The following is an 822,888-nucleotide window of genomic DNA, read 5'->3' on the forward strand; positions in this document are numbered from 1 at the left end:
CTTTGGCGTGCCTTCTTGTCGTAGGAACTGGAAGTTGCAGTTCGAGGCGTGAATCCCCCTCTGCGACGGGAACTTTCGATTCTTCATATACAAAATGTGCAATGGCATAATACGAAAAAAGAAACACTAACACCGGGGTTATAATCGAAAATGCGGAACCAAAGACAGGCCTTCAAACGAAACACCCAGTACACCAGGATGTCTTCACCTGCGCACCGGCCGTGTTTCGATAATATCGGTAATATTTATCATCGTACTGGGTGACTGACGTGTCACAAACGGTAACAAAGTCCAATGGAAGCTTGGTGGCCCAAACTTAGATATGATTTAAGCCGAGTTCAATTTCCGATTGAATTTTCGATTCACAGAGAGAGAAAAGCGGGGCAGAAATGGACGTACGCTATGTTAACGGAGTCTCCCCCCTTGGTTGACAACGGACAGGTTGGCACAGAACCTCAACGTTCAACAAATCTCTCGACTAAAAGAACAAAAGAAATGCCATTGTTCCCGGGGTCAAGACAGAACAATATATAACTCACGTCAATACTACCTGGCGTTTCTAAATATTTTGCTTAAAACTGTTTGACGAAACCGCTAGCATCTTCTACAACCCGTAACAGTATAATGAGGGAGGTGTTATATTACATCGCCCTCCATGTGACCCTGTCTAAACGATCTTAACGGGCACGAAAAAATGTTATGAGGTTAACCCTAAAATACGATGCAGCGTGACTTCTAACTTACCATGAATGTCGTGGTCTTGTTTCGTACCGCTTACTTTTCCGTCGTCCAAAATTTGCAAGTGATAGCCGGTGAGGCAGTACAGCTGACGGTAGTACAGTGCTTTGCTGTAAATGTTCGACGTGCTGGCCGGTCCGCGACACGTGCATTCTCCTCCGGCCGTCCTTGCATCATCGCCGGCTACGTCAGGTCTTTGCCTGCTGGTCGGGATGGCTCGTCCCTTGGCCGGCCGGGCTTCCGTGAAGAAGCTGCCCAGACCAACCAAGCAAAGCAAGATGATGACTCCTGTTTTGACGCTGGCGTTGTTCGTCATGACTCAGTGAGGCATGGTCAGTGTTGGAGCTTTCCCTTGGGCCCTGGCTATCCTAATGAGTAATCGGGAAAATAGTAACTATATCCCGAACATATGGACAGCAATCCAGTCCCGTGTCTCCGTACGAATGCAAATCACTTATGACAGATGAAATGCCTGCACGCTCTTCAAAATTTTAGCGTATTTCATTTCCACCGCGGGGGGCAAAGATCGAGCTAGTCCGCGGTTGCGCCTATATGACGACTCGGTAAACGCCGCCCATTACATTGTCTGCCCCTTCTCTCCTTATGGTTTGGTCCCATGAAGACCGATATTCACGAAGGAAGACGTTACAAAACTTGTGAATTTTACATGGATGTGCCTTTTGATGCGTCCTGATCAATTTTGTGTGACAGTGTCCAGTGATTCTCAGGCGAATGTATGTCTGGCGATACTTAAAAAAACAAAGATTTTAGTAAAATAATGTTGAGGCCCTTGAGGATTCAACCACTCGCATCGACTTTAAAGAGATCAAATGGAATATGATGAACTCTATTCCTAGTTTTTTTTTAATTTATAGACATGACATTCTTAGGTTGGGTTTCAGGGATACTGTTGTCAATAGATACAGCTCTGTACATGGTATTTTCTGTATCATTCCTTCATGACAACTTCGCTTAAAATTTGCCCAGTGTTACAACTGTTCGTTGGACCATACCCTTCCCCGTGACAGAATCGCCTGCCTTAAAGACCAACGAAATAAATTATTATATTGTAATTTAAAAACGTCGAGGAGGTCCAAAATATAGACACCGAGGAGAATGGCCAGTTGCCGTGCTTGGACGAAAGGGCGTCGCTCTTGGACACGGCAAGGGAGTTCTTACACGCGGTACATGCGACAGCCCTTGTTTGCCCTCATGTAGGACAACAACAAGTCTGTTCAACCATTTTATACAGAACAAGAACACTTCTATAGTGATTTACAACACGGCATTATCAGTCGCGCTGTCAACTCCCTTAGGGCATCCTCTGAGGACACGCGTGTTCATACCCTACCCGTGATCAAACACATGGCTTTCAGACTGCAGGAACTTCATGATTGACCTGCAATACTTGTATGCTTGCACTAACAAAAGTTGACACTTGGTCGACAACGCATGCGCGGGAGGCTCACAACGTATTCTCAGTGTTGTCATGACAGCGCGCAAAGTATCCTTATATGCCTTTCGACAGAGATAATGATGATTTATATTATGGCCCTTGGGAAATGCTATTTAGAACGCCATCCAAGGCTTGTCGCTCCAAGAATTCCGCGATATATCGCCGAGCATGGATTCCACGCCGTGACATACCAGTTTCCGTCTGGAGCATTTAACCTCTGCGCGCCACTTGAATAGCGTAAGTGTGTAAAAACATTCTGTTAGATTTATAGAACAAAAAATAAACTTTCTAAATATATTTTTCCAAAGTAAAGGACCAGCAAGGTAGTTATTAAACAGGTATTTTATTATCAAGAAATATTATAACCAGTCATTGGAGATCGCAATTTAAAATGGAACTTCGGTGCTTTTTGGCCACGGACTTCAGGGAAGTTGAATTGTTTTGGGGGATTGCCAGCATTCCTTCGTGTTTCATTCAATTATTGGTTATAAAATCCGATCTGCTGGGCACGGCATGCTTTTTGCTCTGCCGCATTAAATAACGAATTCTACACAGGGGCACTGAGGATCCAAGGACAGCCACTGGTGATTTCTGTGGCTTGAGATGCTTGAGATAAACAGAAGTAGATGGTGAAACAAATAGGTCTGCGTTTCTTTCTGCATAAAAACATATTGACTTTTCAGTACATACACGTTAACGAATCGCTGGCTCTGGCACCACGCAACACGTCGAGGGCGCCTCTCCTGCTCTTTGTACCGACATGGCAATGGAATCAGACGACTCGGGAGTAGGGTAAATTTCTTCAGGGTGGGTATTCACCCTGAAATCGTTGATGTCATAATAAACTATCGGCCTGGGACAGGTTTTAGGTGTGGTATCGTTTTTATGTAGCAAATATTATTTTGTTTTGATATCAGCATGGAGGTAGGCCGGAAGTACGCATAGCTACGTTGGAAATGTACCTTTCGACGGTTGCCTTTGAACTTTTTAGCATCCGAGATTTACATTATTAGAAGAAAATATTTCGCTCAAGTTGGCATCTATACAGACATAAGTGTCTGTCGTTGTTGGTTTTTTGTGTGCATCGCATTTGCACCTAAGCACTTTCTTCGATTGATTTGAGCGATGTGTACGATATGACCGATCACTGTGTATTGCTCGGCGCCGTGAAACGTGATAAAAATATGCTGCTGTCAGTGGATACTTTCAGTCCCTTCTGCAGATAGAAAAGCTACCGCAAACGATAGAGTATAACATTTGGTGTATACAGACGGAAGTGAACACTGATAACCTAACGGTTGCTTTAACAACGCGCGAACGTTTTGCACAAGGAACAATAGGTTATGACTGTATCTGGTATGGATATCACGGGACAAGAAAAACACGTGGTCTACGCGTATTGCCGACAGCCAGACCTATTCTACATTGCCGGCACTGTTTTTTCTGCAACTTCTAAAGCTTTGAGAAGCTTTAATACATTTGCCAGTTACCCACCTTATGTACATAGGTAACATCGAGCACATAATTTTAAAACGTGCTAACCAACTCCTTTTTATCATGGGGAGCCTCGTTACATGCCTTTATATGAATTTGCATGTAATTTTGTCTACATAACTCCAACACTTAATTGTGGATGTGTTGAAAATAATTCCTTGAGAGGTTCCACGAAACCATTCCATACATATGTCTGTTTTTCAAAATTCTAAAGATGATTTCGATATTACCTTATTTCAGTTATACACGTATTGCTGATTTTAATCATCGAATTAATATATGACGTCACAGATCAGCTGCCAGGTCCCGGGCATTTGTAAGAGACTTGTCGGCACCTGTTGAGTGTAAAACGCAGACAAAATAATCGTTTCAGGGTGCTGCCAGCGTCGACTGTCGACAATACCCACATTGATTCGAGTGCGCCTACGCAATTTTAGGTAGGCGTCAACGTGCACAATGTTGTTCCGGTAGCTGTGGACAGGTGAGGTTCGCTGGCTTTAAGACATGCCGCTATGACTGTTAGCACCCACACCCAAAGATAATGGTATAGGTGTGTGAACAGTATTGTCTTTTATCAATTGTGTCTTTTTACTAGACTCTGTTCTTTGTCTTGAAACTTCAATCATGGGGGCACATTCTTTTGATGAATTTCCGTCTCCAAATTACAGTTAATACAGAACGCGAAATTTGATGTTGCCGGACGACGAGAAGAAGCTAGAGACAAGCGGAGTTATGGAAGCATCACTAATTCCGCAACTTTATCTCAGAGAGGGCCAATTCCTGGATGAAGCCATACTGAAACTTAAGTGTTTTTATTAGAGTTAAAATTGAAATATATCATAGTTTAGCAGTGCATATGGTATATTTCACCATGAATAGCCGTCAACACATTGCATGGTATGATTTGGAGGAGATTTTGTAATAATAGGACCTTCTGAGTCGCAGGGAATGGTAAAAAAAGCGACTTGAGGTAGTTGGTGCATTAAAAATGTCGCCAATGTCATGCAAACGAGAGTAAGAGTTATCTTGAATTTCGTTTTCAGTGTTCACAGGTAAACAGTAATGGTAAGGTAACAATTGTGTTCACGCTTACTGAGTCCCTTTGATTGAGAGTGTCCTTATATATATATATATATATATATATATATATATATATATATATATATATATAACAACTCATGTAGAGTTCTCTCACTGAAATCCAAACAAAACACGGTTACCCCTGCGCGAAGTCATCTTTTAATTTGTAGATGACATTAGTAATGAATGTAAACATATTATAGAGTAGATTATTTGTAGACTTTATATCATTTATATCATTTGTATTGTTGTGGGTGAATTCTGGTTTTCGTAAATTTTTATTCTCAAGCCAGAGTACAGAACGAGTTGTAGGTTTTTTTAAATAACGCCATTAGTTGTTTGATCTGCGCTACTTCAGCAAGAATTGCTAATATATTAAACGATAAAACAAACATTATGCAGGCTTAGGATCACACTGAATTGGTTTGATTCATTGCAAGACATGTATCCGGGACAGCGTCGATTAAACGCACAGTATAGTATAAAGCCAAACCCTTTAACATAGTAGTGGTTGGACGGACTGTGACTTTACATGCAGCATGTATGTGTATTACACTGTACCATATAAGGACACAATGAACGATGTACACGTCACTTGTCGATGGCTGCCATTTCCAGTATTTTCTTTAGTACCTCTTCACATTTTTACTATAAAGACTGCCGTGATAACGAATGCACCGCGGATAAAGATGTCCGGACTCCCAAACTATTACAATACTGTTTTGTTCTACCAATTTGTCGAGCTCATTTTAAATATTGTTTAAACCGGCATATTTTTATAAGTATAAATTTAATTTTCCCCCATTGTATTAAAACCAGCGATGGCAGCCATGTTGAATTCCAAGTATCGGTAATATAAGATATTTTTTTTCTCTATTCGTCTCTGTGTTTGAGTCTCCCCTTTTCTCAGCATTCTTCAAAAGAAAGAGGTAAAACACCGCACGTTGACATCCTGTACGCCAATAGGTGTTTCCAATTAGAAATTTGCAGACGACGCGTGCGCAATAATGTGCTGAATAGAGTGTACAACCCCTTCGGGTCAATAACCGCATCAAGTTCAATCATTTTGGGTCTTTTTTCTTTTTCAATGTCTGCCACAAGTTTCAAATTTATGATAAAAACAAGTGCATATATGTGGTAGCGGACATATCTTCGCTTATACGTCCACAAACAAAGTCTGTCCGTTCGAGTGTTTGCCTCGGAGCTGGTGGATAGCTGTTTTATGCACATTTCGGTATTGAAATCGCTCAAATAAACAGCAATATACGTTTTCACAGGAAAATAGAGCATTGGAAATGAACTTTCTTTGACTTGTATTTTCTAGACAAGAGACAGGCTGCTAACGTAAGAATATTTGACACACTCGAACATGATCATTGAACGGAGACATTTCATTTCATTTTATCGGGACCATAGCAGAACAAGCGACCTAAGCGTTACGCCCTGTCCGGTGAAGTGATTTGGGAGATAAACGTGTTCAAAATTTGTTGTCTGCGCATATGTTTTGAAGGGACAGTATTTGCAACTTAAGATAATATTTCATTATTTTTGTTAAAGAAAGCCAGGGTATTTCTTTTTCATTCTGCTCTCTGTAGTACGTTGAAATATTAGGTATCAACCCTGTCGAAGCAATAAGCTTTGTTGTGACAGCGGTACCGACAAATTCGTTCTACTTGTGGTCCGAACTACAATTCAGCTTTCAACAATCGTAAAGTCAACGCATTCAGGGTGTGTTGAATAGTTAAACACAGGCTATTTCGATACGGTTTTGGGAGTGGAATAACAAACTGCATATCCTAAACGAAACAAAAACATTGGATAATACGGAAAAAGTTAGAAATAATGCAGTTTAAATGACTGGAGCAAAATAAAATCTGTCAATCAAAAGAGTTCACGTAAAGTCATGTCAATTATTTTATCAGCAAAGTTCAGTTTCTGAAATTGAAAAAAAAGTAGTGTAAGTCTGGGACTTATAAGAGGCCGGGTTACAATCATTTGTATAATTCTTAGAATTGTACTTGATCTTACTCAACTTTGGTGCACACGAAGGACATCGATATTGAACTGGTAAAATGACCGAGTCACAAAGTCATTTTATAGGAATCTTATAGCCCTAACTTTCGCAGCTTCAATAGAACAAGCATGAGGTTTCATAAATTCCTGAAATCATAAACTTGAACCAAGTGTAATAGCCATGTAATTTTAGAACAAATGACTGTAAATTCTGTCCTTAGAAAAATGCGCCTCGGGGACAGATATTTGGACTCTCAAACCTTTACAATTCTTTTCTGATCTACCACTTGTGGGGGGGGGGTGAGGGGGGTTTCATTTTAAAGCTCTTGAAGTAAGAAAACTTTTCACCCGCTTAGTTTTTCGAAATTCGAAAATTTTATTTTTCTCTATAGAATTAACACAGGGATGGTAGCCATTTTGAATTTCAAATATCTGTAAATCTTTGGTTATTTGTTTCTCTAGTACCAAAATTTGCACGGTGACCCCGACTTTTATTCTTGACTTTGAAAGAGAATGGTTGAAAGATTCCTCAAGGAGAAAGTTTGAGCAAAAGTTTAAGTTTTTCCCTTTGGAGGCACACACTACCTTAACTTTAGTTTTATCTCATGATCACAACAAAAAAACACCAGAAAACTAGTTTGAATTTTCCATTGTATGTTATCTGCGGAAAAGGAGTGCCAGATATATTGTTTGAAGTGTTGACACAACAGTTTACAGTATGTTTATCTGAAAACACCCACAAACGCCATTTGGCCAGTTTTATATTTACAAAACTCCTTTTGTACATTTACATGAAAAAAGATCTGGCATTCATTTGCCCGTTTCCTTTAGCATGTATTTATTGGTGCGGGCAGTTCCAACAGTAAGTGTCACTTTTAATACCCGAGTCACCAAACAAGAGTTAGCTATGCGGGTATAGGAAAACAATTCAACTGACAAAATCGTCCTTCAGATCCTAAGCTGTATGACTGTGTCCCTAAACCCCAACCATAAAAACGGGTGAAAAATTCTTTGGAAGATAAGAAAATATCTTAAGAAGAGTGCCTGCAAACTGTTAGTGATTAAAGAGGTCATGAAACAAAAAAAAGCAAGAAAGAAAATACTAACATTAGCAATTAATTCAAATATTTTATTCACTATAAAAAGAGACAACTGGAATATAACTCAGTACAGGAATATTTATACATTGAAACATCTGTCCAGTTTCTGGGACAGGATTTCTAACAGTGAGCTAACAATCCCCTGCATTCTACCCACGGTACGGTATCTGTACATGAACTGCAGTACTTATCCACACAGGTCAAATCTGCAAATTTAAACTGGACTGATTATTTTGATTCACGTCTACACAATGTGCATACACAGCTGCTCTTGTCCAACTGCAACTTGACCGTTTTAAAGTCACACATGTTTCCAAACACTGTCTTATTCAGTTCTATACAATTGCTTCGTATCATTATAAGCCCACGGGACATTGATGCTTTACAGGGGAACAGTGGATGGTAAAAATGACAACACTTTAAATGGGATTTTTTTTTACAGAATCCGGTAACCTTTTACCTAAAACTTTGTCAAAAAGTTAAAGTAATGAAATTGAAGAGAAATGATAACATGTTTGAGAGAAACTCTACTGATATTTGTACAGAGCCATGTTGATCTTTTCAGTTACCACCATCTCCAACACTGCTTATTTTTTCTGTCTTGGGAAATGAAAAGGCAGCCTGCTGGCATGACTGACCTACTTACACTATCATTCTGAAGATAAAACCCAGTTCAACTTTTGCATTCCTCCAGTCTCATATTGGACAGCGCCCTCTTGCGGTCATTGAGGATACTTCTTATTACCCCAGCCAGCATTAATTGAAATCATTTCAGTCAAAGCGTACCAAGTGAAATGCAAGATTTGAGAATGGAGACTTCTTGTAAAATAATACTTTTCATAATCTCAAAAAAGGCTCCTTATTGTTACATTGAGTCTCTGATGAAAAAATTTGCACAGAGGAAATCAATAGTTAAATGTCATCACGTGTGCTACCTAACTGCTGCATTCTTTGAAAAGTATGACATTGTGTGCCTTCACGTGTACAAACATAAACGAAAATTGACTTGTGACAAAAGCATTGACAGTCATTGCTGATTCCTCGTTTTCTGTCCACAGATTATTAGAATGTGTAAATTCTTGGACCCAAGTGCACAAAGATATCAGGCACTACTCGAAACTTTCTGCTCTGCCATCTTGGTATCTCCAGTTCCTCTGATTGAAATCTTTGATCAATTCCCCACCAAGCAAGGACACAGGCATTTCCTTGCTGCGCTTGGTTACTGTCAGTGTGAGATAATGCCAGAGCTGGGAGGCATATTCCCCTTTTCAATCGTGGATCAAGTTAAATTTGAAAAACGGACAATGTTCAATCATCTTGTCTATTGCATTCATTGTTCAGGACAATTCTATTATATATGTACACGTCTTGGATATTGATAACATTGGGAGTTGCTGAGACTTGGATCTCTGTACAGCTTGGGGGCTTTGCCATGTTAAAGATAGTCAGATCTTGCATCTATGGCTGGCAGCTCTACACCGTCTCCAGTATCGATGCCATTTCTTTCATTTGTTTGTGGAAATTCTGTGCGGAGGAGATGAAAGAAAGTGAAAAATTATATGATACCGGTAATACATTTTGTACAGAATGGATAATAAGCTCCAATAAGGTCAGTAATGGCTTCTTCTTGCAAATTCCTTTCGATTTTAAACTAACCAGAAGAACTGACTGACTTACATACTAAATAGTATCTGATTTGTACCAACAGTATACATTACACCATTACATAAAACCATGATATGGTGTCTTCTTGCATTCCACACATTAGACAATTTGTGAAAAGAACATATCAAATATTACCTTCAGATAAAATTTTTCTATGAATAGTAAGCAGAAAAGTAAATGTAAACCATTGAACTTTGCTGACAAAAGTTAAAGCTCCATAAGCTGTATCTTTTGGCTTTTTTCCCAAAACTTTGTTTTGTGGTTTCCCTACACTTTCTGCAATGAATCCCTAAACTGTAATTTTAATGCCAAGTATTTAGCATATCAACACAACTTAAACGAGTATAATCTCCATTGTTATTGTTGAAAATTGTAGTCAAGTCCAGACTAGAATTCATTTGTAAACAACAAACAATGATCACTACACTCATACAAGCAGTGTTGACAAAACAAAAACTCGAAATTTCAGCATGACAAACAGATTGGGGTCAGTCACGGTAGCTGATATACAGAAGCAGAATACTGAAAAACTTGCCACAAGTTACAGCTTATGTCCCTTTAAGCTGCCATTTAGTTCACGATTGTAGACAGTCCAGTCTAACCAAGAACGCTAAACAAGCAAGGTAACCATATTTTTTAAATTTAAGTAACATCTACCCCTTTTTTCTGTTCTTTTCACCGTTGTTGATAAATAAACATGCAATGATGAGGATGGTAAATTGTGGATATTCTAAACTGCAGATGATGGATGCAGGTGGCTGTTAACATGAACTTTACATGACTGACATCCTGATATTGTTGGTGGTATGTATAATATAGAAATAACGGGCGACGCGCTGACCATTAACGTTTATTTGTGGGCAAGGGCGAGAGGTAAGCCAAAATTAATGGGCGAGGCGCCCACAAATAAACGTTAATGGTCAGAGCGGAGTCTGTTATTTCCATTATATTATCAGCGAAACAAGAAACCGTCAAAATTCCGAAAATTTCAGGAGCGAACGACAACTGGCCCCAGAAATGAGCAATACGCGACGCACTGTCACGCGCCCTGTAAAAAATTGGCAAATCCGGAGATGTTTTCAGAAAAAAGTATCTCAACTTGACCTACAAGTGCGTCATTTTATTTTGTGATAGATTATGATTTACGTTTGAGCTGTAAAGTTACGATACTTTTAGTTGTTAAGCTTATTATTCATATTCACGGGCATGTAAAAGAACCATTATTGTGTATTTGTGGTCAGTCACGTGGTTCAGCTTGCCAATCAAAATGCGACGGGCAGGGCATGGTAATATAATTCAAAATTCAACATTTTGCTGTGAATAGAAGTATCCTACAACCCAGTGTGTTGCAGGATGTATAGTTCTTTTACCGGTTCCATGGTGCAGTGCGCGCCAGGGTATACAAACCGTACGATACGCATAGAACTTTTTAGCCGTAGGGTATACGCAGGGTACGTTACTCATAGAACTCTATGGCAGATTACACCCAGGCCTATATTTTTGTCGTTGATAGTTAGATTATACACGGGGCATTTTTGGTATTGCAAATTTGTGTCATTCTTCTATAACAATCCGTTGTACAAAACAAATCAGCATGTTTTTGCTGTTTTGAGCTTATATACGATGTTTGATAAAGTCACTGCAATGCATTGTGGGATAACCGGGAAAAGGTCTATTGAGATTCATGAGAGGCTCAAGAAAATGGCCAATTCTATTATCCTATCACGACTATCAGTAACCTTGTGAATACACACCGGTATGTGAGACTACTTCATCAACTGAATGTTTGTGTGCAATCAAATCATCAGATACACCGATAAGAAAGGTGGGAAGAATGATTTTATTATCAGGAACTTTGAGGAGCATTTTCATGCACTGCAAAATGCTACATAGTCAGGTAGACACAAAATCAAACAAGTGACTCATCAACAGTTATTTGAAATTTGTACAAGTCCTTGGAAGCACTAAAGTTCTTAATCCTGCCAAATTTTCACATCAAAGAAACAACTCAACTTGATATGAAACTTACCTGAAACTCTGGTATCGTCATTTCAAACGTCCGTGTAATGTGGTGTCCTGAAGGATCGGCTACGGTCATTGTCATGGCAACATACGGGGAATTGAGACTTCGACAGCTATCGGAACTCAGGGCTAATCCTAACTTCCATTCCATGTCAACCAGCTGTCCAATGTTCAGCATCTGTTGAGCTGTCTCTGACGACATCAGTGTCTGACCCTATTGTAAAATGCACAAGTACATCTTAAATGCACCTAATATGATTTTCGCACCACGCTTTTTGTTATTCTGAATTCCCCATTAATAAAACATTAAACTGGTTCAAGGTTACCATGGTAAATCAAAAGAGGGTGAATAACAACATTAAATGAGTTGGCATGAAAAAATGATGACTATGAACTGTTTGTTTTATTACTGTAATGTTGTTTTGAAGAACTAATGATATGCCTGCACAAGAGGTTTTATGACATGCATACCTTGAAAATGTAAAACACAGCTTTCTTGGAGGGTCTAACAATGTTAAAGAGGGCTTTCTTGGGGGTGCTTACAGTGTAAAAAATCACTTTCATATAGGATCCTTATAATGTTCAAACCCTCTCAGTTACTGGTTACTCATGTGACATGCAACTTTTATCAATTCATATAGTTGCAGTCTGCAAAAATCTTGTGGCACTTGAGTACACTACTTTGATGGATACAGTTATTTTGAACAAAAACTTACGGTACAAGTTGAATTAGGTAAATAAGAAAGCGTAGTGTACCTGTTCTGCCCATAAATGCTTGACAACTGTAAGGCTGGTATCGTTCCATGCCAGGGTACCTTTCAATTCTCTGCCCAGGACATCAGCTGAAACCTTGGCTATTGCTGCTGATCTGTACAATCAGTGATAATAGCAATCTTAGCGATATCAAACCTTTTGGCCAGCAAACATTTCAAATAATTGTAGAAATGCAAGTTACTTGAGAAAGGCAGTAGGAAATGACTAATAAATTTTTTGAAACAAGTGGCTATTATCCAAATAGATAACTGATGGGAAAGGGTATCATGTACTGGTGATGGCTTAGAATTTAAGTGGAATACATTTTACATTTTGAATGTGTACAGCAGGTAATTTTATAACCTCATTTGTTGCTTTACCATAGCTACCTTGGTAGCTATGGTATTTTCATGTGTGTGTGGATGGGTATTTGATACTATGCTGGATATTAACTATGAGTCGAATTCATTCTTCTTGACATTTTACTTGACATTTTAAAAGAAATATTTCAATATTTTAATGACAAGCTCATAAACATAAAATTGCTGATTGGTAAAGCTACATCTAACAAACAGCAAGAATGTGATATGAAGTGATCAGATTGCTGTATGTGTCTCTATGAGTGATTGTGATTGTCAATGAGTGACTGAAATTCTCTATGAATGATTTAAATTCTGTATGGATGTTAAAATGCCATCCATTTCTTATTTCAAAATGAATCTTTCACTGATCACACATGTTGGAACAAATCATCTTAGGAAAACCTTGAGAATTGAGAATATTTCAGTAGTTTTAATAATAACAAGCTAGAATTTGTTGAGAATAGATTCAAATATTGCAAAGTCAGTGTGTTTCTGCCTGGTTTTGGGATAGACTCAATGATTCGATACTTGAGGGCGCTTTTCATTATCCCTTGAGAACAATCTTTTTGTCTGGAGCTTGGTCTCTGTTTACAGTAATAGCAAAAGTTTATGGATAGGGTGGTGGGGTTACTTAAAAAGTAATGATATGATGTAGTTGATCACCATCAACAGTGGATCAGGCCCCGGGGATCAGGCATGATATGCGCTAGAAAATTCTGGCTGCCTCCCCTTCCCTTCCCCTCCCTAGAGGCTAAAGCCATGATAATTCATACAAATAATCAGAAATTTTAATAAACACAGTTTGAAATCACATCTTTTTAAGGAATTTTGCACAGCTAACGTCAGATTTATATTTTTTATTAATCATAATACCTATTTTTTATTAATGTATGGAGCACTGACATGCAGTGTAGTACAATTTTTAGGAAATAAAAATAGAAGTGTTTGTTCTGGATGTTTGTTCTTGTCTCATTTTCAAGTCCTCTTTTAGTTTTACTTGTATAAACCTTCCAAACTTAAGTTTCGGCACTGACTTTTGCATGTATGAAAAGATAAAAAATAAAGAGATGGGACTCACCTGAATATGAACGTGAGAGCATTTATTGCTCCCTGTACAGCATCTTTGCTGAAATTTGATTCCACATTTTCTAATTTCTGTGAAAAAAAGGGGAAAAGGATCGGATAAAAAAATTGGTTCCTGTCAAGCTGAAGTCTAAAAAAGTTAAACAAGTTGTCCCTAATGGTTGCAACAAGACAAATATGAGGTTACTGACTGAATTCTTGTACTCTACTTTCCAAGCCAAGTCCAAGGAGATCAACCTTGGCCTTGGAAAACAGTATTTCTGTAACAATATTCCATGGTGAAAGAGTTAAACTATATTATACAACATCAGGGAGATTCCTGTCATAATATGACAGAAACACCTATGGCACTCACACAGATAAATATGGTAATATTTGAGTAAAAATCACTATGTTTGTATATGCATGTCATAGCAAGACAAGTCGATGGAAATTACATTAATATATGTTTACAGTAGGGGTCCATGCTGGATACACTTATGTCATCATATGGGATATGCTCTGCTTTACTGATTACATCCAAATTTAAACGGCAACATATGAACACAGCAGGAACAAGGTCTAATAGGATTAATGGTAAATGTCAGTGAATCTAAGGTATTGGTTTCAGGGTCCATACTCTCAGAGCCTTTTTAAATTCAAAGACCTTTTCCAGCAATTTTCAAGGACTTCACATATCATTTTTACAATATCATGACGGATTGTTTTCATTATTTTCCAAGCTTCTGGACAACTCAACAATTTTCTAGAACTTCCAAAGACTAAATTTCATTATCATGGACTTTCCAAGGGGCTTTAAGAAAGGCAATAGAATTGGGTTTGTTTTGTATTTCCAATCTTACTAGTAAACACTCTTCGTCACCTCTGTGCTACATCATGTCACCTCTGTGCTACATCATGTCTTGGGACACTTTGAATTTACTTTGATGCTTGAAAGATGATTTTAGGTGTGGCTGTCTGTACTCACTGAATGGAAGTCTCCAACGTTAACTGTGCCAAGTCTGTACTGGAGAAACAGAAGAACATCTCTGCAAAGCTCTGCCAGGATGTCTTGTGGAATCCCATTGATTGTTTCCACAGCTATGGTGAAACCTTGTTGGGAAAGATGACATCCATAAGTTTGCACCAATGTCAACAGCTACCAGCTGTACAGCTTTGCAATGCAATTCAAGATGTTGGCTTTAAAAGTGTATTAGGTAAAGATTTTCCAATCCTGGTAAAGCAGTACATCAATGCGGAAATGAGAATGCTTATTTTTATGAGGTATTTTTCAAAGATAATTGCTTTGTGAAGGTTTGGAAATGTGCATGGTTCTGTTCTGTTGTGCTCTTCTTGAATCAGTACATCAAAGAAGAATCCTGCTAAAATGACTGAGGACCATTGTATGCATATGGCTATATAGCAGAACAAAAGCATTGACTTCAGGAAACACTGTTTTCAACAGTTTTTTTTTTTTTCAAATATTTATGCTACATAGAGGCTTTAAGACAAATATTTCCTGGTATTGCATTGAAACTCCAAGTAACAGCTCATTAAATCCACTATTTTGAGCAAAGTGAGGGGTGGGTAACAATGTGAACATAGCTTCGGGTTAAGTAAAAAAGATTTTATATCCTAGCCCTCCCCTCCCCTCCCCTCCCTGCATTAATTGCAGCCCCCGGGGCCATGGAATGGCTTCTTTCAAGTTAACTGTTTTTGTGGCATAACAACGGCCAGCTGCAAAATTGTAGCTCTACGGTGAGGCGGTCGGTGAGTTTTGGTTCGCGCTAATACCAAACCCCATAAACGACAAGGTTAGTGTAGTATAGTGTTTAGTCTTCAGTAGTGATAAATCGGTACGACCAAATGCAGTTAATATGCGGGATTTTACATGAAAATGCCGCGCCATGTGTGGCGCGCTTATTTTGTATGCTGCAGGGCCTTCGGCATTGTAGCTCTACTGGTGAGCGAGGTCGCAAAAACCAAAACTCACCGACCGCCGCACCGTAGCGCTACAATTTTGCAGCTAAACAACGGCCAACACGAAAATAGGCCATCACATGGTCTCATAGCTACAATTATTGCATCTGCCCCTCCCCAATAAACCAAGTATATTGGGGTAGGAAGCTTCTTGTATACTCAAAAGGACACCTCGTACTCGACCTAAAATACCTGCCGAAAAGCAAACACATTTGACATTTAGAGACAATTGTCGAACGAGCATAAATGATGTGACAGCCTGGGTCTTGAGATCCTCAATGTTACTGAGCAAAAATATAGCGAAGAGAATGGTTCGGCTTTGCATGAAGTGACTGACGCATTTATCGGTAAAACCACAGGCCCTGTAATCACGGTACGGTTTTAAAAACTTGCCTTGCCTTGCCGAATCAAAATTACAGTTCTCTCGTAGACATTATTAAAGGGCGTGACCGTATAAACGATAAACGGTTCGGGATGCCTGAGTGCTGGGGCCCTCAAATTCATTCTTTGAACCCATATTTTGGACGATGAAATCATGGATGTTTAACTCCGTGCTCTACCGTGTATCATGCACATACCGACGTGGTCACACATGAGGCCGAATCTCAACTTCCAAGTCAATAGCAACTCCGGCTGCTGTACGTGTACGCACGGTCCTTTTGTGGAGGACTAGTACGGTGTACTAGTCATCATCAGCTCATTCATGCAGTGGCAACACAAGGAAAATACATCATACACTGCAGTACTGATCATATTCAAATAAAAATCATGGTTAAGCCCTTAAATTATGCTCCGTATGCATTGCTTGTTGTTTGTAGTGTCGATAACCAAACTATTTTACACAACACCGCAGTTATTCATTCAACATTCGAACGTACCTTCAGGAATGGTCTGCAACACCGCCATATTCTCAAGTGACCTCTGACCTACCATGTGACAGGTCAGGTGACTCAATTCATTTCTGATAACTTCCTGTGTTATTCAGTTGTCCTGCCACTGCGGAAAAGCGTATCCTAAAGTGTGCAGCGTATCGGATGTCCGATCCGCATACGGCCCAGTTCATCGAAAATGTTGATGCCGTGTTAATGATATTCCGTAACTATTTTAGAAAGACGACCAAGACCCAGGCAGTGTCGCTAATTGAGTCAAATCTTTCCGTGATCGACCCCGTCGTCATGGCATCACAAATCAAATCAGCCAAGCTCACTCAAGCTTACCAATGCTAGAATGGCCAATTTCCACTTGGAGGATTCTTTCAATTCTTTCAACAAACAGAGTATAAATTAATTAAAACATGTTCGCCAACTTTATCTATTGAATATATACGGAGTGACTATTGACAGGCTAGAGCTGTCAATCAAATTCTGGCTATTGCCAATTTATTGGCCAATGAGCTTTCATCGACCACGTGTATTAACAAAAAAACTCCAGTGCACTGTACAGCCAACTGTTACTGACTGATGTTCTTGACTAATGTATTTTCGCCACTTTTATTAGTAAGTGACCGTTTTCAGGGATATACCAATGATAACGTAACGACATATGAAGAGTTCAGTCCTTTTGTGTAACACATTCAGTAGTCATATTCATTTTTAATTAATCTTTGACGATACACAAATCCCTGTCACTAACAACTATAACTTGCTTGATGCCAGCACTACTTGTAGTAGTTCTTTTCATATGCTGATGTCATATATTCAACAATATCTTGGTGCCTGGGGAAGAAACAAACAGTAACCAAAACCATCCACTGCAAGCATTGACACTATACCTCCAAGTTTATATTTTTGCCTTACCGCACTCTTTGAGTGTGTTGTTGAGCAATAAAGTAAAGTTATATTGACTCTAATTTTAAGTATTGAATTTTACAGCCTGTGACGAGATGTCTTCTGTAGGCTTGTTACAATGATTCATTTCAGATCATAATTTATTCTGGATGACAAGAATCTTTTGTCTTTGTTCAAGAAGTCAATTGATACATCAAGAATCTTACCATAGGTACACTAAGTGTGACAGTTTTCGGACGACCTCAGTTTTCGGACATTTAGTGACTTGCTGTTAGTTACACTAACTTCGCTCCGTATCGACAGCGTTTTACAGGTCATGTGACCTCATATTAAGTCAGGTAACACTGTTGTCCCGTTTTCGATAGTTTTTTTGGTAGAAGCTATTGAGTTCTCTACGAGCGGCGGTCACAAATTGTCGTCTGACACCGCGTCAGTGATACTGTCAACATATTGCCGTCAGGTCACAGTAACTGAAATTTTGAATAAAGTCCTTATTTAACATTGAATTTCCAATGTGGGGGAGAATAATGATTTTAAAATATTCTTTCCATTGTTCGCTACGATTGCATGTAGTTTTAACGAAAACTGCGCAGTTGTTTCTAGAAAAAAAGTACATTTAATGAACGTATGAAGTGTACAATTTTCGGACAGACAATATTTTAGCATAATTGTGTAAACGTAGTAAGTGGCTTACCGCGTAAAAACTTGACAGGTAAATAATGTCGTACGATGAAATATACTCGCTATTTGTATTAAATAATGCCTGTGCGATTCTAATACAAACAAATATGCAATGGAAACAATTATAAGTAATACTCACTGAACAAACTTAGCGAAGTTAGCCACACCGTACGATACAAGGTGCCGAAAGCAACACACACAGAGGCAGCCCGTGTCCGATATCTAGCGCTATACACGTCGAAATATAGTTGAGTCGTCCATGGATTAAACATAACTAATTATCATGAAATATTCTTATATACAGTTTTCTAAACACATCGAAATTAAAAATTGGTGGTTTGAAGTTTCAAATTATCAATACTTAGCTCCTAATCACATTCCAAACACGACGTCCGATTTCTGGGATTGCAGTCCGATTACTACGCCATCGACATGGGGTCAAAACTTTGGCAACTTTGACCCCGAAATATCACTCCCGTCGTATCAACTGAGTTTGAGAATAACCACAATAAAGTTTCGAAAGGTATGGTAATAATATTTCGTATTGCTGGTCATTTACGAAACGACTTTAGGCGAAATTTACTACCCTGTCCGAATTCTGTCACACTGAGTGTACCGGCAATCTGAAACTACATTCTAGCCTGTGATACAAATGGCAATCAGGGGATACTATGAATTGCGGGATCCTTGGCTATTGTCAGCCATAAATAATCATTCAACATTCACTATTCTGAGATTATCTTGTGATTTCTGACTCCAGTTTTAGAGGTTGGATGGTTTTTATGAGACGATCAACTAGAATCAAGCATCTGTCAAAGGCTTTCAGTTTTACCGTTTCATAAATTTTGCAATAGTCCTGAAAGCTGAATTATTGCTATGCATTCCATGTGCTCGGTTGCTTTGTGGAAATTCAAGACATGGCAAGATGAAAGAGGAAATGATGGCATTAAGACTTCTTGCATCAGATAAAGACTGAATTGATAGTATAATGACAATCAAACCATCATCGTTGCCAAGGAATATATTCTGAGGTGAAATCCTACTTGAACATTGTTGGTGGGGGAAGGGGGGGGGGAAACAATCGATGCAAGTTATCTGAAATAAATATAGATCTAAAAGCCATTTCATTGCTTCGATACTTTTCATGTATGTGCATACTTCTGATAAATGGCGCTGATTGCAACTGATGAACTGAACGTATTTTTATTAATATCCAAAAATAAATATTTGTCCAAATTTTCCACAAGAATGGCAAAAATAAAACCTGCTTGTGTTACAATTGATACTAAAAGTTAGGCTAATTTATGGCTCAGACTACAAGCTGCAACAACAACCACGCATGCATCAACAAAATTTGTCCAATTTTCAAGCAGTAGTGTCCGATGTTGCAAGCGTGCAGCTATATTTGGTATCAAATCTGAAATAACTATCAGCGCTATTCATTATCTTTTACATGTAATAAGCCAAAAGTTTTTTATCAAATCTTCTGGTGATTTTATAGCTCTACCATGGTGTAGTGTTTAGCAATATCGGCCAAAAATTGTTCTCAAAGGCCGGGGAGTACCCAGGAAGGACATTGAGGGAGGGGTGCACCACTTGGTCTGCAACAGTGCAGATATGGGGTTAATAAGCAGAAAGTGTGGTACACACAGAATAACTTGAATCATGCAAGGGAAACCAAGGGAAGACTACTCCACTGAAAAAAATATGCTGTATCGCCTTTTCTCAATTTTAAGTGTTTTAAATCTTCATTTTGAGTTTTATTGTGATGTTGGCACAGTTTTCGATCTAGTTCTGAAACATTTACTGACATATTGTGGTTGAGGCAGTGTTGTAGTTTGTACTTTGGAGCTAAATTTTCAGCTGTTATTTTTTCCACTCCGTCTAACATAGGAGTTGCAATCTGTTAAGATGGCTTGGCTTCATCAATGATTTCTCCCGTTGTTCAAAGATGACATGGCAACAAAGTAAAAAAAATAGCCATCTGTAATGAGAATGTGATGAAAAAAAACTTTTCAAGACATGCACACTCGTTCTGATTTCAATTCCAGCATATCACGTTTCAAATGATCTATTATTGATATCTCAACCGACGTCATCAAATTTTTTAAAAAGTACCTCTTAGCAGAATGAGTACATGAAGGCCTATTACTTTTCAATTTCCGCACCTGGTTTATCAAATGAGTGATGCCAGATGAAGTCTTACAGAAAAAATGACTGATTTATTTGCAATGATGCCATTTGGAGCAATCTCAGATATGACTCTAGCAACTTTACTTTCATCCATTGCCTTTGTACATAAAATACAAAAATAGCATTTCATGTAACCAGCAAATTTACTACACAGGACAGCGTCGAAATGAAACACAATCATGGAGAAGCCAGGTTGAAATCAGAGGACTTTTTTACCTCAAGATTAATATTCTCCAGGGAAAGTGTCCTCTTTCTTTCTAATGATGTGCTATGCTTTATTGTCTCAGAAGATTCATTTATTCAGAAATCCCGTGTCACCTCCAGATTTTATGGTATGTCCCAACTTGAGCTCTTGTTATTTTCATTCATATATATGACAGACTTAATCTTTTCACCACTTTAGTATATCTTTATTGTTTTCAACGGGTGGGCAGACCTTTATTCATGGAAAAAGGGGGGATACCGATGAACACATTAAGGTGAAGTACTACGAATTACGTCAAAATTAAGTTGTGGTGTCATTTTCTTGAAACTTTGCACAAATATTCTTGGAAGTTGTGCAAGTGCAAAAATAAAATAAAACATGGGGGTCACCACGCTCGTTTTCCATGGAAACGGACGTTAAAATGGCGTCGTTAGAAATGAATAAAAATGATATAATTCACTTAAACTAAAGAAAGCAATTATAAAAGCTTAGCAAATGATTAATTTTAATAAATACCAAGACTTAAGATCCATATCTATCGAACGTATAGTTTTTCATGATGTTAGTAAAGAAATTTTTACATAAGTATCGATTACAAAATGACGATATCGAAATTATAACACTGCATAATTTTCGAACTTTCTTCCTGTCGCTTTGAATGGTGTCATTTTGACCAAACTTGGCGAATAAAATCGTGACATAATACCATTTAGTTTACACCTTTAATAAAAGGGTGTCACCACGCTACTTTTTACAATATCTCCAGGTGAATGGGTAATATGCGCCATGTAAATGGGAGAGAAATGTTAACTTTTCGCTCATATTGAATAAAAAACAGCTTCCTAGGGGTCAAATATGACAAGGTTATAGGTCACATGTATTTCTAAGAGATTGGGTCAAAAAATTAGGTAAAAGCGCAATTTCAAAAATCACAGGTGATGTTAATACATGCGCTACAAAGTAACCCATTTGCGACAGGCTGGAGTTAAATCTGCGCAGAAACGTTCCTAAAGCGTGTGCGCGTCCGAATTCGTCGCCCTTTACCTTAAGGTAAACCAAACCAATACCACTGCCCCAGCATACATTTGTATTTACTCACACAGACACAAGCAAACCATGCATACATACGCGTACAGCAGACACATCCATGATCAGTGACACAAATATATCAGGAATAAAGATTTCTTTCTGCCATGGTATACATAAAAGACAGACTTCTTTTAATACAGACAGTAGGTATATATGCGTTTACATCTGAAATTTGTCTCTTCTGGGAATAACAGTATGTGGTAGTATACATACACACTCAAATATTCACAACACGCTAAACATGGATACAGCAGAGAAAAAGAAAAAAATATTCATGAAAGTAAATTCATCATTCGGACCGAAATGTCTGCATTAAAAGAATGCATCAGACGTTGAAAAGAAAGCATTTGAATGGAGAGATAACAGATAGAATGTGTATTCTGGGACAATGGACCCTGCATATAGGCCTGTGGTAAGACGATACACAACAAAAAGTTAAGACAGACTGGATTCTGGGCGGATACTAACACAATAATGTTGCCTGTCAAATACTAAAAGAGTATTATTCCAAATACGAAAAGGACACTTCGAAAAGCTTATACTGATCTGTAATAAAACGTATGATCTTCTTTCCCCCATTTAGTTTGAATACTGCAGAAATTCAGGTCACAGAATGAAAGCTGTAAATAGTGTAAATCAATCTGTCTTTCTGGCTTTTTGATATCTTCTCAAAGGTCACAGATATACTCAATAACCACAACAATCAAACTTTCTCCATTTCCTTATTTTTTTAAAAGACTGAAATCCATAAATAATTAGAAGCAAAAGTTGAACATACAAAACAGGTAATTCATATGCTGAGAGAAAAAAAAATTCACTATATGTGAAAAAAAAAGCGAAAGGAATATCCAACAAACACGAGGATGAGATTGGGTAAATATATTCAAGTACAACTGTACATGGGTATCCACTAAGTTGATGGCTGGATTTTCGTCATGGTTAAGTACAATTTATGTACACTTTTTGGACTACTTCTGCTACACTAGTAAAGACTGGTCTTCTTCATAATCCTTAAAAATTCTGCTTCGTTGATTTCTCCGTCTCCGTCTCTGTCTGCTTCATCGATCATTTCCTGTCGCAGAGGGAAGGGAAAAAAAATTAGGCCATGGAAATTACCTGTCAAGAGTTGTGCATTGCAATAAATATAATCCGCTTTGAATCTTGAAATCAAAATAATGTTGCTAATACCCAGGAGGAGTTTGCTATGATGCAATGTTCCCTGAATCATGAATTTACTGCTGTCGACAGTGTCTGTCATTCAAACACAGCTTTGTTTCCATGACATTTGAAAGAAACTGGAGAAAGAAGATAGCTTTTTACAGGGTGGACATTTGTTAAACATTTGAAAATGGCGACTTTGAAGAAAGCACAAAACTACATGTAGTAGCAACATGGTATTAAGAACATTATCTGCACTGCTTCTATTCCATGGTAAATATTAGTAAGAAAATCTCTGAAGCAAAAATCATAATACATCTATATTTTTTTTCACTTGCATAGGTTTCTAGATTTGCATCGTCATTATTCTTTTCCTGAGAAGAATGCTATTACATGATGGATACAACCTGGGCAAGATGAACACAATCCAAGCTATTTGAAAACGTATATTGTTGCATGTTCAGTGCTGGAAAATTGCCCTCTTGAAGAACCGTCTCTCTGAACAGCAATCCAATCATCACTTTTCTGAGAAACTGGTTCATTCACTGATACACTAATGCATGTTTTAAAGGAATTCAGGTCAATCTGTAAAATCGACATCAATCAACCCCATTTGATGTTTTCAACATCACTTTACCTCTCGCTTCCTGCTTGCATTCTCGCATGAACAAACTCACCCACTTTGCTCTAACTGGCACACATCACATTTTCATCTCTTTCTCACCTGGAGTTCTTCGTCTGTGAGGTTTTCTCCAAGCTCCTTGGCAACTCTTTTGAGGTTCTTGAATGAAATTTTCCCGGTTTCGTCATCATCGAATAGTCTAAATGCCTTGAGGATTTCTTCTTTTGAATCTTTCTCACTCTGCAAAGAATCAAAGAGGGGTAGTTCTGATTACTGAAGACAGTTTCAATTTTGTGCTCTCCTATACTTTCCTTGCTCAGCAATGTGTGTGTGAAGCATTCCGAGAAGGGAATTGTTAAAAAACATGTCTCGGTAATCTTAGTTACCACAGCACCACAAAACAGTACCCCTAAAATATAACAAGGAGATAGAGTGCATACATAAAATAAATGCAAAATTAGGATACAAAACCTAATAGTTTTTAGTTTTTATTTCCTAGAGATTGGTAATATCATTAAGCTATCAAATTTTTTGTAGTTTTTTGTTGTAATTTAAAGAATGGTACTCATTTTAAAATTGCATAATTGTGAGTCTTTGCATAAAGATGGTTGACAAAAGGATAGATACTCTTAAGTGGACAATCTTACATGGACGTGTAGCCTTCATATTTTAAGTAGCTATATCCCGCATAGGTTGTAATTTACACCATCATAATGGAGGCAACTGTACAATATACCAAGATCAAGTCAGTTTTGAAGTTGAAGATTTGAAAAGTGTAAACAGGCTTCCTGTCTGATGGACGCCTCTCATTTGTAGCTCTTATCAGCCTTCATACACTTACAGAGGATGATTGTTGGCCTCGGGTAATTCAGTAGAAAATGCTTTTGGCACACACAGCATCAAATGTGATTAGGGAGTTTTCTATCAGGGACATCAGTGGTTTTCACATGTAATACAGTTAGTGAAACTTATGTTCTGTATTGGCGTTAACTATGCATTACAGGAAGTGACAGCAGTTGTACCTCTGCTTAAGCATACATAATTGAATGGGCAAATCTAATGGAGCATGTTCACTGACTTCTAGAGGGTAGCTGTCAATCTTCATTTGTAACCAGAATAAAATAATGATGAAAGGATGGAGGTGCATCGGTAGATGTACATATGAAATATCACTTTAATACTTATAACATCATGTATGTACTTCTTTCTGCTAGTATATAACACAATGTAATGTAGTCATAGTACCATACCGTTGGGTGTCAATTGTTTCTCAGCTGTAACATAGGAGATGTTTACTGTTGGTGTGAAATTTCAAACATAACAGGACTGGATTTTGCCTCTGTTTATGTCATCACTTGTTGATTGTGAGTAAAGTCTCAAAAATCATGGTGTATGAAGAGGAGGGTAGCAGGAATGGTGCAATCTTGTGTATGGAAATACATGTATCACTGTACTAACTTTGGCAATCTTCAATGAATTCAGAAAATAATACACGCAAAGGTTACGCACATGCCAAGTTAAATAAAGTGACTGGTAAAAGGGACACATGCTGATATGCACTTTTGATATATCCAATGCCATTTCAATGGCTGCTCATATAAGGCATTGTCCTGTTACCACTGTCCATAGACGTGAAAAAGGTGGGTATTGCCTCAGTAATTATTAACTGTTTTGGGCTTCCATAAAGAATAAATTGCAAAACAGCTAACAACTATGTACCGGTAGTATCATAACATTGATGAGTGTGCATGTGTAAAACAAGACATATAAAATTCATCAAACCCTTACAACTCTGCACTACTGTGACTACACTGTTCTAACCCTTTCCCCAAACTGTTCTTGAAGGAGTATTTATGATTACCAAATTACATGTGAGATCAGTGTAATCTGTTAGACCATAGACCCTTGAGGGTCTATGGTTAGACTCTACACAAAATCGACATGTAAATGTACTTCTGGACAGGTGTGTTACAAAAAGTGCACTTTCAAGTATTAATGCCATCTTGAATTTCTCATTCGTAAGAAAATGTTTCATTTCATAATCCTTTGCATACAGGTCTTGACATGGCCAACATAATAAGGTTCAAAGGCACTGGAAATTCTGCTCCTCTTAATTACGAATATTTTTGGTCAATGCTTAAGTTTTTACAACAAAAGTTGAATTTGTTGAAAGTTTCACTTGATTCCCATGACATCCGTAATTATGAAAACTTAAACACAACAGTCAGCAACTTGCGTAATTTTGACAATTGAAAAGTTAAGTAAGCACCCAGATAAAAACTATTAATAAGCACTGAATGAATGACATATCATATCATATCAATGGCACTTTGGATGATAGTTTGATTTGCAAGTTAGTTGTGAATTGAGCATACTTCAAACTACATCCTGATAATTGTGACCTATAACTGAATGTGAATGGCTGAATATGTCAACATCATATGCATGTGCACCAACAGAGGAACTCTATTCTGTGATTTGATCCTGGCATGGCTTTGCAGCTTGGTCACAGCACTGTAAACTATTCATACACGCAGGTAAATCAATACCTGTGATTCCTGCAGATCTCCTCTTGTTAGCGAAGACAAAAGATTGGATTCTAGGGAATGGAATGTTCACTGGGAGTTACGGCTTGCAGCTGTTCATGCAAGAAATGTTGCCAATCACGCCTTCAGCTGCAGTTGGGTTGGTTGAACAGAACTGGCTGTTGAAACTTCACTGAGGGAAATTCATGTTTTAAGGAATTTGAGAAAATTAGCCAGAGAGGAGATTTCCTATTTCAAGCTCTTTTACTTCCTATTTTTTCCCCTTCTGATTATCTGTCAGCGCAATTATCTGATGAAAGCATATGAAATAGAACTCATGCTTTCTTTCAGACAGTATTATTTTCTTCAGCAAGAATGAGAAATGGACTGTGAAGAATGAATCAGTGAATAAATTTTACTTCATTATTTGCATGGTTTTGTTGTCCTGAAACCATTTGGTATGTGACGTACAGTGATGAACGTTCAGTCTGTTTGAACCTTACAAACTCTGCTGAAAACATCTAGGTAGCTATGCCGCTAAGTGACTGAAATATTTCCTCCTTCTTCAACATCATAAATATGGGAATCTTTCTGCACATGGATAAGTGGCAAATTTGACAGTTATGCAACTGAAATATTTCCTCTCTTAATGTCCACAGGGTATAGATCAAGGAAATTACTCAAATCGTTTTGAACAAAAATGTTGGCCTATGACGCAAGTTGTGATGAGCACTATTCTGTGTTGCTTGCTGTAAAAGTGTAATTATTGTGATTCACAGGAGAGACAGACCTGGCAACGCTGTTTGTCTTCCTAATACGGATTCTGACTTCATGCATGCTAGATTCAAAATTGAACTCTTTGACTATTCCTCTCCCCTATTCAACATGTAACAACTCCATCAGATTAAGAAAGTTTTCATGTACCTAACATTTCTCTGTCCTTTCCCTAAGGTGGCAGTGTTATTACATTACAGTGGATAGCCAAGTCATGCACATCAAAATGTCGGTTTCCTTTCCATGATCGAGTGTTAAGCCAGTTCAACATGAATCTAAAAGATGAATGTTCTATCATCAAGATGTTAATGTCATTCTTATTCTCTATATGTACATAACTTCAGTGCATCACTTGAACACAGGAGTGCAAATGATGGCTTTATATCCTTTTAACACACATCGTTTTTCATACAATAACTGCTGTCATATCTTATTGAGTGGTACATTCTCAAGTACCTTACATCATGTTTCATGCCATTAACTGGCACCAGGCTTTGTTTTTCACACTTGACATCTTTTCCTTGACGTGTCACAACAGCTGTCATATTTCATCAGGTATTATATAATATCAGTATATTGATTGGTGAAAATGCTGTGATTTGATTGCTGGAGCTGTGGAAATACTATAAGAGTGCTATGTGATATAGCACAGTTTGTACACACACTAGGTCTAAGCAGAGTTAATTCTAGGACGCGCCATTGCGCAATTTGCGCAAAAAAATCTTGAATGGCCCTCATTTCTACCTTTGATGCGCCACCAAGGGCGCAACATTTTATGAATGGGTCGGTCGATCACGCAGAGTTCACTAACTAATAGTTCGTACATTTACGTAGCTCTCCGAAGGTCATTACCTCAGTCATAGTGTGCCATGTTAAACGATTCAGTTACCCTTCGACCTTTGCCCACTACGGCATATATGGTGGTACATAGGAAGCTGGGTAAAAAGGACTGATGTAGGGGCAATGGTGTATTGGAGCCGTGCGCATGTGGTACGATCGATGAATGTAAACAACGGCTCCGGCCGCGGCCGCCGCGTTATCGTGAAAAGCTAGTCGCCGCTCAGATTTTTAACGCCAGTACTATATAATAGTTGATGAACCCAGGATGATCGGGCAGTCCCTTAAATTGAAGCGTTTGCAACGTCTATCGTCCATACCAGCGAAACGTTGAACACTGCAAGGAAAGCATTCATGCTTGGCCGGCCATATGATCGTTTTGAAGAGCAATACATAGTACAGTTTAGGTCGGACATATCTCGTTATCCAGAGTAGCCAGATCAGAACCAATGATCGTAAATTTGCTAATACATACAAGTTATGTTTAAAAGTTGATGTATCGATCACTTTATGTAGGTCGTACGGGTTACACTCTCGTGTTGTATCAGTGTGATAATTGTCGACCAGTGCAAATCGGGGGCCACTCGGAGAAATCCTACCGGTGCGCTAAGCTTTGATCATGATCGTTTCCAGTCAAAATCACAGTCCGTAGTAATTTGTGCAGTTGTTAAAGTCCGACATCAATAATTCATCACATAAGTTACGTAAACAATTGAATCAAACCAAACGGTTAGTTTGCTGCTGTCATTGTTGGGCCTATTGCGTATACGGAGCACAACTTTGCTGTAGGCTTCGTTGGTTACAGGTGGCCCGATCTCTAGTATTCTCCTTTTCTTGACTTGATAGACTATGGTATTTTCAGCAGAAAATTCAAGGGTTTTACATGTGTGATCATGACGGCCCCCGATTTTATAAAATGGCCCCCTTGGGACAGGAGTAGGGGCCCAAAGTGGCCCCTTGTTTTTACGTCCTAGAATGAACACTGTGTAAGTTAAGAGAAAAATTCTTTGAACGTTTCATGCCAGAATTTCAATGTGCTGTTTTAATGTCATAGCGGTAAACCACCAAAGCAATAGGTATGGTACTCGATTTCGACCACTCCACTGCGTATATGCACTCACTATCGCTTATACACATTTGTCATGAACTGGTCAATATCTCGTGGCTCATACCAGTCACTGGGGGTGGTTTGTTGCTGCAGTATATCATATTTGACGCTAAGCATAAGCCACATCTATTAGCACTACACGGCTTGTCTTTCACACTTGGCAGCTTTTCGATGACATGTCACAACATATGTCACGAAAAGAAAATGCTTTTGAAATGTGATGTGAAATGTGATGACATTTTCCTACAGATGTACATTATCTGAACGCCCTGGCAGAGGTTCAAAGTACTTGCCTTGGATATTGCTTTGGAGAGACGACACACTGGAGATACATGTATATGAGGTATAAAAATTTGAAAGGGTGTAATCATCGGTGCTGATCAGACCTTGAATTCAAACAAAACAGTCTCTTCTACTTTTCTAGTTTTGACATCTGAGGAAATCCTCTCTGATGTCATTCTGACTAACATTTCAAAAGCAGGAAAAACCATGGTGGGGTGGCTTTGAATTCAACGACGACGGGTAATCTTTTGATAATACTTATAGTCTAGCTTTGAATTTCTGATTGGAGTAAGCTCTGCTGGTGATATCCATCTTATCCTACAATTATTTACATTTTTTACGTTCTGTAGAATATTTCTTTTGATCGATCTGTATGCAATCTCAGTAAATCTGTAACTTGTTTTTCTTACTGATTACTTTTCCTCAAGTAAAAGATTTGAAGGTTACCACATCTTGGGACACGATAAAATTATCTCTATCAATATAAAAGGCAACGCCATAGGTGTTAGTCTATCAGTTGGTAAAAACAGCAATAATTTTCAACTTTTTCACAGTTCATTTGAAAAAAGGGAAATCTGTAATTTTCTTTGGATTTCAAGAAAGATATCTCTTCTGCGTGGTTGCTTTTGTTAATGTCACAGATAATGATACCACAATAACCGCACTGTGTTGTTCAGATAACGCCAATGGCAATGAGCCACCTGGGCCGAATCAATGATTCAGTACATGTAGCTATTCTTAAGGGTTGACATATCATCCATGTGTGAAGATAAAAAAAGAACATCAGGATAGTTGATAAAGTGCCTTCATAAGATGCAATTCTGCAGGTAGGAGAAACAGAGATCTTTCAAGGGATGCGGTCAGTCTTTTGGCAATATTTTTTGTTAATTATATATCATCAAGGCCCCAAAAAAGGCATTTGTTTCTCATCCTTACATGCTGATCTAGACTTGCCATGTTATCCTTTTTTTCATGTTCACTTGAAAAACTTGTACCGGGTTTGAAAAATGACACTGTGTTATGTATAGCTGAAAATGTCACATTCGTTCTCTGTTGGATCACTTCTACACAACAGTTCTGATGAGTTAAGTTATCACAGTCATCATGCCGGATTGTATGCACAGTATTACAATTCCATGTAAACATTCCTGATTCTTTTCATGTGTGGAGGACTTAGATCATATGAGCTAAGAAAAAAAATAAAAACCCTCATCAGGCAAAAGACTTATGATGAGAAACAACATTATATTTTTGGTATGTGGAAGTTTATCATATTGGTCAGAATGTTTAAAAAAACCCAATAATACTGTGACATGCTAGTACATATAACTCGGCTAATCAACAAAATAGGTTAAGAAAATGATTTTTGTTACCTGCAAAAAATAGTGTAAAAGCATTCATTTTCAAGGGAATATAATTTCTTTATTTTGATATTTCAGGCATTTTTACCAGAATTTATATTTACTGATTTGCCAGTTAAAAGAATACATTGTTACTTGGTATTTTCACTGGGATTTCATTTCGTGGATTTCATCCATCAGTGAAGATTGAGAAATTAAATACTGGTATATGATCAGTATCTTTACAGTACTGTGCACTGTTATAAATTTACAGTGGCTCTCACAGTGTTTTAACCTCAGTGCATGGTGATGTAAGGTTTCATTTGACATTTACTATCATGCATTGTCAGAATTATTTGAGTTACTGGTTGCATTTGAGGTGTTTCATGATAGAAAAAACAACAAAAAATAGCAAATCTGTCTTGTCACAACAACATCCCTTTGTTTTTCAATTTTCGCATATAAATGATGCATGAGCCCGTGTTTGTGCATTCACTTTTACCATGTACCTTGATATTCAACACATGGAATAAATGTTTTTTCTATATACTTGTACCGCAACATTCAACATTTCGAATAAATATCAGTATATCTCAGCATTGATATCAACAGACTGAACTGAAGGGTTGACCATACATAATGCTTCTACTGAGGTATGTATCGTAAGAGCTGATTAGAGAGGAAATGCTTTCAGAAGCCAGCACAGCTGCTGAACTTAAACTTGTTCTTCCATAAAACGATGCTGCAGGCAATACTGATACACATGAAAGTAAAATTCAATTTTTTTCACTGATCAATCCTACAGCATGCCCATATCCATTAACTACTGGGCAGTCTACAACAGACTTCATTACCCTGTAGCAGTCAGGTACAGGACTTGCCTTTGACTTTGAATAGAACTTCACATTTAACAATACATCATGGTCAACACTTAGACTTGGGTACATGTACATTAACACACTGTATTGTACTGATTTTCAAAAGAGTTAATTTCATTAGATGCTTTTTAACAGGCTGCAATAAACGTTGTGTGGGTAAATTTTCACTCTCTAACCAACCCTTGATGTAGATTGAGTTAGAGCTACGACCTTGTTCCATTAATGTGATAATTATATTATTTTTTTGCTTTAGTCAGTTCACTGCAAACAGGTGAGTGACTAATATCAATTTCCATTTTGTGCGGTAGTTTTTAAGCATGTAGTATTGGAAGCAGCCTTTGATTGGTATTTTCCCGTGGATTTGAGTTACGGCTGTGATTACTTTTCCCATGAATCTGACTACATGTCTTGATCATATTTCCTTCATTAAAGAAGAAAATACACCAATGTTTTTCCCGAGTACAAGGTTGTTCTGACTGAACTGAACAAAACCTTACATCAGAGTTTATGGACAAAATGCTGATATAGTCTTTCCATTATACCCTGTGGTCATAGCTGTTACACTGTTACCAACCCAACTTAAGTGTCTAAATTTGAAAGTAAACTCTAGCAAGAAAACACAGTACCACTAAATCCCCTAAGGGTATGCATGCTGGAGATGTAGTTTAAAACCTATCTAAGATCCATACAAACCCGTAAAATTTTATAAAATATTCAAAGTACTGTGTGATTGAATTTTCCCATCGGTTTTAGCTTTTAATATTTCAAAAATGGGCAAAAAAATACTCATCTATGAAGAGAAATTAAATGTAATGCAATGGAAGCCTACTGGGACCTGTACTCACAGGTATATGGAGTTGAACAGCTATTTGGTTGCTATAGAACCAACAGAACTGACGTCTATGACTAGTGAGTGCGTTGGACATAAGTCCCCTGAGTAGGGCATATTTTAATTGGTACCTGTGATGGCTATATCGTCATCAAATTCAGCTAATGCTTCAACACTCCTGGTATCTAGTCCTCATACATTTCTCAACATTATCATTCATAATAGTGTAAATTTTTAAGGGAACTTTCTAAATTATTCTGTTTATCATTTGACTATGTCCGATACACTGCTGTCTCAGGGCTGTACATTTTTACTGTCAATTCAATTTTGCTACACACTTCTCATATCAGAGTACCTTTTATTGATGGAGAGAGAGATTGGATCAGCAGATTGGATTCAATGATACTCACTAATTCATGAAATCAATATGAATCATACTGCAATACCGATTTGTACTTTGGAACCCGACAGAGAGAGGCTGCAATGCTAGAAATTAAACTGGTCTACTCTTCATGGTTGTAAGTTTCTCATTTATGAGTGAACATGAAGTTTGACGTGAAATACATCATTTCTGTATGAGGATTTTTCACCCATGTAAACATTTAGAAAACTAGAACCAAACATATGAACTAGTCAAATATACTCTGTCATCCACATAAAATATACTACGAACAGCTGAATGGGCACAATGTATGCACTGGCCAGGGTATCACCAGTTTTTTCTTGAGGAATCACACAATGCAAAGTTGAAGAAGTACAATTAAAAGTATCCTGGTGTAAAATCTTCAGTTTTTTTCATCAAGTTTGAATGCCATTACAAGAATTTACAATGACATTGATTTGTATAATAATATCAGTTTTCTTTGAAAATCCCACTATAAAATGCTTACCGGTATATTCATCTCACCAAAACAATGATGTACTGCAATTGATTTGCATACAAGTACTATTAAAATTTGCTTCATGTAGATGAAAGGAATCAAAGATTTCCTGCAGTCATTCATATCAAACACAACTACTGCAACACTTTGTGCCGACGCAGTACATCTCCGTATGCCATGAAAGAATGGATTCCCAGTGTCTGTACAAGATCTATGGTTGAAACCTTGAAATTTCAAACAGTTTTTGGAAATCTTTCTTTGCTCCTATTAATTCTATTAATTCAACTCAGCTTGATACAATGTTTAAGAGTAAAATGAAAGCCTTGTGTACGGTATTCTACAAATCAAATGAAAGCGGTGTGTCTCCTAAGGCAGAGTGATGTGCTAATGAAACCAGAATCTTCTCTTCGACTGTAAAAAATGTTGACGTATTGGTCTGTCTTCTATCAGGTCGACTGAATGAAATTTCAACAAACTCATAATCTGAATCAAAAAGTTAAGAATGTGAGAGCACACACCGAATGCAAGAATTACTCTCCATTTTGGATTTTTTACACTTTTAATTAAGCAGCCACCGTCATCTATGAAGACCACTGTAAAGTTGGCTGTTTTAATCATTCTTTACTCCTTGCACAGGATGCAGAGGGGACACTGTACAAAATGGTCTCACCCTTTATGAACAATTTTAATACATGGAGACAGAAACCTGGACAATCACCAATAATAACCACTATTCAGCAGACGGGAAATTAGTGAGTTATACTGCATATGGCAATTGTAATTACTACCCTGGAGACCTGATGGTGGGGCATAGAAAGCGACTCTATAATTTGCATTCTGTCTTCTCAAATGTTAACATCATTATGAAGAGACTAATTGTTTCTGTGTGGCCCATTAATATCAGTGATAGAGAATGTCCACATGGAATAGCACAGCACCCTACACTGTCATCCAGGTTTTACCGATAAATTAGGTCTCATAAGAGAATTCCTGACACTGTATAATGACTGCGGTGAAACAAAATCTCACTCAAATAGACAGCGATTTGAATCGAAACTCTAACACGTAATGGCCATGCCAGACAGATAATTACATAGCTGTTGATTAAATAATTACTCATTGACTTACCATTTTTGCGGTCATTAGCGTGACAAAATCATTAAAATCTATTGTGCCGGATCCTTCTTTATCTATATTCTGAATCATGTGCTTGATTTCTTCTTTCTTGGGTTCAAAACCCAGTGCCCTCATGGCTACCTGAAGGATGATATGAGGAAAAAGTAATGTAGATGATTGGTGGTCAGTAGTTTTTGCGAAAGGTTGAAACTCTGAAACCAAAAACTCAAACCAAAAATCATCCATAAAATGTCAAACATGAGAATATATGATCACAGGTCTGTCATGTCTTTAAGAACCCAACTAAACTGTACTTACAAAAAATGCTGACAACACAAGAGTTAAAATGTAATACAACATCCATCTATCTATACACTAGTGAGTGTGTGTGTGTGTGTGTGTGTGTGTCTTGGTTTGATTAGGGTTTAAACTTTTTCCCAGCACCTGTATAATAAACCGAAAATGAAAACTTGAAGTATCTTGAAAATTAACCTTCTATGACAACCTGTGGATAATTTTAAAGGAAGTCTCATTAGCTGCACTCATGATATTATCTTGTGGACGCTACTCTATACAAAACTGAAGACAGAGCAACTCCCATGTAGAGTCAGTCACATCTTCCTGAGAGAATCTAGCAAAGTCGCAACAAAACGTTGACAGTGCCAACCGCTGTCTTTTGAAACGCTCACGCAAGTCTCCTGGTTAAAGTAGCCTTTTGTATTCAAATATGCCACTCTACCCAGTATGTCACTCTCTGAGAACGACATACATCTCCAACCATGCTGTGCTAGATGCCAGATGTTCAAGAATATCAGTTCACCCTTGGGCCCTGACACAACATTTCATTTCCATGCCAGGTTTTGCTGACACACTTGCATCAATTTTGCATGAACTTCACACAAAAGAAACAAAGACCACGGGGGAAGTTATACTGATATATGCCATAAATTATAAAGGAGAACGTAGAAATACTCCCTTGTATATATAATTTATGGAAAAAATTGTCTATTTTTTACATTTTCTAGTATTTGAAAAAAATTGGTCATGATTGTATTGAAACCATATGTTTGCTAAAATTACAACATGCAAAAATACGGGTGCTAGGAAAAAGCTTAAAATCCTTGAGGAATTATAAAAGACCTTGTAATTAAGCTTTTGAATCAAAGTGAAACACATGCCACCAGTATAAATTTCAGATTAATGCATATGAACGTAAAAGATTTGTTCATATGGTTTTGAGTGCCACTTTTACATGCAAAGATTTACAGCTTGGTCTGTATAAATCACATGCCGTAAAATATGAATTATTGTTGGTGCTAGTGGTACGCTTAGCAACATCTGAATGTTGTTTGAAAAAGGAGAAAAAACGTAAAACGTTCTTACCTTCAGTTCTTTGACATCTATCGTTCCTGATCCCTCTGCATCAAAAAGATCAAAGGCCTCCCGGATTTCTTGTTTTTGTTCTTCAGTAAGTTCTGGTTTTGGCCCTGTGCGTTTCTTCTGGGCGCCACCCAAGGCAGATCTCTTGTACGATGATGCCTACAATATCACAAAGTTAAACATTGATATTTCAGGTTTCACATTTTTTTTGTGGTTAGAATAGTAGGGAGTCAAGAGTGATTTAAAAGAAATTTCCTAGACATCTATTCTCTGTGTATTCTCCACAATTGCTCTCATTACAGTAATCAAAATTGAAATATTTACCATAGTGTGTCAGATTTGATGTTATTACCCAAGGAATGATGAGAAACTGTTCTACAATCCTTGGCAAGGAACATTCAAAATGATGGAAGGTACTTTGTATATTCTAATGAGACTCCACCATTAGTTTGAGGGGTGGTAAGGATGGTTACTGAGAGATCACTGGTGTTTTCTTACCAGCTCCTCAGTTGGTGTACATCTAGAAGTATCTTTAACACAGTTGTTTTGACTTGTTCTTCAGGTCAAGCAATTTGTTTTTTGTTGTCTTTGGGGGATAACAAGTCAAATCATGCAGTTATCATTATTTTTTAATCTTTACAGAATTCATATTTCCCAGCAAATAGTGTGCCCTTTAACGTAATTTCTGGAAACTTTGTGTCAATTTGGGGAATTGCTGACATTTTCTTTGCGTCAGCCCTTTATGTTAACACGTGAACAAAAAAAAATTTGCTTGCGTCGAAGACAATTTGTTGGCGTCATGGCAATTCATATTACCTTACAGGGCACACACTGTCAGCAAACATATACCGTTTCAAATTGAATAGAGTGAACTGGCATATTCCTTTTAGAATTTCAGAGAAAACATTCTGTAAAAAATACTCATTAATAATTATGTACACATTTGTAACAAATGCTTTCAGTGTGACTAAAATTTCTGTAATTCCATCCTTAGCTATTATTACATACACTGACAATTAGATGCCGTAAGATGGATGTGTTTGTTTCTTGTAAGTTTTCAATGGTGAGCATATTCATTTTTCGGCAGGGTAGGCATTGGTTTGACATTCTTATTTGACATGAACAATGCAGAACAGTATTGGACACCATGATATGACCAACACTGTTTCATCTGATGCCTACATCCTGAATTGCTGTATGCAGTGTCAGCAGTGATTTGAAAATTCTCTGTTGCGATGGTCTGTTACTGTTTCACTCCTTTGGGTTGTGTTGTGTTGGGAATCCTGATTCACCAACAGAAGGAATACCAGGGATTAATAGTGACCAAATCTAGTTCTTGAGCAGTGCAGTGAAACAGCTGAACTGTTCAGTGCCATAACATAATTTCACATATCATTTGCAATGAGAGAAAAGGATAGACAATTTAACAGTAGTCACTCATTAATTCTCATTGCAAATGTATATGTGCAATTAGCATTGCAAACTGAACCCAAGAGCAAGCATCTTCTTCTACACTATGCACTTAAAATCATGTTACAGAGCACTGCAGGCATACACCCACATGCCAGCTATCAGTTTCACTCAGGGCAAGGATGATCATGATCAGATGTTTGCATAGGAACTAGAAGGCTGCATTAAAAAGCTGCACTCTTGTGGATTCATCCACTTTTTGGGAGCGAAGAGTTTATTCCCTGGTCTCTCTACAGATTCATCGGTTTGGGGTCATATACAGTTTATTCCCTGTTCCCTCAGGCCAAACTGCAAATGATGTATCTGTTACTTGATACACCCATGAAAGCCAAGACAATGATGAGAAAAAGATGACAGTGCCATGACGACCAGGTAGCTCTTTGACCACTGTTTAATGTACAGATTTCATTGTCTAGTCTGAAATTTTCACTACTGTCCATGAACTATTTTCTGATATCGTGGCCCCTATTATTTTGAGTGGTTTCCAAAGCAACCACAGTACTTTAAAACCTTTCTTTCATTTTGATTTAGACATAAACTATTCTAGACTACCAATTAAAATCATTTCACTTACTGCAGTATCAGTATCACAAATGCAGAGCCTGACAAAAGTGGGCAGATACGGAGCTAAAAAATAGATTATTTGAGCTGAATAATTTTATTTTGACAACTGACAACGATAATGAAACCTTGGGAGAATCAGATTTGCAAATTTATGCTGAGATGCATTTGAGGGGATGGTCTGACAGACATCCACTGATGGCACTTTGCTAATTACTTTAGTGGCTCCGCAATCCAATGTTTACGTTGTCGAGATTAAATTTACACCAAACGACGTTGTTCCTATCTTCCCGAAATGTTACTCTCAATCGAAATCTGTAGTAATTTCTAAAAAATTTTAAAGAAAATGATTACAGTGGAGTAATTTTTCATTAAAAAAGCTTCTATTGAAGGTTAAGAAAAGAGCTGAAGACGTTCCATCATAAGTAACACTACATTTTACAGTGAGTTGATGATATAAGACTTCATCAGACAGTCACATTTCACAAGTTGAGTTTATCATTCTGCTGAACAAAATAAAGATTTATGATAACATAGTAATGGCAATACAGGCTTTCAAAATGTTGTTTTTTTCCACTTTAAAGATCATTAGACATGGAATGCGTTTTTCATAAATCAGGTGCTTCTGCTAATTGAGGGACATGTTACCGAAGGCATGGACATTTCTTGCAAAAGCCATCAGCTAATAGAATCCATAAATTTAGAAAAGCTGCGACCTTCTTTCAAAACATATATCTAGTAAGTACTGAGGGAAGGTCATTCTCCTTGCTGTTTTGAGGTTTATAAAGTGATTTCAGTTGTGGTGGCATTGTTACACGGAGCTACCCTGTCACTGGTACTGAATGAGGCTTACCTGTAAGCCTTTCACCACCAGTTCAGCCCAATTATTATCAGAAATGAGTGTAAATTGTTCATAAAATTAGCATTTAGTTCTACGAGTAAAATAAGAAATTTGATCATCCAAACACTTTTGGAATATATACATATGTTCTAATCAACAGTAAAAAGTAAACATGTACTTCAGAAAAAATCAATCCTATTTTTTTCAGACTTTGTTCAAAAATGCTTGCACTCTTTGCCAAAATAAAACTATTGCTAAATAAAACTATTTTGTTTTTAAAGGGGAACGCATTGTCTGTTGCATTTATAATGGTATACTTATGGATCTTCAAAAGTCTCTACAGGCTACACAAGAAACTTTTGCAATATTGTTGATAAATACACAGAAAGTCAAAACAGAGGATCATTATTACATAATGAATTGGAAGTGATATATTTCTTTGTCCCATGTCTTATACATTAGTGCTTCTAAAATTTATGAGCACCAAGTTTGATAAGTGTCAGGATTAAAATAACTTCTAAAGCAGTATCAGCGGGGTGCTAGATAATGGATATGTGGAACTTGGAATTCCTACAGAACTCTGAGTCTGTTGGACAAATTCCTGTCTACTGAATAGCTATGTAAAACTGTTGTTTGCAAAAACATATAATCTGTATTAATATGATAATATAATCACAGAAAATTAATTTCACTGAATTGCAGCAGTACGAACTTAGTAGAGAGATTCAAGGTAAACTGACCATAATTATGCAGGGCTTCTTCAAGTGAAAAGTGTACATGGTCATGGGCAAGTACTGCCTGATTCAAATTAAAATGAAAAAAATCTTACTAAAATCTAAGGAAGAAACTTCTGTGATTATATATTTTGAAAGCCTGTAACTTTGTGAATTTATATATATGTATCTACAGCCACAAAATAACCAGTGTCGTATCATACTTGAAATCATTGTATCATTCTTGATATCAGAATCATGAAGAGTTGCATCTTTCTTTAAGTTTATTGTGGATATTAAAATATCTTTCAGGTCAATCTTGCGTAAATGATAAACAGAGTACACAATGCACTCCTCAATTAATATTTGGACTCTCAAAAAGCTGCACTTCTCAATCAATATTTGGACTTTCAAAAAGGTGTAACTACAGTCAGGAATTCTTGCTCAATTTTGGGTGGATTTATTGACTGGAAGAATAAATTTCAAGATTATTGTGCCCATTAGGTTCAAATTAGGTTCAAATTTCAGTAGCAGTTGAGAATGACGGTGTTTGAACACAAGAAATTCTGTACATTAATGCAATAACAATGAGAAAGGAAAACAGAACCTGAAGGTCTATTAGCAAAATCAAGCTCCCTTGATAGGCTTTGGCGTCATTGCCATTCGGCAGTCAAGGAAATGACCGACAGAAAATTTCACTAGTTTTATATACGCCTAATAAACACATTTAACCTTATAACTTTATCTTTGTTGAGCTAGAAGGATTCATTAGGGTACTTGACAGGGTGGTCATATTATAAACCCTTTTTCAATAAGGTTCATATGCCGCAATCAGGTCCAGTTGGTTAGACGAAATAAAGATAACACATCCAATGTATTTACATGTAAATTGTCTTGAACATTATGGGATCTCAAAAATACCCACATGCTTTTCACTGACTGGTCTTGCTAAGACAACATACAACATGATAATTTTAACATACCCTGTAATTCACAGCAGTGTGTTTATTAATATTATCACATCAAGGTAAGTCGCAGTAATGTCTGGGTGCTCTGTCTTTTATTGATTTTGAATGAAAATCAACATTGAGTCTGAGATACGAACACTGTTTGATGAACATCAGAATGAGACTCATGAGAGGCAAAAAATAAAAAAAAAAGTAAATCTATAAATTTCTTCGAAATGGTTCCTCGTGTGTTCAGATCGTTGAAACAGAATGAACACATCTGAATGGCACATCCAACATTTTCCGTGTCGCAACATGTTCTGACAGTGTAACAGCGCTTACTGACAGTGACAAGGGGCGCACATCAGCGCTCGAGTCTTGAATGAATGGACACACTTGTCATGCTTTTGGGCTTCCTATAATCCTAAATAATATATGGATCAGGCTAAAACTACTGCGGCTCACTAACGACTGAGAAATAAAAAAGCACGTCTGATGAACTGAAATTGTGAAATGACTGATCTTTAGTAGAAGAATATCGGCAGCAGATTTTTTTTCAAAATATTATTGCTGCAGTCAGAACAAGTACGAGCATGCACCTTTGTTGGCGAGATTCCCCAAACTACCGCTATTCCATACTCCTTGCTGTCAAATCCATAAAATACAAACTCTCCGGGTTGATATCTGTTTGAAAGTGGTTTTTTGCTGTGACAGGAATGCCAACATACACTAGGGAAAGTGGCGATGGATGTTCAAATCAATATTGGCACCGCAGCAGGTACATGGCATTCGGTTCACACGGTTGACGGTGCACTACTCAACAACCCGATCGCGATGCAGTCTTTTTGCAGAGCTCTGCAGGTCCACGTAGTCGATTCGTTTTTGGTTCAGTTGATTACTTCCACTGATTTTGCACTGCATAAAGCTATATTTTTTACCAAAGTGAACAAACTGTGTACGTCTTTGCAAAAGAAGATCCATGAAGACTTAAAAGTGTAAAAATTTCAGTCGCCACTTACCATAGTGATACTTCCTGAATCGTGACCTGACTACTATGTTTTGCTAGAAACGAACCAACCGCCAACGCAAGGTACCATGGGTATAATCATCATTGTAAGAAGCTCAGCGATTGGTGTAATAATGTCCGTAGCAATGACAAACACATATTATGCGACATCTTAAACCTATTGAATTTCCCGATTCACAAGGCTATAGAGGATCGTCAAGTATTATCAAACAGGGTATAGATACTTCATTTGAGTTTGTTAATAAAGAAATACGCAAAATCTCAATTGTACTTAGTGTTAGTTCCAGAATTTTTGGTGAATGGGCGGAAACAAATATTACAAGTAGCAACAAGATGCCCTTGTAAACATCCAATAGGAAACTCCGTTGGAAAGTTTTCACTGATGACCTTTGTCCTCAACATAAAACCCCCGGATGTCGCGCGATATTCAATATGGCTACTCGCAGCAGAAAGGTGGGTCTTCTCGTCAAAAATATTTACTTTCATCATTTCTTTACAAAGAAAAAATGTGGTACTGTAGTGTGACAGACAAGTGGAAAGCCACTGGTTTGCCAATTTATAATTTTTCTTAAAGAACTGTATTTTTCTGCAACTTTATACGCAGTGTACACCGCTGAGGCTGCTGGCCGTGATTCATTCTGCACGACGTGTGTACACAGCTACCGGTACTCTGCAGACTATTCACAACTTTTTTATTAAAAGTCATCATGATGCACAAGCATTCACAGCCGTTCGATTGTATCTAACAGAACGTTGCATAATTTTTCTAGAGATATGGTGCTACTAGTTTTTTTTACTTGTCTCGAGTTGGCGTGGGCGTGTCCGCTCAATCACACAGTCTCTCGGTGCACAGTACTGTAGATTTCCCGTAATTCATTATGATTTGTATCCTCAGAGATTCCCCAGAGAAGCCTACCAGGTCTCTCATCTGTAGACAAATTCATAGACTAGCTGTAAAAATTCTGAAAACGTACTTTTAAGGACACCATTCTTCTTAATTCTCTTTTTAAATGATTTGGAAAATTATGCAAGATTGAGAGAGGAGATAGCATTTTTGTAAAATTTTCCATTGATTGTGTCTTCAGCCATACAGAATAATGTGATGAAATGTACTAGGAGACTAGTTGCACCTGTTTTTTGAAACAAAAGGATATTGACTTTTTCCAATAGAAATTACAAAAGAAATTTGCATTTTAAGTTTTCTCAGAGAAATGAGTTCATCATAACTTGATGCCTAAAAAGTATGGCAGAACGTGACTTCCATGGGTGTTTAATGGTTATTTGGAAACTTTCACTGAAATTTCTAAACGTGCTTTTACTTGATATTATTTATCAATTATTCTGATGCTGCACATTATTACTTGCATACAGAACTGAAAAAGTTATGAGAAAAGTAACCTGCAAGGATACAAATCAAAGAGAATTGTGGGTAATTTATTGTACTGTGCAGTGGCGCTCAATCGACTTTGCTGAGAAAGGACGCCTTGATACATCATCAATCTGATTACAGTAAAAACAGATGTAGGGGTAGAGTACAGCGACGTCTTGAGGCGACAGCAAGAAAATACCGCGTAAGTGAAGACGTCGCCGTACTCTACATCTGATTTACATCAGATTGCATCATCATATATGTATTTTAATTACCGTATCATTGCAATGTATCACACATAACAGTCTGTCAGACTTTGATATTCAATCAGAATAATATTTATGTTTTGTCCTTCAAGTTCTGAAGGCCCCGATAATGTAGCGGTGCTTGGAAGACAGCCGGCGTTGCCATGATTGCCCAAATGTACCGAGAAAGCCTGAAAATGTTATGATGTTGTATTGTAAACTCTCTAATTTTAGTAATCTTTCCCAATGACTTTTTTCACAGATTAATCAATTACCTAATATATTTTTTTCAATAGAGCAAAATATGTACTGTCATTGGTGGTTGTGGCTTTCTTGGAAGACATATTGTGGAAAAGTTACTAGACAAAGGATACTCTGTCCAAGTATTTGACATCAGACAAACTTTTGAGGATGATAGGGTTACTTTCTTCACTGGAGATCTCTGCTCAGAGGAGGTAAAGTTGAATATATAAGAAATATATATATATATATATATATATATATATATATATATATATATATATATATATATATATATATATATATATATATATACACACACACACACACACATTACCAATTATCAATAGCGCTGTTCACAATTACAGGTTTGTTACTAAATATAGCTGCACATGTGACATCAGACACTTGCTTGAAATGCGCGCAAATTTTGTCAGCATCGCAGTTGTGGTTGTTGTTGAAGCTGGTAGTCTGAGTGGTTAATGTCTTTCAAGTGTGTAACTTTGCAGATAAATATTTATTTTTGCATATCAGAGAGCAATGACATCATCGCAAACTGCCATATTGCTGTATCATGTAGTTGCAAAGGACATAATCCCAGTCATGAATCATATATTTTCCAAATATCAATCGTCAAGAGAAGTATGGCAAATATTATATATTGCAAATGAGATTTTAATTTGGAATGATATTTAAAAATGTAGTATATTCATGTTTTCTCAAATGTGAAGTTTCCTGAAACATGAATTATCTTGAAAACATGATTCCCTGACAGTTTCATACTGTACATGATAAATTTTGTTGGAATATTAGCTTGTGATTGTCAACAGGGGCTGCATAGCCATGTATTTAGTATTTATATGATGGTGTACATTGTTAATTTGTTGTCAATAAGAGTATTAATACTTCCTGGCTCAAATTCGTTTTGAAAGCCATATAGCATTTGAATATGGTGCAGATTAATTCGTAACAGACAATAAAAATTTGCCTCACAACATTTTGCAGATACCAGTATACAGAATTGTAGCACAATTGACAGGTGCTGTGATCAACATTAAAGTGAGATTGCTTGTTAATATCATCTTTAAACAAACATGTTAATTTAGTGACACCTTGTAATTAGTTCCAGAGACCAGCTCTGGAACTGTTAGTTTTTGCTCACTTTCCTTCTTTCTTTCTTTCTTTCTTTCTTTCTTTCTTTCTTTCTTTCTTTCTTTCTTTCTTTCTCTATTTCCGGTTTTACTACCATAGAACATGCTATACACAAATTTTACCTCAATTACCCAGAATGCATTGCGACACGCTTATGACGTCATCGCTCAGCTCGGACGGGTTTTACGGGCATTTCTTGTTTGTTTATTTATTTATTTTTTATTTGGCATTGCTCAACTATCATATTGCGTTCAGTTATTAATAATTCTAGCTTTCTTTCGCTTTGTTTTTGTTGCTTTTTGATTTATTTTTCTCTAAATACTCGCCGTACGTGGCGCTATACTGTTTCGCCCGAATGCTCATGGGTTGAATGACATTAACAATGGCCGCGTATCGATCGCTTCGCTCGCACAGAGAGAGAAAATTAGCCTTTCCCTAAATTTACAAGCGCGGCTGAGCACATCATATACCTAGGCGAGGTGGGTGTGCTCGAAAACGATGATCAATGCAAAATTTGGACTCAAAATCGGCTGTTTTGGCGGAGAAACTGTCCGACAGCCCTGCCATGCAGAGCTAGGCATTCATAGTGAACGTACTGTCTCAGTGTCTGTCACGCACCGGCATGCGTTGGCTGCACGTAAAAGCAACTCAACTTTCCAAGATCAAACGGTCAGTATCTTGTGAAAACAGCGACATAGCAATGAAAATTGTTTTAGTCTGTGCTTTTAATCAAATGAAAATGCATGTGGCTCAATTTCAACGGCCTAGGCCCGATGTTCCTCTCGTCTGATCATCGTCGTAAATCACAAGCCTCTTTACGGCAACAACTCAGCGCTACCTGTCAAGCGATTGATTTTTGCGTAGGTCAGCTTAGCGAAAATTAGTGCTCTGGCTCGCGAGAATGTCGTCTGATAAACATTTCCGTGCGTTGTCGCCCCCGTATGTATCTGTTGCGTTTTTACCGTACATGTAGGCATTTGTAATCTGTGTACTGTAATTCCCCGGACTGCCTTGCTTTTAGTTGTATTATGGTGTTTACTTAGCCCTGCGCTGTGTGTTCCGCTACAGCTAATCACCCCGCTCTGTGGTGAGCGGGGCGATTAGCTGTAGCGAACACACAGCATCGTACGCAGGGCTAGGTGTTTACTGCTATTAGCCCTGAATATTAATATCTAAAGCACTCTTTCATTCTGCAGCTATCTTTGTCACACATTGTCTTGTTTCTTCCGCTGCTCTGGTCTCTGGAACTTCGCTTTTGCTTGCAAATGCTTTCTAGTTATGTGTGGATCTTGTCAAATCAATAAAAAAGTTATGGTTTCTTTTGGAAAGCTTGTGCTATGACAGCGTTCTGAATTTGAAGGCCTGAAGATCAACCTTTAGTCCCTTGCATTCTGAGCTGGAGTATGCATGCATTCCAAACCCGGTCAGCTGTGGTATGGCATACTGTAGCTGCGTTTGTCTTGCTTCTCATGGATTCCTTAGATATTTTGTCAATTGTTATGGTGATGGAAACTGTCAATAGCTGACCCTGAATTCTTAGGCAGATTTAGAAGAGAAGGGTGGTTTGTTGACATACCTTCAGAATCTGCCTGTATATCCAGAGTCAAAAACTAACTGTTTACATCAAAATTAGGTGGATTGCAAATGCTACAAATGGACAATACCACTGTATATTTTATTTTATTTCCAGATTACATTTGTATTACTCTTGCTTTTCATAAAAACTTTATCATAGTACATCTGTTTAGCTTTGCTGAGTACATTGGACAAATATCAGCCAGAACTGTTCTATGGTACTTGCTTTCCATGTCCAGGCTAACTTTTCATATCAGAGTATTTCTGTGACTTCAAGTTTGAAGTCCATCGTAGTGTATAGTTCACAGAACAATTGTGGATATAAATGAGGTAAATGTTTGCCCTCATTTTCACAACAGTATATTTTTGTTGGCTGTACCAAACAATTTTGCTCAATCATATTCTCAAAGTGAATAATAAAGTGATGTAATATAAGTTCATGGTATCTATTGTTTTCGCTGTTGTAAAATTGTCATAGGTTTATGAATGGCATTGTTTTATATTACGTCCCTGATTTGCTAAGTGAAGATAAAGCCAAATACAATCCGGTTGTGCCTGTTGTTACACTGAGAGTGAACTTTTGAGCTGAATATCCTCTCATGATTTAGTAGATTTATAAGTCACAGACTCTGGCAGGGTTTTTTTTGATGACAGCAATGTATAGGAATAAGTTTTACAAAGGAATTTTGGACAAGCATGGCTGCGATCAAAGATTTTCTGAGCAAAACATGAATTTAGATGGAATTTGCAGATAAATAACAAAATGCATAGCGAACTTTAACCCATCAAGACAACATTGAATATGTTGTACAAAAACACATTGCACTGATTTTATAAGAAACTAAAATATTTTGAAATTATTTCTGAGCAAGAATTGAGCACAAAGCATTTAGATCATTAAGATTTACTATAAACACTGTAAATCAGAGGTGATAGGTGACAGTCAATCTGATTTAACATTTTAGCATTTTCTCAGTTATCAGCATTGTGGGTATTTTAATCCATTGATAACATTTTCTCTTGTTTATCTCTGTCCATGGCTATGTCATCTTTGACTCAATGATAGCAGCTGACCTGCAGCAAAGCAGATGATGTTTTCCTAGTTTCCATTTCATTGCATAGATCAATCATTTTGCTAGAAGTATGAGATAATTGTAAAAACGGTGAGCATTTGATTTGTGTCACATTAAAGGTATACTGTCAACTGTTCCAATTATGCCACAGTTACCATGGAAAGAGAAAATCTAACCAATCACAGATTTTAAGCGGGTGGCCGATTTTTAAAAACAGCGCCATCACATGGACATTTTGAATACCAAGGAATGCCCCTTTGACCATATTTGGGCATATTTAGATTACAGATGACTGTATACCTTTAACCTACACCATAATGACTAGGTCATACAAAATGAATGAGAGGGACTCTGTAGAAATTACAATTAAAAGTAGACCAAGAAGTTGCAAGAGAAGTAATTGTAAAACAAATGGTTTTATATTATGTTTCTGCTATTTCAGACAGACTCTGAGAGGAAAGTGGTGTCTAATCCATGCCCCTTGTTATGGTTTTAGCTCGTGTTTAAGATATGTGAAGTAGTTAAAATTGAACTTTGGCATTTTCCTATATCCAATTTGTATGGTAATGAGTACAGAAGAGACCAAGGCTTATTTTGCAAAAGAAGTGGAGGTCTTCTTGTCTATACTAGACCTGTGTTTTTAGGAGCCTCCAGACTTGCAATAAAGATAAGTCTGGTAGTATCCATCTTCATTAAAATGTCATAATCTGACATCAAAAATTCCATTAAAAAAGACAAAAATAGTAGAGCCGCCCACTTGTGCCTATTGGAATTGCTTTTCTCTGTATCTGTAGACTTTGTTTATTGGAAGTATGTTTTCAGGTTCAAGGTCACATTGCATAAACTTATGTGATTTGTCATAATCTTAAGCACCTACTTGTTGTAGGAATTTCCATGAAAAGGGTGATTGCTGTGCAACCTGTGACATTTTCATTTCACAAATCTCAAACACAAATCTGTTTTTTTGTAAATAGCATCATCACAAAATTTAATTCATAGACGACTGCCAAATGCAAAGATGCAGGAATTCATCAAAGTTTTGTGGATTATGTCTTTGATGATGGACGCTCACATTCAGCCTTGATCAATGTACCGGTATTTTCACTTCATTTTTCAAAGAATTTATCAGTAAGTCATGAGGATTTGAATGCAGATCCTGAATAGTGACTGCATTCTTTAGTAGTCGTGTTATAATCCTCTGACAATCTGAGAAATATGAAACAAGATAATTGTATTAGCTGGACAGGCTATCAATCACTGAAATACATGTACAGTCACTGAAATAATGTATCCTGTTGGAAAAATACCATCAGTCAATATAGAAAACTGAATCAATGTCTGATTTGCATTTACAATGTAATTTCTATTGCTCATCTTGAAATTTCCCTTTCAAAGATGTAAGATAACAGGTAGATCTTGTATTTCTGCCAACGAATCTATGGTAGACTTTTTGTTTCAACGATTGCCACCATTCTTATTCTCATTCAACAGGACTTGTTACCTGCTCTCCAAGATGTCTATGCAGTATTCCACTGTGCATCTCCAGCTGCTGCCAGTGACAATAGGTATGTATTTCTCTCACTGTCACTACCGGTACTGGTAATGTCTAGCATAGCAATTTATACATGTAAGGTGTGGTGTGTTGCATTGTCCATGTAGTGGTCTGTGGTCGGTGATCAGTACAAACATTGTCTTTAAACTTTTGAAAGGCATTTGATTAAAATAGCCTAACTGTACCTGTAGTATAGAGGAGAATTTCACTTGCACTTTAATTGTTAACAAAATGAAAATTGTGTATGTCGTATCGTTAGCATGCACACAAGTGATTTTAGAAAGTCACTGTGCAATTTCATGTATGGCATTGTAAATTTAAGAAGTAAACATCCTCAAGTGTAAATTTCAAATAATGTGATTTATGTGATAATGTTAATTCCACTTAAATAATGCCTTACTTAAAATTCACACACCACTCTTTATTTAAAGATATTAAATCCACTTTGTAGCAAGTGCAGTTGTGATTTTTTCAGAACTTTAAAGATGTCTGCAGACTTTTAGGTCTTGGCATAATGACTCAGTCTTCACTGTTGTAAGTTCGTTTAGTAACTTGAATCATCACAACTTGTACCTTTCCTGCCTACAGTTGACATTTTAGCAAATTGAAAAACAACAATTTGGCCACTTTGAATGCTGATAATTTGAAAGTTTTGCTCCCTTAAATGTCAGTGATTTACGTGTCATTAATATACATCAAATGATGAGAGATCATGATCTGTTGGAAATTGTCATTATCAGGTCTATGTGATTTTCAATATCACTGCTGTCCTTTGCCATAGTCTAACTTTTCCTCTTATTGGTTATGCAACATCCAATTTTGACCAAAATCTTGAATTTTCTGGTCTATTTTTTGCATAAACAATATCATACAGTCATTCAATCACCCTGGACAGATAAACAAGTAAGCAATTTTGCAGAGCTCCCATCAAAAATTTGGCCCAAAACTCGACTATGACCCATTTGCATTATTCTTTTATTGGTGTGCACTTTTATGAAGTAACAAGAAATATCATATTATGCTTTTTTTCAACAGAGAACTCTTCTATCGTGTAAATTTTACTGGTACAAAAAATGTCATTGCAACGTGTAAAAAAGGTGGAGTTAAGGTAATGATGTCTTTAGGATTGTTTAACTGTTAATACACTGTACATATTTTTACTAGTCCTACCAGTTTGCAAGTTGTACTTACTTAGATGCTTCTGGTAATCCATTAAGGCCTGGAGGTTTTGCATTTATATTGGACATTATAAATGATATCAACAAGTGGCTAGGCATTGTATGAAGGTATATTTTATGCAGTGTCTATCTTTTGAAATTCAGTATCTTTTGAAAACGATGTGTATACGGTGCTTAGTTGAATACTTTTTCAGCTTCACGTTACCACAAACAAAGTAGTACAGCTATGGAGATGTGGCTCAGAATACTCACGATGCAATCTTATGTTTAAAGTCTCCAAAGACATCCTGTTATTGTTGGATTATTTTGGTGAGAGTAGTCAAAACACACATTAAAACTCATAGGTAACCGTTACAAGATGAAAACAACTGTCTATCAAAGTCTAAATGCCAAAACATGAAATCAAGATTTGCATCACCTACCTTGTAGGTTGTATGACTAGATTTATAGAGGTTATAAATTTTCAAACAAGTGGGTGAGAGTTCCGAAGAGATAACATTTGTCATCCCGAGGAATACACATTTATTATGAATGGTAACTCCTGTTGATGGGGGATTCGTCTGCTCAAATTTGATGTCATGCCTAGCCACACTTCATCAAAAATTCATATTTTGCTCCAAGTGAAGCTTTGATATTTTAAATTATTCATGACAAAATCACCCTGTAACGTCTTACAGAAACTTATTCATGAATTAGCATATGATCAACTCATCACTCAGTGGTGTTTGAGGGCAGTATATATATTATAATGTGTCAGAATCGTTTGTAGTTTGTCAATATGGCAAGTGTGCACTGTCAAAATCACATCTTGCACACAGCAGTGGAAGTATTCCTTCAAATCAAAGTTCAAGACTGGATACGATGGAAGCAGCAGCATAACAGAAACAGCAGTAGCTATCATCTTAATGTGTGATGGAGACATTCTTATACTTATAGGTTTCCATGAAACGTGTAAGAAATGAAAAGCATGTAGTGTTCCATGTGTCTGAAGACTTCAAAGTCAAGCAGTGATATACTTTTATGTAATGTTTAAGTCTTTCAATGTAATATTAAATACATGTGCATTCATGTGCTTTCCACATCCTATCTGTTATGACATGTAACTATGCTATTTATAAGTCTGTTGCACTGTTGTGTTTTGTATGGTAATGCTGCAAGATCACATTATTTAGATGGTCTCTCACAAGCTCACAAATTACAATTCCCAACAGTAACTCGATCAAACCCACCATCATGAAATACCTTATGAAATTATTTACTGTGTTACCTTTAGGTGTTTATGTTATGCTCGCCTGACAACTGTGTTAATTTCTTCCATTTCAAACTTTCCTGTGTGTTGACAGGTCTGATCCAAGTACAATAGTTAGATTGGATGTAACCATTGCAGTGAAAAAGCAACTTTGCACACAGGATTCATAAAACTTCACTTTTATAATTTTTTTCCATATTTCTTCATAGAGATTGGTATTAACAAGCAGTGCCAGTGTAGTGTATGAAGGTCAAGACATAGAGAATGGATCAGAGGATCTACCCTATGCATCCAAACCTATCGACTACTACACAGAGACCAAAATTCTACAAGAAAAGGTTTGCACTGCCCAAACTTTTAAATCTAAAAAATCCCATCAGTTGTTTTGCCAGGTTATTGGTGTTAACCCTTTTTTTGCCAAGTTGTGTCTTGTTTAGTTTCTCTTATGTACCAATACCATCAAAGTGTCTAAAAGTATGTCAAATTCCATTTTGAAAACAGCATTCAAGTTCAAAACAATGAATACTGTGAGAGTGTCAAATCAACCAAAATAAAGCTGTGATAATGGTGTCCTGTCACGGTGTGTCAAGTACATCAAATTGTAGTTGACTTTGTGTGGAGAAGGATCAAGTACAATACAGGAGTACTGATTAAAATACACCACAAACTTTCAGAAATGAAAAGAGTGCAAGGACTGCCCTAGATTTACGTTGACATCGTTCAGTCTACATTCAAAGCTACTGTGGCATTTTCAATCATTGTAATACTCACAGTTTCACACAAATTATAATATGCTTGGCTGGAATCCGGCAATCTGATTGGCTGGAGCCCAGGTTATATTCTCAACAAGAAGACCTGCGCGCCGCGTAACATTTTAGAGCTCGCGCAAATTTCGAATGCCAACTTGAGAGTTCAACGCGCCATAATGTCGAACAAGTCTATGGCTTCAGATTGATTTTGATTGTATAATTTTAGTCTAGTGAAGCTTGACGAACCAACATGTGAAGAGTTTCTGTAAGCAGCGGAGGCCATGTAACAACAACGTAATTTTTTAAAGTTTTATGAGCGTTTTTTGGAGTAAAATTCTTCAAGTTCGATGTCTAATGCGTTGCGTAACCGTATTTTATGAATTCAACTGTGCACGCGCGCGCGTTCTGAAACGTTCTTTTTTCGAGTTTGTATGAGGCTGGGCGCTCCGCGATCCTGAACTCTCTTTCCAACTTCGCCCCTAAATAACGAAATTGTCCACTTGTTTTTAACTTTTAGCATATTATAATGAGGTTATAAAAGGTGCGCTCGGGTATTTGGTTGCGGATATAAGACCTCTGGGGTGAAAATTAACATATTTTGGTGAAATAATCACCTCGCTTCGCTCGGTGATTATTTCCCGCCAAATATGCTAATTTTCACCCCAGAGGTCTTATATCCGCAACCAAATACCCTCGCTTGCCGTTTATAACCACAAAATGTTAAATACACGAAATCTGACTTAAACACCTGGCAAGCCTGAAGAGTGTTGTCTTGGTTACCAATACAAAACTTGACTACACTTGAAATAGAACAAAGACATACAAAAACTCTAACTGCATGCATTTTGCATGATAATCATCATCTCTCATGCTTGTACCCTATGTTGTTTTGATTGCAGGTGGTTCTTGCTGCTAATAACCCTTCTGAAGAGTTTTTCACGGTAGCCATCAGACCACATGGTATATTTGGTCCACGAGATCAACAGATGCTGCCTACAACTATTGAAATGGCCAAAGCTGGAAAAACCAAGTACATCATCGGGTAATGCAGTATTCTTTCCATAGAGTTAGCTGACATGTTGTAGGATCAATTTCTATATTGTGATACACAATCCACGTGTGACAATAACGCACTGGTCAGTGTCTTGTTGTATGCAGCATTGTTGGGATTATATATATGCTACGGTTCTACAGAATTGCACATATCATCCAATTTTATCAACCAACAAAACGTTTTTCTTCCCAGTTTGTTTACTTGAGTTTTATGGCTTCATGTATATGAACTAGTAATTACTAATGTGCACCGTTCATTTGGTCTGTTTACCATACTCTCTACCGCATAAACTTTACTGGTATTTATATTCTCTGTACTTGAAATTACCGATATGGTAATCATTTAAGTTATACTACATGTGCACAAACATTTACTGATGAAACGGTAAATCTACCTATAATTGCATAAAATCAAATTTAATATCATGTGACATTTTCTTACATTTGCAGGATGCAATTTACTGATTGTTGTCTAATTTTCATCTTTTGTTTGAAATTCACAGAAATGGTAAAAACTTAGTAGACTTTACATATGTTGAAAATGTGGTTCATGGTCATATACTGGCTGCTGAAAGTCTCAACAAAGATTCTGTTACCTGTGGAAAGGTATGTTTCCTCTGAACCAAAATGTGTTCGTAAGTTACCTTACAATTGGATGTTATAATTTTATGGATGTGTTTTTAGCTTTGCCTGATTATCTTCCATTATGCAGAGTAATGGTAACCTGTGTACTGGTATAGTTTGAGCAAAAGTGAATTATTGTAAACTTTGTGTGTCACTACACACCCATCATGGTAGAGAAGTATTTACTGATATTAAACCTGATAGTTCTGATAGAGTAAAGTGTGTTTTCATGTGGTTGATCATTTTGACAGCTATGTCCATGCACAGATGTATATACACACAAACGCTGTTTTGAATGATATGTAACTGTAAATAGATTCCAAATACTTCAACTTGCTAGAATGTTCATGGTGTTGTTCTGATTTAGGCCTTTCAGCACTCATTTGGTAGTGTATTAGTCACTTGTAACTTGTCATGACTTTTTTCAGGCATATCACATAACCAATGACGAACCAATCTACTTCTGGACATTCCTGACCAAATTGATAACCGGTCTTGGGTACCCTGCACCATGGCTCAATCTACCGTACTACCTCATGTACTACATGGCCTTGCTGGTTCAGCTCATATGCTTCATCCTCAAACCCATCATCGTCATCAAACCGAGCTTTACCCCGATGAGAATGGCGCTGGCCGGAACTCACCACTACTACAGCTGTCAGCGGGCCAAAGACGAACTCGGGTACACACCGCTGGTCAGTCTGGACAATGCAATTCAAGTCACTCTGGACAGCTTTCAACATCTGAAAAATAAAAATGTGTGATTGCTCTTCAAACAATGCTTTGATGAATAAAATGATAAGGACAGATATCTAGGGGATGACCTGACCGATGTGCAATCAGTAAATACAACATCACCTGTTTGAATTTGGATATTTTAATTTCTCATGTATGAGTATTCAAATATGGTAAATTCAAAGTCATAACTTTGCTACTTACTGAGATACAGAATAATAAATGCAATTGATGATAAGGAAAAATTGTTGAAACAGAATTTGCTGTCAATCATGATCTACATGACCTATCTGTGAAAGGAAATGACAATTTCAATGACTTTTCCCTGTGAGAGTTCAAATAGCCATGTTGTGACTTTCCCTGTAAGAAAGAAAACATGATGTAATGACAAATGAATTTGTTCATCATACAGTGACTGTATGTGTGATGCAGGTTTTTCTATCAAATGAATTGCCAGTCTGGCATTTTTCGAAATATCATTCCATGTGCTTCAGTTGTCATTTGTAAATTTCATCTGCTTGATACTCAAGGTGTGCAATGCAAAAGAGAGATAAACTCATTTGTTGTTTTTAGCCTCTGATTTAACCCTTTCACTACCCCCCTCCCCCCACCCACTCCCCTCCGTGACACAGTGTATGAGTCTACCCATCCCATTGAAACAATGGGGATAAACCAAAGGTTGGTGGTGAAAGAGTTGACAAAAAAATCATAGTTATATACAGGGTTTATATATGTGTGATTTGGTAAATTCTCAATCAGATTCAAATTCACAATTCATGGCACCCATTCACCTCGCAAAGACATCAACAGTAAAACCCGCTTGGCTAAATCCCCATCCCTGCAAAGGAGAGGTTTAATAACCAAGCTGAGTTTTACAATTTTCTGACCATGGCACTCACATGCTGTAGAGTTCATGAAGCACATGCATGTACAATACTAGCTATCATACATTGCAAATAAACTTGAAAGCAATGCATCATGGTCCCTTCACATTGAAGGGCCATGAATGAATACATACCTAAACTGGATGATTTTTCTACCAATAGCAACACATGCAGCATCATTTTTCCCAATCTGAGACTTTTTAATATAAAAAAATGTCAAAAGCTACACACCATATATTCAGCTTTTGGTTAGCAAATTTGATGGTGTATGGTCTTGTATCTTCAAATCTCCAGCTTGGATGTGTGGTCCAGCCATGCTTGTATTGCAGTAAGCTACCAAATAAAACGATGACAACAGAACTGCATGTAGGGCATTGTGAATGATTGGAAGATACAGCTTCAGGAACACTAGAGTAGTTTTACAAAGGTCAAATGGTCTTTGTATCTTTGTTAGATTTGATCATTGATACTCCTCTTGTGTTTATCTGTGGTTTATGATAAATGTAGCTTCAAACATTTTCCAAGAACTTTGGTATAACAATATTTTTCCTATTGAAATATTAAATTTATACTGGAGCAGGAAAGGGGTAAGCCAATGACATGAAATGCAATAGAAACGTTCTGCACATACACTTATTAATCCCAAATCACATTTCAAGTACTTTCAAAGTATTGGCAAAAAATTAAAGTTGAACCATATTTTCTGGACAATATCTCTGTCTGGCTATCTGTCTGTTGTCATTTTTTTGCAGTCAGTACTTTTTCATATGTACTTACAACACTATACAAATGAACTGTTTACTTTGAAGACGTTACTTCCACGGTTGTAGCCAAAGACAGAATTCTGATTTGCGATGTCATCTGGGTGTGCAGTGAGTATGAAATGCAGCATTAGAATCATCAGTAAAATTACTGAGAAGTTGTAATCCCATTTTGATACCTTGAAAGTTCAGATGATAGGAATGAGTACAAAGTGAATGTTCCCATGTTTATGTCACGGCTTGAACTTGAAGAACTAATGATCTGAGCATTATGATAAACTGATGTGATAAGTTTTTATTATTTAAGGGCATTTTACATGACACCATAAGATTATTGTATTGCCAACTTGAATGCAAAGTAAGTGATCCAGTATTTGTATTGATGGAACTTGCAATGAACTGTGTACAAGAAGTTTTTGATCACTTAATATACCTTTTTTTCATGTGTTGTGTAATATCACAGTGTATCTGCTGGCAATATTGTTTTGTAATACCTGTGTTTCTATGTGATGCTTTTTTTCTCACTTCACAATACAACTTTAATAAATACTGAAATATTATCAATAAAGCTTTGTGCTTTTTGCCTCTTCTCTTCTGCTACGGTTTTCTTTCATGTGATGCAGCCATTATCTGTGTACTTGTAGCTTGTTGCTTAGTGTAACGTGAATATCACTGTCTCGTAATGGTTAGTGGAATGTTCCAAGATCATGCAACACCATATTGCTGCTTTTCCGATTTCAAAAATTGTTCAGAACTGATCAAATGTTTTAAAATACAATAATTTACGATAATATTGTTCTCATAAAAGAATATAGTTTGTTGTCGAATTTTAAAGATATCTTGCATGTAATAGTACCCAATGTCATATACTCTTGTTTTCATTATGTAGTAAATATTGTCCCTTGTTTACGTTCCTTATCAAAATGAAGTGGTCACGTGCAAGTTTAAGTTCATTACACATCTTGACACATGGTGGCAGTATTATCTGGAAGTGATGCGTAAAGCCACCCTCAAATTGTATGTTGGAAATGCTAAAAAATGCCATCAAGAAAACAGAATGCGTGATAAACATATGCATTATGCAAATGGTACTTGATGATCTCCCTTGATTGATCAATCATTTGATTACACAAGTTGACGGTAGGAAATAGTATTGCACACATGGCTCAACACCCCCACAATATTCTGTTTACAAATATAATGGTTGCACCCGAGCATAAAAGCGCGATTTTGCCGTGAGGGCGCACATCGCCGGCGTCCAAAATGGCGGCCAAGTTCAATTTGGGTGATTTAGTGTGGTAAGTTCCGCTAGATTTGACACCGTTCTGCAACGTAGGTACGTTGTTTTGCAAAGCAAAAGTGTGCAACAGTTCCTCCTCAGTCTAACATGATTGTTTGATTTGCATTTCAGGGCAAAACTGAGTAGCTTTCCAGCATGGCCTGGCAAGGTAAGATTACTAACAACAGTGCTGCAATGTACACCGTCCATGTGTCAAAATGACAAACGTGTGAAAAACTAACTTTACGCATTTACGCATCAAGTCTCGCTTAAAACAATGTTTCTGTCAAAAGAAAACACTAAACAGCATCATTTGGTATGATGTATTTGTAGGTTTCTGCGATCCAGGGGCTTAGTTGCGATGGAAATAGCCTGTCAGATACCACTGTTTTATTTTGTGAATGAGTTCGCCCATGAACAGACCGACGCTGATTTACACAACAATAGCGTTTGCTGGGGTCTGTAAATGCTCTCAGTGACGTTCATAATAACCACTTTAACGAATTCTACCTACTTAGTGGGTGTACAACATAGACGAAACGGAACGTGAGTCAATACAGGTGGTGTATGACTCGATGTTCTCTTGATCAATTTTCATTACCAGAAAAAGTAAGTGTTATCAAGTGTAGTAAAAGGGTAAATCGTCATTTCATTTGTTCTTCCTGTATCTAGGTGTTCAGTAGTTAAACCGTAGACCCTGTTTTTTAGGGTCTGTGACTAATGTAAGTAAACGCACATTGGGCATAAGCTGTTGAAAACTTCCAAAGGCTTATAAAATTAGGCCTCTATAAATAAACAATTTTGTGTATTTAGCATAGTTTAGGGGCAACATCAAAAGTTCAATATAATAAATCTAACTTAATTGCTTAAGTTTGGCCTCAGAACCCCCCCCCCCCCCCTTCTAACTTAACTGACCTAAAATTGAAAAACATTGCGGACTCATACCCTGTACTAATTCTTTCAAACGACGTGCCGATGTACTATTGAATTAAGTAAAAATTGAAAACCATTATAAAGTAGCAAAAATACGGGTGACTGGATTGGTTTTAGCGTACGAAAAAGCAGCCTTGAAATAGTAAAATTTGCCAAAAAGATGTTAAATCGTTTTTGACTGCACAGAAACTAATTTGGCCAAAAACCCCCCAACCCCCAAACTTAAGCAATTAAGTTTTTTTTTCAAACATCGATCTTTTGACGTTGCCCCTTAGAATGTTCCCAGTGTGTATAGTTTACTGTGAGTGCTTTTACATGGAGTCAGCCAATCAGCCCATTGTATGAAACTTAATGAGCAAAATTAGAAAGTGAGCTACTTTGCATAAGAGTTTCATTGTTTTTAAGTAGCCAAACCAGGAACCATCAAGCTTCAACACCACAGGTGCAACTCTCCATCAAACTTATTCTATAAACATGTAATCTAAAATGCTCCTTAAACCTTTTCCTGCCAAGTCCATATTTCACCACCAGGTCAAGATGGTTAAAATTAATGAAAGACAACGTATTCTATATGATGTATTTTAACATAATACTGTACATTTGAAGGCTGTTGAAAACATAATACTGTAAAGATGATTTTTAGCTCCGCTGTCAGCGACGCGGAGCTTATCAAATAGGTTGATTTTCCGTCGTCGTCCGTCGTCCGTCGTCCGTCGTCCGTCGTCGTCGTCGTCGTCGTCGTCCGTCAACAATTGCCTTCTCCTCTGAAACCGCAAGTCCAATTGCTTTGAAATTTTATATGCGGTTCACTTGGGGTGACCTCACTTAAGTTTGTTCAAATCGTGGTGAAATTTGCATATTTGTATTTTTGGGGCATTTTTTGGTGTTTTTGGTAAAAAAATCTTCTTTTCTCAAACCGCTTGTCCGATTGCTTTGAAATTTAATATGCAGTTTACTTATGGTGACTTCAGTCAGATTTCTTCAAATCGTGGTGAAATTTGCATATTTGTATTTTTAAGGCAATTTTTGTCATTTTTGGTAAAAAATCTTTAAAAATCTTCTTCTTCAAACTACCGGTCAGATAGCTTTGAAATTTGGTACATATGTCCCTAGGGATGATCTATTTAAGATTTGTTCAAATTGTGAAGAAATATGCAAATTTGCATTTTTAAGGCAATTTTTGCCATTTTTGGTCAAAAAATGTATTTCTCAAAAAGTACTGGTCTGATAGTTTTGAAATTTGGTATACAGGTTTCTATAGATGCACTTAGTAATATATATTGAATTTCTGATGAAATCTGTAATTTTGTATTTTTGGGCAATTTTTGCCATTTTTGGTCAAAAAATGTGTATTGCCAAAACTACTCATCTGATAGCTTTGAAATTTGGTATAGAGGTTCCTACACATGAACTAAATGATATGTATTGAAATTATGATGAAATCTGCAATTTTGTATTTTTGGGGCAATTTTTGCCATTTTTGGTCAAAAAATGTGTATTCCCAAAGTACTCATCTGATAGCTTTGCAATTTAGTATACAGGTTCCTACAGATCACCTTAATGATATTTGTAGAAATTATGATGAAATCTGCGATTTTGTAATTTTGGGGCAATTTTTGCTATTTTTGGTCAAAAAACGTGTTTCTCAAAAAGTACTGGTCTGATAGCTTTGAAATTTGGTATACAGGTTCCTACAGATGAGCTAAGTAATATATATTTAATTTCTCCTGAAATCTGTAATTTTGTATTTTTGGGGCAATTTTTGCAATTTTAGGTCAAAAAATGTGTATTTCAACAACTGCTCATCTGATAGCTTTGAAATTTGGTATACAGGTTTCCATAGATGAACTACATGATATTTATTGAAATAATGATGAAATCTGCAATTTTGAATTTTGTGGCAATTTTTCCCATTTTTGGTCAAAATATGTGTTTCTCAAAAAGTACTGGTCTAACAGCTTTGAAATTTGGTATACAGGTTTCTATAGATGAACTCAATTTGATCTTTTGAAATTATGATGAAATCTGCAATTTTTATTTTGGGGGGGCAATTGTTGCCATTTTTGGTCAGAAAATTTTATTCTCAAAACACTACTCATCAGATAGCTTTGGTTGACATGTTCCTAGGGATGATCCGATGTGATATATTCAAAGTATGATGAAATCTTCAATTGTGTATTTTTGCAGCTTATTTTAGCCACTTTTTTCTGGCCACTGCATTGAGCTATCAAAGATTTCCTCCTTCTTCATCAACATGTGTCAAAAATAGTTATTCTCTACATAAACACAGCGGAGCTATATCGGCCGCTAGGTCGCTTGTTTTTAGACAAAAGATGCTATAACATACCAAGCCAAGTGGGTGAAAATACGTCATGTTTTGGTTCAATACCGCTTTTTACTGACTTGGCTGATGGGAAGTGATACAGTTATTACTGTCTGGCAGGAAAAGGGTTAAACAACAGATGGAGGTAGATGTATCAGGCAGGCACCAGTGTTTTACTGCGTTGAATAGCAAGAATTTGGCTAGGAAACTGATTTTCGTTTTGACCTGAAACCTGAACTAAATACCCTTAAATGTTATGAAGAAAAAAGGGGATATACAAATGGTTAAAACTGGTGTCAGCTTATCTTTCAATCTCTCTAAACCATAAGAATGAGAGAACATGGCTGCAATATCCACAAATTTTATTACAAGCCTGATTCATCTTCACTTGCCAAGGATATGCATCGGGGCGGGGACCCTTTCTCCCTAAAGCAACCTTTTCGGAAACAGGCCTATAAATTATGTGTTGATAAGAACCATCACACAGTTGCTAATAACCTGTGCCTAGCCAATCATGTAACTCTGTGCTATTCTGTACAGTTCAAAATGGTAACAGCCACGTGGCTTGTGAGTCTGGCCATAAAAGCCTGTTCAACTAATATCGCTACTCCTGATTGGTCTGCACAATTGTATGCTATTGGTGAATCGCTGCGCAAAAAACTAGGGTGTTCACACATGACTTGATTAGGGAGACTATACAGTGCGGACCTAATCAAGCCATGTGGACGAGACTAGGGCTTGATGCTGTAAATCATTTCTCCTGCAGAGCAATGAACAGGTGGAATAATCTATCAGAACAGTGGTGACACTTTCATAGGTGAATGCCTTCAAACATACCATTGATTAGAATTACTGTATGCTGTAAGATGAATAGAAGGATCATCAAAATAGTCGATACTGAATGAAGGGATTTCATGTCCTGTCAACCAAAGTGAACTGATCTAAACTCATGCCATAGCCACTACCTCAGGATGTGTCTCTCAAATGCAATATGGTAATATTTACCTTGCTAATAATATTGCTAAAAACACTTTCCACCAATAATACCCATAGAGCTTGTGCATACAGGTAATATTTGTAGTGTACAACTGTCCTGGTACTGCCAAACTGTGTCTTGGGTGAAAGTGTTACAAGATGCATTGTCATTGGATGAAACATGAAATCTTGTTTATGATGTGGAAGTCAAGATTGTGTTGTAAGTGTTAGGGGGCAAACCTTAATGTCAGGAACATTCAGAAAATCTTTCAAGTCTTGCAGAGTTGAGTGTGTATTTCATGATCAGTGTATGCATTCACTTGTGTGAGTCATATTCAATGCATCGTCGCTCATTGCAAATATCTGAAGATTTTTTAAACTACAAAATATATTGCAAGTAAATTTTAAAAACTCCTGAGTAAGTTGTATCTGAAAGCGAGACTCAAATCATCCTAGTACAATGGTGTAGTATGAGGGAAAATGCATGAACTTGTGACAAAGTTGCCAATGTAGATGTAGGTAGCGCAGTATGTAAATTTGAATATAATAACTAACGTGTTTTAAGGTAATACCTGTTTTGAAACTGGGAAGAGTTTTTAGTTTAGCATAAACTTTGCTTTAATAAGGAAACTTTAAACCATTCTCTTCCATAATCAAGAATAAAAATGAAGGGTCGCTGAGCTATGCTTGAAAACAACATACCTAAAATGTACTGATTATGAAAATCAAAACGACAGAGAGAGACTTTAATTTTGAATTTGTCAAAACCATGACAGTGAAAATTGTTAGTACTCCACAGTCTTCAAAGTGAGTTCACACAAACATCAGACCAGAACAGTACTGTAAAAGAAAATTGAAGAAATACTCCCAGACATGCATTATACCATAAATCATCATTGGCAAACAAAATTTATGTACAAAACGCTGACTGCTGGTGAAGTACCATTGAGAACTCTTGAGTTTCGTTCAGTTGTGATTCAAGTAAATTCTATTCATATGCACTAACATTGAGTCAGTTGTTGTTGTTGTTTGTGTTGTAACTCTTCTCTTATTGAGGAGGAATAAAAGAAATGACAACAACAACAACAACTAGAGTCTAGAAAGCCAGAACCTAAACATGGCTAAAATTCTCGTTACAGCATTGTAAAGAGAATTTTAGCCATATGTAGGTTCTGGCTTTCTGTATAACATCATGCAAGCGTCACAGCATCTGCTGTTAAGGTCAGCGCACATTTACCATTAGACTCTGACAGCCCATTGCTTGGTATGCACTGTGGCTGGTGTAGCCTGACTCAGCCAAGCTAAGCTAGATCTCCAGCTTGTGCTTAGCCAGGCTACACATATAGCCAGCAAGGGGCTATGTGAGAGAGTCAAATTTACCATATGGCAGTTGGTGTATTGTCTAACATGTCAAGATTTCTAAACTGTTTGGGTCAGTTTAGTAATCATCAGAAATGTTAGTCCTGATTCGATTCATGTGATATATCTTGTATCAGAGTCTATTTACTAAATGACAAATCAAGATGGCAATCCAATGACATGGCATAGATTCATGATAATCCTACCAAAGAGAATGTTACATGTTCACAGAAAATGTTTATGTTGTTGCACAGACTCAAGGATATCCGGGAAGTTTCAGAATAGAGGAAGAACACTGTGATCTGAATAAATGCCTTCCAGTTATTATGGATTTAGAACAGTGTACTGGCGAAGAAAGCTTTCTGTATATTCATGTCATTGTCTTGTGTCGTTTGATTCTTTTTGCTATCCAAGGTCGTAAGGCCCTTGAAGAATGTGAAGAAACCGAGTGGCAAGAAACCTGTACATTTCATCTTCTTCTATGGCACTGAAGATCAGTAAGTATCTGTAAAATGTCTCATTTCTATGGTGTTTCATCTGGGATGCTATAGCAAAGGGGGATGTGACCCTTTCTGCCACATTAACAAAAGGGTTTAGGATGTGGGGTTAAAATCTATGGCAAAATACAGTGTATGTCCATGTTATCAGGGGTTTCCATGATTGGGTGCTGTCCTAGTCGCGCACTGATCCTCCTTCAGTGTTTGAAAGGAAGGGCATGGCTTGACTAGTTGCAGAAATCTTCAAAGGGACATTAGCTGTAACTTTTGATGATTTTGTCACCAATTTTGTGTTGTACATCAACTGCAACATCTTGTCCTGCACTCTTAAATGATGAGACGCCCACTATGCAACACAGCATGTAATTGTATACTCGTAAAATACATTTTGAACTTCACTTGCCAACAATAACAATGCAGTCTTACATTTGCAGGCTGTGTTGACAAGCTGAATACTGTGTATCTCAACATGGAATAGAACAAAAAACTGGAGTTGACATAGTATAAAACAAAAACAATGAGAAAGTCATCACAAATTACAGCTTCAGTTCCTTTAAAACATTTCTTAATTCTATTTAATTTGAATACTTTACTTGGAAATATCTGTGTTAAAGAGTAGTGTCAATGAGAACCCAAGAGGGGTATCTGTACAAACAGGATTCACAGACGGTCTTGAATCGTTTTCCTGTGTACTGCTGTGGCCATGTTCAGAAACCATCAAGTTTTCATGTGGTGTCAGTATCACTGCAACCGTGATTGGAACCCAACCGTAGCCTAGTGTCTTTGTTGAGGTTAAGGAACACAGGTGAATGGTTTACAAACCTTTTTAAAAATTTCTGACTGTACCCTGTCGTGGCAGAACTGATGTAATATTAAAAATGACGAGGGATCTCTGATAGCTAGTGGCTTACCATTGGCAAACACTTTTTTTAGTGTCAGTGGGTTTTTATTTCTCTGTAGTCATATTCTACAGATCTGTGTCAGCATTTTTTCTGTGTTTGCCATGTACAGATGTCCAGTTTGTATATCATTGATGTGTTTTTCTTAATTGTAATCCAGGCAGTTATCTGATATGTTATACTGTGGCCCCTGATTGGTAGTTTTGGCAAACCAGTGGGTGCTTATAAAGCAAGGAAAATATCGACACTGTACCAGATCGTCTGCAGTCCTTGTCACAGAGCTGTGGTACAGGTATATGTCAGCAAAGACAGTGCAGGGCAGCCTGTTACAGTGCTGTGACACAAGTCTGAACACAGAGCTGTATTCATGGACAAGTGATATGACAGTTACCCTGTTCAGATTGACCACTTTGCGTCGGTGTAGCACCGGTGCTGGGCCGGGGCTGACGTAAAATAACCAATGTCGACATGCTGCGTCGGCCTTGGGCCGACACAGTTTGGTCTCGGTGAGAAGGGGGGGTTCAGGGACGACGCAAAATTTGGTCCGACGCAAATCGCGTGTGTGGACACGTTACGTCTGCCCTGGTCCCAGTTGACGCCCTCACATGTTCATTTTGAGTAACGCATTGGCGCGTAGAATATGGCAGTTTGTTGGACTAACTGGAGCATGGAGGAGACGTAAAATGACGAGTGTAGTCATATTTGCCCTTCTTGTGCGTAAAAACCGTCGGAAAATCATAAACAATAGGAACAGCGCACCAGTATTCAAATCCGCCACCTTGAACCTTGACAGGTCAGAGGTCACAAAGGATGGCAAATTTACGTCGGCCCAAATTCAGGTACCGGTAAGTGCAGACACGGACCAAATCTGCTCCCAAAGGAGGATTATTTTGTGTCGGCCCATTTCAGTTGGGTTGCCAATGTGAACAAGACAAGTAGTACCATTGATACATGACTTTGCAACACACAGCCAGGTGATAGGGTCTGAAAGGTTGTTTTTCCTTCCAATATAATTAACCTGATATTTTTGAGAATGTTGAAAACTCCCATGAATTTAAAGACCTAGGGAAGATTTAACACTAGACACAGCTCCATGTTACAAACCTGTGGCGACAGCTCTAGACACAGTGAGAAATTACATAATTGTACAAGGTCTTGTACTGACAGACCTGATACAGACCTGTGAACACAGCTTTGAAATCTTGACAAAGTTACAAAATTGTGAAAGGGTTTCTGAACACATGTTGTATCAGGGTTTGCTATAGGCGTGTAAAAGGCTCATACACCTGCCTATTGATTCGTTGTTGACTCAACTAAGCTGAGATGAGGAGAAAAGCAACGATGTAAATTCAAGCTTTGCCACTAAGAAAGATACTATGAAAGATAGGATGCCTGTTGTTAGGGAGGTTTTGATACAAAATTTGACGAAGATCTGATGTGTGCAGTATTGATGTCATGTTGAAAATGAGTTACAGAAATACTAAAGTTTATCCTGAATGAATTGATACTGTTCATAGTTTTAACAGGAAAACATGGCATTTAATAAATAGGTAATATATATAAGCCCCATGATGACCTTATTGCTGAACTGTAGGTTTTTGTCGTTGGTTTTCAGTACATTGGAGTTATGCAGGTGCTGTATTTTGCAACGTTCAGTCATAAAGTAGAGTTTACCTTGTTGTTCAAATCATAGTCCTGAGTTGTGTGATCCTATAAAGTGACAGAAAAGTTTTCCTCAAGTGTTTCTTTTCGTGTAATTTACGACACATGTACACGGCTGAATATGTCTTAAAGGATGGTACAATACCTGTAATGACATTACACTCATATTTTCTACAAGGAAGGGCAAAGTTTCTCTGCTGAAGTTTGGCACAGGTGACGGTGGTGATGTTTTAGGAGTTTTCTAGCAAGTTATGGGGCGTACATGTAGCTCAGTGTTTGTGAAGTGTGGCTGCAAGACGCATGGTCCTTTGGTTCTTAGTGCGGAAGCTTTCATCATTGGTTGAAGTTTACCACTCTCCCAACCAAACTTTGGAACATCCCTAGTGTTTTCAAGAGAGTGGGTTGATCCATGTGCCAGATAATGGGAGTGAAAGGGTTATGTAGCAAGATATGACAGCCTTTTGTGATGCTACCATTACACAGATGTCTACTTGCGAATACTGTGCCAATGTTGTATTTTATGCAGATGCAAAAAGATGCCAATTATGCATACACTGCAATGTTTCCCACAGTTCCCAAAAAACAGAGGGTGGCCAAATTACACCAACACTGCATTATTTGCATATTCTTTTGTTGTGAAAATGATTTGTGTATGGTTATTAACATATGAACAGGTTGCTCCAAAATCAGAGGGGTGGCCCACCCCCTCAAAACCCCCTTGTGGAGAACCCTGTACTGTGTTGCTCATTAACCTAAGCTATCACATTTCAGTTTTTTTTTCCAAAACAGAAATGTGTGATCACTCCTTGATGCTCCAAAAAGCATTGGCATTTGATACTTTTCCATCATAGAGCAAACTGGAAGCATGCATGAAGTATTTAATCATTGTGAATGAGTCTTAAACAACTTCAAAGTACTTTGTATTATAAGAAATGTGACAGAGGCTTTAACTTTCACGCCTCTGTTTTCTCATATAGTAACTGTCTGTTGTTTCATGTGTTGTAGCATGTTGAATTATCTAAATCTGACATTCTGCTGTGATGTCAAACATACAATATACATGACTTTTCTAGCTCATGCCAAAATTCTATCTTTTATGTTGAAATGTCTATGTGCAATATGAAACATTCATTTCTTGTAAGACATCTGGAAACTGTGTATTGTTAAACAATACCATGCATGCTGTAGATACTGGAACTGCCCAATACGCTTTCTGTGGGTGGGACAGCATGCTAAATGAAAAACTGTTTCTTGTCGCATTTTCGTTTTTCACAATACACAATCATGCTTCTGAAAGCAATATGTGACCCGTTTTGTTTTTCTTTTTTCACCCCAGTGCATGGGTCAAGGATGAAAACCTGAAACCGTATCTGGAATTCCGAGATCAGCTTTCTAAAGTCAAAGGTGTGAGGTTCCAGAGGGCCATCGAAGCCATTGAAGATGTTGTGAAGAATAGGTCAAAGGTGAGCCTGCTTGTGTTTGACCTCACTGGAACAGATATAGTGCGTGTTTTGCTGGCTGAACCTCACTGGAACAGATATAGTGCGTGTTTTGCTGGCTGTGACTCATCTTAAATTACGTTGTGAGTTACGTCCTTTCACACGTCCACTGATGTCATAAATAGCAACAAGGCGGATGTTTGTTTCAGTTTAGGGCTTTTGTTTTGTTTTCAGGGTGTAACCTTGCTCTGTTTGTAAGTGTGGAAAGTGCCTGCCATAAACTAAGTCTTTCTGTCCAGTTAAGTGTGCTGGGCTTAACAGAAAAATGAGCATAATGTGGTGCAACATTGTGTCAAAAATGACCTGAAGATAGGGCACGTGGCACATGTATGATTAAAATTAATGAATGAACTCTAGCTGCATGAGTGCAGTGTTCTCCCCAGGCCGTTTAACAGGATCGGCCCCGATCCTTTATTTTTTTCGCCCGATCCTTTATTTTTTCGCCCGATCCTTTATTTTTCATGCCGACCCTGTTTCATGTCCGCTGGCTGAAGACCTATTGTTTCTCGGCGGCGATTTTGTCACTTTTATTTCAGCGAGCGTATCAAGTGTGAAACGGTTCTAATGTGGCGATAACACGACGTGCCAGATGATTAAAAGGTTTATTCCATCGCCCAAATGTGTGAAATTGTTAGACTTCTCCTTTCATGTCGATGCATTAGTGTTTTACACACAATGAGGCAGGGTTATCGGGTGCAAAGCACCCAAAGTCGCGCTTGTCCGCTTGTCTGTGAGGAGAATAAATAGGCCGGCCGTATTGCAAATGAACATCGGCTAAGACGGATGAAAAAGCATGAAATGTGTTACGCTGCCGATCGTACAGATAACGGCCATTTTATACAACGGACATGGAGTACACTCAACGAAAAGCTCGGTGTACCGTGTTGCATCTTTACCAGCGGGCATGCGGGCACTCAGTCAAAGCATGGAGGTAGTTCGATGGTCAAAGCATTACTATAGGCAACTGGTTGAACTGCCGTTGCCACCAATGTCTCGCACTGGTAAGAATCCGAAGGTCAGGAAAAGTGATTTCGATCAGAAGTGGCTGAAATCGTACGATTGATTGAGACAAAAATCAGATGCAAAAATGTATGGTACTGCCGCGTGTTCAGATCGTTGCGTGTCCGAGTTAGCCATTTCGAGATCTGTGTACGTCAACATGACGTTGAAGCCATGTGTGTCACCTCGTGTCACGCATTCGTAACTTGCATGGATTTGTTCGATTGACTTTATGAAACAATTGCACTTGATCCAGTTTCAAAACCCATGACCCGTTTTACAGTATTCAAAGCACCATGAAATGAAAGAAAAAGGAACTACATGAGCTAAAATAATCATTCGTGTGATCATCTGAATACAGCAGCTATGTACGTACGGTTAGGGTATACAGTATAGGTTCAAAGGTCGCGTGTGTTCAAGTGTACTCCACACAATGCACGGCCGCGGCCGACGCCACGCAGTTGTCAAAGTTTCGTACGTTTGTCGAAGTAGAAGTCGATGCAATTTCAAATCTTGTTCTTGAAAATACCTGGTATCAATATTTTAGGGCTTCTCTTTATTATGAATTGAGTTTTAAAGTCAACATATTTCTCTGCAGGCATGCTCCTCTGACTCCGAATTGTAAGTGCAATATTCAGTCCCGTATGAACTTGTCCGTGTGACTGTTTTGCCATGGACGCTTAAAAAAGACGTCCTACAGACAAACATGTACCGGTAGTAACAGAGGATCACATAAAACGTCTGATTTTGAATGTTATTCTAGAGAGAATTGGAAGACTTTGAATGAAAATATGGATGTAATACAATATGTAATATATTGTACTTGAAACTCAAGATTTGTAGTCTATTTTCATGGTCACGTACTGCATGAAAGATCTTACTTTATCCTTTTATTAAGGGATTTTTTCTGATGCTATGAAGTGACATTTGTATTGCATAATTAACATAAAATTTACATAGTAATTGTTATGCAAATTAGCCGATCCTGTTTCAGAAATTTCTGGGGAGAACACTGGAGTGATTCATGATATTTTAGACTTCTGCTGTGTGAATCTGCAACCAATTTCTCAAAAAATTAGATTTGATTTCAGAGGTTTTGCAAACACGTAAAGGAACGGATGAACGTCGTCTTGGATTAGTGACATCTACTAATGATCGAAATGACGTTGCAAGGCAATCGGCAAGATTCGTTCTCATTTGATACGATTCTCTGCCAAACACTTTGTTTATCATGGTATTAAAGTAAAGCATTATTGAAAGACTCTACATAGTGTGTGTCATGACAACAGCAGTAACTCTCCGCATATTTATAAATGGGAAGTCTATGAAGGAATGCCAGTAGAATTTTCTCAGCAGTAGGGTCAATGATATTGACCTAAGTTGGGTGATAGCTTGCATCTGTTCCACAGCGCGAGTCAGAATGTCAGTGATTGTGTTTTCCTTTGTAATTGGGGATGATAATGTGGGATTATGTTTGTGATTCTCTGAGTTTCTGCATTGCCGTTATATGATTTCGTAGCCCAGTATATGTGAGTTTTTATCAATGCTGTCTTGTCTGCCAGCTCCGAGTGCAAGGTTTTGCCCTCACTATACTTCTGTCCAGAAGAAATTTTTAATTATGTTTGGATGTTCTTGCTTCACAAATTTTCAGACTCTTGCATTGTTGTCACGTATGTGAGTTTTCATGGCGCACTCTTTCCAGTCGAGATAATTACAGTGTTTCATCTAGAGAGGGGGGGGGGGATTCCCCCTCTGTTGACATGTTGGCACCCCAAGTAATTGGTCAAGGGGGGACCAGCACCCCATGAAATGTTGCCAGTCACACCTTAGAGATACATGTAGAACACATGAACTGGTGAAATCCCCCCTGGAAAATCCCCCCTGCTGATGCCATCCTGGATGAAACACTGTAATTGCATATTCGTCTCACACCAAATTAACTCATGCCTTTGGCTACATGTAGTTCGTCCTCCTTACTAAAAGTTTCAACACAAATAACTCTGTGTGTATGAAAGCCATTGCAAACGACATCAGAAAATCTTGTGTTCTTTTGCCAGCAATGATGACCATCAGTCAGAATCTTGATTCCATCCCACAGTCTCCGGTTTCCTCTTAAATAAAATTACTTGAGGCCATTTCTTCAAGAAGTGCTGTTTCCTCCAATTCCTTTGATGGTGCACTTACTTCTTCAGTGTACAATTTTTGCGATTCACATAGTGATTTTTCTCCTATTCTTTCGATAGAAGATTCTTTGCAGGATTTGAGTATTGATTCAGTAACAGTCCAGATGGAAAGTAGCCATGTGCTACTCTAACATTTAAAAAAACATCTTCCGCGTACTGGAAGTTTTCTGTTAGATTCCTCTGAATAAGCCAATGTTGTTGTCAATGTTGCCCAACTTTACTGAAGTTTAGTAACAGGGCTCGAAATTAGCGGTAGTCCCGCGTCCACAGACTACTAACTTTTCCCTGGGGCTACCAAAGTCCATGAAATGGTAGCCCACATGGACTACCAAAGTCTGGCACATGAAATTCAGTCAGTACTTGGCGTGCCATGTCCAGTCTTTCATTTTTGGACGAGCTAAATGCAGTCGAACCCGGCTGGACACAGTAAGGCCAGACCATGACTTTGTTTTGCAAATTACAAAGACGACCTTGCCATGGAACTTTGCAAGAAAGGTTCAATATCTCAACCAATGTACTTGGATGACAGGCACAGAAAATGATAGCCAATGAAAACGTATTCTCATTGCATTTTGATCAAAAGGTATCAATTACAAACTCGAACCTACTACAGAAAGCCCATGGTCTGTTGTAGCCCTACTGAGAAGGTGGTGGTCATTGCCATGAAGACGTTCAAAATTGGCACGCAACTCTGAGAATGAAATGGGTTGTCAATACAATGATAGGTCACCAAACTTTTTAGTGTCACTGTCGTCAATTATACCAGTTTCCTTTGGGTAATATAGGTGTACAAGTATTCACATCAAATGTCTAACAAATTCACTTCACGGGCAGAATCTTGAAAAATAGCTTTATCTTCTCTTGTTAATGAAAATAATTCCTAAACTAAAATATGCATGGACTACCAACCATTGTCACTGGACTACCAATTTCAGAAAATGGTAGCCCAAGTGGACTACCAGGGAAAAAAAATTAATTTCGAGCCCTGAGTGACAGTATCTAGAAATTGTTGTAGTGATTCAGTCATGCAGATAAACATGTCATCGTCCATTTTAAGGTAATCATCTAGTGCGGCATAATGAAATTCTCATGCCATTGAATTGAAGATGGTAGACAATGTGGCATGTTATTACCATAGTGTGATTTTTGCCCACAGTAATCGAAATAAAGCCTAACCCCCTCCTTCTAAACGCAGAAATTGCATTTGCCATGCATGTGTTTTAATTATCCATAGCCACGTAAAAATCTTCGTGGGCATGTCCTGTCGTTTGCATGCACTACAATGAAACACATGCTAGTTAGGTGTTAATGTTGGGTCAACACATACCTTAGAGTGCGTAAGTGCTGAACTAGTGCAGTTGGAAACCTTATCTTGACCTTGACTGTATGTCTTTGTGTAGGTTTTGAGTAGGCCAAGAATACCACCAGAGGGACAAGAAGACGATGTCTTCCCAAAAGCAAAACCCAAGAAGGATTATTCAAGAGTGCTAGGCAGACCAGCATCCCAAGTGAGTGTGATGTCTAGTCTTGCCAACTCATTTGTCCTTCAGTTTTTTGTTGGAAGAATCAAAATGTCACTGTATTTATCTGTGTATGAAAGCACCCAGGCACTGGCATATGTAACTTTCCTAGAATGTTAGGATGGGCACTGACATGGACCCCACTTTTCAAATATGGTCTGTTTCATCGTCATCAAAAAGAAAGCAAAAAACAGTGTGACATACGCACATTTTTCAAAGTGTGTCATCAACAAATGGCTCTTTTTAAGAGCCACCAAATATGAAATAAGAACAAAAAATGCAACAAAACTTACAGTGTACAAGACTCGCACAAAATGAATTTGTAATTTTGTGTGTTATTCTTCCAAAAACTTTGAAAAATTTGGATGGGCACTTGTCCAAACATTATTGCGATTTGAAACTTTCGATGTAAGTTTTGGGTGAGTGCTTCCCTGAGCATGGGTGCTTACACCAGGGTTCGTACGGTCCTGGAAAACCCTGGAAAATCCTGGAATTTTATTTTAGCCCTGGAAAACCCTGGAAAACCCTGGAAAAATGTGATTTAGCCCTGGAAAACCCTGGAAAATGAAGATACTTGAGACTGATGTAGTTGAACTGAACAAATCTGATAATAAATATTCCAAGAAAGCTGAATCTACAGGGAAATGTCTTTTGTCGCAATGTTAAATAGTCTTAGGAGTGCAAATTCTAAGACTGCAAAAGAGAAAAACAAACTGAAATACAATCAGTAGCTATACAGTTAGAAGAAAAAGCTCAGGAATTAAAGCAGTAGATAGGTACGGTGTGTCGATAGAAGTCGAGTATAAATTTGTTTTCATGATCAAGAGCCCTGGAAACTTACTTGATTTTAGTTGAAATAGCCCTGGAAAACTGGTGAAAAAACCCTGGAAAGCCCTGGAATTTTATTCGTCCCAAAGTGTACGAACCCTGTTACACAGACAAATACGGTACTAATAGGTTTCAATTCATTTATAGTATTCATATCATATTATTGGTGTGATCTATATACACCATATAGAGTGCCACAGCAGATACAGGCACCGCAACATATTAACATTTGAAAACTTCTTACTGGTTTGAAGAAAAGAAATTGGAGGGACTACATTAGAATGTGGAACACAATACTGCTAACATTGTCTGGTCCATCAGTGTTTTCATCATGCGTGTACATATGGAGTGAGATGATGTCTGTAAAACCTAATTTTCACACCTTGTTATTCAGGATCTCTCGGACTCGCCTCCGAGTCCAACTGAACCTCCGAGTACCACTTCATCCAAAACGTTAGGTGTTAAAAGGGTGAGTTCAAAACTAAACATGATCCTTTTTGTGCCAAAATTGAGTATTTTGCACATCTTCATAGTGCTTTATGATATCTCTGCAATTGTTTGAAATTCAATTTCAAATGAATATGAAGAATGCAAAGTGTAATTTTGACATTTTAAAAATAAAAGAACCACACATAGAGTTTGATGGATGTTCAACAAATGACTTCTTTGATCTGAAAGTTCACTGATAATTACACACTGGCTACAAAATTCAGTCTGTTAATTATGAAATATAATATCCCTGGAGAAAAGAATCAACTTATAAAGTCAATATCAGTGCATGCAGAAATCTCCCAGGCTAACTGTGGGCGGCCATCTTTGATCTGGTAAGTTGATTGTAGCTGAAAAGAGGATGGAGTTGTCGTAGCAAACTTTCTAAAATGACCTGCTATGCCTCTTTTCAATTCTTGTTATCTCCAAGCAGGGCAACTGTGGTGTTGATGTTAAAGAAATCATAAATTCCCATGACAGTGCGTGGATAATTCAACGTAGACAGATTGCAGAATCCTACTAAAATTGACTGACAGTTGAAAATGTGATGAACAGCTGTCCTGGCTGTACTATGAATTTTTTTTTCACTGTACTTGGTATAGCTATGTTATAAGACCACACAGCCTACAGTGTAGTTAATGATTTGTTTGGTAAATTTCAAAGTCGATAGGCTGTAACTTTTTTGCTAGAAAACCAAGCACTCTAACATTTTCTTCTTCCCCTAAATTATGTTGAAATGCAGACGTATACACATTATTTACAATATGCAGTGTTATTTTTGATGAATGATTCATAGCCATAACTAAAATTCAGACATCAACAAAGACATTTGACATTGCTCACATACAGGCGTTGTTGACTAAGTGTGAATGGTAGGAATTTCATCATTATTTCTGAAGTACAACACGAAATTGAATTGTGTAAACAGAACAAAAATACTGCAGAGTAGGCCAAAAGTTGAAGCTAATGGAGCTTGAACCCTTGTCCTACCAAGTTCATATATCAACATCTGGTCAAGTTGGCTAAACCAGTGAGGGTTATCATGCCCCATATGTTGCATTTCAACATGAACATTGGAAGGCCCAAGAAAATATACAAACTATGCCTAGTAGATGAACATAGTATAGAATTTGCTCAATATCACTTATTACTGACTTGGCAGATAGAAAAGTGATACTGCCTGATAGGGATAAGGGTTTAACCCTTTCACCACCATGGTTTTGTCCAAACACACTGTTATCTATGGTGATTGCAGACCTGTTAACAGGGAATTTGGGTGAACAGGTTAAGTGTGTTGTTTTATTCATACTGGTAGTTCTTGTACAAATAAGCATATGGGCAATTTATGACATGTTTTCACATGAAATCAGAAGTGAAAGGTTGTACTGCAGCTTTACTAAGCTGTCATTCAGTTTGCTGTCCATCATTTAATCATTTATTTGACACTGACGCCAGTCCTTTCTCTGATTGTCTCTGAAGGCAGCGGTATCTTCCAGGAGGAGCAGTGGCAGCAGTAACAGTACAGGGCCCGCTGTGAAAAAGCCAAGAACACAAGTGAATCATGTCAAATCTCAGGAAACCACAAACACAGAGACAGCGTCCGTTTCAGCATCAGAAACACCAACAAAAGAAAGAATCAGTCCAACCATTGGAAGGTAGGACTAAAATTCATTTTTTCACTGTGACAACTTAGGTTATGCTTACTTGCAGAATAGGAAATGAACACCTATCCAGAGCAGATGAAATCTTGGCCCTACAAGTAAAATTTTACTGGAGCCTGCCAAATAAAGTTGAAACACATTAAAGCCCTACAAGTTTATCTTTTTGCATTTAGTTACTAACTGCAAAATACCATTCTATCTTCAAAGAGATGTGTTAGATTCCTGTTATTAAGCCATACTGTCTTTGAAAATGTCACTAATCCAATCCTTAGGGGTGGATTTGGTTGACTGAATTTAGGTGCTTACACATATATTTGGGGCAGCCATGTTTGAGTTGTAACTTGGAAATAAGTCAGTCATTAAAATCTTAATTGTGCGTTTATCGCCGATGTTTGGAAAGCAACCTGTTTTCACGCATCAGTAAGCATTTCTACATAATTTCATTTGATGTCAAACCATCGTATTGAAACCAGTACAAAAACATAGAGCTAATGGGCTTTAAAGTTAACAGGGAAAAATGGCAGTTTCCATGTTTCCACTTTTCCCATGAGGAATCGTCTGAAAATTTAAAACAACATCAGCCATACGGATAACATTGAAATGAAGATTGTATATTAATTATTCCTTGCAATTCATCTGACTTCATATTTAGTCAAAGAGAGGGGAGCTTTTTGTGTGTGTGTTTGTTTTGATTCGTTTTGTGAGAGGGATCATCTGAATATAAAAGTGGGTTTGAACTTCTTTGCAAGCATCAGGTTCACTTTACATTGCAGCAAATTTCAGCATAGATTTGATGATGATGTACGTATGAGACTTCACCATTTAATGTAGGTTTGTGTGCCATGCTCTCAAATATGTTGTCCAAATGTACTAGAGTTACATTACATACTGACCACAAGAGCTATGGTGTTTCACTGTTTTGTTCCATTGCAGTGTTGGTGTGGTAGGTGTAGGCACAATGGGGCTTGGAATGGCGACTACTCTAATCAACTCAGGTCATACAGTGACTGTCTGGAACAGAACAGAGGAAAAGGTAATGCTCTCAACATACAAGTCTACAAAACTTATGCGCAACTCACTGAACCTGAATGACTGACTTGCCATATTTTCAAATACTGTATCATACAGTTTAAAGAAAATAAAAAAACGAAGCCTTTCTATGCTGTGTCACCATTTCTAACTATTAAATTGCATAGTTTTGTCAGCAATATTGTCTTGGATGAAGAGTAAGTGAAAAGGTTGTCATACTTTTCCCGTGGTTTCTAACAATGCATGGTACTGTTTATATTTCACCCCTGTAATTCTTTTTAAAAGATGGTCCCTTCATCCCTGCTGTATGTGTTCCATGATGCAATCTGTAAATAACAGCTCAAACTTAACAGGTCAAAATAATTACACAGATAACAGATCAAAATAATTACATCAGAGTACCAACTCCCCCATCATTGTAAGGTGTACCTTCTGAAAGTCATGTCAACATCTGACCTGTAAAACTGTTTCTTGGCACTCTGCTAGTTACGTGCCTTTTAATATCTCACTGAAAAACACAGTCAGAAAAAATCAGTGCAGATCTGATTGTAGGTTGGCTTCCAAGTATAGCAACATGTGCACACTCATCTCTATTACTACAGCTTCTGGTCAGATTCCTTGTGAATTTTTAATACAGAACATCAGAGTACCAACTCCCCATCATTGAAAGGTGTACCTTCTGAAAGTCATGTCTACATTTTTGAACAGATGTTAATACCTTCATATCATAATAATGGTTGACCTCTTATTTCGTTTGGAATCACCCCTGTAATGATCATTTATAGTATCTTCTTACCAACTAGAAATGGGTATTTTCACTTTTCAGTGTAGTGACATAGTTGCACTTGGTGGGAACAAAGCGTTGAGCGCTTCAGAAGTCGTTCAATCATCAGATATCACATTTTGCAGCGTCTCTGATCCAGAAGCTCTTCGAGATGTGAGTACCGGTAGTTTGCCATCAATTTTTGATCGTGTCTGTCCTCTCTCAAGGGTAATAAACTGATTAAAGATAGTTTATAATATTTATAGTTTGATATGTCTGTTATACTTGTTAAAGTAGGCCAGTAATTAAACACAGCCTCAAATCTTCAAAAACTCACACAATACATGAGCAAGCTATCAGTATTGGCCTTTGTACAGTTTTTGATAACAGTGCATGTAGGTCAGTCTGACTCATTTATAATCCGTAAAGTGCTGTCAGTTCTGTCAGATTGGTAAATGAACAATGTATTACAGCATCATTGTCTTGCATTATACCCAAGAGTAACAATGCAATGATTAAATTTATCACTGATAATGAAGCATGATGTTAAAAAAAACCATGCGTTCCAAAATGTTAGTACAGTGAAGCGAAAATTGATTTTTGACAATTTTGATCTCATCATACACTACGTCTTTGTTCATGTGCCAAGGCAAGTTCAACACTTTTCACTGAAAACGACAAATGTGCTATCTTTGGTATTGCTTTTTCCAACTTTGTAGGTAGATAGAATAAAAAAACTGATTACAACGGATATGATTGATGATCTATGCTAGACAATCTTGCTCAGACAAATTTGCACAGGTGGTTGTTCATCATATTTAGTAACGTGGAGTTAACATTGCGCTCTCTCTCAAAACTTAGGGTAGTTTAGTGAGACAAAATAACACAAATAACATTTCACATCTAAGAGCATTTTATCAAGATATTGTCAAAAGACAGCAGCATATTATTTGTCCCCTGAAATATGTCGTTGCCATAGACTCAGTCTTTTTTGATTGGTTGTAGAAAATGCAAACGTGATGATTCTCTTTATTTGTTAATTCTAAATCAAGATATTCTGACAAAGTAAAAACATTAATGCCAGCCAACTTTGCCACTGCTTCTTGTTAGCTGTTATAGACTATGTCTATAGCAGCTATTCCACTTTTAGGAAAAAGGCACAAGTCGTTGAAAGCTTAATTTGTGTTGTACTCACTTCACATTGGTGTACCTGTAAATATGCTGAACAAATAGTGCCTGGAGCCTGTTGACTTGTCAGATAAATAAATAATCTAGATAAAACATAGGTTTGTCCGCAAACTCTGATATCATAAAGCATCATATGTGATGTTCTGTGCTTATTTGTCCACCTCAGGTTGTCTTCGGTCTGGGTGGTGTCTTGGAAGGAATCCGACCAGGCAAGGGGTTCATCAGCATGTCGACAGTTGATGCAGAGACGAGTAGAGATGTTGCTGAGGTGAGTAGTGTGTAGCAGGTGCATGCTATTTTGATGTCTTCACTGACAGTGTATACATCTGTATGCCTGCTGGACAACAATGACTGTACCAGTGGTTGTACTCTAAGATGCATCTCGTTCACACTGTTTTGCATCATGAGGGAACAGTCTGTCTTGAAACTTTTTGTTATAGCAATGGTAGCATTATGCAGACACGCTTACGCTCCCTTCAGAATAGATAAAGTCAATTTCTATACACCTTTCTACTGTTACCTTCAGTGTTGTTGTTTCCAGATGCTATACCAACATCACGACTATTTACAATTTCCATCATAGCACTGTTCAGCTTATTCCGTGACTGTGTTTAATATGGCTTCATAGTGAGATACGTATATATTGTAGGAAACAATTTCACTATCGTTGCTTTGAAGCATGACCATCAGCGTAATTTTCCAAAACATTTCAAGGCATTTACCGTGCTCGTCCGAGTATAAGCCCCCGGTTCGGCAACACCAAACAGCCGTAAAACTAGGGGAGGGGCTTATACTCGAGCAACCCCATGTTAACTGGCATGGACACTTAATTTATGCTAAATTTATGCTAATTTTTATGCACGATTTTTTCAACACCACTCGATCTTCTTTCGCTTTCAAAATCGACTTACACATCTAAAGAAATTGATTGTACAATCTCTCAATACAGAAGTGACATTTTGGTGAAATTTCAGCGTCGAAAAGACCCCAAACTTGAAACAAAGACGTCATGTATGCTGCTGATCAACAGTAATGTGAACAGGCATGTATTGCCTACACGGAATTGCAACTTTAACCCTTTTCCTGCCGAGCGCCCCTGTCCGTTATCCTGCCAAGTCGGTCAAAACCGGCCCCTTTTCCGTGTCTACAGAAGATAGGCTCTCCTGCACGCTTTCCTGCCAGGCATTTGGCGGGAAAATACCGCATTTTCGGGGTACGATTACCGACCATATACGTGTTAGACTTCAAAAATTTTGCATGCCCGTATAGGGGGGCAACCGCTGATGAGGTTGTGTCCAGAAAATGACGAGGTCACGGGCGTTGTTTGCCCGGGGGACGTGCACTTTTATGCCCTTTTCTAGCTTACTTTTGCGGAAGTAAAGCTCGTTCGCCGGCACCACGGCCACACCGGGGAAACATCACCTCGCTCGTGGGTTAGAAGAAGACCCAGGGGTTAGTGCTATGGGTGCGGCAGCACCCTCAAACCTGTCCTGTTTCCCCTGGGTTGTGTCACTTGGCCACGTACTTTGAACGACTTGGAAGAGTCGCACAGTGCAGTCTGCTTTGACGTAGTGTCAACGACATAGCTTCGCCATTGAAGGAAGGCGTGTACGTAGTTTGGCCAGTTCAGTGCACACTTAGCTCGTTAGTGTTACCGTTTCCTAACAGGTTAGTTGTGCAGTTGTTACTAAGGTGCAGTTTTGTACCACCTTAGCTCTGGACAGTGCAACTGCTCTATGCACTAACCCAAACGACAGATGGTTGGTACAACGTCTACGTCGCACGAGCACAGCCTCCGTTGGGCTGTGCCCCTCCCACGTGATACAACGCACGTTCATCCATTACTATAGCGTCCTTACGGATCTGCCAAAAACGAAAGTGGGGGTAAAAACAAAACAAACGAAAATATGCGATCATAGATAGTATTTTATTCGGGAATAATTTACATTATGCCGAACAATAAATCTCGGAGTCTGTCTCGACGTCTGAGTGCATGGTCCGTGTTTCAAAAATTACAATCGGGGTGGCAGATCCGTGTTTCAAAAATTATAATAGGGGGAATTGTACAAAATAATCCGTCTAAACAAAACAAACGAAAATATGCGATCCATAGATAGTATTTTATTCGGGAATAATTTACATTATGCCGAATAATAAATCTCAGAGTCTGTCTCGACGTCCGAGTGCATGGTCCGTGTTACAAAGATTACAATCGGGGGATTGTACAAAATAATCCGTGTTTCAATTTACAATCAGCGGGATCGTAAAGCACAAACAAACGGCACAACCGTGCTCAAAATGTGATCATGGTCCGTGTTAAGAATACAGTCAAGCCACTGTTAGGCGAAGCTGTCCCCTGTCCGTAATTTACGTCGGGTTCTCTTGCTGATGGGTGTCGTCGGGGCTGTGTGAGTAGAGGTCTGCACGCCAACGCTCCTCTTACCTCGTAGCATCATGCGATGATGAAAAGCCGCAAAACACTCGCCCTCGTGAAGATGAACCCCGCACAGACTACATCCTTTGGACGTCTCAGACAGTCGTCCGCTCGCAGTGGTCTTACCCTCTCTGCTGCATACTTTACAGCATTTCTGCCGCCCCTCCAAACGGCTGACAACGTGCATCGGCTGATTTTGTGGATTTATGTACGAGGCAAGAGAAACGGTGGCCTCGACCTCTCTCACACTGGGCTGCGATCGCCCACAATAACCGCCAATGAGTTGTTTCCCGACACGCAGATGAAACATCTTATGGGTCAGCTTACTATCAGGGTGTACATGCTTGAAGCATATATATGCATTTACCAGGGCAACATCAATCAGGTAACATGCCAGATATGTCCACCATCTGTGGTTCTTGCGCCCAGTGTGAAAGTACTTGCGCTTCTGGTTGGCTTGGTCGACGCCTCCCATGTACCGGCGATAATTATACAGCGACAGAGGCACTTGTCGCCGCTCGTCTCCCTCCCCCACTGGCACGCACTCCAAGGGTGGATAGACCGTATTCAAGATCAGCACCTGAGCGTTACTATCCTGATAAGCAGTGATGTTAAGACGAGAGTCCGTTCTGGTCGTGGCTTTCATATCCCCAACAGACAGAGGAAGGCGCTTCCTCTTACGCGGCGGAATTAATTGAGGGGGCATGGTGCGACGATTACGGCGGTTAAAACTCCCGACCATGTAGATCCCGGTCTCCATCAGCTCTCTAGCAGTAACGACCGTGCTAAACAGGCTATCACAAAATAGGCTGTGATTATATCCACAGAATGGCTGGACCAGCTCCATCGTAATTCTTTTCACACACCTCGCTCCTGCCGTCTCCCATCAGTCCGATCCCGAAATTTCACACCTAGGTACGGTGCAAAGTTAGCGATGTATGCAGTGCTGGAGTCGCACAGCTGCCATATCTTGAAACCGTCTCGATCAGGCTTATGCGGTAATCTCTGCTTAAATTTAGAACGGCCCTTAAATCGCACCATGCCCTCGTCGATGGAGATCTCTCTACCCATCTTATAATTATTTACGCACCTGTCAACTATGGGCTCCATCCATGGATTGATTTTATAAAGGGGATCCTCCTGACACCGACGTCGGCGGCGTGCCTCATCAGGATCACGACGTGGATCGTTCTCTGGGTCTGCCAGATGAAAGTATCGCATAAGCTGCAGGGTTCTGCCCAGAGTTCCAAGAGTGCTGGACGGCTCATTAATATTCATGAGCATTAATATTCATGAAAAACTGTAACATTTATATGCTTGTATTTTTACATTCTTAGGGCTTGATATTCAAATAATAGCCAATTCCACTGTACCTTCAAAGTATTTTTTCAGTTTTACTTAATGAACAAAACAGAAAGAAAACAATCTTTAGTAGTTGTAAAGGAATCTTTTGAAGCTTCTGAAAAATAATGTACCACTTTTTTGTCATCATTTTCCTGTGCTTATATCATCCCTCACCACTATGAAGTTTGGATTACCATTACACTGTACCAGCATCAAGCGTTTTTTCAAATGACCTAGGTGGTCTTGTTACTGCTCATGCGCAGACTCTATAGAGTTTAAACCAAGAACTTAGGGGTTGGCTAATCGGCCATAGTTTGAAAGTGGAATTTCTCGATAGTCATTGTAGAATGGGGAAAATTCACAAACAGAGAGGCTTGTTGCCACGGACAAGTAACTTTTGGCTTATTGACCTGAAAAATAAGTGAGTGTTCATTGATAATTCAAAGACTGGATTCGTTGACACCAAACTTGCCCGCGACTTTCATTGCATGCAGTCTTTCCACAATGCCACTCATTGAGTTTGAACTGAACATTGAAGAGTACGTTTTAGTTAGAAGTCCTGTTTTTTGTGCTCATTCACGCTTCCGTACTTCATTTTTGGTGTTATAAGCCTTGATACAAAGCAAAAAACTTCAGTTTTTCTCCTTCTTTCGATCGTACAGAGATACTGTGTGACAGGAAAACCGTGTCTAGTTCATTAGAGCGATGACATGTGAACGTACGTTCAACAGCTGAACAGCTTTTCATATGCAAAATCAGCGTACGGTAATCAACCAGTGGTATTGTTTAAATAGCAATTTATTGAAAGGCATTCTATAGTACCATTGTTTTCATCAACTCTTCATGCAATTTTATGAACTGCTTGACCTCAAAAGTGTCACTCGTAGACATTCATGTTGATTGTTCAAAGCATTGAACTGCAAGTACCAGTCGGTCACTTGTCAATGCTGGTCGGAATTCTGAGTGCCGGACGGGCCCGTCCAGCGCCGTCCGGCGTGGGCAGAACCCTGAAGCTGCTGAAAGCGACTGCGGGTAATCACAGTAGAAATACCCTGGTTTCTCAGAAAGGGATCGCTAGACCAATAATCCTCCACTGATGATTTACGGTCGATACCCATACAGACTAAGACGCCAATGAACGCCTGCACCTCTCGGTAGTCAGCGTTACGCCAGTATTTATCTATTTTCCTAGCGATATATCGCTGGTGGAATTTGGCGTATTTATTAGTCTCGTCCTTGGCCAATCTGATCAGTGTAGCTGGAATAAACTTAAAAAAGTAATCGATCTCACGGGAGTGGCTGGGCAAGGTGAAAGTCGGTCCTCTCTCATGGTCAAATCGGTCTCCTCAAATATATTAGCATCGGTAGTTTCCGACATACGCCAGACAGGAGGGGTGTCGTCCTCCGCCAACACAGCAGCAACGTCATCATCGTCGTCAGAGCTTGCCTCACCTACATACTGCCTGTCATAAAAGTCATCATCCTCTGCCGCATCCTCGTCAACCTCCGAGTCGGACTCAGCGGTGATATCACCGTCGTCTGGGCGTCTGGGCCTGAACTCGCCCATAGCGGCATCAAGGATCATATCTGGCTCAAAATCAGGTGGGCTATCCTGATAACGAACCCTCCGCACTATCTTTTCGGCGGGACATCGCAGCACACGAAACTATGACAGAAAACTTTTGCGGTCCGTCAAGCTCATGTCTGGAACAGTGTCGACAGACTAGCAGGTCCCTCCCTTTTAAAGCCACAGGGAAACAAAGCCCTGGACATGATTGGACGCAGGGGTGTTTATATATGCAGCCACCTGTTATTATAATGGACCTACGGCAATCAGTCCACCAACCGGCGCTGACATTCCTACCCGTCATGTAAATTGCCTGTCCGCACCATTTGATATGCTAATAATACTCATTTGCGATGCAAATCCCTCGAGCACTTAGCATAACATAGTCAATGTCATTAGCATCTCAACTTGACATTCCGTCCAGCTGGGTACGTGGCATGCGCACCTGCCACCCAAGGACGTTGGCCCAAGCCCATGTTTAGTACGGGTGGGAAACCCGTATCTTTAACCTCATGTCCCTTCTAAGTACGCCTGCGCAGGGCGTATTGTCATCCAAGTCGGTGACAAGCCAACCCGACAGATCGCCCATTAAGCAGTAATGGACTGGCCGTCTTGTTCTTGTACGGCAACGAACAGTGCTTCAGCGGCTTGTTTAGGTCATAACCGTCGCCTGCCGAGCGGCTTACCCAACTAAGGCGGTCAAAGATGAAGGATGCCAAAATTGTCAACAGCTGTCTCGGCCTCGTCCGTTGGGCAAACATGGCTCCTTCAAATAACGTGGCCAGCACGTCTACGTCATCAGCGGTGATGACGACCCGTCATTGACGCCCGAGTGCGTAAAACTCGGAATATACCGACAGGTACCTCTACCTGAGTCGGTCATACTACGGTATAAACCAAACACAGGTCTGCCAACTCCCGTTAGACTCGGCCGTTAGCCGAACTTCACAGGGACAACATAGGCGTAACAAGTCGGTGAACAACGGTTCACGCACCTAACCGCAGCCGCCAAGTCGGTGAACAATGGTATCAAATTTGAGGCCATGTTCGTGAATGGCAAGGCTGAGGGCGGTGTGTTTCGTTGCACGGCTTGAACGTCTAGAGCCAAGTGCAGCCGACAACGTCCGACATCTGAGTGGGTAGTCTTTTCGAGAAGGTAACAAGTCGGTTAAAAGCGGTGGTTACCCTTCACAAATGTCGCTCAAGTCCGTTCGGATCAGTTCCATGTCAGGGACTAATCAAGCCGAGTCCGTCAAATCCGTCCGCACTTCCCGTCAATCAGGACTAAGTCCGTGATTTTCGTCTCGCACCATTGGCAAAAATTGCACCGCCAGCTGAGGCGGTCTTAGGCGGTTGCCTTACAGATTAGCGTTGCCGAGACGGTCAATTTCGGCCGCAATCTATGTAGTGCCTCAGAGCCAAGTTAGCCCAAACTCCGCTAGGATACGTCACCGTGCTAACCTGCCAAGTACGCTACTCGTCCCCCAAAAAAAAACCAGTCCCCCAACGGGTGGGGGACTGGCTGGGTAGCTTCCGCACCTTTTCCTGTCGTTGGACTCTCTGTGAACCCATTTCGAGAGCAAACGCCGTTCCTCGCCCAAAACCTGTCCTCGAACGACCCCTAGCGTGAGCAAGGGTTTGCTACACGTAGTTCTGTCGACTAGGCAGGAAAGGGGGTACCAAAAAGTAGCCCGATTTCCACCGCCTTGGCAGGATAACGGCCGTGGCTGCTCAGATTCTAGCTACACCGAATTTCAAGCGGATTTTCACCGACTTGGCAGGAAAAGGGTTAATATTCCAGTATCAAACTGTCTACATCTTGTGAAAACAACAACATAGCAGTGAAAATTGTAATTGTCACCAGGAAAAGTCTTCACAAATGAAAGGATAATTGCTTCAAACAAAAGCACTGCATGTTTCAAGCTGTAAACATCGTGGTCCTGAATGAAAATAAACAATGGCGGACGTGAGTGAGACTATTCTATTTAGGCGACGGGGGTGAGCAGGGTCAAAGAATCAAGATAGCACTGGGAAAACGTGTCATTTTCCTTACGATGCTGTCAAGGGAACTCCAGTTTCCCATTGTTTTAACATCTTTTAATAGTTTCTTTATTATCTAAAAGTAACTTTCTTATGTTTAATAACCAAATATACTCTCCTAACCTTTCTGTATTTGAGTTACACTAGTAATGCATTTCTAAAATCCTCTGAAATCAGTAGGGGGCTTATACACGAGCAGGGGCTTATACTCGAACGAGTACGGTATTGTGATATTGCAGGTACACATTTTGCGCAAATTTTGCTATGGCAAGAAAATAGTTCTTGATATCACCAGTTAGACATAATTTTCAAAATGAAAGCAATATATAGAAACTTTCACCACAACTTTAAAACAATCTGACTTGCAGGCTGTAACTACCAGGGGAGGACGGTACCTTGAAGCGCCAGTATTAGGAAGCAAGAAACAAGCCATGGATGGTACATTAATGATACTGTCAGCCGGGGACAAAACATTGTTTGAGGACTGCGAATCATGTTTTTCTGCCATGTCAAAGAAATATATTTATTTAGGTAAGCAAAGGAGCAGCCATCTGAAATGCAACATATGCTAGTGTCATTTTTCTGTTAATCTCCATCTCCCAGCTGAAATGTCCAATAATCTCAAAGATAACACTTGGATTTGTTCAAACATGGTGATAAAAGAGTTAGATGGACTATAAAAACACAATCCTATATATTATTGCCTGAATACATAGGTTTATGTGCCTGAAAGCAGGTGACAATTTGCCCAAAGCCAGGCAGGGAAATTGTCTCCCGCTGCGAGGGCACATAAATCCATGTATTCAGGCAGTAATATTTCATTACATGCCTCTTCACAGTTAAAGCTATGTGACATTTAGTTACATGCAAACAAGTATACCATTATCGACCTGCATCAAATAGATTTGAACGAAAGTCAAAATAGTAGTGCACGCATAAGATAATTAACATTAGGGTAAAGTGTCTACTTTGATGTTGAAAACGTCAAAGGGCTTTACTGGACTGGGTAACAATGGAAACTGGTCCATACATCGTTCACACTGCCTGCTATTGCCCTGATGTTCCTATTCACATTAACCCTTTTTCTGCCAAGCGCCCTTGTCCGTTATCCTGCCAAGTCCATAGAAAACGGCCCCATAATATGTGCCTGCAAAAGATTGGCTCTCCTGCACGTTATCCTGCCAGGCATTTTGGCAGAAATCGCCATTTTCAAGGTAGTTTTAGCGCTCTACTTATACGTGTTAAACTTTGATAATTTCTACATGCCTGTAGACAGGGGAAGGTGCTCAAGGGTTACTGCAGAAAAAAATTGAGGTCACCGGCTTTGTTTGCCCCAGGGGGTGCGTCATTTTATTGCCGTTTCATGCTTATTTTTTCGGAAATAAACTCCTTCAGTATTGCGCACGTCCGCTAGGCACAAACATCACCTCGCTCGTCTGTTAGTCAGAGACCCTGGGGGTCGTGCTAGGGGTGCAGCAGCACCGGCAAACCTGTCCTGTTTCCCCAGGGTAGGGTCAATTGAATACGTACCTTCAACGACTTGGCAGTGTAGCACAAAAACTACGTTTTTGCCGTTGTATTAACGGCATGGCTGAGCCATGGAAGCACAGCTTCCACGTAGTTTAGCCAGCTCGTTTGGGAGTTGGCTTACGAGTGTTACCGTTCATTGCCGACTTAATCGAGCGGTCCTCAGTCAGGTACGGGTTTGTACCGTCATGGCTTGGGCTGCAGCTAACCAGTGATAAACAGTCACTACACCCAAGTCGTCAGTCTCACTTTTGCGATGCACGGTACAACGCAATATGCTTCCATTGTTCTAGCCATCAACGTCTCCACATGCCTGGCGGCCATTTTACAGCTAGCTGGTTTGCATAACAAAGGCAGTCCCTGCTAAGTGCAGGCGGTATCCCCGTAGCATTGACCTCATGTCCCCTTTTGAATTCTCCGTACGCAAACAGCGTACGTAGTTACCAATGCGTCGGCAAGAGGATACGTTTGCCTGCAAACCAGAGCCAATACTTCGGACGATGGAATAAATAAAAAATCCAAAGCCACGTCCATTGAATGGCATGGCCAAGGCGGTGAAGGACGTTGCCTGGCTTTAAGCCCAGCTTAATACGTCGGACACCAGTTTGTAATGGTATTTCTGAGTCGTTCATATCCGTTCCATCGGAGGAACAAGTCGAGCCGTCCCGTCAAAAATACGTTCTCATTTTCAGTCACGCACAACTGAATAAGTGACTTTTGTCTCGCACCATCGGCACCATCTGCCAAGTCGTTTTCAAGAGGTAGCCTTCTAGATTAGCATTGCCGAGTTGGTCAAGTTTGGCAGCAATCTCTATAGTGCCAGGCAGCCAAGTAAGTCCAACTCCGCCAGAAAACGTCACCATGCTATCCTGCCAAGTCCGCTAAAAAGCGGTAAAAAAAACCCAGCCCCCCTCGGGTGTGGGGGACTGGCGGACAGGTTTCTGCACCTTTCCCTGTCTATCGACTCCCTGTGAACCCATTTTGAGAGCAAACGCCGATTGCCCGAAACCTGTCCTCGAACAACCCCTAGCGTGAGCAAGTGTAGGCTACACGTAGTGCCGTCGACTAGGCAGGAAAGGGGGTACTGAAAAGTAGCCCGATTTCCACCGCCTTGGCAGGATAACGGCCTTGGCTACTCAGATTCTGCCTACACCGAATTCCGAGCGGATTTTCACCGACTTGGCAGGAAAAGGGTCAATGCACTGATTTGCACTCACATCGAGGCATGTAATAAACGTATTTTCTGGCACAACAAAGGACTTTATTATTACCATCTGACGTTGAGAAAAATAGAATTCGACAGGCACTTCAAACTTTGTACAGAACAATCATTCCATGACATTGACTACTTGTATCTCCAGTTGCCCCCAGTCACAATGCCTTTTGTGGATTTATCTTCAGTGTCACTCTTGACTGTTTGAAATGAATGATCCATTAGATGATAGCCAGGATTGTTTCACATTCCTCAATGTAGTTTCACATGCTGCGACATGCAAGTCCTTGTTTGTGCTGTGTACGGGAGGAAAATTGTATGACTTGTATCAAAATTGCCAACAGTCTATTAATGTCCCATGGTGAATGTTAGATGTACAGTAACTAGGTTATCACAAAAATACGAAAATACTGCAAAGTATAGATTGAGAAACTAATAGCTACATCTGTGTTTGGTGATATACTTTGCTGTTATTATTGAGTTTGTCATGTTAGTGTCATTCTTTTTAGCCAAGAACGCAATCATGTACATGCACTACTCAGCATTTAGACACTCAAATACATGCTGAAGACCATTTTCAATTGAGTTCTTACTTAAAATACTGGACAACCAAAGCACTGATGAACAGTACCTATAATTACACACGTACATTTGTGTCAATGAGAAGATTGGACTTGTATCAAAAACCAACCTCTCTGTGGTGAAAGATATATTGACAAACGCTTAGTGTATGTATGTTGTGAACACTGCATCCTTCACAATGTCCACTTTTGTATAATATCCAGGTGAAGTTGGCACAGCAATCCAGATGAAACTAGCCATCAATCTTCTGATTGGATCAGTGACAGCGTCCATGGCAGAAAGCATGGCTTTGGCAGAGAGGGCAGGCTTGGACTGCAGTGTCATGTTGAACATTTTGACGACTGGGCTGATCCTGGATCCTCTGGTGAAAAACAAAGGAAGAGGTAGGAACAATGATAGGGTGATCTGTCTGTGAACAAAGGGAACAATCATTACGGCCTGGAACTTTTCGCAAAATATTTGGTACATTTGAAACAACAAGTGTTGTTGTAGGCTTCATACCTTCCACAATCAATTGCGTTTGATCTACCTAAGTAAGGAACTGTAGATAATTGAAGTCTGAGCATGGCAAACAAAACACACATTTTGCCTCAAACTCCCTCCTGTGAGCAAAAGTTTGGAAAATCAGATGTCAAAATTATGGTTTGAACTTCCCCTAAATGCAATAACTTGCTCAGTAAAAGGTTGGTGGAAGGGTTCTAGGACAGTCATGCCCTTGACAGGTTATCCACTGCTCTAACTTATTGTGATCCTCCATCACCTAACTTTAGACCCAATATTGGTGGGTAGGAAACGTCTGAGTGGTAATGTCTCAACACACTAAGATATTTACACTGCTGATAGGTCATTGAATAAAAAAGAAAAAATGAATGGTGATTAATTATCATATATAAAAATTGTTCCATGGAGTAGCTGTAGCATGTAGATAGTGCAAATATGTGCGTAATAGTGAAAATTGTGTTTGAGCTTAACACACCTAATCGCAGTGCGTGTCATATATCATATGTAGAATCTGCATCTGTAGAGCAGGTTTACATTGTTAAAACTGAGTGAGTTGAGATGTGGTCACAAGCACAGATAGTTTACTGCTCTGCCAAGTATTCATCATGTAGCCAACCAACATGACAGGCTGTCCTATAATTGTGGCCATTGTACAAGATGAATTATCTTATCCATGAATATTGATACATCTTCAGTACTGGTACCTTCCTCACTTTTCTCAGCCAACTGATTTATTGCAATTTACCTCCATCTTGAAAAAGTTTTGAAAAGCATAACTAATTCACACATTTGTTACCAGTCTAGGTAAAGGCCAATACTGATAGCTAGGGCTTGGTACTTGTTCAAATATTTACAGTTGTACCCCAAATTTATTCGTTCTGAAAATTCAGGCTATCTCATATCAGTTCTTGTTGTATCATACTCTCTTCATACATTGCTTTGTTTTTGTTCAAACATGGCAGCCATGCTTGCAGATGACCATCCACTGACTGCGTGCCTGAAGAACATGCAGAAAGATATGAGATTAGTGCTGGCAATGGGCGATGAGTACTCCCAACAGTTACCAGTAGCAGCAGCTGTAAATGAGGTAAGTTATCACAAAGAATGCAAGGTGAATGTCAATGTCAGCTGGTATGATGATCTGCTGTCTGTGATTTGAACTAGAACTTGCCATATTGTACTAATTAGATACCAGACAAGAACTATGCAAGTGCCATGTCTTTTTGTATACAGCAAGATTTTGTGCAGAGTTCTATCCTATGGTGGTGATTGGTTGTCAGAGGGTGTTTTGCCTTGTGGATAATGTTCAGCTCTAATATGACGTACCTCATGTACCATCATTTCGTTCATCTAGCCTGTCTCTGATAGGTGTTGCCTGCAAATCAATACATGCACAAATGTTTATGTTTATATTTGCACCATTGTTCTCCCCATGAATCTGTGATAGCATGTCGGCTTATTTGCATAACAATATAAATAATTGCTATGCCAATGAATTTCCGTTGTTTTACCAAAGTTCACGAGTAGTAGCCAATCTGTTTTCATGCTTTGGGGAGAAGACTGGAACACATGCAATAATAATAGTGAACCTCACTTTCTTTAAATGGTATTCTCAGACCCTACCACAGAAAACAGTGGTTAAAAGAATGTGAAGATAAACTGGCAATTCCATATCAGATGCAGAATTCCAATCATTGGTAGAAACAAGTGTAAAAGATGTGATATTGTCCCAAGGCCTTTCTAATACTCTGTACTGTTACGTTTTAAGTAGTTCATCTGTTCAAGTAGGGAGCTCTGCCTTATTTGTTCTGAATGTACATCTAATATTGTGTGGATTTTTTCTGTCTTAACAGATGTACAAGAAGGCTAAAGCACTGGGCTATGGAGATCAGGACATGTCCACTATATGCAAGGCATATTCACAGTGATAACTTTCCACATACTTTGACTGTCACTTGATCATGACAGGAGAAGAAGAGACAGACAGAAATATGTGGTGTTTTTTGGAAGATATCACATTTGGTTTTTGAATCTGAATAAGATGAATTCTTTTGATGTGACGGCATTCGCAGTGTCAAAACTGCAAAGTTTTTGTAAAAAAGAAACTGTTTCAACTGACTACTGTTACTCTTTGATGTGGATTTTTTGAGAATATGAAGTCGATATGTGCATCAGATTTGGTAGCCCAGCTTTTGTATGGCAATGAAAAAGTACAGTTTTTATCGAAAGCAAACCTATTGCCAAATTGTATAGAATCATTCCATTCTTAGTAGATCTTAATTTTTTTGGGTATAAAAGACAAAAGTTTGCTAGTTTACTGTTGTGTATTAATTAGCAACACATTTTTTCCTTTTTTTTCATTACTCGTTATTGTATGTGTTTTTTTTGACAATTCAGAAAAGGATACTCTCATTAAGCCATAATGAAAAAGTAGTACAAAACAAAACAATGTAATCGTCTCTTAACACGAGACTGTTGACTTGCATAATAGTGATGCAGAGTTCAAGTCTCCCATTGTAACTTTGTACAGAAAGGGGAAATTTCAATTCAAGTTTGAAATAACGAAAAATTGTAGTCAATTTTTGACACTTGCTTGTGATTAACTTTAGCATAGATTGCAAATTATAAATGTCACTCTCTAACTTAAACTTCACAAACCACGTAATCGACATAATTGTTTACGTCAGCTTTCCAATGAACCACTAATGAATCAATTTGAAGAGTTCAGTGATTGATGATGATGAAGTAATGAGCAATTCCTAGCTGGTCACGTTGTAGCTGTTGCGGTCAGTTTATTCTCATTTGCGATGAAATGAAATGGGGTCCGATCCTCATGATTGCAATTCACAAGAATGCTGTAATTTTATTGGCTGATTCTGATGAAGGAAGTGAGCTGTTTGCAACATTGCTGCTGGTTCATCCTTCACACTGTAATATAAACTTGAAGACCATGATGAGGTCTTTAAAATATTGTTAGCTATTCATGGCACCCTTATGTACATTTTCCATTCGTTAAACCCTCCCAGACATCTGTCCAATGCATGCAATTCTCAATGCACTGGAATTTCACCATGGGCAGTTTGCCTTCTGTCAAACAAACACTTCCAATATTGTTTTTTTTCAGTCAGTTATGACATTTCTAGGAATTATCCTAGATTAACCCAGTATCAGTACATGTAAGATGAAATGTTTTGAACCCTTTACAGTAATGTTGGAAGCATGGTCATATTCACTCAGAGGGTGTTTTGTTCTGGCCATTTGTCTATGTACAGTCCAGTCTCATTAGCCATACACAGAGTAGTTGTTTATGTTCTGTACCTCTCACCTTGCTTGTAAAGTTTTGAATTGAACCCGAGGGTAGTACCGATATATTGGTTTCTATTTGCAACACAACAAGTACATTTCAGGTATATTGCGTTCATAGTACAGATGTCTCTAACTCTGTCCACCTTGGCAGTGTATTTTCAATAGTTTTACTTACACAGTCCAGATCAGTGTATGCATAGTGATGTTTACCCTCTCCCCCGACAGTTCTAAATTATGAGTATGTTGTAAGATGGAACACCCAAAAATCTGCCTCACACTGACAAGGTCCAAGCCACAGTTCATGAGAACTTTACAATCTATACTTGTTTTGGTTCCGGTATGCTTTGACAAACATTTTTGAACATCAATTTTCAAGTTTGTGTACAGCAACATGCTGCTGAAATCAATGTCAACATTTTTGAACACTGATTATCTGTCCACAGTTCATATATACCTGAGATGTTGTTCTCACTTGTTTAGGACAATGTACTGACAATTTAGCCTTCAGACCATCAGAATGTGTACATTGACAATTTGCTTCTTTTGATTAATTGAAGTGCAGTCCTCAATGACACAGATATTCACATGCAACCGCTGACTGTGTTCAATTCTGTACATTCTCAGGTGGGTCTCTTTGAAAACGTGTTCTCTCTTCAACCTAAGTGGGCTATACTTCTGCAAATAAGCCGCCAGCATCCTTTTCTCAACAAAGTGCACTTCCATGTCTGTGATTTCTGAAGTTGTTTCTGAAATGAAAATGAGCTGGCGATTGCCCCCACATCTTATACAAATGATGTGACTTGCCCTCCTTTTCTGCGATGTCATCAAAACGAATTGGGACAAAGACTGAAACGCATAATTAAATCCTTACGCAACACTGTCTACCACGGCTTTTACATGATGTTGTTCAACAAGGCAGTGTCCGCCTGGGAAGAGGCTCTGAACTGTATACATGACCTGGTCAAACCACAGTATGACAGTGTTTGCTGTTTTCTCTCAAGGGTCAAACTTTTGATCAATGAGAAAAATTCATGTTTCCGAGGATAATTTTCCTCTCTCTTACATAGTAGAATATTTTACATTCTGAACAGTTGTTCAATTTCAAATGATGTTTCAGTTAAGAATTCTTAGTTTTACAGACAAGGGGTAGATTTATAGGAATATTTCATTCAATCATGTCAATTTTGCATATGTTCAGCAACTTGGAAATCTTAGTTTTGTAGCTGTTTAGACAATAGTTTCATTTAAAGAGAAAAAGTCATGGGAACTGTGCCTGTGCGAGTTTCTTGTTTACCAATAATGTATTTCGTGCACGATATCTAGATGCACCTCATCATCATAGCTGCATAAATTATACGATGTAGATTATGACAGACATGTTTTAACTTTCATCAATCACCATCGTACCGTGGTTACAGTGTTTACATTGGTTGTATGGGTCCCATACGACCTTTGAGCGCTGTTCCGACGACTGTATCCCTTTAAATGAAGACAAAAGTACTTTTTGTATCCAGAGTGAGTGTCTTTCAAATAGTGTATCTGGTTGGTTTGATGATCTTGTCAATTATAGGTAAGAATCTTTGATTGACAAGATTGACACAGCCAATCACATCAGTGAAATGAGTTTGGTACATGCCTGACACAACCAGAACAGGTTTTAAGTCAAAATCAGGAACTGAAGTTTCTTAACACCCTGCAGCGTGTTGAAATACCAAGTATTTGGCATGTCAACACAGCCTGCAGATCTGTCACTATTAGTTATTATCAGATGCAGTTGAATTTCTGTCTAAATATACGTTGGTTTGTCAACCTTAACAATGAACATCGCTTTCACAGGCTGTACTGGCAAGTCAGTTGTCATAAAGACATGCATAATGAAGCAGACTGAAATCCTGGTGGATGAATGAGACGAAAATCAAAAAGTTCTCATTCCTTGTAATATACGCCTGTGACCACTGTAATGCGTACAACCACTAAGAAAAAACCTCTGTGACAACTGCGCAGATTCTGTCCACATTAATCAATGAATTTAATGGTGGTCATGAAATATTTCATTGGTTTTTCAAGATGATGACAGCAATACCTTTGATACATCGGGGGGGGGGGGGGGGGGGGGGGCGCTAGCTATCTCAACTGTTCAGATGGTGTGTGCACCAACTCTAGCTGTCTGTTGATCTGGGTGTCAGCTCACCTCTGCTGTGTGTGAACATTTTACTCAAAAAGTATTGATAGTGGCTTTGATGTTTTGCTTTTTGGATCCCTTGGAGCCCAGTGATTATCTGATGTAGGTCCAATAAAACTGTTCCCATCGTTGTGTCAACTTTACAGAGATACCATGGCATTTCAATCCAATAAGCATGGTGTTTGGGTTGTACATCCTAATATGGCAGCACCCATGCAGATTTGTTCAACTTCAGACAGAACTTGCTGACCATCAATTTTTAAATCTTCAGTCCATTTAAAAAATTCTTTTCTCTTCTATACTTGGTGAATGTTACTTTTATTGTTATTGTTACGAGTAATTCTGTCAATCCCAAAGACTCCATGCCGTCAGTAGCCATCAAACCTGTACATATTTCACATGATACATTCATAGTATCTTAACTTTGACTGCCACCCTATCACCTGTGTTCTCGCAGAGTGTTTCAAAAATGAGCTCTTGCTGCCCTCCAAGGAAAACTTTTACATTTGTTACACAGCTTTACTTATTGCAAGTGCACTTTTCATTTTAGTGTTTTACTAAGAGAGATCATGCTCCCATTACTGTCAAACCCTGACACCGCATGGTGAGATTTCTCATCATCATTCTGTACAAAGCCCTGAAGGAAACGTGTAGGACACATAGATATAATCTGTCATGTAGCCATGATTCTTTCACTAATGTGTTGAAGGTATACAGTCGCCGTAATCTAAATATGCCCATATATGGTCAAAGGGGCATGTGAGGGCACTGTTTTTAAAAAGCAGCCACCCGCTTAAAATGTGTGATTGGTTAGTTTTCTCTTTCCATGGTAACTGTGGCAAAATTGGAACAGGTGACAGTATACCTTTATAGATTTCTCGAAGTATTGCGTACTTTTTATGTAACTGATAGTCAAATAGCAAGTATGAACTTTATAACGTATTTTGTGAGATGATCAATTGTTGCGGAATAGTTTTTCTTTTGAGTCTTTAGCATCTACCATGTTCCAATATTAAATGTCAGTGTTGTATATAGTAGAGACTATTTTTCACACTTGAAAAATCATGTGGAAGACATATTTTTAACTACATATCAATCACTGTGTGATTTTTTTTTTCAAAGTAACGGGAAAATTATTGCATTGTTTTATTGATGAACAACAGTTTTCGGTAGGCTTGTTTTATTTTCCTGTGTGCAAGAGTGTATGAACTTGTACATGGTAATGTTTAGAGCTTACTTTCTCTCAACGTGCGCTGGCTACTTTCGTTAGAAACTTTACTCGCATGTTAACACTGCCCTCTGGCTAACTCTGTGGAAAGTCGTTTGTATAGAGTCCATGGAAAAATGTTATCTTTTCATATTTTGTTTCATTGTGAGAAAATACATGGAATTTTCACCAAGACATTAAAGGTACCATACTTAGTATCCAAAAGTGCCCCAAATGCGTGATTTGTGTTCTTTCAAAGCTGACAAGTTTTGAAATACTCACAAAGATTTTGCTCCACCGAAGCGTTGTAATTGAGCTTTTGGTTATTATGAAGGACATGCGCACAAGGCATTGGAGGAGGGTAATTTTTTCAAGGCTGCCCTTTCGGGAGGGTCACATTTTACATGATGGACTACCCCGGTACCTCAGATTTCATTCAGCATAGCTTCCCTGGTAATAAATGAAAGGTCTCTTTTTGAGGGATTCTAATAACCATTTATTCCTAGCAACCCCACTCCTCCCACCTATTTCAGTTGGATAGATGTTTTGTCAGTTAGATGAGGATGGCCACACTTGGTGCATAGGTTGCATCTGTAGCACTCCATCACCAGAAATGAAAATGGCAAGACGGAAGCTTTCACTTCTAATATTACGCTCCCCTTTCTTCGCCAGTATGTGATAACTCCAGTCATGTTTTTGCATTTTCCTCCACAACTGTCAGTCATCCCTAATCCCTCAGCCTTGCTAGCCTAATCTCTGACCTCAAACTAACCTTCCTGTACTAAACAAAAGTTCAGATTCTGAAGTACAAAAATCTGATGACAAAATTGTGGTTTGAACTTCCTCGAACATGATAAACTGCTGAAATTGGTTGTCAGAAGTTTAATCTACTGAAAGTTGCTGGACAACCAATATCAGAGGTAGGCATTAAATAGGGGTGGTGAATGGAAACCAAAAAAATCCCGTAAATTGACAACTGGATCCCACAGCGAACCCTGAAAAACCCTATAGTTGACCACTAAATAGTGTCAGATGGTCACATGAGGGCAGTTGTTTTAAAGATGGCAACACCTGCTTTCTATGGGAATTTCTCGATAGGTAAGTGTTTTATCATAGCAAAACTAAAGTAAACATTGAATTCTTTGCCTCAAATATGCCCTTGCCAATGAGAAAATGATTCGAGAATATCCATGTCAAATTTCTTTGTGAAATTATGACATGCCCTGAAGAAACTTGGTGTAGGTAGTTTCAAAACATTGCGTCATTGGCTTTGGGTTATTTAGGCATAGAAGTAGTTTTTTGGTGATAAACACATACCGAGCGTGAAATTTTTATCGAACACAGGTGTCACCATTTTGAAAAACTCCTTGTATGGCCACTTGACACTTTTAGTTGTCAACTGTGGGTTTTTTCAGGGTTCACAGAGGGATTCAGTTGTAAACTGCCAGATTTTCCCCATCCACCGCTGGTTTTCAGTAGTCCTTGGCGTGGTTTCCATTCCCCATCCCTATGTCATACCTACCCTTGAAATATGCCAGAACAAATCTAACCGTAATTCTGTCATCACTGATAATCATGCATATACCAGTAAACAGTTTCCTTTGGTGTAAAACCACAGCACGTAGTTATTGCGAATTTGCATACAGTGAGTGAAATAGATCTTGGCAGCATGTCACAAACATGATCTTTGTTTGTCTTGCACATTTTCCACCCATCCACAGCCCAAAAAGTTGTCTCTGTTTAGTTTTTGTGACTGAATCCTGTCTGTGAACAACTGGTACGTACATTCTTGCCTCTCAATTTTCTTATTTTATTTTTATTTTATTTTATTTTATTTTATTATATTTTTATTCTCGTCCACAGCGCCAGCTGGCAGCCACTTGCAGACAAGTAAAAAAATGAAATAAAAATATAAATCTATTAAAAGACAAAATTGAAAATGAAGAAACTACATACAAGAAACATACAACAGAAAGATAAAAAATCACACAGGCAAGACCACAAAGATATTTGTTTGCATTGAATTGGCAAAGATGTCAGTAATACTAGTACTGTTGAGTGACTTAAATAAGGGAGTGGGACACTTACTTACTTTACCCATTTTGCTCCCCCCCCCCCCCCCCCTCCATTTTTACCCCCATTGTGAGTCCAACTACTTTGGCCAACACCACATCAATATATGGTATTGCTTTATGTGTGGTTAAGATCTTAAAGGTTGAGGATAGAAGTCCAATGCTAAAGGAGACCTCAGGAATAATTGAATTGGATTTCCAAGTTTATTGCATAGAAATGTCATTATCACAGTCACTGACTTGGTACACTCTTTATGACAAATGCTGAAAGTGATTCACATTGTTCTGGCTGGGGCAATTTATGTGTTGCTATATTTTTTTACCAATCAAGAAAAACCAAGATTTGTTCGCTGTAGTGTGACTTTTTAGTAAATAAGTTTATGTTTTTGTAAAATCAGGGATAAAGTGAAGATAAAATGATTAAAGTGTTAATATAGCAGCAGGACTTTTCACATAGCATTTCAGCGCAAGGTTCAGGTGCACGCATAAAGTACAACAGACAATCAAAAAACCTGTTGGGCCTGAACTATAGGATGCACACTTTGGAGTTCGGTATTTTATTCTACACAAAAAATTGATATGATAAAAACAAGAATCTCAAGAAAATATTTTATTTGACTTTGCAGTCCTTCAGAAAGAACTATCTTCATAATTTAATAAAGCTTACTATGGGTTGACAGTGGGTGATTGACAAATTTGATGCAAACACACATAATTGGGAGAGATGAAATTGATAGAAACATAGAAAACCCGACTGCAATACACTGTAACAAGGAAGATTAAACCACAATGAGGGGGTTAAAACAAGGGTGCAAATACTAAAGATATCAAATTTCATAAAAATTGAAATTATTGTCATTTGGAAGGGAAATATAAAAGATAATACACCGAGGCCATGGTAAAAAAAATCATTCAAAAATTGTGAGAACGAAGAAATATAATAAACTAGGCAAAACAATTAAAAATAATGGAAAGACAACAACCGTAATTTTGCAGCTTCGAATACACACTTTGCCTTTTGAGGCTGTCCACCTAAATACCTGGCTCTTTAAATATTTTATTTCCTTCTGTATCAGTCTGAATGGTTTCACGTTTTAGTATTACAAATTCACTTCCACGCTTTCTATATTCGTTACCGATTTCACATGCAAAGGGGTAAATATATCAAAAACATTTTTTTATGGGGTTGAGAGTACGTGCACACCATCGACCTGAGCAGCAAGGTCACTGCCCCAAGGTCAATGCTCGTATTCGATCAAAGTTGCCGCCAAGTCACTTTATTGGGTTATTTCATTCTGGGACATTCCATTATTACGTGACACGTTGTGAGGGTTCGCATTAGAATGACGTGAATGAGTGACATTTGCCGCGTTAACATCGTTAACTGTAAAATACTAGAAAGCAAGATGGCGTAATTTTTTGGTATGTAGACCAAATTTAAAGATTCTTGGTTAGATTACATGTAGATCTCCTCACTACTCGCGTCTATTCAGATTTGGAAGGGAAACACATGTACACTGTACATACTGATGGGGGCGCACCAGGCTGTGTGGTCGACAAAGTTTCATCGGATATCTGTATATCTTTACGTTCGATCATTCAGTCACGACATATAAATGCATCTTTTCTATGTATAAATAAGTATTAATTAATTCAACGTTATTGAAGGATGAAACGACTTTCAACCGACAAAACATTATGAAAAAGTGACACAAGTCAACTCAAAGTTGTGAAACAATGTAGCAAATTATCATAATTTATGCAAATATTGAGTTCAACTCCGAGTATGGTTTCCGTTCCCTCGCCCTGAATGTCTCTGATTTTCTCGGGACAAATACTTTGGTTGTACTTTTTGTACATATTTTAAACCACTAACTAGTGGTGGATTTTATCCAGAGTGCCATCGACTAATTTAGTTGACAGGAAGCTGTACTAATCTGATCTGGGAAAGCCTCCTTTCGCTTCAGCTCACTCAGTCACCACATCGTCAGTCATCGTTTTTTAGTTGGAATGGCTAACTAAACAGGCTTTCTCGCGGGGAAATACCCATCGTTTTTTCGGTATCATCGGCCTAAATTTGGACTGATAGAGGTCGGAACTTCCCAAATGGACTTACTCCACTGGTGAACCTACTTAACTGTGTGGATATTGACGGATATTTTGCGAAAATTCAGCCTGGATTGGGTGACAATTGGACGGACTTGTGAACTGAAGATGTAAAAAACCCGTTTGAACCCTTCATGTAGGGTTCAACAAATCGCGGACTTCTGACCGAATTATTGATAAATCTCTACTCTTCTGGATAGGATTGCAAGTACGGATACCCTACAGTATGTCTTCGTCTAAAAACAGGTAAGTGTGGACGACGAAATGGATTGCCGTGACATGCGACTGGAAAAATCGCGAATGCATGGTGACTGCAAATCACTGGGCGCCATGTCGTTGGTTATGACTCTGCAAGTCAACCATAGAGACAGTTGTCAATTTTGACTTCGTTTCAACGACTGTGTGTCGCGATTCTAACACGTTGGAGATTATTCACTTGTCAAGGATTGTTCTTCGAGGAATTTTCGTGAAATTTTCACGACACATTGTTGTTTCTGGGTCCTGTAATTTTGAGCTTTTCGTGCTGTAAACCCGACACAAGCGGTCGCTGTAGAAAATTTCTCTATCCCATTGTTTACGTACTCGATCAAGTCTTTTCGTCCGCCAGACTTGTTGGTGGACGTGAGTAGGTGGTTAATCTGATGGAAAATTTCCTTCAGCTTGAATTCGTATCGATTTTAAACCATATTCCGTACAAAGTGATCAGAAATAGCGAACTTTCGACAGCGGGCACAATGGCGTCAGACACGAAAGGTCGCCATATTGATGATAGGATCTGACAGGGTTCTGGATGGCTCATTCATTTTCTACTTATGTCAGCAGAAACATGCTGCACACGATTGGAATTACTCTAAAATAATATTTTCTCGTCATCATCCGATCTGTTTTTGTGTTTTAGCTCAGGGAGTGAAATTCTGTAATTTTTGTCACTGGTTTTGGAGAATTTTCTAATGGCTTCATTATCTAAGTCCTCACGTATTCTTGTGATACAAAGGTCAGATGGCCAGATTGTTTAAAAACTATTGACATGCACGCCAGCCGCACACCTTCCTCCGTACCCCAGCAAGTTCATATTATCTGGTGGTTGGTCCTATAAATCGGAACAGCCACCATCGTTCGTCGAATACGAGCTTTCCAAATAAAGAAGCAATTCGGACATTGTCATCCCGAAGTGGCAAAGGGAACGAACAGATAAATACCAGACCGTCTGTGCTACCAGTAATGAAATACTTAGATAATAGCCATCCTTATGTTTGGAGGAGGAATAAATTAACACTTTTCGCAGAAAAGTTGTTAACGAGATGCTCTTCCCAATACAGTATGCACAAATATGCAAACCAGGAAGAGATGGGCATAGTACAGTCTGTGCATTTTATTCATACCACACATGGCTGTCTCGTGCAAGGGGTAAAGTGGAGTGCATTAAATGAAGGCTTGAGGGAAGAAAATCCAAAAAATCTTTTAAAAATGCAGGATTCGTAGAGGATGAATAACAAATTGTGCATAAGGATGATTTTGATGTGAATATCATATACGAGTGATAACATTCACGATTAAAAGACAGTTATCCTTCAGATCACTGTTTTTGGGTAGAGTAACCATGTTCAGATGGATATCAATATATCAGGTGATGTTACGTAACAGCAAAACTTAATGAACACCTGTTGGGGGGGGGAGTACATTTGGTAATTATCAAACAATTGTCATATTTGTGACCTGTAAACCCAAGGGGGAAGTATTAATGGCAAGATTAGCTTAATCATGCAGAGTTCCAATTAAGTAAACAACATTAGGTCTGAATATATATAAAGGCTAGCCAGTGAAGGCAGATAACAAGTTGATAACAAAAAAGAACCCCATGAGAAATATCAGATACTATATATAAACTTCCTTGCGTATAACCAGTCAATTTGATCATCAAATGTAAATATTTTGTCAATGTGATCTTGGAGCTTCAGGACAAACTTTTACAGTGGTCAACCAAGTCATCTTTTCTAAGAATTCCTGCTTGTGGGTCAGTTTTTTTTCTGCCATGTGTTTTGTACTGATGAAACCTTTTCATGGTGAAAACAAACAATTTTGTTTTATTTTGTTTTCATCAAAATGTTATCATGGTATTTTTGAATTGGAAGTCTGTTGAGTTATTAGTAACCGACCTGTTATTTTCACAACATGATCTCCAATAGACAATAGTCTTTTAGAGGCCCTTTTAAAACAGCCAAGTACAGCTGGCATACTTTAATTTTCCATGGATCTTTATCCAGTTCAGTATATTCAGAAACATGTCAACCAGTGTGAAACAAGCGTGATTAGAATTTAAATGGCAGCGTTCATGTGTGTGTTATGCATTGTATGCATAAACTGGGACTGTCATAATTAACATGATAATGACGGTAGAATTTCAAGCAAACTGTAGGGTCAAACTCAAACAGGCAAAACAAGAGATGCCCAGATTTTTGCATGCCTGTTACAGGCGATTAAAATGAAGACTACGAAAATGTTATTGAAATTTTTTTAATGGAGTTGGAATGGTATAACATGATGCAGATGTGATCAACCTCATTGATAGAAAAAAGTTGTACTGAATTTAACATGGCTGGAAGTTAATTTTTTGAAAGAGAACTTGTAAAAGTTGTTTTAATACTTAGTGTAGCATCATAACATACCTCTTACCAAAGGTTATGTTCAGTTTGAAATGTGGAAAATGTCTTTAATTAACGTAGTATCCATCTCGAAATTTGTATGACATTTTGATGAGCCTTTCCATCAGGAAACTTTATACCATTCCTTTTGAAATCAGAATAAAAATCCGGGATCATCGGATGAAGTATGGTACAAGAGACAAATTACCCGGTGTAATGCTGTATTTCATCTGGACAGGGGAATGGGGGGATTCACCTCTGTTGACATGTTGGCACCCCTAGTAATTTGTGGAGGGGAGACCATCCCCATGAAATACCGTAGAGATACAGTTAGAACACATGAACTGGTGCAATCCCCCCTAAAATTTTCGGTGGTGGATCCCCCTGTTGATACCATCCTGGATTAAACACTGGTAATGCTGACACTTGAACTTTTAATGGTCCACCATCCCTGTGTTAACTCTGGGTGAAAAATAATTTTCAATTTTCACAAAATTAGCTGGTGAATACTGTATTTACTCCATGGGTTTCAAAATAAACCCACAAAAGTGGTTGCCCATAACGGTATTGTAAAAGTTTGAGAGTCGAAATATCTGTCCCCGAGGTGCATTCTACCGTAAACATTTAATGTCAGGTGTCATTCTGGATGTCATACACAATATCATGGTATTATAATTTGGTCAGCTTTCTTATCTCTAAAAGAATAAATCAAAGATATGTTTCCCTGAGCCATATAGTACAAATGATGTCAGTGAATCCCACAATATTGTAAATGAAATCAGACCAACTATTTGGTAAACTAGATTGAAAGGGTAAATAATAGCAGAAACATTCATGTAAACTTGTATGACTACTAGTGATGCCACATAGATTTTGTTTTCAAATTCAGTAGAATAATATTGACACCAGGAAGGCAGCAGGAAATTAGATGGCAAAATAAGAATAGAAACAGGATAATATGTACCACACGACTTTCAAATTTAGTAAAGAAAGAAGATACCAGTAATATGCACCACACGACTTTTCCAATTTACGTATTTATCCCTGGACACTCATGCTCATGCTATGTATGTATTTGCTCATCTGTTCCAAGCAATCTACCTCACTTTACAACACTTGACGCTGATTTTCCCATCCACAGAAGTTTTCATGTTTCCCTCATTTAGAATTGCCAAATTCAGTGAAAATGTAGGTGCCCCAGCTGGCTGCAGAGAGACACCTGTCATTTCAAGTGGAGTGGAAATCAAGTATGCAAGCTGTTCAGATGAGTCTGGTGTATTCCATCAGAATCGGTCACTACCGAGTAGTTAGACAGGAACCTCCCCCCCCGCCCCCAGCTCATCTTTTTCTGCAGGGTAGTGTGGTTCATGTACTGTTCAAGCACAGACAAGGAGAAAAAAATGTTTCTCCTTGTCTGTGGTTCAAGGAATACAGTGATGTATCTCACAAGCCTATGCAAAGACAAAAATAAAACATTCAATCTTTTCTTCAGTTTCCAAAGAAACAAAATAAACACAAAATAAAAATAAACATAAAATAAACAGGGTTTTTGTAGGGTGCATAACATGTTTCAGGCCTGATACCAGTGAACAAGTTGATCAGTACCGTATCCAGCTTATTTACAGTAATATTAAAAAGGGCAATTTAATCATCTTGTGGCTGATATGGGTGACCAAAGAGTAAATAACTTGTTGCAAAAATATGAATCATACACAAACAATTCCAGAGAAGGTAATAACAATTGAAAAATAAATTGGGAAGTCAGATGATATTGATAAGGAGTACCTTAAAACTTCATTGTTACTGCCAAATGAGATAGAAAAACATTACGTGTGCAAGGCCGTGTGTTGAGCAGTGTTGTTGTCCTTGTACATGGTGTGATAACTTTAATTCATCAGGAGTGTCCTTGGAGTCTGGCAACTGTGCAGGTAAGAAGCACAGTTCGAAAGTTTTTAAAATTTGCTGATCATTTTAGTGTCGTATGTGATATTGTCTTTCCCTTCTAAGATTCCACCTAAAAATATCCACAGAAATTGTATGTCTAACTTACACAGTAATGTTAGTGCTATCATTCTTACTACTTTTTCTCATACAGAGAATTTAAATAAAAATAACTCACCAAAGAATGATAAATAGATGATTACATGCCCACTTGTGTACAGCACGTTGAACTTGTCAACCTTGGCAGTTATACTTAAAGTTCAAACCTGGTCTCTCATGATACTTCTGGTTTTGAATTTCCCAGTGGTAATACGGGCTGTAACTGGCAAATTTAAGATAGGAAAACATTTCTGTTGTCAAACCAAAAGGAAACAAATGATAAATTGCATCCTTTGATGTTATTCTACATGTAAATTTTGTGCCTACGCTAGTAAATACTAGTACATTTAATAACATATGCTATGAATGAAAGTTTGGTATCATAACTATAGTGGTAGCCAGGATGGCGCTGGTACCCCCAGGGTCAGCATTAAAAATAGGATTTTGTACTCAGGATATATCCATAATGCATTTTAACGTTATTGAATGTTCAATTAGTCATGCAGAAATTCACTTTAACAATTCATTATGTTAAAATTATTGATATTTGCTGGTGTTTGCAAGTTTGTAGGCAAGTGTACATGTAAGCTTAAATTGCAGTGGTGACAAACATCACATGGTTTGCTAATAACTTCCTGGTTGCACATTGTTAACTTCTGGTGCAAAACAAGCGTACCTTTCACTTTTAAGTTTGCACATAGAACCTTGACATTTGATTTATTGTAGGCAGTATTGAAGTTGCTAGCGTTGCCCATTATCGTAATTGTACTTTCATTAAAAAAGAGCAAAATGTTAGTAGCATCTAATTTCGTCGCATTTATGTCACCTTTCATGGAGACTTTCTCAAGACATATAATGACGCTTCTGCCATCTGTTCTCATGTTCTCATGGCTATGGCTGCCTAGATCTTTGCATATTCCAGCCTTGTTCACTATTTCATCCCGATAAAAAAGTTTTCTTTCTTTATATATTCACTTTTAAAAGCATTCCTTGTTTATTTTATTCACTTCTGACCTAACCAGTGGAGTTTTTTTGGTAAAAACACCACAATCGCACATGTGGTAAACCTCTACACTGTAGCTTGGGGCCTTGTGAAACAAGCTAGGGGTTAAGACTTTCTGGGAGATAGGGGTATACTAGTTTCCAATAAATAGTTGAGTCCTCATTCTTTCTGTGTTGTAACTCAGACAATACAATAGATCAATTATGACACTCTGGAACTCAAACAGCGAACTTTGTTCCCATACACATCTGATGTTAGTAGTCACCGAACACGTATCCATGTATGTATGTAAATACCAATACTGAATTATTATGCATGTAGTATGACATCCTACTGTTACTAGGGTGCAGTACATATATTTTGTGCATTTTCACCTTAGGAAATTCAGCTATATTGACATAACACTGGATATGAATTAAAAAAATGATTGATTTAAAATGTTTGACAGAGTTTTTAGATTCAGAAAATTGTTGGTCATTTGGGTTGCCCATAATTCCAGATTCGATGCACACCGTGCTTCATATTTTCTGTCAGTGATGTGAGCTTTGAATATGTTGGCATTGAAATGTACTAGTTCTGCTCTTTATTTGCTCCTCATATTTTTGCATGAAAGGCAATTTCAACATCAAGGGTTTATACGACAAATGTACTCTGTGGATAGTTGAATCCTTTAACTCCTGATAACCCGGCCATGACACCATACTGAGCTTTACCATGAAACACATGCATGAAACAGGGTTGAATTTGTCAAAGGTCAAACTATTCAAGGAACTTTTTCATTCTCTGGCATATGTGACTATGAAGCGTGAGAGTTTACCAAGCAGTAATTGTAAATCTTGCATATTATAAAAGTGTCTTTCATTGGTGGATGTGTTTGCAACAAATGAATAAATAAACCAACTTTGAAAATGTGTTAATTTATAACTTTAACAACCATAGGTTTGTACATCGGGGTAATTTATACTTAAGCTGGCCGTGGATGATGAGTACTCACTGTACTACAGACAATAATTCTGCCTGTGAATGGGCCAGTAGGTGATACTCTAATTTTGAATCACTAGTAACTCTTGCCGCTGTAGGTGTTCTGTTTTACAATAATTTTTTTTCTGTAATTAAGTCAAGAGATGTGTCGTTTGATGCTGCGCCATGCACCCGGCACACTGCGCTGTGACCATGGCACTGACCAGCCTGCATCTTTCTTCTTCTGAATCGTTAGGTGATATATTTGAATGACCTTTTCACATGCAGCGTTTTGGTGGGCATTTCTCATGATACCTTGGACAGAATAGTGATTAATCTCTGCAGCATCTATGGCAACCTACACAAAGTTTGTTTACGTCCCACGCAACTGCAATATTGTCTCTGCGGTACTGCTTTTGCACTGTCATAATGTTGGTTAAGACCCAGACATATTTCATCTTGATGGTTTTGCACGGCTGAATGCTCAACCAGTCTTATAACTTGCAATTATTCACTCAGGGTTGGAAAATATATGTTATATCCTTTGATCACATGCAAAACAACCATCACATGACTTGGCTATGTAACGGATGCAGTGTCTAACATCACAAGGATACTTGTGATAATGGAACAGACAGATAATGTGAACTTGTCATAGACATCTCATGTCACAGTACGTGGTCACATGAAGAGAGTTGACCACGGCACATGTGACGTGACACTTTTCAAGTGCAAAGGTACATCCTTTCCTTATGCTGTAATTGACTAAGTCATTATACTATGAATTGTCTAGGGCATGATTTATTCTTGTCGTTCAGGCTGTACTCTAATTTGAATACAGTGTTGGCCGACACACAGTACACCAAAATCCTGTTCGTCATAACCTGAAAGTGGAACATCATTGTTCCATTGAAGACCACTCACATTCATTGTTATGTGTACACATCTGTTCACACAGGTGGCTGTCTTTGCATTGTTGCAGCAGTGATCACCTCTGAGTGTTTTTTTGCAACAAAACAAGACTTCCTTATCGTAATACTCCGCCAGTCACCTGAACAGCGGTGCAACAAAAATAGGCATCACAAGTTGCACTCCAACACATGAACAACAATGTAAAATATTACACATATTATAAACTCGGGTCACAGAACTGCCCACGGGCAATTCGGTACTTGTAAACATGGTGTGAAACTTTGTCACATAGTGACCTAAAACTGTTGAGCGTTACACCATATACAGTAGAGGAGGGAAGACTTCCCCCTCTACTGTCTATGGTTACATGATACGGTTTGACAACAACTGGACACATGACACGATACAGGTTGATAAATTTCAGTATCACCTCACCGTGCCCTCTGTGACCTACTTTATTTTCATTACATTAGTTTGTTTATATTTATAACCGAGAGTCTTACAGTTAGTGCCATTATTCTTCGGTGGGGCAAGTTGGTAATTACCTACCAATTTAGCTAGGGATATTGCAATATACCAAGGGAACTTCCTAAGCCAAACTCTGCTTTCCTATCTGGAGCAGCAAGATGAAATCCAAACAAACACAGCGGTAATGAGATCTCGAGTTTTACAGCCAGCAATGGTGATCTGATAACTGGGACGAACCATTTTCATGTAGGTTCGTTAAAAGGGCACTGGGTTGGGGAATGAAAACTACAAGGAATAAAACACGATCTTAAGAGATCGTATCGTGCCTTGTCTTCTTTTTGATAAATATTACACATAACTAGGTTTGAAAAAGCTGCATGAAGTAACATCATTACAAAACATGGTATTTTGTACAAAAGTTTGAGATCACTCCTTGTACATTGATCTTTCAAAAGTTGGTCTTTACTGTGTGGTTCACAGGAGTCTAATTCAAAAGCAATCACCGACTCATAAAAAGTCAACTTACAGTTGTCTTGAAAGCTCCATCGAAATTGGAGACAAGTATGACAAAATTGTACAAAGCTACATGAAGTGTATCGCTCAGAGAATAAATGCAAACAAACGGCACTTCAGCATGTCATCGCCCATCTCATTCTCAGTACCTTGCCCAAAACATCCTGGAAGGCCACAATCAAAAAGTTTGACATGACCTGCACAACTAGTTGCTTAATTTTTTGTGAGTGAAGAAATCTTTGATAGCAACCAGTAAAATATTGACAAAATACTTTATTTAGAATACTTGTACTGTAAAAAACCAGCCGGCAATCAGAACAGTGTTCAACATACTACGCAATAAACTGAGCCACACATACAAAATCACTACCAAAGTTCCCTCTGACCAGCTATTACTGAAATATAAAGCGGACAGTGGAGTACATTTATGGTTCATCCCGGTATCAGATCACCATTGGTGGCTGTAAAATTTGTTACCCGCTGTGTTTGTTTAGATTTCATCTTGCCGCTCCAGATAGGAAAACAGAGTTTGGCTTAGGAAGTTCCCTTGGTATATTGCAATATCCCTAGCTAAATTGGTAGGTAATTACCAACTTGCCCCACCGAAGAATAATGGCCTCAACTGTAATAGCATCACCCAGTGCATTTACCTTGTGCATTACTCATCCAGTTGTTTTCCATGAACTTCTGGAATTGATACACATTGAATAATTAATTCATGCATATTTAAAATGCGCTGTCTGAAGTGCATCTTCCTGAGAATATTGAAAATTATTATTTATCAGTTTTATATGAAATACAAGGAAGTTGCTTGACAGCCAAATTTTCTCACTGGGGTATGTATGAGCTGTTTGACAAGTGGTTACACACGGTTACACCCGCCACTTCAATTAATGATTTCAGATAGGAAGTCAATACACACCACAGTAAATGAACAAGTGTTCAATTAACTTATACCCAGAAAAAATTGTTAATCATTCACGGATGGCAGCGATAGTCATCTGGGGTTCCCTGACTCTCGTTTATTATTCTCCAAGTTCCCTAGCCCCCTGTGCATTTTGTACATTACACATAACCATATATGGAAAAACACTGTAGCAGTTTCCATAACGTGAGTGAGAATGCCTTGAATCTCTGGCGTAATATCTGGTTTTACGTCAGTGTGTCATATTTAACTGCCCAATTAACAATAGATTTATGAATGATAAGTACTCAGGTTTGCTGTATTAATGGCTGTGTTGTGTTGTTTTTAAGTACGCAGATGGAACTGTCGCTCCGCTTTTTTATGCCTGTTTCAATTTCCCCCATCTGCACTAGAGCTTATAGTGTTTAGACAGGCAATACGTATCCTAGGCGACAACCTGATAATGCGGATGATTCCCGGGAAAAAACATACAGGGCAAGGAATTTATAGGAATGTGAAGTGAAAATGAAAAATGTGTCATACCTGTCTGTCGAGTACCCAGCTTTTGTGTGAATGGCCAGACATTGAAAGATATCGGGTATACCGTGATACCCAGTGATTGGTGTCCTTTAGCTCACACTTTCTTTGAGTCAATTTAGGAATTTCTAAAAAAGTACTTTTCTCAATCCTGTACCAATACTTGTCAAATAATTTAAAATTTCCTCGTGCAAGAAAGAACTCTCACGAGGCCGTGGCATGTCAGTTCAGTCTAGAGGGCAGGCTACCAACATGCATCCTCCACTGAATAAAGAGTATTAACTCTTTGGGTTTTGATGCGAAATGTAAGAATAGTTAGTTTCTGATATGTTTCTAGCCATGGATTTGTTGTTGTTTACAAAAAGTAGAAATGAAAAATAAAAATAAATGCAGTCCTCCTGCTGTAGTCCCAAAAATGCTTTTGAATATATTGCTTGCATCAGGTGACATCTCCTCACTCACAGAATTCACACGCGCAAAGATCAGTAGTAAAAGAATTTTCAGAATTATCTCTCCAGAAAACTAAATATTAAACACTTATAATTCTGAAGTGAATCATGTCAGAATACATATTAACCTTTTCCTGCCAAGTCGGTGAAAATCCGCTTGAAATTCGGTGTAGCTAGAATCTGAGCAGCCACGGCCGTTATCCTGCCAAGGCGGTGGAAATCGGGCTACTTTTTGGTACCCCCTTTCCTGCCTAGTCGACGGAACTACGTGTAGCAAACCCTTGCTCGCGCTAGGGGTCGTTCGAGGACAGGTTTGGGCGAGGAACGGCGTTTGCTCTCGAAATGGGTTCACAGAGAGTCCAAGGACAGGGAAAGGTGCGGAAGCTACCCAGCCAGTCCCCACCCCGGTGGGGGACTGGTTTTTTTTGGGGGACGAGTAGCGTACTTGGCAGGTTAGCACGTTGACGTATTCTAGCGGAGTTTGGGGTAACTTGGCTCTGAGGCACTACATAGATTGCGGCCGAAATTGACCAACTCGGCAACGCTAATCTGTAAGGCAACCGCCTAAGACCGCCTCAGCTGGCGGTGCAATTTTTTACCAATGGTGCGAGACGAAAATCACGGACTTGGTCCTGATTGACGGGAAGTGCGGACGGATTTGACGGACTCGGCTTTCTCGAAGGCAACCGCCTAAGACCGCCTCAGCTGGCGGTGCAATTTTTTGCCAATGGTGCGAGACGAAAATCACGGACTTGGTCCTGATTGACGGGAAGTGCGAACGGATTTGACGGACTCGGCTTGATTAGTCCCTGACATGGAACTGATCCGAACGGACTTGAGCGACATTTGTGAAGGGTAACCACCGCTTTTAACCGACTTGTTACCTTCTTTACTTCTCGAAAAGACTACCCACTCAGATGTCGGACGTTGTCGGCTGCACTTGGCTCTAGACGTTCAAGCCGTGCAACGAAACACACCGCCTCAGCCTTGCCATTCAGGAACATGGCCTCAAAATTTGATACCATTGTTCACCGACTTGGCGGCTGCGGTTAGGTGCGTGAACCGTTGTTCACCGACTTGTTACGCCTATGTTGTCCCTGTGAAGTTCGGCTAACGGCCGAGTCTAACGGGAGTTGGCAGACCTGTGTTTGGTTTATACCGTAGTATGACCGACTCAGGTAGAGGTACCTGTCGGTATATTCCGAGTTTTACGCACTCGGGCGTCAATGACGGGTCGTCATCACCGCTGATGACGTAGACGTGCTGGCCACGTTATTTGAAGGAGCCATGTTTGCCCAACGGACGAGGCCGAGACAGCCGTTGACAATTTTGGCATCCTTCATCTTTGACCGCCTTAGTTGGGTAAGCCGCTCGGCAGGCGACGGTTATGACCTAAACAAGCCGCTGAAGCACTGTTCGTTGCCGTACAAGAACGAGACGGCCAGTCCATTACTGCTTAATGGGCAATCTGTCGGGTTGGCTTGTCACCGACTTGGATGACAATACGCCCTGCGCAGGCGTACTTAGAAGGGACATGAGGTTAAAGATACGGGTTTCCCACCCGTACTAAACATGGGCTTGGGGCAACGTCCTTGGGTGGCAGGTGCGCATGCCACGTACCCAGCTGGACGGAATGTCAAGTTGAGATGCTAATGACATTGACTATGTTATGCTAAGTGCTCGATTGATTTGCATCGCAAATGAGTATTATTAGCATATCAAATGGTGCGGACAGGCAATTTACATGACGGGTAGGAATGTCAGCGCCGGTTGGTGGACTGATTGCCGTAGGTCCATTATAATAACAGGTGGTTGCATATATTAACACCCCTGCGTCCAATCATGTCCAGGGCTTTGTTTCCCTGTGGCTTTAAAAGGGAGGGACCTGCTAGTCTGTCGACACTGTTCCAGACATGAGCTTGACGGACCGCAAAAGTTTTCTGAAGGCGAGCAGACGACTGAAGCTCAAAGATGCAGAGTCTCCGGGCGGTAGTGGTAGCGATCGTTGTGATGTCCCTAGTAAACGTTCTAAGAAGTCGGGCAAGAAACGCTCCCGTAAGGCGAAGCCATCTCCGGCTGAAAAACCCAGTGGTAAGCGTAAACGTAAGACCGATCGTTCTGCCGATGAGGATGATGACGGGTCACCGGTTGCCAGTGGTTCTCACCCGGCTGCTCCGGGAGAGACTACTTCACCTGCAGAGACTACATCTGCTCTTGTGGGAGATACTTCACCTGCACAGACTACGTCTGCTGCTGCTAGTGAGACAGTGAGTAATGAGACGGCTGATGCCATTGGTTCTCCCCCGGCTGCTCCGGGAGAGACACCACCTGTTGCTACTATGAGCCCTCATCCTGCGTCAGGAGAGGTTCCTGTGCCCAGTGCGAAAGAGCTTGAGTCCTCGTCATCAGCAGAGGCTGCCGAGCCCGCTCCTGCCATAGTTTCGTGTGCTGCGATGTCCCCGCCGAAAAAGATAGTGCAGAGGGTTTGTTATCAGGATAGCCAACCTGATTTTGAGCCAGATATGATCCTTGATGCCGCTACGGGCGAGTTCAGGCCCAGACGACGGTGATATCACCGCTGAGTCCGACTCGGAGGTTGACGAGGATGCGGCAGAGGACGATGACTTTTATGACAGGCAGTACGTAGGTGAGGCAAGCTCTGACGACGATGATGACGTTGCTGCTGTGTTGGCGGAGGACGACACACCTCCTGTCTGGCGTATGTCGGAGACTACCGATGCTAATATATTTGAGGAGACCGATTTTGACCATGAGAGAGGACCGACTTTCACCTTGCCCAGCCACGCCCGTGAGCTCGATTACTTTTTTAAGTTTATTCCAGCTACACTGATCAGATTGGCCAAGGACGAGACTAATAAATACGCCAAATTCCACCAGCGACATATCGCTAGGAAAATAGATAAATACTGGCGTAACGCTGACTACCGAGAGGTGCAGGCGTTCATTGGCGTCTTAGTCTGTATGGGTATCGACCGTAAATCATCAGTGGAGGATTATTGGTCTAGCGATCCCTTTCTGAGAAACCAGGGTATTTCTACTGTGATTACCCGCAGTCGCTTTCAGCAGCTTATGCGATACTTTCATCTGGCAGACCCAGAGAACGATCCACGTCGTGATCCTGATGAGGCACGCCGCCGACGTCGGTGTCAGGAGGATCCCCTGTATAAAATCAATCCATGGATGGAGCCCATAGTTGACCGGTGCGTAAATAATTATAAGATGGGTAGAGAGATCTCCATCGACGAGGGCATGGTGCGATTTAAGGGCCGTTCTAAATTTAAGCAGAGATTACCGCATAAGCCTGATCGAGACGGTTTCAAGATATGGCAGCTGTGCGACTCCACCACTGCATACATAGCTAACTTTGCACCGTACCTAGGTGTGAAATATCGGGATCGGACTGATGGGAGACGGCAGGAGCGAGGTGTGGTGAAAAGAATTACGATGGAGCTGGTCCAGCCATTCTGTGGATATAATCACAGCCTATTCTGTGATAGCCTGTTTAGCACGGTCGTTACTGCTAGAGAGCTGATGGAGACCGGGATCTACATGGTCGGGAGTTTCAACCGCCGTAATCGTCGCACCATGCCCCCTCAATTAATTCCGCCGGGTAAGAGGAAGCGCCTTCCTCTGTCTGTTGGGGATATGAAAGCCACGACCAGAACGGACTCTCGTCTTAACATCACTGCTTATCAGGATAGTAACGCTCAGGTGCTGATCTTGAATACGGTCTATCCACCCTTGGAGTGCGTGCCAGTGGGGGAGGGAGACGAGCGGCGACAAGTGCCTCTGTCGCTGTATAATTATCGCCGGTACATGGGAGGCGTCGACCGAGCCAACCAGAAGCGCAAGTACTTTCACACTGGGCGCAAGAACCACAGATGGTGGACATATCTGGCATGTTACCTGATTGATGTTGCCCTGGTAAATGCATATATATGCTTCAAGCATGTACACCCTGATAGTAAGCTGACCCATAAGATGTTTCATCTGCGTGTCGGGAAACAACTCATTGGCGGTTATTGTGGGCGATCGCAGCCCAGTGTGAGAGAGGTCGAGGCCACTGTTCTCTTGCCTCGTACATCAATCCACAAAATCAGCCGATGCACGTTGTCAGCCGTTTGGAGGGGCGGCAGAAATGCTGTAAAGTATGTAGCAGAGAGGGTAAGACCACTGCGAGCGGACGACTGTCTGAGACGTCCAAAGGATGTAGTCTGTGCGGGGTTCATCTTCACGAGGGCGAGTGTTTTGCGGCTTTTCATCATCGCATGATGCTACGAGGTAAGAGGAGCATTGGCGTGCAGACCTCTACTCACACAGCCCCGACGACACCCATCAGCAAGAGAACCCGACGTAAATAACGGACAGGGGACAGCTTCGCCTAACAGTGGCTTGACTGTATTCTGAACACGGACCATGATCACATTTTGAGCACGGTTGTGCCGTTTGTTTGTGCTTTACGATCCCGCTGATTGTAAATTGAAACACGGATTATTTTGTACAATCCCCGATTGTAATCTTTGTAACACGGACCATGCACTCGGACGTGGAGACAGACTCTGAGATTTATTATTCGGCATAATGTAAATTATTCCCGAATAAAATACTATCTATGGATCGCATATTTTCGTTTTGTTTTGTTTTGTTTAGACGGATTATTTTGTACAATTCCCCCATTATAATTTTTGAAACACGGATCTGCCACCCCGATTGTAATTTTTGAAACACGGACCATGCACTCGGACGTCGAGACAGACTCCGAGATTTATTGTTCGGCATAATATAAATTATTCCCGAATAAAATACTATCTATGGATCGCATATTTTCGTTTGTTTGTTTTTACCCCCACTTTCGTTTTTGGCAGATCCGTAAGGACGCTATAGTAATGGATGAACGTGCGTTGTATCACGTGGGAGGGGCACAGCCCAACGGAGGCTGTGCTCGTGCGACGTAGACGTTGTACCAACCATCTGTCGTTGGGGTTAGTGCATAGAGCAGTTGCACTGTCCAGAGCTAAGGTGGTACAAAACTGCACCTTAGTAACAACTGCACAACTAACGTGTTAGGAAACGGTAACACTAACGAGCTAAGTGTTCACTGAACTGGCCAAACTACGTACACGCCTTCCTTCAATGGCGGAACTATGTCGTTGACACTACGTCAAAGCAGACTGCAATGTGCGACTCTTCCAAGTCGTTCAAAGTACGTGGCCAAGTGACACAACCCAGGGGAAACAGGACAGGTTTGAGGTGCTCCCGCACCCATAGCACTAACCCCTGGGTCTTCTACTAACCCACGAGAGAGGTGACGTTTCCCCGGTGTGGCCGTGCGTGCCGGCGAACGAGCTTTACTTCCGCGAAAGTAAGCTAGAAAAGGGCATAAAAGTGCACGTCCCCCGGGCAAACAACGCCCGTGACCTCGTCATTTTTGGACACAACATCATCAGCGGTTGCCCCTCTATATGGGCATGCAAAAATTTTTGAAGTCTAACAGTATATGGTCGGTAATCGTACCCCGAAAATGCGGTATTTTCCCGCCAAATGCCTGGCAGGAAAGCGTGCAGGAGAGCCTATCTTCTGTAGACACGGAAAAGGGGGCCGGTTTTGACCGACTTGGCAGGATAACGGACAGGGGCGCTCGGCAGAAAAGGGTTAATATATGATGGAGTAGATAGATGAATGAATGTTACTGGGGGGGAAAAAATTCCCCAAGAGCGTGTGTTCTCTGGAGTCTAGACACGGTTCAAGGCTCTACATCTGCAGAGAACAGTCTAGACAGCTGAATAACAGTGAAGATTCAGAATGCTAATCTTGTAGACAGGTCAGGAGAGACCTTTTACAAGAAGGTTCTAGAGAAGCTGTATAATGTGTCATTTGTTTCCTGTACATCAGCCCCTTCATTTCAAATGCATTACACACTCAAACATGCAGAGGTGCCGTTTTCTCTTGTACGGCGCAGATCATTAGATCTTTGGATGGATGATCAAAAATGGCTAGAAAATCTGCCAAGCAAAATTGCTTTAATTGAAATAATTATGCTTGTTTTCGAAAGGGAAAATATTCACATGAATGTTCGCTGGTTAAAAATTGGAAATCAAAAATAATGTGTGCATGCCATGTAAAATAAAAGAAATATTGTCACATTGTCAAATGCTTCAAAATATTTGCATCTTGGCAGTGTGACCAGCTGTGAGAGGTGGTGCCTAGAACGAAAGTCTACAGAGCACCCTGACCTTCACAGATATGCAGGGTTTTTTCTCAACTGTGCAAAATGTGCATTTCGAGCCATTTTCTGCCCTTAAAAAGTTACTGACAGTGTGAAAATTCCACACAAAACTCAGCAAGCAAATACGTCCATATGATGGTGACCCAAGTGCATAGTGTAGGGACCTGTGAATTTGCTGTTGTGACTGCCCCTAAAATGTCAAGTCTACCCCGTAATTTTGATGAATGGGGCAGAAATTGCCCCCTTGAGTGAACATGCAGAGAAAACACTGGATATGCACTTTAAAAGCTGCATTGGTACCTGTATTTCCACGTTTCCATTCAATAATATAGGATGACGATGTAAAGGTCAAACTTATGACACACGATATGACATTGAACATTCAGTATATTAATTATCGGATGATTACGGCCTGTTAAGGTTATACTTAACGTCATAAGCTACAGAAGCTTTGTTTACTGTTGCCAAGTTGGAGCTGTTTCATTGGTTCATAATACTACTGTTGGACAACTACTGTAAGGCAGGATAGTATTTTCACCGAGACTGGACAACAGCTGGAGTTGTGCACAAGTAGCCATGTTAGTGGGAATCAATACACATCAGTGTATGCTTTTCAGGGTCTTCTGAAAGTAGATCACTAGTTGAAGGTGTCATCTCCTCATCCTCATGGCTTGGTTTTAAAGGTATGGAAATCGATCCCAGGGCCTAGGAGTGGTACATGTAAAACAGTGTGTATCTTTGCGTCAGAGGCGGAATAAACGATGAGTGTATCTATTTATCCAGGAAATCTTAATCCCGACTGCTATGTTTGTACGCACATAGAGCCAGTCGACGTTAGGGACACAAAAAACAACACGAGGAACAAACAGACAGGGGTTTTGAACAAAATGTAGCCGGTACTTCACCGATGTCTGTAACTCCATACATGAAAATATTCGTAGCTTGACGCACTTTGAACGTAGCTCGTAACAAGGGACAGTGGAAAGCCCATGGAACTACGTGTACAACTATAAAAGCCACTCATGTAGTTTGTGAACAGTGAAGATTTTTCCGATCAACAACTTTGACAGATGGTGGACTGACCTTTCCTACCGCAATTGTTATCTCCCTCGATTCAGCACAAAATTTTCGTATGGACTGTTGATGCGGTGTTTACAGTTGTTACGTGGTGGTAAATCCTAGTGGTATTTACGACTGCTGCGTAAACAGTCAGTGAATAAATTTTGCACGCATTTACGAGCACTGGATATTTTTACCGTTTTTAATCAAAAACCGTCCGTGTACGCGTATGACAGTGACAAAAACAACACAAGGAATCTGGCGTATATTGTTACTGAAATACTTTGACCAAAAAAAATCACCCAAATGCCGAACGGTGATCACACAGAACTCTGCAGGTTTCTGGACTAAACGACCCCAAACCGACCGGATTTCAGTCAACTGTGCCGGGCTCGACGTCTACTCTATCAGCATCGACTCAAACTTTCACTCCAGACAACTTTACCCCACAAACTGGGAATATACTAAATTTACCTTGAAAAAATCAAACTGTGTATCGTGTTGAAAAAATCTTACCGGGGCCACGGAACAAATTAAAAAACCAACAAATCCTAACAGAAACAGTGGAATGATCATTAGTGTGCAAGGTCGCTGTATTATATGTCCGGGTAAAAAAATCTAGTTTTGAAATTTCTGGACGCTACAAAAGGCCGAGCAGAATTAGACAAGATTACGACCGATTTGTTACCGCCGATGGTACATAATGCACTGTTGATAGCAGGTAGTTCGGTGTCCAGTGAGAACAATATTCCCAATATACTATGGCTGTTGATTTGAGCTGCCTCCGATCGAAAATTTTCTATACAAAGACATGATATCAATGATTTTGCGAGATTATAAGTACCCGCTGTCTTCTCGCCAAATAGCTGCGATCAAGATCATTATGATAGAAGCAATTGACCGCCGAACACCTGCTTGCTGTTCTTATACACAAGGTGTAAAAAATGATTATTCCTGCTGAGAAATACGACAGAAAATATTGCAATGTGAATTTCTTACTATTTTCCTCGCAATGGTTTTACATCTGTGTCTATTTTAAATACAACTTCCCGACAACTTGCCGACAACTTTACAAGCACACTCCGGTCATCACATGACGGCTGTAACCGTACATGTGCTGCCGCCAATGGAAAATCAAAAGACTTCAAATCAAAAGTCAAAAAGTATAGAAAAATATCAATATCCAAGCACTGTAAAACAGAGTAATTTTGATAAGGTCAATTTATTGTGTATTATAAAAAATCTCCCGGCCACTCGGAACAGCGTACGATTATGATCTCACCCGTACGCGTTCGAATACGACACTCACACGGTAGGGTAAAAATGTGAACTCAGAACGTTATATACTGCTTCCGCCAAGCGAGTCCGCTTAGCTAAAGACGGTAAAATGACCATAATTATTATTGCTAGTCTCTGTAAATTTTGCCGAACATTCGTTAGTAGTTGTCGAATTTCTTGAGTTTGTCGGAAAACTATTTCAGTGAATGACGTAAGTTTCAAGACACCTGAACGCAATATCGGTATCGGGATAGCAAAATCAGTCACAGACAATCGAGGAAGAACATAAGAGTCTATTAATCTGCGAATTAAATGAATCCTAAGTTACTATGAAAGTAGAAAGGTAATGTTGTGTCCTGGTTGGGAAAGAAAAGTTGATTCAGATTTCAAAAAAAACGTCAGATAATATTAGTCTAAGAGCAATTTAGTAAAAAACAAGCTCAGAAAAACGTATAGAGAAGAACGACATCACGGCGATCTTCGAACCTTTTATCATGTTTCAGTCTGAACGGTCAACATTTGATGCTATAATCTATGTCAAGTGTCTCTTTTTTGGTCAAATCTGACAGAAATGAAGCAATCACGATTTAGTTCCATCGCCCCGACCCGACAGAAAATAATGCAGCTCATGCCTGTATAATCGTGGCGTGAACGTATCCAATGGCCGTCCACTGCATGGGCCATTGACCGTGCATCGCCAGCAAACACAACGGTTTTGGACGTCACGAGAGCATTTTTCCGCAGTCTGTGAGCGGTTGAGTGATTTGGGTTGGCTGCATAGATCGGAATCGAGTTGATTTCGGCCGAAAACAGTTCGGAAAGTGGTTTTTCGCGTTCCGTCCGAATTGGATCCGCATGTTGCCGGCTTTGTCCATGGCAATCAGCAGAGCTGTGGTGGGAGGCCGTATAACGCCGGGAACACACGGCATCGTACGCAGGGCTAGGCGACAACATACTTCCAAAAGAGATCTATCGTAAAATATCGTACTGCAGGTCAATATACACATCACCCATTCATAGGCCCAGAGGTACACAGATCAACAAACAGGGAGAGGCAATCTGCTTGAAACCATGAAATAGTCCGTTTGTGTCTGAACTCATCTGAGACTCGTGTTCAGTAACCGTTGGTCAAGTATTTTGCTCAGTTGTAAGAATCGTTTATTCATTGTTGACATCGTAATCGATCGTACTTACACAACAAATGTTTGATCGTTTTGCACCTTTGCGCGTCCCCTCGTGATTGGCAGCTGTTTGAATGCTTTCATCTATTGTTTGTTGGACGCTTCGAACACAGCATCGAAGCAGTTTTGGCATCAAAAATCAACTTAAAATGGATAAAATGAGAGAATTTCGCCAACAAGGTGATGCCACAAGTATTCACAAAACGTAATATGTTGGAACAATGCTTTAATTTACACCATGGTTGTTGAAAGCTTCAGATTTTCGGGAGCATTCGTTGACGATGTTATCATGTGCCACTCATGTTGGATTATGAATGCCCAGGGAGATAGGGGGTATTTATAGGCTCCCCCTGCCTTTAAGTAAGCCCCATTCTGATTGTATATATTGTCAAAGTCAGTGGTTGAAAGCTGGCCCAAGTAGCATTCTTTGCTTGTTTTGTGTACAGTGTGCATGAGCTGGTCTGCCTTTCATATTCCAGTCTTCTCAGCCACACCTCTGTCATATCCCATTTTGCAATGAACTTATTCCTAATTTTTAACAGCCCCTGGCATAGAGATGCAGAAACAGATTACTGAAATGAAATTACTTTTATCTGGCTCTGATCGTTGCATATTTTCTGTCCCCGAGACTTTCTTAGACATGGACGAGATCATGCATGTGATATGTGTTCCATCATGGTACTTGCATTGAACAGTGACATGTTTATCACACGCTCACATCGAATCTTTCAAGGAAAATGAAGAGCAGCAATGCAGATGATTTACAGCAGAAAGCGTCTTGGGGATAGATATTTGCATGCTCAAAATCTTTAAGTTCTTTTCTTGTCAAGAGCTTTCACAAACTCGTTTTGAAAGTTGAAAAGCAGCTTCGCAATTGTGCTCAACTGTTTATAAATATTGAATTCTTTCTCCATAGAGATTGTAGAGAAAGGAGAAATTTCTAGTCGTAAATTTTTCTCCTTAAATCGCCATATATGCAAATGGTATTGGTAACTCAGGCAATTGTATTCATGATTGTGAAAGAGAATAGTTAAAATGAAAATGTTCTCAGTGAAAGCATCAGCAAAAGTTTAAATCTTACATTTGTGTGGTACTCATTTGTGTGATGGGTACCACCTCAATGAAAGGAAGCCACGCATTTCCTGATTAATGGGAGGGGCAGGGCAAATAAAACTGGGGAGGATAATCTGCCATTGGGTAGCTGACTGAGAAACAATTTGTCAGGCAAACTCATTCACAGATACATATAAGTCACCTGTGTCAATATAGTGAAGCATCCTGTCCTTGTTACAATATTTTATTATTTGATATTACAGCCAGTGTACAATATCTTATTTGATGTGACAGAAATGTCTATCAGGCAAGATGCGAGGTATAATGATATTCAAATATGCAGATTACACTAATGAGCATTGTTTCGGTATTAAAATTCTATGCTAATGACCCTTAATCAATGTGGAATATTCATGTACCTCGAATCTTGCATTGTATAGAAATGTCTATCAAGTACATATATTCGTCAGTGTAATGTTGATAGAACACACCGGCTGTAGATAGTACATTTGCCACAGTGTCTTGCACAGATGGATGTTATTCAACATCGGTCACTTGCAAGGGTGCGTGCTCATCCTGATTATAACTGATAGGGCTCTGACATAAAAGTAACTGTACTGTGGGTGTAAACTGACAGTCGAATGCTGACAAGCCATTATAGATGTGCCATAGAAACAGGTGTAGCAGTTCCCACCACATTGCATTTTATTGGGCATGTTTATGGTTAAACACAGTCCTGGTACTGTGAATTAATAAGAATGTTTGACACTTGCTTTGAATAGATACTGTAGTAGGCCGGTTGTACTACCATATTAAGAGCACAATAAAAAAAATATATGTCATTCTATCAAGATAGCTCCTGGGTACTAAGGGTAGGTACAGTAGGTCAGACACTTTTTCATTTCAAGACAACTCGTAGAGCTCCTGTCTTTGAGAAAAGTGGAGAAATTTTTCCAGTGTTCATAGATTTTACTTCCTGTGTATGTGAACAATCCGTGGCAGGTTTTAAAATAGAGGTATGTTGGGTTGCTCGATACACACGAACAAAAATTTTACTTGGCCTATAATACAAGGGACAACCAAGACTCAATTATGAAGTTTGGTTGCAACAGACATCGGGTGAATGTGCAGTAACAATGCTTATGACAGGGGTTATTTGTTCTGGGTGTATGGCGTATGGTATGGTACTGTGCCATTCATGGCGTGTGGTATGGTACTGTGTCATTCACAATCAGAGTGAACACTGATTGTGTTTATGCGGTTTGGTCATACGCTGATCCTGTTTGTGTGGTTTTTGTCATAACACTTCAGGTGAGGTGTGAATGGGTTGAAAGGAACAAAAAAAATGGTCCAAAATTTCAGATTCTGTATCTTGAATTGTTTGTGTTGGACAGCATATGCTGAAAGACCCTCACTCACACGACCAAGCTGTGTCGTTGCTTGGAGCCCTGAGGCCACACTATAATGTCTAAAACATCAGAAGCTGTATTGAAGCTGTATTTCATAAAGGGAGAGTTCATATGATATTTGTGCTTGTCCACACATGGAATCGTTATAAACATCATAATGTTTGAAAGCCTATCAGCTATTGTATCATTATAGTCCATAGCTGGGCTGATCCAAGGTCAGACAGAACTGTAGATAACAGTACCCAGTGTGCAGGTAAATAAAGATGAGGTGTTGAGATAATTATGACAACTGATCTGCACAACAAACAGGTTCAAAAGGCCCTCAGTCCCATAGTTTTACCCTTCCAGGCCAGACTTTCTGGTAATTTACCAGAGTTACACTTGTAGGATCTATACTGTAGGTGTTCAGGCCTGAAACCGACGTCTTCTAGATTTGCAATAACAAAAATTTGATTCCTCAAACTCTAAAATTTATTTAGAGTTTAGCATCAACATTGTCATCACAATATTGTGGAATAAAAACATATTCTTGAAAAGCTTATAATGTTAAAAAAAATTCATTGATAATCAGGGTTTACGGGTTGTAGAAATATTACACATTCTGCAGTCATTAAATGATCTATGTAGGATTTAGATTTGGTGGTCTTTGGATCTTCAAATGTTAGATTCCATATTTTGCTTTCCTAAAGGTGTAACAGTCGTACTAGCGCGTCCATAAATTTATGTTTTATAAAGATGGTTTATCCCAATCTCTGAAAATTTTTAGAATGTGTGTGAACAACTGTACTTCTCAGATAAGATTCTGTATCATCAAAATAGGTATGGTCAGTTCTGTTTATAATTTTACATGTGCCACCAGATCATACGAGGATCATACATGCAGTTTCTTGTCTGGTGAACGGTTTTATACTTCATCAGATAAGATAGTTTTATTGCAGGGGTGGGAAGATATGTCTCAGTGAGTTTGGAATGTCACTAACTGTCCAACATACAAGTGGTACACCGTTATTTCTAAAATGTGGCACATGCATATTGCCCTCAAGACCTATATCAGATCTGTAGATTTATATCAGAGGGAAAGCCAAGCCATAAATTTGCTGTGTTTTAGTATCATGCTGAGAATTGGATCATCTTTTAAAATTCTACCATCACCAGAAGTAATCATCTGATTGGCTGATTGAAAATGAATTATTCAAATATGGTTAAAAATCCCAATAGAAACCATCCTTTGATTTCTGCTGCACCAGTGCACTTAGTGATATTTTTACATTTTGATTGTAAATGTAACCTTGCTTTTATATTTCAAAAACGGTCAAGCTATCACCGTGAAGGTGTAGAGTGAATTTAATAAAAACCAGTTCAGTTTTGTATCAATTCTGTAGTAGAGGTGTACATTTTGTCTATGATGCAAGTGAAAATCAGATTTTCATTGTCAACCCATGCATACGTGTACGCGGTAGCCTGTGGTACTCTGTATACACACACACACACTTGTCAAGATCTGCAAACAGTTTCCTAATTTAAATTATTTCTCACTCCTGGCGTAGACTGCTCAAACAGGCATGAAAGAGCTAACCAAACACTGGCAAACAGACATGCTTCAACCGGCAATCTTTTGCACATCGACAAATAATTGTTCAGTGGTCAGCTGTTCTCTAAATTGTAAAGGTCACGCCGTACCAGTACATCCTGATTATGGTGTTTGCCCAGGAGAACTTGCTCAAGCTGCCCTGATAAAATGTCCCCTCGTTACGTTATTTGCTCGTACTGCCAGTGTCAAAATATACCGGGACTTGGTACACTTTCAGTGTGTGATTTGTGTCAGACGTCAGTTCATGTACCTTGTTCCGGCTGTGTGTGTGGACATGTTTTGATCTGAGCAGTGATTGAAGTCGATAAATTTGAGGAAGGTCACAGTGCAGAGATTGATTTGATTTGTTGTTGTTGTTGTGTTTTTTTTTGAGGAGGGGGTTGTATGTGTATGCTGAGAGACAGCACCTCTTTACTCATATTCCCAGTCCGTTGCATGAATGTGAATTGTTTTGTTCATGAGTCACCATGCCACTTATCACAGAGACTGGTCAAGTGTGGTGTGTTGTGAAGTGAATGAGATATCAACACAGTCAAGGGTACTGGATAAGTACACTATGAGTGATTTATATATTTCAACAGGATTCCAAAGTGAAATGATGAAAAAACATGTTATTCTCTCTGTTTATGCTACACTTCTGTCAGTATCAATACAAATTTATGTTATTTTCAGCCCCCATTTTGAAATTAAGTAATGCATACATTATACCATTCCAGCTGGTGATTCCAACAATCATAGTATGCCAATGTAAGCCAATCATTTTGTTTAATTAATTAACAGTAAATGTTATAATTGCAATAATATTTAATAAAACTAGCATTGAATTAATCTAGTTAACACCGTTCAGCCATACCCAAGAACCAATACCCAAGAATGTGATCAGACTTACCTGTAGGAAATCAAATGGGCATATCTGAACAACGGTGGGCCCAATTTTTGTTATCAAGACAAGTGAGTTTTCTTAGGGGGCTCTTATTAAGTAATTGCCTCCTCCCCTTCAAGGATTATGCTGGTTTGTATAATTGTTCGTTGTGGCTCCAGTATTCTGCAGTCTTGCCACCAAAGGCGTAATGCATTGCCGAAAATCTTGACATATTTTAATGGCAATGAGTTTGATCATTGTCAGGCCCTTGCTTGGAAATGTGCAGAGAATCACCATGACATCACCGTGATAGTTGAAAAGTAGTCACTCTTGTCATTGCATGATGCATTTACAGTTCATGTTATGATCTCAGAGAAGCCATTTTGCTTTGAGAACAGATGTGCTATACAGTGAAAAAAAAAGAAAAAAAAACAGTTGACAGGTTGTGCAATCTATCTAAAAACATACTGTGTTTGTCATAGAATTAGTATGGTGACCTATACTGAGCCTACAACAGACAATTTAAAACATGCAGTGCCATGAAAATCTATTGTGATGAATTTATATCATGTAATTTTGGGTATGCTGTGAAATGGCCTTCTATTAAATTATGACTGGCTTGCGATCGTGCTCTGCATTGCATATAAATTTTTGTCTGTCTGTCTGTAGCATATCATTTTTTGTCCACTAAATGACCCTTACATGGACTATATATTGCTAAGATCATCAGAGATGCATGACATTCAATATTTCCAATTATTCCCTTTTTCCGTGATTCCCAAAGAAGGTAACACAGTGAATTCATTTTATGCAGGTAAACAAATGTTATATAGCAAATTCAATGTAGGAAGTATGCATGTCCACACTAGTCTTTTCATTAGTTTTGCTTTTTGTTAGAGTCATTTTTGTTCAAGTCATTTGAGTTTCTAACAAAAATTACCTTTCGAGAAATGCAGTGGAAATGGTAATAGTAATCTATGGTAGAGTCGTGAAAAGTGTGACTTACACTGAAGTTGACCGTATGTAAGAATAAAAATATACTAAGCTCTGCAGCAACTCACATTATTTTACATAAAAGTCTGATATTAATTAATTAATGGATTTCAGTTTCCTTTGCAGAATAAAAGATAGTGGACTGATGAAATAAAAGTTAATTTTGACGTGAAAATTAGATGTAATGAAAGCTATAAATTTGAAGAAGAAACAGCTGTTTTATTTGTTCATTTTGTCAGGAGTAATAAAGTGTAAGCCACACGTACGTGTACGCGTTGTTGCTTGCTACAGGGCAACATTACCTGCCCTAATTTAGCAGGTTGATATATTTTTAGATCATCTGTTGTAACTTGTCTGTTTTACCCGCTGTACACATCCTATCACACTGTTTTTTGACAAGAATGTGTCTGCAGTGGTTCCAGACAAGTTCATTCCTGGGCATTGAAATGGCCAGACCATGAACACTGGGTTGGTAACAGCAATGGCTACCTGGCGACTCAGCTACTGCTCTCATGTTGCTATATTTAGCATTGCTCTGATCATAGCATCCCAGAAAAAACATCCTGAACATTGTATGTGCAGACAGCTGCTCATGTTGTTTTATTCTGTAGAACAACATACAGCGCTATATGAACAGCAGCATTTCCATGAGATACAAGCCACGCAGACTAAAATAAAATTGGTTGTAAAACAGACACTAAAAACACTTGACATTAAATTTCCATAGTTTTTGACTGTGGCATATGATAGGTTATATTTATTTATTCTCGTTATTTGTAGTTTTGTAAGCGCGTGAACATTTTTTCACCCATTTGTATTTATACCAGTGATAAGTTAATGAATGGAAACAAATTAAGAGGTCAGGGACAGTGCAGAAGGTGTAAATTTCAGTCAATTTCAGAAAAATTGCTGTTTTTGTAGATCTATACATGTAGCCATCTTTCTGAATGTTACCGGCTTGGAAACTGTAGTCATATCAGTATCCTGTCACGTTTAAAATCCCTAAATATTTACAAATTCACGTTTAAAAGAAGCAAATTCTGTAGATTCAAGTTGTAGACTCCTATTTCATAAACTGGTTGCTTCATCAAATTTAAGACAGCACCAGTTTGAATGATATTTTTTTCAAATATATGGTCCTACATTAAAGCTGACATGAAAGCTCTTGGGAGAAAGATAAAACTCTCATGGCAGTGTACACCACTCTAATACACCACTCTGTGAAATTTTACGCCATATTTTTTCAATTAAAATTCTTTGTTTGGTGACAGTGTCATACAGATCACCAGGAGTTAATATTAGGCCAGTCCTGATCCTTTTTATCAACTGACAAAACAAATTTGTCGAGTGTACAATATTACATAGGTAATTGTAATTATGAGCTTGTCAGTCAGCTTATGAGGAAATCCAACAGAAGCTGTATTGATGTTTAGCCCTGCTCAAAGTGGGTAAGTCAGATTTATGTCTATGCTCTGGTTTTAAGCCACATGTTTCATTTAACAAGCTACTGACTGCCCCTGTGGCAAAAGTTACTTTTCACAGAAATGCAATTTGTCGAATTCACAGCTTCCGCATTTCGGTTTCATTAGGTCAATTTACACCAAGGCCATTTCTAAAAGATAAGTTCCAAGATACGATCACCCTCCCAAGTACCGGTATTCTATCGTACATGTGCAAATAATCACTTTGTTTCACACAATCCAGCATCAAAATTCTGATTTAAAAATCTGACTTAAATGTGTGTGTTTGACCTCTGACCTCACCAGCATAAATGATCTGATATGTACATGTATGGTATGGCGCAGTGGCCTGAAAGCAGATGTGGGTCAAAGGTCACACTTTGATTTGCCTTCCAGGGACTTGTTGGAAACATACCAATCCATTGTGAAAAAGGTATTCATGAGTGGTGTTGTAGGCGGAAAGATGGTCCTCGATAATTGTGAGCAAGTTTGCTCAAGTATAAATCTTGTGGAAAAGAATTACAGGAACTTTTGTTTTAGCTTTATTTTTAGCTCCCTTTTGTTATCTTCAGAAGTTTATCATATTTGTCGGAACTGCTTGCCAAAAACTTATTAATTATGAGAAATACAATCCTGCCAGCATATATTTCAGTTAATTATATCATTCATGTAAAGAAGTAAGGCTTCAGTGGGCCCTCATATCACACATGATCAATATGATTTTAAAGTGGTCTTTCATGATATAAGACAAGCACCATAATAAGTGACTTTGTCCATGCTGGGTTCCTTTTAAGGAAGCCCTACAACTTTACCTCCGTTGGATAGAAACCCACCTGCAGTGTTGAAGAGTGTTCAGTGTAGATTTGCATGCTCTTGAAAGGAAACTTGTAACAGTTGGTTTGGTAGTATTAAAGTAAATTGGACGGACATTATGAAAATAATATTTCTTAGCAAAGGACAATGATTACCTGAATACGTAATATATTCAGGATTACCAGTTGTTCATTTTTAGGTCATTTTATAGTGAAATTATCCATTTTTGTCGGAGGTGGTTTCAAATGGTTTCCATTACAGTGAAAAATACAGATATATGTGCAAAAATAGTTTTCAATCATAGAATCTCCTTGTTTTCTTCAAAATTTTGAGACTTAAATCTTTCAAGAAGATGTGGCAGGATTTCCGAAATAATCTGAAGCAAATGCAAAAATGAATATAGTCCTGTCTCAAGGAGCCTGAAACCCGATGGCTCATTACATGCGAATTTTATCAGCATTGTAATTTTCCCTTGGTGTTTTTTTTCAACAACTCCGTGTATAGAGGTCACAACAGGCTCTCAGCATCATGGGAAAATGTCTTTCATAGATCATTGCCCACCTACATCAACCCCCACTATGAAACAAGATGACCTGATTTCAAATAATGTGAGCTACTGATATTTTGCCATGCTGTAACACACCTCCCACTCCCTGTGAACTTCATGATAGAGCAGCAATATCACCATCATCCCTGCCAAAAAATCAAAACCCAGTAGCTGCAACTCTGATGGCTTTTTAGCTGTCTTTGTTTGTATGTCAATTGCACATTCTTGTATACCCCAAAACATGTCGAACCACCCACTAGTTTAGCTTGTCAGCACAGCGTCTATACATGTAAAAATGCATTGTTGTTGTTTGCATTTGAATTCTAGTCAGGACCAGCATTCGCTTGTCAACAATAACAATGCAGTCTACACATGTACAGGCTGATCTGAGTTGACAGGCTGAATTCTGTGCATCTCAACTGAACATGCTTTTTGGAGTTGACCAAGAGACTGTAGTTGACATAGAAAATAAATATAGTGAAAAATATAAAAAAGTATAGCTACTTACCCTTTACGTGAATTTTTTAGTAAAATAAGCCCATTAACCATTTGAGTGCCAAAGTCAATTTTTGTCCCCTCTATAAAATGTACCCCAGTCAATTTTTTAAGAGTTTTTGCCAAGATTTTGATGAAAACCTGTAACTAATGAAATATATCAAATTTGTCCAAAATTTTCAAAGAAAATTCCTGAAAAATTTATAAAAATTGGTAAAATGTTGCACTAAAATTTGGTTTGAAAAATTGCAGTACTCAAAGGAGTAATCTATCAAATTGTTGTAGCACACCTCCCATCTTTACTGCAAGATTAGTTGCTTGTATATTTTACTTACTATGTCAAATAATCTCCATTGATATTTGAGTAAACTCCATGTGAACTCAACAAGTTTTCCGAATGCCTGTGTCACTGATCCATTGCAGTTTTCTTGTTCAAACACTCATGCAAAATTATTATCGTAGCTGTGAGCAATATTTTATGCACCACAGATGACTATTGTCATCAAAAGACAACACGAGAATTTACCCCAGGTTTTGAAAGTATGTAAATTGCAGTCTTAGTAACGATGTGAGTCATTGAAGTGGATAGATTTTTTTCATGAATGAATGAAGAACCCAAAGATTTTGCCAATGACATTTGTGGTTTCTCTTTGCTATTTCGTTGTACTGTTCATCTGTTATGCTGTCAAAATTGAAGTGAGGACTCTTAGTCTAAGATTGATATAATTCACCATTGAGTTGGAAGAGATATCTAAGGATGATGTTTCTGAGAATTTTTTTGGTGCCGATGTAAAGGTTTAAATATCCCTTTATTGATGCATTGAAAATACAAGAGGATGCAATCACATCCGTACATTGACCATGAATGCATTCATACCTGTCCCCATCACCATCTGTTCAAAGTGCATTATTTATTATGGGGACTGACAAAAGTGACATCGCATCATTAATTTCCATAGGATGCTGCAGATTACTGTCTATTGTTAGATGCTTGGATACGATATTGCTTCGTTAGTGAGGACCTACCTGCCCTTACCATCCACATACAATGGAGCCACATATTGTAAAATCCAGTGCATGTGTGTGATCATATTATGCATTTACAGATGTACGTATCTGATGCAAAATAATGTGCTCAGTAGAGAGGTCAGCATGAAAGACATCGTGTTTTCCTAAAACCACTGCTATATACATCCAAAATGTAGGGCAGCCTGTCATGCTCTTTTGCTGCGCTCCAATATGCTGGCAATTCATCTGTTCAGATTGGAGAGAGAATGAAATTTTACCAAATTGAATTTTGCAAAAGTCATGGCACACATGGCATTAAAAAACTACAAGAACTTTGATTTCACACACATAGATTTTGCTCAAAGTATAAAGAGTGATTTTCATGCTTCAAAAATAGAGACATACATACTGAGATGGTATATATATATATGGGCATTGAGCAGATGACTTATCAAATGAACTGGGACTCATGGTAGATAGTTTTGATGCACAAGTAGTGGAACACGAGATGTACTTTTGACCGAAGTGTGTCTGATCAATGCAAACCATAATTTCTCAGGAGAAAAAGAATTAACTGTGAGTTATGGTGTTTATGAGACAGGCTCTTGACTAGGTGGCGTCACATAAATGTATGGTAAGAGGACCGGTGCATGCTGGGGGCCAATTCTCAGACAAGATGTGAAACTAGGGTCAGTCTAAATATATCAAGTGGATGTCACAGACAGTTCACACCAGACTTTTCAAAGCATCTGCATCAGAAAACATGTCTCTCTGCTGTGCTATAAGCTAACCTTACAGCCTTGGCCTACATGACATACTGTGCAATATTGGACTTTACTGTGTATTTCATACATCCTTTTCTGTGACAATGAGCAAGCTGTCACTGTGACTATTCTGAGTCAGGTTTTTGATCCCTAGAAGTGTTAGCTGATAGGATTGAATGTGACCTCTGGTCAATGTGCTGTGTGCGCTCGTCTTTCAGTGTTTGAATATTAACCCAGCATGTTTTTTACGAAATAATGTAGATTCCTGTATCGAAATAAAATGTTTGACTCTTGAAAAAGATGCGTGATTATACAAATGTCAATGCACGTTTGATATGTTGTGAAAGAGCAACGTTCTGACAAACTGCACTGCCATTGAGATTCTTTGATAATTAGTCGCCATAGTGACACTAAACTCCACTGTTTGTTAGTGTTTGACAAGACACTTTTGAAGTATAATAATCCATAGTTGTATATGAGTATGTTTATCACTACCCTCTGTATACACAGTGACATCTTGGTTTCCACTTCACTTAATGGCCTTGATTGATGTCAAAGGTCACACGTGTTATATCATGCAACCTGACCAAATATTGAAGCACATGGCTGTCACTATGGGACAGAGTCAGCCCATTTCAGAATCTTGATACATATTATTGGTTTGATCATTTACAAGTGTAATTTTGCTGTAGCATTCAGCATCATCAGTCTATTCTGTTCAAGCCTGTCAGTGAACCAGGTATTACTTTTACCTTGACAATGGTCGAGATTTAAAGCCCACGTTGAGATTTAAGTACTGTATAGATACTGAGATCAAAATATAAATTTGCTTAAATTTCTAGCCGTGCATAATTTGAAAATAGTTAAAAATGTGAATTCCCCAACAACAGTGATTTTTGCCATATTTTAAAGCCAGAGAAATGTTTGTTTGTTGTGATTGAGTACATCATTCCTGTACACAGCAACTACATCATATCTGTTTCAGGCTCAGGTGACGGGGTACACAAGGTCTGTAAAACTACAAGTGATGCTGAGTGTAATCATACACAGCTCCCCAGCCTCAGTCTTGGTATCCAAGAAAGACAGTAATGTACATTTAAGCAGCCAAGCTTCATAAATGCAAGCTCTTGTCTGGCTGCTGAATTTTGTCTGGCAGTTGATTTATGGATTGATGAAAACAAAGAAGTAAAAGATTCAAAAAAAACAACCCACATTCATTTGTCAAGATTACAAACAGTGTACACATTGTGTAACTGTCATATGAAACAGAAATTTTGAGGAACTGGATGTTTTATCATTATATAGGATTCTGATAATTATTGTGAAGAAGGTGATTTTGGATACTGGTATTATTACATGTACTGTAGATGATGGGAAGCACATGGCAAGAGATTTTAACATAGTTCTTTGAAATCTATGCTCTGCGGTGCTGTCAGAAGTTTCAGTGCTTCAAATGTACACCCTATATAGTGTGGTTAGCAGACAGATGTATGATGTATAAAGGAAAATATATGATATGAGGGCAGTGTTTGATTTCAGTGTCTAGGGGTCATGGAGCCATCAACAGTACACACATCAACTGTACGTATTTAAGCCCATGGCTTTTATCTGGCAAAAACATTCATACAAGTCAACCAGAATGGGCAAATAGTGTTTATATTGGCGTGAACTGATGTCATCAAAAAGTGAAAGTAACATCATGAAATGTGTTTTGTGTTTTTGCGTCGGCGTTCCTCAGTTTATTAAATGACAAATGTCCACATGCCCAGCAACTGAAATTCTTTCAAACACTGCTTTCTATTCAGTGTGTATGCGGGTTCCTGTTATAATCAGATTCCCCGATTTCTGTTTTCACTGATTTTGTTTTTCAAGATGAAGGGGAGACTCGCTCAGTCTACGAAATGGCAGACATGTCACCGAGTTGTTTTGCAGGGAAAAAAGTAGGTGCATTATGGGATGTGTTGAAAAGGTCAACAAACTTGGTTGAGAACAACAGGATGTCTTAGGATGCTGCGTGCATTATGTGGAGACATGTTGTAGCTGTAGTTGAGATGTGTACCTAGTTCAGTCTCTGACCATTCCATGATATTGTCTTGATGTACAATATGATAACATTGCTTTGACATTTGATGCTAAAAGTAAATTACGCATCTACGTAAATCTGTTTATGTTATATCTGATGATGATAAAACATTAGAAGGTTTCAACATTTGTCTGTTGAAGTCTTTGAAGAGTCATGAATTGAAATGGCAGGTAAAGAGGGAAATCTCGTAATATACTCTTAGCATGAGAATTACCTCACCCGGAAACCGCAAATCTTCTTATGTTCAGATGCCTTCCAATGGCGAACTGGAAAGTGAGTATTACAGATGTATTACAAAAAGTAATTCTCTCAAAATCAGGGATCAAGTCAATGTATTTTTATTGGAAGCAAATGTGCTGGGTGTGGTGTGTCTAGTGACGTTACTAAAACTTTAAAGTCATGGGAGTTTCTTTATTATGCCGGGTTGCCGCCGTCGCCATGTTACCAGAGGACCAGACAATCCACTAAGCCGTGCATGTCGCCTCTGCTCCAGCCCTCTTTATCGTTCATGAAAGTGCAACGGCTACACAAATATCGCTTTCACCCGTGTCTGTACACCCGTCTCAGAGTAATAGAAGCCGCCCAGGCGTCTGTCTAGTGCTTGAGATTGGTCTGATGCAGATCTCTAGTATGCCTTAGATTCGGGGCCACACAGCTGCAAGTGATATTCAGAAGCTGATGTACAGACAGACAGACAGACAGACAGACAGACAGACAGACAGACAGACACACACACACACACACACACACACACAAGGCAACTAAGATACTGATTTCTCAGAAGATGTATCCACACAGCCAGGGTGCCCTTGTCACCTCGGTGAAAGACAGTCATCGTGGTCACATTCAGTATGGCTGTCTCATGAGGCTGCATATTCGTCTGGCGTGTGTCGTTTTCTTCCAGCCAAGTGTTATCATTCTATTTTTGTCCAGGTCTTAGGTAAACACAATGCATGCTGCTTTCCTTCCCTTTGTTCTGGCTCTAAGAGACCTATTACTGTGTATTTATTTGGGTCTTTTATGGACCTTTATTCAGACTGGGTAAAACCCTCTGTAGTATAAAAATAAATGAAGAGAGAACAACACAAAGACAAGAGCAAGGGTACACAACACCAAACTTAGTAATACAATAATACAGAAACAGTTACAAATCAATTCTTGTTGGGCCTAAACTCTCTATAAAGTGTAGTACAAAAGCTGTTTCCAATGACATTACAATCCAGTTTCCTCTTTGAGCAAACTTGGGACTAGAAGTCTCCACGTTTATTGACACACAGAGGCAAGGTATATCTGATGCTTCAAGTGTGATGTCGTAAATTCATTTATGCTAATTATATTAATGATTACTGCTCAGGCATGCAAATGTCACTCATTTCCAATAGAGAATATCCATCTACCCGTGACCATGCACTATCTACATGATTGTAAAGTGACCATCCATAACATTGATTAATGATCCAGGCATTGAGTCAGTATCTGGCAACACAGATTCACGGACCACTTTCTGGCTCTTGACCTGGTTATGAGGACAAAGCATCAGTGACCAGCTGCTGACTGGTGGTGCCATGGGTGAACTCATACCCATCAACTCTGTGGAAAAAAGTTTCTAGGAAGTTATAAAACCTTTATGAGACCTTGGTAGCTCAGTGCATGAAAGGATACAGTCTGGTGACACTGGACAAATGGACAAATAGTGTATCGTTTATAGTTGGAAACCCTGCAAAAGTCACTTATTGTAGTTAACCAATGCAGATATAACACTTTTGTGCAACAGTGTACTTGTTTCACTTGGTTTGGAAGCAACTGCTGCATTGACAGTCAAAGTCCTCCACACAATCCCTGAAGTGTCAAATAGTTTTTGCACACCCATTTGTGGCTGTGTGCAAACCAAAATAACCAGTTGGTGACCTCATTTGAATCAGGTTGTTTTTGGAATAATGGTTATCCTTTCCTTTGCAAGCTGGATATATGTAGAGCAATCTGCATGGCAAAAATTGCTAAAATTTCTATTAAAGCCCAACTGTGTTTGCAAAATATTATTTACATAACAAGCAGCTGAATTTAAGTATGGAATTGTGGAGGAAGTATGCATATTTTCCTAACTTCAAAAACAATTTTCTCAAATCTTGGATTGTGTAAATAATTTGCATGTCCTCATTCTTATCAATCACCCCTCCTAAGATGTAATGGTCTACCCCATAAAGATAAACTGAACCCCTCCTGAGATATGTTCCTGAAGGATAAACTTAACCTTGTCCAAGGGTATCTACGGTACTGAAGTTAATTGTATGGAAAGTAGTCTTTTGAATCCAGGACTATTGATGATATGTGAACTGTCATTCCCGGTCCCGCCTAACTTGACTTGCACCTTTGCAGTGTGTGGGATTCTGTAAAACTCAGCCCTGAAGGCAAATTTGATCCATGTCGCTTTGTCCCAGCCCACACTGCAGTGGGTTGTAGCATACCTGCTGCCAATCTTTTGGACTGAGCACCAGCTTGATAATTATACCCAGTTCTGTGTTGACACTGTTTGCACTTTCAGTATATTGTTGTGGAATTTGACCTATTATGCTGTACTTTTTAGTACCTGGGCCCTTTTGTTAGCATATCAAACATCTGAGAATATTTCAAAAGCTTAAAATTTCATCATATGGGAAACATTAATCTGTACAATGACTGAATGTTTTCACAGTGAGTTTTGTGTTGTAGGATTTCATGAGTTGAAGGAGGTTTAGTATAATCCGCATTATCCCGTCATGTTGTGCATTGATCACTCACTGTCAACTCAATGGTCAACAGCTGGCTCAGTGTGGCATTGTAGGCTGATCTGTGAAGTGTGTGAAGCTTTGGCTATTGTGTGCAATGTCAGTTTCAACACTTGTCAGTTGGAAGTTGCACTTCGTTGTGTATGATTATCAGTACCAATCATTGTATACAGAATTTCAGTCCAGAACCTAGTTGATAAAGAATAACTCAAGTGACTAAGGTGTCCACTGTCCATACTTATATTAACATCGCTGTTCTCTCCAGCTTCAAATTTCAGAGGGATGGGCCAATTGTCTCATTTATACTAAATTAACATATTCAATTCCTCTGTGAATTTATCCTTTTGTAAAAGTTTTGTCTGGCTAGTACAATACTGATACTCTGCTACCACAGATGATGGGGGACTTACCTCTCCAGGTGGAGATCCCCATTAGTGTTTTTGCCAAGGTTCTTGAATGTCAGTTGATGATTTGGAACCCCGGTAACATTTCTGCTGTCCCCAAATCTGATTGCATTGATATACCAAGGGGAACCCTGGTAAAATAAATGGGAAACCCTGGTAACATTTACCGGGATACTGTCCTTAACAAAAACACTGCCCGTGGAGAATCCTTGACACCCAGTTTGAAGGCTTTTTTTCGCACTTGTATGTGTCTCATGTTGAGAATTGGTATATCGCATCAGAAGATATTCCTGTGATTGCCCTTCCAGTCCCCCACCAAAGTTTGGTTTTCTCAACTGTGTTGTTCCTCCATGGTGAAGTCTAACTTCCTTAGGGGGAATAAGAGGTGAAAGCATTGAACCCTCTATAAACAAGTTTATTCTGGCTATATAGCATATGAATAACTAGCCCGCGTGAATGTAGCAACCATTTTGGTGTTTGCTCTTTCCTTATCACAAATCACTCCATGATTTATTGCAAGAATAAAGGTAACAGGTTGCACTGCATCAATTGAGGAACTGCTCTCTCTCTCTCACTCTATCTGTGATGAATGTGTGTGGTCACGCAAACAAAGTGTGGTCCATCTCAGACAGTGGTTATCGTGTCTATGCAGTGTAGTTACTGTATGCAGGAGGAAATGCTCGTCTTTTGGTTCAATTTCCTCTTTTTGTCCAGGCTTACGCAACCATCGCGGACCAACCACAGACAATCAAGAACACACATCGGTCTAGGTGCTCTAACAGCTTTGCATGAAAAGAGAACACGATGGCATCAGTAATTCAGTGAATTGAAGAGTTGAAGGTTTTATTGTTACCTTGGTGCTGTGGTTCTGCATTTGAATGAGGCTTTGACTTTGTTGCTTTGATTGGATGGAAATATCAAAACAGAAAATGAGAAAGTCCATGAGACCCTGTCATGCTTTGATGATAACACAACGATATCACTTTTAAACTTTTGGCATTGGATTTGATTGCTTTTGAACAGCTACTGCAAATATCACAGTCAGCATAAGTCATGTGACTCAGATTTTCTTCTTTGTTTTGATACCTTGAAGTACTTCAAACTGCTACGAACAAACTGGTACACGTAGTGAGATGTGCTGTCATGGAGGGATGGTTTTCCTGTGTTTCCAGCCTATTGCTTCTGACTCATAGAAGTAAAATTCACACCCTCATCAAATGATGCAAGTTAATGACTACACTGTGCCTTCATAGGTAATAATATGGCAACAAACAAACCAAAAGCTTGTGAAATATGCCATAGTACTCAGAAACACTATCTTAGAGGGGGTATCCAAGTGTTTACCTCCTGACATTTCCCACTTGAAGATTTCCCACCCACCAGCGTGGGCTTGGAGTTAGAAAAAGGGTAAGTGTCTGGTGAGGGGGAGGGGGATGAAATGTTCAGGGGATACCTGTCCGGGAACCATCATGGAGATGTGTAACCATTTGTTTTGTTTATGACTAATATAACAAATTACCCAACATATTTCAGCTGTCATTCTGCCTTTTATGTTGACAACAGAATCACATAGCAACAGCCATGTCCAGACAGTGAAGGACAGATACACTCCCATTTGGATTTCACCATGATGGTGTGAAGTATTAAAAGTTATTAAAAACGTCAGCAAGCCATCACTTACACCATGGTGGTGATATATATGGCTTGCCATGTCGTGAATGTAACCCTAGAGTCTTTTTGTCCAGTTCTGGATGCATAGTAACAGGGCTAGGCCATTAATCTACTGACATTTGACAAGTCCAGGTTAATACTCTAGGTCTTAATTGGCTGCAGTGGAACAGCTGAGAAGTGATCTATAGACAATTATTTTCCATTAGTCTTATGATGTGATAATATGGGTGTCAAGGATGCCATCTGCAGTGTAATATTTTATCATTTAGCAGAGGGATGGTCTGTGACTCTTTGAGCCTGGAAGTCAATTGTCATGTGACGTAGTGTGCTCTGTTAGTGGTTTGGTATTGTATAAAGAAATTATGATAATCCTTGTATATGAAGAACTTTGCTTTGGCTAAGATGGTGTAACACCTGTCAAAATTCGTATGTCATTCCTTTTCATGCAGGATGAGTTGCAAGAATACCTACATTTGGCTCTGAGAAACCCTACAAATTCAATGACCTCTGACCCAACAAAAAAGTGAAAATGGCTGAATTAGGTGTAATGTTCCAGTTCGCTGTACTTCTGCTTTTTCCAGTACATTTCACAAGCGTTATAATGCTGAATTTTCATCAACACTGTAACTTCCAGCTCAACTCATCCGGTACCAAAGCTACTATACTTGACCATGGGAAACCCTACAAATCTACGACCTCTGACCCCACAAAAAGAAGTGAAAATGGCTGAATTTAATGTTGCTGTTTGCTACGCTTTACTTTTGCCAGTCCATCTGACAGGAATTAATGCTGATCCTTCATGAACACTGTAGATTCCAACTCGACCCATCTGGTACCAAAGCTGCTATTGACTATAGTATGTGAAATATTACATGAGGTACAAGGCACGTCAAAGGGTCCATTCAGCTAGACAAGCCCAGAGTTCACACAGTAACAGTCTCAATCAGTGCATGATCTGATTCACCATTCCAAAACAACCAAATTTTCACACATGGCATGCTATTGTCCTTACTTGCACCAGGACAATAGTGGCTTACCTCTGAGTTTAATAAATCGTATAAATGACATGTATAACTTGAGTTATTTAATTTGAGGCAAAGAACCAAGTCAGCCAAGATGGGAAATACAGTGTCACATACAGTTTAAATCAATCCAAAGAAGTCCAAAGGGTTTTCTTTATGTGTGTTGTTAATATTAATCTTGACAGAACCAAAACATGAGTTCTGTAATGTTCATCTGCTGTAATGTTCTGTAATGTTCATCTGCTGGAGGAACAGTCGCAACTTAAAATAAACACGTTGTACACTTGTTTTCTCAGTTAATAAGATAAAAAACAACATGTGCGCCATAATATCCTTTCAATAATGCTAGGAAAACCTATTATTGGATTGCAGATATGGGAATGTTACAGAAGTGTACTCAGCCATTGTCTAATCTTTCCCTCACATTTAGATTTGTGTCCCTCGTTACAGATTTTTCTTTGTCACAAATTTATTTTGGTTTCAATCAAGAAACTATTGTATGAGTCATTTTTCACATCCGCTGGTTGCACAGATGTTCTGTTGTACTGGTCTATAATTAACGTTTCACAGCAGTTATTGGAAAGATGGGTGAATCAGAAGAAATGGATGTGCATTATGTTCATAGGTATCATCTGTTAAGTATCTTTTACTAACCAATGGAAGGGATAACATGTGCCACTAGTATTTTACTGTAGGTGTATGTTTCTCATTTCAAGGCAACCATTGTAGAGTAAAAATTTGGTGATATTGTCGATTTTGCATTTTTCTGACGGACTAATGGCTGCTGATGGCCTAAGACTTCAAGATCCACCATTCAAGGACACGTGACAGATCTTCCAGTTTTAGTCCATTGTGACCACCTCTGCTTCTGATGTTTCTCCTCATCAGTGTTCAAGAAGACTTAGAAAGACAACTCACAAATGCTTGGCCCTTTCCTCTGCATGTTAACAATCTGCCTGACTTAGGAGCCTTTCCTGAGACTTATTCAAAGGTAACCCCCAGGATAATGTCAAAGTGTAATACAGTCTTGTAGGACTGTTCTTCTGCAATCTTGATAGCTGCAATTCCTTATAAGCTGTTGCTCAAGAATTTTGAAGGGTGTAGACAATAGATGCCATGCAATTATGCACACATGTTATTATTTGGGCATTTTGTAGATATATTGAAGTTGTTCAGTGTATTTTGATTGAAAATTTGGAACAGGTCATATCGGTAAAGTATGATCTGCAAAAAATGGAAAAATTCATTATGTTCAAGTTGGCACACTTTCAGTCATGTACGTGTGGTCTTGACGATTTAACCTGCTTCTCCAAATCACAGTTGACCTAAAATTTTTGACCTGCCATTGTGAAGCTTTACTTCCTTACAACAGCAGTAATACACTGGACACGTTGGCAGACAACAGTTTGCATGCCAGCGTCTCTGTGTCTCGTGAAGTAATTAGCATGGTACTTCATGTAACGTTGGTGTGAAAGGTCATCAGTTACCCTTTTCTTTCCGAACACCCACGTACTAGCAGACTTCAGCCATAGCAAGACGGAGTCACGAATCAGCTGAAGGCATTTGTTCCCGCTTTCTGGTCCGGCTCATATGCATGAGTCAGCATGAATATTGCATTCTAATAGGGTTGAGTGCTCTCAGTGCATGCAGTGTGTGTGAATGTGTTTTTCAATACCTCACTATGTGTGAAGTTGTTAGAGAAGTGTGTGAGTATACTGGTATATGTACTTGTGTAGTGTGAAGGTTTTTCCCCCAAGGCTGTATGGTGTGGAGGAGAATGAAGCGTCTCCTGGACTTATAGATTCCTGATGTATAGATTTCCCATTGGGAACAAATGAATGACTCAGTGGCTGATAGTCCTCCTATCCTATGATTGGATTCTGATCTGCTAATTGTGATGGTTTTTCTGATCATAAGTGACAGTGATCAGTGTTTTTTTCTCTTCAGAAAATTGTTCTGGACATTTTTTTCCCCAAGCAGACATTTAAGTCCCTTATGAGAGCTCAGCCAACTAGTTTCAGCCATTGTCAAAACATACTTGTTGTATCGATGCCCATTTTGCAGACATTGCTGCATTTTGCAGAAATTCGATGTCTGTCTGAATCAGTGATCAATAAATGCATGCAATAAATCTGTAAATAAATAATGTAAATTCTCAGTTGGTCCAGCATGTTGTTCAACTGAAATCCACCGTTTCTATGTCCAATTCTACTATACAGGGCTCAAGTGAAAGGAAAAGAATGCTGTTTTAATACCAAATCATGTTAATTTACAGGTACAACTGTCAAGTTGTTAATTTCTGGTGACTTCCTGTTCTGCCTTTGTAAGTCAATATGCGATAATTGTAATGTAATATCTATGATACCAATGTATTCATAAACTTTATCATAAAGTGACTTTGAAAACAGGCACTTTGAAGAAGATTGCAGTAGAAATAAAGAGTTGTTATACTTAGGTGGGCCATGGCCATCTCCTTTCCAGTGATGAACAACAGCAATCCTAATTTACCACAGTTATGCTGTGGCTTCACTTGACTGTAGTTGGTTTTGACAACTTTTGAGAGTTGCCTGGGTGTTAACGTAGCAAGCAGGCAGGCATGGCTATGCCTACCCATTCCACACACTTTATACCACAGTTTTTATTGTGATAATCTTTGTTGACAGCGTAAACATTAATATTTTCTGAAAGGTTAGATAATTTTACCTCCTTTTATTCATGATTATCACTTTCTCTGATGTGGAACCCCTACGACTGAGGCGACTTTTGATTTCTCCGATTGCTTGCCATTGCGTTACTTATATGAACTTAGACCTGGGAGTGACACAGTGAAGCAGTTGAGCATCTTTCAGTAAAAATACAATAAAGAGACCTTGATCTGTAGAGGTGAATTCCATTTTATAACGTGGTTGTGTTTTCATAGCATACAGTTACAACAGACTTCAATGGCAGAGAGATATAGTTTGGATAATATTTCATAATTTTATTCTTGAAAGCAGTATATTTTCTTGTCCCTCCTCTTTAATGCATGATGTGCAATATAAATATATTGATAACCTGTGCCAACGCAACACAACATTTATGTGGGCATGATTTGGGGTATAGCAACAATCCAAAAAATAATAGAAAAATAATCAAAAAGTATAGTAAATGGACTTTACACGTAAACTGTAAAGATTGTAATTTTAATGTTTGGCTTCATTCTAATAATGATGAAATCACAGGAAGGGCTGCACTTTAGCTGATTGTTTTCACGTGGTAGGAAAATTTAATCTCCTTCACTGTCCAGTGAGCTGTAAAGTGTAGTACATCTCCATCCTCAGTGACTGAATGTCGGAAAACTGATTAAATTCTGTTGAAGTTAGCCGCCGTCAGTTCAACCTGGGTTCTTTAGTTAATATTTTGGGTAGACGCCTGTGCTTAGACACTCATGTACTGAAAGAGCCTGTCTGTTTGACTGAGTTCTTTCTCCATCTTGAAATTTCCTTTTTCCTAGACATGTTCTCGCAGACCACTTGCTTCCTGGTCAGCAAGTACTTTATACTTACTGAGATCAGCTGTAGTCATTTCAGACTTATTTTGAAAGTGGAAAAAGAGAAAAGAACATTCGTATCACTCGATTTCCATTTACAGGTGGTCAGCTGTAAGTCTGGTCTACTTATAAATTATAACACAGTGAATGTTGGTTTTCAAAGCCTACACTCAAAGCTTTAATAAGCAAGAATGGAGTTGAACAATCATGCCATGTAGTGGAGGTTTTACTGCTTCAGTGGTCCAATGTGTTGTAACCCATTCATCACCAAACTGTTGTACAGATCTGTTGTTTTCAACAGTGTAGGTGGACCAACATAACAAGGAAATGGGGGTGGAGGGTTAATGGGTGTACGTGGGTGTATGTAAATACAAACACAGATACCTCCCTAACCTGCCATGTGCTCTGCTGTTATGTTCAACATGTTCAATCTGATGTCATCTCATTATGGATGTTAACCACTCTATTGAAACAAAAAGTGTTTAAACTAAGATCTGTCTCACATTCAAACTTGAAAACATAAGCCATGAGTAACATTAGATGTATTATTACATGTGGTTGGTACAGAAGGTGTTCGAGCTATGACAGCCAGACTGAAATCCCTCTCTGTTATTCTCTATCTCCTGGCACGGATTGGTCAGTTTGAAGTTGATTGACAGGGCAAAAAAAAACGTGTGACAGATTCATCACTTTAATGCCAGGTAATTGAGCATTTATCACCAATTTGGTAAACATACTCTAGGATTTGTCCTGAGCTGTCAACTGCATGACAGTTGCATCAGTCGTCCATTCACTCTTGGCGAACGTTTTCAGTGTCTCGAGTACTAGTGACCGATATTCTAAATGCTGCCACACTCAGGGCTGTCACGATTTCACTTGTGGGACAGCTTGACTTTTTCCAGGCGGGGGGGATTCAGTCAGCAGAATCGAGTGTGAGCCCCCCTAAATAGCAAATGGGTACCACACATGATGTTTGCCCTCTTCAAGTGATGCACGACGCCGGAAACGAGATCATATCCCAGTGTCAGTCTCCATAGAAACGAAAAATGGTGTAGAGTCGCTGTGGGTGAGATCCTTGTACAGTGTCCCACAAAGTTTGGTCTCTGTGGCTCATGAAGCCAAACTACTTGTTCCGCGTTTCTTCGAATTATGCATACTCATGGGGATGTGCTACATGCGTGTGAATGTTTGGTTGTGTATGCATAGATCAGACCAGGGTCATTTCAGTGACTCATAGGGCTTGCAAACCATGTGAAGTGAATACAAATTTATGGTTGTAGGTTTTGTTTGTACTGCCTTGAACTCTTAAAGGACTGTGCTTTGAGACTCTCATAGCAATTTGCTTGAAAGCTGAATGCTGTCAACTTTGGTTATATGGTGTCTTTGAAATGCCAAATGCCAGATTCGTTCAGTTTACCCTTTTGGATGCCAAAGTCAATTTTTGTTGCCTCTTTAAAATATGACGCAGACAATCTTTTTCACAGATCCACACAATTTTTCTTCAGATTTTTCCCCCAACATTTTGATCAAAAACTCTAGCCAATGAAAAGCGATATCAATGTAGTACAAAATTATGAAAAAATTATAGAAAAATTAATAAAAAGTGACAAAATGTGGGAAAAATTACAGCACCCATAGAGTTAAAGAGAGGGACGAAAAAGGTGTTACAGGGTATTTTTTAATTAAAGTCATGTTTACAGAAATCAGTTTTACCAAAATTTTTTACAACATCAAACAAAATATGAAATACCAAATATATCATTGCGATAGCAATACAAGTCATGCATACATCACTATGTTTACATTCGTAAAAACTGCATTTAGAAAGTATATCTTATTTAAGTAGACAAGAAAGTAAGCTAGCCAGTATTTAATGATTATCCTTCATCTTATATCATCTAGTGTGTTACAAGTATTTGTAACACATCACAAAATGTAATTTTTCCTTAATTCAAATAGATAGAGAAGGCCCTTTGAACTATGTTGAAAGTTACGACAGAGCTTATCCAACATGTAACGTCAGAAAATCCAGGCACTGAAGATTGTTAACATTCCATCGTCACTTCATGTAGGGGGAAAAAAAGAGTATCTGACAAATATTGTAACTTAATCCATACACCATTGTGAATGAAATATCAGAATGCAATCTGTTCCCTCTGAGTTGGTAATCTCAATACAGTCAGAGGTGACAGCGACTTCCTATTGGGTGCTCAACCCAACCCAACACAACACAAAGTTCAATTGAGGACACATTGCTGCATGTAAAAAATCACACAAGAGGTCAAACAAGGACACCGCTCAAGACAGGGCTTTTAACTAGGAAACCACAACATATAAGCACTTATTAGCGGCTAACTTTCTGGAAGGTATGTTTTATACATTCCAGCACATCCGTAATAGGTAACACACAACCACTATGATAACAATTAACATTGATGATATCAGCTTAAAAAGTTGCTGCCTTCAATTGGCCGCAGTTACTTTTTTCCAAGCTGTAGTTTAAATCATGCGGCTTGTAATCCTGTTTGTATAACATTTTGCGCTCTTTGAAAAGGTCAGTGAAGGCTAAATAGATGGAATATATTACCTTCCTCAACATATTTGCCCGATTGTAACCCAAGTGTTCAAATCTAGGTTTGACTTGTGTAAAATCTAGTATTCATGATAGAACAAGCAAGAGAGAAAGAGGGACAGATAGGGACAGACTGAGAAATAGGGAAACAGAGAAGCGGAGGATGGACAGACAGTAGACAGACATAATATCACTCATGCATATTTGTGGTGCAGGGAGAGATTCTGTGTGCTGATTTGAACAACCCACAGCACTGTTATGTAATATTAGTATTTGAATTCAAAAAGAGGATGTGAGGTGAAACGTATCTGTGTCACGGTTGATGTTTATAAATCTTTGCCGGTGTTTGATGTTACCATGGGCATTTTCAAATTCCATCGATTTCAGCCGTTGAGATGGTACAGAATCGTGTATGTATTTGGCCATGGTCCAACAGTGATGAATCGCCGTGTTATTGATCAGTGCAAAATCTAGCAGGATCATAAAGAATTGGCAGACAGCTGCAGCACTTGCAAACCCGGTGAAAACTTGCGTACTGAAACAAAAAGAGAAAGGACAACAGTGGATGTTTGAATAAGATAGCCTGCATGTGTTGAGGCCTAGGGAAGGTTTTAGTCAGCAGTGGTGATGGCAAATAATGCTTTGTCAATATGAAGAACAGCATTATTTATAAAATTGCAACAAACTGACATCACACAGCTAATGAAAAAGGGGGCCTCCGTTTGTCTCCAAAGATGACAGTGGTAGAAACCTTTTCTGCATAGGTTGATAATAATATATTGAGGTGATGTTTACCAAGCTCTAAAAAAGAACAGATATGGCTCTTTTCAAACACTGAGCTAGTAGTTAATGTCCAGTTAGATTGAAATTTTTAAAGCTCCACCATCTGTTACTTTTAATGTACTTGTAGGAATTATTGGTTCTTAAAATTTAATTTCCTTGTCTACACTCAAATTAATGTCAAATTCCTGATGCTCAGCTTGTCGACACAGCTTATGTATTATCATATGTTTATATGTGAATGTGCATTATTGCCATTGTTGACCAGTCCAGACTTGAGTTCAACCGTTGAAAGTATTGTATATTGTCTGCAGTGTACAATTTTGTGATGGCTTGGCTTATACTTTAGTATTTCATTGTGATATACTTTAGAGAGAAGAAAGAGAAAACAAGTTTGTTTTATAGAACAAAAGCAATCAAATGTCAAGTTATAACAATATTATCTCTTGGAAACAACTATTCTTGCTATTTGACCAGTTAAAATGTTTTTCAGGACAGCATGGCTGACAGGTCAAAGGTCAAACAAAAGTTCTTCCTGTATTGAAAAAGTATGGTCGTTTTACTCACCACATGTGAGCCATGGCTGTCATTGAATCAAATTGCCCTTGGCAGTAGGGCATTCAGAGTAAAATGAACTAGGACATGGTGGCCAAGTGGCGACATATGAATCTAATTTAACTTACTATTAACAAGTGCTTAAACAGCCGTATTCAAATCTAATAGTAATTTGAAAGTGTGGCCAAGTGGTCATGCATGGAGATTAGTTTGAAAGAGTGGTCAAATAACTAGATTGTGAATCCAATTAGATGGAGAAGTCAGCTAAAAGGCTGCATTGAAATTGAATTGAAATGAGACCAGCTGTTCCTCTGTGGTGGAAGTATGACAGTGTAACATTAATTATATGCATGCCGTGTTTTATCCTGAATGTTTAGACCCTCCGTTTTGATATTCATACCAGCATGTTGATGTTTACACACTGTCTATACAAATAAGGTTTTGACCAAAAAAGCCCCCAACACGTTTGGTGTAGGACAATAACCGAGATGCGTTTTGGAGATGAGGTGACATATTTTCTGTATGCGGGTGTCAGAGGTGTGAAATATTTTGTGTTTCAAATCTATGAACAATTCATATCTCTAACTCCTAAATTACTGTAATATTCATCTGAAGTCGGTACCGCACCAACGACTTGTGAGTCATTACCCTCCCAGATTGACTCCTCAGTGACCTTATTTGTCCCACCAGCTGGAAATGGGGGAGACCCTACGCCTATGTGTGTGCACTAGATGTACAACACCTTTTCTATGTTTTATTTGTAAATAACTGATACAAGCAAGCTATTTATATAATGGGGAAAGCGAAAATGGCCAATTACTTCCAGCAGTAATATAAAATAATGGGTTTGAATATTCTGTTACTGTCCCGAAGATGAAGTGGCTGCTGGTGTGTATGTGTGTGACTCACCAGCCTGTCAGCAATCATAAAAGCCAGCTTTGATTATTTCTGCATAACACGTAAATGTACTCAACCGTAAGCCTGTCTATTTCTGCATCTAAAAATGACTTACACGACTATTTCTTTAAACATAACTCTGTTTTAATACCAACGAATGGTGTAATCAGCCTAATCTGAAATATCTTGCCGTCGTCTTGCCGTGCTGGAAAATACTGGCTGGCAATTTCATTCACAGAAATTCATTTTCTAGTCAACACCTGTATGGATAGATATCAGTGATCCATGGACAACTCTTGTACTCATACTTTATTGGAAATTGTCAAAAACAGTGCTTGGACTACACGATAATCTCATTTTTTTTTTCAAAATAAGAACACTTCTACACAAAGTCATTGTGTAATAGACTGGCGTGTTGAAGCTGGCATTATCGTCAGATCATTATAGGTTGTCAAGCAAGTTGCAAGTTGTGTACAACCAACCAGAGGAAGGTTAGAAACCTAGCAACAAACCCAGCAAAATTCAATAACAGACAGCATGTGACGATGTTGCTCAGTGGCCATGCAAATGGACATGTAATATGACAGCTCATATTACGCATTGAATGGCAAGGTCAATGGTGTAGGACTGATACATTATGTATGTTGATGATACGTTTATGTAGAGTAAATCACTGGCTGTGTAGGTCACAATTCGGTACATTGAAAATAGCTCACCTGAGCACAAATATGTCAAGTACACATCACATGATCTTAAGTGTAGTAAATCTTGGAATTAAACTACGTATGACTGGCTGCTGCCAACCAGTAGATGTATATCCACTGTGTTGCAATGAACGACCACTGTGTAAGTGGAAAGAACAATAGAAGTGATAAAGATAAGAGAAATGAAATCAACAAGATAGCAGCAGCCTTGCTCTTTGGCATTCATGGTTATCAACAGACAACAACTGTTGAGAGCACTTGTGGTATACTGACATTTTAGAAGACCTCAATTTCATTATCTGATATTGAGAAGGCCTCACTCACAGTTCAGTGTAATGCATACACACAAGGACTACTGCGAAGAAATGTATGTCACTAAAATCTTGGTACACTGCTGGAACAGGCTGAAATTGGATGAGAAGCTCGTACCTTAGATCTAAAAATATGCAGGAGGTATTGAGGTGGTTGGGGAAGTAATGATAACATGACAATGTGCCTGTTTATTGACACCATACAATTACAAGGACACTAGCTGTTACTTTTATTTTATGTCTTCATTGTTTTTGTTGCTAGAAAACAAGTACATTTCAAATCCTTCTCACTAAAGTATGTTGAAATACATCTTAAGGTAATCAGCATAGACTATACAATTACAACACTCAAAGTGTATAAAATGCACTGCTGTTATTGGCAAATGGAATTCTAGTCTTGACTAAAATTCAGTAGTCAACAATAACATTGGATTGGACATAATAGGCTTACAGGTTGGGTATTTCAGTGTGAATTCAGAAGTACATCAAGAAACTGCATGTTACAAACACAACAATAATGCTTGAAATTAGATATTGTAAAAATTACAATTAACCATATTGCGTTTACACTTCATTCGCTGTAACTTTCACTATACTTTCATCAATAAATGCTTTTAAAGCTAATCTCAACATTTAATCGATCAATTGGATGCAAGGATGATACGTAGCACATTTCTATCAAATCAAAAGTTATCTGAGATAGCTAAAAATAAGCTATAAAAACAAACAGAGTATTTGTTCTCATATTAACTGATTAACCTGGAAAACTATTTATGTGTTGTCTGTGACTTCCCATGTGTGACTACTTCCTCAAAATTGTACCTGTGAGAGATTTATTATGTAGTGCTGATGCTATGGTCAGGACAGGATATGCCTACTCTTTTGCCAAACACATGGTGTCTCTTCATCTGATTTGATCAGGTGAACTTTTACCCAATTTGACCATACTTTTTGGTCCAAGCTGAGTGTTGTGTGTCAAAGATGTCAAGATGACTTGTAAGTGAACTCAGCAATATTGTGTAGCCTCAGATTTCAACTCCTGTGTCCTTGGAAATATGGCATGACCTATACCTTCAGCCGAACTCAACCAAAAAGTACAAGGCTGTTTTGCCACACGCATTCCACAGTAATCTGAAGTCTCTAATGAGGGCAGTGTGATCTGGTCAGGCACCTTCCACCTGTGTTGTAAATGACACACATATACATGATATATGATGTGTGTACTTCACCTGCTGGGGGTGCTGCCCTAGCCGAGAAGAATACCCAAAGTTAATGATTTACCAAATCTCAGAGTTTGAGAGGCTGCGGACAATGTAGTGTTTTTACCCCAATAAGTATTTACTGAGAAATTTGACTTGACTGCTTGATTAGCTGGAATTTCCTAAAATAGATTGTCACATGATGAACTCTGGACCAGTTGTTTTTCTGCATATTTTCTGCCCATTAGAAAATTGGCAGTTCACATCATTTATACATTGACTGTTCTGGCTTTCAGAATGCTTTCAATGGCATTTGGAAGTGAACATAAAATTAAACTAAGTTTAGCTGTTAACTTTCTCCCAACCGTTGGTTAGGGCCCTAGATACAGTTGTCAGTAAATGTGATTGTAGGAGAATCTGCAACATTAATATTCACGTGTTAGTGTGGTGTATTCATCCTGAAGTAAGATTTTAAGATATAATAAAGTAGCCAGAGTCATTTCTTATGGGAATTGTTGTTCTATGTATTTATCACTGCTTTCTAATATTTCAAAATTGACATTGCGCCTCTGTCATCACTCTTGCTGACATGTACGGTACTGTCATAATTGAAAAATTGAATTGAATTGAAAAAACAAAACAAAAAGAGCAAAGCAAGAAAGGAAACAGCCGCTTGATTTGTCATGTTCCATTTGATGATTTAATTTGTTTTCAATGTAATACAAGGTATGATGAAGTCACCACAGTTGTAATGTGGTGTCTAGTATGACCATCGGAGGGATCAGATGTCTGCTTGTAGTTCATTGAACCAGTGTGGGATTGCAGTCACCCATGCGATCATGATGATCATGATCACGTAATAGATGTTTTAAAGGACATGCCACTGTAATGCTCTATTTCGCGGAACAGCAGAAGAAGATTCTGACTATTAAATGGGCCTTACCAGCATTGATCGTTCCAGTGAACTAGGTCGTAGCTATCTGTGAATGTATTGGCTGGCCTAATCTTGTGTGTTTGTTTACAGCTCATTGTGTTTTCACCATTGCGCTCTCTGCATCCGGCCTTGGTGAAAGTGCAGAGGTAAACACGATGCGATAGAGTGACCTCTTGGGTCATAGGTTAAAGGTCACATCTTGAATTGGAAAAACCTTCATCACAACATTGCATAGTGAGGTGTTCTCTTGTTAGTCGCATGATATTACTACCAGCCAAATCTAGAAGCTCGCCTCATCCTATCTTTTGTCAACAGTTGTGAAGTTCCCGCCCTTTGTGCACTTTGCTTCAGGCCTGGACAAAAGTACAGAGGGTACATCATGTGCTGATGTGACCTTTCTGGTCACAGGTTAAAATGTCAACTCTTTCTCGTAAAGAAACACGTTTTCTCACAACACCTAACCATGTTATGTTCACACATCAGCTGTCTGATACCTCACCTAAAGCGCGCCCTCTTCTAACAACTATCCCAGAAGTTGCAAGGATTTGTGGGAAGTGTCAAGGATGAACAAAAACTAAGGTCTACAGTCATAGCTAGAAATGATGCTTTCATATTGCTCTAACAATACCTTGTACAATTACATGCCCCTTTGGACGACAGAAAATTGCTGTCTGGATGACACAGAAGGAATATTAAAGAGCGTTAGACAATGTCTTCTGATCATTGGATTTATTTTACTAATGATTTGTGGATCATTCACCTGACAAAATGGATTGGACCTGGCTTCTAGACTTCAGCTATTAGACTTTACATGAAGTCATATCAATGTTGTAGCAGGAGTTTGGGAGAGCGAGAGTAGCATCTGAGCACACTCCTCGCAACTGACTACAATTGGTGGGAAACAATGGGTGATTTTTTTTTCCACAACTATGTGAACTGAGTAATCGTGTTAACATCAACTGTACCATAGCAGTTTGGTAAAATTTTTCGCAATCAGTGAAGTGAAAAAGGTACAGAGGATTTTGTTACAAAAGAAGTGATGCGGAAGGTGAATTTAGATTGTCGTAACAATGTGATGTCTTTGTACCTGATACACACCAATCTCATCATAGCTGTTCTTACCTTTGCAGACAGCTATTGTTTTTGTGAATAACAAATTATGTAAGAAGATCAGGTCTGAAATGACGTACTGGGCTGACTCATTCACGCATCAGGGAATGTGCCAGCACTTCAGATCTCTTTTACTGTGTTCTATTTTGGTAGCAAGCAACCTCAAGCAAGGAAACCCATGTAATTGATACAGGGTTCTCAATGCCCCGGTTAACCTTCGTTGGTTAAACTAAACGGATGGGAATAGTCTCCAACCTAGTTGTATGTTTTACAGTTCTGTGAATGTCAAACTAGTTTTTGTTGCACAGAACTACAAACGTAAATCAAGTTCATGACTAATAAATAAGGTGCGCTTTTTCACAAAGCATTTGTAGATGCTGTTGTTGTTTTCCTATGGCACTGACTGTGATAAGAAATCACCTGATCACTGCAAGGCTAGTGTGATGGTTATTTCACAACACGTACTAGTTCTGGAAGTGACTCCCACATTGAAATTGGCTTTATATACTGTTTAAATAATATTTATAACAAAGGTCTAACCTCTAAATGGTTCACTAGTTTGTAGCGAACAGCCAAGAGAGTCAGTATAAAGTTACAGATGAGATCAGTACACATTCATACACATTTATAAATGTTCAGAAAGAGGAAGGGATATGAAAGAGAGAGCAAAATATAATGAACTCCTTGTTAGCCCCGAAAATTACATGTCTCCAATTCAGATATAGAATATGTTTCCAAATCCATGGTTGAGTTTTCAAAAAATTGCACTGAATGGTGAAAATACATAAAAACATCAACTGGGAGCTTTTCCAGCTACCTTGAAGATGTTAATAAAGCCCCAGAGGTTTACACAGACTGCTTAGCTTTGCTGTGACTGTAGGTATACTAGGCTGAGAAGAAGACAGCAACAAGGATAAAGCTGGCAAGCACTTCCAGCCATTGATAGGAATCCTGATAGTACCGGATATTCCTATAGTGAAGCCTCATCATGTGCAAAGGTTACTGTGTTCTCATTACATATAAAATTTGGACATTTCTTCCTCAGTACAGGTCCTGTTGCCAAGTAAAATCACTTTTTATTCAGTTCTCCAAATTACTTTGTGCAGAAGTAATGTGCTGTACGGCATCCAAGGCAAAGGGCTGTTTGATGATTTATGAATCCCTTCAATTTTGCATGTTGCATAATAAATTGCTTTTAGGGAAAAGTAGGTCATCCGTAAAGGTGCTGTATGCGTATTGCAGCTAATGCACAACCAGTCTTTCACATGCTGAAATTTTTTCCCTGGCCTTCAATTTCAAATATTCAGGGATATTTTTTCAATTCTGTCTTCTTCAAAGATAATAACCAGGTCTCATGGCAATGATAAGAGTTTGGGAAAATTGTCTGGAAAGACAGATGTTGTATTATTGTATTTATTGAATTTGGCAATATCTGTTATATCTCATCGATTGATACGATGTGTTGCTTACAGATGTGCCCATTGGCCTCAAGCAATTTTCTGTCCTAGATATTGTTCTGTCGACAGTGCTTGTCTAGGTGCAGTTTTACTAGCTTTGTATTTTTTTACCAGGCCAACAGATATTTCAATGCAGTGCATGATGGAAGTAATGTGGATATACCCCATCTATAAAGCAGTTATTATCATCAGTTTTGCATATGTAAACAATACACATTAGAGTTTGCATGGTATTGAAGTGTTTCAAGCACTATATGGATATTTAAGGTTCACTACATGTAAGCTGCCACCTCCTGAGCAAAAAACAGATGAATCGAAATTGTGTAGTTTGGCAGAGTTTTGATGTCATTGTTTTCCAAAATAAAGAAAGCTAGTGACTGACTGCAAGATTATTCCCAAGATCAGTGGTTTGTCGAAATTGGGACGCTTTTTATTGTTTCTTCCATAGCTACTGTGTTCTTTAGTAGTTTTTGAGTGGGGTATGTTTTCTCATAGAAAATAAGTAGGCTTAGATAAGGGTAGCTATGGTACTTCCAAACTGTCTAGGTGAAAGCAGATTAACATCTAGAAGCGTTACAAGATGTTTGTGTTTGCCACTCTGACTGACACTTTCTTCATGGAGTAGGATACGTCAGACTCTGGATGCAAAGAGTTTCTGCTTCTTCTTTGAATTGCCTTCCGTCACTTCCAGACATGTATGTGATCGGCAACTGTCTGAGCTGCCTAAACCCCAATACTCAGAGGAGTGCCTTTGTCATATCTTGGTGTTTTTTTCACAGCCATGGACTGTTATGTCTTAAAGCGCCACCAGCGTTATGTAGATATAGGTAGGATGCCATTTATACAGGGATCTTTAAGAAATGAGAAATGATTTACGGACCTATTTGTGGCTCAGCCAATGAAAAAGATAGAATGTTTGTCACTGCAACTGGTATTGGACATGTGTGGCGCAATTGCTTTGTCGTTCCAAAGGACGCAGCTGTGGCTTCTTTAGCAGGCGTGTCTATTTTTTCCTGAAACTGCTGCTCAACAGGAATGATGCGGGGCTGTCACCCCTTTTCCCAAATGGAATGGTACAAGCTCTGTAGTGTTGAAAGTTGTCACAGAATCTCTGCATAGGGTAATTGTGATGACAGGAGTCACACTGCAAATAAGTTAAACCTAGTGCTATCTTTGTTTGTTTGTACAATTCTGGTCACTGACATTGAAAAGTGCATTTGATTTTGTTATTGTGTTGTTATCCTTACCTTGTTACCTTACATGCTTTTTCCACTCTTGGGCTGTGAAGGTGTGTGTTTTAGATTTTCCTGCCCAACATACATGAGTATGTAGTCACTCCAAATATTTTTGTTGTGTTTTAAATTTTACTGCTCTGCATACATGCTTTGTCTGTCAGTCCAGACAACGTTGTTGTTTGCTGTAGAATTTACTGCCCATTGAGCATGCATGCTCGTCATCTGGTGCATTTAGGTTGGAATTCAAAGTGATATAGAGTTCATAATGGTTTAAGTGGTTGTCACTTGTGTGTAGGCAAATATACCAGATAAATTTATATCTTGTACTGCAAGCACATGTATGAAGTACAGCTGTAGACCTTCAAAACAATAATCTGGATGAATGTTATTAGAACATATCAGGATCCCAGTGTTGAGAATATAAGAATCCCCGAGTCAAGAATATTAGAATTCCAGTGCCAAGAATTTTTTTTGAGTCAACTGGATTTCAATGCAGTGTTCCAAACTAAAATTTGATTGGCAGAGACAGGTGCATGCTTGAATTTGAATTGATGCGTGGAACCTGAGAAATAAAATGAAGTTTTTCCCAAGTATGTTTACAAATTATTGCTGTTCAGTTCTTAAAATGTATGAACCCTAGCTTTCTGAAATGAATCAACAGAAAGAATAAAAATGGTTGAAAATGCCAAAATTTGATACCAAACGTTCATAACGTGAATGTCTTGTATACGAGCAAGTTTCATAAGTGCAATTATTTCACTGTTAGACGCCACTGCACAGAAATGATAAATGTGTAATTACAGTTGCATGTGACGAAACCACAGTTGCCGAGCAATGATTTGTAGCCTGCCCGAAGGATGGCGATACTGATCATAAAAGTTGATTCCCATTCTATGGTTGAGGCCATCACATCGTCAATGTGTCAGTCAGTAAAGCCAGCCTTGGGCAGACCACCAATCAAGATATATGTATTGTAATTTCAACATGGGGAAACTAGTCTAATCCAATGTCTTGGGAGCTTTTACTTTTTCACATGATGCGACCTAGCACATGTATTTTGCATGAACATTTATGTTCTCTCAGAGCAGTGTCTGCAGAGACTCAACTGACAGGAAATGAAGTCAACCATGTCATACATCTCACATTATGTGATTGGGTAAAAATACATTTCCCATTATGTGAGATGTATTTCTACCCATTCACAACTTCTGTTTCAAAAATATTCAATACTCTGTTTCAACAAGCGTTCAAGGTTGACTATGTGCTCTTGAACTCAAGAACTGCAACCACATAATTGATTTGAATGTATATCACTCCGACTGTCTATGGTTCTCTGCATATTGAAGTGTATACATCTTATTATATAAGAATCCTCCACATTAGATTTCTCAACAGATTTAATCTGTTTATAGAAATATTTTTTATGTACTGTAAGTAGTAATTGACACAAAGTTGAACCATTTCAGTGTTGTATCTGAACAAATCACTGGAGTGAAGAATGTGATTTGGGTACGATACATTGTTTGTGATGTACAAATATCAGTGCTTTCAGTAAATATCTTATCAAGGCTGCTCGGAAAGCATATCACATCCCCCACATAATCGACATAATTTCATATCACGTGTAAGGGCATGAGTGCTGCTGATAACCCAGTGAATGGTAAACAGAGAATGCATTTATCAAGCAGTTTTCCTACAAACAAGTCCTTAAAGGGACCAAAACAGTAATTTATCATATTTTCTTTATTTTTGTTTCATGAAGAAATACATTGTCATAATCCTCCCCAACACAGTATTGAAATATAAAGTATATCAAACATAAGGCACTGCATACCAGAGTACAATATGCCGTCTAGCTTTTGATAAATGATTTCTAGTCCAGACTGAAATTCAGTTAACAATAACATAAACAGGCACTGCTGATGGAGCTACATGTTAATTGTAAAACAGGCGGATTATTACCATCAGAGAAGAACAGCTACCAGTTAAAAATATAACCTTTGCAATTCCCACCCTTTGTGTTTTGTGTTCACATAATATCTGGTGTCAAAGGAAACAACAGCTGCATCCATACAGCACAATCATTTATATAGATTTAGACTGAACAAATAAGACATTAGGAAGTGTTCAGCCGGACGTGTTCCAGGGTAGGTCCCACTCAGAGCACGTAGAGCACGTACATGCACATTTTGGTGATAATAGTAACAGAATAAGTCATAGTAATCTGGTTTGCTAAGTCAACAATTTTTTTGTGGAATACAGTTAGCAGGTCTTGAACACAGCTGGCTGTTTAGAGTTTAAAGTGCTTTAAGTCACAGTTATGCATCTAGTTAATTGAATAAATAAATTATACACCTGATGATGTTAGTATACTGTGTTTGTGTTTCCTCAACCCAAGTCTGTTACCAAACTTGCCATACAATTGATGTGAAAACTTATCGACAATGTCCCGCATCATAATCTGTGCCAAGTGCTTTGAATTAACTGCAAAAACTATTAATTTTTATTTGAAACTGTTATGGAGACAGAAATTGCATAAGAAACCTTGAGCTTTAGCAGGAAGGAATTATATACAGTAAGTACTAGCAACGATCGTGGCTTGTTTTGTTTGGTAAATCATTGTAAATTGTAGAGCTTTATCAACACGCAATCACTATAAGCTCATTATCATTAAGACACCATTATTACAAAGACCACAAATCTCATTATTTTTCATATATTGATCGTAGAATAAAAAAGAAATTTTGATGTGAATCTGTGACGCAGGTAGTGCACCAAATTTGCCTGTAGCTTGCAGAGGAAAAAATTCTTCAAGGTCACTCATGGTGATGTTCGCGTCAAGATTAAAATGATACGTGATGAGAATGAGTGATTTCAGTACAGTACATTGCCGGTCACTGTAATCTTTAAAAGCTACACATTATTTGAGTGAGTGATTTAGGTGCCTTACAGTCCAACATGGCCAGCAGTAGTCGTGTGTTTTATTTCCAATCTTTTGCTGTTTTCAATAAATATGATAACCTGAGGGTAAAGGACGTTGTCTGGCAGCTTTTGTCTATCTGTGGGTATCTGCCGATCAGTAAGGTGATACAGTTAACGTTTATTGATGGTATTGTGGATGCATGAGAATAGCAAAATGCATGCTGAAGGTCATCCCACACTGAGCACAAAGGCAAGTCATATTTATTTGATGACTTTGACAGTGTATGGTGAAATACTACTGGTGATAGTCAATACTGGAGATAAAATCAAAGTGAGAATTTAGGCGACATCAAAATAAGATATATCAGACCTAGGCTCAAGAAAGTAAAAGCCAGCAGGTGGGTCATCCTTTGACAAGCACTGATCAGTGTTAGTTATATCACCCTGTGCTCGTCAAGGGTGCCATCATCCTCCCTACGATTCTAATGGTCTGTCCCTCTCTCAGCACATCCTCTTGACATGTTGTGTAAGATGCATGTATCTCTATCATTTGTCAGGTGACTATTCAAGCGTGTAGAAGGTCAGAGGTCAGGCTCTGCCTCTCCGCCTGTCACGGGTCATTTCTCGTGATAGACAATCGTGATAGGTAATTACTTATCAAAGTCATCACATTACTGGTGTCAGTCAGTGAGGCTTTAATTACTTCATCCGTCCGATCCATCATAATTATTCTAGGACGATGTTTTCAGGTATCTTGTCAGATTTCTGCAAACGATCAAGGTGCAAAGTTTTAAAATTGAACTAATTTATTTTTTTAAATTTGATCTAGTGCATGCACTGTAATCAAAGGGTATTGTTTATGTCAGTCAATGTTGATTAATAGTGGTATGGATGGACATACTTCGTTTGGCCTACTCCGACCTGGCGATTTCCAGTAGATAATTTTAACCAGTGTGTAAATAGAGACAGGCTTTGACAGATGATGGAAAGAGGCCAGTGGGTGTAATCATGCAGTGTTTTTGCTAAGGTTGGGGAATATTGGTATTGGGAACCCCAGTAACATTGCTGCTGCATTGATATACCAAGGGGGACCCAGGTAAAATGACTGGGGAACCCCGGTAACATTTACCTGCTTACTGCCCTAGCAAAAACACTGTCGTGCATTGCTCATGAATAACAACATTCCCCAACTGCCATATCAAAACAAAAAATTAAGTATTATTGTTGTCGCATTGTGAAATTTTTATTTTGTAGTTGCTTAGCAGGACCACAAAAGTCAACTCTATGGGACGTCAAGCTCTGTCACAGTAGTAAGTCTCACATCAACATGGTTTGACAACGATGGGCAGTTCACATAGCACAGAACACCCAGTCATGTTAGTATAAAAAGGAAAAGATGGATGCACTTCATGCCATATTCCAATGATACAGTATCATCAGGTGTTTAGCTAGAATCCCATCAACTAAGAAAACAGCTAAGAGAGTGGAAATCATGTACATGGTACATACAGATGCTATCAAGAGCTCTTGTTGAGTCACCATATATGCAATTAGCATTCGCACACTGTCTGCAGCATCTTAATTTGACTAGACTGCCTCTGTGCATTACACTCTTGTTGTGATCCCTTGCTGGCTATACATTGTGACTGGTGTATAGCCTGGCTCAGAGAGCTGGTGCAGCCAGTGCTGATACAGGCCACACTAGTGCGTAGCCAGGGAAAGGCTGTGAGAGAGTCTAGTGGTGATCGTTCAAAGAGATTTGGATATGCTGCTTATGTTATTGATTGCGTGATATTATGTTATTGTGTGATCAAGTTCAGTATGATGTCAGTGAGTGTAGATGTTCTCACTATTGAGAAGCCCTGTACCAAACATTAACAAGGGAAGTTGATACACATTGTCAGACCCCAACCCTTGAAGTGCATTATACAATGTACATGTATCCTTGACGTATGTTCAGTTTGGCAATTTAAAAGGGTTTGTATGGGCTGTTTGGGTCACATAGTATGTTTATGAAAGCACTGATATTTCCTGGGTGAGGATGTCCCAGTTTACATTTTATCACGTCACAGACTTGGGTCACTGAAAGTGATTTGCTTTCACAACACGCTCACTTTAATCAAGACTGGTTTCATTAGTCTCATAAATCCATTCTTGGACGTGACTTTTCCCTACACAGTGAAATCTGTCCCAGCCAGATTTCATCCACAGAGATCCCACAAAGATCGTCCTGATCCACATTCTGAAAATTCTTTGTATTTGTACGGTAGTGTACTCTTAGCTATCAAATAAATCATAAACGATGATAATAAAATGAGCATTTATTTCATACACAGATGTCGACTCTCGTTGTCAGGTTGTGTTCAACGTAACATTCTGTGTTCCTGTCAGGGAAGAAGTTCTCATAAAGACTTGATAAAGTTGTTTCTGTTTGTGTTTAGTGAACCTATTTCCTCATACTATGGCTGCTACAGTAATTGACTCCATTTCATTTTGAGCTCTAATATTACGGTTGTTTGTCTGTGAGGGCGTCATGTGGTACAGCCCAAATGTTTGCAACATTGTGGGTCAGGCCTCAATACAAGCAAGGGGTGTATAAAGGATAAAAATAATACTAGCTGACACAGCATACCGGTACATTTATGGTAGATAAAAGTTTTCATATCATGATCATACACCGATAGCGAAAATGCCTACGAAAACTGCACTAGTCTCTCAATACACAAATGACAATGTTCAAATTTACAGTGGGCAGCATGTCCATTGTTTATGTATATACATTGTATGAATATACAGTATTTTTGTGTGGTCCTTGATCTACTCCAGTATGGAAATTAGCATAATGTGTATGGACACGCTTCATTCAGCACAAACTTGTAGCTTTGTTATGCCAACACCTATCATGTATCATGTAGTGAAATTTGCCCAGGACAAAGAGACCAGCAAATGTACAGAGCTCTGTAGTTCTGTGGACAGAAATATCCATAGGAATGAAAATACACCAGTGGCTCTTGACAATAGCCATCTGTTAGGTACCTGGAAGCCTTTTGATATGTTGGACGTCCGTACCCCCTCTTTTTCCATATGTGTTCTAAATTTGTCACTCTGGAGGGAAATACTGCTTCCTGACTGGATAATAAGGAAGGGCTTGAAGTCTCAATATCGCCAGAATATTTTTATAATGTCTATATCCGGAAACATGTTTATCTTTTTTAACAAGCTTTCCAAACTTTGGTGATTCCTCTCTGTTCGTGAAATTTGCTCATGCCAACATGTATCTGTGTAGTTGTGCTGTTGCAATTTGCAAACCAGCCAGGGCAGTTAAATTTCAGTGGATGATATCAACCCTGTACATGTAAATAAGATACATATGTAACATTCAAGGTCATCATTTTGAAATATTACCTGAACCAAAACAAAATGATATGCATATTCATCAGCTACCGGTATATGTCAGAGATAAAATTTATCAGTGAACAAGCTTATCACTACGTTTGTTATGTTCTTTTCTAATAGGTTAATATGGTAATGATATGAACATTTGAGTATTGTACTTTCAGTGAAAGAGCAGTCAGTATATGAGCACATTTCTGTGTGACAGTAAGATGTTCAGTCTGGCCAGTGTCTCCTGTGTGAGGGCGCTGTCACTGTCACTGATTCACAAACTTGAACTGACAAACCTCAGTGACAAGAAATGTATCGAGAAAGAAGTAAAGTGAACAGATGTGTTACAGTTCCTATGATATAAGTAAATCAAGTACATTATTGAAACAGCCCAGTGTTATTGTATTTTGTTTCTCCTTGACTTTCTCTTTTGGTGACAAAGGGAAGGCTTTGTCAATGATGCCATTGATGGATCTTCATCAGAGATACTCATAACAATTGTGTATTCATTATACAACTCTGTGTTCTCTCCCTGGTATAATTTTCATTTGTTTCATTTTTCATTAGGGAAGAATTTAACTTACATTCCACTGACATCAATGACGTTTCTTATCATTTCCAACACTTTTTGCAGATCAACTCCGGACCGGGATCGGGAAAGGAGGAAGGCTAGGGACCAGAGAAAGAAGTTCTCAGAGATGAACAGTGATCCAGAGCCCTCTAAACCTTTGTTTGCCGCCCCAAGAAAGGTAAAATACACTGCAATGACATCTGCCAGCTGGCTTTGTACTTGAAATACTTTTCCTGATTGAAACTAACATTAGTGTTGGTACCCATGGCCTGGAGTCCAAGTGGTCCTTCTGTTAATGTAAATGTATTGATTTATGTATTAGTTTCAGCATCAACAGCCACAATTTGGCAGTCCTTCACCAATACACTGTAAGGAAGGGGAACACGTAAATTACAAAACAAATTACAAGCTTACTCCGGTGCTGCCCAGTCTCGTGAAGACCTTATAATTTTACCTCCTGTAGTGTTACCACTGTTTGAAAAGATCCATGCTGAATATTTCATATTGTGTATTTGTACTCCTTTAGGTCCATGACTCGAATGATGACATAAGCCGCAAGATTCAGAAGACGCTTGGCGATTTTAATGCCATACAGTCAGATTTGAATTCCAAGACAAACTACAATCTTCTTGGAATTCCCAAGCAGCCCCAAACTCCGGTCACTGGCAAGTCAGCTGGGGCTCCCTCGTTTCCGGACAATCTCTCGAAATCCTCGTCTGGTCCTGTGTACAACGGGACAGGAAGGCAATCCGCTACGGAGAGCAAGTACGGTGCCCATGACGTGATCAAGACCGTTATTGGGGGCGGTCAAATCAGCAACTCCAGCATCCCTCCTGGAAGGGCTAAGGCAGAAAAGAAATCCCCCGGCTCCAGCAGGAAAAGCCACAGCAATGCCGGAGTGAAGGGGAAACAGGAATATGACGGCAAACATTTTAAGAGTGTGAAAGCTTTGAACCCTCATGGAAACTCTGCGAGCGACAGCGTTAGTAATGTGGATACTAAACAAGCTGTGGAAGAAATTAAGAGACGAGATGATAAACTGTTATTGCAGACCTTCACTGCAATCAGTCCTCTCCACAGTGAACCAAAAGAGAAGCACTCAAGTGGCAATAATAAAATAGAGGGGGAATCCATGAAATCTCCCCCGGACAGAAAAGAGGAAGGGTTTCATTCCCCTCCCCCAGTTGTCAGACCTGTTCTGTTAAAACCCAAAGTGGAAAAGCCAGAGCCAAAATCTCCTTCCAAGGAGGCTGCTATGAACGAAACCAAAGCAACCGTGACCACAGCAACTGTAACCATGGCAACAACAACAACAACGACGAGCACATCATCAACGACATTATCGTTGCCACAGCCATCATCATCCACAATTGGGGACACTGCCAAACCCAAGTTTGATGACAGACCCAATGGTTTGCTGATGAATGGAGTGCCCAGTGAGCTGGACAAGCCAAAGCTAGAAAGTACTCCAAAGCATGTGAAAGCAGAGAAACCCTTATCCAAGAAGGCACTGCCAAAACTATCATTATTGCAAACGGTGAGTAAAAATGCCCACCCTATTGCCAATAAATTCCCATTCCTGTACCGACATCCCCACCCTAGCCACATTAGATCCCTACCCCAGCCACATCACCACCCCAGCCACACAAGATACCTACCCCAGCCACATCCCCACCCCAGCCATATTAGATCCCTACCCTAGCCACATCCCAAACACAGCTGCATCTCTACCCAAGCCACATTCCTACCCTAGACCCAGTCTCAGTGTTGGATATCAAGTCACCAATAATTAGAGTATTACTGCTCAAAATGTATCTTCATGTATCGTAGGATTTTGAGGGTGTACATAGCAAACTAAGATTTATGGGAGGGGGGTCATTTGAACTGCGCTTGAATGTCATATGGAACCCATACGGCCAATGTAAACACTGTGTCCAAGGTATATTGGCAACTGATGAAAGGCAAAACACGTTATTCATAATGTACATCATGAAATTTAAATGTTGCAGCTATGTTGATGTGTTGCATTGAGATATTGTGCATGAAATACATTGTCTGTAAACAAACAAGTGCAGCTTCAACGACCCACTCCCTTTAACTGAACAATATTTAGCATGACTGTTTTAAGACTAGAAGTCACCTTTCATCAGATGTTGGAGCAGAGTAGAAGACTGAAGGACAAGTTCTGTGTATATGATTGATTGAATTCAGTTGTCTTTGAGTGTGTTTCTCCTTTTATCGTTATCGTGCCAAGTTCATACTACACTATCAGGTCAAGTCGATGGAAACCAGTGAGGTGTAACATGTGCCGTTTGTCGCATTCTAGCAAAGACTTGGACATTTAAAAGCCCCTGGAAACAGAGATATCGTAAATATGATTTTTACTGATAAAGCCTTTTAAAACATACTATGCCAAGTAGGTGAAAATACGGCATAGTGCATTTTACTGCCTCGGCAGATCGGGAATTGCTTGGGAATTGCTCGGCCTGGCAGGATATTTCATTCTCCAAATGTCCAGACCAAATACAGTGTATCATTACTTGTTAATGATGTAGTGTCAGTTTAATACACACATTGTTGGTGGTACACACTACACCTTACTGTAGAAGGCCCTTGATAGCTGAGAAGTGTTCTGCGTGTAGTTGGCCAGTAATTGAGAACCAACCAAGCTGTAGTTCCATACAGTCTGTACATGTCAAAGTACAAAACAAACTGCAAGCTGATTGATGTACTCCATAAACAAGGCACTCAGTTCGAGAAGTTTTCTGAAATTTGAGTTTCCTGAAGATTATGCGGAGTGCTGTCGGCTGAGCCAAGGTAACACATGAAACTCTGTTCCCGTGAAATCAGAGCAGCCGTGCTCTCATTTTGGGCTGAAGGGGAAATGTCGATAGTTCATGTTCTTACGCACTTAATTGTGGAATTGTTGACAGACTTCTGAAGGCTGTTCTATTGTTTAACGCTGTCAGTCCTGCCGTTGAAAAGTTACTTGCCAAAAAACTTCAATCCTTGCCAGGTTTCTGAAATTCCTGGGTTATGACCAGGAAGGCCGGAGGGAAAAGGACATGTATTCATCGTTTTCTGTGAGAAATTGTTCCTGTCAGGACTGATTCTGCGTGACATTTACAAGCCGTGAAAACAAATGAAAGTGAGTTCAAGAGGAAACAACATAGCTGTCAGCATTTTCATTTATTTTTCCCCGACGAAAGCAATAAAAAAAACTTCATGGGTTTTGATTGGTTCAGGATGATCTGATATGGTGAGTTGTTCACAAAAGTTTCCCAGGGACCATGAGAAATGTGAAGTATATTCTTGATGATGTATGTACAACTAGATCCACCCGAGAACTGAATTAAACATCGTGGAACTCTTTCTCATTTTACTTCTTTTACCAAATAATGTTGTGATTTGAAATTTCATGCAGCAGGATGACATATTCATGGTTCTGTTTTCATTGAGCTTTAGTAAAGAGCAACAGTAAATCTCAAAGTGCTTGGTATAGCCTTACTCAGTTGTGATTCTGGGAAAATTAATGCAGGCTCTTGTGTCTGAGGCAGGGTGATTCGCCCATCTCCTGTGCTTTGTGCTATGGCTACACGGAGAATAATTATGGAGAGGTTACGGTGTTAGATTTAATGCAGTATGCCGGGGCCTTATTCCCCCCCCCCCCCCCCCCCCCCCCCCCCCCCCCTCCCTGCAGTACAATAATCAATCAGTTGACATTTCCTAGTCTGTGTCAACTGTGATGTGGCCCATATTGCCACTGGAGTCTTGACAGCACAGACTACAGTCCAGTAGGCAGCCGCTAGACGCTATAAAAAGGCAAAGAGACTCCACCGACGCATGTCTGAGCTTTCTAATCAGCACCGAGCTGTGTACTCGAAGTTGACTGTGAGTAGATTTGGATATTTTTTGTTATGTACCTTCCATTTTAAACTGACTGCACTGTGTGATTAATAATGCTGCCCATGACCATAGCTGCATGCAAACTGTCAAGTTCACAGTTAAATCAAATACTGAAGGTCGACACAGTTAGCTATAATGACATTGATCTGCTGTGACTGTTCTCAGCAGCATGTCACCTCAGCCACAGAATATTGATACTGAGAACAAGATCGGCGTTCCAGGACACGCACAGTCGAGGAAAATGTCAATATTATGCAGCAAAAAGGAAATCTTTTTATCTCAGAGAAACAAATGCAGGAAAAAGGTCACTGAGAATGGAAACAAACTTGATTCTTTCTGATATCAACCCTTTACCTGTTTACTGTTTTAAAGTAAAAAGAAAACGAGACAAAAAATGAACAAAAAAAGAGAAAATTGTTTCAGATATTAGTAATACTGATGTGGGTCTCTTCTCTTATCAGCAAGCCAGAGGGTAATACTTGAGAGAGCAGATATTAAATCAATAGCTACTGAGGTCAATAAAGGTTATCCACGGCCCGTCATGGGTATGCCATTATCATTGTAAATCAGCCACTCAGAGCACAGCCAGGCTTAATGGAGAAATATTTCACTGACAGAAATAACATGTGTTCACACTAGAAGTAAGTTAGCTGGTATTGCTTCCTATATCACCCTTTGCACTTTCGCCATCAGATGTTTGTCTTAATGTTATGTTGAATTAATTTGGTCAAGGTACATCTCTAATCTTTACATGTTAATCATAAGAAAAAATATTACTGTATAGAGTTGACTTATCAGGTTTAGTGTGTATAAATGAGACTCAAGAAATGTCAGTAATGCACATTTTAGTAAAATATTTTGTTGGCTGTCCTTGAATTTTCCTCAAACCTACCCTCTCACAAGGTAAAAAAAACAAAGAAATTACACACAATAATATATACTAATTTTCCAATGTATTCTTCGTCGGGATAAAAAAAATATAGCTATATTTGATTTGTAACACCTAAAACACTGTTTGTTTTTCTTCATTTTGTAAGAAAACCTACCCACCAGAGGAGAGCAGACAAAGAATTTTATTAAAGGGGCCTAATCGTGTCAGAACAGTTCAGGTTTTTGCGATTTGATTTATTTGAAAATACATCTTGTATCTCAGATTTGTGTGGGTTTTGATGCAAATTTCAGCTGGCTGAGATCACGGTATTACTTTGGCAAAGCTGTTGGCTTCACCTTGAACCTAAGGGTATCTGAAGCTGGCTACCCTGAGGTCATTGATCATTCGTCCCTAATGTGAAACATATGAAAATGCTGAGTGAGTCTTCTAGATTTAAGTCACAAAGGAGGTGTCGGTATGTTTTTGAAGAGGTGCACACAGAATGATGATATCTGAAAGTGATTTTTAACCGGTGAAATCAGTGAATACCATGACAGTTCTTAAAATTATAAAACGCTATCAAAATTTAGGGGATTTTTGGTGTAAATCATGTGTTTCCTATGCAGAGGAAAACAGGAATGAAAGTGTTAACTTGAAATTTCATGATGTGAAATGTGTCAGAGAGAAATGTGCTTGTAGTAGCATGCATAACTTAAATGAAGAAAATCCATTGGTATGAATATATATATATATATATATATATATATATATATATATATATATATATATATATATATATATATATATATATATATATATATATATATATATATAATATATATATATATAATATACACACACACACATGTCCTGGTGGGAAATTACAGTGCTTGATGCTAAAAGCAGAATGTTATAAAAAATAACACAAATTACTTCAAGTACAAAGTAATCATATCTGTTACGTGTGCTTCATGCATCCTGCAATCATCAGACAGAAAGAACTCTAAGACAATACAGAACTCTGAAAATAAGGGTTCTCAAAAAATATGTCATGAAAGTGTGTTTAGCAATTCCATGTTCGGCTCTAAATTTAACCGCGAAGGAAGAATCTGAAAAAAAGACCTTTGACAGTTGCTGTCTCTCCAGAAGATGTTGTGTACACCTCTGAACTGAAGAGGGCAGTAGAGAACATACAGAAAACGGGATTGATACAGTAATTTGCATAATGTAGTTTGCATAGTGCATTGCCATGATAATGCGAGCCTTAGGTTCTTTACATGCATTGGTCTGACCATTTCACTGCCAAGTTTTCAGTCAAACAGATTGTACACAGAGACAAATTTTGATCATTTCAAAGGAAGATGGATGAGAAAATTGGCGTAGGAAGTCAGTATGTTCTTGAATTTTAAAAAATACAGACGAAAGAAATAAAATTTTATAGTATCATTCTTTTCCCATATGTGATTGATGATCATTGCAATCATGGGTCAATATCTATGATTTTCATCATAGTGAAATATTTCATTTCTGTAGAGCGTCCACTATGCTTACAGATAATAATTAAAGTTTATGAAAAGAATTCTTAGCAGGAGACTTGCATGTAGGAACCGTGGTTCATTGAAATTTCATAGTGTATGTAATCTCCTAAGTTAGTTGATAAATTTGACAGTACCACATAAGCAAAGTTGGTCTTTATCTCTTGGGTTTGAAATTTAATTTCATTGACCAAGACTTTACAACGGTTTTAGAGCACGAGACAGACATAATTCAGGTAATATGGCAAGTACAGAATATGTAAAAAGTAGTGGTGATAAGCTGTAGTTATATTAGAGGCTGATAAAAAAGTTTTACTGTGAACAGATTGGTAACTGTGGTTCTGAAGATATTGTAATTTAAGCAAATATCACTATATTTGGTGAGATAGTAAACCAAAAGCAAAATAAATGGGAAAATGGCGTAGGAGAAATTGAATAAAAAATCCAGAGAAATGTAGTTTTGAAACTTTTATCAATATTTAGAGACGCAGATGGTCCGCAGCCGATGGCAAAATATCACCAAGAAATCCAGGGTATGGGTTTTCCTTCTCTCATTAGACACAGCTCTTCCTAACAGCCGGAATTGTAAAAAAAGGCAGTAATACCTAAGCTTGAATCCGATTTACTTATAACATGTCAAAATTATTTAAGAGGTGCAAATCTAATTCCCCTGCAAAATGGAGGGTAATTGCCTCAGACTGGAGATTATTTTTACAGATTAGGTTTCCCGATGAAGAGAGCAAAGAGAAAAATCAGTTTCAATCTATTTGCACAGTGCCAGGTTATTAATGTTTTAAGATGGAAATCATAGTAAATTCATTAATGTCCCTGTTTGTATCGATATATAGTCTTTTGGCAAATTGCCGTCTCGTGCGTGTTCCAGAACTTCAAATCAGGTGTGGTGACCTCACGGTGTTGGGGGAGTTGTTCCCAAGCCGAGTGAAATTAGATGTCGAACCCCTGATAAACGGAACAGCAATCACTCTTCTGCAGGGGTTTTTTTTGCCGAGAAAATACATCATTTTTGGATTAAGAAATTCAGCTGGGTTATTTGTCGTAGCCGGCTCCTTGAAGTATTGGAGGGCGACATGCGCCGGCCAGGCAGAAGAGATTTCCTGTGATTTGTATGCGGTATCATGCTTCCAATAACCTGCACAGATGAACCTTAATCAGAAACTACAGGTTTAATTTCCTTGGCATCCCATCTTGTTCTTCCCCAGGGGGTATAACTTCTCCTCTTTTCAGACTGATTGCTGCTGCTTGCAAATTTTTACTACAACAAGATTACAGTCTCATTTCATAGCGTTTGATTACACGTCAGATTGCCACGGTGGCCCTACTAAATTTCAGCAAATTCAAGAAAGGAGGGGAGAAAAAAAAAAGCATTTTGCTCGATGATGTTATCAGAGCGCTGTATAAAAGGCTTTATGAGTTGTTGCATTGATTGGGTCGAGGCCGTAACGTGTCATACCTTTTTCCTTCTCCTTCCCTCTACCATGTCTTTTATTTTTAGCTCCATTAATTGGTGTCAGGCTCGTTTTCCCTGAGTGTTTCCATCGATTCAAACAAGCATTTGCTCTCGTCAGGTAGGAGTATTTTTTTTCCTGCTGAGTAGATGTTGTTATTCCATTGCAAATCCTGAACCAAATCCATGATGGCGCTACACGAGACATTTATTTAATCCAGTATGAGTATTTGACTCCTCGGTCCCGTGATGCGTTTGTGATAGCCGGGAAGCTAGCTCACATAAAAAAAAGAGCATCTTGGATGTAATGAAAGAAAATGATGCTCTGATAGTATTGGGGCAGAGTGGGAGCTCCTCACACTTCCTAGACACTAATTTCTGTAATGTTTATCTCATTTCGGCGCTCTTCACAATTTCATGTCTGGTTTATCGCATTTCCTGGCGGACTCACAGATCTCACACTGTCTGAAACATGCAGTCTATTCCTGCAACTGTGCAAAGGTCACAGGGGATTGCAGTTTCCAAATCTCACTGATTTTTTCCTCGATATTGCATGAATGGCAAGGATACAGAGATAAAAACGGTGTTGTTTGCTCAGTCTACGAAACATTATCACCTCTCGTGAGTTCTTCTTTCCAGTCATCCATTCGTAAAACCATCAGCAGCTAGCTTTGATACAAATGCCCAACAGAGAACACAGAAATCTAATCGATTCGGTGTTGGATTATGCATTGCCACCTGTTTTAGAACTATATGCAGATTCTGATAATATCGTCATGGTTCAAACCCCTTGTTAAGTTAATTGTCACATTTTACGAGATAATCTATCGGGGAAACCTGAGGATGTTATTTAATTGTACATTGATACTGTCTGTGCTGTGAGTGCATATCCTCCACCAATGTTCCATCTTGATCTCTCTTCATACCAAAATACCAATTAAATTTTAATTGTCGTGAATTGCATAAAAAAAAAATACATAGCAAACAGGCCGCCACCCATTCCCAGTGAATTATAGTCGGTAGCACTAGCCACATGGTCCCCAATCCAAAGCTGTCATTTCTAACAAGCTAGCCAACTCAGATAAATTAGGTTTTATGACTGTTATAGCCTGGCGCCACTGTGCTTCACTTGCGTGTCCCCAGTGATTGCTGTTTTAACCCATGGAAATAAATGTTCTAATTACTTTCCCATTTATTATTTATCATTCTCCGTAACCATGGTCCTTTCATGGATGCCCATGTCACAATATATTTCATTGCTCATTTTCCAAGCGGCGAGGTTTCGCAATATATTTCTGCGGTGCGTCGTTTTTATGCAAAACAGGCGATGTTGTCGAGCTACAAATGGAAAGGTTGAGCCGAGGCGGGGCACTGAAGGTTATGCGTGGATACTCTGTCAGGTGTGTGTGTTACAAAGTTGATCCAATAGTAAAAGGGCATTTAAGGCTAGCATTTTACTGAAAAGAGATTTGAGGAGACAGAGTAGTATTATAATGAAATTTTATGGTTTTGTTATGTCATTGTGTTTGATCAATACAGATATCATTGAGCTATAAGAATGGTAAAATGATGACTGTATGCATAACTATGGTTGTCTAAGTGTATAGGGACAGTATAATATATATACCTAGAGAGAGAGAGAGAGAGGGACAGTATAATATATATACCTAGAGAGAGAGAGAGAGAGAGAGAGAGAGAGGGACAATATAATATATATACCTAGAGAGAGAGAGAGAAAGAGAGAGAGAGAGAGAGAGAGAGAGAGAGAGAGAGAGAGAGATGTAGATAGATAGAGTCACACACATACACACACACAAATATACATACATGCATACATAAACACCCATATACGTATGAATACATAAATACCCATGATAACCTTTTACTTTTTGACTACTCCCATAAAGAGCTCATAAATTTGGTTATGATAATCTGTTGACTTTGTGTACTGCTCTGGTTTTTTGGGAAAGAATCTATAAAATACAGCAACACATAGAACTCACAGCTGTTCTCCATAAAGTGTTGTGCATTTTATTGAAAAAAATGAAAACGGATATAGATACAGTTGTTGGATTTATTGGAGGTGATTTTCGCATCCATCAGCATAATCCTAATACTGAGAGGTAGTGGTGTTTGTCGAAAGAGATACTGTAGTATTATACGCCCCAAGTTAACTTGAGAGAGTAGTTTTTGAAGTCTGCAGATGGATCTTGCCGACTTCAATTTTTGATCGCTTGATTCAGAGAATGGCAACAGCTGCAGACGACTTGCATCATCATGAAATTTTGAACAAGCACTCTGTCATGCTATGTGGTTTCATTGGTGTTTTCACAGATTATGAATACAGTGGCTTGATGATGACCCGCCACAAGATAATCTCACATTTGCCAATAAAAGACACTTCCTCCTCCCATCCCTCCTGACCCCCTTACCTGCAATTTGTCAACAATGAGCTACACTGTTTACCATGTTGCTAGGATACGGCCTACCCTCGACAAACAATGTTGCACATGGCTGATTTCCATGGAGTCGGAATGTCATTTGCATCCAATCCACTCCTGTGCATGGAACTGTTGATGTGAACCGCTTCTTCAGACTACAGAGACACTCTCAGCGAGGAGCAGATGGTCTGTCTAGCTGATTACCACTCTCCTCCAAGTCGCCTCAGAGCACACAGATGATCATTTGCATAACAACCACAAAATTAGTATTTCTCCTCAGCCACCCCCAAGAAAACCACCCACCTATCCGTCAGAGAAATCCTGTCAGCCTATGAAAAGAATGAAGTATGCTAACTCTAGCTAGGTAATTTAACCCTTGAGACCACTACACTCGGGTCCAAACTGTTTAGTTTCAAGACGGGTGGTTTGAGCCAAATACAGTAGTTCAATCAAGCTTTTCACTCCTTAGTCCAAGTTCATGAAGCCAAACCTCACCATTACAATGGATTTGGATTACAGTTTCATACCTTGGTAGTAGTTCAAGAGGTAACTATATAACAGTCTAAAACCCAGGCCACAGCTACACATAAAATTTGAAAAAAAAAGAATTTTAAAAAGAATTTGAACTTTGTCCTGTAATGTTCTGGGGAGGATTTTACAATTTCATGGAATTAATTGACAGAAATAAAACATGTTTATTTTTCAATATTTATTTTAACATACCATGTTTCCATAAATAACCCATCAATCCTGGAAAGGGACAATAACTGCAACTTTTGATTTCAGTGTTTTACCGGTAGTTTTTTAAAAAAATTATTCTTTTCACTGAAATAAGTTGGAAAATACAAAGTATGAGCCATGTTGATGCAATGCATTGTGTATAATAATGATATGCAATTTTGTTGTCAATAAATGAACTCTAGTTCCAGACTAGACTTTGGTCGTCAACAACAACATCCATCATTGCACACATACAGACTGTATTGACTTATTAAAGACTAGGCATTTATAACATGATTTTGGGAATGGAACAAGAAAGCAGAAAGTCACAAACGCGATCCCCCAAAAAATATCGTGAAATACATAAATTACAGATGATGTAGCTGTAAACTAGAAAAATAACAAGAGCCATGTGACAAATTGGATGAAATTGATATAATCCTTCTGATGTAGTGTCATTTTATTGTTACCATAACATTCATAAAGCGTTGCGTGACTTGGCAAAGACAGGCGGACAATGGCACTTGTTATCACAGCAGTAATGAACAAATAGCATAAATAAATTAGCAGTAGGTTAATGGCAGAATAAAAAATAAACGGTTGAGTGAGCTTTTGGCGGATAAAATTGATATTTATTTTACAGTGTGAGTAGGCCAGCATACTTCCCATTGGATCTTGCCTAGGGGACAAGCTTGATTGAATTTGCACTGTGTAATTGGAATTAAACCATTGATAGTCGGACTGCTCCGCGATGCTAATGGCTCCCTGATCTTGGTGGAATTAGGTCCATGTGGCTTGAAATTTCTCACATTGTGCAGTAGTAGAAGGGGTGATTACAGTGGGAAGAATATGAGGGGTGTGAACAGGGATAGGCTTGGAAATAGAGGGGGGGGGTAATTGGGAGGGAGGGAGAATGTGGCAAGAAATGATATGACTTTGGTTATGATGATTGTGTATTGCAAACACTGTCTTTTTCTCAAATGTCTTGGTTATGTCTATGGTATGTGTGAAGAAATAGCTCTTTTCATACGGTAGTATTCATATGAGAAAACCATAATAACAAATCTTACAATAGAAATACAGACTTTCAATATCAATTCACATGGATTTCTTCATGTTTATATATATTACTCTAATCTCACGCAGTGGAAGACCTCTAATGCTCCAAACATATGATTATGAATGAGAAAAATCTGAAAATTTTACTCTGTAAAGATCAAGCCAAGCTTTTCGGGGCTATACATAGATCTCTTTGTGGGAAAATTTAAAATTTTACTTTGTAAAGATCAACTCGTCAAACTTTGAAGGCTTACAGATCACTTTGTGAATGGTGCCACAATCTAAGCTGTTGAAAGCTTTTTAATACCCACAACCCCTGCAGTAACATTTTCAGGATTATTGAAATTTTTTTTTTCTGTCCATAAAATGCCATCATTGTGATACATGATAAAAGAGTACCACAATAATGGAGGTAGCATTATGTAAGGATGTAAACAATACTATAAAAAACTTACATGAATATTTTATGGATACTGACAAATCTGATGTTGCTAAGAGTCCTCAGATGAAGAATTTTCAATCCAGTCAGGTACAGGACATACTCCTAGCTGCCTTGACCAGTGACATTTTAAACAAACAATTCAAAACCCTAACAGGTTACCATCTCCATGAGAACACATTGAAGTCCTGTTGAACGTAGTTCCTTTAAATTTACTTTACAATGTTAGTGCCCTGGGTCATTTCTTGAATGTCGCCCAGTGAGGTCTTGTCATCACTTTGTGTCTAGGAGAGTGGTTGCCTCGCCATCGTCATCGTCTCGCTACCGTGACTTGAGAATACTTATCATGCCAAGCAATCGCTTTCTGCATTCAGACGGGAGGATTACCAGGTTACTAGCTATTTATTTGTGCTAGTTGGCCTCTGTTAATGTCCGCTAAAGTACACAATTTTCAATCCAGTTGGATATCGCCATGCACCGAGCAGCCTCAGAGCCCTAATGGATGTGAGCTGAAGTGCTCTATAAAAGTCACTGTTCAGTGTCAGGACACACTGAAAGCCTATTTCCCCTCTCAGAGGAAATCGTTTTTATCAACAGTTGATGTGTGACGTGTCTATGTCAGTTACTGCTATCTGTGCGTATGTGTTTTCAATTTTCTTGTCAGATAATTCTGTACCGGGTGCAAAATATTAACCTACACTGTAATCCAAGTGAACATATTTTTTTTGTCTTGTTGATTAACATCTAATGAGGGTTTAACTGATGTCTTGTTATCTCAACAATAAGAGGATGTAGAAGAAATATCTGACATTGAAGGGGTCAGTCAGTGCTCAGTAGCAGTTATAGCGACTTCCATATTAAATCTATCATTTATGATAACTCTTCTGGGCATTTCTCACAGAATGCGCGCTCAACCTCCCAAATAAATACAAATTTTCAAGTCGACAATATTTTGAGGGGATGAAGGCAGCTGAATGTTGACTTTTAATTGTGAGTGTTAACCCTTTGAGTGCTGTACTTTTTTCCGCGAAAATTTTAGTTCAAAATTTTACCAATTTTAAAGAAGTTTTTGATGATTTTTTTGACAGTTTTACTCTGAATGGATGTTACTTTTTATCGGCTTCATTTTTTGATCAAAACTTTGAAAAAAATCTGAAAATTGTCTGGATTACAATTTATGACGGTGACAGAAATTAACTAAAATTTTACCAATTTTAAAGAAGTTTTTGATGATTTTTTTTGACAGTTTTACTCTGAATGGATGTTACTTTTTATCGGCTTCAGTTTTTGATCGAAACTTTTGGAAAAAATCTGAAAAAAATTGTCTAGATTGCTATTTATGACGGTGACAAAAATTGACTGTGGCGATGAAAGGGTTAATCAGTGAATCGATTCTATCATTGTACCATGGTGTTTGTAACATACCTTGGCATTTCATTGGTTTGATTGGTTAGAATGCATTGCTCAGGTTACTTGAGTGATAAACACAATTATGGGTTGTTGGAAGGCTTTGAAATAAACCACATTCAGGTTTCACATAGATGTCAGATTTTCATGTTCACTTCAACCTGACAAGGATACACAAACAACTGTGTGTATCCTTATTTAAACAGAGCTCTAAAGTTTTTTTTTGACAATAAAAAAAATAATGCATCATATTTGTAAGAGACCTAGGGTGAAAAATAAACACATTTTTTGCGTTTGGCCAAAGTCTTGTGACAGTCAAAAGTCAGGGAATTATTATGCAATTATATGGGGAAATAATAGAAATTAATGATGTGCTTAATTTTCTTGTCAAATATCTAATTAGTATTGAATCTTTTACAGTGTATCTATACAGCGATTTGATACTAGTGAGTAGACCATCAGTGCCAGTGTAAACTACACAACATGTTTTCACACCTTTAGATGTCACGTTAGCATAGTTCGCAGGGGCATATGCCTGAATTACATCCACCGACCATTTTCAGAGCTGATTGGCTTTCATTGAGGGTCATAAGGGGTTCAGGGAAAGTCTCCTCTGAGAATTGAATTTTCCAGAAAAAAAATCAACATATCAATATCGGGTTTATTTAATTTTTATAAGGGTAACGGCATAACCATTTAATAGTTCCAGATGGTTTCCATGATATTATGTCAAATCGCATTTACTCATGGCAAACACAAAATGTGGAATTCAAATGAAATTTTCCAGACGTCTGATAGTCAAACGCAGAAACCAGTATTTGTGGACCTGAAGGAATAGTTTCAATTTCATGACATCAAATTGTTTTCTACAAGAAAATGAGGATGCTGAGGAAAGAAGAAAGGAAAAGCAAACAATGCTTGTGTTAAGTCATCATACTTCATATCAAAACATGAAAATTTAAATGCCTGCCTCCTAATTTCAATAATATAAAATTTATAAAATGGCTAAAATTTACAAAATAGTGTCCTATTAATTTCAAGTAAAACAAAAACAGAAACAGAATGCCTGGAGACAACAATTGAGTAAATTTAGGGTGACCAGGATATCGTGAAGAAAGGTGGTGGCTAACTGACGTGACGAGGAAGAGCCCCAACATGCACTGAAGACATGCAGAGGATTATTTTCCAATTTCTCCTCTGGGTGATAAATATTTCTGATAATGAATAGAGAGAAAAATGAGCAAATGGTTTCACTTTCACATTGCGAGACATTTGTCACAGTCCAAAGATAGCATGCCATAGAAATCATGCCATGTTAATTCTGGCATCGCCTTGATGGATTTCATCAAACGCAGAGCGTAATTTATAATCCGCGGAATCAATAACAGGCTGCAGATGCGATACTTTGTTCACAGGAATTGAGAACAAAAAAAATTGAAAGAAACCAAAAATAGGAAACTTTAGTTTTAATCATGCTGTCAGATATGGATAAATGGGATGTCTAAAAAAAAAAACATTTTTATTGTAGTTTCTGACTTAGAAGTGGATCTGTGCTGGCTTCAGCTGGCATGCAATACAGGTATTCCTCATTTTGATTAAAAGAGGCAGCGGGGCTTTCATTTGTCAGGTCTTTTGCTCAGCATGGTTTCATCTTCCATCCAGACGCATTCTCCCCGCAAACCAAGTTTCCATGGCAACCACCGTGAAACCACCCACCATCTTCTGGAGGAATATAAATTTTATATAGGCACAGAGATTGATGTTAAGAAAAAATTTCAGGGTTGCACCTGGCTACCCAGTCGTTTCAAAAGTACACAAATTATCACCACATACACTGGCACAGCTTGTGCTAAATTTGGCTAAAAACCGGGCAATCAAATACCCAGGTCTCAATATTATGATGTGAATAATACTGGAAGTTCATTTTATAGCGGTGGTATTCAGTTTTTGATTGTCAATACCTTAATTTATGGCTCCATGAAAGCAGAAAGAAATTCTTTTAATTGCGTATCATCCTGCTTTAGCATATTTGAATGTGTACACAGCCTACACCGGATGGTATAATTTTATTTTCAACAACGCTTCAAGTTATATCTTTTCTAAAGCTGCCAATTTGCAATTAGATTTATTCACCGGAGCGTTGCACTCCGTATATGGTGTATGTCACTCAGCGGATGACGTAGGCACCATGACCCAAGCTTAGAAAAAAATCACTGACAGTCTTAATAGTTATGACAACATGTAGCTGTAACGTATCAAGTTAACAATGGCAGCTCGTTTGACTGAAGTAGAAGAGCCCTGACGTCACTCTTTGTTGCTTACGTGATTAAACTTTCCAATAGCCGCCTGCCTGCCTGCCCACCCGTCTGCTCACGTTCACTGCTCCGACTGACTTACTCAGTGCTCGCATATTACGTATATTACCCGTGCTGGCTGGCTCGCCGACAGTTTTCTACCCGACATTAAAAGGAGGATATTACCGATCCTGTGGATTTACTCTCGCGGCTCGAAAAAAAAACAGTCTGATGTTTAACAGTTGCAGCCCCATGTTCACCTGCCCTGTCTGTGTAAACATGGAATAGCTGTGGTGTCTTGTGGATGGGTTTTAATGTGCGCAAAATAAGTGCACTTTGAGCTGATCAGCGTTGAACCTCGTCACATCAAGACGTCGCCGTGTTGTGAGGCAAGGTGGCTGCAATATTGTACTTCGGTCAGATCATCTCGGATTATTCTTTTCGAGCGACTACACCAACAATATAATAACTGCTGAGATGTTACTTCAGTAAAAAAAAAAACGAAAAAATAATTTTTATTGTCGTATTTGGATGTTTCCCTGGAGTAGAAGTGAGTGCTGGAGAATTGAGACGCTCTTACCGCAGGTAAAAAAAACAGTTTTTGTGAATAGTAACATGGCAGATAAGTGCTGTGAAATTGATTAATTTTTATGGATACAGGTATTCGTGCTGGATGTGTTTCTATGCATGATGAAGCCATGTGTGTCTGTAATATACAAACACTATGTATCTGAATTCATTCACATTTGACATTTAAACAGACGATTTTCCTGTTTAATTGTTATCAAAAAATAATTACTGTATCCATTTGTCTGTTTGATGCTGTAATGTTTGCTTGAGAGATTTTTTTTCACTATTTTGGTCTGAAGAGGCAAAAGACACTGACATATGAACCTGGCTGTATTTCAGTTTGACTTGCAATCATGATTTCCGTGTCACGATCCAGAAATTTCAGTGTGTTTTATGTCTCCGTTATCTGCTAAAAACCAGCGCTGGTTGAAATATTTCACACTTATGCATGCCAAGTGATAGAGGTTATCAGCGTGGTCAAATTAGCCTAGCACTGGGCCTGGAACTTCAACACATTACATTTTCCTTGAACTAGAACAACTGCAGGTCTCGGCCTGACAAAAGAGAAATTCTTGAGAAATATTTTTGGAGGACGTTTTGATTGCATGGAACAGCAAGTGAACGTGTTGAAATACATTGTCTGGTGAAGAGGTCAAATATTGTGAAAATGCAAGAGCGAATTGGGTCAAGTGAGTCGGAAAAGCCAAATGATATGTGGGTATCTTGGAGGGCACAACATGGGAAGTATTCAATTTAAACAGAGGCTGCTATAAATTGCCTATTAGCTGACAAGGGTGAACTCTGGTACTCTTGTCATTTGATAAGTGTCTGTAGGCAGGGCTGTGATTTCCATCAAACCCTACAGTCTGCCCCCTTCTGACCTGCCCGAGACCGTGTGTCATGTGCCTCGTATGTAATCTAGATTTCTTCTGAGTGAGTGAATGTGTGTTGTTGGCAGGTTTCTATACGTTTTCTTTTGTACTGGTGTAGAGTTGTCACAGCTAGAGCTGGTTGACCAATATCTGCATTGTATTGGACAAAGCAGTCCCTTACTGCACTGTGTGCTGTATAACGGCAGGGCACCCCTCCGGTGTTGAGCACACAGTATCCTTTTGTGTTGTCCTAATTGTTGATATATTATTTCAGTTGCAAAAGTTCGGATCATTTGTACCAGCATTGTAGTGGGCCTGTGTCGTTCCTTGTAATGGTGATGTTTACTTGATAATGCTGCTTTTTTTTTACGAGTTTAGAATAAGAATCAGGAGTGGTGCACATGTTCATAGAACCTGAAATCAATTTTTAACTAGTACAGTGTCTAATTGGTTTATTTGAGCTGGAAATGGAAGTATAGATATAAAGACTACATTTAACCACAATCACACAGGGAACTTTCAGGTCAATGGATCATTTGCTTAGCCCCTGTAAGGTGATAAAATTTGTAATTGTCTCCTTCAGAAGCCGATTTTGTTTGTTCATCTGAGTCTAGATTGAATATTACTGAATGTGAAATGGCAATAATGAAAGCATTGAATGCCAGAGGACATTCCATGCCTCTCAAGCCGTCTGACAACACCTGTGACTGACAATCTGAAAAAGAAGATTGTTGTTTTGTAAAGAGAAACAAGCGTCAGATGTGACAAGGTCAAACTCTGAAGCTGACATATGCTTGTAAAAACCTTGTATAAAAGTCCTGTTGGGTGAATTAGCTGTAGGCACACATTAACCCCCAATATATAGGGGTTTAGGCCTGAAAGGGTTAAGTGAAGTGTATATGTGGCTTAGAGCAACACACAAATCAAATGCATATATATATATATATATATATATATATATATATATATATATATATATATATATATATATATATATATATATATATATATATATATATATATATATATAATTATATATATATATATACATCTCTTTTTGCTCATAAAAACTTATCAACATTTGAGGGTCAGAAAAAAAAACGTAAAATATATACAGGATAATCAAAATTCCACACTTATGATAGTCTTTCTGTTTATTTATGCATATTTTTGATAGTCAGTATCTCATCAGTTTTAACATTCATTTAGCAAAATGGAAGTTGTTCAACTGTATAAAATGTGTATATAATCATGGTTAATAACTTTGATCAGGAAATTGAAATGTTGAATACTGGCTTTGCAAACAAATATAGTTGTCTTCCTGTGACAATTAGTTGAACATTATTGTAAAAGTGTGTAAACAAAACAAAATTAATTTTTAGTGTATATTTTCCACATTATCAATATTCAGCTTTCTATATATCCCTGTCCTCACTTGATCTCATGACAAAAACTTTAAAAAGTCTGTGCTTTTACAAGTAACCCTTTGAGCGCCAAAGTCAATTTTTGTTGCCTTTAAGAAATACCCCTTTCAATTTTTGTAAGTTTTTTGCCAAAATTTTGACAAGAAACTGTAGCCTATAAAATGTAATGACCATTTGATCCAAATTATTAAAAAAAATTACAGAAAAATTCATAAAAATTGGTAAAATGTTGCACTAAAATTTTGGTGGGAAAAATTACTGCCCCTGAAAGGGTTACTGAAAATGTCAGATTCAAAACATTTACTTTTACTTGTATATCTGAGGATGGAACAAAGACGGTTTGTCCAAAAAAGGGGAGTCTATTGCAATTTGATTCTCGGGATAGGGTGCAGGTAAGGTCAGTGAACCCATTGATATCTGAGCTTCACCTTAAGGACAGTTAGGGTATTGTTGTTGAACGAGAAGCAAATTGACATGACTGCCCATGTCCCAGTCAATATCTAAAGACCCTATTTCACTGTCTGTGTGTCAGTACTGAGTAGAGATATGAGCATGAGGGGGCAATACAAGGCAAACTAGACAGATAATCATCATTTCGATGACTCAGTGTTTAGTGAGATCACCCCTTGATGCATCAGTGATTCATTCAGTATGTGTTGTTATTGCCTCCTCCACTGGCTACCAAAGGGGGGGCTTGAGCTCTCTTGAGTGTGTTTTAATATTTATGCCGCTTTATGAGATAATTATTCCACCTCACAGGTTTCATAGTCGTATGTCATTGTCTTGCTGGCTGTTGGTCAAGTGTGCCTTTGTTTTTCTGTTCCCTGGACGGTGATTAGCCGTTCAGTGGAGAAGTGTTTCATGCGCACTTGTCAAGAGTGTCATCTCGGGGAGAGTGTTTGTAGGTAAAGAATGTATAAAGGTAATTGATCAGGCTATGATGTCATCAAATTTCAGTTAGTCACATTTTATGTATCAGAATTTTATAATTGCTAGCAGGTTTTGCCTGGGTGAGACACACAAATGTTGTTGTATCGCTTTACACCCATAATACTGTGCTCTTTCCACTAGGTTTTCATATGGCAATAGCATTTTCTTGATTATGTGTATTTTAGGTTTCTTTCCAAGTCATGAAGGAGAAATTGGATAGTATGGTTACATAGGGTTTAACCCTGTTCACCCCCCCCTTCCCTGAACCATAGTGGTGAAAGGGTCAAAGTTCAAAGAAACTATAACCTATGATTTATTCGTTTTCCAATTCCACTGGTTATGTAGATTCTAATTCTGCTGGTAAAATTATATTGAGATGCTCAGTGTACAATTTGTCCACTCAACTTGTGTACGTGCAGTGGTCAGTGTCATTGTTGATGTCATATCGAGTTCAGCATCATGCTCACAAATTCCTAGCGTGGATAGTATGGATGGTCTTGTTTTTTGTCACTTGATGTTAGGAGTTGATAGCAGACAGCTGTTGGTGGTAGGATTTTTATGCGCCCAGACAACAGAGTTTTTGAACTCCTCCTGAGCAGGTGTTACTCAGCTCAACTGTGCTGCTGCTGGTATTGGTATCATGAAGTCTGTCAGAATAGCACGTGAATGGTACATTTGATGACAAGTAACTACCAAAATAAACAGATTACAAGGCTAGTTGTGTTTTCGATTTATCTTAATGAAGATTCTGCGACTGTCGTTTAAATATGGCAGCAACTAAACTTGTGAACATATTTTGAAACTGTGATAATGCAGTCTCGTTTAAACCAAGTTGTTTCCTGTCTTCAGAGGAACGGTTTCTTCTTCACAAGAATTAATGGAACCCTTTTGATTCTTCGGAAGTAAGAAGCCAATATCAAAAACCTCTTCAGATGGACTTTTTATTGAACATGATGGGCATAGCTCTGTTTGTTCACAAGAATTCTCTGTTTTCTTATCGTATCTGCAAAAGAAGGTTTTTAGGAATTCTGCCAAAAAGCTGTTATTGGCTCTCACTTTTTGTGTATTTTCAGTGTTTATAATCTGTTCTTTAAGTACAACTGCCAGAACAATTTTGATATTTTAATTATTTACCTTGTCAAGAAACATCTTGTCTGTGAGTACTGGTAATATCCAATGTATATTGTCGACAATTGAACTTTGGTGTGGCCTGGTCTGGAATTCATTTATCGACAATAACACACAGTTTTACATTGAACACAATGCATTTTATTAGCATTTTATGAGTGCATTACGAGCGCATAGCATTTATTTCTACATTGTGCTTTTACGAAGCTGTTACTAAGTAGGAGGGAAGGTCAGAGAAAATGGATTACTTTGTTGACCAAACAAATGAAAACATCAAAAGCTACAACAGTTGCCCTTCAATGTGGAGGGCAGTATCCTCTATCAAGCTGCAAAGGCAACTGGCTTGTATGAATTTCAAACCTTCCAGTAGTAAGGAGAAAAAAAAAGGTTTCCACTGGATGAATTCTAGGAATGGTGCAGAGTGTTGTAGACATTCATGAAAGTGCTGCTGTGGTCACACACATTTCTGAATAACAGGAAATATCATGCCTGCCATTGCATATCATTTGCAACAGGATAGGAAAGGACTGAGAACTCACTGTAAAAATCTTTTACCCTGCATTTCACATGAATACATGTATATGGCAAGAGGAGCTGTCCGTACAGTTTCCTTGGCATTATTTGCAAACTTGGTTACATGGGAGCAGTTGTCCTTGTAGACGGAAGATCATTTTGACAATTCAGGGTTGGCAGGTTCTGGATGACAAATGTATCCAACCAGTGTCAAGTCCAACCATTCATCAGTGTGACAGACAGGACTTGATTGAATTTTTTCCTCCGAGTAGATATTGTGTTTTACCATCTTTCTTTCTCATTGTTATAAAATATACTTTAGATAGATGCCAGAAGTTCTTGCGTTGTTTCTGCTTTCTCTGGATGTGGACATGAAAGCATGTCTTTTTGACTGCCATTTCAGCATTTTATCCAAGTTCTGAATGATAGACTGACTTCTCAAATAATGAAAAATTGTAAAACTCATGCAGTAGGTTTGCAACTTTTGGCTTTAATAATTTGCATGCGATACTGTAGTTTCACTCACAAGAAAGAATTCAGAGTTGATAAGAGTAACAAACTGACATAATGAATATTAACAGTACCGTACAGATAAATCAGTGTCTAAGGCAGCTTGAATTGATTCAGGAGCTTTCACCCCCCCCCCCCCCCCACCCCCATTTTCTCCTATAAGAAACCAACTGCACTGTGCAAAAAGACATGGATTGTACCAACTGGTTTGAGTTCGGGGGGTTTCACCTGATAAGAATACTGGGTGTTGGATACTTGCACCTGAGGAAACCTAGATCAGACTGTCAAAACGACTTGTTTTACTATCACTTACTCAGTGATTTATCTAAGGTGATTCAATCATTCCACATTGAACTCAGTGTTTCTCGATCCAGAAACCCGCTTCAAGTGTCAGTTGTCATGGCAGGTCAAAGTTCGATATCATATGAAGGTTGATGGAGAACCAGAATGAGGCAAAAAGCATTAGCCAATCATATACACGGAGTATAAACAATGTCATTGACCTTTCATGGATGAGGAGCCGTTGATGTGGAGTAGCTGCTCATTACCGTGCAATTTCACGTGGAGTTATGAATGATATTCTATAAATACAACTTGTTTTATATAACCTTCAGAAACGAGCAGACTGTTTATCGTAGTAAGTCAATTCGCTTAGCACTCAAGAATGCTAAAAATAGACTAGAAGTGTGTGACGTATGTAGTTATGGTAACCGCGATATATTCGTCAGTGGGCTGTTTTCTGAAGGAAGTGCTGTCACGCAAGCAGCATTTGCCCTCGCCCGAAACTACTTGCAGATACCTGAACATTGACGTCAAAGGTCCATTTTTTTTTTGAAAAGCAGTGGTGTCTCCCATGTATTGCTTACTCTCATTCATTAAGTGTACATTATCGTGTTCAGTACAGCCTGCAGGCACTCAAATCTCATCCCTTGTAAATTAAAGTGATAACTGACTTTTGTTAAGCCTAAATACACTGAGCTCTCCAGATGATAATTAGATGAACAAATCTTTTTCAGAAAAAAAATTGTTAAATTCATAGATTTAAGAAATTTTATGAACATATCTGCAGATGACGAAATGTAGGTCTATTTTAAGTGTTCAGAAAAATAAAATTCAATTGCTAATATTTGTTGAGAAAATTTAGCAGGCGTGAACGGGAAAATGTGTCAAGCAAGCAGTATTGACAATTTCTTTATAAACTAATCAAAATACACAAAATATCTGTAAACAATATATCCCAACAGAAGCTGTATCATGTTCTGGGGGAATTTTGCGTAATTTTATACTCCTTCAAATTCAGTCTCATCAATTAGACATAATACATTTATTATTTAAAAACAGTTGAGAAGATATGATCTTTTAGAAGATGTAATAGGACAGCTGAGACAGGACAAGATAAATCTGATTTGGCAAGAGATAAATCTCAATGCGATCACGGAATCCGTGTCTAGCCAACCAGCAAGCTGATCGTCGTGCGATGACGTTGCTGCTCATTAATCTTGCTCTCGTGAAGCATGTAAACCAATCTGTGCGAAACCTCAAACTTTTTAAAGCTCCATTAGCACTAATTTTTGATGCGTTTTCCAGTAATTTTGTTCTCTTTGTAGAAGTGGTTGGTCGATCCACTCCCAAAATCAAAACGAAACTGCCAGTGTTCAACATGTCAGTGCAGTCTGTATGAGTGTAATGTCAAGTGATATTGTTGACAGGTGAATTTCAGTCAAGACTGGAATTGGTCAGCAGTAACATCGCAGATATTAAACACTAGGTTGTGTCTGCAAGGCTAATACTCTTTATTTTGATATACTACAGGGAGAAGAAAATGATTTCGTTCTGCAGATCAAAAATAATGAAAATTATTTCAAAAGTTGCAGCTTTCATCCCTTTAGATTATGTTGCTCTTGTTTCACAATTTGCTGTGAGAAATGACTAGAAGTCAGATAGTTTAGTTTTAACTCATTCCATACATAAGACTGGACAATCCTTTTTTGTGCTAGCTTTGTTGAAAATTTTGATTTCTCTTTCAGACCAAGATGGAGATTTGATCTGTACACTGCATTATTAATGATGAGTGGGGTATATTTATAATTCATGCGTTATTGTATCTGTTTTTTTCAGACTGAGTCATCGTCTGCAGTGGAGCAGGGGGAAGACCAGGCAGATGTGGAGAATATATTAAAGGTAGGTCAACTTTCAATACATCTGTACATAGCTGTATATTGCTAATGCCATGCAGAAGTATATTCATCACTGCGGTAATTCAAACATTTTCATGAATTTAAAGTTCCGCATGTTTTACTGGGGCGTTTATGGAATGGGATGTGTTTTGATATCCCATGTATTCCATTTGCTAATTTATTTCTTTTCCAAGGAATATTTTGCAGTCATTGCATGACTTGCATCCTCATTTCTGAAGGAAGATCCCGTGACAATGGCAGTGACCTGCTATGAACTTTCCCATAAAACAATATGTGATATGATGTGATGTGATGTGATGTGATGTGATGTGATGTGATGTGATGTGATGTGATGTGATGTGATGTGATGTGATGTGATATGATATGATATGATACAATTCGATATGATACCATATGATGTGACACCATACAATGCAATTAAATATCATGCAATGCAATACTATACAATACAATACAATACATTACGATACAATACATAACAAAACTTTTATAGCCCCCCCTGCATCCATCAGTGATGGATGTTCAATTGTACTTTACAATGTGTCACATCTGTAAGCTCTCTTACGTATGAAAATTCTGCCGGTGGTTCAACACAAATGCCAGTTGGCAGCAGATTACATAGGACAGCAAAGGCATACGAAAATGACCTATTGCAGTTGGATTTAAAGGCCAGGACGCAATCCCAGGGATCAAGCTTGCTCTAGTCTGTAAGAGGATTATGGAGGTGTCATAACCTTTGTTTTCCATTGAAATTGTAACCTTGTTGAGTAAATGTCCTGACAAGACATCTGATACATGACACAGGCCTTTTAGCCTCATGTGAGAATGACCCATTGCTGTTGGACTTTAAATAAGCCACATGTGTACAGCTTTCAGCTGCAGTTCAATTCTTGATTAAAGTAGTGAAACCCTGAGGTTTCACCACTTCAAAAATGATGCTGACAATGGCATATAACCATTGTTAAAAGCAATTGAAAGCTGTATGTCTCTTCTTCTGTGTATCTGTTTTGTCCTTCCCTGTCGCTCTCCCTCCCTCCTCTCCCCCTCAAGACATAGCATTGCCAATTTCTTATTACAAATGTCTGACTGACACAGCTGACGGTGGTGGTGTTGCAATGACTACTCTTCCTAAGTTTAGACAGCTCCATCAGCAGAGATGAGATTTAAATTAACCCTTTCACAGCCATGGTTTGACACAATTCTATCGTTTTCTAGGGTAAAGTTGGACCTCTGTACTCAGAAATCGGGGTGACAGAATTGAAAAGATTAGTAGACTTGAGTATGATTTGCTGTTGTGTGGACCTGTGGACAGTGTGTCCGCTAACTTTTGTTTCCTATGCAACATCATGATCTCTGCCAAGTCTAGGCTTAGCAATTATAAGTGTTCCAGACACATTATGTCTGTCTCATTTAACAACAGAAAAACAAACGCAATCACTGTTCTCTTGCTCCAACCCCCGCAACACCTCCATTCCTCGCATACAGTTCCAAATTTTGTCTCTAGAATCAATATTACAGGTTGTATCTGAATTCATTGTGTGAAAAGGAGAATGTAGTTAAAATTGTTCGTTGTGATGAACACCTCAAAATCAGCACCAACAAAACGGTGTTTTCTAAGCAACATGTGTGTGACTCAGCAGATTCTTCATAAGCGTAGCAACACATTTACAGTGTGCCTGCAATGCATAAGTATTCTTCGGGACATCTGTTTCTTACATATTTTTTCTAAAGTGTTTAAATTCTGTCTATGTAAAAAGGTGACTCAAAGTAAAACAGATTAAATTACTCCCTATTCATGTCATTGAAACAGACAGCAAACAAAGTCATATTGATACAAAATATATCTGTATGTTACTCAAACAAAACGTGTTTGGTGTTGAATATATATATATATATATATTTGTATGGCAATTTTATATTGGCTGAAAAACATAATATAGGTTGTTTGCTTACTGTGTGTAAATAACAGGCATTTCAACAGGCTGCAGTGTGTTGCACATGTCAACTCCCCGATACGGAAATCTTTGATTTGTGACATGGCACAGTAATATATACAGGACACAATTACGGATATTTCAAAACTCTGTGAAAAGGTGTTCTGATCTTTACACTTGAGATACTTGCAAATTTTAATGCAAAATGAACAATGATATTGCCCAACCTTTGTGTTAAATAAGTATATTATGACTGGCATTTTTCCAGCTAGTAACTGGAAAAGCTATTTCAGATCTATAACGTAACAATTTCCATTTATAAACATCTTGATATTGGCATCCCAGCTTTGTGTACACACTCACAGGTACATTTTCAGGAAACGCTGTGTTTTTGAAGACAGTAGACAGCCGTGGCCTGGCAATCTGAATTGCCTCGTCTTGTAGCATTTTGCCATGTGAATGCGGCCACGATTTTTATAAGCATTTAAGAGAGCGGAGGTTTTTTTTACTGGTTGAACAAAGCCCCCTCAATGCAAGGAATACCTCTCACTGCACACAGTTAACTGAACCAAATCATGCAAGAAAGAATCCTATCATGTGAGGCTTTGCGGGAATGAAATTGTACATTTAATTCCGGGATATCATCTCATGCGTGAGGACACTGATGCTGCCTCTTTTGATTGCTTCAGAAATATCTCCTTCCCTACTCCGAAATTCTAAACATTGTTACAGAGGGAAGACCTTACATCCAGATTAACCCTGAAATTGAAAAAAAAAGATTGAAAAATTCTCTTTATTTTAACCTGTTCACCCCAATGCCTGGTGAACAGGTCCACAATCACCATTGATAACAATTGGTTTTGGGCTAAACCATAGTGGTGAAAGGGTTAAATTAATGGTAAATGTGAAATGACCTCGTTTAGATTTGTTCAAATTTTGGCAGATATTTGCATATTTGGATTTTTAGGGCTTCTCGTTCAGGTGGTTTTTGTCATGAAAGATAATGGTACAACTGTATCAGCCCCATTATCCCATGTTGAGTGCATGTTTCACACTCTGCTGAGAAAAATGAAAATACACTGGATGGAGGCACTTCAAAGATTACTGAACACCTAACAGCTTAGCATGCATTGACATTGTGTCACAGTCAATACCTAGCCTTCTGTTCCTCTGGAATTTGAAATACCGGCGCAGTATCCAGTGATAGGTATCGATTTGATTTGTAAACTTGGAGTGAAAGTGAACTTCCCTTTCGGTGCGTGATCCAAACTAGACCTCACAGTAATTCAAATTACCCACAATTCAATTCAATGTGTACCAGCATACTTCAGTCGCACTAAGTCTGATTAAGCTTCTCTGTCCCAAAATCCAAAGAGGAATTTTTACTTATTTTTGAAAACCTGGGTATTTTCACTTTGTTATTTTGAGCGAACACGAAACTGATGTTTTGTTGTGTGTGGGAGGTAGCAAGCAATTTTTTCAGGTATTAGAGACAGCTATGCAGAAATTAAATAGAAATAAAGAAACAAATCACCCTTGTTTGTAGCAATATGAAGAACTGTAAGTTTTATGAAATACCATGATAAGTGAACTCAGCAAACTGTTTCTTGACAGAGAATAAACAACTCAGTTCACCATTACCCAGCTTTTAGAAAAGGGCAAAATTTATGGTTCTTTTCTTAAATATTAAGTGATGATACTTTCAAGGTCAAAATTATCATACACGTTCCATTAAATAGAAGGCATTGGATTAAAAAACATCATTTGGTACAAATCAAGCGCATTTGTAGGTAATTGTAGTACTGTTGATGTAGTCAGACCTCCCAAGGCTGCCAATGGAGTTGATGTGATATGTGAATTTGCCGAGCACTCCTGTGCGGGAAGCCGTGAAATTAGAAAAAAAAATGCTTCACAGGGGAGAAAGGCCTAGTTGTTAATAACTGATTATTGTTCCCATCTCACTTGTGGTTTGAGCCTAGTATTATTCACGGGTCAGTATGAAATAAATGTTGCTGCCTTGAAAAATTGAATTCCTCGGTAGAGTGACATCCCGAAACGCATCATTTCGTGTCACGCATATGCATGGCTGTCTGGATCTGTTTTTAGAAAGTTTAAACTCTGAATGTCAGAAGAGTTTACCAGCAAATGAGGGAGGCCTCTACCCAGTTTTAAAAACTTCCAGCTGATTGATTGTTGCCATGGAAATAAGGCATTAAAATCAACCCCTCACTAAACTCCCTAACAACCGAGCAATTTTCAGACAGTCTGGTCAGTTTTATCTGCAAAACTTGTTTGGATGTCGGGATGCACCAAATCATGTACAATTATGGGTATTTTGTAATACCCATGATATCCAATTAGGAATCGATGGAACTTCTAAGCATCCGTATTAATTCACTAAATTGTACTTTTATTGCCTGTGTGAGGCAAAATACTATGGCAGAAATAGGGAATACGTCAGCACCGGTAGTCGTCACCAGCTTGATGTCACCTGAGTTTTATAGATTTTGAATCTGCACTCGCATAATTCAATGATTTATTCTGTGGTAAGTTGTTTAATCATTAGTTTCCCCGTATTGGATGCAACATGTAAATATCGCACTCATAGACACATGAATACACATGCACATATACACACATACACACACAAAGATTAAAATGGGGGGCAGTGGACATATAGGTACAAATGGTATTTTGTTAGAATGCATGTTACAAGTCATGGGGGAAAAACTTTATTTGTGCAAAATTTCATGTTTGCTGTTGTGTTTTTGAAGTTCTCAAAATCTGTGCCTATGTCCCCCAGGCAACAGCAATCACAAATTGCTTACTTACAGATTAATGGAAATGTGAGCTTCTGGAAACCGCACCCCACAAAAAGATCTGAAAAGTTAGCTTTTATCCACTTGATTTTCATTCAGGTTTCCATTTTCCTTGATTCAGAATGATTGGAATTTCAAGGGCTTAAAAACCACCATGGCTTCTTTTTTCACCCCAGTTTAATTTTCCCCGGATTATCCATTGGTAGTGTCATATGCACTGATGGCTTCCTGCTGGAACAGACCAAATTGTCAATTATCACATCATTTGAGTCCTTGCAGTCTGATGGAATAACATGAAAGATAAACCTTTCTCATTCTTCTTTATTAATCCTGTTAACAAACGTATAGCAGCTTGTTACAGCTGTGAGTCTAGTGCTTTATTCCAAAATAATATTTATCATTTTTTAGCCAAAAAAAAAACGTTTTCATAAAAACAAAGCATAACAAATTTGACTTCACAACAGCAGCTCGAATCTTTAAATAAATACAAAATTGGCTAGATGTGGCAAAGAGTGATATCTTCATCTCATACACTTTTCCTTAACCCTTTGAGTGCTGTAATTTTTTCCCTCCAAAATTTTAATTCAACATTTTACCAATTTTTATGAATTTTTGTGCGACTCTTTTGATAATTTTGGATCAAATGGACATCACCTTTCATTGGCAACAGCTTTTTGTCAAAATTTTGACAAACATCCCTAAAAAGTTGATTACGCTATAATTTACAGGCGACAACAGTTGACTTTAGCTCTCAAAGGGTTAATAATAGAAGGTCATTGTTTTCGGTAATTAGGGCATATCCAGTGTTGGATGGAGGGATGGCATGATTGGTATTTTATCTATCATATTCATAATGGCTTGTTTAAAAAAGTGTAAAAATCATCAGAGAGCAATACCTGGTGATTGTGTTCGTACACAGAGTAAATATTGGAAATTCAGGAATCTAGAGCAGAGACAGACATGTAGATTTCACATGGCACCGTAAAGTAAGGGATAGATTGAACCGTGTGTCAATGTGACTAGACTGTAGTGTCACAACAAATTTTTCAGCTGATGTCAAGGACAGTCTGTCTGTAGCATTAATGGAAACAGTGCAGCTGGCATTGTGGCTTTTGTCAGATAATCAAACAGTCATTATTGTTGTCCAACCCACTCAGGCACAAAACCATCATATCTATCATACTGCGGGGGAGTGTGTTCTCTGTGTTGTATTTTGTGTGGGTTTGTTTTAAACATGTGTGTGTCTATTGGCTTTATCTGTCAGTCTGTTGAGGGCAGTTATCAGATAGAGATAAGTTCAGTGACTTCCGCCATGTTGTTCCTCGGAGAAGCCAGTCCCTCTCAATCAAGAAAAAAAAACTAACAAAGCTGTCAGAAAAATGACCAGGTTGTAACGTGCTCAGTCACGTATGAGGGAGAAGGGAATTCAGGTCAGAGGTTTGTAGAATGTTGAGTATATATATCAGAGAACTGGTCATATATTAAAATGACTATTAGTTACAGTTATAGCTGAATAATCTTTTTCTTTGCAATCCTAGTATCTTTCCTGATAATCTTTGTCCTTTACAGTCATTCCATGGTATATGCTGTGTAAGATCTACATTTGTTATTGAGGGTTATGCTCTCTGCAGTACGTGCAAACTACTTAACTGAGCTCACACTTGTCACATGGTTTTTGACCTTAATTGAATTTGATGAGGGTTATAAAATAAATTTTACTGGGCAGCTCTATTGAAGTAAAAAAAAATCACAAAAGCAGTAAAACTCATCGTGTGAAATATGGTGAGAGCATTGCTGCTCAATCTTCTGTATTGTTCATTCAAATTATTCTCATTGTACTCCACATTTAGTGCATCCGTCAAATCTTTCCAAAACTTTTTTCTAAAGAATATTATAATTTAGAGTCACATTTCAATTATATACAGGGTTAGCAGTAATGTGGAAGTAAACCCAAAACATGAAACACTGTTCAAACAAATTTAGAAAAGTGTGGATTGGCAGTCTAAATTGCTAGTGTAGAAACAGATTTCTCTTGAAAGGCAAATGTTTAGCAGGAAATCCAGTGAGATGTATCGGGAAGTGGAAACTGTTGCTGTCAGTTTGCTGGCTGGGCAAATCAGCTTGAAGAGAGTGATCAAACACTTTACTTGGCAATCATTACAATTACCAATTAGAACCTTTCTGTCCCGGCGGACGCGATTACTCACTGTACCTCAGTCTCACAGAAAGTGAGTTATGGCCGGACTGTTGCTGCTGGTCCCGGTGCAAATTAACTGCTTTGCCTTATCCTCGGATGGGGGAAAAAAATAATCTGCCTTGATGATGGAATTACTGCGGAAGATATCCGGAATGATATTTTAATGTTTTAGTATTACCAGCATAATGTCACTTTGGTAACATTTACCAAAAACGTGTTCGATCTCATTTAAATACGGTATACATTATGTGATAGAAGTAATTGCCAGCCAATATTGCCAATACACTTTCTTGTCTCCTTGTCTTTATTATACCTTGGAAGTGTCAATAACTTCAAAATCCCTAGAGTAAGAATTCCTTGAAGGTTTGATAATAAGAACAAATTGAACATTGTTTTATTCCATAAACGTTGGTTTTACAAAGCACATTTTATGACTGTTATGATCCACAAACCCGTGACCTGGTTTATAGAGGTTGAACTATTGTGCAATGACAAATAGTTGAGTTCTGAAAAATTTTGTGGTGAAAATTATTATACAATATATAGTGGAGCAGCTTCGATGGCAAATCCCCACACACATCATGCACAAAAGTAACGCATAGGAATGTACAGAAGGAACACAGGTGTTCAAAACATACAACAATTGCTCCATTTAGAGATAAAGTCAGTCCATCAGTAGTGTTTTTGTCAGAACTGCTTGATAAAAATCCCCATCACAACCAGAGTTGGTGAACCATACATTGATAAGTATTAAGGATGCAAGGTTGCACAGTTGATCCTCTCGCAGCACGACTCGTCACAGGAGAACTGAAAACACCATCCTCCTGAAGCACATACAGCAGTGGTAGTCTCTGATATGATTCCTAGTATTTTCACCGCAGATCTTCCTATATCAGAATTATAACCAATCAATCAATCAATGAGTAAAAGTTGACCGTAGCACCCAAATCCAAAACAGTATTTCCCTCTATGATGCTTTATGGTTAGACCACTCTGTTTGCCAACTACATAAGCAAAACTATTACAGATCAGTAGGGTCAATTAAGGTGACATCCCAGTTTTGTCATTGACATTTAAAAAGAAATATTTTATCCAAAATTTTCAACAGGCTTGTAGACATCAGACGTCTGCAGCAGCCAGTATCTCACAGTCAATGCTATCACATGATGTGCACTAATGTATTGTGTTGTACACGCATTAAAAAAATGAAAGATTGAAATGTTTGTTCACACTTTGCTCAAGGAAACTAAACCATTCTTTGTCTCAAAGTCCACATTAAAAATTTGGGGTCACCATGCAAATTTTGGTTACTGGAGAAACAAAAACCCTCCAATGTACCCATATGTGAAATTCATATCGCTGCTACCCCTATGTTAACTCTTTCAGAAAAATTAAATTTTCACTTTTCACTTAAATAAGGCAATGAAAACTTCATGCACTCTACAAGCTTCAAGTACATCCACGCAACAGTAGATTTGCAAAGTATTGCTAAAATTTTTTAGTCTGAAAATCTGTTCCTGAGCTGAAATCCATGGCTTGGACACATTGAAAACATGCTGTCACCATATATCAGTAGGCAAAGTAAACTCATTTCCACTATGCTACAGGGTCATTGCCCATATTCACCTACCCAGGGGGTTCTATAATTCGATACCATAGCTACCCTTCCAATTAACTATTCTCTCTTCATACAGTGAAAAAAAAAATCTCTAATTGAAACACCAGCTACGTTTAAATCCCGATAAGGTATCACCCTTCACGTTTATAATCACAGGCGACTTGCCGGGGAAAAATTGATTTTGCTCTTTTTCATTTATGGAACTTTGATTCTCAGGTGAGATAAGGCTGGGCGTGCATTTACATTTTGATGGTGTTAGATGAAACCACATTTCTGAGGAGATTATCGACAAAATGTCAGCCATATCAGGTAGTTTTATGTTTTGGTTATTGCGAAAAGTCAATGCCTATGCCTGTATGCTGTGGAAGGGAAGCTGCCATTCAAACTCAGGTTTTTGTCACCTTGACTGTGAGATAAGCCATTTCCTTCCAAACAGTATCACTTCCCCATTTGCGAAGTCCGTCAAAAGCAGTATTGAGCCAAAACCATACGTATTTTCACATATTTAGTTTGGTATGTTATAGCAGCTTTAGTCTGCAAAATCATGTTTACAGTATCTCTGTTTTCAGGGGCCTTCAAATATTCAATTTTTTGTATGGGGCATGTACTTCACTAGTTGTAACCAGTTTGACCTGATTATGAAAAGTTGACCTAATTGTGAAATATGAACTTGGCAGGACAAGGGTTAATATGGATAACTGTGTGAGAAGTAGGTCACATGTCTGGAATATTTATTTTAATCAACCTATATCATTATTATCAGACATGAACCCCCAGAAGCCATTAAATCAGTCAATGAGAAAACTACCATATACTGTACATGATTTTACAAGTTTTAAATTTGTAGACTTTTTGTTGTCATTTAAGCGTCATCGGAGTTGTCAAAAAGGGTACCGGTAGTAATATCTGAAGAATATTGTATTTTTCTCATCCACGCATGGTTCATATTGAAAGATAAGTAACATTAAATTTCAGTGTTAACTATACTTAATCGGAGTATTTGTGTAATTTCCTTCAATGTTCAACTAGCTACAGTTCTATAAATGTTTACAATGTAACTTGCCCCGCAAACTGTGCTGCTATCAGATCAGTATATGTGACATCAACATTTTACAAATCATACAACAATATTTACCCAGATATTCCGACTTTTAACACCGACGAACAATAAAACTGGTTGTCACCTCGGCCCATTTGAAAAATCATAAGTGGTAATAGTCTATTTAAATATTAATCACCGCCCACAGACTTCATGCTTTATGATTATAGATGAAATCTACTCTGTGCAGGATTCATGCACTCAAGGATTTTGAAGGATTTCATTTGTGCACAGGCTCTCATAAAATATTCTGAGTGTGTAGAATTAATTATTCAAAGGTAACCCTCAGATTTTTTTTGACATCTGAACTAAAAGTGGGAAAAACTGAAGGTTCCTGAAATTGAAATCGTCCTGTATGTAAAATGTGACAGTGGAAATCAAAGACAAGAAAAAACATGTTTCACCTGTAAAGGATACATGTACCAGATGTTTACTTTATTATAAGAGTTACAATACAGCTGTACTTAGGAAATACCTGTTATCAAATTTCTGTGTTTTCACATCAATTTCTAATATTGTTGCTTGCTGTAGAGAAGGGGTTTAGTAGAATTTTACATCATAAGCAACCATTTCAAATGTATCTTCCGACGTTGAGATCCAAATTTGCTCAGAGAACAACAGGGTGAATCCATGTTTTTCTAACAAATGTTATGTAGGTGAAAGGTCAATCTTAGGTCAGTGCTTTGAAAATCTTGAGAGCAGAGTTGTGATTTCATCTCAGTTCCATAGCTTGTTCTCCATGACATTTACCTTGAAACGTCAAGACATGCGAGTTTTCTTGATAATAGAGATTTTGACTGAAGACATTTCCACCAACTGTACATGTACTTTTACATTGTATGTTGCTGGCATGTCTTTGGTAGTGCAAATGCATCCTGTTGAATTCCCTCAAAAAATTGTAGAAATCATTTTTTTCAAAAACCATGAAGTCATTTATCTCAATATGTTTACTACTAAGTTTTGCCTCGGAAGATGAACACACCTGTGTTTTATTGAATGAGTATGGAAGTATATGCCACCGGGTGAACTTTACTTTGTTTTCGTGCCACCATCTGAAATCAAAATTTGAAGGTAATTTTCGAAACAGATTTTCCATATATTAGCCACAAGTACTTTTTACATACATCTGCAATATTTTCACATGCGGCAAATCACAAGAAAAAAAATTTGCCCTTGAGTTAGAACAGGCAGTATTTGAAAACAAGCTTTCTCAGATACAACAGTGGGCTCTGTTCCGTGCTCCGATGTTGTCGCAGAAGCCTGCTAGCTGCAACAGCTGTGTAATGCGTTTTGGCCAAACTTCTCAAAGACTCATTGAAATTGCTGGGGTGTTCATTACAAGAAGTGAATACTTGAAAACTCCGGGAATATCAAGACACACGAGGGAAAATGGAAAATGTTCAGTAACAAGAGACAGATGCTATTTGTGTAAATTTCTCCCAGGCTTTGCCATTAATGCGTTAGCGAGCATTGATACGCACAAAAACCACGCACGTTTTACCAGCTCAGGCTTTATATGAAGCGTTGCATTAGGGATTATAAACAACTTTGATGTGAGACTCAGAAGATCTTTCCCGAGCCCAGAGAAAAGCATAGTGTGGTTGTCAAGGGTAGCAGTAAGATGCCAAAAGTATCACACTTTGGCTTCAGGTGGAATTTCTATGACACCCACCTTCAGAAGATTTCCAAAGATAATGTGGGTTTTTTGCAGCTTTTTTTAATTATGGAAACCAATATTCCAGTTGCCTTCTGCAAGCCTGTTGGCTGATTGCAAATGTATTTTTTTTGTAATGCAAAGACGAACAGAAAGATTGTGGTATCGCCTGTAGGCCAACTCCCTTACAGCATGAAACTATAAGTAATTATCATTTATACTTAAATGTCTTTAGGACTATTGACCTCAATATGGCTGAATACGACATAATGCACAATTTTTGACCATTTGACAGTGTAATTCTGGGTAACATTTTTTCAGAATTCTATTTTCCAACTTCTGTGTGATTTCTACTAAGGTCATTTAAAAAAAAATTCTTTGTTTGCAGTCCATGGATATTTGAAAAACCTGCCAGCCAGCCAGGGAATGAAACAAACACAGACAAAAAAACAGAAGTGTATTAACATAAGCTCAATTTTTATTTGGTTTCTTTTGGAAAAATAATATTTTTTTTTCAATAGTGTGAACATTGTGTTTGTTTTCTTAATTTTCTCTGAAAACCTACTAGCATGTGGATGGCAAACAAAGAATTTTATTTAAAGCGCCTAACTGTATAAATGTTGAATTGGATACAAAAACGTTGACAATTATTTTTTTTTTAAATTGTCAAAAACTATAAAAATGTAAATATTTATGTGAATTGAAAATGCAAGGCTCATCTCAAAAACAGGGATATAGATATATTTATGGTGGACTGCAGATGTTCTGGTAAAGAAATTCCCTAGAGAAGTTGGTATTTAACAATTGATGCTAATTACTATTGGAAAGCTAGCTGATTCCTTCACTTCATGAAGCATTGCAATTGTGTCAGGCCAAAAGCCCAGTTTAATAATGTGACATAGCCTCTATATCATTCAAATTATTAATGTCACCACACAGAATGAGATTTCAAAATGAACAATGATGGGAACACTTTAGAACCATGGACTAAGTTCAAGGAACTATCTCACTCGCAATGCTCTCATTAGGAATTAGAATTGGACAATTAACATGCACACTTTATAGAATTACAAACTATTACTCCAGTTAAAGGTTTACAATTTAACATGCGTTGTGCAAATGCTGTCAATACAGTTTTTAGTCAGCACTTGGAGATGTAACTCTTGTTTCCAGTTGTGTAAAATGGTTTCCTGTTCTGAACTGAGAATCATGTCATAACACTCAGCATATGTAGCTTGCCTCTCAAATACTGCCTGAATATGTGAAATGTCTGATGTCCAACTGAATTTTAGTTGAGACTGGAATTGGTTTGTCAACAATAACACTGTATATCGTACACCATGCATCATGTTTGCAAGGCTAATTCTTTGTGTTTCAATGTACTCTAAGGGAGAAGAAGTTATTGAAAATTTGGTCATCAAAAGCTACAGCTCTTGTCTTTTTTCAAGTGCCAGAATCAAATATTTAAGAGAAATGATTTTATTGGTTTGAGTTATAGCGTGCACCATTGGTGATAAATTTCTGCATTTTCAGGGCATCACATCCTGCTTCAGTTTCATCAAGTCAATAAACATACTGCCCTTGTTTAATTTCAATATTTTTTTATAATTATGAATGAATGAAAGTAGGGTGTCACTTTTCTGAAAGATAATTGATACACACCCAAAACAACTGTAAAAATGTCAACCGAAAACGTGTGCACTGTCACACTTGTTTGCATTTCTTTATTGAAGGAGAGTGTGCCTTTGGGACAGATATATTCAGACCCTCAAATTTTAACAAAATAGTTTCCAGGTCTGCTGCTTATGTGAATTCATTTTGAGCAAATGAAGTTTTTACTGTCTTATTGTGGAATCATGAAAAATTTAGCTTCAATATTTCCACAGAATTAATACAGGGTTGATGGCCGTTTTGAATTTTAAGTATCGGTACAGTTTACCAATAGATTCTGTTTCTCTGATAACAAAATTTGTACAGTAATATTCATTCTCAATTATGAACGAGAATGGTGGTAAAGTTTTGCTCAGAAAAGTATGAGCAAAAAGTATAAAATTTCAGTGTACTACCTAAAGATATTAGCGTCATTGCATTGTGGGAAGTTTGCTAGCATGCAGGTCTATGGTAGATCACCTTGTTCATGGATGAAATGCTGTCCTTAACAAATGCCGTGGGGTATTTGATATGTTTCATTGTTCTTCAAAGTAATCATGATAAGTGAGGAAGAAATGAAGAGAAAAAAAAATAAGAGAAATAAGAGAGGAAAAAAAAGAATATGTGCATTAATTTCTCGATAAAACTTGTCATGTTTATGTCAGTGAGTAATTTTGAAATATACGCAGCAGGGTCCAGTCATTCATTTCAATTAGGGTAGAGACTGTGTGCGGTGTCAGTTTTCATAAAAATAACCCGTTAGTGGTATGCGGGGAGTTTTTATAATATCAGTCATTTTTAGCTCGTTTTTGTCCAGAGTCCGTGCACAAACTGATATTGAGGATCATGGTATTGGAAAGCTGTTCTAGTTAAACACAGTGGAAAGTATTCAGAATTGTTCAGTAGACGACATCGTAACAAGCAGTGACACTTCTCAATAAGACAACAAACATTGTTGTAATTTGTTGTATTTTATCACATGTGACAAAATAAATAACATGATTTATACTGCTTCTGCAAGCAAAAGAAAGATAGGTAAACCATAGACAGTGTGTGAAAGATCAAATTTGATAGATATATGGTAAACTATAGACAGTGTGTGAAAGATCAAATTTGATAGATATATGATAATTAGCCAGAGTGGAAAAAAATTGCCATCTTCCAGTCTGTCAAATACACCAATTGTGACAAAGCTTGCCACTTTGCCCCCAGCAGTCTGTATGCATAATTGAAATTTCATCTTAGAAATTGATCAATAAAGTTTATCTTTCTGAAAAAGATAAGAGTTGTAGAAAAAAAATGAGAGCAAAGTGTATCAGCGTTACTTTGTACGGTAGTGAATCATATAATACACTTGTGTGATCAGCAATTATTAAAAGTAACTTCAAGCTTGTTTTCCGCTGAAAATTTTGTGTGTCAAGCTTTGCATACGTCATTGAAGTTGACTTTGAACTTGCAGTTGCTGAGAGGAAAATGCAAAGCTCTGAGAGTTACTTAGTAGTCCCCACGTGTTGTTGTCGTCATTTCTGCTAATCTCTCTCAAAGCCAGAATAATAAAAATTGTATAGCAGATCTCTCCTCAGTGACCAAGATGACTTCTTCATGCGTGATCAGATATTCCCAGACAGCAACTAGTTCGTGTTTACTTTCACAGAGACAGGCAAATGGATTTCGTCCATGGCAGCATGAGGATAAATGCTCTAACCTGAGACCTGTTTGTGTGTATATTTTATGTAATAAAATGAAAGCCTCTTGTTCGAACTTTTTGAATTTAGATTCAGAAGTACCTGTCAGGTGATTTATTTCAAGTCAGCACATCAGTGAATGTTGTTTTTTGCATAAAATCCAATATGACCGACTTTAATACAGGTAGCCATTTTGTTTTAAGTTTCAGATCTGTTAAAACCGACAGAATAATGCAGGTCACCTCTTTTGCGATAACGAGTCCCATTCCTGTTTCCACATTACAGCATGTCTCCCAGATATACTCAGTTCTTATATTTCCAAAGGTTAGAAGAGAGCCATTCATCGAACCGTAATTACAGAATGTAATATATAATCTCAGTTCAACGTATTATGAGCATCTGATAGCCAACTGTTAGTATGTATCTCATGAATACGGAAACTAATTACCATCGTTATTTTGGTACGGTGTGTTGGAACGTCTAGCCAGCGCTTGAATTAGTTCATATTTTGTACTGTAGAATAATTAAACAAGGCAGATTTCAAAGTGTGTGTGACAATGATGAATGGAGATGTAACGACCAGCACCTTAGGCATATTGAAAATTCCTCCAGTCATATTTTACAGCCAGATGATTAAACCCTCAAAGTACAACAATCATATATTTTGCAGTTTTGTAAACGATATTGTAAGAAACATCGACGGTAGGCCATTTATTTGAATTTGCATGTTTCTTGTACCGTCTGGGAACTCGTATTATTCATACTGTAACTAGGTCAGTAGATGCTTGATTTTAAACCTACTTTTTTGGTTAGTGTCAATGATGACTGACGGAATTTTACACCCAATGCTGCAGATATATTGGTATGCATACATGTATATACCGGTAGATCATCTGCTGAAAGCAAAGTCACAGAACTTTGTGCCCACTGGCGGTCTTGGGAACTCAGACCTGCCTAACTTGATTGATATAGACTCGTTCTCTTAAAAATGCAAAAGAAATCTACAGTGTGAGCACAAGCTGATCATAGTGTGTACTAACAAATATGCCAATCTGTTTTACTTTTTGAGCGAACTTAACCTGTTCACCCCCGATTCCCTGTAAGCAGGTCCACACTAACCATCGATAACAGTGGGTTTGGGCAAAACCATGGTGGTGAAAGGGTTGAAATGTTGAAGCAGCAGTGAGTGGAATGTTGCAACAACTTGAGTCTCCTGAATTGCATTGATGAAAAATCATTGTGCAGGCATGAGGGGATGGGTGTTCTTTCGCTGATCAGTTCCGCTGATCATATAATTTGGATGACAGTTTGATAGTAATTATTTTTATCAATTTTAGTGTTGTATGAATTCTCATGTGTACTTCTAAATGCTGATAGAACAGCGCCCTCAGTGTCTTCCGGCATGCATGCCAAACTGAAATAAATAAAATCATTAATGTTCTCAACCAAACATCAAATACAAAAGTATGACATCAGTGCTCAAAGATGCCACAAACATGTCACTTTGAAAACCGAGTCTTTCATTTATAAACAGTTCTTATTTCCTGTTGTGAAAGTCATTTGCTGGTGAAAGTTCCATATGACAGTAACATATAAATATACTATAAATCTGCAATGCCAAGTTTGTATAAATGAAGGATTATCGTGATTAAAATCCAACAAAATTGGAGAAATGCTGTATTACAATATTTTAGGAATCTCCTCCCATCAAAGCCTGATTTCTATCCTGTCTGTTTAGATTATCAGAAACACAAAAGATAAAGAAAAAAACACCTGCGTTTCTACCTATTCTCTGCAGTTGCAAATATTCCATGAGATGTCACCCCAGCTATGATTGAAGAGTGTAAACAGCTAGTTTGACTTACTTTGTAATATTAGAATACTACGCCATCCATCAGAAGGTTCTTGCACCATCATTTTCTCTTCTGTATAGTGTTTTTGTAACTGGTGCAAGCTCTGCCTTCAGGCCAGTCTTATCCTTGCTCCAATTTGTATGACAATTTTGTAAATGGGCTTGGTTCGTGTAGTACGAGGGAAAGTCAAAGTTCTGTGCACATAGTGCATTACCCCATGGTTATCATTAATGTATGCTGACCAACAGATGTTGATCCAAGAAACGAGTTTGCTTTTTTCATCTATCAAGATAATAATACCTTCTGAAAACCCTCAGTGAGTTCAAATATGCATGATTTGAAAACGAGTACATCCTGACGGTACTGTTCACCAAAGCTCTACATTTTGTCAGGGCATGAAGCAGCTGATTGGATCATGTCCATGTAGTTTCTGGTAGAAATCAGCAATTACACCATTGATTACTGCATTGCTGCTGCAAAGCAGGGCTGTAGGTATGTTTCCTGGGCTTCACTGTCAGCCGTGTGCCATGCAGCTGATCATACTGAAATAAGACCTAGTTCAAAATGGTTGTTAGGGAAAGTATATATGTGTAAAAATATATTTATTTACTTGTTTATTTGTTTATTATATTGTCACAAATAACTTTTTCATGTTTGCAGTATACTAGACGTAAAATATGTGGGACTTTGAAGAATTAAAACCTTTTTGTTTTGAACTTGTCAAGTTTTCTATTTCATCATGATCAAGAGTGTCAACTGTCTGTCATATAGTCGTCACTTGCAGATAGGAAAAAAGAGATGATAATTTTGTCCCTACAGCATACATGATAGGTATGTTTCACCAAGGGATGAAAAAACCATGTAGGGTGTTATATACGCTCACAGATAATGTGGAGTGTTCCATGACAATTCCTCTGATAGGCATGCCTGCACGCATTCAATGCGTGCTGCAGTACCCTCCAGGCATTGACATGTACTCCCAGATCCTCACTCAGCCAGCTATTCCCACTGAATACCCCATAAGCTCTATCAATCTGTTGGATGCCCACTCTCTCTTTACGGAGGATGCCCAAAACAATGCGCGTACTCTAAAACAAATCTACCATTGACTTCACCTCTGACCTTTCAGAATGGGTTTCTTACCAGAAGAGAAAGGACTCGTGCAGGTTTGCAAAAATTAATATGTGCAGGGGAAAGAAATTTAGCTATCAAAAGTAAAGAAATTGAAATTTATTAATTTTACTGATGTAAGAAAGGTAGAGAAAACATTTCACAAGACAAGCGGCTCATGTTGTACCAAAAATTTGCCAATTGTTGGCACCTGTTCAATATCAGGTATACACGAAATTTTATATGAAAAAATAAAAACCTTACAGAATTCATAGATTTCATTTTCAATAGGGACCAGCATGGTTGTGCGCACTTTCAACAAATAAAAGGATTTCAAAATATTAAGAGGGATCACTTGATTTTAAGAATAAAGCATATTGAATACTAAAACTGTAGACATTAACAATGATTGCCCAGCGGTAATGGTGCTACCTGTAACTCCTTTGAACACCAGCCATTTTTTGTCGCCTAAAATACAATGCAGACAATTTTTTGTAGATCCAAGCAATTTCACAAAATTTTAATAAAAAACTGTAGGAAATGAAAAGTTATATCCTTTTGGTCCAAACTTATCAAAACAATTACAGGAAAATTTATAAAGATTGATAAAATGTTGCAGTGAAATTTAGGTGGGAAAAATTACAGCACTCAAAGAGTTATTAATTCTGAAGTTTTTCCCTACTACAATACCAGTTATGATGCAATGCAGTGTATCACTACTTGATCACAAATGTGTACATAACCCCCAACACTTTGTTTGGTAGGTCAATTGCAAAGACAGAAGCAGACACTGCCATCTGCATTCTGAAATATAAAATGCTTCCATTAAATATTAGAGATTACCGTATGTTTTGCAATTTGGTTTTATAATTGCCTGCTTTATGGCATTTTGTGTACGTAATATGGCATTGAAGTGGCAGTGCACAATGAATATGTAATAGAGACTCCACTTTCCTCAACTCCCTGTTACTTTGCAGCTGTTTGTTCTCTGGTTCCCGATTTTTAAAATTCGTTCATCATTTAGAAGTGTATACTATAACCAACATAAATATTTATTATACTACTGAAGGCAAAACTCAAATTTCTAACATGCAATTCATATTCATAAACTCACAAGGGCGTAAAATAAAATGTTGGGTACAATTCACAGATTTTTATTTCCAAAAGTGGAACTGACGGAGATGTTATTTTAGCGTAGTACATATATCAGTTAATCCATACGTATGCACTTCCCGTGAAAAGAAGAGTGTCTGTCAAGAAGATTTAAAATATGATGTTATCTTGAAATTTATAAATCAAGTAATTCTGAAGTTTGATGCTTTTAAATTAGTTATATTATACAGAAAGATAAAAGATAGAAGACTGCCTACACTCTATCCTATACAGACAATATGTGTACTTGAGGTGTAACATATTTGTACAGAAAGGGGGAAAAGTGTCACATATAAAACACACACACACACACACACAAATATATATAAAATATATATATATATATATATATATTTATTTGATATTTTTTATTCTGATTAACATGTCCATACAACAGTTTTATTAAAATCTCAGTCAGATACATCTGCAAACAAAGCATGTACCGATTTTGATTACCTTAATCATCTGTGTGCAAACATTCATTTGATGGGGTTTGACAGCTGATGTGGTATGACGGCTGACTTCTGCAAAGCTCTGGAAAGTCAGTCGACTTGATCGTTGAACTCTGTCCATTACCTTATCCTCTCTGAACAGACAGGTCATGGTCGGATCTAACTAAACAGCAGACTGTTGGATCACAGTGCATTTGAGGATATGTCTGTTTTGATGTTCATGCAAGGACGATCACTCAGTCTGTGTTAGGTTTGACCAAGAGTTCCTTGTGTTTTGTGCCAAAGTTAAAAAACACAAGTGAGGACATGCTTTAGGAATTACTAAGGTTTTTACACCGCAGTACTTAATATGATTTCTTTTGTTTACTGTGTTATAAAAGGAAGCTCAGATAAATTGACTCGGGGGGAAACCTGGTAAAATTTCACGTCTTACCACACTTAACAATACCATTTGTCTCACATAATACAAACGGCCGTCCTTCTTCTCCTCACAACAATTGAAAGCGATATCTCAAATCCTTACTGCCCATCTCAAGCGTTTAGCAACCTCAACGGGCCTGTTTATATTAGCCACTGATGCAATTATTGCGCTGTACAAAGGAGACGTGGACTCTGATATAGGGTACAGTTCTGTGTGAACAAAACGCATTATTTACTGCGTGCTGCTAATCTAACTCACAATAAAAGCACATGTCACATTTAACAACTGCTGTAAGTCATGCTGCTCTGTCGGTTGCTGTAACTCTGTAGGTAGGATGAACGTTCAGCTTACCCACTGAACAGCAAAACCTACATCCAGCTCTCTTTGTATCAAAATTAAGCGGTGAAAAACCCCCCTACACACCGGCGACTTTGATAAAGACAAGGTTCAGGCCTGCTGCTGTTAGAATCCAAGCAGTGACATATTGAAAGAAGACCCATCTCTGAATCCTTTGTAATTTTTGATCATATCCGGTTTTTTTTTTGCTCAGGAGATGACCCAAACCATTGATCCACTGCTCACTGCGATACAGACGCCCATCAAGGGAGGGGAACTGTCCAAGTTTCCCTTCACCCAAGTGCCGGTGAGTCTAACAACTTTTACGTTCAGTCTGTCAGCTACATTTCTCCTGTACCACACAGAAAGAAAGAGAAAATCTAATATTCTCTCCTATGACAACAGTTGCCATGGCAACATCTATAAAGCCGAAAGCATTACTTTTACTGTTAGATTTGATTCAGTGCCTTGGCCATATTATGTGTCATAGTGAAACAAGTCCCCTAAGGCCAGGTTCATTAATTTATTTACAACAAACGAAATTTTAAGTTTTATCCCATTGCTACTCTGAGCTAGAAAATTATCCAGTATGTCCCTAATTGTTTTTGCATGTAGTTAGTAATTAGAAGCAGTTTAGTGACAGGGGTAATTACAAGTCTTATTAAACAAAACACATAATGCAGAATTGATGGGCAACACATTTCAAAGAACAAAAATCAAGGTATAACCAGACAGATTTATCAAAAGATGCCCTAGTTTTAGGGTGTTATCGTTTGAACTTGAATGAAATAATGGATGCCACCAAGTGAGAGTAGATTTTTCCCGACATCAGGGGGTGATTAATAGTGATTTACAAATGTCATTTGAACATTGAGGAATAAGTTACATTATTAAGACATTTATCTTGTGGTCTTTTATTGAGCATCGTTCACCACAGTCTTCATGTCCTTGGTTTGATGCGGGGTATTTCATCCAAGCTAACATTTCTGCCAGCACTGGTTACTGCATCTGGCTTTAACGAATCACAGTAGTCAATTTGCCATGAGCTGAAGAATCCACTTTTACAAGTGAAGCCTCATTCCAAGATAAATATACTGAATGTATCATCAGTGTCACCTAACGGTTTTGATAAATTTGAATATCACACCAATGCTCTCCTCCACCATTTTGATGGTGTCACCTTGCTGGAAAATGGAATCTTCCAAAATGAGGAATCCTCCCGATCTCCCTCTCGTGCCAATTTCTGCATAATTTATTCCCATCTAGGTGGTCCTTCATTTGTAGATCATTGCAGGGGGGGGGGGGGGGGGGGGGGGGGAGGGGGGGTACAAAGTCTAGCGCTGCAAAGCACAAAACAACAGTGTTGGCTCTTTATTCAAAGTGTCACAAAACCTCATCTTTTATCAACATCGACCATGAATCCTGTGGAGTTTTCTGTTCAGCCATGCGATCGCAATTGTCGCATACATGATGATACGTTGAATAACCGGACCTGACCTCTCCTGCTGGCGAATGGAATGTGCTACATAGAATTTGATATTGACAGCCTGGTAAATGGCATGAATTTTACAGTACATATGGGCACATTCATCCCCCATAGGGTTAATTGTCTTGGATATTATACGCTAGCATGCATGCCAAAATACTAAGAACATCGAAATTTGGAATATAATCAATTTGGTTGTCAAGCGTCGATGCTATGATCTCGTGTGGTGCACTGTGACAAGAATCTGCTTCATATTTTGTAAATTTCCTGCGAAGGGAGAGAGAATTCACGCTTCTTTGCATGACGAGAGGCTGAAACAATCATATCATTTGTGGAGATAGTAATTGTTAGACTTACAGGGGATGTCATTCCTGTAATTTATGCGGATACGCTACCTCTACGTACGTAAGGTGATTTTGTGATGTTATATTCTCTACAGGGAAAGCAGTCTCAAGTGTACCTATACACTCATGGTAAGTACAATTCAATATTTTTTTTGAAGTGTTTACATCTGTGTGTGTGTGTGTAAATTGCTGATCTTCTGTACATACTTGGCGTGTGTGATTGTCGTGCTAGCCAACCAGTACATGTGTGTCTGTGCATGTGTGTACATGTTTGTGTGTTTGATGTGTGTTTGCATACAATGCGTATAGGTGTGAATGTGATGGTGTGTTTTTAAAGGATAAGCAGCGTGGTTCATATATTTTTTAACCTGGCGGGAAGGGGACACGGTTAAATAACACCGTATTCACACACTCCGTCACCACCACTGTTAAATATAGTGTGTGTAAGTGTACATCCTACCACTTGAGTCAGGCAACGTGATGCTAACATGCCAGCCAGAGCATAACCAATCAAATTACTGTGTGACCTTCTTCACCATGGCTCCCCTAATCCAGAGTAAGTAACCTCCAATTAGACAAGAAATGAAATCCGTGACCTCTGTCACATTCACACAGTACAGTTGTACGCCACTGTTTTACAACGCTGTGCACATCCTCGGTTTATGGCCAATCTACCCATCCCATGTGCAAATATTTGTATATATCTCAGAGGCAGTACGTTGGCAGTGATGTAGGGTTTGTTTTCAGGTCTGATGAGTACATGCTGTAATTGTTAGTGAGCAATTAGCAAGCCGTCAATCCCTTGCTAATGAAGTACTCTAGGGGATATGAAAGTTATTTTGGCGGTGTTGTACGTAGTATGTTAGTGTTTACAGCTTTTACTGTAAAGCTGGCTGAAGTTGATAAAAAAAAAAAAACAGGACATCAGCATTTAAAATGAAATAAAATTTGAATCATTAACGATGGTGTGTTCCTTGAAGATAGGAAACCAGTGATGAAGATATGATAGGGAATTACGACTGAAACGGCGCATAAATGAATCATGTATGCAGCCTCCGCCAAGTAGCATCTAAATTTTCAGTAATGGCAAGAGGCATTACCTCAGCTTCCATTATTCAGGAAACGTTTTGTATGCAGATCACAGCTTTGCTTGTCATTTCGTTATACCCATTACCATTTAAATAAACGGAGCGGACCATTCCCCCTTGCGGGCGGTGGCAGGGTGAATTCAGAGGGGCACGAGCAGTCGGTACGACAATCAAATATGGCTTTCTTTCGAATGCAAATGAAAACAGAGAAATTAGAATTGAATATTACAAAGGCATAACAGTTATCAAAGACATCAATTTTGTTCAGTCTGGAAGAGTAGCATTGAAAGGATGATGAAAACGGACTTCCTGTGATTACATCTTTCCTGATTGTATCAGCCCGGCGATGCCATCTCAACTCGCCTCATCACACAGTCCATGACAGAGTGTGTACTTTTTTTTTCTCAATTCCATGTCAGGTCCTAGTATTTTCTGTTCACAAGAAGATGACAGGTGTTCCTCATGGGTTCTTTTCACTGTCATCCTGAATTATCTAATCACAATGTGAACAACTTGCTGACTTTATCATGCATCCACATATTGTAGATTTGTGAAAGATAACAGTCAGTGTTATACCCAGATCAGATCCAAATTATGTCAATAATGATAATAATGTTATTATACCATAATACTTATAGTAGTTATTGTTACAATATATATTTATGTGTGTATGATATATATATATATATTAATATATATATAATATATATATATGCAGACACTGTAGTGTAAATCAAGGCATGGTTACATTAGACTGATGTGTAGCTGGATTGATTACTTGGTTAATTGTGATGATTGATTAATTAATTGATTAAGTATGATAGATATATAATATTGATATGCTCACAAACTGAAAATTGACCATCATATGTCTTTATCCATATTATAAAATTTGCTATACAGTTGCAACATTAATCCCACTTGCCAGTTAGTGTCTCTTAAAATACCCTAATGAGCCAGCCATGACCACCGAAGTGGTAGCTGGTTATCGTTCTTCTTAATAGTGGTAATTACTTTGTTTAATACCACACAATATGTAGGCTATTGGTGAATGGGATTTGTAATGTGAGCATGTACAAGTCCACTGCTTCATTGTATAGAGATAGGAATCATGTGTCACTGTGGATTCCTGTGTGTGCCTATAGGAATCCTGTGTGTCCCTATAGGAATCCTGTGTGTCGCCATAGGAATCCTTTAGTCACTCTAGGAATCCTGTGTCACTGTCATAGTAATACCTTGATCTGCCTGCCAGATCTCTTGTCCCTGACTCTGGGGAATCCAAAGTACTTCCCAGTTCAAATTTGAGGTCAACAGTCCGCCACTGTCCATGGCGTAACTCACACTGGATATCATTTCCCTGAATAGAGAGTCACAGCAATCCATACAAGCAGTGTCATGTCAATGTTTTCAGTTCAAACACAGCTCGGCTGTTGTGATGTTTACATTTGATAAGAGATGACAAGCTCTCTCTAACAGGCAAAAGGCATTTCAATGGTATCCGTGTGATTCACTCGGAATCACTGAGCCATACCTGTATTGAAGAATTCAAGTACCCATGTCACAAGTGTTCAATAAAATGAAGCCATCGATGTTGCTTTTAAGGTGTTGTTTTATACACTCGCATGTGCTGTGAAGGCGAGCTGTGTTCTCTTAGAAGGGAAGAAGCTTTCAAAATTATTTTCTAATATTGATTGCAAGTGTCTGGCAAATGTCTGTGTGTTCAGATAGAATATTTTAACTTGATTATTCTTTGATCAGGAATGCAGCCAAACTTTTTCATTTTAATCATCAAAGAGACTTGGTGTGTCTCAAGTTTTTTCAATGATACATAAACTCTTAGTAATTTCCCTGTGATATCAAAGTAGCTTTTTAACTGTTTGACTCCAAATTTTCCTCTAGCGAATAAAGGTCTGAACACTCCATTGAAAATAATAGGGACCTATTGAAGTCTAATAGTGAAAAGGTTTTGCAGTGAAAAGGTTAAGGTAGTATGCACCTTGAATTAGAGAGACTCAAACTTTTGCTGAAATTTTCCACAAGGAAAATATCAACCATTTTCTTTCAAAATCAAGAATAAAAATTTGGTCACCATGCAAACTTTGGTTACTGTGGAAATAAATTTACCTTAAGTTTACGAATGTTTGAAATTCAAAATAGCCGCCATCTCTGTGTAAGCTCCAAGGAAAAAAATTACATTTTAGATTTTCACAAAAGATAAGACAGTGAAAAGTTTTATTTATGCCATGAGCCTCAATTGAGCCACTACATACAAGTGGCTGACTAAAACAGTATTGTAATATTTTGAGTCTGAATACCTGTCACCAAGGCATAGTCTATCTGAATGACTCAGGGTCACCTTCAAACACACAGATACATACAGAAAAAAATCAGCTCACACAGTCACTGCAAGCAGGCAGTGTGCAAGTATTCTGATGCACATAGTACTCATGGGGGACTGTATATAATGAGAAAAAATGAAATAGCTTCCGAAAACCAACTATGAAGAGTAACACTGTCAGTTTATATGATCAAGGTCAAATAAAAATGAAATAAAAATAAAGTCTAAAGTCAAAAGTCAAATAAAATGCCCATACTGTCAATTTGCCTCTCAGCAGCTGTTAAGCTCACTGGTATATATTTCTAGCAAATACCCTAGATTATTTCATTTTGTTGACCATTCTTGCATCCTTTTTCAGTATACTCACTGTTACTAACATCTGTAGAATTCAGAAACAGTGATATTTTCCCTTTATTGTTACCCCGCACATATTTCATGTAAGGTCACTCTGTGTGCTTTCCAATCATACATATCAAACCTTGAAGCAGATTCATCAGTGACTGTTTGTACTGCTTCAATTGATGATGGTATACAATGATTTTTAATTAACATGATTGATATGATTGGCAATGATCATCCTCAATCCAGTAGCAGCTGCTGTCTGAGAGTGGCAAAACACGTTCCAGTTTTGTTCCATTCAGCATTTCATATTAGAACATCAACAATTTGCACTCTGTTCAGAGTCACTTTGCTCTCTGTTCTTTCATTGGCGCTGTGAACTTGGTTCAACAAATAAAAATCTTGTATCTGATAATTTGAAAGCATTTGGTATTTAGAAAGTGCCCAGCTCAGGTATGATGGATGCTAAAAGATAGTTCAAAGTATTGATGAACAGTCAGAAAAAGTTCCCAAGCTATGGATGGGTGTATAGAGGGCATGTCAAAGTTCTTAGTATGCAGATCAGGAGATGATTGCTAAGCAATGATTGGCATTTGTGGGTTTTTTTGGGGGGTATTCAAAGCCCCGATACCAGTAGGTGCTTCCAGGGTCCTTTAAGGCTTTTGTGAGTTCACCAAAGGGCTTTCATTTGAGCAAATTAATGGGTAATTTGCCAGAACAGATATCTTGCCATGGGTGTGTCTAATCAATTTTTTATGCAAAACAGTATATTTCTGGTAAGTGTGCAAAGAGATTTAATACTTCAATCCCTTCACACCTGTTTTCCCATTTATAGGTCCATCCAATTTTGATAAAAAAATGAGGATATACCAAAGTTTGGTTAATGAAGCATGTAAACTGCAATTTTTGTAATATTTTTTGTAATATATTAAAGTAATTGAACTTTATACCTATAAAATTTTTTCTACACTGGGAGGATATCAGAGAAACATCTTTTTGATTTGTTTTTTTTCTCAGGAATATGGCAATATAAAATCAACATTGATTTTGTATTCTTCAGTGTTTATGGTCACAAGCTAGACTTTCCATCACACCACTGAAGAAATGCCAGGGTCAGATTGATTCATTGCAAAGAATTAGTCCTCTCCTCCCTGGTATTCACCGTGAAAATGTTACAATACACTAGTCTTCTTTCTGTAGGTTTGGGGGCACTGAAAATGTTCTCACCATAGCTGTTTTGCACGTTGACCCTATTTGACCTCCAATTGTTGACTGAGTACCGTTGCCTTGAGGGTTCTTAAAAAGTACGGACATGGTCCTTTAGTTGTTGAGAGGTACCTCAAAAAAGTTTTAGAGAGGGCGTTTAATTGAACCTTAGAGATCCTCTTTGATGTGTACACTTGTCTCCGGCTCTGATAGTGTCAGCGAGCATTTTGCTTTTGAAAAGCTTTGATGGGTCTTCAGGGTTACATGCAAAGTTTCAGATTTGCATAGGGTGAGTTTTTAGAGGCACTTGAAAGTCCATCATCAGTTTGGTGAGTACTTGAAAGATCAATGGTTGCATACGTTTGTGAGGTTTTCAGGATGTTTTGGACCAGTGTACAAAGCATCGGTGGTTTGTACAGTGCTGACTGCCTGTTTTGAACCATACTGATATCTGTGTATTATTGTTTATGGTATGTTTCAAAGATTCCTGATGATATTTGTTCTTCAGATGAGAAAAACCCAGTCATTTCACAGCATTTTGGTTTCATATGCTGTAGGTTCTGAGAACACAAGTACATGTCTCACTAAACTCAAAGAATCAAATTGATGTACCATGGAGTTCATATAACACAGTTAGGTATTACACCAGGGTTCTGATAACGTATTTTTGGCATTTCTCATAATTTTTTCCAACTTCTATGATTATTTTATTGGATTTCGATGTTGTTCATCAAAAAGCAGTTTCCTTGAGTCAAATAACGTTATTTTACATTTCACCAGTTTCTGAAGACCTGCTTTGGACATAGCACTGCATTCTGGTTACATGTAATTATTCAGGCATTCCCAGGTTTATTGTGGTGAACTTTGGTATTTTAGTTGATATCTATCTACAAGATATCCAGACTGCTGACACCAAATCCACTGAGGCAGAATTCTTAATTTTTTAATTGAACACTGTAAGATTCATGAGAAATAATTGGGATACACTCTCGTCAATAAAAGTTAATCTGATGGATGTCTTGTTCAAGAGTTCATGATGTCTGAAAAGCCATGAAATATGGAACCCCATCTGAAGTGTACATTGAAGTACAATAAAATACTGAAGTAGGTGTTCCAGGCTTACAAATCATACTGTGACACACAAAAGCCCTCAGCAGATTCTGTTCTCATTGACATTTGTAAATCAAGTGTATACCGGATGAGTGCCGTATTGGAGGAAGGTCTTCATAGATACTTGAAGATCACAAGGATAAGCCTGTATTGTTTGCATAAAGGGGTAACCAGTCAGCTTGAGTGTTTAAAAAGCAGAGCTTTTTGTCATCAGGAGTTTCCAATCATAGTTGCAACAGTTGTCCGTACAACCGTCTAAGATATCAAGAGTATCATATAAAATCAAGTAACCTTACTATCAGTGCATTGCATGCTTGAAGAATAGTGACCTTCCTATAGAAGTGTGTTTCTCATCCTAAGGGCACCCTTCATGATAGAAATTAACCCTTTAGAATGACATTGAATTATAATATGGCTTGATACATGTCAGTGTCATCTTGCTTGTACACTTTCCAATCAACAATCTGTGGATGCTACTGTTACAGTGTAAACATTTGTGTGAATGATACTGTAAATGATCTGGTTTGGAAACATGGTTGCTATGGGTAGTGAACTCAAGTTTGGAATTTTAAAAAAGTATTGTATAAATCCAGCTTTGAAGCATAATTTTGTGTTATCTCTAATTTATAGTTGCCCGGTTGTTATTGCACTTGTTGACAAAGTTTTTAAAAATTAACTGTGAAAAAAGGAGAGCTTTGACAGTAAGTAAAAATGTGTCTTGTAGAATATCGGCATTTATTTGAAAGTGAACAGTGTCATGTGTCTCAGCCAGATTTCATTTAATAACTTCCCAGACGTAGAGAAACAGACCAAATACACTTTCACAGGCACTCTGAAATGAAAGTGGCACTAATATTTTTTCAAAAGATAAACACTGAATGCACATAGAGATTACCAGTGTTGGTTTACTTTCAAAGTTCTTCAGTTGGTATATCACAAATTTGAAGAACAATATCAACAATAATAAATTAATTATCCAAAGATTACTTTTGAAAATTACTGCTTTATATTAGATAGGAAACTGAAAAAAACCAACTGATACAAAAACATTCAAATAAGCAGAAAGATAAATATTAGACAGGTTTTCTGATCAAAGCAATTAAAAGTAGATGCTATTTTAAGAGCAGCATGTGTTCCCTGATCAAAATTCAAATATGTATGGTACACTTGCAAGGTTGATGTTGTGAATGGGAAGCCAATTCTACGGTATAGAGTACTGTATTTCCCTATCAGTGTAAGAACTATGATTTGAGAATTTTGGTGGATAAAGGCACTATGGACGTAATCAACAGTGTTTCATCTAGGATGGTGTTAACAGGGGGGATTTTCCCCCTTTACCAGAAAATTTAGGGGGGATTTCACCAGTTCATGTGTTCTACTTGTATCTCTAAGGTGTGAATGGCACCATTTCATGGGGGCCTGGTCCCCCCTTGACAAATTACTAGGGGTGCCAACATGTCACCAGAGGAGGAATCCCCCCGTCCCCCTCTCTAGATGAAACACTGTATCAACAGAGGGTTGCAATAACCATTATAATTGGTAATGAGGCCTGTCTTAATTCAAATAACATAACAATGTCCAATAATCCAAGTTGTCAGATCAGAAATGGATAGATAATTTCTTTATATCCACAAATAGCTTTGCCTGATTGATTTTTAGATGCCATTATCAGAGTCGTATTATTGCTTGTTTTTAACCTGTCAGTGATAGTTTAACTGAATTGAGTAATATTAAATATGTGAAAATTCAATGCTGCACAGTTACGTTGTGATTGTTCTCCCATTCTCTGCAAAACCGAATGTACGAAGTGATATTGTCAGGAAAGGAAGAATTTTACGAGGCACTTTTGAATAATTTCACTTGGCTGTACTCTTGTCTTCCGTTATCTCATTGTTGGATACGGTTATCATTCCTCTTGATCGCACCAACTGAACGTGTCCAAGCTGTTCAAATACCCGCATTTGTTAGCAACCTAGCATATTTTACGAGAATTCCATAAAATCCTGCCTGTATCGCAGATAAACATTGATAATGATGCTGTGTGTATTGCAATCACCCGAATACCCATAAAAAAATGTATCATATATCTGCCTGGCTCAGACTCTGCTAATCCCCTTTAATGTAAAGTTATCTCGACTGGTAATGTCGCTTTAATCTGATTCCTTTGCGAGGCTTGACCTGATGACCTCGGTTGATGCCACGGAGACGCGGGGATTGTTGTCGCTTTACTTGCAATGGGAGGGATGGGAAAATGGTACTGGGAATATTCTGGCTGATGGAGTGTTTAACCATGGTGACAATCTGTACTCCTATGGGAGAGATGTATCAGCAGATGGATTATAGCTGTGATTACTGAAGTTGTGCGCGCTGTGTTTATGTGGCCACTTTGGCTCCAGAGTGGACATAAAAAAAATGATTAATTTTATATGCATATTTCATTCTACATGGAGTGGATACAGGGATGTAAATCCAGTTAAAGTATTTGAATCTGTGCTTGTTCAACTTCTGGTTTTCCCACACTACTACACCTAGCATTTATCTTGTATTGCAGTGGTAGCTTGATATAAGGGGGTTGGGGGTGGTGGGGGAGGGGGGAATATTTAAAATGTATATTTTGTGTTGAGCAGAATGAAAACAAAGATTAGTCAAGTCAATCAAGTGTAGAAAAAATGCCATCTTTAAAAAATGGAAAAAAAAATGCAAAGGCTTGAAATTGGAATCTGCATTTGTAAAGATTAAAAAGGACACAGGTGAAAAAAATGCCAAAAAAGTAGGTCTGTCGATAACATCTTCCTGACATCAGCATCTGTCTGAGAATATTACAAACTTTCTAATGCAGAATACCATGAATGTCCACATCCTTTAACAAATCATTCTGTTTCTTATCTGCCAGTGCGTCACTAACATCCAATCCCAGGTGATGCAATCTTCAATTTCCGAATTCACTTGTTATCGATGAGAGTTGATCTTGTCAACTCATCACCATGTCTGAGCCAGGGGTCTTCCTTTCCCCGTCTGCATACGCAGTTACAATCTCTTTGTGTGTCTGTACTTTTTTATTCAGAATCAATGCTTTTGGTCAACGCACAGTAACACATTTCCTTGGCAGTGACATTCATGACAGCCAGGTGGCAGTGTGTCGCATTTTCCCGTTGTTACTGGTACCTGTTCATTCACTGCATTCCCAATTTGTTGGGATGGTTGATTGTAATGTGGTCTTTATTCCTCTAATGGCTGATAAACACCACTTGGTGCTCTCCTGATGGTTATACATGTGCCTTGTATGAGCTAATTTCTCAGTCATAAGAGCAGCTTCTTTGGAGAATGCCACTTTTCCATGAGTGGTAATTGCCCATAATGAGTCTGTCTGTGTACTCAGAGTCCAAGCAATTCCTCAACAGTTGTGAGATTCATAAAGTATCTACACAGTGTAAGCATGGATCATACAATCAGTTTGTACTTTGCATGCAAAGGTTTTGATGTGAAGGCTTCAAGGTGACACGTGTGATTTTCATTCAGCCTAATATATATACAATGCAAGACCCGAGGTACATGAATATTCCACATTGATTAAGGGTCATTAGCATAGAATTTTAATACCGAAACAATGCTCATTAGTGTAATCTGCATATTTGAATATCATTATACCTCGCATCTTGCACTAATAGCTAATATATGACATGTTTCCTATGCCAACAACCACTGATTGCAATTATATTCACACCAGACTTAATTTAATGTTGCCAATGGTTAGAAAAAGTATCACTTATAGTTCAATATACAGACACAGACTTCTCTGCCAACTTCACACAATATCGGCACTTTGCCATGTTTATTATTTTATGATTTATTGAGAGCCTAGTCACTATCTGTCTTCTTTTTCTGTTCATAACTATAACATCACACTTCAAAGTTTTGATCGCCATGGTTTCAAAAGCATATTTCCGTTTACTTAGTGAAACAGATACTTCGGTAAACAAAAGTTTGAAAAAGTGATACTAATAACATCAGTTCTGAATTATCACCGTGAATGGTTCACGTGTACTGTGTATGTGTCTGATGTCAAATGTGAATTCCTTCAACAAGTTTCTTTTCTTTAAGTGTTAAAATCCTCACAGCAGACTTTTTTACACAGTGTGCAAGCGGGTTATTTTACTTACCCTGTTGATGTTCAGGAACAGAACATGGATAAATCAGTTTCTGAATGTTAGCTGTCACTTCATTCATACGAACTTAGAAAAGATAAAATGAAAATTTGAAAAAAAGATGCAGCAGTTTTTCAGAATTACCCAAAAGCGATTGAGCATCTTTCCAAGACCTGTATCCCAAATATTTGCCATGAACAATCCACTTGATTTCATCCCTTCATTTATTTCCTTTCTTTTTTATTTGCGTCAAAGCCGTGAGTCTATAAGTAAATGTCTTGGGGTTTCCATTTTCGTGATACGATACACCTTTGATGAATTAATGCCCAGTGGTAGGAAATCAGAACAAATATTTGCCATCATGGATGTCCTTGCACAAAGCAACAGAAAAAAAACCCCTTGCAGCGGATGTATATTAAGTATCTGCATCGCCCACACGCCCTGTATGAATGCAAAATAATACATGAACAGAGTTTGTATATCATCTTTCACTCACTACAGCATAAGCTGTTAGTATTCCAAAATGTGTTTCAGTTTCCAAAAATAAAATGACTCAGCCCCATGCTGTCCTTGTCTGTGTACTTTTGAAATAGTTAAAAACCTGTTCATATATGCAATGTTTTCATGGCCTGACTGTTGATTAATATTTTTTACTGATGGTTAGCTAAGACGGCAAATTGAGAATTTATGTATCGCCGTATGACATGTACAGCAGATAGCCACTGGCTACAGTGCTTTTGATATCTCTGTATTATCAACAGTGGTAAAGTAATGGAGAGCTTTAGGGGGAGGAGAGAGATAATCCCCTTGGGGGACTACAATCTGTCTCTGTATGTGTATGGAGATACCACCGGTAATTACAGAAATGCATTTTCATCTGACAGAGACTTTAGAGTGTTTTTAACCCTCCGGTTGGCAACATACATACGCGGATCTGATCGGCCTATACCGTCCTTACCGCAAACAAATCACCCAGAACATACAGATCAGTGGTACTTGATAAACTGTGGAGCAGCTTGGTCATGAAACAGAAATGCTGACCAAATACAATAAAAATGCATGTGTTTGACTAGAGCCTGACATTGCAAGCTGCAATGAAAATCAATACAGCCAGCATGTTTCTGTCTTGCAGCCGTCGGCGGCTCAATTTTCTGCCAGTTTTAGAAAACAGTCAAAATGCTTCATCGTTTAGTCGACGAAAACGGATGTAACATTGTCAAGTTACCTTCATGTAAAGGGACACATACACACTTCTAGCGATAAGCAAAATGCACTCGGTGATCTTATCGCAGGTAAAAATCTCTGACATGGAGACAGCTTTTAGTATTCGTGTTCGCTCTCAAAGATAATATGAAAAACTAGGATGGATCACAACTGAATGAGCGAACATTTCTGACAGTTCGCACCGGGATTGCAGGAGACAGCTAGACTTTCACTGAGTGGGTGACAAGTGGGAAAGTGTCAGAGCTGGTAACACGTCAGACAAGCCAACGAGTGGAAAACATTTCAATCGTGAAGTTCTTGGCGTAGTTTACCCGTTACAAGCTCCACTAGAACTGATAATGAGTTCCAGTTCACGTCAAAATAGACATTTCTATACCTTGTATAATCTGGACATCACAGTCCTGCACTGTTATTTAAAACCAGGACTGACATCGTTCTTTTCTGAGTAACAGCTTCATCTTTCCTTTAATGTACCTGGTACATGTTATTTCCTTGAGAAGTTGAGGGCTTTTTGACCGCTTCACTCATTTTCCTGATCATGGTGTCTTCATGAATATAATTCAGCGGAGTAGTTAAGGGGTAGAAATCCCATGAATCTCACATACTATTACAATGCAACAAAGACAATTATACAAAGCTTGACCAGCTGTAACTGTCGATGTGTTTTCCAATTCCATTATTTTTAGTGAGTCACACTTTGCATAAATGAATACTAATGTGTCACACTTTGCATAAATGAATACTAATGTGTCACACTTTGCATAAATGAAGACTAATCTGTCACACTTTGCATAAGTGAACACTAATCTGTCTCACTTTACATAAATGAATACTAATCTGTCACACTTTGCATAAATTAATGTCACATTTGCATAAATAAATTTTAATATGTCACATTTTGCTTTAATGAATACTAATGAATCATACTTTGCATAAATGAATGTTAATATGTCACACTTTGCATAAATGAATACTAATATGTCACACTTTGCATAAATGAATACTAATTGGGCTAACTATGCAAATTTTGCTACAAGAGAAGCAAATTACTCAATATTGACTGATATTTGAAATTCAAAATGGCCGCCATCTCTGTGTCATCACTCTGGGAAAAAATATAATTCCCAATTTTCACAAAACCTAAGCCGGTGAATAAGCTTCAAAATGAGCACCATAAGTAGTAGGCCAAAAGAATATTGTAAAAGTTTGAGTGTCAGAAATATTTGTTCCTGAGGTGCATTCCACCTTAAAAACAGTGACAAAACTTATCAAGTTACAGCTACTAACCCTTTAAATATATACATAGTTATGTGAGTCCTGCATATCTTAAGTGTCATTATATGATATAAACAATTGGGAATTTACCCAAACGTTTGCCCTCTCCAGTCAGTAATTTTATAAAGCAACATTTGGTTTTCAATAGTGAGAGATTTCATATCTAAATACACAGATTAGAATTGCCAAGCTGGTAATTTGTGTATTTGGACTGATATGGAGTAAAAGTCATCATAAACCCTGAAGATATGGGAAATATGTCGGCTCTTGTAAGATTTGTTCAGTCGTTCATGCGTAGGTAGATTTTTCTGTTGCTCCAAACTCCTAAGACTCACTGCTTGGGGTGATTTCTAGCCTTCCAAAACGCAGAATGGTAGAAGAATTGCTTCGTGATTGGGATGTGTGACCGTGACAGGGATCCAGAATAATGGCAGCCACAGAGCGTTACGAGAGAACGCCAATGACCTAGCAGTAATGCTCTGTGGGGGTGTACAAGTTATCTTTATGAGTGCTTCAGTTTACCCTGCAGTCTGCGAAGCTTTCAAATGTGGTGTAGCTTTCATTTGTGTATATGCGTATAGCAGAAGAGAATTAAATGGTTTTTTAATCCCCCATGGATCTAGGAATATTCAGATATTGTTTTGCCGGCAATAGATACTATAGTGAGAGTAAATTAAAGCGATTCACACCTGCTAGTAATATGAATTATGCTTTATGCAACAAAACAGAGACATTTTATGCAACCTCAATTTTTTTTATCCTCTGCCTTCCTTATAGTATGATTGGAAGCATCATACACAGATTTATCCCTTTTCCTGCCAAGTCCATATTTCACCACCAGGGCAAGATGGTTAAAATTAATGAAACACAACATATTCCATATGGTTTATTTTAACATAATACTGTACATTTGAAAGCTGTTGAAAACATAAATACTATAAACTTGATTTTTTTTGGACTAAAGATGCTATAACAGACCAAGCCAAGTGGGTGAAAATACGTCATGTTTTGGCTCAATACCGCTTTTTACTGACTTGGCTGATGGGGAAGTGATACTGTCTGGCAGGAAAAGGGATATATCTGTCGTGTGATTGGTAAAACTGAATGTATGATGATTGGTGTCATTAAGTTTGCGTGTTCTGGCTATGCTTTAAGTTATAGTAGCATGATTATAATGAAATTAAGGTGTTGAACTCTTTAATGTATGGATCTTGATATGTTTGATGGGGTAGGGGGGGTTACGCAATTCACATCAGAACTCTGATTTATTAAATATTTCATAATTTGTATTCCAGAAAAGACAACGGATCCCAGTGCAGTGAAGGCCAACAAGATGGGCCAAGCAACTGAGTGAGTACTGTCATTTAACTGTGTTATGTTGTGCTTAGCAACTAAGTGGGTACTGTCATGTAGATGTGTGTTATGTTGTGCCAAGCAGCTGAGTGAGTACTGTCATGTAGATGTGTGTTATGTTGTGCCAAGCATATGAATGGGTACTGTCATGTAGATGTGTGTTATGTTGTGCCAAGCATATGAATGGGTACTGTCATGTAGATGTGTGTTATGTTGTGCGTAGCAACTGAGTGTGTACTGTCATGTAGCTGTGTCTTATGTTGTGCTTAGCAACTGAGTGTGTACTGTCATGTAACTGTGTGCTATGTTGTGCCAATCAGATGAGTGAGTACTGTCATGTAATTGCATGATTGTGTATTATGTTGTGACATTCTGTCATAACTTATCATGTATTGATGTAATGAGTGTTGGCTGCTTTCAATATTTGATTTGTTATTACCAGTGTCTGTTATATTCCAAATGTTTGGTCTTGTTTTGTTGTGATATGTTGAAGTAATTTGTATCAATTGCATTGTACCATTCATGTGCCAGCCAAGCCGAAGTGCCTCCCCAGCATGAACAAGTTAAAACTAGGCAATTCAGTGTAGAGTTGCCAGGTACAAATGTATCCAGTTATTGGTGTTTTCATCTGTGTGCATGTGAGTTTGGGGTCTCCATGATTCAATTTGACTAGAGAAGATTTGTATCGGGGCATGGGATGGAGAAGAGGACATGCTGTTAAACATACTATCTTACGCATTCTCCACCATGAGAAACTCTAAAAGTTGTTTTAATGTCCTATTGTTATGTAGAATCCCTTTGTAGATGACATTTGCCATCTCCCTAATGGACAGTTACAGAGAATTGCCAATGTTGTGTAATATCGAATGTATAACCTCCTTTCTTGGTAAATACATTCTTTCCTTCTAATTGCTATTAGAACAGAGAGTGGGTGTGTGTTCTCCTGTAGACTTTTACAGAAAGCTGATGTGTAGTCTTGAGAGATTATTTGTAAGCTAATCTTCACTGATATGATGACGACTCTGATGATAATATGGGGTTCTTTGTATGATTTTGGTGAACTGCAATGAAGTCTATGAATAACTAGTTGGTAGTAAATCATGTTTTGATCAAATTAAAATGGTCTAGTTAGTACAATTACAAAATGGCGTTTTGTTCCTTTCGGTAAAGTTCAATACCCTCTGTTGCCATGGTGCAGTTGACGTAAAGGAGAGTGGTGATAATAGCTGTGTTCGCACTTGACGATGTGTTTTCACGACCAAACAACCGCCTGAGTAGTGCGTTTTGTTGGTTAAATGGCTTTGATTGCTGTTTCTTTCTGGAAATTTGTGGGAAACATTTCCGGGAATAGGGGATACGGGGAAAACTCAGTGTCACGTCTAGGAACGTACCTGGATTTCAGCATGGAGTCCCTAGTGAAATATTACACACATGGCTCTGCAGGCAAATCTCTTATGGTCAATCAGCAATGAATGTTCTACCGCCAGTCTGCTCATCCCCAATCCTCCCTCATACATGTGCATATTTCTGATCCAATTGAACTGTATTGCCAGTGATAGTTCTAGGATGTAACTACATCATTATATGTTGCACGTAGGTGATCAAAATTCAATAGCCATCTCCTGATGGTCACCACGACAGAAAATGCCGGTCTTAACACAGGATGGAGAAAGTCGCTACGCAATTTTTTAAGTCATGAAATTTCATCTTAAAATCAGTAACACTTTCATGACTGGTATTAGCATCAAATTTCAACTTTTGTTTTACTTCTGTACAACCCAGGTTTCATGTTTGATTGAGTGACTGTTAACTTGTGAGTGTGTATTTCAAGCAGAAAGTGTTTTCTCCATACGTCCTACCTGTAGACAAAACAAAGATACGTTTCATCAGCCACTGTTTTGACACATTCCAAGATTATGTCCAATGCAATTGACTTTTGAAATAATACAAAATTGAAAAAATTAGGTCCAATACACAGACTTAACCATGTTCACAGTTCTTGTCTGTTCACTCACATGTTACCACTTAACAAAACCTTTACAACAATTTCAAATGCAGAGTGGGTATTATGACACTTTTTGTGGGGAAAAAATGAACACCATATTCTAGTAATCTGATTAACTCGGTTTATTTCAGCCTTGAAAAAGATCCTGTTTGATATGATAGCGATAATCACAGATGGTATTTTATTTCATGCAGAATTTGTATGTGTGTTAGTAAGCGCCTATTCTGTCCATTTTGTGATTAACTGTATTCAGTTTTGATATTGATTGCAAAGACGATGCCCTGCTGGTAGCGGAGGATTAACTTCAAGCGTTGTCTGTCACTGAAATCAATCAAAATTTCCTATTTTTGACTTCAGTGCCAAAATATTGTCCCTACAGAGATTATTTAAAGTAGTTATAACATTTGCAATATGGCTTTTCTACGCAATGACAATGGCGTTGAATAAAACCAGAAATGAAGAAAACCATAAAAACCCTATTTTTTTTCTCAAAACGTAATTTTATTCTCCCATCATCAATTCGACCACAGATGGAAATATCTAATAATTCAACCAACCAATCATGACAAGCTGTTCTGAACATTTCATTTTCGACAAAATACACAATACAATGTACAGCACAGAATGTCTAAGTCGGGACTTCAGGAAAGTCACCTTTACATGCTTCAGTCATCCAAGATGGTAGGCATATCACTTATGAAATGTCAAAAAATTTGAAATCCTGAATAATTCGACCACTAAAATTATTTCATCTCTGTTAATTTTCTAATAATTCAAATATTTAAATTAGTAATTATTTTTTTCTAGTCGAATTGATAGGGTTTTTACAATATTTTTTCCCTCCAAAGAGTGGTTGAGGTCTTTGCTTATGGGTAGGACTATCAGAGCAGTTAGAAATCAGAATAGTATGTATGCCATTTTGGACAGAATATCACTGTAAATTCAGGGCAACTACTGTGTATACCTTGATGGCAAATAAGAGCATTAAACCTAGATTACTGACTCCAGTAAACATGAACTAGATGTTTTGTTTTTGGATAAGAAAATAACCATTGATGTAGGTCTACTGTGAACACTGAAATGCAAGATGAAATACTGCTTGGCAGATGCCTCTGAGTTAAATCAGAATCTGGAGTCGTAACAGCTGGTCAGATCATATCAATCAGCTACTTGCGCTGTATTCTCCAAACTCAATTTCTTCAGAACAGGGTTTTGGATTACAGTGTCGTATGGCTTTCCTCCCCCGTTTAGCAAAGCCTCCTTTGTTATTGACAAATCAGTCGCAGAGAAGCCCCGTCCTGTCGCAAAACACTGTTGCTCAATTCCTTTTCTTGTCCTTCGCTGAAATGAAAATGCCTGATTAGTACCAACGATCAGCTGAAGAGATCTTGATCCCCGACCTGTTGAAAAAAAATCTCATGAAAGCAATCTACCCTTAAGTGGAGCCTTCTCTCCTTCAGTCTGTTCCTGTATTGATTGTCGGCAAGTGGGACACAATCTGTTGTCACAGGGTACTGAAAGATACTAGTGCCTGTATTGAATTGGTCATAAACAAGAGTGATCTGAAGGACCATTGATCTTTACACCTGATACATAACATCCTTGAACAGATCGTTCATATTAGGAACAGATTTTGAAAAATGTCTGTGCTTCCATCACTTTGAGTCAAAATTATGTCAGTTTGATGAACATATGAATTCTGCATGTGCCAAGATGAACTATTTCTTCACCATCAGTTTACTATGTTTATCTCTGTTGTCATGACATTGTCATGAATGGCTGTCTGTTTCTTTCATCTTCCTCATCTCCCGTGTCTGTCCACAGAGGACTAACTTTTCCGTAGAAAACAAGTATTAGGGAAAAGTATGGAATCAAAGGGCTAATCAAGAGTAATAAATTGTTTAGAAGTGAAGTGGCATCAAGGAGGAAAGACCGGCTTGAATTGATTTATTAATTTTCGGTTGCCATTGCTTGCATGATTAAGAATAATTTGCATAATATGGTTACAAAACTGTTACAGTGTTTCAGGAACAGCTGACATTCACAGAGAGGCAGTCAATTACCCTGTTCACACAGACAAAGTTGCGTCGCCACTACATTGACATAACTTTAATGTCGGTATTATAAAAGCAATCTGAGCATTCGGCATTAAACCAATTTTGTCCCAATCAGGAGGCTGGTCTTAGGGTCAACTTAAAAACTGAGTCAGTCCAGATTTCCATATGTAGGCAAGTAACACTGTCCCTGGTCCCAGATGATTGCCAAGTTTGATCATTGACCTTTTTGTAGGGTCTAAGCTTATGGTTTGATCGTCAAGTTTATATTTATATTTATATTTTCAATCCAGTCCTTATCATCCCATGTGTCATTTTGAGAACAAGATTTTTGTGTATAAAATGTGAATGACATCATCAGCTGTGGCAGCTATCTTCATCAGTATCTTTCGATTCGCTCGGTGATATTTAACGATTTTCGAAATTTGCTTCAAAGTGCTGCCTACTATGAATCAAGGCATTTGAATATAAGACGTTGCAAAGGCCAGACTTTCCTGACAGCTGGTGGCTTTTCTTTTGGATAATCCAATGAAGGGATGGACAGTCACGGCTATCAGGCAGTCTTTAAAGGTACACAGTCACCTGTAATCTAAATATGCCCATATATGGTCAAAGGGGCGGTCCTTGGTATTCAAAATGCCCATGTGAGGGCGCTGTTTTTTAAAAGTGGCCACCCGCTTAAAATCTGTGATTGGTTAGATTTTCTCTTTCCATGGTAACTGTGGCAAAATTGGAACAGGTGACAGTATACCTTTAAGGTCACCTTGGAATGTTGTTAGCTGCTAATACAGGTCCGTTTAAGTGCAAGGAGATCTACCTTGTTAACTTGATATGACATACTAGCAATAGGTCCTCCATGATTGATTGTACAGATATTTAAAGAGAAACGTCAAAGAAAATATGCTGTTATAATGTCATTCTTGTTCTCTGTAGTGCTGCAGCTCTCCCAGAGTGTCACTTTTTTCCTGAACTCAGCTGTTAAAAGGGAACTTTAATGAGTGTCTTTGATTGATAGGCTAGCATGGTTTGATCAATGGCCGGGTTCTCCTTGCCATATGCTTTGTACCTTGTCGCCAGTGTCTCCACTCTTAACAAATATAATTGATCAATTAAACGGCTATCTGATCTTTGCCATCAAAAGCAGCCTGAGAACCAGGGGCCCTTTCAGAATGCTCACATGCATCAGATGTCGGGGAATTAATCCTTATACAGGTTTGTCACCGACGAAATCACCATCCGGCTAGCATTTTTGTTTTCCATCCTCTCCATGAAAGGAGAACGTGTCATTTCCACAAATGATTTGAATTTGCATGAACATCACAGCACCGGTTGTTTTCATCAAAGATTACGAAAAAAATTGAAAAGATAAAATATGACGCACTCCATTATCATAACTCATATCCAAATAATTCAAACATGATAAATTTACACCTAGGATTTGCCCTCAGCCGTCTCTTGTTTTGTTTCACAGCCGTAATCTCCCTCAGTAGGCAGAAACATTCTCCCATAATATGTTATTGCTGCATGACCCAAAGGTCAGAGGGTAGAAGTCTTCTTTTCTCTGCAATCAGTATAATTTATAGTAAAAAAATTTTAAAAATTAAGATCATTATTTCTTTAAATGATTAAATATAAATCAGTATCATACAATAATTGTGAAGCAGTCTTACGAACTATAGGCACAAAATAAGAATGTAATGAAATAAAATTTTTGATGATCATGTCCAGTGTCGATGAATTCTCTGGAATAATTTCCTGTAATGTTAAATAGTGTGACTTTTTGATACCAAAAATGGTATCGTGTTTTATCCGGCTGTAATGACATGGATGACATGGAAAAAAATGACAGATAATGGGGAAATGCAGTAGATGAGTTAATGGTGATTGGATTGGTGTCAGCTCTCAGGGCCACTCACTCTTTGCTAATCAAGGGAACTTGCGTCATTCTCACTCACTCCCATCTCTTGTCATTTGTTTTACATGGAAAATATCCACAAAGGTGGTACAGATTTGATTTGATTTTATGACGGTTCTGTTAACCATCAAATTGGAATGAATATTTTGGAGCAGTGTGACCCTTTTCTCGTAACTTTACTATTTATTGCGGATAAGCTGTAACATTTTAAAAATCATTCGATAAGTTTTTCCCCGTTTATCATGTCCCTGTAATATATCATGGACCTTATATCAGATATGTTGTGAACTGTTGATCCAGCAGGGTACGGCTTCTGTGCCAGCTGGAAAAACATACGACAGATCAAGCCTAGAATTGCATAGTGAGGTAGGGATGAAATCCTTGAATTATTGATGGGCCGTATCAATGAAGGAAGGTTTTATCTGTACTTTAGAAGACAGTATCACAGTGTGAGGTTATGCAAATGAGTGCTCTCTGTATGAAACAAAATTGGTGCAGTCTATGTCATACACAGACCAAAATCTAAATTTTTGTCTGACGTCTATATTTTGTCTGACGTCAATGTTTTGTCACATGAAAGTACATAGTTTTGGCACGAAGAGAGGGTTAGATCCTAGACTAAATACAGTGTTGCAAGTCTCGGATTTAGATTTGCAATAATTTCATTCTGTAGATTTGCAAAGTGGCATATATGTCACGCTTACTCTTGACATAAGAAAAAAATTATGGTATGCTGAAGTGGTTTTAGCTTGTATATGATTTCTACTTACTAAAGTTTGTGTGCAGAGAGATCTTGCAGAATTCATGGAAATTAAACTGGATTCATTGATTTAAGGGCTGGAGGGCAAATGAGCTACAGAGGATGAACAGCAATAATAAAGTCATTCTTTTGAGAAGATACAGGAAAGGAATATTAAAGATTTACAATTGTGCAACAATTGACAGAGGCTTGATGTGGTGATCTCTCCACACAATGTACACAGAGAAACATTTCCTTTTTGGTGGTACACCACAGGCATGGCCGACCCACTCAGTGGAGGCGTTGCTGGGGCAACATGTATCAACTCAGCATGGCATCTGTTGTGGTCGGATTCTCTGCGCTCGGTGAAAGTATCTGGGGTTAGAATCATGCTAGAGCAGGTCTAGTCTAAACAAGCGTGTGAAAAACAATGGAACCAGACGAAAAGAGTCTGGCTTTCTGAGTGTCAAGTTGTTACAGTGAGTGATTTGTGTCGATTTTTGATGCCTACTGATGACCACACACCTATTACGCTAGTCTGAGATGGATGGGGTCAGGACCTTCGACCTGCAACTTCTGCCAATCCAGGCAGGCCAAGCAATACCTCGTTCACATGGAAGAAAAGTGTTACAGATACAAAGTCATTCTGTTGATTTCTCTGGCCTGCATGGGTGTTGATTGCATTGGGTCAATACTTAAGTTGCTAAATATTTCAATCTGTTGTAGGCTCAAAAGTGTTGATCTGTGTATGGACAAGAGTACCTGTCACACAGCTAGCTAAAAATAGTGCTTGTAATTTTATTAAGCATTCCTTTCCTTCCTGCCATACACATGAAAAATGAAGAGATTGCAAATTATCAACTAAGAAGTTAGATTCCCCATCAAAGGGTTAAAAAAGGCAAAAAAAACATGAACAACCAAAGGACTGCCAAAGTTCTCTTCATTCATAAGTCACGTTGGATTCGAAAAAAATTTTACAAAATGGCCAGATCGGTAGGATATACTTGCATTGAAAGTGCCTTTCCCCTTATACAATAAATTAGAAATTCTTTGTTATTCCGCATGATATCACTTAAAAATTATTTCCATGTTATTGCTTTTGCCTCCTCTGTGTTGTATGTCCAGGAGAAAATTGTAATTTGGAATAAGTTTCATATCGACCATATGCTGTCGCTGAATTAACCAAGTACATCATCTTCCGTGCTTCCTGTATACAGGGCCATATACACAGGCACTGTTGTTATAAAAGTGTTTTTGGTTCTGCACTCTGAGTAATCTTTCTCCCAGGGAGAATGATTGGATTAAATTTTCAACACTTTGTACCCCACCAGGGAGTCAGGAATGCCGGCGATAAGTGAGCAAACATGCAAATTATTGATTATCAAAGCTTGGAAATGTCACTGATCCCTCGCGACAGCACTCTCATTGTTCATCTCCATACCTCACTTTTTTGTGCTTTTCTTCTGAACAATCCGTTTCAACTTTTCAAATTCATGTTGTGATTCAATCACTCCTTCCACTATATCACGTTTGTAGGTCAGAGTTCAGAGTGCATGACCTTTGTGAGTCTACTGCATGACGTATCATCAACCAATCAAAGACGATGTTGTATTTGTATTAGCTTCTCGAGAGAGCACCACAAATGTGAAAACGTGACAAAATTTGTAGTTTTTGTTTATTCACATCAGTATTTTAATCTTGTATATTTTAAGGCAATGATAAGTGTTAAAATAAGTGGCATAGTAAAAGGCTGCTTTACAAGAAATCACGGATGACTGCACAGATAAACTGTCAAAAATTTTGCAAACATGAAAACGTAACCAAATTTGTAGTCATAATCCTTGACTCATGTCAGCATTCATTCATGTAACTGAATTTGTATTTTACACGTTTTTTTTGTAAAGTAAAGACTTTAATGTCAAATTAAGTGGATGCCTAAAAGAACTACTTTACTTCACAAGAAATTACAGATGACTGCACAAGGGGTCTGGTTATAAAAACACATTAGTGTTAATAGTTTGAGAAAAGTACATCAACAAACGGCTTCAGAACGTTTGAGAAATCACCACAAAGCCTTGCCGTGAAAAAAAAAACCATGAAATCCAGTGATTTGTTGGACCCCAGTCAATTACAGAGTTGAATAAACTAACACTGGTGCAGTGCGTGTAGGGGAGTTGTGGCTCCCCCAGGTTCCTTTGTCACCAGTAAATTAATGTTCAAATAGCTGTGCTGAGATCAGCTGTCAGGAAAAACTGCCGATGAAAAGAATCACAGTCTCCAATCAACAGCAGACTAAGTATGGAATAATTGTGTTTATGACTCAGTGTAGGTAATCATTGCTGCAATTACTCCAATTCAACGACAGTAAACTTGTGGCTGCACAACCTGATCAGTCTGTTAATCCTTTCTCTGTCTTTCTGGGTTTTCTTTTCCTCGTCTCTTTCCATTCCCTCTTTTTTCTCAATTTGGATCCAATCCCCCCCCCCACCCTGTCCAATCCCAGTAGTGTCTGTATGTGTGCAGTCTCTCAAAGTTTTCACCTATGTCCAGATTTAGCCTGTACCACCTTGTCATTATGCCCTGTACCGTTTTGGCATTGTGTGAATATGTTTGCCATTTGAGAAATTATATTTCATTGTTTCTGTGATGCAGTTCAATACTTTCTACTACTGACATATTCCGTGGAACTCAGTCTACATAAAAGTATCACTTTTGTGCTAAACTTTCTGTACTGGTAAAGATATTATACTCCTCATTAAAATGTAGCATTATTGAGATCCAGTTGTTTTAAACTTTTTTAACCCAGACTATCTAATACTCTGAAGTTTAAAATAGCTAAGTTTTACATTTTCATGGCTAAAGCATGTCTACCTGCATCAACACAACTCCCTGGTGAAAATTAAGCGACTAAAATATCTTTTTTGGTACTACCATCAGAAGTACAGAGTTACGTCTGGCGTGCAGACGGAGGCAGCCGTAATGTGCCAGTAGTATCACATTAAACTACAATAATTTTACACTTATGTCATCCCCACCTGGTTTCTATATACATGTATGTTGATGGCAACCGACAAAATTGCTGAAAAATAGTTGGATGCTGCCCAGTTCAGTTGGCTTACTGGTTCTTACCACCCTGTCATTCCTCCGTTCACCCCTCTTTACAGCTTGTAAGTTCTACTTTACGATAGAAGACAATTGGATTCTACCACATCTTGTTGGTTGCAGGGGATCAAATTTTTAACCATACGCAGTTGGTAGGAATTCAAGAGTCATCATGTAACATTATTGCTTTGAAAGTATTACAAAAATGTCTGCTGAGTACCCAGAGATCAGTTCGAATCTATTTCTTTTCTGTACAATCCCTTTCGTTTCAAGTTGTCTCTTCCAGCTCCATGTTTCATTATTGGAAAAATGAAGGTTCATACCAAATTTTGGTCATAAAAGGTATTACATACCTTGGAGTTGAAAGACTTAAGCTTTCACTCCAACTTTCCCCAAGGAAACTTTTACTAGTAACCATTCTGGAAACAAATCAAGATTAAAGATCAGGGGACACCATGCAAATTTTAGTACTGGAGAAAAAAATGACCGAATATTTACCAATACTTCATATTCAAAATGGCTGCCATCTCTATGTTAACTCTCTGGGGAAAATTAAATTTTTGATTTTCACAAAACTCAGACAGTGAACTCTTTACTTGCTCCAAGAGCTTCAAAATGAGCCCCAACAAGCAGTAGGAAAGAATTGTGAAAAATTTTAGTCCAAATATATGTCCGCAGGCACATGCTACCATAAAGGTTGAAGAGAACATTTTCTCTATGAATATTACAGCTAAATTTCCCACTTTTCCAATAGTGTAACTAGTGACAGATGTTTATTGTCATTGAAGATGTGTGTTATCAACAATTTTTTCAACATTTATTCCAGTGTGTCTTAATATAGTGTGTGTCATGAACAAGGTGCACTTTAGTTCCCAGCAAAAGTAATTATAGATTTGCACCTGAAATTTTGCTGTTTCTGTAAAATAAACTTCATTCTTAATTTGTCCATATGGCATGTGATAAATAGTGGCCCAGGAGTTATCAGTACATCTGTGCGGTAATACCTTGATTGGAATCGGATTAAAGAGATCATAAGCTATGATTGTATTTATGCAGGGAAATTGTTCACTTGAAACTGAAAGATAATGGATTTTGATGTATCAGTGTGTCTGTAATTAGATTTTATTGCAAATGACAGCAGTGGAAAGAGTTATCTGGTCGTATTATTTTTAATGGCTGCCTACTCCCTCCGGATTAAGCACTCATCCATTGAAATGAATAAGAATTTGCCAAAAGCCATCAGGAATTATGTCAATGTGACAGTGCGAGCAAATTAGACAGTTGCCTGTCAGGCAAAGAGATGTGCATGTGACATGATGTATTTACTCTTTAATAAATATTCCAACTGCTTTATTGTATTGTTTTATCTTATTTTATTTATTTATTTATTTATTTATTTATTTATCTATTATGAATGCTAGTGATATAAATGAATACACAATATTAAAAAAAAGAAAGAAACTGAAAATATGTATTAAAGTTAACATGACTTGAAGTAATATTGCAACTTTGTTTGAGGAAAGTACATTGAATCGTCCTAGGACAGACCACAAAATAGTTGATTTGACTTTGTCTAATCATGGCCAATAGAGAGGGAAATAAATTTGAAGGAAAATGAAGATAAAATTGCATACTGTACTGACCGTTGTATGCTTATTGTGTAGAGATTATATTCAAATGTGATGATGATTGTCCTTGAAGTTAAGAGTGTTATTGAGATGGTTCTGACTCGAGATAACATTAGTAGACCTGTTCTAAAGCACTCACTACACTTGCCTTAGAAGAGAAAACAAACAAGATTGAAGAGGGGGAAAATGAATGGAAAGGGGAAAGCAAAGCTTGATTTGTGCTATTTAGGATAAAGCTGACTTCATGTTGCATCAGTCTTTGTCTGCAACTTTTGAAAGTGTCAGATTCATTCTGAATATGAGTCTGTTTCTTGATAAAACAATTCCAACAGATTCATTCTGAATGTGAGTCTATTTCTTGATAGAACAATTCCAACAGATTCATTCTGAATGTGAGTCTGTTTCTTGATAGAACAATTCCAACAGATTCATTCTGAATGTGAGTCTGTTTCTTGATAGAACAATTCCAACAGATTCATTCTGAATGTGAGTCTGTTTCTTGATAGAACAATTCCAACAGATTCATTCTGAATGTGAGTCTGTTTCTTGATAGAACAATTCCAACAGATTCATTCTGAATGTGAGTCTGTTTCTTGATAAAACAATCCCAAACGATTCATTCTGAATGTGAGTCTGATTCTTGATAGAACAATTCCAACAGATTCATTCTGAATGTGATTCTGTTTCTTGATAGAACAATTTCAACAGGGCAAACATTAGGCCACAAAAAAAAATTGATTTGTTTCTGGTCATCGCGCTCATCATTTCAAACTGGTGCGTCAACTCTTTTTTTTCCTTTCCTTTTCATTTGCCCCTATGGAAAAAAGGGGGAAATGTATCAAATTCCACCAAAAATAAAAAAAAATGGAAAAAAAATCGCATCGCCGCATCATTTTTGCCACATGTCAATGACCAGAAACAAGCTTATTAGTTTTTACGCTCCCATATATGCATATGTATTTTTTGGCTTTAGTTTTCTTATATTGAGGGCCAACTTTACAATAGGAAACTACAGATTGTACCAAAATTTAGTTGTAACTTATTTCATTCTGTAGATTTTATTAATGCATCAAAATTTGAAAGGCTTGCCTGCTGTACTTGAAGGTGAAAGCAAGAAAACCAACCAGACACACACGTGACTTGAATGTTAAATTATTTGCCAAAAGGGAAACATTTTATTGCTAGAAATAAAACAGCGTGAAAACAAAGATAAAAAGATTTGTTTCTAAAACATTGAAATTTTGAATTAGATAATTTTGCTGTACTGATTCTCAAGCATAGATGTCAAAGTTCTCTGAAAGAATACGCAGTAAATAAATTCATTGTAGAATCAGGGCACTGCAAGACATCAAGAACTGCAATTGAAATTATTAGGAAAGGCAAGATCAAGGATATTCAGTTCACACAAATTTGTATGCGACTTTGTATTCAAAGCGTTATTGCTGTTCATTTGCACAAGATCACTTTGCTTGTATCACTGAATATTACTGAATGAACCATACAGTACATCTTGTTGTATTTTTTTTTTAATCAGGGAGAAAATATTAGCCTTCTCAAATGTCTCCATGATTTGCCAAAAAAATTTAATATTTCAGATGGAAAATGCACTTAGAACATCTCAAAAAAAATTCCTTTGAAAAGCCAGTTACTTCCAGATTCCTCACTCTTTTAATCCACAACCAGTAAACCCATTGGGAACAGTTAATGCTTAACCATTGAACATGTGCTGCCGAGACCGCAATGTCAATGATCACTGCTAATTTATCGGGGCAATTTCAACTTTAATCTAATTCTTTATATTCTATTTAAAGTGTTCAGCAGTTTTGGAGACTTCCTACAGGATCTCAGGGTGGTTTGATGTGATTGTCGCAGTGTTGCGTTTATCAATGATTATTTTAGTTTTCCTTCCGAGCCAACATTGATTTGAAGAGTGTTAGAGCTCTGAAGAGGCCAGCCATGGGAATTTCTGGACTTGTGTTCCGGGGAATATTTAATAACATTCAGTATCGATGTAATTCCCTCATTTGTCATTAAACACTGCATCTGTGGCTTTTCAGATGTCAGTATTGACAGAGGTTTATACAGTGGTTGTATTTGTGTACTTTGAAGATCGTCATCTCACATCAGGAAGGTAGAAAAATGGAGCACCAGAATTTATGAAGGATGATTTTTGACGACAGATAAATATTTGATCTTCTCCTTCCTGTTTCATTTCATCAAAATTGACATAGCTGGTACATAATCTTGAATTGTGTAGATATTGACAGTGTTAGGATATGAGTTAGTTTTGTTTTCATTGAGCACTGCTCGCATATTAAGTCATAATTTGCATATGAACAATACACATTGCAATAATAGCTGTTCTTGTTTATTCTGAATTTGATCTCATATTACATCAATGTTTATCATTCCCCTATTGTAATTAATGTACTTTAATGTTTTGTTTGTACTATTTCTATATTAATGACTGGTTTTGTATATTCTGGTCAAAGTTAGGTCAAACAGATGATGTATTCAATTTGATAAGTGAACTTTCAAGGAAAGTTGACTCTACCAAGATGCTAAAATTGTAAAATTTGGTCTTTTCACTTACACTGCAGTAATGAATGTGTTAGAAGTCACAGTGTTTCCTTTGCTAGGGCTCCAATATACTTTAATGAGGTGATAAATACATCACGTTCAATGAACGTTATCCTGTGTGCCTTTGTAACCTGCAAGCAGAGTTGTTAAATAGATCGGTAATGGCTGTCACTGCTTTCACGCCACCAAGCATTGAAATGTGAGAGTCTTCAATTTGACCATACTTTGCTCAAAGCAGTTTTGAACTTTCCCGTAAATCCTTGGAAAAATTTTCATCAAAAATTACATTGGAAATGTATAAGTTTTTTTGCTAGATTTCAAGATCCTACGAAGCTCCTCCAGGGCTAAGAGATACTTTCATTTTCCTACAAGCTGGTCCCCAAGGTGTGTACAATCATAAACCCTTGTACACATGTATTTCACAGCCATGTCAATGACTCCACCCACCCTCAATCTGTGCATAGGTTCAACTACCCTGTTGGAAAAAATTGAGGATGTTCCAATCCAAGGTCTGTTTGTGAAAGGGTTAATGCAGCATTTGTGTTAATAGCTCTGTATTGTGAATCAATATTATAAAATACAAAAAATATCAGAGTCAAATAATATCTTCTGCTCATCAGCACTTGACTGAAGCTATTATTGCCTGGTTTGAGTCATCTGTGTATATTCTCTGCTGCAACTTTGCTTGCACATCTGGAATGAACAAATTTCTGCAAGTCCAAGTTAATCTGCTGAAATGTCCAGAGTTACCGAGTAGCAAATGTCAGAGCCATAAAAACGCAATCAGGAAGAGATGAGTGTTATGATGCATCCGTGATTCATCCGGGGGAATAAAGCCGCAAGGGCTTACGGAGAATCAAAACAAGGGAGAACATTGGACAGAAAGGACGAATTTTCCTTGAGGTATAGAGATAGAGAAGCCGTTTAGCTCACATGGAATCAATAAACACTGTAGAATGGTGCCCCCTTCTGGTCAAACCTTTCAAGATAGGATCACCTGCTTTGGCAATTCAATTACTGTAGTTGACAGGGCTTCCCGGAATATTCCATGCCCAGACTGTTCCTCTGAGTGCAACCATGCTTTATCAAATTAGATCTGTCCCATTGCAGCTGGCAATTTGACTGTTCCCTTTTCATTTGCATGCCATGGTTTTTGAGCTGTGATCAGTAAGAATTTTGGCTGGATTGGCTCAGGTGATGCCCAGATCTCCTATGGGATTCACTTTGACTTTTGCTCAGCATACATATTGAAGATACATTGCATGGCTTGAATTTATGGGAAAAGTATGTTTTAAGCCAAAATTTGTCTGAAGGTGTATGATTAGATTGGCAACATCTGTAGTTCCATTCTCATTATTTCTGTGAAAGTCTCAGGGCAACTTTGGCAAAGTGAAAATGGAACTTAATTGTTTGTCAACATGTAGCTTCAATAAAAGTGTTGAATTGGGACCAGAGCTAGGTAGGAAAAGGAAAGTGGATTGTTTGTAAATTGGTAAATGGAAACTGCAAAGTTTGAGTTTTTAGAGTCAGAAAAAGAGAAAGAGAGCGACAGGAAGGAGAGAGAAAGATGACTATGTATGAAATTTTTGTAGTTTCGTATTCCCTTGCCATTCAGGATTATTCTTTCAAATTAAAAAATAATTTACTTCATACTATCCAAATCATGGCATAAAAATTTCATAATACTTTACAAAATTATGTCACATTACTTTACAGAATTATGTCATAATACTTTACAGAATTATGTCATAATACTTTACAGAATTATGCTTTTAATATCTCGTATTTCATGACAGTCATCTGTACCCCTACCACAGCACTATGGTTTTTCCGAGAAACCATAACATGTGAAAAGAGCTTTCATTAATATTTCAGTGGTAAATAAATTTCAATTTTTCCGCTACACCATTAACAGTTATTGTAAAATCAACCAGAGGCAGATGAAGATGAATATGTTATTGTATATTCACCGTATTTCCCTTCTGGACATGAACAGTTTAAGGAAATCATCCTTGAATTTATTATTCACAAGTTCTATAAATTGTCCAGTCTTTGATGATGAGCATTTGCCTGAGGTGCAACAATTTGTATTGTTTATTGATTGGAAGGAGATCATACCAAAACAATTGTAATGGGCCCTGATGGCTATGTGGCAGCACTAACAGTCATTCTTGGAACAGGCTGAAGGGAGATGTGTTTTTCCTTGCAAGACGTGATGAGGAAAGATGAAATAGAGAAAATTGAAATCTCTGGTGCACAAGGCAATATTAAAGCCCCACGGTGCCGTTCTTCTTTTTCGTTTCATCAGACATCCTTCAATTTTTCTCTCATAGTCTGAAGTTTACTCGTTTTTAGCAGAATGACTTTGTCAGTGATTTCTGTCCACCGCATACTGATGTGCAAAACTATGTAACTGCTGTTGGAAGGGTGCCCTCATCACAGCATGATAGAACTAACAGGCTGTTATTGTAAAATAACTTCTCAAAAACAATGAATTTACCGTATTGGTGAACAATTTGTCATTTTGATTATGTATTTGATTACCGGGTAGTCATGACTATTTATCCAAATTTTAACATGAAACTTTACGGTGACCCATTTTTTTTTGGTCCACTGCAAGATAGTATAAATTTACTCATAAGTCTTGAAAATTGAACTTTGAATACTTAAATCTTAAAATGTTGAACCCAGTAACATTTTAGTTGTCCCCTAGTATGACTGCATCGATGACACCAAGGGGAACCTGCATAAAATGACTGGGGAACTACGGTAATATTGACCTGATTACCGCCCTCAACGAAAACGATGTGTACCGTAGCAACAGGCAGATACAAAGCTCCCAGTGAGTTCAAGGATATGACATACCTTTAGTCTGAAACCAAAATCTTTGATGATAAAAATACTGTGAAAGGCGCATAGCCTCTGAGGCTTTAATAATACACACTATTGGAATATATCGAGATTACAACACACCATGAATAAGATCGTAATATCAGTCCAATAATATTGACCAATTGAATAGAAGACTCCGATGAAAGCGCTGTTCAAACCGAAATCAGATGAAGTTGACTGATCAGCGAAAGGGGAATAAAGAAATTATCCATATTAAGCAATTCAGTAGTCAGTACTGCTGTAATGTTGACTGTGCAAGACACAAAGAAATGAACGTAGTTTATTGGAGTGTCTGATTTTATCAACTGATATCTCTGTTTTGTAGGGTATTAGACTGAGAAAATAGCCTTGCTGTGATTTCTTCTGATTGTGTATTCAAGGTACATGGCCACATTGGCCCGTTTCATCACTATCGCAATTCATCAGCCCCCGATAAGAAATGGCTACAGTATGGTTGAGACAGGACTAAGTATCCACTAGTGGCCAGACAAAATGACGGCCACTTCAGTGTCTGAGCCCCAGTGTCTCCACAGTGCAAGTGTTATGCTTGCTGGTAAATCTTTATAAGCTATTTCCGTGTGCAAATACTGGCTGTGTACTGATCTGCCGGTGCTATTGCACAAGAACACGCTGATTATGGTGACAGGGCGATCTTTTCAGGAAGACACTTTTTCAAGTGGCAGAACTGATGTACCGTCCACCTGATCTTCAAACAAAACTTCTAAGCATTTTCGACTTGCAAATTTCATTTTTCGATTTTGATTTATCCCTTTGAGTGCTGTAATTGTTCCCACCAAAATTTTAGTGCAACATTTTTACCAACTTTTAAGAATTTTTCTGTTATTTTTTATGATTTTGGACCAAATGGACATCACATTTCATTGGCTACAGTTTGTTATCAAAATTTTGACAAAAATCTGAAAAAAATTGACTGGAGTATATTTTCTAAAGGTGACAAAAATTGACTTTGGCACTCAAAGGGTTAATGAAAATATGCAAGTAAGTATTGTTTTGTATGTCCATGTATATGAATGGATATAATATTTTCACTACCAGTCATATTTGTTAGAGGCATAAAATTCAACACAGAATCGATTTATGAGAATTTAAAAAATCATGGATTACACTTGGATTGATGATGTCTCAGGAGACAGCAGCGCCTAGCCTATAGTCTGCTTTAAAACATTGATAGGAAGTGCTTAACTCAGTCAATCCAGAAATGAGCAGACGAAGAAATAAAAACACATAAGATGTTTTAGGGTTAGGGCATAGTTTAACGGTGGATTTCCCTGTCATAGTCGAGCCATCCATAATCTTTTAATAGCTAAGTCATCAAGCAGTCTTAGAAGTTCAAGGGCCCTATCTCTGGAGACTAAGTCAGGAAAGGTAGGCAGACACCTTGGAATCAGTTGGCTGGGGAGAATTAATATTGCTGATTGGAAAGTATCCCGTGGTTAGAGTAATTACCTAAACGCCCCCACACCAATCCTACCGGCAGCTCTCATTTCCTGTCACCTGACTTTAATATCTCAGGGATTTTCGCAAATCCCAAATGTGGGGAATATTTGCTGACTTCCGGAGTGGAAGTATGGATCTGCTGCTATAAGGTAGATTTGGCATTCAATCGGTATATTTCTTGTCATGAAATTTCTTTTGAAACATTTTCGAGATCGATCTGTTTCTTTGTCATTTCAAATTCATTAAACTCAGAGAGTTCTTTCTAAAATAGGATCAGATGATATTCATGAGATCTTCCTTAATATACCTTTCTGTTGCTATCATGAAACGAAAAAAAATTATTGATGAGGTAGCTTTTATAAAGACCAACATGCAGCAAGTGTGAGAATGTGAAGAAATTTCTTTTTTAATGACAATTCTATTCCGTAGACCAAAATGAAGGTGAGAAAAAATATGGGGGATGGGGGTTGGGGGAATGGATGCTGTAATGTCTTGAACTCCCATTGTTCATATTAGTGTTTGCACTTTCCAGCTGAAGCTGACAGACTCAAGGGTGATCTATTTGCAAGTCTGAGGGTTAAAGGTATACAGCCACCTGTAATCTAAATATGCCCATATATGGTCAAAGAGGCGTTCCTTGTATTCAAAATGCCCATGTGAGGGCGCTGTTTTTAAAAAGCGGCCACCCCCTTAAAATCAGTGATTGGTTAGATTTTCTCTTTCCATGGTAACTGTAGAAAATTGGAACAGGTGACAGTATACCTTTAATTACCAGACAGTTATTTCACTGGCCTTTGATTGGAACACATTGATAATTCACATACACTGTTACAAAGCGCCAACCTAAACACCCCTTTCAGAAACCAAATCACCATGGAATCACAGGCAATTTAGAAAAAAAAAGTGCAAAGCCCGTCAGTATCCACGTGACATGACTTCCAGGTGCTACACACTCCAGTCAGGTTAAAAAAAAAACGCTTCACTGATAAGTGGAGTCTCCTTTTATGAGAATTCATTCACCAGGCACAATCAGTTAATGGTTATGATAGCTCCTGACAGCCCTGTAATGCCACCATTGATTGTCTAAATTGTCTGCTTGCACCTCGCGATAAAACATGCCCCACTTACACCTTCACTACAGCTAACATTACCCGATGCTGATCAGAATTCTCCACCCGTCAGTCCTCGGCAAAAAGCGTTGATAGTATTATTTGACGCTGATGAACATGAATCACGTGAAGTGACATATTTCCTTTCAAAAGATAAGAGTGCTTTTTCTATCATCATGATTGAAGAGGGTGGCATGCTTAATTATGCAAATGTTGTTTCCCTCGAAGATAGCGTCGGAGTATGAAAGAAATCACCAAGTGGTGAGACCCTGGATACCAAGTATGGGCTAACCTGGGGTTTAGCGCCCCCTTGTGAAATGTGTGAGAGAATTCTAACAAGTGTTATGTTGTCTCAGAATCAATTTCAGTAGTCAAGAAGCACATTCTTATTATATAGGATTAAAGTCAAATTTTTTAGTGAATTAGAAGTGTTAGATTATTTAAGTGTGAGGCATTGTATAAACATATCCCTTCCGGTGAAACTGTTCAGTGTTGCTGCACAAGAAGAATAGTTTTTCAATAGAAAATTGCTGTAACTGAGGGGGATTTTGAAACAACTGTCGCTGTAAACTGTGTAGTCAGTACAAGGACAGAGGTAATCATAGAATGTGTCCGGTGCAATCACACTTGAAGTCACAATGCTGTCAGTTCAGAATGAGGATCATTACAGGCCAACAGCTTCAGGAGGTTGAGTGAAAGCAATGAGATAGATAATAACAGTCATGATTAGAGTACATTCCCTGTTGTCATGTTCCTATGCTGGCTTGCTTGTGAATCTACCCCAGAATTCAGTATTGAAGAAGGCCTCTGTTCAATCATTGAAGAGTGGCTTATGTTGTTGTCAAGGTGGACACACAATATTCAATACAGGTCAAAGGTCAGATGTATCATATATCTGCAGAACATGTATCTATTCAGGCATTATGACAACAAAACAATATAATTATAATTCCCTCAGTTGTTCTGGATACTCATATCATTATTTTGCATTCTGCTCAATCAATAAAGTGAAGGTCATAGGTTAGAAAATTGTTGCGCAAGGGGATGAAGCAAGTAGACCTAGATCAGGAATGTCTCAGCGGAGGAACCATTCGTCCATATGTGCCAGTGTCATGAAATCAGAATGGTAGACAAACTTGGTATTCATAGTTTTTGCACCAACTGTCATGAGGATTATTGGTGAAATCAAGTCCCAGATGTCGGGCAATTATCCCCTCATCAACAAATGTTACTGTTAAATGATTAACCCTCATCTGTGGAGAGTATTTTGTGTGACATAAGTGCCCATCAGAACGATCATAATACACATGGAGTTAAACCATGATATGTTTCAGGCTACAAGTTTGTCATTTAATTTAAAAGACATATATTGTGTGCTGGTTTGCATAAGGTAATGATGATGTGTAATTGCTGGCACAGCATGGCAGAAATGTGCTGAGAAATGAATGGAATATTGCTCATTGGCTAATCTGTCAAAAAATTGATGTGTTGTCAAAAAGCGATGCATTGTCAGATATTGATGTATCGTTAGGAAATTGATGACAATCACAGTTACATTTTGGCGGTAGTCTGTGTATTATGGTGATAGGGTGGCACCTGTGAATATTGCTGTGATAAGTACAAATGGGCCAATTTATTACCTGTTACATTATTGTCAACTCGGAGAAAATTCATTGCCATAGTTATATTGGGTAAACAGCTCTAAAAGTAGCATTTTAGGCACATTTATCATAGTATGCTTCATCCCTAGGCAGGACTGTGGTACGGTAATATATCATGTGAACACTACTTTCAGATATTGAATTTATCATATCAGAGAAAGTACCAGCAATGTATTGCCTTATCTGATGAAACATTAAATGTAGAAATTTGATCAAACTGCGTCTCCTGGCCACCTGCTTACACTGTAACGTACACCCAAGTTTTCCGTCTTTGCCACCAACTGGGAAAGATCCCGTCAATTTTTAACTAATCCTCTTTTTCCTTATCCACAAATCCAATATTGAATATCGAGTATCAAAGCATTCAGTCCCCACTGAATAGTTCAAAAAAATATTAGAGTTCTTCATACAAATTTCAACCAGAGTCCTGGCTAGTATTACCGGTAAATGCGATCGGCAAAGCTGTTGCCTTAAATTGCCATTCAAAGGAAAAACAGAGTTGTTCCCGGGAATTGATGATTTGAGTGGAAATCACCACTTGCCAAGGTATCTTCCACCCATTTGGATTCTAATGATGGTTGACTGAAATTCTGAGATTGTGTTACATCGAGTGATATCGTGTAGTTAGTGTTTTATTGTTTAGTTAGTGTTGGAAAAGTCTTACTTCATTTTCCTTTGGCCTCAATAGTCTATGTTACTTCAGTAATTGTGTTACTGCCTGAGTTTAGCAGTATGAACTGTAATAGAATGTGTTGAGTGGGAGGTCCTCCTTTACTTCAAGTTACGTAAATTCAAATCAAATGAGTGCAAAATGACCTACATATATTTATTTCAGTTGAAAAATAAAATTGTGAGATAATGTTAAAATATGGAAATATATGAAAACAAATTAAAGATAATGTTCGTCTTAAATTAGATTATTTTTTTCTGTAGCCACAGTATGTTGTTGAATACTGGTCAATTCTGAATGATTATGCAAGAGACGCATATTTTTATTTGTCTCTGTCATGAATATGGCTCATTTATGTAATTACCATGAAATTGCCCACATGATAAGTATGTAATTTATTTATTTATTAATTTATTTATTTTGTGAAAATTGAAGTAAAGGCCGTGTAGAAACTGGGTTGTATGAGATCATAAAAGAAAGAAAAAATGTATGTTTTTCACTGGTACCTGTAGCAAAAAGTGTGAAAAATGAATAAGTGATGCGAAAGCAAATGTGACTGATACAATCTCGTTTTTGTCATGTCACTATAAAAAGTATGTCCTGCTATATAATTGAATATCATGTCATTCAAATCATGTATAATGTCAAACTCAGCCCAATGACGTTGTTAATGGTATCTCTCCCTTGGGAAATCTACCCAAGTAGAAGTATGCCCTTCTTCTTTTCCTCCCACATATCACAGTGGCCTTCAACAGCCTTATCACATGGTCAACATGTGATCAAACACAAAGCTGGTATACCGCCCTCATACACGGTTCACTGGCCAAAAGAAGCATGCATGATTTCTATAGAATTCTATCACAGGAGAGTTGTGTCGTGCTCTTGAGGCATCTGATAAAATCCTCCAAGTGGTAACATCTGAAATTCATCATCATTTTAATTACAGTTAGGAGACTGCCTGGACTTCCTAATAGACATCGATTTGTCATTGTAAAAGATAAAATCAAGACTGAAAATGCTCTCCTGTGATGATGATGATGATGATACATCAACTGAACGGGCATTAAACTCTATGTCAGTCTGATTTCCTGAGTGAGATCAGAGTTTGAATGACAAAACAGACCAAGACCGAGTCCTGATAAAAATTTCACAGAGGAAAATAAAGTTCTAAATGTACAATAGGTAATGCAGATAAGCAATCTATTTATTAACTGAACAGGGAGCTGGTAGTCTGATTTTGTTGTGATTTATGTCATATTCAGTAGCGTACAGCAAGGTTTCAAGAGGCTTATCCGCTTGCCCATGGTCATACAACATACTTCTGTTGCTGCAGATTGAAATTTTGGGATGTTCAAAATTATTTGTGAAAAGGGAAACTTACTGAAAGGCAGCTGGAGATGTTTACAACAAGTGTATAATCCCCTTCATGAATGAGCAATTTTATAACAGGAAGATAAGCAGTCAGGTGGATGAAATGCAGCCCAAAATGTCTAGTGTCCACCTTGAAATGAATACATCAGGTGTCAGTTTGTATCTGGGTCACCAGGTCAGCTAGTGAATACGCTGCTTCCTCTTGCATGAAAGGTGAGGAGGGTGGGCTTGAGATACTGTGACTGTGCATAAAATTCTCATGAAGGACACAAATTTAATCCGGTATGGTCAACTAGTGTCAATTGAAGTGCTCTTATTCAACAGAGAAATATGAAACAAGATTGACGATTTGATTGCGGCTAATCAGAGTAAGATTAAGTTTGGTGTGTCCATGAATTAGTTTGGCAATTGTTATACAGTAGGCTTTGCATTTAGAATCACTTTCAAGTCATTGCTCTGATAAAGTGCCATCACCTCATCACTTGTGAGATTTTCATGTCTGTATACACACAGTGCACCGAAACGACACGGATATGCGTATCTGGACTCTCATCAATCATCAACACGGCCATCTTGGGAGACAGCGGTGATTTGCTGCCAAGTACGGCACATCAGAAAGTCGTCAGGCACTCTGCAACATCTTTCATTAAAGTCTCTGTTTTTTTGTGTGAACATGACCACCAACGAGATGATTTCTTTTAGGTAGAATCACTTTTTAAAAAGGAGAACTTCCAACAAGTATCTTTTTTTTTTTTTTTTTTTTTTTTTTTTTTGCTTTTTGTCTTTGTTCTCAAAAGCACTTTATTTGTTCCAGCGTGTTGGATTCCTGAAGGGAGACTTTCATCCAAAGAGTAATGTTTATGCCCGCACATTTTCAGGTGTTCTGATGCCCTGGGGGTGTGCATAAGGTCAGGGCCTCATCTCTTCTGATTTTCCATTTGCAATGATTCTGCACTCATTCACCGAGTAATTTCAATCCACAAAAGACAAACATGCTCAGCGTGCAGATTTTCGTCCAATTTAGAACATCAGTGCTTGAAGATATTATCATCAGTGTAGAAGTTTTCATTTTATTTCACTCGGAAAGAAGGAGAAGCACTTCTCCGATGTGCAGAAGCATGTTAATCAGATATCTGTCAACAAGCCATGAGGGATCTCCTTTTAAGCCAGGTAGAGTTAATTTTCGGTCGTCTTTCAGATACCCAGTCATTGTTATGTAAAATGTCAAGGAAAACATCTGGTTTACATTAGTTTTTGCTTATGATCCGAGGTATATCAATATGCAACATTGATAATGACATATTATCTGAAGTGTACCAGACTGAAACAATAATTACCGATATCTTTCGCATAAATCAGTACCACTGCATGGCTCTTCTTACGATACATCAAAGGTATGATGCTTGAACTTCTTGTAGGTACCAAGGCACAGAATACGGTAATATTTTCATTTTGCACCGTGCACTGAAAAACTCATAACGGAAATCCATGGGGATATATTGCCTCATTGTCTGCAAGTGTTATTTTAACCAGGTGGATCGTAGTGTAAAGTGTTTATAAGTATACATATTTCATATAGTAGCAACCGTAGACCAGTCCAAATCATATATGTCTTTAATAAGTCCTTGAGAAAGTTATTGTGTTAAAATGAACTTTGGTCAGTGTTGAAATATGTTTCAAAATTACTTGTCAAGAAAGCATTATGAAAAGGTGCTTCGCTTGGCAAATCAAGTCAGCTAGTAGGATTTCTCTTAGAATCAATAAATAAATTTTTCTTGATTACTTAAGAAATTACTACATTCAGTGCATTTTACAGTTAAACACTTAGGGAATGGAATTATGTGTAATAAAAGTCCTTTTTCTATTATTTTATTCAGTGATTTATGGCAGTGTAGGAAAATGATTTTTATGGGAGATAGTTTGAAATTTTAAATGCACAGTTTTACCTCGCTACGTTATTCATCCAACCTGATGGCAGGTTTCTGATGCAGTTGATTAAGAAGTCATAGCTATTTTGATTTAGAAACTGTAGCTATTTTGAATTTTAAATGATGATGACTTTGAAATTATAAATCATAACTATATTGAACATCAAAATCATAGCTAGTTGGGATTTCAAATCATGACTTAAATTAGAAATCATAGCTATTTTGAATTTCAAATTATGAGGACTTTGAAATCAAAAATAATATTTTGAATTTCAAATCATGATGACTTTGAAATTAAAAATCACAACTATTTTGAATTTCAAACCATGATGACATGAAATTAGAAATCATAATTGTTTTGAATTTCAAATCATGATGACTTTGAAATTAGAAATATTGTATTGAATTTCAGATCATGATTAATTTGACCTGTCATCTCGTACACATTAATGTTTGACTCCAAACAGGAAAAGAAACGTATCCTATGAATTTTTTGTTAGAAATACCAAGCAGTGGTAAAGATTTGAGCAATATTTTGCTGCAGATTGAATAAACTGTTTCATACCGTGAGAGTGTGTGAAAAATCACATTTTGATAAATCATGAACCGGTTCTCATTTCATTGCAGGACAGCGGTTACTGTCAGCTGATGTTAAAATAGAGTATTATGCATAATTGTAAATACACTCATTGATTGTACTTAAAGCACATGACGTATGATTAATCGGTGATTTGCAGTGCTCTTTCCGTTAATAAATAACAAATATGAACGTTAACCTTGGGATTATATTGCTGCTTAAACACAGCAAACCCACCGTTTCCAGGTAGAGCTGAAAATGATTAGCTATTTCTTTGACGTGACACTTCAACCAGACGCAAAATTGAGCTGCGATGCAAATATATTACAAGTAAAGCCATTATTTGAGATTACATAGATTAGTGCTACAATTACTGCTGTACTGATCAACCCAATAGCCATAAAGATATAACTCTTATGTACAAGTCCTTGGGAGACTGATATGGCCATCTTGATTTCAAATATATGCTCATAGCAATGTACACAGTGTGTGATATAGCACTTCCCCATTAAATTTGTAAGACAATTATGGATGTATGTTTGTATTTGGTATGATCACAAGTGGTAGGTGCTGGTAATATCAGAGGTAATTTTCAGGCATAAACTGCATCAGATGGAGACAATTTATGTTTTGCTGTCACGGTTATCATTCTCTTTACATGCATGCGTGTGCAATAGCCTGTACTTTGAACCATCTTGTGAAAATAATTCGCTGGCAGTAGTTTTTTTTTATCATCTCCTGTCAAGATATCAACGTGTTGACATGCACGCCAATTGTTACGGATTGTAGATGATACATTGCAGCTGCTATTAAGAAAAGTGGGCAAATTATCACCCAGCTGAACTTAACCTTGACTTCAGTAAGTGATACAAGCTGTGATCTGACAGATAAATCAATCTTGGATATTGAAAGAGTGGAAATTTTTCCAGACTGAGGAGTGGCCCCGATGCCTCAGCTTATGCGACAAGTCGTGTTTGTCATATGTCTTCCATATGTTAAAGATGAAAGCAGTTGTAAGTCATTTTGTGGCATTTCTCACGTTATGAGTCAATTACTCAGGTTAGTTTAATGGGCACTTTAGCTTTTCCAACTGAAACATCAACATTAATGGCCATTGTCGTTCTAGTCGTTGGCGTTGGTTTCATGACGAAAATAAAGTTTTATGGCACTTCACACCAGTGAACAATCCGCTTTCACAACGAAATTATCCAAAAGAGATTTACTTTTCACGTTCAAGTCAGAATGCATCATGGGGATAGAGTTTCCAATCTAGAGTGTAACAGTTCTCTCCTGGTCTTGATTAAAAACATTGCAAATAAAGGAAAAAAGAGGTTTTCCCCAATTGGAATTTGTTTTATGAAATTATGATGATTTTTGCAAAGCGTTAACACAGAAAATGGTAGTCATCTTGAATTTTAAATATCCATAAATTTCAGATATTGTGCTCCTTTTATTCAAAAATTTGCATTTTGACTCCTGGTTGTATTTACCACATTGAAATTAAATAACATAAAGTTTTTGTTAGAAAAACCTGTAACTTTGATTGTCTCAGTGTACCGGTTTATTACGCTAATGATTCTTATTAGCAAGATAAAGCCAGTGCAGCTACTGGCAAACACTGAGTATGGGCCTGGCAGCCATATATTAAAACCAGGCTAGGCGGTTGTAATATTTGGAGCAAGCTTGTGAAATCTTAAGCAGTTTTGATCGTCAAACTGTGAATTTTGGTTGGGTCAAGGTTAGGTCACTTTGTAATAGCCAGTTCCAGCCACAGCAAATCGGGCAATTCAAATGTGTAATCTTATAGCGATAGGTGATAACACTGTTCTATTTCCAGGGTGTCAAAACTTCAGCTCCCATAATTTGCCAGGCTATGGTGTCCACTTCCATCTAGCTGTCTCCCTACTGTCTCCACTATGATGTGAGCTTCACAAAGAGGAGTTGGCATACTGTCAAAATATAATAATAATAATAATAATAGTAATAAAATAATAATAATAATGAAAAACTGCAGAGTAGCGTAGTGATACAGTGGCAGAAAGTTCACCAATTTTAGAAAAGGCCAAGGAAGAAAAACAGTAAGTAACATTAATGGTGAAGCACAAGTCTGCTCCCGAGCAATCTATCACGTAGGCACTGACGCATGAAGAAAAAAATATGAGGGTTAGTAAAAGAAGAAATCGGATCAAGGATGTACGCTTATGGCAGCTGTATGATGGGCCATGGGAGTTATATGATGGCCTGTTCAAGCTTTATGAGTGCCATAATAATGTTGCTTTACAGTGTACAACTTTTATTCCAAGTCAAGTCACTCCAATATTTTTTTCAGTCCTTGATGGGCACTATTCTCTTCAGTCCTTACTCGCCATGTTTTGTGAAATTATCTACTTCCCCGGGAGACAGGAAAATATCTGAGAATCTGATATCAAAAATGTTTGTTTTATTCATATGACATCTGTTCTGAACAGAAGGTAATATTGTTTCACTGAGAAAGTACGAGCAAAGGAACATTTCCCCTGGGCATTCACACAGGGATAATTCGTTGTCAGTTTTGTTAACCATTACACAGATTTCTCCTGAGCTATATTTGAAATTGGATTTTATAATGAATAAATTCTCACCATGACTTGTTTTCCAAATTGCTGTCAAGTCTGAACCAAATGGAAAAAAAAGAAATATGTGATAAAGATTTACATACATGTGTTTAAGGTGGAAAGGTAATGATGTTGATGATGAATGCAGTACAAGGCCAAATCAAAGTCCCCAGGGAATATTATATCATATTTCCCCGATATCCTTAGCTTTCCTCTACTTATGTAGCTATTATAAATTTTACAATTCCATAAAAAGTCCTACCGTTCTGAATTGAGTGATCTTGACAAGTTATATCTCACTCACTTTATGTCAACAGCAGGTACTGCAAGTCAGTCGATATTTGTCCTCAAGGCAAATGAAACAGCCATATTTTATTTGTTTTTGGGGAAGCTGCCTGTTTGTCCGAACAATACTGGACTGCTGGTGGATCAGCCCACACTGTTTTCACTGTGCTTAGCTTATTGAATTACAGCTGCTAATTTGATTAGCTGTGGAGGCATTCTAGAATTTTGATGACTATTCCCATGCCCTTGAAAGTATTTAGGCTTCTCATTAGAATTTGGAATGACACAAAATTGTTTCCCGGGTCTCACCATGCATATCAAATCACTGGCACTTGTTTGCCAATGAAAGTGTAGTCCAGGCGTGAAGTGTGTCTGATCAAGCAGCAGGGTTAGATTTACCGGTAGATGCCAGGTTTTTTTTTCCAATCCTGTGAGAGGGACCTCTCTGTGTACAAGTTAGAAGTGATATCACCTTCTAGCTTTGAATGTGTATATTCTATAAACTTTAAAACCTCATTTCTGGTGACAATTTGCTCATTCTCGAGTCAATAAAAGACTCATCCTCTGTGAATAAAATCACACCAGCCTTAGATAGATGACCGTTATGTGTTTTCAATTACATCTTACAGTGTCATCACTTCTCATTAATCTCTTCAAAGTAAACTTCAAAAGAAAGGGAACTGTCAGTGAACTTTTCATGATATTTTGACTCGCTAGTGCATCAATGTATTTCTCATAAAAATTTGATGCCACATTGACAAATGTAAACATAAGTTTATTCAAAAGCTATTCCTATGCCAAGAAGAGAGTAAGATAATAGTGTAATTGAAAAATATTTAAATTTACAACAAAAGTATGGAAGATACATATCAAGGGACATAAAATCTATGTAAAACATTTTATAGAAAAAATGGAAACTTAGTTCACTCATGATAAGAGATTGTCAGGTAATTACATATATATCAACGTGAAAGAGAATAGCTTGTTTGAAATGTCATATATACTATAATATGAAGATGTCAAATTGTCAGAACTACTTGTGGATGTGTTGCATGTTTGCTGCAAAGAGATGGAACAGCCAACTTGAACCTTGCGGGTACAAAATAACATGATGGATATATGCCGCCAAATAAGAACATCGTCAGCCTCAGGGCAACGTGATGTAGTACAAGATTAAAACAAATTGTTACACAATAAATTGGTCGGCAGGTTCGATTTGCATGCAGAATTGTAATTTGTAGGGGCTTAACAGTTTTTTCCAGTTGGTACAAGAGTGTAAGTGGGCAGGAGTAGAAGTGAAGGTAAAATGCCATTGGAAGCCGCTTGTCGATCTTATAATTGCAACCACAGAGAGAAAAATAGAGGTGTCGGTAATGCAAATACTATTAAAAGAAATTGAGTAAAAATAGTACAGAAAATGGATTTTTTGGAAAAAGGACAAGAGGCAAATGTAAAAGATATCAAATTAGGGAATGCTTGTTTTGAAAGTGTCATGAAGGACCCAGCGATTTTGATCAAATCAATTGATTTGCGGGAAACCGTCACCAGTAATGGAAAAATTAAATTTAGCTTTTAATCTACAGAAAAGCGATGAATAAAAATAGCAGCGGTTGTATCTTCCAAAGTAAAATGTACTGATACACTGAACACAATAAACCAGGAAATCTACTCTGCCAGTCTCTGAAAGGGATGATACAAAGAATACTTTAGTTTTCAATTTACGCATCACGAAATGAATAACCGTTGAAATCAGGAAACTGAATCAAGTTTGCTGGGTTGTTTTGTGTCTCCGTGTGTATGTCAGACCTCGATGACGTCAAGATACCTAGTTACAGTTGGATGGTTACGGAGAACGCATTGGAGAATGCGGATTGAAGTGGTGTTGTCATCGGCCATATTGGATTGCCACTCTTTACGCATAATTATTCCGTTCCAATAAATGATTGCTTCCCTCTGCCTCTTGATGTTTCCCTGATTTCGTTTTATCATCACTCTAAACGCCACACAGTGGAATTGGCACTCGTTAACTCAATTTGTGTCGCCCATTTCTATTTTTTTCCACTGCTCATGGAAGAAATCCAGGTAGCATAAAACTGCCACAATAAAGAAGTGTGCGATAAGAAATGAAAAGATTGTCTTTGCAGTGAGCTAGTCTGTTTTCAAAAATTACAATCGCTTAATGAGTGGAGAGCCACATTTGTCACGTATTTGTGCAGTGGTTGCTACGATTCAATAACCAACACCCGGAGAAGTGGGTTTTTTTTTCTCTGCACTCCCAGAGCCAATTGGTTGGAAATAATCACGGAAGATTGATGTTGGTTGCCACGGCAACCGGGCAGGGCGATGAAAAGGATGGGATGGGAGAGATGAGCCGTAGAAATGAAAGGTGACATAATTGCAGTGAAAATGTCAGAGGTAGGCAAGTCAAGGGAAAGAAAACCCAAGCAGTGTGAAAGAAGACAGGATTTTATCGGAGACGGTTGTCAACAGTGACATTGTTCAAATTTTACATCATCATCCGAGTCAGCCCCGGCATTTCCTAGAGGAGTTGCTACACTGCCCAAGTAATGAATGAAAACCCCCTGGTTGATTTGAATCCCTTCAATAAAAATGCATGACTTACCTTTACCATTTTATCAGCTGGACATAAAAAGCAGCTCATCGTTGGTATTAAGTCGTTCTTTTTTTTACTTTCGCATAGCCTGGGGCCGAACTTCAAAACATCTTGCATATCAGCCGACATTTATATCACTCAAATATGGTCATGCTGATAGCTTCATAAACTGTTTCATGATCAAATTGTGTGTTAGCATGCCGGTACATTGAACTCGCTTGTCAGCATTTGATATCCATAACAGGGTTGAAGATTCATTGAAATTACTTCAGTGTGTGCGTTTCACAGATTATGTTGGACAGGGCCAGGTAAATTTGACAACTCTACGTTATTTATCTGTGACAACACTGGCATGTCCTTTGGAAAACAGTGGCACTCTCTGATCTGTGCAAGGAATGCTTTATCTGAATCTAGGTGATACCCTAATCCATGCCAAGATCTGATAAAATTAAATAACACAGTGCAAAGGAAGTCATTGTATGCCAGAAATGCCATTAGAAAGTTTTATTTGATGTGTACATTTTCAATGTCAATATTATTTATTTATTTGTTTGTTTTTTATTTATTTTTTTTATTTTTATTACTATTATTTATTAATTTATTTATTTGTTTATTTATTTATCATCTATTTTGTTCATTTTCATATATTCAAGAAAATGAAAAGCCTATAAATCAACAGGACAGCCATACCAGTACAGAAGAATGATTATGATTTGACTGAATTTTTTTAAGTTTTCAGAAAAAAGATTGTTGTGGCCGTCATAAATTTATTTTTGATAGGTTTTTTTTACATTATTCTTGATTTATCATTTGCCAGGTCGTTTCATGTTCTCACATGATGCAGATGGGATGTAGAGCTGTTCTATTTGCATGTGTTTTATGTGATACATGTACGTATTATTATACAATAAATCATGTAACAGTCCCAGGATGTGGCAATGTACATACTGCTGAAATCACTGATGTGTTCAAAACGTCAAAACAAAGGCCCAGCCGCCAGCGCGTCTTACCGCAAGATATTCCCAGCTGTCACTCAACTTGTCAAGTGAAAACATCGACCCGCCAAACTCAAAAGATCGTGGCGCGAAATAGAAAAGTTCTACCCGCCAGAGCAAATCTGTTAAACCACGCCTCCAATTTTGACCTCAAATTTCACGATCAACAACTTTCTCAGACGTTGTTCAGACATCGTGGTCCTGTCGACTGGCGCGGCCGGCGGACATTCTGTCGTTCATCTTTGGAAAATTGAAAAAATTGTGAGATGATGAACAGGATTTACCCGACCAGAACATCGACACGCCGCGGGAGAAAACAACTAGAAGCATGGCTCGTAATCATGGACTATAGGACTTTGTAAAATATGTAAGAACTGGAAATCAAAGAACTGGATTTCGTTTGAGTGTTGTTCAGAAACAAATTCACATATTCATCACAGTTAGCAATATTCTCATCGGTGAATTTCTCATAGGCTACTGGCGTCAGTTTTTTAAAAGTCCATTCCCAAACTGACCATCGGCTTCTCACACATCGTGCGACGGCACTGGTTGAGACATCTTCTGCACTATTGCCATATTCGTCATTTTCTTTTGCTTTGTTTTTCTTTGAGAGATATCTAACACTTGACACGATACAAAGCGTTGCCATTAATTTCATAACCCACGATCGCTGAAACGGAACTTTTCGCCACCTCTCTGCATGACGAGAAAATCGCCAGTAACTTTATCCCCACCACGCAGTAAGATTTCCATTACAATCCTGCAACTTGGGCAAGATTGCCTTTCCACTCCATATCTCCGTTTGAGCCATTAGGGTGTCATAGGACGAAGGTAAATTAACCAACAGAGAATTGGTTCAAGTCGGTGAATTTTCGAAAAATAAAATGATCTGTAAAAGTTCATCGTGTAAAATTTGGCAGCCCAGGTCAGGTTTACGTAGTGATCAAACGTGTTTTTATTTAGTCTGTGCAGCTACAGTGAGTGCCGGGATCGCGTTCACCCCCACTCAATGCGTTCATAATCATATCCTACTCACACGTTTCACTTGAAAACAGAACACAAATCATTGCATTCCAAGCAATCACCCAACTCACACGATCACAAATCATGAACTTGAACCAAGTCTAGTAAACCAGTAAGCAAATCAAGAGAAAAGCTGTGCACAAACACGCTTCAAACACAGCGTAAGTGTGCGGTGGTCGGCGTTTGGAAGGTGGGCGTGGTTTTATGTTTTGGTCTGGGCAGTCAAACTTTTCTGTTTCGCGCGTCGATGTTTTGAATGTGGCGGGTTCATGTTTTCGGTTGACATGTCTTTCTGACAGCCGGAAAAAGTTGCGGTCAGACGTGCTGGCGGCAGTGTCTTTGTTTTTACGTTTTGAACACATTAGTGATTTCAGCAGTATCATGTAGAGTCAGCGAGGATTATGCCGCGAAAGTTAGTGAACACATTTGAGCATTTGATTTTTCATCAAAATATTTTAAACTTTCGGCATGTTGGCTTCAGACAAAATCAGCACTAATGTAACCGTTTCATCAGTTTTGTGGCACTGTGAATGTAAAACTGTGTGGGCTGTCCTTGTAGCAGACAACTGCAAAATCAAAAGTGGATTGGAATGGCTCGAGTGTATAAAAAATGACACTGAAAGTAAGCCATGAAATAGATTGAGATGTTCTTTTGCCATTCCAAAGAGGCTTGTCACTCAACTTTTGTCGTGAAATCTGCCCTCTCAAGACTTTTCTCACCTGAAAAACAAAAATACCATTCTCATTAGAATAAAATCACATTCTATATTTTAATTGCTTGTTTTTAGTTATCATAAATTTTTTATGCTTTCGCAGACAATGTTTTAGCAAACTTAAAGTATGTTACAGTTTTGTATAGATTTATCATCATGAATTCAGTTGGAATGTCTTGTGAATCAGCAGCATGTGATTCTGATCATGCAGTGTTAACCCTTCGACACGCATTTCCCTACTCAACTGTCATAAAATATTTGTGTCACACCTTTGAGTGTAAAGATGTACCTTCGCTGTGCCATCTTGTCAGTCTCGTCCAAACTCAAATATCATGAGCCAGAGCCATCTTGTCAGTCTCGTCCATACTCAAATATCATCAGCCAGATGGACCGTGTGAATTGTTAAGCAAAAAACTGAGTCTTTGATGAAATCAATTCCCCAGTGGTACACTCTATATCTTCCCCTCTTTTCTTTTTTTTTCCATGAAAGCCAAGAATATCAATGGCTTTGAAAGCTGTCATTTTGTTATCAAGTGCACTACTGCCTGCCACTGTGAAAATTTCAATGCTGAATTAATTCCATGTTTCTCCAGTAAATCCAAATATTTGGTCAGTTTCCCGAGTTAGAATGGTGACATGCTTGAGGATGTTCAGAAGATATATAATTGATTCAACAACAAGAACCTGAATGCAATTTTCAGCCAGTTTGACTTTTGAACATGCATAGCTTAAACTTTCATTATCCCTATGTGCATGTTGAAGACATGTATTAAAACTTGTATTTACATATTGACACAGTTTTTTAAGGTGAATTCGTGGTATTATAATGGACAAATTTTCAGCTTTTCATGAAAGGTTTAAGTACTCTGTACACAGCCCCACCAGGCGTTGTATTACGTATGCAAGACCAGGGATTAGACTTGCAAGCTTTGAGTAACCAAAACACATCAAAGGTCAATGACCTTTGTGACAGCAAACCGCTGACCTCATGAATTAGGTGACAGACGGTTTGTGGGTAGTCTGTGTGTAACATAATGCAAAGGTAAATACACCACTCAGTTGCAACAGATATCCCATCAATCTGTGGGGTTAGACTCAGCTTTTGTATCCATCAACAGAGGGGAGGTGTATCAGCATGGCATGGCTTTCAGAAGCGATTTTATCGTCAATCGAGGTAATTCAAAGTGGACATGAATATTGCAATTTGCGGCAAGCAATGAGACAAAAATTCAAGATGAAGTGTCACTCATGTAGTACTGTAGTTTATTTCAATGGAAATATAGGGTTTCCTCTTTCTTCTGTACTTTATTGGCTTGTAAAATTGGACTTGTAATGGTTTGTTTTCAAAATCTGAGTGCAAATCAAACCATTTGTAAAGTGGGTTTTTTTTTGTTTTCTTTTTTCAAAATATGTTGGTTATTTGGTGTTATGTTGCAAAATAGCTGAATGTGGCACATCAGTAACTTGACCTGATGGATCAAATAAGTGTAATATTGACAAATGTATCGTACAATTATTAAGAAGTGTGATGATCACACATTTAGGAGATTTGCCTACAATTGCCGAGGCATATCGTGATGTTTTGATATATTGTCTCCTGTCAGCAGCTTATCTGTATCAAAAAACAACCAGCGGGAACAGATTAGTGCCCTCTGTGTGAGAAATCTGCCACGCCATACTCGAACTGTGACCTCCCTATCAAACCTAGCTGTCAAGCAGATTCTGCCTGCTGTGACCTCTGACATGGCTGTGATCTACCTCAGAAATCTCACTCATACGCCGCTGACATGTGGTGTAGAGCACCACCCTGCAGCTAGAAGTGCCTCCAGGCTCAGTGGTAGCATGATTACATGGACAGTGCTCAATGACTGGGTTATTGTAGCAACATCGGAAGGTGATTAGGTCCCCCCTTCCAGTCTGACCCCCTCGGGGCAAATAGTTCCACATGTGGAAGGATGTCGTCTGATACCATTGAGCGCTAATATTTCAAACTTTTGAAATGGACTGCAAGTATGCTTTTTGTATCCACTGGCAAATTATTCAGAATGTAATAGGACCTTTCAATATGAAAAAAAGAAAAAAAAAATGTGCTGTGTGTTGCATTATCATAAAAGCAAACATCAGTGGTATGACATAGATATGACATGGAGGAAGCCCCGAGGTCCTTGATGAGAATACGTTTAAAACCATAATATTTTTTCAAGTAAAGGCAACGTGGGTGTCAGTTTGACATAACAAAGACATGACAGTAATGAAGAAGTCAAACCAGTATGTCATCACAGATGGAGTCAAGCTCGATGCAGTGCCCTGGTCCAAAAATAACTTCCTTGAACAAAGGTGATTTTTTTGAACTCTTGAAACACCAGAAAGTTAGTACATGTCTCTCCTAACATATACCATTTCACCTCCTCCCCTTCATAGACACACTCAACAAACTGGCTCAATCTCTCCCCTCCCCTCGCTGTTGTTAAGATTTAATCTTTCCCTCAATTTCAAATTCAATACAGTCAGTGGCTAAATTACTTATTTTGGTGCTGGTATTTCAACAATTCTGTTTGCTGGCTTAAGCCCAGTTTGCCCCTAATAGTATTGCTTTAAATTCAATCAGCTTAGCTTACCCTGATTAACATCTCTTCGGAGAGGGGGAAAAAATCAATATTCTTACACGTCTACATTGTGTGTCTGGTTTTTCAAGGTAGGTGACCTATGACCCTTGGGAATTGTGTAGCATGGCCACTTTGCATAGATCGCTGAATGAGACTTGATCAATGTGTTTAGTTTTGTTGACTCAAGCCGGAGTTGTGGACACAATACCGTTTCTCCTTTGATAAACCTTTTCACCGTCAACTACCGCTTGTTTTGCTTTCTCCCTAAACACACCTGTGGCATATATGCCAAGTTCCTCTGAAAGAATATTAGCCATTTTCTGCTCCAAAGTCTTTGAGCTATCTTTCTTTTGACTGTAGCAAACTAGTTTGGAAAATAAAATTGGCAGAGTCTTTGGTTGAATGACTTACATTTGCTGTGAAATTTTCAAGAAGTTAGAGGGTTTCAAAAAGTGTCAAATGCAGTACCTGCACCATTACGAAGCAGTGTGACAAAAGAGGCAATATGACATTGGTCCGAATGGCTAAAATCAACTCCAAATATGTGATTTGCAAAAGGTAAACGCACCAGACTTTCACTCTCATCAAATTTACTAATAGTCATCATTTTTTAGTGTCACCCATATCCAAAGAAAAAAATTTGGACTTTTATCAATTGTATAATGTTTATAGTGTTTACAGAAAAAACTTGGCAGACTACGGGATGATGCTTTACCAAGTTATGCCAGATATTTCTGTGGTGTATGGAGAAGCCAAAGCTACTGACATTTCATTCATTGTTCAATTACATGGAACAATTGTTGTGGCAGGCCCTGGGTACCCCAGGTCTACCTGCTTAGGTTTCATTTGTCATGGGGATATGACGGTGTCAGTCATCAGAGCAGCATACCAGATGAGCATATTTCATCTGGTGAACGGAGCTAGCTGTAGCTTTTGTATCTCTGGCCTGACATGTGCTATGAAGTGATTCTTCAAATATTATCACAGCCTGCGGTATGATACTTCGCGGCGCATTCAAATCCAGGGAACGGTGTGAAATTGATGTGGAAGAGGAATGTAAATATGATTGATTTCATGCATTGTCAGATTTCAAACGGAGATCAAGTTGCTTGTGGAATTTTAAGTGTACTGAACTCACTGTAAGTTTTTACGGAGCTCTCAGCTTTCAGCCGAACGTGTACTTGGACACATCGTGGTGCTCAGCCGGAGCAATTCTGATGTCAGTGACGAGTAATGGTCTCTACTTTGTCTGTGGTTGGCTGCATATTTCTGACATCAAAGGCATTCAGCTGGAAGGCACCATGCTTCATCATTCTCGCAAACTCTAACTTCTTCCTCAAGTGTTCATTGGTTTGTTGATTTTAAGTATGCTTTTCTTGGGGGCCTGTTAACTTACAAACTGGTGTCTCCTAGAGTGTGTCACAATTCAGAATTAGCACGTATACATCTGTCATCGCGCACAGTAACTCAATCAGACAACTTTCGTTCTCAAGTGGTATGCATATAGTATCCTTGTATAGAAACATTCTAGCAATCAATATCTTCTAATTTTGCATGAAATCAAATAATAACATAGCCGCATCATTCTTTGCACTTACTTGAAGATAAGCCAGTTTAATTGCACTGATGAGGACAAGTTCAAGCTCTCAAAAAAAAGAGGGTCACCTTTCCAACTGGTCATGTGGAGGGCCATAACTCTATCAACCTTTTCCATCTAAAATAATAAAAAAAGCATGCCCTCTTGTTACAGCCCAAGGAAAATGATTGAATAACGCGAAACATGTTAAGGAAACAGCACAAATCACCCGGTTATGAGGTCATGTTTTAAGAGAGCATCAGCCCCTTGGGCTGAATACACACAGTGTGTTTGTCCATATGCTAGCTGTAGATACCTGCTGCTTGATCATTCTTCTCAGACCTGTTTTTGGAAACTTTTCCTTTCTAGTCTCCTGGTTCTTTCTGTTGTACATGATTTGAATCCTCTGTTTTCAAACACAGTCAGGTTTTATTGAAATCCAGCAGTGACAGGTTGCCATCGAGTCTCTGAAAGAATGACAGTAGCATTGCAAGAGACAGACAGACAGACAAACAGATAGACAGACAGACAGACAGACAGACAGACAGATAGACAGACAGTGACATAGACACAGTGAGCAGCCAGAGCCTGACCAAAAGAAAAACTGAGGTAGTCTTGACTTACCACCGGAGCAACAAAAATAGTGATAATTATACTGACAGACAGAGAGACAGAGGGACACAGACAGACAAAAAGAAAGAGAGAGAAACAGACAGACGTAGAGGTCGTGACTGATTTCCAGAGCAACAAAAGAACTGATGACATGTTGACAGAGATAATATAGCTGGTTTTCTTGACATGGCATGACTGTCATGCAAGTATGTAAAGATCCCAGTGCTGAGGTCACTACACTATGCAAGTTTAGATAAAATTGGTATCAGTGTATAAATGCTCACTGGTGCTTTCATTCTTTGAATACCATAGTGGTGTAGGGTTTCTGTCTAGTCAGTCAGGTGTCTACAAGCAGTGAAGTATTCGGTCTAGGATCTGCTTATGGCTCTTCATCATCATCACACACCCCCCCCACCCCACACCCCCCCCCCACCCCCCGCAAAAAATATACACAATGATGCAGTGAAATTTATTTTGCCAATCTATTGGTCTCTGTGTTCATTCTTTCAGTATGGATCATGCATACAGTTTATTCTGGTTTATGACAACCCCTCATGGACTTGTCTGGTGAATTAAAACGATTGCAGACTGATGCACTTTCGAGTTTCACACTTGACTGGCTGTGTGGGTTTTTTTTCCCCTTTGTGTAGTTGAAATCTTTACACTTCTGTGTCGTGACATACATGGCAAAGTCTTCTTAATTGCTTACACAGGCATGCAAGGCTTACCATGATAATGACACATGTACCATTCCATAGAGGTAAGATACTTTGATGCCAAACTAGATGCTAAGTAACCCCCCCCCCCCCCCACCTCCAAACCGGCCAGCAAAAGATGTGAAGTACCCGAGTGTTGTTGCCGGTGGACTTAGGCATCAGTGGTACATCTGGAAATGGGCATGTGAAATTGATTGGGCACAGTGTCCATTCCGTCCATACCACAGCAGTGTAGGGTTTCATTGTTGTCACCATACGACTACCCACTAAGTACCGGCAAAACAGAATTGAGGTCAGCGAGCCCACCAATCTAAACACTTTTAATGAAAGACCACCCAGCAAATTAAAATAAATGAGACCGGTACAAGCAGAATTGGCTGGGGCAGGCTGGCAGGCTGGGCCCCGCGACAACGGTGTGTTCGTGCTTTTTTCCCTGTCGAGGAAATAACAAATAGAACAATCAAAGAAATTTACATAGTCTGAAGAAGTTGGTAAATAGTGTGAAATAACTGACTTGCAGTTTGTGTATGGTCAATTGATTGGTTAATTTTGCATAGCTGTTATCACTGAGTGTCAGGGTATAGTTATTTATCCAACAGTTTACTTTGCAATAATGGCGTGAATGCAATTTCCATTGTGTGCTGAACACTGGCCATATTGTGGACCACTATGATGTTTCTGTTAATGCCATTCTCTCGTTTTTACCCTCCGGTTACCTATCAACTGAGAGAGTATAAAACCAAAATGTATTTCCTCATTTGATAATTTAATCGAGTGATATCCTTCAAATCCTGTCACAACTGTAGAAAAGACTAATAGCTCAATAAATTGTTTAGACTAGGGATGTTTTTAAAGTGAACTACCTGAGACGTACATAAACAATAATTACACCATAGGATAAACACTGTTCCCCTCTGGCAGTGAGAAGACAACTAATTTGATAGACTATCAACTGTAAAAAGGTACTGACTGTGTTTTATTGGCAAGAGCACATGATTATTGCCTTACACATTTCATATTGTTAGCAATTTACACAAGACAAGGTGTAATCTTATTATGGAGAGACATAACAGTTGTATATCCGACCCCTTAACACAGTTTTACTCAGGTCCAGACTGGCTTTCATGGTTGGTTTACCTGAATGCGACTGCTGTCTTCTTTATTGTTTGCCATAAAAAGGGAGAGACCCCATTGATAATTGACAATGGTCAATTAGAAAGAAGCCCTCAGACTGTTATTCAATTAGTCCCATGTGTCTGACTGAATGTTAATGTGTACTTGTTTTTTTTTTAAACCCTGCTCTGATGTCTGAATCTAGCCCCTGTGCACTTTTTTATTATTTTCCAGTGTGTACCCAGATGACCTGATGTGAGAGTGCACTGCTGGTCACAGCACATACATTTACCCATCCTTTCAGTACTTACAAAGCAAAGCAACATAGTGTGGGCGACAGAAATAGTCCCCAGAGACTATTGCACAGGGTGCCGTCAGTGAGAAGGCATGTTTACTTTGCTGAAATAAGACAATACTATCACAGGCTAAATCTGTACTTTGCTCTGCCAATCACTTTCTAAGCAAGTGTTTAGAACTTTTTGCAGTTATTTCTGTGTTTAATTTGTTGACAGTGGAAATCTGCCAGGTCCGTCCCAGCATAGAGAGTCTCACTTCTTCTGTCTGTGGTCCCATCACTAACGTTTACATGTAATCAAATAGCTTTGTGATAGTCTCTCTCTTGTCACCTGAGTATCATGTACATTTTCTTCTTACTGAAATTCTCAAGTTGGCATGTCTCTATAGCACTGGCAATATTTACATAGTATATATCAATAATATAAAGGATGCTGACGTCTTTTCAACTTGTAACCCATAAATCAACAGTCTTGCTTTGGTTTGTTTTCCATGCTATGTTTAGCAGTCACCGTCTCTCTGTGCATGGTTGGTTGCTGTTAATACTATCAGTGTTGCATATCCATGTCACAACATGCACCCTACTTTCTCACATGAAAGGATTTGTGTTGACCCAACAGTCGGTGTCATCTGGTGTCTTCCACACCCCCACCCTCCTTTTTTTTTCTGGCCGACCTGTTTCAAGGGTCAAGAATTCTTTTGACAATGTAAAGAAACTTAAAACTATTCTCCTTATGATCAACAATAAAAATCTGTGATCATCATGCAAATTTTTTATTACAAAAGCAAATTGTATGAAATTGGAACATATTTTGTATTTGAAATAACCAGTGCCCATTTTTTAAGAATTTTTTCAATTTTCCCCAATGTAAGACAGAAAATGTAATTCTTCTAACAAGATTTAAATGAGTAGAAACAAGGTGTTGACAGGTAAAGAATTTTAAGACCTGAGAGTGTCAAACTCTGTCTCTCTGCCTCAAGACAAGTTTAGCCTGTGGTTTCATCAACAATCATTTCAGTGTAACTGAAGTGGTACACTACACTCAGACATAGGTCACTTAACCCATGTAACACCTTTTGTCACATCAGTGGTTATACTACTATCAACAGAAAAAAAAACACCTGCTTTGTTTCTCATAAATATTTCAGTGTGACTGTGGATGTCGATCTGTTTCGATTATTTGTGTCGATTATTTATTCCTACAACATATGTTCATGTATTTATGGTATGCCTATAGTTATATATGTATCTATATATGTATCAGCATAAAGTGTATCAGTATATGCATAATCTGATAGTAGTTTCAAATATATGGATATGTGGACAGAGCATCCGTATAAAATTGGACTCAGTTGAACTACAACTGTTGGAACTAAATGGAAAAGCCTTGAAATTCATGATATACTTGCAAAATAAAAATCTGCACTGAGAATTTACAAATTGCTTGAAAATTTTTTACTGTCCAAAATAGCACATTGACCATTCATAATGCGGAATCATGTTTGGGGAGAACGTACCAAATGATGTTCTGTCTTGTTGTACAGTGTAATCCTTTGAGCGGCAAAGTCAATTTTTGTCTCCTTTAGAAAATAGGCTACAGTCAATTTTTTTCAGATTTTTGTCAAAATTTTGATAACAAACTATAGCCATGAAATGTGATGTCTATTTGGCCCAAAATTATCAAAAACTTACAGAATAATTCATAAAAATTGGTAAAAATGTTGCACTAAAATTTTGGTGGGAACAATTACAGCACTCAAAGGGTTAATGGGACATTTCTGATGTCGGTCAACCTTAGCTTATAAAAGGCCACTGAAAGAAATGACACAGAATTGAACTCTGAAATTTATGGAGTATGATGCATCGGTTTGAGCAATAAATTATAATTGTTTGCCTGGTGATCAGTGATGTGATAATTTTGTAATTATTACTAAATATTAGCTTTTCAGTGTCACCTTTTCTTTGACACTGTAGTATCAGATGTAACAAAATGCCAACAGATAGGGCAGATCTCTTCATATTGTGATGGGGGCAAAATTGAGGGAAGGAGAAAGTTACAAGGTCCCCTCGATATGAAGAGGAGTGAGGGAGGTACAGGAGGTAGGAGGAGAAAGGGGTTTGCCCAAGGTTTTAGGTTTGCTGCCAAACAAACAACTTTACCAGAACCAACATTGTGTTCAACACAATAGGATGTTTTATGGCAGCCAGATCTGCAACCTCTGTAGTAACAAACAGTGAGCTTTATACTGTTGTAGCAGTCCTTATCATAATAAAGCAGATGCTATTATTGGCTCATGTGCAATTGCCCACTGCGGTGAATTGCCCCGGTCTCAGGAGGGCTCAGTCGCTGCATTTGCCTAAGTCAGTATTACACACTTCATGCTGTACCTTGTTCCCAAAAGAGTTCAGCCAACAGCCACAATAACTGTGCAGTTGTCTGAAACACTTCAGCTTCTCAATCAGTTTCAAATTGCAGAGTTAGGAGCAAACTATTTCTCACCAGGATAAAAAAAAATGTCACATTTGCCATGGAGCAAATCTAATTTTAGTCATTCATCCTCTACGGAGGATAATACTGTCACTTTGTCAGAAATAATCCTAGAAAGCTTGTAAATAATTTGTGTTTATCTGCTGTGAGATCTGAAAGTTACTTTTATGTTGCCATGTCTTTTTGCTGATGAATGTTGGTGTGTGTCAGTGCATTGTTGTTTTGTATTGCAATATAGGATTTTCAGTCTGTGGTTGAATAAATTAGCTCCATTGAAAGTAAGCAATTATCAAGGGTGTGCATGTTTGTAAACTTTTCAAGTAGTGATGAATAATTTTCCTAAAATTCAATTTTTTTTTTCTTTGTCCTTTCCAGTATGAGCGCGTCAAACTTGTACAGAGACTTGATAATGAGCGATGAGAGCGATGATGATCAGGTAAGCATTCCCGTTTGGTTTTCTTTTTACGTCATTCTCAATTTCACCCTTTCACCACCATGGTTTGGCCCAAACCCATTATGATCAATGGTGATTATGGACCTGCTTACAGGGAGTAGGGGTGAACTTGCTATCTCATTGAAGGCATTTGCTCTGCCCATCCATCATAACCATGGCCTGAAATTTCATTTGTTTCACCATTTAAGTGAACAGAAAATGATGAAATATTTTGACAGTTTTTTAAGTGAAAAAGTCGTTTTTTCTGCGAATGGAAAAAACTGAACAGTTTTTTACACAAGTCAGAAAAAAGGCAGGGGCAGTTCAATTGCTGTTGTCGACTATGACAACAGCGTGTAGTTTTTGATCATTTTTTCTGCATTAAGTTTGAAATTATGAGGAAAATGATGTGATAGGTTGCAAAAAGTTTGGCCAGTTACTGAAGTTCAAGTGCAATCAAAATTACCTTGCCTATTTTCAGGATTTCCATACATTAGTTTGTAAATCTGTCATTTGTGGGAATGATATGCAAGCAATATTCAAATTTAAGGCAGAGAGATTTGCAGAGTATAGATGGTCTTGCTTTGTTGTCAACAAATAAGTTGCAGTTTTAAAGTTTGTATGATATTGTACAAATTGGCTAAGACATGACCAAAGATTTTATGGTTTCATTACAGTTTAGAGCATGTCTGGGTATTTTGTCTGGTGGAAATGTTTTTACAGTGCACCATGGGAAAGGGACCAAAATAGCACTCTGAAAGGAAATATCAGTGTTATGAAGCAGGATAGAATAGAACAATATTGTGGAAACACAGTGAAAATATGAATTACTAGATTTCGAAAATGTTTAGAAAATGAAAAAAAAAGGTTTTATGTTTGATTATAAACAAAAAGCCAGCTTTCCTATGATTTCCATCAGGGACAACCATATCAGTTCAACGCCCTATGCGTTGCCATGGAAACCACTTGACACATGATAGCACTGTGTCATTCCAAATCAGTGGTTTATACATCATTTTTACATTTCTGAAAACATGCATCTCTAGTATTTAGGCAGAATTTTAAGTTGGTTTGCGTTATTTTTTTAAATGCATTGTTTTGTTGTAAGAGTTTCTGTTATCTCATGTCAATGCTAGAAATATTGCAGTGCTCATTGTGAAGAAAATCAAAAGACACAAGTCAAAAAGGAAGCTATCTCAGTGTTTAGTGTTTAATGTTACATCATTTTATCATGAAGAAACACATTATGTGAAGTTTTTCTTACATCAGAAATAAACATAATGAAAAAATTTAAATAATTTATACATGAATGAATGAAAAAAATTAAAAAGAAAGGAAAGTGCATGCACATTCAGAAAGTTTAAATGACTGTATGATAATATTGATGTATCATTGTTAAAAGCTATAGATGTGTGTTTAAATGGTATGAGTTAAGTAGAGGCAGAATTTATCTTATCAAGATTTTTTTTTGTCTAGAATGTCTGTACAAACAATCTGCCTTGGAGTATTAATCCTGAATATCATTTGACATAATCACTGCATTGAAGAATACCAATGTGTGACCCATAGTGTTTTCATAACCATCCTTGAAAGTATAGCTTTGAAAAAAAATATAACATCCGATCAATTTCTGTTTGAGCAGTGATGATGCGATTTTGTTTGCATTTCCCTGTCTTTCTGGGGATTATTCTGCCTTTTTTATGATACAAACTTAGGGAGGTTTGGACAGAAATATACAGGTTTTCAATCTATGGCTCAGCTGCATTATGTAGGGTATAGAATTTCCCTAACAGAAGTGTATGTCAGCTCTGTTTAAGAAGTGTAAGACATCCCTATTGTGTCGGTAATACAATATCTATTTTTAGACACCCCTCTGTCAAAGATTCGCCCCATAAAATACCAAATCAGCCCCTCCAAAGACATTTTCATACCAAAAATGTTTTTAGAAAAGTACACAGAATTTTATATTACCCTGACTGATCAGTAAAGGGCTAAGTGTTGATGTTTGACTGTAAAACTGGGAGAAAGAAGGTAGTGGCAGCCTGCCCACCCCTGCCCGTTCAGGTCAGGATGGAACGTGCCACAAGGGGTTCTCTTCAATTGGTTGACAAATCAGAATGCATTCATTTGCATTGTAGGGTAATCTGACTCCTCAATAAACCTTTGTTATGCATAAAACAACATTGGAACAAAAAAATCGGAATTAACTCGGTTGTAACAGTTTGTCTGCCAAAACATTGACAACAGCAAGAACGGTGTTGATGAGCGATTTAGGACTGTCGGGGAGGTAAACAGGGAGCCGTACAATGTTGGTGAGTTTTGCCGCCGTTTACCGCTGACAAATTGGTCGAGTGAATTGGCACAGTATTCCCTGTGTCAAGGCAGTAATTACTTACAGTTGTATGTATTCTCTCCCTTTTCTGTGCACACAGAAGGCTTCTGATGGACGCCAGCTTACTAACCGTAGTACACTGCAACCAATGAGGTAAGCGATTTCATCACATTCTCTCTGACCCTGTCAGAAATCAGGTTTTCCTCCGTTGCTCTCTCTCTAAATTGTGAAATGTATGAAACCTGTGTGGCCGAGCAGTGTGTTGTTTTTTTTCTTGCTATTTGCAGTCGGCAGTGTTGTGGTCAATTTTAACATAACGGCAGGTCACAGTCGCTCGGGAGATCCCACTGGTGACATGACCTTTAGAATCCTGAGGTTCAAGTGTTAATGTGACAAGTGTGTTCCCCAGAGCTGATCCATAATAATACACACGCGTATACCCTCACGTACACACGCTCACACACACATACACTCCCACATACACTCCCACAGGCGCAGGCAAAGAACAGGACAGCTATCTGCTGCGTTTGTCAACCATGTCGGAAAATGCTTGCCATGCATACACAGACTGGCCTGCCACTTAATATAACCACTCTGTAGTTACCCAAATATTTGCAGAGAATTCCTGGCATAGCCATTCACTTGGTGATTATGTGAAACGACAGAGCCATGTAAGTGTATCCAAAGAGAAAAAAAAAGCCAGTGAGTCGTAACGCGTACTTGTATAGAAAATGTGAATGAAAATGTAATTTATACACATAACAGTATCAGAGACAGCAATATGCCGTTTAAATTGATGCTATTCATATGCATATTAAGTGCACATGATTATGTATAATTTGGTCCAACATTGTGTAAAGTGTGTCTGTGTGTGTGTATATATATGCATGGAGTAGCCCATAAAAATATTAAATGTTTATAATTCTGCCATGTCTGTAGATAGTTTATAGCGATGTGATCTAACATCAAGATTTGGCAGTAATAGTTGCTTTGTAGTGTACATACATATCCCATCTATACTATATCTATATATTATGAATATATATATATATATATATATATATATATATATATATATATATATATATATATATATATATATATATATATATATATATATATATATATATATATATAATCTGTTTATGAATATATATACACACATGCATACACTATATATATATATATAATATATATATATATATATATATATATATATATATATATATATATATATATATATATATATATACTCACACATACATATATGCCACCTACAGCTTTACACACTCATGTATAAAGACACACGTAGGCCTGTGTTTTGAGATTAATATGTTCAAGTAGGCCATAGTGTAGAAAGAGATTGTCCTTCCAGCTATCAGTGTTTTCACTGATTATGAATGACGACTTTACTGCACTGTGATAATACTCTTATAACATTTAGAGAAAAGAATGAATTGCAGTCGCATTTGCAGTGTAAAAGAGCCGACAAGTTCCTTAGAGCAGCCATTATGAAATACCATAAAGCCCTTTACTGTGTCGCAGTGTCGTTCCCACAATTGTAGGGGGAAAAAAAGAGAGTGTTTTGGTAAAAGCGTTTCACGTCCTTCTATTGTATCACTTTACTGGCCTGGCTTTTCAACCCGGAGTGCTTCTCACATGGAGGTTGACAAAGGGCTGGATGTACCAGCTTTCTCTTTTTTTCTTCTTCTTGGCCTGTGTGTAGAACAATTCCGTGACACAAGACGCAGAGAGAAGGGTGGGCGGCAGGTTGCCCACCTATACGCCAGACCTTAGTGTTCATTTGAGATGCAAATCACATGGCTGGCTGTGTGGAGCCGTTTCTCCTGTGATGGCTTTTAGCGGGTCGCCATTCAATTGCCTCCATTGTGTTGCACTCACAGCGGTTTTTGTGCTGGTGTTAAAACTGTTTAGCCTCCCTCCCACATTTTGCTAAAGAAGCAATTGTCAGCCCGGTGTCCAGCAAAAAAAAAATACGTCCTTCAAGCATCTAAGTGCTTTACGGATATATAGACAGAATTTGTAATCAGCACTGGGTGTAGCATTCTCCTTAGGAATATTTCCCCTGACATGGAATGAAACATAATCTCTCCCAAACCCTCTCTGCTCTTTAGCTTTCCAATTTTAGCATATCCACTGAATTAAACAAAAATTAGTCACATCCTAAGAAGTATAAAAATGTATCACCTTGCTTCGTGGACCGTACACGCCTTCCTCCCACATACTAAACATCTTATTAATACCTAGCTTTTCTTCTTTGGGAACTTGTAGCCCGCGGTGGTCCTGTGTACCGCTCTGCCCGGATTATGAAAACAGAAAATCCCAGATGTAGTTGATGGATTGGAAGGCAAAGTAGCGTAGAGGACACATCTTGTAGCCATGGGAACCGTGACTTTAAAATGTACCTTAAATGTTCATCAATAGGCATTAAGAAAGTTTGTCAGAATTTAGAGATTTTTAAATCACGACGTGACAGCAAAGCTGTAAGCAGACAGAAAGTCACTAACTACAAACAAATAGGCTGCGTTCACAAATAACGATTAGGGGGGGGCTGGAGGAATTTCGATTGAAATCTTATTTTTTTTCAGATCCCCCCCCTAAGTACCCCAAAAAATTTTCAAATGCCCCCCCTCTATATGGTCAAAATTTTTCAAGTCCCCCCCCTAACTATCACAGGCCCGCATATTTGTAAAGGATGTGAGCGCAGAAAAAAACATGTATAGCGCCGTTCCGCTCACAGGTGTTCAACACAACCTGTTTTAGCACTTTCTATAGTTATATTCCCAAGGCAAGTTCTTTAAATGCATCAGAGTAAATTTTTTAGATTTATTGGTCTAAAAGCCAACATGAGTTAATCCAACTCTGGCCAGGTCAATTGCTCCTGCTGAAGAGCACACAAAATGACAATCATGAGAGAGTAGGAAAATTGTGAATTTTGGCTAATTGCCATATTGCACAGTGACCTACCAAAAATTTGTTTCAAAACTACAAGACATATATGGATTAGATGCTACTCAAAATTGACAACACTGGAAGGTAAAATGTTTCATCAAATAAATGTTTTATTCTCTGAAATTTTGGGTGTAATAATTTTAAATTTGTTTAAAAAATAAATAATTCCATTTGGTCACATATTTTTTCTTTTAGTCTTTACTGTTCAAAGTTTTACATCAGATTCTGTAACATTTTATAACAAGAATGTGAAAATTTAGAAAATCAAGCATGGTGACCCCATCTTTTTTCTTTAATATTTGATTATTCTCATATGCCAGAATTCAAATATTTCTATGTGTTCTTCCATGTGTTGCTCTCTGGCCTGATCTTGTGTACAAGTATGTTTCACTGTCATGAGCATCATTTGACCCAAACTCTTCTGCATGTACATCAGAGTCAGAGCTATCTCTTGCACTGATCAGGTATGCAGTGACAGTGACACTGCAGGAGGAGAGCATTAATGATAGTGACACTACCCGTAGGCAGTAGCTGTATTAACTTTGATAATTTTGGCAATATTTTTGTTCAGTTTTACAACTGCATTCTTGTTCTACTCCCTACAGCATGTTGAATTGTCTAGTATTCAGCTAATGCTATCACAGCCTATATATGTGTACCATGCATTAAAACACTGACAACTGACTGTCAGCCTGGACTCCAATTAAATTATCACCAAATACGTATTTATATTTATATATACAGGCTTTGTTGACAAACTAAATATTGTGTGTTTGCGCATGCTGTAGGGAGATAGCAGGAAACTATATTTGTTCCATTGCATAGAAATATTGCAGAAATCATTAACAGTTGCAGCTTCTGCCCAGGTTAGGAGGCTAAAGTTTGTTTTTTACGACAAACCACACATTTAGATTTTTCGAGATACAAGTCATGAAATGTGACAAAATGGTTCTAAATTTGTTAAATTATTACTATGATGACATTAAAAATGGTATTCATTTTTCATTGAATTATCTACAAAAACTTGGAATAGGAAAATGTAAAACACAAAAGGGAACCAAAAATTTCAAGTCCCCCCCCTACAGGTAGAGAGCAAAATTTTCAAGTCCCCCCCTCTACTACCCCAAAAATTTTCGAATCCCCCCCTGAATTCCTCCAGCCCCCCCTAATCGTTTTTTGTGAACGCAGCCTAACTACAAACAAATATTCTGTTTTCACACTTGCATTCAGAAATTTTCTCATCTGTTATTTCACAGAAATTAGAGTCATGAAAGAGAAACTAAATATACTTGGTCAGAAATTGTGATGTATTATTAAAATAGAAACTCATAAAACGTTGTCACTGATCACTTTATCATGATTTATCAAGCTGGTAAGTCTTTTGTTTGTAGGGTTTCTAAAATGCCATTTGTAAATTTGTGCCCTTTGCTGTGTCAAGTCTGCAGCCAGAAGACCCATTGTGGCAATACATCAGGCTCACAAGTAGGTGATATTTGTGAACGCCGCCAGTCATGTCCAATTGATAAGGTGTAACAGTTCTCTGGGGTTTCTGTGTTGTTCCCGTTGACACCAGACCTCAGTGTAGGGTCATGCTATTGTGACAGCAAAACCTTTGTATGTTTTGTTATTTCTTTTCCGTTTGTAGATAGTTTACGAACACAACAGTCTTGAAATAGGGGTGACGTACATGACATTCAGTTGTTTATCTGCATCCAGTACAAATCAAAGTTCAGGCATGTCAACTGCCGCCCAATCACTACCCGTCTTTTTCACCTTGTTTCATCATATTCATTTTTAGTCGGACTAATTGTTGTGGCACTGAAAGAGCTCAAACCATTAAATTGTCAAAAACACCTGCGACTTGTAAACCTCCTTTCATTCCACGCTCACAAGTTCATGGCCAATAAAATTCAATCAGGATCCCATTTTCTCAAAGGCTTTCCGTAGGCTGGTTTCCAAGATCAGCAGAAATCAATGTTCTTCTTTAATGTTTAAAGCCCCGCTCGAAATGGACCGGGATCAGGATTAACGCCGTGTTTGAGTGGGTGGTGAATGGGCATGGTTGTGCATAATTAGCGTTTACGTAACGGTTTGAGCGCTGGCGGTGTATCTGTGTAAGCTGTTTGCTCCCCTGCTCACGGTCAATGCCAATAACGGTACAATCAAGAGGAACACGAGCTACTGCACTGCAGCTAGCAGTATGTTTGCATCATTTAGAACTGTGAGCGGGACACAAATGGCCAGTGGGCTACTTTATCAATTCATATTTGCGTGGTCGCGGTCAGCAACTCCACCTAGCGTGTACGATGCCGTGTGTTCGGACGATACGGCCTCCCACCACAACCTTGCTAACGCTGACAGCCATAAACCACGGTCCCTCGAGGGACCGTGCATAAACAGAACAGGCGACATGCGGTTTTAATTCAGATTGTGCAAGAAAAAATTCTATTCGATTCCGCTCTGTGCCTACCCGAAAAAGTATAATGTAAGCTTACGTTATGGAGCCAGAGACGGAGCTCGATGGATACGTTCATGTAAGACAATATGGCCGGCCATTGAGCCCTTGACCGTGAATCGCTGGCAAACTAACGATTTGGGACATCAAGAGAGCATTTTTTTTGCAGTCTGTGTGCAGTAGAGTTATTGGGGTGGGCATAGATCGGAATCGAGCTGATTTCGGCAGATAAGGTATCCACAAACTTAGTACTTTTTCGTACGTGGTACAAATTAGGACCGCGTGTCATAGGTATTGTCTAGCTGCGCTAAAAGAGTACGTATATGGTTGAACTTCTGCTGCAGTTCTCTCGGAAGGGGCGGTGAAATCGATGTTGCCACGTTTGGTCTTGTCGCGAACTCGCCTAAGATTTCGTGCTCTGATAGCTTCGGTGGTAAGATATGACGGAACGTCGACTGCACAATTGGCCATGGTGATAAGATGCTGACGAAATATCATCAAAACTACCGCTACAACAGACTGAGGAGACGGTCGACAGAACCGCTTATAAAGACAAAATTTTCAATATGTAAATGTGACCTTCACATTGGCAAAGACTTACAGAACGACGCTTACGAATGCGATGGTTTGTTATGGAAATATGACCTTCAAAAACGACGCTCACAACAAAGACGATAGTTCATTATGGAAATGTAACCTTCAAAATGACCTAACATTCTCACAATGACACTAGTTTATAAAGACAAATTTTAATTTCATTATGTAAATGTGACCTTCACATTGGCAAAGACTTATAGTACGACGCTTACGAATGCGATGGTTTGTTATGGAAATATGACCTTCAAAATAACACTAGCATTCTCACAATGGCACTAGTTTATTATGCATATATCTAACCTTTACAGTGCAAATGTGACTTGTAAAATTAATCCCAAATATGCTACATGATAAGAAAATGTTTTCTTTTGGCACAACCCACCCCAAAAAAGCTATCTCAATTTAAAATATCGCTCACCAATATGCCAATTTATTTTGTTTCAACTGGTCGCATAACCCTTCAATGACTCCGTCCTCGAACGTACCACAGATCTGATGTACGTCCATACTCCGTCTCACTGTTTCTCTTTGCGGGAATAGATTGTTTGTGGTACGTCCATACTCGTAGCGATATACAAATATAGGAGAGCATGGGATCTTCTAAGCTTCAGCATCTTGATGTGTCACGCTGTACTTTGCTTTGTAGCGTGGTATTTATCGAAATACCGGGTATGTTTTATTTTACAGCTTTTATCACGGTCCCCAGAGGGGCTGCTGTGCTTTTATGATGAATTTGGACAAATTTTGAACAAGAACATCTACCTGTTCCGTCTTTTTATCTGCCTGTTACAGCAATCGAATCACGATTGTTGGTCATATTTAGTTTTTCTACCTTTCAAGTACGTGTCGATAGCGTTCAAAAAGTCTTCGTACGTGACAGATCGAAAAGGGTAATGGCTAGTTGTGATATTTATAGGCGAAGGAAGACTTTGAAAATGTGTATAAAACCTGCAGCATATCAATGTCCTAGACCAAATGGTAATCTTAGAAACACTACAATTCGCACCAATTATTATAGGCTGCAAGTGTCGATGTTGGCCTAATAGAGCAGTTCACGGTTACAGGTTTGTTACTAAATATAGCTATACGCCCGCGACATCGGACACTGCTGCTTGGTGCAAACAAATTTTATCAATGTTGCATATACATGGCTGTTTTTGCAGCTTGTACTCTGAGTCGTGAACATGCCTTTTAGTATTCACTGTTACACTAGCAGTCGCCTACTAGAAGTACTTCCATCATCTTTGCATACGTAATTTTCACAAGCGTAATCTAAAACTGCGGATTAATATTTATATTTGCATATTCGTGAAGAACGATGACGTAGACTCTGTACAGCCTCATTGGAAATGTCATTGGGCCTTGGCGTCACAATTAGAATTTTAGTTATGCCGTTGGAAAACCTGTCACCGTAATCATAAGAAATTTCAAACAAGTACTAGCAATAAAAAGACACAAAGTGGTCGTCCAGAACATTACGTGAAAATTCCTAGTCCGAAAGATGCGTTGAAGTCGAGTACCTACATGTACTCTTGTTCCACCGCAGTTTGAAAGTAGAACAACTAAGGGCTTACGCAATGAGACAATTTTACTTGTTTCGGAGACGATATCTCTGAGATAATTTCAACTCTTTTCAATTGCAGGAACGTTTCGGTAGGATAAAAAATGAAATTACGAAATGTGTTTACAGTTTTATATGTCTTCTCGTCTTCATGCACCATAGACTTCGACAATCGTATCGCTTTTGCCGTCCAAGACGTCACCAGGGACTTTTTGGCGGGTTACCTACACAGGATACGGTCGAGGTGTCTGTTTCCCATTGTTTCCTTTGCTTTTAGACTTGTCGGGTAATCAGGCTTTCCCAACTTTGGTGAACTAGAACTTGTCTCGTTAGTACTTAGGGTATATGAATATTCATAATTATGTCGCCTATATGTCTGGCATTTCTACTGCTAATACAATTTTATTACGATCATGACTCAGTAGAGTCTCCGAATTCGAGTGTTCAACATGTCTCGTTCGATGCACCTGAAAGTAAACTCTGAACAAGAACACGCTATTCGTGGTTTGTTCGCCCATTACGGTTGGGAGCTTCAAGAAGAGTTCGAGGGCAATTGCCATGACAACATCGTCGCCGACAGTCTTCTGAATGACAGTGGCATTACAACCGATGTAGTAGCAGTCCCAAGGGACTCTAACTGCAGCGAATGTGAGTCCTGTCTGTGTCAGCCTTGCGTCACGACATCCTGGCAAGAGTGGCTTGGTGAGGGTCAGAGACCAAGCGTCCTGAATGCCGGCGTCAGGAAGCGCATTTACAAGAAGTACTGGACAATGTTGGACAGAAGAGGCGCTTGGAAAAACGAGCGATACTTGTCCAAAAAAGCTGAGCTGATGCAGGCAGTTGGGGTTGTCGTCACGAAACGGCAAGTAATGCCCGATTGCGTGTTGAAACAAGTGCGGTCACTGTATCCAAACCTGCCTAACCAGCCATACAGTGGCCATCGGTGGATGTAGATGGCATAAGTTCATAGCGTGTGTAATCCAAATGCACACACAAACCAAACGGCCCTTTTCAGGGCCACCAATTTTTCAAGAAAGGGAACTACCGTATATTGATTGTGTCGATTTAGATCGTGTTCCAAGCGCTGCGCCTCCTGGTTCCGTTCACCCAGCCCGGCCCCGCGTACGACACTGTGTGCCCGGCGTTGGGTACACGGCCTCCGTATAACTAGCTCTGCATGGCAGGGGTGTGTGTTACCAGCGTGATACGGCCTCCCACCACAGGCCGTATAACGCCGGTAACAAACAGCCCTGCCATGTAGAGCTACCGTATAACCAACACTACGAACACACAACGTCGTAGGCACTGCAAAAACAAGTTGAACATTCATTGCTACATCTTCGACTCTAAAACAAGACCGCAAATGCATTTGCAGCCCAGTACTAGTGCTACTACGACTTTCTTCGCTAAGGTATGGCCCGAGCTGTCTCGGCAGATACGCTCTTGGTTTACTTTTTGTAATCGATCTTGTGTGCACAACAAATGTTTGCGCATTTGCAGCTTTGCGCGTCCGTCAGTGACTGACAGCTGTTTGAAACTGGTAACGACCGTTTTAGCGAACGCGTCTGACTGTCCTGACATTGATTTTCCCTAAAAATCGTCGCCATGTCGAAGAATTACGCTATGTCTGGTTTATCGTTTTGTGGCCATTATGTTTACAGTACAGTAGGAGCTGTTACAATGTCAGTAAGGTTTGCTTGAGACTCATTTTCGGTGATTTTCGCGGAGCGGCCTGCCTAGCTGTTGCAAGTTGTCACTCAAGCACCATGATGAATTTCCAATGAGGTAGGGGGCCTTTTTATACCCCGCACACCGGTTTAATGGCTACCAATGGATTGCAGAATAAGCCAATTATTGTTGGTGCTCTATGATTCTGTAATTATTATTGGTGCGCAATGATTCTGCAATTATTGTTGCTGTATGATTCTACCATTAATATTGGAGCTCAATGATTCTGCAATTACTGGTGCTCAGTGATTCTACAATTATTATTGATTCTCTATGATTCTGCAATTATTTTATTGGTGCTCAATAGTTCTTCGATTTTTATTGGTGCTCTATGTTTCTGCAATTATGGTGCTAAATGATTCTGCAATTATTTTTGGTGTTCAGTGATTCTGCAATTATTAGTGCTGTATGATTCTGCAATTATTATTGGTGTTCAGTGATTCTGCAATTATTGTTGGTGCTCTAAGATTCTGCCATTTTTATCAGTGCTCTATGTTTCTGCAATTATGGTGCTAAATGATTCTGCAATTATTATTGGTGCTCAATGATTCTGCAATTATTATGGTGCTCTGTGATCATTGTTACAAATTACATCAGTCTTTGCTGACATGTAACTCTGATATCTAAATTTACATACTGAGCTGGACACAAAAGTATAATCACCGTAGATTCTGTCATTCCTGTGGTTTTCTGCTGTATTTTATCACAGTTACCTACAACTGTGTACAACAAATATCACAGTTGCTCACTGAATCATTCAGTCAGTTTGTCGTCAACACTGTGTATGCATTCAAACAAGACATGACAAAATTACTTTTTCAAATAATCTCACCTAAAGAATTTTTATTGATCGTCCCAGCACTCAATAGAATGACTTCCTAGCAGGGATCTTGTGATTATTATTGTGCAAACCGTCGCAATATTTGAGCAGCGCAGTGTGATCAATCTCATGATACAGATCGCAAAGATTTATGAAGATAAATGAATATCGACCAGGTCAGAGTGAAATTGAGAATGACAGATTTCCGGTGTGATGTTACCGCGGCAACCAAAAACGGAGGCTGATAGGTGGATGAGGGGCTAATAGTTAACCATTTAGAATGTTATTGAAGATGGACACCCTAGTATGATAGATGAATAGAGTGTAGATTAGCGCATATTTGCTAACAACGAAATCGTAGATGATATTGCAAGTGGATCAGGTTTTACTAAGTGATCCTGATTAACAAATGACTAAAAAATCACTTTACATTTCTTTTTTTTTACAAGTACAATTGAACTTTCAGTATTAATAATCGACATTTCAATTTTGACACCTGATGTAGGAGTCATGCAATCTCCTGCTATCAACCTCTCCCATCCTTCCCCACTGGTCTTCTTTTGATGTAGATTTTTTTTATATCTTAGATTGAATAAATCTCTCAATTTAAGCAATCGAGGCATATGTATTTCATTCTAATTTAATCTTGAAGAAAATTGGTGTTATGTTTTCATGCCGTGAACTGTCGGTGTACCTCAGCAGCATTCTTATTACAATTTTGTTTGTTTGGTCTATTTGTGCTGTCCCACTGAAACATACGTTTCTCATCTGATCAGTGGCTATTACAGTGGCCCTGAGTGGGTTCAAATGACTTCACCAAGGTCAGGAGCTGAGATAAGGGTCACTCTGAAAAATGAAGCCATACAAGCGCAGATTTTGCAACAGCCAGAGATGTCTATCCGGTGCAGTACTGGAAGCCCTGGCGTTGCGTTGTCAGCTTCCAAGTCTTTTCATCAAAGAAACAGCCCTGCTATCATGTATCAATTCGAGGTATCCTGAATACTGCTATTCATATGTGATAGGTCTTGGCTTGGCGCCCAAGGGTGGGCTGGCTCAGTCTCTCTTACCACACAGGAAGCACTAGTGGACTTGTTATTATGCATTTTAATAGATCGCCACAGTCTGGCTAGTATGCCGTCGTCGTCGGTGTCGGTCGGGGTCATTGTTACTGCAAATCACACCTACTCCAGTTTATTTTCAATGAAATAGCCCAACAAATCTATAGAAAGTAACAGGGTACCAGGTCCTATGCACTTCTGCACTGTTATACATTTTTTTTCCCCCTGTCGTGCAGATCTGGGAGTGTTGCGTGCATGTCTACACATTATCAGCTGTTGCAAACAGCTTGCATTGATAGTCAGGGAACCATTACACAATGAATCGGTTTTTGTTGACTGAAGTAATGTAAGCTGCCTTACACATCAGCCACACAGCCTGTACAAATTACCTTGCCTTTGAGTCGAGTGAAAATATTTGTAGTGTCACTCTTTTTATCACATTTCTTTACTTTGCTTGCATAAAACCACACAGATACATCACTTATATGCCAAATGAATGTAATGAAAATATTGTTGTGCCATTCAAATTGGTTAGTTTTTCCCTTTTTTTGAACAACTTATACGTATATCAAACAAATGTAACAATACTAGCTTGTATTGAAATAATGCCTTAAAATAATGCTTTGCCTTCTGAAAGCTCGGCAAAAAAAGTCACGTTTGTTATGCAAGAGTGATCAAACGGACTCTAAAATGCCGTTCTTTGAAGAATGCCTGTAAAAACCACACATTACAAACCCATTGTCAATAGCTTAAAAATTGCAAAACTGTATATTACAGCAATATTCTTGTAACAGTCATTACATAACAATAAGCATTGTATGCTTTTGTGAAATCTGTCCGGGGATGGTTACGTTAGCTGCTACTCATTGGTTTGCCAAAATTTTCATGAGTTCAGTCTTTGTTTCAGTGGATTTGAAACGTTCATACTTGCAACGGTGGTTAATGTTTTGATGCCTTTTTTTAACATCTGTGTTATGAATTCTGTTTCTCTGTTTCATTGTTTCGCAGGAGACTATTGTACATGTATGTTGACGGCCTTATTGATAGCCTATAGCAATACTGTTTTCAACACGACCGTTTGAAAGCTTTAATCGCAAATTTCCTGTACACACAGTGCCCTGATATCAATTATTCTTGGAATTACCAGTTTCCTTTCAAATGTGATGTACGAATTCTTTGCAGCTGGGAAAAAAGGTTTTCCGAGCACATTTCATGTGATGATCACAGAATCAAATCGTCAAATTGGTTTATACATAAAGTTTCCTGAGGGTCTCTAAGTAATTATTCATATACCTCATCCAATGTGAAGTTATGTATTCATGAGAAAAATAATACAAAAAAAAAACTGCCCTGCAAAGGTTTTCGGGGAAAGCGAATGGTTTGAAAAACAGCAAGGCATCTTATAAAGACATCGCCATTCATAGGGCTTTGTCAGTGGCCTGGAGAATTAATGTAAACTGCACATGCCAGCTTTAATTTTTCATCATTTATTAATAGACAAGCCGCTTTAAACATAATAGCATTTAATGTACTCTATGGCTGTTGCAGTACTCCCAGAGCAGAGAATGCGACGGCTCGGCTGGAGATCTCACACACACACAAAACAGACCCCAATGGTGCATGCCTTGTGCTTGATCGCTCATCTGCTATCCTCCTCAAACACCGAGAAAAAAATAGAATGCGCAATGATCTAGCAGCTCACTTAGAATGATTTGATAAGACAGTGTTATTTGAACGATCCGAAATAGCCAAAGACAAATTACATCAGTTGAAGTCCGCATAGGAATTTCCTGTTCCTGGTTCAAGGATTTGAATAAGCCAATATCCAACAAATTGGCAGCAGCAGAAATGATGAGGATATTTAAAAAGCAAATTGTAGACATTTATAGGCTTCTGCTAATCAATGTACAAAAAAAACTCTGATAAAAAGATATGACTTCCTTTTCTCAAATGGAAAGAAACATGAGATTTTGTCAACTATTCTGAAGGGTCAGTAATATTTACAAATGAACTTCACGTGTACAATTATTATAGTTTTCCTTCACTCCACTCTCTCCTTTTACTATTTTTATTTACCCTCTGGAGTTCTGCTGAAATGCAACTGTGATGTTTGTGTAGGGCCATTTCTCCTTGAAAGGCAGGTGGTGCAGGGCTGCCTAATCAAGTGTGAACTAGAAAGCCATTTGGGTGTCAGTAACCATAATACTGATAAGCTATGCCTCTCTCAAAGTGGAAATTTCTACTTTCCTTTATAGCTGAATCCCCCCACCCCCTCCTCCTCATTCCAAAGTGCGTAGAAATTAGTTTTTAGCATGATATTTTTACTTAGTAAAAAGTTTTATCGATAGTGGTCAGGAGGGAGTGATACATGCAAATAGGAAGAGTTTGGATATTTTTAAATAGTAACACAGTGCATATAAATAATAAGAATCTATCAGACTTAGGTTATAAAGTTCTGTCCTAACACAGACTGAAATAGGATTATTCAAATTTTTTTTACCAAAAAGCCACATGAATCTCAGACTTACGGTTAATCATTATCGGACACAGTGATATTTTGGTCCCATTGTAAGAGATTGTAAACACGGAACAAAAAATGCATTGGAGTGTGTGGACAGGATTTTTATCAGGTTGAAAGAGAGCCAATAAAAATAGCTGTATTGAGAAATCGTTATCTTTGCAAACCTGGATATGCTTCTACATGTTGAATTTCAATTCAGTTGTGAGAGCAAACGAGAGCCGGTGAGCATAAATGTATTTAATCAAACGCTCGTGTTCGGTAAAATGAAAGTCCATGTTATCGCGGGGAACAGATAATAAAAGGGTGACTTGTGTCTGATAACTTTTTTATTCCTAATGCAGCTCGGCATGGAGAACTGGATGATAAATGTTTAATGAGTGAGAGGCAGTGACCCTTACTTGAGGTCAGAAACGGATCACTTTCCCTCGGAGCTGCTGACAGTGAAGTGTATAGCGCAATAAAAACAACTAAAAACTCAATTCCCAGTAAAGTGTGTATTTCATGGACAAACAGAGTTGTCCACGGAGCCATCCCAGTGTGACCAAAAAAACCCATTCAGTCTTGGTAGTTGAATTTATAGCCATGTACTGTTGTGAGCAAGAAACCTAATTCTGTGTCCGAATTAAATGATGTGTGTGTGTGTTTGTATTGGTCATTATGTTACTGTGCTCTCATGCCATGCTTTGTCTACCTATCAGTAAGCCACTGCCTCTTGTCAATATACAAACACACTTTATACATCCCAACATTGTTCGTCATAAGAAACTATATGGACAATTTTGGTGGTTTGTCACATTGTTTACAAAAAAGCCAAAATTTTGTGAAAATTTTTCCTGCCCTACCAATCCTTTATTATCATTTTTTTCACTTGATGAAGGTGTAGTGTCAGTCACGTCTGACATCACAAGACAAATTGTTGTTACTTTTGAGTTTCACATTGCTGCAAAGCAAGTGCCTATTCTCCTGGTACATTGTAGCACTTCTGACAACAACAGCTGCTGAGCTTGGTGGGCGCTGGGGCTTCCTCTTGTCCCATCATTGTGTCACCTTTTACATAAAAGATTTAAGAATTTAATCCAGTCTCTGGAATGTAAAGAAGGATTTTTTTTTTCTGTGGAAAGACAAACTAATTGCAGATAAACCGTTTGTTTTGGCCAGAAGACAGGTCTTACGGTGCTCCAGCTTTTTTGTGGGACTTTACTTTCACTTGTGCATCGTGACAACATGTTTGTTGGTATTGCTTGTGGAATTAAGTAGAACAGAGACGACGTTACACTGCATGGACTGTCTTTATCCAGTATTAATTCATTTATTTTGCGGGTACTGTACGGTATCTTGTTAAGGGCTGGGTCTATTGTAACGTCCAAGGTAGACAAGAAGAGAAAGAATGAAGCAATAGAATGAAACAATGGCGGACGACAGTAAAGTGGTCATGTTTTAAGGGAAAGTTGTGTGAAGCCTTTGAAAAAAATTTGATGTTTAATGAAACTTTTCTGTGTAGAACAGAATCACATGCAATAACAATGTAGCCTGATATTTATACACGCAATATTTAAAAAATGTAATGTCTCTGAAAACAAATAATTTACAAATGACGCTATATTTCTCTGAAAACAAATCATTTATGAATATCTACAGAGAGTATTGGTGTTTCTTCTTGTGGCTAGCATTTGCGTTGTTAGCATGCAGTTTCTTTCAAAGGGATGGCGTTTTGGGACGGTGAGGATTTATGTACAGGGTTCAATGCACTCCTGTGGCTAAGAAATCAGATAGTTGAAGAGGTGCTGGTGTACACTGGAGAGGGGACCTCTGATGACAGGTTATGCATGCGTGTCGTGATGTAGTGACCTCAAGAGTTACCACGCAGCTACTAGAACTAGCCAATGGAGAGCTCCATGTGGCTCTCCTAATCATTCCATTATCACCTCAACACCCACATCACTTGTTATGCTATCTATCAGCCATTCAGATACCCACAGACATTGTATAAACAGAGTAGCCACAGCAGGCTTGGTATGTGTCAAGAAGGGGCTCTGAAATTGTTTTGTTTTGATTTTTTTGTCTGTCATTTGTCTGTCAGTGTTGTAGGGAAATAGTGAATGATGTGTGTGTTTGTTCATGTTTGAATGTGATGTCCTCAGTGTGACACTTTGGTACAATGTAGCATCTGATACACATGTACATGTACGCACTGTGTACCATCGACCCAGTATCTTTCTAGTCTAGTTATTTGTATGTCCAGTGTGGGTTTATTGAGCCCCCAGTAATCCATATTGATACTAGCCTGATATCATTCACTGGGCAGGAATGCACTATTTCAAGCGTAATCTGCCGGGGCAAAGTGTACTTCCTTGCTGACATTCAGCCTGGTCCCTTTCTGTACGCATTACACTAGTTTGATTATTTTTACAAATGTTCAATTGACAGTTTTTGCGCAGTATCAATGGCTATCACAAAAAGATCAGTAACCTACGATGACTCTCAAAGGTCGCGTCCATGCATCTCAGAATGTGGAGTAAAGTGCCGTGACATTTCAGTTCTGTCAATTCAAATACGAGTACTGCGGCAAAATTTCCTACACACAGTTTCTTTTTTGCCATTTTATAAAATGGGCATATTTAATACAACCATCAAATTTTATTCACATGGTGTTATTATCTGGATAATATTCTGCATCAATATTTTCTATTTTCGTGTCATATTATGGTTTTGAATTCATACCCAGTCATGACCTGTTTTCATACACTGTCAGAATGTAGGCAATCTGTCCTTTTTTTATTGCCATTTTGAATCAACTTTCCCTCCTAAATATATCCCTTTTTTATTGCTCATCAGCTCGGTTTCCTTCATGCGACTTCCGCTTTCGTATTGCTTTGAATTTAGGTCATATGTGATGTGTGAAATGATCAAGCTGTTGATAGTGTATCACAGGAACTAGATTGCTGCAAACCAAAACAGCTCGGCCCCAGAAACCAGCAAAAAACTAACAAACTTACCACATAATAAATTCAGCTTTTACAGCCGGTACCGTTTATTGCTCATGATGTTTCTATTTTTTTCTTGCTTCACCCAAACATCAAAATCCGGAACTGCGGCTATCAATCATACCTCCACAGATTACATTGCAATTCAATTTACATATTTATTACCAGCGTGAGCACAGATAAGCCTCGTTAATCTATCCCCATCAATAGATGAACCTGACATGATAGTAAATTCCCTAACAAATGACAGCCACACTTTACTGCCGACCGGAAGACAAAACACATCCAATAATTTCAGTGTATCCGTGTTCAGAAATGTTGGCCTGATGATTATGTTGGCTCCAAGCTGTTACAAACAGGGAAATTCATGTCTTTGGTGCTGACACTAAAAACATGTAATCAGGATCAGCGTAAAAATTCACTGTAAACTGTCGTGAATAGATTGTATCATATAAGCATGATCTACTGATAGGCAGTTGTAATGATACCTCCCTCTTAGTTATTTTCAGAGCACTGTGTGAATTTGTCCAGTCAAATGTACTGCAGTCTACAAACTTATTATTTTAACTTGTCTTAATATGCGACTACCATAGCAGTGAATTCCCCATTGATACACTTCTTGATCCACTTCTCCCAGCTTGGCTTGCCCTAGCCTTTTTACATTTCATATACTGTTTCAATTTCTAATTCCATGCTCGCTGTTCCTTTTATCCAAAAAATGCACTTTTCCCGACTCTCGCGTGTCTCTGCATCACCCATCGGAAACTCCAACTTTCTGGGGAGATCCATGCATTGCGGATGCAAAGCAGAACAAACAGAATTCTGTGCCATACAAAGTAACATTGCCACCATCCTGATGTGTGTATTAACAGTTGTGTAAATGGTTGTGTGGGTGTGTCTGTCTGTCTGTCTGTCTGTGTCTGTGCATGCAAGCATGTTTCCCAGTGTAGATGTCTGTCCGTGTAAATATGTAGTATCTGGGAATAGTGTATGAAATCTTATCATACTTTGTGTTTACACTGACTCAGAATCTCTCTAATCCACTATATCAGCCTAATCTCCAATCCATTATCGGCCTAATCTCTCTACCAATCAAGATTTTAACTGGAAGGACAAACTAGTTCAGGAAACTACAAATTCACCTGTGCAGCTGCAACTATACAGAAAGTAATCGTCATTTAAATGAAAAAATAAGAATAATGATTACCCATACTTTGAAAACATTTACGGTACAATGTCAGAGGCAGCATTGGGAGCAGAGAGAATTTTTAAAAAGTAGAAAAATGGCCATGAAAAATTTAATAAAGAGAAAATAATATTTCATATATAGGAAAGAAAGAAAAACTCGGAGGATGTAAGAAATTGACAATTGTAAGTCACAGTCACTCTAAATCATATTTGTTCAAAATTTATGAAATAAAACACAGTAATAACGGTTCATTACATCATTTTATTGATTAACATGTTTTTGTCAGAATGAACGTTTTTGCATGTTTGTGGTCAGTCAGAAACTTTATACAAAAAAGGGGGTTTCTCAAAAAAATATAGTTTTGGTGAAAACAACAGGGTTTTTACAGGCTCGTTTTCTTTTCCAGCAGCTGTTTCCGTTGTACACTTCCCTTTTTAACTGCTGTTGGATGTGAATGTCATAATGTCATAAAAAAATTGGAATCATCACAAAAAGGGATTTCTGCCCTGCCGATTGGCTGTTTGTAAAAACAGATTCTCCACAGCACTGTAATGACGTATAACAATTCAAAAAAAAATCTAAAGAGGACATCTCTGAAATAACTCAATGCGATAAATCTCATGCCTTGGCTGGGAATTTATTCCTCTGGTCAGACCTACCTAGCTTGATAAAAGTCATGCTCTTTATTTATAACAGGTTTAATGCACAGCGCTAATTTATGTGGGAATTTAATATTCGTACGGGAAATGTTCATTGAATTTATCTAGTTAGGAAAATTCAGAGGGGGTAGCTGACTGATAAACTGGAAGACTGACAGCTTCAGTGAAAGTCTCAACATTACAGCTTAAGGCTATACGGCTCTAAATAGCAGATGCATGATGTTACCATGGATACCGATGATGTTAAAGAGACAAGAGTGAAAAATGAGCAGGCGGTAGGATCATTAATCAGGAGACAGAAGAGAGAGATAGAGAGTCTGTTTTATCTTAAAGGAAATTCAATAGTGGGAGGAAAAAAAAGAGAGAGAGAGAGAGAGAGAGAGAGAGAGGCTGCACACTGTATAGACTTGCAGTTAGCTCTGAGGTAATTACCCCTCATCCAGAGTGTATACAGCTCATATCCGGAAGATGAAATCTCACATAGTTGCACTATCAATCATAGCTACCTCACCTGTCTGATGAAGGGCGAGATGGGTACACAGTTAGCTCAGGACTTGTCAATAAAAGGCAGGGGATTTTTCTCACTTCATTTCATCAAACAATGTACTGTAAGTACACGTGTGTATATAGAGTGACAGACAGACATACACATACACACACACACATATATATGTACATATACACCAACCTTACATGTACGTATTAATATATATATATATATATATATATATATATATATATATTATATATATATATATATATATATATATATATATATATATATATATATATATATATATATTTGATATATTGATTGATTGATTGATTGTAGTATGTACATGTATGGTTGGTGTGTCTATAATAAATTCTTTTCATGTACTCTTCCTCTCTGCTCCACCCCGGCTCAGCCCTTCCAATTGAGGTGATCTGGATCAGTATCATAACAGTATATTATGGTATTGGTCCCTGTAAAGCCGTGTTTGTTCAGTGGCAAACATGTTCCAGTCAGACGTTTAATAGATGTTTATGATGGATGGGGCAAAACAAGACAATCTAAACAGAGATGGTAGCATTCGCCGGATTTAATGGTCTGGGCAATTTCAACAAATAGATTTTATCGTCGTTTGATTACTTTTGAAATGTAATGATGTTTGCAATCACAATTAATCACCATGGCAAATGAAAAACATTCATGGTAAATTATCATCACATTAGTCACGGTTATTATGTTTGTGAAAAGTCTTACATCTCTATGTACAGTATAAAAATACCGAAAGAAAACCTTTTAAAATTTGAGAAGAAATGCAGAAAGGTTCACACAACTGCTTGAAAATATACGTTGTCTGATGAGTATTTTGAAGTCAGATTCTTAGTCTAAATTTTAATAGGTTCAATAAATTGTTTTCTGATTTTAGGAAGGTTAGGGAAATGAATGCATAAAATACCAACTGTTAGGGCAATCTTTCTTTTCTGTCACATAGTAGTGTAGTTTAGTTTGTTTTGATGGCTTTTTAGATCAAAATGAATTCGCTACGTCTGCATAACCTGCTGTATGAAAAGTATCAGTGTCAGTACTAGATCAACTGCACAAAAGTGTGCTATGGGACCTAAAGTACTTGTTATAGTACTTCTGCTAGGTCACTGTTTCACACAGTTCTGCTACATTTCAACTTCTGTTTGAAAATAATTCGCACTGCCATTTATCCGTTTGAAATAAGATCACACAGGCTTGTCATGTTTATTTGTAACAAGTGATACACAATCTGAAAGTGGTATTAAATTTAAAATTCATAATACCTCGTAAATTTGTAGCTTGTCTGCCTTTTCTCCCAGCATGCACTTTTTTACCCCTTCCCAATATGTCGTCATTGTTTATAAAGTGTTCAAAAGATCTTGTATGAGGTTGCCGGTAACCTCTGATAGGAGTGTATTCAGGTGTTTGTCTTTCCTGAAGTGCTTCAAAGGACACCGATATGGTCACTCTACTACACGATGAATTTCACCACTCACTCTGTATCAGAATGCGTGAGTGTGTGTATGTGTATATATATTTGAAAAATTTAAAATGCCATGCTTGTCAAGGATACTATTTCGCTTTGTTTGTTAAGTTTCCACAGTAGTGGATTTCATTTATGAATGTCAGTCCCCATACACATGCCACACACTGTAACTATTGTCTGAATCAATCGGTCTGGTCGCAATTGGCATGATACGTCGTACAATACACTATTTTGTATTAATAAAACTTACACTCGCATAAAAAAGGGGCAGGCCTTCATTGATAGTTTTGTTGTGTGCCTGAGAGAAAAAAAGGAGGCGATGCTCAATAGAGTAAGATGGCTTCACTTTCATTCAATGAGAGTTGACTCTGACCTGTTACATTTGTGACTTGCCCTGAGAAATAGGCTTTCCCCTCGCTGTGTAAATAGAAATTTTTTTTTCAGAGAAATCAGCTGTGTTTAGGTAGGGTGTTGGCAGGCTTTCAAAGAAGCCGGTAGGGCAGGACTATTTGCAGATTGGCCTGACTGTAGCCATGGACGGTGTTTGCCAAGGAGATTTAAAAGCCCTTGGTGTTGATGTTAAGTTGGATTTCTGACGCCTTTGTTCCCCCAGTGTTTTAAATCACATTCAACAGTACAAGCCATCAGGGGTCCATCCCACAATGCCTCAAGTATGTTATGTAAGCTCTGACCAAAGTGAAGTGTCTCCCCTCACATATTGACAGAGGAATAATACTAGCTGGGAAAAAAAAAACTATTCAGGATTAATACATGACAAAATAAGTCAGAGTGATCTTCCACACAGAGTCTGGGTCACAGATTTTTGGTCTGACTATCCCCTTGTGTCGGGGAACTGATGCATAAATAAGTTATAATTTGTGAGCAAGACAGTCTGCGCTTATTTTAAACTTGACAGTTTTGTTGCAAATAATGTTCTTGTAGCAGAGCAAACAGCTGATGCTTGTAATTCAGCTTCAATTCTTCAATTATAAATCGTGTTTTCTAAGTGTCAGGAGAGAGACCCTTGTGAAGAGACTGCGGCTTGCATGGCTTCTTTGTGTTGTGTCTCTGTGAAAAATACACAGAGTGTTCAAAATAAGTCATCCAGTCTGTTAAACAAAGGCTTTTTTTCTGTCAGTTGCATACATGTATCATAATGACATGAAATTACACATGATCGGTCTGTGGTTGCTTCAAAGATTAGGAGTTCCCAAGTGCCAACCTACTTCCACTCAGACAGACTTGTAAATCCAATCAAGAGAGACAGTGCAATGTCAAGTTCCCATCCATCATGAGTTAACTTGACTGTGACAGTGTCAAATGAGGTGTTAATGGCCACTTGGTCATTAAAATAAAGGAAGAACAACAAGATCCCTGCGGCTTTCCCCAGAAATCTGTCCCTAATGCGTCACCTTGAAACCCTAGCCGCCAATTGTCAGCAGTCCCTTGCCTTTGTGTGTCTTTGATTATTCAGTCTTTAAAAACCACTGGGTGCGATCTGCGATCTGCGCAAATAGAGATATTGGCTTTCCGATAAATTGGGGGAGAAGAACCTGATACCTCTATCAGGTAATTGGGGTTACGGAGATAGTCCGCTGTAGCTATCTGTGCTGTGGCTTTGTCATTAGAGTGGATTGAGGTAATCACCCGTGTCATACTGTACGGTAAAACTCACCGAGTATGACAGCATAATAGTTATAATTATGGTACAGGTATATGAGATGTATCTGTATAAATTTATTCTTGATATTAATACAGTTGTATTCCAATTTACCAGTCATAATATACTTTGCCATACAGAATTAATTGCCACCAAACCCAACTGCAATTCTGCAGCTTTCTGTTGTTCTGTCAATTTCTAATCATGTCTTTCCCTTGATTAAAGATACATGCATTTTTACTTCCCTCTGCTGTTATCAAGGCTGAAGATTTGTATTTCTGCTTTCAGTCAATTTTTGGTACCACCCCTGTTGTTTCCCACAGCAAAGTTGGACTGCCACATTTTGCAATGGGGTGAGGGTGAAAAGATAACTTTAGTAAAACTCATTCAATAATTGATGCTAGTATTTCACTGTGAATGTTAAAGGTTCACCTGTGGGTTATGATTTACTGTGTATAGCTATCTTGGGGACAGCCAGGTTTTTTTTCTCTCTCTCCCTTGTGTGGAGACGGGACGACCAGATGAACTTTGTAAGACATCTCAAACATCATCATAGAATTCCCCTCAGAAGTGAACTTTTGGTAATTTTTCAAAAATGGATGACAGGGAAAACTTTTAATAATAATAATGTTCATATTTAATGAAACAAAGTATACATGGGTAATTTATTATCCCAGCGCTCTCAACGCATCATGGTTAGTTTGTATTTTGTCCCATAGGGATGATACACAATCATCATCAGATGAAAAATTGCCCCCAAGACGCTGTTTCACTCGAGTCATCTAGCCGCAAAAATTAGCCGGATAATAATTGCAAAACATACAATTGGTTTGTCAGGAAAGTTTATGATCTTTCCCGATAGACTGACATGAATTGAACATTTTAAAAACAATGATCATTTAATTGTCGTAAGAAATGTTTGTTTGTCATGGTTATTTTTTTACCTGTTTATCCTGGCCATGAAATTTTGAGAGTAAACATTAATGCCGATATTAGACAATTGAGATGATAATGGAGCGCAAGATACTTTATTTTGGGACAAGATCACTCGCCAATGAAGCTAAAATAGTTGAAATTTATATGAAATCTCGCAATACCATGACTGGCTCATATAAATCAAATGAGGGACGGGTCCTCCATCAGTGTTAGCTGAAGAAATTGCAAAAACAGAACACCCAAGAAAAGTCTCTCTGTTAGCATTAATTGATTAGTACAATAATCATTCTTATTGCTGTCTGTCCTGTTCTCTCTCCGACAACAATGTTCTAGGCGCTGTCTTCTTTCCTCTCACGTTTTTTTTTCCCTCTCAAAGAGACAGGTTTTAATAACAATTCAGCGTGACCTCTCCTGCCCTGTGACATCAATCAGAAACTAACGTGCCCTTTTGATAAGACTGGAGATGAAATATACATGCATGTGGAAGCCATCTCAGTAACGGGGGTTCGTCACCCCTGCAGGCTATCTTGGTGACAGAGAAGAAAGATGTGTACCGTGTGCATGCCAGTTGTGCCAGCTCCCAAGGCGGCTGTATAGTCTGCCCTCAACAAATTAGTCAGCAATTAAAAGCACTTCTAATATTTGTTGGAAAAATTTGTAGGTCCGTGTTTAAAAAAAAGGATGAAACTCAAAAAACTTGCCATATTTCATAAAATGATGATGTTATACAGTTGTTGTATCATTTGATAATTACAAATTTCCCTGCATGCAAAATCATATTTGAAATTAATCTTTTGGCATTTTGATCAATATAAGACATGATATTCAAGTTAATGAGATCTCCAATAGAAAACCTTCAACTGAAAAAAAAGGCTGAAAAATACAGCAATTAAGGTATACATGTCTAACTTTGAATTTGCCAAGAGGCTGTCAAATTAACGCAAAATATCTCCTAGTGGATTTATAACAAGCAATTACATTGGACTGCTTGAACCTTGTTTCGCCCGACAACAATGAAATATGACTTGCCTTTTATAGTTATGAATTGTGAATGTCAGACTTGGCATTGATCTAATGGTATTTTTCTCCTTTAGAAGGTATATTTTTATCTCGGCAAATGTCATTATCGACTTAGCCCATCACTCCGTATCCAATCCATCCTGTTCCCTCCCATAAAAGTGGCAGCAAGCATGAATGGTACAGTCCGCTCGCCGGGTCATTCCATATGCAAAAAGTGAATAGGGAAGGACTGATATCAACTCTGCCCTCTCGGTGCAGGAAATTATTACCTCTGTCTTGCATTTGCACAATCTTAATTATTCATTTACTTTACAATGCTTGCAACTCCCAGTAGGATTATAAATATATTCTTGCTGACAGTTTTCCATCAATCAGCAAATAGAAAGCCTAGGTGGCTGCAGAAATGATACTATGCTGTTTATTACAGAACTGTGTACAGTCACTTTAGTAGTTAACATGTTTTTGTAAAAAAATACCGATTCCCCAAAGCTATTGATGTAACAAGACCAGAAACATTTTAGGTGAAATTTTGTCAAAGCAGCCATTTTGTCGTTGATGTCTGTAAAGTTTGGAAAGAGATACCTAAAATTACAGAGCTCTCCTGTGATGTGTATAAGAGATGAGAACAGTTTTACTGTATCGGGTTACCACACTGTAGTGCCCTCCCAGATATACAAACCTGGCTCCTCCATTATTCCCAATCAACAGAAGGACTCGGAGGGTTATGCTTTGGAGGCTTTTAACTCTGTTTGTCAATATCAAGTTGTCGGTGTTTCTTTTGTGTTTCTTTTGCAAGGCCACTTGGCACCCGGCACGGCCTGTATATATATACAGCCTTTGTACAGAATGAAAGGCCAAGAAATAGCACTGTGTAACAGTTGAGATGACTTCTTGCGTATTTTTTAACAGGCAAAATGTCCATTATCCATCACATCTTGTTCTTGGGTAGAACTATAGGTTTTCAGTTGCCCTATATCCACCATTGTGACCTGCTGATTTGTCACTGCCTGTATTCCCTGAAGCTGCGGTTAGTGTTAACGCCATGGAGGAATTACTCCTCACAACGATATTATTGCTGTGGGATTTACAATTTATGTGCCGAGGTCTTGAGTTTCCTGTTGATGTCACAGCCAGGATTACAGCAAATGTTCATGAATTTTTATGAGCTGGTTATCTTGCTTTCTCTTCACCGGAACAACATTCTTCAATTGTGTAAAAAATTTCTTGGGGGGAGGAAAAAAAAGCTTGAATCCCAATTTTGAAAACTCCCTGAAAATGGCAGCGTAACCCTGATAATTTGTATGTTACACAGAGGAAACAGGATATATTGAGTTCTAATGTTTATTTGTCTTTCACTCGGTAGGACATTTTTTTTAGCTGTGTGTAGATTTTCTTGAAGTTGAACACAGATTTAGAATGCAAGGTAGTGGCAGTTTCCTGTTGTCTTCCCGACTTTCCATTGGTATTTCCTCCTTTAAACTAACTCAGCCAAAGCCACACTTCAGCAGGGCACCATATCTGTTGTCAGGATGACCACAATAAGCAGTCGGAGTGCACTAATAGCTTCAATGCTTTATTCTGAAAAAAAAAGAAAAAAGGGAAAAAGAAGTAAAAAAGGACACTGTAATTGCGGCTGGAATGAGAAAGCTTTGAAAAGAATTTAATTAATTGCTTCTAGTTTGATTTTTCTGACAACTGTGTGTGGTTTCCATGGCAACCATCATTGCTACAGTCTGTTCGGCGTTTGATCATGATAATTTAAACAGCGGTGATAGACGTACAATGAAGGGGGAAAAAAGGGGTCAGCCATTGCCATCCCAGAATGCTGTGTCAGTGGCTGTCTCCGCACTGAGCATGCCCTGAACGAGCCGCTGTGCCGTGTTTTATTGCATTTCTATGTAAGGCAAAATGAGCTGAGTGGAGTGAACGCAACAGCAGTGGGGCTGTGTTGTGTTTCCATTGTGTATATGTGTGTGCATTTACGCGGCGAAGGCTCTATACAAGCCTTGTCTGGATACAATGAACAGGATCAACTTGATCTCCACTTCACAGTACCTGGAGACCTTCTTACACTATCTGTAAGTTCAAGTTCATTTTTTTCCCTTTCTCAGAGAGCTGACAATGTTGGCACTGTCAGCAGTGTGTCAGTGGAATCAAACGCGTAAATACATTGTAGGACAGCATTCATAGGGGAAATGAAAAAAAATTCTGTCGTCATCAGCACTGCATCAGCTTTTGCCCGACAAGTGGAGGTGTGTTACAAACAACACGTTCACAGCATTTCCATAATTACAATTATAGCATGTTTCCTCAGGTGTTATTCATAATCTCTGTCTATCTCATTATTAACTGTTTTAATTTTCTACCACTGTGGAAATACGTAAGGAGGGTGTATATGTGTCCATTACCTTTTCTTCCTTTTTTTTTAAATATTTTTTTGTAATCGGCAAGTTACAAGGTTGTTATGTTGAAAACAAATCCATCAACAGTAACATCTACTGTTGTTGGTTGTTAAGTGACTGTTTCAAAAATAGTGAAAGGCAGAAAAACAAGATAATGAAAAAGAATGGTGCTGTCACAAATGAGTGTGTATATATCCCGGGGTATATTATATGTGCGTTGGTTCTAAAATACAGCGCTCATACAATTTACACTGGTTTCGTCTGCTCTGTTTCTACCTGTATTTAAACGCTGATGGCAGGTCAGAGGAGATCTGCTGGCTGGCATAACTCACGGTGAAGTGCCATGAGTACGCTTATCGGTTCATGGCAGATAAACTGGTTTGTGTCTGACTAAACTTGTTTACAGGCTTTGAAGAGGGGGGAGAGAGACATTAAAAGCTGTGCTAATCTAACTGTGACCTTTGGAACTGCAGTAACATAAACAGTGTTTAACCTCTGTGAATCTCCTGCTCTCATGGCCACCGTTCTGTTGCTCGGCTGCATTTATTTTCCACAAACCAAAATACACAGATGTTCCTGTGAGGGTAAGAGTGTGAAATTGTCGCAGATCTGAGTTCGTCCGAAAAACAGATTTTCTCTCCCTCGTGAATTTTTCAAAACCATTGCGATTTTATTTTTCTTATATGTAAATTGGAAGTGGACATACAGGCAAGAGTTCCTGACATACACAAACAATTCCTGGTATGTCGTAGGTGAATTAATTCCACAGCTGTTTTCGTCAGCCAACTCAAACGTGACCCTCACTCACTTTTGATTACATTTCAATCAAAAGTTAGTGCTCATTTCAAAAAGCCTAAAAAAATTTCTAGAGAAGGCATGATATCTCATCTCTGAGAAATGATACAGTATTAGTGTGGTGTATTATAGATGTTGATTTGTCAGGTGAGGGGGATAAATAACTGGTGAAATAATCGGTTCCTGTTAAAATAACATACCTGACTCATATAACTGAAACTAAACACAGTTATTTAAGTGGGATGACCTTAACACATGGGCTAATGGTCTTCTCTGAAATGCTGACATTCCAGAGTTAAGATATATTTACAGATAATTCAATAAGACTGTTAGCTCTTTATTATTTAAAGGTCTGTCGTAAAATGCAAAAATTACCCCCAGATAATCAGTAGGGCTTGCCTGTTGCTAATTGTAATAGTTTGTTAAACATGATGATGAGATAATGTAATCTGATCACCAATGCGATTGTGAAATGTATTATAATGATGTCAATTGTAAATATGCAATTGAGGAGTAGAGCGCCGACTATCAGGAAGGAAGCTGTGCAGAATTTGCTGATGTGCATACCGTCATGTTGCGGTGATCTAAAAATACTCAGGAAGCTTTTGTTCAGAAATAAAATTTGAGCCACATGTTTGTGCCAGCAAATGTCATAATGAAATGTATTGAAGGGCTATTGTTAGCGCTTGTCTGTCGTATAATGCAACCAGTTGGAGCAATGTCGGTCGGTAGTGGTCATTTTACAACGCAGTAAAAAAAGCCTTCTTTAAACCACTTGATATTGAGTGTGATTAGCTGATCCAAGGAGTGTGTGTCTAGACCTCCTTGTGGTGTAACACGCAAACAAACCCACCTGTTCATTGGGCACTGGACTCAGAAACTACAAAACAAACATAAAACTGAGGGGAAAAAATATTTTAATTGTCACATCGATGTCGGACCGTTGGCACATAATCAGTGGTGGAATGAGAGTCACAGCATTTAAATATCTGCAGTCTCTTTTGTGGGCCCTCTCAACGTTCCCTTCATGAGCTTCAAACAAGATAACCAAGTGTTTAATAAGAATTTGTAGAGAAGCAGAATAAACATTTGAACAAACAGCATATGCAGACATAATGAATTTACACCAATTGATGAGAGGTACACAAACTTCATAAGGCACGTAAAAGACAGTATGGGATTGTCTGCGTGTATCATGTCTATGTATATAATAATGTATAATGTTCCCCCACACACACATATTATGTATATAATATATATATATATATATATATATATATATATATATATATATATATATATATATTTTTTTTTTTTTTTTTTTTTTTTTTTTTCACTGAAATTAATATTTTTTGACTGTATACACACTGGAATTTTTTTATTATTTAAATTATCATAATCATTTTGTAATGTTTTCATGATGTAAGATTATTGATTCTTTACACAGTGTGATTAATTTACTTGGAAAAAAGCGGAGGCTGAAATCACAAAAAAAGTGTGTCACATTGACAGTTATCAGGTCGTCATCATGAGTGGTCTAAATTGTAACTGATTAATGTGTACAGACACAGGTGATGACGTGTGTCCCCGTGTCTGTTTATGTGTGTGTACAGTCCGCGCGTGTTTGTCCAGACTTTGTATGAAGATGACAAATATTCAAATAAGCAAGACCAGACCTGGCTGCCTCTGGTTTCAAAAGGTTTTCATTCTTGCCCGGAATGTGGTTTCCATGTTTTACGACTTCTACTGTATGATCAGGTGTGTGCTGCGGCATTTTGTAATACTGACGTGTTTTGTAATAACTTACGCAAAATGTAATAAGGGGTATCAGCATTTTGTAATAACTGACGCATTTTGTAATAACGTCTGCAGTATTTTGTAATAAACCAGTCTACGCGTTTTGTAACAAGGGTATCAGCATTTTGTAATAAAAAATTGTCTACGCAAAATGTAACAAGGGTATCAGCATTTTGTAATAATTCGCACTTTGTAATAACTGTTAACGCATTTTGTAATAATTTTAAAAACTTTCCCCAGTTTTAAAGCATTAACAGATATTTTATTGACTTTGGAATGGTATTACAAAGAGTGTGTTTACTCGTTAAGTAAGTACAAAATTTGATCGCTCCCTGACTTCCACTTGAAATTAGACAGACTTAATTTTAGACAGCTGTCAATCAGTATTTTTACCAACTGATCATCTGAGGCAGGTAACGACTATAGATTTTGACTAGTTTATTATCATATATTTGAGAGAATCATTGGTGTACACAGTCAGTTGATTTATTAAATATAGGATAATGACATTCTTTCTGATGTATTGCAGACAACAAGCAATCAACAGGTAGATACTCAGATAAAAAAATCGTATACTCAGGCAAAAAAATCGTAATATTGCCCTGGCTCTCATGTGTTATTATTTTTTTTAAACATAACAAGCAAACATGCAAAGAAACAAAAAACACAAAGACTTCTTCGAGTACAGCTCGCCTTCTGAGTCCGGACCTCAGCGTAAAATGTTGTCAGTGCCGAGTCTAGGGTTGCCACTAAAGTTTGCCGATCTCCTCGGTGGCGCATCCAAATTTGTTGCTTGCATAGTCGTTGAATACAGAAATTGCATTCCTTGTTGCCATTTTCGTTCGTTTGCTGTTTACTTGCATCAGAATATCGTCTAACTGTGCCGGTGACAGCTCTGCATGACATTTTTCAGCCATAAGTTGCCGACTGCAAAGTACAACAAGCGAACGACAATTTGTTTTGCACAGAAAGGATGCGCAGTAAGTAAAATGACGTCATCCATGTAATATCAAATGCAGAGGGCATCACATTCGCAGGGGGCATCATCACGTTCTTTTATATGTCACGTGAGTCGTGTTTAACCAATGGCAGTGCACGCTGAATGAGTGGGGTGTAATAAAATATAATAACATAAAATAAATTTATTATACATCTGCCTTCGCAAACAATAGAATCGAGCTTCGGTAAAAACGGGCACGTAACGGGCATGCATGCAATAACCCCTTATATTTGATGATAAACAGTGCGTCATTGAATGGCTCTATATTGAAACTCCATACTGTACTTTGAAAATAACTTCTGGTTAAAGAAACAGAAGTAAATGTATAACGATTGTTGAGAGGTGAAAAATATTATGAGGTAATAACGAAAGTTCACCAGACGGCACAGTACAAATATGGCACGGCATCGCTGCTCGGCTCGTACATCGAATGTTGGATGAGCGCGCGATGTAAACAAAGATGACGCTTACCCTTAACCCGCTCGCAGTTAAGAGGGCGATGCAGAATATGCCTCTAAAGTGTATGGAATAATGCATCGGAAACGACGGGTGCATATATTCTTGATAAAAAAGGAGATGTACGATAATAATTACTACGAAAATACCGCAAAGTAAGCACTCAGACATTTGTGCAACGCATCGCCCGACGCGCTAAACGCGCGCTAATGACTACATGTATGTGTCTTTATACATTCTTTGCGTTATTTTCGTAATAACCTTAACTATACTGAAGTAATGTAAAGTAAACTAAACTAAAACTAAACTAAACTAAACTAAACTAAACTAAAATAGTCAGAATAATCTGATGTTTTAGTGATTTGACTTGTTCAGCTATTAAAGCGGAAGTATATATGACCTGTTGAGTATGTATGCATGCATGCATGCATGCATGCATGCATGTATGCATGTATGCATGTATGTATGTATGTATGTATGTATGTATGTATGTATGTATGTATGTATGTATGCATGCATGCATGCATGTATGTATGTCTGCATCTATGTGGGTAGGGAGGGAGGAAAGAGTGCCTGAGTATGCATATCTATATATCTATCTGTCTGTCTGTCTGTCTGTCTGTCTGTCTGTCTGTCTATCAATCTTTCCATGGCTGTTATCATTTAATCATAATGGCAGATATTCGGCAGGTATAACCAGTAGGATAGCGAACCAAATGTAGCTTAATCATAGTATTGCAGGGCAGCTTATCCTAGGTCGTTGGCTAGACAAATTTTACCATTGGGCGATAGCGTGAATTCAAAGGAGGAACACAACGGGAAAGAAATAGATCTGAGAAAACAAAACCATGGCTCAGTAGATATGAATTGTCACCTTTTACATACAAGGAAAAGTGGCTGGTCTGTCGATAGAGCTTTATTTTGTCCTTGTCTATGGGATGATTAAAATAAATGATCATTCAGTATTTTAATTGACTGCTTCACGTCAGTGTTTATTTCAGTGTATTTTGATAAATATCGGCTGTCAGCATTGACATATTAACGAGCTCCTCCCATCTTATTACCGTAAATTATCGACAATCAACTTTAGAGAAACACATATCATACATGTAGAAGTTGCTTAGAATATTGCAACCTTTTGTACGTTTATTTTCCACTTTAACCCTTTGCACCCCATACCAAGGCCCTGGGGTGGAGTTGACATTTGGAAGTACCATCTAGCATGACGTCTGACTTCTTAAATTAACAAAGACTGTCCCCATACCATTATAATTTGGAATCATCACACAATACTTTGCGCCAAAAGTATGCAAATTATGGTTACATGACCTCATTAAGTATTCAAAATGGCGGCTAATATATAAAATATTGTATTTTTTCCACATATTTCTTTATTTTCATAGGAATTCCTCATTAATTCATCATTTTTCATCACCAAACCTGTTTTCTATCACGTCAGCATGGACTGCAATGAAATTGTGACAAAGATTTTGAAAAAACACAGATATTTTGTATCATTTCGACCTGCTAAGAGTAATGTAAACAAAGGCTCTGTATAAGTGTTAGGTCAGTCAAAGCATAATGTAACATAACATCCAGCACCTAATATTATGAAATTTCCCACAGTAAGTATGTATATTTTGAATGACAATGACACACTTGTCCCAAAATATGCTAAAACTGGTCATGTGACCTAATTAGGTATTCAAAATGGCCGCCAACAATATAAATGTATCATTATTTTTACATGTTTTCCAATTTTCGAGTAAAAGATAATCGATATTTTTATCATATTCAAATGCATAATCACATTTTAGAGTCCCATTACCATAGACTTTGATGTAAACTTTATACATTATGATAAACTTTACACAGATTTGATAAACCTTACACAGATTTTCTTGTCTTCACTCATAAGTCAAGAATTACACACAGCGCCCTTGAATAGGGGTCAGACAGGTCAAGGTATCCTATTTTATATCTTCTGACTATTGAATTTATCAAACTTTGTCCACATTTACAAGATATTTTTTGAATTGTAGTATTACAATTGCCCCCAAAATATGCAAATACTGGTCACACGACCTCATTAAATATTCAGAATGGCCACCAGTATTCTAAATTGCTTCTCTTTCTGGAGCATTCTAAAGATTTATCACTTCCCATTTCTCAATTATGTCTAAATGTATATTAGATTCTGTTGTCTACAACTGATGGTTCCAGGCAAATGTTTGTAACATCATTTTTATGAACTCAATAAAAGCTTCGTTCAAATCACAGTGTACACTAACATTACAATCATTTTGCAAAACTCAGAATTTGATTATTCGAGTTTTGCAAACTTCATCCAATATACATGCAAAAACATAAGAATACACAATTTTATTGTAACCAAAAAACAATATTTATCGTATATCTTTAGTAAAAAAAGTAAAAATAATGTAGCAACGCCCTAAAAATCAGACCAAAACCCTCAAAATGTCACAAGGGAACCATTTCTGGATAAGGTGGGTTTTGTGGCATGTACATCATTAGTATAATAAAATTAGGTCTTAGAACACAACACTGTCAATGTTGATGATGTCGCTGTCTTATATCATATTCTGAGCTCTACATGTCATCTCCAAGCCTTTCTCTTTCCATCCACCAACAGTAACATTGAAGAGAAAAAAATGCAGAACGGTTTGCAGTATATTGTCTTTTCAAAGTACAGTACTGTATGTAAAACCTACTAAAACTTTCTCGGTTTGTTTTCTCAATTATAAATCGCATACAATGAATCTCATTCTGTCTTCAATTGCATTTTGACTATCAACTCAGACCCCCTAATGTGGCGTTATTATGATAACCTAGCCTCGGTAGTGAGATATAATATCGACATCATTATATGCTATTACATTTTTGCGTATTCAGAAACCACAAAGCATTTTGAAATACATACAATATCAGCGGATGTTTATAATTATTACAAAATGCGTTAACTTATGTTACAAAACGCGTTTTATTACAAAACGCTGATACCCTTATTACAAATCGCGTAAACAATATTTTATTACAAAATGCTGATACCCTTATTACAAAATGCGTAGACCATTTTATTACAAAATGCTGATACCCTTATTACATTTTGCGTAAGTTATTACAAAATGCGTCGTATTACAAAATGCCGCAGTACAAGGTGCTAAAAGTGGTCCCTGACATTATGTACCATAGCACCAGCTCTTTTTCAAAAGTATATACAGTGTGTGTACGTGTTCTACATGTACATTTTGTGATAATATATGAATTGAACAGCACATCATAGCGATTAACTGTATCGCTTTGAAATAATCATTACAAAGCTTCACCTGATATCAATAATCCTCAAGATTTAATTGCGGATGAATTCAGTGACTCTGTCACTGTCACTTCTGTTCAAGGCTGGTCCAAGCTTTCCTTTAGAATAATAAGCCGGTATAACTGGCCATAACTGGCAAACCAATTCTGACATTGCAACTATGCCTTAATTACACTTATTACACTTTTCTTTCTGCTTAACTTTGTCAGCGTCAGTCACCAATGAATAAATGAACTGTTGAATTTCACTGCCGGTTTAAACTGATACAGAGTGTAATGTATAATATAGTATATATATCTAAGAGTAAATTTTACTTCAATTATTGATGTTCTAATAAGCTGTATCTTTACATTTCAGTTAAAAGGAAACAGTCTGTTAAAGTACTGATATTTTTATAATTAAACGGAAACAGTTAATGTTTTATAGGAATTATTAGCAGTCAGTACCTCACTAGGGAGATCACAGTGTGGTTTGAAATGTGAAGTCTTCATTTCCCTCTTACTGACCTCAAAACAATCATAGCAGTGCTTGTGAATGTGAAATCTTGTATACTAGGAAAATTATCAAACCCCACCCCCTGCCCTCCCCCCCTCCAACAAAGTCACTTCATATGACTTGTTACCTAGCTACTTAAATTAATCATTGATTTTATGTGTATAGAAAAGTAAAGTGTATCATAGGCAGACAGATCAACACTACACCGACATTAAAATTTCTCCCCACCTACATGTAGCACAGACCATACCTCAGTGTAGGTTGGATTTTCACCAAAGCCAGTTACAGGCTTCCCCTGTCAGGAATCCTGTATGCAGGAAAGGGCTGACCGATGTTGATAACAAATATCTGGCATTATTTAGACAACTGGAAGTCATAGATGATGATATAGGAGCTGTTATCAGCGGCAGCTAAATCATATCGATGGCTTTGTAATATCTGTACATTAGCGTGTCGTTTATGGTGCTGGGGTTATCACATCAAGCGACGTGTGTTGGAATTCAAACCTGCAGTGCCTTTTGACACGAAATGCTAGGGCTGAGGGAAATATGTCGTAAAATGTTATGAAAAATGAAATTGCCTTGATTAAATATCATAACATTTTTTACCGTTCAGTTTCTATCAAGCTGTCTCACGTCTGTGTAGTTATGCTTTTTTTAAATAAACTGAAAGTAGCTTTTGGGAGATTTAGGGAAAATGGAAAATCAGGGAAAAATGTTGTATGCCCAGGGGAGAGATCTGCCCTTGGGTGAGTCGTGATCACTGGGTTGATCCTGATAACAGTGAGTGGGTGGGAATAGCTGGTAACAGCAGGACACATGCAACTGTGTGTGCCATCAATTCATATGGATGGAAGGTATTCAGTGAAAGTACCCTACATGACAGTTACAGTGTTCACCAAGATATTCAAGCGAATTTATAAAAACCCATGGGTTCATAAATGTCAACAATTTGACATTAAGTTAGCACACAGACACACTCACATACATTTGAAGTCATCTAAATCTAATGTTCAGGGAAACACGACTTCCTGTTGAATTAACTCTCCGTAGAAATATATCTGTTTAAAGATTTTTATGTTCGAATTATTTTTAGGTCAGCCAAGCCCTTTTATATGGACATAAATTTGAGTAAATGCGGTATAAGAGGCATAAACAGATACAGGATATGTGAATTCTAGAAATAAATATTTGATTTCAGGAAGGCCAGTGTGCCTTGCCTTAAAAAATAATCAAGAAATTGATAGAGGGAGCGATGTCTCCTCGAGCCAAATTGATTTACAAGTGCTCACTGCTTGGCAGTACATAGCAGTGGCAATAAAACTGTTATAATGGAGTCATTTATGCGTGAGCTCAGAAACACTGTGTAATATAGCCTAATTAGATTGCTAATGTTTCATGAAGTCCAATAAAGTCAATGAAAAGATGATATTATATATGATCTTGAATAAATATTTCGTATTCATAATTCAAAGGCATGACAGCTTCACTTTTTTTTATTACTGTATAATACATAATTATTCTGTCCAATGATGTGTCTTAATGGATTTTTTTTATTATTGCACTCTACCGTGATGATTTTTTTCCCGTACTGCTAAACATGTATATACACATACTGCAACAAGAAAAAAATGTTGAATTTTGAATATTTAGAAAATTATTCCTGTAAAGTAAGGTTTCTCAAAGTTGTATTTCCGGGAGGTAACAAAAAAATGAATCGTGAAACCTATTTCCCTCATGGCGCACTGGTGTCGTGAAGTGATCATCAGTATGGTGAAGTGTGGCGTGAAGATAATTTTACACCGAATTACAGCAACAAATTGCTCTAAATATCATTTCACAGTACCGTATCATAGTACAATCGTAGTCTGACATAATACGATGATTAAATCCCACTTCTACACCGACATTATGATATATAATACCCCTTTTAATATTCTATCACAAAAAGGGATGAAGTTATGAAGAGCGTAATGTTGCTCGGATGACTGCTAAAGTCATTCTGTGGAATTTATTCAAGGCATCATACATTTTGTCAAATTGATTTTATAGTCCTGATAATTTTTTCTTTCTTTTGTATTGAATAGCTCAGCTGTTCAAGGTTATTCTCCTCATTTTTTTCAAACTCGGTTGTACACCAGACATTGTTTGCTATTTAGCGATACATTCATGTGTAACAATGATCAGAATAAATGCATTGAGTTTCTCAGATTCACTCACCGTTCACGTCAGCATGATTCAAGGCTGGTTGCTGACAACAAGGCTGGCACACCACAACAACGACAATATGATATCGGAGTAGTCGCCTACTCGGCTGTTCATACACTAAAATAAAACGGTAGATATTTCCCTAGCGTGTTTGTTTTATGCCTAATTTACCTTTATCTGGTTGTGCTATGTGTAAAACCAGCATGATAGAAATTGTGGAATGAAACGCTGGCACTTCTATGTGGTACAAGTCAGAAGCCGGTTTTGCTGGCCAGCATTCTTAAATCATAGAGCTGCATATTTTTAAAGCATAGCATACTATTTTTAGCTGGTCGTACAGTTTGTTCTGAGATCAGTGGCGGGAATACGATAAACGGCCGAACCAAAGACGAAAGGAAGAGTGATGGCTTCATGAGAGAGTTAGTTAAGACAAGAGTTGTCATCCCCCCCCCCCCCCAAATCCATTAGTCTGAATAATTTTGAAATTGTTTCACTTGAGAAAGCCAAATATAAGGTCATTAAACTTTAGGATATTAGAGGGCAGTGTTGTTGAAGCCATTATTATGGCCGTCAAGGCTGCAGTAGATATTGAAAAAAAATATTCAATGATTTGAATTTAATTAAAGACACATCGGTTGTATTGCTAAATTCAAGGTGAATTCAAGATAATACCTCTGATCGCAAATGACATCATTTTTTTCTCTCGTCATTTCTCTCATAATATGCATAAATAAATATTTGTCTGCAGTTTCCACCTAAACAACAAAAAAAACTGCTAGTGTTACAATGGCTACTAAAAGTCACTTAAATTCGTATGAATTTATGCCTTAGACTACAAGCTGCAACAACAGCTGAGGCATGCAACAATAAAATTTGTACAAATTTTAGGCAGCATTGTCCGATGTCACATGTGTGCTGCTATATTTAGTAACAAACCTGAAATCGCGATTGACGCTATTTAAAAAGCCTTGTTGGAATTTGTCAACTTCATCATGGTTTGGCATTTTGAATATACAGCAATTAGGTTAGATTTGGAAATGTACTGCACTGCTGCCATCCAGCAAAAACAGCAATGCATGGAATAGGAGACTGAAGCAACGTGTGACACTGGTCATCTCTAATTTGACATGAAGAGTGCCAGTGAAAACAGCGTTTCAATTCTTGTCATATGAATATCTAATATTATGAAATACATACAAACTGACTGTGTTGAGTAATTAACATGAATTAGACATAGTGTTGATATTTTAATCATATCTCAATATGAATCAAAAAAGTACTGGCATTTCAAACGTCTTGCAAGTAAGCTTTATTATTCCCCTGTATGTTTACTTTTGCCCTGCACGCTGAGTGTAAATTATAAATCTATAATTATGTTGTTTGAGACAATTAACATGAGTTAAATTATGTTGAATTTGCTGTTTGTATCTCAGTCGGAACTTGTAGGAGAGACTGTGATGTCAAATTCCTCACAGAAGTTAAACTTGAAATCAAATTTAAAGGCAAGGTTAACAAGAAAAACTTCCCTTCGTGTGGATATTATCATATCTGAGTTCAGGAGCAAACAAAACCAGGACAATGAGCCGTGGTGATGATTTTCAAAACTGCTGAATAAGAGAACCCCAGTGGGACTATATCGGCAAAATTTACTCCTTTCAATTGATTAAATAATGTGTTCTCAGTGTGACTCTCATCACAACTGGTAATTTCAATATTGTCAGTATAGATTATCTTTGAATTCCTAGTAATGACATTCTTCTCACTCCTGTCACGCTGACCTCCATACACAAGGTTTGTACATTTGTGTTGGCCGCCGGAAATTTTTTTTTCTTCTGAGACCACAGTGATCGAGTGTGTCACGTCACTAGAAGTCGGCTGATGTTGGATTGCTGCTCAAACAGGAAAGCCATGCTCTATATTTGTTTCCGTGGAAGAAATTAGAGAGATGATAATGAAAGGTAAATTAATATGATGGATGAGTTATCAAGGAAACCGGCAGTTGATGACATTGACATTAATAAATGAAATTTCAGCTGTTCAATGGGAGATAGAGAAGAGGGGAGATTGAGTCGGCATTTCCATCACATGCACAAGATTTCGCTATTGACATTTTTTTTTTTTTTTTCGTGAGATCTGAGTAAATATTTTCACTGAACTGTCAAGACCGAAAAGGTTCAAATATATGTCACGAGTTGCCATGCAAATATTGGTGGTAATCAGAGAAGTTGTTGTACTCCAGCATCTGAAATGTAACGCCTTTTATTCGGCATGTCTCTCCACTGCTAGTTGTTAACAGGAGTTGATCAGGTACATGTACTGGACCCTGAGGCAGTCATTTTTCTTTTAAGATCGCAAATTTATTAACTTCTCCTATTATGATTAGGCAATGGATGGTGCACACCAAAAAAATTAGCAGCCTATAATTTATGACGACTCGGCTTTTAAGTTGTAAATCATAATATAGAGGGAACATTCCAAATAATTTATTTGTTAGCCTCGGAATTTGCTGTCAAATAATTTGAAGTCATGGGAAATATTAAAAAAGGGCATTCAAAGTCTCGTAAATACTTTGGCATTGTGTATCTATGATTTGAAGTTTTTGACAATCTTTTACTTTATTTTTTGAAAACAAAGTGGCTAGCAGATAAAAATTGAAAAATATAATAATGAAACTGCTAAATGACAAAATTTTAGGTGATTTTATTCAGTTGTATGGTTTTCTATGTGCTTCAGTGCTTTTACTTTATTTTTTGAAAAAACATTGTCTACATATCATTCTCTCAGATGTCAAAATGTATATTTGATGACATAGACTTATCATATTTATGTTTTATCTAGAGTGTACCTGGTAGGTTATGTTTATGTATGAAAAGATAGCCAACAGATATTTGAATACAGAAACTGCACTTGTTATCATAACATGTTAAATTTTGGAACTGAAATCATCTTAGTATCCAATGGTTGTTATGAATTGATGTAATGGCTTGGGTTGGTGAGTTGGAAAACTAAAGCACGGTGTCTGGCCATCGTGTTAATTCCTGTTGCAGTCTGACACTGTGTACATAAACCATGTCTGTGGTGTTGCTGGTGGGGTACTGCACCAGAAAATATGAGAAAGATTACTGTCAGCCTGGGATTGCAATTTACACTCTCATGTACATACTTGAATCAGGATTGAGTTACAAGGTGACCTCCCGTGGCGACGCCCTTTGACCCGGCTGGGTGATGCCGCAGCGTGGTGAATATTATGGGCTGGAGGCAGCCTCAGTTCACCTGAAAGCTCGACTGATCTTGTATTATGATGGCAATTTATTGCTATTTCTACATTGGCAGTGTGCTTAACGTTGACACTCTCCAAATTTTATAGATTGGTGAAATTATGTTGTCTTGTGTGTTGTGCTGAGTGTGAATGGAGTATGTCAGAAGTTGTTTGAGTATGACAAAAGTCCTTAATACTCATCTGACTCTGCAGTTTAATGGTTAAAAAAAAATACTCCAAAACTTTGTGCAAATGGAATAGAATCCAGTTGTGAATGCCGTACTGGGCAATTTGTCTTTTTTTTATGCAGCCAGATCAGTGTGCCCTCTAAGCCTCATGAATATTCTCTGTGACGCAGGAAAATTTTCACAATTTTTCAACTGACTCAAAATTTTCCTGAAATCTTTTTTGTTAGAGGCCGCACTGAGCCAGATCAATGCAAAACTTGTATTTGATCTCCTTTGAAATTGTCATCAATGTTTATTAGTCGTCAACCAATCAACCGTCAGTAGTTGAAGACGCTAGTGACATTTTACAGCAGTCAGTAAAAGCAGTATTTACAGGATTGAGAGATCTTGAAAGCTAGGACTTCCCTGTTCATATATGACACATAATATGTATGTGCATGAGTCAATGAAGGGACCTCAAACCATTTGGAAATAAGAAATATTGATAGAAATCAGAAGGAATTAATCATCATAAGTGCATAACAAATGAATTTTCACAAGTACATTACATACATTATATTTTGATTATACAATACAGATAGTTTTCCTCAAGTGTGATAAAGACAATACTACCAACGTTCCATCTATCAAGCAGTAGTGTTTGTGTGTTCCTGCTCTCAGTCAGAAGAAATGCATACCATTGGTCAATGTTGTACACACTTGCAATATCAACAAACAGGGCTCTGTCTGTAAATAACCCAACCAAGGCTAGAGTAGCCTTAAACAGTGGAGAATGGCAAAATTAAAACATAACCATCCAAGTTTTGGACTGATTGATCAGCAGTGTTTAATGATCCATGTCATGGTGGTTGATAAATTGTGATAGGATGATAGGTTTTAGGAAAGAAAGAATGCTTTTTTGAGAAAAACCAAGCCCCAAATGATGAAAAACTCCTGAATATATCGGCATCACAGCATCATACCAAGATGTGTCATGTTAGGGAAAGTGATGCAGTGTTCTATAAGTGTAAGACACTACATTGAGTGAGTAAAAGAATTTTTTTTTTTGCCCTGCGGATTTGAATGGTTATCAAAACGAAAAAATCCAATGGGTGGAAAATTCCCTTGGGCAATGTAGCTGCGTTTGTAACACCTAACGTTGTAGGTGTTAAGACAAGCCCACCTTGGGTGACGTCTTTTGTTGGAGTCTGCCTGCCCAGTTATACTCTCTGTTCACACATCATTAACAGTGCGTCACCCGTCCTCTGAGGCATTCCAAGACATGAGCGACACCCACATAGAAGTGAACCGTTGTCGGAGGAAGAAGTAGTTTACTGGCGAAAAAGTAGATGAGTTCACCCACGTAGAGGTTAACAGTTGCTAGAGGAAGTTCTTTACAAGCAGAAAGTAAAACTGCAAAGAAGTTGTCAGAAGCCAGCTGACATGACCTACAGTTCCACTGAACTCTGAAATTTCCGTAAAAGTTTCCAGAGAATTGCGTAGGGTAAAAATATCAAATACGAAGTAGTCGCTGTGTAATGATCAAACAAGAAACGTGTAGGTTTTGGTGGTAAATTATTAATTTATTGATCTATTTATAAACAGTACTTAGAATTGTTTTGATCATGAAACTATTTCAGCTCTGGTTTCGTCGGATCACTGACTGACATCCTATTGAAACTCAAAAGTTGCTGGCAACCTTCCATGAGTAGATAACACACATACTGGTGCCTTTGTCACCACTAAAACCCATCTCCCTGAATATTTTCTAAATGACGCAGGGACAATTGTGTTCAAGGTGTTGATGAGGAGAGGTGAATATCAAATTGTGATTTTGCTGGAAAACACAGCAGGATTTCTTGGAAAAAATGTAAAGGGACATTTTGAAAAAAATTCAGAATACATGAGAAATTTCAAATCATTGTGCTTTTTGTGATATCAGCAATATTTCTTAAGGAAAGAAATTTTTTGTGTGCAGTAAATACGAATGAGAAGAAAACAATTAATTCATACATTTCCTACTTGCTAAAGACTCCACAAAATATTGAGTTAAATTAGATGTCATTTATAGAAGGGAGAAATATACAGCCTCGTAAAATTCAAAAAAATAAAATGGTTAAACCCTGGCAGTAAACAGTTTCTCTGTTGTAGGAGAATAGGACTACAGCCTTGACCTTCTTGGAATCTGACCTTGACCTGAACTTTGACCTCGGAATTGGAAACACTGCCTGGCTACAGACATGATTCCTGGCTTCCTAATTGCTTTTGTGTGCCATTGCCACAGTAACACAGAAAAAACATTTTCTTGATTTTGTACTTTTCTGGCGTCACAAATTGTGTAAATCAACAGAAATTACTTTCATCAGTCAGTATCTGTGAAGCTTGTATTTTCTGATTTCTGAGTGAAATTGAAACTTTTATTCAAATTGAACAAATTAAGTGTCAAAGGTCAATGAAAGGAAATACGGGAAAGCGCTTCACTTGCCTGTCCTCAAGGACGTCATCTGAAATCCTATAATCGCATGTGAATTTAGTATGATACATTCAAACTAACTGAAATAGATAGGGTCACTGACTTCAAACATTTGCACGTAAAAGTAAAAAAATGTTTGACATTTTAAAGGTGTGTCGTCATACAGAACCATGTCTCCAGAGTCCCTTGTCTATAATGACTACGTCAGTGTGCACACGTTATGGATGAGAAAATAACGTTACAAAAATTGACATTTAGGGGAAAATTAATCCCGAGAGACAGCCCGTAATGAAAATTAAAGACCCCTGAACATCTCCACACCCAGAAATTAGAGTTATCATAAAAATCCTTGAAAAGTTCACGGGAGAGTGATACATTTGCCACCTTGTTCTGAAGAATGCAATTTGACGGCTTTCCCTATAGAATGTACAGACATATTGGCAGCCATTTTGGATTTCAGACGTCTGTAAAATTTCAATGAATGCTGTTAAAATCTTATAGTGAATTTTTGAACTCATGATATTTGTATGGATAGTAAAACGATAGTCTCTCGAGGTGATATTTTGCCCCTGAGCATTTCCTTTTATTTTAATTTTTTCCAACTGCTTTCAAATATTTGCACATAAAAGACTTCAAATTGTTAAAGGTTGAAATCATTGTTGTTCTTTATCGTGGGAGTAGGATATTTTGTCTTTTCCACTTCTGGTGAGGATTTTGTTCATCACTGACCTATGACCTTGTTTCCATGGTCACAACATGAAGATGACCTCAAAATGTAGGAAGCAATAATCCTTCAAGGTTACCGCTAGACTGTCCCCACGTGTCCCCTATCGAAGCTGTATCTTCAGAGATATCAAGTTCAACCCCCACTGTGAAGTGCATGGCCATGGTTTACTTTTGATGTGTTCAACATCATTCAGGGTATTTACATGTGCTTCTCAGAGTCTACTTCCCGTCAGTGTGTGAGCAAGACCTATGTCTAATGCTCTCCATCCTTCATTCGTATTAATGCCATTTTTTTCAGCCATATTAAATATTTCATTGCTATATGGAGGAAACATCAGATCAGGAGAAGCACGCAAATTATGCTACATTGTATCCACTAAGTGTGCCAGTGTAACATGATATGCCGGGGACTTTGGTAACACGATAAGCGATTAGTTTATTTATAATTGCCTACAATGTTGGCATGATTTGCTACATGTACCACAGTAATCTTATGCTGCTTTGGGAACATATACTATAAATGTCACTATAATGATAAAATAATCTATATTTCAAAATAATGCATATTTCAAAGCTTTTCATCGGTATTAGTTCTGTGATGTACCAGAGAAATATTTCTTGTATACATCGTTAGGAAGTTCAAAAAGGGCCACAGATTTTAGTTGTCAAAAATGGAAAAATCTGCTGAGGGAAAGTGATTATCAAATTTCTTTTAGTCTTACTTAACATTATTCACAGGACTAAAAAATGTAAAAAAAGGGAGTATTAGGAGGTTAAATATGCATGACATTGATAGAGATATGTACAGCGGAGATGATCCAAATATGACATAAAATCTTTGACACTCATACCACCTTCACAACCCTTTCATCTGCATGGTTTGGCCAACCCTATTGTAATGAATGGTGGTTGTGGACCTGTTTACAGAGAATTAGGGGTGTACAGGGTAAGATTGTATGATGAACCCCTACCTACTTCTCTGCAGTGGGGACTTGTATCATTCATGCAATGGCTAAATGAGATGTTTGAGTGCATTTTGTGTGTCTCTTGTCTGCCGTTGATGAGGTAGTTGAGAACGGTACCTCAGTGTGTGTGGCAAAAAATAGCATGCCACAAAGAGAGCTGCTGGTACTGTCATTGTTAAACTAATCTCCAACAGTGTCCTTCAAAACAATTTACAGTAAATGGTACTTCTTGGGACAAGTGTGTATCTGATATGTATGATATTGGTTTTCATCTCTGAATCTAATACCATTAGGAATAATTGTGGAAGTGGAGCCCTCACAACCCAGTGTTGCCTTGTGCAGAGATCCAACACTACCCCTTCCCTTCCCACCCCTGCCCCCTCCCACTGTTAAAAGCAGTGTGGCTAGACAAATGTTTGATGACAGAAAGGTTAAATGCTTTGTGACTAATACCTGTGTGGAGAGCCATGAGTCTGTTCATGACATCTGTATCAATAAGAGTTGACATCTGGAAAATGTCCAGAATGTGAAGAATAGCCCATACGTGTGTTTATCTTCACAGTACAATTCACTGTATCAGAACAGGCCGTTTCTAACCCACAGTATTGATTACAGTGTTGATGAATTTATTTCTGGATGTATAATTTGAGGAATGCATGGCTTGGGCTAAAAAAACTGGAAAGGACAGGCTGACATTATACATCAGATCACAGTGCCAATAAATTGAATCACTGCTCGGTATAATGCCAAGGGCTCAAGCGTTGGCAAGATGTAATAAGATCTACCCAAGTCAGTTTGTAGAAACCAATGACTCAAGGAGTACTTTTCAGTGGCTGTAGAAGGCTAGATGGTACATGCTTCCCGGCACACCAGGAAGCTGTGTAAATGATACTCCATAAGCTCTACGTTGGCATTTAAAGATGGTACTGATGATGTCACATGGACATCCAACCATGGATGAAGTAATGTCATAGGATTTGGTGTTTGTACACGAAACTCTCTCGTGTTTATTTCTCGCTGTTGGTTACGCCCCATGTTCACATATACAAACTCTTCTGTTTTGAGGGAAAAAAACATCTTTCCTTTCACAAATTGTCATTTTGGGTCCCTTGTTGTGACTGTGTTATCCAAGAGTTATCTCACAACATCAGAATGTTAGCGGGTGGGAAGAATTTCACATATGAGGCTTTTTTTTCTTTTTTTAATTCCCATGTCTCATAGGGTTTCAGAATGCCAGTCTCCCTGGGCTTTGTAAATATTATCTCATAATTGGGATGTCTGACACGTTTGGAAACCCTCATAATTGAAGTCATACATACCACTACTGGTATTAGTTGAAGTTATAGTACTAAAAATGAATCCATTTTATATCAGATTGCAAAGCATCTGTACAAAACTTCCTTGAATGTACGGTACATTGGAAGCTACATGTAGGAAATGAATTGTGCCCTTTGCAACCACACGGGACCATGGACAGTTGTTCCACAGAACAAGCAAAAAGGTCTTGTGCCAGTAATGGACAACATCAGGTCATGACAATGCACACGTAATCGTGGTTAATATGATTACCGCCCTTGTGTGTTTTCCTCCCTTTTCTTGAGTGTCATTCGTTGAGGAATAAGAAATCTTGAGTAAAGTCAACCTTCCCTTGTTACTGAAAGCAGGGAAAACAAACACGGTTACTTTATTCAGAGACTCATCTCAAAGAGTGAGTTGTTTACCTTCTGAGCTGTCTGTACAAACGTGGAAAAGTTTGTTTTGCCGGGCAATATCTAGCTCCACTTGGTTAGTATCACTAGGGTGTGAGTCTGTCAGAATCTGCTGAAAAACATCAGACCCGGTGTGGCAGGGTTTAAAAGGAAATATTAAATATCATGTTTGTAAAGGGAGACAATAGCCAGGGCAAAAGACAACACAGGCGCGACAGTCAGCCACTGGTTGAAATCAAATCTTGAAAAGGGAAACAATTTCCTGTTATGCCTTGTGTCTTGTAATAAGGCGTTGCAAACAACAGGTGTTGAGTAGCCCAGTCCTTTGTGTGCTTTGAAGGCACAGACAAAAACCCCCTGGCTTTCTTTGTAAGGGACCTGCCATTTGCCAACTTGTTTGCCTTGGACATGTCGCCAATAAAAATTACTGGAGCGTGAAAGGGGTTAAGTTTTCTGTGTTGGCTAATGGCAGACAAGGCTTCACATACCCTGCGGGTTCTGTTTTCGGAGAGATGAGAGTTTATCCGGTTTAAGAAACAACAGAATAAACAAACACAAAGAAAACACAACTGTTTTTCACAAGTTTCTGTGAATTTAAAAATAAAGTGACCGTAGCACCCAAATTGTGTCATTTAGAGTGGCAAAATTTGTTGTTTGCTTTGAAATTTTAATTTCCATCGTAGTGAAACGTAGCCAACTGAAAATTTTCAACATTTCCAAGGGACATTCCATGTTTGCCAAGCTGCACAGTTTTCCATGTTTTTTCCACAGCCTTTTTTCTATCCAACCCATCAAAAGTGAGACGTTCAGTGTTTACATGTAAATATCATCCTTCCGTATATGGCATCCCCAATTTGTACCTTGAACCTAGTGACAGCTTTCCCATAACACACCAGCAGGAGGAACGCCGATAACTTAATTTACAAGAATGAGGAGCAAGCTCATTAGTGCTACCTTTTTAAGCTCCTGTTTGCAAATTTTTTTTCTTCTTTTCACAATCGCCTGCAGACACACAGCCGTCTCCAAGGTCACATCCTGTATGAACCTCATCATGTCAAGATCCTGCCATTCATAAGTCTTCACATTCACAGGTTTCAAAGAATTCCTGTGGAAATCATTTTTTTAGCGCATTCTGATTTTCTCTTTCCGTCACGCAATCATTTCTGTACATTGTGTAGTTTATCTCTGGGATGACATTTTGTGAGAGCTGCGATGATTGAGCTAACAAACTCACAGAAAGAAGCTCACTTCTAGCAAATTGATTCCTTCATGCCTCTTTCAATGGGAGGCTGTAAAGTACTACACCACTGGGAGAGAAGTAATGTGATTACCACAATAGGAGATGGGAAGATTTTCCTTTTCCCTGCATTCACAACCAATGCAAACACTTTCACAGAATGCACCCTACACCGTGTTGTGTGTCCTTTGAAAATTTTCCAATTGGATTTGTCGCTTCCATGAGAAGTCTGGTTGATTAGAGAGAAAGTGGCAATTTTTTTTTTCAACAATCTGGTATCATCCTAGTAGGAAAATCCCTATTATGAGTGATTTTTCACACAAAGAGTTCTAATAAAAAATTGGTGATGAAACGAGTTGCGATACTGAAAAAAAGACAGTGTCAACAAGTAATATTATGAACTTCTGTCCTTGTTGACCAGACTATCCTCTTTTTTCTTCTGTCATCGGCTTAAAGCAAAGTCCATTGTGATATGGTTCTGAAATAACATAAATAAGTGATAAATAGCTGATCAACAGATTCAACACCATTGTTTAATTCAATATAAGGAATATACTGAACACCACTTTTATTGCAAATTTACATGTTTCTAAAAATACCAGATTTTGCAGCTAGGCTAGGCATACATACTCCTTTAACTTCACATAACTGCTTGACTCTGATATTATTATAAACATCTTTACATTAGTATTCATGTAAAAAGTAGATACACACACCTTTTGACAACATGACCATTTGGATCCAAGAATCATATTATATTTTGTTCCAATACAGTTTGGTTGTTTATCATTCTATTTAGGTTATTTATTTTGGCTATCTGGTTCTTTAAGGAATGGACCTTATATCTGTGTTGTGTTTAGATAACATACACATGTCAGTTTTGGTACATGTATATCTCATAATATTGTGACAGTTTTTCAGTAATGTGTCATGTTAAAACCCTTTGAGCGCCAAGGTCAATTTTTCTCCCCTTTACAAACTATACCCTTTTCAATTTTTCTCAGATTTTTGCCAAAATTTTGATAAAAAACTGTAGCCATTTGGTCTAAAATTATCAAAAAATTTCAGAAAAATTCATAAAACTTGGTAAAATGTGGCAGTAAAATTTTGGTGGGAAAAATTACAGCACTCAAAGGGTTAAACTACACAGGCACAATGCTTCTCTGTATTTTATGTTCATGTGCCATAACGACATTTTCTTCAATTCTTAATTTTTTCTTAACTGTGCAGGCACACACCTTCTAGACCACACAGTCCTTCTTCAAGTAGCAGCGGTAGTTCCTCCAGCGATTCTGAAGATGAGACGGACTCCGACTCCGACACCAGCTCCAGTGAAGCATCACCCAAAGAGGTATTCACATTATTCACTGAAATGAAATTTTCAATAGCGTTGATCGCGATTTCGGGTTTGTTACTAAATATAGCTGCACGCGCGCGACTTTCGGACAAATATGCTGAAATTCTGACAAATTTTGTTGTTGCATCCGGGGCTGTTGTTGCAGCTTGTAGTCTCAGTCATCAATTCATACGAATAAATGTGATGCTAAATAGCCATACTAACACTAGCAGGTTTTATTTTCGTCGTTTATGCAAAAAATGCGGACAAATGCTTATTTATGCATATTAATGAGAGAGAACAGTGACGTCATTTGCGATCAGCGCTATTTCAAAGGACGATGGGATAAAGATAATTTCTATGTTTATTTTAAAATGAGTCCATACAAACTGTTGACAGTAGATAATTGCAGTATTTTGAAAGTTTAAAGCTGTGTTCTCAAGTCGTGTCATTCCACGAGATAAGTGTCATGTGATCTAGCAGTTGAACTTTGACCCTCGACCCTCAAATTTCTTCAGGGAATGGTGACCTTTTGCATGATGTGCTAAGGCAGAGAACCAGAGGGTTTGTATAAGGTCGCAGTGTAATGCTGAACATGTTGTCGTGTTGAACCAGACAGGGTAGATTGACAGACATCTGTGACCAGTAATCGTCAGAGAGGATCAGTGGCTAGTCTAAAACGGGCACAGATGAAACAGCCAGGGAAAAATGTGTGGAGGCATTACCAGAGTGTGTAAAGCAGGCAAATCTGATTGCTTAAAGCTGATACCACCATTGTTCACATGTTAGTAATGTACCCAGATATGCTACAGTATACTGATAGACCATCAGAGAGCTTTTGATTTAAAATCATTTATCAATGTGCCTCCCAATCTGAATCTTAATATTTCTACCTTGATTGTCTCAACAGACAAAACCAATCAACTGGGCACTGTCGAATTTTATGAGGCCGCAGCCGTCCAGCGGGCTGATCCAGAACAACAAACACTCGCGTTCTAGTTCAAGTTTCCAAGCTCGAGACACTGCCAACTGGTCGCGGAACTCGCCGGGCAAGTTATCGGAATTAGGCAATGGTAGCAATGGCTTGGACAACATGGATCATAGTGATTCGCCACCGGGGTTTGATCCTGGTGGTGGGGACAGCAGCATGGAGAAGGACAAGTGTGAAATTAAAAACGGAATCTCACTGAAATTTACCAGGGTTCCCTTGACCAAGGAGCCGGAAAATAAAGGGAAACAGTCAGGGAAGACTGTTGCCAGCAAGGGCCTTGGGAAGTCCTCGGCCAAGCGTGTGAGTAAGAAAAGCAGTAGTGTTAAAAAACCCAGCAGTGAGAAATCCAATAATTCTTTAGATGTGCTTAAGAGTGAACAAGTGAAAGACAAATCCAAGGAATCGAAGAAGATCCATAAGCAAAGTAGCAAATCGGAATTCAAAAGTAGTGATGGCAAGTCCAACAAAACTCCAAAACAATCAACTCCAAAGTTGGAGAAATCAGCTCCAAAGTTGAGTGAAAAGAAAAGCAAGAAGGTGTCGAGCAGCAGCAGCAGTAAGTCAAAGAACAAAATCATCAAATCCAAGGAGTACCTTTCCAGCGATAGCGACTCGGACGTCAGCATCGATGTTGTGACGACGGGCTCGCCGGACAAATCAGTTCAAAATGCGGGCACGCCCACAGTGAATGCAAACTCCAAGAATGCGGCCGTTGTTGCTCCGGCACATTCGTCCTCAGCCCTCTCAAGGACTTCAACTCCCAGCTATACAAAACCAATCAAGACAACTCCAGGTAAATCCAAAACGAAAGACAGTAGTAGTAGCAAGAGCGGTTCCAAGAAATCATCCGAGAAATCCAAGTCGGAAATCAGCGATGAAATTAAGCACGACGTGTCTCTTCCAGAACCGCTGTTATCGCCAATTCAGAGCTTACCCAATGTGTTTCAAATAAGTCCAGCCAAGCCGACTCCGGCGCTGTCGGAGAACTTGTCCAAGATTGAATATGTTAACGGAATACCCTCCCTTCTAGTCAAGCTGGATTTATCCCTCATTGAGAAAGTCCCCTCAAAAAGCAAAGTGAACAAGGAACGCGAAGAGACAAAAGCCAAGGGTGGAATTGACACAAGTTGTAATGCTGCAGACACAAAGCCACCAAAACTCACGAAGATTCCCAAGCGAAAAATGGAAATCGTAAGTACATAACCATTGAAATATTAATTTGTGATGCAATATTCTGATATAAACATTGATATCAGACAGTGTGTGTCTCTGAAATTCTTTTATCCACACAGTCTCCAACCCCTCAATCGAAAACAGTTCAGATTGATTGTGGGAGGGATATGGGCAAAGGGGGAATATGCTAGGATCACATTACAAACAGAGTACAGACTTGATAGTAGGGGAATAATAAGTATCCCATGTATACAAATAGAAATCAGTGACACTATTAACATGAGATTTTAATGCACAAACTTCTGTCATAGTCCATGTCTGTATTGTCACCAAGGGCACTAGAAAGAGGACTCATTCTGACATGGATTTGCGTCAATAGCCTTACTTGGTAGGGGATTCAAAGCCCCACACTCTCTCAGTCCAGTTCTGTAATACAGACTTCTTAAATAATATTTGCAATGTCAAGTGAGCACAATGAAGTCAGGAGAACAATGCAACAACAAACAAGGTCAACCAACACCTTGCTCAGTGATATCAACAACATGGCGAATGTTTTGTGAAGCTTCAGCCGTTCCTTCTGTATAAATTGCGATACTTTATAGCTTTATCAACACATTCTTGATATGATTTGGCTATATGAAATGATGACAGCCAATGTTTAGAAAGAAATATGTTCATCTTAGGGGTCAAACTGCTACTGCCACCTTCAGCTGTTTGTTGCCATGGCAACCGGTTCAAAATTATGTGTGGCAGGATTTGCCTTTACATGCCTGCTTAAATAAAAGTTGTTGCTGCAACTATGAGAGTGGGTGCCTCCTGTTTTGTGAGGTCATGTTGAAAAAAAAAAGATTTTAGGAGACAAAATTAAAATCAGTGAGCAAAACAGCATTTACTCAAAATGTGTTTCGGCAGTGGTAACATGTTTTTCACATAAGGCTTGATTCTGTCAGCGAACGGAAAGAGAAAAATGCTGTTTACATCAAAACAGTGACATCTTCTGGGACTTGGCTGACGTGGTGATATTAAGGCAGCCTGAAAAATGTGAAATTATCCATACATCATGAAATGCGTTTGTACAGGTACTCTCAAAACATGACTTCAGGCAATTAATAGACTTGTCTTGGAGGAGAGTACTGATTAATGACTGTAGGTAATTTATGGCGCTGTAATGTAATGACTGCTATTTCACCAAGCACCACAAAAAAAATCAGATGCATATTAATGTAAGCTGTCTGACTTCAGGCCTAAGAACATACAGTTGTACATACACGCCTCCAGGAAAAGTGTAAGCTGGTGTCTTTAGTTTGGCTCGGATATTTAAAACGGAAGACAAAATGTCTGTTGTGGTTGCTGAGCATCAGAGTTAGGACCTGTTCACCCCTAATTTGATGTTTAATGACCCAATCATCGTTCACCCCTAATTTCCTATTAAGTGACCCAATACTTACACATAAACATTAACAAATTCACACACAATTAGGAAGTTGATTGTCAATGAAAACAAGAATGTTAGTTTTATCTTTAATCATATCTTTAAAAAAAATTAAATTAAATAAATTTACTTAAAAAAATTACTTGTAAAATAATTAGACTCTATACACTAGAGGATAATTAATGTAGCTTTGTCGTAGCCAAAATTTTGCACAAATATCATAATAATATAATTTATATTAGTAGCTTCATTGCATAGAGTCAAGAAAATCCACTCCAGAGTTTGAAATATTCTGAAAGCTATCTAGACCATGCTAAGCAGCAGACAGAGTTCTTGGAAATCAAAAAATCACCTGAGGTAGATTGATAATGATTTTTTGGTAGCCGGACGTAGCTCAATTGCTACCAGCAGAAACAAAGATAAATGCGTGGTAATATTGACTTATGCCTGGCTCCTTCTGAACTAAATGGAGAGATAAAAATATCTGAAGGAGCTGCCGTAACCTTTACCGAGGAAAAGGCCAAGCATGCTAAGTACCCTGTCATGTCGGCGTTTAATTTATCACAATTGATTTTTATCGTTTTGGTCCAAATTTCGGGATAAATCCACGGCTGATGTGTGACCCGGCGCCCAAAGGTCAAGCCCTCAGATGGATGGCTCATTATTAATTCTGTTGCGGCTGTCAGGAGCTTGTGACTAGCTTAGCTGTTTCAGTTATTTTAATTAAAAACAGGGGTTCAAAGTACAGCCTTCTAAGCTCCCTAAACATAATTTAGCTGTGTTTGTTTTGTTCAAAGCTCAAAGTAAATCAGAATGTAGCAAATTTGCCGCATTGTAGGCAAAATATGTGCGATGTTATTATGCCAACAAACATTTGACAAATTTTGTAAAACTGTAAGATTTGCAACAGTGACTGAAAACTGGAGAACAGCAAACTGTTTTTAGTTGTAAAAATTGATGCTTTGTTTAATATTTCACATTGTATAGTTCTACTGTCTGTCATTACAAGAGAAGTGATCGCAAAGGAAAAGCTGGTATTTTCATTCACCTTTAGAATTCTGCTATCACTGTATCAGCAAACACATAATAAATATAATTCAAAGCATATAAACTGCAAAGAAATGAACTGTATTCCGCAGAAAAGGTCAAATTACATGTAAGAGTGTTTAACCCTTTCACCCCCAGTTCCCTGTATACAGGTCCAACTTTGCCATAGAAAACAATGGATTTGGGACAAACCATGGTGGTGAAAGGTTTAAAGGTTACATCCCTATGAAAACGACTAAGGGGATTACTGGTACCATAGCAACAGGGACATGGCCAAAAATGTGGAGTTGAACACCCTAACAACCTATGTATTATTTTTCACCCTACAAAACTGTCAGCTCATTTACTGCATTTTGCATTATCAACTGACAGTATGAAGTCAGATAAAGGTACCAAATGTTTCATTGCCCTTTACTTTTTGACTTGCAATAATATCATCAAGTGATGCCAGACTTCATTGACACTAATGGGATACATGATATGTGTATAAATATATTTATAGTTGATATGACAAGCTTTACAAATTTTTAAGAGAAATTATGAAGCCATCTGTAGTTTTACCACAGCTTAATATGAAGTAACAAATTTACGAAAACCAAAAGTTGTAAAATTAATGTAAAATCCTTACTATTAAAATCTGCTCTGCTTTGTTCTCAAATATCTGATATTTCTTGTTTGGGTAAACAATCATTACAAACCGATTTTTTTTGTATGTGTAGCCATCATAAAATTGTGTGTGTGTGTGTGTGTAAATAGACCCTCAGGCAAAAATAGATATATAAAAGTGAAATAATAGAAAATATGGATTTTCCTAAACTTAAATATTTCTCAAAAAATTTTACAAAGAGGAAAAAACCTCCAAGCCTGTATGATATGATGGCTGCGTTTCATTTTCATTATTTTAACTTCTTTTTACAGGATTTGTTTAGGAAAACAGTGCATGTTATTTTCAATTATTTAGAAAAGAATGTGATGTAAGTTGGTTAACTAAACAATCAATTCATTGGTGTTTGATGTTTTGTTTGGCATGTGTATGTATCATCATCTCTGAGTTAGGACAACATGGTGGTGACACGTTTCTAAAAATTTACATAATCCATTTGGAGTTGTTTTTATGACAATATTTCACGCATCATATTTTTACGGCAGTAGTTTGACATGGTTTTGATATCATAGTAAACATAAGTGATGTTGTTCCACTTTCTCCGTGGGTTATTTAAAGACGTGTGCGTGCCGTATCAGAATCTCAATCAGCCGATTGCTGACAGCGTTTATTGAGCTTGATCAGGTCCAGGTATTAAAAACACCAGTCACAAATCATGAAGACAGATAGGTGACATCAAATAACAATATCATGAAATCTCATTTATTGTGGATATCTTCGTATGATCCATCCTACTTGAACTCCCTGTTTGTTGTAAAGATAGTGTGATAACTCCCTTCGCCATGAACAAGATATTTTAAACATACCCAGACTATATTTTCTGGTTCTTTACATTCTAAATAAACAGTATGAAAATATGAAGATAGGGGAGTGATTGTTTCCCAGTCACTTCGATTTCGCAAATAAAATTGTTCAAATCTAAGGAGGCCTGAGTCATCAACATGGACTGTTCCTGAATAAATATGTTGTTTGGTCTTTTTGTAAAAAAAGATGAAAAACCAGATGTTATCATTCTGCTTTTCAAAACTGCTGCGCACAGACAGATATGAATAACAAAACGTAGATGATTTGCATAATTTGCTTCACTCCCTACAGCAGACTTCAAACTCTCAGAAAGTGTATCTACCCCAGTCACCGAGAACACCTGTGTCCCGGCACATTCTCAACCACCCTGGAATTTCTATAAATAGTATTGCAACCCCTTTTAAACAAAGTCAACAGAAAAAGGGCATAATCAAACCAACAAGCAGATGTTTTATACATCCAGCGAAAAAATAGAAATTTCACAGTAAAAAATTTCATAAACGTTTGTGGAATATACCTGTACACGTTCCGTTTGTGGCTAAATGTACATCCATTCAAACTCAAACACGTTAATCCTTGTACAATCAGAAAAAATATACATCCACAGCTTATATCAAGTGCTATATCTAAACGACAGCAAAGATTATCCATTCAAAGATTATCTTTTCCATTGACAAAATCAAGGTCAAGCTATGTTATAAGTACAGTATATCCACCTGAATATGGAATCTGATATTAAATATTTCATGGCGTCTGCGGTCTTCATTTTTATGTCCACCACCAAAGGATATTAATTTCATGCGCTGTGAAATTTTTATTCTTTTTTTATTTGAATCGTACATGTGGAATTTCAAAAGAGGCAATAAAAAAAACTGATAGCGAAGCGGAAAATGATTTGTGTTCAGGGCTTCCACAGAAGTCAGAAGACTACGGCTTGAATCCAGCGTAGTGAAATATGTCCCCTATGAATAATACATGGAAAGTATACATTGCACTGAAATTATTGCATGAGTAGACGGGTTTATGTTCTCTTAAACAGACATTCAGTAGGCGTGCACTTTGCAGTCACCGGGTTTTTAGGAGCTGTTTGCTGTCTGGATTAGGGGTCTATATAGCCAGATGTGTCATCCTTCAATGGAAACTAAAAACAGGCACTCACAGACACACACACATATGACATATAACCATCAGTCCCTGTCAGCAATGGCCTACATATATATTTTTTTTTGGTATCAAGTACCTGTTCAATTATTTAGTAAAATGAAATGACATCCGGCTTTATGTGTGTTCTAGAAAGGGTAGACGCATTTTCACTGAGAAAGTGCCTGTGATTGGCTCTTGAAAGTAACCTTTGAACTTCATTGAGGTAGTTTTCTTTCACGTGTAAATAGACAGTAAAATACTCTGAGTTCCTCTCTGTTTTTTGAAAGTAGAATTTAGTAAATGGCAAAGGTTTAGTATTAATATGAAATTGAGCAAGAGTGACATACAGAAATAGCCCAAGATGATTTATTTGGTTTAGATCGGTCTAAAATTGATTGAACAAAACTACGTACAAATCTTGTTAATGGTCTGAGTGACTTTAACCGTCCACTTTGTAATTCATATATTATTTCATTTTATAAAATGCAATTTCAGTGCAATTCGGGATGATATCTGAGCTTGAAATGTGTTTCCAAATTGTGAAAAATGATACTGACTGCCCTGAAGGGTTTTGCTGTTGCTGTTCTCATTAATTTTTCACATCAGTTGTAATTTGCTGTGGATTGTTTCATCAATCTGGCGAATTAGTCTGATTTAGTCCCAACTTAAAAGCCAGTCAAATTATCCTGTCTGGCACACACACTGTGCATTCTCCCATGCAGAAGACAAATGGGCTTACTGTTCAATAGAATTACAGCAGGAGTCACGGAAAGACACTTATTTTTTTATCCACTTGCCCTTCGGGCAAGTGGGGGGTTCAGTTCACTTGCCCGAATTAGAAAACCACTTGCCCAGTATAATTTACATGTTTGAAAAAAGCTAAAACATTGGTTTTTCATTTCACCCACTTTATTTTGAAAATTATCATGTTATCATGAGAAAATGTCAGACATTCTCATAGGGTTCTCCTCATACTTCTAAGAGTGCTGGACGGCTCATTTATATTCAATTAATTATTAGAGCCCCACTAGCTGTATCTTTTAGCATTCTTTACGTGATTTTACTTCTGAACTAAAACAAGTTTTTGGGAATATGCTCTTTGAGGGGTTGGAATACAAGTATTGAGTGAAACTGCAGTGAGACTGCATGTGCAATTTTGAACAAGAAAAATAATAAATGTGTGCCCAAACGTAAAATGGCACCCCATGCAAATATAGCAAAAACAGTGTACACCGTGCATATATCATTTGAATATTCACGGAAACAACAGAGTAGTCCATGGAATGCATAGTGTTGAATATTTTCAACTGGGACACATATGCTTTGTTTTCTTTGTAGTATGGCGGGCAATCAAAATAATGGTTAAAATGTAAATTTACTTGTCCAATTTTTCAATAATGAATGTTTTGTAAAGCAGTAAAAGACTATATCCTGTAAATGGGTAGAATTTAAAGAAAACCACAGAAAATAGGAAGCCTTTTTTAGATCAACAAATTTCAAGATTTACAGCTAGTGGGGCTTTCATATTCATAGAAAAAAATTCTAATAGTTCATATGTTTGTATGTTTACTTTCTTGGGGCTTAATGTACAAATAATAACAGCCATTTCAATTGTACCTTCAAGGTATTTTTGCAGTTAAAAGTTTTAACTTATCTATACTGAAAGAAAAAAATCTGTAGCTATAAAGGTATGTTTTGAAACTTCTGAAAAATAATGTACTTTTTTGTCATGTTTTTACAGCGCTTATATCATACACCAGCCCTATGAAGTTTGGATTACCACTGCACTGCACTATATACCAGTATCCTATATTTTTCTAATAACCTAGGTGGTCTTTATCGCTCATGCGCAGACTAAATAGAATTTAAACCAACAACCTAAGGCGTCGGTGTTTATGTATTTTGGAAGTTGAATTTCTCGATGTCAAATTCGATCCAACTGCTTCTTGACAGTCATTTTAGAATGGGAAAATTCACAAACAGAGAGGTTGGTTGCCACGGACAAGTAACTTTTGGCTTATTGACCTGAAAATTAAGTCAATGTTCATTGAAAATTCAAAGACTGGACCCGTTGACACCTAAGCTTGCTCATGCCTTTCATTGCATGCGGTCTTGCCAGGATGCCACTCACTGTCACTCAACAAGTTAACATTGAAGAGTACGTTTTAGTAAAAGTCCCATTTTTGTGGTGATTTTTCACCACTGGACTTTATTTTTACCTTATTATAAACGCTCATACAAAGCACAAAACCCGCAGTGTGTTTTGTTTTTTTACCGTATCGACATATTGTGAGACACCGTAACCTCACAGTCAATGCAATGAACTTTGGTGAACGTACGCTCCACCAGCTGAACAGCTTATTCATATGCAAAATCAGCGTACGGTATTTAACCGGTGGTATTGTTTGAACTGCATTTTATTGGAAGCGATTTTATGATTCTTTTCATCAACTCTTCATGCCATTTTATGAAAAATCTCATGGAAATGTTCACAATGACATAATATGATTATTTTTTGTTGTTTAAGTCCGTTTTCCCTTGCAAGAAAATCGCTCTCGTGAATTCGATTTCTAGGTAATTATTTTTTTCACTTGTCCCGTCGGGCAAGTGGCATCGGAGGTTCACTTGCCCGAACGCGACTTTCACTTGCCCCACAGGCGACCCAATAAGTACTACTGAGTTTTTCAGTGTTTTCTCTATCATTTTCTCTTCTTTCTTCATGCTCTGAATGATCGGAATAAATAAAATAAATGGTTTATATAACATAACCTAGCCTCTGTAACTCTTTATTTATTTTACACTCCATTACAAGGACGTATATCTCTCATACACACATGCTGTAATTAATTAGTCAACACAACTAATTATGCTAATCCGTGGACTTATCAGGGATTTTACGGGTTGGTCAACATCGCGAAAGATAGGAATGGTTACTTTTTCATTAACATCACTATCTTTCCGATGTTGACCAACCTCTGATAAGTCCACGGATTAGCATAATTAGTTGTGTTGACTAATCAATTACAGCATGTGTGTATGAGAGATATACGTCCTTGTAATGGAGTGTAAAATGAATAAAGAGTCAAGAGGCTATAGGTTAGGCTATATAGTCATTTATTTTATTTACTACGATCAGTCAGAGCATGAAGAAAAGGAGAGGGGCTGACAGTGACAGAGAAAACTGAGAAAAACTCAATAATAAGCTTATCAATATGTATGGGCCGCCTATGCTTGCCCCGGGCAATCGGACAACCCTTAGTGTCTTTCCCTGAGGAGTCACAATTGGTTTAAACAGGCCGCCTCCACGTCGTCATTTAGCAACAGCGCCCTCTATTAGCATGAATTAGTAACTGGTAATGAAAGAGCACTGTGGCTGCTGTCACATGCAGATAGACAGCTCTACAGCTCAGAGTGTTTCCCATGCAAAAAACGCCCTCTATGTGCAAGATTTGGCTACTGGGGCTATAAATTTCCTACATGAAGAGAAACTCAGCTCCGTGGTTTCTGTATTTTCATCCTTGACAGAAAAAGGAAGAGAGGGTGGAATCTGACCCTATAGAGTGCAAGAAGATAAAAAAGGAACCAATTAATGAATTTATACACAAATCACCAAAACAAGAAAAGCCTGAACCAGAACACAAAGAGTAAGTCACTTTCTTATTTACAAAGTTATCTTTATATGGTGTGATTGTATTTCTGAGGAAACTTTTTTACCAAAGATGCAAGCAGTTGTTACGTTTAAAACATCAATGTAGTTTTTCATCATTTAAGTTCAGAATTCACTGCGTTTTTCATGTTTAATAGTTAAAAAACTGGAACGTTCACACATTGTGACCTTCACGCATGGAGCTTTCAATAGTATGAAATTTAATCGTGTCAGGAAACCTTTTTTCAAGACCAACAAAACAATTTGGGAAATGTATGACCCCCAAAATGACACATTGAAATAGAGGCAGAGAAAGATTGCACCTGTACAACAGTGGGTCCTACTTTCCTTCTTGTAGAAACATGCTTGCCCTAGGGTGTCCTCCACAAGTAATGTTAGTGTGCCCTCTAGCATAATGTTGAATCATCATAGAGGTCAGTGTCAACTACAGATCCACAGTCTTGCCTGGGAGTGCTCCCGCTTATCTGTCCTAGATATATTCATAGAATTTAATGTATCAAAGCAGACTATCTTTGCTAAAGCTGTGAAATTCAGATTTGAATTAATGACAATTCCTATCTGTTCAACAGAATTGGCGTCAAACAAGAGGACAGTCATGAGTGGGATCGCAAACACCCAAGGAGGTTATCTGAGAGAAGGACCAGCAACTCCAGCGTCCACAGCATACAGAGCACAAGTAGTCGCAAAAACGACAAAGACAGTCCCCCGCAGAAAAAAGTTAAAAAGGAACACTCGGACTTAAAATTGGAGAGCAAGCGCAAAGCCAGGGACTTTGATTTGGCTAGCGATATTAAGAATGAAAGGACATTCGTCAATGATCACTCTGAGGTGACCCACTCAAATCAGAGTAACGGTCACAAAGCAACTAACGATTGGAATGCTGTCCCTAGCAGTGTTCATTTGGACTTTCCAGAGAGGAAAAACCTTGATAAAAAACCACTGATTAAAATTGAAAATGAAGATAGGTAGGTTACCGCCGATGATTAGTATCATTTTTACATTGGAAACGGTGGACAAGTTCTGGAATGTAAGGGGAAAAGTGTTTTAAGAATGTCACTTTCATGTAGTTTGTGATAATTTCACACAAATTTACATATGCAGATTTAAACAAAATAATCTGTGTAGTGTTTCTCAGTGAAATGTGACAAACACTGAAACCAAATTGATAGTAATGCTTACTTACACTAACCCACAGTTGTTGTATTGTAGAAAATGACAAAATGTTAATTTTTTGTTCTTTTTTCAATCGCAGACAATGTTCTGCCAATCACTACTTGGCCGAGGCTAAAGACTTGAAACACAAGGCTGACGCAATGGTAAGTGCTGTTTATCCATCCATCCATCCATTCATACAGCAGTATTCTATCCCAGTCAAATTCTGCCAGCATTCATTGGATATGTACCAGTCAACAGGATTCCATGAAAGAAAAATGATGACACCATTAAATGATTGATATAACCAGTTTTGCTTCTGTCAAATAATACCCCACACCCCATTGTGTAAACTCAAAGCGGATGTTGTGACTGAAGTGCAGAGTAACAATTTTCTGCCCTGTCTGTGACTTGACGGAATAAATCTCACAAAGTGTGGATATTTTCTGTGTTGTGTCAACAGACTGACAAGACTGCCAAAGCATTGATGTATGTAGACGCTGTGCTGGCTTTCATCCAGTGTGGCAATGCCATGGAGAGTGATCCAGAGACTAAATCGTCACCTTTCATGATGTACTCACAGACCTCTGACCTTATACGGTAAGAGTCAACACAGTCTCTATACTTCATAATCTTTCCAATAGACAAAAAATTGTACCCAGGTACCCAGTAGATGTCTGCACATAATGTGAACTCTGAATAATAAAATACCTAGTTCAACATCAGAATTCAGATCTACTTGTACCAGTAGTTAATTATTCAGTTACTATTAGTTTCACACTATAAGCCTCTGTAGTTTTGCATCATCAAGGATTGTGTTATTGAAGTTAAGATGCATCTGCATTGGATTGTAGCTGAAATGTTTCACAGTTCAGCTGTAATGATTCTTTCATGTATCCATATTTCAGGTATATATTGAAGTTCAAAGGTAATGGAACCGATTCGGCAGGGGTCGATAGGAAACTCACAGTTCTATGGTAAATATGACACATTTTACACTTTGTGTAGTCAACTACACTGTTATTGTACCATAGCCTGAAAATTGCTCATGTGTGTTCTGTATCAGGGTTACCTGCCTACAAATCTGAACTATAGATGGCGCTACATCACCAGAAACCATTACAGCAAGCTGTATTGTTCATACCTATATGTTAGACTAGCCAACTAGGTGATTTATATTTTTTTGTGACTTTGCCTAAAGTAAGCTTTCATCTTGTATTTTGTGCTCAGGCTTACGCGGTAGTTACTGACTCTGTGAGTTTTGCAATAACACAAACATCAATGTGACACAGTTTGCTGAAGTTAAACTTCTTCAGTACATTCAATTATGATATTTATAAGCCAACAGACTTGTTGCAAGTCTACCTGTATGTCACCTCTAAAATATCATTGCTACTGTGGCTTGATAGACTCTCACTTAACTTCCAATGACTGTTTTAAAAGTACCAACAACAGTGTCAGTGATATTTGTCAAGAATGAAGAGTTTCAGAACAAATGCACTACACTGTCCAAGGCACATGAACATACTCCATGCTCGTGGCAATGACTCCTTACCACAAGGTTAAAGTAATTGAACAATGCCCATTAGAGGGGCTATTTTATCATAGTACCCTATATAAGTCAATAGGAGAATTCTACTGTGGTTCTCAAACCTATTTCCCCTGACACAAGCAGAAAACACTTAGTATTCGCCGCTGTTTTGTCAACTTTTCAGTATGAGATGCCAGTCACTACTCTGCTTGAGGCTGTTCAAGCTGAAGAAGGACAATGCCATGAAGTTCTCCAAGATATTAATAGACCATTTCAAGAACCCATCTAAGCCAAACGCCCAAGCACCTTCACCATATCATGCCAATTGGAACACAAAGTAAGTTCTTGGCTCTGTGTTGTCGAAACCACAGCCTTCAAATAGTTTTATTCTGTGTTGTAACAAACTCTTCTTTCTCGCTTTAGGTTTGTTAATTTTCAGTTGTTGATTTTGCAGTCGTCATAAAACTATGCAAAGCAAATTGTTTTCTAAAGATTTCAGGTGTGCAGGTTCTCTGTGAGTTGATCGGACCTTGTAGTTGGGTTTCTTTCTGTTCCATTGATTAGAATAATTCACTTCTGTGTGTTTTTACCATATTTTCCATATGAATGTCAACATTGATGTCTTTTTGATTGAATATGGACATTGATGTCTTTTTGGCTTGGTTCTGTAATGACTGAAAAACCCTTCACCACAATGGTTTGACCTTAAAGCCAATTGTCATAAATATTTAGTTTGGACCTGTTTACAGGGCATATGGGGTGAACAAGTGAAATGACAATACTGAGTTGCTGGTAACTTTGTACATGGCTGGCACATACACATTTGCCTTCACAACAGTTCCAGCAAGTTCCAGACAAAATTCCTCATGTCATCAATGTGGCTGTTTTCTCCGCTTTCAGATATACGGGAACACCATCCCCTATGTCACCGACGCCGTCTCCTGCCGGAAGTATCGGCTCCTGTGGAAGCCTAGGGAGCAACAATGGTGACCTCTACCTAACCACATCAAGCGGCCCTACCCTGACGCCCAGCTCCTCACAACAGGGCAAACTGCCTAACGGGTTGGCCACGCCGTCTGCCTCGCCTGCGACTGTCAGCATTCCACACAGAATACATAGCATTATGTATGACCAGGTCACGTATACCAATTATTTATTACAAGGCCATGACTTGTGGGATCAAGCTGATACACTGCAGAATGACAGTCAAGGTAAATGAAACTAAAAGTATATAAAAAAGCTCCCCACATCTAGAGCAGAAACCAGTAACACTGTGTGTTTTGAAGAACACAATCTACAGTATGACCCATTAAATTGCCCTAAAGCCTGTTCTCCGTAATCACTTTGTGTTGAATTTAAATAATTTCATGCGAATATTGTTTAATGCCAAGTTGATATGTATCACAAATATCAGTATCAACTGTTTGGTTCTTTTGTATTTTTTTCGCGCATCACTACCAAAACGTATGCTCGGTGTAGACCCAGAAATGCTAAAGAGTAGGTGACACATTGCTCAAATATAATTTCAATGTCATAGTCACATGAGTTACCAACTCCAATGGTCCTAAAACTGAAATATTTTTATGCGTGTCATACCTGACATTTCATGCCTTTTACTGCTGGGTAGACTAACAGACAATAAAAAATAATCTGTAGAAAATCAAAAATAAAATTCTGAGAATCTTAACCCTTTGAGTGCCCAAGTCAATTTTTGTCACCTACATCAAAATATACACCAGTCAACTTTTTTCTAAATTTTGCTAAAATTTTGATAAAAATCTGAAGCCAATAAAATGTGATGTTCCTTTGATCCAAAATTGTCAAAAAAAAATACAGAAAAATTCACAATATTGGTAAAATGTTGCACACAATAATTTTGGTGGGAAAAATTGCAGCGTTCGAAGGGTTAAACAACCACTCAGTCTGATTTCCTTTGATAGTTGTCCTTTGGGAACATCATGCTAAGTATGGATTTTTAGTACTGGTCAGTGAAATTGCAGTTGCTTCACCAAACGTACTTTGGTATGAATATTGAAAGCGCCCTCTATAGGCCAGATTCAGGTAATTCATAAGTGCTTAACAATCCACAGGATGGCTGACATCTGACATTGTTCATTCTCTGCCTGCCTTCATAGAGTTCTTCAGTGGGCTGGATCTGGACCTGGGTCCGCTAACGTTCCACAGCAGTATTCTCGACCTTGTGAAATATGTTCGCCACGGACTTCACCGCCTCAACTCTGCCACCCAGCATTCGTCGTTGTCGTCGTGACCTGTCAGCCCTCGGGAACAGAGCCGCAAATCACCGTGACAACACAGAAGTGAAATTCACCACCAGATAGTGCAGTACTTCCACAATGCAGACCATAATATTACACACACATAGACATACACACACTCATACAAGGGTTTGTCAATCACCGACTTGACACCTGCCAATCACTGCTCATTAATTATGCACACCCAATAGGTCACATGGCTATATTACAGACCCAATAGCCAGAGAGAGTATATTAAAAAAGAATGTTTGGAAATGTAATCCATGAAAAATAGGACAGCTCGTTGCCTACTGAAATGCAATGATAAGGCTACGCAGTTTTCAAAAGAAAACCAAAATTGTTCAGTATTTGTAGATAGCAAAAGGAAAAGTCAGTATTTAATATGCAACCATGATAAAGTTAACACTGTTGGCCTGACAAGCTGCAAAGTAGGCCCCCCTTTCTCAGCACTCATAGCAGACAATGAAATCATCAACTGGTTTACTGAAGTGCAGGTGTCAATCTGGGCACACACAACTGTTCAAATGGGCAGGTCAACAGGTAGATACAGGGCACAGTCCCAGGGCAAACAGGCAGATCAACAAGTAGATTCAGGGCGCAGTCCCAGGGCAATTGGGCAGGTCAGCAGGAATATTCATCAGGGCAGAGATCTAGGGCAAATGGGCCTATTCAAAGGTGGTTTATTTCAGTGTCCTTATCAATTGTGAATACTTTGCCTATAGACTATGGCATATTTGTTAATTTTTTTTGAAAAGAAATAGACATCACTTTGAAATACATTATATATTATATTCATTATATGCACAGAGCAGTTGTATTAATAATAATTACATAATATATTTCATGTGGTTACTCTTCCAGTGTCAACAATTACAAGAAAGAAAGAAAGAATGTTCGTTTTTGACCAGTCTGCAAATTAATTCTGTATTTTTGTGATAAAAAAAAATTGTTGTTCAGATTTCCAGTCGACTCATCTGTACTTTTTATTTCGCTTCATCATCCACTTCCCTTGTTTGTGAACCAACGTATGCAAATGAGATCAAATAAGAAAGCCAAGATTGATTGCCAAGGTCAGAGTTCAAAGGTCAATTTTAGTATTTATTAATTGTTAGACATTCAAACAAGGGTAGAGAGAGTGAATATATTTTTAAAGAGATTTGCCTAATATAAAAAACAAAAAAAATTGAAACTTTTCTAAGAAAACATTGATATTTGTTTATAAAGAGAGTTTTATTAGCCCGGATACTTAGCTTTATTTCGGCACAATCGACAGGGGCCTAGACTTTGGCCTCTGCAAATCATTATTTATAAAACTCGAAACCAGACTTTAGGTGCAAACTGAAGGACAAGTCGCAGAGTATGATTTTGTTGGTAGCAAAATTTTTGTACATAGTTACTATCAGGTTTAAGAAAAGATCACTTTATTTTCTGAGATTCTGTGCACTTACTTACTGATCACAAACAACCCTGTAATATTTTTTTTCAGTATGAACTGATTTCAAGTCTTTTTATGCTTGGTTACTTCATATGTGAGAGTCAAACCTGGCTGATTATTCTCTGCCAATGCAAGTATTGTAAGGTTAATCAATTCCATGAGAATGGGCAGGCTCAGGGGGGATTTCTCTGAAAAGTTCTGCTGTGTGTCAAACAGCGGTAAGAACTGCCGAGTTCTAGAACCCAGCTCCTCTGTGTTTATTGCATCTCCATATTTAACTCAGTGTTTGCCTTCAGGAGATGTGTCAGTGTTTTTGTGATGTACACAGGTTATGTGACAGGATGTCAAGTCTTCAAAATGCACCTTAACCCTTTCACCACCATGGTTTGTCCCAAATCCATTGTTTTCTATGGTAAAGTTGGACCTGTATACAGGGAACTGGGGGTGAAAGGGTTAAGCGCCATTTTACAGGGCTCAATCGGTGGCATTTTTTTGACGGTCGGCAGCTGTGTCCAGGGTTTCACTCCCCATTCATTCTCATCAAGCTTGAATTCTCTGTGGGTTCACATACCAGAGCTACAGCATTTTCGGGGCACAGCAGAAATATTGCTGCAATTGCCCCATGCCATTTACCTATATTTGCAAAAATCTCACAAAAAATGCTGATCGGCCTCACTGTGTAGCAGAGGCCTGGCTCACCTTCTGGTATGTCAACTCATAAGACTGTTCATCTGTGAAGCATACTAGCATGCACAGTCTGGGCAATTTGTAGACACAGTGGCAGCCTAGGTCATCTATGCAGAGCACAAACAAGCTTAGTGTTAGGTAGTGATACTTTACCTGATTGCTGCAATATAAGGGGTACATGCCAAATGTGTGTGCTTCAACTCTGAACCCAGTCCTTTGTACTCAGATCACACATTCTACTTTCTCCCACTCTGAACTGATTCTGTGATACTTAGCTCACACATTCTGCATTTACATGATGGGTTTATCTAACTGCCCTCACTGTACTTTTTGCCATTTTTAGCAAGTTATTGTAGCACCTCAAGATTTTTCAAATGATGATACAGAAATGCCCCATTTTATTTTATGACTTCAGTTGTATTTGTACAACCTTACAAAAACAATCAGTGGGACAACGTTTCATGAAAAATTTAAATTCTGTTTTTCAAAGGTTTTGTCTCAATTTGATCACCACGGTGTACTTGGAAAATGAAATCCTGATTCAAAGTGAAGGGCTGGTACTTCAAAACAGTTGATGGAAAACAGAAATTATAGTCAAGCACAGAATAATCAGGACAGGACAATATCACAAGAGGTGTTTTTTGATTCCAGGTTCTTCATAGTTTAGACAGTCTTTGAAAGAAACATGCATAGAACGCAGTTCTCTCTGTCTTTGTCTCACTGTCCTCTGTCATTGGTCACAATGCTGTCACATGACATACTGTCATTGTCACAATCCTGTCACATGACATACAATCATCTTCAATCACAGAATCACGGGTAAACTTATTTACAATCTGACTCTGTTTGCTTCACAAATTTCGTAAAAAGGGAAACTTTATGATCTTGTACTTTTGAATTATGGTTTTTAGTACCTTACTTACAGAGCTGATACTCTACTGAAAAATCTCTTGTGGCTGTACTCACCATTGAAGCGTTTCATTGTCTATATTCTTAAAAAAATTGTCACTTCTGCATCTGACTATAAAGTCTGCCAAATCTACATTGCACTTGTCATTCCATCTTTTCCATAATCTGAAACCTTTGTTTTCGCTAAATTTTGAAAATCATATCAACATACTTTGATACACGCATCTTGATGTAGCTGAAAATGCATAGAAAGTTTATAATGTACTAAATACTGCAATTTTTCTAAAATTCTGACACACACACATTTGTCATGTAAAGCACACCATCTCAACACTGCTATTCTGCAAATACAGTACTCGATACAGTACAAAGAAAATCTTGAGAGGGAAATTCTAGGCGTTGATAAAGCAATGAAAGGAGCTGGGTTCACTTAGACCACCTGCAGTTTTTGCTCAAAATTTCTGTGGTACGGTGATCTATCAGATATTCATATGTGAAAAAAAAAATGCAACTGAGAATTTCAAATGCTTGAAAAAATTTACATTATTACATCGGTTGTGCTTGAAAGATACTTTGCTAAAGAAGGCACATGAGTGAGAAGCACACAGAAAACGATTGCATTGTCAAGTGAAAATGAGTTTCACTGGCTGGGAGTCGTGTAAGGGGTCAAGCAGGTTCAGATTTTATGGTAATGACATGCAAATGATTATGGAAAACCTTGATTCTGATTGGTAGTTGTCACAGTACCTTTTTTTGACGTATAAATAATGAATCCAACGACAAAAATGAACTCAGGAGGATTTTGTATATATTAAGCTTGAACAGATGGTTATCTGGTAAGATCTGCCCTTCACAGCGTGTATTACTTCGAAGACAGAGTGATCGCTGAAAAGCAAATAACAAAGATGACATTCCGTGGGGACATTGTGACTTCAGAAAGAATTTAGCATGTACACACGATTATTTTTTTTGTAGAACTTATCTATGGACAAAGAAGTTGTGTATTTGATTGTGTATTTTGTGCGACCGTCTTTTGTAAGGTATTGTCTTTATTCCGAGAAACTATTTATGTATCAATGAAAAAAAAAATATGTATTTCTTTCTTGTACATATGTACAATTGCCAGATACAGTAGAATGCTTAAGTTGACACAGGTAGTTTACAGACAAAGTACTAGCCTTACAAGGCACAAAAAAACCACTGCAAACGTTTACCGAAAAAGTTGATGGGAAAGTACATTTGGCAATGATTTTTCTCAAGTATCCAAAAAAAGGCTCAAGTGTATGTATATTGAAAATGGTTGCCAGCGTAGCCCTGCCAGTCCCCCTTCCACTTATACCGTCACCTTTCCCCAATCCTACCCCCTCCTCTTTTGTCAAATTCATCCCAGAACGACATTTTCATTGAAAGCCAGTTGGTCGTTCCAAGGTGCAGCAAAGCTTGGAGGGACTGGGAGAAAGATGATTTAAAAAGTATTCCTGTTGGGTTCTTGATCCTTTGACAGGTTATTGTGAAAATATCCTGAGTTTCTACAGACGCATACTGTTTTCTGTATATTCACAGATCACTATTGATATCCAAAACACTCATTAAAAAGTAGACACAGGCAGCAACATTAATTCCCAATTTCATACTTTTTTTTTGCTCATGATTCTGTACATTTTGAAGGATTATTTTTGTTTCCTCTTCTCTAACCTGAAAATGTAAAAGCTACTTCTTGAAGACATTTACTGTTCACATTTGCTCTTAACTCCGTTCTGAGCTGTTTACTTTCTGTGAAAGCTTTCCAAAATTCAAATGTAGCCTTGCTTCATAATTTTCTCTCGATTTAGAACCACCCACCATAGATACACATACACAGGGCAAAGTTTACTTTTTTCCAGTGTATTTTGAGTTCATTGTTTTTTTTCCGATGAGTTTTTAAGCAGTGAGCTACCTTTGTGATGCACCTCAAGATATAAAATGATGATATTGTCATTTCACTGGAAAGCCTGCTAACAATCTGTATGCATATCAGTAAACTGGTCACCATGGCAAACTTTGCAATATAATGATCAAACACAGACGTGTAGCAATTCTGCGAATCATGACTTGGAAGGGAGATAAAATTCAGAACTCCACAAATGTTAGAAAAGTTAACATATCGTATGTTCATGTGTAATAAGTACAGGAGTTCTGTGTTTTGTCACGTTTGGCCATTCTGTAGATGAGGCTATAAGACTGCACATTGTATGATCAAATTATTGCGCTGGTTATTAAGGGTGTCCAGAAGTCCATTCACATAATTTTGTAGAAAAGGGCATATCAGGCATTTGATCAGGTTGTGGCTAAACCGTTTTGATATTTTCATATTCCTGTTTCCATTATCATAATCGTCATTTTGAGATCATTTTTTTACAGAGCTTTAACTCACAAATGCTTGTCAGTTTTCATTTGAATTTCCACACCAACTTTCGCGTAATCAGACATCTCTCCTGAAGAATTTTGGGCCAAACCTTCCCATTGCAGATATCTGAATTACACTAAGGGGTGCCATTCACGACAAGAAACATACCCCTTAGCGTAATGTTTGACTGCAATATGGCATGGCGTAACCCCCATTGTTCTTCAGTCTCTCGCCAACAGGACACAAGTCTGCCAAATAGAGAAGGGGGGAAAAACTGAACTCCAGAAATGTTTACTTCACTCGTTGATTCAGCTTCCGTGCCAAGAAGAGTGTAATCAAGGCTTTGGACTTACTTGTCCAAAACATGAATCTCAAAAAATTACAAAACATAAGAACTAGACATCACCACTTGTTTGCCTAAAATTTTCATTGTGAAGAATTCTCCATCCAATGAATGGAATATCAAATACTTTTCTTTAATTTCTTGACCAAAAACATGTAAAAAAATTAAAATGAATATTAAATATATTAGCCAATGAATTCCTGGCAACAGAGAGAGTGTCATCAAATACCTAATTTATTAATGTACATTACTGTGTAAATTTAGACCAAAATATTTTAAGACAAAGAAAACGAATTGCATCGACACAATCCTGCCAATTTTTGTATATTTCAAAAAATTCACAACTTGTCAGGAGGTTGTTTTGTAAGCAACTGTGCTTTATCCAACACTAGTGTACAAAACCAGTGATCAGGCCAAGGGGGATGTTTGTGGAATCAAATAACCACCAACTTAATGGGTGTTTATCTCCAAATAATCACCTACTTAATGGGTGTTTATCTGTCAACAGTCCCAGATATAACAGAGATTATTAACACAGCCAGACTGTACGGTTTTCTCAGTTCCCGAATACCCTCCTGCCAGAAGGGATTAATGTGAGAGAAAACCCACATGCCATACGCTGCCTCCATATTGTTTTGAAATATGTTTAATTTACTTGTGTTTCTGCTGAAATTTTTGCATAAGCATCGTTTAATTCTGCTTAATTCTACACTTGACGTACTATTTTATCTCTCAAATGAATTTTTTTCCTGTGGGTTCGTAATTGAAAGCTGAATGACCTTAAAAAGCTAAAAAAATGTGTATATTTCGGTAGCTGAATCGTCATGTCCATTTGTATATTTTTATGATATTTTCTCCAAAAAAAACCCAACCCTTTGTAAGGATTAGATCTGTGCAAGACGCAGCACTGACATTGCCTTTGTGCTTGTTTTGTATTCTCTTTAGAAAAAGAAACCAAGTATATTTTCCCATTTCATGTACAGAAACCTGCTGAGCAAAATGGATTGTAATTGTTATTTTTCACCTTCTCTGTATCCTTTGTTCTATTTGAGAAGGCTTAGGTTTAAATATAAATGCAATATGAATATAAATTGTTGAAAAAAATTCTGATCTCTACAACCATATGTTCATTATTATTATTGTTATTAAACAAGACACCTTAAAGTGTGTGCGTTTTCATAAATTACCGGTGCCTTGGTGTTTATTAATATCAGTCTCGTCAATGTTGTGTGAGTGCAGTCTGTGTGGAGATTGGGGTGGAGTTGGCGTTTAACCCTTTCACCACAATGGTTTCGCCCAAACCTATCGTATGCAGTGTTGATTGTGGACTTTTTCACAATGAATTGGGGTTGAACATGGCTATTATCTTTGATGCCATTGAAACAGACTGTTCCACAAAATGTGCCTTGTGTGCTTTCTCGATCATCAGACAGCAAATCAATCAAAACTTTCAGAAAGATTTCAAAGTCTGTTGGAAACGGGAAAGCTTACTGAATCTGCAAATCAAAAACTTTCAAATAGCTGTACAAATCTTTTGTACCAATAAACGAAATCCACTGGTCATATTCACTGGTATAGCGGCAGTGAGCCGCTGAAGCACCGCTCACTTGACACCCGGTATTGATACAATTGTGTGATTATCAAGTGAAGCATTGCTAATCCGGAAAGATGTCTCTGTCGTCATCTTTGACAGAAAAATGTATTGAGAAATAATAGAGAGAAAGGGTACTTCCTGGGATTGCAAACCGGTTCAAACTGGTTCTTTGATAATGGAACCAGTTTGAACTGATCAGGTATCCCAGAAAGTGCCCTTTCTCTTCATAAGAGTCAACAATAAAGTGCCGGATCAATATAATTTGTATTCTGAATTACTTTCCATGTTAAGCCAAAAAAATTCTAAAACTGCCTCTTTGAAGTGCTCTCAATTTTGTTCAGTAAGGGTGCTTCCGAGATGCTGCACATTAGCCCATTAGCTCATAACTTTCAAGTACAATTTGTTCGTTCTCATGGGTGACCTAATATTTAGATTTAAAAAGTTACAAAGCAAATGTAGATATCCTATCATCGGAGTGTATTTTGTATTCCTTTTCTTGCAGCAAAAGTTCTGATTTCACAACAGGGATCTGTCGATAACCACACAACACATTGTCCAAATTATGCAGGCTTGAATTAGTTCCACCAACACAATTGGAACTTATTTGAGATAGTTGGATAGTGAAGTAATGTCGGTTTAATCTGCAAATGTAAGCTCATCTGCTTTTCTTTTTAAGTTGTACATTTTGTTTTATGAGTAATTTGTAATATTGCAACATTCAGCTATAGGGCACCTAAAACTTTTGAGAAATTTGAACAATATGAAGATCCAATTCTCCCAAATTAGTTCCAATCGTGTTCAACGCTCCGATGGAATATAAAACAGAACTTGCAACAATCATAGAAATAAGTCGTCCCGTCATATCCGAACCGAATTTTATAAAGACAAACATCTTGTATCCATACAGTCAATTTTTTTCACAAATTATTAATACTACAATTTGTCGTCTGGTGTTTGAATGACTACAACTCGGTTCTAGATATTTCCTCAACTCAGCAGCTGATCCTAGTAGGTTTCTTTTTCCTGTCTTACGACCAGGAAGAATTTTTGGATGAAGTGTGATACACCATCTGCCGGGAAATGTGTAAAGATGATGAGTTATCATGGTAACGGACAACATTATCTTGGTGTTGCTTTCATTCGACATGTATTTATCAGAGAAAGTGGGAGCATGTTCCGTGGGGTCTTGTCAAAATGTGCGTTCATGTTAGAAATATCTTTCTGCACTGGTATAAATCTTTTACAAACACCGGATTCAAAATGTTTTCAATCAAATATGAGACAGAGAAATGCTACATGTTCCATCTTATGCAGTCTACGATTTCTTTCTCGTTTGTGTACCCAATATTTTTGTTTGTTTGGTTGGGTTTTTTTTTCTTTTTTGATATTAAAACAATGGAATAAATACTATAATTGCACGAGAGAGCTGCTACGGAAAAAGACAATGATATTACCGCAGTCGCAAAGTTACACCAAAGACGAACTTATAGGGCCGTAGCCTGAAAAACTCTAGCTATCCCCCCTCCCCCTGCAATTTAGCCAGGCTGCGGCCCTGACTTTGATCATAATGTTGGCTTTTAAATTCAAAGAAAGTAATAAGAATCAGCAAGAAAGAGTTAATTAAAGTTACCCACCCGTTACGTCGTAGAAAGAAGACGGTTTATTTTTCCACTGACCAAACAGATAAACTGGAACACCTGTCAGTATGATCGCCAGACCGATACCGGTATCCACTGGCGCTGCTATCATGCCAGTGACAATCAGGTATCCCGCGATAATAACAAACGAAATCGGAACAAAGAGAGGCACCTACAGGTAAAGTAAAGGCGATATAATTTTTTGCATTTTTCAGTTGTCATATTCACAATGTCTTTTGTCGGGTTTGAGTCAGAGACACTATTGTCAAGTGAAACACAAACACAATGTAAGAAGCCGCACCTTAAAAGGACGATGGAGTTCTGGTTTTTTCCATCGTAAGTATAAGAGAGCCGCAACTACCATTTCGTTGGAAAACCAGTTGCCAAACGATATGTAGTTCAGAAGATTTGCAATACCGCTTCCTGCAACAGTCGATACCGCCACTACCAGCTGGAACAATGGTCCATGATGGGAATCAAAGTAGAGAAATAATCAAATAAATTAGTAAAATCGACTGGCAATATCTTTAGAATCGACTGGCAATGTCTTTGCACGCCATGTTTCCACAGTGAACTCAGCCTACAGAATAGCGAGATCAAGAAAAATGTAAAGTAACAGTCATTCGACTCCGGCTCATTATATTCCTCGATTCATAAATTTACCTCAATAGTTCCTGTTATATAAAAAGACACACTCGTTTCACCAACCTACGCTACTTTTTAAAGCAAGAATGAGGAAAATACATAAATAAACAGTCACGCTTTTATGTCAAAATGACCTAAGGATAGAATAAGGTTTCAGGAAGTTGTCGTATTCTGACGGTATTCTATAGAACGTCACATTTACAATATCAAGACAGCTCATGCGAGGAAAATAACGAAATATGAAATGGTTAACATTCATATTCATCATTAATTTAAAAACTACGTTCAAAACACTAACCAGAGTAGCAACTGTCGACGTCAACAAAGCCGGCAAAGGCGTCCTGTAGTCTATGTGCACCATAGACATCGTTGCTGGTAAGTAACCGTCACGAGCACACGTGAAATTAATTCTTTTTGAATTAAAAGAAATTGTTAAAGAACAAGATATCAGTATAGTAATTGGTATCATTGGGTGTATGAATAATGCTATTCTTATAACTGCTTCGATCTCACTCATCGGGAAATATTTGTCTGGCGTGTTCGGCTTTGTGCACAGATTAAGATGCCACAGTATTGCATCGCCCCGATTTGCAAAACGTCTACTTTGGGGTCCACTTGGTCGCAAATAATACAAACTTTAGTTAAAAAATATCTCCAAGGCATTGCTACTATTTGCTTCTATAATTAGTAATTTCACTTTGAAAGGCAACGTTTCAGCAGTTGTTCTTGGTTGTTCAAGATGTCTATAAAACTACACAAAGTGTGACAGTTTTCTGACGACATCAGTTTTCGGACATTTACGACATGTTGTTCGTTGTACTCACTTCGCTCCGTATTGATAGCGTTTTACAAGTCATGTTACCGCGTATTTAGTAAGGTGACACTGCTGTCCCGTTTTGAATAGTTTTTTTTTTCGGTAGAAGCTATTTCGGGCTACGAACCGCGTATCAAGTCAGGTGACACTGCTGTCCCGTTTTGAATAGTTTTTTTTTTCGGTAGAAGCTATTTCGGGCTACGAACTTGGCGAAGTTACACACCGTACGATACAAGGTGTCGAACGCAACACACAGAGACAGCTCTTGTCCGATATGTAAGCACCATACACGTCGAAATATAGTTGCGTCGTCCATAGATTGAACGTAACTAATTTATCACGAAATTTTTACAAACAGTTTTCTTTACACATCGAAATTGAAAATAGGGGGTTTGAAGTTTCAAAATATCAATATTTAGCCCCTATAATCACATTCCAAATACGACGTCCGATTACTGCGATAGCAGTCCGATTACTACGCACTCAACATGGGGTCAACAATTTGGCAACTTTGACCCCCTAAATACCACTTCCGTCCTGTTAAAGGTATACTGTCACCTGTTCCAATTTTGCCACAGTTACCATGGAAAGAGAAAATCTAACCAATCACAGATTTCAAGCGGGTGGCCGCTTTTTAAAAACAGCGCCCTCACATGGGCATTTCGAATACCAAGGAACGCCCCTGTGACCATATAGGGGCATATTAGATTACAGGTGACTGTATACCTTTAACAGTTTGAGGATAAACACAATAAAGTTTCAAAAGGTAGGGTAATAAGATTTCATAGTGCTCATCATTTATGAAACCACAGTAACCTGTGATCGGTCTATTTCGCTCGGCGTCTATGCCCCCATAGACGAGTGTACACATGCCTGAGAAACCACAGAGTAACCTGTGATCGGTCTATTTCGCTCGGCGTCTATGCCCCCATAGACGAGTGTACATATGCCTGAGAACTAGTTTAGTTTTGACCAAATTTGGAAAAGTGCCTGGTCACGTGACCATAGTGTCGTCTGCAGTTTTGCAACAATGGCGGGTGACTAGTACGTCATGTGCGTCCGGGATGAGCGACGAGCCACTTAAAAACAGTTTTTCCAACATTTTCCAACATTCTATCAGCGTAGGAACTTATTACTGTCGTAAACAGCTCTAGCTTTTAAAAACATACACTCTGACGTCACTTTTGTCGATTCGGTGGGGACGAGACGTATCTATTTTCTCGTCACGTGATGTATTCTGGCGAATCGCAACTGAATGAGCATGTGGCGTGTTATTAAAGGGCCATTATTTGTAACTTTTGACCATTTTTTACCTCGGAAAATTCCATGTTGGTGGCTCATATTTGTTGCAAAATGTTGTTTTACGAAGAAACAAACATGATTAGTGATGTTATAGCCACATAAAACTGCTAATTTTTGTTCAAACGTGTTGCCCTTCCGAGCTCATTTGTTGACGTCTGGCATGCTCAGCGTGCTGGGGAGAACGCAGATATGGTGACGCCGCGATCACGCCAGATGTACAAGTTCACGTTTATTGCGGGATCAAAACAACATTGCGTCGAGGATTGCCAGACATCTGGCTACGCAACGTGCTCGGACAATGGACTACGACGTAAGTGCCGGGCATAAGTAATGAATATTTATTTTGAAATTGCTGTAAATGGCTCGCGCAGGTGCAGAAGAATGCCTACGTTGCAATCCGCGTGTCAACAGAGTTTGTATTTCTGTCCGGACAAAAATTGAAATTTTCGTTGTAAAATCACATGTTATTTAGTTGTAGGGCACGTAATGTTTCCGAATAATATGCGATTCTCTGTTATTTGACAGGCTATTCAACATGAGCCAGTGATCATTTCAATCAAAACTAACGGAAAAATCGCCAGAAGATACAGCTTATAGAACTTTAAACTAGCTACACGCTCATGTTGTATTTATATGTTATAGTTGTTAATGTGGTTTGATATTATGCACCGCAACAATCCATTGTGACAAGTTCACTCGGCGATTTCTCCACAGCGGTAACGGTGGTACACTTTCTTCCAAAAAATATTCTAAGCATACTTAGCAACATCCTTGGTTGCACTTGAATCTTTTTCGTCGATGAGCTTTCCAAGTTTTTTCGCTGTTGGAATAGAAAATCTTGTTGTTTTAGAGAGAGAGGCTCACCGCTCATCCTGGGCGCTTACTGAAATCACTAATGTATTCAAAACGTAAAAACAAAGACCCTGCCGCCAGCACGTCTGACCGCAACTTTTCCCGGCTGTCAGCAAGACTTGTCAACCGAAAACATGAACCCGCCAAATTCAAAACATCGACGCGCGAAACAGAAAAGTTTGACTGCCAAGACCAAAAACATAAAACCACGCCCACCTTCCAAACGCCGACCACCGCACACTTACACTGTGTTTGAAGCGTGTTTGTGCACAGCTTTTCTCTCGATTTACTTACTGGTTTACTAGACTTGGTTCAAGTTCATGATTTGTGAACGTGTGAGTTGGGTGAACCCTTGGAATGCAATGATTTGTGTTCTGTTTTCATGTGAAACGTGTGAGTAGGATGATATGAACGCGTTGAGTGGGGTGAATGCGATGCAGGGAAGTTTCATCCGGCACAAACTAACTCACTGTAGCTGCACAGACTAAATAAAAACGCGTTTGATCGCTACGAAAACCTGACCTGGGCTGCCAAATTTTACACGATGAACTTTTACAGATCATTTTATTTTTTGAAAATTCACCGACTTGAACCAATTCTCTGGTTTACCTTCGTCCTGTGACACCCTAATGGCTCAAACGGAGATTTAGGAGTGGGAAGACAATCTTGCCCGAGTTACAGGATTTGATTGTCATGGAAATCTTACTGCGTGGTGGGATAAAGTTACTGGCAATTTTCTCGTCATTCAGAGAGGTGGCGAAAAGTTCCGTTTCAGCGATCGTGGGTTACGAAATTTATGGTAACGCTTTTGTATCGTGTAAAGCGTTAGATATCTCTCAAAGAAAAGAAAAGCGACCTAGCGGCCGATATAGCTCCGCTGTGTTTATGTAGAGAATAATTATTTTGACACATGTTGATTAAGAAGGTGGAAATCTTTGATAGCTCAATGAGTGGCCAGAAAAAAGTGGCTAAAATAGCTGCAAAAATACACAATCGAAGATTTCATCATACTTTGAATATATCACATGGGATCATCCCTAAGAACATGTCAACCAAAGCTATCTCATGAGTAATTTTTGGAGAATAAAATTTTCTGACCAAGAATGGCAACAATTGCCCCCAAAAATAAAATTTGCAGATTTCATCATAATTTCAAAAGATCAAATTTAGTTCATCTATAGAAACCTGTATACCAAATTTCAAAGCTGTTAGAGCAGTTATGTTATGCTATGTTATATCAATTTATTAAAGTGTCATGTGTGGTCTTAAACAGCTTGGTTGCCTCACCCAGCCCCAAGGGCTTACAAGACACGAAAACAGTATATTTTGAGAAACACAGTTTTTAACCAAAAATGGAAAAAATTGACCCAAAAATTCAAAATTGCAGATTTCATCATTATTTCAATAAATATTATTTAGTTCATCTATAGAAACCTGCATACCAAATTTCAAAGCTATCAGATGAGTAGTTTTGGAAATACACATTTTTTGACCAAAAATGGCAAAAATTGCCCCAAAAATACAAAATTACAGATTTCATCAGAAATTCCATATATATTACTAAGCTCATCTGTAGAAACCTGTATACCAAATTGCAAAGCTATCAGACCAGTACTTTTTGAGAAACACATTTTTTGACCAAAAATGGCAAAAATTGCCCCAAAATTACAAAATTGCAGATTTCATCATAATTTCCACAAATATCATTAAGGTGATCTGTAGGAACCTGTATACCAAATTGCAAAGCTATCAGATGACTAATTTTGGAAATACACATTTTTTGACCAAAAGTGGCAAAAATTGCCCCAAAAATACAAAATTGCAGATTTCATCATAATTTCAATAAATATCATTTAGTTTATCTGTAGGAACCTGTATACCAAGTTTCAAAGCTATCAGATGAGTACTTTTGGAAATACACATTTTTGACCAAAAATGGCAAAAATTGCCCCAAAAATACAAAAATACAGATTTCATCAGAAATTCCATATATATTACTTAGTTCCTCTATAGAAACCTGTATACCAAATTTCAAAACTATCAGACCAGTACTTTTAGAGAAATACATTTTTTTACCAAAAATGGCAAAAAATGCCTTAAAAATGCAAATTTGCATATTTCTGCACAATTGAACAAATCTGAAATAGATCATCCCTAGGGACATATGTACCAAATATCAAAGCTATCTGACTAGTAGTTTTGAAGTAGAAGATTTTTAAAGATTTTTTGACAAAAATCGACAAAAATGCCTTAAAAATACAAATATGCAAATTTCACCACGATTTGAACAAATCTGACTGAAGTCACCCTAAGTAAACTGCATATCAAATTTCAAAGCAATCGGACAAGCGGTTCCAGAGAAGATTTTTTTACCAAAAACACCAAAAAATGCCCCAAAAATACAAATATGCAAATTTCACCACGATTTGAACAAACTTATGTGAGGTCACCCCAAGTGAACTGCATATAAAATTTCAAAGCAATTGGACTTGCGGTTTCAGAGGAGAAGGCAATTGTTGACGGACGAAGGACAACGACGGAAAATCAACCTATTTGATAAGCTCTGCGTCGCTGACAGCGGAACTAAAAATGACGAATATGGCAATAGTGCAGAAGATGCATGTCTCAACCAGTGCCGTCGCACGAGGTGTGAGAAGCCGATGGTCAGTTTGGGAATGGACTTTTAAAAAACTGACGCCAGGAGCCTATGAGAAATTCACCGATGAGAATATTGCTAACTGTGATGAATATGTGAATTTTTTTCTGAACAACACCCAAACAAAATCCAGTTCTTTGATTTCCAGTTCTTGCATATTTCACAAAGTCCTAGTCCCGAGCCATGCTTCTAGTTGCTTCTCCCGCGGCGTGTCGATGTTCTGTTCGGGTAAATCCTGTGCATCGTCTCACAATTTTACAATTTTCCAAAGATGAACGACAGAATGGCCGCCGGCCGCGCCAGTCGACAGGACCATAATGTCTGAACAACGTCTGAGAAAGTGGTTGATCGTGAAATTTGAGGTCAAAATTGGAGGCGTGGTTTAACAGATTTGCTTTGGCGGGTAGAACTTTTCTATTTCGCGCCACGATCTTTTGAGTTTGGCGGGTCGATGTTTTCACTTGACAAGTTGAGTGACAGCTGGGAATATCTTGCGGTAAGACGCGCTGGCGGCTGGGCCTTTGTTTTGACGTTTTGAACACATCAGTGATTTCAGCAGTACTACCCGCCGTTGTTTCAAAACTGCAGACGACACTACGGTCACGTGAACGGGCACTTTTCCAAATTTGGTCAAACTTATTTTCCTAGGGAAATATTTTTTTTCAAAAATACCCTCTGACGTCACTTTTGTCGATTCTGTGTGGACTAGACCACAGTCCCTTGGTGGGCTATTCAGCTCTGGGACTATTCAACCCATAGACGAGTGTACAGAAGCGAGGAGGTGTTTCTCGCTTCTGTACACTCGTCTAATGGGCGAATAGTCCCAGAGCTGAATAGTCCACCAAGGGACTGTGACTAGACGTATCTATTTTCCCGTCACGTGATGTATTCTGGCGAATCGCAACTGAATGAGCATGTGGCGTGTTATAATGAAAGTTAGATCATAAGCTCATCGTCAGGGACCAAAAATTTGATCTTTTGAGGTCCGTCAAGATTGAATAAAATCTGCAGGACAAATAGAAGCAAAACTTAAACCTGGTAGCTGAAAGTATTTAGAATTCTATAAAGATGTTTTGCATTATGCTTTGCCAATCCCGAAACATTTGTCAAAAGAACTGTTTCAGTGAAAGATCTCTTCGTTCAGACATGTGAGGTTATAGATTATGCATCGGACGTACCTTGAATAAGATAAGATTTGGCCATTGAGCGCACCAAATATCGACGTTGCAACGAAAATAGGGATGATCCAAGCAAAGGAACCGAAGAGATAATCTGCGAATGTCTGTGAAAGAATAGTCGGAGACAGTTACATGAGAAACCCCAGTCACCTGTGGTCTATTCCGCCCTGCGTCTATGCGCCCCATAGACGTGTGTATATATGCTTGAGAACTTCTCAGGTATATATAAACACGTCTATGGGGCGCATATACGCCAAGCGGAATAGACCACAGGTGACTGTGTGAGAAACAGATGTTTCACTGACGTTAGATATGGGTAGTCTTTACAGACGAAAAATATGAAACAACAACAACGACGACGACGACAAGTATGACAACAATAACACAACTTGACAAAATTTGTTCCCTTTGACTTCCAAAGTGCAAAAGCACCAGTTCCCAAGAGCAAAATAATGAAGTGTATTCAGTGTACCTACCACGCCGACAGCGTTAGATGCTAAGAGTTCTTCGGCGGACATCACCGTCAGGTAAGCAATGTTGGCCGTCACGTACAAGACGATGATGGCGATTTCAGACAAAATGACCGCGATCGGGAAATCTCGCTGTGGATTCTTCAACTCTTCGGTCAGCATGTTCAAGTGTACCCTACAAAACACAAAATTATTTAACGGCGGACTAGTCTTGACCAGGGATCATATGTTCAGCAACGTGTCTGTAGGAGGATAAACACGTTGTTATTGAAGTCATGTACAAGAACAAGTATGAGACTTCCAGAAGACGTACGTATATTCAACTTGCTATTTTATCAAGGTCATAATAGAAAGCTAAACTGAACGCAACAGTACGTGTAAAACGACTGACTTTCTTATCTGTATAGTTTTTGTGAGATGTATGACGTACCATCCTCCATATGCAAAGAATGCCTGATAAAAAGCCAGCGAAACATTCATTATTGACGTCGTTGATCCTTCGAAAGCATTTTCCAGATATTGTGTCTCTCCTATAAATGAAAGACAACTCGTTCTTGTGAGTCGACAAGTTGAATAAGACCGGGTAACTTTAGAACCCATGATTGAAAAGAGATAAGATTTCCTATAGTGTGTCTCAGAGTTTAAGAGTGTGTCAGATAGAATGTTTACTTTGAAGGCGGGCAAAACACGGTCGAAGAAATTTTCACAAACAAACCATTCTTTTTGTGTGGTACTAATGATGTAGATTATTGCTATTTATATATGATACAGATAAACATATTTGCACTAAAAAATGACATAGTATTCCAAGAAATAGACTCAGTCCAGCTGCATCTATTGAAGTCACCAGGAAGGAGCGGGAGTCAGTACACCAAAGTCTTGACAAAGTGAGGAGAAATGATGGACTTATCAACCAGTTACTGCAATCTTCAGTTTCTGACATTTTACTTTCCATCCAGACCTCACACGATCTAGGTTAGAGTGGTCCCTTTGACAATTTACCCGTTTTCACCTTCACATTTTCATTTTTAGACTCAAATTTTACACCATATCCGTACTTTTAATCTCAGTGTTTTATTTTTAACCATTTTATGAACTGTTTGTTGTATTTTTGTTTGTTAGGCATTTACCTTTATGTGCACATGGTCATTCAATTTTTCGTTAATACTTTCAATTTTACCCGCTTTTATCTACTAGTTTTTACTCTGATGAAGGCAATCTGTGTATTGCCGAAACGTCGGTTTTTAATGAAGATCATGTTGAGATTGAAGAAACTGCATGGTTTAGTACATTCAATATTTCTCCTCACTCAAAACAAAATTCGCGCGTAAAGTTTGTATATTCGCCTTCTCATTATGTAAAGAATTTTAAAATTACGAAAACGAGGCAGTTTGCCTACCCTTGGCAAGCTGAACTATTCCAGCGACGATGATAATGGACAAGCCTATCACCTTGGCCGCCGTGAATATGTTCTGGACAGACGTTGCAGCTTTTACACTCCGGGCATTCACGAAATACAGAAAAACTGTGGGCGGAAAGAGAAAGCGAACGACAGAATATTTCTGAGTGATCGTATCGTATTACGGTAGCCTAGAAAGAATGCGCCTCGGGGACAGATATTCGGACTCTCAAACTTTTACAATTCTTTTCTGAGATGCCACTTAGAGCTCTTTTTGTAGAAAACTCTTAACTGTATTTGTTTTTCGAAAATTGTAAATTAGATTTTCCTCCACAGGGGTGGCGGCCATTTTGAATTTCAACTTGAGGTAAATCTTGCGTACTTTGTATCTGTAGTACCAAAATTTGCACGGTGACTCCCGATGTTTAGTCTTGATTTTGAAAGATAACGGTTGAAATTTTCCTTGATGAAAGTTTGAGCAAAAGTTCAAGTCTTTCACTTTCGAGGCGCATACTACCTTGAGGTGGGTATTGCCGATGCTGGTAAGCTTATACGTTAAAAGTCCCTGTCTTTTGGAAGTATGTCATGATTGTTGGCATATTAGGACTGCCTCGGAAGCTGCCTCACCAGTTTAAGTACGGCCGCAATCATAAAAGTTCTGATATGCACAAAGGATGTTGGGATATGTTATGCATGGCCATTGACCCGCAATTGTATGGGTCTAATAGGCGCAACCGCACATTACACGAATGCACTGGCATGACAAGGTAACAACATCGTAACGCGCTTCTAATCAGCTCAATACAAGTTGCTAATCCATGATTAGAAATTATAGAAACCGTAAACTGAGATAGGGATTTTCGCCCTGTTTTCAAATCTCTTCCGGAAGAGCGCACCCTATAGTGTTTCCCGATTGAATCACGCCCTGTCCTTGTAAATATTGCCTGTCACAACTGCCAAAGATATCTGAACGTCGATTCGACAAAAACTATACAACCGATCGATAACAACCTCTGACAAGCAACTCTGAGCTTTATCACCAAAAGTAAACATACAAGTTGTTTATACACCCACTGGCATTACGATCAAACATTCTTCAAATTGTAATTCAGTAAGGAGGTTTAAACAAATTTCGCAGTGCAAAATGTCAAAGATAAGTAAACGATTCAGAACGGCCGAGTAGAACCGAACTCTCAGTAAAACAAAAGAGGGGCGGAGATTTTTCAATGTTTGCATTTTGATCGGCCTCTTTATAATCAGACAGATCTGAAGTCAGATACAATCGATATTAAATGTGATTAGTGTCTAATTATCTAACAAGGACTATAATTTTTGTACCATATATAAATTAAATTAATTAACTAAATAAATCACTTCCGTGATAATGTCTGTTTTTGTGCATCTTGCAATCTTCAGACAGATCTATATTTGATTTGCCGTGGTCGATTATTGCCAGAGCATCGAGTTACTCTGACATAAGCAAACTATGTAATCATTTCCTGTCCGAACTGCAAAAATTAAATGTTGATAAATGTACACTGTTATATAAACTCTCTGAGCTGGTCTCGAAATCTTGCCACCAAACAAATACAACTTATTTATCGAACTTCAACACCACCTAAGACTTCTAAAATGGTACGTGCCAACCACAAAATATATATATCGAATTTATATTCCACCTTTTGTTTTACCTTTGCTGCCGGGGGGGGGGGGAGTCACCCAGTTTTCGAAAGTTGGAATGGGGGGGGGGGGTCAGCGACTTTTTGAGGTCGGCAAAAAATAATCCGCCCCCCCCCCTCTGCCGAAGAAACTGACCAGTCCCTAATTTAACGTCATTATTGCATTAAATGATTCTGTCTAAAACTGTTGTTCTCTCACACTGGGTGTAATAAAAATACTTTGAACAAGTATATGAACAAAGTACTGTAAAACCAGGTGTCAGGGACCTTACCTGCAGTAGCAACGGCGATCATAATCATGGATGAATCGGGAGGATCGCATTCAGAAAACAGTGGTTGGGCCACGTACCGCCCGAAGGTTATACTCAATACTGCTGCAGAGGCTGGTCCTGATATGAAGCCTTGGGTCCAAGCCACCAAAAATGCCAACAATGGTCCAAACGCCTCATTGACGTAGGTGTAATCCCCTCCCGACTTCCCGAAAGTCGATCCCAGCTCTGCGTAAGACAGTCCTGCGAGTATTGCTATAACTCCGGTAAGTGCCCACACCAGGAGGGCTAAACCGACAGATTCCGAGTACTGTAGGACGCCCTTCGGTGAAATGAATATGCCCGTCCCGATGGTACCGCCGATGATTACCGTAATACAAACGAGCAAGCTCATCTGTTTTTTTAGCGCCACCTTTTCCTCGTCGTCGTCGATGGCTTGATCGTTGGCTGTCGCTGTTTTCTGTGGACGCTCATCGGCCATCATTCCATGTAGTTTCCTCTCCATGGAGTAGAGTAATCTTCTGTAGTCTATTGCCTCTATATTCCACGTAATTGTTGCAAGGCGCCACTTCAACTTCCCAAGCCTTTATCAACGCTATGCTGTCATCACAACGTCATAACCTGTCATTTTAAGAAAGGTAATGTTCACAAAAGATATCATTTTGCGCTTTATACCTAGGCTTTCTCCCTCCAAAAATTAAGAAGACCAACTTTTGGACAGCAATTTCAAAATCACCGTCAGTTGTAGTGCCAACAATAAAGATAAATTGTTTTAACAGGGAAAAATCAAACACTGTTCGACAAAAGATCCGATTCCGGGAATAACTCTTTTGATTGAGCGTATTTTCCGCCCATTCCTGATCCGTTAAGGTGTGGGCTTCGTGGACAGTTTTATTTTTTTTGTAAGCAATGAACATTAGTTACTGCCACGCCTTAACATTTAGTTCACCCACTTAGGGTTTAAGGTAGTATGCACCTCGAAGTGAAAGACTTAAACTTTTGCTCAAACTTTTCTAAATGAAACTTCCAACCATTCTCTTTCAAAATTATGAATAATTATTGGGGGTCACCGTGCAAAGTTTGGGACTAGCGAAACAACTTACCCAACATTTTGCGGTATTTGAAATTCAAAATGGCCGCCATCCCTGGTTAACTCTATGGTTGAAAATTAAATTTTGGATTTTCGAAAAACTAAGACGGCGAAAGTCTTTCTTTCCCTATGAGTTTCAAAATGAGCCCCCACAAGTGGTACATCAGGAAAGAATTGTAAAAGTTTGATAGTCCAAATATCTGTCCCCGAGGCGCGTTCTACCTTCAGCTTATCATTCAGTGAAGGCAAATCTTCGATTCTTGATGAAGTAGCCGTATCTGCAGGGTTGGGTGATTCGATGAAAGTTCATAAGTTCTGAGAGTGCGTATTGGACATACTAAACCAACTGCAATGCACAGCCGAACATCGATTTGCAGTTCAGTAGCATACTTTCGTCGGAAATACCCGCCAGACTTCCCCAGAAGGAAAATAAGTGTAAACTTACAGAATGAAATCAAAATTACCTATAAACAACTCCGTCCGAGACGTACAAGGTCAAACGATATTTGAAAATACCGTTATTTTTCAAAAGGTCTTTTCTTCCGTCGACTGACTTCAAGGATTACAAGAAGAAACCATCAAAAATCACGCGTTCTTAAGGTTTTTTTTCGATGAACAGCGGTGAAGAAATTTCTACATGATCGAAGTCCTTGACCCCTTTCTTGCCTTGCTCCGCGTTGACGTTTTGTGGCCACTTGCAGTTTTACTGTATACCTTTTTATCAGGTAATCGTGACTTTATTTGGTTATTGATGCCATGTGACAGAAGCAGTATCAGCTGATTGTTTGCATTATGTTGCTTTGATGCATATCCGAACCACTTCAGACATGAAAGCGTTCGTAATTGGCAAGCTGCCGTTGAAACAACAAGTTTTGCCTACCATACTAGTCGGTCTCAAAGGCTTTAAATCGAAGGCAAATGGCCCTTTCGGTAGAATGCGTCTAGGAGACAGATATTTGGATCTTCAAACTTTGACAATTCTTTTCTGATCTGAGCTTTTTGGGGCTTATTTTGAAAATTTTATGCTCTCCATAGAGTTGACATAGGGAAGGCGGCCATTTTGAATTTCAAATATCAGTAAATATTGTGTAATTTGCTTCTCCAGAACCAAAATTTTTACGGCGACCCCCGATTTTTATTCTTGATTTGAAAGAGAATGGTTGAAAGATTCCTTGAGGAAAGTTTAATTCAAAGTTTAAGTCTTTAACTTTCGAGGCGCATACGACCTTTAATAATAGACAAATGTTTCGATTCGTTGAATCTTTTATATTAATATATATATCTCAAAAGTTAAATGATCGACGGTTACGACAAGTTGGCTCAGTTACCGTAAGAGGAGGGGCTCTGAGCCGCCTGTTCTACACGTAATTCGCCGCCAACCAGATACAATGTGCCCAAGCCATAGTCCTGCTCAGAATGTAAAGGGACTAACGTACTGGCAAGAATACGTTGGCACGATTTCTCATCATTTCTTCAATGTTTTCATTGGATCTCGTGATTACTCGTCTAGCCACATCAATAGACGCTTACAAACGACTTTTACGAAGTTTTAATAACATGCGATCTGGACTCGGACACCGTCTAGTTTACTATAGTAGATCCAAGCACTGGCCGACTTCGGATTCCAGGATGATACGCGTGTTGGAAGCAACTTTTGCAATTGTTGGGATATTTGGGTTTCATTTGTTGAAAGAGAAGTTTTAAGAGATCGAATAAAATTACCTTTTCATGATCATCCTGGCAGATCATTAAGGCAGTATGTGCCTCGAAAGTAAAAGACTTAAACTTTCGCTCAAATTTTCCTCAAGGAATCTTTCAACCATTCACTTTCAAAATCAAAACTAAAAATCGCGGGTCACCGTGCAAATTTTGGAACTACAGAAACAAATTGCCTGAGATTTACCGAAATTTGAAATTCAAAATGGCTGCCATCCCTGTGTTAACTCAATGGAGAAAAATAAAATTTTCGATTTTCAAAAAAAGAAGACGAGGAAAGTTTTCCTTACGCATAGGGCTTCAAAATGAACCCTCACATGTGGTAGATCAGAAAAGAATTAAAAACGTTTGAGAGTCCGAATGTCCGTCCCCAAGGCGCGTTCTGCCTTAATCTTTTTCAAACTTTACAGTACAAGGTAACTGTAGAATTATTGCGACTATACTGCAAAGGTCAAGTGTTTTGCCTCAAGTTGACGCTGTTTTCGGGACCCAGAAAGTACCTTCCGTTTGGTCATGGATTCGTTTTCTGTTATCAACCTGCGTAAATTTACGTCTGTTCACGCAAGGTGGAGAGTTGAGTCAAAGGGCGAAGGTTAGATCACGGCGACATGGTGTAATGGAATATTTATATGCTACTATCTCCCAGATTTATGATACAGTACACGCTATTACATGTATTGGCATTAGTATTGTACTTTTTTCTGCCGCTGAACTATTAAAAGGGGCGTACCTGTCAGACACAGCCACAGTGGCCTTGGCGAGTGACTGTGATTCAAGGACTTCACTTTGTTTTAATAAAGGAGGAGACCCTCTCCGTCGTCAGGAGGGACTTACAGTTACAGACTGAAACCCCCCTTTCATGATCTACCTCTATGGCATGCAGCTCAAAACGTATTAATCTTGGAATTCTTTAATAAGAACTACCAACATGTCAAAGTTGCGATCATTACAGACTGCGAATCCGATCGTCGACGACCGAACTGTCGCTGGCGATGGCGCGACGACGGGGGAAGACGACAAGGTAGCACTGAAGAAACAGATGAGCCTCTTCGTCTGCATCACTGTCATTGTCGGAAACACCATCGGGACGGGGATATTCATCTCACCGAAGGGCGTCCTCCAGTACACCGGGTCTGTCGGTTTGTCTCTGATAGTCTGGATCCTTGGCGGAGTCCTGGCAATGCTCGGGGGGCTTTCTTACGCCGAGCTGGGTTCCACCTTCGGTAAATCGGGAGGAGACTACACGTACATAAGGGAGTCGTTTGGATCAACCTTGGCATTTCTAGTGGTGTGGATGCATTTTGTTATAGCGACACCAGGCTCGATCGTCGTGTTGAGTATCTCATTTGCACGCTACGCGATACAGCCATTTTTCCCAGGCTGTGACCCTCCTGATGAGGTGTTGTTGATGATTGCGTTGGCTTGTTTGGGTAAGTCAACAGGTACCACTTTTCAGATTAAAAACCGATGATAAAATAAAGGTGAGAAGTGTACGTTTCGCAGTAAATCAATGTCAGTCAGCAAAAATATTGCATATTGTTCACAATAGCGGCTAGTTTTTATTACATAGTTTCTACTTTTATTACACCAAAGTTCAATCTCCCAAGGACAGCCTCTGGTGTCCTCAGAAAAACAAAAGATCCGTAACTTGCAATGGTTGCATGACAGATATGCACCTTACGTTTAGAAGAGTAGTCACGCATATTTCGAAGTGCTGAGCGAAACTGTCCCCGGTTCATGGGATGGAATTCATAGGAGTTGAGCAGCCATGTTAAGGTATGTTTTCCCACTTTTGCTATGAACACGATTGAAACTAATTTGGGATAATTGGATGGTGCAGTAATTATAATGTCGATTTAATCTGCAAATTTAAGCTCATCTGCTTTTCTTTTTAAGTTACACACTTGTTTTTTATGAGTAATTTGTAATATTGCAACATTCAGCTATAGGGCACCTAACACTTTTGAGAAATTTGAAAACTATGAAGATCCAATTATTCCAAATTAGTTCCGATCGTGTTTATGCAATTTATCAAATTCAGAACTGATTACAAAATCTTTCCTTCGGGAAAAGACCGGTAGGTGATGACACACATCTACAAAGATATAAATGAAGATTAATTTTATTTACTTTAATTTTATTTACTTTGTTTTTAAAGTTTTCACATACTTTATAAATTCATGGAAAGTACGCGCCGCTACGTCTGTACAGAACATATTCACCGTCGCCAAGGTTACGGGCCTGTTGATCATTATCGTGGCTGGAATAGTTCAACTGTCAAAAGGTGAGTCAATATGCAACTATTTTATAAAGATAGTCATTCTTTCTGATCATAAAACATATATTTTAATATTTTGCTTGTTCATTAACACAAAATATATAACTACGGCCATCACCTCTTATTGTAGAATATCCTTCTTAGGTTGAAAAGAGAAATGTGTTTGTAGTGGACCTACTTTAGTTACAACCTCTGACCCTTAACCTAGACAAAAGAGGTCTGGGAAAGGGTTTCAAGTCACGCGTGATTTCAATGTGAGATGTTGTGCAATCCAAAATGGCTGCTGCCATTTTCCGCGCTGAAACTATTGAAGCAAGAAAGCAAAATACATGTCATTGTAGCACCTTCATAATTAAGATGCTGGTATTAATTATAGGAATCTATATTATTGCTGAAACTTTCTTCCTACCTACCTTTATTTCTTAAGATATTGTTACAGGAAACAACTTTTGTTCGGTCTTATAACATATTAATTTTCTGTTAACCCTGACATTTAAAACATATATGAACAAAAAGGCTGTAACACAATGTTGTGCGTGTTTTCATATTTGAGGTGTTAAATTTTCTTCACCGAACTTAAAATCTATATTATACCGTTAAACAATTTCCTATGTGCCACTGAAATTGCAAACTTGTATACAATTTTTTACGGCAGGACGGACCCAATATTTAGAGAAAGCATTCGACGATGAGGTGAATTCTTTCATGGATGTTTCCCTGGCGTTTTATCAGGCGTTGTTTGCGTACAGTGGCTGGTAAGTCGAGTAGCGAACGTTCCCGTTTATGTCTGCACCGGGTCAGCTTATCGCGTACACATGCGATGAGAGGACGATTTTGTTCGCGTATACAAAAGCCTAAAAACGTTATTAATCCCGACCACTCCGTCCGGTCATAGGGGTAGCCTATGTGTCCGTCTCCTGGGGTGGGTAGGTGTTTTGTTGTATTGCTAATAAAAGTTTATTCTACCAACCTTTGGTGTTTTGGTCTTGCACTGCCCTTGACAATCTTGCGTAAACGTTTTATCAGCATGCTGCTCTATTATCTGACCAGTTTGATTGCCTAATTCGCCAAAGCAAGCAAGGTAGTAATTATTTGATGAGCTTGAGTGCCTAATTTGCCAAAGTAAGCAAGGGTAAATTACTAATCTGTGGACCCTGTCACCAGATTATCACCGGATTAACTTTGACAAAGTCAACAACGAGCGCACCTCTTCAGTTATACCTTGCTGGTGCGCTCTTTGTTGACTTTGTCAAAGTTAATCTGGTGATAATCTGGTGACAGCGTCCACAGATCAGTAATTTACCCTTGCTTACTTTGGCAAATTAGGCACAAATAATAGACTAAATTACTACCTTGCTTGCTTTGGCGAATTAGGCAATCAAACTGGTCAGATAATAGAGCAGCATGCTGATAAAACGTTTACGCAAGATTGTCAAGGGCAGTGCAAGACTAAAACACCAAAGTTTGGTAGAATAAACCTTTATTAGCAATACAACAAAACACCTACCCATCCCTGGGGACGGACATATAGGCTACCCCCTATGGTCCGGTCTTTTAGATTATTATAAACAATCAGAACCAGGGAGCGTCATAATCGTCGTCATAATCGCCATTATCATGTCATCGTTGTCCTTTAATTATTACCAAACTTACGAATCGAACTATTCGCATATTAAGGTAATATGCACCTCGAAAGTGAAAGACTTAAACTTTTGCTCAAACTTTCCTCAATGAAACGTTCGACCATTCTCTTATAAAAGCAAGAATAAAAATCAGGGGTCACCGTGCAAACTTTGGTACTATAAAGAGACAAATTACTTGCGATTTCTCGATATTTAAATTCAAAATGGCCGCCATCCCTGTGTTAACTCTATGGGGAAAAATAAAATTTTCGATTTTCGAAAAACTAAGACGGTGAAAACTTTTCTTTCGTCAAGAGCTTCAAAATGAGTCCCCACAAGTGGTAGGTCAGGAGAGAATTGATAAAACTTGAAGGCCCGAATTTCTGTCCCCGAGGTGCGTTCTACCTTAAAGGGCGGCAGTCATCTGCACTGTGCGTGTACAACTTTCTTGGTTACAAACAATTCATTTCATGCATGATATGCATCAAGTAAACATTACATTTACATGTAAATTTTACGACACTCATTGTTAACAAACATGTTTTAACTTTCATCACTCGCCAACGCAGCCTAAATACAGTGTTTACACCCGTCATAGGGGTCTCTGGCAACCTTTGAGCAGAGCTCAGACGAATGCCTCTCTTTAAGTGGTTTTTTTACTGTAATCAGCGGTCTCCGAGTAGAATAAAACATATAAAGAACTGTTCTTCTGGTTGTGTTTAGTAGCTATGGAAAAGTGAAATGTTTATGAAAAGCCCGGAAGAAAAAAAATCTACATCTAAGAAGGGATCTTGAAATCCTAAGTTTTCTCTTCTTTTCATCAATTCACGCGGGTTGTCTTCGCTCTTCTCAGGGCGGGTTTGAATATGATGACCGAGGAGCTAAAGAATCCGGTTCGAGATTTCCCGATCGCCGTCGTAGTGTCAGAGACTATCATCATTGCTCTGTACTTGTTGACAAACATTGCGTATTTGACCGTGATGTCCGCCGAGGAACTTCTAGCGTCCAATGCCGTGGTGGTAGGTATGGTATTGCACTCAATCATCACGCATTTCAAAGACTGAAAGTGATTTTTGCGTTTCCTTTAATCTACAATGTGCTCAACTAAATTATCAGTAAAGATTTCCTTTTGAATTATCGAATGAAACAAAAGGTTAGTTTACCTAACATAATACAAATAGATTTAAATATTGCAAATAAATTTATTTTAAGGATTTTTAAAACTTTATGATCTAGTGCATGTTCAGAACTTGCTTACATATTTGTCACTGCCGCCACATTTGTCTAAATCCTATTCATTTTTCTTGAATTGCAGACATTTGCAGATTATCTCTTTGGTTCTTTTTCCTGGATAGTTCCTGCCTTTGTTGCGCTGTCAATATTTGGAGCAATAAATGGAACAGCGCTGGCTCTCACGCGGTATAGTTCGTTTCCTTTTCCTCAGACTAAAACATTTAAAAAAATATGTTTAAATTTAAAGAAGTGCCATTTTGATAATGATTAAACGCAATAATTCTACTGCAGACAAGAACTGAAACAAAGTAAGACAAACAAGCAAACCAAGTATGTTGAAATTTTAAGAAGTATTTGTATTTGACATTGACATTGCAATCCTATCAAAGGCTAACAAATACTCTGTACATAAGATTGAGGTTTGCACGGTCGGCGGACTCCTTGTAGATGGCAGTGGAGGAGAGATATCACCCCCTTTGTTGTCTATGGATTTACTGAGGAGCCACATCCATCATAGTACAAACAAGTGTGTGAATAATTATAAACATTTTAAAACTATGTTAAAGCATAATGGTTAAAGCTCCACCAGGGTTTACCTTTTAAGTATTTTCCGATTTTTGTTCTACTCGCAAAATTTATTGTGTTAAACCCATCAATACTGCTTGTTTTGAGCGCATTGTTCGATCTGTTAACAACTGGATTTTAACAATATTGTACCATGGAAGCGAGTCTCGCCTTTACTGCCTGTGATTGGACCCAAATGAATTGAGTCGGCAATCCCAAAACGTTGAATGGAAACATAAAGTGAAGTTGGAGACAAGAATAAGAAAGTGTATTAATTTTAGATAACAAAAATGATGAACTATTGTAGAAAATGCAGATATTGTCCCTTTAAATGACATCCAAGAATACGATTCACCAATAGTATAGTACACTGTGTAATTAATCGTATGGTTTCATCAATAGATAAAGTACCGAACACTGTTTCACAGGTCAAAACACTGTCACACAGTGTTTTGAAAGAATTTTTGTTGTCTCCAAATTTTTGTAGGATTCACTTTACTTGTGCCCGTGATGGACACCTGCCAGCTACAATGGCAATGGTTCATATTAAGTTCAGAACACCAATGCCTTCTTTACTAATGGCTGCTGTACTTGCATTGGTAAGCAGAACATAATGTATTTTAATGATTAAACAAATACGTCGACTCGGTTGCAGAAGGCTGAAGGGTCTTTCTCTGCCTCACACACTGTCCTCTCTCTTTGTATCTTTCTGTCTCTGTCTTTCATAGTCTGTCTCTCTGTCTGCCTGTCCATCTGTCTCTGTCTGTCTCTGTCTCCTCTCTCTGTTTTTGTCCGTCTGTCTGTCTGTCTGTCTGTCTGTCTGTCTGTCTGTCTCTCTCTCTCTCTCTCTCTCTCTCTCTCTCTCTCTCTCTCTCTCTCTCTCTCTCTCTCTCTCTCTCTCTCTCTCTCTCTCTCTCCACACTTGATCCTGTATTCAACATTTTTATTGGGTGTAGATCGAAACAAAACACTATTGTTGTTCACCATCCGGGCCGTGCTGTGCTATCATATCCACTTATCGTATCACTATATCATGCTTGTCCGAGCACATACCATTCATGTCATCGCATATCATAAATAATCTCTTTTAAGAAAACAGCTACAATCCTTTGGTAGTGATTCTAATACTAAACATATATATAACCTTGACACCCAGATTGCCTTCGTCATATCGATTCTCACCGGGAGCGGGATCGAAAATCTTCTAAATTACGTCACCTTCGCAAATTGGTTGTTCATAGCCCTGGTAAACGTAGGCCTCGTCTACCTGCGGTGCAAACGACCTGACCTCAAACGACCCTTTAAGGTATGTACATCTGATAACCAGCAACTGCCAGGGAGGGGAGTGGTATTTAACCCTAGGAGTGATATACCTACATTAAATCGTATTAGATTTGATTTACGGCAATAACTGATTTATTTATACAAGCTTATACAATATCTGAGAGATATCTTCATAATAATCACCTCAGTCCACGAACGTTCACAAACATATTTTAAGGGAGTACGTGCCTCGAAATTGAAAGGCTTAAACTTTTACTCAAACTTTCCATCATGAAACTTTAAACCATTCTCTTTCGATATCAAGAATAAAATCACGGGTTATCGTGCAAAATTTGGTGCTGGAGAAACAAATTTATAAATACTTACCGATACTTGAAATTCAAAATGGCCGCCATCCTTCTGTTCATTCTATCGGGAAAATGAAATTTTCGAGTTTCAGATGAATCCTACAAGTGGCGGACCAGACTATAAAAACAAACAAAACAAGTAAAAGAGTCTTAATATCTGTCGCCAAGGGGCATTCTACCTTTCCCTGCAATGGTATTTTAAAATGTTTACCGACCATGATACTTTTCTTAAAGGTTCCACTATTCGTGCCCATCGTGTTTTCTCTGTCAATCTTCTACCTGTCCATCACCGGCATCATAGCGGCACCCGTTGAAACCGGTATCGGCCTGGCAATCATACTCACTGGCGTTCCCGTGTACCTTTTTGGACAGTGGAAAAATAAACCATCGTTTTTCTACAAATTAAGTGGTAAGTTGGATCGTAAATTAACTTTGCTCAGACACTGCCTGAGGTGTTACAATCAAGTATGTAATGACGTACGTCAGCATTTGGCCCGGCATTACATCGCTTAATAATTGAATACAGAGTGCCACGCAGGCATCAATATACGCGCATGAACATCTTCATATTTATAGAAAATGACCCACAATGATGACTAGACAGTTGGTTGGTCACATATCAATAGCGCTGATCGCAAATGGCGTCATTTTTTCTCAAATCAATATGCATTTAATAAATATTTTTCCGCATTTTCCGCATAAACGACGAAAATAAAACCTACTAGTGTTACAATGGCTACTAAAAGACAAACTAATTCGTATGAATTTATGGCTATGACTACAAGCTGCAACAACAAAATTTGTCCGAATATTGTCTGTTGTCGCGCGCGTGCAGCTATACTTGGTAACAAACCTGAAACGCGATCAACGCTATTGGTCATCTGCGCTGACGTCACCGCTGCCCCGCTGTCCTACCCCGCTTACTTTTGCATTTCCAAATTAAAATGTTACAACGTCGAAAACAGAAAATTGTCAAAATTACATAGAGTTGTAAGGTTATGTATGGAGACCGTAATGGCGATATTTATAGCAAGAGTGGTAAAGTAATGTTACAGTTTCATTCCAACAAATGTTTCTCCATTCTTGCAAGCGTCGTCTTCTAGGCAGTATCAGGGCCCGCCACTGTGGCACTTTTCAAGCACATTTATTGTGACATCACTGAAAGTTGATAGAAAGGTTCGTTTCGAATTATAGTGTTTGTTGTTGAAGTAAGGTTCTTCAGCTGCTTTTCTGTCAAAGCGACAAAAATATGACTTGAAATAAATACATTGAATGATTGACCTACACGTTTGTCGAATCATGGTTACGCTTCATTTTTCTGCAAGTATGTTTTGGGCGCAAAAATCTTTGGATTGTTCATATCATAGATTTTCGCCGCTGATCTCTTCACAGATGGAGTCGGGAATTTTATCCAGAGATTCTTGCTCGTTGTAATTCAGGAGAAGGAGACGTACTAGATCATGATGAAGATTTTTATCAGAAACATTCGACGATCGATCCGAAGTAGACCGCGCAGACAGACAGACAGTACATGTACGTGTTTGGTGGTCCGCCCATAATAACGTGGTCCGCCCATAATAACTGTTTCCCCTTGTGCACTACTACCATTTGAGTATCAAGTCTTTCTGAAATGTTAACCAACCAACACGATTGGAACTAATTTGGGATAATTGGATGGTAAATTAATGTCAATTTCATCTGCAAATGTAACTTCATCTGCTTTTCTTTTTAAGTTACACACTTGTTTTTATGAGTAATTTGTAATATTGCAACATTCAGCTATAGGGCACCTAACATTTTTGAGAAATTTGGAAAATATGAAAATTCAATTATCCCAAATTAGTTCCAATCGTGTTAAACGTACTTTCTTGTTCCGCAGAGTGAAAAATGTTTGGCCCTTTCGTTTCCTTTTAAAGAGTTGCCAAACTTCGTCACAACATAAAACACAGCTATACCAAATTATGAAAAAGAGTGCACCTTAAATAAATCAAAAATATGACATTAAATTATTCTCTCATATTTTAGCGGTCTTTCTTGTGGATTATTATTTTCATTACGCACTTTTACTTTTCATTTCAATTTTTTTGTCAGTAAAGACATTCACCACGTTAATGTTTATGTTTATAGTATTTCAATACAAACAACAAAAATAAGCATAATTAGCCGTTACCTTCATGTTGTGAGCATAATCAACACAACATCAATGGCGTTGCATTTTGAACGAACCGTGTCTATATGACCAACAGTATGATGTGTGTGCGTGTGTGTTTGGGGGGGGGGGGCATATAAACCCGATATTATATCTTGGTTTCGTGACCAGAATTCCGTATCTATCATTCTTTCTTTCTTTCTTTATGTAAAGTAACAGTAATGCTAACTTTTGATAAATTTTTCACCGTTTTTGTTTGAATGTCAACCATATCTCCTTGTTCTACTTCCCAAAGCAATGTAGATACACAAAGTGCTCAGCTTGTCATTCAGCCTGTACATGTGTAGACTGCATTGCTATTGTTGACAAGTGAATTCTGATCCGGACTAAAATTCAAAAGTAAACAATAACAATGCCCTTTACACATATAGACGCTAAGTTGACAAGCTAAATATTGAGTGTTCCAACATTCTTTGGGGAGTAGAATAAAAATTGACAGTATGCAATTGACATACAAAATAAAAATAATGAAAATGTCATCAAAAATTAGCATTACTGGCCCTTTAATTTGGCTCTACTTCTTTGCCGTCTGTCAATTTATGCAAGAGTGGATTTTTGAATATGTTAATCCATACATTTCATGGAATTCGATTGGCTATGTAATATCATTTCAAGCATTTTTACGAGTGTTAATGTTTTTCAAATGTTTGCTCTGATTACAAGGCGCCGCTATTTCTTCAATTATCTTGTGTTCCCCTGTTTGGAAGTTTTGGACTGCAACGATTGCGATCGATTATTTTTTACATTTATAGGTGTTGCATTGCTACCAAAGATTTTGCTAATCATACGGTGATTTCTGTCCATCACAGAAATTGCTTCAGCTAATTGGGCATACATCAAAATTGGATAAATATCTATTTATCGTGATGGATATCCCAGATTGTGAGCTTTATGATACAAGACAGCTTTCATATTTCCTCTCGCTTGTGTGCGGTCAACGCACAAAGATTGCGGCGTTTTATATAATGGCATTTGCCCGTTGTGGATATGTGAGCATCAGTCAGTTTAATTTCAGTTAAATAAAAAAACTGTGACTTTTGAAGTAAATCAATAGTTTTCTACAGTGACAACGGACAATTGCAAAGCTAGCATTGACTTCTCTATTCGAGTGTGTGTTCAAAGATATCGTACTTCTACACAAGCTTTTCAAATGGGCAAATTGTTGGCAGGATCACTGTATGAATGCACAATTTCGTCTAGCCGGCCAAACGCTCTCCCCTGTGTATAACATTAGTTGTAAGCAGTTTACGCGACCCGTGAAGTCTCTAAGGTAACATAAGAATGCTATCCGCCCAGTCCAGAATATACTTTGCACGCCCAACATTTCAAGCGAAATCTTATCATTACCTATGAAAATATGAACCAATAAATTTGTTACTCTGAACGCCTTAAAACGTTTAACTCGCATAGAAAGTAAATGTTACTTTGAGTTACACGGCCATTTATATACTGGTAGGTCAGGTCAAGTACCGGTATGCTAATAGCGCTCCACTCTTATAGTTTTATAGTTGGCTGTCGAGTTAAGCAATACTCCTCGGGGACAGATGTTTAAACTCCAAAATTATACTTTTCTGACCTATCACTTGTGTGGGTTTGGGGTAAATAATTTTTTTTCATCTTCTTATTTTTGTGAAAAAAAGACAATTTATGTTTTCCAATGGAGTTAGCTGATCTTGAATTTCAGATATCGGTAAATTTAGGGTAATTTGTTTCCCTGGTACAAAACTTTGCAGGATGACCTCTGATTATTATTCTTGTTGTAAAATAATGGTTTAACGTTTCCTTTGGGAAAGCTTGAGTCGAGGCGTATATAGATAGATACATACGTAGGTACACATACATACATACATACATACATACATACATACATACATACATACATACATACATACATACATACATACATACATACATACATACATACATACATACATACATACATACATACATACATGCATACATGCATACATACATACATACATACATACATACATACATACATACATACATACATACATACATACATACATACATACATACATACCATACATACAGAAGTATTGTTCATACAATGCGAAGCCCTCTATTGATATGCATATCACATATTAAATTAGTTACATATAACCTCCTGACAATGTTAGTTTAAAGACACAACCGTGGTCTAATAGGGGAATCATTGAAAGTAAGTTCACATGACCGAGCAACAGTAATAACCGTTGAGTCCAAGAGTCTAATAGATATTGATCTGATTGGTATATGCAGAGAATCATACACATAAGCAAGTATTGATAAGGTTAGGTTACATCAATTTCAAGATCACAATTATGGAGGTAGTGTGTTATTTCAATGGTGCATTTAGCTTTTGTTTCTAAAGGTTATCCACAACTGACACTGTATCTTCAAGGAGATTAGTGCATTGCACCGGTCCCGTGAATTTCCCATATCACGTTTTTCTTCGCCAAACGTGAATTTATATGCAGACGTCTAAACATTATATCGAGATTAAAATTTGCGATGCCAAAAGAGTGTCTATACATTGGTTCTTCATACATAGTTATAGATATGCAATATTCTAACTGAGTTGACTTTGGGTTGAGGCACGGCCCTCTCAACACCGCCGTGGGGGAGACATTAGAACGAAATGTACGTGTACAAATTTGAGGACCAAAAGACCGTTTTTAAACCCATATCACATTTTCTGTCTACTTTTAACATATGTCCCGCCTCGGTCCCAGTGATATACTGTATGTTTCATAGAACTTCGACGGATTTATCTGTGCGATCAAACTGCTAGACTAAGTGTGTTATCACAAGACGTCTTGTTTGATCAAGTAAACATAATATACAGAATTCCCATGTTACTTCTGGTCTTATAACTGTACAAGCATCACCCTGCAGTATAGAGTGACCTTATCAAACTTGGGTCACATCTTGAATCGAACGCTTGCGCTAGAAAGTACTGGCGTGGTCGACGTTCATAATGGGCTCCTTTCGGAAAACCTCTATCCCTTTCGGGAGGTCACGAGAAGAAGAAAGTCGTAAAAGTGAGAGCAACGATGTCGTTACTGAAGATGTGATCAAGGAAGAAGATAAAGTGGCGTTGAAGAAACAAATGAGTTTATTCGTTTGTATCACAATCATCGTCGGTAATACCATCGGAACAGGTATATTCATTTCGCCAAAGGGCGTTCTCCTGTACTCCGGCTCTGTTGGGTTGTCTCTCGTAGTCTGGACGCTTGCCGGATTGTTATCACTTCTCGGGGCCCTATCCTTCGCAGAACTGGGTACAACCTTCGGAAAGTCAGGCGGAGACTACACTTACACAAGAGAAGCGTTTGGACCACTGCTGGCATTTTTGGTCGTTTGGAAGTACTTTGTCCTCTACGAGCCAGGATCGAAGGTAGTGTTAAGCCTTTCGTTCGCGCGTTACGTGGTACAGCCGTTTTTTCTGGGATGCGACCCACCTGATGCGGCGATAGCGATGATTGCGATTGCTTCTTTAGGTAAGTCGTATGCTGAGCTGTAAAGGGTAATCAATAGAGTTGTAAGTGTACTTGCCTTCACAAATTGCTAAAGAAATACAACATCATTTCAATAACACGATATGTCGGTCTACTGATTAATTCTCCCAATGCCGTGCCTTGACCAGCATGGAACGGCATCGTGTCCCGCATTCACGTTTTATTTAAAAGGAATCTGAAAAGACAAGTATTTCAATTGGGCTGACTACAGAGAAAAGGTACACATCACCCACAAGTTCATGTTTTAAAAACAGAGAATTCTGCATGGTAGCTCCTAACCGCAAAACAAAGGCTGAGATGGTATCTTGCGATATTTATGATCTATGTCTTTAAGCATATTCGGTCACGCCACGGCCATTTGTTGTTTACTTGAAATGAAGTGTGTGTCACAACTTATCTAAATCATTATCAATCAATGGATTAGATATCAAACCAAATGGATATGCGCAAATGGGGGTGCAATCCAATCTAAGATTAAATCAATACAAAAGATGTAAGTTTGATCGTTGGGACATATCCTCATAAGGTCTCCAAAGCATGCATCATTGTATTTAAATATTGCTTAGTATCAGGTATTAACTGTGCAAATCTTTTCTTCGTCTTAAAAAGGGGACCGTCGTATACGTGTTCATTTCACATACAAAATTATCAGTATGCAATTGAATGAGAACTGAGTGTAATACCAGTACGCACAGTTAATTTTATGGCAAAAGAAAGTGTAACTCCTTGAACCTTGACATTTGGTAATTTTTATTTATTTATTTATTTCGAGAACCAGCTCATACACCAAAAAACATACAGAAAAAAGGGGGACTGATAAACTATAAAAAAACTATAAAAACACTAAATCATGAAGGAAATTAAAACTGACATTTGGTAATGATGAATAACATTGTAAAATGTGCAAGGGGATGATAGCAAAACTGTCACACATTACCTTCAAATAGTCAACAAATCTTGAGAAGTCACTCGGCAAAGCATTTACATAATAATGTGTTGTATGTATGTGAATTATTGGCTAACCGTGTGAAATTGTGGTGTTCAAAGGAAGATGACATTCAACATTATTCACACTTTTTCGAGTCGCTGTTTCTCTACGAATTTAAAACTGTTGAAACAGTTTGCCTTCCGTGTAATGGCATTAAAGATATGAATTAAAGATATCACAGCTGTTACGGTGTTTTTGGGTAAGATCACACTTTTGCTAAAGAAACACCCGAATTTTAATATTGTCTGAGAAACTGTGAGACAAAAGGGCCCCTATTTATCACATTTGAGGGATGTGGGATAGCAAATCGAAGTTACCATCTTTATTTTAGGCAAGTTGTGTTGTCATTAATTCAATGTAGTCACTTTCTACCAACATCCATGTCTACGATATCGGGAATCTAATTCTCATCATGAATGAATTAATTTGTCGGAAAAACCCCAGAAACCAGAGACATCCTGATGCCAATGTGTAGGTTCATCATCATCTATTATACACAGGTTGATGAGTAACACGTTTTTGTTATTGGGTATTCCTACATTTTCGACAGCCTGGGTATGAAGTAAAAATGTTGTACTTTCCAAACAATTGACAAAGATAATCCAATGCGGTTTAATTAGTCATACTTGACCCGTATAACTTTTCCTGACAATTGAGCGATATGACAATGACATGGTGGAGAATCCGCTATAGTTTGTTACATTCCTGTACATTTAATCATTGTATTCTGAATTTCTAATGTCATGGACGTCTGCTGTGTATTTTCTTCCGATACAGTTGTCGCTTACTTTGTGAATTCATGGAAAGTGGATGCAGCAACGTCCGTGCAGAACATATTCACGGTTGCTAAAGTTACCGGCCTGTCGATAATTGTCATCGCTGGAATGGTCCAATTGGCAAATGGTAAGCTATCATATGTATCTTCAAAGGTTTATGGTGGGAACGATCTGAGCGATTGCATTCTTGTATGATAAATCAAATTTTGTGTTCCATAAATATAATATTAATACATCATTTGCAACTGCACTGTAATCGAATCTATAATTTCTTTTACTGTCCAAGGTATATCGAAGTAGTAAACAGTCAGTGTGTTAACATGCGGACAATAGGAATTCGCATTTTCTTGTTTAGATACGGAGGGCGACATGTTTTAAATACACCTAGTCGAGTTGGTGGAAGGAAAATACTAGACGCTCTTCTTTCACCGGCGATTAAAAGACATTAACAATATGCGCAGCCTCAAACTCATTCTGTCTAAGATGCCTCCGATATGTAGAGTAGTCTATGTCTTAAAAACTTATTTGGTTTCTTGGAATACACAACTTCACACAGTACAACACCAAGCACTTTATCACGCCTAAACAAATATTTATGATGTAGTGCGTCATCATGTGCAGTGATAACATTAAAAAAATCACAGACATTGTAAACTGATATGAGCTTCGTAAGCCAAGTTGTCGAGACGTGTTCAGAGTTGTTCAATTATTGTCGATTCTTTCAATTTTAGGAAAGACGGAATATCTGAAAGACGCCTTCTCTACAAAACCAGAATCCTTTATGAACGTATCACTAGCTTTCTACCAGGCGATTTTTGCATGTGGTGGATGGTAGGTAATACTATAAACCGGAATATAATTATTGTAGCCAAATTAACGTGATAATTTTAGTTACAACATTCTATTCATGGCTTTTGCCTTTCGTCAAATCATTTTACTCGCATTATCTGTTGCTGGATGGCATGAAATGATTTTGCAAGAGAAAACAGCAGTAAATCCATTTATTCTTATTCTATCAACGCAAGTTACTTTGGGTATATGCACGCTGCAATTCAAGTGATTGGTGATTGATAAATCTACTTTCTGTTCGGCGTCAATGGTTTGACCCAAACACTGCTTTTTCTGCAGGGAAAATCTTAACATGTTGACCGAGGAGTTGAGAAATCCGGCCCGAGATTTCCCGATCGCTGTGGTCGTGTCGGAAACGATCGTAATAATATTGTACGTGATGGCGAACATTTCCTACTTTACAGCGATGTCTCCTGAAGAACTGCTAGCAACTGATGCCGTTGGCGTGGTAGGTTCTAGTAACAGTTTCTTTGAAATGGCAAATCGTCTTTTGAATTTAACAAATATTGAAGGGCTACACGTTTAGTCATTTTGTATTCCTACGTTTAAGAATATATTCACCCTACACTTCTCGTTGACATTAATTTTTGATTTGCGACATTGTATCCTCCAGCCAAAGTAATTATTTATCCAGAAAGTAGTTTCCTCATACCATTTTGTGATTTTTCATTCGTTTCAGACGTTTGCAGACTATTTATTCGGTTCTTTTTCATGGATAATTCCTGCCTTCATTGCTATATCGGTTTTTGGTACGATTAATGGCACAGCCTTGACACGCAGTCGGTATGTGTATTTTAAATAATAGCAACTTACTCAACAATGACAATTTTAAACTTTTGCTCAACCTATGCCCAATAAAACGTGCAGCCATCCTCTTAAAAAATGCATGTATTAGGTCACCTTTTCAGATAATCAAATTGCCTCAAATGTACCGTTAAATTTTCTCAGCAGTTATCAAATTGAGTGAGAAATTACATCATTAGGAAACACATAACATTGATAAAACCAATACAATATACGTACGATCTGAAACACACTCCAAACACACACAAAAATACCTGAAGTTAGACTCTGAAAGAACTATTTCGAAAATTTCTCACAGAAAAATCTAAACGATAAATCAAAGGCTATGTTGACTGTCAATCAAAAGAGCGCATTGGTTTCCCCCCTAGTATTTTCTTCACCTGTGCACGTGATGGCTACTTGCCGGCTACCATTGGCATGGTTCACGTCAACTTTAGAACACCTCTAGCATCTTTAATGGTCGGTGCATTACTTGTCGCGGTGAGTGAGAAGCAGTTTTTTTCTGTATGATCATGTCTTCATAACTCGTACTGCAAGTTTTGATTTTTGGTATTTATAGATAAGAATATTGGTCAAACAAACATACAATAGCAAGCTTCGGGAAGAACGAAACCAACATCAAAATTATACGTCAGTCTCGCGTACGTTTGCTAAGCAACCGTTTTTACACAATTTTACTTTAAATGTATCGGATTGTAGTCTCGCATTGATAGCTTCAACCATGGGCATTTTCATGAATGCTGATACCGACTGATACTACATTTTACAGTGCACAAGTTTGTGACAAAGAGTTTTAAGTTTGAATTCAAAGTTCCTTTCAAACCAATGATTTGGACATATGCCAAGAAACGAGCTACTGTCACCCTGGGTGGCACGATGAAGTACATATTACTCCTCCAAGCCAAACAGCGCCAAAAGTCAAATTACGTCATGAGTGAAAGAGACAATAGCTGTAATTTTTAATAATTATATTGCATTGTGTTTGCTGTACAAAAATATATTTGTTGTCTCAAGAATGGTGCAAGCTTTTACGACGCAACGCATCTGTTTTTCACATGTTCGTTTCAAAGACCGGAAATTTGTTGGGAATGTTAGCTCTCTCATACCACCGCTTTCATTTAAGCCCCCTTAGAAAATCCCTTTTCGTTCCCAGTCAAATGTGTGTCAACTAATCTTCAGGCTTGTTTTGATGATTACAGTGATCTTCCAGTCGGAAGTATTCACTTTTGTACAAACAACTTTCATACACACCGTTTGAGATGAAGAAAACGCAAATGAAATACCTCAGCGAAGTAATGTTTACTGTGCTTTTTACTTTTTCATATTACGCGTAACTCAGATTACATTTGTGATATCAAGCGTCACCGGAACTGGCATCACCAATCTTCTGAATTACATAACCTTTGCACACTGGTTGTTTTTTGCCCTGGCAAATGTTGGCCTCGTTTACCTTCGATGGAAACGGCCGGACCTCGATCGACCCTTTAAGGTAAGTTCATTGCTGAAACTATCACATTGTCTTATTTAGTTACCACACTTTAAACGAATGTGTCATGTGGAGTATATAAACATTATATATACCATGCCCTGTCCGACGCATTTTAATTGGTCGAGCTGAACCACGTGACTGCGTACAAATACACAGTAATGGTTTGTTTACATGCCCATGAATATGAATAATATCGTTAACAATGTAACTTCACAGCTAAAACGAAAATTTTGGTCTGTGCAATGATCATCATCAATCACAAAATAACATGGAGCACTAGTGGGCCAAGTTAAGACACTTGTTTCTAAACAATCTCCAAATTTGCAAAATTTTACAGTACGCACCTACTCACTGACAAATTCTGGGACCTGTTGTCGTTCGCATGGGAAATTTCTGTAAATTTGGACGGTTTTGGGGGTTTGTTGATAATAGAATGCAAAAAACAGACTGCGCGCTCGCCCTTGGCCAAAACTAAAGGTAAATGGTCTGCGCGTCGATATAATTAGCAAAATATAAAATCGACATGATAATGGATAGAATTTCTTCCCGTTGGATCTTCTGATCGTTTACACTACATCGCATGATCACTTCTGGAACCTGACACCGCTGATCAAGACACAGGTTGACATTAATAGATTTCGAATTCTCACATTGCTCTCTCAGGTTCCACTCGTTGTTCCCATCTTATTCTCACTTGCTGTCTTCTACCTGTCCATCACTGCTATCATAGCGGCGCCGGTAGACACCGGTATCGGTGTGGCAATCATACTAACTGGCATTCCCGTATACCTTTTTGGACAGTGGAAAAATAAACCATCATATTTCTACAGAGTGACCGGTAAGTTTGGTCAGATTTTCATCAAGCAACAGCAATCAAGTAAACTAAGTCACAGTGTAGTTCAACGTGACTATCTCTAGCACTCTTGTTTCCACTTTTGCCTTTTTGAGAATTGTGAACTACAAAATGTAAATGGCCAAAATTACAGTCGGCTCAATATTTTGAACACTTCAAGCGGAACGAGAATTGCGAGCTCTTACAATTTCCTTTTCTGTAACCTCAGACACTCTCACTCAAATGTTAGTCTTATAGATTTCCATTGTTCCAAATGTTTTAAAATGTGTTACAGTATTTCCTATCTATGAAGGTTTTTGATTCGTCAAATTATGTATCCTTTTTTATATCACCAGTTCTCTAAAAATCATTCAAAGACGTGTAAAACGCCTTGTGTGAAATTTTATCTGCCTCTAATCTGCCTTCTGGTACACAGTCTTACTTCTATGAGATTCACTCATGCTAGTCAGCTTGAAAGCTTTAATCCGTCCGACAGATGAAAGTTTGCTCAATTTGGTGAATGATCAATTTGGTGAATGATGTTTTTAATAGTGTTCTTTTGCTTGGTGTTTCAAAGGCGTTTGACCTTATTGACCATTATGTAGTTTGTTTGCAAAGTTATCAGTGCATATGGGTTATGTGATGCAGTAATCAAAGACCTTGCCCTCTTATCTCATCGTCAATCAATCGTAGACACTGTGGGCAGTGTTATCAGTCAACTGCCATGTGACTGCAGGAGTCACAAAAGCAAGGTTCGATTTTATGACCTTTATTATTCACGCTCTTTATAAATGACCTGTCGTTTTTCGTCAACTCCCCTTCCTATATATACTGATCACCAAACACTACATGCAAGGAGTAAAATGTATTGTTGAGATTATAGGCTTACTGCTATAAATAGTTACAGTCAACCGATATTACGTAGATCCCGATCATATGTCCCTTTTATTTTAACTCCAGAAAGTTTATTTCCATCACTTAAGGTAATATGCACCTCGAAAGTGAAAGACTTAAACTTTTGCTCAAACTTTCCTCAGTGAAACTTTCAACTATTCTCTTACCGAAGCAAGAATAAAAATCAGGGGTCACCGTGCAAACTTTGGCACTAGAGAGACAAATAACTTGCGATTTCTCGAAATTTGAAATTCAAAATGGCCGCCATCCCTGTGTTAACTCTATGGGAAAAAATAAAATTTTTGATTTTCGAAAAACTAAGACGGTGAAAACTTTTCTTTTGCCAAGAGCTTCAAATGAGCCCCACAAAGTGGTAGGTCAGAAGAAAATTGATAAAATTTGAAGGCCCGAATATCTGTCCCCGAGGTGCGTTCTACCTTAATATCATGTCGATTAGAAAGCGTAATCGTTATTTTATAGCAGCTTTGATGTTTAAATATATGTATGGGACTTGTCCACAATATCTATCTCAGTTTAATTACTTTCAATGGCAATAAACATGATCATCATACATGGCCTGCTTATCGCCAGGACTGTTCTATACCAAGATGTGATTCAAAAGCTGGTCAACGAAGATTTCTTTTCCCAGGTACCAAAGTGAGGAATGCCTTACCTACTGAAATCATATATTAATACAAAGAGCTAATCTATATGTCTACAAGTGTGAAAGACCATGTCAGAAGGAATGTTCTCCTGTAGTTTTTCTCTTCTAGTACGCATTTTTGTGATTTGTATAGATTTTCACGTTTTCTACGTGAATCCTGATGCGCTTGGCAGCTCAATAAAAGTTTAGAAAAAGCAAGAAGAATTACTCATACTTAAATGAATTCATGTATCACCGCAAAACAGCAGTGTGCCATTGAGTACGTCCCTTTGTTTTGCGATGTAATCCAACTGTCTGGTCACCAAATGTAGGACATTATGATAAGACACACATCTCACACATTGCTCACCTCTTTGTTTTATGATATTTATGACAATAGAATCCGATGCCTGTATTCAGATATCCGTGTTTCATAAATGAAAGTTAACGTGGCCGTCAAATTAGATAATACCAGTTTCAGCGTCAACGGTGACTTGATACTGTTTAAAGGCATACATCGTCGACGCATACTTTCGTGATTTCTTCATACCAGTGCTTTTAGTCGAAAGTTGCTGTTCACTACTCCGTTAAATACGATGAGAGGAATACTTCCCTTTTTCATCCTTCTGTCCTACGATCATATTTGCGAAAGTTTGGTCTTTGTTGAGCCTCACAAACGAACGGTTCGCGCTAACGAAGATCCATACGTAGCATTTTGCAACGACTTACAACACTATTAACTTTCCAATCTCTTCACAGATGGTGTTGGAAATTTTGTCCAAAAATTCTTACTCGTTGTAAGCCAAGAAAAGGAGACTTATTAGGGGAGCCTGCTGGATCGGAGGATACTCGCTTTGGTCTGAGCTGATCAATGGACACAAAGGCACAATGATAGGTGATTAATGTCGCAATGTCGCCATACGACAAGTACTTCTCCCCTTGGAGTTCAAGGATTGATCATCAAATTATATGATATTTGTAAAGCGAAAAAAAAGTCCAGCTGTATCTTAATGTGAATAAGATATGGGGAACTCTTGAGAATGAATAGGCTTAAATCGGCAGTCCACGATTCCTTCAGCCTGGTGTCAATTTAAATCACTGCGCATGGAAACTGACTGTCTGTCAGAGCCATATAATCTTTTCCACTACCGGAACCTAATTTACTGTTGATTTTGAAAGAGAATGGTGGAAAGATTCCTTTAGAAAAGTTTAAGCAAGTTTGAGCAAGTCTTGAACTTTCGAGGCGCATACTACATGAAGTAATAGACAAATGTTTCGATTCGTTTAAGCTTTACAGTAATTAATATTTCCATCTCAAATGTTTAATGATCGACTTTTACGACGAGTTGGCTCTAAGCTTTCTGTTCTACACGTAATTCGTCGTAAACTAAAGTTCGCACTATGCATCGGTCCGAAAATCGATTTTACAATTTACGTTGTGTCCAAGGCACTGCCCTGTTCAGAATACAAAGGGGGCTATTGTACTGGCTAGAATACGTTGGCATGATTTCTTATCATTTCTGCAATGTTTTCATTGGATCTCGTGATCACTCATCTAGCCACACCAATGGCCGCTTATAAATGACTTTGATGAAAGTTGTCAGAAATATCAGCCTCATACAAAGGATAGTTTACTGGGAGGTATAGCTAATCATCGGGTAATATGGACTACTGCTACAAGGTGACGGCAATAACAAACATCATACTAACAATGTTACATGTAATGACATGTAATACCTTTGAAGGCAGAGCGATTTGGACACCGTCGAGTTTAATTATTACAATTGATCCAAGCACTTACCGGCTTTTGATTTCAGGATGATACGAGCGTTGCAAGCAACTTTGCAATTGTTGGGATATTTGGGTTTCATTTGTCGAAAGAGAAATTTTTGTAGATCGAATAAAATTATCTTGTCATGATCATCGTAGATTTCGCGTTAACATTTTAAAACTCCTTTTTATAGTACAAGGTAACTATTTAATTATTGCAACCCTACTGCAAAGGTCAAGTGTTTTGCTTCAAGTTGACGGCACGTTTTTGTGACCAAGAAAGTACCTTCCGTTTCGTTAAGTAGACGCCATATTACATGTATTATATATGTACTGTACTTTTTGACGCCGCTGTGAACTACCTAAAACAGGTGAATTAACTATTAAAGGGGGCGTAGCTGGCAGGCACATCCACCTCACGCAGTGACCTTGACTGCAATTCAAGTACTTCACTTTGTTTGAATAACGGAGGAGATCCTGTCAGGAGGACCCTTTGCCCCACTGATGCGGAACTCCCCTTTAACGATCTACCTCAGTGGCATGCGGCTCAAAAAGTAATCTTCAAGTTCGTTAATAAGAACCGCCAACATGTCAATGTGTCGATCATCGCAGACTGCTGTTGCGAATCCGATCGTCGACGACCGAACTGTCGCTGGCAATGGCGCGACGGCGAAGATGACAAGGTAGCAGCGTAGAAACAGATGATCCTCTCCGTCTGCATCACTGTCTTTGTCGGAAACACCATCGGGTCAGGAATATGCAACTCACCAAAGGGCGTTCTCCAGTACACCGGGTCTGTCACTTTATCGCTTATAGTCTGGATCATCGGCGGAGTCCTGGCAATGCTGGGGGGGGGGGGGCTTTCTTACCATGCTGAACTGGGTTCCACCTTCGGTAAATCGGGAGGAGACTATACACGTACCTTGGGGAGTACTTTGGGCTACCTTTGGCGTTTCTAGTGGTGTGGAGGCTTTTTGTCATAGTGACACCAGGCTCGATCGTCGTGTTGAGTATGTCATTTGTACCACTGGGAATCCAGGATCCTAGTTATTAATTTTGATAAAAATATGAAAATTATTATAAATTCTAATACAAATATGAAAATTATCATCATCATCATCATCAAGCAAAAATTCAAACCAAGATTCGCAAACCATTACATAAAGTACTCTTCCCTATACACACACTCTTCCCTATATAGTCACCTGGTGCAACTTCATTCATTGCTCTGATCCGTGCAAGTCATGTCTACTCGCTAAAAATGTCACGCAATCAACATCTGCAAAAACTACAGATTTTCTAGTTTCGCAAATGTTTTCAGGTAAAGTATAGAGCAGAATACGGTAATATGATAAGATGACAGCTTGCCCAAGGCCGAAATTTCGCCATTCAGTTGTTGATTTGGTGACTTTTTTACTACATTCCATAAGGAAACGTTAGACCATTCTCTTTCAATATCCAGAATAAAATCATAGGTTATCATGCAAACTTTGGTACTAGAGAAACAAATTACCAAATATTTAGCAACTCGTGCAATTCAAAATGGCCGCCATCCCCCTGTTAACTCTACGGGGAAAATTTCATCCCACAAGTGGCAGACCAAACTATTGTACAAGTTAGAGAGTCCAAACATCTGTCGCCGAGGCGCATTCTACCTTTCTCCGCAATGGTAAAATGTTTACCTACAATGATACTTTTCTTAAAGGTTCTAATATTGGTGCCCATCGTTTTTTCTCTGTCGGTCTGCTACCTGTCAATCACCGGTATCATAGCGGCACCTTTGAAACCGGTATCGGTCTGGCAATTATACTCACTGGCATAATTTTAACGTCTGTCCCGGGCATGTTTCTTGCCTCAGTCCCAGTGATATACTGTATCTTTAATAGAAATTCGACGAATTTATCTGTGCGATCAAACTGCTAGTGTGCTATCACCCTGGGCTAGCACAGACGTCTTGTTTGATCAAGTAGGCGTATTTGACAGAATTCGCCCGTTATTTATACCTTTAAATGCAGCACTCCACTGCTTTTCAAGCAGCTCGTGTCAGCTCTTGAACCAAACATTTGCACTCGGAAGTTCTGGTGTGGTCGACGTTAATGATGGGCTCCTTGCGGAAAACAACCTCTGTCAAGTTCGGAAGATCTCGAGAAGAAGAAAGTCGTAAAAGTGGGAGCGACGATGACGTTACTAAAGAAGATGATAAAGTGGCGTTGAAGAAACAAATGAGTTTATTCGTTTGTATCACAATCATCGTCGGTAATACCATCGGAACAGGTATATTCATATCACCAAAGGGCGTTCTCCTGTACTCCGGCTCTGTTGGTTTGTCTCTCGTAGTCTGGACGCTTGGCGGAGTGTTAGCAATGCTCGGGGCCCTATCATTCGCAGAACTGGGTACAACCTTCGGAAAATCAGGCGGGGACTACACGTACACAAGAGAAGCGTTTGGACCGCTGCTGGCATTTTTGGTCGTTTGGAAGTACTTCGTCCTGCACGATCCAGGATCGAAGGTAGTGGCAAGCATTTCGTTCGCGCGTTACGTGGTACAGCCGTTTTTCCCAGGATGCGATCCACCTGACGCGGCAATAGCGATGATTGCGATTGCTCCTTTAGGTAAGTCGCATTCTCAGCTGTACAGGGTAATCAATAGAGTTGTAAGTGTACTTACCTTCACAAAATGCTAAAGAAACTCATAGCCTCTCAATAACACGATTTGGTCGACTGATCAATGCACAACCATGCCATGCCGTGACCAGCAAGGAACGGAATCATGTCTCATATTGAGTCTTCAATCTGCGTGATAGCTCCTAACGGCCATATCTATAGGGCTAAGATGGTATCTTGCGATCTTGCGATATTTATGATCTATGTCTTTACGCACATATAAACATTGAGTACTCCGGTCACTTCATCACAATTTGTTGTTCATGAAATGAAATGTGTGACACAACTTATCTAAATCACTATCAATCAATGGATTAGATATTGAAACAAAAGTGATATGAGCGAATGTTGGTGGTGCCCTCCATTCTAAGATTGATCCTTGGGATATATTCTCATAAGGTCTCCAAAGCATGCAATTACTGTATTGAATATAGCTTAGTATCAGTTATTAATTGTGTAAATCTTTTCTTCGTCTTGAAAAAGGGACCGTCGATATCATGTGTCGTATACCTGTTAATGTTGTTTCAGAGACAACATTTTCAGCGCACAATTGAATGAGAACCTATGTTATGCCAGAACGCTCTGTTGATTTCATGGTAAAACAAAAATGTAACTCCTTGAAAAGTTGCTAAATAACACAATAAATGCATTAAGCGTAATAATGAATCTTGACATTTTGTAATTATAAATGACATTATAACATTTGTAACGGAAAATAACAAAACTGTCGCACATTACCTTCAATAATCCACAACTTCTGGTGATTATGACATTTATACATTAACAACAGTCTGTGCTGGTGCCAGTGATTTAACTCGAAAGAAATGTAGATTTGTATAGCATCGGGGTTCTCTTTTGAAGTCGCCTTTAGTTGAAATTTTGTTAAAACTGTGGTTTCTTCTCTGACATCTCCATACTTGGATTTTATGAATGCCTATTTGCAATCATAAACCTTACTTTTACCTAATAAAGGCATGTTTATTGACTGATTCCAGGACACAGTCAGTAGCTTAGGTTGACGAACCAAGCACCAAATAGGAGTGTAATAAGTCACTCTACGAAACATCTACACAAAACTGTGTTGTATGTCTGCAAATTCAGTGCTATCGGTGTGAAATTGTGGTGTTTCAAGGAAAATATCATTCGACACTTACCTATTCATACTTTTTCAAGTCGTTGTTTCTAAAAACTGTAGAAACAGTTTGCCTTCCGTGTAATGGCATTAAAGACATGCATTAAATATATTACTGGTGTCACGGTGTGTTGGAGTAAGGTCACACTTTTGCTGAAGAAACACCCGGCCCGTATTTTAATATTGTCTGAGAAAACTGTGAGACAAAATGCCCGTATTTATCACATTTGAGGGATATGGGATAGCAAATCGAAGCTCCCGCCTTTATTTTAGGCAAGTCTTGTTGTCATTAATTCTATGTAGTCCCTTTCTACCAACATCCATGTCTACGATATCGGGAATCTAGTTGTCACCATGAATAAAGTTATTTGTCGAAAAAACACAGAAACCAGAGACACCCTGACACCAATGTGTAGGTTCATCATCTATTATCCACACGCGTTGTGAAGTTTGATGACACGTTTCTGTTATTGGGTGTTTGTGCATTTTCGACAGCCTGGGTATGAAGTAATAATAGTGTAATTTCTAAGCAATAGGGAAAAGATAATCCAATGCGGTTAAATTATTCATACTTGACCCGTAGCACTTTTCCTCACAAAATAAGCGATGTGACATGGTGAAGAATCCGGAATAGTTTGTCACATTGCTGTAGATTTAATCATTGTATTCTGAATTCCAATGTCATGGACATCTGCTGTGAATTTTCTTTTGATGTAGCTGTCGCTTACTTTGTGAATTCATGGAAAGTGAATGCTGCAACGTCCGTACAGAACATATTCACGGTTGCTAAGGTTATCGGCCTGTCAATCATTGTCATCGCTGGAATGGTTCAATTGGCAAATGGTAAGCTATCATATGTATCTCCAAAGGTCTATGGTGGGAACTATTTGAGCGATTGCATTCTTGTACGATAAATCAAATTTTGTGGTACATGAATATAATATCAACACAGCATTTGCAGCTGGCCTGTAATCGAATTTACGATTGCTTTTACTGCCTAAACCATATCGAAGTAGTAAGCAGTCAGTGACAATATGAATCCGTATTTTCCTGGGAAAATACCGAGGGCGACATATTTTGAATTAACCTAGTCGAGTTGGTGGAATGAAAAAAATACTAGGAGTACAAGCAAGGGACATTTTTGATACCAGAGAAAAGACGCTGTTCTCTTACCAGCGAACTAAAGAAAAATGATTCTGCGACATTACCAATATGCGCAGCCTCAAAATCAATCTGTCTACCATCCCCCTCCCATATAGAATAGTTAACGTATTACCGAAGTCATATGCTGTCTTTGAATGTACAACTTCACACAGTACAACACCAGGCACTTTATCACTCTTAAGGCTGAGTTCACAAATAACGATTGGGGGGGGGGGGCTGGAGGAATCTCGATTGAAATCTTATTTTTTTTCAGATCCCCCCCCTGAGTACCCTAAAAAAATTCAAATGCCCCCCTCTATATGGTCAAATTTTTCAAGTCCCCCCCAACTATCAAAGGCCCGCATATTTGTAAAGGATGTGAGCGCAGGAAAAATAAACATGTATTGCGCCGTTCTGCTCACAGGTGTTCAACACTACCTGTATTAGCACTTTGTATAGTCATATTCCCAAGGCAAGTTCTTTAAATGCATCAGTGAATTTTTAGATGTATTGGTCTAAAAGCCAACTTGAGTTAATCCAACTCTGGCCAGGTCAATTGCTCCTGTTGAAGAGCACACAAAATGCAATCATGAGAGAGTAGGAAAATTGTGAATTCTGGCTAATTGCCGTATTGCATAGTGACCTACCAAAAAATTGTTTCAAAACTACAAGACCTATATGAATTAGATGCTACTCAAAATTGACAATACCGGAAAGTTAAAATATTCCATCAAATAAATGTTTTAATCTCTGAAATTTTGGGTTTGATAATTGCAAATTTGGTTAAAAAATAAATAATTCCATTTGGTCACATATTTTTTCTTCGAGTCTTTACTATTCAAAGTTTTACTTCTGTATCATTTTATAATAAGAGTGTGAAAATTTAGAAAATCAAGCATGGTGACCCCATCTTTTTTTTTAATATTTGATTATTCTCATATGCCAGCTAGAATTCAAACATTTATATGTTTTCTTCCATGTGTTGCTCTCTGGCCTGATCTTGTGTACAAGTGAGTTTCACTGTCATGAGTGTCATTTGACCCAAACCCTTCTTCAACTACCATGTACATCAGAGCTGTCTCTGTCACTGTTCAGGTATGCAGTGACAGTGACACTGCAGTAGCAGGGTAGTATCTGGTAGTGACACTACCCGTAGGCTGTATAAACTTTGATAATTTTGGCAATATTTTTGTTCAGTTTTACAACTGCGTTCTTGTTCTACTTCCTACAGCATGTTGAATTGTCCATGGCGTATTCAGCTTGCTATCACAGCCTATGTATGTGTACCATGCATTTGTATCACTGACAACTGACTGTCAGTCTGGACTCCAATTAAATTATCACCAAATACATATTTATATTTATATATACAGGCTTTGTCGACAAACTAAATATTGTGTGTTTGAGTATGCTGTAGGGAGATAGCAAGAAACTGTAGTTGTTATATTGCATAGAAATATTGCAGAAATCATTAACAGTTGCAGCTTCTGCCCTGTTACGAGGCTCAAGTTTGTTTTTTTACGACAAATCACACTTTTAGATTTTTTCGAGATAAAAGTCATGAAATGTGACAAAATGGTTCTAGATTTTGTTAAATTATTACTAACATTACAACATTTTGATGACATAAAAAAATGATATTCATTTTTCATTGAATTACCTACAAAAACTTGAAATTGGAAAATGTAAAACTCAAAAGGGACCCAAAAATTTTCAAGTCCCCCCTCCACTACCCCCAAAATTTTCGAATCCCCCCCTGAATTCCTCCAGCCCCCCCCAACCGTTTTTTGTGAACGCAGCCTAAGTGAATACTGTGGCATATTACGTAACCATGTGTCATGAAAACATTTGGAAAAAACAAAAAAAGAACAGACATTGTCAGCCGATATGAGCTTTGTAGTAAGCCCAGTTGTGAAGATGTCCTAGCAGTAAGAGGAAATAATGTCCAGAGTGGTTAAATTATTATCGAATCTTTCACCTTTCAGGAAAGACGGAAAATCTGAAAGACGCCTTCTCTACAAAACCAGAATCCTTTATGGACGTATCACTAGCTTTCTACCAGGCAATTTATGCATATGGTGGATGGTAGGTAATATAATGAACCGCAGTATAATTATGGTAGCCAATTTAATCTTAGGAATAACATTCTATTCATGGCTTATGCATTTCCTAACATCACTTTTGCTCGTATTTTCCGCTGTTGGATAGCAAGAAATGATTGTGCAAGAGAAAACAGCAGTAACTCCATGTGTTCTTAATTTATCAACGCAAGTAACTCTGGGTATATGCACGTTGCAAGTGAGTGGTGATTGATAAATCGACTTACTGTTCAACGTCAGTGTTTTGACCGACACACTGCTTTCTCTGCAGGGTAAATCTCAACATGTTGACCGAGGAGTTGAGAAACCCGGCCCGAGATATCCCGATCGCAGTGGTCGTGTCGGAAACGATCGTAATAGTACTATATGTCATGGCGAACATTTCCTACCTTACAGCCATGTCTCCTGAAGAACTGCTTGCGTCTAATGCTGTTGGCGTGGTGGGTACCAGTAACACGTTCATTTTGGAATGCCAAGACGTCTTTTGAATTTAACAAACATTGAAGGGCTAGACGTTTACTTATTTTGTATTTCTACGTTTCAGAATATATTCAACCTACACTTCACGTTGACATTAATTTTTGATTTGCGACATTGTATCCTCCAGCCAAAGTAATTGATAATCCTGAAAGCGATTTTCCTCAAGCCATTTTGTGATTTTTTTTTGTTTCAGACGTTTGCAGACTATCTGTTCGGTTCTTTTTCATGGATAATTCCTGTCTTTATCGCCATATCGGTTTTTGGTACGATGAATGGCACAGTTTTGACACGCAGTCGGTATGTGTATTTAATAAAGTAATACCCTCTTACACGATGAGAATTTAAACTTTTGCTCTAGCTATGCTAAATGAAACGTGCAGCCATCCTTTTAAATAATGCAAGTATTAGTTCACCTTTGCAGACGATCATATTGCCTCAAATGTACTGTTAAATTTTCTCTGTAATTCTCAAGGTGAAACTTGCATCATTAGGAAACACATTGCATTGATATGGGAGCCCACCAATTACAATATACCTACGATCTGCAACACGCTCCAAAACACACACACAACAATACTTGAAAGTAGACTCTGAAAGAAGTATTTCGAAAATTTCTCACAGTAAAAAATCCTATGTAGACTATTAATGAAAAAAGCACATTGATTTTTACCCCAGTATTTTCTTCACCTGTGCACGTGATGGCTACTTGCCGGCTACCATAGGGATGATTCACGTCAACTTTAAAACACCTATAACATCTTTGATGTCCAGTGCAGTACTCGTCACGGTTAGTGAGAGGCAGTTTATTTCTGTTTGATCATATCTTCGTTACTCATAGTGCAAATTTTTATTGTTGTGTTTATAGATAAGATTATAGGTGCCTTGACTTTAAAAAGCAAACAAAAACTTCAAACTTCCCAAAATACAGTTATACGGTTTGCCCTTGGTATGTCAGCAAGAGCACACCTTGAATCGGTTCACTTCAAACAAATGGGATGGCTACCTGTTAGCCACAGAGTCGCATATATAAAACTCAATCATGTTCATAGAGTTACATTAGGATTAGCACCGAAATATTTGTCTGATAATTTTGTTTTTAACAGTCATGTCCATAGAACGAGATCCGGACCCTATTCTATTTTTATTCAAGGTGGGGCTCGGTTTTATCAGAATAGTTTTGTATATACAGCTAGTGTTGAATGGAACAAAGTTCCAAGAAATATACAGAGTATTACTTCAAATTCTCTGTTTAAAAGAAAGTTAAAGAAGTATTTTTATGAAGCAATGATTCAACGTGAGCAAAATGATTTTGTTTTTTATTAATTGTTGTCGTGCCGATTTGCTTGTGATTTTATTTTTCGTGGGACCACAGTGGAAATAAGTTTTTAACTTTTCTGTGTTATCCCAGCACTTCTGTCTTTTTCTTTTTTCTTGTTTGTACTGTATGGTTATTTTTTAAGTGCTAAATAAATATAAAAAAAATAGGTCAAAGAAATTTACAATAGCAATCTTTTGGGAAGAACGAAAGCAACATCCAAACTATATGTCTGTCTCGCGTACGTTTGCTAAGCAACCTTTTGCACAATTTTACTTTCAATGTATCGGATTGGAGTCTCGCATAGATGGCTTCAACCATGGGCATTTTCTTGAATGCTGATACCTATACTACGGTGCACAAACTTATTACAAAAAAATTATTGTCCTTTCAAACAGTTCTTTGCGGTATATGCCAAGAAAGAGCTACTGTCACCCTGGGTGGCATGATAATGTACATGTTACTCCTTGAAGCCTAACACGTCACGAATGCAATGGACAATAGCTGTCACTTTTGAGTATATTACATTGTGTTTACTGTACAAAAATACGTTTGTTATCCCTCTGCCTAAAGAATGCTTCAAGCTTTTACGACGCAACACATCGTATACGATATGAAATGTTGTTGGAAATGTTATCGTAGTGCGGACTAAAATTTAATCGCCGATAAGATCTATTGACATCGAACACATTCAGGATGTTTAACATTGGACATTTCGACATGATTTGGGGTTGAACGAAAAAACTGTAAGCTTATTGTACGGACAGAACAAAAGTACTTTAAAATGTGCATCAAACGTGATGGCTAATGGAACGTATAGTAAATATACGCAGACGAAAGATTAGTGTTGATCAAAAAACATCGTCATACAGAAAATAAAGCACAGCTAGATTGTCTCAAAGCAGCGCAGAATGTGACACTCGCAGAAACATTAATATATTAACATAATTATCGAGTGTTCTGAATAACATCATAAAAAAGGGTGTATAACCGAGTAATAGTAATAGTGCATGAAAACTGAAACCACGAACAGACAAAAGGTTTAAGACTGACAAAATCACGATGGGAACTAATTTGTAGACAAAATGCTTGACATACAACAATATACACAGATATACTGATTCTGTGCATTTGTGGAATACGTTCAGAATACAAATACACCCAATACACATCCTCTTTAATTCCAAAAATGCACAAGTATAGTGTACACTTGGTGTGCAAAGATATCCATTACGCATATTCTTCTTCTGCATAGATATACGTTACGTATATCAACGCATTGATATGTTCCATATGCAAAGATGTACGTTACGAATACAATGAATATTGTGTTCCATATACGTCAATATACGTGAATATACTGAACGTATATCAAGCATTTTGCCCAGCTAGCTAGCTAGCTAGCTAGCTAGTGTTGGGATAACTGGATGGTAAAATAATGTCGATTTAATTTGCAAATCTTTTTAAGTAATGAGTAATTTGTAATATTGCAACATTAAGCTGCAGGGCATTTAACACTTTTGAGAAATTTGAAAAATATGAAGATCTAATTATCCCAAATTAGTTCCAATCGTGTCCAAAAGAGCCAATGTCGTCCGATAGTGTACTTCGTCATCCAATGCGGTGGATTTGTGTATAGTTGGAAAAATACGCTTTATCCCAAAACTATTTTTTTCATGTTCGTTTCAAAGAAGACCAGAAATTTTGTCGCAACTATTAGCAACCTATTGAGTTCTCTCATATCAATTTCATTTAAAGCCCCCTAAGAAAATCTTTTTGAGTTCCCTACAAAATGTGTGTCCACTATTCTTCAGTCGTGACAAGCCATGCTGTGATCTGCCAGTTGGTAAGATTCACTTTTGTCCAAACAACTTCAAAACAACTTCCAAAAAACGCAAATGAAATACCTCAACGAAGTGATTTTTATTTTGCTTTTTAAACTTTTGTATTACGCCTAACTCAGATTACATTTGTGATATCAAGCGTCACCGGAACCGGCATCACCAATCTTCTGAATTACGTAACCTTTGCAAATTGGTTGTTTTATGCTGTGGTAACTGTTGGCCTCGTCTACCTTCGATGGAAGCGGCCTGACCTCAATCGAACTTTTAAGGTATGTTCATTGCTGAAACAATCAGTCATTGTGCTTTACCTTGAGTAACCACGCCTTAAACGAATGCGTCATGTATGGTATATTAACCAATATAAGTAGAAAAATAGAAGATGGACATGATAATGGATAAAATTCCCGTTTGGCTTTCTGATCTATTACAGTACATCACATGGTCACTTCTGGAACGTGACACTGCTGATCAAGACACAAGCTGACATTTCAAATCCTCACATTTCTCTCTCAGGTTCCACTCGTTGTTCCCATCTTATTCTCACTTGCTGTCTTCTACCTGTCCATCACTGCTATCATAGCGGCGCCCGTTGAAACCGGTATCGGCCTGGCAATCATACTCACTGGCGTTCCCGTGTACCTTTTTGGACAGTGGAAAAATAAACCATCATATTTCTACAGAATGACCGGTAAGTTGGGCAGATTTTCATCGCGCAACAGCAATCAAGTAAACTGAGTCAGTAGTTCAACGTGAATATATCGATCACTCTTGTTTCCAGTTTTGTCCGTTTGAGAAGTGTGAATTACAAAGAGTAAATAGCCATAGTTCCAGTCGGCTCCATAGTTTCAACACTTCAAGCGGAACATGAATTACCATCTCTTACAATTTCCGTTTCTGTAATCTCGGGCACTCTCATTTAAATGTTAGTGTTTGGGATTGTCATTTTTCCAAATATTTTCAAGTGTGTCACAGTAGTTCCTATCTACGAAGGCTTTTTATTTGTCAGATTATTGACCTATTTCTATATAACCAGCTCTCTCAAAATCATTCAAACACATGTGTATAACGCATTGTTTGAATTTTTATCTGCCTTTTATCTGCCTTTTGGTACACAGTCTAGTCTTACTCCCATGATATTTACTAATGCTACGCAGCTTGAAAGCTTTAATCCGTTCAAGAGATGAAAGTCTGCTCAATGTGGTGACTTGTTATTTAAATAGTGTTCATTTGCTTGATTTTCCAAAGGCGTTTGACCTTATGGACCATACAGTTTGTTAGCAAAGTTATCAGTGTATGGGTTATCTGATGGTAATCAAAGATCTTATCTGTCTTATCTTATCTCATCGTCAATCAGTCGTTGACAATGTGGGCAGTGTTATCAGTCAAACGTCATGTAACTGCATGAGTCCCAAAAGCAAGGTTCGATTTTTTGACCTTTATTATTTATGGTCGTTATCAATGATCTGTCGTTGTTTGTCGACTCCCCTTCCTATGTATGCTAGTGACCAATACTACATGCAAGGAGTAAATTGTGTATTGTTGAGATGTGTGAGCTCAAGGCCATAAAAGTGACATTCGCCTAATCATAAGTAGATTGCGATCACACGTCCTTTTTTTTCTCCAGAAAGTTTATTTTCATCAGTTTATGTCATGTCGATTAGACAGAGTAATTGTCACTTTGCGGGTGTTTTGAAGTTTAATTGTATATATGGGACTTGTCCACAGTATCTATCTCAGTTTAATTACATGTACTTTCAATCGCATTGAACACGATCGTCAGACACGGTGTGGTGTGCTTATCGCCAGGACTGTTCTATACCAAGATGTGAATCAAAAGCTGGTCAACGAAGATTTCATTTCCGACGAACGAAAGCGTGGAATGCCTTACCTACTGAAATTATGGAAAGAGCTAATCTATATGTCTTCAAATTTGACTTGAAAGACTATATCAGATGGAATGTTCGCCTGTAGTCTCCCTCTTCTGTGCAAGCATTTTGTGATTTGCATGTGCACCCAGATGAAATCGACCGCTCAAAAAAGTGCGAAAGAGAAAGAGGAATTACGCACATGTTTAAATGAATTCATATATCCCCCACAAGAGTAGCGTACTATTGGATACGTGGGCATTTGTTTTGCGATGTGATTCGATTGGCTATCAGAAAGCCATTTTGTTATACTTTCAAGGTCAAAATATGGCATTCATAAATTAACAGATTTTGTTATCCCGGAACAAGGTATTCAACAAGCATTTAGGCGTTTTCATCATGGTATCAACCATTTTGACCACCAAATGTGGGAGTATTGCAATAAGATATATGTGCTCCCCTCTTTGTTTTATGATACCGTATAACAATACAATACATGGATACGTCCGATGCTAGTAGGCCTGTTCAGAAATCCGTGTTTCAGTAAGTTGCCTTCAAATGAGATAATACCATCTCAGCGTCGATGGTCGACTTGATACTGTTTTTAATACATTGTCAACTCGTGTCCATGTGATCTCTTCATACCAGTGCTCTCAGTCGAAAGTTGGTGTTCACTACTCGTTAAATATGACGAGAAGAATACTTCGCTTGTTCATCCTTCAGTATTGTTCGTCATACGATCATATTCGCGAAAGTTTGAGTCTCACAAACGAACGGTTTACTCTAATGCAGATCCATACATAGCTTTTTGCAACGACTTACAACACTATTAACTTGAATCTCTTCACAGATGCAGTTGGAAATTTTATCCAAAAATTCTTACTCGTTGTAAGCCAAGAAAAGGAGACTTATTAGGGGAGCCTGCTGCATCAGAGGATACTCGGTTTGGTCTGAGCAGATCAATGGACACAAAGGCACAAGGATGGGTGATTCATGTCAAACAATGTCACCATTCGACAAGTTCTTCTTCCAACGGAGTTCAAGGGATGATCATCAAATAATATGACATTTGTAAACCGAAAAAGTCCAGCTGTATCTTAATGTGAACAAGATATGGGAAACTCTTGAACATGAATAGGCTTAACTCTTTGCACCCTGACCCTCTGGTGACCTATGACACCATACGGACATTTTTCCCGAGCCGGATTCAAAGGGTTAACCAAGATTCCTTCAGCCTGCTGGTCAATTTAAATCACTGAGCATGGAAACGGGCTGTCTATGACAGCCATAATATAATGTTTGCCACCTCCGGAACGTAAATTAATTTACTGTTTACCATAGAAATATTTGAAAATCAGCTATAAGTGTCATTTTACTTTGGCCAAAACGTTCGTTTGCCCAAGTTGGCTTCCTAAGCATTATCTATGAGTGCAAATAATTATATAGATGTAGAAATATTATGCCAATTTGCTAGTTCCTTGATGAAATATTTTAACAAATGTTCAAAATCGAACATACCTATGTGACGTATAATTCAGCTATATCTAAGGACCTTTAAGTTATGAATATTTTTGAAAAACATTTCCCAATTTTCCAGTTTTTTGTCTTAATTTGTGTAGAGGACATGAAGTTATCAATACAGCGTTTTAGCATTGCGTATAGCGATGCGATCGTTTTTCTGTCTGTGACATTCAGGAAAAATTGTAACTCTCAGATTATTTTACATGTAGTTCAGCTTTACGACAGCGAATTTATGAATAAACTCTTCATATTTCTGAAATCACTACATAACATAGATAAGCTTACAAGAAAAACAAATATTGTACCGCTGTAGTTTTTCTCGAGGGTCTATGGTATGGACGGTTGCAGGAATAGCAGTGATCGCGATTTCAGCTTTGTTACTAAATATAGCTGCACGCGCGCGACATCGGACAAATATGCCTGAAATTCGGACAAATTTTATCGTTGTATGCGCGGCTGTTGTTGCAGCTTGTAGTCTGAGTCATCAATTCATACGAATAAGTGTGACGCTAAAAAGTCATTGTAACACTAGCAGGCTTTATTTTCGTCGTTTATGCGGAAAATGAGGACAAATATTTATTTATGCATATTAATAAGAGAGAACAGTGACGTCATTTGCGATCAGCGCTATTAGTGACAAGAGTAGTGTATAAATATGGACCAACCGTTTCATTTACAATCACGAAGTGTACGTTCATTATTTCGGGAGAGCGGAGTATTTAAGGCATTGCCAATGTAGTCTCTGATGTGGCGCCATCTCGTGGCAGTAGCAAAATTCCTTTCCATATTGCAATGGAAGCCAATAATAAGATGATCAACCAGACAAGAAAACATTATTTGAACAAATTTAGTGTATTCGCCCCAGCGTTTGCACTTTGTACAAGTGAAAGTCACTCACATGTGTACAAAATTGAGAGAATAGCTGTGTAATGGAAAGGAAGTACACTTTCTGAATCCTTAGTTACTTGCGCGCACCCTTTGTCGACTTTGAAGTACTCTTTGTCAATTTTAAAAATATAGACACCTGCCTAAAAACACCAAATTTCCCAATAATAATTTTATACAGACCCCGCCGATGAAACGACATGGTTGACGCTAGCGATCTATTTTTTTTGTCATAATTTGGGGGAAGTCTATCTTAGACAGAATCAAAATCTATTTGAAATCTATTCTTGGTCATAATTTACGGAAAGTCTATCCCAGACAGAATTAAAGGCGGCCGAGGTTTGCTATCTTTTAAATACTGGGTGCGTTAAAATGCTTGTATAAATATGCTGACTCAAGACTTGTCCTCTATGGGAGCCGTCATTATTTACGGCGTGGAGGGAAAATCTTCGGAAACTCCGAAATTTCGAGTAACCCCTTTGCCAACCATGATGAATTTGAGTAACCCCCTCTCTAACTCGGAAATTTTGACTGACCCCCCCCCACTTAGAAGAGTTAAATACCAATACATGTATTTGTAAAATTTACAAAAATACAGCAATAGTAAAGACCTTTCAAATCCTGATGTACTCTGGTGGATTATCATCGGTTATCTCATGACGGTTGAAAAAGGTGAAACGGTTACCAACAAAATGAAATTCAAAGTGACAACAAAATACAGATATAACCAGATATGAACTGTAAATGCTCACGTGTTTCATTATATATTGAAGTTATGTGTAAATTTGAACCTTTGCCACATGTTTGCAACTTCATTGAAAGTATTATGATCAACATAATGAACAATATTCACCACAGATTAACTTTATAGGTCATTAAGTATTCAAATACGCAATTAGCTGAAATAGAAATAGTTAATTTCTTTGACTGTTGTATCACCACTTTATATAGCAAGTGTAATTGCATGCCTTTGGTCAAGTCCTTCAAATCCTTCAAACTATATATTCCAAACTTTGAAAGCTCATTAGATATGCAAACTATAAATTAGCTGACACGAAAACTTATGTGCGAAATGACTATCAATATTGGTATAACCTGGAATAATCATCAATGTACATTGCATGTTATGCCAATTTTGATCAATTAATCCAAGTATATATCCCTAATTAGGAAAGTTCATTAAATACACAAATTAGGAATTGGCTGAAGCAAAAATGCTTAATGCCTTTCAATAATATTAGCCTACATAATAGTATCTTTAATGTACATAGCAAGTTTTATCAATTTTGGTCATGTAAATTCAAATATATATCCCTAATTTCGAAAATTCATTAATATGCAAATTAGGAGTTGGATGAAGTAAAAATGCTTAATGACTTTCAGTAACGTCGTATCATACTATATTTATGTACATAGCAAGTTTTCGTCAACTTTGGTCTAGTCAATACAGATAAATATCCCAAATTATGAAATTCATTAAATATGCAAATAAGGAATTGGCTAATGTTCAAATGCTTAATGACTTTCAATAATGTTCTATCATAGTATCTTTAATGTACATAGCCAGTTTCGTCAACTGTGGTCTCGTCAATTCAGATAAATACCCCTAATTAGGAAAGTTCATAAAATATGCAAATTAGGAATTGGCTGAAGTAAAAATGCTTAATGACATTTAATAATGTTCTATCATAGTATCTTTAATGTACATAGCAAGTTTCATCAATTTTGGTCATGTAAATTCAAATATATATCCTTAATTTCAAAGGTCATTAAATATGCAAATTAGGATTTGGATGAAGTAAAAATGCTTATTGACTTTCAGTAATGTTAAATCATAGTATCCTCAATATGCATACCAAGTTTCGTCAATTTTGATCGAGTAAATTCAGATATATATGCCTAATTAGTAGATTTCATCAATTATGCAAATTAGTAATTATCTTTCACGTCACCCCTTAATAACTTGCACAGCTGATATCTCTTGATGTGATCAACATTTGTAGCAAATCTCATCAAATTGTGTGCAGTCATTCTCAATGTATATCTCTTTTTTCTAAAATCATTAATTATGCAAATGAGCAAAAAGTACGCAAGCCACACCCACCAAAACTAATCAGTTCTTGCCATTTGCAAACTGAATCTATGTACCAGATTTGATTCTGATCTGATGAGCCGTTTTTTAGATATTGAGCACACAGACAGACAGACAGACAGACACACACAGAGACAGACAGACATCGCTGCAACATATGCTCACGTGTGTCAACACGTGAGGAAAAAAGCTCTCGCTATAACTCAGTATACAACCACATAATATTGTTAAATTTGGATGGGTATTACGACAGGGTTTTCACTAGTACATGGGAGAGAACACGCGAGAAGCTTAGGGGGAAAGTGTCAGAGGGGGTGTCCCCCTATCTTACATGGAAAATTTTGAGAAAATGATGTGTGCGATGGTGCAGTCTAATGCAATCTAAGGGGTGTTTTTAATTTGCTTTTTTACTGGTAAAACTGTTAAAACACTCCAAGGGGAAGAGCACGAGAGGGGTGTCGCATCCAAAATTTTGAGAAATTAATGAATGTGTGCAATGGTGCGATTTGAGAGGTGTTTCAGTTTATTTTGCACCAAAAATTGAGTAACCCCCTTCTCCCTCTTCACATTTTGAGCAACCCCCGTGAAGTTTTCAATTTTTTGAGTGACCTCCCGCACATTCCTCCGACCCCCAGGCCGTAAATAATGACAACTCCCTATAGGGTCAAGGAGAAGCATATTTATGTTATCATGAACCCACAATGCTTTTATTTGTTATGATGTATCTCAAACCATCTTTTTATCGAAAGCTTTCCAAAGTGTATTGAACTGCAAATTGTTTTGCCTGTTATTCAATCTGTGCTGTGTACGCAAAGTCAGTTCACAGAAGATTCAGGCTATTTAAAACAAATATTAAATAAATAAATAAATAAATAAATAAATAAATAAATAAATAAATAAATAAATATTAAATAAATAAAAGGCCTACACAAACAAACTAAAGGCAAATTTTTACTATTATCCGTCAAAATGTAGCCACCACGCGCTAACCCTTATGGCTCATTCTTTACTGCTGAATGAAAAATTTATGTGTGGAAAAACTACATTTTTTCGAAAATCCTTCATCTCCCCCCCCCCCCTCTGATACAAAGTTTCTCACCCCTTAGATTGATTTAGAATCAGTATATCAGGCGAATTATCTTAACCTCCCTGATTACGAATGCCACGTTATGTAAATGTTTACACAAGTACATGATAACAGCAGCACAGAATGCACAGCAACTGCAAAATCTTCAATAGAAAAATCTACGATATTAACTTCGTACAATTTACATGTACTCTGCTATCAAAATCTGCTCATGCGCAATGAAGAAGTACCGCATCAGCTGTAGTAAGTGAAGTCAAGTCTCGGTGCATGTGCAGTGAGCAGACGAGATGTTGACGACGAAGTGAACGCATGGCCGTCAGTCACCGTTCACCAAGCCGTGTTACTGCAGAGACGAATCGGTGAGTTTTCAGTTTATACATTACATTTTGATCATTTAAACTACCTCTTATCCTTTGAAGTTAAGCTTACATTTTGCCAATTTGCAATGCAACATCTTTCATCAGCAAGACATCGTTTGTGGCAAATAATTTGTGCAATTGGTAGCGAAATACTTCCGAAATCGTCTCAGTCTGTCTACGTCTGTGAGCATAACATCATCATCACGACATTGAAAATTTTTCGTTCAATATTTACTCCGGTCAAGGTTGTTTATAATACGACCACAATTTTGCTGAAGGCGCTGGGCGCGCAAGGATGCAAGTTAGTACAATTTATGTTTTATTGCACCGACAATGGACGTAAAAATCATCTTGTGATGTCATGAACACACGTTTTGTCGTAAACTTCACCGAAAGACAGAAGTCAAGGTCGCAATAGTGCATGTTTTATCACACGGATGAGGCTGAGTCAGTCCAGATTTCTGGCAACATTCGGCCATGACTCTTGCAGGGTAAGTCGTCAACTATCTGACGTGATGATTTTTCAGAAAGTTGCTGAACATAGCTGCAGTGCGGTAGCTCGAGTTTTGAATCTAGCTGTGTATTGTTTTAGTTTTACATACCATATTTATTCAACCAGTGTATTTTTCTGATTGCTCCCATCTTAAACTTCAAGTCATGTAGAAAATTCTGGTTACAGGTGGCAAAAATAAAAGCATAGTCGGTTGCAAATAGTCTGTAAGCACATTAAGTTTCGAATGTCCTGATTTGTAGTAATTTTCACCAGGTGGCCAAATTTTAGCTGGCATCTGACAGCTGGTTGTTTTTGCCGGCTGCTGGCTATATTCTACATCCCCCCTGTTTAAAGTGCAGCAAGAAATAAGAGACTGACTATACAAATATTATATTAATTTTTTCCCCATAAATATGACCAATATAGTGAGCATGCGTGTGGAATCAAGTGCAAAATCAATTTAGTATTGTACAGGACAATTACCATTAAGCTTATTTATATTTCTATGTATCAACCACAGTTTTTGGTCTAACTTCTTAACGCATCTTCAAAGACCCAGTATTTGGTCTGTCAGTGTGTGATGTCAATTTGTGACAAGCATTGTTAATATCACAATAGGGCTGAGCCCATACGCTCATGCAGAGTAAGATTGGAATTGTAATTTTAGTTGAAAGTGACAGTTCGCTTTCATGTTTTTTCTTTGATAAAATATTTTATGAGATATATAGTCTTCTTTGTCACCTTTGTTGATAGGCTTCTTCTTTGTCACCTGTGTTGATGGGCTTCTTCTTTGTCACTAATGTTGATGGGCTGCCAGGCTAATACGTCAGCTCACTGAGCTTGGCTACCCAGCATACTTTGCGCTGGGACTGTGACCCTTGACACAACTTTGACAGCTTCTTTTGAATGATGGGTAAATCTTTCATCCCAAATGAAAATATTGATGTCTTTCAATGTACTTTGAAATTGATAACTTTATGCAAGACATGTGATGATGCATACACAAGCATTGTGGGATTGCAATGGCGGAGATTCCGTGGTAAAGAAAAAAAATTTAAAATCTTATCCTCCTGTAGTGATGTGTGTGTATCAGTGAGCCGGTTGCGGCCGCCCTTTGGCCCATTTGGTGCACTATTATTGACAACTCAGAATGCCAGTCCAGACCAAAGAACCAACATGCAACAATGGGAGGCACACATTTACATGCACTGTTGACAAGCTACGTACTGCATGTTTGAATACCCAGTACTAGTAGGAAGTTGACGTAGAAACTGTTGTTGACATATGCAACAAAAATCTCCAAAAAAAACTGAAAAAAAAAGTTGTCAAAATTGCAGTTACGGATCTTTAAAGAAAATTATTGATACCTTCTAGCAAATCAGTGCAAGCTAGCTTCTATCCAATGGGCCAGGCTTACTTTCTTAAACTTTTACCCGCTCACCCCTAATTCCCTATGAATAGGTCTACATTCATTACAGAAAACACAATTGTGTTGGGCCAAACTATGGTGGTTAAAGGGTTAAACTTTGGGGAATGGTAGTTTGGTTTTATGTGGCCATATTACACATGATGAACTTTATTTTACTGATTGCTGATTTTGTGAAGATATTGAATCACCTAGATAACTGTAAAAAAAGCAACTCATGCCCTTTAATGTTTGAGTAAAGATATTTTGTTGCGATGTATGAAAGACGCTTAGAAAACAAGTTTAGGAAGGAAAAGTGCCCAATAAAAATTTGCCGCTACCGTAAAATCTCTGCAGGTAACATAACTATACTATACCTGATGCTGTTCTCAGGCCTACAGTAGAGAAGCATTTTCTGCAGTTTTTAAGTCTTTCAAACACCCGTAGTGACTCCAAAACTCTTCAGGAGACTTTTACAGATCTGTATCCTTACATGTGTATTTTACTTTGAAATATTAAAATCAATAATTTTGCATGTTATTGTTATGTTCAATTTTTGTATAGGAGATACATATTTTCATCTATTAAAGAAAAATGGAATCAACTGGAGATCAACAATATTGACATGAATTCTATTATTATTGTGGCTTGAAAAAGAAGTGTAGAACAGTTATTGTGTATTACTTGCATACTAATAAGTATACACCCAGTGCATGGGACTGTTATTGCCACAAGTAGATATTTCAAGGACATCATTATACTCAGGATAGTTAGATCGCACAGGAAGATAAAAGCGGGATGGGGGGACTGTGTGCCTAGAGTACACGAAATTTGAAGCTAAATGACCAGTTTATATTGTCAGTACCAATATTACGTAAGACAAAATCTGGATTAAATTTATTAGTATTTCACTGTTCCAGTACACTGTGACAGGTTTCGTAGATTTATTGAGGTGAAAAATGGTATCTCCATTAGCAATCATGAATTTTCCAAGGACTGATATTGACATGTTGTCTTTGTACGCATACAAATCATGCAGAGGTTATTGTAAGTTGAATTCATCTGAGCACTGCTGTATACATTATCTCTCCTCTGTCAGTATTGATGATGGAGTTCTCATTTAATTAGCCAAGTTGCAGTCTCTCTCTACATTTTGTAAGTGCAGGGACATGGTTATGGAAATTGACAAGCATTTCTTGGCACTTTTTTGTATGCATGTCTGCATGCTGATCAGTCTTGAGTATATAGGTGGTACATTTATCACCTAGAATTAATGATATTTCATTGAAATGTAGGGTGCGGATTAGATTTTGTATAGAGATAAAAAATATTCAAACAAGCCCATGGAAAATAAAAGGATGGATACAGAATATTAATCTTCAGATTCCCTAGTATTTCTTGTATTGAATCCTTAGTTTTTACATTAAAGGTAAAACACCTCAGTCCTATTAGAAACATTAGAATTTTGTAGATTCAAAGATTGCAATAATTTGTTATGCTCGCTCAATCAAATGTGCTGATTACATACTATCATCTTATTTTGTTCTTTGTTTGTAAAGTTTTCCTGATTTGCAGCAAAAATATTGTGTTGCTGGATATTGTCTTTTTAGTTAGGAGGTTTGTGACTTATTGACAACATGTACAATGTGATAGTGAAGTTACAATTTCAAATCAGTAAATTGCAGTGTTAGCTTTCTTGAATGCAGTGTTATTTATACAGACTGTTAATGTTGGTGAAGGATGATGATTTTGCCACCATGCATTTTCAGTATCTTTACAAAAGCTGTATAAACACCTTCAAATGACCACCAGAGCGAAGTCGCTATTTTCTACAATGAGCATGTGCTTAGCAGTCTTGGATAACTTCTGATCATTGCAGGAATGATAACCAACCAGCGACAAAATATTTTAAAGCATTTTAAATCATTATATAGCCAATACTCTGTACATTTCTTTGCTTAATTTAAAAAGGTGTTTTGAAGGTCTTAAAACTTTATAGATTAGAAGTATTTATTTGTGTACATACCTGTGAACACCTGTGAACTGACTTTGATAATGAAATATCAGACATCTAGCATTTCAATAAACAAACCCATGCAGCTCCTGTGAATTCATGACAGCCGTATTTCAAATTTTTTTAAAGTTTAGAATGTATGGAATTGAAGCATCAACATTTAGACTTTTCCTCAACATAGAAAGTATGATAGATATCATAAGTAACTGATAGTATACCGGGGCAGTATGTTTTTGTGAAAGACCTCTTTACAGATTCATATGCACAGGTATGATGTATTGTAGGGCACAAACATTAGCCAACTATCCTAGCCCGCTTATAGTAATTAGGTGTAAGTGTGTTTAATGAGTAGTCAGTCTTTGACAGAAAGAACAGTCCGGGTCAGCTCCAAAATTGGAGACGCTATACCATAATATTTTCCCCCTCTCATTAGCCAATCAGCGGCCAGCGCGCCATCAGTAAAAATTGTATTTCCTGGCAACCTCCACATGCGTCCTTCGTTACGTACGCCATACTGTGTCGAACTCCCGCGCCGTATTCTGTCATAATGTCGAACAGTTGTGTGGCCACTCTGTCAAAACACAATTTCAAAATCGCGTACCAGTTTTATTCTGGCTAAGACAACCAAACCCCATATATCGCTGTGATTGCTAGACTCTGGCTTGAAGTCCTGCAAAATATAAATCGTGTACCTACACAGATCGTTCAGAATACCCCATTTGTATCGGAGATGGCAGCGATACAAATTCTACCGTATGGGGAACAGTTGTGTGGCCACTCTGTCAACACATTTTCAAAATCGCGTACCATTTTTAGTCTGCGTTTGACAACTACAAAACAGGTATCGTTTTAAAGCTCTGACATTGCTCTTCTTTCTTGCAAAATGTTATACGCGTACCTACACAAATAACCTTTATAACAGTATTTCTAATAGAGATGATGAACATCCACAAAATGATTCTCGGTACTTGAGCGAAATCGATAAACTGGGGGTAGAAATGAATCGTCAATATTTCGAATATTTGTTCACTAGTCGGACTCCTTGTTGGACATGACCTTCTGCAGAACACGTGGATTATGTTGAATGTCGAAATTCGTCGAAATTCACAAGACAGGGGCTTAATAAGCGGCCCAAAACTGCCGATCACACTTGGTGGGTAATTTGTGACCCAGCGTGACCTGTACTTTATTAATGATGTAATCTGGTCGATGATTGGCTGAATGCCGGAATACATTATCATAATGAGTCTCCAATTTTGGAGCTGACCCGGACTGAAGAAAGGCAGGGAACTTTAGAGAAGGCAATTTTTCCTTCAATTAACCTGATGAGTGCACGTTTTGTCTATAAAGTAGCCACGAAGTGTGACCAGACAGATAATTAAAAGTGACATGTTCAATATTGATGAAGTCCTACATCCATTTTTAGGTGTCTTGAGTGTATAGAGGAGAGTGTTGATTACATGTAGGATTGAACCAAGCAATGTTTGTGATGCTCCAGTGGTTTCTATTTTGGGTCGTAAATTCACATTAATGGGCTTTTAATGACTTACAAATGTTCCAAATGGCTGCTTCAGTCCTAGTTTCATGCGCCAATCTCCTAAAAAAGTCTTCAGATTCCTAGCTCCTGCATAGTTGATATGGGGGGTTTGCTTTCTTGAGTTGTTGAATGCATAAAGTGATATGTAATTTGCCAATATATTTACACACCTCAATTATGAAAATTCTAACATTCTCGTATAAGTTAAAAGTCTTTGCACCACAAAACTCAACCATAAACTTTTATAATCAAGAATGAAATCAAGGGTTAGTGTGCAAAAAAAGTATTGCAGTGTAACCATGGTTACTGGAAAACTAATCAACCAGTGTAGCTAGCCAGACAGAAAGACAAGCAATTGATAGTGGAGTGTGATGCAAAATTCACCATACTGGGAGAGCTTGTACATAAGATCTTATATTTATAAACTAAGTACTAGGTAGATTTAAATTCAAACAATGCTGGTAAGGGTGGTAAATGTGTATTGGTGTTAATCAGGTCCAAAAGTTATTTTATGCAACAGACTATATACAAAACATTACATAAAAGGATGAAAAAAAAATAAATGTGTATTCATGTTACTCAGGTCCAAAAGTTATTTTACACGATAGGCTATAGACAAAACATCACATCAAAGGATGGATATCAATTGTACAGCTTGTATGTCATTGTATGTCAACATGAACGAACACTGTTCTTAAAAATTTAAATAATTACACAGGAAGTTGCACATATATCTAAACTCCTACACAAGTACTCATGAAGGAAGGTTTAATTATGGCCAAATATTTGATTAGCTCCTGCAGAAAAGTTATGCAGATATTTAGAAGTTATCAGTGTTTTAGCTTCTGCTTTACAATTTACAAATCCTGTTACAGCAAGTTTTCTTGTCACCTATACCTTTCAAGTTAAGTTGAGTTGTGTTGTAGTAGCTTCCAGGTTCATAACTGAATTTGCAAATACAGTTCAGCTACAAATATATGGAGTAATGTATTCGTTGATTTAACTAAAAGAATTGTGGCTGCAGCTTATAAAAATTGAAAAGGGCCATTTTTGTACAGCACAAAGTTGGCCTAAGGTGCAAATATTGTAATATATTTTGCAGATAGATTGTCTATTTTACAACCCATGTGATGTGTGTTTATTGACTGAAGATAATGCCTCTCCCAGCAAACCTGTAAATTTAGATCTTTTACTCGAAGACGGTTTTATTAATTAGTCATTAAAGAGTGCTACTAAATGAAGCCAAATATTCTCAAACTTCTTCAATAAATTTTGTTAATATATTTAAATAAATCTGTATGATAATCTTAAGGAGGTACGCTACCATTCCAAAATATGTTGGGACATTCTTGAAGTTGACTTTTCTGAAATAACCTTTATGTGTACATTGCAAAGATATGAAAAAAATATGGGGTACCCGTGCAAATTTTTGGAAAAAACACCTGCCAAAATTGACAGAAAACCACTAAATCTCCCATTTTGCGAAATTTGCACTTACCAGCAGAATCTTTATTTTATCGCAAACGATTAACAGATCCCAGTGTGCATACCACATTTTTGCATCGCCAGGACAGCTGAATTAGGACAATCAACTAAAATTTGTGATGTCTTGCCTTAAAAATTAAATATTAGACCCTAAATTTATCATTTAACTGTAAAATTAGTCTTTTTTAAAAATATAAACTTCGTATAAATGCACAAAATAATTTTCAAAATGTTAAAAAGTACAGCAATATCTATCAAACAGACAGTGTTCTTTGATTTAGAAGCAAAAAAAGTTGGGGTCACCACGCAAATTTTCTTATTAAACAGCAAAAAGTGAAGAAAAAAGGTGAATTTTGTTAGACCTGAGATTTGACCCTCTAGCTTACTGATATTATGTCGGAGCTACAATTGTTAATTATTCTCTACTGATCTTTCAAAATAACACTAACTGTCGATTTTTCAGTACAAAAACATAATTTCGGTTCTTTTGATTCTTAAAAACTTCTGAAAGAAATATTATAAGGTCACTAGCATGATTTTATGCCATTTTGTCCTGTCATTCACGCTCACCAGGTTAGGTAGTCTAAAAGGAACATGTACATCTTCTGGACAAAAGAGGGCGCTCTCATATATAGAATGGTAGCGTACTACCTTAATTTGTCCATATTTCTTTATTGTGTTAATTGTGGTCTCTTGCTGATATGCTATGATTAAAATTTGATGGAATATTTATTCCCTTATAATAAGTATGTCAGATTTTAATCAAAATGCTAATTGTGGCTAATAGCATTTCCATAATTAAATAATTAAAGATATTTCTTCATGTTCTGGAATGTACTAAAGAGTGGAATAAAATTTTGTCCGGAAAGAGAGAATGTAAATTTACCAGTTATATGCTGAAAGGAATTAATTTGAGAACATGTGCTTTCAAAATATCTGAAGTGGTCACAAACCTACATGTTATACATGTAGGTTTGTGACCACTTCGTACAGTCCTGGAAAACCCTGGAAAACCCTGGAATTTTATTTTAGCCCTGGAAAACCCAGGAAAATGAAGATACTTGAGACTGATGTAGTTGAACTTAACAATCTGATAATAAATATTCCAAGAAAGCTGAATCTACAGGGAAATGTCTTTTGTCGCAAAGTCAAATAGTCTTAGAAGGAGTGCAAATTCTAAGACTGCAAAAGAGAAAAACAAACTGAAATACAATCAGTAGCTATAGAGTTAGAAGAGAAAGCTCAGGAATTAAAGCAATAGATAGGTACGGTGTGTCGATAGAAGTGGAGTATAAATTTGTTTTCATGATCAAGAGCCCTGGAAAATTACTTGATTTTAGTTGAAATAGCCCTGGAAAACTGGTCAAAAAACCCTGGAAAGCCTTGGAATTTTATTTGTCCCAAGGTGTACGAACCCTGGAAAACTAAAAGGCGAGGCCAAAATTGTCACTAGGCTGCATTTCTTTTGTATGTCAATTGTATCGTTCATAAGTACACTAGATATTTTATAGGATAAAATTGTATGCATTACAGTATGCAATTGAATAGGGCTGATGGATCCAATGTTAGAGAGATTTTCAGAAATTCCGAAATTCTGACAAAGTGTTCACAAAAGGGCAAACTGTTATATTTTGTATCTTTTATGAAGGTATATCATTTTTGATAAGTGTCTGGTTATATCTGTTGTAATCTAGGATTTATGTGCATTGTTGTGTGTGTACGCTTTTTGCACATTTGTGGATTACAGTGGCAAAAACTCAAAAGTAAAAAGGTTCCTAAAATGCAATAAGTCAGTGGATTGTGATATCCTTTCACATCAATGAAATGTACTGAATTGAAGTCAATAGCCAGTATTTCAGTCATATGTGACAGTGGTTGTCCTGACATAGCCTTAATTAAACAAGTATGTTATAGGATGACGAATTTTTTTATTTAAGTTACAATATTAACATGTCCAACAGAGTGGGAAGATTGTGCATGGAACAAAATCATATTTCTATTGAAATGAAGTTGGAGGTACCATTAAAGCTGTAATTTAAGTTGGCTGGTGGCTTCAGACATGAATTAATTGTGAATACCTGCAGCTGATGGTGTACATCATGAATGGTGCGTGACAAGATAGAACTTTTTATGAGTGAACTCCTGGAAAGAGTCATCAAATGCAAAGTGATTGCTCATCTTTAAATGGGATTCTTGACAAGGAAATTGGCTTAGTTCCAGGCCATTTATCTTGAATTTGGCAGTATGGTTTCCAGACGATGGATCATCACCATGGCAACTATAAATAATGTATTCTGCCAGGATTCCAGCGGGGAGTTTTGTCTTACAGTGGCAGTGATGATGAGCAATTTCACTGACCGCATTGAAACAGGAAAGGGAGACTACAAGTCATTTGCTGTCATAGCTTTTTGAAAGAGAAATTAATGATATTGTGTGATGTATGGAAGCTGGCTCCCTATGTTTGCTATCCGGTGAAAACTGCTGTTCTGTGGATTTATATTACTGATATAATTACTGTAACAGAAAAAAAATATGTTCACTAAACAAATGGCTACTCAACTGTACCTCTACCATACCAAAACCTATATTGTATATTCATTTGAACGGTTTGTGTTTTGGAATGTGGGTTTTTCTTAAAGACAGCTGTTTACATTAAACACTTCCTAAATTTCCTACTTTACTTTTAATTTCAACAGCATTCTCATTGATTTCTTTCCCAAAGTGTTAATCATTCCAGAGTTGATTATTTTGTAAAGGAGGCTTAATTGCAGTCTGTGCAATTGTTCTCTGCATGTTATCTTCTCAATTCCCAATGGTATCTTTTTATGAATGTAATATGGTCTCATGAATATTTTTCGAAGTCAATGAAGTACATGTAAGATAGTACACTGTACGTGCGTACATCTTCTTGTTTTTATGCTATTAGTAAATCATTTTTTAAACAGTTCACAGAATATCACATGTCCCAGCTGCTATCACAGCGGATGTAAATGTTGTCCTGTAGTTTGAAAGGATTATTATAAGTTTCGAAAATAAATCATCCCATGAAGAATTAATTGGGCTGTTATTGTAGACTTTACTGACAGCAAGTGTCAAATGGCAGGATAAACATACATGCCTGCAATATGATCATTTGTGGTGATGGTATGATGGCTGACCCATGACCTTTCTCCCCCTTGAAAAATAGATGAAAAAACAATCCTGGCATATCACACAGAGATATGAGGTTCTATCTGTGTGGTAATAAACTTTTCATATTGTGTTCATTATGTAAAAAAATTGTTCCCCTGTGAGTTGCTCACCAGCATTCTCCCGCAGGTCTGTAGCTACCGCTTGACTTTCAAGTAGAATCTAGAATTTTTATAATAAGCCGATTAAACCAAAATGAAATAACATGCCTAGAAGTGAATCAAGCAGTGAGGCTGCAAAGTTCAAGCCATTGGACAGGTTTTGATGGAGTGTAATACAATTCTGTAATACAAAATTCAATAAAACCAGAATGGAAAAACAACATGTATTGCATTATGGGTATTTATAAGTTGTCATGGAAACAAGCTTATGCATTGCATTGTGGGTATTTAGATGTTGTCATGGAAACGAGCTATAAGGGAAATGATGGTATGTAAGTGGAAGGGCCAGTACTTGGTACAGTGACCATTCAATTGTGTTCTTCCTCTTTGACTGAAACTCTGCATTTCTAAGGGACAGAAGTTTTAACTTTAAATAGTATTTTCATTATTTTTTTTTCTGGAAATTGTATTCACCTTCCCAAAGGACTCTGAAAGAAAAAGCCATGTTGTTGTTGACATATGAATTCTAAATTCAGATATCAACAGTCACATGAACATGTACTATCGCAGGCATTTCACCATTTTGTAGAACAAGAAAATTTATTTTACAAACAAAACAAAACAAAACAATCAGAAAATACACAAAAAGTTACAGCTATAAATGGGTGTCGTCTTGATAGTTTCTGTTGTCTTGATACATGTAAATGAGTTTGTAAAACATTATCACTGTCAATATGGAATTCTCAGTGGCTCCATAATAACGATGTCTTGATTACCAGGGTGTAGTTGTATTTCTTGACAGCATGTGGTATATTTAGTTAGCATTCTCACCCTATTGAAGATCAAACCTTGGCCTCTATCGCCCTGTCATCCATCATCAATCATCCAGGCAAAGAATAAGTCTTTAACTTAGAAATACTGGTTATGGTCTCCACTTTGTTAAGTTGCTTCTCGGACAATGTTTTGAGTCAGAGGGAAAAGTTTTCCATTTCTTCATATTCCAATGAGTCTATTTGACAGTTCTTGGTTCTGGTTCTTGCCTAACAAGTCAACAGCTCAGTCAAACTGACAGTGATGTTGAAAGCAGACTTTGTTTTCTGTAGTATGATACTATATAGAAGTTCAATTGAACATAATTTTTTTGTTATTCAAACATACACTGCCAGTGTTATAACTGTTTTATGAAGACTACAATGCTACATGATGTAATTTGCTGATATACCAGTAGTCTAGAGCCTTATGATTTCCATACTGTGTTTTATCTCTTTCATATGTATTGTTCAACGTTACCCATTCTCTGTTTATCAGTCACTCAGTCCGTCAATCAATCAATGAATCAGTCAGTCAATGGAATAATTAATCGGCCAATAGACGGGGAAATGAGAGAGAGAGAGAGAGAGAGAGAGAGAGAGAGAGAGAGAGAGATTCACAATTTTGCTGTTTGACTAAGCTGACTTAATACAGTAGTTACATAGAACCTTTTTTCAGGTACATGTATTAGTATTTTATCAATGTTTCCTACAAGCAGTATACTTTGGATTCTTGATATCTAGTCTTGTAAAGCACAAACATTTCAGTTATACAGCCATGTTCCATTGTGTGGTCGGTGCATCAGGGGGAACAGAAATGCATAGTACAGCCCAAAATCATGTGATCTTTACTGATCTACCAAGGATGCAAATTATTACTATGATTCTTTCAATTACGGCAATGGTGATGTTCGGGAGGAGATGCTGCATGCATTTCATGCTATTGAAAACATAACTAGATTCATTTCTGTAAGTTTAGATTCAGTTTCTTACCTGTGATCTGAACTATTGATTTTTATTAAAAATCAATATTTCAGTGATTTCAAATCAGTCTTCAAACTTAAAAACTAATGTATTCAGTATACTGAAATGTGTGTATATAGTATTATCATAGTGTATGCTTGTCTACAGTATGTATGTATGCATATACCGGTATGTATGTATACATGTATGCCATATGAATATATGCACACACACACATATATACTTATAGTATACATCTGTATCAATCACTAGCAATATTCTTAATTATTCATTTGATGTCTTTCAAATGAAATCATGACATTGAGCTGATGAATGCATTGCTACCGTAACATTATCTTTCCCTAAGATAGCTGTTGAATATTATATATCTTGAGAAGGTCATGACCGTAGAGATGATATCAGCTGATGTCATATTTCACTAGAGGTTAGAAGTGAATTCACTCGCATGCTGACATAGTGATAGTCATTGCTCACTAGAGCTGTTGAAATTATGCCTAGAGATCAACATTTTGTTTCGAAATTTTGATTTCAGTAATTTGTTTGGCACAATTGTTACTCTCCCAAGGTGAGCGAGAGATATTTAAATTCTTTAATTTGATGTTATTGTCCTTTTGATAATCTGTTGAAAGCCAGAGTTTCTTGAGTTGCAAGGCTTTGTGAAATGTGAGAGAATTATGTTCATGCCAATAAGCAAAATATGAATGATTCAGAATCAGATTGTTGTTTTCTGTTCTTCTTTGTTTTCTTAGGTACTTAAAGGCCCTGAGGGACATCAAGTAAGTGCAGGTAATGTACACGGAGTGCTTATTCTATGTATATTAAGCTTTTGTAATCCAAATCCTTTCAATATGGGCCGGTAGAGCTGGTTCTTGCCATCAAATTCCAATTTATGATTTCACAACGCTACCATTATTATCATTTTGAAGGTTTTTGACTGGATTATGATACTCATGAGGATTTACGAAATGCTGGGATGTGCACATATTTCAGAGAGTGGGTTCAAAAAAGCGAGTGCATGTAAATTTACATACCTGGAAATTCTCTTCACCCATAGGTTGCATATATTTATTCTACTATTCCATTAGGGAAAGGCTCCATTAACTTTGATGGTACCTGAAACCCGAGTTGCTGCCTGCCAACTCGGGTGACAAACAGAAGACTTTTAATCCCCAAGGTGTTAATTTTCTATTGTTGCGATTATCTTATCGAGCTGGTGCTATGATAGGTACGTCAGGGCTGTAACGACTCACTCAATACCACGGGCACACACATATGCTTGCACATGGAACTATGTTGACAGGAAAAAGTGAACTGTCCCTTTTTCAATGCAAGTAATCTAGTTTCTTCTTGAATTTAGGCTCTAAATTAAGTTTTAGAAATATGGTGAAACAAAATATCGTTCTTCTTTCATTTTCATTCAAGTTTCCTATTTTCGGACGCTTCACTTCAGTAACGCGCATTGATCATATATGCAAATGTCATCAGAACAGCATGGAACGTTCTTTCCACGTGGCGAGATTTTTCTTGCACTTGCAAACAACGTAAAGAGTGAATAAGGACTCCAAGAGCTGCGCGTATCCTGTGACATTACATCTCCTATAGAGCGAATTTAAGTCAATGAATTGCTAGCTGGATCCGTCTGTAAACAGTATGGCCACTCGTACATATTATAAGAAAGGAGAAATAGTAGAGGCAGTTAACGAGGCCGGTCGACGAACGGCACAATTTTCAGTGATTTAATTCACGGTATTAATTTCACAATAAAACGAATTCGCGAGCTTACCATTGATTTTTGGTGATATATGTTGAATATAATTGAAAAGAGAGCTAAATTCCAGTGTTCATGTTTGATAAAATTCCAAATTGACGACACCCAACGTCAAGATGTACGACACCGTATGTGTACAACACACCTGCAGTCGACTAGTCGATTGTGACACAGTGAGCTTACACATAATGCAATATCGGTCGACCACAGTCCCTCTATCCATGCATTTCTGCAGTTGTCTTTCCTATTCTGCTAAGCTAACAGACATGATTTCACAGAATATTACACAGAAAACATATTTTATCATATTTGGAGGCACTGAATACTAGCATTGCAAGAGAAAGCGACGACAAATTTTCCGGTTTGATTCCAGCCGCTGCTTGTGCTACGTCAACACACTCGCAGCGATCAACCCCAGAAATTATCGCACACTATCATCATTTACGATGGGAGAAGGATCGTGAAAAACAAACACCGGTTTCAGGATATGATGATTTCTGTCTTTGTGTCGTAGATAGACGCAGAGAACACTTAATAGAGCAAAAACAGCGAAAATTCGAGAAAAGCGTACACACAATCGGGGACTGTGGCATGCAGGACAAACCCAAGCTACGCATTATCACGTGACTGCCCCTCGTATCGCGGTTTGGCTGTGCGGTCCAGGTGATTGACACCTTTTACAATATAGGCGTTTCCAGACCGGTGGATAGAGGGACTGTGGTCGACCTGAAATTTGACACTGTGATCAACGTAGCGTTAAAAAAGTACGAAAATGAGACCAAGTAATTGTTTGTTTATTTAGATTTGATCTAAAACCTCCGGCAACCAACAGACAAAGTCCTACTCTTACGCAGAAAATCAACGTTTTCAAGCGTAGACTCCCACGTAGACTTTCCCTTCCGCTTAAACCACGGCCCCTCCACAAAACGCGATGTAGATCCTTGATCGACTATGGATGGATTGACGTGGCGTTTCAAAAGTATGAAAATGAGACTCAGTAACTTTTGGTTGCTTTACATTAGATCAAAAACCTACCCATCAGACAAGGCCCAACTCTTACGCAGAAAACAAAAGCTCTGAAGCGTCGACTTTCTCTTCCGCGTTTGAGACTTTTTCTCTTTCGCGTTTGAGAGAAACAAACGTCGGCTTTTTCCGGAAATGGCCGGCTATTGGTGGGCGTAACGTCAGTCCAATGGTAAGCTGCACCCGATGTGAACGTCGGAATAATTCGGGCTGTAGTCGGGAAAGCAAGGATGACCTCGAGAGCATTTCCCAGTACAGTACACGTTCGCAGATCGCGGTACTACAGGCTGATACTAGATAGCAACAAGTTCACCGCGTAAATTGCTAGATTACATATAGCCACATAGGCACTTCTGAAATGTTATCTCCGGCTTGCAAGACAACAAATATCAAAATATTATTATCAAACCAGAATTTCGGGGCTAGAGAGCGAAACATTGCTGAAAAGTAGCCGGCCAAAATACGGAAGTAGCCGGTCAATTTGGCCGGCATCCGGCTAAAAATGAACACGCGGATTCAAACAGAGAGGCATGTTGCGATTGACAAGTAGCCTTTGGCTTTTGACCAGAAAAATAAGTGAGTGTTCATTGATAATTCAAAGACTGGATCCGTTGACACCAAAGTTTGCTCGTGACTTTCATTTGCATTGCATGCACCTTTCCGCAATGTGAGTCTGAACTGAAATTGAAAGAGTACGTTTTAGGAAAAGTCCTGTTTTGTTGTGCTGATTTTCGCTACCGTACTTTCTTTTATAGGGGTATAAACATTCATACAAAAATAGCTTTTCATATGCAAAATCAGCGTACGTTAATTAACTGCTAGTATTGTTTAAATAGCATTTTATTTGAAAGGGATTCTATAGTACCATCGTTTTTGTAAACTCTTCATGCAATTTTATGAACTAAATGATGACCTCAAAGTAACAGCAAGTGCTGGACGGCACTTTTAACGCTGGTTGGAAATCCTGAGTGCCGGACAGGGGGGGGCCATCATCAAGTCAGGCGCCGACTGGCATTGGCCACGCTAAAAGTAGTTCCGGCAGTGCTAATGTTTTGTTTACACTAAAAGATAATCTGTTCGCATATGTTGACATAGAGATTAATCCTCTGATAACCAACTCGGGTTACTCGGGTACGTCCAAGTTAATGGAGCGTTCCCCTCATGCTTAGTGTATCATAAAATAGCAATTTCATCAGCAAATGTGACATTTAAGTTGGAGCTCTTTAAATTTTTATACATTTAATAAATTTCAGACTTATTTTATCCTTTTATTTCATATCATTTAATAGCTGACTGTATAAATTTTATGTGGTTATCAATTGGCTTCTCTGAAAATCTCCACATTTTATGAACGACAAAGACAAAAAGGATAGAACGTGATCATGCTTATCAATTAGGAATGTTACCTAGTTTGAACATTTTCAGATACAATTCGATGTGTTGTATGAAAACAGCACCTCCAGTTGGAGGGCTATTTATCCCCAAAACGTGAAATGTCCGGAACCCTTATCTTTCTTTCTATTATGAATAACCCTATTTAAAGAGACTAAAATTTCGACTTGCTATGCAATTTTTGGGGCAATGTGCAGTGTCTCTGAAGATTGGAGTTTTGATTGGTTGGTTGAATATTATTTGAATCATTTCCAAACAGCCAATCAGGTGCACAGTAGCCTTAGATTTAGACATCTGAAGTTGCTTATCAAAAATTGACCCATCAGATATGATCTCAGCCGCTGCACATCAGTGACAAGCTTTCGTATAACACAACAAAATGCTCTCAAATTATCAAAAATATGAAATGCTGTAGGAAAATAATTGATGATATTTAAAAAAAAATGAGACTGAAAGGTTTTTGTTTTCAGTATGCCTATTCACGTCTCCTCAGTAACCTAGGACGTTTATTTTGTTCCATACCTGTCTTGATGTTTACCACAGCTTTCCTGATGATAAACCTGTTCAAAAGCACATCCTGCTTCAAAATATATGGTCATCTGATATTTAAGTATGTATGAAGACAAAATTTAATCTCCATGCAGCAAGTAATTTTCAAAGTTGCTTCCGTCTGACTGTGTACACTGTAGCCCAGAGACGTTTTTTCTCAATCTATCTGAGGTCTGAATTTTCATCACCAGAAACCTGGTCAGTCAATTGAACTGAACTATTGACTTAACCTACTGATAAACCTTCATCTGACAATTTGATCATGCTTTACGATACAGTTAATTAGACTAAACCACAGGTGATACAAACACCCACAATTCATTTTATGAATCAAAACAATTCCATTGAAGTCATCGATGCAGTGTCTGATGAATATTTCAACACACATTCGTGAAAGTACTTTGAGGGAAGCAGCATTCTCAGCAACACCTCGCTCTTTGGTATGGCAGTTTACATCCTAGAGATGAAACTAAAGCCAGCAGACCATGAAAACTGACTGAACCAGTTCTCTGTAATTCATGATTCTCTGCTTTCACCACAGGTCCCATGAGTCTGTATTGTAATTTTCTGCCTATTGGTTTTTTTGCAACCGTCCATTTTCTTCAATATCAAGCCATAGGCTCATACTTTAAGTCCACACAATTCTGATTTAGAACTAACATCGCAACAATCGCAGCCTTGTGGAAAGAAATGATGAATAATCCGATAAGGCGTTTTTTTCATTTCCTCACAATTTGTATCTTGTAGACACTCTCAATAGTCTAGTAACTTCCCAATGCTGTTAATTGTTGGCTATATTACCAATGTTTCTGAGAAGCAATTGCCAGACCCTGGACTAAAAACACCTTTGAGGACTCCATGTGGGCCCTGATTGGCACTCTTCTTTACAATGTTTGATGACATTGCCATGCTGCGATTGCTCCTGGCCAATGATGACTTTTGCATAAATAGTTGAAATGCAAATAGTTCTAATTTCAGTACAGCAACAATTAACATGCACCTGAAATGAAAAAACAGATAATATTACTTCTTTCATCAAACATTGATCAGTAGATTTTATTTCGTCCCCTACATGACTTTGTACTACCTGTGATCATACCTGTGATCATAACCTTCCAAGCTAGTTTGCCTTCAGTGTTTCAATATTATCTTTTGACATCCTCAACCAAGATTATGAGCTTTAAGTTGTTGAATGTAGATTTGACATGATATTCAGTCAGTCTAGACGGGATGATTTATGTGTTAGATAAGACGGTAGATTCTCTTTAAGAAGCCCAGGGAAGATCAGTCTATGTCGTAGACAAGTAGAGATGATCTTCTGGCAGAGTATGTCAATCCTTAGTGAGAGGGCAAAGATAAAACAGATACTTCTGTCATCATTGATCACAAGATTTCTTGACATTGAAGATTTCAAATTTAGTACATGTCATCGTGACCACCTGTGATCATATTTTGATGTCTGCCTTTGGTGTTTCAAAATTACATTTTTGATGGTATCAAAGACGATGATCAGGTTTAAGTTTGTTGTATGTAGATTTGAGATATAATATTCAGTTAGTCTAGACTACAAGATGATTTATGCATTAGATAAGATGGTAGATTCTCTGTAAGAAGCCCATAGATCACACTGTGTCGTAAACAAGTAATGACTATATTTTGGGTTGAGAAAGTTGAGCATTTTAATCCTAAGTGATGGAACAAAGATAGCCTACATGTTTTATCACTCTGAATAGTTTCAACCCCATTTCCCTGTTTAGAGATCCAGCTGTATCATAGAAAATAAATAGACAGGGTCATGAAGGGGTTAAAAGCCAATGTGATAAAATTTTCTTGTCTTGACTCAAATGAAAGTGTGCCTTTACCATTTGCCAAACTGTGTCATAAAGATCCGCCAACTAAGTAAGTTATTGTCAGAATATATTTAGGTCATTATGCAAGATTAACAACATTCATAGACAATCACTTAAGAAATCCATGTATTTGTGAAATCTCACCTGTATTATCGCTGCTGCAACAAACAACAAACAAACAACAAATAAACAAGTAAATAAATTCACAAACAAATAAAAATAGATAATTTATCGTCTATGCAAGTTTCTTTAAATCAGTAAATATATTATAGCCATATAATAATCAAAATTAGATACAATAGTGATAATAGTGAGTAATGATAATAAATATTGATAAGAAAAGATATATATGTCAGCTGAAGCAGCGAGGTCAAAAACATATATTGTTAAATGTAGTGTTTGCATTTAATGAAATAGAAAGTCATTTTACAGTTTAGGCTGTGAGTCAAACCATGAGATAATTTTTGGCATCATGTGCTTCAGATGTTAGAAGTATGGAGTAAATCAAACATGCAAAAAATATCAAAATTTGAAGATAGCTATTCTGTTGTATTTTCCAAAGCAGTATATATGACTGTATTAGCATGTAGAGTACTCCCCACGTCAGTGCCAGAGTGGAATGGCAGTGAATAGCAACATTGACTGCACTAAATATAGAACTGTCATCCGATAGTGCACAGTAGTAAAGATAGGATGAGAAGTGTTTATTGAGCAAATGAGGATGTATGTCCATTGAATTGGGATTTAAACCCTCCATATAGATTGATTATCCAGATAGTGGGACATTGGTGCCTTCGTGAGAAATGCTGACACACTGATTCAGTATATATCATTGCTCATGTACGATATGTTGCTGACTCAGGAAGCTGCAGTGATTGCAACATAATTACTAGTCTACTGAGTCTAGTCCCTTCGCCACAGTATTTCTTGCCTTCAGAGATTTTGGAGTAGGGGCCAAGGCCAAAAATCTCAGACGAAGGGACTAGACTACAATTACACATATAGCCCCAGACAAACTCTCATACTTGTTAGTGTTATCCACGTTCAGAGACTGGAAAATAACGGTTACAGCCAGATTAACATTAGCATGGTGCAGATAAAGGGTGTCTTTAATGCCGATAATGTATGCCTGTCACACACACAGCGTGAGAATCATAAAATATACCTTATCAGGAAATTATGCAAGACGGTCAGATCTCAGTGAGCTCTGATTGTAATAGAGGTGAGATTCAAACTAGGAGTCTTGCCGTAGTCTGTCTGGAAGGCTGCATGCATGCACACATGACATTTCATTTATTTCTCAGCAGATTTTGCTTTTAATTGATATTCACAAATGGAACAGAAGAAGTGAGATAAGAACTAGGAACCTGTGCTCCAAATATAAAGTATTTGTCTCTATATAAAAAACATAACCTTATATTACTAAGAATATATATACTGATATCATTTTTTTCCCTTAGTTGTCAACAAGCTAGCTGTTATACAAGTCGGTAAATAACAACAGTATAGGGCCCTTTACGTCATACAATTTACATAGAGATAATGGCATTTACTGTCATTAAGTGAGGTTTTATCAGTCAAATTTGCAATACATACATAAAGCTTTATGCAATAATCGTTCATTTGTTGGTGTTTTTGTTTTTGTTGATGCATCAAAAAGTCAAAATGATAACAGATTTTATCAGTATGAAATGAGCAGAGGACAACAAAATTATAGAAAAAAGTTGAATTTGGCGTGTTTGTCTTGTTTTTTTATCTTTGTAGAAATATTATCATAGTACCAGTCAAAAAATATATCTTTCAGATATATTGTTAAATTGTGTTTCAAATAGTAACAGTGCTCATTCTGTCATTGTTAGGTTTCAACAGAGAAAATGGTAGTCACTGTGTCATGACTATCAAATGCTTGTAAACTTTTCATAAAGCCCAAAATGTTAGATATACGGTACTGTATGCGTGACATTGGACATTTAGTTTGTCTAATTTGCTGCCTTGTGTTGGTACACCTCATGAATTAAAAATATTTTATCCAGGAAAGCATACAACACCTCAGCATATTTAATTTAATTTAATTTAATTTAATTTAATTTTATTTTATTTTATTCTTGTCAACAGTGCCAGTTGGCAGCCACTTACAGACAAATTAAAATATGAATCATAAAGTATAAATCTAATAAAAGACAAAATTGAAACTTAAGAAACTACATACAAGATACATACAACAGATTAAAATCACATACTAGTAGACAAGACTGCAAAGATATTTTTGTTGTGTAAAGTTGCAGTGAATTGTAAAAGATATAAATATTATTGTTAAGTGATTAAATAAGCCGGAAATTCGACCAATGAACCCTCTTTGTAACATTGACTTTTTTATGAGGTATTTAAATTAGGTCCATTCGTCTGGCACTTACACTGATAAGGAAAATTGGGCCCAAAGAAGGATACACTATCTGCACAATTAAATGTGTCAAAAGACATTACACAGGAATACTAAGTTAAAAATATTCCTACGAAGATGTAAATGTGGAATATTAATTTTTAAACTGTGAGTATTATGATATTTAACAGAAAACTGCCAAACATTGTGTGAACACTTTCAAATTTAAAAAATTAATGTCTAACTTTATATTAATAGTTGCTATCCTGTGGTTTTCTAATTCATCTTTCATGTACATCAGCAGTGTCAAAATAAAATGCAGTATTTATTTTAATGTTAATTATGTGGCCTTTCGACGTCTCCAGTGAACCTGTCTGCCAAAGGTAGCCCTTGAGTTGATTGTAATTCAAGTGTTTTGACGGCTGAACAGCGATTATCTTTCCAAGACTACCGCACCATTATCAAACCAATACACATGCTACGAGAACGGCGGTCTCCTTTTAATCTAAATAAATGTATTCACCCCTCAAAGCTGAAAGTCTCATTCACACACACAAACAGACACAAAAGAATCCGTCTTACCCTAAGTCCTTCCTGATTCTGGTACCTGGATTCGTGATTAGGCCTTGGATTTACATCCAAATGGCTGTTTCCATAGCAACTGCATCCATCTAGGTATCATTTCCTAGGTCCTTTTTTTTGATCACTAGGATACAAGAATGTTGACTAGTGACTTATTTTAATATTATGAAATTTTATCGATGAAAAAAGGCACGTTTTCATCTTAAAATTATGGTGAAATTTTTTTCTTGGCTTTGCAAGAAATTGAACGTTCAGTGATCAGTCGGTTCTGTGGATAAAACGTGAATTTGTTAAAGATTATATCATGTTTGAAATTCTTTTCTGTATCTGTTTGATACAACACTAATCTGAAAATGATCATTCAATGATAGGAGCTCTATCATTATCCAGGACAACCACTGTGAAAACAGAAAAAAGATTCGGAATTGTCTGTGTATGAGAGAGGATGGAAGATAATTCAGATGAACTCTTTTAATATTTACTACATGTTCCTATGCAGGGAAGACTATCGACAGTTCATCAGTAAAATTGGGCTATGGTACCATTACATTGATTTACATCCTGTACTGTGTACTGCTGAAAGTTTACCATTTTGACGGCGTGTTAAATAAGCTCCTCAGCCAATTCATCAATATTCCATTGATATTCCAGGGTCAACAAATGTTCCTGTGCATTGCTTCTTGTGTATCTTTTTGTGTAATTGACATGATTGTTTGGCTTGATGCAATCTTAATTATTTAGACATAGTGTCACTGAAAAACCAACCTATCATTGAACCAAACAAACAATAAACAAACCAAAGAATAAATAAATGGAGTCAAAACTAAACAATTTGTAAGCAAACACAAAAACTCTGCAATTTTAGGTAAAATAAAAATAAGTCTTTACAACATAAAATGATATGGTGCATATATCTAATCAAAGCTATACTGCAAGCCTTAACTCCAAGCAAAAAGTTAATCCTCTTTCTACCAGGCTCCATAAACAAACCTTAGAAATAAATACAACTTGGGATAAAAAGGATTAATTTTGTTGACTCAGGCTCAAATCCATCTAAACTGACCATAAAATTCAAACATATGGAATATGCATATTGGAATCTTTTCAGGTTACACTTGTTCAAATCTTTCAGGTTACACTTTATAGATATTCCATTCACTTTTCTCTTTCCCATGGGGAAAAAAATTTGATACCTTAATTTGTGTCAGCAGGCATGATTTATATTTAAAGATCAAATTTTGTTACTCTGTCATCACTCTCATCGTACATACAGCAGACGAATATAATAGCATTGATTGTGATTTCAGATTTATTATTAAATATAGCTGCATGTGCCCGACATTTCGAACAACGCTGCCTAAAATTTGGACAAATTTTGTCGTTATATGCATGGCTGTTGTTGCATCTTGTAGTCTGAACCATAAATTCATATGAATAAGTGTGACTTTTAGTATAGCCATTTTAACACTAGCTGCTTTTAGTTTCGTCGTACAATAGCAGACAAATATATTTATTTATGCATTTTAATGAAAGAAAAAAATGACATCATTTGTGATCAGTGCTATTGAATCTCCTTTTTTACCTTCTCGTGTCTATTTATAGACAGAGAACCCTTATGAAAATGAAACTGTGCGGCAGCTCTGCTGTAGACTAGCGGCAGCTCTGCCGTAGAGTTGCTGCACTAGTGCTGCACAGGAAAGCTGTGCAAGAGAGGCTGTGCAGGAAAATGCAGCTAGCTGCACAGTGTTAATCTGAGCAGAAACTGTGCAGCAGGAGACAAAACTGTGCAGCTTCTGTGCAATAATCTCCATACTGTACACCTTGTGTGCGGCAAATGTAAAATGTGTACAGCTTGTGTACAACAGACCTTGAAGTGTGCAGCTTGTGTGCAGCTTGTGTGCCAGAAATGACATTACATGTACAGATTGTTATTGGTTATTGCTGCAAATATGGAGCAACACATGATGGGCACATTGCCGACTATTTCATTACCGGAGTACAGTGTACCATTGCACTTCGTGACCAGTCATATTCAAGAAAACAAAACTGACCTTTCATTTATATTTTACATTCATTTATTTTTATAACAGACAATCTAACTTTTAAATTATAAAAACTGTTAGATAATGGACAGCTTTTAAAGCACAGTTCAGCTGGTGAAAGCGACACAGGCCTAAACTCAACAACATTGCAGGATGATGGATATAAAGAGTACATCTGTATTATACAGCAGTGACATGTAACATCATTACATGAGTACCCCGTTCGACGATCTGGTTTGGTAAATCAAGGTTCAATCGACAACTGAATTTTTAGGAAAACAAATTTTTAAAACAGGGACTTGTCTGACTTGCAAGTTAAACTCTGTATTTTCTGCGAGTGATACCAAAATGCACTGAAACAGTTTCGAACGAAATCTATGATGGTCTGTAACTTGTGTACTGTAAGGACGCGTCGTAGACTTTTGTTACTGCAAATCTGTACCTTAAAAATATCGACAGATGAGAACTTTTCATTGTAGAAACAAACAAATAAACTTCAATGTCGCAGGACCCGCTACTAGTACCTTGGCTCCAAGCAGGGCCGTGGACGTGCTCAGACTTCACGCTATATAAGCCTATAGCAGTGTATACAGTATGCAGTATACGGTACGTACGTACAGCAGTGCCCAGCACTGGAAGCTAAGTCTGTGTCCTGTCATCGCTGACAAAATCTCGCTTTCTGTTATGACTGGATTGATATTAAATGCTTTTGTCCATGTTTTCAGCGTTAGATAATTGTTTCACACCCCATCCCGACCGCTGTACGAAAATCCAATACGCTGCTTCGCCAACGTCCAGTGCTGAGACTGAGAGCAGCCGACATGTTTACACTCTGAGGTCACGGTTCATCAAGTTCAGTTCGCGCATTGATATTGAATCTTCGTGTTGAAAGAAATTTTACTCTATTTTGAGTCTTTCTATGATGAAAATAACCAGTTTCATTATACTTGTAAATTGGGTGCTCTATCAAGTATAAAACATAACGGATTGGTGAATAATGTAGAGTCGATTCCAACGTTTAAAAACGGGACTACATTATAAATCGCGCAATGATTTATAGATCGCACTTCCGTTAACGTCATGAGGCTTGATCGGCGCGAAGTTAGATTTTGGTACCATCGGCTGTGTACTTGTTGTTAGGGAGTTATCTAGTGGACAATTTCGTGATCTTTCTTTGGAATCGCCAGGCAAATGATATCACAGTGTTGGAAAAACGTGTATACAGCACCAGCGATTGACGGGTTTCAAAATTTGTGAACGCGAACAGCAGTAAAAATGCTGACTATGTTTTCTAAGAATGTACACACGGTTCGGAGAGACCTGCAACCGGAACCGGGATCGAATCATCCAGCCTCTGCGAGCCATTCTCAAATGTACCGGTAAGTCAATGTACCGTCCGTCTGTTCATCGCTATAATGTTCTGTAATCGTTGCATTGCTATGTTTAGCTACAGATAAATTTTCGTTGAGTACTGATTCATACTGAATTCACTTTCGTTTCACAACAGTTACAGTAAGTGCTGAGATTTTTGCAGATTGTCGCCCGTCGCCGCCGTTGGTATGTAAACAACATACGGCGAGCTGTCGGCTGTTTGACATTTGATCATTATTAATTTAATAATCATAAATGTATATGCATTTTTTTGCTTCAAGTTTTCAACTTTTTTGTCTCTTTTCAAATAATTATTGATGTCTTTCATCAAATTGCGATGTTTAAATGTGTGGTCAAACGGTAAAGACTTATACTCTTCCCTGAACGATTTGTATTTTTCAGAATGCATAGTGAGGAAGGGACAAGAAATTCAGAGAACAGAAAGCCAAATCGCAGCCTATGACAGTAATGTAAATGTTACATGAAACTTCTCGAGTCAAAAGAAAATCTCTTGAAGATACTTGTGGCATGAAATGAACATGGCATTTAAAATAAATCGTACCACAATTTGAATTTAATCTTTTTTTCTCCATGTCTTTTTATTTAACAATAACTTTATTTGCGCTGACTATTTTTTCTTGTGAAACTGGTATTTCAGAGCTTAGTTGGATAAAACACATCTTGTGCTTTCCACAGTCTGTCAGGTTTTCAACGGTGTCACTAACATTGGCCATGTTTACACAAGCGATTTTACAACTTCTGTTTACATATCTGAGCTGAATGTATTATATCGTTGGAAAAGAAAAAAACGTTGAAACTTATGGTACAATACAAGAAATTTTGCTTTCACTTATTGTGTTGCTTCTTTGGTTTTCAGTATCTCTCGTCTATTTAATAATGTATTTCGTTTTCTTACTGTTGCTGAAATTGGTAAAAGTTTATCCCAGAGCTGACTGCTGTGGAATTATGCCAACTTATGAAGGAAATTTTGCATTTTGTAGTTTGCGGCAAATCTGCAATAACATGCAAAATAATTTGCCGCAAATTTTACCTACTCCTGGTAGCTGTCCTGCAAGATGCCACAATTTTCTGTGAAGTTCCTGCACAGTCTTTCAGGTACTCTGTAGTTCAAATGGCTATTGTGCAATCACAGGCTTCCACATTACCAACACAAAGTTACTGCAGTTACTGTTTTCAGCATTTCTTGCACTATATATTTGCTCAGTGCAGCTAATGTGTATAATGCGAAAGAATCACCTTACAGCAAAGCTGCTGCAACTTGTTGTATTGTTTCACAGTTCCTGCACAAAGCTACCGCACAGTTACTGTTTTCATTGCTTCTTGCACCTGTGCGGCAGCAACTAATTTGCATGAGAAAAAATCGCCTTACAGCAGAGCTGCCGCAACCTGCTGTATATTGCTGCACAGTTCCTGCACAAAGCTGCCGCACAGTTACTGTTTTTATCATTTCTTGCGCCTGTGCGGCAGCAGCTAATTTGCATGCGAAAAAGTCGCCTTACAGTTGAGTTACAGTAATTGTCTGTTGCACTAGTGCCGCACCTGTGCAGGAACACTGTGCAGCAGGCTAAAAATTTTCATAAGGGAAGGTATTAGAGTTGAAAACCAATATGCTGCTGTCAAGAACTTCCGTCTGTCAAGACTTCCGTCTGTCAAGATCCGTTGACGTCATGCCATTGTGATGGGTCATATCATAACTGGTGGGGGTGTTCATGGCTCAGGTTGTGGTGTGGGAGAACGATTTTGAGCTATGACAAAAATCAAAAGGGACTTAGCGGCATAGCCACAGTGTTAAGCCTTTCTCCAAGGTTTCTTAGTTGACTACAATCTATTACAGACTACTGAGCTGACGTTAGGGGTACTCACTTTGTGTTTGCTCACTCTGTGAGCGCTAGTGTTTGGTACTGAGTTGCGTGGATATCCCCTCATGGCCTCACGTGATCTGGGCCTGTTGCATAATCTGCAGATGATCAAATGCCTCCGAGTCTGAAAACTGTCATTGTGTAAGCCTGTCGGCATTTTCCTTGCATTTTTTCTCATTTAATTTTGCAAAATATCGGCGAGTACCTCAATATTTCAAGATAACCCTTTCTTCCCAATCGTTTCCTGGAGTTTCAGAGTCATATGAACGAAAATGAGTGAAAGTTTTAGACAGGAAAATCGGACGTCGGCCATGTTCAATGTTTACAGTACAATCAGAAGTTTACGTGGAGGAATTAACCAACAAATACAGGAGTGTTCATGATGCCCGCCCTCTAGAGGCAGACCCTCCTATATGAAGTACCACATTTGATGCTTGTGGAAAGCTTGACCACACAATGGAGCATTTAAACTTTTAGAAAATGACAAACTGAATAAGAAGGTATTCAGAAATGTCAAATACTGAGGAAAAATGCGCAAATATTCAAAATAAACAGGTTAACTGATTGGTCAGCTATAAAAAACAATGAAAATGTCTATGATCAAAAGTTTTTGAGATACGCACATTTTAACAAATACAGAAATTATTAACATTATAAATATAAGACCAAACTATTTTTTCAGGGATGGGACAGGTTGGAAATGAGGGGTGAGAGACAAAGGCACTCCTATTGCTGCATGTGGATGCAGCCACACCATTTCATTTACAGCATACTTATATTCACTGTGTTGTGTTCAAGTTCCATATTGTACTGACTGTCATACAAGGATAACATAAGCAAATCAAATCAAATTAGAAAAGGATCAATGCTGTTGTGTGGATTTTGCTGAACATGGCTGATATTTCGCCCTATATATTTGGTATCCAGCAAAGGCATATTTTGATGTAAAGTCCAAATTAACACTACATTGCTGACAATATATTTTACCGTTTCTGCATGAATTTTTCTTTTTAAATTATAGTATATTAGTACTTCAAAACAGATTAACAGTTATCGTGATGTCAACCCATAATTTTACATCACAAAGACTGTAATTCTGCCAATTTTTTTGTTTTTCAGTCATTTTATAAATTTTGCACTGCACAAGATGATTGAACAAATTGCAATGTTTGAATTTGTAAACTCAAAGAATAAAAATCCTTTGGTCACAAATTAAATTATTTTTTGAAAAGAAATTTACTCTTAAACACTTTTAGCATATATTCTTTACACGGTCATGTATTTCAAGGAAAATATGCCTATTAAAACAGTAATTTCGTCACTTTCAATTTTTTTTCAATACTATGACAATTATCAGCCATGAGGTTATACAAACACAAGACCAGATAGGCGTTTTTTCATCATTTCCACAGGACTCTTTGGAAAATCCATTAAAACCAGTTAAAAGTGACTGGAAATGATCACTTGGTATACATTTAATTTACAGATGCCAGGTTGTGTATTTCACATGCACTCAGGTCAGTAAGAAGTGCGTCATTACTATTTTGGACTGTTAATTCTTATTTCTGAATTATTTAACTTTTTTCCACATTGAACTATCTTTAGGCAGTTTATACTGTAGCTTAGAATTTTTTTGATTGATGTATTTAATCATCTTTTGGGTTCTCTGGGTCCATATCCCACCTCATGCCCCTACATCATCAACTATTTACCAACAACTCCATGCCAACAACCAATTACCTGACCTGGCCACACATTAGAGAAGGTACAGCGTCATTGACGGTATTTTTCAAGTATGGATACATTCTGTAACTTCCACAGTGTTGCTACTCATTTACCATTTGATTGTATTCCCCTCATTTATTAGAAAGGTGTTCCCCAAGAAGTATGCATGAAGGATCTTGAATTTGGTGAATGACTCGGGAAGTTCTGTAGGCAGGTAGTGAAAAACTGAAGTAGAAATGCGCATGTTTAAATTATCTATTTCACGGTTATTGCAGATGGATGCAATCAGCGTGAAACTTAATTAGATCAACAGTACTGGGAATTTAAGATAAATTGTATGCGCAAGCATTATTATCTCTGAGTGTGGTGATTGATATGTATGGTACTTCTCCCAGCAAGGCTTTTCAGCATCTTCCTTGTTGCCAGAATCTCTTTTAAATTCAATAGAGTGCCTGACTTGATATGATCACGTCATGAATTTTGAGAAAATGAGGGCAGTTTTGCTGCTGTCATAACAAATTAATTTCCTGAAGTACCTTTCTTACTTGTTACTTTCTTACTAAGTTGATAGGTCAGCAGGAAATATTCTTGCCGCCTCGGGATAATTTGGCATATCAATTATATGGACATTTCTCAAATTATTTTTTGACCCTTTGAACTAGCTTTTTTCTGTCTCACTCGCAGTGAAAATCCTGTGCACTGTAGTGAACTCTCTCTCTCTCTCTCTCTCTCCTCTCTCTCTCTCTCTCTCTCTCTCTCTCTCTCTCTCTCCTCTCACTCTCTCTCTCTCTCTCTCTCTCATACAGCTGTTATTATTCAGCTGGCTCATGTCATAAGGTGAAGAAATACATTTGGAATTTAAATCCAAATATGAATTTTATTCTCAAATAATAACACCTTGAATACATCTTACCATGTATTTGAAATCAAATTTATACTTTTACAGTACACACAACACATTGATATAAGGTAGATTGCACCTCGGGAGAGACATTTGGACCCTCAGACTGTTGCTTGTCTTACCACTTGTGTGGGCTCATTTTGAAGCTCACAGAGAAAATAAAGTTTTCAATGATTTATTTGTGAAAATCAAAACCATCGCGAAAATGAATTAATGGTCATGACCATTAATTCGTTTCCACCATGGTTTCACTTAATTTGTCTAAAACCGGAGTCGAATATATGCATGGTCACCTATTCATTCAGTATCTTTCAACATGTCAAACAACATAGCGTCATGCATCAAACAAAATTCATGAAAAATGGCCGACTTTGTCCCTTTAAAGGCTAAGTAAGTCTTTAATGTTGAGGTGCATACTACCTCAATTACTAATAAGTGTTTTGTTCAGGGTTATACATCTCTGTGAAGAAATGTAATTTGACGTGATCAAAATGTGACAGTACGTGGTCCAAATCATGGTAGATACCCTGTATGTTGATTGTTGTGATAATGTGAGAATTACAATATTACATGTAGGGTTGTAACTTGTATTTTAGACAAACATCAAAATCATGAATGATTGTTAAACATGCTATTTATAATTACAATATGTGATAATTTTGTGATTATGTTAAAAAGCTCTTTGTTGTCAACAGTCTGACCGATTATCCATTCTGCAATGAGCATATATGTTATACTGAATAAAAGTACAATTGCATCACAAAACATCAACTTGTTACAGGTTTAAACCATCTAAACCAATTTCATGCTGTGGTAGAATTTTTTATGTGTGAGAGTGTTCTTATTTTAGCAAGTACTGATGTTCTAAAAATATATCTTTAACTGGTATTTACTATGATTCATATGTTAACACACGTGCAAGGACTACGTACCCCTCCCACTTGTATATAATTGTTCATCCGTTTCAAATCACACAAACAGCTACCTGCACTTTGGATTCCAGTTATTGGCAATTAGTCATAATTCCAATTTATGTCACTGCAATTTCCTATGTTGAATTTTAGTATTTTCAAATCAATGTATTCATCAAATTCTTATTTGTCATTTTTCCTTGCAGTGAACCACAGTGTCAACTATTTGTCAATTCCAATAAAAATCACAGGTTGCAGGAGTTTAATAAATTTGCAATTATCAAAATATTATTTTGATATAACATCTGATGACATTTGTGTTGGTTTTGAATGTGTAATTGCAGTGTATTATGGATGTGGCATACCATTTAAAACAACATACCATGGAAGTAGCTGCATGAAGTGACCTGATATATATTTAGAATTATCCGTCAGTAAGAAACATGACCTTATTAGCTGCATTATCTTTTCCATCTGTGAGTTACGAAAAGTAGTTGTTGTACCACTATCAGGATGGGTACCACCAGCTGATACCTATCAAGTCTTGATACATTGGACTGAATAAGCACCGTACTGATGTATTACTCAGAGGAGATGTGTTACACCCATGCGCTACCTTCTGATCAATCAAACTGTCAGGTCAATCACCGCCTGCAAAAAGGGGAAAAAATTTGCATGTTACCTTTTAGTGTGTACAGTTTTTACACACTAGTATGTCAAGGTCCTTATCTGTTCATTGAAAAGTCAACTATTTTAGAGTATTGGAATGTCAGGATGGCTTGTAATTGGTGTTGTGAATAAAGAAACTTGATCGAATTGAAAAAAAATGTACTTAATATAAAATAGCTATAAACTTTCTGAACTAGTGGCCATGAATGATGCTTGTTTTTTTGTCATCATAGATAAATATTCAGTTAGATATGTCAATATTATTACAGTTTCATTCAATATTTCTACAGCCATAATATTTAATGGAGCACGTTTACAATAAAAGTTGTACTTTACCTCTATTATATGCAGTGAACGGTGTAAGCTTTTTACTGAGGGAATTCCCCAGTAACTTGAGGTTGAGTTCTTGAGGGTGGCGTGACCAGATACTCATTTGCATGATGAAACCATGCATTACAGTGATTAATTTTTCTCTGAGTCATAATTTCATGAAAAAAAAGACATCCAAGGTTGATAAACTCATTTCTACATGTATATCTCATAATAAGACAGCTGGAATCCCATCTCATTTCATTTCTCTGGATTTATGTGTGTGTGTGTGCTGCATGTTGTGAATAATTTATAAGCAGTGAGAGTAAGAGAGTACAGGATTGCCTGTGTGTCGGTCCAGTCAGTTGATTTCATCTAAGCCATCCAATGTGATTGATGTCTCATTCTTCTCTACTCACAGACTGTCCACTGTAATATCAGTTGTAAATTCTAAGGGTAAGTGTTCATTTATTTGCTCTCTCAGTTCCTTGTCAACTGCATTATGTTGTCAGTGTACAGTGCTGTAATCTTTCTCAAACCAAAATCTGAAAAGACAGCGGACCACTTTTGCTGAGAGTCTGCCAAGGATCTGAATCCTAATTTTTTTCCTTTTCATTTTTGAATCCTCTTTTACCCTGTTTTGCTCTTTAAAATTTTTGGAAAAAAGTTTCCATGATTTCTTCCCTGGCATAAATATGGTGTTATTCTGTTACTCTGATCGCTGTGAAGCTCTGTAACACAGATGGCGGGAACAAAATGCAGCAAACAGCGATTTTACATTAAGAAGAACGGAACAAAAAGTAACCTGACACCAGAGATGTGTATCTTCATTTTGTGTCTGTCTGGAGGGAAAGTTTATACATAGTAACAAGGCTGCTTTTAGTCTGTATTGATGAATTATGCATAGTAATAGTATGGAAACTATGCAGTACTGATGGTTTGTTCTAAGTTGATGAGTATGAGATGGATAAAATTTACATTGTCTACTACAATTTTATGCAATTTTTAACTCCCATTTTTGTCACATGTATATTTCTTCTTAAATACCATATGTTGCACTTTGTGAGGTATACACATCTCAAAGCAGAATGTTTTGCACCTTTTCTTTTGAAACTTCCTCAGGGAAACTCTAAACCACTTTCTTTTATAATCAAGAAAACCAAAGTGCAAATTTTTAAATAAGAAAAACAAATGAACAGGAATTTACCAATATTTGAACTTTAAAATGGCTGCCATTACATGTTCTAAGTCCACTGGGAAAATTAAATTTTCAATTTTTGTGAAAATGCAGTGATGGTCAAAACTTCTTCACCAGACGCTTAAAAGTGAGACCTCACAAACAGCTGACTAGTAGTAGAACAATATGCTAAAAAATTCATCGCTGAAAAAAGTGTTCCTGAGGCACATGCTACCTTAACTGCACATACTGAACAGAAAAAGTCATGCAACCAGCATCTTTTTGTTTGATGTCTCCCTTGTCCAATTGCACTTCTGAAAAGATTTCTAACATGCATGCATGCTCGGTAAGTTCATCCAAATCTCGTGACTCTCAGAAATTGGAACAGGTGTGATGCAACCTAAGGTGTATCCGAGATCTAATTTACATTCCATGTCAGTGTGTGCAGAGTATGATGCAATATGGGTGAAATTAGATCACTGTCCCCAATACAGAGTGGTTGCTCTATTCTCAATTGCATAAAGACTGCTCAAGACTGATGGAATTGTATGAAAAGTGTGACCTGTGTAAAGTGTTATTAGCCATCAGATCTAAGTAAAAAAGTACATTTAACCATGCAAATTTATGTAAATGAATCAGCTACATGCACGCGTTGAAATCCTGGGTTCTTGGGTGATGATTTTGTAGACGCCATTGTGTCCAGAGAACTTGAGTATCAGACTGTCTTTTATATACAGGAAATTAAGCGCAACCTTCAGAATTTACCAGCTGATTTTATTGTCTTAAGATATATACACACACTCTGCAAATTTTAATGACAATTTTTCATCTCAGAGTTACCAGTGTTATTTCAGTAGCAATTTAAAATGAAACAGGAGATTGCTTTTTCTTGGAAAATGTGGCTTGCATCATCCTCACAAGGTTGTTATGATATTAGCATGTGATGTTTTATAAGATGAAACTTTGCACTTACTGTAAGATACTGAATAAGGCAAACTGCATGGTTCTTCAAATGGTGTACCAATTAGATAAGAAAGATAACACATTGACGTGAAATATGATATCTAAACTTTGAATATATATAGCTACTTTTACCACGGCAGATGCATATGATTTTAAAATGAGAAATTTGATCATGTCAGAATCCTACGTTTAAAAACCATCAATACTGAATCTGTTGATAAATTAAGAATTATTAAGCCATAGAACTCTATGTCCCAGTATATTTGAAAGATTTTCACTGACAGGTATTTCTGATTTCCGTGACTTACTGCTCGTCATTCACAGATATCCAGCTGTAGCAGAGAGTCTGTACAGACCTGTAACCCCCAAACTGGGTAGTAACATATCAACTGAATGGCAGTACACGGCCTACTGCTGTCAGTCAGGTAGATGCCATCAACCACAGGACGGTCAAAGTCTCCTCAACAAGCCCGACACCATGAGCGTCACAAACGGAGCCACCAAACGAACGTCCAGTTTCGAAGAACCCCGCGGTTACTACTGCACCATCTGTTACCATGGCTACAAGAAGGATGGTGCTGGTGTGCCAAGAAACCTAACATGTGGGCATACATTCTGTACAGGTAAATAATCGATTTTTATCTTCAAATCAAATCTTGGACGATCAGCAAAATTTTGAGATGTAGTAAATTGTGGATATTACATTGCATGGCACAAGAATATTAAATTTTTCTATGGTAAACGCATGTCATGGTATTGCAATACATTCAGTAGATTGATACCTTACCGTACAATTTGTGTCCAATTTTCAATGGAACATGAAAGTAAAGCAATCAATTCGGAGCATATTTGCCTGATTTATGCATAGAGACCCCTAATAATCTGAAATAATTTTTTATTTTTCCTTTGATGTTGTCGTGAAGATAGAGCATGTCTGGTTTGGCTGAAAAAAATTGTAGAGATGTGCTAATGACATGCTGTCATAGCATGCACTAGATTAGCTAGCACATCTCTATTTGTAGATGCTAAATCACGCATCAAAACACATGTAATTTGTTTTTCAATGGTGACATTGATATTGACAGTCTAAGGTCAATATTCTATGAGGCTAGATTGACTCGCCCTATTTGAAGTCAGACAATCTGCAGATATCCTGACCTTGTGAGTGTATTCTTTCTTTATTACAGATGACAGCACAGTTGTTATGTAAATATCTCCAGGCTAGGGAATGATCAGTTGTACCATATTAAAACATCTCCAGGCTAGAGAATGATGAATTGTTCCATTTTGCTTGTGCTGCAAGAGTTTGATGAACAGTGTTTGAGGAATGTGCTGCATACACTTAAAGGCAGAAAGTTGGAGGCAACTTTTGAATCATTTTCCAAAGTGAAGCGTTAGCTGTTTTAAAATGCAGATATTAGATCAATGGCTTTGTGGTTTCATAAACATTAAATTGTCTTGGCATACAAATGTGAAATTTTAAAGAATATTTTTACTTGAATTTACCTCATAATTAAGAGAAGTTCTGAATATGGAAATGAAATACCTGTCAAGATCCTCTGATATCATTATTAATATTTGAATTAATGGTTTATTTTCAGAATGTCTAAAGAGACTGGCCGGACAAGCGACATCTTTCGGTCACGTGAAGTGCCCAGCTTGCAAGGTTGACACCGTGATCAATGCCAGGGGCTCCTTCCCTTCCAATGATGTCAGAAAACTTCCCAAGAATTTTGGTCTATTGGAAATCCTAGAGGGTATGGAAGACACCATGCAAGGCCGTGGTGTGGTAGCTGGAGCTGCAATTGTGGATGCCATGATGGAGAACCCAGTGAGTTGATAGTTATTATAGTAATAATAGTTTAGTAATAATAGTCTATATAGCGCCTGATATCCATCAGAAGATGCCCAGTGACACTTGCAGTTCACAGAAAAGCTTGTTGAAATAGATGGGTTTTCAATCTGGATTTGAAGCTATCAATGTTGGGAGCTGTTAGAATGTTGTTTGGAAGATTGGTCCACATTGTCATTGTCACTCTCAGAGATGACAAACTAAAAGAATTCTGGATATTGTGAACTGGGGGTGTTTTTGCATATGCTATCCAAAGGTATTTCAAACAAGATTGAAACTTGTTGGTGAAAGTAAAAGCCTCTTTGCAACTACACTCCTGCTATAAATTTGAAAACTTGCCTCGCATTCCCCCTCTCCCTAAACTTCCATCTGGCTCTCTCCCTGGTGCAACAGTTCCTCAATCCCCCTCTGTCACTACAAATTAAGACTAAGCCCTCCCCATACCACATAGTTTTGCCCTTTCAAATTGGCAAAACCTTGAAAACAACTGAATCCCAGTCCCTGCCTGCCTGCTTGGCTTTTACAAAATGCTGGCTGAGCAAAAAAATGAAATATCCCACAAAAATGATGAAAGTTAGTTGCTGGCCTGCACTTTACCAATCTGCTGATCAGAGAGAAGAAATGCCCACCCAACCTATGTTTTTGAATTTTTTTGCGACAGCTGTGCTTGTTGCAACTGTATAGTGAGTAATATAGTGAGTAATAAATTTAATGCTTGGCTCATACTTGTACTTCTCTATGGGTGTGCAATTTTGCATACTCAGCACAATTTTTTGAAAACAATCAAATTTGTATGATCTGTCCTCATTCTCATTGCTGTGATGTCTCGATAACTAATTTTTTTCTTGTGAATCATGACATCACTTGTTTGATCAGTGTTAGGCATTCTATCAAGTTAGATGGCTTCATATTGAATTAGTGTGAGAATTATGGTCATCAGCTGTGTTTTGTATATATATATATAAAAGGCCCAGGGTTATCTTGTTAGGGAAAATTAGAAGCTGAGGAGTTCATCAGAATGAAATACAGTTCAGTTACAAAAGTTAGCCTTGACCAATAATGTCTGTGTTATAATATTTTAAAATCATTGGTCCTTGGTGATTTTCTGTGGAAATGGGAGAAAGAAGAAATAGAATTTTCAGCAAGTTCTATCAAGCTTTCACTCATGTTTGAATATCTTGGTTTCCTATTATATATAAACAATGTGAACAAAATATCATAACGAAATAAAAGTGAAAGTATAACCATTGTATAAAATATTTATGTTAGGTATGAAAATGACTAGGGCATGTCCCACTTAAATTTTCATTATCCACAGTCTTTGAGAGCACATGTCAAGAAACACGTTTCACAGTACTGTAGATTTGCCATAATTCATTATGATTTGTATCCTCAGAGATTCCTCAGTGAAGTCTCCCATGTCTCCCATGTGTAGACAAATTCACAGACTAATCGTAAATATTCTGAAACCATACTTTTAAAGACGCCTTTCTTCTCAATTCTCATTTTATATGATTTGAAAAATTATGCATGATTGAGAGAGGAGATAACATTTTCCACTGATTGTCTTCAGCCATACAAAATAATGTCATGAAAAGTAGGGAGACTAGTTGCACCTGGTTTATGAAACAAAAGGATATTGATTTTTAGTTCCAATGCAAATGACAAAAGAAATTTTCATGCTACGTTTTCTCAGAGAATAACCCCTTCAGTTTGTCATAACTTGCTGCCCAAAAAGTATGGCATTTGTAGTACCTATAGAAAGTGACTTTTATGGTTGTTTAATGGTTATTTGGAAACTTTCACTGAAATATCTAAACATACTTTTACTAGATAATATTTAACAGTTATTCTGATGCTGCACATTATTGTTTATATGCAGAATTGAAAAAGTTATAAGAAAAGTAACCTTCGATGATACAAATCAATGAGAATTGTGGGTAATTTATTTTACTGCGTTTGATTCCATAGAAAGGAATAATAGACATAGCTGTACATGAACAAAAAGTTTATTGTTACGTTCAAATATTTTGTGCTCTTCTTGAAAACTTCTGTACTTTTTCTTCTACAGCAACTTGTCTGTGAGGAGCATGAGAAAGAAACCAAGAAAGTTTACTGCTTGACAGACAAGGAAATCATATGTATTTACTGTCAAGTCTACGGCAAACACCAGGGTCATAACTGTCAGTTGATTGGCAAAGTGGCCGAGGAAGGCAGAGAGGTAGGTCATATTCCATCTTTCTGAGCTGTGACAGTGTTCTTAAAAGGTGTACACTGCTCTTCAACTCGCCAACATGTGATGATTTATTATAGTCTCATAAACCCTTTTTCAACCATGGTTTGGCCAAAACTCATTGATATTGATAGTGATTATGGATCTGTTTACAAGAAATCGGGGAGGAAAGAATAAATAGTTTTGGTTGTTTGTGATGGCATCAGTGTGCCGTCTATTGGTATTTGATATTAAGTTGTGATAGCTGCAGTGTTTTTACCAAGGTTTGGAAACACAGACAAATAATATGGGAACCCTGATTCTGTTTCTGTTATCCTGCAATATAATACATTGATATACCAAATGGAACTTAACATATATGAAAGGATCACCATGGTAAAATTTAAGTAGGTGTTGCCAATAACAAAAACTAAACTGCAAGCCACTGTCATTGTTCTACAAATTTAAGCGTGAATTTAAGATAAACTTACAATATTGTGTGAATGAATGGATGAATGGATAGATAGCTAGATGAATAAATTGGTGTTCTTATTAGATCTAGGACCAACTAGCGACTTCAATCAAATGTTTTGCCCAAAACTTAACTATATTGTGTTAATAAAAATAAGTCTTTATGTGTAGAGCTGTTGTTTACTCATCTCATAGTATGATCCATAGCTTTGTAATAATGTTGTATAATTATCAGGTCTTTTTTTTTCCTAATGTGAATAAATTATACAGTATATGGCAATTCTTGCAAGCTGTAAATTTGTGGCCTTTTACATCAGCCAGTCTTAATTACTAGACGTGACGTACTTGCCCTATCTTGACAGACATGATGCAATGTTTTTTCAAAGTACAAATATATGTGTCCTATTTAATCAATTAGGTGTTAGGAAACTACATTGAGATGTTGTCCAAGCAGAGAGATCACATGAATGAAGCCAGGAAGGTCATCACTGATGCCACCTTTGCTGTCAGGTGTCGAGAGGAGAAGATAATGAGAGAATTGACCAGACACTTTGAGATGCTAAGGAAGAAGCTGTACAAGAGAGAAAGTCAGCTGAAAACTCAAATCAAGAACAAAACCAATGCCAAAATAGAAGTGCTAGAAAAACAACAAAGGTCAGGAGGACTCTACTTTATTTTCCTTGTTCTGTAATTTTTTTAGAATAATTGTGATGATGAAGCGGAGATTAGAGGTGATAAAGCTTATTTGCTCAACTTAAGACAGAAAAACTCGTTTGTCAGGTCCACAGCAGATCATAATTTATCGAGCACCAGTCTGTTCACCAATTACACAGTAAATATCATCTGTGTAGTTCTCACTGCTTTCATTTTTAGGCAAATTGTGATGGTTTTCTAATTACAAATTTTTCAGTGCAAAGGAAACTTTTTGAGCAAGAGAAACCGTTTCAAATTGCTACGGGTATTAATTCCTCAGCTATGTGTTCTAAATAAACAGTAATAGGACAAGTGGAGGAAATATTTGCAAGCATTACATGTAGAATCAACACAGATTTGTGTGATGTGTTACACGCTTTCATTTTTATTTAGTTTTTGTACATTTCATACAGTTACTGAATGTTGCCTTCTATTTGCTTCTGTTACACAGAATGATGTCTGATATCATTGTCAAATGTGAACGTTTGAGGGCGCTGTGCCAGATCTCTCAGAGCAGTGCTGACTATGATGTGGTGTCCAGCAAAGACAAAATGGAGGTAATATCACAAGGACATGTTCTAATGTGTTACTGTGGCTGATGACATTTTCATGTCAGTTTTGCCATACTGATAAGTTTGGTTATCATAGAGATCATTAAAAAACAACCAAGTGCTACCGTTTAGACATGAAGTAGTTGTTATATTGGATTGCTCTGTAATACATTATGCAGATTTTGAACCCTGAAATGAAGTTAAGCATAATTGTATCAGTGCAGCTCAAGTTCAGTTTGGAAAAAAACCAACACACTTTCAATTTTTTGTCTCATCTTAGAATTTATAAGCTATTTAAGAACATTTTAATTTATTCAAGAATGTTGCTTTCTCCCAAGAGTAAGTTGTGTCTAAATCTCTCAGTAAGAATTTATAGTCATGTTGTCCACCATTTCAGGCAAAGATATCTAAAATCTTGGAGGACGTGAGTCGATGCAATGTAGAGGCTGAAGCCCAGGATGATGTGTTTTGCCACCTAGACTCTACCATTGCAGAAACTATACTGCAATATGGAATGGTTGGGGAGGATAAAGGTAAAGTGATGGAGAATGTGAGCCATGTTCATCACCAACTGCATCAATACTTTGAACCTGTATATTTTTATGGAGAGTGAAATTTTATACATTGACGGCACTCATTGTTAAACTTAACAAATTTTCCAAACTCGGAAGGGTGCCAAAGTCATGTAAAACACTAGTTTACAATTTGGCATTCACGTAGATGATGCTGTAACATGTTGATTCTGAGAGGCTTTCCCCTGGAGGAAATTGATTCTTCCAAGATGTATGAAGCGTTTGCAAAGAACAGATCCTGATTTTTCATTGATCTTGTGTATTTTCCATTATTCCACTTTGAACCAGCAAGTCAATTTTGCCCTAATTGCATTTCTGAAATGCCTTATAATTATCTTCATCAGTCAAACTGAATGTGATTGGTTTGTGCATCAGATAAACCACATCTGATTGGTCCTTTATATCAGTTGAACCGCCACATCTGATTGGTCTTTGCATTACTGTTACCATAACAACAGGTAGGGCTGAGATGTCACAGCAAACTGGTGGTAGCAGTGACAGCACTGAGATGACAAGTGGCAGTAACACTACAACCCCTGAAACAAGCAGTACTGAAGAGAGTGCTGATGACCATACTCTTACTGGTAGAGGCACAGCACACAAGACATTAACCAGATCTCAGATAAGGTAGCTATGAAGTATTTGAATACGTGTTTTTATAAATTAAATTTACAACCACTAACTGTAATGCTACAGTAGCTGATGATCTAGGAGAATACAGAATGTTTAAAAATCTTTTGTTGCAATGCGTTTTTTGGTTAAAGGCATCAGTGTTTACTGCATGTTAATACCAAAAGAAAATGCATGAAAATCATAGTTCAGACAAATAAGGTCTGTTTGTGAATTTTGCTTCAACAGGGCTGTAAATGAGCAAGATGTTTTCATATTTGACTTTGATGAATCCAACAGAAGTGAGCAGCCACATTCTGCTGTTGCCAGGGAAGAGCATCCGGAGGTCTCCATCATCTTTGAAAATGGCATTCAGCATCAGGCAGCCTATTCTGCCCCAGAGATGGATGGCGCCGTGGATGGACAAGGAGCCAGTGCCAGGGATATCTGTGAAAGCCAGAACTCAGTCAGTGCTGTGAATCAGACAGTTGTATCTGACAATATGGATTTAGAGTCCAGTAATTCCTCAGCTTTCCTAGTTGTGAGAGGTAAAAGTCACTGCACTGGTGATAACAATTCACAGACTGAGATGACTTCGGAAGGATCAAGTGGCATGGCTGCTCAGAGACTGAACCCAACCGAGATGAACGCTGCCAGTACTAATGCTGCAAAGAGTTTTCAGGACTTTCTACGGTTTGACAGCCCAATGTTGCTGTGTAGCTCGTCCGATGACAGCTCAGATCTGAGTTGCCTGAGTGACTTGGAAGTGGACATGGAGATTTCGCTACGTTCACAGCAGTCTCATTCCGGTTTGGATATGGTGGATGGAGATGTTGATTTTGACAGAGACGGCAATGATGAGTTTGGAACGGCTGGGTGTGTATCAGTCAGACGACGTACTGCATCAAGTTCGGCAGCAGGTGAGAATAAACAGAACCTCAGATCTGATGACTGCTATAGATATCTTGCTTGAACAAAATATTGGTCATTTTTTATTTTGCTATCTCAGACATGAAGTTTATTTGACTGTACCAGTATGGTAGTTATTCTGCTAGAATATGTTCCGATGATAACAACATTGAGCTTAATAACTCCCTAAAATACTATCTTACGACAGGCCCTTACATAAGATTTAAAAAATATCAGACTATTGATTTCTTGGTATGTGAATTATGAAAGACATATCATCGTAAGACATTATTGAAATGTTCTTTGCTAACTTTTTAAAAATTTCTCCCCATTCTGCTTTTTCAAACTTTATGCTGACATTATAGTGTAGTCTTAAAGCGAAAATCCTCTTTGAACTTTGATAATTAAGCTAGGAGGCCTTTTCTGCATACTTTTAACCCGGGATTCAGTTAACCAATAGGATGCTTTCAAAATATTGTAGCATACCAATAAATATTATTAAAGTTATGCAAGTTTGATACATTTATGTGTGCTGTTTTAAGGCCATCGTCTGGGCTAATGTCCGTCAAAATGCTCAAAAAATCTAATTTTATTTTTTTCCTTCATTGTCACCCTCGACATGTATACTTTCAAATAAGCTATATCATTCTTCAAAAAATATTAACTAAAATCGAGAAAAATCGCGTTTTTTCCAACTGACCCCTGGTCAAATTTTATTTAGTCTAATTATATATTCAAAACAGGTAAATCGCTATTTTTGGTTGCCTAAAAACTTTGTTGAGTTATGGCATCATGTATGAAGTAGTGACCATTTGCTTGCTTATTGAAGCAGCTTTTTCAGAGGTAAAAATATGGCGTTGTGGAAATTGTGAGTTGGAGACTAATTGCAGTCTAAAAAAGCCAGATCAATGAGTAATCGGAAGAAATTTGCAACAAATGATTCTGTTTTATATTTTGTGTGGATATTACTGTAAGGCATATGAAGATTTTCATTCGGGTATAGCAATTAAACCAGAAAACAAACCATATTAGACGTTATGGTGTCCCAGTGTTCGAAATAATCGGTGGCAATGGTGGCATTTGCCACCAAAACCTGTCAATCTGCCACCATTTTTTTTTTCTGGTGGTATTTTTCTGCCACCACATTTTGGGTCATCATGTCATCGATCCTACGGCTTGAATGAAGGAACACTGAAGGAATACGCGTTGGCCCTAGAAAGCTACTTCGTTTACATTTTCAATCCAACTGAAATTTGGGCCGTCGCAAAGTAATTGTCCTTTTGGAATAGATTTGGGCCGCGTCCGCACTTATCCCACACCTACCGCACCGGTACGAGAGACAGGGCCGACGTATAATTTACCGACGTCCTATGTGACCTCTGACCTATTAAAGTTCAAAATGGCGCATTTGAATAATGAGACGTCGTTTCTACTGTTCTTGATTTTCGTGCGTTTTTTTACGCACAAAAAGGGCAAATATGACCACCACTTGCCCTTCTAATCATCGGAGAGATCTTCACTATTTATTGGATGAGCATAGGGTATATGTAGTAGTACGACGGTGGTGGAGAAATTATCAGTGCAGGGCATTTTTGACATCGTTGCTCAGTGACGTCTCGTACGTGCACTGTAAATCGAATGACATGTCTCGCTTGCGGAGCAAAAGTTTTTGGGGAGATAACTTTTGCGTACATGAAATGATAAAGACTGGATTGAAAACTTCCGATAAGTGTAAAATTTAGTTTCAGACACCGTTTGTTTTGTGTGAATAGGGTGACTAATTCAACATCGATCCATGGCGGAGGCCTGGATCAACTGGGACCAGGGCCGACGCAATGTGCCCACCTCGACTTGTGCGTCGACCCTGAACCCCCTTCTTGCCGGGGACAGCGGAAAAACTCATTAGCATTTAGGCATGAATGAAAACGTAGCGTGAATCCAAACTTGTGATTGGCTAATATCGATGACAGTAGCTTTTGTACACTTGTCATGTTAATTGTTGCCCTCTGTGATAGCCGCATATGCAGTCATGCGGCATACAATAAATGCATATTGTGACATTTTTAAAACAGAGCCGAACCGCAGCCTGCGTGAATTACATGTTTTGATAGGCTGTTCTTGATTACAGTAACAGCTGTCAAGTCGATGTTTTGCATATTCTATAAACATGTGCAGTGTTCAGACTGAGACTGTATATCGGTGTGTTTCATCATGAAGCTAAAAATAACGGTTGCCTTTGACAACTCTGTGCTCTTTCTTTGCTCAAATGACAAAATTAATGGTCGTTTACATCAAAAAACGGTAATAAAATTACGGGATTTTAATTCCTGTGACCAATTTAATTTGGTTTAGGAGAACAACAGAGAAGGTCGTGACCTGACTGACAACTGGCAAGAGAAAATGCAAATTTGTACCAGACGCAACATTCTAGTCACACATGCAAATAGTAATTTGTGTTAAAAGTAGACCTCTTGTTCTGCAGTATACATGTTGCATATTTATTTTTTTGGGAATAGAGATCGTTCAGAATTATTTTTAAATGATTTCTTTCTGTTTTGTTTAACGGACAGCCAAGGACTGGTTATGTAACATTTAACACTGCTCCTCAAGTTGTCTGAGTGAATAAGCAGTCTAATTTTTCCATGAACACATGGCATACAAGGTGAAAGTGCATTGTACATTTTTGTGTGTTGACCACGAGGCACAAAATCGAAATGGCGACAAAGAGAACAATTGAATCATTTTTCATCAGAAAAGACTAAAAACTTTGGAAGGTAATCAACTTTTTATTGATGCTGGTACAGTGACCCCATTCATGGAGGTGAACTAATTCTGTGTTCAGACATTGGTGTTTAGCTTCTGTTGTACAATAAACCCTCAAAAAAATGAGGGTCCAATTTTACTATGATTATGATCTACATTTCTTTTTAAAGCTGACTGCATTTTATTGGCTTGCTATAATTATTGTTGTGCTCTGCTTGACCGTAGTGTTTCATTTTATTTTTTAAATAACCTTTTTAAAGGTGGTAGTTCTGAGATATCTGCTGGTGATGGTAGCCCTTGTACTCAGCCCTCTGCTGTTAGGTCCCAGCATGGCATTAACCAAAATGGTGGTAATGGTGTTGATTCTGATGCATGTGGTAACCCAGTGCTATCCACGCCAGCTTCTAGCAGTAGTTGTAGTGACAGCTCCTTATCAACTAACATTAAACCAATACCCACCCAGCTGATTTGTCGTTCATCAACTTCAGCAACACACACTGTGCAGTTGAAAACTTTACAGAAATGGAAAATGTTGCCAGAAATATCAGGCCAAACATGGTTGAAATATGAGACGGACAAAGACGACAGTACATTAATAAAGAGATATGGTGTAGTATTTGTAGGGAGCATGCTAAAAACAAAAGCATTAATTTGGTAGTTGGAACAACAAACATAAAGAAAGATGTAGTTCTTAAGCACAAGAAATCAAAAGAACATGCAGCTGCAACACAAACTTGGCTAGCACAACAGAAGTTAAGTCGAAAAGAACACACTGATATCATGAGAGGTATAAAGAGGATGGAAGAAGAGAAAAACATACAGATGATAAAACTATTCAATACAGCACACTATTTAGCAGTCCATGAGCGCCCTTTACTGATTTTCCTGATTTAGTAAAACTACAAAAACACTAATGGTGCTGAACTTGGGGAGAACTATTGCAATGACAAAGGGGCCAAAATGTTTGTGGCAAATATTGCTGGTGTGTTATTTGATGATGTCAAAGAGCTCCTTCATGATAGTGATTTCTTTTCTGTGCTATGCGATGGTAGCACAGATCGAAGTGATGTTGAACGTGAGCTTGTCTTTGTCAGAGTTATGAAAAACGGCTACCCGTCAATGATTTATTTGTCCCTAGAAAAATTAGAGCATGCTAATGCGGATGGTGTCATAGCTGCACTAGATTCTGCTTTGCAAGATTGTGGTTTTACACCAGTAGAATGGAAGCACAAATTAGTGGGGTTTGGTGCAGATGGTGCTGCCGTCAACTTTGGTAGAAACAGATCTGTTGTAACTCTGTTGAAGGATGTTGCACCATGGATTGTCCAAATACACTGTATGGCTCATAGGTTAGAGTTGGCTATCAAAGATTGTTTCAAGGGGTCCTATTTCACTGATACAGTTGTAGATACTTTGACAACAATTTATTATTTTTACCACAACTCCCCAAAGAGGTTTCGTGAGCTTCATGCTGTGGCAGAAATTATGTCAGAGCAAGTCCTTAAGCCAGCCAGGGCCAATGGTACACGGTGGGTTGAGCATAAAGTGCAAGCAATTAAGAAAATGATGAAAAATTACACATCCATCTATAATCATCTGTGCACATTGCTGAAACAAACACAAATTCTGCAAATGATCGTGCTAAAGCAAGGGGCCTACTTAAAAAACTTACCCAATACCAGTTTGTACAGACCATGCATTGGGTTGCTGATGTTCTAGATCAAATTGCCCAAATATCTCTGCTATTTCAACGCAATGACATAACAATCCCAAGTGCATTACGTAAAATGGAAACTTCAGTCACACAGTTGCGCTATATGCGTGATCATGATGGGGTCAATTACACTGCCTTCAAGGAAGAGGTTGGTGAAGGCACTGAGTACAAAACTGTACAGTTGTCTAACCCACAGCCACTAAATGTTGATAAAGTTGCTGCCATAGACAAACTACTCCCTATAATTGATGCTAGGTATGACAGCTTCCATGAGGACCACTTTCAGGCTTGCTTGGTGTTTGATCCCCTGAACTGGCCTGAAGAGCCAGAAGCCTTGCATGCATATGGCATTGATGAAATCAGGGGGTTAGCTGAGAAGTATGGCCCAGTCTTAGGAGATACCTTTGAGCTGCTAACTACTCTGCATGAATGGCTTAATGTCAAATTGATTGTTAGAGCTCAACAGAGATTCAGGAGAAAGCACCCCCTTTCTATATTTGAGACTCTCTTCTTGGAAGATGCTGAAAGGGAAGAATTCAGTAGTATTTTGAAAATCATACACATCACACTAATTTATCCTCTGTCTACTGCTGTGTGTGAGAGGGGTTTTTCTGTAATGAAAGCAATCAAAAGTGATTGGAGGTGCAGACTGAATACACAGACATTAGATGAGCTCATGAGAGTCAAAATTCATGACCAGAACTTGGCTGGTCAAATGCAGAGAGCAGTAAACAGGTGGTGGTTAACTGGCAACACTCGGCGAAGGCCATATGTTACTCCCTATGGCCCAAGGGGTGACTTTGATAGTGATACATAGTTCTGGTGAGAATTCTGATTAAGTGTCAATTAAGGGACATGAAAATGTTACTGTGAACCTTGGCTGTGGTAAAATCTTGATTAAACAAAGAAAGTGTGTTTTTCAATCACAGTACAGTAAATGTACATTTTCAAATTAACCCCTATGAATTTGACTTTGATAGCCACTAAACTAGATTTCTGAGAGAATTGCACATACCCCCTGTGACTTTGTAATGTTCTTGTGACATATGTTCATTGTAGTACACTGTTGAAAAAAAAAACGTGTAATAGTCCTTTCATGCATTGTATTCACATTGGTGATATACATAATAAAAACTTGCAATTTATAACTTATAAGCCAGTATGGGTGACTTTTTGTGATGTGTACTCACCCACAGATAATAAATAGAACATAATATTCAAGATCTTATGAATTAAGAATGAGTATATACTGATCACATGATGTGTCAAACTGCCACCAGATTTTTTATAATTGCCACCTGATTTCAGATCTGGTGGCAAACTTTTGCCACAAGAAATAAAAAAGTATTTTCTATCCCCGTGTCCATATACATAACAAGTAAAGAATCTCACATGAATTTCATTATCATGCTGATTATAAAATCAATGTTTTTTGATAATTAACAGTTCATTTTTCACTTAGAAAGCAATTACAACCAGGCTTTTGTAAATAGAATTCTAACTGACAATTTAAACTTGTCCAATACCCTATTTTGAGGTCGTAAACTTTGCATGAAGTATGAGTATCACCTTTATGTTGTAAACATTTCAATCCAATACTCCTAACAATTGTGTTTTGTACTGCATTCGTTTCTTGTGGCAGTAATAACTCTTGAAAGAATGGTTGGAATGCAATGAAAATCAGCCAACATATGTGAAATTAAATACTTTACAAAATAAACTTCAAAAAACAAGGTCATCCAATCATGTCATAGTAGAAACTTGACGGAAAGTTGTGAAATTTATTAATTTTTCAATCTTACCGAGATGACTATGATTTAATTTATATTGACATCTTAAACAGTCATAGATTTAGGTTCACATTGTAATACATATACATCTGAATGCTACAGAAAAATTCAGTTGTTGTATGACTTTTCGTTCAATAGATATCTTTGCCACAAATTTCCTCATATTTTTAACCCTGAAATTGTCACCACGGCAACCGAATATCCAGTTTTCCCCCTGCACTGCATTTTACCATCTACTGCAACAAAAAGATGACAAACTCTGAAAACAAGGTACTACACGGTTAGTGTTTTAAAATAGCCCAGACAATAGCCTTAAGTTTAATATAGTTTCATATTTAGGGACATAAAATTAATGAATGGATTTTTATGCAAGGATTTTATTTATTTAATATACATTCCCAGCTTTAATCTTCTGGAAGGCAATTAAGGCAATAAATTTATTTGTTCAACAATCATTTTTACAAAACTTTAATACAACCATCTTGCATTGATATATTAAAGTAATCATATCATTCAAGAGCAGAAATGCTAATTCCATTGTTCAAAAATCTTTTCCCCATGGTTTCTCAAATCACGGTCTCCCTACCAAAGTACTAACATCAGATGGTTATTATTTTGCAGTGAATACATCATCCAGTTTACCTGATCCGTGGGAGGTAAATCCGCAGGCTCATTCTCCAAACAGTCTGAATGGGTCACCATCAAGGTGAGAAAGCTGCATGCTCGACCTCTAACAGATTCTGATAGGAGATTTCTGACAAGGGGTGACGTTGGTCATGTTTATGATGAAGGAATGTAAATTGAAATTTAGATATCAGGGAATTCAGGGTGATAATTTGAAAGGAAGCATTGGACAAAAGACTGGCAAATGTTGTGCACCATTTCAGCATATCTGACAAAGTCTTTGGTTTTTAGCTCACATATGAAACATTTAATTTGGTGGGCTAGTGCTCCACAACAAAGTATAAAAGTTGAAAAGTTGATATTTCATTGGGTCACAACTTTCCACCAAAGCTTTTTATTATCTTACAAAGACTGTAATGCTGATTATGATAAGATATCTTAATTCTTACCAGTGTGTCCTCTGTCTTATTATATTTCTGCCCTGTGTGAGGAATGTCATGAATATTCCTTGAGTCAGTCATATAGCTGCAGTATTTTGTTACATGTTACATGAACTTCCATAAATAAATGGTGCATCAAGCTGGCTTTATGGGCACAGTGATTCTCATAATTATAAATAATTTGTAACATTCATCTGCATCTATCTATTGATCTCTATCAGAGATTTTTAATACCTTCAAAGAAATCTGTATTTGCTGCGATTTTAATTTTCAATTTATAATCAGACCTTTTATCATTTCTCTTCATTTCAGGTGTAGTCTTGAAAACGAAAACATCACATGTTCTGTTCTGAACTGCTCTAACTCAGCCAAGGCTTGGCTGAAATGTCGCAACTGTTCCCGAGCTTTCTGCTTTGCCTGTGCCAAAACCACTGTAAGTGCCCGCCGATGCTACAAGCGCCCTCGTGGGCACAGCTTTGTGAGGATTTGTGAGGGACCCACCAAGGATGAGCAGTTGTCCAGCCCAGGTGGTGCTAAGGCTATATCCAGTGGACATGCCTACTCGCTGAGGTCCAGGCTTCATACAGCCCCAATGGTGCTCCGCTGTGAAAACACTGCAGAAAAGACGTGGAAATGTTCAAGGTGTGGTTACTTCAACATGATAACTGCCAACAAGAAAAGTGATTTCTGCAGCAAGTGTAGATCACAAAGAACCCTCTGAAAGGCAATGTTTTATAACTTTGTCAACTTGGTTGTTTAACAGTCTGGCTAGAATCTTTTTTACCACCCGTGATTCTCATATTTATTCAGAAACACTTTCATTGAAGAGTACTAGTTGTGATACATGTTTCGCATTCACACATCTAATTCTATAGACACAATGTCCATTTATGTATCTTGTAGTCAGAGTAACTTGACTTGCCCAGCTGTGGTGATTACTTGGTTGCTCTACTACCACACAAGTCGCTATGTGTGTAACTAGCTAGGCGTGAAATACCAGAGAATGGTCTACTGACCATCAATATTGTATTGATATGAAATATTTATGAAATGTGATGATGTCATGACCAGGTCAAAAAGCAACAGCATCACAATGGTGATATATCCTATACTGTGAATTTGTCAGTTAACCCTCCCTACCTTTCTCATGGGCATACTTCACTAGATTTATTCAGTGTGGGTCATAGAATAGACAACAGTGGATGTTGTTTACACCATAGTTGTACCATCGATGTGTTCTGCACATTTTCATAAATGTTCCTAAATAATTAGGGGAGAGAGTTCCATCAGGCCCCTACCCCACCCCAAATTTCTTTTCTTAGGTAGGATATACAACACTTTAAATATACTAACCCTTAAACTAACCCTAACCCTTATCATAAACCTCTCCAAACTCCAAAAGTTGTATTTGATGTGCTTCTTCCAATGAAAGTCTACAATTAAAGTGATTACCAGGTATGGGGGCCTGAAGGAGCTCTTGCCCAATCGGGGACATCTGTGCAGGTCAGACCAGGTTTTGACTTTTTTATTGTGTTCATAGAAAATGAACATCTTGCACATATGCAGTCACATATCTGAGAACCTCAGCTGGGGGACCAGGCTAGAAGTTATGAAACTACCATTCATGTTAGGCAGCAGTGCCAATTTAGAAGTTGTCTAGCTATGCCTCTCCGTCCTATACAAGTAGCATATTTGTATCAATATAGCCGACATATGGGCAGGTCAGGCAGGCATCTTTTTCGGAGTTATATACCTGTCCAGATATCTAGTTGTTACTGGGTGTTTTCCAGGAATTTCCTACACTTACTGATTCATTGAAAAGAAATCATAGAGTACACTGAAACATTTGCACAAGATTAGGTGTTTGTTTTATGTGTGGTGGTATTTAAATATAAAAGTTCCTGAAGCAATTGTTTTCGAAAATTTGCTTGCCTATGGTCACATTTAGTTTTTCTATGGGAATTCATGCAGTTCAACCCACCTTGACCTAGTCTGACAATGAGTACAGTCCTGCATACATATCAGTGTGACAAAATAATAATCAAAACATTATAATGGTAATTGTGTGGCATTTCTATCTCTTGCAGGTTTAATATTGTCACTATTTATAGTCACTAAACTATTAATTTTCTGAGAAAGTTTTTCCTTCATAGGACACTTTCACCTCAGTTTAATAGGTGCCCAAATAGGTGCAACCCTCAGCTGGTGATTGAAGCTAGATTCCTATCAAAGATATTCAGTCAAAGGGTGAAAACACTAACTACAAGGAAAATAATTTAGCCACACTTTTGTCAGATGTTAAATGGTTGCTTGGACATCATAACACACACCTGTGTAGCATGGCAGCTTGATATGTGTGTGTTCAGCATAACAAAAGACTTGTGTGCCAGCTACAATTGTACCATTGTGTCCAACTTGTTGTCAAACAATGACTTTTGGTAATACTTTTGTTATAAGTCTGAACTTAAAATTGTCTGTGGATACTCTTGATCTCAAATTAACAATTTCTGTATTGAAAGACCTAGTCTTGACCATTTAATAATGTTGAAATCATCCACACAAGTAGAACACTGTCAGTTAGTTGAATTTATAAAGAATATTTGCATGTTATTCTATTTTTGTACGTTATTTGTCATTTTTTGTACATTGCTTTTGAAGTGTTTTAGATGTACTTCCAGTTATCAAAATCATGAAATATAAAGCTAATATTCATGTGCAATAATTGCTTCACACAAGGCCATGTAACATGGTCCAGACTCTGAAAAAAGTAAGTTACACATTGATGTAGTTCCAGCAATGTTGCTAGAATAGTCAGTAAGCTGCAATGCAATTTGAGTTTTTATAAGAGGCCCTATTGTGTTATGGCCAAGGATGGAAAAATTTAAGAATAGCGTATGCATGTACATCTTGAAGTAGACGTTGATGATATTGAGGGCGCCCTCTAGTGGGGAAAATTATTTAAAGGCCATACTGCAAGTGAAAGTTTGTAGTCTTGGTGTTGTGCCATATTTGAAAAAAATATTTACATTGTTTAATACTGCCAGCCAGAGTCATGGAGATGTCTTGTGTTTGTTAGTAACTGTCTTGAATTTGTGAAAATGTTTGTGAGCTTTTTTGCAAGAAAATTTGCAATGCCAGAGCAATAGAGACTTAAAAAGTACTATAACACTAAAATCTACATATTTATAGTGATATAACTCTGACAGCTTTTTGTCAATAGCATTTGCAAGTCACTTTACAGTAAGGTAAAATTGTTGTTTTTCAAAGTTATAGTTGAAATGTACAATATTCTTCGTGCACATGTTGTGGAGTTGCTTTTCTGCTAATAAAGCATACCAAATATAATTCAGATTTAATTACTTCCTACACATCTGACAACACACAGCAAATATCAAATGGTGTATTCACAAATACATGCGGTAACTGTTGAAACATATCTGGTCCAGAAACGAATGTTAATAATGATTAGAACAGATACAGATTTCTACTTGCAGGTTTCAGTTCTTCATATCTGATGTTTACGATCAGTGCGTCAGTGTCATATGTACCCGGTTTTACAAAAGTATCACACTGACATCAGTCAGTTCATTCTGCTGGAACATTCACCTGTGAATTGTTTCTGATGTCTGAATCTAATAGCCATGCCATAATTGACATTAAGTGTAACTGTGACAAGGTTGTTAGTCCTTTAGCCCTTTAAATATATAGCTGATCTATTTTTCATCATGAATTTATTGTATGTTATTTTACAGCAAAGATTGTCATGTCTGTTGCAAATTAAAATAACAGACAAGACTGGTATCATGCTCAGTGGTGTCACAGTTTGACATTATCCTTGGGTATATTTCTATTCACGTACCGTGTAACATTGTTGCCTAGGGCAATCGGATTATTACGACGGGGTAATTTGATCCAATATACTGCACATTCCCCAAAACAGCATCACAATTGAACTAATACGCACATGTAGATCAGTTCTTTTATTTTTGATGCATGCAGTTTTTCTTGTGTTTGTATTTTGAAATTAATGCAGTTGGCCTGTTTTTTTCCTTTTCTGTTTGAAATTCATCACATTGCTGTAGTTTGTTCTGAATCCCCCCACTGTTTACATATACATGTTTAGATGATAAATGAGATCACAGCTGTGATCAGTTTGAGATCCATCGTCATGGAAATGACAGAAATGCAGTGTTCTGTTTTCCCAACACCATTCGATGTGCAGCCTGAGCATGAGCATGGAGCAGTGTTCCCCTAATGTAGACCACACAATCTTCAAATAATTTTCTCTGTGATTTGCTTTGCTAGCATTTGACTTTCATCAAACAGAGTTTGCTTACATAGTCTTAGACGAAACATTTTCATTTTTCCAAAATGTACAAACTTGTCATCACTGCCCCATAGTCCTTCAGTTCACAGATGTTTATGCATTAATGAAAAAATTGGTGACACGCTTAAGTTTATAAGGGATGACAATTCTTACTGGCAATAGGCATTTTGATTGTCAAATTTTAAAATATTAACACCATGATGATGATGATTTTATGTGCAGTATATTGTTCTTTGGCTTGAACAAAATTTTATGAAATCTGTTAAACATATCCAGTGCTACGTAAATCTCACGATACAGCTGTTGTATTACATGCAATTGAATGCACCACACTGATGTGAGACAGCGGGATATCATGAGATGTTGACTATACCCTTGAGATACCACCCTAATTAAACTTGAGCATTCATTTGCTCTCACTACAAATGTTTTATGTTATACTACAGCTGCCTCAGGATCGTTGCAATTTAATTTATTGTCACCAAAATTGAATCCATTTTATTAAGAAAGTTGTGTTCATATTTTTAATGGATAGGTATTCATTGCATAGAATACATATCTATATACGGCCTGTGCAGTACTGAAATTGTGATGTACACCGGTCACTGACATTGAATACCGAGACAATAGAACCATTTTGTTCAGTTTGGTATTTGTGTTGTCACACACTTCTCAAAATACCCTGTTTCAAATTTAGGTATTTTAGCAATTTTTGCATCGCAATGGACATTTCTTTAATTTCCCTTTGCTCCAGTACTTGAAGCCTGCATCAGATATTGTCTGATGGAGTGAAACAAGAACATTGATAGAAGGTATTAGCTGGTAGCTGGGTCATTGTAAGCTTTGGAAATCAGACTTATCCTGGTCGATGTCAGGTGCAATATATATGTCCAATAAGTGGATTTTGAGTTGAAATATGACACAGTGATTTGGTTCTTGAGCATTGATTTGATATCAAATATAGTGACACAGTTTTATAGCTGGGACGTTTTTTCCAACACCAGAATTTGTACATGGCAAGACAGCAGGATACATCATGATGAGCTATGTAAGGATTCAACATCCGAAAGATCATTCTGTTAGGTGTCAGTGGTGGGTCAATAGGCTATTGTCCTGAACTGAGTCACCGTGGGGTTATAAACTCACTGCATGCACAGGTGATTCCCCTTCCAATAAAAATGTTACTTTCACAGCTGCACCATTGTGATGTTGCTATATTTATAATTAAAGGGATGCTAAAAAACAGATCATTGACACAGCCGTGGAAGTTTTGGATGACTTCACTTTAGTTGCATTACTTGCTATCATCTACGGTTTTCTGTTTGAAGGTAGAATTGAGCACTTACACTCCTAGACCAGCACATGTCAAAGAGATACTTTCGAAAGTGTTTGAAGAGAACTGAAACTTACACCAGATGTGTTTCAACTGATTATAAAATTACCATGATCAAAAGTACTCAACACAAAAAACCTATTGTTCAAATTAGCACAAGTGTAATATGTTTTTTACCAACTTTGTACTAAAAATTACTAACCTTTTTCTATGTGTATTTATAGTATGTCATATTTGTTTTAGACCAATACTATGTTAGTTGATGTTATCTACTGTTATTCTCATTATTACTAAGGCATTACTACACCAACTGCTAATAGTTTCTAGCAGGAGGAAATGAGTTTAGTGACTTTACCGGTACTCGCAACAGTAGAAAAAGATGTGTTACTTTAACAAGTGCTAGTTACTTAACAATGTTTGTTTGCCATATAGAAATATTTGTTTGCCATATAGCTGCAGACTTGAATTGTCACAGTTTGGTAAAGTCTCTTGTGTATATTAAGTTGTGTTCACTGCCAGCATTGAAATATATATTTATGAAATATATTTTATTATACTGTGCACTGTTTTCAAGCGTATACAGCAAGCTTTTTGTATTTTCTGACTGTGATGACTGAATCTGAGTGCATGTGAATAACTGTCTAAAACTCCACCAAATGTAACTTTTGGTATATTTTCCTGTATATTTGTTCTTCTGTAAAACATGGTTTCTTGTTGTGGTGCCAAGATCAAGTTTGACATGCCTAATGTTCAGCTTCGCAATGACAATACAGCTTGTATGCGAGCAGTGACCAATTGTTATCACTGACAGCTGAATTTGAGATTTTGACAATGCAAACATTGCAAAGAATATACAATGCATGTGCTTGCAGGGTCTGTTCTTTAAGTTTTACTTTCAAGAGAACAATTGAAAATATTTTTTGTTTAAACAAAAGCAGGGAAAATATCACAAGTCACAGCCGTTTTGCCTTTGTAGATCTGTTTTAGTCATTTGAAATGCATGCACATGCACACACAGGTTTTGTTGGAAATTCTTTTCGATTAATGTGGACAATAAATTTGTCAATAATAACACGTCCAATACATGTTTTGGCAATGCCAGTTGATGTGTTTTCACTGTGAAGAGGACAATAGGAAAGTATTTGGTTTTTTGTGAAAACAAAATCAAGGAAATATTATCAAAAGTTACATCCACTCTTATGGAGCTATTTTGGTTATTCAACACACACACACACACACACACATGCACACACAAGTTGTGTAAGAAATTCTTGTGCACACATAACCATTCACCTTTAGTGTTCCATGTCAATGTTCCTTGTCACAACAATAAAATGGTTTTCATAGTTTGCTGATCTTTGAGGTGTTTTTGTTTCTCCGTGCATGGATCAAATTTGCTCCAAGTTTTGGTGAGGATGAGATGGTTATAAGTTGTCTCTGATGTTTGTGATGGAGTATGGATGTGAGTTTATAATTGTGTTTCCAATTGGAATGGAATGTGGACTAACTTCTAACATTGTGTATGGGATTACTAGATGTGTTGGAGAGTGTATGTGTGCTTTATAGTAATGGGTGGGATGTGGCCTCGCAATCACCATATGCTTGTTAGAGCAATGGTCTGGCAGAATCAATCTCCAACGGTGCCTTTCCAATGCAATTGCTTGAGACAGGTAAAAAACAAGACATATTCAATAATCTAAGACTGCAAAGTAAAAGAAAGAACATGCATCCAAAGATTAGTAAAGGTTTTTGTTTCAAAAGATGATCAAAGGTTTGTTATTAAACAACAATACAATGGCTAAGAGAAAACCTTGGAATTTCCCCTCTGCCTTTGTTTTCATACAAATATAATTGAAAGTGATGATTTTAACCATAAGAGAATTCTTGAATAAATCGGGGCCTTTGTTTTCATACAATTAACATTGAAAGTGGTAATTACTGGTAACCATTAGAGAATTCTTGAATAAATTGGGGCCTTTGTTTTCGTCAAAATCATGGTCTAAACCTGGTTCTCACCCTCAAATAATAATTCATGTGTTTACTCCTGATGGTGCAGCTAGGTTAGGCTCATTCATTTTGGGCAATCAGCACCAGGAATGGAATGTGCTATTTTTCTGAAAGAAATTTGCAAACTTCTCTGCCAATAGAGTATCAACAGAACATGAAGGTTGCCAAGAGAAGACCAAGTGATAAAATATGACATTGTGCACTCGAAGTACAGAAAAAAGGGTAGCATGTTTTGTTGATTGTCATAGACTTTCTTTATGGAACAACGTGTCTCGGAGACAAATTTTATAAAATATTTCTGGTCTTCCTATTGTTTGGTGCTCATTCTGGAGTAAATGACCTTTCCAACTTCTTATTTTTGTGAACATTGGAAAAATTCAATTTTTCCTCATAGAGTTAACACAGGTATGGTGGACGTATTGAATTCCAAATATCAGTAAATCTCAGGTAATTTGTTCTCTAGTACCAAAGTCTTCTAGGTGACCTCTAAATAATATTCTTGAGTTTGGCAATGGGTTGATGTTTCCTTGAGGAAAGTTAAAGCAAAAGGCCTGATGCTACCATAAGGTAGTATACTCCTCAGGGACAGATATTCAGACTATTTTTACAATTCAATAATCTAAGATCTGCAAAGTAAAAGAAAGAACATGCATCAAAGATGGATACAAATTGAATCTGATTTGACAATGTAGATTAAAGGGGCCCAGTGATTTAACCCATCCTTTATACATATGATAATATACCACTTTCACATAGGAAACCATCTATATTATAATTTGTAATGTGGGCTTCAGAATTCAAAAGTTTTGGTGAATTCCTCCCACACATTTTCTGGTCTGCAGGTATTTAGTATGGATTTGTGATTTAGATTCTCCACATCTTTCAACAACTGTATTCAAGTTTAATTGAGGATTCCTGTACACATATTTTCAAATAGTCTTTTAGGAGTTAGAGTTACCTTAAACTGCCTCCATGTAGGACACTTGCTGTTACCTTTATAATTGAAAATTAAAAAAAATTAGTCACTTGGTTTAGGAAATTTTGTCTGTGTCAGTCACTCTTAAGACTGCACATTTCTGAGGTAGTTTTATTTTTATTAGTAAAGGTTTATGTTTCAAATGATGATCAAGGTTTGTTATTAAACAACAATTGAGTGTTCAATACAGTGGCTAAGAGAAAACCTTGGAATTTCCCCTCTGCCTTTGTTTTCATACAAATATAATTGAAAGTGATGATTTTAACCATAAGAGAATTCTTGAATAAATCGGGGCCTAAATTTGTTTTCATACAATTAGCTTTGAAAGTGGTAATTACAGGTAACCATTAGAGGATTCTTGAATAAATTGGAGCCTTTGTTTTCATACAATTAACATTGAAAGTGATTATTCTAATCATAAAAAGAATTCTTAAATGAACAAGTGTCTTTGTTTTCATAGAAATAGCACTGAAAGTGATAATAATACTACCATAAAAGAATTATTGAATACATTTTGGTCTTTGTTGACTATTGAGACCATTTCTCTGGCATTACTTCAAAATATGATTTTGTAGGTATGGCCATCATGTATAATCACCTACAGTACAGAAAAAAGGGTAGCATCTTTTGTTGATCGTCATAGACTTTCTTTATGGAACAACGTGTCTCCGAGACAAATTTTATAAAACATTTCTGGTCTTCCTATTGTATGGTGCTCATTCTGGAGTAAATGACCTTTCCAACTTCTTATTTTTTTTGTGAACATTGGAAAAATTCAATTTTTCCTCATAGAGTTAACACAGGTATGGTGGGCGTATTGAATTCCAAATATCAGTAAATTTTAGGTAATTTGTTCTCTAGTACCAAAGTCTTCTGGGCGAGCCCTAAATAATATTCTTGACTTTGACAATGGGTTGACGTTTCCTTGAGGAAAGTTAAAGCAAAAGGCCTGTGCTACCATAAGGTAGTATGCTCCTTGGGGACAGATATTCAGACATTTTTTTACAATTCTTTCCCAATCTACCTCTTGTGGGCCTCATTTTAAAGCTCTTGGGCTAGAAAATATTTTCTTTCTGGAAAATCTTATGTTTTTTCCCATAGAGTTGACAGAGGGATGGTGGCCATTTTGAATCACAAAGATCAATAATGCAAGGTAATGTCTCTAGTCCCAAACTTCGCACAGTGACATGTGATTTTTTCTTTCTTTATTCGGTGAGTGTAAGGTTGAAAGTTCGCTTAAGGTTTCAAGACAAGAAATTGACCTTTTTTAAGCTAACAATTCTGTGGTGATTAATTAGCTCAGAACCCCCGTAAATTATATATTTTCGGAAAGCCTAGATATAGGGAACATTTTGGTTACCTTAGTGTCACCATTGTTCACATAACTATCATCTGACAGGTAATTTGCATAACCTTTCAAAAATCGGTTTTCCTCATATTTTGTTTAAATACTTTGAGATATTAGGCTGAAATTTGTGCGCGTGCAAGCTGTCCTTACGATCTTTCAAAGTGTCTCAGAATTTTTTTAAACCTTTTAACACAAGTTTTATGCCAGAAAAACTTCCAGAGCGGTGAATTTAATCCTAATTGATTTCTTTATATTGTGCTCCAAAAAACTAAGCAAGATATAAAAAGCCTGAGACAAACTTTGGAAGAGCTTTGTGACAGCTTGCATTCCAGAAAGTGTGAGTCAGATATTTAGAAGAATTGAGCCAAAACAGGGGAAACCGATTTGTGAAAGGTTATGCAAATTACCTGTCACGTGATAGTTATGTAAACAATGGTGACACTCGGGTAACTAACCAAAATGTTCCCCTATATCTAGGCTTTCAGAATGTACAATTTAAGGGGGGTTCTGAGCTTATTTATTTACCACCAGAGAATTGTTAGATTAAAAAGGTCAATTTCTTGTCTTGGAACCTTAAGGAAAGTTTGAACAAAAGTTTCTTTCATTTGTGAGGTGCATACTACCTTGATACAGTTACAGTAATCACAAGTATAGAGAGATACCAAACTGAACACATGCAAAACTCTGCTATCAAATTCAACCAATGTTAGCATGCTTGTAGTTTCTTCTTTTATGCTCCTGGGTTGATTTTCACAAATATCAACACGACATATCAGACTAGGACACAGGGTGCCAATCATTCGGTCTCCTTCACAACCCTTACAGTGTTGGTTGTGTCTTTGCACAGGCAGAATTTCTGACTGCATCAAGTGGGTATAATCAACAGTTATAACAGGCCAGCCGTGTAACTTCATATATGGAGTAGGGATGTACTCATCTGCTCCTTGCCCTTGCCCATAAAAATATGTTTATGGTAAGTTGTCCACCATAATTCCTTCAATAATCTGCCAATGTTTCGGCAAAAGAAAACCACACACACAAATAGTTGCACTGTACAGGTATTTTTATATTGTAATTGGTATTTTGATAAAGGTAACATGATATGGAACTTCAAAATTCAGCACAAAAAAAAACTGACATTACTTGCTGTGTAACCATAAATAATTTACATAAATTTGTCAGCAATCTTTTAAATTGAAACGACACTTTCAGAGTCAATTCCCATTCTGCAAACACGGCCATCTCTCAAACAAATCCTTCCAAATTTGGTCTTCACACTCTTTGCACTACCCTGTTCACACATCAGCTGAAGCATTATATCACTGTAAACCCCCCTGAAAATCCTAAAAAACATCCTGTTGACGTGTTGGGAGCTGTCCAGTCATTCTCTTAACATGTACATCCAATGAACTCAGACTTCAGGGCAGTGTATTTCATTATTTAGACAGCAAGAAAATGTGCACATACCTATGCAGTCTCAAACGTTAGGATCAATCAATCTATAGCGCCCCCCCTCTCTATAAGTCATTAAAATATATTCGAATTCTAAAATGAACTCCACTACATGATTTTAAAGAATAAATTCCATCATGTGCATATTGCTTGTTATGTTGATGCTCATTTTCCTATACTAGTCATGCTCACAGTCTCAATGTACATAGCACCATTAGGTTCATAACCTACACTGGCATTATAGCATCAACAAATAATTTCTTTTAAAATACCCCTGGATCTCGCAAACTGTCACACAGATAGTGCATACTCTTTTGTTCATGACTGTCTACACTTGATTAATTGGCAAATATCCCTGGGGCAAAAAAAAAAATTCTGGACTTTGCCAAAGTGACATAGCTTGGCTGCAAAGCGAATTAAAACATTTACAAACTGAGAATTTTCACAAGAGAAATGATTACTGTAGAATAGTCATGGTTCTTTTCACAGACACTTTAGGAAATGCCCACAACATATCTAAGGCATCTACCGGCACAGCTGTACTGTTCTGGTTTGGTGTAAACACTAGTCTACTGTCCACAATCTAAGGGCTGTCGTAAACCTATTAATATCTTCTTTATGATGACAAACTGTTGGCTTTTTCAGTTGACTACGTGATCTGGTGGAAGTCCTCTTTCGTATCTGTTCCACATTTTCCTGAAAAGGTCTTCTAAGTCAGTCGCATACTGTTTGCAGTCAAAGAGGGGACTTGTTGTTCTGGCTTTCCAGACCTGTGCTCGAATTAACCGCAAACTGTGTGGAAAAAAAAAAAGATGTTTGAGATGGCATTCAGATAACAAGTTCCCAATTAGTTTTAGAGGACTAATAATAGCTGATGTTAAGGTAAAATGTGTCTGAAGGACAGATGGTCAGATTCTCAAACTTTTACAACATTCTTTCGCCTACCACTGGATGGGAGTGGAGGGCTCATTTTGAAGCTTATGGAGCAAACAAAATTTTAACTGGCTTAGATTTGTGAAAATGGGGAATTTAATTTTCTCCAATAGCACAGAAATATTGGCAATCTTCAATTTAAACTATTACAAATAGGATAATGTTTCTCTAGTACCAAAACTTGCACGGTGACCTTGATTTTTATTCTTGATTTCGAAAGAGAATGGTTGAAATTTTCCCCCTGACAAAAATTTGAGCAAAAGTTTACATCTTTTAATTTTGAGATATGAACTACCTAAAAGAAACATTAGTTTTACATACTCATAAATTCAACATCATGTAAAAGAGGTACACATGGTATTTTGGTGGAATAATCAACCAATGGTACGTTGTGATAAATCTGTTTTCCCTGATTCAAATCAGTAGTGTGACCACAAAACATTCTGGCAGCTGATGAGAAAACATGTATTGATAACAACACTCACTAGTTTCTGTCACATCCAAGTCTCACTGCAATATCTTCATAATCTTGTCTGGTTTTTGCAACCAATTCGGGACATCCCAGGGCATGAAGCTGTGATGCAGCAACCCTTGATGCCAATGTTTCACCTGTGAAGTAACGAAATGAGATTTTAACATCCACTCTAGACCTGGATTAAACGCTCACAACAAAATATGAAGTCCTACACTTTTTACCAGACACTTGCACAAAGATTACTCACAGTAACAACACAGGCAGCAAAAGTTGAAAAGTGTTATAACAACACAGGCAGCAGAAAGTTGAAAAATGTTAGTCACACTTTCTCATTCCATTTCTTTTATTATCTCAGAAAGATGAATTTGGGAGCAGCTCTGAACAGTTTCAGTGGGGGAAAGGTTTCACTGGGAAACCTCTTTGCTCAACACATATGTGTTCACCGTATCTAATTCTTTTTGTTGCTTTTTTCCTTCTTCAATATCATGTACCTGGGGAACAAAATGAATCTATGCTGTGTAAAATGTATACCTGGAAGTGTAACCATTGGTGTGCCTGCCCAGAGAACATCCATACCAGTTGTATGACCATTACAGAGAGGGGTATCTAGACACACATCGGCTAGCTGACCTCTCCTCACATGCTCCTCTTTGGGTGCAACCGGTGAAAAGATAATACGACCTGGGGCTAACCCCATTTCTTGTGCTGTCTGTTGGATGTTGGATTCACCAACTGCTGGGAACTTCAGAAGCCAAAGCATCGCATCGGGAACCCTCTTCAAGATCTGCAATGGACAGGGTATTGCTTGTCATTCCTATGAAGTTTAACTGGTAGTTGACACATAGGGCATTGCCAAACAGCCAATTAACTGACACAATATAACTTACATCATTGGAAGATCTTTGGGCTGGGCTGGGCTGTACAAAGTGTCTCAAATTGGTTATTGTTTAGTAGTCTCAAATTGGTTAATTTCTGACACTTCTTTCTCAGACAAATGTGAAGTTTTCACAAAGTAGTACATCATCTTTTAACAAATGATGCTACATCTTGGGAGCCACTGTTGGTTGGCCAAAGATCTGTTCCAAATCTGTTCTCATACCGTCTACATATGTATGGTCACTATTTTCTGATTACATATTAGTATTGCTATTGGTTAGCATTTGCTTTCATAAGTTAGCATATTTTGTAAGTTACAAATACTCTCATACAAGAACATCAAATACAGGCAAACTGTGAACAATGCCTGATACTGTGACTGCACTTGATGTCAAATTGCCACTTGGTAATTTAGTTACAATTATCTTAAAGTGCATTAATCCAGCAAATCATAAATGGATTAATGTCAAAGGTTTAAGAGAGTTCCATTGTTACCGTATATATACAATATTGTCAGAAAACCTTTGATCTGCTTTGTTTGCATTTAAGCTTTTTCAAGTGCAGAATAAATGAACACAATGGATGAAAGTTAGCCTTGATGCAAAAGGGATATATATGTTCACTTACCGCTACCCACATTTGAAGCGTGGCTGGATCAATTTTGTACAGCTGATTAAAGTTACAATACACCACAGCATTTTCTGGCAAACCATACTGCATCCTTGTTGTCACGATAATTTGTTTTGGAACTTCTTCCCCAGTAGCCGCTTTGTTGTTTACCTGGAAAATGACACATAATTTGCTTCAATGGTGGAAAATAGTTAACACTGTGGCAAGTTGTCTCTCATACACCATCTCTAAATCTCCCTCTCTCCTCCTTTCCCTTTTAGCCTTTTCCAGCTAAACAGTATCACTTCCCCTTCTGCAAAGTCAGTAAAAAGCAGTATTGAGAAATGACCCATATGTATTTTCCACCCACTTGGCTTGGTTTGTAATGGCAGCTTTAGTTGGTAAACATCATGTTTACAGTATCTCTGTTTTAGAGGCCTTCCAATGTTCAATATTTTGTTAAAAGGCACCCTTGGGGACATGTTGTGCTTGGCTAGTTTTAACGAGTTTCCTAATTTTAACTTGACCTGATGGTGAAATATGAACTTGGCAGGATAAGGGCTAAAGGTAAACTGTAAGCTATGTACGTATTTTTGAAGTCATTTGCATTTTTGGAATTTGAGATCCAGAAAAGCATACACACAAGACTGAATTTAATGCTCAGTATAGCTGGCTATAATGTTAAAAGTTTCACATCTATGATCACTGTCTTGAGGACTACTGTCAAAGATTGAACGCCGTATACAACAGCATTATGGTATTTTTTTCAAAGGTCACATGTATGATGGTACATCTAGTTCATGGTAATCACATTTTCATTGTTGCGATACCAGACAATTCTGTTTCAACAGGTAATTGATTTCTCTCGTCATATGCAGTACACAAGTTACAGCTTGTTACATGTACAATATTTTCTCCCTCAAGCCAGAGATCAAAATGGTGTGACTGGAGAACTGATCAGGAAATTAAATCACTTACTTGGTTGGTTGCAAGACCGTTTTGTACAACTAAACCTTCCACTGTTGTCTGGATTTGGCCTTCTTTGACCATTGTGTGAACAGCAGTTGTAACTGGTAAATCTAATATTGGCGTTCCTGTGTGCTCATCTTTTGGTAAAACACCATTTGTCTCTACATGCTGCTCCTGTATTGTGAACAAAAAACGCAGATTTGTTATTCTAACTTGATTTGACTGTAATTACATGTAAAGTTCTAAAGCCTATATGTTTCCTATAGTTGGTATTATCGTATTCCTGCCCTCACGGGCCACAAAAAATGCAATGTCACTCCAGCTACAAGACCCCTGTAAATACTGGTGTTGTCAATCACTGTAATACCACATTTGGATTTAACTCTAGTTGACAAATCACTTGCTTCCTTTACTCAGTGATGAAAAACTGGAACTTACATCTGTACTCTTCTCAACAACTTTTTGTACGATGGGTTCAAGGTCCACACCATTCACGATGGAAACTGTGTCCGCTTTCTTGCCTTCTACACTTTCAATTATAACCCTTTCCTTCAGGTGGGGAAACATCTGTGCATGATCTCCAATGAAAAATGTATTTGGCATGTAACCTAGCTTTTCTGAGTACTGTTCTCGGAGTTCAAATGGAGAAGTGTTTTTGTCTGTGATTATGTAGTCCATGAAAGGTGCCCCACTGGTTCCAGGGTAGCCGAGCCACATCACCTGAAATGTTTAACAAGAATGGTAAGGTCTTAATTGGATACATGATAGAAATGAAGTTCTTCGATCATAATGACAAAAATTCTGACAGCAGACATAAAAGATTCCATCACGTATAAAACTGTAGTTGATGTGCTATACTGCATTATAGGAAAACTTGAGTCTGATGAACGAGACCCTATGCTCTGAGAGACAGTGATAACTATTGATGAGGGGGTGGGGCTCTCACCTGAATTGGAGCTGGCCGGAGTGCAAAAATCTCATTCCTTGCCCCCTTGGTGTAACCATTCATGTTGATCAAGATATGGACTCCATCAGCACTGATGCGATCAGCTGCTTTGCCGTTACACAGGATCTGAAAACATTAATTCATAAACAAGAGTACATATTACATGACCTATGTTGTGAAAGGTCATAGGATCCTATCTGTAGTATCTGTATACTACAGGCAATGCCGTATTTTGCATATTTACAAGAACATGTTTATCAGTTATGGCTTCATGTGAAACTAGCGCGCATCTACATACATAGCTATGTATCGACTCAGTCAGTCCATAGATCAACAGGAAAGCATTATCATAGAACTTGAACAAACAGAGTAAAGTTTTTTACCTGTGAAAGGTCTACAAAATGTTCTGCACCTTTTGCTATTTTACTTCTGAACGTCGTGTTATCATCTGCACTGAGGGCGTAACAAAATATCTGTAAAACAATATGTAACATGTCATTGGTAACCATCTCAGAAGTCTGGGACTTGACAAAATCGATGTCACATAGAAACGTTTGTTTATGCATAATCATACTCTTGAAAGATGATTGATTCTTGAAATGAAAGAGCATATTTCACGTTGATGAAAACCAACTGCACGACTAGACAGTATACATATAAAATGGATTTTTGAAAAGGAAACCTCAAAGAATCTTAAAAGGTGAAAAAATCAATGAAAAACTCTGGAAAATCACATATACTCTACCTCAACATTCTCCCTATTGTGCATTTCTGGGATACTCTGCATGAGATGAGACGTTGGGTGGTTACCAAAGTCTGAGCTCACATAGCCCACCCTCAGACGCCCTCTGCTAGCTGTTAGGTCTTTGGGATGTGGATATGGAGGTTTGTGGAGGACATTTATCTGCAAAATGGAAGTATGTTGTACAATATACTGTTCAAATATCAGGAATATTTACTCACTGCAATTATTATTTATGAGTCGTTCAAATATCAGGAATATTTACTCCCTGAATATTTACTCCCTGGCCCAGTGGTTAGGGTAACGGACTCATTGTCAGAGGATGGTGAGTTCGAGACCCGGTTCAAGATCCGGTAGGTCCAGAGTAACGGACTCACTGTCGGAGGATGGTGAGTTCGAGACTCCAGCGCGGTGTTGTGCCCTTGAGCAAGGCACTTTACTCCTCAGTGCTCCATTGGGGGTTAGTGGGTTATTACCTCACCCTGTAATTGGGCTAACGCCTGTTGGATGATGGACTGAACAAAAAATTTGAACGGACCTCGGTACAAGCAAAACCATGTGCTCAAACGCATATAGAAATAAGTGTATTTCCATGCGGGTTTTCTTGTACTGTCATAATGTGATCTTTTGGCATACTGAGTCTGTAGAACACTGCGTGTTCTCTTTATTCCAGAATAGAACCATTAACATGTAATCTACAATTGGTCTTCAAAGAGAATAGTGAGTACAAATAAACTTGTTACATCAATACATGACAAGAGAGAGCTTCAGTTGCCCTGTCACTCATGACATCATCTTCATTGGTAAGAACATTTGTTATGAATCCTACCAATACTCATCCAAAAATGTTCCCTTACCTTTTCAAGGCACAGATTACCATGCCTTGCAGCTATAGCTTTGCGGAACACATGTGATAGAGGGTACAGCATACTATGATGTGGATGTACTGACGGTAGCCGATTCTTCTCTAATTGATCTGCTACGATGGACACTAATTTTTTCATTCGTGTTTCATAGTCTGTCCAGTCACAAACAATCTATTAACATTTAAAATATGACATAAAAAAGTTAGCAAAGCGATTCAGGAAAATGATCTATCAATCACAAATTGGAAAGGGCACATAACAGAAGTGCAGCTTTGGAACAATATAAATGAAATACGGATAAAAAGAAAGCCATGGTAATTCTGAATTGGTACCTCACACATGTCAGCAAAGATAAATAAGGAATTACCACTGTAACAGAGGACAAACAAAACATTAATTACCTGTAAGCAATGTGCTAGGTTGCAGTAAGCATCTGGGAATTCTGGTTTCAATTTAAGTGCTGTCTTGTATGATGTAATGGCTTCTGGGATATTACCCGAATCCTGCATTCAAGAGAAAATAAATTGAAACTTAAAAGAATAGAAAGTTTTCATATCTGTTTAAACGACCTTTGGAAAAATCTAACCCTTGAAAGCAGAGAGATCTTGCTGGAGAAAGCATTCTAAATGTAAGCACAGGGGCCAGTCAATGGGTTTTCTCAACTTGATACAAACCTTATGGATGGATGCCAGGTTGCTATGAGCATCAGCAAAAGCAGGATTAATTTGTATAGCTCTGGTGTAACACTGCAGTGCGCCTTGGATGTCTTGCATTTCTTTCAAAGTGTTGCCCATGTTAGAGTAGGCATCAGCAAAGGTGGGAGAGATCCTGATTGCTTCTTTATAATGCATCAGGGCTTCCTGTAACTTTCCTTGTTGCTGTAAAACGCTGGCTAAATTTGAGTGTGCTGCTGCAAATTCTGGGAAAACCTGCAGAAAAGAGAAAAGGATGAAAGTGAATACCTGTGCATGACAAAAAAAACCCCAAAAATAAAACATGAAAAAGACGCGTTATCAGAACTGAAAACACATAAAACATCTGCAGTTATAAAGAATAACATATTGATCAAGACTTACAGACTTTAGAAGCTAACATAATGCAATCATCATCATAGTGTAAACAATGCTGTCAATCCACCAATAATCTTTTTTCGAAAACAGCCTGCATGTTACTTACACTGGGGCTAACTGAACAAATACCGTTCAAAAGCAAAATCTGAACATTAGGCACAGAAACAGCTACAGACATTGCATGCCAAATGAGACAAAGAAAACATAATTCTTAAAATTATAGAGTACCACGAATAACATACATCATTACTGCAGTGCTGCCTGTAGGAGAAAAGTGATCCCATGGCAAAGATTTTCTCCTGAATACTATGGGATTGCTGAAGGCATCACTGTGCGATTGCATTTAGAAGCATCAGAACCAAGATTTTTCCATAAAGCGTTTTATTATTTTACTTCCTTTCCAGGTCCCTGCCAATCAGAGCCTCTCTACACTAATGAGTTACTATGGTTACATACCACTACAATGAAAGGTCACCACAAAGGCTGAGCATTAACTGGTTCTAAAATGTGCAATAATCAACACCGTGATTAATGGACTTATATGCCATATAATGAAGATACAAAATGTCTCCCACGCAATCACTCTTGCTTTTTAATAAAAATAACTTACACACAGCAAACAGACTGCCAATCCTGAAATCCATCATGTGTAATAATACTGTTATAATCTGTATAAGCTATTTACCTACTTCAATGTTCATATTACCATGATGTGAATTCTCAGTGAGGTAAAGACTGGAATCCAACACATATATATCACATATAAACCAGCAATTGAGTTAAAACTTAGATTTGCAATGCCATAATAGACAGTGCTAATAGATTCCATCTTACTGCGATTAAATTTTTGCTGAAACCAAAATAGCCGATTGTAAACAAAAGACTTCTTTCCTTACCTCTAATGCTTTACAATATAACCTAACAGCCTCTTCTGAATTGCCTTGCTCTCTTTTGATATTGGCTAAATTATTCAAAGAGTCAGCGTGAGTCGGACATAGCCTAAGTGCTGTATTGTAACATTCTTCAGCTTCAGGTACCTAAGGGGACAAATCAGGACACAGATATGATTTTACGGGCTGTAATCAAGACTCTTGAGTACACATACATCATCAATATATTGAAATTTGCTACTTGTTTTACGATGATAAAGTGACTTGCAATTTCTTCTTATGTATGGATAATTGACATACATGAATTGTAAAATTATACCTGTTAAAAAAATTGTATGAAATATTTATTAACAATAAAAAGTATGAGGCACACAATGTCAGGCACATAATTGTATCACTTCCTATCTAATAGCTCTTCTCAAGGCAAACATGATGACATTACATTCCAACTACAGGTGACACATAGATTTATTTCAAATCACAAGTTTTCAATTACATTTCAGGAGGGATAAACATTGAAACAAGTAAACAACCACTATCTATTTACTCACCTTTCCTTGCTCCTTGAGAGCATTTGCCAGATTACAGTAAGCATCAGGAAAATGAGGCTGGAGTTCTATGGCACGTCGGTAAGTATCTATAGCCAGGTCTATTAATCTGTGATTTACAACAGTAATAATTATGTTCAGGATGTTTCTGAGACATACTAATGGTCAAAGCAGGCATTTAAGTTTAACAATGTCATGTCAAAGTAAACTTTGCTGTGAATTGATTGTAAAGTAGCCTACTTAAATCTTGAATCATATACTGTGCCAATATAGTTAAGTGTTTCCACATGAAAAACACATTTTGAGGCACTCTTAAGGGTAGTTTTCAGTTTGAAATAGACATGTGTAGACACCACACTACTATTAGAAATTAATTCTTCCCATCACATTAGGTAATAGGTTAAACGTGGAATTCGGATGGACCAAGATACAAACAACTCACATGCGCTAACGTGCACAGAAATGTGTGTATTTCTATGCGTGTATCTACGCATGGGCTCCTTCGTACCACCATCAAATGATACTTTTGGTGCACAGAGTCTATAGAACACAACATGTCCTTTCCCCCCAGACTAGTCCATTCCATCCTCCATGACCTGTTCAGAACACGTACCTGATATTCAGACTATTTTTTCTAAGTAACAATTCTTGAATAGCCTTCCAAGCAGTGACAATTCCACTCACTAGTTTGGCAAAAAAACTTTTTACTGGCAAAATCTAAAAAATTCATCATAAATTTCACAGCTGAGAGAGGCAGACCTTGCTTTCAAGGACTAACTTTACAGTGATAAGTGTCGGTCACCTACTCTCAGTCTTTATGAAGACTACCTAAAATATCTATCACCTCAAAAGTGTGATTTCCTGTCACCTGTTTCAGCTGTCAATGAAGAATTTTTTTGAGTGCTTGACTTACCCCTGTTCGTAGTAAACACAAGCAAGATTTCCATGAACAACGGCATGATCTGCACTAAGCTGCAATGCTCGAAGATATGACGCAACAGCTCTGTTGAGATAAATGGAGCAGCAATTATGGCGTGACATGAACAAAAGTGAGAAGATGTAGAATGTTTGGCATTACAGAAATCTACACCTCAGGAAACTTTATTTTGTCAATAACAACGTAGTATAGGCAAAACATGTCCACTTTATGAAGAAAGTGAAACTTACCTGTCAAAAATGCGGGCTTCTTTCAGGACATTTCCAAGATTTATGTACGCATCTAAGAAGTTTGGGTCCAGCTGTACAGCCTGAGAGATGGAAAACATCATTATGAGTTCATGTGGCATGAGATAACACATTGACATACAGACGACAGATAAGCAAGCATACACAGAGATCAATATGAATGCAATCGTTTTCACTTCTCACTGAAAAACTGCAAAAGCCACCATGTTCTCAAGTTTGAGAAAGTTGGTGGTTTCACACTACTTCATCTTGGCATTTTACCTCAATAGCCATTGGACTGCAATGGATTTGCTTTGGAAAAATGGAAAATAAGTGTCCATGTAACACTACATTATCCAAATATTCATGTACAATAGTAAGCAGTTTCTTTCCATCATTAATTGATTTTATCACAATCACTGTCACTTTTTTTGGCAGATTAGACAAAGATTCACTGCTTATGTTTTCCCTTTTAGTGGTGTCCTTTCATCATGAAAATAGTACACAATCTTGTTACATGAACTGTAGAAATGTCACCTTGGTACAGAACAGTTACTAGAGTGAAATGCGTCATACATGAGGACATGAAGTGAGAAGTAGAATATCATCATGGGTAAACATTTGTTGCTCATTTTTGACAATGTGAAAGTGATAGCTAATGATATGTGTTGCAGGGCAAACATGCCATTTACATATATATTTTTTTACACGATATTTTCCTATGGGCTGAAAACTTAACATATTATTTCACTTACAGTAAAAGATAACTGTGAATGAGAATAATGTAATACAAAATTTGCAAAGCAGATTGATAGATATCTTAGCAACAGCTATTGACAGACAAATGCTCTTGTGCACACTCATAACTTTTTGATATAATACAAGTTTCTTGTGGTATATTACAGTTCATGGTTTATAATATCCTGTCTATATAAAAAGTTTTAAGACGTGACCGAGAACACAAAAAAAGATATACTAACAATAGCACAGATTTCAGATTTGGGATAGCACACTTTTTGAGGACAGTTTGGGCATCTTATTTGAACTCACCTTTTCAAAATGATGAATAGCCAGCCATATTTCTCCTTGGGCATTGAACACACATCCAAGATTACTCCACGCCACGGCAAAGTTTGGCTGTGTTTCTATGGCTTTCAGGTAACAGGCCTTTTGATTTGGATAATGCATGCAACAAAAGATATGCCAAAGGAGAGTACAGATAGAGAGAAGATAGACAAGAGGAAAGGATTTGGAAGATAAAAAATAAATTAGAAACTAGCAGTGATGCATGTCTAAAGACAGTTCAAGACTGTCTCATTTTTTCTAAGTTACCTAACCTATACCACACATCAAATGGAGTAGTCAAAATCAATTTGCGCTGCAGTATGCAAAGTTTGAAGAGCCAGCTTGAATTTGAATATTCTACTGCCGAGAATTCATTGGTTTAGCTGTTTATTTTGTCCCTTCATAAACACACAGGCTCTTCAAAGCTTTCAGTGCACGCAAAGCGCCAACTACATCGCGCCTGCCACAGCATGCTGCTCTCCAATGCCCTTTCAGCTAGCTTATGCATCTTGAGTCTTCTAATTTCATCCAACATGTACGATTATGTCTGAAATACAATTTTCCAGAGTTTAGTAAAACACATGTATTCTTCTTCATGGACTCCTAAAAGAAAAGAAAATTTGAATGACTTCAAGATCACATGAACCAACATCAGGGCAATTACTTAGAGATGTCTGCAAGCTGTTTTCCTAAACGAGGGCTCTCAACATAGAACATTTCATAGGAATGTCAAGTGTGTAATTCTTTAATCAGCGGTAGATCTCAAAAATGTATCAACTTAAATGAATGTTTCAAGCATACCTTCATTTAGAAAAAGCAATATGACATTCCAATGAAGCTTCTCTGAATGAAAGCACCCACTTAGGGGCATCGCTGCGTTCATTCCCTGCTTTTCGCAATAGCGCTCATCGCGCATATCAATATACATCATAGCCTGAATTTGGCTATTCCATTTGACCTGTATATGAAATGATGTTTGCATTCTCCAAAGAGAATTCAAAATGAAAAATGCAGTTTTCTCAGTAGAGCTCTGAAATTCTAAGTATCAATGCAACCGTGGCGTATACATTTCTTCATTATTCTTTAGCCATCTCAAGAATGAAGATGCTTTGAATATATTAAAAATTTTGGCATTTCAAATCAAATTAACAGATAATCAAATTTAGAATTGACAGAAGACAAGACTAGTTACAGTACAAACGTGGACAGCTTCATGTAAACCCACCAACCGGGCACCATGTCCATGCTGTGTTGACTCCTAAAATGGACCTCTAACAGCCTTGCATAGGGCTCCCAGCGTTAGGCTGCAAGCAGTATTCATCATGGGACCATTGTCACCTTTAGTGGCATGATAGCACAAAATAGATAGTTCAAGGATAAAAATATCATTAGTGTTCCTGGATAACGGAATATTGAAAGGAAAAAAAAAACACAACGTACAAACATACAGTCAGAGTTACACTTGTAAATATGCCTTTGTTACAAACATGCGTTTGATATGTGGGTTAGTTGTCAAAGTAAAATTTTGGAAGATATTTCTAGTTCTGTAAAATTGTATTTTTTGTGGCTGTATCACAAGTGTTCAGACTGTAAAATCCTACTCTCAATGAAATGACACTGCATTTGTCTTTCCGCAACATAGTTCTCTATATAGTCAATAACTTAGACATTTTTGTGCAGTTTTGTTGTCTGCATACAAGGCAGGCTTTCTCTGAGAGCTCATTGATTATTGAGGGACTTGGCAACACAGGGTATCCTTGAGTCGGTGTTCTCTGCAATGAAAAGGAAAGCTATTTTGCATAGACCGAGAGGCAGTTAATCACCAGTACGCACCTTGTCACAGAGTCTTGTAGACTTCATTCAAAGTCTCAGTGATGTAGACACTGATTCGAGAAATGTATTCACTGATACTGAAAGAGTTGCTTTTCTAAGTTTATGAATTTCATTGAATTTCTCTCACTGAGTTTGGTGATAAAAGTCTATAAGACTTGGCAACAATGTCGCAGCGAGCACGAATGGGCCAAATCCCTTCACCACATACAAATGTCATGAATTGACCTGGCCCATTCCCTCTTAAAATCACAGATTTATGCTTCCACAGCCCTTTGAGGCCAGTGTTCCGATTGTACAAAACTCGCGCACAAATTGAACAGCAAAAGTGATGGACTGTTCACGCGACCGCGAATTTTCCGAAAAAATTTAGCGCTCAGAGCCCTAGACCAGCCTTTGGCTTTACAATAGATTAAATATTCAATGAGTTCCCTGGATAAAAAGACTGCCTTGTTTTATGCAAACTTTAATATACATCAAGAAATTCTATGAAGTGACCGATTCAATTTTTTCAGAATATTGCAGAGACCTATGTTGCTGAGACCTATCTACAAATACATGATGAAAAAAGAAACCCCAAAAGGAGTTAGGACAATTTCTATACCACCATATACGAAAGAAGAGAAATGTGGATATCAGCTACAAAAGAGAAGAAACAATGTTTCAGTTCTAAAAGATTACTTTCCTCAAATTCAAACACAGAACAGAATATGCCAGGATTTTTAGTCTTTTTCATTGTTATTTTGGAAGCAGACAATCTAGATGTACAGTTTTTGGATGCAAAATAAGTTCTAGAGGTATACAAGGCGAGACGCTACATTTTGAGATAGATAAGACAAGTACAGAGGAATACAGCTCATTGAACTCCTTTCAGGGTCAAATTACAGTTTTCTAATATAAATACTGTCACAGACTATTCTTATTACCTTTGCCTCATCTAGCCTTCCAAGTGCTTTGAGAAGATTACCAAGATCACTCCGAACACAGTATAGATCCTGTAAAAAAAGAAATGATTTGATATTTTGAGAGAGAAATAATGGTGAGACAACTTTGCAAACCTTGCAATTATTTGATGTTTTCTGATTCCTCAAAAGACGTACTATTCTTGAATTTTTGTATGTATTTATTTACAAACATATTAGTATCTACCTTGATGTACTTGGAAAGGTAACAATCAATGTTATGGTAAAATTTAAACCTACAAATGGGTCTTGACATGTGCATTTGCATGATGACCTCTCTTAGATTGATACCAAAATTGCACAGGGTGCTTTGCACTACACAATTTACTCACAGGATTATATTGTAAAGCTGAACAGTATGCTTGGACAGCACCTTCCATATCACCAGCTGTAACTAGGGCTGCTGCAAGATTGATGTATCCATCTATGAAGTCTGGTTTCAGTCTTACTGCATGTCTGTAGTTTTCTAATGCTTCTTGTAATTGACCCCTTTCTTTGAACACATTACCAAGGTTTGAATATGCCTCAGCAAGCATTGGGTTCTGTTTTATGGCTAATGTACTGAAGTGGGCAGACCTGTAATGGAATGATTGTACAAATGGCTCAGTGATGTATTTTGATTTTTGTAGTAAGACAATTGCGGTATATATGATGGTTCGTTTATCCTTCAGTAGGTAAAACTTATAATTGAATGAAGTAAAAATATGCAACAGAGGACGTCCTTCACTGAAGGAAGTATGATTGACAGTATTTCTGATCAGAGCAGAAAGATCAACATATTTTCACACATTTCTGGTGAAGCTTATATTCTTGTCACACAAAGATCCTTATTGCCATTTGGGCTTGCCACTGCTTTCTGAACTAACTGCGGACGAGTAACAATGGGCAACCAATAAGACAAAAAGCAAATCTGGAGGATTGCTCCATGTTGAGAAATGTAAAGTATTCAACAAAATGCCACTGGAATAGTAATCTAGGCAATGTGATCACTTTGACACAACACCGCCACTATTTGATGTTAATCATTAAACATTTTAAATTAAAATATGGCCATTAGTCCGAGATGTCACTTGACCCCCTTCACATACACCAGTTAGTCTATATTCATTATGAAAAAGGACCATGAAGAAACATAAAAATATTAATGGATATATTACACTCTAACAGCAAATCTACAAAAGCTATTCAATTGAGAGGTAAACCACTGTTACAGCCAAGAGCAAAAATAATGAAAGGAACTACTTTGTTTCCTTCAACATGTTCACATGGATGGCAATCATTTCAATAATCTGTGAATACATTATGTTAAAACAGGATGCACTCGGGTGACCGAGCAAACGAGACCATAGAGAAACACTTTACGGAAAACCTGACTGAAACTTATCTGGTAATTTTACTTTGCAAACAAATGATCTACGCCAAAGTTAAACGAGGACTGCCGATGCAGTACAATACTACAAATTTGGCATGGTGAGATGGCTTGCCGCGGAGGCCATTGAAACCTTATCAAGGATGAATATGAACAACGAATATTACCTTTAGCGTACCGAAGTATCTCATCTTGTAAAGTATCACCGGACAAAAGGTTTTATTTTGAGGACACTCTCCAAATTTTTGACCTTCACTGGCCCAGGTTCATACAAATTGTGCGCCTATAGCAATCAGCATTATTATAACACTAACAGTAAAATGGCTTCCACTCCTTATGTTATTAGGGACTGTCAAGGTCCTCTCGTGATACACTTTTTCCGTTTAAAATGACCTTCTTGCAAAAAGTAACTTAAATAAGAGCTACTTACTTGTCAAGTCTTCTACACTGAAAGTGAATTGAGCTTAGAAGCAGGAGCACGCTTGTATTTTCAGGTTCCTGTCTCCAAAGTTGCATACAATGGCGTTCGGCATTCTCATAGTCACCGGCCTGGTATTCTCTGTGTGCCAACTCGGCCAAACCTAAACAACGGGCGGATAAACCTCAAATTTTTCTCGAAGGTAATGCGCTTTATGAAAAAATGACAAACCCAAGCTTCATATCGAGAGAATATATGACCATATTCTTCGGTCAGTTTTCAGTGATCGGCATTGATAATTTTAACAAAGGCCGAGTACAGACAATGCGTCCCTGCATTATTCTGTCAGCAACCTTTGAGTCCTTGCCTTCGATATACAACGTAAACAGCTGAACATACTTTACATTGACTACTCACCGGTTGTATCCGTCATAGTAGGCATAAATTCAGGTAGAAAGGTAACGGATTCCGAGCAAAATTTCGCTTTTTGAGATTATCTTTCGCAGTCCACGACTACGCCATATGCTAACGTTAAAGATGTCGTCGCAACCTGTTTACAGCTTTATTGATATTCAAAATCAATGCGCACAAGCGAATAACAAGGAAGAGTTTCTCCAAAATAAACGGACCAATTGAGAAGATTGTTACTATATTCTACATTTCTATAATATTGTTTTGCTCCTTATTATAAACATGTAAAATGTTAAGATTTGTGACCGAAAAGAAGTTTTCGTTCATCCGAAAACCGCGGAGAGATTACTCTTTTCGGATTGGGTAAATAGGTTGTCCTTGAGCAGAGCACAGTTCCCTACATTTGCACGAGCAGTACCGAAGAGGCCCTACAGATCGTTTTGATGGTTGAGTCCGGGAGTCAAGTTTAACCACATTTTTACATCAGTTCATATTCTATATTTTTTTAAGCATTATTTTCTATGAAAGTTTGATCTCATGATCTATAGAATGTGAACACGGACGTACACGGCGCACACAAAGCTGATGTTTGGTTATATGCAAATTTTATAGATGTTTGTAACAAAATGATATAAACAACAATAACAACAAATGGGCTATGTATTCATGCGCGACAACATGGCGGTGCTGACAATTAATAAACTGATGAACCGGTGAGACGCATTTTCTATGACTGTCAAAATTTTATCCTACAAAATCTTTGTATATTTACCACTATGCATTCCTCTGGCGAGCAAAACTCTTTGAATAAGGAGAGATTTACATTATGAGCGGACTTATAAAAGTAAATCGACATTTTCTGTAATCTGATTGGCCCAAAATGATGTCATTCCTTATATGGCAAGCTCGGTCTGCGACAAAAAGACTGAGACCAGCCCTACCGTACTTTATTTCGGACTGCCATTTAAGCGCCGGACAATCCACCCCAAAGTGTCAGCAAAGTCTTCGCTCGACAGCACTAATTGTAAGTATCTGAAACAGTCCTTTCATAGGTGTGTTTCTGTTCATTCAGTAAATTTAAATAATTGACTTCTTTCAAATTTGTAACATGTACATATATATCATGGTGTAAAATAGGAGACGCCCATCGGTATTTACTGAAAGCGCAAGTGACTGACACGCACGCGAACTTCAAAATCACAATATTCATTTCTCGGTGATTTTTCCAAAAATCTCACAGAAACTTTCAGAATTTTGATAGAAAAAGATAATATGACGTTCGGAAACAAAATATGACTAATGTTTCTGTCACGAAAGCCTACTTAAAACGTGAATTTGTTCTCTTATGATGCTATTTTCGCGCTGAAATACCAATTTCCATCGCAAGGGCAGTACAACATTCACTTCAGGCTTCTCAATGAGGAAGTACATTTTGTTCTACCTCTTCCGTATTTTTTTATCAATTGGGAAGTACAGCAATCTTTCAAATTCGGATATTTTATCGGGTTATACAGGGTTGTCGCAGCAAGGTGGGACCGTGGTCTAACCTATGAATGAGACCTGTGCACAGAATTTTCTTCCCATTCTTTCCTTCCTTTATATAATTACATTTTTACAACACAAACACTCCTAACGTCCGTCCAGGGTAAAGGGGAAAACTGGAACAACATACTAAAGAGTTTCGTAAAGAATTTGTTTAAATTACTGCCCCTCCCATAGAAATTCATATTCATATTGATGCACGTGTTCGGGGGGGGGGGGGGGGGGGGGGGGGGGGGGGGAGACTAGGCCATGAATAATTCAACCAGGCCTGTACGTGTAGAGATTCAGACCCAAGTTCCTCGAAAATTTTCACATATATTTAATATCAAGCATATTGGACATTTTCAATTGTGTCACTATGCATGTTTTCTGCTGATAGTTTTGACAAGTTTTGTCCACACGAGTCATCAACTTGAACAAATAACTTGGATGTACCTATATCACGATTTAATCCACAGTGGCACTTAGGGTGATAGGAGAATGAAAAGGCTTTCTGCAGGAAGAAAAATTTTAAGCGTCTTTAGAAAGTGTTGACTATGGGAGAGGTTTTTTTATGTCAAAGGACAATAGTTCATTCAAGGGATACAAGTTTTCTTTTCACAATCTGTTTAATTCTGAAAATCTTTACTTATGTAGCTTGCAGGGAGTGGCAAAATGTCAGTTTTTGTCAAGGTCAGCATGCTGATAAATTTTACTGGGGTTCATGTTCCTGGGGTTTCCCCCAATTATTTAACTATGCAATCAGTATTGGGGGGGGGGGGGACAAAAATGGTTAAGGGGGTTCCCACAACATTTACCTGTATCCCCAAACCAAAGCCATAATGCTGAATTTTAACTTTGAATGAAAAATAAGCATGAAAATACCTTGTGATAAGAGATAAATGTTGTGTTTTAGGTATAGGTTTCTGGGTAAAGAAATTCCACTTTTCCCTTGTGTAATTTTTAGCGATCAGAAACTATTGATGATGTTTGGTTGGGTGCTAAACTTGGAGTGATTATGAAGGAATTCACAACGCTGTAGTTGCAAGAGAAAATCTATGGTCAATAATATCCCTTTTCCTGCCAGACAGTATCGCATCTCCATCAGCCAAGTCAGTAAAAAGCGGTATTGAGCCAAAACATGACGTATTTTCACCCACTTAGCTTGGTCTGTTAAAGCATCTTTAGTCCAAAACAATCAAGTTTACATTATTTATGTTTTCAACACCTTTCAAATGTACAGTATTATGGAATATGTTGTGTTTCATTAATTTTAACCAATTTTACCTGGTGGTGAAATATTGACTTGGCAGGAAAAGGGTTAAACTATTTATAAATTGGATAATTAATAAGATGATAGAGTTCTGATTTTTTGTAGATTTTAATAATTTCCATCATGTTACTTTCACCCTGTTCACACAAAGTTGTGTTGCTCAACTAATGCAACCTTTACACTGTCTGAACCCTTGGTGTTGGCCTAGTTTGGACTAATTTTGTCCCAGCTGGGAGGGGTTGTAGGACTGACTTTAAATCAGTCTGCCCGGATTTCCATGTGTGGATGTGTAACGCTAGCCCTGGTCCAAGATGGTAGTCCATTTTACATTTACCGGAAGTTTTCATTCCAGTCCATATCATTCCATGTAGTCAGAACAACATTTTCCCACCAAGTTTCGATATGAAAATGAGACCATCTTGTCTGATTCACAGTGCTTGTACAAATGAAAGACATACATGTGGGGGGGGGGGGGGGGGGGGGGGGGGCATTTTCCCAACTTTGGATCACATATATTCTTCTCTGAAATCAACAATTACGTTCTTAATCAACACATTTGTCACAATTAGTTGTTCTCTACATACCACAGGGCAGCTCTATTGGCCACTGGATCGCATGTGTTAAAATCCAATACATTGGACTTTTTTTTCTTGCTGGTTTTAACCAACTTTACCTGATGATGACATATGAACCTTGGCATGATAAGGGTTATGGGTTTATAAGGCCATAATATCCGTATGTCCAAAGAATGTTGACATTTAGATGTGTAAATATTTTAGGCGTATATAATTTCCTCTCTTTTGGTCAAAACATTCTCAAAAACTGCTGGATTGATAGCTTTCAAAGGTTATTGACAGGTTTCTAGAGGTGGCATAATTTTGATTTGTGAAAATTATGAAATAACCTTATTTGAATTTTTGGGTTGATTTGATTTTTGATTAAAAATTGGCTTTCAAATATAGTTTACAGGCTCTTAGGACCAACTACCTTCTATTTGGTGTAAATGATGAAATTTGCACAATACTTTCTTATTTTTGTCACTCAATTGATAAATAGCTGTTTTAGTCACTTTCATATTTGCCAACTACTGGTTTAGTTCCAGAACAAATTTTGTTACATTTCGTCTCATTGCAGTAATTATAACTTGACCCTAAGAACAGTAAACCATGTGAACAGTTCAAATCTTAAATCTCTTCAAATGGGATTAAAGGCACAAACCATTTATTCTTCATAAGCCAATTCATTCTTTTTTGTGAGTTTCATTTTGGGATGTATATTGGATCCTAGCGTTGTTCAAACTGTTTGTTGTGGGAGTTTTCAAAATGTTTTGGCAATAACTTAAAATGATACCAGGTGGATTTCAAGTATTTATGTAGGTATATTGCCAGATTTTATACTCAAATCTAATGGAGGAAAATGAATTCCATGATATTAAGAGAGTGAAGACCATTTTGATGTTGCTTAGGGTGGGACCAGTATATGACTTTAAAAAATGGAGGAATTTCTCTGCTGAACTTAATCTAGGTTGCAGATGACACTTCCATCTTTGTTCTTGTTTTCAAGAATATGCGAAAGCGTAGATTATGCTTTTAAACTTATCTAGATAAGTTGTCAGTGTTGTTAACAGGTTTAGGGACCGTCTCAGATTGTCGTCGCAGAAGTTCAAGAAACGAAATTCCTTCGTTTAGATCAAAACCCCCTCCCCCTCCCCCTAAACGAAACTTCAAAAGTGCGAAATGTTCATATCTGCCTGAGAATACAATGTTACATTTTGCTATAGCTACTAAAGACGTATTCCCCTTGCCACATTTCAATTAAAGTAATCGATCAGATTTGAGTACTAAAGTTTCATTTTATTTTACTTTCCCTTTTTGCATTTGTTGTGCTGTCTTTGTGAACACGCAATTTCTACTTGGTAGGGGCGGTAAATAAGCGAGAAACTCTGACAAGGGGGCCCAGGCATGTTCAATCATATTAAAACGACTATGACCAGGTGCATAACAAGTGAGAATAAAGACATCTAGTAGTTAGAGCAGACGCTTATAAATAGCACATTGAAAAATGATACTTTTTGTCTTTGTATAATTTGAAGAATGAAAGGTTTAGGATACAATGTTACTATCGGTAAATTGTGTTTGGGGCACGAACGAGATGGAAACAGTTACAAATTTGTTGGCACGAGTGTGCAGTTTTTCTTTAATTTAAAATAAACACACGAAACTTGTGATCACAAAATAAAAGTGCGAAAGTGAAGTTCACTAATTGAATGGAGGTCAAACCCCCTCCCCCCCCCTAAACGAATGAATTTCGCTTTTTGGACTTCTGCGACAATCTGAGACGGTACCTTATTAACTAAACAGTAACTCAAGTGGCAACTAACTCTTTAGTCATTGTTTATGTGTATCGGCACCAAACTGATACACTCCATGCAACGGCAGAGTGACAAATCATAACATGGATGTTGGATTAGGTTATCAACAGGCCTTTTTATGTATGTCAGAGAATTATTTTTCGTGTTGTAGTGTTTCATCTTTTATGTTTGTGCTGTATCTTATGAAAAGGTATTTTAGCAATAAGATCAAAGTATTTATTTGTACATCTGCAGCAAAGATAAATTCTTTGTCTGAAAAAGCATATATCGAGGTAAAAGTTGACTATAGTCAAACAGGACTTCAGCAGGCAAGGATTCAGGAAGTTAAAACCAAGTGTAGGAGTCAGTATTGTAGGTAGCAGTCAGGCGTCATTTTGAAGTTAGGATAATGAAGATTTCAAGATAGCCATGATTTGATGTCAGTTCATTATGTAGGTAAGAAGACAGTTAGTTTTCTGTATGTAGAACGTACTTATGCATAAGTAGGTGTATTTACATTTCCATTTTTGTATGGAAAAAGCAATATCAATATGTTAGGTGCAGTGATATTGAGTACACTGCCTATATGTTCTACTACGAAAAAGATTGTCAAAGGTTGGAAGGAACAAACAAGTGAATGGACTGAGAACTACTGTAAAAGCATGCTTCACGCCATGGTTGCTTTAGTTTACTTGGTTGATGAGATTACAAAACAAATAATGCTCAGTCTTTTGTGTTGTTTAGACTGTTGACAACCTACTTTTATGCTTTTTCTGCCTTCACAGTTTAGATAAAAATTCTGAGCATGTACAAGTCTCACTACTTTTGTATTTAGCTATGACAAATCAACTGGACGTGGAGTTCCCTGCGATTTGTCTGAAGTGGGTATAAAGGGACTGGCAGTTTTGTGTAGTGAAGTCCATCACCATATAGACAGATGTCCACCTCTTAAAACCAATATTTAAAAAAACAAGGTACAAGAGAAGGCATTGAAGAGCTCAGATAACATTTTAACTTGACTGAAATGGAATACTTATTCTAATGTACTGTAATGTTTTTCATTTTTAGTTGGTTTCAGTGCCTCTTTTATTGGAGAGAAAAATGGGTGACAAGCCAGACATTTCCGAAGTCACGAAATTCGACAAATCAAAATTGAAAAAGACTGAAACACAAGAGAAAAATACCCTGCCTACAAAAGAAAGTAAGTAAACTAGTCTCTCTTAATTTTACTGCTTCCCTGAAACTTGGTGAGAAAAATGTGCAAACTGCAAAAGAATACAAACGTGATGTACCTAAACTTGTTGCACTCTTATATAACTTGGCTATTCTGTGAATGTCAGCGTGATAATATTGTGTGTGATCATATGCTACATACAGGTACTGCTTTTACTATTATTAGTATTAGTTAAATTTGGATATATCTAGATTTAAAACTAACTCATAATTTTGTTTTTTTTTCTTACAGCGATTGATCAAGAAAAGAGTTCTAGTTAGATAGGCATCTGTTCCCCATATCCATCCAAGACATTGCTTCATTTATACATCTCTTATGCAGTAATAACCAAAGTATAAAAATCCAAATTTTTCGTAAGTTTTGTAGTTTTGTTTCGTATGTGTACCAACGTTAGAATCATGCCCCTATTGTCTGCCCGGGTCCTCAACTTTTTGTATGCAACTTTGTGGATTATGCAAGATCATCTTCTGTTAGAGCTTTTCCAGAGTGGACCAAACCACTGAAGTAAGAGTAACTGGATATCCTAAAGCTAAGATATTTACTTGTCGGGAAGATTCGAGTGGCTGGATATAATAACAATGCCTGTTACATGGAGTAGATTGGAGCCTGTGAATGTAGGACCTGCCAAAACGCAAAGCTGTGAGTTGACAATGTGATCTTCGAACCTGAAATACTTGCTAACATGATTGCCAACATGACTTGTGAGTGAAAGACAATCATGTTGTGGCTGCCCACTTCTTCCCATGAAGAGTTTGAAGAGCACAAGAATCCTATCAAGGACTCTGAATATGTATATGTAGCGAGTTGAAGAGACCAGTGAATCTGACCTAGTCAAATCATGCAAAACTTCAATTTTGTCTTTTGAGGATGTACTTTTCAAGCATATGGTTTTGTAGAAGGAAATTTGAACAGTTTAGCAGGGGAACATCGTCAGTAGTCACAATGTAGTAAATCTGTAATTCAAGGTGAAGTGTAGAGAATTGCATGTAGAGTAGTTGAATAAACTGAACTTTACACTAACCTTTTGTGGTGTTTTGTTACTGTCTTGAGAATGCCCAAATGTACTGTGTGATTTTAAATTTCCGTCCCCTGCCAACTATGATATCATACTTCTTTTTGGGGTTGTAGGGTTGTAGTGCACAATTGCCAGATTGAATAAGTAAGGATTGCTGCTTTTGCCTAACTAGTCACCGCAAGTTCCATTTGATGACAAATTTCTCCAACGGCCATCGATAGATTGAATATAGATTGTGGATTTTTTAAATATCAAGACCAACTTTAAACAAAATCTTTGTGAAAATGAAGAAAAAAGAAATTCCTGTATAGAAGTTAGAATTTTACAAACTGGATTTTTACTGCTGCTCGTGTGAAAACCTAGTCTTGAAAGAGTATAGGCAACTGACAAAAATTGAAAAGTACAAAGCAGTTTGGTTAAATTTTTGCATTACTACTGAAACTAGTGGTTTTAGGATATCATGTAGAGAGCAAACTCCCTAATGTCTTTGGCATTTCACATTGCTCAAGCCTTAAAAGATTTTTCTGACACCCAAGCAGGAGGAAGCAGCTTTTTAAACCTTGGTCTTGATCTTCTGCTTTGAGTGTGTGTTCTCCTGGCTTGATATATTTTTTAACTTCAAATGGTATGCATTGTTTTCCTGTTGATCCACATATGGTTTTGCTTTCGGTCTGAGGTTGCAAGTATTGTTTGAAAGATTTTGCAAGACTAATATTTTCTTCATGAAACAAGTCTTTAGGGCAGGTATGTTTGAATGCTGGTGCACATCGGGCGTCAATGAAGTAGTCAGATGGTGGAAATCCAACCCGATAAGTGAAGTTCCCATAAACCGGACTCAATTACCACTGCATTCACATACATTCAGTTCATGGTTTGATAAAGAACCATGTTGCAGCTGCATTTTGTAAGAGTTTGGATGGTAAATGTCCCTATTTTCTGGAGAGTTTCTGAATTGGGCGATGAGTGTTCCGTTTCAAACTGTTTAGAGTACAGGAGATCCTGCTCATAGTGGGCAATAGTCAGAATAGCAAGGTGTACATATTGCCTGAAATTAGGCTGATTATCAAAATTTCCGCAGTTCAATTTTTGTGAAAAATGTGGCAATTGCACAAGCTGTTAAAAGCACCTATCGAAATCTGATTGTAATTTTAATTTACTATAATTGTAGTCTGAAACAGGTTTTAGAGAACCATACAATCTGTTGATATTGAGACAGAATTCTTGTTGAGACAATTACAATGATTTAAGCTCAAGGCAAAATTGCCTAAATATGTAAAGTTTTGTATTGTGAGTAATCTAGTTTAGCACAACCCATGGAAAGCTGACAACATGTACACAAAGTTGCCTGTGTTGAAATGTCACATAAATTACATATTTGCAATAGGATGCAAGCTGTTCTTACACTCAAATGGAAAGTCCTACAATTCTTGCTATTTAGTATAATGATTATACTCTGTTATTGAGACCTAGCAGTATAGTATCCACCATTTAATTGGTTAAGTATACTTTCCGTGAGCATGCTCAGTAGAAACTAAAACATGGCTGGCCAAGCTCTACTACCACACTGGCTTAGCAGTCCAATCTCTGAGGATTCTTAAGGCAGACAGTACAATTACGCTTCGGCCATTCTCATAATCTATAAAATTGTGATATATATTTTAGCCCCAGCGAGGAACTATTTGCCCAAGTGCAGGTTACAATTTTCCGGCAAATCATAACCTTGACACATGGAACAGGCTAAAACTGTACTTATTGAAATCTCCGGATAATGAAGGAGCAAGCCCAGAAGTAGCTCTGCATGGCAGGGCTCCGGTGGGAGGCCATATAACGCCGGTAACACACAGCCCTGCCACGCAGAGCTAGCCAAAAAGTTGAACGTAAGAGGACTGGACAGACAGACTGAAAGCTGTGTAGGCAACATCGGCAACCAGAAAGTTGATTTGACTTACGTAGTGGAAGGCTGGTTTGATTAATTTGGTGATGAACAGAGGCCGTGCTGACTTTGGTGGGAGTGATCGCACTCAACATTTTATCAATAACGCCATGTGAGTTTTGTGCACATCTCTTGGGGATCAAGGTAACTCCTTCCTGTATGCCAAATACGATGATGTCATCTTATGAATAAAAGATCAGTAAATACAAACATCTCATCAATAATTTATAGCAATGCAGATCGTGCAAGAAAGCCAAGTCTGTAATTCCGAGAGAAACCGCTTGTATAGCGTTCACCCCACTCATGCGTTGCACATGAAAACAGAACACGAATCATCACGTTCAGCTCACTCAAACATTCTCAAATCACAGACTTGAACCCAGTCTGTATAATCATGGACGTAATTACGTCCATGGCTTAATCATCATGGAATCGAAAAATCTTAATCCATATTTATAATCTGTAAACAAAAAGTGTATACAGAAAATCCTGTTACTGCGTGAATTTGGCATATTTGCATAATGTAGAGTTAAGCAACGTGAGAAGGTATGCGATACTACGTTAACAGGAAGATGTGAGTTACCTGCATTACACTTTAAGCTCGTTAATTGATGTGTTTTAGAGACCCGTGAATGAGAAAGCCTCTCTTGATCGAGATAATAACCAGGTTTGTTTCACAGGAAATGGCCAAAATACTGCCAGTTACATGTCCCTCGCTTCTATTGTCTATGATTACTGCAACCTTCATTGGTACAAATGTAATGGAATTCTGGGCAATTTATTGTGCTGTGCAGTGTCTGTTGCCACAGTGTCCGTGACATGTATATCCATCAGTCTGTTTGTAGATGGATTTTGCTCCAGTCGCAAGTTAAAAACCACTGGGCAGAATGTCATGCAGGTACATACCATCCTATAAAAGGGAAGATTTAGATCTGATTAGATTTGATGTATATGGTATGCAAGATTGATGGTTATTTGCATAATTCAAGAATTTGTTTCGTTGTCTATACCTCTAAAATTACTCTACAAAATATGATGAAACTATACAGGTACTCATGGTCTGACTGCCGAAAATTTGATGGATGTGGCTCTCGGATTTTAAGCAACATTTGCATATTCAATGAGATTTTGTCCATATCAATACTGAGGCCATATCAATACTGATAGCACGGATTTTGACTGGACCTCTGCTATATAGTGTAGTATAAACATGAGTTTTTATTACCAGCTCATTTGTATATTTAATGAATTTCTGTAATAAGGCTATATATCAACACTGAGTGCACTGATTTGGACTACCTCTGCTATTCATTGGTCTTACGGAGGTCTCATTGTCTTGAAAGGTTTTTTGAGCATGCGATTCTTATTACAAGCTTGTTTGCATATTTAATGAATTCTTGCAAGTAGACTCTATATCAATAATCAGTGCACTTAATTTAATGTGACCTCTGCTATTAGCTGATCATACCTGTTAGTTGTAAAGTTTGATTAGCCTGACGTTCTAATTAATAGCACATCCCATATTTAGTGAAATTCTGTAATTAGGCTATATATCAATATTCAGTGCACTGATTTTAGGTGGACCTCTACTATTAGTTGATGATACCTAGTGTTTGTTTTCAAAAAAAGTTTGATAAGCCTGATATTCTGATTAATTCCATATTTAAAGAAATTCTGTAATAATGCCATACATCAAAACTGAATGTACTGCAATTGCTTGAACTTCTTGGTAATGTTTGAAATTCTATGATTAATTTATGCTAAAAGTTTGAAGTACTAATTAATAGTTATTCACATTTTTTTCAATGGAATTCTGTAATTAGACCGTATGTCAAAGTGAATCTACTGAATGTGATCAGACTTCTAAGCTACAGCATACTTCATACTGGCAGTTTGATGATCATGAGATATACATAATGAGTTAGTTTGCATACCTATAAATTACTCAAAGTTTGTAGTCCAAATATGAAAGCTTACAGAGAACGCCACATTAACCCATCAAGCCATTTAGCAAAATGCCTTGTAAAACAGAGAGTCATTTGGCCAGATAACAAGTAAATTGGCGGTCAACTTCAGTGGTCTGGTACAGCGATTGTAACACAAAAGTCAGCAGGAAGCCCAACTCTGGCCATAAAATTGATACTGATACTACAGGCTGCGTAAACATCGCACAGTGGTACAAACCATTTCTCTCATGGTGTATCTTAGAAAATAAACTGAATCGAATGAAGAATAATTCACAATTGACACCGATTGAGATTACCCGCTGATTTTAGTGTTTGCAATTGCTGTACCCAACCAGTGAAGTTGATCGCCAATTTATTTGTTATCTGGCCAAATGACTCCCTGTCTCACTAGGCATTTTGCTAAATGGCTTGACGGGTTAATGTGGTGTTCTCTGTAATACTCTGAACAAAGCATTGATAAATGGCATGTGTTTACCTCAAACATAAGTATGATAAAAAGCATTAAGTTTGTGTATAGTATACACAAGTATGGATAGACAGCAATATTTGTGTTTTTGCTTTCGTATCATGTTTCTAATGCATTCCCCTAGGCTCATGGTGTTCAACTAAGTCATACTTTTGATCACAACCTGAAGTTGTCAAATTGAAGATTGTTCTGGGTCAGTTTCAGTCAGTTGATGACGATACAGACCACTTTATCATAAACAAGTTACCATTGAATCCCATAGTGCGCATGATGTTTGATACTTGAGGTATGTAATGTTTATGGACTGTATATGCCTTTTTGGGCCCTAGGTAGTACAGTGGAAGGGACCCCTTCTGCCATGCTAACGAGGGCCCAAAAAGCCGTGAATGGCCCATGATGGTTTTTATCTTTGAAGACATGTCATGACATAATGGCACATTTTTTTGTACAGGAATAATAGGACTCTGTCAAAGTATATAGAATAACAGAATAATTAATATGTAAAACTTTTCTTCAGTTTTTCTTCTCTCAGGTGTGCAAACTGCTATTTGAAATGGGTGACAAACCAGACCTCTCAGAAGTGTCAGACTTCGATAAGACCAAGTTAAAGGCAACTGAGACATCAGAGAAGAATCCTTTGCCAAGCCAAGAGAGTAAGTATCTTTGTTTTACTTCAGAAGTTCTAAAAGTTGCACCTTATGTCAGATATGGCAATTTCCTTAGAGACATAGCTGTACCTTTTGAAAATACTTTTCAAAATTTTCTGTAGAGTCAATGTTACAATGTTAGGGACCGTTGATAATTAAAGCTGACGCATGACAAACGTAATTCTTTCGTTTAGGGGGGGAGGGGGTAAAAGCTCATTTCGGTTTGTGTGCGTCAAAATCGCATAACGATTTTCCATTGTTTTCAAAGTGCGACTTTGCAGCGAGAACGCAAAACTATCTTCACGTTCATCGAGAACAGAATGACCACAAAATACTGAGAAAAACCGTTTTTTCTCAGGCATATGTACACACGTCTATGGGCCATAGACGCAGAGCGGAATAGACCACAGGGGACTGTGCAAAATACGGAGACAGAAAAGACAACGAAAAGACATGTGAAATAAAAACTTGTGTGCTTTTTCAACTTGAAACATATACATGAAACATTTTTCTACATGCGAATTACATTAAAATGTTCTGTCTTAAAAAGTGAAACGTGTAAAGTGGAGGTTTATTAATTAATGTGCCCTTCCGGTATTTTTTTATGGGCGTGCGGATCGGAGAGGTGCGTGTGGGTGGGTTTGTCAGAAACGGCATCATAATATGAAATTGATTTCGCATAAGAACTTTCGTTTTGAGGGGGAGGGAGGGGGTTTCAAGTAAAACGAAGGAATTACGTTTCTTGTGCGTCAGCTTTTATTATCAACGGCCCCTTACAGCAATTCTTCAGAATAGAGTAAATATTACATTGTAAATTGCATTAGGTATGGTACATCTAAACTGTGCTATTGCATTGTTTGCAAGTGTTAAATATTGGTTTAACTACTGGGTAAACCAGTGATATGTTCCTTTGCAACAAAGTAAGATGTGACCAGCCTGCCAAAAGCTAAAAGGTTATTGAAGAAAATGACCTGATGAAAGAAGTGATTGACTTTCTTTTCAAGCCCCCTCCGCTACTTGCAAAACTTGGGTTATATATAGCTCCATAAAGCTACAACTTTTGATGCATTTTTTCACAATTTTTGTTCTTCTTATCAGAAAAGTGTCGTCTTGTACTCCAAAATCATGCTAAAATATCTGTTCAACTTGTCATCTCAGCCTGAATGTGTATATCTAATGTAATCGCTAACAACAAAATTTAGGTCCAGACAAGAATATGACAACAACATTGCAAAGTGTTGACAATGATTGTTGTGGCAAAGCAAATACTTTGTTCAACATTAGATACATGAAAAAATACCATCAACGACAGTATGCTCATATTTGGTTTGAGTTAGTACATTCAAGAAATATTTAAACCAGAAAAACAAGAATGACAAAAGTAAATAAGGTCTGAAACTTTAGGTACTGGAGGTTAACTTAAGGAACACGCATAACAGAGGAATGTTTCAAGACAGTCCCTCTTAGTTTGAGCAGGTCTGCCAATATGTAACAGTTCATGAACAATGACAGGAAATGACTCATTGTGTAGGCTGTTTCAGTTAGACCACCACTCCCAAACATTTGCAGAATTTCCCCCTTTTCTTTCCTCATTTGCATATTTTTGACACTGACATGTTCATTTGAACAAAGTCACATCTCAACCCCCAGATCTACCTGTACACCAAATACTACGATGGTAGGTGCGGCGGTTTGGGAGTTTTTGATGTGGCGGATACATCTGCACATACTAACATACATACGTACAGATATACAGATGCCATTGACTCACCATATAAGCTCTTTTTGGTATTTATATATACCAAATATGAGCTAAAAACACATTTTATGGAACGAAAAGTAATGGAAATATCAGAAGTTACAGCTATTATCCTTGTAAGGATCAGGATCTCATCATTTATCAACTATGCAATTTGTTATCACATGCCCTGCATTCACAAATAGCTTCCTCTGTTAGGATAATTCTGATTAATAGCAAAATAACAGTTGTCATTTCTGTGGATTTGAGTTCCTCATTTCTTAAGTGCTGTCAAAATCCACAATAAAAATAAGCATCTTTGACCAGTAGTTTTCAAAGGTTAGATGAAAAGTTCATGTCTCAACATTGAGTATGGTAGCAATAAAATTTGTATGCAGGATAAGTTCCTTTGACTGGGCTTTGTGCAAGGTTGATAGTGCATATGTAAATCATAAACTAGGAAATTTGATTCTGTTTTCAACACCACTGAGAATAATATTTCTTCCCTCTTCCAGCCATTGAACAAGAGAAAAAAGCTAGTAGTTAGGAAGAGTATGCTTCGCAAACAAAGTTCACAAGTACAAGCTCTGGACTCAAGTTTCCTGTAGTGTTCTGTGTTGACATGGTGTCCTTTAATTTTCTCTCTGGCAAGAAGCTTCGAAGTTTTCCGGAAAGCTGAGACTCTTGAACATACACCCGTGGTTGTGTGACAGATATGCTATTTATACAAATCTTTCTTTTTCACGTTTAAAAATGACTGCTGATTAGTTCTTTATGTACTGATTAAAAGTTGAAAGAGTTGTATAGTTCTGGTGGTTCTCCATTGTTCATAAATTGTTGATAGCAGCATGTTGCTTTTCTGTAAACTGCCTTTGCATACCATGTGTCATGTGATAACTTTGTCCTGTATGATGACCATTGAAAACATGGAATAGAACTGAAATAAATCACTGAACATAAACATTTCCTTTTGTCATATTTTTATTTAAAATCACAGAAATAACAGTAGATTTCCAAATCTTTTACAGACATTTTTAAAAGTTGGTTGACATGTTTTCACATTTCAAGAAGAAAATTCCAAGTATATAAAAGAAGTCTGACTCTCTGTTAACTTACCAGAGGCTACCTTCATATATAATGGTTAGGCTGGAAAGGGTTAAGTATGAACTGAAACTCATAAAGCCAATTTTGTGCTAATTTTGTATTAATAAGATGAATTTAGGCCTCACTTTCAGGGAATGTGATCAGATTTAAAATCATTTGAGATATTTGTATGTGTTGACGGAGAGATGAAATCTATGGCAATAGTAGATCTTTGGTAAATTTGCTGTGTACGGCCATATGATGGGAGACCTTGCCAAGGTCCTACTACATGCCCATGATAGACCTTGGCAAGGTTACCGACCCCTGTTCAGTATAAATACTGCATCGCACATTGGCAGTGTCCACATTTTTGCAAGAAATTTATATTCCACCAAATTACACTTTAATAATTGCAGGAAAAGATGCTCACCTTTTGCAATCTTTTATCAGCTAGGGGCAGTATGAATTACTTTATTATTACATAAGATGAAAAGCAAACGTAAGATGCTATAAAATTAATTTAAGGTAATATGCGCCTTGATGGTGAAAGACTTAAACTTTTGCTCAAACTTTCCTAAACGAAACTTTCAGTCATTCTCTTACCAAATCAACAATAAAAATCAGGGGTCATCGCGCAAATTTTTGAATTGGCGAAACAAATAACCCAACAATTTGCGATTTTTGAAATTCAAAATGGCTGCCATCCCTGTGTTAACTCTATGGGGTAAAAATAAAATTTTGGATTTTCATAAAACTAAGACTGAAAATTTTTCTTTGTCCAAGAGCTTTAAAATGAACCCCCACAAGTGGTAGATCAGAAAAGAATTGTAAAAGTTTCAGAGACCGAATAGCTGTCCCCGAGGCACGATCTACCTTAAATGAGATTTTGGAAGCCAGCAGGTCATAGAAGTGCTATCTTATGTATTAAGTATGTTTATGATGTAGTAAACAGTTACAGGGGAACATGGTAGAGACAAGACTACGCCAATAACAACAGAAGAAGAAAATACCTGTTGCCATGGATGATAAGCTCACAGAATAAGGCAGCTTACAGGGTGGCTACGATGTAATGAAGCTTCTAAATTATGACGGGAACGTTTAGTACAAAAACTTCTAAAAATGCAACAGTATCTGTCACAATTACTGAAATGTTAGAAAGAGGGTATGTTGGCTATTTTGTCTTGGTGGACTGCAAATCAACAGGTGTCCCCACTCTAATTCTGTTTGGCTTTCTTTGCTGCCGGTTCTTCGCCTCCAGGTGAACTGCTTGACTGATCAGTTGGTGAAACGCTGAAGCCAGCCACCTGAATGCAAAAATACTTTGGTGTCAGATAGATGTATGTTTAAATTTGTGTAGTTCTATCATGGAAAGAACTTCACTGATATTCTCATCTGATGTTGAGCCTACATTTAATTTACATTTTGCTCTATTACATGCCTTGCATATTGAACGCCACGTGCCAATAGGTTTCAATGGTAAATTGTGGGTGATGTACATGTAGTGTGGGCCGCATAGTCACCATTTGACTGAAACTAACCAGAAAGTTTTTTTAACTTTACAACTTTGGGCTTAAAAAATTAACTACATGATTAGCTGGTGTTTTACAAAATTATGAAAGAAAAATCAAACCGCATAGAAAGAGAAGTAGATGTATGCATGTGGCGTTTGATGATAGCAATCAGTCTATTTTTTTTTACAGATTTTTGTCTTTAATGGAAATAAAGCATATGACTGTTGTTTGCATATAAACCCCAAAATTTGGAGGGAAAACTGCGAGAGAGGCATGTAATAAAAACAGCCCAAACAACTTTCCTCCTTACGTCAGGCAAATTGTCACCTACCCTAAGGCTTATAATCCCTTGTTTGGGCAATAATGTAATGCTTTATCATTTCAGAAAATCGCATGTTAATGAAATTGTGCAAACTTTTAAAAATGATTTAACACTTTACTCACCAAAGGCTGGACCAATTTAAGCTGCAATTTCTGATGTTGAATGTTTGATTTATCAATACTGATCTGCACTATCACACGATCAAAAACTCTGAATTTCACTTCCCCAGCAGACTGTGAGCTTTCCTGTCGAGAATAACAGATACGGTTATTGTGTTAAGGCAGTAAACTATTCACATGACCCACTTCTGAGAGAGAGTGCATATGGTTTGACGTAAATCTAAATTGCATTTTTGTGTACTTGGCATACTTTATACTGATGTATATCAAAACACTTCCAAGTGACAAGCCAGTTAATGTATACCCATGTAAACTTTAATCACATGATCTGCCTTAAAATAATTGGATTTCAAACATAACAATGACAACTTTGCTTCTTCCAACAAAATTTGCCATCTTTCTTGGTCTTATGAAAGACTGCGTAGTGAACAAAATCTGCAACCTGTAGACAATAACAGTGATGTCAATGTCACAAAAAAAATTCTTAGAATGTAGCTTACTGTCAGTTACCTTGGCAATCTCTGTTAAAAATAATAAACTTAGGAATTTCTATTTTGGTGTTATGGGTGAAAACACCAGAAGCATCCACAAATCAAAGATTTCATGTGATAAAATGACAATCAGTTTGTTCCATTTCAAATTTTCACATTTTGACTGTCAGACATTCGTACATCCTTAACTTGCGAACATGGCATTTTTATGAATAGAAGTGGAATTTGTCTTCAGAAAATTGATCAACAGAAGCGAGGCAGCTACTCTAGCATTAGTTTCATATCAGGCCTGTTTGATGAATTGTTTTTGGCAGTTTCTGTCCAATACAGTACTCGAATTTCATTTTCCTGTACCTTGAATATTTATAATCTGTAACAGTACTTATTTGGGATGCTAATGGCGAAATAATCTTGTTTATGGAGACCCCATTAATATCACATGTCCATAACATAGACATTAATGCTCATATAATGGCATATACAGTGTGTACCAGAAGAATCGTGTCAGTTCATTGTTAACCTAAGAGGAGTCCAGATTATGAAAAAATCGCATACACGGAATATAATCGTGTCTGCAAGTTTTCCTATGTATTGTAACCAAGGAATATCTAAAGTGTACATACGCCTGATTCGTTTCATTTCAAGCTATGTTTTTCTTTAACGTGCTTCTCCATTGCCAAGCTGATCTTACATCTGGGAAAATTCACATTTTGAGTCTAGTTCTGCCATTGTCAATCAGTGACCTTCCTCATTAAATCTCAATGTAGAGCTGTACAATTTGTAGGTGGAAAACTATACATGGGAAGCACAAAGTGATATTGATGATGTAAGGTATTACAAGTATATTGTAGTAGAGTTGGCAGTCCAGACACTTCAATGACTGAGTCAATGCTTTGCCTCGTTACGGCTGATTTTTATAACTTGCCAGATGTGCATTCAAAGATTATATAAAACTGTATCAATGAACTTTGCAAAATACAGTTTCAAAAATTTCAGATTTTTATCAAAATCATTTCATATCAATTTAGGATTTCAATTTGCTATATGATTGAGTGAAAATAACGTGACCCACAGGATTTCAATTATCGACTCTTACAAGAACATTTTAAATGCAGTCTGTACCTTAATAATAACACATGGCATGCTTTCTTTTACAGAATGCAGGATAAGACTTGCTGTTTCTGCGTATTCCTAACAGGAATTTTCGCTCACAAAAAGTGCAAGCAGGAAAATTCTCTTAGAATTGAAACCTTCAGACATTTTAATTCTGTTTAGGGTATTATCACTCTACATGTTCACATCCACTGTCTCCTAAGCCATCATGTGGTACTTCTGTGATGTAATGTGCATACAACACAAATTAACTATAAAGCCAAATATTTTAAAATGTGCTTTCACCAAACATTGCTGATACTGGAGCAATCTAAGGTGTGAGTGTCTCATTTCACACATCTGGTTGATGGCTGCATCTACTCTGCAAACCACATCTTAGGCCCTTGTCTTATACCTTTTTACAGAAGCATTTATTTGTCACAGTGAAATACAGGAATTCTAATTTCAAGCGAATCTAGTGATTTCTTGTCTAGACGTACGTCTGCACAGTGAAGCTGGAAGCAGTCCCTTGATTTGCTGATTCAAATCTATCTCCATTTCATGTGACAGCAAATTCAGGTGTTTTAGTTCCATGTTTCTATCTTTGTGAATTTCCATGCCAGGGAAAATATAACCTTTTGCTTCAGCAAGCTGGGTGCGCAGAATTAAATATCAGTTTAAATAGAGTACATATATGTATGCATTAAGGTAGTATGTACCTTAGACAGTGAAAGACTTAATTTTTGCTCAAACTTTCCTCAAAGAATATTTCAATCATTCTCTTTCAAATCAAGAATAAGAATCTGGGTTTACCATGCAAATTTTGGAACTAGAGAAACAAATTACTCAAGATCACTGATATTTGAAATTCAAAATGGCCGCCATCCCTGTATTAACTGTACAGATAAAAAATAATATTTTGATTTTCGATAAACTAGGCTGATGAAAAGTTTTCTTACACCAAGAGCTTTTAAATGAACCCCACAAGTGGTAGATTAGAAATGAATTGAAAAGTCCGAAGATCTGTCCCCGAGGCACATTGTACCTTTAACTATAGCTAGTTGGCCAATATGACATCCATAGAATCCTCTTTATCAGATTGGGGGCCAGGTACATGGGAATGCTGTGTGTGACACTCAAAGTCAAAAGGTCTAATATTTTTTGATAAATATTTACATCTGAATAATTTACATTACTTTGATTTCAATCATTAAAATAAAAAATTTGACTCTTTTATTGATGGTGTCTAACCTGACCCTTTTTGCATTGTTTTATGATCTTGGACTTACACCTATTCCAGCTGCCTATGCACCAATTACACGCAAAAGTACACATATAAAACATGTACGCAAACAGAGAAAGATAGTGTTCTACTGATGTATAGCAAATATTTCTCATGAACATGTCAAATTCAGGAAAAGACAAAACAACCTTGGAATTTTGCCATGCATCTATCAATTACTCAACTGCAGCTTCCAGGGTATTGGGTTTATTGTCACTGTTGTTATGGTACAGAAACAGATCTGCTGTGGGCAATATGAAAATGATGAAGACAATGTCAAGACACCATACACTGAGATCAGAAATTTATAGCTCACAGACAACTTGGTTTGAAATTTACTGATTTCATGCATGTAGGTAAGGCTTGTTCAGAAAGTTTAGAATGTCAATTGCTCTGCAATTTTTAATGGTTTCCACACTCATAGAGACTAATCTGTGGCAAAGTTTATTCTTAACAGGTTTTAAAATTAGGGACACCAGTTGCAAGATAGGTGATTTCAAATTACGCTTTCACCCAATAGACTACGTTCTTCCGATATTACCTAACTAACATCGGTAAAATAAATAGAGGACAGGCTTAGCAAGATGATTAATTTCAATCAGAGGTCAGTCAAGTAGAGGGAACTTGATTTGATACCTAGATACTGAGAAGTGAATACACAATTTCTAGGAGAAAACCGGTGTTCTCCCTGATGCTGCTAGTGACAAGTGGACGCTGCAAGGCTGCTGGAATTTTGGGGGATCTGGCAATCCCGCTACAATCAACCTACACATACAAGTACTGAAACTAGGCAGAAAAATAAAGACTGTAATACGATAGCGCAAAACACAGACATATCTCTACACGTCACACAGTTTAGATTCAGTCTTTTGATTGAAGTGGGTGCATGTGTATCTTTTCTGTTCAAACAATAATACCATTGCCTTACTTATGATGTGGGCATTGATAAATTTTATATTTTCAAGGGATAGTTTTAAAAGAGCAGCAAACAAACATGATGAAAGAGGGATTGTTTGATGTGTTGAATATTTTAATTTTATATTGTGATTAATAATTTTGTCAATTTGAAACACTTACAGGCATCTATAATCAAAGGGTACAAGCTTTAATATTGGTGAAGAGAAAAAAGGCTGATTTGAATTGTTCTTTCATGGATGTACCTTAAAAATTTATGTTTAAACAATTGGCAAATTTATCTAAGAGGGTTTGAGTGTATATTGATGTGGGTTTCATGTAACTTTCCTTCAAAAATGATTGATTTCTCTGTATCCATAATCGTCTATAGCTGAACAAGTTTCCGTAAAATGTAAAAACCATCATCTGTTCCTAGCAGACATGGAAATAAGACTGATTCTGGCAATCGCATCCCAATTTCTCCGGGAGTAGTCTGAATTCACTCACAAGTGAACCGCATCACCTGTACATCTACACTTTGAAATGTGGAAAGAAAACCTGAGGATGACCAGGAGTACTGTCATATGCTTAAAGGATATTGAATACAATTCCAACTATTGCTAGTATTTGGGGATAATACCAGACAGAGGGAATCTCTAATGTATGAGGCAAAGCAGGAATTCAAGAGAGAGAGGAAGAGACAGTCAGACAAGAAGGAAGGAAAGGCAGGGTGGAAAAGGAAAGGCGAGGAACAGAAGCGATTCTCTGGAAAGAATAGATTCGATGATGGAAATAGGAATAGCAGTTATGGATCTGTCTTCATAAACTTTTATTTCTTGCGAATAATTTACAGTGTCTTACCCTTAAGCATAAATGATAAAGCATTTTAGTGGATGATAATACACCCTTTAATTTGCAAAAGATGGACTTCAACGGCGGATTGTCTGTGTAACAAGTGAGAGCAAACTCTGTATAATTATTTCGTCATAAATAATATCATTTTCAGTGTCAATGACAAGTAAAGTGAACATAGTGACGCAGACTTAAATACTTAATACAGAAACAATGTTATGCCACAAGGTTTATTGCTACAAGATTGTAGTGCTGAGACCCCACATCATACTGACTCAGTGTGACACCATTATGAGATCTAGCACCACAAAGTTAGCCTTGGCACTGCTTCAATATATGGAAGTACTGTTCTTTGTATGTAAAAGATCAATTGCACATACTATCATCACAAGGGACCATATGCAAATTTTGAATAAAATGTTGATTATTTTGCAGTGTCCAGGTGTTCACTCAATAGCCAATCACTACCTAGTTGGAAGTATCCATGATAAAATCTATGTAACCTAAAATTAAACAGTGTGCTGTATACTATAGAATTGAACTTATTCAAATTCGACCAATGATCCTTTTTATAGAAAAGCTGACCCCTGGACCAAGGTATAACAAAACAGATGCCAAGGTCACTCGACCCATTTCTGAATAGGCCACAGTTATGTGAATGCAAAACTATGAATGGTTTTCCTGAACTGTGAAAAAATTGTGACAAGTTTTATTGATCTATTTATTGTAGTTGCTCATACAGAAAAAAAAACTATCTATAATATCAGTAACTCATTGGTCATTTCAAAGTTACCACTGTCCACTGATTTTTTCAGAATCTCTAGGTTTTTGTGGCTTTATCTCATCTTATGTGTCAACATGTCACTTTTTTGACTCACAATTTGATTCTGCATTGCACATTTCACAAAATTAATGCAGATATAGTAATCTCAGCAGAACTGCTTAATTCCTACTAAACACATACACTCTGGTTTAAATTCTCTTTGACCAATGAACAGATCAATATACTATCGCTTTGCTGGGCCACATTTCATGCTACTTGAAGCAGAGCGTTAAACAAGACATTTAAAAGTACTTGTCTGATAGGACTAAGCAAACAGGGTGGTTGATATAAATGCTGACAACAGTTGATGACGTTCTATTATAGGTCATGACATATATTCTGTTTCTGTCTCTCTATTTAACGTTAAAGGCCTGTGTTGGCACCAGATTGTCTCATCAGAAAATTACCCACCAGATTAAAATTTCAATGGAAAACAAAAGGCTATTACATCTCCATAACTCTCTTACAGACTAGAACAAAGCCGATCCCAGGGATCGCGAACAGTGCCTTTAAAAATCACATTGTCATGGCTTTCAAATTTGACATATAGATTTCTTTGATATGACAAAACAACAAGTACATGATAGTTTGACAATGCCCTAATAATAAACCCTTAACTCCTATGCAGGTTCTCTTCCAATACTGACCAGTGTAAGACAGGGTTTGCTTGATGTAAGTACAGGTTGTATCTACATTGAGTGGTTGTGATCAAAAGGAATGCACAGTATAATCGACACAATTTTTTGGATGTATGCTGAAAATAAATTTTCAATAATATTTCATGGGAAGACTGTTCTGTTGGACTGTTACAGCATAGAGTTGCAGTGCCTTACAACACGGAATACTTCCTGGTGAAAAACCAGTCTTGATTTACCTGTTGCAGAAGCAGTTCACTATGTTATCGGCCAATCACATGTCAGGGAGTTTAAATCACAGATTTTAAATCACTATCCCCATGGGACAGTTTTAAATCACAGATTACATACTGGCTGACATTTTTGAGTCGTTTGGCAACGACTCGACTCAAATAACAGTCAAATACATATTGTTTTCTTCTTATAGGATTAATCATATGTCTTATATGCACTGAAGAAAAAAAGCTGGTGAATTCGAAGCATTGTAAGGAAATGTGTTGTACGGTAGCTCACATAAAAATTTCCCTATAGGAATCCATTGGACTTTAATACACAGCATTTGCCTGGTAATTGTGGAATGCAAACCCTGCATGTATACTGATGCCTTGTCACAACTCTATGGTAATCCTACCAGACAGATTTTACTCCCATGATAATAGGATTACCATTACCATGCAATATTTTTCATAAAGGATGATAATCTAGAAACATATCAGGGATAAATTGATTATTTAACTGTCATCACATGGTGGTGAGTATCTGTATTGTGAACTGGTGATAAGATTGCTAATCTCAAGTGTCTGTGAAAACACTGACAAATCGATTGCTTTGAACAAGTAACTCTAACTACACAACACTGGACATTTAAAACATACATTCTCAGAAAAAAGACAATAGCAGTAAAGGCTATTTATTTTTAACTCTGATGAGTATTAAATGATCATTTGTCCCAATAACTTGTACTTGATAACATATCAGCAGGGCTGAAATGCCTTTGATCATGTCAAGTCACTGGGCAAATCACCAAGATTTCCCCACACATCCTGCAAAAACTGTCAGAACTTCCTGGTAAAGGTCACTGTAGTCACTGATAAATGGATAAGCAATACTGAAGTACAATAAACATGTTGTGTCAAGGGTCAACAGAGTGTCAAGGGTCAACAGAGTGAACAATGCATAACAAAGTGTTTATTGCACGCTATCGTTTTCACTGGCATTCAGCCATGCCTGCCCTGCTTTTATATGTTTTTGTTCACCTGGTAAGGTTACAGTACACTGTACGGGTACTTACAAACCCTTTTTTAGACACAAAGGATTATCTGTTAAATATTTAGCGACTGTGGCCTACAATTTATGTATTTTTGTAAACCTAATTAATTATGCAGGTTCACATCTATGCAAGTCGAAGGTTACACATGTTATGAAATTTCAAAACCTCTGCAAAAACTTTATTTTTTTAACTGCCTGTGGAAATTCTGAAAGACATCTGCTTGATCGAAATTTCTGGTTTGAATTTAATGCTCCAGTAAAATTCTTGAAAAAAGTGTGATTGCAATTTCGGAATCATTTGAAGTTAGAAATTTTGAATGCAATTTGTGATCACAGCCATATATGTGAGCAGACAGTTTTACAAACTATGTAGGTTTTCTCTATTTACGAAATGATTTTTTTTTCAAGTTTTTGTGACGGTGACTTTTTTGTTGTAAGTGATTGATGATGCAATGTCTTGTCCCCCTGCGAACTTACAAATCATTTGATCAACATCATTATTACAAAGTGAAGGAATATCGATGTTGAAAAACAAAAATGCTGCTCTCGATGAAAAGTTACAAAGTACCGCAATGTGAACAGCTGTCTGTCATAGTGATAATATTTAGAAAGTGTGGATGATGCATAATAAAATCTGCTATTACAGTGTTTAAAATGTTAAAAATTGGCAAAAATCTTCTGTCACAGTCAGATCTAGTCTGACAACAGGAAGCTTCACTGAGTATACAACACTATGTTGGAAATTTGAGGACAATAGTCGGGGTCACTGTGATCTGACCTACTTTGTATCTATGCATGCACACGGAAAAAAGTAAGTAATATATTAGATACATGACATATTTTTTTCATCTACTTAGATATAGATTATACCAAGCACATGTAACATTCTACTGTGCCGTGTTGTGGTTCCACAGATCAATCAGACAGTACAGTTAGATTCATATTGTCAGGAACTACACGTAACAAATAATGTTTGAGGGTCATAGTCTGTTTATATAAGTACATGTAGTTCACACTCAGAACTACAGCTGGCAGCACATGATTGTTCTCTGACACACCGATACAAACAGAAAACTGAGATTGTGTATTCTTGCTAAAATCAAAAGAAAGCCCACAACAACAACAACAACAACAACAACAACAACAACAACAACAACAACAACAACAGCAACACTTCCAATACTGTGACTGACAGAAAAATCTGAGCAGAAAGCACAATTCGATGGCAAACATTTAAGGGTAATGGTGACAGTGTAGCACAATGCTTTCTCTACTCATAACGTTTTATCTGCAGGCATGTGTGCTGTGCGAAAAACCAAATCATGCGTTATACAACACACATTGCAGTCTCAATGACGAGAGGTGTGCCTTCAAAGTGTTGTTTTCACCTTTGGCAGCAATGTTTGCAGATGAAGCTTTTACAGTACAGTGAAGTCTGATATATTTTCAACAATAGATTCCAAAAAATTTAAAATATCTGTCGTGATAATGGCATGCATATATCTATTTTGTCAGAACATGAATATAAACAAATGTTCTTTGTTTTACATAGCCATATAATATATGTACCCTCATGACATACTATTCCAACAAAAATATTTCATCTACTTCTGCAGTGACAAGCAAAGCTCATATTTCAGCTCAATCAACACTGCCGCAGGTTTAAGTACCTGCAGTATCCAATACATATGTATTTATGGCAATATTTGTGAACAGAATCACTAGGAATATTTCATACTGTATACAGAAATTTGACACACAGGGATTGTGTGGCATTTACTTACAGGACAAAGGGCATAAGAGTGGACCCACTTATTCAACATGCTAAAATAGAGCAATTTTTTTTTTAATCTCGGCAAAGTGCCAGTTGTATAATGTGTGCTCACAGTCATGTGATTCAAGCAAGAGGAGTTTAAGGCGGTGGCTTGGGTTCAATGACATATTTCCATATCATTCATGCATTTATTAAGGGGATTGATCAATCTGTTATAGAAGGATAATGTGTCATCTAGCAGCCATTGTGGAGATTGTTTGAAGTACTGCATGTTCATATATGACATAGTGTTCAACGTTTAGAGGAAAGCGTTCATCATCGTGTGTGTGCCACAAAACAAAACTCTGTGCCGTATTACGTCTCATGGCGTGTTGCAATGCATCATGGGTACTGTCTACATGTGAAGGACAACTGCTTACTGGTATTCAGATGCAGCAAATTGCAAATGGTCACCTCTTTTTTCTTTTCCAAGAATTGTAGAATGATATTTGCAGATTATGAACCAAGCACAGCATAAAAATAGTTATTGTCCTTTAAAAGTATGAGAGTCTAAGACTTTTCAAATTGTTAAAATTAACACAGAGGGTCATATGGTGCTGAATGTAATGTGGAAGATAGTCTGATGACCACTAACATGTTTCCATCGATAGATTAATGCAATAAACCACACAGGCAATGGGTATACTGCAAGATTCTGACCAGCTTGTGACATACATGTACATGTACGAGAGATAGCAAGTGCAACATATTGTAATCAAACTTTATTTTGAGTACTTGCTCAAATGTAAAAAAAAATAAGACAGTAAACAGCTAACGCCCGTATCACCAAACAATACAAAACAAAAAAATGAAAACACTAAAATAGCTTTTAAAAATACAGAATTAAAAACAATCTGAAACAGTCTTTGCCCAAAAGACACTTTGCCTTACAACATCGACAGATAGAGCTGCTTTAATCAAGGTATTTGTGCTTTTATTTAATCTAACATAGAATTGAGAACGAAGCATTTGTTGTTTGCTACCGAAGGTCATAATATGGTTGCTGACAAAGGTTTCAGAAATACCTAAGCGATGTTTAATACCAAGTAGAATTCTGAAAGCGTTATTATATGACACTCGAACATCGTTAATACATTTCTGTGTAAATACACTCCACAAATGTGCACAGTACATGGTTGAACAGTACGCTTTAAATAAATGAATTTTGACAGAAAATGAACAATTGTAAAACTTACGGATTAGGGAGTTCGCATTAGCATAAAAGCTTAAATTTCATTTGTCGTTTAATATCATCCATGTCAACCAGTGATATACCTTTTGCCCAGTGTATTACATTGCAAGTTTGTTGGAAATGAAACATTAGTATGGGATTTTTCAGTAACTGAGAGCTTGCATGAGTTCCAACTGTGTTATATCTCAAATAGCTCTTAATTTCACATCTCAACCAATCAGATAGCTGTGTTTTTGCCGTCAATATACTGGTATAATATAGTACACAACAAATAAGCATTGATATATACAAAAACAAAAATATGGTTGTAAAATATGAAAATTTTGACAATTTGTAAAATATACTGGATTTTATTGTGTAAAATCAAAATGCTAATTATTTGAAGTAGTTGTTTTTTGTCTCTTTCAACATAAAGGCAGAGTATTGCTCATTAGTAAATTTATGTATGATGGAGAGTACAGATCATAGGCTTTCATAAGGAAATGAAATGTTTTTTAACATAAAAGGTTTTAAATTTAACATAGTAATGAAAATAAAAAATTTGTACGACCATCTAGCATTCAGTACAATGATTAGAAAAATGTGAATTGGAATTTTTCATACCATAAGCATTGAACATAACTGAAAGATTTCCTGAATAAATTATGGTGTTTCAAAATTAACCTTTGCTAATTTTTTATGCTACCAATATGAGAATTTTTTTATTATTATGTAGTACTTCAGAAGGTCCTACTTGTTACGTACCACTTGCCTACCCAGCAGAAGTTGTAAACAAGGTCACATGACATCCATGTGTAAAACAGATGATATGATGACCAAACATTGATATCATAGAAATAACTTCTGTATTTGTGTTCATAAATAAAAGGTAAAGAACAAAGGACACGCCTGACAGTAATACAAGAAATATCTAGATGTGTCTTTGCAGACTGGGAGCCTAAACTCTATTAATGTATGGTTTATATGTGTTGGAGAACTGTTACAGGTTATTCCCCTATGGCAGATAGCACATGCTAATTATGCTGTACACCAGTATTATTCTCTTGATTGGACAATCAAGAACATCTCATTAACTCTTTTTTTTCACTTTAATCCTGTACTGCTGAAATTTTTCCCACCAAAAATTTTAATGCAATATTTTACCAATTTTTGTGAAGTTTTCTGTGAGTTTCTTTTTCGTGATTTTGGACCAAATGGATATCACATTTCATCAACTACTGTGAATTTTTCTGTGAGTTTTTTTTTCATGATTTTGGACCAAATAGATATCACATTTCATTGGCTACAGATTTTTCTATCAACATTTTGACAAAAAATCAGAAAAAAATTGACAGTGGTATATTTTATAAGGGTGACAAAAATAGACTTCGGCGCTCAAAACTTTGTGGTACCATAAACACTGACATGACATGCACTTTCAGCTATGTGAAAGGTTTTAAATATGACTACTCTGTGATCTGGCAAATTGTTTGTGATAAGCCCTATGGACAAGCACCTCCAAAGGGCTGAAGTTTTGTAATTTATTTTTTTCTCACCTAGGCTTCAGAGATGAAATATTGTATGTTAATTGCATAAACCAAACAAACAGATCAATTTTCAGTGGTTAGAAACCAGGAAAAATCACAATATCACTTAAATCATGTTCTACACCTGTTCTCATCTGAAACTTTCTCAGGAGCAGCAAAAATTTACCTTAGATTGACTGATATTTAAAATTCTCAACGGCACTTTATAATCCCTGTGTTGACTCTATAGGGAAAAGTTAGTGTCAATTCTCATGGTCTGTGTGTGTGAAAACTGAATTTGTTCTGCAGGCTTAACGAGTCCACACAAGCACCATACCATCAAAGTGTTTTTAGAAAAATTGAGTTTGAATATAATATCTACTTCTGAGGAAAGAACACTTGAGCTCCATACCAGTCACACCTTATCTGCAAATCACTTGTATTAAACAATTGAACCTTTCATACATATTCTGTCATATGTGACAAAGTACTGTAACTGATACGTTAGTATACATGAATGCAAATTTCAAGTGCATGTCTGAGTAGGCAAACTTGTCACTGCTCCGGGTGGCATGAGAAACACATTCATGGCAGTTGTCATGACAACTAGGCCTGAAACAGTTTGCTGAAGAATTGTAGATTTCTACATTGTACAACGGAATTGTTAAAATTGGGTGGTAGCACCATTCACAATGTAAAATAAGGTCAACTCTGAATGAAAAAGCCAATCAAAAATATTTGTGACAGAAAAAGCTAGTAGAAGTGTTGATCTGGTTAGGGTGATGTTAGCAACTGACTAGATGGATAGATGTTTTCCAGAATACTATATATGTGCTCCACATCAGGTTTCAGTTAGCAGTGATTTACGAGTCCCAGACTGTGGGAGAGATTGTCAGGCCTTGTTTTGAACATTTGCTCCCATGTATTTGTTCAGAAACTATGGCTCTACACACCAAAGACATGGGAAGAATGTGCTAACAATTTCAGGGGAAAAGTGGGTCACTGTGCTACTGCAATGTGAGTGTCTGTGACCTACCATGACCTCAAAAATTTGAGAACATGAGCAGTGCACATCTTGTGGAATTAAAATCGTTGTATACAATCAGTCTGATACCTGTGTGAACAGGTCACAGAAAGCATATCTGTTGGACATGACCATGGAGTTCTCATGTAAATTGCAATGCAAAACAGCAAGGTCACAGAGTCCATAATCCATGGGACGATGAGACAACAACCTGGTGCTTTCATTGCATAACTTTCAACCTTGAGAACCTCATGAAAACATCTGTCAGAATAAAAGTGATCATTGGATTGCTGTCCCTCTAGACCTGACTTCATGGATGTGGATTCTAAAAGTGATCATCGAATTGCTGTCCCATCAGACCTGACTTTGTGGGTGTGGATTCTAAGTTTGAAGAGCTTTCAAAGGACGCATTACTTTATGGTAGAACGTGCCTCGAGGACACAAATTTGGACTCTCAAACTTTTACAATTCTTTTCACTGGTTGGGGTTCATTTTAAAGCTCTTGGTCCAAGAAAACTTTTAACTGGCTTAATTTGTCAAAATTCATATATTTTACTTTTCTCCATAGAGTTAATACACAGATGGAGGTCAATTTCAATTTTAAATATCAGTAAATCTTGAGTTATTTGTTTCCCTAGTACCAAAATTTGCACAGTGACCCCCAATTTTTATTGTTGATTTTGAAAGAAAACGGTTGAAAAGTTCGTCAGGGAAATTTTTAGCAAAAGTTTCAGTCTTTCACTTTCGAGGCACGAACTACCTTAAGGAGGAAATGAGAATTGAATATGAATTACAAAACAGAACAAAAATGCTTGATGTAACCTTTTATTTAATATGCATTAAAAAAAGAAAGTGGTCAAAAAAAGTCAAAGAATGTAAATAAACATAAGGTATGATTGTCATCAGTTCATTAATAATATGGTTGAATTGTGCTAGGTCATGCAATTCAATGATAAATAGGAAATTATTGGCATTGGGTCTGAACCTGAAATATTGGAATTCTATATCATCTTTCAAAAGTTTGAAGGAGGTTAAAATACTGATGTGTATACTAGAATCTGTAAAATAATAGTTTCATGGGGAAAACTCCACTCCAAGTGATGTCATAGTTGCCCATGTGTCCAAATTTTTAACAAAGAAATCTGTTAAAAATGTATGGAAATTTATAAGCAGGATCAGTAATCTAGAATGTTTCTCGATTACTTGGGCTCTACAGCCCAATACTTGAATACTGAACCATGTGTACATGTCAGTGAGACTATCTGTACTGTTGGATCAGTCCACTAAGCTCTGTTTTGAATTTCAGACACAGAAGTGGCATACAAACTCATTGAAAGAAACACAGAGTTCTTGATGGTTACAACAATATTGATAAATATTGCAGGCTGTGCCAGTCTGCCCGCAAACATGTTCAGTGGACAGCTGCACAACAGGGTCTGGCACTTGTTTAAAATTCAAATGTATGTATTTTGACTTGGAAACAGATGTCTTCAATACTCCCGGGCATATAACTACACTAGTTCGAGCTGGGAAGCAATCTTTCAGATTTCCTCTCTGTGAGTATGACCTTGAAAAATGACGGCTAAACTCTAGGCTAGTAGATCAGGCTTTGATACCTCAAGCTAAACATGCAAATCATTTTGTGTCTAACGGAGGATGTAAGAGTTATGTAGCCTCGCCTTTCACATGGTGTAACTTCCAGGTCAAATATAGTCCAATGGCCTCATCAGCATTTCAAACATGATCCTCCGTCCTACATCATTGTGTTCTTATTTCCAGGTGGAGGCAGAGAGTCAGTATAAGTGCATGGGGTAAACAGGGTCAAAAGTAGAGTGGTGTGTCTTTAGCAGTAAATGTACAACCTAACTTAATAGTCATAATTTATGTTTGGGCAGTCAGATGTTAAAATTGGTGCAGTGCAAGGATCTACCAGTGATGTGATGGCATGCATGTCACTTGTTCGCATTCTATCACACACAACTTCACCAGACACGTCGGGATCAGGCACACTGGCAATGTGTCTCTCTTCGTTCATGGGAGAGGAATCTGTGAAGGTCTCCTAGGAAATTCAAGGTACAGCACGGCAGACTTCATACAGCTATAATTTTCCTTCAATCCATTCACCAAAATTTATTGCCACTGAAAATATCTTGCCACTTGTAACATTAGCAGTCTCACAAAGTCAAGGTTTAACAACATTCAGTCACTCTCTGTCATAGTAGCAACTAACAACAAAATGAGCTGGTGATATGATATGGGAATTTTCACAGGATTGACAAAAATGTCTAATTTGAGTTTTACATACATGTGAGACCATACAAAGCACCACTGAAATGTCACAGATTGTTTGTGTACAATTCAAACTTTTGACAGTGTATAAGAATTCAACTTCTCATGAAAATCCCATTTCCCAGACGGCAAATTTAATGTGAAAATAAAACGCTACATGTGCACATGAGAAATATAATACCTTAATGACTGACCTTACATCTCAAATCGGTTGATGAAAGTATTAATAAAATTTAATTACCCATAACTAAAACTTTTAAAACATGTTTATCAAATTTTGTTGACATGGTAACATCATATCTGACTTTCAGACAGTGTTTTAATACCCCTGAAGACTAAAAACCAAAGATTACAAACTGTACAGTGTTGTTGGAGTTTATTAACACTTAACTGTAAAACAATGATAGTTTTGGTCTATATGAAAACAGATTCAAGTAAACTACTCAGTATTACCATCTTCAGTTTCCACAAGCCAATATTTTAGCTAACTGCTCAATAATTCTCTGTCAACTGTACTGGGATGGTAGGAAGGCATTCTACAAGCCCAGCCTTGGAAACTATATGAGATCATCAGCTTGGCTGGCCGATTTGCTCATCCCTGAGATAACACCATCATGCATAATTACATTTGTCTGATTGATTGAAGTTTTGGCAAAGGTTTATCCCCAGAATCAGAAGATTGATCCAATATCTAACTAGCTCATGTCATGTAAGAGATTGGTTTGACAGGAAAGATGGTTGTTTTCATTAGCGTTTCTCTGAAAGCGACACAAATCCCTCCAGGGGATTATGAATAACCAGTAAATATTGCTTAACACAGACATCAAATCAAAATGCACTTCAACTTTGGATCACTTTTTTTGATGATATGTTGTTGTTGTTATTGTAAAATAAAACCCTAGGCAGATGTAAACTCTACTAGTTAGTAGTGTTCACTCCATATTGCTTTATAATATTTGTTAATGGCTGCATTGCTTGCAGTTACTGGATACAAACATGGGTTTATATGATGTTTTATGAGCTATATGCATCTTCTGCAGGTAAATCCCTTGCTTAATAACTATAAAGAACTTGTGAGATTTGTAAGCCACAACCTGTCATAACAATTGATGAATGTCTGCCCAAAGTGTTTCAACAGGTCTCTTCCCAGTCATTCTGTTGCTATGGTATCTTTCCATTTTGACCTTTAACCCCTTTCCTGCAGACTGGGTGATATCTGGTGGTGTCATCTAGGCCTTGTTAACCCAACACCATAATGTCTTCAACATTGCACATTAAATTTTCCAACCTATAAACAGGGATTAAGAAACTCCCCTATCAAAATTTCAGACTCCGTAAAATTTCAAATGATTTTTTCCTTGATAAATCAGAGAAAATGTCAGTGTTTGATCTTTCAGATTGAACTCTCTCTATTTATGAAATGTCACAATTGCTGAGGGAAACAGATGCTATTGGGGTCAGCCTTTTATATAGTAAAACAGTTCAGTCAGTATCATGGATAAACAAGTTGAGAAAACGGATTTGTCTGTGAGTGCATACTTACAACACATATTGTGACAATTTTATCTCTAGTCCTCGCAATATCCCTATCAGTTACCATGGAAACAAATTTCATAGAAACTATTTCTAACAAAATTAAAGCTAATGGAAAGTAAAAACATTCCTGTAAAGATTTAACCTTTGAGTGTTGTAATTTTTACCACCAAAATTTAAATGCACCATTTTGCCAATTTTTATGAACTTTTGTTAAATTTTTTTGATAATTTTGCACCAAATGAACATCACATGTCATTGGAAACATTTTTTTTATCAAAATTGTGGCAAAAATTTGAAAAAATTTGACTATGGTATATTTTATAAAGGTGAAAAAAATTGACTTTGGTGCTCAGAGGGTTAAGTAGCCAATATCAGTACAAAGTAAAATCTTAACTTGGTTTTCACTGTTTGTGATGCTTAATCAGTCAACACATGCTTTTGACAGAGGATAAAAATTAGCTTTGTAATTAAATTTTTATTACTTCCTGAACATATCAAAACTGCAATTTAATGTAGCAATGACTTCAACAGACTTTGTTTTTATGTGCCTGCCTTGTCTCTTTACTGCGGTTTTGGAACGAAACTTCAACAATGTACCCGGAGTGTGTTGTGCTTGATCTCTGACGACAGAAATAACCCCAGCTATAAACAGGAATCACGAGACTCCGGGAGCAGACACATGGTATAGAATTTCAAAATCTCCTGACTAGACAGGCCAGTGAACCAAGTACATGCAAGTCTCTTTAGGTCTGTTGATCATTCAATCTCCTTTATTTCATAACTTTGGCAGACACAAAGCTCGCACACTGATCAAAGGGTGGTAGATCAGAAGGTCACACGCTGGAGAAGGGCTCTAACAAAGTAAGGTTGTTAGCCTTCATAGGTAGAGAGGGTTTTTTGAAACGGCAGTCTTCTGAGCACAATCACACACAATACTGTCTTGGATACCAGTTATATTTACACAAACACGTATGAGGCGGTGTTCCAGAGTGCAACGAAACATGAGTCAAACTTGAAATCTGTGCCATATTTTTCAGAGGGCGCATTTACGAAGATCACGAAATATTCCAGACATCTTTGGCAGACTGCTATGAGGGCTTTGTGACCACCCACACAAGTCACTGTACATACCATGGATGGTGAATGCTTATAGCCTGATTATTTATGAAGTATTGATTTGACAGACAAACCTAAATCTCAAATCATAGTAACTTTCTACGTATTCAAAATGAAGGAAAGTCGTAATGACGGGCCGAAGAAGATTTCTAAACTCTATCAATCATCAAAGTTTGATTTCACTATCTCCTGAAATAAATGAGAGTGTAATTGAAGATGACACAGCAATAGACAACATGATTTCTATGTTGGACGTTGTAATTACTTGTCGGAATTCAACATAAATCATCTGTCAAGGCGAAGACGAAGAAGATGAAGCAGAGCAGACTGTATCAGTTGACACTTGGCTAAACCTGATACTATGTGAAAGTAATTTAACGGGCGTGCGTTGAAATCTCACCCACAAGTGAACGACCTCAAGGGGTGACCTCACTGTAACTGTTAAATCATTCCCAGGCACAATTTTTAACCTGAGAACTTTACGTCTTATTTAAATAAAAAAAATCTGTTTTGAAGACAACTGTACACGCCCACTATGACGACTTAAGAATATCACTTGAAGGTTTAGAATATATACAATACTTAGAAACTGTAAGGAACACTAATTGTTTTCCTCTAGAACTGGGAATATTATTCCGTTTCATTCCCATTTCCATTTATATAGGTCAAACACAGGTCTAAGGTTTTCTCCGGAAAGTCCAGGAAATCTTGAAACAGTATCCTGTTGATTCCTCTGGCTTTTTTTTCCTTCCGCTTCATACTTTGGCTAAAACTTGATCTAGATAGAGAACATGATTGATTGCTTGACTTTGTAATTTCTGTTCTTCATTGAACTGGGCAGGGCAAAGGTTACGGATCCTAACAGGGACAGATCACATACAATCCATTCATCACAACCAAAATGAACATTACACTGCAGTGATCACTTTGTCCCTCTCAGGGAAATATATTTTTAAACTTCAACTATGCCCTTTTCCTGATCTACTTTTTACAAATCTTGAGGCAAAGTTTGTAAACAAGAGCCTTGATGAGATATGCCAAAGTATAGCCGGGAATCACATTCATAAATCTGTTTGATCAGTCCTGAACTACAAAGGACACTTTACTTATTGCAGTCCTTGAGACAAAAATGGCACAATCTTTGAAATGAGATTGCGGGAGTAGCTATCTTGAGTTGGAAGGCAGTCCCATTACGTTCTCAGGACAAGTTTGTGTATCTTCTCAGGAAACACTACACCACAAAAAGTTATAATGATGAAACTTTGGCTCATGATCATGCACAGTTGATTAAACTTTGCCAAAAATATACTTGGATGCAGTGAAACGAACTGGACTGAGGGTGGTTTGTGCCATGACACGAAAACAGTCTGTATGTCTAATCTTTCCAGTTTTATTTAACAATTTAATGCTGCAAACCCCAAAACACCACTTGTGAGCATAAAATATGTGAGAGATTCAGAACTAGGAGAAAAATGCTGTCTGTTTATTCTATTACAAACTTGTATCCTGGACCTTTGCTGCTGAATGTTGCCCCAAGAAATAAACAATGTATCCGGAAATGAACTTCACAAACAATCCCATCATATGTGATTGCCATCCATTTGACGTCCATGTTTTCTTTTCACAATGTTGTCTAAATATTGTATATTTGCTCTCAGCTTAAGAATGATAATTTCAAAACATACCGGTATCTTTTAATGAAGTTTTTGAAAACATTTCTTTCAACTGCAAATTTTATTACCAAACCACTGTATAAGCAAATCAAAATGAGTTAAGTAAACTACATTTTTACACGTTGCAACGTCAAAATAGTATTTGAATGTAAAGCATAAAGATTTCAATGTGGCTGTGCATGTTTTAAGGAGTGATTGAACAATTTGACATTGGAAATGAGCCAAAAAGCAAACTTGGTAATTTGGGGGAATTCACCTCAATTATGGCATTTTTAAAATATGTTTACCACTTCATGTATTTCTCTTCAGCTAATAGAAGACAGTCTGTGCTCTAACATTTGGCAAACAACTGAACAACAATAAAAATCATTTGGCCCACTCAAAAGAAATCCAATGACCCTATTCTAATGACCTTACATGTCACTGCAGCCAAGTAGGCCTGGTTTAAGGTAGGGCAGATTGTGGGTAAGGCTATTAACACTGTACAAACAGTTTCAGGAATGTCCTTTACTGTAAAGGTGAAGATACTTTAATGCAAGGACAACTGAGAAGTATATCTCAACATACGGTCATAGAGAAAACCAAAACTTGAATTTTTCATTGCTTTTTGGTGTACAGTTATATTTATCCAGTTAAATTCATTGGAACATGTAAAATTATAGAATGAAGTTTTCCACATGTACAGGAGGACCCTTCATGAAAGTTCTGCATTATGCACACACATCATAAAACTGTGTTTGCATTTCTGCCAGTTTCTGTCCTTGCAAAGCTCATATAGATATGAAAATTAGTGATGAAAACATCAATTTTTGACCTCTATCAGAGAGAAGTGAGATTCGCAAACTCACCAGCTTGTCACCCCAATAAACAAACCTTGCCAAACAAAATATTTTGTTCACAATTATAAAAATATGTGGATGATTGATAAAATAGTACCAGGCAGTGCGTTTGCAACTTGAGATATTTTAAATTGTTAAAAAGTTAACTCCTTCCTCACCTAAAAAGAAGTAGCTATTTCACACACAAGCACCACCACAGATACATCCAAGCATTTTAATAGGAAATGACATCTGTGATTCACACAATAATAGTTTATGCATGTAGACATCACCCACATAAAAGTTGAACATATCATGTCCCTATCATGGTGTTTGTCTTTTAATTGTCCTTTGCCGTACATACATCACCTTCATGAATTTTATTTTCCAATGTGGCTAATGAAATTAAAATGTGATGACAAATTAAATTGTTGCAACAAATGTTTTTTTTGTCCTTGCCATTTTCTATTTTTAGATTCCAGGCCTCTGAGCTGAGTTATATTTAGCTACGAATTCCCATCCTGTCAGCTAACGTATGTGGGTATCAGTAAGTTTTGAATTTCTATGCTTTTAAAGTACATCTTCCTTATTGGCAATCTGCTATTATCACCATACAAAATGGATGACTAAATTTCCCATTTAAGTGGTTTATTTTTTTTAGTATCGAAACCTGTCACGACATATTCTCACATCCAGGAAAAATGTGATAACTCTACAGGTTTCATCTATTTCGAAACAAATATTTACAAAAATAATCTTATCATTCCATTGTAAATTGTCACTCTTCATGATAAACTTGTGGAATATTTTACTCCAGGGAAGTTGATAAGTGGAATGTGAGATTTATTACGGCAAATCACAAGTACGCATTTTGTTGAAGAAAAAATTTGACAGCGTGTGCCAGAGTATTGATTATTTTGTATTTGTTTTTCCCCACAGGCAATGGGTAGAGAAATGAATAACTTGTTAGTTTGTTTAAAGGCTGTAAATACTTAGGAAAAAAACATGCGTATTATGGACTTTGGGGTGTTTGAATGAGGATTTCAATTACTGAGTCAGATTATAGCAAAGTAGGACAAGAGAAAGGACAAAGAAATTTGAAAAAGTAGAAAAGAAAGGGGTTAAAGTCGGTACTGTGGCGATTGTTAATATGTAATTAATGGTTTGATTCAAGAATGAAATATTGACGTCCAATTGCACGTCTCTAACAAGACTAGAATAACTGGCATTGTTCAGTTGTGTTGTGATCATGGACCAATACCTGACAACCATCATTGACTGCTTTGTTATGTGGTACTTACGAAATGATTTATAGTAATTGATTTGGAATGAATCGATGGGTGAACTCACTGCACAATGTGCTATAGAAGTGTGTCAAAGAAATAGAATGGTGTAAAGTCTTTATCCCTATGGGTAGTATGACTTGTGAACTTGAACTGACAGAAATTCATTTCATCACCGTCAGCTTATTGTTTGGAATTTATCATTATGACAAGGGTTCAAGTTTTATTATAATTTTTAATGATTAAGATATCTAAATTCTGGTCATGTACAGTATCTGGTAGTGAATATTACCAGCATTATAAATGTACATGCATAATAAAATCAAGAGTGTACGACAAATTATTCAGAAAACAACAGTGGTGTTTCCCCCTTTTTTGACAGAAGTTTAACAAAGAAGGTGTGTGATCCCAAAGTATAAAGGTCCTGAGACCTCTTTGACAAACACTAGGTTTTTTGTATACCTATTGTGTATTTGGGATATTTGCGGCATTTCCCCTTTTTCATGCCCTGTGATTTATAACTTTTTGGTCTGTTTTTTTACATGGAGCTACGAGCAAGATATGTTTTTGGAACAGGTGGTGGTATATGGTTTATGGAAACCATTTGAAAAAATACATGGAAAAATTCATTCACATGGACACTTTGTTTTGAACAACAAAAATCACAGTAAAATTTTCAGTCGGTTCTTCCGGGTTAGAAGAGAAGTGTTGACAGAGCGTGACTTTTTTGAGATACTATAATCCCCTTTACATAGATTATCAGAAATCCATTGTTTTCTTTGACAGGCTTCTTTGATGAGTGCCACTATTTGTAAAGAAATAGTTCAACCATGAGTCTGAACCTCATACCACAGTCTCCAAATATTGTACAGACACTTCTGTAGGAGACTTCCATGTTTTCTTGAACGCAAGCAAAAACGCAATAAAAAGTAAAGTAAAACAAGGCCCTCTGCACATATGTTTGCGAAGGGATTGTATATTAATGGATATTAAATCTTTGGGGAAAGAATGAAATGTTATTTTTGCTTGACTGAAACAGTGAGGGTGTTATCTGTAATATAAATTTGTAAGAATTTAGCTAAAGCTGATGGATATCAGGAACAACGTACCGTGAAAAGGCTGACAATATTTGTGTATAATGAAGGAAAACATTTAAAAATTTTCTTTTCTCAAAGTGTAGACATGAACGACTCAAAAATTTTCAATATGTAAGATGCCATTTCACAGATATCACCAGAAACTACCAATCAAAATAAAATCAGACATTACTATTTTTGACACACAAGTAGGTTGCCTTAATGCAATTATGTTTCATAGAGAAGTTACTCAGTCATACATGAGTTTATTTGAGGAGTTAAGTCTGGTAAATGTCAAGGGGCTATGGCTGTTTTTATCTCTTGATAATATTTTCAATATTTGTAATCTAGAAAATAAGTAGATCATATTTCACTTCTCTTTAAGGTAGAATGCGCCTCAGGGACAGATATATAATCAGACTCTAAAACTTGTATAATTCTGTTTTGGTCTACAACCTGTGGGGGCTCATTTTGAAGCTCTATGAGTAACTAAAATTTTTCATCGGAGTATATTTGTGAAAATATAAAATTAAATTTTCCTCATGTAGTTAACACCGGGATGGTGGCAATTTTGAATTTCATGAGTCAGTAAATATTCGTGTTTGTTTCTCCAGTACCAAATATTACTCGGTGACCCTAGATTTTTATTTTTGATTTTGAAAGCAAATGATTTAAAATTTCATTGCGGAAAGTTTGAGCGAAAGTTGAAGGTTTTTAATTTCTCGGCATACACTCCAAATATGTTGAAATTAATGGCATAGACCCTGAAGAAAAACGCGGGGTCTTTTGGTTTTGGCAACCTAATGCAAAGTGTATAATGTTGAAGTTATCCTAGATTTTCTATTCTAGTTGGTCCAAATATATTCAGTTGTCTATAATAACAGTTGGTTTCACATTACACACATATAGACTATGTTGACATGCTGTACAACAGACATTCTGATATGGTTAGGCAGTTGAACACGAAACTATATTAAAACAGAACAAAATCGAAGAAACACATCAAAAGTTACGCTAATAAAGCTTTTTACAAACACTGACATGACAGTGAAATATGGATTCACAAACCAAGTCATTCACTAAATCCAGATAAATGTAAACCAAATAAACTCTGCAGAACTTCTCTGTAATTATTAAAATTATATAAGAATTGTTCTATTTAAAATTGGTTGCCCGGGACAACTGCAAGGCCATGTTTTGATAACAAACACTTAACTACTGCTGACTTCCTCTATGTGATCACGGTAATTGTAATTTACTCCTTAAAGGGGCAGTTCTCAATCCCTAGTTCTCGTATTAACTCTTGTTGACATTGAGTATTTAAATGATGCTAGCCCTTGTTTAAATTTTTTGCAGGTGGGTCACAATTTGCTTTTAAATAAAGCTGATAAACAACCTGTAATGTGCAGACCACTGAGACAAGGTGTGTAGTGGTCTTTAAACAATAAATTATTAAATTATTATTAACCTGCCCCTTTAAATGTTGCCAATGTCAAGTTATTAGTTAAACATTGTAGCAGTAGTTTTAAGGTCCAATGAATCATTAAAAATAACGACCACTTAAGAATTCACATGACCTAATGACCATCAACTGCATATATCAAGGCGTACTTCCCTTTTTTAAATTCAAATACAGCAATAATTTCCATATTTTCTGGTACAGCAATTATTATTTTGTGATTGTAACATGATATCACATCCAACCACTTCATACAGAATTACTCTTGGAGGAAAATTATGATTCAATGTATTACATGTGACGTGATCTATGTTCTTCTATGAAACAAATGAGAACTAAACAATTAAGCAAACGTTTCATGTATTAAATACTTCTTTTTATGACACTGATGTGAATGTGACTTGAAAGGATGCCTTTGTTTTAAAAATTTAGGTCAGACAGAAAGCATACTTGCATAAGACGGATAACTTAACCCTGAGAGACAACTTGGATTTATTTTTTGAAGAACCGTCACCGGATAGGTGCCTGTTTGTCTTCACACACCCTCAGAGTAATTGATCAATAAGATCAATATTTCTTAAGTCTTTCCACGGTACAAATGTTGAAAATGAAAGGCTTGGTGAAAAAAGAAATCAAAGAGGGGTATGTTTTGTCTAATACTGTTTTTTTCGGCTGTAATCTTAAAATTTACAGCAATGTTTGCACGACCTTGCCCAGACTGATTTCACAGATCTGAGATTCCACAGCTGATGGCAAGACACTGCAAGGCTCATTTGTAAATAAACACATTCAAGCCAAGTCTGTTGATGCATGACAGTGGAAGGTTGGAAGAAGGCAGACGCTGCAGTGCAAAGGTCATCTTGATCACATTCACTTTTCACGCAAAACTGTATCACATGGTGCAAAGGTTACACTGATTACGGTATTTATTTTGGACTGTCAGCAAAAATGACACAGTGGGCACAATGGAGTCTTAAAGACCCACTAAAAGTACATATGAAGGGTCTTACCAAACCACCAGGGAAGACATTGCCACAAAAGAGTGCGTACAGCAGACAGACGCTGGGTAAATAAATTTTAGCAACATACAGTCAGCTGCTTCTGCTGTCTTTGAGCAGTCTTAAACAGTCTCTGATGTTAATAAATATGATGGACTACCACAAGAAGCAATTTCAGTGATAAGTCGATTACCAACAATTTGTCAAATCATAGCCATCCGCTGGGATAATAGAGACTGTGTGACTAATCAAATTACTGATGATAATTGGCAAGTACAATAGGGTTTAATGACCGCCATACATTGCCCTGTATGCATCTCTTGAGGCAAGCACTATAATTGGCATTCACTTGTTTCTTGTAAACATGATCCTTTACAAAGAAAGAAAAAATATTAGGAAAGGTTTTGACAGTCAGTGTGGAGTCCATTAATGATATTTGAAAATAGTTTATATAGACACCTATTTTCTACTTTAAAACTAATACAAATAGTTACACTATTTAGATTAAAACACACATTTATCTGTTGCCACTGGTGCTTTAAAAATACCTTTCTTGTATGATGTTTTGGAACTGATAAACTGATGACAATTCTGTAAATTAATTTCAAAATGTCAATATGGTTGAAATCTAAGCATTCCTGATAATATTCGTGACTACTGACATGATATATACTTTTGTCAGTAATTCAAGCAGCAATTGAAGTTTTCTTTAGTACATGAAATCATATTTCATGCTTTGGACCCTGGCAGGGTTATGCGGGTCAAAATGAGGCATAATTCAATGACAGGGAAAAAAAAATAGGAAAAAAATATTAGATGCTATAATGTTTGTTTAGGATTACGGCACTGTACTGATCAACTGACATTTTGTATTCAAAAGCCTTTATTTTTATTAATTTGTGCAGTTGATAAATATCTTGATAAATGCAATGACAACTTCTCAAGACAAATCAGTCAGTCGATAGTCAAGTTCTCAAAGAGGAACTGAATAACAGCTGAGAGTGCTCGTGCAGAGCAGGGATTGACGTTTCTGAAAACTTCAGCACCAGGTGACAATTGTTGGCTGACACTGAATTGGTTACGGAAACTGGAATGAAAGCAGGGCGTTTTGTGTGAAGTCATTATGTAAGGCAAAGAGTTTTAGTAAACCTTTCTAATGTTCACAGTGCAGCAGAATGAACGCCAGGAAGGGAGATTGCAGTGAAGGTGGTATGCTATACAGTAAAGGTTCATTCTGTTTCCTGTGAAAAATACAGCAAAAACTGGAGAGCATTTTTATTTCAATCACAATCACATTTCAAAACTTTAGACAGACTTTTGGTTTCGAGAACTTATGACATGGACCATGTCTATACTGTCCAATGATTATAAAGTCACCCTAACAGATGAGAGAGTTTAACAGTGCATTCACCCCTATTTCCATGTATAAAGATCATTACCCACTCTATTGAAAACAACAGGGATGGACCAAAAGCCTGCTGGTGAAAGGTTTAACGCAGACTGTGGCGGGTGCGTTGTATTTGGACCAATTGCTGGACCACAATACAAGTATACAGATTCACAACTATATTGCATTTGAATAAAGTGGAGTTGAATCTATATGTGTATGTTGATAAGCATATGGAACTAACATTTAAAGAGGTGGGCGTGTAGCAATACCCTGAGTAACCTCTTCTAACATTTCACATGGCTCAGTCTAAACTGCTATTTGAAGAGAAAGGCTGATATGGGCGAGGAGGGCTTGGCAATGATCATGGGGAAATAATCCATCAGATTTCAAAACACGAAGGCTGAATTACTCAGGCTAGTACAACTCAGGCAACTTCGTGACTTCACTGGGATAGGCAAAATATAACAACCGAGGAAAGTTTTGTATATTCATGAAGTTAACTTCCACACCCATTGGATTCCTAAATAATGAGGTACACCCTATCCATTACTTTGGGGGCACTGTGGGGGCGCTACTACACCTTTCCTTTGAAAGATGTGTCAAAATTGACAAGACATGAATTATCTCTTCCTGTACTCAATGTTCGATTTTGTCATTTTCAGAACACCCAAGACTCTCATTGTTAAAGACTTTGTGAAGATCAATCTTTTTGATGTACAGTTTATTGAGAAAATGTTGAAATAGGAATTTGACTTTAGCGTGCAAGGTCTGGCGTCTATAGAACATTTAATCATAACTGGAGTACCAAACTCAGCTGGGCTCAGTACCTTCATGATTTGAAAGAAGTGATTTCAATGAAGAGATGATCTCATTCCAATAAACTTTTTATAGTTGAAGTAGAGATCTGGGAAAACACTGAAATTATGCTACGATCAGTGTTAGGCTAGCCATGAATGGAGTGACCTTACTGTGTCAGACATCCGCTATTGTTGTGTCTGTCTAGCTATAGGTCACTATCAGTCAATCACTACAAGAAATTGGGTTTCACTCACACGGCGAAGTTTAGTTTTGCTATGGTGCCATTGTGCTATATAAACCCAATCCCAGGCTCACCAGTTACCATCAACATAGATGAGATTGGAAAAGACAACAAAATAAATTGCCTTAATCATATTTGGTGTAATCCTGTACAAATTTTGTAAATGAAATGACAATTTTTTTCATTCAATAATGGAAACAATTTGCAGGTAAGTTTTCAGATAACAGGTCATTTACATCAAATACCATGTATACTTGTTATATTTGCATCGTGTCTACAAACATATGAGCATATTCTGAAATATTTCAGAATATCTTTTGCAACTACCCTTGTTGCAAAGACTGGAAAAAATAACTGAACCTGCACAAATCATTTTCTTATTAATGAAATGCAAACTGATCTGATCTCCATGAAAGTACAAGGATGGGGGTTTAGTTTCTAAAAAACCACTCAACATCTTGGGGAGTCTGTGTTTCTTGATCTATTAAACCAGGCATAGGGCAGATTATCATGCTGCGGGGCAATGAACTTGATACTTCAGTAAAGTAGCACTGTCAATGCTGGAGGCTGGGATGAACATGCCACGGAAACGGTAGGGTTCTTCTAACAGTCTCCCAGGGCATCTCAAATGAACAAAAATTTGCATATGAATACAAATTGTATCCAGTTTGGAAATTACATCCACTTCCTAAGTTTACTTGCTTTGTCGACTTGAACAGGGTTCTTAAATTATGGAAATTGTTATACGTTTCACCTTGAACAAAATATTCAGTGATCTACCTACAAATTGTACCAATGTCATTCATGACCACAAACCACTACAATTAGATTTTGAATACATAGTTACTGTTACACTTGTGTTTTAATACATAGTACAGAAATTTCAAATTTCCAAATATGAGCTTTACGGTTTGTGCTTTCATGAGAATAAATTGTATGGTATTCAAAAGCATGAAAACAATAACGAGATTATATAATAACAAAATATGCTAAAAATTTCAAATTTTGGATTGAGTCGAATGTCATGAGTAAAATATAAATCCTAATAAAAGTACAATATAAAACATCTTCTCCAAATGTGAGATCAGATTTATGACCTACAACAGAAGGGAAGTCCTCTTGATCAGGATCAAGCACTATCTTTGGATTTTTTTAAAGAAAAATGCAAAATTCTAAAATCCCAGAGAGTTCAGAAACACGTAGCAAATCAGTAAACCCATTTGTATCACATGGTTGCAATCTACGAAGCTGGACAAATATTACCATTGATGTGTATATATATCAGGAATGAAATGGAGCAAGGAGCATTATAAACAAACTCCCTGCCAAGTCTTTGCTTTGACAGCATCAACACTCATGTCTTTTTCCTGTGAGAAAAGTGTTACTTCCTGAAGAGGACTGTATATCTACATGACTGAGAATCTCACATGATTTGTTAAAGGGTCAATACGTAAATGATGTAATGATGATTTTTTTTGCAATTTTTTTTATGTCAACTTCAGTTTCTTGTTCTACTCCCAAACGCATGTTGAAACACCATCAGATTTAGCTTGTTAACACAGCCTCTATACATGTAGGCACTGTACTTGTTTATATTTGAATTCTAGTCTGGAACAGAATTCACTTGCCAACAATAACAATGCAGTCTACACATGTACAAGCTAAGTTGACTGTAGTTGATTGAATACTGCGTATCTCAACACAACTTGTGGGAGTTTAGCAAGAAACTGTAGTTGTTACAGAAAAGACAAAAAAAGCAAAAAATCATCAAAATTACAGCTACTGGCCCTTTGAAAATGTATGTGGCCACAAAAATGAGAATTATTCCTGTGTTAGTACTTAATATGTGTGTTTAACAAATTCCTACCTCAGAATTTCAAAACAAATGACAGACACAAAAGCTGACTAAGAAAACTCTTATTTTTGTGACTGCTTTCTCTGCATACTTGCAAAATCAGGGAAAGTATTCAGCAGTCAGTTAAAAAATCAACTGATGTGGAAATCTCACACCGAAAAAAAGAAAAGAAAATAAATAAGGTTTTCTAAATGTCAAGGAGCTGCAACATATCTCTTGTAATCTTAGCCTTTACTTGGTAAATGAGACAACATCTCAAGACGTTTAACATCTGTCTGAATTTTGTGGATGCCATGATGAAGGAGAAAAGATGTCACCCACTCGTGGAAGAAACTTCACACCTAAGTATGAAAATTTGTGAGATTTCTGAGACATCAAAGGAAGTGATCAAGGATAACGAAGTCATCTTCTAAAGAGTACAAAGTAAAGCTTTATTGGAATCATCAGCCATTGGTTGCTTCATTTCTACATCTCTCTGATTGGACGGAGTGAATCACACTTTCATTACGCTATCACATCCTTTTCCAAACAGTGTGCAATATCAAGTGATCATGACACGTCTAAGCTACTTCAAAGGTGTGACTGTTTTCAGAATTTTAACACCTCGGGGATGGAGTTTTTGAAAAGGTCTTAATTTTCTGTTTGTTGCTTTGTGCTGAGACACATTGTTTTTTTTTTTCCTCAATGCAGTAGCCTGTTAATAAGTGAAGAATATCAGAGTGATGGAGTTGAAATATGTTACTGATTCTCAATATTAATTTGAATCAATTAAAAGTAATATGTTCATTAGAGGCAAATTTTCAGACAAATGAAAGTCCTGATCATTTTTGCAACATGCAAGCATTCAATGATTTACTTAAAGGTAGTTCGTACCTCAAAATTGAAAAACTTAAGCTTGTGCTAAAACTTTCCCTAAGGAAACCTTCAAACCATTCTCTTTCAAAATCAAGAATAAAAATCTGGGGTCTCTGTGCAGAGCTTCAAAATGAGCACCCCCCAAGTGGTAGACCAAAATAGTATCATAATAGTTTGTGAGTCCAAATACCTGTCCCACTGGCACATTCTACCTTAAAATGAGAATATAAGGTGCAATTACAACATTTTTTTTCAAGAAAATGAAGACTTCAGTTTTTGCCTTTAGAATTATGATATGGATAGGTAATCATTTGAAATATCAAATGAAAGTAACTGTACCAGCTACAGTCTTTGATTTATACATACACTTGCTACCTTAAAGGTATACAGTCACCTGTAATCTAAATATGTCCATATATGGTCAAAGGGGCGTTCCTTGGTATTGAAAGTGTCCATGTGAGGGTGCTGTTTTTAAAAAGCGGCCACCCGCTTAAAATCTGTAATTGGTTAGATTTTCATTTTCCATGGTAACTGTGACAAAATTAGATGACAGTATACCTTTAACTCATGGATTTCCTGCAGTAATGGTAACTAATGCTTGTGGACAGCTACGGATAAACTACAGACCAACAGTATGTGTAATCTGCAGTTTAGGGGTCAGGGCTTCATAAACTATGCATCATGACATTTGTTTCGCATGTTTTGAATACTTAGATCAAATATTCATTGCAACAAACAAGTGTCTCGTACAGTAGAGGTGACATTTCCAGCTGCACGATTCCTGTTTCTCTGTGCAATATATTATGAACGCTGTATGTACTTTCAGCAGTCTTCAAGTATGCAGTGTATTCAACAAACTGATATAATTAAGTACCAAGCTGTCATATATGTGTTACTCTGTCTGGTCAACTTTGACCCCTCACTGGCATATCAAAAATTTAAGACACAGTCACGATGGCATGAGAAGAATGTAAAACTTTACATGGATTTATTTTCTTTCCTGGCTATCATTTCAGATGCAGAATTCTTTTACTCATCTTTATGCTTCACGCAGACGTGTTCCTTTTTTGGTGGTTATCTTAAGCAGTTCATACACAATGAAAATCCACAGCTATGAAATCCTGAACAAGTATTGTTTTGGTATGTTTGTTTGTTTGTTTGCTTGCACAGAGGAAATCCTGAAAACATGAAGATACCATTTACCAGTTAATGTTTAGTTCATGATGGATAGGAGGGAAGCATGATGAATGTTACACTGTCAGACACACACATCAAATGGTCTTGGTATGTGCCCTTTATGTCTCTGTGCGTTAATTATGTATCTGTGTACATGTGTACATGTATGTAATGTAAGAGGCATGTGCATGTACACCATTGTGGTGTAACTGTACGTCAAAGTATGGTAAGTCAAACTGAGGCATTGTAACTGATACAGAAATAATTCTACTACCCAGCTGATGATCTATTTTTTAAATAATAAAAAAATATATTTGTTTGCAGGGTAGGGACAGGTAGCAAAGCTCTTAAGTATGACAAATGGAATAAGGTGGCATGATCGATTTGTTCACCTCCTCAAACACCTGAATTGCATTGAATCAGACAAGCCAAGATTTGACTGTGTCTCTTACTGGGATGGTAGCTGTAATTGTTTGATATGTGTGTTAACCACATTGTCCATTGGATCAGCAGTAAAGTTACAGTTTGAGATCTCATAAGGTGCATTTGCTAAATGTCAAGTTCTTGTTAAAACATTTAGAATTGTTAACAAAATATGATATTACATGTTTTAATGAATAACACTGATTATCATATACCCATGCCCATATTGCTACATCCTAGTGACGTTCACCGTAAAATATCAGCCGTGATATTTCACGGTAAACGTCGAGATATGCACGATGAACGTCATCAGTTTTAGAGTTTTCCCGAACTACATTAGCAGTTTGTTGGTAAACAACGTAAACAACAAAATGGCTGCCGCTCCCCGCCTGCGAAGCGATGTCGCCGACGTTAAAAATTGAAGGGCTTTGAGGAACACGGGTATTTCTGGCTGCAAAATATGGAAATAACATGTTGAGTCTTGAAATGTTTTCCCCAGGTATTTCTTTGGTCAAGTTCTAGCAAACATTCTGCCGTTCGCACAGCTCCGGCACTGTGCACGGTCTCCCCCGAACAGGTAGTGAGCGCGTGGCGTGACAGCAATGTCACGCGCGCGACGACTGTTGACATGGCAACTCTCAGGGTAAACTAACAAAATGGCGTCCCCTCTCCGCGCGAGCTCCATGCCGCCGTACGACGATCCAAATCAGGATAGATTTAAAGCTGAGCACAGTTTTTGATCGGTTACAGTTGTAATAGCATATTGCACCTTAAAAAGTTAATCTGTATGACGATTTTTGTATCCCGGTGTCTTTCTTCTTGGGTTTCATTGCGATATGGACGACTTGCACTTGCAGCGATGTCGCGCGTGATGTTGACATCTTTGTTGTATACTTTATGAATTAAGCCTGTTCACATAAACATTCTGATATTTATGCGCAAGGCGTAATAAAGTAAATAATTAAGCCTCAAAATTTAAGATTTTTCGTTCTATTAGTAAAATTATGGGCATGGGTATATGATAAATCGGTTTTCGTCTCGTGTCTGACACAGCACAAATGACACTCATGCTGATACGACACAGGAACAGGCGATATTGGGTAATAACCTCTAAATATACAAATAAATACATGTTAACCTGAATATTTGTTGAGAATATTTCATATAATGGCTTTAATCTAGAACTAGCAAGACAATACATATTAAGGTATCTACAGGAAATTACTTCATGAAGGCAATTCTTTATGATGACTGACATTTATGATATGCAAAGACTGGGTTTGTATCATTCTGAGTAAGATGGTCAGTGTTGAGGGTTGATAAAAGATTCAGAGAGCTTTTGACCTAAAATCTCTGATTGTGTGAAGGTTGACTTCATACATCCTATTTTACAATCACCATTCACCGACTGATTTCATCCTTGAGGTGCGGTGTATGATTTGAAATTTTGTTGTCAAGTGTTTATCTCTATATTCCAGGCTTTTCCGTTACCGACATCAGTTTTTTCCATCACTCTACGTTTCCATGGAAACTACACAGCATGGCACTGCCTGGTATATCAATTGCTATCAGGCAAATAGATGAGTGTGTTTTCTCATCTCACAGGTTCTTGGCGACTTTATTACTCCGACCTTGTATATATTCCCACAAGCCTAGTATAGACGGATAGCTATCAGAAAATGTGGCGATCTTTTGTGACAAACAATAATGTATGCTGAGAGTAGAGTAGTTTAGGTCAAATTTTAAAATAAGAGGCATTACATGCATTGACATCTGTAAAGGTACCGCAGAGAACTGGACATTAAGTTAGCTGAGAGGTTTTCAACTACATTATGCAGATTTTCAATGATGGTGATATTCAAACATCACTGACAGTGATGTTGGGCTGTGACCATCAGCTCAGAGTGATTTATACACAAAATTCAAGTGAAAAAACCCCTCACTGCTGTGTGTCACATGAAACTCAACTTCATTGTGACCAAAAGACTGTCTCATGACAAAAAACATCCTTTTTGATCCAGTGATTTCAGATTGACACTTTGCTTGAGGCACTGTCAGTGGAATGTTTGAATCAACAAGTCACTGCAGCATTGTGGAAATACATCCAGGTAAATCCATGGAAAACATGCACAGATGAAAATCAACCCTGGATTAGGTTTCTGGAATGTACTAATCAGATGATATGGTTCCATATTCACATGAGTTGGAAGTCTATTGCAACAAAAATGGGGTGTGTTGACAAATCCTTGAAGCAAAATTAATTAAAACACAAATAGTTATACTTATGAAATGGTGCTCTCTCAATCCTATAAACTTGAAACATGCAAGCATTTAGGTTGGTTAATTGCTGACTCTGTGACTGATACATGTAAATCCCCTGCAAACAAAGTTGTGGTTTTTGGGTGTACAGAGAAAATATTAATTTTCTATGAACTTGAAGATTAATGAAAAATGTGGTTTCTAACTGTAATTCTCCGGTATTCTCGAATGTTCAGGAACTGCTTTTCCGATCCCACAAATAAAGAAGGAAACATCTATCACCGCGATAGGGCCACATCCCAAGGAAGCCGACCTTTCCAGCCCTCTCAGCCATGCAGTAAAACACTGTGTACATGTATATTCACCACCCACACCAAGGATGATAAACAAATGGGTTGAAAACCACAACCCTGAGACGTGGCGTGGTTGTGGTCTGTACACTGACTCACACACATCTCTCTGCGCTGACATCAGATGGGCCATGATGTGGTTTCATTGATGGAGTCTAATACAGTGACTCATTAAAAAGGAATTCACCATCAGCAAGACATTTTTAGTATGAGATCAATTTCCAGTTCAGTCAACCATCATGTCTAGGTCCAACATGCTATACTTCAACGATTGATTCTTATAAATAAATGCAGTCTCAATATCTACTGATTGGGATGTTAATTACAAAACAAGCTGAGACAGACACGCCCTGATATCAGATGTTTCCCCGTAAAAGAATGAAAACATATTTAAAACTCAGAATATAATATCTTTTATTTGCAGACTATCATGAGATAAGCAATTGTCATGATGGTGACATGAAATCAAACACAGACAAACCACTTCTTCATTATTTGTATATTTCAGAAACATGTCTGTCTCTCTCATACAAGTTTTTTTGTAAAATTATTTGACATATTTTCTTGATATCTCAATTGACCTCTTACAAACCGCAGTGCACCTTTATCAGCTTGCAAGCAAAACCTTTAGAGGTACTTTAAGCAATTCCATATGATTAGACTGTCTGAAAAGTAGTGCGCTTTTATTGAAGTTCACACACACTACTGACATCTGGGAATGACTCCATCCATACTTTGTAACACAAGTCACGTTTTGCAATCGCGTCTCATTACTGCAGACAGGGAGGGCAGAGGGTGTATGCGTGAAATGCTGATGGGGATGTTGAAGGGCAATTTCCATAGCTTGTCCAGTGCACACACAAAATGCATGTGAAACAAACCCAGTGGAATATGACCTGCAATCATATTTGGCCTGGCTAAATTAATATTAATTTCATGATTCCATGGTTTCCATGCACTACTAGGTCAAGTACCGTCCACAGAAAAGGATTATAACCACTGATAAAAGGAATAGTTCAATCAACTATAAATCAATTCTAAATGTAAATTTCATGGACAAGGAAATCAATATTAATCAACTGGCAAAAGTATGATTGATTGTCAATGTAAACAAAATAATAAACAGCCAATTTACAATGTCAGATCGGCTGACTGGAAATCCCTAAGTCCAGTATCTGGTCAGTTATTTTGGAGCTCTGCATAGTTCATATATACACTGTACAGCTCTAAATTAATGGGGTTTAGATACTCGACTTCTTCACGGTCAAAGGGTGATATACGTTACTGGAAAAAGTTAACTCAAAATTTCACTTAACATTTCAGATTTTACCGGACTTGTCTGAAACAGGAATCGCTGTGTAGTCACGAAATCATAATGCAGAGATCATATGTCATCCGCCCTGGCATTCTGAATTTAAAGAGACCTTTTATTGTATCAACAGCAGACTTAAGATGCAGAACATTGTACTGTGTCCGACACAACCATAAAGACTATTTCAATGCTGACTTTGAATACACTGTATCGCCATTTCCTGCATGGTTCATTCTTGACAAAGCAGGGCATGCAACGTACAATTATTCGACTAATAACATACAATCAGCCATAAATTGAAACAGAAATGGAGACAGGTGATAGGGAAGTTAGGCTTGTCAAATATAGTTTCCAGTCTCATTCCAGTCACATGATTATGATAAACTCTTTCCCTATAAATTATTTTTAATGAGATTCTCTGATCTCAAATTGTTCAAAAAACCCTACATGCCCTACACTTTAAGAATCAACTGACGTAATTCACTTATCACTGTCAATTTTTAATTATTGGAATACTGAAGAGAAAAGAAATGAATACATGGTAATCATATGCATGAGCTGTCAGAGCCTATAAGCCATTCTGAAGAATTAAGCAACACAACATATGAAATGCTGTAGTATTGTAAAATGTATGATAGTCATTGTAGATATGGATTAATTGATAATATAAAACACACCAACTTTTGATTCAGATGCTGTTCCTATGGATACAAACATCATTTTTCAAGTCAAATTTTGACCTCTACACTGCTGATGTCAAGCAGTGAGTGAAATTGTTGACAATTTATAGTGTACAACCAAAGCATCATTTTACTTCTTTGCATGTTTCGTCGGGGAGTCGACACTACTCGAGATGAAGCAGATTAATTCCTGAACTCATGAGCCCCCTGGAAATTATGAAATGATGTAATTACTATGATTTATGATTGATCTCAATATCATGAAACAGTTCAGCAGTTGACTGTATGGTCAAACACGTACTCTTTGTGAATTTCACATATGATATCATTAAAAATATGACGTTGGTGACTAATTCTGACACATAAAATTTACTGAGTGTCTATATACGGCTAATTAGCTAGCTACAATCTGTGATATGCATGGTTCAGCGAACTCATACATCACATTTGTCGGCAAACACGTTTTGGTTGTACAGTGTAATAGGATCAGGAGATTTTTCCATCAGAGACGAATTCATTGTCATATCTTATCCATTACACCCCGTTTCTCATTGTTACATTACTAGGGGTCCAGATTTACCCTGGACAGCAATCGGTTTGCATGCACCTATACGAGACTGCTATAGGAAAGATCGTAGACTGAACACAGTTATCCTTAGCATAGTATTGTTGGATTTAAATACTTAATAGCAATATGTTTTATGTAGCAGAATAAGATATTCACAAATTTGATTGATATGTATAAGCAATGAGAAAGTCTGAATTTATAAAACTGATCCATTTTAGGAAAAAAAAAATATTAATAAATTGAAGATTTACAAGCGCTCAGACATAAAAAGCCCCACTGCCTTGCTTGTATGATAAAACATAACATACATTCTTGATATGACATAGATATTGCAATTGTTGTAAAATAAAAAAGTTAAAAAAATATTAATTCTGTCCCGCCTTCCCCACCCACCCCTCCCCCTATTTTCCTGAATAAAAATCACACCTAGAAAACGATAGGTGATACTGTAGTCTGGTGATGAAAGTGATGCCTGATGAATGACATCCCATAAATAGCTTACTCTGCAGACATTCTACAAGACAGGCATGCAAGAAACACAGCGCCATAAGAATCTCATCTTTGCATCAGAATACCCTGCCACACACCCACGTCAAGGACTGAGTATATATACACAGGATGCTGTTTCTTCGAGGGGAAAAAAATAATCAGTGCATGAGGCACCTGCATCTTGCACTCTTTGTTGGACCTGGAAACTAAATCACAAATAAATGAAGTCTACACAAACCAGACGATGAGTCATCTGAAAATCCTCTCCTTTTACAGACAGACAGATTTGTACAGAAGTGCTGGCATGTCTTCTTGATTTGCAAACACACGTAACTATATCACATCAGCGCCATCTAATCACCGAGGTTCAAATGATCACACAGTATCTGAAAGTCTATATCACTCATGTTTATCAGTGCAGTTCAGATAGGCATCATTTATGACTTTATTGTTATAATATGCTTCAAATATTTATATCGCTCCATGCATAGTTTCACGGGGGCATGTACACAATGACAGAATGTGTCACTTAAAATTGCTATTCAACAGTACCTATAATAGTGCTCAGTGCATCGCTGGAGAGACCCTTGGGATCACTGAAAGCTAGAGTAGACCCTGCAATTGCAAACGCAAACCTTATATGTATGTGTACAGACTTTAAACATAAAAAATAAATAAATAATAGAAAATATAAACAATAAAAGCAAATAAACAAACAAATAAACAGATGCAATTCAAACTTATAAATATATACTGCACAAAATCCTTTGTGCCCAGAAGACTGTATACTCCAGCATTATTAACTGTGGTGTGATTTTTAATGTGCATATATCATTTCTAAAATACCATCACTGAAGAATTTCCCTACCAGTGCAACTCAAGATGACCAGATGTTGGTCAAGCCGATCTATGCATGTATTGTTATTAGACAATGCCCGCATGGTCTGTACAAGCAGGAGCCACCCACCTTAACCTCCCCCAAAAAATCAATATAATCATTATTGTATCAATGTCTTTTGTTTCAGAGAAACGTTTAGCTATTTTAAGTACATATAATTATGGTGTCAGTAGAAATAGTCTATGATGAGTATACACTTTGCATAGAAGAAAAATTGTATGAAATAGTGTGATTTACTGAGCCAATGCAGAAGAGGAGGAGGAGGGAGGTAAGTCAGGGTTCACCTAAACAAAAGAGGGTCATTATCTCCTCCCATGGCTTTGTAAAACAACACGACCCCTAATGTTTAGTTGATTTGTAAAATTGTTCAGTGTAGGTATAACCACGGTTTCTCTGGGGACCATGGTATACTGTTCCTTAGTCTTGCATTGAGTTGAAGATACTACCCTTTCAACAGTGTATCTTTATGTGAGTTTTGAACTCAAAATGCTGTGGCAGTACAGAACCCAAAATAGATCATGAAGGTGCTGATTTACAACAAATACTCTTGAAAGGTGACAATGAAACAAATCATCCATTTCCTGTCATCAATATTTTTGATCGATTAGTTTCCTGTCTCTTCAATAATTTACACCCAGAATTCTGGAAGATTTGCAACAAAATGGGGTATTTTGCTGTGTGCCATTTCTGTCAAAACATGTCATGTATTGTATTTTAGGTGGGTTGGGGAGCAGAAAAAAATGAGAAATTAATCTGATGTACTTTTTGGAGCTTGGTAGATTTCATTGAACAGAAACAAAGGATCACAAACAACTTTTGTTTTGAATGTTAAAATAAAAAACACTTATACTTTTCTATAGTTCTATTCACTGGTAAACTTCTTTTCTGTTTATTTATTGTGCGGAAGTTTGTAGCAATTTACTGTGTTAATCTGGCAGGAGCTGCAAATTCTTAAGACATTGACGATAGTTGTTCATCAAAATATTTCAATATTCAACATTAATCTAATTGCCAAAATTTTTTTCTTGCAAGAATTACCAAGCAGACAAGACTGGAGCAATTTCATTTCATGGGATATCCTACCCCGGGGACATTGAATTGTTTGGTTTCCCACCATTTGCTCCTGAAACTAAGTACGAAATCATCGTCTGATATGGGAAATGACACACCGCAACAGATGAGTGCAAAATTCAACTTGCAAATCAGCTGTTATCTCATCAGAAATGTTTCATAACGGAAATGTCAATGACTAACATATTTGGTTGGCAAAAACAAAGGAAACAAAAATCAATGGAGACAAACATTTGCCAAAGATAACACAGAGTGCAATTTAAACAAAGACAATTGGACTATTTATAAACAACAATCAGTGCAATGTGTAAAATGTAAAGAATGAACTGGAAGTCAGTCAAGCTTATCCTCATACTTCAGTTTGAAGTTAAAAAATGATAAATATTTACCCTGACAATGGGTCGTGAGTTATTAAACTATCAGGCTGTAAAGGTCCTCTTTCAAAACAATAATAGGGTCAAAGGTTACATCACAATAAAACAGAGAATATCACTTCCTGTTTTATATCAGAAGCACAGTGTCAAAAACATTGACATGATAAACATTAGCAGCTGATTTCTTTCATTTGTGAGTTCAATGATGAGAATTGTGTGGTCTGTATCTGGCTTTTTATTGACTACATGATATTGATTGGACCTCTCTTATGGTCATTACAAAATTGAGTGTGATGAACTATTTCCTACAAAATGTGGGTTAAATTTGTCAGAATTTAAATTTATTGTACCATGAGGTATTTATTGAGCGTGGGGGATATAAAGCACAGAATTGATTGTCTCCTTGAATCACAGGATCACCACTAGCAAAACGTACAGAGTTAACTATCAATTGTAAAGTCTAAAAGCTTCTTAGGTGAGATGCACGTAATCAAAGTACATATTGGTCAACCTGTTCACCCCCCATTCCATGTGAACTGGTCCATCATAACCATTGATAATAATGGGCTTGGGACATACCATGGTGGTCAAAGGGTTAACATTTTGCTAGTACAAGGCAATTATCTACCAGATTTTGGAAACATTTAAAACACTTGTGAGAAGCCTGTCACAAACATGTTGTGACTGGTAAGGTATCTATATGTCTTACAAAAATAAGGGCATTCTATAATCATTCATGTTAATAACTCTTTTGTTTTAGAATTTGAAAGCTTCACTGGGTGTGGCTTAAAAAGGAAAATATTACTTTTTATTTCAATGACTCTCTGAACTGATAATGTCACTGAAAGTCAAAAAAATCCCATGAAAACATTATTATTTTGTCAGGCTTAAAAAAATGTACACCATTAAAATCACAACAACAGGGAAATCATTGTTTTGCTGGCTTTGAGATTATGTACGAGATTTATCTCACTGAGCATACTTTCCTGACAGACATCTGAGCTTTAGGAACTGAAACAAACCCCTAACTTCTCAACACACAATACCCCTTATCAAGTCCTACCCTGTGATATATCATCGATAATGCCAGGTAATTTATAGCCACTTCTGACACCGTCAGTTTTTTCAGCATGCCCGGATATAGACAAGGTAGCTTTCATAATGTGGTCACAGCTGAAAGTACACATCAGGGTTTTTTCAGTCTGCCTGGATATATACAGACACCATGCTTTTTATAGCATACAGAATGATGTGGGTTGGGAGATTTTTACAGCTAGCAAAAACACGCCCCATGCATATACATGTCAACCAGGATCCAACAGCTTTCAGAAACTTTACATATAGACACAAAATGATTTATATTGAAGAAGTTTAGTATTACTGATATAATGTATGACAACAAAATCTGAAGCAATTTTTTGACCAGGTTGAAATGAAAGGAAACGATGACCATTGCAACAAGTCAGTGACATTTTTGACACCTCATTGGTCTGTTTGAGACTTTCAAGCGGAGGCTTCACTCAGATCAGGAGTGGATTATATAGAGATGTTTTCCTGCCAACCTGTAAAAGCAGTGCATTGCGATTTGTAGGTTGATGATATCATTCTGTCTTGGGATCTCAATAGATTTCTTTACACTAAGGTATACTTAAAAAACAATCAATTTACATGCAGGATACATTTCATGAGTCTGTAGTCTCTATATTTAAAAGGACACCGCATTCAACTGACATATGAATCAGTTTTCAGAAAACGATAGAAAAGATTGACACCAAGATAGGAATCATTGATATGAAATTTTTGGATATTACGGTGTAGAACAAAAGAAATTCTCAAGTTTGACTTCAGTAATGAGATTGAATAGTTTATAAAATATAGTATTATCAAATACAAATTGCAAAGATACAATAAATCCTGGCAAAACTGAAGAATGCTGGGTCCATGCTGGACTACATTATAATTCCACACTATCCTAGGGAGTATGTATGTATTTATTAATCACGGTTGGCACCCTTAAGCAAGCACTGATTCATACCAGAGGGGTAATGCCTGTGTATTCAAGAATTGTATTATCCCCATTACAAGTTCAGTGATGATCTTAGCAACCTTTTGCTGAAATTGATGTTTTAAATATAAAATAATCAGGTTTACATGAACATGTACGTTTCGTTTATTTCCAAACATGTACACGGTACATTCTTGTCTTCCATTAAAATGCACAACCATTCATAGAGAAATTACCCTGCCTGTAATTGAATACTTCCTCTGAGTTCAGGGTGTACACAATGCTGTCTATAGTACAGCCGGCAGGTGTTTTTTACCACAAAAAAAGTTTGATGACGTATGCGCCTATGCATACTGGCATTTCAATCACAGCACATTGTGTACACAATGGCTAAAGTCATGGCAAACTTTTTTCTGCACTCATACAAAAAACGAAAAACCTTCCCATTTAATACCATCCCTAGTGTCTCACTCCATTAATCCATAATCTCAAGGTCAGGAGTGGTCACCGAGTGACAACATCAATGATAATACTTGTACATTATCCTGGCATGTTGAAGATAACATGACACTTTGTAATACGATACAATGTACTTCCACAGTCAGGAGAAGGGAAGGTCATTAGGTCACTGAGATTCACTTCCACCCAACTTGGGGTCATGCTATTATAAACCCTGCTGTGTTCACACAGGAAGTTTCATACAACTTGTATCTCTACTTCGTAGAAAAAGGATACACCATCCGACATTTGATCTTTTCAGCTTTTGGAATGGCTCAAATTTCCTTCCTTCAAGTCAAAGCTCAGCTATATAGTCGTAACTTTGGATGTCTCTGCTTGTAGTTTTGTCTTCTTTTGAGTCCAAAATAATCAAGCTGAAATGCCCCACAACTTGTCAATACAAGTCACCACTATGCGGGCACTGCCTGACGTTTTTGTTGACGACTTTAGTCTTGTACGAGAACTCATTTCGTGTAAACGATAAACATTGTATTGTGTTTACAAGGCTCGTACTCTGTGTTTTACACCTTGGGGAGACCAATTAACACACAAACTTGTTTTCTCAAACAAATTATGAAAATATTATCAAAAGCTACCCCAACTGTCTCTTTACCTGAACTTCAGAAGTACTTGGCAAAATTGCAAAGACAAATTTGCCAAAATAAATCCACGACAGGATGTTGTTTGACATTTCAGATGATGAATGACTGTGAAAGGCATATTTTTTGTTGGGATTTTTTTTTCCAACAACTCGTCTGAGTTTCACTTCCTCTGTGAAGTGGTCACTCTACAGCAAACACGATTTCCTCTGTAAAATCTTATCCAACAGGATGGTAATATTTCTTCCATGAAAACATAGTAAAAGAGTTTAACAAAAAAAAGAGGGGGGGGGGGAGAAATAATCCAAAGAGATATTTTAAATATACTGTGGTTTGTGAGTTTACTGTGGTACGTCTTAGTCTGTAAATCACTTCCTTCAATTCACAAAATTAACACATATTATGCAAGTCACATCCCTATAGGAAGACTGAAATTATCAAACTGTGGGAATTACTCAGGTTTAAAACTGCTGTGGAACTGGAAGTCCCTAGATCCCTTTTCTGCAAATAAGGCGAGAGTCTACATGTTAATAAAAAGAAATTTACCGGCTAAGATAACAATCCTGTATTAAATTTTATTAATAACACCCATGCTCAAATTCTGTCATCTGAACAAGATCTCACATGTCAGTATTATGAGGAAGACCCTTGGAAAGGAACTACGGACTCGTTGCAAATCGGATACCTGTTTTTACATTTCCACTCAAACATACACTCCAGCCTTTCCTGATAAAAAAACATGTTATGTTTACTACTAGATTCAGCTGTGTTAAAGTAACATGTTCTGTGTTTTCAGATTTAAAATTCACAAAGTCACAAAAGTAGTTTTTGTTTAATAGAAATTTGCCCTGCTGTGACAGGACGTGATTGTAAGTCTTTCACAAGCACTACCCTGAATAAACAAGGCTTTTTAAGATATATGACAGATAGCTAAATTCAACTCTGGTTCCAAAACAGAGATTGATGATATCACAGCCAACACCCACTGCATTTCCACTGCATTCTATCATTTCCTGTGGATGCTTATGTAACGATCATAATCTATACCCAACAGCTCTAAATCTAATTTCCCCTCAAATCCTGCAACCACTGGCTGATAAAAATCTGTTACACAATCACCGACAGATGTCTGCAACACTTGCAAATCTCACAGACTTTTAAAATGACACAAAATACGATTTCTACCATTCTCAAAAGTGACTGTGCATGCATGCATCAGAATCAGAAATTGGAGCTAAAGCTTGTTCAAGGTTTGATGCAAGCTCTACTTGTACAGTCAGGTAGCCATGCCAAAATTACGCACACACTATCCAGGGCATCATTATAAAGATACAATAGTCTGCTGCATAGAAACCAAGAAGACAGATAGAAAATTGCAAAGTCTGTGAGTCTCAGGGCATATACAGATGGAACTAATATCAGAATGTACGACTTCAAGCTTTATAATGGCTGCCATCATCTCCTTTGACTATCTCCCCTATCAATGATGCAATTGCTAACATGATCAAGAATACCCAAAAACAAACTGCTTCCCAGAGATTACTGCATTTCTCATTTACTCATTTGTTGGTCACATCAAATCATCACAAAAATCTGCATCTCAAGATTTCTAGCACCAGCTCATCATCGCCTCTGTCCATTTTACACAAATTCAATCACTGTCAACACATGGCACATCTGTTCATTAGCGGCAAAATCAATCTCGTTACACAGACAGTGCTCTTGAATCTCATTTGAATATTGATTCTGCACAGAGAGACACCTGGACATCTTCTAGGCTGTGATGAAACTTAATTTTGTATTTTCTGACACAGATGGGATATTCAGAAGACTTCAGAAAAATCATGACTAGAAAGACCTGATTTTGTGAGAAAATGCTAAGATTTGGACCTCTACTTTAGAAAAAAAAATTATGATTTGTTGTTTGGGAGGTTGAATGTTGACTACTCACAGTTAACATAGAAAAAAGCACTGAGAGATAAATGCATGTACCGGTATCCTGCATATCAAGCTGAATGAATGTAATTGGTCAATTTTAGTCATGTGACACATATACTATTCACCAATTGATTAGCTGTTATCACTTACCTCTTCATTAAATTTGAATAAACTGTTCCCTTTCTCTGCCTTCAAGAAAAGGGTGCCCTCTAAGCCGAACTTGGGGATCAGAATTTGTAATGCATTCTTCCTGACAAACAATATAAAGCCTTCCTCATCCACGGACTTGTCCTTGAAAAACAACTGTTAATCAAAAAATATACATAAAAGCTTATTGAAGTTACTTACATCACATTATTACAAACATTCTACTCTGAATTGATGAACAGATAATGTTAATTTCACCAGAAAAGAACAACTTTCATTTAGGAAACTTTCAAAATACAGACCCATTTACAACTGGTTTATATTCATGTTGTGCCATTAACCTACAATTATGTTAGTAGCATGCTCAATAAATTATAGTGTACAGTCCCAAACATATCCTCATCTTCCCCTTTCTTCCTACTTCATGAAATATGTTTAGGCAGAAGGAAATAGACTGCAGGGAGATTGGATGTAGATTACACACAATTCGTTCCTTGTTGTACAGGTGATTTCTAAGGTGATAGGAACATTGAACAGGAAACTGATAGCAACTTATCATTTTTGATATCCAATTCATACTGACATTCACAGTAAAACAACAATGGATATTTGCCCATGACTGACTAAACATCATGTGTTGTACTATACATCATTTCTCTCTCCATATCACATTTGGCGATCTTTCTCTTAAAACAGGATGCTTTAATATGCAAATACCCTGCATGCTATCAGCATTACACCATTTTGGATCACCAACACCACGGCTCTGCTCAGCTCACAGACATGAAATCTTGCTTGCCGATTGATTCTCACCCTTGATGCAATGAGGGCTTGTGAACATCAGGCATGGAGAATATTCTAAAAGTGTGATGGTTTAGTGAGTCAACTGATTTCCATGGCAACAGAGGATTCTGAACGCTATTTGCATTTTCATCCGCCTCGTATAATCAAATCAAATTACATTCAGTGATAATTGACAAAATGAAGGGTTTTTGTTAATCAATACTGGTAATTAACATCACAGTGCTCGCTTCAAATTCTGAAGTCATTTTATACTAGCCAAAAAAGTTACTGTCTAACATTCAAATGATGACATGATTTTTTTAATTTCAATACAGTATGGTATCATATAAATTTATTTTCATAATGAAAGGCATTCCTTAAGAACAGTTCAGAATGGAAAAGGATTTTTTCCATGATTGAAAGCAGAGAACCTCAGAGCACTTGTGACACTACCATATGATTGGAAAATGACAAATTCAGGTGTTCAGAAAACCTAATTTCTGTATTCAAATATATGGCCGCCTCCTCTTAAAATGACTGTCAATACAAAATAAAATCCCACAAAATGAGTAACGGATTCTGAGATGTAAACATGCATAGTTTCTGTATACACTCATCCTTCAGACATGTTTTATTGAATATCTGATCTTTTGTTGAGTCAGCTATGAATCATGCATACACCAAGTCTTAGCCAGGCCATAGACAGGCTAAGTGTCTGTAATTATATGACGGCTACTTTGCATAATGCAATGAAATAGCAAATTTGGAGTTAGCCAATAAGGGCATATTTGCCTAACTTTGCCACATAGAAAATAAAGCAGTTCAAGCAAACAGAGTAAGTCTGCCTAACTTAACCGACACTTGTCAATGTGGAGTTAGGCAATATGTCTTATGGGTATACCTGTGTGTGTAGTCCTACTGATGCCCTGCCAGCATACTGGGCCATTTTGTGTCGGTAGTTAAGGTTATTACAGAGACTCTGGAAAAAAGAAAAACAATTGGGTCAACACATTTCAGAGACACAAGTGGAAGAACTCTTCATTACATTTAATTCTTTTAAAATGATTGTATATCTGCTAGTGATCGCCATTCTAAATATTCATAATGATATTTGACTACACTTCCAGAGGCAATTCTGAAAGAATTCCTTTGAAATGCTATGCTTTTGATAATGCCTTTTGATACCTAATGTCTTCAGTCTTTAATATATTGAAACAACTTTTTGCTCTTGCACACTTTGGATGCATTCAACTTTCTTTTTCAAACAGACATGATTTCCTAGAATATTATTGCTGAATAATATCTGTTTAAAAGGAGTGTTTGAGTTGGACTTTAAAACATCAAAGTGAACAAGTGAAATAGACCCTGTGATTAAAGAATACTTTTAACCCCAAGTTTTACCCTTTGAACCCTGACCCCCTGGTGATAATCCCTTGAATCCTGAACCCCTGGTGACAACCCTGAACCCTAAACTCTCTGGTTATAACCCTTTGACCCTGACATTCCTGGTGATAACCCTCGAACCCTGGAAACCCCCATCCCCTTGTGATAACCCTTTGAACCCTGACACCATGGTCAGGGTTCAATAGACAATTGGTGACAAATGACATGATGTGGAGGTTTTCTCCGGAAGAGGATGCAAAGAGTTATCAAAGAAAGAACCAACCTGGACTTTTTGCTTTTCAAGGAGATCAGCATAGGACTGGTCTGCTCCGATAGCAACAGCCAATAGTCTGTGTACTACGATATCTGAATACCTGTCAGGGTAAAATGTATCATTGAAGGTGCATACTTCCAATAATTACCAAAATATATCCTTCACTAGCATAATTGGCGAATAACTTGCAAACACTGTCAAATTTAAACGTTTTTAAAATACTTTGTGTTTGAGTGAAATCTGATATTCGAACAAGTCTATTTTGATATCTTGATTACAACCATCGGTTCAGTCTTGTAGAAATGACCCGATGGAGATAAAATCTGAAGTGAAGATGGTTTAGAGCCTCTGCCAGTTACCTTCTAATAGGTGATGTAAAGTGAGTGTAGATTGGTGTGGCTAAACCATAATGATAAAACTCATCTTCTGGAAGTGTTCCGCTGCAAAAATACACCGCTTGCATCATGCATCTTGTCGCCAACATGCGTAGGAGGGTGTTGAAGTATGGTTGCCCTGGCAACTCAGCTTTATCCAAGGAGGTAGCGAGGTCTTTGTTGCTTTCTGTTAAGATTTTGACGTCCTAAGTGCACATGTGGGAACAAAATAAACTGGGTCAGAATATGAATTCTCCTGTGGGAAAAATTTCATAACTTTGTTTTTGATTTTTCTCTACTTCATTGATTTGAACAGCAGTGTTCCCTCTAAGGTTTTGAGTGGGTGAGCAACTTAGTGCCTGAGGGACATGGCGGCTTCAGGGGCAGCCATGTTGGGTCTTCTCTAAATATATGCTACTTTATCAAGTTAACCCGTAAATCCTGTCACTCAGTCACAACATACCCTGAACACGTGCACATAATGTGTGTTGATAGCAACTGCAACGCAAACGATTGTTAAAACTCAAAATGCGGAAGTAAAATCTGTGCTGAGATTGTACCTTTTGGCTTGAGTTCAGATAATACCAATCGAAATGACTAAAACTAAAGTTGAGAAAAAACATGCAATTTCACTGCGAGAACAGTCAGAGACGCTGCACAACTATTGTGCAAATAAGCCATAGTGGGAGCACTGCTGAACAGCCAATCGAAAACATTGTTCTACCAGCAATGCTCAAAGCTGATTGGTTCAAGTGAGAGGTTTCTACACATGAGTTATAACGGTAATTTGCTACCTTGTTCACACATGGAAATTAGGTGATTGCAGTGGACTTGTGTCTAAGAAAGTGCACAAGTACATAATAACATGAATACAAAAACGCAAGGATAATTATTGGTAAATTAAATGAAAATAAATCAGAAAGATGAAATAGAGAATATACACAAGATGTGTGCATAAAACTTGGATACTTATATAACAGACATCAGGGATCATAGATTTGCCCTTCATGTAGTCCCTGTATACATCACAAGGAGGTTGAATGTACGCAGCTCAGTAGAAGCTCTATTTATTCTCAGATACAATGTTGGGTACTTTTGGCCAAAGGGGAGCTTCTCAAAGTACTGCTGAGTATCAAAAGAAGTCATTTGCAGTATTTCAAGATAAAGTCAGGTGAGGCTATCAATGGGAAAATGGAGCTGTCATCAGCATGCATCAGTATTGTCTGAGAGGACTTCTCTCTGAAGTAGGTCCCAGCTAGTCTCTCATACAAAAACAACGTTTGGCAGTACAATACCTCCCTCCCACCTTAAGCTTCAAAGACTGAAGCTGAGTGGGGACAGGTTCAGGTCACAGAGATGGATGGAACACAGGAGTCCTGCCCTCACCTTTGATTCTCCCGCTTTAATCAATGGCTCATAATTTGATGGAGGTGGTGCCGGATGTCTTCTGAGAAGAGCACACTGTGGAAAATCTTGTTGGATTTTTGTTGCTACTGAAATATTTGCCAACAACATAAACTCCTCAACCATTGAATTGGTTTCCCTGTTTAACGAAGGCCAAAAATTACAATAAACTATTACTCAATGGAAATGCAGTTATACAACCATTTCGTATCTAATCATAAATACAGTTTCAACTTCCAAATTTGTAAAATGTCTGTAAATAGAGACAACTCAGGTATGTTAATGCATGGGCATAGGCTTACATACATGTAAAATCAGTTTGAACATACTTTTTAATCAGACCTGGTCAGAAAATTGTGAAAATTGCCAAAAATATGTTTCGCATTTGATTAAGTTGAAATTTATCATAATATATTACCTAAGTCTGGTCACGTGACCATAATCTGTTATTTTCCCGCCAAAATTGTATATTGCAAATAATTGAATATTCCAACCGCTAAACATCAAAATATTTAAAATATTATGACCAATTAATGTAAAATGGGATGGGAACTTGTGTAAGAACTAATGGCAGATGCAAAATTATTGAATTTTGAATAACATTACTTCACAAAAAACAACAAATACAATATTTTTGACGTTTTACATGAATATTTTGAATATCAGAAAGAAGTATAGATAGAGTTTCATGAGTGCCATGTATTTTTGAAAGAATATGATAGATGTTGTTTCCAAAAGTGCAAAGAAAATCAAGAAAATTTAACGGGTTACGGTTGGAATATGAAAATTTATAAAGATGTAAATTTTGGCGGGAAAATATCAGATTTGGTCACGTGACTCAACTCGTCAAGATTTAGGCACACATTTTTTCAAAAGAATTTAATAATTCCAATAATTAGGCCAAATATCAATCAAATCTGGTGGTTTTTAAAGATAATTGATCATTTTCTTACTTTTGGGCTTGATGGGTACAAACACCCATGCATTAACTTACTTGAGAAGAAAAAGGGTTGTGAATTGCACAAAGATATTTGGTGATATTTTCTGTATTTCTTGTGATCAACCTTAGTCTTGAGCTACTCCCTGAATCATGATGAACTGCAGACAATTTTATTGGGTTTTTTTTTTAGCTTTAACTCTATTCTACTTCACATACTGCTACCATATAACAAATTTTATTGAAGGCTTTTTTGACTATTAAAAAGAATTTGTTATGTGGTGGTAGTGTGGGTAGTAGAATAGATTTACAGTCTAAAAAAATGTCTAGAAGAACAGGCAATTGACTATACACTCTGAGAGTGAAAATAAATTTGTTAGCTTGCATATGGCAAGCCAAATGTTGCAAAATTCAAAAAACACATTTTTGTGTTCTAAGTTTTCATGTTTGTGTTCAAAAAATGTATGTTTATGTTCATAAAAACCATGCTTATGTTCTTAAAATGTATGTTTATATTCTTAAATTGTATGTTTATGTTCATAAAAATCATGTTTATGTTCTTAAAATGTATATTCATGTTCATAAAAACCATGTTCATGTTCTTAAAATGTATGTTTATATTCTTAAATTGTACATTTATGTTCATAAAAACCATGTTTATGTTCTTAAATTCTATGTTTATATTCTTAAATTGTATGTTTATGTTCATTAAAACCATGCTGTTATTCAAACTTTCATGCTTATGTTCATGAAGGTCATTTGTTTGTTCATTGAACAAATTTTATGTTCATTAAAACACTGCTTATGTCCATATCTCCCTGTTAACACTGAGGGCGCTCTGGAGTTAGCAGCACGGGACAGCTATGGCGGCGGACCAAACAGTTACATCGCATACAGCGGGAAAAGTGGGCTTTACGTGTGTTTAAAAGCAAAGCTTAGCACATCGTGGATCTAGACAAGTAGAGCGTGCTCGAAAACGGAGATCGATCACAAGTTTGTACTAAATATCAGCTGTTCTCGGCGGAGAAACTGCAGGCTCTCATTCGGAGGTGCAACCAGCGGTTTAACGTTATAAATGTCTACGCACTTTCGAAGTCCAAAGTCAAAGACTCAGGGCTGTGGGAGGCACTCTGACCCGATGTAGAGATGGGTCTGTCACAAGTGAGGGGAGGACCACACAACAAAATACCTTAATACGATAAGGGGAGAACCATTTGATTTCTTGGGGGGGGGCATGGAGGATTTTGAGAAAAAAATTTGTCACCAGGTGAGATAGAAGAAAAAAAAATTGATCCTGTCATGGCCTGAGAAAAAAAAAATTGTCATAACTGACAGAAGTGAAAAAAAAAATTGTCACAATGCATCAGAAATTCGCAAAATTTGGGAACCTTATTCTCATGTATTCTTTGCCGGCGGCGCAAATGTTTTTACCACAAGCTTATGTTTTTTTTCCCCAGCACTTATGATATAAGCATGCACTACATAGGTCTACTTTACACCTCAGTACACTCAATGTTTTCCTTCTCTTTTCTGACCCAAGAAATCACATTTCAGGATTTCTGTTGCAATATCTCAATGGCATTGGCACTATCTAAAGGGGACTATTTGACTTCTGTAAATTGTTAAAATTTAAAACACAAGACAGGAGTCAATAAACTAGTGTTAAAACCAATATATTAATTCTCTCAATATAAATATGTTAGAAAGATGAACAAGTTAACAATGAAAAATTGAGGAACAACAATATAATGAAATAGAATGTGAGAGCCTTGTTTCTCTGACCAAAAAGATAACATCTTCCCTGAGAACTTAAATCGATGCTTGGTCATGTTGATTATAATATGACACCACACACCGGATCACACACCGGGTCAAAGCACTATCGATTCACCGGTGTCTCGCCATGTATTCGGAGGAATGTGAGGGGGTCAGGGGTCACTAAAAAACTTGAAAACTTCAGGGGGCATTACTCAAAATGTGGCGGGGTTACTCAATTTTTTTGTGCGAAATAAATTGAAACACATCTGAGATTGCACCATTGCACACATCCATTTCTCAAAATTTCCAATACGAGAGGGGGGTCCCCCTCTCGTGCTCTCCCCCTTGGGGTATTCTAACAGTTTCACTAAGTAAAAAGATTAAAAAACACCTCTCAGATTGCACCAGACTGCACCATTGCACACATCAATATCTTAAAAATTTTCATGCAAGATAGGGGAAAGCCCCTGTGACACTGTCCCCTAAGCCTCTCGCGTGCTCTCCCCCTGTACTTTCAAATTCTGCCCGGTCAGGTATCCTAGTGATACCCTGTCATTATACCATCCAAATTAAACAATATACTATATGGTTAGATACTGCGTAAGCTTTTATATCTTTATTTTATTGTGACATTGAATTTCATTTTGATGGGTTCACCTTTTTTGAACGATCATGAGATAACTGATGATAGTCTAGCAGGGTACATCAGGATTTGAAAGGTCTCTACTGTTGCTGTATTTTGTAAATTTTACAATTACATGTATTGGTATTTAACAGTCAAAATTTCAGAGTTAGAGAGGGAGGTTATTCAAATTCATCATGGGTGGCGAGGGGTGGTCACTCAAAATTTCGGAGTTTCAGGCCGTAAATAATGTTGACTCCCTTACATTGTATATACAACGCATTACAAACTTGATGACCAAAAAAAATTGCACTGCTACTCCATCGAAAAAAAAATTGATGCGGGTCTGACAGTAGAAAAAAAATTGCTGTCACTCTGACAGGAAAAAAAAACTTTGCTCCCTTACCCACTTCCTCCAACCCCCCCCCAGAAATCAAATGGTTCTCCCCTAACGTAAAAGATCGACCAAATACCTTCAACTGCCCGATGCAGATAGCCTATCAAAGATACGTTTTCCATTTGACAACTCGGAGGTCATATTTCACTGCATCTAAAAGTCGCGGGTCGCTCATTTTTGAAACTCTCAGGACGCAGGTCGCATGTCGTGAAGACGGGAAGACCGGTCATGACTATAGCTCTGCGTACGATGCATGCTGTGAACGGTCTTTTATGTTATCATAATTAGGGACCGTTCAGTTTTTACGGCGTGGGGGGGGGGGGGGGCAAAATCTTGTCGTCGCCGGTGTTCAAAAAAAAATAGACCCCCCTGCATTTTTCGCGAAAAAATGATGAACCCCCCCCCCTTTGTCAAATGAAAAAAATTAATGACCCCCCCTCCCCCACTGAAAAATAACCAAAACCCATATGTCAAATTTACCCGCACGGTTTGGATTTGAACTCCGGTACGCGGCGCACTTTATTCGTGTAGCAGAGATGCCAGTGCACAAACTTCTCAGCCACATCCATTGAAACGTCTGTTAATTAGGACGACTGTAAGGCAATTTTTAACTTCATTTCCATAGACAACTCATGTCCATGGACATTGTATAAAGTACACTTTATTGGAGTGGTTCGCCAAAGGCAGCCCTCCGGTTAAGAGGGTCATGGGCCATTACGTAAAGTCAACTTTATTCTAGTGGGCAACCAAAGGTGGCCCGCTGGTAAAAAGAGGGTCGATCATGGCCATTGCACGAAGTAAACTTTACTGAACAGGGCCGCTGAAGGCGTCCGGCCGTTAAGATGGTCATGGGTATTACAATAAAGTCAATTTATTGTAGTGGGCCGCATGCGGCGGCCCACCAGTACAGAGGGTCGATCATGGCCATTGCATGAAGTAAACCTAATTGGAGTGGGCCGCCAAAGGCGTCTGCCCGTTAAGAGGGTCATGGGTAATACATAAAGTATAGTTATTGTAGTGGGCCGCCGAAGGCGGCCCGCCGGTAAAGAGGGTCGATCATGGCCACGGCATAAAGTGAACTTTATTGTAGGTATTATGTTTTTGAAAATGTGGTGACCCCCCCTTTCCTACCAGTGAAAAAGTGATGACCCCCCCCCTTTCGCGGATTCCAAAATTATGATGACCCCACCCCCTGGATTTTGCCAGTCCCCCCGGCCGTAAAAACTGAACGGTCCCTTAGGTCTGGTTTTGTTCGGTCCTCTTCTCACTAGTAAAGGAGCATTCTCTACATCAGATTTAATCAGAGTGCCTCCCACAGCCACAACAACCCTAAGTCTTTGACTTTGGACTGCCAAAATGCCATAGGCAAACCGCTGGTTTTGCCCCGAGTCAGAGAGCGTGCAGCACAGTCACCTTTGGTCGGAATATTCCACTCGGCGTCTATGCCCTCATAGACGTGTGTACATATGCCTGAGAAGGAGATGTACACACGTCTATGGGGTCATAGACGCTGAGCGGAATAGACCAACCATAGGTGACTGTAGGTGTGCGTGCAGTTTCTCTGCCGAGAACAGCTGATATTTAGTAACCACACAGCCCTGAGTCTTTGACTTTGGACTTCGAAAGTGCGTAGACATTTACAACGTTAATTAAACCGCTGGTTGCGCCTCCGAATGAGAGCGTGCAGTTTCTCCGCCGAGAACAGCCGATATTTAGTACAAACTTGTGATCGATCTTCATTTTCTAGCACGCTCTACTTGTCTAGATCCACGATGTGCTAAGCTTTGCTTTTAAACACACGTAAAGCCCACTTTTCCAGCTGTATGCGGTGTAACTGTTTGGTCCGCCGCCATAGCTGTCCCGTGCTGCTAACTCCAGAGCGCCCTCAGTGTTAACAGGGAGATATGGACATAAGCAGTGTTTTAATGAACATAAAATTTGTTCAATGAACAAACAAATGACCTTCATGAACATAAGCATGAAAGTTTGAATAACAGCATGGTTTTAATGAACATAAACATACAATTTAAGAATATAAACATAGAATTTAAGAACATAAACATGGTTTTTATGAACATAAATGTACAATTTAAGAATATAAACATACATTTTAAGAACATGAACATGGTTTTTATGAACATGAATATACATTTTAAGAACATAAACATGATTTTTATGAACATAAACATACAATTTAAGAATATAAACATACATTTTAAGAACATTAACATGCTTTTTATGAACATAAATGTACAATTTAAGAATATAAACATACATTTTAAGAACATGACATGGTTTTAATGAACATGAACATATAATTTAAGAACATAAACATGATTTTTATGAACATAAATGTACAATTTAAGAATACAAACATACATTTTAAGAACAGGAACATGGCTTTTATGAACATGAACATACAATTTAAGAACATAAACATGGTTTTTATGAACATAAACGTACAATTTAAGAATATAAACATACATTTTAAGAACATGAATATGGTTTTTATGAACATGAATATACATTTTAAGAACATAAACATGATTTTTATGAACATAAACATACAATTTAAGAATATAAACATACATTTTAAGAACGTAAACATGGTTTTTATGAACATGAACATACAATTTAAGAATATAAACATACATTTTAAGAACATTAACATGCTTTTTATGAACATAAACATACAATTTAAGAATATAAACATACATTTTAAGAACATAAACATTGTTTTTATGAACATAAACAAATTTTTAGAACACAAACATGAAAACTTAGAACACACAAATGTGTTTTTTGAATTTTGCAACACTTGGCTTGCCATACTTGCAAGAGGATGTCAACTGTGTTATTTGGCCAAATAGAAATCCATACTCTGATATTTGATCTTTCCCTCGTGACAAAATCTGGCAAAATCTCACAGGCTGTTTTGATCCAAGTCACACACATTTTGTTACATCACTACTTCTTCTGAAGTGTTTATAAGACTTTGTTTATTTTGACTGGCTATTCTCTTAATGAAACGCTGTCTTTCAGTACATTAAATGTTCTCGAACTTTGTTTGAAACTGTCTATAGGGGGCGCCCTTGTAAAAATCAGTGTTTAGATGATTACATGTCTTTTCTGATTGGTGGGAACTCCTAGTTCTTCCCTCTCTATGAAAGATGTAGACATCAAAGTTGCTGAAAATGAAGACATTGCCCTGAGGAGGATTTTCTCAAATTGCACTTTATGTAAAACTAGATCAAGAACACAATGACTGACAAAGCAAATTGCCTTTCGTGGCAAGGACAGTTGCCAATGGCTATTTTCCTGCAAGGATTAAAAGGCTGTAATCATGAAAATTTTTACTGTAAAAGAAAAATGACTTCAGCAAGATGAGTAAGAATTTGGTTCTTACCTGAGTTGTTTGGTTTCCACATCAATGGGATCATGAGTTTCACTGTCCATGCTGAATCGGATTTCTGAAGATGCTAACGTCAGGGCTCTTTAAGAAAGACAAACAAATTACACTTAAAATGTTAATTTGTAGATAAGTTACAAAAAAACTGATGTGTTAATAAAATCATAGATAAGCTATAGGGGAAATTAGAATTGCACAGAGATGGTTACTGTAATCTTCCAGTGAGATATCATGAGCTGTAAGCATCTAAAAAAAAATCTTTTCAGCCTGATCTAGTCTTGGAAAATCTAAACTTTTCTATCAAGAATTCTATGCTGGGTGATTTTGATATCTTCAAGAAAAACACAGAGTAAGTAGACAACCAATAACATGCAACAATGATAACCCATCCCTAGAATAGTACATTGAGTGTCTCTGTTGAAGTAAAAAGTGATATTGCACAAATCCACAGAGATTTGAGCAACTGCACCTGTTTTTCTATTCATGCAGTCTTTCAATACATTGGTGACGATTTTCCTAAGCTGCTCTGGGGGCAATGATCATGGAAATAAATCTGATATCAGCAAAATTCATGGGTTTCTATAGTATACACTTGTGTTACTTTCTACAGCCCAAGTTTAACTTGCAGTATTCGTTTGATTTGGGCATTTACAATAAAATGATGAACGATGCGCAACCAGTGTGACAATAACTTTCCAATTGATAGTTATCCACCAAATATGAAATTGTGCCAACTGTACTTTCTAATCCATACCCTTTCTCAATCCTTCGTCTTTTCATAATCTTTGCTAATCTGTTGAGTCCCCTGAGTCCAAGAGTGATGTCATCGTTCATGGAAGAATCGTCAATTCTCAGCTGAGCTTGTTCATAAGTCAGCGCTGCCTGGATGGGAGAAAGCACAATTTTCCTTCAATTTACTACAAATTAATCAGTAATGAACTTCAACAGATTGCCTTTGTTTTTGTTCAGATTATAAACTTCATCTTATAATTGAAAATAAATTGCAAATAATTGGCACATTGTGTTTCTTCTCTTTTATGGTAAATGTTGAAAACATAATGTAAAAGATAAAAGTGCAAGTCATTGTATTTTTTTAACTTGTGGTGATTTCCAAGGTTGGAGTACAAGTAAATAGCAAAGATAAAATGTATCTGAACAGCCTGGGAGAACACCAACACCATATATAAATACGTATTTTCCAAATAAAATACTAAATGTTATGTTTGACTTAAAACCAAAGTATCGCAAATAAAGTATCAGATTTCATAACGCAGTCTGTGATGAAAATCTTCCACCCACAACATTGGTACAACCCTTTTGATCCCTGGGGGAAAGTTGGACCCGTACACTAGGAAACAGCAGAATTTTAGAAACAATGCTTGATATTTTTTTGTGTTCTGGCACAAAAATAACACAAATAAATTGACTTACCCTTGATTTGATTATGCTTTTCATAAATTTTGTGGACAAAATCTCAGCATCGGGAGTCATTTCCCAAATGCAGGAAAATGCAAATCTTTCCTCATTTCCGCGCAGTGAACAGAGATTTGAACTCAGCAACTCCGGTACCATGTCTATTCTCTGTTTGATAAAACGGACCAAGGGAAATTTATGCATAAAAGTGTTCTTTTTGTTTGAGTTACAGTGGTTTGTGTTGAACCTTTGGCAATGGGGGAAAGTAGACATACTGTCTATATTGAGGAGCTGCAAACACTGTCAGGTGTAACTATCATCTAGTGGTAATATCAGTCTTGCACAAAGAAATCAAATCTGCTAAAGTTGGAACACCGTCTTGAAGAAGGTCAGACATAGCCAAAACGACACTACCAGATCTGTGCAAACAATGTTTACAAATGATGCGTTCTGGACAGTTAGCAGTATGTCAGTGGATGTGTGGTGTTGTTATGACTATGCGTGACCTCCTTCAAGAAAATGTTTCAACTTTCCCAGAGTTGATTTCTTTGCTATTGACTGATATTACTGCCTGGACCATAATTACACCTGACGCAAACCACTATTTCTACACCATCACAGGGGGAAACAGCTTCTTCTTATACATCCAGTGCATTGAATTTGTTCGAGGTGATTACAGGACAACAAAGAAGTTACTATCTCTTATTGAAACTGAAGTTTTACAGTATAAATTTGCAAACACATCAAACATAGACACCATGAATTTGGAAGATGTAAATGCTAAGTATCTCATGTCCATGCATTGCACATTATGAAGTGAATTTCACTGTGTCTGCATATAGTTGGTGTAGTCCTCTTGACTGATAAACCGGGATGCGGGAAAGCATTCTCAATAACAATTTTACAGATAATAATGTGTAGCATATATGTGGTCAACATTAGTCAGATCAATCTTGTCTTAAGAGACACGAATTTTACAGAAATGGCAGATTAACTGAAGTTGAGATTGACACCATAAAATTGCAATTCTCAATGTGTTCACAGAGCAGTTAGCCAAAATGTTATGATGATTGTTGAGTCTTATGACTAAGAAAAAAACAATATTATGCTGGTACTGTGTTTGTGGTGGTGTGACCTGTGAACTATTTAGGCATAACATCTGTTAAAATTCGGCACCAAAATAAATTGCCATACTGTTATTTCTAGAAATAGCTTTCGAGGCAGTAGAGAAATTTCATCTAATGGTTGCACTACACATACAATACATATGCAAAAAAACATTCATGGCAGGTCGTATCTACAACCGAGAGAATCCAACTTGACTTTTCATGAATTACAAAAGCTCAATGGAACCAGAACTTGTACAGATTGACATTTTGGAATATCAAATATCCATGCTGTGATGTACTTTATCTAATAGAAAAAAAAAAAAATATTTAAAATGAGCAAATAACAATGACATAAATGTTCATCTACTTTACATTATAAATATTTTTACACAGTAAATAAGTATATATTTACATAGAAATCAGTTAACATTTATTTTGAATGATAAGATCACTTGTGTACGTTTCACTGACCTTGTCAACTAAATACACTGTTGTACCTCTATTAGCTGCCTCAGCATCCAACGCATTACCAGGTTTTATGAAATGAGTAACATCGGCTATGTGTACACCAACCTTTATGCAACAAAGAAACAAAACAAATAAAAAGGTACGGTAAGACTTTTCATGAGCGTAATGTTACTGTATGTTGGTAGTATAAAACATTCCATGTATCCAGGTACAGGCCAAAATACAAGAATAATTGTTTCTGGTGAGCAAGCATGACATCGCTTGAAAGCCTTTGCGTCAACCCTTCTTTATTTGTTTCTGTGGAGCAGAGATCAATGACACAGAACATGAAGTACTAAAGTTGCAAGATGATGTGTTTTATACAAACTATCTCTTCCCCCAGAATATCAATACAACACATGAAGTGTTTACTATGTGTGTGGGAAACAGACTAACAAAATGGAACCCCTTAAAAATGAAAATAAAAGCCTGCTATCACCCTCTTTGCTGATGGAGGCCTTTTTGTCTTGGCCATATTACAGAACCTAGAGTGAAAGTTGCATATGCCCACACTTTGACAAGTCCTGCCATAGAGGGCGTTTTTAATGGTGAAAAACCACATGCAAACTCATTTTGCCATCAGAATGATACAAATAAACACTTTTCGATTATTGGCAACAGAACAATTAACAACACAAAAAACAGGATACTCTTTATTATTACTTTAAAGGATACAAATGTATTCATAACCACAATATAACAGCAACAGTTACAAAATTTGATTTCGAGTGGCAAAGATAGCATATCCAAAATTAAGTAAAATTTTGGAAATAAAAGCTTACCTCTAAGTTGCCATTGTCTAGTTCTCTACAGTGTAAAGCATCATCAATATCTGTACAACCTGGAGGATCAACACTGCAGATACAAATGTGACGAAGATCCTCACGAACTGATACATCCTAATATGCGTAAGATGAAAAAAAGCATAAAATTTTCAGATATCTTGCAGATTATAAACAACAGTATCAGAACTACACAAAACTATCTAAATGAATGAAACCTGTTACAAGTTTGTCCTGAACTGTATTCCCATTGATAAAACTGACAATCATAGATTTACAACCACATGAGAACAACGTAATAAAGGTAACGTTTCAGAACATTTTTTGTAGAAGAATTCATATTAGGAACTAGTATTATGTAGGATGTCTTATATCAGCATAGTGAAACAAGTTAGTTCACATCTGAACTTGAACATGGTCTCCACTCTATTTTCTGTATTCTATCATGTGACCACCACATGACCACAACACCTACCTCTTCGGTGATACCCCATGGCATCTTGGGAAGGAAGCTGAGGACAGACGCTGAGAAATTCTGGTGGGGAACATCATGTTCAAGAAGCAGGACTTCATTTTCTGTGTCTTTGTCGCCGATTGGTCCCAGACCCCTGACAAAATGTCCCTGAGGTACACAGGAAGGGAAATCAGATATGCTGTACTGTAAATCATGTGCCAATGTGTCCATAACATAGTGTATTGTGGTTATCAGTTTTCATCCCTATATTTCGAATCGAATGAATTCAGCAAAAAGTATGGCAGCAGCAAAAAAATATTCTGTCAGATTAAAAATTCATAGCATTGCATCCATAGAAATCTTTTTACCTTTTTTGCACATGGCAGCAGAACATACTATGTTCTTAGACTATGGCTTAATTGTGAAAATAAGCATGCTTCCCTTTGCAAGATTGCTTTCTGATTGTATTATCTATCAAACTTGGAAACTAAGTCCTGAATTATGAAGAATGTGGACTTATAATTACATTCATAATCTTGGTCAGAGATGTAAAATTCCAGTAAATGCTGGAAACATTGAGTACTGTCCACAGATCTGAGTGACCCATCACTGCTTGGCAGTGTGTCCTCTTTTATTGTGTATTTCTGGAAACTTTGCATCAATTTGGAGAATTGTTGAGAATTTTCTGCCCTATATCTTTACATGTAAACAAAAAAATCTGCTTGTAATTTGTTTGTGTCATGGCGCATCGTATTGGCTTAAAGGGCACACTGCCGCTTGGCTTTGGGTTTATCCTCATTGTTTCCAACTTGATGGGTGAAACTTTATACAGCGATAGTAGGTGGGTGAAACATTCAATATATGCAGGGACAATGGATGAAAGAATCCACTGATAAATGGTATTAACAGATCATATAAAGATATACTGTTTAGCTACCTGAGGGTATCTTGAAGTCCTCGGCCAGGAATCAATACTAACGATAATTCTCTGGCCTAGCAGTGTCTCAGCTTGTCTGGTTTCAATACGAATCTTGGGAATTCTCTTCTCTGCTGGTATAAAGAGATGTCGTGTTCCCTGGAGAAAAAGGTTTCAAACATAATGTTGAATGTTGAAGTCATAAACACTGAAATTAAACACTCCCGAGCTATGGTACATGATAAACATAGTTCCATGAATAAAAGTTTAAGTGTGACTAAGAGTTGTTAGGTTAAGGTCCAGTACCTGAATTGTGTGCTGTTGACAACCAAACTCTTTACATTTTACATACTTGGTAACTACACTTGTAAACCAACTTTATGATCAATCACGTCCACAGACAGACAGACAGACAGACAGACAGACAGACAGAAATACACAGACTGATGAACAAACTGAGAGATAGACAGATGTGCAAACATAATACTGCCATATGACATCAGCTAAATATCAAAATTGGCTAAATGTATGTTACTGTTCATATCTCACAAGCAGTGTCAACAACACAGTGGACTAAAAATATACTTGGCAGCTTTTTCTAAGAGCAATTGGAAAACTTTCCCCAATACCACCATTTGAGAAGAAAATTTGTTACCTTGGACACAACTGGTGCTTGCAAAATACCACAGTAGGGTCTCCAGTTTCTCTTGATTATTCCGACCACCTTGGCAGTCGGCAATGATTTCACGCCTTTCCTGGCAGGTTTGTTGGATTCCTGTGAGAAGAAACGGGAAGAGGGACCTGGATTAACATCAAACATGTACGACAATGAAAGGACTATTAAGTGTGATCAGAAAGGGAATTCCTATCAAAGCTTTGAAAACTGAAATCTGACAATTTGGGTTGGTCCCATATTGTGAAATTCATTCAAGGAAAAACCATCTTTAGTAGGCGATGATTATTGAAAATAATACCAAAATGTGATTCACTTTAAATGAATGAGGCAAAATTACGTAAAATTTGATCACCTATGTCATTGAAATGATGGCATTCTCAGCCATGAAACGTTTGAATTTTTAAGGATAAAATGACCAATTGGTGCAGACATTTACTTTTCAGTGTCTTATAGATCACACAGCTTGCAAGTAGTAAGACTTCTTTGTTAGAGTACTGACCTCATCCTCCTCAATGCCTTCATCTTCTTCATCCACATTCTTTGTTTCATCCGCCAGAATCATGGAAGAAGGACAGGTCCACCGTTCCCTCGGCAACATCTCTATAGCAACTAAGTCATCATGCACAGCTCGGTTGATGTTGGCAAGACCCTTGATGAAAATCTGATGAGAGAAAATTTGATTAAATTTGAATTTCATACTGTGCATTCTGTGACACTATATCTTGTCTATACTTTTATGTTTAATATGTAACCACCAAGCAAGAGAGGATATTGGCCGAGGTGTGAAGGGTAGTACCTGTTAGTACAGATTTACAAGGGTCACCCTGTTATGTTACAAGAGTCCACAGGTTTTATCAATGAAATCCTACTTGGGAACAATAGAAAAGGAACTTGGGTATTAAACTATATCCCTAAGTACCTAAATGTTAGAAAAGGTTTAAAACTATATCACTAAGTACCTAAATGTTAGAAAAAAGGACATTGTCTTTTGAAAAACTAAAACCTAACATTTGTCAATGAGGTTCTGTATTTGAAGATTTACACCTTTGAAAGTTCTAAACAGCTGTTAAAGAGGCACTCCCACTTAGTAACATTTTTAAAACACATTTTTTTAATGCCAACTGTCGATATTTGACGTTGCGACTGCGCGCGGATTGCGAGATATCGATAAAGCATGTCATTTCCCGATCGTTTCTGATTATGACCCGAAATCCCCCGAATGTTTGTTGTTGTGCTGATTGACGATATTCTAGGGAGTTCAAAATAAGTTCGAACGACGCAATTTTACCTCCCACTGCGAATACTTTATATACAGCATTATGCCTTCACTTCATGTAAGTTTTCTTTTAAAACTTCTCCTTAGTTTTTGTCGTTTTCATTATTCTCAGTCAATTCTATTATATTTTTAACCAATACCACATAGATATCACTTTTTAGGTGTAAAATATTAGCCGCCTCTGATGACTACATTTTGTTGTCTGCCACACAGTTACGCATGGTTCGATACATAGCGGCCGCCGCGTGGTATGTGTCTATGCATACAACGCGGCGGCCGCTCAACCGCATGTAACCGTGCTAGTCACCTATGCAGATTCTGGTGGAAACAGCAAACTTTGTTTTCCGTTTTTCGCCAAGTCAGTAAGACTCAGCTTTTTCCCACGGGCCATGACTGATCATCGACGCGAGTAGTACTGTGGCGTACAACAGCGTCAGCGTAGACTCGTACTCCATAGCTTAGTTGACAATGACACCAGTGCCGAATGTTCGATGTTCGGAAGCAGAATTTAGGTGGGCCACCGGAATTCAAACTTTTACATTTTTGAGGACATGTTTTTATCGATATTTTGCGATCCGCGCGCAGTCGCCACGTCAAATATCGACCGTTGGCATTAAAATAACATGCTTTATAAATGTTACCAAGTGGGAGTGCCTTTTTAAGACAGAATATGGACAGTCAATGTTTTGTATTAATCATTGATGACCCAGTGTTGGAGTAAGTACAGTATCATTTAGTGTCAGAGTAAGGCTAATTTTCACTTCTGCCCAAAACCGAAAACTAGAAATGCATTGTGGAAAGTTTTGATAAAGTTCAAATGCAATATCATCCAATAATTTGTGCAATGAATATGATGTCATTCTGTGGGTGAAATTCCAATGGTCTGTTGAAATGATCTATAGTCATTATCTTACCATGTCATCTTTGCCATGAGCACTGACATAACCTTCCTTGTAATTTTCCCTGCTGGCATGGAAAGTACCTTGGAGATACTTCTTGGATTTGATGCCAGTCTGGATTTGTGTCAATGGAAGGTGTTCTGGGAATGAAATCTTGTGACTGCCCTTCACTTTGATATCTTCATTTGCCTGTTGACATAAAACAAAATTTTGTTAATCAGTAATACTTTTTAATAATCATTTTGTACTTTCTGAACAGGTTCATAGTTCAGTTTCCCTGGTACATTTGAGAAACTAGTATAAATATGGTAACAACTCTTAACATCTTGTAGAAGTGCACCTTGGCTAGCATTGCTTACATCAAATCTTACCAAATCAGAGCTACTCAGCGGCCATTCATGCTTTGTTACATAACTGGAAGGTTATAGCTGATTGGTTGATTGCAATTATTCACAGCAGCTTAGGGAACCTAAAACTAAGGGTGATGTGCAGCTGATGGTGCAGTCTTGACATGATACATGAATGTCAATGACATTCTGCAAACCAACAAGCTACAAACTTGACACTGCCTACTACCAGCATCAAAACATGTTATGGTGTGTTACAACAGGCAGCACTACATCTCAGCCAACAGAATTCTATAATAGCTGCCATTGCTACAGAACAACTGGTGTTAATGTACTTCCAGTACAGCCTGTCACTCAGCATTTCAGTCAACAACAACCATGTATCACAGCTAGCGGCTCTACATCAAAGCCAACATTGTGACACTGTGCTTTCACACCATATCACAATTAGTAACCAAAGTTAGTAACATCACAATACATTGCACCCTGCTCTGCTTCATCAGTTTGCATTTCATCATCACTTGCTTTGTTTCATGACATCATCCAACCACAGATGGCAGAACTACATCAAAGCGACCTTACCGTGTCTCTTCTGTGTTCCTCTTCTGCAAGCTGTGCTAATCTGTCGCTCAATTCTGGTTTTGCAATCAGAGACTTGACATACTCATAAACTGTGTACAAACAGACAACAGAATACATGGCATAAGTATAAAGAGAAAAAATCTTCCTCAGATGACAATTGCTGTTTTATTTTCAATTATTTATTTTCAATTATTTATTTTCAATATTTTCACTGTTCCTACAAGATGCCTATTTTCACACAAGGGAAAGTATACCAGCGATAAAAAAAACCACATGACAATCACAATTAAGCTTTACTCTGGTCCAATACCTAATTACATCACAACTTTAGACTTTACAAAAGATACTGGAGATATATACCCTTACATGTGACCACAATAATGTATTCATCCAAGTATAAGCCCCTAGTTTGGCAACAAGAAACAGTTTGTTCTAGGGAAGGGCCTTATACATTATCTGACCCAATGCTCTCCACACAGATAACATGGTCCACTGATTCACCAGTAGTACCTAAAACACCTTGAAATTAAATCCCTTACCTGTGTAGGCCAGTAACCCCTCTTCTCTTGCTTTATTTCTGTTTGCCAAATCATTTGTCAGAAGTACGACTTTGATTTCATTTTTCTTCTGCTTGCTAAGGTGTTCTCCATACCATTTAACACACACTCTGATTGCTCTGTCGTTTCTGTCATTGGCTGACTCTCCAGCCTCACGTTCAATGTACGTTTCCCTGAAAAATGTTAAGCGATGAAATAAGATCGAAATTGAGATAACCTTGAAAAAAGCAATGAAGTGATATTAAAGCCCCACTAGCTGTATCTTTTAGCATTATTTTCATGATTTTACTTTCACTCTAACATAAGTTGGTGAGAATGTACTAAGGTGCATGTACACACTTATTACTAACTACCCTCTGGGACTGTATATGTAATTTTGAGGATACCGGTAAGCAAAAACCATGGATACTGTGCATATCTGCACTGAAATCTTCACACAAACTGAACAGAGTAGTCCAATGTAATGCAAAGGGGTGAATGTTATCAACTATGACATTGTATGTTCTGTTTCCTTTGTAATATTAAAAATTTTTGAAAATGCACAGAAATCAAAATGACAGTTGAAATTTGAATTTACTCGTCAAATGTTTCACAAAGGAATGATTTCTAATGTAGTAAAAGCCCATATCCCTTTAGAGGGTAGAAGTCAGAGAAAACCAGGAGAGAATAGGAAGATATTTTGAGGTCAACAAGTTTCAAGAGTTACAGCTAGTGGGGCTTTAAGAAAAGTAAATGCGGCATCACAACATTGCTGCCCTGACAATAAAAATGAACAACTGAGGAACTGTTACTGTAGAGTTCACCAGATTTTATCACTTTTCTTTGAAAATCTGCTATACCAAGAATGTAAAGGGAATGGCAAGAAACAGCTATGAAAACTGTGAAGATAGAAATGATTTTTGGTTTCTAGGAAAGCAAACTGAAATTCTGGTTATATAACACACCTGTGATGTTCATTGGTAAAAACATAAAATTTCTTGTTTTCCTGAGACACCAAGTCTCTCATTCTCTGATGACCTGATGAACTTCTGTGTCGGATCTGCAAAACAAAATGACAACAAATTCACATATTGTATTGTTGCTTGCAAAGTTTGAAATCTTCATATTTGTAAGTATTCACATTGGTGTTCTTCATTGATAACACAATTTTGTAGTTTCCATTATTCATGAAGAAAAACTTTCATGACTCATGAAAACTGTTTTCCAATTTCATGAAACAGGGGATAAAAAAGTGGTATTTTGTTTTTATTTACTCTGTTGACTACTGCCTCCCATCAATACTAAAATACAGGTACCAAAGAAACAATATCAATATGAAATTTGTACAATGTTCCAAAAAAATAAATAAAATAAAATGAAATTTTAAAAAATCAGACATTCTTCTGCCATTCAACATGCTTTGCAGTTCTGAGTTCTACAACAGAATAAGTTGTTAGAACATTGAACATTGAAAACACAGTAACTTTGAAGTGGCTGAGTATTTCAAAGAAATATTGGAGATAATTATGTACATACTTCCTGCAATACAGTCTGAAGAATTATGACATTTCTGATGATACTATCTTCCAGTACATCAATCTGAAACAGAAAATGGATAGTTATTTATCATTTTGTTGATTAATTTCATAGCTGATCTGTCTCTGCTTCTTAAAACCTCATGGTTTCTCATTTGTTAAACACTGGAGAGCCTTCCAATTTTCCAAGATCAGACTTCATGTTAATAAATGTCACTTGATGTGGTTGTCTGTTATCTGAAATCTTCCAAAGGTCACACTTGGTGTTTATTATCTACTGAGAAATATGTTTAGCATGAAACTCATTTTTGCCCTATGGTGTGACTATGGAGGTACCTCTATGCTAAGCTAAGGCCTGTTGGCGTGACATGGGCAGGCTTCTTTGGAGTCAGGTAATACTAGCATCCTTAGCTTTATGGTCCTAATGAGTCATAGCATGGACGTACATGTACTGTATGTCCATGGTCATGCATAGTCTGCATCAGCATGGCACAACAGACCAAAAGGGGGATTCTCGCCCGATCCGGAATTTTCTCCCGATTGGGAGACTTGCTAGAAATGTTACATGTATTTTGATATGATAGATACAGCAATTCGATGACAATTTTTCTCTAAAATAAAAAAATTCTCCCAATTGGGGACTTTGTCCTAAATGTGTAAGAGTTTCAAAGTGTTAACTTTGACATCAACAAGTACAATTGGCATTGATCCACATGGCGGAAACACTTTTTTCATGAAAGTGATAATTTGCAGTATGTCATTTGGGTAACTGGTTGTTTCGGCACTAAGTTGTTTCAGCCTTAGTCGTTTCGGCCTCTCAATTTCCATCCCAAGTCATTTCGGCACTGTGAACCAAGACATTTTGGCATCCCTGTTTCAATTTGATTTTTTGGGGTTTTTTTTGTTTGTTTTCAAACTAGTTAGTAATTGACTGACCAGTCATATTCATATCCTTTTCGTTCTGACCAGTAGTTTTTACATGTACTGTGTGACTTTGGCCATGCTGTTTCTGCATCTTTTTTAAACGTTTGCCATGTCGGTGGCTATTGCTATCAATAAAACCAATCAATCAATCAATCAAAAACATTTATAAAGCGCCAAGGTCAATAACCAAGTTATTTACAAAGACGCTGAGGTTCATGTGTTCAAGTGTTCATGCGCTTTGGCAAATAAATATGTCTTAAGTTTTTGTTTTAAAATGTTAACACTTTGGGCCTGTCGGATGTCAGAAGGTAGAGTATCGAAGAGTTGTGGTGCAGCGGCGGAGGCATGTCCACCATACATTCAAGTCTGTAGTTGGGTACACATAGCAGGTTCTTGGAGTAAGAGTGTAGTGAACGACGGGGCTTGATCAGATCCTGAATGTAGACTGGGGTCAGACCGTTGAGAACTTTGTAAGTTAGCAGTAAAATTTTGTAGTTAATTCTATAAAATTGTGTAACAAATTGGGAAATGATATGAAGATTTTTTCTTACGGTTTACATGTGAATGCTGACACTATAGTGCTTTGATTTGTAACATTGCACTCAAGCACAACTTCCCCCAGCCCAGGTGGCCGCTGGTAAATGAGCTGTGCCGTAACGTTTTGGGGCCAGAAATGACTTGGTGTTGAAACGTCTAGAAAGCCAATTTGCTGTATGTCATTTATACAGACGGTATGGCTATTATTTAAACCGGTGTGCGGGATATAAAAGGCCCCTAACTTATTGAAAATTCATAATGGCGCTTGAGTGACAACTGGCAATAGCTAGGTAGACCGCTCCGTGAAAATCGGCCTAAACGATTCTCAAACATATATTATTGGCATACCATGAACATAGACTGTTTCATAAACACCTAGGCCATACAGGTATCTGCAAAGTTTCACAAAGTTTTTTAAAACTACGACGATTAGGGGAAAAATCGCTTTCTGAACAAAGGGAATGGCCCTCAGGAGACAGTCGTTCCATGATTCAAACAATTGTCAATCATTCGGTGACGCGCAGAGGCGTAAACTGGTCAAACATTTGCTGTGCATACAGGAACAATAACGATGTAAACAAACTATATGTAAACTTAGACTTATATCAGCGGGCGAAGGATGAAAACTTTGTGTTGCCATCAACTCTTTTGCTAGCGTTTATGGTGCAATGACATCACGAAAGTGAACCATTTTCAGACGTGACTTAGCAAGAGGACTAGTCCGTAAGCTTACCCGTAGTACGATGTTTTCTAGCGAAAAGCGCGTAAGCAGAGTCCGTAGTTTGCACTGAGAATGGCATCGAAAATAATCATCAAAACATGGCGGTAGCCTCCATGATCAATTTAATTATTGTCAGTCGAAGAGATCCACGTTTTTAACAACTTCCCCTTCCAAATCTACGGCCGAACTTGACGGTACTGAACAGTTGTTTGGGATATTTATGCTGGCCCCGAAAACGGCCGTATGTACACGTGTTTTTACACGTGGAAATGACATGTCGTGTTCGGAGGGCTGGTACTAGTAAGGTTTTGACATACCGATTATCCCAGTTACATTTGGACTTCTGTGATGAGAATTTAACAAAAATTGTAAGATATTTGAACAGTTGAAACATTCAATCTTTCAGTTCAAGATGAGCAAGTAAGCGCCATCACCCAATCTTGTAAACGCTTTAGGATACGCGTGTCTGAGGACAGCTCATAATAATATTTCGTCAAAAGCTGGACTTTAATTCCTTCAATAACTATGGAGGTAGAAAGAAAGACGGAGAGGAACCCAGTCTGTCATTGATTCCAGTTGAAGGTTAACAAACGTTTCGAGCAAAACTTGCAATTGCTCCGAAAATAAACATAACTCGTGATAATTTTTCGATATCACCCTGCCGCCAAGCAACCGAGCAACTGACCGCGATCGGCTATTACCAATATCGTGATACACGAGATTCAAGGAAGTCTCGACCCTTCAGTGAATTTCTTTATTTTTTGCGATCGGTCATGACGTCGCCGTTTACCTATTTCCTACCATTTTCCTGACGTGTTCCTTTTCCTTCCTAGTTTTTCTTTCTTTCTTTTTCTTTCGAGTATTGCCATGGCATAACTGAAACGAACCGGGAAACGAAGGCTGCAGTGTACGTACCCAAGCCTGAGTGTGATTTGAGAGCAAACCGATTACGCAGATAATGCGAACGATCGCAACCGTTGCCAACAGACTCATTATGCAGAACCATGCCCCAAAACGCCACCCAAACTTGGCACTAATCCTGATCCCGGTCCATTTCGAGCGGGGCTTTAATAAATGTGAAAATATGCAAAGAAAGCAATCATTTTTTTCAGAACAATGGTAAACCATAGACATAATGAACATACTGGTACATTTTTTAAATTGCGCAAATGTCTATTAAATTGCGCAGAACTATTCTGTCAAAAGAGGTCTCCATATCGGGAGATATTCTCCTGATCAGGAGGTCAATGTTTCTCCCGATCGGGAGAAAATCCCCCTTTGGTCTTGTGTGCCTTGCTGTACATGTTCAAGATCATGTTGTGTGCATTGAAAATTGGGAATTTGCTGCAACACATGTTGATCGTTATGTGATGCTCTGGCTTACCTGATGAAATAAAACATTAGTATCAGGCACGAGATAATGTGGAAAGTTACAGAGATCACTTTCAATCTGAGGGTCACTCTCTAAGACAGGTTTTTCCTGCGGACATGTGGTACATAAACACGATCCACACCAGATATCGTCTCTGAGGTAGTGCTCCCTAACGACTTTCACTACGCCGCCTTTCCGGGTCTTCTTCACGAATGTCTTCGATTTCAGCATATTCGATCCCCTCTAAACGGCAGAATGATCATCAAGATGACAAATGTCCAGTTGGTTGTTCTGTTGACTGGGAAAGAAACGTAGTAACCGTTCAATCCTTCGCTCGCATGTGAGCTTATGTAACCTCCAACCTTTGACCTTCTGACCCTACCATACTCGTTACCACAGCGCAGCCAGCGGTAGAAATGGGGAAGGGTAGACTATAGTAACTCTTCAACGTTGAAGGCACTATACTCCCCGGGCATACTCTGACCCAAACTCTGACCTACTAACTTCATGTAGCTAAATTTCCTAGCCAGATGAGATTTTAGGGTAAAACTACACATTACTGTGACATAGATTTTGAACATAATTCGGATCATCATTCAAGTGTATTTATGTAAGGGTATTTATGTAAGTATTCTATGAATAAATATTCTACTGTTAATGATGATGGACTCATTATTTTTGGTTTATCAAGAATGTTCAAATATTTGTGAATAACATGAATGAGTTAAAGTTTAATTGTATGACCAATCTAGTCCACTTAACCAGTAACCTTCAGCAATTTCATTGAGGATAATGATATATGCCAATTCTGTTGGTGCTACAACACATGCATGGTGGACATGTAGAGAATACTGACCTTATTAATTTCAGTTGATATAAACTTTGGGGGGGGGGGGGAATGAAATAGTATACCATATACTTTTTAACAAAAGAAAGTGACATATTGACCAGACTGCAACAAGCCTGAAGGAAGGAATTTTACAAATTCAAATGCACTTTTACAGGCAAAAACCTATTATCACACTTGTTTTTGTTTACATACTGATGTGTTTTCTGATGCTTGTGGTTTTAGCTAGAGGCGTGGCTTGTTGAATGCGTGTGCAAATATGACAAATTGTTTTTTTTCAACTTGAAGAGGCTGATTCACACTTTTGTATCTGTGGTGCTGTTTTTTTCCATCTTTGACATGGGTGCATGAAGACACAGCTTGTACATGGTCTTCCTTATTTTTCCTTAACTTGTGATAACATTGACAGGATTTCAATTGTTTCAATGTAGTTTAGCCATAGATGTTATTCTGAACCTGTATGCAGAGGTTTATGGAATTACACCAGAGGGATGGATCATTTGATATCAAGGGGGAGGGACTATTGTTTGTTTCTCCCTGCTGCATTCAATTCTGGCAATACTTTTTTTTCAATTTTCCTCTCAAAGAGTTTTTTGTGTGCATATTGGTTCACCTTAACACCAATACTGTCTGTTATTTTTGTTGCTGAGACAATTTTCTTTACATGATACAACAAAAATGAATTGGAAAAGAAGTGTGCAGCAGCACAAATTTGACATGTATAACTCTAGGCATACAGCATCTACTTCAGAAAGCTGAAAGTGAACTCACTAGCTGTACTGTACCCCATCCCCCAAGTCAAATAGCTCCCTCTATGTCATCATTTATTCCTTTGTGCCCTAAAACAAGGACAGAATATTAAAGTGTACCCTGCATGTTGCCATGACTCTACCATAGGGTTTAAAGAGGAAATTTTCAAGATGGATGTCACGGCCCAGTGGGGACGGCATCAAGCTGAAGAGTCTTAATATAAATCCCAAGGGACCCTGTGTAGATGTAACCTTCTACAGCAATTAGCAGGCATACAATTACTCTAGCAGTATGACCAACTTTTGAGAGTCATCATATTATATTATCTCCAACAACTTCAATGACCTTCGGCAGATTCACTGAGGGAATTTGATGCGATTTTGGGAAGCAACGACTGAACAAGGGACTCATTTGCATCATGGAGATACACAAAATGGTTGCCTGGGGCTCTAAGTGTTACACATTGTCACAGTGCTGATGAACAGGCATTTGTAGTTACAGTGCTACTGAAACGACCACACAGAGATCACTTACTTCATAGAAACCGTGCACATTGGCTTGGCATTATTTTAATAATATCAACTTTATGCATAAACAAAAAAATCCAAATAACAAAGTTGTTTACAATAATCAGTAATTCTAAACTCATACAAATTGTCATCATCACTAAGGCTGAGGAACTGTCGGGCAGCTATCGCTTTCTACCTTCAACAAATAAACAAGAACAAAACAGTAGCACAGTTGTTTTACAATAATCATGAACACTACACTTATATAAATTATCACCAACACTATGGCAATGGAACTGTCAGGCAGTTGTCACTTTCTGCCTTCAATGTAAGGGGGACATGTACATGTATTTTTGTGCGAGTTAATGTATATATATGTGTGTTTTGTATGTAGAGGTGCATTGGGCACGTGTGTGTCTCGGTGTGAGTGAAATATATGCATGCTTTCATGCGGGATTGTGTACGCATGCACCGGTTATCTACATTTTTGTGTAATGTGCTGTCTTATGTTCACAAAGACATGAACCAGTCAAACATGTCTGGCATATCTACTGAAATTTTTTTTTCAGAAATACACTATGCCATTTTGCTGGAACAATCATTAAATATCACATGCCATTGTAAAATTACAATAATTCTTGATAAATCTAAAAAGCACTGAAATATTGCTTATCTCAGTCATAGAATTGGACTCACAGGCTGCTTAAAAACATCTCATCCAAACCTAATGATTCCCATAACTTTCTGCTGTCATGAAAAACAAAACTTATCTCACTATTGGTAACGGGATTGTACAACTGTCAAAATTTGCTGCATATATATACAGACAAGCGAAAAACGGAGGCAAATTCTCTGCACTGTAAAACAATATTCCAATAAACAGTGAATGAAGTTCTGTGGATGCCAAGGACACTGCTAGAGAAAGCGAAAATATCAATGTCAAGATTATAACATGCATGGTCTTGAAAGAAAAAAGGCAGGAACAGTAAACTAAGGCAAATGATAATAATTTAAACAACATTTCAATGACTGAATGTTAGCAGTGTCAGGGATTAAAACACAAATGTTTTGAAGCAAGAGTTTTGTGCTATTTCAATTTACTAAAAGTGAAAAATTCCAAACATATGTAAGTCGTGGCTGCTTCACTTTCTGACCAATAAGCTTTACTTGGCAAAATATACAGCTTAAATCATCTCTAGAAAGCTGGCTTGAAGTTTCAGTTCCTTTTACTTCTGCAAAGTATTTCAGATTGTGGTCTCAAGTCTTTAATAGAATACTTCAGTGGTCATTCCCTCTCACATTTGAAAAAAAAACCAAATAAATTTTTAATACAGTAAAATTGACAAGTCTGATTTCAAACAATGCTAATCAACAAAGGGACTTAATCACACACTAGTGACATTCTTTTACAACACAAGACATGGCAAATTCAGACTGGTTCCTGACAAGATCACTGGCCTAGAAAACATGCCTCACACCTTCAAATTTTTCTCCCTCATAGTACTATCCATTTCATTGGACCCATCATAGTTGTACATGTACCTTGGGTTACGAAGGCAAGACTGGAATGGTCTCATTAAAAGATAACTTTGTTGAATCTACACCGATGTGTACTCCTGAAGATTTCTGGGATGGAATTTCTGAAATGAGAGGGGCCCCTACATAAAACTGAACCTTAGGTGAAATATTTCCCACATCTGACATAAATACACAACCACCATAAAGCTTCAAAAAAGCATTGCACAATGCATGTGAAGTTTCTCAACGTGGTGCAAGACAACGAATCACAGCAGCATACAAAAAAAACATTTAGAATTTACGGCTGTTACACTGGTGTTCCACCGTTTGAATACTGTACTGTCATTGTCCTACATGTCCACGGCACTGTACAGTACATCACGCAAATACAAATCTGAAATGACAGGGTAGTTTCTTTGTGTTTCGTAGTTTTGCTACTCCACACTACAGAGGTGCTGACAAAACAAGCATGATAGATGCAGACAGGTTGACCATGCCTGATCTTCGCTTTCCATATACAATTGTGAACGAGATTCTGATTGGCTAATTGAACACCATATGAGGGCGCTATTTACAAGCTGTTTTTTTTATTTGCAGGATGCATTGAAAGTTATAAAAAATAACAACACACACTGGTTTTGTTGTGAGGGTTAGGTTTACTTGAGTATTCTTGCACAACCAATGCTTGGATGCAATGATAAAGTATTTCGAAGAGGAGACATAGTAGAAAACAAAACTCCACTAGTAGCACTGAGAGACTGCAATGTGGAAGGTATTTGGTACAAGTGGAGCAGAAACTGCTAATTTTGCAAAAAATGATGGTTTTGCAATGCCTTGGGAAGGAAATGTTTGAAAAAATCTACAGTACAAGCGAATACTGTTTATTAGCTACAGAGGTGAAGTTACAATTTATTGGGACAGAATCTCTTATAAACAGAAACACTTTCTACAATAGAAATACATCTGGAAGCAGTGAAATACAAGCGAGCTTTTACACAACAATGCACTGAATTCAGTATCAGAAGTGAAGTTGAGAATTTGCCTGATTTGAGGTGAATCTCTTCCAAATAAGTTTTATAACTCTATTCAATTTTAACTGTGCAAAAAGTACATTTCTGATTAAGCGTCGTCATATCCGTTTTCTGCGATATATTTGTTTGTTCTCGTTATTTTTACAAATTTATTATATGAATGTGTGGATGAAGGACGAAATTAAACATTGGCAACCCGACAGACAACTTGATGTATTTGAACAAACGCCAAGTCTATAGGAAGATGGCCAGTGTGTCTTATAAAGATGCCACTCACAAAAACTTGTGAACAGTAAAATTTATATTTAGCAAATTGTCCATGACATTTAGTAAAGCAGTGTTACATTTGTTGAGCTTTATTGCAGTTGTCTAGGTTACCAATACACTCTTGGAACAGTAGGATAAATAATTTCAGACGTCACACTGTCTGTTATCCAGTATTTCTATCAAACATGCTTTAATTATACCTCTTTTACATGCCTGTCTACAGTTTTGTGCATTACAAAATTTCCTGATCTTCATGTAGTGATGTCGTTTCATTTTCCATTGTGCTGATAATAAGACAGTTACCCCACAGACACTGAACCATTCGGTTCCCACTCTGACCCTATCATTCACCCTAATCTCCTTTCCAGAGGTTAAGGGGAAATGTCCGAGTCTGAAATGTCCAGGGGGGTGACTGTCCTCATATTAGCCAGCAGACATAACATGGCAAAGTTGTGGGGTCGCATTCTGACAAATGCTCAGCTTCACTGATCATAACATCACATTAAGTTTATGAATCTAAAATCCTACACTTGAATCGGGAGCCAAGTAAGTTCATTTGATCGCTAGTTAATCTAAATCCATATCTTCTTGTGATTTGCTTTCCTGTTGTGGCTGCTGCTGTTGTTGCTGCTGGGGCTGTTGTTCTTGTTCAGGTTGCGTGGCAGCACCTTCTGGCTTGGCGTCTCCGCTCTCCCCTTCTTTCTTCTCTTCCTTCTTGTCGTCTTTCGGTGGTTCAACCTTGGGCTTGGGTTTGTTGATGATGGGATTGCAGACGGTTTCCAAATTCTGTTGGCAATGAGACAGATCACATGGAAACCATTGATGAGTGTGAATCACGTGACCGCTGAAATTTGTACTGCAAACAGTTTCTGGACAAAACTTGTCAAATGCTTGGTTGAACCAACCCTGCGATTGTTACCTGCTTGTGTTAGGACCTTTTACGATAAAATGAAACTTATTATATATCTGTACAATGATAAAGTCTCAAATAAATTCTATCTTGTGCTCTGAATAACTTCACATTTTGTGTCTCTGCTCATATTCCTGTCCACTCAATGATATCTACATACCCATGATTATAGCGCCCTCACTCGGCCGAAGAGTAAAATCCTAATGTAGTATTACCAGTATCATATGTACATATATGGACTGATTTACTTGACAGTATTCATGTAACTCTGCAATTTACTTTAGCAAAGCAATCATGCAAATGAGACAGACCCTGTGAGGCACACATGCCCGAACAGGCCATTCTCAGACCAATATTGGCAACCCTCTTGTGTTGACAACTCCGACAACACATTCATTGTCACAAGCAAAAGCAGATGCTGTGAAGCACACGTACCCAGAAACATCTCAGACTGAACCAACAAGGTTTTTGATACTGACCTTTTTCTCTGTAAGGATCTGATCTGACATGACAGCTGGGTTTTGGTGAGGTGCTAGTTGATTTTGTGCATTCAATTTAGTGTCGTACCATTTCTGTTTCTCCTTCAAAGCCTTCTCAACTTTCTTCATATCTTCTTCAGGTATATGGTCATATTTTTCATCCTGCTCACGAAAAAAACCCACATTATTTCATGGTTGCACACAAAGTAAATGAATGAAAACTATTTCTGTGTTCAGTACTTGAATTAAACAACTGATTGAAGGATAGTTTTTAAATCGCAATCCAGGCTAGAAGACTATCCTCTACAAAACTCATTTTCGAAGAACCAAACAATCTGTTTACAGGAGAAACATACTTACATACACACACACACAAAAATTTGGAGCGCCATAGTCAATTTTTGTCACCTATATAAAATATACCCCAGTAAATTTTTTTCAGATTTTTGCCAAAATTTTGATAGAAAACTCTAGAAAAGGAAATGTGATGTTATTTGATCCAAAATTATCAGAAATATCACAGAAAAATTCATAAAAATTAGTAAAATGTACTGAAATTTTGGCGGGGAAAAATTTACAGCACTCAAAGGGTTAAGTAAACAAATGAAAAGTATATGAAAGCATAAGACTGTACATTGGCATGCAACGTTCTTACACGAAGCTTATGCATTTTGTACTTTGTCAACCTTTTCCACCCATTATGTCCTGTGTTACAGATCCACAGACACCATTGACAGCTATTGAAAACGTACCGAAATCTTGTGGTGAAAGGGTTCATAGGCATGTCGCCTTCATGAAAATCCACATGCAAAATATACATGTGAAAGAGGACATTGCTCAAGCCCTTGCAGTCGCAGTAGTGTCACAATGTGGCTGGCTTGATACACATCACAGAGAGTTGAGAGTAATTCACCCCAAAAAGTGCAGCAGCGCAACTGTAACCTTACTGTGAATACTCTGCTACATCAAATTTGACTTCCATGATGAAACAATATGAGTGAAGAATCCTGATTCAATGAAGAGGGCACACATTTTGGTATTTTAGGTTATATCAAAATACAACACAATTATTACCTTTTGAGCATAGAGATCTAGTACTTTTCTGACTTGTTGTAATGCACTGCCAAATTCTTCGAACGCCTTAGGCCTGAGTTCGTCTTCCTGATATCTATTCACCACAGGATTGCCTAATTTTTTCAAAGACGCCAGTTTATCTATGTACACTTGTTTCTTCTCATCTTCACCATCTTCATACAGCCAGTTTTCAGTGTCGTCTAGAAGCTTGGAGAAGGTTTCCCTGTCCTGTAAGGGGGAACAAGATGGAGTGTGTTTGTATTTTTTTTTTTCCAGTGTTTGCCAGTGCATTTGGTGCTGTTTACGTTATACTTGACGACCTGTCACCTTGACCAGGGAACAAGGAAAACAGCGTCTTTGTTGAGCTTTGCACACATTTGAACATTCTCTGTTCACCTTTCTGATTGTTTATAAAGCCGTTGAACATCCATTAACCCATTGAGTGCAAAAGGCAATTTTTGTTGCCTTTACAAACTATACTCCAGTCAAATTTTATCAGAGCTTTGCCAAAATTTTGATAAACAAGTCATCGTTGATGACACAGTCCCCACTTGTTAATGGGTACTTTGATTACATGTCCTCAGAGAGGATAGAGTCCTCTTCTTTAGGTCTGTGATAAAAATACTTTTGAATAAATTCGCTTGATACATGTCTGAGTTGTAGTTCAGGACATGAAAAAATCGTAATAAAATGGCCACATGTCAGCCATATTGGATCGTATCACAAAACAAATCGATGTGCATATGTATGACATAGGTCAATGTCCTTGTACCAAGTTTGAATAAAATCCGTTGAGATATGCCTGAGTTATGGCTCTGTACATGAAAAAATCGTAACAAAATGGCCGCACGGCAGCCATATTGGATCGTATCACATGAAAAATTGATGTGCACATCTATGACATTGGTCAATGTCCTTGTACCAACTTTGAATAAAATCAGTTGAAACATGCCTGAGTAATGGCTCTGTACATGAAAAAATCGTAATAAAATGGCCGCCTGGCGGCCATATTGAATCGTATCACAAAATAAATCGATGTGAATATGTATGACATAGGTCAATGTCCTTGTACAAAGTTTGAATAAAATCGGTTGAGATATGCCTGAATTATGGCTCTGTACATGAAAAAATCGTAACAAAATGGCCGCCTGGCGGCCATATTGGATCGTATCACAAAACAAATTGATGTGCATATCTATGACATTGGTCAATGTCCTTGTACCAGCTTTGAATAAAATCAGTTGAAACATGTCTGAGTTATGGCTCTGTACATGAAAAAATCATAATAAAATGGCCGCCTGGCAGCCATATTGGATCGTATCAAAAAACAAATTGACGTGCATCTGTATGACATATGAAGTAATCCTTGTACCAAGTTTGAATGAAATCGCTCCAGGCATCTCTGAGATATCTGCGTGAACGGACGGACGCACGCACGGACGGACGCACGCACGCACGCACACACGCACGGACATGACCAAACCTATAAGTCCCCCCGGACGGTGTCCGTGGGGACTAAAAACTGCAGGTAATTAAATGTGATGTGCATTTGCTCCAAAATTATCAAAACTAATAAGGAAAAATTCATAAAAATTGGTAAAATGTTGTACTAAAATTTTGGTGGGAAAAATTACAGCACTCATAGGGTTAATATCCACTGAACCATATCAGCTGCTCGTCAGTTCATGTTCAGTCTTTGAACAAATTTCTAGAAGATGACACTCAATGCAGCCAACATTGCAACAAGATTACAAGTGTGCTTACAGCATGCTCTCTCTCTCTTTGTACTTTTCAGATACAGCTTCATTCTTTCTTGGGAATATTCACATTCCATTGAGGAAGTAATTCTACCAGGATCAGAGAAGTTTGTGAGATTGTGGAAGATTATATTTTGCCAACTTTATAAGAACACAAAGAAAAAGACAAGGCGAAATTCAAATTTACAGATCAGAGTATATTGTTAAACTGTTTAATATATCCTGAATTTACTTACCTTTTCTGATATAAACTTTTCGTATCTTTCATATAATTTATTCCTCATGTCGTACACATATTCTTCTACACTATTTTTGGAGTCTATCCTGTCTTTCTCCTGTTTGTCTTGCATAATCATTTTGCCCTGTGTCAATCAGACAAAAATTAATCTTGTTGTGAGCATGGTATAATCCTTTACACAATTCAGTGTGATCAGATAAGATAATATGCTGCAGAGATCCAATAATGAGAAATACCTTTTTTTGGCTAATGGCAGCGCCAGAGTTGAATAAATTTTGAATAAATGTTGAAAAACCCTTCTATCATGTAATTGAAATGCTTCCGTCCAATCTCCCTTTCATACTATTGCATGTGATGCTGTTCGATCAATTTGTGCTGACAACAGGCGTTAAACCAATGATATGGAAGGGGGATGAAACACTACCCACCTCTTTCTCGACAGCTAAATTAATCTGTCCAGTCGTAAACCGATTGACGTGAATGTCTATTGGTAGGTCAATCATTTTCACTTGTTTCTTGGATTTCTTTGATTGTGGTTCTGCTTTCTTCTCCCCGTTCTTCGCGTCAGTGTTCTCTTTTTTCTCTTCCTCTGGTGTGGCCCTGGCAGCATCATCATCATTCTCAGTCTTGGGGGCCTCTGTTTGGTCTGTTTCCATGGCAGCCTGATACAAGAAAGGAGGAACCTTCATTCTAGAGCTCATTCATATCTTCATTATACCTTTTTGCTAATGTGAGATAACTAAATCTTGTAGTTTTTACATAGATAGTTGTGTTTCCATTTATGGGTCCACAAAAGTAAAAGCAAAACATGGCCCTTAACATTTTCACTGCGTAATTAATTTTCATACGTGCATTCCTGTGCGTAGGTTTCTATGGATATATGGCCTTATAAATATTGATTTACAGGCATGTGCTATATCCTTGTAATTATTAGAGTATTCGGGACAATTTTTTCAGTGAGTATTGCCATATGACAGAGCATCATAAAAATGCACAAAAGGTCATGTGACACACCTTGAAGATCACGTGATCATGGTGGCCATATTGGATTTCACAAAAAAATTTCAAAAAATGTTGCATTTTTTGTTATTTCAATATATAAATGTATTTTTCTCAGCGTAACACTTTAAAAATTACTAATTACGTTTTATCAACTCAAATTTAGTAGGAGGAACACATACACTAAAACATATTCCACATAAATGAGATTAATATGCATATTTATTTCAAGTTGAAATTCGAACAACAGGTACATCTGACATTCAAAAGAGAGCTATATTATATATAAGCTTATATACGGGTAGCTAGTCCGATGTGAATTGTCATTGATACATTGATGTCATACAACATCCACAGGATACCCCAACAACGTTTGTGATGCCAGTCACCGGCCCTTTGTCGCATTTTTCTCTCAGCATGCTCAGCTGCCTACCTTCCTGTCTTGCTTGTGATCTCTGTCTTTGCTCAACTGGTTTGGGAACATATTCAAGTTCTGTATTAGAGTTGTAATTTGAAATTTGACTTCTGCTATCTCCGTCGAGTTCAGTTTCACGATCAGTGACAATTCCACTATTAGCGTCTAGAAAAACATGCTCAAGGGCTTTGTGGGTGTTAAACTGTGCCCGCATCGCCATTTTTAAATACCCTCTGAAAGGAAAACAACAACCGATCACACGATCCTTACAAATCACGGCCGAGAAATGACCGAATATGGCGGCATTTGTTTACAAATTTGGCGCGCATGCTCATTTAGGTTTGACCTCTACCTCATACACTACGCTAGGCTTGAGGAAATAGTCAACAAACATGATGTAGATCAAACAAAGCCAACGTATATCGAACGAATATAAACGCGTACGTTCTTGGCGCGTTTACGCGCCTCCCGCAGTCTGGCCGTTGGCGCAGAATGCGCCCTCCCGCGGTGAAAGTGTTAAAAGGCCTTACATCCCCCCCATCATTCCCTTAAAAGTTGCTCGTTAACATTTTCAGTGATATTACATGTTAGTTTATGCAAAATGACTGAATTTCCTCTGTTTATTCAATTCGTGTCTGAAGTGTCAAATCTTTATCTACCTATTTTTCAGAGATTGAAATGTGTAGATTCCCCAGTCTTTAACCCTTTCACGACCATGGTTTGGTCCAAACCCATTGTTATCAATGGTGTATGTGGACCTGTTTACAGGGAATTGGGGTGAAAGGATTAATAAAAGCTAAATAACTGAACCACATTCCCTGGATGGAAAATCTTCAAATATAATCACCTCCTGATTCTGTTCTGGGTTCGCTTGTTGCTCATTTTGTTTATCAGCATTTTGTTCCTCACCAGCTTCAGTTTTCTTCTGGTCTTCAGTTTGGTCTGTTTCCATGGGTTCCGGTCCATTCACCTCACCTTCTGGCTGCTCCGGCAGTTTTTCAACCATGGAGGCAGACGGCAGGGTCAATACACCATGTATATTGACCCGGATTTTGACCTTGACCTTTGAACTTTCACCCTGGGGATTAGGGGTGACCTTGTTTATTGTGAAACGACCTATCAGAAGAGAGGAAAATATTTTTTCTCTAATATATTCATGCTATGTGAAGAAGTGGAAATACAGCTGAGCAAATATAAAATGTCAGCAATTAAAGATGAGAATATCAATTGATCTGTGTTTGTCAAGGCCTGTATGTAGGTATCAAAAAATGGTGTGATGCAAAAACAGTGTCTGTGATTAAACTGACAGCTAAGGTATACAGTTCATACCATGCTGTCAAATTCCACACAATTTAATGTTGCACACCTGCGAAAGATCAATCAATAGAATGACAGATTGAACTACTATAAATGTGCTACAATGACAATTACAACCAGATACAGAGTATGAACGACGACTCATGTCGTCTGCCGTCAGTTGGTACTGAGTTTGAACAATGTGTATCACTGGAAGTCGTTTCATTGAAAAGAAATCTAGAAAACAAAAGTGTCCTCTTTACAGAGTTTATTTTGTACAGAACCCTTTGGTCATAGAATGAGAATTTCTAATGAAACATATCATGAATTTAAACTTTGGTCTATACAATTTGACGAACCGCTCCAGACCTGTGTATCAGTGTTGCGAAGATTTACACGAGTCTGTGGTCGTGTAAGTGAAACATCTTTCAGCATGTTTGAAGAGAATCGCAAAACACGTGCGAGGACACAGAATAAACAAAAGTGCCATGAGACTATGTGGTTGTGTGTGTGCATAGGAGCTACATGTACTTGCACTCCACCTTCTACCTACCTATGTATGGGTTAGGATACGGTAGACTTTTGGGGTCTATGTATACTGCTTCCAAGTCAAAAGGTTCTTGTCTGTAGAATGTCAACATCTTGGAAAATGGAGCCTGATGATTCTTGCTAAAAACTTCCATCTCACTGAAAGATATTCAGGACAACAGAGTCAAACTCTCAAATTTTTAAAATACCATTTTTGATCTACCACTCGTGGGGGCTGATTTTTGAAGTTCATGGAGTAAATAAAGTTTTCAATGGCTTAGTTTTGTGCAAACCGAAAACTTAATTTTTCCAAATTGACTTAACACAGGGATGGCAGCCATTTCGACTTCAAAGTGTAACTAAATATTGAGAAATTTGTTTCTCTAGTACCAAATTTTGCATGGTGACCCCTGATTTGTTTTCTTGATTTCAAAAGGGAATAGTTTACAGTAAAGTTTACTTAAGGAAAGTTCCGGCAAAAGTTCAAGTCTTCCAATTTTAAGGCACAAATTATCTTAACAATGACATGTCTCCAAGTTTGAAGCGAAAACATGGCATGCCTACCTTTCCTCCTCCATGCTGCTTTTCCAGGTCAGCTTAATTGGGTATGCCGTTACATCCGTGATGGCGAATTCCCGCACACGGAACGTGGGTGACAAAATTGCACACTGAGGTAGAGAAACGAAAGAAAATAACTCTGCATTGAAAATTCTTTTAATCTATATGCAATTTCTCAGCAAGAATTCAACCCGTCTGTTTATAAAGAAATTTCAAATACACATATGGATTCAATCTGGGAAACAATTATCCATTCAAGATTATCTGGCATTTCCTAACTTCATTTGATATGTGTATTTTTGGTGGAAAGTGCCACTCTGATAACTTGAAGTCATTATGTAAAATAGCCAGGGTGTCATGACCATTTAGTGCAAGTAACATGCTATAGACAAAATCACCTTTTTCCTACAAAAAGTATATGGGCCTACTTCATAATACTTGATTATTGAAGAAATTTCTTAAAGATCATCATCATCATCATCATCATCATCATCATCATCACCACCATACTCATCATCATCATCATCATCATCATCACTACCACCACCACCATCATCATCATAACCATCATCATCATCACTACCACCACCACCACCACCACCACCACCATCATCATCATCATCATCATCACCATCATCATCACTACCACCACCACCATCATCATCATCATCATCATCATCATCATCATCATCATCATCATCATCATCATCATCACTACCACCAACACCACCAACACCACTTCTACCATCAACATCATTATCATCATCTCCTTTACCTGTAAGGCACAGCCTCTAGCTACAGCTTCATCTTGATTCAGAGTTGTGCTAGGGTCTTTGCCGAAAACTTTCTTGATGATTTCCTTGACAGCAGGAACTCTGGTAGAGCCGCCAATGATTTCAACAGATTCTACATCCTCTTTCTTCAGTTCTAGGGTCAAAATACATTGACATGGATTACAAGCCAAATACAGGACTGTATTTTGTATAGTGCTCCCTGCTTTGAGGGAACGACCCCAGTTAATGTGTTGTACAGTCATGGGCATGAGATTGAATGAAAGTATAAACATTAACGATAAGGAGAAAGCACATGGAAGGATATCTTCTCACGTTAGATGCAAATTGTGGTACTTCATATGTTTTAATCTGCCTAAAAATTAACCCTTTGGTGGTTATTGCCAAAGAATAAACACAATCATGGTATTAAAAAAAATGCTTATACTCATCAGTAAGCGAGTTGTTGAAATATTTATGAGCAAATGCTTCGAGAAAAGGCTGGAGCATAAGAACTAGATATAGGATATCAGATAGTTTTGATCCAAGGCATGTCATGATTTGCTCGACATTCATTACACATGTCAATCCTAGTCACCATGTCTACTCACTGGAATCTGCAAGAACTTGTCTTAGAGGAGCTTCAATTCTTTTCAGAAGATCAGCAGCCATTTCTTCAAAGTCAGCCCTGAAAGTATACAATAAAAACATGATCAAGATGCTAGGGCACGAGTCAAATATGTTTTTTGCAGTGTAGGCATATCAGTTTACTCAGTGGAGGAGCTGCCTGCTGAGTGTGGTGGATATCTTATCAGTCTTCAGACCATAAAACAGACTCTTGTTTAGGTAAACGCCAGGTCAAATAGCAAAGTACTCAGCCAAGTTGCTGGGTAATTACCTAATTTAGTGTTCCAATAACTCGTGCGCCAAGTGTAAAAGACAGAAATTTTAAAGAACAGCAAACAAAAATATCATATCATTTTTGTACAGTTGAATCTCAATTGAACAATTTCAAACCTATTACTGTCGTATGCAGATAAGAATGGACAGTGAAATTGATCTAAATGTTATCACACTTGTGTAATTGGTTTGTAAAGTTGTTTCAAAATTTACTACAGGATCGGTAACTTTAGTTGAGTTGCGGCAAACAACAGACGGATGATAGTGTTGTTTCACAGTAGGCTTCTGCTGTAATTGTTAATATAAAGCAATAAAGTAGACACTGAATAGTGTCTGAGTGTGTAGGGTAAAGATTTCCTGACTTTCTATCCCTGTACATTTCAACAACTTTCTCACTTATTACTTCTGGAGTATGTACACCTCTTTTCCTGTAAATCATGATTTTTTTTTGCCAAAGAACTTCATACAATGCAAAGGCAACAAGATTATAATGACAACTAGACTCTGACTTGGCTGTGATACAATGTAACTCAAAGCAGCTTATAGTAATGTAATATGAGTCTGTGTATGTGAAGTGCACTTCAAAGTGTACTCCCTGACGTGTGTTTATTATGGGTCCATAAAAGCTCTCTGATTTTCACCGCAGTTATAACAAGTCAGTGCAACTTCTGAGGCAAGTTTTGGAACAACTTTACAAACCAATTACACAAGTGTGGCAACATAAAGATCAATTTCACTGTCCATTCTTATCTGCATATCAGTGTAAAGCACATGGGTCTGTCAAGCCAATTGAATACAGTTGAGCCAACAATTAGCATCATAATGTTGAGATACTCTTTACTCGTAAGGCTTTCAGCTAGTCATAGTGATAACTTTATCATGGTTTTCCCAGTGTGTGAGTGACTTGTCTTTTCTGAAAACAAAATGATGACGCCATATTTAGGGCGCACCCTGTTAGCTTTGTTGACTTTCTGAAAGTTACTGGGCATAATATTGTTCGTATGGGGTTCATCAGACACTGGGCATGATACGCAGTATGGTTCATCTTAATTTCAGATGAAGAAAATGTGATGTGACTTTTGACCTCAGCCATACATACGCTTGTAATCTCAACGCCATTATTTAGGTGTTGCATCTGCACTGGGCTGGTTCCGAAGCGATTTTAGAGTAGTTCTGCTAAGTGCATATGCACAGTTATTTTGGAAAACGACATAAAAGTTACAAAGTTTCCAACATCATTTGCCAGTATCCAAGCAAAGGAAAAAAGGCAGCGAACACACTGCTCACAACATACCTCTTCATTTTTGCACTAACATCTATGTCCTCCATGAAACACTCAATATTGAGGGGCAGTAAATTGGCATTGACACTCATCTGTTTTTTCAGTTTCTCGGACTCGGCCAGAAGTCGCAGAAGAGCCCTCGGCTTTGACTTTGCATCAATCTGTGAAGATACACGACATTGAGAAATGTAAGATGTCTAAGAAATCAATAAATGACAATCCAATTGTACCGGTATATTCCAATTGTGGTGTGTTTAAAAACTAGAATGTCCGAGAAGAGAGAGACAGCCAAGATGGTGGAATTAACCTTGCTGCCAGAGAGTCTCAATTTTGTGTCGCACACCTGCGAAAGTTCAAAATCCATTGGGGTGGATTAGAACTGCTAAAGAAATGTGCACTTGTAAAATCACCCTCATGACTACCTTCCCGCCTGACAGTTCAGTGGCATGCGGTCATTATTTCCCTTCTTTTGGAATGTTCTCACTGCGAGTGAAAATGAAACTGTCAGGGCTTGGTGACACTTCTGTCGGTAATGTTGTGTGTGTGTGTGTGTGTGTGTGTGTGTGTGTGTGTGTGTGTGTGTGCGTGCGCAAAGGCTCAATGTTTTTGTCTCTGTAAATCTTGCAAGCAGTCACTGAATTGGTACGTTGTTTATATGTTAGTGGTGATGTGTTGGCTACATGAACATTGCATTCTCCACAAACTGTCGTCTTGTCTGCTGGACATAACATATTGCACCTGCTGGTATTCACACACAACGCCATCCATTCAATATCATTTCGTAGTAAACTATACCAAACATACACAAATGGTGACGGGATCCTTCAAGACAAAACTCCACTCACCTTGTATTTCTTCTTGAACTCCTCGGCAAACTGGTTGCTGATCACCCTATCAAAGTCACGTCCACCCAAAGTAGGATCTGCTGAAGTTGCTAAAACCTGATGGAGGAAAGATTAACACCTTGGTTACTGATGGGTTGCTTAATATTAACCCCAATCCAGTCAGGCAGTATCACTTCCCAATAAGCAGAGTCAGTAAAAAGCTGTATTGAGCAAAATCTATACCTATATTGACCCATCAAGTCTGTAATGTTTATAGTGTTTACAGGCTCTCAAATATTCAAGTCCTTGTTAAAAATGCAGCATACGCGACACACTATGCCTCGCTGGTTTTTTAACGGACTTGTCCAGATGGTGACACATGAACTTGGCTGGATAAGGGTTAACAATGAGTGTCTAAGGAGCCGAGACCAAAGTGGAATTACATCACAATATTTAGGTAATGATTTGGAGTTTATGCATCTTTTCACATGAAGTGCCTTGTCAATGGTATATCAAACCTACCTTTAATTTTCCTTTGTTAAAAGCACAGGCAGCCACTTGCAGAGCGGAGTGACCCATGTCAACGAAAATCACATTGCGGGGCTTCTCCTCCGGTGCTGGTAAGTCCTGCTTGTAAATGCCATAGGCCAGGGCAACTGTATATAACGGGAAAAAGGGAGACATGAATAATGATGATGAGATTCCAAGAGGTCCGCTTTGGAGTGTTGCTGATTAAACTATGAGACCGAAACCAGGAAAATAATTGCTGTTCCAGTACAAGGCAATTTTCCAATTGGAGACAAACATTTGCTCATATGTTTTGCTAAAGGCAACTTTGAACAATTTCTGTATATTGTAATGCGGGAAATTTGCGATTATGGTCAAGTCTGTTGTATGGACACCTAAACAACACATGGTGAATCAAAAATTGAAATTTAGTTCATAGATCACCAGACAGCTAACATACAGCTCTACTATTGGTAATATGGCGAAAACCTCAACAGATCTGAGAAGATTTGCGGACTTTAATTACAAAGAATGTTTAAAAGATTTACAAAGTTTAAGATAGATGAAAAATGATTTTGAAAATGTCCTGGACTTAGATTGTCAACCAAGTAACTGAGTGTTCTACAAGGTTGAAAGAACCAAATCCATGTTTTATCTGGCACACAAGTGAAAATTCAAATCAAATGGAAAAATTGATAAGAGTTGCAGAATGTGTGCCTTGCTAAATAATGCATCATAGTTTTCTCTTCTGGAGCTGTAAGAATCTGGGCCCCCCCGTGTGTATGACTCGCACATATCTTACTTTTTATATGGTTTCGTTTGCTTGAAATTATTTTCATGAGAATACTCTTTCTTTATAAATGACAAAACATGGACAGTATCAATCATGTCACAAAATTTTGACAATTCCTTCAACATTGGCGAGTTGTGATCCTCACAGATGACTTCACATAGATTTTTAGGGCTTTCTTCCCTGGGTTCATACTTTTGACTATTTTTCATAATCTCAACTTTATCACTTTTCATGACCCCTACACAACCCGATTTCCAAATATGTCCGTTGGTATAAACCTAGCGGTTTGAATGAAAAATTTGTAACAGCCAATCATGCCCGCTGAATTCTGGTCTGTATTACCTGATACTATAATTGTTGTATCTTCATGGGGAAATCTATACTTTGTACACGGTAAACTGTTTTACAGTACATTGTTTGTGCCTCAAAAGTGAAAGACTTAAAACTTTTGCTCAAATTTTCCTCATGGAAACTGGAAACTATTATCTTCACTAAATAAAGAATCAAAATCAAACAAATTTGGTACTTGAGAAACAAATTACCTAACATTTAACAATATTTTGATTTTAACCATCCCTGTGTAAACTTTTCAGAAAAATAAATTTTCAAAAAAGACAGCTGAAGAATAAATGAAATGTTATTTCATATTCATGCGAGGTTTTACTACTATCAGAGAACAAACATTTTCATTGCGTCAGATCTGATGAGGTACATGAGTGCATTACCTGCTGTGGTGTCATTCATAAGTCTCAAACAGTTCAGTTCTGATATCTTTGCTGCATCCAAGAGAGCTCTCCTTTCAGTATCTGTGTAAAAGTTAGGCACCTGCACAAAAATGACGGTAAAGAGATCTGGATCACTTCTCGTAAAAAATGTTTTCTTACACCACAGAGAATGAGAAATAAGGAAAATGGGCCATTTTATGGACTCATCTCATACGTGATATCTTCCATCTTGGCATTTACGGTACTATTTAGTATTCAGCTTTCAACATTTTGCTGCATGAAACTCTTTACTTTGAGTTGGGTTTTCTCAAACACATATTAACTTTTCAAACCCTTTATAAAACATTTCAAATTCAGGTTAACAACAGCTTAAATCATAAAGCGTAACCTCGATATCTCAAAGTGAAAAACATCCATACTGATTGGCACTGCAGAGAAGGGCACATCGAGTACAGAAGTTTGAACCACATATTTATTTTGTTCATTTTACACTCAATTCCAAGTACTTTAAACTCTCTGATATGTCAGAACTGTACAGTGACGTAATTAATTTATTTGATAACTGAAGGAAATACTATGATGACAACTACTACTCTCATCAGATATGTCACCAATTTCCTTTAAACTTTCATGATCAAAATAACCAACTCTTCTTGTTGAGATCAACAGCATGCAAATTTCATTAATTCGAAATTACAGCAAATCAAAAGTTCATCTTTCATTTCTTATTAAACTACCTGCTGACAGTACACCTCATATGCTTTATTTTCACTGATTTTCATTGTCTGACGGATTTTACAAAATGCACCACATTAATTGCATGATGTGATAGACAAACAGAAGACAGGCAATGCCACGATGATTTTTGATGAGTTGTCAGGGACTGCTATGGTGCCTTGGGTGACTGGACACCCTAGACTGCTGAGAAAAAGCCGTCCCTCATTCTCTTGCACATGTGCGAAGGTTCCAATCTATATTTTCTCAGACGGAACTCAGATGATGTGCAGTTTTGATAAGAATATATCACAGCGTGTAACTGGAGACTTAACGGGACAAAGTCAGCCATTTTTCACGAATTTTGTTTAATACGAGATACTACTTATATTGTCTGACATGTTGAAAGATACTGAATGAATGGATGATCATGCATATATTCGACCCCGGTTTATCCCGGCTTTAGACAAATTAAATGAAACCATTGCGAAAATGAATTAATGGTCATGACCATTAATTCATTTTCGCTACGGTTTCATGTATCGTGTCTAAAACTGGGGTGGAATATATGCATGGTCACCCATTCAGTCAGTATCTTTCAACATGTCAAACAATATAAGTAGTATCTCGTATCAAACAAAATGGCCGACTTTGTCCCTTTAATATATGAATGATAATATTTTAGTGGATGGGTAGGGATTGAGCAGTATTGATGCAAGCACAAAGAAGTACAGTTAATCATTCTTCTTTAAAAAATTGTAAATGAAGAAAGAAGAGTGGATGTGGCAAATATGAAAAGAGAGTGCAAATAATGTACTACATAACCATTATCCTGCAAGCCTATCACTTCTGCTGAGTCAGCAAAAAGCGGCTTTGAGCCAAGTGTATATATTTCTACCCATTAGGCACATTATGTTATAGCAGGTTTAGTCAGTAAAACTTGTGTTTGCAGTATTGATATTTTCATGAGCATTCAAATATTTTTTAAAATGCAACAAAATGGACATGCCTCAGTGGTTTCAATGAACTTGACATGATAGTGACAAAATGAACTTGGCAGGATGGAGGTTAATCCGCAATGTTGACAGATCACACACAGTGAATTGAATGTGATGTTTAACATACCAACAACACACAATATCCATTTACATGAAAACTAATCAAACCCAACAATACAGTTGGTCAGAACTCAGGCAAGACGTTAACCTTTTCATCCCCGCTCTTGGTATATTGACCCTTCCGATCTGTTAGGAACAATGGGGATGTACCATGTTTCTGGATGAAAGGGTTTAAATTTTACAATCCTGACAAAGATAATTTCTAATGACTGTGAACACGATATCCGTTAATGACATATGTTTTGCTAACTTACCGACAGTACGCAGTCGACAACTTTTCTTCCAATGTTGGCTTCTGCTGTTTCTTTGAGTTTAGTCAGCATCATGGCTACGACCTGCGGGATGCTGAACTCCTCGGCATCACCAAGGTAGTTTGCCTGTTCAGACAGACAGATGACAACTATGAACAATCTGTGCCAACAAGACTTTCACACTCACTGTTTGTATCAGATGATAAAATGGTACATGATGCAATTTCTTACATGTAAAACTTCTGAGCTTTTGGGTGAAAGTACATTACAAATACGGAAGGTGCATTGTTGAGTCCTGCGGAACTGCTTGGTTGAATTACGTTCACCAAGAGGGAACACTAATACCACGGTGACATGTTCTCTTAGAATTCAGCGAAATTTTTCATAGAACATTTATTGGAAATGGGATGACATCCAGACTTTACACGTGTCAAAACTCAACATTTGACTTCACCCTTTCCTTGGCACACAGTTTCACTTTCCCTTCTGCCAAGTCAGTAAAAAGCAGTATTGAGCCAAAACCTTGTGTATTTTCATCTACTCGTCTTGGTATGTTATAGCAGCTGTAGAATTTACACGAGTCAAAACTAAATACTTGACTTAATATGCTCTTCCAAAGTAACATGCTTAAAGTGTGTTATGGTTGTACGATGTTTGGTCACTTATCTTTTTCAAATTAAAGAGTCTTTAGTCATGTGACATGTGAAACCAAAAGTAAACACTGAAAAAAAAGTTGCCCTGTTCCACAATAAGATTGTACAGTACAGATAGGGCAAGATTGTTTATATAGAAATTGCCTTGCATTTTATGGTCCCATGTGCAGTTGTACAGGTTAAGAGTGTTTACAGACACACATTCTGTAAAGAGACTGTCAAAAAAAATCAGCTCTTGCGTTTGTACATTGTCTGCTTCACAGCCTGTTTCAGACATTCACTTTTGACAGAAGGAATTTTCTGTTTGGGTTGTTCCCTGTCGACCAAGTGATCAGTAAGCTTTCATATATCAATGGGTTCAAGAGAGGACGCATACTTGATACGCCCCTCCCGGTGATGTCATGACCCTCACAACAGGTACATGGCCACTGACTTAGGGGACCAGAAGAACACTAGCACTCCCTAGGTAAGGTACTCCACGTGCCACACCCCTGCAGACAGATTGCTGCACTGCAGAGTGTTGGATGGTCAGGCATCAGCCAAACTCAAAGAATGGATTAAGCAGCTTTCATCATTTCACTTGTGCAAGGTTAGAATTTTCCTGTTGTTGGTGACAAAGATAAACACACACACACCAAGATTTTTTTCACATTGGAATTTCTGTATGTAATATTAAAAGTAAAATATCTCTAATGAAAGACACTTCCAAATATGATAATATTTAAATGGTACATCAGTGTTATCAGTTGCTAAAATTAAAATCTTTGTCCAGTCCAAATACTACCAGTTTTTCATTTTGAGCCATCAAATCAACATGCTGATCACCATAAAAGACTGTCAATATATACTTTTAAATGTAGGATTTGGAAAATACTGAACAAATACCAATGTCACTTTTGAAATGAACTGATTGTCTTTCAATTAATATGACTGAAACAGTGAAATTTTTATTCTCAGGTTTCAAACAGCAGTTTTTTCAGTTTTTTTTTACAGTTTGTTCAAGCAATTTAGGCCATACTGTATCCTTTCATAGAAATGTTTGTTTATAGCTGTTGCAGTGTAAAGAGGCCAATGGTTTATGTTGACGCAACATCCAATCCCCATGTCATCCAGCCAACAAAAGAACATTTTTGGACAAGATTGCAATAATTGTGTAAGTAATCGATGATAACTACATATTGTGATAAATAATTGACTTGCAAAACTCAGTAAGTTGTTAAGGGAAAATTTAATATGGGATTTTTAAATATATTTTGCAAGGACCATCACCTTTTTTTTCACTGGAATACATTTTACTGGTTTCATGAACCACGACACCAAAATTTAAATTTTGAGCCCGGTTAATCTCCTGATGATTGGTATTGTATTGCAAGAAATATGATTTATATGTTAGCAATTACATCAATACAAAATGAGAAGACAAATGAACAAGCAAGGGTTGAAACATATCTTCATGATATTTTAATTCACATGTTCCATACCTTGATTCCAGCATCTCCATTTTGAAATTTTACCACCTCATATGGTAGATGAACTTTTTCTGCCTGAACTAATGGGTCATCAAACTTTCTTCCCAAAAGCCTTTTGAAGCCATGCAATGTGTTCTTAACATTGGAAATCATCTGCAACACGATAAAAAATATGGATTATGTTAGTAAACTAAGCAAGTGATTGATGTAAATTGGTATTTCTGAGAATTTTTTTGTCTTCTTGGCCAACATGACATCTCACATCTTAGCTTTGCTCACATCAAATGTGTTGACATGAGAGCTCAGGTATCGTGTGTTACACCACAAGTATAAGACATCAATTTTTGAGTCTGCTACCAGTATGACTGCAATGGCACTTTCATTATAGGGACTGTCGATTATTTGATATGTGCATGGCAAATGAAACCCAATTCCATTTGACCTTAAATCTTCTCCCCCTTGACCCAAACAAAGTCAGCAAATCCCACTATAAAATTATGATTCTAACTTCCTCCAAACATAATGAATACATGAGATTGTTTGTTTGGAGTTTAAACGGCCAACGGACTGAACAGAGATTAAGTATCATATATATATGCAGAGTTGCTAGGTGTAACTGTGTCATACAGTTTGTGAAAATGTTTGGATAATAATCAAAATGGGGCTGGCCCCCCCCCCCCCCCCCCCCCAAAAAAAAAAAAATCAGCAAAACCCTGCGAGTTTTGTCTGTCACATGTGTGCTTTAATAATCTAAGGTCCTTTACACTCTGGAAGGTTCTGGAAGGCAGTTGGTTGCAGATTGGGATGTCAAAGAGAAATCTAATCACAGATACATGCATTCAATGGTAACATCAATGCTAGAATCGCTATATTCTGGTATATTCTCATTGTCTTACAAAGACTGCTCTGGATCAGCGGCAACTAACCTGATTCTTGGCCGATACTCCCATTACTCGCTGCTTCTCTCCAAGTGATACACATGTCCTACCATTAAAAAAAAAAAAATTATTTTATGAATTCTAGCAGATTATTACAATCAAGCTTCTTCCTCTCAATTGCCAAAGTGCTGTGTAAATTCAGCTTGCTTTTGCACTTCAAAACATGAAACAATATTCCCTGTCTTCAAAACTTCGGGAGAAGGTGTGAAATAATTCACCCAGTCTACTTGTGTTTGTATTTACTTCGTGCAACATGAGGGAATCATTTTCTGGAAATGACTAACTCAACATAAACAACAATACAGGTATATGTATGTACTACAGCGAATCAGTTACAATTAGGAATCGTACTGGACAGAAATGCCCATTTATGCCATTACAAAATACATGACTGACAATTGTATCTGTGATACAGTCTTTCTGGGTACCAGTCCTTGGGCTTCTTTAAACTCAAAATAAATTGTTTCCGTAGTGGGTGTTTCAGTATCATGAGGTTAACTTTTCACCACTGGTGGGTTAAAATTTAATTCAACACAGAAATAGTTTGGCAAAGCTTTGACAAAATTTACAACACATAAGTTTTTCTGTTAGCTCTATTATCACAGGCATGTCGATATGAACTTGGATGAAAACTGTTAAAAGTATGGTATATTATTGGAAATGAAAAATCACAAATACGAAAGAAGATTTCCTGTTAGAGTCATTTTCTAGAAAATGTAACACACACTGCTTTGTGATAACAATTTCGTCAACCAATATTCCTTTTTACTAGGAGAGCTTTACAGGAGAGGGGAAAATGTGAAGCCCTACTCTATAGAGGTGAGTAAAATGTGGATGCTGATAGAAGATAGTGGGATACCTTGTCTATGTATATTTCTTGTACAGATTTGACTCTGTCGAATGTAACGATACTAGTTTGTTGTCTATCTGTGCTGTGCTGTTTTGTATTTGTTACATCAAGTTTGTCACTGTGGAACTTTATGAAAATGATGTAGATTATAGCTTGGTACTAATATTGTTCTGATTCACAGAGTGTATTACAGCTATGCCACAGAAATGTTTTACAGTAAAAGCTACCGTTTTAGAACACTATCTTTGTGATATTTCTTTTGCCACAACTCAACAGGGGAGATGTAACTCCATCCCCATGCTATGGTGGTTCATGGAGAGAGTGGCTACATGTCCTGAACGAAAAGGATGGCTTCATTTTGATCTGTCCACGCTATGAATTATATTATGGCGTGGTACACCGGAAGCACGGAGCTAGCTCAATGGCCTGATCATGTTCCATATAACACAATCTCAGTGTTACTATGGAGGTGCAAATAGATTCAAAGGCCTACAAACCCAAGAAAGTCGGCGAGAAAGCGATTGGGATCATTTTGGGGGCGGAAATGTAAACTACATTAGAAAATTTCACTATTGTGAACAAATGAATGACATAACGTGAGCGAGTCTTCTCAGCTCTACCTTGGGTCTAGATACTACTAGAAGCCAACCATTTTACCCTCTAGGTATTTCGCCTATGTCTAAAATTCCTTAAAATAAAATCATACTTACGGTGTACATCTGTCGCTGTATTCGTTGGCGATGGTTTCGATACCACCAGCTCGGGCAAGAGCAATGTAACACGACTGATTGCCGAGGTCAAATCCGACGACGGACATTTTTCAAAAAACTTGAAATTCAAACGAACCAGACACTTCTTATTGTTGACCGAGTAACTCGGTGAGACACTTATGTGAAATAAAATAATTCGATTCTGAGCGCTTGATTGTGAGTAATGATCCTGGAACCTACTGGAACACAGTACTACACTGGTTATATAGTGCCACAGAATACCGGCGAAAAATCTAGACTCGACTCACATGGACAAGTGTGACGTCACATGATCGCGAATGTTCCACGCATGTTCATTCTAGCAAAGCAAGCCCAAGCCTAACAACCTAACCTGATGGATGAGCTCATGTCATGTATAAACACATGAAACAGTGCCAGTGCACCTATCCAACCGATCACGATAGGTGACCCGATTTTTTAAAACAAACGATGAATAAACTAGTACGAAATACTCAGAGAAAAGAGAAAGATGCTTATTCTTGACAAAATATATCTCGCAGTAAATTGCGGATTAAGTGTTTAGCACAGGCATTCGACTCAATGCAAGCAAACCGTCACTGATGCAGTTAATATGACGGGCATTGAGTATGACGGTTTGCTTGCATTGAGTCGAATGCCTGTGGTGAGTAGAGCCTAGGGGCAACCCAGGGTGCAGCGATGAGGGCGCGAATTAAGGGGTGGACCATTTGATTTCGGGGGGGGGCAGAGGAAATGGGTATAGCAGCAATTTACATTTCGACCATCATGGCAGTAATTGATTGCCTTGAAACAGTTTTTTTGCCCGTTAGAGTCAAAGCATTTTTTCCACACACACTAAAAAAAATCGCTGATTAGTAAACTACGGTACTACAGCACAATAAACTGCTCACGATTCTGTTTGATTTGTACTAATGAAGGTTGCTTTTCTTATAACCGTTGCTGCTCTGCATATAACATGATTGGAACTAAATTGTGATAATTGGATTGGCACAATTTCTCAACAATTTAAGAAATGTGTTTAATATTACACTATATTTGCTTACCATCTTTAAAATTGTATTCAAAATTAGCGATGTTGTGATAATGTTCTGAGTAAGAATCATTGTATGACTGTATCAAATGCAATGTTCAATACACATGAACAATATTTATATTTGACTGAAAATGTGTGAACTTGTCTATACTTTTTTGTTACTGAAATTCTAAACATTACAGTAGCTGAAAGCATATAAAATATGTTTAATAATATAGTAACAGTGCGTTCAGATTTTTCAGTAAAAATTGCAAACTATTCATTTAATTGCCATTCAGGTCACACATTCTGCAGGTACTTTTTGGGACTGGGAAGCAAGCCATGACAAACTGAAGGTATCATTCTCCAATAAAAGTCAGCAAATAACTTTCTTTAGTCGTTTCCATTGGAGAAATTAACTCAATACCCTTTTGTTTTATAAAACAGGTGTAACTAGTCTCCTACTTTCGATTATTGTGTTGCTGTGGACACAGATGTCCAATCTGTGGAATGACGACATACAACATATATATTATTGGCGTCACCAGTACTTTCTTTTGCGACAAAAATCGGTAGAAGAGAAAATGTTATTAACATACATACATACATGTATTAAACTGGTATTTGACAAACACTTGACTATGCATTATATCTGACGCTTACAGTATTGCATTTGTAAACAATTGCAAATAACAAGAATGCAAGTACATATCCATGCATACTCAGGTTGCTGCTTGTATATTTCCACTTACCCATTCGTACCATATATCCAATACAGCAGATTAATTATTGAAAAATCTACGAAAGCTGGGTTGCAATTAACCGAGGTAAGCAGCAGCTCCAGAGACCACCAAGGACACAATCTGCTGTCTCATCGCGGTACATGGCAACAAATTATTATTTTACAGCATTCCTTGAAGCAAACTTCTTTTCCTTGCCCATTGGGCAGATATTTTTTCCTCCCTATAAATGAGCAGCAACAACAGTTTACTTTTTTCGACGGGGCTGATCCTGGTTGAGAACTGCTACTACAAAATATGTGAAAGATGCAAATTGTCAGCCTTGGTACAGAAGGCTGTGAACCAATGGATGCAGTATTGACTTTTAACCCTTTTCTAGTTCAGGTACGTACAGAACTTTGTTTAGATAAATGCAATAAAGTTGTTGCAATGAAGATCACCAGGCCACATTACCCGTAAATCAGACTTCTGGTCTTACGGAACTATTGGCCTCAAAATTAAAGTGGCAAAAATCTTGAAACGCTATTTAAAGCCTAAATGCTCTCATTAAATTTCCCCGACGCTTCGATTTTTTATTTTGTTGTTTGTGTATACACACATGATTATTTATCCAACAAGATCTAGAAGTAACCTTTGGATACCATAGACAGTAGCTCTCTCTTCTACTGTCTATGTTAAAACCGTCTTGTATGCACTCGTCTATATTCTACTATGTTTTATGCAACAACTGTCTGCATCTTCGCCAGCCGAGCGGTTTTATCTGGGTAATGGCCCCCCCTTTTGTTTGAGGGAAGCTGTAGTACGCCGACATAAAACAGAGCATTCTGGAAACTGTTACACGTAGTTGATGTAGTGTTAGAAAGAAGCAAACAGTATTCACTTCCAAACTAGTATTTATGAATGAAAATTTGTCTTTATAGGACTTTTTGAGCGTCAAGTGAATATTTCTTGAATTGAAGTATTAACTCGAACAGTGTTCATATGTGATATGGCGAATGTCAAGTAATATTTCTCTTCCTATACGGGTTTTGTATTTTGGTAGAGTGGCCTTTAAAACTTACTACGCAACCGACTAGACGCCATATACCATCGTACACACATACATACATACATGATAAGCGTAGTTTATTCTACGTTTCGACGTTCTCTTCCGTAGCGGAAGAGAACGTCGAAACGTAGAATAAACTACGCTTATAGAAACTACCCAGAAAACATCACGCCTGTGATACATACATACATACATACACACACACACACATATATATATATATATATATATATATATATATATATATATATATATATATATATATATATATATATATATATATATATATATATATATATCCCAATTAATATTTTTTGTCAAATCACCTTCTACTTGAAAGAATACACAATTGTGTGTAAAATGTGACATTGCTTTTAGATCTAAATGAAAAATGAAAGCTAACCTATCCCCCCTCCTACTCGGTGAGATCAGCAAAGTATGGCCCTCATGTTGTTGCGCAGACGAACTTTGCTGAAAAATTTGTTGATTTTCAATCGGCCGGACGCTGAACACGAGACGTAGACTACGCCCTCTTGGGGTAAAGTGCTTTGTGGAGGTTCCCAGGAATTGAATTCGGTCAGAGATTCTTAAGTTTGAAAACTTAAGGAAAGCTAGCTTCAAATTGTTGGGAAAATCAAACTTATAAACGTTTTGTTCAAACAAATAATACTTATGACAGCAACAGGGTAAATTCACGCTTGTTTTGACGTCCCGCGAACGAAAATCCGAAACAATTCCAAACCTAGGCCAATCTAAAATGCATTGCAAATTACACATTGGAATTTGACACACAAACGTTTTGGGGAGCAATGGCCTAACAAGAGATCCCTGGCGTTTAACAGTTATTACATACACATTTACATTGTGTGTTGTCGAGCCTTCGCATTTAACTTGGCGATCTCGACACGATGTGTGACTTTAGTTTGTTGCCAGATTTAGTATTGGTAAAAACTCTCAAATATCTGGACCTGGCTGACCGAGCTAAAGCGGCGCTTGTCTGCAGGTCATGGGCGTACGCATTTGACCATCCCTCGCTGTGGTCCTCGGCACAGATCGTGGTCACTGCATCACCGATTGGTCGCGGAAAGACTCGTCGTAAAGGTGAGGACGACCACCGTAGAGAATTGATCTTGCACAGGGGTAAATACTTCCGCGATTTGACGCTGACAGTTTTGTACTTTCGCAATGAGTTCAGTGATACCGAGAGAGGTGTAATTGAAGCTCTCTGCGCAAACTGCAACGAACTGAATTCGCTCACGCTGTGTGTTCGCACTGTCAGGTCCAAGATTAACAGATATAGCGGGCGACGTGCCCTCGATGGGCCGAACACTGCTTTGGAAAAAGTCCGGGAATTTGTTCGATCCCTGCGTCGCCTACACAAGTTTGTCCTGAAGGACTGGCCTCAGCTTGGGTACAGAACCAGGGGTAAAACTGTGCTCTGTGCCCTTTCAGACAACGAAAACCTCCGTGGCCTGGAGCAACTGGATGTCTTCACAGAGATGAGCAGCGATGCTTGGGTTTCAAAGCTTCGCATGCTTCCAGACGAGAGCGAGGTCGTCACATCGTTTCAGAAACTGAACTGTTTAACCTCGCTGTCCATGCAGATGTGTATTGTGAGCTCTGATGGCGCTTTAGAGACAATTGCGAGATCAAAAAACCAGCATCTGAGCAAGCTGAACATTGTAGTCGCCTACCATGACGGCCCTGGTGAGTTTTTCCGCGCACCAATCACAAATACTACCTGGCGAGCTGTTCGAGAAGGTTGTCCAAATATGAGGGTCTCCATCATCTTTGCATGCCGGTTACAGGGACATTACAGTGGCCGGCCAGGTCGGGGAGGTGACATGGATGCAATATTGAGATCAGAAATCCCACTGGTCTCAGTGGAGTTCAAGAAACACTCTCATGTAACGCCAAGCTGCTTGACAATGATAGCTGAGAAATACCAAAACACTCTTGAAATTTACAGAGATTTTTCCGGTAGCTCTGACATTGATGAAGAGTTGATTGAACTTGCAAAAAAGTGTAAAAATCTCTCTTGTTTCATCCACTCTGGCGCCATTCATCACGAAACAGTGCTGTCACTTGCTGAGATTGTGGGGCAACAATTAAAACAGTTTGAAATCATGGAAAAGGAAATTTCCATCTGTGATCGTTATGACGGCATTGATGAAGATTTGGTTGTTGTCATGGATGCTGATGGAGAGTATAAGCTGGCCGTGCAGCTGAGAGCAAAATGCTGAAAGAGAAAGAAGAGAAAAGAACAACAATTTTGTCAGAGCTGTACGAGAAGGTCTCCATCCATCTTGGAAGGGAATGGGAAGCAAAGATATCGGAAGAGTGTTAACAGGCTACAAAGTATTGTATTTACAGAGCAACATAAAATTTTTCAGGGAATTTTTTAAAAGAAAGGCAACCTGTTTTCAAGATTGAGAAAGAACATGTACACTGTGCTTTCACACATATTCTTGCACAGGAATATCAGACAAGCTCAATCTTGACCACAAGGGGCCAATTATAAAGTTTGATTACCCTACTTGACATTTACTGTATTTTTTTTACATGAAATGCAGATTTCCTACTTACATTAACTGGACTTTATCAGCAGTTGGAATTAAATTCTTTATCTTGTGTCTCCACACACATTGGTTTTTGGAGTTTTTCAGGACAAAAAACCAGTGCACCTGATTAGGACTTTACCGTGCAGCTTTTATGCCTACAGGTCTTTGTTTACAAATTTTGTAAAATGTATTGAGAACATCTGCATGCTAGGAGAATGTCACATGGTAGCGTGAATTATGGAGGTGAAATAGAAGTTTCTGCTTTGATTCTTGAATGGGCACTCATAATTACATGGAAACATAAGATGCATTTCAGTGATATTTACATATGCAATATTAGTATCAGAGCCAACAATTGCCATAAATGAATTCCACTAACAGAGAGCTTAGTGAATGAGTTTAAAGGCACCGTGACAAAACTTAGGGAAACTGAATCTATGCTAAATGTGGTTGCAACTGATGTAATTCTACAGAATGTGTTTTCATGAGTAGGCCATTTTAAGAAAATTTTGCTGTCCTTGGATTTTGAAAACCTACCAGTCAGCCAGGGGAAAAAACAAACACAGACAAAAACACAAGTGTGTTACATAAGCTCAATTTTTATTTGGTTTCTGTTTAAAATATAATATTTTTATTTGTAATAGTGTTAACACAACTGTGTTTGTTTTCTTAATTTTCTCTGAAAACCTATCAGCATGTGGACGGCAAACAAAGAATTTTATTTAAAGTGCCCCGTGAAAGCCCCAAGAAAGCAATCAAATTACTGTGACCCTAGTATTTTTGGTAGTCCAGCCTTCTTCTAATGTACTCACATATATTTCTGTGGCCCAAAGTATCAAAGAAACAAAGTGGTATGTTCAGTTTACTTTATTTTTCCAAAAGTTGATGATGATGATATAATGTTCACTGCAACAAACAGATGGTATACAGTCAGACCTCGGTGTACCAGTGATCACACTGGCAGAAAATTCATTTCTTCACAGGCAGTTTTGTGACATTTGATATTTGCAGACGCTGTACAGGGCACCACCTGACATTTTTGGACAGTGTCCGCATGTGTAAATGTTCTACTTTGACAGCTATACTTTTGTATATTGATGAACATTTCTCAATCAATGACAAAAAAATAATGATACTTAATACTGCACTTGAGTTTCATATCTACATATTTATTGATATTTTCATAAAATATCATTTTTTAAACAAAATTATGGAATAGTCCATGTTTTTTGGCACTTAGTGACATGTAGAGCAACATTTACAAAAAAGACAAACTCTGGTACAGCAGGGAGGCTTTGACTCAATGGCTTTGCTGTATCACACCTCCAACTGCCTGAAATCTCAGTCTGTGCATCATTACATTCATTTAAAATGGTGTAGGGATCACCATAGTCAATTCTCATTGTGGCAATCAGGTCAGCAAGGATTCTGATACTTGAACAGATGATATTTTAACTGTTGAAATTCAAATCACAAGGTTTATAGTTGTTAGCTGACTTCAATACCTCATAGGAGAGTACCGACTGACATTTTAGTGAGAATAATTTACAGGGTTTCATGTTAGCTTAGTTGGAACTTTCCCCGCATTGGCTATTCAGTGCATCACCTACCTCCCATAAAGGAATGCCATATGCTGCACCTTACTACATAATGGTCACGTCCGTGCAGTGGTCACTTTGGCTTGATACCATAAGTGACCACTATGCATGGAATTACATGCGTATGTGGTTAAATACTACTTCAACAGCAGTGTATGTGCTGACAGGTATCATAAAACTTGTTGAAATTGTAACTGTGTCAGCATTACACTCTTGGATTATCATAATAATTGGTCGATTTCTGAGACATTTTCTTCAAGAGTTGCAAAAGTTTTACAAAGATTGAAATCATCATTTTTACAGTGCATGCAATCATTATTTTATTTTACATTTACATTTCCCGTGGGGGGGTGATAGATGATTTTCACAGGGATTTTTACCAAAACTGTTGGTTATTTTCAGGGAACAGACTCAGCTCTGAATGCAATAGTGACAACCAGTGCCAGTTGTAGGAAGAAAATTTATGCAACATCTAATGAAACATATGTTAAAAAAATATTTTATATGTATTTTTGTGTAAATTAATCATCAAACTAGTATTTAGTTAGGTTGATGGATTACTGTAATATTTCGTTTATTATTAACAGTTTTCTCATTATTGTTTTCTGTGAACATACTGCACTTTCTATGTTTATTCAGTAAACCATTTTGATATACCGGTACTCTGTATTTCACCTGTCAACACAGCTTGTATACTACTGGTAGTGTGTGTTACTCGCATCGGTATATGACTCACAAAAAAAATGTTAGTTCAGGCATAAATTCAAATTGTCAATCATAAGTGTGCATCACAAATAAACAGGCTTGAAAGCAAGCATAACAGATATTAAAAAAAATGTTCTACAGGATATAACAATGGAATGGAAACAATGAATTTCTTCAAAGTCTTGGAGAGTCCACGTAAAGAGAGTGTGCACAGTTGCTTGCTTGTTTTAGTCACATTCCTTGTCTTTGAACAAATTACCAAATGTGCAAAAAAAGCAGTCTGCAACTTGTGTGTAAGGACATTCTCTGAGTGAACTGTGTTTAACATTGCGACTTCAAAGATGTCGTAGGCAGCAGAAGTTTCACACATGATGTCGCGGCAATGTTCCTGATGTGGATTCAGATACTATGCAAGACGGCACATGCCAAGCTGTGTTAGGCTGTAATATGGCTTAGAGTAATGCTGATGTGTCACATTTTTTATCAAACAAAGAAGACATACCAACTGTCTTTGTATTCAAAACACATTATGCAAAAATATTTGTATTTTCACAGCTTGATATATGTCACAATTTGACACAAAACTGTTGACCATAGATCAAAGTACCAGAACTTCACTTGCGTTTGTTATATTGAGTCAATCTGTATCAGAGATGCACTGCTTCTCAGAGTGATACTACTGCTTGGATAGGAGCAGCAGCCTTGTTTCATTCATCTTCCAAAAAAAAGATTAAAAAATGTACTTTTGCTCAATACTCCTGACTATATGGGCCAAAGTAAAAACACTGCACAATTGTGATCTTTGTATCCAAATTGTATTAAAATCCAAAATATTTTGACTTTCTTTGTTTTCAAATTAAAACATCACTATTTTTGACATAAAATGTGTCTTTTGCATATAAAGCGGTGGTTCTTTGGTTCACTCTCTGCACAATCAATTTTGCATTAAGGTAGTTTGTACCTCAAAAATGGAAGGCTTTGACTTTTGCTCAAACGTTTCTCAAACAAGCCTTCAACCATTATCTTCTAAAATCAAGAGTGAAAATCAGGGGCCACTATGCAAATTTTGGAACTAGAGAAACAAATTATCCAATGTTTACTGATATGTGAAATTCAAAATGGCCGCCATTCCTGTAGTATCTGTATGGGGAAATAAAATTTCCCATTTTCACAATACCAAGCCGGTTAAATTTTATTTACTTCATAAGCGTCAAAATGAGCCCAACAAGTGGAAAGCCAAAAGAAAAGAACATTGTGAAAGTTTTAAAGTCCAAATATCTGTCCCCAAGGCGCATTCTACAGTGAAATACTTGCCCAACGCAATCCTGCAATTCCAATTGCATCCTGACAGTCTAGAAATATAAGTGTTGTATTACCACATGTGTATTTAATACATTGACATTACAATAAATGAAACTGACTGTAGAAGCTATTCATTCTTTGTATCAGTATTAGATAGCACCATTACCCCTACTACATAGGAACATTACCTAGCAGTTGGTACATTCATACTCCAAGTGTCACATCACTGAGGTATAATAGATACGTATATCAAAGTAGGTCTTTGGTTTTTTTCGTCATTTACAATTAGTTTGCTAGAGAGGAGATATATTGCTTGTATCAAAACTATTTTTGTACAGACTTTATTTTATTGATAGAAATAAAAAACATAGGGCCAAAGTCCCTGAAGCTACTATAGACATGGATACAAAATTAAGTATTTCCTGACTGTACGAAATTATCTCACTAAGGTCATCCTAGGGACTTGTAAACCAAATATTAAAGCTGTCTGACCAGTAGTTTTGAAAAAAACCAAGCGACTCAACAGTTGACAGAGCTCTGCTGTGTTATGTAGAGAATAACCTTTTGTGACACAAGTATTGATGAAGAAGGTGGATATCTTTGATAGCTCATATCAGGATGGCCTGACCAAAAATGGGAAAAAAAATTCCGTAAAAATTCAGATTTGCATATTTCATCACAATTTTAACAAATCTAGGTTGGGTTATCCCTAGGGACCTGTATACCAACAAAGCTGTCATTCATTCATTCATACATACATAGATACATACATACATACATACATACATATATACACACACACACACAAACACATACATACATACATACATACATACATACATACAGACTGACAGTGCACGCCGGACGGATACCCATCCCAATACCTTCTATACACTATATTAGTCTATAGTAGCTAATAAACGAGAGTTAATTACATTCTAATTAAAGTAAACAAGACTTGCTTAAATCAAGATATATGTCATAAAAAACACCATATCTGTCAGGTTATAAAGAATCTTAAGCTGGTTATCTTTGTCAGTACTTTCATCCTATTAAGCAAGCACATTTTAACTTTCAAATTAACATTGCAAGTAAGTTCTGTTGAATAAGTTGAGACTGTACGTACTCAGAGAAAGCACACTGAAGAGACAAATGTTTGAAACTGAAGAAGTTCAAGGTCATCAAAAGCATTATAAGGAATCATGTAACGCTTTCATTGCACTGTTTACACAGATTGCATAATTGCTATAAATAGCACATGAGGCATCTCACAGCCCAGCTTTACCATAAAAACCCTATCACTTTGACCACTCTTTTAATTGACCACTCTATTTTTTTCCTCAAAAAGTAATTTCATTTTATCCTTACCAAGTCAACCATAAATGGAAATTAGAACTTTCTCTATCTCTATTTATTTGACCACCCTATCATGACAAACTATTATGAGCAATTTCTTTTAGATAACATAAATGGTGGTTCAGAATATCAAAGTTGGGATTCAGGAAAGTTGCCTTTACATGTTTTAATCCTCCAAGATGGTAAGCATTTCACTATGAACTGTCATAATTCCACACTAAAATTATTTTGGCTTTGATGATTTCCTAATTAATTCAATTATTTAAAATCTTATTATTTTTTTCTGGGTGAATTGATAGGGTTTATACAGTACAAGAATTGCATACAATGTAAGTCAAATTTTGACCAAAAATGACAAAAAAATTCCTTAAAAAATACACATTTGCATATTTCATCACAATTTGAACAAATCTAAGTTGGGTTACCCCTAGGGACCTGTATACCAAATAACAAAGCTGTCTGACCAGCGGTTATGAAGAAGAAGATTTTTTACCAAAAACACCTTTTTTGGCATTAATTTGCCTATTTTCAACAATATCAAAAAATTAAAAAAATCAGTTTCTCAAAATCATATTTTTCATCTACACAACAAATATCAAATCAGTAAGTACTGCGGTTCTCAAGATATTTGAGTGGACGGACGCCTCACAAACGGACATACATACATACATACATACATACATACATACAGACTGACGACGGACGCCGGACGGATACCCATCCCAATAGCTTCTATAGACTATAGTCTATAGTAGCTAAAAATACTGGAAGTGTGGCATTCAGGTGTCTACTATCTATGGCCCCGAGTATTTACATGTACACGTACGGTGAGGGCGTTTTTCTCGGTCATGGATGTATGGCTCGACTTGTACTATGAGCTGCCGGCCCACTGCTCAATCTTGTAAAGCCATCCGTGGGTTTGCCATAAAGTACAGTGATGTTCCACTGTATCAGTGGAGAAAGAGTAGAACCAACCGTCACCGACATCGACTAAAGCGGTCATTTTCAGGCCGATTTTGGTAAGCAGTGCTTTTAAGTTTGAGCCAGTTTTGAAATACGACTACTGAATTGAGTTTCTCATTCATTGTTGTACCGTATGATGACTGAGTTGGACTGAGGATCATATAGGGAAATGTTCTTCTTAATTATTCAGCTATGTCTGTAATGGAGTTACACCGTACATCAAGTTTTGTCGACAGTCGTTACTTGACTCGGTGTCCAATATTTGACGCCTCAGCAGTTTTATAATTATGTAGACACTGGGGAAACAAGACTTCTCTGTTTCGTTTTTCAAAATAACATACATCTGACGATCAATGAGCCACGCACTGAGTCTGTCCAAAATTTGTGAGTGTACAATACATGGCATTTTGTTGCTGAGCTACAATTTCTTTATGTGCGCTGCACCTGCGATGGTGGAATTTTCGTTCTTTACGCATAGCTGACGGCTTGATGCATTGATTGCATGCGATCGCGCGACGTAGTGGGCGACAGGGCATTATCAAAACGCTATACTTTCGACTTTTTCTGGTTAAATTCGACTAAAAAGGGTGCATGATAATAAGGTTAGGCTTTGTTGTTATACGCTACGCGTCTCGAACGGTAGTCGGACATAAATCCCGGAATTTTGTAAATAACCCCATATAATGCAATCGTTTATCTGCTCAGTGAATATTCTACATGGTGATTTGTTTGGCTTTTATTCCAGTCATTCAATTCCAGTCATTTGTTGTCATGGTAACACATCAAATATGGTAGTTTTTTCGGCGTTTCCTCATAATGATAGGCCCCAAAAAGTACACAGAAACTATTCTTTCGCTTCTGCCTAAGTGCCATTTTCGTAGCTCCACTGAACCAATTGACAACTTAACCTTTTGAGTGCTGTAATTTTTCCTACCAAATCTTTTTGCGATCAGTTTTCAAATTTTACTTACTGTTCTGTATTTTTTGGGTTAAATTTGGATCGAATGGACATAACTTTTTATTGGCTATAGTTTTTGATCAAAATTGGGGAAAGAATCTGACAAAAATTTGAATGGAACTGAAAAAAATGCTCGCATTATATTTTATAACGGTTACAAAAATTGACTTAGGCACTCAAAGTGTTAATGTTGATATGACTTTTTTTTCAGTTTGCTATTGATCAAAAACTGCATTTAAGGATGTAAAGAACCACAGGTAAAACGTCACAATGGAAGGGAAAGACGTGAGGATCTTGATAAAACTAATAAATGATTGAAAATGCTGTCTAAATCACAAAATAATTAGAGAGAGACACTAAAACTAAAAGTAGAGCAATTTAATCGAGTTGAATAATCAAATGTTGAAAAACAATAAATTACACAGATGGCTGTTCCTTGGGATGTCAATTTAATGACAGTCTGCCAGTCCTATTTAATAAACGTAGTTCCAGTTCCTAAAAAACCAACCCTAAACAATTAAATGATTTTCATTCCGTTGCATTAACTTCTCTCCGTTATGAAAACACTAGAAAAATTTACAATATTCATTATTGTTTCGAAGATAGAACACAAACCCGACCCTCTTCAGTTTGCGTATCGTCCTGGAAAGGGGGTAGAAGATGCTAAGCTGTTCATTTTAAACACGATGTATAAACATCTAGAGAAGCCAGGTGCACATGCCAGAATACTCTTTGCAGATTTTTCAAGTGCTTTTAATACTATTCAACCGCACATTCTCGCAGAAAAACTTCTGCTGAATTTTGATATCGGTCACCAACTAGTGCTCTGGATTATCGATTTTCTTACCAGTAGATTACAAACAGTGTCTGTCAACGGTCGCATGTTCAATTTGATACATACTTCACCTGGTCTCCTCAGGGCTGTGTCCTTTCTCTTCTTCTTTATATCCTCTACACCGTTGATTGTAGAAGTACGCATGAGGGTAATCATCTTATTAAGTTTGCGGACGATAGTGCGTTTCTTTCACTTTTAATGGAGTCTGAGTATCATCATGGCCCCGCTCTCAATGAGTTTGACAGGTGTGACCAATCATATTTGAACTTGAACATCACGAAAACAAAAGAAATGGTAATTGACTTCAGGAGATGTGGACACAGAAGGGAGAAGACCATCGTACATAATCAAGAAGTTTAAATTGTATCAATTTATGCTTATCTGGGTTCTTTTTTTGATGATAAATTAAAATGGGATTCCAACACTGATGCCATAGTGAACAAGGGTCAGCACCGCTTATACTTTATGAGAAAACTTGATTCTTTTAGAGTTGATAGAAATATTTTATCCCTATTTTACAAAACATTCATTGAAAGTGTTTTAACCTTTTCCTTTATATGTTGGATGCATAATATGTCCGTTAAAAATAAACACTCGTTAGATAAGATCGTTTCACTATGCTCCAATATAATCGGTACTCCTGAGAGAAATTTGTTTTGTTTTTACAACCAACAGGTGCTCCGAAAGGCTCACTCTATAATATCATGCAAAACCCATGTTTTATCTTCAGAGTTTGTTTTACTTCCTTCCGGTCGGCGTTTTCAGTCCCCGGCTTGCAGGTCAAATCGGCGCAAACATTCTTTTATTCCAACCGCAGTGCGGCTTTTAAATGAAAAGAAATGATGTCAAGCTTTTTATCCTGTGTCTGTCTGTTGTTTGTTTTATTTTTTTTCTCTTTTGTAGATTTCTCGTTCGTGCGTATACACTTTTGTCAGTCATCATTGTAATTGCCCAGTGTTTGGGATGAATAAAGTATTGATTGATTGATTGATTTAGTGTGAATAAAAGAAAATGGCGATTTATGATGAATCAATGAAGGGATGAAAAGGAGCTATACTCAATGATACTTAGAAACAACAAATCGAGCAAGATTTAACCGTTTTTCGAGTCTTCCTGAAGTTTTTTTTTAACTTGTATTATGTACGTGTACGGCTCTACCTTTACGCCAACAAATACAGTGTCATGTACACATATTTCTAAGTAGACAAAGTCTTGAGAAGTGCGCAACATTCGCACTTTCTCGGGTCTTTTTTTGGGGGGGGGGGGGGGGGGGGTTAATGGGTGGCACAGTTCATACTTTGCCATTGCGGCTCTCTCTTATGTTTATAGTGTTGATGATGACCCCAGTGTCAGGCAGTTGCTATGGTGACGACGAGCTATTTCGAGCGGCACCTGTCAGTTTTCTATACAAATTGTCTTGATTTACTGCCTGTGGATGGTACACTGCTCTTTTGTTGCACCAGGATGGTACGGTATGGTCACAGTGAGACGAACAAACTTCGCTGGCATACCTTCGGTGACATGAGTGACCTATACACTTAATGAAGCGTGCCAAAACTTGCAATATAGAAATCACAGTTTTCCAATATGACACAGAACACTATTGTTCCTATACTTTTCACATTGTTGATATCGTTTACTTAAATGTGCCCTGCAAGTTCTTGTGTTCCCCATTTGAGGACCACTTAGAAGATAATGAATATTTCATGACACCACCCCCACCCCCTCCGGCGTCTTTGCTTGAGTCGCTTTTGTCGACATTTTACTTCCTTGAGTTAGAGACATTAAAAATTGAGCTGAAATGCAACAGTGTTCGACCTGGCATCATGGATACACCATGTATGTATGTTTGGTATGTTTTCCACGATCTGTTGCATACAAGCCCTCTGTGTCTCCGAAGGTTCAAAGAGATCTTCATCATCTGTGCATCTGCTAATTTTAACGACATCACCGTCATCTTCATCACATTTACACCTCGTATACATGTTTTCTTTAGATGTATTCAAAATTATTCAGAATTTCGTTTTTTCTGTATCTCTTTCTTTACTGTTTTCTTTCATAGGTACACGACCGTTGTTCCCTTTGGGTAGGTACTTGTCTAGTCCTTGTAGATTCAATCTCGTCAATGAGCCGTCGGGTACCAGAGACATCCCGTTTTGTACTGCTTTTCCTTCACCCATATTTCTGCTTCTCCTTTCCCTGGTGTTCTGTGATCATCCGTGTTCATTCAAAATGTGTAAGAAGTCACAGACAGCTTACAACAGGATCCTCTTACTCTGCATATTTTAGCGACACTTGTTCGAATATCAATATTGTTCGAATTCCAATATTTATATTGCTCGACAATAAAAACAAAGACGCTTCACTTGTATTTCCTTGTCGTTAGTTCCTAATAAAATTCTTGTGCGCCTGTTTCTTGAACAAACCTACAAAAAACCCTTCCTTTTCCACCATTCTAAGCGGGCACAATTTGTAGCAAGAAAAGTAGGTATACTTGCCTAGGCGAGCTGTTAATGAGACGGATAATTTACCCTGCAGAGGGATTACCTTACAGATGATGAAAACATGCAGCCGTCTATTTTCGGGAATGATTTTGTAACAACGAAGATTTTTTGACTGGATGAACGCTTTAATAGTTCAAGTAACCCCCTGTTTTAAGTAAAAAAATAATACCTGAACATCCGCTGATTTCGATATATGCCTTGTTTCCGAAAACTTTGAAGACATTTTTAATATTTTATTTATTGTTTTTTTTGTTAAGATTTATCCAACGTATACTGAAAAAGGGTCTACACAGGATTGGGTGACCAAATACAGGTGCAAATCACCTATACAAAGTCAGTCCCCCATAACACACTACACGACGAGCAAAAGGAAAAACACTAACACTAACACTAAAATAATTTTTTTGTAATAAACTGCACAAAGACAACTACTTTTTCTGGAGTCGTAATTTCATCGTAATGTTTCTGTGCGCATTTTGAGGAAATGGCGGGCAAGCTGACCACGACTATTTTCTTACTTGTCAGGCTGTCTAGCTGTCACGATATAACAGCCAATTTTCAAGAGTTCGAATCGTACTTCACACCTAGCGAATGCAAGTACGTAGAGCAACCTGGTCCAAGGCGACCAGAAAGATACACGAAGGAAAGCACGCATTTTTAAACCGCCTTGCCCACCAGCTCCTGGTACCCAGGGAACTATGAAGAAAACATATGCGTCTGTTCGATAAATATCGCAGGTGGCGCTGCACGTAACGAGGCGTATTTTGTTCAAAATCACTTTTTTGCAAAGATTCATTCAATTTTATGTAATTAATAACTTAAGATTAAAATATTGGTCGGGTTCACCTTTTAGCTTGTAAAGCAGTCGTAAGTTGGGCGAGAAAGAAGTGCGCATTTATGGAAATTTATGCAAATCACCCGATTTCCTGGATTCTCTTTTCTTCCAATTTCAAGCTCTCCAAAGAATTAAACCCCCACTCAGTCTGGATCAAATTTTCTGAAATTTTCACATCACGTATACTATTTAACAAACGACTATCTTGTTTGGCAAATTAAGTTCTTACATGCATTTTTAATAACAGGAATTTTAATTTTGCTTATCGTGATTTTTAAATTACTTTTTGAGTGTCAGTCTTTTAACCTCTGCCATTTTAGAATGAGGATAGATAATGCAAAATAAAAAAGAAAAGTCTTTTTTCCTACATATACTCTTATTTCAAGTGAAATATTAAATTTCAGAAAAAAGTATCAAGTATTCTCAAATTAATACCAAATTTGAGGTATTCTACCCTAAATATCTATACTCTTCATTCTTCGAGTAAACTCCTGCTACCATACTAAACTTTAGATTCTCAGCTTTTTGAAAATATATGGTATGAAGGGGTTTTCTTGTCATCTTTGATGAGAAATATTGCTTGGAAATAAACTGTGTTGGTTACGAGCAGCTGCGCCTTAAATCAGAAACATCGGATAAATTATGTCCAGCCCCCTGTTTTCTTTTATGCTCAGTACCTTGATTGTTTTCTTTCGAAAATTTCCGAATTTCAAAAATTTCCGAACACATGAAATCTCACTGATGACACTGACAACATATTATAAATGACGTGACAGATAAATTGAACTCCGATCCGATCATCCTGTATTTGGACAATCTTGCTATGCTTGACCATATACAGTGTCTTCCGCTTGACAGTCGGAAAAATCACTTGACGCCTACTGCATATGGGTTTCCCCATGGGCTTCTTTTCGCTTTTTTTCAACAGCGATCACTCCACAGACCGTGGTTAAAAACATCCAGCGTTATTTCCTTCTTTCTCTTGAATCAATACGCATAAATTCCCGGAATGAAGACTCCACTCACGCCGAACAAAGTGTATCGAACTACCCAGGCTCTGACGGAGATTTCAGGTTCTGCTGTTCCGAAGGGCAGACAGTCAGTTCAGCAGCGCCTTCCTACCGGTTCAGTCTCACCTGTGTTATCGCCCATGCGATTGTGATAGTTGACCTTTCACCCAGCCCCGGCAAGCGTTCACAACAGGAACTGCTACTTGGGAATCACACGCAGAAATAGCACCGCATCGAGAGACGCTGTTTCGAACATGGCGGAAAAGAACAAGAACGCCCTGCTGGACCTCAAGAAACGTCCGGGAAACCACGTATGTGCTGACTGTGGCAAACATGGTGAGTATATGTTCTGTTTGGCACACTGCCACGAAGTGCACTGACAGCGATACTAATCGCGTACTCTATGAACAATTGTATGCGTTTCACGAAGTTGGTATAGTATCTTGTCATGTCTTTAAAGTACGGGTTGATATGTTCCGCTCGCTGAAAAACAGAAACTGACATAGGCATTTTCATTGATTCTTACCTCCAAACACACGTTTTTCTTAATTAGCGATAACGCATATAAGAATAATAGGGAAAGCAGATCTCAGAAACCACTGAGCCGATGGATGCCAGTGGACGCTCGTGATTTGTTTTCGATGCTGAATTTTAAAATCTTTCACTTCCCGTGCCCATTTTTTTATGACGGCTCGTGATATAGATAGACTTTCGGTACTGTTCACTCTCTCGACGAAGACTACGGAAGCCTGCAAAGTTTTGCCTGAATATCGTGACAAATTTACAACTCCAGATAGTTGTCGTAAGTTTTGCAAATGTCTTTCCATTCAGTACATCGCCCGCTCACCGAAAATGGGCGACAGTCTTGTGAACACAATGGCGCTGATATTTCTTCAGCGGCCATTCATAGAATAAGGAAGTCTTTTTTATGGCAGGTCACGGCCCGAGATGTGTGACGACCTTGTTCAGTCGAAACGCCACTTGTCCACGCACCATAATATACCGTCGTCAACAACTCACGACACCTATACACCCACACTGACTCATTGTCTACTGGGACAACGTCCACTGAGTTACGATTAGCTCCAAATTTGATGATCGGCTGTAAAAACAAAACAATACACCCGCATTTGCATATGTCCCTTAAGCACAATTTCCTTCTCAACATCAAAACCTAGAAAAATATTTTTTGCCGTTAATAAACTTTCTTTACAGTTTTTGCGACAAAACTGTCAAAGTAAATCAAGCGTTTAAAATTAACATAGTCAAATTATGGTTCGTTTGATTTTAGCGTTATAATTTTTCTCTATTGAGCATTGACTATGTAGATACTCGTAAATCAAAGTATTCAGAAACCATGATATAAATTTGATTGACTAAATTTTCAACCGAGTTCCGTATTTTTTTTTCGCTCTGTCTCTACAGATCCAGATTTCGCCGCTTACAACATAGGCATATTCATATGCAAAGAGTGTGCCGATATTCATAAATTCTTGGGTCGGCACATTAGCAAGGTCAAGTCAGTGAAAGTGGACGAATGGACCGACGAGGAAGTAGAGGTACAAATCGAATATCCCGGATGTTGTGTGTGTCTCTATTTTAAGGGTTTCGGGGGAATGGGAAGAAGGAATGACTGCTTTTCGTGGTATTGAGGGGAGGGGTAAAAATGTGCAATTACTAGAGCCTAAGGATGTGAGATGGCAAACATCAAATGGAAATAAAAGTCTAAAATTAACAAAAATGCGCTTCACAGATGCATCGAATTCTGCTGTAACTATAGGTTGTGATATTAATGGGGATTGTAGTCAACGGAAGGGAAGTTTAATAGCACTTCCAATGTATTTCGCTCTGTTCAAATCTTCAAATCTGATGGCGTGACCTTCTCTCTTTGTTTGCATAACAGTTCATGGCCTCCAACGGAAACCTCATAGCTAAGCGGAAGTACGAGCGCTATGTTGCGCCCTGCTACAAAAAGCCTGGACAGAGAGACTACCCGTACGTACGAGTATTTCTTTGACTATGAACTTTTTATCGCTTGTTTCACATGTGTGCACATACGCCAAGCGCATGCGTGGCAAACACATAGGAGCGGAATTGTATAAACACGGTCTCTCCGAAAAGAGGACGTGATATAAAGCACGAAAAGGAGGAAATTTTGCTAACAGCAGCTCAAGATATATTGTATATATTGCCGCATTTGAGTGAATTCCTGCGACAACAGAGCAACTTTCCCATCTTTCTTCGGGCCAGAAAATATAACAAAACATCAATTTAACTTCTCGGTCTAAATATGTCATCTCCAGGATGTATTATTGTCGGACACATATTAGTCTATCTTGGATAACTAATCCAATTTCTCCTGTCTTCATGATTACAATATTCCAATAAAGATAAGCATATATACACAAAGCTCAGTTTTTCTACCTGGCTTTCGAATTTATGTATATCCGAAGCATCGGCCGCTTTTCGTAACGCCTGTAGTGGTCACGTATCTGCTCTAACAACATTCATTCTATAGTTGTGCAGAGCACACATATTTACAAGACTCTCTCTCTCTCTCTCTCTCTCTCTCTCTCTCTCTCTCTCTCTCTCTCTCTCTCTCTCTCTCTCTCTCACTGACTCTCTCTCTCATTGACTCTCACTGACTCTCACTGACTCTCTCTCTCTCTCTCTCTCTCTCTCTCTCTCTCTCTCTCTCTCTCTCTCTCTCTCTCTCTCTCTCTCTCTCTCTCTCTCTCTCTCTTTTATAGAATTCTCCGGGAGCAGTGGATCCGAGCCAAGTACGAACGGAAGGAATTCATGGACGAGAAGCAACAGACGTATCTCTTGGGAAGGAAGGAAGGGTTCCTGTGGAAACGAGGGAAAGATGACAGTCGTTTCCAGAGCAGAAGGTTTATCCTTGATGAGGAAGAAAACGTCATCAAGTACTACGTGGATCCAAGTGTGAGTGATGATTATTTTGAAAATTTGGAAATTAACAGACAAAAAGAATCATTTTTTTCGAACCTTGCATGAACTACTCATGCTGCTATCATAAAAAAAACTGTATTAAACTTTGATAAGATTTTCGTTAGTTGTGTTCTACAACGCAATTAAAATTCAATATTTTTCTCATGTAAACGTACAAAATATTAACCCTGTCAACAAAACACATAGCAGCACACAACATGTGACGCTGTTGTCGACCAGTGAATTTTACTTCTGACTGAAAGTCCTTTGTCAACAATAACGGTCCGATGGTACACATGCACATACTAAACCATCGGGAAAATTAATCAATGGTCATGACCATTAATTCATTTTCGCGATGGTTTCATTGATCGTGTCTAAAACCGGGGTCGAATATATGCATGGTCACCCATTCATTCAGTAACTTTCAACATGTCAAACAATATAAGTAGTATCTTGTATCAAACAAAATTCATGAAAAATGGCCGACTTTGTGCCTTTAAGCACAAGGCAGAATAAAAATAATGGAAAACACATAAGAAGTTACAGGCCCATGTGGCTTTGACGTTGAACGTGCTGAAGCAATGTCGCTGTGGTTCGACTTAGAGCATGTTTTATGATTGATCACTTTGGACTGGTATCTAAAGCAATATGAACTTTCGATTTACCAGTCTATTGACAGATCTAAGTTCCGTGTGCGTGAATAATGCGTCCGGTCACGTAAAGGTCATAGTTTAGGAATTTCCTTCCGGTGACAATATTTTTGCAAAGCAAATATTGAATCGGTCAACTTTCGCTATTTTTTTTTCAACTGCTTCCAGCAATGAGTGGAAAAACCGTAACCGTGAAAATATGCACCTTAAAGAAAATAAGCAAAAAGTAGCACGTCAGATTTGACAATCTGCCCACTTGAAGGGTTACGAAAGGTTAAAATCCTTTGCACAATACGGTTTCACAGCTCTATTGTTCTCCAACCGGTGGGTTTCATCACGGCCACTATAGTTGCGGGTTTTATGGTTTCAGAGTGCAACGCTATGAATCTTATCACGCAATACCAACGATATTGACATTTTATACGTGACTGGGCGACTGTCCGACAGTAGATGCATTTCTCAATACATAAATACTCTATAAAAATACTAGTACTAGATCTACCTACGAACGACTCGAACGTATCTAGGATTTACTTAAATATGGTTTCAGTGAATAAACTGATTTTTAGAGTACTTTGTCAGTAACGTCGTATTCATGACCAAGAAACAATTTGCTGTTGCCCTAAAGTGCCAGATATTTATGTACCTTGCCCCCTTTTCGTACTCGAAACTGTCAGGGAATGTTTAAAAAGACTTCTGCCCAAATAAGCAAATAGCTATTTCGTATGGGGTGGTGATTTATCACATTTCATACAGATCTTATTTTTTGTGTCAACCCTAGGCGAAGGAACCGAAAGCCGCATTAAAACTGTCTGATATCAACGTCACGTTTTGCCCTGACAAGATTGGCAACCCAAACGGGATGCAAATATCCTACATGAAAGATGACGTCACCAGGAATCTATTCGTCTACAGCGACGACGGACAGGTGAGCCTTGGAATCGGATTACACTGCTTATGCCGTCTGACGGTTTCGTCACGGATGATATTACCTTGCGTTGGTGTACATTGTCTACTGTGACCCCAATTCTCATTTTAATGGTTCGCTCACAATGTGAAGAGTTTCTGTACTTCCGTATGTAGTTGTCGTTCTCAACGGGGCAATGTGTCCCTCACAAAAAAAGCGCTTGTAAACACACAAAAACATCTGAACCAATTAGCGTATTTCACGGAGATATTAGTTCTGTACAGCTGCTCGATGTAAACTTCTTTTAGAAATGATAAATCCCTGATAATTTCTTTATCAGTATTACAAAGTTACACGTGTCATGTGCAGTCCATATGTCTTTGAGGTTGGATCTTTTTAACACTTTAAAAGACATAATATATTTTGTTATACGACAATGCAAATGTGTATGAAATACAAAGCAGTATATATATATATATATATATATATATATATATATATATATTACATATATATGTATGTATGTATGTCTGTGCCTACGTTTGTGCCTAATATTGTAGAACAACACACCATGCATGTCTCCGTCAAATGTAACAATTTCCTGACCTTTTTTAAGTGACTAGAATACATACCACATAACATTGTTTAATTTTTTGAACAAATACAGGACATTGTTGACTGGTTCAATGCTATACGATCGGCGAAGTTCAACCGCATGAAGATAGAGAATCCTGGCGCTAACAAGGCCGATGTAAGCTTTCTACATTCCATGAGTTTTGAAGTTAAATTTCGCACAGCGAAACCTAATGATTTGTGTGTGTATCTTTTTAATTATCAGCAATTTTGGTTTGGTTGGACCTGTCAATATTTACAAATACGTGCGTCGTACCCATTTTGAACTTGTCATGATGAAAGTTTTCAATGACACATAGTCGTTGAAGTGAATTCAAACCTTATAAAATTGACGTCTAAAATTCAGGGTAGCTGAAAATCACTGATCGGGATTGACTTACACAACGTGACCTATATTTATGTATCAACCATGATGACTAATGTAGCATCCGGCTTGAGAGACTTGATTCTTGACTGAGGTCTGGAGAAAGTCGATCCACTCTTTGTTGTTCTTGTATTTTGTCCTGGCAGTGTAGTTCGGCCAGAGTGTGCGTGCTGTTCTGGCTTACATTTTACATTTTATGATTTATTTGTTGTTTTTATTTCATGATTCAGCCATGCTGTTATTTACTTTAGTTATGTATTTGTAGACAAAAATCAAACAAACAAAAACAAACAAACAAGAAAACATCGGAGACTGCGTTTCCGGTGTATATGGCAGATCGTCCAGAAATGAAATACAAAACTGTTAATGATAGTCATTTTCCCGTAAATTCCACTCACATAGGGGAACAACAAAGTGAGGCCGGACTCGAGGCTTGTCGGTGGGAATCAAATTTGAAACTTGTATCTGGGGCGGGACCTGAACTGCAGATCTGGCCTGAGGGCGCTTTTCCTGAGCAGTTGCCCGGGAATGTGTGACATCACTGTTGTTAGACGTTCTTCATTACACCAGTTTCACGATTTTGGCAAATTTAGCCGACAAAGTTTTCTAACATTTTTAGCTTCAGTCGAAAACATATAGTGTATTGACGACGCAAGATAAATCCGTAGTTTCTGTGAGTAATGAAAATCTCAATAAAATTACGCCAGATGTCGTATTGACTAGATCTCAGTTATTCGCCACTAAATTTCAGGTTTAGTTTTCAGATGTCTTTTATGTCATTTTGTATCGACAGTTGGTGGACCACCTGAACACAGACTACACCAAGGAAGGTTTCTTGTACAAATCAGGACCTAGAGGGAAGGAAGCCTACAAGAAACGATGGTTTTCGCTGGAAAGCAAAAAACTCAAATATTATTCTGACCCACTGGTGAGTGCCCATGAACCTGTGCTGAAACGTAAAGAAACGGCTAGTCGTAAAATTACACTTGTCGCGTGATAAGTCAAACTTCTCATGTTTACTGTTTTTTTGTTGCTCCGTTTTCATGTCAGGTAATGTGCCGATCTTAAGAATGAGTGATGTTTGTATCATTCCGCTCACAAAAGATTCACACTTACAAAGTCTAAATAAATAAGAACAACGCACCATCATGTTGCCTTAAAACCATTGCTCCATTTGAACAGTAGTGTTTGCCATAAAAACAGCAAACGTTTATTTGACATACGCATACGACCATTTTGCACTCATGTTGGTTTGTTTTTGCGCTTGTAAGCTTATATATATATATATATATATATATATATATATATATATATATATATATATATATATATATATATATATATATATATATATACTTGTTTAGTTCAAGATCAGCTGGAGTAGAGTGCTCAATACTAGAGTAGAGCTAAATACACAACTGAGTTGATCAGGATAATCTAAAATATTACATTTCCACTACAAATTTGTTTCGTATAGGCTGCAGAGCCGCCTACACTCATCGGGTGGCTGTGATCGACTGAAACTTTGGGCGGGAACGATTTCTTTTGTTTTGTTTTTGTTGGCACCTGTTTGTTGCAAATGGTTGAATAATTAGTGACTGCACAGGAGAAATTTTCTCCTGTGTCTGCAGGTCGATACTAATTCGTTTCTATTGTTGAGGGAGCACATTTCTGGATATCTGAGGAGTATGAATTTCTCGTGGAGGCACAGATTGCATTTTTTTGTGACGTTGGAGTATGGATTGCATTGCTTTATTATTTTCCAGTCAATCCTGTATTCTGTCTCTGCATCTTTCAGTGACCAGATGTGCTTGCTCAGTTCGGTGCTGTTTCTGTATTTTGTGTTGCGGAATGATAGCATGTGGTTATTATATCTTGTTTTGAATGGAGTCTCCGTCAGGCCGATGTATGTTGCGTGTGTATTGTTGTCTTAGGCATTTTCCTGGCAATGGGCATTTGCTCTTTTGTCTGCAGTTGCATTCTTTATTGGCGATGGTGGCGGTTGTGTTCTTGTTTTCCATTTCCTTGGCAAGTACTGATTTGTTGTGTGAAGTGATAATACTTTGCATGTTCGGCATACAGCTGTAGCTTAGTTTGAGTGTATTCCTGTTGAATATCTTCCTGAGTGGATGATCGTGGCGGAAACATTTGTCGATTAAATGTAGAAATTTGCGCCCGATGTTGGTGTTGACGCTATTGTCAAACGGTGGGTTGAACCATATGATGTTTCGTGTTCTTGTGCGTTTTTCCTGTTGTTGTACGGGTTTGAAAGTGAGTTGGTGGTCGTAGCCGCTCTTTTTGAGTGCATCTTGGTATGGTGTGATGGCTGAATCGAATGTTTGTTTGTCTGATGATATGCTGGTCAATCGTTTGTTGATGGATTCTGGTATGTTGCGGATGATGGAGGGTGGGTGGTTGCTTCTGTGGTTGACAGGGCGTGGTTTACCAAGCAACGGTCACCAGAGAAGACAACAATACACACGCAACATACATCGGCCTGACGGAGACTCCATTCAAAACAAGATATAATAACCACATGCTATCATTCCGCAACACAAAATACAGAAACAGCACCGAACTGAGCAAGCACATCTGGTCACTGAAAGATGCAGAGACAGAATACAGGATTGACTGGAAAATAATAAAGCAATGCAATCCATACTCCAACGTCACAAAAAAATGCAATCTGTGCCTCCACGAGAAATTCATACTCCTCAGATATCCAGAAATGTGCTCCCTCAACAATAGAAACGAATTAGTATCGACCTGCAGACACAGGAGAAAATTTCTCCTGTGCAGTCACTAATTATTCAACCATTTGCAACAAACAGGTGCCAACAAAAACAAACAAAAGAAATCGTTCCCGCCCAAAGTTTCAGTCGATCACAGCCACCCGATGAGTGTAGGCGGCTCTGCAGCCTATACGAAACAAATTTGTAGTGGAAATGTAATATTTTAGATTATCCTGATCAACTCAGTTGTGTATATATATATATATATATATATATATATATATATATATATATATATATATATATATATATATATATGAGAGAGAGACAGAGAGAGACAGAGAGACAGAGACAGAGACAGAGTCGTCAAGCCCTGTTGATGCAAACTAGGCAGTAAAATCAGAAGTATTTCATCACAAATAAGAAATAATCCCGTTAAGAGCAGCACGTGTATAAGTCAAACCCTATAAAACTATACTGACTTATCTGCGAGGAGAAAGAAACCGAAAGCAGAAGTGAAACTTAAATGCTTATATGTTAACAAACGGAGCCTCCCCATCCTGCAGGTTTGTCAATCTCAAATCAAATTTTACAGTGCCTTTTGGGGACGTAAGTCTCGACTCTTTCGTGATAAAATGAAGAGTGGCAGAGCATAGTTGCCGGCTGTGGAATCTGTATATCGAGTATGCGCAGACTCGACTCCGTTAAGGACGTTTTCCTGCTGGACTACCCCGCTAGGCCCCCTGTTGATATGTATATATATATATATATATATATATATATATATATATATATATATATATATATATATATATATATATATATATATATATATATATATATATGTGTGTGTGTGTATTTGTGTGTGAGGTGTGAGTGTGTGTGAATGTAGGCCTACACGTGTGTGTCTGGTGATTGCTAGACACGAAGCATTATATCTTAAGTAACAGATATAATTACTTTGTGCCTATGTATCTATCTGTATTGTCTGTTTTACTCGCATAAACATTTCAGATAGATATATAAAAGTAGTGCTTGTTTTCTATTTTGTTTTCCAGGATCCACATCCAAAAGGTGAAATTTATCTAGGTAACAAGAAGGACGGCTACACCACCAGGGAGGGGTTACCAGCAGGAATACATACACACAACGGCGGCTTCTCGTTCACACTGGCGACACCGGGTAGAGATTACTATCTGAGTGCCGAGACCGAAGAAAGTCGTGTAGATTGGATGGACATACTAAACAAAACAGTAGACCCGACTCTCAAAAACTAACCAAAAAAAAGATATTTTATGAAGAGACTGTCGTCCTCTCCGGAAAAAGTTATAAAAATGTCAGATTTCGAACTTAAGTCGCTGCAAATATAAAATTTACCCTGTCTGTCTCTAGGGCTCTCTTTTCGCATTTTTTTTTTCATGATCAACGTTCCGAGTATCGCTAAATCTGTTAGCGACCGATCGTATGCTGTAGTCTAGTAAACATGACAAGTTCCATAACTTTTATTCACATATGCTCTATTCAGTATTTAATGTAAATTAATGTAGTCAAGTGACATTTTCTTTAACGTTGATGATCGCTTTTAGGTAAAATATATATATCAGAAAAAATCTGTTGTTAAATACGTAGCGATGAGTATTTTCAAATTAACACATGCTTGTAATTTCAAAATATATAAGGTATTCTAAATAAATCAAATTTCCCATGATGTGATTGCAGTAATTCTGTCAGCACTGCATCTGTCCATAGTTCTTACACTCATTAAGGTAGTATGCGCCTCGAAATTGAAAGACTTAAACTTTTGCTCAAGATTTCCTTAAGGAATCTTTCAATCATTCTCTTTCAAAATCGAGAAAAAAAACGAGGGTCACCGCACAAATTTTCGTACTAGAGAAACAGATAACCCAAGATTTACCGATATTTGAAATTCAAAATGGCCACCATTTTGACTCTATATATTGAAAAAATAAAAATTTCGAACTTCGAAAAACGAAGCCGGTGAAAAGTTTTTTTACACCAAGAGCTTTAAAATGAGCCCAGACTGGTGGTACATCAGAAAAGAATTGTAAAAGTTTGAAAGTCCGAATATCTGTCCCCGAGGCGTGTACTAAGAGGCTGTTGTGCGTAGAAATTTTTATGAAAGTGTAGTGACGTTTCATTTTCATACCGGGAGATACCCGTGGCCATTTCATGTCGCCCTCTGCGGGTCGCGTATACCCAACTTCTCGCAATTTGACCCCCTTTCAAATCCTTTCAAATACATTAGGCCTGCTGTGAAGAGCGAGGCAAATTGCATGACGTTACCATGGTTTTACAAATGATTCAAGAGTTCTCTTCAGAAAAGCAGAAAATGAGAAATATCACATTTATTACCAAGAATTTTGTCAGAGTTAAGTTTCTAACTGCAGTTTGCAGCTCTGATTGGTACATGCGGTCCTTGGATAATCCATATTTAGAACTGAAGAGCCGGTTACGCTTGATTAAAGAACATCACTTCGCAAGACGTCGACAGACAGCAATCGTATGTTAGACATGTAATGGTTATTGGTCCCTCATTGGCTCGGGAAGGTTGGAATATACATGGTTGTAAAACTTTATGAATAAGTGACAAGTGAAATGTACCATTGTAACAATGAAAAATTACTCTGTACTCATGGAATGCTGGCATAAAAAATTCTGATATTGGGAAAATGCATCGCCATAGATCACACGCCCCTTTACGGCAACAGCTTTGAGTGTTACCTAAAGAGGCAACATGATTTTTGCGTTGGTTCGCGGAGCGATCTGGCTAACGAGAATATGAAAATGTCCCATGAAAAAACTCCTTCCACCCTTAAACGTCACCTGTTAGGCACGACTTAGACGCGATTAGCTATCGCGAGAGTATGAAGTACAATGGGAGTAAATGATTACATGACGTGACGTGATCGCGCATAATGTTCACGGGACCCCCCACCCCCAACCACCACCACCACTGTTGCTATACCAGATATGAACTGTAAATACTCACGTGTTTCATTATATATTGCAGTTATGTGTAAATTTGAACCTTTGCCACATGTTTGCAACTTCATTGAAAGTATTATGATCAACATAATGAATAATATTCAGCACAGATTAACTCTATAGGTCATTAAGTATTCAAATATGTAATTAGCTGAAAAAAATATTTATTTCTTTGACTGCTGTCATTGTATCAAACACTTTATGTAGCAAGTGTAATTGTCTTTGGTCAAGTCCTTCAAACTATATATTCCAAACTTTGAAAGCTCATTAGATATGCAAACTATAAATTAGCTGACATGAAAACTTAAATGCGAAATGACTTCCAATATTGATATAACCTGGTATAATCATCAATGTACATAGTATGTTATGTCAATTTTGATCAAATAAATCCAAGTATATATCCCTAATTAGGAAAGTTCATTAAATACACAAATTAGGAATTGGCTGAAGCAAAATTGCTTAATGCCTTTCGATAAAGTTAGTCTACATAATAGTATCTTTAATGTACATAGCAAGTTTCATCAATTTTGGTCATGTAATATCCCTAATTTCAAAAATTCATTAAATATGCAAATTAGGACCCGGATGAAGTAAAAATGCTTAATGACTTTCAATAATGTCGTATTATAGTATCTTTAATGTACATAGCAAGTTTCGTCAACTTTGGTCTTGTCAATACCGATTAATATCCCTGATTATGAAAGTTAATTAAATATGCAAATAAGGAATTGGCTGATGTAAAAATGCTTAATGACACTTAATAATATTCTGTCATAGTACTTTAATGTACAAAGCAAGTTTCATCAATTTTGGTCATGTAACTTCAAATATACAGCCTTAATTTCAAAAGGTCATTAAATTTGCAAATTAGAGTTTGATGAAGTAAGAATGCTTAATGACTTTCAATAACGTTAAATCATAGTATCGTCAATATGTATACCAAGTAAATCCAGATATATACTCCTAATTAGGAAATTTCATTAAACATGCAAATTAGTAATTATCTTTCACGTCACCCCTTAATATCTTTCAAAGCTGATATATCTTGGTGTGATCAACAGTTGTAGCGAATCTCATCAAATTGTGTGCAGTCGTTGTCAATATATATCAGTTTTTTCTAAAATCATTAATTGTGCAAATGAGCAAAAAGTAAGCAAGCCACGCCCACCAAAAACTAATCAGTTCTTGCCATTTGCAAACTGAATCTATGTACCAGATTTGATTCTAATCTGATGAGCCGTTTTTGAGATATTGAGTACACAGACAGACAGACAGACAGACAGACAGACAGACATCGCTGTGACATATGCTCACGTGTGTCAACACGTGAGCAAAAAATGCATAATATCATTTTGGTACTAGTCATCGTCGTAGATCACGAACTTTTTTGCATTAACAGCGTCACCACACGACATTTTGTAAAAAACAATCAGTGTATAAATGGGTGAATTCTGACGATGTTAATGCTTACAGTCCTTATGAATATCGCCAACTCAATGGATTCCGTCGTTTCACGTGCAATGACGTTATGATGATGTCACCATGAGATTCTGATATGGCCATAACTGTGTAAATAAACGCGGGAAAAGGTCAGCCACAACTCTATAAAGCAAATTAGTTAATGATAATGACGTTCCGTTTAATATTTTCGACGGTGCCACGCAATATCAGCGTGAAAAGCTTTCTTTGAATGTAAATATGATATATAGATATAATATACTACAACCCTTTTCAGAATTAGAGCGCGAAGCCACTGCAGTGAACTGCAATAAAACTGCTCACACTAATTAGTTTCAGCTGTAGCCAGCTGGCAAAATCGACAACATTGTATGTCCCATGCAGACAGTTTGTCTGGGGAAGTTGAAATAAAAACGATTTGTACATGGACCAGTGCATGGTAATGTTACATTGTATCTTAATCTTGAACACAGGGTGCCAATCGTAAACTCTCATTTACAACTCGAGCCTCAGACAGAGCTAGTTTTGCCTTTGTACAAGCAGACTTTTTGGTCTTTATCAAGTAGCCTTGTTCAACACCAAAGTGGCCACGGCTACAGCTGAAACTAATTAGTGTAAGCAGTTTTACTGCAGTTCACTGCAGTGGCTTCGCGCTCTAATTCTGAAAAGGGTTGTAAATATGATATACTGCCACAAACATTGACAGAAGTCAACATCCCCATCAGTCAATTCAAAATGTTTTGTCAGACGCCCACTTCTCCAAACTTTCTTCAAAATACAATTCCTGATCATACTAGTTTACACAATCGGATCATTCAGTGTTAACATATTTTCTGTGGAAGTCTACTTACCAACTGTCATATCAACATGCAAATCGAAGCTGAGTACGTCGCCTGTGTTTGGTTCGACTTCGAGCTACAATGGATGTAACTTTTGATAATACTGTCAGTAATTAAGTTTATCTTTGTATTCGTCTTCCTCAGAGTCTTTTGAAGTACAAATGCAACATAATGCAATGCATTATGTGTGACATGTAATATAAATTATTGTTGACAAATGAATTCTAGATCGGACGAAAATTCAGTTATTAACAATAACGATGGACATTACATACGTTTACCATGTTGTGTTGAAAAATGGAACGCCAGACATTTCAAAATAATCTTCAGAGTAACTCAAGAAACCATACTTCACAAACACCACTTAAATAATAAAAACAGTTCCAGTTGATGAAGCTGTGGTATAGCTGTAAAAATACTCTGTCTGCTTGGAAAGTAATATTGCATCTTTTTTGAGATAAATTTTCGTACGGCAGTGGACTTTCTGCAGGCATAAACTATCATACTGAACACACATATAACATAACATAGACACAAGTACACACACACACACAACTGCTACATATCTGCATATTGACGCTCTGTATTCACTCTATATTATGTATCATAACCGTTTCCCATCTTTACTAAGGGTGAGACAGGTGTCATGATAATAAAGTAAAAGTATTAAAAGTATATGATTGCGTTTGGCTAAAAGGCTTTCCCGCCTTCTGCGTGCTTGTCTCGACCGAATTCCGTGTGTGAGTGCAAGGGTGAGCATATCCTCCCGGTATTTGGTAGCCTTCGGCCCTTACATACATTCTTCATTCTGCGAGACCTGATCAAGGGAGGTCATCTTCATGAATCTCGAGGTAAAACGTTGTGTTCCCGATCCCCGTACCACTAAAGATTTGCCAAACCTTGGTAGTTTGTAAAGCGGAGTGCTAGAGTAAATATCGATCACGCAAAACGACCGAGTTGTGTCAGAGATTAGAGGGTAGACATTTCCTTTGTAGCCCTAGGCCGCGAAAAATTTTTGGTAGAGATTGTCGGCAAAAGATGGCGTTCAGTCCGAGGAAATAGTAAATTGGATCATAAGTTTGTCATTCATCGGGATTTGAGAAATTTTATCCAAAAGATCGCATCAACAGACAATCCATTCTTCTGCATTTTTTTAAATTTGGAGATAAGCGTCGCGATATGTCGAGAAAAGAAATCCTAGGTGTTTGATGCAATATAGTAAATCAATTTCATGATAGCACACCGCATGCTCATTCCCTGTCGCTATTGGCCAGAACAAGTCACGTGAGGGCAAAATAGCAAAAATGTGACGTCAGAGGGTATTTTTTCCAAAGACTATTTGCCTTGCGCAATTCGGTCTTTTCAAATGCCCGGTCACGTGACTATGGCCGAGGTGTCGTCTGCACTTTTTGAACGATGACATACGGGTGGGTCAGAAAGACAAGCCTTTGGCAAAACGGGCGATATTTTGCATTCAACTCGCAAGGATTCAAGTGCAACCAAGGACGTCATTCGGTATTACTAAGGCTGCATTTAAAAACACCTCGGGGGAGGGGGAATCCAAAAAAGTTCTGAGATTTTTTCAAATGTCCCCCCCCTAACAAACTAACAATGCGTTCACGTTCCCCTTCTGGCTTGCTATAATTTTGAAATCCCCCTCAAAGGGATGGTACAGAAATTACAGACGGGTCGCAATTTTTTTTGTGCAAGCATTATTGAAGAGTCATGAAATTTCACGTATGTCTTTTGGGGAGAGTCACCATTTTTACATAACTATTAGAAGGCGAAATGTCGCCGATATAGTGCTTCGTCTAAAATACAAAATCATAATACATTAGAGTCTATTGCCTTGGGCAAACTATTACACAATTCTCCGAACAAAACAACCTGCATCTGAACTTTTATATACATGTATGTTTGTTAATTCATGTAAATGTACTTTGCTTGAAGTGGCAGGTAAAAAGTACATGAGTGTACAAAAACATTGATTTTTGGATTTCATTGATAATGTTGATTCACTATACATGGTAGTCTATGAGAAAACTGTGCATAATTTTTGTACAATACTAAACTAACTAAATCTGTGCTTTTATAAGTATTTGACAATTTATACAAACGTACTTGATTGAAATAGGGTGTTTGACAGTTCATCACTGTTCAGGGTTCAGGGAGTAGAGCAATAAACTGCAGTGGATACACGAAACAAAACCACCCAAACATTAGCCAAACGTTATGACAACCCAACACATATTTCATATCAATCAGAGACAGTTTTGTTTCGAGTCCCAACATGCCCTTGATATTTTCATGTCCCTCCGTCACTTCTCCCGCCCCAGAAGTGTTTGTGAATGCAGCCTAAGGACATTTTCACTCTTTTTGCGAAGAAACTTACACCACAATGACCGCAATTGAGAAATCGCTTGACCGTGTCCGTTCTTGGGAACTTTCTATGCAGAGGTTCGGCGGAGAAACACAGAGCTGTATTCCAGAAAGTCAATAATAACTATATGGTATGGCCTACAAAGATACTTCTTGAGACAATGTGGTTGACATTACGTTTATTGTAATGCTGGTGAAACTGAAAGCTTAGGGGAAAGCACAAAGAACAGATGACAAAAGGCATGACAAATTTGTGCTCTCGTCTGTCGGCTCTTGGTCGTCACCACCACGGAGAAAATGGATGTAAAAGTTAACATAAGCTTATACCTCAATGTTAATCGACCATCAAAGAATGGATAATGTGAGGGTTGAATTTTCGATTTCTCGCCAGTGTTTCTCTGTGATAAATCACACCATTAATATTTGTCGTGTCACAAAAGGCCCTGTGTTGTCAGATGGTCGACAATTCTCCTTAAAGCTTCCTTAATGGCGTCGTTTTCATCCTTGTAGTGACTGGCTTTCCTTTCTTCTCTGCTTGCGATATCCACTGCCCATGCATCGTACACCCAAGGATCTCTCAAGCTGTGTACCCGTCCTTTGCTTCTGTACATTATGTCACGGCCTTTAATACGAACCTGCAACACGCAATAATGGTAAAAATTAAGTTAATTAACAGGTAATCTCGATCCGATCAATAATCTTTGAAGTTTGTCATCCAATGCCAAACAGCTGTGCCTTTGGTATGTATGTATGTATGTATGTATGTATGTATGTATGTATGTATGTATGTATGTATGTATGTATGTATGTATGTATGTATGTATGTATGTATGTATGTATGTATGTATGTATGTATGTATGTATGTATGTATGTATGTATGTATGTATGTATGTATGTATGTATGTATGTATGTATGTATGTATGTATGTATGTATGCATGTATGTATGTATGTATTGTATGTATGTATGTATGTATGTATGTATGTATGTATGTATGTATTCATGTATTCATGTATGTATTCATGTATGTATGCATGCATTTAGTGTGTATGTCGGCAATGCGATATGTGTGTGCATGTATGGACTAACGTTGGGCAGTACGTAAGTTAAGTAAGTAAATAACTAATTTATTTAGTTAGTCAGTGGTGCCAATTTTATAGGATAAATTTACCTGGCCACTGGAACCTCCAACGGACTTCAATATTTCTGCCAGCAAGTCGTCAACGCCGTTGACACCTGGCGTTGTGGATGAGCCTCCAGTTACTTGTCCAGTTTGCACTGAGAAATAACGAAAGATACATGAAAACCATCACTCTCTGTCTAAAGAGCTTTAACCGGTGCTCCAAATTATGCTGTCTAGTAACGTCTAAGTGTGGGTAACATTTCAGATTCCAAACTCACATTTTGCGCAACTTAGACATCTACAGGTCCAACATTTATTTGACATGCTAACTATCTGTGTATTCTTACACTTGAAACTATGTTTTTCAATAAAATGAAATGTAAAAGTATTCTGGCACTCGCTCCTTCTCGTAGATTCTAGGTTACTACTGTATTTCAAATTGGGCGTTGAATTTGACCCTTTCTTGTCTATATACGATTGCTTTATGAACTGAAACTAACATGTTCGACAAGTCCGCTATTTCAAATATCGCGACGTTGCCTTTGCTTTAAACTCTTTAGTTTTGTTTCGCAGAATATCTCTCAACACTCATTTTGTGTAGTCATGCTGGTAATGCAAAAACAAGCTACTTCTAATAAAGGGTTACCTCTTATTGTCTACGGAATAGTGTGTTTAAATTGTTAAAAACGTCTAATATTTTTTTAAAATAAATTTTGCAAATAAGAGAAATTAAATGGACGATAGGTCTGATACAGAGACATAAATATTTACACGTTGCGCCTGAGCGAGTTTCTTGTTTACAAACGATGTGTTTCGTGCACAATATCTAGATGCACCTCATCATCATAGCTGCAACATTTAAATTATACGGTGTAGATTATGACAGACATGTTTTCGCTGTCATCAGTCACCATCGTACCTTATAAACAGTGTTTAGATTGGTCGTGCTGGTCCCATAAGACCTTTGAGCGCAGTTCCGATGACTGTATCCCTAAGTTTAAGTAACATTGTTCTTGTATTCAACTTTACCGCATTTAAGAAGTCCTTACCTGAGTCAATATTTAACTCTCTTTCACAACTCTCTACAGCCTTGACAAGAGGCTGTCGATCGATTTCAATGAGCAGCGTCTTTAAGAAACTCAGATCGTTGTCTCCTATGACGCCTTTGTCCTCCAAGTATTCGAATATCTCAGCAGCTGTGTTCAGTCCCTCTATGTCACGTCTTGGTATGTGGTTGCCTCGGAGCAGTGTCTTCATGGTACGTATCTCTCGCGAGCCACAGTCAGGCCTAGGTAAGAAATATTAGCAAAGCGTACGGTCCATATCGTCAGGATGGAATTCTAGATAGCTAAGCTACGAAGTCCCACCTATGAGATGTAAAACACAGATAGTTGATGACAAAATCTAGGTTGTCAAGACGCAATTTTGACGATTTTTCCCGTCATACATGCCGTTTCAACATGGCGGCCTAAGATAACGTCGATGCGAAGGCAGCAGTCGTGGTAAGTTTTTACCGTTATTTTTAGTTTTGAAGTGAGAAATCGTAAAAAAATGTATCGCCTTCCGGGTCAAATATCATGGAAAATGCCCTCGTGAAGTATTTTTGTCGAACGTTTGGTATTTTTAGAGAAGATAGATGTTAATTGCGGACTGCTGTGGGTCTACCAGCAGATCTGTGCGATTTTGCAAATACTAATAGGAAATAGAGCAAACTTTGCATGAGTACCATTTAATAAGCTAGACCCTGCACATACGGTAATCTCAAAGATCAGATGGTAGAAGTCGCATGTTGTATACGACCAAGTCAACGAGTTGAGATCTTAAATTGCACTGCACTGCACCATACCGTGTACCATACTTGTACTGATACGCACGTGGTTTTCTATGGATATCGCACAGATCAGCTTAGCAGACCCACAGCAGTCCGCAATTAACATCTATCTTATCTAAAAATACCAAACGTTCGACAAAAATACTTCACGAGGGCATTTTCCATGATATTTGACCCGGAAGGCGATACATTTTTTCACGATTTCTCACTTCAAAACTAAAAATAACGGTAAAAACTTACCACGACTGCTGCCTTCGCATCGACGTTATCCTAGGCCGCCATGTTGAAACGGCATGTATGACGGGAAAAATCGTCAAAATTGCGTCTTGACAACCTAGATTTTGTCATCAACTATCTGTGTTTTACATCTCATAGGTGGGACTTCGTAGCTTAGCTATCTAGAATTCCATCCTGACGATATGGACCGTACGCTTTGCTAATATTTCTTACCTAGGCCTGACAGTTTTCATCCAAGTATTTGTAAAGTCTTGGAAGCGGGACAAGGCTCATCTTTCGTCGGCGTTACAAACTGTAATATTGGACATTGAATTAGATAAATACCATGGCGCCCTCTGATCCAGAGTATTCGTTTGTCGAAATGATTGTAACAGACTGTGGAGAGAATCGCGAATGCGGTCAGTCTGATGATTTCTAGATGCATGAAACTTATGTGACAGCTATTATTACTTTGTCCTTGAAGCACTTTGTGTTATTATATTTAGCGAGGGGTCCCCTTAAAGACTTGATGACGGGCTGGAGGTAAGGGAAGGGTTTATAATATCGACCCTCATCTTGACAGCGGTCGGTGATCAAGGTCGAAGGTTATCTACAATGAAGAAACTGCTTATGAACGAAGAGACCGTGACACCTGTAACATGACACTAATCTTGACCTCCACATTCTATGATAAGGTGTAAGCTGTCGCTCATATCAGAAGACTCAATGTAAATCACGCTTGTCGTTCCTACATGATCAAGATCAAGATTTTCTATTTCATCGGGAAAAGCACACACTGGCAGTATACGACCACGTAAGCGTCATTCTGTTACACATTGCTATATTGCCATTTTAAGTAAGGCTGCGTTCACAAAAAAAAAACAAAAAACGGTGGGGGCTGGAGAAATTCAGGGGGATTCGACAATTTTGGGGGTAGTAGAGGGGGGACTTGAAAGTTGTGCTCTGCCTGTAGGGGGCACCTGAAAATGTTTTTGGTTCCCTTTTTATGATTTCAAGGTTTAGTGGGTAATTCGATGAACATTTAATAACATGTGCAACATACGTCATCAAAAGTGGCGGGAAAATAACCGGAAACGAGGATAAAATTTCGCCTGTTCAGATAATCTAAGTCAGAAATACGAAATTTCCATGGAGAAAGATAAACTTGAGGCACATAACAAGTACACTGTAACTTTTCACTGCTGTTGTTTATCAATAAAACAAAAACTACGTCAAAGCATAGACCAGGGTTGATGATGGAAAATTCTCTTACACGTACGCCCTACGTGTTGTCAGCGACTTTAAGATAAAGACAGACATGTTCAAATAATCGTTTTCTGCAGAGGTAGAGCTAAAATATTTGGTAAATTTTGAAACGTACAGCTTCTCAGAGTCGGTTGCGTAATAGGGTTTATCAGGACGGCAGGCTTGTCACGAGCTGCTGTCACGCGAGGAGGGCTTCTGTGAATAGAAACAGAAGAAATTCTGAGAAATTTTGTCTACTCTGTGCCTTTTTCACTCTTGCTGCTGTTAGAGATATTGACCATTGACACGTAAAATATGTAGTTTCCATCACAGGTGCGTGGAGTTGCCGTGTGGTAGGCCTATACACAGAGTCTCTCTATGTATACTACATGCAACTCCACCTACCTGTGGTTTCCATCATAGAATCTGAATACAGGTCTGCGTATAGCTCTGCATGGCAGGGCTGTGTGTTACCGGCGTTACGGTCTGTGGTGGGAGGCCGTATAACGCCGGTAACACACTGCCATGTAGAGCTAATCTGCGTACTGCCGCCGGCCAAATACTACTTTTCCATGTTAATGACGTCAGAAGTTTACAAGCTCGTTCGCGGCTACTCTGTGTAGCCAGGGAGCTAAGTAAACCAACTTTTTTAACAACCCATGGACGTTCATTTTACTGTCGAATCAGCGACGTTGATATGAAGCATAACAGATGAGTCTGTTTGTTGTTTGCAATCTTGTTAACCCTTCAACCGTGTCGATTTCATTCAGAATCGAGTTCAACTTAAACTGTGGGCTGAACGCTAAATATATATCTTTAGTGAGACTTGACTATGTGTTTACCGATTGGTGCTCTGTTTATCATTCGACGAACCCCTTTTAACGTCTCCTCATTTTTATGACATGTCTCTTTCTCTTCTATGTAGTCTATGTGTAAATAGGCCATCTGCTCTCGCGACCAGCATCACCGAACTTTCACCTTTGCGTCTCCTGTCAAATGCGAGACCTTTTTTCGAATGCAAACAAGTCTCATGAGAAGGTAAATAACTATAAGTTCCAATACAGCGGATTTCTTAGTCGTTTACTTTGCACACAAAGAGATGACCTTCAAACAACACCAATGCTTTAAGTCGTTAGTGAATTGCACATTCAGTATCGTTCTCCATAAATATACAATCGCAATTTAAAGTCATTTGAAGATCGCCGAAACTCGCTCAGTACACTGAATGAATACTCACCCTGATGTGAACTCAGTTATGCTACCTGGCACCTATCAGAAGAACGTTAACTTCAGTCTCTCTCCGTTCACTCGTCCAATGTACACATCCAAACTCTTACTTTCGTTTCAGAGGGGTAGTCTCTCTTTAGGACACTTCACACACGTTACACCGTGTCTATTTTAGTCCGGTTGGGAAAAACCCAATACGTCATCATGACTACACAATGGAATGAACCGTTCGAAAGAACTGAGTAGTGGCCTGTCTTTTCAGTACCACGTGACATATATTGACAGACGCAGAGGTAAATTTCAAATCTTACGACAAGCTTTCTTCGCTTAATGCGAAAATCTCTTAACTGAAGAACGTAGCCTGTGGACAAATGGAAATTAACAACAAAGATAGGGGATTTCCAGTAAATGAACCAGTCAAATTCACAACATCGACAGTAGGGACTCCCCCATCTTTTTCGGTTGTCCAAAACGAGGCTGTTTACGCGTTGAAAAGTATATGTACTCATGTATGGGGACCGAGTAATGTAGCGTTCGCCAAATATTTACCAAACTGTTGAACATATTGTGTTGTTGCAAATTTAACAGTTTTTGTTGAAATTTTGAGTTTAAGTAACAGCACAGGGTATGGCAGGCAATATTCGGGTCTGGTAGTTATGATCAATAATTGTCATGTTTTAAACTTTTTTATTATACAGGTCTTACCTGTGTCGTGTCTATGCAGTTTTACTTTACCCTCGCTATCTCTGTATAGTATTTCAAGGAAAACAGTCCATATCTGTTAATTTCCGTCCCTAATCCCCTTCATTAATTTGTTCTGCCGATCACCAATGCGGGGGCTCATGGTCCTGACCAAATAACTCTTTAGCAGCCCATAAGGTAAAAGACGGGTATGATCAATAAATGCCATGTATTGAACTTTTTTATTATACAAGTCTTACCTGTGTCGTTTCTGTGTCTATTACTCGGTGGGAAAATGAATGAAGTAGATTAGGGAGGATAATTTTTAGATAATTCCTGTTTATCTACGCATACATACCGAATTAAATGTCTTGGTTCTTTACTCCTATCCTCGAGCAACGGACCCTGAGAGTTTCAACCCTCATCTTTACCTTATGAGCTGCTAACGAGTTATTTGGTTATTGAAAGGCATTAAGGGGGAGGGTAATTAACAGATACGGACTATTTTCTTTGAAATACTATACAGATATATTGAGGATAAAGTAGGTACACACACAACGCACGTAAGGGTTCTATGATAGAAAGTTTAATTGACATTAATTGATCATTGAATATTGCATGCAATAGGCTGCTGCCACAGTTTTTCAGGATTTAAGACGTTTTTTTCAGGTTTAAGATGCACAAGGCAAATTAGCACAAAGACAAGCGAATCACAGTTTAGAAAATTATCCAGCCACGTCAAAATGGCGGTATTCGAAGTGAATGTTCTTGCGTTCAAGATGAATGTTTTTTGCTCATTTAACAGGTTGTCATATACCAAGAGCGTTTTACGTGCTGAAGTTGTTAAGGACTGGGTAAGATGAAAGAGTTTCCCAGAAAGTGTTGTAGATAACGACTGGTCTGAATAAATACATACATACATACATACATACATACATACATACATACATACATACATACATACATACATACATACATACATACATACATACATACATACATACATACATACATACATACACCCACCCACCCACACACACACACACACACACACACACACACACACACACACACACACACACACACACATACATACATACATACATACATACATACATACATACATACATACATACATACATACATACATACATACATACATACATACATACATACATACATACATACATGCATACATACATACATCTTCTAATGATTAAATGTCGTTTACCCTGATTTACATATTTATTTACAATTTATGAAAAATTACATACATAATATATACGTACAAAACATTTACAATATACATGTATAAAACAAATGTCAACATGTAATATCGGCGAGCACACAAGAATTAAAGTTATGTTATTAAAAGCGCCTATGAAAATGGAAAATACCTTATTCAGTTTGTCGCAATGACACTGGCGTTGACACATTTGCCCAAAGCTTACAATACATCGATGGCCATGCAATGCATGAATTGAAGTTTCAGGGCATAGCAGCTTCAAGTTTTATTGAATTTGTTCATTAAACATTTTTATAAAATGCAAACAAACACTTGAATGTAGCGTTTATTTCATGATTAGGCGTCTCTAAATTTACATCAAAGTTAAATTACTTGAATCCATGAAATTTCGGACACGAACAGTGACCTCTTGCGTATTCCGATAATTTATTTAATTGGCAGGCATTTTTAAAGAATCCATTTAAAAATCACTTGATTCAACTATATTATTCTCTTCACGGGTACACGAAAAATAATCAACAGTAAGATAGTAGGCGGACATTTCAACTGTCCTTTCGAAATCACAGAATGTCACCTTTTTACTGTAACATCTATATTTCGAATTTGCAAATTGCACGAATTCGAATATCTTAGTTCTTGTACACTAACCATACTAACAAGGAGTAAAATAATATATTGAGTATACGATTTTCAAAAACGATGAAACGAATAACCTGCGTGATAGCTGAATTTCAAACTTTGTTTGAAATGAGACTTGTTATATATATATATATATATATATATATATATATATATATATATATATATATATATACATATATATATATTCTTATATATTCTTATATATAATAATCTTTTATATATTTATATATATAAATATAAATATATATATGTGTGCATATATATATTTATATGTATATATGTATATATTATACATATATACATATATATATATATATATATATATATATATATATATATATATATATATATATATATATATATATATATATATATATATCTTCTAATATCTTCCAATTCAATCCGATAACTCTGATTCGTTAACTCTGAAGATGGGACTGTGCGAACAAAGGACGTTGAAGGAAGGAACACGGAGTCAAATTTGATTTTGGTCCCAAGCAGAGCTGAAAGCACATAGTGTCTGGATTTTTATGAACTCTCAGCAATCTGTGCAAACTCCACTCGATTATTCAAAAACATTATGATATTTGAATCACCGGAAGGTGATTACATTTTTAAGAAATTACAAAGACAAAGTACAGAAAATAATACAAAATGCATTTCTCTAAATTCTAACAACCGTTATCATCAAACTATAAAGGTTGTGTCGCAGGTAACAGCGTATTTGCTCAAAATTATTCATTTCTTTGTATCTTTCATTAATTTGTCTACCAAAGATTAAAATATTGGTTAGAGTCAGCTTTTACTATGACAAACAGTCGTAAGTTGAAAGAGAAAGAAGTGGAATGAAAAGGTTTATGCACATTTATGTAAATAACCCGATTTCCTGGCTTCCTTTTCCTCTCGTTTTCAACATTTCATAACATTTAACTCCGCGCTGGCGGGGTCAAGTATCTTGAGATTTTCACATTATGTTCATTAAATACTAAATAACAAAATAATTTTTGTTGGGCGATAAAGGTCGTGCGTTTTGAATAACGATTCATTTCAGTTTTGCTTATTATAATTTTCAGAGCTTTTTAATGCCAGTCTTTCAACCCCTGCCATTTAAGAATGAGAATAAACAATGCAAAACATGTTTTTTCTTTCCAAAAATATGTATGTACCCCGTTTATTTGCCAAGTAAACTACCATACCAAACTTGGAATTATCTGCTTTTTGAAAACTTATAGTGTGAAGGGGGTTCTCATTTCAGTTCATCTTTGGTGAGAAATACACCTTTAAAAAGGTGTTGGTTAAGTGCAACGCACCTTTACGCTATACTAGCTGACGGAAGCATTATTGAATTCCCACATACAATAAAATCACAATAGATTGCACTGATGACTTAATCTAATGAGTTGCGCAGTCGAGGTTACGATAGCACACTAAAATCACCCACCAGTGGTTTGGTATTGATTATCTTTGCCAATGGTAGTATATTGTATTATAGCTTTGTCAATACCACTTGAATTTGTGACGTCATATACTCAGATTATTACTGATTATTACCGATAGTAATGTATTCGACTAGCCAATATTGAAGCCTCAAGTGTTTTGTACATCTACAAATTCACTGGTATTGCCAAAACTATAAAATAATAGCAAAAATAGTGTCAATGACACTGTCCTCCCATTTTACAGAGCTACTATAGTACTAGTACACACATGACATTGCATTCTTACAGGTTGATTACTAAGAAAACTCCATTACAAGTCCACAATAATCTTATACCCCAGCAATATGAAATGCTCCATCTCATAATGACTTTTACACATCTGACAGAAAACAACCCTAGGATCAAGACTATCATGTTTTAAAGCAATCCAACAAATACTTTGGGAGAAAATGATTTTTTGACAAAAAATGGGAAAAATTGCCCCAAAAATACAAATATGAAAATTTCATCACAATTTGAACAAATCTGACAAAGGCCAACCCTAGGATCATAATACAAGTTTTCAAGGCAAGAAGATGAGCGCTTTCAGAAAGGAAGATTTTTTGACAATTTCACCACAATTTGAAGAAATGTAACTTAAGTCACTATAAAGAGCCTGCATACCAAGTTTCGACCAAATCTGGCCAGTGGTTACAGTTTTAGCAATTTGCAGGATTTTTCCTTTTTTCCCCTTCATTTGCATATTTTTGACTTTGACATGTTTATTTCAACAAATTCGCATCTCCACCCCTGGGTGCACCTGTCTACCAAATACTAAGATGGTAGGTGCTGCGATTTAGGAGATTTTAGTGTGGACGGACATACATCCACACATACTAACTGACATACATACATACAGACATACAGACAGACTGACAGATAGACATGCATACATGCATACATTTATTTTTACAGCTTTTAACCTCCAACAGCCGACCAACTTGTCAATATCAGCTTGTCCAACTTGATACTACTGCTTATAATAATATAAACGAGAGTTGATTACATTCTAATTAAAGTAAACGAGACTTGCTTATCAAGATTTACGTCATAAAAAAACAGCATATCTGTCAGGTTATAAAGAATCTTCAGCTGGTTATCTTTATCAGTATTTTCATCCTATTAACCAAGCACATTTTAACTTTCAATTAACATTGCAAGTATAAAGTTCTGTTGAATAAGTTGAGACTGTAGGTACTCAGAGAAAGCACACAGAAGAGACAAATGTTTGCAACTTAAGCAGTTCAAGGTCATCAAAAGCATTATAAGGAATCATGTAACACTTTCATTGCATTGTTTACACAGATTGCATAATTGCTATAAATAGCACATGAGGAATCTTACAGCCCAGCTTTACCATAAAAACCCTATCACTTTGACCACTCCATTTTTTTCCTCAAAAAGTAATTTCATTTTATCCTTACCAAGTCAACAATAAATAGAAATTGGAACTTTCTCTATCTCTATTTATTTGACCTACCTATCATGACAAACTATTATGAGCAATTTCTTTTAGATAACATACAGAGCACAATATACATGTATGACAATTCAGAATATGTTAAAGTTGGGATTCAGGAAAGTTGCCTAAACATGTTTTAATCCTCCAAGATGGTAAGCATTTCACTATGAACTGTCAAAAAAGGTTGAACTTTCTAATAATTCTATACTAAAATTATTTTGGCATTGTTGATTTCCTAATTAATTCAATTATTTAAAATCATATTAATTATTTTTTTCTGGGTGAATTGATAGGGTTTATACAGTACAAGAGTTACATACAATATAAGTCACATTCAGTTAAAACATCAATTACCGTCTAACATTGCATCATTCCTATAAATAACACCTCAGCCAGGAACAGCACAATCATAATCTGCTCATTCACACAGGCAGTACTTGACTTTGAATGAATGACCTACTACATTTCACCTATGTACCAAATTTGAAAGCATGACAAAAAGTACCACAAAATTTGCAAATTTCAGCATGAGTTCATAGAGTCATCTTCAGGTCACTCCTAGCAACCTGCACACCCAATTAGAAAGTAATGGCATACACAGTTTCAACGAAGATTTTTTTAACCAAAAAAGGCAAAAATTGCCCAAAAATATAAATATGCAAATTTTGCCATAATTTTGATGAATTCTATTTTGAGTTATCACAAGGTACCTGCACACCAAATTTTAAAGCAAACAGACCATTGGTTTCAGAGTAAACAATTTTTTACTGAAATGGAAAAAAAATAGAGAAAAAAATTCATTAAAAATAGAAAGCAGCCAATATTGACACCAAATCTATATGTTTGAATGAGTAGGGCCCAAGGTACCTAAAAACCAAATATGACAATGATCAGAAGAGTAGTTCCTGAATTATTGATTTTTGACCATTTTCACCCTTTTTTCTACCTCATTTGCATATCCATGAGACTAAAACGTTCATTTTAACAACGGCACATCTACACCATATATGGCATCACTACACCAAAAATCAGCTTTATACGTGCAGCAGTTTCGGAGTTTTTGCGTTGGACGGACATCCATCCATCCACCCATCCATCCATCCATCCATCCATCCATCCATCCATCCATCCATCCATCCATACATACATACATACATACATACATACACACACACACACACACACACATACATACATACATACATACATACATACATACATACATACATACATACATACATACATACATACATACATACAGACACCTCACATACAGACTTTTTTCAACCATATAACCTCCCAATTGCCATATATGTATGGCAAATGGGAGGTAATAATGTACCCCTTCCGGGCCCATAATAGACTCAAGCAAACTTTCCACTCCACAATTTACGAGGCGAAGCCGGGTACAATTCGTGCAAAGTTTGCTTTCGCCCATGGGCCGGTAGCGGGTATATTAATGCTTTAGTATAGAAAGTGTCGATGGTTAACTACTCGACTCATCAAAAGCCTTGTTGACTTCCTCTTTGTATGAACAAAATCTCTGCTTTCATCAATCAGGCTCATTAAACAGGTGGCTTAGGTAACCTTTGTCCCTAGTTACACCAGTAACACAATCGGCTGACCCTGTCGTGAAAGTGTGCGTCATGGAATGAAGTGTGAAGTTTACATATACTATTTTTGATGTCAAAAATTAAAAAAAGTATTTCGACGAACAATGTAAACAAAATCCTGGCAAATGACAAGTTAAAAAGGCAAATTGATCAACCGAGAAGGAATATATATTCAAAGAGTTTAAAAATAGAGGCTGAATTTGTCATTTCTGGCTAACAGACGGAGAATACTGAAGCAAAAAGTTATACAACCTACATACACTTGACGTAAAAAGTCTCAGTGACAGAAGAGAAACTTGAGTTTTGATTACATGTACCGTGATCGGGCATATCGAAAGAAAACACAGAACTAAAAACGTGGAATTTGTTTGTGTCTATGGTGATGTGTTCGCACAAAACACCACAAGGGGAAGTTTAGACAATTAAAACTAAACTCTTGACCAAAATGTTCAAAGAGAGCCAGCATCACAAGAATCTGTCTCACTGTCTTCAGAGGGATTGACATTAAACCAAAAGAGTTGTTTCTTCACAATCTGCTGCCTTAAAGTTAGTAGTGTTACAGCTGTGTCTTGTTTTGTTTCTACAAGATCGGTCGATTCCAAACCCATACATTGTGATTTCATACAACGAAATGGTAGTTAAATCATGTATTCACTTTTTTGAAGGTTTTGCGAACCGATGAAAAATCTCGTCAACAAACTGATATAAATAACAAAAAATAAACGTGAAAAATACTAAGTTGGCAAACCATGGAGGCGGAAGAGGGGGGTCAACGCTATTTCAAAACTGGTAGACCAACCGGCAAGAGAACTGTGAGGAAATAATAAAAAAGCGACACGAAAACAAAATTAAAAGTAAAAAATAGAAGGTAAGACTAAAAACGTGAAAAATTAAATTTGTAGCTACGACCATCCGGCGTGATCACTAGCATGGAGGAGATCACCTTGATAAGCCATGGAGGTAGTAGCTTCAAGTTGGTCAACGCTTGAATTCATGGCAAACCAACACGTGAACAATTGACTGGCGGGTCCCACCATCAGGCGTCAATGTTCTCAATAATGGTCATTGAGCAATTATTACCGACTTGCACATAATAACCGGAGACAATGTTGAAGTGTTGATGAATATCCATCCGGGATGTTTCGAACTGTGATCCAGCCTCTGTCTCTTCCCGTGCATACGGCCCATCTGCATCAAAATAATGGAGTAAAGAAAATCATAAGATCATGTTAAGATGTTAGATCAGGCAAGTCATGTGTTACGAAGTTTCTGAAATTTATAAATGGTTTAAAACGCTATTGTAATCCTACTTCTCTGCGTGGTGTCATTATTTGTTTATTTGATTTGTTGAGAACACTTTACAATCCTTCTCAGTCATTAGACATTTTATGAAGCCTTCTTTCCATCTTCCCTTAAGAGAAACTTTACATTGTCATGTCAGAATGAATAATCGAAAACATTGACTTTTGTTTAAAGAAAATTTCTTCCCTGCCATCCTTCGTGAGACGAAACTACCGACTTTGTATCCGACTTCGTGTGCGTATGAACGCCGGTTGCCATGGCATTCGTTTATCAGTTCATCCACTTATCAGTTAATGTATCCATTCATCTAAATCCCCAAAGCACCTATCCATACACATACTCCCCACGTGCTTACATAATATGTACATCCACAAACATATACAAATATACCTCCATTCATCAATCTGTCCATCCATCCATCAATCAATCAATCAATCGGTCGATCGATAGATCGATCGATCAATTATCCATCCATCCATCCATTCATCCATCCATCCATACGTACGTATGCATGTATACTTAAAAGTATATGCAATTGCATGCATTTGAAAACTAAAGTCAACTTTTTCCTTCGATCAGTATTTATTATGTGTCTTACCTGTGCAAAAGTCATGTAGGCCTATGTTTCGAAGTATTCCAACCAAAGACTTGCCTCGCCTTTCACACCGTTTGAATTCCGCACTCAGAAGGTCTGACAGTGAGCTTTCTCGAATGTGTCTGCACATGCGTTGACTGACACTGGTACAGTGCAAACAAATATTTGTCACTACGTCCATTCCCCGAATAGCTACCTGGAGATGGATTTTACCAGTGTGCAGAAGATGCAGAAGATTTGCGAATGCTTCAGCGACACCCAAATCTGCAAGGAAGTCGCCATACATTTGCCGAACGTTCTCATTTTCGGTCTTCTGAAACGGCATCAGTAAGTTGGTTTCCATCTCGGTAAGTAGCTCCTCCACCATGTAAGTGTGATTACACCTATCTATGTTTATGACGGTGTTCCTCATGCATTTGAGGGTGATATCTTCAGAAATCAGCCCGGTGGATCCGCTCGTGTTCATTTCTGTGTGTGAAAGTAGAAGAAAAGTGACAAATTTTCGAACAAGCGTAATTTATATGACTACATACTGTAATCAAAAAGAGTGCAACAATTGCCATTCCAAAATCTACGGCATTTTTGCCATGCCTTTGAAACCGATCGTTTCTTTACTGGAGGGAATGGTTGTGTTTTTCCAAGTTTCGGCCTACTTGATAACTTGCAGATATTTTGGGACAAACAAACAAACAAACCAAACTTCATGTTCTGTGCATTGCTAATGTATTAGAATCTGTTGTATATTCTGCTGTTCTGCACAGCTGTCGTTGGAAAGCCGTCTCACCACTGGGTATTGCAGGCAATATTCGTCTAGGAGTTATGATCAATAGGTGCCATGTATTATTATTTTTTATTTCACAAGTTGCACCTGTGTCGTGTTTGTGCCTATTACTTCACCCTCACAATCTCTGTATAGTATTTCAAAGAAAACGGTGAATATCTGTTAATTGCCCTCTCTAACCCCCTTCATTACTTTGTTCTACCGATCACCAACGCGTCTTTTACCTTATGAGCTGCTGAGTTATTGGGTCAGTAGAACAAATCATGTCTGAGTTATTGGGTCAGTAGAACAAATCATGTCTATGAACAAATTAATGAAGGGGGTTAGGGAGGGCAATGAACAGATAAGGACTGTTTTCTTTGAAATACTATACAGAGATAGCGAGAGTAAAGTAATACGCACACACAGCACAGGTAAGGCTTTTGTCCACAACAGAGTATATACCTTAGCCATGTCCTGGGCTAAAAAGATTTGTTACACGATTGGAACTAATTTGGGATAATTGGATGGTGACGTAATGTCGATTTTATTTGCAAATGTGAGCTCCTCTGCTTTTCTTTTTAAGTTACACACTTGTTTTTATGAGTAATTTGTAAAATCGCAACATTCAACTACAGGGCACCTGACATTTTTGAGAAATTTGAAAAATATAAAGATCCAATTATCCCAAATTAGTTCCTAATTCTCGCGAGTGCCAATCTAGTACACCAGCCATTTTCGCGTTCGTTTGGAAAAGACGATATAAAAAATTCACAATTCGCCCCCACACTGCAGAAATATAAATGGTTTCAGGATCATGTATACTTTACAGTTCTGAAAGGTGAAAATATATAATTGTGATTTTGCCATAGTGTCAGTATTCACATATTCACATATTCCTATTCTGCTTTTTTATGTCGGTATTCGGATCTTGTGAGCTCAGAAATACAAAAACGAAACAAAACAAAACAAAACGAAAAGAAAAATTCAACAAGAAAGCTGTATTTATACAGTTGTAGACTACCAAACCCACCTGCTATTGAGACCTTCTCGACTGAACCTGAAAAATCAACCACGCCGTACATTTGGCAATTTCGGCCTATCAAATCCACCAGGCAGCAACGAAGTAATTGCCCATTGAACCAGAAGAGAACGTAGCTGTCGTCCGTTATTCCTATACCCACTCTGTCATCAGCCTGAATTTAAAATTGTAAACAAAAACATATATATCGGCATAGATTCGCTTTTAGGGTAGAACGCGCCTCGGGGACAGATGTTCGGGCTCTCAAACTTTTACAATTCTTTTCTGATCTGCCACTTGTGGGGGTTCATTTTAAAGTTCTCGGCGTAGAAAACTTTTCACTGTCTTAGTCTTTCGAAAATCGAAAATTGTATTCCTCTTTATAGAGTTAACACAGGGATGGCGGCCATTTTGAATTTCAACAATCGGTAAATCTTAGGTAAGTTGTATCTCTAGTACTAAAAGTTGCACGATGACCCCCAATTTTTATTCTTGATTTTGAAAGAGAGTGGTTTAAATATTCCTCAAGGAAAAATTGAGCAAAAGTTTGTCTTTCACTTTCGAGGCGCATACTACCTTTAAGAGACGAAGCTGTAGCTTGGGTGATATTTTCATTACGTTTTTCAAGAAAACAAGTAAACTTTCTTCGTATTCTTGGCCTTCCTACCTCTGAGCATTTTACAGTATGTGAGGTTACTGTTGACACACTTGTATTCAGAGCTGAAATTCAGATGTAAACTATAGCAAAATGTTCATTACGTATATCGAATACTTGGCAGCTCTATATGATTTTGGAAGAACAATCAATATTTTACGAGCAGAATAAAGATAACGAAGACTATATTAAAAGTTATAGCAATGGTTCTTTACTTAAACAGCTAGAGTTATGCAACTTTACAATGTAATGCATACAGAAGTGACACTTTGTCGTCAACAATATGGATTGACGAGAGAACAGGATCAAGATACGTACAGCGTATGTGTCCAACATTGAGTTTATACACTACGGTGGGCCCACCTTGTATAGTGTGTTTAGTGCACACACACTGTATCAGGCCTTGAATATCAAACTAAAATCTTCACACTAACAGGAGAAGCTCATCCAAACAAGAGTTGACATAGGGTGTCATTGGTATGTCATCCCGTTAAAGGTATACTGTCACCTGTTCAAATTTTGCCACAGTTACCATGGAAAGAGAAAATCTAACCAATATTCACAGATTTTAAGCGGTTGGCAGCTTTTTAAAAACAACGCCCTCACATGGGCATTTTGAATACCAAGGAACGCCCCTTTGACCATATATGGGCATATTTAGATTAAAGGTGACTGTATACCTTTAAATAGCTTCCCAAACTTAATATTTTTACATCGTTGGTCTTTCCGAGGCTTATTTTTCACTTCGTCTTATTCGAACACAAAACCTATACATATTACTTTGCTTCTTTAACTACAATAACGTGACCGAAAATTTTACCTTACAGTTTCCAAGGTCAACTTCAAAGTTTCCGATCGCGTTACCGTTCTTGAAGATTTGCTTTCCACACCACAGGTACGTGAGTCCTTCGGCACAATCTGCCATGTACGCCGGAAACTGAAAATTCTCAGGCGAGTTTGTCGTCAAACCAATTCTTATCCCTCCGTGCCAAGTGTCTGTCTTAGCATCCAAGACAATTTCAAAGACTTTGCCGGGTACGAGTGGTTTGTTCGTCAATGTTACGGCATTGTTGATCTTTCTGAAAAAGAAGGAGAAGGAAAAAAAAATAAAGAAAAAAAATATATATATACAGTGCTCGATGCGAAAAGCAGTACGTTACAAATAATAACACAAATTACTTCAAGTACTAAGTAATAATATCTGTTACTTAAGTTTCATGCATCCCGCAATCTTTAGACAGACGTGAAAGGATTTTTAACTCTACAATCTCATTTTTCCAAACCATATAAATGAGCGTGTAGAGCTAAACATTCTTTCATTTCTGTCTGAAGATTGCGGGATGCATGAAACTTAAGTAACAGATATTATTACTTTGAACTCGAGATAACTTGTGTTTTATATATATATATATATATATATATATATATATATATATATATATACTTTACTTGCGAATTTTCATGATTTTCATGATGCACATAGCTTTTTAAGAGAAGATTGGTGCTCCCTTAAATTATTCGAGAACCCCCCCTAGAATAAGAAATAGGCTAGTTATAGAAATGACAAGGAATCGTCCCTCTTTTACCTACCTTTATGTTTCGAATGAAATGTGTATCGAAAGAAATTATTTATAATTTGTTTTAAAGTGATCAGCGAATCTGCATCACTCAAAAACATGCTCTTCTCAAACTGAAACAACGGACGCGTTTTCTATGAGCTAGCTCATGAGTTCATTTTTTTTGCCATGGCAAGCGTGTGTGATGAGTGTGCATTGCATGGCCCCAAGAGCACTATGTCTCATAGACTAACTTTGCCGTGATCTTGAGCACCGTCGTTCCCGAGTTGACAATCTTGACGTTTGAGCCACATCTTTCATGGAACCTGTAATGTCCATCACCCGAAAACTGTGGGATAAGTCGACATATGTGTTCCACTGGTAAAATTGCATCTGTTGAAGTGGAAGATAAGAGCACGTGCGTATTTAGGAGAAAGATATATGAATCGCCGTTGGGAACGTATTGCAACTTGATAGAATTCTTTGCACCTGAAGTAACCTTGGTTCATTTGCTTTCTGGCTTCGATAAGTGTAAGTGAAAAAAGAGTTTACGTCATGAATATATAAATTTCCATACTAAGGACAACAAGTTAGCTATCATTAAAGGAATGCCGTAAACCACATGCTGAAGTCATGCCTGGGTGACTTGTATGATGGCCACTGGAATTAAGGTAGAATGCGCCTCGGGGACAGATATTTGGACTCTAAAACTTTTACAATTCTTTTCTGGTAAACCACTTGTGGGGGCTCATTCTAAAGCTCTGTGTGAGAAAAATTTTCACTGTCTTAGTTTTTAGAAAATCGAAAATGTTTATTTTTCTCCATAGAGTTAACACTGCAGGTATGGCGGCCATTTTAAATTTCAAATATGATCAGTAAATCTTGGGTAATTTGTTTCTCTAGTACCGAAATTTGCGCGGCGACCCCGATGCGTTTATTCTTGATTTTGAAAGAGAATAGGCCTAATTGAAAGAGTCCATGAGGAAAGTTTGAGCAAAAGTTTAAGTCTTTCACTTTCAAGGCGCATACTACCTTAACCACCTGGAACGTTTCACTGAGGAGCAAGGGTACGTTAAAGCGCATTTACTCCTGGAGTGTGAATTCGAACGTAACCTGCCATTGGTACTACCGTGGACGAAGTTTAGTGCCAAGCTTGATGCATACGCTTCAGGATGGCTATGCAGCTATACTTATAGAGAGGTCTGTAATTCCCTTTTTGGCTATCGATGTAATAGTCTATAAGCAGTGCTGTAGACTGACTTACGTTGACACACGCATCCAAGGCCACATATCTTGAAAGGCTAGATTTCAGCTTGATCCAAGAATTATTCTCTTTCATTTCAATTTTGATACATTTAAAAAACATGTCACATAATACCTACAAGCATGTTCAGTTGTGTAGTTGCATTTACACAGGGATAAATTTGCAGATTTACAGAGATAAACCATACTGGTGTCAACATGCCTTGGTGTAAACAATCTAGTGTCACAAACAGAGCTCTGAAGGATAGGAGTAGGGTTGCATACCTCCGGCGCCCAGATACCTCATCCTTATTTCACAGTCGTTCTGTGTTGTGCTTGCAGCAATGTAAAGTGGGCGAATGGGGGTATGGGGTAAATTGTTGAATGCCACGCCAAGGTTAGTGCCATCCACGATGAAACTGGATTGGAGACGGAGACAAAAAATCAGGCTAATTGTAGTTATTGATTATATGTTACCGTGATATTTGTTATTCATCGTTTCTTACGGTCATTTTTATTCTACCCATAAATTAAAATGAGGCGGTCACAGGTGAATCGATTTGTATTATTAGTGTAAAATGGATGAGTGATTGATCAATGGGCCGATGAATGAATTAATAGACCAATGAATATAGAAGCAAGCATGCCCATTGAATGAATAAATAAATAAATAAATAAATAAATAAATAAATAAATAAATAAATAAATAAATAAATAAATAAAATTAGGAAAGAAGAAAGAAAGGGAAACACTATTCTTGGTTTCTTTTCGTTTCATCCTAACACCGTAAAAGATTCAACAAGAAAATTTAATTGAAGCTATAATTGCACGTCTATATTAGGCATAGGTTTCTGCATACCCAACGCGAAATCTATGAAAAGTCAAATTCAATTATGAAACGATGAGGGAATTATTCAAAGTAAGTTAGCTGGAAAATTAAGATGGAAAAAAAATTAAGAAACTTCACGTTATCGATTATGACAAGATGAAGTTCTATTTCTGGCTTTGGTCACCCGTCCCCTCAAGTATGATGAAGCTCCAACGGCATCAATATTAAAAACAGAAATAAAAATGCGTATTGTTGTGAAAATTGAACGCAATCTTACCTGAGGGTGCCTTTATCAGCCTCAAGGAGAATGCGGAAAGTGTCATGGAACTGAATGACGGAGTTGTACGGTCCAACCTCTACACCATCATGGATTAGCGTCCCAGAATGAATGTTCAATCCCCAGGATTCTGATGAGTTTCCCACGAGATTTGTATGACCTTCGAACGACCTTGTTTGTAAAGCAGTCGCTACCCCAACCATGGCACATCTGTCTCTCATACCGCAACGACAAGGCCAATGAATCTCGAACAGGTGTGTCCCGTCGCTGTAAGATTCCTTTCCCCGAATAAGTTCTGTACGGTCTAGCTTGTCGTCAACATACTTAGCTGTCACGCAGTCGTCTAATTTCGCAAAGTTTACAGAGTGTTTGAAGTCCCAGGCATGATCAATCTGCCTGCCAGTGGGAGAAGATCGAGTGGTATCGAGGTCATCCAAGGTCAATGCCGGGGTCAGTGACATTTCTGTCAGCTGGACCTTTCGCTCGCTGAAGTTAATGGTGTGTCGTTCGTATGCACTAAACTCATATATGTTGTGTTCTCTGATTCTCCAATGTTGAAAGCAATAAGTATGGCCTAAATGCGCTACAAAATGGAAAACAAAAGATAGCTAGTCATCACAAACACTAGCGAGCAAAACCGTCGCCACATGACCATATGAGAAGTACGTTTTATTAGAACTATCATTGTTATAAATTGCGTATGTACATTTATTGTTGTCCCACCATGATTTCTATTACTGGCGAAAATGCTTGAATATCGCTCATGCGCAATGCAACATGCCGGGTCAAAGGTATAAATGTTTGTTTACAAACAAGGGGATTTAATGGCTGTCGGCGAGATCCTAAATCTATAAAAGCGGCACGGAAGCAGTGAAACGTACAGTACAATAAAGCCATTGTTAATTGCTCCTCCTTGGTTTTGAGTTTTGTGATATTTAAGAAAACGATGGCCAGGTTTCTCCATTGACTGTCTTTGTGACAAGCTCACAGCATAATATACACCATCAAATCACCGCCTTGACGTTTATGCTTATATGCAGCACAATTCAACCAGAGTCCAAAATTTACGCATGTCAGTCTACCAGGTGTTCGTTAACAACACTGTAAAAAATCTGCTGCAAATTGTAATAATATACTTACACTTTTTGTGGTGAAATTCGTCGGAATAGTGAGGAATTTCGCACTGCGTATTTACCTGGTCAGATCTAAAGAGTCCATTTAATAAGGGAATCTCCCGTCTATATAAATAAATGTCACGTCATCACTAAGGCACCAGTACGGGCTGTCAAACGTACCACTCGTCGGCATAACTTGAGATCCATAGCTACAGTGTTTCGTCGTTATTTTGTTGAATCGGAAATAAAATAAATAAAGAGATGATGGCGGACGTAGTATGGCGGAAAATACATGCCATCGCACGACGGACACTGCATGCAGACAATACTTGCTCTGAATGTTTAAATTCTTTGTGAACTAGCAATAATGTCGCTGAAAGAATTATGAAATGGAAGTAGTGACAGAGAAGATGACAATGGTCATTGACATGATGATGATGATGATGTTGGTGTTCAGAGTGATGCTGCTAACGGTGATGTCAATGATGATGATGATGATAATAATGATGATAAATGTGGTGATAGTGTTTACAAAGATGGTGAGTAGCGGTCACATCATAGGCATGCATGTAGCGTTGATAATTATGGTAAGGTTTTCAACGTTGTTGGGATAGACAACGATCTACCATGTGGCTCGGCAAGAAGAAAACGATGTCAGAGATGCAAAGGAGAATAATAAATGCTTCAAATGGTACCTTATGGTTTCATTTCATAAATGACTATGCTCTCCAGAGTTCAACGCTGGTCCAGCAAGACCTTCGAGGGTCTATGACAAACCACAAGTCGTTTTAATGACAAAGTATCCACAATAAGAAGGAATTCACATGTACTTTGCTAACTGTTGTTAATGATAGTAATTTTATATTCATTAGTAAGGGTACCGGAAATCGACGAGTGCGGAGCCAAGTGAGGGCTCTCACAATCGAAGTGCAAGTGAATGTAAGGGCTTGAAATCAGGGCCCTCACTTTCAAAGAGCGAGCGATAGTGAGGGTCTGTACATTATTAGTGCTGGTCAGCATTTATCTGTTGATCGAATGAAAACTTACGATCAAAGTCACTGCTAAAAACGCAATAGGATCTCCATGGAGGTACAGTGCTGACTGTGAGCGAACGGCTGAGTGAATTTATCGAAACACGTATTTCCAAACACTAAGAAGTGGATATATTCGTCCAAATAAAAATATGAATAAGGGAGCCGTCATAATTTACAGCCTGGGGGTCGGAGGAATTTCATCTGAAACTCTGAAATTTCGAGTAACCCCCCTGCCAACCATGATGACTTTGAGTAACCCCCTCTCTAACTCAGAATTTTGAATCACGAAATTCAGTATCAACACCCAAATCCAAACTTAGAGATTCACTCGACATCTTAGAAAGTGAATGCATTATGATGGTTTGTTATTCAAAACTACGTCAAACAGCGAATTCGTTGGTCTGGAAAAAGATACGAATTTCACTTGGCTGCCGTTAGCCACGAACCGGTGTGGTCTATGTCGTTGCTCCAAAATCATACCATGTTCAATATCAAACTCATGCATGCAAAACGAGAACATCCCTGAAATATTGCATCCTTAATTTGTCTCGAAAGCCAGTTAACTTCTTGACTGGAGACATGTCACGGCTATGAGCAAGTTGTCACCATCGAACGTTTTTCCTTCTGATGGACGTATTGGAATGTAACTTCCTGCGCAAAATATTGAATGGCAAAATTAATTTCTCCGTTAAGAAAGTTTACGTTTACTGGGGTTGGAGTCAACATTTGTCCAGTCGTACGTCGTGGACGTACATGTAAGAAGAGTTGCTCTCATGGGTTGCTTTTTTAACGTCATGATACAAAACACGAAAAGATTTATGAAAAAGACGTAAGTGAAACAGGTCATGATCTGCCGTGCCGCATGTACATTCCGGGATGTACACGGCCATCATCACACGTGTAATCCGATATTACACACAGTAATACACTCAGCCATTCGCTCATACACAGCGCTGCGTCGCAGCCTATTATACTTCTTGGACGTCGTATCGCTTTTTAGCAAATTTAGGAGTGACCCGGGAAGAGTGACTTTGATTGCATTAAAGTTTTATCAGATCTAGGTGAAAGTCACACCCTCACTATCGCTCGCTCTTTGAAAGTGAGGGCCTTCACTTCAAGCCCTCCGTTTGCTAGCAATTCGATTGTGAGAGCCCCCATTTGCCCCGCACTTGTCGATTTCCGGTACCCTTACACACCTCCATTAATTAGAATTGGTAACAATGCTGACGGTATCAAATGTCATATCTTAGGTTGCTCTCTACATTCTTTGCTGAACTCTTGAGTAGAACAACGGTCACAAGCCTGTGCAACTGTTATCCCTGTTATATTTCTTCCTAGGGTTGTTAATAATGAGTTTCTATGCGACAAGGAGGGCTGATCGTTAAAAATTCAAATGAATCTCTAGGCCCACTTGATATTTCTTCCTGAGGTTATTAATACTGAGTTTCTATGCGACGGGGTTGGGTAATTAAATAATATGAATCTCGAGGCCCACTTGATATTTCTTCCAGCGGTTAATACTGAGTTTCTGTGCGACCGGGGGGGGGGGGGGGTGATTACAATCAAGTGTATCTCTAGGCCCAGTAGACTCATATTTCTTCCTAAGGTTAGTACTGAGTTTCTGTGCGGGGTGGGGGGGGGGGTGTGATTAAAATCAAGTGAATCTCTAGTTCCCACTATGAAATAACCGTCCTGCTATTACTCGTCTAGTATATCTACAAAACACAACGTTCAAGTTGTCGCACCCAGGTCTGGTAAAACTTAAGATATTGCTATCGCATTACGTCCGAATTTATGGAATATTTTAAAGTTATTACGGAATCTTTACCAATCAAATGCAATAAATTTTACCTAAATAAGTCAATTAAAACGACAACAACAACAGTAAACAATAACACAACAACAACAACAAATAAAGATAACTGTCGAGGTTTTATCATTATTCACGTTAACGACATTGAAGTAGCTTAAATTTGAATGTTAGACATTGTAAGAGTTTACATGTGCGCGCGTCTAGCTAAACTTACAGTGTTCATAACATAAAGAATCTCATCCTTGTCATATATATAGTCACTCCTGTCACAGTACCTGAGGAGATCTATGGCATGGTCCAACAACGTGAACTTTTTGGTGAACTTTTTTCACCTTCTCAGAACCATTCCCCTGTTGCTGTTTAATACACAGAGTTGAAATAAACACAGCGAAACCAAATTAACCAAATTAAATCACAGTCCTTGTTCTCGGGGTATTTTTCCAAGCATAAGCTTACATCATGTCAGAGAAAACGTAAGTTCTGAAATGTTGGCTAGATAAGATATCCGCAAGGCCAAGCTTTAAGTGCGCACTATTGGCACAATATAGGCACAGTCACCTGTGGTCTATTCCGCTCTGCGTCTAGCACCCCATAGACGTGTGTACATATGCCTGAGAAGAATATGTACACACGTCTATGGGGCGCATAGACGCAGAGCGGAATAGACCACAGGTGACTGTGATATAGGCTATAGCCTACGCACTGACTAAATGCAAGGCCTCGGCTCGGATAGTTTATTATCAAGGCAAAAGGAAATGATGACCGTTTCCATTTATCAATAATAACTACCGTTTAGGTATACCCCAGTCCTCAATGCGTAGCTTGTGTGTTATGAGATACAGGGCAACAATGTATGTCAGGTCGTTTGAGGTGAAAGTCTATATTATGATTAACTTGGGGAGTCATTTCCAATATGGCCGCCAATGAAGAATCCGGTGAACCACTGTGTTGTTGTGAATACAAAAACGTCAACGGTGAAAAGAGCCACGTCCTTGCAGTTCTGTGTGACTGTGAGGCTGTAGATGATACTTGCGACAGGTACGTTCTAAAATGACCAGTCAGGGAGCTCTGTTTTCGACAGTAGCTTAACCACAAATACATCTGCACTCGATAGCTACCAATACCATTCGTATAGCAACGCGTATTGCTGCGGATCCGTAGCCCTATACCACTCCCTTTGCTGTTGTTGTGTTGGGGGAGTGGGGAGTAGTGGTGAGCAAAAGGAGTGTTAGGGCTACGGATCCGCAGTAACCATTCGTATCGCCTTGACAATTGTGTATCCAATCTCTTGCCGTAATAACGGCTGCGCCACTCCCTAACGAGAACCAACCGACAGGTGCCGCCAAATGGTAAATTTTATCCATTTCGCAAAATCATCACAAAACATGTTTTGAAGGCTGATATACCGATTTTACTTATTTTTTTACCTTGACCTAAAATTTTGAGGGGAAAGTAGAGCTGTTCGTAACTACCCTCCCGCTGGCATACACAGGAAATGTGCCCTCCTACTGAATGTTGATGTCCACTGCCCTCCAGTATCTATGGTCTGCCCGCTCCCCACAACAATGCAAGCTCCCCACTGCCCTCTCCCTACTACTGAAATCCCCTATTTACCACTAGATGTCCATAGGCAACCCAGATTAACGCAAAACCGTGCGAGCAGCTAGCAGAATACCTTCGAAGATTAATGCTCCCCTCTAATAAAGGCTCTAAGTTCTATCATCAAACACGGCTTCCCCTCCCTCTACGTATTTTCCGTAGGGCTACCCACTGTCAAAAATTTTCTCCCCCCCCCCCCCCCTTACTGGAAATAATGAAATTTCTTCCCCACCAACAGCAAATATCAATTTTTCTCCCAGCCCTGTGATTAGTTTTGAAATTTGCCCGCCCCTCAAAAACTGCGCATGAACACCTCTTTGCACGAACAGCTCAATTGGCGGCACTTGACCAACGTCTAGAGGAGTGGTAGGACTGCAGATAGTGGGAATCCCTGCCATTGGTACTACCATAGGCAAGACTGAAGATAAGTGGACACAAAGAACTTTGGTTTGAATTGTAAAATTCCTTTTACATCGCCACCGAAGGTGCAGGTGTGTCCATTATTAAACTGCAGTCCGTCCCCTTCCATTTGTTTTTTTTTTTTTTGGGGGGGGGGGGAGCAGTTCAAGTTCTATACAATGGAAGGCACACACAAGCTTTGTGTACAAAATGGGGAGGGCTGGCACTGTATACTTTGTGCACATCTTCATCGCCTCCAAATGTTTGTGGACGTGAAAATTTCGTTACGGAATGCTGAAAAGGACGTAGAGTTGATGCCACAAAGATTTCATACTGATGGCCTGCCGTTTTTGATTTGGACTCAACAGTAGTGGTGAAAGGTTTACATGAAAGGATAGGCGGAGGGGACATATCCCTATTCTACCCAAAATTCAATCCAGCTAGATGACAATAAAGGCCTTTGGACAATACCTATTCACAGCCCCTCCACCAAACTGTGCTAGAACTACAATGTGAATTCAGTTTCAGATACAGTGAAACCTGTCTGTTAAGGACACCTTCAGGAATGGAACAAGTATCCTTGATATAATAGGGTCCTTAATAGGCATGTGAAATTCTATTCGAAGAGTAACGTTTGGTTTGATGAATCTGACCTAAATAAAGAGGTGTCTTGATTAGATAGGTGTCTGTAAGGACAGGATTCACTGTACACATAGGGGGCTGCCCACGTACGCGTCCCAAGGGAGGGTAGGTGTTTTGTTGTATTGCTAATGTAGGTTTATTTTACCAACCTTTGGTGTTTTGGTGTTAACTTAGCACTGCCCTTGACAATCTTGCGTTAACGTTTTATCACCATGCTGCATCTATTATCTGAAGAGTTTGATCGCGTAATGCGCCAAAGCGAGCAAGGGTAAATTACTAATCTGTGGACGCTGTCATCAGGTTATCACCGGATTAACTTTGGCAAAGTCAACATCGAACGCACCAGCAAGGCATTACAGAAGAAAGGGGAGAAACTTTCATAAGTCATGTCCAGAGGTGATCCGTAAAACTAGAGGACACTTTATATTCATGATTTCATAAACAAACAGAAGGCAAAATAAACTTGAACATTCATTTGTAAACGAACAGGCCTGAAAGGAGGACCTCCCATGAAAACGTGGTATGTGTTCAACGCACCTTGCTAACGTATCAGAGGTGTGTTTGAACTCTTCCGGCCGGCCCGGCAAAAATGACATTGGTCGACGTGTCTAACACCGAATCGAACTTAACCAGACTCCATGGGTATACTAAACATTTCCGTGAAGGTCAAGAACAAGAACGAAAAAGGCTTAATTAAATCATGTTCACTTTCAGCTTTTCATTTTATCAATCGTGTTCTTGCAGTACGGTATTAGGCACTTTCGTATTTGTCTTTTTTTGCAAATTACAAAACAAGGTATGTTTTACATACGATGTAAGTTTTAGAGTGATTATGTCATGTGCCGTTCGGTTGTGTGCTCATGGAGCTATTTGGTAGCTCGGTGGTGTACTAGACAATACAAGCAGGGTTGTCAGTTGGTGACTGCGACCTTGCCTACAGATTTAACACCATGGTATTTTGCTTTAAATTTTCAGTTGACCCCATGTGCAAGAAGAGCGTGGTATTCTCTCTGTAAATCAAGAAGCATTTCGGACATCTACAACATTACTAGCTACACAGCTCAAAATTAATTCTCGGAAACAGGACTGGAACAGTTGTCAAGCTGGATTTTGCAAGGTACAATGTAGCTAAACTTAGGAAACCGGCTTTTCTTTCTTAGAAAGCATGCAATGTACTTCGTACTGCTTATGCTCCTTGGGCCTGAGACTTTCGCCCTCTCGACCATAAAGGTCAGTGAGCTATCAAGAACTTGATAGTTTAGTCGAACGAATCTGTCTATATTTTGACGCATTAATCTATCAATCCTTATACTTAACTACCTAATGCATCAAACCAGGGTCACAGTCAAATTCTTAGGGCGTTTACGATGGGCAGACAATGAGTGTCGCGGAATGTTTTCACTAGTTTTGAAACTAATAAAATAACTGGTCAACAGTGCGTCTTTGCATATCAAATAGAGTTTTACATCCTCCAATGTAAAGTTGTTTTATACAAAAACACATTTATGAGAAAGCGGGCGTGCAAGGGAAAGACACTGTGAGGGAGATCAACAGCTGGGTGCAAAAAAGTGTTTTTCTCCCCGACAGTATAGTCACACATGATACAGTAGATAGTTGTTATATCATGCATTTTAAAGGGTGTCCAAACATTGACATAAAAAGATATGTCCAAAACATTTTGTTTATAGGTAATTATTATATAGTCACGCAGGATTTCAGGCGGGTTCAAAACCTGACATAATAAGATATGATGCCCATGTTTTTTTTGGTTGTGTTTTTTTGAACTGACTGATTTGTCGTCTTTGCTATCGCCTAAACTTCCAAATTTTCATTTTTAAAATCTTAGACATATCTCCCCCAGACAATATCTCCCCAACGCACAGATCGACCTGGTTGGGTATGGCTGTGCTTCCAATATGTCTTCACAGTTTTACAAACATCTCGCCAAACATTCTCATTGTGCATTGGCCACGTCTTGAAGGTTAATTGTTAGTTAGAACGAATGACATTAACTGAAGATATTTATTGGTCATATTAGGATGGAATATGTTGAACATGAAAGTACTTTTGCCGACTTGTCAGTTTTTATGCAACAAGCAGTGAGTTTCTCCCCTCAAACGTTGACCGGCCGTCGTCAACTTGAAAGCACAAAGATTGTTATATCCGTACTTATTGACAGTGCTGTGCATTCCCCTCGAACTTCATATCACAAAGCATCTTGGTTATATTGCTTACCCGTATCAATCATGTGAGCTGAAATCAAACATTCTGAAGGCAAAAAGTTTCTAGTTCCGGCTTCCGGTCTGAGTGACCACATCAAGACACTGACTCCACAGCTTCGAACAGCGTTCTGTAGCCCAAAGAAGCAACCGACGAACCCATAAATTGAACTGTCCACGTTTCAACATGTTACAAAACTGCTGGCGTATGTAAAATTGGGAGTGTTTGTCAGAAAGTGGGTTTCTGTGGACATGGCTTTTAAGAGTTTCTCCCCTTTCTTCTGTTATACCACGGTCCCTCTGTGGTTATACCTTGCTGGTGCATTCGTTGTTGACTTTGTCAAAGTTAATCCGGTGATTATCTTGTGACAGCGTCAACAGATTAGTAATTACCCTTGCTTGCTTTGGAGCATTAGGCAATCAAACGCATCAGATAATAGACGCAACACAGTGACAAAACTTCGCGTAAGATTGTCAAAGGACAAATACGTGACACGGCGAAGGAGAAAAAGAAATTGTTACAAAACCAGTGCTAACATAAGACCAAGACACCAAAGGTTGGCAGTATTCTTTATTGGCAGTACATATCATAGTCAAACGTATTAAAATAAAATAAACCATAGCAAGAAGAACCCTGTGTTGAGCCCAAGACACCCCTACCCCCGCCCCTGCCCCTGGGGATGGACATTTTGTGCAGCCCCTATGCTGTACACTGAATTACTACTGGCATATGAGCTAGCACTGCAGCTGTTGCAACATTTCCCAAGCTGAACAACCATACTGTCACATACTTATTCTTTCTTTTATGAATTTTATTTTTGTTAAAATCATTGTTTACACATTGCTGTAATCCACAATATCATTTCATGAACAAGTAACATTTTGACACCCTTATTCCCGATAAACAGGTCCACAATCACCATTGATAACAATGGCTTTGGGAAAGGGTTAATGCAGAGTTCAAGTAACTCCATATATCAGAAGCTTGATTAAAACAACACAGTAAAGTTGTACCTAAAAACAACAATGTCAAGGTTACCAAAGTTATTGTATTAAGAAATGACTTTGCCCTTACATTACAATAAACCATATCCTTTCCACTTTCAGGTACATCAAGTGCCAACTGATTCCTCAGGAAAATTACTCAAAGGTTTGGGAAGTTGCGTGTGACAGATTGCGAATTCCATGGTGTCTGGGTACCGGTGCCAAGAGAATAGATGAAGTCGCTGATGTCACAGCTCTTCCTGCAATTTTTGTCATCCCGTTGTCTCTCTACATAGCCTCCCTGCATTATTATTTGACATTTCTGGTGTTGCTTAGTCTTCCATCTGGTGCCTTGCTGTACTTCAGACAAATTTCCAGGCTCAAAATCAGAACTAGGTTTTTCTACCACTGGGGAATTATGTCTGTATTTTACATCGGGGCAGTTTTCTATGGATTAGTTGTCCCAATCGGCAGGATAGGGGAGTACGAAGTCACTGGGCTGACACTGACAGTACTGCTGATGTTTGCAGCATTTCTTCTTTCAAAACGGAATCCTGGGATCATAAAAATGACTGATCAAATGAACCGGATGAATTCAACCGACAAAGGGTCCCAGGTTGACGATTATTTACAGGGTCACAGACGTGGAGTCACTTTCATGTCTCGGACTAACAGCACGTCATTTGATCAATCAGGTGGTAGTGGAACAGAAAAAACTGAAAAGGAACATTCTTGTTCTGTAACACTTGACAGTATGAACAGAGACAATTGGTGTGAAATTTGTCAAACTTTCAAACCACCCAGAGCTGGTCACTGTAAAGTATGTGGACACTGTGTTCAGATGTTGGATCATCATTGTGTTTGGTAAGTAATATCTTTCAGAAAATATTGTACACATCTTGGTACCGTGATATCATCAGTGTTTATTGTGAGTTAGCCTTCTGTGATAAGGTCACATTAACAATTTCCACGTTGAATTTCAGGGAGAGTGAAATCAATATCCAGTGAACTTGTAATACTTTTGACTATCTACCACATAGTCCGTGAGAAATTATGTGTTATTCATTCAGTGCCTATCTGAACTCTGAGTGGTCTTTTTGGATCTTATGCTACTCTTTGTTGGCATCAACTCAACTCTTAGGACATCAAATGCTCCCAGGGATGGCTCAATTTGGATTTCTTCAAATTAGCACAAAATTGTTGAACATTTCTAAATTTCTATTTTTGTCTTTTTTCTGAAAAATCCCTGTGAAATCGCTTTTCAAATAGCTTAAAATGGTATCCAGAGAGGTTGGCCAGTTGTGAGCTCAGCCAGAGCCCACATCAGCCATCTCAGCCAGTAGGGAGGTCAGCCAAGAGTAGTCGGCCACTTTTAAAAAACTGTAAGGGTACTGTAGCATATGATTGCATTCACATTCTCATGAAATACAGAATTCTATATGCTCATGCCAGTTTGAAATTTTGGTTCTACACTTTCTTTTATTTTGTGGTTACTGTAGGTAATATTCTGGAAACAGCACACAAGTGTTCACTCTGAACACATATGCGTAGGCCTACTGCCTGTTTCTGTGGACCTCCCATGAACGATTGAGATGTAAGCGCCATTGTTTAATGGTAGTAAATCATAGGACTAAAGTTGCTTTCACTGAATATACCACATTGTGCGGCCGTTGTCATCGTGTTGTTAGGATTATATGTAAGAGTCCGACTGGCTGAGCCCGTACATGTAACTGGCTGACAACTTCAACAGGCCAAGCTCACAACTGGCTGGCTTCTCCAACTGGCTGAGCCCATAGCTGGCAGACTTCTTTTTTATTCCTAAAAATGTTGGTTTGGTGTTTTGTAGTGAGCTCGATTCAAATCATTATGGAGCACATTCTGTGAATATTGAACGCCAGATTGAATCAGGTAATTTTCATGACTTATTTCTGTGAAAAATCACAGGGAAGCAGTGTATCAGCTGTAAGGGCTCTTCTTTGAAGTTTAAAATTACATTAATACTGTACGTCATTTAAAGATACCTTTGTACTATTTTGGTAGTGGCCTTGCTCATAGCACAGGTGTTCCTTGAATTTAAACTTGGAAGAATAGTATGCGCTCCACAAGTGAAAGACTTAAACTTTTGCTAAGACTTTGTTAAATGAAACTTTCTACCTTTTGATCACCAAATCAAGAATGAAAACTAGGGGTTACAAAGCAAAGTTATGAACTAGAGAAAGAAATTATCTAGCATATAATGCTGCCATTCAAAATGGCCACCATCCTTGTGTTAACTCTTTGGGGAAAAAAACATTTTTGAGTTTTGAAAACCTGAGATCATGGTGAAAATATTCTAACTCAAAGAGCTTTAACACTTTCACTGCGTAATTAATTTTTATACGTGCATTCCTGTGCGTAGTTTTCTATGGATATATGGCCTTATAAATATTGATTTACATGCAGTAGCTGTATCTTTGTAACTATACGTGTATTCGGGACAATTTTTTCAGTGAGTATTGCAATATGACAGAGCATCATAAAAATGAACAAAATGTCACGTGACTCATCTGGAAGGTCACGTGATAATGGCGGCCATATTGGATTTGACAAAAAAATTCAAAAAATGTTGCATTTTTTGATATTTCAATATATAAATGTATTATTTCTCAGCGTAACACTTAAAAAAATTCTACTTACATTATATTAACTCAAATTAAGCAGGGGGAACACATACTCTAAAACATATTCAACATAAAGGAGGTAAATATGCATATTTATTACAAGTTCATCTTCGAACAACAGGTATCATCTGACATTCAAAAGAGAGATATATTATATAGGGTATATGCTTATATACTTGTAGCTAGTCCGATGTGTAATTGTCACTGATAGATTGATGTCGTACAACATCCACAGGATACCCAATCGACATTTGTGACGTTGGTCACCAACCCTTTGTAGCACTTTCCTCTCAGCATGCTCAGCTGGCCTACCTTTCTGTCTTGCTTGCAATCTCCGTCTTTGCTCAACTGGTTCGGGAACATATTCAAGTTCGGTATTAGAGTTATTATTTGAAATTTGACTTCCGCTATCTCCGTCGAGTTCAGTTTCACGATCTGTGACAATTCCACTATCACTGTCCAGAAAAACATGCTCAAGGGCTTAGTCAGTGTTAAAATGTGCCCGCGTCGCCATTTTTAAATACCCCTTGACAGAAAAATAACAACTGATCACACGATCCTTACAAATTACGGCGGAGAAATGACCGAGTATAGCGGCATTTGTTTACAAATTTGGCGCGCATGCTCATTTAGGTTTGACCTCTACCTCGTACGCTACACTAGGCTTGAGGAAATAGTCAACAAACATGATGTAGATCAGACAAAGCCAACGTATATCGAACGCATATAAACACGCATACGTTCTTGGCGCGTTTACGCGCCTCCCGCAGTCTGGCCGTTGGCGCAGAATGCGCCCTCCCGCGGTGAAAGTGTTAAAATGAGCCATCACATGTGGTAGATGAGAATAGAATTGTAAAATTTGAGAGACCCATTATCTGTCCGAAAGGCGCGTTCTACTTTAAGTTCATGGTGATTGGAATTAATTCACATGCCTGTCCATGAAAAATTGGAAGAAATTATAGCTTTACATATTATAATAACCTCACTTTGATTTGATGTACTGGATTGACCTCACTTCGATTTGATGTACTGGATTTTTGAATCTGTTGAAAATGATGAAATCTGATTCAAGTGAATAAGTGATATTTGTACACGGTATCGGCTCATGCCTGATGTCAACAAGCGTTTGAAACAATATCACAGATCAGACCCATTGATCCATATCCACAGATTGGTAATCAAGTTTTACAATTCCTGCATTGTTGTGTCAAACTGTCTGACCCAGAAAATTCAAATTGCAAGATGTCAATTCAGACTAAAAAGTGACACAGTGGGGTCTTTGTTACATAGCTGTGTGAGCATACAGTGCTTGTCTACAATTCTTTAACATTAACTCAAGTGCTGAGATAAGGCCTTTCATGTCATGACATAAAGTACTGCAAACCATTCTACCTCCTGTAACCCATATGTTGACACGGTGGAAAATCTAGCTATGTGTATTAAATGAAGATCAAACGGTGCATATTTTGACTTTTGAGACCCAAAGTTAAAATATGCACATTCCAGTAGAATGTGTCATAGGTTACTTTAGGTCAGATTTGAATTGACTGGGAGAGAACCTTTGCCTACAGTTCAATTTCCAGTACAATGACAGTTCAGCCTGCTACTAGTCTGGTTTCACATACTTTATGATGGTGAATTAGTCAAAAAATATAAATGTGCTGACAGCTGGAGGCTGCAGAGATAGATAATCTCAACAGTATAAGTGAATTGGGATTATGGCATTTCTTTGTAACTTCTGGTTGCAGTATTAAGGTAGAACGTGCCTCGGGGACAGATATTCAGACTCTCAAACTTTTACAATTCTTTTCTGATCTATCACTTGTAATGATTCATTTTAAAGCTCTTGGTGTAAGAAAACTTTTTACTTGCCTAGTTTTTCAAAATTTGAAAATTTATTTTTCTCCATAGAGTTAACACAAGGATGGCGGCCATTTTGATTTTTAAATATCGGTAAATCTTGGGTTATTTGTTTCTCTAGTACCAAATTTGCAAATTGTTACTCTTGATTTTGAAAGAGAATGGTTGAAAGATTCCCTAAGGAGAGTTTAGCAAAAGTTTAAATCTTTCGATTTCAAGGCGCATACTACCCACACCTAGACAATGTCACATGTAATATAAACTTTGATGTGATATAACTGGAAAATATTCTTTCCAGTTCTGTAAGTGTTTGACTACATCACCAAAATTAGTTTGATCTTCACAAATTGTTTTCAAAGGTGACTTGGGACCTGTGTACTGGAAAATGGGTGAGAGAGTGAACTTTGGTGTAATGATGTATTTCTATGTTTTCTGTTTCCCCAGGATTGATAGCTGTGTAGGATCAGAAAACCACAGGTCATTCCTCTGTTCTTTGATCCTTCTTGTCATTGTTGGAATTTGGGGCTCATATGTCAGTCTTCAAACTGTTTGCACTTACCAGGGTGTCAACCACATGTATGTACCGCACTTTGACTGTCAGCATGTCTATCAGTCTCAGAGGTGAGTGATTCCATAAGTACTTATATTTGCTCTGAGAGAAATGTTTTCTGAGATTTGAAACTCAAGACTGTGATCAAACACATGCATAGTCTGTAGAAGCACTTATTATTCACAGGATTGTAATTTTGTTTTGTTTGCTGAGAGATGTATCTTAACAATTAAATCCCAGTCACAGAGAGAATAAGAGATTCAATCATTTAGTCAGTAAATTTAAATCACAGTTATGTCAAAACACGTCTCAAACATCAAAATGGTTCAGACATACATGTACCTGTGAAAATGAATTGCTTTCACTTGGTAACCAGAGTGTATACCAAGACATGTTTTTCTTTTAATATTCTGGTACTGCTTCATTTTTGACTTTCACTTTTTTGCCTGGACCAGCCAATTTTACTCTTTATGTAGCAGATTTGAATTTGAATCGTCTCTGCAGTATTCAGAACAGTAGTGCCCAGAACTCCAGGGTCTACGGCATGACTAGTAAAATAGACTGTAGAACTACTAAATGTGTGTGTGATATTTGTCATGGTGATCATCAAAAACTGAACAGATTTGCTGACTCATTCAATTTCTTGTTCAGTATTTAGTCTCTCAGTGCTTTTCAGATAGGGAAAACATACCTTTCTTCAGATTGTTGCACAGGAATCATCCTTAAATTTGCTGTATGCATATTTTACCTGGTGTGGCAAACAAACGAACAGCCAGGATAGTTTCTTTGTGTGGAGTTATACAGCACTACAACATGCCATGCTTCTCTTGAAGGCTTGTACCATTGTTATTGGCAGTGTTCAATGCCAATTGTATTCTTTTACAGCAATTTTACTCTTTTACTGGCAACTTTACTCTTTTACTGCCAACTATACTCTTTTCCTGCAAAGTTTTTCACTGTTCGTGTGTGCATATCATTAGAAATCTTTACGGATGAACTCTTATGATGTATATTAATATTCTGACCTAATTTGTACCTACATTGTTTGATTGTCGCTCTACAGCATTAATGATGTTTCTTTATAACTTTTTTCTCTTTTTTCCCTACCAGGACAGCATTGATATTTACATCCATCTTGTACACTTCAGCCGTGGTGATTGGATTCACAGCTCTTTTTCTCCAACAAAGCTACCTGGTATGCACCGGCATAACTTACAGAGAGTACAGGTTTCAAGATTACACATACTACAGCAAGAATTATGCAAAAAATCTCATGAATTTCGTTTTCAAGAGAAAGAACTCAAACCGTAGAATAGAAATTTAGAAACATAGTACAAGGGCCATTCCACTGACTGTCAAACTTCTTTCGTCTTAATTATGCACCATTGTTTTTATAGTAGTATGCGCCTTGAAAGACTTAAACTTTTGCTCAGTTTCCTTAAGGAATCTCAACCATTCTCTTTCAAAATCAAGAATAAAAATTGGGGGTCACTATGCAAATTTCGGTACTAGAGAAACAAATAACTCAAGATTTACCAATATTGAACATTCAAAATGGCCGCCACTCCTGTGTTAACTCTATGGAGAAAAATAAAATTTTCTAATTTCGAAAAACTAAGCCATTAAAAAGTTTTCTTACACCAAGAGCTTCAAAATGAACCCCCACAAGTGGTATATCAGAAAAAAATTGTGAAAGTTTGAGAGTCTGAAAATCTGTCCCCGAGGTGCGTTCTACCTTATACACTTTTCAGGCAGAGGTTGACCACTGTAGAGTGGTGGCAGTATTAAATGGAGACACAAAAAACTTGAACTTTTTGACAAAATTTTAAAACATTCCTGTTCAGTTTTTAGAACAATGCATATTGTCCCACTGCCACGACCAGATTTAGATACCCTGTGGAGAAACTGTTTAGCACAGTCAGATGTGTTATTTACATGATTTAATATTATATAGGGCTCAGCCCTTGGTGTCGCGCCAGGGGTTAAGATTGGCAATGTTATTTGTATTGATTCATGATAAACTGTAATTGTTATTTCATAAACGTTTATATGACAACTATGCCCAGTTTCCCTCTGATGAAAGCAGTTCACGTACTTACACGACGTCAAACCCTGCAGCAGGGCAGGTATAGATTTTCTGTAGCGTGTAAAAATTTTGAACAAAAATTGGCAATTTTTACAATGATAATAGCCTATTGCTTTAAACAAGGGACGTATTATGCAATAATTATCATTGCAATAGTAACCGCACTGCCCACCTTCCAGCTTGCAAGCTGAAAACTATAAGCGTTCCGTCTAAAAACTTGCAATTTTTAAATCTAATTATTGACACAGGGGGCGCTCTTCTATAATTCAATCCCAGCATTCTTTGCGGATGCCCCCGTTCATATGCACGACAGTTTTCTCCGTTTATCTATATCAACGATACTTTGTATCAGCGACAAGGTGTATAATAACATTTACTGGCTAATAAAAGAGGTATATTTTATAAAAGGCATGTTATATCATAGTAATTTGTTTCGTATTTGTTTATTTACGAGTACTCAAAAAAAAAAACATGGCGGCGCCCATGAAAGAAGGGTACACTTCCGGTTACTCGCATAGTATATTATGAATAAGCGCATGCCTAGTCAGTAAGCCGCTGGCGCGACTATTAATGTCAACTAGTAAATTTCAGTCCAGAAAGAATCTAGCTCTGACAAGGTCTTTTGTACATGTTAGCATTAATGAATTATGTTTCCACTACTGTTCACCTTTCACCAGTCCAAAACAACATTGTTTTGTGTACCATTGTAGATTGCTTCATGTCCCCAGTTTATTGTATACTTTTACAACTCACCAATAGCTACAGCAGGTTTATATAAAGTACGATTCGTTTTGGCGTTCAATATTTTCAATAAATTTACTCATGATACATTTGTAGCAGTGTCATTTTTTACATCAATTAGAAACAATTGAAACCATGTCATGTACATTTCCGCGCAATTCTGAGAAAAAATTGATGAACTCATTTTATATGTGTATTTCATAGTTAAAAGACGTGCATGAAGATCTGAATTACATGAAAAATGAGGTGGAGAAAGTGCTGCCTGAAAAAAAGGGCCACAATTCCGCTTGAAAACAGACAATTTCAGGGAAAAAGCATCAACATCACGACTTTTTACTGAAGGCATATGTAGTTGGACAGACTGTGGATGGAGTAATGGTTTTAAGAGTTTATGTTTCCTGTATCAATATTGACTTTACAAGAATTCAAATGTCTCATACATATTTCAGGTTCGATTTCTTGTCAATGTTTACCTCATAAGTATGCTATCAAGCAGCCTTTTGAGTAATTTTCTACTCAAATTTGCAAAGGCATTCTAATTTTCAATTTTTCACACCCTGTTTGCCCATCTTCAGCTGGATGCAAAGTATGCTTGTCTAAGTGTTAAAGTTCCGAATATGAATGTATTGTCTTAAAGATGAATTTTTGGGCAAATTTGAATTTAGAACCTCTCAAGCCCCTTCTCAATGGATGTTAGTAATGTACATATGCCATTCATTTCCCTCTGATCATGAGCTTGACCTTGAAACTCGGAGACAGATACCTGTCTTGTTTCGAGTACCCTCATAATTTTGATCAAGGTCCAACTTTAATACCAATAGCTATCTCGGAGCCATGATCTTTGTTTCCAAACAATTGGTGACTGTACTTTGACATGAACAATGGAACCAGACCTGCCCAGACATAGAGGATGAGCAATACTTTGCACGGGCTATGTGGTATACATTTCACTTGCATTTTCTCCTGTCGACTACAAAGCCCGTGTGTACTGTCAACTCAGTAATTCTCTTTCTTTGATCTGATTGGGTGAATCTATCTGCTCTGTGGCACAACAAGGGTCATATTTATTGCTGGCGAGATGGAGGTGTACATGTGTGGCAAATATTAATCTCAATACACACGTGTAAAATTTTATCAGTGCAGATCGTCTTTTTTATTTATCATGTTGTGTGAGTATGATACCATGCATTGGTCAAGTCAATGATAATAGTATTGCCTTCAAATTTATTTACTTTTCACATAATTATAAATTTATGGATTTAGTGATTTGACGTTGTCTTTGCTATCTTTTGGCGCAACTCCCGGATTCACAAGATTGTAACCTGGGCAGACTTCAAACTCACGCGATGAAGGTCAGATGGTAGTAAATGTCCATAATGTTTGGTTAATAAACTTGTTTTTTGTCGTTCTAATTATCATTGAAAATGTCAACATGAATTTGGAAAACACCGTTGACTTTCTTGAGGATAATGACAGACTTTCCAGTACCAATGGTAGAGCCATCTTCCGCTAACATCTTGTACCTACCAACGTCGTATCCATAATCTCCATCCACTACAATTTCTTCATTCTTGATATCGAAATTTGCAATGCCCTTGGCCCTCAGCGCACCCATGGTTTCTTCAACGGCTGCAGAAAATCAAAGCAAGACTTCAGTGACAACCATGTGCAATTATGTATGTCGTTGCACATGAGAGCTATTTTAGGTCGTCGAACTATTTGCAGGGACAAAGTCACTGCTGTAGTACTTTGAATGGGTTGATCAATATTGGTACCATTTGATCGTCTGATTATATTTATTAGCTCCGCTGTCAGCGACGCGGAGCTTATCAAATAGGTTGATTATCCGTCGTCGTCCGGCGTCCGGCGTCCGTCGTCCGTCGTCGTCCGTCAACAATTGCCTTCTCCTCTGAAACCACAAGTCCAATTGCTTTGAAATTTTATATGCAGTTCACTTGGGGTGACCTTAGTTCAGTTTGTTCAAATCATGGTGAAATTTGCATATTTGTATTTTTGGGGCATTTTTTGGTGTTTTTGGTAAAAAAATCTTCTTCTCTGAAACCACTCGTTCGATTGCTTTGAAATTTGATATGCAGTTTGCTTAGGATGACTTAAATCAGATTTGTTCAAATGGTGGTGAAATTTGCATATTTGTATTTTTAAGGCAATTTTTGTCATTTTTGGTAAAAAAATCTTTAAAAATCTTCTTCTTCAAAACTACTGGTCAGATAGCTTTTATATTTGGTACATATGTCCCTAGGGATAATCTATTTCAGATTTGTTCAAATTGTGCAGAAATATGCAAATTTGCATTTTGAAGGCAATTTTTACCATTTTTGGTCAAAAAATGTATTTCTCAAAAAGTACTGGTCTGATAGTTTTGAAATTTGGTATACAGGTTTCTATAGATGAACTAAGTAATATATATTGAATTTCTGATGAAATCTGTAATTTTGTATTTTTGGGGCAATTTTTGCCATTTTTGGTCAAAAAATATGTATTTCCAAAACTACTCATCTGATAGCTTTGAAATTTGGTATAGAGGTTTCTACAGATAAACTAAATGATATTTATGGAAATAATGATGAAATCTGCAATTTTGTAATTTTGGGGCAATTTTTGCCATTTTTGGTCAAAAAATGTGTTTCTCAAAAAGTACTGGTCTGATAGCTTTGAAATTTGGTATACAGGTTTCTACAGATAAGCTTCGTAATATATATTGAATTTCTGATGAAATCTGTAATTTTGTATTTTTGGGCAATTTTTGTATTTTGGGCAATTTTTGCCATTTTTGGTCAAAAAATGTGTATTTCCAAAACTACTTATCTGATAGCTTTGAAATTTGGTATTCAGGTTTCCATAGATGAACTAAATGATATTTATTGAAATAATGATGAAATCTGCAATTTTGAATTTTTGGGGCAATTTTTCCCATTTTTGGTCAAAAAATGCGTTTCTCAAAAAGTACTGGTCCAACAGCTTTGAAATTTGGTATAACTAAGTGTGATATTTTGAAATTATGATGAAATCTGCAATTTTTATTTTTGGGGGCAATTGTTGCCATTTTTGGTCAGAATATTTTATTCTCAAAAAACTACTCATCAGATAGCTTTGGTTGACATGTTCTTAGGGATGATCGGATATGATATATTCAAAGTATGATGAAATCTTCAATTTTGTATTTTTGCAGCTTATTTTAGCCACATTTTTCTGGCCACTGCATTGAGTTATCAAAGATTTCCACCTTCTTCATCAACATGTGTCAAAAATAGTTATTCTGTAAATAAACACAGCGGAGCTATATCGGCCGCTAGGTCGCTTGTAAGTATGTTGAATTTAAAAAAGTTGTCCACAAGATATATCTCAGCAGACAGAATGGATAGATAGAGTAACATCAAATTTCAAGTATCTACCTAAAAAAATTAGTACCAGCAAACTTGCATCCAGTATAACACAATATCAGTCGTTTGACCACTTTGTTTCATTAAATGGCAGATTTTAAATTATCTTAATTCGAATTATTCTATGTTAATTACTGAATGGTGTTTTGACGAAAAAGCATGAAACACGTTCTCGTGGTTTATTTTAGTGCTTTAAATGTGTGGCATAAACACTAACGATAACTGTGGTGGTGGGGAGGGGGGGGGTCTGCTCAACTGGCCTTCACAACTGCCATCTCATTACTCACGCAAGATGACCCAAATAAAGTAGAAATCGCCAAACGATTATACTATAATGAAGTGCTATAAATCACAACTGATTTTAGACAGTATCTGTAGTTTAGTAACACATTCCATACAACATATGAGCCCTTTGAGTTGAAAGTAACATAATTTCCTACAAGAAAATATATCTTCTAGACGGACCAGGGGTGCAAAGGTTAGTGATCAGGTACCAAAGGTGAAAAATGTTGTCCGCATTTAAAGGGAGGGGTCGTCGGAACTGGGCTCAAAGGTTGTATGAGACGTATACCCCGGGGTAGAGAGTAACTGTGGTAAATATGTCTTCTCAAACCTTGACATATTTATTATTTGCTTATCTGTGATGTCACATGACCAGGAGCTATAACCCCGCTTGGTAAATTATCATGCATTCATTGACAAATGAAATCCTTATCATCAATATTCAGTGGATGTGAGTGTCAACATCACCAAGCAATCTTAACAATTAAAAATTAAATTAAGGTTCCGAAACAAGAAATTTTAACCTTTTTAAGCTAGCAATTCTCTTGTGGTTAATAAGCTCAGAACCCCTTAAATTATATATTTTTGGAAAGCCTAGATATTATAGGGGAACATTTTGGTTACCATAGTGTCACCATTGTTTAGATAACCATCATGTGACAGGTAATTTGCATAACCTTTCAAAAATCGGTTTTCCCTATGTTTTGTTTCAATGCTTTGAGATATGTGGCTGTAATTTGTGTAAATGCAAGCTGTTATAACCATATTTTGTCTCAGAATTTTTTTAAACCTTCTAAAACAATTTTTTTATGCCAGAAAAACGTCCTGAGCAGTGACTTTAACCCTAGTTAATTTCTTTAAAATTGAGCTCCAAAGAAATCTAAGCAAAATCTGAGACACTCTTTGGAAGAGCGTTGTAACAGCTTGCATTCCAGAAAGTTTGAGTCAGATATTTTGAAGTATTGGGATAAGGGACTGGTCAGTTTCTTCAGCCTGGGGGGGGGGGGGGGGGGCGGTGGATTAATGGGGGGGGGGGGTCACCCTGTTTTTGACTTTGGTGATAGGGGGGGTCACCATGTTTTTGAAATGCCCAATTGGGGGGGTCAGTGTGTTTTTGAATTTTGACACAGGCTCATCATTGCCTAAAATGCTAGTGTCAGCCACAAATTTCATCATTCAGTTGTATTTTTCGGCGCGCCCTTCGGGCGCGTAACTTTAATAATCAGTCATATTTTGCAGCACACCCAACTTTAACATATCAAGCATACATACATCAGAGATATCTGTATGTTCAATATTTTTCAGCGTGCTCTTCAAGCTCATTACTTTAATATATCAGACATTTTTCAGCATGCCCTTCAGGTGCATGACTTTAATATACAAGGCATATATATCAGAGATATCAGGATGTTTCACATTTTTCGGCGCGCCCTTTGGGCGCCATACTTTAATAAATCAGAGATATCTTGATGTTTGCTTAGTGAAAGTGTGTACCATTATGAAATCTGCATTTCATATGAAAAGGATGACAAATTCCTGATACTTTTCTGTTCTCTCTATGAGAATTCAGTATGAGAAAGCAACATGCACAAATATTTCACAATATATATTTGATACAGTGACTCATTTTAGAGATAGAAAAATGACAAGATATATTTCCTTCTCATTGATGCAATCATTTTCCTTTGTGTCACAGGTTTTCTGTAGAAAGAGGTTGCCATAAAGCCATTATGGTGATAACCGGGAGGGCACATTGTATACATTTTGTGTATGTATGTATATACATATATATATATATATATATATATATAATATATATATATATATATATATATATATATATATATATATATATATATATAAATTATGTCCACCTTTTGTTTTACCTATGTCGCGCGCCGGGGGGGGGGGGGGTCACCCTGTTTTCGAAATTTGGAATGGGGGGGGTCACCCTGTTTTCAAAATTTGGAATAGGGGGTCAGCCACTTTTTGACGTCGGCAAAAAATAATCCACCGACCCCCCCCCCGGCCGAAGAAACTGACCAGTCCCTAAAACATTGTGAAAACCTATTTTTGAAAGGTTATGCAAATTACCTCTCACGTGATAGTTATGTAAACTATGGTGACACTGTGGTTACCAAATGTTCCCCTATATCTAGGCTTTCAGAAAATGTTTAATTTATGGGGGTTCTGAGATTATAACCACCAGAGAATTGTTAGATAAAAATGGTCAACTTCTTGTCTTGGAGCCTTAATAACTGGTATTAGCGCTTGCTTCAGGCTTCTCTACACATGTCAGTTCACAAGGTCGTTATCGGGTCACATGTCGCTCATATCGCTGACTGTATCACACGACCTTTATGTCGACTGCTCGCACATTTGCAATTCCTGTGCATTAGAGGCCATGACCCACACCAACACGACCAGAACTGTTGTGAAAAATTGTATAAAGATCATCAAACTATACCCACTCCTGGCCCCAAACCCTTCGCCCCATGGAGCTACTCTTTCGGTAGCTCCCTTCATGGATGTAAAAAATAGATGCTCCCTTAACCTTTTTAGGCTATCGCTTGATATCGTGCCGGTCAAACAAAACAATTTATTTTCACTACGATTTAATTTCACCATACTAATGCTTTGGACATTTTTACCATAATTTATATAAACTGAGCTGAAATTGCTAGTCAAGGAAAAGATTCTATGTTATTTAACATTGTTACTTTGATTTGATTTAGCGGACTTCATCTATGAGCGAAAATAGCAAAGTTCAATCCCAGTAAATTTATGCCAGCTGTGATATCGCAGCCGTACTTGTGGCGTGTATCGAACTCGCTCGAGTCATTAGGGTCATCGCCACAGTTCCCAATGACCCGAGCGCGTTCGATACACGCCACAAGTGCCGCTGCGATCAGATATCACAGCTAGGTTTATGCACAGGCGTACGGAATGTTTCCTAGATCGTCGTCGGATGGGAAGTGACTGACACTGTACTGTGAGGCCGAAGGCCGAACCTCGGTACTGTATAAGAATACAGTATTCTTATACAGTACCGAGGTTCGGCCTTCGGCCTCACAGTACAGTGTCAGTCACTTCCCATCCGACGACGATCTAGGAAACATTCCGTATTCTTATACAGTACCGAGGTTCGGCCTTCGGCCTCACAGTACAGTGTCAGTCACTTCCCATCCGACGACGATCTAGGAAACATCCGTACGCCTGTGGGTTTATGCAGTTCCTTATGTTCAGGATAAAACCACAGCCACCTGTGGTCGGTCTATTCCGCTCGGCGTCTATGCCCCATAGACGTGTGTAATGGTCTATTCCGCTCGGCGTCTATTCCCCCATAGACGTGTACATACTAGTATGCCTTCTCAGGCATATGTACACACGTCTATGGGGCATAGACGCCGAGCGGAATAGACCGACCACAGGTGACTGTGGATAAAACTCATAAACTACTTTTGAAATTAAAAACGACATATATTTACAAATTTACCTTTGCGACCTCCTTGAGTTTCCATCCCAGGGGCCATAATCCTGCAATCCTCAGTGTAAAACTCCGAGATAGACTTCATATCGCCAGACTGGTAATACTTTGATAGTTTAGAGGTGATGTCCTCAATGATGGATTTCCCCGAGGCCATAGTGAACTATGCTGCTCGTTGTAGCACTGAATGATGAGGTTTGTTTGACGACTTAAAGACCGACTGTTGCTGGATGGCGACAAGCCGATTGGACTATGGCGTGGTCTATGGTATATTGGATCTTTGTTTATGGTCACATACTGCTTGCGGGAGGAACCATTCGACATTCACGGGTGTGACGGCTTGTTTTGTTAGCGGAGGTCTGAATCTAAACAGACTTCGAAAAGAAAATATCTGTGCTGCCTACTCAGCAGGTTTTTTTTTGCGAGGGGGATTTTTGAACAATACCTTTATTATGTTGGATGTCTTCCTTCCATTTGTAGATTCTTGAAATTTTTAAATAATAAGCTTACTTGAGACAAAAATATACCTGCAACAATCCTCTTTTTCTTCAAATACAAACATAGAATTAACGTTTAATGAATATTTCATCATCTTTTCACTTGATAAGGAGAATTTGCAACACGTACGCATGGTGAAATCACTGCGTGGAACGATGACACCATAAACTTTTAACTGTAAGCCGTATGCACCTTTAATGCTTATTGGGGAAAACATTATTTACTCATACCTCTTAAGCTTGCAAATAGGCACACCTGTCCTAACTGTTTTGTTTCAGGCATATGCCGATATTTTATGCCCAACGTATGAATTTTCTACTCCGCTTCGTAATGATCAAATATACTAAGTATTGGTTGCTGTTAGTGGATGACAAAAACACACCTCTGGTTATGAAAGACCAAATTGACCTGAGTGTGTAGGGTCGTTTATCACAGGGGCCGGATTACATCATGAACAGTTTACGGTTATTAATAACCATCTAGTTTTACCAATGATAACGAACACATAGCGATATACTGCAAATGGGAAAACCCTTCCTCTAAACTTTGATGATTAACTTTGTCAGGAGGGCAGTATTACCAAACGTATTACACAAAACTTGCGTGGCAGATTATGTTTACAAGACAATTCAGTTCAATAACAATTTACCCGCCTGCCACGCCTTGTCTTAGATGTTTTTTGCGAAAAGAAAGAGACTCTTAAATGCCATTGGATAAAATCGTTCAGAACTTCAATGATAACAGACGCATATTTTAAATCGCAAAATTTGTGATTTCTTTCTGCGCCATTTTCCTCAACAAGAGGATCTGTTTAGAGTTTTGTTGTCATTTAGAAGAGTCAGAAAATCCTAACATCGTTTTTTGAATGCTGTTTAAATTTTGAGGAGATCACGGTAAACGTAAACTTGTATCCGAACAACATACTTGAAAGCCTATGTGAGAAATTCAATGTTGCTCAAATTCAAAAATACAATCCTCTCTGCAAAAATCTAAATCTTCATAGTTTAACATATTCAGTTTTTGTAAACATTTCTCTTTCGGTCTACAAACTTGAAGTATTTAAAAGGGTGTACTTGATTGAATGAAATCCACCACGGACAAAATCGACATTACATTCAAATTCACTTATAAATAAGCATAAAGTTTCCCTCAACTTTGTGAGCTCACTTTCTGGGAAATTCAAAGCATTGAATTCTCATTGATTGAGGTATTACAGCTGATTAGAATGTTATGAAAATGATGACGATTGACAGCTGAGAATTTCATCGACTTTTCATATTGAGATCAATTTAAAACACATTGATTGGCCAAAACAGCTACAGCATACGTTCATTAAGACTCTCAGCCCGTGGATCATTACTCAGCTCCTTATCTAGTATAGACCTACACCGTCTTGCCCATAACGGTCTGGCTCGGCCTGTCCAAGCCAGCTCAAAAATGTAGCGGCGCCAGGGGCTATTAACTTAAACGTAGAGGACACCCGTGGATATCGTGCTGGTTTGTAGAAATACATGTAGAAATGCAAGAAAAAATCCTATCAATATTGCCATTTTCTTGAAACTTTCACGAAAGACTTTGGATAAGAAGTCGTTTTGGAAATTGCATAAAAAAGTAGTGTCATTGTAGTAGATTTCCAGACAAAATGCCAATATTATTACTTTCTAAATAAATGAACCTGCAGAAATCCTTACTCGGCATTTTTCTCAGTGTCTCTTTCAGAAATATAACATTCATCAAGTTCAACATTCATCAAGAGGTAAGGAACACACATTTTCCTCAATTTGACAATATTTGCAAACGACATTTAGCTGTGTGTCTGCTTAAATAATCAAAAGAATGACGAAAAGGTAAGCCTTTACCTTTAGTTGTAAAAGTACGGTGTGGAAATGCTGACCCTTTTTCTCAAAACGTAGGGCGGTGGCCCCCTTTCTGTATACTTTTGTTGTTAAAATAAATTGAAGCACAAAATATGCAAAAATCAGAAAATTTACGATAAGACTTTGAATAAGACGTTTTAGGCGTCGGTTTTGCTAAAACTATCAAAAATGGCAAATAGGAAACTGTAAAGTAGAAGAAGCATGACGTAGGGTTACTTCAGGACCCCCGCAAACTCAAAAGGTAGGATAGAGGCCCGGGGACAGAGGCCCTATTTTTTCTGTTTATTTTTGTTGATAAAATTAACATATGAAAGCCCGTAAGGGACATTCTGTAAAGCAAAAAATAAAAAAAAATTATCTCGTGCGCGCGAGATGTTATTCCGTGCGCACGAAATGATTTAGACTTATATTTCAGCGCAAACATATGGAGTCAGGTCTACCAACCCGTCAATTCCTTGGAGGCCACATCATTTATCTATCATTTATGTATCTAGTATGTTTGAGAATAAGTCGAGGTAAACAATTATGAAATACTGGTGTATCAACTTAGAGATTCAGTATCCGACTGTGAGAAATCTGTAAACTAACAAACAGCCTAACTTTCCTACAGGACAAAACCAGTACGCCCAGAATACACTATGGATTACAGAACTATAAACTTGTATTGTAATTTACTACATTTTATAGAATGTCAATTCCATGTCATTTCGGCATGAATCAAGACAGTTAAGGTCAAAGTGTTGATGATAGGATTACTATCACGCTAAAAACATAAGCAACTTTCTCCAACTCACACATCGTATAAAATAAATTAATTCCGTTCAATGTTGATTATTTACTATCATGTAATCGCTGTTACGACCTTGTCTTCGAATAAACACGGGATAGTAATTCACACATTTTTACATACAAAAAGGTCGCATTTTCAGTAAATTCTTGCGTCGCCGAGCTATGTTGCATGTAGTGGTAAATGACAAATGTAATCTAGAATATCCATATTTGCCTTCTTGTCACATCAAATCTCTTGGTCTGAAAACCAGTAGTACAATTTTTATACATTTTACGACGGAATATCATGACAATAACATTCATGATCAAATATTCAACTTGAGAATTTGGCCTTCATTTCAACATTTTGGGACGGTGCAGTATTTTGTCCGGCAATTTCAGACAGCATCAGCAAGCATATTTAAAAGCTTCAATGTTGTTTATTCCATGCAAAACCATTTCCATTTAGATATGATAAAAAAAGTTGTCACTATATGAAAATATCTCGATTAGGCCTAATAGATAAAATACATAAAGGTAATGATGTGGTCACCAAGGAATTGTCGGGTCAGTAATTCTGACTCTTTATGTTTGCGTTGAAATATTGGTCTAAAATTTTCTGTGCGCACAAGATGTTATTCTGTGCGCACGAGATAAACTTTATTTTATTTTTTGCTTTATAGAATGTCCCTTACGGGCTTTCATATGAATCAGAGTACAATATATGCAAAAATCAGGAAAAATGACATGATTTCAAGTTTTTGGTGTGCGTTTTGATAAATTTATCAAACATAGCATCAATGACACTTGGCTCACATTTGTTTCGATGTGGCAGGCCAGAATGAGTATACTTAGCTAAGTTTACCCCTGGGAACATGCATACAAAATTTCAAAGCAATCGGACTAGCAGAGAAAATTAATTTTTGACCAAAATGAAAAAAAATTGCCCCAAAAATACAAATACGAAAATTTCACCACAATTTGCAGACACTAAACTAAGGTTGCCTCTAGGTACATAGATGCCAAGTTTTAAAGCAATCGACGAAAAATGCGAGAAATTGCTCCAAAACTACAAATATAAAAATTTCACCATAAATTGAAGAAATCCGACAGAAGGCAACCCGTGGATCAAGAGTATCAAGTTTCAAAGCAATCCAACGAATACTTTGAGAGAAAATGATTTTTGACCAAAAATGGAATTGCCGTAAAATACAAATATGAAAATTTCACCACAATTTGAACAATGCTGACATAGGCCAACCCTAGGATCACGCATATCAAGTTTAAAGGCAATAAGACGAGCGCTTTCAGAGATGGAGATTTTTTGACCAGAAACGGGAAAAAATTCCCACAAAAATACAACTACCAAAATTTCACCATAATTTGAACAAATCTAACTAAAGTCACCATAAAGAACCTGCATACCAAGTTTCAACCAAATCTAGCCTGCTTTACAGAGTTTTGGCAATTTGCAGGATTTTTCCTTTTTTACCTCATTTGCATATTTTGACACTGACACGTTCATTTGAAGAATTCATACCTCCACCTTTTTTTTACCTCATTTGCATATTTTGACACTGACATGTTCATTTGAAGAATTCAAACCTCCAACCCTTGGTGCACCTGTGCACCAAACAGGTGATGCGATGGTAGGTGATGCGGTTTTGGAGTTTTGATGTGGACGGACATACATCCGCACAGACAGACAGACAGACATACAGATGCCGCCGACCTACCATATAAGCTCTCTTTAGTACATATACAGATACCAAATATGAGCTAAAACGAGAAAAATACCTATTCAAAGTGAGAAAAAGTATAGGGTAGGAATAAAGCAGGACCACAAAAGTAGTTAGAATCTCCCTTTCTGTTTATTTTTGTCATTATAATTAATCGGAACAGAACATATTAAAAATCATAAAAAGACAAGACTTTTAACTTCCCGATTAGATCCCCCCCAAAGCATTTGTATTTTCGAATTTAGTTTTGATTTATCGAATTTTCTAATGGCTGATTGTTCCCGGTACAATGGGTTTAGATCTTGTTTTCGATCTGGGTTAGATCTTGTCCGATCTTAAACGTTTTCCCCGGGTGCTCGCCGGCTCGCTGAGTCGGGCTTCATGAGTTCAATATCAGGAAGGAAAGGGCCACCCTGCGTAGCCAACGTGGAGCTGTGGGGAGCCTGATACTCGTTTCACCATGGACTCTTCCATTCCACAGTCTATGGTTTCATCCCGGGCCGTGAGTTTCCTCCATACGTTTACCTTGACCATCGGAAACGAAATTACAAAGGATTTCAGGCGGCAACTAAGGACCCCACCAAAATCCCTTTGATATCTTCCTTTGATAGCTGCTTTAATGCCCTTTCATCCATTCATATGCATCCTATATTAATATAAAGGATTAAGTCGGTCACATTGAAATGTATTGTAGAGATGTGCAGTCGTCCTTTTTCCGATTATCACATATGTCAACGATGTCTAAGCCTACTCCTTAGAGAATCATTAAATCTACGAAGATAATCTGAATAGAGCTTGCTCAGCAAAAATTACGTAATGATGTGGTTAGCAGCTTCAGCTGAGATTCAGTTTCAGATTCTGTTGAGTTGCGTTGAATCTTTCTGAATCATTCTTTTATACAGACAGATATGACATAACGTTTGCCTCACCAAACATACTCTTTCTATTTTATGTAATATGCAACGTGTTATCATGTATTTTGCAGAATACAGGAGTTTGTGTATCGGTTTTTCTGTATACTCACATTGTTAGTTGAGAATATCATTGTTTACAGGTCATTATGGAATGCGTGTGAGACAAAGAAAATTGGAGTTCCTTTTTATTCAAAATTTCATTACTTTATTTAAAACCACTCATTATAATTATGGAATGCTAAATGACATAAATGTATCATTCACAAAAATGACTTTCATTAAAAAAAAGAATGACAGCATTACCAGTTCGCGTCTATTTTAGACGTTGAAAAATAAAAAATATATTGCAGTCTAAAATACCTATAACTATGTTTGATATATTTTGACAACAGAATTCGGCGACAAAAAGAAGCGTGTAATTAGCTGTAAAAACCTGACCTAATACAAAATAACAGTTGACAGTTAAAACAATGCAAATTGTTGGCTACAGGACGACAAAGGAACCAAATATGACAAGCTACATTGCGAAAAGTCAAATCCACATAAACGCTTCCAGTACAATCATACTTTTACGAAGATAGTTAGGTTTGGCACACTCTCGACTAAATTCAATCAAAATGCTCGACAACGAAAATTACTAATGGACCATATTAAAAAATAAAATCATCCGTTCTTGATATACTTATGTTCCTGCAATAATATCCAGCGATAATAAAATAACATATCTTACATTAGTTATTTGCTTTTTATCTCGTCTGTCTGAACGCCAAACAAACCTCATACATCCAATATCTGTATGATACCACCTTTTTATAAAGGGCACATTTGATTCAATGCTTAATGTAACTTAGAGAGAATGTTAGTTTTTTCAAGCTTTTACCTTCAACACTGTGTACGTCAAGAAATTTCTTGAATCACAGTAGTATCTCAATGTAACAACAACTTTCAGCAGTGACGCTCTTCTGATGTTTATATATTGTGCAGCCTCTAGATAGATTGATTTCAGATAGTAAATAGAAATTATTGGATCTTCAGAGTCTTTGAGGTGACAACTTAGATTAGTTAGAGTCATTGAGGTGACAACTCTTGATTATTACCGTATAGTTAAAGGGAGGGATCGTCAGAACCAAACGACCAAAGTAAACACTGTAGCCAAGTTGGCGATTGATGAAAGTTAAAACGTGTTTGTCATAATGCACATAAAATTTTAATGACGCAAGGCAGCATTTTGACGTGATGCATCCAGATATCGTGCATGAAATACGTTTTTTGTAAACAAGAATGTCGGACAAGCGCTGCTCTGGAGATCCCTTCCCTTTAATTAGCTTAACATTGATCGACAACGTGTAGCATTTTCCTAAGACTGAGACTCTGTGACCTTTGTCATTAAAAGTACTTTTTCCCAAAAGTTTAGCACGAAAGTCTTATCATTGAAACGTACGAATTAAAGATTTAAGTGCTGAAAGTAATGTGTGAGTAATTGTGACTTTCAGCTGAAACGTTAGGGAAACATTGACTCAGAGCAATTTATTAAAGTATGTGGGAAAAATTAATAATGAAACTATGAACCAAGCTTAATTTACTCATTACAAAACTGCTGAAACAGAACCTCTACTCTATCCACAGTAAGTATGAACATCTTTGATAAACTAGTTGAAAGTGCACACACACAAAGAAATAACATACAATTAAAGGGCATGACGCAAGACCAATCTCCCTCAGTATTAAAACAAACAACTCTTCGCAACCTGGTTAAATAAAAAATCTGATAGCACAACACACATGTTTTGACGAATCGCAATTAATACTCCGACATTGTATGATCAATATTTGAAAATTAATCGAAGATTGAATGTCTACCGCTACAAAATCAGAACTACTTCATCCACAGCTTGGAGGAGCTTTTATTAAAGTACACAAACACACAAATAAATAACATACAACTAAGGGGCTAACTCTGCGTGGCAGAGCTGTGTTACCGGCGTTATACGGCCTCCCACCACAAACAAACATGTTTTGATGAAACTCAATTAATGCTCCAACATTGTATGATTAATAGTTGGAAATTAATGGAAGATTGAAAGAAAGCGACATGTCAAAGAAGTACGGTTTTTGGCATAACTTTTGTGGTATTACATTTGTGATATCATTTCTAAATAATGCTATGAACTGGTACACAGATGTAACAAATGGAAGGTACATACATTAAAACCACAAGTAAGAAAAACAAATAGATAATTTAATGCTAAAACCGTTTAAATATTTAAAACTATCACCATGAGAAGTCAGTTTCCTGCATTCTATGTTACGGAGGAGTACCTAAAATTGACTATGTGTTCATAAGATTTGTGGAATCATACTGTAATATTGCGTAATCAATATATTAGGACCAGAATCTTGAGTCCGCTGGTTTAAAAGTCACACTGCAAGGCGCAATCTCGTCTCCCATTAAGATGTGCGCAAACTAAAATATACAACAAGTATAATTGGATAATGACTGCGTCCAAAAGTGTGATAGTCATTACAATCTGCTACTTCTATGTCAATAATTATTTGCCTTACCTTTTTTATACCAATTTCATTGAAAGAACTACTGTAATGTTATTGCTTGATTATTTTATAAGTATTAACCTGTATGTACTGCAAAACGTCAAGTATCTGAAAGTATGAGAGTACAATACTTCATTATATCTCCTTTTATTCAGTGAGTCATATTCTTGAAAAAGGTGAAGAAAATTTTAGGAAATGACAAAATTGAATTCAATTTTAAGGCTTTTTGCAAAGTGATCTGACCATGAAATATCACAGAATGTGTGGTTTGTTAAAATTTAACACCTAAACACGATTGGAACTAATTTGGGATAATTGGATTTTCATATTTTTCAAATTTCTCAAAAATGTTAGGTGCCCTATAGTTGAATGTTGCAATATTACAAATTACTTATAAATACAAGTGTGTAACGTAATAAAGAAATCAGATGCGGTTACATTTGTAGATGAGATGGACATTACTTCACCATCCAATTATCCCAAATTAGTTCCAATCGTGTTCCTAGTTTCTATTGTGGTATATCTGATCTTACTGTACGTACCCCAGATATGTCTATAGCACAAACGGTAATATAAATGTTTCCTGAACGAAATTATGAGGAGTGATTGTCGACAAATTCAAGGTTGCTTACGTGAAAGATTTTTAGGCTCTTTATGACGTTACTGACCATGTATATTACATACCGTCGGTGGTATGTGAAAACTTGACAGCTGAGTTTCTGCAAGACAAAGTAAACTTCGGTGTCATTGCTAAGAAACACTTACTCATTTTGACCTTTACCCTATTTACCTCAGTTGCCTAATGTGCTTGAAAAGTTTAATAGAAGCTTCGTCAGTTTTGAAACTTACTCTTACTTGGTTTTTTCCTTTGTAATGCCCTTACCAACCCCCATGTGCTTATACGACGGAAAGCTGAAACTTTGTATAAGATCCTACTAGTATACTGGACTTTGATTACTTGTATAATGACAATAATTGATAAAATTATCATTATTGATAAGGTACTTCTGTAAATGATTCTCTTTCTCATCTTATTATGATAGGATGCACCAGGTGAGGAAATAAAGTAACTCTCCTTAAAACAAAATTGATGAGATTTAGACGATCAGATCAAGATTCGGGACGGATGAGAATTGACAGCTTTTGTGGTAATAAGAATGAAAAACCCGATATATGACGTTGTTCATTAAACAACATGTCGCTGAGGGCTAGGAAAGGGCCTAGAAAAAGATATACTTTCTTAGTTCAGCATGGCGAGGGTCCAAAATTGTCTCGTAAGAGAACGAATGGCTTTTACAGATGATGACTATGACCTGAGATGACATCATTTTTCCACATGGTTATTCCAATTTGAACAACAAGCCATATATTGTGACACAGCCACGATTTTTTGTATACCACTCAATCTCCTCGTTGCTGAACAATGGGTCAATCTCCTCGGTAGCTCCGATGGTCTGCTGCCCAACCTTGTAAGCATCAGGCTTGATCCAAACTTGGAACACAGCTCTTGCTTTATATGTTTTGCCCGTTTCGACATCTTCGTATCTGAATATGTGGTAAATATAATTGTGTGTACTAGCATTAAAATCAAACCTACGGTGATATTTTCACCAGTTTTTGTCCTGTAATACAACACTTGTCTTTATCTTTTTCCCCTAAGATGGTTTGCGCCTCGAAAGTGAAAAACTTAAACGTTTGCTCAAACTTTCATTAAGGAATCTTTCAAGCATTCTGTTTCAAAATCAAGAATAAAAATCGGGGCTCACCGTGCAAATTTTGGAACTAGAGAAACAAATTACTCAAGATTTACCGATATCTAAAATTCAAAATGGCCGCCATCCCTGTGTTAACTCTATAGAAAAAATTAAAATTTCGAATTTCGAAAAACTAAGCCGGTGAAAAGTTTTCTTTCACCATGAACTTTAAATGAGCCCCCGCAAGTGGTGTATCAGAAAAAAAGTTTGAGAGTGCGAATATCTGTCCCCGAGGTGTATTCTACCTTAAGTTTAGACAGAAGAGAAACTACTGTCTTTGATGTCAATTTCGAAAAAAAGCATTAGCCTTGCAACATAATTTTGTTGTCAACATTATAAATTGCATGCATATGCATTGTATTGACATATTGAACATTAGTCTGTAACATGACTTTGAGAGTAGAGCAAAAACGGTATTTAACCTTCTGATCAAAAATAATTGGACAATACTTGAAAATGATAGACTAGCTGAGATTGCGGAAGTGAAACTTTAAACTTTGGATCCCTAGCAGAAAAATGAAGTAGGCACCTTAAAAAAGATCATGTGATTATATCTATACTTTTTCAACTTTAATGAAAGTGGTCGAAAGTAATACACGGCGCAGTGACTTTAAATTATCTTAGATTCATAATGTTTGTGGTTAAGAAACACAAAAATGTTAAGGTAGCTTTTAACCTTGCCACCAGTTATTTTCAAACGTGAATTTTGCCGTCATACTGTGTATTTTACCTAGTAAGTATTACATATTACCTGGAGCTTTTTCCATGAATATTTGTTTGATGAAGAAAATTAATGGGCCCTGAATTTTTATGAAGATTTAAGTGAAACTGTAAAGACATAGGGTAAACTACTGTCTATGGGTAAACTGATGTAAAAACTTTAATTAAGAGAGAAAGGGGCTATTGTCTAGGTGTCAATGTTACAAAACCATGTCTCAGATTTTTGTAAATGGCCTTAGCGCTTTCACAGCCTTCACTCTTAGTTTATCAACCAATTAGGAAAGGGCCTTAGTTTTCCAGTCTTGAATTTAAGTTTATCAAGCAATTAGTCTCACAATACCGTCTAATTAGGCAGCGATATCTCGACTCTAAAAATCTTAATAAAAATATGATACACTGTTTTGGAAAAAAACTATTCAACGAACATCTGTAAAAATCTGGTGAACTTCCGTCTACGTGTTCTCGAGTTAAGCTGCTGCAAAGTGACAAAATGCCGAACTGAGAAAAAGGCGATTTAGTTCATATTTCCGTTTTTTGCCTTTTTAATGACCATAAACAATGTACTCGATAGGTAAAACACAAAAACAAGATGGGATAGTGAAAACAGCTATTCAACTACAAAACAGCATATTCACTCATTGGAATCAGGATTAATGGTTACAATTAGGCTAGAATGAGTGGATTTCGGAGCCTTGTATCTTTCAGAGCGCAATCTACACTGTGCATGGCTGATGACTAAATAACTTTTTTGTCCTTTTGTATTCGATTATTCTTTGCTTCGGAATATCGCATTTTGATTGATTGTATGCGAAGCCTTGTCATAGGTAGTTTTTTGTAACATTCTCATTGATTGAGAATTATGGATTTTATCAACTTTTTCTATATCTATATATTGATTGTGTAACTCAGGATTCTGAACTGCCATGGCTGCCATATTTCTACGCCTTGCTTCGATTCCAAAAATTATGTTGAAATTGTGCCTACTGTGAATAGTCTATGGATACTGCGAAGATATCCTCATGTTTACCCTCCTTCAACTTACATCTGACAAAGAGTGTAAGTGGTCGTAGTAAATAAAGGAACGTGGCTACACGCACACACATGTTGGGAGTTGTGTGGTTCGATGTTTTGTGGTGTGCGGTGTGGTCTGATTGTGTGTTCGTTTAGTGACTATTTTTGTGCAGTTTATTTATGCTGTATTCTGTGTTATATGTCGGCTATATGGTGTTGAAAATTCAACATGGTGAGATGAAGTCAGATCGGTCATGTCTGAGACACTGTGATCTTTTGATGCCTTTGTCTCGGAACCCTAATAGTTCCTTTATCAGTCGTTTGCTTTTGATTCATGTTTGATTGCTGTTCTCTTCTATCGGTATTGTTAGAATGTCTATGTCTATGTCTATGTTATGATTTGTTAAGCTTCATTACCCTCGAAGTAAACATTCAGACATTTAGATCATGTCTCATCGTGCCACGAGTTTCCGGATGCGTTCTCTTTTTCTGTCATTAATAAATTATCTGAATGATTCTGAAGCACGCGATCATTCATGACGGTAAATAATTGCAAAAGTGGTTAATTTTCTTTCGGAACAGAATTCAATCACACATGGTTTATCGCAAATTATTATTTTCAACCTATTATTATTTCTAACTTAAGAGTTCGGTGTCTGTCCGCTTTTAAATGGAATAAACTTACATTACAGGAGCAGTACTATTTTCTTAGTTGTACAAAGTACAATAGCTGGTATTGTTATAGCTATATTTACAAATCTTGCTAACTACTTACCTTGTCTGTGGGGCATAAACATCACACCCTGAATATCTTATACTTGGTGAGAGGAATACTTGCTTCGTATCGAATCCTTCTGGTTTACGATCAGGTGTGAAGTGGCCGGGCGCTTCACAGAGTTTGGTTCCGTCCATGAGATAATCGCCTACAGGACAATATCATTATAACACAATGATGTGTAATCTGTAGCGGTTATAAAAACACGCAGGTACACAGACAAAGAAACAAAGCAAAGAACAGACATAAACGTATCAAATGTTTAAGAATGAATCTTTAACAGACCTGGCATCAATAGGTATCCATGCTTAAGGATAGATGCAACTGCATCGATTTTGGTGCCGTGAAAAGCCACGTGCCATTTGTTGAATACGTCTTCTGCCTTAGCTTGCGGCGGGACCCTAAATAAATGTTTATTGCTTAAAAGTTAATATTTGACTTCAATACATTTTCTTTAATTATCAATAAAATTGAATTGACCGTTTTAGTGAAACAGTAAACAACGCTTATTACGTTAAAACATTACTTTCTTGAAGATTTTTGAGGTTTATTGAAATTAAAAGAAGAGATGATGTTAGAGGTCAAAGTTTTAGCAATTGCGAACCAAATAGGTGCTGTTAGAACCCATCCACGAACTGGTTACCTAAGGCTGCATTCACAAACGCCTCTGGAGGCGGGGGGAGGGGGGCTGGGAAATTCCAAAAAAGTTCTAAGATATTTTTCAAATACCCCCGCGCCCCAAACAAACCCGCAATGTGTTCAAGTCCCCCTTCTGACTTGCTATAATTTTGAAGTCCCAAAAAAGGAAGGCAAAATGTGGCCGATATAGTGCTTCGTCCAAAAAAATATCAAATCATAATACACGGGAGTCTTTTTGGCAAACTATTAACATTTTTCTCATAAACAAGTCGATATCTCTACATTTATATGTGTACATGAAATTTGATTTTGGAATTTCGCCGAAAATATTGATCCACTATACATGGGAGTCTATGTCAAAACTGTGAATAATTTTTTCTCCAATTAAAAACCTGCAATATTTGTGCACATATGGACCTTGAATAACTGACATAATTGTATTTGGTTAGAAGAGGGTGGTTACATGTGAATATGTGTACAAGAAATTTGATTTTGGAATTTCGCCGAAAATGTTGATCCACTATACATTGTAGTCTATGAGGAAACTATGAATATTTAAAAAAAAGGTAAATCTGTGTAATTATGTATGCTTGATTATTGATATTAATGTACTTGATTAAACTAGGAAGGTTACGAGTCCATGAGTGTGCAAGAAATTTGATTTTGGAATTTCACTGAAATGTTGATTCACTATACATTGCGGTCTATGAGGAAAGTATGACTAACTTTTTTAAATACAAAACTACCTAAATGTGTGTATTTATGTACGCTTGATTATTGATATTCATATACTTAATTAGACTAAGGTGGATACAAGTGCATGTGTGCAAGAAATTTGATTTTGGAATTTAAGTGAAAATGTTAATTCACTATACATTGTAGGCTATGAGGAAACTACAAATATCGCTTCGGTTATCAGCTCCCAAATTGTTATTCAAAGGTTGTTTGCCCATCAAAACTTCTAGTTGTTATTGATGACACTATTTACTATTCTAAATAGTTACCAATGTATTGTCAATGGCAGAATGATATCAAATAGGTTACCTCCCAAATTGTTATTGAAAAGTTAAGTTGAAACTTTAAGTCATTATAGAGGACAGTTTTGCAGAAGAGAGGAGTTGGGTAAGTAGAAATCATGACAACCTAAATCTTTTGCCTCAATGTGGCTGCTTGAATCATCAATAAATTGTTTAATATACCCTAAAACTTGCGCCCGAAGGGCGCGCCAAAAATGGAAATGGCAGGAAATGAAAGTGCCAGAAGGTATTAAGAAATGAATTTGATATTCAGTAAATTTTCATGTCCCCACTTTGTAACGTCAATTTTTTCAGACCCCCGGCGTGTTGTAGATTTTTTTCAAGAAACCCTCCTCTGAAATCTCCCCCCATCCGGAGGTGTTTGTGAATGCAGCCTAATAGCAATTCCAAACTGTCCACTAAGTTTTCATAGCCCCCTTCCCCGCCTCAAAGTAGCAAAAGAACAATTTTTAGATGACTGCCGTTGAAGTTACAACATTCGTAATCAAATCTTGTGGCTTAGATACTGTAGAGTGCATAACGATGGGCGAACGACCTTGATGAGCGATTTGACTGGGAACCTCCTTTCTGAACAGAAACATATGTCTTACGATCTTTCTCTCGTCACTTTTGATGTAAACGTAACTATTTCTATCTCTGAAAATAAGCTAATTCTACTTCCTGCTCAATTTAGCAGAGAGGATGTCACTTTTACTGTGCACTAGCTGTTTTTCCTGGTTTCCTGAACAAGTAAAGCACTTCACAGTGTACTTTATCTTGGGAATTATAATCGTATTTCCCAAAAAGGACAAAAAAGGAAAATCGAGTCAAGTAAACGTTTACAGCAAAGTTATAAACTGAAAGCTTATACTCACTGAAGAGCAAAGCGGCACCATCCTATCGGTACGCCGTAGTCTTTTGCTGGTTGACCACGTGCATAGTAAAGCTTGTCTCCTCTGTCATTATGGCACCCAGTACAGTAACACATATCGAAATTCTTGTTGAAATACACATCTGAGAGAAAAGCGTTATGACATTGACTTTCATTATTTGTGCGTATATCAGTGTAATTTTAGAACAAACCTTCCTTTATGCGATAACAACCTTTTCCTCAGAATCAACGCTTCTGCCATCCCTGACTCTGGCATATCGGTCGAAAATCCATCAAAAAATGTGTGAAATTACTTCACAGTTTTTTCATAGTTATATTTTCAGCTTCTTTCCCAGAAACTATAACGCCATAGTTATGGAATATTATGGAACTCATTGTTTCTAGGAAAGAAGCGATGAGTTCAATAATATTCCTTAATTCAGTCCAATGCAACGATTTACAAGAGTGCAACAACGGTACGCAGTATGCTGTTTTCCTTCTAGAGTGCAACACAGTCAAACTGTTGACTGTGATATAAAACCCATTTGGATTAAAACTGTAGCGTAAAATGTGGTGTCGGGGTAATATTGAACAGCTAAAATTTTAAGCCCCACTTCAGAATGTTTAAGGGATAAAGCTGTATACTTATGCCTTTTCAGAACCTTTGATCTTGATACACTCCAGAAGGCTTATTTAACTTCGAAGTTTGTAAACAGACCTATAAAACGTTATGCACAATATTATTGTTGAATTTTGAATTGCAGTCATCGATATTAACGTGACTATATTTGGGGGTCAAAAAGTTAAATACTGATCATGATAAAGGTGTTGTTAACCTTTCAGCACTGTTTCCCTTCTGTACATTTCAAACTCTACAATTGAAAATTGTGGAGTCGCATGAGGTACACAGCAAAATACTCAAAACATAATAATCAAAAGCCAAAGCTAATTGTCTCGTTGAATCAAACACCCCATCTGTATCTGTCTCATGATTGCTTATTTACAAAGTGGAGGAAATCTTTGGCAGCAACATTCATTTTTTCTCTCTCTGCGGTGATGTATATATTCAATCAAAATTCATTGTAATACAATAATTGGGTTTGATTTGTAAAACAAATCGCTTGCCTTATCTGTTGATTTTCCATAATTATCCTGGGAACAATGTTTTATTGATCTGGCTTAAGTTTATAAAAGTAAACAATTTTTGCGTGGGTCAAAGGTTAGCAAAACCTCAGAAACTCCACCTTTTAATCATACAACTTAACTCGTTTGATGAGGTGATGTTAAAAAATAGTCTATGCAAATGTGAAAATCAGAGTTTCAATGATCCTTACCTGCTTTACCGGGTAATTTCAGAGAATTTTTGAATCTTTCGCATAACTGATAATACGGGCAAGATGTCTTCTCTTTTATTTTTCCTGAATAAAAATATTTATAAGAATTCCGTATTATTAGTCCACACTTCACGTTATCTTAAGCTGGCCACTCTTCCTACACCAAAGGCTAGGAAAAAGTCAATAAATGCCCAATCCCTAACAAAGCATGATGAGTTTTGGCGATTCATTAAAAGTACATGAGGATATGATAAAATATCGCACTCTTCATTTTCCTGTTAATGACTGAAGGCAATTCAAAAAAGTATTAGTTTCTAGATATTGGCCACATGTTTAAAGGTTCACAATTTAGGTCATCTAGTCTACAAACCCATTTTAGTCATCTACAAAAATTGTACATTCTGAACTTCTAGGAAGATTTCTACTCCAAGTAAAGCTGCGGTGACACAAGTGTGCAGCAATGCATTGATCTGTTGTCCCTGTATATACATTTTTACCACATGCTGAGGCTCAACTGATCGTGTGCGCGCGCTTGTGTGTGTGTGTGTGTGTGTGTGTGTGTGTGTGTGTGTGTGTGTGAATACAATGCAATTACATGTAAGCTTATGTATGTAAGCCCTTTTCAGAACCAGACAGATGCACATATAATGGTAGCAGTTATATGTTTATCTGTCTAATTCAGAAATTCAGTTTTTTTATATCATAACCAAGATCCGTATTACGATATCCTCAGAAGATATTACATGTGAATTAGTGGGGGTTTGAAGCAGATAAAAGTTACTTAGGGACTCAATGGATTGATGCATTTGATGACATTATATGAATAGCGTTGCAGCATAATGTCCATAACAAGTGGTCTTCAATATGTCATCAGAAAGTTTGGTTCATACCTATTGTTTTCTGTCAAAAAGATTAACCTTGACCCTGGGTATGATGCGTGAAATGGAGATTTTCATGGCGAATTCCTTGTTTTAACCCCTCATTCCTGTTTCCCCCTCGATATGTTCCAAATACCCCAAAACACTTAAAAAATAAAATTCATATAGTTTTATAAATTTGGACACCAACAAATTGCATCATCAGCATGAGTTTAGCAAATGCTTTGCTGAGCAAATTTAAACCTAAGTTGTGTTATTTTGGCAAATCATTTGTCTGAATTGTTTACCTAAGTTTAACAGACAGATAACAAATACCATTCAAAAAGAATACCAATTGGAAAACTACAAAACGAAGGGTACATAAAACCTATATCAAGCCCCTTTGAGATGGATCTTTACCAGTAAGAGCACAATCAGGCGATACCGTGCAAATCCTATCACTTCGACTAGAAAAATAATTACAATTTTAAATCGTCGGATTATTAGGAAGTTAACTAAGCCAAAATAATTTTATTAGTGGTCGAATTATCAGAGATTTCCACTTTTTCGACGGTACATAACTGATATGCTTATCATCTTTGATTATTGAAATATATATAGGCGACTTTCCTGAAGTCCCGACTTAGACATATCCTGTACTGTGAATTGTATCGTTCTGTGTATGTTATCAAAAATAAAGCGTTCAAAAAACTTCGTAATGATAGGTTGGTCGAATCAATATAGAGATTGAAGGAGTCCCAATTTCTATCCGTGGTCGAACTGATAAGGGTAACACAAAATATTATTTTGAGAAAAACACAGGGTGATTGAATTTATATAGGTTGACCTGACAATCACAATGGGGAATATTGAACATATTATCTAATTTCTTTACAATGTTTTTGCCTTCCTGACCGTGAAAGGTTCGTATTAAACATCATTCTATAAGGTTAACTAATTTTTTACTTCTTTACTACTCAGAAATTTTTCTCGACTAGTCAGCTCGTCAGTACTGATTCACTTTTGCTTCGAGTGGCATAATCATGTATTTGCTGAGTGTCAGCTTCCCCGGAGAATTTTACACTAGTCCTCATGAAATGCTTACCGTCTTTGTGGCGGATGGCCTTTGTCTCGGCAGCCTTTGGCTTGGAGTGGCTTTCCACTGGATCTGTAAGTGGTACAAACGGTGATGATAATGATTTTATTTGCGGTCTCACACATGCAAGTAAGCAGTTAACATCAGCACTTCTGATTACAATTGTTTTCCTTCACTAATTAAAATATACCAGCCAATTGCCCTGTAAAATTGACATGTATTTGACAAAATCGAGAAAGCAGACAATCATGAACTTCTAAGTTTCTAGGATACATAACAAATTTATATCAAATTTTTATTTGTTAGAACCATCACAAACTATGTTTGGGATGGTGTACAATTGAACATTATCTCAAACATGGATAGAACAGTGCACAATTGATGTCTGCCTCAAACATAGTATGGTACCATGTTCCATTGTACACCACCTCAAACAAAGTTAGAGATGGAGTTTAAATAAAAGCGTCTCAAACATGGTGAGGACGGTGCACAATTGAACACTCTCAAACATCTGTAGAGATGGTGTTCAATTGTACACCACTTCAAATTTCAGTTGCCTGTTTTTATTTCCAAGATTTTCAACTATTTTTATGACAGAGTTAATAATGCCAGAATGGTAATAATATGCTGTGCAAAGTCTGACAAAGATCTGTTTTGAGAGAGCCTAAAAGAAAGGTTTCATTTTGCATGTAAAATATCTCAGTTCAACTTTTAAATGTAAAACTGTACTTTGTTGGATAGTGATTAAGAAAATTCTTCAAACAGCAGAATGTTCGAAACCACACAATTACGTGCATAGTGAAATATAAACAATAAACTCAAACTTTGTAGTGCAAATCTTGGAAACTACAGGCCATTAACAATGAAACTAAGACATTTTTCATGGTTAATACATGTCAAAACTACTAAAAATCAGAATTTCCTGATCAGGATCAGCAGGCTTTAAGTCACCTTTGCTTGGGTTGGCATCATCGTGTACATGTTTAGTGTCACGTTCCCAGCCCAAGTCTACACTCCTTCTTTCGAGTGTAGATATGACCCTCCGAATGGCAGGCTTTGGCTCGAGGTGGGTGTCCTCAGGATCTGTAAGCAAAGCAAAGGAAATCAAAATCTAAAGTAAAGTTAAAATGCTAAAATATTATAAATTTTGGCATATGAAAATGGCAAAGGGAGGGACAATGCTGATGTGTACCTTCATATTTTCTAGGTTTGCAATGTCTAACACTAAAATATAACTATTCATTCAATTTTTATGACTGGCTAAAGTTTACCTTTGTACAATTTGTTTGGGCACATTAAAACATAGCCTAATGGGATTTCCTCAGAAGAACGATTTTTATAAGTCTCGGTACTGTTGACTCCCCCGAATCCGCATATTAACCAGCCTAACAAATCATGTCACACATATTTAACACGCAGTAATTGATGCCGAATGAAAACTCTCCTATTGTTTGTCAACTTTGTAGGGCACTTCAGATTTGCCGATTTGTTTGGTATTTCTTGGATATTTTCGATTTGTCTCAATCAAACATGGTTTGAGACGGTGTTCAAATGTACTCTATCCCAGACATTGTTGGACACGTACCGTAATTGAAAACCGCCTATAAATTGTTAGAGACTGTGTTGAATTGTGCACAGTCTCAAACATGGTTAGAGACTGTATTCAATTGTAAACCGTCTCAAACATACACGGTGTTCGAATGTACACTGTCTCAAACATGGTCTTAGATGGTCTCGAACCATAACGAACACACTCTCTGAACACACTTGTAGAAACAGTGGACAATTGAACACTGCCTAAAACATAGTTTGGAATGGTGTACATTATAAACCATCTCAAACATGGTTAGAAATGGTGTACAGTTGAACACCGTCTCAAACATAATTAGCGGCTGTGTCGCAAACATGGCGGAGGCAGTGCAGGTTTGAACACTGTCTCAAACATGCTTTAAGATGGTGTTGAATTGTACACTTATGCAAGTTTCAGTTGCAGTTTTTGTTTTCAATAAATGTAAATATTTGCATGACACAATTAATAAACTAGACAGACAAAGTCTGACAAAAATCCTTTTTCAAAATCCTTTTTCAAAATTTTCATTTTGCTAATCAAATATATCAGTTCAATTTTTTATAGCAAAACTTAATTTTTCTCATGTTTAATTGTTGGATTAAACGTAGAATCAATAAAACTGTGTTCTTGTACTACCATTTCTTCTGTTTTACTTTGACAAGTATATATTTTAGCTGAATTTATTAGGTGAACTTAAAAATAATTTCGATATATAATAAATATTATATATATATATATATATATATATATATATATATATATATATATATATATATATTTCACATTTTAAAATATAGAATAGGGACCATAAGGATATTTTGAAATTTGAGTTTTAGATCATTATTAAGAAAATACTGCAAACAGCAGAATTTTCGAACCCACACAATCACATGCATAGTGAAATATTAACAATAACGTCAAATTTTGCATTGCAAAATCTTGCAAACCTCTGGCCATTAGCAATGAAACTAAGACATTTTTCATCTACATGTCAAAACTACTAAAGGTCAGAATTTCCTGTTGAAGATCAGCAGGCTTTAACTCACCTTTGCTTAGGGTGGCATCATCGTGTGTATGTTCAGTGTCAGGTTTTCTGCCGTAGTCTACTTTCCTCCTTTCAAGTGTAGATATGACCCTCCGAACGGAAGGCTTTGGCTCGGAGTGGGTGTCCACAGGGTCTGTAAGTGGTAGAAACAGTGACGATAACGAATTAATTTGCCGACTCATATATTAAAGCGAGCAGTTAATATCAGCATTTCGGAGCATAATTATTCCCTTCACTGGTGAAAATAGACCAGCCACATGCCAATACAATGAACATGTACTTGACAAAATCGAAAAAGCAGACATGAACGTTTAGGTTTCTAGGTTAAAAAACAAATATATATATATATATATATATATATATATATATATATATATATATATATATATATATATATATATATATATATATATATATATATATATGAGTTTTTAGGTTTCACATTTTGCAATAGAAAACAGGTATGATATGGATATTTTGAAATTTGAGTTTTGCATTAATTTTCTATCCCTTACAATCACATGCATAGTGAAATATAAACAATAAACTCAAACTTTTAAGTGCAAAATCTTGTAAACCTCAGACCATTAACAATGAAACTAAGATATTTTTCATGTACATGTCAAAACTACTAAAGGTCAGAATTTCCTGTTGAAGATCAGCAGGCTTTAACTCACCTTTGCTGGGGGTGGCATCATCGTGTATATGTTCAGTGTCAGGTTTTCTGCCGTAGTCTACTTTCCTCCTTTCAAGTGTAGATATGACCCTCCGAACGGCAGTCTTTGGCTCGGAGTGGGTGTCCACAGGATCTGTAAGCGGTAAAAACCAGTAATGATAACGATTTTATGCCTACATATATATGTTATTTCTGATCGCGATTGTTTGACTTTATGGTGAAAATATATCAACAGAGTCCAGTACAATGAACAAAATCGAAAAAGCAGACATGAACGTTTAAGTTCCTATGTTACAGATTCTGATAGAACACGTTTTTAGGGTCACACTGCTCCTATCTTCTAACCTAACAACAGACGTGTACAATTGGGAAGGCAATTAAACAATCTTAACTATTCCATCCAGTAGAGTATGCAAAATGCCTATTGGAAGGCATCCTTTGGTATACAACATGCATGTGTTAGAAACAAATGCATGCTGTCAGTTCCGAAGCATTCATGAATGGAACACGCTAAAAGCAAAATTTGAATGCTAAAATATGATAAATTTTGGCATTTAAAAAATGACAAACAGAGGGACAACGCTGATGTGTACCTTGATATTTTCTTGATTTGCAACATCTAATACTAAAGTATAACCATTCGTTCATTTTTTTACTTGCTCAAATTTGCCTTTCTACAATTTGTTTGGGCACATTAAAACGTAGCCTAATGAGAATTCCCTCAGAAGAACGATTTTTATAAGTCTCGGTACTATTGACTCCCATCAATCCGCACATCAATAAATCATCTCACACATATTTACCACGCAGTAATTGATGCCAAGTGAAAATTCTCTTATTGTTTGTCAACTCTGTAGGGTATTTTCGATTTGCCGATTTGTTGGGTAAGCCTTGGGTATTTTCGATTTGTCTCAATCACACATGGTTTGAGACGGTGTTCAAATGTACACCAGCTCAAACATGGTTAGACGCGGTGCATTGAATATCGTCTAAAATGGCTAGAGACTGTGTTGACTTGTACACTGTCTAAAACATGGTAAGATACTGTTTTCAATTGTAAAATGTCTCAAATATACACGGTGTTCAAATGTACACATGGTCTGAGAAGGTGTTTAATTAAAATCACAAACCAGTCTGTTTCAGTTTTCAAAAAAGTAAACATTTGCATCGCACAATTAACAATCCAGATTGACAAAGTCTGACACAAATCTAACCTGACCTATATATTATATATATATATATATATATATATATATATATATATATATTAACACAAATTATTTCGAGTAAAAAGTTATGAAATCTGTTACTTAAGATTCATGTAAACTGCAATCTCCAGACAAAATCTTGTGTCTGAAAATTGTAGGATACATTAAACTTAAGTAACAGATTTCATTACTTTGTACTTGAAGTAATTTGTGTTATTATCTATAACGCTCTGCTTAGCATCTAGCACTGTGATTTCCTACGAGGACATGTTTACTTCGATATATATATATATATATATATATATATATATATATATATATATATATATATATATATATATATATATGAGATTTTTTAAGTTTCACGTTTTGAAATAATAAATAGGGATCACATTGAAATTTTGAAATTTAATTTTTACATAAGTGATTAAGAAAAGTCTTAAAAAGCAGAATTTTTTATCCCACACAATTAAGTGCATAGTGAAATATAAACAATAAACTCAAACTTTTAATTGCAAAATCTTGCAAACATCAGGCCATTACAAATGAAACTAAAACGTTTTTCATGTACATGTCAAAACTACTAAAAATCAGAATTTGCTGATGAAGATCATCAGGCTTTCACTCACCTTTGCTTGGGATGGCATCATCGTGTATAAATTCAGTGTCAGGTTCCCTGCCCAAATCTACACTCCTCCTTTCAAGTGTAGATATGACCCTCCGAATGGCAGGCTTTGGCTCGGAGTGGGTGTCCACAGGATCTGTAAGCGGTAAAAACAGTAATGATAACGATTTTATGCCGACTCCTATATGCAAGTGAGCAGTTAATACCATGATTTCAGATCGATATATATTCACTTTAATGGTGAAAATATAGCAGGCCAAGCCCAGTACAATGAAGGAAATCGAAAAAGCAGACATGAACTTTTAAGTTCAATGGTTACAGAACAAGTTCAAATCAAATTTTTATTCTGATAGAGCAGGTTTTTAGGGTTACACTGCTCCTATCTCCTAAACGAACCATCGATGTGTACAATTTAGGAAGGCAATTAAAATATCTGAACTATTCCATCCAGTAGAGTATGCAACACGCCTATTGAAAGGCAGCCTATAATATACAACATGCATGGGTTAGAAACAAATGAATGTTGTCAGTTCCAAGGCATTCATGTTCACATGTACACTGTCTCAAACATGGTCTGAGATAGTGTTCATGCAATTAAACACAGTCTCAAACCATATTGAACATATTATCAATACACGGGTGGAACCAGTGCACAATTGAATTTATAAACATGGTTCGGGATGTGGAACAATTATACAGAATCTAAAACATAATTAGAAATGGTTCACAGTTAAACACCGTCTCAAACATAATTAGCGGCTGTGTCGCAAACATGGCAAAGATGATGCAGGATTGAACACTGTCTCAGAGTCTTCATTCGCGATTCGAGCCTACAATTGTACAGCAATTAAAATTTCAGTTGCCCGTGTTTGTTTTCAAGAAATATATGCATGGCACAAATAATAATCCAGATCGATAAAGGCTGGCACAAAATTAACCTAACCACTATAAGTTCCACATTTTGAAGTATAAAACAGGCATCATATGGAAATTTTGAAATTTGAGTTTTACATCAGTGATTAAGAAAATTCTTCAAACAGCAGAATTTTCCAACCAACGCAATCACATGCATAGTGAAATATAAACAATAAACTGAAACTCTGAATTGCGAATTCTTGCAAACCTCAAGCCATTAACAATGAAAATAAGTACATGTCAAAACTCCTAACAATCGGAATGGCCCGATGTAGATCAGCAAGCTTTAACTCACTTTCGCTTGGGGTGGCATCATCGTGTAAATGTTCAGTGTCAGGTTCCCTGCCAAAGTCTACACTCCTCCTTTCGAGTGTAGATGTTGCCCTACGAATGGCAGGCTTTCCCTCAGTGTGGGTGTCCACAGGATCTGTAAGCAGTAGAAATAGTAATAATAACGATTTTATGATTTTATACTCACATATGCAAGTGAGCAGGTAATCTCAGCATTTAGGTCACAATATTTCCCTTCATTAGTGAAAATATAGCAGGCATGCCCAGTACAATTGACATGTACTTGTTCAAATCAAGAAAGCAGAGATGAACTTTTAAGTTTCTGGGTTACAGAACAAGTTTAAATCAATTTTTTATTCTGATAGAACAGGTTATTAGGGTCACGCTGCTCCTATCTCCTAACCTAACCACAGGCGTGTACAATTTTTTGGAAGGCAATTAAACAATCTGAACTATTCCGTCCAATAGAGTATGCAAAATGCCTATTGAAAGGCATTCTTTGATAAACAACATGCATGAGCTAGAAATGCATGCTGTCAGTTCCAAAACATTCATGAATGGAACAGGCGAAAATGAAACTTTGAATACTAAAATATTATAAATTTTCGCATTTGAAATCGACAGAGGGACAAGGCTAATGTGTACCTTGATATTTTCTAGATTAGCAAGGTCAAACACTGTTGATGAGTCCCATCATATCTATCCGTATATTAATCAGGCTATCGAATCTTGTCACACATGTTTTGCACAGAGTAATTGATGCCAAGTAACAATTGTTTTATTGTTTGTCAACTGCGTTGGGTATGTTGGATTTGCCGATTTGTTGGGTATGTCTTGGGTATTTTCGATTTGTCTCATCAAACATGGTTTGAGACAGAGTTCAAATGTACACCATCTCAAACACATTTAGAGGCGGTGTGTAATTGAACACCGTGTAAAAATGGTTAGAGATTGTGTTGAATTGTACACAGTCTGAAGTATAGTTAGATACTGTATGCAAATGTACACTGCCACAAACATGGTCTGAGATGGTATTGAACACACTCTCAACGCACATGTAGAAACAGTGCACAATTCAACACTGTCTAATACATAGTATTGGACTGTGTACAATTGTACACCATCTCAAACAAAGACTATGTCGAAAACATGGTAAAGGCAGTGCAGGGTTGAACACTGTCTAAAACAAGGTTAAAGATAGTGTTCAACTGTACATTACTTCAAATTTCAGTTATCTGTTTTTTAATTTCAAAAAATTTGAATATTTGGCTGATACAATGACAAAGTCTGACAAAGACATTTTTAGAAATCTTATCCAAAGTTTTCATTAATTTAAAAATATCTATGTTTCACTTTAAATCTTTACTTTCTCATGATTAATTGTTCAATAAAAATTTGAATTAATAAAATTGTTCTTGAACTGTCATTTCTTCTGTTTCATTGTTTCAGCAGAATTGGGTTAATTAAAAAGATTACTTACACAGACACAAACACAGACACAGAGACATACATGCATATATATATATATATATATATATATATATATATATATATATATATATATATATATATATATATATATATATATATATATATATATATATATATATATATATATATATATATTATATATATATATATATATATATATATAAACACGTGTACGATGATGTGAAACAGAGACAAATTCCATGGGATTATATATTTATCACATGAATACTCTTCTTACATTTCGTTTGATGTAGATGGATCAAAGGATTGCTATCATATTGTCGCGATCATGGTTTTATTTCGCGGGATTACTTTCCTTAATGAATAAAAACGCCCATCGCCCTGGAGATATGCAAATGTTAACTTGGTACTTTCATTCATAAATCCGATCAAGTTGAAACTTTGATACACTGACTGCCATCTTAAAGGGACAAAGTCGGCCGTTTTTCATGGATTTTGTTTGATACGAGATACTACTTATATTGTTTGACATATTGAAAGATACTGAATGAATGGGTGAGCATGCATATATTCGACACGAGTTTTAGACAGGATACACGAAACCACCGCGAAAATAAATTAATGGTCATGACTATTAATTCATTTTCGCGATGGTGTCGTTTATCGTGTCTAAAACCGGGCTCGAATATATGCAGCAGCAGGTTCGAATCCGTTCGAGAATTTACGGAATATCTATGTGATAAAGAAAATTTATCGTTATTCGTCGAATGATTTGATGTTCTTTGCCTTCTATGTCGCTTTCCGAAGATCACACGATACTTATTTATTCAGTTGAACTTACGGTCCAAGACAACAAAATTGACCTTTTTAAGCTAACAATTCTCTAGTGTAAATTACATATAAGCCTAGATATAGGGGAATAATTTGGTAAACATAGTGTCACTATTGTTTACATATCTATCACGTGACAGGTAATTTGCATAACCTTTCAAAAATCGGTTTTCAATGTTTCGTTTCAATGCTTTGAGATATGTGGCTGAAATTTATGTGAGTGCAAGCTGTTCTAAGGATCTTTGTTAGAGTGTCTCCAAATTTTTTAAAACCTCCTTAAACCATTTTTAGGCCAAAAAACTTCCAGAGCGGTGAATTTAACCCTAGTTGATTTCTTTAAAATTGTGCTCCGACAAATCTAAGCAAGATATAAAAAATCTGAGACACACTTTGGAAGAGCGCTGTGACAGCTTGCATTCCAGCAAGTTTGAGTCGGATATTTTGAAGTATTGAGACAAAACATAGGAATTTTTGGAAGTTTAAGCGAACGACCTGTCACATGATAGTTATCTAAATAATGGTGACACTGTGGTTACCAAAATAATCCCCGAAACCTAGGCTTTCAGAAAATTTATAATTAAATGCATGTATTAAATGTATGTACAATTAATCTGAGCTTATAACCACCAGAGAATTGTTAGATTAAAAAGGTCAATTTCTTGTCTTAGAACCTTACGTTTAGATGTAGCTTTCGCCGGGTTTATCACCAGGTTCAACGTTATAAGTTGAGCCGTCCGTACGACGTTGGAAATGCCTTCATGGGCTCATGTCTGAATTTATCGCATTACCTCTTTGTAAAAATGTCATGGTAGCACGGGACCGATCGCGACAGATCGGTCTGTGCACGAAAGCATCACGGTGAGGTGCTGGAAAAAAAGTTCCGGTGGATGACTTAGAACAGGGGTAATTCGGGTCAGTTAATGTTATATATATATATATATATATATATATATATATATATATATATATATATATATATATATATATATATATATATATATATATATATGAGGTTTTTAAGTTTAATCTTTTCAAATATAGAACAGGGACGACATGGGAATTTCGAAATTTGAGTCAACATCAGTAAATAAAGAAAAATTTTCAAACGTACAGTATCATTTTCGAACCCACACCATCATGTGCATAGTGAAATATAAACAATAAACTCAAACTTTGGATCGCAAAATCTTGCAAACTGCAGGCCATTAACAATGAAACTTAGATATTTTTCATAAGATCAGAACTTCCTTTAACTCACCTTTGCTTGGGGTGGCATCATCGTGTATATGTTCAGTGTCAGGTTTTCTGCCATAGTCTACTTTCCTCCTTTCAAGTGTAGATATGACCCTCCGAATGGCAGGCTTCGGCTCGGAGTGGGTGTCCACAGGATCTGTAAGCGGTAAAAATAGTAATGATAACGATTTTATGCCGACTCTTCCCTCAGAAGAACTTTTGACAGTATTGATAAATCTCGGTACTGTAAACTCCAATCAGTCCGCATATTAACAAGGCTAACGAATCATGTCAGCATATTATACCTCCAGTAATTGATGCAAAGTGACAATTGTCCCTTTTTCTGTCAACTGTGTATGACATTTTCGATTTGCCGATTTGTTTGACATGTCCTGGGTATTTTCGATTTGTTTCAATTAAATATGGTTTGAGACGGTGTTTAAGGGTACACAGTCTCAAACAGTAGTAGAGGCGGTGCATACTTAAACAGCGTCTAAAATTGTTAGAGACTGTGTTGACTTGTACACTTTCTCAAACATGGGTAGATACTGTTTCAATTGTAAACCGTCTCAAATGAACACGGTGTTCAAATTTACACTGTCTCAAACATGGTCTGAAATGGTGTTATATTATTTATAACGCTCTGCTTTAGGATCGAGAATTTCCTATGAGGACATCTCCATGCATCTATATATATATATATATATATATATATATATATATATATATATATATATAATATATATATATATATATATACATGGACACACACACACACACACACACACACACACACACACACATATATATATATATATATATATATATATATATATATATATATATAATTTTCAAATGTAGAACAGACAACACAAGGACAATTTGAAATTCGAGTTTTTTTATCAGTGATTAGGAACATTCTTCGAACAGCACAATTTTTCAAACCACACAATTGTGAAGATAAATTGTCTATACAAAAAGTATAAACCATAAACTCAAACATTTAATTACGAAATCCTGCTAACAAGAGGTCAATAATAGTTAAACTAAGATATGTCAAAAATCCTAAAGACCAGAAGAACTAACATATATCAAAAATCCTAAAGATCAGAATTTCCTGATTTAGATCAGATGGTGTTAACTCACTTTTGCTTCGGACGGCATAATCAGGTATATGTTCAGTGTCAGGTTCCCTGCCAATGTCTACGCTTCTCCTTTCGAGTTCAGAGATGACCTTTGCAACGGAAGGCATTGGCTCGGAGTCGGTTTCCACTGGAGCTGTAAGCGGTAGAAACGATGCAATTTTATTTGCCAACTCACACATGCAAGTGGGCAGTTAACATCAGCATTTCTGATGACAAATATTTCCGCCTGACTGATGGAAATATTCTAGCTATGCCCCTCTAGCAAGCATTTGTTCTATCTGAATTTATTGGATAAGTATAAACATTATTTTGACACACATACACACACTCAGGGACTACATGGAAATTTAGAAATTTGATTTTTTACATGTGATCGAGAAAATTCTTGAAACAGCAGAATTTTCCAAACCGCACAATTATGCAGATTAATTGTTCTTAGTGAATATAAACCACTATATTACGTTTGATTACAAAATCTTGTAAACTAGAGGTCAATTACAGTGAAACCATGCCATTTTTCATGTACATATCAAAAATCCTAAAGATAGCATTTTCTGATTTAGATCATATGGTGTTAACTCACTTTTGCTTCGGACGGCATAATCAGGTATATGTTCAGTATCAGTCTTGCTGCCAAAGTCATCACTTCTTCTTTTGAGTTCAGATATGACCTTTGAATAGGCAGTCATTGACTCAGAATTGGTTTCCGATGGCGCTGTAAGCGGTATAGAAACGGTGATGATAACGATTGCATTTGCCGAGTCACACATGCAAGTGAGCAGTTGATATCAACATTTCAGATCATAAATATTCCCTTTTACTGGTGAAAATATACAAGCCAAATGCCAGTACAAGTGGCATGTACTGACAAAATCGAGAAAGCAGCCATGAACGTTTAATTGTCTAGGTTACAGAACAAATTTATCGCATAGTTTCATTCCGATAGAACAGGTTTTTATGGTCACACTACTCCTGACTCCTAACTAATCACAGACGTGTACAATTTGGGAAGGCTTTGAAATACATCCTTTGATATATAACGTGCATGGATAAGAAACAAATGCATACTGTCAGTTCCAACTCATTGATGAATTGAACATGCGAAAAGCAAAATTTGAATGCTAAAATATAATAAATTTTGGCATTCGGAATTGACAAAAGGAGAGGCGATTTTGATGTGTACCTCTTTCTAAGTTTGCAACGTCTAATACTAAAGTATAACCATTCTTTAAGTTTTCATGACTTACTGAATTAGCCTTTGTACAATTTCTTCGGGCACATTAAAAACTTAGCCTGATGGGAATTACCTTATAAACTTCTATTACCTGGTCATTAGGGCCATAGCGCCCGTTTATCACCCCTCGTGGCCGTTTGGTACTAGAAACACATCGCTATACCCCTCGGCCTTTGGCCATGGGGAATAGCGATGTGTTTCTGCTAACGCACTTCCCCTTGGGGTAATAGCGGGTGCTATAGTCAATTGAACACCCTCTCAAACATGGTTAGAGGTGGCGCAATTGAACACTGTCTCATTGGGAATGTGTTCAATTGTACATCACAAAAACACATTTTTATGATTAAAATTTTTGTTCAATTAAAAAATCAAAAAGTACAGTTTTACATGAAAAACGTACAACTGAGATATCATACAGGCAAAATGACAACTTTTGTACAAGCTTTCTCAAATAATTGATCTTTGTCAGACTTTGCACAGCATATTATTATCATTCTGGCATTGACAGTGTCATAAAAATAGTTACATTTCTTGAAAATAAAAACAGGGACCTGAAATTTGAAGTGGTGTACAATTGAACACCATCTCTAATCATGATATAGAGTATTAAATTGTGCACCGTCTGTACCATTTTTGAGACAGCGTGCAATTAAACACCGTTTCTTACTTAGTTCGAGACGGCGTTCAATTATGCACCCTATCTAACCATATTTGAGATTTACTGTCATGATTTCTTTTGTTTCACTTTGACAAGTATGTTTTAGTTCATTTGCGGAAATAAAAAAATATTTATTTGGACATACATTTAAATGAGATTTTTTAACTTTAAAATTTGTAACTTGCAAATTTGAAATGCATAACGGGGACCAAATGGATATTTGGAAATTTGACTTTCACATCAATCATTAAGAAAATTCTTGAAACAGCAGAATTTTCCAAAATACACAATTATGCAGATAAATCGTGCATAGTGAAATATAAACCATAAACTAAAACTTTTAAGTACAAAATCTTGCAAACAAGAGGTCAATAACAGCGAAAATAAGATATTTTTATGTAAATGTCGAAAATCCTTACAGTCAGAATTTCATGATATAGCTCAGCAGGTTTAAACTCACTTTTGCTTCGAGTCGCATTATCAGGTATATGTTCATTGTCAGGTCCCCCACCAAAGTCCACACTTCTCCTTTTGAGTTCAGATATGACGCTGGAATGGGTAGTCATTGGCCCCGAGTGAGTTTCCAGAGGATCTGAAAGCGGTAGAAACGGTGATGATAACGATTTTATTTGTTGAGTCACACATGCAAGTGGGCAGATAACATCAGCATTTTGGATCATAAATATTTCCTTTCACTGGTGAAAATATACTAGCCAAGTGCCCAGTACAATGAACATGTACTTGACAAAATCAAGAAAGCAGACATGAACTTCCAAGCTTCTTGGTTACAAAACAAATTTATTTCAGGTTCACACTGCTCTTATCTCCTAACCTAACTACAGACGTCTACAATTTGTGAAGGAATTCAAACGATCTGAACTATTAAATTCAATAGAGGAAGCAAAATGCCCACTGAAAGGCATCCTTAAATGTATAACATGCATGAGTTAGAAACAAATGCATGCTGTCAGTTCCAAAGTATTCATGAATGGAACATGCAAAATTTGATTGCTAAAATATGATAAATTTTGGCGTTGAAATTGACAAAGGGAGGGACAATGCTATTGTGTACCCTGATATTGTCAGTATTGTCTTGCTCTTTTATGACGTGCTCAAATTTACCTTGGTACACTTTGTTTTGGCATATTCAACTTAGCTTAATGGCAATTTCCCCAGAAGAACTATTTTGATAAGTCTATATACTGTTGACTCCCATCAATCTGTATATTAACCAGCGTAATGAATCACGTCACACATATTTTTCTCAAAGTGACTTAACTCAAACCAAACCTGCAGATCTACAAAGGATTGCCTGGAAGCTGTTGCAGACCTGCAATGTTGGCTATATCAGAGAACTTGCAGATATCTGGAATTTGTCTGATTTGGTGCATATATTATTAGCTTTGAGCTGCGCGTGGCAGCTCACGGGACATGATAAGCAGCACACGACAGCTCAAAAGCAGTTCATGGTTAGTAACCTGCAGACAAATAGTAGCCAACTTATATATATATATATATATATATATATATATATATATATATATATATACACATATACAAACAACAGCTCATAGCAGATCAATAGCAGACATATAACATCACAAATAGACATTGTTTAGGTCACATTTTATTTGTACACACATATATATATTTCAAGCACACGCAATATTCACTTCAATATCTCCAAACTATACAACACCACGAGTTGGAAATCCGTATCACCCTGTTGCAGTCTGTTAGATAAATCACACAGTTCATCAATATTACAATACCAGCGTACTAGCTTACACGTAAGTAAAAAAGATAACAGCTGATGTAGGATTAAGAGAACACAAATTTATTACTAAAGGTGAAGAGTATAATAGCTCTGAATATAACAAAGGAAAAAAGTCTAAATCCTTTATGAAGCTAAAATAATATTGCCGGCTTTGAACAAATATCATTGAAATGGAGATCACTGTCAATGGAGAAGACATCAAACTATACAAGCAGTACAATTTTTTGTCTTTCAAAGAGAAAGAAGAATCGCGTAGGTGCAAATCAATAGTTACACTTGGCATCGAGATGGACCATGGAAAAAAGTGTACATTGATATAAAATCAACTTCACAACAAACGTGTTCACAAGTTTGTTTACTCAGTGCAACAGCTCAATGTTACCCTGTATATTTGATCGCTCGCTTTTTCGTATTCCTCTTGCTTAAACGGGGAAGCTTTTTTACAACATGAGGCATTAATAATACCAGTCACAGACGACCTCTGAAATGACAAAAGATTGAGATACACGAGTTACTGACATGTGACAATATTAAAGTCAATTACAGTGCTAAAGTGTCGTACACAAGTGCTGAATATGAAACATATCAAATACATTTGTTGGGCTCAAATAATCCAGCAATAATTAACATTATCCAGGTTATCAAAGCAAGTAGTCATTCAAATTAAGGCCTATCTATTTGAAAAAAGGAGTAATTCAAGCCAGTCTAGCAGAAATTTAACCATTACATGACTGTTATAGCCCCCTCCCCCAGTTTGAACCGTTACATGACACTGGCAATCGGCGATTTGTCTGATGACTGTGTTGAATCATTCATACGTCCCTATTCTCAATAGAATGAACGTACTCTATAAAAAGACTATACGAATAGATAACACAAATGAAGAAGTCTTTGGTCAGGTGGATATGTCAAGGTCCTAATATCACAACTTACCAAATTATGGCGATCAGTTTGGAGTGTTATCTGTGGGCACGTACAATTCTCCATGATTTGACGTAATTTCTTCCCAGCGGCCGAGAACTAATGATACGTTTAATACGTCGGAAAGTATATTCGTTCAGTTTGTGATTATTTTATCAATGTCTGGATACTGTTTTGGTCCAAATTTCATCCAAAGCTGAGGAAAAAACACGACAGAGTATCGCGGAAGCTGTTCTGTGCTGCAAAAGAGTATATTTTCGTTATTGGCATTTCAAATGCCTAAAAATGCAACAGTCGCGGAGCCGACGACAGTACATAGCCTAATATGGCCTGAGGCTGCATTCACAAAAAATCGTTGGGGGCTTGAAACTTTTTTCAAACCCCCTCGATACCCTCAAAATTTTCAAGTCCCCCATCTATATGATCACAAATTTTCAAGTCCCCCAAAAATTTTCATATAGTCGCCTATTTATTAGGGATGCATGCCAAAGATATACATTGGGCTGTTCTGCACGCAGATGTTCAACACTACTGTTTTTGCAGCCTTCCTTGAAGCAATTTTTTCCTTCCCTTCTGCAGAGACAATTTTTTTCCAGCATTTGGTAGGCAACAATTTTTTTTTCGAAAACCTCCAGCCCCCCGAAATCAAATGAGCCATCCCTGAGATTTTCTGATATGTTCTAAAGCACGTCTATATGAAACAAGTCTGAGATAAAGAACTTCGCCCCGAGAAATGTGCTGTATTCCAGAGTCTATGTTTCAATCCGGGCTTCGTCCAATCAAGAAATTTCTGCAGTGCATATGCAGTGTACAGTCTTGTGTTTAAACCATACAAAGGCAAAGTTGTACAGATATACTATATGTTCGTGTTCGTGACATGAACTTTACGGTTTTCAAGTCATCATTGATCATGGTCGATTTCCTGTAATCGTTGTTTGTGTTTATTTGGTGGTATTTGACTTTGATAAACAACTGTCTGTCAGCAAAGAGTGCCAAACCAGTGACCGGAAGACAAGGGCGACTGCTGCCATCTCAAGTCAATGTGATTGTGGTGTATTCACTTTTGGTTCGATATGTCATTCAACTGATACAAATAATTACACTATGCACAGAGAAAGCCCCCGTGCAATAACATTCAAACAGATATTTTGTGTGTCGATAGGTAACTCTAATCGTGAGCTGTATCGATCGACAGTACCCGGCGCCGTGTCACGATGATGTGACCGATGCTACACCGTGCACAGTTCAGTCTGAGTGTGATGTTTTTCCAGCATTCGGTCTGCAACAATTTGTTTTTCGAAAACCTCCAGCCCCCTCCCCCATTAAATGGGCCACCCCTCAGATTTTCTGATTTGTTATGAAGCAAGTCATATGAAACAAGGGTGAGATAAAGAACTTCGCCCCCGAAAAATGTGATGTACTCCAGGGTCCATGTTTCAACCCGAGCTTCGTCCAAACAGAAATTTTCTGCAGTGCATATGTGGACGCGTTTAGTCTTCTTTTTAAAATTGTGCACTAGTCCATGGCATACCAAGAAAATGCTCAATCACGATAAACCAGTCAGTATACCAGGGGTTTCATAATTGAAAATGAAAGTTTGCAAGTAAGTAAGTTTGCAAGTTCATACAGGAGGGGGGTGGGGGCGGTACATAGTTAGATCTATAAGTTTGTAAGTAAGTTCGTAAATTGATACAAGGTGATGCATACTGCGGTCTGGAAGTTCTTAAGTAAGGAAGTCTGCTATTTCATTCACGTAGGGGTGCTTGTTTAGATCTTAAAGTTTGTAAGTAAGTAAATCCGTAAGTTGATACAGGGGTGCATAGTTACAAATGTAAGTCTGCAAGTAAGTAAGTCCGCAGTGGGATACAGCGTGGTGCATAATTAGAAATGAAAGTTTGGAAGTTAGTAAGTTTATGAGTTGCTACACGGGGTGCATAGTTACAAATGAAAGTTTGTAGTAAGTAAGTAAGTAAGTAAGTAAGTAAGTAAGTAAGTAAGTAAGTCGGTCAGTCAGTCCATAACTTGATACGGGGAGTGCATGGTTTGAAATGAAAGTTCGTAAATAAATAAGTCCGTTAGTTTATTCAGGGGATGCATAGTTAGAAATGAAAGTTCATAAGTAAGTAAGTCCGTAAGTTGATACAGGGGAGTGCATGGCTAGAAATGAAAGTTCTTTATTGAGAAAGTCAGTTTGGATCGACGCCTACATATGGTTTGGGTAAGTATTTTTTTGGCCACCAAAATTTCCGTGAACCCAATTTTGTGTCGGGTATATGGTCGATCTGAGCTTTTTTGTCCAGGCGTTTGTATGGCGGAGTTGGGAGGCGGCGTGGCCAAAGCCGGACACTCGTAATACTCTGTAGGGCTACAAGTATTCTCACGTAGGTCTGCTCATATAGTAAAATAACATGGCGGACTTGATCAAAGTCCGATGTTATTGTTTAGATAATGGCGTTATTCATATAAAGCAATAGAACCTGGTTGTAGTATTTACGAATGTTTTGCACAGAGGAGTGATTTCTGATTCATATTGGCACCATACGGGTTTATCAGAGACAGAAAGTGTTCGTTCACTGAACATGACAAAAAAAAAACTCACCCAAAGTAGTCTCGCTGGTCTCCTGGATCACGAACCCCACTTCTTTCGCTTTGATAGCTTTGCGTACAACACCCACAAACCGTGAGGTCAAACTAGAAGAAACTTTGGACCTCGCGATATAAATAGACCAATAGGATACTTTGCGACCTTGTCAAATGGCAGCGTCATTAACTATTTCACGGGGAAGTTGGAGCCGATAAATTAATGAGGGACTGCCACACCATAAGGCAGGTCGTCCATGAAGTCGGCATGAAACGGGGGTAGACGAAAATTTTGGTGGACAAAAAAGAGTACTGACCCAAATCATATGTAGGCCGCGATCCAAACTGACTTTCTTAATAACGAACTTTCATTTCTAGCCATGCACTCCCCTGTATCAACTTGCGGACTGACTTACTTACGAACTTTCGTTTCGCACTATGAATCCCCTGTATCAAGTTGCGGACTTACTTACTAACGAATATTATATCTAACCACGCACCCTTCTGTATCAAGTTGCGGACTTACTTACCAACTTTCGTTTCGCACTATGAATCCTCTGTATTAAGTTGCGGACTGACTTACTTACGAATATTATATCTAACCACGCACCCTTCTGTATCAAGTTGCGGACTTACTTACGAACTTACGAACTTTCATTTCTAGCCACCACACCCTTCTGTATCAAGTTGCGGACTTACTTACGAACTTTCGTTTCGAACTATGAATCCTCTGTACTTGCGGATATTATATCTAACCACGCACCTTTCTGTATCGAGTTGCTGTCTAAGTTACTGACGAACTTTTATTTCTAGCTATGTATCCCCAGTATCAGCTTACAGACTTACTTACTTATGAACTTTCATCTCAAATTATGCACCTACCTGTATCAAGTTGCGGACTTTACATACGAACTGTCACATCGAAGTATAAATACCATCCCTGTATCACATTGCGGACGTACTTACTTACGAACTTTCAGATTAAATTATGCAACCCTGTATCAAGTTAAGGACTGACTTACTTAAAAGTTCACTTTCTTTTCTAACTATGTATCCCGTGTATGAACTTGCAGACGTACTTACTTACGAACTTTCAGATATAACTATGCACCCCCTGTATCAACTTGAATACTTACTTACTTACTTACTTATGAACTATCAGATCGAAGTGTACACACCCTGTATCAACTTAAGACTGACTTATTTACAAACTGTCACATCTAACTATGCACCCCCCTGTATGAACTTGCAGACGTACGCAGTTACGAACTTTCAACTTGCAGACTTACGAACTTTCAGATCTACCTTTGCACCCCCTGTATCAACTTATGGACTGACTTACTTACGCACTTTCATTTCTAACTATGAATGAATGCTTTATTTCACCAGGTGCTTCGCAGTATGTACAGTAATGGAAATGAAAAGAAAGAGTTTTTACTGAAGTTGTACAAAGTCAAAGAAAAGAAAGAACATTGTAGTATTGTATAATCTTGTGGGGACCATGAAAATAGTCTAGTCGAGTTCATGGCCCATGAGTTTACTAATAATTATTCAGTACAAGCTTAAGTGTGATGGAGGATAGAAACAAACACAGTTTTAATGTAGATATCAATGCGGACTTGAAAACTTGTCTACTTGACAAGGTAAACAAACAATGAAATCTTATTTAAAGCTTTTTTAATTTTTCATGCTCAACGACCTATGCGTAGAGGATACAAAATGGAACGTTGGCCTAAGGTTCTTAGTAAGAATGAAGACATTTTCACAGACCACGTGCATTTCATTATTGTATACGGCTAGTTTTCAATCGGGTTCGAAATCACAACATTCGACATCAGTCACCTAGCTGAGAGGCAACAGACATAATCGCTCAGCCAAATCCCCACTCTAAAAAAGAGTGGTTCAAAAACCGGGCTAAGTTGTTGCATTTTCCTGACAGCAACTGTTCCACACGTTGTAAAGTTCATGAAGCACTCACGCTCGTACATTCACTACATGTAACACACATCGTCACAAACTTTATAGAAGTAATGAATACAATAAAAAATATAAATATTTCACTACATGTAGACATTGTCAACTCATCTTTCTACTTTGCAATCAATACACTGTGTTAGCTACTGCACTTTGTTCCTCTTGTTTGTACGCTCATGTATGTTCGAGTGTAAGGCTGTATTCATTACAGATCACACAATTACTCTTTGCAACTCCGCCACAAAAGAAAACACAACAGAGAATCTCATAGTACACATTACTGTTACAGTAATATATGTGCGTTTGGGAGTGTAGGAACTCTCAGTGCATAAACTATTGTATACTTGTGAAGCCTTTTTACACAGTTTCAAAAGATTTTATTTTCACCTTAAACTACATCTTATATATTGCAATCATTATGAGAAGTCAATGTCATGAATGGGTGTGAGGCACTTCAACTTGTGTAATTATATTATAGTAAAAAAAATGCTTGTTACTTTGTGTCAAAACATGCACAAATGAAACCAGAAATAAATTCACACTGTAAAATACCAACAACTCTATCTGACTTACACACAGATGTTTTATTATCAGTATCTGAGTTGTTAGTTGTTTAACAGGTTTGAACATTGAGTCTGGGCCTGAATTCAATTAGTAATGGTTGTTGATTTATCAACAATGAATACGAAATGTATTTCTATAGTGTATGTCAACAATCTACATACACTGTTGTCGAATTTATTTCTATAAAGCTGTTCATTTTTACGATTACCTGAACAAGTTATGTAACTTGCCCACCCCAGCTAAAATTGCCTGGTTCGCATCTACATGTAATTACTCAGTCACTGCAAAAATAGTGAAATCAAGTCGCACTTATATTGTCGATTTGTTTAGTGGATCGTCAACCAGAAGGTACAATACTTTGCAACAATTACAGGCGTCACAACAACACATTCTGCACAACCGGCTTTCTTTCGCTGTATGATGCAGTTTACAATTCAGGCGTCACAACAACACATTCTGCACAACCGGCTTTCTTTCGCTGTATGATGCAGTTTACAATTCAGGCACACCCAGTCATCTTCATCTGTGATACTGCATATTCCAGCACAGCCCGAGTGGTACCATAATCAACACATCATGCACTGTGCACTGTTTTCGTTTGCACCATCACCCTCTCCTAAGATGACTCCATTACATGAAGGGCAAAAGAATATTTCTGTCAGCCCAAACAGCATTCTTGCCATGTGTAATATATTTAAATTAGATAAATTTAACTGGATCTTTTCCCAATACTATGATCAAAGACAATAACTTGAATCAATGCTCTGCCAACTAGAATCTAAACTACAAATAACATTGTTCACACTATGTGATCGCCGTTGGTCGTCATTTTTCTCTAGAGAGCCTCTTTTATTCTACCCCTTATCAGCACTCTTGTCTCTTATTGAATAGGGGCACTTACATTCAACACAGGTCTTAGTACAACACTGACAGAAGGCCATAGCATCAGGTTATGCAGTAAGATATGGTAACCCTTCGTGAACAACAAGTCCAGAGTTTTTAAAGTCTAAATTTCTGATGTGTACCTGTGATTTCACGTTCTAATGAAAGCTTGGCATCTTTTTCATGTAACTGTCCCCATTTTATGGCAGAAACATGATTCAGGGATTGACTGCCTTAAAGGTAATCAATCAATTTTGCGGTTGCACATGACTTGCCAGGATGTTTAGAAAGGGTTTCCATTTTGGTAAATACATGAGGGAAAACTGACAAGGTCTGCCAACCCTTTGTTCATACCACTTTGCAGATTTTTCTTGCCGAACAGTAGATTTTGTAACGTCACATTGTATCCCTAGTTATAGTTTATTGAAGTGTTTCGAGAAATCCCCCTATTATAGATGTTTCATCCCCACTATGATTATTTGCGTATATTTGAAATTGTTCCTGGACCAGCCAATTTTACTCTTATGTAGCAGATTTGAATTTGAATCGTCTCTGGTAATAGAGGTATTCAGAACCGTAGAACCCAGAACTCCAGGGTCTACGGCATGACTAGTACACTAGACTGCAGAACTACTAAATATGCGTGTGTGATATTTGTCATGGTAATCATAATAAACTGAATGGATTTCCCGACTCATTCCATTTCTTGTTCAGTATTTAGTCTCTTAGTGCTTTTCAGTTGGGAAAACATACCTTTCTTCTGACTATTGCACAAAATCATCCCTTGTTAATTTGTTATAAGAAAATTGTACACGACGTGGCTATCAATAACACCAATGGATAGATACTTTTTGTGGAAGTGTACAGCACTACTGCCTTCCATACTTTTCTTGGCTGCTTGCATCATCGAAAATCTTCAACGTGTGTACATGTTCAAACATGGGCATAATCCTGGTAACATTTCTATGTGACAATTACAAGTATCTGTTTGAGGTTGCCTTGCACTTAAACCGAAACGTTTTTTCTTCATAGTAATGTTTTTTTTTACCAAAGATGGCATTAAAAGCCTCTCGTACTACATATTTTCAAAATGCAGAGAATCTTAAATTTGTATGGTAGGTAATAATTTATTTGAACAATGAAGCGTACATATTTGCTTTAGAATCGTCATTTTTGGTATCAAAATAACAATTAAGTCAAGAACTTTATACTACTTAACGAAATTTAATATCTCATTGGAAATGAGTACATGTAGAAAATAAAGTTTGTTTTGCGCTACCTATTCCCTTCCTTAAATTGCACGTGTTTAACATTCAAATTAGTGATTTAAATCATTATAAGCTAAACTGAAATGACTCCTATTCAAAATGTAAGAATGTTATTGCCAAACAAAACTATTGTTATGTTATGTTATATAGTATTTAAAGACCATTACGTGAAAATTTTACAAAATTCGACCCAGCCAAAGTGGAGTTAAGGTAGCGACATACAAAATAGACACTTTCAGATTTTTATTATTTTCTCAGATATAGAAGTCCCAAACCCCCCAAAAGTATATATTTTTTGAAAGCCCTAATATTTGGGAATTCGACCGTGCACAGTGCATAGTCAATATTTGCGTAATAGTCACGTGAAAATAATTTTGCTGAACCTTCCAAAAATCGGTTTTTCTTCCCTTTAGCGAACATGCTGCAAGATTTCCGGTTGAAATTCATTGATTGACAAGCTTTAATAATACCCTTTAAATGAGTGTCTGCGATTTTTTCTCCGAGTCTCCATTCAAATTATATGGCATGGCAATTACTATTCAAAAGTGCATAACAAAAAAGGCATACAAAGGAAATCCGAGACACCGATTAGAAATATGTAGATTGGATTAGATTAGATTAGATTAGATTAGATTAGATTAGATTAGAAATCATTGGAAATCTTTAGGGATAACTCTTATGATGCCTATTATTATTATGACCTCATTTGTAGCTACATTGTTTGATCATCTCTCTAGAGCATTAATTATGATTATTTAACATTTTCTCTTTTTTTCCCTGCCAGGACAGCATTGATATTTACATCCATCTTGTACACTTTAGCCGTGGTGATTGGATTCACGGCTCTTTTTCTCCAACAAAGTTACCTGGTATGCACCGGCATAACTTACAGAGAGTACAGGTTTCAAGATTACACATCCTTCAGCAAGAATTATGCCAAAAATCTCATAAATTTCATTTTCAAGAGAAAGAACTCAAACCGTAGAATAGAAATTTAGCAACACAGTACAAGGGCCATTCTCCTGACGGTCAAACTTCTCTTAATTTTATGTTAATTGTGCACCGTTGTTTTTATACAAGACTTTTCAAGCAGAGGTTGAACACTGTAGAATGATGAAGATACTAAATGGAAAAAACAAAAACATTTACTGTTTAACAAAATTTTAAAACATCCCTGTTCGGTTTTTATAACGGCACGAATTGTCCCACTGCCAAGACCAAATTGAGATACCCTGTTTAGAAGCTTTTCAAAACAGTGTGCAGAAGTGTAATGTACATGATTTGTTAACGTCAACGAGTAAATTTCAGTCCGAAAGGAATGTTGCTCTGACAAGTTATTTTTTCAATCATGATAGCATTCAGTGAATTATGTGTGATGAATTTAATGAATTACTGTTTACTATTCGCTGGTCAAATACAATATTGTTGTGTATCACTGTAGGCTGATGCATGTCACTAATTTATTCTTTACATGTAATTTTGCAACCCAACATTGGCTATATAGCAGGTGCGACTTGTTTTGATGTTTGATATTTTTAATACACTTACACGTGCTACATATGTGTCAATTAATGTCATTTTGACATCTTACTTTGAAACCATGCCAGGCACATCTTGAATCCTGATAAAAAATATTGATGAATCATCTTGTATTTCGTAACAGTGCATGAAGATCTGAAATACAAAATGGTCAAGAAGGTGGTGCATACATGAATGGGTCACAATTCTGCTTGAAAACAGGCAGTTTCAGAGACAAAATATCAGAATCAAAAGTTTTTTTTAGGGAAGGCATATGTAGTGTGACAGACTTTGGACAGAGTAATAGTTTCAAGACAGTTTATGATGTTTCCTATACCAGTATCGGCTTAAAAAATATAAAATCTCATACAGAGTTCAGATTCGGTTTTTAGTCCGTGTTTACCTCATAAGTATGCTGGCAAGCAGCCTTCGGAACCATTGTCATCTAAAATTTGCCACGGCGCTCTAGATTTTTAAATTTCCACGCCATGTTCGCCCATCGTCAGCCAGAGCCAAAGTATGCTTGTCAAAATGTGATGTTCTGAGTATGAGTGTATTGTCCTAAAGATGAATTTAGGCAAATTTGAATTTTGAACCTTTCAAAGAATGTAGTAGGCCAGTTCTCACTGGATATTAGTAACTAACATTGCCATTAATTTCCCCTGATCATAAGTTTGACATCGAAACTCAGGAACAATATTAATGAGCCGTCCGCCACTCTCGGAAGCCCTGTAGATTCACAGCAGTAATACTCTAACTTTTTGACTTTTTCAAAAAAGTTTGACATGACCAGTGAACAAGACCCACTCCGATATTGAGGATAAGCAAATGAATACTTTCCATGAGCAATAGACCTTTTCCCAGTTATCCCACAATGCATTGCAGTGACTTTATCAAACACCGTCTATATGCTCAAAACAGCGAAAACATACTGATTTGTTTTGTACAACGGATTGTTATAGAAGAATGACTCAAATTTGCAATACCAAATAATGCCCGTGTATAATCTAACCATCAGCAACAAAAATATAGTTCAGGGTGTAATCTGCCATAGAGTTCTATGAGTATTAAATATACCCTGCGTGTACCCTGCGTGTACCCTACGGCTAAAAAGTTCTGTGCGTTCTGGCATATCACCTGCTTTTTCTCCTGTCGACCATAGAACGTAGGGTCTGTGTGACGACCCAGTAATACTCTTTCTTTAATCTGATGGAGTGAATGTATCTGATCTATGGTACACCAAATGGTGACATCTATAGCTGGCAAGATGGACTGTACATGTGTGGCGAATACTGATCTAAATATTTATGCGTAAAATTTTATCAAGTGGATCATGTTTTTTATTTACCACGTTGACGTTGTTTGAGTACAAAATTTCACAGGTGCAGTTAAAGATAAAAGTATCACCTAAGAAATTGATTCACTTTACACAAAACGGAAAAAAACCACTGATTACAACATAGCAGCAGCGTCGTCTTTGCATTTTTTGCCGCAACTCCCGGATTCACAAATGAGTAGTAACCTAAGCAGACTTAAATCACGCGTTCCGCGACGAAGATGGTAGTAGTTGCCTATAATGTTTGTTTTATGAACTTGCCACGCTAATTGTTATTGAAAATGTCAACGTGAATGTAGAAAACACTTGAGGATAGTGACAGACTTTCCAGTACCAATGGTAGAGCCATCTTCCGCCAACATCTTGTAACTACCAACGTCGTATCCATACTCTCAATCCACTAAATTTCTTCATTCTTGATATCGAAATTTGCGATCCCCTTGGCTCTCAACGCACCCATGGTTTCTTCAACGGCTGCAGAAAATCAAAGAAAGACTTTACTGGCAACCATGTGCAATAGCGTATGTCGTTGCCCATGAGAGCTATTTGAGGTCGTCGAACTATTTGCAGGGACAAAGTCACTGCTAAGTCCGTTTAATGGGTTGATCAATATCGTACCATTTGATCGTCCGATTATATTTGTAAGCATTTTGAGACGGTCTGAGAAAAAATTTTCCACAAAAATGTCTTCAGCAGACAGAACGGACAGATTGAAAGTAATGACAAATTTCAAGTATCTAAAAATTCACAGTACCAGCCAACTGAAAAGCCTGGCATCCTGTATAGCACAATATACGTAGTTTGACCGCTTTGCTTCACTTTATGGTAGATTTTAAATTATCTAAATTTGAATTATTTTAAATGAATGCCTGGATGGTGTTTCGACGAACAAGCATAAAAACATGGTCTCTTTGATTATTTTTGTAGTTTAAACGTGTGTATATGCACTAAGGATAACTGTGAGGGGGGACTGTTCTACCAGCCTTCACAAATGCCTTCTCATTTCCTACGCAAGATGACCCGAATAAAGTATGAATCGCCAAACAATTATCATAATCAAGTGCTATAAATCACAAGGGATTTCAGACAGTAGCTGCAGTTTAGTAAGAAATTCCATGGAACATATGAGTCCTTTGTGTTGAAAGTAACATAATTTACCGCAAGAAAATATATATCACAGACGAACCAGGGGTACAAAGGTTAGTGATCAGGTATCAGAAGGGGAAAACTGTCGTCCGTATTAAAAGGGAGGGGTCGTGGGAACTGGGCTCAAAGGTCGTATTGGACCTATATCCTGGAGTACAGTAATCGTGACATTATAGTATATGTATTCTCAAACCTTGACATATTAGTTATTCGCTTATCTCTGACGTTACACGACCAGGAGCTCTAAGTCCACTTGATAAATTACCGTGTATTGGTCGACAAATGAAATCCCTATCATCAATATTCAGTGGATGTGAGCGACGTCACCAAGCAATCTTAACAATTAAAGATTAATTTAACAATTCTGGTATTAGCGATTGCTTCAGGCTAAGATTGGTACACAACGGATTCAAAAGGTCGTTGTGGGGTCATATTGCTCATATCGCTTAACGACAACGACTGTTGTGGAAAATTGTATAAAGACCATCAAACTATACTCACACCTAGCCCCAAACCCCTTCGCCCCAAACCTTTTGAGGCTATAGCTTGACATCATGCAAGTCAAGTTAGTAATTACCGCAAAACAACTAATTTTCATTGGAATTTAATTTCACCAAACTGATGCTAGTCAAGCAAAAGATTCTATGTTATTTAACATTGTTACTTTGATTTGATTTAGCGGACTTCGTCTACGAGCGAAAATAGCAAAGTTTAATCCCAGTAAATGGTTTATGCTGCCCCTTTTGTTCAGGATAAAACTCCTATAAACTACTTTTGAGATGAAGAACAACATTTATATTTACAAATTTACCTTTGCGATCTCGCTGAGATTCCATCCCATCAGGGACCATAATCTTGCAATCCTGAGTGTTAACTCCGAGATAGACTTCATATCGCCAGACTGGTAATACTTTGGTAGTTTAGAGGTGGTGTCCTCAATGATGGATTTCCCTGCGGCCATAGTGATCTATGCTGCTCGTTGTAGCACTAAATCTATGATGTTGTTTGTTTCACGAGTTAGCGACCTACTGTTGCTCGAGGGAGACGATCTGAGTGGACTATGGCGTGGACTATGGTACTTGGATCCTTGTTTATGGTCAATGATAACACAAACCGCTTGCAGAAGCAACCATTCGACATTCATGGGTGTGACGACTCTCAGTGGAGGTCTGAATCTACACAGACTTCGAAACGTACACTATTACATGTAAAAGAAAATATTGGTGCTTCCTGCCCATGAGTTTTATTAGGAGGGGGTGGAAATTTGGAAAATGTCCTTGTCCTAAAATTAGTCTAAAATCAAAAGGTATACCCAAAGAAGTAGATGAGAACACTACCTTATGTCATCAAATGTCTAGTCAATGTACCATACACATATCTATACAAAAATGAGAAAATTGACAATATTTGCTGACAACGTTTAGATGTGTGTTTTGTTGAAATAATTAAAAGAATGACGGAAAGGTAAGCCTGCCTGTAGTTGAAAAAAGTATGGGGTAGAAATGCTAAAGGACCCTCTTTCTCAAAAAGTTGGGCGTCGACCCCCTTGTGCTTGCCCTTTTGTTGTTAAAATAAATCGAAGGGGTACTTCAATAATCTAACTCAAAAAGTAGGACGGAAACTCTCTTTTTCTGTTTATTTTGTCAATATAATTAATCAAAGCAAAATGTATGCAAGAATCAGGAAAATGACGTGTTGTCTGATAAGTTTTGGGTGAGCGCTTTTTATCAAATAACAAGAAAAAGGCCTATTTAATGTAAGAAAATGTGTAGAGATTCTTCAGGATTGCCAAACTAAATAGGCAGAACGGGAACTCCCTTTCCCCTTTCTCTTTATTTTTGTCGTATAATTAATCAGAGTATAACATTTACAAAAAAACTCAACGAAACAACGAGAAAAATGTAGAAATTTTAATCACTGTGAAATTATTTGAAGAATAACGTGTGATATACTGTAATTAGATATTATTCCCTAATATTTTTCTTCGTTCAGCGAAGGAAAATACGAGTGACGTAATGACCGTGTCACCACGAGTCGAAGACGAGTGGTGACACGGTCATTACGTCACGAGTATTTTCCGAGCTGAACGAAGAAAAATATTAGGGAATAATATACTTATCACATGCACAAGCCAAGAATTCGTTATTTTTTGCAAAATAAAATAAGTTTTCCATGACGATTCCGCGTTTAAACTTTGAACTACTTTAGGAATAAATATCAGTACGCCGTGCACAAGTTGTCAATCATTTCCAGTCGTCCATCGCAAATCGTGTGCGTTAGCGCTCACGTTCGTTCGTGTGTGGAGCAAATGACAGCTCTCGGTCTACACGTAGGCTATCTTCCGCAAAGTTATAATCTATTTCAAAGATAGCATAGTCCTAGAAATTTATCACAGACGAAGATACGCTATTTTTCGGGAACAAATATCGACTGAATCTCGACGGCGCGAACACTGTAAAGGTCGCGCCTGTTTGCAATGCGTACGGAACCCATGGTAGGCTATACGCGACCACTTCGAGTTCGTTGTTTCCGCAAATTATTCACGTAATTCCTTCGGAATATACAGGCGGTACACTCTTGTGTTTACATTGTTCGGATTAGTAATGTCGTAGTCTGTGAAAATATCGATTTCATTACATGACTTTTGATCGTGGGAGAAACATCGGCCGCCATGTTGTTTGTTTACATATTTACGAGCACACCGAAGATCGACAAAAAAAGGTCCGACGCACCAAAATTGATGACATAGACGCGGGTTATCGTGACGTAGAACGACCAGAGAATAAATCCCGTATTTTTTGTTCGGAGACGACAAACTGGGCTTGTGCATGTGATAACGTATATAATACAACAATCCGAAACATTCTCTGACATGAATATCATATACACATTTTGTATACGCACATGTGCCCACAAAATGTGATGACTAAACAAGGTTATATTTTGTGAAAGAATATGAAATATGCCTTATTCCTTCATCGTTGACAATTCTCTGTCAAACAAGCTTGTTCGAGATGCTGGGAATGTCTACATTCATCGTACAATATTGCCTAATTTGTTGAGAAAAATGAATACGAGTGTAATAAAGTGAACTTCAAAGATTTGATTATCAGTTTTATCAATAAAATATGTAATAGTTATAAGATAACTATTCGTTGAAAAGCAATAGTCGCCATTGTCGATACTGCGAAAACTTTTGTCTCAGAAATGTCCTGGTTTACAGATTTGCTCATAGTTGCTGAATCACATAAATTTACAGTTAAAGCATGAGTTCTTGGTAATGAGGGTTTAACAGAAGTTTTTGACTGTCAATATGGCGTTCGTCAAGGATGTATTCTATCACCATTCTTGTTTTCTTTCTTTATCAATGATATTTATGAAGAGTTTAAAAACGGCCCATGGCTAGGTGGCTGCTCACTTGGTATTTTCGAACTTTTCTATATTTTATTTGCTGATGATTTAGTACTGTTGGCAGAGAGTGCAATTAAATTGCAAAGACTTCTCAACCAAATGGAAGTTTACTGTAGAAAATACAAACTTACTGTTAATCTTAGTAAAACCAATATCATTGTATTCAGAAATGTTGGCCCCTTAAGAAACTATGAGCGTTGGTTTTACCAGGGAAAACATGTACGAGTTGTTCCATATTTTAAATATTTGGGTGTAGTATTTTCTTGTAGTGGTTTGTGGTGTAAAGCCTAGGAAGTTTTAGCATCCCAAGCATCTGAAGCACTTTTCTCACTGAATTCAAAATTTACTTTATCAGTAATGAAGCTATGCATATTTGCTTGAAAAAGTTTGACACAAAAATACTGCCCATCTTGAATTATGGATGTGAAATGTGGGGCTATATAGAAGGTTACGACATTGAAAAGATTCATAATAAATTCTGTTAACAAATATTAAAACAAAAGAAACACATTTCAAATGCAGCAGCAAGAGCAGAACTTGGAAGGTTTACTTTACGAGCAATGAGACTTTATAGAATTGTTAAGTATTGGCTGAAACTTTTAAGACTTAGGCAGGAGTGGTACATTTATCATGCTTATCAAATACAACATTGTATGGCAGAAAGTGGTAAAAATTGTGGGCATTAAAATTAAAAAACATTCTGTTCTCATACGGTTTTGCTGACAGCTGGTAAAATCAAGGTTTTGAAAATGAAAGAATGTTTTTATCACTGTTTAGACAACGCTGTATTGACGTTGACCTACAACATTGGCATGAACAAGTTCACAACTATAATAGATTAGCCACGTATGTTCTTTTCAAAAGTTCACCGTCATTTGAAAACTATTCGAATGTCAAGATGAAACCCATTTTTAAAGTCACAGTGCACCTCTTTTCGCATCTCCTCACATCCATTAAATATTGAACATGGCTGACACGTAAAAATACCAAGAGATCAACGTGTATGTTACTGTGATAATTTTTCTGTAGAAGATGATTTTCACTTTTTGTTGGTTTGCCCGATTTACTCTGATCTCAGAAATGTATACTTACCTTTCTATTATTACAATTTTCCTAGTTTTGATAAATTTATTCAATTAATGCAGAATGATGACTATTCCATCATTCGAAATCTTTGTAGATTTGTATTTCATGCATTTGAAAGAAGAAACGACCGTTTAATGTAGTTGTAATATGTTTTTCTGTAATTCCTGTACATTTGATCTAAATGTATATGCTTGTTACGATTATGGCACAAAGGGCCGGTGGCCTAAGGTGTGAATAAAGATAATTATTATTATTATAAACGATTTACAGTTTTGAACCTGTCGGGGGAGAGAGTCACCATAATGTGTGTATCAGTCTTTCTGTATCCACTCATTTATTCACTGCTAACTTATAAAAGACCAAACTTAATGTAATGTAATTTCGTACATATCATATTAACGTGAAGCTATCGAGCTGATTAGATTGCGGTGGCGTTGCTCACGTAGATAAAAGTCACAGTTAGTTTTTAGCCAATGAGCAATTACGTAAAGAATGCCTGAATCGAAATCGTAGACTGTCGACAGTTTCTTGTGCCTTTTCCTCTTATTGGTATTGTCTGTCGCACATGGGGGGGGGGGGGGGGGGTTCGCAAGAGCATAGCGCTGAAGGCACGAGCTGTGAATGCCGCAGGCATGCCGCGAGTGCCCTGTGTCTAGCTAAGGACTTGCATTTATGCCTCGGCATTTCTCATCCCTGTATGTGCGAGATACTACAGCAATAATAGAAAAAGAAAGGCAAAAGGGACTGTTGACAGTCTACCGATATCGGGGAGACAAGATTAATTTGGATACAAATACTAAGTTTCGGGGGCATGTTATCATAGGGCCATGCATCAAAACAGTCTCCACCGAATACATCAACTTCACAGGCTTGCAGTATCCTTCTGCATCAGTATGCAGAAGATTCGGTGGATTTAGCATGTCAGCTTTTATTAGCAACTCTCATTAATTATTGCGAGTGGAACACAGCACGGTTACAGAACTGACGATGTCATAAACACTGAATACAAATAAAGAGGTCGGGTCTTCGCGGTACTTAGCAGCAAATACATTTGAAATAAAACGAAACCAATGTCAACGTACTCGTTGCTCATCATCCTGAACAAAATCGAGCAAAACGGAGGCTGTCAGTTGGGTCTAATAATCCAAGCTTGCTTCGTCTTCTATTCTCCACCAGAGACACCTTTTATGAGGTAATTATTAAAAGACGCGCGCTGTCGCTAGTATGCAAATATCAACTCAGTGAAAACTTTCCGATGAAAGCTTCCACCTTTGCAACACAAGGAACTCAGTGAACTCGCTGTTCGTTATGTGTATAACGTTATTTGCTTGTAGGGGAACACCGATTTTCTGTTGGCGTCCGCTTGTAAGAGAAAGAAATATGAATTCATTTTGTGATTTAAAAGTTTCAGTATTTTATTTAATTCACTGATTCTCGTTATGGGATACTAAATGACAGCAAATTGTCTAGAAACGTCTTGAATCATACTATCAGATCAGATTATCTTAAAGGTATAGTGTCACCTCTTTCCAATTTTGCCAGTTAGAGGTGGCCGCTTTTTAAAAGCAGCGCCCTCACATGGGCATTTTGAATACCAAGGAACGCCCCTTTGACCATATATGGGCATATTTAGATTACAGGTGACTGTATACCTTTCATGTAACAGCGATTTAAAGCAGCGACGTATCGTTATGTTTGTGTGTATATGTGTGTATGTGTATATATATACTATATATATATATATATATATATATATATATATATATATGCATCCCTCTAGCACAGGCTCAATTGAAATTAGTTGCTCGTTAGAAGTGACAACTCTGCATTAATTATTACTGATTATTATCGGAAGGGTATTCGGAACTGCGCCTAAAGGTCGTATGGGACCCACACGACCAATGTAAACACTGTATCCAAGTTGGCGATTGATGAAAATTAACGGCTATTTATCATAATGCGAATCGTAAAATGTAAATGCTTCAACTATGTTGATGTGCTGCATCTAGATCGCGTACTGTTTGCAATGTATTGTTTGTAAAAAGAATGTCGGACAAGCGCAGTTCTGAAGACCCCTCCCTTTTAATTGGGTTAACATTGATTGACGATGTGTATCATCGTCCTAAGACTAAGACTTTATGACCTATTTTCACTAAGCACATTTTTCAAACATTAACCATGAAAATCTAATTGAAACTTTTCGTGCTATAAGTAATACGTGAGCTTTCGTCACCAAGTGTTACAACAGAAACGTCAGGAAAAATAAGTCTGAGCGACTAATTAAAGTATGTGAAAACAAATCAATGATCAAACTATGAACAAAATTTAACATACACTTAAAAAGCTACTGATGCATCAAGAAGAATCTCTACTCTATCCACAGTAAGTACGGACATCTTGTACCATCTCCCTAAAAGGGCACACACAGAAAAAATGAAGTAATTAACGGGCATGGCGCAAGACCAATCTCCCTTTGTATAAAAACAAACTACTCTCTGCAACCTGGTTAAGTAAATACCTGCTAGTACAACAAACATGTTTTGATGATCTGCAATTAATATTTCAAGATTGTATGATCAATAGTTGGAACTTTATCGAAGATTGTAGGACTACTACTACATAGAAAAGAAACTCTACTCTATCCACAGTACTGACATCTTGGATTAACTAGCTAAAAGTGCACACACAAAGAAATTACATAGAATTGAAGGGCATGGCGTAAGACCATGATTGACGTCTATTTTAGCGTAGGAAAAATAATAATCCATAGCAGTATAAAATACCTATGTTTGATTATTTTGAAGACACAATACTTCGAAATAGGCGATATGCAGTAAAAACGTGACCTAATATAAAATTACGGTCGACAGATAAAAAAATTGAGAATTGTTGGCTACATCACGACAAGGCGTTTCAATATGAAAAGCTAACCTGCGAAAAGTCAAAACCACATAAACGCTTCAATTGCACTCGTGCTTTTACCAAGAATATAAGGTTTGACACATTTTTGACTCAATTCTATAAAAATGTTCTAGAATATAAAACTATAATGAATCATATTAAAAAAACAAAATTGAGAGTCCTTGATATACTTTTTTTCTGCAATAATATCCAGCATGAATAAAATGACATGTATCTTACTAGCAGTAGTTAAGTGCTTTTAACTTGCCTGAACATGAATCAAACCCGATACATCCAGCATCTGTGTGACAACACTTTTTATAAAGGGCACATTTGATGCAACGCTTAACGCAGCTTTAAAAATGTTAACATTTTTCAAGCTTTTACCTTCGACAGATTATTCGTCTAGAAATGCCTTGAATCATACTCTTTAATTATGTTAATGTCACGGCAATGTCCAACAGCAACGTCCTTGTTATGTTTATATATTGTGCAGCCCTCTAGATAGATTGATTTCAGATAGTAAATAGAAATTATTGGACTCTTCAGAGTCTTTGAGGTGACAACTCTGGATCAAAACCGTATAGTTTAAGGAGATAGTCGTCGGAACTGCGCTCAAAGGTCAAGGTCGTATAGGACCCATACGACCAATGTAAACATGTCATGGAGTTGGCGATTGATTACAGTTAAAATATGTTTGTCATAATGTAGGACTACATCGTAAATTTCAATGTTGCAGCTATGCTGATTGATGCATCTAGATATCGTGCATGAACTACTTTGTTTGCAAAGAAGAATGTCGACAAGTGCAGTTCGGAAGATCCCCTCCCTTTAATTAGATTAACATTGATTGACGATATGTAATAGCGTCCTAATAGACTCTATGACTTTTTTAATCAAGAGCACATTTTCAAAAGTTAACAATGAAAGTCTAATCATGAAACTAGAGACTGTGAAGATTTCAGTGCTAAAAGTAATGCGTGAGTAATTGCTACTCTCTAATACTTTAGGAAACAACGACCGACGAGCGACTAATTAAAGTGTGCGGAAAAAAAACAATGATCAAACCATGAACGAAGTTTAACATTATCTTAAAAATTACTGCTCCATCGAAAAGAAGCTCTACTCTATCCACAGTAGGTACGGACATCTTCGATTAACTAGATAAACGTGTGAGTACAGAAAGAAATAACAACAATATAGGGGCATGGCGTAAGACCAATCTCCCTTACTATTAAAATAAACAATGCTATAAAACCTGGTTGTGTAAAAATGCTACTGGCACAACAAACATGTTTTGACGACTTGCAATGAATGCTCCAACATTGTATGATCAATAGTTGAAAACTAAATCAAAGATTGAAGGACTACTGTTTCATGAAAAAAATCTCTACTCATCCACAGTACGAACATCTTGGATTAACTAGTTAAAAGGGCACACACAGAAAGAAATAACATCCAATAACTGAACACTTCAAGTACCTGAAACTATTTGTTCATTTTCAATAGTGAACGTCTGACTTTAAAACTGCAGAAAATGTTAACAAAATTCCACAGAGAAATATGTCGGTAACAATTTCACCACGTATAAAGTCAATTTCTCACGAATAACGTCTATCTTGCAAAATGTGACACAAGCCGACCTGCAGATTGACAAAAGGTTTACCTGGCTCAGTTATTAGCTCCAGGCTCTTTGTAAGACAGTTGCGATTTCGAATAAAGCAAGACAAATTTGTTGGTTTCACTAATTTCCCTACATTTACAACACTAACGTTCATCAAACAGGGAAAACTATGCAGACCCAGCAAAGCCGTGTGCAATGACATACGAACAAAGTGAGCATGCAATGACTAAGATTCTCCACAATGCTTGCCCTATAACATTTAGGTACTAGCTCCGCTTCTGGCTCAGTGACTAACCATGGAGGTAGAAGAGAACTTTTTACCTCCATGGACTGACGTACGCGTGACGTAAAAATAAAGTCACGGAGGTTACTATTAAAGTAATTTCTGTCACGGTATCAACCGATGCGCGATGGTCAGCTATTAGCCCTACAGCCGATATGAGTCGTCGCCTATGACTACGCTGTAGCCGTATTATAGCCCTGCCACGCAGAGAGGAGTAGCGCGTGAGTAGAAGCCAAAGAAGTAGCCTAGGCCCTTCTTTTATTGTACATATGGTCTTTGGCCCTTGCAAACTTTGCAGCCACCTAAGTCTGTGTACGGTGATTTGTGTTCGTCCACAGTGTTTCCCTCTATTGTGGTGCAGGGTAACAGTGTGAACGGCACATGTACACAAAGGTCCACACAGCATCAGAAAAACATTTTTTTCTCTTTAGAGAGGAATTGAATGCATACAATTTACTGACAATTGGCACCTAGTTAAAGCTTGTGGCAACTTCTTAAGAACACAAACGGATCCTGAAGCATTTCCTCTAGTATTAACAATCCATGTAGGCACAGATCTTGTCCATGATGTAGGTGAAATCATAGTTTTTTCACTCGATGGATTACACTATGTGGATTGGTGGGACACCATGGAATTTAGTTTTCTTTTTTCGGCCTAACCACGTGTGTTGCAAATTTGATTGTATTTTTATCTTTACTGAACTGATATAACCGGTACCTACTTTAACAATTTAATGTCGATTTGTTGCAGTTCTAGCCCCCACCCCCACCCGCAACATCCCCTACGGCTTCTCTATATTCTCGTCGCGAAACATCCGAGTTTTAGCGTGGCGATTGAGTCATTTGTTGCATGGAGCTACCGCTGTTGTTGTGTCACGTCACGGTGAAAACATATGACCGAAGTTCGGATTTTTCGACTGCCATACTGTACAATATATTCAACGTTTCGATATAGATAATTGTTCAGTCACGGTTCTAATGTATGTCACACAATTTCTGTATCGTTTGCTGTCTTGTAGCGTCTGATCTCAATTAAATCCACCCCTATGTTAAAACCCACTGAGAAGGAACTCGGCATGGCGTCTCAAACGAAACTTTTTAGTATTGTAACAGCTTTTTGTAGTTTAAAACATAGACAGTAGAGGGGACTTCCCTCTATACTGTTTGTTTAGAACTACTATTATATAGGCAACATGATATCTGATCAGTAAATAGGCCTAGGGGTAATTACAATGCTCAGAACCGCCATTTTATACAATCACATACGTGCTTCGTGAAAGGTGTCAAACATTGGGCTGATCGAACATTTATAGATAAACATCGAGAACAATAGTATGTGTTATAATCCCAAGCAGGCCAGTTTCTGTGTGGGGAAAAGTTGGAACAACGTATGAAAAGTTGACTTCTTTACCTACAAAGCATTTCAATATTTTGGATTTGCCCCTACCCCCTCAGCACAAGACAAAAGCTACCGAAGGTAGCCAGAATTATTGTATTACAGCTTATAGGAGGCATCCTAAAGTAAAATACTTTCTCAAAATGACTTCAGACGATTCATCTTTTTCTGCATTATATTGATAATCGTTTCTAAAAGAGGTGATGTTGCGACATCTAGAAATGGTCAAATATGCACAAACCAGCATGAAAAATGTTTCCTTGCTTAACTAAGATTAATCAGATCTTAATCTATCTTTCACACACAGCATTCTCTCTTGAAGGCTGTATGCGTGTCTGTGATTGCAATGCAGCTACGAAGCATTTCCTTCATATCTTGCGCTCTCTTGAAGGCATAATCGTAGTTACTGAACACTCCAGTGATGTGATCTGCCCATTGGCGGACGTCGCGTTCCTTTTCTTTATCAGTCACGACGACATCGACAATGACGGCAGCCGCTTTGTCTGGATCAATGTACTTCTTGAGGAACTTTGCAAGCCCCGAGTTGCTGTTTACAAGGACCGGTATTCCCGCTGCAACGGCTTCCAGACCAAACATACCATAAGGCTCGACACGAGATGGGACTAGGCAAAGATGGCTTTCCTGTAAGGCAGCTTTGATCTGCTCTATTGACCCATTAGGGACCACTTTCCAGTCCAAGTAACCACTAGTGACATGCTCGTTGATGTAATCATGTGCTGACTGTGCTTGCCCTATTTGAGCACCGGTAATTTTCCAAACCAAAGGAGACAAGGTTGGCCTCGATTTCTTTATACCGTCTGCACTCTCACTCAGGCCACGCGCGATGACATCGTATCCATTCAAATGGGCCACATTACCTATTCTTCCATATGTAAGAATCTGAGGTTGGCTTTCAGTTGATGGTTTCTTGATTGTTAACTGAAAGAATGCTTCGTCAGGCATGGGTAGGAATAGCTCATGTTTCACTGATGTCAGCATGCTGAACTGGTTTTCAAAGTGATGGTATACACGTGGTCCAACGGAGAAACAACATTTGATCTACCAACATCGTTACAGAGGATAGCTTCCTTCTCCTGCACTCTCGTAGGTGTAAAATTGTCTCTATTGACTTCAGTGTCTTCCGGTAAAACATGGTTGAAAAGGATCACTTTCTTACCCGGGAAGCATTCTCTCTGTATATCAAGTGCTGCCTTTGAGGTTGTCGTTAGATGACCTATCACAACGTTGACACCTGGCATGTGTTTGAGTGATGGATAGTGGTACGAATGATATTTAGTCAGCCAGACTAGACTTGGTTTGTCGTCTGTACCTTCATCATCAATTGGCAGCATGAGTTGAACTTCCTGTGATGCTGCATCTTGCTGTTCTTTCTCGTTTGCCTCAATGACTGTAGCGTGTACCTTTTGACCCGTTTTTGCAGCGAGGCTAGATGTAAGTCGGTGGATGGCCGCTAAGCCACCTTTCTCATTGCTCCACTCGTGTCCAACAGTAAGAACACTGCTGATCCTTTGAATAAACAAAGCATAACAATGTAGAAGATGTCAGAAGCAAAGGGACAAACCGTATAAAGTGATAAAATAGCATGATCCGGGCGAATGAAATGACTGTTAATGTGCTGAAGATAATATTAAAAAAATTATATACCTGTTACATCTTGATTCTGGCTGACTTATATCAAGGTTTGCAACTGACAGGTTCAGGACATTATCTGCAGCCGTACCATCTTTTGTAGATTTTCCTAAGGATGAAATAGCAGTAAAATTGTTATGGTCTGTTCAATTAAACACGAGGTAAGTGTGTAAATGCACATAAAATGCCACACTAACTATAACATTAATGTAGTTAACTTCAACGTATTCCATATATACTCCATGGTATCTTTACAAAATATTAGGACTGAGGTAATTTACATCAAATGCAAATGTACACAGCTCATGTTTACAATATTTGTTTCATCTCCTCATGTAAATGTTTCTACTACCTAATTAGATACTTTATCTCAATGCCCCATGTAAATTACAATTTTCTGAGATTTTAATGTGTATTGCTGACGACATTTCAGAATCTTACCTACGCCATACCACAGTTGGAGATCACAATCGATCACTTCCGTAGCACTTCTCTCGCAGATAACCTTTGCCTTCCCTTCCCTGATCGCGACACATCGATCATCTGTATCTTCTGATCCGGGTAATAAATCTCCTTCATGATGACTTGCACACGGACACTTGATGCATACTTGATATGTCAAGTTTGGGGTGTAGGTATCAATTAGGTGCTCCAATTCCTTTTCAACTGCACTCCTCACATTACTCAGATGCCGTGCCTTAAACCCTCCTCGATTCTGTGTGCCTGGAATGATAAGTGCATTAAGCTCAATATCTGATCCATCCTTGCATAGGGTTACATGGAAATCTTCATTCTCGATGAATATGCGAGTTCTGTGTTTTCTGAGGACCATTGCTTGGTTAGGCCATTTCTTCAAGCAACGGACTACCAGACGATAAAAAAGTCCTTCGGGCAGGAAATTTCCATGAAAATGGAAATAAATAGGAATACATGATGTGCTTCCAGCCGGACAGACGGCACCATTTTTCCCCGAGGCATCTCTTCGTAGGAGGCTCGGTAAGTAGTACACGGGTGTATCGACGTTTCTTTCTGGCATCCTGAAGAGAATGTCGTACATTTCCATTGTTGCCAGAAGAACTGCCTTGTCTTGCAATCGATCATGACGTTTCAGTAGATAATCCAGTAATTCTTCGTGTAATCTGCCTTCATGGTGTAACTCATCAATCAGGCTGCATACTTTGGGGGGAACATACTCTACTTGTTCCTTATAAGTCAAGGACTGATTGATTAAAATCGTGAATAGATTGACCAACCATACGACGTCCAAGATTATGGTGTCTTTCAACTCGGGTATTGACGTGAAGTGCAGTATTTCTCCGACGCTATGAAAAAATGCCAAAGCATCGCTTATTTCTTTTTTTGTCATTTCCAACTTCTCTCCGATCGCCTTCGCTTCTTCCAGAGCTATCTTCTGTTTTCGAAGCTGCCTCATCGACAATTCCAGCCGTATCCACTTCACTGGTACCTCTCCCAGGAAGAAGTACTCCATGGCGTAATCTTGTATACACTTTCGAAGTTTTTCCATCTCTGAATCTTTGTTCCTTGATTTGTTGTCAATAGCAATCATACCAACAAGGTGAGCATTAACTGCCTTTGTAGCGTTTTTCCTCAGGTGTTCATTGATTTCTTTTAGACGTTTCCTAACCTCTTTTTCAACGTCTGTGTCCTGAGAATCAGATTGGCTATTACCCTAGAAGTCAAGCAAAATGTAATTTGATCAAGACGGTATGATAGAATCACTTTGAAAATCTTATAAACACATATGAGCGTAATGTGTACGTAATGAACCGAGGCGTTTGATTAATACAACACTGCTTTAAAATAGCTATTCAATTTGTCACCAGTTTTTATCGATCACATCATGCGAAAGTCCTTTATTTGAAGACCGTGGATAACTGAAACCTGGCAAACAAAATTCAACGCGTTTGAGAGGGAACTCAGGGCTCTCTTTCGATTATCACACGCAAATTTGTACAAACTATCTGCTACGTATGAACTATTGACACGGTACATACGCGTCACACTCAGTCATCGTCAACATTTTGTTCGTCAACATTTTGTTTTGAAATATTTGTTGCTTAAAATCTGTAACCAGTCAAATCTTTAAAAAGGGTATTTCAATAGTTTATTGTGTTTGAAGGGCATTTAAATCACAATGTCGTCGTTAGAATTTCGCATGTTTTGAGGAAAGGGGATTGACTCAAACGCAGTTAGTTTCGTTTGCCATGCGCGTGTTTTAATTATCTATGGCGCCTTATCGAAAGTTGGTGTGTTTGATCCTTCTAAGATTAGACAGCTCACATTCAATTAGTCTTTAGATGACTTCAAAGCTTCAACACAGCAAAGAATTACAAGATTTAATGTTTCTATGCATCAATCTATTCTCAAAAGCCATACCTGCTGAAGAAGGTCTTTTTTCGTTCCTAAAAGGATAACTGGAGGTGCAGATGTGATTACTTGTTTTCCATCTGGGCATTTCATGTGAATGTCAGATCCAGGTTTGACATGGGTATGTATTGAATTCATCCAAAAGCTGAGGAAATCTGAAGCAAAATGAATGATTATCAAAGCAACTTGTAGGAGGATGCAGGTGTACATAATTTTACCCAGAGAGCCAGTCAAATGACATAGCGATAACATTACCTTAATAAGTTTACATGTAGTCTACCTCAGGCCATTGTATAAGAACAATGAGATCAGAAAAGGCGACAATTTACTTGGTATCTTCGGAAGCTGTCCCCAAAAGCGAGTAAATTAATATATTTCAATGACTTCAAATATCACCATTGATACGAACGTGTTTACAGACGTTTCAAAATATAAGATTGCATAATTCACAGAAATTTTGCCTATGATGGCAAGATTACGTACTCTTTTCTTTCCACTCGTCTTCAACACCAGATGTCAAAACATCATCAAGTGGTTTTGTCAGGTCAGTCACTAGGAGAAAAATAACTCGATCGCCAAGAAACACCTGTGAAAGAAATTGAGAGAAACGAAAATACCCTCGAGAAATTCACAAGGGGAACATTACATAAGAAAGACAAGACAGGATAATGATGGCAGATATAGGATAAAAATAAGAGGCGTGGAAATACTGAAAAACAGAAATACTGATCAAGGAAAGTATTGAAATAAATTCTTTTTGTTTTTTAAACCAGTTTAGTTAAGTATTTTTAACTTTTGGAACATAGAATCACCTGCGTCTATAGGACCACATGGTCGTTTTCAATTTTCATGGTACTTGAGAAAAGCAATGTTTGTTGAGAAGCTGAGACCGTTTTAAAGTCTAGGTACTTCGATACACCAATAAAGTTTTATCTTCTAGTGGCATATTTATTTGACAATTATGCTCTTATGTTGAGGGGAAAATTCACACATACACACCTGATGGGTTATATAATAAACGCTTTGTCCTGCAAAATCCCACAAGCTGAAGTAAATGTCGGGTTCGTCGACATCAGAAGCTTTTTCCAATCGCTGGCTTAGTCTTGCTTCAACATCTTTAATTTTTTCTCCTTTTAACTTTACCGCATCTATCACATCTGCAACTTTTGCTGGGACTAATTTGCTTCTTTTCCTCAAAGACGTCGATTTTATCTTTGCCACTCCATGAATCAAAACATCTCCGAGTATCTTCTGTGTTTCCTCAATTGATTTTTGACCTTGGTATATCTTTTCACCACTCTCTAGGTTAGAACGATACTTGCAATGTTATGACCGTTTAATAATACCGTGGTTTCAATCGGTTTCGAACTCACAACTTACGGTACCCGGTCACCGAGAAGCCACAGACAAAACCGCTCGGCCGAATCCCCAATCCCAAAAAGATTGGTTCAATAATCGAGCTAAGTTGTTACAACTTTTCTGACTGCGACCCCTCAACACGCTGTAGAGTTCGTGAAGCAATCACGATCGTACGCTCACTATCACACATCGCACACAAATTTTATCGAAGCGAAGCAATGAATACATCGCTTAAACTGGGCGAAAGACAGGCTCGGGGGACAATTCTGTCCATCACCGGAGCTATTAAACCAGGGTAGAAAATACGGTGGTTTCAATAGGGTTCGAACTCACAAGGTACGGTACCCAGTCATCTAGTGGAGAAGCCTCAGACAAAACCGCTCGGCCACCTCAAATCTCAAAAAGATTGGTTCAATAATCTGTGGCACTTTGCAGCCACTCAATTTTCTAATTTAGGTATTACATTAGAAAATAGAAATTAGGCTAATAATCAATTTTTAAACGTTTCTTCAGGTTGATGAAGCGCAGTTTGGTTCTTTTCGAAATGAACAAGTTTTCAACGCTGATGAAATTATGAGAAATTGGTAAAAACCCTTGTGAGGATGGTACTTTGCGGCCAATATGTATTTCATTTCTAAACGTCATCGTAAATGCAAGTTATCTTAGAAACATGCCTATTTTTATTTATGTTAGGTAACTCTGTGCAGTGTGGTGTTTACCTTTCAAAACTGCAAGTGGGAATTGGCGACTGCAACCTAATTTCCAATTTGCCACTTTTCGATTTCCTATTTGAGTTTGGGCGTGGTCTATGCTAAGGAGAGGCGGAGCATGAGATGAGCTATCATGACATCTAGATTGATACATGTTACCTGTGGAAACGCAGCTATCTGTTGGCGAGGTAGCGTGCGTCGCTTTGCTGGTCATACCCCGCCACGGCGGGGTTGACCTTTTTATGACCCGCATAGCGACACACGCTACCCCGCAAACAGATAGCTGCGTTTCCACAGCTAGGTATATGTCTAAGCATTCCCGTGAATATTACGATAAGGCTAATTGTAATTGAGTTCGCGGCCTAATTACAAATCAGCCTGCTCTTCTACGTTTTTTGGAAGTATTTCTGACAGAAATGAAAGGATTGCGTCATTGAATTGTTCATTTTCTCCACTGTTATAGCATTACATGCCCATACAACTACTCGGGTGGCAAAATTAGATTGATTTAGATTATTTTATTCAGTCACAGGAAGTTGTCCTATCCTGAAATATCATGCCGGTCAAGATAGTCAACATCGAGACTGTTAAGTTGTTCAACTTGAGTTTAATGTTGAACCATTGGCTGTCTTAATTGAGTTGCCAGCACTCAGCTGTGATCATCTGCTGCAGAGCGGAAACATCAGCCGACCACCAAAAAATCAACTCTATGAAAGTTCATGAAGTTGGAACATTGTCTGGCAGGAGGTCAGACTTGTAGTCAAAACAATGACACCACCACCAGATCCAAACACTCCACGCTTGCTGATATGCACGCATTTTCATGTTACCTCATTAAATAAAACATAATTCTTTGACGATCGACTTGTCGCGTTACAATTTAATTTACATGTAATATATGCACAGTGTCTCAGAGCGGTTGATTCCACAGGCTCTTGACTCAATGTAGACGAACTGCCAGCCGTCACTGATGCAATAGCATCGGTGATGGCTGGTGGTTTGCCTACATTAGAGCCTGTGGTTGATTTGCTTATAACTTTCACTACTGACCATGCTAGCCACACACCGCCGTAGTTGACAGTGCTTTTCGACAACGTCGGCGCCTGCAATGCTCGCGGCGCGCACACCCACTGAGGTATGCAACATTGGCGTGGGACAGGTCAAGCCAAGGAAAAGAAAGTAGCAAAACGTTTAAGAAAACATTCAACACGCAGAGTATGTTCATCATTTACGTCAGGGGGAATCCCAATAGACCACGCCTAAACTCAAATACAAATTAGGATTTTTGATCGAATTTGCAGTTTGCTTTTGGACATGGCATATGGCCATTCGGACATCGATAAAGTGAAATGCGATTTGACAAACGAATTTCGGAAAGTTAAAAGGAAAATAAAGAAATATTAGCTGAACAGAATTTTGAAAAAGCAAAATTCTGATTGGCCGCAATGTACCATCCTCACAAGGCTTTTTACTTATTTCTCACACTTTAACTTGCGGCAAAATCTAATATGTTTAGAAAAGGGCCAAATTCGCTTCATCTGCTCGCCTAAAATATTTGAAATTTGATAATTACCCTTCATTCTGTTTTTTAATTATATACCTAAATTAGAAAATGGACTGGCCGCAAAGCGCCACGGATTTTCAATAACCAAGTAAAGTCGAATGCCCTTCGATTTCACAAGTGCCTAAAAACGCATACTCAATCTGTGGCACTTTGCGGCCACTTCATTTTCTAATTTAGGTATTCAATTAAAAACAGAATGAAGGGTAATTATCACATTTCAAATCTTAAAATAGGCACGCTTCTAGGATAACTAGCATTTACAATAACGTTTACAAGTGAAATACTGATTGGCCGCAAAGTACCATCCTCAGAAGGGTTTTTACCAATTTCTCATAATTTCACCACCGTTGAAAACTTGTTCATTTCGAAAAGGACCAAAATGCGCTTCACCAACGCGAAGAAACGTTTAAAAATGATTACTAGCCTAATTTCTATTTTCTAATGGAATACCTAAATTAGAAAATGTAGTGGCCGCAAAGTGCCACGGATTATACTCACAGTTGCAATATTCAATTTTAGTATATGTTGTACGTTTGTTTGAAAGACAACTGCACATGCAAACTATAACAAGTCATGGCATGCGCATTCTTTTAAACAATTATAGTTCTGCGACTTGAATCTTGGAAAAAAATACTGACAAATGTACGTACCATCGGGTAGGTAAACCTGTTTATGATGGTAAGTAAACCTGTTTATGCAACGATTTTCTTATTTCTTACATGATTCAACTTACATTTTCTTACCTTTCAGATGCCTTCACAAAGTTATTATTTCCATTAATTGAAAATAACATAATCGAAACCAATTTGGGATAATTGGATTTCGTTGTAATTTTGGTTTCATCCTCAAATTTAAGTTCATCTACTAGTTTTTCCAATTCACTTGTTTTTATTGGTAATTTGTGATATTGCGACTTTAAAGGAACATTTTCCGCACAATTAGAAGATCCTATCACCCAAATCATTGGTTTCAATCGTGTTCAAGTATGTTCCGTGAATTGACATGTTAGGAAACTGCCTGCCATCTGTATTAGGACTTAAAATAATTTCATCATTGAATCTCGTTGAATTGTAAGATCCGTTCGTTGATATGTTTAAGCCATAGAGTGGTTTGTCAAAGTGACTATGACAAGGAGTTATGTGCATCTATTCATATCTGTGTTCTCTTTCTCTTCTTCACAGCAAAAGTGTGTGCACAAACGGTAATGCATTTTTGATATTCCGAACGTCCCTGACATTGGTGTTTTAATTTGTACATCGTATAAAGATAAGGGAGCCGTCTTTATTTACGGCCTGGGGGTCGGAGGAATTTCATCGGAAACTCCAAATAGCTCAGAAATTTTGACTGATTTCCCTCATCCACTTAGAAAAGTTAATACCAATACATGTCTTTGTAAAATTTGTAAGAAATACAGCAATAGTGAAGACCTTTCAAATCCTAATGTACCATGCTAGATTATCATCAGTTATCTCATGACGGTTGAAAAGAGGTGACACCAACAAAAAAAATTCAAACTGACAACAAAATACACTGATATAAAAACTCACGTTATAACCAGAATCCAACCATATAGTATTGTTTAATTTGGATGGGTATCATAACAGGGTTTTCTCTGGGATATCTAACTGAGCAGACTTTGAAAGTACATGGGAAGAACACGCGAGAGACAGAGAGGGAAGTGTCAGAGGGGTAGGGGTTCCCTTCCCTGAGTGGAAAATTTTAAGAAATTGATGTGTGCAATGGTGCCATCTGGTGCAATCTGAGACGTGTTTTTAATTGCCATTTATCCTTTTGATATACCATCTGAGAAATTGATATGTGAAATGGCGCAATCTGAGAGGTATTTAAATTTATTTCGCACCAAAAATTGAGTAATCCCCTTCTTCCTCTCCACATTTTAAGCAACCCCACTTGAAGTTTTCAATTTTTTGAATCCCCTTACTTTCCTCCGAACCCCTAGGCCGTAAATAATGACGGCTCCCTAAAAGGGTTGCGACAGGGAACAAGCCCTTTTGCTTATTATGCGCATCATCAATGGAAAAGTAAACCTTTTCTTAAAGTCTGAACGGAATAGGCATGTATGCGATCTTACTTTCATGCTTTTTCAAATTTCATCACAATGCAACGTGTGCTGCTAGTCAAAACTATTTTGAGTTTGAGTGTTCATCACAGGCAGATTTCATGTCTGCAACACTCAACACAGCAACAAAGGTACGTCGAATTCAAATTGCGCTTAAATTTCATAAAATATACATCTCTGTTAAAAAAATTAATTCATTTATGAAAATCTTTCAGCAAATCAAGCTTCATCACAAGGAAAACTAAATGGCTTTGAAAGAGTATAATTGTCATCAGATGAAATCACACGCTATTAAACACACTTCGTCACGTGCAAATCACTTATGAGCTCGAAGTACATCGACGCCATGCAAACTGTCCATAAGCCTGCCGCACACGAATGAAGTTAGCTGAGCAAACTTTATCCGAGGCTGTTTGCTAAGCAAGTTTACTTTCGTGTGCGGGCGTTTTTTCGTGAGTTTTTCCTCTTAAGCCGTTAAGCCAAATATTGATCATGCTTAATAATTTTTGCCTCGCGAGGCAAATTACTCATCGTGTGCGAAGGAGAAAGTGATTTTCCGCATGTCTTTTATAACTAAAGTGCGCGTGTGGAGATCATATGACACTCCAAAATGACAGCTACCTGCGGTGCAATATACTGCGAAGGCCGTTAAAATACATGGCAGACAAGATACATTGGCCTATCTTTCTTATGCGTAAAGCAGCCTGCGCTGTGTATCGAACCACAAGCAACTACGTTTTCAATGCTATGGACCAGGCTATGGGCGTCATTTTGCATTGTCATGTGATCTCCACACGCGCGCTTTAATAAAGAGACGTGATGAAAATCACTTTCGCCGGCGAAAACGGTAAGGAAGTTGCCTCGCGAGGCAAAAAGTATCAAGACTGTTTAATATTTTGCTCAACGGCTCGAGAGGAAAATATCATGAAAAAATCGCCTGCACACGAGAGTAAACTAGCTGAGGAAACAACCTCGAATAAAATTTTGTTCAGCTAATTTCTCTCGTGTGCGACAGGCTTTAGGGTAAATAAGGTTCCACGTACATCAAATACACATTTAGGTAGACAGACTTCCGACGATTGCACTTAATAGATAATTGTTTACAATCATAAATTGAAAAGTATAAAATGTGTGCATCTGCAGATAAGGCGATTGATGTTAATGACTGTATTTTCTTACATTACATAAAAGTCGGCGAGTAATCAATTTTCTCGACAACAATTTAGCTTTAGCAGAAAATAAATATAAAAAAAATATTGTTTGACAGAAATTCAGAGGCTTGATCATCTTTAAGATCCGTGTCTATTGTCATTCAAATCGTGTGCCCTATATACTGGATTTGAACAAAATGTGTAATGATTTCGATCGCATTGTATTTATTTGTTTACGAAAATCTTTAACCTTAACTCAGTCACATATAATTTATGTGTAAAGGGACAAAAACTAAAATGCGCAAAATATTTAACCTTTTTATTTTGCATTCCACAATGGACTTTTTACGATTTGTTTTTAAATTTGTTATTTGCAAACCAAAGTTGTTGTGTTTTTTATTTTTCCCATATTGATGCTTAGAAATTGTTGAATACGTTGATGAAAAAACTCGAGCGTCACCAAACATTCTTATGTATAGTATTAAAAGCATAAATATCACTGTGTAACCCTCCCAATGGATTTTTCATTTGTGGCGTTTGAACTATATTAATTTTTCATACTCTTAATTATCCTTTATACTGTACTCATCTCACAAGTTACAGGTATCATAGGTATGATTCTATAGTCCTTAAAATGGGGAAAAACAGCAACTGTTTCTGAATACTACTAAATATAGGGAAATTGTCCATGCTTCATTACAACATGCCACGTATTCCTATGAGAAGTGCTGTTTACTTAAAATATTGCAATTTTAGGGCTCTCAGATAACAACAGGTAGTTTTATTTTCCCCAGCTGTTTTCATTTACGTCATATAGGGGCATGTGTAATTTTAACAGTCTGCCTTGACAGACATTTTCTGATGAGTTATAAAATGGCTCGATCACCGTTAAGCAGACCATCGTTTGAATCTGCTATTTGTATATGTAGAAGTCATTTTAGTGTAAGTATATGGTAGATATATGCAGATTCAAATCTAACTTTCTTCGCTCTTACCACAACGGAATTAATTTCTTTTGGAAACTTTCCCAATATTGCAAGAGTATCATAAACAACTCAATCAGTTTTCGTGCATGTTAACGCTAGAAACGAGGACGTAGATGACAAATTGTCTTTCTCTACAAACAAAACCTCGTGTTGTAAGGTAAAATCGATATGTCATTATAAGGATTTCATGAAAGAGGACTCTGTTTCGAACAATATGTATTATCCATTACAATCAACGTATTTTTTATCTGAATGACATACTCTGCCAATACTATTGATGAAACATTACCTTTAATGATCCATTCTGTGATATCGATGTTGTAGATATCAGCTCCATCTGTACTCAGATGTTTGGCTTCATATGGTTCGTTAAAAAGACTTCTCTTTGTAGACGTCTTTCCTGCACCATATGCGCCCACCAACATTACACGACCTCGGTAAATTTTTTTTGATGTAGCTGGACTATGCGAAGATTTTTCCAACTGTTTATAAAAGTCCTGAAGATAAGATGATAGTATCGGAATGATTACACTATACAAATATGACGCATCTGCATTGTGCTATTACACATTCAAGAGTTACAATGCATAAAGTATTTACGATTACAATGCCATGTGACTGAAATGTAGCTTTTTTCGCGTTCTTATGCATCAAGAAATTTTCTCGAACATTTTCATCGAAGATGAGATTTCCAGAGGGTGTAACAAGCTGTTCCTCCTAAGACACATACATTCCTGGAGTGTATTCTGAGGTTACGACCTTCAGATTAGGTCCATGCCTGACGTCCTCTGACTGGATACCGTACCTTTTCGACGCTGTGTCATAAAATGAACCTGATCAGGTAATGTAATTTTTATATACAGGATAGTAATAAATTACAGGGCTCCTTTATTGCACGTGTTCTATTTTATTGCGGCCATTGATAATGTACTGTGCAAACGACAGCTGAACAGTAACCTGTTACTTTTATGAAGCTCACAACGCTGCCAGACATTGCTTTAATCATTGCTTTTGCTAGGTGACGGCCTGCCTGAATAAAGGTACTTCTGCAAAGATGCGCCCATTGTTTAAGTATTGTTAAAGTATTTGACCAAATGCCATCTTCCCGGGTATGCAATATGAGCATAGGCGTGGAAATTTCTGCTTGCGGTGTAACTAATTTCTGAATATTAAGTTATCCGTGCAAAAAATGAAAATGTATGATATTTGAATTCCCCTAGTTCCTTTGTCGATTTAGTTGATGGCATAACCTCCTTCAGATATATGTTTAACATACCATCTATTGCAAATCGCCTCACAAAGTATGCCCCATAAGAAAATCTTGAACAGTTTTACTAGCTTTGTCGTCCTTTCTATTGACTTAGCATGGTCGCCAATTTGTGGTTCAGAAGACCTCTAGCCTACCAGTCTCGTCATATTCTGACTGCAGGCATGAAAGAATAAATAAATCCGGAAAGGGAAACGTATTGTTGACTCCTTGACGCCTGTTGATCTTATCAGACGTAAATCTGATAACGACCTTTCCTTCTTGGGGAGCATTGGTGGAATGGAATCCTCAATCACAACTATTATGTACTCTATTGAATGTCTTCTCATCTATAAGCTCTTTCTCTTTGCTATATCAGCCAGAACCCGTGATATTTTAATGTCTGACCGTGTTTTGCATTGTGCCATCAGTTTTCTGAGATATTGAGATCGCTACCAAAACTCTTCACTAAATAAATGCTGTGCAGAACTTGTGGAGAAATGTCCGACAACGATGATGACCTGATAAACGGCAGTTGTGTTATTATCAATGTGGGACCTGATTTCATTGGAACAATCCGACCTTCCCGTAGTTGCGCTATACTCCTTCAATCTATGTTAACATTAGATGCATTACCTTCATTATTTTTGTACTGCCATAAGGATAGTAGTAGCTCAAACCAAATTGAAAGTCATAATGCTGATGCCACCCCGTAGCTTGCAATGTTCCTCTTTGCTCGTGTAGCCCAAGAATAACAACAACCCCAATTTTGACACAAACCACAATTTTATACTTTGAAAATGCCAGACTAGCCGAAACCAGAAACTTTCTTGGCTATCACATATTATTTGTTTAACGTGAGTCCCGGTTAGCATTGCAGCACCATGATTTCATGTCAGAAGAGCACTCATACAATAGCATTAGCAGGGTAACAAAAAACTCGATACAAGTTATACTGTGAAAATCAAAAATGACTGTATATTACTTTTATATTCCGTTCACAATATTTTTATACAATGTTCTGAACCACTCTACTACAAACCATTCTAAAATAGTGAATAACTGTTCACAAAATACTTCAACTTCCAATGTTCAACACAATTGTTTTTTATAATTGTGTTCACAATAGTTTCATACAATGATCTAAACCACTGTTACAAACTATTCTCAAAAGTATCGTCTCTATAAATAAACACGGATCGGTTTCTCAATTTCTCTGTTCTTTTTTAATCAAAAGTACACATAGTGAAACCCATATGCTTAGTAATAGTTCACTCTTGATACTGAAGTGAAGTGTACGCTAAAAAATTACATATCACACAAATAAATATTCACCAAGGAAATTAGACGTTTCCTTTGTACTACGCACACTCAAAAATATCTTTCAAATGAAAGCATGTTTTACGATTACACCAAATTTGTCTCAATCAGCACGGCATCAATCCACCGTTGACCAAACGTTTTCTGTATATTGTCCAAGATGGCGGCTCTACGAACACTATGCGATGCCAATGAAATGTACGGAACGGTACTGACAGCTTACAGTTCTTTCTGAAACTCTCACGACATCAGTAATGAACGAGTTCTGCTCACCGACGAATCTATTTGCATAAACCGGGTTGCACAACATCTGGTATTCTGGTATTGTGTCTATGCAAAGTGTAGTCCAGCATACAAATAACAGAGACGATGAATTTCATAATTCTACACGGCGAATACAATCTCAGAGTTTGAATGCAGAGTAACTGTAGTACAGAATAATTCTGCAGAAACTTCTTACAGCGACTTCAACAGTTCTGGCTTTAGATGTACAACATCTGTCACTTTAGTCATAAAACTCTAGCAAAAATACTCACAGTTTCTAGCGACGAGAAACAGTTCACTTTCTGTCTTTATACATGTATGGCTTCTCTGTGTGGCGGTCCACGCATTGCAAATGACGATGCAACTCAAATCACAACTGGAGTTCCAAAACTTGTCATAACTTGACTAATGAACACTACAGCGCACCAAACTTCATCGTTCTACTGTTGAACACAGTACCAACACTCGACAGAAGTTGCAGTTTCAAAAGTCCACACTATGGCATCTCTTTACAGTCAAATTTACGCTGTCGGCATGTTTAGACTTCACAACAACTATTCACAAGTTTACATGAGCTGCACTATAAACCAGCACTGCGCAACGACCCCGGACAATTTTCTATTGTCCCTTTAAAGTGAAACCTAACAACTCTTTGAAACGCATACGCCAAATGAGTTCTTCAAAAATATACTAAACTTTGCTAAAATACAAACAAAATAGACGTTCCTGCCTACTGATATTGAACGAGAATACAATATAGAAATAAATCATGTCATTTTGATGGTTTAAAATGCAAACAACAATAAATGAAACAACCCTTTCACTCGCGCGATTTTCAAAACACTGCGCTTCACATGATAACAGCATCTGGAATACGAAAGTGGAATTTCTCACTGTATGTGTTACAGAGGGTACTGTAACCTACTGAAATACTGTAATCATTGTGTTACAAATCCATACTGCCGACAGGTAAGTATTGTAATGGCTGAATAATGTCAACATAAAATACCGTGCATATACTGCTCAAAACTTTGTTTTTAGTTGTTTATGTTGCGTACAACTTACTGATTAGCATAATAAACACAAACTAAAAAGCGCCCTCTATAAAGAGAAATTTGCAAGTTTCGCTATATAGCAATACAGAAATCGATGTCAAAGTGACCATGGGTTACACACTCCCCTCCAAATCATGGTCATCCCTGACCATGCAGGAGTAAGTACAAACCATGTGGGCCATACACAATTATTTACCATGTCTATGATAAAACTTGTAGTATCAAACTACCCTATGACTCTGAGAATAGTTACACCCTATGTACTTCTAGACAGAAGTTCACTTTAACATGTCTGTGACATCAAAATGTTCGACACTTATCAAAGATACATTTTGCATGTTTTTTCCACATGAAATTTCCATATTGAATTTTATGTAACTTCTATTACGTTAAACAGTTTTAGTATGCTTAGGCATAAAACACATTGTCAGGTATATGGGTTGACCTTCTTGCTGACTGTGTCTCTGTTCCCGTCTCGGCAGCAGTAGTCTCTCTTATCAGCGTATCACCACTGGGAACAGTGGCTTCCTCCCCTCTCAAACTTGCAGTGTCATCATCTGCAGGCTCAAAAGCATCTGCAGTTTTGTTCATACTGCTTGGATCAACATCTAGGACACTGGTCTCAGTTACACTATTATGTACATCTCTGTTCACATTCGTGAATTCTTCAAATGTCTTCTCTACAGGTGTAGTAGGGACAAACTCTGGTGCAGTGGGTCTCAGCTCACCATTGGAACTTATTGTCTGGTCATTACTTCGTATAATGTTCTCCTCTGAAAAGATTCCAACTTGACCATCTCTGTATTGAAACTGTAATCTGTCACATCCTGTATATCCAAGCCAATATACTCGTTCACCATCACTGTCAGATGACACTATATCACTACTGGAACTGGTGGTCCTTGGTTTCTGATGAGTCCTCATCTTCTGTCCTTTAGGGATTGTCTTGTACTGTTTCCTCATCGGTCGCACAGAGTAACAACAAACTGCTATGCAAAATTCTGGTCACTTGTTCTCCTGATTCTGGTCTGATTTCGTACACAGCGATATCAGGTTTGACTTGGCGAACCACAATATACACAGTTTTGTCCCTACGATCTGCAAGTTTGTGCTTTCCCCTCACACCAACATTACGAACCAATACTCGATCACCAGGTTTCAACAGAGCGTCTCGAGCTTTGGCATCACATCTCCTCTTGTTGGCTTGGTGCTGTTTCATGGCCTCTTTTGAAGCCAACTCATACGCCATTTTAAGTCTCCTTGAAGCTTACTGACGTAGTCTTCAACACTATCTTCTACCTCATCTAAAGGCTGTAAACTAGATATTCATCAACTGGAAGTCTCGGATGATGACCGTACATCAGAAAATATGGCGCGAAACCAGTACTCTCTCCTCTAGTACAATTATATGCATGTACCATTGAACTAATGTACTTCTTCCAATCTTGCTTTTTGTCCTCATCTAATGTACCCAACATATCCATTAGTATTCTGTTGAACCTCTTACATTGAGAATTGCCTTGCGGATGAAAAGGAGTCGTTCTGGATTTCTTTATACCTAGCATTTTACAGATCTCCTGGATTACCTTCGACTCGAAATTTCTGCCCTGATCAGAATGCAGCCAAACAGGGAAACCATAATGTAGCAAAAAGTGTTCCATCAGTGCATTTGCTGTAGTCTTGGCAGTCTGATCTTTGGTAGGTATAGCTATGGTGTACCGTGTGAAGTGGTCAGTTATAATCAAAATGTCCTTATAATTGCCTTTACATGGTTCCGGAGTTAAATAATCCATACAGACTAAATCAAGTGGCTGCTTTAACTCCAGTTACACAAAGGTGCCATGGTTCTTGCTTCTTGAGTCATTTTTATGCAATTACATCTTTCACATTTCTTCAGCTTTGCTTCAATATCGACACTCATCTTAGGCCAATAGAACCTAGATCTGATCAAATCAGAGTCCTTTCTTTTCCAGGATGACCCATGTCGTCATGAAGAGCCTCCATAGCTGTACCACGATATATCTCAGGAAGTGCCAATTGATAATACTCTTCACCATGAGGATCTCTTCTCTTTCGATGCAATATACCATTGCGGTAACACAGGTGTTCCCATTCCTTCAGACCAATTTGAACCAATCTGGACTCCTTCCCTCTCTCTCTTGGAGTCAGACGTCTACATCTATCAAAATACCAACAGAGTCTTCCTATCACAGGATCTGATCTTTGAGCCATTTTCCATTCTTCTGTACTGACATTTAGTAAAGACGACTGTTCAGACCACTCTTTCATATCATCATGAACTTTTCCTAACGTTTCTGCTACGGTTCCCATCACTTCAACTGTAGGAAGGACTGAAACTTGGCTACTTTGGTTAATTGCATTTACTGTATCACAGTTCTGAGTTTCTCTCTCTGCAGGGGGCAACCAATCCAACCAATGTGAATGGCCATCATTGTCTGTAGTGTAGCCTTGGCAAGGTTTCCTGGATAATCCATCTGCATCACCATGAAGAGTCCCAGGTCTGTATTGAACTTCAAAGCTATACTGTGCGAGTGCAGCCAACCACCTGTGTCCAGTGGCATCAAGTTTTGCAGTAGTCATCACATATGTTAACGGATTATTGTCAGTTATCACCACAAACTTCCTACCATACAGATAATCCTTGAATTTTCTGTCACCGCCCATTTTAATTTAATTTAATTTAATTTGTGAGCTGGGTAATTTCGTTCACTCTTGCTTCTGCTTGCATACGCAATCACCCGTTTTACATCCTCTTGCTGTTGATACAGAGCTGCACCTAATCCGAGGAAACTTGCATCTGTATGCAATTCAAATGGCTTTTCGTTGTCCGCATATGCCAATATGGGTGGATTTGTTAATCTCTGAATAAGAGTCTCAAATGCTAGCTGACACTCGTCAGTCCACTCAAACTTTGGTCTGTCTTCTTCTCTGACTAGTTTCATCTTACCAACAGGGTTTACCCGCTTGTACAGGCCAACTGTGAGATCATTCAGAGGTTTTGCAATCTTTGAGAACCTCTTCACATATCTCCGGAAGTAGCCCTTTACACCAAGGAAAGTTATCACTTCTTTCGCATTAGTAGGCACTGGCCAGGTCCACAGTACAATAAATTACCCACAATGCCATTTGATTTGTACCAACGACGTTAGTTTTCTTATAACTTTTTCAGTTGTGCATAAAAGCAATAATGTGAAGTCTCACGATAATTGATTGATTATATTTATTAAAAATACGTTGAAATATTGTACTATAAATTTCAAAGAAACCGTCAATTTAACCATAAAAGTTACATTCTGCAGGTACTACAAATGTCATTGTTTTGTGAAGCAAGTTATGACCAACTGAAGGGGTCATTCTCTGAAAAAAGTTAGCATGTAAATTTCTTTTGTCTTTTCTATTTGCAAAAATCTATATCCTTTTGTTTCATAAAACAGGTGCAACTAGTCTCCCTACTTTCCATCACTTTGTTCTGTATGGCTGAGGACACAATCAGGGGAAAATTTTACAAACTGCTATCTCCTCTCTCAATTAAGCACAATTTTCTTAATCCTTTAAAATGGGAATTGAGAAAAAGGTGTCCTTAAAAGTACGTTTTCAGAATTTTTACAACTAGTCCAGGAATTTGTCTATACATGGGAGACATAGTAGACTTCACAGGGGAATCTACGTTGGTACAAATCATAATGCATTGTGGGAAATCTCTAGTACTGTGAGGTCCTCAGTGCTTTAGTTTTCTCTGGGTCTGTCTTTTCACCCTCTTTTGACACGATGTGTCCCAACTATTTCACTTCTTCTTGGAAGAAAGAGCACTTCTTCGCCTGTAGTTTTAACCCAGCTTCAATTAGTCTCCTGAACACTTGTTGTAGTCTGTCTAAATGTTCTTCAAAGTTGCTCGAATATATGATAATGTCATCTAAGTATACGAGGCATATCTTGTAGTTTAAGTCTCCAAGGCATTTTTCCATTACTCGCTGGAATGTTGCTTGACTAGTGGTCAATCCCATAGGTAATTTCAAACATTCATAATGTCCAACAGGTGTGATGAATGCATTCTTCTCAACATCATTTTCATCCATCAGTATCTGCCAATAACCAGACTTGAGATGAAATGTACTGAATAGAGTAGCTCCTTTTATGACATCAAACGTCTCCTCAATACGTGGTAATGCATAGGCATCTTTGTAGTACAACTATTAAGCTTCCAATAGTCAATACAAAGCCTTGCACCACCATCTTTCTTACTAACCAATACGATAGGGGATGCCCAAGGACACTGGGAATCTCTAATCATGCCACTGTCAACCAACCATGCCTTGTAAAACAGTTTTCAATTCATTATACATTGCGGGAGGTACACGTCGGTGACGTTCACTGATTGGAGTGTCATCTGTAAGTCTGATACGGTGTCTTTCTAATCCACAAGTACCAAGGTCATTTTCACCTTTTGAAAAGACATCCTGTTCCTGTGTAAACATGTTCTTCACTTGCAGTAACTGCTCAGAAGTCAAATTAGCACTCGTCGTATCAAACTGTACACCACTTATTGTAAACTTGGCCTCAGAATGTTGTTCAGCATCCGAGTTATCTTCAATTGAAGCTCAAGCTGAATTCTGTCCTGGTTGTGTTATCCATGTAACTGCTCTCGCTTCTCCAATGATATCGCCAGGTCTAACAGTGATGGGTTTATCAGTTGTATTGCTGATACGCACTGGCACTTGGCATGTCAGCACTCCCGCAGTGGGACTTGTCGCTATATTACATGGAGTTTTCACGCTTGGTTCCACTGTAACAATATATTCATCATTAGGAGTACCACCACAAACTCTTCCCCAACCCAAACCACTCGATCACTCTCCGGCTTGACAGTTATTGGAGACTTGCACATAGCCTTCATATCTCCTAGGAAGCCTTCCTTTCTGACAAAAGTCTCTCTTTTCATCAATAAGTCACATGTCCTTTTGCCTGTAGTAGACATACGCATTGACCGAATTTTCTTCTGTTTCCTGGTCAGAGTACCACTGTCCATGAAGAAACTTAACAAGTTGGTGCCTGTAGTCACTCGTAATTGTACATTGTAGTCATTGTCAGCAGCCACCAAAACTAAGACATCATGGCTCTCTTCTGATGCAAACACAGACATTGGAAATGACATAGTCGCTTTTATGTATGCAAGGTATGGTAGATGTTCTCCTGCAGCACCGGTCACTATGAAAGAATCATCTAACAGTTTCAGTGGTACATCAGAAAGATTTTGTCTATAAAATGTGTATGATACTGTGGTGATAGTGATCCTGTGTCAATCAAACAAGGACACTTCACTCCATTTATAAAAACATACTCCTCAGGTGTTGGTCCGACAAGCTTGTGCCATTGTCTACTATTCATCAGAATTGGATTTCTACTTTGTGTACCAGTCTTTACTTGCCTTGTGATAGATTTCCTCTTGTGCTGAAAATTATGCTTCAATACTGATTTCTCCGAGGCTGGATGACTAATAGATGGACAAACCCTTTGCACATGCCCTCTTCCTCCACAAGCATAGCACACAACTGTAGTCACATCATGCTGCCCACGTAAACTCTTACTGCTTAACTGTGTAGACTTCTTGACTTTTTTATCTTTCTTTCAGTCTTGGGATGGGGACATCGCGTTGATATGTGACCTCTTCTCCACAATTATAACAGACAACAGACTTCTTTGACTTCCTTACAGGACACTGTCTCGAATAATGACCTTACCTCCACATGTGTAACAGATGTCAACTGGTGCAGTAGGCAGTGTGGATACTGGCTGAAACTGTTCTGTTTTCTTTTCAAAATTCTTTTGTCTCTCTTCCAACATTTCTATATTTTCCTTCATCTCTGACATCATCAATGTATTAGCCTGAAGTGCTTTTGTCATCTTGGCAATGTCACTTGCACTCACCGACTGTTGCTCAACTGGATGCTCCCCCTCCAAATCTTCACCATCAGCTGTTGCTTGCTGTGTTTTAACAGAGGCTTTACGGACTGGAGTAGCTGTTTTGAAGGCAGAACGCTCTATAACTTCTTGTTCAGCACTTCTCACAATACGCAGAAGGTCATCATAAGTCCTTGCTTCTCTGTATCCATGTCGTGCTATCTCTCTCACCTGATCATTGTTAATGTTTCTCCAAAACACAGTTCGTAATGTGTGATCTCTCTCTTCATATGCAAGTCCACCTCTCTTACATACCATATCTAAACTCAACTCTAACCTGGTCAAAAATAAGAAATGGATCACCAGGTTTCTGTTTACTGTTACCATAGAAACGTGCCAACAGATCATCACCAGACTCAACTTCTCCAAAGTGGCCTTCTAACTTATCCATATATCACCAACTGTAGCATCTAATCCCATACCCATGATCAGTAAAGCAGCTCGACCACGTAGTGACTCTCTGACAGTTTGCAGTACCAATGAAGGAGAACTTGAATAGTTTCTCTCAAACCACAGAGCTTCTTGTTTCCATACTTCAAAGTCTGCATCTCCTTTGCGAGATGGATCACCAGAGAAAGTGGATAATTTGGACCTCTGTGTAAAATAAACTGGCTGTTGAGACCTCCTAGTACCGTCAGTATTCACACCACTATATGCAACTTCTGTCTCACCGCTGACCCTGGATGTGTCTCTTTGTGGTTGACTAGGGAGCCCTGAAGTTGCCATGGACTGGCTGTCTGTTTGGTTGGACATAACTGTTCTATAAGAGACATCTTACCTGGATATCCTTGCATATTTTCTTAGTCTGCTTCGATCTCCCTTTTCCTTCTACGGCATTCTCTTTCTATTCTGATTCCTTCTGCCAGCAATTTCTCTTCATCATCAAGTATTTGTTCAATTTTTTCCCTCCATTCCTTCTCTTCAGCCAGACGTGTCATTTCTATCATTTCTTGTTGCTCTTCACTGAGATGTGGTTTCATGTCCTCCTCAAATTCTTCTCCTCCAGATTCCATACTGTAATGACACTTAGATCCAATTTACAACACATGGGTTTACCAATAATCAATATACAGAACAACAAAATTTCCACGATGGACTTCTCACAATAAAGTTACAAACTTTACAACTTTTTTGATTATAGCACATATAACCATATGAAATGACTTTGAATTTCTCAATTTTGAAATCACTAAATCAAACCACTTGTGATAAACAGACTGATGTTTTCAAAACAAAATACAATTTCATGAAAACTACCCATACAATATTGGGCGAAAATATCTCCAGAATTTTTTATAATGCAATATCTTGCCCTTTAGTGTAGTATCACTACTCATAGACTTGACAAGACGATACCAAAAAAAAATCAGACGTGTTTTGTTTACCCCTACTCTTCTGCAACAATGAAAAAGAATGCCAGAAATAAATCTGCAACTATACTGGAGCCCCACGTTGGGCGCCAGTTGTGTAGCCCAAGAATAACAACAACCCCAATTTTGACACAAACCACAATTTTATACTTTGAAAATGCCAGACTAGCCGAAACCAGAAACTTTCTTGGCTATCACATATTATTTGTTAACGTGAGTCCCAGTTAGCAGTGCGGCACCATGATTTCATGTCAGAAGAGCACTCATACAATAGCATTAGCAGGGTAACAAAAACACTCGATACAAGTTATACTGTGAAAATCAAAAATGACTGTATATTACTTTCATATTCCGTTCACAATGTTTTTATACAATGGTCTGAACCACTCTATTACAAACCATTCTAAAATAGTGAATAAATGTTCACAAAATACTTCAACTTCCAATGTTCAACACAATTGTTTTTTATAATTGTGTTCACAATAGTTTCATACAATGATCTAAACCACTGTTACAAACCATTCTCAAAAGTATCGTCTCTATAAATAAACACGGATCGGTTTCTCAATTCTCTGTTCTTTTTTAATCAAAAGTACACATAGTGAAACCCATATGCTTAGTAATAGTACACTATTGATACTGAAGTGAAATGTACGCTAAAAATTACATATCACACAAATAAATATTCACCAAGAAAATTAGACGTTTTCTTTGTACTACGCACACTCAAAAATATCTTTCAAATGAAAGCATCTTTTACAATTACACGGCATCAATCCACCGTTGACCAAACGTTTTCTGTACGTTGTCCAAGATGGCGGCTCTAGGAACACTATATGCGATGCCAATGAAATGTACGGAACGGTACTGACAGCTTACAGTTCTTTCTGAAACTCTCACGACATCAGTAATGAACGAGTTCTGCTCACCGACGAATCTATTTGCATAAACCGGGTTGCTCAACATCTGGTACTCTGGTATTGTGTCTATGCAAAGTGTAGTCCAGCATACAAATAACAGCGACGATGACTTTCATAATTCTACACGGCGAATACAATCTCAGGGTTCGAATGCAGAGTAACTGTAGTACAGAATAATTCTGCAGAAACTTCTTACAGCGACTTCAACAGTTCTGGCTTTAGATGTACAACATCTGTCACTTTAGTCATAAAACTCTAGCAAAAATACTCACAGTTTCTAACGACGAGAAACAGTTCACTTTCTGTCTTTATACATGTATGGCTTCTCTGTGTGGCGGTCCACGCATTGCAAATGATGATGCAACTCAAATCACAACTGGAGTTCCAAAACTTGTCATAACTCGACTAAATGAACACTACAGCGCACCAAACTTCATCGTTCTACTGTTGAACACAGTACCAACACTCGACAGAAGTTGCAGTTTCAAAAGTTCACACTATGGCATCTCTTTACAGTCAAATTTACGCTGTTGCGACGTTTAGACTTCACAACAACTACGCACAAGTTTACATGAGCTGCACTATAAACCAGCACTGCGCAACGACCCCGGACAATTTCTATTGTCCCTTTTAAAGTGAAAACCTAACAACTCTTTGAAACGCATACGACAAACAAGTTCATCAAAAATATACTAAACTTTGCTAAAATACTAACAAAATAGACGTTCCTGCCTACTGATATCGAACGGAGAGTACAATATAGAAATAAATCATGTCATTTTGATGGTTTAAAATGCAAACGATGATACATGAAACAACCCTTTCACTCGCGCGATTTTCAAAACACTGCGCTTCACATGATAACAGCATCTGGAATACGAAAGTGGAATTTCTCACTGTATGTATTACAGAGAGTACTGTAACCTACTGAAATACTGTAATCATTGTGTTACAAATCCATACTGCCGACAGGTAAGTATTGTAATGGCTGAATAATGTCAACATAAAATACCGTGCATATACTGCTAAAAACTTTGTTTTAGTTGTTTATGTTGCGTACAACTTACTGATTAGCATAATAAACACAAACTAAAAAGCGCCCTCTATAAAGAAATTTGCAAGTTTCGCTATATAGCAATACAGAAATCGATGTCAAAGTAACCATGTGTTACACTCGCGCGCTTCAAATAGTTTACTACACCTAGCCCTTCATAGCCTGTTCATTATATTTATGATCTGCCTGCTTTTAGTCCGCATCGCAAGTTGTGTCCCATAACATGCAGGGAAATTTGTTCAATGTTCTATAATAAAAACATCATTCTAATGATAATGTAGTCGTACGAGGAAATCATATGATCTTCAAGTCAAGCCAGCGAAGACAGGCAATTAATGACATTTGGTTTGAAAAAGGGGAGAAACAATTGGGGAGAACAAATATTTATATCCGGAAACCTTCAAACATGGGAGCCTAAAGAGGACGCTATCCTCATAAAAATGTACTCTTCATGAACGATGTATGAAATGGACATTCTTGTGTTATACTAAATGGATGAGATCATGAAGTAACACTGTCTTCAATTTAAAAGCCTTGCATTTGGTTAAAGTATACAATATAATCGACGAGCGGATGAAATAAAGTCTGATTACTACGGGATCTAATAAATACTGCGGACTCCAACGGACTTTTCGCGATCGTTGATGAGCTGGCTCGAAGAAGACCAGTGCTAAGATTCAGCCGACAAATGTCCCTCCTAATGAACTTAATGACATATTTTTGACATTCTTCCAGCAGAAAGCAGAGAAATACAGAGAAGGCCTAGTTCCACTTATTGACAATCTGATTGACTCGTTTTTCAACTGTTCTTTGTCATCTTTTAGTCTTGTCAGTGAAAAAGATGTTTTAAAGTTAGTTTTAAAATTATCTTCTAAATCGTGCATTTTAGATATTTTACCAACTGAAGTTTTTAAAGACTGTATTTATGAAATTGCTGCGTATTTAACTCACCTTTTTAATAACACCTCGTTTTTATCAGGTACTGTTCTGCACGTTTTTAAAACTGCATTTATTAAGCCTTTGATAAAGAAACCTAGTCTTGATTACAATATTCTTAAAATTAATAGGCCAGTTTCAAATTTATGTTTTGTGTCCAAATGTTTAGAGCGTTTTGTTGCGGATCAATTGAAAACTTATTTATCGAAAATCAATTGTATGCAAAATGCCAGTCAGCTTACCGTGCAAATCACAGTAAGGAAACTGCCCTGCTTAGGGTTCATAATGATATCATGACAGCATTAGATTCACGAAAGGATGTCAGTTTTGGTTTGCTGGATTTATCAGCTGCTTTTGATACTCTGGACCATGATATTCTTCTCAGTTGATTGTGGTGTCATTTTCGAATAACAGTTTCAGCCTTACAGTGGTTTCATTAGCATTTAACAGGCCGTGTTCAACGTGTTTATATTAATCCACAACTTCTCGAATCACAAGCTGCTGTTCTACGATTTGGTGTCCCACAAGGTTCAGTCCTAGAACCTTTACCTTTTACTCTTTACATGACTCCTCTTGATGATGTTATTTCTTCCTACGACCTTGATTACATGCATTACGCTGACGATTCTCAGATTTATGTTGTTTGTAATAGTCCAGACGATGTCAAGTTGGATCTTGAATTATGTATTGGTAATGTGCGTCAATGGATGAGATCAAATATACTGATGAGAAGACTGAAGTAGCTCACTTTTCATCGCGTTTCAAAAGAGATGTTACTAAACTTAACAGTTTCAAGATCGGTACGTTCGATGTTACCCAGTCCATCACAATAAAATATCTTGGTGTTCTGTTCGATTCAAATGGTTCTATGACAAGTCAAATAAATAACACTTGTAAATCTGCCTTTTCCGCACTGTACAAAATCGGTAACATTCGTTCTTTGATAGATACACCGACCACAGAGAAATTAGTACATGCTTTGGTCACCTCACGACTGGACTATTGTAATAGCCTGATGCAAGGGATTCCTGACTATCAGCTTAAAAAACTTCAGTCAGTTACGAATGCGGCCGCACGTCTTGTAGGAAATGTGAACACATCTCACCTGTTTTATTCCAACTTCATTGGTTGCCAGCGAAAGAGAGAATCAAGTTCAAAATTGTGCTTTTTGTGTTCAAAATTCTTCGTAGCGAATGTCCACAGTATTTGCAATCCTTGGTGGATAGAAATATTCCTAAGCGTGCTCTCCGTTAATCTAATAGAATACTTCTTACCAGGCGTAACGCCAGGGGCACAACAGCAGTTAATTATGGTTATGTGCATTTTCAATTGCTGCTCCATTGTTGTGGAATGAGCTTTCTGTTGATGTTCACTGTCTTGCTTGGTCTTTGTGAGTAGTAAAGAAATATTGGATTTTATGACATATATTTTGCACCATTTTATTCGAAAATAACTACAGGAGGAAGGAAAATTCTACTCCCGGGTAGCCGCTTACGCGTTAGCCTACTGCGCATCCGTGAGCATGCGCGTAAGTGGATTGCACAAGCATGAGCAGTGTTGAGTCATAGCCAGAGTGACCTATATATGACTCAGCGGGGGAATTCCCTATCAGGTATTACAACATTCACATTACAACAGCGTTCCGAAGGGAGACCATTGTACCCCTACGGAGTCAAGGAGTGGACTGTGATGCTGGCTACAGAGTCATCCTTCTAGCTACATATAAGTATACATAATATGTAAGTGTATAAATTGTAGCTACATAATTTTATTTACTATCCCTACAGAGTGTCTTCAGAATTCGTTAGACTTGTATTAACACTTAAGTTACATTCAGAAGGGGAGTCTGTTGTGCAATACCGTTCTTGTAGGGCTTTCACAATACTGTTCTGGTAGGGCTTTTGCAGTGTCGCTTAGCAGCCCATGATGTCATGACGGAGGTCTGATATTCTGCAGTTTTCATGAAAAATTTCAACGGAGTTTTTTAATTTGGGAGTCCCTTCTGAGACAATTTTCATTTCCATTAAAATAGTACAGACTTTAATCTAGTATTCTCCACGGAGACCATCGCATCACTGATAACATAAACATGAGCAAATATATTATCATCGCGAGCGTCGTTGGCATCCTTCACTTATGTATCGATTTTTATTATTTCGAGTTGTATACCATCTTTTGTGAGTAGTTAGATATATTTGGATACAATGACATAATTTTAAACCATTTAACGGCTTCCATTTTGAAATGAGCTTTCCAAAAGCTCAATTTGAAAACGTACATCTCTAACATTAAAATCGACATTCAAGGCCGCACACACACCGAGATGTGTGGCTTGAACACTCAAGCCTATATCCATACATCACAATTGGTGACTGATTCAAGGCAACTCACATAGATCTAAATATTGAACGATCTAAAACTTTGAATAAATTAAACTCTTCACACACAGAATCTAATACGAGAACCAGAAATCGCCAATCGCTTTGCAGATTTCTTTTTACATCGTGTGAAGTCTCTAGTTTCGAACTTGAGCCAGTCATCCGACGATCTTCACCATCAACGCTCGTCACCGATTTGCGATTTGAAACCCGAGTGTCGCTTCGAATCTTTAATGCCAACAACCACTGAGGAAGTCTTGCGTACCATTCGGTCATCTCCTTCGTCCACATGTTGCCTAGATCCAATTCCTACCAAGATCCTGAAGCAGCCAGAAATCCTACAGGTGTTACTACCGTACATAAATGAACTCTTCAACGACTCTTTACGTGATGGTATTGTACCCACTGATTTTAAACATGCTATTGTTAAACCTCTTCTCAAGAAACCATCTCTTGATCATGAGATTCTCAAAAATTATCGGCCTGTTTCTAACCTACCATTCCTATCAAAGGTATTAGAACGCATAGTTGCTACTAGGCTGACCAATCATATTGCTAGTCATTGCCTGAGTGATCCGTTACAATCTGCGTACAAAGCTGGTCACAGCACAGAGACTGCTCTCTTAAAGGTTACTAATGACATATTGTTAGCACTTGATGCAAAACGTGATGTATTTTTGGTTTTACTTGATCTTTCTGCAGCGTTCGATACCGTTAATCATAATATTTTATTAAGTCGGCTGTCAGACCTTCTTGGTGTTTCAGGAATGCGCTTAATTGGTTCCGCTCATATCTTTCTAACCGTAGCCAGTGTGTTATTATCGATTCCACAAAATCATGTTTCCGTCAAATTGATACCGGGGTTCCACAAGGGTCCGTTCTTGGCCCTATACTATTTAATGTATATACATCTCCTTTGGGGAAATTAGTTGCAAGTCATGGTTGCCTGTATAGTTTTTATGCAGATGATTCATCATTATATATGTCTTTTAAGATCAATGAAGCTTCTGCGACAGCCAGCAATCTTGAACTTTGTATTTCACAAGTTAGGTCCTGGATGTCTGCTAATTTCCTTTGTTTGAATGATGATAAAACTGAATTTGTAACTTTCTCTGCATCTTCCAGTAATGCTTCGGATGATAGAATACAGGGGATACGGGTCGGTGACACCCTGATTCCTGCTCAAAGTCAGGCAAAAAGTCTTGGAGTTATCCTGGATTCTGGTCTTACAATGTACCCTCATGTCAACAATATCTGCCGCTCAGCTATTTTTCACTTACGACGCATTGCAAATATTCGCAAATATCTTTCTAGATCAGACACGGAACAGTTGATTCATGCTTTTGTGACATCACGCATTGATTCATGTAATTCGCTTCTTTATGGTCTTCCGAAATATTCAATTGATCGCCTTCAACGTATCCAGAATGTAGCTGCCAGAATTGTAACTCGCTCAAGAGTCACTGAGCATATCACCCCGATTTTGTTTCAGTTGCATTGGCTGCCTGTGTCTCAACGTATTGTTTTTAAGATTCTTATATTCACCTTTAAATGTATCCATTCACTCGGTCCAACTTATCTTTCTAGCATGGTTAATTTGTACGTCCCAACCCGTAATCTAAGGTCCGCTGACCAATTTAAACTGTGTCAAAGCAGGTCGCGCACAAAGAAATATGGGGATCGTGCGTTCAGTATTGCCGCCCCCTTTTTATGGAACAATCTTCCAATTGAGGTTCGTCGCTCCCCAAGCCTGACAAGTTTTAAATCAAGTCTTAAAACATTTCTTTTTAATTCTGCTTTTAACTGAACTCATTCATTGTATTTTTTTTGTTTTTGTTTTGTTTTTAATTCTTGTAACCTTTTTAAAATTGATTGTATTTTACCCAGCGTCTCTGATCACACTATTTGTGTGGATTTAGTCGCTTTATAAATGAATAAATTATTATTATTATTATTATTATAGAACACAATTTGTGCATTGGACTTGAACATTTTGAGAATTTTGAGATTTGGAGCATTCAAGAAAGACTGTTCACACACATGGGAATATTGAGTTTTGCCATTCACACATTACGATCTGCGGCTTGAAAATTCAAGGCACTTCAGACATCAAGATCTTGAGGCTTGAAAATTCAAGGCACTTTAGACATCAAGATCTTGAGGCTTGAAAATTCAAGGCACTTCAGACATCAAGATCTAGAGGCTTGAAAATTCAAGGCACTTCAGACATCAAGATCTTGAGGCTTGAAAATTCAAGGCACTTTAGACATCAACATCTTGAGGCTTGAAAATTCAAGGCACTTCAGACATCAAGATCTAGAGGCTTGAAAATTCAAAGCTCTTCATACGTCAAGATCTAGAGGCTTGAAAATTCAAGGCACTTTAGACATGAAGATCTAGAGGCTTGAAAATTCAAGGCACTTCAGACATCAAGATCTTGAGGCTTGAAAATTCAAGGCACTTCAGACATCAAGATATTGAGGCTTGAAAATTCAAGGCTCTCCAGACATCAAGATCTAGAGGCTTGAAAATTCAAGGCACTTTAGACATCAACATCTTGAGGCTTGAAAATTCAAGGCACTTCAGACATCAAGATCTTGAGGCTTGAAAATTCAAGGCTCTTCAGACATCGAGACATCGAGATCTGAGGTTTATGGAAATCCGGTCACGACATGCGACATGCGACCTGCGACTTCAAAACTGCGACCTGCGTCCTGCGTGTTTGTCAAACTGCAACCTGCGACTTAGGGAGCATTCGTTATTTACGGGGAGGGGGGGGGGTTGGTGGAATTTGAGTGACAAATGAAACGTAAAAAGCGACCCCCCCATATCAAATTTCTAAAATTTGACCCCCCCCCTCAATTCATCAATTGTAAAATGTGACCCCCCCCCCATGAAAAAAAAATCATCAGATATGATTCATTAACCCTTCGCATCCTGTGGCCCCGGGCTGAAAAAGTTTCCTCACATACTAGAGAATCAACATTTTTGGTGAAATGCCAAAATCAAATTTTTTGCACACACATGAACTTGTAATCGCTCTAGTCTAATCAAGTACACTAATATCAATAATCAAGAGTACATAAATACACAGATTTACCTAGTTTTATATTTGAAAAAAATTATTCATAGTTTCCATATAGACAAGATAGTGAATCAACATTTCGGTGACATTCCAAAATCAAATTTCTTGCACAAACATCCACTTGTTACCACCCTAGTCTAATCAAGTAAATTAATATCAATAATCAAGCGTACATAAATACACAGATTTAACTAGTTTTGTAATGGAAACAAGCGACCTAGCGGCCGATATAGCTCCGCTGTGTTTATGTAGAGAATAACTATTTTTGATACATGTTGATGAAGAAGGTGGAAATCTTTGATAGCTCAATGCAGTGGCCAGAAAAAAGTGGCTAAAATAGCTGCAAAAATACACAATTGAAGATTTCATCATACTTTGAATATATCACATCAGATCATCCCTAAGAACATGTCAACCAAAGCTATCTGATGAGTAGTTTTTTGAGAGTAAAATTTTTTGACCAAAAATGGCAACAATTGCCCCTAAAAACAAAGTGCAGATTTCATCATAATTTCAAAAGATTAAATTTGGTTCATCTATAGAAACCTGTATACCATATTTCAAAGCTGTTAGACCAGTACTTTTTGAGAAACACATTTTTTGACCAAAAATGCAAAAAAAATTGCCCAAAAATTCAAAATTGCAGATTTCATCATAATTTCAATAAATACTTTTAAGTTCATCTATAGAAACCTGTATACCAAATTTTAAAGCTATCAGATGAGTAGTTTTGGAAATACACATTTTTTGACCAAAAATGGCAAAAATTGCCCCAAAATTACAAAATTGCAGATTTCATCATAATTTCAATAAATATCATTCAGTTCATCTGCAGAAACCTGTATACCAAATTTCAAAGCTATCAGATGAGTAGTTTTGAAAATACACATTTTTTGACCAAAAATGGCAAAAATTGCCCCAAAATTACAAAATTACAGATTTCATCAGAGATTCAATATATATTACTTAGTTTATCTGTAGAAACCTGTATACCAAATTTCAAAACTATCGGACCAGTACTTTTTGAGAAATACATTTTTTGACTAAAAATGGCAAAAATTGCCTTAAAAATGCAAATTTGCATATTTCTCCACAATTTGAACAAATCTGAAAAAGATCATCCCTAGGGACATATGTACTAAATATCAAAGCTATCTGACTGGTAGTTTTGAAAGAGAAGATTTTTAAAGATCTTTTTACCAAAAATGACAAAAATTGCCTTAAAAATACAAATATGCAAATTTCACCACGATTTGTTCAAATCTGACTGAAGTCACCCTAAGTCAACTGCATATCAAATTTCAAAGCAATCGGACAAGCGCTTTCAGAGCAGAAGATTTTTTTTACCAAAAACACCAAAAAATGCCCCAAAAATACAAATATGCAAATTCACCACGATTTGAACAAACTCAAGTGAGGTCACCCCAAGTGAACTGCACTGCGGTTTCAGAGGAGAAGGCAATTGTTGACGGACGACGACGGACGACGACGACGGACGACGACGGAAAATCAACCTATTTGATAAGCTCCGCGTCGCTGACAGCGGAGCTAAAAAACTATTCATAGTTTCCTCTGACAAGATAGTGAATTAACAATTCGGTGAAATTCCAAAATCAAATTTCTTGCTCACACATGCACTGGTAACTTCCCTAGTCTTACCAAGTACATTAATATCAATAATCAAGAGTCTATAAATACACAGATTTAGCTAGTTTTGTATTTAAAAGAAATTATTCATAGCTTCTCATATATTATGTATGGAGGACCGGTGTATTTTCTATTTTGCCTGGGAGTTCTTGTGTGTTATCACTGTATACCTAGGGAGTCCAAGACGGGAACTTTCCAGAGAGTGTTTTACGTTGCATGCTGCACTGGCACTGGAAGGTTTGAGTGTCAGCGTATGCTTTTTAAGTCAGATATTTCTCTATTTTGAGTCTTACTCAAGTCAGCAGATATGTAAAGAAACCGGTGAGTGGCAGAGATCGAATTTTATGCGGATCGGACTGTTTATTTAAACCCTACGCCATCCTCTACTTTAGTCGATGGAACGAACATTGCTCACACAAGTGAAAGCCGTGCCGTATATTTGCAATATACGCACTGGCATGCTAAGATGATAATATCACCACAAGTTGAAAGCTGATCTTACTGCAGCAAATTGTGCGTTAACTGTGAACTTTATTCCGTTTATGAGTTCAGTCAGATGTCTGAGATTGTCATGAGAACATTATTTATGATCGTTCCACTGAACTTTTGTCGATGCGCGGAGTTAGCAGAGGAAGACTTCAGATTAGTTCGGCATGTCCCGACCGGAAGTAAACAAAAGATCTAAGATGGCTGCTCCCGTGGTAGCTGAACTGGACGCTGCTTAGCAGTGAATTGCGTGTGTTGTCGCCGACTTTCATGTGACGACATTACACGGGACTTACAATTGTGCTCATCATCGAACATTAGTTAAAGTCGCGTGTGAACTATTTGTGTTTTCTGTTCCCAGCTGCATGGTCAAGTCTGAGGTACCTCTGCGGTAATGTTAAGTTTTCCATAGAAATTGTTAAGCATTTAGAAAGGGTTTGAACAGAGTTTTGTTCTGAAAGTGTGTTCGACTCCTGCCGTAGGGAGGTCGATCAGTACGGTTACTGTTACCATGGAGTAATATTTATAGTTTTGAAGTACGGTTTTACTATTTTGTATGTAGACCCCGATATTTGACACAATATAGTAATATACAGAAGTTGTTTGTTACATTATATGACTGTGTGTTGGTTCCTCATTTCATGCCCCATGCTGTGTAGCCCTGCGTACAGGTGTGTGCACGTGTGTTCCCAGCATTATATGGCCTCTACCAAAGCCCTGAAATGCTCTTTGAACAGACTTGAGGTCTCTGCGGCCTGGATCTGGACCGCAATGAAGACTAAAGGGTCTTTTTGGCCGAAATTCTGCTCTATTGGGGCAAAATCCTTTCCCTGCCTACCTTTACCTCCTAACCAATCCAAGAAAAGATGCGATTGACTTCTCCTAACGTCCAAAACCGCTCATTTTCTGAAACATAACATACTCGACAAGTTGTTTACCCATGGAGATCCCCATTTTGAATCTCGCTGCAGAGACCCCAGTTATCTCCACAGACCGTTGCAGGGCTGTGGTGGAGGCCGTATACGCCAGGAACACACAGACCTGTACTCAGGGCTACATGCTCTGTTGCTGCTCTAGAGAGGTTAACGCCAGTCTCGGACTTGTTGGCCCTGCTAGAGAAATAAATTTGGCTGAGCTTTGGTCGGTTATTATTCTGCCGTCTCGAAACATCGGTTACACAAGCAACATTTCGGTGAAATTCCAAAGTCATTTTGTTTTCCATAACTCAATACAAACCTTTGTAAAATTTGACCCCCCCCCTTCAATCATTGATTGTAAAATTTGACCCCCCCCTAAAAAGCGGTTTTGTAAAAGTCAACCCCCCGATTTCCACCAACCGCCCCTCCCCATAAATAACGAATGCTCCCTTATGGGTGCTCTGGCCCAGCTGCCACCTGCGAGTTTGAAACTGCGACCTGCGAGATCACGACCTGATCCATGATTTTAGGTATTTGGTGTTTATTGAGAGTATGAAAAGCAGTCACAAGTAATATCAATGATAGGTGGTGTCATTTAGGAAAGAGATGAGCTTCGATGACACAGCTGTGTTGGCCTACGTGTTGTTCGGTTGCTTTCAAAGTCCGGTTTAAAAGGGACAATGCTTAACTGATCACCGATTTTCATGAATAAAATTTGTTTTGATAGGCCTACTTCAACAAGCATGTTGTTATATATGTTGTTTCCTAAAGTGGTGGCTATTTCACAGATCGAAATGACCTAGTTTAGGCCTAAAGAAGTAGGCCAGTGGTTGTTGTACTTCGATTCGGTGACCATGCACCCCATTCCGCCTTAATGCAAGATTACTCGAACGTGGCTAAAACAACAGGAAATGTCCAGTCACATCGCAAGCACAGTTCGCCGCACGAATTACGCAACTAGAACGAAGAAACAAAGAAAACACTAGTCTTCACAACGAAAACTATAGCAACCATATATATAAGAACACAAGCTATAAAAAGCAGCAATGTGCGAAAACTGGGAACACATAGACAAGGACGAAACACTATAGCCTGAATGAAATATTGGGAAATATTTCCACAACAACCGATCATCGCATACAAAAGAAATGATTAGCGATATACTGGTACAGGCCAAAGTCCACGGCATTTGGAACAAGGCAAGAAATAAATATACACAAAACGATCCAAACATAATATTCTAGTTTCCCGGCTAGAAAAACAAGAGGTCAACATCATAGACACAATATATTAAAATAAGAAAGAGATATACATAGGCGACTGAGGAAGAGACCGAACTGGTTTCGAAACGTGGGGTCAAAGGATCACGGTTGTCTAAGACACACTCGACTACGCCCACGTCTCGCCATGGCTTATTTTAAAATTAACGACTCGTTTGCTAATTTTCACACTAACACAAAAAAACACAACTCAGACACTAAACACACCAAAGCACATACAAGACGAGATGGCTGATGTGTGAAGCCAATTTCCCTATATTATTTACATCGCAGTTGTGAAGTCGCAGGTCGCAGTTTGACAAACACGCAGGACGCAGGTCGCTGTTGTGAAGTCGCAGGTTACACCTAGGTCTAAATGCCGAGGTCGCATGTTTCAAACTCGCAGGACGCAGGTCGCAGTTTTGAAGTCGCAGGTCGCATGTCGCATGTCGTGACCGGATTTCCATAGAGGTTTGACAATTCAAGGCACTTCAGACATCGAGATCTCAGGTTTGTCAATTCAAGGCTCTTTAGAAATCAAGATCTTGGGGCTTGGACATTCAAGGCTATTCACACATCAAGATCTAAGGCTTGCACCATAGACAGTAGAGATTCTCTACTGTCTATTATTGAACATTCAAGACAGTCAACTCATGGAGATAGGTCAATCTTGCTCAATCACAGCAGTTATTGACATATTAGACTTCAACGTTCAAGATATTAACAAAGTGAGATATGAGACCTGAATATTCAAGGCTATGTGCTCTTGAAGATCACAGACTTGACCATAAACGCATGGAGATCTGACTTTTATATACAGGGCAGTATGTCATAGAGATCTAACACTTGAACATTCAACGCAGTACGCTCAGAGAGATCTGCCGTGATCTTAACAATCAAGACACTTATATGAAGAAGTGAGACTTGAAAAATTCAATGCAGTAAAATATCATGAAAGTGATTTTAAATAAAAAATATACAACAAAATCTTAGTATTGACAAAACGATAAAACTTTTGAAATAATTTTATCTAGGCGACATTGGTCATTGCAAAGATTTGCATTTGTGCAGAACAGTATTTGTTCAGGGTATTTAATGTTTCTTTTTGTATAGCAATTGCTTGTGATCTCAGCTTAAGCATATATTTGGCATTATGTAATAAGTGAAAGTGCAAAGGCAGACAAGCTGATTACATAAATATTTTATGAAGATTTTATTTGTATCTACTTTCCGGAAAAATTCCACAAATGCTAGATCTTTTCCACATGACCAAAATCTGCTGCAAACACAAAAGTATTCTAGAGCTGATCTTTCTGCTACATTCAGGTTTGATTACAGCCCTTCATTCTAATAAGATGTAGTTTATGTTTGAATCTACTTTTTTCCTGTTTATATTAACTTTAATACACTTGTAGCTCTTGCTGTGTATTTCAAAGTACGGGTACAATTATTCGAAATTTAGGGCTGGTAATTTTTCCCTTTCGTGCAAGTGAAAATGAAAATTCACTTGTCCCAGAGCTAGTAAGTTTGAACAAGTGACCTAGCGGCCAACACACTCCCCTGCATTATGTAGATAACAACTTTTGATTAAGAAGGTGGAAATTTTCGATAGCTCATTTCAAGATGGCCTGACCAAAAAAGGCAAAAGTAGCTGCAAAAATACAAAATATTTTTGATAATTTAAACATTTCGCATTAAGATCAACTCTCAGACTGATTATCTAGAGAATCAATTTATTTGATCCAAAACGGTAAACATAGCCCAAAAATACACAGTTGAAGTTTTAAATTTTTTAAGTGTTTTACCCAACATTATAAGAAATACCTTAAAATATAAATTCGCATAGTCTATCAAAATTTGAAAAAATCTGAATTAGGCGATCCCATGTGACCTATATACCAAAATATTAAAGCTGTTGGACCAGATGTTAAGGAGGAGATTTTGTCCAAAGAGCAAAATTAGCCTTGAAAAATAACAAGCGACCTAGCAGCCGATATAGCTAGCTGCTCTGTGTTATGTAGAGAATAAATATTTTGACATATCTGTTAATAAAGAAGGTGGAAATCTTTGATAGCTCATTTGAATGGCCTTTTTAAAGGCCAACACATCCCAAGGGAGAGTTACCTTATCAACACTGTGCCATACCTCAACACTAAAAATCTACACTAAAATTACACATGAAATTACAAAATAAATAGAAGGGGTCAACATCATTAGAGGGCACAGAAATAGAGAACAAATTAAACATATTACATCAACAAAAATGTCGCATTACAAGAGCACAAACCAAAATGAACATCAATACACATAGCAGCCTCGAATTCATCTGAATTTCACCTTCCAAAACACAGAATAAAATACATCCTATGTCTAAGGTATGTGATCAAGAACACTATCAGAAAACGGTGAGATACCAATCAAACCGTTAGATAAAGGAAGATGAATGACATTCTACACACTAATAAGGAAGCGTCAAAATAAACTCGTCAACCCGTGATTTCACACAAAGATAACAACAGTCAACTTATAAACACAGAAAAAATCCTGCATTTTGACAGAAACGCACAACATTAAACATGTTGACGATCACATATATCTATCTCTCAATCTAGTAAACAAAATACGAACACGACCCTGAACACGATAGAACAAAATTAGACATCCTAGCTTCCAGAATGAAAGAACAAATTTCGAGTGGGACAACATAGGAATACATACCATCTGCCAATATACCACACAATTTATCCACTGAAGATGAACTTGAGGCAATTGATGAAGAAAGTTTGGCAAACTTCCGAAATATAGCGTCAAAGAATCGTAGTGTCTTACGCAGTCTCTCCACTCTGGAGCACAGGCTGCACTGACACGCAGATTACAGCCTCTGTGTCTCTGCGTGCCTAATCAGCTCTATACACCAGACAGTGTAACAAAAAATACAGACTACCCCGGTACTCTACATTTAACGCAAAACCACCAATATATGAACGATGTGTGGAGTTGCTTTCCCTTCACTAACTATGACTCTTACTTATTCCTGCTCTGCAAGTTTAAGTCGAAAGCTTACATACACGAAAATACTTTTTAGGTATCCATCGTCATATACATACAAGCGTAACACTAGCTGTCCCAACAATCATATACGGATTAGGATTAGAAAATACAAACATCAATGTCTGCAGATCAAAACCCAGTAACGCTAATCGAAAACACAAGATTCTGAAATCACAAAAAATACACAGATCAGAATTCACAAATAACAGCCAATTACAGTGCCTCAGTTAACAGCCAATAAAATGCGACTAGAAAGAAAACTAACCAATCAACATGAAAGCGGAAACAAGAGCAAACAACACCCTCAATACAAACTTGATAACAAAAACGTAACGGTTAGTATTGGGGCGCATAGACGCGGAGCGGAGTAGACCTCATGTGACTGTGACGAGTGAAAATCAGCAAGACAAGATCCTAGGCCGTACAATGAATCGACAAGAAACCACACTGCAGCAACAGTAAACGTTGTGAATAACGTACATAACTGGATACAGCATGAGCCAAACAGGGAACATAATATACCAAACGGCCCTTTTAAAGGCCAAGACAAACTCAAAAGGGAGAGTTACCGTATCAACACTCTGCCATGCCTCAACCCCAAAAATGTACACTAAAATTACACATAAAATTACAAAATAAATACGGGGCGGTAACAGCCTAAGCCGGCACAGAAAGAGAGAAGAAGTCAAACACAATCGACTCAACACAAGATAAATAGTCTTCAAACACAAGCAATTTCAATATCTCACCACGAGCGACACAAAAGCTATGTCCTAGGCCTTCTTGATCGACATTGGCATTCAGCCGGGATAACCAGACGAGACTGACATCGATATGACGCTCCAGTCAAGTGCTGTCAGTCCGACACCAGTATAGAGCAACCCGTCATAGTAGATCAGGAAGTCTTGCAATACGGCTCGATTCACTCTACTCGTTACAGGAGGCGACAACTAAACAAAGCGGAGCATTAAAACGCTTCTGCGACACACAAACTACACCAAGGAGCCTTCAAGTACGCCTTAAAGCATACTTACCAGGCCACTACCTAGTGCTGTTCTCATCAATAAGTGACAACATCGGAGCACCATTGTGACAAATTATTTGTCACCTCGTGCTTTGACTACATTCCGCTGCATCAAGCACAGCACAGCCAAACAAGAAAGATATTTATAGCCAAACAATAAACAGAGATTGACAGTTGTCAAGATCCCACAACACGAAAGACAGCCAAATGCCTCCAGAGCCGATATAATTTATTGGCCAAACGAAAGGCTATACACAACCCAAAACACAAACGTCCAAAGGGACGAACAGAATCGGGTCTGTCTTTGAAACCCATAGCAGACGGCCTTTTTCAAGGCCAGCAAATTCTCCAAACAAGAACTACCGTAACACAAATGCAAAATACAAATTTTCACAATACTGTGTCACCAAACACAGAAACAGGAAAAACAACAAAATTGCCAGAAAAAGACGGTACAAGAGGGGACACCATATTATCTCAAACACAATGAAACTCCGTACAAATGCCGACCATAGCATAAACATAACAATACGAATCTTAGATTCATCAAAGTCTATAATTACAAAAGTTAACAACAGCAAAAATCAATACACTGGGTAAGGGTTGAAATTCATCCCAACACCAAATCGTCCTCACAGAGTTCATCTCATACAAGACGCAAACATTAGGAGAAGGAAAATCCGATACATTATGCGATACAAATCGACCAAAGACAAATTCAAACACAAGTCTCGATGGACTCCACATACAACTAAGAACACAAATCGACAGATTTGAATTCTTACATAAAACACCAGGCCACCTGAAATCTACGCTTTAAAAGCCAGGCAAAACACTAAGATACATTAGAACTTGCAACGCAAAAATGACTTTGTTTCAAAGGTCAATACACTTTATGCAAGATTAATCGAACGTGGCTAAAACAACAGGAAATCTCCAGTCAAATCGCAAGCACAGTTCGCCGCACGAATTACGCAACTAGAACACAAGCGAACAAACGAAGAAACAAAGAAAACACTAGTCTTCACAACGAAAATTATAGCAACAATATATATATAAGAACACAAGCTATAAAAAGCAGCAATGTGCGAAAACTGGGAACACATAGACAAGGACGAAACACTAAGCCTGAATGAAATATTTCCACAACAACCGATCATCGCATACAAAAGAAATCCAAACATTAGCGATATACTGATACAGGCCAAAGTCCACGGCATTTTTGTATTAGGAACAAGTCAAGGAACAAGAAAAACACATGACGATCCAAACATAAATATTCCGGCTTCATTGCTAGAAGAACAGGAGATCAACAATATCGACGTGACATAAAACAAAAAAGATAATACATATATCTTAGGCCACTGAGGAAGAGACCGCTCTGGTTTCGAAACGTGGGGATAAAAAAAGAGTCAAGGTTGTCAAAAGACACATCTGACTACGCCCACGTCTCGCCATGGCTTATTTTAAAATTAACGATTCGTTTGTTAATTTTCACACAAGCTTGTTTGTTAATTTTCACAGCCAAAACATTTCAGACACTAAACACACCAAAGCACATACAAGACGAGATGAGTGATGTGTGAAGCCACTTTCCCTTTATTACACAGAGATTATCAAGATTTTTAAAGTAATCCTTTGATGAACTGGCAACCAGTGCAATTCCTGTAAAAGTGGAGTAGTGTGAGCATGACGATTTGAAAGGGTAACAATCCTGGCAGCAATGTTTTGTATGTGTTGGATACGACTAATTGAATATTGAGGTATACCGTACAGTAGCCTAGAATCCTTTTCCGTCCGCTTGCCTCCGTACCTCCGAGTGGAGTGGAGTGGGTCGGAGGTACGGAGGCAAGCGGACGGAAAAGGATTCTGGGCTAACCGTACAGCAAAGAATTACACATGTCGATACGGGAGGTTATTAGAGGATAAGCTATTGAGTCTCACTGCAAACAACTCATTCGTAGAAATTATTGCAAGAAAATAACGTGAACACCACGCTATTTCTTATTATAGATTTATCCTAGGAGTCTCTAAATATGCACCGTCTGATGGTGTTGTTGGAGAGCTGGGTAGATATCCAATACACTTTATGGTGATAAAAACACATGCTCAAATACTGGCATCGATTGGTTTTATCAGATGACATCTTATTGAGATCTGCTTATACATCCAGGTTGAATTCAGATTGGTATAATTATATACAAAGAATATTGAACTCTCACAGTGGGAGCGATATATGGTCTTGTGTTTGCAATATTAATTCCACAGTTAATAATGTATATGATAGTTTATGTGAAACTTATGAACAAACATGGCTGAAAAACATTCATAATGATAAAAGGATGTGTGGAATGCAGAGGAATAAGCTCCGAACTTACAGACTCTTTAAGACAAAATTTGAATTTGAAAGTTACTTGCTAGATATAAGATCTTTTACCTATAGGAGGTGGCTGACAAAACTAAGAATTTCGGATCACAACCTACAAATAGAACTGGGTAGAAGGTCAACTCCTAAAGTTCCTGCAAATGAAAGATTCTGCAAGTTTTGTAAGTCTTTAGTTGAGGATGAATTTCACTTTGTTATAGAATGTCCAAAATACAGAACGTATCGAGATGGTCTATTTTCATCCACAAGTTTGTATAATCCAGGCTTTCTTGATTTGAATGACAGAGAAAAGTTCATATATATCTTTACTCACAAAGATAAACTACCTCTTGCCAAATTTATTTCTTGTACTTTAGTTCCTCCCCCAGCAGCGGCTTCATCCAGTGTTTGCTGAGTTTTGTAATTTTTGCCTTACCGCACTCCTTGAGTGTGTTGTCGAGCAATAAAGTATTGTATTATTGTATTGTATTATTGTAAAACAACTTAAACAATATAGAGGCAAAGAAATCCGAATACTCGTACCACACTTTGTAGAATTTCCGATCGTATAGTGTCACTCCCGGACGCGTGATGCACGAACAAAACTTTTTCGTACAGTCCTGCCGACACAATAAGATGACAACTCTTTTGAATTTTTTTCACAGGTCACCAAACAAGTTCCCTCTCTTGGTAACTAAAATTGTACTGCCAGTGCAGAATAAGACAAAAAACAAACACTTGCGACAGACAGAAACCAGTCAGATTGAATATGTCATTACTAATATAAGCAGAGAGAAACAATTTGAAGGCTCTTAAAGTGTGAACACCATAAGAAAAGAATCGATCTTAGATGAACTGTGACAATGAAAGACAAACAAATACCGTCAAATACCGTACATGTGTGATGGTACAGTACTCCACGATAGATATTTATTCTCTTAATCAACGGCAATCATGACTTTCTTCATTTGGAAACTTTACAAAATTGTGCCTTCGAGTATTGCAATGTTTATTTCTCATAAGTGAACATATAACATGCTGACACTGACAGACATTGTTAAATATTCAGTTGCTGTGATATTGCTCTGTATCCATGTGTGTCAAGACTTGCGACAGTCGATTTCAAAATTTGAGTATGAAAAGTTTACAAGCTGTCCACATGAAATTCAGAACAAGGGGAGTGGAGAGAGATCGGAAGAAGATTGTAAACCTGCTTTTTATACTTACTATAGTGAGATAGGAACATCACTAAGGACTGATAGAGACATTACGCTGCGTTCACAAATAACGGTGGGGGGAGGGGGGCTGGAGGCATCGGGATGGAAAATCTAATTTTTTCCCATATTCCTCAGTGCCCTCAAAAGTCCCCCGTCTACATAGTCAAAAAAATCCAAGTCTACCGCAATTATCACATAACTGCATAATTAGTAGGGATTCACGGAAAATAAAAATAAACATGCAGTTCTGCTCGCAGATGTTGAATTTATCAGTCTGAGTCAATTTGAGTTAATCCAACTCTGGCCAGGTCAATGGCACCTGTGGAAGCGCGCACATAATGACGATCATGAGAGAGTATGCTGATTGTGAATTTCTGGCAACATTTTGCCAAATTGTGAAAACCTATCATAGTTAACCATCTTAAAAATGTTTTTTTTTTTCAAAAGTGCAAGACATATATGGCATAGATGTTGCTCAAAATTGACAAATTACTGCATACAATAAACGTTTAATCTCTGAAAGTTTGGGTGAAATAAGCAAATTTGGTCCAAAAAAATTCCTGTAAGTCGCATATTTTTTCATTTAAATAGAGTCTTAAATGTTCTCAGTTTTACCTCTGTGGTATTTTACTACGAGAATGTTAAAATTTAGAAAATCAAGCATGGTAACCCCCATCTTTTCTTAATAGTATTTGATTATTCTTATATGCCAGAATCCTGATATTTTCAAAGGAAGTCTCCCGGTCTTCCATATAATGTGTTGCTCTCTGGTCAATCTGATTACAATCAGATGTAGAGTACGGCGACGTCTTCTTATGCTTACGCGGTATTCTCTTGCTGTCGCCTCTCACTACTACTAGTGAGAGGCGACAGCAAGAGAATACCGCGTACGCATAAGAAGACGTCGCCGTACTCTACATCTGATTTTAATCAGATTGCTCTCTGGTATGATGTTATGTACAAGTATATTTCATTCTCATGAGCGTCATTTAAACCCAAACTCTTCTCAACTACATCAGAGTCAGAGCTATCTCTGTCACTGCCAGTATGCAGTGACAGTGACACGTAGTAGAAGGGCAGCTGTATTAACCTTGAAAATTTTGTCAATGTTTTTTTTTCAGTTTATACAACGGTGTTCTTGTTCTACTCCCCACAGCATGTTTAACTGTCAAGCATTCAGCTTACCAACACAGCCTGTGTAAGCCTACTTTTCATTTATAGTATCAATTACAATTAAATAACTTTCAGTCTGGACTTCCATTGCATTGCATTAAAGGCTTTGTCGACAAACTAAATTATAGCATGTTCTAGGGAGCAACAGAAATATTGAAAAAAATTACATGTATCAACAGTTTCAGCTTCTGTCCCGTAATGTTTTTTACGAAAAATCTTACAGTCATGTTTAGATTTTTCCGAGATGATGAAACTCAAGAAATGTGACAAAATTAATCTTGATTTCGGTAATTATTACTAACATTACAACAATTTGATGACATTAAGATATTATGCAGTTTTGATTGCATTTTACCTCGGAATTGTAAAATGTAAAAAGTAAGACGAAATCCAAATCTTTTCGGGTCCACCTACAGGTAGATCAAAACTTTCGAGTCTCCCCCTTTCACTATCACCAAAATTTTCGAATACCTCCCCCCGAATTCCTTCAGCCACCACTCACACCTTTTGCCCCAATCACCTTTAGCTATCTAAACATGTTGTTGTTGGCTGTGAACAAAAATTGAATGAGATCGGAATATCTAATCGGAAGCGTGACCTTTATGTACTGCTGACATATACTGATTGCGGAGTTTAATCACACTGCATTTTTACTGCCATAAGTGTTCCCTTATCTTGAAGAAATGTTCACCATTGCTTGTGTGATAGAAGGTATAAAGTAGTTGCAGCTATGATTTCTTTCATGAGTAGAACGTAAACATTCAAGCACACTTTCTTCAAAAAGATACATAGACATGTTTTCTTACACTTATCGACTGAGTAATCGCAAGTGAAAATTTCTTATCAACACATTATGAACTTGCAAAGGAAACACACTGATCAATTTATTGGATATAAGACGACGGTAGACATAATTCGATTTAATACTGTTCAAAACTTTTAGAATTAGCTAAAATTTTGAACAATCCTAGTCGACAGAAATATAGTTCGCAACAATATATTCAGATATAAATAGCTCGATCAACAATCGATCCCACCTTTAATCATTAGCTCGTAGAACGTTGATAATTGCATTGTTATTGTTACCGATAGGCCTACAGGTGGTAATTTTCTGTCATACGACCTATGGTGATTTCTGTCACGGTTTATCCTTCATTCAGCTAAGACAAATTACAATCGCACTGTTATGCAATCAGAAAATCAGCTTGTATAAAGACAAAACCGATCCTACCAATTAAGTGTTTTAAATGAGACCCCATCACGATTGGCATCCTGTGTCCAAGATTGAGACACAAGATACTACTTCCATTCATTTAAAAACTCTACTCGACTTTGTTTATTGAAGCGATAACATTTGTAATGGTATCCGACTACATCACACAGACGTATGTATGCAATACACACAGTTAGTCTGGGCGAATCAAAATCAGCTGCACTGGTTTTCATAAACCGAAAGAGACATTGTTATGGGAAGAAAATACAAATTTTTAAATAAATGTTGGGTCTACGCACATTTTTTCCCGGTGGGTAATATGTAGATACAATGACAGATTGTCTGAACAAGATAGCTGAAAATGGACCAGTGTTATGCAACGTAATGTTATGTCAATCTTGAACACAGAGTGCCGAGCGTAAACTCTCGTCAGCCCTCGGTTGAGCTGATTTTGCCTTGGTACAAACAAAATTCCTGAGTCAACGAGTGGGCTTAAATCAACAGTTGAGGGCTGGGACCACACCTTAGAATAGGCTGACTGGCCTTACTGAAAATTACTGTTACATAACGCTTTCCGCCATCTGGTAAGATTGTATCTCATCCGGTCGGCATGATGCCACAGGTCAGAGAACTTTGCGTTTGATTAACGTAGGTCAAGCCCTTGTACGTCTTTGCAACTTGAAGTTGATCCAAGCGACAGAGGCGACATCGAGGATCGAAAGGCGTCCTCGGCCAATTCGCAAATCAAAATTGACGAAGACGATCAAACGAACATTTAAAAAACAACGTAACAAAACCCAAAAAGCATCACCATTCTATCAAAATGCTGATAAACACTAGGTACTAATACACTGTAAATCGTTCCGTTGCAAGAGCTCGAAATCAATTCCTCTACATATCAGTGAAATTTGTTAATTCGTCATTACTCACCGTCATAACTGATAATTTTTGCGCCATTTTCTCTCATACCGTGGGTTTGTATTCTCTCCCATCACGTTATAAAAGAGCATGAATTATCTAGATGTGTTATCAAATCGGCAAGCTTCCTTGAGTGTCCACACGATAATTCACATTTAATGTTTATCATCCCAGTGTCCCTGTCCGTAAATAGGGTGACGTATACCGTGAAATTTGCTAGTAATTGACCTCTGCGGAGAATTATTGGCTGATGATTGTCTCGGTGATCTAGAATCATCCTCCGGTTAAGAATAATCCTATTACTGCTGACGTGTACTACTACAAGTACCCATGGAGGTATAAAATACCATATGCGTCGTCGTCAGCGAGAATGTGAATCAATCAAAGTATCGTACATCTGGATAGTTCGGTTTTTAGAGCCACATGCCACTTTGCAAGAAGCCCAAACTCTCGGGTCGTTTTAAAGTCCGTCTCTTTGCTGCAGAGAAATCGTTTCCAGTAGATTCGATCTCATCAATGTTATCTGGCTCAAGTGAAACTTCCATTCATTGTTCAAGTTCAATCTGATCTCTGTCTCGGTAGAGCACGGCAAGAAAACCGTTGAACGGCGAACGAAATACATACCGATGAAAATAACAATGGTATTTTACAGCGAAGGTTTCTGTCTTGAGGGGATCCCATTTTTGTTCCAGTTGTTGGCAGTGGAGACTAATTTTGTTTGGCAATTCAAGACTGTAAACCGGCTGCACCTCCCTCCAAAGCCTTGTCACTCACCAATGTAATTGCAGATAGTACCGGTTCTCGCACCGTTGCCTGGATACCAATTCGAAGGCCGATGCTTTATCTGCTACAAAGGTTTGACCTTTGATCGACTTGGACTACCAAGAAACTGATTGGAACTAATTTGGGATAATTGGATGTTGAAGTAATGCCGATTTAACCTACAAATATAATCTAATCTGCTTTTCTTTTAGATTACACACTTGTTTTTATGAGTAATTTGCAATACTGTAACGTTCAGCTATACGGCACCTAACACTTTTGAGAAATTTGAAAAATATGAAATTCCAATTATCCCAAATTAGTTCCAATCGTGTTGAAGGCAACAATTTACGCTGCGAGGACCATCAGCACATAGAATAAAAGAAATTTTATCAATAGAAGGGTTCAGTCTGACTCAATAAAATTTTGCCGTTGTTGATCGGCAGGCGATCGGCAAGCTACGAATACGCTCACTATGAAAATGTTTAGGTTGACAAAATCTCTCTAGTTCGCCAACTTCCGCAAAGCACCTTCCCTATTTTAAAATGTGTAAAATCGTGCTTGGATTGAAATTTCTCCGTAGATCGTATATTCAAAGTTCCTCTGGTGGGATTGTATTTTGTTTTCTGAGCGAAAAGATTGAGGTTGAGATAAACACAACAGTAGCATACAACCTCAATTATCATATCTTGTGGGTTGCATAACTCTGGGCCATATATGGTGTTCCTATTCAAATCAACGTTATGAGCGCCAAAATCCGTTGGTGATGCAGCGAACGACCCATAGTAAGACATTTGACCCTTGACTACATTTCGTCAACATCGTAACAGAATCTGCCAGTTTTTCGCCCAGGAAAAAGAAATATATGGGCTGCAATGAAACTCCGAACTTGAATATAGAAAACATATTTGGACAATGTGCTGTCATGCAAACGGATCATTGGAATCGCGTATTATTTCCGGTGAAAATTATCAGTCCACGTAATCAGAACGAAGTATTTCGTCAGTACAGCAGTAATGTGCCCAAAAATATCTCAAGCAGCAGAATGTGACTCGGACCCTGCTAAAAGAGAAACAGGTAAGTTAATTTCCTTAGACATTCGTAGTTTGAAATGTACATTGACTAGAAAGAAATTTTCAGTCTTCCGTATTTATCCTATTTGAAATCTGGCCTCTTTGGAAATAATTCCTTCTATTGCACTTGTTGTTATCCAAAGTGAGGTCTTCGATATCCATAGGAAAAATTCAGATTCCAAGTACTCTAGACGAGGTGTTTTTCAATCGTATAAACCCGACAAAATGCTTGTCTCAGCCTTTTCACTGTCAAATGAGATTGCCAACTGTTATACTGCTCTAACGAAAATCGTCAAGACGTCAATAAACGTGGAGTAGACGACCTTCTACATCACATTGCATAGCAATATGTTAGCCGTGAAAGAGTTGTTTTTACAAAACACTGGACTTGTATATATTTTACGGTAGATGGCTATCGTTTGTAACATAAGTAATCACAGCATTACAAATCGTTTTCTGTCATAATCTCAAACAGCTAATGTAATCGCACAGGCCTAATCATGGACATATCGCCTACCACTTCAGACTGCCACGGACAACGTGAGCCCCACATATCACACTTATTTCAAGACATTAGAAATCTAATTTGTTTCGGTAAATGCAAGTCAACAAAAATCAACACCAGTGTGATATGAAGGAAATCAATTAAGGGACAGTCGAAATGAACCTTACCTCGGTTCTAGCTCAGCTCTGCGTGGCAGGGCTGTGTGTTACAGGCGTTAGGCTTATCATGCTTATACGCTTCCCACCGCAATGGTGGGAGGCCAAAGCTAGTTTCTAGCTTTGCTTGATACCCTTATTTTCGAGATATTTCTTGAGAATCTAGAAGCATGTTCAACTTCCCCGTTAAAAATCACGACATTAACGAAGCATGCATGATCCCCAAAAATAGCAGAGTCATTCAAACACTGCTGGTGAGTGCAGTGACTGCAATGCTATCAGTATCAGTGACATGACGTTCTCCGGGACGTAATCCGATGAGTGATTGCCTAATCATGGAATTTAACATGATGGTAAAATGTAGCCGCTTTTCGAAATGACTTTGTGACTGTGAGCGTTGATAAGCTCACATGCCAGCTAAAGTGCACTTTTCCATGGAAATAAAATTTATGCGGGACCTTGGCCTAAAATACTGTAAAATTGGTCTTCCCCTTTCTCGTAAAAGAGATGAGGTCGATAATCTATCCTCGATTCATCAAATTTTATGGTGTCTCGCGGACAGCCGATAGATATTTCATAACTTGCTAAGGAGTCTTATTTTGTGGAGGGACCGTGGTCTTATTCATAGGCGTACGATCACGGTTACGTGTGGTTCGATACACAGCGGCCGCCGTGGCATGCATAGAAAATGCATGCCACGGCAGCCGCTGTGTATCGACCCAACGTGTAACCGTGCATACGATGCATGTGTACAACGATAGCTTCGACAGATGGCTGGCCTTGACTCGTAATACTAGTGTCAAGTACAACGATAGCTTCGACAGATGGCTGGCCTTGACTCGTAATACTAGTGTCAGACAAAGTCACTGGAACTGACATCGACAAACATTAAAACCATCGAAATGTAACAAAAATAACCGTATGTATCCTCTGCCCAATCTCATTAAATGCAGTGTATTTGTCAAGTATTTTCTTTGATTCAACGTCTGAGACTTCACCAATAGTTAGGGATGGACCATTAGACCTTGGGAGGGGGGTGGTCACAATGAAATTGTGAAAAATTTTTTTTTACTATTGTAAATTTCTGAAATTTTTTTTTTCCAATTGAGATTAGCTGTGCAAATTTTTTTTTTCAGAGTAAATTTTCAGATTTATAATTTTTTTTTTAGTTCGTCGCTGTCTGAAGATAAAGAGGGCAAAGATGTGGTGCCAAGCACCACAAGCGGCCACGCAAGCGGTCACGGGGGGGGGGGGGGAGGTCAGGAGAGGGGTGTCCCCCTGCTGCTGTTGGAGCTTTTGAAAAATAGAGATTTAAATGGTGTTATTTGATGGCACTTGGGGAGTATTTTTGCGGGGGGTGGTCAGGAGGGGGTGTCTCCCTCCTGCCGTTGGAGCTTTTGAAAAATAGAAATTAAAATGGTGTTATTTGGTGGCACTTGGGGAGTATTTTTGCGGGGGAGGTCAGGAGGGGGGTGTCCCCCCTCCTGCTGTTGAAGCTTTTGAAAAATAGAGATAAAAATGGTGTTATTTGGTGGCACTTTGGGAGCATTTTTTTTCGGATTACACATCTTCCTCTGAAACATGGTCTTCTTGCTCCTCAGTAGCTTCCTATAGTTTTGAAAATTGACTATTTTGGTTTCCTGGCTTCCCTTTCTACTGCATGGTGAAATGGCTACATGCACCCCACCAAACATCATGCATATCTCATGATTCACATTTGATTTTGACAAGCTGAGAAGCTAAAATAAGCTAAATAATATAGTTAAATTTGCATATTTGTGTTTTTAGAGTGTTTTAGAGCAATTGTTGCCCTTTTTGATCAAAACATCTATTTCTCTGTAGCAGCATGTCCAAATTGATTGGATGTGTATAGATGTGTTGAAATTTCAATATTTGTCTTTTTAGGGCAATTTATGCCATTCATGGTCAAAAAATCTGTATTCTCTGAAAGGGCTTGTCCAATTCTTTGAATTTGCTACACAAAAACGATTATTCATTCAGATTTATTCAGTATTTGCTATCGAGAAACTTTCAAAGTTCAACCCCCTTTGTGTGTTTTTGTGTTGGGATTTGTTTGATAGATGGCATTCTACGTAGTGTATTGTTGAATGTTAAAACATGTGTTGCTGTTGTTTTTTGAGGCTGTTTTTTGAGAAAAAAGAATTGAAAATACCTTTTTAAAAGCAAAATAAGACATAATGACTTGATATGTTGTTTTATCATTATTGACGTGTTTCTACTTGTTCACCCATTCTTGCATTCATCATTGTAATAAAATACTGTGAAAAAAATGAAGCTGATGTGGCCTGCATCTGTTTACCTTGATCTTAAAAGGCAAATACAACTTTCTGTCTTGACAACCATACCATAGTTTCAATGTTTTACCAAGTGTACCTGCTTGGTTTGTACGCAGGAAACAAGTAGAAACAGGTTCTATAATTTCATAATTTTCAAGTGATCAGAATACAAAAGTCCTGAAAAGATAAGATAATCACAACTTCCAGTATAAGTGATACAGTCACTCTAAATGTATAAATTAAAATTAAAAATGTGCCGGGAGGATGTACTAAAAAATACAGAAAGTTGCTTTCTGTCGGTAAAATCTAAAAAAAATTCAAAATTTTAAAGACTTTTGCAGATTTTTTTTACGCCTTTGTCTTCTTATTTATTTATTTTTTATTTTGCAAACTAGTTTGAAGATTTTTTTTTTCCTAACTTTCTGCTCTGAAATTTTTTTTTTTCTGTTTTTGACCACCCCCCTCCCAAGATCTAATGGTCCGTCCCTTCATCACTGTCCTTTCTCCGGATTTTCTGAGACGTGTTTATGAGAAGTTTGTCAAAATTGGCCAATCTGTGATCTGATTTTAGTATTAATTAATATATTTCGCATGAAAATGCAAGTTTTATTTGATCCCTGAGAGGGTTTGCTCGGCGTTGATTCCATCGTTCAAAGTTCTCTCCATATCAATCATTTATGATGGCCAAGAACAATAACAACGTGAACAATAGCCACTTGCCATTCCTCACACCCGTTCACGCATTTACATAAAGAGATGGTACTTCCTTTGAGTATGCATGGCAAACAATTTTTCGTGAGTATAAGTGATGTAAGACAATGGCAGTGATTTGTTCAAATTCATTGCATGTATAGGACCGTAGTAGTAACTGCATGTGATTTTGTTTGCATGATTTCATTCAAAATGAATGACTGACGGTAAAAATCAGATCCATTGGACACCCCTGTTGATTCTACAATCTCAATTTCTTCGAAAAATAATTGAAAATAGTTCTATTATAGCTCTAACTTCCGACTGATATTGCATCGAAAATTCTCAGATTTCAATCAACTCGACCGGATAAAGAGACAATCATAAATATGTATACTTTACGTTCGTAAACATATTTCGATGTATCGGAAAGTGTATGCGGTCGAAAAACCAACCATACGCTTACAAAGAACCACGGTCAATCTTAGACAAAAGGCAGGTGTAGGCTTTAAAGAATGTAAATAAGAAGGTAAACTTTCTGATTGTATAAACTAACCTACCTTATTATGTTATTGTATGTTCATACCTTGTCGATTGAAATGGTCTGACTCAGCCTCCGTCTTTGTCGATCGATCTACCAAACACATTTAGGACAATCAACCATAGAATTTCCATGTGATTTTCTAGTATCATACACATTGTATTATACTGTCTTTCATAGGTTTACTAAGGAAAATGCAGTGTCCTGATGAAGTACAGATTATGGTCAGACGGGAATATTTGCTCTTGGAACCCAGAGGGTGGTTTTGAGTTATTCAAGGGACCAGCTGGGGAAATCATGGTGCCATCCGGCAGTCCAGGATTTGTGAAGCCAGTATTTGACTGGAAGAAATGGAATTATTACAAAAGAGCATTGAGGAATCAAGCCAATATTTGACAACTACTCAACAATTGTCCTGGGAACAGCTTCTGATGAAATTGAAAGATCCACATGCGTACAACCAGGTGATATGCATAGCGATTTGCAGTACTTCAGAAATATCAGCAAGTGGAACAAGAATCACCTGCAACAACAGATGAAGAAATGGCTGCTATGGCAGACCTGCTACAGAAAGAGAGAGTGTGTTCTGAGGTAATTTGGTTTACTGTTTATCTTAAATTAATTTTAACAAGTCATAATGTGACAGAGTACATTCAGATACTACTAATTCACCAACTTTTGAACCGTGTTTGTCAATAAAGTAATCATTACAAATCAGCCAGTTTGAATTAAACCTATCAAGTTAAATGATAATTGTAACTTAGGTGACCCATGTTTTATGAATGTACAAATTTAATATAAATCGTCAGTGATTTTGTTTCCACTTTGTCTCATACAATTACGTGTGGTATATACACAATAAATTTTCGTCAGCAATTTTTTCAACAGAAAAGATTGAGCACCAAATTTATCAAACACACACACAGGCCTGGAACAAAATCCATCATAGCTGCTGTGCCTGTGAAAACAGTAAATGCACTAGGCCGCTTTATTTCATTTTTATACTTGCCCAGAGGAATAACGTGGTCGTGCCTCTTGTCAGTTTGACTTCCCATAGTGACTCAAATATACTTAACAGAGTTCTCCAAAAGTGATAAGGGCAAAGTGCCATGATGTCAGTTTTTGTAGACTTTTGATCGGATTCAAGCTCAAAGTAAAGCAGCCGGTAACCTAGCGAAGACATCACAGTCACAACCCCTCCCCCTTATTAACATTAATGATAATTGCTAATATTCAGATATATTTATTATTATTCTGCCTTAATTGGCACTCATTAAACGGCAAGCATTTGGTAAGCTATCTAAGCAAGGAAATTTTTTTATTCACAGGGAAATACACAAGGAAATAAAAAAAATAAACACAAAAGACAACAGACAAGGGTTTCCAACTGAACATCGATGTCATGGTTGCAGCATTTGTCAAAAGGAAGCTAGTTGTTGGGAAGGTTCAGGTTCTTCAAGGAGCAGATATCACATATACGTCATGTATTGATCAACTGCATGGAATATGGAAACAACATGGAGATGTGTGTACTTTGCCTATTGTACATGTCATTTCTACATTTAACTTTACAAAATGTGGCAGAATACCATCGTACGCTTAAGAAGAAATAAAACGAACAATATCTCACTGACATGTCAACGCTGATTAACCTTAGGAGATCATTATCGGATGTGTCTATTATATTATTATGTAATATGCTGTTCAAAACTGCTAATATCGTAACAAATTTGAAATGTTCTGGTGGCGTTCAGAATGAATTGTTTAAGTACTTCAAAACATGTCGCCAAATATTTCTGATATAATACACATACCAAAGTTCCTTTCAAGTGCCTTGACAAGTAAGAAGGGAATTACTCAACCAATATCATGACCTCACGTAATGAATAAGGGTGACCTCTTCCTTCCGATCGCATCATTTTTGGACGTACCAGCGTATGATATCGCGAACGAGACAATACGGTACGTCTACTACAAACACTGGAAAACGGATATGCATGTCTTCTTATAGCATTTGCTGGGAAGATGCACCTCGGGTAAGAGGCTGAGTTGTGATGAAATTAAATAGATGTTCAAAGATGCAAACAATCGATTTTGTGTTCTCCATATTATATGACTTGTTTCGTCAAATAATCTCTTTTCAAAAGCCTTTCATTTGCTGTTGTTAAATTCAGCCAGACCCTATTCCAGTATTTTAGGCAACAACGATTGTTAATATTTAATAAATTTCATTTGACAGATTATTTCAAATGAAATAAGTTAATTACATTGGTTACATCAGTTGTACGTAGTTTTTTAAGATTTTAATGTTATTGAATATATTAGTTTCTACTAAAGATGTGTAATTGTACTTAGAACGTGAACATTTGTTTTATTGATAAAAAAGAGGAGTGTCCCTTCATTTCATATAGATGGCGATACAAATCTCGGTAGTTGTGTTTTTACAGGCAAAGATCATCTTTTTGTAGACTTATTTTATAGTCTCTAATCAAAATTAATTCTGATCACCAGAATGTTGAAGACTCAGATCTCTATGAGTATTGCCATGAAGATAATGACTTTAATTTTATAGCATTAAATCTAATGAGTATAATTAATTGAACTTGGATTTTAAAGTCGCTTTTCAATGTTCAAGACTTGAATGTTCAAGCCTCCGACCCAACAGAGTGGAATGTACTTACTTTAATGTCAAAACTACATATCGCAATACATACACTCACTTGAATGTTTAAGCTAACTCACTGAGTGGACTGTACTTACTTGAATTTTAAAGCCATACATCAGACTCGCTTGAATGTTCAAGCCAACTCAGAGAGTGGACTGTCCTTACTTGAATTTCAAAGCCACATATCACGACACATGCATTCGCTTGAATGTTCAAGCCAGTCATCCCCATGTGTATGGAGACTGAATACTTGTCAGTGAATATTCAAACCTCTGACCTCATAGAATGAAATATAATTGCCCGATTTTGCAAGTCACAAATATAAATGTGTGCAACTGCTTTCCGCACACAACAGAATTGATCAATACACTTCAAATACATCGTATGTTTAAAAATTTAGCCAAAACAATGAAAAGGCTCAATTTCGACTGGAAAGGCTCAAATTAAAATGGAAACAGTTATGAGTTCTTGGTAATGAGGGTTTAACAGAAGTTTTTGACTGTCAATATGGCGTTCGTCAAGGATGTATTCTATCACCATTCTTGTTTTCTTTCTTTATCAATGATATTTATGAAGAGTTTAAAAACGGCCCATGGCTAGGTGGCTGCTCACTTGGTATTTTCGAACTTTTCTATATTTTATTTGCTGATGATTTAGTACTGTTGGCAGAGAGTGCAATTAAATTGCAAAGACTTCTCAACCAAATGGAAGTTTACTGTAGAAAATACAACTTACTGTTAATCTTAGTAAAACCAATATCATTGTATTCAGAAATGTTGGCCCCTTAAGAAACTATGAGCGTTGGTTTTACCAGGGAAAACATGTACGAGTCGTTCCATATTTTAAATATTTGGGTGTAGTATTTTCTTGTAGTGGTTTGTGGTGTAAAGCCTAGGAAGTTTTAGCATCCCAAGCATCTGAAGCACTTTTCTCACTGAATTCAAAAATTTACTTTATCAGTAATGAAGCTATGCATATTTGCTTGAAAAAGTTTGACACAAAAATACTGCCCATCTTGAATTATGGATGTGAAATGTGGGGCTATATAGAAGGTTACGACATTGAAAAGATTCATAATAAATTCTGTTAACAAATATTAAAACAAAAGAAACACATTTCAAATGCAGCAGCAAGAGCAGAACTTGGAAGGTTTACTTTACGAGCAATGAGACTTTATAGAATTGTTAAGTATTGGCTGAAACTTTTAAGACTTAGGCAGGAGTGGTACATTTATCATGCTTATCAAATACAACATTGTATGGCAGAAAGTGGTAAAATTGTGGGCATTAAAATTAAAAACATTCTGTTCTCATACGGTTTTGCTGACAGCTGGTAAAATCAAGGTTTTGAAAATGAAAGAATGTTTTTATCACTGTTTAGACAACGCTGTATTGACGTTGACCTACAACATTGGCATGAACAAGTTCACAACTATAATAGATTAGCCACGTATGTTCTTTTCAAAAGTTCACCGTCATTTGAAAACTATTCGAATGTCAAGATGAAACCCATTTTTAAAGTCACAGTGCACCTCTTTCGCATCTCCTCACATCCATTAAATATTGAACATGGCTGACACGTAAAAATACCAAGAGATCAACGTGTATGTTACTGTGATAATTTTTCTGTAGAAGATGATTTTCACTTTTTGTTGGTTTGCCCGATTTACTCTGATCTCAGAAATGTATACTTACCTTTCTATTATTACAATTTTCCTAGTTTTGATAATTTATTCAATTAATGCAGAATGATGACTATTCCATCATTCGAAATCTTTGTAGATTTGTATTTCATGCATTTGAAAGAAGAAACGACCGTTTAATGTAGTTGTAATATGTTTTTCTGTAATTCCTGTACATTTGATCTAAATGTATATGCTTGTTACGATTATGGCACAAAGGGCCGGTGGCCTAAGGTGTGAATAAAGATAATTATTATTATTATTAAACGATTTACAGTTTTGAACCTGTCGGGGGAGAGAGTCACCATAATGTGTGTATCAGTCTTTCTGTATCCACTCATTTATTCACTGCTAACTTATAAAAGACCAAACTTAATGTAATGCAATTTCGTACATATCATATTAACGTGAAGCTATCGAGCTGATTAGATTGCGGTGGCGTTGCTCACGTAGATAAAAGTCACAGTTAGTTTTTAGCCAATGAGCAATTACGTAAAGAATGCCTGAATCGAAATCGTAGACTGTCGACAGTTTCTTGTGCCTTTTCCTCTTATTGGTATTGTCTGTCGCACATGGGGGGGGGGGTTCGCAAGAGCATAGCGCTGAAGGCACGAGCTGTGAATGCCGCAGGCATGCCGCGAGTGCCCTGTGTCTAGCTAAGGACTTGCATTTATGCCTCGGCATTTCTCATCCCTGTATGTGCGAGATACTACAGCAATAATAGAAAAAGAAAGGCAAAAGGGACTGTTGACAGTCTACCGATATCGGGGAGACAAGATTAATTTGGATACAAATACTAAGTTTCGGGGGCATGTTATCATAGGGCCATGCATCAAACAGTCTCCACCGAATACATCAACTTCACAGGCTTGCAGTATCCTTCTGCATCAGTATGCAGAAGATTCGGTGGATTTAGCATGTCAGCTTTTATTAGCAACTCTCATTAATTATTGCGAGTGGAACACAGCACGGTTACAGAACTGACGATGTCATAAACACTGAATACAAATAAAGAGGTCGGGTCTTCGCGGTACTTAGCAGCAATACATTTGAAATAAAACGAAACCAATGTCAACGTACTCGTTGCTCATCATCCTGAACAAAATCGAGCAAAACGGAGGCTGTCAGTTGGGTCTAATAATCCAAGCTTGCTTCGTCTTCTATTCTCCACCAGAGACACCTTTTATGAGGTAATTATTAAAAGACGCGCGCTGTCGCTAGTATGCAAATATCAACTCAGTGAAAACTTTCCGATGAAAGCTTCCACCTTTGCAACACAAGGAACTCAGTGAACTCGCTGTTCGTTATGTGTATAACGTTATTTGCTTGTAGGGGAACACCGATTTTCTGTTGGCGTCCGCTTGTAAGAGAAAGAAATATGAATTCATTTTGTGATTTAAAAGTTTCAGTATTTTATTTAATTCACTGATTCTCGTTATGGGATACTAAATGACAGCAAATTGTCTAGAAACGTCTTGAATCATACTATCAGATCAGATTATCTTAAAGGTATAGTGTCACCTCTTTCCAATTTTGCCAGTTAGAGGTGGCCGCTTTTTAAAAGCAGCGCCCTCACATGGGCATTTTGAATACCAAGGAACGCCCCTTTGACCATATATGGGCATATTTAGATTACAGGTGACTGTATACCTTTCATGTAACAGCGATTTAAAGCAGCGACGTTATCGTTATGTTTGTGTGTATATGTGTGTATGTGTATATATATATATATATATATATATATATATATATATATATATATATATATATATATATATATATATATATATATATATATATATATATATATATTATATATATGCATCCCTCTAGCACAGGCTCAATTGAAATTAGTTGCTCGTTAGAAGTGACAACTCTGCATTAATTATTACTGATTATTATCGGAAGGGTATTCGGAACTGCGCCTAAAGGTCGTATGGGACCCACACGACCAATGTAAACACTGTATCCAAGTTGGCGATTGATGAAAATTAACGGCTATTTATCATAATGCGAATCGTAAAATTTAAATGCTTCAACTATGTTGATGTGCTGCATCTAGATCGCGTACTGTTTGCAATGTATTGTTTGTAAAAAAGAATGTCGGACAAGCGCAGTTCTGAAGACCCCTCCCTTTTAATTGGGTTAACATTGATTGACGATGTGTATCATCGTCCTAAGACTAAGACTTTATGACCTATTTTCACTAAGCACATTTTTCAAACATTAACCATGAAAATCTAATTGAAACTTTTCGTGCTATAAGTAATACGTGAGCTTTCGTCACCAAGTGTTACAACAGAAACGTCAGGAAAAATAAGTCTGAGCGACTAATTAAAGTATGTGAAAAAATCAATGATCAAACTATGAACAAAATTTAACATACACTTAAAAGCTACTGATGCATCAAGAAGAATCTCTACTCTATCCACAGTAAGTACGGACATCTTGTACCATCTCCCTAAAAGGGCACACACAGAAAAAATGAAGTAATTAACGGGCATGGCGCAAGACCAATCTCCCTTTGTATAAAAACAAACTACTCTCTGCAACCTGGTTAAGTAAATACCTGCTAGTACAACAAACATGTTTTGATGATCTGCAATTAATATTTCAAGATTGTATGATCAATAGTTGGAACTTTATCGAAGATTGTAGGACTACTACTACATAGAAAAGAAACTCTACTCTATCCACAGTACTGACATCTTGGATTAACTAGCTAAAAGTGCACACACAAAGAAATTACATAGAATTGAAGGGCATGGCGTAAGACCATGATTGACGTCTATTTTAGCGTAGGAAAATAATAATCCATAGCAGTATAAAATACCTATGTTTGATTATTTTGAAGACACAATACTTCGAAATAGGCGATATGCAGTAAAAAACGTGACCTAATATAAAATTACGGTCGACAGATAAAAAAAATTGAGAATTGTTGGCTACATCACGACAAGGCGTTTCAATATGAAAAGCTAACCTGCGAAAAGTCAAAACCACATAAACGCTTCAATTGCACTCGTGCTTTTACCAAGAATATAAGGTTTGACACATTTTTGACTCAATTCTATAAAAAGTTCTAGAATATAAAACTATAATGAATCATATTAAAAAAACAAAATTGAGAGTCCTTGATATACTTTTTTTCTGCAATAATATCCAGCATGAATAAAATGACATGTATCTTACTAGCAGTAGTTAAGTGCTTTTAACTTGCCTGAACATGAATCAAACCCGATACATCCAGCATCTGTGTGACAACACTTTTTATAAAGGGCACATTTGATGCAACGCTTAACGCAGCTTTAAAAATGTTAACATTTTTCAAGCTTTTACCTTCGACAGATTATTCGTCTAGAAATGCCTTGAATCATACTCTTTAATTATGTTAATGTCACGGCAATGTCCAACAGCAACGTCCTTGTTATGTTTATATATGTGCAGCCCTCTAGATAGATTGATTTCAGATAGTAAATAGAAATTATTGGACTCTTCAGAGTCTTTGAGGTGACAACTCTGGATCAAAACCGTATAGTTTAAGGGAGATAGTCGTCGGAACTGCGCTCAAAGGTCAAGGTCGTATAGGACCCATACGACCAATGTAAACATGTCATGGAGTTGGCGATTGATTACAGTTAAAATATGTTTGTCATAATGTAGGACTACATCGTAAATTTCAATGTTGCAGCTATGCTGATTTGATGCATCTAGATATCGTGCATGAACTACTTTGTTTGCAAAGAAGAATGTCGGACAAGTGCAGTTCGGAAGATCCCCTCCCTTTAATTAGATTAACATTGATTGACGATATGTAATAGCGTCCTAATAGACTCTATGACTTTTTTAATCAAGAGCACATTTTCAAAAGTTAACAATGAAGTCTAATCATGAAACTAGAGACTGTGAAGATTTCAGTGCTAAAAGTAATGCGTGAGTAATTGCTACTCTCTAATACTTTAGGAAACAACGACCGACGAGCGACTAATTAAAGTGTGCGGAAAAAAAACAATGATCAAACCATGAACGAAGTTTAACATTATCTTAAAAATTACTGCTCCATCGAAAAGAAGCTCTACTCTATCCACAGTAGGTACGGACATCTTCGATTAACTAGATAAACGTGTGAGTACAGAAAGAAATAACAACAATATAGGGGCATGGCGTAAGACCAATCTCCCTTACTATTAAAATAAACAATGCTATAAAACCTGGTTGTGTAAAAATGCTACTGGCACAACAAACATGTTTTGACGACTTGCAATGAATGCTCCAACATTGTATGATCAATAGTTGAAAACTAAATCAAAGATTGAAGGACTACTGTTTCATGAAAAAATCTCTACTCATCCACAGTACGAACATCTTGGATTAACTAGTTAAAAGGGCACACACAGAAGAAATAACATCCAATAACTGAACACTTCAAGTACCTGAAACTATTTGTTCATTTTCAATAGTGAACGTCTGACTTTAAAACTGCAGAAAAATGTTAACAAAATTCCACAGAGAAATATGTCGGTAACAATTTCACCACGTATAAAGTCAATTTCTCACGAATAACGTCTATCTTGCAAATGTGACACAAGCCGACCTGCAGATTGACAAAAGGTTTACCTGGCTCAGTTATTAGCTCCAGGCTCTTTGTAAGACAGTTGCGATTTCCAATAAAGCAAGACAAATTTGTTGGTTTCACTAATTTCCCTACATTTACAACACTAACGTTCATCAAACAGGGAAAACTATGCAGACCCAGCAAAGCCGTGTGCAATGACATACGAAACAAAGTGAGCATGCAATGACTAAGATTCTCCACAATGCTTGCCCTATAACATTTAGGTACTAGCTCCGCTTCTGGCTCAGTGACTAACCATGGAGGTAGAAGAGAACTTTTTGCCTCCTTGGACTGACGTACGCGTGACCTAAAAATAAAGTCACGGAGGTTACTATTAAAGTAATTTTCTGTCACAGTATCAACCGATGCGCGATGGTCAGCTATTAGCCCTACAGCCGGTATGAGTCCTCGCCTATGACTATGCTGTAGCCGTATTACAGCCCTGCCACGCAGAGAGGAGTAGCGCGTGAGTAGAAGCCAAAGAAGTAGCCTAGGCCCTTCTTTTATTGTACATATGGTCTTTGGCCCTTGCAAACTTTGCAGCCACCTAAGTCTGTGTACGGTGATTTGTGTTCGTCCACAGTGTTTCCCTCTATTGTGGTGCAGGGTAACAGTGTGAACGGCACATGTACACAAAGGTCCACACAGCATCAGAAAAACATTTTTTTCTCTTAGAGAGGAATTGAATGCATACAATTTACTGACAATTGGCACCTAGTTAAAGCTTGTGGCAACTTTTTAGAGAACACAAACGGACCCTGAAGCATTTCCTCTAGTATTAACAATCCATGTAGGCACAGACCTTGTCCGTGATGTAGGGGAAAGCATAGTTTTTTACTCGATGGATCCACTATGTGGATTGGTGGGACACCATGGAATTTAGTTTTCTTTTTTCGGCCCAACCACGTGTGTTGCAAATTTGATTGTATTTTTATCTTTACTGAACTGATATAACCGGTACCTACTTTAACAATTTAATGTCGATTTGTTTGCAGTTCTAGCCCCCACCCCCACCCGCAACATCCCCTACGGCTTCTCTATATTGTCGTCGCGAAACATCCGAGTTTTAGCGTGGCGATTGAGTCATTTGTTGCATGGAGCTACCGCTGTTGTTGCGTCACGTCACGGTGAAAACATATGACCGAAGTTCGGATTTTTCGACTGCTATACTGTACAATATATTCAACGTTTCGATGTAGATGAATGTTCAGTCACGGTTCTAATGTATGTCACACAATTTCTGTATCGTTTGCTGTCTTGTAGCGTCTGATCTAAATCCACCCCTATGTTAGAACCCACTGAGAAGGAACTCGGCATGGCGTCTCAAACGAAACTTTTTAGTAGTGTAACAACTTTTTGTAGTTTAGAACATAGACAGTAGAGGGGACTTCCCTCTATACTGTTTGTTTAGAACTACTATTATATAGGCAACATGATATCTGATCAGTAAATAGGCCTAGGGGTAATTACAATGCTCAGAACCGCCATTTTATACAATCACATACGTGCTTCGTGAAAGGTGTCAAACATTGGGCTGATCGAACATTTATAGATAAACATCGAGAACAATAGTATGTGTTATAATCCCAAGCAGGCCAGTTTCTGTGTGGGGAAAAGTTGGAACAACGTATGAAAAGTTGACTTCTTTACCTACAAAGCATTTCAATATTTTGGAATTTGCCCCTACCCCCTCAGCACAAGACAAAAGCTACCGAAGGTAGCCAGAATTATTGTATTACAGCTTATAGGAGGCATCCTAAAGTAAAATACTTTCTCAAAATGACTTCAGACGATTCATCTTTTTCTGCATTATATTGATAATCGTTTCTAAAAGAGGTGATGTTGCGACATCTAGAAATGGTCAAATATGCACAAACCAGCATGAAAAATGTTTCCTTGCTTAACTAAGATTAATCAGATCTTAATCTATCTTTCACACACAGCATTCTCTCTTGAAGGCTGTATGCGTGTCTGTGATTGCAATGCAGCTACGAAGCATTTCCTTCATATCTTGAGCTCTCTTGAAGGCATAATCGTAGTTACTGAACACTCTAGTGATGTGATCCGCCCATTGGCAAACGTCGCGTTCCTTTTCTTTATCAGTCACACCAACATCAACAATCACGGCTGCTGCCTTGTCTGGATCAATGTACTTCTTGAGGAACTTTGCAAGCCCCGAGTTGCTGTTTACAAGGACCGGTATTCCCGCTGCCACGGCCTCCAAGCCAAACATACCGTAAGGCTCGACACGAGATGGGACTAGGCAAAGATGGCTTTCCTGTAAGGCAAATTTGATCTGCTCCATTGACCCATTCGGCACCAATTTCCAGTCCAAATAACCACTAGTGACATGGTCGTTGATGTAATCATGTGCAGACTGTATTTGCCCTTCTTGAACACCGGTAATTTTCCAAACCAAAGGAGACAAGGTTGGCCTCGATTTCTTTATACCGTCTGCACTCTCACTCAGGCCACGTGCGATGACATCGTATCCATTCAAATGGGCCACATTACCTATTCTTCCATATGTAAGAATCTGAGGTTGGCTTTCAGTTGATGGTTTCTTGATTGTTAACTGAAAGAATGCTTCGTCGGGCATAGGTAGGAATAACTCATGTTTAACTGATCTCAGCTTGCTGAACTGGTTTTCAAAGTGATGGTATACACGTGGTCCAACGGAAAAAACAACATCTGATTTACCAACCTCTTTACAGATCTCCTGCACTCTCGTAGGTGTAAATTGTCGCTACTGGCTTCAGTGTCTTCCGGTAGAACGTGGTTGAAAAGGATCACTTTCTTACCCGGGAAGTATACTTTCTGTATTTCAAGTGCTGCCTTTGAGGTTGTCAATAGATGACCTATCACAACGTTGACACCTGACATGGTTATGAGTGATGGATAATGGCGCAAGTAATATTTGGTCAGCCAGGTTAAACTTGGTTCGGTATATGTATCTTCATCATCTATTGGCATAATGAGTTGAACTCCCTTTGATGCTGCATCATGCTGTTCTTCCTTGTTTGCCTCAACGACTGTAGCGTGTACCTTTTGACCCGTTTGGGCAACAAGGCTAGATGTAAGTCGGTGGATGGCCGCTAAGCCACCTTTCCCATTGCTCCACTCATGGCCAACAGCAAGAACATTGATGATACTGTAAATAAACAAAGCATAACAATGTAGAAGATGTCAGAAGCAAAGGGACAAACCGTATAAAGTGATAAAATAGCATGATCCGGGCGAATGAAATGACTGTTAATGTGCTGAAGATAATATTAAAAAAATTATATACCTGTTACATCTTGATTCTGGCTGACTTATATCAAGGTTTGCAACTGACAGGTTCAGGACATTATCTGCAGCCGTACCATCTTTTGTAGATTTTCCTAAGGATGAAATAGCAGTAAAATTGTTATGGTCTGTTCAATTAAACACGAGGTAAGTGTGTAAATGCACATAAAATGCCACACTAACTATAACATTAATGTAGTTAACTTCAACGTATTCCATATATACTCCATGGTATCTTTACAAATATTAGGACTGAGGTAATTTACATCAAATGCAAATGTACACAGCTCATGTTTACAATATTTGTTTCATCTCCTCATGTAAATGTTTCTACTACCTAATTAGATACTTTATCTCAATGCCCATGTAAATTACAATTTTCTGAGATTTAATGTGTATTGCTGACGACATTTCAGAATCTTACCTACGCCATACCACAGTTGGAGATCACAATCGATCACTTCCGTAGCACTTCTCTCGCAGATAACCTTTGCCTTCCCTTCCCTGATCGCGACACATCGATCATCTGTATCTTCTGATCCGGGTAATAAATCTCCTTCATGATGACTTGCACACGGACACTTGATGCATACTTGATATGTCAAGTTTGGGGTGTAGATATCAATTAGGTGCTCCAATTCCTTTTCAACTGCACTCCTCACATTACTCAGATGCCGTGCCTTAAACCCTCCTCGATTCTGTGTGCCTGGAATGATAAGTGCATTAAGCTCAATATCTGATCCATCCTTGCATAGGGTTACATGGAAATCTTCATTCTCGATGAATATGCGAGTTCTGTGTTTTCTGAGGACCATTGCTTGGTTAGGCCATTTCTTCAAGCAACGGACTACCAGACGATAAAAAAGTCCTTCGGGCAGGAAATTTCCATGAAAATGGAAATAAATAGGAATACATGATGTGCTTCCAGCCGGACAGACGGCACCATTTTTCCCCGAGGCATCTCTTCGTAGGAGGCTCGGTAAGTAGTACACGGTGTATCGACGTTTCTTTCTGGCATCCTGAAGAGAATGTCGTACATTTCCGTTGTTGCCAGAAGAACTGCCTTGTCTTGCAATCGATCATGACGTTTCAGTAGATAATCCAGTAATTCTTCGTGTAATCTGCCTTCATGGTGTAACTCATCAATCAGGCTGCATACTTTGGGGGGAACATACTCTACTTGTTCCTTATAAGTCAAGGACTGATTGATTAAAATCGTGAATAGATTGACCAACCATACGACGTCCAAGATTATGGTGTCTTTCAACTCGGGTATTGACGTGAAGTGCAGTATTTCTCCGACGCTATGAAAAAATGCCAAAGCATCGCTTATTTCTTTTTTGTCATTTCCAACTTCTCTCCGATCGCCTTCGCTTCTTCCAGAGCTATCTTCTGTTTTCGAAGCTGCCTCATCGACAATTCCAGCCGTATCCACTTCACTGGTACCTCTCCCAGGAAGAAGTACTCCATGGCGTAATCTTGTATACACTTTCGAAGTTTTTCCATCTCTGAATCTTTGTTCCTTGATTTGTTGTCAATAGCAATCATACCAACAAGGTGAGCATTAACTGCCTTTGTAGCGTTTTTCCTCAGGTGTTCATTGATTTCTTTTAGACGTTTCCTAACCTCTTTTTCAACGTCTGTGTCCTGAGAATCAGATTGGCTATTACCCTAGAAGTCAAGCAAAATGTAATTTGATCAAGACGGTATGATAGAATCACTTTGAAAATCTTATAAACACATATGAGCGTAATGTGTACGTAATGAACCGAGGCGTTTGATTAATACTAACACTGCTTTAAAATAGCTATTCAATTTGTCACCAGTTTTTATCGATCACATCATGCGAAGTCCTTTATTTGAAGACCGTGGATAACTGAAACCTGGCAAACAAAATTCAACGCGTTTGAGAGGGAACTCAGGGCTCTCTTTCGATTATCACGCGAAATTTGTACAAACTATCTGCTACGTATGAACTATTGACACGGTACATACGCGTCACACTCAGTCATCGTCAACATTTTGTTCGTCAACATTTTGTTTTGAAATATTTGTTGCTTAAAATCTGTAACCAGTCAAATCTTTAAAAAGGGTATTTCAATAGTTTATTGTGTTTGAAGGGCATTTAAATCACAATGTCGTCGTTAGAATTTCGCATGTTTTGAGGAAAGGGGATTGACTCAAACGCAGTTAGTTTCGTTTGCCATGCGCGTGTTTTAATTATCTATGGCGCCTTATCGAAAGTGGTGTGTTGATCCTTCTAAGATTAGACAGCTCACATTCAATTAGTCTTTAGATGACTTCAAAAGCTTCAACACAGCAAAGAATTACAAGATTTAATGTTTTCTATGCTCAATCTATTCTCAAAAGCCATACCTGCTGAAGAAGGTCTTTTTTCGTTCCTAAAAGGATAACTGGAGGTGCAGATGTGATTACTTGTTTTCCATCTGGGCATTTCATGTGAATGTCAGATCCAGGTTTGACATGGGTATGTATTGAATTCATCCAAAAGCTGAGGAAATCTGAAGCAAAATGAATGAATATCAAAGCAACTTGTAGGAGGATGCAGGTGTACATAATTTTACCCAGAGAGCCAGTCAAATGACATAGCGATAACATTACCTTAATAAGTTTACATGTAGTCTACCTCAGGCCATTGTATAAGAACAATGAGATCAGAAAAGGCGACATTTACTTGGTATCTTCGGAAGCTGTCCCCAAAAGCGAGTAAATTAATATATTTCAATGACTTCAAATATCACCATTGATACGAACGTGTTTACAGACGTTTCAAAATATAAGATTGCATAATTCACAGAAATTTTGCCTATGATGGCAAGATTACGTACTCTTTTCTTTCCACTCGTCTTCAACACCAGATGTCAAAACATCATCAAGTGGTTTTGTCAGGTCAGTCACTAGGAGAAAATAACTCGATCGCCAAGAAACACCTGTGAAAGAAATTGAGAGAAACGAAAATACCCTCGAGAAATTCACAAGGGGAACATTACATAAGAAAGACAAGACAGGATAATGATGGCAGATATAGGATAAAAATAAGAGGCGTGGAAATACTGAAAAACAGAAATACTGATCAAGGAAAGTATTGAAATAAATTCTTTTTGTTTTTTAAACCAGTTTAGTTAAGTATTTTTAACTTTTGGAACATAGAATCACCTGCGTCTATAGGACCACATGGTCGTTTTCAATTTTCATGGTACTTGAAAAAGCAATGTTTGTTGAGAAGCTGAGACCGTTTTAAAGTCTAGGTACTTCGATACACCAATAAAGTTTTATCTTCTAGTGGCATATTTATTTGACAATTATGCTCTTATGTTGAGGGGAAAATTCACACATACACACCTGATGGGTTATATAATAAACGCTTTGTCCTGCAAAATCCCACAAGCTGAAGTAAATGTCGGGTTCGTCGACATCAGAAGCTTTTTCCAATCGCTGGCTTAGTCTTGCTTCAACATCTTTAATTTTTTCTCCTTTTAACTTTACCGCATCTATCACATCTGCAACTTTTGCTGGGACTAATTTGCTTCTTTTCCTCAAAGACGTCGATTTTATCTTTGCCACTCCATGAATCAAAACATCTCCGAGTATCTTCTGTGTTTCCTCAATTGATTTTTGACCTTGGTATATCTTTTCACCACTCTCTAGGTTAGAACGATACTTGCAATGTTATGACCATTTAAAAGTGGTTTCAATCGGTTTCGAACTCACAACTTACGGTACCCGGTCACCGAGAAGCCACAGACAAAACCGCTCGGCCGAATCCCCAATCCCAAAAAGATTGGTTCAATAATCGAGCTAAGTTGTTACAACTTTTCTGACTGCGACCCCTCAACACGCTGTAGAGTTCGTGAAGCAATCACGATCGTACGCTCACTATCACACATCGCACACAAATTTTATCGAAGCGAAGCAATGAATACATCGCTTAAACTGGGCGAAAGACAGGCTCGGGGGACAATTCTGTCCATCACCGGAGCTATTAAACCAGGGTAGAAAATACGGTGGTTTCAATAGGGTTCGAACTCACAAGGTACGGTACCCAGTCATCTAGTGGAGAAGCCTCAGACAAAACCGCTCGGCCAACCTCAAATCTCAAAAAGATTGGTTCAATAATCTGTGGCACTTTGCAGCCACTCAATTTTCTAATTTAGGTATTACATTAGAAAATAGAAATTAGGCTAATAATCAATTTTTAAACGTTTCTTCAGGTTGATGAAGCGCAGTTTGGTTCTTTTCGAAATGAACAAGTTTTCAACGCTGATGAAATTATGAGAAATTGGTAAAAACCCTTGTGAGGATGGTACTTTGCGGCCAATATGTATTTCATTTCTAAACGTCATCGTAAATGCAAGTTATCTTAGAAACATGCCTATTTTTATTTATGTTAGGTAACTCTGTGCAGTGTGGTGTTTACCTTTCAAAACTGCAAGTGGGAATTGGCGACTGCAACCTAATTTCCAATTTGCCACTTTTCGATTTCCTATTTGAGTTTGGGCGTGGTCTATGCTAAGGAGAGGCGGAGCATGAGATGAGCTATCATGACATCTAGATTGATACATGTTACCTGTGGAAACGCAGCTATCTGTTGGCGAGGTAGCGTGCGTCGCTTTGCTGGTCATACCCCGCCACGGCGGGGTTGACCTTTTTATGACCCGCATAGCGACACACGCTACCCCGCAAACAGATAGCTGCGTTTCCACAGCTAGGTATATGTCTAAGCATTCCCGTGAATATTACGATAAGGCTAATTGTAATTGAGTTCGCGGCCTAATTACAAATCAGCCTGCTCTTCTACGTTTTTTGGAAGTATTTCTGACAGAAATGAAAGGATTGACGTCATTGAATTGTTCATTTTCTCCACTGTTATAGCATTACATGCCCATACAACTACTCGGGTGGCAAAATTAGATTGATTTAGATTATTTTATTCAGTCACAGGAAGTTGTCCTATCCTGAAATATCATGCCAGTCAAGATAGTCAACATCGAGACTGTTAAGTTGTTCAACCTCAGTTCAACGTTGAACCGTTGGCTGTCTAAATTGAGTTGCCAACACACAGCTGTGATCATCTGCTGAGCAGACACATCAGCCGACCACCAAAAAATCAACTCCTCGAAGTTCATAAAGTTGGAACATTGTCTGGCAGGAGGTCAGACTTGTAGTCAAAACAATGACACCACTACCAGATCCAAACACTCCACGCTTGCTGATATGCACGCATTTTCATGTTATCTCGTTAAATTAAACATAATTCTCCGACGATCGACTTGTCGCATTACAATTTAATTTACATGTAATATATGTACAGTGTCTCAGGGCAGTTGATTCCACAGGCTCTTGACTCAATGTAGACGAACTGCCAGCCGTCACTGATGCAATAGCATCGGTGATGGCTGGTGGTTTGCCTACATTAGAGCCTGTGGTTGATTTGCTTATAACTTTCACTACTGACCATGCTAGCCACACACCGCCGTAGTTGACAGTGCTTTTCGACAACGTCGGCGCCTGCAATGCTCGCGGCGCGCACACCCACTGAGGTATGCAACATTGGCGTGGGACAGGTCAAGCCAAGGAAAAGAAAGTAGCAAAACGTTTAAGAAAACATTCAACACGCAGAGTATGTTCATCATTTACGTCAGGGGGAATCCCAATAGACCACGCCTAAACTCAAATACAAATTAGGATTTTTGATCGAATTTGCAGTTTGCTTTTGGACATGGCATATGGCCATTCGGACATCGATAAAGTGAAATGCGATTTGACAAACGAATTTCGGAAAGTTAAAAGGAAAATAAAGAAATATTAGCTGAACAGAATTTTGAAAAAGCAAAATTCTGATTGGCCGCAATGTACCATCCTCACAAGGCTTTTTACTTATTTCTCACACTTTAACTTGCGGCAAAATCTAATATGTTTAGAAAAGGGCCAAATTCGCTTCATCTGCTCGCCTAAAATATTTGAAATTTGATAATTACCCTTCATTCTGTTTTTTAATTATATACCTAAATTAGAAAATGGACTGGCCGCAAAGCGCCACGGATTTTCAATAACCAAGTAAAGTCGAATGCCCTTCGATTTCACAAGTGCCTAAAAAACGCATACTCAATCTGTGGCACTTTGCGGCCACTTCATTTTCTAATTTAGGTATTCAATTAAAAAACAGAATGAAGGGTAATTATCACATTTCAAATCTTAAAATAGGCACGCTTCTAGGATAACTAGCATTTACAATAACGTTTACAAGTGAAATACTGATTGGCCGCAAAGTACCATCCTCAGAAGGGTTTTTACCAATTTCTCATAATTTCACCACCGTTGAAAACTTGTTCATTTCGAAAAGGACCAAAATGCGCTTCACCAACGCGAAGAAACGTTTAAAAATGATTACTAGCCTAATTTCTATTTTCTAATGGAATACCTAAATTAGAAAATGTAGTGGCCGCAAAGTGCCACGGATTATACTCACAGTTGCAATATTCATTTTAGTATATGTTGTACGTTTTGTTTGAAAGACAACTGCACATGCAAACTATAACAAGTCATGGCATGCGCATTCTTTTAAACAATTATAGTTCTGCGACTTGAATCTTGGAAAAAAATACTGACAAATGTACGTACCATCGGGTAGGTAAACCTGTTTATGATGGTAAGTAAACCTGTTTATGCAACGATTTTCTTATTTCTTACATGATTCAACTTACATTTTCTTACCTTTCAGATGCCTTCACAAAGTTATTATTTCCATTAATTGAAAATAACATAATCGAAACCAATTTGGGATAATTGGATTTCGTTGTAATTTTGGTTTCATCCTCAAATTTAAGTTCATCTACTAGTTTTTCCAATTCACTTGTTTTTATTGGTAATTTGTGATATTGCGACTTTAAAGGAACATTTTCCGCACAATTAGAAGATCCTATCACCCAAATCATTGGTTTCAATCGTGTTCAAGTATGTTCCGTGAATTGACATGTTAGGAAACTGCCTGCCATCTGTATTAGGACTTAAAATAATTTCATCATTGAATCTCGTTGAATTGTAAGATCCGTTCGTTGATATGTTTAAGCCATAGAGTGGTTTGTCAAAGTGACTATGACAAGGAGTTATGTGCATCTATTCATATCTGTGTTCTCTTTCTCTTCTTCACAGCAAAAGTGTGTGCACAAACGGTAATGCAGTTTTGATATTCCGAACGTCCCTGACATTGGTGTTTATAATTTGTACATCGTATAAAGATAAGGGAGCCGTCTTTATTTACGGCCTGGGGGTCGGAGGAATTTCATCGGAAACTCCAAATAGCTCAGAAATTTTGACTGATTTCCCTCATCCACTTAGAAAAGTTAATACCAATACATGTCTTTGTAAAATTTGTAAGAAATACAGCAATAGTGAAGACCTTTCAAATCCTAATGTACCATGCTAGATTATCATCAGTTATCTCATGACGGTTGAAAAGAGGTGACACCAACAAAAGAAATTCAAACTGACAACAAAATACACTGATATAAAAACTCACGTTATAACCAGAATCCAACCATATAGTATTGTTTAATTTGGATGGGTATCATAACAGGGTTTTCTCTGGGATATCTAACTGAGCAGACTTTGAAAGTACATGGGAAGAACACGCGAGAGACAGAGAGGGAAGTGTCAGAGGGGTAGGGGTTCCCTTCCCTGAGTGGAAAATTTTAAGAAATTGATGTGTGCAATGGTGCCATCTGGTGCAATCTGAGACGTGTTTTTAATTGCCATTTATCCTTTTGATATACCATCTGAGAAATTGATATGTGAAATGGCGCAATCTGAGAGGTATTTAAATTTATTTCGCACCAAAAATTGAGTAATCCCCTTCTTCCTCTCCACATTTTAAGCAACCCCACTTGAAGTTTTCAATTTTTTGAATCCCCTTACTTTCCTCCGAACCCCTAGGCCGTAAATAATGACGGCTCCCTAAAAGGGTTGCGACAGGGAACAAGCCCTTTTGCTTATTATGCGCATCATCAATGGAAAAGTAAACCTTTTCTTAAAGTCTGAACGGAATAGGCATGTATGCGATCTTACTTTCATGCTTTTTCAAATTTCATCACAATGCAACGTGTGCTGCTAGTCAAAACTATTTTGAGTTGAGTGTTCATCACAGGCAGATTTCATGTCTGCAACACTCAACACAGCAACAAGGTACGTCGAATTCAAATTGCGCTTAAATTTCATAAAATATACATCTCTGTTAAAAAAATTAATTCATTTATGAAAATCTTTCAGCAAATCAAGCTTCATCACAAGGAAAACTAAATGGCTTTGAAAGAGTATAATTGTCATCAGATGAAATCACACGCTATTAAACACACTTCGTCACGTGCAAATCACTTATGAGCTCGAAGTACATCGACGCCATGCAAACTGTCCATAAGCCTGCCGCACACGAATGAAGTTAGCTGAGCAAACTTTATCCGAGGCTGTTGCTAGCAAGTTTACTTTCGTGTGCGGGCGTTTTTTCGTGAGTTTTTCCTCTTAAGCCGTTAAGCCAAATATTGATCATGCTTAATAATTTTTGCCTCGCGAGGCAAATTACTCATCGTGTGCGAAGGAGAAAGTGATTTTCCGCATGTCTTTTATAACTAAAGTGCGCGTGTGGAGATCATATGACACTCCAAAATGACAGCTACCTGCGGTGCAATATACTGCGAAGGCCGTTAAAATACATGGCAGACAAGATACATTGGCCTATCTTTCTTATGCGTAAAGCAGCCTGCGCTGTGTATCGAACCACAAGCAACTACGTTTTCAATGCTATGGACCAGGCTAGGGCGTCATTTTGCATTGTCATGTGATCTCCACACGCGCGCTTTAATAAAAGAGACGTGATGAAAATCACTTTCGCCGGCGAAAACGGTAAGGAAGTTGCCTCGCGAGGCAAAAAGTATCAAGACTGTTTAATATTTTGCTCAACGGCTCGAGAGGAAAATATCATGAAAAAATCGCCTGCACACGAGAGTAAACTAGCTGAGGAAACAACCTCGAATAAAATTTTGTTCAGCTAATTTCTCTCGTGTGCGACAGGCTTTAGGGTAAATAAGGTTCCACGTACATCAAATACACATTTAGGTAGACAGACTTCCGACGATTGCACTTAATAGATAATTGTTTACAATCATAAATTGAAAAGTATAAAATGTGTGCATCTGCAGATAAGGCGATTGATGTTAATGACTGTATTTTCTTACATTACATAAAAGTCGGCGAGTAATCAATTTTCTCGACAACAATTTAGCTTTAGCAGAAAATAAATATAAAAAAAATATTGTTTGACAGAAATTCAGAGGCTTGATCATCTTTAAGATCCGTGTCTATTGTCATTCAAATCGTGTGCCCTATATACTGGATTTGAACAAAATGTGTAATGATTTCGATCGCATTGTATTTATTTGTTTACGAAAATCTTTAACCTTAACTCAGTCACATATAATTTATGTGTAAAGGGACAAAAACTAAAATGCGCAAATATTTAACCTTTTTATTTGCATTCCACAATGGACTTTTTACGATTTGTTTTTAAATTTGTTATTTGCAAACCAAAGTTGTTGTGTTTTTTATTTTTCCCATATTGATGCTTAGAAATTGTTGAATACGTTGATGAAAAAACTCGAGCGTCACCAAACATTCTTATGTATAGTATTAAAAGCATAAATATCACTGTGTAACCCTCCCAATGGATTTTTCATTTGTGGCGTTTGAACTATATTAATTTTTCATACTCTTAATTATCCTTTTATACTGTACTCATCTCACAAGTTACAGGTATCATAGGTATGATTCTATAGTCCTTAAAATGGGGAAAAACAGCAACTGTTTCTGAATACTACTAAATATAGGGAAATTGTCCATGCTTCATTACAACATGCCACGTATTCCTATGAGAAGTGCTGTTTACTTAAAATATTGCAATTTTAGGGCTCTCAGATAACAACAGGTAGTTTTATTTTCCCCAGCTGTTTTCATTTACGTCATATAGGGGCATGTGTAATTTTAACAGTCTGCCTTGACAGACATTTTCTGATGAGTTATAAAATGGCTCGATCACCGTTAAGCAGACCATCGTTTGAATCTGCTATTTGTATATGTAGAAGTCATTTTAGTGTAAGTATATGGTAGATATATGCAGATTCAAATCTAACTTTCTTCGCTCTTACCACAACGGAATTAATTTCTTTTGGAAACTTTCCCAATATTGCAAGAGTATCATAAACAACTCAATCAGTTTTCGTGCATGTTAACGCTAGAAACGAGGACGTAGATGACAAATTGTCTTTCTCTACAAACAAAACCTCGTGTTGTAAGGTAAAATCGATATGTCATTATAAGGATTTCATGAAAGAGGACTCTGTTTCGAACAATATGTATTATCCATTACAATCAACGTATTTTTTATCTGAATGACATACTCTGCCAATACTATTGATGAAACATTACCTTTAATGATCCATTCTGTGATATCGATGTTGTAGATATCAGCTCCATCTGTACTCAGATGTTTGGCTTCATATGGTTCGTTAAAAAGACTTCTCTTTGTAGACGTCTTTCCTGCACCATATGCGCCCACCAACATTACACGACCTCGGTAAATTTTTTTTGATGTAGCTGGACTATGCGAAGATTTTTCCAACTGTTTATAAAAGTCCTGAAGATAAGATGATAGTATCGGAATGATTACACTATACAAATATGACGCATCTGCATTGTGCTATTACACATTCAAGAGTTACAATGCATAAAGTATTTACGATTACAATGCCATGTGACTGAAATGTAGCTTTTTTCGCGTTCTTATGCATCAAGAAATTTTCTCGAACATTTTCATCGAAGATGAGATTTCCAGAGGGTGTAACAAGCTGTTCCTCCTAAGACACATACATTTCCTGGAGTGTATTCTGAGGTTACGACCTTCAGATTAGGTCCATGCCTGACGTCCTCTGACTGGATACCGTACCTTTTCGACGCTGTGTCATAAAATGAACCTGATCAGGTAATGTAATTTTTATATACAGGATAGTAATAAATTACAGGGCTCCTTTATTGCACGTGTTCTATTTATTGCGGCCATTGATAATGTACTGTGCAAACGACAGCTGAACAGTAACCTGTTACTTTATGAAGCTCAACAACGCTGCCAGACATTGCTTTAATCATTGCTTTTGCTAGGTGACGGCCTGCCTGAATAAAGGTACTTCTGCAAAGATGCGCCCATTGTTTAAGTACTGTTAAAGTATTTGACCAAATGCCATCTTCCCGGGTATGCAATATGAGCATAGGCGTGGAAATTTCTGCTTGCGGTGTAACTAATTTCTGAATATTAAGTTATCCGTGCAAAATAATGAAAATGTATGATATTTGAATTCCCCTAGTTCCTTTGTCGATTTAGTTGATGGCATAACCTCCTTCAGATATATGTTTAACATACCATCTATTGCAAATCGCCTCACAAAGTATGCCCCATAAGAAAATCTTGAACAGTTTTACTAGCTTTGTCGTCCTTTCTATTGACTTAGCATGGTCGCCAATTTGTGGTTCAGAAGACCTCTAGCCTACCAGTCTCGTCATATTCTGACTGCAGGCATGAAAGAATAAATAAATCCGGAAAGGGAAACGTATTGTTGACTCCTTGACGCCTGTTGATCTTATCAGACGTAAATCTGATAACGACCTTTCCTTCTTTGGGAGCATTGGTGGAATGGAATCCTCAATCACAGCTATTATGTACTCTATTGAATGTCTTCTCATCTATAAGCTCTTTCTCTTTGCTATATCAGCCAGAACCCGTGATGTTTTTAATGTCTGACCGTGTTTTGCATTGTGCCATCAGTTTTCTTAGATGTTGGGATCGCTACCAAAACTGTTCACTAAATAAATGCTGTGTAGAACTTGTGGAGAAAAGTCCGACAACGATGATAACCTGATAAACATCAATCGTGTTATTATCAATCCGGGATCTGATTTAATTGGAATAATCCGATCTTCCCGCAGTGGCGCTATACTCATCAATCTATATTAACATAGATGCATTGCCTTCATTATATTTTGTACTGCCGTAAGGATAATGGTAGCTCAAACCCAATTGAAAGTCATAATGCTGATGCCACCCCATAGCTTGCAATGTTCCTCTTTGCTCGTGTAGCCCAAGAATAACAACAACCCCAATTTTGACACAAACCACAATTTATACTTTGAAAATGCCAGACTAGCCGAAACCAGAAACTTTCTTGGCTATCACATATATTTGTTTAACGTGAGTCCCGGTTAGCATTGCAGCACCATGATTTCATGTCAGAAGAGCACTCATACAATAGCATTAGCAGGGTAACAAAAAACTCGATACAAGTTATACTGTGAAAATCAAAAATGACTGTATATTACTTTTATATTCCGTTCACAATATTTTTATACAATGTTCTGAACCACTCTACTACAAACCATTCTAAAATAGTGAATAACTGTTCACAAAATACTTCAACTTCCAATGTTCAACACAATTGTTTTTTATAATTGTGTTCACAATAGTTTCATACAATGATCTAAACCACTGTTACAAACTATTCTCAAAAGTATCGTCTCTATAAATAAACACGGATCGGTTTCTCAATTTCTCTGTTCTTTTTTAATCAAAAGTACACATAGTGAAACCCATATGCTTAGTAATAGTTCACTCTTGATACTGAAGTGAAGTGTACGCTAAAAAATTACATATCACACAAATAAATATTCACCAAGGAAATTAGACGTTTCCTTTGTACTACGCACACTCAAAAATATCTTTCAAATGAAAGCATGTTTTACGATTACACCAAATTTGTCTCAATCAGCACGGCATCAATCCACCGTTGACCAAACGTTTTCTGTATATTGTCCAAGATGGCGGCTCTACGAACACTATGCGATGCCAATGAAATGTACGGAACGGTACTGACAGCTACAGTTCTTTCTGAAACTCTCACGACATCAGTAATGAACGAGTTCTGCTCACCGACGAATCTATTTGCATAAACCGGGTTGCACAACATCTGGTATTCTGGTATTGTGTCTATGCAAAGTGTAGTCCAGCATACAAATAACAGAGACGATGAATTTCATAATTCTACACGGCGAATACAATCTCAGAGTTTGAATGCAGAGTAACTGTAGTACAGAATAATTCTGCAGAAACTTCTTACAGCGACTTCAACAGTTCTGGCTTTAGATGTACAACATCTGTCACTTTAGTCATAAAACTCTAGCAAAAATACTCACAGTTTCTAGCGACGAGAAACAGTTCACTTTCTGTCTTTATACATGTATGGCTTCTCTGTGTGGCGGTCCACGCATTGCAAATGACGATGCAACTCAAATCACAACTGGAGTTCCAAAACTTGTCATAACTTGACTAAATGAACACTACAGCGCACCAAACTTCATCGTTCTACTGTTGAACACAGTACCAACACTCGACAGAAGTTGCAGTTTCAAAAGTCCACACTATGGCATCTCTTTACAGTCAAATTTACGCTGTCGGCATGTTTAGACTTCACAACAACTATTCACAAGTTTACATGAGCTGCACTATAAACCAGCACTGCGCAACGACCCCGGACAATTTTCTATTGTCCCTTTAAAGTGAAAACCTAACAACTCTTTGAAACGCATACGCCAAATGAGTTCTTCAAAAATATACTAAACTTTGCTAAAATACAAACAAAATAGACGTTCCTGCCTACTGATATTGAACGGAGAATACAATATAGAAATAAATCATGTCATTTTGATGGTTTAAAATGCAAACAACAATAAATGAAACAACCCTTTCACTCGCGCGATTTTCAAAACACTGCGCTTCACATGATAACAGCATCTGGAATACGAAAGTGGAATTTCTCACTGTATGTGTTACAGAGGGTACTGTAACCTACTGAAATACTGTAATCATTGTGTTACAAATCCATACTGCCGACAGGTAAGTATTGTAATGGCTGAATAATGTCAACATAAAATACCGTGCATATACTGCTCAAAACTTTGTTTTTAGTTGTTTATGTTGCGTACAACTTACTGATTAGCATAATAAACACAAACTAAAAAGCGCCCTCTATAAAGAGAAATTTGCAAGTTTCGCTATATAGCAATACAGAAATCGATGTCAAAGTGACCATGGGTTACACACTCCCCTCCAAATCATGGTCATCCCTGACCATGCAGGAGTAAGTACAAACCATGTGGCCATACACAATTATTTACCATGTCTATGATAAAACTTGTAGTATCAAACTACCCTATGACTCTGAGAATAGTTACACCCTATGTACTTCTAGACAGAAGTTCACTTTAACATGTCTGTGACATCAAAATGTTCGACACTTATCAAAGATACATTTTGCATGTTTTTTCCACATGAAATTTCCATATTGAATTTTATGTAACTTCTATTACGTTAAACAGTTTTAGTATGCTTAGGCATAAAACACATTGTCAGGTATATGGGTTGACCTTCTTGCTGACTGTGTCTCTGTTCCCGTCTCGGCAGCAGTAGTCTCTCTTATCAGCGTATCACCACTGGGAACAGTGGCTTCCTCCCCTCTCAAACTTGCAGTGTCATCATCTGCAGGCTCAAAAGCATCTGCAGTTTTGTTCATACTGCTTGGATCAACATCTAGGACACTGGTCTCAGTTACACTATTATGTACATCTCTGTTCACATTCGTGAATTCTTCAAATGTCTTCTCTACAGGTGTAGTAGGGACAAACTCTGGTGCAGTGGGTCTCAGCTCACCATTGGAACTTATTGTCTGGTCATTACTTCGTATAATGTTCTCCTCTGAAAAGATTCCAACTTGACCATCTCTGTATTGAAACTGTAATCTGTCACATCCTGTATATCCAAGCCAATATACTCGTTCACCATCACTGTCAGATGACACTATATCACTACTGGAACTGGTGGTCCTTGGTTTCTGATGAGTCCTCATCTTCTGTCCTTTAGGGATTGTCTTGTACTGTTTCCTCATCGGTCGCACAGAGTAACAACAAACTGCTATGCAAAATTCTGGTCACTTGTTCTCCTGATTCTGGTCTGATTTCGTACACAGCGATATCAGGTTTGACTTGGCGAACCACAATATACACAGTTTTGTCCCTACGATCTGCAAGTTTGTGCTTTCCCCTCACACCAACATTACGAACCAATACTCGATCACCAGGTTTCAACAGAGCGTCTCGAGCTTTGGCATCACATCTCCTCTTGTTGGCTTGGTGCTGTTTCATGGCCTCTTTTGAAGCCAACTCATACGCCATTTTAAGTCTCTCTTGAAGCTTACTGACGTAGTCTTCAACACTATCTTCTACCTCATCTAAAGGCTGTAAACCTAGATATTCATCAACTGGAAGTCTCGGATGATGACCGTACATCAGAAAATATGGCGCGAAACCAGTACTCTCTCCTCTAGTACAATTATTGCATGTACCATTGAACTAATGTACTTCTTCCAATCTTGCTTTTTGTCCTCATCTAATGTACCCAACATATCCATTAGTATTCTGTTGAACCTCTTACATTGAGAATTGCCTTGCGGATGAAAAGGAGTCGTTCTGGATTTCTTTATACCTAGCATTTTACAGATCTCCTGGATTACCTTCGACTCGAAATTTCTGCCCTGATCAGAATGCAGCCAAACAGGAAACCATAATGTAGCAAAAAGTGTTCCATCAGTGCATTTGCTGTAGTCTTGGCAGTCTGATCTTTGGTAGGTATAGCTATGGTGTACCGTGTGAAGTGGTCAGTTATAATCAAAATGTCCTTATAATTGCCTTTACATGGTTCCGGAGTTAAATAATCCATACAGACTAAATCAAGTGGCTGCTTTAACTCCAGTTTACACAAAGGTGCCATGGTTCTTGCTTCTTGAGTCATTTTTATGCAATTACATCTTTCACATTTCTTCAGCTTTGCTTCAATATCGACACTCATCTTAGGCCAATAGAACCTAGATCTGATCAATCAGAGTCCTTTCTTTTCCAGGATGACCCATGTCGTCATGAAGAGCCTCCATAGCTGTACCACGATATATCTCAGGAAGTGCCAATTGATAATACTCTTCACCATGAGGATCTCTTCTCTTTCGATGCAATATACCATTGCGGTAACACAGGTGTTCCCATTCCTTCAGACCAATTTGAACCAATCTGGACTCCTTCCCTCTCTCTCTTGGAGTCAGACGTCTACATCTATCAAAATACCAACAGAGTCTTCCTATCACAGGATCTGATCTTTGAGCCATTTTCCATTCTTCTGTACTGACATTTAGTAAAGACGACTGTTCAGACCACTCTTTCATATCATCATGAACTTTTCCTAACGTTTCTGCTACGGTTCCCATCACTTCAACTGTAGGAAGGACTGAAACTTGGCTACTTTGGTTAATTGCATTTACTGTATCACAGTTCTGAGTTTCTCTCTCTGCAGGGGGCAACCAATCCAACCAATGTGAATGGCCATCATTGTCTGTAGTGTAGCCTTGGCAAGGTTTCCTGGATAATCCATCTGCATCACCATGAAGAGTCCCAGGTCTGTATTGAACTTCAAAGCTATACTGTGCGAGTGCAGCCACCACCTGTGTCCAGTGGCATCAAGTTTGCAGTAGTCATCACATATGTTAACGGATTATTGTCAGTTATCACCACAAACTTCCTACCATACAGATAATCCTTGAATTTTCTGTCACCGCCCATTTTAATTTAATTTAATTTAATTTGTGAGCTGGGTAATTTCGTTCACTCTTGCTTCTGCTTGCATACGCAATCACCCGTTTTACATCCTCTTGCTGTTGATACAGAGCTGCACCTAATCCGAGGAAACTTGCATCTGTATGCAATTCAAATGGCTTTTCGTTGTCCGCATATGCCAATATGGGTGGATTTGTTAATCTCTGAATAAGAGTCTCAAATGCTAGCTGACACTCGTCAGTCCACTCAAACTTTGGTCTGTCTTCTTCTCTGACTAGTTTCATCTTACCAACAGGGTTTACCCGCTTGTACAGGCCAACTGTGAGATCATTCAGAGGTTTTGCAATCTTTGAGAACCTCTTCACATATCTCCGGAAGTAGCCCTTTACACCAAGGAAAGTTATCACTCTTTCGCATTAGTAGGCACTGGCCAGGTCCACAGTACAATAAATTACCCACAATGCCATTTGATTTGTACCAACGACGTTAGTTTTCTTATAACTTTTTCAGTTGTGCATAAAAGCAATAATGTGAAGTCTCACGATAATTGATTGATTATATTTATTAAAAGTACGTTGAAATATTGTACTATAAATTTCAAAGAAACCGTCAATTTAACCATAAAAGTTACATTCTGCAGGTACTACAAATGTCATTGTTTTGTGAAGCAAGTTATGACCAACTGAAGGGGTCATTCTCTGAAAAAGTTAGCATGTAAATTTCTTTTGTCTTTTCTATTTGTAAAAAATCTATATCCTTTTGTTTCATAAAACAGGTGCAACTTGTCTCCTACTTTCCATCACTATATTTTGTATGGCTGAGGACACAATCAGTGGAAAATTTACAAGAATGCTATCTCCTCTCTCAATCAAGCACAATTTTCTTAATCCTTTAAAATGGGAATTGAGAAGAAAGATGTCCTTAAAAGTACGTTTTCAGAATTTTTACAACTAGTCCAGGAATTTGTCTACACATGGGAGACATGGTAGACAGGGGAATCTACGTTGGTACAAATCATAATGCATTGTGGGAAATCTCTAGTACTGTGAGGTCCTCAGTGCTTTAGTTTTCTCTGGGTCTGTCTTTTCACCCTCTTTTGACACGATGTGTCCCAACTATTTCACTTCTTCTTGGAAGAAAGAGCACTTCTTCGCCTGTAGTTTTAACCCAGCTTCAATTAGTCTCCTGAACACTTGTTGTAGTCTGTCTAAATGTTCTTCAAAGTTGCTCGAATATATGATAATGTCATCTAAGTATACGAGGCATATCTTGTAGTTTAAGTCTCCAAGGCATTTTTCCATTACTCGCTGGAATGTTGCTTGACTAGTGGTCAATCCCATAGGTAATTTCAAACATTCATAATGTCCAACAGGTGTGATGAATGCATTCTTCTCAACATCATTTTCATCCATCAGTATCTGCCAATAACCAGACTTGAGATGAAATGTACTGAATAGAGTAGCTCCTTTTATGACATCAAACGTCTCCTCAATATGTGGTAATGCATAGGCATCTTTGTAGTACAACTATTAAGCTTCCAATAGTCAATACAAAGCCTTGCACCACCATCTTTCTTACTAACCAATACGATAGGGGATGCCCAAGGACACTGGGAATCTCTAATCAGGCCACTGTCAACCAACCATGCCTTGTAAAACAGTTTTCAATTCATTATACATTGCGGGAGGTACACGTCGGTGACGTTCACTGATTGGAGTGTCATCTGTAAGTCTGATACGGTGTCTTTCTAATCCACAAGTACCAAGGTCATTTTCACCTTTTGAAAAGACATCCTGTTCCTGTGTAAACATGTTCTTCACTTGCAGTAACTGCTCAGAAGTCAAATTAGCACTCGTCGTATCAAACTGTACACCACTTATTGTAAACTTGGCCTCAGAATGTTGTTCAGCATCCGAGTTATCTTCAATTGAAGCTCAAGCTGAATTCTGTCCTGGTTGTGTTATCCATGTAACTGCTCTCGCTTCTCCAATGATATCGCCAGGTCTAACAGTGATGGGTTTATCAGTTGTATTGCTGATACGCACTGGCACTTGGCATGTCAGCACTCCCGCAGTGGGACTTGTCGCTATATTACATGGAGTTTTCACGCTTGGTTCCACTGTAACAATATATTCATCATTAGGAGTACCACCACAAACTCTTCCCCAACCCAAACCACTCGATCACTCTCCGGCTTGACAGTTATTGGAGACTTGCACATAGCCTTCATATCTCCTAGGAAGCCTTCCTTTCTGACAAAAGTCTCTCTTTTCATCAATAACCCTTACAAAAAAGTCCTATAGGACCCAAATGGGATTGACCGTGGTCCAATAGGCGTACCACAGGAATGGTGTAGGACCAGGCTTGTCCTATAGGAATAATGATTGTAAGTCCTATTGGACAATCCCATTGTAAATGAAATTCCAATAGGAACTTTGTGGGACCATTCTTGTCCCATGGGAACAATTCCTGAATGTCCTACAGGACAATCCTTTTGTAAATGACATTCAAATAGGATTTATTCAATTCTGTCAGAATCATTAGCTTTTGCCGTTGCTCTGACAAAATTATTCTTACCATTCTCTGAGAGCAAATATTTTGCAAATTAATTTGCAATTAATCTTTGGACTGGTACTGAAGGAAACATGGTTTGTAAAAATGTCACATTTTGCTATTTCTAAAATTAAATGAAAAAAATATACAAGCAAGCAAAATACATAAACAAATAAACACTTAAATCAATAAAATAAATCACTAATAGGCCTAGCAATTAAGTTTACATGCTGGCTCATACATACATATAAGTAACGCACACTTACAATATCATTGAGTTTCCACAGACTTAGGACTATTACAACTACCAGCACTTCAAATTCATAAATGAGAATCAATAATACCACATTATCTTATCTATTGTCTGATCAACACATATTTTGTACACCTTTCTAAAGTCCTATTAGACTGTCCTATTGGAAAACTTAAGCCCAGAATGCATTTGGGCGGCTGCAGTGCATTATGGGCTAGCATCATCAAAACAAGATGGCCGCTGCAGAACAGACAAAAGGCAGTTGTAGCTCTGAAAAATGACTGTGTGGCAGCATAACAGGGTGTTGTACAGCTTTTATATCACTGTAGTACAGCAAAGTTAGGTAGGACAGATTATTATATGTCAGTGTTTTCCTTTTGAAGACTGAATAGTTGCGGAAATAGCCGGGTTTACAATAGTCCTTTTCTACTTGCCTGCTCATGATCAGTGTATGCCCATTGTGTGACTTCTAGCTTGTTGACTATGCATTTCAGTCCACACAAAGAATATAAACAGGAGTGAAGTTTAAAGCTAAGGTAGTAATGTAGTTAATGATTGGATACATACCGGTATGGTCCTTAATGCATTGATATTTATGTGAGACAAAGGAGCAATGGAACAATGGGGTTAGCCCCCTGTTACATAACAAACAGGAAGTTGATATCTCAATGATTTCTGCTCATGTATTGCCATCATGAAACCTGAATTGTTTCTATGCTGATAGAGCTCATTTCGCTATTGAATTATTAAAATTATGATACTGAAAATTGAATGTTTTGTGTCATAAATTTTGGATACATTACATAGCAGCATCAAATGAACTTATCACTTAAAACAAGAGCCATATAAAGCTGCTACTCAAAAATTTCATGAAGGCAGAACTTAATTTCTATGTGTAATATGCTTCTGTAGTCTCAGCTATAATAGTTTAATTAGATAATTGTTACATACAGCTTTGTATAATATTTTATACTTCTCTTCAATTTCCTGTCATTCTTCCGATTATAGAAATAAAGTTTCTTTGTTCAAAAGTATATCCGTTGCAAGTTCTTCTTTGCTCCCTAACGAACGTGAAATACCCGCTATATAGCTTGTCTTCTTAGTGTCTTTATGTGTAAAATGCAAATTGTTATTGTTTACATTTTAATTCTAGTCCAGACCAGAATTCATTTCTCAACAATAACAATGTCTACACATGTACACACTGAGTTCAATGGAACGTTCTAATGTTCCAATTGGTTTACCATAGGACTGTCTAATAGGACATATTATTATTAGACTACCATGGGACTGTCTAATAGGACATGTCTAATGATCCTATTGGACTACTATGGGACAGTCTCGTAGGACAGGTGTCGCATTCCTATTGGACTACCATGGGACAGTCTCATAGGACAGGTGTCGCATTCCTATTGGACTACTGTGGGACTGTCTCATAGGACAGGTGTCGCATTCCTATTGGACTACTGTGGGACTGTCTCATAGGACAGGTGTCGCATTCCTATTGGACTACCATGGGACTGTCTCATAGGACAGGTGTCGCATTCCTATTGGACTACTGTGGGACTGTCTCATAGGACAGGTGTCGCATTCCTATTGGACTACTATGGGACTGTCTCATAGGATATTGTCTCAAAATACTATTGGACAATCCTATCAGACTGATTCCTATTGGAGTCCAATAGGACTTTTTTGTAAGGGAAGTCACATGTCCTTTTGCCTGTATAGACATACGCATTGACCGAATTTTCTTCTGTTTCCTGGTCAGAGTACCACTGTCCATGAAGAAACTTAACAAGTTGGTGCCTGTAGTCACTCGTAATTGTACATTGTAGTCATTCTCAGCAGCCACCAAAACTAAGACATCATGGCTCTCTTCTGATGCAAACACAGACATGGAAATGACATAGTCGCTTTATGTATGCAAGGTATGGTAGATGTTCTCCTGCAGCACCGGTCACTATGAAAGAATCATCTAACAGTTTCAGTGGTACATCAGAAAGATTTTGTCTATAAAATGTGTATGATACTGTGGTGATAGTGATCCTGTGTCAATCAAACAAGGACACTTCACTCCATTTATAAAAACATACTCCTCAGGTGTTGGTCCGACAAGCTTGTGCCATTGTCTACTATTCATCAGAATTGGATTTCTACTTTGTGTACCAGTCTTTACTTGCCTTGTGATAGATTTCCTCTTGTGCTGAAAATTATGCTTCAATACTGATTTCTCCGAGGCTGGATGACTAATAGATGGACAAACCCTTTGCACATGCCCTCTTCCTCCACAAGCATAGCACACAACTGTAGTCACATCATGCTGCCCACGTAAACTCTTACTGCTTAACTGTGTAGACTTCTTGACTTTTTTATCTTTCTTTTCAGTCTTGGGATGGGGACATCGCGTTGATATGTGACCTTCTTCTCCACAATTATAACAGACAACAGACTTCTTTGACTTCCTTACAGGACACTGTCTCGAATAATGACCTTTACCTCCACATGTGTAACAGATGTCAACTGGTGCAGTAGGCAGTATGGATACTGGCTGAAACTGTTGTTTTCTTTTCAAAATTCTTTTGTCTCTCTTCCAACATTTTTATCTTTTCCTTCATCTCTGACATCATCAATGTATTAGCCTGAAGTGCTTTTGTCATCTTGGCAATGTCACTTGCACTCACCGACTGTTGCTCAACTGGACGCTCCCCCTCCAAATCTTCACCATCAGCTGTTGCTTGCTGTGTTTTAACAGAGGCTTTACGGACTGGAGTAGCTGTTTTGAAGGCAGAACGCTCCATAACTTCTTGTTCAGCACTTCTCACAATACGCAGAAGGTCATCATAAGTCCTTGCTTCTCTGTATCCATGTCGTGCTATCTCTCTCACCTGATCATTGTTAATGTTTCTCCAAAACACAGTTCGTAATGTGTGATCTCTCTCTTCATATGCAAGTCCACCTCTCTTACATACCATATCTAAACTCAACTCTAACCTGGTCAAAAATAAGAAATGGATTCACCAGGTTTCTGTTTACTGTTACCATAGAAACGTGCCAACAGATCATCACCAGACTCAACTTCTCCAAAGCGGCCTTCTAACTTATCCAATATATCACCAACTGTAGCATCTAATCCCATACCCATGATCAGTAAAGCAGCTCGACCACGTAGTGACTCTCTGACAGTTTGCAGTACCAATGAAGGAGAACTTGAATAGTTTCTCTCAAACCACAGAGCTTCTTGTTTCCATACTTCAAAGTCTGCATCTCCTTTGCGAGATGGATCACCAGAGAAAGTGGATAATTTGGACCTCTGTGTAAAATAAACTGGCTGTTGAGACCTCCTAGTACCATCAGTATTCACACCACTATACGTAACTTCTGTCTCACCTCTGACCCTGGATGTGTCTCTTTGTGGTTGACTAGGGAGCCCTGAAGTTGCCATGGACTGGCTGTCTGTTTGGTTGGACATAACTGTTCTATAATAGACATCTTTACCTGGATATCCTTGCATATTTTCTTTTTCTGCTTCCAATTCCCTTTTCCTTCTACGGCATTCTCTTTCTATTCTGATTCCTTCTGCCAGCAATTTCTCTTCATCATCAAGTATTTGTTCAATTTTTTCCCTCCATTCCTTCTCTTCAGCCAGACGTGTCATTTCTATCATTTCTTGTTGCTCTTCACTGAGATGTGGTTTCATGTCCTCCTCAAATTCTTCTCCTCCAGATTCCATACTGTAATGACACTTAGATCCAATTTACAACACATGGGTTTACCAATAATCAATATACAGAACAACAAAATTTCCACGATGGACTTCTCACAATAAAGTTACAAACTTTACAACTTTTTTGATTATAGCACATATAACCATATGAAATGACTTTGAATTTCTCAATTTTGAAATCACTAAATCAAACCACTTGTGATAAACAGACTGATGTTTTCAAAACAAATACAATTTCATGAAACTACCCATACAATATTGGGCGAAAATATCTCCAGAATTTTTTATAATGCAATATCTTGCCCTTTAGTGTAGTATCACTACTCATAGACTTGACAAGACGATACCAAAAAAAAATCAGACGTGTTTTGTTTACCCCTACTCTTCTGCAACAATGAAAAAGAATGCCAGAAATAAATCTGCAACTATACTGGAGCCCCACGTTGGGCGCCAGTTGTGTAGCCCAAGAATAACAACAACCCCAATTTTGACACAAACCACAATTTTATACTTTGAAAATGCCAGACTAGCCGAAACCAGAAACTTTCTTGGCTATCACATATTATTTGTTAAACGTGAGTCCCAGTTAGCAGTGCGGCACCATGATTTCATGTCAGAAGAGCACTCATACAATAGCATTAGCAGGGTAACAAAACACTCGATACAAGTTATACTGTGAAAATCAAAAATGACTGTATATTACTTTCATATTCCGTTCACAATGTTTTTATACAATGGTCTGAACCACTCTATTACAAACCATTCTAAAATAGTGAATAAATGTTCACAAAATACTTCAACTTCCAATGTTCAACACAATTGTTTTTATAATTGTGTTCACAATAGTTTCATACAATGATCTAACCACTGTTACAAACCATTCTCAAAAGTATCGTCTCTATAAATAAACACGGATCGGTTTCTCAATTTCTCTGTTCTTTTTTAATCAAAAGTACACATAGTGAAACCCATATGCTTAGTAATAGTACACTATTGATACTGAAGTGAAATGTACGCTAAAAATTACATATCACACAAATAAATATTCACCAAGAAAATTAGACGTTTTCTTTGTACTACGCACACTCAAAAATATCTTTCAAATGAAAGCATCTTTTACAATTACACGGCATCAATCCACCGTTGACCAAACGTTTTCTGTACGTTGTCCAAGATGGCGGCTCTAGGAACACTATATGCGATGCCAATGAAATGTACGGAACGGTACTGACAGCTTACAGTTCTTTCTGAAACTCTCACGACATCAGTAATGAACGAGTTCTGCTCACCGACGAATCTATTTGCATAACCGGGTTGCTCAACATCTGGTACTCTGGTATTGTGTCTATGCAAAGTGTAGTCCAGCATACAAATAACAGCGACGATGACTTTCATATTCTACACGGCGAATACAATCTCAGGGTTCGAATGCAGAGTAACTGTAGTACAGAATAATTCTGCAGAAACTTCTTACAGCGACTTCAACAGTTCTGGCTTTAGATGTACAACATCTGTCACTTTAGTCATAAAACTCTAGCAAAAATACTCACAGTTTCTAACGACGAGAAACAGTTCACTTTCTGTCTTTATACATGTATGGCTTCTCTGTGTGGCGGTCCACGCATTGCAAATGATGATGCAACTCAAATCACAACTGGAGTTCCAAAACTTGTCATAACTCGACTAAATGAACACTACAGCGCACCAAACTTCATCGTTCTACTGTTGAACACAGTACCAACACTCGACAGAAGTTGCAGTTTCAAAAGTTCACACTATGGCATCTCTTTACAGTCAAATTTACGCTGTTGCGACGTTTAGACTTCACAACAACTACGCACAAGTTTACATGAGCTGCACTATAAACCAGCACTGCGCAACGACCCCGGACAATTTTCTATTGTCCCTTTTAAAGTGAAAACCTAACAACTCTTTGAAACGCATACGACAAACAAGTTCATCAAAAATATACTAAACTTTGCTAAAATACTAACAAAATAGACGTTCCTGCCTACTGATATCGAACGGAGAGTACAATATAGAAATAAATCATGTCATTTTGATGGTTTAAAATGCAAACGATGATACATGAAACAACCCTTTCACTCGCGCGATTTTCAAAACACTGCGCTTCACATGATAACAGCATCTGGAATACGAAAGTGGAATTTCTCACTGTATGTATTACAGAGAGTACTGTAACCTACTGAAATACTGTAATCATTGTGTTACAAATCCATACTGCCGACAGGTAAGTATTGTAATGGCTGAATAATGTCAACATAAAATACCGTGCATATACTGCTAAAAACTTTGTTTTTAGTTGTTTATGTTGCGTACAACTTACTGATTAGCATAATAAACACAAACTAAAAAGCGCCCTCTATAAAGAAATTTGCAAGTTTCGCTATATAGCAATACAGAAATCGATGTCAAAGTAACCATGTGTTACACTCGCGCGCTTCAAATAGTTTACTACACCTAGCCCTTCATAGCCTGTTCATTATATTTATGATCTGCCTGCTTTTAGTCCGCATCGCAAGTTGTGTCCCATAACATGCAGGGAAATTTGTTCAATGTTCTATAATAAAAACATCATTCTAATGATAATGTAGTCGTACGAGGAAATCATATGATCTTCAAGTCAAGCCAGCGAAGACAGGCAATTAATGACATTTGGTTTGAAAAAGGGGAGAAACAATTGGGGAGAACAAATATTTATATCCGGAAACCTTCAAACATGGGAGCCTAAAGAGGACGCTATCCTCATAAAAATGTACTCTTCATGAACGATGTATGAAATGGACATTCTTGTGTTATACTAAATGGATGAGATCATGAAGTAACACTGTCTTCAATTTAAAAGCCTTGCATTTGGTTAAAGTATACAATATAATCGACGAGCGGATGAAATAAAGTCTGATTACTACGGGATCTAATAAATACTGCGGACTCCAACGGACTTTTCGCGATCGTTGATGAGCTGGCTCGAAGAAGACCAGTGCTAAGATTCAGCCGACAAATGTCCCTCCTAATGAACTTAATGACATATTTTTGACATTCTTCCAGCAGAAAGCAGAGAAATACAGAGAAGCCTAGTTCCACTTATTGACAATCTGATTGACTCGTTTTTCAACTGTTCTTTGTCATCTTTTAGTCTTGTCAGTGAAAAAGATGTTTTAAAGTTAGTTTTAAAATCATCTTCTAAATCGTGCATTTTAGATATTTTACCAACTGAAGTTTTTAAAGACTGTATTTATGAAATTGCTGCGTATTTAACTCACCTTTTTAATAACAGCTCGTTTTTATCAGGTACTGTTCTGCACGTTTTTAAACTGCATTTATTAAGCCTTTGATAAAGAAACCTAGTCTTGATTACAATATTCTTAAAATTAATAGGCCAGTTTCAAATTTATGTTTTGTGTCCAAATGTTTAGAGCGTTTTGTTGCGGATCAATTGAAAACTTATTTATCGAAAATCAATTGTATGCAAATGCCAGTCAGCTTACCGTGCAAATCACAGTAAGGAAACTGCCCTGCTTAGGGTTCATAATGATATCATGACAGCATTAGATTCACGAAAGGATGTCAGTTTTGGTTTGGATTTATCAGCTGCTTTTGATACTCTGGACCATGATATTCTTCTCAGTTGATTGTGGTGTCATTTTCGAATAACAGTTTCAGCCTTACAGTGGTTTCATTAGCATTTAACAGGCCGTGTTCAACGTGTTTATATTAATCCACAACTTCTCGAATCACAAGCTGCTGTTCTACGATTTGGTGTCCCACAAGGTTCAGTCCTAGAACCTTTACCTTTTACTCTTTACATGACTCCTCTTGATGATGTTATTTCTTCCTACGACCTTGATTACATGCATTACGCTGACGATTCTCAGATTTATGTTGTTTGTAATAGTCCAGACGATGTCAAGTTGGATCTTGAATTATGTATTGGTAATGTGCGTCAATGGATGAGATCAAATATACTGATGAGAAGACTGAAGTAGCTCACTTTTCATCGCGTTTCAAAAGAGATGTTACTAAACTTAACAGTTTCAAGATCGGTACGTTCGATGTTACCCAGTCCATCACAATAAAATATCTTGGTGTTCTGTTCGATTCAAATGGTTCTATGACAAGTCAAATAAATAACACTTGTAAATCTGCCTTTTCCGCACTGTACAAAATCGGTAACATTCGTTCTTTGATAGATACACCGACCACAGAGAAATTAGTACATGCTTTGGTCACCTCACGACTGGACTATTGTAATAGCCTGATGCAAGGGATTCCTGACTATCAGCTTAAAAAACTTCAGTCAGTTACGAATGCGGCCGCACGTCTTGTAGGAAATGTGAACACATCTCACCTGTTTTATTCCAACTTCATTGGTTGCCAGCGAAAGAGAGAATCAAGTTCAAAATTGTGCTTTTTGTGTTCAAAATTCTTCGTAGCGAATGTCCACAGTATTTGCAATCCTTGGTGGATAGAAATATTCCTAAGCGTGCTCTCCGTTAATCTAATAGAATACTTCTTACCAGGCGTAACGCCAGGGGCACAACAGCAGTTAATTATGGTTATTGTGCATTTTCAATTGCTGCTCCATTGTTGTGGAATGAGCTTTCTGTTGATGTTCACTGTCTTGCTTGGTCTTTGTGAGTAGTAAAGAAATATTGGATTTTATGACATATATTTTGCACCATTTTATTCGAAAATAACTACAGGGAGGAAGGAAAATTCTACTCCCTGTAGTCGCTTACGCGTTTGCCTACTGTGCATCCGTGAGCATGCGCGTAAGTGGATTGCACAAGCATAGGCAGTGAGTCATAACCAGAGTGACCTATATATGACTCAGCGGGGGAATTCCCTATCAGGTATTACAACATTCACATTACAACAGCGTTCCGAAGGGAGACCATTGTACCCCTACGGAGTCAAGGAGTGGACTGTGATGCTGGCTACAGAGTCATCCTTCTAGCTACATATAAGTATACATAATTTGTAAGTGTATAAATTCTAGCTACATAATTTTATTTACTATCCCTACAGAGTGTCTTCAGAATTCGTTAGACTTGTATTAACACTTAAGTTACATTCAGAAGGGGAGTCTGTTGTGCAATACCGTTCTTGTAGGGCTTTCACAATACCGTTCTGGTAGGGCTTTTGCAGTGTCGCTTAGCAGCCCATGATGTCATGACGGAGGTCTGATATTCTGCAGTTTTCATGAAAATTTTAACGGAGTTTTTTAATTTGGGAGTCCCTTCTGAGACAATTTTCATTTCCATTAAAATAGTACAGACTTTAATCTAGTATTCTCCACGGAGACCATCGCATCACTGATAACATAAACATGAGCAAATATATTATCATCGCGAGCGTCGTTGGCATCCTTCACTTATGTATCGATTTTTATTATTTCGAGTTGTATACCATCTTTTGTGAGTAGTTAGATATATTTGGATACAATGACATAATTTTTAAACCATTTTATTCGAAAATAACTACAGGGGAGGGAAGGAAAAATTCCCTACCCTCTGTAGCTAAAAATAACATGAAGTGAGGTGACCTATATATGAACTCCGCAACAGTTGGCACTGACGTCACTTCCGTTTACAGATGACTCACTGACATATATTTAGGTTAGCGGGGGAATTCCCTACAACACCTGTCAGAACGACTGAGTTCCCTATGCAGTCATTTGTTCAATAGATTCTGACTGTGCTGCAGCTCTTCCGTTCCAGTGCTGACTTTTGTCTTCTGGATGTAAGTATACAGATATACGTTCTGATAGGATTTTATACCTTACTCGTCTTCTGGTTGTGTGTTTTCACTATGTTTTTTCCTACCCTACCGGAACGGGAAGTAACACTTATGTTAGATTTTTCACCTATTTTAGTCCCTACCCTACCAGAACCGTTCCGATCTTGAACACTGTTGCGCAATACCTTTTCCAGCAGGGGCTTTCCGGTAGGACTTTCCGATAGGCTTCGAGTGTTGCTTAGCAGCCTGTGATGTCATAACTGAGATGTGACATTCTACAGTTTTCATGAAAATTTTTCTGCGGAGTTTTTCTGAATTTGAGAGTTCCTATCGGTACGAACTTTCTCTCGCGATAGATAAAATTTTAGAAATTTCCTCCGAACTTAAAATATGCTGGAAGACTATTACTTCAAACAAAATGAGACGTTTTAGATAAATGGTACTGATATCTAAAGTGTAAGTAGTTGGATCTTTTTTAACATATGAAATGTTGCCGGAACTACTTTCTTCCGGAGTACGAGTAAAAATATCTAAATCTTTTTTATCTTTATCAATAGTTATGATAATAGTGCAAGGTGTTCTTGAATCTCTTTTTACAGCAATATTTCCAACTAAATCATCAAACTCGTCTTCTGTACCTAATTTTATACATTTGATAATAACTGTACCATGCTCAATTATTTTCATATTATCAGTCATCTGTTGATTTGCTGTCTGTAAAGTTAATTCAGCTGCCTCCTCACCGACACTTTTCAAGCCAAGTTTCTGCAAAGTTGTGTCCCAAAAAAATCTAACTCCTCGAGCATTGTATGAGCAATAATTCTGACCCTCGTTTATCCACCTTCACAGCGTATTATCTGATTTCCTTATTGTTGAAAGTGGTTTGATCTTGAGGTGAATCGGTATACCGAGTAGTGTAATGTATGGATTCTTAGGAGTAAGCCAATGACAAAAATCTAGCAATTTATATTTGTTAACATTGCTATCGAAATAAATAACATTTGGAGTTCCTGGCAGTTCAGCAACTCCACCTGCAATTTCACTATCTAATATATCTAAGATGTTACATGCTACATTATAAGGCATGAATTTCTGACTAACCGAATCCCATGTCAGAGCAAAAGGAGTAGGATCATTTGAAGCCTTTGTAGCGTCTATTGTGATTTCATCGATGTCTTTCAGTTCGGAAAATTCTATATTGTGTTCGTGGCTTTGCACCGTGGCAGAGGCTAAAACAAAAAGTTTTTTCATGGTCCTATCGAAGGACGTAATCCTTATTATGATTACCTGCTATCTTAGTATTATTGTTCACTTTAACATCACTTAAATCTTCAAGCTCAAGATTTTGTCCGTGAATTGCACCTAGACCGTAGTTACTTGGGCCAGACATAATTATCCTATATACAGTGAAAATTAAAATAATACCTTGTAATAATATACAATCATGGCTTCAGCTATAGGAATGACAATTCTTGGTGCTGTATTAAATGCAACGGCATTCACAGGAGGAAATATTATCGGACAAAAGCTTACCGGGAATGGTGACGCTCTTATTGAAGAGAAAATTAGACATGATAAAGCATTAGAAAAATTTGAACATGACCGCAATGTCTGGTCAGAAAAAAGATTATTCCAGGCTGATTGGGAAAGAGAAAATCAAGCTAAAGATATTCATGCTGCCTCTGAATTAAGAGATATAGATGCAGAAATCCTTGAAGAAGCAGCGGCGCAAGCCAACTCTGCGTCAGGCGAAGCAGTTCAATTCTCAGATTATTGTCAGCCCAGTCCTGAGCAAAAGAAATATGAAATGATTTATATTGCTGGAGGATTGGTCGTAGGATGGTTTATGCTCCGCTAGCTACAGCAATTCAATACAAAAGCTAGTTGGCCAGTTATTGAAATTGACCATGTTTCCATCCTGATCTGTTATCCAAATACGCATTGAATTCATCCAATCTGTGCCTTTTCTCAATGGCATGGAAATTGAGTCCCCGTTTTTTAAGTCATAGGTGACCTTTTCACTTATTTGTTTTGTATCCCGGATGGGAAGTATTTGTAAACAGTCCGATACTTTCCCCTGTATGTATTGGCCGGAGCCAAATGAAACATAATTTCCAGTAACATCAACGACATCTGAATGAACTATGTATTTAGTGACTGTTAAGAAATCTGCTGTCTTCGGACTCATAGTACTTTTTTCCATGGGGTTGTCATCTCCTCTATCTGAAAAGCCGACGAGGTTAGCAAAGTTACCTGTAGCATTAAAAAATACTTTAACATCTCTAGCTAAAGTTAGAAGAACGCGGTTTGTCGGAAGATGTTTTTCAAATTTGATTTTCGGCTGCAACCCGATTTCTTTATTGAGTGTATCAATATTGTAGTTACCTGGACGTATTGATTTAGTCTTCTTCGGTTGCCCATTTTCTTGATATTTTATTATAGTATTTGTCCTCGATATGTTATACCATGAATTAAAGAGTGAACACTGTAAAAGTCTTATCTTCGTAAACTGTGATATGTCAATGCAAGGGTCAAAATTAACAGTAACCGGTTTGCCTGTTTTGCTTTCAATCCAAATGATCATACTTACTGTATATACATTACAATTTATAAGGTTCTGCAGGAATAAAATCTTTCTGTTCAAGGAAATCTTCGGTCACAACCGCGGCACCAGTCGCACTGCCTATTTTTGCCAATCGAGTTAAATTTGGTCGACTTGGATCGCCCATATCTATTTTCAGAAATTTGTTGGAGATCATTAAATATCCCATCACGAGTCCAGCAATTACAATGCCATCATATATTGTATTTACAACTGTTTTAGTATCCATGATTGCTGACAAGTATATAAAATAGAAAAATAAAATAATTCCCTACGGAATGGTTCCGAAGGTCCTTACGGAGTTAATCCTCCATCTCATACAATGCAGAGGGACCTTGACTTGATTTAGAAAACTCCGCCACCGTTCCGAAGGTGGACTCCGCAGGGGGCTCTGTTTTCGTCGCTTTCTGATTTTGCTCATCTTTCTGGAGGGGACAAATATGTCGAGCAAGCCCCCAATATAGTCCTAATGCAGTCAATGAAACTCCTATAATTCCTAAAACAAGATAACATTTATTATACCATCCATCACACTGTTCTTTCATCGTAGGCGGTAGGCTTATACAGTTTGCCGCTACCGCATTGCTAGTCATTGCTTCCCGCTTCATCTTCTTGTTTTGCCTGTTCCATTCTGCTAGTCGCTTCCCTGCAGCAACTCTCACTGGATGCTTCGTCGGTAATGTAATTTTCTCTATATTGCGCTGTGGCTCGTTCCAAAGGGTAGTCATCGGAGTCGTTTCTGTTTGCTGAGTCGGTGTTCGAACCGTTTGGGGTGCTTGCGAAGTTGAATCCATTTATTTAGGGTATCGTATTAAACCCGATTTTTTTAAAATCTACCCGTAATTAAACCGGTGGAAACTAGAGCAAGTATGGGGTCCCACATGTAGGCTATCCGTCCTGATAATCATTTTATTTCACTGTTTAGAATAAAATCCTTTTTAAGATCAGTGGCATAGTTTGTTCGATCATCGATTGGAACTACCTGACTTATTGCGCGGGCTCCTAGATCTATAAAACTTCGAGTGATGGTATCACTTATAAGAGAACTGTATTTCTCTTCATACATTTGAAGGCTCGTGTTATGAATTCATCTTTCCACGTTTCCACTTCTCTAACTGAAAACTCCTTGTCAAAAAATAACTTGCTTTGACCACTTGCGATGACACAGAGTATTTTTTCACGTTTCGTCTCTATTATGGATCGAGCGTCCGACGCTGCGGTTGGTAGTGCCGCTGTCATATTTGCCACTGCCGATGACTTTATTAAATTCTCCATTGTTTGCAGTATGTTATCTATTCTTAGTAAAAAATAAAAAATTCGTTTAAACCTGAATCCGAAATATAGTATTAACATAGTCTGGAATGTCAGTACGATTCCGATAGGGATTTCGAAGTATGGAAAATTCTCCATTAACTTCTATCTGTATATAGAAACACGAATCATGAGTACAGACTTATTCCCATTTGCTTTTCAATTGAATAAGACGAGCGTACCGATCGACAGTACAGCATGCTGATATTCCTTCCAAACCGAACGACATAAAACCTATTCTCATTTCCTTAGAAATATATGTAACGCCGACAGAAAAATTTACTTTCCACCCGTGGGATATATTTAAAGATAATGTAATCACTCGTCGATCAGCTAAAGAAAGTAATGTCTGGTTGGACGGCCCGCACATGAAATACTGAGACCAGCAATTAAATTTCACCGTATGGTGCAGCACTACTGGTTGTGGTATATCATTCGCCCATCTCTTGGATAAGAAATATCCGCCACAAATACAATCATTCTGCCATTTTCATGTATATTTTACAATACGTCGTATCCTTCATGAAATGTGCGTTGCACTTCCAGACGACGTGATTGTCTTCAAAGCCGGCGACAATCCGTACAATCTCGTCCAATATGAACTTCTATGTACAGAATTTGGAAATATAAGTCCAACAAAGTCCAACTTTTGATATCGAAAAGGCCAAAACTCAGGTCTTGGTTATGGTTATGAATATTACACTAATCGTGGCCCCGTTCGTCAGACAAAAGCAATATACAATGGTCAGGACTTTTTCCTCTCCACTGACAGTGGCGTTTTCTATACACATACAATTTTTGGAAAGAAAAAACATGTACTGCCCGACAAAGACAGACCACACTTTTATTTCTTCCGTAATGATGGAACGGAGGGACAATATAATAGTTTCATTCCTCTGAAGGGAGACTCGGGGTTAACAAAGGCCGGTCTCGCCCGCCTCAATGAAAGCCTTGAAGCCTACGTATATTGTATACTCGGTGCACAAGCAAATATTCGTAGTACCATAGTGGGTTATACCGGCAGTGCACAGCAAGTCCGAAAAGAATTCGGCGTTCTCCTCGAAGATGAAATTCGCAATACCGACAAAGTAATCAGTTATAGGCGATACCAAGACATAATAATAAATACTGGTGAACGGTGATATAAACACGGAAATTCGAGAAAGTGCTATACATGAGATGGATGGGGAAGAGGATCCCGTGAAGCGGCAGGATGAGTGGCCTCACGACGACATGGTTCCCCTAACGGAGCCTGTTCCCCTATCGCCCCTTCAGAATGCTTCGGAACGGAAGGGAGCAGCCGTGACAGTTGCTGGCGCGGATCTTATTCACGAATACAGCAAAATTGGTTTGTTATCTTTAGCCATATTCATTACATTTATGTACAGTATATAGATCCGATGTATATGAACCCGCCATTCAACATGATTGTAACTGGGCCGACAAATTCTGGCAAAACAGAATATGTAATGGATCTCCTCACCGGTTCGTACTTAAGGAAATTTGAATATATAGTTTTCATTTGTCCGACATTCATGAACAATAAAACGTATAATAAAAGATTCATTTTCACCGATGATAATGTGTTTATATTTTCCGGTCGGACTCGATGCTGTGGATGATACACTAGCCTTTGTGCATAAGGAATGGGCCGGCACGAACACTTTAATAATCCTTGATGACTGCGCACCGTCCAAAGATATGAGAAGCGCAGTGACTTTTTAGTCAACTTGGTTTCAGCGCAAGACACGACGGATTATCTGTCTGGGTTCTGACTCAACAATATACTAGTATTAGTAAACCATTCAGGGAAAACATACAGATGTTAGTACTATTTTACACACCCAGCAAGACAGATAACAAGACTATTATAAAATAATATGGAATGGAGGTGTCAGAACGGGAGGTGGGTTCCCTAATCAGGCAATTGAAAATACACCATTCAGTAAACTAGTATTTCATTTACGGCATCTGTACGACATATAATTTTCGTATAATATAGCTAATCATGGCTTCGCCGATAGGACCTGAAGGCTCTACCGATAGGAACATCGAAGGCTGTCTAAGAGAATTATATTACAACCCAAGAACTGGTTTTGGAGGTGTACAAAATTATATGACGCAGCACATGCCAGCGGACTAAAAGTTACTAAGAAAGAGGTACAGGACTGGTTAAAAACTCAGCTAACTTATAATCTACATAAACCGGTACCTCGTACTCGTGGTTCGGGCGGGAGGCGCGTTTTCGTAACATCGATAGACGAGTTTTGGCAGACGGATCTTGTGGAATTCCCTTCACCATTTGCAAAAGAGAATCGTTCCGAAGGTAAAAACATTCGATACATGCTAACAGTAATCGATGTGCTCAGCAAATATGCACGGGCCAGGCCGATACAGTCAAAAACGGCTGATGACACTCTGAAGGCGCTACAAGACATAATTAAGAAATCCGGGAGGCAACCGGATTAACTTCAGACAGATGAGGGCGGGAATTTACTAATCGAAAAATGCAGAAATGGCTGCAGGAGGCTGGAATTCACTGGTTTCACACCTACAGTGACAAAAAAGCTAGCGTCGTTGAACGTTTTAATCGTAGTCTTAAGACAATGATGTGGAAATACTTCACATACAGACAGACACGTTCCTGGCTCCCCATTCTACCACAACTTCTCGAGAATTACAATAACATCGTACACGGAAATATCAAAATGAAACCCGTCGACGTAACAGAGGACAACGATTGGCTGGCATTTTATACACTTTACCCTGAATTGGTAGCCATGGGAGCTAACCCTGAATTCAAGCCGGGAGAAAGGGTCCGAATTACAAAATACAAGACCAATTTCAAGAAAGGATATTTACCAAATTGGACAGAGGAGATTTTCATAGTTTCAAAAGTGGTGTATGCAGCAGGGTTGGGAACACCGCCAGTGTACAACATAAAAGATCTGAATGGAGAGGAAATACTCGGCACATTCTATTCCGATGAACTTCAGAGCGCTGCTGGTGCCGACGAGCTGTACAGAGTAGAACGAATTTTGAAGACGAAAAAAATTAGAGGAAAGAAATATAATCTGATAAAATGGCGTGGCTATCCAGAAAGTTTCAAAAGTTGGGAGCCAGAGGAAAATGTTATTTGAACTTCGTAAGTACCCTTCGGAACGCTCTGTAGTTCCTGTGCTGGTACTTGTAAAGTACTAACGTAAGTAATTACGAAAGTTATTCAATAAGTACCATGGAAGAAGTCTTAATTTCTTGAAAGCCGAAAGTGTCAGTTTACCACCACCCGCTTCCATCCGCCCGGCCAAGTATTTATCATGTATTGGCGTAAGTAATGTTCACTTATTGCATCCTTGCAGGCCGTATGTGGATGAGGTGGTACCCTGGATTCTTCACATATTAAGTTTGCAAGATCTTCAAAGCGACTGTGCATATTGCCACGAGCTGTTCTTTCGAGTCCCCCTTGTTCAGCTTTATCTATAAGTTCTGGTTGAAGTATAATGTACACAACTGACATGAGCCATAGACAAGTAACTTCAAAGTCTTTCCTCTTCATCATATCAAGTGCCTGTAAGTCAAACGGAGCATTATAAGCGTGCACAGATTAACAAGCATTAAGAAGTTTGTGTAGGTTCTTGAGTCACCGTCAGAGACTCGAGGTTGTACTAGTTGTTCTTGGTTAGGTGGATAGTAAGCTTCTTCAAGTTCCTCCTCGCAGAAAACCGTCTATTAAAAATCCCCTGCTGCCACTATCGCGTGCGCGCCCCATGCAATTCCAAAGTCAAAAGCTCGTGGAAAATCTACTGACCCAACTGTCTCTGTATCGATTGTAGGATTAAGTATATTCTTGAGAACTTCAGGCGTAAGAGATTGATGAATTACCAAACATGGAAGCCTGTAGTCATTACAAATTTCTAAGAAAACTTTTTTGAACTTATCATGAATCTCTTCTAGTTCTTTTAAGGCGGCTATTTCATATTGTCTTGCTCGAGTCTGAATATTCCGCCTGCAATAATCAAATTTCATATCTTTGAATATGATAGTGAAACTATGTAAATGGTCAAATGCTCTAGAAACAATCTTTTTTTCTTCCGACGAAACGGAAACGCCCCGGATTCTAGAAAAAAATAGATGTTGAATTATGGAAGAGTCACAAATAATGTAGTTTGTGTTGGCTTTCTCAGCCCGACATTGTAAACTAAGAGTATGTTCTATAAACTGGTTCTGAAAATCGGCAATCGAAACTTTCCCATTATAAAAGTCGGCAATGTTGCTAGAAAAACTAGTGTCAAATTCTGGTACGTGAGTCGCCGCCAAATTTACTGCATCGTAACTCTTACCACTTCCA

At 37.7% G+C, this 822,888-nt stretch overlaps 22 protein-coding genes and 3 long non-coding RNA genes across 42 annotated transcripts in view; 13 read left to right on the forward strand and 12 right to left on the reverse strand.

Moving 5' to 3' along the window:
• LOC139131112 (fibroblast growth factor 20-like) overlaps positions 1–1,202 on the reverse strand; it is a 30,368-nt gene extending 29,166 nt beyond the window's left edge. Inside the window, exon 1 of the mRNA XM_070697061.1 lies at positions 745–1,202. Coding sequence (XP_070553162.1) covers positions 745–1,054 — 310 coding nt within the window. The 5' untranslated portion in view covers positions 1,055–1,202. The remainder of the gene's footprint in view (positions 1–744) is intronic.
• A 6,687-nt stretch (positions 1,203–7,889) lies between these two features.
• On the reverse strand, positions 7,890–16,762 carry LOC139131126 (COMM domain-containing protein 6-like). The gene is made up of 6 exons (XM_070697076.1): positions 16,604–16,762; positions 14,734–14,858; positions 13,762–13,838; positions 12,325–12,436; positions 11,576–11,782; positions 7,890–9,405 (listed from the first exon to the last, which is right to left on the reverse strand). Exons 1-6 carry the CDS (start codon positions 16,656–16,658, stop codon positions 9,355–9,357), a joined length of 627 nt encoding a protein of 208 aa, XP_070553177.1. The 5' UTR covers positions 16,659–16,762; the 3' UTR covers positions 7,890–9,354.
• Positions 16,763–21,790: 5,028 nt separating this feature from the next.
• Positions 21,791–41,346, reverse strand: LOC139131127 (uncharacterized). Its single transcript, XM_070697077.1, has 5 exons — positions 40,962–41,346; positions 35,414–35,569; positions 34,043–34,171; positions 23,563–23,700; positions 21,791–22,752 (listed from the first exon to the last, which is right to left on the reverse strand). Exons 1-5 carry the CDS (start codon positions 40,962–40,964, stop codon positions 22,663–22,665), a joined length of 516 nt encoding a protein of 171 aa, XP_070553178.1. The 5' UTR covers positions 40,965–41,346; the 3' UTR covers positions 21,791–22,662.
• On the forward strand, positions 41,280–55,976 carry LOC139131125 (sterol-4-alpha-carboxylate 3-dehydrogenase, decarboxylating-like). Its single transcript, XM_070697075.1, has 8 exons — positions 41,280–41,422; positions 42,880–43,038; positions 48,115–48,188; positions 49,211–49,283; positions 50,812–50,940; positions 52,251–52,393; positions 52,908–53,010; positions 53,457–55,976. Exons 1-8 carry the CDS (start codon positions 41,402–41,404, stop codon positions 53,790–53,792), a joined length of 1,038 nt encoding a protein of 345 aa, XP_070553176.1. The 5' UTR covers positions 41,280–41,401; the 3' UTR covers positions 53,793–55,976.
• A 592-nt stretch (positions 55,977–56,568) lies between these two features.
• Positions 56,569–95,625, forward strand: LOC139131113 (uncharacterized). Its single transcript, XM_070697062.1, has 14 exons — positions 56,569–56,706; positions 56,820–56,856; positions 62,692–62,774; positions 66,672–66,798; positions 71,417–71,524; positions 72,759–72,833; positions 74,333–74,508; positions 75,448–75,547; positions 76,370–76,480; positions 77,661–77,762; positions 85,248–85,410; positions 88,405–88,584; positions 89,665–89,789; positions 90,556–95,625. Exons 1-14 carry the CDS (start codon positions 56,672–56,674, stop codon positions 90,628–90,630), a joined length of 1,497 nt encoding a protein of 498 aa, XP_070553163.1. The 5' UTR covers positions 56,569–56,671; the 3' UTR covers positions 90,631–95,625.
• Positions 95,626–99,223: 3,598 nt separating this feature from the next.
• LOC139131114 (AF4/FMR2 family member 4-like) lies at positions 99,224–338,467 on the forward strand. Of its 2 annotated transcripts, none has more exons than XM_070697063.1 (19): positions 99,224–99,821; positions 160,932–161,046; positions 161,395–162,405; positions 185,071–185,133; positions 205,345–205,437; positions 207,056–207,089; positions 220,981–221,035; positions 264,733–264,793; positions 267,223–267,275; positions 315,539–315,659; positions 316,555–317,826; positions 326,424–326,542; positions 327,135–327,530; positions 327,818–327,881; positions 328,181–328,317; positions 328,626–328,694; positions 329,433–329,585; positions 330,149–330,459; positions 331,384–338,467. In XM_070697063.1, the coding sequence occupies exons 1-19, from the start codon at positions 99,802–99,804 to the stop codon at positions 331,515–331,517; spliced, it is 4,281 nt and encodes a 1,426-aa protein (XP_070553164.1). In that variant the 5' UTR covers positions 99,224–99,801; the 3' UTR covers positions 331,518–338,467. The 2 variants fall into 2 exon arrangements, with proteins under 2 accessions (XP_070553164.1, XP_070553165.1); XM_070697064.1 differs by having other exon boundaries at positions 267,226–267,275.
• Positions 338,468–339,487: 1,020 nt separating this feature from the next.
• LOC139131115 (cystine/glutamate transporter-like) lies at positions 339,488–353,851 on the reverse strand. Its single transcript, XM_070697065.1, has 9 exons — positions 351,783–353,851; positions 349,832–349,957; positions 348,863–348,962; positions 348,439–348,607; positions 347,963–348,066; positions 341,459–341,570; positions 340,817–340,966; positions 340,513–340,687; positions 339,488–339,948 (listed from the first exon to the last, which is right to left on the reverse strand). The coding sequence occupies exons 1-9, from the start codon at positions 352,282–352,284 to the stop codon at positions 339,884–339,886; spliced, it is 1,503 nt and encodes a 500-aa protein (XP_070553166.1). The 5' UTR covers positions 352,285–353,851; the 3' UTR covers positions 339,488–339,883.
• Positions 353,852–355,356: 1,505 nt separating this feature from the next.
• Positions 355,357–364,025, forward strand: LOC139132150 (cystine/glutamate transporter-like). Its single transcript, XM_070698539.1, has 9 exons — positions 355,357–356,015; positions 356,744–356,869; positions 357,519–357,618; positions 359,339–359,504; positions 359,801–359,904; positions 360,770–360,881; positions 361,439–361,588; positions 362,148–362,322; positions 363,306–364,025. The coding sequence occupies exons 1-9, from the start codon at positions 355,514–355,516 to the stop codon at positions 363,368–363,370; spliced, it is 1,500 nt and encodes a 499-aa protein (XP_070554640.1). The 5' UTR covers positions 355,357–355,513; the 3' UTR covers positions 363,371–364,025.
• A 2,993-nt stretch (positions 364,026–367,018) lies between these two features.
• LOC139131116 (cystine/glutamate transporter-like) lies at positions 367,019–376,844 on the forward strand. Its single transcript, XM_070697066.1, has 9 exons — positions 367,019–367,625; positions 369,409–369,534; positions 370,139–370,238; positions 370,536–370,704; positions 370,936–371,039; positions 371,429–371,540; positions 372,400–372,549; positions 373,213–373,387; positions 375,678–376,844. Exons 1-9 carry the CDS (start codon positions 367,103–367,105, stop codon positions 375,740–375,742), a joined length of 1,524 nt encoding a protein of 507 aa, XP_070553167.1. The 5' UTR covers positions 367,019–367,102; the 3' UTR covers positions 375,743–376,844.
• Positions 376,845–378,717: 1,873 nt separating this feature from the next.
• LOC139131117 (cystine/glutamate transporter-like) lies at positions 378,718–391,013 on the forward strand. The gene is made up of 9 exons (XM_070697067.1): positions 378,718–379,301; positions 381,202–381,327; positions 383,613–383,712; positions 383,998–384,166; positions 384,400–384,503; positions 384,882–384,993; positions 387,485–387,634; positions 387,879–388,053; positions 390,081–391,013. Exons 1-9 carry the CDS (start codon positions 378,785–378,787, stop codon positions 390,143–390,145), a joined length of 1,518 nt encoding a protein of 505 aa, XP_070553168.1. The 5' UTR covers positions 378,718–378,784; the 3' UTR covers positions 390,146–391,013.
• Positions 391,014–395,089: 4,076 nt separating this feature from the next.
• Positions 395,090–450,892, forward strand: LOC139131122 (tripartite motif-containing protein 55-like). 3 transcript variants are annotated; one of them, XM_070697071.1, is made up of 13 exons: positions 395,090–395,174; positions 407,941–407,977; positions 426,965–426,999; positions 429,008–429,306; positions 430,285–430,514; positions 432,607–432,756; positions 433,637–433,872; positions 434,363–434,468; positions 434,860–434,995; positions 435,493–435,661; positions 435,893–436,563; positions 443,441–443,525; positions 444,196–450,892. In XM_070697071.1, exons 4-13 carry the CDS (start codon positions 429,162–429,164, stop codon positions 444,602–444,604), a joined length of 2,337 nt encoding a protein of 778 aa, XP_070553172.1. In that variant the 5' UTR covers positions 395,090–395,174; positions 407,941–407,977; positions 426,965–426,999; positions 429,008–429,161; the 3' UTR covers positions 444,605–450,892. The 3 variants fall into 3 exon arrangements, with proteins under 3 accessions (XP_070553172.1, XP_070553174.1, XP_070553173.1); XM_070697073.1 differs by having other exon boundaries at positions 435,944–436,563; XM_070697072.1 differs by lacking the exons at positions 395,090–395,174; positions 407,941–407,977 and having other exon boundaries at positions 426,863–426,999.
• LOC139131119 (uncharacterized) lies at positions 419,393–420,726 on the forward strand. The gene is made up of 2 exons (XR_011552052.1): positions 419,393–420,156; positions 420,551–420,726. It is a non-coding gene; the product is annotated as an uncharacterized lncRNA (long non-coding RNA).
• Positions 450,893–454,919: 4,027 nt separating the features above from the next.
• LOC139131120 (UDP-N-acetylglucosamine--peptide N-acetylglucosaminyltransferase 110 kDa subunit-like) lies at positions 454,920–472,068 on the reverse strand. Its single transcript, XM_070697068.1, has 21 exons — positions 471,476–472,068; positions 471,071–471,221; positions 469,604–469,847; positions 469,236–469,304; positions 466,465–466,581; positions 465,418–465,497; positions 465,164–465,253; positions 464,254–464,359; positions 463,709–463,849; positions 462,417–462,671; positions 462,144–462,245; positions 461,734–461,913; positions 460,880–461,038; positions 460,518–460,607; positions 460,135–460,260; positions 459,627–459,908; positions 459,198–459,362; positions 458,238–458,390; positions 457,266–457,518; positions 456,745–456,868; positions 454,920–456,118 (listed from the first exon to the last, which is right to left on the reverse strand). Exons 1-21 carry the CDS (start codon positions 471,498–471,500, stop codon positions 455,968–455,970), a joined length of 3,063 nt encoding a protein of 1,020 aa, XP_070553169.1. The 5' UTR covers positions 471,501–472,068; the 3' UTR covers positions 454,920–455,967.
• Positions 472,069–472,367: 299 nt separating this feature from the next.
• On the forward strand, positions 472,368–486,574 carry LOC139131123 (uncharacterized). Its single transcript, XR_011552053.1, has 3 exons — positions 472,368–472,493; positions 483,746–483,881; positions 486,129–486,574. It is a non-coding gene; the product is annotated as an uncharacterized lncRNA (long non-coding RNA).
• Positions 486,575–486,576: 2 nt separating this feature from the next.
• On the reverse strand, positions 486,577–559,984 carry LOC139131121 (exosome complex exonuclease RRP44-like). Its single transcript, XM_070697069.1, has 22 exons — positions 559,634–559,984; positions 556,069–556,131; positions 555,498–555,592; positions 554,536–554,726; positions 553,997–554,085; positions 553,083–553,256; positions 551,392–551,553; positions 550,872–550,991; positions 550,238–550,375; positions 549,322–549,468; positions 548,847–548,963; positions 548,029–548,130; positions 546,467–546,616; positions 545,790–545,917; positions 545,033–545,119; positions 537,895–538,051; positions 536,494–536,714; positions 536,144–536,234; positions 535,379–535,456; positions 533,698–533,850; positions 488,652–488,774; positions 486,577–488,000 (listed from the first exon to the last, which is right to left on the reverse strand). Exons 1-22 carry the CDS (start codon positions 559,850–559,852, stop codon positions 487,911–487,913), a joined length of 2,895 nt encoding a protein of 964 aa, XP_070553170.1. The 5' UTR covers positions 559,853–559,984; the 3' UTR covers positions 486,577–487,910.
• A 1,768-nt stretch (positions 559,985–561,752) lies between these two features.
• Positions 561,753–585,645, reverse strand: LOC139131124 (heat shock 70 kDa protein 4-like). The gene is made up of 18 exons (XM_070697074.1): positions 585,302–585,645; positions 583,730–583,787; positions 582,816–582,956; positions 580,685–580,807; positions 578,599–578,698; positions 577,096–577,229; positions 576,595–576,690; positions 575,762–575,910; positions 574,179–574,255; positions 573,573–573,724; positions 572,804–572,907; positions 572,265–572,398; positions 571,263–571,531; positions 569,430–569,663; positions 569,000–569,125; positions 567,007–567,234; positions 565,933–566,094; positions 561,753–565,329 (listed from the first exon to the last, which is right to left on the reverse strand). The coding sequence occupies exons 1-18, from the start codon at positions 585,406–585,408 to the stop codon at positions 565,111–565,113; spliced, it is 2,613 nt and encodes an 870-aa protein (XP_070553175.1). The 5' UTR covers positions 585,409–585,645; the 3' UTR covers positions 561,753–565,110.
• Positions 585,646–589,048: 3,403 nt separating this feature from the next.
• LOC139132151 (F-box/LRR-repeat protein 21-like) lies at positions 589,049–590,383 on the forward strand. The gene has a single exon (XM_070698540.1). The coding sequence runs from the start codon at positions 589,049–589,051 to the stop codon at positions 590,381–590,383; it is 1,335 nt and encodes a 444-aa protein (XP_070554641.1).
• Positions 590,384–602,683: 12,300 nt separating this feature from the next.
• On the forward strand, positions 602,684–612,723 carry LOC139131129 (arf-GAP with dual PH domain-containing protein 1-like). The gene is made up of 8 exons (XM_070697078.1): positions 602,684–603,103; positions 604,193–604,326; positions 604,671–604,762; positions 605,518–605,710; positions 607,151–607,297; positions 607,944–608,027; positions 609,067–609,201; positions 612,064–612,723. The coding sequence occupies exons 1-8, from the start codon at positions 603,022–603,024 to the stop codon at positions 612,280–612,282; spliced, it is 1,086 nt and encodes a 361-aa protein (XP_070553179.1). The 5' UTR covers positions 602,684–603,021; the 3' UTR covers positions 612,283–612,723.
• A 6,131-nt stretch (positions 612,724–618,854) lies between these two features.
• Positions 618,855–624,806, reverse strand: LOC139131130 (uncharacterized). Of its 15 annotated transcripts, none has more exons than XM_070697087.1 (6): positions 624,344–624,806; positions 623,243–623,322; positions 621,886–622,174; positions 620,864–621,181; positions 619,863–619,969; positions 618,855–619,325 (listed from the first exon to the last, which is right to left on the reverse strand). In XM_070697087.1, exons 4-6 carry the CDS (start codon positions 621,069–621,071, stop codon positions 619,122–619,124), a joined length of 519 nt encoding a protein of 172 aa, XP_070553188.1. In that variant the 5' UTR covers positions 621,072–621,181; positions 621,886–622,174; positions 623,243–623,322; positions 624,344–624,806; the 3' UTR covers positions 618,855–619,121. The 15 variants fall into 15 exon arrangements, with proteins under 15 accessions (XP_070553188.1, XP_070553181.1, XP_070553185.1 ...); XM_070697080.1 differs by having other exon boundaries at positions 620,864–621,092; positions 622,105–622,174; positions 624,344–624,713; XM_070697084.1 differs by having other exon boundaries at positions 620,864–621,102; positions 622,096–622,174; positions 624,344–624,713.
• A 4,461-nt stretch (positions 624,807–629,267) lies between these two features.
• LOC139131132 (uncharacterized) lies at positions 629,268–640,912 on the reverse strand. The gene is made up of 8 exons (XM_070697094.1): positions 640,833–640,912; positions 639,693–640,275; positions 638,872–639,005; positions 637,599–637,737; positions 636,609–636,867; positions 635,146–635,308; positions 633,356–633,820; positions 629,268–632,643 (listed from the first exon to the last, which is right to left on the reverse strand). The coding sequence occupies exons 2-8, from the start codon at positions 640,151–640,153 to the stop codon at positions 632,492–632,494; spliced, it is 1,773 nt and encodes a 590-aa protein (XP_070553195.1). The 5' UTR covers positions 640,154–640,275; positions 640,833–640,912; the 3' UTR covers positions 629,268–632,491.
• Positions 640,913–644,567: 3,655 nt separating this feature from the next.
• Positions 644,568–657,481, forward strand: LOC139132152 (palmitoyltransferase ZDHHC23-like). The gene is made up of 4 exons (XM_070698542.1): positions 644,568–644,692; positions 649,621–650,361; positions 654,462–654,638; positions 655,678–657,481. Exons 1-4 carry the CDS (start codon positions 644,568–644,570, stop codon positions 655,889–655,891), a joined length of 1,257 nt encoding a protein of 418 aa, XP_070554643.1. The 3' UTR covers positions 655,892–657,481.
• Positions 657,482–658,518: 1,037 nt separating this feature from the next.
• On the reverse strand, positions 658,519–664,831 carry LOC139131133 (uncharacterized). Its single transcript, XM_070697095.1, has 2 exons — positions 664,574–664,831; positions 658,519–659,023 (listed from the first exon to the last, which is right to left on the reverse strand). Exons 1-2 carry the CDS (start codon positions 664,719–664,721, stop codon positions 658,803–658,805), a joined length of 369 nt encoding a protein of 122 aa, XP_070553196.1. The 5' UTR covers positions 664,722–664,831; the 3' UTR covers positions 658,519–658,802.
• A 9,037-nt stretch (positions 664,832–673,868) lies between these two features.
• On the reverse strand, positions 673,869–701,231 carry LOC139131134 (uncharacterized). Its single transcript, XM_070697096.1, has 16 exons — positions 701,164–701,231; positions 696,327–696,458; positions 694,558–694,689; positions 693,976–694,107; positions 692,855–692,986; positions 689,318–689,449; positions 688,112–688,243; positions 686,276–686,407; positions 685,600–685,731; positions 683,935–684,066; positions 682,993–683,055; positions 681,031–681,114; positions 679,701–679,839; positions 677,456–677,571; positions 677,171–677,318; positions 673,869–674,455 (listed from the first exon to the last, which is right to left on the reverse strand). The coding sequence occupies exons 2-16, from the start codon at positions 696,430–696,432 to the stop codon at positions 674,251–674,253; spliced, it is 1,917 nt and encodes a 638-aa protein (XP_070553197.1). The 5' UTR covers positions 696,433–696,458; positions 701,164–701,231; the 3' UTR covers positions 673,869–674,250.
• A 20,294-nt stretch (positions 701,232–721,525) lies between these two features.
• LOC139132153 (uncharacterized) lies at positions 721,526–768,019 on the reverse strand. Its single transcript, XM_070698543.1, has 8 exons — positions 767,311–768,019; positions 732,711–732,918; positions 725,571–725,872; positions 725,055–725,157; positions 724,581–724,726; positions 722,625–723,873; positions 722,199–722,292; positions 721,526–722,060 (listed from the first exon to the last, which is right to left on the reverse strand). The coding sequence occupies exons 1-8, from the start codon at positions 767,335–767,337 to the stop codon at positions 721,526–721,528; spliced, it is 2,664 nt and encodes an 887-aa protein (XP_070554644.1). The 5' UTR covers positions 767,338–768,019.
• A 5,596-nt stretch (positions 768,020–773,615) lies between these two features.
• Positions 773,616–775,589, forward strand: LOC139131135 (uncharacterized). Its single transcript, XR_011552055.1, has 2 exons — positions 773,616–773,912; positions 774,650–775,589. It is a non-coding gene; the product is annotated as an uncharacterized lncRNA (long non-coding RNA).
• The last annotated feature ends 47,299 nt before the right edge of the window (positions 775,590–822,888 follow it).

This window comes from Ptychodera flava, chromosome 4, assembly GCF_041260155.1.
Source record: "Ptychodera flava strain L36383 chromosome 4, AS_Pfla_20210202, whole genome shotgun sequence".
Classification (NCBI taxonomy): Eukaryota; Metazoa; Hemichordata; class Enteropneusta; family Ptychoderidae; genus Ptychodera; species Ptychodera flava.

Bases quoted from the DNA above. Each gene is read 5' to 3' on its own strand.
- LOC139132153 (XM_070698543.1), bottom strand. From the start codon at position 767,337: ATGGCGCAAAAATTATCAGTTATGACG. The intron at 725,873-732,710 runs GTAATGTTTCAT...GTTCTAACCTAG, and splicing joins CACAGAATGGATCATTAAAG to AGAGTGGTGAAAAGATATAC. The intron at 724,727-725,054 runs GTACGTAATCTT...ATTTTGCTTCAG, and splicing joins AGACGAGTGGAAAGAAAAGA to ATTTCCTCAGCTTTTGGATG.
- LOC139131115 (XM_070697065.1), bottom strand. From the start codon at position 352,284: ATGGAGAGGAAACTACATGGAATGATGGCCGATGAGCGTCCACAGAAA. The intron at 340,967-341,458 runs GTTAGTGTTTTG...CCATTGTTCCAG, and splicing joins CGTCGACAGTTGCTACTCTG to CTGGTAGTGGCGGTATCGAC. The intron at 340,688-340,816 runs GTGCGGCTTCTT...CTTTACCTGTAG, and splicing joins AACTCCATCGTCCTTTTAAG to GTGCCTCTCTTTGTTCCGAT.
- LOC139131126 (XM_070697076.1), bottom strand. From the start codon at position 16,658: ATGGTAGGTCAGAGGTCACTTGAGAATATGGCGGTGTTGCAGACCATT. The intron at 14,859-16,603 runs GTACGTTCGAAT...TTTCCCAACAAG, and splicing joins GTTGCAGACCATTCCTGAAG to GTTTCACCATAGCTGTGGAA. The intron at 11,783-12,324 runs GTACACTACGCT...ATTTTACAATAG, and splicing joins AGCATTTATGGGCAGAACAG to GGTCAGACACTGATGTCGTC.
- LOC139131132 (XM_070697094.1), bottom strand. From the start codon at position 640,153: ATGTCACTGACCCCGGCATTGACCTTGGATGACCTCGATACCACTCGA. The intron at 639,006-639,692 runs GTAAGATTGCGT...TCTCCAATCCAG, and splicing joins GCTGATAAAGGCACCCTCAG to TTTCATCGTGGATGGCACTA. The intron at 636,868-637,598 runs GTTAGTCTATGA...CTTCTTTTTCAG, and splicing joins GTGCTCAAGATCACGGCAAA to AAAGATCAACAATGCCGTAA.
- LOC139131124 (XM_070697074.1), bottom strand. From the start codon at position 585,408: ATGTCCGTCGTCGGATTTGACCTCGGCAATCAGTCGTGTTACATTGCT. The intron at 576,691-577,095 runs GTAGGTTTGATA...TTCCTCCATCAG, and splicing joins TTAACAAAGGAAAATTAAAG to GTTTTAGCAACTTCAGCAGA. The intron at 573,725-574,178 runs GTGAGTAGACAT...TTTTGACCCTAG, and splicing joins ACAAGTTCTTGCAGATTCCA to AACTGAAGAAAGAGGATGTA.
- LOC139131130 (XM_070697080.1), bottom strand. From the start codon at position 622,155: ATGAGCCTTGTCCCGCTTCCAAGACTTTACAAATACTTGGATGAAAAC. The intron at 621,093-622,104 runs CAGGCCTAGGTA...AGGCCTGACTGT, and splicing joins AATACTTGGATGAAAACTGT to GGCTCGCGAGAGATACGTAC. The intron at 619,326-619,862 runs GTAAATTTATCC...TGCGTGTTGCAG, and splicing joins TTGGAGGTTCCAGTGGCCAG to GTTCGTATTAAAGGCCGTGA.
- LOC139131125 (XM_070697075.1), top strand. From the start codon at position 41,402: ATGGCTACTCGCAGCAGAAAG. The intron at 43,039-48,114 runs GTAAAGTTGAAT...CTCATTCAACAG, and splicing joins GAGATCTCTGCTCAGAGGAG to GACTTGTTACCTGCTCTCCA. The intron at 48,189-49,210 runs GTATGTATTTCT...TTTTTTCAACAG, and splicing joins GCTGCTGCCAGTGACAATAG to AGAACTCTTCTATCGTGTAA.
- LOC139132151 (XM_070698540.1), top strand. From the start codon at position 589,049: ATGTGTGACTTTAGTTTGTTGCCAGATTTAGTATTGGTAAAAACTCTC.
- LOC139131120 (XM_070697068.1), bottom strand. From the start codon at position 471,500: ATGCCTACTATGACGGATACAACCG. The intron at 461,039-461,733 runs GTAAGGGAACAT...TCCATTTTGCAG, and splicing joins GTAATCTGTGCCTTGAAAAG to ATAAATGTCCTCCACAAACC. The intron at 457,519-458,237 runs GTAAGTGAACAT...TGTCCATTGCAG, and splicing joins CGCTTCAAATGTGGGTAGCG to ATCTTGAAGAGGGTTCCCGA.
- LOC139132150 (XM_070698539.1), top strand. From the start codon at position 355,514: ATGTCAAAGTTGCGATCATTACAGACTGCGAATCCGATCGTCGACGAC. The intron at 359,905-360,769 runs GTATAGTTCGTT...AAATTTTTGTAG, and splicing joins ACAGCGCTGGCTCTCACGCG to GATTCACTTTACTTGTGCCC. The intron at 361,589-362,147 runs GTATGTACATCT...CTTTTCTTAAAG, and splicing joins ACCTCAAACGACCCTTTAAG to GTTCCACTATTCGTGCCCAT.
- LOC139131114 (XM_070697063.1), top strand. From the start codon at position 99,802: ATGTCTTCGTCTAAAAACAG. The intron at 221,036-264,732 runs GTGAGTACTGTC...TGTCCTTTCCAG, and splicing joins AAGATGGGCCAAGCAACTGA to TATGAGCGCGTCAAACTTGT. The intron at 328,318-328,625 runs GTAAGAGTCAAC...TCCATATTTCAG, and splicing joins CAGACCTCTGACCTTATACG to GTATATATTGAAGTTCAAAG.
- LOC139131129 (XM_070697078.1), top strand. From the start codon at position 603,022: ATGGCGGAAAAGAACAAGAACGCCCTGCTGGACCTCAAGAAACGTCCG. The intron at 604,327-604,670 runs GTACAAATCGAA...TTTGCATAACAG, and splicing joins GGACCGACGAGGAAGTAGAG to TTCATGGCCTCCAACGGAAA. The intron at 609,202-612,063 runs GTGAGTGCCCAT...TTTGTTTTCCAG, and splicing joins AATATTATTCTGACCCACTG to GATCCACATCCAAAAGGTGA.
- LOC139131133 (XM_070697095.1), bottom strand. From the start codon at position 664,721: ATGGCCTCGGGGAAATCCATCATTGAGGACATCACCTCTAAACTATCA. The intron at 659,024-664,573 runs GTAAATTTGTAA...GATTTTCTGCAG, and splicing joins AACTCAAGGAGGTCGCAAAG to CCGTTGAAGAAACCATGGGT.
- LOC139131116 (XM_070697066.1), top strand. From the start codon at position 367,103: ATGGGCTCCTTTCGGAAAACCTCTATCCCTTTCGGGAGGTCACGAGAA. The intron at 369,535-370,138 runs GTAAGCTATCAT...TTTCAATTTTAG, and splicing joins AATGGTCCAATTGGCAAATG to GAAAGACGGAATATCTGAAA. The intron at 373,388-375,677 runs GTAAGTTTGGTC...ATCTCTTCACAG, and splicing joins ATATTTCTACAGAGTGACCG to ATGGTGTTGGAAATTTTGTC.
- LOC139131127 (XM_070697077.1), bottom strand. The intron at 34,172-35,413 runs GTAAGAACGTTT...ATCATCCTTCAG, and splicing joins TAGATGTCAAAGAACTGAAG to GTAGCCATGAGGGCACTGGG. The intron at 22,753-23,562 runs GTGAGAAAGAGA...CCTCTGCGACAG, and splicing joins TCACAGACGAAGAACTCCAG to GAAATGATCGATGAAGCAGA.
- LOC139132152 (XM_070698542.1), top strand. From the start codon at position 644,568: ATGGCCGCCAATGAAGAATCCGGTGAACCACTGTGTTGTTGTGAATAC. The intron at 644,693-649,620 runs GTACGTTCTAAA...TTCCACTTTCAG, and splicing joins GTAGATGATACTTGCGACAG to GTACATCAAGTGCCAACTGA. The intron at 650,362-654,461 runs GTAAGTAATATC...CTGTTTCCCCAG, and splicing joins TTGGATCATCATTGTGTTTG to GATTGATAGCTGTGTAGGAT.
- LOC139131122 (XM_070697071.1), top strand. From the start codon at position 429,162: ATGAGCGTCACAAACGGAGCCACCAAACGAACGTCCAGTTTCGAAGAA. The intron at 434,996-435,492 runs GTAAAGTGATGG...CCATAACAACAG, and splicing joins AATGGTTGGGGAGGATAAAG to GTAGGGCTGAGATGTCACAG. The intron at 436,564-443,440 runs GTGAGAATAAAC...ATTATTTTGCAG, and splicing joins TGCATCAAGTTCGGCAGCAG to TGAATACATCATCCAGTTTA.
- LOC139131117 (XM_070697067.1), top strand. From the start codon at position 378,785: ATGATGGGCTCCTTGCGGAAAACAACCTCTGTCAAGTTCGGAAGATCT. The intron at 379,302-381,201 runs GTAAGTCGCATT...CTTTTGATGTAG, and splicing joins GATTGCGATTGCTCCTTTAG to CTGTCGCTTACTTTGTGAAT. The intron at 384,167-384,399 runs GTGGGTACCAGT...TTTTTGTTTCAG, and splicing joins CGTCTAATGCTGTTGGCGTG to ACGTTTGCAGACTATCTGTT.
- LOC139131121 (XM_070697069.1), bottom strand. From the start codon at position 559,852: ATGCTGAAATCGAAGACATTCGTGAAGAAGACCCGGAAAGGCGGCGTA. The intron at 550,992-551,391 runs GTCAGTACTCTA...TTCTTCTCACAG, and splicing joins AAGGCATTGAGGAGGATGAG to GAATCCAACAAACCTGCCAG. The intron at 536,235-536,493 runs GTAACTGGCAGA...TTACCCTGACAG, and splicing joins TTTACATCACCTATTAGAAG to GTATTCAGATATCGTAGTAC.
- LOC139131113 (XM_070697062.1), top strand. From the start codon at position 56,672: ATGGCGGCCAAGTTCAATTTGGGTGATTTAGTGTG. The intron at 75,548-76,369 runs GTAATGCTCTCA...TTCACTTTTCAG, and splicing joins GGAACAGAACAGAGGAAAAG to TGTAGTGACATAGTTGCACT. The intron at 85,411-88,404 runs GTAAGCAAAGGA...TATAATATCCAG, and splicing joins AAAGAAATATATTTATTTAG to GTGAAGTTGGCACAGCAATC.
- LOC139131134 (XM_070697096.1), bottom strand. From the start codon at position 696,432: ATGACTACCCATTCCAGCGTCATATCTGAACTCAAAAGGAGAAGTGTG. The intron at 686,408-688,111 runs GTGAGTGAAAGC...TACCGCTTACAG, and splicing joins TGATGCCATCCCAAGCAAAG to ATCCTGTGGACACCCACTCC. The intron at 681,115-682,992 runs GTAAGCATTTCA...ATTTTTATTCAG, and splicing joins GGCCATCCGCCACAAAGACG to GAAAAATAAAAGAGAAGACA.